Here is a 1,153,433-nt window from a genome sequence, read left to right as displayed (position 1 = left end):
TGCAAACTTCTCTGACAAAGGTCTGCTCTACACATGCAGCAGAATGAGGTGGTAGAATCCTGAGATAAGTGGATTCTCACCAACATCTCCAATGAATGGACTATACCACTTCAGACTACAGATGGGAATGCCATTTTGGATTCCTTCCTTTTGTAAAAACTTAGTACATCTGGTCAAAACTTTGCCTGTTCTAGCCCAGTGTACTCTCTGTCAAGGCTAGAAAGCAAGTTAAGGCTAAAACTAAAAAAAACACCCTAGAAAATAACTAATTTTATGATTAGCAGTTTGCTTTCTTTTTGAAAATGTAGGTAAACATTCAAAATACAACCCCTCCACATTTAGTCTGAAGTGGTATCATCCATTCTACCACCCTTGGACTCTACCACTAATCCCCTTTTCACTCTGCTACATGTACAGATCTGAAGGCCCAGGAGAGGGGAATGGAAAAATTCGGGGTGGGGAGAACCCAGTTTGTTTCTGGTTTTCCCCAATTTGGACTCCCCCCCCCCAAAAAAAATTGATTATGAAATATTTTATTTTGGAATTATGAATAAAATATTTAAGAAAAGGTGTCCAGATATATCCATATAAGAAAGGTATTTTGATCTTTACTCTCCCAAGCTTCTTGCTTGCTTCAGATTCCTCCATCTTCTACAGCACTGAAAGAAATTGGCCTATGCTTGGAAATATACCAGATCAAGAAATAAAAGAACATGTGAAAAGTAGAGAAGCTTGTCTCAATACAGGCAGTTTTCATAAGTCATTAAGATGATAAAAATAAAGAATCAGAAGTAGTACTGTATCCCTTTAAATGTAATATACCAAACATGATCAATGTTATGAGCAAAGCAGGTTATACATAATAAATGCTCCAAAAAAATAATGTGACTTTAGACCCGTAAAGCGCGCTAGAAAAAAGGTTTTACATATATTTCAATTTCCCCCCAAATTTCCATTTTTAAAAAACCACCACCAGAAAGTGTTTTTCTCATGATTTCAAACATTTCTGGAAATTTTATGTCTCTAGCTTACATCTGTAGAGCGTTTAGTTTGCAGAAGACTATGATTGTCCTTGACTGTTTTTTTGTAGCCACTAACTGGCTCTGTTCTTTTCCTTCCATTTCAGTATCATAGTAAAGTTTCGTGCTTCATGCTGCAGCACATTGAGGAGCCCTGCTCTCTGGGAGCACATGCTGCTGTTGTCATCCCACCCACTTGGATTCTGCGGGTCCGGCATCCTCAAGTATGTTGCTCCATCATCTTTCTTTCATGTTTAAATCAATGACCACATTTAAACCAATTCCTCCTTTCCATTGATGTGCTTTTCCTCCCTTCTAGAACCCACTAAAGTCAAGTAAGAAGAAAAAGAGGACGTCTTTCAAGCGGAAATCCAGCAAGAAGGGGCCTGAGGTCAGACACTAAGAGGGCTGAGAATTTCAAGGGTGGGAGGTGCAGACAGAGGAGTTAGAGCCGAGGAAGCAAAAAAGAACTGGGCAATTGTTTTGTTTTTTTTAATCCTCCCATACTTTGCTTCTAAAAGTTGTAAATGTGCTGGAGAAAGTGGAAAAAATAACACTTGAGTTTTAATTAATTTGACTCAATTATTTTTCCAACCCAACCTCCTAAAAATTAAATGTGGATATTGGTAAACATCATATATTTTTAAAAATCCCTAACATTTGTGGGTGATGAACAGGATAAAGGATGTTGTGTAATATGGTTTTAGCATTCAAATTCTAAAGGAAGAGGCATCTGACTATTCTATCAGTTTTGGAGAAAACAATAAAATCATATGGAACACTCCAAGAAATTAAGGGTTGGGGCAGAAAAGATATGTATCCTCTAAACAGGGGCAAAAATAACAACAATCAAATAATACACAAACAATTTATATAAAAATCCAATTTTGTCTGTAAATTGGGATATAGATGTAAGAAATAACAGCTGTTTTCAAGAAAAATCACATTCAAGAAAAATCACATATGCAGCATAATGCTATGCCTTACTCAGAAGTAAGTCTTGTTCAGTTCAATGCGTTTGCTCCCATGTATGCGTGCACAGGATTGCAGCTTTTGTCTGGGCTAAATATAAAACCCATGCAAATGTAAATGTACAGTTCAAACCGCCATGATGAATTCACTGATCTTCTCCACTCTGTTCTAGAAGACCTAGAAGCTCTAGTTCTGTCAGAAGCTTAGTTCAATAACCCATTTTGATTCCTTCTCAGATGTAGAATGACTGGTTTCTTGAGATAATCAATAATACACAATTAAATTGCATGGTGATCAGCTTTCAATAAGCTGAAGGTTCTTTATTATTATTCCAGGTAAGGCACTGGTTCTTGATTGTTAGCAGAGGGAAAGTGCAGTAAAAATGCTGAGGAGAGGGTTAAAAAATGTAGTTTGATGATCTCTAGAGATCAGAGATTCTACTTGAGGAGAGCTAATTAAATACTCATGCCTTGATACTATGGAATTATTATTTCTCAATCTTTATAACTGGTCACATAAGGTTTAGGGCTCAGGGAGTCTTTGCTGTTTTACTTAGGGAAACTGAGGAAAGGTTGGTGGTAACCCAGTAGGATAATGCTTAATGTTTAGGATGACTGGGGTCAAAGTCCACAGGAGAAAAAAACAGAAACATCTGGGATGTTTATGTTAAAGCTTAGAAGCCAGAATAGATATCTTTGAAATATCCAGTGGCTGCCCACTTCCCATTGTGTTTCCATATATCTTGACAAGAAATGAAAACACAGCTCTAGTTTTTTCTCAGAATCAATTACTGATCAAATTGCCCAACCAGAACAAGCCATACAAATGAAGTTCAACTTATCCAGTTTGCATAATGCGTTTCAACATCTTAAAGTGGGCTTGGTGGTCATCATCTGGGAGTCCTACAAAAAAGCTTGAAGCTTTCTGTAGCAACCCTATTCTAGATGGGGTTGCACTCCCCCTGAAGGACCAGGTTCGCAGTCTGGGGGTGCTCATCGGTTCAGCATTGTTGCTAGAGGCTCAAGTGGCCTCTGTGGCTCAGAGCACCTTCTGTCAGCTTTGGCTGATACACAAACTGTGACCTTACCTGGACAGAGATAGCTTGGCCACAGTTAATCATGTTCTGGGAACCTCTCGCTTAGATTATTGCAATATGTTGCATGTGATGCTGCCTTTGAAAATGGCCTGGAAACTGCAGTTGGTACAAAATAGGGCTGCAAGATTATTGACTGGGCATTTTGATCATATTACACCAGTGCTTCGTTAGGTGCACTGGCTCCCAGTCTGTTTCCCGGGCCAATTCAAAGTGCTGGGTTTAACCTTTAAAGACCTAAATGGCTTGGGACCAGGTTACCTGAAAGAGTGCCTTGCCTCCTATGTCCGGACTTGGACCGTAAGATCTCCTTTGGAGGCTCTTCTCCGAGTGCCCCTGCCAAACAAGGTGAGGTGGGTGGCTACTAGGGAGAGGACACTTTTGGAGGACACTTTTGGTTCATCTGGCACCATCACTTTGTTCTTTTAGACACCAGGTGAAAACCTTTCTGTTCACTCAGGCTTTTTCCAATTGATTTTTAAAAAACAAATTTTTAAATTGTTTTGTATTGGGTTTTTGTTTGGGGTTTTTTGTGTGTGTTGTGATTTGATGTGTGTTTATTGGATGTTTTTATGTTGCCCAGAGATCAATTTGTTATGGGTTGTTGTTATTAGTATTAATAATTAAGCCCTATAACAGGCCTGCTCAACTTCAGCCCTCCTGCAAATGTTGGCCTACAACTCCCATAATCCCTGGCTATTGGCTACTGTGGCTGGGGATTATGGGAATTGTAGTCCAAAAACAGCTGGGGGGCCTAAGTTGAACAGCCCTGCCCTATAGGCAAGAGTTTGTATTTCTCTGTTTGGCATTCATAGTTTTGGGCCTCTCTTTCAGGAGGGGCGATGGAAACCCTTTGTCATCAAGCCCATCCCAGCACCACTTATGAAGCCACTGCTGGTGTTTGTGAACCCCAAGAGTGGTGGGAATCAGGTAGGCTCCCCAGCCCCCCAAGTTCATGATTGAGCATCCTATGTTTATCTGTTCACATCTTAGTTTTGACCCCTCTGACTCATTTCTTTCTCCATGCTTCTAGGGAACAAAGATCATCCAGTCATTTATGTGGTACCTAAACCCTCGGCAAGTTTTTGATCTCAGCCAAGGAGGCCCCAAAGAGGGGTGAGTACCAGCTTGAAAGCATCTAAGTCTCATCTCAGCACAGGCTCGGTGGTGGTGGTGGTTTTGATTTCTTAACTTCTAGGGCTGGGACTCCTGGGAAAAACCTTGTGTGTGTATGTATTCATTTATTATACCGTATCATTTCCTCCTTCCACGGAGCACACTTTAATGTCATAAATGTGAGTGGCCTTGAGTGTACCTGGCACCATGACATGAGTTAAGTGGATGTGAACCTGAATTGGCAGCCCCATGTACAGTGTAAGCCACTTTGAGCTGTCTAAAGGAAGAGTAGGATAGAAAGAGAAAACATCCCTGTGAGGTGGTTTAGGCTAAGAGAGGATGACCTCCCTAAACTACCAGGCAAGCTTCTTAGCTAAACCTGGATTTCTCAGATCTGACCCTACTTTTTAGCCATTGTATTGCTTTCATTTGCGCACCAATCACATCATTTAAGTGAACTTTTTTAACTGCATCTTTTCACCGGCCCCCCTTTACTTCTTGAAGGAAGGAGAACCTAACACCACCAACAAATATTTATATACCGCTTTTCAACAAAAGTTTCCCAAAGAGGTTTACATAGAGAAATAATAAATAAATAAGATGGATCCCTGCCCCCAAGGGGCTCACAATCTACAAAGAAACATAAGATAGGTACCAGCAACAGTCACTGGAGGTACTGTGCTGGGGGTGGATAGGGCCAGTTGCTCTCCCCCTGCTAAATAAAGAGAATCATCACATTAAAAAGGTGCTTCTTTGCCCAATTAGCAGGGGTTTTGAGCTGAGGCTCAGGGCCTAATATTCACTGATCTAAGTTACATAATGGGCTGGATGAGATATAACGAACTGAGACTGAATCCAGATAAGACGGAGGTACTTATTGTGTGGGTCAGAACTTGGGAGACAAATTTGATCTGCTGGTTCTGGGAAATCTTCTACTTTCCCAGAAGATATGCAGTCTGGGAGTGCTTCTTGATCTGAACCTCTCCCTGGTGTCTCAGGCGGAGGCGGTGGCCAGAGGTGCTTTCTATCAGCTTCAGCTGATACTCCAGCTGCATCCATTTCTTGAGATACACAACCTCAGAATGGTGGTACATATGCTAGTAACCTCCAGACTTGACTACTGCAATGTTCTCTGTGTGTGGCTGCCTTTATACGTAGTCCAGAAACTGCAGTTGGTACATAATATGTCAGACAGGTTGGTCTCCGGGTCATCTCGAGGAGTCTATATTATTCTTGTATTGAAAGAACTACACTGGCTACCAGAAAGTTTCTGGCAAAATACAAGGTGCTGGTTATAACCTATAAAGCCCTAAACAGCTTAGGCCCTGGGTATTTAAAAGAACGTCTTCACCATGAGCCCCATCACCCATTGAGATCATTCAGAGAGGTTCATCTGCAGTTGCCACCAGCTCGACTGGGCGCTACGCCGGGATGGGCCTTTTCTGTTGCTGCCCTGAGGCTCTGGAATGTGCTTACTTAAGAAGTCTCTAAAGATACAGTTATTCACCTAAGCCTTTTAACTAGACTTGTGACTTCAAATTGTTTTGTTTTATGTTGTTGTAAACCACCCAGAGATGGAAGTTTGGGGTGGTGTACAAATGCAGTAAATAAATAAAATCCAAATTCAGTCCTTCCTTCCCAATTTCAGTTTCCACTTTTTTGTGACCTGGACATACAACTATATCAGACTGTCTGAGGACCTATTATTGTGCCAAGTTGAAGAATAATTCTGTCACATTTTATCAGTTCTTATCACGGGACATCTATATTTCCACAAGGCTCTGTAGAAATAGTGGGCACCCTCTGCTAAATGTTTGCCCAATGAACAGGGTTGTGATTTACACTGCTCTTTTCATTCTTGCCCTCTTAATTGTCACTCCTCCTGCTTTCTGTGCAGGTTAGAGATGTACCGTAAAGTGCACAACCTGCGGATTCTGGCATGTGGAGGAGATGGTACGGTAAGTGTCAATGTATCTTTTTGCCCTTGAAGGGATAGAACTATGCCCTAGAAGCAGAACCTGTTCATTGTTCATTCAAGGAATACGTGGTTTGCTTGCTTTGAATCAAATATGAGAAGCATGGGTATAGCAGGTGCAGCCATAGTGATCCAAACCTACATGTCCCAAGTTGCAGTGTTCCCTCTTCTACCCATCTATCTACCTATCATATTTCTATACCACCTGATATGTGTTTTAATGCTGTTTTAAAATATTGTTTAAAATTTTTTAAATTGTAATGTTTTAAACTTTTTGGGTTTTTTTAAACTAATGTTTTACTTTCTGTTTTTATTTTGTTGTAAACCGCCCAGAGACATAAGTTTTGGGCGGTATAAAAATATGTTAAATAAATAAAATAAATGTGCATTTCTATGTGGTGTACACAATTTAAAACACAACAAATACAAAACAGAGTAAAAACCATTAAAACAATTTCACAGAATAAAAAGTTAAAACAATATCATGGGATAAAAACAATTAAACAGTCTAAAATTAATTAGGGATGTGCACATATCAGTTTGGCACAGCCCTCCAAAGCATTTTGGCAGGGTGGGGAGCAGCACCTTTAAACATGAGTAAAGCACATCTTTACTTATCGCTACCACTTTTCCAGGTGCAGTGCCGCTCAGAAGTCTGCATGCAGCTGCGGGGCTTCACCCAGTAGCCTGTGTGCAGTGGCAGGATGCACATGGCCACCGCACAGCACTGTGCTGCCCAGAGGTCTGCGTGCAGCCACAGGGCTTCACTCAGCAGCCTGTGCATGGCAGCGGCATGCACATTGCCATGATGCCCAGGCTGCTGGGTGAAGTCCCATGGAGAACGGGGAATTCACGGAACCATGAAGGAAATGGACCAACCCAACCCATGAATAAAATGCTCACCACTATAAAGTAACAATGGAAGTAACATAGACCTATATACTAAACATTATGTAAAGTTTAATCATTGTGTAACCAAAAACCAATCACATACAGTAAACCGTATGACTGAAAACATCCTATACAGAAAAAACAACCAGCCAAACATCTATAACCAACATGTATAGACAATAAAATACAAAACACATGTAAAGACAATTAATTGTAAACTCTGTTGAAGAACCCAAGGTCTTATTGAGACAAGGAGACAACTCCAACAGCCAAAATTGGAGACAATATATAACTCCAAAGTGGCTCAAAGTTCCCAACTGTAGCTCTTCTTGTAGGGACCAAGTCCAGGATAGTTCAGAGGGATGCCAACAAATCAATGATGATCTCTAGGAATCTCCCTGGTGTTTATACATACATGCAGTTCTGCTCCGGTCCTGAGGTTTCTGAATCCCACGGGTGACTGCTGGGTGAAGTCCCATGGCTGCGCATGGACTTCTGAGCAGCGCCACACCACGCTCAGAAAAGCAGTGGGGTAGCAGAGGAGCAAGTAAGGACATGCTTTATTCATGTTTAAAGGTACCGCTTCCCACCCTGCTGAAACATTCAAGCACATCACTAAAATTTCAGTTAAAAGCCTGAGAAAACAGGTGTGTCTTGAGGGTCTTTCTAAAAACAAGCGGAGATGGAGATGCTCTTATTTTGACAGGGAGTGTATTCCAAAGCATCGGGGCAGCCGCAGAGAAGGCTCAGTCCTGAGTCACCACCAAACGAGTAACCCTCCCTCTCCGGATGATCTTAATAGGCGACAGGGCTCATGACAGAGAAGGCACTCTCTTAAGTGCCTTCTCTTAAGAGACACTCTTAATAAATAAGGCACTCTTAATAAATAAAATTTTAAAAAATGTACCCTGGACCCAAGCCGTTGAATAACATCCTAGAAATAGTATACTAGCACCATCTACATAGCTAATTTTGTAACTAGATTGACTGGTGGACCAGAGTCAGTCTTAAGAGACTGTTCAAATACTACCACTCTGCTTTGTCCTTCCTTCAACATGTCACTCCTATATAAACTAAGAGCTGCTTCTGCTGCCAGTCTGTATGATCCACACAGAGAGATTTTGCTTGATTTTTGACCAGCCACTTCCAGTTCGAGTTGATTGGGGACATCCAGATGATGGCCTTCCCCCTATCCCTAATTCCTTCTCTTTGCCACTGTGTAGGAAATACATGAAGCTGCAGCAATGGCAGACTGATTTCAAGTGCGTGAGAGCAAAAAGAGAGAGCTTTCTGGGTGGGCTAGCTGCTGTCACCCTGCAGGCTGGCTTTGGCCCAAAACTGGTGGCTAATAACCACTGATTCTTGGTATTAAGGATCATCATAATCCTTAATAGGATTATGAATGATTAACAGAGGCTGTAATTGGCTTCTGTTTAACTTCAGTCCTCTGATGATTGAGGAGCTGTTGTATGTGTTCTTAAGTGTCTCCATATCCTCTGTCACTCCCTTGGAAATGTACCCCCCCCTTCCCTGGGTGTCCAGGTTTCTAACTTTGTGTAAATAGTATTTGGAATTCTCAGTCCTGAGGGTTGAACCTACTGAAGCCAAGAACCTAGAATATCTACAGGTGCTCACTTGAGAAACTGATGTAGGCATTTAATAGACTTAAATGAGTGGTTGAGTTCTTTTAAAGAGTGTTTGAATTATACATGCAGCTCATTTTGTGAGATGGAAAGATCACATCTTTGGTTGTGGTTTGTTCTTTCTCTTGTACAGACGGCCTATGTTTTTAGAGTTGTACATACATCTGCATGTGCCTACTCTGTGTGTGGGGGTTGGTGCCCTTGACTGCATTAGGGATAGGGAGAGAAACACATACAGTCCATCGAAAGGCAGATTTGTTGTTGGCACTGGCTTCCCCTACAATATTCAGATCCTAAAAGAAAAGCTCTTCACCCCTTTAGTAGTAAGAGACAAAGGTATGGGAAACTCCCCAGAAGAAAATCATTTTCTGTCTGAATTTCTTGTGTCTCTTCCATCTGAATAGGTGGGATGGATCCTCTCTATCCTGGACCATTTACGCCTGAATCCTCCACCTCCTGTTGCCATCCTTCCTTTGGGAACAGGAAATGACCTGGCAAGAACACTGAACTGGGGTGGGGTAAGAATGAAGTTATCAGTTCTATGCTTTGACTGTGTTCCAGGCCAGCACTGTAAGCAAGCATGACCTAAATGGTCACTATTTTGTCTCAGCCCTTCATGAAGAGCATCTTAATCCACAGGGTTACACAGATGAGCCCCTTTCAAAGATCCTGTCACACGTTGAAGAGGGGGAGATTGTGCAGCTTGACCGCTGGAATCTACAAGTGGAGCCAAACCTTGAGGCAAACCTTGAAGAGAAAGATGAGACTTCTACAGACAAGGTGAGACCTTCAACAAACATAGCAAAGAGCATCCAAACTGGTTGGTCATGACTAAACACCGTTGAAATCAATAAGGCAGGTTAGTCATGACTAAGTCTCATTAATTTCAATGGGACTTAGTCATGACTTATTTTTGTCTGGATGCTGCCCAGGTTGGTACTTGTTCCTTTAGCAAATAAGATCCGCTCAGTATCCATTTCTGTAGCTTCTCTCCTCCAGATATAAGAACAATTAGCAAAACAATAAATATTATTATAATGGGAAAGAATATGCTAACTCCTCCTCCCCTGATAACTTTACTGAAAATTTCTATAATATCAGCAAGCCGGCTTGAATAGCAATGGGAAATTAAACTCTGGCAATGAAGGTGGCATAAATGGTCATTTCTCATATTGAAAAGAGGTAGACATGGAATACCTCCAAGTGTCTGTTTTTACTTTTAAAAACACATTAATGCATACTTAAGCTTAACATAGGAAACTGCCATATACTGTGTCAGACCATGGGTCCATCTTGCTCAGTGTTGTCTACGCAGACTGTCAGTGGCTTCTCCAAGGTTGCAGGCAGGAATCTCTCTCAGCCCTATCTTGGAAAAGCCAGGGTGGGAGCTTGGAACCTTCTGCTCTTCCCACAGCGGCTCCATCCCCTGAGGGGAATATCTTACAGTGCTCACACATCAAGTCTCCCATTCATATGCAACCAGGACAGACCCTGTTTAGCTAAGGGGACAAGTCATGCTTGCTACCACAAGACCAGCCCTTCTTTTGAAGGTTGCTGCTGAGTTTGACCAACAAGTGAATACAGGATAAAATTTGCAGTTTTGTATTAAATTGCAAGCAGACTTACTGAAACCCTCCCTGTATGTGTCAGGTCTGCTGCAATAGGTCAACTGTGTGTCAATAGTTACTGTGCAAATACTTTATATAGTTTTTATGCCTGCTTGTTCTGCTCAGAATTTCATTTCGTCACAGTTTTGTAATTGAATGTGACTAACATCCAGGGCCTGTTGTAGCTGTAAATGTAAGAAGTACAAAAGCATAATGGAATAATCCGAAATCCATTGGGACTGACATTTTCCATGGAAATATGTAGCTTGTGTTCAGAAAAACTGACCTTAAGTAGTTATTTCTCCTTAGGGCTTTGTACGATCCTAAATGTAAATTATGTTTTGAGAGTCAAACTAGACAAGCAGATGCATGCAACATTCCTCTGATAGGCCTTTATAAAACAGGAGAAGCCATTCAGAAGAGTCATTCAGGATTGCAAATGTGCACATCTGAGAAAAGGGGTGCTCAGTCCTTTTTTCCCATTCACCATTTTCTTACTCCAGATTGCCCTCCCCAAGTGGCTCCCCCCACCAGCATTCCATACACAGTACAGGCAAACATGCATTTGGATTTGGGGAAGAAACAGGCTGGGAAAAGATTAAGCACTCCTCGTTTCTCTGTCACGTTTATGATCGGCCCTCCACGAGCAGCGTTTCCCCTGTACTGTAACAGCCCTTTTGAATATTACATGCATCTGTGTAGAATGTCTGCTTTGTCCCTGACATGTTCCTTCTCCAGGCTTAGAATCCCTGTGGGTTTAACAAGCCAAGGTTTAGCCTGCTTTCTTATCAAAGAACCCTGTTGGAAACTTCAAGCACAACATAAGGTTTGGTGTGGGTTATTGCCCTGGAGAATTTCCTGCCTTCAGAGCTTCCCTTCTACATAGTTAATGGACAGAGAAGAGATTTGAGCATATCTTAAGAGAAAGAAGGCATCTTTACAACCCTATTCATGGAAACTTAATTAATCCTGTTCGGTATCCATCCTTGATCAAGCCGCAATCCCCCCTCCCCCCCCCCCACACTCTCCCCCCTCCCTCCTCACTCTCCCCCCTCAATCCCACCCCCTCTCTCTCACACACACACACACACACACACACACACACACACACACACACACACACACACAGAGAGAGCTTCAATTTCATGGTCTTTTGATTCAGACAAGGCCTCTCTCAGCCCCATGATGCTTGATGCTCATGGCACGTAACTGACCGGAACTGTCGTCATATAGCTGCCATTTCCTCTCCATCAATCAGCTCCCAGGGAGAAGAGCTTTCAGTCACTGATTTCCACTTTGCTTGGCTAGTTATGTGCAGGTATCTCTAGACTAGTTGAAAAGCCTTCATCATAGTCACATTTATATTTGTCTGTTTCAGCTCCCTCTTGATGTCTTCAACAATTATTTCAGCCTTGGCTTCGATGCTCGGGTGACACTGGAATTCCATGAGTCCCGAGGTAAATGGCAACAAGGGTGAGATCAGTGCACCATAGGAACCTAGGAAGCTCCCTTGTACCCAGTCAAACCATTGGTCCATCTAGCTCAGGACTGGATGGACTGACTGGCAGTGAGGGTTCTCCAAGGTTTCGGGCAGGAGTCTTTCCCAGTCCTACCTGTAGCAGCCAGTGATTGAAGCTAGGGCCTTTTACACGCAAAGCAAGATGTAGCTAGGGCCTTTTACACGCAAAGCAAGATGTAGCCCCAGATTGGGGAGGGTGGATTTATAAGAAAATCATGCCTTGTGATTTTTGAAGTTGTGATCTGGAGGCAAAAGACTTGCAACCTGCTTAATTAGCACAGAAAAAAGAGGGAGGAAGAAGAAAGAGACAAGGAGCTGGAGGCAATTGATTGGGAGGACAATGAGTGCCTTTCCAACAGGAGGAGAAAAAGATACATTTTATTCTTAATGATAGCCTTGACCCAGTGTTAATAGAATTATGTATTGCCATAAATGTGTTGTGGGAGAGGGACAATTAGCCCTGCAGCATGTTGAGAAGGAGAGAACCATTTCACTGTTTTTTTCCTAAAAGGGAAATGTGCACATAGAAAAGGCGCTGCTGAAATTGAACAGCAGCCATGGGAGCGGGGCGAGGAGGGGGCGGCGGAATCCTCTCCATCCAGGGAGCAGGTGACTGATAACTAACTTTTTTCTCTAGAGGCCAATCCAGAGAAATTTAACAGCCGGTTTCGGAATAAAATGTTCTATGCTGGGGTGAGTTCAACAGGACATTTTGTCATGTCCCTGTCATGAATTGTTGCCCTGTTCTTAATATATTTGAAACATCATTCACTGGGACATACCTAAAATCTAAGGGTAGATTCTGGAGTAACTTTTTCATTACAATTGTGTTTTTGGAATGATTCCTAGGGAGGAATAAATTTATAAAACGTTACATTGGAATTGACATCTGTTTCCATTTCAGGTCTCACACAACATTTTCTAGTTAAAGTATCAGTGTTCATCTCTTAATGTAAAATTTCCCCTATCTTGCCACTGTAGAGCCTAACACTTTTTTTTCTTTTATTTATTTGTAAAAAAAAGTATTTATATCCCACAATTTCCATCCCAGTGGGATCCTCAGGATGGCTCACAATCAGAATGTCTAATATTTAAAAAATATTTAAAACAATAAAGCTGTGTAAAGCAATCAGTGGGAATAACAAAACTAGACAGCAGCCAAGCCAGAAGGTCCCAGTTTGTTTTGAGCTGACTTCTAAACACTTTCAATGAGGTGGTAACCCAGGAATGAGAATTCTGCAATCTGGGTGCCACTGATGAAAAGGCCCTGTTCCATATGTGAGCAACCCTCTCTTTGCTCAGAAATGTGGTACCCTTCAAAGCTGCATTAGGTTTTTCTTAAGCCAGTATTTCTTTGCTGTTATTTTCTTCTCTTTCCAAGTCATTTCTGCTTCTTGTGACAATTGGGATATTTGCTGGTATTCTCCCTAATGAGACAGGTGTACTCCTATTTCCTTCCTCCTCTAGAGTCAATAAACACAGTTTTAAAAAGTTAAAGCCCCTCTCCTGCATGATGCAGTCCTGATTCAGATCTGCAGAACAAGTGAGGATTGATTAGTGTTGGCAGAATTTGATGGGCAGTGGGAGGGAAGAGAGGAAGAAGTGGCATGTGGGTGGAAACTATTGCTAGGGCTTTATGAAAAAGAGTTTGGAGAACTCTTGATGCAACCCAGGCTTGATGTGGTTCCCAGGGCCACCTGGATCTACCCAAGTCAAGTGTGTATCAAATCTGCAGGATCTACATCCTGTTGTGTCCTCTCATCTTCACTTTAGTGGAGGTCAGGGCCAGTGTCAGTGAAGTAACGAGCATTCGGGCTGCCCCATAATACATCATTCCTGTTTAAACCAGTACCTTGTCTTGCTATTGCCTCTGTTTCAATTGAAGCATGAGCACAACTGCACATACACAAGCTTAGTAAATTTGGGAAACTGCCTGCACTTCACCTGCCTTCTCAGCTTCTACTTAGGTCTGTTCTGTGCTAGTAAAAGGTCAAGGTCTGTGGACTAAAAGGTTTTCTCTTCTGCTGGCAGACGGCTTTCTCTGATTTCCTCATGGGGAGCTCCAAAGACTTAGCGAAACACATCAGAGTGGTGGTAAGTGTGTTGTGGGGCTGGTGGGCTCTTTAAGGAGAGAGGTTATTGGAAGGGGTGAGAGGGTAGAGTGCTGCTGCCATTGCAAGGATTGTTATCATGGAAGACAAGGTTTATCTTTGGGGATGGTCCCTTTCTTTGAGAGGCAGTGAGAATTTGGTTCCCCTGAAGGGAGGATGGAGAGGGCACCTGTGGTTCTCCTTACTGCAGCCAGTCTTGGCATCTGATCGTTACCCCTTTTTTCTTTTTCATAAATCAGTGCGATGGGACAGACTTGACCCCTAAGATCCAGGATCTGAAACCTCAATGCCTCGTCTTCCTGAACATTCCAAGGTGAGCAATTTCTCTTGATGCCAAAGGGTCAGTGGGCAATCTGGGCATTGTTTTTCCTTCTCTGTTTTGCCTTCCCCAGGATCTGAAGCATACTACCAACTGCCTCCAATAGCAATTTTATTTCCTCTCATCTGTGTGCAGGTACTGTGCGGGCACCATGCCTTGGGGCAACCCTGGGGAACACCATGACTTTGAGCCCCAGCGCCATGATGATGGCTGCCTTGAGGTCATTGGCTTTACCATGACATCTCTGGTAAGTCATATCAGCACAGCTACTGACTGCTGGTGAGTCGGAGGCAAGCATTACATCCAAAGTTTTGCTTCTCGGTCTCCTTTGTTCTCTGGGCCATGCTTGCCTGGGACAGCAGGCCTCTGCAATATTCCAAGCAGTCATTGAGCCTCATGGACAAGGATATTGACAACTTCTGTGAAACTGCCTGCTGAGCAATTATCAGCTCGCTTGAAGGAGCCATCAGCTCACTTGAAGTCACAAGCATTATGCATTCTGCTTCTGCAGCTGCTCTTCATAGTTCGGTGGTGAAACACATCTTTTGCATGCGAAAGGACCAAGTCTCAATCCGTAGCATCTCCAGTTAAAGGAGCTCAACTAGCAGAACTGGGAAACTCCCATTTGAGACTATGGAGAGCTAATGCCAGTCGGAGTAGACAATACTAGGTTAGTGGTCCATTAGTTTGACTCACTATAAGGCAGCATCATATTTTACTGGTAATAGGAGGCAGCTGCAGGCACTAAGCAGCAGGATAAGTCTATTAATAGCAACTAGTCTTGATGGCTACAGGCTGCCTCCAAGTTCAGAGGCAGGATGTCTCTGAATACCAGTTGCAGGGTAACCACAGCAGGACAGAGGGCATCTCATGCCTTCTTGCCTGTGAGCTTCCCCAAGAAGCCACTGTGGGAAACAGGATGGACTAGATAGGCCTTGGGCTATCTAGCTTCCCCAAGAAGCCACTGTAGGAAACAGGATGGACTAGATAGGCCTTGGGCATGATCCAGCTGGGCTGTTCTTATGACTTACTTCCATTTCCGCTCTCTCTCATCTGTGCCATGCTGTATTGGAGTGCATTTCCTTCACTAGTACTACTTCATTTTGTGCATATGGACAACTACTTGTTTGCAGATTGATTTGAGACAGTTTTGGTACCTATCCAGTTCACTTGTGACCTCTTGTAGAGGTTGGCTGTTGTGATCTTTCCTAGTCACACTCTCGCATTTTCCTTTGCAGGCAGCACTACAGGTGGGTGGCCATGGAGAGCGGTTGCACCAATGCCGGGAGGTGCTGCTCACCACATCCAAGGCCATTCCCATGCAAGTGGATGGAGAACCCTGTAAGCTGGGGGCCTCCTGTATCCGCATTTGCTTGCGCAATCAGGCCAACATGGTGCAGAAGACCAAGAGGCGCAACTCCATGCCACTCCTCAATGAGTACGTTTTATCTGATGCACAGGGGTATCCACAAGGCTTTGGTGCAAGGAATGGAGGTGATCTCACTAGTTCAAATACCATAAACCTCTGCCTTGTGCTGAGCCTCTGTTCTGCTGGCTTCCTTTAGCAAGAGCACCCCCTGTTGGGATCTCACGGTTTATCTGAGTCGGGTTTAGCTGGGCCTCTATCACATTATATCCCAGAGGTTTGTCATGGGTTACAATGTGTGTCTAGAAGCATCAAAAAATGAAGTTCCAATGCTAAGATATAAAACATGTAACAAAATAAAAACCATGTAGAATGCAACAGAATTCAAATCTCCACCAACACCATGAGGTTCTCAATAGGGATGTGCACGGTCCGGAGAAGTCCGGACCGGCACCGAAGGGGGGCCTTGTTTTTAGGGCGGGGAGGGCTTGCTTAGCCCTCCCGCCTCCTTGCCCCCGCCAGCGCCCGTATTTAACATTATAGGGGCGCTGGAAACCAGCCGCCCCCCCCCGCCGCCGCCACCGCCACCGCCGCGAAATCACTCTTAAAAACATCCAGCCCTCCCTCCCTCCCAGCTAGCTGCCCGCCCGCCCCCCCCCCCACCCACCCACCCAGTCGCTCACCCGGTCGGTAGATACTAAGCGAGAGGAGCTCCGGCACAGAGCTCCTCTCGCTAGGAAGGCCTCCGGGAGAATGGTGGCTTGCGCGCGCGCGCATGCGCGCACCGCAAACCACGCCGTTCTCCGGAGGCCCGGTCTACCCGCCGGGAAAGTCGCTCACCCGGTCTACCCGCCTCTGTGCCGGAGCTCCTCTCGCTTAGTATCTACCGACCGGGTGAGCGACTGGGTGGGTGGGTGGGGGGGCGGGCGGGCAGATAGCTGGGAGGGAGGGAGGGCTGGATGTTTTTAAGAGTGATTTCGCGGCGGCGGCGGTGGCGGCGGCGGGGGGGGGCGGCTGGTTTCCAGCGCCCCTATAATGTTAAATACGGGCGCTGGCGGGGGCAAGGAGGCGGGAGGGCTAAGCAAGCCCTCCCCGCCCTTAAAGATATACCCCCCACCCGGACCCGAACCAGCCCAGTCCGAACCGGTCCGGCAGTTCGGCCATTCTTTGGAATGGCCGCCGGACCGGTTCGGGCACACCACTAGTTCTCAAACTGTGCCATAGTGAGGTCCCTAAGACTGAGAAAATAGTGAAGCTTTTCTTCCTTTTTCTCACTGCATACATATAAACAGAACATTTTTAAAAGGGGTTTTATTTTTACATATAATTAAATATGTGTGTGTGTGTGTGTGTGTGTGTGTGTGTGTGTGTGTGTGTGTGTGTGTGTATAGATATAGATCCATATATATCTATAAGAGCCCCTGGTGGCACAGTGGTAAAACTGCCACCCTGTAACCAGAAGGTTACAAGTTCGATCCTGACCAGGGGCTCAAGGTTGACTCAGCCTTCCATCCTTCCGAGGTCGGTAAAATGAGTACCCAGAATGTTGGGGGGCAATATGCTAAAATCATTGTAAACCGCTTAGAGAGCTCCGGCTATAAAGCGGTATATAAATGTAAGTGCTATTGCTATTGCTATAATAAAATTCAGGTTGTCAAACTAATGTTTGAAAATTGAAATGATGTTAACTTTAAAGAGCATTTCCTGTTGCGTTCTAAAATGGTGTCAGTCTGCAACTCCCCCTCCCTTCCCCCCACACGCCATGTCCTTTTCCCCCTCTCTAGTGGCCCAGCCTTAATATTCCCATCATTTTTCCTTCCTGCTATGCAAGCAGCCAGCAGCCAATTCCGGAACGGCTGCGGATCCGCGTGAGCCGTATTGGCATGCATGACTATGAGGCCCTCCACTACGACAAGGAGAAGCTCAAGGAGGCCTGTAAGTACTCGAGTTCCTCATGCAGGCTTCTAGGGCCTGTTTTTGTAAGAGGGTAAAGCCTGTTTGAAAGCACCCTTGCTTCAGGTTTTTCTGCATCTGAGTGGGAAAGCGTCTTGTTTAATAACTAGCTGACCCCGCACAGAGCATCTGTGCAGTTGTGTACTGAGCCTGTGACATCCCCTGCAGCTCGCTTTCCCCCCGCCGCTCGCTCGCTTTCCCCCCGCCGCTCGCTCGCTTCCCCCCCCCCGCAGCTCTCCCCATTGGGCGGGCCAGGGCCAGGCCATCCCACCATCGTCTCCCACCTTCTCCTCCTGGCTGGTAGGGCTTTGCCCACCATCTGTCCACCTCCTCACCGCTGCCATCATTTCTCCCCGCCACCGCCTCCTCTTCCTGGCCGGTGGGGCTTTGCCCGCCGTCCACCCACCTCTTCTGGCTGGAGGGGCTTCGCCTGCCGGCCCTCCACCTTTGCATCCTGACCACTGCTATTATTTCTCTCCGCTTCAGTGCTGGAACTCTTGCATGCTCTAGAGCATCTGCGTGTTAGTACTTGATTGCTCCCCTCACCTCAGAGATCTCCCCACCCTCACCTGGTCTGCACTCCTGCTCCTCCTCCATCCTGTTGCTTCCATCCTCCTCACCCTTCTTGGTCGTGGATGCAGCATTGCTGCTGCCTATTGGCCAAACTGCAGCCCCCTATCCCCAGAGACCTCCCCACCCTCACTGGAGCCCCACTCCTGCTCCTCCCAACCAGTGGTTGACTGGGCCGTTCCTCGCTGCTGCCACCACGATGGCTGCTCGTTCCCCTCAGGCCACTGACAGGCCCAGGCCCAGGCCCATCCCTTGCCTGCCTGCCTCCCTCTTACAATGGCCTCAGTAGCCCCAAACAACAGCAGTGGTTGCCTGGACCCTTCCTTGCTGCCAGTGCCACCATGGCCACTCATTCCCCTCAAGCTGCTGACAGGCTCAGGCCCGTCCCTTGCCCTTCCTTCTGTCTCTCTTCCCCCTCCCTTCTTCTTTTTCCCCTCTCTCTCTCTCCTCCACTCGCTCTTCTCCACTCTTCCTTCCCCCTCCCTTCATGTTTTTTTCTTCCTCCCTCCCTGAGTTAACAGATTTTGTTCATTTACACAACGGCATCCTCCTTCTCCTGAAGGGGCTCTTTCCTCCCTCAGGACCTGTCTTTTTGCAGACCCCTGCCTGCTATCCTTTTATATCCAGAACGTCGTCTGACCAGTAACAGCTGCATTCAGACTGACCTTAACCATCACAGGCCCCTCCTCCTTATCTGCATAGGGGATCCCCACTGCCCAATCACCATGGTGCTTCTGCTCTCACAGGCTCCTTCTCCCTATCTGCATATGGAATCCCCAGTGTCCTATCAGGTGCTTCTGCTTGCAAACTCAGCCAATCGCCTCCTTTCCACCACGTCGCCCCGCATGGCCCGTCTTGGAGAAATAATAATATAGATAGATGTTTAGCAGTTGCATAGTGCTCTTCAATATTCAAAGCTCTTCACATGTATTCTTCTGTAATCCTTACAATAAACTTGTAAGATAAGCATTATTATTCTTAGTCCCGTATTGCATCTGGGGAGCTGAGGTGATGTGGCTTGCCTAAAGCCACTTAGTGAGCTCATGGCAGAGGGGAGATTTGCACTGGGGAAGTTCTGTGTTGTATCTCAGTCACTACAACACACCAGCTCTGTAGTCTAGCGTTTCTCCCTGAAATACTAGATATTCTTACGCATGCAGAGTTTGTTGGGGGCAGGGGGCGGAGCAGGTTGCTTTCAGATAAGCTAATTCCCATGAGCACTGAGATGGTATGATGCTGCTAGAGCATTGTAGCATGTGCATGGGTTGCACATCTTGATTGTCTCCCAGCCTCTGCTCAATTAATAATTGCCAGACTGGATTGTCATGGGTACATGGATAGGCCACCTCCAGCCTCAGAGGCAAGATGCCGCTAAATACCAGTTGCAGGGGAGTGCCAGTAGAAGAAAGGGCATGCCCTCACCTCCTGCTTGTGGGCTTCCCAGAGGCATCTGATTGGCCACTATGCAAAACAGGATGCTGGACTAGATGGGCCTTGGGCCTGATCCAGCAGGGCTGTTCTTATGTTCTATTTAATTAGCCGAGAGGCAGAATGTTTCCTGATCTTATGTTTTTCCTTTGCAGCTGTGCCTCTGGGAATTATTGTTGTGCCAGGAGATAGTGATCTGGAGATGTGCCGGACCCACATTGAGAGGCTGCAGGAGGTGAGATTATTAAACTACTACACTAACTACTCTTGCTTCCAACTCGCCTTTCAGTACAGAGAGTAACAGGAGCTAGTTGAGATACTTCTTTCTGGGTCTAAACTTTTCTTGCTTCTCCAAGCAAAGGAGAGGGGGGATAGCTATTACCCTACAACTTTCAGAAGGACAGAACTGGACAGTGTGTGCAGAATAGTAAGGGTAGCGGGGAAGCAGAGTAGTCTCTGGTGTAATCCAAGGAGGTAACTACTGCACAGGGGTGGTGGGAGCAATGGAAAGTAATTGCAAGTTGATTCCCATATTGTTTTATATGCTCAAATAAATGTTTCTTGCAAATATCAAGCTTTACTCTGATTTGTAACAAGTGTTTTGCCAAGTGATAACTGACCCATTTCTCAAACCTGGAGGGAATCACATTCGGCAAGTATTTATGCGGGTTTCTCTCCTGCTCTAGTCTAATGGCTCAGTACTGTGCTGCCTCCAGGGCTGAGAAGAGTTTGTGCCTTATCTGGCAACTCTGCAGAAATTAAATTATTCTCAGCTGGGAAATGCTGCCGCTTCCTACTTTGGCTCCACTGAGTACTAAACAGAATAGGCCCCTCTTTAGAGCTTGTTGCCAAAGGAGGTTACATGGATGGACCATTGTCTGTGAGCCACCATTACCTCCTGTTGCCGGCATTTCTCTTTGTTCAGCACTCGGGGGTTAGCCAGGTAAAGAAGCATGTAGTAGTGTATGTGGATAATATTGAGTGTGGAAGAACCCTAAGCACCTCAAGCTTTATTTGATCAGTAGGAAGCAACTATGATTAAATGGTTACATCTTGGCATAGTTGGCATAGTATGATGCACATTGTGAAACTAGAGCACCTAGACTGGCATATCATGACTTCTTGGCACATGATTTCATTTGTTACTTCCCTTCAAGATCTCTTTGCTACTACTGCTGTTCTTTATATACTGTACCACTTTTCAACAAAAGTCTGCAAAGCAGTTTACACAGGAAAAGAATAATAAAAGATCGTTCCACATCATCAAAGGGTGCACAATTGAAAAAGAAACACGTTAGACACCAGCAACAGCCACTGGAAAGATGCTGTGCTGGGACTGAGCAGGGACAACCTCTTCACCATGCTTGAGACCATTTACCTGAAGTGACTTGTAGACTCTATTCTTGGATTTCTTAGACCAGTATGGGTGTAGTGGAGGCTGGCTGTGCAAGCAAGTGTAAGGGAATTTCTCCTCCAGATTCCTGTGGGAGAGATGCAAGTGCACCATAGCTGTCGTGGTAACCCAGCTCCCTCCCTTTCCACAGGATTTCTCTCCGTGCCCTTCTACTATACAGAGCCTGTTCCCACAGGTGTGTATCTCCTGTCTCCTCTCCTTTCCTGTCTCCCGCATCTGTCATGCATGACGAGCTTGCATCGATATCTGTGCAGTGCAGTGCATCTGTGTTGAGCCATATCCATGTGCTCTAGAACTCATCCAACATATTTCTGTCCTGTTGTCAAAACACATATATTGGGTTTACCTGAGCTCCCTGTACAGAAACAAGCCATAAGACATTTGTGAAAGGGGCCTGGGTGGAAAAGAACTGAAGATGTTTCATTTTTCTTATTTTGGTGCAGGAAGGGGATGGAGCCAAACCAAAGACATTGTCGTGCCAGAAGCTATCCCCCAAGTGGTGTTTTCTGGACTGTGAGTACGTGTGTGTGTGTGTGTGTGTAGATCTGTAAATATATGTTAAACTGGGCAGGCAAGAGTTGATGCATCAAAGTTTCCACTGACTAATGTTACCATCTTGGGGAAATACGTTGCCAGTGATGCAGGCACTAGAATGGAAAATGTTACTATAAGCACAGTGTTGACTTTTACATAGAGTCTAAATAAAGCTGGTGGTACTCTTTGAAATGTCAGGTTGCTCCCTGTTGGATTTTGCACCCATTCTTATACTACTCTTGAATATTGCAGTAGAGAGGGAGAACAGATCCAACTCTTCCACTCAAAGCGACACTTTGGGTTGGAGCTTTAGCTGGGTGGTAGAGCATCTGCTTAGAATTCAGAAGGCCCCAGGTTCTCAGTCCTCCCTGGCATCTCCAGGTAGGGCTGAGAAAATCTCTTGCCTGAAATCTGCAGGAGCCGTTGTTAGTCTGAGCTAGATGGAGCAGTGGGACTGACTTGGTATAAGGCAGCTTCCTGTGTTTCCTATGCAACACCTATGCCTAGTGATATCGAATTCCCCTTGGTTTGTGAATAGACTCTTTGGAGTATGGCGATGTCTTCACTTGTACATCCAGCTAAATTGCATCTTACAAGTCTTCTGTGTTCTCTGGGCAAAGCCACCGCATCTGGATCTTTGGTGAAATGGGCTAGCTACTTTATCTCCTAGTTTATCTTTCTTCCTTTACATGAAAGATGCATAGAAAGAAGGGCTTTCAGCAGTGTATGCGTCCCATTAATATTTAGCATTGTGAACCAATACAGAGCAGAAACGACTAGTCCTAGTTGTTTCTGTCCTCTAAGAAGCTGAGTGGAAATCATATTGAGCCCTGAAAAAATAATGTCCTCAAGCAGACTTGCACAAACTGTGGCTGGCCTTGGTGATTGGTTGATTAAGTGTCATCAAGTCGGTGTTGACTCTTAGTGACACTTAGCCAAGCCAAAATGTGTGGTCGTCAGGACCCAACCCTTTCCTTCACCACTTCATGTTTACTTAGAAGGAAGTTCCAGTGTGTTTAATTCAGCTTACTTCCAAGTAAATGTACACAGAATTATAACCAGCAGGCATAGCTCTGCAGTTGCACTGGGCTGTGAAGGGCCTTGGAAGCCCAGTGTTACTGTGTAGGACAGGGAGGACAATCCCTGTGCCCCCCCATCTCTAACTGGAGCTGGAGAGAGAGGTGCCCTGGCACCAGAACAGCTGACTTAAATCTTTCCCACCAAGCCTATAGGGAAAGTCTGAAGCTTGTGTTAATGGCAGGTTGCAGAGGTGCCAGCCTATAGCCAGAACAGCCAACTCCAGACTTTGCCTCTGAGCCCAGAGAAAGAGTTTGAAGCTTATTCTGGTTGCAGAAGGTGGTGTCCAAAGTGCTGCTTACACGCACCACCAAATCAGCCAGTCCAGTCCTAGTCTTTGTCAGTTTGGAGCTGGAGGGGAGGGGTGGGGATCTTCCCTATACCTGTACAGATGTTATTCTTGCCCCCTCCCCACTTCCAACCTAGAGAGAAAGGCCGCAACTCCTCATGTTGCTCTCATCGGAAGGTGATGGCTCCCTTGGCAGGGCAAGGATAATGGGCAGAATTGTGGAACCTTGTTCACAGAAGCCTTGTAATGTTGTCCTGCTGTAAACATGCTTTCAGGCCTGTAGACCATAGAAAGACTTGGTAGCCTGATTCCCATGTCCTGAACCTGAAGCTATGTCGATAATTCCTCGCTCCTTGACTCAAATATCAAATAACTCCCTCTGTCCTCTAGGTCATCCATTGCTTTGGAGAGGCAATTGTAGGAAAAAGCCACCAAATAGCCCATTTTAAATAAAAAGAAAATTAGACTAATCGAAAAGTTCCAAATGCCAGAAGGGTAGAATCCAAATCACAGATGAGAGAATGCAAAACAGAGAACATTTCATCTTCTGCTAGCAGGAAACACTTCTGAGTACCACCACAGAACAGAAGTGTGGTAGCATGCAGCAAAAGTGGAAATGTGGCCTCATTAAGGGACGGGGCTGGAGCTCAGTGGTCGAGCATCTGCTTTGCATGCAGAAGATCCCAAGTTCAATCCCCAGCACTTCCAGGCCGGGCCGGGAAAGACTCCTGCCTGAAACCTTGGAGAGCAGCTCCCAGTCGGTCTAGGCCAGGGCTGCACAACTTTGACCTTCCAGCTGTTGTTGAACTACAGTTCCCATCATTCCCTGCACAGTGGCTAATAGTCAGGGATGATGGGAAGTGTAATGGGAAGTGTGGTCCAATCACAGCTGGAGGGCCAAAGTTGTGCAGCAATGGTGTAGACAATACAGAGCTTACTGGGGGCTATTCACATGACTGGGTAGGCGGTTGGGCAGGCGGGGAGAAGGCAGGGTTTAACCTACTCCCCACCCCCACCCCCAGATGATTGGTGGTTGCTTCTTTGGTGCTTGAGCCATGCACCCACACAACCCTCACTGCCGGGAGCAGAGCATATCAACAGAGGCCGAGATGCCTTTCCCCAGCCTCTGGATATCCCACAAGGCACCACACAATGAATGCGGTGGCTTGGGAGATTCCCCCGTCAGACAGGTGCTCTAGGCACCCATCTCTGTGTCATTTTGGGCTCTGTGTAGCCCGGGGAGACACACGATTCTGGTAGCTGGGTTGAGGGAGCACTTGTTCCCTTAACTTCACTCAGCTAAGAGCTGGGCGGGAGCGCCGGGAACCGTGTGGATCCCAGGGCTCCACATGAGCTGCCTAGCCCAGGCTGCTCGTGAGAACAGCCTCAGTCTAAGGCAGCTTCCGATGTTCCTATAAAGTTGGCTCCTCTTGCCGTTTCTAAACATTGCTCTGAGAAATCTTTAGGCCCTTTAATCCTGCTCTTCTCCAGCAGGTGGCTCTGTAGGAGAAGGGGTGATGGGGATGTGGCATTTTTTCAGCCTGACCCAGCATTAGTTCCTGGGCCCAGTGAATATGCTGCATTCAGAGCATACCTTTTGTGCATCAAATTCAATTACAGTGTTTGCACTGGGGGAGTAATGAGACAGGGGGAAGGAAGAGTGGCTGGTTTGGTTTTGTTCTTCCTCTTGCTGGGCCTGTGACCCAACCGGCTGTGTTTTGCAAGAACCCCCAAGTGCTTGGCGGGGCAGCAGAGACTTGTTTACAAACACAGCTTTGTTCCAGCTCCTTTCTCAGCCCCTCCCTGCCCCTGTCTGCCCCCCACCTGAGGGGCTGATGCTGTGTTCCTAAAGCTTTCCAGGCTGCACATTTCACTTTTACTAGCTTTTTTTTTTTTTTAACTGTTTCTCATTTTTGGTTTGAGCAAGACTCTGGGACTCTCCCACAGGCTGGGACAATAGGGGCTTTTGTGCCCTTGTAGCAATGCTAGAATGAGTTCCCAAACACACAGGGAGCAGTTTGCATGGCCTACTGGGCCTCTTTGCTGCAGTGAGCCTCAAAACCAGCAGGCCTTTCTCCACCAAGGTCATAGCGAGCACCAGCAACAAGTACTGAGAGCCCTAATGGATGGGGAGAGCAGCTGGTGTAGTCAAAAACTGAACACTAGCCCAAGGAGATCCTTGGGAAAGAAGAGGAAACCAAAGTGGGGAGGCCAAAGTCGTTGCACAAAGGCTTGGGAAGGGGTGGCAAGGAGCCTGAGGAATTTTCTCCACCCTACCTTCAAGTTTCTTTTATTCTCCTCTGTCAACATCTCCTGCTTCCCCAGTTGAGGGGTGTGTGTGTGTGTGTGTATACACACCCCTCTCTCCATCCCTCCCTACAGCCCTGATTTTTCAGAACTGGGGGTGGGAGCTGGAGATAAAAAGAGCTGACCTTCAATCCATGTCAGCTGCTAAACTGTTAGCTTCCTTCCACCACACCTCTGGCTCCCCAAAAGAAGGAGAGATCGCCCTTCCAAATATACATCATTGTGTGGCCTCTGATCCCAAGGGAAAGGGTGAGGTTTCTAAGACTTCTGCTGTTGGGTGTTTGCATGTCTGTTTATGGGATCCCACCGAGGGAAGGAACTCTCTTATGCACACCACATATGAGGACTCGGTTTGCAGATATTACTGTGCTGCTGCAGATTATTTCCTTCTCTTTGCCAGTTTCCCAGCAGCATGTTCCAAATTGAGGGAAGTGTTTCGATGAAAAAGGCTGGAGTGGCATTCAAGGGCAACACGGGCTCATTAAAATGGTTGAATTACTGGCCTTCATCAACAGCTCTGTGGCTGTAAATCTCTCCCCAGGACAGGATAAACGAGGCTCTTTCACTCCTCTAATCTGCTCTGGCTTGTGTCATGGACACCCCTCCCTTTCCCCACCATTCCTACTTGATTCCCAGGGTGAATTCCCCAGTCTTTGTACGGCCGAGCCATAGCAACCTCAGCCTGATCACAACCCTCCTCAGCTTTGTGGGGATCAGTGTACATAAAGAAAACTCCCATAACCAAGAAGATCCACTTACCTGAGCTGAAGTTTCCGATCCCATTCTCCATTCAGGAGTCCTCAAGTCATAGTCCTGTGGTTTTGTGTACAGAATGAGAGAATTGTTGGGCCTCTTCTGAGGGGATCATGTCTATTTTAGGATACTTACTTGCTCCTCACCACAGCCATAGTTATGTGTATCTCAGAATTTTGTATATCGTAGCAATACATTTGTGAAAGCCACCTAATGGCACAGCGGGGAAATGACATGACTAGCAAGCCAGAGGTTGCCGGTTCGAATCTGCACTGGTATGGAAATACATATATTGGGCAGCAGCTCAAACAAATGTTGGAAATGTGGATACTCTGAAGGAACTTTTTTTCATATGTGGTGGACCTGTAGGAAGGCTAAGGCCTTTTGGGACATGATATATAATGAGTTAAAGAAAATTTTCAAAATGACATTTCCTAAGAAGCCAGAATCCTTCCTGCTGGGAATAAAGCAAGGAGTGTTTTCTACAACCAACTTAACATTCTTTATGTACGCTACCATGGCGGCCAGAATAATATATGTGCAGAAATGGAAGAGTAATGAACTGCCCTCAAAAGAAGATTGGCTGATAAAAATTTTGGAATATGCGGAGATGGCAAAATTTACTGTACTTATAAGAGACCAAAATTTGGAATGCTTTAAAGAAGATTGGAAACCATTCTTATTATACTAAAAGAACTACTTTCCTAATATTGATTTTACAACAGGGTTTGAAATTTAGTAATATTAGCAGGTTGGGTAGATCAAAATTGAGTTTGTAAAGTTTAGATCAGGGATTCTCAAACTTGGGTCCTCAGCTGTTATTGGACTTCAACTCCCATAATCCCCAGCCTCAGTGGCCTTTGGTTGGGGATTATGGGAGTTGAAGTCCAATAATACCTGAGGACCCAAGTTTGAGAATCACTGGTTTAGATATATGTTTTGAATTACTATTATAGCAAGGGTTAATTCTATAGTTGGTGATTCACGAGGAGGTGTGAGCGGGAAGTCAATATTTGTTTAATGTGTTGTGAACGTTAAGATATTGTTAAAATCAATAAAAATTTAAACAAGAAAAAAATATATTGGGCAGCAGCGATATAGGAAGATGCAGAAAGGCATCATCTCATACTGCATGGGAAATGGAAATGGCAAACATCTCCTGTATTCTACCAAAGACAACCACAGGCCTCTGTGGTCGCCAGAAGTCAATACCGACTCGATGGCATACTTTACCTTTGCCTTTGTGGAAAGAAGGAGAGTGTAATCTCCATTGCTGGGAGGACCAATATAATAGATGATGTATGTGATTCCTAGGATCCCACAGGGGCTGTGTCAGTAAATTGAGTGGAACTACCAAGGCTAATATCCTGTACATTTGCGCTTTCTGTTTGGGGGGCCCTTCAAGATGGAGGGCTTTTTTGCCGTTAATTCCGTGGTGTTCCAAATTGTACTACATATGGAAGAGAATGGAGCTTCCACATGCAGCAATTCTCATGGTTTCTTTTGTGTACTCATGTCACTGTTCTCTGTCCCAATCAGAAATGGAAGGTTGCCAGTTGACTCCTGGTACCTCCTTCCCGCTCTCCCTTGGGCTTCTCACTGTCCTCACCTCCCAACAGAGACTCTTTAAAAAGAAGAAGAAGGTGGTTCTGTTGCACATTTCTGATTTATCAAACTTCTGCAGCATTCCCCCATCCCTACCTCTTCTTCTGAGACTCCAGTGGAGCTTGGAATGAAAGAAACAATGTTTGATGTGATTTTAAGTGTCTAAGTTTTCTGGGCATTGTTGCTGTTCATTAATTAATCATGTCCTGAAATCCTGCCTGATCATTCCCCTTTCCTTCTGCCTAATAATTCCCTGGCTACAATCCTGTGGATACTTTTTTTTTTTTTTAGCAAGCCGCATTGAACATAGTAGCACTTACTTCTGAGTAAACATACATACACTGTACTGTTGAAATTATGATTTCCTCTCTTTTAAATTTTCTATTAAATTGCCACTCCTCTCTCCATTATTGGGCAAGGAGTGGGGAGTATAGTAATAAAATGATATTTTACTAAATTATCTATACTACTACTAAAACGATTCTCTAGACTATATGAAGATATTACTAAAATGCCAATAACATTTTTATTTCTTGACAGAATTGCCTGAAAATTGCAAGTATGTTAGTTGCTTCTGAGGGTATTATGTCATTCCTATTTCAGGCAGATAGGTGTAGAGGTTTCTGTAGAGATGACAAAGTTTAAGCGTTCTTCTCTTGATGACTTGTTTTGTTTGTTAAAATTGGAAAGAATTGCAGGCATGTTTGTTCCTTGGGAGGGCATGATGCCACCCAAATGGGAGATTGATAAGTACAGGAGTTTCTGTGCAAGCAAAGCATATTGAATTTGGGGCCATCCTATCCCATAATTTTTTTATTTCCTCTCAGAATGGAATGAAACTTGCATGCATATTAAAATCATTAGATGGTAGAACCGTCTGATGCCCCACCACCCGCCATTTTAGAGAAATTTATTTGTTTGTTTGTTTGTTTAAACATTTTTATACCACCCAAAACTTACATCTCTAGAAATAGTTCCAGTGGTTTCCTTGCAAGCACACTTAAAAATTTGAAGGCTTAATTTTTTGCCATTTAAATTGCTGCTGTTGGAGTAGTTGGGATGGGAACGATGTTTTTAGTGGTTCTCCTTCCCTGCTTTTTGGAGGGAGAAAGTTGCTTTAACAGCAGTGAGGCTTACATCTGAGTAAACATTAATGGGAGTAGGGGTTTTATTTTTAAAAATAAGAGGGGCAGAAGTTTATAATAGTGATTAAAACTGGTCTCAGTTTAAAAAAGAACTGCAAAAGGCAATGCCCAGAGGTCAAATTGCACCACAGCACAAGTGTGCTCAGCTGCAGAAGATATGAGAGGTGTGCCTTTGGCAGCCAACCCCCAGTATGTTACCACTATGCAGAAACCCACAGTATGGGTTACAGTGGTGCAGGATTTCCCTTGGAGAATATACAGCATATTCCCTTCCCCTTTCATTGAAATGCTGGCAAAACCCTGAGCACTCAAGAGGAATGTTTGTTCTTTGTTCGTTCTTTCAGTTCATTTAAAGTGATATAGTTGGCTACCAGAGGGGGGAGTTCATGAAATCCCACTCTTATTCCTACTTGATTTATCCTGAGAGAGCACCATTCTTTCTCTGGTTTGATTTGCAGTTATTGATGCAGACTCGATGAATCACTCTGGATGTTAGGGCATATCCTCAAGATCAGTTAAGGCATGGATATTATTTATCAACAACAGAGTGAATAAAGCATAGCAAAAACTCTTAGCAACCCACCCATATCTAGGTTTACTTTGAAGCAAATTTTGCTGTATTCAGTAAGTGTAAACCACCTAATTGTGCAGCGGAGAAATGACTTGATTAGCAAGCCAGAGGTTGCCGGTTTGAATCACCGCTGGTAAACACCTCTATCGGGCAGCAGTGATATAGGGAGATGCTGAAAGGCATCATCTCATACTGCACGAGAGGAGGCAATGGTAAACCCCTCCTGTATTCTACCAAAGACAACCACAGGGCTCTGTGGGTGCCAGGAGTCGACACTGACTTGACAGCATACTTTACCTTTTACTGCAAGTGTACTTCTAAGTAAGTGTACAGAGGATTGCTGCTTAAATCCCTTCCCCACATTCCTTTCCCCACAGTCTCATTGTGATGCATGTTCGTGAGAGCACTGCCACATTTTAATGTGAATTTATTTTTAATCTATTTGATTAATCTGTAGTGTTTCTCATCAGAATGTAGATTACATTTCCCCCCACTGTATTACCTAAGTGCTCTCACAAAAACAAAACCCTATACCTTTTAAAACTATTTTTACCCAGCTGGATTAGAAGAACAAAGCAGTAGTGTTCTTCTCTTTGTTTTTGCTGCAGCTTTTCTCCTGAAGTGGATTTTGTAATTATCATGTTTTTCAATTTTTAAAAAAAAGTTCTTGGAGCAGTTTCTGTAGCAAAAGGAATGCTAGAACAGCAGCAACAAAGTAAATATTACAAAATTATAGGAACAAAGTTGTCCTGTCTTAGACTGTTGGTGGTCTCTTCAGGAACTGATGGCCTGAGCGCTCTGGCCTGGGCTGCTGCTTGGAAGAATAGGAAAAACTGATTCCCCCCAGTGTGTATCAGTAAGTTATATACAACGGTTCATATATTAACAATACAGAAGATGTACAAACTCCCATAGCAACCTTTAATACTTGGATCATTGTATTGTGGAGGAGCAAGAGTTCTTGCACCTGCAGTTCTGCAAGCAAATAGTCCAAATGCACAGGAAGTCCAAGAACAGCTGCAAAACAGATTTGAGAAGCTTTTCTCTGCTACTAAGCATTCAAAAACAGTTCTTGTCCTTGTGCCAAAACAATTTTTGGTGGCACAAGGACAATTGGGGGGAAGAAATCCATAATTGTCTGTTTTTCTTTCTGTCCCTTGTTCTGCCTGTCTTTCATTAATCATGGTGTGGGTTTTTAACTGGTCCTCGACACTCAAGCCAAAGCTATCATTGCTCAAATAGAGGGCCTTTCCAAACAATCAGTTTATAGGGTGGCAAGCACAAGGTCATCATTCACTTGCTGCACAGGATCCAACTGTGTTGCCATAGTGTAGCATTTAACTTGCAAGGACAGAGCATCATCCCAGCTACAGCATTTTGGAAAACAGACAGCTTCTTTCAGCTAATGTGTTCATCGTTTAGCGCAACTCCAAATGTGTTATGGAATGCAGTTTTGTGAGTCTCATGGGTGTCCAGCCTGCAGCATAGGTGGCATGAACAATGGGACCTTGTAGCACTCCTTGACTGGAGCTAGAGGGTCTTTGTCTGTTCAGCTTCAGCAGGAAGTTAGAATGACACTCCTGCCTCCTCTTCAGCACTGATCTGCTGCTCACTCCCCAGCTTAGTAGACTAGAGGTGAAACCACTTCAGGGTGTGTGGGAGGCTACGTCTGCATATAACAGAGGATATTAGAGTGGTGGTACTTTGTCATATTTTTCACTTTGGGTATGACTTGTGGCAGGCTTTCCAGAAGGATTGGCTGCCCTGTACTTGATGCCTGTGATGTCTCTGGTAGTACTGTGTGATATGATTTCCTTACCAGCCCAACCTGATTGCCAGAAAATTTAGGACCAATGAAAGGAAGTACTTTCCCTACACAGCACGTAACTAATCTATGAAATTCTCTGCCACAGGATGTGGTGATGGCCACTAGCTTGGATGGCTTTAAAAGGGGCTTAGACAGATTCTTGAAGAACGGGTCTATCAATGGCTACTAGTCTGGTGGCTATAAGCCACTTCCAGCCTCAGAGGCAATGGCAAGATGCCTCTAAACGGAGGTACACCTAGGTAATTTTGGAGCCTGGACCTAAAGGCCTTTGGAGGTCCCCCCTCCCCTGCAAATTAAGAAGGGCCCCAGGGCCTGTGGAGGCCCTGGACTTCAGCTCTGAAGTTCAGGGGTAAGAGCACCTCTGCTTCTGAATACCAGTTGCAGGGGAGTCACAGCAGGAGAAAAGGCCTGTGGGCTTCTCAGAAGCTTCTGGTGGGCCACTGTGTGAAACACAATACTGGACTAGATAGGCCTTGGGCCTGATCCCACGGGGCTGCTATGATGTTCTTATGCCATCTACCCAGTCAGCACTGTTTTGTGATATATATTTTTTAAAAATTGAAGGCACTTCTGTTTCTCTGGTGTGCTACTTCAGTGCTAGAGGAGTCATTCAAAGCTAATTTTTAAAACAAACATTTAAGAAGCAGCATAGCTTTTCTTAAAATTCAACGTGCATTTGTTTGTATGTATGTGTGTGTATTTTAGAAAGCCCTGACATTCTTGCAATTAACTCAGGGCAGCTTACAATCACTTTTTAAACTAGCAACAATGACAGAAACAATATAAACAGTAACAATATAAAAATACATTTCTGCGCTGAAGCAATTAAAACCATAAATTGAAGAGAGATCAAAGGGACAAACTAAAATCTAGTCCAAAAACCAGCCCAAAGAAAGAAATTTTAGTTGGCATTTAAAAGCAGGCAGAGGACCACATTTACCTTATGGGAGAGTGAGTTGCACAACGTGGGGGCAACTACAGAAGAAGACCTCTCCCGTGTCACCTGTAGGATGCCTAATTTTTCATTTTGTATATGGCTTTACGGGGCTGTGCAGAACTCCTCAAAAGAGGCAGACAGTGACAGGCTGCCTACCTACATAGAAGAGCTATATAGAGAATACTCAAAACAGAGCACAGGTTAAAGTAATACCCTCTGCTTCTTTGGCATCTTCTGCTTGCTACGGTCATCTGTTTTATTTATTTATTTAGACAATTCTGTCCCTCCTGCTTTCCCACAAACTACCTTAACACGATTAAAGGTATTTACTTTAAGAAAGTAAAGACAAGAAAAGTAAAAGAAAGTAAAGACAAGAAAATAGCTTATTAAAAATACAAAAAAGAAATATTCTAGCAGACCACAACCAATTATGAAAAATCATGGTAGATCTGCTGGAAGAACTGCCTCTTAAAAGCAGGCAAAGAGGGGAGGAATCAAAGATTGCAAGGGAGTGAGTTTCAAAGTACAGGGACCAACACAGAGAAGGCCTGTCTATGCATCACTGCAAACCAGTCTTTAGCTAGAAGTGGGATGCACAGGAGTGCCTGTCTAAATGATTTTACAGGTTATGCAAATTCATGTGGGAGTTGGCAGTCCTTTAGTTATCTTAGTCTTAAGCCATTAAGGGCTTTAAAGGTAATAACCAGCCCCTTGAATCACACCCAGAAATACAGTAAAAGCCAGTGCAGGTAATACAGTAGTGGAATGATGTGGCCAAGTGCCAAAAGGTTTTCAGGGCAGGCCCATGTAAAGTGTGTTATAGTAGCAATATAATCTCGTCTCCTGTATAGGTCCTCCTTTGTTTAGCTCAGGGCTGCACAACTTCGGCCCTGCTGCAGAAGCTGGTCTGCAACTCCCATCATCTCTGACTATTGGCCACTGTGGCTGCGGGTGATGGGAGTTGTAGTCCAGAAACAAGTTGTGCAGCCCTGGTTCATAGCCACAAAGTGGACATGAAATGCATTCAATGTAGTTTTGTGGGTGTGATTGAATTATTTGTTGTTTTGTGCAGGAGGTCCCAGGTTCAATACTTGGCATCTCCAGGTAGGGCTGGAAAAGACTTGTCTGAAACACCAGAGTGCCACTGCCTGTCAGCACAGACATTACTAACCTAGATGGACTAATAGCCTGACTTGGCAGAAGGCAGAACCTTGTTGGTTCTAGTCACCTGAATTCTTGAGAACTGCAAAGAGACTAAGCTATGAACCAGGGAGGCCATATCTGCAATATGGGGGTGACAATGCTGACCAGCCTCACAGGGTTCTTGTGAGGATTACTGAGTTAATGTATGGGAAGTCTTTGAATGTTCTAAACTGTTGTATAAATGTTAAGTCCTTCTGTCTCTTTCTCTCTTGCAGCAACTACTGCAGATCGCTTTTATAGAATAGACCGTGCCCAGGTGAGCCCCAGTTTGCTCTCAAGGGACTATGGATCTGAGATTTGTCTGTATGCTGCCTCCTACTTGGTTTTTATTTCCTTTAGAATGTCCCAAGCCTTGTGATTACATTTATTGAATAAAGGGATTTAGTCTTGAGGTCAGAGGTATTTGTTTCCTGCTGTCAAACTCCTAGACCTTTCATTCTTGATCCACTCGTGTGGAAGAAATATTTAGGGCAAAATGTCATTTTGAGTCTAGAGAATCATGCCCAAGAAACGGGAAGTTTGTAAAGAGTTGTTTGTTAGCTCTGCAGTAAAAGTAATTATTATCGTCCCCAATAAACTTGCATAGTTAATAAGTTAATATATTACGCTGTGAGTCATTAGCTATACTGATTCACATAAACTCTGTACATGCAATAGCTTCAAACACAAACCAATGGGTACAATTTCAACAGCAACAGCAGTGCCAGCAAAGGTCCCAGAAGGGGCACTACTAGAGGATTGTTACTAATTCTGTTTGGCCTCATCCCACAATCACTGGCTGAAAGAAAAAGTAGAGGATACTCAGATCAGAGTAAGTCCCCTGCCCAGAATCTACAGTGTTAAGTTGGACACAGTACAGGGATCCCATTTCTGAAATTGTTGGCCTGTACTTCCTCAGGAACATCTCAACTATGTGACGGAGATCTCCCAAGATGAGCTCTTTGTGTTGGACCCAGAGCTGGTGCTCACCCAGACAGTGGGCACATCTCCTGCCATGCCTGACCTTGTTGATGTGCCCACAACACCCACAAGGCAACACCTTGATCTACCAGCTTCACCACCATCTACACCAGTCTCCAGGTGAGGCGGTCTGTTTGGGGCCTAGAAGTAAGAAAGACCAGGCTAGGTTGGGGAAAGATCTCCAGGAAGAGAAGATGACTAACTTAAAGATGGATGCAGGATGGAAGATGGGCATTATATGAGCAGGCACCAATTCCTCCTCTTGTGTTTGCTCTCAGGGTAAATGTGAAGAATAGAAAAAAAAATGAGGCTGAGGAGTGCCTTCTCTCTTGGCAACTATCTTTAAGATTACCTGTAGATTAGTTCACCTATTTCAAACTTGAGCCTACTTAGATGTGCGTGGTTAGTACATCCGATAGTGTACTAAGCCAAGACTGTGTGTGGCATACTGATATGGGAAAGGGAAACATAAGTAAGATAGTGCAGGTACAGTGGAATAAAACGAGGAACAAAGCAAGAAAATAACATCTCCCTATAGTTTGATTACTTGCCCTTCCTCCCTTTTGGCTCCATCACACACAAGAAGCAAAGCAGAATTCTGCATCTGTGGGAACTTCCGTTACTTTCATTCCTAGCCCTTTCAGACCAGACCAATAGAGAGGACTTGTTGGAGCAGAGGAATTTTACCAGTGGGATGCTTCAAGAAAGATTGAATCTTATTAAGTTTGGATCTCTCTCATCTTGTTTTTCTAGCTCGGAAGCAGGGAGCTGCCATCCCATCAAAGGTGAGACTTTTTGTCCACAGTATGGGCCTCCAACATATTTTCTTCTAGCCACTGTGTTGAGATAGTGGATATGAACCAGTTCTCTGTCATTGGTTTTTGCCACAGGTTGTGGTGATGGCCACCAGCTTATATGACTAAAGGGGGCTTGGACAAGTTCGCCGATAGACAAATCTATCAGTGGATACTAGTCTTGGTCCAGGATGCCTTTGAATACCAGTTACAGGGGAGCCACAGCAAAAGAGGGGGCATGCCTTCATCTCCTGCTTTTTATCTTCCCGGAGGCATCTGGTGGGCCACTGTGAGAAACAGTATCCTGGACTAGATAGGCCTTGGGCCAGATCCAGCAAGGCTCTTCTTATGTTCTTATGTGCTGCAACTTTATGTCCTTCGGTTCCCCAGTCTGGCATTACTTTGTGAAACACAGGACCAGTTCCAGGAAAATGTGCTTGGTTTTGTATGCTGCATTTTGCAGTGCACCTGCATGGATCTCAGTCGGTGCCAATGACACAGGTTCTTACCTGGATGAATTTAGGGATTTCTGCATGATGCCCAGTAATACAGAGATGTGCTGTGCCATCATTTCACTTACTACTGGAATGGATTCAGATGAGTGTAGTCCTCCAGGACAATGGAGTTCTGATGGGCAGATAAGCTTAGTGGAATATGGTGGCTGCTTTAGTTGTCCATATTGAACATATGCTGCTATACTGTCAATTATATTGAGATTCATGGAGGGACCTAATAATGCCTGTAATAGGAAAATTTCCTGCACATTTGGATGAGTTCTATATTGGTTGCTGTCTGATCAGAATAACGAAATAACACAAAAAGCCATGCGATTTTGAGCTTCAACGTGCAGAATTGGTCACTGGAAGAATTAAGAATCACTCCTTATTTTTCTTATGCCTTTTTACCATACATATTTATGTGTAATTGCAGTGAGACTTTGTTTTAAGATGTTTTAATTTAAGGATGTTGTTAATATTGGTTGCAGACTGCAATAAAGTTAGACGTAAGTAAGTAGTCTTCCTTCAAGTTGCCCCCATTCACCCAAATTAGCTTGGATTATCATCTGATGAGTCAGGAAGTTGAGATAAAATCTTGCTGGTATAATCCTGGAGGTAGGAAGCATTAATGAAAAATTGACATCTGTAATTAATCAGTTTGAACATGTACACTGATGGAGAGTGGACCTGCCACAATTGTGCTTGCGTTGCCACAGCTCATGAGGCTAAGGCCTTTAAAAAAAACATTAAAAGTTATGTTGGAACTGGCCCACTTCTGAAAACAAGCAAGTTTCAGCATAGCTTGAGGGAGAATTGGCATTTAGCTTTCAATAGGCTGCAATGGGGAAGGTTCAGCTGCAAAGCTTACAGGGGAAGGCCAAGCTGGAGCTAAACAATGTGCTGGCATGCAGGAGAATTGGAGCTTAATGCCTTCATCCCTGCTGTAGCAGGAATTGAGAGCTGCAGGGGCCCTCATCAGGTAATTCCTTCCAGGGAGTAGCTGCAGGCCTGACTAGCTGGATGAGATCTGACATTCATTGGTTTAACAAGCTACCTTCCTCAGCAAATTTGCAAAGTCTGGCAGGAAATACCATCGTGGTGCAGGGCTCATTTCCCACCTGCAGAGTCTTGGGATGCATGGCTGGGGTGTGTGAGGGGCTAGTTTCTGCCAGGCACCACTAAGGGCCTCAGGAGGTGTGAGCACAAGGTCAGGGGGCCTCCCTTGGCTGAGCCAAATAGAAAGTGTTTCCTGGAGCTTCAACAGAGCTTAATTCCTGGACGTTTGAGTGAGTCACTGATGAGAGGCATCCCCAGCCAGTGTCCTCCTCCACTTACCTCTTTATGCTGAAGGTTCCTTGCCCCAGTGGGCTTGAAATAATCTTCGCCAAACCTAAATGAGGAGAAGAGAGTGGCAAATGGGGAAGGAGGTTGAAACCCGAGCTGCAAGATGGAGCTAGTGCCAGATTGACGGGAATCGTGCTGCCTTCACACTGAGCATCAGAAATGTCTGTTGTGGGCACACTCCTTCGTTCTTACCCTTCCTCCTCCGCACAAACTCCAGGCACCCCCAACAGGAGTTAACGTCTACAGACCACAACGGCCTAGATATTAGGCATGTGTTTTTGCAGCAGTACACAACTGTCACATACTGTCTAGACATGTTTAGTGGGCAGATAAAGGCCAAGCAATTTCCCTAGAGCCCTCTGGCTAATACACATCACTCTGGGTTTATTAGTCAATCCTTGCCCCCTGGCTTCCGTGGTGGTTCGCTCCCCAGTTGCTGTCTCTTTGGCCAGTATTCCCATCCCCTGCACTGCTACCATCTCCCTGTCTCCTGCTTGGTTTTGTAACCCTGACGTATGTCTCCTCCTTGCAGATGATGCTTTGATAGATGCTGCCAAGAATAACGATTTTCACAAGGTAATAGTTACTGTGTGCTAAAAACCAAGCTGCTGAGCTGGGGAAGGTGCAGTAGCCCTTGCCACAGCTTTGTCGTCTCCCCTCCCTCTCTCCCTCCCTCGAGCATTGAATACGATGCTGTTGTTGGCTTTTCCTTCTGCAACCCCTTACAGTGCAGTTATTGACTTGTTGAGATCAACTTGCCTGTTGGCCTTCCCCCACAAGCTTTCTTTCAAGTATTCCCTTCCTATGCCAGGTGAACCTCTTAGCAGGCTGATTGAGAGGACCTTCTATTGCGATCAAAGTGCTACAAAAGCAGCTTGGCAAATTAAACAGAATTGTGTTTGGATCTCCAGTCAAAATTGGGTGTATCGTAAAGAGTGCTGGTCAGTACCATTTCGAAGGCTTCCCAGAGTGCATCTCACCTGTAGGATCTGTACTGTACCCTACAGCATCTGCACTGCAGCCAACAGTGATGTCGGGACAAAGTTGTTGTGTGCCATATTGTGGCTACTTAGAGAGGATTATTCATTCTGCTGAAATTGGAAGCATGGCAAATCTGTAGATCAGGTATACAGCCCTGGTGACCCCAGGTAGGAGAAACCTGATCTATACCTGTTCTGATGGAGCTCAGCATAACTTAGTTAACACAATGTTTTGCATTCTGGGACATTTCACCATGAGGTGAGATATCTCTATAATTATTCTGTTGTTAATCATACCATATTTAGTGTCTAAGCCATCTCAACAGTTGTTTTATTTAACAAAATAGACCAAGAGAACCATGGGAGTGTGTGTGTGTGTGTGTGTGTGTGTGTGTATTTACTGTGTGAGATACAAGAAGTAGCCAAGGAAGATTTACAGTGGCTCACATACCTGTCTAAGCAACAGGAATGCTCACTGCTTCCACAGCAGTTTAAACCCCATGTTCTGTTGCTATTAAAGAGTGCGTCCTTGCATTCTTGCTGCTACCTCCATTATTTCCAATGTTCGTATGTACCTATGGAGCCTCCCTGCTTTTACAAGCTGTGCTGGTGTTTAAAGTGCTACAGAAACAGCAAGCTCACTTGTAGCTTAGACAGGTAGCTGACTGCGCTGTAGGAGAGCTAGTGATTTCTTACCTCCTGGTACGATTTTCCAGTTTTAGAAAAAAGATAATAAAATCACCCCAGTCCTTTTAAAATGTGCCAGTGTGTACAATTATGTAGCTATGTGAGCCTCCATGGGTCTCAAGATCTGCAGTGAAGTCCTTGCTCCACAGTATGAAAGTCCAGACATTAAATCAGTCTTCACATGTCCATCAGTTTGTTCTTTATATAGCAACCATAGCAATAGCAATAGCACTTACATTTATATACCGCTTTATAGCCGGAGCTCTCTAAGCGGTTTACAATGATTTAGCATATTGCCCCCAACATTCTGGGTACTCATTTTACCGACCTCAGAAGGATGGAAGGCTGAGTCAACCTTGAGCCCCTGGTCAGGATCGAACTTGTAACCTTCTGGTTACAGGGCGGCAGTTTTACCACTGCGCCACCAGGGGCTCATAGGGACCCCCGATCTAGACTGGGACCATGCGGTGGAGGAACTTTTCCTCCTGTGTGGGAAGTCCTGACAAAAATCTCCCCCTCACCACCAGAGCTGCTCTTTGCCCTGGGAGGGAAGCTGCTGTTGGTCTTAATGACAACTTCCCTCCCGGGACAAATAGCAAGTTGGGGGGATTTTTCAGTGAGACCACAGAACAGTGGGAGAGGGAAGGCCCCCCCCATGGTCAAAATTGGGGGCCCTTTGGTATCTATATACCAAATATAGATACCTTATTCATTCTTTGCTAATAAGATCTCCTGTGTTTGGTCCAGCTTGGACTCTACTATTTCTGCAAGATCTATGGAGGAGGTGTCCAGCGATCCCTTTTGCAGTATTAGATTGGATCAGTTTCAGTCTTTGACTCCTGAGGATTTGGACAAGCTGCTTGGGGCATTGCGGCCTACCACCTGTTCTCTGGATCCTTGTCCGACTTGGCTGCTTCGATCTAGCAGGGAGATTGTTGGAGGTGGCCTAGTTAATATCATAAATGTATCACTGAGGGAGGGTAGAGTGCCTCATTGTCTGAAGGAGGCAATGGTTAGACCACTCCTAAAGAAGCCTTCCCTGGACCCCTTAGCGATGGATAGTTACAGGCCAATCTCCAATCTCCCTTGGTTGGGCAAGGTGATTGAGAGGGTGGTGGCCGACCAGCTCCAGGCAGTCTTGGAGGAAACTGATTATCTAGACCCATTTCAAACTGGCTTTAGAGCTGGCTATGGGGTTGAGACAGCCTTGGTCGACCTGATGGATGGCCTTTACCGGGGAATCGACAGAGGGAGTGTGACTCTGCTGGTTCTTTTGGATCTCTTGGCGGCGTTTGATACCATCAACCATGGTATCATTCTGGATCGCCTGGGGGAGTTGAGGATAGGGAGCACTGCCTTGCAGTGGTTCCGCTCCTATCTCTAGGGTAGATTCCAGATGGTGGAGCTTGGTGACAGTTGTTCCTCAAAATGGGAGCTGTTATATGGAGTCCCTCAGGGCTCCATTCTGTCACCAATGCTTTTTAACATCTATATCAAACCACTAGGTGAGGTCATCAGGAGGTTTGGTGCTGGATGTTATTAGTATGCTGATGACACCCAAATCTACTTCACCTTTTCATCTTCAGGAAATGGCACTCATTCTCTAAATGCCTGCCTACAGGCAGTAATAGGCTGGATGAGGGAGAACAAATTGAAGCAAGCAAGCAAGACGGAGGTGCTCATTGTGGGGGCTCAAAATCTGAGGGGTGTGTTAGATCTTCCTGTGTTGGAAGTTACACTCCCCCGGAAGGAGCAGGTGCGCAACTTGGGAGTACTCCTGGACCCAGGCCTCACCCTGGTATCTCAGGTGGAGGCCATGGCCAGGTGTGCTTTCTATCAGCTTCAGATGATTCGACAGCTTCGCCCATTCCTTGAAGAGGATAACCTCAAAACAGTGGTGCATCAGCTGGTAACCTCCTGACTTGACTATTGCAATGCGCTCTACGTGGGGCTGCCTTTATACGTAGTCTGGAAACTTCAGTTAGTTCAGAATGCAGCGGCCAGATTGGTCTCTGGGGCAACCCGGAGGGACCATATTTTTCCTGTTTTGAAACAGTTACTCTGGCTGCCAATATGTTTCTGGGCAAAACACAAAGTGCTGGTTATTACCTTTAAAGCCCTGAACGGCTTGGGTCCGAGATATCTTAGAGAGTGCCTTCTTCTGCATGATCCCCACCGCACATTAAGGTCCTCTGCAGAGGTCCGTCTCCAGTTACCACCAGTTCGTTTGGTGGCGACTCAGAGGCGGGCCTTCTCTGTAGCTGCTCCTGGGCTGTGGAATGCACTCCCAGCAGAAATCCGCAATCTTAATTTTTTATTGACCTTCAAGAGAGCCCTTAAAACCTATCTCTTTGGCCTAGCCTTCCAGGGTTTTTAATTAGTTTTAATTGTTTTAATGCTCTAACCTGGTTTTCAGGGTTTTAGTCATTCTGGTTGTTTAATTGTTTAAGATGTTTTAATTGTTAATTGGTGTTTATGTTTATATTTCTGTTATAATTGTTATTGGTTTTAATTGTTTCTGTTTTAATTGTAAACCACTCTGAGCCATTTAGGAAGGGCGGTATAAAAAATTGAATGAATAAATAAATAAATAAATAAATATATTAAAGCAGAAGAAAGGCAGAAGTGCAAAGAGACATTTAACATCTCCTCAGCTTTCACCTTGATTAGTGTCTCCTGCTGGTGTGAGGAGTAGGGTGTTGTAGCTCTGCCTTTGTGGAATTCCCTCCCAGGGAGGCCTGGCTTAGGCCCAACCTTGCTGTCTTTTAGAAGGGAGATAACATCCTGTCTGGAAAAGCCTTTTCTCTCTCTCTCTCTCTTTTTCTTTTTCCCCCGATAGCATTTAAATTTATTGCTCTTGATAGTGTTTAGTTATCTAGGCCCTTTGTGTAAACTGCCTTGATTAAAGCTTGCCTCAAGAAAGTCCACAGAACAGTTCATCTCAAACTGCCGTATCTTGCTATAGTTCAAAGAACTACACCGGTCTGGAGAGGACTTGATGATGGTGCGCGACCACACAGGCCAAACTGTCCTGCATCATGCAGTCAAGTCGGGGAGCAAGGAAATAGTCAAATACATAATTGAAAATGGTAAGCCAGAGCAGGAAAAGTACCTGACAATTGTCTGTTCTTGTTTTCCATAGTAATTCTGGTTTAATAGGGTGGCTGTGAGCATCTGCAATAAATACCAGTGCAGTCTAGAAAGCAAAGGTATTGGGCTTTGACAGCTTGGACTCACATCTTTTACAGCTTGGACTTACCTTTAGTAATGTAGCTACTCCTTCTGCATGTTTTCTATCTGTAAAATGGGAGCAATCATGCTCTGCCTTCTTTAAGTGCACTTAAAAGTGCACTGTGAGGGCATCCGCGAGTGGGGCCCCCATGGTGGCTGGCCTGATGGGCCCAACAGTTGTACACTGCCTGTCATGGCCAGCATCATCAGATGGTCTGACCAGGGCGTGCAGATGAGAGGACATCTGTACATCTGTGCCTTGGCCAGGGCCCAGATGCAGTCCAGATGGCTGGCGTGCAGCAGGTGATAATACGTATATCTGGCCATCGCTTGCCACCTCCTTCATTTTTCTCCTCCATCATCCTCGCCACCTGTCTCCCTTAGCGCAACCATAATCCCCACGTACTTGGCCTCAAAGTCGTACTTGCCTCAGACAGGCTGGAACTCTAGGTCCGTCTGGAGGATCTCTCGAAACTGGGGGAGCGGGTGACAAAATGGCAAATGAGGTTCAATGTTAGCAAGTGTAAAGTGATGCACATTGGGACGAAAACCCCCAACTTCAAGTATATGCTGATGGGATCCGAGCTGTCGGTGACAGACCAGGAAAGGGATCCTGGGGTTGTGGTGGACAGCTCGTTGAAAGTGTCGACTCAATGTGCGGCAGCTGTTAAAAAGGCCAATTCCATGCTAGGGATCATTAGGAAGGGGATTGAAAATAAAATGGCTAACATTATAATGCCCTTATACAAAACTATGGTGCGACCACACTTGGAGTACTGCGTACAATTCTGGTCACCACATCTTAAAAAGGACATTGTTGAACTGGAGAAGGTACAGAAGAGGGCAACCAAGATGATCAGGGGCCTAGAGCACCTTTCTTATGAGGCAAGACTACAACACCTGGGGCTTTTTAGTTTAGAAAAAAGACGTCTGCGGGGAGACATGATAGAGGTCTATAAAATCATGCATGGTGTGGAGAAAGTGGAGAAAGAGAGATTCTTTTCCCTCTCACACAACACTAGAACCAGGGGTCACTCCATGAAATTGATTGCCAGGAGGTCTAGGACCAACAAACGGAAGTACTTTTTCACACAACGCGTGATCCACTTGTGGAACTCTCTGCCACAGGACGTGGTGAAAGCCAACAACCTGGATGGCTTTAAGAGAGGTTTGGATGACTTCATGGAGGAGAGGTCTATCAATGGCTACTAGTCGGGCCACCTCCAGCATCAAGGGCAGGGTGCCTCTGAGTACCAGTTGCAGGGGAGTAATGGCAGGAGAGAGGGCATGCCCTCAACTCCTGCCTGTGGCTTCCAGCAGCATCTGGTGGGCCACTGTGCGAAACAGGATGCTGGACTAGATGGGCCTTGGGCCTGATCCAGCAGGGTTGTTCTTATGTTCTTATGTTCTTAACATCAGCAGCAAGAATGCTTCATGTAAGTTTTGTCCTCTTTGGGGGTGATGTGGCATGCAAAAAAAGCCCTAACCATTTGGGGGGCTGGAAGAAAAATCTCACCCCAGTGGGTTTGCACTTGGCCCCTCATCCCAGTATATGTGTGTACACACACACCCCTCTAAGTGCTATTTGTGCCTGACTTCCAGGGTTTCACTCTAGTTGTCACCAGCAGGCTCCCTTCTTTGTCATGTGTTGTCTGGAGTCCTCTTCTCATGAATGCTCCACGTTTGCCTGCACATGGAAGCAAAGCAGAATCGCACAACCCCTCCCTACTGCTTCATACTAGCTAGTCCCATCCTGACTTTCATGGGTGTAGTAGTACACTTCTTTTAGACCCTTCATGCAATCAGGAACCCTGGTCAGAGTTCCTGATTCACATGGAAGGGTCTGCACTTGTGACAACCTGACTCTCTGCTTCCCATCTGCTTGGAAGTGGGGCAGCCAGCACAATCCCTCTCCCCCTCTATTTGCAGAGTGAACACATGGAGCATCTGTGAGAAGAGGGCTTGCGTTCACACCCCAGATGAACTCCCTCAATTGAGTTTCCGTTCCCCCAAAGGATTTTTTTAAAAGCCTCTTCCCACCGCCAAAATTGGTGACCTCTAATAGTTGTGGCAGAGTGAATGTGCTTTCTGGTATTTTTTGCATTCAAAGTGATATCAGAAGATGAAAACAGTTTAGTGTTGGAAAATCAGCCATCGGGGATGGGGATGGAGCTCAGTAGTAGAGCATCTGCTTATCATGCAGAAAGTGCCGGGTTCAATCCCTGGCACCTCTGAGGAAAACGTCCTATCTGAATGAAGTCTGAATGCATGGAGGATAAACCTATCAGTGGCTACTAGTCTGAGGGCTATAGGCCAGCTCCAGCCTAAGAGGCAAGATGCCTCTAAATACCAGTTGCAGGAGAGCAACAGCAGGAGAGAGGGCATGCCTTCAGCTCTTGCTTCCCAGAGGCATCTGGTGGACCACTATGAGAAACAGGATGCTGGACTAGATAGGCCTTGGGCCTGATCCCGCAGGGCTGTTCTTATGTTTTTATGAAATGCTTACAAGCTGCTCAGAGAGAGTAGGCAATACTGATCTCGTATATGGACTCGTATATGGCAGCTTCCTACATAATCTCTGTAGCCATGTGGTGGTAGGTGGGTGTAGAAATCTTTGATAACCATGAAAATCATACAACCCCTACTTCTCATAGCGGAAGATAGGAGGAAGCTACACACTCCATCCAAAGTGCAATGAGCAAGAAGTGGCATCGACCATGATAAGCAGGCTGGTCTCATTGTTTTGTCTTGTCTCACTGTCCCCAGCTCCTGCTGAGATTCTAGATGTGGCAGAAGAAGAGAAGTAAGTTCCATTCTGTATAATTACTAGCTTAAGTGTCTGTCCTTAAGAGAGGCGGAAGGCTCCGGCTCTGTCTGCTGGCCGGGCAAGCAGCCGTCTCAGCTGTTCTGTTTGCACCAGGTGCTCTGGGTGGGAGGAAAAGAGGTATCTTTCCCATGGGTAGATCTGCTTGCAGGGAAAGATTGCCTGCCAGAAGATAAGCCTCATTCAGACATTATGTGGTACGTGTATACAGATGTCTGTGCACATGTATATGTATTTGTGTGAATGACTGTACATGTAAGCATTCACTTTAAAAATGAACCTGGATGCAGTTCCCTTAAATGCATGGTACAGATAGGAAGTGTACTACTGTATGTGCATTAACATAACATATGAATAGGGCTAATCTCACATATAAGGTAGGCAGCCTGCCATTCATCATACCATGCTGGCTGCTTTTGGGAAGGAAGTTGTGGAGGCACTCAAAGAGGTCAACCCTCTCCTGGCTCAGGTATTCCTGTGTCTGCCTCCCTCACCTCATCTCGCAAGCCACTCTTTCCCCTTCCCACCAAACTCCTCAGCCAGCTCAGGTAACTTAGCGAATCAAAAGTGGCTGGTGTGAGATTGTCAAGGGAGAGCCTTCTCCCTGTTCCTCAGCTTTTCTTCCAAGTTGCTGCCACCATCCATTATAGGAGCCAGGCCCTTCTGCCATCCCTAATGCTATGCATAGTTTTCATCTCTCTCGGTCAGCACAGAACTTAATGCATAGCAGTTTGTGCCACCGCCTGCTCCATCCAGATCCTGGACCCTCTGCTGCAGCCTCCTGTCTGTGCCACTTACCTTTTAGGGAGGGCAGGAGGGGGGTATGTGTTGTTGATCTTGCTCCTCCATGTTAATCTTTCTTCCAGTGGCGAGACAAGTTTGCACCAGGCTGCAGCTCTTCGCCAGCGCACCATCTGCCATTACATCGTGGAGGCTGGGGCTTCACTAATGAAAACTGATCTGCAGGTAAGAGCTGGCTCTGAGAGAAGGGAATGTTGGGAAATGGCTAGAGGAGAAGCTTACGAGCAGGTCTGTAGGGTCAGCTGGTGAAGCATTGCCTAGGTTGTGTTCCTCCAGCCTGCAGGGTCTCTCCCCTTCCTCCAAATGGGTGTGTTTCATTTTTGTGTGTTCCCCTACAGAAAAATGTGTTTACTGTTTGTTTGCACATAGAGGAACAAAATAACAGGGAGAAGAGCTGAGCCTAGTTGTTGTCTGACGTGCTAGTTTTTTGTTTTTAATGTATTTAGGGTTTATAAATATGCTATATACATGCTACCACTATCACCCTCTGTGGCCTGAGTAGCTACAGTCTAGGGAAAAAACTTCACTGCTTGATTCTGTTGAATGTATGTAAACTGGCCCTCAGAAGGCACTGTTCAGCAAGCGAGTGGCAGAAACAAAGCTACCACACTTAGCCTTGGAGCCAAGGAAGGAAAGACGCCTAATGTGTATATGAAAAGAAGCAAAATCTTCTGACCGAAGATTGCAGCATTAAACCCAGCAGCAATTTAAAGAGTTAAATTAGTCTCTTCTGCTGCCAGTGGTGTTTTTTCCCCTAAATGAGGGGCCAGGATGTCTGGTTTCCCCTCTTCCCACTCTCTGAGGTCGCTGCAAGGACAGTCTCACTGTAGACTTTTCCCCTCTCCCAGCTGCAGCTTATCAAGCCTCCTGGATGGGAGGATGCTCCAGCATGAGGTGGGAGGCGATGGGCTTTAACACTAACAGCACCACAGTGATGAGGTAGGCTGCTGTCATTCGATCTGGAGGGCATGTCCTTTAGTGTCGGAGAGTTGCATCATCCTGCATCATTGCGGTCACAATGCAATCCTGTCTCTGGGCCAGATGACGATGGAGAAGAAATCAGTTATATTTTTGTACAAGAAGCTATAAAAGCATTGGAGCACTTCAGACAAGCAATAAAAACCCTTTGCCAACTGCAGAAACATTGTGTAGCCAATTCATGGCGTCTGCCTTGCTCCCCTAACCTAATGGCTCAGGCATTGTGATGTGACCAAACAAAAAGGTGGTTTGCCCCGGAGCAGGATGAGAAGCCATTGAAACGGGAGAGAAAGGGCCCAGGTGAGAGATGAAGGTGGGGTTGTAAATACAGGCAGCACCACAAAGCCTGCCAGCACTTACATGCTGTGGAGTATGAATGGCCCATCATTGTACGTCTCCATCACAACCAGTGTCAAAAATGAACAGGCTTCCTATATGAAAGTGGCTTCAGCTCTCCAGTCAGCCAGGTTACTTCTGCTGGAAGCCCAGGGTGCAACCTAGTTTAAATTTGCTCATGCAGACAGAATAAACCATGTTGTGGGAACAACATTGGAGCCCTCAGACTGAAGTGTAGCTTTGTAGTGTCACTGAAACATGATTTGGTTCCTGCTGCCAGACAAGACTAAAACATATAATAATATGGCTGGAGCACATCTGGTTCTGGATGCCAGCACGATGGATGGGAAAGGTGCCTTGGAACTCTCAGTTCATACAACTTCTATAAAGAGAGAAGCTCGGTGCCATTATCCCTGTTGCAAGAAAACAGAAATAAGATAATATAAATCTATATATATATATAATTATCCTAGGTGTGCCTTGGAATGTGCGTCCCAGCGCCCAGCTGATTGGCTGGGCAGTGGACACGCCTGATTGGCTGAGATGAACCCAGGAGGATTGGTCACCGCGGCAGTGGCAGGTAGCGGAGGCCAGAGGCGGTAGCGGGCCCGGCCACAGAGGCAAGGCCCAGGAGGGGGGAAAGAAAGGGGGGGAGAAGTGGCGGTGGGGAAGAGAGGCAGCTGGGCCCGGAAGCGGAGACTGAGGCAGAAGGTGGGGGGGAAGAGGTAACTGCCAGACCTAAAGAGAGCACAGATGCTCTGTGTGGGGTCGGCTAGTAATTTCATTATTTAACACAGTTCTTAGTGCTGAAAATGTGGACAGTGGGATTCTGTACAACCCTGGAGCTGTGTGCATGCACCTGTGTGCATGCCCCTTTTAAAATGTGAACCTGTGGCTCTGCTTGGTGGGTGGGTTCATGCATGGTCTTTGCTTCTGGCTCCATCTCTCCATCCTTTGAGGGAGTGGGGAGTGGGTCTTGGTCTTGTTTCTGCAGCTGCATGTGTGTGACAGAGGCCCTGTGTGTCTCAGCCATTGTGGATGCCAGTGAAATATAGCTGGCAATTGTCTGGGCGACTCAGGATCCCTTCCTTCCTTGCCACGACTGCCTTCTCCCTGCTGGGCTCCGAGGGCCAGTGTGGGAGGCTCGTCCTCTCCCGCTTTCAATAGAGGCGGCAGAGAGCCAGGTTTCTTTGGCCTTTCTCAGCAGTGAGTTTGTTCAGCACCGTGGAGTGTGGGGGTAGTTAATGAGGGGGAAGGAGAGGTTGGTGGAATGGAGAGGAGGAGGAGGGGGAGGCATGGCTGAAAGCTGTTAACAGATTTGCTTTTTATGGAGTGCAGGAGTTCATTAGTGGACGCAGTCCAGATGGCTGCAATAAGTTCGTGAAATGTGAGCCTCCTCTGGGATCAGGAGCGCTAGCAAGGCTGTGGGGGTGGGAGGTGGAGGGATGGTATTTCAGGGCACTCCCCAGGCACACACCTCACCCCAGTCCACCCCCACTCTTTTTGCTTGCATTATCCTGGCTTCCATCGAGCAAGAAAATAAGCTGGCTGTAGCAAGGCTTCATTGTACAACTGTGTGGAGGTTTTTCTTCTTCTTTCTATTTGTGCAATCACAAGTTGGGGTATACAGCACAGACCTTTTTTTATTTGCCTAGCAAGTAAGGGAAGCGGAGGGGTGTGGGCTAAACAGGCCCTTGATCTAGCGATCAGTTGCTGATTCCCGCATCCCTTTCCCTCTTGCTTCCAGTCTTGCTCCTCCTCCCCCAACCCTTGAGGCAGCACTGAACTGCATGCATCACAGTCAAAGGGGTCTCAAAGGGGCCTCTGCTACTCCTAGCTGCATTTGTGCATGGATATTCCAGGCTGGGCCCTATATCCCTTCAGCAGGGTCTTCCCGGAGGGCCCCCTGCAGCTTCTATCTATGTGATGAGACGTCATTTCCTATGGGGACTGTTAAAACCCATCTTTCTATATGTTTAAAAAAAAATACTCATGGCGGTTAACCATTGTAACAATTTTTTAAAAAAAGAAAATGCAACCCACACTCGTTAATAAATACAATAGATACAATACAGTTAATATTACAAGACAGGGACAGAAGTAGTGTAAACTGCAGCAGTAAAAACCCTAATCAGAAGGCAACATTTAAAAATGCTCTCTGAAAGAGGGAGGTCTTTGCTGCTCACATTTGGACAGGCAGCTGTCAGGCTAGACAAACACTTTTGATCATGGTGTTCCAGGGTCTTGATGCCACCACAGAAAAGGCCCTGTAGCCCATGCACACCTGCTGGGCATCTGCAGCAGGAGGACACAAAGCAGTAGGTGATCGTAAGGCTTGGGCAGGTTCATATGTGTGGAAGCACTTAGTCTGGTCCCAGATCATTTAAAGGCTGGCCAACCTGAATCTCCGCCACTGTTGTTGAACTACAACTCCCGTCATCCACAATAGAGGGGAGCTGTAATCCAAACAGCTGGAGAGCCTCGGGTTGGCCTGCCCTGGCCTAGAGCTTTAAATGTCAAAACCAGCACATGGAATTGATTACAGAAGCAGAATAGTAACTTGTGTAGATAGTGTAATATCGGGCCTATATCTTCTGATCTGCTAGCTCCAACTAACAGCCTGGTAGCTGCATTCTGGACCAGCTGAAGCTTTCAAACTGTCTTCAAATACAATTAAAGGTAAAGTGTGCCATCAAGTTGGTGTCTTTAGTAGAGCACAGGAAGGATTTACCATTGCTATCTCCCACGCAATATGAGATTATGCTGTTCAGCATCTTCCTATATTGCTGCTGCCCAATATAGATGTCCCACCAGCAGAGATTCGAACCAGCAACCTCTGGCTTGCTAGTCATTTCCCAGCTGAGCCATTAGGTGGCTTTCCAGGGTTTTAAACAAAAGACCAAAAATGCTTTAGCCATCTTGGGTTGCACATCCCAGGATCCACCTATGTGACATCGTGTCCTGGTAAGAATTTTGCTAATTTCTGTCTCTTTGTAATGCCAGTTTCTAGCCTCCATCATTGCCTGTGCATTTTCGAGCTTTCTTTTGCAATGTTGACTGAGTATTACAGGAATCAGTGGAATTATAAAACGGTGCTTCAGATTGAAAGAGGGTGAATTTTCTACACTCACCTGTCTCTCCCTCCATATCATGGCCATATCTCGCCCCAGTGCCCCTGCACATGTCTCGAAGTCTTTTCTACTATGTTTACATAATAGAACCCACATATGCAACACCCAAGTAGCCAGGTGTATGCCTGTGGAAATACATTAAACCTGACAGCAAGAATAAAGTCTCCCATTTCTTGGAAACCCACATAAACCATGTCTGTCTAATGAAAAAAGGGCCTGGCACTACACAAGCATATGATTTTTTTTTTTTTTTTTTAAAGAAAGATACTCTTCAGACTCATCTCAGAGTAGGTATAGGCATATTCAGGAGGGATATCTGGAATAGGTAATATTCAGGGTGTGTTAAGAAAGTATTTAATGGGTTGCACTAGAGTTGGTGTTGTCGAATAAATTGTGTTTTTAACTCAGCTTACACCAGCCTAAGCAGGTGTCGGTAGAGTCCTGGTATACTCAGTGGCTGACCTTCTCCACATTGCTACAAAAACAGAAGGTAGCCCAGTGGAGTTGCCAACGGACTGGAGCTTAACTCTGCACTCCATACTTTCCTCACAGCTTCAGTGACAATAGGAGGGGAAAGACAGGATTTTCACTGCTCTCGCCTCCTCCCTCCATATAGAATTTTTACTTCCAGGAATTAGTCCCTAAGGCTTGTGCAGCCCTTGGAGACAGATTCCTAGGAGTAAAAACCCCATAAGTATATTGATGCACTGGTTACCTATTTTCTCCCGGGTCCAATTCAAAGGACTGGTTCTTACCTTTAAAACCCTTCAGGGCTTAGCACCTGTTTACCTGCAGGACCGCCTCTCCCAGCCAGTCCTATCCCGTCCTGTGAGCTCTTGTCAGGTTGCCCGTCTTTCAATCCCTGGTTTTAGAGAGGTCCATGGTAATAGGGCCCCTGGAAGGGCTTTTTCTGTTGTTGTTTTTAGTTTTTCTGTCCCTTCACTCTGGCACTCTCCCCTCACCAGTTTCAGTCTGCCTCCTCCCTTTCAGCCTTTAAATCCTTGTTGAAGACATTTCTTTTCCACCAGGCGTTTGCTCTTTACATTTTTAAATATATATATAAATCTCGGATGTTATTCTTGTTTTGTACAGCACCCTGAGTCTGTGGATTGGGCGGTATATTTAATCTTTTAATAAATAAATAAAATAAGGAGAGAGGAGAAAACAGTGAAAATTATGCCCTCCAACAATCGCCGGGCTGCAGGGAAAGACAGAAGTGCTGTTAAGCTCCAGTCCATTTGCATCTCCTCAGGGCTACTTCTGTTTTTGTAGCCCCGTGGAGAATGGCAGCAGTAAATTTCATTGCCAAGCAAGCTGTCAGTTTTAAGTCAAACTGGTTTACTTTTCATTACAAAAATGGTACTTTGCTTTTTCCCCTGTTACGTGTTTTCTGAAAAGTGTTTCAGGTAAAGTCTCGCATTTCTTCAGGTATCAGATTTCTGTTGAAACAGCAGAAGGGCTATGAACAGAGCAATTTGTTCTTGTAGGTACTAGAAAATCTGTGAGCCCTTCTCGCAGTGACTGCATACAGATATGATGGAGGTGTCCTGAAGGGAGTTTCCCAGTGGTCACTTCATGGAAGGGCAGAGGATTGGCAAAGAGGACAAAGAATGTCACGACAGATGGAATCTGCTGGGGAATCAGACTTTTCGTTTAGTAGCATGCATGTCTTGGAAATCTCAGCCAAATATGTTTGGTTATAGAGTGTCTTTAGTATTTTGAAAAATGAAATGGCAAAAACCTCAACAGTTTAATGCATAAGACTAGGGTTATTTAAGAGCCCCAAACTAAAAAAAAATGCAAAATCAAGCCATTCTTACCCCATTGCACAGCTGCAATGTGAAGTAGTGAAAGGAACTGCGACCTCTACAAAATTAAGAAGCAGAGAATTTCTTATCCACCATTTGAAATGTGAAGGCATAAAAATTAATTACTTATGCTGCTTTTGCCTAATCTGTGTGTAATTTGCTCACAGAATTTCTGCATTCTAATAGTAAAACAGTTTTTTAAACTAGAGATTTTAGGATGACTGTGGTGGTCTTCAATAAAAGATGTACCAGTAAAAACCCAGACCCACCAAAAAAATCCTTGCTTTTTCTTTTTTTAATGTTATAATACTTTTCCTGGCCACAATTCATACACATTCCACTTTTGGGAGCAAATCTCAAGTAGCACACTGTCCTTCCACCCATTGTGTTGTCAGACTAACTCCCGAGCACTTATGATTTTCATGAACGTTCAGTAACGCCATAGCAACTTTAGTCAATGGGTAAGTGAGGCTCCCTTCAGCAAAGTGAAGCCAGAGTTCTTCCATCCAGCAGCTAGGGAGTACATTCAAGCCCATGATTTCTACACTTTGACTGCAAATGGGAAAAACCCACTGACTTGACATGCTGTAGAAGGCAATGTTGGCATTTCTGACCTTCCAGGGCAGCTGCACATGTGAAAAGCAGCCCAAGAGTATTTGTGGAGGTGGGCGGTTGTGCAACTACTTAAAACAGCACACAGGCATTTGTGTCACACTACTACCATCATTTCTCATGGAAGCAACCGAGCAGAAGTGCCCGCACACTGTTTTAAGTAGTTGCACAACAGCCCATCTCACAACAACCCCTGTGAAAGGTATTGCCTTTCACAAGTACAGCAGCCCTATTGAAAACACCAATGCTGCCTCGCACAGCATGTCAACCCCGATCTTTCCCAAGAATGCTGTTCTGTGCTTTAACTTGATAATTCAGCCATATCTTTGTGATAGTGGTAATTGTCCTAAAGGATCATCCAAAGGCCGGCTTTAACACTTAACATATATAGAGAGGGCTTTAAATCTGCCTGAGCTGTAGATGGAGAGCCCAACATGGTGGGTTGACCTTGACATGCAGATAGTGTCTGATCACATCTTCATACCAGCTGCTCTGATAAGGAGATAAATGTCCCTGCTCTGATCTCTTTTGTCATCTTTGTTTCAGGGGGACACGCCCAAGCATAGAGCTGAGAAGGCAAATGACCCCGATCTGGCTGCCTACCTCGAGAATCGACAGCACTACCAGATGATCCAGCGAGAGGATCAGGAGACAGCTGTATAGCACTCAGTGTGCCTTATACTTACCTACTGTAGGTGAGCAGGAGCAGAGTGGCACAGGAGTTGGCCAGCCTTTCTTTGAATACCCAACACAGAGAATGAGCAAGAGCTTTGTTTTGGGCATGGCCACAGCACTGTTATTTATTAGTGTAGTGGATGTTGAGCAGAACTGGCTCCACGTCCCCCACCACATTCCATGGATGGACTCTGCTGTCACGGTCCCTGCCCACCTTCCAGATCCTGGAGAGAGCCATTACTGCTCCCTCAAAGCATTGGGAAGGAAGCTCTTGTTCTCTGCCAACCATTGCTGCTCCTGGTGTGTGCTATCTCCAAGGGGCAGACTCTGTTGCCTTTTCAGGTCTCCTGCCGCTCAGTCCTCCCAATCCGTGATTACCAGCCATGGATGCTGCTTTTCTCAATAATTTCACCATTAGTAGTGTTCATTGTCCTGGTATATCCTGTTACTGGAAATGGGCGGTGCAGTTCTTGAGACACAGCAGAACATAGGGGTGGGGATGCTGCTGGTGTGCTGCCTCGGTTATCCACACATTGCAACGTTCAGTTGTTTACGTGGACCTTGGCTGACGGCCGTGTGGGCAGGCAGCCCGAGTACTCAACACAAGCCATAGAGCTGTTGTGCACCCTCCCCAGCACAGCATATCTTCCCCAGCATACCTTCTCTTGGTTAATTTCTCTTGCCCTGTGGGACCTTCATGGTGAGGGGTGTTTATTTAACAGGACAAAAGCACCTGGCATGGTCCAGGAAGTACCATGCCACACAGACCCTTTCCTCCAGGTCAAAGCAGGCTGCTCCAAGCTGACTTCTGAGCCTGCTGTACTAGAAGTTTTGAGCAAAGTGCCTCCTCCCTGTCTTTCCTTTTTCCTCCAGCTTTTCTCCTCCATTCTTACATACACCATTTTCCTCTCCTTTTCACACTCACTGATTTGAAGTACAATCTGTTGTGAATGTGCAAGAACAGCAGTGGTTGGCTGTAGAGAGTTTGCTGACAGCGGGGCTCAAAGCTCATCCTGAAATAGCTAGTTGCTAAAGGCAGTCCTGGTTGTCTTTGTACTGTGGGGGCAGGGGGCACTTTTTCTTTTTGGGATGTATTGCTGCTCCTATTGCACAAAAGGTAAAGGGAACTGAGTCCATTGGCCAGTGTTAATTGCACACTGAATCCATTTATCCAGGGACCAGTAGCTAGAGGTGCTAGCAGTAAGGGATGGAAAAGTTTCCACATAGCCCTCTGATTTCTACTCTACATTAGAATAATCCTTGCCACTTATTCCTAGGTTCAGCATAGGCATGCATGCCCACCTGTCCAACCTCCCATAGAGTCTCCCTAGTCCATTTGTTGCAACTTAGTATAGATATTCTTCATGCATGCAGGTGTCCTGTTCTTTGGCCCTGGGCAGCACTGCTGCAAGCAGACCATCTTAAGCTCTTTTTCGGTTTTCCCATCTCTTGCTCTTTTTGTCCCTTAGTTTTGCTTTAAAAAGAAAAAAGGTTGGACGAACTCAATCCTTGACATGACCAGGCATGTATAAAGAGAGTCCTGTTTTCAACAGGGAGGCCGATGTCTTGTCCAAAATATTCTGGAACAGCTGCACTTAACCAACTTCTATCTCTCTTGCTGTAAAGCTAATTTTAGTCATCTGCAAAACCTATTGAGTTAGGTAGCCAGCTGGCCTGGTGCTGGCTCCTTATAGAGCGAGAGCAACAGAGAGACTCAGCTGATTGTGAGCAGCCAAGCCTGCCAGAAGGTTAGGGGCCCAAGAGCTCTGCTTAGTCTTAAGAAGAACTGGTTGGCAAGGATGAAAAGCTTTTGATGAGTTTAAATCTCCAGTTTGGGGGGGGGGGGAGGGAACACATCTCAATGAGGCTGCAAGCTGTCTTGGAAGACACATGACTTCCTATGGGATGACAACAGCAGTGGACTGCAAGGGGGCATTGCATAATAGGGGGCTGCAAAAGAAGTATTTGCTCATGACCACTTTTGACATGGCATATCTTAGAAGGCATAGACCAGCTGGTGGGGAGAGGAAGTCTGCACACAGATGAATCGATGTGTGTTTACCATAGATTCCAGAGTCTGAATTTGGAAGGATAGGTTGCAAGAGGCTTGTCATGCTTATTTCCCGCATCTTGCAGTGCTCAGTAAGATTAGAGTTGGAACTTGCTGCATTTCATCCCACTATTATTACTCAATAGGAACAGACTTGTGCCTGCCTGGAAGCTTATCCTCCTTCAAGACTGAATTTGCTAGTGTTGTGTACCTCTACCTTTCCTTTTACCTCTTCTTTTTTTCTGTATCTGTACCTCCTATGATAATAGAGGTATTGAGAATCCTTGATAGCAACTGTGCTTGGTGTGTGCACTCTCCCATGTGACCATTTGAATCCTTTTGGGGCTTGATTTTCCCATCTAGCTGTGTCCCTCTCCCCACCTAGACATGGCACCAAGACCATACACAAACCCACTTTACACACCACTGTAGGGTCAGTTCCTAGGTGATTGATGGGAGTTCCTAAACCAGAAGTTCAATTAGGTAGCATCTTGCATAGTGTTTCCTTGCTTTCCTGTTCAGAGCTATAGTAAAAAAACCTTGCTCTTCAAGCAGTTCCGCTTGGTACAGACTCTCAGCCACATGGTAAGTTCGATCAGCCAGAGGCCTTTGGCCCAGCTCAGCTGCCATATCAGTAAAGGCAGTTCCAGTTTTCCTCCTTGCATGACAGATACTCCAGGTCAGATGGACAATAATGTCCTGTCATCACAGGGCCCAGGGCCCCACCACCAAGTAGTGACAGAACATCATTTTGGTCTTTTTGAGTTGTGAAAACTGTTCTCCTATAGCTGGATCTACAGGCCAGCCCCCTGGAAGCATTTACACCCTCATGAGCCTGCTGCCTCTTCTTCCCTCCTTTTATATGTTCCTTAAACGTTGTACAGGTAGTTCAAAAGCACACTGTTTCCCCATCTCCTCTGTATGTGTGTTTGTGCACGCGTGCGTGTCCTAAGCTGAGTTGCTGTGCAATTCAAACTTTGGCTTGTTTTTATTCCAAGGGGGAGGAGTGTTTTGAGCGTGGCTCTTTTTCTTTTTCCCCCTTCCCCTCTTCCCTGTGCAATACCTACTTCCTGTCTCCTAGATTCTGACTATTAGGACACTTTTGATTGATTGACTGACTGTATTTTTTGTAACTGTGTTGGGAGCTCATGCTTCCATTGGCTTTCTTCTTTGACCGTTTAAATGTTTTGTTGGGTTTTGCCATTAAAATATAATGATGAACATTTTACTTCCTCTTTTTTTGCTTACATTTATGGTGTTTGTGGTCGCTAAGAGTCGGCACCGACTTGACAGCACTTAATCAATCAATCAATAGAATAATAGAATTTTAGAACTTCAAGGGGCCTCGGACACCTATTAGCCCAACCCCGCTGCTCAGTGCAGGAATCTGCTACAGCCATCCAGCCTCTGCTTGAAAATCTCTGGTGAAGGAGACCGCACCACTGTGCGAAGCAGACTGTCCCCCTGTTGAACAATAGTTACAGTGAGCAAATTCCTCCAAATGCCTAGCCTGAATCTGCTTCCTTGTGATTTCAACCCATTGGTTCCGGCCCTGCCCTCAGAAGCAACAGAGATCGTCCAGTTCTCTTTCTAGGCGACAGATATATGAAGATGGATATCATAGGGGGTGGGGGGGGAAATCTTTGGTGCCCCAAGAAAATCCAGTCTTTGTCCCAGCTTGTGAACAGGGATTCGCCATATGTCTGAATGCATGAATTGTTGGGAGGGGTTTTTTGGGTCAAAGTGGATAGTCATTGATCAAATCAGCCCCCTTTCCCCATTTATCTCCTTGCACCTCATCTGTCCTGATGTTAATTTAGCATTGTTCTTCCAAGCCCATCATTGTGAGGCTTGTCAGCTCCTAGCAATTCACATTGGAGCAGGGGTCGGGGGGCAAATACCATGTGATGTGACAATAACCATGTACACATATTTTAGTCACAATACTTGTGCTAGGGAACAAATTGCAGGTAGCAGTTTCTCAGCATGTTATCAAAGACTGAAAATTATACTTGTATGGCTGTTGTCATGTTATACCATACAGATCAAGGGGACTTCCTAGAAGAGCAGCCATGTTTGCATGTTGTAGCAAAAAAACCACAGAACCTATTTGGTTGTGGTGTGCGCTTCTGTATACAACAGCCTAATTCATCAGAGGCAAGGGTTTTCCTGTGGGAAATAAAAGCAGATATGAAACTGGAAAGATCAGAACCTCTCAACGAGGTATAAATAGTAACCTGGAATTGAAGAGCCAAGTTTTTGTCTAGGGATGGAGAACCTTTTTGGCTGCAAGTACCACCACATTGAAAAAATGCATATCCTTTTAAAACATACATCTCTCCCTTCCCTTTCCTTCATCACCAGCAATTTGTTTTGGAACGTGCACAGAGAAAATTCAAGGAGGGAAGCTGCTTTTTGGAACAGTCTATCTGCCCCCATTCTAATTTGAGTGGTTTTATTCTCCTTGGCATTGATTTACACAGGTGGTTAGTACTGATGGGGTGAGAGATGTAGGGTAGAGAGATTGCACATTCTTGGATGTAATTTCTTACCAATTTAAAACTGGAAATATATCAGGCAAAAAGCTCTCCCAGTCCTATTCTAGGATCAAAACCTTGGCTCTTGATTTCCAATTTTTAATACTTTCTTTGGAGTTGCCAATATCTCACACCTTCTGCCTGCATGCATTCGATGTCTGAATCCCACACAGACCAATGCTAACAATCTTTACTCAGAAATAAGTCATGTTTATTTTTGCAGGGCTTCCTTCCAAATAAATGTGCTTAAAATTGCAGCTGCAGTCTAGTATAAAGCAGAGAAGAAAATTCCCTGCTTAGCTGAAGTGATCAGCTTCATGCCTGTAGTATAGAGCAGGGGCTCCCTGAAGGCGAAAACATCCATTTGAGTCTGTCAAGGGGTTGCAGGCTCCTAAAAGTGAGCTTGTGTACATGAATCAGACTTTCCTCTCTCATTCGTAATAGCAGGCTTACTCGCTCATAATGTAGCCTGGAATTTTTAATCAGCAGTGTTTGTTTTGGAGCTCCTCAAAAGAACTTCTTGGCATTCATGCTACCATGTCCATAAACTGCCTAGTCCTATCTCCTAAAAGGATGTGTGGTTTTGCAAGTTAAGACCAAGGCCTGCTTGCAATTCTGTTCTTAGCCTAGCTTGCTGACTCATATTTTTGGGAATATCTCATTTCCTCTTTTTGTTGCTTTTTCTCTTTGTAAGAAGAAGATAAAAACATCTTAAACACACACACTTCTCATGATTATTTGAGACTAGCATTGTAAAAGCAATGTCATAGGATACATCCAATTGCCCCACAGAAACATTACTATTGCCTTCAGCAAAACTCAGTAATGCATGCTTTTAACCTTTATTTCATGTCTTCTGCGTATATAATAAAACTCAGTCTTAAGAAGAATTGTGAGATGGTGGGGAGGGAAGCACTGATCTGTCTTTCTGCACTTCCTGTCTCCTGCAACCTTCCATCTCAAACAGCATTTTCAGGCCTGGTAACAATCAAAATACCAAAAATGATACATTAGAAAACAAAAAACTAACCAGCAACAACGGTAGTCATGAAAAATAGCTAAGACCAAAACTAAGCAGTAGTCATGAAAAACAGCTAAGACAAAAACAACAGACCAAAACTAAGAGGAGTCGGATCAAGTGTTCTCAAAATACCTCTAAACAAGGTTGTATTGGTCAGATGTCTTAATGCATCGTGCAAAGTTATCGGCTGAATCTCTGCAGTAAGGAATTCCACAATCAGTGCATTGCTGAGGAAAAGTCCTGTCCTGCATCTCCACTATCGTAGAGTGAAGCCTCCACTGCAAACCACAGCATATGGGAAGCTTCATGTAGAAGAAGATGGTCTTTCATTTAGCACTTGGTCCTCACTATGTAATTAAAAGGAGTGGGAGCTATTTTTGTAACTAGTTATTCCCTTCCTGCACTACCCTCACTTGGAAGAGCTGGAACATGTCCAAATAAGATCCCCATTCTAGGTGATTCTCCATAATCCTTGTTCTCTACAGCCCCTGCAATAAGTGTTTCCTGTGGTCTCTTGTGTGTTCTTCACATGATGATGACATTAAACACAAAATGCAGCAGTAGGACTTTGGGCATAGTTGTGTTGGGAGGGCCCATGGCAGGAGTCTGCATCACAGGGAAGCAGTCCAGGACCCTAAGAAGGGCCCACAGCTGATCCTTGAGACCACCTCTGTGCCTATAGCCTTTGTGTGGCAGTGGCGGCAGAGTAACTCAGGACCTATGAAGACCAGTTTGCCAGGGCCCCCTGAAACCTGGAGCTGGCCTTGCATGCCACCTCTGCTTGTTCTGTTGAAACAACTCAGTAGACACACAATGAATTCTTGGAAAGGGCTTCCGCTATATACTTCAGTGCCAAAACTCTGTGGTCAACATGCTACACAGCAGCTGGTGAGCAGAAGAAGGGCTGTGTGCTTACTAGGAGCCCTCAGCATAGATGCAGTGAGGGATTCTCTAGCCAAGCATGCAGAGAGGAGGAGCTGTTTTCGCTTCTCCCCTCAGTGCAAAACACCTTTCCACTTGCGGGAATATGTACCTGAAGGGGACTTGACGGAGAATTATATCAATCTTCCAGCACTGTAATACACTTTCTAAAGTTTCCCACAACCTGTGAGATTATATGCCAGCAAGACTCCTGAGGTTTCTATAGAAGCCTCTCCCTGGTCAGGGAAAGGAGAGGAGAGCTGGTCTTGTGGTAGCAAGCATGACTTGTCCCCTTAGCAAACAAGGTCTGCCCCGGTTGTATATGAATGGGAGACTTGATGTGTGAGCACTGTAAGATATTCCCCTGAGGGGAAGAAGCCACTCTGGGAAGAGCAGAAGGTTCCAAGTTCCCTCCCTGGCATCTCCAAGATAGGACTGAGAGAGATTCCTGCCTGCAACCTTGAAGAAGCCACTGGCAGTCTGTGAAGACAATACTGAGCTAGATCGACCAATGGTCTGACTCAGTATATGGCAGCTTCCTATGTTCCTAAGCTGAGGTGAGGTTTAAGTATGTGAGTGATAGAGGTATTAAGATAACGGACCTAACCAAGTAAATTGAAAGTACAAGGACATGCCTTTATGTGCCAAATACATCTGTGTGCAGCAGAGCCATAAATGCATGACAGCATAGCTGAGATAAATGATCAGATGAGATATTGAGTCATTCACACAATCAAAAACTGTGTTCTACAAGGGTTTGGGAGCTGTGTGTGCTCCCAATTTTCAGTTGAGTGGAAGCAAAGCAAGAGGAAAACATGGGTAGAAGTGACTGTCTGTAAGCAAAGTAAGAGGAATAGCTCCACACAATTACTTCGACCCAAGTTTTTCTCCGACCTTGCTGCCACTCACAACTGAAAATTGGGAGCACCCACAGCTCCCAAACCTGGGTAGAATAACCTCACTTACTTCTTCACAGCCAAGGAACAAAAACCAAAGCATGGCTCTTTTACAATCTCATTTAAAATGAAGTAAACTGATAGTGTGATCCTTGCATTGTTCTTACTTGCTGTGGTTCAACAAAAAAGAAGAAGAGCCTACATATCCACAGGATATGCAGCTCAGAAGAACTTTCATTTCCAAGATCCCATTTAGGGATGTGCACAAACTGGTTTGGCAGTCCTTTCCAGTTCGGTGGCAGGGGGGTTACCTTTAAGGAGCAGAGAGGGTACACATTCCCCCACCGGCACTGTCTCCAAAACCGCTGGTACAGGGAGGCAGCATACCTCCCTGCCACCCTGGTCAGCGTTGGACCGAAAGGGACCAGACCTCTGGTCCGATGCTGACTAGGGAGGCCAAGCACTGGTTCGTGCACTTCCCTAATCCCATTATCCATCCAGAACAGTACAACAATGAAAAAACATGGCTATAACATCAAGCAGCAGACCATTTTCTCATTTTCACACTGGATATATTTAAAGATGTTTTTAGCCTTCCTATCCACAGGTGCAGTAAACTGGGTAGGGATATCCCTTCAATTGCTGAAGAGAAGTTAAGAGGCTAAATTCCTCAGGTTCTGCAAAAAGAAGCAGCACAGAAGATTGGAGAGGGAGCAAATACACTGTGAAGAGTTCCAATGCTGCTGCTCCTCGCGTATATCATTTAGAGATCATCTCTCTCAAGACTTTCTCCAAAGACAACTGCCCTGATCCAGCAAGGGAGATCTCCACACAGAAGTAGTTTTCCATGTTTGTTTCACATGAACACACATCCTTGTCTTTCCTCTTAAGTTCATCTGAGCCCCACTGACCAAGCTACTCTGCTACTGCCAGAGTGCCATTTGGGGGTGTGAAAGTATCCATTGGGAAAATATCATACTTTCCACTGCTTTGCACAATTTTTCATGTCTGTTCACAGCCATTGTTTCTTGAGTCTCTTGCTGCATATGGGGGTGGGAAGGAAAAAACCTTGTTGCCCAGGAAACTGCCATTACTCCCTACCTGGCTACACAGCAAGCTTTTAACAATACATAGTTTTGTTCGGCTAGATAGGAGCAGATGTAGGTGGCGATGGCCATATATATTTAGATGTATATCAAAACACTCAACCTCCTCCACATTCTGTTCAGACAACTAAGGATAACTGGATTGCCGTTAAGAGAGTAACAGCCAGTCGCCTCTGCATCAAAGAGACATCCCTCCTTCCCCCGCAACACCTACCTCCTTGCAAAGGATTTTAATTAAAAAATTCTTTCTCAGAAAAATCACCTTCTTGGAAAAAGCACTGATCTAGGTAGAGATCAACAACATTTTGGCTCAGCGCAACTGGCTATGTTCACAATCTGGGTATGTCTAAATATGACTGGACTGCTTAAGAGCAAATCTGTGGGAGATGGAGACAGGTTTGAAGGTAAGTACAAAGGGAAAAAGTAAAGATAGAGACTTGGGTGCTATCCTGTAGAGAATGTCAGCCACAAATGTTATCTCTTTTTGATCATGTTGCTAAGTTAGTAGATTTTGATGCTGAGGACATAATTTATCTCAGTTTTAGCAATGCATTTGACAATTCTACATGATATTCTGGTTAGGAAGCTGGGGTCAAACCCATATCAAACAATTGGTCCAAAGTGGGCTAGATGAGAATACTGTCGATTCAGAACTGGTTAGAAAACTGTACTTGAAGAATGCTAATCAATAGGTCCTCATCAAATTGGTTGGAAGCTTTGTTGCCAGCACTGCTATTCTGAGGGCTTCTAGAAGCCCCTCTGCTTATGTCTGGAACTACAGGTTTATAGTTCCCACACTTAACATGCTCAGGAGTCTCACAGGACTGTGGGCTCCCCGTTTGTTGGCATACTGGGGACAGGTCACTAAGCAGGCAGTAGAACAATTGCCCCCAGATTCAAACAGCTGCAAAGCAAATTGAAAGGGGATTAGCCTCACTCCTTTCCCTATATTAGGGAATGTCTAAGTAGACTTGAGTTAGCTTTCAAGTTAGCTCCATGCTCAAGGTCTCTCTGTCTGAAGATTGACCCTTTACTTCCCCTCTTCTGCAGTTGCCTCAAACAAGTGAACACTAATCACCTCAGCAGAAGTCAGATAAGGCACTGTAAATGCAACTCCCTTCCCCATTACAAAAGAGCTAATTGGTCAATAGGAAGTCAGAGATACTCTCATTAAAGTTACTGATTGGTTTACTAGGTCCTCCCAACCGAACAGATACCATCTTTGCATGCCCATTTACATACAGGTTGTTCTTGACCATTCGTGCCACTCAAGCACAGCAAACAAAGACAATGGATCCTCTTGAGATTCCACAGGAATTTCCCTACTCAGGAAGGAGGAGTGGCCAGTATTTTGCCTCAGGGCCCATTTGGGGCTATAAGTGGCCCTGATTTCTTGAACCAGTGTGCTTCATTTGGTCTATACACCGTGGAGCCACCCACTGTGTGTGATAGATTTGACACTCACCATTACACTAGGCCGTGTCTTGCATGCTCTCAGCCTCCAGATCAGCCTTCCTCGCTGAACTGATCTACCTAGTCCGTCTTGCTGCTATGAGAAGCTGGCTGTGCAAAAATAGACACCTTTTGAATTTACCATTGCCACCTAACCCTGAGCTGCTTTCGGTTCTTTGTCACCTGTTTCCATCCCTAAAAAAAAGAGGTCCTTCGGTTGTGCCTGAGCCACAAAGGTCCAATTGCCACTAAAGGAAGGATGAGGTTGTGTGATAATCACTTCGCCCCTCTGGGTTCTCCCCACCCCTCTCTCTTTCTTAAATCCAAAAACCTGTTTCTCTAAAGCCTTCTTTTCTCTAGCCAGACTGGACGTCATTTTAATTTGGACACTAAGCGAAATTGCCTCTTTGCAGTTATCTGATTAATTGTTGTAATGTATTTTAGTAGTAATATATTGCTTTAATCAACTTTCTTATTCTGCTGTACCCCTGAACCCCAAATAAAACCTTCCCTTCTTTTTAACTTCAATCTCTCTGTCAATTCATTTTCCTGTAACCAAAGCTTTGCACAGAAGTTATTCTGATGTGGGACTGCTCCATCCCAGCTCACTAATTCCCCACACAGAGCCTGAACCCATTTAGGTGTGTTCGCCAATCATCCTGGACCAGTTCCATTAACAGCTTTGAGTGGGGTACTGCAGAGCTCTCTTGGGCCTGATACTCTTCAACATTTTTATCAATTTTTGATGAAGGGGTAGAGGGAATGCTCATCAGACTTGTGGGAGACTCTCTCCTTGAAAAAGGACTGGTCTGGCAGGTCACAAGTCAGAATGTTCTGTTCTAATACTGCTTCTCACTGGCTCAAAAGAATCTCACGAATGAGAGAGAGAGAGAGAAAAAATTTGCCAATTAGTTTGGAAGACTGAACTCATATTTGTGTTTTAAAATACAGTTAGCACAAAGAACGGTTTGGTATGATGTCTGAATTAAGCATCTCATCTCATGCAGATCTCTGAGTGCTGAATAATTTAAGGAGGTCTACTAATTCTCCATATATTAAAAAACAAATGGAGAAAGAAGCCACACAGAAGCAATGTGTGTTTTCCTTGGAATTGTCCCCACTGAAGCTTTGCATACAGCAGATTTTTCATGGCTTTTGTGTGCTTATGCAGGCGTATCTTGTGCATGAAATTGTACATGCATTATCATTTGCATGTGCACACACATGACAATAATTGAGCTGAAGTCGGGGAACTGTCAGCAAACTGAATTACATGTATGGATGGTTTGGCAAGAAATTTCTGATGTTCAAGCAGCTCATAAAGTCCATGACAGCTTTAGCCCTCACTACATAACCTTCCAGAGGGGATGGTGGAAAATTGGCCTCATTGCTCACCACAAACCAATTCCTTAGGTATGACATGAATTCCCACAGTCTACTGGCAGCTCAGCAGGAGACACAGTCCCAGCATTCCCTGCTGGGAAGAGAAAGGCAAATAGGTCATTTCCCAAGATTTACTGAGTTTGCCATCTCAGCATGTGAGATGTGATGCTGGTGTGGAAAGGTGTGAGTTGGGAAGAGTGCATCTCCCAAACGGGACTAAGACAGCACCTCTATTAGAGCCCACATCTCAAAGCAGTGAGATAGATTTCGAGATTCACATAACACTTCCTTATATTGGATGTATAACAAAAGAAGAAAAACAGATTTGGGGTAGAAAAAGATCTTGTTGGGAAATGGGCATAGCTAAAACCCAGTTTGCAATATGTTACTGTCTTAAGATGCTAATGCATGAGCCTGCTTGCCATAGGCGTAGCGTCCATTGGACAAGGGGGGAGGCAAATGTCCCTGGGCCCAGAGGATCAGGTGGCCCACAAGGGGCCTACAAGCAGAGGCCTCCTGGGGTTCCGCCCAGTGATCTGGGGGGATGCTGCTCCACTGCTGCTGCTGCACCACCACTTCCCACTGCCCCGTCAATATTTCTCATATTCACTCCCAGAGTGGGGGTGAGCCGAGAGGAGCAGACCACCCCCACCCCCCGTGGCGGCAGGCACTGAGACTGGTGGGCTTCTCCTGTGCGCCTGCCCAGTTCGAGTATGGAGATTGCATGCCCGTGACATCACAGGCATGCGACATCCATACTCAAATTGTGCAGGCGCGCAGGACTGGCCCACCAGCCACAGTGCCAACCCAGAGGTACACCTAGGTAATTTGGAAGCCTGGACCTAAAGGCCTTTGGAGGTCCCCCCTCCCTTGCAAATTAAGCTTCATCATGCTCGGACGGGTGACCACACCACCAGGGACAGACTACAGAGGATTTGGGGGTGGGGGCAGGAGCTGTGGAGTCCCAGGACTTCGACCCGGAAGTCCAGGGGTGAGACTGCCTCTGCGCCTGCCGCCACTGCCGCTATGGGGGGAGGGGCCTGCTCCGCTCAGCTCACACACACCCCATCCCCCAGTGGAGATGATGATAAATATTGATAGGGCAGTGGCAAGGTAGCAGCAGCGATGGCAGGTCAGCACCCCAGTTGTGGGGTGAGGCATCTTTTTTAAAAAAAAAAAAAACCTAAGTGGGGGGCAACATGGATGTGGGGGGTTAGGTAGGTTGCCCTGCCCCCTTGCATCTGATGTTAGACACAGAGGGTGAGGCTTGGGGGGCGCACACACTTTGTGCTGCACAATTTCAGCCCTCCTGCTGTTGTTGGACTACAACTTTATTGTCGTGGTCTCTGTCCATCACATGTATGGAATTTGGGCCTGTGCAGAGACCAGCCCCAGAGCCTTCAAAAGCCAGAGGAAAGGGATTTTTTATGGTAGCCTCACCTGCTTTGTATTCACATAGAGGCTGTCCCTCAGTTTATTGCCAACCGCCACAGAGTCAACATTTGGGGGGGGGGAGAAATTATAGTTTCAAGTACTTGTGCTTATTTATCCTTTGTTTATTCTGCCTTTCAGCCATCTCATTGTATTCTGTCTTTAGTTTAGCGTCATTAGTTTGTTCCGTTCCCCCCACCCCATCTCCTAACTCCCAGCATTTTATAGCGAGTAAGATCTCGTTTAAGCGCTGTACTTCAGGCACAGCCAAACTGCCCACCTCTGACAGACACTCGAGGTACCTCTCATGTTTGGGAGAAGGACACAGAGAAGAGGCCTGCTCTGTTTGTCAGAGCTTCACTTGCCAAGCCCACCACAATCGGGCCTCACACCTCCAGTCCTTGCTTTGGGAAAGAGCACTGCTAGTTCAACCCTGCACCCCTGTGGGGATAGCCAATACTGCTTCCCTGGTACCGTCTGGGACAGCCACTACAGCTTCCCTTAAAATGGTGTCGGACTCTACCTTTCAGCCAGCACACCCATGGCTTTGGTGGCCTCCAAAATAGTGTTCAAGACTCCCCATCCCTGCCCGGTTCCCTCCTTGATCCCTAGCATGGGACCAAGTCAGACGCCACTGTCTCACGCTGTAGCTTCCACCTCCACCGCTGCTGCAGCTAGTACTGCTACCGCTCCACCCAAAAGCAAAATGAAGACTAAACCTATGAAAAAGACATGCCAGGCTTCTACTGCATCAGGCATGGAGCCCGCCAAAAAGAAAAAGCACGTGGCAGCGGTTCCAAGGGCCACGAAGGCTCCTAATCTGCCGCCTCTCAAGCCAGAACCATCACACAACTCCAGATCATAGGCACTGGGACTCACCTTTGAGGATCCCCTTGAACCCCATCTTGATCCCAATGCCAGTCTCGATGAGGCTAAGGCCTCTCACCTGTGGGTGGAGTCTCCTGACAAGATGAGGACCACAAGGAGCATGACCACAACCATGAACACATGGATTTTCGGGAGCATGAGGAGCGTAGGGATCAGCACTACAGGGACCCTTACCCCAGATCACACTATGGGGACTATCCTTGCCCTGCCAATACCTCCGTGACTGCCTTTTCCAAGATTGTGTAAGGCAATGCTGTGACAGGGACTATATCAGGCATGATTAATATTCCAGGCGCGATGACAGGCATACAATTCCTACTGCCACTTGTCACCTTTGCCAGGAGTCGCACGCAGTCTTTCAGTAGATCTCCACCTAGGCTTAGGTTGCATAATAGATCCCCATTGTGCCATTACAAGGAGCACAGCCCTACTCACCATCCTTATCAGAATAGGACAACCTTGGCACAATTGAAGCCACTGTGTCTCAGACTCCAAAACTGCCAGTACTCAAGACCACAGGACTGTGCCAGGCTAACCTGGCACAAGCAAGGGTCATTATGCAAAGTGTACCAGTGGCATCTGCACCAGAACTCTTTTACCCTCCTGGGTCTCTTGTTCCAACAGATGCTCCTGACTTAGACCCAGCCACGTCTATGTCAGATGGTAAATGGGATGAGGATGCACAATCCCTCACACAGGATTCGCAAGCAGACCCACCTTTAGATCCAGCAGGTGACACACTGGAACTGGACTCCAAATCAGACTTTCCAACAGAGGAACTATATATTTTCTCAGAGCAAATAGAGCGGGTGGCTAAAGCCTTGGGTATCGAACCCCACCAGAACACTTCTGTAGCACCTGACTCTATATTCAACCTCATTGAGTCTGATACTAAGACTCTTTTATCGCTTTACCTCATTTCCACAATTCTGGAAATGGTCAAACGCACATGGGAGAAAACTGCCATGTCAGCGCCAACTGCTAGGAACTTGGACCACATGTATCTACCTGCCAGCCCCCCCCCTGCACTCTTCCCCCTCCAGTGCTCTTCTCAAAAGTGGGCACGTGGGACTGCAGCGCCCCTCCTTGTGCCCCGGTCGCATCACCATGCAAATGGCCACTGTGCATGCCGTGCGCACGCATGTCAGCCATTTGTGTATTGATCCAGATTGTTGGGTTCTCCCATGACTAGGCCCTTTGAGGTCAATACCAACCCCTGCCCTTTGGGAAGAAGTCCATGGCCTACTCCAAAAGTAGCCATATAAGAGGTTACCCAGCAACAACACCCAGGTTCTACTCCTCCAAGTACTTCACCGTACCGAAACGGGACAGTGGCTTGAGGCCCATACTAGATCTCAGAGGTCTGAACTGTTTCGTCCCTTTCATATGGTGACCATCCAAATGAAACTCTCACTTCTTCAACAAGGGGCATGGTTCACTTTCCTGGATCTTCAAGACACGTATTTTCACATTTCCATCTACCTGCTGCATCACAAATATCTTTGCTTCATGGTGGGACTTCGCGTCTACCAATACACTGTACTGCCCTTTGGGCTAGCTGCACCTCAGGTTTTTACAAAAACCATGGCTGTGGTGGCAGTTTTCCTTCATCACTAGGGCATTCAACTTTTCCTGTAGGTAGACGATTGGTTGCTTGTGGCCCACTCAGCAACTATCCTCAGACACCATATCCAAGTAACGCTAGCCCAAGTTCAGAATTTAGGTCTCCAAGTAAATCACAAAAAATCCCAACTCCCCCCTTTGAAACAAATAGACTTTATTGGCATCCATCTAAATGATTACCTCTCTGCTGCCACCAAACCGTATCAAGGACATCATTGCAGCTGCCACTCACCTCTTTTCAGCATGCCATACCACTGCGTTCCAGGTCCGATGTGCTCTAGAACTTATTGACTGACTGACTGACTGACTGATTGACTGACATATTTGTATGCCACCCACTATTGAAGTCTCTAGGAGGTTTACAAAAATAAAACAAACTCAGAAATTTTAAAACATATAAAAAATTCAAATTAAAATATGCATAAAAACTGTTCATGGATTCCATGACATCCTTTTTTCCATATACCAGATTATGCATGCAAATCATTCAGGCATGGTTCTTGAGGGTCTTCTCTCAGACCAAGAACTAGCAGTCGAGAGGACTTACAATCCTGCCTGTAGTTGCCAGGTTAGCATTGTGGTGGACAATCTAAGACCATCTCACTACTGGATGCTTTTTCATGCTTCCCCTGACAGATGCCTCTCTGACAACAGATGTGTCATGCATGGGATGGGGGTACACACTGTGGAGACAAAACTGTCATAGGCATGTGGTCAGACTCCGGCAGAACCCGTCACATAAACTACCCAGAGCTTTTGGTCTTCTTTCTTGCTCTCCAAAACTTCTGAAACATACTGCAACACAAACACGTGATGGTCTTCACCAGCAATACCACTGCGGCTGCCTACATCAACAGGCAGGGCAGAACGAGATCCAGAGTGCTCCTCCATCTGATGCTGGATCTCTGGGACTGGTGCACTGCCAATGCCATCTTCCTGAGGGCCATCCACATACCCAGGAAGGAAAACAACATTGCAGAATCCCTCAGCAGATGAAAGTATCCCTCACACGAATGGCAGTTACATCCAAAAGTGGACATTGGGAACATCAACCATCAATGAGTTTGCAGACACTCAAAACTGCCACTACCAACCCTTCTTCAGCTATGTGGGTGTGGGCCGGATTCCAAAGGGGACACCCTCCTCTTGGACTAGTTGGAAGAATACATCTACACATTTCCACCATTCCCCAGATTTTTCGGACTCTTCAAAAGATCTGAACCAACCACCTGCACTGCATCCTAATCACACCGTGGAGGCTGCTGTCAATGGCACCACATACTCACCTTCGAATAACGTTGACTGGACCTCCTGCTGTTGCCAGAGTCTGACATTAGGCATCTAAAACTCTTGATACTCTCCCTAACTATGTGGCATCTGACCCCTCATGACCCACAATGACAATCCACACCATTCTCCACAATGCGCTCAAACCATCTACGCATCGCACATATGGAACAATGTGGAAACTGTTTATGTCCTATGCCCAAACCCATCAGTTTGACACTCGGCACACTTCAGTGGATGACATCGTTATTTAAGTGCTTGAACTAAAACAACTTGGCTTGTCAATTGCCTCCCTGAAGGTGCTCCTTGCAGCCATCTTGTCACATCATTTTACTGGTTCCCTTATCAAGTTTCCTGTCATTAAACAGTTTTTCAAAGAGTTAGACTGTTTGTTTCCACCAGTTGCTAAGTTATTGCCCATCAGGGACCTACCTTGGGTCTTGGATGTGTTAACCACCAACCCATGGCGACTTCTGTTCTGACTTCCGTCTGCTCACCTTTAAAGTTCTGTTCCTAGTAGCTGGCACTTTGGCCTGCTGAGTAAGCAAACCTAGAGCACTCCAGGCGGACCCACCCTTTTTGATCTTCCATAGGGATAAATTGCCTCTGACACCATATATAAGTAGTGTCACAGTTCCACCTTTCCCAATAAATATAACTTCCGGTGCTATTCCCAAACCCACAGATCCTGGAGGAATGGAAATGACATGCCCTTGATGTTCGCTGGGTGCTGGCTTCTTATGTCCATGGGACAAGGAACTTTAGAAAATATAATGCTCTTTTTGTTTGCTACGCGGACTATGCAAGAGCTTCCAAGCTTCATCCCAGAGACTATCTGCCTGGGTATGCTTCACCATCAAGCTAGGCTACCAATTGGTCAAACGACCCTTACCTGCTCCAGTGCACGCTCACTCCACAAGATCTGTAGCAACATCCACAGCTTTTCTCACCAGCATCCCTCTTGATGCGATCTGCAGAGCCACCCCCTGGTCTCACCACTTTCATCAGGTACTACACATTGGATCTGAGGGTGTGAAAGGATGCCTCTTTCGGCACCACAGTACTCCGGTCCACAATTTTGGCCAACCAAGGCTGCCCCACCTCCTCATCTTAAGATAAGACTCTCACTGTCTCCCATATTTGTGATACACAGAGACCAGAATGAAGAAGAATGTGTTGCTTACCTGTAACGATGTTTATTTGAGTGGGCTTCTGTGCATTCACACGACTCTCCTTTCCTCCCCACTGCAGCCTTTCCAACTCCTCTTTGGGGGATCTGTGGCAGTGGCTCCAACTGAAGGGATTGAGCAGGACAGCCTCTATGTAGGTACAAAGGGGGCAGGGCTACCACCAAAAATATCTTTCCTCAGGCTCTGGGGCTGGTCTTTGCACAGGCACAGATCCCATATGTGTGAATGCACAGGAGACCACTTGTTACAGGTAAGCAGCGTGTTCTTCCATAATCCTCCGCTACAGTGACCAATAGTCAGAGATGATGGGGGATGTAGTCAAACAACAGCTGGAGGGCCAAAGTTGTGCAGCCCTGGTGTACTAGGACAAAGAAGCAATTGCCATACTCCCTTTGTCTGCAATTATGTGAATCTATCTCTGGCTCTAAATTGACTTAAGACTTTAATGTCTTCAGAGAGAGCAGAAGGCATTTAAAAAGTGGTAATTTTTGTTGTAAGGACTATAAAAAATAATCATTTTATATATGAAACACATAATTACATTACAAAGACATCACCAAGAATTTAAATTGGAATTCTCCAATTCAAGATGATGGCTGCGTGAACATCTGAGGTGCGAGCGAGCTAATTTGTGGACTGTCTAACCAATTTAAACCAAATTAGGTACAGTTGCAGTGAGTGACACATAGGGATACCTCAACAGTGCAGTTTGTGATGATGTCATCCACCCTGATCCTGGCAGACGTGTAAACTTTGAAGGCGCAAGTGGACTAACTTGTGAACTGCTTAACCGATTTGAACAAAACTTGCTGCAGCTGTAGGTACACATAAGGATGCCCACATGGTGTGGTGTGTGATGATGTCATCTACTATAATTCAAGATGGTGGCCACATGAACATCTGATGTGCAAGTGGGCTAACTTGTGGACTGTCTAACCAATTTAAACCAAATTAGGTACAGTTGCAATGAGTGGCACACAAGGACACCTCAATGGCATAGCCTGTGATGATGTCATCCACCTGATTCAAGATGGCAGACGCGTAAACTTTGCAGGTGCAAGTGGACTAACTTGTGAACTGCTTAACCGATTTGAACAAAACTTGCTGCAGCTGTAGGTACACATAAGGATGCCCACATGGCGTGGTGTGTGATGATGTCATCTACTATAATTCAAGATGGTGGCCACATGAACATCTGATGTGCAAGTGGGCTAACTTGTGGACTGTCTAACCAATTTAAACCAAATTAGGTACAGTTGCAATGAGTGGCACACAAGGACACCTCAATGGCATAGCCTGTGATGATGTCATCCACCTGATTCAAGATGGCAGACGCGTAAACTTTGCAGGTGCAAGTGGACTAACTTGTGAACTGCTTAACCGATTTGAACAAAACTTGCTGCAGCTGTAGGTACACATAAGGATGCCCACATGGCGTGGTGTGTGATGATGTCATCTACTATAATTCAAGATGGTGGCCACATGAACATCTGATGTGCAAGTGGGCTAACTTGTGGATTGTCTAACCAATTTAAACCAAATTAGGTACAGTTGCAATGAGTGGCACACAAGGACACCTCAATGGCACAGCCTGTGATGATGTCATCCACCTGATTCAAGATGGCAGACGCGTAAACTTTGCAGGTGCAAGTGGACTAACTTGTGAACTGCTTAACCGATTTGAACAAAACTTGCTGCAGCTGTAGGTACACATAAGGATGCCCACATGGCGTGGTGTGTGATGATGTCATCTACTATAATTCAAGATGGTGGCCACATGAACATCTGATGTGCAAGTGGGCTAACTTGAGGACTGTCTAACCAATTTGAACCAAATTGAGTACAGTTGCAGTGAATGACACACATGGACACCTCAACGGCATAACTTGTGATGATGCATTTGAGGTGCAAGAGATCTAACTTGTGGACCTCAATTTGAACCAAATTTAGTCCTGTTGTGGAGACAGTGAAAGGAAAGTAGGCTGATTAGTTTTTACTAGAACAACTTGTTTAAATTGCTGTTCTTGTGGTCTTTCAGTTGCTGGGGGGATGGTGATATAGTGCAAAGACTGCTTATATATAAAGGGGGGGCACAATGAGGAAGGAGGGAGGAGGGGGATGACTCGACTTCCTGAGTAGGAAGGCATCACTAAAATTCTTATAATTGAGTTGTTTCTTCTCAGAACAGGATGAAATAGTATGCATGGTAGATCCTTGTGAGGTCATCAGGGGCGTAACAAGGCTGGAGTGGGCCCAGAGACAAAATTTTAAAATGGGCCCCTCGCTGATACGCGCACACACACACACACACACACACACACACACACACACACACACTCCACAATATATAATCATGTGACTTGCCTCTGGGGGGCCCCTTGAGGCGTGGGGGGGCCCCAGGCAGCTGCCTCCCCTTGCTTAATAGTAGTTACGCCCCTGGAGGTCATCATACAATATGAATTTCATGCAACTACACCTGAGGGGTTGTCTGCATGCTCAGTTTAAAGATTTGGGGCTTGACTTTTCCCATTTAAATCTCTCTGTGTGTGAGAGGGAGACTGCAGCAGTCAGACAAGAACAGTGAAACAATTTTGATAGTGCCCCTTTGATGTGGATTAGAGTACTTCTGGTTACCACATTAAATCAAGAGCAGCAATAACCATTTAGAGGGAGGGTAGGAGAGAGGGAGGGAGGGGGAGGGAGGGTGGGAGAGGAGGTTGTTTATTTCCCTAAAGCCTTGCAGGTGTGGAGAGTAACACCTGGGGAAGAGTGCACTTTAAAAGGCAATTAAATTGTAAATAATAATAAAAGGGTGCTCAAAGTTATTAATATTAAGGGTGCAAGCACGCCCTTAACCTGGGCACCAGGGTTGTGTGTGTGCTTGGGCTACCTGTGTGACTGTTTGACTAGTGTATTCCTCCCATTACTTGACAAACTGTCTTTCCCCTCCTCCTCCAAGTATCATTGTCTAAAATCATTCATTCTGACTAGTCTGCTAATTCTCCTCAGCTTTGTATTAGTGAGTTTTGTCCCCAATAAATAACATACAACCTTATGTGCAGCTTATGACCCTTTGTGTCAGAATGATCCACACTTTAACACAAGAGATTTAAGAACCAATTGTGCAGATTCAATCAAGACTTTGGAACTTTTTACATTCAGCATATAGACATTGGGAAATGCAAAGTGACTTAAGCACTGCTTCTAAAAGTGCACTTTTAAACACTCTCAAGCATCATCAGGTCACATGACCAACCAAGTAGATTGCAATGCTCACATACTTCAGCCTGGGGAACTTACATGATCTCCATGTATGTTTGGATCACAGAAGCTGCTGAGAACTGTTAAGTTACCGCCTCATATTGTGATTCTCACACCCTTGAAGGTTTCCTGAGAATGCAAAATATGACCCTTGGTAATCTGTGCACTGGCACCACGCACATCAGTTGCCTCAGGATGGCTTACAGCTAAGACTGAGCCTGGGTTGGCTGTGGCAAATCACAGATATGGAGGGGCTCTGCTTTGATGGCAGAAAGTCCTTGTTTGAAAAAGCTACATCTAGAAAACATCACTTGTACTGTAAACTGCCCTGAGCCATTTTTGGAAGGGCGGTATAGAAATCGAATAAATAAATAAATAAATAGCCACATTAATGAAGGTTTAAATTCAAATTCCAGATGCTGGTAGTGTGATTGCCATTTAATTTAACTATCTCTTGAGAAAAGGATGCACACTAACCCTGGCCTATCCTCAAGGAACAGGCAAAGTCACTAAAAAGAATACCTTTATTAGGACCAGCCAATGGCTTCCAATGTAGTCTGTGAGTTCTTAAGTTACCCGAAACTCTTCCTCATGAAAGTTTTTTTAAACAACAATTAAAACTCCAGGAAAAGACCCTTCTGAGTGCAGTCCTTGTGTTACGCCATTGTCTGCATTACAGTTTTAAAGTGATAGCGCAGGAAGCTTTTGCAGACCACCAAACAGCCAACTTCAAGTACCACGTTGGGGGGAAGCAATCAAATCCGAGCCTGTACTGCGGGTTTGTGACTGAGAGAAGCAAGAGGCCAAGAGGGCAGTTTCCAGACTCCTGGAAACGTTGCATTCCCATGGAGGATGGGAAGAAAGAGGTGGGGCGAGAATTGGGGCCGGGCCAACTTTGGGGGCTCTTCAGCAACTGGGTCCCGGCTTGAGTTTGCCCTCTAATGCATTGCCGCCTTTTGTCTGCAGCGGCTCCATGAGGGGAGGAAGGAGGAGCCTTGGAAGTAAGTTTGGGCTCCAAGAACTACCTTTTGTTGTCAGCTGGGCGTGACGTCAGGGGGGCCGCCGCCGCGCAGTGCAAGGTTGTGTCCACATGTGACCAGCTTAAACTAGTTCTGAAGACACAAAGGGAAAGGAGAGGGAGATAAGGAGCCAGATAGCGGGGCAGCAGGCGGTGTAGCAGAACCAGCGCAGTAGCAGCAGCCTCCGCAGTAGGAGCGAGGAAGTGTCGGCAACTGAGTCCTCGTCTCAGCGTCTAATCCAGGCAAGTCGCCGGGCGCGAAACTTCACGAGAGCCCGCGAACGGGAGGAGCGCAAGAGCGGTTGGCTGCGCCGGCGTTGGGCAGCGCGCTCTGCTGCAGCGCTAGAGACAGTGGAGGAAGCCACGCTCTCCTCACCCGTAGAGCTGGATAAGGAGGAGCCCCCACCCCAAGAAATAGGGATCCTTGGCGGCGGTGGCAGACTTTCTGGTTGGGTTTCAAAGGGTTGCTCTCGATTCTCCCAGCCCCCTTAAAACTGCGCTTGGTGTGGCTCCCGGAAACTTTGCTCTAGCAATCCCGAAAGGACACCCTTTCCGGGACCCCCGTTAGGATCGCTCAGCTCCCTGCAAACTCTATGGAAAGAGGGAATGCATTTGGTCGGAGGCGGGAGGGGATCAATGAAGTATCCTGGCTCCTTGATTTGAGAGCCGCTTCTCTAAATTAAAGGGGGCTCCTTTTTGCTCCTCAACCCATCCTGAGCCTTTCCAGCTCTCAAGGGAAGCTTTGGGCGGAGATGATGCTCCATTTCCCGGAGAGGAGGTGCGCTTATATCGGGGTGAGAGAGGCGGCATTTCGGAGCCGATCTCTTTCTCCGGAGTTTCGCGGTTCACGTAGATGTGTCGACCCATAGTTAGTAGATGTTCTAGCCCTGTAGCATTTCTGGTGAGAGCGATCTGGTTCGTGCAGGACTCCTTATAGGTGTGTGTTTGTAAACTTTTGCCTGCTGATACTTTTGCCAGGAAAAGGAGTCTCTGCAGGGAGATTTTGGGAGTCTGTTGTCGCAAGCCTCAGGAGCCACCTCTGTCTACTGGCTTGGATGCCAAGGTGCCCCACCGTTAGGCATGCTGGCACTGAGTAAGCAACATGTGTCTGAAAAGCCTCTTTCTTCCATCCTGGAAAACTGCTGTTGCCCGGAGGGGGAAGGAAGTAGTTAGGAAAGAGGACTCTCTTCTTTGGGTCTGCTTTTGCTGCTGTGTGCACAACTGTGTATATTTAGGATACAGTGCTGTGCTTCCCCACCTGTTAACTGCACGGGGGTACTGCTCCTGAGTTGCAGCTTGTTTGAACTGTCTGGCACCATATGTACAAAATCACACCCTTAACCTCCATATTAATCTGAAAGGCCTGAAGGCAAATCCACTGATGACAAGATGGGTTAAAGATAACTGAGAATGAGATGAGCTCCTTTACTGTGAGCTTGAGCACCTATACTTTGACTGTCTTTTAGAAGAACTTTCTTCAGGTCTGACATGTGCATCTTGGAAATAATGCACCAAGATTATTATTGGATGTTTATGATCTTTGCAGAGATCTACAGCAGATGATCTTCAGATCTCTTCCAGTTCTTCAGGTTCTAAGGCAATAGACTGGGGCAAGAGGTGTGCGGTCATTAGAGTCTCAGAGGGGATTTATGCAGACGGGAAATATTAATGATAGTTGGTTATTTTTCCTATTGTGGTTGAGATGTTCCATTCAGCTCCTCTGTTGCTTGGAGCTTCTCTGGAAAGCAGGGGAACCCTCACACTGCACAGTACTTCTTCAAGCCAGGCGTTTGGAAGTTGAGAGTGCATCTAATGTAAAATGAGGCACTTCGCTCTAAGCTGAGCACCTCTATTCAAAAGCCCTTGTGCCTGGATCTGCTCCAACCTGGAGAAGAATGAGAGAAGGGTGTTGTTTCTCCCCATGGCTGGTTCCAGGAAGGAAGTGTCCCTGTGAAACTAGGACACCTCGTCTCACTGTGCACACAAACAAACAAAAAATTGTACAGTCTTAGGGAAAGCTGCTGGTGGGTCTTTACATCCCCCTTTCATTAACTATTGCAGCTATGATTCAGTGTCCTTCTTCACAAGGACTTTCCTCAGAACTAGGCATGCTTTCTCTACCAAGCCCTGACCCCAGTTTATTTAGTACTGGGTCATTATCAGGATCTCTATTAGATTAACAACAGACATTCATGGCTGCATCTTGTAGAGGGAATACACTCCACTGATGCTTTCGCCTGCGATGGTCTCCACACCCAAAGCATGAAAGCTCTTGGCAGCAAGTATGTATTGAGGTAATTCCTCTTCCCCCTCCCTTCACCACTGGGATTTTGGGTTGTGGCCAGAGCGCATAGAATTGACCCTCTAAAACTGGAGAAAACAGGTTCTTCTCTTGGAATAAATTGTTCATTTTAGGCAAATTGCGACAGATTTACCATATTTACCTGCTCTATTCTTGTTCACTTGTTCACAGAGTTGTTCACTTTTCAGGATTTTTTTTATTATTACAAACTGGAATAGTTGGTGATTATGATAGCTATAGATAGGTATGGTGATTATGATAGGTATACACCACACCTAATGTGATGTAACCACATTAATGGGCCCCTGGTGGCGCAGTGGTAAAACTGCCGCTCTGTAACCAGAAGGTTGCAAGATCGATCCTGACCAGGGGCTCAAGGTTGACTCAGCCTTCCATCCTTCCGAGGTCGGTAAAATGAGTACCCAGAAATGTTGGGGGCAATATGCTAAATCATTGTAAACCGCTTAGAGAGCTTCCAGCTATAGAGCGGTATATAAATGTAAGTGCTATTGCTATTGCTATTAATGTGGTGTAACCACATTAGGTCCTGTCTTTAGTAAGGACCATTTCAATCCACAACCATGAGGGGCTGAAATGTGATAGTTTCAAAATGAAAGCCACGCATCTTGGCATTCAGTAGGGTTTGCAGCTCGATTATAAGTCAAGAGAATATTGAGATATTTTGCTCTGTCTCCTTGACACTCTCCTAACCCTGCATTTCTCTATGGTAATATTATTGGTCGTCTTCAAGCTATGACATATTGGGGTTTGCTTCTGAAATGTAGGGAGGTGTTGAGGTTCCTCTTGACCCTCAGCTGTTGTTCTTAGTGATGGATGGTAAACTTGTTGGGAAGTTCTTCATTTGAAAAAGTTATCTTTCTTCCTTGCTGTCAGAGCAGTGCTCCCATTGTTTTGCTGGCCAAAGGAACATGTCAGCACCCATTTTTCCCTGTCTATTCCTAGTGGTGACCTCCAGCTCTTCCTGAGGTTATTTATGAATAACCCTCTTTAAGTTCACTCTACTTGACTACACAATATAAAAGTTGCTTTTCTTTATCCCCATCACCACCTTTAACTGGTTGATGGTTGATAATATCAACCACCTTTGATATTACCCTCCTCTTTCATTGGCTCTAGTGGTTAAAATCCCATCTTGTGTGGTCACCCCATCAAGAATTGTGATAGTCTCATTGGATGCCTCCAGGAGAAGGGTTTTTGCTTTTTTTCAGTGTCAGCCATGCTGATTCTGATACTGGCAAGCCAGTCATCTTGCTGATTGCTGCTAGTCCACATAGCAGAAAAGATGCTAGCGGGATGAATGCAAGTAAAAAGGTAAAGTGTGCCATCAAGTGGGTGTCAACTCCTGGCCAGGGGCATAGCAAGGTTGGAGTGGGCCCAGAGACAAGATTTTAAAATGCACCCCCCACTAAAGCTCAGCTCATGAAGTAAAGAAATCTTAAATGAGGCTGAATAGTGGTAACAAAAAGCATAGTACAATTTAGTGTGTGTATCTCTCCCTCTCCCTCTCCCTCCTATGTGCCACAATAGAACATCATCCTAAATTATTTTTAAAAAGGTTTTGTAAATTGTGGACGATGCAAGTCATTTAATGGTACTAGAAAAAGACATGCTGTTCTGGTAGCTCCAGGTCTTAACACTCACATCAATTATGGAGGATGAATACAACTGCAGGAAGCCCGGATGGGTGTGCGGCTGGGGGAGTCAGTCATGTGACTTGGCTCTGGGGGGGGCCCCAAGGCAGTGGGCCCCCAGACAACTGTCTCCCCTTGCCCTATTATAGTTACGCCCCTCCTCCTGGCGACCACAGAGCCCTGTGACTGTTTTTGGTAGAATACTGGAGGGGTTTACTATTACCTCCTCCCATGCAGTATGAGATGATGCCTTTCAGCATCTTCCTATATCACTGCTGCCTGATATAGGTGTTTCCCATAATTTGGGAAACATACCAGTGAGGACTCGAACCAGCAACCTCTGACTTTCTAGTCAAGTCATTTCCCTGCTGCATAGCACAGCCTAAAAGAATGACTCAGTCATGAGAAGCAATTGCATTAATTGATTCTTCTTCCTACTCCATCCACCCTTCAGTATAGTGCTACAGTCCTAAATAAAATCTTGGGGGAAGATGTCATTAGGCTTGAGGAACTGATTCATGCCAAGTGTAATCAAATGACTATATACTGTAGAAACAATAGCTACCGTGAGGCTGAGAATAGTAGGAGGGGAGGCATGAAAGGCAGGATCTCAAGCATGCCAGGAGAGAGCCTGAGGAAAGGGAGGTGGGAACAAGGGGTGGGGAGGAGGGAGTGGGAAAACTGCATAATTCTGAAGCTGCACTTGGCTCTCGAAATTTGAGGAGGCTGGTAGCTACAATGGGGAAGCAAGAAGTGGTGGCCAACTGCTATGTGTACTTTACTGAGAAGGAAAGAGAGAGGGAGCCAAGAGAAGGAGCTATGGTAAAGCAGGTAAGAGAGGACTGGGAAGGCATGCAGTTACTCTCCAGCTGGAAGCAAATGTTACAAAGTTGAAGTGAGGAATAAGATAATCTTTTTTTTTAAAAAATCAGACTTTTTGTGGCTATCCTATATTTTACAGGATATCTCCCTTACTGAGGACATTACAGATCTAAAAAAGATATTATACAACCCTCATTTTGGACACAATGGTTTTCAAAGTGTTCAGTGCTTCTGAAATTTTGCTCTGGCTACATTGCTGAATGAAGGGGAAGATGTAAATATGAGTTCCGTATTGGGTTCATTTTCATGAGTACCGGCCCAACACGGGAAGAGGGTGGCAATGTGCCGAGAATGCACCACCCTGATATCACTGAAGGGCATCCCAATGTGCTGTTGGGGATTGAACACATGTTCAATCGTGTGGGGGCTGTTCATCCAAATGGCCCCTAAATATGTGCACCTCTTTGTCTGATGGGCCAGAGCTTGTGCAAGCTGGCTCACAGGGCTTTCTCAAAATCCCAGAATGCTTTGCTGGTACTCTAAGCTCACTGAGAAATGTTGATGAAATATGTTTCTCTTTTGTTATAATAATCAAATCTTCATCACCTTGTTAGATTGTGCACTAATGTGCAATAAGAAGGAATGATACTGTCAGACTCCCAGGGGACAAGGTGGGCTCCTAGCCCTTTTTGAACTCCAGAATGACTAGAGCAGCCCCAAAAAGGTCAGCCTCAGGAACAGCCAGGGGAGAAGGTTAGCTTGTCACCTGAGACCTCCTCCTGGCTTGCTGCATTCAGCCAGTTCCCTCTCCTGGAGAACTCCTGGCTCCCATACTCAGAAGCAGCTCCTCATCGTCAGCCGCCTTGTCTTTAAATACCCCAGTGTAGAGCTGACAGGGCTTAAAGCCTACTTCCACCCTTGCCCCCTTCCTGACCTTGCTTCCTGTTTCCTGCCACACCCAACCTAGCTGTCTCCCTAGAGCCATTTCCTGCATCTCTCCCTGCCTTGCCCTCTCAGCCCCACTGGGATCCAACCAGCCTGGCCCTTCTCATCCCCACTGCCCCCTGAAGGGAATAAAAGCCTCAGAGGAGGGATGCCATGCCCTTCTCCAGTCTCCACAGGGCCACCCAAGCGACCAGGTAACATGGCACCCCAACAGATACCATGGTAAGTGTCTCATAAGCTGCAGCTGTCATGTGATTACATATTTATCACATGGAAAACATTGCCTCTAGTTAAATGAGCTGGGTGAGTGAATGTCTCATTGCACAGTGGTTGAAAGTTGGAGCCAAATTGATAAGGAGAAGTATACATGTGGTTCATTCTTAATACAGTAGGTGCAGGTACATAACCTCTGGCTATACCATTTACTGTGCTTAACCAACCTTAGATGGTGGTTGTGATGATAAATAAGTATTTTAACATATTCCTTGTACTTAGAAGTTTCTTATAAATTGTTCATAATCCCTTTGCCATGCCTTGTAGAAAGAAGAGTCACCGGCTTGGAATAGCAAATGAGGAATATTCCTCTCCAGGAAGGCTTGTGGAAGAAGCTCTTTGGGATTAACAATGGCCTATTGTGGACAATAATGTCCCTGTCCATACAGTTATGAAGGGAATGCACCAAAATCACTCCTACCAGGACACCCTCCTCAGATGTCCCAACCAGTGTACCCTATAACAGAGATCCCCAGATGTTGTTGACTACAGCTCCCAGAATCCCCAGTTGCAATGGCTTTTGCTTGGGGAAACACTGGTCCCAACACTCTCCCAGCACATCCCTTTGTGCTGAGGGCTGTTTCTGAGGGCATAGGAGGGCTGTTCCTTCAAATGGCCTCTCTAGATGTGCTCCAAAGATTTGTTTAAGTAAGCGGTGGGAGTGCATGTAGAGGAGCCATTTGGATGAACAGCCCACCCAACCCCATAAGGGGACACTTTCTTTCTTTCTTTCTTTCTTTCTTTCTTTCTTTCTTTCTTTCTTTCTTTCTTTCTTTCTTTCTTTCTTTCTTTCTTTATTACCCCACCCAAACTTACGTCTCTGGGCGGCTAGAGAGCATGCTGGAAGAGCACTGAAATAACAGAGGACATTACAATGGATGTACTCCGTATCAGCACATCACCTTTCTTATTGTGTGGGCAGGGATGGTATCACCTGTACCAGCCCTAGATCACCAAGAATTACTGAGTTCTAATTCTTTCTCCACCTCCCATCCTGCTGACACCTACACAACAATTGAGCTAGAGTAGATTAAAATTAGTTTTGTAAAAACTAACTGCTTTTTTATGAGTCCTGCTGCCTATTGAGATCATCTGGGGAGGTCTGTCTGCAGTTGCCACCAGGTCTTCTGGTGGTTACTCAGGTATGGGCTTTCTCCAATGTCACCTCGTGGCTTTGGAATGCTCTCCCTGCTGAAATAAGATCCTTCTCATCTCTGACAACTTTTTAAAAGGTTAAGATACATTTGTTCATCCAGGCTTTTAATTAGACTTACATATTTTATCATTGTTTTAAATATGAAATTGTTTTAATGTTTTGATTTTGTTTTACTGTAAACCACCCAGAGATGTGAGTTTTGGGTGGTGTATGAATAAACAAATGAATAAAACGAACTGGTGTCAGATGTGGAAAAGCCTGGGTTATTTTCCAAAGTGAGGGAGTACCAATGGAGAGATGCTGTTTGAAGTGAGCAACTCCCACATCCTAGAACTGCGATGGTAAATTAAAAATGGAGCTGCTTAATTTATAGTAACTTGACAATTAGAGGAACTTTTGTCTATTTTGATTGAGGTTTGAATCATTCCTAGAAAAGCCTACATTTCCCCAACTAGAAGCATGGGAATATCCCAACACCAGGAATGTGTTCTGCCGTTAAGAAGGGGTTGTCTTTTCTTTACAACTTTTGCTGAGATCCCTGAAGAAGCAATATTCAGGTCATTTGATTCATGCAAGCACTGAAATTCCAGAAGTGGAGGGGAGTTGCAGATATTGTGAGGGTACATATCTCCCATTGATCTGTAGTTTGAGACAAGGAAACAAGTATGCTGGCTCAAAGGACTTATTTAAAAGGCATTAATAGCAAAGCACTGCTCTAAAAGACTGTTCTCACAAGCAGCCTAACCCAAGCTAGGGCAGCCTGGGTTAGGCTGCTTGCATGCAGCGCCAGGATCTGTGCGGATCCTGGTGCCCAGGTTGTGTGTGTGCTCGGGTTGCCTTCAGCCTGGGCGCACACAGAGATCCCCCAATGCACTGCACTCATCTTACAGTAAAGTAAAGTTGTGCTGTCGAGTCAGTGTCGACTCCTGGTGACCACAGAGCCATGTGGCTTTCTTTTGGTAGAATACAGGAAGGGTTTACCATTGCCATCTCCTGCGCAGTATGAGATGATGCCTTTCAGCACCTTCCTATGTCGTTGCTGCCCGATATAGGTGTTTCCCATAGACTGGGAAACATTCCAGTGGGGATTCAGAACAGCGACCTCTTGCTCCCTAGGCAAGTTACTTCCCCACTGTGCCATTAGGTGGCTCATCGCGCGTACATTGAAATGCATCTCGGCCTCGAACAATCCAGATCACCCAGGAACACGAACCTGCTCCCAGCAGCATGTTCCAGATCATCTGGGGGAAGATGAGTTGGACTCTGCCTCCCCCACCCCCTGTCCACTTGACCATGCAATCATGAGGATAGCCTCTAAGACTTGCAGCCCAATTCTGTGCCTACTTGCTCAGGAGTAAGCCCCACTGAGTTTAATTGGGCTTACTCCCAAGTTAGGTGTGCATAGAATTGCAGCCTTAGAGTCTTGCATTGTCACCATGAAGGAGTTCATTGCCTGCAGGATGACTTATGTGGTAGGGAGGAGGCAGTGTAGCATCTAAATCTCCCAGTGCTGACAGCTGGGTTAGAAGTGACACCTGGAGCAGATCTTGCTTGGCAATCAAGAGAGACCAGGGAAAGCTAAAGGTCCCCTCATTATTGTGTTTGGCACCTACAATCCCATTCCAGCATCACCCAGAGGTTTTCCATGGACATGGTCCAGGGTTAGTCAAATCCTTGGCAATCCGAACTGTAGCCAAAGTATGTCTAAACTTTCAGCTACAACTCAGCATGTGTAGCCTGCAAGGCAAAAGAGCTAGCAGGAATGAGGTCTGCTCCAAGACCCAAATACACTCAAAGTTAAATGTGACAGGAGCATAATGAGTCATTAGGGAACCAGAGAGAGCACTCTGCCCACCAAAAATACTATTGCTTTGTAAAGGGGGGGTGGATACCCCAAATGTTAGATTCATCTTAATGATATGTTTTTCATTTTGGATTCTATAATTATGTTCTTAAATATTATTTTTCATTAATTGTCCTCACTATTTGTATTACAAATGCAAAAGACTGCCTGAGAAGCATTTTTTAAAAAATTGTTCATGCATTTCTTCTTTAGCGCAGTGCAACTTTTAAAATTTTTATCTTACAAAGATAATTGCATTGCAATAATTAACAGCAAGAAGAAAAGGGAAAGCAAAGTTGGAGGGAAACCTTTCCCCTATCTAAATTTAATTTTTACATTTTTTTAAAAAAGTGTGAAGCTAAGAATTATTTTGTGTGTGTTTTTCTTTCCATTGGAACAAAATCTAAAGAGAAGGGAGTTGCTCCAGAAGCAACTATGCAAGTTGTGGACTTACAGTAATTTGAAGCAGCAATTCAAATTGGTAGGTCGTTCCTGGCACCTATCCATCTTTTCTCTTGCTCGTTTTTGTCCTTCCTTCACTTTAGAAGGGTTCATAATAGCCCCAAGTCCATCTTTTGACTTCATCACATTTGAATTGTAAAGGACAAAGACCATTCACTCTACTGAGGAGCTACAGGATAACTGGCCTCACTTTACCAGCCAGGATGGTATCAGGGATGTGGGATATGTTCTTCCAAAATGAACCTTCAGCAGAGCACCGAGTGGAAAGCCTTCACTCCTAGGAATACTTCATACATTAGAAAATGCCTACATTGGAAGTTCTTCTATATAAGGATTGCATATATGATGATCATTTGCATTGGTTTTTGCTCTGTGTGAGTTCAGGAATTTGATAATATAAAAAACAGCCTTGTGCTATAATCACCAGTGGGCCATTAGTGTCTTCCTCTCCTTCCTTGCCCATAATACATTTGTCTTTATCAGAGTCAGCATATGAAGACTTGCATACAGCTATTTTGTTTACTTTGGAGAGAATCTTCTGCACAAAGAAAAGCACATCCCCTTGCTTATCATCAGAGCTATAAGGAGCTATCCTACTGAGCTGCATCCATTCCACAGCCACACCTGATTGGGTTCACAGAGCGGTTCATCTTGCCATCTCCCCCTGCCCTGCCCCACCACCATTTCGTTTGCTACCCAATATATGGTTTTACAAGTTTGCTGTCAATGAAATGGAAGAAGGTGCTACATTTTGCCACTCTTTGGGGTATCGGTTACATTCTTGACAGCAATTGCTGCAGAGAAGACAAGAGTACTGAATCATAGAGAATAAGAGCCTTTTCAAATATGAAGACGGAAAGAGATCCATAATGCAGAATAAGTTCATGGGCATGTCAAAGCAAGGACAGCAGTTTTCTGCCGAAGTGATCAAAGGAGGGCATTGACGATACTTCATACGTGGAGAAAAGGACAATTAGAGCTCCAGGAGGGTAAAGATGGTGGAAGAGTAAAAGGCCATACCATAGAAGATGAGACTCTTAATAGACACTGGGATTTGCAATAAGCAAGAGTCATGTGCCATTAGAAAGATGATAAAACCAAGGTCAAAGAAGAAATTGGCTATAACAGTGATATTGTTGCACAGCACTTACAAAATGTAACACAAAGTTCCATGTTACTGTCCTCCGTGTTATTTTTTAAAACCAAGAAGAGCTTTGGAAAGTTGCCAGTCTGAGCAGAGAAAAGGCAGATGGGAAGGAGCTGCTTAACCCCCTCCCCTCCAGTCATTTTTCAAGTCAAAATTGTTCCGTGCTGCCAAGCTGCTTTTTCACCAGTGGGGGGAAGACATAAAGTCAGTAGGCCTACCAAGACTGATTTTAAAAAGCAAAGAAAAAACAACAGAGAATCTCAATGTAAGCTTAGTTTGGTCCTGAGACATTTGGTTTAAAATTCCAGTTCAAGCATAGAGTTGCACTGGGTAGACTTGGGCATGTAACCATCTCTCAGTCTTGTTTCTTTTCAGAGGCAATTGTTGATTGTCCTACCTCTGTGCAGTTAATCACAGTAATGTCCTTCTGATCTCTGGGACTTTACCCACACATTCTCCACCTCTCCACTCCATACTTGGTCTGCAGGGGAAAGAAGTGGCTTGAGGAAGCCCATGGAGATTTTTATGAGCTCGGTTGATGTCCAGGCACATGTCTGGTTATAGAATCATAGAATTGCAGAGTTGGAAAGAACCTTGGGTGTCGTCTAGTCTCACCCCCTGCTTGGTGCTTCTGTGATAGGTGGCCCTCCTGCTTCTGATTTAATTTTTTTCTGGAGGAAAAGTATAGCACTTTTCCACTGCAAAGGCTTTCTTTCCTTCCTCCTTTCCTTCCTCCTTTCTTTCTATAGAAAATATCAATAAAAGGGGAACATGATTCATTGGTTGAATATGTTGTGCTAATTGATTGGTGGGGAGGAATGTTCCGTCTGGGTCAATTCTTACATTTGCTGTGTGCTTGCTGCTTCTGTATAGTCAGGGCTTGTGCTACACTGCTAAATGGGAAAACCATGTGAGATGGACAGATGATGAAATCAATTCCCCCTTCGTTGAGGCAAGTAGTGCTGCCACAGGAAGTAAATGCATCGTCTCCCCAATCCCACCTGTGCCTTCCGTTTCAAAACTTACCAGATCACATACAACCACATTGCACAGCTAATGTATAAGTTGGCCTCAACTGAATGGCTCATCTCTCCCCACTCCCCAAACACTAAGCTAGAATATTCATCTAGTACATAATGGATGGCTGCATAGGAGGTTGCCATATACCGAGTCAGACCATTGGTCCATCTAGCTCAGTATTCCTCTTGTCATTAACCTGGTTCTAAAGAACTTTCACTAGGGAAAAGTACTTCACTGTATCCTTGAAGGAATCAGCCTGGAGCAGAAGCCTCGTTTGGATGAAGACAGTTGCACAGGAGAGCACTTAGCATGACTCACTAGGTAACTATAGGCCAGTTCCCAAGCCTAAAAGCAGGCTTCCTTTGGTGTGTTAATTTTCATGGCTGGATAAATGGTCCAAGCCCTATATCTGGCAAGGCTATTGTCAGACATTTCAGCCACAGCAGAATCTGGATCTGGACCACTGTCCGTGCTGAGCTTTTGTTCTTTGAGGCTCTCGGAGGAGAGTTGGGTGGAAAGAAGCCTGGGCTACCCCCTGGCAGGCACTGTGCTCCTCTGAGGATAGGTTCCAGCTGAAGGGGGGAGTGTGGCTCTCATCCCTTGGGCTCTGCCTTCAGCCACCCAAGCTGTGTAATTCTCTGTGACAGTTCAATTCAGAGGGAATCCGGCAGCTTCACAGCAACAGATACACAAAAGGTGAGCCCAGTGGAGCCTGAATAATGAACAGAGCTGCTCTCTGCAGTGGGCTGCCTGGGGGACACTGTGGGGGAAGGGGCAAAAATGCTGACCCAGTGTTTATTTTCCTCAGTCCTCCTGGCCATCTCTTTCCCCTACACTGAACATGGCATGCTTCATCCCTTTCTGTGATGCAGTCAGCTCCTCTGTGAGCTGCTCTTGACCGCAGAGCAGAGGCAAAAGAGACTTTCCATTAATGCACTCTGTCTGATGCAAACCGCAAGCTGCTTGGTCCAAAGCACCATTTAGGGTCTGCGCCTGCCTCGTTCTCGTCTCCTTATGTTGGTTGAGGCATAGAAGAAAGAGGATTAAATGTCCTACAAGTTCATATCTGTAGCTGCTGTGGTGCTCCAGTGTGGCATAGATATCATGGAAGAGTTTTGTGTACCTGCAAAATCAATGCACAGCCACTTTATGCAAAAGTGCCAGGGAGGTAAGCTGCCCATCAGCTCGAGCTGAACAGCCAAGCAAGGCTTTCAGTCCTGCCAGATTCACATTCAGTCTATACAGAGCTACGTGGCTTACTCAATAGCACCATCCAAGCATGAAGCTCTGGATTGGTCACAAAAGTGAAAATCCTGAGAATCTCACTCTACTTTTTAAAAAGCCTTGACATTCTCTGGGCAGCATCTAATAACAGTCTCCAGTGCTCTTTAACATCTACATGATAGGCATGTGCCCGAAACGTTTCGGAGGCCATTGTAAAGGCCTCCGAAACGTTTCGGCGCTGGGACGGTACTCGGCGTTTCGGCATGGTGGGGGTAGTACTTTAAGGGCGGGGGAGGGTATACTCACCACCACCACCACCCCGTGCCGCATTTCCCCTGCCAGCGCTCTGTAAACTTTAAGCCCCTCAGGGCGGCAGCGTTCCTCCCTGCCACCCCGTTTCCCCCATCGGCCGGAAGTGGCCAGAAGTTGCGAGCGTGCGTGCACCTGTCATGTGTGCGCATGCCTGTCTGCCGTGCACATGTACGCATGACGGGCACACACACGCTCACAACTTCCGGCCGACGGGGGGAACGGGGCGGCAGGGAGGAACGCTGCCACCCCAAGGGGCTTAAAGTTTACAGAGCGCTGGCAGGGGAAATGCAGTGGTGGTGGGGGGTGCGTACACCCTCCCCCACCCTTAAAGTACTAGCCCCACCGCTGCCGAAGACCATTCATGCACATCCCTACTACATGAAACCACTGGGAGAGATCATCAGGAGGTTTGGTGCAGGGTATTTCAGTATGCTGATGACACCCAGATCTATTTCTCTATATCAGCCTCATCAGGAAATGACATTACTTCCTTAAATGCCTGCCTGGAGGCAGAAATGGGCTGGATGAGGGATAACAAACTGAAGTTGAATCCAAGTAAGACAGAGGTATTGACCGTAGGGGGTCAGGACTTGAGAGATGGTTTAGATCTGCCTGTTCTGGATGGTGTTACATTACCCCTGAACAATCAGGTACAAGGCTTGAGAGTGCTCCTGGCTCCAAAACGCTCTCTGGTTTCTCAGGTTGAGGCAGTGGCCAGGAGTGCTTTTTATCAGCTTCAGTTGATACATCAGCTATGCCAATTTCTAGAGGTAAATGACCTTAAAACAGTGGTGCATGTGCTGGTAACCTCCAAGCTTGACTACTGTAATGCACTTTGACCACTGTAATGCACTACTGTGGTGTTGCCTTTGTATATTGTCCAGAAACAATAATTGGTACAGAATGTGGCAACCAGAGTGGTCTCTGGGCCCATGAAACTGGGACATAAAGGGACCATATAAAACCAATTTTAAAAGTACTGCACTTGCTGCCGGTATGTTTCCGAGTGAAATACAAAGTGCTGGTTATTACCTATCAAGCCCTCAATAGCTTCCAGCCCAGGGTATTTAAGAGAGTGCCTTCTTTATCATAAACCCTGTTGCCTATTAAGATCTGGAGAAGTCTGGTTATGGTTGCCGCCAGCTTGTTTGGTGGTGACTCAGGACTAGGCCTTCTATGTGGCTGCCCTGGGGCTTTGGAATATGCGCTCTGTTGTAATAAGAGAATCTCCTTCTGAGTTTGCTTTTAGGAAGGCCCTCAAGATGCATCTGTTTTCACAGACTTTTAACTGAAATTAATTTTAAACTGTTTAGTTTGTTTTCATCTTATGGGATTGTATTTATTTTATTTTGTGAAATTTCAACTGTTTTTACTCTGTTAAATTTTGTACACTGCCTGGAGATGTACACATCAGGCAGTATATGATAAATAAATAATATCTCAGAAGCCAGAAAGGGCTGGGCAGAATTTTTATTGACTGGGAACAAAGTGTCAATATCCTTCATAGCTCTTTGCCACTTCTTATGACTAGTAAAATCAGAATATTATGTGAATTTGCATCTTGTCTACAGGTTGAAGAATCTAGTTATTCTTGATGTAGAACTTTGACTTTTTTTTTCTTAGCGCAGTTTAGATACCTCTGACTATATATGGCTTGATGTTGCTGTTCCAAGCCAGCTTTTTGGGATTCATAATGCTATACCTTTAATGAGGGTAGAGCAAAGAAATTGATACTCTGTATGCACAAATGGGTTTGTATGCTCTTTAACATCTACTTGGAGAAGTCTGCTATGGCTATGGGCTACAATGTGATCAATATGTTGATATACCCAGCTTTACCTATCATTTAAGTCAGCTAATGCCAGGGAGTCAGTGAATGTCCTGAACAAGTGTCTGCAAGCTGTTCTGGATTGGATAAGAGCAAACAAACTGAAACTTAATCCAGATAAGATGGAAGTGCTCTGGGTCAGTACAATTTATTATCTGAGTGATGAGGCAAATCTGGTCTTGGATGGAGTGACATTCTCCCCAGAAGACCAAGTTCACAGCATGGGGGTGCTTCCAGACCTGATGCTGCCCTTGGAGATACACAGGTGGTGGCGGTGATGTGCAGGAATGCCTTTTACCAGTTACAGCTAGAACGCTAGCAGCTGCCCTTCTTGGAGAAGTCAGACCTGACTTCACTCACTCATGCCCTGGTAACATCATGGGCGTAGCGCCTATTGGACAAGCAGGGACAAATGTTCCTGGGCCCAAAGGTCAAGGGGCCCCCAAGCAGGCTGCCCCTGCTCTGCCATGCTGTGCTGCTGCTCTTGCCCTGCCACCCCTGCCCTTGCTCCACCACTGCTTCTTATCTTTGCCCCTGTGCGGTAGTGGGTGCTGTGGCTGGGCTGGACCTTTCTGGCTGGCTTGCGTGCCTCTCTCTCTCACTGGCCAGCTGAACTGTGTGCCTGCACAGTTTGGCCAGCCGGTGAAAGAGAGAGAGGCACGCAGCCCGGCTGGAGAGGCCCAGCCCAGCCACAGCATGCACCACGGTCATGGGGGGCAAAGATAAGAAGCGGCGGGGCAAGGGCGGTGGAAGGAGATGTTTGTTGCCCCTCTCCTTGCATCTGATGTCAGACACGGGGTGTGGCTTGGGGTGCACACACACTTTGCATGCGCAGTAAGGGGGCCCTACAAAGATTTTGTCGCTGGACTCCCAGGGGTCTCACTACGGCCCTGGGTAACATCTAGATTGGATCACTGCAATGCATTTGTCATAGGGCTGCCCTTGAAGACAGTTTGGAAGCTTCAGCTGGTCTAGAAGCTGCTGCAAGGATGCTCATGGGCGCTAGTTGCTTCTCAAGTATTACACCTATCCTGCAGCAGCTTCACTGACTGCCAGCTTGCTTCCGGGCTAGATTCAAAGTGCTGATTTTGACCAGTACTTTGAATCTAGCCCAGAAGCAAGCTTGTAGTCTTTAAAGTCTTTTGACCTCTAAAGCCTTGAACATCTTGGGGCTGAGGTATCTCTTGGACTGCATTCACCCATATGAATCTACCAGGGCTCTTTGCTCATCATCTTGAGCCCTGCTCACGGCCTTGCCATTGACTGAATTTTGGTTGGTGGGGACAAGAAACAGGGCTTTCTTGGTTGTGGCCCCTCAGCTCAGGAATGCACTCTCATGAGAGCTTTGCCATGCTCTCTTCCTTAGGGTTTTTTTTTAAAAAAAATCTTAAAACATATTTTTAAAGAGAGGCTTTTTCATGTGTTTTACTAAAGCCTAATGGGGTTTTAATTGGGTTTGTTTTAATTGTTCTACACAGTGTTTTATTTGTTGTTTAAAACTTTATATTACTTTTATTGTTTAACTGTTGTGAACTGCACTGAGCAGCATTGTACTGGAGGGGGCATGATATAAATATTTTAAATAATAATAACTACTAGCAGAGTATCTGCACCTCAGCCAGCCTGGCCAGCCCGCTTCTCCCCCGCCACCCGCCTGCCCGCAGTTTCTAGTGAGCCAGCTAGCCAGAAAAACAGCCTGCCACCTCCTGCCTGCCCAGCCACTTCCGGCGGTCGGGCCGCCACCACCTGCTGCTCCTAGCAGCTGGGCCAGCCCGCTGCCTGCTGCTCCCACCGACTGGCCACCCACTGGCAGCTGGCATCCCTATTTTCTCCCGTCCCTGTCGCTAATGGGCAGCTGCTTGTGAACTCTCGTGAGAGCTGCCACACATGGGATTAGTAACAGATACGCCTAGGAGAAATGAATATATAGATACCACCCCCTTTCTTCTTAGGATTTTTTGTGACCATTTTAGTACCTGGGCAACTGCAGATGACATCAGTGGTAGCTGTTTTGTATCTCAAGACCTCCAAGTTCAGTTAAAAACAAACAAATGGTTGGTGAAATGAGTGTGGCCTTCAATTAGACTCTACAGTTCAGTGGCAAACTATATGGCTCCCCCCCTTGTGATACAATGACACCCATGGATTGTTGCCTTCATGTATCGTTCATGCCTTTGGTCTTATGGAAAGAGTGGTACTACCTTTTGGGTGCACTAACACATTCTATATATCTAAATAGAAAGCTTTGTTTTCTGCTCTATTTCCATATTCCCCCCACCTTATCTTTGTGTGGGAGCATCAGAATAATTTTTTACACCCTTTACTTGTGGTGATTTGATGTGGAAGCCTTGTTGCTGGACTGTCGTGGGTGGGAAGGAATCACATTCATGCTCTGTTTGTGGGGCATGAATGTAGTGTAGAACAGCTGTTTGTGTCCATGTACTGGAGCAGGACAAGAATGTGTTGCATGTTTTCCCTTCAGTGTTGATGACTTGAGCAGCAGCCCTATAAGTTGAAATAAGTAATATGAGATGCAGCAGAGAATTGAACACTTACCCACAGGTTCATTCCACACAGAGCAATGGGAGTTGAACAGGGCCTATGGAATATTATGCCACCGTCAGCATCTGTCCTGGCCATGACGATGGCAATTCACATCTTTGGGTATACCATGTGTAGTGTGGGCACAGAACATGCAAACACCCATGCATGACAGTATAGTGCACACATCTCCTATTTCTTCTCTACACCTGCAGTCCTCCCTCCTTTATGGTGCAGGCACTCAGACACTCTTGCTCAATCTCTTGCTCGCTCTCTGAGCCTTGTTTCCATAGACCCTTTGTAGGGATATGGTAATAGGCTGACATTAAGAGAGCCAGCAGGGGGAGCAGCCTGCCTTCTAAAGCTCCACATGAGATCCAATTGTGTGGGACTTTTATTTTTAATCTTCTGTTTTAGTTCTTAAAAACTCTGCCTGTCGGGGTTTCTTTTCCCACCCTGGATTCTTTTCGAGCTGGATAAAAGTTCCATGGCAGCTGAGTTCCCCCCAACCTCGGGGATCTTTGGCATTGGCGAGGCAGCCTGCTGAGCACTAGATAAAAGAGGCACTGGGAAATGAGGGGACAGACAGGGGGACTGTGGAAGCATTTGAGGCGAGTGGGGAGCAGGGCCTCACTATTGCCAGCCTGCAGAAGCCTTCTGGCTCTCCAAAGGCAGGAGCAGCATAAATCCCTCTGGCAGGTTTGCTTTACCTAGCTTCCATTTGGTCACTCTGGGTTTGAAATCAGGGATGGGGGCAGCAGGGAGAGAGCTTGTAATGCTGCTCGGCTTTTGAAATGGGAAGTCGAAATCCTGTTCTGTTTCTGCCACAGAGTCTAAGCGGGTTGAATAGGTGGGGTGGGGAGGGGCATCTTATATGAACCGATGGGCCAAGGCTCACTGTAAGGCGGAAGGCCATTGTCTAGCACCACTGTGCGAATGGAGTGACTGGAGTCCTTACAGGGTGGTTTGAGGGCAGCTAAGAGATGCCAGAATTATAAAGCATTTTTACACTGAAAGATGGTGGTATAAACAATTAGTTATTAGGGCTGTGCAGTTGCTCCAACAGGCATGTTGAACTCAATATGCCCTCTATTGGGCATTATTGGGAGGAGTTCTGCCACAACAGGAGGGACCCACAGCCAGAGGTACATCTAGGTAATTTTAGAGGCTGGACCTAAAGGCTTTTGGAGGGCCCCCTGCAAGTTAAGCATCATCTCCCTAAACGCACACCGTGATACACACAGTATTTTTAACACTTGCGTTCTTGAGGGCACAAATAGCAATTGAACTCAGAAGAATGTAAGAATATAAAACCAGTATATATGCAAATATGCATTAGCAGAAACATTTCAACACACAACTTAACATATTCCCATCCCACATATTTGTTTACCCACTCCAGCTTCTGTTTCTAAAGCACCCAGCACAGGTCACAATCACACTCTATGCATGGCACAGTGCAGGCCAGCAGCGACCATGCCACCCAGGACAGACTACAGAGGATTTGGTGGGCCCCAGGGGGTGTGGAGGCCCTAGACACTGGCCCCAAGGTCCAGGGGTAAGAGTGCCACTGCCCGCAGCCGCTGGAACTCCAAATAAATCCCTCCTGGCCTGTCCTGGCAAAATTCTGTCAGAGTTCCAACATGCCTATTGGACCAAAGTTAAATGGCCCCCACAGTGCCTCACAGTTGAGGGGCAGCTCACTGGCCTTTTAACAGTCAGATAGAATGTTGGAAAATGTCAGATATCCTACCCACCCCAACAATTTTGAATCCTGGCAATTAGATTCCTGACCATTTTCCTGTAAAGTCAGATCAGATCTGACATTTTTTAGTTTGCGCAGGCCTAGTAGTTATCCTTACAGAACAGGATTTTCAGTACTCCTAAAAGGAGACAACTGAAGTGATCCTTCACATAAGTTAAATTTGCAGATGATACACACTTAAAATTGCCCCTTAATTGCCAAGGATTTAGGGTGAGTAAAAGAAGCTGGATGTCAACCCTAGTTAAAAATAAACAGTAAACTTAGATTAGGCCATTGAGAGAGGGGGTACAATGTTGTTCATTGCCATTTTTATGCCCCAGGCAAAAAATTACAAGCAGTACCAAGCCTACATTGGATTCTGGACTCGAATGGGCCTCTCTTCACCCATACTGCCTGGCTCAAAGCCCAAATAGGGTTTGCACTTGCTGGTCAACTGGCTTTCCCTCACAGTGAGCTTTGGCCCAGAGGTTCAGATAAAGAATAACTACTCACATGCAGTTGGTACTCACACCACCTCCTTTGCTGTTTGCCTGGTCCTTCCTTGCCACAGTATAATAATAATTAATAATAATTTGATTTTTATACTGCCCTTCCAAAAATGGCTCAGGGCGGTTTACACAGAGAAATAACAAACAAATAAGATGGATCCCTGTCCCCAAAGGGCTCACAATCTAAAAAGAAACAAAAGATAGACACCAGCAACAGTCACTGGAGGGCTGCTGTGCTGGGGGTGGATAGGGCCAGTTACTCTCCCCCTGCTAAATAAAGAGAATCACCCGTTAAAAGGAGCCTCTTTGCCCAGTTAGCAGGGGTATAAAACATAACCTTCCTCCTTGCTTTGCACTTTGCTGTCCCTGAGCACAAATTCATTTGCTCAAGGGAACTTTGAGAAGGAAACATCACTCCAAGCTGCTGCAGCAGCAAAAGTGCAGGTGGTGTGGGGCCTGTTTGTATGCAGGAAGCTATGCCAGTCTAGTCTTGTGCCACCCCAAACTGGTCTGCACTCCCTAGATATTAAGATTTTCCTGGCATGGAGATAAAGTTATTAGCGTTAAGCTTCACCGGCTTAATTTCTGCGTGCTAGGCAAATAAAGACACAGGTGCAGGGCCAGTAGAAAAAGCTGATAACTCTACATGTACTGCCTGACTCTTAAACTGTCTAAACCTTAAGCCTCCTGCGCCCACCTTCATACTGTGGCTCCCCAGGTAGATTTTGCTTTTACTGCAGTGTGTGAAGATTTGATTGATGCCCGAGCTGATTCTTTTTCCTTTTCCTTGTACAGAATGCAGGTCCGTGGACTCTTTCTCTTGGTGCTGATTCTTCTGGCTGCTTCTTTGGAGGCTGGCAAAAACAAAAAAGGTGAGGGGCAGACTTCCTGTTGCCCAAGAAAATGAAGTCCTGTCTGCTACCCTTTGGGGCTGCCCGCAAGTGGGGGCAGGATATGCCTTTAGTCAGTGTATTTCTGCCCCCCACCCCACCCCAACCTGCCCTTCCTCCTAGGAGCTCAGAGCATGGTACTCCCCAGCCTGCATTTTACCTTCATGAGGATCCTGTCAGGTGGGTTAGGCTGAGAAAGAATGGCTGGCCCAGCCAGGGTTCCCCAGTGAGCTTCTTGGCTGAGTAGAGGTTTGATCCTGGGTAGAGGTTTGATCTCTCCTTTGAGAGGAGAGCTGGTCTTGTGGTAGCAAGCAGGAATTGTCCTCTTTGCTAATCAGGGCCCACTGCTGGTTTGTATATGAATGGGAGACTACATGTGTGAGTACTGTAAGATATTCCCATTAGGAGAAGGGGTTGATCTGGGAAGAGCACTTGCAAGTTCCAAGTTCCCTCCCTGGCTTCTCCAAGATAGGGCTGAGAGAGATTCCTGCCTGCAACCTTGGAGAAGCCGCTGCCAGTCTGTGAAGACAATAGTGAGCTAGATGGACCTATGGACTGACTCGGTTTATGGCAGCTGCCTATGTCTCCTAGTCCTAGCCCAGCATTAACCACTGCACCACATTAGTTCTCATGCCAGGTTTGTTGGCTTTTGGCAAGTAGTGGGGAAGGAGAGGTTGTTTGTTGTCCTCTGTGGTGACTGCCTGCTTCTCTATTACAACTGCAGAGAAGGTAAAGAAAAATGGATCTGATTGTGAGGAATGGCGCTGGGGCCCCTGTGTCCCCAACAGCAAAGACTGTGGTGTTGGCTACCGTGAGGGGACTTGTCATGAAGAGACCAAGAAACTCAAGTGTAAGATTCCCTGCAACTGGAAGAAGGAATTTGGAGGTGAGCATGCATCTCTTCCAGAGAGAAAATGGTGTCGCTTAGGTCTTCGGCAGGGCATTTGGCCAAATTCTGGAGAACTTGTGGTTCATTGTCCAGAATGGTCACATGGGCAACTACCTAGGAGTGTATGTATAATTGTTAGACCATTTGTGTACTGCATGTTAACCCACTGCAACCTTTAGGAGACCATATTGATTTGCATTGTTTATAGTGAATTTGCATCTAGTAATAGCTCATTCCAGCACATCTGTATTAGAAGCATAATACAGATGGGCTTCTTTATGGGCTTCTGGGGGGCAACTGTCTGTAGAGATACATAACCGTAGTTCCCAGCATCTATCATTCTCTTAGACTAGGGCTGTACAACACTGGCCCTCCAACTGTTTTTGGACTTCAACATCCATCATCTCCAGTCACAATGCCCAGTAGTCAGATATGACGGGAGTTGTAGGCCAACATCTGTAGGGGGAAAAAGCCGTGCAGCCCTGTATTTAGAAAACAAAGTTTTGTTGGCAAGAATTGTGTTTTGATCATGCTTGCTTCTTAATGTCTCTTCTATATGTTTCTGTGTTTTTTCTCATCTAAGAGAGACTATCTGGGCTCATTGGAGGCAAGGGGAATGCTGGTAGGGACCTTGCATCCAAAGTGAAGGAAGGGGAAAGGACAGTATGAGTCAATTCTTATCTGAGTCACATGGGAAACGCTGCCATGATCAAGAGCTCAAAGGAATGCAGCTACCACTCTGTTTATTTCCAGTTGAGAAACTGAATTGCCTGGAGGGTGCAAAATGAAGGCTGTATTCAGCCCAATTCTCCAAGCTCTTAGAGTCAGTACTTCTCGACAAAACTTAGGTCAGTGGGATCAAGGAGGATCCAGGAGTGCAAAGGAGAGGAGCTTACAGTAAACATGGAATTGAACATAGAATTGGGTGACTTAAATGTTGGCTGGGAATTCTGTGCTTTGAACCCACTCTCCACTCATCTCCCCTCCCCTCCCCTCCCCAGGTTGGTTCTATTTATGGCTGAGCCAAAATGCCTGCTTCAAAGGCATTTTGAGAGATGCAAAGATGGGGATGACATTTTGGTGACTAGAGGGTACAAAAGAGGATGAGGACAGTAGCAAATGTACTGCCAGCAGTGATGCCCTTGCCCTCTGTGCAAAGTCTTGGTGCCTGGTGGCCACCATTTTTCTTCCCAGCAATCCATGGTGTGAGGGCAGGAAGTATTGCCCTCACTCTGATTGGGTTCAGAGCAACACTACATCATTATCATAAATGTAACATGAGGGCAGTGCTTCCTACCCTTGGGTGACCACCAGCTACTGAGACTCCAGGGCAGGCCTGCTCAACTTTGTCCCTCCTGCAGATGTTGGCCTGCAACTCCCATAATCCCTGGTTTTCGGCCACTGTGGATGGGGATTATGGGAGTTGTAGTCCAAAAACAGCTGGGGGGTGGCAAAGTTGAGCAGGCCTGCTCTAGGGAGTGCTGCACTGTCAGGACCACAAAATTCATGGTGGTGATGGTGGTAGTGGCAGCAGAAAAAGTGAGTGGAGGAATGGGCCCAGGAAGCCTTTCGTATACAGCCTTCTCCCATCCCCTGAATTTTGCCAGAAGAGCTTTTGGCCCTGGTTCTGCAACTGCCACTTCCTGGTCATACCCGTGCCCCTGTGCCTGCTTCTTCTCTGTTTGGTCATAATAAGAAATTTGGCTGTGATTTGCTGGGAAAGGGTCTTGGCTGTCAGTACTTCCCTCACAACTCCCTGCTTCTCACCTCCATTTTGGAATCTTTCTAACTGTTGCTGTCATGCTTAACATCTGTGTTGGACTGAAAAGTAGACAGGGTTATCTGGTCTTTTTATGTGTGTCCATGTATCATGTCCTTGGGAATTAACCCATTTATAAGGAACTGGCAGGTCCTGTATATATCCTATTTTATTTGGGATTCTATAACTAATGCTCAGAACTGTGGAAGTTCCAGTGACATTTGGATATGCTAACGGGTGGCCATGTGGGTGTGATACAATGTTATAGAACCATGATGAACATGTTATCACCTTGGGTGCCACACGCAGGTCCACTGTTTGTTGTGGATCTCATAGGTCTGTTATGGATTATATGGATTTGATGTTTCTTTATTTTTCTTTTAGCTGATTGCAAATACAAGTTTGAGAGCTGGGGTGTCTGTGATGCTGCAACAGGGCTGAAGGCCCGTTCAGGCACTCTGAAGAAGGCCCTGTACAATGCCGAGTGCCAGGAGACTATTCAAGTGACTAAGCCCTGCTCTCCTAAGGCCAAGTCAAAATCCAAAGGTCAGTCCCAGCCTTAGGGATCCTTTTTTGCCCTTGATGTCTTTAATTACCTTGTATTACTCTTGGTTGTACAAGAAGAATATTAAGAGAAGAATATTATCTTGTGGGGAGATATGAAAGTTAGGACTAGTCCTATTGGGCTAATCTTGCCATTGAAAACTGTATTTGTGATTCTTTAGGAATGCTTTTGTCCAAGGACAATGTTGAACCAGTATGAGAAATCTGCAGCATTGGGGTCTGGATACTTTGAACAAAATTTGTAAAGCTAATGTCATGGACGATGGCATTCGTGGTTATCAGGGCTTTCCCCCTTTAAGGAGTTGTATACAGTGCCCTATTATGTGCAATTGTAGCTCATCTTCTGGGAAAATTGCAACTTTTTTTCAACGTATATCTTGTATACGTTTATAGCTCTGTCATGACACAACTCATATGACTAGACTGTTCACATGAGCATTTAGTTGCACATGATTAATCCTCATAAATACTGTGACTCTTGGCCAGATAAATTCTCAGTTGAATCTTTTATATAGGCCTAAAACTGTGGTCTTTTGCAGGATGCAAGGGTCTGTCTATTCTTATCTTAGCATTGCTGTGACCTCAGTGAAGGGAAGGTGTTACTTTTACATATATCTGTAGTGTGGTTCATGATGAGAGGCCTCAGTAATTTCTGCTTCCAATAGTGAGAGGTAGTTTGGCTCAAACTATATATGCCACATGCATATAAAACAGGTTTCAGGGCATCCTAGTGGTGATTATATCAAAGTAGCAATGGTGTACTATCTTTACTTGGGCCAACTGAAATATCAAAAACTAATGAGCAAGGTTTTGAGTTCAATAGAATCCTTCATCATGCCAGATGTAAAGCAAAAAAACAAGAGAGGAGGAAGAGAGAGGGGATTTGATACCTGGAGACGAGTTCTGTTCCTAATAAATGGATTACACTATCATTGCTTTTGGACATTTCCCAATGGGACTCGAATAACTACCTGAAATTGTGATCAGCGATGACACTGTTGGTCCTAAGTACTGTCAGCACAAGAGTACATGGAGAACAAGACAGATGAACTCACAAGCTGAGCATTTGTTTCATTAGAATATTTAGTTGTACTTGTGCTGCCTCTACATTTTTACAAGAAGCGCCAGACATCATATCATTTAAATATTTGAAGAATCAAAAGCCTATGGTGTTTGTTCCACAGAGTATAGCAGGGATGAGCTTCTACCAGAGGTGGGAGGACAGTGGTCTGAGTGAACCATCAGCAAATAGTAGCAGCTGTCCGGTCACCTAAAAAGACAAAGCTTCAATGGTGACAAGAATAAGTGCAGGACTAATTCCAGCCTATCCCTTGTCCCCCAAACTGTAGCATATTGGACATCTGTATGTTGCACTAATGATTGTCTTCCATCATTGCTTCTAACAGCCAGGAAAGGAAAAGGGAAGGACTAGAGTGATGGATACAACCTCACCATTGTCAGGACATGGTGCCTGAACCCACTTGGACACACACCACTTGGAGCTGCAGCGTGATCCCTCCCAGCTCGGCGATGCTTTGCCAAATCCCACTACTCTTCTGCCTCCACAACTTTGTCCTTAACTGAGATATTATTTTCTAATTCCTAGTTTTGTAGAGAACAAGTCCACCCTGTCCTGAAGGAGGTGCTGTTTGCCTTCTCCTTAAATTTCTCCCTTCTACCTCCTGTATATGCACCCCAGTGTTCTTTGCTCTGGTTGTTTCCCAGAATTCAGCAGCATGGCGTGTGTTGAGATGGGGCTGGGCTAGGCTGTGGCTAGAGTTATTCACATTGGGAGTCCTTTGTGAAAGCCAAATGACCTTCTGGCACATCTCTTGCAAGCGTAGCGATCCCTGTGATTTCCCCATGCAACTTTGGCTTCTCATAGACAAAGCTATAAATTTAAGCTAGCCAAGGAAACTGTCTTGGGGGGGATGTAATGGAGTGGGGTTGGAGAGAGTTACAATAAGAACAGAGGGTGTAGAGCCCCAAGCCTGCATTGCCTTCCTAATGAGGAGGCTGTGTGCAGTGGGACAGTTTTGACTACTTTTGGTGTCATTTTGGCCCTCTCAGCTTTATAAGGGCTAAATCTGTGCCTGCAGCCCATAATGGTGGTATGTGAGTGTGCATGTGTGTGTGCATGTGCGCCTTCCTCTCTCCTGTTCTCTCTAATACATCCTTGTTCATGAGCAGCACATTCTCTTGCAGATGCTCCATCTAGGGAAGGATACGTACGTACGTGTGTGGGGGGGGGGGGAGATCTGTGAGCTATGTTTGCTTGGGCTTCTGCTAACAAGCCACACCTTAAACCCCACTCCAGCATCCAAGAAAGAACCTCCCCAGAGTTAATGAGCATTGTTTCTTTCTCAGTTGTTATGCCCTCATTCCTTTTGTCCCTTCTTATCTGTATTTTTGCTGGGACGCTGTGGCCTTTCCCCAACTTTACTGGTGCTGGGTAAACCCTCTCTGCTTTTTACAGTCCCCCCTCCCTTTTCCAATAAAAGTCTTTTTACAAAAACAATCCTCCTCCTTTTGAGTCCCATTACTGTGTCAGGAGCTTAAGGTCCACGGGGTGGACTAGAGGTGTGCTGGTTGCTTCAGAGGGGCATAACTAGCTGGAATTCATTGGATCCTACTGTGGGAGCATAAGAGTTGCTGTGAAAGAGGAAAGGGTATTGCCACTTCAAGCTTGACAACACCCATTTGGCCAGGAAGAAGCTGACAGGGGTTTGCTGGAGGGCCAGGGCAGGGTGCTTGCAATCCATTTGGATTTTCCTAGTGTGTTTTTAAAGCCAATGGAGTGAGACATACTAGACATGAGGGTTATAAAAACAACTGCTTGAGGCAAGGTGAGGATAAAATGTTGGGTTTGCCTGTCAAAAAGAGCTAAAATGAGATGGTGTCGAGTTCCAGGATACCCGTCAACTACCCAGAGCCAAATGGTCTGACAGGGAAAGTGTTTTGGGGTGGCTCTCTTCTCAGATGGCTGTGTCTCGCCAGGTAGAGGAACTCATGTTCAGTTCAAGGAGAGGACACAGAGTTACAAAGAGGGGGCAGGCAATGGAGGGCTGTGTGATTTGCCCTAACATTGTGTTAAAATGTGATCTCTTGCTTTTGAAAAAATAAAACAGCTTATAAAATCGTGATATAATTAAGAAGCACACAAACACAGGAGGATTGCAGGTGTGTGACAGTGAGTTCCTCTGCAAGGTAGGTTGAACAACTTGCTTCCTGTAGCTCTGCTTGGAGTTAGTTCCCAGCTGATACAACAGAAAAACAGGTGCCTAGAGATGCTGGCTCAGAGCAAGACCTATCCAGGTCCTGTTCAATAGTTGTTTCCTCTTCAGGAAAGAGTCCTCTTGAAGTGTTCAAAATCCACCAAGTCCCCCGCCACTCTGCCATGGGCTCTACTGTCCTGCCTCCACACTGCAGCCTTTTTCTGAGGAGGCAAATGCTGTACTTTGGGTGACTCTCCTGTGCTTGGGAATGCTGATGTTTCAGCTTTCCTCATCATGGTGAGGATCTCTCCCTCAGGCAAAAGCTGTACAGTACTTGTGAACAGTGTGGCTAAAGAGTGTGGGAAGTCGACTCGGGTTTGCCAACACACACTTGTGGATACTACCTGAGTATAGTGCCAGTCCTGATTGAAGCTATTGCTGGACTTTCCCCCAATATTTATTTTATTTGTTTGTTTGTTTTCTATACCACCCTTCCAAAAAATGTCTCAGGGCAGTTTTATCACAACATCAAGCCATTATAATCTCCAGGATTGCCTTCAATGGTCACTTGGAGACTGATGCTGATTCCTGGTGTCAATCGTGGAGGGTTGGTAAACTTAGTACAGTGTCCAGGCTATGTTAGCACCTGGACAGGGATATGGTGTTTGTTCTTAACTTGCCTTCTTTCAGAAGACAGAAGTATCTACTCCAGACAACCAGGGAAGGAAACACTTGTAAAATGGAATAGCATCTATTTGTTCATTTGTTTCAGTCTGGGCCAAAAATAAATGACTGGCCAGTATACATTTTTTGTAGGCCAGTAACTGTTGTGCAGGCACCTAATGGTGCAGTGGGGAAATGGCTTGACTAGGAAGCCAGAGGTTGCCAGTTCAAATCCTCACTGGTATGTTTCCCAGACTACGGGGAACACTTATATCGGGCAGCAGCGAAACAGGAAGATGTTGAAAGGCATTAACTCCTGCTGCACGGGAGATGGCAATGGTAAACCCCTCCTGTATTCTACCAAAGACAACCACAGGGCTCTGTGTTTGCCAGGAGTCAACACCGACTCGATGGCACACTTTAGTTTTATCTGTTGTGCATGTACTTGCATGGCTGTTCTAATGTGTCTAAGCCCACAGCAAAACCCTTCCATCAGCTTGGACACATGCAGGTGTTAATAAAGTGTGCAGAATGCTGGATTCCATCTGCCATGGCAAAGAAAGGAAGCAACACTATCCATTTGGTGTTGAGTAAATTGTACTTAGTTGTGCACCCAGCAGCAAGTTATAAAGTCAATATTTTATCATTAGGAAAATGCTAGTGTCTAGTGTCTAGTTTACTAATTCAACAACTCAGCTTATTCTTCATGCATAAACTATGGTGTGAACTTTTTGAAAAGCTGTTTGTATACATATAGTGTGTGTGTGTGTACACTCACACACACATATTCATTCATATTCAGGGGGCAAATGCTCTAGGCAGGAGCAGATAGGTCGCTCTTATGAAGAAGATGAAAAGTGCAAAGCATCAACAAGACAGCCTTTTTACCCTGCAGAAATGCCTTACTAATTTGTGGACCTTTTAATTTGTTTTGGGATCTTTTTAAGGCTGTTAATGTCATCTCTCCAGCACATCACAGTCTCTATATAATAAAGCCTACTGACATGTGCTGCATTATGATAGGAACCAGCTACTGTGCTATTATTCCTTCTGCGAGACAGATGCTTGTGCAAGTAGGTAAAGTGTGGGGCTTTCAGTGAACAATAAAGATACTTAGTGTGGCATAATTGAGATCCTCCACCACTGCCACATCATAGATACTTAAGAAAGCAGTGGTGTAAACAGCTCTAATATTTTACCAGCTGCTCCTTGGCTGCCTTCAGCCCGTTTCCAATCTGAGATGGTTTTCATATTACTGTCATTCAGAGGGAAACCAGTGAATTGGCAAATGCTTAATGAAACATTTGCTGCCTTTTCTCAAAAGGATATTTAATTTTTTATAACACACACACACAAAAAAACCCCCTAAAATATATATTCTGACTTCCCTTGTCACAGAAGCCTAGGGATATAAATTCACAAAATAACAAAAGCAATTCAGTAAGAAGCAATGTGTTCTAGAGTAAACAAGCAAATGGCTCCAGGTACGCACATTGGCCTCCTTGAGTTGTTTTCTGCTGCCATTGCTGCTGTTTTGGTGGTGGTGGTGGTGAACTGACAACAGCAACACAAAAAGGCTATAGACTGTCAGTTTGCAATATACTGTATTTACCTGAATCAAGACTTTTCCAAGTTTTTTAATTTTAGAAATCAGGAGGTTATCTTAAATTCAGTCCTGTTCCTTTCAAGTAAATGCAGGTATAACCTGTATTTAACCTCTGCTTTTTAAGGGGATAGTTTTACATTCAGAGAGGCTATTCTCACAACCTTCGAATGCACCCACGAAGGGCATCCTGGGACTTAGGAACATAGGAAGCTGCCATATACTGAGTCTAAACCATTGGTCAATCTAGCTCAGTATTGTCTTCACAGAATGGCAGCGGCTTCTCCAAGGTTGGAGACAGGAATCTCTCAGCCCTATCTTGGAGAAGCCAGGCAGGGAACTTGGAATCTTCTGTTCTTCTCAGAGCGGCTCCATCCCCTGAGGGGAATATCTTGCAGTGCTCACACTTCTAGTCTCCCTTTCATATGCAACCAGGGTGGACCCTGTTTGGCTAAGGGGACAAGTCATGCTTGCTACCACAAGACCAGCGCTCCTCTTTGGTGGAGAGGTGGTGGAGGACTTCATCCCGTACTAAGTCTCATGCCTGTTTGGACAGCTGTAAGGGCTAACTGTAGGACCAGATGTGCTATATTAGTGTTCCTCCTTACAAGGTTTGGGGTGGTCCCCTTCAATCGGGGAGTTCAGCTCCCTGACTAACTAAATGCCTATTTACCTTCATGAAGCAATGGCCAAAGCTGAACACTCTGCACAATCCGATGATGACCATTCTCACTGTGCAGTGATGCACTCCTGCAACCTTGGAGAAGCCACTGCCAGTCTGTGCAGACAAAACTGAGCCAGATGGACCAATGGTCTCACTCGGTATGTGGCAGCTTTCTTTGTTCCACTTTGCCCAGTGTTGTGCACTCTCTTGTTTAAACTTTAACCAGTCGCTCCAGTTGTAAATTATATTAAGATTTTTAAAAACAACATTTAACTTAACATATTTACTAAACCTTTTGCTTCCTACTGGCCTCTGCCTCTGAGTCACTGTGTGTGTGGCTACTTCCTGTCTCTGCTGCCACTTCCTGTCTCTGCTTCACAGACTGCTGGGATCTGCAGCACTGCAGGAAACTCTGTAAGGAGCTACACTACACCCAACACCAGGGATTTCCTTTAAGGGGACAAGCTGGCCCCCCGCCCCCCACCGCCCCTACCGGCTCTGTGACAAAGATGGTAATTGTGTGGGTGGCCAATCTGGCTGCCCAGGCTGAGCTCCCTGCTCATCTGCAGGGAGAGCGGGCTAAGCCCACTCTCCCCGCAGAGCCCGGTTAGGCTCCATACATGGATTGTGTGTAGAGCCTCAGAGTCATCTTCGATTCACGTAAATACGGTACCTTCGGTTTCTATAGCCCTTCCTTGACCACAAATATAGCTACATGTCAGGGGCGTAACAAGGCTGGAGTGGGCCCAGAGACAAAATGTCAAAATGGGCCCCTCGCTGATACACACACACTTCACAATACATAGTCATGTGACTTGCCTCTCTGGGGGGGCCCCTCGAGGCATGGGGGCCCCCAGGCAGCCCCTCCCCTTGCCTAATAGTAGTTACGCCCCTGCTACATGTAAATGGTTGGGGGTAGGCAACCCAAATCACATAACTGCCTTACTTTCCAGAACATTCACATTGACTCCCCATGTAGCTAAGATTTAATGTCAACTGAAAAAAGCCTGTAGAGTTTGGGATATGATCATTTATAGTAGCTGAACATAAACTTTTCTACATGAGTCTTGCTTTCTGTATTTGGAACCATTACCATCTTCTGTGGCTATTGTTCGGCCCACCCTCTCTTGAGTGATCCCCATTCAGATCTGTCACGATACGCTTGCTGCTGAGGAGCAACATTCCTACTTTGGAGCTTGCTCTCAGCACAAACCTTCTTTGTGAGCATCTCCCATGCAAGCCCCACTGAAATGGACATGGCACACAAGTATTCCTACACAGCTCCCATTCATTCCAGTGGGGCTAACCCCAAAGGTGTTCCTAAAAGACTGCACCTTCTACTTGCCTGCTTGTTTCATGAATAAAGACACACAGGCTGACATAGTATTTAATGTCATGCAGTTGTGCAAGAGCACTTGCTGCACTAAATGTAAGATTTACATGAATACAGTTGCGCAGTTTAAGGCCAGTGGAAATAATGATTGTCAATTGCACAACTGCCTGGAATCCTTGCATTTAGCACAACTGTGCTTTTGCACAACTGCGTGAATATTACTAGGGGTATGCAGAATAGTTTGCGGTCAGCACGTTCTGACCATGGACCAGGCTGTTCCGAGTGTTCCAAGCTCGGAACAGATCACACATTAAAAGAAGGGCCTATTCCAAACTCGCAATGGAATGACCCTATTCTGAGCTCGGAACACTTGGAACGTCCCGAGTGCCATTTTGGAATCCAAAATAGTGCTCCTGGCCTCTGTGTTTGCGCGACGGCCATTTGCATGGTCAGCATTACCACACAAATGGCCACAACATGTGCACAGAAGCCAGAAGCACGCCATATTGGATCCCAAAATGGTGCTTGGAAATTTTAACAGAATGGGGTCATTCTGTAGGAATGACCAATTCTTCCAACAGAAAGGTCTGCAGATCTTGCATTCTGTTCTGTCAGAACAGAACACAGCTGCCTGCATTCTTTGCACATTCCTAAATGTTATTTGTAAAGATAAAGTTGTGCCGTTGAGTCGATGTCAACTTCTGGTGACCACAGAGCCCTGTGGTTGTATTTGGTAGAATACAGGAGGGGTTTACCATTGCTATCTCCCACACAGTATGAGATTATGCCTTTCAGCATCTGTCCACCACGACCCCAAGATCCCTCTTTTGATCAGTCACCAACAGCTCAGATCCCATCAACGTATACTTGAAGTTGGGGTTTTTCATCCCAATGTGCATCACTTTACACTTGCCAACACTGAAGCGCATTTGCTATTTTGTCGCCCACTCCCCTAGTTCGGAGAGATCCTGTTGGAGTTCCTCACAATCCATTTTGGATTTCACTACCCAAAAGAATTTGGTATCATCTGCAAATTTGGCCACCTCACTGCTTACCCCTACTTCTAGATCATTTAAGAATAAATTAAAAAGCACCAGTCCCAGTACAGATCCCTGGGGGACCCCACTTCTTACTTCCCTCCATTGTGAAACCTCTCCATTTATCCCTACCCTTTGTTTCCTGTCCTTCAACCAGTTAGCAATCCACATGTGTACTTGTCCCCTTATCCCATGCCTGCTAGGTTTCCTCAGGAGTCTTTGATGAGGAACTTTATCGAAAGCTTTTTGGAAGTCCAGGTAAACTATGTCAGCTGGATCACCCTTATCCACACACTTTGTTGACACTCTCAAAGAACTCCAAAAGATTTGTGAGGCAAGATTTATCTTTGCAGAAGTCATGCTGGCTCTCTCCCAACAGGGCCTGTTCTTCTATGTGCTTTACAATTTCATCCTTGAGGATGCTTTCCATCAATTTGCCTGGCACGGATGTTCAGCTAAACGGCCTGTAATTTTCCAGATCGCTCCTGGATCCCTTTTTGAAAATTGGTGTTATATTTACTACTTTCCAGTCCTCCGGTACAGAGCCTGATTTAAAGAAGTTTTTGTTATTCCTCTTGATGCTTTTAGCTAAATGTTCCTCAAACTCTCTTTTTGCCTCCCTTATTGTCATCTTGCATTTCTTTTGCCAGAGTTTGTGTTCCTTTCTGTTCTCCTCATTTGGACAGGACTTCTAACTTTGGAAGGAAGTCTTCTTCCCTTTTATAGCTTCCTTTACATTACTTGTTATCCATGCTGGACTGAGTGGTATCTTTCCTCCTTTTGGGTATACAATCTAACTGGGCTTCTGGTATTGTGGTTTTGAGTAAACTCCATGCATTCTGGAGTGAAGTGACTCTCCTGATTTTCCAGTTCAGCTTTCTTTTCACCATACTCCTCATTTTGGAGAAGTTTCCTTTTCTGAAATTCCAAAGTGTCTGTGTTAGACTTCTTTGATTATTCTCTCACCACATGTATGCTGAATTTGATGGCACTATGGTCACTGTTCTCTAAAGGGTCGATGACACTGACATCCCGCACCAGGTCCTGGGTGCCACTCAGGATTAAGTCCAAGGTCGCCTTTTCTCTGCTTGGTTCCAAGACCCACTGTTCTAGGGCACAGTCATTCAATGTATCTAGAAATCTGACCTCTCTGTCATTACCTGAATGTGAGTTTACCCAGTCTATGTGTGGGTTATTAATCACCCATTATTACTGCTCTGCCTCTCCTTGACACCTCCCTGGTTTCCTCCTGCAACTCCCTGTCACTGTCAGCATTGTGATCAGGAGGGCGATAGCACGTCCCCAGTAGCACATTTCCTTTCAGGCCTTATATTGTCACCCATAGGGTTTCTGTGGAGGATTCCAGTCCACCCAGGTTTTCTACCTTGTTAGATTCTATCCCTTCTTTAACATACAGTGCTACTCCACCTCCAAGGCGTCTCTCCCTGTCCTTTCTATAGAGTTTATATCCAGAGATAACCGTGTCCCACTGGTCCTCACTGTTCCACCATGCTTCTGTTATGCCCATTATATCTATTTCTGTGTTAGCAACCAAGCACTCCAGCTTACCCACCTTGGCTCAGACTCTTCTGGCATTGGCACATAAGCACCTATACACTGAATCTCTTCCCTGGTGTCTGCTATCTTTCTTTTGACTCTTTGATCAGCTGGCACGGCCTTCTGTCTGCTCTTCATGTGGTTCTGCTCTATCCCCTTCTGTTTTATCTGAATCCTCTGCACCCTCACACTTTAAGGGAGGCATTTGCCGAACCGGATACTGTCCAGCTCCTGTCGGCTATTCCCCAGGTGTCATTTAAAAAGCTGCTCTGCAAACTTTTTGATTTTAAGTGCCAGCAGTCTGGTTCCATCTTGGTTCAAGTGCAGCCCGTCCCTTTTGTACAAGCCTTGCTTCCCCCAAAATGTGTCCCAATGCCTAACAAATCTAAACCCCTCCTCCCGGGACCAACATCTCATCCATGCATTGAAACCCCTCAGCTCTGCCTGTCTCACTGTACCTGCATGTGGAATAGGAAGCATTTCTGATAATGCTACCTTGGGAGCCCTGGCCTTCAAACCACTACCTATCAGCCTAAATTTGGCTTCTACCGGTAGGACCTCCCAACTACATTTCCCCACATCAACGGTGCCGACGTGCACCATGACAAATGTCTCCTCCCCAGCACTGCCTAACAGCCTATCTAGACACTTGGTGATGTCTGCAACCTTCGCACCAAGCAGGCAAGTCACCATGCAGTCAACATGTGGGTTACAAACCCATCTCTCTATACCTCTAATGATTGAACCGCTCACTACAAGGAGGCCCCCACCGCCCAGAGGAGTATCCCCTGTGCGAGAGGATATGGGCTCCTCATCCACAGAAGGGGTCCCTTCTAAAGGAGTGTTTCCCTTTTCCTCAGACCGATGACCTCCTTCTCTGAGACCTTCATTCTCCCTGACAGCAGCGGAGCTATCAGCCTGGAGTGGAATGCCTCTACCAAATCCCTGAAGGTCTTGTCCGCATGCTTCTCTGAGTTTCTCCAGATCCTCCACCTTGGTCTTGAGGGAACAAATTTGTTCCCTTAGAGCTAGGAGCTCCTTGCACCAAGCACACACCCATGACTTCTGCCCATGGAGCAAATAGTCATACTTTGGCACTCTGTGCAATACACTGGGAAGTGCCCTCCCTGCTGGCTTTCTAGCTTCATAGTGGTTTTGTTGGCTGTTTACAGTATTTAGAGATAGTTTATTTGAAGGATAGGTCTCAGCTGTAATGGTCAGCTATTTAACTGTCCAAACAGCCTTTCTCAGGAATATGAGGGAGGGATTTGTACTTACCTTCTCTTCTCCACTGGGCTCCTTGTGATCACAGGGGGTTGTTCCAGGCTCCCCCGCACTCTTCCTGCTAAACCTGTGCAAAACTCCAGTGTCCTGTTTGCTATCCCTGTTGGCTATGCTCGAGGAGAGGAGAGCTGGTCTTGTGGTAGCAAGCATGACTTGTCCCCATAGCTAAGCAGGGTCTGCCCTGGTTGCATATGAATGGAAGATTGATGTGTGAGCACTGCAAGATATTCCCCTCAGGGGATGAAGCCGCTCTGGGAAGAGCAGAAGGTTTCAAGTTCCCTCCCTGGCTTCTTCGAGATAGGGCTGAGAGAGATTCCTGCCTCCAACCTTGGAGAAGCCGCTGCCAGTCTGTGAAGACAATACTGAGCTAGATAGACCAATGGTCTGACTCAGTATATGGCAGTTTCCTATGCTCCTCTCGGACCTTCTCCTCTTATGTAGACAGTAGGCTTCCAACTGAGACACAGGATGTGGGTCAAAGGAGTGTGGGGCCTCCCCCAGCCCTAGCTGACTCCACCCCCTCCAGGCAGGGACAAACTAAACAGAGGAATTTGCTAGCCCTGGCAAATGCTAGCCCTGGCAAATAACAGACACAGACAGACTAGGATTTATCCCTTAAAGAGAAACCAGCCCCTCAAAATCTCCCCTCCTCCTGTTAGTTAGTTTAAAGGTGGAAAAGGCTAGATTAGAAAAGCTTACTCACCCCCTGAAGCTGCTCCTGCTCTTTCCAGAGTAGGCTTCCAACTGAGTTTCAGTAGTTACTGCATGTCAAACAATAAATGCTTGTTGTAAATCTCCCAGAGACATGAGTTTTGGGCAGTAAAGAAATGAATCAATGAATGAATGAATGAATGAATGAAAGAAAGAAAGAAAGAAAGAAAGAAAGATTTATTCCTTCAGTCTAAGACTGATGTCTTAAGGAAACATGGTAGCAGCAGTTCTTTTCCAAGAGCATCTGGAGAGTTTATCCCTACAAGCAGCCATGGCACATGGCCTGAAACATCCAAGGGTTTGGACTTTGCAGACAGGAGCCGTCCCAGGAACGGACTCGATGGAAACAGGAGTTTGAGCTTTATATAGATCAGGCCATGCCTGAAGAGGAGGAAAGGAGAAATGAGTCTTTATTCAGAGGCATTTATTTATTTATTTATTTATCCATCCATCCATCCATCCATCCATCCATTTATTGAACAATAACATAAGAACAGTCCTGCTGGGTCAGGCCCAAGGCCCATCTAGTTCAGCATCCTCTTTCATACAGTGGCCCACCAGATGCTTCTGGGAAGTCCACAGGCAGGAGATGAAGGCATGCCCCCTCTCCCACTGTTGCTATATTCAACACTGTTGCTATACTCCCACTGTTGAAACTATATTCAGAGGCATCCTGCCTCTGAGCCTGGAGATAGCCTGTAGCCATCAAGACTAGTAGCTACTGATGGACCTGTCCACCATGAATCTGTCTAAGCCCCTTTTAAAGCCGTCCAAGTTGGTGGCTGCTGCCACATCCCATGGCAGAGAGTTCCACAGTTGTGAAAAACAAGGAGGTGGAAACAAGGAGGTGTCTCTCAGCCTCTGAGGGAGGGGCTGCCAGCTGAGTGTTTTTCCCTGGGCTCCCTGGCAAATGTTTTACACCATGTCCTTACCATCATTCTCCAGCAAAGACATGGAGGCAGAGAGCAGAAGAAGTTGGGAAGCTCTTCTTCACTTCTTGTCCCAGGGCCCACTCCAACCTTGCTATGCCCCTGCCCTTATTGCTTACATGCAGTAACAACTGAAAGAGGAGGCCTCTGCCTGCCGAGAGCAGTTTCCAGCCGCCACCCCCTTGCTCTCCCTCAGTAAACTGTGGGTCTTTACTCGTGATGCATCCCCAGGACCTGTTCCATCCATCCACCCCCACCCTCTGTCCCACTCCTTCCTTGAGGGCAGTTTTACCATCTTTCACCCTGAGCCTTGCCACTAGGATGTGGGAAGGCCAGGCTGCCCCAATTCCCTCTGCCTCCCTAGGATGCCCTCCTCCAAGGGTCAAGTGGCCTAGCTGGGGGAACTCTGCATTCAAGCAGCACTAACCTCTCACCCCTCAGTCAAGGTTTAGCTGGCGATTCTGCGGAGGCCAGCCAAATGGTCTCCACATGGTGAGGAGCGCAGGCATGCTGCCTAGCCAGTACCGATTGACCGAAGAAGGGCCTCAGAAGGCCTTTGTGTTCATGCAAGGGCAGCTGCCTGCCCGCCTGCCCAACCCACTCCCTTCCAGTGCACACACACACACACACAGACTTCTAGGAACCAAATCCCTGCCTCGGGCTCTTGAGCTCCTGAGAATTCCTCTGCTAATGCAGCGTAATTGCTACCAGACCAGTGCAGGGCTGGAAATGCTGCAGGATGATGGGAAGCAGACAAGGCATGCCTGGAGAGCTCTCTAGGGCACCTTGTAGCTTGCAGAGCCGTGGCCAGCTACCCTGAGTCATGGTGTGGGCTTGTTCCCAGAGTAGTGCCTGCATAGAGTTGCCATGACCCCCGCAATTTCAGTTTTCACCCGGATGTTAAGCATCTCATCCAGATTGCTTAGCCCACCCAGATTTGTCTGGATGTCAGCTTTTATTTTAAACAAAACAAAACAAAAACAAGCTAAGCTCTAGCCCTTGTAGAAGCGGAGTTGTGGAGCAAAATGTGTAGTCACTATTCTGCTCAAAAATTATTTTCAAGCCAATTTACATAATATGCAAACTAGGCACCCGGATTTGGAAAGCCAGACTATGGCCTGTGCCTCTCTGAAGCCCCATCTCAGGCCATGCTGCACCAACCAAAACCTTGCTCTTGAAGCCATGAAAAAGAGGGGCGGAGGAGGGCCACCATATTCCGTCCACTTTCTTTTATTTGTGAAATTGAGATGGTTGTTTTCTCTTGCCTGGGGAGGCATTTTCTCCCAGTGCTGCCGGCTGGGGCTGGGCCACGTTCCTCCCTTGATTCGGCAGAAGCCTTGCCAAGCTTTCCTTCCTCAGTTCACACATAGAGTTTCATGACTCCAGCAGCGGGAAAGGGCTTATGAGCAAGATGTGTTTGCCATTTAGGATGATTGCCACTGCAACTTTTGTTTAAAGGGCACAAGAATCACCCTCTTTGCTGTTTGATAGGAATAGAGGCTCATTTCCCCCAACCCAGCATTCTTCCAGGCTTTCTTCTGAGTCAGTTCAAAAGAATTCCTTTGTCTTCATTATTTAAACATCCACTTTTCCAATGTACATTCAACCTTTAGCCTCATGTTGGTGTAACTCTATGAAAACAATTCTCCTATTCATCCAACTATTTTGATTAGCCCAACAATTTGGACAAGCCTCAGGCTATATTCATATCCATCCAAATATATCATATAAAGATATCTATATACATTTGTCCTACTGTGGCAAGCCAGGGATCATCCAGCCTGGCTACACCTGCCTTAGGGATGGGTGGGTGGGTGTGCAGATGTAGAGAGGAAGAACTTGCTGCTGTATCCTTGGTCCTCCTCTGAACCTTCCTGCGTCTCTGTAGGCTCTTTGAGAGCAAATGAACTGATGTGCTCCCTGGACCCTAGTCGATTGGCTTTTAAATGTCTAACCTGCTAACAGGTTTGGAATTAGCCCCACCTCCCTTCCAGCCATTTGAAAAGCTTCTTCATTCTGCCATAAAAGAGGAAGCATCTCTAGTGCCTGAGCAATGGATCTGCTCCTACTATCTGGCCCAGTCTGGCAGCTGCCTCACTCACCTGGCTTCATTGTTAGGGCAAAACTGGTGTGCAATGGTTTGAGATGTGTTTCCCTTAAGGTATGTGTCAACAGCTCTGCCCACCAGCTTTGTTGGGTGAGATGGCGGCAGCATCTGGTATTGGTCAGGTTGAGCAGTAGTCAAGGGCCAACACCCGCCTGTAGGCCCACCCAGCTGACCCCTGAATCCCTAGTATCTAGAGGCAGTAGTGGTGTCAGTCAGGTATGTGTCACCACTGCCTTCACCTGGCACCCCCCTCACCTCTGGGGGACATTCTCATTGGCCGATGGGGAGGGCAGGAGAAGGAGCTACAGTGTAGGCCAAGATACTACACTCCCAGTGTCCATTGGGCTCTCCCCCAAAGGCTCTTGTTGTCACGGAGGAGCTACCACATGAATCTGTTGGCCAAGAAACTTGTGTGGCAGCTCCTTCTTCTCTTGCCCTCCCCAGTCCCCAAGTTGTGTCTCACCAGTTTGAATTTTTCACACATGTACAGTATTCTGTCTTTTAGAACCATCATATCATTTGTTAAATAAGGTTCAGTGAGCCCTATTGCCCACTAGTTATCCTTTCTTGATGCGTTCCGTGTATTATGCAACCTGATTTATCTTGATAATATTTGCAGAACTCAACAAAACGCTTGGAAAATAATAGGCGTGACTAAACAGGAATGTGATATCGCTAGGGTTACCTTGATATGAGGCCTGGCATTTTGAATTGCTATCAGATGTGTTCCATTTTGTGGACATTTCAACAGGCTTTATGGCCTTCCAGTGCAAGACCTGAGCTCCTTGCCTGTGCCAAGCAAGACATTATCATGTTTGCAATATTTCACTCATGTTGAGACTCCAGAGGCCACAATATGCAACAGCCCATGTCTACTTGACAGGGAGTCCTCGTCAGAGCAGCTCTTGGACAGGTATACCAGTGATACACATGCCTGTACATCTGTGTTTATTTCATGCTTTCCTTCTTTCATCAGTGTATACTTTTAAAAGCTAATGTGCACACTTGTATGTAAGATGTAATCTAAGGCTCCAGTGTGATTGCAGACACTGCAAATGCTTCCAGCAGCTCTGTTACAGGGGTCCATCCATCAGGGGTCACTGCAGACCAACCAAGGAAACCAAATACACTGGCTGAGCAGTAAGTAAAAGTGTGTCGTTAAGTCAACAGTCGACTCCTGGCGACCACAGAGCTCTGCGGTTTTCTTTGGTAGAATACAGGAGGGGTTTACCATTGCCATCTCGTGCGCAGTATGAGGTGATGCCTTTCCGCATCTTCCTATATTGCTGCTGCCGGATATAGGTGTTTCCCATAGTCTGGGAAACATACCAGCAGGGATTCAAACCGGCAACCTTCTGCTTTTTACTGTCAGGCAACAGGCCTAAGACAAGATTAAAGCCACCTTTCATTTCACTCTTTTGAGTATGAGTCAAGACACAATTTGACCTCCCAGCCCCACGGTTGCACGGGATCTGTTAGCCCATGGCCTCTTCTTAACAATGGTCAGTGGCACACTCCCAGGGGCATCCTTATAATACAGCAGCAGATTCTTTATCTGTTCAGATTCAATACACTTTAAAGATATAATACACCTTACAGATTCTGTGGGGTAGAATCTAGAGGTAGGGAACATTTCACTTCAGGTGCCAAAATGTCTAAGAATGACCATTTCCTGACTTATACTGGCTGGATGAGAGGAGAGCATTGCTTAAGCCTTATTGTACCAGTGGAATACAGTTAGTGACAGAGCCAATGTTTGTAATGCCCTGGTTCAGAATATGAAATTCAGTGACTTAATTCTTGCCTTCTTTCCAAGAGGGTTTAGGTTATAATATGAAGTGGAACTCCTCCCTTCCGTCTTTCCTGGCACCAGGAGCCCTGGGACCTGTTTCCCCCCAGGTGCTTGCTTGGTAAATGGGAAAGGCGTAGTGAGGCTGGCTATAGGGACTTGTGGCTGGGGGTTATGGGGAGGTCTATGGACTATCATAGGACCACAGAACTAGCCATTGTGTTAATTTCGAGTCCAAACAATTTTAGATTTTGTTCTGAGCAAGAATATTTATGCAACAATGCAAATGGCTGATGTGCTGGGGAAATGACATTTCCCAGGGTTCCTGGAACACTGCCATCACAGCATTCTAGGGGCTGCCAGGGATGGAAAGGAGCCTCTAGTAAGGCCTCCCAGCTGCTCCTGCTACTACTACTACTCTCACCACCAGACTCAGCAAGTGGGAAGCAAGTGGTGAGACAAGCTACACACAGGTGGGCTTGTGGGTGGGAGTTGCAGGGAGGTCTTCAGACTATCATAGCAGGGGCCATAGGATTGGCCATTACCCTTTGTCATTTCCAGTCCCAGCAATTCTAGATATAATTATGAGCAGATATCTTTCAACCACCCTACTCAATAGCTCTTATTTGTCCTACCTTCCTTAAATTGTCTTGACATATTGTGTAACACTATAACCTGGGTATTTAAGAGAACATCTTCTTCATTATGAGCCCCACTGACCATGGAGGTCGTCTGGAGAGGTCTGTCTCCAGTTGCCGCCAACTTGGCTGGTGGCCACACAGGGACGGGACTTCTCGTTTGCTGTCCTGAGTCTGTAGAATGTGCTCCCGACTGAAACATGATCCTCCCCATCTCTGGCAATTATTAAAAAGCTTGTGAAAACCCACCTCTTCACCCAAGCTTTTTCAGCTTTTTAAATTTTCAAGTTTTAATCTGCAGTTGGTTTTTAAAATTGTTTAAATTGTTTTAAGTTTTTTTTATATGTTTTAACTTGTTTTATGTTATTGTTAACTGCCCAGAGATGAAAGTTTGGGGCAGTGTACAAATTAGATAGATAGATAGATAGATAGATAGATAGATAGATAGATAGATAGATAGAGAACCTGTCAGTACCATAGCAATACTTATGAAATACCCTTCTATGATCCAAGCTGCTATTCAAAATATCTGTAATAACAGACTAATTAATCCTGTGTCTTTCATGGAACTCAAAGGTTTTATACCTTAATGAGTCATGTATCATAGGCCAGATAGATAGACAGACAGACAGACAGACAGACAGATTATACACAGAGGAGCCTGAAGAGGAGGACACCTGCAACTGTCTAAATAAGGACCAAAACGTCTTGTTTATTTAGTTCAATTACTTTATTTGTTTAAGTGGGACCCACTGTAGTTGAAACAATTAAAAAAAAAACCTGCAAGGCATTTTGGGCAATGTTATGCAAATTATTCTAAAGGCAGTGGCAATACAGCTGCCTCCCCAGCAGAAAGAAGCAGCAGCCTTTGGCCAAATACAGTTGCACCTCCCCAGCTGAGAGTCCTTCCCCATGAGATGGAGACTGTGTCACCCCGCACCAGCTCTGACTATACCAGGCCATGAATCTGTACTCAGCACTGCTGTGCCTGAGGGTGCTGGCACCATCTGACCTCTGCAGAAACTGAACAATGGTTGAACTGAATTGACCTAGGTTGTACACAAATATTCTAGGATTTTGGCTGTACACTGACACTGGAGTCCACATGCTGAGGACTCCATGACAACACTGAATAAAGGGAGGGTAACATCCATGTACAAAGCTCAGTGACCATCTTCTGAGGCATGCCCTCAGGCACTCAGAGAAGTAGGAAGCAGGGAGGTCTTTCGCTTTCCTCTCTCAACCCCTCTAGGAATCTGCTGTTGGAACCCAAAATCTAGTAGATAAAGGAAATTTCCCTTAAAGAGTAGCCTGGAGCCAGGAGGACACACTATGCATGTGGCATTTTTAAACAAACAAAAAAGCCCAAAGCAGAACCCCGGTTACATCAAAGAGTCTATACCCCCTTTGAAAGATTTTCCCACTTTCATGGAGGCTTTATGCACTGTACTCAAAGTTGCTGCCATTAATTGCACAATGACACAAGTATCTTTAGAGAAGCATTTTCTTGGGCACATGGTCAGAAACGTCACCATACTGACTTATTGTGTTTGTGTGATATTGGTACTTGTTGCTTTTCAAAACAATGACAGCTGTCATTCCTTTGACCTAAAATGAGTTTCTCCCTTCAGCTGTTTGTCTGGTTCAACTTCCTGCCACAGAGAGTCAAGAAGGCATCAAGACAGGCTGACTGTAGGTCCCAGAGAAAACCTTCTGAGCAGGTCGGTTGATCTGGCTGTAGAATACTTTGCTTGTGGGGAACAAGTCCCTCTCAGTGGGGACACAGGAAAACTCAGTTGAACAAAGTGCTAAAGTTTATAAAAGGGAATAAAGGTCACCTGTTTCCGGGCATGACCAGTCTAGGCTCCAAGCAGAATCCACTGTCATTTTGGAAAATAGTGCCGAGATGGTCCTTTTCTGTCTCCATGATCATTGTTTATGAATTCGTAAGCACTCATTCACATTCTTTCATACATACACAAGTGCAAAGCCATCAAAGCATCCAAGGCAAAGAGGCTTTCAGTTATATTCCATTATCTTGTATAGAAATGTCCTACTTAGCACGCTGGCATAGCTGTCAGCACAGAACTCTGTACTTTTTCCTGAAAAAGATCAAAGGTTAATGCAAGTTCCATCATATTTGTTCAGGTAAACTGTGACACCTTCTAGCAGTATCCAACCCTTGTCCTTGCTTGCCTTTGTTTTCTGGAGAAGCATAGTCAAGGGTCATGGAGGTGGAAGGGATGCTTGATTACCAGATGCTTGAGGGCCATGAACAATTAAAAGGTGCTTTGTCTTATCTCTGGCTTTAATTTGCATTGGGTGAAGGCTCCCTCAGGAATCTAATGGTAATTACAACAGTATGTTTGTCTGCCTGGAGAACAGAAGAATGAGTCTCCACAGTAGCTCTGTCAAGCCGTCCTTCCATTTCAGATTATCTTGCTGTGCCGATGTTCCTGTACTGACACATGAGCAGGTGCTTAAAGGTTTTCTTGAATGTGGCATTGCAAAGGGCATAGCAAGCTGGGTTGATGGTGCTGTTGACATAGCACAACCAGTACCCGATGGACCAGACTGTGTCAGGCACACAAGAGCAGAAAGTGTGAATGAGGACCATCACATTGTAAGGTGTCCATGTCAGGATAAAGGCTAGCAAGATGGCAAAGATGGTTCTGGTGACTTTCTTCTCCCGGGCTGCCATCTGGCGCTTCTTCCTCACCTGACTCCTGGCAATGCTAGCAAATTTCCTGGCAACGTTGGCTGGGCGGCTGTTTGACAAGGTAATTGCAGTGGAGCTAGCTTCTTTGTCTGGGACAATCTCAATAGCGGTGACACATTCAGTACCAGTTTGCTTTGTAACAATCTTTATTTTGGACCACTTGGAGGCAGGATTAGCCCGTGGGTGAGCTGGGCTCTGCCCCTGATCAACGGATGCAATTTCCAGCACCTGCTTCTCTTTGTTGGTCTGAGTAATGCTTACTGTGCTGGATTCATTGGAAGTCTCTTTCTCCTCTTGATGGCCAGTGGTCTCCGACTGTTGCAAGGGCTGCTCCACAACTTTCCCATTCTTCACCTCCTCCTTCACCTCTACTGCTTTTTTGGGAGAGTTGTTGTTGTTCTGCTTTACCAAAGGGGTCTTCAAAAAACTGAGTGGCTTTGACCTCTTCTCCTTCTTGCTCTCAGGCTTGTGCCTTCTCATGCGGCTCCGGCTCGCCAGCGAGATGTGGATGTACAGCACAGTCATGATGATCACTGGGAGGTAGAAAGCTGCAATGGCGGTGCCAAAGGTTACAGCTGGGTTGGAGAGGAACTGGATGTAGCAACTGTCTTCTTCAACTGTCCTCTCCCCAACAATGAACTGCCAAAACAAGATGGCGGGCGCCCAAAGGATAAAGGATAATATCCAAGCAACTGCAATCATCAACCCTGCCATTTTGGTTGTCCGCCTAGCTGGGTAGGTCAGTGGTTTGGTCACACAGAAATAGCGGTCAAAACTGATTATGAGTAAGTTCATAACAGAGGCATTACTCACCACATAGTCCAGAGCCAGCCAGAGGTCACACACCACGGGCCCCAGTGGCCAGTAGCCCTTGATAATATAGACTGTGTAGAGATTCATGGAGAAGACTCCAATTATCAGGTCAGCACAGGCCAAGCTAAAGAGGAAATAGTTGTTGACCGTCTGGAGTTGGCGGTTTACCTTGATGGACAGCATGACCAAAATATTCCCAACCACAGTGACAAGGCTAAGTGATCCAGTTACGGTTGCTATGAAAACCAACTCCACAGTCTTATACTTGCTGGCGCTGTCATTGTTCTTGGAGAAGCTGTCATTGGTGAAGTTGGACATCCTTGTCAAAGATGGAGAGGAGAGGTTGTATGTCGAGTCTGCAGAAAGGGAGGGAGGAGAGAGAGAGTGGAGAGGCATGATGCACTTGCAATGCTTAGGAGTTAACCCTTCACCTTAAAGGTGAACGTTCAAGAAGGAGCCCTTTCCCCTTTTTTTCACCACTCCTCTGTATCTGCATTTTAAACACAGAATCCTTGGACTCTATTTCTATGATATTTCTCTTTGTAGGTAATTTCTGATTTTAGCAAAAGCTCCAAACATAGGTCCTGGAACCCATTTTATATACTTGATGTAAATTTCATCCTATGAGAGTTCAGTAACTGCAAAATGGCATATGCATGTTTGGGCGTGAATGATCATTCCCTTTTCACGTGTGCAGCAAACCTCACCACCTGATTGTTGCATGCTGGTCATTTGACACAATTGGCTCTAAGATCATTCCACGTTTTTGTGCTAGGAACCTCATGAGTCGGAGGACGGCAACTATTTCTTCTAGTTCAGTGGCATGCAGTTGATGTAATGTTTCTCTAGCATTTTAATAAACTTGGTAAATGCTAAAGGGTTGGTTGTGGCCATGCTGTGCTTATTCAGAAATTGTTACTCTGAATCATGTTGTAAAGCCTGGCTACTGTCATGCTCTCCACTCCCCCTGGTGGTGAGAAGTTTCAGAGCAAGGGAGGGCTACCCTGAGATTCTCTAGCTGTTGATGGACTACAACTTCCATCATCCCCAGCTTCAGTAAATGGACTAGTTTATGAGATTAGTTTTGTCTGTGATGGCAACTTTATTAATAGGGAATAATTCAGCCATATGAGTCTCCTACCTAGATTCTGAATGGGTGTTTTACACATTCATTTGCTAGACCTGATGGGTGGGGGTGGGGGCACTTGCTTTATAAGCTGCCATGTTGCTCAATCCATGCAAATGTGGCTCCATATTTTGTAAAAGGTATCATCTGGACCCTTACATCTCTTAGTCTTAAAAACCCATTTTAACCCAGCAACAACTAAAGCAAACCTGCATGTTACTGTCAAGAAGTTGAGGCTGCTAAGCAAAAGTGGAGAAACCAAAGGCCTTTCCCTCCCTCCTTGGCTTGTCAGCTCTGTCTTGACTCTTTAAGCCCCTGCACTTTCCCAGGCCAGTGTTATCTTTAAACTAATATCTGGAAAACAGTTCTGCGCTATCCCCATCTGCCCACAAATCCCTGCAGCCCTCTCCACAGGAGCTATTTATGGCAGCAGTTTGCATGGCAGAGTGGAGAAGCCTCAGAAGTGGCTCACAACTTCATTTTTAATCATTTCATGAGATTATGCAGATACACAGAGCTCCAGAGAAAATCAGTGTGAGATTCTGCCAGGGAAAGGTCCATCTGATAGATCTCACTCAGCCAGTGCTCCAAGGGTTTGCTTGGGAGAGCTTGCCCTCTGCTGGACATTCCTGATATTGTGCCAATTGCGTCAGAGGCTTGGAGTCCTCTGTAAGTGTCTCGGTGGCCGCATTCACATGTAATGCTAAACCGGAGTTAAACGTGGCCAAGGTTGGAACTCCAGTATGTCTGAACTTGTGAAACTGTGGTTACGGGCCAAAAGTGACCTCTGGTTTGCTCTGGCAAAACCCCCAAACCTGAGGTTTTGCTGCTGAAACCATATGTTAGACTCCAGATGCAGCCATAACTGCAGTTTCGTGCCAATTTACAAACCGCAGTCATAGAGGTGGCAGTGCTGACCCTCCCAAGGATGTGGCTGCTCCATGCCTTTGGCACTTCTCCCTGGCTGCCTCTCAGAGAACCAGCCCCCCCTGTCAATAGGCAGCAGGGCCATCCCAGACTTGTCAGCCTGTCAAGCTGCACAGTCACTCTGGGGCATTCCCTCTTCCCTCGCTCCCCCCACCTGGCAAGCTGGAGGGAAAGGGCATGGGATGACGGGATGGGCACTAAGTGCTTTGCTTCCCAAGAAGGAAGTGTCAAGGATGTATATTCACCAGCACAAACACTCCACGTGGCAACATAAGCAGGGCACCCCATCACCGCGCCAGGAGGGGAGCAAAGGGCAGGAGGGAGGGGGGCCTGGGTTGGGTATAAAAGGCAGCCCCAAGCCAGGATTCTTGAGCAGCCATGGTTGGTTTGGGGAAGAGGGGCCCAGACCCTTCCCCTTTGGGATTGCTCATGAGCAATCCCAATCCCAATCCCTTGCTCATGAGCAGAAGCATCTGTGAGGACTAATTGCAAATTCACAAGCTGGTACTCCAGTTGTACTAGGTGGTACTCTCAGTGTGTGCTGAAAACTTATCCCATTATCCCATGGACCACTCTCTCATGGAAGTGGCAGACTAGGGGACTCAATACCGAGCCAGGATGCTCCATGGAGGAAAGCCACAGGGACAAGTGCTACCCTGGTCTTGGTGACTGCTGCCAAGCTGCTGTCAAACCCTGTGCCCTGCCAGCCCACCAGCACCAACCCATGTGCAGATGTGCACCCTTGCCCATGGCCCTCAAGCGCAAGCCCACTGTCCTAGGGCCGCTGGAAACCACAGCTCTCCTCTCCCAAGAATCCCCATGCCGGGAGATCACCACGCTAGGCTGGACCCATGAATACTAAACGGGCTTAAAGGTCCGTGCCCAATCCCTGTGTCTACACCATCCACACAGGCAGGTATGCCCTGACAAATGGCCCCCTCATGGCAGGTATGGCCAGCATGAGTAGGGCATCCCCTCTCCACGTGGGAAGCCTTTTTTTTTTTTTTTTTTTTGGCTGGGTTGAGGTGGGGACTCCTGTCCGGGTTTAAGAGGATGTCACAAGCAGGGATTCTGGATTAGCCAAGTTCTGTTTTTTTCACAGAAGGATTGGGGAAGGGGCCCCCAACTCCTGGATGTTCTCTCCGTAGGCTTACTCATGAGCAGAGCCTGGCAGCTGGATCAGCATTGCACCAGCAAAATAATGTATTTTTCCTTTGTGATAACCATGGTTGGACAGCACCCACTCAAGAGAGTGTCAGGCCATTTGGGCTCAACATAGAGTGAGGTTGCTGTGTGGAGGGAGCCCAGAGATGGCTTTCCTTGTCTTGGGGCACCATGGCCAGGTTTCTGCAAAACCAGGCCCCTCACCTGCCAGCCCAGCCATGTGAAGATGTGCACCCCAATCCACACCCACCTAGGGACGATGCCACCATCCTAGGGCAGTTGAGAACTCCCCTCTCTCCCAGGAATCCCCACAACAGCAGATCTGCATGTGGCACTACACCAGACCAGATTCGGGAACTTTGAACAGGTTTAAAGGTCAGTGCTTGAACCAGGGGCCTCTCCCATCCATACAAATGGGTTTTTTTGGGGGGAGGAGCTCTTGGAAGGATTAAAAAGGCAGCCTCCAGCAAAGATTCCCAAGCTGCCAAGTTCTATTATTTTCACAGAAAGGTTTGGGGAAGCGGGGCACAGCCTCTTCCCCTTTGGGTTCCCCCCCTTCCCAGGCTTCCTCCTAGGAAGTAAGAAGTGGGGTCTCCCAGGGATCTGTACTGGGACTAGCGCATTTTAATTTATTCATAAATGATCCAGAAGTAGGGGTAAGCAGCAAGGTGGCCAAATTTGAAGATGATACCAAACTCTTTTGGGTAATGAAATCCAAAACTGACTGTGAGGAGCTCCAAAAGGTTCTCTCCAAACTGGGGGAGTGGGTGACAAAATGGCAAATGAGGTTCAATGTTGGCAAGTGTAAAGTGATGCACATTGGGACGAAGAACCCCAACTTCAAGTATATGCTGATGGGATCTGAGCTGTCGGTGACTGACCAGGAGAGGGATCTTGGGGTCATGGTGGACAGCTCATTGAAAGTGAACTCAATGTGTGGCAGCTGTTAAAAAGGCCAATTCCATGGTAGGGATCATTAGGAAGGATTGAAAATATAACTGCTAATATTATAATGCCCTTATACAAAACTATGGTGCAGCCACACTTGGAGTGCTGTGTACAATTCTGGTCACCATATCTAAAAAAGGACATTGTAGCACTGGAAAAGGTACAGAAGAGGGCAACCAAGATGATCAGGGGCCTAGAGCACCTTTCTTATGAGGTAAGACTACAAGACCTGGGGCTTTTTAGTTATCGACTGCAGGGAGTCAAGATAGGGTTCTATAAAATCATGCATGGAGTGGAGAAAGTGGATAGAGAGAAATTCTTCTCCCTCTCACATAACACTAGAACTAGGGGTCATCCCATGAAATTGATTGCCAGGAAATTTAGGACCAGCAAACAGAAGTATTTTTTCACACAATGCACAATCAACTTGTGGAATTCTCTGCCACAAGATGTGGTGACAGCCAACAACCTGGATGGCTTTAAGAATTGGATAAATTCATGGAGGAGAAGTCTATCAATGGCTACTAGTTGGAGGGCTATAGGCCACATCCAGCCTCAGAGGCAGGATGCCTCTGATTATATCAGTTGCAGGGGAGTTGCAGGGGCATGCCCTCAACTCCTGCCTATAGGTTCCCAGTGGCATCTGGTGGGCCACTGTGTGAAACAGGATCCTGGACTAGATGGGCCTTGGGCCTGATCCAGCAGGGCTGTTCTTATGTTCATGATCAAGGCCGGTCACTACTGTAGAGTCATGAGTGGTAAGTTGAACTCCTTCTCCAAAGATCTGGCCACCCAACCCAGGGTGCACTGCTCAATCATGCAAATGGAAGGCCATGGGGACACCCTCAGACAACTCATGGGAAGGACCATCAGAGGGGAGACAAAAGAATTGCCTGGACAAATGTGAACTGATGCCAGATGGCAAAACATCCCCTTCTCCCACTGACATCTCCCTCACAAGTGTCAGGCCATGGAGGCTCTAAAGAGATACAGGTTGCTGTGCTGAGGACAGCTGTGGGGAGGGGTACCCCAGAGACCTCTCTCCTTGTCTTAAGAACATAAGAAAGGAATGTCAAAGGAATGTGGGGCCTCCCACAGCAAATCTTAGCAAAACTTGTGTTGACAGATGATGCCATATCGACTGCCCATGAGCAAAGGCAGGCAGAAAATCTCATGAGCCATTTGTCATGCATTCTCCATGCCATCCCTCATGACCAGCATAAACAAGCCCCTGTTATTATAGGTCATGGCATTATACAACCATCCTAGACAACACTTTACAATGCTCCTCTTGGATATTGCAAGAGTTCTCAGGGTTAGAACCTAGAATCTCCATGCCTGTACTGTCTACCATGCCTACTCAGGGCTGGCCTACTCAGGGCTGGAGACCCTCAAAACGGATTTGCATTTTGTTTTTCCATTTGTTTTGTTTCAAACAAAATGCAGATGGCCGAAATGTTTCATCAAAACAGCAGCCGAACAGGTTGTTTTGATGAAGCAAAATTCAAAATGTTTCAAGTGTTTTTGCCATAGGGAACAATGGGAAATCTTGAAACAACCCATTGTTTCCCATGGATAGCTCCTAGAGACACCAAAGTGGATTGGGTGGTAGGGCATGATGGATACTACCTACCACCCAACCCACAAAAGAAATGGGAAATCAGGTGATTTTAAATAAATTGTTAACTTTTCTCCCAAAGCCCCATAAACTCCTATGGGTAGTAGGTGGCACCCATAATGCCCTACCACCCAACCAACTTTGGTATCCCTAGGAGCTACCCATGGGGAACAATGGGATGTTTCAAGTTTTGAGTTTTCCTATTGTTCCCTATGGCTGGAATGCAAGCTGCAATGACAGAGTGCACACACATGTTTTGCATTGCAATTTGCAATACATTTTGCAACCCTGCCTTGAAAAACACTGCAGAAGCACACAGCAAACAGGAATCTGTCCCTCCCAACACAGAACTCACATTTCGAACACAGTCCAAAAGTGAACAAAAAAGAATCACTGACTCAGAATCCACTGCCAGCCACAGTGCCTGCACTGCAGTAACATCATTGGCAGAAGTTCCTCTCCCAAACACAATTACAACTCCTTACTTCCTAGTAGGGGTGTGCACAAATCGATTTTTGCCATTCAATTCAAGCTAGAATCAAATTGCAACAACATGAACTGGCCAGCTGCCTCAACAAATCAGTCTCAAATCACTCACATTGAATGGTTTGAGGCCCATTTTTCTAGGGAGAGCAGGGAAAAACAGGCTTCAAAATGGCAGTTTTTCCGGGGAGAATTTGTCTACCAATTGGGGTCAGCGGGTAGACCTGCTCTCTGCTTCAGACTTGGCACAATAGCCCACATCAGAAGACTGATCTATTCAGGTAGACCATCCCTCTGAGGCAGGCAGACACACCAAGTCTAGAGTGGAGGGCTGGTCTACCTACTGACCCCAATTGGTAAAACAGCTCTGTGCAGAAAAACAGTGTCGTTTTGACTCAAATAGGCCTCAAAATGGTGCCGTTTTTCCAGGGAGAGCTGGTCTACCAATTGGGGTTGGGGGTAGACCAGCCCTCCACTCCAGACTTGGTATTTTTTTTTAATTATTATTATTATTACATTACATTATTATTATTACATTTATATCCCGCTCTTCCTCCAAGTAGCCCAGAGCGGTGTACTACATACTTGAGTTTCTCTTTCACAACAACCCTGTGAAGTAGGTTAGGCTGAGAGAGAAGTGACCAGCTCAGAGTCACCCAGCTAGTTTCATGGCTGAATGGTATGCCAGCCTGCCTTGGAGGACTGGTCTCCCTATGAGCCGTATTGGAAGGGCGGTATATAAACAGCCTTGGGGTTGTCTTTTAACGAAAGGTGGTATATAAATGCAACAATATAAATAAATAAATAAATAAATAAAATGTAGACCAGTCCTTCTAGGTGGGCTGACATGCTAAGTCAGGAGCAGAGGGCTAGTCTACCCACCAACCCTAACTGATAGACCAGCTCTCTCCAGAAAAATGGCACTTGAATCTATTAGGGTCGAATCAGGGGTGATTCTCCTCGACCCCAAATTGGGCCTTTTTTTTTTCTTTCCAAAATTTTTATTAACTTTTAACAATAATAGTAACCATAACAGTCATAATAAACACAGTTACAAGTTGACTTCCCGCGCACCTCTTTTCGTGATACCAACTATAAATTTTACCCTTATTGTAATATTAATTAAAAAAGAAAAACGCCTTCTTTTTTGAGGGTGATTCGATTCAAAGCTGAACCCTTGAATCACCCCGATTCAACCCAAATTGATTAAAGGTTGAATCAAATTGCACATCCCTACTTTCTAGCTTTGCAACAGCTGCCACAGCAGCAAGCATAGCCACAAGCACAATTCGAGCAACTTGAGCCACATTTTAACTGTGTACACCTTGCAATGAAGATTGCAGAGCACACCAGAGCAGTGAGTGAAGCACGTTAGACTAAAGGGCAGACATGGAGCTCATCACAACAATCACTAAGAAATATCAGAGAGAGGGGGAGGGAGGGAGCGAGCGAATGAACGAGAGCTGCCATTGACCATTATTCACCACCACTATCTCACAAACAAAACAAAACAAAACTCAAGGAAGGCAGGCACCCAAGTTCTCCCTTTGTCATTCTGAGATCCAGCAAAACCAGGCAGTTACAGAAGTAACAGCACAGTATATTATACTCTATGCTGAGAAAACCACAAAATCAAACCTTCCTTGATTCCTTCCTTCTCTCCTGATGTATCCTCTTCAAGAGAGGCACACTACAAGGGCTCTCTTTGCCTCCAACTCCTTTCTTTTGTGTTCCTCCTCTCTCCCCGCAGCCAATGGGAGCACAGTTGCCCAGGACAACACTTGATTTGTATAACAAGTCAACCAATAAACTAAGAGATTGCAAGCCATTTGGAAGCCAGTGCCAGAAAACCAATCAGCAAGGAGAAAACAGGCCTCCAAAATGGCACTCAGAATGTTGAAACATTCCGCATCAAAATGAGGTAGTTTTGTTCCAAGCTCAAAACATGCCCTTTATTTAAAAAATGTTTTGTTTTGAGCTTGAAACACTCAAAACAATCTGTTCCGAGTGGAAACGTTTCACCATCAAAATGTTTTGCACATCCTTACTACTCTGGGCTGCAGATTGAATGACTGCCATGTGTGAGCAGGTGGCTCCACCTACTCAGGCAGACAATTGTTTTCTCCTGCCCTGTTACAGCAACAAAAACTTCCAGGTCAGGTCAGGCTCGGGGTTTGCTTAGGCCAGTGGTTCCCAAACCGGGAGCCTCCAAATGTTGCAGAACTTCAGCTCCCATCATCCCCAACCACAATACATTGTAGCTTGGGGCTGATGGGAATTGTAGTTCAGCAACAACTCCCATCAGGAGTTGTTGCTGAACTACATGGTGCTTTCTTGGTAAGCAATAGTTGCCTGTATTAATCCCAAGATAAGAAGGTACCAGGTTTATGTCCATCCTCACCACATAGAAACACAGGAAGCTACCTTATACAGAGTCAGACCCCTGGACCATCCAGCTTAGTACTATTGTCTACACTGAGTGGCAGCAATTTTTCAGGGTTTGGAGCAGGAGTCTTTCTCAGCCCTACCTGGAGATGCTGCCAGGGATTGAACCTGGGAACTTCTGCATGCAAAGGAGATGCTCTAAGACTGGGCTATGGCTTTGTCCCTCAAGCTATATGACAGTAAACCATGGGCCACTGCAGTTGTCCAGAAAAGAAACTCACAGGTTCCATTCCTACTGTTTACATAAATCCACTGCATTTCTTGGCAAGATAAGATCACCAGTGCTGCTGTCCTCATCAAAGCTGAGGGGAGACATGACAGGGGTCTATAAAATCATGCACAGTTTGGAGAAAGTGGATAAAAGAGAAATTTTTCTCCCTCTTGCATAACACTAGAACCAGGGGTCATCCCATGAAACTGATTGCCAAGAAATTTAGGACTGACAAAAGGAAGTACTTTTTCACACAGCGTATAATCAACTTATGGCATTCTCTGCCACAAGATGTGGGGACAGCCAACAGTCTGGATAGGTTTAAGATGGGTTTGGATAAATTCATGGAGGACGGTTCTATCAATGGCTACTAGTCTGAGGGCTATAGGCCACCTCCAGAGGCAAGATGCCTCTAAATACCAGTTGCAGGAGAGCAATGGCAAAAAAGAGGGCATGCCCTCCTCACCTCTTGCCTGTGGGCTTCCCAGAGGCATCTGGTGGGTCACTGTGTGAAGCAGGATGCTGGACTAGATGGGCTTTGGGCCAGATCCAGCAGGGCTGTTCTTGGGTTCTTAAAGCCAATCGAAAAACCTAAAAATGGAAAGTGCTGATATGATGCAAGAAAAGGGGGGATATTCCTTAACCAACAGTCAGAAAGTAAGTAAGTGTGTGTGTGTGTGTGTGTGTGTGTGTGTGTGTTTGTTTGTTTGTAAATATGTGTGTCTTATGATTATATTTCTCACAAGAGATGAGATTGGCTACAGTTCTCTGTCAAGTGTTCACTGGTGGCAACCTGGGTCTACCTGGGTTTGCCACAGTGTAATTCGTGCTATCAGTTTAGATGTGCCTCAAGCCTAACTGCCCCTCCTCATTGCTTCCTGAATGCTGCTTCTTTCATCACTGATCTCCCAGACCCTCAGGAGCAAATGGCATGAAACCACCAAGCACTTAACAGTGGACTCATAGCAGTGCCTTATTAAAATTTCACCAATGGACCTGCTCAGCCAGATCAGTGAAGACTCAGCCTGTATCAGGAGAGTTGCCCCTTTGCTCAGTTCCTCGTCCTGCATGACACTATTGGCCGGTTTGGCTCTATAGGGGCATGGCATTCGGATGGGATGATCTGTGGGGATCCAAATGGTGACCCAAGCGAACAAGCTGCAGTGAGAATGAAGGTTGGCCAAAGGTCCTCCCCCCCCCCCCAGCTAAGGCACTGCTCTGGGCTGAGATTCCTCTACATGACTTAGTTCTGTAAAATATAAGAGCATCATCACTTTGGTTTACATGGGGCTGTCAGCTGGTTAAAGATTTTTTTAATCATCTGCCTTTTCACAGGTTAATTAATCAATTAAACAAACTCATTTGCATATTACTACAACTTCAATATAGCTGTCTTCTGGAGATACTGGAGGATACTGTTGTAAGCCGCCCCAAGCAGTAGTGCTCTGGAGGGGCGGGGTATAAATATTTTAAATAAATAAAATAAATAATAAATAATAAGTGTGAAATAACGAGCAATTATACAAACAAAAGTTACTGCTAATTGTTACAAGAAAAAGCAATCTTTCGTATTTTCTTTTGTATATGTTCTATTGCAGCAACATACTAAAACCAAAATAAGCTAAAAGATGAAATGAAATAGAATAATATAAGTAGCTTATTTTAGCTTGCAGCCCAGCTAATTTACATTTGCCCTCACTGATTAACACTGGCACCCATCAATTAATCAATTTCACCTTTAGTTTATTAATCTACCTATGAAACCAATTAAAGTCTGCCGCTCTGGTTTACAAAGCTCTTACATGATCCAAAAAGGCAAGTTGACAGCCTTTTCAAACACACAGGCAAGCTGAGCTTTCTTATGAAAATGGCTGGCCTCTCAGATCAGACACACACACACAGAGGCAGACTGGTCTCTGGGATAGGCTGTTCACTGCCTAGAAATGGCTGCTATTTCTAGGTCAGCTCCTCAGCCAGGAGCTACCAATTATCTCATCTCCCTCCAGGCAGGTACTGCAGATTTTAATAGGACGATGGAATTTCTGCTCTGCAAACAACTAATACGCCATTTCCACAAGGATCCTCAGACTCAGTTTCATTGTACCGTCCTGGCACAATCCCAGCATGATGGAAAACACAAGTCTGGTAGCCTGGGACTGTTTCTGTCTCTCTTGTCCGTCTCCCCAAGCCACTTAAGGCCTTCAATTGCTGTGAGGATAAATGAAGGCCAAGCTTGGCTCTATGAGCCTGGAAGAAAGCTCTTCAAGCAATACCCCACTTACCAGAGTCCTCTGTGCTCCAGGCAGGAGTGTAGGGAGTTTTGCAGGGGCCAAGGGACAAAGTCTGACTGGTGGCTCCCCCACCCCCGGGGTTTACTTTCACGAGTGTGAAGCACACATGTGCCCCAAGCCACGCCCCTTTATCTGACATCAGGTGCAAGGGGGTGGGGCCAGTGCAGAGACTGGGGCTACCACATGGTTATTCAGCTATTCCACACCAACCACCGACAGGGGAAATGAGGAAATGAAACTATGCTGGGGCTGTAACAGTTCCCTACATTATCCCCGTCCTCCTTATGACATCAGACTCAGGGGAGGAGCCAATGTCAAGGGGGAGAGGAGAGTCCATCCCTCCCCAGCCAGTGTGAAATGTTGACTGGAGAGGAGAGGAGAGGAGCATGCCTTGCGTTCCCAGCTGGTGAGTGCTTTGCTCACCAGCTTGGTGCAGGAGGGAGAAAGGGTGTCCTGGACAAGGGTGAGGGGGACCCTTGGGGCCTGGGGACAATTGTCCCAACTTGCTCAATAGTTGCTATGTCCCTGGCTTCAAGGCAGGCAGCATGCACATGCAGTGAGATTAGATGGGGTAGAATGTATGGATGTGGCAAAGCTGCAGACCACAGGAAAAGGAAGGTCCGAATAAGGACTGCAGAGCCAGCCTCAGGAAACAGTAGCAAATCCTGTCTAACTCTCAGGTTGGTTCAAAGTTCTACCAAAAGGACACTGTGAAACCAACATAGAACTGACCTGAAAACTAGATCAGACAAATGCTGCTCCGGGCTGAAACACTGCATGTTGTTACAATAACTTTTTATTAATTAAATGACAAATTGTAGCAGTTGGGCTGGAGAGATCTGGATTCAAATCTCTGCTCAGCTATAAAGCTGGCCATGGGCAAGCAACTAATGTTAGGACTAAACAGCCCCACATAGTGGTTGTAAGAATCAACTGAGAAAACCCCACATACCAGAGCTTCTTGGGGAAAAGGTGGGATCCAAATGGGATAGGGAGAAAGAATGAGAGGGTGGGAAAACAGAAACTAGAAACAGTAAATAACAGGGAGCCCCTGGTGGTGCAGTGGTAAAATTGCCGCCCTGTAACCAGAAGGTTACAAGTTCGATCCTGACCAAGGGCTCAAGGTTGACTCAGCCTTCCATCCTTCCGAGGTCGGTAAAATGAGTACCCAGAATGTTGGGGGGCAATATGCTAAATCATTGTAAACCGCTTAGAGAGCTCCGGCTATAGAGCGGTATATAAATGTAAGTGCTATTGCTATTGCTATTGCTAAATAGAAAATAGAAATAGTAGTGGGAGGTTTGGAAGAAATGTGGAACCTTAGGAGAGATGTGAAAGCAGGGGGTTTTTTGCCTTGGAAGGCAAACATTCCCTTCATCAGGTAAAAATGGAACAGATATTCTATCTATCTATCTATCTATCTATCTATCTATCTGTCTATCTATCTGTCTATCTGTCTATCTATCTATTTATTACATTTATATACCACCCCATCCAAAGGCACAACAAGTAAAAAACAGAAACAAACACCATTGAAAACAAATAGCATAAAACAATATAAAAACAAAGTTAAAAACAGGTCAGAACCATATAAAACCAATTAAAAACATTTAAGAACAACGTAAAAACCTTGGAAGGCCAGGCCAAACAAATACATTTTTAGGGTTCCCTTGAAGGCCAACAATGAGCCCAAACTACGGATATCTGCCAGGAGTGTATTCCACAGGCGTGAAATGTGTATTTTGAATGAGGACTTGTTAATATATGAGTGAAATCTAACACAGAGACCAACAGCAAGGTGGATAGACTCGATTATGACAGCAATGAATGCACCACTGAGAGACCTTAACGGCCAAGTTGAAGACAGATCATCCTGGAGGGAAACTATCTATGTGGTCGCTAAGAGTTGACATCAACTTGATGATGGCACTTAATCAATCAATCAATCAATCAATCAATCAAAGTTCTTAAGCATGCATATCTGGATTGTGACCTATTATTACTTTTGCAGCATTTAAACGTACTTTCTTATCTTTTATATTCTGGTATGTCAGGCATAGGTAGATGTTACACCCATAAAATCAGGGAAAAGCAGCAATGACACTTGGGATGACTATCAGATGGTGTTATGATTAGTACATCAAGAGAAAGGATACAACATAAGGAATGACATACTTTCCTTAGACTCTTTTCAGAGTTCCATGCAGTCCTTCTATGATTTCTCTGTACAAAGGAATTTCCCTGGGATTGCTGCCTTACAAGCATCTCACAGGACTTGTTCACACACAGATCTCTCATCTCTTGATATTCAACACTTATCACAGTTGAAGATTTGAACTGGTTCCCCTGAAAAGCTTTGTTTTTGATCTGGAACTGGGTGATTAAAAAGCTCTGTTTTTGCTGAAGAATCCACAACGGCTCATTTGCACATGCAGACCATTAATTGTGTCTGCTATCAATGAGTGGCAAATATGTACAATATGTGTGAAAAGGCCCTTAATGTTTTTAATGGGAACCCAGGTAATTATTCCTGGAATAGCACTGATTGCACTCTACTGCAAACCAGAGGCGTAACTAGGGAAAACGGCGCCCGGGGCAAGCACTGAAATGGCGCGCCTCCTGTGCCCCCCCCCCCGTCGCCCCCCCAACATACATCTGATTAAATATCCTACATTACACTTAGGTTTTTCCTCACAACAACCCTGTGAAGTTGCCTTGTATCTCAAACATCAGAATTATGATGCAATGAATGAGGATACATCCCACATTACACTTAGGTTTTTCCCCACAACTAGAGACACGGCAAGCCACTAGAGCAGTGTTTCTCAACCTTTTTGGACTCAAGGACCGCTAAATCATTTGTGCAGAGTGTCAAGGACCGCTACATTCTTTGTGTGCAGTTTCCCGGACCAGCAGTTAGTAAAGGGGTTTCAAGTTTAATTTTATTTTATATATCTAACAGACTTCTATACCTGTCCAAAACTTGCATCTCTGGACAGTTTGCAATTAAAATAATATCATAAAATAAAATTTGTTAAACAATAAACTGTATTTTATTTACATACTATTTACATACTCATCAAAATGCACACAAGAAATTAAGTTAATGTGAACATTGGTCTTGTCTAAAAGGGTTAGGGTTAGGGTTGCAGGGGAGTTGCAGGGTGGGGAGTTTACTGAAAGAGAAGTGGCTCACGAGATGATGAAAGAGAAGACCCCCTCACAATTAACACTCCCTCTGAACAAATATATATTTTTAAGAGTCTGTTATTCAGCTGACATGAGTACTGAACAGGTTCTGATTCTGATTTGCATAATATACAGTTCTTTATTCCTGTATGTATCAGAGAAGATCCATAACTCACAAGTTATTTAAATTTGAGTATGGCCAAGATAGACTCTTGGATAGAATAAATTAGTCATGTTTTAAATAAGAAATAAATTTAAAAATCCTTTGAGGCCACTTTCTTTTGGCAGAAGAAGGGAACAAATGTTTATTTTGCCATATAACCATCTCCTTGACTTGTAGTACGGCTCTAAAATCAATCTTCAAAAGATCTATAACAAAGACTTCACAGATAAGAGCACAGGTGCTCAAGCATAGTCATGGGCATTAGACATGAAATTCACCAAAGTGAGATGTAATAATCTCACAATATTTCTCACAGGCAAAACTATGAGAAAATTTTACCACCATTCTTTGATTAAAATTTACTGAGGCAGTCAAGCTCAGGAGTCAGATGAAATTGCTCTGCAGCACAGATACAGTTTCATGAGCCACCAGTTGGGCATCCTTGTTTTAAATGCTGGTTCTACTGCCTTTTAGCTCTTTGAAACATTAAGTAATGATTATTTTAATGCAGATCCCTGTTTAAATGGAGAGCATTACAAGAGTCCAGTGAAAATTAAGAGTCATGGTGCTGTGTTTCTAAAAATCCAAAAACCATTAGCTCAACGTCTTCCACATACCGAACGCCCGCCCCAATTCCTCCGCTGGGCTGCCAGGCAGCCTTGGGCAAACCGCACTTGCGAGGGAGTCACGCGGGAGGGAGGGAGGGAGGGAGGGAGGGAGTGGAGCGCCTGAGGCCCGATAATGATGCCCCGCCCCCCGATAGGAATTCCGTCACCCCCGAGCTGCTGCTTCTGCCGTGCTACTTACCCAAAGCGGCCCTCCGCCGCCGCGTCCTGCCGCTCCTCTCGTGGGTGCTGGCTCTCGCTCGCTGCGGGGCCAGAGCCATGCTGGGCAGCGGCTTGCGCGGGAGGCGCGGCGTCCTGCTCTTGGTCTCGGGCTGGCTGGGCTTCGAGGCAGCAGCAGCAGCTGCTGCCTCTTGCTCGCCGCCGCCGCCTCCTGCAGGCTTTCTTGCTGCTGCTGCTGCAGCTCCTGGTGCCCTGAGGAGCTTCCAAGCTAGAAGGGTGGGTTCCCGCCTCGGCACAAGCCCGCCCCTGCTCCACCCCTATTGGCCAAGCTTATACCGGCCTCTCCGGGCCCATGAATTTGTGGTCGGGACTGTGGTCGAAGCAAGGCAAGCAGGCTGCAACAGGAAACTAGGCACCTGCTGGGCCGCTGCCACGGCGCCAAGCCATGGGGGGGCGGGCGCGGAAGGGGCCGCTCATGGGGGAGGGGGTGCTGACGCGCTCCCTTGACTGCTGAAATTTTTTTTAAAAAATTTGGATCGGCGGGGGTCATGGCGGCGCCCCCCACGTGACCCACAAAGGTGGCACCCGGGGTACATGCCCCCCCTGCCCCCCTATCGTTACGCCTCTGCTGCAAACTATATTAATGACACAATTGTTCTTTCTTTTTGGACAGAGGTTTTCTCAGAGATGAGTGAAATTATAAAGCAAAGGCTAAGTTTGAGACCATTACTAAATATATTTTCAGAAGTTAACTCTGTTATTTTCAAAGGATTTGCTAGTATTTATAACAGCCGCTAGATTGTCTATTGCTCAACACTGGAAAATAAAACAATGACCCTTGCCTTGATATTTGGCACCAGCACATGGGCATCTAGCTATAGCAGAAAAACTGACCCATATTATTTGTCTTCGACTGGGTCAGGCCAATCCCAATGCTTTTTTAAACCACATTTTATTTTGTTTACAAATCAGGATAACTTTGCCCATTCTCCACCTTCCAATTATATTAGTGTCTGGAAAGATTGTTAAATGTTCTGCAATCTAGTAGAAATTAGAGTTTATATGATTTGCAGAAAGGGTTATATTTGTTATGTGTGGTGCTTGCTGTTCTTTTACAAATGATTGTTTGTTATGTGTTACGTTTATTCAATAAAGTTAAATATATATTTATATTAATGACACAATTAATGTCATTAAGGGTTAGTTCCCCAGGCCACACCAAGAACATAAGGAGAGCAGTGCTGGGCCAGAACAACCATCCGGCATCCTATTTCCCATAGTAGCCAACCAGAGGCCTCCAGGAAGCCCACAAGCAGAGCATGAAAGCAATAGCCCTCTCTCACTGCTGCTTCCCAACTAAGGTATGCTGCTTCTGAACATGGAGGTTTCACATAGCCATAACAACTAGTAACCAAACATAATCAAAACTTATTGTGCCACCTAATGCAAAGGGAAATAAAATCCCATGTTAAAATGCAAGCAGTAAATTTGTTGTGAGCAGAAAGAAAAGATAGACAAGTCAGTGTCATATTCTCCCTCTCCAAGTTTTTTCTTCTGTTCCTTTCTCTGAACTTCTCCTGACTCACACTGTCTTTCTAACACCGCCCCACCCCATGTCATTCACCTCCTGTCTCACATTCCTTTCTCCTGTTTTTTCTTTTCTTTTCCTCCTGTCAGGTACCTCTTGTCATCTTCCTGATGCTAGCAACAAGGGCCCAAGAGATGAGGCAGATCTGACACAATGGTTCTTTGAAAAGGTTCATAGGAATGACAACCATTGGAGCAATAAGCTCTGGTGCCAGCTGGATTTGTTCCCTGCCACTCTTCTGGAGTGCTCAGCAGATGCTCTTGCGTCTCGCAGACACACTTGACCAGCAAATGGGCACAAACTCAATTTCTGTCCTCATGCCTTTCTGTTCCTCTCTGATTTACAGATTGTTTTGCTCTCTCTGTGTCTCTCTCATTATGAGCCTGGCCTGGATGCTCCTGGAAGAGAAGATCCAGATGTTTGCCTGCTCCCCAGCCCCCTTCCACAGTCTTGTGTGAGCACAAGACAAGCAAACCTGCATTGCCAGAGTTAAACGGAATGGGGATGGCTTCACCAAAGTTTTCCGAGGAGATCTTGGGCAGGACTGGAAATGGGACCTGGCCTTGGCTGATGGCTTTGATTCACATGAGCAGAGCTGAGAGCTTTGGCTGTCTGTTCACTTGAGGTGTACACTGTACAGCTGAAAACAATCATGGCTAAGGTGGTGGGCGTGGACTGGTCTTGCCCCTAGGAAACTGGCCCTAAAACAATAAATCAGTGCACACATACATACCATACATACATGCGGGCCAGGTTATTTTGTTGTTGTCGACAACCCCTGTGTGTGTCTTGAAGCCCTAGATTCCAGGGTAGCTTGTTAATTCATACCCTGGTAATAGTAAGATGATGTTGAGACTGCGGTGAAGGTGCAGGGTAAACATATTTTAATTCATTAATTATTTGGTAGCAGAGTACATAATATTGTGTCCTAGATTCTTCGTCAGATTCTAGACTGGTTTGGGCTTGGTAACTTTAGTCAGTCACTAGGGTGGGTCTAGTTTCAAGGGCAGCAATGGTCAAAACCTTTCCCACCCTCTACTCCACAGTCTAAGCAATGTTGTACTTAAAATAAGTGCTCTTATTTTGCTGAGGGTCAATTTAATTTTCTCCTTCACTGTTCCAGACAATAAAAATCTTCACACATTTCCTATCTATTATATTAATTCTCCTGGGTGTACCTTGGAATGTGCATCCCAGAGCCCAGCTGATTGGCTGGGCAGCAGATGTGCCTGATTGGCTGAGGCACACCCAGGAGGATTGGTTGCCTCCGCCGCGGCCCGGCCATGGAGGCCAGAGGTGGCGGGCCTGGCTCGGCCGCGGAGGCAAGGCCCAGGAGGGGGGAAAGAAAGGGGGGCAGAAGTGGCAGTGGGGAGGAGAGGTGGCTGGGCCCAGAAGCAGAGACTGGGGCAGAAGCGTGGGGCGGGGGAGAGGTAACCGCCAGCCCCAAAGAGCGCACAGATGCTCTGTGTGGGGTTGGCTAGTACATATATATTTCTGGAATGTCAGGCTAAGGGTTTTTCCCCTCAACATTTCTGTGTACTATATACCTTTACAAACATCAAATGGAGTGTGCTAGAAAAAGTGGGGAGACACACCTGGTGATGAGGGTCATAAAGTTGCTGGGTTCTGGGATCACGGAAGTACAGTATCAGATTGTTGTTGTTGTTGATGATGGTGATATATTACTTCTCTCCAGACCTTTTTTATTGCATAAGTTAAAACATAAAAAGAGAACTGCAACAAAGAACAAATGGTTTGATGTATATACGTCAGCTTCAGTGTTCTATGTCCCACTGTTTAAAATCCACACTCTTATATCCACAGTATAGCCAGCGTGGTATAGCGGTTAGAGTGCTGGACTAGGACTGGGGAGACCCGAGTTCAACTCCCCATTCAGCCATGAAACTAGCTGGGTGACTCTGGGCCAGTCACTTCTCTTTCAGCCTAACCTGCTTTACAGGGTTGTTGTGAAAGAGAAACTCAAGAATGTAGTACACTGCTCCTTGGAGGAAGAGCAGGATATAATAATAATAATAATAATAATAATAATAATAATAATAATAATAAATAACAACAACAACAACAACTTTCCCCAGTCTAATTAAAAGTTGTGCTGTCGAGTCAGTGTCGATTCCTGGTGACTACAGAGCAATGTGGTTTTCTTGGTAGAATGCAGGAGTGGTTTACCATTGCCTTCTCCCAAGCAGTATGAGATTATGCCTTTCAGCACCTTCCTAATATAACCGCTGCCCGATATAGTTGCGAACCAACAGGCTCCTGCTCTCTAGGCAGGTTGCTTCCCTGCTGCACCATTAGGTGGCTCTGATTAAACACCTGTCCTGGTTAATACGCAACAGAAAGGGGAGGAGAGAGGAGGTTTCATATCCTCCCTCTCCCAAGATTTTTCTCTCTCAGTGTCAGTGATAAATAGGCATAGCTATGAGTCATCCATCTTCCTCTCCTCTATCCTCCCCTTTCTGTTAGATTAGATTGTGGAAAGTTGTGGATATAAGAGTGTGGGTTTTAAACAGTGGGACATAGGACACTGAAGCTGACGTATATATGTTGAAGCGTCCGTTGCAGTTCCCTTTTTATGCTTTAACTTACTCAACAGAAAGGGTCTGGAGAGAAGTATTGTAGCAGATCCATCATGCGTATTGCGTCGCCATTACATCAACTAATTTGGATGATGATATTATATTATTTTATTTTTTATTGTTATTAGCATCAGCAGTAGAAGTATCTACTGTATTTACCCATACAGAAGATGACTCTGAATTTAGGATGACCTCCTTGAAAAACAGAGGTTAAATACAGGTTATACCTGCATTTACGCAAAGGAAAGAGGACTTTGAATTTAAGATGACCCCCAATTTCTAACGTTAAAAAAAAGCCTAGGGGAAAAAACGAGCCTTGGATTCAGGTAAATACAGTAGAATATCTACATACTACTTTTCAGCACAAGAAGCTCCTAAAGCAATTTGCACAGCAAAAGAAGTGCAAAGTGCAGGGTGGGGGTGGGGACCCTATCCATAAAGGGCTCACAATCTTTAAAACAGACACAAGGAAACAGCAACAGCCCCTAGAATGGATGTGATGCTGAGCTGAATAGCGACAGATGCTGTTCCACTGCTAAATATAATGGAACTATAACTTCTAAGGTGCCTCTTTACAGTAGTAGGGGCAATATCTTATAAAAGAAATTGGTGAATGGGCACATGAATGCCAGGGTGCAAATTCACTATACAATGCACATGCGCACACACACACACACACACACACACACACACACACAAAAGAAAAAGAAGAAAGAAAGAAAATTCTCCTGGTTTTGAAGAAGGAAGGGCAGAACAATACACAAAGACAACTTTGTCCAGACTAATCAGAGGAGGACTTGTATCTCTTTCGTGGGATGCAAGCCTCTCTGTGAAAAAAATGTAGAAGCCAACCATTAAAAAGTGACAGAGCACTGAGTACACTGCAAACGCTGCCACCTTCTCACGTAAGCAGAATCTAAGAAAAACTGCCTGGATGTACCTGCAGAAGCATCTATATGAAAGTGTGTATTCCGGATTTTGGAGTAGGAAGGGGAATTGTGTAAGAGGCTCACAATGCCTTAGAACACATTACATGTGCGGAGCAACTGGGAAAGTGTGAAGACAGTTGGAGGAGAAACAAGAGCTGGGGGCACATCAGTCCTCCTCCCTGAGCACCGGAAACCTTACATCATTCTGTTGTCAGTTTTGAGCCTTTACAAGAAACTGCTACATGATTTCTCAATAACTAGGAGGACTGGTAACCTGAGCCCAACGCAGAAATAGGAACTGTCTTGTACCCGGTCGGACCAATAATCCATCTAGCCCAGTATTAGGAACATAGGAAACTGCCATATACTGAGTCACACCATTGGTCCATCTAGCTCAGTATTGCCTGCTCAGGCTGGCAGCGGTTTCTCCGAGGTTGAGGCAGGAGTCTCTCTCAGCCCTATCTTGGAGATGCCAGGGAAGGAACTTGGAACCTTCTGCTTGCAAGCATGTAGATGCTCTTCCCAGAGCGGCCCCATCCCCTAAGGGGAACAGCTTACAGTGCTCACACGTTTCCCATTCAAATGCAAACCAGGGCAGACTCTGCTTAGCAAAGAGGGCAATTCATGCTTGCGACCACAAGACCACCTTTCCTTGCTGACTCGCAATGGCTCTCCAGGCTCTTGGGCAGGAGGTCTTTCCCAATCCTACCTGCATAGCCCAGGGCTTGAACGTAGGACCTCCTACACACAAAGCACGTGTGATCTACCACTAAGCTACAACCCTTCCTCTAAGCCTGTGTGTACAGCCAGTGCCACATATAGTACATCAATTGATTAAGTATTAATGTTGGCTTCAGTATGCAGATGGACAGGAGGTCCTGCAATGAGTTGAAGAAGACACTGTGCTCTGGATCCATTCTGCTGTCTGCACTGGATTCCTTCAATGCTCACGCATAGCAGGATCCTCTGCAGATCTTTGCTTGTGGATCAACTATTCCCCATGCCTAAGAGGATACTATGGGGATTGGGCATGAGGAGAATTAATCTGCACATGGAGCATCCTCACTGCCTGCCGATGAGGACCACTGGAACAGGACGCTGAAGCTTTGAAAGCGTGAAATCAGACATGTTTGACATGCTCCAAAACCAGCACTAGAGCACCCAGATTCCATGCCTTGTGCTGCGAAAGACGTTTATGCAGATTTTTCTGGGATACACTAAAGGGAATGACAAAGAATGGCCACTGAAGTGCATTGGTTCCTTCCAAATAACCATAGGAATGCTTTACATTTCCAAATGGCCATTGGCATGTATTACACCCAGTGTGACTGGTTGCCAAGTTCCTCTTGTTTATGTTCTATCCAGAGCCCCTCAGCAATTTTTGGCTGAAAGAGCAGCTTTGCTGAAGTGGGAGATAACTTCCTGGGGGAGGAGGGCAAATGAACCTCCTTTTCAGGCTTGACAAAATAGGGCTTAAACACGTTCTCTGAATAGGCAAGGCAAGTGCAGCGACTGTGAAAACAAGTGGAGTGGAAGCATCTGTGCCATAAGAATAATCACTGGGGTGAGGGGGAGAAAGAGGACATACACAAAGTCTGTAGGAGGAACATGCAGATACGAGAACAACATGAATTAGATAAACCAATTAATTTTCCTAAGCCATATGAATGTAATCTCCTCCCAGTGGACTTCGGCTTCTGATCTGTGCTTATTAAATCAGGACCTTTGGAGGAAGAACAGAGCTTGAAACAAGCTGGGCTGGTGGGCTGTCTCCTTTCCAGACAGCAAAGCGGGGTGATGATGTGATTATTTATTTCCCTTTCAGATGCATTAAGAACAGATTCTCCGGGACTCATCAACAGATGGCATCCAGCACTGAAACCTGCAAATCCCTCCCGAGGTCAGCTCCATGCCCGTTGCCTTCTTCTTGCCCTGCCTGTGGGCTTCAAGAAGCAGCTGGCTATCTGCTGTGGGACAGAGGGTGCTCAACTAGATGGACGGAATCTTTCATCAGGGCTTTACTGATATTCTTATGAATGAATAGCAGATAGAGATGAAGGCTGGAAAGGGGCTGTAGCTCAGAGGTAGGACACATACTTTGTAGGCCAGAGTTCCCAGGTTCAATCCCTGGCATCTCCAGGTAGGGATGGAAGAGACCCCTGTCTGAACCCTGGAGAGCTGGTACCAGTCAGAGGCTTGCATACCACACAGTGCCCTACCAGTCCCAGGTGAGGTGTGTGTGCTGCTTCCAAGGCACTGAACTATCCATCCCCACAGCTTGTGAAGGCAGGGCTGTTGTGTGCTTCCTAAGGACTGCATCCCTGCTGCTGCTGTGATGCTACTGCCATTGGGAATAATGGCTGTAGCATGGTGGCATCAATGTGATACTCCTTAGGAGGTGCACAACAGCCCTGCCTTCGCAAGCTATGCTGATGGGCTGTTCAGTGGCTTGGAAGCAGTATGCACACCTCGCTCTTGGATCAGTGAGGCACTGCCCAGTCAGTGTTGAGAACACTGAGCTACATGGATAAATGTTTTGAGTCAGCAGCAGGCAGCTTCATATAGGAAAGGGGCAAGTAACAATGAGGCCAATCAACAGTGGCTGGAAAAGAGAGACAAATCAAATGATCATCATCCTAATACCACTGGCTAGGCATGTGCAACACCCACAGAAATAATCCCATTCACAGTTCTGTTTCCGTATATATTGAACAGTTTTCCATGGAAAAGTTAAGTATCAACTTGAATTTCCACGGCTTTCACTAGGATGTCAGTCATTCAATATTATCAGTATAAGTCATGTAACTGAAAAACCTGGATCGTTTTTGCACATGCATGCTCTGCACACAGTTGTGCATCAAGGCTGCATTAACCAACATGCACATTTATGCAGGTTTTGCTCATGGGGGAAAAATTGTTTGGGGAGAGAGGTTTAAAATATCAGAATTCAGATACATTAGCTCTTGCAGTTAAAAGCATGACAATGGCTTGATGAGAGTGTCTTAAAATATGGGTATGCAAAGGCTTGGTAGGGGGGAGGTTGAAACATCACAATAATGCAGAGATCACAAGAACAAACAAGCCCTATTCAATTGATATTTTCAGTGCATGTGTACAGAGTATGCATGCACAGATGTATGCCCATACAGTTTTTCATGCATTACATTGAATGCATGTACAGCAGTACACTTCTGACTTGTACCATGCAGGCTCACTTTTAAAATGAACGCATGTACAGTCATGCATACAAAAACAAGTACATGTGTATGGACACTTGAATGCATACATAGCATGATGTCTGAACATGACTAGAATCATTCACATAAACATGACGTGAATCCATCAAAAGCACAGTGCATATTAGAATGGCCACCAGAACGTTCAGAGTGAGGGGACCACATTCTCCAGCTGAATTTCATTTTCCCCAAAGATCACTCACATTTTATACCAAGCAAAATTAGCTTAACAGTTCAAGAGTGGAAGAGCCTGGAACAGTGTCTCATTCACTGGAGCTTGCCAAACCAAGGCTGGACAACCAGTTGTCAGTGATGCAGTTGTTGTTGTTGTTTGTTATTTTGTCGTTATTACTATTATTATTATTAATTCGATTTCTAGACCGCCCTTCCAAAAATGGCTCAGGGTGGTTTACACAGAGAAATAACAAATAAATAAGATGGCTCCCTGTCCCCAAAGGGCTCACAATCTAAAAAGAAACATGAGATACACACCAGCATCAGTCACTGGAGGTACTGTGCTGGGGGTGGATAGGGCCAGTTACTCTCCCCCTGCTAAATAAAGAGAATCACCATGTTAAAAGGTGCCTCTTTGCCAAGTTAGTTCCCTTGGTGCAGTTCCCTGCACCAAGCAAAGGGTTGGATTAGTAGTCTTCCAAGGTCTCTTCCAATTCTAGTATTCTACGGTGTGTGGGAAAGGGGCCAATTCATATTAACTGCTCTGCATACAGATAATTTCTTTTTCTCCCCTATCTAGAGCATAGCCTTCTCATGGTGAATGAGCCTTTTGAATAATTTGTGACTAATATAAAGGATCACACCACCATCAGCCCACATTTAGTGGCGTGACCGCAGTGTGTGAAATGGTCGCTCTTGCTCATGATTAACCATCCCATATTCACCACAAGCTGGATGGCAGGCGGGAAGGGGCTGGCGGTAGGAAATGCCTCCTCCTGCACTAAAGGGTTGGTCCTTTGAATTGTCCCTAACAATGAAGTTAGTAAATGGATACAAAATGGAGGGAGAGTCAAAGGGGTCCTCTGGCCGCCAGAAAAGATCCCCACACAGCAGCATGTTTTCTGTTTCACCTTTTCCAGCCTCCTGCATGCCTTTGCTCTGCACCAGGAATGAGTATTTTAAAAGGCCTGCTTGGAGACCTAACTAAGCCTTTGCAAATAAGCTGTGTGATAAAGCTTCACACTAAAACCCTTTTCATTGGAAAATGGGCTTAAAGAAAGATCCTCAGCAGTTTCCAGCAGGAGAAAAGCCCTGCCCCTGCCCCCTGCCAAGTGTATCCTTGCTCAGGAGGTCTCTAAATTGTAAAGAGAAGGCACCTGTGAACTTCATTAGCTTTAATGACCCCCATGTATCTTACACAATGCCCCACACAGAGGGGGTGCCAGGATTCTAAAGAAGTCTGTTTCTATAGGAACCTCGTTCTGGCTTGTCATTTTCTTGCCAAGAGAACAACCAATTTACTAGCACTAGATACCAACAGCCACTAGGTGGCAGTCTTGGCTCTGGGGAAAAAACAACAATGTCCTCTCGAGCTGCAATAACAGTAAGTAGTGTTGATAGGTCAAAACTATTAACTCCGATTGATAAGTATGGCACTGCCAAGATAATGAATTCTTATATGGAATTCTCTGCCATGGGATGTGGTGATGGCCACCAGCTTGGATGGCCTTAAAAGGGGCTTAGAAGAATTCATGGAGGACAGATCTATCAATGGCTACTAGTCTGAGGGCTATAGGCCACTTCCAGCCTCGGAGAGGCAAGATGCCTCTGAATAGCAGCTGCAGGGGAGCAACAGCAAGAGAGAGGGCATGCCCTCAGCTCTTGCCTGTGGGCTGCTCAGAGGCATCTGGTGGGCCACTGTGGGAAACAGGATGCTGGACTAGATAAGCCAAGTGCCTGATCCAGCGGGGCTGTTCTAATGGAATCCTTCTGATCTTGCTTTGATATTGTCACCATGAGGGGTTCTTTACCAGCTGTATCAGGACAGTTATTTTCTAAAGGCTGATTTGGACAATACACTTTCCACACTCAGAGCAGTTCTGACCTTCTCCAGTATGTGCCTACATGGACAAACATAATGAGGCAATTCCAACTATCGCCAGGGTTCATGGACAGGAGGGGGCAGGGAAGGCAGGGTAAACCTTACCTTCCTCACAGAAGAGCAATCTGAAGGTGATGGGAGTGCGCTCCGCACTCCCACATGGGCAGCCCTGCTCCGTGAAGCTCTGTGAAGCATGGAGCAGGGATCTGAGGACGGAACTTGTTGTTCTGGCCTCTGGGCATCCCACAATGCACCATGCGGCACACGCATTGCATTGGTGGATTTTCCCATCAGATGGGCGCTCTATGCCCATCTGTGTCTCCTAGGGCTGAACTCAGTCTGAAGAGACACACGATACCCGGCAGTTGTGAGCACACCCTTAACGTTGGCTAACAGCCGGGTTATTTAGAAGGGTTACAGTAGGTGGGCAGGAAGCAGAGGGATCCACGAAGATCCCGCTGCTTCTCACGATCAGCCTAACCCAGGGTGGACTGCTCCAGGCTGGGTTAAGCTGGTCATGAGAACAGCCTCCACGTGTGTGAAATAGCTGATCATGGAAATGGATCCACACTTTCCCCAGCTGCCATTATTACAGGAACTGCTGGTGCCAATAGTCCATGATCATTTGCGTCATACTCTTGTTTACTATATTTATTGGGTGCCTTTTAGCCATAACAGCTCTCCAGGCAGTTTACCATCAAACAAATCAAGCAATTTACAAGTGAAATGATCCAACTCTAAAAACAAATCTAAAGCCCAATAGGCAAAAAGTGTAATCAGATGGCAGCGATAACAGGCCAATTAAACCGAGTGTCAGAATAAGCAAAATAAGGACCCAAGTCATTTGTTTAATTTAATTGCTGAAGGCAGAGTGGGAAACTCCACCAGTCCTCTAGAAAGAGGGCAGGCAATTATTCATGTCCATGTCCATGTGAAAGCAGACCCTGGAGAGGCCAGCTGGGGGGACTGCTGCTGTGGACAAAAGAAGGGTAGGCTTGCAGGGGAAGTTCTTGTCCATCATGGCCGGGGTATTTTGTGGCTACACATGGTCACCCCAACAGCAAAACAAATGGTTGTTTGGTGACATCTTCGGAGACAGGTTCCATGACATCCTCATTCCCAGAGAGTCCCAAGGAACATCTACACGTTCAACAATCCTAAGGGAGAAACAGGTCTCATCTCACAGGGTGCAACAGATTAGGCTCCCATTCAAAAAGCTATTGATTCTCATTATCCTGAAGGAATGTAAGAACCTTTTCTCTTGACAGAGTCGAATCTCCCAGGAGCACTTTTTGACAGTACTGCTCTTCACAAAATCTGGGCCAGTTCACATAATTAGAACAACATCCAGTAAATGTTAAATCCTAGGTTTGCCCAACACACACACACACACTGGATTTCTGGTCAAGTGAACCAGGACGTTTTTGGCAATGTGGGGTCGGCACCGTGTTGAGCCAACAATTACTTGGGATTGACAGCTGTAGTTCAGAGCTAAGATTCACAATCCTGGGTAAATGGAGAGTTAATGTGGTGCCAACCATGATCACCGAAAATTTCCGAGTTCACATGGCAGGAAATTGGGAGTGCACGCACTGCACAAATCTAGGATTTAATATTTCCTGGACATTGTTCTAATCATGTGAATTGACCCATTGTCAACAAAATGACAGGCATACAATGAGGCTGTTCTCACACACAGCCTAACCCAGGCTAGGGAAGCCCGGCATGGGTGAGGCTGTGTATGAGAACCACTGGGATTGAGCCCGATTCCACTGGCACCATGTGTCGCTGCCAAACCTAGCTTTCTTCCCTGGCTTTTAACACCCTTAATCCCAGCTAACTGGTCATGACCACCCAGGCTGCTTGCAGCCTGAGCAGACACAGATAGAGGCGCCTAGAGCACTCACCTGCTGGGGGATTCCGTCAATGCACAGGTGCATTGTGGGATACCCAGTGCTGTGTGGCTCCCAGGAGAACCGCACATGTGAATGCCCAAGCCACACAGCTCAGGAAAGCCAGTGATGGTCTGGGGGGGGGAAGGTAAGTTCAGTCCAGCTTCCCCCACCCCACCCACACACCCTCCCCACCTCTGGTCATGTGAATAGCCTTAATAACTTTTTTTTAAGAAGCACAATACACGTCAACCTTTTTCTTGGATGATATGTGGGAATCTCACTTCCCAACCTTGCATATGGTCCTCCATGACAGAAGACTTACTGACCCTGTTTTTACTATAAATTAGTTTCACTTTTTGTGGCCTTGGATATAAAGTAAACTCTTAAAATATGTACAGTCATGTTCATATTATGTCTTACAAGTTGTGGTGGATCTTTGACCCAAGAACAGCTACCAGAATTAAATGAGAGAGAGAGAGAGAGCTAGATTAGACTGCCTTTCTAATCAAAATATTTCAAATAAGGGAGGTGATACCTTAAGAACATAATAAAATAAGAACGGCCCTGCTGGATCAGGCCCAAGGCCCATCTAGTCCAGCATCCTGTTTCGCACAGTGGCCCACCAGATGCCACTGGAAACCTACAGGCAGGAGTTGAGGGCATGCCTTCTCTCCTGCTGTTACTCCCCCGCAACTGCTACCCAGAGGCACCCCGCCCCCGAGGCTGGAAGTGGCCTACAGCCCTCCAACTAGTAGCCGTCAATAAACCCCTCCTCCATGAAGTTATCCAAACCCCTCTTAAAGCCATCCAGGTTGTTGGCTGTCACCACATCTCGTGGCAGAGAATTCCACAAGTTGATTATGCTTTGTGTGAAAAAGTACTTCCATTTGTTGGTCCTAGATTTCCCGGCAATCAATTTCATGGGATGACCCCTGGTTCTAGTGTTATGGGAGAGGGAGAAGAATTTCTCTCTATCCACTTTCTCCACACCATGCATGATTTTATAGACCTCTATCATGTCTCCCCACAGTTGTCTTTTTTCTAAACTAAATAGTCCCAGGTGTTGTAGCCTAGCCTCATAAGAAAGGTGCTCTAGGCCCTTGATCATCTTGGTTGCCCTCTTCTGCACTTTTTTCAGTTCTACAATGTCCTTTTTAGTTGTGGTGACCAGAATTGTACGCAGTACTCCAGGTGTGGCCGCACCATAGTTTTGTATAAGGATATTATAATATTAGCAGTTATATTTTCAATCCCCTTCCTAATGATCCCTAGCATGGAATTGGCCTTTTTTACAGCTGCCGCATATTGAGTTCACTTTCAACGAGCTGTCCACCACGACCCCAAGATCCCTCTCCTGGTCAGTCACCGACAGCTCAGATCCCATCAGCATATACTTGAAGTTGGGGTTCTTCGTCCCAATGTGCATCACTTTACACTTGCCAACATTGAACTGCATTTGCCACTTTGTCGCCCACTCCCCCAGTTTGGAGAGATCCTTTTGGAGCTCTTCACAATCAGTTATGGATTTCACTACCCAAAGGAGTTTGGTATCATCTGCAAATTTGGCCACCTCGCTGCTTACCCCTGCTTCTGGATCATTTATGAATAAATTAAAAAGCACTGGTCCCAGTACAGATCCCTGGGGGACCCCACTTCTTACTTCCCTCCATTGCAAAAACTCTCCATTTATACCTACCCTCTGTTTCCTGTCTTTCAACCAGTTAGCAATCCACACATGTACTTGTCCTCTTATCCCATGACTGCTAAGTTTCCTCAGGAGTCATTGATGAGGAACTTTGTCAAAAGCTTTTTGGAAGTCCAGGTATACTATGTCAACTGGATCACCTTGATCCACACACTTGTTGACACTCTCAAAGAACTCCAAAAGTTTGGTCAGGCAAGATTTAACTTTGCGGAACCCATGCTGGTTCACTCCCAGCAGGGCCTGTTCTTCTGTGTGCTTTACAATTTTATCCTTGAGGAAGCTTTCCATCAATTTGCCTGGAACAGATGTTAAGCTAACCGGCCTGTAATTTCCCGGATCACCCCGGATCCCTTTTTGAAAATCGGTGTTACATTTGCTACTCTCCAGTCCTCTGATACAGAACCTCATTGCAGGGATAAGTTATATATTTTAGCAAGGAGATCAACAATTTCACATTTGAGTTCTTTGAGGACTCTTGGGTCATTGCCATCCGGCCCTGGTGATTTGTTAGTTTTCAGTTTTTTCCAGACAGTTTAGAACATCATCTCTTGCCATTTCTATCTGACTCAGTTCTTCAGCCGCCATCCCCAAAAAGCCTGGTTCAGGAACAGGTATATGCTCAGTATCCTCTGCTGTGAAGACGGATGCAAAGAACTCATTTAGCTTCTTTGCAACCTCTATATCCTCCTTAATAATCCCTTTCACTTCCTCATTGTCTAATGGTCCAACTGCCTCCCTGGCAGGTTTCCTGCTTCTGATATATATTTAAAGAAGTTTTTGTTATTCCACTTGATGCTTTTAGCTAAATGTTCCTCAAACTCTCTTTTCGCCTCCCTTATTGTTGCCTTGCATTTCTTTTGCCAGAGTTTGTGTTCCTTTCTGTTCTCTTCATTTGGACAGGCCTTCCAATTTTGGAAGGAAGTCTTCTTTCTTTTTATGGCTTTCTTGACAGTACCCATTAGCCATGCTGGCATCTTCCTGGACTTAGTGGTACCTTTCTTCTTTTTGGGTATACAATCTAACTGGGCTTCTAGTACTGTGGTTTTGAGTAAACTCCATGCACTCTGGAGCAAAGTGACTCTCCTGATTTTCCCTTTCAGCTTCCTTTTCACCATACTCCTCATTTCAGAGAAGTTTCCTCTTCTGAAATTCAAAATGTCTGTGTTAGACTTCCTTGGTGATTCTCTCCCCACATGTATGCTGAATTTGATAGCACTATGGTCACTGTTCCCTAAAGGGTCGATGACACTGGCATCCCGCACCAGATCCTGGGTGCCACTCAGAATTAAGTCCAAGGTTGCCTTCTCTCTGGTCGGTTCCAAGACCAACTGTTCTAGGGCACAGTCATTTAGTGTATCTAGAAATTTGACCTCTTTGTCATGATCTGACTATGAATTTACCCAGTCTATGTGTGGGTAATTGAAGTCACCCATGATTACAGCCCTGCCTCTCCTTGACGCCTCCCTGATTTCCTGCTGCAACTCCCAATCACTGTCAGCGTTTTGATCAGGAGGGCGATAACACGTCCCCAGTAGCACGTTCCCTTTCAGGCCTTGTATTGTCATCCACAGGGTTCCTGTGGAGGATTCCAGTCCACCCAGGTTTTCTACCTTGTTAGATTCTATCCCTTCTTTAACATACAGTGCTACTCCACCTCCAAGGCTCCCCTCCCTGTCCTTTCTATAGAGTTTATATCCAGGGATAACAGAGTCCCACTGGTTCTCACTGTTCCACCATATTTCTGTTATGCTCACTATATCTATTTCTGCGTTAGCCACCAAGCACTCCAGCTCACCCATTTTGGCTTGGAGGCTTCTGGCATTGGCACATAAGCACCTATATGCTGAATCTCTCACCTGATGTATGCTATCTTTCTTTTGACTCTTTGACCAGCTGGCACAGTCTCCCGTCTGCTCTTTATGTGGTACTGGTCTGTCGCCTTCTATTTTATCTGAATCCTTTGCACCCTCGAACTTTAAAGGATGGTTTTTGCCGAATGGGATACTGCCCAGCTCCCATTGGCTGTTACCCAAGCGTCCTTGCACTGGACCAGCTTTTGTTGATTCAAGAAAATGCAGTGCAAGCTTTTGAGTTGCAAAGAACTCTTCATCTGTCAGAACAGAGAGGTAGCTAACAGCTTGCGTAGATTATCGGTTTCCAAAGGTGATGAAAGGCACTTGTCTTCTTATTGTTGCGTAGAATCCACACTTGAATTATTTTTGTTACACTTCAGTTGTTGACAAACTGGTTTCTCAGTTTTCATAACACCTCAAGGGCTATCTGCTAACATCGAAAACCACCATCTCAAATACGATGATGCACATGTATGCCTTCTCTGATTTACAACAGCCAAAAGCACCTACCGGGCAGTACCTGCACCTTCACTGATACCAAAATAGCATTTCTCTGCCACTCTCCACCAATAAGAGTGATTTTTCATTTCATTTCATTATAATATAGAATCATTAAACAGAATCATTTTTGTTCAACAATGATGAGCATCCTTCTGCTTGACCACATGGGCTTTCATATAGCCACTAGAAAGGAACTACAACTTAGCACAAGGCAACCCTTTCACCCCCCGAATCAGCATTCTGGAATTTTAACCATCTTCTCTTATTTCATTCCCCCCTCCGGAAGATATATGCTCCCCAACTCTTGCACCAGAATGTTCTTCTTGTTGTTTTTGCAAGCAGGCAAGCAAAATTTATTTTCTCTGCTGCAAGACTATTGCCAAGGCAGCAGACAAGTGAGTACAGGTGACCTGGGCACATGGTCCAGATCAGTTCTTTAGTGACCTGGATATCCCCTGCATTGCCCGAAAAGCTGGGCATGCTATTTCTTTGACAATCTCGGCACTGGCTCCCACTGTTACCCCTGAAGTGCGCACTGTGCAGCACCTGCATTCTCTGTTAGCACCCTTCATGCCACAGCACAATGGCAGCAGGCCACAGCCCTCTTACTGCACAGTACACATACTCAGAAGTGCCATTCCCACTGGCCTTCAGGGTGGACGTCAAGGTGGTGGCAGCCCCCACTGTCTTGGGCGGCTCCCAAATCATGCAGGACTCTGTCACACCGCTGCCAGCCTGCAAGAATTTCCTAGCCCGGCAGCCCAGATGAACTCTGTGACTGCTGCTTTGCCCCTCCCAAGGCAGTGCAGTGGGGTGGGCCTGGCTGTAACCCAGTCCCAGCATGGCCCAATCTCCTCTTGCAGAGGCCAGGAGGCACTAGCACTGGGAATCACCTCCCTATGCTGCAGCTGGGCGTGGGCTCCGTGATGGCTCCTCTGCGCCCGGCGCGGGCCCACCAGCAGTGCTGGCCATCGGGAAGCTGAGAGACAAGGGCTGCTGCTCCCTCCACCACCTGCCAATCAGTTGTTTGGTGGGTGGGCGGGGCTTGAGGGGGCCTCTCTGCCTGCCTCCCAGAAGCTCTCCAGTGTGGGAGATTTGCCCTGCCTGCAACAGACTGCAGAGTAGGAAGGAGGCAGTGAGCAGTGCCGGCTACTGCTATCAGAGTGCTTTGCACGCCCTCTGCTCTGCCGTTGTGGCCACCACTGACTCCTAACTATGAGAAGCCTGTGCCTGCTTGGTCACCAGTGGAAAGCGTGAGGCTTGTGTGAGTTATTCCTCCCCACATCTATATATTTCTGTATTGGCTTGGCATAAGGCTTTGATATCTGGCACAGATGATATCAGGCTCAGATATGCTCCTGTAGCGGCCAGGAAGCATTAGTGCTGGGAATGTGCAGAAAATAACAAAACCTTCTGAAACTGAAGCCCCCCTCCCCCGGAACCGGACCATCATTCCACCCCCCATGTGGAGGAACCTACATAAAAAAGGGTAAAGCACCCCACCTTTCTGCTCAGCCCTTGAGATCTCCTGGAATGGCTTGGCATAGGGCTTTGGTATCAGGCACAGATGTAGTGCAGGGTGGGGAGAATTCGTTTATTTAATTTGAAGCAGATTGATCAATGAATTGGGAAGGGGAGATAATTTTTCCTTTCCCTGTAGCGCTTGCACAGTGTTGTAACACCAGCATGTTGTCAGTGTGGATTTCAGCAAGTGTAATATCTTCCTGGAAATATTTGGCTAAAAAAACTGGAAGAGAGCATTGGATTCCTTTAGGAAGCTTGAAAAGATCTAATTATCAAAAGCGAGGCTATGAGGCTCTAGGTCCAGCCCCAGATCTTTTAAGTATCTGGCAACATCTCTGGCCCCACACCTCAGGGGTGCTGGCTGATGCATGGCCAGGAACTGAATTCCCCAGGGGAGGTAAAGTGTGCAAGGTAAAGTGTGCAAGTTGATGTCGACTCCTGGCAACCACAGAGCCCTATGGTTGTCTTTGGTAGAATACAGGAGGGGTTTACCATTGCCTCCTTCCACGCAGTATGAGATGATGCCTTTCAGCATCTTCCTATATCACTGCTGCCCAATATAGGTGTTTCCCATAGTCTGGGAAACATACCAGCGGGGATTCGAACCGGCAACCTCTGGCTTGCTAATCCAGTCATTTCCCCGCTGCGCCATTAGGTGGCTTCCAGGGCAGGTACATCAACACAAATAGCACAGAGCATACTTTTGGGCAGCCTCTGTGGCTAACTTCACTACAGAAGGGCTTTTCCTCTCCAGCTCCTGCATCACTGAGGCAGATTTGAAGCTAGTAGTGCTAGGCCCTGCCTTGAAGGAAAATATTTTGTCCAAGCCCCATTACTCAGCCGCAGCCAAAACAAGAGTGCTAATCAATGCAAACATCATTAATATCTCCAAGTAAATACTTCTATATATGAACCAATGTAGTGTCCATTAAGATAATAAACTTAACTGTATTGTATCTCTTTATGCTCTTGGAAAAACACAGCAAGAGCTAATAGATCTGTACCATCATGTGCCCACAATGCCCTCCTGCTAGTTACATGGGCCAAAGCAGACGGTCTCAATGCAGAAAAATAAATGGAGGCAAAATGGACATTAAGGCTGCAATCCTAAATGCGCTTACTAGAGAGTAAGTCCTATTGGACTTACTTTTATTATTATATTATATTATATTATATTATATTATTTATTCAATTTCTATACCGCCCTTCCAAAAATGGCTCAGGGCGGTTTACACAAAGAAATAACAAATAAATAAGATGGCTCCCTGTCCCCAAAGGGCTCACAATCTAAAAAGAAACATAAGATAGACACCAGCAACAGTCTCTGGAGGTACTGTGCTGGGGGTGGATAGGGCCAGTTACTCTCCCCCTGCTAAATAAAGAGAATCACCACATTAAAAGGTGCCTCTTTGCCAAGTTAGCAGGGGTTTTGACTAAACATGCATAGGATTGCCCTGAAAACATGGTAACACCCAGAAAGCAGGGGCAATAACATTTCAGTCTCCCTGGACATTCAGCAGCAGACCACAGAAGGCAGATGTTGTTCTGCAAGAAATGTCAAGGGGGTGCTCTGCATGGAGCTGTCAAGCTGGAATTCATATGCAGATTTGACACCAACAGACTTGGGCTGAAAACAAATTGGGAGCGTCTAGCACATTCTAGCAAGCATTTGTACTTTGTTAGGTGTTCAGGTAAGTGCTGATTCAAACGCCCCTCCCATCGTTGCCACATCTTTTGCATACAGCAAAAATCGAACTCTTGGGGGTGCTTGCCAAAGTTCATGGAGCGGGTAAAATTCTCCCAAACATTTTGACACATGGGGGTCTAGTCTACCTTCACTGTAGATGGTGGCAGCAGCATTCCCTTGATTTTATGCAACACGCTGCACCTCTGTGAGCAGCAGTGACAGCAGCAACCATTAGAACACTGCTGCTTTCCCCAGCCACAGGCTCCTGCCAGCCCCCATTTTCCCCCTTGGACTCAGGGGCGTAGCTATAATTGAGCGAAAGGGTTCAAAGAACACGGGCCCCCAGCTCCTTAGGGCCCCACAGCTCCACCCCTCCCTATTTTCTTCATTATCTCCCTCACTCTTAGGGGCCGCCAGAGAGAGGGATGAACACGGGCCCCCTCTCCCTTAGCTACGCCCCTGCTTGGACTGCACCTTTAGGGGGGGCTGCCATTCCTTCTCACGCCCCCGCCCAACAAGAACACTGTTGCATTTTGTCTAGTAATCTTTTATGTTTTGTCTTTTAGGGGTTTGTCCCAGCGGGGATCCTGTAGAGCATGGTGGGTGGAGTCAGAGAGAAAAAGGAGGGAAAGGAGAAGGAGAAAATGCAGTTGTTTCTGAATAAAGTCTGAGTTAAACCCCCATAAGGTTTCTTTGGGTTTACGAATGAAGCAGTTTTTAAAAAAAACAAACCATCATGATGAATTAGAATAACATGGCACCATGATAGATGAAGTGAATGACTAATGATGCAACAACATGACATGATGTCATTCCCCAGTGGAGTCCGGGGTAAAAATGTCAGCTGGCTGCAAGAAAAAACACTCTACGTGCTGCTGCTGTCGCAGCCGACGCTAACCACAGAGGTGTAACATTTTCAGTAAAATCCAGAGGATAGTAGAGATGTGCACAGAACTGGAAAGCCTGGTTCGGTTCGAATAGAACCATATTCGAACCAAGCTGGGCCCGACTCGGTTCCATGCATATCAAGCCGGGCCCCAGTTTGGCTCGAGGCCAAACCGGTTTGGGCCCAGCTCGAGGAGGGGGGGCGGTTTCCTAGAAGTTTTTTTTTAAATTCCCTATCCTGGAGGACAGGGAAGAATGCAAGAATTTGGAATGTTCAAGCAAGCCATGTGCTGCTAGCCCTGGAGAAGAAGTTAGCAACATAAGGGCTTGTGATTTATTTGTACATGCTCCAGACAAAATACTCTGTGAGACTACTGATATATGCATTGCCAGAAACAGCAAGGAGATTGCTGTGATGCAAGGCCTTGAAACAAAGACTTTTACTGATCTTTGGCAAAGAGAAGTCTCTGCTACAGAAAGATCCAGTGAGGATCAAATTTCTCCACTACTACACAGAAAGGGGCCAAAGATCACCTCCCGTATTTCGTCTGTACCAGAGAGAGACTTGTGTACTTTTGACCCAGGAGGACTCCAACCTGATGAGCCTCCTTCCAATGCAGTGTGTCTGAAACCTGAACTGATGCTGGAATCTGAGAATACTGTGGATCCAAGAAAGCGATATGCCACAGATGTTGCTTGCACAAGAGACATTCCAGGAGAAAGCCTTAAACCCAGCATGGTGACCTTTGTCTCAACTTAGCGCCGTGTATGTGCTAGAAGTTTCAGTACTAACTTTATGACTTTTGTTTTAGACACATCTTATGAGAAAAATGTGTTCCTGAACCTCATATATATATCCTCTATAATAAAACGCTTGGTGTCTGTCCGTGGACGGACACCAAGCGTGTGTCCGTGCCTCCCTGGACTGATCTGAGCATGCGCGGAGCGCATGCGCAGAACAGAGCAAGGGAGACACGACCACCGGCACCCGGTGGCCATCTTGGGCGGCCAGAAGCGGCCGCCCCGAATAAACGAAGCCTGCAGGCGGCGGTGGACGGCGAGTGGAGGAGGCGGCGGGGGAAAGCCAGGCAAGCGGAGGAGGAGGCGGCGGGCCCGGCCGGAGCCGCCGACTCACCCGGAGAAGGCGGCGGGCCCGGCAGTGTAAGGCCAGGGAAAACGGCGGCGGGGGCCTGGCGAGGCGAGTGGCTGCCCCGAAGAAGCGAAGCCTGCAGGAGGCGGTGGACGGCGAGCGGAGGAGGCGGCGGGGGAAGGCCAGGCGAGCGGAGAAGGCGGCGGCGGGCCCAGCCAGAGCCGCGGACTCACCCGGAGAAGGCGGCGGGCCCGGCAGTGTAAGGCCAGGGAAAACGGCGGCGGGGGCCTGGCGAGGCGGCGGGGCCGGCTGGGAGAGGGCGAGGGCGGGGACAGGGGCTACGGGGAAGGCAGAGACGGCAGCGGGAGGCAGCAGAACTCTCCCCTACTAGCGCCCGTTATTACAACGGGCTAGAAAACACTAGTATATATATATATTTAAAAACTTACCGCCCAGTCCAGCGGCCTCTGGGGGGGTGATGCTGCCATGACCATGTGGGGAGTCTACAACAACCCTCGCTTCCCCCACCAGCCTCCCTCCTCTGGTCTTTTTAAGGCCGGTTTGGCCTGTTTATGGGCCTTTCCAGCACTCTGCCTGCTCGTGGTGGCCATTTTGAAGGCTGCCGCACATGTACATTGGCCTTTTGCATGCCCGGCACACAAATAGTCAGTGTGCATGCATGGCGGCCTTCAAAATGCATGGCGGCCTTCAGGGAAGAGGGAAGATCCTGGGCTGGCAGTGACTGTGTTTCTGCTTCTGCCCTACCTTTCTTCAGGTGTGTTCCATCTATGGGGCTGACTCTGCTGCTTTAAAGCTCAGGCTGGGCCAGGGGCGTGAGCCTCTTGGCGTGAGCCGAAGGGCGAGAGCACAAGGGCTCTCGTCCTTGTGGCTCTCAGCCGTGGGGTGAGCTGCCTGGGGCCCTGAAGATCTTTTCCTCCTGCCCTGAAGATCTGTCTTCCCACAATCAAGAAGCTAGCAGGAGATCACGCAAGTCTGGTCTTGGTTTTTTATTAAGCCAAGAAGCCGTGGTGGTTTATTCTGGGGAGATGTGCCTGGGGGAGCGAAAAAGTGGGTCTGGAGTGGGGGCGGCAATATCATGGGTAGCGGGCAGAGGGAGGTATGGCGGTGGGAGTTCGGCAGGCCGTTACAGGGGAAATCGGTCCAGGCAATTGAGGCCTGTTCCTTTTTCTGGCCCTTCTCCCAACCCTCTGACCCTAGGGAGCTCTGGGAACACTCCTTCGAGGATTAGGGTGCTGCTGCTGAATGCCAGGTCAGTTAACACAAAAACATCTCTTATCCACGATCTGATTGTGGATGAGCGTGCTGACCTGGTATGCGTGACGGAGACCTGGTTGGATCCGCTGGGCGGGGTTGGTCTCTCTCAGCTTTGTCCTCCAGGTTTCCAGATCGTGCAGCAGCCCCGCCTCGAGGGTCGGGGAGGAGGCGTTGCAGTCATCTTTCGAGAGACCCTCCCTGTTTCCAGGTGCCCGGTCAGGCAATCTCAGAATTTCGAGTGTTTGTCCTTGAGGGTGGGCCTCCGAGATAGGCTGGGGATTCTGCTGGTGTACCGACCACCCCGCTGCACTTCAGTCTCCCTACCTGAGCTGGCGGGGGTGGTCTCGGAGGTGGCCTTGGGTTCCCCCAGGCTTATTGTTTTGGGGGATTTCAATGTCCACGCTGAGGCCCCCCTAGTGGGTGCGGCTCAGGATTTCATGGCCTCCATGGCAACCATGGGCCTGTCTCAATTGGTATCGGGCCCTACCCACGTGGCGGGACACACTCTGGATCTGGTTTTTGCCGACCGGGAAATAAATGATCTGGAGGTGGGGGAATTTGAGACCACTCCCTTGTCATGGACAGATCATCACCTGGTGGGGTTTAGTTTGACTGCTCCGTCTACCCTCTGCAGGGGTGGTGGGCCGATTAGGATGGTTCGCCCCCGGAGGCTTATGGATCCGCTTGGATTCCAGTCGGCCCTCGGGGAGTTTCCAGTGTCCAGAGCTGGTGACCCTGTCGAGGCCTTGGTTGATCTCTGGAATGGAGAGATGGCCCAGGCTGTTGACACGGTTGCCCCCAAGTGCCCTCTCCGGCTTGGTGGAGCCCGTTCGGCTCCTTGGTTTTCCTCGGAGCTTAGGGCAATGAAGCAACTCGGGCGACGGCTGGAGCGACGCTGGAGGAAGAGTCATCACGAATCCGACCGAACACGGGCTAGAGCCCATTTTAGGGACTATGCCGTGGCGGTGGGGGCGGCGAAGAAATGCTTTTTCTCCGCCTCCATTGCGTCTGCTCAGTGCAGACAAACAGAGCTGTTTCATGTGGTGAAAACCTTGCTCCACACATCCCCCCGGACAATGGGGGAGGAGCCATCTACAGCTCTTTGTGATCGGTTTGCCTGTCGCTTTGCAGATAAAGTCGCTTGCATCCGTGCTGACCTGGACTCCAGAGTTTTGGCAGTTCCGGCAGACGTGCCTTTGGTACCATCTGGTCCCGTTGTGTTGGATTCTTTTCGGTTGGTGCGGCCTGAGGATGTGGACAAGATCCTGGGCAGTGTGCGGGCAACTTCGTGCGCTCTTGACCCTTGCCCTTCATGGCTAATAAAAGCTGCCAGGGAGGGGACAGGTAGATGGCTGGAGGTGATCGTTAATGCTTCATTAAGGGAGGGCAGGATGCCATCGTGCCTTAAGGAGGCGGTGGTAAGACCTCTATTAAAAAAGCCCTCCCTTGATCCCTCCAACCTGGACAACTATAGACCTGTGTCTAACCTCCCCTTTTTGGGCAAGGTGATAGAGCGTGTGGTGGCGTCCCAGCTGCAGAGGGTCTTGGATGATACGGATTATCTGGACCCTTTTCAATCTGGCTTCCGCCCCGGGTATGGGACTGAGACTGCCTTGGTTGCCCTAGTCGATGACCTACGCCGGGAACTAGACAGGGGGAGTGCGTCCCTGTTGGTTCTGCTGGACCTCTCGGCGGCGTTCGATACCATCGACCATGGTATCCTTCTGGGCCGCCTCTCGAGTATGGGGATCGGAGGCACTGCGTTGCAGTGGTTTCGGTCCTTTCTTGAGGGGAGGGTCCAGAAGGTGGTGCTGGGGGACTACTGCTCAGCCCCGTGGCCGTTGGCCTGTGGGGTCCCGCAGGGATAGGTCTTGTCCCCCATGCTGTTTAACATCTACATGAAGCCGCTGGGAGAGGTCATCCGGAGATTTGGACTGAGTTGTCAGCAATATGCGGATGACGCTCAGCTCTATCTCTCCTTGTCATCTGATCCTAGGGAGGCGGTGGATGTCCTGAATCGGGGGCTGGAGGCCGTGATGGGTTGGATGTGGGCTAACAAACTGAAATTGAATCCGGATAAGACGGAGGTACTGTTGGTCAGTAGGAGAGCCAATCGGGATGAGGAGATTTTACCGGTTCTGGATGGGGTTGCACTCCCCTTGAAGGAGCAAGTACGCAGCTTGGGGGTACTACTGGACCTGGCTCTGCTTTTGGAAGCTCAGGTGGAGGCGGTGGCCAGGGGTGCCTTTGCACGGCTTCGGCTGGTGCGCCAGCTGCGTCCCTTTCTCGAAAAGGCAGATCTGGCCACGGTTACCCACGCCTTAGTCACGTCGCGGCTGGATTACTGTAACGCGCTCTACGTGGGGCTGCCCTTGAAGAATATCCGGAAACTGCAGCTAGTGCAAAACGCGGCAGCGAGGGTTTTATCCGGAGCTGCCCGTTGGGAACATATCACCCCCATTTTGAAAGAGCTGCACTGGCTGCCGGTTCGTTTCCGGGTCCAATTCAAAGTGCTGGTTTTGACCTTTAAAGCCCTAAACGGTTTGGGCCCGGGGTATCTGAGGGACCGCCTGCTCCCAAGGGTTGCTGCCCGCTTGACAAGGACATCTGAGGGGGCCCTGCTCCGGGTGCCGACAATGAGGGAGGCCCGGTTGTCGTGTACTCGGGACAGGGCCTTCTCTGTTGCTGCCCCCAGACTCTGGAATGCTCTCCCAGTGGCCATTCGTTCCTCGGACTCCATCACGGCTTTTAGAAAGCTTTTAAAGACTTGGCTTTTTACTCAGGCTTTTACATGATCGTTTTCTACTGCAGCTTCTTTGTGTTTTTATTTGTTGTATTTGTTGTGTTGTTTTTAATGCCTGTTTTTATATGTTTTTATATTTTTAACATGATGTTTTTATTGTCTTTTTATTGTATGTTTTTAACTTTTGTAAACCGCCTTGGGGTTATCTTTTTAACGAAAGGTGGTATATAAATGCAAAAATAAATAAAAATAAAAATGGCTGCAGTAATGGGCTGGATGAGGGAGAATAAACTGAGACTAAATCCAGATAAGATGGAGGTACTTATTGTGCGGGTTCAGAACTCCAGAGACAATTTTGATTTCCCTGTTCTGGATGGGGTCACTTCCCCAAAAGGAACAGGTTCGCAGTCTGGGAGTACTTCTGGATCCACACCTCTCCCTGGTATCTCAGGTTGAGGCAGTGGCCAGAGGGGCTTTTTATCAGTTTCGGCTGATACGCCAGCTGCACCCGTTTCTTGAGATGAATGACCTCAAAACAGTGGTACATATGTTGGTAACCTCCAGACTTGACTTCTGCAATGCACTCTACGTGGGGATGCCTTTGTACATAGCTTCAGTTGGTACAGAATGCGGCCAGGTTGGTCTCTGGGTCATCTCGGAGAGACCACATCACGCCTGTGTTGATAGAGTTACACTGGCTGCCAGTAGGTTTCCGGGCAAAATACAAGGTGCTGGTTATGACTTATAAAGTCCTAAATGGCTTAGGCCCTTGGTATCTAAGAGAACATCTTCTTCATTATGAGCCCCACCGCCCATTGAGGTCATCCGGAGAGATCTGTCTCCAGCTTGGCTGGTGGCCACATGGGGACGGGCTTTCTCAGTTGCTGCCCTGAGACTGAGGAATATGCTCCCTACTGAGATACGATCCTCCCCATCTCTGACAATTTTAAAAAAGCATTTGAAAACCTAGCTCTTCACCCAAGCTTTTTCAGTTCTTTAAAATGTTAAGGTTTTAATTTGTAGGTGATTTTTAAACTGTTAAATTGTTTTAAGTTTTTGTACATATTTTAACTTGTTTTATGCTATTGTTAACCACCCAGAGATGAAAGTTTGGGGAGGTGTACAAATTTGATAAACAAATAAATAATAAATAAATTAAATGGCTGCGTTGAGCAGGCAGATGGCTGGAAAGACCTGTAAATGGGCAGAACCAGCCCAAAAAATACGGGGGAAGGGAGGCCGGTGGGGGGAGCAGGGATCATTGGAGACCCCCACTTGTGGCTGCAGCAGCACCTCCTGGAGGCCCTCTGGACCAAGCAGTCAGTTTAGAAACTTCTCGAACCCACCCCCAAGTCAGCCCAGGGGTTTGGGCCAAAGTCGAGCCTAACTGAACCGAACTGGGCCCTGGTTGGCTCAAGGCAAGCCATCGAACAGGCCCTTTTGGATGGCAAACTGGCTCTACCTCGAGCCGGTTCACACATCCCTAGAGGACAGCACTACTGCCACCATTGACAGCAAAGGCAATCCCACCAAACCCTTTTGAAACTTTGGGAAAGTTCATGCTGCCCTCAAAATTGTGCCTATTTGCACACGCCCCAGATCAAATTAGGTGAATGTTATTTCACCCAATTTAATTGGAGCAGTACTAGTACACAATTTGTATTCTATTATACAAATGCACACAATTCACCTTTCTTTGCCAGTTCATCACCAGTTAGGAATGGGTCACACCCACTCTGGCCACATCCTTTCACTTCTTACATTTGACTCTGCATAGTAAAGGGCACACACACGTATCACTTACTTTACCGGGCTCTTGTGGCTTCACTTTGTGATAACCTCTCCCCTCCCCTCCTATGGATGAACGCATGGATGGGCGATCAGACAGATGGACGGACAGACAGACAGACAATCTGCTAGCTGAGGATGTACTTCATGCATCTGAAAAAGTGGCCCTGTCACTTACCCACAAAATATGATGCCACAAGAAATGATTCGTCCCTTTAAGGTACGGGAGGACGCCTTGCCGTTTTTGCAGCAATAGCTGTCTCTTTTGACTTATGCTAGCTAAGTAAAAATCACATTCATTACCATGTATTTAAGCCATCATACAGATGAGCCCTCGTTACTTAAGCTATTTAGAATCTAGGCACACAAAATGTGTTGCTCCACCATGCAATTACAATGATTGTGTGAACCCCTTCGCTGTGGTTGTGCAGAGACAGCAATCACGAAGAGTGGGGTGCATCACCTGGAAACGTCGGACTAGGTGCGGAGTTGCCACTTACTCAGGTTTAATCCAGCCCCATTGGGTGCTCGTTTGGCACTCAGCCATTCCTTTTTAGCTCTGCCTCCGTGCTAAGCAATGAGCCATTTGAAATTTGCATACATTTAAATGTATTAACCTATTCAACTGTGCAATGTCCCTTGTTTGCCCCTGGGAGTGAGAGCACGCTGAAGGCAGTTTGCTATGAGACTACTTTCCACAATCCGCATTACTCTCACCCAGGGGCTCCATCTGCCCCTTTCTCTACCCATGTAAGAAGCATAAGCAACTCCTATAGGAAGGCAAGCATTTCCACCATCATTTCCTCTATTCTGTGGTTCAGTGGTGAGGGAAATATTCCCTGCACATCCATTGCTTCCTGGCTGAGCCACGGCACTGAAACCAGGATCTAGGGCTAAGCCCTTACTTAGCTAAGGTGGGCACTGAGCAAAGGCTACGACTTTCAATTGGCACTAAAGTAAAATGCCAAGGTCTGTTGAGAGGCCAGGAAAAGTCAGGTTACATATTTGGGCTGGAAACAGTGAGGAATCTGCCCCGAACACCACCCCACCACCCCGCCGCAAAAGGTCTGAGTTAGAATCATTTCAACCCAGTTACCAGCCACATACAGCTTATCTCTGCTTGCCAAGAAGCACCAAAAGGGGTGGGGGACTAAAGGGATTAGTTCTGTCACGTTAAACTGCAACTGTAATGCAGGTTTCAGCATTGAGAGCTGAACCCCGAGGAAGGCACACGGAATGAAGGGGAGGGAAGGAAGGTGGGAGAGACAAACAGAGAGCAGAAGGGCAGAGGGGCTCACTGGCAGGACCAAGAGGGAGGGGAGTGATAAGCTGAGACTTACGCCTATGAAGAACACGCCTGACAGAGAGAGGCTTTGCAGTCAGGGATGGTTTGTGGTGATAATTGCTTTATCTAATAGTCGTTAATTAGTTACTGAGTCATGGCACCGGTTTACGTTTAGTGAGCGATTGTACTAGCTGACAGATGTACACCCCTTTGAGAGTGTGAACAGGGAGCTCTTGTGTGCCAGCAACACTCACTTTAGACATATACTGGAGAAGATAGATAGATAGATAGATAGATAGATAGATAGATAGATAGATAGATAGATAGATAGATAGATAGACAGACAGACTGTGGTCAGTGGCTAACATCCAGGCTAACATGTCCTTTTAATTTCAGTGGAACTTCCTCGAGCACATTTAGTCAGGCTGTCAGACAGCCAGAGTCTTTGTCACTGTACCAAGGAACAGAAGGTTGGCTCAGGGTGGGATTAGATGTTACACTCAGCACAGGGCTGCTGCCCAAATTGGCACCCTGTGTCAAGTCCTCCCCCTCTCTGCACAGTGTTTAGGCATATTGCCCGCTGCAGTTCCCTCATGCACACTAGTGACAGCTAATGATGCGGAGCAGGGTGGGAAAGCATACGGCATGCTGATGTCACAATGCAGGTCAATGGGCCTAAACATTCTAGGAAGAAGTGGATAACGCAACATGGGGCTGCTGAGTTTGGTGGCAGTTCCAAAGAGTTTGGAAGCACAGTGTTTCATTCTGCCCTCTCTGGCAAGGATAATGAATGAAGCCACAGCTCTACAAGCTCCAGCCCACAGCCCTACCAGTCTACAAGAACAAGCTCTGGCTCTTAAGTGGAAGACAGTGACTTGACTGGCATTCGGCTCATTGGATTGGGGAGATCTGGGTTCAGTCCACACTTGGCTCAACAGTTCCATTGGATAACCTTGAGCAATTTGCTTTCTTGCAGTCTGAGTTTTGGAATAGACCATGAGCTGGGTCTCACGATCAGGGAGACCCACTTTGTGAAGGTAAGTAGGGAGAGCGGGCTAAGCCGTGATGGAGCCGGCGGTGGCTGGGAGGATCAGGGGCCGTACGGCCCCCGGAAGCTCCAGTATGCCCTGCCCTATGCGAGCGCGCAGGGCATACTGAAGAGACCCCTGAGCCGGAAGTCTACTCATGAGTAGCCGTGGTGCGGAGCCGCACTGCGGCTACTCACGATTGCTTAAACTGGATTTGCAGAGCGCTCGCTCCGGGTGACCCGCTTGCGAACCACCAGGCTCGCAGCCGAGCCTGGTGGTTCACACGATGGGAGAAAATCAGGCTAGCCTCCGAAAATCAGGCTAGCCTCAATAATTTTTTAGAGAGAGTTTTAAATTAGTTGCAAGAGTGGCTCCGGCGGGGGGGGGGGGGACATCCCTCAGGTAAGTAGCTTGCCCCTCACTTATCCCCATTTCTGTTTCAGAAATGTAACATATGGGCCCAATCAGGAGTGCATGCTGCCCCTTCTGTGCCATCCCTCAATTTTTTTCTAGTGCTACCACTAATTAGTGGAGAGAGTCAACAATAGCATACACATCTATTTCTTTTATCCCACTGTTGCTTCTAGTCAAACAGGCTTTTGACATAATGCAAAACTCTGCAAAAGCTGTTCACCAGAGGCAAAACAGGAACGAGTACATGTACCCCAGATGCCTTTACCCCTTGCTTTTTTACACACAAGTAACAAACCAACAAAAGAGACTTCTTTGAAGGAACAACTGCTTTGGGAGGGGGCCACTGGAAGCAGAGAAGTGCTTAATACGGACTTTCCCCAGCCACTCATGTGTTGAAATCCATCCCACCCACCCCGAATGGCACAAGCTCCTTTCCCCCCTGGAGTTCTTCCAATCGGGGCAAACTAGGAGGGAAACAGTGGCCAATTGGCAGGGGCAGCCCTTTCATGAGGCAAGGTGAGGCAGTCACCTCAGGTGACTGGTTATTGGGGTACTAGCTGCAGGACAGCCAGATACTGTCCTGCTGCCAGGATCAGAGCAGCTCTTCAGGACCCATCCAGCTCTTGCAAGCTCTCCAAGGTGTGGAGTGTGGCTGGCAGAGTCCCATGTTTGGCTGCCGCTGCGGGCGCCTGGCCCCGCCGCAATGTCTGACATCAGATACGGGGCCAGCTAGCCATGCCCCTGCATCTGATGGCTCCGTTTGGAAGGGAGATCGGACCTGCTGCATTGGCAGCGAGGCCAGGAATGGATCTCCCTGCCTTTAAAGGAGGGAGAGTCACTCCAGCCTGTGCTGCTAATGCAGCACAGGTCGATTCTGTTCCCAAACAGGGCCGCGCGGCCCCGTTTGGGAGCGAAATAACGCCCCCTGCAGCTGACATCAGATGCGGGGGGCGTGTCGGGTTTGCGAGGCACGACTCTTGATTGGTGGCGGCCCGGGTTCTTTGAACCCATTCACTCAATGGTGGCTCCTCCCCTGCCTCTCCTCACACTGATTGCAAAGCTTGCCAGAAACATATAGAATAAAGAGGAGGCTGCTGGCAACCTTCCCTCCTCACTGCCCCCACACCACTTTCAAAGCTTGCAAGAGTCAGTTTTGGAAGTGGGCTGACTCCCCGTCAGGGTCATGGGGCAAGGAAGCATTAATTTTGGCATCTTGTACCAGGTGCTTCAGCACCTAAAGCTACCCCTATCAACTGGAGAGTGTAAGAGCTGTGAGACCACAGTTCATATTCCTGGTGTGAAACAATCAACTGGATTTATACATTGACTGAGTTATACAAGGTCACCTTTAGTGTTCCCTCTAACAGGAATTCTCAGATGTTGTTGACTACAACTCCCAGAATCCCCAGCTGCAATGGCTTTTGCTTAGGACAGAGTTTCTCAACCTGTGGGTCCCTAGATGTGATTGGACTTCAACTCCCATAATCCCCAGCCCCAGTGGCCTTTGGTTGGGAATTATGGGAGTTGAAGTCCAGTTACATCTGGGGACCCACACGTTGAGAATCCCTGGCTTAGGATTTATTGTTTGTTTGTTTGTTTGTTTGTTTGTGTGTGTGTTTATATACTGCCTCAAACCAAAGTCTCAGGGCGGTTCACAACTATAAAACAACAATACAAATAAATAAAACATTAAAATCAATTAAAACTCCAAAAGCTCCTTAAAACAAAATCAGCTTACAATATTTAAATTACAATTAATTTATAATATGATTATGGGAGTTGTAGTCAACTACATCTGGGAATCCCTGTTCAAGGAAACACTGGCCACCTTAAAAGAATATATGAGATTTTTCAGACCTCTCTGGGTGTTATCCAAGATTAACCCAGCCTTACTAAAAATGGTGGTGGTGGGGTTTTGCAACCCAAGGGACAGCATTTGTGTATATATTGAAGCAACTGCATGTGTGTGTGTGCGCACATGTGCGTACACACACATGCAATGGCCAATTGTCTGAACAATAAACCTGAACGCAGTTTGCGTAAATTAAGCAGATGACTGGCAAGTGTCTGAATAATTGCACAAACCTGTCTCATTGCACCTCGCTTTTCCCTCTATAATGAGAACATTTTATTTATTTTATTGAAATTATATACCACCTAGTATATACAGAATTAGAATGTATACAGTGTACAAAATTAGAACAAAATATAATATAAAACATTAGAATTCATAAAAAGATAAAATAGTAGATAAAAACACCTTAAAACTTAAAAGTTTAGTCTCAGTTGAAGGCCTGGGAAAATAGGTATGTCTTCAGGGTACTTCTAAAAACAAACAGAGAAGGAGATGCTCGTATTTCAGCAGAGCGTGCACTCCAAAGTTCTGGGGCAGCCAAAGAGAAGGCTCGGTCCCAAGTTGCCCCCAACCGAGTTGGTGGCAACCAGACCTCTCCAGATGATCTTAATAGGCAACAGGGTTCACGACAGTGAAGGTGCTCTCTTAATTACCCTGGACCTAAGCCATTAAGGGCTTTATAGGTAATAACCAGCACTTTGTATTTCATTCAGAAACATGGCAGCAGCCAGCACAGTTCTTTTAGAATTGGTGTTTTATGGTCCCTTCAGGTAAACCCAGAGACCAATCTGGATGCCACGTTCTGTACCAATTGTAATTTTCAAACTACATACAAAGGCAGCCCCACATAGAGTGCATTACAATAGTCAAGTCTAGAGGTTACCAGCATATGTACCACTGTTTTAAGGTCATTTGTCTCCAGAAATGGAAGTATCTGGTATATCAGCCAAAGCTGATAAAAAGCACTCCTGGCCACTGCCTCAACCTGAGAAACCAAGGAGAGTTTGGGATCCAGGAGCACTCCCAGACTACAAACCTGATCTTTTAGGGAGAATGTAACCCCATCCAGAACAGGCATATCTAAAACATCTCTCAGATACCAACTCCCTACAGACAGTACCTCTGTCTTGTTTGGATTCAAATTCAGCCTGTTATCCATCATCCAGCCCAGTATCGCCTCCAGGCAGGCACTTAGTGAGGTCATGCCATTTTTTGATGAAGCTGGTATGGAGACATAGATCTGGATGTTGTCAGCATATCGATAGCATCGCAGACCAAACTTCCTGACGATCTCTCCCAGCAGTTTCAAGTAGATGTTAAAAAGCATTGGAGACAGTATGGAGCCTTTAGCTCTCGCTTTTCAGAGCAATAGTCTCCAAGTGAAACCATCTGGAATCTGCCAGAGATGTAGGAACATAAGCACTGTAGAACAGTGCTACCCAATCCCACCTCCTTCAAGCGACCCAGGATACCATGTTCAATGGTATCGAAAGCCTCTGAGAGATCCAAAAGGATCAGCAGAGTCACACTCCCTCTGTTGATCGCCAATTGATCATCCATCAAGCCGACCAAGGCAGTCTCAACCACAAAGCCCACCCGAAAGCCAGTCTGGAAAGGATCTAAATAATCTGTGTCATCCAAGACCACCTGGAGCTGAGAAGCAACCACTCACTCAATCACCTTGCCCAACCAAGGAAGAATAGAGACAGGTCTGTAATTAGCTAACTCTGAGGGGTCCAATGCAGGTTTCTTCAAATAAGGTCTAATAATAGCCTCCTTAAGACATGGAGGCATCCTGCCCTCCCTCAGAGAAGCATTTATGATATTTACCAGACCCTCTCTAATAATATGACTGTCAGATGAAATAAGCCAAGTTGGGCAAGGGTCAAGAGAGCAGGTGGTGGGACATACAATCCGAAGCAGTTTTTCCACATCTTCAGAAGTAACAAACTGAAAATGATCCAATTCAATGCCACAAGAAGGGTTGCTGGGCACCTCTATAATAGACTCTGCAGTAACTGTGGAGTCTAGTTCAGCACAAATATAAGATATTTTATCTGCAAAAAAGTTGTTAAACACATTACAGCGAGTGACAGATGGTTCTCAGTTCAAATTCAAAGCAGAGGGGGCATGAACTAGCCCCCTCACAACCCTAGACAATTCAGCTGGACGTGAATTTTCAGAAGCAATGCAGGCAGAGAAGAACTGCTTCTTTGCCCTCTGAACTGCCAGAGCATAGATCCTCCAGTGAGCTCTGGGTTGCAATCTCTCGGATTTGTGCTGAGTCTTCCTCCACTTATGCTCTAGTCATCTACCTCGGTGCTTCAACTCCCACAGTTCATCCAAATACCATGAGGCTGACTTTAAAGCAGTTCGGAGAGGACGCTTAGGAGCGATTGTGTCTACCACTCTAGTAAGTGCATTATTCCATATTTGCACCAGAGCATTGACAGAATCACTAGCAGAGCCAGCTTGAAACCCTTCTAAGGCTTCTTGGAATCCTATTGGATCCAATAACCTTCTCAGGCAGACCAACCAAACGGGCCCTTCACCCCTACAAAGGTGGGTTGTGGCTGCAAGTCTTACCTTAACCAGATGGTGATCTGTCCATGACAGTTGGGAGATAATAGGGGTCCCCACCCAAGCAACAGCACCCTGATCAGAGCAAAAGACCAAGTCAAGTGTGTGGCCTGCATCATGCATCAGTCCAGAGACCATTTGGGATAGGCCCATAGTCATCATGGCTGCTATGAACTCCTGATCCGCCCCTGACAACCCGGTCCCAGAATGGATACTGAAGTCCACCACCAGCAGCCTGGTCCACTCCAATGCCAACTCAGCAACCAGGTCTGTCAGTTCAGTTAGGGACTCCATTGGACAGCGGGGTGATTGATTTACCAACAGAAGTCCCAACCTATCCTTGGTCCCTAGACTTAGGAACACACATTCAATAAAGGCCAACTGCCTGACAGGGATCCTGGTAAGCGAAATAATATTCTTATAGACCATAGCCAACCCACTTCCCCGCTGGGACCAAACTGGGCCACTAGCCTCTCCTGACCAGGGCTCTGTAATGCACACCAGGTCGGCATCATCATCCAAGATCAAATCATGGATGACCTCAGATTTATTCTGGACCGACCTGGCATTACAAAGCAATAAGGTGAGGTTCTGTGGGTTGTAGACACTGCTTTCCAAGGTCAAAGAGGTAGTAAGCCTGATTGAGGGGGAAACCACAATTAAATGACTAAATTCCCTTCCCCTATTATGATTGCTGATCTGTCAGCACCAAATCTTGGTCAATTCCCCATCACCACTGGAATAGCTGCCCCAGAGATGCGCCCCCCCATTTCTGGACAACCCAAGACATATACCTACACCAGGCTCAGCTAATCAAAGGGCAGCAACAAAATAACAGGAGGATCCGTAATAGCAGTCTAAAACAATACATTGGTCCCACCCCCCAAAGGCTACCACCAGAGGCCGTTGCCTTTGGAGGCTGGCTTTGGTGGCCACCTGCAGGCAGCTGCCTCTTGACGACCTGTGCCAAAGGCTGCACCTCCAGCAGATAATTCCTTATTTCAAAGGCCAGAGTTGGAAAAGCCCAATCAGCTGTTTCTTACACATCAATGGGCTGAGGTGGCCAGCTGCTCAGTGTCAGAGCAATTAGGAAAGACAAGCCCCACAGCCAGGGGGTAGAGAGGGAACCCTTGGCAAAGCCCAGGGCTGGCCAGACAACCCAAAACAGGGAAAAGGGAGAGGCTGGCAGGCACACAACTCTCCTCCTGACATCTCCTGCAAGCGCCTACAGTATCTTTTAAAGGTCACAGAGTTGGAAAAGCCCAATCAGCTGTCTGTCTCTCACACAGCAATGGGCTGAGGTGGCCAGCTGCCCGGTGTCAGAGCAATTAGGAAGGACAAGCCCTTCAGTCAGGGGGGTGGAGAGGGAACCCTTGGCAGGGCCAACATGAGCATTGTGAAGCAGCGTTGAGAAATGGGGCTGTGATGAGCCTGCATTGAATGTGCTCCTGAGTTTGCCTGACATTACTTGCTTCCATTTTAAAAGCCCCCAAACTCCATTTTGGGAATTCGCAATGGTAGCTTATCTTACTCAATACATGTATATTGCTGTATCTGTCGCCTAGGCAACAGCTGGCGGGGCCTGGTCAGTCTTCCCCAGAGATGTGTCAGATAGCAATCCTGTTCTTTCTGGAATTTCTGATTTAAATGCGAGTAAGTTTGTTAGTAAGCAGAAGTGTATTTACTCAGCTCCAGATGCATGATCTCATTCATTTCTTCCCTGGTCTAATTAGGTTTCCAGAGCTAAGGCACTAAGAACAAATGCAATAAGAGCAAAAGTAGAAAAATCCACAACAAACAGCAAGTGCCACCTTTGTAAAGAAGCAGATGAAACAGTGGACCATTTAATCAGCTGTTGTAAAAAGATCCCACAGACTGACTACAAACAAAGGCATGACAAGGTAGCAGGGATGATACACTGGAACATCTGCAAAAAATACAAGCTACCTGTAGCCAAAAATTGGTGGGACCATACAATTTTTCAATTTTGTATTTTTGTAGTTGTAGAAAATGAAGATGCAAAAATATTATGGGACTTCCGACTACAAACAGACAACCATCTACCACACAATACACCAGATATAACTGTAGTCGAGAAGAAAGAAAAACAAGTGAAAATAATCGACATAGCAATACCAGGGGATAGCAGAATAGAAGAAAAAGAAATAGAAAAAATCACAAAATACAAAGATCTACAAATTGAAATTGAAAGGCTGTGGCAGAAGAAGACCAAAATAATCCCAGTAGTAACTGGCGCCCTAGGTGCAATTCCAAAACACCTTGAAGAGCACCTCAACACCATAGGGGCCACAGAAATCACCATCAGCCAATTACAAAAAGCAACTTTACTGGGAACAGCCAATATTCTGCAACGATATCTATAAATATCGATAAAGAGCCCCTGGTGGCGCAGTGGTAAAACTGCCGTAACCAGAAGGTTACAAGTTCGATCCTGACCAGGGGCTCAACGTTGACTCAGCCTTCCATCCTTCTGAGGTCGGTAAAATGAGTACCCAGAATGTTGGGGGCAATATGCTAAATCATTGTAAACTGCTTAGAGAGCTTCGGCTATAGAGCGGTATATAAATGTAAGTGCTATTGCTATTGCTATTGCAATTGCTATAATAATAACAGCAACAACACTGATAATAAAATTCAGCCATCCCAGGTCCTTGGGAAGTACTCGATGTCTGGATAAAACAAACCAGTCAATAACACCTGTCTAACTGTGTAAACAACAACAACAATAATAAATTTATTATTATTATTTATTGGAAGGGTAGTATGTAAATTAATAATAATAATTATTATTATTATTATTAATATCTGCTTGGCCTAGGTGTCCTGAGGCTTTGGGCACAGAAAGATCTTTCTGTTTGAACTGATATTTAGGGACCAGGGTTATGCTGATACTGAAGAATTATTAGCAGGAGTTTACATTTTGTTTCATCTTCATTTTTTTCCTTTTTTTAATACAGTTTTTTTGTTCAGGTAGATATCTTCTAACACAGAGGTTCTGAATCTTAGGTCCCCAGATGCTGTTGGACTACAGCTCCCATCATCCCTAGTCACACTGGCTGACCATTATGGCTGGGAATGATGGGCACGGTAGACCTATAACATCTGGGGACTCAAGGTTGGGAATCCCTGTTTCTCTTTGAGTGTTCAGAATAGAGAGGTTCTGGAAATCCAGCGGATGAACTAACATTGTCCTGCCCTGCCCTCTTTTCATGCCCCCACCCACACATTCAATCAATGCACAGCGGGAAGTGGGATTCTGCTGGACAGCTCCATCCTTGACAGTGCATGCCCCTTCACTCGAAATCCTCCCCTTCACATGTACAACTGCACATGTACAATAGCAATATAGCAATAGCACTTACATTTATATACCGCTCTATAGCCGGAGCTCTCTAAGCGGTTTACAATGATTTAGCATATTGCCCCCAACATTCTGGGTACTCATTTTACCGACCTCGGAAGGATGGAAGGCTGAGTCAACCTTGAGCCCCTGGTCAGGATCGAACTTGCAACCTTCTGGTTACAGGGCGGCAGTTTTACCACTGCGCCACCAGGGGCTCAATGGTTGCATGTGCATAGGATCCTCCATTTATATATTCTGCCCAGTGTGTGGTGGGCAGGGGGCACATGCTGGTTGAGTATGGAACCAGGCAGTACAATCACATTCTCCTCCATACATTGACTGAATGTGTGGAGAGGGAGCATGAGAAAAGGGCTGAAGGGCAAGTTAGACATAGCACAGAATTAGTAGATAAAAACATGGATGTGTATTCTACTTTACTACATTGTAACTATAAACAACTCCGTCTATTGGACCAGGACAGGGGCTGTAGTAAACTAATAAAAATCACCAAAGAAAGCAATGTCTTAAGTTCTTGCATTCCTAAATACATTTATTTGGAACTAGATCCCATTGACATCAGTGAAAGTTACTTCCAAGTTAAGTATGCATAGGATAAGCAGTCTTAATTGAAAGTATGCTCACTCTGAAAAGTACTGGCTTTATTTCCAATGTAAAGGGCTAACTACACATGACATGCAAACACATGAAGTTGAAGGGTTAAGGACTTTGGCTATGTTTGTTGGAAGCAGTAGCCTCTTACCTTAAACCCAACCATAGTCAGAAGCTAACTACAAGTTACACAATAACACATCAAACTGAACCCTGATGCTGCTTTTCTAAAAGTAAAAACTGTCAGGGAGTTTATTTAGAGGGAAGAGAAGACAGGTGGGCAAGGGGTGAACACCCCTCACTGACATTTTTCTGCTCTAAATTTCTTCCTCCTGTAGCAGTTTTTCATCTTAAAATGGCATCAAGGCTCAGATGCCCTATCCATCCCTTATATTGAATTAAATCTCTTTGCAAATCTCATGTTTGCAAAGAAGTTATTCCCAATAACTTACAATTCTTAGATTTCTTTGGTGGGAAACCAGAAACGGTAAAGAGTTATGAAACTGGTATGTATGTCGTGTAGATAGGCCCAATATAATTCCGGCTAATCTACCTCACAGGGCTGATGGGATAAAATGGAGGGGCCCCATATCTGCAATGCTTACCTCCTTGGAAAGAAAGGCAGGGTACACATGTGATAAAATAAACATTTAACTCCTGTGGTTCAAAAGATTGTCTTAAGAATGGATAATTTGCATATTGTAACTTCCTTCTCCAGAGCCCCGGCAGTGTAAATACCAGGAGAGAATATTTCAACATATCTCTTAATATATTTTGTAATAACCCCAGTGGCCCTGGAAATGACTTCTGTGTCTATTTTGCTATGTCTTTTAATCTCACCCCACAGTGAAGAGCAATGTTATAATGTAATGTAATTCTTTTGAAGTGATTCTGTAATCTGATGGAATCAATAATTCTGCGTAAATCCTTTTGGAAAAGCAGTTTGTTTAAATGAGACCAGGTTGATGGGCATTAGCCGCCTTCATATCACTCTACCGCACAGGGAGCTCCCAGAGATCTTAAGCAGAGAAATGCCCCAAGCATTGATGTAATGGGTATGACTTTGCCACAGATACAGCCCAGTCTTAACCATATTTGTGAAAAAGTAAGTCTCATTTGGTTCAATTGGATTTACTTTCAAGCAGGTTTGTTTAGAATGTCAGTCTTTGGCCACATGTGGAATGGGAAGTAAGCCCCATTTAGGATAGGGGTGGAAGCCACCATTACCACAGTTTGTTGTTATTATCCGTTCATTATGACATTGTTTGGATCTATATAAACAACCCTTGGCGTCTGTCGGGTTAGTGTAAATTAGATGATGATGATGATTGTTATTACTGATAGCTGCATAAGAAGTAACATTTCTTCTTATTTAGTATTGACAAACTCATGGGTTGGAATATGGTAAACATTACTCGATATAATTTGGTAGTTTCATCAGGCTGTTACTGTAGGACTATTGCTGGGGCTTTTGTTTGTGTTAGGTTGTGCCACCTCAGGTAAATGCCTGGAATCAGTTTTTAATAACAAGACACTAAACCCCTGCTAACTGGGCACACCCCTGCTAACTTGGCAAAGAGGCACCTTTTACCATGGTGATTCTCTTTATTTAGCAGGGGGAGAGCAACTGGCCCTATCCACCCCCAGCACAGTACTTCCAGTGACTGTTGCTGGTGTCTATCTTATGTTTCTTTTTGGAATGTGAGCCCTTTGGGGACAGGGAGCCATCTTATTTGTTTGTTATTTCTCTGTGTAAACTGCACTGAGCCATTTTTGGAAGGGCGGTATAGAAATCGAATTATTATTTCTTGTTTACACAGACAGACAGGTGTTATTGACTGGTTTGTTTTATCCAGACATCGAGTCCTTCCCAAGGACCTGGGATGTTGTTGTTATTGTTGTTGTTGTTGTTATTAATAATAATAATAATAAACCCTGACATGTACAAAGTAATAACACGTGAAGCGCCTCTGTGCATGAGCAGAGTGCCCTCTCCTTCCCGTAGACCACTCAGCATCATCTTGGATTAGGAAGAAGGGTTTTGATCTCAGGGGGTGTTGCTTCAAGCCCACCTGCAGCTCTGTCAGTTATTTCCTAGAAATTAAGCCCTACTTGTTGCTCTTTCCAAACCCTCAGGCTGTGATGGGTTAAAAAAAAACACCCATCTTGACATTTATTAGCCAGCGTGGTGTAGTGGTTAGAGTGCTAGAGTAGGACCGGGGAGACCCAAGTTCAAATCCCCATTCAGCCATGAGACTCGCTGGGTGACTCTGGGCCAGTCACTTCTCTATCAAACTCTAACCGACTTCACAGGGTTGTTGTGAGGAGAAACCTAAATATGTAGTACACCACTCTGGGCTCCTTGGAGGAAGAGCGGGATATAAAATGTTAAAAATAAAATAATAAAATAAATAATGCTTTGAGTGTTGCAAGCACTCCTCATACATGCCTTCAGTAATCAGCCCTTTAAGTCTGGTGGATTTTGTACTCACCCAATAGTACCCACATGACAAGTAAGGACAGTGGAAAGCAATGCACTTCAATCACAACCTACTATCTTGTTTGGTTTATTATTATTATTCTGTAAACTGCCCTGGTATCTTTTTGATGAAGGGCAATATGTAAGTCCATTAAACAAGCAAAGAAGCAAACGAACAAACAAACAAACTGCAAGTCAACATAAACAACTCTCTGTGTTGTTCATTCTACCAGTAATGCTTTCCTGCTGCAGCTCCAACTCCAGATTCACTCCCAGGCAGAGTTCCTAAAATCCCGGAGGTACAGCGGTATTAAAGGTGTAGTGTGATTTCAGCATTCTGAGAAACCACTTTGGTCCTCAGAACTAATCAACAGCAGGGCCCTTCTCAAAGGTCTTGCCCTCCATTCTCATATCTATGATATCCAAACTCAGCATCATGTTTATTAGGAGCAAACGATGAGAAAACAAGAGCTGACTGTCAGTATAATTGTGCTTGCAAATGCTACAGAAATGAAATCAGCATTGAGCCTACTACAGAAGCAAAATTAGGAATACCAAAATAACATGTAATATGGAGCCACATGCTGCACAGAGCAATTTAAAGCTTGCCATCTCATTACATCACTCTGCCTGGAAAAACTCTGGGACAGACTCCACCCTCTCAGGGATGAATGGAGCCCTAAATCTGCCTCCTTCTACAGTGACCCTTGCCTGGGAGTTCATAGGCCAAGAGGACTGCAACAGACTCAGCCACTACTGGAAAGGGAGGCCCACATGCATCTTCCAAAAAGCAATCCAGCTATTTGCACATACTACTCATGCTCTGTACAGGAGGAGATGGGTGGTGATCTTTATTTTATTTTATTTTATTTTATTTTATTTTATTATTTTTCAAATTTGTAGACTACCCCAAACTTCTGTCTCTGGGAGGTTTACAGCAACATAAAACAAATTTAAAATAAAAACCTTAAAACAATTTCAAACCACATTCCAGTTAAAAAGCTTGGATGAAAAAACAAGTATTTAAAGACTTCTAAAAAGTTGGCAGAGATGGAGAGGCTCTTATTTTAGCAGGGAGCGCATTCCAGAGCAACAGAGAAGGCCTACCCTTGAGTAGCCACCATACGAACTGCAGAGGAACCTCTCCGGATGATCTCAATAGGCGATGGGGGTCATAGTGAAGAAGATGTACTCTTAAACACCCAGGGCCTAAGCTGGGTAGGACTTTATCGGTTATAACCAGCACCTTAGTATTTTGCCCAGAAACGTATTGGTTGCCAGTGCAGCTCTTTTCATATAGGAGTAATATGATCTCTCCGATATGATCCTGAGACCAACCTGGCTGCCTCATTCTAGACCAACTGCAGATTCCTGACTATGTACAAAGGCAGCTCCACAAAGAGTGCATTGCAGTAGTCAAGTCTGGAGGTTACCAGAATATGTACCACTGTTCTGAGGTTGTTTATCTCAAGAAACAGACACAGCTGGCATATCAACCAAAGCAGATAGAAAGCACCTCTGGGCACTACCTCAACCTGGGACACCAAGGAGAGGTTTGGATCCAGTAGCACCATCTGATGGTATACCTGTTCCTCCTAGGGAAGTGTGAACCCATCCAGAACTGGCAGATCAAAACAGTATCCCAAGTTCCAACCCTGCACAATAAGTACCTCCGTCTTCTCTGGATCTAGTCTCAGTTTGTTATCCCTCATCCAGCCCATCGCTGCCTCCATCCAGAGCCAGCGTGGTGTAGTGGTTAGAGTGCTGGACTAGGACCGGGGAGACCTGAGTTCAAATCCTCATTCAGCCATAAAACTAGCTGGGTGACTCTGGGCCAGTCACTTTTCTCTCAGCCTAACCTACTTCACAGGGGTTGTTGTGAAAGAGAAACTCAGGCATGTAGTACACCGCTCTGGGCTCCTTGGAGGAAGAGCGGGATATAAATGTAAAAATAATAATAACAACAACAACAATAACAACAACAACAACAACAACAACAACACAATAATGCAGGTTATGCCTTCTCCTGATAATGTTGACATAGATAAATAGATTTGGGTGTAATCAGCATACTGATAACACCCTGCACCAAATCTCTTGATGATCTTTCCCAGCAGTTTCATGTAGATGTTAAAAAGCATTGGAGACAGTATGGAGCCCTGGGGGGACACCATATAAAAGTTCAGATTTTGAAGAGCAACAGTCTCCAAGGGACACCATCTGGAAACTGCCTGAGAGGTGGGAGAGGAACCACTGCAAAGCAGTGCCTCCCACCCCCAACTCCCTCAGACACTCCAGAAGGATACTAGCGCTGATCGTATCAAAATCCACCGAGAGATCCAAAAGGATCAACAGAATCATACTCCCTCTGTCAATTCCTAATTGGAGAGCATCCATCAGGCCAACCAAGGCAGTCTCCACCTCATAGCCTGCCTGAAAGCCAGTTTGAAATGGTCTAGAATGATCAAGGCTGGCCTCCTGCTGTTTTTGGACTACAACTCCCATAATCCCCAGCCACAGTGGCACATAGCCAAGGGTTATTAAAGTTGTAGGCCAACATCTGCTGGAGGGCTGAAGTTGAACAGCCCTGGTCTAGGTAATCAGTTCCCTCCAAGACAGCCTGGAAGAACAGCATTTGTTCACAGGAACTGTGCCTTTGTTCACAATTTTGTTTTATTTCTGTTTCCCAAATCTGCCAAAGATCCATAGTAAACTTAATCCAGCACCTTGCTGTTAGCCTGCCAAGTTCTTTTTGTATTCACATATTCTGAGATCAGCTTTGAGTATCATGTCATAGATAAGGAATTATGCTGAGTTAGATATATCAAGTCCTATGTAGTATGTCTTAGGAGTGAAAAGCAGCCATGTTTTCCCCACCCCAAAGCCACCTTGTCAGCAAGGAAAAAACACCAGGTTAGCACAGCAGACTGATTCTCTGTTGCTGTGTGTGATATGCAAAATATGCTTTCATTGCCTTCTGGTTGAGAAACTTGGATGTTGGCTGCCACAGTTAAGAAATATGCAATCATTCCATTACGTCTTTGCCTTGCCACATCCTTTGTGTAACTTGAAATGTGACTGAAGCATTTGCTTAATTGGCTCTAAACCACATAGGTTCATAATGTCATCATGAGGCCTAAAACCACAGACAAACCTTTTACATAACAAGGGTTTGTCTGGTACTCCTGACTACACCTGGTTGTGGCAAAGCAGAAAAGCTACATTGCAGGAATGAATGCACATTTCTTAACTATGGAGGCAAAGGCCTAGTCTCTCAGCAAGAAGATAATGAAACATATTTTGAAACAGAATTTGCTGTCACGCAAAAAAGTTGTTTGCTCTTTGCACAAGTCTGAAATGGATTCAGTACTCTTTGTAACCATATAAGTTACTGTGCAATGCTTCATCTGCCTTAACAGAGCATTTACGCAGCTGCACAAGAGCACCCTTGCGCAAGATGCTAGAATTGCACAAACACAGTTGCACCATCAGTGGCCACGGCCAACCTTGGAACATGTCTCTTCTAAGGTTGATGGAGCATTGAGTATGTCAGTTACTATTATACAATATACCTTTAACATCTAAGCCAGGCCAGTGATTAGTTAACTTGTGGTTGTGTGTGTTTTCTTATTTGCCCAACTTTATACTTTCTTAGCTTCTTAGCTTTTCCTAGATAAACCTTCCCTTGTTTAAGCATATCCTTGAATTTTGTCTTATGAATCAATGATGTGTTGCATGAGTGGGCTTAGGCCTGTGAATTACAGAATGAGCCTTTGCTGGTCAATAGACCAAATAAAGCTGATTGATTGAGAATGAGCCCTTTCTCATGATCGGGGAAAAGGGCTCAAATGGGAAGCCTCGAAATGCTTACCTCCCCCGCAGATGATCTCACTGCCATTGCTGGGTAGAAGATGGCCCACCCCGACTGGCAGCTGCTCCTGGCAGCAAGCAGGTTTGGGGGCCAGGAGCCCCCCCCCCGAACTCCCATAATGCATCACGTGAGTGCACGGTGCATTATGGGGAGCCTTCTGATGCAGGTCGGGAGGCTGCTTGTGTGTAGGTGCCACACGGAGCCCCGCAGCACGGACACACAATCAGTTAGCCAAGGGTAAGAGCATACTCACGCCCTTAACCCTGGCTAACAGCTGGAGCTCCCTACAGGGTTTGCTGCCACACTGCTGCCAGGAGCCATGCGGCTCCCAGCGGTACCCATGTGCAGCAAAGACCGGGCTTGGCTGCCTAAGCATGGTCTTTCCTGCACGTGTGAACAGCCTCCAGGTCTCAAACCACAGAGTCTCTTAATGATCTAGATCAATACCTTGTAGGGGCACAGAGAAGCCCGCACTATTGCTTGAGCATAGATGTATACCTGGAATGGCCAACCTGAGGCTTCCTGACTGTTGCTGGAGAACTGGTCTTGTAGTAGCAAGCATGACTTGTCCCCTTAGCTAAGCAGGGTCTGCCCTGGTTGCATCTGAATGGGAGACTTGATGTGTGAGCACTGCAAGATATTCTCCTCAGGGGATGAAGCCACTCTGGGAAGAGCAGAAGGTTTCAAGTTCCCTCCCTGGCATCTCTGACTCAATATATGGCAGCTCCCTATGTTCCTAACTCCCATGATCCCTAGCTGCAACAGTGGAGAGCCTCAGATAGGCCACTCCTGATGTATGGCCTCTGTCTCTGGGTGGACCATTGCTCTCTGCACAGGTCACGTCTGCTTCTGAATGATCCTGACAGGTTGCCTATCATTTTAGTCAATGAGCTAATGTCAAGGCATGAGGAAAACATGCTTGGTGTGATTTTTCTCCAGAACAGACCAGCTTTTTGCTGAGAGATAAGACATTCAAGAAGACAGGATCTCATCTCATTAGCCCACAGGAGATTGGGCAGTTCTGGTTAATTATCTGCAGCCATTGCTTTGATATGGAAGCTGGAAGATCTTTGAACATGATTACTTTACATATGTTTGTCTATCTCATGCTGCCACTCTAGTCCAAGGGCTAATGATGGATTATAAAGCATCTTGCCCCATTTTACCCTCACAACAGCCCTGTGGAGCTGATAGGCCAGACGAGAAAACTACTCTTGTACATATAGCTCAATAAAGAGGTATAAAGAGCTAACCCCTGCTAAGTTGGCAAAGAGGCACCTTTTAATGTGGTGATTCTCTTTATTTAGCAGGGGGAGAGTAACTGGACCTATCCACCCCCAGCACAGTACCTCCAGTGACTGTTGCTGGTGTCTAGCCTATGTTTCTTTTTAGACTGTGAGCCCTTTGGAGGAAGGGGTCCATCTTATTTATTTATTATTTCTCTGTATAAACCGCCCTGAGCCATTTTTGGAAGGGCGGTATAGAAATCGAATAAATAAAATAAAATAAAATAAAATAAAATAATGCAGTGTGTGACTTTGCCTTTCCTCTTAATGTGTTTTTAATAGAATCCTTTTCAGGTTGTGAAAAGGTTGTGTGGTGCTGAGGTTTGAGTGTTAGACTAGGACCAAGGAGACCTGTGCTCATATTATTCCCCACTGCCCAACTGGGTCTTCTTGTATTGGTTCCTGTTCTCTTTGTGTTATAAGCTTATAACTGATGAATGCACCTGCAGGCTGTTCCACTGAAAAGAACCATAAAGCTGGCAATGGCCACTGTGCAGTAAGTCCTAAGAGTTTGGTAGATTTGGGGGGAGAAAGGGAAATATTCCCCCCCCGCAAGCAATTAAATCACTCTGCTGCTCCCTACCTTTGTTCATGCTAGCACAGAAATGCCCAGGCAACATCAGCATTCTTAACACAGATGTTGCTACTCAGCTACCAATACATACTGCTAGTTTGTCTGCGTTCATAGAAATGCAAAACAACTAAGGTACAAGATACAAGCACCATCCCACCAAAGTCACTGGCAACAATCTAATTGTGGTTTTTTTTTTACATATCTGAATTTCAAACAACCTGCAGGTGATATTACCTGCTCTTTAGAGAATGGCCCTGTTGAATCCAATAGGTCTTTCTCCCAAGTAAGTGTGCATAGGATTATGGTCTGTGGCATTTAAAGGAGTCCCATCTTCTCTTGATTTGTTTTCTATTTAGGCACTCTTTTTAGATTTCAGCATATTTTTTATCGTTTGAAAATCAAGCCAGACGGGTTAACGAGATGCTTTACAAAAAGCCAGTTCTTATTAAAGTTACAATTGCTTCCTGATTATGTTGATTGCAGCAATGCAGCTGACAGCCCTGAACTAGGACTGGAGACTAAGCAGCACATGTGTTGATATACACCAAGCATGTAAGGCCTCTTCAGTACTAGACAAGTGCCTTCTTGCTAGGTAGCAGTAAAGGCTCCCCAGCCCAGTTCATCTGCATAATTCCTGCAGATGAAAAGCTTGCTGCCTTCACAGCTGACAGAGCCCTCAGCACAGCTACAGAAGGTCCTGCAAGAGGCTGCCAAATACAGGTGCTCCAGGAATGCTGCAAACATCTTCACAAGAGGGTTTCCCCCACCCTCCGTTTGGAGGCAGCAATTACAGACAGGAGAGTGGGTGCGAGTGCTACTAATCTACACTGCTGGTGGCCAGAAAAGCAGACAGGCCTTCTGCCCCATCAAGTGGGGCTTGATTGGAATCAGGGATCACCGTATATAGGAACATAGGAAACTGCCATATACTGAGTCAGACCACCGGTCTATCTAGCTCAGTATTGTCTTCACAGGCAGGCAGCGGCTTCTCCAAGGTTGCAGGCAGGAATCTCTCTCAGCCCTATCTTGGAGATGCCAGGGAGGGAACTTGAAACCTAGATGCTCTTCCCAGAGCAGCTCCATCCCCTGGGGGGAATATCTTACAGTGCTCACACATCACGTCTCCCATTCATATTCAACCAGGGCAGACCCTGCTTAGCTAAGGGAACAAGTAGCTCTCCTCTCTTAGGAGCTCAAAGCTAATTTGACCCCTGCTAATGGAGCAAAGAGGCACCTTTTAAAGCAGAGATTCTCTTGTTTAGCAGGGTGAGCAAGTGGCCCTGTCCAACCCCAGCAGAGCATATCTCTCCAGTGACGGTTGCTGGGGTCTACCTTATGTTTCTTTTTAGACTGTGAGCCCTTTGGGGACAGGGAACTGTCTTGTTTATTCCTCTTTCTTGTTCTGTGTAAACAGTTTTGAGAACTTTTGTTGAAAAGTGGTATAGAAATATTCGTAGTTATATAACTTGTTTTTAATATCGGTGTTCAGCACTAGAATATGTTAATCAGGGGTGAAACAATTGCCTTTGGACACCTCTAGAGTTATCAGGGTTTCCAGAGCAGACAGGGCTGCCGAAAGCTGGTTTGGGCCCTGGTGAAAAGAATTTGGGGGGGCCCCCAGCAAGGGCAGAGCAGCTATAAATCTTTCTACGGGAGTTGTATCGATGTGCAAAACAAGAACAAATATGCCCTGCCTGGTATACAAATGAAACATGGAATAGGAAAACAAAACATTTATTCTTAAAGAACATTTTAATAATTTTGACATGAGATCCTCGTTTGGCACCTGCCCATATTTCATGGTTTGTCAGATGACAATTTGGTTTTACAAACTGTAGGCTGGGGTTGCCTGTACCACCTCTCTGCCTTCTATCCCTTTGTGGCATGTGGGGGCTGTTTGTCTGAATGGCAGTTCTACACTCAAATATTAGTTTAAACTAGTATTTGAACCATGTATAGAGCAGGGACAGGCTATCAGGGCATCAGGACTTAGTGGTCATGACAGACACACACTCAGCACCACCTCCTTTAAATTGCATGGCCTGGGAGGTATTATCTGAAACCTGCTCAGACAGTTCTTTTGTTCTCTTTTACATGCATACATCAACTCCTCAGGTAGAGGTGGCTATAGTCATCTTGCAAGCAGCAAGACCTTATTAGGCATTCTGCCTAATAAAGAGATGGCCAAGATGCTGGTCTTGGGGTAGCAAGCATGACTTGTCCCCTTACCTAAGCAGAGTCTACCCTGGTTGCATATGAATGGGAGATGATGTGTAAGCACTGTAAGATCTTCCCCTCAGGGGATGGAGCCGGTCTGGGAAGAGCACCAGAATGTTCCAAGTTCCCTCCCTGGCATCTCCAAGATAGAGCTGAGAGAGATTCCTGTCTGCACCCTTGGAGAAGCCGCTGCCTGCCTGTGCAGACAATACTGAGCTAGTATTGTCTACACAATACTACACCCTTCTATGGCAGCTTCCTATGTTCCTATGAGCTCTTACCTAGCCTATAACTATATTTATTCAGTTTTAAAGATGTCTCCAGCTACAGAAAAGCTGAAGGGAGAAGGGATATCAACCAAGGAAACTGAGTTGAAATAGCAGGTAATAAATGAGTAAACATATAAAACAGTAAAACATATTAACTTGTAAATCAGCAGTCTACCATACAATTCATAAATGAAATAGCAAAGTGCAAAGAAAGGGAAATAAAATTAAGGATCCAAACATCTACAAGGATTTGGATGATGTACAAAGCCTATTAGAGTGAAAGGGAGGAGAAATAAAGCAATCCACAATAATACATAGTCCTAAAATTTTGTTTCTAGAAGAACCAGGTATTAAGAAATGAAATTCTTGCTCTGAAATGTAACCTCTTTGCTGCACCTTGTACAACTCCCTTACATTTGAGCTCTAGCGTAGTGGTTCAGAACTTGAACTATGAGCCAGAAGTCCAGAGAGTTGAACTCTCAGCCCAGCCACAATTTCAAACTCATTGGTAAGCCTTTGGTGAGCTGCTTTCTTTCAGCCGAGTGCCCGCCCCCTCCCCCCCGCATCTGTTATATGGGGACAATACTGACCTTACAGGATTGTTAGGATCGCTGAGAAAATGTTGAAGCACTTTGAACACTTTGGGAAAGCACCCAGCTCTATATTCTAATGGCATCAAGTCCCAATAAACATGAGGCATCAAGAGAGGGGCTGGGTCGTGTGCGCAGCCAGGCAACTGCCCCCGCCTCTGCCAGCAGCCAGCACTCAGGCACCTATGTGCATGCAGCCAGGACATCACAGGGCAGGCCTGCCACCCTCGTCTGTCTCACTCAGCCCAGTCATTCATTGATCATTCATGGAGGAGGGAGGGAGGGAGGGAACCGTTCAGAGGCATCCCGGCGGTAAGAAGACAAGAGCGCCTCTCAACAACACACTCTGGCCGGGCCCCCCTCCAACCCCTGGGCCCCAGTAATTTGTACAAGCTCCCCCCTGCTCTCGTCCCTGAGAGCAGAGAGCATGAAGCTTGATCCCTGGTATCTTTCATATCAGAAATTAAGCACATCCTCCAAGTTACGGAACATAATAAGAGCTGTTACCAGAACAGGGCTGCAAACGGCACCCCTTTACGTGATTTGGAGTTGCAGGCTTGCAACCTCCATCTTGGATACCTGAGCTCACAGGATTGTGAACTCTGCACATGCCCATATTTAGCAAACTATGCAATATTAGTCACTTGGCACAAGTAAATATGGAGCAATACTGCCCAAGGTCAGATGAACAAACTTCTATAGGGAGACCCCCGTGTCCTCTCTTGCAAAAAGGAGGAAGCTAGCAAGTAGACCTGGGCCAAAGAGACCTTCACAAGAGAAATAGCTGACTCCCTTCACAATAGGATTAGCCTCGCTAATCACTACTACAACTACCCAGATAAGCATGGCACATCCCCAGTTTCTTATCACAGCAAACTGGTTAGGATCCAGAGGTAGGGTCCTTAGGGTAGGGTAGAAGAAAACCTCTCTCTCTCCCTGGAAGAGATGTCCCTGTCTCAGATAAAGCTTTTGAGTTCACCTATTCAGTACTCCACATAAACCTCTTGACCAGCCATTCCATCTTTTGTTTCTTAAAGATCAGACCCAATTGATTGGTTCATACAAATATGAACTTCTTTGTTACACGGGAGTTTCAGCCAATGCAGTCATGGCTTGTGTATTGCCCAGGGCATGATCTTGCCTCTTTGTACTCCTGACCCAAGCACATGGTCAGGAGGGAAAACAGAAGAAGAAGGAGGAGGGAAAACACAAAAGAGAACTCAGAAAAGGACCCTGGTGAAAAGAACTCCCTGGACCTGGAACCAAACACTATCCTGGTTCCCTAGCCCGTGAGTGGTCATGTTGTGCCACTTGCTTCTTCTATTCCAGCCTAGGGGGTGTGCCATGCTTATCTGGGTAGTTGTAGTAGTGATTAGCGAGGCTAATCCTATTGTGAAGGGAGTCAGCTATTTCTCTTGTGAAGGTCTCTTTGGCCCAGGTCTACTTGCTAGCTTCCTCCTTTTTGCAAGAGAGGACACGGGGGTCTCCCTATAGAAGTTTGTTCATCTGACCTTGGGCAGTATTGCTCCATATTTACTTGTGCCAAGTGACTAATATTGCATAGTTTGCTAAATATGGGCATGTGCAGAGTTCACAATCCTGTGAGCTCAGGTATCCAAGATGGAGGTTGCAAGCCTGTTTTACCTCTGTGAGGAAATCTACCTGCACACTCCAACATGCAAGTGCATCCGATGCACTAATGGATCAGGACCAGTAGAATTAACCGCCTATCCCTTTTAAATCTCCTCGCTCCCTTCTTTCTCCTCCTTAAATGTAAATCTGGGTCCTTTCGCATGTAAAACCTTAAGCTGATTCAATTGACAGGTTGGACCTTAAGCTAAAATGCCTCTATGTGAGACTCATGGGTGGCTTGGTAAACAGGGATTGCCACACAGGGATCGGACAGTGCCAGGGAGGTGAGCAGTGGCACCTCCTCACATAGAGACATTTGAGCTGGCCAGTAAGAACTTTACATTACTTTTCTCACTGCCATCCCCTTGTAGATCCCTCCACCCCTTTACAAGTATAGCCAAACCGCCAAACCAGTTCGGTCACATGGGCCAGACCAGCTGGTCAGTTCAACTGAACTGGTTCAGGGATATTTGGTTTGGTTAGAATTTGATTTGAATTTGAACTGGACTGCGACTTCTGGTTCGTACACACCCCTAGTGTTTTGCTTTATACCAAAACCCAATGGTCTGAAGTTTATTTTGTCCCAAGATCATCACGTTCAATATCCATCCATGCTCAGAGTTCCAAAAGGATCTGCCTCATCACAAGACTGTAAGCACTGTGTAGACCGCAGACCGGGGGTTCCCAAACTTGGGTCCCCAAATGTTGTTGGACTACAACTTTAATCATCCCCAGTCATAATGGACTTCAGCAACATCTGAGGATCCAAGTCGGAGAATTCCTGCCCCAGACCACTTCCATTTTACATTGGAAGATGTTGATGTAGACTTCCAATGGCTATGTTATTAAAATAATTCAGTCCAAGCTAAGTAAAGTAGGGAAAATGTAGGAAAGAATAGGGCAGATAATATAGAAAAAGACATGCACATTGCTACCACCATCTGTTTCCAAGCGTTCCATTAGCAAGCATTCTTGAGCCTATAATAGTTAGCAGTGTGTTTTCTATTTTTAAATGTGAAGATTCAATAAATGAAGAAAAGGCCAGGTCTGTACCTACTCAGTAGAACACATGCTTTGCATGGTGGGGGAAAGAGGCTTGGAGTTCAGTTTCCCAATGTGCCAAGTTAAGATATGACAGGTAGGAGTAGCAAGGCTAGTTCTGAGTTCTGGAAAGCTGCCTACCTGCTAGTCATTGTTGACAATAATCAACAGATGGCCTGACTCTTCAGAAGTAATTAAGTTAATTTTGCTTCACAAAATGAATGTCAGGACCCATTAATACTCTACTAGAATGGCATGGCTGCCCTGTGGTTAGCTCCCATGCCATCCAAGGCATATTGGAATCACAGAAACATATGAGGTAAGTACTTTACACAGGAACTTCCAGCCATGGGTATAGGAGCAATAAGAGATCCAGGCATGGAGAAAGCAGCACCACTGTTCTGGTAAGTATGTGTTGACCTTTGGACATTCCTCTTATATCTAACCCCAAACACTACAGCATGCTTGGAGTCTATATCATCCATATTGCTGGCCACATGCTTGATCTGGTCTTTTACTCTGCTCAGGCTGGTGTTCTGTGGGTAGGAACTCCGGTGATTTCCCCAGTGTCATGGATGGACTACCATCTATTTAAGGTTAGATTCACAACCATGTCCTGCCTCCACAGGGGTGAGGGGCCTATTAGGATGGTCCACCTGAAAAGGTTATTGGATCCAATAACCAAGAAGCCTTGGAAGGATTTAATATTGGCTCTACCGGTGTTCTGTTGATGCCCTGGTGGAGAACTGGAACAGCAAACTCACTAGAGCAGAAGACATGATCGCTCCTAAGTGTCCTCTTCAAAATTGGCCCCTTGGCATATGGAAGAACTACAAGGGCTGAAGAAGCAAGGTAGACAACTGGAGTGCAAGTAGCCACCAGTCTAGTAGCTATTGATAGACCTGACCTCCATGAATTTGTCTAAGCCCCTTTTAAAGCCATTCAAGTCCAAGCTAGTGGCCATCACCACATCCCATGGCAGCGAATTCCAAAGATTAATCACATGCTGTGTGAAGAAGTACTTCCTTTTGTTGATCCTGAAATTCCTGGCCTTCAGTTTCACGAAATGACCCCCTGATTCTAGTGTTGTGTGTGAGAGGGAGAAAATTCTCTTTATCCACTCTCTCTACTCCATGCATAATTTTATACATCTCTATCATGTCTCTCTGTTGTCACCTTTTTCCAAACTAAAAAGCCTCATATGCTGTAGCCTTGCCTCATAAGGAAGATGCTCCACACACCTGATGGATGATGACCAATCATCTTGGTTGCCCTCTTCTGCACCTTTTCCAGTTCTATAATGTCCTCTTTAAGATGCGGTGACAGAACTGCATGCAGTACTCCGAATGTGGCCGCACCATAGATTTGTATAAGGGCATTATAGCATTTTTATTTTCAATCCCCTTCCTAATGATCCCTAGCATGGAACTTGCCTTTTACACAGTCGCCACACACTAAACAGAGACTTTCAATCCACCACAACCCCAAGAACTCTCTTCTGGTCAGTCATCGACAGCTCAGACTCCATCAGTGTATATGTTAAGTTGGTGTTTTTTGTCCCAATATTCATCACTTTACACTTGCTTATACTGAACCACATTTTTCATTTTGTCACCCACTTACCCAGTTTGGGGAGATCCTTTTGGAGCTCCTCACAATCTGTTTTGGATTTTACCACCCTAAATAGTTTAATGACATCTGCACATTTGGCCACTTCGCTAGTTACCCCAACGTCTAGAATATTTATGAACAACTTAAAGAGCACTGGTCCCAGTACAGATTCTTGGGGGATCCCACTTCTTTCTTCCCTCCATTGTGAAAACTGACCATTTATTCCTACCCTTTGTTTCCTGTCCTTCAACCAGTTACCAGTCCACAATTGAACTGTCCCCTGATCCCATGACTGCTAAGCCTTTGGCGGAGAACTTAGTATACTATGTCAACTGGATCATCATTATCCACATGCCTGTTGACACACCCAAAGAACTCCAAAAGGTTAGTGAGGCAAGATTTACCCTTGCAGAAGCCATGCTGGTTCTCCTTCAGCAAGGCCCATTTGTCTATATGTTTAACAAATTTGCCCTTAAGTGTCTTCTCAGCTGGCCCTCCTTAGTATCCCAGGCCCTAGAGCAGTGTGTGGTGCCTGGGTTCGTAGGAGGGCCTTCTCTGTGGCCGCCCCTCTTCTTTGGAACACTCCCCCCCCCGATTCGTTTACCCCCCACCCCCCAGGCTGCTTTTAAGGCCCTTCTTAAGACACACCTGTTTCGCCAGGCATTTGCTCTTTAATATATATATATTTTCAATTGGTTGTTGTTAGTACTTCTGTTGTTCACCGCCTAAAGTCTTTGGAGGAGGCAATATATAAGAAGTTTCAATCAATCAATCAATCAATCAATCAATCAATCAATCAAGTATGCTTTTCATCAATTTACCCAGCACAGAAGTTAACCAGCCTGCAATTTCCTGGTTAACCCCTGGATCCCTTTCTGAAAATCAGTTACATTAGCTACTTTTCAGTCCTCAGGTACAGTCTGATTGTAGGGACAAGTTACATATTTTTGCTAGGAGATCAGCAATTTCATATTTGAGTTCCTTCAGAACTCTTGAGTGGGTGCCATCTGGCCCTGGTGATTTGTTATTTTTTAGGTTTTCAAGACAGTTTAGAACATCCTCTCTCATCACCGCAAATTGCCCCAGTTCTTCCACCTCAAAGCCGAGAACTTCAATTCTAGAGATGGTATATGATCAGTATCCTCCACTGTGAAGACAGATGCAAAGAACTCAGCTTTTCTGCAATCTCCTTATCTTCCTTAATAATCCCTTTCACAACTTCATCATCTAAGGGTCCAACCACCTCCCTAGCATGTTTTCTGCTTCTGATATATTTAAATAAATTTTCGTTATTCCCTTGACATTTCTAGCGATATGCTCCTCAAACTCTCTTTTTGCATCCCTTATTGTCTCCTTGCATTCCCTTTGCCAGAATTTATGTTCCTTTCTGTTCTCTTCATTTGGGCAGAACTTCCATTTTCTGAAGGAAATCTTCTTCCCTTTTATACCTTCCCTGACTCTACTTGTTAGCCTTGCTGGTGTCTTCCTGAACTTGGTAGTACCTTTTTTTCCTTCTTGGTATCAGTGGGGCACCTAGGTGATTTTGGTGCCCGGTCTGCCCCTGCTGCAAGGCCCCCCTCATAAAAAAAACCCAAAACTGCTTGAGGGGGCCTCTCCACTGCCCTGCCATGTGGTACCACCCATCTATTTGATAATTTTAACCACCATGTGTGCAGCCAGGGGGTGGGGGTGAGCCGAATAGGCCTCTCCCCCACTGTGGTGGCAGTGGCGGGCGGAACAGCCACTGGGCCTGTCTGTCCAGCCCACAGCCCTTGAGAACTGCAAGACACTCCAGCACGCCTGCGCAGTTGAAATAGATTGTTGCAAGCCCGTGATGCCACGGGCTTGAGACAATCTATTCCAACTGCGCAGGCACTCTGGAGCACCTCGCAGTTCTCAAGGGCTCCTGGGCCAGATGGACAAGCCCAGTGGCCACTTTGCCCACCGTTGCTGCTGCCATCACAGGGTGGGGAGGCCTACTCAGCTCACCACCACCCATCCCCTGTCCGCGCACATGGTGGCTAAAATTATCGAAAAGATCGGTGGTTCGGCGCAGTGAGGCAGCAGCAGGGCAGGCATGGGGTGGTGGCAGGGGGACATTTGGAGCCCCCCCCCCAGACATTTGGTGGCCCCTCAGACCATGGAGGCCACGGACCAGGGCCCCAAGGTCCAGGGATAAGAGCGCTTCTGCTTGGTATACATTCAAACTGATCTTGTATTATTGTGGTTTTCAATAAGTGCCATGCTTTCTGGAGTGATTTGAGTCTCCTGACTTTCCTTCTCAGCTTCCTTTTTACCAGTCCCCTCATTTTTTAGAAGTTTCCTCTTCTGAAGTCCTACGCATCTGTGTTAGACTTCCTTGGCAATGCTCCACTCATATTAAGCTGAATTGGACCACACTATGGTCGCTGTTCTCCAATGGTTCTACAACTCTGACATCTCTCACCAGGTCTTGGTCACTACTCAGGATTAAATCCAAGGCCACCCTCTCTCTGGTCAGTTCTGCAGCCATCTGTTTTAAGGCACAGTCCTTTAGCATGTCTAGAAACTTGGTCTCTCTTTCAATACACAATTGTGAATTTGCCCAGTCTATGTGAGGGTAATTAAAGTCACCCATTATTACAGCTCTGTCTCTCTTTGATGCTTCTCTAGTTTGCTGCTCCAACTCCAGGCCACTCTCAGGGTTTTGATCTGGAGGGTGTTAGCACAGCCATAGTAACACATTTCCTTTTAGTCCTCGGATTGTCACACATAATGATTCTGTGGAGGACTACGGTCCTCCTAGATTTTCTAGCTTGTTGGATTATATCCCTTCTTTAATATACAGTGCTACTGCATCCCCAGTCCTCACCTCCCTGTCCTTTCTGTAGAGTTTGTATCCAGGAATAATAGTGCCCCACTGATCTTCACCATTCCACCAAGTTTCTGCTATGCCCACTATATCTTCAATAACAACCAAGCACTCCGTCTTACCCATCCTGGCTCTGAGGCTTCTGGCATTGGTATATAAACACCTATACGCCACGTTTCTTACCTGGAGTTGGCGTGTGCTATCTCCCTTATTGTCACTTGATCCTTTTGACATGCTGTCATTTGTTTTTGTCTGTTCTACTCTGTCCCCTTCTGCTTTATTTGAAACATTTGCACCCTTGCACCTTAGGGGATTTTGCTTGCCAAACCAGATACCGCCCAGTTCCTGTCGGCAACCCCCCAGGTGTCATTTTTAAAGCTGCTCTGTGACCTTTTTGATTTTAAGCACCAGCAGTCTGGTTCCATTGTGATTCAAGTGGAGCCTGTCCCTTTTGTACAAGCTTTGCTTGCCCCCAAATGTATCCTAGTGCCTAACAAATCTAAACCCCTCCTCCCGGCACCACTGTCTCATCCATGCATTGAGACCCCTCAGCTCCGTCTGTCTTGCTGGCCCTGCATGTAGAACAGGTAGCACTTCAGAGAACACTACCATGGGGGTCCTGGACTTCAATCTGCTACTTAGTAGTCCAAATTGTGCTCCCAGGACTTCCTCACTACATTTCCCAACATCGCTGGTGCTGATGTGCAGGCCTTCTCTGTTGCTGCTCTGGAATGAACTCCTTGCTGGAATAACCCTATCACTGACAACTTTTAAAAAATATCTTAAACACTCATTTTTTTTCACCCAAGCTTTTAAATTGGACTGTGGTTTTAAATTGTTTTAAGGTTTTCATTTTAATTTGTTTTATGTTGCTCTAAACTGCCCAGAGATGGAAGTTTGGGGTGGTCTACAAACAAACAAACAAATATTTGCTTTCTAGAGAGTTCATCTGATTAAACAATTGGCAATTTTGGGTCAGTGAAAATCATGGTTATTTTAATTCACACATTGACCAGGAGTCAGAGAAGGTGTAATGTCTATGTGTTAAAATGTGCAGATGGTGCCTATGGATGTATCTGCATGAAAACTGTAGCCCATTTGCCAGTTGCTAAAAGATCTCCAGCCCTGCATCATGTCAGGAAAGGCAAATCTTCCCTGGGAGGAAGATCTGGCCCTGCTGGATAGTTGTCTTTGCACTACATTTCCATCTTCTCTCTGGTACAAGCTTCACCCTCCCTGTTTGGCATCAAAGCCTGCTGGCAAAGAACCATGAAATGGGCAAGGGACACTTGCCACACATTTCCTGGCCCAGAATCACAAGCAAGAGCCAAAGTGATTTGAAAAACCCAGCGCCTGCTTGCAGGACCAGCCAAAATATTATTGAAAACATATGCAGAGGAGCAAGTACAAAGACATGATGAGGGAAGCAGTGTGGACAGGAACAACCCTGGTCAATTAAATGATCATGGAGCCATCCGGCTGAATGCATCATGACTGCTGAGAAGCACTGCGTATGGGACAAGGATGAGGAATGGATGTAGCGGGACTGGCAACAAATTAAAGCATGGACTAATTAGATACACAACACTGCAGTATTTCAGCTTGTACCTGGACATGCCCATTACAGAGCAGAAGCAAAAATGTTTCTGGAAATATTGGTAGTGTTTTTAAAGTGCATCCTTGGAATAAATTCAAAATCATTTGGGGCGAACCCCTAAGGAAGAAGCAACTGCTTTTCAGTTCTCTAATACCTTACAAGGCTGTTGTGAAACTGATTGTTTAATATCCTCTGAATGTATAAATATTTATGCAAATGAGACTTGCAGCATTTGTGACCCATCAAGCTAAACGCAGCCCACCAGCCATGTGTTGGGGCCTGACAGTTGTAGACACAAGCCCATTCAGCAGGGGCAGCCTAAGGGCTTCTGGTGCCTGAGGCGAGGTACCACCTGCTGCCTTGCCCCATGCCACTGGTGGGGGCCCACATGCTTTCAAAACCAACCTTGGCCAGCTTTGAAAAGAGCACAGGGGAGTGAGGAGAAGGGAAGGTTGTCAGCAACCTCCTCTTCCCCCCTTGTGCTTCTTGTGAGCTTTGGAGGGAGTGTGAGCAGTGTTCCCTATAACAAGGAATCCCAGATGTTGTTGACTACAACTCCCAGCATCCTCAGCCAAAGCCCACTGCAACTGGGGATGCTGGGAGTTGTAGTCAACAACGTCTGGGATTCCCTGTGAGTGTGAGAAGAGGTGTTCCTTGCAAGGCTTGCAAGGGTCAGAGGGGTCCCAAAGAGCAGCTCTGATGTTGGTAGGGGGTCATTTTGCTGCCCTTCTGGTGCCCTAGTCATCTGCCCCCTCCGGTGACTGCCTCACCTTGCCTCATGAAAGGGCAGCCCCTCCCATCCAGCTTCCCTAGCAGGAGAGTCATCAAGCCCCTGAGAGGCTTCTCATGTATGGCTTGCAGACGACGTTTAGTCTGGTGGGTCACAAATGTGCACGGCTGATAAAATTCTGGGTGTCATTGTAGTTAGACCTTGGGAATCCTAGCCTGCAGGAAGTGTCTGATAATGGTTTTGTTGTGTGTGTGTTTTAAGCCAATGATGGAAAATTCTGTTATTTGGTTATAGAAATTTTCAGTATCCAGTCATTTTCTATTCACTGGAAATAAGCTGTTAAAAGTTTCCTCCTGGATACCCCAGGAAACAATCCTAAGGGAAGAAGGAGATGTGACTGCTCAGAATGATTTGTGCTAACATAGGTACAGCGTCATCATTTAAGAAGCAAGTCTGTTCCGCTACACTGTCTGTCTGCGGCAATCCCATTAGAGCAGATTAATGCTAAGTATTAGTTCATAGGGGGCACTGAAGCAGCTGGGTACATGGTAGCCGAAATGCCTCTGGGATGTCATGCTCAGGAATTAAGATCTCCAGTCGTGATCCTGCTGTGCCCCTCTCCACACACATCTGTAGGGAATAACTGCTTTGTGCAGCAGTGCCATGCTACATCTGGTTGCCGCTCTTGCCATAACACTAACTCAGCCAGCTGAGGCCATGCAACATCCTGGTATGGCCTGGGAAGATGGGGCACCACAACTATTAACTATTTCCTTACAATTGCCCTTTTTCAAGTTATAGCCTCCAGATCCCCATTAGCTATCTACCAGGCTGCTGATGACAATGCTAGCTTTCCATAATGAAGGCCATGGTGGCTAGGGATCAGGGGCGTAACTATAACAGGGCATGGGGAGACAGTTGTCTGGGGGCCCACTGCCTTGGGGGGCCCCCCAGAGGCAAGTCATATGACTGACTCCCCCAGCTGCACACCCACCTGGGCTTCCTGCAGTTGTATTCACCCTCCGAAATTGATGTGAGTGTTAAGAGCTGGAGCTACCAGAACAGCAGGTCTTTCTCTAGTACCATTAAATGACTTGCATCGTCCACAATTTACAAAACCTTTAAAAAAATAATTTCAGATGATGTTCTATTGTGGCACATAGGAGAGGGAGAGGAAGCGGAAGAGGGGGAGAGAGAGAGAGAGACTAAATTTTACTATGCTTTTTGTTACCACTATTCAGCCTCATTTAAGATTTCTTTACTTCATGAGCTGAGCTTCAGTGGGGGGTGGGATTTTAAAATCTTGTCTCTGGGCCCACTCCAACCTTGCTATGCCCCTGCTAGGGATGATGGGAGCTGGAGTCCAAGAACATCTGGGGACACGTGTGAGAAGTCCTGCATTAAGAGATGCTTGTGTCAGAGACCGAAATAAAACTGAACTGAAGAGATGCTTGTGGATGTCCAGCTGAAACATATAGCAACACTAGATAACAAAAGCCTGATAATAAGGCCCTAGTTTTCAGACTGGTCTAAGATGGCTATTTTTCAGTAGCATGTAAAACAGCAAGGAGGTTCTCACGATTGGCAAAAAGCGGGCTAAGGGAGCCTCGCCCGCTTTTTGCCGATCGTCTGCTGCCACGGGAGCTGCGTGGCTCCTGGCAGCAAACCTCCCAAAGCACCCCTCCCCTTAGCCCAGGTTAGCGGAATGAGTGCTCCTTTTAACCTCGTCTTTCTGAGCGTGTATGGCCACGGCATGGCTCTGCGCCGCAGCAAGACATGAGGAGACCCCTGCCGGGAGGCTGAAACAAGCCTCCCAGGCCTGAGGGTCTCTTCAGGATGCCCCGCGCACTTACATGGGGCATCCTGGAACTTCTGGGGGTCGCGCGGCCCCCGATCCCCGCAGCCCCCGCCGGCTTTGTGATGGAGCTGGCAGTCATGTGGGCGGCCGATCCAGCCGCCCAGGGCTGCCGGCATGCTCGTCTGCGGGGAGAGTGGGCTAAGCCTGCTCTCCCCGCTAACCCTATTCAGGCGAGTATCACTGATCATGAGACTCGCCTCATCCTGTTATTCTCGTGTACAAAGAAAACTGCCTTCATCCACACTGCTGTGCATGTGAGCATCTTTCATGTGCGTGAAAAGTGGGGATGCACTCGAATCACACCCACACAAAACTCTTTGAGGAGTAATCTAAACATCGTCTGCTAGCTTTGAACCCAGCACTGCCAGGAAACTAACTGCAAGCAAGAACTAGCCCATCCCATTCTCTTCAATGACATTTGTAAGTCTCTAGACCCTCAGATATCTTAACTGAGTAGATTAATAGCATCGCACAAGGGGCATGTTTTAGCACGAAAATATTGCCTTTTCTGCTATGCCCACAGTAATTGGATCACATCAGTGATGAATCTTCTTTCTTTGAATTAAAAAGGAATTGCACTAAAAGAAAATCACACTCGTCCACTGAGGTCAGTATATGTCTAAATCAAGGAAACCCATTAAGGAAACCCATATTAATACCAATTTTCAAGCAGCCAGTCTCCACTCCACCAACTGCATCCCATACATCAAACCCTTTCAATGTTAAATTCACTCAAGATCAGACTGTAACTCTCTCTCTCTCTCTCTCTCTCTCTCTCTCTCTCTCTTCTATCTGTTTATATTGTGCTGTAAATCTGACAAGGAAAGCCAATGCCAGGAACAGTTATATCATGAACTCAAGTAATATCATGAACTCATTTATGTGACATAGCATGTTCTTGATCAATGCTTCTCCTAAATACTACTGAAATCCTAAAGGATAGCATGCCAAACTTATTTTTGTGGGCCTTATTTCAGTCCAGATTGCACATGCTTAACTTCAAACTTGTGATCCTACCCTTAAACTTAGCACTTGAGTCAATCTCTTCCTTCCTTCCTTCCTTCCTTCCTTCCTTCCTTCCTTCCTTCCTTCCTTCCTTCCTTCCTTTCTGGAATAATTGTCCCCATTCTGCTGCTGGCATAAGTTTCATATATATATTTAAATATCCAACAAAATGGTCTAAAACTAAGACAATTTCTCAGTGAATTTGTACCATATACTGTTGATGCTTTGCAGCTGTTTGTGGAATGGGGCATGAAGTTATTCTGGAACTGGTGTTGCTTTCCTTGTCAATGGGTCTCTCTTTGACAATGAACATGTTTCAGTTATCCTAGAGTTTGGGTTTCCCATCTGCTCTGAGAAAGGGCAAAGTTGTGCAAAGCAGGAACTTGTATCCATGGGCTAGTTCTCAGGAAACATGAGCCTCCTCTTTGTTCTTGAAACTCACATGAGCTGTGTTGATCTTGTAAGCTATGGACATAGGTGCCCTACAGGTTTGTTCGTTTAATAGTCTTATTCCCTCTTCCCAAAATATCTTGGGAACTGTAGTTCTGTGAGTGAGGCTAGGGATATCTAAGATAAACTTATCAACTACCTCACCTAGTCCCCAGGGTTCTCTGTGAGAATCCAGATAATCAAACTAGTATAAAACCAGTATGTGCTGCATAGATATGCTCTGTACCACTAGGTGACTACTCTGGGCAGCATTGTATTGGCTGCTGCACTTTTTGTGTGCTGTCTTTAGCATATTTTCATGTGTTGAACCAACCTCAAGAATGGTTCAGTTCTTCAGTATGTATAAATTGGATTTCAACACATTCTGGTTCAACCCTGTTTCAGAACTCCTTGTCTCCGAGACGATCACAAGTTCAAAAACAACTGATTCAGCACATGCAGATTCATGGGGAAAGTCCATTAATTTTGATTTCAACATGTAGCAACATTTTAAAAGAAACCGTTATTTCAAACATCCTCAAATCTGGGTTATTTCTAGCAAATCAAGGCTCCATTTATCTTTAATTAGCCCGACTGTACATAAATATCTTCTAGATAAGCATCACATGGATACTTATTTTGGCATGAGTAGAGCATGGGTTGATAAGAAAGAAGCAGTTTCATGGTTGCCAGCATAAATAAGGGGGAGAGCCAACCAATTTTTGGTGTCATTTTATTTAGAGCCCTGGCAAGGAGCGAGCCTGGGGCAAATCAGCCAATGGCGGGGTGGTGGTGTCCAGTTAATGTTCATGGGGGTTAAAAGAGCGGGGCCCGAAGCACTTGCCCTGCTTGCCCTGCCCTAAGGACACCCCTGCCTCTCTGGCCCAACCAACACAGAACGGTCTCCACTTTCACCAGCCCATTCATTGTGCACATCATAGCCATCGTTGTTCTCGTTTCCTTGCTTTGAGACTTCTGTGGACTGGTATTTATTGGAAAAGTAATCCTTGAAATGCAAGTAGTTTGCCGCTGTAAAAAGGTATCCCTTTGGCAGAGCGAACAGAGAGCCAGGTGCCTGCTCTGATGCCAGGAGGCCAAGAAGCTCCCACTCTCGTGTCACTAAACCCAACACTTTCATAACGGGCTGCCGTTGAAATGAACAATGTGAGCATTACACCAAATTAAGCCATTGTTTAAACATGACCGTGGAGAGGAGAGAACTGTGATGGTTAGAACATCATGTTATATTTGTGTCTTGTTTATTTACCCAGGACTCCTCTGAGTCATTTTACACCCTTCAGTATGTATCTCAGAAGAAAGAAAGGGCTCCTGGGCAAAGCCACAAGGATGGGCATGATCAAAAGCTACAATCAAAGGAAATGAATGAGCACCATTCAAAGATGGGGAATCAGTGCTGGGAGGGTGAGATCCTTGTGGGGGAGCGGGGGAGCATGCCTCTAGGTCTCTTGGAAGCAAAGGCAAGGTACAATCAAAGCAAGCTTCCAAGAGGGGAGGGAAGGGGAACATGACCTGCATTTTAGAGCTTTTAGGCTGTAATTCTGAACATAGTTACTAGACAGCAAGCTCTATTGAACAAAGTGGCACTTGCTTCAGAGTAAACAAACACTGTGCTGTAAATCTCACCATTTGCAAGTCAGTCTCATAAGCCAGGCTGGGGCACTTCGGAGGTCAACGTCCTGGTTTTGAAATGTGGAGCACTGGCAGGACTGGATGGCCAGTGGTCCATTCCCCACCCTCGCCCAGAAAAGTAATCCTATCCTGGAAGTCCACCAACAGAGGTTTTTAATACTGTATCCCAGTGATCACTCTGCAGTAAGTTTATCCTGGCGCAACCATACAGTTACTTCCCAATAAAGATGCCACACATTTTATTATAGGCACATATAATGCTACATATACATGCACGTGCACACACACACCACATTTGCCATCAGAACTGTATCCACTTCCAAAAGGACACAGTATGTCATTTCTCTTGCATGGTGTGCTCTTTAATTAATTAGGAATAATTTTGCTCACATGCATCCTTTCTTAGTGTTGCCTCCGTCATCGCTCCTTTCTCTCCATTGTCTGTTAGCCTTGCTTTCCCTCTCCTCCCTACATTGCTCCTACAGTGTTGAAATAGACATCTAGTAAGCTCCGTGGATCAGGCTCCTGGTTTTATTTTGTATTTGGTTATGAAGCCTGATAAAGTTTCAGGCAAACTGATGGCAATGATGTAAGCAAAAATAATAACTACGCCCTTTAGAGCCACCTAATGGTGCAGCAAGGAAATAACTTGCCTAGCGAGCAAGAGGTTGCCAGTTCAAATCTCCACTGGTATGTTTCCCAGACTATGGGACACACCTATATCAGGCAGCAGTGATATAGGAAGATGCTGAAAGGCATCATCTCATACTGTGAAGGAAATGGCAATGGTGAACCTCTCCTGTATTCTACCAAAGTCAGCCACAGGGCTCTGTGGTCACCAGGAGTCGACACCCGACACCGACTCCAGGTGCAACTTTACCTTTTCTCTGCCTCTTTTACTCACAGTCACTCAGAGGGGTAGACCCACAGTTCACCCATAATCATGCAGCCTTGTTGTGAATACAAAAGGGTGGTTAAAGATGAGAACTTGTCTTGTGATAGCAGGCATGACTTGTCCCATTAGCTAAGCAGGGTCTGCCCTGATTGCATATGAAAGGGAGACATGATGTGTGAGCACTGTAAGATATTCCCCTTAGGCGATGGAGTCACTCTGGGAAGAGCAGAAAGTTCCAGGTTTCCTCCCTGACATCTCCAAGATAGAACTGAGAGAGACTCCTACCTACAACCGTGGAGAAGCCGCTGCCAATCTGTGTAGAGTAGACAATACTGTGCTAGATGGACCTATGGTCTGACTCAATAGATTATTATTATTGTTATTTACATTTTTATATCCCGCTCTTCCTCCAAGGAGCCCAGAGTGGTGTACTACATACTTAAGTTTCTCCTCACAACAACCCTGTGAAGTAGGTTAGGCTGAGAGAGAAGTGACTGGCCCAGAGTCACGCAGATGGTATCATGGCTGAATGGGGATTTGAACTCGAGTCTCCCCAGTCCTAGTCCAGCACTCTAACCACGATACCACGCTGGCTCTTGCATCCCAAGACGGCAGTTTCCTATGTTCCTAAGAGGGACTGAGACAGATAAGCATTACATGAACTTTTGTGCACTCTGCCAGTGTATTTCTTGTCTACAGCTATCTCTCTTATCAGTCCCATGTTTTGTTCGGTATATTTCTGTGGCAAGGAGCAAAAACCTCAGAAATAGTGCTCCCTGCCCCAGTCTTTTCTTGAGCTTTCTACATCTCCAGGATATTGAAAGTACAAGGAGGAAGGAGGAAGGCATGACACAGAAGGGCACGGGTTCAGTCAACAGAGATGAATGACCACATGTGCATAATTCTGAATTCTGCTCCTGGAAAGTTTACAGCCAGAATCAAGAGAGCAGGCTATGAAATCCCTTTGGTCCTAAGGCAAGTTTCCTAGTCAAGTGCTCCTAAGCTGTCACAAAGCTGGCCTGTCCAAAGCCTCCCCAGACATAGGGCACACATTCTCTCTCAGGAAAGAGATGAGTGAAAAGAGGGCAGTATAACTACCCTATTGCCTGGGTGGGGAAGAGGCTGCCCTCTATAATTAATTTCTTTCACAATACACGATTCTGGCTCAAGCCTGCCTGACAGCCATGTGTTCACAGCCGGAATATCCCCCGTTTATGGAGGGGACTGTGGTTATCTAGTTGTGAAATAATTGCATTCTGCACTTGCTCAGAAGTCTTTTAGTGTGGCTTTTGCAGTGAAAACAGGTGGCTGACCCTGAGTACTATGCTCTTGGCGTCTCCCTCTGTCATCCTTCCGATCCTGCCGTCTCATATCACCCCACAATCAAAGCTACTGCAGATTTGGTTCGCTGACCTCAGTAACCCGCCCTGGTGCCAAAGGACGTTCATCAGAGCCAGGGAAGGGCGGGGGCGAGGGGAAGCTGGATGCTGGCATGCATCCGAATTCCCCTTCCTTTCTTCGTCTCCATCCAAGACCTTCTGCAGCTGTTTCTGGAGGTTCTCCACCCCCCGCCCTCCCGTGTTTGTTTATGCAGATTCTCACACACACACCACGGAAAGAAGCGGGGGGGGGGGGGCGGAGAGCGAGCAAAAGAAGTGCCACAAAGTCACTGCAGACAAATTGAGCCAAAGTTGGGAGGGGAAAGAGCACTTTTCGTTCTTCCCCTCTTCTGACCAAAGGCGACCCGCACCCGCGCAAAAGCTTCTTCTCTGGTGATCATCGCGCCGCCACAAGCTCGGAGGGAAGGGGCTAAGGGGAAACAAATCACATGCCCCCATAGGACGACTTCGGCTCTTTGAGATCATCTCCCGCGACCCACCCACCCTCTCCCAGAAGTGGTTTTTGCTTCTTCCCCCTAGACCCCACGTGACCCTCCCCCTTGCCCCTGCCCCATCGCATTTCCCATTTCCCAGAATGTCCTTCTTCAGACTGGAGCAGAGGTCGCTGGTGGACCCAGGCGCCCCTCCGGGCGGAGGTTCCCACCTCACAGAAAAGGCAGGCAGGAGACCGTCTCTGGATCCCCAGCTAGATTCAGTCTCTCAGTCCCAGCGCTTGTCTTTTGGCCTGGGGGATCAGGCAAAATCAGGCAAAAGCCAGCTAGAGGAGACCCTTCCGCAGGCGAGTGCCAAAGGGACTCTCGGATCTCGCCTAGTACTAGGCAGGCAAGGCGTGTTCGCTCGCGGAGGGCGATGAAACTTACCAGACATGCCCCACCGCTTGTCCGTGGCGTTCTCAAAGCCCATGGCGCGTTTTCCTGCACTTCGGCAGCAAGTGCCGCTCAGAGGAGATGGAGGAGTCCTCGCCCTCCGGGATCCGCTTCACGGGACCTTCTCTGGAGCATCTTCCCGCCGCCCCCGCAACTGACTCCTCTCTGACCTGGGGCTGGAGAGGAGTTTGGGCACAGACTGGCCAGCACCGCTCCGGGCGAGGGCGTGCGTGCTGGCGGAGGCCGGTGGCGGCGGGTGCGCGTGTGAACGGACCGCGCGAAGCCCTCCTTCCCTCCCTCCTCCCCAGATGTGCCTCCCGCTCCTACTAACAAGCGCGCTCACACTTTGCTCCCCAATGCAAGAAAACCAGCCAGGCAGCCCAGGCAAAAATGATGTAATGGCGCCTCCTCCAATCATTAGGGCGCTGCGAGCGCTACTTTTTCTTCTTCTCCAGCCTGGGGACTGGGGCTGCCGCGGGGAAAGCGGGGAGCGGGGAGGGGGCCAGGCCAAGGGACCCGCCGGAGATACTGCCCCAGCTAGCAGCCCTCCCAACCATGCCACATACGCCCCGTCTCCAGCGGCCGGCCTCCGTCTCAGAGGGGTGCCCGTGACCCAGCCCTTCGTGGGGAGCCCCCTCCGCCCCGATGGTGGGAAAGCTTTAACGTGCGTAGCCTGGGGGAGGGGATGGAGGAGGCCGGTTAAGCCCTGTTTCAACAGGGCCGGGTGGCTCCGTCGGCTCTCTTTTGGAGCAGAAACATTGGCGAACTCTAGTGGGAACGCTTTAATGTGCCTGACCTGGAGAGGAAATTCAGGAAGCTGCTTAAACCCTCTTTAAACAAGGCTGGCTGGGTGCACAGCAATTTGCTAACTCTGGAGGAGCAGGGAAGCGTTTCTGTTCGCTGTGCTTTGGGGAGGCGGCGGGTGGGGAGGCAACCACACAAACTGCGTTGCTAGGCTGGAGGAAGGGGCCCACGTCTGCCTTCTGGCTGGGCGCCTGGGTGCTCTGCGGGCCGCCCGAGAGGTCAAAGTGCCCGACGGGCGTTTCAGCACTGGACAGCTCCGCGCGAAGTGAAGGGACGCGCCGGCGCCTCGGGGCTAGAAGGAGACAGCCGAGCAAGGGCGGAGGGCGAGGAGGCTTGCCTTGAAGGAGCCGATCCTGAAACAAGTCAGCCTCGCCATCCCCGTGGCCCGCCCCTTGGATGTCGAGGCAGTTGCTTTCAGCTCTGTGGCCCCGTTCTGACTGAGCGAGAGACTTCTATATGGTGGGCAGTCCAGTAGGCAGGCCCGGCGCCAATGAGGCTTCTGCCACGCATTAGTAAGGCGGCAACTATCTATTCGCCTCGGCCCCCTCCCACATCTGCAACATGGCCTACCTTATAGGGCTGCTGTAACTAGTACTGCGATCCGGTATGTGAAGAGCTCTGCACACTCTAAGACCCAACAGATAATGTTAATAAGGAAAGTGACAGGTTCCACTTGGGGACGATCTCTTCAGCTGGAAAGCTAGCTACCCTACTTTATGAAGGCAGTTGGTTGAAGACAAGGTATAAATGGAATGGGTTAGGGCTCTGTCTCTTTCTCAGGGACAAGAATGGCAAGCAACACTGTGAAAACACCTACTGCATATATTCTGGGAGGCAAAATTCCTGCTCTCACATGGGTAAATGTTCTGTTCCTCTCCTCCCTGCCTTGGAAGAAACAACTTCTCACCAGCTTCTCACTTGGAAGAAACAATTTCTGCACACTTTCAACAGGACAACCCCCTTTTTACAGCAGAGCCTGTGTTCTGGAAAGTGGCACCAGCTGGCCCAAATGATGCTAAGCAAAATGGAAGAGCAAAGCAGGAACTGGTGGTGGCTTGTCCTGTTTTGGCTGAAGGATGACAGCATTAACTCCAGACTCAGGCTGTTCCAGGCTGCCTGAGTGATCTTCACCACTGTCCCTTCCTGGATAGAATCTCATTAATTTTTCAACCAACGGAGTGGAACCATGCTGGAAGAAATGTTCTAATTTTGCCCAACAGTACTCTCACCAGCAAAATACCGTTCTTTATAGGGTGAAGATAATTCAAGAGCCAACACTTAATCAGAGCCTTGAAGCTTAACAGAATAAATTGCTAAGCAATGGCACATACATGCAAGGTTAAATATAAATTTAAGCACCTCAGCTTGAGTTAAAGACAAACTCCCAAGGTGGCTCAGGTAAAAGGCAGACCCTGAAGGCCAGCTTTGCCTTCAGCTTCTTGAGATGAATGACAGCAAGCCATACACCTCTCGCTGGCTCCACCCCCTGGCCAAAGCTGGCACTGATACCACCCTGCTCCCTCTCTGGCCACACTTCACTGGCCCCAGTGCTGCCCCTCTTCCCCCTCTCCAGCTTCACCTTCTGGGGCATGCTTAGTGTTGTAGGCTGGGGAGGCAGTAGGGCTGGACCATCCAGCAGCAGCTCCTCCTCGTTGCCCCGGCTGTGCCAGCAGTCCCAGCATCCTCTTTCTCTCCCCACCACCGCCCCCGGAACAAACATACCCACTTTGTCTCCGCCACGTGGAGAGCAGACAAAGCAGACATGTTTGTTGCCAGACAGGAGAGAGGAAGCCAGTGAGCTGTTGGCAACGGGGAGAGGCTGGAAGGTGAAGCTGCCACCACGGAATGCTAGCTCTGTCCAGGCTGCCTTGCTGTCCTACACCACTAAGCAACAGTGTGACCCGGAAGGTGAGACTGGCAAGAGGGAAGAGGAGTGGCATCAGGGCTAGTGAGGTGGGGCGGGACCAGCAAGGGGCAGGGCCACTGAGGAGTTAAAAAGCCAGATGAAGGGGTGGCAGCACTGGAGGTGAGGCAGGGGCAGCAGCAGCAGCAAGGAAGACAGGGTGATGCTGCTGGAAAGATAGGGTGAGGCTGGTGGGGCAGAGTGCCCACACTCACCGCTCAGAGTTGCACTCACTGCCAGAAGCCATCACCTCCCCTTGCTTTATTGCTCATCCCTCTCCTGACTGGCAGGTGTCCTGAGTTTTTATACCTTGACTGATTGCTCCAAGCATTGGGGAGTTTCCTCTGATCACTACCCCATTTTGTTCTACATCAAGATATCCACTTATATTTCAGCCCATAACTTCTGGTTTCCAGAGATGGACACTTGCTAGTATCCATTTCCCTTTTTCTGACCTCATCTGTTATCATTCTGCAAACCAACCCCGTCTCTTCTGTTTGGTTTCTGGATCCATTCTGCTAGCTGGGCTTGGCTGTGTTCCCCATTCTTGTGGTCTGATTACAAATTTATGTTTAAAGTCTGCTTAAAGCCTGACTGACTAAACTAATAGTAACTGGCCCAGACAATATATTACATAGTGACCCCCCAGAGCTGGCCCTATCCTATGATATACTTAATTCCCTACAATGAGAACTCTGGATAAGGAGTAAAGTAAAGTTGTGCCATCAAGTTGGTGTTGACTCCTGGTGACCACAGAGCCCTGTGGTTGTCTTTGGTAGAATACAGGAGTGATACCATTGCCTCCTCCCACGCAGTATGAGATGATGCCTTTCAGCATCTTCCTGTATTGCTGCTGCCTGATATAGGTGTTTCCCATAGTCTGGGAAACATACCAGCGGGGATTTGAACCAGCAACCTCTGGCTCACTAGGCAACTTACTTCCCCACTGTGCCATTAGGTGGCTCTGGATAAGGAAAGGACACATTATTTTATATTTGTCAAGTGATGCCCTCCTATGTCTAGGGCCAGTAGTTGCACTGCCCTACCTGAGGCACTGATTTGTCAAACCTAAGAAATCACTAAAAAAATACTTTTGAATCTGTGACATGACAGCTTCTATTTAAGAAGGAGAGCTTGTTTTTAAGAATAGGATAACTTTTGATTTTCAAAAATTGGTGCTAAGTGTGCCCCACAAAATTGATAATATTCCAGATTCCGTCCATCTGCCCTGCCCAGCTCTGTCCACCCAAGACTTTCCCTGGCACATGATGGATTTTTCAAGATCATAATCTTTCTGAAGAGAGAGGAAAGCCCTAGAACAGGGTGCTTAAATGGAGGTCGGGATAACAAATGCAGGGATGGTCAGCTTCTTCAGCCTGGGAATTGGATCCCTGGCCAGTGGGCAGGGAGCCGAGACTCCTCTAGCTAAATGAGCCCTCCACAAGGCACATCAAACACCATAGCAAACTTGGAATAAGTGGACTTTGAAAAGTGGACTTTTTCAGGCTTGCTCCAAATGTTAGCGATCATTTATTTCAAAACGTTTGGAATGAGCTTTCCAGTGCCTATGATTTACTGATATGATATCCTGCATAATTTCATCCATCATTCTAACATTCGTTCATAAGGTGTTCACTCATTTAAGTAAGTTTTTCATTATGAGCAGGTAAAAGCTTCTGGACAGACAACTGTTTGTATTCAACTTGTACATTTCTGATGCTAACAGTTCATAGACACTGGCTTGGCAACAGGGTTATGGAAGTTTCTGTTGGTTTTGAGGAAATCGCTGGTTTTCTATCCAGCCACAGCCTATCCCATCTACAGCACCTTTTCGGTCACCACGAATAGTTAATGTTGCTGCTGGAGAGAAGGAACATTGCAGGACCTGTGAGCAAACATCTACTTGCATGCTGAGAGTAGAGCTCCTAAGGCAACAGCTGTTTAACAAGCACTTGGCACACGCATTTTACATTTTTTAATTTTCTATTTTATCAAATGTGTTTGTTTGTTTGATTGATTGATATCAAATAAATCTGACATAAATTTATCCCTTCCAAAAATGGATCAGGGAAGTTTATGTTAAAATAAAAACAATTAAAATCAATTAACAGTTAAACTCAAAAACTATATAAAAAAATATAAAACCAACTGACAATTAAAACAGTTTCAAAACCCTGGAAAGCCAGGTCAAACATTTACAGTTTAAAAGCAGTTTAAAAACCCTGGAAGGCCAGGCCGCTTTCCTGAAGGCCAATAATGAATTCAGATTACGGATTTCTGCCAGAAGTGCATTCCACAGTCCAAGAGCAGCTACAGAAAAGGCCGCCTTTGAGTTGCCATCAGACGTACCGGTGGTAATTGGAGACAGACCTCCTCAGATGACCTTAACGTGCAGTGGGGATCATACCGAAGAAGGTAACCTGGACCTAAGCCATTCAGGGCTTTAAAGGTAATAATCAGCACTTTGTATTTTGCCCAGAAACATACTGGCAACTAGTGCAACTGTTTTAAAATAGGCATAATATGGTCTCTCTGGGTTGCCCCAGAGACCAATTTGGCTGCCGCATTTTGAACTAACTGAAGTTTGTGAACTATGTACAAAGGCAGCCCCACGTAGAGCACATTACATTAGTCAAGCCTGGAGGTTACCAACTGATGTACCACTGTTCTGAGATTGTTCTCTTGGACGCAGCTGTCGAATCAGCTGAAGCTGATAGAAAGCACTCCTAGCCATGGCCTCTCCCTGAGATGCCAGGGTGAGGCCTGGATCCAGGAGTACTCCCAAGCTGCATACCTGCTCCTTCCTGGGGAGTGTAACCCCATCCAGCACAGGAAGCTCTAACTCATCCCTTAAATTCTGAACCCCACAATGAGCACCTCCGTCTTGCTTGGATTCAGCTTCAATTTGTTATCCCTCATCCAGGCCATTAATGCCTGTAGGCAGGCATTTAGGGAATGAATGCCATTTCCTGATGATGAAGATGAAAAGGAGAAGTAGATTTGGGTGTCATCAGCATATTGATAACACGCAGCACCAAAACTCTTGATGACCCCAACCAGCGGTTTCATGTAGATATTAAAAAGCATTAGTGACGAAATGGAGCCCTGAGGGGCTCCATATAAAAGCTCCTGTTTTGAGGAGATGCTGTCACCAAGCTCCACCATCTGGAATCTACCTGAGAGATAGGAATGGAACCACTGCAAAGCAGTGCCCCCTATCCCCAACTCCCCATGCGACCCCATGCTGCGACCCAGAAGGATACCATGGTCGATGGTCTCGAACACCACCGAGAGATCCAGAAGAACTGGCAGAGTCATACTTCCTCTGTCAATTCCCCAGTAGTGGTCATCCATCAGACCAACCAAGGCTGTCTCAACCCCATAGCCAGCTGTAAAGCCAGTTTGAAATGGGTCTAGATAATAAATTAAGTGCATCAATTTCAATTTAAGGGGATACTTAATTCATTCCTATTGGACCCAATTGGACTTAAATATGGTGAACTTTGACTGGATTGTGACCTAAATTTAAGCATGTTCAACTGCCTGTCCACAGATGCTTGCTCTTTCATGTTGAGTTATAATTAGTTTTCTCCATAACATTCCTGCCTGGGCCTTACATTGCACTGCTGAAATAGAAAACCCACAGTGTACCAGGTCCTGCAGAAGAACTGGACTCTACCATCATGGCACATTAGCCCCTTCTCTAAATGCTTGAATCATAAGAAAATCTACTCTAAGGAGCCATTTTGGTGGAATAGCAGAACCCCATCATTTCAGCAGAACTTGCTATAAATCCTCCTGTTCTGGGGATAAAATATCTCCCCCTCTCCCTCTCTCTCACACGTCAGCCTAGGTTATGCTTTCCTGTTCTGATTCCTCAAATACTCCTGTCAATGCAACAGATCAGGCAGACAAGAGATCAGTGATGCTATAATAAAAAACAGGGAAAGAAAGAAATCCACAAAAGCAGCAGCTGTTCACATTTCAGCAGATGACACATTGATCTGAAACCCTGCAATTTCACTTGACACTCATTTTAAATATTGATGGGGGATTTCTCTCCCCCCCCCCATGCACCTTTGATTTCACAAATGTCACTGAAGGTTTTTCTTTGGAAATATATATATTAAAATCAAATGGCTTGGGGGGGTCATTTAAAAAAAAGAATCCTATATTTGGACATCCTTGGGGATTTAGCTCTGGAATTCAACATACTAGGTTTGATTTTAAAGAACCGCAGTCCACAATTTAGCACCATGGACAGAGGGCCCATGCCTAACCAACAGAAAAACCCTGCTTTGAATCATCCAAACCCCTGCTTTGAATCATTGCCCAGTATACAATAAAAGCACCTATTTAAGAGTGAATGGAATAAGTAACCATACTGAAAGCACGGAATTAGATCTGACATCAACACAAGGGGTGTGGCTGGCATTGTGCACAAACATGCTGCCCATCTCTCCCAGCCAGTGAGGGCTTTGTTCTCCGGTTAGGTATTTCCTTCCTTGTTTGCAAGAGAGAGAAAGGAAGAACCTATCCAGCATACAAAACCTCACTGGCTGGGAGAGGCGAACAGGGAGCACATCTGTGCCATGATGCCAAGAATGCCCCTTGATGCTGATGCACCCATTTTCAAGACTGGGGGTCCCAGGGCCACCTCCAACCTTGCCATGCCCCTGGATGGCAGGGATGAGCACATTGCATTGCATGTAAACAAAGATGGTGAGTAGCAGCAGCATGGCTTCCAAAGAACACTCCAGGCTGCTGCTTTGGGGTTACCTTAGTGGCAGAGGTGGGCTGGAGTGCTCTTCAGCAGCCCACCATCTATGCTTACCAATAATGCAATGTGCTCATCCCCACCACTGCAGCATTGCAGTCATGATGAGTGCATTGCATATTGTAAATAAAGATGGTGGGCTTACCAATAGCTGTCCCATGGCTGCCCCACTGAGCCCTAAGGAGGGGGCCGCAGCAGCAATTGACCCCACAAAGACCTGGCTCCAGCACTGAAGCAGGACGGAGTGCCTGGGATCTGGATTAATATTCCTCCACCAAATTGAACCTTAGTCTAGAACGCAGACTTGGGAAATGGAAATTGCTTTTCTAGTGGAATGAATAAGAATAGTAGGAAATGTTCAGTAAACTTATGTAGGAGACCAATTATCCTGTGTGTGTTTTTTTTTTAAATAAGGCACTTCCAAATTACTCACGTTGAACAAGGTTGTATGTTGGCACTATGACTAAGTCCACTTATTGCAGATCAAGATGCTCCTCTTTCAGCAAAGTTCCACTTCCCAACAGTTCTGTTGGCCTTTGGTGTTTTTTCCTCCCTCGCTTGTGGTTAAGGAGAAATTAATTTGCTGGCAAAAGAAAGAAATTACTTCAGTCTCCCTCCTAACTTCTTTTGCAAACATCTTCATTAAGGCCATTCCCAAGGAATTTCAGTGCCTGAGGCAGAAATCCAAATCTTATACAGGGCAGCCTCATTACCCCATGGATCCAACATCTGTGGCTTTGCAAATCCACAGTCAGGGAACTGACACCTGACTTTGACATATGCATGAAAAAAAGAGTGGAAAGGGGGTTCAATCTGCATATCCACAGATTGGGGGGTGGCCGGAAATGACCTCAGAAGTCATTTCCAGCTGCCATTTTGTCAAACGGAGCCATTTTGTGGCTTGTTTAAAAAACATTTTTCCTCAAAAAAAAAAAGAGAGGAAGAATTTGGACTTCTGGAGGGTATTGCTGGATCTCTGGAGGCCCACTGAGCATGGTAGGGCACTTTATTTAATCCTTTTGGACTGTTTCTTGCTGTTTTCTACAATATTTTCGGGGGCCCAGGAACCTAACCCCCTCAATCCCATAAAGTTAATGACTCTTTATTCGCGTGTCGCTATTTATTATGTTTATTTATTTAGTACATATATATACACCACTATCTGAGGTAATTGCTGAAAATGGAACCCACGCGAATACAGAGATCCACCTGTACTCCTCCCACTAATTAAGACAGGCCAAATTCATCAGGAATTACCTTGAAAAGTGCAAGAGATGAACAAGAACCATGATCCTTATCATTTCAACAAGGCAGCTGTAGAAGAACTTCCCAGTTGATTGGGCCATGGGGTCAGTTGGCCCATCTGCCTCCCACTCTGGCACCCAAAACCATGTCCCCTGAGGCAGCTGCCTCATCTTGCCTCATTACTGTGCTTCCAGGGCAGGTGGAAGGACTCTTCCACAGGTCTGAGTCCTGGCACCTCTCCTTTGAGAAGCCGAGCAGATTTTGCAAAAATCTCTTGGAAGAGACTGCCAGCATTTTGAGACCCCAGCATCGAAATGGACTCGGGGCTGAGCTTGCTGTCTCAGCTGTGCCCTCCCTTGGAGTTTCCTGCCCTGGGAGGAGACATTTCTGAGTCACAGCAAAGATAATACCATATTGTAATTGAGGTCATTTTCACTCCTGTCACTTTTTCAGCACTGGAAACGTCAAATACATCATTCTGTCTCTGGGAAAGGTCAGGCACAGAATCTGCTTGCCACAGCTCCTATTGTGCTGCTCTCCACCTGCATGGGACAAATTCTGTCTCCCTGGACACTGTGAGGCCATAGAAATGGTTTTTGTTCTCCTCACCACAGGCAAGTCCCAGCATTTCTCAGTTGATGCCTAGAAGTGAGGCTCCTCTCTTAAAGACAGCAAAAGAAAAGATTGGTGCAAACTAGGGCCAATGTAGGCATGACATGGGCAGCCATGTTTGTTGTGCCCCTTTCTTAGAATGCTGTCTTGTGTGCAGGCTTGCTCACCCCTGAGCAAGGTTGGAGTGGGCCCTAGGACTGAAAGTAGAGATGGGTCCCTGCATCCCCCCCTTCTTTTTCAGAGAGGCATGGGGGGAGAGCAAAAAACAAACTGTTACCCAGTTGGTGGGCCCTCGGGGGACCAGGGACATTTCCCTCTCTTTGTTCAATTGTAGCTATGCCCCTGTGTATAGGATTAATTTTTACACTCAAAGGGGTGAATGTGTGAAACAAATGGAAAGAAATCTCCTCCTCCACTTTCTTTCCTCCCTATGCTCCATCACCCCAATTAGCTTTCTCCCAATCTGGTACTGGTAGTGATCCAGGCTGGAAGATGCTTACCTGAACAGATGGAGGACAGGAAAATAAGCTGAAGAAGTTCCCTCACCTGCATGTTCCTTTTGATGTCAAAAGCCGATTTCCCCGACACTTTAGAAGTGAATGAAGTAGGTATATGAATGAGCAAACATGGCTGCCCATATCTAGTCTAGTGTGGTTTCAACCCCAAACTCCATGACTTTAGTACCATTGGTTCCAGCAGCGTTCTGGAGGTGTATACTGAGGCAGATCTGGCCAATGTATCTGTAGGATTAAATGAGCCTATGTGTACCCATGTGCATACTCAGAATGTTGCATTAGCTGGTAGGCTTGTGAAAAGAAGGGCAGGCCATGCTGAGTCATATTGGTAGGCCATTTTTCAGGACTACATACTGTATTCCTTATTTAAATGAGTCATCTAGGGCTGAACACCTTTAGGAAGCAAAGAACGGTAAGAGAGAACAGTGTGTCCCTGAGGAGGAGGGACCCTATAGTTCAAATGTACATTTTAATACTGGGCCAGCCAGCACCAGCTGTAATTCTGTTGCTCACTCTTTTGTTGTTCATGTGCTGCAGATCTCACACAACTGATTATTCCTCCCTCCGCTCGATTTCCTCTCCATTCATTCTGAATCGCTCCCATAACATGGCAGGAGATTTTTTTATTCTCATCTGTCTAAGTAGTTCCTAGATGTAAAGACTTTCCTAATCATGTAGGCAGTTGAGGTTGCCAGAAAAGTAACACATACACACAGACAAACAAACCTCAACATATAAAGCTGCCTTGTGCCAAGGCAGACATTCTAGCCCAGTATTCCCGATGATGACTGGCATTGGCTCTCCAAGATCTCGGGCAACAAGAGACCTTCCTGAGCTCTACTACCTGAGGTTCTTTTAATTGGCAAAGCTGGGGATTGAACTTGGGACCTTTTGCATGAAAAGGGCATGCTCTACTACTGAGCCACAGCCCCTCTTTCCCTTACATTTAAAAACAATGGGGGGGGATTAAAAGACAGGCATAGGTGCAGTTAAGGACAACCCAAAGTTGGACAAATGTCTTCAGCTTCCAATAAAATCATTTCCCTTTCAGTTTGTTGACTTAATGCACGGCTGCACAATGCTGGCCCTCCAGCTGAGGTTGGACTACAACTCCCATCATTGCCAGCCACAATCAGGGATTATGGAAGTTGTAGTCCAACAACAGTTGGAGGGCCCAAGTCGGGCGGCTTTGGCCTAATGGGATGGTTGTAGTAAAGCACCTATTGACAAAACCCCCTTTTCCTACCATATATTCTGTCCAAACCCTTCCTTCTTGGTTAATTCCAAACCCAATAATTGCTTTCCTGACCATCCCTCCTTCCCCATCCTCCCCCAACAACAAAAACAAACAAAAAAGCCAGAGAGGAACCATGAGACCTTCCATATGAGGGTGGAAGGGGAAAGAAGCTCAACTTGCTTTGCTTCAAAGGCAGTTTGATTATCCCAGAGTTGTGTTCGTTGATTGGACTCCTGTTTCAAGCTCCAGCTCCCCATGGATAGACACAAGGCTGTAATGAACAGCATGGATTCTTCCTCCAGAGCTGATCAGACACTGAGATCAAAAAAGGATAATCAAACTGGGTGGAAAAAAATGGAGCTTTTACATGGTTCGCTCCCATGCTAGTTCCACCCACCCTCATTAGTCAGAAGAACTTGGGTCTCTCTTGTGCAAATAAATGTGTCTCCTAATGCAATCAGGGTACAAATTGCTGCTGCTTTCATCTTTCCCCCCCTCTCTTCAGAATTTTAATGCACTTAAGCTCAGAAGGCACAGAACCTTTTAGGAAATTCCATTGGAGAGAGAGGTTTTTTCTCTCACTCAAAACAGAAAACCACATTCTTTCCTATTTTTAAAATGTTAGGAAGGATGAGCTGGACTAACAAGGGTTCTTCATGAGTCATTTCTCTCCCTCTACACTGTCATTTTTGTCTATGTTGCAGCTTACAACATCTCAGTCTTGCTTCATGTTGGTTCTTAAGGCTTAAACTGACTTTGTTTCTACCAGTCTGCTCTCTTAATAGCTATAGATTTACAAACAACTCCTGAGATGACACAACATTGGTGGAGAGTTTTGCTGCTGTGATGGTCTTCTCCCACTATGGGATAAGAGGGCTGGGAACTTGTTTATCACATTGCATTTTCAGGGAAATATTTACCCCTTTCAAAGGCAAGCATTGTGAACTACCATGCAAACTCAGCATCTGAAGTCATCTGCACTGACTCTTAAAAGTTTCTGCGTGCTAACTGCTCACTATACTAGCTCCAGTTCAGTGCTGACCTATGGTCAATCTATAGTGTAGCAAGGCCTGAGTTATATGTATTTTTCCAAGTTTTGAGAGATCGAAAACAGAACCTGCTGAGCAGTATCATTTGAAAAAGATGCCAAAAGATCCCTGATGCAGAGACATGATTGCCTTCAAAATTTTATCGTTTACCATGCTTCAGAATTGATTCTTTTGTTGGCTTAGTACAATTGAATACATCACTATGGAAATGATAGCAGCTACAGAAGACGAATCGAAGTCAGCAAGCGTGTTATACAAAATACATGCAGAAAATTAAACCATTGTTATACAAAACGTCAAACTCGCTGGTCCTGGTGTTAGCTAATGATTTGGGGCACATTCCACTTAGAAGTTTTCCTGAACAAGAAAGTGGGAGCTGCACATGAGCATGACTGCAGGAGAATACCCGGTAGATCATACCCACTATCATTGCACGGTCCAATCCTACAATCTACAATCCCAGTACTGAAATGGCTAGAACAGGGAATTCAAGAGGCTGTGTTCTGGCTAATTGCCCCTTAGATACGAAGCTTACATGTAGGGTGCTGAGGATGTCAGGGATAGTACTCTGATGTACACAAATGTACACACAAACACACAAGCCCCTTTGAATGAAATGGTAAAAATAACCAAGATGCTGCAACAGACCATGCCTAGGTGCAGCCATAAACTGGTGCAATATCACATGCTATGCATTATATCAGGTTTTTCAAGGATATTGTGTCAGTTTTTGCAAGGAAATAACACTAGGGCTGTGCATCGAATTGGCCCAATAATTGGTTCCAATGTGATGCAAGCCATATTTGGCCACTTTCCACCAAAAGCTATTACAATTAAATATTTATTGTTGTTGTTGTTGTTGTTGTTTACACATTCAGACAGGTGTTATTGACTGGTTTGTTTTATCCAGACATCGAGTCCTTCCCAAGGACCTGCGATGGCTGAATTTTATTATCAATGTTGCTGCTGTTATTATAGATATTGTCACAGAATATTGGCTGTTCCCAGTAAAGTTGCTTTTTGTAATTGGCTGATGGTGATTTCTGTGGCCCCTATGGTGTTGAGGTGCTCTTCAAGTTGTTTTGGAATTGCACCTAGGGTGCCAAATACCACTGGGATTATTTTGGTCTTCTACTGCCACAGCCTTTCAATTTCAATTTGTAGATCTTTGTATTTGGTGATTTTTTCTATTTCTTTTTCTTCTATTCTGCTATCCCCTGGCATTGCTATGTCGATTATTTTAACTTGTATTTCTTTCTTCTCGACTACAGTTATATCTGGTGTATCGTGTGGCAGATGTTTGTCTGTTTGTAGTCGGAAGTCCCATAATATTTTTGCATCTTCATTTTCTACCACTTTTTCAGTTTTATGGTCCCACCGATCTTTGGCTACAGGTAGCTTATATTTTTTGCAGATGTTCCAGTGTATCATCCCTGCTACCTTGTCATGCCTTTGTTTGTAGTCAGTCTGTGCGATCTTTTTACAACAGCTGATTAGGTGGTCCACTGTTTCATCTGCTTCTTTACAAAGGCGGCACTTGCTGTTTGTGGTGGATTTTTCTACTTTTACTCTTATTGCATTTGTTCTTAGTGCTTGTTCTTGTGCAGCCAGTATTAAACCCTCTGTTTCTTTCTTCAAGTTGCCATTTTTAAGCCATTGCCAGGTCTTGGTGATGTTTGATTCTCCAGTTATCTTGTGCAAATATTGACCATGCAGGGGCTTATTTTTCCATTTTTCTGCTCAGTTCTTGACTTGTTCTTTCTTGTAGGCCTGCTTTGTTTCGTTGGTGTTAATAGTTTCTCATTATTGACCATTTTAAGTGCATCTTCTTTACTGTCCTTGATATATTCTTCAAGGCCTCTTTTCTCCTCCTCTACTGCTTGATGGACTTGCAGCAGTCCTCTTCCACCTGAGCTGCAAGGGAGGTATAGCCTATCTACAACACTGCAGGGGTGCAGAGCATGATTGATGATCATTATTTTCCTGGTCTTACGATCTAGCGTCTCTAGCTCTGCCTGGGTCCAGTCTATTATTCCTGCAGTGTATCTGATAATAGGTATAGCCCAGGTGTTTATGGCTTGTATGGTGTTCCCGATTATTTGTTTGTTTGTTTGTTTGTTTGTTTTTACATTTCTATACTGCCTTTCATTAAAAGAAAACCCCAAGGCGGTTTACAAAAATTAAAACATACAATAAAAAGCAATAAAAACATCAAGCAATAAAAACATCAAGCTAAAAACATATAAAACAGGCATAAAAACAATACAACAGATATTATTATTATTATTTATTTACACAGTCAGACAGGTGTTATTGACTGGTTTGTTTTATCCAGACATCGAGTCCTTCCCAAGGACCTGAGATGGCTGAATTTATTGTCAATGTTGTTGCTGTTGTTATAGATATCATCGCAGAATATAGGCTGTTCCCTGTAAAGTTGTTTTTTGTAATTGGCTGATGGTGATTTCTGTGGCCCCTATAGTGTTGAGGTGCTCTTCAAGGTCTTTTGGAACTGCACCCAGGGCGCCAGTTACCACTGGGATTATTTTGGTATTACCAGGGCGCCAGTTACCACTGGGATTATTTTGGTATTATTATTATTATTAACATTTATAAACCACCCCATCCGGAGGTTCTTGGCGGTGTACAACAGCTTTTAAAAAGACATTAAAACACGCAATTCAGAACACAATGCTAAAAACAATATAAAAACAATTCAAAAACAATTAAAACCATTTAAAACCAATTAAAATACTTTTAAAAAACAACAACACTTTACAAGCCTTCGAAGGCTAGGCCACACAAATAGGTTTTTAGGGCTCTCTTTAGGGCTGCGGATATCTGCTGGGAGTGCATTCCATAGACCAGGGGCAGCTAAAGAAAAGGCCTGGTTCCGAGTCTCCACAAGATGTACTGGTAGTAACTGGAGACAGACGTCTCCAGATGACCTCAACGAGTGATGGGGATCATACCAAAGAAGGCACTCACTCTCTAAGGTAGCCTGGACCCAAGCCGTTCAGAGCTTTAAAGGTAATAACCAACACTTCGTATTTCTCCCGGAATCATATCAGCAGCCAGTGCAGCTGTTTTAAGACAGGCATAATACGGTCTCTCCGGGTTACCCCAGAGACTAATCTGGCTGTCGCATTTTGAACTAACTGAAGTTTCCGAACTATGTACAAAGGCAGCCCCACATAGAGTGCATTGCAGTAGTCGAGCCTGGAGGTTACCAGCTGATGCTACTGTTTTGAGAGTGTTCTCTTCAAGGAATGGATGCAGCTGTCGAATCAGCAGAAGCTGATAGAAAGCGCTCCTGGCCATAGCCTCCACTTGAGATACCATGGTGAGGCCTGGATCCAAGAGCATTCCCAAGCTGCATACTTGTTCCTTCTGGGGGAGTGTAACCATCCAGCAGAGGAAATCTAACTCACCCCTTAAATTCTGATCTCCCACAATGAGCACCTCTGTCTTGCTTGGATTCAGCTTCAATTTGTTATCCCTCATCCAGCCCATTACTGCCTGTAGGTAGACATTTAGGCAGTGAGTGTCATTTCCTGATTATTTATTTATTTATTTATTTATTTATTCGATTTCTCTACCGCCCTTCCAAAAATGGCTCAGGGCGGTTCACACAGAGAAATAACAAATAAATAAGATAAACAAAATGGATCCCTGTCCCCAAAGGGTGCACAATCTAAAAAGAAACGTAAGACAGACACCAGCAACAGTCACTGGAGATACTGTGCTGGGGGTGGATAGGGCCAGTTACTCTGTGCCTGCTAAATAAAGAGAATCACCACATTAAAAGGTGCCTCTTTGCCAAGTTAGCAGGGGTCATCATCATGTCGTGTTGGAGATGATAATATCTGAACTTTTTCACTTCCTTTTTTCTGAAACAGTTATGTTCCTTACCATGCATCATTCCTTACCTTGCATAATGATTTTTGTTATGAATTTTATTTTATTTTTTGTTATTTTTTCCTGCTTATTATTTTTCTTAAACGTGGTAGAATCTATGGTTTTAAAAACTTTTCCAGATGATTCCCCAAACCAGTGTTATCTTCATGTTGTCCATTTGTCTGTAGTTTCCTGTTCAAGTTGCTCTATTTCCAGAGTTAAGACTTTTCTCCAGGCAACATAGCATCTTTCTCCCTACTATCTCTAGAATTAAGCCTTGGCAAAGGTTATTTTCAGAGCCAAACAAAAAAGGAAGCAAAAGATTTGGCATTTAGAGATGCTGAAATACTTGCCTTATCTGCTGGATTGCTTGATTTCAAACTGCCACCAGCTGTTACAAATTCCTGTTCTAGAACACAAAAATACTTCTCACCTGGCAGTCTTACCACTCATTTGTACATTTAAAAGCAGCACAACTGCTTTGCCAGGATTATCCCATCTATTCTTGGGATAGGAGGAGGAGAATCAAGCTGCCTCTGTGAGATGCTGCTTTTTCTCCTGCATCCTCCGTACCTTGATGGCTAAAACTTTAGCCATCACCAAGGAGACAATGAGCACATCATAGTAGAGAAACCACAGGCAATGTCATAATTGCCACCTGCAGAGGTGGGGGCAAAGTGTCATCCTTCAGCACTGCGGAGAGATGCAGCCAATGGGCCCCTGTCTACACTACGAACATATACACGTTTTATACCACTCCTATCCTAGGAATTCTAGTTTGGAGAGAGTGCTGATAATTCTCAGAGTTATTAAACTTTTTGAGTTTCACATTGATCCCAATGGGGAAATTATCTGATGGAGCCCATGTTCAATTCTTGCACACAGGTCCTCTCAGAGCTTGTTATGCCACTGATTGGGGGTGGAGGATATCTTTCCAGGGAGTTATTCGCACATGGCTTCATGCTTCGGGGTATGCCACTTCGAACTACACTCGCAGCATTGAGGGAAGCAGCCCCTCCCCTCTGCTCTCGGATCTTGTTTTGAAACAAGTTCACATGGCATGTTTTATGTTTTCCTTCGACCCAATGGTGCGGGTGGGGGGAGAGCTTCCTAAAGACCAATATCTCCATTTCTAAAGAGAACATCATGCTAATGATTCTACATCAGTGCCTCTCCTATTTGCTCTGGCGTTTTCAGAAAAAGTAGCTTAAAACCAGCATTTTAAAAATCCAAAAATATGTCAAGATAAACTAGAATTTGCATCACAAAGCCTGATTTGTGTCTGGAGTTGGTCCAAGAACCTCAAAGGGACTTCAGGGTAAGTTTGTCTGGTGTGTGAATGCACACACTCTCCTCTGAAGTAGATTCGGGGTAGAAGCCCTGTGTGTAAAGCGTCCTCCTGAAGATCATGCATTTCCCGAAGAAAGCACCTGCCAGAAAGCAGCCACAGCAATTCACATTGTCATCTTTTCCTCTCCCTTCTCACCCTAGAATGCACCAAGGTGGAAGCAACATCATGACATTGCTTCCTTTTCCTGATGCATTACTGGGGGGAATTGGCCATACCCTGTCACTGTAGGACACGGACACTCCCCCACCCCGCTAATGAACCAGGAAAAGGATGCAATGGCATGACATTGCTTCCTGCCCTGGTGATTTCTAGGGTGAGAAGATGAAGAAAAAGGCAGAGATTTGAATTGCTGCAGCTGTCTTTTGGGCAGCTGCTATCTTTGGGGGATTCCAGAGCTTCAGGAAAGGTAAGCCCGCAATACATCAAGCCAATATTGATGAATCAACTTCATCCACAATCAGTATTGGGATCCGTATCTGAGATTCTGAAGCTCCCCAAGATCAAATGCACTATTCAATCACTATCAGGATCAGGTCTGGGTGCTATAACATGGGGTTCTTTCCTAACTATTTTTTTTTCTTAAGCACCCACACCGCATTTTATATGTAGCATCATTTCTAGATGCTCCAATCCAGGATAAGGGCAATAATAATATTTGCTTTGCTGTATGGTGGGGTGGGAGAAGAAAGAGCCTGCCTTGTGGTTCTTCACGACATTTTAAAAAGCAAAGCAGACAAAGTTCTCCAGTGTTGGCTTTTCACAGCAAGGAAGCACACAGCAAATAACAAGGATATGTCAAACATTAATTTTAATAAAGATTCCTAAAATGGTAAGGCAATGTAGGGTGGAGTGGGGGAGGAGGGTCACCTGCTGCTTTTCACACTTTAAAAAACAGCTTGTACTAGATTAGTATTCCAGCATGGTATGAGTATTCCAGCACACTTACGCTCATAGCTATTGACACATTAAAACAGTGTTTGAAACAAAGTGGGGGGGAAGCCACCAAAAATGGCATGGATATAGTGGGAGGGGAATGGCATGTCATTCAGATCCAATAGGTGCCCACGACCCACCCACCCCCGTCCCCACAAGCAGATTCCAGCTCAAAGAGGAATTTCAACCACAATGGATGTGCTGTTTTCCTAGGGACACAATATAGTGCATATTTGGAAACATACACACAACAGAAGTAAAAGGTCTGGGCTCAGGGAAATCTTAAGGACCTCCTGCTCCTGTACAATTCTGCCCGCCCATTCAGAGATCTTCTAGGGCAGTGGTTCCCAAACTGGGAGCTTCCAGATGTTGCTGAACTACAATTCCCATCAGCCCCAGCCACAATAAATTATAGCTAGGGCTGATGGGAGTTGTAGTTCAGCAACATCTGGAAGCTCCCAGCTTGGGAGCCACTGTTCTAGGGCACCTCTGCTTTGCATGCCTATGCCAGCCACGTGTGACTGGGGAGCATGCAGACAGACTCCGCAACTCTCCATTCTCCCATGAGGATCCTTCCCTCCTGACCATCAGATGGTTGATAACATCTTAGCTGCTCTGCTGGGTCTTCTGTCCTGAATGAATGTTAGAGGGATCGATCAGTTTGTTTTATCCTGACATTGAAATAATTAATGTACTGTTTATGTCTTATATTTTTCTCTGTTTTTATTGTTTTAATATGTGCTGTGCCACCTTGAGGGCACTGCTGTGGAAAGGCAACATAGACATATACATAAAATAAAGAACATGTTTGCATGCTGGGAGATTAGCAGCCAGATCCCAAGCATTTCTACTCAGAAGCAAGTTCCATTGTCTTCAGTAGGACTTACCTGGAATTAAATTCCACTGCAATCAATTGTATATTTTTCTGAGTAAACATGGTTAAAGGCTAGGCTGGTGGCTTTCAATCTTATCACTGCTATGGATGTACTGATGCCTTGGAAATGCCATTATATCACAGATTCTCTTTCTAGCTGTGTCACTTGGCTTTAGTGAGGATAAATGAGATAAGATAAGAACGGCAAAGTTCTTTGCACACTGAAAGTGCTAAGTGATCATCCTTTCAGCATTTGTAAGAGAGACCCAACAAACAACAAAGTTACTTGATCCAAAGGTGCTAGATGGGAGATATTCTTTTAATAATATCCACACCACAAAACTAAGATGCCTTTCCCCACATGATTACATGTACTGTCATATAATACAGCACTATAATTGCCTCCCATACTTGTATAACCTGCATCCTAGACCTGGAATTGTTAATGTTTTGATTGACTGATTGATTGATTAAGTGCCGTCAAGTAAGTGTCAACTCTTAGCGACCACATAGATAGATTCTCTCCAGGATGATCAGCTTGGCCTTTACGGTCTCTCAGTGGTGCATTCACTGCTGTTGTAATTGAGTCCATCCACCTTACTGCTGGTCATCCTCTTCTTCTCTTTCCTTCAATTTTTCCCAGCATTAATGTTTTAGGTGGAGCCATTTTCAATTGATTGTGTGAAGTGGCAGCTTTTTACTCCTCTCTTTGTAGACAGACTTCTTCCCCTTCCCTTTCTCCTCATTTGTCTGTGCTGGGACTCTATGACTCTCCATAAACAGCACTCCCAGCACAAGGCTGGCATTTGATACCCGAGAGAAACAGTGAGGCTGCTTTCATGACAAGCCTAAACCTGCCTGCAGATTAACCCTGTACCCAGTACCCAGAATGTTGGGGGGCAATATGCTAAATCATTGTAAACCGCTTAGAGAGCTTCCAGCTATAGAGCGGTATATAAATGTAAGTGCTATTGCTATTGCTAACCCTGCCTAACCTTTGCAGATCCCTCTACTCTCCGCCCGCCTAACCCCCTTAATGAACCGCTCGTCTGATCGGGAATCCCCAATGCAACGTGCGTGCCATGCATTGCATTGAGGGATGCTTGCGGGCCAGAACAACAAGTTCCGGCCTCAGATCCCTCTGCCCTGCTTTGTGCTTCACAGAGCTGCATGGAGCAGGTCAGATGACCCTGTCATAGAGAGGCGACACTGGTGGAATATCCACCAGAGCTCCCCCTCCTTTCTAAGTCAGGTGCATCCCTGAGGACGTGTGAGTTGGCATGAGTTCTTGACAGACAAAATAAATTGGGGGGAGGGGACACATGAAGCTGCAATGGGCTGAAATCTGTTGATGCACCTTCAAAGGCAGTCAAGGCCAGGAACCTGAAGTTCCTGTATGCATAGTATGCAGACTATGGACGGCAGAGCCTTTATTCTGGTCATCTTCTGAATGAACAACACCCACCCACACCTAGTTAAAGCTTTTTGTCACTTGAGTAGGGGTTTTACACTAAGAATTTTCCCACCATTGAGGATTTTGAAACTAGACAAATCCTATAAAAGCTGCTGTCTCCCCGAGCCATGTGTTCCTGGAGGAAAGATTCCTGAGAGACAGCAAGGCCTGCTCCTGCTTCAAGAATTTGGCGATGTAAGTAGCCAAGTCACTGCCCAAGAAAATCCACCCAGCCAGGCACCTAAATCTGCACCCTCTCCCTCCCACTTTTGAGCTGAAATCACTGGGCCACTGGGCCCCAAGTTACAGCGTTGGATCACAGACTTGCATGCGGGGAGAAATGTGGCCACACACCACTGATATCCAGTACTGAGAAGCAGGAAGGCAAGCAGGTTACTTTTACAACCTGATTGCTCTTCTGCTTGTCAGAGCAGCTGCTCAAAGTGTTCTCGGGTTTCCTGGGAAGGAAGCAGTGGTAACAACCTGCTTGGCAGTATTACAACCCCCCCTTCCCCCCTTACTTCTACACGAGGGGAGGTGCTGGGTGAAATGAGTTTTGGAAAACACCAAATTACTGGCATGGCCACTCCACATCTCAAGGGAGAAGCAGCGGGGAATAATAGAAGCCTCGGTGTTGTTGTTTTCAAAAGCCTCTGAAACTATAGGATTTTTTAAAGCCGGACATACTTCGGGCTAAATCAGAATGCACAGCCTTGATTTGGGGGAAAACAGAGTCCTGTCTGTACTGGTCCCTGATAGTCCACAGGGACTTCGGAGTAAATCCAGCTAATATCTGGGCTGCCACACTAGATTCCGGAGAAAATTCAAACTAAAAGCCCTGTTTGTGAAGCTTCCAGGTGACACAATGTCCCTGTTTGCCAGGTGGGAGGGGAAAATGACAAAACAGTGGGTGGAGGAACAGTTAGGAGAAACTGTGGCTACCTCATATTCCACTGCAGAAACATTTAAAGGTACAGAGGAAATATTTGGGTTGCAATCTGGCAACCCTATAGGGGATTAGTCTCTAGTCTCTAGATCAGGGATTCTCAGCGTTGGGTCCCCAGATGTTATTGGACTTCAACTCCCATAATCCCCAACCAAAAGCAACTAGGACTGGGGATTATGGGAGTTGAAGTCCAATAACATCTGGGAACCCAACGTTGAGAATCTCTGCTCTAGATGACCTTTTGGTTCCTTCTAGATTGAGAGAGATAGTGACTGGCCCAAGGTCACCCTGTGAATTTTATGGCTGAGTGGAGAGTCAGTGTAGTCTCCTAAGTCTGACAATTGAATAACTTCTATGCCACACACAATGGCTCTCACTATTTGCAGATGTCATATTCATAGCAAACAGCAAAGTTGTACATTCTGGGAAGCAACATTGTTCTTGGATCCTTATTAAATTGCCTTTGGCAGTATTTAAAACAACCTAATAAAAGCTAATTATTAATAATCTTTACTGCTCTGAAACTTCTCTCTTTAGCCAGTCTCTCGGGTCTAGTTTTGTACAGCTTTCCCCCTAGAATTATGCACATTAATATCTATCTAAAATGCAGTCATTTGTTAATTTGACTTCAGACTTAATGCCCCTAAAAAGGGAAAATGGCTTGGTGTACTTGCTCGAGGAGAACACAGCCCTGTAACCCGCCCAGTCAGTGAAGCACTTGATTGATTTATGCAGCTCTAACAAACAAACAATTTGGTTGGCAGACAAAGAAAGAACAATTTGTATCACAGCAAAGATGGGGATATAAAAGGAGTCATGAGCTTGGGCATCCTTCGCATAAATATCTGTGTATATTATGCTCACTATCCTACTTTATTATCTGTTTTCAGATGGCTTCTGTTTTATTGCCTTTCTCATAAAATTATCTATTACTCTTGTCTGCTTTAACAATTACTTTGTCTCCATTATCTACTGGCAAAGGTCCATCAGGTCCCTTTTGCTTTAAATTTTCTCCACTCCCACATTCAGTTTTTATTCCTGGGAACCTACAGAAGCCTCTGCATTTATAGCCTTTCCCATAAAATTCTCCATCAGTCTTGCCTACTTTAACTGTTGCTTTGTCTCCATTGTCTACTGGCAAAGATCCACCAGGATTCTTTTGCTTTAAATCTTCCTTACTCCCACATTCAATTCATAATCCTGGGAACCTAAGGATCCATGACAAATTCTGCACTTCCAAATAGCAGAAGGTAAGCTCTGATGAGTGCTGAACATAAACCAAAGACACATTGTGTCTTAAAAGAGAACTAGCTCATTTATGTGTTGCAACATTCCATTAACAATCAATTTGGGATGGAAAAACTGATCAAGCAAACAGGATAAAGACAGAGGTTTCCTTACAGATTCTGTTCATTCTCCACTTCCTGCATAAGACAGGCTGCAGTATTTGATGAAAAAATCCTGATGCCAGGCTCCATTCCTGCTATCCTGAGATAGGCAGGCCCATCTTTATTTGAAAGACATTTGCTTTCAGGGCAATATTAGCCACCAGGGGTTATCTCTGTGGCATTTGGCATACTACTTTTTCATTTTCCTCTGCAAACAGTATTGATCTCTAGGCTTTATGAGAGCCAGTGTGGCTTAGAGGACAAAGTATTGGACTACGAAGATCTTGGTTCAATCCCCACTCAGCCATGGAACTCCCTCAGTGACCTTTGGCTTGTCACAATCTCTTAGTCCAACCTACTTCACAGGGTTGTGGAGGAAACTCCATATGTGTTATCTTAAGCATTTTGGAGAAAGGGTGGGATGCAAATATAATAAACTTCTCTTTGGGGAGTGATGGAAGATGCCAGAAGATCCATTCCCCAACAGGTCTATCAATGGCTACCATTTTGGCTATCTATCCAAGGCAATAGACTGCCTCCACGTTCAAAGACAGGACACTTTTGAATACCATTTACTGGGGAGTAATAGCAGGAGGAACCACCTAATGGCGTAGCGGGGAATTGACTAGATTAGCAAGCCAGAGGTTGCCAGTTCAAATCCCTGCTGGTATGTTTCCCAGACTATGGGAAACACCTATATCGGGCAGCAGCAATATAGGCAGATGCTGAAAAGGCATCATCTCATACTACACGGGTGGAGGCAATGGTAAACCTCCCCTGTATTCTACCAAAGAAAACCACAGGGCTCTGTGGGCACCAGGAGTCGACACTAAACCGATGGCACAGTTTACCTTTAATAGCAGGAGAGGAGCCATGCTTTCATCTTCTGTTTGTGGACTTATGTTTATTCATTTAAAATATTTACACCCTGCCTGCTCCAGTACACTAATTCTCAGGGTGGCTCACAAAATCAGTAAAGCAGATCACTATAAAAGCAATATAAAATTAATAAAAAATAACTAAAAATAAGCTAAAACTAAAAATAACTAAAAATAAGCGATTTCTAAAACCAAATTCAAAATTATAAGTTAAAAAGTTAAAATCCACCAGATAAGCCTCAGATACAATATTAAAGCATCTCTCTAAAGAGATGGGTCTTCAGTGCAGCTTCTTAAAAACAATGAGAGGGAATATGGTCCCCCAGGAGGGCATTCCACAGCAGCACAGGATAACCAATGAGAACCTATTTGCTACATTTGGGATTAGTGTCCCTAACATTAGGTAACATTAGGTAATGAGTAAACTTGTTTGTGGCAGTTTATTTATTTATTTATTTGATTTCTAAACCGCCTTTCAAAAAATGGCTCAGGGCAGAGAGAAATAATAAATAAATAAGATGAATAAATACACAGAGAAATAATAAATAAATAAGATGGATCCCTGTCCCCAAAGTGCTCACCATCTAGTTTCAGGGTGTAGAGGGAGCTGCTAAAGTCTGGGACATGGACCCCACCATAGAGAAACTTAGATATCAATCATGAGCCGATGGTGACTTCTGAAGGTATGTCATAGTGACACTGAGGTTTACCTTGACATGAAAACCTCATTGTGATTTCTTGCCATAATTCCTTTTCAAAGCACTTTCCACTTGAAGAAGCATTTATCACTTGCCACTTTAGTGATTTAAGCAACAAAAGCCATTTCAGAGAGATAATGAAGTAATTAGCGGGAGACTCTCTGGACATATATCATTATTCACCTGCCTGAGATAGAGTTTGCCTTTCCCTCTCCTCATCAGGCAATATCCTTTACCTTTCCTTTGGGAAGCTGTTGCTGAGATGGTCTCTCTGTTTCTGTTCTTCTGAAGACATGTTTGCCCTACTTTCCTAAAATACCTTGCTTAGGACATTTCCTCTTAAGCCAGAACCCAAGAGCAGAAGTGACATTTTGGTAAAGAAACTGGCACTGTGAAAAGGCCAAAGATCTACTGAATTTGTTGTGGGAGCATCGAGGGCTAACTGGTATGTATGCTTACGTGGTTATCATCATGTACATTTAGAAGTATACATATGCCAACTGGTCCTTAGAGCTCACACAAGGAGCTCAAGGGTGACTCCGCTGCCTTAATTTCTTGCAGGAGAACCACTGGCCTGAAATTTGTCCCACAGAAAACTCACAATTGTATGACATCTGTGCCTCACAGGGAAACAGTGGTGTAACACCACTAGACAAATAGTATTTGACGCTCAATTTGTGGAGTTGCCCAAGAGCAGGAGTGTCCAACTTGAGGCTCTGCAGCTGTTGTTGGACCACAATTCCTATAATCCTCAATTACAAAATTGTGGCTGGAGATGATGAGAACTGTCGTCCAACAACACCTAGAGCATTGGCTATCTCTGTCCTGGAGCGAAAAGAGAAGAAGTTTACCTAAGCATGGAGAAGGCACAACTGGGAAGGGGATCATGATTGACTCTCCCACCCTTAGAAAGCATGGCCGCATTCATGCCAAACCAGAGCTGAATGGGGCAGAGGTTAGAATTCATGTACAACTGAATGCCTAAAACCACGGTTTTGCAGCAAAAGCAACCTGCGGTTCCCCTCACCAAACTCCAGTTTGAACCCTCAGTTTGTAGTGAGTTTTGTTGCTCCATCCTGAGGTCTGAAGGCAGGGAGGTTACGTCCAAACGCAGTCATTGCTAAAACCAGGGTTTTGTGCTGTTTCTGGAACCGAAAAAATAGAGGGAAAGCACCGCTCCCACCCAGGAACGCACCCTCTCCACACCTGCCACGGTTCTTGCCGGCTGCATCTCTGAGCACTTGATCCCACCCACCCCACCCTGTTTCCACAAGCCATTACCCGGCAAGAGGGACGCTGCCTTGTCCCATCCCAAGTGTCTAAGCCTGTCAAAGGGAAAAGTCACATTGGGGGATGCCCGCTTTCCACTGTGTCTCTTGATCCCCCCTCCAGCAATTAGAAGAGAAAGACAATGGGCTGACAAGATGAGCACTAAGTGTTTGGGTCTCCAAAAATGAATTGATAAAGAAGTATGTTCACAAACACATGTCGTCATGGTGGCACCATAAACTGGGCAACCTGATTAGATTGCTGCAAAAATTACATATGGCAGGGCAGCAATACCCAGGGTCAGACTTAAAACACAACCCCACCCAGGAATTCTTGAATGGCTCTGCTCTGGGTTTTTTTGTTTGTTTGTTTGTTTGTTTTTTGCACAATAAAGTTGGGGAAGGGGGCCCCAGCCCCTTCCCCTTGGGTAAAAGCATGCAATCTCTGGAGTTACTCATGAGAAGAACCATCCAGCCGGAGCAGTATTGCCTCCAGTCAAAGGAGAGATTCCGCCTGTGTGAAGATGACGGATGCTGCTCTGGAGTGCTGTTCTTTCTCATGAGAGGAACCATCCTGGGGGTATACAAGGATGGAGCAGAATCATTAATAATGTATGACAATGTCCCTTATCCCATGAACCACTCTCTCATGAGAGTGAAAGGCCATGGAGACATGCATGTGGGCTGGACGGCAGCTGCCACCCTGGTTGCTCGACACAAGGAAGCCATGGGGATGGGTACCCCAGCAACAGCTTTCCCTGTCCTAGTGACTACCATGAAGAAGCAGTCCAAGCAGGCCTCCTGCCAGTCCAGTCAAAAATTGACACATATTCATATTTGTTTTTCGCCTGGTATGGCCACCCAACTTTCCTGGGATCGCTGATAATCAGGGCTCCCCTCACCCACTATTCTCCATGGTGGCCAATCTGCATATGCTGCAATGCCGGTCCAAACCCGGGAAATGTGAATGAGAATAAAGATCTTGGTGTTTCCCTAGTGTGCCACCCATGACCACCCAGACACATGGAATGGCCATTCCTCCTTGGGAATATGAAAGGGTTGCCTGAAGCAGAAGGGGTCATGGTGTACTATTATTTACCAGTGAGAACAGGGGTCCCACACAAGTGGGGGGCCCTGGATTTGGATAGCCTACCTCATGAGAGTGCAGTCTGAAGGAGGCTCAAAGCTCTCTGAGGCTCCAGTCCTCCCCAATGGACTGACGCTCTCATGAGAGGGCTAATCCCCAGGCAGCAAGCCAACACGGGGGCAGGAGTGTGCTTGGTTGTTCCTGGACTGCTTTGCCTGGGTCTGCCATCGCAAGAGCATCCTTGGTCACAATGGACCAGACCCCAGAATCCTTTGCCCTCCCTCATATACATATTCCCTCCGAGGTGGTTATCATGATCCCTTCCCAAAGTAACAGAGAAATAGTGCCCTTCTCCATCCCTCCGTTGCCAGTAATTGTGCTTGTGAGAGATGGTTTTGCTGCGGTGCTCTCACAAAGGCAGTGGTGCAATTGCTGTCAGGAGAAGGGCCTAAATGCCATTGAATGAGATTTAAATGCCCTTTCCCTGCTGAGGGTGGGCACTCCATTCCAAAAAGGCATGATCATGCTTGGCATGCCCTACTGGAGATAGTAGCCAATGGCTGCTGCCCTGAAGACATTCTCACACCTTGCCCACAGTCTGGCAACGTGAGCGCTACGGAGCTTGCTGGGATGCAGCCTCGGTGGATCAGGAAGAGGGAGGGGCTCCCCTGCCCTGAAACCAGAGGTTGTCAGGCTGTGTTTGGACAAACATCTGCGATGCAATTCATGGTTACAAACTTAACCTCAGATTCATCTACCCGCAGTTTGCCATTACATGCAAATACAGCCACTCTCTCCATTACCCACCTATGCACATTAAAAAAAACAAACCCTGCTTATGTGTATGACCTTCATACACTGAGATACATGTATATTCTTTGTCTCATGCCTGTAAATGTATATGGATTATGCCCCTCCTCCACACACTCACACACACACACACACACACAGAGATTTTCAATTTTTGTACACAGTTACTTTCTTATATGTCTCATGCACTCACAGAAATTTTTAGTTCCTTCTGGCCTGTTTCTCCCACGCACTCTGACAGACCTGCTAAACCAATTCTTACATCTTTAATATTCATAAAAATCCATTCTGGTCTAAAGAAAACATGTGGTTGATGATGAAAGTATTTACATTGCAAATCACTTTTAATAACCCTCCTGTAGTCAGTCTTGTGATACATGCTAATCCTTCTGTCAACTAGAGAGAGACAGACTGAAGACTCCAATTCCACTCTGCTTTAGCATCCAAATGGAGACCATAGCAAATGTTGTCATCAACACCTGCTTCTTTAGGTCATGAAACTGAGATCATGGGTAGCAGAAGCAATACTTCAGCCCTGTTCCCAAACAAAATAAGGAGCCAATCTGGGAAAAGATAAAAGGTACGAGCAAAAGTGTCAGCCTGCCAAGGAAGGACTATATGTGACAGAAACAGAATAAGAATTTTTCTGTGAATGTGTTAGAATATATGAGTCAGGGGTGTGAAAGAGGGGAGAGTGTTAGTGAATGTTCCGGTATAGAAGTATATGGAGGAATTATGTTGTGAACTGTCTGTAGGGTTGCCAGGTCATGCCCCAGAGATCCTACGTGTGCCTTTAAATGTTCTGAAGCTGTGGGGAAAGTTGCAACTGCTGCACCTTTCACCCCATTCCTGCCCAGGTCCCTACACATACACATACACATACACATACACATACACACACGCCCCTACCTTTCCACCGCTGCCATAGTGAATAGAACTTTGGTTTTACTGCATAGCAGATAGAGAAGTAAGGTGGGCAGGGGAACCAGTGGAGGATGGAGCAGGAGCTTGGGGGCAGCCCAAGACATTTTTCTGCCTGAGGCAAAGGAGAAGATGGTGCACTGTGGGCAAGTGCTCAGCATGCTCAGGCCATGCCGCTAATGCAGCAGCAGCAGCAGCGAGTGAGCATTCTCAGACAATGCCACCAAGCTAGACTGGGGGGGTGTTATTAGCTCATTGGGGTGGGGACAGAGGGCAAAAAAGAGGCATACCTCAGTAGGGTGAGTAGGAGAATATGAATAGGATGCCTCAGTGAGGTGAGGAAGGGTGGTGGCAGCAGGCACCAGGGAGGGCCATGGGGTAGCGCCTGTGGGGCAGAAGAGCGGCCCTTCCCCCCCCCCGGTGTCCCGCCTCCTCACACACATGACTGAGGTGAGCACCTTAACTTGTCTCATGGAAGGGTCACCCATTACAGGAGGTACAACATCCACTATCTGGGGGCATTCAAAGGGAAAGACAAGATCTTTGGATGGCTGAATGGCAACTCTACTTGTGTGCAGGAGAGTGTGTAACCCATTTTATGTTCATTGCCTGCATGGAGGGGTGGGCATCTGGAGCACAATCAGGATGGCAATCCCTGCCTCCAGACTACATGCTTTTGTTGTGAAGGTCTCCTAGATCTTAGGTGTGAACAGCTGTAGGTGCACTTACAGGGTACAACGATGGATCTTCCAAATGAATGTTTGAACAGGATCTGCCACTTCTACCCTGCTCCTCCCTATACATGTGACCACCTAAAATGGTCTTGTGGGTGTAAATATATGCTTAAAAGTAATAGTTTTTAACCTTTTCAGAGGTAGGACTCATTGTTTACCCCGGCATGCAACTTTAAAAAAAAAATCCTCACTCAGTGAGTTTCTACTCACTCCTCCCATCTCTTTCAAGCTTCATCTGCCCTGCCCTGTCCCTTCTCCATTTTAATTTTCTTTTTACAATATATAATAAAAGAAACATGGCAATGCTGCTGCTTTGTGTGACCTATCTGAAGTCAGGGTAATGAGGTTCAGGTCCCATTATTAGCAGAAACTCATTGCTGTACATCCGAGTGGGGGACCTCAAGTCACGCCTTCTGTGTCTCTGACTAATTTCCTCAAAACAGATGTTCCTGCAGCAGTCGACATCACCTAGGCCCCCATGGTGAGCCTGCCTTCATTCTAGCTGATGATGTTTTTGTGAGAGATCTCTGAAGGCAACACCTGGTTGGCACCCAATAAACAACACAGCAAAGCCCAATCTGGTAGACAGATCATTTACAAAGGGATTAGAGCAGAGAAACAAACATGAGTAGCCTCCAGGCAGCATCTGTGTTAAGCCATCAAACCAGTACAAAGGCTTCTGCCAGCCTCTCCTCAGTCAAGAGACACAGATCAGTATTAGCACAACATGTGTGCTCTGCTATCCAGTCATCACCACCCAAATAAGAAACCATGTCCCTTTCTGAAAACTGGCCTGCCCATTAGGTGCAGCAGCACCTGGAGGCTGATGGACAAGGTCATTTTGGGATAGGGGCAATCGGTTCCTGCATGGTTGCAGATTGAATGGGAGAGCACCATATAACAGAGTGCCAACACCTGTCTGTGTGTCTCTTCCTTCCTTCCTTATTTATTTAACATATTTTTATACCGCCCAAAACACAAGTTCTCTGGGCAGTTTACAAAACAATAAAAACAACCAATAAAAAGATTGACACATTTCAACAATTAAAATTTAAAAAGTTAAAACTATTAAAACACAATTAAAACAATATCTAATTAAAAGCCTGGGTGAACAAATATGTCTTGAGTGACTGCCCTTTATCTTGACTGAGGGGAGGCCTCTATATCGCCCTTCTATATTCTGCTATCCATAGTAAAAGCTTCATGGTAAAGCTGGCTTTGGCTGTAGTAAAATTACCACCAGTTGTTTAAGGTAAGGTAAAGTGTGCCGTCAAGTTTATTTCAACTCCTGGTGTCTGCAAAGTCCTGTGGTTTTCTTTGGTAGAATACAGGAGGGGTTTACCATTGCCTCCTCCCGCACAGTATGAGCTGATGCCTTTCAGCATCTTCCTATATCTCTGCTGTCCAATATAGTACCAGCGGGGATTCAAACCGGTAACCTTCCGCTTGTTAGTCAAGTATTTCCCTGCTGCTCCACTTAAGGTGACTCACCATTTATGTACCACTGGTGATAATAGAAGGCACCACCTACAGGCACTATCTTTTACAGGAATTAACTGTAGGGACTGTAGAATACTAGGGCTAACTAACTACAGGTGATTTCTATGTGCCGGATTTTTCAGCTTGTGTGTGCAGGATTGTACTTTGGAGCCTTCTCATTCCAGTGTCTGAATTCAGATGCTTCTCATCAGGCATCACCGTCTGCAAACAGGCTACCAGCATGTTGTTTTATTTATCATTAATGCTGAGCAATTAGCTGCTCATTTTTATCAGTCGCGGGGGGGGGGGGAGAAGAATCATTGAAACATTTGTAAAGTACCTATAGGAGAATTATATGGATGACAGCTCTAAGGAAAAAGGCAGATGAAAATTATAGACCTTCCTACGCTTAAAATGTCCTCCCTTCACTATTCTCTAGAGGTATCATTTCTGGATGACTGCGATAGGAAAAGAGCTGCATCTTTCTTTTTCTGATCAGGGAGAATGCTCCGTACTTCCATGTTTCATTACACTGACACCAGAGTAGACTGATGCAAGAGCTCCCCCCAGGACCTATTCTGTGTCTACATGTTTGTTCAGTCGAAATGGATCAATATGGTCATGAGGTGGTAAGCAGGTAATCCGGAGTGAACATCTGGTCTGCTGAGTCTCACTCCATAGGAAATCTGCTCCAGGGAGTCTAAGAACTGGGCTGAGCAGGGGTTAACATGCCCTAAGAGCCACCATCAAGAGAAGCTCACATGCTTGATCTGCGCACGCAGCAGGAGGGAGCTTCAGATGGCTTGTGGCACAGTTTGAAGGAAAAGGGTGCTATGTTTAAAAAAAGAAATGCTGCCCTGCTGCATTGATTCACTCTGCTGTATGCTGATAAATGGGATTTCTGGATCGTAGCCATCATGTTTTGCCTCTTCATTTTATTTATCAGTCCCACCAGCAAACAGAGCTTGACCCAGAGGGGACATCCTCAGAGGAGGAAGCTGAGGCAGCAGGACCCTTGCACCCCAGCATGGACCCTGCTGTCTCAGCTCCAGAGATGGACTCCACTGTAGGAGCCAGTCCTAATGGGGCCAGGAAGAGCTGATGTACCCTGGTGGGGACACTGGGACACTAGCCCCAGAATACACCCCAGTCTCCAACCTTGCTCCAAACTTGCCTGTTGGTCCTTGCTTCACTTTGCCCCCTAGTACAGGACCCCCACCCCAAGGGCCACCACCAACAGGCCTGGGCCGAAGCAAATTGACAAACAGATTTGCTTTATGCTGAATCAGGCAGCTGATGCATCTTAGTCAGCATTGTCAAAACTGACTGGCAGTGGCTTCTCCAGGGGACAGGAATCTGACAGGAATCTTTCCCATCCCTATCTGGAAAGGTCAGAAATTGAACCTGGGGCCTTCTGCATGCAGGGTATATACATAAGAACAGCCCTGCTGGATCAGGCCAAAGGCCTAACTCGTCCAGCATCCTGTTTCACACAGTGGCCCACCAGATGCCTCTGAGAAGCCCACAGGCAAGAAGTGAGGCCATGCCCTCTCTCCTGCTGTTGCTCCCCTGCAACTAGTATTTAGAGGCATCGGGCCTCTGAGGCTGGAGATGGCCCATAGCCACCAGACTGATTGATTGATTGATTGATTAAGCGCCATCAAGTTGGTGTTGACTCCTAGCGACCACATAGATAGATTCTCTCCAGGGTGATCTGTCTTCAGCTTGGCCTTTAAGGTCTCTCAGTGGTGCAATCATTGCCGTTGTAATCGAGTCCATCCACCTTGCTGCTGGTCGTCCTCTTCTTCTCTTTCCTTCAACTTTCCCCAGCATTATGGACTTCTCAAAGGAGTTGGGTTTTTGCATAATGATTTGATTTGTTCTATGATCCATTTGTTTGTTTTCCTGGTTGTCCATGGTATCCTCAAAGGTCTTCTCCAGCACCAAAGTTCAAAACGTCAATGCTTTTTCTATCTTGCTTCTTCAAAGTCCAGCTTTCGCATCCATAGAGTGTCATGGGAAAAAGCATTGTCTGAACGATTCTAATCTTTATTAGTATGGACACATCATGGCATCTGAATATCCTTTCCAAGGCCTTCATTGCAACCCTACCAAGTGCTAGTCTGCGGCGTATTTCTTGACTGCTGGATTCTTTACTGTTGACAGTCGATCCTAAAAGGCAGAAGCTATCCACCAATTCTGTGTCTTCATTATCAATTCTGAGGCTGGTTGCTGTACCCGTAGAGTGCTCTACCACTGAGCTGGGCTTCCACCCGCATGTTTTAGAAGTCAAAGCAGCCACCTTGCAACTTGAGGCTTTCTATCTCTAGCAGGGCCCACAAGAAAGTCACTAGAAAAGGGAGAACCTACCAGAGGGTAACCACAATTTTTACTCAAAGCATAAATTGGAGACAGATGGTAAATTCATGGGATAAAAGCAATTTAGCTTCAGGGCAAAGGCTGCATACTCCACAAGACATTAGAGCTGCAAGCATCCCATTTGCCAGACTTCCAGGCCATTCTTTTCTCCTAGTAGCACTTGAGAGTGGCACTTTATCAGTCCCTGGCCTAGCAACAACACCACAAGCCCCAGAAAACAGATCAATTCATTTCTTTTGAAGCGCCTTGCAAGGAATCTGAGAAGTAGCATAGCACAATGAGGGGCAGAATAACAGAGACCTTTCCTCAGTGCCATTGATGTCGTCCCATTCATGGCTAATGAACCTTGTAAGCCAATGCTCTGTATGTCATCTTGCATTTCCTTGCCGTGTGTCAATTGTCTCTCTCTTGGTTGTAAACAGTTCAAGACGAGGGCTGCCTGGGCCTCCGTGCCTACCGCGTAACACTCCCAGACCTAAGCTCAGCTGGTACAGAGGCACTACTACTACCACAAACCTGATAAACACCAGCAGGCACTCTGGAGAGGGAGATTTATCATCCCTGTTTGAGTTAAGTGCACTATTCTTTTCCCCATTCTTGTGCAGTGTTCTCATTTCCATCAATAATCATCCACTTTTGTGTTTTAAAAAGACGGCTGCAGCTATTTTAAGGATGCACTCAATTTTGTCACATTTGTCACATAAGCACGACATGAAATATTTCAATATAATTGTTTTGTTGCATACTCTTGCTCTTACAACTCTCACTTTTGTGGGCAGAAAGAGAGAAGTATATCATTCTAAATCACTCCTTTTATGGTATTCAAAAAGCTAAACTCCAAAGCTTTATTGGGCTGCATTGGTAGGCTATTACAAGATCATTTTCCATGATGATGAATAAGAATCAGTTCCTAAAATACTGGGTTTATTAATGGTTCACTCAGCAAGAATCCTGTTGACATGTAATATAAAGTGTTAAATGGTTCCCATATTTCTTTCATGGACAAATTGTTCTCTTCACCTAGTGAACCTACAGTACTTATGGTTCAAGGCTGTATGATAATCCTTGAGGTTATTATGCAAGACACTCTCTAGGCACTTGCTTTCTATCAGAGCTGCATCAGGATTCAAATTCTAGAACTGTGGGGAATTTATACTGGTACCAGGGATTCATCTGTCTATTTGGGGTTACCAGGTCACAACCTGGAGATTTCCCTTCTACCTCTAAATTCACAACAGAACTAGAAGATAAGGCTTCACACATCTGGTTCAGCCCAGTCCTTGCCTACCTGTGGTCACAAGCAAGATAAGAGGTGTGGAGAGGAGGTTGGCCAACAAAAGTTTTAATTGTAAACCGCCCTGAGCCGTTTTGGAAGGGCGGTATACAAATCAAATAAATATAATAAAATTCAAATAAACAACAACAACAACAACAATAATAATAAATAGGACCAAGAGAAACACAGGCAGAAGAAGCTGTAGCTGCTGTCTCCACTTCAACAGTGAATATAAATAGAGGCATTGCAACCTGTCTGATTGATTGATTGATTGATTGATTAAGTGCCGTCAAGTCGGTGTTGACTCCTAGCGACCACATAGATAGATTCTCTCCAGGATGATCTGTCTTCAACTTGGCCTTTAAGGTCTCGCAGTGGTGTGCATTCATTGCTGTTGTAATCGAGTCCATCCACCTTGCTGCTGGTTGTTGTCTTCTTCTCTTTCCTTCAACTTTCCCCAGCATTATGGACTTCTCAAGGGAGCTGGATCTTCACATAATGTGTCTGAAGTATGATAGTTTGAGCCTGGTCCTTTGTGCCTCGAGTGAAAATTCTGGATTGATTGGTTCTATGATCCATTGTTCTACCCTGCTCCATTGTTTCCTAGATGAGAAACCAAAGCAGTTGTGTACATCTCTGTAGGTGGGTATTAAAGGGCCAACAGAACCATTTTGAATTCACAGCAGTTTGTAATTCATAAGCTGATGAAAAGGAGAGATTGTGGGAGCAGGAAGTCCAAATGACTCAAGACATTTGGGAACCATCATCTTTGATGGAGATTTTGACTGAATCTCCCTATCCACACTTGATGCAGGAATATGCTTTGCACTTCAGACAGATGTGCTATTTAAAATTTACTCTAGCCATTACTTCAGCAATAAAACATTTCTCTTCTGTATTGTCTATACTGAGAATGCAGAGGGAGTAAACTACTCCAGTTCACCTTGGTGCATCTGCACCTATTGAGAGGAAGTACATTACTGCTGAAGTTCTTGCTGGAGTAAATTATTGGCTCTTTAAAGGGGCAGGTGCAAACACACTCCACAGAGCTCCAGACCCTAGTTTGAATATTGCCGATTGTGATTGTGGATTAGGAGTTCTTTTTTATAAATGAATGTGTGCTGGGCATCCGTCAAATCCTTTATTTAGATAGGCAGACACCGCCTGCAGTCATTTTCATGAAATCACTGAGCATGTATGAGCCGGAGGGCTAGTAGGAGATCAAAATATTGCTTAGAGTACAATGGCACAAATTCTCATTTGCAATCAAGATCATGCAAATTGTGTTGGCACAATGCCCACTGTCTCAGCCGCAGAGCCAAACAACCTGGACTGTGCTGATTTCAGGCACTGTGAGCATAATTACAACATACTTGGCAATGCCAGCACAGGCAAATTTCATGTTCTTGAGAAAAGTTACGTAGGAATCTGATGAAAAAACAAGCAATCAGCTGTGCCACAGTTGGGAACCTGGGTATTTTAGACAAGTGAATGGGGAACAGGTTTATTCTTTGGATTGAGGTGCACATTTCCAGAGCATTCTGTCTCTCTTAATGAATGATAACTTGAAGATGCCCAAGGAGAAAAGAATGTACTTTGAATACAGCTCCTAGTGCCAGTGTGGGTTCCACAGTTGGGAGATGTTTGGGGGGCGGGGAGGGGAGCAAGTAAGCACAAGAGAAGCATTTTTTGTTATTAACATTGTTCTATTTAGTCACAAACACCTCAATAACAAATGCCAGAACAAGCTGCAGTAACAAATTCCCCCTTCACCAGAACCCACACCCAAAGCCCTCTTTTTACCATAAACCACATACATTTACCATATTCCCTGTAAATTCATCCAGCCTCGTCCACAGCCTATGCCCTGCCAAAGGGATACAAATGGGGGATTGCAGGTACTCTTGGGAAGGGCATGGGTTATCTCAAGGATTATATGAAGTCTCAGGGAAGGTTAGGAGCCTGAGGCAAGGGCAGCCTTCCTCCCCATCAGCTAAGGTTTGTGGGAGTGGGGTGCTGAATGAACATGCCCTTCACTGATTTATGTTTGTTTTTAATAAGGATTATTGTATCCCTCTTTCCCCATCATCTCACCTTAATTTGGAAAGAAGAAAGTGCAGGAAGAGTTGCAGGTTTGTTCTCATGAAAACTTCCTCCCTCTGCTTTCAGGACAAGGGCAGAAATATCCAAATGTCACTGACGGAATAGTACTCCAGCCCCCAAATTCTTGCATATAGCAGAAGGAGGCTGCATGCAGTTCTGCACCTGTTAAATGGATTATTCATGCCAGGTAAGTAGAGGCAAGGTAGGAAAAATTCAGGAGCCGGGCCCAAGTTCAAAAGGTTTACGAAACAGTGACTTAAGGCATACAAAGGTCTAAAGCAAGGCCTACAAGGCAGCTATGGGTCTTGATATCCACAAATCAACTGGCAGGCTAGATCCAGGTACTAGATGCATAGGCTGTACAGAAGCTTAGTTAAAGGATTGTAAGAGTAAGACTTACTTCCAATGAAATATGCCAAGGATTGAGCTGCAAGTGATCCTGCATAGAAGTGGATTATTAAAAAGGAAAGGTGGATAATCATTCGGTACTGACCACATTAATTCTAAGCCCCAACCTGGGTGATTTTAGAGGTGAGTCCACCCTAAGCACTCATGTCACCACATGCTCCACTGTTTTGGGCAGTGACTGAAGGGTGGTGCCAAAGGACATCAGCCTTTTGGTGCCTGGTTGGTGCCTGTTGCCAAGAGGAGCTGCCACTCCTCTTGACAACCTGGACCTTTTGATGCCTGATCTACTGCCCATCTTTCCCTTTGCCAGTTCTACTGCCCTGCCCTCTTTCTGTTTTCAGTATTTGATTCCAGTATCATGGCACCCACTCACCCTCCCTCCCTCCTTATCTCATTCCTAGTCAGTGCCTGCCAACTTGCTTGCTCCCCTTCTCCAGGTTCCTCTGGAATTGCTGCTCCCTCATCAAGCAAGCAGTCCCCATCTGTTTTCTTTTCTTCTCTATTCCTCTATCTAGTTCAGGGCTGCTCAACTTCGGCCCTACTGCAGATGTTGGCCTAAATTTCGCATAATCCCTGGGTATTGGCCACTGTGACTGGGGATTGTGGGCACTGTAGTTCAAACATAGCGGGGGGGGCCTAAGTAGAGCAGACCCCCCCCAAGACCTGGCTCCCCACCTCTGATACTGCCACTGCCGCTGCCATCTTCTTTGGAGAGCTGTCTTTCTCACACACTACTACCCTGAACATTGTGATGGTAGTGTTGGCCTTTCTAGTTCCAAATCCTGTCATTTCCAGTTTCTGCTTACCCGCTCCCATCACATGACTTCTTTACTTGGGAAATCTGACTCGACTCCCTTCTGCATCTCTGTGTTGTTGTTCTGTCTCATTCTCCTGACTCCCTACTAACATTCATTTCAAGTCTTCATGCCTGACTCACCTTTTTCCTCTCTGACAATGTTCATACCTTACCCTTGGCAATTTCAGCATTCATTGGGATGAGTCTTGAGACCCAGCTGCTTCTCCGCCATCTTCTTTTAGCCTCCTCCTTTGATCAGTGTTCTCTGCAACAAGGATTTCCAGATGCTGTTGACTACAGCTCCCAGAATCCCCAGCTGCAATGATCTTTGGCCAAGGATTCTGGGAATTGTAGTCAACAACATCTAGGAATCTCTGTTACAGGGAACACTGTCTTTGATCTCTACTTTTGGACAGACTCTTCCATGCACTGCCTTGGACACTCCCTTGATCTTGACTTCACCAAGAACTTCTTTGTCTCTGACCTCTCTGCTATGAAATCCCCTCTGTCTGACCCACCTTATCTTCTCCAGAATTGCACACAGTCTACCCTTCCCACATTTTACTTCCATGACCTGCAGTCTATTGAGACAATGGCTTTTCTGAAGCATTTCCCTCTCCTCTGTTGCATCTGCACCCTCCTTAGATTTTCTACTTTCAATTCATCCCTGTTTTCAAGTCTTGATATGTTTGCTCCATGCTACGAATGAACTATTAACCTCTCTAATTCCCAGCCCTGACTCCCTCCTCCATTCAGCGTCTTGTTGATGCTCTCATGCAGCTGAGTGCCTTTGGAGGAGAACAAAAGAATTGTCTGACTTCATCCGCTATATGTTTATTTTCTCCTCCTTTTCATCTGCCATCCACCAGTCCCAACAGCAGTACTACACAACAGCTCAAGGAAGCTTTGGCACACCTTCTTTACAACTGATGCCTTTCTAAGGCCTGTCCCGCTGCTCATTCTCTTTGCCTCCTCCTTCAGTGCCAACACTGAAACCATCCAATGCCATCTCTCTTCCTCTGTTTCCCTTGCATCTTCCAGCCCTCCCTCTTCCTTCACCCTTACCTCTTACTTCCCTGTCCCACCTGCTGAGTTAACTACCCTGTTGTCCCCATCAAATCTCTCCACATGCCCCCTTGATCCCATCCCCTGTTGACTCCTGGTTGCTATCTCCCCTGCTATTATCCTTCCACCACATCATCCACTTATCTCTCTCCTCTGGCTCCTTCTCTATTGCATTCAAACATTTCACAATCTCCCCTACTCTAAAAAGAAAGAAAACTCCACCCCTTGACCCATCCTCCCTTCTCTACTACTGCCCTGTCTCCCTTCAACCATTTACCTCCAACCTCATGAGACGTGCTGCCTACTTCTGTTGCCTTGACTTCCTCCCCTCTAGCTTTGCTTTGGCCTTCTCCAATCTGGTTTCCTCCCGCTGCCCTCACAAAAATTGTTGGAGCTAGGACCATGGCAGCATCAGCTCTCAGCTGCAATGTCTCATAGTAACCACAGGAGCGGGGGTTAGGGTCATGGATAAGAATGCTGGACTCCTCCCCTCTTTGTTCTTCTAGTGTTAGTCTCCATTTTGTCTCTCTAGGGATGGCTGTTTGTTTTAGTCTCTCTCTACAGCTGTGAGCTACAGCTGAAATTAAGCTGCAGGCTTTTTCACATTCATTTGTAACCTTTTCTTTAAATAAATCCTTGTAGTTCTTCAATACTAAAGAACTGTCTCAAGACTTCTTGATTTGCTGCTTTCTCACCAAACTGGTTTTGCTTTGCTATTTGGGGACTGAACTACCATTCTTCCCCTACAAAAATCACCAGTGATCTCACGGGCAAATGGAGAAGGTTTCGTTCTTTTTTCATCCTTCGTGTCCTTTCTGATGCATTGGATACCGTTGTTCACTCTCTCTTGTTTGCCTCTCTGTGTGCTTTGGGTCTCCATGACTCACTCCTCAAATTGTTCTCCCCCTAATGTCTAATCGTTCTTTCAATGTTTCCACAGGGGGAACTTCCTCCTCCTCTTTCCTTCTCTCCATTAGGAAACTGTTCTTGGCCCTTGCTATTTTCTACAACTATCCATGAGTGACCTCATCAAATCTCATGACTTTCAATACCATCTATATACAGATAATACCCAGCAACACCTCTCTCCCCATAACTTCCCCCATCCATCTAATCCCACCTCTCCTGACGTTGCTGACTGACATTTCAGCTCGGATGCTTCATTGTCCTCACAGTCGGAAGCTCAATATGTCCAAGACCAAAATGCTAATCTTTCCTTCCAAGCCATCCTCTCCACATACATTCTCCTTATGCATTGACAATGTCACCATCTGCCCTGCTGAACAGGCACAAAGCCTTGGCTTTATCTTTGATGCCTCTCTTTTCTTTATTCCCCATATCCAGTCTGTAGTTGAATCACATTGCGTCTCCTTCTGCAACACTACAAAAGTAGAGCCCTTCCTCTCTGCCCTCTCAGCAAAAACTCTAGTTCGCACACCCTGGTCATCTCTCATCCGGACTACGGCAGCCTTCTCCACTCTGGTGTTCATTTGGCCCACCCATCTGTCCCCTCACCTCCATCCACCCACCTCTTCCATTGCATCAACCACAGCATCCCTTCATTGACTTTCTCTCTACTCCCAGATCCCACACAAGCCTCTTACCTTCAAAACTCTCCATCAGCTTGCCCCACCCTAGTAGCCTCACAGCTGCCACTCCTGCCTGTGACCTTTGCTCCTCCTATTCCATCACTCTCAGCTGCCTGAAGCTTATCTGCTCCTTCAAATAACAGTGTCCATTCCCTCTGGCTGCTGCTTATGCCTGGAAATGCCTCCTGCAAACTTGCATGATGCCTCCTCTCTTATTTCTTTCAAATCCCTACTTAAAACCCACTGTTTACATGAAGCCTTTGGCAGAGTACCTTAGTCTCCATTCCCTATTGTAACTAAGCTTAAGTGCATGTAATTGAATCAATAGCCTCTTCTTCCGGTTTACCCCATCTCCCTCCCCTTCCTTTGTTGTCTCCCTTATGTCAGTATTGAGACTGTAAGCCCCTTGGGGCAGGGACCTGGCCTCTCTTACTTTGGAAAGCACCATGTACATGGATGGTGCTATATGATAGTGAATTAATATTAACTAGCTGGCCCAGGCGTAGAGCATCTGTGCCTCTAGTTCTCCCTCGTTCTCGGCCCCCGTCCCTCGTTCTCGGACCCCCTCCCTCATTCTCAGCCCTCTCCCCCTCCTCTTTCCTCTTCTCCACTCCAATGTTTTTTTCTCTCTGGCAGGCTACCTGGCCAGCCAATTTTCCCACCACCGCTTTCTCCCCCTTCCCCCACTGCCACCACTTTCTCTCCCCCCTGCTGCTGCCGCTTTCTGTTTCCTTTCCCTGCCACCACTACTTTCTGCCCCTCCCCCCTCACCACTGCCACCAACACCTTCTCTCCCTGCCCGCCTGCCTGCCCGTTCGCTAGCCTGTCTGTTGGGCTTATGTTCCCCGCCACCGCTGCTTTCCTCTCCCCCTCCCCTCACTCGTGAACTCTCACAAGCGAGGCCATGCATGGGATTAGCAATGGGTGAATCTACAAGAATTATAGAGAGAGATAATGTGGCTTTGTGCCAGGTGACTGTGAGCCACTAGATCAAGACATGCAAAATGGATGGGCTGCGGCTAGAATTGCCGTGTGTGTCTAACAGGGTTTCTCTACTTTTATCAACTGCATAATGGGCCAGTTTACAGGAGATGATGCTTTCTCTAGTACTGCATCTCCATGTAATGAAAGGATCTAGATGGCAGCATTCTGCCTGTCATGCAGTTGTTACAGCCACAGGAGCACTGCTGGGGGTGGGGGTGGGGAATCTACCCAGCTGTAACCATGGGTAATATTCAGAGGTCCAGACTAGCCAGCCCAAGGCTTATGTTTTATTTAGGTCTGTTCTGGGCTGTGTTTTGAAGGCACAAGCAAGATCAAATTCTACATATACATTAATACTGTCTCCTTCTCCCAGGAGATAATTGTTCTTTCCCCACATTTTATTTTCACAATAATCCTGTGCGGTAAACTGCTCAAAAGTGACTGGCCCACCATCACCCAGTGAGCTTCCTGGCTGACAGAGGATTTGAACCCACGTCTGCCCAGTTCTCATGCCACTCTAACCACTATTTCGGACTGTGTGTCTGCATGGTTCATGCGCTCAGTTTCCCTTCACAGTATTAGCTACCCCTCATCATGGACAAAGGAACTGTAAGTGTGGCCTTATAACCTGACCCGCTTCACCACAAAACCAGCAGGCACACACCTCTTCCTGTTCATGTTTAATTTCTTAGCAAGCCAGCCTGACGAGGCCTGGTTTGTAATAACCAGGCAGCTTAATAAATATTTGCTTTGATGCACCAATTGTCCAAGGTTTCTATTAACAAGGGCTGGAAAGTTTCCCTCGGCTGGAGGTAATCACTGGCACTGCTCAGGCACAATGAGTGGTGAGTGTCTCACCCCAGGCACCTCTCCTCAGCTCTCGGCCTTGGGCAGGCCTGAAGCCTCCCACACACATATTTACCTAAGTGAGAAGGCTCATTAATATTAATGCCAGCCACAGGCCCCATTCAGAGGTAATCAAACCAAGAGGAATGCCGCTGTTCAAAGCCTGTGAAGCATCGGCTTGACCTTTTGGGTGAGTGTGCAAAACCACAGCCATTTAGAAAACAGTCAACAATTGCTGTGTCAATGGAGAGTTTAATACAGGCAGAGAGGGAAGCATGTAATTTGCCCTCCCAAAGAAAAGCAGGCTCCACAGTTGCGGGGAGTCGTCATGTGAGCGGGAAGTAATTCCTATATGCACCGAGGCCAGTTATGATATGTCTTTCTCCTTCTTCCATGCCTTGCCCTCCCTGGAATCCTTGCAATAAGAGCCTGTCACCTTGACTGGATAATGTGTGACCTTCATTGTAGGCTGTAGTCATCTTGCCAGGCAATGCCTGCCTCCCATTCCACAGATGGGGGCAGAGCAAACAGAGCAGGATCCATGGCTACCCTAAATCTGCTTCCTGGTGTCAAGACAGCATTTGAGAGCAGACTCTGCTGTGAAAGCACTTCCAGAAATGGTAAGTCATTGGAAACGGATACTGGGGCACTCTTTGGAGCTGCCAAACTGGAGGGACTCTTTGATAACCAATTTAGTGCCAGGCACACCTGCAGGGTGCTTGTTTAGGAGACTGGATCAGCTGCTTCAGTGGTGAGCATGAGTTATTAGAGTTAGTCATGGCGCATTGGCTCGAGAAGCATTGGTGTGAGAGCTTCAAAAATTCTCCCAGGTGTTTGGACTCGGTTTTCAGAATGCTGTTACACAAAATGTGGTTAGTGCTTACTTTGTAAATGCTGGGTTACTGCTGTAACTCAGGCCTGATGGGGGCCTTGCCATTTTGCCCTGGAAGGAAATCTTTATTGGCTGACAGGATGAGGGAAATTACTCAAAGTCATCCCACTGAAATTAAAAGGACAGATTAGGCATTGCCTAACTTGTCTTTTTAATTTTAATGGGATGACTTTGAATAATTTTCCTCATGTCAGCCATTATTATTAAGTTTATATGCTACTTTTCAACAAAAACTGTTCTCAAACTGGTTTACAAAACAAAGGCAGAAAAGGTAGGGGGCACCTGTTGGTTTTGTGGTTAAGAGGGCCAGGTTATAAGGCTGTGCTTGCAGATCATTTGTTCCTAAGGGGGACAAATAATTCTACGAAGGGATACTGAGCACATGAAACATGCAGACCTACTGCCTGATATAGTGGCTAGAGTGGCATTCAGTTCCCTGCCTCAAAAGGAATCGCTATCAGCCACAGACGCTGCTGGGAGGGACATGATGATATGCTGGTTTGAACAGAGACAATTGTTCTCCCACTGAGAGCCACCACTTTTAAAGGTACTTGTTTGTCTAGTTAGCAGGCTGCAGTTGCACAGGGGGAAGAGAGAGGCACTCTGTTCATGCTCAAAATGGCTGTTTTTTATAAGATATTATTTGATGCCTGTTTCTTTACAGGAGGCACAATAAGGAGGAGTGGTGCTGAATGGGTGCAGCTGAAGAAGCCAGGGTGGGCCTTTAAGGCAAAATCTAGCAATCTGCATCAAGTGGTGCCTTCTATACCTCTACAGTACAGGTTTTTAGGTGACTTTGGCCTATGCTGCTCCTCAGCCAAGCTAGATGACTGAAAGGAAGCATAGCCAAAACTGGGAGAGCTGTACAACCTGTCCAGTTGGTTTCTTGCACTCCGCAGAGTAAACTGCCATGATGGGGAGACCCTGTACCAGCAAATGCTGCCTGTGAATGGAAACACAGCTCCTCAGCTTTACCAGGTGAGTGTGCCAGAAGAACTGGAAGAACTTCTGGAAAGAGGACGCTTTGATCATGCACCCACCACAATGAAGAGCTTGACTTTGCCCTCTTATTTTGTCACTATGCTCATGGACACTATTTTAGGCAGTGTTCAGACTCAAGTTTGGAGCCAGCGTGCTATAGTGGCTAGAGTGCTGGACTAGGACCGAGTTTAAATCCCCATTCAGCCATGAAACTAGCTGGGTGACTCTGGGCCAGTCACTTCTCTCTCAGCCTAACCGACTTCACAAGGTTGTTGTGAGGAGAAACCTAAGTATGTAGTATACCACTCTGGGCTCCTTGGAGGAAGAATGGGATATAAAGTGGTTTTTTAATTTAAAAAAGTTCCTATACTGCTGGTTGCATGAACTAGAATTAAGCCAAAGACACAAGAAGCAAAGAGTTGCACAGGTTTTTGCAGATCAATCCCTAAGCAATCTTTTGGCAGATCCCCCATTCACCGAACATCACCACCAAATTTGGTACAGCTCCTATACGGGTTTTAGTCTACATTACAGATGTAATTGTTCAAACACAAATTATATACCACTTTTCAACAAAAGTTTCCAAAGTAGTTTACATAGAGAAATAATTTTTAAAAATACATAAATAAGATGGCCTCCCAAAGGGCTCACAATCTAAAAAGAAACATAAGATAGACACCAGCAACAGCCACTGGAGAGGTGCTGTGCTGGGGTGGATAGGGCCAGTTACTCTCCCCTTGCTAAATAAAGAGAATCACCACATTCAAAAGGTGCCTCTTTACATGATAACATGATAGCCCTGCTAACTGGGCGATGAATAATTCAATCAAACAATCATTCCCTCTCCCCAGGGAACTGCCCCTCTGTGAATGGGGGCTAGGGATCTCTCAAAAAGACATTTAGCACCTTTACCAAACCATAATCCCCAGGATTCTATGAGGGAAAGCCATGACAATTAAATTCCTATAAATCCTATGTATTGTTGAACTGCTCAGCTGCTCCACTTCCCTGAGTGGTGAGAAGTTCCAGGCCACTTGGATTTTGTTTTCTTTGGAAGGAGAGACGCCACTGACTATGGAGTCTGTAGTATTTGGTTTATTTATACAAATATGCAGGTTGAGCACTGCATGAAGTCAAGAAAATAAAGAGTTAAGAACATAAGAACAGCCCTGCTGGATCCGGCCCAAGGAGGCCCATCTAGTCCAGCATCCTGTTTCGCACAGTGGCCCACCAGATGCCGCTGAAAGCCACAGGCAGGAGTTGAGGGTGTGCCCTCTCTCCTGCCATTACTCCCCTGCAACTGGTACTCAGAGGCATCCTGCCTTTGAGTTCATTCTTAGAGGCGCTTCACATGAGCAAAGTGAAGCGCCTCGAGGTGGCAATGGGGAGAGCGGGCAGGGAGCTGTTCCTGGGCAGCCGGATCGGCCACCCACATGATTACCTGCTCCGTCACGAAGCCAGTAGGGTGGCGGGGATCGGGGGCCACTGGCCCCTAGAAGTCCCAGGCACTGGCACGCGGCATCCCAGGGAGACCCCCGAGGTCGGGTGGCCTGTTGTAGTCTCCCGGTCAGGGGTCAACTAGTGTGTCACTGGAGCCACACTGCGGCAGCACACGATCAACTCAGCGGGGTTAGCAGAGCACTCGCTCCGCTAACCTCATTTAAGCGGGGGGTTACTTACTGAGGTTTGCTGCCAGGAGCCACGCAATTCCCGTGGCAGCACACGGCCGCCTTGGAAAGCCTGGGAAAGCTTACCTCCCCTGCTGATTCTGTAGGTGTTGGGCATGCCCCTGGCAGTATGGGGGCCAGGATGCATTGTCCCAGGCCCTGGAAATCCCACAGTACATCACAGATGTGCACGGTGTATTGTGGGGATCCCCCCAGGGACAGGCAGGTGCCCGCCAGTGTTTTAGCCCTGGCTGAAAGCAGCCTGCGTTGATACATGGTCACATAGACAGGGTTAAGAGAGTGCTTGCTCCCTTAACCTAATTTAAGAGGCGGGCTCTCTAGGTGGGTTTGCCACCAAGAGCCAGTAGGCTCCTGGTGGTTCCCATGGGAAGCCAAAACCCAGTCTCAGCTGCTCTGAAAACAGCAACCCCATCTCTCTCTCTCTCTCTCTCTCTCTCTCTCTCTCTCTCTCTCTGTCACACACAATCCTGTACTTCCCAATGAGTCTCTGCCACGAGGCAGGCAGGAAGCATGAGGCTCTCTCAGATTTCCCAACGGGTGTCCTTTTCCAGGATAGAAGTCATTCACAGTCATTAACAGGAGTTAATTTACAAAAGAAAAGCCAGCTAACTAGCCCAAACTCACAGCAATATCTTTATGGCATCTTGAATGTTAGATGCCCAAGAATCAATAAATCCTATGCCTTGAAGCACCCTTATAAAGACGTTCAATTCAATTCTAGTTGCAAAGCATGGCCCAGTGCAGCCAAATATTGTAGAGGTCGCTGCAGAAGGCCAATTGTCAGACACATATACATGAGAAGCTGGTAACATAATATTAGAAGCCATGGGGTTGGGTTGACAGAGCTTCACTTGCCTTTTCAGCAAGAGCATGGCTGCTCCTTCCTGTACTCCAGGGCAATGTCCTTTCCAGTTTGAAACAAATCTTATGATGGGAGTGCTATGGGCAATGCTGTTCTCTCATGCAGAGCAGGAACTCTTCTCCTTCTCCAAAGTGGAAGAAACTGCTAGCTGATGGAGACAGTAGGAACTTGATTAATGAGCAACTGGAGGAAGGACACCCTTTGTCCCAAGCTACCTTGGGAGTGTATGTGGAGGTCATACTCACCTGCAAGGAGCTTGACTGGAACCATTTGCCTGATTTGGGAAGTAGCTAAAAAAAAAAAAGGACACAACTTGGAATGTGCTGTGCTCTGAACTGGCTTGGATTTTGGACTGGTAAACGCAACTGTATGCTTACTACTGCATGCTTTATAATATTTATATTCTATTATTTATAATGAAGCCTATGTATTTGTAAGGAAACAGAGGACTGCAAAGACACACAAATTCTCCATTGCTACCCCTCCAAAGGAAACAGGCCTGGATAGACACACTTCCCACCACTCAGCAAAGGGGAAACAAGACTTTCACTCTTCATCTTGAAGGCAGCTCAAAGGTTTGCTGGTTTTGATCATTTGGAATATTTGATGTACAGTATGCATTTCCCTTTGTTCATTTTTTTTCATATTATACAGCAGCCTATTTCTCTCAGTTTGCCTTTTCTTCATGCTCCCTTCTTATTTCAGTGTTCTTTCACTTTCTCTCCCTCTCCTCCTATCTCCAAATGCTCTCATTTATTTCTGCATGCATTTTTTCTTCACTGTGTATATTACATTTTAGTTTTCATTGGCTTGGCTCCCAGTGAAAGATTCCATTCTTTCCTTACGTGCTTCGTTTTTTACTAGCCTCCATTTTTAGCAGATCAGCTTCAAGAATGAAATATATCGAACAGGGGTGGAGAGGGCCTGTCAGTATAGAGAAGACTGCTGAAGCATTTTCAATGCATGGTGAATCATGAAAGAGTATAAAAACAGCTCTGGCACCAAATTATCTTGGTCCAATATTATTTCTGAAATGTCCATGTCTTCTTTACTGCATAAGGAATTCTCTCCACTGTTCCAGGGTTAGGTATAAAGGTAAAGTTGTGCCATCGAGTCAATGTCGACTCCTGGAGACCACAGAGCCTTGTGGTTTCCTTTGGTAGAATACAGGAGGGGTTTACCATTGCCATCTCCCATGCAGTATGAGATGATGCCTTTCAGCAACTTCCTATAGCACTGCTGCCCGATATAGGTGTTTCCCATACCAGCGGGGATTTGAACCAGCAACCTCTTGCTCCCTAGGCAAGTTACTTCCCCGCTGCACCATTAGGTGGCTCAATGTTAAGTATAGCACACCCTAAAAACTTCTTTTCAGAAGCTATTACCATGCACACTTTATGTCCTCTTCACATGTTATGTGACAATCACTGTTTTCATTCAAGTAAAACCTTTCCCCAGGTACTACAAGAAACATGCAGTCAAATCCAAGCATTTAAACAAAAATAAATTCCCTGACATCTCTAGCTAAATTGGTCCCTATCCTTCCTACTTACTTCCAGGTAAGGAATTCCCAGTTGATTCCCAGCTCAAGGTTGGCTTTTTAAAAGCCAAATTCTGGGTTACGGCCCCTATTTCACACGAGTATACCCCTCAGGTTCTGGCAACAGTGATTTAGTGGAATTTAAGCACATTCCCTGGCACCCACTTAGCCCATTTGTTTGCCTGGATTCCTAGCTTTAATTTTTTATTTGTTTTTTAAGCTAAGCTCTAGCCCTTGAAGGGAAGGGAAGGGAAGGGAAGGGAAGGGAAGGGAAGGTTGTGCCGTCGTCGAGTCGGTGTCAATTCCCCTGCTAACTTGGCAAAGAGGCACCTTTTAACGTGGTGATTCTCTTTATTTAGCAGGGGGAGAGTAACTGGCCCTATCCACCCCCAGTACAGTACCTCCAGTGACTGTTGCTGGTGTCTATCTTATGTTTCTTTTTAGATTGTGAGCCCTTTGAGGACAGGGATCCATCTTATTTATTTATTATTACTCTGTGTAAACCGCCTTGAGCCATTTTTGGAAGGGCGGTATAGAAATCAAATAAATAAATAAATAAAATTCCTGGTGACCACAGAACCATGTGTTTTTCTGGGTAGAATACAGGAGTGGCTTAGCATTGCCTCCTCCCGCGCAGTATGAGATGATGCCTTTCAGCATCTTCCTGCCCTATATCTTCCTGCCCTATCGCTGCTGCCCTATATAGAGGTTCCCCATATTCAGGGAAACACACCAGCGGGGATTCGAACCAATAGCCTCCTGCTCTCTAGGCAGGTTGCTTCCCCGCTGCACCATTAGGTGGCTCCCTAGCCCTTGTAGAAACTGAGTTAAGGAGCAAAACACGCAGTCACTCTTCTGTTCAACCACTGGACTTATAGAAAGGCAATTGAAGCACTGGAGAGTGGAGAGTGGCTGACAGAGGTTTACAAAATGGCCCAGTTCATACGTAGCACCAAACCAGAGGTCCATCAACTGTGGCCTGCCAAACTCCAGTTCCAGGAGAGGAGAGCCACTCCCTGCTGCTTGCCCTCTGAGGCAGATCCCAGAAAGCTCGACAGTCAGACTGTGGGCAAAGCATCACCATATCAGCAGGGCAGCCGCGACTGACCACGATCTGGAAGGGATTTAAAGCATTTAAATCCATTTAAATGCCCTGCAATGCCTGTCCATGCCATGCCATGCCATGGCAGCGCTTATTCTGTAAGCAATGGCACTGCCACCCCCCAGGAGCCCCACACCATTATAGTCCCACACAAGCACAAATTCCGGCGGGGGGGCGGGGGGTGGTATTCCACAGTTACTAAAGGAAGGAAAGGCAACATGGAGATATTCTAGGAGTGGGTGTGTAGATGAGGGAGGGCAAAGGATGCTGAGGGGGTCTGTCCCACCATAACCTGGGAAGATGCCATGAGGGGTAATCCTGGCAAAGCAATCTACACAGACCCATCTGAAATCCTGCTGTCTGGCAGCTTGCTGCTGAGCAGGCTCACCCTCTCATGAGAGGGCCAGTCTTCTGGGAAAGGCTATGCCTTTGTAAGGACTGTGAGCTCATGAGTTGAGCCAGCCCACCCACCAACACACCCAAGGGGGGCATGGTTGTGTGGGGTCCCCAACTCTCAATGGTTGGAGATGGTAGACATTCCCACTCTAATTCCTGTGGAGACTTTCAAGCACCCAAATGCCATCTAGACACTCCATGTGCCATGTCCCAACCGCGTGGGGAGAGGGGAGACACTGGGATAGACCTCTACACCCATTCAGAATTCAAAGACCCGGTGCGGGGAATCGGGGGGGGGGGGGGTAAAATGACCAGGGTCACAGTTTCGGGCACAAACAAAAGTGCACATGCCCACATGGGCAGAGAGGCTGGCAGGGGGCACGTTCCGGCAGCCACCAGGACAAGGAAGGCAGTCTCTAGCATAGCCTTGTCCAAGGCTTTCGGCCTGTCACTACCATGAGGAGGTGATTAGCGGGAGAAGGGGATGTTTTGCTGTCAGGCATCATGTCTGAATTTGCTCAGCAATTCTCTCTCCTCCCCTCTGATGGTTCTTCTAAAGAGGTGAAAGTGTAGTATCCCTGGGGCCGCCCTTTGCACCTGGCCATGAGCGCGCACACACACACACACACACACACACACACACACACACACACCAAAGTAGTTGCGCTGATGGAGGAGACAATGGGTTCAGGGATGGACCTTTTAACCCATTCCAAATCCCCGGGTTTGGTCCAGCATAGCACTGTATGCAGATCTGCAGACACGTGGATTCGCGGGAGAGGGAAGCCCCAGTTTCCAGCTGCCCCAGGACACCTGCCACTTGGGGGGCATAGGCAAGAGTGCATATGTCCACATGGGCAGACAGATTGGCAGTGGGAACATTTTCACAGCAGCTTGGCAGCAGCCATCAACACAAGGAAAACAGTCTCCGGGGTACCACTCCCCACGGCTTCCCTCCACTCAGCAACCTGGCTCTGTTTAGAGCCCCAATGGTCTGACAACAAACTCATGAGGGAGCTGTCCATGGCAGAAGGGGATGTTTTGTTGTCACACATGATTAGAGATTTTGCTCAGTTATTCTTTTTCCTCCTCTCTGATGGTTCTTCTCATCAGTTGTGTGTGGGTGTCCCCATGGTCTGGCACTCTCTTGAGCAAGTGCAGTCCACCCTGGGTTGGCATCCATCCTCATCACCATAGGAGGAATTGGTCCTTTCACTGAAGCAATGCTGATCTTTCTGTCTGACCCTGCTCATGAGTAAGCCTAGGGAGTGAACATCCCTCTGGGGAAGGGACTGGCCCCCGCTTCCCCATACTTTCTGTGGGGGAAAATAGAACTTGATATCTCCACAATCCCTGCTTGTGGCAGCCTCTGAAACCCAGACAGGAGCGAAACCCAAACCATTTGCTCCACACCCAGAGAGAGGTTGTGCTGCTCCTGTTGGCTATACCTGTCAAGAGGGAGGCATGTGTCAGGGCATGCCTGTGTGTGTGGATGGTGGAGGCACTGGGTTCCTTGATGTTCTTTTACAACCATTCAAGATTCCCAGGTCCGGCAAGGCGCTGTGCCATATGCAAATCTCCCGGTGCGGGGATTAGCAGGCAAGGGGAACCCTGGCTTCCAGCGGCTCCAGGACAGCGGAGTTGCCATTTAGGGCCACAGGCAAGGATGAGCATCTTGATGTGGGTGCATGGGCTGGCAGGGTGCACAGTTTGACAGCTACTTGGTGGCAGTCACCAAGACCGTGACAGCAGTTGCCCTAGTCCCCGTTCCCGTGGCTCAAGAACCTCTGCCTGCTGCTGCCTTTTGGAGCTGAACCCAGCCATCCCCCCTGCCCTAAGCTTCCCTCCTGGCACTGTGATGGGGTGCCCTGCTTATGTTGCCCCCTGGAGTATTTGTGCTTGTGGGCATACACCGCTGTTGCTTCCTTATTGGGGAGCAAAGAACTGTGTTCCCGTCCTGTCATCCCATCCCCTTTCCCTCCTGCTTGCCATCTGCCGGGGAGCAAAGCACGGACAGGGAATGCCCATTGAGATGATGGCAAGGCTGCAATGGGGCATCATGGCGTCCCTGCTGCATAGCAACTCCATAGCTGCATAGCTGACAGGAGGGGTGGGGCTGGTTCTCTGAGAGGCAGCCAGCGAGAAGTGCCAAAGGCATGGAGCAGCCACATTCCGGGGCGGATTTGTGCCCCTGCCTCTATTATAGTGGTTTGGAAATAAGCACGAAACTGTAGTTATAGTGGCATCACGAGTTGGATTTAATGCTTTGGTGGCCAAACCTTAGGTCTCAGTGGCCAACCTTTGTACAAACCAAAGGTTCAAATTGGAGTTTGGCGAGGCAAACTGGAGGTCACTTTCGGTCCAAAGCCAGTTTTGCGTGTTTAGATGTACTGCAGTTCCAACCTCTGCCCCATTTAACTCTGGTTTGGCATTACGTATGAACCCAGCCAATGAGTAATCTTCTTGAGGAATGTTGCCTTTGTTTTTCGTTTTTTGTCAGCAGGGGATTTCTATAGGGCAGTTGAGAGGATAATTTGATTTTGATGTAAATCACTGCCTACCTGTGTTATGTCATGTTTAAGGTTTTTGGCTTTATTGTGCAATCCATTTTATGCATGGCCTCTTAGAAGTAAGTACCATCGTTTTTAATCAGATTTTCTCCCATGTAAAAGTGTATGTGTAACCTTAACTGAAAGTTCTATTGCTGCTATTAATATCCCAAACTTAGTGTAGCCTTAATTTATTTTTATAGATTTTTTGTGTGTTTGTGAGCTTTTTAATTTTGCTTTAAACCGCCATGAGCTCTCCCTGTCCCCAGCTCCTTTCCAGCCTATACTAGTATTCTAAATCAAAAGGAGTCGTTTTCATGTTACATTTTATGTACTTATTTCAGGATGACCATGACAAGGCTCATGCATGATTAAAGGTAAAGTGTGCTGTCGAGTTGATGTCAACTCCTGGCGACCACAGAGCCCTGTGGTTGTCTTTGGTAGAATACAGGAGGGGTTTACCATTGCCCATGCAGTATGAGATAATGCCTTTCAGCATCTTCCTATATTACTGCTGCCTGATATAGGTGTTTCCTATAGTCTGGGAAACATGCTAGCGGGGATTTGAACCAGCAATTTCTGGTTTGGTAGTCAAGCCATTTCCCAACTGTGCCATTAGGTGGCTCCATGCATGATTAACACTAGGTTAATCTGTAGTGCCAATTTTGTAGGGTCAATTGTAGAATTTAGTGGTAATGAAAATGCACTCAGCACTGCTCCTCAATATGAGCTTTGATTTGGTACCTTCATCAGTCTTATCTGGTGTCTTCACCTTCACCAGTAAATAGCATATTTAAATTAGCATGTTTAAAACAATAAATATCATATTTATAAATAGCATATTCAGGTGTTGGAAAATGGAGTGGGATGATAATCTGCAGTTGGTGAGGAATCCATGACAGCAGCACTACACACAGCTAATTAGACAAGGTTAAAAACTGAACTTGTATATTAGAAAGTGTTGGCATCTAAAGTCTGGGCATTTAAAGCTCAGGTATATAGTCAGGTAAAGAGATTCTCTCCAACTATTGCTGATAGATGTCCAGAGCAAATACAAGTCAACTGGACAGTGCACCAATTAATTTGCATAATCTGCAAATTATTTGCAGGCAAATGTGCATAACATGCAAATTAGGGCACCTGGATTTGCAGGACTTGGATATGGTAACCCTGCTTTAGTCTGAGGTATACCTCAAACTACCTATACCTTTGATGCTAAGATTACCAGAGTATCTAGAAGCCCTCAGAACAAATGCTAAGTATCATAAAGAAAGCCACTGAAAAAATGAAGCCAGAAACTCTTTTCACAAGAAGAATCTAAGGAGATAAGATATTCAGGGTGTAAGAGGAGGGGGTCTGTTCTCTGCTGGCCAAACTAATAGCCCTCTATTAAATGACAGACTATAATGTTTTTCATTTTTAAAAAATAAGCTGCCTCTTCAGATTTATCAGCATTCCTGATAGTGGCTTGTCAGGGATCATTATGATACTCTTCCTATTTTATTCACCAAAGGATAATGAGGAAAGTGAATGCTGTGGGTGTGAGCCTATGAGGGCAGGCAGGGAGAGATGGGAGAGCAGCAGGCTCAACAGGATCTTCCAAGAGACTTATTGAAAGGGCAGTGAAATAAGAGGAAAGTGACTAAGTATGTCTGGATGACAATTGATCATAACTAGTTTCAGAGTGCCAGGCTTGGCAAGCCATCTCACCATGCATTACTTTAGTGGCACTGAGCCATTCATTCGTAGCCTGTTTATTGTTTTCTTAACCTATGTTTGTTTGTTGGATTTCTATACTGCCTGATATAGAAATCTCAGGCAGTGTACAAGTTAAGGAATGATATAAAAACAATATAAAACAGTTAAAATTTATAAAACAGATAAAAATCTCAATTTAAAAAAAAACACATTAAAATGTCAATTTTAGTTGAAAGCCTGGGGAAACAGGTATGTCTCCAGGGTCCTCCTAAAAACAAACCGAGAAGAAGATGCTCTTATTTCAGCAGGAAGTACATTCAAAAGCCCCGGGGCAGCCACGGAGAAGACCCAGGCCCAAGTTCCCACCAAATAAGTCGGCAGCAACTATAACCAGACCTCTCCAGATGAACTTAATAGGCAACTGGGTTCACGACAAAGAAGGCGCTCTCTTAAATACCCTGGACCCAAGCTGTTGAGGACTTTATGGGTAATAACCAGCACTTCTTATTTCACCCGGAAACCTATTGGCAGCCAGTGCAGTTCTTTCAAAATCAGTGTTATATGGTTCCTTCAGGTAAACCCAGAGACCAATCTGGCTGCCGCATTCTGTACCAATAGTAGTTTCCGAACTATATACAAAGGTAGCCCCACGTAGAGTGCATTACAGTAGTCAAGCCTAGAGGTTACCAGCATATGTACCACCCTTTTAAGGTCATTTGTCTCCAGAAATGGATGTATCTGGTGTATTAGCCGAAGCTGATAAAAAGCACTCCTGGCCACTGCCTCAACCTGAAAAACCAGGGAGAGTTTGGGATCCAGGAGCAGTCCCAGACTACAGACCTGATCTTTTAAGGGGAGTGTAACCTCATCCAGAACAAGCAGATCTAAACCATCTCTCAGATCCTGACCTCCTACAGACAGTACCTTTGTCTTGTTTGGATTCAACTTCAGCCTATTATCCCTCATCCAGCCCAGTATCGCCTCCAGGCAGGCACTTAGTGGGGTCATGCCATTTCCTGACCAAGTTGATGTGGAGAAATAGATCTGGGTGTTGTCAGCATATTGATAGCATCCCAGGCCAAACCTCCTGACAATCTCTTTGAGCAGTTTTATATAAACGTTAAAAAGCATTGGAGACAGTATAGAGCCTTGTGGAACTACACACTTTAGCTCTCACTTTGAAGAATAACAGTGTCCAAGCAACACCATCTGGAATCTGCCAGACAGGTAGGAACAGAACCACTGTAGAACAGTGCCACCCAATACCACCTCCTTCAAGCAACCCAGCAGCATACCATGGTCAATGGTATTGAAAGCCGCCGAGAGATCCAAAAGGATCAGAGCCACACTCTCTCTGTTGATAGCCAATTGGAGATCATCCATCAGGTCAACCAAGGCAGTCTCAACCCCATAGTTTAGTAAGTAATAAATATCAAACTCTTGTTTCTCAGTTAGTTGGCTTCCTGTTCAATACTTATGAAGGATAAGTAATTTCTCTGCAAAAGGTGATACAGGTAGCATTAGCTTCTCCATCAGAAAACCACATACTCAAAAGACTGCAGCCCTTTTCAGGCATTATGTTGTGTGGGCATACAACTATCTGTATACATGTACATGTGTTCATTTTTAAAGTGAAACTGGGTGCAGACCCATCAAATGTAAAATACCAGTAGGAAGTACATGCATTGAGTACATACATGTGTTGAGTATAACATTTAAATAACTGTATGTCTGTACACTCTACACAGATTGAATGTCCAGTGGACATATGATGTTATTAGGGGTTGTATTTCATATGTATAGGGTCATAATAACCTGCCAGTCTGGATATTGGCCTGGGGTGTTGCAATGGTCAACCAACATGCGCTTAGTAAAGAAAACAGGAAGGAAAAGAGGTCTGGGTGAAAGAAGTTAACTAGTTCCAGGAAACACATATGCTTCTTAGAAAGGAAAGCAAGCTGAGGTCTGGGTGAAAAATGTTGGAAGTGAAGGACTATACGCTGCCTCTTGTCTCAATGACATAGGAGGACAGACTAGTGAGTCAGAGGGCTAGAGGGTCAAGACATTGGTCATCCCTTCTCTACTGCTCTGACACTATCCCTTGATATGTAGATTGCTATTCTTAGGGACTTACTTACTTCCAGCCACTTCCTACTTCCTTCCTTCTCTTCCCTTCCTTCTACCTTGCAACATGCAAGCTCCTCTCTCCCTGCACCATGTGTGCAGAGATGCATAATCCATCTGCATCCAGCTAGATAGATAGATTAGAGATCCTATCTCTTCACTTTACTATCTAGAATGGAGTTCTATAATAAATACTCCTTATATTGATTTGAAACGATGAACTGGCTCCAAGTTATTTTACTCTCAGCATACACGCATGCCTAACCAAATTCCGCTGTGTTGTGCCTCTGTGCACTCTGCTATAATGAAAAAGGGTTTCTCTTTCCAGAGAGAATTCTCAACAAAAAAAAGGTCAGATACAGACTTACAAATGATCTAAAATCTCTATAGTTTAACTTATTGCATGCCAACCTCTCATAACAATTATGCACACTTATTTGGGAGTAAGATCTATTTAATATTGTAGACTTACTTCTGAGTAAACATATATAGAATTGAATTGCAGCACAGTTGATGTGTCCTAACAGTAGGCAAATGGAGAACTATTTTATCACAGAGAGTCCTCCCAATGCCCGATGCCTTCATTTTAAGAATGAGCTTCAGAAGTTTTGAAATCCTCCTCCACATATTGTATATGAGACTTGCCAGCTAGCACTATCTTCTTGATCTGCTAAAAATAAGATTATGTAAAATAATATTGATTACTATGTGGGGAATTCTTGTGGAGAACAAGAAGCTTTGTGAGATCCAGCTGTGTACTAAATTGTATTCTGGTCAAAACAGCCCAGGAGTTACAATTTCTTTAAACAGTTCCTAGCCAAACTCAGGAGTGCAAGAGAACTAGTAGTTTAAGTATAAATGCCATAAACTTCCCTGTGGTATCTGAGAACAATGCTAAGCCTAATCTATCAGATTTTAATGAACATAAAAATATGGATGCAGAAGAGGGCAACCTGGTTCACCTTCCTTATGAGGCAAGGCTCTGGGGCTTTTAGTTTGGAAAGGATTCAACTACAGGGACGTGATAGAGGTGTATAAGATTATGTGTGGAATAGTGAGTGTAGTAGAGGGAGTAGTGGAGTAGCAGAGAGAATGGACAGAGAGAAATTGTTCTCCCTCTCTCACAACACTAGAACCAGGGGTCATCCCATGAAACCGAAGGCCGAGAATTTTAGGACCAACAAAAGGAAGTACTTCCACTATCACACAGTGCGTAATTAATGTATGGAATTCTCTGCCATGGGATATGGTGATGGCCCCTAGCTTAGATGATTTTAAAAGGTGCTTGGACAAATTCATGGAGGACAGGTCTATCAATGACTACTAATCTAGTGGCTAAAGGCTACCTCCAGCCTCAGAGGCAAGATCCTTCTAGATACCAGTTGCAGGGGAGCAAGAGCAGGAGAGAGAGCATGGCTTCACTTCTTGCCTGTGGGCTTCTCAGAGGCATCTGGTGGGCCACTGTATGAAACAGGATGCTAGACTGGATGGGCTCTGGATCTGTTCCAGCAGGGCTCTTATGTTCTTATCAGCCATCCCTTACAATGGCTTTATTGATATATTGGCAGTCCCTCTGTTTCCTTTTACTTCCCTGAAACTGCTTCACAATGGGGTGACCTGATCCAAGGGAGGACAGGGCTTCTGATCCTTTGATCGTTGTAGAAGAGGGAATCCTTGTCTCTCCTGTATGACAAGATTGGGTGGGTCTGTTAAGGTGGTGGAATGATTAAGTGACTTATATCCTCATCTCTCTCTCTCTCTCTCTCTCTCTCTCTCTCTCTCTCTCACACACACACACACACACACACACACACTTACTTTCAAAAACAAACCAGAGGCTTCAGCCAGGAGGCTGGTAACCCTGCCTTCTTATAAGCTGATCATATAGATCAGTTGCCATCCAGCATGTGAGAGTTTGTCAGTATGAGTGTATGCCACATCCATGTGATGTCACCCACCCACCCCCCACCAGCCATTATGGAACATTGCATGTGCCTATCTCAACCCCATGGTCACAACCTTCCATTTTCTTCAAGAAACATTTTGCTTCTTATACCCAAAATTGGGCTCTACAGGCCATTGTTTAGGGGGATGATGAACTGAGATCTAGCAAAGGAAAGTAATCCTGGAGCAAATGGATCCTAAATATTTGTGATAGATCCCCGGGGGCCTGGGATTGGAGATGGATTGCTGCTTGGTGCTACAGAGAAAGAGACAGATCACATACAGCCTAAAGAGGAGCTGTTTTTTGCTTAGAAGAGCTTTAACTTTAGAGGGCACTCTGACATGTGGGTAACAGTGTTCCCTGTAACAGGGATTCCCAGATGTTATTGGCTACAACTCCCAGCATCCCCAGTTGCAATAGCCTTTGGTTAGGGGTTATGGGAGTTGTAGTCAACATCATCTGGAAATCCCTGTTAGAGGCAACACTGGAAGGTAGGCACTAGTGGGGTTCATACATGAAGGGAGCAAACAAGAGGTGCTGGGGCAGCAGGCTATCATTGTCACTTCGGATAATGTCCCAATTAAAATGTCATTGCAGGGGTTCTCCAACTTGAATCACCAGATGTTGTTGAACCACAATTCCAATCATCCCTATCCACAATGGATTGTGGCTGAGGGTGATGGGAGCAACATCTGGGGACCCAAATTAGAGAACCCCTGTGTTATAGTATGATAATTACTGATGAAGATAACCTTGCTAACTTGGCATTTTTACAGTGGTACCTTACTTAAATATAAGAAAGGTACCACTGTAAAAATGCCAAGTTAGCAGGGGAGAGCAATAGTCTCTATTCTCCCCAGCATAGCATCCCTCACTAGAGCTGTTGCAGGTGTTCCCTTCTGTTTCTTTTTAGATTGTGAGCCTTTTTGGGACAGGGAACCATTTTATTTATAATTTATTACTGATAATATTTATATACTACTTTTCAACAACAACAACAAAATTCACAAAATTGTTTACAAAGCAATAAGAGTGAGAAAATGGCTCCCTATCTCAAAAGAAGTCACTGTCTAAAGAGAAACACAAGAAAGACACCAGCAACAGCCCCTGAAGAGATGCTGTGTGGGGATAAGCAGGGACAGTTGTTCTCCCCACTGCTAAATAGGAAAGAGCCACTACTTTAAGAAGGGTTTGGGTAACTTTATGGAGGATCGGCTACTATATCATCGGCTACTAGTTGGAGGGCTAAAGGCCACCTCAAGCCTCAAAGGCAGGATGCCTCTGAGTACCAGTTGCAGAGAAGTAACAGCAGGAGAGAGGGCATGCCCTCAACTCCTGCCTGTAGGCTTTGAGTTGTATCTGGTAGCCCACTGTATGAAACAGGATGCTGGACTAGATAGGCCTTGGGCCTGATCCAGCAGGGCTGTTCTTATGTTCTTATGTACTTAAAAAGGTGTGTGTTTGTTTTGGCCCAGTGAGGGGTTCTTTTTTCCATTCCTTTTGCTATATAAACTGCTTTGAGAATATTTTGTTGCAAAGCAATATATATTAATATTTTGAAAAGGAAGAATCTGCTCAAGTTCTAATATTGGCATCAGAGGCCCTGCTCTGTGTCCTGTCACTAGCAGAGGTGTGGCGAGTGAGTACAAGAGACAGAAACCTAGATTGTGAAATGCCACCTCTGGGGAGAACTGCCAGGCTCCTTCTTTGCCCTGCATTCAGAAGAGCATGCAAGACTTACCTCTTACAGCAGGCTTGCCGTTTCTGAGGGTGGCTGCATTTTGTAATGACTTGAACTTAATTACAATGCTATTTGTTTGGGGCTTTTAAAAATGATGTTTTAATGTGATGTTTTCATTTATTTGAGTTTTCTTTTTCATGATTGATTGTTTTAATTAGGTTTTTAGCAGCTTGGAATGTGTTACATAGAACTGTATTAGTTACATTTCCTGGAAGATGTCATAGTTTTCTTCTTACAATGCTGTTGATGGGTCTGCTGATGTAACCTTAAAATAGCTAAGTTTTAAAATATTGTTATTAATACTAGACTTTTGATGTTAGAGAATTAATTTGTATCTCTGTTTTTAAGTATGTTCTTTCTTTTTGTGTCAATTTCCTTGTTGGTATCGTGCTCGGTTTGTTGCAGAGTAATTACTTATCCTCTATTATTACTTATCCTCTATAAGTAATTGTACAGGAAGCAACTTTAACTGAGAAACAAGAGTTTGATATTTATTACTAAGTAAACATAGGCTAAGAAAGCAAAACACTTTCTGATGCACAGAGAGGGAGAACCTCTGTTTGAATTCAGGTCAGCAAGTGAGAAGCTTAACTGAAATTTAGACTCCATCCCTAAGTCTGAACACAGAAACATACAGATAGGCCGCATTCGCACATAATGTGAAACCGGAGGTTGCTGAACCCATGGTTAATTGTATCATGAATTAATCATTAATTGTATTGCAGACATTCATCCAACCACAGCATGGCAACCTCCATTTTCAGGGCAGGGGAGTCCCTCCCTCTTCCTGGTCTGCCGAGGCCGCATCCCAGCAAGCTCTGTAGTGCTCACCTCATCAGACAGTGGGCAAGGTGTCAGCACATCTCCAGGGCGGCAGCCATTGGCTGCAATCTTCAAGAGGCCATGCTGAGTGTGATCGTGCCATTTCAGGATGGATCACAAGAACTCAGGTTGGGGAGGCAAAACTCACTACAAACCGAAGGTTCAAACTGAAGTTTGGCAAAGGAAACTGCAGGTCGCTTTTGCCACAAAACTGTGGTTTCATGCCTTCAGACATACACAAATTGCAACTTCTGCCCCATTTAACTGGCTTTGCATTACGTGCGAATGTAGCCATAGACAAGCATACCTTGGACCAGAACAGAGACAATGCTCAATCATGTAGCAAATTCCAAGAGTTGATCAATAAATATGGTTTGATTATGATTATCATAACTGGGCACTCAAAAGTTCAAACTTGAAGGTTCCTACTATTGGAGAAGGTAATCTAATAACAGACTACTACTCCTACTTCCTCTTCCTCTTCTTGCTGCTAAGTGGCAAACACAGAAAAGGAGGTTATATCAATAATATATCCCATGACAATCCACAATTGCTTGGCAGTGAAGAGCAACAAAGTGAAATCTTTAGCATGATCATGTGTATCTTCCTTCAGTCTCAATTAAAGCAGACACATCTTGAGCCAATTTCTTTAGTTCATCTTCCTAATTATTTTCCTGTGCTGCAATACAGTGTTGTGCATGACTCATGATCCAAGATAATGGATAGATAGATTCAAGATAGATAAGAAGGAGCATCCCAGTCCACTTGCTGCATCATAGAAGGAGTTAGCACTGGGTGCTTCACATATAGATTTACATCACTATCTGAACAGGCACCCAACCTTTCTTCACATGGTAGCTGATTCAGCCAGGGAATCTGCATGCAGAAATCTGCCTTTGTGCGTGGATTTCCCTTGCTGGTTTAGAGCATATTTTGGAGCTCATGGGTTACGGGCAGCCATGTGTTGTCCTGGAATGTATTTGTGCTGAATGCTGTAATGTAGCTGGTGGATTGAGCAGGAAGCCTGTGCTAGGAAAAAAGGCATCTGATTTTGCTTTGTATGGCAGCATTCTCTATTAAACCAAAGACTCTCTGATCCAGAAGATAAAAGCCTGGGAAGATTCTACTAGCTGCCATGTCTAAAAAGAGCCACGAACAGCAGTGAGACTGGCTGGAGGCTAGCCATTAAGCAACAAAACTATCCTGGGGCACCCAGGAATCCTGTAGGGCAGGGCCAGTTGAAGGCAGTACAATAACTTTCATAAAGCAAAGGCATCAATCCCTCCACAGGGTGCCTCTGAGGTGGGCTATTTCCTTCTCCTCCTCCTCTCTTCTATGTTGGAAGCTTCTGTGTTTCTACCTAAGGAAATCTGGTAATAGGAAAAAGAAACAAAGTTTATTTCAATACTGGATACTGTTGGAAACAGGCGATGGGGAACAAGTCCAACCCAATATGCAACAGTTCTTAACTCATCAAGAAGTGGACTTTTGTCAGGACTGAAAAAAGAAAAGACTTCTTCACACAACAGCAACAGCAATCTTTCTTGTGTTTTGCTTCTTCTTCTTTTTTTTTTAAAGAACATGAGCCTCTTTGGGGCAAGGAACCATTTTCATTTCTCTGACATATAAACTGCTTGTGAACATGTTATTGAAAAACAGAATATAAATATTCTAAAAAATAATAAAGTCTCCATGTTCAGAGGCAGGATGCCCCTGAGTTCCGGATGCTGGGAACAAAGAACAGGAGGGTGGTCATCATCGTCATTCCTCACTTGAGAACATCTGGGCTGGTTGCCATAGATGCTGGACTATGTGGAACTTGATCCAATCCAGCAAGGCAGTTCTTGCCTTTCTCTCTGCTGTTGAACTAGATGATCTTGTGGTATCTTCTAATGCTATGAGTCTATGAAAAGGACAGATAATCAGTTGGAGACAAAGGAGGGAATTCAGAACAGGGCTTGGACCCAAGAGTGCAAGAAGGCAATGGAATGCAAGGAAGTCCTGATGAACTAGCAAGTGGGATCTGGCAGTCATGTGAATGCTAACAGCTCTCTTAAGATTTTTCTGGAAGAAGAGATCCCCCCCACACACACACACTTTTTTTTTAACTGCATAGCAAATCCCTGAAGATTCAATGAAGGTGAAAATTGGAAGCCTCTGTTCTGGCAGTAATCCCTCACCTCTACTTAATTCCCAGTAATTGCATCATTTATTTAAATAAGGCTCAGAGCAGCAAGCACAGCAAAGTGCGGGTGGGAAAACCAGCCTTGCTCAGCCAGACAACCCCAAATGTTATTTTTTTGTTTTGTTTTGTTTTTGTTTTTTAAAAAACAGCATCCTACCAGGAGTGATGGATGTGACTGGTGCTCCAGTCCACCTCCTGCAACATGCACCTCTGGCACACACTCTTTCTTCCCCATCCCTAATGCAAATAGCTGTAAGCAGACATTGCTGCTCTTCGACCCACTCCACTGGGTCCATGCCAGGCCCAGAAACATGAAATCTGTTTAGTACTGCTGTGTTTTCTGTTTGCAAACATTTGTTTGGCCTAGCACAAAGCACACAACGACTTTGTTCCTTTGCCTTTCATTAGTGGCTTTGCACAGAGACACCATCAAGCACACAAAAGGCAGGACAGATCCACCTGCGTGGCTCCTGGTAGCAGATGGTGGCTGCAGCAAATAGGGAGGGAGGAGTTTAGAATATACCTATAGCTAAACTGCCCTCCTTGGAAGGTGAAGCAGAGGACATGAACCAGTGCCTCCACTCCTTCCTTCTCCAGCAAGGAGTTTACCACAGGCTTTTGGCAGACTTGTCATCCTTCTATCACACAGGCTTATGCCACCCGAGATTATCAAATCATCAATCTTCTGTTAAAAAGAAGAGACAGCAAGCACAGTATCTCCTCTCTGTCTGCTTGCAGGCATAGAACTAAGGACAGGTATTAAGCAGTTCCCTAATTGTGGGTCAGGACCCTCCTTGCTAAAATATTTAACTTATCCCTGAAATCGGGCTCTGTACCAGAGGACTGGAGAGTAGCAAATGTAACACCGATTTTCAAAAAGGGATCCAGGGGCGATCTGGGAAATTACAGGCCGTTTAGCCTAATGTCTGTTCCAGGCAAATTGATGGAAAGCATCCTCAAGGATAAAATTGTAAAGCACCTAGAAGAACAGGCCCTGCTGGGAGTGAGCCAGCATGGCTTCCGCAAAGGTAAATCTTGCCTCACCAACCTTTTGGACTTCTTTGAGAGTGTCAACAAGTACGTGGATAAAGGTGATGCAGTTGACATAGTCTACCTGGACTTCCAAAAAGCTTTTGACAAAGTTCCTCATCAAAGACTCCTGAGGAAACTTAGCTGTCATGGGATAAAGGGACAAGTACATGTGTGGATTGCTAACTGGTTGAAAGACAGGAAACAGAGGGTAGGTATAAATGGAGAGTTTTCACAATGGAGGGAAGTAAGAAGTGGGGTCCCCCAGGGATCTGTACTGGGACCGGTGCTTTTTAATTTATTCATAAATGATCCAGAAGCAGGGGTAAGCAGCGATGTGGCCAAATTTGCAGATGATACCAAACTCTTCCGGGTAGTGAAATCCAAAACGGATTGTGAGCAGCTCCAAAAGGATCTCTCCAAACTGGGCGAGTGGGCGACAAAATGGCAAATGTGGTTCAATGTTAGCAAGTGTAAAGTGATGCACATTGGGACGAAAAACCCCAACTTCAAGTATATGCTGATGGGATCCAAGCTCTCAGTGACGGACCAGGAGAGGGATCTTGGGGTTGTGGTTGACAGCTCGTTGAAAGTGTCAACTCAATGTGCGGCAGCTGTTAAAAAGGCCAATTCCATGCTAGGGATCATTAGGAAGGGGATTGAAAATAAAACGGCTAACATTATAATGCCCTTATACAAAACTATGGTGCGACCACACTTGGAGTACTGCGTACAATTCTGGTCACCACATCTTAAAAAGGACATTGTTGAACTGGAGAAGGTACAGAAGAGGGCAACCAAGATGATCAGGGGCCTAGAGCACCTTTCTTATGAGGCAAGACTACAACACCTGGGGCTTTTTAGCTTAGAAAAAAAGACGACTGCGGGGAGACATGATAGAAGTCTATAAAATCATGCATGGCGTGGAGAAAGTGGAGAGAGAGAGATTCTTTTCCCTCTCACACAACACTAGAACCAGGGGTCACTCCATGAAATTGATTGCCAGGAGGTCTAGGACCAACAAACGGAAGTACTTTTTCACACAACGTGTGATTCACTTGTGGAACTCTCTGCCACAGGATGTGACAGCCAACAACCTGGATGGCTTTAAGAGGGGTTTGGATGACTTCATGGAGGAGAGGTCTATCAATGGCTACTAGTCAGAGGGCTGTGGGCCACCTCCAGCCTCAAAGGCAGGATGCCTCTGAGTACCAGTTGCAGGGGAGTAATGGCAGGAGAGAGGGCACGCCCTCAACTCCTGTCTGTGGCTTCCAGCAGCATCTGGTGGGCCACTGTGCAAAACAGGATGCTGGACTAGATGGGGCTTGGGCCTGATCCAGCAGGGCTGCTCTTATGTTCTTATGTTCTTATGACCCACCAGTAAGAATTATGAGAGACTTCTGGGCAGAACCCATTGGCTGTCATTGATGTGAGAATGGAAACACTAGATGAACCTTAGCAAGGGTCAGAAGGGACCACTGAAGACAGCTGCACACCTTGGGGACACACAGGCCGTTGTAGGGAGGGTCCACTGTCTAGAAATAAGAGGAGCTTAAAGTGGATACAGTATTGAACTTGAACTGGGCGGGGGGGCGCTGGGTTCAAATAACCATGATTCTCATGGGGCTAGTCACATGTTCTCAGCTTACCCTGTCTCATGTGGCTATTGTGAGGAAGAACTGGAGAAAGCTTTATTTTGCCACACTGAGATTCTTGGAGGAAAAGTGACATGCAGGTATAATATATACGTTTTATATACATACATATATATACAATATATACATACACCCCACTCCACCATGCCACGGCCCCAATCCAAATTGCACCACCCTGTGACTGTTTTTACACAAAGATAATTACACGAGGAGTTCCAGTCACATAGCTCCAGTGCCATATGCATTTTGGTTAGTAGGACCAAAGCTGAGCTCTAGGGCCTTGTCCGGGTGCCAGGGCACTGCCTTGAAATATGTGAACAATAAAGACTTTGATTTGGTACAGAAGTGGAAGATGATGCACATCCTGAAGCCAGCAGCAATGACCACAGAGGGGTGATCCATGCAGGATTATACTACTGTGAACACTTGGACAGGAGTTGAACTGTGTGGTTATTTGCTGATCTTCTGCTTCTAACCTATATCTAGCCTCATAAACATGACTGATCAAATTATTTCCCTTCCATCGTTTCCCACTTCCTAGTTCCTCTCCCCCACCACCATCAGCCAACCACACAAGCAATCTTTTGCCCTGTCTTTTCTCAGAGATTTACATGGTTCTTTATTCATCACATTTGTGTGTCCCTGCAAGGCATTCAGGGCAACAGATTGGTTAGGCTGAAGGTCAGTGGCAGTCCCAATGTCACCCAGTGACTTTTGAGGAATCGAAGCCTGTCTGGGCGATACAGATCTCCCTGCCTGTACCCTTTGACCAAGATCTATACTATCTCTCTCCATCACATCGCTTTGGGCAAAGAGAAGCCTAACTTTTGGGAAGTACAGCTTCCCATATTCCCTGGTCAGAAATTGCATTCGACTACTAGCCACTAACCCCACTGGCCATCCCAGAGCAACAGGGGACTTGCCACAGGCCTTCATACACCACTCCTTTGTTACTGTGGAGCCAAGCTGCACATATGTTATTCTTTTTGTCTTGGTCTTGGGAGAGGAGAGCTGGTCTTGTGGTAGCAAACATGACTTGTCCCCTTAGCTAAGCAGGGTCCTCCCTGGCTGCATATGAATGGGACACTTGATGTGTGAGCACTGCAAGATATCCCCCTTAAGCGATGGAGTTGCTCTGGGAAGAGCATCTAGGTTCCAAATTCCCTCCCTGGCTTCTCCAAGATAGGGCTAAGAGAGACTCCTGCCTGCAACCTTGGAGAAGCCACTGCCAGTCTGTGTAGACAATACTGAGCTAGGTGGACCTATGACAGCTTCCTATGTTCCTCATAAATCCATCCCTTTAGTTGTCCTTCGCTGATATTACTCTTCTTCAAACTCCCTCCAGTTTGCAGGCATTTGTTGAGTGTTAGTTTTTCTCTGTCTTAAAATGGGAGCTGCAGGCGCCTTGTTAAGTGGCTTGAAACTGTCTGCCTGATGTCGCTACTGTACAAAGCTGGTGTACGACTTCTCTGCCGAACAGTTAAATGCTGCTGTCTGTCATGACACCCTTCACTGAATCGCAGTGCACGTCTCCTGCCGCATGCTTAGCATGAGGTCTACATTTGCTCCTCTCCCTGCAGTGGGAGCAGCTTGGCGTTTTTTCAGGAAGCTGTGCTTATACATCTTGCAATGCAGAGACCAGTAAACTCTGTGTGGGAGAAGAGAAGCCAACAGAGATGCATTCTAGGAGAGAAACGGAAAGGGAGCCAAGTTTATGTCACTGAGCAGCAAAGCTTGTTGCAAACCAGGAGGGAGGGCTTTGGGTGGAGAATCTCTTGACAGTCTGGGAGCCATGAGCAAACAGGGTCCAATTTGCTGGCCAGAGCAGAACACACACCTCATTAGCATGTGTCGTGAGAGCAGTGGAGCAGGGAGAGAGAAGGCTGCCTGAATTTGCCTGAGCACAAGGAACAGTCGCGGATGTCTTGGCTATACATTTATAACCCTGATTCCAAGCAAGATACCAAGAAGGCCCCCATAGTGCCATGACTCCAGGGCTGGATTGACCAAGGGCCAGTTCTTCTGGTCATCTGTGAGTGTAATAGCTGTGTATTGTGTGTATGTTAACTGCTGGCCCATGGCAAGGCTGTTGTGGGCATCTGCTGTCACACACTGGATTCAGCTTATGGCAAATCACCATGGGCTCATTATTCAAGTGTTTGCAATGGCAAGCCACCGTTGACTGTGGCAGAGGTGGATGCATGCGAGTGGTTCACCATACTAAACCGACATGCATAGTCTTTACAAGCACATTTCCCACAGCTGCCGTGCAGCCAACAGTTGTGGAACTAAGTCCACAGACGCCCCTACATCGCTCTACTCAGCTTGATAATGGCCAGAAGAACTCTGCTCCCCACTCACAGCTGCAACAAACAACCCATGAAGTTTGATTGCCACAGAAACGTCAGCCAGCTGCGTGGAAGCGAGGGGGAGGGCGGATAACCTTCAGACGTACAGAGCATCAGCAAAATCAGCATTCAGTTGTAAATAGGGAAGTTCAAATGGAAATGTCCTGTTCAACACACACACACCCCAAAGAAGAACAACCCAAAGCATTTATTTGGTAGTGGATATGAAAGCCAGTGCCTGCTCTGGGAGAAAGAGAGAAGGTGCATTCAGGTTTCAGTCTCTTTAAGGAATTGTGGGCATGCGGAGGGCCCTGGGTAAGTCACATCCCTGGTAATTTGTAGGGACATAATGAGCTATTTCAGAATGGTTTTATGGAGTATTTTATGATTGTTATGGTGGGTGTCTGTCTAGGTGTAGTGTGGCAAACCTCTTTAGGCCTTCAGATTGGTGAGGGAGAGATATGAGGCAAATATGTTAAAAATAAATAAAGCATATTTGCAACAGAGCACTAACACCACATTTAGACCCTAGAGTCTTGGAGAGGGAAATAGTTTCCCTGAGCAGCTTTTCTCCCCTTTACAAGAATGACCAAATGCTCATCTATAAAAATTAATGGAGGGATGTACAGATATTTGTGCTAGAGCATTTCCACCTCCTTGCAGATCCTCAGAAATTACCTTCCCAGATGATTGTAAAGAAAGGGTGATTGCATTTCCAGAGTTGTTTTATTTATTTAGACACACATTTATATCCCACTCTTCCTCCAGTGAGTCCAGAGTACATGAGTACATGGTTATGTTTATGCTTGCAATAGCCCTGTGAGGTAAGTTAGGCTGAGAGAGAACTGACCAGCCCAGAGTCATCCATAGTGGGCTTCATGGCTGAATGGGGATTTGAACTCAGATCTCCCCAGGCTTAGTCCACTCTGGACTCTAACCACTGCACCATGCTGGCTCTACAATTACTTAGGTACGTACCACAGTGAAATTTGGTTGGCTCACTTATACCCAGGGGTGCACTAATTCAGCTCAGAGTGTTTCTGAGGGTAACCAGTGTGTGAGGTCATCCAGAGCAAGCTGTGGACTGTGGCAGGACAATAATCAAGTTCTCCTAAGTTCTGTTTGTTGGTAGAGAGTCCCCTGAGTTCTCTTCCCCTACTGAACCTACCTAATCCTAGGTCCAGTATGCTGTTGCATTTGTGCATATTTTTCCTCTGTTACCCTTGCTTCTGTCTTCTTTGTCTCCCTCTGTTACCTCTCCCCTCCCCCAGTTGCAATTTAGCTTGCAAACTGCTTGTTTTAGGGTCCTTTTGCTTATGTTATTTGTAAGGTGACTTGCTTAAAAATTACCTTGACTTTTTCATATGTGAGCCCGCTAGATTTTATTATCAGTCCCCTGGATGTTTACAGAGAACTCTTTAAAAGTGATATTGAACCCCATTGTTCTCTGCTTGTTTCATATTTATTTGATCCTTATGGTGAAATTAACAAGATGGATACACACTTCCCAGGCAATAAGGATTCTGCCTCACTGCAGGAGGTTTAGGACAGAACAGCTGTTTCTCTCTAGTCCTCCACGTAGAGGCTCTATAACCATCCCTATCTTTGCTTAGCCAAGGACGACCCACCCAACCATAGAGGGAAACTAGGTAACTGCATCAGGTGTGGAAATTTCAAGGGCCAGCCTCAGCTACTTAAACATCTTGGGGAGAGAGCCATTCCCTGCACTTTTGCAGGAGGCAGCTTAGCAGCTGGTCAACCGCCAAGGACACTCTGGAGAACCTTCTGTATCCAGAGCATAGTTACAGTTGTAAAGGAAAGGAAGTACCATAATTTTTGGCAGAAATGCCACAATACTTACATCTTTAAGAGTTAATTTTTGATGCCTGCGGCGCTTATGCGGTGCTTACTTGCAGGTCCCCTCCCGCCAGAACCCACATTCGTAGTAAGCAAAGGGCTTACTGTAAGAAACTATGCATAAGCATTGGAGTCCCTGTACTGATATCACTCAATGCTCACGAAGTTCCGTTTAGTTGCAGCATTTACAGCGATGCAGCATTTCTGCTTCTTAAAAAAAATAAAAATCAGCCTTTTTTCTTTAGTGCAGCATTTACATCGGTGCAGCATTTCTGTCAAGACTTATAGTAAATATGTTACTAAAATTGAAACAATAATATCATTAACTTGTTCAACTCTTGGTAATTGGATGTGCAATTCTTACACCACTCAGCATACCATAAGATAGAAAGATAACATTTTCTTTTCTGCTTTGGGGCTAACTGTCCCATAGAATACCAAGATTTCATGTTTTGCAGAGAGGCAGATGACCATGCACACTAGGCAAGGACAGGATCTGGGCTAACTAGGCTAATAAGGAACACAGAAATCAAGTAGCTTGGAGGACATCATCTGCATACCAAAGGCCCAGAATGATGCACCTGGTTCTCTTCAGCACGGCACTGTTGCATTAAAGCACTGTCATATGTACTTTGTACTAAACAAGCAGGTGGCATTAACTAATTAACCTATCCATTAATCTATGAACTGCACACACAGAACCTCCTGGGGGTACTTTCTAGAATCCATCAGAAGGCAAGATACATACATGGCTGCCATTGTTGCAAGAGCTAGCTTGACTCTGTGAGCAAACCAAGGCACTATTAACTGAGGAAAGAGGCACCTTTTAAAAGTGGTGATTCTCTTTATAGAGCAGTGAGAGAGCAACTGGCCCTATCCATCCCCAGCACAGCATCCCACCAGTGGCTGTTGCTGGTGTCTATCTAATTTTTTTTTAATTTTATTTTATTTTATTTTTTTAGATTATGAGCCTTTTGGGGACAGGGAGCCATTTTATTTATTTATATCTATGTAAGGCAAAGTGGGGAAATGCTTGACTAACAAGCAGAAGGTTGCCGGTTCAAATCCCCACTGGTAAGTTTCCCAGACTATGGGAAACACCTATATCGGGCAGCAGCGATGTAGGAAAATATGGAAAGGCATCATCTCATACTGCATGGGAGGAGGTAATGGTAAACCCTTCCTGTATTCTCAATCAAAAGAGAACCACAGGGCTCTGTGGGTGCCAGGAGTCGAAATTGACTTGATGGCACACTTGAAACCACTTTTGGAATTTCTGTTGAAAAGCGGCATATAAATATTCATTGTATCCGTATTGGCCACCTAAGCACTTGCTTGAGGTGGCACTGCTTTCAGGGGCCCAATTATGCAGCTCCCCTCTTGCTTTAGTTGGCATTAATCCTGGGAACGCACTCAAGATGGGCTCTGCACTGTCGGTACTTCTAGGCTGGTGGCAACTGAGAGAAAACCAGGAGAGGAGAACAAAGGAGATATCAGCCAAAACAGTCTCCACGAGCTCAGTGATGCTGCCAGGCAAGGACCTGCCCAAAGCCCTGAATAGCACTGAATGGTCTGTGCCAAGTTCTGCTCTTGACTCCAGTCCAGTGTCTTCCAGAATAAATTAGTGGCATATCCACCAGTCCAACTAGTGTTACAGACTGAGATGTAACTCACAGACAATTTCTTAGTAAGAAAGGAGCTGAGAGAGGTCCAAGACAACGCATTATTATGTTTTATGAGTTTTTATTTTGTTTTCGCTCCCCCGCCCATTTTATTCTATGCTGCTTTGGACATTTTTATGGGATGACAATGTACCTTTACATACATGGAATGACAGTTTATTTTTTAAATAAATAAGCAAACATAAATGAGGACAGGTCCTACTATTAGGCAGGGCAAAGCAGCCTGCCGCAGGCAAAAGTTGTTGGGGTACCATTAATAGGCAGCAGACTGGCAGTCATTCAGCTGATATTCTTATTACCAGGGGATGCCACTTGGAATTTCTGCCTCAGGTACAAAACTGTTTTGGTCCATCTCTGGCACACACACACCAGTCAAACAAGACATTAGTAAGGGCAACAAAATGTTCTTGAGCTCAGTATCTGTCTTGGCACAAAACACCAGGGATCAATGAAAGTTCAGAGCAGACTGCGAAGAAGCCCAAGATGGATGTGCTACAATCTCTCCAGGCAGCTCATGTTTGAACTGCAGCAGTGAGCAGACCTTTAAGAGCTGCCAATGTTGGCATTTTGAATCCATGTGGGTAAGCACGCCAAGGGCAGGTCTGGCACTTTGGCACCTGGGCAAGTCTTTAAAGTTCATTCCCATAGGCTTCCTTCTCTGGTAATGATCCTGCAGTTCCTGTGCTGCCTTGGTGCCTTGCATGGCCAACAGACTGAGAGCTGTCTAGGGTAGCACAGAAGTGAGTTTCCCACCTTAAAGTACCCTGATCGGGCAGCTGTTGCTTGCAGTGGCTACCCACTCAGTGTACTTGTAGCATGGAAACCAGTGTTCCCTGTAAGAGGGATTCCCAGATGTTGTTGACTACAACTCCTAGCATCCCCAGCTGCAATGGCCTTTGGCTGGGGATTGTGGGAGTTGTAGTCAACAACATCTGGGATTCCCTCTTACAGGGAACACAGACGGAAACCTTTGGCATCATGTGCCTCACTTTATGGTAAGCATGTTTTTGCCTGCATGTAGGACAACTATAACAAGTGAAGTGGCCCTAGAGCACATACTGCTAATAGGTTTTTCACAGCAATTTCATTGCAATACACAGCAGCTGAGCCCCTCCAAATTGTCACAAGGAACCCCCCAGCTGGAAAGCAGTAGTGCCAACCATGGAAAGGTACATCAAGTAGCTTAAGATACTGGTTCTCTCACAAAACGCAAGTTGGCTTTCAGGTCAGTGATTTTCAGTTTATGTGCCAGGATACACTAGAGTGCTGTAAGAGGGGCTGACCACTGCATTGGTTTAGGCCACTGCATTGACTTAATCCATTCTCTCGACCGTTGGAGAGAGGAAACCCCGCCAGTTCATGATCCCCTCTCTCACAGATATATGAGCACTCACATCATCCTGAGGACAATCCACACTACTGCTAACATACACAGGAAAATGCCAGAAGCACCTGCATTGCCCCCAAATCATAAGAACATCATAGGAGCCAGGCTGAATCAGACCTGGGACCTATCAAGCCCAGCACGGTCACTAACCAGATGCCTCCAGGAAGTGCCCAAGCCAGCCTTGAAAGCAATAGCCCTCTCCTGCTGTTGCTCCCCAGAAACTGACATTCAATAGTACATAGCCCATGAACATGGACAACAGTCCATCTTGCCATAATTACTAATAGCCATGAAGAGCTGATTGGCCCACTTCTGATCGTGCAAAGGTAGAGCAGACACCAGGAGGCAATGTTAACTGGTCTATCTCTCAGTTTTTGTGCAAGGTGATAAAGTGGCTGATAGGATGTGCAATGTTATGGCTCCATCACACTGTGCCCCAGGGTTGCTGCAGACTCATAAAGCAGCCCCAAAGTTGTTAAAAATGAGTGGCTCCACAAGCAGCGCTTCTGTAGTTTTCCCCATTTGCCATAATGGAGAAAATTGCAGAAGCTTTCATTCTGAGCAGCGTCAGCAGGGCTGCTTTGCAAAACCACAGCCACTCTGGGGCACAGCTTTACAGAACCATAATGCTGTGCATCATGTCAGTCAGTATCTTCATGTTTATCATGAAGCTTGACCTAGATACTAGGGATATGCACAAACCAGTCCGGATTACCTTTGATGGGCCTCCGAACCGGTTCGAATGTCCAGCGGTTCGGCTGGTTCGAAGGTGTGGGGGGGATATCTCTAAGGATGTTGCATTCACGCACACAATGAGCACATGCGCACCGGGCACTTCCGGTCTGAGGAGGCGGCAGCAAGGAAGTATGCTTCCGCCCACCGGACCATTTTAAAAGACAGCGCTGGTGGGGGGAACACAGCAGAAGGGGTAAGAGCAGCCTCCCCCATCCTGAAAGATATCCCCCCCCACCTTCGAACCAGCAGGTGCCAGTTCCATGCACACCACTACTAGATACTAATTGTTTATGAGACAAAGATGGAAATTCTGTTAGAGTGGCTCCAGCAGAGGACGCTACACAGAATGCAGCAATTCATAGCTATTAAGAGTGCCAGTTTTTTCTTGCCTGGTGGTAGTGATGACATGTTTAGAAAATAAAATCTCTTTCCATTTTTGCCTAATTCAAATGTGGTCCTGGAAATATCTGAAGGGGAGTGGGAGATACCGGCCTGTTCTCTTGCTGATTCCCAAAGGGTACACACGTAAGCAGATGTTGCTTCGGTGTAGCAGGTATTTGCCAATAGCTGGAGCACCCAAGCAACCGTGCTGTAAAGGAGATGTGAGCAGCGCAAGCCTACGTCACACAAACACCTTCTTGCAAGAGCCTCCCGCCTGCCGGAGGATCCTGGGTCAGGGGGTCCCTCTGTTCTTCATCTCCTTGATCAATAGAGACGGATGTGTGACAGGTACAGCTGAAATGTTACTGTCGTTATCGAGCTGGGATTCTTCGAGCAGCGCTGAACTGTGACACAGATTATACTTTTATGAGGCATATTAGGCCATCTGGATGGATTTTAAAAGCCTTAATTGAGATGGAGCAGGGCCACTTAAAGCGAAAGGAATCTCAGTAGCATCAGCTCATTTATGATTGCCCTAAAGTCAACTATTCATGTTAAGTAATTGGAAGGAGGTGGGGTGATGCCACGTGACTGCTCATCAGCTGAGAAGCAGGGATAGATGAACCAACCAAGCACACTCACTTGGCACTCATTGCTTGCTGCTTTCCCCAGGGACATGCAAAAGGGAACCACAGTAGATACAATGTCTGGGTATCCTGCATTCGGTTCTCTCTCATTTTAAACAATGGGTTTCCTTCTGTATGTTCTCTGGAGAAAGGAATGTGCTAACACCCAGGATAGGACTCATTCCTCAGCAAAGGATGCTTCTGGATTTCAAGGGGTCATTTAACAGCAGCAGAGGCCCATAGAATGCAGAAAGTGTGCCTTGATCCAGGACACTGTTGCCCACCCCAAATTCTTACCAGATAGATGGTCTAGCTCCACAGTGCATCAGCTTCTTAGGGATTATTAGCTAGCAAACTTCTGCTGAAGAAGAGAGGAGTGGGATATAACAATTAGTGATGAGTGCAACAATTTGTTTCCACTTATTTTGGTGGAATCGGAAATTGGGTCTTTCCACACCTTTCCAATCCCCATGTAGATAATGGAATCTGGCTTGTGGAATCAACAGTCCACGTTAGGCAGATTCCAAGAGTCCTAGCACAGCCTAGGAGCATGTTCAACCCACACTAGGCCTCCCTGCATGCACCTAAGGCCTCTGGTTGGTTAGGGATGGTAGTAACACCAACCTCTCACTGTATTGCAGGCCACCAGGAATGCAACATGAAGCCTTGTCAATCCAGCCTCTACCTGTATAGCTGGGCCACATTTGAGGGAAGCTATCATGCAAATTCTCTCTTACTGGCCTTCTTCTGCAAGTGACTTTTGCGAAGGGATCCAGGAGTGCTTGCCCATTTTAAGAGGTTGGCCTAGCTTGGCAAAATGTGTGCCTCAGATTCAGTGCTAGCCATGACTTTGAAACTGAAAGAGTTAGGAGTAGCCTAACCAGGCCGCTGGTGGCCAGCTCCAAAAGGAATCTCATTGCCAGCCAACTGCCAAACCTTTTGGACCAAGGTAGATAGAATTCTGACAGAGCAGAACTGCAGGAGTCTCTAGAAGGAGTCCCATTACTCTCTCATGGAGATAAGCCCATTTACTGCTATCAACCTATTTTAGAGTTTCTATGGGCCAGAAATAAATTTCTCCCCTTCCAGACTGTATTAGAGTGAATCATCCCCCAGTTGTGGCATTGATAAGCCTGGCCACCCACACAAGGGGCTACACTTCTCTTCCTTCCACCTTCCTGAGAAAATGAAGTTGGCCGAGAATTGCTGTTGCATTTTTCACGCTCCCCGGCATATGCCATACACACTAGAGATGGTGCATTGGAAGAGAGAGCTCCTAGCAAAATGAGGCCTCTTTCTGAACATTGCTCAGTGAAAAGAGTAACCTAATATAGACTGTGCAACTCCCAGAAAGAAGGAACAAGTTGATGCCATTAAGAGCTGTTTTTCTTCCTTGGCAGGGTGAATGTTGGAGGCAAAGCAAAGGAATATGGAAAACAAAAACTGTGAAGCACTTTGTGCCTTGTAAAGTTTTATAAAAATTAACCACAATGTATAATGGAAGCATCTTTAATTCCTTGTCGGAGCATGTTATCCATGCCAGGAGCTTGAGCACAGAGTGTGTGCACTCTTCCTCCCAGTCTGAGCAGGTAGTGAGGCTTCCACTTAGTGATTAGAGTTTGCATTTAAGCAAGATAAAAAAAAAGCAAGCACAGAAGCTGCAAAAGACAATTGGAATTTAAATGGATTCCAGCCTTACTTTAGCATTGTCAAGCCAGAACAAAACTGGGAGGGGTGGCACAGAAGGGAGGGGATGTCTGTGTAGGCAGAAACTGGATAATACATTATCAACTGCATTAAAGAGAACTCGTTAGAAGGGCCTCTCTCGGAGAGAGGAGCTAATTTATTCTCCATTTTGTTATCCCTCAGACGTGAACCTGCAATTCCTCCAGGGAGAAAAAAGGCATAGTGGCTGGAATGCTCTTTGCCAAAGACCAACAGGAGAGGTCAAAGATGGAAGAGCGGTGGGGGTGGGGGTGGCTTGAAGCTTCTGCTTACCTTCTCGGATTCAAGGCAAAGAGGAGACCGCTCCATATTCTGTGATTCTATACACACTTCCCCAAGAGCAAGCTCAGGGGCTGATATTCCAGAAAGCATGCATAGGACTGAGCTACACTTCTTTATACACTATGGCACATTTATCTCCCGCTCTTCCTCCAAGTGACCCACAGCGGTGTCCATGGTTGTGTTTATTCTCACAGCCACCCTCTGAGCTGGCTTAAGCTGCAAGATGAATAATTGGCCCAGAGTCACCAAGTGAGGCTGTTCTCAGGACACGAGCTTTTAGGGTTACCCCAGGCAGCTTGTGTCATCTGGAGCACTGGGAACCCCCTGCTCTCAGCAGCCCCAGTCCTGGGTAGCCCGACTTTTCCACCTGGCTTTTTACCGAGGTGGAACACAGCAAAGGTTCATTCTACCTTGTCAAGCGATTGTGTGTGCGATGGCCACTGAGTAGCTGGGCTCTCCTCCATCTCATGGCTATTTGGGGCAGTGAGCCGGGGGAGAGGAGGGGCCACACAGAGCAGAGAAGCTGCTCTACTGAGAGCAGCCACCCTGCTGTTGGTGCCGTGCACACTGGGATGTGGGTAGATGTCCTCCTCCTGATCCCAGCTCAGGACTCCATTGCCATGCTGACTGTGTGGGCAACTGGCATGGCAGAACCCAAGATGGCCACTGCTCATTGGGTGGGGGGAGGCGAGGCAGGAGCTTCCCTGTCTTCTCTGCAGTCCTCCCCAGCCCTATAGCTAAGGTCATGTGAACGACCTTAGTGGGTTGTATGGCTGAACAGGGCTTGAACTTGGGTTTCCCCAGTCCTAATCCAACATTTTAGCCACTGCACCACACTGGCTTGACACAACACCACTACATGGCTTCCTTCATATCTCCATATATTGAGTTTTGGTAACATTGCCACAGTCTCACAGCTGTTCTGACCTTACTGAATTGTGAGCAATAGTGGAATCACTACACTGCATATCCAGGTCTGAAGTAGACAACCTGAGGCTCTCCAATAAATTGCAGCTGGGGAGGAGTTGTAGTCCAACAACAGCTGGAAAGCCTCAGGTTGGCCACATCTAAACTCGTCTTTAATCACTACAGTCAAGGTCACTTGGCTGGCTAGATTTTAGTGGGCATATGTTACAAACCTATTCTGGATACACAATGGTAGGCTGCTGTCCTAAGCATGCATTGAACTCAGTGGGACTTGCTCCTGGATAAGCATGTTTAGGATTGGTGTGCTGAATGACAGAGTTGCAGACTTAAATAACCTCCTAGTTCTATGATGTTTTGGTGCTAAGAGGAGGCGGTGGGATACCTTCTTTAAAAGAAAAGGTTAAACAGAAATCTAAGAGAGATCTGCTTCAGATCTGGGATGTTTTGCTTGAAAGTGGGCATGGGCAGAAGGTGGGGGAGGACATTGATTCATCAGGTCCTTTTAAAGCCCACAAGTCTACAATTCTGCCCTTCAATTATTCTTCAGAAGAGGAAATCCACCTTTTTGATCCTTATAGCATGAACAAAAGATCTTTAAATGTGTAATGGGATAACTAATCCGAATTAAGCTATATTGAATGCCTTTTCTCCTTCCCCGGTTTCCTATTAGTTAAGTGGAGGAAAGGAAGCTTCATCTGTTTTACTAGCAGAGAAAAATTGAAGTGCAGCCCAGAACACAGTGCCCAGAATCCCAGTCCCACAATCCTGAGATGCACCACGGTACCACTGGGCCTTTATGAACTAAATCAGTCTTTTCTCACAGAGGAGGAGAGAGTTACGTGACTTGCATTCTTAGTCTTTTGGGAAATGTTATTCAACTGACTAAATGGTCTAGTGCAGGAGTTGTAGTGTTGAACTACAACTCCCACCATCCCCAGCCTGCTTTAACAGTGGCTGGGGATGGTGGGAGTTGTAGTTCAAAAACAGCTGCAGGGCCAAGGTTCCCCACCCCTGGTCTAGTGCTTCAATGTTTGCCCTTGAGCAAAATAAAGAATAATAGGATTGATAATAATAATTATCATAATAATAATAATAATAATTGCAGAATAAAGGGACAAGTTCATGTGTGGATTGGCAACTGGTTGAAAGACAAGAAACAGAGGGTAGTAATACATGAACAACAGTTTTCACAATGGAGGGAAGTTAAAAGTGGGATCTCCCAAGGATCTGTACTGGGACCAGTGCTTTTTAATTTATTCATAAATGATCTAGAAGTTGGGGTAAGCAGTGAGATGGCCAAATTTACAGATGAGACTAAACTATTCACTACAAGGTAGTGAAATCCAAAGCAGATTGTGAGTAGCTCCAAAGGAATTTCTCCAAACTGGGGGAGGGGGCAACAAAATGGCAAATGTGGTTCAGTGTTAGCAAGTGTAAAGTGATGCACACTGGGGCAAAGAACCCCAACTTCACATATACATGATGGGGTCTGAACTGTTGGTGACTGATCAGGAGATGGATCTTGGGGTCATGGTGGACAGCTCATTGAAACTGTCAACTCAGTGCGAGGCAGCTGTGAAAAAGGCCAATTCCATGCTATTTAGTAAGGGGGTTGAAAATAAAAATGTGACTATTATAAATTTCCTTTATACATGTCCCTTAAAAAGGCACCAAAGACATATTTGTTCACTCAGGTTTTTAATTAGATTTATAGTTTTAATATTTTTAATGTTTGGTTTAAAATGATTTTAATGTTCTAATCATTTTGTTTAATTTGTATTGTTTTTACTGTGCACTGCCCAGAGACACAGGTTTGGGGCGGTATATAAATATATTACATACATACATACATACATACATACATACATACATACATAAAAATAAAGTCTATGCTGAGGCCAAATTTGGAGTACTGTGTACAATTCTGGTCACTGTATCTCAAAAGGGATACTGAAGAACTGGAAAAGGTGCAGAAGAGGGTAACCAAGGTGATCAGGGGTCTAGAGCACCTTCCTTACGAGGCAAGGCTACAATATCTGGGGCGTTTTACCTTGGGGGGGGCGGGAGATGACTAAGAGGAGACATGATAGAAGACTCCAAAATGATACATTATACAAAACTGAGAAAGTGGAGAGAAAGTATTTTTTCTCCCTCTTTCACAGCACTAGAACCAGTGATCATCCCATGAAACTGATTGTATGGGAATTTAGGACTCACAAAAGGAACATCCATCTCTGGGAGGTTTACAGCAGACAGAATACTGTGCATAAACAATCTATGAAATTCTCTGCCACTGGATGTAGTGATGGCCACCAGCTTGATTGACTTTAAAAGATACTTGTATAAATTCATGGAGGACCAGTCTATCAATGGCTATTAGTTTTGATGGTCATAGATTACATCCAGACTCAGAGGCAGGATGCCTCTGAATACCATTTGCAGGGGAACAGCAGCAGGAGAGAGGGCACACCTTCATCTCTTGCATGTGGACTTCCCAGAGGCATCTGGTGGGCCACCATGTGAAACAGGATTTTGGACTAGATAGGCCTTGGGCCTGATCCAAGAGGGCTATTCTTATGATATGTTCTGATGTAACAGAGTATGATGTTTCTTGGATCAGACTCAAGATTCTAAAATAGCAGATCAAAATACCACCTGTAACCAGACAAGAAAGCAGCTCACATTTTCTTGTGCTAAACTACCAAGAGGCAATGTGATCCATTCATTACACAAATAGAAGAGTTTGGATTACATGTCTGCCACCAAGGCCAGACTGGGCCACCGGGATGATACCCTGTGTGCCCTATGATGGATTTGATATTTGTCCTGGCACCCTGATGTAACCTGTTGTAAGTTTAGGCAACAAAGTGATGCAGCCAGCACCCCAGCTCATTGCACTGCTGGTGTGATGTGAAATAATAAGATTGTATGTGCCCTGTTCATACAAAATAACTTTTATCTTCAGCGAGGTAAAGTGTAAATGGTCAGTAACTCAGCCATGGTGACAGACAGGTACAGCATGACATGTGACATGGCAGGTTGGTGTGAATTGTCAGTTTGTCACTAATACTGTTTTCACTACTTTGTGTGGATGTGGACTAGTTACTGTGAATGATTGTCAACCCACTCGTTATTTTGCAAGTAAGTAAATGTATGTTCTGTTTGATAGCTGATTTAAAATTCAAAGAGTTTTATTTAGCCAAGTCCATTAATTAATTAATTGCTCAAGTTTTTAAAGAGAATATTTTAATGCAGGGCTGGATATAGTGCAGTGCCCCCACATCGGGCACCGAGCTGAACTTTTTCATTTTTATTGAGCTGGCAGAATAGAAGTATTGTAATTTGAAATGATGAACGATCCTATTGATAGACTTCTAATGAATTATATTCCAGCATAAACATTACCATGAAAAACAAACAATTCATCAACGTAAACATTACCCTTTTGGTATTAAGAACATAAGAACAGCCCTGCTGATCAGGCCCAAGGCCCATCTAATCCAGCATCCTGTTTCACACAGTGGACCACCAAATGCCACTGGAAGCCTACAGGCAGGAGTTGAGGGCATGCCCTCTCTCCTGCTGTTACTCCCCTGCAACTGGTACTCAGAGGCATCTTGCCTTTGAGGCTGGAGGTGGCCCTCTGACTAGTAGCCGTTGATAGACCTCTCCTCCATGAAGTTATCCAAGCCCCTCTTAAAGCCATCCAGGTTGTTGGCTGTCACCACATCTCGTGACAGAGAATTCCACAAGTTGATTGTGTGTTATGTGAAAAATTACTTCCGTTTGCTGGTCCAAGATTTCCCAGCAATCAATTTCATGGGATGATCCCTGGTTCTAGTGTTATGTGAGAGGGAGAAGAATTTATATCTATCCACTTTCTCCACTCCATGCATGATTTTATAGACCTCTATCATGTCTCCCCGCAGTCGTCTTTTTTCTAAACTAAATAGACCCAGGTGTTGTAGCCTTGCCTCATAAGAAAGGTGCTCTAGGCCCCTGATCATCTTGGTTGCCCTTCTCTGCACATTTTCCAGTTCTACAATGTCCTTTTTTAGATGTGGTGACCAGAATTGTACGCAGCACTCCAGGTGTGGCCGCACCGTAGTTTTGTATAAGGGCATTATAATACTAGCAGTTTTATTTTCAACCCCCTTCCTAATGATCCCTAGCATGGAATTGGCCTTTTTCACAGCTGCCGCACATTGAGTCAACACTTTCAATGAGTTGTCCACCATGACCCCAAGATCCCTCTCCTGGTCAGTCACCGACAGCTCAGATCCCATCAACATATACTTGAAGTTGGGGTTATTCATCCCAATGTGCATCACTTTACACTTGCCAGCACTGAACTGCATTTGCCATTTTGTCGCCCACTCGCCCAGTTTGGAGAGATCCTTTTGGAACTCCTCGCAATCTGTTTTGGATTTCATTACCCCAATGAGTTTGGTATCATCTGGAAACTCGGCCACCTCGTTGCTTACACCTGCTTCTGGATCATTTATGAATAAATTAAAAAGCACCGGTCCCAGTACAGATCCCTGGGGGACCCCACTTTTTACTTCCCTCCATTGTGAAACCTCTCCATTTATACCTACCCTCTGTTTCCTGTCTTTCAACCAGTTAGCAGTCCACATATGTACTTGTGCCTTTATCCCATGACTGCTAAGTTTCCTCAGGAGTATTTGATGAGGAACTTGTAAGGGCGCCATTGCTTCTGCCGTGAAGTAATAAAGCAAAACTGGTGAATGAAAAATTTTTGAATGAATAAATAATAAGAATAACAAGTATGTAGAGAAGAGTGATGAGTTCAGATTAGTTGCAATGTTCGCAAAAGTGTTTTCTTTCTTTATTTTGACTGCATCTCACTATCACTGGAACAATCTAGATTATCACGATAAGAGTATAAATAAGGGATGCTCGCGAGAATGCTGCAGTGTATAGTGTGCGCGTCCTGTTGTCAGTTTCAGTTATAAAGTCAAAATGGATGATAAAAACAAGGAGAGAAAAAGAAACAAAATCTGGCCATGAGTATCACGGGGCGGGGGGGGGGGCTGACAGCTGAAAGAATCTGGACTAAAATGTATCAAAATGACTAGCTTTTGTGTGAAAGCTAAAGGATGCTTCTGCTTGTATAGAAAGTGAACCGTCTGCTTCCTTTTCTGGTGACGGTGCTTCCTCTTCTAAAGACAATGTATTCTCAGCTTTCTCTTCTACTCAAGACATCACCCATGTTACTGACATTATCCCTTCTGTACCAGAAGAACATACTTCAGAGACAAAGGCTGAGGCAGATCTATTTACTTCTGAAGAACAATATGATTAAGTAAATGAAACTTCAGTATAAGACCCTATCATAGACATCTTCAAAAACCCTGAGGGGGGGGGGGATTTTGTGTTTTGGTTTTGGTTTTTTTTGGTACCATCCTATACAAGCACAACATCCAGATTTGCATACGACAGCATTGCCTTTCAAAGAAAAGGTATTTTCTGTTGGCAAAGATGACCAAAATTTCAACTGTTGTTGGCTAAGCTATAACAAAAATAATCAGAAGTTGTACTACAGTGTGTTCCTTGCGTTCAGTAATGGAAGTTCAATTTTCTGTAGTGGTTTCAGTAACTGGAAACATGTTTACCAACAAGTGATGGAACATGAGTCTTCAGTCACACATACTGAATCGGTTAAAGCATTTTTGCTTTATACAAGTGGGAAAACTGTTAGAGATTTGCTTTTTCAGGCTCAGCTGAACAAAAGAAAGACAGAAGTATTGGAAAGAAGTGTTGATGACAATCATCAAAGTTATTAAACTGATAGGTAAGCAGGGTCTAGCTTTCAGAGGCAGTGCTGAAGCTGCCTAAACCTTGGAAGACCTCACTTTGAACCATGGTAACTTCTAGCAATGTGCACAAACTGGTTCGTGCACGAACTGGTTCGTGCACTCCCGGGAGGCGGGGAGTTCTTCAAGGGGCAAGGAGGGTGCCCTTACCTGCCCCACTGCATTTCCCCAGCTGATGTTCTCCCCAAAATTGTCAATGAGGAGTTTCAGCATACCTTCATACAGCCTTGGTAAGTGTCGTACCGGAAATGGCTGGCACGCATGCACATGTGCATCACCCATTTCTGTTATGATGCTTACCGGGGCTCCAGGGAGGTATGCTGCAGCCCCACATTGACACTTTTAGAGAGAGTGCTAGTGGGGACAATGCAGCAGGGCAGGTAAGGACACACACACCCTTCCCTTAAAGAACCCCCACCTCCAAACCAGCTTGAACGCCGGACTTCCGAACCAGTTCAGGACTCCAGAAAAGGAGCACCTAACTGGTTTGTGCACATCCCTAGTAACTTAGAAATAATTCTGTTGCTAGCACAATATGATATAATTCTTGGTGCTCATGTAAAAAAAAAAAATCAAGTTAGAGATTAAGAGAAATAAGGAAGAAAAAAGAAAAGAAATTTTTGGGAAGAGGCAGTATGCTTATGTTTTTCAGCAAGTCAACAATTACAAAAATAATTCAAGAAATAGGCCTGCAAATAAAGCAAAAGATTGCAAATGATGTAAAGAAAGAGAAAATATTTTCAGTTTTGATGGACGCTACCATGGATATTATAGGCTATGATCAACTAATGATTGTTCTTCGGTACGTCTCAGAAAGTGAAGTGAAAGAACAAGTGATTGCTTTAAAAAGTGTTACCGTAACAACTGGAGAAAATCTATTCAACATGTTTCAGAAGGCCTTAGAAGATGTTGAGATTCCCATTGAGGGTTGCATTGCAAATTTATTTGATGGGGCATCTAACTTGAGTGGTCAGTATAAGGGAGTGTCAGCAAAACCTTTTTTTTAAAAAAGATTCTGAATCATGTCCATATGTGGTGTTATGCCCATGTCCTTAATTTGGTGCTTACAGAAACAGCACAAAGTTTGACTGTTTGCATTTTATTTTTCAGCTTACTACAGGCAAAACAGCTATTTCTTAAAGAGTCTCACAAACATCTACAAATCTATGAATCACAGAAACCTAATGTCCAACTTGCAGTGATAGGAGCAACCAGGTGGAGAAGTAGAAGTGATGCCACTGTGAAAATATTGTGGTCGTCTGGATTATTGGATTAACAAGCAAGCTGTTGAAGAACAAACATCAAAACCTGTTTATAAACACGAAGAAAAAAACCCCAAAAAACAAAAACAACCCACCAAAACCTGTACATGGAGCTTGTGGTAGCACTTTTTTTCATTGCAAATTCAAACAAATTCAGAGTGAAAATATGGAACAATGCTAGTGGTCTTCTCCAAAAATCCACCTCATTTGAGTCAATACTTACATAGGAACATAGGAAGCTGCCATAGGGAGTCAGACCATAGGTCCATCTAGCTCACTATTGTCTACCCAGACTAGCAGCAGCTTCTCCAAGGTTGCAAGCAGGAATCTCTCACAGCCCTATCTTGGAGATGCCAGGGAGGGAACTTGGAATCTTCTACATGCAGGTGCTCTTCCTGGAGTGGTTCCATCCCCTAAGGGAAATATTTTACAGTGCTCACACATCAAGTCTCATTCATATGCAACCAGGGCACCCCCTGCTTAGCAGAGGGGACAAGTCATGCTTGCTACCACAAGACCAGCTCTCCTCTCCTCATCTTGATTGATTGATTAAGTGCCGTCAAGTTGGTGTCGACTCTTAGCGACTACATAGATAGATTCTTTCCAGGGTGATCTATCTTCAGCTTGGCCTTTAAGGTCTCTCAGTGGTGCAATCATTGCTATTGTAATAGAGTCCATCCATCTTGCTGCTGGTCATCCTCTTCTTCTCTTGCCTTCAACCTTCCCTAGCATTCTGGTCTTCTCAAGGGAGCTGGATCTTCGCATAATGTGTCATAATGTGTATGATAGTTTGAGCCTGGTCATTTGTGCCTGGAGTGAAAATTCTGGATTGATTTGTTCTATGATTCATTTGTTTGTTTTCCTGGCTGTCCATGGTATCCTCAAAAGTCTTCTCCAGCACCAAAGTTCAAAAGCGTCAATACTTTTTCTATCTTGCTACTTCAAAGTCCAACTTTGAAGTCCATCCATAGAGTGTCATGTGAAAAACCATTGTCCGAATTAGTCTAATCTTTGTAGGTGTGGACATGTCATGGCATCTAAATATCCTTTCCAAGGCCTTCATTGCAACTCTATCAAGTGCCAGACTGTGGCGTATTTCTTGACTGCTGGATCCATTACTGTTGATGGTCAATCCTAAAAGGCAGAAGCTATCCACCACTTCAATGTCTTTATTGTCAATTCTGAGACTGGTTGCTGTACTCGTTGTCATTAGTTTAGTCTTCTTGACATTTAGTTGTAGTCCCATTTTTTCACTGTCTCCTTGACTTTCATTACTAGAGCTTGCAGATCATCCGCATTCTCAGCTATCAGAGTAGTGTCATCAGCATAGCGCAGGTTATTGATGTTTCTTCCTCCAACTTTAAAACCACCCTCATCTTCTTCCAATCCAACTTCTCTCAGTATATGTTCAGCATATAAATTAAATAAAGAGGGAGAAAGTATACAGCCTTATCTTACTCCTTTGCCGATCTGGAACCAGTCTATTTCACCATGCTTCCTGTGGCTTCCTGTCCTGTGTATAGGTTTCTCAAGAGAACAATGAGATGTTCTGGGACGCCCATTTTCTCAAGGATATTCCACAACTTGACATGGTTGATGCAATCAAAAACTTTTCTGTAGTCAATAAAGCATATATTGACTTCTTTCTGATATTCTTTGGCTTTCTCAATTATCTAGCATGCATCAGCAATGATGTCTCTTGTTCTTTGGCGTTTTCTTAAACCAGCTTGAACATCGGGCATTCCCCTTTTTACGTAGGGCTCTAATCTGCATTAGATGATCCTGGGCATTATTTTGCTAGCATGTGAAATTAAGGGTAGTGTGTAATGGTTTGCACAATCTGTTAAGTCTCCTTTCATTGGTATGGGTATGTAGACTGGCGTCTTCCAATCTGTTGGCCACTGCGTCATTCTCCAGATTTGCTGGCATAGTTTGGTTAGAGCCTTGACTGTTTCTTCTTGTTTTGCCTGCCATGTTACTGTAGCCATTCCATCAATTCCTGCAGCTTTCCGACTTGGTAATGACTGTAGTGCTGATCTAACTTCATCTTCCCATACTAGAGGTTCTTGCAAGTAGGGAATATCTTCTAGAGTATCTTGGATGTTGACGTCCCTGCTGTACAGATTTTCAGTATACTCCTTCCATCTCTGTTTGATCTTCTCTGAATCAGTTACTACCTGTCCTTTGGCATCCCTTAACATACCAATTCGAGGTTGGAATCTCCCTCTGAGCTCAGAGATCTTTTGGAAAACTTGCCTTGTTTTTTCCGTGTCTATTTCCATCCTCAAGCTCTTTACAGATGTCATTGTAGTACTGCTCCTTTTCTCTGCTAACAGCTTTCTGAAATTCCCTATTAAGTTCCTTCCTGAGGCTGTTATCTTTCTTGACTTTGGCTTCTCTCCTCTTGGCAATTGCCACCATCTGTTCTGACATCCATTTTGCTTTCTTCTGTTTCTTGATCTTTGACAGTCTCTTTTCACATTCATCCTTAACAACTTCTTTGATTTCATTCCACAGTTCCTCTGGTTCCCTATCAATGAGGTTCAGAACTTCAAAGCGGTTCCTGATGTTCACCTTGAAAATGGTGGGTACATTCTTAAGATCATATTGTGGAAACTGAATAGCTTTGTTTTTCCACTTTAGCTTGACTTGGAACTTGCTCATGAGCAGTTCGTGATCAGTTCCACAATCGGCCCCTGGCCATGTCTTTGCTGTTATAACTGAGCTCTTCCACCTCCTTGTGCCAATAATGTAATCAATATGATTTCTCTCTACTCCATCTGGTGATGTCCATGTGTCTAGGTGCTGCTTTGATTGTTTGAAGAATGTGTTATCAATGAAGAGATCATTGGCTTAGCAGAAACTAATAAGTCATTCACCTGCTTCATTTCTGTTTCCTAGGCTGACTGTGTTTTACTCCTTCACTTTTCCAAATTTTGGTATTCCAGTCTCTAACCACCAGCATCACATTTTGCTTGCATGTTCTGCCAATTTCAGACTGGAGCATAAAACTCATCAACTTCCTTTTCTTCTGCATCAGTCATTGGGGCATAGACTTGAAGAACTGTCCTGTTAAAGGGTCGCCCACAAAATCTAATAGATATTAGTCGGTCACTGACTGCATTGTACCCAAGTACTGTCATTGCTATATCCTTCCTGACTATGAAAGCAACACTGTTCTTTCTTTGTTTCTCCTGTCCTGAGTAGTAAATGGTATGATTTCCTGACGGAAAGTGTCCCATTCCAGTCCATTTTAATTCACTGATGCCCAATATGTCAATCTGTAGTCGATGCATTTCATCTTTCACTGTGTCGAGCTTTCCCATATTCATGCTTCTTACATTCCACGTTCCCATTGTAATTCTGTCTTTGCAGCTTCGGATTTTCTTTTCCCGCACAGCAACATCAGCTGCTAGACGTCCAAAAGGCTTTAGTCTAACTGCGTCATAAACACCATCAGTACTCTGAGAGATCCTCAGCTCTTTCTCAGTAGCATGTTGAGTACCATCCGACCTGAGGGGCCCATCATCCGGCACTTCAACAACAATCATTCTATTTTGTCTATCTATGTGGTTTTCTTGGTAAAATACAGGAGTGGTTTACCATTGCCTTCTCCCATACAGTATTAAATGATGCATTTGTTGTTGTCACTGAAGTGATCATCCGCCTCCTGCACCTTCCTATATCGCTGCTGCCCAATATAGGCACCTGCTTGTTTTAGCTGGGCAGCTGGGATGACCTTTGCACTTTGGGTGACCCTACTGGGAGTATACCTCCTGGTGTACTTCGCTCATTCCTCCCAGGAACACACACACACACACACACACACACCACAATGAGGCAGCATAGCAGGACTTGAGGGGGGCGGGCGGGGATTATGGAATAGTCTTCTCCAAATGGTGCACCTGACCCCATCACTGCATTTAGACAGGCAATGAAGATTCTGGTGTTCCAGCAAGTGTCTTGAATATATTGTGCTAATCCGATCCTATGTTTATTGATAATGTTGATATGTTCTGTATTGTTTGTTTTATTTTATTGATTGTAAGCCACCTTGAATGTATTGTATAAAGAAATATGGGAAAGAGATTATTCCTTATCTCAGGAATACCTTATTGCAATGACATTCCTCCAGATATTCAAAGTAACACCTCCATTGTCAGATTATTTACAAACTAAAAATCTTGATTATGTTCAGGCTTGGCGGCATATTTCCTCGACTCTAAAAAAGACAAGGGACACATTTTTCAGAAATTAAAGATGCTGCAAAACTCTTTGTTTCGATGATGTCCGACAAAATTGACAAGCAAGTAGAAGAAGAGCCTGTGGTTGAGCACTTAACTGTTGAAGCAGAACTTCCAAAAATGCAAGTCAAGACTGTGAAAAATGCCAGGGGAACTATCAGCTCATGAAGGCATAGCAAATAGGGAAAAGGAGAGATTTCGCATAATTGTTTTCAGTTGTGTCATGGATGAAATTATTCAAAGCATGGAGTATAGGTTTGCAGCCCACAAAAAATTATATTTGGACCTGGAGTGCTTTGACCCAAGAAGATTTCATAACATGAGGAACAGCTTAGCTCCTCAGGCTCTTAATGAAATATCCAAATTGCTCCCAAGTGTTGATAAAGGGAAACTAAAAGAGGAGTTAATTTCATTTGCGAGCGTAAGCCCTCAAGTATGTAAAACATCCGCAGAGAATGACTACAAGTCAGATTCACCTGAAAGAGAAAAATACAAGAATGATGAATGGAAAGAATGAGAACAAGAAATGATATTCCTGCAAAAGATATATGAAAAGAAGTATAACTCATGCATCAGGTAGGGATGTGCACAGAACTGGTTCAGAGGCCCTTTATGGGCATCCAGACTGGTTTGAAGAACTTGCGATTCTGCCGGTTCAACGGTGGGGGGTGTCTAGCTTTAAGAGCAGGGGTGGGTGCACTTACCCCTCCCACTGCTTCCCCACCGCTGGCATCTGTTTACTTGCAAGCCCATCAGGGCGGCAGCGTACCTCCCTGCCACCCCATTGTCCGGATATGACTGGGAGTCTCCGACGTGCCAGCATGCACCCATCCACACATGTGCCAGCGTGCACAGGTGCATCGGAGACTTCCGATCATATCCAAGCAATGGAGGCAACGGGGCGGCAGGGAGATATGCTGTCACCCCAATGGGCTTGCAAATAAATGGATGCTGGCAGTGGGGGGGAAGCAGCGGGAGGGGTAAGTGCACCCCCCCTCTCTTAAAGCAGCACCCTCACCACCTTCGAGCCTCCCCACCATGGTTCTGTGCACATACCTAGCATCAAGTGTGCTTTCTATGTCCTCCATGAATACAATATGTATTCCTTGCAGTACACTGACCTGTACAAAGTTTACAAGCCTCTCCTGACTATTCCTCTCACTCAAGTAAGCTGTGAAAGAGTGTTTTCTAAATTGAAACTTCGAAAAACAAGAATGTGTTCCAGTTTATCTAATGAAAACCTCGAGGCTTTCCCCCCCTAACTCAATGTGAGCGAGAAATTTTGTTTAAAGTTGATAATGACTGTGTAATCAATAAACTGTGTGAAAGAAGTTCTGAGATGAGATGTCTTTTATCAGTGTAGTCACTTCTCTTTATCTTTACATTTTTATGCTATTTTAATGTGTGTAATTTTTAAGCTTGTATTTACAATTAGCAATAAATTAAAAACCCAGTATTGAAGTATTCTATTACTTTCCTAACACATACATAGAACTGTGCGTTCTTAATTGTTATAAGTGAAATTGAAATTTCATTTGAAATATTTATAGTAACCTATAAGTAACAGAAAACATAGAGGTCAGATATCAAAACAGAAGACATTAATTCTTAAATGAAACTGAAAAATACTCCCACCCGTTCTGCTCAAAACCCGGCGCCCTTCCCACATACATTCCACCACCCTCTCAGTGCCCCGAGTCCAGGTCTGCCTGCCACCACTATGATGATGCCCCTGTTTAGTCTCTTGAGACCATATACATCTGTGGAAAGATGATGGGAGAAGATTTGCTCGCAGGGCATTCTAGGAATGTGATCTGCGGAATAGCTACTCCTGGATCTCCTCTCTTCAAGGAAAGCCCAACAGAACTCTTCGCTTGCTTAGTGTTGCTTTTGTTTTGTTTACCTTTGAGCATATGCAAGTAGAATAGGAGGCTAAACTCCCTCTTCCGTTTGGTTTCTTTGTCTACATAGGAAGCAGAGCTAGAGGTAAAAGTGAATTCAAGTCTATCGTCATATATACAAGTTAACTCTGTGTTAGATGATTCAAGGAAGACACACCTGGCAAAAGAACTTGCTTCTAAAGTGGAAGGCGGCGGTTTTAGACCAGTGTGAAATGTCTGAAAATTCTGACATCTACAAGGATACTTGAAGGACAATCAAGTACCTTTGATAAATAGCCAAATTTGATCTTTCGTCATCATTTCATCTACAGCATTATTATTGACACTACTGACAGGTTGTAATGTATTAACTGGGTCTAAAGCACTGGAAACCTAAGTTCAATTTGCTGCCTAGCCACATGCTTCCTTAGGAAACTCACAGCAGTGTTACAACATTTGCTTTAGCTCCTCATCTGAAAATTGGGGTCACTATGTTCAAGGCTGTTGTAAACTGCTATTTGCCAATAGTAGCTTCAGGGGGTGGATTTTTGCTGGGAAAGCAATACAGGAGGAAGGATTAAACCCCCTCCCCCTGGTCCCAATTACTCTCATCCCAGCTATTTAAAGGGGGAAATACAGAAAAACAAGAATGTACTTAACATCAAGTGCAGTTTGACTCTGAGTTTAAGAACAGATGATTTAGAACAAGATTCCTTTATCATACTGATTAGCACACTACTTTGCCAAAATTCCAGTACTATCCTAAGAACATAAGAACAGCCCTGCTGAATCAGGCCCAAAGCCTATCTAGTCCAGCATTCTGCTTCCCACAGTGGCCCACCAGATGTTTCTGGGAAGCCCACAAGCAAGAAATGAAGGAATGCCCTTTCTCCCACTGTTGTTCCCCTGCAACTGTATTCAGAGGCATCCTGCCTCTGAGCCTTGAGATAGCCTATAGCCATCGGGACAAGTAGACATTGATAGACCTGTACTCCACGGATTTATCTAAGTCCCTTTTAAAGCCATCCAAGCTAGTGACCATCCCATGGCAGAGAATTTTGTATATTAATTATGTGCTGTCTGTGAAAGTACTTCCTTTTGTCAGTCCTGAATTTCCTGGCAATCAGTTTCATGGGAACTAGACCCTTAGTTCTAGTGTTGTGGGAGAAGGAGAAAAATTTTGCTCTATTCACTCTCTTTGCACCATTCATAATTTTATAAACCTCTGTCATGTCTCCCCTTAGTCTCCTAGAAGCTTCAGGACAAGCTGCCAGACACATCTTGCTGTAATCTACTAGGAGAAATCAGCCACTCTCTTCATTGTTCACACATGAACAGGTGCAATGAGTGCAAACATTTAAGGCATCTGGTCAAGAGCTTTTTATTGTTTTGGGGTGTGTGTGCTCTGGATCAATGGAATCATTATTAGCTGACTGCTGGTGCTCTGTTTGAATATTCTGGTATTTATTATTTGTTTTATTGCTTGTTTTAATTGAATTACTATTTTAGCTTGTTGCAAGCCACATTGTGGACCCATCTGGATCAAAATGTGTGAGGTAAGAGTACACTAAATAAATAAGAGCTTAGATGTCAAGGTTGAAAGACAAATAAGTGAAAAATGGACATTCAAATTCATATTGCTGAGTGAAGGCTAGCATAAGGAAGTTACAGGGAAGGAGGTCTGAATGAACACTGGGTTGGCTGTCTTCCGTGAAATCTTCAGGGCCAATTTTACCCTCAGAGACAATGTGGAGTCAGATGAAGGCATACAGACACACACAATAAAGCTGAATTACTGGAAGCCTTGAAGGCAGCTAGTAGCATTGAATCTGCTAAAGGTATTAGTCCCCATCTAGTTTCTTAGAATTCTGTGCCAAGGCATCTAAGTTTTCAGGGTACATTATAAGACATGACTTTGGTCTTGGTAATCTCATTTGTCATTGGCTTACATACCACACAGCTGCCCGCAGATGGAAGCAGGCAGCCTGCACACTTCTTTTGCCCTTCTTCAATCCGCGTTGGCACATTTCGCAGCGATGTGGGAGACTGTGCTAATGGTGCACTGCCTAACAGCAGCTCTGCCCGACTCCCAGCATTCTCAATGGAAGTCGGGCGGAGCTGCTCTGACACAGCATGCCATTTACATAGAGCCCGCCACCACCGTCTCCCACCACACACTTTATTTTTATACAAAAGAAAACAAATTACAAAAAACAACAGAAAGAACTCAGCTCAAGAACAAACAAAGGATGATGATGTAACTGGACATAGGGGTGGTGGCAGCAACCATCCATCTGGGGAGGATTGTTCCAGCTTGCCTCCTAGGCACATTTACCACCACGGGACGTAGCCTAGTAGTGGAGCAAACTGTACGGCCTGACCTCGGGAGAACACTCTGAGCAGGCTGCTCCAGCCACTTCTGGGTGGTGATGGAATACTTTGGGGCATCTGCCCATTATGGGTGCTCCCCTCAGGGGCGAGGAGGAGCCTGGAAATGGAGAGCTGGGTGGGACATGCTTGTCTAAATAGGGTTGGTCTTCTAGACTGCCAGAAACCCTGATGAGAGCACAGGAGAGGAGAGGACAGCAGGTCTTGTAGTAGCACGCATGATGTCCCCTTTGCTAAGCAGGGTCCACCCTGGTTGCATATGAATGGGGGACTTAATTTGTGAGCACTGTAAGATATTCCCCTCAAGGGATGGAGCCACTCTGGGAAGAGCAGAAGATTTCAAGTTCCCTCCCTGGCATCTCCAAGAGAGGACTAAGAGAGATTCCTGCCTGCAACCTTGGAGAAGCCACTGGCAGTCTGTGAAGACAATACTGAGCTAGATGGACCTATAGTCTGACTCAGTATATGGCAGCTTCCTATGTTCACAGCTGTGATATAGGAGGTGGGGAATGGGTGCTACCTTCTGGAAGACTGTGTGGGTGTCCTCAGCTGAGGATAGGGGCTAGAGAGCAGCTCCTGGCCTACAGGAGAGGTAGATGTGGTGTTTGAAGTGGGAAACTGTGGTTTAGGAGAGGGATTACTTTCAAAGGGTCTGCTGCTGCAATTTGTTCCTGTCTGATTGTTGGACAGTAGTTATTGTTTGTTCTAATAATGTGTTTTGTTGTACATTTTTATATTGTGCATCGCCTTGAGGCCATCTGGTGAAAGGCAGTTATATCAATGCAAATAATAAATGCACAAGAACCAGCCTTGCTTTTTCCTTGAATGATTGCTTTAATTAGCACTTGCTTTGATATAGGTGATTAGCTGAATGCTGCTGGCAAAAGCTCCTCGAGAACTTTTGCAGTGGGCAGACAGATGTGTGGCCTGCTTCACTTCCACAGCATTTAAACACTTTAATGTCACCCTCCTAATAGCTACCAGTCAGTCTTCATTAAGCAATGGAAGCTTTTCTAATTATGCCCCGGGCTGAACCCATCACATGTGGTAGCTGAGGAGGCTTCAGAGTGGCCTTAAACATTTCAGCAAAATCGAGTTTGAGAACACAACCATGAGATTTACTTGACAGAAGAACACTGCTGTCCTCTTCTTAATTATCCTCACTGTCTCATTACCAAGGATAATTGAAAATGAGCTGTGCCTTGTCTATTATGCAAAGGAAGGGGCAGGTGAAAGAGTAGAATAGCAGCATTTTGGTTATTACTTCTGTCAGGGTGGCAACTACAGTTCACATTACTGGATTAGCTTCAGCACTTATAGGTTTGAAGGGAAAGCATAATATATGTGATAGGGGGTAGAAAGGGTCAAACTAAGGAGTCTTATAGTTATACAAAATAAATCACTAAATTATTCTAAGGCCCAATTCATATATTACTGGTGTTGCATGGGAACCTTTCCCTGTGGTTTAGCCCCATGCTGTTTCAATACCATCCAGAACCACATGGCTCAGTCAAATTGTGTGTCAATGGCAGTGTTGCTCAGCCCCATGGAGCGAGTAGGAGAGATGCTCATGTGAGAAGGAACTATGCCATTTGATGGATGCTTGTAGTTCCTTCTTCCAAATATTACCAAAATCACATGGGACCAGACCATGTGGAAGACTCCTACAATGCTCTGGTAAGATCTGAATTAAGCCTAAATATCTTATATACCTTATCTTTCAAGCATCAGTAATAAGTTATTTATGGCAGATAGCAACGACAGAAGTTCTGTCTCTTTTTTTCATAGCTCAGCCATGCCTTCCTTCTAATTGCAGGATCAAGCGTTTTTACTTCCCCAACAGAATGACTATAGCACTTTCAGCACCATGGTCAGCTGCACTTTCCTTCAGACTATTTGGTGGATCCAAATTATGCTTTAGGCATTTGGGTGCTAGAGAAAAAGGTAACTGCTGCGTTAACTTCTAGGTAACTGCAATATTTCCTCTACATGGTGACAGAGAGGCAGTTTCCAGTTCTGATTCAAAGATCTACTTAATACCTTTAAAACCTTAACACAGAGGGAGGCAACCTTGGCTGTCCAGCTGTTGTTGAACTATGACTCCCATCATCCCCAGTCACAATAAATTGTGGTATCGGGGGATGATGAAAGTTGAAGTTCAGCAACATCTGCAGAGCCAAGGTTGCCTACCCTTGCCCTAACAGTGTTGACCACAATATTTAAAGGGTTGTGTTCTCCATCATGATCCTGCCCATTCACTGAAATCTTCTGAAGAGGCCCAGCTGCATTAGAGGTGTGGTTGGTGAGTACATGGGACAGGGCCTTCTCTACTGTAGCTCCCAGATTATGGCACTTCTTTCCCTACAAAGCACATTTGGCCTCTTCTCTATTACTATTTCAGTGTCTGGTCAAAACAGTATTGTGCCAGTATGCTTTTGGAATATACATGAGGCAAGTTTGCTTTCTTTTGTTTTGTAGCTTAAGGTCTGTTCCTGTGCATTGTTTTGCTGCTGCTGTCATTAAGGTCTTGTGTTTTTGTTTTAATTCATAAGACTGTTTTATTAAAAAGATAAGAACAGGAGACATAATAGCTGTTTTACAAATAATTCATACAAAGAAAATATAAAAGTTTAAAGTGTGTAAAGTTCTATATTATTGCTAAATGTATTGGTCCAATATGAAACAATATGAAACAAAAGACAAGTTCCCTCTGATTATCTTGGAATCTCTCTTTAAATTTTGTAAAATGCACAGTTCTGTTAATGACATAATTGACCATACACATTTATACCAGTCCAACATAGCTGTGATAACTGTGATAACTTCCAGTTTGTCCCAACATTAATTTTAGTACATTTACTACTTCCAGTGACTGTTGCTGGTGTCTATCTTATGTTTCTTTTTAGATTGTGAGCCCTTTGGGGACAGGGATCCATCTTATTTATTTATTTCTCTGTGTAAACCGCCCTGAGCCATTTTTGGAAGGGAAGTATAGAAATAGAATAAATAGAATAAATTAAATAAAAGACGAGTAACCACCTCAAGATAGTCTTCTAGGATGTAAAAAAAAAAAAAAGCTCAGAAGTGCTTTCTTTGGCTATGTCTTTAATATTATTAAGAATCTGGTTCCAAGTAATACATTTACATGACCAAAACTCATGTAAGGTGTTTGCTTTTGGCATATGACGACACCTCTAATAAGAATCTTCTTCGAAACTGTAAATACATTTGAACAGGTGGGTTCAAAATGTAAAATTAAAAGAAAATTATTGAGATCTAAGTCAGAAGTAATTAAGTTATTTGCAATACATGAATTGTCCTGAATATGGAAGAATATTGCAATGTTCTCTCCTATAGTAATGTCCACATTTATGCATAACGGTTGAAGGTCTTTTTTCAAGTTTCAAACATTAACTAAATTTTCCCTCTGAGATCTCTTGGTTCACAGGAACTTATTTCAAATTCTGTTCTCTCTCTAAAATGTACCATATTTCTGAAGCAATGCTTCTAAGATATGTCTAGTTTGTAAAAAAAACCTGAGAGGCAGGAGGTCCAAAATTTATCATGTTAACTACCACTGTATATGGTTAAGAATTAAATGTGACAGTCTGAGTAAATCAGATTCATGTCAGGATGTAATACTTGATCAAGAAGACAGAGGTAAAAAGTGATGTCTGAGGAGAGACTATATTAACATTTATATGAGATTGGTAAAATACTCACTGTATGATACTTATTACTGTATCCCTCCCCCTTTTATTATACCACCACAACAAACTAGTATTGTGGAAGCACAAACATTTGTTGTTCTGCTAAAATTGTCTTGTGCAAAAGAAGCCAATCAGTAATTGCTGCTAATCTAGAGGCATAATAATACAATCTGATGGTAAGTAAAGTTATTCCTGCATTATTTTTATGTTTAAATATGTTTGATACAACTACTTTAAGTAGCTTGTTTTGCTGCAAAAATTGCCTGATTATTGTTTGCCATGTATCTGTACCCCATCATTATATTTTAATAGGCTATTCATCAGCAGGCATAATTCTTGATAGTAAATTAATTTTGATGACTATTTTACCTAACCAAGACGATGGTGAACTTGACTTTTGTTATTCAACTTGTAGTTGATAATGACTAAAATAAACCAAGACTAGTAGGTTTCGGAAGTCATACCATGATATATTTATTGAGGTTGTTTCCCAAGGAATCAAATATTTATTAGTTAAGCTATCTTTACCCTTAATTGAAAGATTCAGGCCCACCTTGTAGTTCATTCTGTAGCCAGAAACTAGTCCAAAACTTTTATGATCTGAAAAAAGCCTGAAAACAAAACTTCTGGATTGATCAAGAACAAACTGTTAGTTTTAATTCAGTTATCTAAGCTTTATTTACTGTTGTGAGCTGCCTTGGGACCTTGTTGCCTAAGGCAAAAAAGGCAAAGTGTAAGTATTTAGATAAATAAAATTGCAAATAAGAAGCAATTCTATAAGGGGATCACTGCAGCCAACCTTTGGCATAAGAGAGGTAGGTAGGAATTGCCCCAAAGGTAAATCAAATAATGGAAGGTGTACTTGAGTCATCGGAGTTCATCTCATTTAAAAGCTTACAGACTATGCAGAAGGATGTGAAATTGGTACGCAGCAGACGCTTGCTATTTGCAAGCGTTCTGCCATTCAGACGCTTGCTGTTTAAATGTAATGTTTTGCTATGGCTCCCAGTTTGCATCCCATATAAAAATGGGAAAGCAAATCGCAAAACCTTTTGGGGGAAGGTGCAGTCACTGATGGGGCAAAGAAATACTCTGGTCTCAATCCAGTCACAGTAAGTCACAATTAAATGCCATTGGATTCTATGGAACAAATTATCTTAGATAGGAATCATTTTTCAATTAATCTTAAGCCCAGTTCACACCTTATGTACAGCACTCATACAATGAGTGTACAGTGTACACAAGTACAGATCTGTACACAGTTATTGTTATGCACACGTTATGCTGAACACAGCAGTACACTTTCTATCTGCACCATGCATTTGAAGGACCTCTACCGGTTCACCTTTAAAATGCACACAGACACATGTGCAAGTGTACAGACATACGTATATTCATTCAACAATTCATCCAATTTGTTGAATGAATATATAGACCATTAAATTTAGTCAGAATGGGGCCCCTCAGGCTTAATGCTGCATCTAGTGAAATCAGCACCAACTGTCTAGAAAATAGTGTAACACTGCTTAACGAGTTGAGCTCTGTACAGCAACAAAGATGACGAATCTTGCTGGAGTTCATGGAAGGATAGAGGTTGGTTTCTGAAACCATACATCAAAGCACTCTGGAGCCTATTAAACCTCTATGGGGAGGGGGGGATCTGCTGAAACGCCTGGTCAGCAGCCAAAGAATGTTATGCTGATAACAAGCCCTTGTCTAGCTGTGTCCAAAACCTGTCACAAAAATAAATAATCTGCAAATTAAAGTTTGCTTCTGATACAGCAACTTTGCCCTGTGCTCTGCTGAAGGAGAGATTAAAGCTGATCTCTGATCAGTGCCAACCTGTGATCCTATCAGGGTATTACTGTATTATTGGACTGAGTTGAGCAACCTATTTTAATAGTTTTGATCTTATCAAGACTGAGTATTAGAACTACAGGAAAGACCAGGTTTCTTTTTCAACAAGGTACCAAACACAAAGCATAGAATTCCTGAGTGAGAAACTATTTTGATCATTACCCCCAAATGTACCATATATAAACATACACCTCCTCCCTCTCTAGCAACCAGTATTACTTACATTAGGGGTTTTCAAGACTGGGTCCCCAGCTATTGTTGGACTACATCTCCCATCATCCCCAGCCACAATGGCCCAAAGTCATTTTGTTTAGTCTTCAACCCAAGGCCACTGTGGCTAGGGATTATGGGAGTTGTCATCTAACAATAACTGGGGGCCCAACTGAGAGCTCTTGGCTTACATGGTTCTAGCAGTATCCTGAGACCTTTACAAGCATTCCAAAAAAGGCTGTTTCTGCAACCAGGAGCTTGACATGTAGTTTGGGCAGCAGGTATGAGAGGGACATGATGTATTAACCATGGGGAAAGGCACTTCATTTGCCCACTCACAGTCTGGGTTTTTGCAGGTTCCAGCACTCTTCATATTCACCACTTTATGAGGACCTAACTGCTCTCTGATCAACTGGCACATTTTACATTTCCCTGGAAGCATAGCAAAGATAAGCCCAGGCACCAGAAAGAGATTTGTTGCAGCTGCTACCTCAGCAGAACAGCACAGGGATAATCATAGCCTTTGAGTGTTCCTGCCGAAGATGGCAGGCAAGCCCTCCTCTTTTGGCTTTTCACTATGACATTTGCTGGTTTGACCAATGCATGCTGTGATAAACTGGGCCTGTCAGCTTGACACAAGTGGCTTCCATTTTAAAAAGGCCCAAGGTCCTTTATAGGAGCTGGCTGTGTTTGTAAAGCCAAGTTGTTCTAACCAGTTTTGGTGCTGAAGTCCAATCTGCCAGTCACAGAAGGAAGAAGATTGTGACATCTTCTTCCTCTGTCCAAGCCTTCCAGGAAGTAGTCGTATTGCCTATCTGCTTGCAACTATGTTCTCTCCCTGTGAATGAAAATGTTGCTAGGCAGAACAAGCTACCCAACTCAGCCTTCATTAGAACAAGCATTCCTTTTTGAAGCCCATGTCTTGCCATTTTGGATGGTAGTGCACGATTCATATCCTAAGGGTGGAAGGCACCCTTTTACCCAATGCTAGTAGCTTTTTCTTCTTAATATGGGGGGTGTATGGGTCTGGAAGGTTCAGATGCAGATCCAGTTTAGAATTTTCTTTTTATAGTGTATGTGATGGGATGAACCTCATTGAAGTGATAGTCAGGCTTGAGGGAGGACTAGGTCTCAATTAGAGTAACTGCTTGGAAGGTGGGCTTCTGCAAATAAGGAAGAAAGCAGGAGAATCAAATCCCTGTGGTCCAGTCCAGAGTGAGGGGCAGAGTTTACTGGACAACAGCCTATAGAGAAGTGGGGGAAGGGTGTGTTCATTTCTTCCCTGAAGGCTTCTGAAGGAGGTCTGAGCAGCAGCAACTGTTGGACAATAAGGAGCCTAACAGCCTTGGCTGGGAATCAACTGGAAGTTCCTTACCTCCCAGGATAGGGACCAGTTTAGCTAAAAGCAGCAGGGAATTTGTTTATGCTTGGATCTGACTGCGTGGTTCTTGTAGTTCCTGGGGGAGCATTCTACCTGAATAGAAGCAGTGATTGTTGATGCCTCTATAGTTTTCTTCATCAGAGCCCCTGGTGGCACAGTGGTAAAACTGCCGCCCTGTAACCAGATGGTTGCAAGTTCGATCCTGACCAGGGGCTCAAGGTTGACTCAGCCTTCCATCCTTCCGAGGTCGGTAAAATGAGTACCCAGAATCTTGGGGGCAATATGCTAAATCACTGTAAACTGCTTAGAGAGTTCTGGCTATAAAGCAGTATATAAATGTAAGTGCTATTGCTATTGCTATTCAATTATTAATAAATCCTTGTTGTTATAAAAGAGTGTCACTCCTTATTGGGTCTTGCCCTAGTCACATGCTCTTGAAGAATTAAGACTGCTCAAGTCTTTCTTGTAGGGAGGGGTTTTCCACTTTACTCTCCCAGAATATTCCCTTGGAAGGGTGAATCTGCTCATATTTTAAAAAAGTGGATGGTGGCAGCCTACCCAGGACTCCTCACAGCTAGAGGAGGGATTTTGTATCTCTCCCTCAACCTGATCATTACACTCCTTGTTCCTGCTTCTTTTTCATCTAGCTAAAATGTGCCCAGCCCTCACAGAGGCTGCTTCCCTTGCATACATACCTCAGAGCCTGGCTTCGAACAATGGACTTTTGACTCCTAAGATCTTATAAACAAACAAGAGTGTTCCTGAGGGAACAAACAAGGCGGAAACGGTGTCAATGCAGGACCTCCTGAACATCAGAAGGGTGCGTTTATTTATAGAGTACAAAAGAGGTGGTGCAAATGTATAGGGAGAGAGCGTGGAAAGAGCGGATTGGTTCTATTTTGCCGCAGTATGGGAGGAGTGCTTATCAGGGTGCGACCGCCACATTCCAGTATGGTATGCCAGTCCTGGGTGGGGTGTTTACCCTTATCAGCCTACATCTCCCCCTTTTCTGTTTTAACATGGTGATATGCATAATGGGTGCTCACATATCAGGGAGACATTGGTTCCATGGGTGTGAAACATATAATACGCGTGACGGACCCACATGTTGGGGTGTGAAAGAGAAGCCAAGGGCAAAGCTTCAGTAGGTACATAAAAAAGGCAGAAGAAATAACAAAACAGAATAAGGCAAGAATTTGCATTCAGGGCTGCAAACACGGCTGCCAGAAAGTTCTCAGGGGTCTTTTCTTTTTCCTCCTGCTCCAGGAGCACGGTCGCCTGCGCTGCCAGATTCTTCACCATTCCCCAGGTCACTGGCGGGTTGTTCTTCCTGTTGCTGCCTCGTTGTCGGGGCTGTGCCGGGAAGCTCTCCTTCAGGTGGAGACCGAAGTTCGGGATCGGGTTGGACAGACCTTGATGCCACGACATCCTGGGTGGGTCGAACACAGCGGGCAGGTACCCACAACGGGCCTGTTGGGAGATCCACAGCAGCATAACCCCGGCCCCAAGTGATCAGGGGAACAGGACCTTTCCACTGCGGGTCCGGCAGGCGCTTGTAACGCACCAAGGGCCGGGGGGACGGCTCGGTGGTGCGAAAGTGTTTTTGTACGCGGGATAAATAATGAGAATCAGAGAAAATAAGGTTTAAGTGATTAATAGTAAATAGAACATGTGCAAGCAGTTGCTCCCTGTCCGGCAAGGACAGGGGACTTCCCCCTTTCCTGTCTTGTCGAACCAAAGCAGCCTTCAAAGTGCGGTTGGCCCGTTCAACGATAGCTTGGCCTGTTGAGTTGTAAGGTATGCCGAAAGTATGACGGATGTCCCAACGCGCACAGAAGGAAGCAAAGGCCGAGGAACAGTAGGCAGGGCCATTATCAGTTTTTAAAGCGGACGGCTGTCCCATGACTGCAAAGCAGCGGACAAGGTGATTGCAGACATGGCGAGTTTTTTCGCCCTTCTGCGGGGTGGCCCAAATGTACCCTGAGTAAGTATCGATTGTAACGTGAAGCCAGCGCCAGGGAGCAAATGGGGGCCACTGCGTTACATCCATCTGCCACAACGCATTGGCTCCCAACCCCCTGGGATTTACCCCTGTGGACGGGTAAGAGGCTTGGCCTGAACATTGGGGGCACTGTTGAATAATGGCCTGGGCGTCTGTGAGGGGAATAGAGAACCTATGGGCGAGGCTGCGGGCAGATTGATGGTGCATGGCATGACTTTGCGCTGGGGAGACTGGAAAGGCGCGTAACAGCTGATCAGCTTTTGCATTTCCCTCTGCCAGCGAGCCTGGAAAGGGTTGATGGCTGCGAATATGGGCGGCAAAGAGAAGCGTTCTGCGCTGCGCCAGCAGACGTTGCAACGCAATAAACAAACCAAGAAGGTTCCTGTCTAGATTGTGAGAGACATAACTTCCTTCAAGTACAGTGAGGACATTATAAACGTACAAGCTGTCAGTGATTAAATTAAAACTAGAGTCTGCAAACACTGTGCAAGCCAGGACTACCGCAGCAAGCTCTGCACGTTGCGGAGATGTTTGTGGGGTAGTATATCGGGCTTTCCATTCACCATCCACCTGCCAAGTCATCACACCTCTGGTAGGTGACCCATCAGTAAAGACAGTGGGCGCCCCTTGGAGGGGGGCTGGGCTTAGGCAAGTGCCGAGTCTAATAGGCAAATGGGGGAGAAGTTGCAACCGTACATCCTTGGGAAGGTGGTATGCAACCTCTCCAGTAAAATCAGCTAACGCGAGTTGCAAGGCTAAGGAAGAACGGAAACCAGACTCCCAGTCACTTTGGGGGATGGGTATGTGGAGTCGAATAGGATCCATGCCAAAAAGGGCCAAGCAACGATCGCGCCCTTTGCGGAGGATCAAAGCTAGCATAGCCAATTGAGTCAAGACAGTGGTTTTTGGCGTATGTGCAAGGTGGAGCCACTCCAAGATATGCACCTCCGACGAGGAGACTTGAGCGATTGCTCCGGTGAACTGAGGTCGGGTTGCTACGATTAGAAGTGCAGGGGGCATATTTTCTATTGCACGATCTACCCAACGCTCTTTTAGGGCGATATTCACCTTCTTAATCACTTCTAACTGAGGCTGAGATAATGTAATGAGGTCAGCCGGTTGTCGGCCTTGCTTAAGAGCCTCAAAAAGCGGGTGGAGGTCATTAGTTGTCAATTTATAGTATGGCCGTGCCCAATTAAGGGTCCCTAAGATTTGTTGTAAGTGTACATAAGTCAGCTTTGGTGGCAAAATAATTTCGGGTAGTTGGGGCATGGCGTAGGCGCTCATCAAACGGTGGCCAAGATACAAAAAGGGCTCGGAGAGCTGGATTTTTTCAGGTGCAATTATTAACCCAAACTCTCTCAGGGACTGAGTTAGAATAGGTAACCAATTAAGAGGTAATCTAGGCCCCGATACCAAGATATCATCCATGTAATGAATAACTAGGAGGGTCGGATAACGCTTACGAAACTCCGATAATGCTTGATGCACGTAAAGCTGACACAGCACAGGGCTGTTCAACATGCCCTGGACAATACAGACCAATGATACCTTTGTGTGGGCTGGGCATTATTCAGAACTGGTACCGTGAAAGCAAACTTTTTCTTATCTTGAGGCTGAAGGGGAATAGTGTAAAAACAGTCTTTCAAATCTACGATGGCGACCTGGTAACCCGCAGGTATTAAGTTAGGATTAGGTAGTCCACATTGCAAGGGGCCCATGGGTTCAATAATTTTATTTACTTCCCTCAAATCATGTAAGAGTCGCCATTTCCCTGATTTTTTCTTTATCACAAAAACAGGGGTATTGTAGGGGCTAGAGGAAAATTCCAAGTGTCCAGCTTGCACCTGCTCCTTTACCAGGTGCAGCAGAGCCTCTAATTTGTCTTTTGGCAAAGGCCATTGCTCTACCCAAATGGGTTCTTCAGTTTTCCAGGTGAGGGCCAATGCTCGGTGCGGGGAAGCTACTCCCGCATGTTGATCCGAGTTCCCAGCTGTTGCAGGAGGTCGCGTCCCCATAGGTTAAAAGGGAGCGGTATTATGACTGGTTGAAAGTGAGCTATAACTGGACCGGCTTGACTTGCTCTCACCGCCAACCACTCAGTGCTCTGGCTAGAAGATTGTTCCCCACCCACTCCCCAAATAGAGGGGGCGGGCTCCTTAGGCCACTGAGACGGCCATTCCTTTACCGTAATGACCGACACATCCGCCCCAGTGTCCAACAACCCTTCGAGGCAGTGCCCATGAATCCAAAACTTACGAGTTGGCTTTCCACTGGCAATGTTCGTCTGGACCAGCGCAACCTGTGGGGATAACATAGAGGCCTTAGGCCCCACTGGGGTGAGGTTCCGTACGCTTAGGCAATGAGCCCACGAATCTCCCTGCTTAAGGGTCAGGGGCATGTGCCCCCAAACCTGAAGCATGATAGATGTCTGGGGAATGTAGTCAAGCAATTCCGGGACCACAAAAATCCCTTGAGGGCTCGCTGCTTGCGTTGGTAAAATAAGCAGTGGCTCAGGACCCTCAAAGGGAGTCGCTGGCAATGTGGGAACAAGTATAACTTCCCCTGGGAACACTGAGGTGGCATTCTTTTGAAGCACAAGCGCGACAGCACATCCGGGTGTCGGCAATGATTCCTCTTTCTTTATTCCGGGGCCCGAGGAAGGCCCGCTCCCCGGTTTCCCGGGGAGGTCTCTGTTCCTACAGGGTTAGTACGGCATTGGTTAGCCCAATGGTAGCCCTTGCTACATCTGGGACACTTCTTCGAGGGGCGACCAGCATTCTTCTGGTTCGATCCAGATTTATGTGCTCCTCCGCCTGGCGCTCGGCACGCAGCACGGAAGTGGCCAGGCTTCTGGCAGTTGTAGCAGTTCCCCGTGGGCTTATTGGATTGTTTCAAAGCCATAGCTAACAGGCCCATATCGTACGATTTTGAGCCGATTTCAGCACAAGCCTGAATCATGTCCGCCAGGGAATAAGTCTGACGGTGGATAACTCCCTGCAAGGCCTTTTTGCTGTCCGCGTTGGCATTCTCAAATGCCAATTTTTGCAGCAGCTCTCCCTGAGCCTCAACATTGTCCAACTGCCGAGCGATCGCAACCTTCAAACGGTCCACAAAGCTTGTGTATGGCTCTGAGGGTCCTTGCTTGATCACTGCAAAGGAGCGAGCCGGGGTGCCAGCCGAGGGCACCCTGCGGAGCGCTCGGAGGACACACATTCCAACCGCCTTAATGTGTCCATCAGGCAACTGGCATTGCATGGCCAGAGGCTCGAACTGCCCAGAACCATAAACCTGCTCTGCTGTAATCTGCGCTGTGGCGCCCAAACGGGCTGCCTGCTGGTATTCGCTATCCCACACCACATACTGTGAAGGCGTTAAAATCATACGAAACAACGCCTTCCAGTCGTGCGGGGTCATGAGGTATCCATTGTTAAGACCTTCCAAAATGCCCTGGACAAAGGTAGACTGGAGTCCTGAGTCCTTCACGGCTCGATTTAACTCCCGGAGGACCGAATACGGAAGTGGTTCCCAGTCCACGTGGGCGTTTCCTTGGCCGTCTACCGGACCTCGCATCACTGGGAACAGAGCTGGGTTCTCTCCAGCCCATTCTTCCCCATCTACCAGGATTTGTCCGGACTTTTTGGCATGATGGAGTCCCTCCACAACAACCCCTCGAAAGCCCAGCTTCTCCTTAAGAGCCCTGGAGTTCGGGGGCCCCGAGGCCGTCGGCGTGACGGCGGGCAGCAACACAGGGTATGGAGGGGGTGCGGCATCCACAACTTCAGATTTCAGGAGCACAGGCTCCCCACCGAAGAAAGCCGCGACTGCTTCCAGCACCTTTCTGCTGAGCAGGAGGTGCTGGATCGGAGCTCGTGGCTCCGCCTGCAGCTCGGTCCCTATCTTTCTCCAATGTTCTGCTTTCAATGTCCCTTTGTACGGATACCAAGGGCATTGACAATCGACCTCCCGTAAGAGATCAGCGAGATCATGCACAGGCACCACCTCCCCGGAATGTTGCCGGATAATTTTTTGCAATTCTTCCGCATGCCGTTTCTGATCAACAGAAAGACTAGAGCCCATACTTACGAGGGAGCCGAAGCTGAGTGCACTAAGAAGACTGTTCCAGTCGCGTAAGCAGGGTGCTGAGGGATCTGGATCACGTCGGGGTCACCAGATGAGGGAACAAACAAGGCGGAAACGGTGTCAATGCAGGACCTCCTGAACATCAGAAGGGTGCGTTTATTTATAGAGTACAAAAGAGGTGGTGCAAATGTATAGGGAGAGAGCGTGGAAAGAGCGGATTGGTTCTATTTTGCCGCAGTATGGGAGGAGTGCTTATCAGGGTGCGACCGCCACATTCCAGTATGGTATGCCAGTCCTGGGTGGGGTGTTTACCCTTATCAGCCTACATGTTCCTTTTATACATAGCAGGTCAAAGAAAATAACCTTTGTAGCCAGAGTTAAAAGTACCTTCTTTGCTTTTATCTGTTGAATCATGTATAGGTCATTCTGAATTTCTAAATTAATAAACTTATCTAGTCTGCATTGTGTATTAATTTACTTTGTGTATTAACTTTGTATTAATTAATGTGTATTAATTTACTTTGTGTATTAATATACATTGTGTATTAACTCTGCACTACCCACATTTAAACATGCATATTATGTCTTCCTGGTAGTCACCACATACTTCAGGTTAATATGAGGAATTCAGCTATCCTCAAACACAAGTGATCCAAAGAAAAGCCTATTAGGATGGTGGCAAGTGATATTTTTGAAATTTATTTTTTAAACCAGGAGCCACCAAGCTGAGGTGGCTACTAAATTCATCTTTTGGAAACTGAGATTGCCAGTAATGCCAAGAAAGGGTCTGAGATTGGGAGAGTAAAGCACAAATTGTTCTTTCATCAGCTGTTCTCAAGTTTTGAGGATTTTCCCCCCTGTTTCGCATTATGGTGAGTATCAGAAGCACAGAAACACTATAAGACACAATGTTTAGCCTAATGGCGCAGCGGGGAAGCAACCTGCCTGGAGAGCAGGAGGCTGTTGGTTCAAATCCCTGCTGGTGTGTTTCCCAGAATATTGGAAACTCCTATATTGGGCAGCAGCGATAAAGGAAGGTGCTGAAAGGCATCATCTCATACTGTGTGGGAGAAGGCAATGGTAAACCACTCCTGTATTCTACCAAGAAAATTACATGTTTCTGCAGTTGCCAGGAGTTGACACTGACTCGATGGCACAACCAACCAACCAACCAACCAACCAACCAACACGTGTTGGATATTTCTATTGAGCAAGACAAAAGGTCTAGAGTTAGGATGGACACATGCAGGCCATCCCTAGTAGCCTTCCACTCTCACTAGCACTATAGATTGCCACCATTTTGCCCTCAAGTTATAATTATCTGGCCAATAGTCACTGGTCTTGTTGCCTTCCTCCTTTGTTGGAAGATATCTATACACAGCCCTTCACCACAATTTTATCTTTTTCTTGTCAAAATAAGGCATTGCTTAATGACAAAGCACTGTAATATGAGTAGCAGATTTAAAATAAACCTACTGGGCTGCTTCTAATGAAATGGATAACACCAACAATCTATATAACAAGAACAAATTTCTGTGGCTCTTCTTACAAGGGAGGGAATGCCACAACGTAGTAGTAAAATGTGAAGGATCCTGGTTGATGAGCAGCTTTTCAGCTGCATGCCCTTAGCAAGGTTTGAGATGGAGGAAAAGCTGGGGGAGCACTCAACCCAAGGCACCATGGGCATAGCATCCATTGGACAAAATGGGACATTTGTCCCCCGGCCCGGAGGGTCAGGGTGCCCACAAGGCTCGGGGTGTGCCCTGCCACCCCACCCTTTCCACACCGGGCGCTGGTGCCCTGCAGCGGGGGCTCATGCACACTTTCTACACGCGATGGGAAGAGAAGCAGTGAGCTGGAGCTGGGCTTCCTTTCTCCTCCCCACATGCTTCCTCCTTCCAGTGGACTGCCTCTCACCGCTCTTGATGCTCCTGGCTGCCAAAGCCATGCTATCTGGCCCCGATCCGCCACTGCCCCTGGAGAACGACAGTGACCCCACGCCCAACCAAGCTCTATGATGTCAAGCCGGCACTGCTGCTGGCCACGGCGGCAGTCACCTTCCCACAAAAACTGGAGGAAGAGAAGGCTTGGGTGGGTTAGGTTGCCCCACCCCCTTGCATCTGACATCAGCCTCAGGGGGCGTGGCTTTTGGCACGATGGAGGCCCCCTAGATGCAATTTGTTCCCTGGCTGCCGGGAAGCTCACTACACCCCTGCAAGACACAAAACCATTCCGTGCTCTATTTTCTCCACCGTCATATTTTCACCCGAGTGCATTTTCAATTGCTTAATCCAGTATTCCATTCCAAAGGTCTTGCCTCTATGGCAAGAAGTGGAAAGAGAAGAAAAGTTTGTTAGCAGTTTGCGTATATCTTTTCTGCTGGTCTTCCTGTACATATTTCTCCCCATACAATTTGGTAGGGGCACAGAAAGAACAACCTGAGGACTCATACCAGCACTTGAACTAAATGAAATATGGAACTAGTAAAGGGGAGACATATTTCAGAATAATGTACATGAGGGGCAATGGAAAGAGCAAAGAGTTTCTTTCTAGTATTCTAGTTTGGGGAGAGCAAACCAATCATACCATCCATCAGTCTGCCTTCTAGGAGGATGATCCAGGTACAAGCTCAGCCCTGCAACATGAACCCCTACAATCCATTCCAATAGCATGCCAGTGGCTCACCAGCCTTGGGATTACAGGCATAGACAATGTTAACAGCAAAATTGCCTTAGCTTCTTCTACTGTCCTGTCTTCTTCTACTTGTAGCACACCTAAGAGCTGCTTGGGTGAAGAATGACAAGGTGGTGTTTCCATTCTCCCTGAAGCTGGTCAGAAAGGGAAGAGGCACTTCTGCCTCTGCATCATCCACCCCTGAACACTGGCCCCCGAGCAGGTTTGCTGGGAAAGTTGCATACACAATCCATTTAGGAAGCTGCCTATTGCTACTGCAGACCCTCTGTGCCATTTCTACTGTACAGAGGAGCCTAGATAAGAGGAAAAGAGATGGTGATGAATAGAAATATTCCTGCTGAAGCTTCAACAGCTTTAAATCTGAAATTGGCATTCTCCCTCTCCCCAATCTTTGTCACCACAGATGGGATAGCAGGGTATAAAACTTGGACTGCTGGTGTGCCAGGCAATACAGATTGGGTGCTGTTCCCTCCAGTATGTGCTGTATGCTAGCAACGATCACTTGAAAGGAAAAACAAACATTAGTAAAAGGAAGTAACCAAGAACAGATGAGATGAGCTTCGACTAGGGACGCTGTGGGGAAACAAATAGATATATTTGCTGGAACGCAGCAAACATGTTTTAATGAGCCTCCCACCCAATTACCATGGCAGGGATGCCAGGCAATGACAGTAGGGTGAAGGAGGTGGGGATCAACCTGTGCTCCTTTGGGCTGGGAGAATGAGTGTGGGGAGCAAAGAGGAAGGGCCGCAAGGCAGTAATTGGGCTGCGTTTCTCAGAGGGCATTGGCTGGCAATCAAAGGCCGTATCCCCTCTGTGCTTTCACTCCCTCCCTCTCTCACCACCCCCGTTCAAGCACAGAGCTCCCTTTGCACAGATTCGGAAGGAGAATGACATTTACATGCTGTGCGCTGAGATCCCAATTAAAGCTAGGACAGCTCACCACATGGCATGCTCTAATTAATATGCCTTTTCCTCTTGGAGAACGGCTTCGCTGACAGAATGGGACTAAGTGGGGAGAGCAGCTGCTCCCAGGCAAGCTGCGTCTTCCATCAGCTCCAGCCCAGGGCAGCTATGCTGGTCTGGCCCCTTCTCTTCCCTGGGGTGGCAATTCCATGTGGGGACAGCACTGAGGAGCCTTTTGCTAAGGCCCTCCTTGTCCCATCCCCACAGGGGTGGGGAACAGAAGATTGCAAGAGATGACCTTCTGTGCTGGGTTTCACGGGTGAATTATAGCCAGGGCAGGAACTCCTCACTGGACTCATGTAGCATTGTTGCCCACCTCCTTCATTTGTCTGCAGGTCTACAGGAACAAAGGTGGTGAAATCTGTCTCCACACACTTCAGTTCCTCCTTCAACAGACCCTACAGTACACTCAAAAAGCAGGAGGGGGCAAAGCAAACAAAGGCAACAGATTCAGTGGGAAAGAATGACAAAAGAAGAATGGCTCTGCAATCTTATAGCAAAGAAAAACATATTGAGTCTATAATGGCGATGGGGTGCAGGAGCACCTAAACTGGATTTAAGCCAGCTCTTCCTCAGTCATTAAGTGGGAAAAGTTGTTGTCCTTCATCCATCTGAGCCTCCAACCCTTGACTCCTGCCTAGAAACTGAGAAACAGCCTGTATGGAGAATCCTTCTCGATCAGCACCTCCAGGCCAGAAAACTCCCTTTCCATCTAGTAACTGCTCTGGAGTGAAATAATCCTAGAGAAGACCCCAACCTAGCCTTCCTTGCAGGCTGCTTTTTTAAAGGGATTGCATTCCCTTGGGCTTCTTGATGTGGAAATCTTAGCTCTTCCTGTTTTGTATTAATGTGGATTAATTCAATGCCTGAGACATTGTCACGGGGCATGGACCAGCTGCAAAATGAAGCTCTCCTGTCCCCCCCCCCGCTAACTTTTAAGTAATCTTTTTTAAAAAGCCCACTGCTCTGCTATGCTACAAGAACCCACATTCTCCTATTTGAAAAACAAATAGGAATAAATATTGTGTGGGAGGACTTATTATAAAATGAATCAGTTGGTAAATGTAACAAGTTACAATGAAAACAAGTAAATGTATTTGTGTGCACATCCCTAGCGAAAAGGGCCTCAGTTTCCCACGGTTGTATCAACTTTTCAATCATCTTCATCTTGCTGAAGACTACATTGGAAGATACCTAGGATGAACTAGCTCTCACTAATTTGCCATCTTTCTGCAGTTTTGGTACTGTTTGAGACATGCACTCTCCCAGTGAACTGAGGCCCTGAAGTTTGTGGCAGGAACACGAGGCTGTAATGTCTGGGTTTTGATCCCCAGTTGAAAAAGAGGCTCCACAACTTTAGGGGTAACCTGCTTGAGTGGGAATTGGTTTACTCACTGAGATTTCTGCCTGGGCTCCCCGCTCCCCAGACTCTGTTCTCTGTGGCCATTTAATGAAGGAAGACATGCTTGATGTGCTAATATCATCGGGCTTCACAGTGGTGACAGTAAGAAAATCAGTCTTCTCTTCTGCTTTTTGCAGGGATTTATTGCTTTTCAGGAGATCACCAAGTCCCTATACTGAAAATACTGCTAACTCATGATGGCATTGATTGATTGCTAAACACATGATTCTGTACAAAGATCCAGAACATCATTAGTGCAAAGTGGGACAAAAGAAAATGGCAGCTGGGTGCACACAGAAGCAGGCATTCCTGACTTCAGCTTATGGTAACCTTGTCAAACACACAGGAGGGGAATTGCTTGGGCTGCTTAGATTGGGTGTTCCACCTACATCTCCCTACACAAGATTTCCTGTGGATAAACATGCCTGAGGTAGAGTTCTCAGTGTCACCTAACTCACTCTGGAGTCTTGCTTCCAAGCAACCTGCCACTTCTGCTAGGCAGGAGGAGAGGCTTAGACTTCAAACAGAGAACAGCCCCTAGCACAACTTCAAATAGTGTTCACTTCTCCTCCTATTTTATTTTTTTCCCTTTTGGTTGAGCAAAATATTGTCCATGCTGGACATCCCCACCAAGGGCCTGAAATAAACAGGTTTTCTCTCCACTTGCCCTTGCATGCCAAAAGGGCTGACATTTTGCTAGTAAGTAAATGAAGATTTTCCTACTTCTCACCTGTGGGGACCTCTATGAGAATGAAGCAAGAAAGATGGCAATAAAGGGAAAACAAACTACTTATTTATTAAGGTGTTATTCTTGGGCATCCACACCTAGAAGTTCTTGCATTAGTTCATCCTGCTATTTTCTGTCTGAACCAAGCCAGGCATTGTGGACATTTCCCTGCGATCCTCACTTTCGCTACCCCCTAAGATACATAGTGCAGGCATGTACAGACAAGATTCCATTTTTGATTTCCATAGTAGTGTTGCACAAGAGTGCACCTCCATTTTATCACAGTTCTGACATACTGAAGTTAAACATAAGAACAGCCCTGCTGGATCAGGCTCAAGATCTATCTAGTCCAGGATCCTGTTTCACACAGTGGCCCACCAGATGCCTCTGAGAAACCCATAGGCAAGAGGTGAGGGCATGTCCTCTCTATTGCTGTTGCTCTCCTACTGCAACTGGTATTCAGAGGCATCTTGCCTCTGAGGCCGGAGGTGGCCTATAGCCACCAGACTAGTAGCCATTGGACCTGTCCTTCCTGAATTTGTCTAAGCCCCTTTTAAAGCAACTCAAGCTACTGGACATAACCACATCCCGTGGCCGAGAATTCCATAGATTAAGTGTGCGCTGTGTGAAAATTTACTTCCTTTTTTGGGGTCCTAAAATTTCCAGCTTTCAGTTTTATGGGATGACTCCTGGTTCTAGTTTTGTGAGAGGGAGAAAATTTTCTCTCTCTTCATTCTCTCTACTCCATGTATAATTTTATACCCTTATCATGTAGCCATCTCTTTTCCAAAGTAAAGAGCCCCAGATGCTGTAGCCATGCCTCATAAGGAAGGTGCTCCATGCCCCTTGGTTGTCCTCTTCTGCACTTTTCCAGTTCTACAATCAGCTTCTTAAGATACGGTAACCAGAACTTTATGCAGTACTCCAAATGTAGCCACACCATCAGGGGCGTAACTAATATTAGGCAAGGGGAGGTGGCTGCCTGGGGGCCCCCATGCCTCGAGGGGCCCCCCAGAGGCAAGTCACATGGCAATATATTGTGAAGTGTGTGTGTGTGTGTGTGTATCAGCGAGGGGCCCATTAAAAAATTTTGTCTCTGGACCCACTCCTGCCTTGTTACGCCCCTGCACACCATAGATGTGTATAAGGCCATTATAATATTGGCATTTTTATTTTCAGTCCCCTTCCTAATGATCCCTAGCATGGAATTTGTCTTTTTCACAGCTGCTGTGCCCAGAGTTGACATTTCCAACAAGCTGTCCACCATGACCCCAAGATCTTTCTCTTGGTCAGTCAATGACAGCTCAGACCCCATCAGTGTATATGTGAATCGGGTGGGGGGGGGTTTTGCCCCAATATGCATCGCCCCCTCATTTTGTTGCCCCCTCACCCAATTTGGAGAGATCCTTTTGGAGCTCCTCACAGTGTTTTGGATTTCACTACCCTCAATAGTTTATAGTGTCATCTGCAATCTGGCCACTTTGCTGATTACCCCAACTTCTAGATCTGCAGCATTAGGTTCTGCAGCATTAAGCGCCATTCCCACCCCTTTGGTGGAAACTGTCATAGTGTTTGCATTCAAAGAAGGCACGTTCAGTTGTGGTTTTCAGTGTCTCCTTGTTCTCTGGACTTCGTGACTTAATCACTTCCTGAAAACCTGTCTAATCATTCCCTTTTCCCGCTTTCCATTCATCCCTTGGCTGCCATGTTTTGCACTCTTTTCTAGGTCTATGTCCCATTGAACTAAGTATGAGTTACTCCTGAGTAAATGTGCATGTATTTTACTTTTGAGACCACAAATTCCTACTTGTAATTTTAAAAAAAAGCTAAATCCCTGCTCTTGTGCTTTTTTGATTATGGGGCCCGCTTTTATATGTGATAAGCACTTTTGTTTTGCTGAAATCACAATCCATTGATTCAGCATGAAAGTGCAACTGAGAGATAAATCAATCAATAAAAAGGCTGTGAAAGCCCTCAATGGGGGATTCAGGAGCAGCAGATATAGATTGTGGTCAGTGGGGAGAGAAGACATTTCTGGAGGATAAATAAGAACACAAGAACAGCAATAAAAACTAAAATATAAATAAAAGGAGGAGTGAAATATTGTATTACAAGTAAATTTTAGCCCGTTGATTAACGGGCGCTAGGAAGGGAAGGGGCCCAAATTCGCCCTCCCGCTCTCCCCGCTGCCCGACTTCCCCTTCCCCGCACCCCCCCAAAGGAATAAGGGCCTCCGCGGCCGCCCCCGCCGCAGCCGAAAACCTCCCTCCCGCCCTCCCAGCTGCTCGAGCCCTCCTCACCCGAGTCAGCCCGCAACAGCTGGGCGAAGTGCAAGCATGTTTTGGGGCGGCCGCCTCTGGTTGTCTGTGGCGGCCACGTCTTGTCCGGCCGCCGCTAATGGCCGAGGCGGTGGCCGCTAATGGCCGAGGCGCCGGTTTCTTTGGGGCGGCCGTTTCTGGCCGCCTGTGATGGCTGGCGGGTTCTGGCGTGAGTGTGTGATTTGCCGCCGTCTCTAATGGCCACCATTGCCCCTTGTGTGCTGGCCGCCGCCATTGCCCCTGGCTCTTTCGGGGCGGCCGCCTCTGATTGTCTCTGGCGGCCGCGTCTTGTCCGGACGCCACTAATGGCCGAGGCGGCGGCTCCGCCGCCGTCTCGGCCAGTCTCCCCCTCCTCCGCAGTCCCGGCTTCTTCGGGGCGGCCGTTTCTGGCCGCCCAAGATGGTCGCCAGGTCCTGCCTTTCGTGCCTGCCTTGCTCTGTTCAGAACTGGCGAGGCACGAACACACGCTTGGTGTCCGTCCACGGACGGACACCAAGCGTTTTATTAGAGAGGATTGGTTTACAAGGTATGTTTGTGTGTGTGTGGGGGGGGGGGATCACATGGCAAGAACCAGAAGAAAAGTGTGTTCAACTGCAGAAATGAGGTAGCTTGCAGAGAGTACCCTTGGGAGCAGTGTTCCTTCTAACAGGGATTCCCAGATGATGTTGACTACAACTCCCAGAATCCCCAAGCAAAAGCCATTGTAGCTGGGGATTCTGGGAGTTGTAGCCAACATCATCTGGGAATCCCTATTAGAGGGGACACTGCTTGGGAGCAAACCCTGGCGTATGTCACCCCCTATAAAGGTAACCAGTCCTCTAAAACTTGTGCTATGGCTTGTCTATACTTTTCCTCCTTGTGCACCCTTCCATGATCATGCGGGGGATGGGGGAAGTAGTTAGAAAATATATGGGTATTTAACCAAACCAAGCAAAGGAGGGGGGTGGGGGGAAGGTAACGCAATGGGTTGATCATCTGGACAGACCACGACATCACCCATAAAAATCAGCAGTGAAGTTCATATACGCCATCAGGATAGACCAAAGATGAATAAGAGGAAACAAGCTGAACACAAGAACAGGGACAGATACCTGAATTAGCATGAGGTGGAAAGCCAATCTACTCCTAAAGCATTCAACGACATTCAGCTGTTGCTTTACCTGTGCTTTCCATTGTGTTCATGTTCAGGAATTTGGGCCAAGTGGTGGCTCAGCCTTTGACCATCCTTTTGTTGCGTCTTTCAAGTTTCCAGCAAACTTGGATCCAGTTGCTACTTAGAAGGGTTCTAACATTGTCTCTTCTTCTGTGAAGTACCTTTTCCATTTTTGCAAGCTCTCAACCAGACTTTCATTGCAACTTTGTTCTCCTAGTTCCCTCCTCCTGAGTAACCTAGATAATTTTGTGTCATCAGCAAGTTCCATTGTTTCTGCTAGCACCCTTCTTCTTGCAGCTCATTAAGGCATTTATAGCACATGGGACATAGTTCTGTTCTTTGGCCCAACCCATTATTAACCTCTTTTCACACTGAGAATTGGCCATCCCCCCGCCACCCGCCCCCTACTACCTATCATAACTGGTTTTAATCTAGAAGAGAACTTTACCTCTAACCAAGGTGGCCATGTTTCCTTAATACCCTTCTTGTGAGGGGCTTATCAAAAGGCCTTTTGAAAGTTAAAATAAGATCCCTCCACCAGCTTTTCATTTATTCATGCTTCTTAAGAGGCGTCTAGCAGGTGGCTGAGCCAACAAAAGCTTTCCATTCTCAGTTTATTCCCTGAACCCAAAAAGTAGAGTTCTTATTTGACTCCCAGCTTTGAAAGCTCAGAATATCAGCAGCAGCAAGATTGTGAGAACACAGTCTGGTTTACAAGACAGTTTTTGTTTAAGTGATAACTGTACATTTAGGCTCTAGAAAGCTGGCTCTGTATGTTCTAAAAGTGAAACATAAGACCACTACATCACTAAGAGTTTTGTTCATGCTCAGAGTGCAGACATATTGGAAATGTCTTTATCTTAGCCCAGTAAATAAAGTTGGTGTAGTTCAATCCCATCCTCCCCATTTATTGTGGAAGAAATAGCTCATTACTAGCTGCGTCCCTAGATCACACAATTAGCGATCACACAATTAGCAAACTGAATCTAGATGTGCTATGCAGATGAAGAGCTAAGGCTATGCTTTTGGGGCAGGCTTGGCCCTCAATGGCTCCTACTAACTTTTATGGGACAAAGACAAAATGTATGCATTCTGGGAGAAGGTTGTGTATGTGTGCACACAAGAATTGCCCTTGCTGCGAACACCAGATTCACTAGTCCACAGTCCACTGACTTTCTTCCATATGATTACAGTAAGAGGAGGAAACAGGATACAATCCACATGACAATTTGGGGGCAGATGGAGAAAGAGGTAAGTGGTAGTGTATACTTACCTGCTGACCATTACTGACAGCTAGATGTTAGGTTCTTCAAGTGTTGAAGTTCATTTATCAGATGTTCAAAAGATGTTTTAGCCCTCCTGCTAGGCTGACAAATTCTGCAGGACTTTCAGTCACATTCAGTATTGGCAGATCCTACTTGCTTCTCATGCCCCAAGCAGAAGGGCTAAAACATCCTTTGAACTAAGTTTTTTTTTAAAAAAAAAAAAAACAACATTGCTTGACTCTGTGTCCCATTTCCAGGAACACCTCAGGAGGACAGTGAAGAAAAGCTGATCAGGCTGAATCCAGGCAATATAAATTTGAGAAATTGAGACATCCTCCCCATAATTACTCATGTTACGATTTCACATGTACACTGTTTGGAGCATTTTTCGCACAGTGTGATCCCATGCTGCAGAGACTTGTGTATGAACAGCACAATCATATGCAGGCACGGAGCCAGCCAAGCAGAGGCCTGGGTCCATCCCCGCTCGGCGGCCCGCTCCACATACGCCCGTGTGTGCGGCATCATACGCACGGGGGCGTGGCTTGGGCTCCAGAGGAGCCCAAAGCGAACTCCCCACTCCTGTCCGGGCTACCGAGAGCCTGAACAAATGCATTCACTTCCTACGAGGCACACCCAAAATAGATAGAAGGACTGAAGAAATCAATGCGGCAGATTTACAGGCTTAATTGTAAACATCACATATTATTGCAGTCTGCTGAGTACAGGCAGTGCTGTGTCCGAGGGCACGTCCTGGTCATGTTTCCCAGAGGGCAAACACTTTTGGGTGCCTGCCTGTGACCTAAAGTTTAAAAGGAACTGTGAAAGCATACTGCTCACAAGTGAGTTGCGGAACCGGAGGGAGAGGGGGAGCAAGCAAGCAAGAAAAAGGGAGCACGTTCTCACCACAAAAGAGCCCAAAACTTCACCTGGGAGAAAAATGTATGTTTGCCAACAACATGAGTAAGTCCCAGAGGGTTTACTGACTCCTAGATAAACAGGCAGCAGGCTTGTAGTTGCAATGCAATCCTAGACACCCACTGCGTTCAGCGGGTGTGTTCCACTCTCCAGGAAAGCACGCAAGAGTTGCAGCTACAGTGGCCCTGCCCGAGCGAGAAAAATCCAACTTTCAGTGCACCGGCTGCAGCAGTGCGCTTATTCACTAACAATTCCTGCTGGGAAGGGGGCCATTGCCATGGTGACTGGGCCCTGCCTGTTGGGAGGAGGCTGCTGAGGCAGCAGTACCCCAAGAACCACATGGAGAGCGGCAAGGCCTTGCCAGGCCCAGCTCAAGAGAGCCCTGAAGAGCCTGGCCTTGTCTTGGGGCTTAGAAAGGAGCCTGCCCTTCTCCCATCAGGCAGTGGCTCTACCTCCTGCTGGGGTCCCAAGGCGAAGGGTGGGCATTCTTGGGAGCGGGATTCGTCAAGGCTAAAATCCCAGCAACGGGGAGCCGAGTGCTGAAGTGGGGAAGGGGTGGGAAGTCTTCTCACCCTGACTGAAGAACATGCATCCCACGGAAGAGCTGAGAGCTCGCTGGGGCTCTCAGCTGCACAGACCACACCCCTTTGTGTGTGACATCACGTGCAAATTGGGCGTGGCCTGGGCTGCCAAGAACCCCAGTGAGTTCTCAGCTCGTCATTTCCCGCAGCGTCGGCTGCCTGATAGGACGTTTTCCCCTTTCTCTTCCTCCAGAGAGGGAGAGAAAGGGAAAAAAACATCCTGTTGGGCAGTTGGCGCAGCCAGAAATAACTAGTGGAAAGTTCGCCTGAGCTCTCGAGGGCCTGGGTGTGGGAAGGGGTAGTTCGCTCTGGGCTCCTTTGGAGCCCGAGCCACAGGCTTCGGCGGCTTTTTTCATTGGCGGTCTGGGTTCTTTGAACTCGTTTGCCCAATAGTAGCTCCACCCCGGATCATATGAGCAGGCTCATCATATTGGTCTTTCCTATGAAAACTGGCACCCTTCTCTGAATGCTGATTTTAAGGATAAGAAACACACTATTGATCCTGTTCATGGAGTTGCACTGTTTACACAGGAGTTCAATGGGACCAAAACCAGGAAGAAAAGAGGCTAACAAATAGCTAGAACCCATCTATTTGAAGTAAGGGAACTCAACAATGGCTTTTTCTATTAGCAATAGCAATAGCAATAGCACTTACATTTATATACCGCTTTATAGCCGGAACTCTCTAAGCGGTTTACAATGATTTTAGCATATTGCCCCCCAACATTCTGGGTACTCATTTTACCGACCTCAGAAGGATGGAAGGCTGAGTCAACCTTGAGCCCCTGGTCAGGATCGAACTTGTAACCTTCTGGTTACAGGGCGGCAGTTTTACCACTGCGCCACCAGGGGCTACTATTGATCAATACTCATCTGTATCCTGCCAGCTGACTTGGCAATTGCATCCCTATCAGCACTGTTTTTCCTGCTAAGATACCACAACCCAGGATTTGCAACTTTCTGGCTTGTTATGACACGTCAAATCTATACACAGTTCATGCACTGCAAACAGTTTGGTCAGACTTAAGGAGAAACACATATTTGAGAAGCTAAAGTCGTCTAGAGAAAAGGCATTGCAAGAAATTACACTTGACTGTTTAACTTCAGGACTTTCAACTTGGCTGGTCTTCAGTGACAGTGAAAGGTAATCAAGAACTCATCTGGCAGGTATTTTCCACCAGCTCTTTAGGTGGGAGACCAGAAAATAGCTGGCCTTTTGGCATCACATAATACACTCACAAGAACTGCAACTGTACTTCAGTATCCATGGAAAGCTGGTGTTTCACTCTCTCATACAAACAAATATTCATCCAATAGAGTGAACCATTTTTGGATTCTGGGCATTCGCCTATTCCCATGCAAGCAAGCAGGCTCCAAGGCTGTAGATGGGAATTCCATTATCAGGCTGAAGCTCCTGTCAGCTCAGAAGTGCAACTGGCACAGGGCAGATTTGAGTGCTTCATTAACACTCTGATGAGGCCTGGCAGCCAACTGATTTGATTTAAAGTTCATTTCCATGCTGTGATTTAAGACAACGTTTGCTTAATGTTCTCTAACAGACTCTTCTGACTGTGAGCATAAGAGCTGCTTAACAATGGCCTTTATTTATTGTCACGCACTCACAGAGCTGAGAAGCTACAAGAACTGGGTAGAAGGTGGGGGACAGCTTCTTGCAGATGCCACGTAAGAATTTTGCTCAAAAGGAAAGGGGAAATTCACTCTGCCACACCAACAGGGTGACCAGTTGTTTTTTCTCCCCTTCTTCCCCCTCCCCACATTTTCTGACCATGGACTAAATGTTGTATGAGAACAGAAACAATACTGCTTACTTCTAGAGTTGAAAAGATAAAACTCTCTCCCCCTGAATTTCATGGGGTATAAAGCTATTTCTGGGCGTTCAGGTGAAAGCTCTCCCCAGAGTGCGGCTGAGTGGATAAGATGGCACAAACAGAGAAAGAGGGATGGGGAGGGGTCGCACCTCAGCAACAGAGACCATGCTTTGCATGGTCCCGGGTTCAATCCCTGGCATCACCAGGTAGAAGAATCAGATAGGCAGTGATGGGAAAGACCTCTGCCCAAAATCCTGCAGAGCTGCTGCCAGTCAGAGTAGGCAATATGGGGCGAGATGAACCAATGGTTTGACTCAGGAGACGGCAGCTTCACAAGCTCACAGTGGGAGCAAATTGTTCAAAATATGTGCACACCCGTAGTTTATCATAAGAGAAGACAGGAAACCAGAGAAGGGTTTGTCATATTTTAATGACGTTGATCTTTGGTGTTTCCCTCATTAGCACACACTCTCCCCCTACCTTCCTGCTACAAGCTCACTGGGATGGAGAGTTACAAACGAAAAGGAAAATCACATTTTAGACTAGAAACAAAAATATCAGAGCCTTGATTTCTCCACTAGAAACTACATGTACAAGGTCAAGGTTTCACATGCAACACCTTACATCACAGACACATACCTCACGCTCTGACGCGGAGCTAACCCCTCTCTCCCCACCCCCACCCCACCCCAAATAGGGAAGTGCAGCCTGGCTCTGGCACCATGATCTTGCCAAGCCTTATTAGCTTGAGTTACAATATGTTACTATTAGCATAGCAAGAGGTGCTATGCCCTCGGCATTTTCTGTATAAGTGCCATATTTATTGGGGAGGGGTTCCCACCCTATCCACATGCTTTACACCTAGACATTGCCCCACCCACAGCAGCCCTTATAAGGGTCCTGCTTGCATACAAAGTAGATACTCTGAAACAAAAGGCCCACACTCCTGAGAGGTTCCTGAGCATGAAGGGATGGTGATGCCCAAGCACAGCTCTCCCACCTCCAGTTCTGGGCTAGAAAGAATTGGGGGCTGAAGAAGATGCCTTTGCTTAGCCAGCCCGCATTCTCTCAGGCCACCCAAATCCTCCACATCTGAAGATCTGCTTAGCACTTACTAGCAGGGTGGCATGGAGGAGAGCTCTGTCCTGGAAGGTAAATCCACTCTGGTAGCAGAGCTGGGGTGCAAACCCCGTCCACAGTAGCACTTAAAAGATACATATACACTCAATAAGGTTGCAAGTCTTCAGAAGAGGAGACTACAGTTCCCCTTTATCTGATTAGCCAGTAGGTCAAAAGAGGGGAAAGCATTTTTATTTATTTTTTTAGAAACAAAAAAACCAAAACAAAGAATTACATTAAAAGCACTGCAGGGTTAGGGCAAAGCTTAATGGATTCCTGTAGCCAGTGAGCTGAGAAATTTACATAAGGCTCAGCTGAGTATCAACGTTTATTACAGCTATTGTAGAAAATGTGCAGCAGAACGGATGCAGGGAGCTAAGACACAGAATAAAACCTTTTCAAGGATCCTCCTATACAACTGATGGTCTCCCTCTCATTTCCCACCCCTGTATACCAATGCCCTCTGAATTACCAGCATCTGGTTGGAGCCAACCCTCCCTTACTCCTACAGTTCCTGGTCAGCTGTGAGGTACAAGTCTCTGCTTAGCAGTAACAAGGGTAGCACAGACATACAATTCATCTCTACCTATTTCGACTCCCTCCACTGGTGCTATCATTACTATAGAAGTTGGTATTGTCAGGAAGATGGTTGTTATTAGTTAGGTCACTGTAATCAATTGGTCCCTCAGTGTCCATTGAGGACTGAGCCTGCTCTGACAGGCTCTGCCCACTAGCTTCTTCTCTCTCGACCTCATCAGAGGACATCTGTGGGCTCAAACCACGCTCCGTCACCTGCATGGACTCGGAAAGGGTCCGTCCCTCTAGCTCAGCGACCAGCTCCTGCGAAGTGGATGGTTGAGCCGAGCCACCATCTGCTCCAATGGATTCAGTACCAGTCTGAGAACTGCGGTGGATCCGGTGACTCACAATGATGTTGTTGCCAAAACCACCCATGGATGCCATGGTGGTGCTTTGCTCTCGCTGAACCACAGCAGTCATGCCCCCTTCAGCCATCAGCCTTTGGATCCTGATCAGGGCATCCTCCCCAGTAGCTCCATATTCTGAGCCACCTGAAAGAAGAGGGGGTGGGGGGAGAGGAAAAAAGTAAGCAAACCTTATTTAAAAGATGCAAATATTTAACATATTTATATTCTACCCCAAACAAATGTCTCTGGGTGGTTTACAATCAAATAGTACAAATACAAACAAAATAAATGTTAAAACATTAAAACAATTTAAAATTTAATACAATGTTAAAAACTGCACGTCTAATTAAAAGCCTGGGTGAACAAATTTGTCTTAACTGTCTTCTGAAAAGTTATCAAGTCTTGACCAAAAAGTGGTTGAAATGTGAGAAGTGGTTGATGGCTCACAACACCATTTAAAACAGTCAGACATACTAAAGTAATACAACAAATAAGATAAGAAAGCAAATATTACACTAGTAAATGTATTAATAAAACCACACCAAATTTAGATGCCACCAAAAGCCTGAGCAAACAAATGTTTTTCACCAATGCCTGAAAGACAGAAATCTGAGGGATGGAAAAGGGTCATGAGACAGCGAACAAGTAAGCAGAAAGCGGGATGATGTAGTCTAGCTGGAAAATAAAGCAGCTTACGCTGCCGCTATTTCCTAGAAAATCCTTGGATGCTCATTGTCTAGAATTAACCTGATGCTTCTACACAGCACAAGCAGTTTGGGCACAATAAATGTACGTTGTGTATCATTGGTTGTATGCATCCCACGTATCCTCCCTTCAATTTGTGCTCTCTTGTGGAACTATCATTTTTTCTGAGTAGTAAAGGTAAAGGTAAAGTGTACCGTGAAGTCGGTGTCGACTCCTGGCGACCACAAAGATACACTATATTTTGCACTGGGAAAAATGATACTCCTTTCCACATCCTTCTCTTGCAATTCTTCCCAGCTTTTAAAAAATTAAAAGCTGTTTAATTGTTTTTTAAATTGTTTTGGCTATTTGATTGGTGTTTTATGATGTTTTAATTGTTAATTATTATTTTATACAGTTTTATAATTTCTGTTTTATTTGTTAATTGATTTTAATGGTGTTTTAATGTAAACCGCCCTGAGCCTTTTGGAAGGGCGGTATAAACATTTCAAATAAATAAATAAATAAATAAATAAATAAATAAATAAATAAAAAGAAAGATAGCTAAATAAATAAATAGATAGATAGCTGTGTGGGAGCTAAAATAAACAAATATGATGTATCTGTTGCTGGGCTGTACCATTACATGTAGTAGGTGGGGGATTAAATGTTCCATCAAATAAAGTACTCCACATGCTCCGCAAAACTAGTGTATTGGGGATAAGTCTTCTCAACATGCTAGATTGATAGGAGTAGGGTAGGAGTGTGTATGTAGTACTTTATGTACTAGAACATCCCAATATTCAATCCTCTCCTACACTATGTAGATAATAGCACCATTCAGCAACAAGTTCATCACGTGGGGACTTATGCCTCTTAAACACAGCAGAGTTCATGCCACAGGCACGTACTGTTCCCCCCCCCCATGAAAGTACTTATTTATCCAGCTTTCAACTACTTGCTCACAAGGAAGAGGAGAGCTGGTCTTGTGGTAGCAAGCATGACTTGTCCCCGTAGCTAAGCAGGGTCTGCCCTGGTTGTATCTGAATGGGAGATTTGATGTGTGAGCACAACAAGATATTCCCCTCAGGAGATGAAGCCGCTCTGGGAAGAACAGAAGGTTCCAAGTTCCCTCCCTGGCTTCTCCAAGATAGTGCTGAGAGAGATTCCTGCCTGCAACCTTGGAGAAGCCACTGCCAGTCTGTGAAGACAATACTGTGCTAGATAGACCAATGGTCTGACTCAGTATATGGCAGTTTCCTATGTTCCTATGTTCCAATCACAGTCCCTTGGGAACTGTGGGAAGGAATTCTAGAAGCTGGGGGCTATTGCTGAAAAGGCCTTGTCCTGCATGTACAGAGTAGGTTCCGTTAGTGAAGGTATGCGGAGTAGAGCCCCTCCTGCAAAGCTTAATGCATAGCAGAATCACACAGAATAAGGTGTGTTTACATACTTGAGGCCCAAGCCATACAGGTGACTCAGTGACAAACCATGCTGTGCCCCTCCCCCATATGTCTGTGCCATTTAAAAAAATTAGTTATCAAGAGTTTATTTCTCAGAAAGAGAACACGTTCTTGCAAGAAATATGAGTGTATGAGAGAGAAAGTCAAGTGCAGCATGAATGGAGCTGTAATCTTCTCAAAAAAATCTTTCCCATACTTCTTTATACAATACATTCAAGGTGGCTTACAATCAATAAAATAAAACAAACAATACAGAACACAACAACATTTTCAATAAACATAGGATCAGATTAGCACAATATATTCAAGTCACCTGCTGGAACACCAGAATCTTCATTGCCTGTCTAAATGCAGTGATGGGGTCAGGTGCACCATTTGGAGGAGACTATTCTATAATCCCTGCCCCCCCAAGTCCTGCTATGCTGCCTCATCATGGCAGGGGCCTCTTCCTGGGAGGGATGAGCAAAGTAAGCCAGGAGGTATACTCCCAGTAGGATCACCCAAAGCGTGAAGGTCATCCCAGCTGCCCAGCTAAAGCAAGCAGGCACCTATAATGGGCCGCAGTGATATAGGAAGGTGCAGGAGGCGGATGATCACTTCAGTGACAACAACAAAGGCATCATTTAATACTGTGTGGGAGAAGGCAATGGTAAACCACTCCTGTATTTTACCAAGAAAACCACATGGATAGACAAAATGGAATAATTATAATCTATCTATGTGGTTGCTAAGAGTCAACGGTAAACCACTCCTGTATTTTACCAAGAAAACCACATGGATAGACAAAATGGAATGATTATAATCTATCTATGTGGTTGCTAAGAGTCAACACCAACTTGACGGTACTTAATCAATCAATCAATTCCATAATTGGGGCGTCACAATGAAAAAAGGCCCTATTTCTCATGTATACCTGCTGCACCTTCAACAGCAGGAAAAACACAGAGAAGGGCTGCAAAATCTATGATGGGTTCTGTACAGGCGAAAAGTACTGTAGTTCTTCTAATGACTCCTGCACCCACAGACAATGCACAAGCAGCCTGCTGCTGGTCCTTCTCTCTAAAGGGGACATAGGAGGTGTGTGCAACATATATCAATTCAGGCTGCTTATCAAACAAGTCACCGCCCCGATCTTTTCAGATTGTGGTGAAAGCCCTGCCGACTTCCAGGTTTTAAAAGAGTCACACATTTTGGAGAGCCCAGTGCCCCAAGGAATAATCAGAGAGAGAGATATGGCTCACTGGAGCAGCCTCACGGAAGGACTGGCAATTAGCTGCCTCTCACATACAGGCTGCTGAAGGCAAGATCCTTATTCAGTGGAATGTGCGGAATTGCTCTATAGAGGGATGCAACCACAGGCTACCTGATCCTTATTAAAGAAATAATTCTTCCTTCCAGCCTTTGCAGAGCCATCAGGACTGATTACAAAAGAGGAGGGAGTGGCCATTTGCTTCCCAAGCAACGGGCAAACCAAACAGAATGCAAAGAAGATGGTAGTTTAAAAGCTACTATCGTATGTGAAGCAAAATAAAGTACAAACACAGATATGTAGCTCACATAGTCTGGGATTATTTGGCATAGACTCACAGTACAGAAATACCAAAACCGCCCACAGGTTCATGAGCAATGCAGAGTGTAGAAATAAATCCTCTGTCAAGTCCGTATTAGAAAAGCTTGTGGTGTACTTTCAAAGTGACCTGTAGTCATTTCCCAAGTGTTCCTAAGCAAAACAGGGCCCAGCTCCAGCAAGCTACATGGGTTTGTCTCATGTAGAGCGGGACATTCATCCCTAAAGAAAGTGGCTTTTTCATTCTCAATTGAAGCTGTAACTTTCCACAGGAATGAAAGCTGCAAGAGTCTTCACTTGCATTCAGTGAAGGTTCTACAATTACTACTACTACTACAGTACTATGAATATTTATATACCACTCTTCAAACAAAGTTCTTAAAGTGGGTTTACATAGAAAAATAAATAATACATAAATAAGATAGTTCCCTGTCTCCAAAGGGCTCACACTCACCTCCACAGACTGGGTGGAGAAAAGTGCTTCACCAGTGTTCACTAGGGGTGCGCACGGAACTGGCTGGTCGAGTCTGGACCAGTTCAGTCTGGCACACCCTCAAACCCCGCCCCCCAGTTCAGTTTGGTCCGGGGGGGGGCGCAAACAATTTTTTAAAACTTAACCCCTTCGGGGGAGTTGTTGCAGGCAGTGGGGGCGGGGGTCCGTGAAGGTGCCACCTCCTGCCATTCGGCCGGCTCTCCCCCTCCAGCATGGTGGCCATTTTGGAGGCCACTGCACCTGCGCAATTGGCCTCTGCCCGGCCATGCAGAGGCCAATTATGCGGGTGTGGTGGTCTCCAAAATGGCCACCATGCTGGAGGGGGAGAGCTGGCCGAACAGCCGGAGGCGGCATCTTCACGGACCCCCTCCCCCAACCGCCTCCAACAACTCCCCCAAAGGGGGTAAGTTAAAAAAAATAAGTTTTTAAAATTTAAAAATAAAAAAAATCCACAGACAGTTGGGGGTGTGTGTTCAACAGTCGTGGGTGTGTGTTCGGTCTGGGGTCAGACCAAAGGAAAAAGTTAAACCATTGAACTGAACAGGTTCGATGTCGAACACGTTTGCACATCCCTAGTGTTCACATCCACATTATATCTCAGATTTCAAAAGAACACAGCAAAAACTGGTTCTGATTCCCCAAAGTTCTGCCTTTCATAAGACCTTACAAAACTCATTCGCATAAAGCATCTAAGTAACAATCCAGAATTTCAAAAGCCATTCTTACACAGCTGGAAATTTTTTATTTTCAGTCTTTCACAAACAGCAACTGGGATGTTGATAAAACATTTGCTACTGCTTCTTGACTCTTGACTTGAAATTTTGGAACAGATATCTTCACGTAGCCCCATAAACAGAACCAGGGCATCACACAGGAAAAGGATAATCAGTAGGTTTCAGGAAATCAGACCTGAGAAATATTTTTTTCAGGATTACAGAAATCAAAGGACTGGATGACAATTTTGACAAAAATACTGAAGGAAATGTTATTTTGGAGACATGGTATCAATGTGGAAAGAAGAGGGAGGAGTACAGTGTCTAGGCTACACAACATGAGAACCTCGTTAATCGGGGTTCACCATCTGTGGTTTCACGTATCTGTGGTCGGGTAGTGGACACCAGACCTCGGTATACGCATGTGTGTGGGGAAATGGCAACAACAACAAAAAGGGTTAAATGTGCATATCTGCAGGTTGGGGATGGCCGGAAATGACCTTGGAGGTTATTTCCAGCCACCATTTTGTGTTCGGGAGCCATTCTATGCCTCTTGGGGGAAAACAACAACGGCAAAAACCCTGCAGTTTTCAGCTGTTTTTCTGACTCTTGGGGGGCACCTTTTGATTCCCAAAGAGCAGTGGAGCATGTTAGGGTACTCTATTTGGCCTGTTTACCAGTTTGGGGGGTGATTTGGGGTGACTTTTTGTAGTCCAGAACTGAACCTCCCCCCTCTGATTCCCATAGCCCTAATACCGCATCATCCATGGATTTACTACCTGCCCCTAACCCCGTGGAACGCAACCCCACCCCCACCCCCGGCAAATAAAAGGGTTCTCCTGTATTAGGATAGTAAGGATTATTTTTCCATATGGAACCATAATCAAGTCTTTAGATCAGTAAGTTGTACTCTCCCATCTTTTAGAGTATCAATAAAACTAGACATACCAGGATCCTCAATGTCTATAGCTATAAAATTTCAAAGTTGTTGACTGATCCCTCCATTTGCTGCCACGTTACTGGACTGCCAGAAGGGCAAGATTCTGCCTCAAAAATGATATTTCCCCTGTATATCATCTGTAATACCCAGCTATCTTTGAAATGCTTTTTCCACCCTTGGAGAAAGATAGTTACCATTCTTCTCATAAGATGCTGTTGGGGGAACACTGAATCTACACTTTTTGTTGTGAGGTTGATGGCTAGAGGGCATATAGGAATAAGATTACTTGGTGGACTCTACTTAGGTTAGGAACAAGACTGGTTGAGGTACTGGCAGGAGTACATCAATAATAAAAGATTGTTGGCCCATTTGTTTCAGTTTTTCATTCATTACAAAATGAATGCACATGTCTTGTAGGCAGGAACTAAGGAGGTTTTACTGATTTTGTCCCACTAAAGTTGAGCTCTAAGATAATCTAATAAGGAAAGAATAGTCCTGGTGAAATAAGAACTTACTAAAGAGGCCTTAAGGGCAGTGGCAGAAGCACCAAAATGTATCTTCAGGATATTTTTCTAACATACAGTCTGTAGGATCTTTGGGATGAGCATTGCCCGTGGTGGAAAGTGCAGTATCCTTTGATAATGCCACAGCTACTGCATTGACCTTGGGGGAAGAAAGTCTGCTTTTCTTGCTACTTGAAAAAGAGTAATGCTTATAATGGCCTCATGAGACTTGGCTGGTTCCTCCCACTCGCCTCTCGAGTACCTGTTCAAAAGCAGCATCAAGCAGAAATACTAGTTCATACTTGGGAGACATTTAAAATGCATTTGTGGCCGCAAGTCAGAGAAAGATGCTTGGAGCAGTTGCAGATAAACCTCTCAAGTCTTACGAGCATGAAGTGAATACCACCTGCTCAGACTACGTAAGAGTTGATTTGGGCCTCGGGGGTGCAGCTGTACCTATGTGATAGTCTCTTGCAGGGGAGAGAGAGTGAGCTTAAAGAAAGGTTGCTCACTTTCTCCTAGGGTGAGAAGGGTAGAAGGTTCTTAGGGCAGTTCCCCGAACCAGCTCCCATCATGAAGTCCACATTGTAAGAAATATCCCTCTGCATAATTTTTAAACCATCTGGCCTCTGAGGGAGAGGGTTGACCACATTTTAATAGCTGCTGAGAAGGCAGGGGAAAGAGAAAGGAATGTACCATTTTGTCTATGGCTGGTGTAACTGACAGTCCCTTGGATAGGTGGGGATAGGGAACAGGACACACGAGTCCTGAGCCTATGTAAAGTACCAACAGGAGTCTCCAAACCTCATCTTTGGCTAAATCAATGAATATGACGAATATTTATATACTGCTTTTCAACTAAAGTTCCCAAATCGGGTTACATAGACATAAATAAATACATAAAACTAGCTGAGCTGGGCGCAGAGCATCTGCGCCTCTGCTGGCCAGCCAGCTCGCTTCTCCCCGCCACCGCTGGCCCACTTCTCCCCCTCCTTCGGTTTCTTTCCCCGTGCCCGCCCGTGGTTTCTGGCTGGGCGGGCTGCAAAGCCAGCCCGCAACCTCCGCCTGCCCACCAATTCTCAGCGGCCAGGCCAGCAAGCTGGCGGAAGCAGCCCACTTCTTCCCCCGTGCCTGCCCACAGTTTCTGGCTGGCGGGCGGGCTGGAAAACCGGCCTGCCCGGCCCGGTGCCACCTGCTCCCGCTGGCTGGCCACCCACTGGTGGCCAGCATCCCTATTTTCTCCCATCCCTGTTGCTGATGGGCAGCTGCTAGAGAACTCTCGCGAGAGCTACCACACACGGGATTAACGACGGGTATGCCCAGGAGAAATAAATATATAGAAGATGGCTCCCTGTCCCCAAAGGGCTCACAATCTAAAAAAAGAAACTTAAGAAAGACACCAGCAACAGCCACTGGAGGAATGCTGTGCTGGGGATGGATAGGGCCAGTTGCTCTCTCCTTGCTCAATAAAGAGAATCACCACTTTTAAAAGGTGCCTCTTTGCACCTTTAGCTAGCAGGGGAGAGGAGGGAAGAGGGAGGACAAATTTTTGCACTGATTCCTTTCTACTGGCTTCTGAATATTAATGATATGAATAGTGCTACAGTTTGTACGGCCGACATGGAAAATCTCTCGAGCAGACCACCAAATTCTAGTGGTGGTTCCGACAGCCCTGCTTGCTCTTTCCTTACTGTCCCATGATCAGGCCGGTAGCATGAAGGTGGAGAGAAAGGCAAGCAATTGTCTACCACTCCCAGATTGGACCACAAAATATAATGGCAGGGGGTGGCGGCGGCAGGAGAAATGCTTTGTGGACAGTGAAAGTGATGGCCACAGGTATACTACATGGCATAGCACAATTGCAACAAATGCAGAGGCTTCTGGAAAGTAGAACCACCTTGAAAAGAGATGCTACTAGTCCCGAGTCTTGCTCAGACATGAGATAACAGCCCCGAAGAATAATCAGCTAAGGTCACAAGGAAAAGGGTTTGGCCCAAAAATGGTTTTGTTGCACAACAGTCTGCCACTCTCTGCGGAGGCAGAAGGCAGGAAGGGGTGAAGCCACTCCTAGATGTGGCCTTTTCTTCTTTGTAGAGTCTGTTTCTTATCTTAAGGTATGAAACAGAATTCATATACCTGAAGTGGAAATACTCTGGTGAAGTTTGGGTATATGCTGTAGCATGAGTTTCACATGTTTGAAGTTCTCCATTCCACAATACAGTTAAAAGTCAAGCCTATCCCAAAGTCAGTATATAGATAGATATGATTACATTTTCTAGTACTGATTACCTATGCTTCCCTTCTATAGCTTTTAGTGACTAAGATCCAAAAAACATGTGAATCACTGGTATATACCTTCAGCACTAGATAATAGGTGTGCATGTTTTAAAGAATTCCCCCATGTAGAAATAATGTTAATTTAGCTAGTAGTCAATAACAAGGAAATGGAAGAGAGATCTTTGCCTGACACTTCTCACTGAAACTCTTCCTGGTGGTCAACTAAATCCATTGCATCTACCTGCCTGCTTGGGACACAGCAAGGAAGACATTTTCCTTCAGATATTTTTCTCCTTAGAAAATATCACAGTTCTCTCAACAGCTAAATCGCGCATTCTCCAGACAGTGCTGCAGTGGGTTTGGAGATCAGATATATCCAGGTGGCAACATGTTAACCCACGGCCCCGCTCCATCACTATATGTTCATAAATCAGTCCTAAGTCTCTGTCCTACATATTGGACCAGGTTTTTAAAGATATATAACTCAACCAAGTTTGCTAGCTCCTCTCTCTCACAAACATACAACCATGATTAGTATATGCTGAGCCTAAAGACTTCTTTCAGACAGCCCTTCAGCAGAACATGCAACACTTTCATCTTCTCCCCCTTTCCCTTCCACTCGAGACATCTGCTATATTAAATTAATTCCGCAGCAAGGGCAAAATTCCAGGGGCTGTGGCTGTTGCCTAGGCACAGAAGCAGCAGGTGCTGATTCAACAGCAGCAGGGCTGGATGCTCAGTAATTTATCATGTCAGGAGTGATCGAATTAATAAAGACTAGGAAATGCGGAGAAGCCAAAGTTAGCATTTCTACCAAGGGACTGATCTTCAGCATCATTGCTGGACCCACAGGCTTAGCCACTTGCCCTGTTGATTTCTTGGACTAGCTTCTCTCTCTCTCTCTCCTCCCTGCCCCCCATCCCTTCAAGTGCATTAGAAGTAGTTCTAGATGATACATTTCAAAAAAGGCAGCCATTTTAAAACCTTGAAGCAGCAGCAGAGAGTCTCATGTCAGCTTAAAGGCATGAGCTTTCATAAACAAGTCTACTTCAGCAGATGCATCCGATGTTTTCCCAGATGTCAAGAACTTAACTATACCTTTTAAATAAAAGCATCTTGTTGGTATGAAGGCAAATGAATGCATTGCATGATCTGAGATACCCAAGGGTCCCTTATGACACTGAAGCATGGTGAGGCACACCATCCAGCTTGTATATTGTGGTATGCCGATATATGATCCAGGAGAAGTCAGAGTCATGTCCAGCATCCTCTGCTGCAAAGACCCATGGGGCACGTCTCCCTGACCACATGCTGCAGCAACTTGGACTGGCCCTAGATTCTGCCCTAATTATTACTTTACGAGTGAGAGATGTGTCAAAATATTAAGTAAAAGAACAGCGTATCTCAAGAAGCTCCAACATCATTTTTGAATAAGCATTTGCCTTCATTGCCACTACAAATCCTCCTCCCACATTTAGCTTAGTTTGGAACTACTACTACCAAGCATTCCTTCTTTTTGGTACTTTGATTTCCTCTATGTTGAAGTGCTGGCTGCTGCTCTGGGATTTGATGGAAAGAGGGGGAAATGTCCCAATTTCAGACTTGACTATTAATTCAGATGTCTTAAACAATGCATGCTCCATATTTTGGCTCTTTCTTGAAGTATAACAGTTTTTGAAACTTACTTGTCAGCAAGTAAGGGAGGCCAGCATAATCTACTCTTACTTCTAGCAATGCAAGAGTTGCCTCTGTGACATATGCTGCTTCAGGAAGTGTTTGAATCCAGGACCTACATGGGCAGGGCCAAAGAGTTTCTTACCACTAGAATATCACACAGCTAGGACACGGGCAGAGCTATAATTGGGTGGACACGTCCAAAGAACACACACTGCCCTGCCTCCAGGGCCGCCTCGCTCGCCTCCCCTGGCTTGCTGGCCAACCACTCCTAGTGCTACTGGCCAACCACTCCTAGAGCCACTCCTAGTGCTCCTAGTGCTACTGGCCAACCACTCCTAGGCTGCCACACCCCTGGTGGCTTTCTCCTCCATCCCCAGTGGCATACTGTGCTCCTGTAGCTCATTGCCATGTCCCAGATGATCGAGATTTTGACCTCAAGACGGCTGGGAACAAGGGCATGCATGCACCCTCTGTCATCAAGGCAAATTAACACTCTTTTGTTCCAGCGGCTTTGGGGGCAGAGTTGGCTGGAACATGGCATGTGGGCAGTAGGAGCGCAGCATCGCCATCCAGTAGGGAGAAGGCCACTATCACCACTATGGGCACCACTGACTCGCTACGCCAGTCAGCAAGGAGTGAGGAGACAAAGGATCCGGTGGAAGGAACCATGCTTTTTTTTTTGAAAATTTACTGACGCGGTGTGGGATTTCAAAATGAAGAAGCAGCTCCTGTGCTGTTACTGATAAATGTGAGTTGGGCCTGAGTCCCAAGTGATTTTTTTTATAGACAGATACAGTTTTAGACAGGTGGGTACCATATGGTATTGATGCCACAGCTTTATAAATTTTTTCTAATCACGACATGATCATATATATAGATGAAACAGAAGCATTTCCCCATATGGCCTATTGTTCAGGAGATGTTTCCCTAATCCAATGATTTTTTCAGACTTTCTTGCTTCGGTGGGTCCTCTCTCACAGTCAAACTGGACAAGACAGTAAACACATTGTTTCCCTTGTGGGTCTTTTCACCTTGAAAATAGCAGCTATGGGGACTTGATCCGGATCATGGCCACTCTATGCATGGAAGAACTTAACCCTTTGCCCTCATGCTCTTTCCCCATCAAAAATCAGCCTCCTGAAGCAGATATTTGCTCCTGAAGGTGCCATTTGCTGCACACATTACTTCTCCTGCTATTGCTGTTTTGAAAAGACAGACATATATGGCAATTAGATGATGTGTGTTAAGCATCTTGTCTAATTGGCTTTCAATGAACATGTCTCCTGAGGAACCTCTACATATTTGTCATGGAATATATGAATGCTGCTGAGGATTCTGGGCAGTGTTTTATACTCTGCTCACAACCATGCATTCAGAAAAGGAACAGGAATGGCAGGCAATCTGCCTTTTGAGGAACCAGTTTTTATGTTTTTTAACAGTTTGAAAACAACTTGCCTTAGACAATTGCTAGTCTTAATTTTTTTAAAAAATGGCTGACATCCAGACATTTTGTGCATACCGTGAGAGGAGGAATTTTCATCAATCCCTCCTTAATAGTTGGATTTACACACAGCCAGCAGCCCACTTTTCACCAATGTCTTCATGTTTTGGGGGTGGGTTTTTGTTTTGTTTTGTGCATACATGTTTAATATTGTGGCATGAAAATCTAATGACCCTTAGAGGGATTTTCATCCTGACAACATGGAACAAGACATTTCTGGAAGCAGATTCAATTTAAATTCTGTTCCGGGAGAACATTATATAATTTATGCAATGTTAAAATGTGGGGGTTTTTAAGTTTAATTAAAAGGTGGAAAGTTTAATTAAAAAGACCTATAGATGTTTTATATTGGCTGATAAGATCATCACAAGGTATTTAATTTTTCTTGCTTCATTAAACATATATTTTTAAACTGTGCACATTGATTTACCCTTAGCAGTAAATAACTCTGATTTAGAACCATTTTATATCACTAAAGCCTAATTCTTTTCATAATGTCTGGGGGAGTCTTTAATAATTCTAAACTGGTAAGAACATGATAATTAGCATAGAGTTTCAAATTAAGTTCAGAAATATATATATACTACCCACTATATTCTAATAAGTTGAGCAAATTATTCTAACTAAAACAAAAAGGAAGAGGACAACCAGACCGAACCCTCTAAAAAGTGGAAACTGTGCTTGCTATGTGCCCTTGCACAGAAAGCAGCACTTTACCCAATCCTTAAAAGAGGGGAAATGAAAGTGCGATGACTAGCCAGAAAAAAGCAGATGCTCCACAGCAGAGACTGAATTCATGTGAACTAAGGAGACAACTTGAATTCAACTAGCTAAGGAGAGTGAAGGCATTTGGTGATATGCAAGCAGATGTAATATACAGAGAAAAGCAGCTGCTGTCCTTTCATCTGAAATAACCTTAAAGCAAAATCTGTCCTTCAGACACCTGAGCTGTCTTACCATTTGGCTCTACATGGGTGTTATTCAAAGCATGGATTCACCAGCTCTTCCAAAAACCCAAAGCTAGCAACTCAATGAATTAAGGGACGTATGTCCATCAAGGTTATACAGCCCTACTCAAAGCTTCAAAAAACTTCCGACTCTTTTCGAATGCTGACATTCCCACAGCATCTCATCCTACAGCATAGAGTTTCAGTATGTGCTGCCAGCTGTAAACCATTTTGCTCAGTATGGAATAATCTCCATCTACTACATACACATTCAGGAAGTACTGTATCTGCTATTTCCCCCCTTAAAGATGACTGAAATTTATATGCAGTACGACTGAAGCCACCTAATGGCACGGCGGGGCAGTAACTTGCCTAGGGAGCAAGAGGTTGCTGGTTTGAATCCCCACTGGTATGTTTCCCGGACTATTTATCAGGCAGTAACGATATACAAAGATGCTGAATGGCACAATCTCATACTGTGCCGGAGACGGCAATGGTAAACCCCTCCTGTATTCAACCCAAGAAAACCACAGGGCTCTGTGGTCGACAGGAGTCAATACCGACTCAACGGCACAACATGATTTATTTATTTATCTATCTATCATATTTTTACACCACCCAAAACTTACATCTCTGGGTGGTGTACAACAAGATTAAAAAGTAAAACATTAATTAAAAACAAACAAAACAAAAAAATTTAAAAGCAAGAAATGTAAAACACAATTTAAAATTTTTAAAACAATATTATAAAAACAACATTCAAAACAATCAAAACAATATTAGTTAAAAGCCTGAGTGAAGAAATGCATCTTTAAGGACTTTTTAAAGGATGTCAGAGATGAGGATTGCTTTACCCTTAGCGCATTCCAAAGCCTCGGGGCAGCAACAGAGAAGGCCCGTCCCTGAGTAGCCACCAGACAAGCCAGTGGCAAATGCAGACGGACCTCTCCTGATGATCTCAATGGGCGGCGGGGTTCAATACGAAGAAGCCGTTCTCTTAAAAACCCAGGTCCCAAGCTGTTTAGGGCTTTATAGGTTATGACCAACACTTTGTATTTTGCCCGGAAACATACTGGCAGGCAGTGTAACTCCTTCAATACGGGAGTAATATGGTCTCTCCTAGATGACCCAGAGACCAGCCTGGCTGCCGTATTCTGGACCAACTGTAGTTTCCGGACTACATACAAGGGCAGCCCCACACAGAGCGCATTGCAGTAATCCAGGCTGGAGGTTACCAGCAGATGTACCACTGGTTTGAGGTCATCTAACTCAAGAAACGGACGCAGCTGGCATATCAGCCAAAGCTGATAGAAGGCACTTCTGGCCTGTCTCAATCTGGGACACCAAGGAGAGACTTGGATCCAGAAGCACCCCTAGACTGCGTACCTGTTCCTTCTGGGGAAGTGTAACCCCATCCAGAACAGGCAGATCAGACTTGTCTCTCGAGTTCCGACTTCACACAGTATGATGACTGCAAACCCAAAATTTGAATCCCAAAGGAAATGTCAAACAAAAGCAGAATCTGTGGTGATAGGAATTATTTTCTATGGACCGGGAGATCGGGTTGCTTGGCTTTCCTCCTAGAATTAAGGTCCTGTGTGTACTGCATGAATATCACAACGCTAGCCTGGGGAGCTGCAGAACCAACTTCTGAAAACATTCAGGTGAGCCTATTTGCTTTCAAATATATGCCATGTTCCGAATACCATGTTAACTGACCAGTGCAAGTGAAATGAGAAGAACCATTCTGTACTGATGGGCAAAGACATCCAATAACAACTTGACTGTTCTAGAATAATCAGTACTTCTTGCCGCATATTTGCTCACTGGGCTTTGGGATCCCCCTGGAATCCCAAGTAATACAGGAACTCATAGACATTAGCCACTGCCAGTCTGTGAAGACAATACTGAGCTAGACAGACCAGTGGTCTGACTCAGTATATAACATCCTATGTTCCTATGACAAAATGCTGGTGTCTTCCTTTGCAATGCTGGCTTATTGGGTCTGAGAATGAAAAAGGATTTATTGCATTACAAATCCAAGGGCTTCCTGTTATTCCAAAGAGCTCATACTCGTATTCTGACAGCCTCTTGATCAGGCCTGACAAATACTAAGCTTTATAGGTATGATCCAGCTGGTTAAGCACTTTTGAGTCCCACTGATTTTAATGGGAGGTTAAGCTTGTTCTTGTCTCTTCCACTGAATTAAATGGGACTCCAAAGTGCTTAACTTTAGGTGGATTGTGTCACATGCCTCTTAATTTTTATTTTTTTTTAAGGATACCTTTGAGTGTCACATTTGTTTGGCTGCATTCAGATAATCATCCAAACCATGGCTTGGAACAGTGTTTATCAACGTTTTTGGAGTCATAGACCGGTACCTCCTTTGCGCACAGTTTCCAGGACCAGCAGTTTGTAAAGGGGTCACCTCACCCTCAGGCACCCCCCAAAACAATTTCAAGCTTGGGGGGGGGACCACCACTGGGAGCTCTCCAGAGCTCATTTCTAGGCAGGCAGCCCTCGCTGCTGGGATAACACTATTAGCTTCCTCAAAATGAACATTATTCCAGCAGTGAAGACTGCCTGCCTAGAAATTAGCTCTGGAGAGCTCCCAGCAGCAGTGGACCCCACCAGCTCAAAATTGTTTGGTGGGGGGATTAATTCCTTATGGACCAGTACGGACAGGCACTCAACTCCTCACGGACCGGCACCAGTCCACAGACCGGTGGTTGAGAAACACTGGTTTGGAAGACCATGAGTGAGTGTTATGAGGACATACCACTTCCTTTTCTGTCATGGAGCTTAAATTCCTTACTTCCTGTTTGATTCAAACTACAGTTTGCTGTAAAATGCAAACTGGTTTAAGTGATCTCACCAAACCAGGATCAAATTGTGGTTTGCAATTCTGGTTTGGAATAATTGTTCAAATCAGAGTTTGCCAGTTTGGATATTACGGCAAGCTGTGGTTCAATTCAAACATGAAGTAAGTATAACTCCTTTGAGAGAAGGAGGAGGAGGAGGAAAGGAAGGAGTGTGTGCACAAAGTACTTGCTTATAATCACCATGGTTTAGAGGGTCATCTGACTTCAGTCTGTGGCTGACAACCTGACTAAAGTGCTTGTGGAAGGATGTTGTGCTAGCACAAGGCTGTTGCACTACCTACTACCCACTAAGTCTGGAGCTTGTATTCCAGACCAGTGTAGCACTACCACAAAAGGAGCTTGAACAATAGTGCAGAACTGTGGCACTCATTTCTTTTAAATTGAACATGTGCACAAATATCTGCAGGGGATTTTTTTTAGTGCAAATTCCTATGATCTTCTTGTGCTAGTGCAACTCTGCTTATTATGCAAGTGCTTTGTTAGTCAGGATGTCTGTCTCCTTCTCCTAGCCTTTTGCCTAAATGTACATTTAGGAATCATTTCTGTGATTTATGCAGGCTGCACAAACAACAGAGTACACAAGACATCAATTAACTGTCAGAAAATGAAACATCTGCACTAGGGGGATTCACTTTTAATAAGTTTGCTCACATTATCTTCATCCTTCCAGGGAAGGAGCAGAGACTCTCAGACAGTCCCTGCAGAGCCCTACATGAGGGAGAACATGTTTATCAAAATATACAGAATTCAGATCTGTTTTTGATGCTCTATTTTAGTTGTGGGTTTGTGTGGAAATACCTAAAAGACAAGCCTAGTCCTGGGTCTGCTCTGAAATAAACAGAACACTTATTTTAAAGAAACCTACACTTCCAAACCATCTGTAACAAACAATGTTCTCTTCTGCCTCATTCCAAAACAGTCACTGAACACGTCCCAGAAGAATGCCTTTTATTGTCCTGCTGAGTGCCACCAGTATCGTAATGATTTACATCAACAAAGCTCTTCACAAATACTAATTAATCCACAAAACCTCCTGGGGAAATACAATAGGAAATGTTTATTCCAACTTACAGGCGAATCCAATCATTTTCAAAGACTGCACACTGGGTTCATGGCAGATCTGGGATATTAACTCCGGAATTCCTAAATCCCAACTCTGGGAGCTCAATGCTAGAGAATATTGCTTCTTTTTTATAGTGGTGGGAGAGATCTACCCCTTCTTATAACTGGCTTAGTTTTTCCTATAATTGGCTTGGTTTTTCCAAGCTTTCACAGAAAATTCTTTAGAAAAGCTCAAAGTTTTTTCAGGCTCTCTCTGAGAAAGTTTAGAAAGACCAGTAAGGGAGTTCACCCTCAGACCTCCTGGTCACTGTCCCACTCTTTATTTAAGCTGGGGAGCAGATAAAAGACAACTAATGTGGAAGATGTGCATAAGTATCCAAGCCTCTAGATGCTGGTAGTTCCTCCTAAGCATGTTCAAATTGTTTCTGTCAAACCTGTTTGACAGTTCTTAGTACCTCTAATGGATTAAGCTGGGAGACACTTGGACCTCCATTTGCCAGGCACCACAGTTACAATCTGAGCATGCTCAGAAGAAGCTGTTATTGTTGTTGTTGTTAATAAACATCTTTTTATACCACCCAAAACTTACGTCTCTGGGCGGTTTACAAGAAAATAAAAACAGAAAAAGTAAAACATTAGTTAAAACAAAAAACCAAAAAGTTTAAAACATTACAACAATTTATAAATTTAAAAATAATATTAAAACAGCATTAAAACCATTAAAACAATATTAATTAAAAGCCTGGGTGAAGAGATGCATCTTTAAAGACCTTTAAAAAGCTGTCAGAGATGGAGAGGCTCTTATTTCAGTACGGAGTGCATTCCAAAGCCTCGGGGCAGCAGTGGAGAAGGCCCGTCCCTGAGTAGCCACCAGACAAGCCGGTGGCAAATGCAGACGGACCTCTCTTGATGATCTCAATGGGCGGTGGGGTTCGTAACAAAGAAGACATTCTCTTAAATGCCCAGGGCCCAAGCCATTTAGGGCCTTATAGGTGATAACCAACACCTTGTATTTTGCCCGGAAACATATCGGCAGCCAGTGTATGGGAGTAATATGGTCTCTTCGAGATGACCCAGAGACCAGCCTGGCTGACGCATTCTGAACCAACTGTAGTTTCCGGACTACATACAAGGGCAGCCCCACATAGAGCGTATTGCAGTAATCCAGTCTGGAGGTTACCAGCAGATATACCACTGTTTTGAGGTCGTTCATCTCAAGAAATGGACGCAGCTGGCATATCAGCCAAAGCTAATACAAGGCACTTCTGGCCACTGCCTCAACCTGGGATACCAGGGAGAGGCTTGGATCGAGAAGCACTCCTAGAGTGCGTAGCTGTTCTTTTTGGGGAAATGTAACTCCATTCAGAACAGGCAGATCAAATTTGTCTCTCAAGTATCGACGCTGCACAATAAGTATCTCCGTCTTATCTGGATTCAGTCTCAGTTTGTTATCCCTCATCCAGCCCATCACCGACTCCAGGCAGGCATTTAGGGAGATTATACCCTCTCCTGATGATGCTGACATGGAGAAATAAATTTGGGTGTCATCAGCATACTGATAGCACCCTGCACCAAATCTCCTGATGATCTCTCCCAGCAGTTTCATGTAGATGTTAAATAACATCAGAGACAATATGGCAGCTGGATTACAAAGAGAATGTTTTGGAAAGGAGAGCAGTTGCAGGAGGTCTGTCTGGCAGCAAAGGCTTATCTGGTGCCAAAATTCAAGGAGGTTTGGGTGCAGCTCCTAACTGTTCCAATGTTTTCTGAACTGGGGGAGTTTCAAACCCATCAGTTCCAAAGTTTGGTGCCATTTCTATTTTCATCATGGCAGAAATTTGTGAAAAGTGAGGGCCATTTTACACGCTTGGCAGAAGGAAATTCTCATTTATTACCAAGTGTACTCTTTACACTTTAGACATCTTACATGTTACATCTAAAAACTCAATGTCTGAAGAAGTCATTGATCAGAGTCGTTCAGTGGACATATTTCAAAACAAGGTGAATCCAGATTAAATCTTATTTTGCCTGGTAATTCTGCAAGTGATGTTGAACAGGCTTAATTTCTTAGGATGTATTCAAACCAGAACTATTTCTGTGATCTACTACCAATGCAGTCCATAATGTAGCCCATGATTTATCACTTTTTCCACCAGCTGTTTCACATAAAATAGTATCTCTTATTTAAGGTAATATATGCTTTTCTATCATTAGCCTGGACAGAAGCTTTGTGTCTCTTCCTACATCCCATCCTACTCTTCCTATGTCATATTTTAATTTTACATTTATTTTTAGCAGTGAACATGAGCCATTGCTTCCATATACTCCTTCATGTAGACACCTGGTTAATTTTGCCTCCTAGTATCTTTTGGCAGAACCTAAACCATGATCCTGGAAACCGGCCACTTTATGATCTTATCTTAAGGTAGAGTAGAGGTAAAGTGTGCCATCAAGTCAATTTCAACTGCTGGAGCCCACAGAGGCCTGTGGTTTTCTTTTGGTAGACTACAGGAGGGGTTTACCATTGCCTCCTCCCGTGCAGTATAAGCACAGGTGGATTACCGCAGAGGCAATGGAGGCGATTACCTATGGTGGAGAATCTGGGAAGAGAGGCAGATCTTGGGATGGGAAAGAGTTGTTGTTGTTGTTTTAACTTTTAAGATTGTTGCTGCTGGCAGCGGCAGCTTAAGCCTCTTGCCACCCCACTGCAGAAGCGAGGAGGGTAGGGGTGGCGAGGATGAAGCCCCCTCCCTTTAAAAAACTTCTAAATGCTGCCGCAGCAGCTGCAGGGAACGGGAGACGAGAGGCATGTCCCCCCTTCTACATTAAAATGCCGCTGGATGGAATGGGGCAGCTGGCTACAGTGCGGACTGGGAGGGTTGTGGGCAGGGGGAGAGAAAGTTGCCCATTTTACCTTAAAGCAGCTTCTGCTGCTGTGTGTAGCCTCCATGGTGGAGGAATGAGCAACCAACAGTTAACTGGAAGAGCGAGGGAGAGCTCCTTCCAGATCCCCTCCTCCCTCTCAAATGAGTGCACGCCTGGAAACAGCCCATTTTTGGACAGGCTGCTTCAGGGGTGGGGCTTGCACTCATTTGAAAGGGAGGAGGGGAGCTGGAAGGAGCTCTCCCTCGCTCCTCCTGTTAACTGTTGGTTGCTTGTTCCTCCACCATGGAGGCTACATAAGTTGCTTTAAGGTAAAATGGGGGAACTTTCTTTCACTCCCCCCCCCCACAACCCTCCAAGTCCCCGCTGTAGCCAGCTGCCCCATTCTGCCCAGTGGCATTTTACTGTAGAAGGAGGGACTTGCCTCTCGTCTCCTGTTCCCTGCAGCCGCTGTGGTATCATTAGAAGTTTTTAAAGAGGGAGGGGCTTCATTCTTGCCACCCCTACCCTCCTCGCTGTGGTGGGGCGGAAAATCCTTGGCCACAGGCGGCAAAAGGATTAATCCACCCCTGTGTATGAGATGATGCCTTTCAGCATCTTCCTATATCGCTGCCACCCAATACCAGCGGGGATTCGAAACAGCAACCTTCTGATTGTTAGCCAAGCATTTCCCTGCTGCGCCACTTAAGGTACTGCCTCCTATTTTCAGGTAAAACTGTATAACTAAATTATAAAAACAAAAACCAAGCCAAAAAAAGGGCCATTGAGTCTATAATCGGGGGGGGGGGAGCATGCAAAGATTCATGAAGAGCAAAACTGAAATGAAATGCACCAAGTGTGATAGTGTGCAGATAACCTCAGTGTGATTCCTCTTCTGCAGAACACAACCCTTATACACACATACAACTTTCTTATGAGAGGAATAAGTCATATTTGCATAGTGCACGCTATGTGTCTATGCCTTAGTGCAGTTCTTATTATATCTAAAATATGGTTAAAAATGAGGCTCATTAAATATGAGCTTTTTTCAAATCATTAAGAACAAAGCACAGGTAGGAGGATGGACAACATATACCAAGTGGAATCTAATTCGGAGATCTATTCTTGTTAGCGGCAGTGAGTTATGATATAGAAGAAGAGCAGAAACAGCAGTCTTGACTAACCCTTCTCAGGAAAGATCCAGACTGCATGGCTGTTAAAAAAGGAAATTTTACATTAGGGCACCCACTAATGCACTAAGGAAGTGCTCAGTGAGACTCCTGACAAATTTTAACCTCAGAAGAAATCAGTATCACTCAATCTGCCGCCAAATGTGGTTGTTCTTGATACCCAATACAGATCTGCCTTCTTAGTTAAGTCTCAACCAAGAGGAATGAATACAGTTGCTTCAGGATGACTGATTTTGCAGTAACCATGAGCAGCCTGCAAAGGTTTCTACACAGCTTGGACTGTGCTTGTAGAAAAATATGGATTCGTTCTTGAGGCAAAAAGGCAGGGTTCTATGTCTACAAACGAACATGTTCTTCTGTACCAATAACGAACAGGGAAGTTGGATATAAAATTTTCAAATGAAGTCTAGCACCTACTATAGAGCAGCTGATAAATACAACATGTTCCATTGTAGCAACACCTTAAGGATTTACTTGATCATGATAATAATGGCTCTCTTTAGCAACTAGATTTTCTAGTGAAAGGATTTGTTTCCTCAGAGCCCAGGCTGGTACATCATGTGACAATTTCTTTCATTTGTGCTGTGTTCAGAAAGCATTCTAACTTTATTTATTTATCAATTATATTTTTATACCACCTGAAATGTAAATTTCTAGCTGGTGTACAAATCCCAGCATTAAAAATCACAGATTAAAATTCATAAAACACAATAAACACAATATAAAACAAATTATTAAAATTATTAAAATTCTAATTAAAAGCTAACCTCCAGAAACCTAGCATATTCTCCAGAATTTTCAGAATAGTAGCTTGAATTTTAGGAAGTAAATTTCTAGTCCTCAGAGTTGACACAGAAATATTGCTAAAAATGGAAAGTAACCTCTAGAGAGGATGGAGCTGCCCAGTCTTCACAGCTCCTCCAATACATCCCAACCACTACACTCTTTTTCCTAGAGAGGACAGAATAATGTAGCTGGCATAACACCATTTCAAACTGTCCCAATGTAGAACAGTGTGTGTGTAATACAAGAACTAAATACTGTAATGTAGATCAAGACTTTTGCATACATTCGTGCAGCTGCAGCAGTAGACTTGTAAATTTGCAGTCAACAAATGTTCCCAAGTATCCCCCCATATCTTAAGGTTTTTGTCCCCTGGAGCAAAGAGTCCTTTCTCCAGAGGATGAAATATTTAGGTTACAGGAAATTGAAAAAGAACAGGGGTAAATGTCATATTCATCCATTGTATTGATTAGCCAATGTCTAATAGGAATATGTAATTCTATATGTATATATATCAAAGTGCAAATAAATAGTAATCCACAAAGCTTCCATCCACACAGAGAGAAAAGTCTTCCCATAAAAACTTTTTGATGCATATAAAATATCAGTAAAGAACCAAACAGTTTTGATATTCAGAAAACTATCACAGGCTTGTAAACATCAAAAACTATTAATAATGTCCTCAGTATTAGAAAGCCAAGGACTTGATTCTTCCAATTTCCAGTACAAGTTAGATGAGCTTTGACTCATCAACTTCAATGACTTTTCACTGCATCAAAAAAACAGGTGGGGGGGATCTTTTTTTAGTATTTATGTGGATGGAAGTTTTGTGAATTACTATTTATTTGGACTTTAATATATACATATACAAGGTATATGCATATATTTATACTGGATATTGGCTAATAAATTCAACTGATGACTATAAATACAACTTCGTCAGGAAATTTGTCTGGGGTGTTATCAATATGCTGATGACACCCAGATCTATTTCTCCATACCAACTTGGTCAGGAAATGGCATGACCCCACTAAGTGCTTGCCTGGAGGTGATACTGGGCTGGATGAGGGATAACAGGCCGAAACTGAATCCAAACAAGATGGAGGCACTATCTGTAGGGGGTCGGGATCCGAGAGATGGTTTAGATCTGCCTGTTCTGGATGGGGTTACACTCCCCCTAAAAGATCAGGTTTGTAGTCTGAAAGTGCTCTTGGATCCCCAACTCTCCCTGGTTTCTCAGGTTGAGGCAGTGGCCAGGAGTGCTTTTTATCAGCTTTGGCTGATATGCCAGATACGTCCATTTCTGGAGACAAATGACCTTAAAAGGGTGGTACATATGCTGGTAATCTCTAGGCTTGACTACTGTAATGCACTCTACGTGGGGCTGCCTTTGTACATCGTTCAGAAACTACAATTGGTACAGAATGCGGCAGCCAGATTGGTATCTGGGACAACACGAAGGGACTACATAACACCGATTCTAAAAGAATCTGGCTGCTGATACATTTCCAAATGAAATATAAAGTACTGGTTATTATCTATAAAGACCTTAACGACTTAGGTCCAGGGTACTTAAGAGAGCGCCTACTCTATCATGAACCCTGTAGCCTATTAAGATCATCTGGAGAGGTCTGGTTATGGCTGCCGCCAACTCGTGATCAGGCCTTCTCTGTGGCTGCACCAGGGCTTTGGAACTCGCTCCCTGCTGAAATAAGAGCATCTCCTTCTCTGTTTCTTTTTAGGAGAACCCTGAAGACGTACCTATTTTCCCAGTCCTTTAACTGATACCAAAATTTTTGAATTCTAATGTGTTTTTATCTATTATGATTTTTATCTTTTTATGAATTTTAAATACTTTATATTATGTCTTAATGCTGTACACTGCCTAGAGATTTCGATTTTGGGAGGTATATAAATTCAATCAATCAATCAATCAATCAATGTTTACCCATGATATTTTTCAATTTTCTGCTTTCATCTGAATCAAGTATATGCTGGTTGGGTGTTGACATCTTTAGGTTACAACCTAATGACTCCTGATCAAACCAGGTCTTCAGCATCCATATTCCATATTCCTGATACTACTACTTCCCCACCCCTTCTATACAGCATACCTAACGCATGGAAGAAACATATATTCACCAAGAGAGTCAGGGTAGACATCCGTCTCAGAATCTAATCATCCAAAAATTACTTACATATGGGCACAGTTCAGAGGATCTGCTGGCAGTAAAACAATAGCAGAGAAGAAAGCTGGAGGAATTATCTAAAGATACAGAGCTGGATACCAGTCCAACTTCACCTCTTGTTTTCCACTAAACTCCCCAGAATATTTGAAGAGTGATGCAATTCATTATGTCTGAGGTCAGTCACATTTGCCCCTGGTTGAAAAAGTGTGCATGTACATGTGCACTGTTCCCTCTAAGGCGTGTGCTCACAAGTTTTTGGATGTTTGCACAGTTCATTTTAGATCCCGCTCAGGTTGAATCAGGAAGGCCCCATCTGAATGTAAGTGTGCACACACTGCCTTCATACTGCCACCCAAAACAAAACTCATTCCACAGAGAGATGAAAAAAATTAGAGGGACCACTGCACACGTGTGAGAAGTTTCCTTAACCACTGTAAGGGGCACACTGCATAGACAGAAAAATCCTCTTCGTTATAGTCTTGTCACTCTTCAATCTGCCTTCATACCACAGAAGGAGCAACAAAATGCTGATCTATGGAGAACATTTTAGAGCCAAGCCCTTCTAAAGCAAAAGACTACCACTACTAGATATGGCATGCACAAGGGGTGGAAAAACAAACAAGGAAAGTAACCTACCGTAGTGAAATTGCAAGATTATTTTCTCCCTCAAAAGCAGAAACAGCTCAGTTTTAAGGACATTAGAACAGGATAATGATATTTCTAAATAATAACAACTTCGTTTGTTAACCACCCCATAACAATTTTTCTCACAATAAAAGCAACAAAATAAAACATATGTAACAAAATAAAAGATTACAATAAAATACAAACACACTCTAATTTTGTAAAAACACACCTGTTTTAAAAGGCCTGAGTGAACAGAAAGGTCTTCACCTGGTGTCTAAAAGAACGAAGTGACACCACCAGGTGAGCCTCCATAGGGAGCCTCCATAGGGGAGGCTATTCCATAAACGGCATGCCACCACCGAACAACCCTATAACTTTCACCCAGGATCTATATGTAGATAGATCCTGCTTGTAAGAATATAACATCCTAGTGATTCCTTTAGTGAAGAGGAGGATAGATTTTGGTATTAAGAGTCATTCTGCATCAGTTTTTACCTTCTATAGTCCCTGAAGCAGAACCTCCTGGCTCTTGAACCTCCCTCTCAGTTTGCGTCTCTGCATTCTGCAACTGCGGAGCCAGAGTCTGTGTGCCCTGTGATGTCACAGAGGTGGTAGGATTCCGTGGCTGCAGGCCTATGGCATTCATTAGGCCCATGTCCCTGTCCGTCCTCCACGTGGCTCTGCTAGTTCTAAGAGAAAAACAAGCAAATACATCCAAGAACTATCCACGAACTAAGGGGTACACACACCACAGGCTTTATGTCTCTAGAAAAAGTCATTCCTTCTGCAGTTTTATCAGGCACCCAGTAGAATCCTTAGTGGAAAATAAACTAGGAAAGGAAAGGTTGTGCCGTTGAGTCGGTGTCAACTCCTGGCGACCACAGAGCCATGTGGATTTCTTGGTTACACACTACCTTTCTATCTGTTTATCTGACTTCAGTTAAAGACATCAGCACTAGTCTTACTCTTACCAGGAGTGTTGGTCTCATAATTATATTAGGCGATTAACTAGTCCATTATTCTCAAAGCACCACCTTCACCATAATTTAATTTCATGCAAAAAAAATTTATATGGCTCCCAAATGACTTTGATAAAAGCATCACTCATGGCTGAAAAAAAATTGTGGTTGACATTTTATCCTGAGCAAAACCACTGGTATTGTATCATAACCAAAGGCAATATATCACAGCTGGTGATAAATCACAAGATGAAGTAAGAGGTTTGCTGCCATCCCTTGCAAACTCAGCAGGAACAATCTGTGCTCCCAACCATGACTGGTTGCCTTGAAACATCCTCCAAGACTCACCCAGGCCGCTCGGTGCTCCTGCTGTTGGAATGCACAGTGAAGACGGTCTCATTCAGCTGGTCCCAGTAGTACTCAACTCCAGAGTTTAAGGCCCTGAGATAGAAAAGGGAGATGGAAAATATTTAAACTGCAATGCTAACACACATTTACCAGAGAGGAAGACCCATTGAACTCAGTGGGTATGGCCAAACATGCCTAGGATTGCAATGAAAGTTCTTCCTAAATAAGACCCCCTGCATGAACGGGTGGTGAGAATATGAAATAATGTGTGCTCAAACCCACATATCACAGGTAGAATTTTTATATGCAAGACTGTTGGTATGTATGGGCCACACTGAAATTGTTGCTTGACACCTTTAGGGCTTTACTAGAATTACTAGCCCTCTGGTACACTATCAAAAGGACTTGGTCCAAAACCAAGCTAAAATATTATGTTTAGTTTCATTTCAGTTGCATTATTGCCAAATCCACTTGACTGTGGTTTTAAATTGTTCTAAGGTATTTATTTTTAATATGTTTTATATTGTTGTAAACTATCCAGAGACGTACGTTTGGGGCGGTCTACAAATTTGAGAAATAAATAAAAGAAAAACATCTTTAGTTTTCAGTATGCTTGTGTACATCTCAAAATTGTAACAATATTTTCACCCAAACCCTGAATGCTCATAGAGCTGTGCAGGCCCCACAAGCTGTTTTTTAAGGTTCCAGGGGATCAGCGGTCCCTGAACTAGCCCTCAGGGCACAGCTTGGGAAAGTTCACAACACCTGGGAACAGGAGAGTTCTGCAATCACTGAGCTTGTCTAACTGACCTTGGGGAAGCTCCCTGACCTGACAGAGCTAAAGCTTAGGCAGTCTCTCGTATATGTAAACATATAGCTGCTTAGGCCTCATTGATGACTGGCTGACATGAAACTCCAGACCAAACAAAAAATGCTAGAAACATGCTGTTTATGCAGGTAGGTTCCAAACCTTGCCCAGACACCAAAAATATCAAAAACCCAAGAAAAATTCATCATTTTCCTAGAAAAACTATCCTATTGAAAAGCATGGGGAATGAGATCTCATAGAGCTTGAAAAAGACTAGTCACAGCAACATAAGGCCCTGCTCATGACCCTGCCACCAACAGAGATCCGGTTGGTGGGGACTAGAGACAGGGCCTTTTTGGTTGTGGCCCCTCGGCTTTGGAACACCCTCCCTGATGAGCTTTGCCATGCTCCCTCCCTCAGTGTTTTTGAAAAACATCTTAAACCACACCTTTTTAAAGGAGGCTTTTTAATATCATTATTTTGTTATATCTGGTAGGTTCTTTAGCTTTTTATAATTTTCAGTTTTGATTTGAAACTAATAATTGTTTTTAATCTGACTTAAAAAAAAATTAATTATATTACTTGTATCTGTATCTATTTTATTGTTGTAAGCTGCCCCGAGCAGTATTGCACTGGAGGGGCAGGGCATAAATATTTTAAATAAATAAATAATAAGATGCTTGCAAACTCCAAGCCCTCACTGACCAACATGAAACTCCAAGAGCAAACCATGAAAGATCTCCAGAGCTAGACCAGACTATGAAAAAATCCAGGCCCCCTTAAAATTGCATTAATGCCCCAGAAAATGAGGGAATATTCTCCCATTGGACAACATAGGGAATGGGACCTCATAGAGCTAGGAGTCGCTAGAGTCATAGTGACATAAAATGATGAGATACTTGCAAACTGTAAGTGTGTGTGTGTGTGTGTGTGTGTGTGTGTGTGTGTGTGTGTGTGAGAGAGAGAGAGAGAGAGAGAGAGAGAGAGAGAGAGAGAGAGAGAGAGAGAGATATTGCGTGTAGCTATTTTGGTCTCACTGACTGACATGAAACTCCCAGACCAGCAAGCCACAACAGACACATGCCATTTTCACAAGTAGTTTACAGACCTTGCCCAGACTACCAAAAAATTGGAAAACCCCAGAAAAAAATCATTAACTTCCTAGAAAATGCAGGAACACTCTCCCATAGGAAAGCACGGGGCATGAGAGCTCATAGAACTACAAAACGAAGAGTCACAGAGAGATGTGATGGCCATTTGAGTAGTCAGCACAGCACTTGACTGCCATGCTGACAACTCAAATGGCCGCTGTACATGTGTAGAGGCCAGCTGAGCAGCAGGGGTGGGGCAGCCTCCCAAGGGACGCTGCATAGGCCTCCCAGGCTTCCCACAGGATGCTTAGTGCCAGTGGCAATGTTTGCCATTTTTACAGGTATTTACCCCCACCTGCCTCCCCTGCAATCGCCATCACAGGAGGAATGCTTGCAAACTGCAAGCCCATTGTGTGTGTGTGTGTGTGTGTGTGTGTGTGAGTAAGTATATTTCATCCCTCTGTAAGCCTTCCCCAAGACCATGTGACAGCTGGAGACCTTCTGGGGGCCTGGTAACAGCAACATGGGCCAGATGACAGGCTTTCAGAGAGGATACAAGAACAGGATGCAAGAACTTGTAACTGATATTCTTTTGGGTAATTATCTGTGCAGTCATACCAATGGGATCTGTCCCTTCACAGAGCTTCATTAGGAAACTTCTAGAGCTCAATCTCAAGAATTTTGGCATGAGTCATCATGCAAGATGCTTGATCGTGAGGGCAGAATTTTGCTTAAGCTCACCACCTGTGCAAAAAGCTGACTGAATGCCTGGGCATGGTCCAAGGGCAGGAAATCCCTGGTTCAGAAACAGTCTTGTCTGGCCCTGATAAATTGGATGCATATAAACTGGATGAGACAACTGATGATTTGTTGTGGTTGATGAAGAGCCCAAGGTGGTCAAATAGATGATGAGACCAGCAAGCAATTGTCAATATAAAAGAATATCATTATGTGGTAGCAACAAAGATAAGTGGGGATCCATCACCAGGCATTTGGTGAGAACACAAGGAGGGGTGGACAGGCTGAACTGAACAACTTTGTACTGTAGTGTACAAGGGCAAACAACAAAGCAAAGACACTTTTGATGCTGAGATCTTATGGGTCTATGGAAGTAAGCATTCTTAAATCCACTGAAGCAAACCATGTGTCTGGGTACAAGATGAGAGGATGGTAGGAATGGAAATTATTAAATAATGCAGTATGGGCAGAGACCATTGTCTTGTTTGAGAATAGTGTAGTCCCTCAATTTATTTGTGAGGAAGAGATTCCATGCACCTTTGTGAAGCAAGGTTTTTAATTCCACTGAAGTGTGAGGTCAAAACCAAACCAAACAATTTGCCATGTATGTTTGGGTTAGGGTTTGGAGGTTCCCCCAACACAAAGTCTAGCAGATTATACTTGTGCAAGCCTGAGGTCAAGGAAGCAGTGGCAGGAAGGCAAGCGCATGAAAGAAAATGTGCAAACTGAAATAAGGGAATACATGAAGGATAGAACAGAACAATGCTTAAAACAGAATTGAGACTCCAAATTCTCTTGATTTTTGCTAAAACCAAGAGAGTTTAGTTGATTCAAGTGTGGAAGCTTCCCAAGCTCAGTGACTATATAGCTCCCTTGCTGACACTACAAGTTAAGGTGCATGAAAGCATCACTTAAGAAAAATTACATGAGTGTCTTGAGCACTCTGAGGTAGTACCAAGCTTTTGAAATTAAATTTGCAGACCATGCAGTGAAGTAAAGTCATGTCATATTAAAATGACATTACATGCACAACAAGGGAAGTCTAAAATATTACATGTTTCCTACTAATTATTCCCATGTAGGAAAAGTGTGTAAATCATGTGTAGTCAGTCATGTGCTTTAATCTGCACCATGGACATGTGGCATGTACACAATGAGAAGCCAGAAGTGAGGTCCCAGCACAGGTGTGTGTGAGACCGTACACTTTCCTCTAATAAATGGTTGTCTGTGTAGGAAATAACATTTGAAGGCACTTTAAGGCAAGCACCTTAGAATACTTATGTTACAGAATTAACATCAGACGTTAACATAAGACGCTAATTAATGACAACAAAAAGTTCCCAAACACCAAGATAACCAGGCCTTTGTGGAGGCTTTCATTTTTAATTCTTAAAGTTTTCCATTATAAATTTAGTTGGCATATCTGCAGTCTCAATTTAACAAGCAGAGCACTGGAGTGATTTGGCAGAATACTAGGAATAGGTTACCATCTGTCAGTTAAATCTGAGTTACGACGTAAATCAAACTCTCACATTGTTATTTCACTCTGAATAAGTTATGATGAATCACAGTAAGTAAACGTTGTTAATTTTTGTTTCCTATTTCTGAGATGTTTGGCTGTAGCAGACATGGTCTTCCACCAGAACCCTGTGGCCCTTCTCTCAAGCATTCTTCCCATTCCAGTCCGCGGAGGCGGACCTGGCTGCGGTGGTGGCACTTACAGGCCCGAGGTGGCGGCAGGGTGAGGAGGCGGCTGGGCCACCTGCTCCGAGGCACAGCCGCAGGACCTGGCAGCTGCGAGGTCAGGAAGCGGAGACTGGGGCAGAAGGTGGGTGGGGGGAGAGAGGTAACCGCCGGCCCCAAAGAGTGCACAGATGCTCTGTGCGGGGTCAGCTAGTTGTTCAATATTACAGATGGGTGATTTGCAACTAAACTGGCTCTAATAGCAATAAAGTGGGAAAAGATCAGAGTGATTGTTTGCCCTGGTTTCAAGAAGGAATAGAACAGGAAATTTCACTGTCCACACAATAAAAAATTATATCCCCAATCTGATGTCTGAAGTAGAACAATCCATTTTATAACCCCAGGACTCGACTAGCTAAGTCTTCTCTGTATGTAGATTAAGTTCCATGCACAACAATTCTAACAATTCAACCTTGATTAGATACAATTTTGGGCCACTCTTGAAGATTCTTGTGAGACTGCCTGAGAGCACCTGGACTCCCTGAGCAGAATCCCCAGAGAGAAGCCTCTTAGGGTCGGTCGGTCTGCCTGTCTCTCTCTCTCTCTGGGCTTGTCGCAGGCTAACTCCTGTGCTTGAAGATCCCAATGCTCCCCATTTGCTAAGGTGTGGGCTCTGTAGAGCCACAGAACCCTGTGCCAGAACCCTGCTGTCTAACCTTGCCCTCCTTTGGCAGCATCATAAAGAGGGACCCTAGATCTTCTCCAGGGGTGAGAAGTACTCACTTGGCATTGCACACAAAACAGCATGTATGGAAAATCAAATATTCTCTCCCCTCCAATCTTTACTGTTTCTTCCTCCTTTCCCCTCTCCCTTTTTGTGTCTACATACCACCCAGCTTGTAAAGCCTCCAGCCCCCGCCCTCCCCCTTCCTCCTTGTTTAGTCTCAGGGAATGGCCTCTGCCCCTTGTGCTACCAAGGTTGCCAAAATGTCACCATTTGCTTTGTACTTCCATTATATAAATAACTTTGTTTCTTTCAAAAAGCCTCATCTCTGAGACTGTTGCACCTCTGAGGTACTCTAATATTGGATTTGCCTTCTGCCTAGACTGCGATCCTTTGTAATGCACACTTGCAAGTTTGAGCTAATGTTCCCAACCACCACCACCCGCCCCCGCGCACACGAGGATAGTGTGCACGTGTTTGAGCAACGGTGGTAACACCACAATTTGAGCAACGGTGGTAACACCAAAGTTCCGTCAACTCAATGAACAGTATGCCTTGGGGTTTCTGCAAGCCCAGCATATAATTACTTGGGGAATTAAAAAAAAAAGATTTCTCCTAGACATTTTGTATTCTCTTAGAAGTAATATGGCATTAAATTGGTAGTGTTCAACATATTCTTCTTGGTCTTCATCAGAAAAAGTCAGATTCTATGAAGTTGAAGGACTGCTCCACATATTATGCAGTGGCAAAACACATGCGCACATATCAGAAAGCCACAGACAATTCTAATGCCTTGCCACATGTGCCTTTACTGCAGATGTCCAGAAACATGTGTGATTGCTACCTACACATTACAGTTTTTATGGTACATGCAACTTTCAGGTAAATATAAAATACTGCAGCTGTCTTGAGACATGAGTAGTAGTAAGCTTATGCTAGATTACAGTTTTCCCTACTATGATTATCTAGGGCAATGATTTTCAATGTATCTCTCTTGAAAGAACCTTCCCCAAATCAACATGTCTGTCAAGGAACTCTGGGCATGTGTGATACATACTGCATAATGCAGAGCATTCTGAGTGCCCAGACTACAGCGCTTCCATGCGAACAGAGAATAAACCACAGAACACACCTACTGTTCTTCTGTATTTGTGCACTGGAGAGGAAGACTGATAGCAATGAACAAGCCATTGTTCAATAACTTAGTCTACCATTGCTGATCCTTTTACTTAAGAACCCTTGCTACTCTTTGAAGGAACTCCAGCATTACCCTGAATACTTGCAGATCAAACACAGTTTTTCAGCAAACATGAAAACAGATTTAGAAAACAGAGAAAACACTCATGTTCATAGCCACTGCTGGAGTCTAGGATAATAGTAGTCCATGAAGTTCAATTCTAAATTGTTGGAGACTAGGATAATAGTTGTCCATGCTGTTCAATTCTAAATAGTTAGGTTCTGATTTACTTGACCAGTGAGTCTAACATTCCCATTTACTTTTGCTTACTGCCAAAGATGCTTGTTAACCCTTCCCAAGTTTTAAGCCACTGGAAAGTGTCTCAACTCAATGTAATTATATGCTTTTAAAATGCAGTCAGTCAGTCAGTCAGACACACACACAGAGTTTCCAAAAATTTGAAGTCATGAAAGAAAGGGGGGGGGACCTGGGTTTTCCCCATCTTTTCTGGGGGGAACATAAATTTTTGGAAAAATTGAAAAATATGCAATACCTTTTTCCTAGTTCCTTTTCCTGATCTAAAGCCACATTAGTTCTTTAGGAGCATTCATTATGTACAGGTAGACCTCATTATATGCAGACCTGCTATCTGCAGCCCCGAAATAGGCACCTGACTAGGATGTACATGGAACACCAAGGGTTAAGTTCCATGTACCCATGGTATCTGGGTGGCCAGAAATTACCTCCAAAGTAATTTCTGGCTGACATTTTGGAAGCAGGAGCCATTTTGTTGTTTTTGTTGTTGTTGTTCTTGTTTTTAATAAACAAAAACACACTATTCCCCACCCCATGATTTTTTTTGTGGGGAAATATCCAATTTGGGACTTTATTTATTTAAAAATATTTATGCCACCCAAAATTTACGTCTCTGGGCAGTTTAGAACAGAATAAAAACAAAGTAAAACATTTGTTAAGACAAAAATGGGGGAGGGGACACACACATTACAACAATTTTAACATTTTAAAATAAAATTTTAAAACAGCATTAAAACCATTAAAACAACATTAATTAAAAGCCTGGGTGAAGAGATGTGTTTTTAAAGACTTTTAAAAAGCTGTCAGAGATGGGGAGTCTCTTATTTAGCTAAGGAGCGCATTGCAAAGCCTCGGGGCAGCAGCGAAGGCCCGTCCCTGAGTGGCCACCAGACGAGCCGGTGGTAGCTGCAGACAAACCTCTCCAGATGATCTCAGTGGGTGGTGGGGTTCATGCCGAAGAAGGCATTCCTTTAAATACCCAGGGCCCAAATTGTTTAGGGCTTTATAGGTTATAACCAGCACCTTGTATTTTGCCTGGAAACACATTGGCAGCCAGTGTAGCTCTTTCAATACAGGAGTTATATGGTCTCTCCGAGATGACCCAGAGTCCAGCCTGACTGCCGCATTCTGGACCAGTTGCAGTTTCCGGACTACATACAAGGGCAGCCCCACATAGAGCGCATTACAGTAATCTAGTCTGGAGGTTACCAGCAGATGTATCACTGTTTTGAGGCCATTCACCTCAAGAAATGGACGTAGCTGGCGTATCAGCTGAAGCTGATAGAAGCTTCTATCAAAGCTTCTGGCCGCCACCTCAACCTGGGACATCAGGGAGAGGCTCAGATCCAGATGCACCCCTAGACTGCGTACCTGTTCCTTCTGGGGAAGTGTGACCCCATCCAGAACAGGCAGATCAAAATCATCTCTGGAGTTCCGACCCCGCACAATGAGTACCTCCGTCTTAGTCGGATTCAGTCTCAGTTTGTTATCCCTTATCCAGCCCATCACTGACTCCAGGCAGGCATTTCTCTCCTGATGATGCTGACATGGAGAAATAGATTTAGGTGTCATCAGCATACTGATAGCACCCTGTACCAAATCTCCTGATGATCTCTCCCAGCGGTTTCATGTAGATATTAAACAACATTGGAGACAATATGGAGCCCTGGGGAATACCATACAAAAGTTCAGATTTTGAAGAACAGCAGTCTCCAAGGGACACCAACTGGAACCTGCCTGAGAGGTAGGAGCGGAACCACTGTAAATCAGTGCCTCCAACTCCCAACCCTCTCAGACGCTCCAGAAGGATACTATGGTCCATAGTATCGAAAGCTGCCAAGAGTTCCAGAAGGACCAACAGAGTCACACTTCCTCTGTCAATTGCCAATTGGAGATCATCCATCAGGCAGACCAAGGCAGTCTCGACCCCATAGCCAGCCCGAAAGCCAGTTTGAAATGGGTCAAGATAATCAGTTTCATCCAAGACTGTCTGAAGCTGCGAAGCCACCACCCTCTCAATTACCTTGCCCAGCCACAGAAGGTTGGAGACAGGCCTGTAGTTGTTCAAGTCCAAGGGATCCAGGGTAGGCTTCTTCAGAAGTGGTCTAATAATTGCCTCCTTAAGACAAGGAGGCATCTTACCTTCCGTCAGAGACGCATTTATAATCTCTGCCAGGCTTTCTACAACAACCCCCCTGCCAGATAATATAATCTAAATATAATAATAAGGGTCAAGAGAACAGGTGGTAGGCCGCACCATTCCAATCAGCTTGACAACATCCTCAGGAGTCACAAACTGGAACTGATCCAACCTAATCACACAAGAGGAGTTGCTGGACACCTCCACATCAGACACTGAGGTAATTGTGGAGACGGAGTCTAAGTCAGCCAGAATACGAGAAATTTTTCCACAAAGAATTCATTAAACACATCATAGCGGGTAATCGATGGTTCCAGATTCTGATTCAAGGGAGGAGGGGCACTCACTAGCGCTCTCAAAACGCTGAACAATTCCACCGGACATGAACTTGCAGATGCAATATGAGCAGAAAAGAATCACTTCTTTGCTGCACGTATGGCCTGAGCATAGGTCTTCAAATGAGCTTTATGTTGCAATCTGTTGGGTTCAAGATGAGTCTTTCTCCACTTGTGCTCCAGTTGTCTACCTCACCGCTTCAGCCCCCGTAGTTCTGCCGTATACCAAGGGGCCAATTCTGAAGCAGGTTGGAGAGGACACTTAGGAGCAATCATGTCTACTGCCCCAGTGAGTTTGCTGTTCCAATTCTCCACCAGGGCATCAACAGGATCACCAGCAGAGCCAACACTAAATCCCTCCAAGGCTTCTTGAAATCCTATTGGATCCAATAACCTTCTCGGGCAGATCATCATAATAGGAACGTGGATGAGACGTTGGTGCCGGGAGGAGGGCTTTAGATTTGTTAGGCACTGGGACACATTTTGGGGCAAGCAAGGCCTGTACAAAAGGGACGGGCTGCACTTGAACCAAGATGGAACCAGACTGCTGGCGCTTAAAATCAAAAAGGTTGCAGAGCAGCTTTTAAAATGACACCTGGGGAACAGCCAATGGGAGCTGGGCAGTATCCCGTTTGGCAAAAGCCATCCTTTAAAGTGTGAGGCTGCAAAGAATTCAAATAAAACAGATGGGGACGGAGCAGACCTGCATAAAGAGCAGACGGGAGGCTGTGCCAGGAGGTCAAAGAGTCAAAGGAATAGCATACATCAGGGGAAAGATTCAGTGTATAGGTGCTTGTATGCCAATGCCAGAAGCCTCCGAGCCAAGATGGGTGAGCTGGAGTGTTTGGTTGCTAATGCAGAAATAGATATAGTGGGCATAACAGAAACATGGTGGAACAGTGAGAACCGGTGGGACACTGTTATCCCTGGGTATAAATTCTATAGGAAGGACAGGGAGGGGTGCCTTGGAGGAGGGGTAGCACTGTATGTTAAAGAAGGGATAGAATCTAACAAGCTAGAAAACCTAAATGGACTGCAGTCCTCCACAGAAACCCTGTGGGTGACTATACAAGGCCGGAAAGGAATCGTGCTACTGGGGACATGCTATCGCCCTCCGGATCAAAATGCCGACAGTGACTGGGAGTTGCAGGACGAAATCAGGGAGGCATCAAGGAGAGGCAAGGCTGTAATTATGGGTGATTTCAACTACCCACACATAGACTGGGTAAATTCACATTCAAGTCAGGACAAAGAGGTCAAATTTCTAGATACGCTAAATGACTGTGCCTTAGAACAGTTGGTCATGGAACCGACCAGAGAGAAGGCGACCTTGGATCTAATTCTGAGTGACACCCAGGACCTGGTGCGTGATGTCAGTGTCATCGACCCTTTAGGGAACAGTGACCACAGTGCCATCAATTTCAGCATACTTGCGGGGAGAGAATCAACAAGGATGTCAAACACAGACATTTTGAATTTCAAAAGAGGAAACTTCTCCAAAATGAGGAGTATGGTGAAAAGAAAGCTGAGGGGGGAAATCAGGAGAGTCACTTCGCTCCAGAGTGCATGGCGTTTACTCAAAACCACAATACTAGAAGCCCAGTTAGATTGCATACCCAAAAGGAGGAAAGGTACCACTAAGTCCAGGAGGATGCCAGCATGGCTAACGGGTACCGTCAAGGAAGCCATAAAAGGGAAGAAGACTTCCTTCCGAAATTGGAAGGCCTGTCCAAATGAAAAGAACAGAAAGGAACACAAACTCTGGCAAAAGAAATGCAAGGTGACAATAAGGGAGGCAAAAAGAGAGTTTGAGGAACATTTAGCCAAAAGTATCAAGGGGAATAACAAAAACTTCTTTAAGTACATCACAAGCAGAAAACCTGCCAGGGAGGCGGTTGGGCCATTAGACAATGAGGGAGTGAAAGGAATTATTAAGGAGGATATGGAGGTTGCAGAGAAACTGAATGAGTTCTTTGCGTCTGTCTTCACGGCAGAGGATACTGAGCATATACCTGTTCCTGAACCAGGCTTTTTAGGGATGGAGGCTAGAGAGCCCAGTCAGATAGAAGTGACAAGGGATGATGTTCTAAACTGTCTAGAAAAACTGAAAGCTAACAAATCACCAGGGCCGGATGGCATCCATCCAAGAGTCCTCAAAGAACTCAAATGTGGAATTGCCGACCTCCTTGCTAAAATATTTAACTTATCCCTGAAATCGGGCTCTGTACCAGAGGACTGGAGAGTAGCAAATGTAACACCGATTTTCAAGAAGGGATCCAGGGGCGATCCGGGAAATTACAGGCCGGTTAGCCTAACGTCCGTTCCAGGCAAATTGATGGAAAGCATCCTCAAGGATAAAATTGTAAAGCACCCAGAAGAACAGGCCCTGCTGGGAGTGAGCCAGCATGGCTTCCGCAAAGGTAAATCTTGCCTCACCAACCTTTTGGACTTCTTTGAGAGTGTCAACAAGTATGTGGATAAAGGTGATGCAGTTGACATAGTCTACCTGGACTTCCAAAAAGCTTTTGACAAAGTTCCTCATCAAAGACTCCTGAGGAAACTTAGCTGTCATGGGATAAAGGGACATGTGTGGATTGCTAACTGGTTGAAAGACAGGAAACAGAGGGTAGGTATCAATGGAGAGTTTTCACAATGGAGGGAAGTAAGAAGTGGGGTCCCCCAGGGATCTGTACTGGGACCGGTGCTTTTTAATTTATTCATAAATGATCTAGAAGCAGGGGTAAGCAACGAGGTGGCCAAGTTTCCAGATGATACCAAACTCTTCCGGGTAGTGAAATCCAAAACGGATTGTGAGCAGCTCCAAAAGGATCTCTCCAAACTGCGGGAGTGGGCGACAAAATGGCAAATGCGGTTCAATGTTAGCAAGTGTAAAGTGATGCACATTGGGACGAAAAACCCCAACTTCAAGTATATGCTGATGGGATCTGAGCTGTCGGTGACGGAAGAGGAAAGGAATCTTGGGGTTGTGGTGGACAGCTCGTTGAAAGTGTCAACTCAATGTGCGGCAGCTGTGAAAAAGGCAAATTCCATGCTAGGGATCATTAGGGAGGGGATTGAAAATAAAACGGCTAACACTATAATGCCCTTATACAAAACTATGGTGCGACCACACTTGGAGTACTGTGTACAATTCTGGTCACCACATCTTAAAAAGGACATTGTTGAACTGGAGAAGGTACAGAAGAAGGCAACCAAGATGATCAGGGGCCTAGAGCACCTTTCTTATGAGGCAAGACTACAACACCTGGGGCTTTTTAGTTTAGAAAAAAGACGACTGCGGGGAGACATGATAGAGGTCTATAAAATCAGGCATGGCGTGGAGAAAGTGGAGAGAGAGAGATTCTTTTCCCTCTCACACAACACTAGAACCAGGGGTCACTCTATGAAATTAATTGCCAGGAGGTCTAGGACCAACAAACGGAAGTACTTTTTCACACAACGCGTGATCCACTTGTGGAACTCTCTGCCACAGGATGTGGTGATGGCCAACAACCTGGATGGCTTTAAGAGGGGTTTGGATGACTTCATGGAGGAAAGGTTGAGGGCTGTGGGCCACCTCCAGCCTCAAGGGTGTGCCTCTGAGTACCAGTTGCAGGGGAGCAATGGCAGGAGAGAGGGCACGCCCTCAACTCCTGCCTGTGGCTTCCAGCGGCATCTGGTGGTCCACTGTGCGAAACAGGATGCTGGACTAGATGGGCCTTGAGCCTGATCCAGCAGGGCTGTTCTTATGTTCTTATGACCCTTGCCCCTGTGAAGGTGGGAAGCGATTGTGAGTCTGACCTTAACCAGATGGTGGTCCGTCCATGACAATGGGGAAATCACAGGATTCCCCACCCACGGAACACCGCCCTGATCAGAGTGAAAGACCAAATCAAGCGTGTGACCAGCAATGTGCGTCGGCCCCGAGACCACTTAGGATAAGCCCATAGTCATCATGGCCGCTATGAACTCCTGAGCTGTCCTGGACAAATTGGTCCCAAAGTGAACATTGAAGTCCCCCAGCACCACAAGCCTAGGGGACTCCAACACCAAGTCCGAGACCAAGTCTGTCAGTTCGGTTAGGGACTCTGTTGAGCAGCGGGGCGATCGCTACACCAACAGAAGTCCCAGTCTATCCCTGGTCCCCAGACTTAAGTACACACATTCAATATGGTCCGACACTCTAACAGGGATTCTGGTAAGGGAAAGGTTATTCTTATAGACCACAGCCACTCCACCTCCCCGCCCACGGTCCCTCACCCGCTTCTCAACAGAGTAGCCTGGAGGAAGAAGCTGGGACCACACTGGGCCCGCAGCCTCCCCCAGCCAGGTCTCTGTAATACATACCAGGTAGGCACCTTCATCCAGAATCAAATCATGGATGGTTTCTGATTTGTTCTGCACCGACCTGGCATTACAGAGGAGCAAGGTGAGGTTCCAAGGATGATCGGTACTGCTCCCCAAGGTCAAAGAGCTGGCAGGACAGCCAGAAGGGGAAACAGCTCTTAGATTTCCAAGTCCCCTTCCCCTGTAACGGCCCGCTGACCTGCCAACATTACTTCTTCTGTTCCCCACAGTCAGTGGACACGCCCCCTGTCTCCCCATCTCCAGTTAAGCCCAGACACATTCTAAGATTGTCTCACCCAGGTCAAATTAAAACAGAAGCTCCACTAATTAAATGCCCCCCCATATACAAATACCTAAGCCAAGAGACCTGGCCCTCGCTGTCCCCCAAAGTGGCTCCCCCAAAGACTTGGGGGCATTCCTGGAAGGTTGGAATGGTAGCATGGTAGGAAACTTTATTTCACCCTTTATAAACTTTTATAAACCTTTATCCCCCTTTTTTGCCCTATCCCTCAACTTCCAGGAAGTTGGAAGGCTACTCTGGGAAGAGCAGACACAGCTGAGAAGCTGAGAAGGTGAGCAAGCCTTTCTAAACATCTAGCCTTTTCCCCTTCAAACTAACAGGAAGAGGGGAGTTTTGCAAGGGCTGTTTCTCTTTAAGGGGTAGGTCTTAGTCTCTCTACCCTAACCCTTGTTACTTGTTAGGGTTAAGATATCACAGGACTAGGAGTTCTTAGGGTTACCTAAAGGCAGTGTTACTTAGTAGTGGGGGTGGAGTCAGCTAGGGCTGGGAGAGGCCCCACATTCCTTTCCTTTGACTCACATCCTGTGTGACAGTTGGAAGGCTACTCTACATATGAGGTGAAGGCCCGAGAGCATAGCGAACAGAGCATAGTGAACAGGACGTAGGAGTTTTGCAGGATTTTAGCGGGAAGTGTGCAGGGGAGCCTGGAATAAGCCCCCACGATCACAAGGATCACAAGGAGCCTGGTGGAGAAGAGAACGTAAGTATATATCCCTCCCTCGTATCCCTCATATTCTTGGGAAAGTCTGTTTGGACAGTTAAATAGCTGACCATTACAGCTGAGACCTATCCTAATAAACTATCTAATAAATGGACAATAAGCTCCCTAAATACTGTAAAGAGACAACTAAAACAATATGAAGATAGAAGGTCAGCAGGGGAAGGGGCACTTCCCAGTGTATTGCACAGAGTGCCACATGTACGACTATTTGCCCCATGGGCAGAAGTCATGGGTGTGTGCTCAGTGCAAGGAGCTCCTGGCTCTCAGGGAACAAATCCGTTCCCCCAAGACCAAGGTGGCGGATCTGGAGAAGCTCAGAGAGACAGAGAGGCATGTGGACGAGACCTTCAGGGATGTGATAGAGGCATCCCACTCCAGGGCTGGTGGCTCCTCTGCTGTCAGGGAGAATAAAGGTCTTGGGCAAGGAGGACAAGGATGAGCCCATATCCTCTCACACAGGGGATACCCTTCTGGGGGGTGGGGGCCTCCTTGTAGTTGGTGATTCAATCATTAGGGGGATAGAGAGATGGGTTTGTGACCTGCGTGTTGGTGACTTGCCTGCCTGGTGCGAAGATTGCGGACATTACGCAGCGTCTAGACAGGCTCCTAGGCAGTGCTGGGGAGGAGACAGCTGTCGTGGCGCACGTCGGCACCAACGATGTGGGGAAATGCAGTCGGGAGGTCCTGGAAGCCAAATTTAGGCTGACAGGTAGCATTTTGAAGTCCAGGACCCCCAAGGTAGCATTCTCAGAAATGCTACCTGTTCCACACGCAAGTACAGTGAGACAGGCAGAACTGAGGGGTTTCAATGCGTGGATGAGACGTTGGTGCCGGGAGGAGGGGTTTAGATCTGTTAGGCACTGGGACACATTTTGGGGCAAGCAAGGCCTGTACAAAAGGGACGGGCTGCACTTGAACCAAGATGGAACCAGACTGCTGGCGCTTAAAATCAAAAAGGTTGCAGAGCAGCTTTTAAAATGACACCTGGGGAACAGCCAATGGGAGCTGGGCAGTATCCCGTTTGGCAAAAGCCATCCTTTAAAGTGTGAGGCTGCAAAGAATTCAAATAAAACAGATGGGGACGGAGCAGGACCGCATAAAGAGCAGACGGGAGGCTGTGCCAGCAGGTCAAAGAGTCAAAAGAATAGCATACATCAGGGGAGAGATTCAGTGTATAGGTGCTTGTATGCCAATGCCAGAAGCCTCCGAGCCAAGATGGGTGAGGTGGAGTGCTTGGTTGCTAACGCAGAAATAGATATAGTGGGCATAACAGAAACATGGTGGAACAGTGAGAACCGGTGGGACACTGTTATCCCTGGGTATAAACGCTATAGAAAGGACAGGGAGGGGCGCCTTGGAGGAGGGGTAGCACTGTATGTTAAAGAAGGGATAGAATCTAACAAGCTAGAAAACCTAAATGGACTGCAGTCCTCCACAGAAACCCTGTGGGTGACTATACAAGGCCGGAAAGGGAACGTGCTACTGGGGACGTGCTATCGCCCTCCGGATCAAAATGCCGACAGTGACTGGGAGTTGCAGGACGAAATCAGGGAGGCATCAAGGAGAGGCAGGGCTGTAATTATGGGTGATTTCAACTACCCACACACAGACTGGGTAAATTCACATTCAAGTCAGGACAAAGAGGTCAAATTTCTAGATACGCTAAATGCCTGTGCCCTAGAACAGTTGGTCATGGAACCAACCAGAGAAAAGGCGACCTTGGATCTAATTCTGAGTGACACCCAGGACCTGGTGCGTGATGCCAGTGTCATCAACCCTTTAGGGAACAGTGACCACAGTGCCATCAAATTCAGCATACATGCGGGGAGAGAATCACCAAGGATGTCTAACACAGACATTTTGAATTTCAGAAGAGGAAACCTCTCAAAAATGAGGAGTATGGTGAAAAGAAAGCTGGGGGGGAAATCAGGAGAGTCACTTCGCTCCAGAGGGCATGGCGTTTACTCAAAACCACAATACTAGAAGCCCAGTTAGATTGCATACCCAAAAGGAGGAAAGGTACCACTAAGTCCAGGAGGATGCCAGCATGGCTAACGGGTACCGTCAAGGAAGCCATAAAAGGGAGAAGACTTCCTTCCGAAATTGGAAGGCCTGTCCAAACGAAAAGAACAGAAAGGAACACAAACTCTGGCAAAAGAAATGCAAGGTGACAATAAGGGAGGCAAAAAGAGAGTTTGAGGAACATTTAGTCAAAAGTATCAAGGGGAATAACAAAAACTTCTTTAAGTACATCACAAGCAGGAAACCTGCCAGGGAGGCAGTTGGACCATTAGACAATGAGGGAGTGAAAGGGATTATTAAGGAGGATATGGAGGTTGCAGAGAAGCTGAATGAGTTCTTTGCATCTGTCTTCACGGCAGAGGATACTGAGCATATACCTGTTCCTGAACCAGGCTTTTTAGGGATGGAGGCTGGGAGGCTGCAACAAAATGAGCACATTTATGGCATTAGTACTAATCATTCTACTAGGAACTAGGAGCAGCTTTTCACTAGCTACAATAGAAAACCTTCAAATCCAGTTTGCCCAGAGACCAAGTAAAGTACAGCAGAAAAAGACAAGAAGCTCTAACACATTTGAATCCCAGAGCACTTGACATGGTAAAACTATCATCTGAATGCAGTCAAATATATATATATATTAGTATTTATATTCCACCTCTTCAAGATGCTCAAGGCAACTCATATTCAAACAATGGAAATAATAGGTTTTTAAATTATGCAATGAAAAGTTGAGTATTAACAAGCACTGTGCTGATCAAATAAGAGAACATGAAAGGCAGGTAAATGCTTTTGTTTATGTTCATGTAAGACTAGACAAAGTTTAACGTTTGTCAAGAGGTTCTAATCCACCCACACAGAAGATTTTGTATTTTTTAAAAGTGAATTCCAAACAGCCTCACTTTCCTGAATCTTTGGAGAGCTGCTTGCTGCCAGAGTAGATAATACTGGGCTAGCTGGACCAATGGTCTTACTCAGAATAAACCAGCTGTATGTATTAACTTGTAATGGAAGAAAGTAACATTGTTCATGAGTGTTCTAGGCCAAATAGCATATCTGTGCATTCTACTGCTCAAGTTTTTTGCACAAGAGTTGCACAAAATAGGAGCTTGTTAGTTCCATGAACTGCAGTGCTTTCTTTCACTGGAAAGTGCATTAAACCAGGCTCTGCAAACTGAAAAAATAATTTAAACCACGCCAAAATCCTAAAGCGCTGCCTACTTAAAGACAATAACAGTCTTAATCTATCACTACTTATGATGTTTTGATCCCTTGGAATAGCTTAAGCTATTTAGGACCTGTCAGAGCAGAGTGCAACTTAAAAACTTTAAGCAGCTTGAACTGCCCTAAAGCGTTAAAAGGATTTTAAACTGGCAAGTCTTTTCAGCAGCTTAAACCTCAATATACCCTCAAAGCTAGGTAAGGTGGCTAGCCTATTTTAAGTCCCAACAGTGAATAGTTAAGCAACAACAAAATTGACCAAAGGCTAAACATTTCACAGAAACTTGTTTGGAAGACCATACAGAGATTTAAAAACTGGTTTCGTAGAAGAAAAATGGTTCAAGTAGAAAGCAGATTCTAAGCTGAGAACACTACGAGTAAACCTATTAACATTAAGAGTAATTAACAATAAGAATAAGAACATTTAGAGTAAGAATAAATCTATTCCTGATCAGAGTATTAAAGCATTATACTAAGGTGCCAACCTAGCCTACTCCACAGACGTGCCAAGTCATTATCTTCCTTAAGCTGAAGCTGTGGCAAAGTCTACAAAAAGAAGCTTGATGTGATATTTTAACCCTGTATTTCTTTGGGAACTATCTGAAATGGGAACACAGGTGGACAATGTAGTACATAGATGCTTGGCAGGGGAGAGAGAGACGAGGATTAATATTTATCTAGTAGCACCCGATCAGCTGCGGTGGCACAGCGGGCAAGCAGCTTGCCTAGGGAGCAAGAGGCTGTTAGTTCAAATCCCTGCCAGTGTGCTTCCCAGACTGTGCCTAGTAAATATATATTTGTAGGCACCTACATCGGGCTGCAGTGATATAGGAAGGTGCTGGAGGCAGATGCTGCTCACTTCAGTGACAACAGCAAAGGCATCGTCTCATACTGTGTGGGAGAAAAGCAATGGTAAACCACTCCTGTATTCTACCAAGAAAACCACATGGCTCTGTGTTTGCCAGGAATTGACACCGACTCAGCACAATCTCCAGAGAGACTTGGAAGTGGGGGTTAGAAAGAACAGGGTAAAACATATATAACATTAAAAAACAGGGGTGCTGCCTATGCTCCGCATCATCAACTATGATTTGCAGTAGTTGTATAAACTAACTAGACATGATCTAGAGCGAATTTTAGAGCTAACTCCAGGACAGTGATGACAAACAAAGCTTAGTTTTTCACTATTACTGCACCCCTGCAATGCCACTACACAGAGGAACTGTTCCAACTGAGGACAGGCTTGTTGCAACTGGCCCACCAACACTGGGGGAAGATGGTAACAGAATCCTCAGCAGTCTGCTGAGACCAATTTACAAGGTGCTTTGTGGATAAAATCAATTTTATTTGCTCTGATTCCACATTAAATTCCAGAATTAGTTTTAGATATTCCCATTGCCTTGGCCTGCTATATTCATATAGATACTTTTGAGCTCGATGCGGATGGAGGAACTGAGGGGTCTATTCCTGTGGCCTAGCAGGTGAGACAACTATTAAACTTTCTTTTGTCACTGTTGATATGAATAACTACCGAGCAGTCTCAAATATATTGCTCAGAATATACCGAGGGCTAGGATTCTTCATGGCAGCCCAACTCAAGGTATATTAGGTTGACAATGATTCTCTGGATCTTTTTCAGTCTATCTTCTAACCTAGTTTTGGATGGAAAATTGGGAACACTGGGAGATTGATGGGGTTCTTCTGGACTTCTCAGTTGCTTTCAATACCATCAATTCTGCTGGCTTCCAATTTGTTTCCAAGCCAATTCAAAGTGCAAGAGCTGATTTTTAAAGCCATAAGTGCTCTGAAGTAGGATTGCTTAAGAAGAATCACCTCCTCCAGCATGAATCTACCTGTTCACACATTGCGTTCACTCTAGGGGCATAGTGAGGTTGGAGTAGGCCTGGGGACGAAATTTTAAAATGAGCCCCTCACTGCAGATTAACAAAGGAGACTTTCAACCATGCAGTGTGAGCCTATGTATGTTTTCTCAGAAATCATAACAAATTCAGGAAAGTTTGCTTCCAGGAAGTTCTTCACACGGGCCTTTAAAAACCCTTTAACAGACATCTCCTCTGGAATGGAAGGGGTGTGTTCGCATATCGGCCAGATTTACTCTGAAGTCCCTGTGAGTTATCGGGGAGCAGTTCATACACAATATGGAGTTTTCACTGCTCATTAGAGTGTGTGTCAATTTATATCCAGGGTAAAAATAAAATCCACTGTATGCGTTGGTTTCTTGGGAAAACTTCGATTTTGTAGTAAAGCCTCCCAGTAAACTCGCAGTAAAGCCTACTGTGTGTAAAAGTCCCAGGTAAGTGTGTGGAGAACTGCAGTCTCAGGCAGCAAATCTAACCACATTTAGCTGGAAGTACATTTCACTGAAACCTAAAGGACTTACTAGCCAGGAAAGCATGTCTAAACTCCACTGCATTGAACTGTCTGGGATCCTTCCCTGGTAAGTGCATTCAGGATTGTACATGCTCAGGGATGTAAATCAAACCAAACTAATTTGTGCTCCAAGCATATTTTGCTCCCTATAGGAGACCACTAAGTCCCACTGAAGCAAGGAAGATAGGTGGGAAGAAATAGAGAAACGAGCAAGAATTAGCACCATCTTTCGGAAGAAACCAAGTGTGGGAGAATGAGGAATCTGCCTCTTCTTGGTAAAATTTTATGATAGATGAGACATGCCAGGGTTCAAGGAGCTCTTGAAGTTATGCCCTCCTTCCTAAAAGACATTCTCCCTGATCCCCAACATGAAAGGAGGGCTGGTCGTGGTCTCTCACAGTACTGAGATAAAAACCAATCTCTGCAGGTGCTCAGAAGCAGAGCCTCCTTAACATTTCATATCATTACAGAATCATACTGAATGATGACATACAGTGTAAATAGTATGAGTGAGGTTTCTGGACATGTCCAACCACCTTGGACATATAGTGCATTTCTAAAGGGGGGAAAATAAAAGCACAACATATGCTTTTAGTTCTCACTCAGACCTTCTGGGTTGCAAACCATTTATAAAACAAACAAACAAACAAACAAACAACTGTTTGCTCCCACTTATCAAACAAACAAACTAACTAACTAACTAACTGTTTGTTCCAGAAGTTTTTGTAATTTTCTGCCATGAAACAAGCCACTTATAGGCCAATTAGAAAAAAATATTAAAAACCAACAATTTGTCCAATCCACTTAAATTTAAATGTACATATTCCTCCCACCCTGCCCTACATCTCTGCTCAATACCAAAGCCCTATGCCAAGTCATTCCAGTTGATCAAAGCCTGAGGCAGAAAGGGAGGCATTTTACCTTTTTTATATTTACCCTTATAGGATTTTTTTTAATAGAGTTTTAAAAAAAATTATAAATATATATTAAAACCCAGCAAATTCCCCAATCTGTTTTAAATTAAATACTCAGAGTCTTCTCTATCTGCCCTATCCCACCCCCGGCCCATATCAAAGCCCTATGGTAAGCCGATCCCTAAATATCCGGGGGGGGGGGGCTACAAAAAGGAAATCATTCTACCTCCATTACTAAGCAGGCAAAAGCTGGGCTGGGCAGCAGGTCTGCAGAGAGCTGTGGTGGGCCACTCTACCTCCCTCCTTCCTCACTGTTTGGTTTTACTCAGCATGCATTCAGCTGTCAATCTTATTGTTTCTGTATCTACATATCTTTTTTTTTTTGCTTTTGATTTCTTTGCATTGTTACCTTTTCTATTTCCTCATACAATTTGTGAATATTTATTAGATCACCTCCCCTCCCTCTCCCCACATTTTCACTTCCATTTGGTGTGTCAATTAAGTGTTGGTTGAGGGTGGTCTGAAAACCTGGGAGAGAGCAGTTGAGGGAATATTCTCTTTTGGTGTATAAAACATGTACTGTTAATGTTTTTTAAAATATTATTTATTTCAAAGTATATCTGAGAGCTCTAGATCCTGCTTAGCTTTCATCCTTGATTTCTGTACATTTATTTACCTTGTTTGTCTTAGTGATTTGCTGATTTTCTATTGCTGTTTCATATTTCTTCATTCCCCCCCCCTTCATTCTTTATGTAATACATTGCATGCTAATATTTGGTTGATTCTCTTCTCCCTTTTCTCTCCCTCTTTTTAAAAACTACTCAGTTCACCTATTTAAGTTAGCTAAGTTGCTTTGGTGTGCATTTTGGCAATCTTTTACTTTTTCCACTTTAATTATTTTGTGATTTGTTTTTGTTGTCTTAAATAGATTAGAAGCAACAATGTTGTTTTGAGTCCAGCGCCTAGTTTTTTGAATGCTCAACAAGTTATATTTAACATACAATATCATAATTATTGAATGACCTATTGCTGACTAGGGGTGTGCAGAATCACTTCGATCTCAGGTCTGCTGTGAACCAAGGTGGTTTGAGCGGGTCGACTGCAAACCAGACCGCCCCTCAAGAAAGGGGGGCAGATTCGCAATCAACCTTAACTGAACCTGGTTTGAAGTAAACTGGTTCAAGCTGGGCTGACTTGAGGGTGATGATTGAGAGGGGTGAGGGTGGTGCCAGGGGATGTTAAGAGGCACCATTAAAAGTAATGGAGTTGGTACCTTACTGGAGGTACAGAAATTGAGCCGTGGCACTTCCATTAACAGCCCGCACATTGCAGCATGGCTCTGCCACTCACCTGGCTTCTGTGCATAAGTGGAAGCCATCTGAGTGCCAGAGCTGCACCACCACCGCTGCACGTGGGCTGCTAGCAGGAACACCGCTGCTCCAGGCAGCTTCCTGGGATCATCTCCTTTTAAAGATGCCTCTCACTGGCCCCTCGGTATCGCCCTTGCCCTTCTCAGTCACTACGCTCAATGGAACCTGGCTTGCTGGTTGGTTTGACCAAACCAGTTCGCGGACTGTGGTTTGGTCTGGATTCAGAATGAACTGCAAAAAATGGTCCATGCACACTCTACGGCTGACATGACCTTAGGACTGACATAATACAAACCAGTGGCTAACATCCAGATAAAGTTACTCAATAATAAAATTGAGGAGTTACTTTAAAGGACTACTTAATTTCAACAGAACTACCATCGAGTAATTTAGTCAGGACATTAGCCAGTGATTTGAAAGTAATCCCGAATAAAGGAAACTACAGTTATTTTATACTGTGAGAATATCCCACTGTAATTCTAACAGTAGTTGCAAAATAAGAGCTATGAAACACACACACACCCCTGCTCCGACTTCACTTTCCCAAGACAGAATAAGAATAAGGTGTTTTAAATATATCAGGGAAACACAGAGATAATAAGAATGTCCATTCATTGGTGAAGAAAGGGGTGAAGTTAATAATGACTCAAGTGGCTGACATGAACTCCATTCTAAAAATCTTTATTTAGCAAAGGAAAAAAAGGAAAAGACCTGAAACAACTAAGACAATTAGTGTAAGATTTTATTACAAGAGATATCATCAATAGGAGAATCATACTGAACTTTTCCTTGATAAAAGATACACCACAATACAAGAAGGTTTTAAAGTCGGTAAATGAAATTAATTAGATTTACTGATTGTTTTTTCTATTACAAAAAACTGGAGGGGCATCCAAGACAAAAGGAATGAATATGCCCCTTGAAGCTTCCTAAAGAAGAAGCAGAAATAGCTTGGCAATTGGTAATCTCCAGAACCTTTTCAGAAAAGTAAGAAAATAAGTACAAAAATTACTTCTTTCAACACATAAAATGTTAATGGACCATAAGCAATGAGACCCTCTCTATTGTTTAATGTGAAATTTATATACATTTACTTATATACACTACTAATATATTACTAGCATAATGAAGTGGCAAACCTTGCTCAGAAAAAGGCAACTCGCCATATCAGCTACTGTATGTATATGCTGTTCAATGCACTTAAGTGATTTATGTTCTGCAAAGACCCAAGGGTTTTATGTGCAACATGACAGGCAGACTGGATTGCTAAGTTGCCCATTTACCGCTACAGTTAAAATCACTGAGCTGTCTAGCTGCAAGCAAGTAGCATCACATTAGTCATTGTTTTAACATGTCCCAAGGGGGTAGATAGTAGCAAGCAAACTATTTCACACCCACACCCACACATTCACTGTACAAGAAGTTGGAAGCTATTAAATAAGCTGATCTCCAATCTGTATACATGTAGTAGTAGCAGTAATAGTACTGTAAAAAGTATCCAAGTGTGAAGGTGAACTTCCTTTTCTCAGCTGCTTGATTCTACCTTCAGAAAATCAGGATGCCACACAAGTCTGCCATTTTGTCTCATCACATCTATGACCTGAATACAGACATTAGTGTTTCTCAAAATCACAAAGGCAGCATTGTCTTGCTAGGCGAAACTATCAAGTTTTCAGTCCAACTTTTATTGCCATAATTGTAGAAATAAGCACTTCTAATGAATGAGATCTTCAAGCAGCTGGGTGGCATAGCTAGGATACTTCAGCAAACATGAATGTGATCATCATTGTCCCTCCATCTTTCTCTCACTATTCACCCTGCACCAACAGCTACTTTAGAAGGAGAACAATGCATCAAGGGCTCAGTTGCTGCAAGGCATCTCCACTAACGACTGAACAGGCTGGTGGGGAAAAATGGGGTCAGTCACCAGAAATACAAGAGATCGAGACAGTGCAAGATGGATGGCTGTATACTTGACAGCACTAAGAACTATGTGAAGAACATGTTGCCCTCACGGGGAGTACCCATGGCTATCTGAGATGATATACATTGTACCCTGACAAGAAAAACTTTATAGAACAGAAAGGCCATCTCAGGAACACAATATTTATTATTTATATTTTTATACCGCCCTTCGTCCAAAGACTCCAGAGCGGTCAACAAGATTTTAAAAAGTAATAAAACTTCAATAAAAACTGCTAAAACAAAAACACAGCTACATTAAAAAGAGAGCTGGGGACCACTCATTGGTCAAATGCTTGTTTTTAAAGGGCGGTCTTCACTATTCAGATTCTTCTGAAAGGCTGAGAGAAAGGGAGCCATACAGCTTCAACGCAAACAAATTCCACAGCCTGGGGGCACTGAAAAGGCCCTGTCCCACATGTTTGACAAATGAGCCTCAGCAGGTGCTGGCACGTGGAGCAGAGCTCTTCCAATTGATCTAGTCAGATGGGTGACCTTGGGTTAGGGTGGTATAAAAATGTGCTAAATAAATAAATAAATGGGTAGATTCAGCTGGGAGCAAGTGGTCCTAAAGTACCTAAGGCTCAATATAAACCATGTGTTACAGATGTGTGTTTATGATTATGCTATATCTGCTATAATCTCTCTATATAAAATGCTTAGGTGGTACGTGGTAAGCCCTGAACCTGCCACAGCTGCGACCAATGAAAACGCAGGCCCTTGCCTGGGAGAGGAGGAAAAGGAGACAGAGATAGGAAGCAGCCATGGCAGGTGAAGGGGATGTGGCTGATGGGGTGTGGTGCGGGCAGCGGAGACTGAGGTGGAGATGGTGGCAGGGATGCAGCCAAGAGGGGAGACAGAGAAAGCTCCTTCCATGGGCCCTCCTGCTGCTCAAATGATTTCTGTGTGCATGCGAAGAAAGCCCCCAAATGACCTGTCATTTGGGCAGCAGGAAGGCCCATAGAAGGAGCTTTTGCTGCCTCCACCACCATCCATGGTGGCAGGGGGCTGCATCAGCCCATAGGGGTTAGAGGTAGGGCGAATGTACACACAGATGCTTTGTGTCAGCCCAGCTAGTGTGCATTAATATAACAAACAGATGGTTACGTCTTAAGCTCCTATGCTAGGATTGTTCGTTTTAGCATAATTTACTACATGTTAGGAAATCCAGTCTTTGACTAAAAACGTTACAGTTTTGGGATTAATAATGGTTACTCCTCTCTGGGTGTTAGGTCTGGGGTGATAGTGGGAAGTACCTGGATATTGTTTGGTTGCTAGCCACTCCCCTATTTGCAATCAAGCCTGAGAGAGTCTCCTCTCTGTTGATCAACTCATCTATTATTTGGTACATTTCCTTATTTCTTTCTGGGAACATATTGTGCACATTTACAGTACAATTTGAGAAGCATTTTTATGTAAACCCATAAAAGAGCAGACTACATGAGTAGTAGTAGAGGGACTTGATGGACAGACCAAGTGGCAAGGAGTGAATGGATGGATCTGGAGCACTGGATATAGCACACACCCATGCAGAGCAAGACCATCAAGCAGCTTACTCAGCAACCAGGAAGGAAATATAACCCAGATGCAGTACCTCTTTCTTGTGTTCAAAGCTTGTGGGTTCGGACAAAATGGATCCCAGCCCCAGAATCACTACCACTAAAAAAGGCATACTCATGTATGAGCTGCACAACACTACTGCTTGTACTTGGTCATATTCCGTCTTGTGAAGGGATTCTAGTTCTGACACAATTTAGATACATGTCTTCAGGTGATAGTTTGTTAGGTGCAGGTCCCATTTCATTCATAAAACCAAGTGAGATCAGCCTTGCCTTCCCTTTTCATTTGCCAATTAAGGACAGCCAGTGTGCACAGAGGCATTCCAAGCGGGCTGATCCATAATTGTGGAACTCTTTTTTTCTTGGAGTTCTGCCAAAGGCTAAGTATCCTTTTTGGATACATTTTAAGACCTGGAAAGAGGCTGCCTTTTAGTAGTTGCAAGTAGCGAGACTAGGGTTTCAGAACTGGTTACAATGCTTCTGCTTTAACCCAATTTGATCCCCCCCCCCACCACTTTAAATTTACAGTTACCTACTGAGAGCTTATGAAAGACTAGTAATTTCAACAAATAAATGAATAAAGCAAATCTATTTAAAATCAACCTCTGGGTACCAGGAACCTAAGCAGAATAATGAGGGGAACCAAGGGCCCTCCCCTCCACCCGAGGGAAATACTGCCTTCAAGGGAGCGCAGAAGACATACTAAACAACATAACAGATGAATTCCAAAATAAGTCTTCATAAATTAGTTATGCAGTTTGCCATGATAATGGCAAAATCACAGGAGTCTCCACCCATGGAACACCACCCTGATTAGAGTGAAAGACCAGATCAAGTGTGTGATCTTGTGCATAGGTACGACGACTTGGGATAGGCCCACAGTTGTCATGGCTGCTATGACGAAGTGAAATTGATTGTCTAATATCTAATTTCAGGTTAAATAGCCATTTTTGGTAATAACTTATGGTTGTAGCCTCTGGGTATCTTCTGGTTAGGAAATATGGCCCTCCATATCCAGGCCCCTTGGCTTATCAGCTTATAGTTCCCAGTTCTCCAAACCTTTTTGGCTACCCAGTTGCTTCCTGCCAATTGCACACAGTCCCACGTGTCTCTAAAGTCTATATTCAGTTTGCCTTGCTTCTCCTTTCATTAACTTTATATATTCACCATCCACAATTTCCTTGGGTTTCTACTTTTCAATTAACTTTCCCTTTAGCCACCTTGTCTCTTGACCAGCCTCCCTAGCACTCCCTCCATCTATAACATCTAACCCCTTCTGATCTTAGCACTGTGACTGTTTCAGATTCTGTTCTCTGATTAGTAATTTCTTGCCTCAATCCTTTCTCTCCTCTGTCCTTTCCTAATTTTCCACCTAACTTTCCTTCAAGCTCTTTCTTTCTCCATTACTGATCATTCTTCTAATTACCTGCCTGTGGGCTTCCTGTTGGCATCTCAACCCCCTAGGACCTCTTCCCTGTCATCAGCCTTCCCTCTGTAAACTTTTAAACTGAGACCACTTACATAAGATGGACTACAAAATGCTTTGTACTCTGAACAAATGAACACTCAGTTGTGCCAGTTCAACTAATCAGAGGCTACATCACCACAAGCAGAGTAAAATATAGATTCTATATAATCCAGTAATGAAATCCACGGTTAGTCAGATACTAGTGGAGGGCAATGTCTAAACATCTCACTTTTGTTGGGAAGAGTCTTCTTTCCCTCCCATAACTTTTAGGCATGCAGTGTTCTAACATTATTACATCGAGTGTCCCTCTGCCAGTGGAAGCCAATGTATGGGCAAGTGAATTTATATGATGTCATCACACGCAGATAAGGTTGATTAAAAGTCACAGGGGAAGGAGACATGATAGCCCAATACAGGATGTAATTTTTGTTAGCAGCTCCATGTGAAGCTGACTAGTGTTGGAGTCTGAAGTTTCTTATAGGGACTAGTGGAGAACCATTTTGTTTAGATATGCCTAAGACTGGCCAACAACATTGCATAGGAACACTGTGGTAGCAGAAGCATCCATAGCAAGTACTGAGATGGTAACCACAAGTTTTCTATATTCCTTGAAACCTGCTCTTCTGGCTGCCATAAGCTTAGGTATCCTCAGTAGAGAACTTGAGGGAGAAGAAAGGATGGAGAAAAGCCAGTGACACCATTTAACTCTGTTGTCTACAAGAATCAAAACTGAACAACCAATACAAAAACCAATGTGAGAGATCAGATACATTACCAGAATTGGTGATCTTGGGACTGGCAACTATGGAATTCACAAAAGGGAGAAACTCTGATCTAAGAATACTAGAATGTCACCAAACTACTGTCCTGAGATTCTGTTCAACACAAAGACAGGAAAATGTTCCTGCATTTTGTTTTCTCTATAAAGCAAAAATATGTTATGTATATAATCACCCTATGTCTCCACAGTTAATTACATCCTCTAAACTGACATCCTGAATTTTATACTAAGAGAAAATGAAATTAGCTATTTTGAACTTCTATTTGAGTTGGTACCAATTCGGGTAAAAGGCCCAGACAGATCCCCTAACATCGAACTACCCTAAATGAAGAAAAAATATAAAGTAACCATATGGGATTCATTTCAGTGGGGGAGTAACAGATATTCTGTTCAAGAAAGTGACATATTTAAGAATCTAACAAGATCTGTATCTAACAAGATCTGTATCCACAAATGTGATTGCTAGTAGTGACCATATCTTTGTGCTGGGTAGGTGATCACAAGAATCAAAGTGAGACATGCCTCTCCTTTTCTATGACACCTTGGTTTTAACTATCTCGGTATAGTTTTTTGGACATCAGGTAACAGGACAGCCCATTTGAACTATGTGCTTTTAAATGCACAGAAGTCAACAACGGCCATTCTTGCTTTTGTGGGGGCTCAATTTATCATGTTGTATTTTGCATGCAACTTTTGTATGTGGTGCAAACTGAGCCCTTTACTAAATCTGTAAAATTAGAAGCTCAACAAATGAAAATTTTGAGTAGTTTATTTCAGACCCCATGCTGTGTGCCAAGTGCTGTGTGTCGCTTGGAGGCAGGTTTCTGAAAAGTTGAAATGGGGAAATCACTTAGTATTTTTGACTTATTGTTGAAATTAAATTTCCAAGCAGCTGGCTTAACACTTATGGTTATTATAAGATAAATTTTCATTATCTTGCGGGAGATGTTAATTGGAGAAGTTATTTTATTATGGTTTGTCTCCTGATTTCTTACCATCAATGGGTTATGCAAATGCCAGATTAGTGATTAAACAACACATGTACAATATAGATCATCAAATAGATCAGTCATATATCTGTAAGTATTATTTTGGGAAATAAAACTGTAAATACTAAGTGGGCTAGCCTAGGTACCTTAGTATGATAACTGTGCCAAAATATCGTAACGCACTATTGCTAGCTCGTTTTGATGCATTGACTAGGACAGTACTTGAAGGAAGGTATAAGAAAGTTTGGCTCATGTATTGCTTTACTGTAATTACTACAGAGAGATATGTAATAATGTGATCATTATTTGCTGCCTTTTCTAAAAGACTACCCAGGACGTTCAGACATTTTAAATGTAAAATTTCTTTTGTCTGAGTTAAATGATTTGATATCTTTAAATGCTGCGAAGTTCTGTTCGACGGCAAGTGAAGAGCTTAAGAAGATGATTGCCTCATTAGACTAGTAAATTTTACGGTAGGGTTGTATATTTTGTTTATAGTCAGAAGCGGAGTAGGTATTATGTATTAGATTTATAAGGGGTGTAGATATGGTTGTAAATTTGTATGTTACATGTCTGTTCTGGTCAATGAATGTAATACAGATTCATTGAGTCAGTCAGTCATGACACAGGGTACTCAGAGGAGGAAGGAGTGTATACACAGAATACTCTGAAGTTTCATCTGTGACTAGGGATGTGCACGGTCCGGAGCAGTCCGGACCGGCACCGAAGGGGGGGCCTTACTTTTAGGGCAGGGAGGGCTTACTTACCCCTCCCGCCTCTTTGCCCTGTCCAGCGCCCGTATTTAATAGACTAACGGGGCGCTGGAAACCAGCCGCCCCCCCCACCGCCCCCACCGCCGCGAGCAGATTTCTCCAAGAGGTACCCATACCCCTGCCGCCGCCGTAGCCCACCAGCCAGCCAGCCCTTCCTCCCTCCCTCCCAGCTGCCCGCCCGCCCGAGTCCTCACCGGAATGCTTTGTTAAAAAACGAGAGGAGCTCTCGGACAGAGCTCCTCTCGTTATGAAGGCCTGCTGCAGAATGAAGGCGCTTTGCGTGCGCGCACATGCACACGCCGCAAAGGACGCCGATCGCCGGAGGCCCGGTCTACCCGGCCGGGAAAGGCCTTCATAATGAGAGGAGCTCTGTCCGAGAGCTGCTCTCGTTTTTTAACAAAGCATTTCGGTGAAGACTCGGGCGGGCGGGCATCTGGGAGGGAGGGAGGAAGGGCTGGCTGGCTGGTGGGCTACGGCGGCGGCAGGGGTATGGGTACTTCTTGGAGAAATCTGCTCGCGGCGGGGGGGGGCGGGGGCGGCTGGTTTCCAGCGCCCCGTTAGTCTATTAAATACGGGCGCTGGAGGGGGTAAAGAGGCAGGAGGGGTAAGCAAGCCCTCCCGCCCTTAAAGCAATACCCCCCACCCGGACCCGGACCAGCAAGCGCCGAACCGGTCCGGCAGTTCGGCCATTCTTTAGAATGGCCGCCGGACCGGTTCGGACTCACTCCTATCTGTGACTGCAGATTCTGAGTGCTTTCAAAACTCTATAAGAATTCAGAGCGATTAGACCCAATCAGCATCACCACCACCACCACCACCACTGGCAACAATGGCTGGCTTTCAAGGCCAGCCAAAATGTGTGGGCCTCTTGGCAAGATCCTGTACATGAGATTTTCATGATAAAGCTAATTACATTCACCTTGGGAAGTTCTCCCCTTGAAGTCATATTTGTTCCTGTATTCTAGAAACTAAGTTTTGACAGAGCACAGAAATCTACCTCAATGTTCCTCCAGGTAACTCATTCATTAATATTAACATCTATTGCCTTAGCACAAAAAGTTAACTTTAACATTATATTATAAGCCATCTGACCAAGAGGGTAATGATACAAATGTATCCGCAGGGCCACCTGCTTCCACAAGATCTTGTCTGTTAATTGAGGTCATAGTGTAGTGTTTAGAGTCAGAGGCATAACTATAATAGGGCAAGGGGAGACAGTTGTCTGGGGGCCCACTGCCTTGGTGGGGGGCAGAGGCAAGTCACATGACTGACTCCCCCAGCTGCGCACCCACCCGGGATTCCTTCAGTTGTATTCATCCTCCGAAATTGATGTGAATGTTAAGACCTGGAGCTACCAGAACAGCATGTCTTTCTCTAGTACCATTAAATGACCCGCATCGTCCACAATTTACAAAACCTTTAAAAAAATAATTTAGGATGATGTTCTATTGTGGCACACAGGTGTTATATACACACACACACACACACACACACACACACACACACACACTTTACTATGCTTTTTGTTACCACTATTCAGCCTCATTTAAGATTTCTTTACTTCATGAGCTGAGCTTCAGGGGAGGGGGGGAGAGCATTTTAAAATCTTGTCTCTGAGCTCACTCCAACCTTGCTACGCCCTTGGTTAGAGTGTTGGACTAGGACCGCGAAGGCCCGAGTTTGAATCCCCATTCAACAATGAAACTCACTGGGTGACTCTGGGCGAGTCATGTATCTCTCAGCCTAACCTACCTCACAGGATTGTTGTGAGGATAAACATAACCATGTATACCGCTCTGAGCTCTTTTGAGGAAAAAGTGAGATATAAGTGCTAAATAAATAAATAAATAAATCCCTGAGAGCCCCTGCATTCAGAGGTGAGGCAGGTGAGAGGGCCTGGAGAGAGGGCTTTTTCAGTAGTGAAAACAAAATTTTGGGAATGCTTCCCAAGACATGTATGCCTGGCACCTTCATTGTTATATTTTGGGGACTAGATTATATCCATCCTGACTCTTGGGAGATTTTTTTTAATGTTGGTATTTTTAGCCAATAAGTGTAACTTTATTGTTACACTTTTTAGTATAATCAGCTGTCAATCAATCAATCAATCAATCAATCAATTAGCTGTCACTTTACATTAACATTTTAAACTGCTTTTATTGTGCATTTATTATGTGTCATTGTTTTAATTAATTGAAGAAGTTATTAAGTGTTAGCTAACTTGATATGAATTTTGATATGGTGGAATATGAATCCGTACACACACACAATTACTGTCTGATGCAAAGGCAGTCAAATGGGATGTTTGACACAAACAGAGCTTTCAGAAAGCACTAGGAATATTAGACTGATACAGCTGCTCAATGGTTCCATCTTTTCATAGACTCCAAAGATAAAACCTATGTGCAGTTATTAAAATTTCCAAAGAGGAGTGAACAGCACTATGTTTCAAAAAGAAAAAGGAGATTAATCCTTGAAGGTTTTTGAAACATATAAAATATTGACAGAAAATCCTTAGTAACAAAGGTTAAAGTGGCCCTCAGGCTCTAAACCATGCCACTTACTCTGGTCGGCAGATCACCAGGTCCCCTTTATTAGTGCCATATGCCAATCCCAAACCTGGTTCAGGCAGCCAGCGAGCAGAATTTATGCTGACATGTCTTCTTTGGTCAGCAGGCATTGGGTACAAGACGTTGAACACCCTCTGGAAGGAAAAAGAGAGAACGATGAACATCACTAGTCATTCAAACAGATAATCTTATATTAGTCAGCCACCTACTGGCCAATTCCATTGGGAGTGCACAGTCTATTCTTATCAGGCTGAACTTGAGTATCATTTTCTAATCCTGTTACAAGGCACACTCTCTCATCTGCTAAGGTGCAAAGGGAAAGATATAAGCAAAATGTAGCACTTCAGTAGTGTGTGGATGTTCTGGTCCCCTACTGCGAAGCAATGGAATAGCTAGAATGCATCCAAGACAGAGACATCAGAGAACATAGTAGGCCAGAAATAAGGGTTTGTGTGGGTGAAATGACGACATATTTCAGTAGAACTGATAAGACATTTACTCCAAACCTGAATTCCAGCTCTACTTATATCCAATTATATTTTGTTGAAGCCACTTGAGCTCTGCTTCTTGACAGGAATCTTGATAGGAATCCCTTCTGCTGTACATCGTTACAGCATCTAGCACAATATGTATTAAGTCGAATACATTTTGGTTATAGCAACACAAAAGTCATTTACTTCTGCTTCTGATCCTTTGAAAAACAGAAATCCTTCTGCGGTACATCTGTACAGCGTCTAGCACAGTAAGCATGTAGTCAGATATGTACTGACTACAGCAACACAAAAACCAATGATGCATCAATGAAGTTTTGCACTTACACAAAAGCAACACTAGTGGAATATTAAATGACTCTCCCAAGATACTTCTGCAAGACAGATATCAATCAATGCTCTGTGCCCTCTTATTTTGCTCAGCAAAGTAATTGGCATTCAGAAATGTTCAGTGTCAACTGAAGCTGTCATGTCTCTGATGTCTCTTCAATACTTACACCATCTCAGCATATTTGTGCTATTCTCTTCTTCTCTCAACTAGGTAGCAAAGAATCATATGCACACTGATAGCATCTGTTGCCATGGAGATTATGGTGCACACTCCAATTTTAATGGGGTTATGACAACAGAAAGGCATTTATAAAAGCAAAGAAGCATTAATTCAGAAAATAAGCATTGTTTGAAGTGTGACAGAATGAAAGGACTATGCTGGGTGATTATATTGCAGACTTATTTCATGAATAAACAGTTTCTCCTGGGCAAAGGCCTCCTGCTAAGGAACTGGGGTCGACAGAACAGTTTCCAGGGCTCTCCTCCAGTTCTTGCACCCTCGATACCACAAACTCACTGTCAGAAGCTACCTGGAAGGCCTAGCTTGTCTGCAACCATCCAAAGGCCTAGAGTTTCTCAGGAGGCAGCACTCGATGGAATATTAAGTTACAGCCTTATACACCCAGCTCTTCTATACTAGGGAAGTAGCAGCTGACAAAAGCATGCCAAGAAGTATGGACAGCCAGGAAACTATGCCCAGTTCCAAACCAGTTTCATTCAGCCAACTGTTCAGTTCTTATCTTCCCCTTTCCCCGCACTCTCACTTTCCCCCACATAAAACCACACAATGTTAAGGGGACATGACATCCATTCATGTGATAATTATCTGATAAAACCAACAAGGATAGTAATACTGGCATAAAAACTCTCAGCAGTGACTGAAGGCTGGTTAATTAGCCTGATGCAGCTCTACCTATGAACAAATCTAGACAAATCCATTAGCAGCCACTCAGGATCTCTCCAGATAGGATTAATTTTTGTGCAATAAATGCATAGTTGTAGCTAGGAATCTAGTCTTCTTCCCTCAAGAGAGAAATTATGTTAAAAGGAAGCCATACTTTCCCAATATTGAATCATAGGGAAATCAAATTTTATCCCTCAAACTGTTAGAGTTTATACAATTTGGAGTGCAACTGCACAAGTGTAAAGAACATTTACTGGTTAGGTGCCTATGTAAATACTGGTGATGGACAACCATCGTCCCCTCTTCTCCGAAACAGGCTGTGCAGAGTACATGTGAGTAGGTTAGAGAAGTACTAGTTTAGAGGCTGCACCCCTCTCTCTCACGCACACACACTCACCAGTGGAAATCTGTCTCTCAATTCTTGCATTATGTGGGAGCAGGGAGTTGTGCCACTAGTACTGAACAGGGATAAACACCAGAAGAAAGCAGGAAGATTGACCAACATCGATATTGTGTCTTGGATAACAGACAAGTCACCCCCGCCCCACAACCTCCCAATTACTATTACTAAACATTTAAACTTAGCATGAATATGTGAGGCTTTAAAAGTACTATTTTAACCAAACTTGGGGAAAGAAGTTTTCCAACTCCACTTTATAGGTATAGTGTCTAAGATAAGAGCACAGTTACTATCTTGGTACCAGAAAATGCAATGACAAGATAGTATATTCTCTTAGCAAACCAGTTTTTGTTGAGGTTGAGTATTCATACTTGAGAATTCCTCATCAGGAAGATAAACTTTGCTTGATGAAAGATTTATGCAACTCAAAACTTCATACCAGAACATAAAACCGATCCATTAAGATATTGCTTTAGCCCGATTCAGCCTCTGTATACCACCTGAAAGCACTTTCGGGTAATGGAAAAGCCTGCCATCACCATCACAGCATTCACCTCTTCACATGAACGCTGCTGAAATAATGAGCAGCGCAGGGTGGTGAGTGACATGCCAGGAAGGACTTTTGGCATGCTTTTTGAGGTTGTATGCAAGTACAGCCTCTGTTTTAAAAATATCTGAATGGGGCTTTTCACTCATGCAGAGCTCACTTACCCCTGGATTCAATCCCAAAATAATAGAGCCTATAGAAATAAACTACATCACAGAGTTACTCTTGGGATAAATCTAACCATGTACACTGCTTTGGACTCCTTGGTGAACCCAATATGTGGTAAAATCTTCCTTATTTCTTGGCAGGATGATACAGGCAACCACGTTACACAGAGTCAGAGAGATCACATTCAGATAGTTTGGTTATCTGTACAGGATCATACTTGAGGTTAATGATCAATGATACACAGACATAACTGCCCCCAGGCCAGGATACTTGATCAGTTAAACTACTGTAAACTATTTGAGAGCCAGCGTGGTGTGGTGGTTAGAGTGCTAGACTAGGACCAGGGAGACCCGAATTCAAATCTCCATTCAGCCATGATACTTGCTGGGTGGCTCTGGGCCAGTCACTTCTCTCTCAGCCTAACCTACTTCTCAGGGTTGTTGTGAGGAGAAACTTAAGTACGTAGTACACCGCTCTGGGCTCCTTGGAGGAAGAATGGGATGTAAAATGTAAAATAAATAAATAAACAAAAATGTTTGTAACATGAAGATTTCACAAGAATATGCAGAGATATGCAAATAAAAGTTGTGAAGAACCACTAATTAAACAAGATAGTTGAAAAAGTGCTGGTGTTCTGCTTTGCCCACAGGATTGGCCTGCTAATGAGGCCACTGAGGTGGCAAATTGATTGAGCTGGCAGGCTGTTTGCCAGCCACCTCTCCAAAACCTCATCTGGCAGCATCCTCCCACTTTTTGCTTTTGAAAACCAAGGGAAGGGAGTAGAAGAGGAAGCATGAAGGATCCTCCTCCATGCTTCCTTTTCCACTCAATTTCCTAGACTTTTCAAATGCCAGAGATGGAAGAATGAAAGAGGGGGGGGGAGACAACTGGTAAAGAATATTTACAATCTGAGAAGTCAGGGATGGCAAGACTTAATTGGCATAATAATTTTATTGTGTGAGTGCAACATAATATTAAAGAATTTGAATTCTGAAAGCACAAGACCATATAAAGCTGCCTTATGTAGAGTCAGACTATTTGTCTATCTAGTTCAATATCAGAAGCAGCTTTGTCGGTATCAGTAGCAGGATTTCAGACTAGAGTACTTTCCTGGCTCTATTTACAGATATTAGGGATTGAACTTGGGACCTTCTGCATGCGAAGCATATGCTCTACCACTGAACTATGGTCCGCATCCCCATGTAACCTGACTTGACACATGTGCTGTTTGAGAACCTGAAACTTAGAAATGAAGAAGTAGTTGGCCTTGAAGACAGAAATGCAAATTTGAGAAAGCAAATTGGTAGCAAGCAAACTTGTAAGCTTTGAATCCTGGGTCCATGTTTTCTGGTTTTCACACATGTTAAGAACATAAGAACAGCCCTGTTGGATCAAGCCCAAGGCCCATCTAGTTCAGCATTCTGTTTCACACAGTGACCCACCAGATGCCACTAGGAGTCTACAGGCAGGAATTGAGGGCATGCCCCCCTTTCCTGATGTTACTTCCTTGCAACTGGTATATCCCACCCCCCTTTAAATGCTCCAAATGTGCTTTCTTTACTTGCTTAGGAACATATGAAGTGGCCATATATTGAGTCAGACCACTGGTCCATCTAGCCACTGGTCCATCAGTATTGTCTACACAGACTGGCAGTGGCTTCTCCAAGGATGCAAGCAGGAAACTATCTCGGAGATGCCAGTGAAGGAACTTGGGATTAGGAATGTGCACGGACCATTTTTTGTGGTTTGGTCAGAATTCAAACCGTACCGCAGGTCCAAGAACCAGTTCAGTCAAACTGGTTGGTTTGACCGAACCAGCAAACTTGTTCAGCCGTTCGAGCCGGGCTCGATTGAGGGCAGCAAGAGACATCTTTCAAAGTAAATGAGGGGAGAGAGGCAACTTTAAAAGTAAATGAAGTCCTTACTGGCAGTGGTCTGGTGATACTGAACCTGCCTAGAGCAGCGGCATTCTCCCCAGCAGCCTGCGAGGCAGAGATGTGGCTCTGGTGCTCATGTGGCCTCCACGCATGCACATGTATGGAGGCCAGGTGAGTGCCAGAGCCACACAGCCTGCTGGGTGGAGCACCGCTGCTCCAAGCAACTTCAGTACTGCCAGACCATGGCTGGTAAGGACTTCATTTATTTTTAAAGATGCCTCTCACCCCTCTTGTCACCCTCAATCGAGCCCAGCTCAAACCGTCAAACTGGTTCAGTTCAATTGCAAGCCAAGCCCCTTTCCTGAAGGCCAGTTCAGTTCACAGAGGACCAGTTCACTTTGATCTGCTTGTGCACACCCCTACTTCAATCCTTCTGCATGCAAGCATACAGATACTCTTCCAAGAGTGGTCCCATCCCCGAAGGGCAATATCTTACAGTACTCACATGTAGTCTCCCATTCAAATGCAAACCAGGGTGGACCCTTCTTAGCAAAGGGGACAATTCATGCTTGCTTCCACAAGACCAGCTCCCCTTAAAATAACTGGCTGCAAGGTTGTGTTCACTGACATCTACTTTTAGGCAGGCTGCTTGATTATTTGGCATTTATGTGCCATTTGTGCCATTTGGCCAGCTAATCTCCATTTGGCCAGCTAATCTCCTGAAAGGAATTCTGGAGAAAAACGGCCTCTACTAAGACCTTTCTGTACCAGTAACAGGCTAGATTGCTTCTAGAAGAGAATTACTTCCAGAAACTGTAATGCCTTTGTGAGTGATAAGTAGTATGCTAAACCAGTAAGCTTTGATATCTATAAGCCATGTAGCAGCTGTACAAATTCCCATCCTGATCAATCTTACTTCAAAATCATTAGCAAGATCAGCATGGATGACACAGTAGTGCAGGCAGTCGTTGCACTAAAATTCTACACTAGGAAGTACTTCCTCTTTGAGGCACTTCCTGCATTTTCACTCTCTCCAATAAGTGAAGGAATGCTGTCTAGAAACAGCCTACATAGAACCTCTAATATGCAAACTATTTATCGTGGAACAACAATAATTCATATGGATTTATACTGAGAATCTATAAGCATGTCATGTAGCTAACCTAGTAAGTAATACTATTAATGTACATGGTGCTTTAAAGAGTTTCATAGGCAAAAAAAAATACAGATCCTTGCCTCCAATGGGCAGTCTGCTTCATGTTATAATAGCATCTAGTTGGATTAATTATGGGAATTTTACTTCAAGAACTGGAAAGTTTCAGGACTGTGAGGAGATAAAAAGCAGCCCAGCAAAGCAAATATTCCGCTGAGCAGCATATATACAGTAACCAATTTCCTCTCTGCAGCTGGAATATAACTGAAAAGGTGCCTGCTGTTAGTCTTAATCAGCAAGTGTCCTTTTCTCAGGAGCAAAGAAACCCCCAATTAGAAATGTAATCTTCTGGTTCTGACGTACATAAGAAAGGAGGTTTGGATAGCATGTGCACATTTGCAGGAAATCCCCCAGTTAAAAAGGATTCTCTACATTCAGGAGATAGATGAAATGCTTGACAAGAGAGAAATGTCAGTGGCTGCAATCAGATCCCTACACAGGTGAACCTCGCCATTCGCAGATCCAATATCTGCAGTTTCACATATCCACAGTCAGGTAATTGACACCCAACTTCGGCATACGCTGGGGGGTGGGGGGTGCAAAAAGGGTTAATTCTGCATATCCAGGGGTTGGGGGTTGCCGGAAGTTACCTCTGGGGTCATTTCTGGCCACCATTTCGAGGGCAGGAGCCTTTTTAAAAAATCACATTTCACCACCAAAAAATGGAGAAATGTGGCTAGGGTGGGGGGTCATTGCTGGACATCTGCGGACCCACAGAACATGATACAGCACTTTCTTTGTATTGATTTTTTAAAAAAACATTTACAGCCTTTTAAAGCTTTTACTCCCTCCAGGAACCTAACCCTCTGAGTCCCATTGACTCAATGTATCTGTATCTGCGGTTCAGTTATCTGCGGGTGTAGTGGAGAATGGAATCCTCGCGGATACTAGGGTTTTCCCATATCTCCCCTTTCCATCTTCATGTATCTGATGCCATCTCCTACCTATGAAGCCATGACAAGTTTGGGAGCGACATAGCTCAGTACATACTTCGAATGCAGAAGGTTCCAGGTTTAATCCTTGGCATCTCCAGTTAAGGCCAGCATTTGGGGGTTGGCCTTATTGGGCAGCTGCCAAAGGCCCTAGGCCCTCAGAAAGGCCCACTTCTGATTCTTTACATATGCCTCCCAAGCAGGGAATGGAGGGTATCAGTTTTCATTTTCCCAGAAAAAGCACAAGTGTAAAGTTTCTATTCCATAGGCCAGGAGCACCTGCTACAGCCATGTAGTGACAGCCACATTTACAATAATTTGACAAGGAGCCCATATTAATGAGAGCAAGAAGAGCCAGGAAGAAATGGTCATGAATGTTCAGCCTCCCTCAAAATATTCTGCCTACCAATGTTAGAACATTACACCTAAAAATATAGGCTGACATCGTGGTTAACAAAGTGCTTGAGAAACCAGCAAAATTGCATTAGCGCAAGAGCACATAGTTATGCTAAAAATTGTGCTCTTTTGCTATAGCGCTCTTGTGCAAACGTTCCCTTTAAAACAAATGAGGAGTGCTGTGTGCTACACAACTGTTGTGTAAGTATACTCATGATAGTGCAATACTAGTCTGGATCAAGCTCCAGGCTTCGCACAAGTAGCAAGCACAACTTCCTTCCACAAGTGCTTCTTAGTCAGAAGTCAGCCATAGTTCATGGGTGCTCCAAGAATATATTTTCTGAACATTTTTCTCTACCAATCCATCATTGGTACGAAAGAGGCGAAAGTTTGGGGCGGTGTACAAATTAGATAGATAGATAGATAGATAGATAGATAGATAGATAGATAGATAGATAGATAGATAGATTTGCCTACAGGTGTGTTGGAAAGGACTTAAGGCACATTTTGATCATAGAAATAACTAGGAAGAATCTCTAGCTCTACATCTACACAGCCCTGGTCATTTCCCCAGTCTATCCAAACTGGAAGAACTGCATAAATACACAAGGAAGCCATTCAAACATTAACTCTCTGCACAGTGGGGAAGTAACTTGCCTAGGGAGCAAGAGGTTGCTGGTTCAAATCCCCACCTGTATGTTTCCCAAACTATGGGAAACACCTATATTGGGCAGCAGTGACATAGGAAGATGCCGAAAGGCATCATCTCATACCGTGCAGGAGAAGGAAATGGTAAACCCCTCCTGTATTCTACCAAAGACAACCACATGGCTCTCTGCCAGGAGTCAACACTGACTGGACAGCACAACTTTACCTTACTTAGTGTTTTAATGCTTGCCAGTATGAAAACCCAGCAGGTGGCATACATGGCCCAATAAACGCCTTATTACAAACTCAGTTGAGCATCATTTTCTAACACTACTCTGCCTATAGGATAAATTTAAATGACACCCTCAAAACTAAACAAAGCCACTAGATCCAACTTCATCTCAGATAAGAAAATTCCTTTATTTAAGGATGAAGAAAATCATTCCTTCAAAAGGAATGAAGACTCATTTCCTTCACTTTTGTGCCTAAAGGAGGAAGAAAAAAAGGTTGAAGTAAAAACAAGGAAGAGAGAAAGGAGGCAGATTATTCAGCAAGAATGTTGACTTTCTTCCTTTGAAATTCAAGAGTTGCTACTCATTTGCAAAATACTAATAAATCTTATTGAAATGCAAACAAATCAAATGATTAGATACATCTTGACAAAGACTGTGTTATGGAGCTATATCAACATTTGTAGCTGTCGTATTATTATTCTGTTGAATCATTGTGAATCTGGAAAACCTTCTAGTGAGGGTTGAACATAAGAACATAAGAACAGCCCTGCTGGATCTGGCCCAAAGCCCATCTAGTCCAGCATCCCGTTTCTCACAGTGGCCCACCAGATGCTGCTGGAAGCCACAGGCAGGAGTTGAGGGCGTGCCCTCTCTCCTGCCATTACTCCCCTGCAACTGGTACTCGGAGGCATCCTGCCTTTGAGGCTGGAGGTGGCCCACAGCCCTCTGACTAGTAGCCATTGATAGACCTCTCCTCCATGAAGTCATCCAAACCCCTCTTAAAGCCATCCAGGTTGTTGGCTGTCACCACATCCTGTGGCAGAGAGTTCCACAAGTGGATCATGCGTTGTGTGAAAAAGTACTTCCGTTTGTTGGTCCTAGACCTCCTGGCAATCAATTTCATGGAGTGACCCCTGGTTCTAGTGTTGTGTGAGAGGGAAAAGAATTTCTCCCTCTCCACACCATGCATGATTTTATAGACCTCTATCATGTCTCCCCGCATCTCCAGTTAGGGCCAGCATTTGGGGGTTGGCTCAACATCACTAGGCAACATTTAGAGCCATTAAGTTGTACTTGCTAGGCTTTTTTAAACACAGGTCTCAGACTCTTAGCCAATGCTTTGGGGAGTGAGGGCAAGCCCATAGAACCTGAGCCCTGCGGAAGAAATTAGATTTGGGATATTCCAAGGAAGTTGCTCAGATAACAGATTAAGTTGTAACTGGATTAAAGTCTAAAATATAATGCATATTAATTAGGTATTTAAGAAGCATGTCTTGAATGAAGCAGACTTGAGACTGAAATTGATCTCTAGCAAAATCAATAAGATGAGACAAAGCCAACTTCAAGTCCAAAATGGATGGTTGCATTTTCTGGCCAGAATAAGCGAAGCTGCACAGCCCCTTAAGAATGCTAATAGAGGTTCAATTGTGTTTTGAATATGTGCTATTGAACTGTGCATGCTTTTTCGCTATCTTCCTCTCTTATATAAATATATAAGCTATGAGAAATGTTTTCTGCACAAATGCAGCTAAAGCACTGCCATCTCTTGGTTGCTGGCTTTGTTTTAATCATTGGGTTTACTTTTGACCTACGAACTGTTGAATCTCTCATTAAGCTTTCTGTGAGAGTACTCTAGGGGCAAATCCTAGTGTCCCATTTCAGGAACAGGCCAAATAATAATTACCTGGGGATATACTTTTAACTGACTAGCAGGCAGTTAGAAAGAAATTAACAAGGACTGGTTCTTGGGAAACAATTAATCATGCAATGTAACTTCCACGGGGAAACATATTTTACTTGTGACTAACCAAGAATCTCATTAGTTCACTTTCCTGCCAGTTTCTCCCAGTGGCCCTATGACTTAGAACTTAAGGAGCACTGGCAAATATTGCAACTGGAAAGCAAAAGATTTTAAACACACACACACACACCCCACACTACGTAACTAATACAATAGACTGTATCCACTGAGGGGGGGAAAGCAGATTAAACAGGAAAAAGCAACAGGCATGTTGAAGACAAGGCCATCAGGATGACAGGAGATGGATGTGTATTTGGCAGTTCCAGTAGGAACTGAAATGAAGCCAAAACAGGACTATGCCCCAAGCTACTGCTGATCTCTAGCAAATTGCTTCAACAGCTACCAATCTTATAATAAGCTAGCAAAAGCTGGTCTGTTTACTATCAAAAAATGACGATTCTCTGCTAGTTTTTAGCCTTTAACAGTTTGTGAGCTACACCTCTGAGCTCCTATTTAACTCTCAAGATATGAGCTAGAGTGGCAAAATTATAGCCAGTTATAATAATAAAATCAGGAGGATGTACTTACAGCTGTCGCATAATCCACTCTTTTCAGTCAGCTGGGTCTCAGTAGACTACAGAAGACCAAATGTCAGTAATATGATGACAACATAGTATTCACCTAGGCAGCAACCACGGCAAGTCAGCTACCCTGTGTCTGGCAGTAACAAGTAAATGGAGAAAACCCACCAAAAACTCCTAACTTGAGTAACAACAACAAAGTGGATAGGACCACGGTAGATTCTGACTACTGATCAGACTCAGCTTTCCGTGTGGAGGAAATGGGAAATGAAATATGCCTGTGTCAAAAGACCAGTTTACTTAATTCTTGTACATTGCATGAACCATCTTACTTGGGACTAACTCTAGCCTGTGTGTATTAAGGAGACAGAAAAATCAAGCAAGGCAAAGATTCAGTAGAAAGTGAAAAGCATTTAGTACACTCCTGCTCGGTAACTGGATGGAAAATACACTCTGGGCCAGGTAGGTTTCCTTGTTTTTTAACATTATTCTAGTAATTTATTTTTATGTCTAACAATACTACGAGCAGACAATGCAACGCATTCTGCTATGGAATCAGTTCAATAGAGAGCCACAGTCTAACTCAGAGTTTGTATAACAGGCATACAGCAAGTGCATATGACAGGTTGTCCATTGCTAAATGATCATTCTCTATACTGGGTAAAGTGAATGTTGAGCCTGTAGACATACTTTAAGCCAAAATGGGCTTAAAGCGGGGTGGGGAGATGTTGGAGAAGTTGTTTACTGAAGGCAGACATCCCCTATCCTTGTGTGGGGGAGAGAGAAAGAGAATATGACCTTTACCTCTCTCTCAAACCCTGCAGGAACTAAGAACTGCCATGTGTACTGCCATCATGATGCCAAGTAATATTGGCAGCCAAGAGCAGCACACAGATGTGAATCCTCAGCTGCCTAGGCCTGGAAGTTAGGTTGTCTGAGGGCTGTGAAGAGGAATTGGGCTTAGAGGACACATGCCCTGTTTAGTTAAGTGGGGGGAAGTGATAGGCCTAAGGTCTGCCCGCACCCATTCCAAATGCTTCGGTCCCAAGCTGAGGTTCAATGCAGAGCAAATTCCAACAACTAAGATGTGCCATTTGGCATGGAGCAATCTCAGAGGAAGTGAATACAACCTATAGGTAAAACATGCAGCTAAGACGTTTAAACATCAATTCTAGGTGAGAGAAAGAGAAATTAAAACTACTCATTATTAACTCAGCTATATAACAAACTACCACCACCCCTTGAAGTTGCCACATGCTGAAATCATATTTGTGTAAACTGGCCCTAAGTAAATCAAAGCACCTAATTATAATCATATTAAGTTCAACTGACTGCAGTTATAGATATGGTTCCAGTGTGCCTCCTGCTGAGCCATGCTTGATTAAAGCCCAACTACCAACATCCACAAACCCGTATATCTCTGTATGAATATAGCTTCATGAACTTAAAAGTTTGGTTAATTCTGAATTTCCAACAGTAGATGGTCTTTGCCTAAACTGCAAGCAAAAGCTAGGACATAATTTAGATTTATAGTACAGCAACTTTTAAAACGATATTTTAAATCCTATTAAAATGGAGGGGGCAGGGAGAGAATGTTCATTCAGCTAATACTCATCTTCTTTGTAGCTTAACCCTACCTATTGGGATTCAGCACAAAATGGTAAGTCTCACAACACTTTAAAAGTGCTCAGATTTTGGCAATTTCCAGGGAACAAAGAGTTACCTAATGGAATGGCAGGGGGAGGCAGGAGGGACAGCAATAAAAGCTCATTCACATTTGCCGAGACTTGACACTGCCATAGACTAAACTATTATTGAAATACCAAGAAATGTTACCAGATAAGCAAGCTAGCAGAAAATGAGACCCCCAAGTATGGTACCATCTATACCTAATATCTTTGTATAATAATGGATGACATCAGATTGAGTGGGTTGTAAGTTCCAGAAGTATCAGAGTCTGGTTTTGTTCAGCTTGGAGGAAAATGTGGGAGGTATACTTTTCATAAATTATTTTAAACTGGTGTGGGCATATTGTATTAATAACCTGTTAGGTATGCCAAATCCTTGAAAGACAACTTCAAAGTAACCAATAAAACTGAGTGCTGAGCTAATAGTAAAATGAAACAGATTTATAATCAATGAGATAAAACTCAAAATAAAATTTAGGCTGAATACAGCTACTTATTTCAATCAATCTGAGAGGCTAGAGAATATTTTCAGATAGACTATTTTTACAATGAAGTTTGCGAGAACAGATTTTACAGAACAGTCTTAATTCCAGTGGGCAACGACACAATTATAAGCTATTTTAGCCAATCACTAAAATTACTACACAGTACAAGAGTCATGTGTTGAACAAGGTAGGGTCATAGCTTTACTTGCCAGGATAACATGAGACGTTTAGAGAGATCAAACAGCTTGAAATAAAAAAGCTACTCCAGGAACTAAAGAACAACCACAAGCAGTAGTTTCCTGCCTGGGAACAACCAACACCAGACACTATTAAATAATTAAATGTTCATGATGAAAAGGCATCTAAAAGAATTTCTCTGCATTCCGAACAATTTGCAGACTAACAATAGTCAAATCTAAGCAGTTAGCTGCAGCTTAAGAGGCTGATATGCTACCTGCAGCTCCCAAAGATTTGAACTTATTTTAAGAATGCTACTGAAGTAGATGGAAGTTTCAAACAGACCACAATCAGGAGAAAAGGCATTGTTTTTCCTTACTATATCAGTCGGCCCACATTCTGGAAGCTAATCCAAACTTTTTAGCTGCCCGCCAGGCTGAGTTTGATACTAATACTAATCAGGGATTGGGGGGAAGAAGGAGATAAATTTCTTCAGACATTTTCATTTGTCTTGAAATGCAGCTCCCCTTTTGGCATTTTTGGAGACATTGAAAAAGAAGACTAAAAGTAGTCACATTGCAGGAAGCATTTCCCTCAATATAATCTTTTTGCCCCCAGTGACCTCAACACATTTAATGACTAGAATCACCATCCTAACCCATCCAAGAAATTATCCTAACTCTAAATCAGCATTGCTTGTCCTCAGTGAGATGAGCAAGTAGCCAAATCTGATTTATGTCATCACGTTCACTATTTGATCCAATTAGCTGGGATCTCTTCAAGGAAAAAGGCCCTAAGAAAGAAAAGTAGCAATAAAGCTGAATGATAGGGTAAACTACTGAAGCTAACAAACTAGAAAAAAAATTGTGAACTCTAAATAATTAAGTTTCCCCCTCCTTCCAGGAAGTATTACACACACACACCCCTCTATTTCCCCCCCCCCCAAATCTAAAACAGGTAAACATTCAGTGCAGTCCTGAATCTTCATCCTATCTGATACATAGGGTCAGTTCCTACAAGGTTGTTTTAGTACTCAGTTGTGAAAAACGGTACAAACTACATTACGTGGGCAAAAAAACCACGAATCACACCTGTGTGAATTATTCTTGTTCCTCCTTAAAATACAGAAGAGCGACAGCAGTATAGGGGGCCCTGAAAAGACAATTCCCAGGTTACCCCACGCTGTCTCCAGGACAGCAGGGGGGAAGTAAAGAATCCTTTTCTGGGAGGATTTTAACAAGGCAAGCTGCCCACCATTGCTCCCTCACTGCCAGGAACGAAGAATAAAGCCAAGCCTGTCCCATTTCCTGCCCGTTAAGTAACTACAAGGGTTGGATGAGTGGCAAGGTGGGTGGGATGAGGAATTGGCTGAAGTGTTGGTCCAAACTGAAGGGTCCATATTGGAGGGGCATTTTTAGTAGAAGAACTGCAACAAGTGAGGTCTAGTTTACACATTACAGGAGAGATCCAAATGATGCTCTCCAACTGTCTCCTGGGGAAAATGTGCATGGATAACACAGAGTCACACAGAGGTTAATGTGAAGAACTGAAATGCATTAACCAAGCCCTCCTTGGATATAGCTGTCCAGTCCAGGAAGTCATTTCCATAACTGCAGTGGCTGAAAATGTGCTTCCGTGATCATGAGAATAGGTGCCAGCAAGCTGCCCCTTGGTGGCAACCCTTCCCGAAGGGTTGGTGTCACACAATGCAGCTCTCAACATAAATGTGGTCCCAGGAGAACTCTGTATAAGTTAGAATCAAGTTTGGAGAGAGTCTCTCTCCCTCTCTCTCTCCAGCGTACTCATCGTTAATCCCATGCATGGCAGCTCTCACAAGAGTTTGCGGGCAAGCTGCCGGCAGGGGAAGAGGAAAGCAACGGCGCCAGGTAGCCAGACGGGGAGAAAACAACGGTGGCAGCGATGGGAGAAAATGACAGTGGTGGGCAGGGGAGAAGGAGAAGATGGCGGCAGGCGGACAAAGAAAATGGCAGCAGCCGGCGGGGGGAGAAAATGACGGTGGGCGAGGAGAACTAGAGGTACAGGTGCTCTGCATCCGGCCCAGCTAGAACAGAAGAGAATACCATTTGGATATGAAGTTTTTAAAGCTAGCTTAATAAGTATAATTAAGTGTGCACACATGCTCTCTCACATTTGCACACGTGTTTGTGTGTATTTTATTTTTTTATATATATTATGTATGTATGTATGAATGAACAAACGAACGAGCATGGCCCTAGCGACAACTGGAGTACATTCCAAGGAGCTCTTCTGTAATGTGTGAAACAGCATTCAACAGCCAAAATAGGACAGCTTGGATAAGAGTTCTGTGAGTTCCAGGTGGCCAACATTAAAATCTTAGGTTTTTTCCAACTAGGTGTATGTATGTTGGTTATGAAGTGTAACTTCAAGAGTATGGAGCATAATTATGTCTATGCTGTGACATTCTGATGCTTTCACAACCCAGAATCAGCCATGATACACAGTAAGTACATTTAGCAAAGTCGCATGCTATAAAGGGAAATGGAATAACTAACCGATTAGGCTGACAGTTCAGCAACATTTTACCAAAATCAGTAGGTGTTTTAAGTATGTAGGCATATGCATTTTAACAAATCTAAAATATTTATATTAAATTAGGTTTGCAACAGGGTTAAACTTTGAATTGACCTTTGTGTTTGGAAAATATGCTACAAAATGCACAAGAATAAAAATAGTTGCTACCTTTCCATGAAGGGGTTTCATCTAATTTCCAGGCCAAAGTTTTAAAATTTGTATGGGCTGATTAAACCCCAAAATGAAATCGCTCAGAACTGTGCTTAAAAAGTCTGGCTAATTCCTAATTTAATCAATTGGCCCATTTGGGCAAAAGCTTTTGTTTAGATTTACAGCATCCTTTATCTTAGAAGTTTAGGGCAAGGAGCAATTATACTGAGAAGTAGTTCCTTGACACAGAAGGGCTCGCAATCAATGTTTATTGATTCCGAAATGGTGTAAGCAACATTGGTTTAGGAAACATATAGAGAATTTGAAAGCATTCTGTAATTAATTAAATGTTTGGATTAAAGAGATAGCTTTCATTTACACAGCAGTTTAGAACCAGATTCACATTCTTCTCAAACACTAGAATGTATTATTTCTATTTTGTAGAAGGATGACCAGGGTTGACTTAAGATAATGACTTCTCCAAAGCCATGAAATAAATCCATGGCCAAAATATGGATTTCTTGCTCCATAAAAGCTCTTGTTTAGTTTAGACTACACTGATCCACAATAGAAAGAAAGACAGAGCACTATCATTAGAAAAATAGAACACTCCATCCAATGCTAGTTGGCTATATTATCAAGTTCAATTTCATGCAGTCTTTTGGTAGTAATCACTTTAGACTGCCATCCATAAAATGTTTAAACTCCCATCAGTGAAGTCAAGGCATTTGACAGTGAAAGTTAAAGCATACAACTGAGACAACTAAACAGATGCAGACACCGAGAGAAAGGGCTAGAGAAGCAAAGAAACATCACCTACCCTCATTGAGGTTTCTCCTCCATGTGGTTGCTGCAGCCTGAACACCTGAGCCACCATATGTTCTGTGGAAGGGTGCAGGAGGATACGGCGGGAGGCCAATCCTACCATGACATACCTGCCCATTGGGGACAGACTCACAGAAATGGCATTAGGTCCTGGAGATGAAACACAACAGGTCATTGTTTCCCCCACTAAGGGACCATGAATACTTACTTCCCCTTCCCTTCTCACCTTCCTTTTTGTCCATTTCTGTAGGTTAGACTGTAACATGCCTCTGTCTGAGGATTCCCTCCCTCAGCCACCCATGCAGCATACAATGCTGTCGCCAAGGGCCCCGCAACTGTCACAAATTGCTTTTGTGGGAGGGGTTGCAGAAAGAAGAAGGGGCAAAGAAAACGACAACTTCACAAGCACTTCCCAGGACATACCCAGTGTGATCCCTAAAATACTGTATAAGGGCAGGTTTGCTAATAAGGCCCGATGAGGCAGCCACCTCAGGTGGTAGACTGGCACAGGCGACAAGTTCACTGCCTCGACTGGCCTACTGCCTGTCTCACCAACCACAGCATTAGCAGGTGAGCAGTGATGGTGGCAAAAGCTCTGCCGTTCTTTCTTCTCCCGAGTATCACTCTCCTTGCAAGGCACAGGGGCGAGGCACTACGTGGAAGGAAGTGGAGGGCCTCCACACATTTCCTTATACTCCATGTCCCACTCTGGGGAGCTGGACTGAAGAAGGAGGCAGAGCAGCTGCCACCACCAGGCAAAGATGGGGGGGGGGTCAATTCAAGTGGGGGCTTTTTGGGTGGGGAGCCATTTTGGCACAAAGAGTGCAAAATGCACCACAGAATTAAGAATGGGGGCGGCAGCTCACTTAAGTCTCCTCAGGTGCTGGTGGGGCTTAGGCTGGGCCTGCACTGCACTGCATTTCCATTTCTGAGTGTGTCATGCCATTAAAAGCCCTGAGATTTCTCTCAGCCCCTAGACCCAAAGACCTCTTACCAAATCGCTTTGTGTACAGCGTCTCGCCCAGGTTATGTGGTGCTAGGGAATACACTGCCAGTATTCCCTCATCAGGAAAGCCCCGCTGACTGCTAGGAATGAATGCTGCCAGGAGCTGTCCATCTGCAGAAATATCACAACTGGCATCATTGTATATCTTGCAGTTCTGAACAAGCACATTCATAGAGGCTGCAAAGAAAAAAGAGATCAAGTATTAAAGCTAGAAAGCAAAGAGAATGGTGAATCCAGATTCTCCCCCCCCCCCCCCGAAATACAATTCTATTCAAGGGTCTGTAGAACTTCAGCTTTTCCAAAGATGTTCAGAAGCATTCATTGTTTTGCTGGAATGTAATGTTGATAACAGTATCAAAATGTAGATGATTTTCCAAAAACCTGAGGAGTGTGAATCCATGCACATCCTAGAACTAAGGATGACTTAGTTTATATAGTTCTAACGTTTTTATTTCCAGGTTTTAAGCAACAAATGAAAAGATATTTATTGCCTCTTGTTACTCTCCTTATATTTCTGTTCCATGTCACCAATTGCTGCTGTTGCCATGGCAATGCTTTATGTTCACAAATGGGAGAGACTCTGATGCTCAGGTGATAGCAAATACTGAGCAGAAGCCATCTTCTGGTATTTGTGGGTGTCTATGCTGATGATATAAAGGAAATAAAATAATTCTCATCTTGGAAGCCAGTAACTGAATATATGTTAACCTTTATGGGTTTTGCACATAAAAGGGAGTAAACATCTCTGTGCCACTCTGTGTACAATGTGTTATATCTGCAAACACACAACGTCCACATCGTCCACAGCAGTGGTTCCTGACCTGGGTTCCTCCAGATCAGGCATCCCCAAACTGCGGCCCTCCAGATGTTGCTGAACTACAACTTCCAGCATACCCAGCCACAAAAAAAATGTTTCTAGGGATGCTGGGAGTTGTAGTTCAGCAATATCTGGAGGGCCACAGTTTGGGGATACCTGCTCCAGATATTGGTGAACTACAACTCCCAGCATCCCAGCCATAATAAACTGTAGTTGGGGGTGCAGGGAGTTGTAGTTCAACAACATCTGGAGGAATCCAGGTTGGGTCCACTGTGCGGCTAACTCCTGCCACTTCTACCTCCTCAATATCTACTCTTTGCTATTGTCAAAAGCCTGTGTTGATGATATGACTATATAATCTCTGTTGGATTTCTCCTTGCTGGCCTTTTCTCCCCTTCACAATGTCTCTGCTAAACCTCTTCCTCTCTGTATCACATTAATATTAGTAGTGGCAGTGCATTCTTAGAATCTACATCTACACATACTGGAAGAATAATTAAACAGTAATATACCAAGCAAGAACAACAAATGACCAAGTGCTTGTCACCTCCAAGCACTACTTGTTCATTAAGCGGCAGGCAGGGGATGACAAAAGAATACCCTGCCATATTTGAGGAAGCTTCACCATGGAATTGCTGATCTTATGATCAGCCAAAACCGTGTTAAGGAAGCCAAGCCCAGCCTTGGCTAATCGTAAGAACTACCGGCAGCTGCGTGGCTGCCCACAGCACTTTGGCAGCAAACTCGCCTTTGCAGCCACCTTGTTAAATGAGGTTAAGGCAGCGCCCACTTCCTTAATCCCATTTCCCTGTTCATGTGCAGCGCTGGCTGCTTTTGGCCAGTGCTGCAGTAGCAACAGGCACCTGCCCATCACTGCTGGGATACCCATAATGTGCCACACTCTCGCACAGTGCACTATGGGAGTTCCAAGGGCCAAGAGGACACATTCTGACCCTCCACGCTGCCGGGGACTGCCAGTGATCATTTGGGCAGGTGATCCGCCCGCCCAGGGAGCAACAAGGGATCATATGCAGAGAAAGTAAGTTTGAACAGCCTATCCCACATCCCTTCACCAAGCCCTTCTCACTGATCATGAGAAAGGGATCATTGGAGAAGACAAAGGCCTGTCAGTGAAATTTGGTATAGAGAACCTTTGCCTCATATCCTAGAGCAGGGCTGCTCAACTTCGGCCCTCCTGCAGATGTTGGCCTACAATTCCCATAATCCCTGGCTATTGGCCATTGTGGCTGAGGATTATGAGAGTTGTAGTTCAAAAACAGCTGCCCAAGTTGAGCAGGCCTGTCCTAGAGTGACCCCAATTGGGTGCTTCTGAGCCCTATCCAAACTACTAGTCTTGTTTTAAGTTTGAAGTTCTATATGACCTGAGACTGGAGTGCCTTAAGGACCATCTATACTCATATAAACTTAGGATCTGAGATCAGCCTCACAGGCCCTGCTTTCTGGCCTGCCACTGTCCCAGATTTCCTTGGCAGTGACCAGGAATAGGGATTTATTTATTTTTTTACAGTGGTGCCGTATCTGTGGAATGCCATACCCCACCCCACTCCCACTGGAAGTACATCAGGTCCCCGCATTGGTAAATCTTAAAAGAAGTATGAACACTTTGTTTCAGTGAGCCTTGTGATAGATGGCTCTTGCAGATTTTATGATAAATCTCCTTGCTACTGTTTTAAGGATGTCTTTAAGCTAATGTTGTAGTGAAGTTTAATCTTTTTATACAATATTTTGTGTACTTAAAATTATTTTAGCTTGTTTAAAATTTTGTAAGCCATGTTGTAAGACCTAAGCCCCTGAAAAGCAGTGTAAAAAAAAACTTTTAATAAATAGTTAGTAAATAAATCCCAGTCTGGCTCAGGTCTTCCCTCCCACTCACTGCCTCTCAGGCACCACAGCCTCCCTAGGGTTTTCAGACCATGCAGTGTCCCCTTGTAACAGCTGTTGAAAAAGGAAAATTTCATCAGCTGTATCTTCTCCCCATCATAGTGAAAAGAAAAAGCTGTTGTTGGCAGGGACTTCATCTTTGCTTCTTTGAAAGGCAGAGAAGCCTTTTCAGAGAACAAACCTGACAACCTTATGAGAACTTTGGGTTCTCTGTGGTCTTCTGGTTTCCAAAGTTTCTTTGCCTCTCCAAACCTTTGATGCTAACTGCTCACGGATTCTCCTGTTCCAAGATGCTGTCTGAAGCTTGTTCTCAGCCCAATCTTTTATTTAACCCTTCCTTTCTTCAACTTTATTTATTGATAAATGTATATACCGCCTTTCATTAAAAACAATCCCAAGGCGGTTTACAAAAGTTAAAAACCATACAATACATACGTACATTTCCTAAAGAGATGCAAATGAAGGACTGAAATCCCAAATAGGTGATTGCACAGCAGTGCCAGATCATCATTGGTCAAAAAGGTGTCGTAAAAAGGTCCAATGAGAAGTCTAAGTTAAAAGCCCAATCCATAAAAGACCTGATGAGAAGGGTGTTGGGTCACAGGTGTATAAAAAGGGGCTGACTTCTGGCCAGGTAGTTGATGCATCCAGAAAAAAGTCAGCACAGAAGGCAGAGGATCAGAACAACCCAGCAGAGAAGCAAGAGAGCTTCAAGAATAGCAGCTAAGAGAGATGTCTCTTGACGAGATGGGAGAAGTGGAGATGTGCACGGAACCGGACGGGGGAAGCTTGAATGCAGCGGGGGGGGGTGTATGTTTGACTTCAAGGGCGGGGGAGGGCGCACCCACCCCTCCCTGCACTTTCTCCCCGCCAGCGCTCCGCCAGAGCCTCTATTGTATTGTATTGTATTGTACATAGGGGTGTGCACGGAACTGCCACACTGCGGTCTGGCACTGGGGTGGGGGGTAGCTTTAAGAGCGGCGGGAGGGTTTACTTACCCCTCCCGCCGCTTTCCCACTGTGGCGCCGTAATGTCAGTAGTAATTGGGGTGGCAGGATGCCTCCCTGCCACCCCTTCCCCGCTGCTGGTCTGCAAAAACTCCCAGTAATCCTTTGCGCACGTGCAAAGGATTACTGGGAGTTTCTGCAGACCAGCAGCGGGGAAGGGGAGGCAGGGAGGCATCCTGCCGCCCAATTACTACTGACATTACGGTGCCACAGCGGGAAAGCGGCGGGAGGGGTAAGTAAACCCTCCCGCCGCTCTTAAAGCTACACCCCACCCCCGATCTGAACCACCCAGGTCCGGACTGGTCTGGACCGGTCCGGAGGCCTTTTCAAAGGCCTCCAGACTGGTCCGGGCCCATCCCTAATTGTACATTCATCACCTTCCTGCTTCTCCCCCCGCTGCTTAAATTCATTGCTTCATATCAGCCCTGCTCCATTTCAGCTGTCCTAGCTCCTCAGCAGCAACTTTTATTGCCTATCAGTCTTGCTTCTCCACACATACTCTTCTTGCTCTTGTACAGCCTCTCCTATCCTTAAGCCCCATTTAAGCCTTTTCTGGAGCTACCTATATAGCCAAACCTTCACTCAGCCACACAATTCCTCCTGGTACTAAACCCAGTGAGGTTTTAGACACAGTCAAAATTGGAATTTCACTTCCCTCACAATCTATCTGCAAGCACTATTTTGCATATTTAATTCTCCTAGTGCTCACCACCATCAATGCTGCCAACATGGTAAAGCTCTCTTCACGTTACAATCAGTGTTCCCTCTAAAAGGGATTCCCAGATGTTGTTGACTACAACTCCCAGAATCCCCAGCTGCAATGGCTTTTGCTTGGGGATCAGGGGAGTTGTAGTCAATATCTGGGAATCCCTGTTAGAGGGAACACTGGTTACAATACAGACTTCACAATGCCCGGGTTATAATGCCCAAGAATCTCTGTATGCCATACAAGATTATAGCAGGATACTTTCAAAAGTGTTAACTAGACACTTTAGAAGTTCTAGCTAGGTGCTTTCAAGATCTGTGCTAATGAAACATTTGCTAACATGAGCATTTTGGAAAAAGTATTGCCTACTTTGGGAAAACTGCTGCAATAAGATGGTGCTTTCATCTTTGGTTTTCTTTTACATTGTTAATGATGCAAAGCTCTCAGATCAAAAGAAAAACCAGCGAACACTTACATACAACACTGAGGGAGGTCCAGAATTGTCAATCAGACACATTGTGTCTTACCGTAAACTCAGGAATTAGCATCAGGCACAACACATTGATAATTCTCAGCAACTCACTTTCTTATGGGGCTACTTATTTGTATGCATATAATTCCCTGTTGTTTTCATCTGTAAACAAGTTATTTCCAATCTGTTATGAGACAAAGTAGCAGGAGGAGTATTTATAAATCACTATTATTTACTCTCTCCATTAACCCGTGACTTATGTTAACAACAGAGGTAAGACTTCTGGCTCATAGTCGGATGCAGGCCATAAATTACCACTTACTACTACACGTTCACCACATACTTAATATGGTACATGTGCAATCATGTGGAGCCCTTAATCATCTGTTGTACCAGACCTAAAATATGAAGAAGCAGGAAATACAGTAAAAACAGTAGCATTGCAGACATAAAGAGACTTGATCTATGCATTTTTTAAAGGTGCAGGAGTCCTTTCAGTGAATGCATCTGACAACCTTATGCCTCTTTGGCTCTCTATGGGCTTCTGGCTTCCAAAGTTTCTTTGCCTGTCCAAACCTTTGATGCCAACTGCTCACAAACCCTTCTTTTTGTGAGACCAGGATGGACCTTCCCGTGAAGGGATGGGATGGGCCCGGCCTTCTTCATTGCTGCCCCGAAACTTTAGAATGAGTTCCCTGTTGAAACAGAGCTTCCCCATCTCTGACAGCTTTTAAAAGGGCTGTTAAGACACATTTATTCACTCACGCTTTTAAATAGGTTTATAGAATCTATTTTAATTGTTTTAATGTTTTAACTTTGTTTTAAATCTGTGTTATTTTATTGTAAACCATCCAAGAGGTGTGAGTTTTGGGCAGTATACAAATATGCTAGCAAAAGGGTGGAAGGAAGGAAGGAAAGAAGGAAGGAAGGGTACTGCCATTTGTAGAACTGGAATCAAAACCCAAATTCTGCAACTGGCTTCCCACAAAATCCTGAACTCCTTATTGGGACCCACAAAATTTTAATCAAATTTGTTGTATGGAACTCAAGAAAGTGCATTCATTCCCTTGATTTGTATGGAGCATAAGTAGCAGCTCCCAGGGGGCAGGGTGTGTGCTATCCCATCCCACAGTTTTAGCTAGCAGAATTTTGGGTTGAGTGCTCAAATTATTGGAGAGAGAAGCCTATACTGCTGCTGCACCAATTAGGGGTAGCAGGAACATTGGTGGACAGAGGAAAGGAAACTATAAAATATCTGCCCTCAAGACCTCCCTTTGCCACCACCAGCACAAGGAAAAGCTGGGGGTGGGGGGGAACTTTTCTGCCTGCCCTCTCCCACAGTCAGTGCCTCCAACAGTCATTGCCTCAGAGTTCCCACAGCCAGGAGTCATTGATACTATCAACTCAAGAACAGCAGCAGTAGCACCAGTAGTGCCAACACTAGTTTACTGGGGAGAGGACTCTAGAAAACCATCTGCCCTCAGTATTACCTTTTCTGCCACCAGCTTTCAGATGGAGCCCTATGATACTATCAACAGCACCTGGCATTCCAGATTTATTATTGTGAGGGCAAAAAGAATAAACCCGATTTTATTATTGTGAATTGCTTTGAGAACCATTAATGGTGAAAGACTGTATATACAGCAAAATTAGCAATAAGCAACATCACTACCAGAACAATCACGACCCCTCTCCTCACGGTGATCATAGCTAAAAGGACATCACTAATCTACAGTAGCTAAGGGGGTATCACAAAAAGATAAGACAGTCAGGTTCATTTAGCATCTCTGTTATTTGAGCACTGCTTGGGCAAAGTGCTATTAAACAATATATATTCAATATATATTTGGATTATAGAATCATTTATTCAAGAGGAGGAGGGGGAGGTCCTGTTATGTATTTCAAAACTAGCTTCTCCAGACTGATAAGCATTTTGTGAATTTTTTACAACTTCCTTTAAGCATCCCTTGCCTTGTCCCATGTGTGATGTAAGTACGCAATTACTGCTTGCTAATAGATTTCAAGTTCTCTGATTTGAACAAAGATGTGTTTACATATGCCTGTAAGGGGATATGTGGTTTCCTTGTTATTCCCCCACCCCACTTGCTTGCAGTCTCTCTGTTCTGGTCTTAAAGGTTTATGTTCCTTCATGACAAAATCTATCCTCACTTTCCATATTCTTCGTCCCTAAAACTAGCTTTCCTGAATTCAGCGAGCATGACTCCAGCAGTCACGATTAACAGTGAGAGTCATGTCAGCTTTTAAGTCTAGCATTTGAATCTTATGACAGCCTCTCCTTATAACATAGCTGCTGTGACATATGCTAATTTTTCAATAAGATTACTGCCACCAACTCATAAGTGTCCATTAAAATGTACCTCTATATTCCCATTCCATAATGACTGCTTTTAATGCAATTATGAAATAGAGTACATCTTAGGTGGATGCTAGAGACCAAACCTTTTTATGCTTGAGTAAGTGTCCTGGAAACAAAAATGTGTTTTATCCAAAGATTTTCCGGTGTTACTGATGAAATTTCTCTGGAAATAATGTATATACTATGTTAAGAGAAACCCAGCCCATTTATGTCTTCCCCATCTCAGCCCTACTGGTCTGCTTTTGCAGTGGTCAGTGATTGTGAGACCCTTGGTTTCATTTTCTTCAAGTGAGAAAAGTACAGTCACCAAAAGAAGAATGACTTATCAAGAAATTATTAAGTATGAATATGTACACACAAACCTGTACTAATTTGACTGAAACTGGTGAATGTCTATGCACATAATGCAAAAACTGAACTTTGCCAATACTTGTGTAGATGCACTCTCAACAGACCTAGATTTATCTATCTACTATGTTTGGGCAGTGTTTGTGGACAGTTAAGACAATAGAGAGATAAACATTTTGGGGTACCTTTCTATATTTTATTTAAGCTGATTTTAAGCAGCTTTTTAAATTTAGTGTAATCTCACTCAGTCTTAGGAAAGGGGCAACTTAAAAATCTGAATAGTTAAAATACTGATTTGAATCTGTTCTAATTTTATTCCTGCTAACTGGACAAAGTAACACTCCTTAAACATACCTGCCAACATTTCAGAATGAAAAAAAATGGACAAAACCCACCACCACCCCGGCCAGGCAGGAATTAACGCCTGTGCTTTGCGCAGCACAGAAAATCCCATCACCACACACACCTCACTGGACCCACACTCTTAAACCAGACCCTGTTCTGTGGGGATACTGATAATACAAACTGGAGAAGCAGCTCTGAAAAGCAAACTCTGCACTCTTGAACCAGACCCTAATGTAGGTATTATATCAATAATATGAACTGGAGAAGTAGCTTTGAAAGGCAAAGCCCACACTCTTAAATCAGACCCTATTCTGTAGGGACTACAATATAAACTGATGAAATCGCTCTGAAGCAAAGCAAAGTCAGTGTTTGCTCTCTCTCCCTCTGCCTCTATGAAATCAGACCCTGTAGGGATAATATAAACTTGAGAATAGAATAGTTTTGAAAAGCAAATTCTCTCTTAAACGAAATCAGACCCTATTCTGTAGGGAATATTAATTGGAGAAATAGCTCTGAAAAGCAAAGTCTGTGCTCTAAAAGTCTGTACTCGCATTTATTCTTTAAAAACTGGAGATAGCTCTGAAGAGCTAAGTCTGTGAAATCAGACCCAATAGGGTCAAGATATGCCTGAACTGCGGTTCAAAGCGTGGTTTGAGCACTTTGTAGAAAACAGGATTAGGAAATGTAAGAAAAAGGAGAGCAGGTGCTTACCTGCTTTCTGCCACCTCTTCCAGCTTCCTGCTAGGGCAGTGCTCATCCCCAAAAGCCCAGTGCACTGTCAGCATGCACATGGTGTCCGTGCATGAGCAGGCATCATTTGTGTGGTCAACAATACCATGCTGACCACACAAATGACTCTCGTGCCCACACCATGTGCGTGCTGATGGTGCACGGGGCTTTGGGGGATGTGCGCCATCCTAGCAGGAAGCTGGAAGGGGTGGTGGAGAGCACCTAAGAACCTGCTCTCCTTTTCCTTAAATTTCCTAATCCCATTTTCTACCAAGTGCTCAAACCACGCTTTGAACTGCAGTTCAGGCACATTCCTACTATAGGGACTAAACTGGAGAAGAAATAGCACTGAAAAGCAAATGTGCTCTCAAATAAAATCAGACCCTGTTCTGCAGGGAATATAGGAGGAATCACCCTGAAAAGCAAGGTCAACACTCTCTCTCTAAAAAAAAAAAAAGGGGCCCAGAAAACTGAAGAACTCAAGCGACAGCTCTCTCTGTCTCACAGTCTTCACACACTCAAACGCAGTGTACCTCATAGGCAAGGGTTTTATTGGGCCAGATCTGGCCATCCCCTGACACCTAGGAGAAGGGTCTCGGATGCCCATTGCCAGAGCCTCCTCCTCCAGCTCCGTCTGAGGCCGAGATCCTAGATCTCATCAGAAGTCTTGTGTGAGAGGGGACTTCGGGCTCTTGCAAGACTTCAACAAACGGAGCTGGAGGGGGGAGGAGGAGGTGGCAGGGAGAGGGTGGGAGGCGGCTGCTGCAAGGAGGGGAAATTGGATTTTTGCAGGCCTCCCCATGAATCTGGGAACCACAACAAAAACCATGGCTGTCCCAGGAGAAATGGGGCAGTTGACAGGTACGTCTACAGTGGCAGTTCACTTATATTTATCAGAGGAAGAGCAACTGTCCCTACTCAGCCCCAGCACAACATTCCTCTAGTGGCTGTTGCTGGTCTCATGGTTGATCTGATTTAAATCAAACTAGCTTAACCTGTGCAGAGCATCTGCACACTAGTACTTGATTGCTCCCCTCACCCCCTGCCACAGCCCCCCTCACCTCAGCAATCTCTCCACCCTCACCTGAGCTGCACTCCTGGTCCTCCTTCTCCATCTGGTTGCTTCCATTCCCCTCACCCCCTTGGTCACTCCTCTGTCCCTTTACAACACCTCTCTCACCCTTCTTGGTTGCGGCTGCAGCGTTGCTGGTGCCTACTCGTCAAGCTGTAGCTCCCTATACCCAGAGACCTCCCCACTCTCACCCAAGCCCCGCTCCTGCTCCTCCCCACAGGAGCAGCAGCGGTTGACTAGGCCCTTCCTCGCTGTTGCCACCGCCATGGCCACTCATTCCCCTCAGGCTGCTGACAGGCCCAGGCCTGTCCCTTGCCTGCCTCCCTCCACCAATGGCCTCAGTAGCCCCAAACAGCAGCAGTGGTTGACTGGGCCGTTCCTTGCTGCCATTAGGCGCTGCCACGGCAACTCATTCCCCTCAGGCTGCTGACAGGCTTGGGCCCGTCTCTCGCCCTTCCTTCTTTCTCTCTTCTCTTCCCTTCTTTTTCTCTCTTTTTCTCTCTCCTCCACTCACTCTTCCCTTCCTACTTCTCTCTCTCTCTCTCTCTGAGTAAACAGATCTTGTTCATCTTGTTTCCTCATCTAATTCACACAACGGCAGCCTCCTTCTCCTGAAGGGGCTCTTTTCTCCCTCACGACCCCTCTTTTCGCAGACCCCTGTCCACTATCCTTTTATATATAGATAGATTCCTTTCCTCTACAATCAAGAACATCTTACGACAAGTAAAAGTTGCATTCCAGCTGACCTTAACCATCACAGGCTCCTCCTCCCTATCTACCTATGGAATCTCCACAGCCCAATCACCACATGCTTCTGCTTGTGAACTCTTGTGAGATTAGCCACGCACAGGATTAGCCACAGGTACGCCTTAGATAATTATATATAGATAGATGGATTTAAACCACTTCACAGAGGGACTCAATTTTACTTATTTGAATCAAAATTCAAATCACTAGCCAGGAAGATTCTGCTTAATCATCGTTTTCTAGAAAAAGTACATTCTTGTTGTCTAATATAATTTTAATACATATTCAGGGATAGGTATAGGTTTCATTTTTAGAAGGTAAGTGCACACTTTAATGGGTGTACACATCTCATAACGCTGTGTCATTCGGGCAACCAGGCCTTGCATTTCTTTGTTGCATTGTTTGCATTTTGCACACATGCCTGTCTTATCCAAAGATACGGGAACTTCATTAAAATATTCCCAAATAGGGTCTCTCTTATGGCCAGCTGCCATGATAGGCATGTCCTTTCTACAACGGAAGATACATTTGGAAAAGGTTTCCTCAGGAATGCATGAATGCATTCTGTTCATTTCTGGTTTCACTTTCTATTCCCCGGCCCTATCCCTTTCATTTAAATCCAGACTACTACTCCTCGCTCAGATCTACTCCATCCCCCCAAATTCTCTATTCATTTATTGGCCTTCTTTAGCCTGATTCAGATATTCTTCTGTACAAATGTAGAGATGTCTGTACACTCGTACACATTTGTGTGAATTACTGTACCTGGGTTAATTTTAAAAGTGAACCTGGATAAAGGCCATTCAAACGCATGGTACAGATAGGAAGTGTATAGATGTACCTGTATTCAATATAACATGTGAATGACCATACCTGTGTACAGATCTGTACCTGTGCACACTGTAGACCCATATGAGTGTTGAACGTAATGTGTGAATGGACCTAATGTCTTTGTACTTTTTGTGGGGGGCAAGGGCATGACTCTGTGCGTGGGCACTTGCAGACTAGGACTGATCACGTCTGTTATATCTCATCCCCATATACATGTTAACATGTTCATAGAATATAATTAGAAGTTTGATTAACATGTATGATTGTATATTTGAGCCATCTAAGCCAGTGACCAACCACATCTTAAATAATTGTACTGTGTAAAGTAATACTTTCTTTTGTCTGTCCTGAATCTACTGCAATTTTAGCGCAGAAATGAAATGAAACAACCCCAGGCAATCTGGACAGAAGAGTCTCACGCATTTCACTAGTTCAGACAGCAGTCAGCTTTTGTCTAGTTATGAATACGGCTCATTTAGAATTTTCTAATTGAAATGAGAGCTCAATGCACCATTTTACCCCTGAAGAGCCATCATCTATAGGCTTGCAAATAAAGTAATAACTGTATAACCTAGTTCTATGAATCATATACCCTGTGTCTGACATTTGATTTTCTGACAGCCTGTAATAATTAGAGGAAATGCTGAGCACGACAAGGGATGGCATACAAAACAACTTTCAAACTTACGTAAAAATGAACTCAAGTAGAATAAAAGTCAGCCACTGCACGAACAAGACTCCTCTGGATCCCTACATTTTATACAAGGTTATCTCCTATAGATTTTTATTCTTATTTTAAACTACACTTCTAGTTTTGCCCTTGGGATCAGTTATTGCTCTTCCTTGGTTTCTTTTGCTAAAGAGCATCTGTAGTGATCAGACTCCCCTCCTGCTAAAGAGTTAACCGGAAGTGAACCCTATCTTGACTGTCAGGCTGGTGAAGTCCAATCAGCACACCAGGTGGGTGGGACCTAGAGAGCTGTTGCCAGGAAGAGGGGAGTTCTTTGTTAGAAAGCATTACTCTCTGGCCAGCCTCTGTCTGAAATATGCTTGGCAGGTACCAGAGATAGGGCCTCTTCAGTGGTAGTACCATGCCAGTTCAATTACCTTCCATGAAAGATACCTTATTTTAAGGTAGTTTCTTTACCACTTTGTTATTCCTGGCCTCTACTAGCTTTTTATTATGCCCGTCCCCATTTATTAGCCTGATCTTCTATTCCCCCCCACCATTTTTTAAAAAGGATATATAAAAAAGAAAAGAATACAGAATGCGGGGGGGGGGGGGAGAGTACACAAGTACAGTAAATAACATCTCGTATATGTTTTTGTACATCAAACCGGGAAACAACACTCTGTCATATCAACATCTCCTCCTAACTGCACATATTCTAATTAGAACTTTCAACCACCAACCTTAAATGTTCAAACAGAACATCCAACTGAATAACTAAATATCAAAATTAAAAGAGACTCACTCAAGGATTTATTAGCAGTGAAAATCCAAATCTTGGATGAGGTATCTGACCCTGTGACAGATTATAGCGTAGAAAAGGTTCCCAAGTAAAGCCAAATTTATCTTCTGATTTATTTTTTATATATGAAGTAATCCTAGCCATCGAAGTGTATTCCCAAAGTTTAAGATGCCACTCCTCTAGCGTTGGTAACAAATGAGTTTTCCAATAAGAAACATAAAGAATTCTAGCCACAGTTATCATGTATAAAAACAACATATATTCTGCAGGGATATAAGGCTTAGTAATATTTAACATAAAAATCTCTTGAGAAAAATGAAAATCTATTTTTAATACTTGTTCCATCTTTCTGTGAATTAACTTCCAAAATTTCTGAGCTTTAGTGATCTGATCTTCTTTCTTATTGTTTTTTTAAGACCAAGTTGAAAGTCCACCCCTTTTGCTACTGACAAGAGATGAGGAACCATTTCAGCAGTTTTCGGGGGGTGGACAAATTTCAGACTTGCCATAGTCCAGTTAAGAGTAGAAAATGCACACACAGGTTTATGTAACACAATTAATTAAGCTCAACATCCTGCATATGTACTCTTATTTAAAAACACTAGAAATGTCTTGCCAGATCAGATGATAGGCTAGCCCAGCTGAATTTAGGAGGTGCATCAGAAATTGGTCAGTAGTACTGAGCAAATACAAGCCAACCGGAAAGTACTGAGCTAATTTGCATATGCAAAATTATTTTCAAGCTATTATGCAAATTAGGCACCTGGATTTGGAAAGCCAGAATATGGCAACCCTATCCACTAGAAGATGATGATCTACCATCTGTCTATCCCTGCTTTAAATTGTATTTTACAACTGAAGTTAAAGCAAAACAATTCTTAAATTAAAATTGACCCTCTTACATGAATTGACTGTGTACATACCAACAATTCAACATTAACTGAAAGCTTGGATTTCCCAAACCATCCATTGCTGCATTGCAACAATCAAATTCTAACTACCTCCTGGCAATTTTCTGTATGATGACATACATAAGAATAATACACAAAAATTCTTACAATACAGTCACACAAAGGAACAAACATCTCTGTAGAGCAGTAATATCTCCATATATAAAACCCTGTAAGCTAACTAGCAGATGCCACTTGGAAACTAACACGAGCCATGGGGCAGGTAGTTTTACATCCTCCCCTCCCCGCCCAAACCCTTTCTGATTATGGGGATTTTGGAAGAGTTAAAAGATTCTTGAGGGAGGGGAAATAATCCTGTTGCCAATGCCAATGGGCCAACACTTCCAGGTCTTGAATCAGCTCTAGTACCTTATTTACCCAACTACAAGATGACTCTAAATTTAAGATAAGACCCTTAAAAATAGAGGTATAATACAGGTTATAGCTATATTTACCCCAAAAGGAAGAGGACTCTGAATTTAAGATGAGCCCTTGTTTTCTAACATCAAAGAACTGGGGGGGGGGGGCTAGTCTTGGTTCAGGAAAATACAGTCGTTACACATGACTAGTTGCTTCAAAACACAGATAGAAATCTATATGTATATATGGGTATATTTGGATCCCACTTAAAGTAATGTAACATGGATAAATGAAAACTGCATTCAGACGTACATACAGGACATTCTGTCTTGCTTTGCTGTGCTACAATAAAATTGCGACAAACAAGACAGACAACGTCCTCACTGCAGGTAAGATATACTCCCTCCTTTCCCCTACCAACACCAATTTAAACTGAAGAAAAAGCACATTTTTCCTCAGTAAAATTCAAATCAGATTAGCTATGTGGTACCATGTCATAAATACACATTCTACAAGATATCTGAATGGCCCTGATCATTGGGCTTCTCAGAGGCATCTGGTGGGCCACTGTGTGAAACAGGATGCTGGACTAGATAGACCTTGGGCCTAATCCGGCAGGGCTGTTCTTATGTTCTTGCCACACACAAAGCCCAATGACATCAGAGGAGCAGGTGGAAAATGAAAATTTCAAATAGCTATGAAGAACAGCTATAAAAAGCTACCATATAAAGTGAGGAGGGTTTCATATTATTGAGAAGCCCCCCTTTCACTTGAACAATTGCAAGACAAACATCTGGCATAGCTCTAATAGAAATACAATTATTAAACATTTTTGCTGAGATCTAAAAGAACTATGCACACCATATCTGAATGCATGGTGGTCTTATCTATTTTGGCATAGCGGTTTCTGCCCAACCTCTCTCCCTCCTGCATAATAAGATACTTCTGAAATTCAGAGGAGATACCAGTACTCCTTACCATTGCTTATTTCAGGTAAGTCAAATTTGGTGAAATCCCACCACTGAAGCCGGTAGGTGGTATTGGCAATATTGCTGGCCACAGCAGACTGTCCATCACCAATCACAGCCCCTAGAGACAAAGAAAGAGGGGGGAAAGGCAATCAAATTAATCACTCTGCTCCTAAGAACAGAAACAATAGACACTATTTAGCAGATGAAATACAGAGCCTTCAGGGCCCAAGTCCCAGTTTCTTGATTCCTTGGCAAAATCAAAGAGGCAAGTCAGAGGTAGCACTGAAGCCAAAGAAAAGGTCAGATATGACTAAGAAAAACGATCAAGTGATAACATCAATAGGAGGTTGTAGCTAAAGATGGTAAACAATAATAAATCCTGTGGATGGCACAGAAGTGTCATGATCCTGGAATAATGAAGAAGTTAAATACAAATTACATAATCAGCAGCTTCAATATATCATGTTGCACTAAAATCAAGAGAACTGGGCTAATGCAGTGTTATGCTAACACAGCGTAATGTTTGTTCTGGTCTTCTAATAGCAAAATCGATCTGTGCTGGTGCCAATGTCAATTAAGCCTAACCACTGTAAACCTCCACTATCCCTAAGATTTTGACTGGATGCCAGAAATAATCAAGTAGTTCTACTTCTTGATAAAATTTTCTAAAGAATCTACTGCTACTTGTGGTAGTAGACAGAGCATCAGGTTAAGGGGGGAAATAACTACACTAAATGAGAGACAGCAATTCTGATGCTTACTAATACAGAGATGAAGCATGTTTAATCCTTTTCTTTATGTACTTTGTTTCAGCTAAACAGACAGGGTAAGTAAAGCAAAGTGTGTCATCAAGTTGGTGTCGACTCCAGGCTCCAACAGAGCCCTGTGGTTTTCTTTGGTAGAATACAGAGGGGTTTACCATTGCCTCCTCCCATGCAGTATGAGATGATGCCTTTCAGCATCTTCCTATATCGCTGCTGCCCGATATATTAACATGGGGGATTCAAACTGGCAACTTTCTGCTTGTTAGTCAAGCATTTCCCTGCTGCACCACTTAAGGTGAAACAGACAGTATACTCCAGTGGCAATATGGGACATGTAGTGGATTAAAGCCTTTGTCTCAGAGCAAGCTCACATGAGGGAAAGAAATGCTGAATCATCCCTGCTTGAGCTGCCTGGCTAGGCTTCTCCTAAAACTATTCTATATTCCTGGTAGGTTTAAAATGCTGCCACCAAGCACCCTAAAACTTGCAGAGAACCAGACTAGTGCATTGGATGCTGTAATTCCAAGGTCCCTCTGTAACTGGGTATTGGGCAAATACAAAAATCCTCCATGTGCAAGCACACACGTGGTGAGAAAACTGATAGCTTCTAACAGTATGTGGACATGATTGCACCAGAGAACTCCCCCCTTCCACCCCTCCTTTTCCTGAGTTAAAAACCAACTTGGAGAGTTTTGTAAAAAGAAAAGACTTTTAGAAAACACTTTCATTCAGTTACTGCAGAATGCTTCCGTCTGAGGCTTTCTAGCTTTCTTAGATATAGTTAAGAATACTTAGTAGATTACAAAAATAGGTTGTCTTGGCCACGTTTAAATATATATAGAGTCGTTTGCAATGCCCTATGTAGGATGGGCATAGGCTAGTGTTTCTTATTTCAATTACGTTGCAGATAAACTATAATAAAACAGTATCAGGAATATGCAAAACACACACACCAAAGAAATATATGCTTCTAACACAAAGTCCGACTAAGCAAACTTTCCCCTAAATTAATCTTCCCAAAGCCAAAGCCCAGGCTTCCTTTTTCTTGAAATCACCAAACTCCAGATGAGAATTCAAGCTTCCTGCCTTCCTATCTTTCAAGGATCTGCAGAGTCATTCTCCTGAAGCCAGCCTCCATGGCCGCATGTTTTTCTCTAACCAAGAAACTTTCTTCTTCCTCACAATAGCTCTCTAGGTTGCACCCACCTGGTGTGCTGTTTGGCTGAGCCCTGGAGTTCACCAGCCTGTCAGTCATGAAAGGGTTCACGTCTGGTTTACTCTTTGGTGGAGGCAAATCTGATCACTACAGGACACAATTCTGATTCCTCAACCAACAGCAGTATGAGATACCAATCCCTAGTAAGCCAATGCCACATTTAAGTTATTGGTGATCTCAAGCTTTATACTTGCTTGGCTCATAATACAACCAAGGCTGAAATAGTTGTCCAGCTCCTAATATTTTGTGTACTGTATTACAAACCGAAACACAATTCCCTATCTCTAGCTCACATTGAGTTAGTATTCCGTACCTCCTCTTATAGCAAAACTGAGAAATGTAGCTTTCCAGGGCACCCAAGTGCATATACTATGGACATTAGGCACTCAAGAAAATACACATCCCAGCGTAGGGATGTGCATGGCTCTGAACCTGTTCGGACGGGCACGGGGTGTGTGTGTGTAGCTTTAAGGGCGGGGTGGTAGTACTTCCCCCCCCCGCCGCTCTTCCCCCTCCGACACTGTGATTTTAGATGAAGATTCTGGGGCGGCAGCGTTCCTCCCTGCCGCCCCTGCCCCCGTCGTTAGCCTGCAAGTGCCAAAGTAAGGATCACGTATGCGCCCATTCTGCCGCACATGCGCACCTGCCGCCGCGCACATGCTCCACTGACGTCACACATCGACGTGTGACGTCAGTGGAGCACACGCGCCGCGGCAGAACAGGCACATGCGTGATCCTTACTTTGGCACTTGCAGGCTAACGACGGGGGCAGGGGCGGCAGGGAGGAACGCTGCCGCCCCAGAATCTTCATCTAAAATCACAGCGCCAGAGGGGGAAGAGTGGCGGGGGGGTAAGTACCACCCCCGCCCTTAAAGCTACAACCCCCCTCCATGCCGGACCGCCGGACCGGCTCCGTACCGGACCAGTTCAGAGGCCTCCAGCATGGCCTCCGAACCGGTCCGGGCACATCCCTATCCCAGGGCTTTTCGCTTGTGGGATGAAGATGAGCAGTATGTTGCCTCATGTCTAAAATAGAGACTTAAGTCCCCTGGAGAGCTACATTTTTTAAGCTCCTTGGTGTCTAGGATGCTACCATGGCAGTGTTTTAGGTACCAGGAGGCCTTGCAAAGGTTTCCAAAACCTCTTTACCCTCTCATATAAGCTTGGGAAAAGTGGGAAGAGGCAGAACAGCATTTCAGAAAGACTGGGGTCATAGGAGATAGGTGTGGTGGTGTTTTGTACAATGGGGTTCTAATTTGGAATTGAACTCAGGAAAGAAACAAAGCAACTTCCTAATTCTTTTTGGGAAACAGCTCAGTTTGCTTGGCCCAATTCTTAAACAAGCAGAGTTTATTCATCACAAATCAACACAACACACAGAAAATAACTACAGGCCAATGACACAGTGAGGATTCTCTTAACTGGTTTCCTGGTAAGCAAAGGTATAGGTTCAATACCAATCCATTGAGGACAGAGGAAGTGGAAGAACATATGCAGGAAACTTGAATAAGTTTATTTTAAGACAGTAAAATAACCCAGCCTGCCAATTTAGCTACCCCATTACTGACTCTAGAACGTCCTTACTCTTGGGAATCTATTCCTTTTCTGACATATTGTAGAACACCATCTGTCATATGACGTACTCTGTCTACAGATTCTATATCCGGAAATATTTGTATCCCAGCTATTTCTATTATTCCAACAAATGTGGAACCATGAATGAATATTCACCCACCTTGGCTTTGATGTCTCCAGTGTTTGCATATAAATAAGTTTCTTTAGATACAGCGGACCACATTATTTAGATAATCCGACTCAAAGAGCTTGTAGGAGAGTGGGGTCTGCATCTGGAATGGTCCTGGATTTTCTTTTTAATATCATGGCACATTCACTGGATTGTTTGTGATGCCAGATCAGCTGCCTTGCAGGTTAATCTGGCATTCTGCAATGTCTAGTTTTGTCAGAGATACTGTTTAACGTTTAATGAAACCATTTGTGGGGAGAGAGAGAGAGAGGATGAGGTTTTGGAATTAGTGTTATCACAGTAATGACACTCAGCTCTGCATTTTGTTATCTGCCAAGGGCCCCAAGACCCTCAGAAGAGTCCACTGCTGATCACCAAGATCACTGTTGTGCCCACAACATTTGTGTTCAGTTGTTCTATTCCTACAGAGTGCATTGCACTGTTAGTAATTATTGTCTGAGTATTCTTTTAAATCTTGCTTTACTATTATTGGAATTATTTCAGAGTCATTTTGTTAAAAGCTGCCTTGAGCTTGAAGAGTTTGGATATGCATATTTTTAAAAACAGTAATACTTTGTTTCTGTAAATGCTTATGTGCTTAATTTTTATTTTTAATACTTTATGCTGTTTTGATTGGTTCTCATATGTTTTTCATCAGCAGCTTTTACCCATTATTTACTTTGAGACCAAGGAGCATTTGATATAGGCTCTCCTTGCACCAAAACATTCCCTGGTACCCAATATATCCAAACCATCTTCATGCCATTACTATCTCAGTGACCTCTCCAAAACTGTATACAGCTCGATCAGTGTATAGTAAAGTGTGCCATCAAGTCAATTTAGACTCCTGACACCCCCTGTGGTTTTCTTTGGTAGTATACAGGAGGGGTTTACCATTGCCTCCTCCCACACAGTATGAGATGATGCCTTTCAGCATCTTCCTATATTGCTGCTGCCCAATATAGGTGTTTCCCATAGTCTAGGAAACATGCCAGTGGGATTCGAACCAGCAACCTTCTGCTTGTTAGTCAAGCATTTCCCTGCTGCACCACTTAAGGTGATACATGGCACTTTACAGAGACTTCTATAGTTAAGAATAGAGATCCTGTCCCCAGGAATTTACCATCTAAAATTGTCAACAGGAGAGATGGGGGGAATAGAGGGAGGAATAGAAGAATGAGGGTAAATTAAGGGGATACACTGAAGGCCACATGGTAAAGGTGTGTTTTGATGAGTGATTTGAAAGAAGGAAGACACACACCACACCACAGATCTCAGACTCTGGGAAGCTAGCACCTCATTAAAATATTCTTAGGAAAGTGAACATTATATTTCAATCATTCTATTATTTAAAGGAGCTACAGAAGACACTGCAGCAACAATACTGAATGAAGACACTGTACGTAATTCAGGTTGTGAGATATGCCAGACAGTCCAATTGTTTTGGCAGATGATTCAAGTTTGCTATGCACTGGTAGGCACAACAACCACATACAAGGTGAAGAAGGCTAGCTGTCTACGTTCTTTCAGTTCTTTTCTCCCTTTGGCCTCCACTTATCAAAGCCTAGCAAGAAAGTGCAGTACTATGGGGGAAAAAGAAAGGTTGCCAGGGGTGTGGGGGGGGGGGAACTGCAATACTCTTAGAATAAAAAAGGAAGTCCCTGAAAATGCAACTGTCAGCCCCTTTGCACAGATGAACTGTCTAATTCAAGGCCCCCCGCCACCGATGATTCCACAACACTCTCAAGACATTCTCTGAGCAAAAACAGATAATGTGCTCTACCAAGACAGTCCTCCAGTAGACAACTTCTCTCCACTATGCATTGCTTCATCTATCTAGTTCTTTCATTTCCTCTTGCAAGTTATGCAGAGAGAGTACCAATACAAGAACTTACAATTACCCCATGTATGCCCAGAAACACTCCTCCATGTCTCTATATAGAACACATGGTGTGTATTAACACAAATCATAGGATAAGTGCTGACAGCAAATACTGAAAGTGATCAGCAGCAGTATTCCAGCACCAAAGGAGAAAAAGAACAAATACAGTCATCCCTTGCCAACCGCGAGGGTTCCATTCCAGAAAAACCCTGCAGTTGGCAAGGCATTAAAGTCTATGAGAAAAGGGGGGTTATGGGAACCGCAACTGCAAAAACACTGAAAAAATAAAGAAAAAATGCTTTTTAAAAATCAGGAAAATGACCCAAAATCCCTTAATATCGCCAAGAGTCACCAAGAGGAATGAGCAGGTTGAAACTCTGGAAATGTTTTGAACCCGCCCACCCCACCCCACCCCACCCCACCAAAAGCCCTACACTCAAATGCACTTTAAATCAGCAAGGGTCACCAAGAGTCATCCTGAGCCCACCCAATCACTAAAAAGACCCACCCCAAAACACTAAAATACCTCATCAACCGCAGATATTTGGGTTGTGGTTGGCAAGACCAGTCACAATATTTCAGTCGCATATACTTGAAATTGCAGTTGGTAAATCTGCAGTTGGCAAGGGATGGCTGCAGCAAGAAGGCTGCGGCAGAATATCCTCCACCCCTATTTGCAGCATTTATCTGTGCTACCCCATAACAAAAAAGAGAAAAAGGAGAAACTTGTAAATCATTGCTGCTTGGCTGTACTTAATCTGGCCCTCTGTGCTATCTCAGCAAATGGCCATTTTAAAATTTCTCTCTTGCATAACATGGCAACTACCTAGTAGATCAGGCCTGCTCAACTTAGGCCCCCCAAATGTTTTTGGACTACAACTCCCACAATCCCCAGCCACAGTGGCCAATAGCCAGGGATTCTGGGAGTTGTAGGCCAACATCTGCAGGAGGGCCGAAGTTGAGCAGCCCTGTAGTAGACTATATAATGAAGTCATGAAGACTACAGTGAGTGTATGCTACAAGATTTGTATTTATTTCTTTAGCATATTTGTATACCGCCCACTATCAAAGTCTCTAGGCAGTTTATAACATTAAAATAAAATTAATTTTTAAAACCATTTAAAACATATAAAAGTTCAAATTAAAATAGCTAAGAATCACTAAAGAGCTAAAAAGCTTGACTGAAGAGATTGTTCTCTACAGTTGTTTCCTAAAGGTCAACAGGGATGGAGCAGCTCTAAGATAAGAAAAAGTGAGGAGTGGGCCCTTCTCTGTTGTTGCAAAACTTGTAGATTTCCCCTCTCAGGGAAAATTCATATGACAACCTTCTTGACTAGTATCCAATAGGAAGTGAAAGCCTTCAGAGCAAATCCACTGGAGGAAAAATAATAATGAAAATGACTTTTTAAATAAGTTGTTTTCATTTATCTGGGTATACTTATTTTTAGGTGCTTTATTAGATTGTAGTGTTTACTATTTTTATATTGCATGCTACTTTAGTCTGAAAAGCACTTAAGAAATATAAAAATAATAATAATAAAAGACAGGGAATCCTAAAATATTAATCAGCCTTCACCAAGATACATTTCTGTATTAGTTGGTGAAAATAGTCCATTTATAGGCACAAACAGCAGCAGGAGATATTAGAGCTCCAGCAAGGCAAATAAACGTACCCTAAAGTCACATTACTTTGAAAGCTAACAACCTGGTTTGTGGGAAATGTGCCAGGACTCTTACTACCAACTAGCAGAACAAATTATCTACCAAACTACCAAAATGTTGTTTTCCCCGAGATAACTCACGTTACACCAATGTAGACCCAACTTTGTTGTATGTCATTTGAAAAATAGTAGGAATTTGCCTATCCGCAGTTCCTGGATAGCCAGCCACAATTTTATTGAACAAAGCCATTTTGTGGCTCTTAAAAAAAAATCCTGTTAATTTTTGCGGGAAATTGTTGGAATTGGGGGTTCTGGGGGGCACTGCTGGACTACTGGAGAGCACAGTATGGCACTCTATTTCTGCCCTTTAAGCCCATTTTTCACCTCCAAAAAACTGACCCCCACAATTCCCATTGCTTCAAGACCTTGTTATCCAGTTTCATTATCCGCAGTTTTAGGTGAGAATGGAACCCCAGGTAACGAGGGCCACCGGTACTAAAACCATATCTTGAAAGATGGCAATAAGTAATAATTTCAGAGTTCTGGTGTATTTAGTTATTTTGTCCATTTAATATAACATGTATCCCTATAAACTATGAACATATCGAAGCTATTTGTGGGAAAGTTATTGCCCTTCTCAAGATACTGGTGTGCTCAATTTTTACTCTTCTGTCATGTCTTTTCTCTGATGGCTATCAGACCCTTTGTTGCTACAAAAGTAGGGAGCAGGGCCCAATGGCTATTTCTCACTTACCCACCTCCTGCTCTCTCACTTACCCACCCTGTTGAAGTCAACTACAGACAAGTTTGTGTCAGTATCAGAGTAAATTTTAGATGGAGATTTCAGGACAAGATAGTTTGGGCCACAGTTTACTGGGTGCACATCAACTCAGCCAAAGTTTATTCCATAATTTATACACATTGATTGATAAAATGTCTGCACTTGTACTAATTAAGTAATTGAGAATTATAATTATTAAATTGCATCTAGTTACATTTAGCAAAATGTCATTCAATTTTTTAACATGCATATCTACATCAAGAACCCACATACACCCTATTAAGTCTAAACACATATTGTGGAAAACCAATTTGATAGCAGAAAAGAAAAAGATGGGGTATCATATACCAAAAATTAAAACTCAAACAAATCCAAAAGATCAAGCAGCAGTATTCAGTCTGCATAAGTAAAATAGCTATTAAAAATGAGCTCAACTATTAATTTTAACTAAGCATGTCCTATCTATTCCTAATTCACACAAAAAAGAATAGCAACAAAAAGGCAGCTTACAAAACCATGTGCATATCAGTCAAGGACTGAATATGCAAAGTCAATTATTTGGGACTCAGTTTCAGCAGCCTGTTAAACTGTTTTGGGGACCTTTGGAGCTTCCATTGTCTGGCAGACTCAAAGGTGACGAAATCAGTTACTCAATGGTCTAGTGCTTGCTGTGGCTATGGGTGGGGGGTGGAATTCAACCTCTCTTAAAAGATGATTTAGATTTCAAAATGCTGAAGTGTGAACTGAAGAGCAATTGAAATGCAGTGAACGTGGGTTTGATTGGCAACTTTCCTGCGTCTGTCTATCACTGGATAATAAACACTGGGTGATGACAGAAATGAAGATAAAATCTTTCTGCAGTATCCCTCCTTCTCCAAACGCCCCCAGTCAGCACATGACAGAAGGGGGGGGGTAGCCCAGCTCTTCAACAAAAAAAGAGGTGTGCGTGTGTTCACCCCTCCCTCCACGGGAGGAGAGCTGGTCTTGTGGTAGCAAGCATGACTTGTCCTCTTAGCAAAGCAGGGCCCACCCTGGTTGCATATGAATGGGAAACTTGATGTATGAGCAATGTAAGATATTCCATTTAGGGGATGGGGATGCTCTGGGAAGAGCAGAAGGTTCCAAGTTCCCTCCCTGGAATCTCCAAGATAGAGCTGAGAGAGATTCCTGCCTGCAGCCTTGGAGAAGTCGCTGTCAGTCTGTGTACCAGGGCTGCTCACCTTGGGCCCTCCTGCAGATGTTGGCCTACAACTCCCATAATCCCTGGCTATTGACCACTGTGGCTGGGGATTATGGGAGTTGTAATCCAAAAACAGCTCGAGGGCCAAAGTTGACCAGGCCTGGTGTAGACAATACTGAGCTAGATGGACCAATGGTCTCACTCCATATATGGCAGCTTCCTATGTTCCCTCCCCACCATTACAGAATTCTTTCATGTAACATCCACCCATCATTACCAATGCCTTCAGAAGGTCTGTGTGTTTTGAAATACATGGAGAAATTTGTATGGCATATTTGCAAGTCAAATTCTCACTATAAATACACACACACACTCTCTCTCTCTCGGTTAAACCTTTATCAGTGCCCAGATAGTATGCCTCTGGTTATGGGTTCTAGCCTTTAAAAAAAACCAAAAACACACACCCTGTGACAGCCTTCCTTTTTGTTCTCTGCAACAAGCCTGAAATATGGAAGCATCAGAAAAAGGAAATACATAACAGTGGGAGGCAAGAGTAGTTTCCTTTGTCACATACAGCTGGAAAGCAAGTTGACATTGACAATTCTATTTGAAAAAGCTGATAGTTCCATTATGTAGGAAATCATACAACAGTAGCACAGGAATGTACCTGAAATTCTTTGAATCAGATGCGCTACATTCAAAGTAGGATCCTCCATATTCGAACACCAATATGAGGCAAGAGATGTAGCACAGTACATCTGTTGTTGTTGGGTTTTTTTGGGGGGGGGGGTTGTTCTAGCAAATGTCCACATGATTTTTCCACCAGCTCTTAAAAGATCCTAATCATTAGTCAAATTTACAAACACCGACCCACCCCGCATGTCACTTGGCTCTAACTGATGATTTTTAAAAGTAGATTCTGTATAGGGAACACAGTGCGGTTCTGAAACACATAATTAGGTTTTATGCTGTAATGTTGTATTTATATTTTGGTATGCTCTGTGGCTAACAAAAACAAACTTGGGCTTAAATATGAAGACACTGTAGCCATTTTTATCCAGCCTGTCACTGCCAGGAGGATCATAAGTTTTGGTGATTTGTACAAGTACTTCTGTTCTCTACATTTTTCTGTCACAACTCCAGGGGGGAAAAATGTTCACATACCATAAGAACAGCCCTGGTGGATCAGGCCCAAGGTCCATCTAGTCCAGCATCCCGTTTCACAGTGCCCCACCAGGTGCTGCTCAGAAGCCCACAGGAAGGAGTTCAGGGCATGCCCTCTCTCCTGCTGTTATTCCCCTGAAACTGTTCCCCAGTTTCAGGGGAATAACAGCAGAAGTGATACTCTATGAATGCGAAAGATGGACTTTGAAGAAGCAAGATAGAAAAAGTATTGATGCTTTGGAACTTTGGTGCTGGAGAAGACTTTTGAGGATACCATGAACAGCCAGAAAAATAAACACATGGATCCTAGAACAAATCAATCCAGAATTTTCACTCGAGGCACAAATGACCAGGCTCAAACTATCATACTCTGGACACATTATGCAAAGACCCAGCTCCCTTTAGAAACCCATAATGCTGGGGAAAGTTGGAGGAAAGAGAAGAAGAGGATGAACAGCATCAAGGAGTTTTGCAAGTTCTGCCAAACAAATAGAAATCACAAACCACACAAAAACAGCCAACTTTTTAGTTCTAGTAAGGACACAGAAATCAATAGGTAAACCATGGGAAATCCTAAATCTCTAGGATCCCTGGGAGCTGACTCCATACCAGAAAACCACCTATCGACTCCCTTCTTTATAACGTTAGTCAATTTTACATTTGGGTGGGCAGAAGGAGCTCCAGACACAGGGAAAAAGAACCCTTGACGGTAAGACCAATGTTCCTCCCCACCCCCCCGTGCTGGAGCTCCTCATTGATGGGACATGCCCAAGCAGAATGACAAGGGGGGGGGATGTAACAGATGTAACTATACCATCTGCTGCAACACCTGATGGCCAAAGGCCGCTTGGTCAACAGCAAATGAAGAAATCTTATAGTGGCGAATAAATGGAGGCCCACGTAGCCACCTTACAAATGTCTAGAAGCGGTGCTGTGAGCGGAAAAAGCAGCCGAGGCCGCTGCACTGCGGGTAGAGTGAGCTAAAATCCCACCTGGGATTGGAAAGTTGAGGATGCAGCATGCCAATATAGTGCATGATCTTATGCATCCAGACAAAATAGACTTCGACACCTTGTGCCCCAGTGAAGAAGGTTGGAAGAACACAAAAAGAGAATCAGTTTTAGGAATCCCTTCTGTATGTTTCATACATGTCTGCAGGGCCCTGCGGACGTCAAGCTTATGCAAAAGCTTTTGCTTGTGGTGAACAGGTGTCGGGCAAAATGATGGCAACACTATGTCCTGGGAGCGATGAAAAGTCGTGTTTACCTTCGGAATAAACGTCAGATCCAGCTTGAGTGTGACTGAATCCTGCTGGAAAATGCACAGTTCTTCATGGACCAACAATGCCCCCAACTCAGTTTTCATCTGGCCAATGTGATGGTGACCAGGAACAGGATCTTGTACGACAAAAGCTTCATGCTGATGGAAGATAAAGGTTCAAAGGGTGGTTGAGTCAACACGTTAAGGACCCTGTTTAAGTTCCAAGATGGAAAACGCTGGATCGGAGGCGATGCCAGATTGACTGACTGGTGCCTGTCATCACAACAATCCTCTTCAGATCGTGGAGCCAAAGGCCTCTGCTGATCGCCGGAGACAGTCACCACCAAAAAGATGCCTTGACCGATTGAGGAAGTTGAATCTGCAGGTTTCCCCAAACCATGACGGCATCCTGATGTGGGAGAAAGACCCACTGTAGAAGCCATGAGTGCCACCTTGCTCATGGCATGCACTCCATGCAGGCCACCATGGACTCCAGTATCTGAGCCAATAGCATCAGGTCCGCTGAATGACAGCGCAGTAGTAGTCACATGAGAGCGACAGGTTGCTTACCTGAAACTTGGGTTCTTCTAGTGGTCATCTGTGCTCTTACATGAATGGGCTTTGAGCCTGCACAGAGACCACATCGGAGCTTCCAAGCTAGAGTTCTAACTTTTTTGGCGGTAACCCCACTCCCACGGTATATAGGCGGCTGCGCAGGCTTCCCTCTTCAGTCCTCTGAGTCCGCCAATCTGAAAGACTAGCAGAAAAGACATTAAAAGAGGGGAGGATGGGGAGGGCTTGTAAGAGCACAGATGACCACTAGAAGAACCCAAGTTACAGGTAAGCAACCTGACGTTCTTCGACATGGTCTCTGTGCTCTACACGAATGGGCGCACAGCAAGCTGCACCTGTACCATGCTCACCTGGAGAAGGGATCAGGTGAAGATGGACTGTAACACTGCCCTGCCAAACCCTGTGTCTTTTCTGGCTTGGAAATCCAGGGCGTAGTGCTAGACAAATGAGTGTTTTGACGCCCACGTAGCGGCCTAGCAGATGATGTCCAAAGGAATGGACCTGTCAAAGGCAGTGGAAGCCGCGACCGCCCTTGTTGAGTGTGCTTTTGATGGAGGGTGGGAGAGGCTTCTTGGAGAGCTGGTACGCTAAAGTAATGGAGTGAACCAACCATCTGGATATGGTCAGTGCAGAGGCCTGCTTGCCTCTGTTGGGTCCAGAGTGAAGCACAAAGAGAAAGGTAGAGGTGCGGAGAGCAGAGGTTCGGTCTATGTAGAAGGCGAGCGCTCTACCAACATTGAGGGTGTGGAGACGTCGTTCAGCCTCAGACAATGGTTCAGAGAAGAACGCAGGTAAGGAGATCGGCTGGGAGAGATGAAAGGAAGTAACTACCTTCGGGAGGAAGGCAATGTCTGGTCTGAAGACGACCTTCTCTCTTATGGAAAACCAGGTAAGGAGGGTCAACTCTCAGTGCTCTGAGTTCAGTGACCCACCTGGCAGAAGTGACAGCCGTAAGGAAGGCCACCTTACAGGAAAGGAGGTCCAGAGAAATCGTGGCCATGGGTTCGAAGGGAGGGTGCATGCGAGAGAAGAGCACCAAGGTCAAGTCCCATGCAGATGCCATGACTGGCGGGTCCGGATAAAGGTGGGTGAGGCCTTTCAGAAAACGCTTGATTGTGGGGTGTTGGAACCACAACGGCGTAGACGGTGGAGAATTAGCCACTATGGCTGCGAGATGAACTCGCAAGGAAGGCATCTTCTGTCCAGCCTCCTTGTGGGACAGTAAGTATGAACAAACATGTTCTACAGAGACAGAGTGTAAGGGAACGTTCCTGTTTTCTAGAAAGTTCCGAAAACGTGTCCATTTATGGGAATAGGAGGCGAGGGTAGTAGGTTTATGTGAAGCATTAACTATTCTCTGTAGGTCTACGGGCAGGTTTGGACTATATGCCAAGCTGTGAGATGGAGACGTACGTCTGGATGGAGGAGGCAACTGTTCTGCAGGGAGAGGAGGTGAGGGTTGTGTGGCAGGCGGAGGTATAGATGATTGGAGAGGCAGAGGAGGCGGGGAAACTAGGGCCTCCTGGGCCACCAAGTATGCAGTGCGGTCGGTCCTGGGAGTTTTTCTGAAGAATTCGAGGAAGTAGAGGAATCGGGAGAAAGGCGTAGACCAGAAGTCCTGCACAGTTCATAGCAAACGTGTCCCCGGGGGAGTTGGGCCCGATCTCGGGCCTGGAGCAATACAGGTGACATTGTGCATTCGTCTCTGATGCGAAGAGGTCTATTTCTGAGAGGAACCAGTGGCAGAAGAGGAGCATGGGGGGATATAGCTGCCATTCGTGGGACACTGAGTGAGTCCTGCTCAACCTGTCCGCCATGAGGTTGTCCTGGCCCTGAATATGGACCATCAGGGGGTGACGCTGTGGCGAATGCACCAGAACCACATTTCCATGGCTAGGAATAGGAGGGAGCTGGAGGAGGTGCCGCCTTGCCTGTTCAGGTAGGCCTTGGCAGTAGTATTGTCCGTTTGGAACAGAACGGGAGAGTCTCGTATCAGAGGGAGAAAGGTTCTTAGAGCCTTGAAGATGGCCAGCAGTTCAAGGTAGTTGATATGGTGAGCAGCTTCAGCTGGGGACCAGGTGCTGTGGATGTTGTGGTTGTTGGCGTGGGCACCCCAGCTGTCCATGGATGCATCCATAAGTGAGTAGAAGGCCATGACACCGAGGCTGGAAGGGGGAGCTGATGCTGAGGTTGGCAAGGTCCGTCCACCACAGGAGGGAACGTAGGACTTGAGGCGGGATTGTAAGGGTGTGGATGAGGGAATCTTCATGTGGGGAGAATACGGAGAGGAACCAATGTTGAAGAGTCCTGGCACACAGACGAGCGTGAGGGAGGACGTAGGTGGTGGAGGCCATGTGGCCCAGCAAGCACTGGGCTGTACGTGCTGACTGACAAGGGTGGTAGAGGAGATGGGATGACAGATCCAGGATAGCCTGGATCCTGTGCTGAGGCAGGAAAATCTTTGACTGAATAGAGTCGAAGATGATCCCCAAAAATTCTATGGTTCTGGAAGGGCTGAGTTTGGACTTCTCATAATTCACCTGGAGCCCCAGGTTGGAAAGGAGGTTGATGACCATGTGGAGATCCTTCAGTAGGGATTGTGGGTTGTCGGCTACCACGAGCCAGTCATCGAGGAATGGAAAAATTTGAAGGTATGGAAAAATTTGCTGCAGGAGCGCCACCACTGGAGCCATGCATTTGGTGAACACCTGCGGAGCGGATGCCAGCCCAAAGGGGAGGGCGCGGAACTGGTAAGTGGTGTCTGCTATCTGAAAGCGGAGGAAACGACGGTGCTGAGGTCTGATGGTGACATGAGAGAGCCAGCGTGGTGTAGTGGTTAGAGTGCTGGACTAGGACCGGGGAGACCCGAGTTCAAATCCCCATTCAGCCATGAAAACTAGCTGGGTGACTCTGGGCCAGTCACGTCTCTCTCAGCCTAACCTACTTCACAGGGTTGTTGTGAAAGAGAAACTCAAGTATGTAGTAGCAATAGCAATAGCACTTACATTTATATACCGCTTTATAGCCAGAGCTCTCTAAGCGGTTTACAATGATTTAGCATATTGCCCCCAACATTCTGGGTACTCATTTTACCGACCTCGGAAGGATGGAAGGCTGAGTCAACCTTGAGCCCCTGGTCAGGATCGAACTTGTAACCTTCTGGTTACAGGGCGGCAGTTTTACCACTGCGCCACCAGGGGCTCCTGTACACCGCTCTGGGCTCCTTGGAGGAAGAGCAGGATATAAATGTAAAAATGATGATGATGATGATGATGATGATGATGATAGTAGGCATCCCTGAGGTCTATTGAGACTAACCATTGGTTCCTGCTCAGGAGGGAGATGATGGTGGGAATGGTGACCATATGAAACCTCTGGTATGTGACATAGGAGTTCAGTTCCCGGAGATCCAGGATTGGACGGAGGGAGCCATCCGACTTGGGTACCGTGAAGTATCGGGAATGGAAACTTGAGGATTGTGGGTTGTGAACCAGTTCTATTGCAGATTTTGCGAGCAGAGAGTTGACTTACGAGAGGAGAGCCGGGGTGGCTGGTGTGGGGAATGGAGAATTGTATGGTGGGGTGGATGCAAACTCTATAGCATAGCCAACTCTCACGATGGTAAGAGCCCAGGAGTCGGTGGTGATATTTTCCCAGGTGGAGATGAAGGGGGAGAACTTGGTGCCACATCTGGGAGGAGTTTTCAAGTCATTGTCTCTTAGTATGGGGCTGGGACCCCTTAGAGCGCTGCTGCTGCTGCTTGGAGCCGGTGAAGTTGGAGCGCTTTCTGTAAGGTTGATACCTGGTAGAACGAAAGGACCTGTCTTGTGGTTGTTGGTACTGGTGTTTAGAGGAGTATGGCTGTTGCTGCCATTTCTGGGGCCTATAAGGACTGTTATAGGAGGACTGTTGGAGCCCCATAAAGCGGGCCGTGTTACGAAGTTTCTGCACTTTCTGAAGGGTATCATCCTTTTTTCTCCAAACAGAGATGAACCATCAAAGGGAAGAACTTCCACTCTGGATCTAGCATCAAGTGTCAGTCCGGAAGATCTGAGCCAGGTGTGGCGGCGAAGAGCGACTGAGGATGCCATCACCTTAGAGGCACCTTCTGTTAAGTGATGAACTGCGTGAAGTTCCTGTTTTGAGACCTGCGTGGCTTCATGCAAGAAAACTTTAGCTAGACCTTGTTCCTCAGGCAAATGGTCCAGGAAGGGGGCAACACGGTCCCACAGAAAAGACTGTTATCTGGCGTATTAAGCCTGATAGTTTGCAATTCTGGTCAATAAAGATGAAATTGAATACAAACGCCTCCCAAACGTGTCCAGTTTCTTCCCCTCTTTGTCGGGTGGGGTGGAAGAGGTATAACCACAGAACTTAGAGAGTGAGGACTCTACTACAATGGAGTCAGTAGAAGGGTGCTATTTTAGAAAGGAGTCATCCTGGTCAGGGGAAGTGTGCACCCTATAGAAGGAATCAAGTTTCTTTGATGTCTGGGGAAGGAAGGAGGGTTTTGACCAAGAGGCCTTGGTGCCCTTGAGGATGGAGGGATTCAAAGGAAGTGAGACCGAAGGACGGGCATCGTCTTCAATCAACTGGAAGAGAGGATCTGGCTCTGACTTATCCCCGTGGGAAAGCTGAACTCCTAGGGAGGTAGCCATACGGGAGACAAAGTCAGTGTATATTTGGAAATCCTCCAAAGGAGAGCTAGGCCTTGGTTCCATAATGAGTGTAGGGGGCAAAGAGCCCAACGATATCTTGTCTGAAATAGAGGACTCTGATCCCTCTTCATCCAAAGATGAATCTGAGGAGTTGCTTGAGATCGGAGGAGGGAGGGGTCTGCATGTGAGAACTCCTCGGTGGAACCCGCAGCGGTAGCAGAGACGTGGTTCGGGGTGGAGGCGGAGGGGAAAGAGGTGTAGCCTCCGAGCAAGGGTTTGGTACCGATGCCGGTACCAAGGTAGACAGCTGGGGTGAGGTAGAATGCCAAAGGGGTGGTTCAGTAGCTGTATGGGTTTGGTGGTGTTGGCAAAGCTCCTGGTAGGCATAAAAATAGTCTGCCTCGTCCCCAACCTGACGGGCATAGCGCTCATCGAGGGCTGCCTCAAGTTCTCGATTAGACCATCAACAGGGCTGTTCCAGTGGAAGAGCCTCCAGTTCAGAATCCCACTCGGATTCGTAAACGGGATCATGGGGTCTAGATGCATAAGCCACCTCAGCATCTAGAATAGTCTCCATCTGGAGCGTACGGGATTGGTGATCGGTATCGTACGTTGATCTATGCTTTTTCTTAGGGGGCTCAGCCGGAGCATGATGGGCCTTCTTTCTCTTTTTCTTCTTGGTCGGTTGGACAGAGCGTGTTTCAATGAGTGCCGCTATCTAGATCGACACTGCCACAGAATTCTTCGGTACCGAGGTCAAAGCCCAAGCCATGGGATCGACCGGTACATTGGCCTCTGATGTGTTCACCCTGGTGGGGAGGAAACGGGCTGTAAGCTCCGGGCCAAAGGAGACGCGCTCGAAGAGGCCTGCATAGTAGGCGGTTTGTCCGAGCCCGAACACTTGAAGGCTTGTTCCCAAAGCCAAGAACGAAGATGCGATGCTCGATTCTTGCGTGCCTGTTTGGTAAAGGCTGCACAGGGCAGGCAAGAACCAACCTTATGGGCCTCGCCCAATAGAGGAGTGGGAGTACTGGGGAAGAAATAAAAATGCTAATGAAGGGGAATACTAAACAAATATAGGGTAAAAACTGGAAAGGGTAGATACTTAACAGCATGATCTAGCAAGGAGTGCTCAACAATGTGTCTTCTACCGCAGACGAAGAAAGACTGAAGAGGGCAGCCCGTGCAGCTTCCTATATACCGTGGGGGCGGAGTTACCGCCAAAAAGTTAGAACTCTAGCTTGGAAGCTCCGATGTGGTCTCTTAGCAGGTGCAAAGCCTATTCGTGTAAAGCACAGAGACCACATCGAAGAATGACCATTTTCAGCTTCTGTTCTTCCGGTAGTGAAATCAGGCCCTGAGCCGTATCGAAGATCACTCCTAGGTGTTGGAGAATCTGTGGTGGTGTTAGATGACTCTTCTCTAAATTGACCACAAACCTGTGATCCTCCAGGCATTGCAGCGTAAGGGTCACTGCCATCCGGGCCTTATCCTGAGATGAGGCCCTGATAAGCAGGTTCCCTAGAGAGGGGTATGTGTGTGCCCCCCTAGAGGCATAGGTATGTGATGACTGTGACCATGATCTTTGTAAAGGTCTGAGGCACTAAACACATGCTGAACAGAAGCACCCTGTACTGATAGTGCATCCCGTTATAGGAGAATCTCAAGAATTTCCGGAAACGCGGATTGATTGGAATGTGCAAATATACCTCGGTCAAGTCCACTGAAGCCAAGAAGTCCCCTGGCTATACGGCCTCCTTGATAGTCCTCAACGACTCCATTCTGAATTTCCACTTCCTTACAAACTTGTTCAACAGCTTGAGGTCCAACACTGCTCCACAAAAACCATCCTTTTGGGGAACAAGGAATAACAGCGAGCCCCTGGTGGCGCAGTGGTACAACTACCGCCCTGCAACCAGAAGGTTACAAGTTCGATCCTGACCAGGGGCTCAAGGTTGACTCAGCCTTCCATCCTTCCGAGGTCGGTAAAATGAGTACCCAGAATGTTGGGGGCAATATGCTAAATCATTGTAAACCGCTTAGAGAGCTCCGGCTATAGAGCGGTATACAAATGTAAGTACTATTGCTATTGCTGCTATTGCTAAACGTTGTGCCATAAGTTGGTCGATGGTACCTGTTCTATTGCGCCTATCTGTACGAGATGATGAATTGCCTGAACCATTCTTGCATGTTTCTCTGGACTGTTTGATTCTGGTGATGACCGAAAATGACTTGGAGAAGCTATAAACTCCAGGGAGTATTCATTGGTAATTATTCCAGCACCCAGTGATCCTGGGTGGTGGGCATCCAGGTGGGAGCAAACTCTAGGAGCCCCCCCCCCCACCGAACCAGGTCATTGCTTCTTGGGGAACTGACCACTGGCATCGCTAGATCCCTGTGATCCTCGTGCCCTAGCCAGACCCCTGTAACACTGTCTCCACTGTGAATGCCAATATCCTCAGAAGTTGTTGTAGCGGAAATCCCTGGACAAAGGGATTTGCTTGGGAGTGCTTATCTGAGCAAAAGGAAGAAGAGTAGGGATGAAAAGGCCTCTGAAAATCCCTTCTGGTGGAAGGCATGGCCTTCTTTTTGTCCTGTTTTAACCAGGACGGGGTCCAAGGCTGGCCCAAACAAATTAGTCCCAGTAAAGGGAAAAGCAGTAAGTGCTATTTTGGTCTTTGAGTCCACCTGCCATGATTTGAGCCAAAGGAAGTGGGTAATCCGCCACCCCGACTCCATAGCTCTGGATGCAATCCAGGCTTGAGTCCCCCATCAACGCTGCAGCCTTGGCCACTTTATTAATGCCTTGGTGGAACTTGATGTTCTTCTGTTGGACTAGGGCGATCAGCTCCTTGTCCCAAAGTATAGAAGCCTGAGAGAAAACAGAATTAGTAGTGGCTGCCTTTATGGTAGTTGCTGAGGCATCGTGAACTTTTAAAAGGAGTGTATTGTTTTTCCTGTCCTCCAGCAGCTTCAGTTAATCCTGCCCCCTCCATTCAGAATAGACCCAGACACCATTTGTGCCACTGGTACATCTATACGAGGAATGGCTAGTAAGGAACTGACCTCCTGGTTAAGTGTATAATATTTCCTAGGGTAGCTGCCTACCGGTTTAGAGGAGGCTGGCTGTTGCCATTCGGCCAGCATTACTTTGTGGAAAATTGAAAGAATTGGTACAGAGGCAGAAGAGGCTGATGTCGAGGGGAAAACGTTCTGATCCAAGTCTGGAGCACTCTGCGCTACCTCCACAGGTGCCACATCATTAATAACCCTTTTGGCTTTAGTAAGCAGAAGAGAATAAACGAGCCGATATTGATGTCTGCTGGTCTAATTTCTCCCCAGATAGTTCACCCTCCTCCTCATCTGACCCCGTGGGTTCTATGGGATCAGGTGAGACAAGAAGTGACCCTGATTCCGAAACAGTTTGCGCAGAATCTCAGGTTCTCTAGGTTGACAAGGGACCGGGGGTGGGTGGGTGGGAGCTGGTAAGGCAGGTTGTAGAACAACTGGAGGGGACAACACATCATGCTGGGAAACAACAGGTGGTAATGCTGGGGGCAACAAAGATCTAGCCAAATGCCTAACTGGGCTCTTAGGCTGTGGAGACTCAGAAGAAGAGAACGTCCACCACAGATGCTTTAGACCCGCTTTCCTGGCCACAAACCTTTCCTGTTCCAAAAAGGGTTGCCTGTCTCCTGGGGCTGGAGTCCGGAGAAGAAGATGACAATGAAGCCCTGGGGCACTGCAGCCTCTGTGGTTGCAAAGCAGGATTTGCAGGCGGGGGGTGTAATATATCACTAGGTGCCAATGGGGCGACAGGTGCCTGTGGTAAAGCAGCATTTGAACTGAGGAGCAGACATTCCCACCTAAAAATCCCCTCAACTATCCCACAACATCTGGAGGATCCACATTCCCCAGTGTGTGTGTGGGGGGGGCTGCATTACTCACTGGGGCTATCTTGCCCATGGCTAAACAGGAGGCTCCGGTGCTGCAGGGAAACTCGGCATTCTCTCTAATGGTGTGGCTGGAGCAGGCAGTAACGGCCCATCCAGGCCCTTCGAAGGACTCTGGAGAGGTGCAGGGGGACTGCGCAGGCCAGCCAGTTCCCCCTCTACACCTTCCGCCACCAGATCAAGTGGCACAGACACATACATCTCACCCACAGGGAGGTCATATCGCTCCTTAGAGCGCTCCTCTCCCTTGTGCCGCGGCTTTGTTTTGCAGTACAAATCTTTAATTAACAGCCTTTCACTGAGGCGCACAGAATTCTGTGACCTTTTTGTGCCTCGGCACCTCATCATCATGCACCTTAAGGTGCTTAGATTTCTTTGTCACTTTTTTGCAAGTAGCGCGGCTACCCTCGAGCAGGCAGGCAAAATGGCGGGAGCCGAGCGTGTCGGAGGAAACACTGAGTGCTCCCGAATAATGAGAAGCTCTGCCGCTTCGATCCTTTGAGTGGCTTGCAATCTCTCCGAGAGGGAGCCCTTCAACAGCTCTTCCATGGCACCCATAGAGGTGCAATATAATAAGAAAGACAAAATAAGCCAAATCTGCATGTTGATGATATTTTCACAGAATATAGAGAGTCATAAAAATAGGAAGCACTTGTGCACTTTTCCCCTCACCTCCTCCAAATATCCAAGCTACTCCAAGTCTCCCCTACTAGCAGATGGAAGAAAGTGCTTAGCAGTTGAAAGTGAATTAGGTAAAGCTAGCATACCTAGCAGAAACTGGAGGATTCAAACACAAAGTATGTTCAACAACAATCAATTATGAAGAATCAATTTCTCTTGCAACCCCAGATCTGATCATATTTATTTCCCTCTGAACAAGCTCCTGGTCTACATCACCAGTCTTGAAATACAGAGCCCTGCTACTATTTCAAAAGACTGATGTGGAGAACATCCTGGTGAAGGACTAGAGAATATAAACTAACCGCTTATATACACAGCAAGCGGTGTGGGTGTGTCTGGTTATTCAGGTGGGATGTTTTAGAAAACGTTAGGTTGAATAACACTTTGACTATATGGTGGACATCAAGTCCACACAAAGGAAAGTCACATTTCAACCATTACATAGCTTTTATTTGGTACAGAGGACTTGCTCCTCAACAAGATCTTAAAATGTGGAATAAGTTGGTCAGTGTGTTACCACCTGCTTCTAGATTTGCTGAGTCTGCCAGGGAACTGTATGCTAAATTTGAACTTTCCTGATGAGAAACGATTTCAGATAGCTATTCTGTTTCTCAGATTAAATGCAAACAAATACTGTATTTTCACTTAAATAGCAATATTCAAGTGAAAATACAATATTTCTGTTTGCATTTAATAGTAATTTGTGATGGGATATTGTCAGGACCAGCCTGCGCCCAGATTCCAAAACAGAAGAGACCTCCTTGGAGGACAAGTACAAAAAGGATGACCCCCACTGCTGATTCCAGCAGAGTTAGCCCAAGGAGAGTCAGTACACCTTTAGGACAGCTCATGACTACTCCTGAAGTTACCATGTTGGAGAAGGCTGTATTGTCAGGGGACTCCCCACGCCCCAAGATGACTCCACCCCCTAGCCCTGACCCCAGAGAGCCGCAGAGGCAACAATGGATCTATGCTGAAACCCAGAACCAAAAGATGCATTGCTTGTTTAGCAGCTTGAGGTCTCTCTTCTCTCAGCACTACACAGGGAAAAGTGGCCACCAACACCACATGAACTAAATCACAGGTTTACTGAGGCTCCAGGGCCCACTATAAAAACATTTAGTCTCTGCCTGACAGTTGCTGGTGCATAAGGCAAGTTCCTAACCCAGCACTGAAAGCCCAAATCCAAATGCCATGTTCTGCTGCTGAACAGCACTCTTGCTGGTCCAGGCCTCCTGGCTTGGGACCCTGCTCCTAGTTCCTGTCAGATTGCTCCCCAGATCTGTGGGACAGATACACTGAATGCAGCTGATTAATTTAATTTGCAAGATTTGTATTTCATGAACAAATTATAGACTCTTCGGAACTCCTTCAGTCTTGTAATCACATTCTTTGTTTTACTAGTCTTATTCTGCTGATATTTAGTTCTCTGTATGCCTTTTACAGTAAAGTGGGCAAAAGCTGCTATCTGATCATAGGACATGTGATAGGCATGTTTAAATTATCTTTATACTCCGCAAAAGGTGTGCATTATTCAATAAGTGCTTTCACTGTAGGACATTCCTAGTGTTTAAAGAGGTCCACTGTGCCATTTTTAAAAAAGTGTGAACATGAGGAATAAATGATCTTATTTTAAAATGAAAACTGAAATCCTCAGAACTAATGGATGTGGTTGCCTAAATAACTTTTCTGTAAACCAAACAGACCAAGCAATTGAACATTTGAAGGTCTTGCTTAGAATTAAGTTTGCAAAATAAAGATAGCAGTCAACCAATATGACCAGAAGATGGATTACAGGAGAACACAGCTCCCCCCCCCCCAAGTTAAGAAGCAAATATCAATTTAATAATGACTTATTCAGATACACCATCTAAAATATGTCCCTGCCAGGTTTTAATCATTGCAGATAAATCGTACAAGTCAGTATTCAAAGGCAAGAGTGCGAAATCCACTCTGTACAAAATGAATGGCGTGGGAAACTGTTGCAAGAGGTAGCCCCCACCCATTTTTAATGTGCACACCAACGCACAAGAAGCAGGAGTGCTTGTCCTGCAAAGGGAAAACTTACAGGAGGTCAAACAGATTAGTCTCAAGTCCTTATCAGCTTCACTGCAGCTGCAAGTCCCATTCAAGTCTCAGGCAAAGTCTGAAGTCAGTTTTACCCTTGACAGTAAGACAAGGAACTTCTCAACTCTTTGCCTTGTACAAGTTATGTTCTTAACAGATGCTGTAAAGTCACAATAATCTGCAGGCATGGAGATGGATTGTATTTATTTATTTGCTTTTCAATTTCTATACCACCTTTCTCCAAAGATATCCCAAGGTGTATTAATTAAAATCAGCATAATAAAGGCATAAGAAATAGAATTGAAACAGTGACAGCAGGATTTTATTTATTTATTTTTGTATGTACTGTATATACCACTTTTCTGCCGTGACCAAGGGACCCAAGGTAGTTTACAATATTAAAACCAAAATGTTATAGAAGAATAGTTGATCTTTTCAAGAGCTAAAGACGGAAGTTCTCTGGCCTAGGCTTCTCTCTTGCCTTCTCTCAGGAAATAATTTTTTTAAAGCCCCTGGGATGTCAGGCACCTATTGATGGTGGCCATACAATACCCAGGCAGTACATTCTAGGCAGCAAGTCAGATCATAACTATGGCTCATTAGCTTGAGGGGGCAGGAGGAAAAAAAAAGGGGGAAATCAAATTTCCCAGTAACTATATATCAGGTTTTTTTGGACAACACAGTGTTTCAAAATAGTTTGAATCCCATCAAACAAAAAGGGCAACAGCTAGCATTTGCTGTACTATAAAAATTGTTGCCAACAAGGCTCTAACATCAGTTTAGGCTGCCACATCTGAGCCTTTCTCCTACCTTCGTTACCCCTGAAATCTGGACAATAGGGAGAATAAAAACGGAGAAAAGATTTAGTTATTCTTCATGTCAAGGTTAACAAAATACATGTTCATATTAACTACAAGTAAAATTAAATACATTTATTTTTGCTTAGCTCCCTTCAGATTTAAACATGGACAAGTTCACAAGTTGCCTTTCTTGTTTGGACACCTTTTGAGCAAGCAGGTGACTTCTGGAATGAAAATAAAATTCCCTGACATTTTTTCTGGGTTTTGAAATCTTTTAGAACTTTAGCAAACAGAATCTCAAAACGCTGGTCTGTGCTCTGTATTATAGAGCCTCTGGCATAAAGAACTGCCCTCTGTAGTTCTATCCCTTGATTCCACTGCCTGGCCGCTTGCATCTTCATTAAATGATGAGGAAATCTGCTTTTTAACTCCACATTACTGTTTATTCTTTGCACAAAGACAGAGCAAAATCTGCCCCTGGCAGGCATTTCTTTGTGTAAAGCTCTCCCTTCCTGCTTTCTGACTTTTCAGAGCATGAAATATGCCTGCTAATCCTAATTGCTGCAGATGGCAAGCCTTGCAACACAGGATAAAGAGGGCAGCCATCCACCAGTAAGCATAACCCTGCACAGAGTATACTTCCTCCTTCTAAGCAACTGCTAACTATCCGAGAGCAATCACTGCAGTCTTCTTTTCTTGCTTTACTGATAAGGAAAGCATGCTCAGAATTCTTTAAATAACTATACAATACTTCATTGACAAGGGAGAGCCATTTTCTTGAATTTCTTCAGTTTCTCAGTTCAAGACATTAATAGGCGTCCAAAGTATTTCTGTACTATGTTATGATCTTACCATATTATTGCGAGAGAGTGTCACCTCTCACCAAGTATTAGCTTCTGTCAAGGCAGAATATCAGAATCTGTGAGCGATACAGTGACAGCTATTCCACAGAGCAATATACTGTAACTATTTTTGTCTGCATTTCTAGTCTGCCTTATTCCTACTGCTCAGGGGGTGGGGGCGTGTTACATTTCCTAATAGCATATATCACAAGACAAAAGTCAGATGAAAAATACAAATTATGCTAAATGCTCAGACTTCTAAGAAAATAAACCTCAGCCATCAAAAGCTGGCCTAAACGAAAACATCCTGCACTTCAAACTTGCTCTGGTTCAGATTCTCTCAAGTCTTCAGGGGACTTCCACAGTTGTGGCAGTCATTGTCTATCTAAATACTTGGTAACTTGGTAATTGGTTAAATAACAGAAAGCAAGGAGTAGGAATACATGGACAACTTTCTCAGTTGAAGAATGTGCAAAGTGTGGTCCTCCAAAGATCTGTTAGGACCAGTGCTTTTTAACTTGTTCATAAATCTTGAGTTAGGTGTGAGCAGTGAGGTAGCCAAGTTTGGTAACGACACTGAATTATTCAGGATGGTGAAAACAAAAAGGATTGTAAAGAGCTCGGAAAAGATCTCTCCTATATAAGTAAATGGGCTTTAAAATGGAAATGCAGTTCAAAGCGAGTGAGCGTAAAGTTGCACATTGGGGCAAAACATCCCAACTTCACAAAAACACCAATAGGATCTGAGCTGGCAAACCAGGAAAACGATCTTCAGGTTGTTGTAGACAGCTCATTGAAAGTGTTGACCCAATGTGTGGCAGCTGTAAAGAAGGCTAATTCCTTGCTAGTGACTGAAAATAAAAACTGCCAATATAGTAATGCCCTTATATAAATCTATGTTACAACCACACTTGGAATATTGTGAACAGTATTCACCGGTCGCTGCACTTTATTTTAGAGCTAGAAAGGGTGCAGAAAAGTGCATCCAAAATGGTCAGGAGGTTAGAGCAATTCCAAGCTGAGGAAAGACAACAACTTCTAGGCCTTTTTAGTTTAGAAAGCAGACAGGTAAGGGAGGGCATGATAGAGGTGTATAAAATTATGCACAATATGGAAAAAGTGAAGTTTTCCCCCCTCTCATATAACATTTGAATCTAGGGTCATATGTTGAAGTTAAATACTGGCAGATTCAGTGTACAAGTAAACTATGGAATTCACCGTTGCTGGATGTGGTGATGGCCACCAACCTAGACAATTTTAAAAGGGGATTAGACAAATTCATGAAGAATAGGGCTATATATTTGGTAGCCCTACTTCCATCAGAATCAGAGGTGACATTCCCCTGAAGACCAGGTGCTAGGAAACACCAATAGGAGGGTGTGGTTGCCCTCTTTCCCCCCATTTGTGGGCTTCCCAGATACATCTGATTGGCCACCGTTTGAAGCAGGATGCTGGACTAGATAGGTCTTTGGACTGATCCAGCAGGACTGTCCTTGTGTACTTTTATGGTCTGAACAAATGGAGAGGAGAGCTGGTCTTGTGGTAGCAAGCATGACTTGTCCCCTTAGTTAAGTAGGGTCCACCCTGGTAGCATATGAAAGGGAGACTAGAAGTGTGAGCACTGTAAAATATTCCCCTCAGGGGATGGAGCCACTCTGGGAAGAGCATATAGGTTCTAAGTTGCCTCTCTGGCTTCTCCAAGATAGGGCTGAGAGAGATTCCTGCCTGCAACCTTGGAGAAGCCACTGCCAGTCTGTGAAGACAAGATGGAGCTAGAGGGAGCTATGGTCTGACTCAGTATATGGCAGCTTCCTAGGTTCCTAGTAGCAAGACACTGTTCAACTGATCCAAAAGACTATGAAAGGATATTATTATTATTATTTATTATTTTACATTTTATATCCCGCTTTTCTTCCATGGAGCCTAGAGCAGTGTACTACATACAGTGAGGGAAATAAGTATTTGATCCCCTGCTGATTTTGTCCATTTGCCCTCTGACACAGAAATGACCAGGCTATAATTGGAATGGTAGGTTTATTGTAGCTGTGAGAGACAGAATAACAACAAACAAACCCTCAAAAGCCCAGTGCCCAAAAGTCAGCGATGGATTTGCATTGTAGTGAGGGAAATAAGTATTTGATCCCCTATCAACCAGCAAGATTTCAGGCTCCCAGGTGTCTTTTCACTATATGCAGGTAACGAGCTGAGATGAGGAACACCCTCTGTAAGGGAGTGCTCCTAATCCCAGCTTGTTACAGTACCTGTATAAAAGACACCTGTCCATAGAAGCAAGCAATCACTCAGCTTCCAAACTCACCACCATGCCCAAGACCAAAGAGCTGTCGAAGGATGTCAGGGACAAGTTTGTAGACCTGCACAAGGCTGGACTGGGCTACAAGAGTATCGCCAAAGCAGCTTGGTGAGAAGGTGACTACAGTTGGCACGATAACTCGCAAATGGAAGAAACACAAAATAACTGTCAATCTCCCTCGGTCTGGAGCTCCATGCAAGATCTCACCTTGTAGAGTTGCAATGATCATGAGAATGGTGACAAAGCAGCCCAGAACTACACAGGGGGAACTTGTCAATGATCTCAGGGCAGCTGGAACCATAGTCACCAAGAAAACAATTGGTAACACACTACGCCGTGAAGGACTGAAATCTTGCAGTGCCCGCAAGGTCCCCCTGCTCAAGGCAGCACATGTACAGGCCCGTCTACAGTTTGCTAATGCACATCTGAATGATCCAGAGGAGAACTGGGCGAAAGTGTTGTGGTCAGATGAGACCAAAATCGAGCTCTTTGGCATCAGCTCAACTCACCGTGTGTGGAGGAGGAGGAATGCTGCCTATGAGCCCAAGAACACCATCCCCACCGTCAAACATGGAGGTGGACACATTATGCTTTGGGGGTGTTTTTCTGCTAAGGGGACAGGACACCACCGCATCGAAGGGACGATGGACGGGACCATGTACCGTCAGATCTTGGGTGAGCACCTCCTTCCCTCAGCCAGGGCATTGAGAATGGGTCGTGGATGGGTATTCCAGCATGACAATGATCCAAAACACACAGCCAAGGCAACAAAGGAGTGGCTCAAGAAGAAGCACATGAAGGTCCTGGAGTGGCCCAGCCAGTCTCCAGACCTTAATCCCATAGAAAATCTGTGGAGGGAGCTGAAGGTTCGGGTTGCCAAACATCAGCCTCGAAACCTTTCTGACTTGGAGAGGATCTGCAAAGAGGAGTGGGACAACATCCCTCCTGGGTTGTGTGCAAACCTGGTGGCCAACTACAAGAAATGTCTGACCTCTGTGATTGCCAACAAGGGTTTTGCCACCAAGTACTAAGACATCTTTTGTGAAGGGATCGAATACTTATTTCCCTCACTACAATGCAAATCCATCGCTGACTTTTGGGCACTGGGCTTTTGAGGGTTTGTTTGTTGTTAATCTGTCTCTCACAGCTACAATAAACCTACCATTCCAATTATAGCCTGGTCATTTCTGTGTCAGAGGGCAAACGGACAAAATCAGCAGGGGATCAAATACTTATTTCCCTCACTGTACTTAAGTTTCTCCTCACAACAACCCTGTGAAGTAGGTTAGGCTGAGAGAGAAGTGACTGGCCCAGAGTCACCCAGCTAGTATCATGGCTGAATGGGGATTTGAACTCGGGTCTCCCTGGTCCTAGTCCAGCACCCTAACCACTACACCACGCTGGCTCTCATGGGTAGGGTGCATAAAAGGAGCCCCATGAAAGTGTGTGCTTGTAGCATTTTCCCTTTCTATCTCATTCACACACAACCAATTTAACAGCTGAATACCACAGTGTTGCTTCCTCTCCTCTTCACCCTTTCCCACCAATAGTCCCACCTGTCCTTAGTCCTACTGCACTAACAGGTTTAGGATAAAAAGAAAAAAAGAAAACTTTGAGCAACTGGAATTGATAACAAATTTTCCATTAACTTCCCAACAACTGAGTGGTGGAAATGATGTGTGATGATACTAGCTGGTGATGGAAAGGGGGGGGAAGCAAAATCATTTTTCTGAAAATCTAATTGTTCTATGCTTAAATTTGAAACTTCGTTTCACTTTCTCTAGCCACAGTAAGTAGCTTACCAGATTACTTAAGTGGTGATTTCATAAATTTACCCAATTCCTCTTATATACCCAAGTCACACAGGGCTGTCTAAATAAAAATGAGCACCTCAAATTGCATACAGATGTTAAGGTATATTCTGTACTATACAACATTTATTTTTTTTTAAGTACAGGAGTTTTAATATGAATTTTTTTGTGCAAACATTGTCATTAATTTTCATTATTCATCTCTGCACAGCTAGGCCGTTAAGAGCTGTCAAATAAACAGCTTAAGGATAATGAGCAGATTCTTGGTCCAGTGAAGCTTCATAGTATCACACCTTTTTGTTTCTTTGGTTCTCAGATTCTCTAATCTGGCTTGGGGGTATGTTTTTGTCTGGCAGAAATGAAAGTCTTAAAGATTTGAGTGGGCCATGAATAGTACTACAGGAGGAAAACTGTAGTTATTTCCTCTCATAAACAAGTTACTTTTGTATTAGTTTTTTGAGTGATCATCTAATCGAGTGCTTTTCATAGCTGTCTGGTGATGATTCCCATATATTTGTGCTATCGCAATTCTCATTTAATTGTCTTCTCCATATGCTCACACATGGAGACTTTAAGTCAGTTGTTTAAGGTTAGTAGTATATGGCTCCTTCCAATCGGGTTGTAGGCAAGAAAAATGCCATATATCAATCTCTGAGGCCTAAGACATTATTTAGGGCTTAAACATGCTAGGCCTGCTCTTAGTCCCATTACCTTGGCAACAAAGCAGCCAAAGAAGCCCCTGCCACGTTTTCCAGCTCCAGAATGGAAAGTGTCTGGGTTTGGGGCTAGGTGGCCAGATTTGGCTTTAAAAAAGCCAAATTCTGGCTTATGGCCCATTTGACCCACGAGTATACCCCTTAGGTTCTGGCAACTCTGGTTTGGGGGCTTGATTCTGTGCCGTTGGGTGCTCTGCATATCTCAGCATCCAAAGAATGATCCCTGCCCACCTCTGCAGTTGCAAGGTTGGGACAAAGTCTTGAGCTTAGCCCACTTGCCATGGTGAGAGTGGCAAGTGAAATTGTGGAAACCCATTTATTTCAGATCTGTATGTAAACTACAGGTAGATCTCTTGAACTTGTTAATGAATCCTTGGATTAGATAGAAGGCACGGCTCATCATAAGAGTTATTTAAATATTACTGCTTGTCCAGTACCTACAACACTTTAGTCCTCATCACTGTGCAAAGGAATATTCTGTTTCTCTCTGCTCCTCTGATAATGTTCAGAGTACATTTTTCTCCTTCTCTCCAGGAGAGGGTCTTTTGATGCCATCTCACTGGATTGCACACATGCTACTATCTTTTTTTCTTTTTTTTTAAGTATTTTGACTGTCCATTATAGCTTTACTGTCTGCTCAGTAGAAGCATTTCACCCTCCTTTTTCCTTCTTCCATGCTGGTGATGGTATTCCTCTTAATCATAGTCCTCAATCATTTTCTTCCCACTCTGATTTTTGTATCAGTCCCTTGTAGTTTTTCTTGTTCAATTTCTTTACAATTTATGGAACTCCAAAGCCTTCCTTTCCCCTTGCCTTACTTTCTTGGGATGGTTTCTGTTGGATAAATGCAGGAGATATATTTGGGACTATATGAGTGATGACATGCAAACTGCATCCATGCTAGTCATTCATGGTAAGAAGGATGCTCAGCCTTAAATTTGCATTTGCTTGGTCCCTGATAAAGTTAAAAATAGACAAACTAGATTGTTGTATCCATTGTTATGTAATCATGAATTGCTACAGAATATGTGGTGCATTCCTTTGCATATTAACTTGGAAATAAACCCCCCTGATTTCAGTGGGACTTGCTTCCCAGTAAGTGTGTGTAGGATTCCAGCCTGGTCTGTTATCTATACAGTACCTGGTTGATGGATGCAGCGGTTCTAAATGTTTCTTAATAACTGTAGCAGCTCATCTCTCTTCCTGTCAAAATGTCTCTCTATTTCCTTTTGGCAGTTTGTTCAGAGGAAAATAGTAATGCTGCATAGCAGCTTCTTGGTCAGTTATGCTTAGTGGTGTTTGAAATATGTTGAACTGCTTCAAGTTGGATTAAGGTCAGTTTTGCCCTGGAAAGATACCAGACCTATTCGGAATATGTTTCCTCCCCCCACCCTTCCCGATGGCCAGATCCTGAGCAGCTCTTCTGTATTTTGCCCTAAACTAAAGTTTGATCTATAAAATGCCTAAGATGCATTTTGCAATCTTGGCCATTTTTTAAAAAACCACAACCCATTGTAGAGTTAGGCACCCTTAAGTCAGTTTTTTCCACGGTAGAATAGTTAAGTAACTTCTGTAATTTCTCTTGTGCCATCCTTTATCACAGTAAAACGGTAAAATTTGTTCAAATGTTTCCTAAAGCCATCAAACCTTCATTCTGTCATCTTTATTTTATTTTTAACTTGTATTATGACTTTCTTTCACAACTAATTACTTGAGACTAGCTTGTCCATTTCATTATCCCAGAAACTGGAACAAACAGTGACTGTGTTTAAAACAGAAAGCACAATAGTTCTTAGAAGAGAATTGATTTACGTTGCTAAGAACACAATAGAGCAACATAGAGGCAACTCACTTCCTTATATGTATTAAGGAAGAAGGTGCTAAGTAGATATTTGGGTTTTTTTAAAAAAACTTTATTTTAAATATTTAATAAATAAATTCATAACAAATTAATTAGAAAAAGAAAGTAGACTTACACACACCCCAATTCTTAATATCTGAGATATTATACACACACACACACACACACAGAGATATAGATATATTTATCCATCCCAATACACCCAAAATAGGGGTGGGGGAGGGGGAAACCTTATTTTAAGAATATAACTGTTCAAAAGCCATACACTTAATTAAAATTGGGCCAAATCACACCAAAAAAATCTTCTTTACCATTTCATTGGCGTGGGGGGCACAACCTTGTTTAAACAAAACTAAGGAACACATCTGTAATCCACAACTGCAAGTCAGGAGTAAATTTATGCTTTCAGTGTGGTATAACAATCCTTTTGGCAATTTCCCATGCTTGAAAAATCCATAATTCTTGATACAAAGATAAATTCCATACATTAGGAAATAACTCAAAAGAACAGGTTGACTTTTATTACAGAATGTTTAACATATGGTTTACAAAAGCAACAGTGAATAGAATTTCCCGATAAAACACGGCCGCGTACTAACGAATGTGTGGTTGCAATGGTAGAGAGATTATAGCACTGTACGCAAGTTCCTACGGGTTTGGGTAGAGTCTGGTTAAAAGAGTTCAGTGAGAGGAATGTCTAAAAGGTCCAAGGGAGGGAAGGATCCCAGCCAATTGGTACAGAATGTGGCAGCCAGACTGGTCTCTGGAACAATCCAAAGGGACCTTATAATACTGATTTTAAAAGAACTGCAGTGGCTGCCAATATGTTTCTGGGTGAGATACAAAGTGCTGGTTTTATTTTCATGTATATACAGTCTCTGTGTGCATAATTGCAGGCTGTGGAAGGCTGAGGGCTATAAAGCCCTCAGTGGCTTGGATCCAGGGTATTTAAGAGAGCACCTTCTTTGTCATGAACCCTGCCGCCTACTGAGATCATCTAGAGAAGTCCAGTTACAGTTGCTACCAGCTCATTTGGTGGCAGCTCAGGACCATGCTTTTTCTCGGTAGCTTTGGAATAAGATAGCTGTCAAAATAAGAGCATCTCCATCTCTATTTGCTTTTAGAAAGACCCTCAAGACAACCTTTTCTCTCAGACTTTCAACTGTAATTAATTTTAAACTGTTTTGTTTTTGTCCCATGAAGTATTCTGTGAAATTGTTTTACCTTTTTTATTCTGTGAAATTGCTTTAATTGTTTGTACTCTGTTTTATATTTGTTGTTTTAAATTGTGTGCACCGTCTAGATACATTCATATCCGGCAGTATATAAATATGATAAGCAAATAAACAAAAACCAAACATGAACATCTTTAACAACCAAGTATTGCTGTACAGTCATATTAATAACCTTATGAATTTCCAACCAAAATGATACACAGGGCAGGGACAAACCATAGGAATTTGTAGGAGTGTGTGTTTGTTTATTAAAAAGGTACACATCCTGTTGTATAAACATGCACACAGAGGCTGTATATATAGGAGAATAAAACCACTTAAGAAAAAAAAACTGTCATAGGAATGCAAAATGCACTCTGTTTTGATCATAGTGCATTGTTGATTGTGCACTGCAAGATATTCCCCTCAGGGGATGAAGCCGCTCTGGGAAGAGCAGAAGGTTTCAAGTTCCCTCCCTGGCTTCTCCAAGATAGGGCTGAGAGAGATTCCTGCCTGCAACCTTGGAGAAGCCGCTGCCAGTCTGTGAAGACAATACTGAGCTAGATAGACCAATGGTCTGACTCAGTATATGGCAGTTTCCTATGTTCCTATGAAAAACAAACATACAGTCAAATGGGAGCCAGTGGCTTGGATCCTAAGGAGTGCAATTGGAAGGACACTCTAGCAGTCTTAACTCCTCTGCCCTTTCCTTGCATGGCAGCCCTCTGAAAATCTGCTCCTGGGTATCCGGGACTGTCCTGAACAGGATGTTATGCAACACAGAGGGCTGCAGGGAAAGGGGAAATTGATGAAAATTGTCACCCCTTGCACATAAATAAACGTGTTTCCAATTCCAAGAGCCATTTAGGATCTAGCTCCAGTACTTTATTGTATTCAAGTAATTTCCTCACTACTAAAAATTTAATCCTGATTCTGTGATGTTTTGTTGCAGTTTGAAATTGTTCTATTTAAACCATTACTGAGATCAGAGATAGTTTCTATATGTCTTAACATCAAATTTATATCTATATCTATTTATTTTCTAATTGGAGACTGTGTTTGGGGCAGTGTAAACTGCTGAAGGAATTATGAAGTGTGTAGGTAAATGAATCCTTAATATGGCAGGTTCTACTTCTAAAATATATGAAAGAAATGATATCCTTTTACCCTCTGAGGGCAGTCCTCCAATTAATTCTGGGTTCTCGAATGCTCACCAGTTTGAAACAAGTATTTGAAGTGTAAAAAACAGATAAAACATTTAGGGAAAAGTTGATGGGAATGCCAATGAACTGAGTTTTCAAACAGTAAAAGGTAGTCACAAAGAAAACTAGGGGAACATGGATACCTACTGCTACAGGCAATAAATACAAGAAGCAATGTGTGCTAATTATATAAAAACTATTATAGAATATCCTTTAGATTCTAAGATAAACCTCTTAGCAGCTGGACAATGGAAAATATAGCTTGTGAACTATGTAGAACCATTTTTTCTTCAAATGTAAAATGCTGTACAAAATGCTGTACTGAACACATCTGGGGCTGGAGAAATATATGTTACAAGATTATTTTTTTTTAAACTGTCAGGAATAGTTGGGGCTAGAGCTGGGAAATTCCAGATTTGCTGCTAGCTGCAGATTAGAAAATTAACTATGCTGTAATATCTTTCAAGACTTCAGAGCGACTCCTCCCACCTTGACCTGGTAGAGAGATTCAAATGGTTTTATCAGCTTTGGCCTTTAACCAGGCAAGCATCAGCCTTGACTGTGCCTGTTTAGCTGCTGGATCCATCTCTTGTACATGTGAGGGCTGTCTCATTCACCTGCTTGTTGGATTCCCCTCAGGTTCAAATCCTGGGGATTCATGTCTCCTGTTTATCTACCTGCAGGCTTCTAAAGATGCCTAAGGCCTAGAACTGCAACCTAAGATTGCCCCTGACCAGTCAGCTGTCTGTCAGCTTTTCAATCAGCATATGTAACAAATGGTCTCCTGGCATAAGGATTTTAGACTAGCTGATCTTTTGCATTTCTTCTAATGTTGATTTCCCCATGATAGATTAGATAATTTATTTATGGTCATAGACCAAAAATACAAGGACAAAATACAACAAGAACAAAGTGCAAAATAAAATAAAATACTTTCCACTTGTTTTTATCAAATAATTGATACCCTTTGTTTTGTTGTCTTTCTCAGTGATTACCACTTCACTGTGCCTCGGATATTCTGCTCTGCTTTCTTCACTTGTCCCTGCTTCCCCATGAGAAAGCTGATTTGACTCTCCCCACACCCTAGCAGCTGCCCAAGTTCCCTCATCATTAAATCTGGGAAAGAATAATAACTTACTCCCTCAGGCACTGTCCTTCAGCCTTGAGCCTTTCAGACAAGGTGAATGATGCCGCTCTCTTCTCGGTCACAGCAGCTGGCCTGAGAGCCACCACTGGGTAGCAGCCCTTAATGAGCACAGTGTACTCTTGGTGTGCAATCCATAGGCATGAGCTGTCAGCACTTGTTTCCTCCCATGACTGTCTTTACATAAAACCAACTTATTTAACTTGTCAAAAACTTCATTTCTATTAATGAAGTCCCATTTCCCCATGGGTGCACTATTAGCCTTAACATCCCTTCATATTAGTATGAATTCTGTTCAAGTAAATACCAGCTGAGCAGAGCTACACCAGTCATAGGATATTATAAAAAGAATAGAGTGAGTGAGTGAGTGAGTGTGTCCATCTTTGTCCTGAGTCGCTATGTAGTGAGGTTATGTTGTTAGACTTGCAGCATTTCTCGTTGATTTTGTTAGGTATTTTCTATGCATTAAAGAGGGGAAACAAATACATTTCTACTGAGAATAGGACCAACTGGTATGCTTTAGTGTTGTGACTTTTTATATGTTAGGCAAAACACAATGAACAATGGGGCTAATAGTCACAAGAAAGACTGTTTTGGTAGTTTCACTTGCTGCTGCAGAAAATGGCAGCAAGAGAAGAAGGGCAGCACCTAAAACAACAGTAAAAAAAGAGGCAGCGGCAGATTTGAAAAAGCTGCAAATGGTGTGTGGGATTTATTTCAGAATATATTGGGTAGCATTCATAGGAAAACAGAACACTACTCGCAACAGGTGGAGGTGTGACTTTTGGCGATTCCCCATTCGATCTGCAGCTGCCTGTGCCCACCAAAACGTACACGTTATGGCCCCCTTACCTCAGGAATATATTTTGTGGGGAGGAGTACAGGCAGCTGCAGAGGGAAGAGGAAATCCTGAAAATTTTCTTTCCCCTGTTGCATGAGCAGAAGCATTCCTCTTGCGCAAACTTTACTCTCAATGTCATCCACTGTCTCTGTGCCTCGAATTGCCACCTTCAGTGGCACAAAAATAATTCCTTCTAATGACATGAAATTCCATTAATTGTGCTGATTCTGATGTATCAGGACCACAACAGTTAATGGGATTCTATGCCATGAGAATAATTTGTGCCCACGAAGAAAACAAATCAGCCAAAATATATTGGGCACGAGGCAAAATGTGTTGGGCACAAAGTCCGCCCCTTTTACTTCAGGGGCAGACTTCTACTTTCCCTTTTAGTTCAGAAAACAGCAGCCTATTTTCTGATGAGGGCTGGTTCTTAGGATCACAATACGATAGTCCTCCAGGATCTCCTGTGTTGTCTTATGTTTGAAGCCTACGCTGGAGGAGGAGGAGCAAACGGAGAAGGGCTTGCTGTTGTCAAGGCTTGTTTTGGGAGCTGTGTGGCTTTCAGCTGTTGTTCTCTCTCTTGCCTGGAGAGACAGTGGCAGGAGCCAGCTAGGGCTGAACTGAGTCACACCAGGTTGGGGTGGCACATTCCTGTTGAGCCACATTCCTATTCAGTTTAAAGCCTACTGTGGAGGAGCAGGAGCTGACCTGAGAAGGTAAGCAGGCTTTTCTACAAAAAACAAACAAAAAGAAAAGAAAACAGCCCCCTTCAAAAACAACAACAACAACAACAAAAAACACAGGCGGGGGGAGATTTTATGGGGCTGGTTTCTCTTTAGAGGAGAAGTCCCAGTGTGTGTGTCTGTGTTTGTTTGTTTGCCAGGGCTTGCTTTTGGGACTATGCAGTGTTCCCTCTAAGGCATGTGCATACGCGCACGCTCACAAGCTTTTTGATGTCCAATCAGTCAATTTTAGATCCTGCTCAGGTTAAATCAGGAGGTTCCTCTCTGAATATACCTGCGCACATACTGTCTTGATCCTGCCACCCAGAACACAACTCATTCTGCACAATGATGAAAAAAATTCGAGAGAACACTGGGGCTGTTTGGCTTTCAGTTTTTGTTCTCTCTCTTGCCGGAGAGAGATAGTGGGAGGAGCCAGCTAAGACTAAGCTGAGTCACACCTGGTGGGAGGGGCCACATTCCCACTGAGTCACATTCCTGTTCAGTTTGTAGCCTACTCTCTATATAACAGGCAACGGACAGGGAGATTAGCAAACAGGATTGTTGGGAGTTTTCTGTGGAGTTTAGCAAGGAATTGTCTGTGGAAGCTCGAAAGGAAGACACTTGATCACAAGGAGCCCAGTGTAAGTAGACAGTATCTCTTTCGTAATTCCTCTTTCATATTCTCGGGACAGAAATTTAAACTGTTGAATAGCCGATAATTAGAGCTAAGACCTAACTTTCATATAAACAGTCTCCAAATATTCTAAACAACCAACAAAACCAGTTATGAAGCTAGAAAGCCAGAAGGGAAGGGGGAGCTTCCCAATGAGAGTGTTGCATGTATGACTGTTTGCTTGATGGGCAGAAGTCATGGTTATGTGCTCAGTGCAAAGAGCTCCTGGTTCTCAGGGAACAAATTCATTCCCTCAAAGCGAAAGTGGCAGATCTGGAGAAGCTTAGAGAGCAGGCGCATAACAATGATAGGGCAAGGGGAGACAGTTGTCTGGGGGCCCCACTGCCTGGAGGGGCACCCCAGAGGCACCTCATGTGACTCCCCATTGGCCTCTGCCCAGCCCCATAGCCTCTCAGCCACTTGCCCTCTTCGCCGTCTCTCCTGCTTGTTCTGCTGGCCCGCAATCGAAGCAGCAGCCCAGCTGCAAAGAGCTCCTTTTCTCCCGCCTCTCAGCTGATTGGCGGGTGGGCGGGGCTTCCACGGAGGCCTCCGTGTAGGCCGCAGTGAAGCCTGAACTCGAGTAGGGCCCAAGCAAGCCAGGAAGGAGGAGGCAGCCAGAGTGTTCTCTGCAGCAGAAGACCCCTTGCTGCCCTGCTTAACCCAGACCAGCATTTGCCAGGTCAAGTGTGAACTCCTTTTTGTGGTTACCTTTCCCGCCCCCCCCCCCCATATATTGGGATCTGCTTGCCATAGGGCTTGGATATGGGGTGGGGGGGGAGGGACCAAGAAGTCTCTGAATATTTATTTTGAAACAGCTTGGAAAATTTGCTGACTTAAAAAAAACTATCTAAAAAGTCCTATAAGTGGCTTGTTTCATGGCAGAAAATTGCAAAAACTTCTGGAACAGTATTTTATTAATTTTATTTATTCATTCATTCATTTATAAATGCACTTATGTTCAAGTTGTTTTGCAACCCAGAAGGTCTGAGTGAGAACTGTGAAGCATGTGTGGTGCTTTTATTTTATTTTTCTTGTGTGTGAACTGCTCCCCAATAACTTGCAGGGACTTCAGGGTAAATCTGGCCAACATGTGAATGCAGCACCTCCATTCCAGAGGAGATGTGTCTTAAAGGGCTTTAAAAGCCTCCTGTGAAAAACCTCCTGCAATCAAACTTGACTGAATTTGTTCAGAATTCTGAGAAAATAAACATAGGTTCACCCTGCATGGTTGAAAGTCTCCTTTGCTAATCTGCAGCGAGGGGCCCATTTTAATAATTCATCTTTCTAGTGTGTTCTAGGCATTAAAAGTAATACAAATGTATAGTACTCAATGTATATCACTATATATTGTGACGTGTGTGTGTGTGTATTCAGTGAAATGTATTTGCAGGCAGCATACTTATTTTGGAATATCAGACTTAAATCCTTGGGCGGCCTGGGGTGTGCGGAGGCCCTGGACTTTTTTTGGGGGGCCCATTTTAAAATCTTGTCTCTGGGCCCACTCCAACCTTGCTACGCCCCTGTTAGAGAGTCAGATAGGTACGTGGACGAGACCTTCAGGGACGTGATAAGAGGCATCCCATTCCCAGGCTGATGCCTCCTCTGCTGTCAGGGAAAATGAAGGTCTCTGGGAAGGAGGACATCATTCTGAGAAAGATGGAAACAATTCCTTAGAAAGGACTCATTCCATGAATGGTGAGCCCATATCTTCTTGCACAAGGGATACTCCTCCAGAGGGTGGGGGCCTCCTAGTAGTGGGTGATTCAATCATTGAAAGATGGGTCTGTGACCTGTGTGTAGACCACACGGTGACTTCCCTGCCTGGTATAAAGGCTGCGGGCGTAACACGGCATCTAGACAGACTGATGGGCAGTGCTGGGAAGGAGCAGGGGCAGAGCCACCATTGCACAAACGGGTTCGAAGAACCTGAGCCGCCACTCCTCAGGAGTCACACATCGCACCCCAGCCACGCCCCTGTGTCTGACACCAGATGCAGAGGTGTTATTTTGCTTGCAACCAGGGCTGCACGGCCCCATTTACAAGCAAAACCCGGCCAGAACCACGTTCGCAGCATGGCTGGAGCAGCTCTTCCTGCCTTTTAAAGGAGAGCGGGCCCCGTTTGCAAGCGAAACCAACGCCATGTTTGCAGCATGGCCCGGAGTGACTCCCCTGCCTTTAAAAGGCAGGGAGAGCTGCTCCGGCTGGACTTTGCTCACAAACGGGGCTGCGTGGCCCCATTTGTGAGCTAAGCCCAGCATCTGGTGTCAGACGCAGGGAGCGGGGCTAGGGCCACTGCAGCGGACTGAATCTGGGCCACTGCTGGTCTCCCTCCGCCCCTGTGAAGGAGTCTGCAAATTTGCAGGTGGCATTAAACTATTTAGAGTAGTGAAATGCAAGAAATTGAGAGGAGCTCCAAAAGGATCTCTACAAACTGGGGGAAATGGGCAACAAAATGGCAAATGCAATTCAATGCTAGCAAGTGTGAAGCGATGCATATTGGGGCAAAAAACCCTACTTCATATATACGCTGATGGGATCTGAGCTGTTGGTGACTGACCAAGAGAGGGATCTTGGGGTCATGGTGGACAGCTTGTTGAAAGCGTCAACTCAATGCGCGGCAGCTGTGAAAAAGGCCAATTACATGCTTGGAATAATTCGAAAAGGGTTTGAAAATAAAAATATTATGATGATGCCCTTATACAAAAATACACCTTCCTTATGAGGAAAGGCTACAACACCTGGGGCTTTTTACTTTAGAAAAAAGATGAGTGAGGCGAGACATTATTGAGGTCTATTAAATCATGCATGGTGTGGAGAAAGTTGATAAAGAGAAAATTTTCTCCCTCTCGCATAACAGTAGAACCAGGTGTCATCCCATGAAACTGATTGTCAAGAAATTTAGGACTAACAAAAGGTACTTTTTCACACAATGCAATTAACCTATGGAATTCTCTGCCACAAAATGTGGTGACAGCCAACAACCTGCATAGCTTTAAAAGAGTTTGGATAAATGCATGGAGGAGAGGTTTATCAGTGGCTACTAGTCTGAGGGCACCTCCAGCCTCAGAGGCCTCTAAATGCCCGTCGTAGGGGAGCAACAGTAAGAGAGAGGGTATGCCCTCAACTCTTGTCCGTGGGCTTCCAGAAGACATCTGGTTGGCCATTGTGTGAAACAGGATGCTGGACTAGATAGGCCTTGGGCCTGATCCAGCAGGGCTTTTCTTATGTTCTCATGATCACCGAATCAAACATACATTCTCAACAATAGCAACACATTACATTTTGATATGTTGAGCAAGTACCACCTATGGCAGTCTAAAGTATACTACTAAGGCTGTATGGAAAAAGAATCTGCTTGCAGAAGTAATACCACAGATGGGAAATGTGGGCCACTATGAAAAAATTCACAGACTCCTGAACAATTTCAAGGGGCTTTGTATTAGTCATTCTTTCCCTCTGTGCAAAGAGCTATGGATTGTGGGTAAGGCCTTCCTGAAAGACCCAGCATACTGCAAGAAAGTACTTTTATGGCTGAATAAGTGAGCCTGAACGCCTACAAAGAGAGACATAGAACCTCAAGGGGCCCTTCATCACCCAGACATTGAAGCAGTGCTGCAAACACATGTCCCTTCCAGCATACAGATAACTACACTAATACAACTTTGGTACTATATAGGAAAGGTAGAGTAATGCACACCCTTGATCAAATATTCTTATTCTCTAGGCCACTTTATCGTTTCTCTGAATTGTGTACCAATGTAAGAAATTGCACTGTCCCTAACTGTATATATACAGAATGTAAAATGCTCTATGTAAATGTAAAATGTAAAAAGCCCATTAATTTGGGCTTAATTCTTCCAGTAGTGACAGGGCCTAGCTGTTGTTGGCTATGTTGGGCAGAAGACTTCAGTAAGTTGTCAACAATTCAAAAAGCAAATGTTTTGTTAGATTGCCTTTAGTTGTTAAAGAAAACAATGGGAATCTTGGATTGTGAATTTGTTCATTTTAATTGGAAGAAGAGTTATAGCTAGAATTGCAGCTAAGACATTTGACTGTTAAGATGCAAAAGAGGTTAAGTGAGTAAGAGAATATCAATATTGAATGCAAAGGATCATTGGAATTTTAATCTTATATCTATTTCCGAAAGAGGTGGAAACTTTATGATCCTTATGGATGGAGAACCAGAGGACATGAAGACCTGGGGTGACTCACGGATACATTGGTTTCACAAGAATTGGAAGGGGAAAAACCTAAGGGGACCAACCAATCCCCCCTCCCCCTCAACCAACCCCACATTAATCAATGCGATGGAATGGTTGTGATCTCAGTTAAGACACGTAGGTGGACGGAGCTAATGGAAATCAGAGGTGAGGGCGAGGAAGGAGGGCTTCAACAAACAGAGTGGGAGGTTTCTCAGCTTGAACAACCGTTTCTGCTTCTGAAAAGAAAAGCTGTCTAGTAGTCTCCACAGAAGAAAATGCTGAAACTCTGTGTCTTCCTCACCAGTTAACTCTGTTCTGTTTCTGAAGGGGAAGAAGTTTGACACATTTAATCTCTTGGTAGTTTGAACTACTGCCCTCCCAGATGCTGGTGGGCAAATTCTGAAGGAATTTCCTCACAACCCTCAAGCTGTATGGGTATACTCAGGCGGTTCACATGATCACAATAAAGCTTAACAGAAGAAAAGTGCCTTCGCTCACTCTGGAGTAGTTACACAAAACTGAAGAGCTCTGAATTTTAACATTAGCTCTTGAAGCTTTAGGGTTAGATGAACAACAACAACAAAACAACAAGAACTGGTACTGAGCACTAGTGTACCCCCCACAAAAAAAACCCCAGAAAACACAAAAAAATTAAATTTGCACATGAGAAAGAGGGACTGGTGTCTGTTACTAACTTTTATTTTTCTCACCATGCTCAAGCACAGGCTCAGATAACACATGTATACCAGGGAGGTAGTGCAACGTTTTGTTGCCAGTCCATACTTGTTAGCATTATATTGTGCATATACAGTGTGCATATCAGGCAGGATTAAACAAAATTACAAGGAAATGCTCCATGAAAAGGAGAAAAGAAAATGTGCTTCAAGAAGAATTTATGTTCTGACAAAATGCTGTTAACATGGTACAGACTAAGCAATACTATCGTTTGCCAAGGAGAGAAGGTGAAAGGCTATTTGAATATGGCTGAAATACTCCACGGCAACTTGGTATAGGTTTGAACAGCTATTGAACAGGAAATTGAGAAGTAATTAGAGATGGTTGGCTTTGAAAATTAATGCATCTGAAGTTGAGAAGTATACACTCTCATGTATCCCAATCTGGTGAAGGACCTGACAATCACATAAAAATATTAGGTAAAGTGTGTCGTCAAGCCGATTTAGACTCCTGGCGCCCACAGAACCCTGTGGTTTTCTTTTTGGTAAAATACAGGAGGGGTTTACCATTGTCTCCTCCCGCACAGTATGAGATGATACCTTTCAGCATCTTCCTATATCGCTGTTGCCCAAAATAGTACCAGTGGGGATTCGAACCCACAACCTTCTGCTTGTTAGTCAAGCATTTCCCCGCTGCGCCATTAGATATTGGAAACTTATTGAGAACTACAGACCTGTTAGCTTTACCAGAAAAGTAGCTGATGATGTGAATCTGTTCTCAGACATGTTGGATTAAGATTTTATTGTGAAGATCACTTACATGGATGTGGGTCACAACAGGCCTGTCTCAGAAGGAAAAAGCATGTTCTTTAAGCTGCCTCAAGAGACAGTCTAAAGACGACAATTTGAAGCCTGTCTGTCACCACAGGGCTGGCAACTTGGGAGTGGTCATGAGGGAAAAGTTTTGGATTCCCTAATTGATTGATGCCTCTGCTGAAGGCCCCATTCTCTCTGAGAGCGCTCTAAGGTGTGCGTGTGTGCATGCACCCACAATTGTTTTTTTATGTCCCTTCAGTTAATTTTAGATCCCGCTCAGGTTGAATCAGGAAGGCCCCATTCTGAATGCATGTGTGCACACACTGCCTTGATACTGCCACCCAGAACAAAACTCATTCCGCACACATACAAAAAAAAAAAATAGAGAGAATACACTGGTAGAGAGCATCTAGAAGCCTCTTAATTATGTTGGGGTGCAAGGCAGAGCTTTGTAAGATCCTTAAAATAGAGCATTTTATATTCTGTATGTATTCAATTAGGGACAGAGCAACTTCTTACATTGGTAATGAGTTGGAGTGGTTTCTTAATTCAATGTGCATAGTGTAAGGGAGAGAGAGATGGCAGACAGGTGAGTAGAGCAAAACCAGACAAGCACACTTCTGGTATCAGCAATTGGCTGAGGGCAGGGGTTGTGAGTAGAGAGTTCTGAACTCAGTTTATTACCTCCAGATTTAGCAGCTGCCAAAGCCAAATTGCAAGGGAACTAGACTCAACCCTTCCCTATGCTGGGATATTTAAGTAGACTCCAGAGTTAACTTGCAGAAGTTAACTCTCAGTGTCTCTCTCTCTCTCTCTGCATGGAGATTGACCATTGACTATTTTAATTCGGACACTAAGTTCAATTTCCTCTTTGCAGTTATTTGGTTGATCTTGTGACATATTTTTAGTAGAAATATTGCTTTAAGTGACTTACTTGCTCTGCTGCACCCCTTACCCTCAAAATAAAACTTCAGCATCTCTCAGTTCATTTGCCTGCCACAAAAACTTTGCACAAATCACCCCAGGGCAGCTCCATTAACAAGGTCCAGCTCTAACTCTTGACTCTAATCCACAACTGTAGAACATGTAACTCTACACAGAAGAAGGTACAAGACACCTGTCTGGTCCAACCAACAGAAATGGCAACACTTCCTCAGCTTTTAAAAGGCCAGCCAGCTGCTTAAAAGAAAGAGAGTTGGAATAGAGTCTGAATGAAAAGAAAGAACTTTTTAAAAAAACAAATTATGCAGACTGGGACAGGGGCTCTGGCAGCCAGAGCTGCCTCCCTAAACATATATCATTAGGCCCCTACTAAGAACAAAAGTGAAAGGAATTTGGAGGAAAGCCTGCCAAGAGGCTGAAGGGGCAGACAAAAGGTGGTTCAGTTTTGTTTTTTTTAAAAGTGTACCAACTCTTCACAACAGATATTTGTTTCTGAAGAGGCAATCTTGTCATTCTATCTCCATTTTCTTCCAGGGACATCAGATACAACAGTCACCACAGAGTTTGTAGATTTTGAACTTCTAAATTAACTGAAATGGTTTAGAGAACAGTCTGTCTACATCCTGAGAGACCACCCACTGAAGATAACTGTCCCATCACCTCAAAAGTTCTCACTAGTGCCTTGGTGCCTTAGACCTAAACAGTGCAAATTATATTTACTCCTAGTAGTAGGCTACTTGAACAAGTGGATATGAAAGCCATAGGCCTGCATTCATGTAGACTGAAAAAACAATGCAATTAAATGCTCATATCTGTATTTCACAATGTAATCATGATGCCAGTATCCTTTTCCAACCTGATGGTAGTAATTACGATTCTTCAAACAGAAAGCTAATCATTTCCTGACACTGTTCTCTACAGTGATAGAGACATACTGTCAAAGAATATCTCCTCCCACGTAACAGAAGAGATGTGGGGATGCTATGAACATTTCTATAACCCTAGATATTGCTTTTGAACACTAGAACAGTACTGCTCAACACATATCCTCCATACTTACATTACACATATCCTCCATATTACATTAATCTCCAGCATACAAATACTACAAAGGGTAAAATGGGAAAGCAGAACAACTTCAGCAGATATGAGATATAAGCTGAATTGGGACAACAGCTTAGTTTAACTTTCAGTCCACATACAAAAGGAAAAAAGGAGGATTCCTGGTCAATAAAATACATTTGTTGCTTTAAAAACCAAATCCATGGTGTATCTTCAGTTTTGTCGGTTACTGTCCTTCTGTTGAGGACTCTCCAGTCCATCACAAATAAATATGAGGAAAATTTGGTTATCTACTAGAGATGAGTAGCTGAGAACTCATCATCTTACAACACATTTAACTGCAAGTTAACTGCAAACTCAACACACTTACCTACAAGTGTATGCATTCACACAGTGAGCCTCAAAACAGTGTCTCATTAATATGCACAAAACTGAAGGTTTGGCTATGAACTCCCTGTGTCCCTCTGCTCTAAGTACAAGAGATAACAAATGTTAAGAATGTCAAGCTGCACCAGCTCTGCCATATTCTACAATCATTTGCCACCATACACAAGTACTTGTTTAAAAGGTTGCCATAATCAGCTTGTGCTTACTGCTTGAAAGGGGCAATCTGTGGTAACAGAACCATCCCAAACTTTGCTTCATGATTCCATTTGCAGCAAACCTATCTTAAGACAATCTTGATAACACTTGCTTATTTCTAAACAGGTACAAAATGGGGGTGGGTGGGGGAAAGAGGAGGAATCCATACTTGTTATTTTAAAAGTGGTAGTTGGTCCCATTTCATAATATACTTAGCAACATAATGTAGTTCCCAGCTAGTCAAGATGACTTCAGAGAGACATAAAGGATTGGAAGATGTAGTGGAGAGAAGGAATCATCCCAGGTATTTGGAATATTTGTTGAAGACAATGCCTTGGTGAAGGGCTTAAATGGCCCTTTATGTTGGACATTCAATAATTAAGCACACACAGTGTGACACTGGAATGAGATTAAATTTCAGGAAAACACTACATAATGCTACTGATGTCTGACTACCAGCACCCAATGAGCCGCCTGTGTGTTAAAGGGCAAAACCCACTTATGCTTGATATCCTCAGAGAGCTGAACCTAAAATGAGTTGAATTCAGTGAAAACACCAACCTTATATGCTGGGAAAGTCTGTAGCTGCTTGGAATATGGTTTCCAAGGCAACTAAACCAGCTTGTTAACATGCTCACTTTCATCATTAAAGAAGAAGTGAAAGGTAATTGGGTTAATTATTGAAGCAACAGCCAGCACACCACCACTAATTGTCCATTTACCCAAGACATTTAAAAATGGCAGATCTAATTCCTAATGTGATGGAATGCACCACACATCATTCAACTGATTTAGCAGTTTACATATGGTGAGTGAATGATACATTAGAAAGACATGTATAGGTGCAAAATTCCTGAACTGCAAGCAATTTCATCCAAACACAATATCCAAATTTAGGAGAGCCTGGCTATACTGTATCACTAATATGACAAATGAACCACATTTCAAATATGACCCTTTGAACCACAGTCTCTGAAGTAAGAATACTTAATTCACCCTTGAACTGCAGTGTGCTACATCTAGATTAACAAAAGCAGATTTTATTTTGAGTAATAAGCAAACACATAGCTATGATGATGGTCCAACTTAGTGGCTCCCTGGACTCGACTCTAAATGGCTTCACCAGTATTGTAAAATGAGCCCAAGACATAGTGGGAATATTGCAAATTAAAAATGTGTATGCTGCCTTTCTGTCATAGTAGATAAGGTGATTTAATGCATCACAAGAGAGAGTGAAGAGCAGATAAAAGCCTCCAATGACAACCTTAGCGGCCAAGAATGTTCATATACAAGCAGGTGGTCTTTTAGATACCCTTGTTCCAGACCATCTGGGGTTTAAAAGGTTAAACAGAGCACTTTGAATAGTCCCCAGAAATAAACTGGGAGTCGATTACAGTCTCTAAGTATAGTTATGATATGAACATACCAGAGGGTCCCTGCCAATAACCTGACACACATGTCACTTCAAGTATCATGGCTGAATGGGGATTTGAACTCTGGTCTCCCTGGTCCTAGTCCAGCACTCTAACCACTACACCACGCTAGCTTATTTTTCAAAGGCAGTCCCACATACAATGTATTATCGTAATGTTGCATGGATGCTATTATAGCAGGGATAATCATTGCAAAGTCATTCCTTTCCAGGAGGGGGTACAGATGGCCCCAACCACCCAAGCTGAAAAAGGGTGCTCTGAGCTACAAATGCAACATGGGTATCCCAAAAACAATGCTGGCTCCAGAAGCTGCAGACCTCCTCTCTAGACTGGAGTGCAACTCCATCTAGTGCAAGCTAAGTGGTTAGTCACACCCATCAATTATACCTCCATCTTATCTGGATTAAAATTTCAGTTTATTAGCATTCATCCATTCCACTACTGACTCCAGTAAAAAAACTGAACAGGATATTAAAAATGAGCATGAAGAATGCTATTCTAGCTGAATTTCCAATATGTAAATTGACCTCAAGGCAAATCTCTATTGCAGAAATCATGCAACCGTTTCTTAGGAGATGGGAACTAGATGTTAGGAAATCAGAGTTTTTATCACAGAAATAAGAAACATGGTATCATTGTTTGGGAATTTTCTCATACCAAAGTGCTTTTCCAGGGAGATAAAGCTTTACTCATATCTAATCTCAAGATTCAAATTTGTTTTCTGAATGTGCAAGCATATCCCATCACAAGCACACACAAAGAAAGGAGTCTGCCACTGGAAGCTAGAAGAAACCAATTGCTGTAGTCAAAACTAGACAACCAGAAATATTAACACCACAAACAACTGAAGGATTCTGAATAGGGAAAAGCAGATGTATCAAGCACAGCAGACCTGGAGGAGAATTCTACAGTGTTGCCTGGCAGCAAATAATTATCTCCCAGTGAGCAATTTCCATAAGCTTTCAACAAAATCCCACACAGAGAATAAGCAAAGGGAAAGGCTATGGCTCGGCAAAAAGCAACATGCTGGTTCCATGTTCAAGCAGTGGCATGAAGGTCCTCATAGTGTGGCAACAAATATGTAAGAAAAGGGGAGGTTTTATTTTTACCTAGTAAAAATAAGTATAAGCAAAGAAATAGAAATTCTGGAAATGGGAAGTCCTCTTCCTCACTATACAGGAGGAAGGTAATTTTAAATGATCTTTCCAAAGTGAGGGGGCTCCCTCACACGGGAACAGCAAGTAGCCTAGAATAAGAACTTATTTCATTACAGAATACAGAGCAGACAAACAACCCGTCAAGGAACCCAAAACCAGATGGCATGGAATGCCACTCTGCTTATCCCCAGAAATCTGATTTACCAGGTAAGGCAAATGTAAGGTAATTAATTAATGTAATTAAATGTAAATGTAAGGCTAGACGAGAGCAAGGTGGATTTGCAAAGGCCAACCAAGGTGGATTTGCAAAGGCCAAAAGGGTCCCAGGGCCAACCAATTACAAAATCATCTGTGGTCCAGTACTGGTCTAACCCTTTCTGAGATTCTTCAAAGACAGGCAGACTTAGCTGACAATCCAGAGTCTATTTTGTAGTATGATCTTGTTGGGACTCACCGTGGGTGGGGTCTAGTTCCCAGCTGTGGCAGCAAGTCAGCCCGAGTTGCAGGGGACTGGTTCAGCCAGCACACATCCTCCCACCCTACCAGCTCAAATGTGGGAGCAGGCCCACTCCCCACTGATCAGCTGGTTGGTAGGTGGTCAGGGATGGGCCAGTGCACAACTGTCTGGCTACGTCAGGTGGAGGAAATTTACCACCCAGCATGCACCCTATTAGACGGAGACAGTGGCAAAGAAGGACACACCACTGGCCACCAGGGGTGAAGGAAAGGAGTTGGAAGCAATCCCATGAGCCACCAGGGAGATAGGTAGGTGGCCAGCAGAAGCCACATTATCATCAGGGATGGAACAGGAAGTGGAGTGAGGTCAAGCAGACTGTGTTATTTATTTAAAATATTCATACTCCGCTCCTTCAGTACACTACTGTTCAGGGCAGTACCTATTTAAAAAGCCCAGTACCACTAATGTGGCAGGTCAGCAGAGAGAGCATGAAGAGCAGCCTTGGCCTCCCAGTGAGGAGCAAGGCTCATCCTTTCCCCAGTCAATGCAGAAGGAAACAGTGTGACTTAACCCACTCCCCACACTTCTGAGGTGCAAAGGGGTGTGCCAGAAAGCTCAACCAGTGAGCTGAGGTCCTTACAGTTCCACAGTTACTACCTGGGAGTCTTGATAGTAAAACCTCAAAATCTGTGCCCAGCTGTTACTTGGAATGAATATTCTGATATCAACAGGCTACTCAAAAAGCAGAATGTCTCTACCATTTCATCCTACTGCAACACAGTGCACTAACAATTTTCCAGAATACCAATTAAGCAAAAACATGCATGCATGCAAGAACAAACTCACTGCACTACCCTTTATAGTTCAAGAGCACCCTACTATGGTCTGATGTACACATACATTCCTAGATTGTCTAGTAGCAAATGACAGAACAAAGACCAATTCAAGCTCTACTAACAACTCTTAGAAATTCTGCCATCATAAAACTTCATTTCCAGGCAGGCAACATCTCATTTCATTTACCTTTTCCCCACCCACACACAGACCTCTCCAATTGCCTGGGTACGATAAGCAGATGCAGCTAAAGTTTTAATATGCATCTATTAGGATCTAAATTGAATCTGAACTGCTCTTGAGCAGCGTTACAAGCCAGAACATGAACAAGGCACCCTATAATTGAATTAGAAGGACCTGCAGCAAACTGATCATTAGCTTGTCAGAACGATAATTTTTGAAGAGAGGAACAGAAACACTTGTGACTGGGTGGAGCTAAAAAAATTGTTCTGCCCATTCTCCTTTTAAGATGTCACATTAAGATTCCCTTTAATGTACTTCTCCTCTAAATATAACTACCACCAACAATGCATGTGTACATTGTCACTGTGATACCATCAATAGAGTTAGCATCAATCACTGTGGTATCTCCAAGTCTATCCCTCTTCCTACATTCTTTGGTTTTCACACCAATCCTAGCCTATTTACATAGACAGTCTATTCAAGAGTCTTACCTGCCAAGACCCTGTTAACAGAAGAGTGAGTGGCCAAACCAGGCTGTCCACGTTCATGGAAAATCCCAGCATAAGGCAAATACTCTGGCAGCAAGAAACGCCTACAAGGGGAAAGAGAAGTTGTGAGAAATACTGCCAGTCTGACTAAAGATGGGGGGGGGGGAGACAGCACACTGAACATGTCCTTTAAGATATGCTAGTCTTACCTGGGGACAAAGCGTCCAAGGGATGGTGCAGACATACGGGCATTCCGAGGGGCTCTGTGTCTTGATCTATCTCCATTGTCCCTTCAGGAAACAAGAAAGAGGTATTACACATTCCACATTGCAAAATGAGACTCATTTACTCTTTACTTAAACTAAAGTTTTTACTCTTTACTTAAACTAAAGTTAAGAAACTTGCTTACAAGTTTTGAAAGCCTTCTCTAATTCAAATGCACTGCATTGGACTTCACCAACTGGAAACAATGATCCCATCAGGTCACATAAACAACCAGAGACTAGCACAAAATTTTGTCTGATGTTTTCCTCAGAATACTTTTCACGAAGCCTGGAAGTGTTCACAAGGTTGGTATAGATTACTGTAGCCTAGTGCTCACAGCAAGATAATGCGCTCAATATTAATTCTGGCAAACTGCAGAATAGTCCTCAAAACTTGACAGTCTTTTAGAAACCATGAGTAATAACAGAGAAGGCAATTCTAGCTTAATTTGTGAGAAAACTTTATCAGAGACCACAATAAAAACTTCTCTTAGACAGAAGGGAGCGCTTCCCTTTTATATTTTTGCATTCTAACACATCCGTATTGATAGCACCAGTCTACCAATGATATTTTAAAATATGCTATAATTATAAATAACTATGCTGCGTTTTTTCCTAATAAAAAACTAAAGAAATAAATTTGTATATTCTGAAAACAAACTCAATTAATCAAAGATTGGGGGTTTCTGGTATTGCTCTGAATGATGCATGGTTCTACAAAATGCTATTTTACCCCAACACCTTATTCTAAATAGATAAGAATTACTCCATTTGCAGGAAGGACTAAAAGGTACAGAGATTCCCCCAGGTCTGTCTAGGCTATCTGGAGTTGGATCCATCTGAATCTCTGGCTGCAGTTTGTACGTAGCCAGGAAGGCTCCACAGGTCCACAAGCTATTCACGCTTCCCACTCCAAGACTTCCCTCCAGCCTATTAAGAAGATGATCAATAGTACATCACCATTTAAGAGCTCCTGCAAGAACACATGCTTGCCTTGTGTCATGAAGTTTAAAAACAAAACATATACAGTTCTCTTCCTATCATTTTGCCCCTGTTCTCCCAGAGGACTGAGAGTTACAAGAGGCAGTTACAGAACAGGAACCAGAAACTTCAACGCTCAAATAGCAAAATTCATTAAGAGCTATGAGATTTTATAAACACATACAGTTTATTATGAAAAGGCTTCAACATTGTGCAGCACATTTTGAAGACTCACAAGTCCACCACTATTTTGTTGTTGTTGTTGTTGAACGCTCCTATTCTATTGAAACCAAAGTTTAGCATTTCTTTTTTATTCGTCAGTGGCTGAGGCATATCACAACTTGAGATTTCACTTTTCTCTTTGAAACTATGGCAACCATTTTGTTTGTTTTTTAAAAACTAAAATGCTTGTTTAAAAACAGCACTTTAAACCCCAGGGATTAAGAAAAACACAAAATTCCTAACACGAATAGAAAAGGGCAAGGATTGTTCCTATGAGAGCAAGAGAGATGCTGGTATTTACTTTGGTCAAACAACTCCAGCACCTGGTCAACTTAAAAGATATTTAAAGAGAAGTGATAGTTAAACTATTGTTCATTCAGCAAAAGCAGTGTTTTCTGCTAGAGAAGCTTGCAGGAGAGACAAGAGGAGAGACAACATCTGTAATACCCAGTACCCAGAATGTTGGGGGGCAATATGCTAAAATTATTGTAAACTGCTTAGAGAGCTCCGGCTATAGAGCGGTATATAAATGTAAGTGCTATTGCTATTGCTATCTGCTCCCAGGTAGACCACAGGGTGTGAGACTGGGTGCCTGCCTGTTTGCTTGTCCTGCTGCCCCCCTGTCTGTTATCTGCCCCTCAGGACTGGTTGCTGTGCTGAGGTGAGGCCTTGAAGGATTGGGGCTGGGGAGGAGGGTGACTTGGCAGTTTCCTGCATTCCAGCTGCCTAGAGCTGTCTACTCAGGGCTATATAGGCTTCTGCCAGTGGCGGCGGGCCCGCTACTGAAGGGGCGACACCAAAGGGGGTCGCCCCTTTGGGGGACAGTGAGGACGAGGGCCAGGTCTCTTCGCCTAGATATTTGGAGGGGGGGCATTTAATAGTGGAGCTTCTGTTTTAATTTGTCCTGGGTGAGACATTCTTAGAATGCGTCTAGGCTTAACTGGAGATGAGGAGATGGGGGCGTGTCCACTGACTGTGGGGCAGCCATTCCAGTCACGGTGGGGAAGAGAAGAAGGAATGTTGGCAGGTCAGCGGGCCATTACAGGGGAAGGGGACTTGGAAATCTAATAACTGCTTCCCCTTCTGGCTGTCCTGCCAGCTCTTTGACCTTGGGGAGCAGTGCCGATCATCCTTGGAACCTCACCTCGCTCCTCTGTAATGCCAGGTCGGTCCAGAACAAATCAGAAACCATCCATGATTTGATTCTGGATGAAGGTGCTGACCTGGTATGTATTACAGAGACCTGGCTGGGGGAGGCTGGGGACCCAGTGTGGACCCAGCTTACTCCTCCAGGGTACTCTGTTGAGGAGTGGGTGAGGGACCATGGGCGGGGAGGTGGAGTGGCTGTGGTCTATAAGAATAACCTTTCCCTTACCAGGATCCCTGTTAGAGTGTCGGACCATATCGAATGTGTGTACTTAAGTCTGGGGACCAGGGATAGACTGGGACTTCCGTTGGTGTACCGATCGCCCCGCCACTCAACAGAGTCCCTAACTGAGCTGACGGACTTGGTCTCGGACTTGGTGTTGGAGTCCCCTAGGCTTGTGGTGCTGGGGGACTTCAATGTTCACTTTGGGATCCATTTGTCCGGGGCAGCTCAGGAGTTCATAGCGGCCATGACGACTATGAGCCTATCCCAAGTGGTCTCGGGGCTTACGCACATTGCTGGTCACAAGCTTGATTTGGTCTTTCACTCTTATCAGGGCGGTGTTCCGTGGGTGGGGAATCCTGTGATTTCCCCATTGTCATGGACAGACCACCATCTGGTTAAGGTCGGACTCACAATCGCTTCCCACCTTCACAGGGGCGAGGGTCCTATTAGGATGATCTGCCCAAGAAGGTTATTGGATCCAATAGGATTTCAAGAAGCCTTGGAGGGATTTAGTGTTGGCTCTGCTGGTGATCCTGTTGATGCCATGGTGGAGAATTGGAACAGCAAACTCACTGGGGCAGTAGACATGACTGCTCCTAAGTGTCCTCTCCAACCTGCTTCAAAATTGGCCCCTTGGTATACGGCAGAACTACGGGGGCTGAAGCGGTGAGGTAGACAACTGGAGCACAAGTGGAGAAAGACTCGGCTTGAATCCAGCAGATTACAACATAGAGCTCATTTGAAGATCTATGCTCAGGCCATACGTGCGGCAAAGAAGCAATTCTTTTCTGCTCATATTGCATCGGCAAGTTCAGGTCCGGCAGAATTGTTCAGGGTTGTGAGAGGGCTAGTGAATGCCCCTCCTCCCTTGAATCAGAATCTGGAACCATTGATTACCCGCTGTGATGTGTTTAATGAATTCTTTGTGGGGGAAATCTCTTGTATTCGGGCCAACCTAGACTCCATCTGCACAATTACCTCAGTGTCTGATGTGGAGGTGTCCAGCGACTCCTCTTGTGTGAATAGGTTGGATCAGTTCCAATTTGTGATTCCTGAGGATGTGGACAAGCTGATTGGAATGGTACGGCCTACCACCTGTTCCTTTGACCCTTGTTGTTGTAGAAGGCCTGGTAGAGATTATAAATGTGTCTCTGAGGGAAGGTAGGATGCCTCCTTGTCTTAAGTAGGCAATTATTAGACTGCTTCTGAAGAAGCCTACCCTGGATCCCTCGGACTTGAACAACTACAGGCCTGTCTCCAACCTTGTGTGGCTGGGCAAGGTAATTGAGAGGGTGGTGGCCTCACAGCTCCAGACAGTCTTGGATGAAACTGATTATCTTGACCCATTTCAAACTGGCTTTCAGGCTGGCTATGGGGTGGAGACTGCCTTGGTCGGCCTGATGGATGATCTCCAACTGGGAATTGGCAGAGGAAGTGTGACTCTGTTGGTCCTTCTGGACTTCTCAGCGGCTTTCAATACTATTGACATAGTATCTTTATGGAGCGTCTGAGGGAGTTGGAGGCACTGCTTTGCAGTGGTTCTGCTCCTACCTCTCGGGCAGGTTCCAGTTGGTGTCCCTTGGAGACTGCTGTTCTTCAAAATCTGAACTTTTGAATGGTGTTCCCCAGGGCTCCATATTGTCTCCAATGTTGTTTAGTATCTACATGAAACCTCTGGGAGAGATCATCAGATTTGGTGCAGGGTGCTACCAATATGCTGATGACACCCAAATCTATTTCTCCATGTCAGCATCATCAGGAGAGGGCATAACCTCCCTAAATGCCTGCCTGGTGTCAGTGATGGGCTGGATGAGAGATAACAAACTGAGACTGAATCCGACTAAGACGGAGGTACTCATTGTGCGGGGTTGGAACTCCAGAGATGATTTTGATCTGCCTGTTCTGGATGGGGTCACACTTCCCCAGAAGGAACAGGTACGCAGTCTAGGGGTGCATCTGGATGTGAGCCTCTCCCTGATGCCCCAGGTTGAGGTGGCGGCCAGAAGCTTTGGTGGCCAGAAGCTTTGATAGAAGCTTCTATCAGCTTCAGCTGATACGCCAGCTGCGTCCATTTCTTGAGGTGAATGGCCTCAAAACAGTGGTACATCTGCTGGTAACCTCCAGACTGGATTACTGTAATGCGCCCTATGTGGGGCTGCCCTTGTATGTAGTCCAGAAACTGCAGCTGGTCCAGAATGCGGCAGTCAGGCTGGTCTCTGGGTCATCTAGGAGAGACCATATAACTCCTGTATTGAAGGAGCTACACTGGCTGCCGATATGTTTCTGAGCAAAATACAAGGTGCTGGTTATAACCTATAAAGCCCTAAACAATTTGGGCCCTGGGTATTTAAGGGAATGCCTTCTTCGGCATGAACCCCACCGCCCACTGAGATCATCTGGAGAGGTTTGTCTGCAGCTGCCACCGGCTCGTCTAGTGGCCACTCAGGGACGGGCCTTCTATGCTGCAGCCCCCAGGGTTTGGAATGCGCTCCCTAGTGAAATAAGAGATTCCCCATCTCTGACAGCTTTTTAAGTCTTTAAAAACACATTTCTTCACCCAGGCTTTTAATTAATGTTGTTTTAATGGTTTTAATGCTGTTTTAAAATATTATTTTAAATTTTTTAATTGTTGTAATGTGTGTGTTCCCCCTCCATTTTTGTCTTAACGAATGTTTTACTTTGTTTTTATTCTGTTGTAAACCATCCAGAGACGTAAGTTTTGGGCTATAAAAATGTTGTTGTTGTTGTTGTTGTTGTTGTTATTATTATTTTCTGTTAAGCGACGTTTCCCCCAAACAATAATAATCATCATCATCATCATCATCCAAAAATACCACCTAGATTCAAGGAAATTATTTAATTATTCAAGGAATAAAATTATTAATTATTAATTATTAAATTCTTATAATTAATTATTAAAATTATTAATTATTCAAGGAAATTATTATCCAAAAATACCACCTAGAATACCACCTAGAAAAATACCACCTGAATTATTATCCAAAGATACCACCTAGATTCAAGGAAAATTAGAAAAGTCCTGGAAATAATAAAGCAGCAAATAACAGCAGTGTCAAAGAAGATTAGCAGATACGAAGCCAGAATTACACAACACAGGCAGAATCTCCAATTCCAGTCGAATCAGAGACGTTTCTACCAAAGCATAGAAGGAGAAACTGCAAGAAACATAGAAACACCAAATAAAGAAGAAACAGTGCAATTCTGGCGGAAATTATGGGACAATCCAATAGATTATAATAAAAAAGCAAGCTGGATGAAAGAGGTAAAAAATGTAACCAACAAATGCAAGATCTAATAATAACACCAGAATTAATAAGTGAAAGAGCAAAGAAAATTAAAATTTCGACTGTGCCAGGTGACGATGAACTGCATGGCTTTTGGCTTAAACAACTAACAAGCCTTCATAAACAACTATCAAAACAGTTCAATCACATTATGAAAGGCGGTGATAATGAACAATGGCTAACGACTGGGAAAACTCATCTCATCATGAAAGACCCAGCAAAAGGTGCAGTTCCAAGTAATTATAGTCCAGTAACCTGCCTGCCAACCATGTTCAAATTATTAACTGGAATAATAGCAGATGAAGGGATGCAACACTTATTAACTAACAAACAGCTTCCAGTTGAACAGAAAGGAAATTGCCCGAACACCAGAGGCACAAAAGATCAGCTGGTGATTGACAAAATGATTTTAGAAAACTGCAAGAGAAGAAAAACAAATCTAAGTGTTGCATGGATTGACTACAAGAAAGCCTTCGATTCATTGCCTCACACATGGATACTAAAATATTTAGAAACAACTGGTGTCAGCAAAAACATTCAGATATTTATTTAAAAAGCAATGAGCAGGTGGAGTACACAGTTAACAATCAATGGCGAGGCACTTGGACAGGTTAGCATTAGAAGAGGCATTTTCCAAGGGGACTCACTATCCCCTCTATTGTTTGTAATCGCCATGACCCCACTTTCACAAATACTAAACAGAACAGGCCTTGGATACCAAACATCTAAAACATCAAGTAAAATCAACCATCCGCTGTACATGGACGATCTGAAGTTGTATGGAAAGTCCCAGTCAGAAATCGAATCACTGCTAAACACTGTCCGTATATTCAGTAGCGATATAGCAATGGAGTTTGGACTAGACAAGTGTGCTGCATTAATAATGAACAGAGGAAAAATAAGAAAAACAGAAGGAATAGAACTGCCCAATGGAAGCAAGATCAAGAACCTGGAAGAGAATGAACGTTACAAATACTTGGGCATTCTCCAGGCTGATAACATCGCACACACTGAAGTTAAAAGAAAAATTGGAAGTGAATACATCAGGAGAGTTAGAAAAATCCTCAAGTCCAAACTCAATGGCGGGAACACCATACAAGCCATAAACACCCGGGCTATATCTGTTATCAGATACACTGCAGGAATAATAGACTGGACCCAGGCAGAGCTAGAGACGCTAGATCGTAATACCAGGAAAATCATGACCATCAATCATGCTCTGCACCCCCGCAGTGATGTAGATAGGCTATACCTCCCTCGCAGCTCAGGTGGAAGAGGAATGCTGCAAGTCCATCAAACAGTGGAGGAGGAGAAAAGAGGCCTTGAAGAATATATCAAGGACAGTGAAGAAGATGCACTTCAAATGGTCAAGAACGAGAAACTATTCAACACCAATGAAAGAAAGCAGGCCTACAAGAAAGAACAAGTCAAGAACCGAGCAGAAAAATGGAGAAATAAGCCCCTATATGGTCAATATTTGCACACTATATGTGGAAAATCAGACATCACCAAGACCTGACAATGGCTTAAGAATGGCAACTTGAAGAAAGAAACAGAGGGTTTAATACTGGCTGCACAAGAACAGGCATTAAGAACAAATGCAATAAGAGCAAAAGTAGAAAAATCCACAACAAGCAGCAAGTGCCGCCTTTGTAAAGAAGCAGATGAAACAGTGGACCACCTGATCAGCTGTTGTAAGAAGATCGCACAGACTGACTACAAACAAAGGCATGACAAGGTAGCAGGGATGATACACTGGAACATCTGCAAAAAATACAAGCTACCTGTAGCCAAAAATTGGTGGGACCATAAAATTGAAAAAGTTGAAGAAAATGAAGATGTAAAAATATTATGGGACTTCTGACTACAAACAGACAAACATCTGCCACACAATACACCAGATATAACTGTAGTCGAGAAGAAAAAAAACAAGTTAAAATAATCAACATAGCAATGCTGGGGATAGCAGAATAGAAGAAAAAGAAATAGAAAAAATCACAAGATACAAAGATCTTCAAATTGAAATTGAAAGGCTGTGGCAGAAGATGACCAAAATAATCCCAGTGGTAATTGGTGCCCTGGGTGCAGTTCCAAAAGACCTTGAAGAGCACCTCAACACCCTAGGGGCCACAGAAATCACCATCAGCCAATTACAAAAAGCTTCAGTGTCTGCGATGTTATCAGCCTGGAGAATGCCCAAGTATTTGTAATGTTCTTTCTCTTCCAGGTTCTTGATCTTGCTTCCATTGGGCAGTTCTATTCCTTCTGTTTTTGTTATTTTTCCTCTGTTCATTATTAATGCAGCACACTTGTCTAGTCCAAACTCCATTGCTATATCGCTACTGAATATACGGACAGTGTTTAGCAGTGATTCGATTTCTGACTGGGACTTTCCATACAACTTCAGATCGTCCATGTACAGCAGATGGTTGATTTGACTTGATGTTTTAGATGTTTGGTATCCGAGGCCTGTTTTGTTTAGTATTTGTGAAAGTGGGGTCATGACGATTACAAGCAATAGAGGGGATAGTGAGTCCCCTTGGAAAACGCCTCTTCTAATGCTAACTTGTCCAAGTGTCTCGCCATTGATTAACTGTGTACTCCACCTGCTCATTGCTTTTTTAAATAAGTATCTGAATGTTTTTGCTGACACCAATTGTTTCTAAACATTTTAGTATCCATGTGTGAGGCAATGAATCGAAGGCTTTCTTGTAGTCAATCCATGCAACACTTAGATTTGTTTTTCTTCTCTTGCAATTTTCTAAAACCATTTTGTCAATCACCAGCTGGTCTTTTGTGCCTCTGGTGTTCGGGCAATTTCCTTTCTGTTCAACTGGAAGCTGTTTGTTAGTTAATAAGTGTTGCATCACTTCATCTGCTATTATTCCAGTTAATAATTTGAACATGGTTGGCAGGCAGGTTACTGGACTATAATTACTTGGAACTGCACCTTTTGCTGGGTCCTTCATGATGAGATGAGTTTTCCCAGTCATTAGCCATTGTTCAATATCACCTCCTTGCAAAATGTGATTGAACTGTTTTGATAGCTGTTTATGAAGGCTTGTTAGGTGTTTAAGCCAAAAGCCATGCAGTTCATCGTCACCTGGCGCAGTCCAATTTTTAATTTTCTTTGCTCTTTCACTTATTAATTCTGGTGTTATTATTAGATCTTGCATTTGTTGGTTACATTTTTTACCTCTTTCATCCAGCTTGCTTTTTTATTATAATCTATTGGATTGTCCCATAATTTCCGCCAGAATTGCACTGTTTCTTCTTTATTTGGTGTTTCTATGTTTCTTGCAGTTTCTCCTTCTATGCTTTGGTAGAAACGTCTCTGATTCGACTGGAATTGGAGATTCTGCCTGTGTTGTGTAATTCTGGCTTCATATCTGCTAATCTTCTTTGACACTGCTGTTATCTGCTGCTTTATTATTTCCAGGACTTCTCTAATTTTCCTTGAATCTAGGTGGTATTTTTGGATCAGATAATGTTTGGTGTTTTCATTCTTCAGCTTCTTGTCTTTCATATCTTTCAATTTACTAGCATCTGATCTAAGCCTGGAGATTTTATTTTCTAATCTAATTTTCCATTTAGGTGATGTACTACTTTCTTTTTTTACAGGTCCACTAATCTTATATCCGAGCTCTTGTGTTGTTATTGTTGCTGCACTGTACATTAGTTGGTTTGTTTCTTGCAAATTATTGGTTGTTATTTCTGCAAGTGCAGCATTGACATCTTTTAATGCCTGAACAAGTTGTTTTTTGGCAACTGCTTTTAGAGCTGGAAGTTGAATCCTGGTGGTTGTTTGGTTCATGTGCTCAGTTATTTTTTGCTTTAGTTCTTGTTGCTTTTCTGTTAAACGGCATTTGGGTTTTTGAGGTGAAGGCAAAGGGGTGGTTGCCTGGTTTTTTATTTTGAAACAGTTCAGCAACAGTGGCATCCTCGATTTCCAACACCTCCTCCACCTGCGCCTGAGCAACTTCTTCAATTGGTGGTAATTCTTCTTCCATATCTTGAGCCTGTGTTGCTCTTTGCAGTTCTTCCAGCTCAACTCCTGTGAATACTTTATTTCTTATTATGTATCTTCTCTGGTCTGCTAGCCTTTGTTCTGTTATCTCTGTATCTGGATGCTTCTCTTTCTAAATTTGGTACATTCTTTTTAAATAACCTCTTCTAGTTGGACTAGACTTGTAACAGCAGATCATTATTTCCTTATTGGCATTTTTCGTATATTTTTTTCGGTTAAGCGACGTTTCTTCCAGTAACCTTGCAGTCTCCAGCCCTGGTTGCTCAACTGAAGATCCTGAGCCCTGTTGCCCACTTGCCACCAGATGTCCAGGGACTATAGCACCTGCCGCAGTCCTTGTTGACCCGGGCGATGACCGATCCGGTATAGATTTATTAAAGTTACGTCTCACCACATTGTTGATGGGAGAGGCACTCTTTGTCTGGCTCCTCTGGTGAGACCTGTCCAGTATGGTTGGACCTCTGGCATAGCTCTCACCTTCCTCAGAGCACACAAGCCCCACAACCACGCCAAGGTAGTGCCTCACTGGGGGTGGTTGTTGTTGTTGTTGTTGTTTATTTTACATTTATATCCCGCTCTCCCTCCAAGGAGCCCACAGCAGTGTACTACATACTTGAGTTTCTCTTTCACAACAACCCTGTGAAGTAGGTTAGGCTGAGAGAGAAGTGACTGGCCCAGAGTCACCCAGCTAGTTTCATGGCTGAGTGGGGATTTGAACTCGGGTTTCCCCGATCCTAGTCCAGCACTGTAAACACTACACACCATGCTGGCTTTAGTTTGTTAGAGAGCTCTTCTCTTTTTATCCTTCCACTGAAGACTGCAGAAGTGGCCCTGATCCTCATCAACACATCATCCGTAAGAGTGAAGAGAAGATCTTTTCTGTAATGGTCCTAGTTTCATAGACCAACTCAGGAAAGCCCAGAGTGTTAGGTGGTGTTAATTTTTAGAAAAGAACGCATCTTTTTAGAAAAGCTTTTCAGGTGCGGCCACGTGAACATCTGAGGCACAAGCAAGCTAACTTGCGGACTGCCTAACCCATTTGAACCAAATTGGTTACAGTTGTAGTGAGTGACACACAGGGACACCCCAATAGCATAGTTTGTGATTATGTCATCCACACCAATTCAAGATGGCGGATGTGTAAACTTTGGAGGCACAAGTGGGCTAACGTGAACCGCTTAACCGATTTGAACCAAATTTGCTGCAGCTGTAGGGATACACAGGGACACCTGAAAGGTGTAGTTTGTGATGATATCATCTACCCCAATCCAAGATGGTGGACACATGAACGTTTGAGGTGCAGGTGGGCTAACTTGTGGATTGTCTAACTCATTTGAATGAAATTTGGAACAGCTATTTTGAGTCACACACAGGGACACCTCAATGGTGCAGTTTGTAATGACGACATCCACCCCGATCCAAGATGGCGGACACATGAACATTTGAGGCGCAAGAGATCTAACTTGTGGACCTCGATTTGCACCAAATTTAGTCCAGATGTAGAGACAGTGAAAGGAAAGCCTATTCCTACCCTCAAGCCTATCACTACAGAGTTTAACTTTTGAAAAGCAATATAAAAATAATTTTGAGAAGTACAGTATACATTGAACATAACAAAGATTAAGGGACAAACTAAAATCCATGGGAAGAAGAATGTTATGACCAACCCAATTTAGCTGGATTGATAGGATCAAGGGCAAAATATCTTGCTCAGTTCTCAAGTGTCGCAACAAACATTTTTACCTCATCCCTCTGTAACGACTAATTCGAGAAACACTCTCCACATCTTTCCCTTCTCACATGAAGCCCCAGACACCTGCTCACAATTTCCTTTTCATTACTTCCTGGAGCATCTGCATGACCACTGTTGGAGACCATAATGCTGGTTTGATCCAGCAAAACAGTTCTTATGCCTTTCCCAGTAGTTCTACAGTATGAACATTTTTAGCATCTAAAACAACACGGAGTGATGCTGCTAGCTTGAGATTATTTCACCACTATCTGAAAGAGACTCAAAAGCCTTTCAACTGTTCAAGATAGGTGGGTGGCCTTTTCTCTATTCTTTATGTAGCATCTAAAAGATGTTATGATCACAATGCAGAGACAAAAATAACAGATTTGAAAATTTTCAATATACCTCCTGTTTTAAGTACTATATTAAGATTTAGAGTGTATTCACTCTGACAAGAGTTAAATAGAGCATACACGGATAGAGTAAACATGCATAGGATTGTATGCACAGGTCGCCCTCATTATTCAAGAAATCCATTCTTGCCTATAGGCACAAATATGGAAACTGTGAATAACAAAACCTTGAGTCAATGGAAATTGGGGGATGAGGTTCCTAACCAAAGGTGGTGGGGCTAAAAAAAAAGCAAGGCAGGCAGAAGTAAGAGAAGGACAGTACTTTATTCTCCAGTTCTCCAGCAATGCCCCTCAAAACCCTGGAAATGTCAAATATTTATTTATTTATAGATAGATATTTTTAAAGAGCCACAAACAGCTCTCTGTTGGAAAATGGTTCCTGGAAATGACATTGGGAGTCATTCCTGGGTCATTTCTGGCCACACAAGGCCACAGATAGGTGAATTTTGCCTATTTCTTTACCCACAGATAATTAAAATAGGTCTCTTAGACCCAATTGCGGATACAGAGTCCACAGATAACAAGGGCCTTCTGTAGTCTGATTTTTGTCCCCTCACATATGAAATTTAAAAATTTCATGTCTATAGTTGCTTGCCCAACCAACTAAGCAACAAGAAAAAAGCTTTTAACAACACAGTAGCTTGGGATATCTTAGGGATTCCTCTGAGAACAAGAAACAATACTGAAAAGGAATAATACTAAAAGGAATAAAAGGAATAAGGTACTTTCTGCTAAATGATTGCTCTAGCCAAGGCATAGGAACTTCTGAGATATGAGTTCAACATCAAATTATTAAGAAAAAGGCAGAAATCTAAGATCAGGGTTTTTTGTGCAAAGGGATGAACTCCCTGAGAAATCCCAACAACGGAAGAATAATCGACTGCAGCTTAACTGGAAAAGGTAACTCAAGGTTAGTTTCATGGAACCCTAAGCAGTGGAAAGAAAAAGGGAAGAGAAACTGACAGGCTAGGCAGAATGCACATGCAGTAGAGAAGCCAAGCAGGATTCTGTAGAGCTTACAATACAGAGGGTATTAGTAACAGCAGTTTCAGTAGAGCGGCAGAAACCATAACCAAGACCAGTCATATCAAAATCAAAGTTGTTGAGAAATTTTGGAACAAGTAGGGGAGGGGCAGAAATGTGCCTGTGAAAGCAAATTAAGCATGGGGGGAGGGGGGGCGGGATTTGAAAGTTTATGATGTAACTCCATGTTGCTGAACTATTGGTTACTAGAGATATGGTAAGCTGCCAATAGTTATCAAACTAAGTTTTTCAGAAATATCAAAATTACTCTAAACTTGCCTGCTTATTACAGAGTGCTCCTGTTACCTGCTACATGACAAGATATTCTGCAATCCACAGATTCACATATAGAACATCTTCAATTGTATTTGAGAAGAGTATGTTTTAAACAGCTAAACTGTTTCAAATTCAATCACATTTTCAGGTAATAAGGGCATGAGAAATGTCTTTTGCGGAGTTTTACACCAGACCGACTGCTACTAACACCAAGACTGATAAGAAAAAAAGGTGTTGATAGAACGCTAATAGAACGTAGTAAATACAACTTTGCTGAGTATCCACACAGTTTCACAAATAGCACAGTGTGGCTTTAGGAAACATTAATAGTACTAGCAACCAGTCCAGTTAAAAAAGCAAGATATCAAAACTACTCCAAACGCCTGCTTATTACAGAATGCCCTTATAAATTGTTACACGACAAGATACACTGCAATCCACAGAGGTCACATATAGTACATATATAGTATATGTATTGAATTACTAAGTTTCTGCACTGACCTTGATCACATTTAGGCAGATCACTGGTTGCACAGCCTATCATGCAAATCAGTACATCTGAGATTGTGTGATCAGTATTGGATCCCTTTCTGAGGGAAATGAGGATTACTGTTAACTATGAATTTTCTACTACTGGTTGGTTACTGCCACTGTTGTGCACAGATATACAACATAATCACCAGAAAATTAATCAGTTGTCATTCAGTTTATGGAAGATAAGTTGGAAGGGAAACGTAAGAAAAGTAGAGTTCTTTCCCTTAATTTTTATCTTAAAACTGTGCTCCTGTCTGGTAGAATTTTATCTTTTAAGTTAAATATAGAAACTTAAATCAATGAGTGAAGGGGGGGAATCTAATATTTTGAAGGGTTTTGATCACCATGGAGAACGAAATATTCTTACTTGAATAAAAGAACCAAGAGAAATGTGCTGAATTAAAGGACATTCAAACGACACAAAAGCATTTTCCTGACAGGGATATGTATTAGGCTGTGGAAACAATTTCCCAAGAGATGGACTAGAAATGCAATAAAACTGAAGAGAAGAACAAAGCCTTAGAGAAATGCAATGAAAAATCCTGTCTTGGCTGTAAAATGCTAGTCCTCGTCCTGTTATCCAAATCTCATTTTTGTAACAACTCTAATTTATATAATAGGAGACAAGTAGAACCAGATTTCCAGACCCAACAAGTTTTAGGCATTTTTTCTCAACTTTTAAATATGATTTCCTCTCCAGCTATTGCAGGGGAAACACCAGAGGATCCCTTACCAATATCAGCTAACTTTTTAAGCCAGCAGGATTGCAGGTAGCAGGTTATTAATGGCTCTCTCAACAGTTTTAAAAAAACACAGCCTTGATTACTTCTCACAGGGCCATTTAGGGAAGAATAAAAAGATTTCTACAACATAGAAAAGCACTTCACAAGATCAAGTACCTCTGACAAGTACCAAATACAAGAGGATTCATCACCTGGTCAAGTGCTATGCTCTGCAGCAGAGCCCTGCTAAATGCTGAAGATTAATTGCTACAGGAAAGCCAATCTGAAATGAAGTCACAAGTCTGTGTTGTGACCTGGAAACCAAGCGATTTTCTTCTGATCCTACCTGTCTCACTGATAAATAATTACTAAGCCAACAATGAACTACTGCATTCAGTAGCTGTAAAGGGTCACTGGATATCACAGCAATTAGAAGTTTTAAAGGGAAAAACAGATCACCTGAAAGACACCACATGCAGGTAGCTGCTGTGCAGATTTAAATGTCACCAGGACCATTAACTGAGTTTGCAATAGCAAGCAACAACAATAATAATAATTTAAGAGTAGCCCTTCTGGATCAGGCCCACAGCCTATCTAGTCCAGCATCCTATTTCACATAATGGCCCATTAGATGCATCTGGGAAGCCCATAGGCAAGAGATGAAGGCATGCCCTCTCTCCAGCTGTTGCTCTCCTGCAACTGGTGTTTAAAGGCATCTTGCCTCTGAGCCAGGAGGCAGCCTATAGCCATCAAGACTAGTATCCATTGACAGACTCGTGAATTTGTCTAACCCCCTTTAGTCATCCAAGCTAGTGGCCATCACCACATCCTGTGGAGGAAAATTCCATAGATTAATAATTATGCACTGTGTGAAAAAGTGCTTCCTTTTGTCAGTCCTAAATTTCCTGGCAATTAATTTCATGGGAATACCCCTGGTTCTAGTGTTGAGAGAGGGAGAAAAAAATTCTCTCTCTCTGCACCATGCTTAATTTTATAGAACTATCAAGTCTCCCCTTAGTCATCTTTTTTTCTAAACTAAAAAGCCCGAAATATTGTAGCCTTGCCTTTTAAGGAAGGTGCTCTAGTCCCCTAATCATCTTGATTGCCCTCTTCTGTACCTTTTCCAGTTCTACAATATCCCTTTTGGAATAGAAACATAACATAGGAACATAGGAAGCTACTGTATACTGAGTCAGGCCATTGGTCTATCTAGCTCAGTATTGTCTGCACAGACTGGCAGCGGCTTCTCCAAGGTTGCAGGCAAGAAGTTCTATCTTGAAGAAGCCAGAGAGGGAACTTGGAACCTTCTGCTCTTCCCAAAGCAGCTCCATCCCCGAGGGGAATATCTTACAGTGCTCACATGTGGTCTCCTATTCAAATGCAACCAGGGTGGATCCTGCTTAGCTAGGGGAACAAGTCATGCTTGCTACCACAAAACCAGCTCTCCTCCTCTATAGTGAACAGAACTGTACACAGTACTCTGAATGTCACTGCAACATACAGCTAAGTAAGGGCATTATGATCTTAGCAGTTATTTTTTAAACAAAAACAAAAACCCACCACCACCTATCCTGAGCATGGAATTTTTCTTTTTCACAGCTGCCACACACTTATTCAACACTTTCTAGAAGCTGTCCACCATGACCCCAAGTTACCTCTCCTTGTCTGTCATCGACAGCTCAGACCACATCAGAGTGTGTGAGTGAATGAGAGAGAGAGAGAGAGAGAGAGAGAGAGAGAGAGAGAGAGAGAGAGAGAGAGAGAGAGAGAGAGAGAGGTCTGTGACTTGCGTGTAGACCACACCATAACCTGCCAGCCTGGCAACACACTTCCCTGCTAAACTCCACACAAAATTCCTATTTTACCTGTTCACAAACTCCTGTTTGCTAAGTTCCCCTGGCTTGCTCCTCTTATTTAGAGAGTAGGCTTCAAACAGAGGCAGACATCCTAAACAGGAATGTGGCCCTCAAGCTGTGACTCATCTCAATCCTAGCTAGTTCCACTCACTCTATTTTTGCATTTTAAAATTTTATTAGATTTTACAATAGCTTTTACATTCCAATTACATTTGTTTATCTAATTCCACACATGAAGTAAATGTTGACTTCCCGTTTGCCTATCTGTGCAGTTCACAAGAAAAACAAGTTGCTCACCTGTAACAGATGATCTGGAGGTGATCCACTGTATTCATAAAGAATGGGTTCTGCGCCTGCGCAGGGACCTCGCGGACTGATTGACTAGCTCCTCGTGCCACCTCCAACTGCCCTGCACGTGATCGTGCTCTTGTTAAACAAGGCATTTGGGGCGTGTCTTCCTCAATTTCTGCAGACCACCAGTGATATTTGTTTGTACTGACGATTTCTTCTGCTACTTTGATCCCATCGCCTTGACTCCGCGGGGAGGCTGGGCAGGTATTATGAATACAACGGATCACCTCCAGATCATCTGTTACAGCTGAGCAACCTGTTTATCTGGATAGTGATACGTTGCATTCATAAAGAATGGGTGACTAGCCAGCTTCCCCTTCCAGCGGTGGGTCATCAAGGCAGGACTCTTTTAAGAACACTACGGCCGAACTCTGCATCCTTTGACTGCCGAATGTCCAGAGCATAATGCTTTACAAATGGATGACATGTCGTCCAAGTAGCCGCTTTACAGATATCTGGCATTGGCACCCCCGCCAAATTTGCAGCCGATGCTGCATAAGCCCTCGTGGAATGTGCTTTTATAGAACCTGGCGGCCTTACACCCTGAGAGTTGTACGCTAGCCTTAAAGCTCGTGTAATCCACTGGGAAAGTCACTGTCGCGTAACCGAAGCGCCCTTAGCCTTCCCCCAATAAAGCACAAACAGTTTGTTCGTTCTCCTTATCGATTTAGTAGCCTGTAGATAGTGTAACAATGCTCTCCTCACATCCAACGAGTGCATCCTTACTTCCAGCTGTGTCTGAGGGCCCTGGAAGAATGCAGGTAGCACAATATCCTCATTTTTATGAAATTCCATGACCACTTTAGGCCTAAATCGTGGATCTAGGTGCATTACGACCTTCTGTGGGTAAATCTGGGTATAAGGGCGGTCAGCACACATCACTGCTAACTCGCTTACCCTACGAGCTGACGTCACTGCAATTAAGAACGCCTTTTTCAACGTCACTATCTTTAACGCAGCCGTAGCCAGAGGGTTCAAACGGTTGCTCTGTCATTGCGTTCAAAACTAACGTCAGATCCCATTGTTGCACGGGCCGCCTTAACAGTGGGTACAAATTATTTAACCCTTTCAGGAACTGTTTACTTTCAGGATGTGAAAAAACTGTTGTATCATCCCAGCCCTTATGCTCAGCTGATATCGCCGCTAGGTGCACACGGAGAGATGCACTAGCCAAACCAGACATTTTCAAGGTAGTCATATAAAGTAGAACTTGCTTGATCATCACATTCCTTGGGAAGAACCCCTTCTGTCTTGCATAGATCTTGTATCTCTGCCACTTACTTGTATAATTACGCCTGGTCGAAAGTTTTCTACTATTAAGCAGTATTCTACTCATTAACCTATTTGCCAAGCTGTCAACTTCAGCGTGTCTGGTTGTGGGTGTAGTATCAGTCCCTGGTCTCGGCTTAACAAGTCTGGGTAATCCGGAAACCAATGATATCGGCCGCGGGACAGCCTTAGTAAGAGTGCAAACCATGGTTGCCTGGGCCACCATAGAGTTATTAGGATCCCCTTCATTCCATCTCGGAGTATCTGTGACAACACCCGGGAGATCAGTGGCTGTGGAGGAAACATATAAAAGGGACCCTTTGTCCAAAGATACTGGAACGCATTGCCCAGAGAGTTCTCGCCATGTCCTGCATGCGAACAAAACCTCTGACATCTTCTTTTCACAGTAGTCGCAAACAAGTCTATCTCTGGCCAGCCCGATTTCTTGAACACTGGCCGTAGACAAACCTCATTTATCTCCCACTCGTGATGCTGGTTCTGCTGTAACCTCCAACTCAGCCCGTCCGCCTGGACATTGTCCTCTCCCCTGATATGCAACGACATGGGGAATATGTCGTGCACAATGCACCACATCCAAATCCGCTTGCTCAGCTGACACAGGGACCAGGACACTGTCCCTCCCTGCTTGTTCAAATATGCAATGGCGGTTGTATTGTCCAGATTTATTTGCACCATTCCCCCTTTCAACTGGGGTCTGAAAGCCTTCAACGCCAAGAACACAGCCAGGAGCTCCAGGTATATGCTTGTGCTTCTGCTCCGGGGTCGACTGTCCCTGATGACGTCCACAATGTGCCCCCCAACCCCAAAGGGAGGCATCTGTCGTCACCCAATGTGACAGCGCTCTGGGCTGGAACATTACCCCTGCCCGAAGATTGCTGTGCTGGGTCCACCACCGAAGTGATTCTAACACATAACCCAGAATGAGCAACAGCTTCTTCTAGGTTTAGACAGTCTTCTAGACAGCTTCGTCTAGGTTTGGGGGAAAACTGCGCAGGTACCATAACTGCAGGTCGCGCATGAGAAGACTGGTATAGGCTACGGTTGAGTTGCAGGACGTCATTAACCCCAGCAGCCTTTGAATGGACTCCGCCAGCTGTCGCGGTGTCCTCTTGAACAAGAGTACTAGGTCTCTGATCTGTTGGTATCTGGACTCTGGCAAATACGTTCTCTTTTCCTCCAAATTTAGCACCATGCCTATAAAATCCACCTGCCTTTGCGTGTTCAATTTTGATTTTTCCCAATTCACATTGATTCCCAAAGTGTTCAGGAGCTGTAGGACTAGCTGAATCTGAGAAAGTAACTTTCCTTTGTTGCCGTTCACAATGAGCCAGTCGTCCAAAAAAGGATATAATATTACACCCCTTGTTCTTAAGAATGCTACGACAACTGCCATCACCTTTATAAATACACGTGGGGCCGTAGAGAGGCTTAACGGCAAAACCATGTACTGGTATGCTATATCGCCTACTGTGAAACGAAGGTACTTCTGGCGCCTTTCGCGGATCCCCACATGAAAATAGGCGTCCTTCAGATCCAGAGTGATAGCCCACTCTTCATTCGCCAGGAATTGTAGAATTCCCTGCAGAGTTATCATTCTGAATTTCCTCGTATCTACATAGCAATTCAGATCTCTCGTCCATTATCGCCCGAATCCCGCCATCCTTCTTGGGGATTTGAAAATACCTGGAGTAAAATCCCCTCAGTCTGTCCATCCACCGCACCCGCACTATTGCCTATTTCTCTAGTAACACCTCTACTTCCTCTCGTAACACCTGTGTTGACCTGGTGTACTTCACACCCTGAAAAGGTGGCAAAGTCTTGAACTCTATTACGTAACCAGAGTTTATGATTTTCAGCACCCACTGATCCGATGTTATGTGGTGCCACGCTTGGGCATGGCTTGCCAATTTGATGGAAACATTGGCCATCACAAGGCTGGTGTTGGGAGCCTTGGGTACTGAACTTGATGTTACTATGTGCTTGTGCTGTGAATGGACTTGAACTTCAAAAAGACTGCTTTGACTGCTCTTTGGCTGTTTTTTGGCCCTTTGATTTTTGGAAATAGGGCTTATTCCTTTGGTAAGGTCTATTTTGCTTTCTGTACTCCTTTCTATCCTGTCTATAAGAATAACGGTTCTGCTGTCTTCCATCGGAGCGACTACGGGATTGCTGTCTCATCGAAGATGTAGCTGCCACAAAGGATTTAGCTGTGAACTTCATCTTCTTCCACGATTCCATCGTTCCATCCGCTGACTCTGCAAACAACCCTTTCCCATCAAACGGTAAATGCTCAATCTTATCTTTCATTTCGGGTTGTAAATTTGTCGATCTGAGCCACGCATGGCGCCGCAAGGTGATAGCCGTGGCCATAGCCCACAACTCAGTCTCAGCTAGATGTTTAAGAGTACAAAGCAAATGCCTAGTCACTACAGTCGCTTTCTCATAGGTCTGTGCCAATGCCCTCTGCAAGTCATCAGAGGACATTGACGGCGAGTCCTGGAAGAATGTGTCCCAGAGGTGGTGCGCGTATCGTGTCATACAGGCAGAATAATTCACTATTTTGACAGCGAGACTAGAAGTGGAATACACTCTCCGTCCCAAAACATCGAGCTTTCTACCCTCTTTGTCTGCGGACACTATCGAGTTTGGCTCTGGATGCCTTACAAGGTAAGTGTTCTTCTCTTCTTGTACCCGATATAAACCTTCCAACTTTCTCGAGGTGGCCGTGAATGTTTGCAAAACCTCCCACGCAGACTGAGCCACTTTCGATATAGCGGGTATCATTGGAAGAGATACTGGGTGGGTAAGCTTGGCTTTCGCCATCATATTGTATACAGGATCCTTCAGATCTAATTCTGGTAACCTCAAGGCCCAAGGCCTCCGCCATTTCCCGTATTTGTGCGTGGTATGCTTTCAACTCCTCTGTGGGAGAAATGGAAGTTTTTGGTGCAACCTCTGCAGGGGGGTCAGGCTCACTAGGTTCAGGCAGATTACCCCTGTCAGTGTCAGATATATATGATGTGTCCGTGTCACTACCCCTACTGCTCAAAGTATCATGCGTAGAAGCAACACTACCCCTAGGGGCTAGGCCGGTAGGAATCGCAGGCAATGCCTTCTGTTGATCTTTTATAACAACCTTTGGACAGCTTGTCGGTCTAGTCACATCTGATGGCCTCTGCGACTCTAAAGACGCTGCTGCATGTTTGGTAGTGGCAGGATCGAACCAGGATGACAAAGTCCCTGATGTGCCTTCCAGATTTTGTATTCAGCATAGTCTGTCTGGTGGATAGATTATGTCCGGACTATGCCTGAATCCACAAGTATGTTTGATGCAACCAACATCCAACGATGTGGCTGCAGTTACATTAGAGGGGCGCGCCAAAACAGGCATGGGTCTAGGAAGACTGTGCCGCTCAGCTGTCGGGGTCACTAGATGCCTAATTGGGCTCGTTGAAGCGGAAACGAGGCGACTCGACTCTCGTGGCTGTAATGGAACTCTCACTGGTGACAAGGATGGAGTTTTGGGAACCTCAGCGGTAGTTAATTGTTCCAATGCTTCAACAGCAGCAAAACCGTGGAACGTCAAGCCTGACAGTGTGCCCTCACTAGACTCCAACAGAGCCATCAGCGAAGTCCTAGCCTTAGGTAAGGCCATTTCCTCTTCCAACACTGCTTCCCCAAAGTCCATAAACTCTTCTGTCCGATAAGCATCTAGAGGCGTTGCTGCTGGGGACTGAATCGGGGTCCGTGCAGGAGTCAAGTCCACTGCTGTTCGGTGTCGTACCGCAGGTTGCACTCCCTTCGATGGCCAAGCTGTCAGTGTCGACACGCACTGAGCATTCGGCCCTTCCATGGATGCCGATTCCAGTGCCAACAGCACTGTTGATGTCGATAGTACTGGCTCCATCGATACCAATCCCGGCATCGATGCCAACTTGGGCGCCACTGTCGATGCCACCGCCGACCCCAACGCAGAGGGCGAACTGTCCGACGATGGCGAGCTCTGCAGCACCCAAAGTGATGGTGTTATCCTCAGAGTAGTGTCCCAATCCTCATGACATGTAATACAACTAGTATTATTATTTGAATAAAAGTGATTGTTTATATCATAGTTCTATAGCCTACGTGTATAACTGAATGAAGTATTGATGTTGATAAGGGGAATTGCTCCCACTTCAAGGATTGTCAGCAAACCTAATAGAATGATTTACTTCTGGTTAAATAACTCTGTGTGTGTGTGTTTGAAAGAATGCATGAGTGAGCAAAATACATACCAGCCCCGAACACCAGAACAAATGTTGGGAAGAAATGCAGATGACCCCAAGAAGGACCAGAGAAGACCGGAATGAAATGCTGAAGGCAGCAGGAAAAGGAGTTGCTTGGCAAACAAGGACTAAGGTCGATCCTGGGATCAGATGGATGTAAACACAGAACATCAAACAGCTTCAAAGGACAGGCAACCCTTTTTAAAGCCAGGCATCTACAGATGCTTCCCCGGAGAAGCATTGAAGATCGTGGGGCCCACAGCTTCTTCCAACACCCCATTTTAAAGACTGATCACCTTTTAAATGGGGCTGGTGAGTATGTATGTATGTGTGTGAGAGTGAATGGACTATAGTTTAGCTGATGTTTAGGATGTAACAATAAACTGATGAACTAAATCCAGCTGGTGTCCGGGATCTGTTTTCTTTTGGGGACTTGTACTAGCCTCTCCGAAGCAATACTCCTAATTACAGGTGACCCCCTTAAATATTGGTCACACTCAGCCTCGGTTTGCTAATCCGTAGGCGAAGGAGTTCTACTGTGAATACAAGTCTTTTTGGTCTTCTTCCTAGGTGGTGAGGAATTGCCCTCCTCATCAGTGGAGGAGTAAAGAGCCTTCTTGTGTTTATGCCACCTCCTCCTCATGGCTTCAGGTTGCTTAAACTCCTGCTCCGTAGTGGCTTTAGAATGCGCACTTGCACAGTCCATTAAGAGAGGTACCGATACCGAAGACAGCATCTCACTCAACACCGACCTTGACGCTGAGGGTCCCGATACCAAAGGTCTTGGCATCAGGGGTCGGAGCGCGTCTTCATAAAGTGCCGCTCTCAATCTCAGTGCTCGATTTTTCAGAGTTTGTTTATAGAAAGAGCAGCAGATTTTGCAGTTCGCCGGGTTATGTTGCTCTCCCAGGCATAGCAGACAGGCGTCATGGGTATCGGTAGAAGGTAATTTCGCTCGGCAGTTAGTACATCTTTTAAACATCGTTTTAACCATCGGCTTTGACGCCATAGCCCAATCCGTCTCACGCCTAATTCTAAGCCCGAAGGCTTTTTCTTTCCTTTTTTTCTTTTTCTTTCTTTCTTTCTTTTTTTAGGGGAAACCAAAACACAAGTCCTTTTAAACAGTCCAAAGTCGAGCACCAAAACATTGTTACGAATCTATCCCAAGTGTTTTGCCGTAGTATCAAAGAATAAATTTCGAGGAGCAATCTGATCTGAGGTTTAGACGCAATGGCAGTCTAAAAGAAACTGAGAAAGACACGCCCCAACAGCCTTGTTTAACAAGAGCATGATCACGTGCAGGGCAGTTGGAGGTGGCACGAGGAGCTAGTCAATCGGTCCGCGAGGTCCCTGCGCAGGCGCAAAACCCATTCTTTATGAATGCAACGGATCACTATCCAGATCTATACATATAAACCATTGCTATAATAATTCAAAACATACATACTCCACAATACTACTCGATTTTACCCAACCTGCTGTTATTACTATATTTCAAACCCTACTGAAAAGTCCATATTAGAAAAATAATTCTGGTTCCCATTCTTCTTTAATGGTTCCCATTCTTCTTTAAAACATTCCAAATTTTCGTCTCTTATAAGTGCTGTTGTTCCACTCACTCTATTTAGGCAAAAGAGAAATTGAAAAACCACACAGCCACAAGCAAGCCCTGCCCTCCAACCCGTCCGAAAAGACAGAAAAGATGGAATTTCTTCCCTAAAAAAAAAAATCAGCCCCTGTGCGTGCGTGTGTGTGTAAAAAGAATAAAAATTGCTACCTTCCCAGATCTGCTTCTCCTCTTCACAAACTTGAGGTAAACATTCAAGCGTGCTTGTTCAGAGTTGCTCCGGAGTTTCCTGGTCCACTGATGGTACCAAGAAAGGGGTGTCAATGGATAAGCTTATTCCAACACTATCTAAGAGAAATTCTGCCTCTTTGGGGATGAATTTACAGTCATGGCATAACCACCAGCAAATATATTGCAGTTTAGTGCTGCATTCAACAACAAATCTATGTTTCCAACTTCAATATGTGAACTCTACCTGACAGTACGTATTGAATGATGAGACCTACTGAGTTTATAATAATTGCTTCAGGCAACACAATGCAGAAGACAAGATCTAGAGCTGTTGTCCAAACAGTATTACATAGCTGCTTTCATTACAGGAGGCAATCCAAATTGAAAGGGTAACCTCACAGGCAAAGTTAAAAAAGGGATTCATCTTCTCTGCCATATAAAACCCCAAGTTTCATTTTGAGGTTGCACAAAACTAAATCTTCATAAACTTTTCATAAATTTATTTAATATGCAAATAAACAAAACATAAAACAGATATTAAAATAGTGAACATTTCAATGCGACATCTCAGCTTCAGTGGTATTCAGTGGTGATTGAAACATGCTCTTAAGTACAATACTTCAATGTCATGACTCAACAAAACTGGAGTATTTAGCCAATCCTGTTACAGTGTCAACCAATCCCCAATATCTCATAAGCAGAGGAAGGGAGAGTAATAATGGGAGAGAAAGAATAAAAGTTCACCCTCACTCAACAGCCAATATTTCATAGCTTCCCAATAATAGCCAATAATAATTTTAATTTCTTTTACATTTATTATTATTCTTTTTACGTTTATATCCCGCTCTTCCTCCAAGGAGCCCAGAGCGGTGTACTACATACTTGAGTTTCTCTTTCACAACAACCTTGTGAAGTAGGCTAGGCTGAAAGAGAAGTGACTGGCCCAGAGTCACCCAGCTAGTTTCATGGCTGAATGGAGATTTTAACTCGGGCCTCCTCGGTCCTAGTCCAGCACTCTAACCACTATAGCACGCTGGCAATGGTGTGACGCAGCTGTTCTATACACAGAACTTCTCTGATTTTCTGCTTCCTCACATTTGCCTCCACAGCCAAGGTGAATATCTTTGTATTCACTACTCTACCTTGGTGGTGTTCCTTAACATGTACTGCCCACGGTTATGTTACATCTTTATGCTGTCTCTCCGATATAAAAATGCATGCATTCCACGCAAACACATTGCAAGGCAAATTCCATGTTAGGGATCATTAGGAAGGGGACTGAAAATAAGAATGCTCATATTATAATGCCCTTATACAAATCTATGGGGCGGCCACATTTGTAGTACTGCGTACAGGTCTGGTCGCTGTATCTTAAGAGGGATATTGTAGAACTGGAAAAGGTGCAGAAGAGGGCAACCAAGATTATCAGGGGCCTGGGGCACCTTCCTTATGAGGCAAGGCTACAGCATCTGGGGCTCTTTTGGAAAAGAGTGACTATGGGGAGACATGATCGAGGTATATAAAATTATGCATGGAGTAGAGAGAATGGACAGAGGAAATTTTCTCTCTCTCTCTCTCTCCTAACACTAGAACCAGGGGCCATCCCATGAAACTGAAGGTGGGGAAATTTAGGACCGACAAGAGGAAGTAATTTCTCATATAGCACATAATTAATCTAGGGAATTCTCTGCTAAGGGATGTGGTGATGGCCACTAGCTTGGATGGCTTTTAACAGGGCTTGGACAAATTCATGGAGAACAGGTCTATCAATGGCTACTAGACTGATGGCTACAGGCCACCTCCAGCCACAGAGGCAAAATGCCTCTGAATACCAGTTGCAGGGGAGCAACAGCAAAAGCAAGGGTATGCCCTCACCTCTTGACTGTGGGCTTCCCAGAGTCCCGTCTGGTAGGCCACTGTGTGAGACAGAATGCTGGACTAGATAGGCCTTGGGCCTGATCCAGCAGGGCTGTTCTTATGTAAACCATTTTATATACCACCCACTTTATCTGACACCTTGCTTCCTTATTCTCACAATCTGAGTCTTCATATATTCATAAGAATGTAAGAGCAGCTTTGCTGGATCAGACCGAAGAACTATCCAGCCAGCATCCTGTTTCCCACAGTGGTCAGCCAGATGCCTCTGGGAAGCCCAAGAGATCAAGGCATGCCTCCTTTTCTACTGTTCCTTCTCTGCAATTGGTATTCAGAGGCAAACTACCTCTGAACCTGGAGGTAGCATATATCCATCAAGAACAGGAGCCATTGATAGACATGTCCTCTAATTCTTCTCTTACTGGTCAGGAAATTAGCTCTCATTGTTGAAGCCACAATCTAGATAACTATATGGGAGAAATTTCCAAAAGCTGCATGTAACATACGGCACAAGAGTCTACCACCCCAGGAAAAAGAATCCAATTGGTACACCTTAAGTAGCTCCCTGGTGTGCACAATTTTTATATAATATGTCATTTTATAACTCAAGGATGAAAAATCCCTACCCATTCTTGCAATCAGTTCACACAAAAAGCTGACAGTCTTACTAAATGTGGATTATATTAACCTAATCTCACACATCCAGGTGGAATCAAAACCTTTGTTGATGGCCTTGGGAACCTTCAGCTGAGGTACCCCACAGTTTTTGTGTGAGAGTGAGTGCACGCACAGGTGCACACACATAAACAAAAATTTAAATGTTACAGTTAGGAGACAGGCTACCCTTGTCACTGGCTTACATCCAGACTAAGTTACTCTTGAGTACTCCCACTAAAATTAATAGGACACGTTTACTTGTCCTATTAATTTCAATGGAAATATTTAGTGCTAAATTTCTGAAGCCTATCAGGCAGGCTGAGGGGAAGGGTATGCTGAGCTTCAGCATGTAGCCAGCCAATCAGAAGCAGAGAAGGAGGGTCTTCATCCTCTTTCCTCCCCATCTGCAGTGGACTCATCATTGAGGACATGTCAGCTTCAAGTAAGTGACCCTCAGTTGGGGAACAAATAGCACAGCTGCAATGTGGGAGGTAGGAGGGCTCTGAGTACCCCCTGGGAGTACCCTAGGATTACTATTAACTCCTATTGGGAACCTCTGTATTAGACTTCACACCAATTTGTCCGTCAATGGAAACCAACAATAATTGTTATGGGGTGGCCAATAAATAAAGTTATCATCATCATTGCTGTCTTAAGGTTCTTAAGGAGGCAGAGATGAGGACTCTTTTGATGAAGCCCTCTATCGACCCTTCCAATCTTAACAACTTTGAATTGTTTTCTAATCTCCCTTTTAGGGCAAGGTAATAGAGTAGCTGGTTATTACCTTTAAAGTCCTAAAGTGTTTGGGTCCCAACTATCTTGGGGACTGTCTGTGCACAAGATCTTTCAGAAATACTGCCCCATCAATGGGCCTCAGTAGTCATGCACCTGGGACAGGACCTTTTCTGTAAGTGACCCAGATTTCCTCCCAAAGGAAAACTGCAGTACTATCTGAAATTCCCTCCCAAAGGAGGTCTACAAAGCTCCCTTCCTTTTGGCTTATCATAGGCTCCTGGGCTGTATGTTACTAGTCTGCTGCTTCTAGAATACTGTTGTTTTTATTGGTTATACTTTTACTATTGGTAGTATTATTGTTAATGTATTTTAATCATTTTAATCATGTGTATTATACATAATCTGTCATCCAGAACAAAAGACAGTTTTATAAGGAAAATAAATGTCTATATGTCTCCCCTTCCATGGTCTGCAAACCAGATTTTGTCACCAAAACATTCTGTGCTGTGCCCTTCCCTCACTTTAAATACCAGGAAGGGAATGGTGAGGAAGATATTTTGTCCAGCATGAGTAAAGTAGCTGAAATATCCTTGGCAGCATTTTTTCTGAAAATGGACTACACTCTAGAAAATCAGAATAATAAATTATTTCTAGAGTGCCTACATTAACAAGATGCTGTACATAAGACAGGGCATAAGTCCTGTTCTCAGACTTAAAGTCTAAAAGACATAAAAGGGAAGGGGAGTGGAGAGAGAGGGTGCATTTGTTTGACAATACCAGAATAAATGCCACTTTGAGAAGGGTATAAGTCTTAACAAAATGCTGATTAAAAATATCAGCAAATCATGGGGACAAATCTACCTCATCTGTCTCTTCAAGTTTTTGATGAGCACTTGCTGGAAAGACATTTTTCCATGACTTTTCTGATGCAGCAGGCTAGGAGAAATCCATTTTTTCACTGAACTGACCACTAGTTCTTTCCACACAGAATACATTTTAAATACTTAGATCTCACTACTTGGTATATAGATGCAGCAAATAATGGGGTAACTCCTCTACAACTCCCTAACTTTGAAGACAATCTCAGAATATAAAGCGCTTTCCTGAACTGACCATCCAAGAATGGATTTATAGCATCTGGTGAAACCAAAGAGGAGTCAGTACCTTCCTAAGCAGTTAAAGAAATATGATAATTAGCATTTCATAATCATGTGAAAATCTAAGCATATAATACCATGGTGGAACCATTACATCTTTTAGTTTAAACAGACCAGTTGCATTTTCATTTTGTGTTTGAATGTTCCTTAGCCACAGCTAGATTTGATGTCTCAACAAACTGTAAGACGGAATTAAACATTCTGCTCACCATGAATTTCATTTTAAGGATATCTCTTGAGAATTTATTCCTGGAGGCAAAGTTCAAGCAACATATCATCTTCCACAGTCAGTATTTTAATCCAGTAATTAAACATATGTATGTACTCACACTCATCACAGTGGGTAAAAATTCCAGTTTCAGTTAGAAGAACAATGAAGGCCTATTAGGGCACCCAAGATTAATCTAAAATACTATTTTCTCAGTTATTTCTACTTATATGATCTGTCCTTCCTCCGTATTTTGGCTCCAGAATAGACTCTGAGGGTGCAAATTCTGTTCTAGAATTCTTGCAATAGGAAAGGGTTGCTTGCTCCCATTATGCCTCCAGAAAACTGATTGCTCACCTGTAACTAATGATCTGGTAGAGATCTGTCGACATCCATAAGTATGGGTTCTGTGCCTGCACAGGAACCTCAGGGTAGAAATGCCGCAGCTCGTCAGGGCATCAGAGTCCCGCCTCCACACCTACAGTGTGCTATTTAAAGGCGGGCTGGGCGCCATGTTCCTCAGTTCTTGAACAACCGCTGTGAGGGACCATCATCCAGAAAAGCAGGTGAGTTTCACCAGCAATGAAGAAGAATGGCATGCACACTGCTACGCACATAACAGAGCACTACTGTAGAGGGGTGGTCGGGGAGGGGGGTCTTATGGATGCTGATGGATCTCTACCAGATCATTAGTTAAAGGTGAGCAACCTGTTTTTCTGGATCGAGGTCCATCAAGATCCATAAGTATGGGTGTTTAGCTAGCTCACAATGGAGAAGGGTGAAGTAGTAATTATTGTAACACCAGTTTCAAGATGCTTTTCCCAAAGCTCATCTTGGCAGCAGAGCGCAAATCTATGGCATAGTGCTTAACGAAAGGTAACGCTGTGGACCATGCTGCGTTAGAGATGTCCATGAAAGTTACCCCCAATAGGTGTGCAGCTGAAGAAGTGTAGGCATGAGTGGAGTGGGCCTTGATTGCTTCTGGTGGTTTTATGTTCTGCAACTTGTAGGTCAGCAAGATGAGCTTGACCAGCCAACTGGACATCCTTTGTCTGTATATGCAGGCTCCTTTAGCAGGACCTTTGTAAGCTACTAAAAGATGCTTGGTGGGCCTAAAGTCTTGAGTTTGGGCTAGGCAGTATAAAAGTGCCCTGAGCACATCCAAAGAATGCATTGCACATTCCAAAGTCATAATCGGGTCCCTGAAGAATGTAGGAAGCACAATGTCCTGATTGAGGTGGAAGTCAGACACAACCTTGGGCAGAAAGTCTGGGTCCATATGCAGTAGCACCTTATCAGGATAGATTCTGGTGTAAGGGGAATCAATCCTTAAGGCTGCTAGTTCGCTTACCCGCTTTGCTGTAGTGATAGTGAGCAGGAAAGCTATTTTCAAAGTTACATGTTTGATGTTAGTAGTAGCTATAGACTCAAATGGGCTTTGAGTCAATGTGGAGAGCACCAGGGAGATGTTCCACAGTTCCACAGGAGTACAGACAGGTGGGTATACATGCATAAGGCCTTTCAGGAAGGTGCTACTATCCGGGTGTTTTCCCATCACAACCCGGATGCTTGGAGAGAGCACAGCCAAGTGAACCTTTAGAGACACATTAGCCAAACTCTGCAATTTTAAGGTAGACAAGTAGAGGAGTACACCCTTAATAGTAGTTTGTTTGGGCTGAAAACCATGCGCCCTGGCATAGGTTTTAAAACACAACCATATGCCAAAGTAGTGACATCTGGTGGAGAGCTTTCTTCCATTGAGCAAGATGTTATTTAGAAACCGATTCACCATGCCGTCAGATGGTGTGTGCGTACGTCTGGGTGGAAGATGTGTCCGTTGTCTTGGTACAGGAGATCTAGTACTTGAGGCAGATGATAGTAATGGTTTCCTGATAGTTTGAGTAATTATGGAAACCATGGTTGCCTTGGCCAGCATGGAGCCACTAAAATGCATGATGTTGGAGCAGCCAGGAGGCATGCCACTACTCGACTTACCAAAGGATGTGGTGGAAACATGTATGGTGTCTCTCGACTCCAATCCACCTGGAAAGCGTCCCCTAGGGACCGAGGGTCATGTCCTGCCCTCAAGCAAAAGCAAATGCACTTCGTGTTCTCTAAAGTTGCAAAATAAGTCCATGGGAGGGTTCATCCATAGGCTGAAGAGAGGAGTAATATATTTTGTCATGAGCTCCCCTTCGTGTTGCTGTGCAAACGTGCAACTGGGATCATCCACTAGGACATTGTCCAAGCCCTTAAGGTGGATGGTTATCAGGTAAGCCTGATGCACCAGTGCCACAGTTGCAGGCTCAGTTCACCGTGACACTGATCCCCCGACAACTGATGTAAGCTTGGGTCGTGGTATTGTCCAATTGCACTTGCACAACTTTGCCTCACAAAAGAGGCAGAAAAGCTTTCATTGCCTGGAAAACGGCCAGCGACTCCGATGTGTAAATGGGATTGTTGTGGGGTCCACTTGCCTTGAATTTGATGGTTCTTGCAGTAGGCACCCCAACCCAGTAGAGATGCATCTGTTGTCAACCAAATTGAAGGAGACACAATCTGGAAAGAAATCCCTTCCAAGAGATCCTGGTCATTCGACCACCACAAAAGTGAGTGCAATATTTGTAGTGGAATTTCCAGGAGCATGTGTTGACTGTCCTGGTTTGGATGGAAAACTGACAGAAACTAAAGTTGCAGTTTCTCCATTTTTAAACACACATGACGTACTACTTTGTTGCAGGATGCCATAAGGCCACAAGAGTCATTGAATTAGCTGAACCAGTTGAGACAGATGTTGCTGGAAAACTTGGATCAGGTCCCTGATGCATTCACACCTTTCTTTGGGTAAGTACGCTCTGCTGGATTTCGTGTTCAATACAGCTCCAATGTAGCTGATGATATACACTGGTTCTAGGTGAGACTTTCTTCAATTGATTTGGATCCCCAAATCTTGGAGGAGAGTTATAACATATTGTGTTTGAGAAAGTTCCTCGGTTCCTGGACATCAGGAGCCAATCGTCCAAGAATGGGTAGATTGCAGTACCCTGCATCTTCAAATGGGAGATCATGATGGCCACACATTTGGTAAACACTCTTGGGGCAGTGAAAATCCAAAGGGTAAGACGTATTGACACACTTTTTTGCCTACGGTAAAACATAGGTACGTCCTGTGCCGTTCCCTTATGCCAATATGAAAATAGGCATCTTTCAAATCCAACATTGCAAGCCAATTCTCTTGATAAAGTGGTAGGATCTCTTGCAATGTTATCATGCGAAATTTCCTGATGCAAACAAGCTTGTTCAAGTGGTGTAAATCCATGATGGGGCGGATTCCATCATCCCTTTTTGGGATTTGAAAATAACGGGAGTAAAAACTTCCCATCTGTGCGCCCAAAGCTCAGGGGTGATTGCACCCTTCTCTAACAACTCCTTCACTTCCTCCTGCAATGACAGGTACGCTGGAGTGAACTTAATTCCTGTAAAGTATGGGGTCTTGAATTCTATGACGTATCCCGAAGAAATGATCTTCAGGACCCAATAGTCTGATGTTATGCAGTGTCATGCAGGGGCATGGCGTGCCAACTTGATGGAATAGTGTGCTGGTGGAAGAGATGGAATTGCGTAGCTGATGAAAGGGCTCACCTGCAGGATGTCCCGATGGCAGGAATGGGAAGGAGTTTAGTGTTGGTGGGCAATCTTGTAGCTCAAAGGTGTTTCTGAGTTAGTGCTTGCTTGGTACACTGGGACTTGCCCTTCCCTTGTTAATGGACGCTTATGATATGGATTATACTATTTCCTAGAATCACGGTGCTCCTGTTGTCTGAAAGGAGGCATCTGCTTGTTAGAATAAGGGAGATACTTAGTCCTGTAAGCAGAAGTCAAATATGTAAAAGCCTTCGCAGTGAATTTGGATTTCTTAAGTTGCTCCATTGTGCAATCAGTCATTTCACTGAAAAAACCCTTTCCATCAAAAAGTAGAACCTCAATCTTCTCCTTCATATCACTTTGGGGAGATGTAGACCGAAGCCATGCATGTCTCTTTAGTGAGACAGCTGCAGTTAAAGAGCAAGATTCTGACTCAGCAAGATGTTTTGCTGTGCTCAGTTGCTGCCTAGTGAGTTCCACTGACATATCCAAGGTCTGTTGGAACTTCTTCTTAAACTCCTCGAGTGACAGATTATCTAAGTCACTCTGAAGGGTTTCCCACAAGTAGTGATTGTACTTGGCCGTGCAGGCAGAGTAATTCGCTATTTTAACTAGCAAACAGGAAGTGGAGTAAATCTTGCTCCCTAAGAGATCTAATTTTCTCTCCTCCTTCCTTATCAGCTGGAGTTGTGCGGCATCTCCCAGATTTAGATAAAGTGGCGCAGTCTATAACCAGGGAGTTTGGTGCGGGATGCTTTAGAAGGTAAGTATTATCTTTTTCTTGTATCTGGTACAAGCTTTCTAGACTTTTGAAGGTTGGAGTGGATATATGTACACTCTCCCACACACACTTTGCTGTCCTGGAATCCACTGGCAGAATAGGAAGAGCCACAGGTTGGGTGTCCTGTGATTTTACCATGAATATATACAGGATCGTCTAGTGTAGATAACTCGGATTTCAGGTCCAAACCCAAGCCTCTGCCATTGCTCTAACATGCTTATGGTAGGCCTTCATTTATTCATTTGGAGAAACACAGGTGGAGGGTGGCGCATGAGTGGGGATATCAGCCAAACCATCTGCATCATCAAGATCAGATTCAAAACTGGAAGAGCCATGATAGTCTGATGGAAATCCAAGTGGGGAAGATGGAATACATGTCTGAGTCTCAGTAGTAGTCTTTATAGGTGGAGACAGTGCATGTGTCTGGGTTGCCACAGCCCTCAGCGATGGTATTGGTGTTTGCATTGCTTAATACACCCCAGTTGGTGCTAGGGTTTGTGTAGATTCAGATGCAAATATAATAGGTCTGCTTGGCACATCTCCACTTGCTAATGTACTAATCACCAGTAATGAAGAAATAGGATTGTATGACCTTGAAGGAATGGATTTCTGTGGCCTTTCCTGATCAGGAGAGGAGGATTCCATAGATGCCATAGCAAGAGCGGAGCCTGCTGTCAAAGAATGGGCAAAACCACATGAACGCCAAACTGATGGACCCTCCAGGTGAGCAGCCGACAGACAAGAGGATGAATTCACAGATGGTGCAGAGGAGTATAGCTGGGATCCATTGGTGCTTGTTGGAAGAAACCTGTTGATTGTAGATGTGGATGGGGTACTTGAGGATGAATCCAAGATTGATAATAATGTGAGTGCAGTGGCTAGATCCAAAACCGCACACCTCTGTCTGATTCCTCTTCATCGACAATACATCGGCATCAGCATCTGACATTGAGGTGAAACCTGCCTCAACGCCTCCTTGAAAGCCATTTATTATTGCCCTAAACCATGTGGCTGTGGTTTATTATTTATTATAGCTGTTTATTATTTATTTTATCCATTTATTATTGCCTTCAACTATCTGGCAGCTTTTCTCAGCCAAGCTGGGCAAGTGCTGAGAGCGCTTGAGGACGTCTTCATGCTATAGAGGATCTTGTCCCCATCCTCTGGTTGCACAAACTTAGAATATCCATAACAATAGATGGTGCCTGAATCAAGTCATTACATAATGCAATCCACCTGGAATCCAAATGATTTTATCTGTAAAGTGACAAGAAAATAGGACCACAACTTAGAGGTGATACAACACCAACATCTATTAATGAGATAAACATACCATGATTGTCTAAAAGATGGGAGAGGGGGTAGGATAGAGAATGAAAGGAGGTACATGTACTAAAGTTCTTGTAAACCAAGTGATTTCTGACTATATACATACATATTCATTCATATTCTATCAGGCAGGCTATTCTTAAAAGCAGGTAAACACACTTATGAAACAGTGATGAAAGATTTCAGAGTGAGTTTTCAGACAGCAGAACAACATGCTATCCCAAATATCTGTATCTCAGTGTGTGTCAAATAAAAAAAAATCTGCATGCTCTTTATTACATGTTGTAGACAGATACATAGATTGCAAAACAAAACACCTCAGGACACTATTATATTTATATGCAGAAATATTTCAGTCTGAGAATTTAACCTTTTGTATTCAAGAAAGCTACTTGCTTCAGGTGCAATTCCATTGTTAGTTGCTCTGGATCAAATGTGATATTGTGTAATACCTAGCTTTAATGTAAAAAAAGAAAAGAAGGGACCATAAGCATGCAGGAGCAAATCAACAGCTTCTATTCCACCAACTATTCTTAATGCATGCTTCTAATTCCAAAAGTGTGCAAAATTTTAGCACATCCCATGAATAAAGGCCCTGTGAGCTGGCTGCTCAAGACAGTGGCTGACATCCTGACTAATGCAGTGTGGATGCACCAGAAAAGTGTCCATGCTGCAAAGAGCTTCCCACTACCACAGCACACATGGGAGTAATCAATTTTTGCTCATCTTCCCTGTTCTTGGAAGTGTCCTGTGCCTTCTGAAAATATGTCCCTGAGGGTTGCACAGTCTCCAGGGACATATTTTCAGAAGGCAAAGGGCACCTCCAAAGGCAGGGGAAATCAGCAAAAATTACTCCCTCTGCCCACACTGCAGAAGTAGGGCAGCCTCCTGCTGTGATTTCGCTTCTTTAAGTCAGAAGGTCAACCAGTGATCTCAAGATCTAAAGGAACCCACCCCACAGTGCTGGACTGCAGCTCTGTGGTTCTGTGCAATAAGGTCGCTGGATAACATTGGACAAATCACTGTCTTTCCGCCAAACCTGCCTCATGGGGTGGATAGTCATACTCCCTGAAGAACGGAAACAAGCATAATGATAAAAATTCTGAATTTTTGGGAAAGTAATGCAGAAGTCTGCACTAGCCCAACTAAGAATACATGGAGCTTTAAAAACTGAAACAGTTCTCCCAAATGCCAGATGCATCATGAGTAACTATTTAAAGAAATGTTATGTACAACATTTATACTACATATTTATGATCACAAAAAGCTAATTATCTTCTTGCATCACCTTTATGCCCTGGAAAATATTTTAAAATACATTATATTATTATTATTATTGGTGCTTTTGCTCTAAGTGACATGAGGAAAGAGATGAGGCCAAGAAATTCAGCAACAAAAAAATCTTCCATGGTGAAATAATGGTGGAGAAAATGAAAGGTTCCACCTCAAAAAGCTCGTGACAACTTCTCTATCAACCACAGAGGATAACTGCATAGAAAGAAGAGAAAACCTCGAACACATAGAGGTGTAGAGATCACAATGGAACATTTGTTGCCAAAAAGCAAAGCCAGTGTATAGGACAGAAACACACTCCTTTCCCCTACACAGCATGAAATAAAAAGGCGGTCTTGGTATGGCTGACTGAATTGCTTTAGTGAATGGGCTCCTTCCCTATGTGAATACTATCTGTAGGGGAACACATTTCTCCACAGGTATCTGCCTGGCCCTATGAATGAAGAATGCACCATTCCCTTTCAGCAGCTGAACCCCCTTTTCTAGAGGATGAATAAAAGGCAGTAATAGACATAACTGAGGGTTGCTCTTGCTAAGCTTTCCCCATCACAATGGGCCCCAGTAGGCTGCCTCACTCCTACACCCCCAGCCTGCGGTGCTGCTTAGGGAAAGCTATTAGGCAGCTGACGCTTTCATATCTCCCCCCTCATTTCCATCTTACACAAACAAAACCACAATGAAAAGGAAAAGACACACTCACTCCTCTGCACTGTAGTTAATTGCTAGAGCATGAAATGACAGCTCCATGGAACAGGCGCTGCCTTCACTATAAATTCTCTTTCCAGAAGATTATTTCCTGCTGTTTTAGGGAAGAGTCATGTTCAGACTACTTGTTGTAGAAAAATTTACACCTGTACCTCAAGGGCACGATGGCACCATAGAATCATCACAGATCTAAATCTCCAGCCCTAGTTGAAATACATTTCTGAGGGTGGGGAAAACATCTAGACCAGTCCAGTAGTTTACAGGTCTTACCAGAACCACAAAGCAGACTTTGTGTAGCTTTTCAGGAAATATACTATGCTTGGCAATTAGAACTATGGCAAGGAAAACAACACCACTTGAAAGAGTCCTCATATGCTCAAAGATTGAAGACTAATGTGGTGTTAAAAATAGGTCAGAAAATGCACACTTGCATATGGGGTCACTGAATACACTGGGAAACCAAGTGCTGGGTTAAATAGTTGTCAGCACAGACAGCATGTTGTAGATATTCATGGATTCCTACAAACAGACTTTTAAAGAGCACAAGAGACTAAACTCACTGGATAGGATGGCAAGTCTGGGATTACTGTATTCTTCAGACCTGATTAGGAACTTATTTTCTGTTTACAACCCAGTATTGTGTTAGTTATTATCCACTGGACCATACCGGCTCAAGCACTGGAGTCAGACTCAACTCTGCTCAACCAAGAACTCACTATTTTGTTTGGAGTAAGTAGTTCTGTCTCCAGTTTGGCTTCCTACCTGTACATTAGTCACAACGATAAACAATCCTCACAAAGAGATTTGCACTTTAAATATGTTAAAGAAATCAGAATTAATATACTAATACAGACATATCATATGAAAGAGAGCCAACAGAAACTGTGGCTGAAAAAGGATTCCTATATTTATGGCAGTAGAAAGAAGGAGAACAAAAGCACAGTGTCCTTTTGTGAACAAAAGAAAGCTGGAGGGGGAAAATTGCCCAAACAATCTGGTGGAATAAGGAGGCTAGGCACTTACTCGAAATCTTCAAATTCCAGATCATTTCCTTCCACAGATGGACCTGAATTCTCAGAGGCGGAAGCAGAAGATGAGGAAGAACGGAGTCGATTCTGCTGATATCGCATGGAGCGCTGGCGAATGCTATCTCTGCGCGAAAGATACTGGATCATTCTCTGGGCATAATAAGCAGCAGGAGACAACCTTAGAATATGAGAGAGACCACTGTTAGCTTAGAAGTAAATCTCTCCAGGTACAGCAGGATGTGCTTCCTAGACGTATATATGAAAGACTAAAACTTTACTATTCAAATCTGTAGCTGGAACAGAGATTTGTCTCACTTCTGATCCAGGGTTTGCTTTATTAACAGTTTGGTCATGATATACAGATGTGTGCTTGAACATCCATTGGCACTAAATGGACACTTGTCTTTCTTCCCACCTTTTTTTTTTTTTTAAAATCACAAGCATGCAACTATAGTAACCAGAAATGAGGTGCTACTATTTCCAAGGCTTATATAGGGTACAAGACTACAAATACAAAACAGGTAAGCATGGTGCAGCAGGGAAGTAACTTGCCTAGGGAGCAAGAGGTTGCTGGTTCAAATCCCCACTGGTATGTTTCCCAGACGATGAGAAACACCTATATCAGGGCCGTAGCAAGGTTGGAGTGGGCCCAGAGACAAGATTTTAAACTGCACCCCCCAAAGCATTTTGTAAATTGTGGACGATGCAAGTCATTTAATGGTACTAGAGAGAGAGATGCTGTTCTGGTCGTTCCAGGTCTTAATACTTACATCAATTTTGGAGGATGAATACAACTGAAGGAAGCCCGGGCAGGCATGTGGCTGGGGGAGTCAGTCATGTGACTTGCCTCTGGGGGGCCCCCCTAGGCAGTGGGCCCCCAGACAACTGTCTCCCCTTGCCCTATTATAGTTACGCCCCTGACCTATATCTTTAGTAAAAGGCGAAAGATTTATACAATCTGAAGAGAAACCAGAGTATATAGAAACACCTATATCAGGCAGCAGCAATATAGGAAGATGCTGAAAGGCATCGGGGCTATTCCCACAATTGGGAAAAATTGAGCTAGGAAAGCCTAGCCCGATTGTTCCTGATCGTCAGAACCACCGGGCTCGGCTGCAAGCCCGGTGGTCCTGGAGTGGATAACCCGCTCAATAACCCTGCCCCAAAACCAGGTTTGCGGAGTGTGAGTAGCCGCGGCACGGCTTCACGCCATGCCACGCCTACTCACAACTAGACCCCTGGAGGGAAGGCAAAAAGCCGCCTCCCAGGTCCGGGGGTCTCCCCAGTATGCCCTGCGCGCTCGCAGGAGCTGGGAATCCCCAGCTCCTGCCGGCTCCATCTCAGAGCTAGCAATCGTGTGGGCGGCTGATCCAGCCGCCCAGGGCTCCCTTCCCGCTCACCACCCCAAATCATGAGACCAGGTCCATCATCACATACTGTGCGGGAGATAGCAATGGTAAACCCCTGCTGTATTCTACCCAAGAAAACCACAGGGCTCTGTGGTTGCCAGGAGTCAACACCGACTTGACAGCACAACTTTAAAAGCAACCTAACCTGCCTGCTGCTCCTACTACTAACTCCTCCCTCCACAGGGCCAGCAACAAGTAGTAGGGGGTCCTCAGACAAAGGGCCCAATGGTGCCCACTAGCTTCCCACTCCACCCCAATAAAGCCTGTGGACAAGGTAGTGGATGTTCTCCTTCAGTGCCACCGCTAGAGTGGTGGCACTGAAGGAAGAGGATTCCCCTTTGCTGCCACTGCTCATCACTACCTGATAAGCCTCTCCTATTGGGCCACACCCTGGCAAGTTTACCATGAGATAGTGAGTAGCAGCAGACATCCTACTCCTCCAGAGCACCATAATATTTTAGATTTTTCATGCCCTATCCCTTGCATTATGTCAGACAGACCAGAACATCCAAGGAGTCTTCCTTGACAGCAGGAGACACTGGGGACTGCAGGGGTTGGCTGGGTGAGGGCCCTTGGAGGCCCACTGGTTAACCCCCAATCCAGGGCCTGTCGCTCCTCTACCTCATAGATTTTCCAGAATCACCTGGGGCCTGGACCAAGGGGTAGGACCAGCTCAGCCTTGGCCAGATGACTAAGGCAGCCATTTCATGCCCATCTGTTATCAAACCACTACACCCAGTAAGCTGCACCTTTTGACAACCACTTTTCTGCCCAACCCCCTTTTCAAGCAACCTACACCTTGGCTTTCCCCCCTCAATCTCCTGGTGCTGGTTTCCAATGTTAGAGCACCCACCTACCCTCATCCTCAAAACCAAATCCCATTTATTGCCTCCCTTTCCCTGCTTTGGTTCCCTCTGAAAATGCCACTCCATCACTTATAGTTCGTTACTATCCTTTGTTTGTTTGTTCAATTCACCGCCCTTCCAAAATGGCTCAGGGCAGTTTACATTAAAACAAAACCATTAAAATCAATTAGCAGTTAAAAACAGAGGTTGTAAAACACGATAAAACAATAACAGTTAAAACATTCAAAACAGTTTAAAAACCAGCTTACAACATTAAAACGATTTACAACAATTTAAAACATTAAATTGTTACAACATTAGTGATTATCCCCTGCTAAGTGAGAAAAAAGGCACCTTTTAAAAGTGGTGATTCTCTTTATTTAGTAGGGGGAGAGCAACTGGCGCTATCCATCCCCAGCACAGCATCCCTCCAGTGGCTGTTGCTGGTGTCTGTCTTGTGTTTCTTTTTTAGATTGTGAGCCCTTTGGGGACAGGGAGCCTATTTGTTTTTTTTTTGTTTATATCTATGTAAACTGCTTTATGAACTTTTGTTGAAAAGCAGTATATAAATATTTGTTGTATTCGTATAATTTTTCCTCCCTTGATCCCTCCAGTTAGTCACCAATCACCAAAACCCGATTCTTTTCTCATCTCGCCATCAGTATATGTTCTTCTCCCATGCACCTTCCTCTGAAAGCCATGGTGGTATTAGTGTTCTTAAACAATGGGGGAGTGGGACAACAGACAACCCAGCCAAACTCATGCTCTACAGTATTTGTCTAAGATACAATGCTACAAGTCATCACAGAGCTACAATTTGGCTTTAAACAATTCTGTGTATGTTAAGCTTTATAGCCATATGTGTTTTGACCCACCGGTCTTCCTCAGTGGCTGCAATGCAAGATTAAAATGTACTTCTCTAGAGTATAGCTGGCATTTGAACTTTTCATATTTTCTCATAGGTCCTCCAATTCACAAGGGTCTTTGGGAGGCAAATATAATATCTCATCCAATAATTATTTTGCTCTGTAGGGCTTGGCATAGCAAATTAGGCTGCATTAGATTATATTCCAGTTTTTAGGATTATCCAGCACGGCTTCACTGCTCTCTTGCTCTTCCCTATGAACTCTGCAGCTTTGTTGCAACAAGGTGAACTCAAGCTGCAGGTCCCACTTGTACAAGTTAACAACCGTTACCAGCCACTGCAAGCTATCTATTCTAACCATAAGCTTTTAAAAAGATAAATGTTTATGTATGAATGAATGCTCAAAGTGCTTCACATAAAAATGCCCCCAAATTCTTACAACCAGAATGTAATAATGTACTGTATTAGTATTAGTATTCTCTTATATCAAGGACATGGGTGGGTGGACAGAGGCTGACCCACTGGTTTGTCCAAGTCATCCAGTGTGTTCATGGCCTAGTTGACATTTGAAGCAGGAACTTTCTGGCTCACTGTCAGCCAGTACACTACACTAGTTCTAATTCTTTGGCTGCCTGTTGTCAGCTAGCTGTGCATCTATAGCCAGAACAATTATAAAATTGTTTCATACCCATGAAGCTTATTTTCAATGTTCTGCTCTCTCGGGGGGGGGGGGGGGAATTGAAAACTACAACAAGAAGAATAGATTGAAACAAGTGGCACCTGCAACAAAAATTTGCAATATATCCCAAATGTTACAATATATTCCCAAAGGACTGTTCTTGTTCAGAGCTCTAACCAGCCCAGAAAAAGAGGCTTGTAATGCTTTTCAGGTGTGGTGGTGGTAGAGAACAAATTGTTCTAGTAAGAACTAATCTGCCTAGTTCCCTGTCACCATCTCTACGACTGGACTAAATTTGGTCCAAATCAATTAGGCAGTAGACGTTAGCCCACTTGTGCCTCAAACATCCATGCGTCCGCCATCTTGAATTGGGGTGGATGACATGACCCCAAACCATGCCACTGAGGTGTCCCTGTGTGTCATTTACTATACCTGTACCAAATTTGATTTAAAATGGTTAAGCGGTCCACAAGTTAGCCATCTTGCACCTCTAACATTCACACATCTGTCATCTTGAATCAGAGTGGATGACCAACTACATTACAAACTGCACCAATGAGATGTCCCTATGTGTCCCTACAACTGCAGCAAATTCGGTTCAAATCGGTTAGGTGGTTCACAAGTTAGCCCTCTTGCAATCTCAAACATTCACCGCCATCTTGAATCAGGGTGGATAACAATCACAAACTATGCCGTTGAGGCATCCCTGTGTCCCTACAGCTGTAGAAAATTTGATTCAAATTGGCTAGATGGTTCACAAGTTAGCTCACTTGCTCCTCAAAAGTTTGTGTGTCCACCATCTTGAACTGGGATGGATGACATCATCACAACCACATGGCTGAGGTGTCCCTGTGGGTCACTCACTACAACTGTACCAAATCTGGTTCAAATTTGTTAGGCGGCCCACAAGTTAGCCCTCTTGCACCTCAAACGTTTATGCATCTGCCATCTTGAATTGGGGTGGATGACATCCTCACAAACCACATTACTGAGGTTTCCCTATAACTGTACCCAATTTGGTTCATATTGGCCCAGGCATTGCCAAGTTTATGTGTGGGACATATGGACAAACACAAAGAATGCTAGCTGATCTCATAAGCCTACTTACTGGAAAGTCGGCTAAAAAAGACCGCCTTCCCATGACATGCTATATGGTGCCTGACGGTCAGTCTGAAGGCCTATTACAGTGAGACCCTCCCCACTGGGAAAAATGGGTGACTTGTAGCTGCAGTAATGACACAGTTGTTACTAGTGGCAGAACCTCTGCCTAAGAGGCAGGAGGGTCCTGGAGAATGGGAAAAGGAAAAGCAGACCTTCTCCCTGCCCCCTTCCTCCTGAAGCATCCTTGTACAGTGCAGGGAGGAGGGTTTAACCTCATAGCAAGCATTCCCCAATTCTAAAATTCATTGTTTTGTAAAATTCATAAGTAACAATAGTAACAATGAATGGATGTTAATGTAATATTAGGCAAGCTTGGCAATTTCAAAATTGTAATTAATGTTTTGCAGGTGTTTTTTTCCAGGACTTGAGAGATGGTTTAGATCTGCCTGTTCTAGATTGGGTTACGCTCCCCCTGAAAGATCAGGTATGTGGCTTGGGAGTGCTCCTGGATCCAAAACTCTCTCTGGTTTCTCAGGTTGAGGCAGTGGCCAAGGACAGCTTTTTATCAGCTTTGGATGATATGTCAGCTACACCCATTTCTGGAGGTAAATGAGCTTAGAACAGTGGTACATATGCCGGTAACTTCCAGGCTTGACTACTGTAATTACAATTAGTGCACAACACGGCAGCCAGACTGGACTCTGGGATAACCCAAAGAAACTGCATAGCACTGATTTTTAAATAACTGCATTGGCTACCAATATGTTTCTGAGAACATACACAGTACTGGTTACATAAGAACATCCCTGCTGGATCAGGCCCAAGGCCCATCTAGTCCAGCATCCTGTTTCGCACAGTGGACCACCAGATGCCACTGGAAGTGTACAGGCAGGAGCTGAGGGAATGCCCTCTCTCCTGCTGTTACTCCCCTACAACTGGTACTCAGAGGCATCCTGCATTTAAGGCTGGAGGTGGCCTATAGCCCTCTGACTAGTAGCCGTTGATAGACCTCTCCTCCATGAAGTTAGCCAAACCCCAATTCCACCCATCCAGGTTGTTGGCTGTCACCACATCTCATGGCGGAGATTTCCACAAGGTGATGATGTGTTGTGTAAAAAAAGTACTTCCGTTTGCTGGTCCTAGATTTCCCGGCAATCAGTTTCATGGAATGACCCCTGGTTCTAGTGTTATGGGAAAGGGAGAAGAATTTCTCTTTATGTACTTTCTTCACGCCATGCATGATTTTATAGACCTCGATCATATCTCCCCGCAGTCATCTTTTTTCTAAACTATTTAGCCCCAGGTGTTGTAGCCTTGCCTCATAAGAAAGGTGCTCTAGGCCCCTGATCATCTTGGTTGCCTCTTTTGCACCTTTCCCAGTTCTACAATGTCCTTTTTTGGATGTAGTTACCAGAATTGTACACAGTACTCCAGGTGTGGCTGCACCATACTTTTGTACAAGGGCATTATAATATTAGCAGTTTTATTCTCAATCCCCTTCCTAATGATCCCTAGCATGGAATTGGCCTTTTTCACAGCTGCCGCACACTGAGTCAACACTTTCAAGGAGCTGTCTACCACAACCCCAAGATCCATCTCCTGGTCAGTCACCAACAGCTCAGATCCCATCAGCGTATACTTGAAGTTGGGGTTTTTCATCCCAATGTGCATCAATGTGCATTTATTAACTATAAAGCCCTTAACAGCTTCGGCCCAGGGTATTAAGAGAGCGCTTCCTTTGTCATGAACCCTCCTGCCTATTAAGATCATCTGGCGAGGTCTGGTTACAGTTGCTACCAACTCATTTGCTGGCTACTTTATTATTATTATTGTTATTATTATTATTCACATTTTATATCCTGCTCTTCCTCCAAGGAGCCCAGAGCGGTGTACTACATACTTACAGTTTCTCCTCACAACAACACTGTGAAGTAGATTAGACTGAGAGAGAAGTGAATGGTCCAGAGTCACCCAGCAAATATCATGGCTGAATGGGGATTTGAACTCGGGTCTCCCCAGTCCTAGTCCAGCACTCTAAGCACTACTTCTCTGTGGCTGCCCCAGGCTCTGGAATGCATTCCCTGTCAAAATAAAAGCTTCTCCATCTCTGGCTGTTTTTAAAAAGACCCTTAAGACACACCTGTTTTCTCAGGCCTTTAATTTTAAAATTGTTTTATATCATAAAGCTGTTAATCGTTTTATCCTGTTTATTTGTTGCATTTTAAATTATGTACATCACCTAGGGATACAAGTATCAGGCAGTATATAAATATTATAAATAAATTATCCCCAGGAAGTGTGTTGAGTATATATATTAATTTATTGAGTAATACAATAAAAATTATTTTTAACACCAAACTTTGAGTTCGCTTTAGTATAGCATTTAAAACATATTAACTGTCTTTACTGATTCTCACCCCACCCAATATTTCAGTTCAGTTACTTGAAAAACTTTGAACTACAACATGGGGAATGATTTTTCAAATGAAATATAAGGGTTAACAATGCCAAATTAGATCACACTCTATTTAAGGCATCAGGAAAAATTGCACAGTAAAATGCGGGGGAGGGGGGGAGGAGATAGGCAATGAGAAGGAAAAAACTACATGGGAAAGTTTTCCAGAAATTTTTCCAGTTCCAAATTTTATGGAAAGCCCCCATCTCTGGTCACAGGATGCACTAATGGCCACCAGCTTGGATGGTTTTAAAAAGGGGTTAGACAAATTCATGGAGGACAGATCTATCAGTGGCTACTAGTCTGATGGCTATAGATGACCTCCAGGCCAGAGGCAGGATGTCTCTGAATACCAGTTGCAGGGGAGCAAAAGCAGGAGAGAGGGCATGCCTTCATCTCTTCTTGCCTGTGGGCTTCCCAGATGCATCTGGTGGGCCACTGTGTGAAACCAGATGCTAGACTAGATAGGCCTTGGGCTTGATCCATCAGGCTGATCTTATGTCCTTAGGTTATATTCTTGTTCAGTGATAGCTATGCCCCTGAATAAAGACTTATTCCTCCTTTCCTCCTCTTTAGGCATGGCCAATTTGTATGCTGTTTCCAGGGTCAGAGCTAGGATGTCTCCAAATACCAATTGCAGGGGAACAATGGCAAGAGAGGGGGCATGCCTTTATCTCCTGCTTGTGAGATTCCCAAAGGCATCTGGTGGGCCACCGTGGGGGAAAGGATGCTGGACTAAGATAGGCCTGGGACCTGGTCCAGCAAGCCTTTTATGTTTGCCCACTACTTATTCCCCCAAAGCCCCTCCTCCTAAGTGTTTTTATTCTAGATAAGTAAACTAATACTCAAACAGTGAGTATCTGAGCTTGGCTGAAAAAACACTCCCTGGGAAAAGATTGTAGAAAGGTGTGCAGTGGGCAGGCAGAGAGTTCTCCACTCCAGTCATTGCCCACATGCTCACATTTTTGTGTGGTTAAAAATGGATTGGCCACCACTACTTCCTTCATGATTAGGGAAAATCTGCATTTAAAAAAAGGATTTGCCATCACCACATCTAATTTAATCCTAAACTCTTTGCTTAAACAGGACAGGCCTCACCAACCATACCCAAGGAACCATTTATCAGGTTCTTAAGATAAATTGTTATGAACTTTGGGACTATGTTTATCAAGCAGCCAGGTTAAGTCAAGATCTAAGTGGCAGAGGTTATTAGAAATAATTTATACAGAGTGTGTTTGAGGGCTACAGAGTAGGGATGTGCACAAAACAGATTTTGCATTCTGTTCTGAGCTTGGAACGAGACGCACAATCACCAGAACGTTCAGTCAGAACAACAAGTCAAAGCAGTTGTTTCAATGGAACGATTCAAAAATGGCACTCTTATGGCCTCTACACATGTACAGCAGCCATTTGTGTGGTGGTGCTGACTACACAAATGGCTTCCACTCATGCACAGAGGCCGAAAGAGAGCCATTTTAGAATCCAAAATGACACTCAGAAAGTTCCAACTCAGCATTCCATCCCAAGCTAGGAACAGGCCCTTCATTTGAAAGGCATTTTGTTCCAAGCTCAGAACACTCTAAACGGCCTGTTTCAAGATGTAACGTTCCAAAATCTGAACATTCTGCACATCTCTACTACAGAGAATAAAACTAATCAAGAATGAATGGCAAGCAATAAGAGTTGAATGGTTAGAAGCCCAAATACTGGCATCTCCTAGATAGGAACATAGGAAACTGCCATACAGTGAGTCAGACCATTGGTCTATCTAGCTCAGTATTGTCTTCACAGACTGGCAGCGGCTTCTCCAAGGTTGTAGGCAGGAATCTCTCTCAGCCCTATCTTGGAGAAGCCAGGGAGGGAACTTGGAACCTTCTGCTCTTCACAGAGCAGCTTCATTCCCTGAGGGAAATATCTTGCAGTGCTCACACATCAAGTCTCCCATTCAGATGCAACCAGGGCAGATCCTGCTTAGCTATGGGGACAAGTCATGCTTGCTACCACAAGACCAGCTCTCCTCTCCTGTGTGCCATCTTGTAAACTTAGAGAGGACAAAAGTCAATTGTAACCTAAAAGAGCACAAAAAAACATTCATGCCTTTTTGTTCTAAAGGAATCCTCTTTTACAAAAATACAATAAAGGAGCAATGATTCTTTGTTGGGACAGTGCTCAAAATGGCCATCTTTGGTTTGGTTGTAAGCAGTCTGCTAGGATGACAACTTCAAAGAATCTTTTTGTAGAAATTAAGAAAAAAGAAATGCTTAAGAGTACTTCCTCAAACCCCATTCGTGACATTTAGAAATAACTATCAGCTATTGTGTTTGCCAATACCCTTATCACCCTGATTAAGCCATCTTTTACATGGCCTATTTTTCAACATTCTCTCATTTGATTCCATCAATAGCTATATTTAAAAAGTTCTCATTATCTCCAAAAAAGGCCACCCTTGCCTTCATTTTATTTCAATCACTTCTGGTAGAATTGATTTCATCTTCCTCGTGTATTGATCAGCCTACATTTTCTGTAGGATTTTTCTTCTACCAATTCATTTGTAGCGAACACTTTTCATTGCTTCTACCTCCTTTAGCAAAATTATTTTTTCTTTACTTAGGCATGTATCCTTTCCCTCCCTCACTTGTCTACACTTGGTAAAGAGGGTGTTTTCTTTTTTGAGCTATCCAATATTCAAATAATTTTTTCTTCCAGACTACACAGCTCCCTTTATTCTTTGACGACTGGTGTTTTTCAAAAGGACCTGTCATCAGTGGCACTTTAATTATAGCACCTTAAGATTCTCCTGTACAACACTTCTTCTAATTACCTTATTATTTCTTAATTTTTCCAAAAGAGATGCTTTCTGCAAATCCCTCTTTATTGCACTTCAAATTTCGATGTCTCACTCAAATAAGTCATCAAAACCACGCTTCCTTGTTACAAAATCTTCATTCATTTCCTTTATATCACAGGTTCTCAACGTTGGGTCTCCAGATGTTATTGAACTCTCACAATCCCCTGCCCCAGTGTCCTTTGGCTGAGGATTATGGGAGCTGAAGTCCAATAACATCTGGGGGCCCAACGTTGAGAATCCCTGCTTTACATTAATTATGCAGCAAATTCAATATGGCCTTTCTTCCAAATTATATTCTACACTTCTGACCACAGCATTATCTACCACATTTCCAAAGAAACTGGTGTGGTCTCTGTTTAGCTGTATAGATGCTCCCTATCACCTGTAGTATCCAAAATTCCTACACAGACCTGGTCACAAAGCGTACAAGCATGTAGCATGTTAAAGACCCCTGCCACACAAGAAAGAAAAAGAAAGAAAAGAAAATGGTTATAGATTCTAAGCAATTACAATACCAATGTGGATGGTGCAGACAACATTCTCTGGGCACAGATCTGATTTTGTTGCTGATCTTATAGTCTAATGCTTGACAGTGTGTGACATGAAAGGGAAGAAAGAGGATGGACACAAGTAGCAAGGAATGTGCGCAAATGTTGCTTAGTCTTCATTGCCATCTGAAAGGAAGGATAAGGGATTAGACCAATGGCTTCATGGAGGGTGGGGGAGTCCATTTTGAGGAGGGATGTGAAGGGAGAGATGACACAACTTATTTCATGGCAGGGGGAGTCCGTTTTGAGGAGGGATGTGAAGAGAGAGATGACACAGCTTTTTAGATTCCTGGGGGGGAATTCCAGAAATAAGGAGCAGAAAAGAAAAATTATTCCTTCTCATTCTCTATCTACATATACATTTTTGTTTAAGTGAACAATAATGGTAAGACACCGAAGACATGACACTCTAACCAATTTGTGGTTCACAGGAGAAAGTAAGACAAACCACTGGATTGAAATTTTGTCCTTGAACGTATCATAAATTGAAACAAAGTGTCCTTACCTAGCAGGATCTGGATAGATTGGGTGCTCCCGAGAGCCTGCTCCATCATAACGGGAGAGTGAAATGAGTGAGGACTCCAGCAGCCTCCTAGGAAAGAACACAACAAGTTGAAGGAACTGCTACCATTAAGGAACTAGGCTCCCATATGCCTGGTATCTTGACTTCTCACAAATTTAATTTGAACAGTTTGTATATTGCTATTTGTTTTCTAGCCTCATACATTTCATAGTTACTATAGGTTTGATAGAACTCCACTGCATTTGCACTACTACAAGACATGGCCCAATTTTTCTTTAATTCCATGTTACTAGCAGAGTGTGTGGCTAAGAAGGGAGTTGTTATCCATGAAGAAGCACCATCCTCTGTGGGTTATATCAGCAGGGTTTCAAGAAGAGGGAGGGGGATACTCCAAGAGGTACACAGGTCAGGAGTGAGGAGCTAAAGCAAAAGAAATCCAGTTCCTAGATTCTAATCCCATTTAGGACTGCTTTAGATGCTATACTTCCTACATAAAAACGTTTATACAGAAGCTTTAAAACCCACTCATACATTGTCAGACTTGGTATTCACACACTTGTCAGTTTCATTTGCATGCACAAAAGGGGAGCTATTGAACACACCTTTTCTACTGCATGTACACTACATGCACAGACAGTAAAAAATGGCCAATCATTACATGTGTATTACTGTGCATAATTTTCAACCTTTTCTTTTACACAAATGCATTTTCTGGAAGCTGATAATGTTAGAAGCAGGCCTCAGTTTTCAAGGATGCGCAGAAATACAGTAAGCCATTCAAGTAATCGAATGCTCTTTACACTTCTACTAAAAGTCATGAAATATGCTGCTATGTTTCTTATCAAACCAGCCAGCATTATCAAATATCATAGTGGAAACATGAGAGAATAAGTTATTCCAGAAAGCTGTCATGGGTTTTTTTCTATATACAACCTAGCTTTTTAACTCACTTTGTGGTTTTATCACAGCTGGAATAGGTTAATTCTATCAAGTTTAGGATTAAATATCTCCTCCCATATGAATCTTCCAAAGAAGCCTTGCTCCATGGACTTCTCTTTGAAGTTAAGATCTAGTGGCTCCTTTTAGAGGCTCTGCTGTGATGGAATGGCCTCCTCAGGGAGGCCTGTCAGATACCTCACTGCTTAGTTTGAGGCATGCTGTTAAAACCTTTTCATGTATTCATACATTTTAACGAACAGCATTTTTCTTGGGGTGATGTTACTGTTTTATCACATTTGCTGCCCAAACCAACCATCTACATTTGCTCTATATAGCAATAGCACTTACATTTATATACCGCTCTATAGCTGGAAGCTCTCTAAGCGGTTTACAATGATTTAGCATATTGCCCCCAACATTCTGGGTACTCATTTTACCGACCTCGGAAGGATGGAAGGCTGAGTCAACCTTGAGCCCCTGGTCAGAATCGATCTTGTAACCTTCTGGTTACAGGGCGGCAGTTTTACCACTGCACCACCAGGGGCTCTATATCATTGTTTCACTGCGCCACCAGGGGCTCTATATCTTCATTTTTAATAGCGCGCCTTATTTTATTGTACTTTGCCTTGAATCTCCATGAGGAGAGGAAATACACACATTTTATCAATAGATAGTAAATAATAGAAAAATAATAAACACTTTATTTCAGGAAAACTGGCCACAAAAATGATGTGAGTAGAGTAAAACGTGGCTCTGGATTAACACCATGTCGCTACATTAAATAAAGTTTTGCATAACTGAACAGGCTTGATGTAAGTGAAGTGTCTCCAGTCTTCAATGATTCAGCAAAACTGACTTTTAAGAAAAGAACTATTACACTTTTCATTACACTTACACTTTTCATTCATTCGTTCATTCGATTTCTATACTGCCCTCCCAAAAATGGCTCAGGGCGGTTTACACGGAGAAATAACAAATAAATAAGATGGAACCCTGTCCCCAAAGGCCTCACAATCTAAAAAGAAACATAAAGTAGACACCAGCAACAGTCACTGGAGGTACTGTGCTGGGGGTGGATAGGGCCAGTTACTCTCCCCCTGCTAAATAAAGAGAACCATCACATTAAAAGGTGCCTCTTTGCCAAGTTAGCAGGGGTTAGGGTGCTTTTCAATGAATGCTTCGTCACAATGCATAGAGAAAAACTTCAGTTAATTATGTTGCAAACACTACTCTTTTTACACAGGCCTCTTGGATAAGACAAGGAGCTTTGTATCTTGCTACAGCGAATGAAACAACTATGTGACTACTGTGACACACTACAGAGAACACAGCTATAATGCTAATTGAGGGATGGCCCACTGACAGGCTATAAATTGCAGCCAGCTTAAGGCAGTAGCCAAAGTGGCACCACCCAGGGATGCAGTTAATTTAGGGGCACTGTGCCGTTGTGTTCCCTCTCTAGACATCCAATGTCCTCTTGCCACACAGCTACTGGCCAGTGGTCAAGAGAGTCAAGTGGAGCCAGCCCATGGCCTCCTGCTTCCTCCACTGCAGCAGCTGTAGTGTGCCTGGTCGCTGGGCCTGGCCAGAGGCAGGCAGGGGGGTGACACTGAGAGCAGGAGGCAGAGCAGCCTGAGTTGCTGCTCCGCACACTGCACAGTGCGTGTGAGCGAGCAACGTCATGTGACACAGAATCGCATCACAGGAGCCAGCCAGGCACTGCGCAAGGGAACAGAGGAGTGAATCGTGCTGTGACTCAAGGGGACAGGATTTCTTCTCACAGCTGGCTGGCTTCTTTCACACTTTTTATTTGAAGTTAATGACCCTTTCCCCCTTGACCAAACAGGTGAGGTGAGAGTCTTCGAATGCAAAAATGTGCCTCACATGCACAGGAATTGCAAAGAAAAACTATACTAAAATTGGGGGGGGGCGCACACACAAAATTGCCCTAGGGTGCCACAACCCCTTGAACTGGCACTGATATAAATATAATCAGTTTGGAACTGTATTTCACATCTCTTAGTTTATTGAGAATGTCACTCCCACAATAAAATCTGCGTCCTCCTGGACCACGAACTCATGGTGGCAGGCGCCTTGCCTGCTTCTCTATCTATATATTTAGCCCTTTAAGCGGCTTGGATCGGGAGTTTCTATCCCAAAGGCTGGTGCCAATACCCATGATTTACAGTAGCACAAACTGACAGAGTTATACAGTCTCCAGATTCACAACAAAATGAGACAATAACGAAGGGGAAATGATTAACACATCTATATAATAAGCATGGAATCCGAGGACCAACATTGATCTCTCAGAATCGTAGAAGAGCATCCCTCACCAGGCAGCAATCTCACCAGATTTTAGGCCCACAATATAGAGGAGGGACCACTAGTTTTCTAGAAGGAGTGAGGGGAAATGAGCATATTCCATTGATTCCTAAGCTCACTGAAACAGTTCAGAATCTGTTAGCTGTAGAACCACAGAAAGTTTATTTCCCACAGTCAGAGTCTCACATACTGCAGACAAAACCGGTTAAGGCTCAGACAGGATCAGGACAAGGTTGCTAGTCATCAAAGACTAGAGCATCACTGCACAGCTGCTTCCCCAATAACTATTATCTGCTCCCAATACTACCCATCTATTCCCAATTTTTGCAAGATAACATCCAACATTCTTTTTGAAAAACTCAAGAGTGCCAGCAGATTTTAGTAAAATCAGGCAGTATGTGTATACTAAGTATACATAATTTATTCTGACCTCTTGATTTTCTGATGTACACTGATAAATGGCCAGAGCAGCAATCTGGGATTGAATCTAGGACCTTCTGCATTCAAAGAATGTGCTATACCACTGAGCTACAACACCATCCCCAGAAGCACTGGAGTAATTCCAAAACTCTATGTCAGAGGCAAAACTCCACCCCCATTATTGATGGGCAGGGCCCCAACAACCACAGTTTTCATTGGTCCAAAATGTATGGACCTCTGGCTTCAGTTATTCTTCATTGGGGGGTATGCATGGACCGATTTTAGCGAATTCAAACCAAACCACTGTTGCATGAACTGGTTGGTTGACCCAACCAGCCGGTCCATACTGTTTGGTCAAACTGTTAGAGCCAGTTTGAACCTGTCCGAAGGTCCGAGGGGCTATAACTTAAGCTGTGTACATTATTTATTTATTTGAAGCATTTAATATACCGCCCACTCCAAAGGACAGCGTACAATGATATGTAAATAAAATAACATTAAAAATTACAATCAAAAATTACATTAAAAATTGCAAACTAAAACAGATAATGGAAAGGAAATAAAGTAAACTACAGGGCAAATGCCCAGGGGAAAAGAAAGGTCTTCAGTCAGGATTTAAAGACCAGTAAAGAGGGGGCTAAACAAATCTGAAGGGGAAGAGAATTCCAAAAAAGTGGGGCAGCAACCGAAAAAGCCCTTTCGTGGGACCTAGAACTCCAAACCTCTCAAAAATCAGAGACCAACAAAAGGGCCATCTGAAATGATCTAACCAGATGGGATGTAACTGGATGGGAGAGGCGATTCTGTAGGTAAACAGGCGCCAAGCCCCGCAAGGCTTTGAAGGTAAGAACCAGGACTTTAACTTGAATTTGGAAGCAAATGGGTAACCAGTGCAGCGACTGCAGGAGAGGTGTTACCTATCATATCTTATGGCACCCATAAGTAGGCGAGCCGCTACATTCTGGACCCGCTGAAGCTTCCCAATCGTCTTCAAAGGTAACCCTTGGTAAAGTGCGTTACAGTAATCTAAGCGGGAAATGACAAGGGCATGAGTCACTGTCATTAGTGCTTGTCGATCAAGATAAAGGCATAATTGGCGAACCAGATGAAGCTGGGCAAATGCACTTCTAGCCGCAGCCTCCACCTGTTGTTCAAGCAGGAGACGCGAGTCCAGAAGAACACCCAAGTCATGCACAAGCTCCTTTAGGGACAGCGCCACTCCATCCAAAAAACGGTTTGGATCCAACTGTTGGCCGGTATGAGGGCTAAATAAGAGCAGCTCAGTCTTAGTGGGATTTAGTCTGAGCTTATTTTGAGTCATCCAGATCTTAACAGCTTCCAGACATCGAGCAAGGACAGAAACAGCATCCCCAGCATGGTCTGGGATGGCAATGTACAGCTGAGTACCATCAGCATATTGATGGAATCTCAACCCAAACTGGGAAATTACCTGTCCCAGCGGCTTCATATAGATGTTAAAAAGGATAGGGGCAAGAACTGAACCCTGGGGAACTCCATAGGGAAGTGGCTATGGGTCAGAACACCTGTCATCAATACATACCAAATGGACACGACTGCTAAGGTACGAACAGAACCACTGTAAAAACAGTGCCCCCAATACCAAACCCATGCAGGCAGTCCAGAAGGATAGGATGATCAATAGTGTCAAAAGTCACTGAGAGATCTAAAAGGACCAAGAGAGGGACACTACCCTCATCAAGGTCCCGAAGAAGGTCATCGACCAGAGCGACCAGAGCTGTCTCTGTGCTATGCCAAGGCCTGAAACCCGATTGATAAGAATTAAGGTAATTGGTTTCCTCCAAAACCCTCTCAAGCTGGATACATACAACCCTCTCCAACACCTTCACTAAAAAAGGGAGGTTGGAGATTGGCCTATAGTTGTCAAAGACCTCAGGGTCCAGGGAGGGTTTCTTCAAGTGAAGGCGAACTACCACCTCTTTAAGGGCTGTTGGCACAAAACCCTCACATAACAAGGAGTGAACCAACTCCCGCAGCCAAGAATTTATATTCCCACCAGCTACTCCAACCATCCAAGAAGGATGGCATGTGGCATGATTCTAAAACTGACCTGGCCTCCTCAGATGCACAAAGGCCATGTAAGTTTCAGAAACGTGCTACACGGGTGGGCTGCTGGATGGTGGGGAGCGCGTCAGACCGGTAAGCAACTTCTATCTACTTTTAAAAGTGCCCTCTCCCACCACCTCCCTTTATTAAAGTCAGGATTCCCCTTTACAAACATAGCCTCTCAGACCAGTTGAAACCAGTTTGCCACGGACCAGATGGACCAGTTCGCAATTGAACAGCTCAAGCACACCCCTACTCTTCATAATGATGTTAGCATCACACAGACACCTCTAGTAAAAGAGACAAGAGCTGGCCTAGTGTAGAGGCTAAAATAGGAGCTGGAAATCCCCACTGCAAGTCTCACCTCAGCCACAATTCCTCTATTGCCCTCTTCCTACCACTACCTGCAATACAGCAAAGGTTGAAATTGAACCTTCATCAGCCTCAGGTGACCAATTTGCATTACATTTTGTGGATAAAACTACTCGTATATGGGCCAACTCAGATGTTAAGATTTTTGCAAGATTAGAACTGAATGTTGCCAGTGTACCATCTGGTCCTATTAGATTGGATACCTTTCAGACTATGTTGTCTGAGACCTACCATGTGGGCTTAATCCCTGCCCTTTGTGGGTGCTGAAGGCGGCTGGAGAGGGAATGGCTCTGTGGGTGGCAGGGGTAGTAAATGCCTCCCTGAATCAGGGGGTGATGCCATCCATGTTAAAGGAGACACTAATTAGACCACTCCTCAAAAAGTCCTCTTTGGACCTGACCATCTTAAACAACTTCTGGACAGTTCGAATCTTCTATTCTTGGACATGGTATTGGAGTGAGTGGTGGCATCTCAGCTCCAGGCAGTCCTGGATGAAACTGATTACTTGGATCCTTTCCAGTCTGGCTTCCAGCAAGGATATGGGATGGAAACTATCTTGGTCGCCCTGGTGGATGACCTAAGTCAGGAGACAGACATGGGAAAGTATGACTCTGTTGATTCTCCTAGATCTCTCAGTGGCTTTCAATACCATCAACCCTGGCATCCTTTTGGGCCAACTCTCCGGAATGGGACTTGGGGGCACTTTGATATGTTGGCTCTGGTCATACTTTGAGGGTTGCACCCAGAAGGTGGTGCTGGGGGATGCCTGCTCTATCCCTTGGCCACTGGCCTGTGGGGTGCCATAGAGTTCTATTTTGTCCCCCGTACTATTTAACATCTCTTCACTGGGAGAGGTCATCCACAGGTAACATCTCTTCACTGGGAGAGGTCATCCACAGGTATGGACTATGATGTAATCAATATGCTGATGATACCCAGCTCTACGTATTATTTAAGTCAGGTTACACCAGGGAGGCAGTGGATGTCCTGAACCAGTGTCTGTAGGATGTTCTGGATTGGATGGGGGCAAACTGAAATTTAATTCAGGTAAGACAGAAGTGCTCTGGGATGATGAAACTGATTATCCAAATGGTGAGGTATATCTGGTCCTGGATGGGGTCACACTCTTTCTGAAAGACCAAGTTCACAGCTTGGGGGTGCTTCTGAAGCCAATGCCATGCTTGGAGACATGGGTGGTGGCAGTGTGCAGGAGTGCCTTTTACCAGCTACAGCTGGTACACCGGCTGTGATCCTACTTGGAGAAGTCAGACCTGACCTCAGTCAGTCTGTAGTAATCCAGATTAGATTACTACAATGCGGTCTATGTGGGGCTGCCCTTGAAAATGGTTGGGAAGCTTCAGCTGGTCCACAATGCTACTGCAAGGACCTTTGTGGGTGTTAAGTCACTCCTCAAGGATTACACCTATACTGCAGCAGCTTCAAAGGTTGCCAGTTTGCTTCCAGGCCCAATTCAAAATGATGGTCTTGACCTTTAAAGCTGTATACAGCTTGGGGTCAGGTATCTGTCAGACCAGATGCACCCATATGAATCTGCCAGTGCTCTTTGTTCATCATCTCGAGCCCTGCTCACGGACCCACCATTGACAGATTTGGTTGGTGAGGACGAGAGAGCACTTTCTCAGTTGTGACTCCTCAGCTATGAAATGCCCTGCCAGAAGAACTTCATGATGCTCCCTCCCTTAGGTTTTAATATTTTAATGATAAACTGATGGACTTTACACTTTTTAATTTTATTTTTTATTCATTTGTTTTTAATTGAGTTTAATTGATTTTATTCTATGCTGTGTTTTATTGTTTTGAACTATATTATTTTTACAGTTGTGATCCGCCCCAAGAAGTATTGTGCTGGAGGGGCGGAGGTATACATATTTTAAATAAATATGGCAATAGTGCTGGTCTACCTTACAGAGCTATTTTAAGGATTATGCAGATGATGTACATGCAACACTTGAAGACATGAAATACATTATATAAAAAGCTCATGTTAATCAACATGGAGTTATCAGTCTCATGGAAACTGATAAGATGTGGACAGTATCATGAACTACATAGGTACAAGGAACACTGTGAGCCAAGAATCAAGTTAACTGAAGGATTAATTTGTTCAACTGTCTGGTCTTCCTCAAACTTCTGTACCCAGAAATAGATCATTGCTATGTGCTCAAATATTGAAGTGCGGAAGGATCCGGGAGAGAATAAAGGGACATGACTAAGAAATTTGGCGTGAGAAGACCTGCAGCTCAAAGAGGCTCTCCATTTCATGGGCAACGTGCCAGCAGTCAACATTCAAGATTGCATTACATTACTATTCAATATCTAAATACAAGCTTTGTTACTAACCACTTACAGAGGAAGGTCTCTGGGGTGCTTGGCATAGTCCAAACATGGAGCCTTTGCATAGCGTCTTGGCCTAGCACTCCACTATGCAGTTATGTACTGAATGATCCTGAAGAAGTCTCCGCCAAATACATTCCACTGAAAATTCATTTTATTCAAGATGTAACCTATTATTTATTTAGATTTAAAACCCAACTTATTCCCGAGGGCTCAGAGTGGGCAACATTTATAAAATATCATCATTAAAAATGTATCAAAACCTCCTACTAAAATAAACCCCCTACTTATTTTTGGCCTCTGAGGACCAGTTTATACAATCAGCAGAATTAAGTGGTAAAGCTTTTCCTGAATTACAACACTTCCAAGCTTTGCCAGGTGGGTGGTGGTGGTGTAGATTTGAATGCTCTCTTTCCCAACTCCCAATCCCCAAATACCCCTCAAAACCCTGGATATATACAAATAGCATGTCAGAGAAAGCTGGACTGAATCCTTCTTCTCATACTAATTTTCTATAAGCAAAAGATTCATATTCTCTCTCTCTCTCTCACACACACACACACACACACACACACGGAAGTAGCATACATACTGGCAAATCTTTCTGTACCTTGAAGTGCTACAGTCCCGAATTAAGTTTAACAGCAGGAGCAGTAGAACTGGGGAGAAGCCACCACCACCCTTCTTTTGAGATAAAGCTCAACACCAGCTAAGCCCTGCTTCCTGTGCACTCACACAGAAAAGTCACAGAACATTTTTGATGTTTCTTTAATCAGCTTGAAAAGAGGCTGCCAAATTGATTTTGAGCTTCTTTGCCATCACTTTTGGTAAGAGCCCTGTCAAATATCAGGATAGACAAAGATATGCTCTGGACATCAGACATATGAGCGTAAAGTAGAGCCAGGGGTCCAACAAGGAAAGAATTAAAAAGTTGCAGAGTTCAGATGGACAATTTCTGTACAGTTCTCCGGAGCACTATCAGAGAGTGCCTGTGCCTGAAACTAACATCAGCTTTGTATTATTTAAAATTAATTTCTTCAGGGCTAAAACCTTTATTGAGGGTCAAGTTGTACAACAGAGCACATCCTAACAGCCTGATAAATTGGTTCAATAACACAGATGCTTTTACAAAGACTCTGTGGCCTATAACACCAATAATGGCATCACAACCTTTCAAAGCACATAGCTTTGCTTTTTTAAAGTGGATTTTGCTTTTTATTCTTTAGATGTAAATTGCTGGTCTAAAATCTACATACACTTTGATGTGACCAACAAGCCATTTTTTGGAATAGGTTCTGCTGTAGGAGTCTGCAGTTAGAAAGCAATATCATTTTTATGCTGTAAAGTTTGTATTTCCCACCCAAATACAACCATTAAACCTGGTCTATGAACAAAAGTCTGGAGGCCATATGAGATCCCTTAAGGACCCCCAATGTGGCCAACACTCTTGCTTAATTCCACACAAATTACTAAACCATCTTGAAGGCCAGAAAATGAAAACAAAAACAAAAAACTATCTCTCTCTCTCTGGGTAGAGAAGTTTATATACCAATGGCTATTACTGTAAGGCTCAACCTCAGCTTCCCCCCTACTCCATTTACATTAGTAATGCATATATAAAAGATGTTTCTACCTGCATTTGTCATTTGCAGTTTGGCAGCAATGACAACAGGTAGTAATGCAAACTTTGAGTCAGGAATGTTTATGTTGACAGGAAGGATGGGGCTGTTTTGACCTGCAAGAGGATGCTGGAGAGCAAGCAAGGTACAGCAGGACTGCAGAATGCTGAGGCTCAGAGCTACTGTCAGGACCTGGCATAGTTGGGTAACTGTTTAAAGTCCCGAGCCCTCACAGAAGGCTCCAGTCCCCAAGACCACATACACACCCACAGTCTTTGTGCAGTGACATAAGCAGAATAGAAGAAAAAGAAATAGAAAAAAATCACCAAATACAAAGATCTACAAATTGAAATTGAAAGGCTGTGGCAGAAAAAGACCAAAATCATCCCAGTGGTAACTGGAGCCCTGGGTGCAGTTCCAAAAGACCTTGAAGAGCACCTCAACACCATAGGGGCCACAAAAAAATCACCATCAGCCAGTTACAAAAAGCAGCTTTACTGGGAACAGCCAATATTCTGTGACTATATCTATAACAACAGCAACAACACTGACAATAAAATTCAGCCATCCCAGGTCCTTGGGAAGGACTCAATGTCTGGATAAAACAAACCAGTCAATAACACCTGTCTGACTGTATAAACAAGAAATAATAAAGGTGTAAGGATTTTGGCACTCTGCTGGGTGGCATGAGTTACTATTCTCCGCCATCCAGAATCAAAGCCAATACTTTTATGGGAGGGGGAAGAAGAGTGAGAAATTATGGGTATGGTCCTGGATATCTCCTGAGTGGAGAGTCTGGCTGACCACTTCATTTGAACACAACAATCTTACATGAAATACTGTATTTAAATGAATGCAACCAGTGCTAAATGTTACAATAAAGGAGGAAAACTGAGGACTGGGTGTAGCTGGGCCTGAATTTTACATGAGCAGAAAAGAATGCAGGTGGTGGTACTAGGTGCAAAATGTAGCTGAAAATCTCAGCTTTTTTAAAAAAAAAGATAAAAAAACAGAGCTTCTAGCCATAATGTTTACGTGGGCATACTTGAAAGTATATGGGTAATGGCTATTATTTTGACTAACTTACTCAAAGCAAGTCGCACTGAAATTAATAGAAGTTAGTTCTAACTCGTCAATTAATTTCTGTAGCCTTTGTCTCAGAGCAAGCCCACATGAGGGGCAGAAAAATGCTGAATCATCCTCTCTATGCTTTCCGAGCAAGGCTTCTCCTGACACTTTCCTGTAATTTTTTGTAGGTTCTAAAAGCTGCCCAGTTGCAAGGAACAGGTATGTAGGAAAATACAAACGCACCTTTCAAAGCTTACAGTCTTTTGCAATGTGCTGGCTGGATGGGCGAAGGCTGGTGTTTCTTAGTTTAATTACATTGCAGGTAAGCAATCATAGAACCATTTCAGGGATATACAAAACACACAAAAGAAACTGAAGTCTAACGCAGAGTCTGACTAAAAAGACCTTTCCCTAGACTAACTCTCTGAAGCCCTGTCTTCCTTTTGTTCTTGAACTCACCAAACTCTGGTAGAGGATTCAAGCTTCCTGCCCTTCTGGCTTCCCAGGACCTGCAGAAGGGACATTCTCCTGCAACCAGACCTTATGGCACCATGTCCTGCTCTGCCTCTCAGCCAGCTTCTTCTCACAAAGAACTCTTCTCTTCCTCCCAACAGCTCTCTAGGTCCCACCCAGTTGGTGTGCTGATTGGCTGAGCCCTGGAGTTCAACAACCTGTCAGTAAGGACAGGGTTCACTTCCGATTAATTCTTTAGGGGAGGGCTGGCTGATCACGACAATTTCAATGGGACTTGTTAAGTAATTTAGTCAGAACATCAGCCAAGATCTACAGAACTTTCAAAAGCCAAAGCAGCTGCCACATTGTCTAGTGTTTGAGGGTGGTGTTTCAGTGCTATGCATTAGGGATGTGTCCAAAATGGCTCAGGCAGCCACAAGTGGGGTGGAGATCAGTTCCTGCAACACTGCTCTCAGCATCCTGCGTGTGGCATCAGCATGCACAAGGCAGCAGCATGTCCCAGCGCTGCAGCCACACACAGCCTTTTGGAAAGCGAGCACTGCGCTCGGAAAAGGGGTGGGGCGGTGGAGGAGCAGGTAAGGACCTGCTTACCTGTTTTTAAAGGAACAAATCCCTGCTGAACCGGTTCAGATGTGGGCACCCGAGCCAGTTCAGCACTTCCCTAAGGAGGCGCCAAACCGGTTCAGGCAAATCTCTATGCTGCATATCTCCTTGCGCCGTGAGAAGAAAACCAGAATAGATTATCACATGCAAAAACAGCATGTTCCCAATGCCTGCTGGGAAGGAGGTTGGACTTCCTGTTACCTGATCCTTCTACCTGAATCTAACCTTTCTACCAGGAGCAAGTAGAGAATGATAACCCACTGTTACTGATGACCTCCTACACTTTGTGAGAAAAATTAGATTCTGCTGCAGGCCATGCAAAAGTGTATAATTGCTTTGTGCCATTTTGCACAATTTGTACAGGTTGTAGAATTGAGCTTCACTGTACACAATTTTCATTGCCTTAAATATTTAATAATAGGAAGAAGAGAAGAGAGGAACCAGAGTTGAAAAAGAAATTGGAGGTGCCTTGTCACTCATGCCTCTAAACCAGGACTGCACAAATTAGGCCCTCCAGCTGCTGTTGGACTACAACTTCCATCATCCCCAGCCACAGTGGCAAATAGACAGGGATGATGGAACATGCAGTACCTGCAGGAGGGTCAAAGTTGTGAAGTCCTGCTCTAAACATCTGATGAAGGCCCTTAGAAATGTGAAACATAACACAAATACTTTAGCCCTGAAAGAGACAGAATGAAGATATGCACTATGTTGATATTTCATTTGTCATTAAAATCTTAGCATTGTAAATTCTCTTTCTGAAAACCCTTCAAAAACTATGCTCAGGTTTCATGTCGACACAGGAGTGGCCTACAGGAATTCTGAGCTTTCTTCAGCCAATACTGACCAGATGTACATCAGGATAACTCTAAACTCATGAACCAATTTCTCTGTCAGCTGTCTAGACAACATGAAATTGTCAAAAAATGGCAAAAAACGATTAACCAAGAAACCAGTTTCCATTATCTTCCCCTGCTCACCACAAGGATCACACATTAACATCGTTCAGACTGTCAATCAGTGCCTCAATGATGAAGATGAACGCGGCACACAAAGAGATATTGTAGACCAAGCTTACAAAATTAGCCTTTGCCATTTTTTATTCTTTTACTATCAGGAGGTATAAATTGTTGTCTGTTCAGCAGTGCGCTGCTATGATCTGAGCAGCTTGCCAGCCTTTGAGATAAGAGTACCTGGGGAAAGGGCTTTGCAGTGCCACTGTTGTGCACAGCGTTAATCAGGGACTGACGAAAAGTTCTTTCTAGAAATGAGAGAAAGGAATCTGGGGTTTCCCATTACGCCACTAACATTTTAAAAAGTAAGTTTTCTTTTTTCTCTTTACAGAAGAATACTGTGATCAAAATTGTAATGGATTAAATTGGAATGAAACAGCAAACAAACTTAAATATTAAGAAAGACAATGAGGAAAGTGCTTCCAAGAGCCTTTAGTCTTCAGATGTGTCAAAAAATTAGTCAGCACATGCAGTATGGGGAGGAAAAGAGAAGGCAATCAATAAGCAACTTAAAACACTGTGCTTTGTCTAATAGGCAAGGAGAGAGATGCAGGATTGGTTAGTAGGAGCTGATATTTGTGGACTTCCATTTGTATGCATAGACCAGAGCCAAGGCCCAAGGGCTGTTCATATTCAACCAAAATTTCATCCTGCAACTCTATTCACTTCAAGAAACCAGAAATGTTTGCTGTAACAAACATCCCCCATATTTGAAAATTTCACTATAGGACAAAGAGAGCTCCCCACCCCGCTCAAAAAGCTGAAATACAGGATCACATTTGAACCATCTATGGAGAAAAATATGCACATCAATGTGAAAGTGTCTCAATTTCAATAAAATTAAAGAAGCACAGCACAATAACATAAACAACTTACGTTTACAACATGTAGAAATTATTTTTTAAAGTTGGAGTACAGGCAAGCCTCTTTACTTGTGGGGGTTCTGTTCCATGCCTACTACCGCAAATAACAAAACTGTGAGTAATGAGGCATTATGCCTATGGGAATGATGAAATTATAGACACCCGCGAACACGTGAAACTGAGAATAACGAGGTTCTACTGTACAGGATTACAAAGCAGCAGCATTCTTGCTCCATTAATACATTTTAAAAACAGAGCTTATTTACACAATTGGTTGTGTTTTGTTGGGTAGACTAAACACATTGATAGTTCAGTTCTATTTTTGTTGCAAAGTGCACTCAACTTTGGACTTTAACCTTCTTTTTAGAGGTAGGGGCCACAGATGAGCAGCAGGATTTTAGGAATTTTATACTTATCAAAAGAATTGTAACAACATGATTGAGACTGATAAATTCTCTCAAATGCTTTTGAAACTATCATAGTTTGTTGTTTTTCATTAATCAGAACTCAAAATTTAGCCACAGAGCCAGAATGTCCTCTGTTCCATGGGGAGGGTGGGTGGGCTCACTCTCCATCTCACTGGGTGTGGAGGCAGATTCCCCAATCTTATTTGCTGCTTTCTACTGCTGGCCCCATTGGTCTGCCCCAGGGAGGCAAAAGACCAACGCAGCCAATTCCAGTTGGGAAGTGTCAAGTCCTGCAATAGCACACTACTTACACTGGCAAGAGTTTTGTCAAAATCAGAACTGCATGAGTCCCCAAGTTCCTCTGAGAACTGCACTGAAAGAGAGTGCAGTCTGCTCACAATTGAAGCCAATGATTAAAGGCACTTTAATCCAGTTGATTAAAGACACTAGATTCCATCCAACGTATGCTGAGTCACAGCAAGGCATTAATTGAATTCATTGGTTCAAACAACAATCTCCCATCAGGTTCTGCCTCACAAGAGCTGGTCTTGTGGTAGCAAGCATGATTTGTCCCCTTAGCTAAGCAGGGTCCACCCTGGTTACAAATGAATGGGAAACTAGAAGTGTGAGCACTATAAGATATTCCCCTCAGGGGATGAAGCCACTCTGGAAAGAGCATCAGAAGGTTCCAAGTTCCCTCCCTGGCTTCTCCAAGATAGGGCTGAGAGAGATTCCTGCCTGCAACCTTGGAGAAGCTGCTGCTAGTCTGTGAAGACAATACTGAGCTAGATAGACCAATGGTCTGACTCAGTATATAGCAGCTTCCTATGTTCCTATGTAAACTCACAATCTGCAACCTCTCAAAGGAAGAAGAAAGGGAAGATTTTTTCAAAAAGCTATAGATATACAAAAAAAGCTCTGAAAAGGGAGGAGGCCCACACATGCATGATTCAGAATAGTCTAGCCAGTGTTCCCTCTAAGGTGTGAGCACGCTCACAAGTTTTTTGATGTCCACTCAAAAAAACCAAAAATTTAGATCCCACTTAGGTTGAATCAGGAAAGCCCCACTCAGAATGTATGTGTGCACACACTGCCTTGATACTGCCACCCAGAACAAAACTTATTCTGCACACAGATGAAAAAAATTAGAGAGAACACTGTACTCCACTCTGAAAGTTTGGTGAATGCAGTCTGACAGGTCCCAAGCGATGTATCAATCCTAGAAAAGACAAAGGTTCTCTGCTGCAGAAACTCACTAACTATAAAGTCTACAGTTTCATATTTCATCCATGGCATCTGGCAGCTACTTAAATATAACAATTGCTTGATAGCCAATACAACTATGGATGCCAGTTTCTAAGGCTAGTGGGAAGGGAATTCAATGGTATGAGGACCATACGATGCACAATATGGGTACTGAATGCTGAGTGAGTTTTATTGTGAGAGGACTGGTATCCTCTCACAATGAGATTATTGGGAGAGACCATCTTTCGGGATTTGAGGTGTTAAAATGTTTGTGTATCTATTCCTAAAAATGTATTGGAAGGCTTAAGGAGGTTTAGAAAGGAATCTTTACATGGATGATAAAAATGAATATGGGCCTATGAAATATTGTGTTATGAATAGAAATTAAGTCACACATACATAACCCCTCAAAAATCACAGACTAGCTTCAAATTTTTTGCTTGTTTTACAACACACAGCACATTTTCTTTTAAGAATCTTTAAGGAATCACATACAGCCAAAAGTGCTATAAATTATTACTTTAGAACATATAACAAAAGGGCCACACGTGTAAAGAACAAACCAAAACCAGCAAACAAACCGTGTGCAAACAGCAAATATATATAAATATACAAATTCAAAAATTAAATAATTATATTTTTAAATATATGTGTCTTGGATTCCTTAAATAATTCTTTAAACTATTTAAATAAACACTAGAAAATGTCCAAAATTGCCCAGGCCATGGTTGTTGTGATTGTCTGCGAGGGCTCCCCAGCTGTCCATGGACGCGTCCGTAGTGAGTAGGAGGGCGTGATGTGGGGGCTGGAAGTGGGAGCCGACACGAAGATTGGCAGGGTCTGTCCACCATAGAAGGGAGTGTAGGACTAGGGGCAGGAGTTGTAGGTTGTACGCAAGGGAGTCTTTGTGCGGAGAGAACACTGAGAGGAACCAATGTTGAAGAGTTCTGGCATGTAGCCGGGCGTGAGGAAGGACGTAGGTAGTGGAGGCCATATGACCTAGCAAACGCTGGATCGTCCGCGCCTGTTGATGAGGGTGGTACAGAAGATGTGAGGACAGGTCTAGGATAGCTTGAATCCTGCGATGCGGCAGGAAAAACGTGGACTGAATCGAGTCAAAAAGGATCCCAAGGAATTCTATAGTCCTGGACGGAAAGAGCTTGGATTTTTCGTAACTGACTTGTAGTCTCGGGTTAGAGAGGAGGTCGATGACCATGTGTAGGTCACTCAGGAGGGACTGGGGGGTCGTCTGCTACCACAAGCCAGTCATATAGGGATGGGCAAATTTGGATGTTCTGTTGTTGTAGGGACGCCACCACTGGGGCCATACATTTGGTGAACACCCGCGGCGCGGATGCCAACCTGAAGGGTGGGGCGCGGAACTAGTAGGTAGTGTCTGCTATCTGGAAGTGGAGGAAATGACGGTGCTGAGGTCTTATAGTGATGTGGTAATAGGCGTCTCTTAGGTCAATCAAGACGAACCACTGGTTCTTGTGCAGAAGGGAGATGATGGTAGGGATAGTAACCATCCAAAACCTTCGGTAGGTGACAGAGGAGTTCAGGTCTCGGAGGTCCAAGATGAGGCAAAGGGAGCCGTCTGGCTTGCGTACTGTGAAGTATCAGGAGTGGAAACCTGGGGGTTTTGGATTGTGGACCTGTTCTATTGCAGATTTTGTGGGTAGAAAGGTGACTTCTGCCAGAAGAGCAGGGGTAGCTGGAGTAGAAAGTGAAGGGTTGTATGGTGGGGTGGATGCAAATTCTATAGTGTAGCCGAGCCTCACAATGGTCAGAGCCTAGGAGTCCGAGGTGATGCTCCCCCAAGTGGAGATGAAGGGGGAGAATCTGGTGCCCCAACAGGGAGAGAAGTACGAGTCATTGTCGCTTGGTTTGGGGTTGTGACCCTTTAGGGCACTGCTGCTGCCTGGAGCCGGTTAACTGGGAGCGTTTTCTGTATGGCTGGTATCTGGAGGAACAAAAGGACTTGTCCTGTGGCTGATAATAATGGGGTTTGGAGGAATATGGCTGTTGCTGCCATTTCTGTGGTCTATAAGGGCAGGATGAGGATTGTTGGTATCCCATAGAGCGGGCCGTGTTACGAAGTTTCTGTACTTTCTGAAGTGTATCATCTGTTTTCTCTCGAAACAGGGAGGAACCGTCAAAGGGGAGATCTTCCACCCTAGACCTAGCATCGGGTGTAAGGCCGGAGGATCGGAGCCAGGCGTGACGACGGAGGGTGACAGAGGTTGCCATCACCTTAGCAGCTCCCTCTGTAGAGTGGCGAATTGCATGGAGTTCTTGTTTAGAGACTTGCATGGCCTCATGCAGGAAGACCTTTGCAGGGCCCTGCTGTTCTTTCAGCAAATGATCCAAAAAGGGGCAATATGGTCCCACAGAAAAGACTGATATCTGGCGTAGTAGGCCTGATAATTTGTAATTCTAGTTAATAAAGAGGATATGGAACATAAACACCTTCCAAATGTGTCAAGCTTCTTTCCTTCCTTGTCGGGTGGGGAAGAGGAGGTGTACCCACGGAATTAAGAGAGTGAAGACTCCACTACGATGGAGTCAGTAGAAGCGTGCTGCTTTAGAAAGGAGTCATTCTGGTTAGCCGAGGTGTGCACCTTATAGGAGTCAAGTCTCTTTGAAGTTTGAAGAAAGGAGGAAGGCTTGGTCCAGGAGGCCTTGGTGACCTTGAAGATGGACGGGTTCAAGGGAAGCGATATCGAGGGACGGGCATTGTACTCGATCAATTGAAACAGGGGGTCCGGTTTGGATTTTATCCCCTTGGGATAGCTGGACTCACAAAGATGCTGCCATGCGAGAGACAAAATCTTTATTCTGAAATCCTCCGATGGAGAGCTAGGCCTAGGCTCCACTAAAAGTGTGGGGGGCGAGGAGCCCAATGATATCCTGCCAGACAGAGATGACTCCGGGCCTTCTTCATTTGAAGACGAATCCGACGAGTCACTCAAGACTGGAGGGGGGAGGGGTCAGATTCGAAGTCGAGTGGACAGCGGCCTAGAATCTGGGGTGATCGTGGCCGTGGCTGCCTGCAGAGGGTAGTTCCTCGGTGGAACCCATGGCGGAAGCAGGGAAGTGGTTCGAAGTGGAGGAGGTGGAGGAACGGAGACGGTACTGAAGACGACGGTACCGAAGTACGAGGTGAAGAAGAGCGTCAAAGGGGCGGTTCTGTGGCGGTCGAGGCCCGGCGGTGGTGACGGACCTCCTGGTGTTCGTAAAAGTAGTCTGCCTCTTCTTCCACTTGTCAGGCGTAGCGCTCGTCTAGAGCAGCTTCGAGCTCTCAATTTGTCCATCGATGGGGTTGCTCCAGAGGAAGTTCCTCGGGTTCAAAGTCCCGCTCAGACTCGTATACGAGATCGTGAGGACTAGACACGTAGACTACATCAGCATCCAAAATGGTTTCTGTCTGAAGAGTATGGGATTGATATTCGGTATTGTATGCTGATTTCTGCTTTTTCTTAGCAGGTTCCATAGGAGCTCGATGGTCCTTCTTTCTCTTCTTCTTTTTAGAAGGCTAAACGGAACATGGCTCGATGAGTGCCACTGTTGAGATTGACACTGCCACGGAGCTCCTTGGTACCGAAGTCGAAGCACAAGCCTCGGGATCGATCAGTAGATTAGCCTCAGGAGTGGCTACTGAGACCCCCGGTGGGGACAAAACGGGCTGTAAGCCCCGGGCTGAAGGAGAGGCGCTTGTCGAGGCCTGCATAGTAGTCGGTTTGTCCAAGCCCGAACACTTAAAGGCTTGTTCCCAAAGCCAAGAACGAAGTCGAGACGCTCGATTCTTGCGCACCTGCTTGGTAAAGGCTGCGCAATGCGGGCAAGAGCCAACCTTATGGGCCTCGCCCAGGCAAAAAAGACAATGTTTGTGGCCGTCGGTCGAAGGGATCTTAGATTTGCAGCGACCACACTGCTTGAATTTCATAGTCTTGGCCATAGGCCGGAGAAATTTCGGAGAAAAAAACTGAGTTGAGAGAACCGTATCACACCGGGCTCGAAGGCCACGACAGGACGGCGAACCGATAACACTCTGAAGGAGTGGGGAGGTACCGGGGAAGAAATAAAAACGCTAACGAAGGGGAATTCTGAACAAAATATCAGGTAAAACAAGAGGAAGTTGGTACTTAGCAAAGTATTCTAGCAAGGAGGCTCAACGATGTCTCTTCTTTCGTGGACGAAAAAAGACTGGAGAGGGAAGCCCACGCAGCCGCCTATATACCGTGGAAGAGGGGTACCACCAAAAGTTGGGAAATCTAGCTTGGAAGCTCCAACGTAATCTCTGCGCAGGCACAAAGCCCATTCATGTAAAGCACAGAGACCACATCGAAGAACGGAGGTCGGCGGAGGAAGGGGGAACTTCTGGGGGGACACACACCCACGGCCTAGGAGAAGACCCCTGGAAGGGATAAGTAAATTTTAAAAAAATTTTAAAAATTCATGAACCCCACCCTGAGCCAAACCAGTGGGGTTCAAAGGGGGCAAAATACAACTGGTCCGCTGGTCCTACTCAGATTCAAACTGAACTGGGCCAGCCGGTTTTGTGCAAACTGACTACCTCTGCTAACTGGACTAAGAAGCACCTTTTAAAGAGGTGGCTCTTTCATATTTATCAAGGGGAAGGCAACTGTCTCTCCCAGTGTGTGCTGCTGCTGGTATTTTCCTTAGGTTTCTTTTTATACTGTGAGCTTCTCTGGGACAAGGAATTCGTTTATTTTGCTATGTAAACTGCTTTGAGGACTTTTTTAAAAAGTGGTATATACATCCATTACTGTCGTCATCCTTTTCACAGTACCCAACCACAGGAGAAGGCCACCTGTGGCATTCTCTGCATGATTAATTATTCTGGTGTTGGGGACACCCTGACCCCAACATTAAACCCAGAGTTACCAACCCAGAATTATATGGAATCCAGGCCCGTGTCTGACTCCATTTTATTAAGGAATAAATTAACGCCTGAATTCAGATGCACCGACCCAGGCATGACACCCAGGTCTCATGACTGCCTCTGCTAATTGCTTTGTGAAGGTAGAGGCAATCCAGCATTGTATTCTTAATTTTTGTGAAATGAGTCCTCAAAATGGCCAAGCTTGGTCTTCTATCCACATGCTAAAATTTAACTTGCTATCAGATAATGTCTCTGGGAAGCTAGGAGCTGAGCTTGCATTTCCACTTACAGTGATTCTCACACCAGTCATGGATGATTGCTCTGCTCTGCCCAAAGGGGATAATCCTGTCTCTCTCTCTCTGAGAGACATTCATTATGTAAAATTAGAAGTATTGTTACACCTGATTGCTGTCTTTAAGAATTCCACCCTAGGTAGATGTACACAAAAGAAAATGATTTACACCTATAGCTTCAATTCTTCTTTTTCTAACACCTTTTAACACTCTTGGGAGACCAGGTGCCAGAAATATGGAGAGGAGAGATGGTGTCCATTTGCAAGCTCAGAGACGCAGATTAGCTTTGGGCAAATTTCAATAGAACAATCTCCTCCCCAAACAGCAGCTAACAAGAGAAGGAACTCAGAGCCTGGACTGAGCTAATATCCTGAACTAATATCGATAATTAAAAGACAATATACAGAGGATAACAAGAATGGACAACTTTTGTGATCCAGGAGACTCAATGGACATCAAAGGATGAAACCACTCTAAGAAGGGAGTCTCTGGACATGGCAATTAGCAATCTTTGCCTAACAAGCAGTATTTGCTCATGTGTGCATCCCAAGTGCTTGCTGTCTAGCTGCGTAGTAGCAGAAGCATGGAACCTATAGACAAGAGACTGCTCAGTTATTCTTGCCGCGGGGTGAAAAACCAAGGGCTGACTCTGTTTGTGAAATCCAGCACTAGCCTTTTCCATCTGAAGCCGGCATTGCTTACAAAGCTCCAGCAATGAACAAGTCCTTTGAAGCCTTCTTCATGGACCTGGTGAGATGCCTATTCAACACACAGCCTAGCCTGCTCCCCACTTCCCTCCTCCCTGCTAATCTCTGCCACCTCCTTTCCAAAGGCCTCCCTTCTTCCCTCCCTCTGTTTCTCTCTAAATGCTCTATTAGGATTCATTAGACAGCTGTAATTATTGACTGCACACACATATGTTAGCTAGGCACATTGCAGTACACCTTGAATCGGAAACATGTTTTTAATTTGGATGACCTGTTTGAATTTTATCCTGATGAGCAACTTTCTATAATAAAGCTCATTGAACTTTCTGAGTGTGTCTCCCTCTATCTCTGTTTGAGCGCCCAGATCCTACATGGTCACTATCTCCAAGAACCTATTCAGTTTGTGTATATGTGAATTTGCCTCTTTCCCTCTGAGCATATACAGAGTGAGAAACCAGGTGTAGTTAACAACACTGGCCTTACTTTCTTCCAGCTAGCGAAATCAGGTCGTTCTGGCCCACCTACAATAGGGTTGCAACTTGAGCATTTGACCCTTCCTGACACACCGATGCAGCAGAATCGTCAGGCCTCAAAAGCATTTGCCCACTGCATTTCACCGATCCAGGACTGCCTCCTTGCTTAATGCAGAGGAAAAGAAAAGAACAGCAACTCACACAGAAAATCAAGGAGTAGGCTCCTCCAAGGGCAAGCAATTCTTACTCTTCTAAAGTCTAAGAGGCAGGTGTAACTGTGAAGTCTGCCTTGAATTTTAATTCAGATTTTTAAAAAATGTGTACCTTAGCTATCAGAAGCTTGGGAAACAACAGACAAATCACAAAGCAAGACAAGTCACTTGCTTCAGTGATCCTTCAGTGGACACAAAGCAGCCTTATTTGGTCAGACTAATAATCCTAAATTCAGAATCTGATTTTTAAAAAGGACAAGATCCTGAAGTGGGCAGGGAGGATTCATAGGTGTCCTAGAAAATAATCTTTTCTGTTCATTGCCCCTTCTTTGGTTCAATGAAGAAAGAATGGGGTCAGTTATATCACTACAGACTCAAAGTTATCTAGAGCAATCAGTTAAGTGAGCATGTGGAAAAATAATTAGAATGCACATTAGTTACTCAACAGACCAGAATGTCTAAATGGGAGGAAGCCAAAGTCATCACTTTTCCACTTAAAATCATGTTATCAAGTCAAGTCATAGATGTGTCCCTATCTCAGCTTTAGGCAGAACCCTGGGGGGCTCAGGGTCCCTAGATAATTGGATCTCAGTGCTGTAGCTTGTTCCAACACAACAAACAAATAACTAAGTCAGTGTGATGCAGTAAACAAAAAAATAAAAACAGTCTTTCACAGATTTTAATACACAGAACAGAGTTGATAAAAAATTACTGGGTTAAAAAGATATATCAGATTTTTAAATTTTAAACCAGAATTATTTTTATTTAATTTTGGCTTTACTTTTTTTTTTAAAGAACAATTCATTTAAAAAAACCTAGGCCAAAGATATCATCATGAATGTTAATCATAACTTCTAATTGTATTCTATGAATATGTTAATGGCAGTATATGGGGATGAGAGATAACAGACCTGATCAATTCTATTTTGCAGGTGGTGTACATGCAGCTCACACACACACACTTGCCCCTCTATCTCTAGAAGTGCAAAGACATTAGGACCATTCACACGTTATGTTCAACACGCATACAATGAGTGTACAGTGTACACCTGTACACAGCTACAGTCATTCACATGTTATACTGAGTGCAGGTAGAAGTACACTTATTATCTGTACCATGTATCTGAGGGGTCTGTATCCAGGTTCATTTTAAAATGAACACAGGTACAGTCATTCACATAAACATGCACACAAATGTACAGACATTTGTACACCCGTAGAGCATGTCTGAATCAGGCTAAAGAAGGTCAATTTGTTGGGAAAGAGCAGATCTGAGCAAGGAAGAAGAGTCTGGATATAAATGCAAGGAATGGGGAGAGGAATAGAAAGTGAAACCACAAGTGAACAGAATGTATTCATTTTTGTTTGTTTGTTTATCAAATTTGTATGCCGCCCCAAACTTTCATCTCTGAGAGGCTTACAACAACATAAAAACAAACTAAAACACAAAGTAAGAACCTTAAAACAATTTAAAACCACAATTAAATTAAAAAGCTTGGGCAAAAAGATAAGTCTTCAATTACTTTTTAAAATTTGTCAGAGATGGAAGGGCTCTCATCTCAGCAGGGAGTGCATTCCAGAGTGTTGGGGCAGCAACAGAGAAGGCTCGCCTCTGCATAGCCACCAGACAGCTAGCAGTCCTGAGGAAATGTTTTCCAAGTGTATCCTCCATTATGGAAGGGAAACACCTATCACGGAAGCAGGCTGTAAAAGTTATCCCATTTGGGAATATTTTAATCAAGTTCCTGTACCTGTGGATAAGACAGACACATGAGTGCAAAATGCAAACAGTGCAACAAAAAAAATGCAAAGCTTGGCTGCCCAAATGAAACCACATTACGAGATGTGTGCAACTATTAAAGGTAACGGTAAAGTTGTGCCCTTGAGTTGGTGTCAATTTGGTGTCGATTCCTGGCGACCAGAGAGTCCTGTGGTTGTCTTTGGTAGAATACAGGAAGGGTTTACCATTGCCTCCTCCCACGCAATGTGAGATGATGCCTTTCAGCACCTTCCTATAGCAATGCTGCCCAATATAGCAGTTTCCCATATTCTGGGAAACATACCAGCAGGGATTTGAATCCGCAACCTCTTGCTTGCTAGGCAAGTCATTTCCCCGCTGCGCCATTAGGTGGCTATTAAAGAGTGTACCTACCTTCTAAAAATGAAACCTACATCTAACCCTTAAGGTTATTAACCTGTAACCTGAATTAAGGTTATACTGGACAAGAATGGACTTTTACTAGAAAATGATGACTAAATAGAATCTGACTAGTGATGTAAACCACTAAAAATTTAGTCCTTCTGTGAAGCAATTTAAATCAAATCAACTCTAACAGAGAACTTGTGAGAACTTTATTTAAAAGCTGGGAAGCAGTAGTACCATCACAGCAAAGGGAGTGGATGTCTCCATTTTGGGATACAAGAATGGCATATGGTCTATACGCAACTGCTTTGAAGAACCTTCTAAATAACACCACTGAGGAAAGCTGAGTAGCCAAAACATGTCTGGCGTAGTTCTAAGAACAATTGGATACATCTCTTCAGAACTGCTATTGCTTTCATATGGATTTTGCCTCATTATAAAATATCATTGGAAACCTCTCCCAGCATTCACTGGTATTTTCTAATGGAAACTTTAGACATGTCAATGGAATTTGTGTGAAGTCCATTTGTGGATTTTGACTGCATGGATTGGGAAACACCCCAAAATAAACCCTTTTTAAAGAGACTTTGTTTATGTATTTATGCATGTTTTATGTATGTTTTTAACATGTGAATATTTGATAGGACTTTTAGTATTTGGGATCAATATTTTGATATTAATGAAATGATATTATCCTACACTTATATCTGATTAAATTGTGGTATATTATGATCTAAGATATTTATGTATTTGAATTGAGAGTTTTCAACTTGGGGTTCTTTTTGCATTATTCTCTTCTTTGTGAACCTCCCAAAAGGTTTTCATTTCATTGTCATTGTGCTTTTATTGCCACGAGACTTATATGTGGCAATATTTTTCAGGATCCTATGGGGCTGAAATCAGGGGACACCAATTTAAGAAACAAGACACTGTCACCAATTCTGAAATCACAGCTAGTTTCCCCCAACTGAGTTTATAGTCCTCTCAAAGAGGACCATCAGTTTACACAGCAAAATGTCCTTTGCTGCCCAAGGAGCTCAGAGCACTCATTCATTCACTCTGATCATCCAAGACCTCGCAACCAGTCCGATTACAGCAAATTTCTAGCCCATTATGTTGGGTGCTCAGATAGCTTAAAGTGAAGGTGGTTGGTCACTGACAAATACTTCATTCCCAAACTCAGAAGCCTCAAAATGTCTTGGTTTGGATTGTATTAAAACTGTGACAGTTCCCTACAACATGTTTTTGGGAAGTGTGAAACACATATGTATCCACCTAATGTGCTGGATCCAGAGAACTGCAAGTGATGGTCCACTTGCAGAGCAGGGTTTCCCACCCCTTCCCTGTACTGCAGCCAAACTGCCTTAAATGCCTCAACTCAATAGCATAGAAGATACTTATTCTCAGGGAAAGAAAGAGAGGAAAACTTACTTCAAAAATCTAAAAAGATGTTTACAGGGCGATTTGACAACGTGGAACCAGCACATACCTTGCTTTAAGACAGCATGCACTTTAACCCAGATAGCAAGCTATTACTAGAATGACAGGAAAGATTCCTGCTTCTGTGTAGACACACACACTGGTTGTGAACCAAAAGTAATTCAGGCACAGCCAAATCATGCTAGTTCTTGCAGAATACAGAAAGCAGCAGCAGCAAGTCCTCTATTAGTCATTATGAAAGTGAGGGAGGAGCAAGCATTAATTTCTCCCACCAAGCCTCAGCAACAAAAGGAATCAAAGTAAAAGGGCAGAAGTAGTAAAATAGCAGGAGCATCAGTGTTCTTAAAATAGGAAGCTACAGTGGGTGCAGAAAAGCTTGCGCAAAAAGAATTCTCAAACAGAAGGATGAGTCAAGAAAGAAACAATTACAAGGAATACAGGCCAGTCTTTCTTTCATCAGCTGTGTTGTTACAGGACAATTGGGGGTGGACAGTGACCATCTCCCACACAACACCATGCTCAAGTCTGGCGTTTGCACACACTTTTCTTTTGATCATACGGATGTATGAACTTTGAAGGATTTTCGAGGCATAAATCCCAATTTTTCCATTTTCAATCATGTTTATGAAACTTCTCTGATCAAAGATTCAATCTGTTGTACACACCACTATTTTACACAAGAGGAAAAGGAAGCAGACAACATGTTCAAGTTAAGGGCTGAGTTCAGCAAGTAAAACTACAGAGCAGTTTTACCTACAGTACGTTAGGATACGTATCAGAAGGTCAGCTGCATCGCTCCAATGGCCTATTTAGAAATGTTCTTTGCAGCTGGCAAACAAACTAGATGGCAAGGCGGCAGGTATCCTTATCTGGCATTACACCAGGGCTCAACAATTCCCAGGCAACAGCTCACCACGGTGCCCGAAAATTTCAGCGGGGTGCCTGAGTAAGACAATGGACAGATGCAACCAGGTTGGAGGAGTGAGCAAGCAAAGCGGGGGCAGATTGCTTCCTCCTCCTGGTCCTGGCTGTCCAGTGCCTGCCTGAGCCAGATGGACGTGGCCAGAAGGAAGAGCAACCTGCCTCCGCCTTGCTTGCCCACTCCGCCTTGCTTGCCCACTCCGCCTTGCTTGCCCACTCCGCCTTGGATGTGTCAGTCCACTGCCTGCCTCAGACATACAGACAAAACCAAGAAGAGGAATGAACAAGCAAGGTGGGGAGCCCCCCAGACATGGAGAAGAGAAAAGAAAGCATAGAAATGCATTAGACAGAAGACCTTTCAAATTAAGAGAATCATATGTTTTGAACAAGGCAGCAATAGTCAAACCATAAGGTAATTCATTTACCCACACACACACTTAAACATTGCCTGTGCAAACCTTAACAAGGTCAATCATAAGTACAGCAGTGAGTAGCCCATCTATTCTACTTGGCCTACCCATCCAAAGTACAGATGTGCAAAATATTTTGAGTTCGAAACGTTCTGAGCTCAAAACAGGCCATTTCGAGAGTTCCGCTCTCAAAACAAAACACCCTTAAAATGAAGGGCCTGTTTCGAGCTTGGAACAGAACCCCATTCTGAGCACCATTTTGAATGTTACAAGCACCATTTTGGAGGGCTGTGGTCAGCCGGTAGACTAGGCCTCCACTCTGGACTGGCCTACTGGGCAGAAGCGGGTAAATCAGCCCTCTTGAGATGGGTTGACACCCACTTGCACGCACAAGTCTGCAATGGAAGCCTGGTCTATCCGCTAACCCCTATCTTTAGACCAGCTCTCTCCAGAAAAACAGCCCTCCAAAATGGCGACTGGAACACTCAAAATGTTCCCAAGTTTGTTCTGTCAGAACAACCAGCTCGACCGGTTGTTCCAATGAAATGTTCCGAAGATTTGAGTTTCATTTCAAGGTTGAAACAAAACCCTAATCCAAAGTATGTGAATTACAATGTTCTACTGAATATAACCCTAAATATGCAAGATTTTAATCCTTAACAGCAGGACAGCTGAAGTTGTCTAATCTGGCTGTCTACATAGAATTCAGTGGCCTATTTTCTCCAGTTATTACAGTTTTAATCCCATATTATTTGAAGATATGTTTTAAAGAACTATTCAATTTGAGCATAAAAACCCCAAGTTAGAGAAAATTCTTTCCTCTACTCCCTGGTAGCACATTCCAACAGTTATTCTTTACTTCTTTAATTTCTTGTTTAACAGTACACACCAAGTTTTTAAACTTTCAGGTGCTGGTTCTCACATTAGCTTGTGGATTTCTATGGCTGGTTTACTTCTACCTTCTTTTGAGAAACGTGCCTCAGTGTCATTTGACAAGATAAAAATTCATTTTTACATTTCATTTTTCAATATCCTTCAAAGATAGTCAACTAAAAGCTGTCAGAATCCCAACAGTCCTTTAAGTGTTTTTAGCATGTGCAAAAAAATGCCTTTCCTTCTCCCAGTCACCACTACTCATATATTCAGCTATTCTATTTGTCATTTTAGATGCAGACAGTGAAAAGGGACCAAAGTGCAGATTGTAATGGTGAGTGAAGTACTGGCTCCTTTGCTCCACAGAAATAAACTAGAGCCAGGATATTTTCCCTGGCAACTTTGACCTGCCTGTTCCAGCTACTTAGGCTGGAGCCAAGAACAGTCCCTAGTGTTTTTCCTCTTATTTGATCCATTCTACACATTAAGACGGTCTACACATTATACAGAATTAGGTGACAGAAGTATGGATTGTGCCATTTCTGAATGCAAGTGGAGATTTTTTTAAAAAATGTTATTTAATCATTCCCTCCTATAAAAAGCTTCCTACGTGTAGTATATTAGCAATGCTAAACTTTATTGCTGTCCTAGTTTTTACACATGTTGGGGAAAGTATTTTGGATTTTTAAAAATTATATTTTTAAATAGGAAGCGTTCATAAATATGAGCCCTTCCAAAGTGTAAAGTGTTACAGTACACCTCACCTGCCTCTAAATTCTGTGTAATGTGTAGAATGGCTCCAACCTACGTGAAATGGAACTATTTTTCCAGGATTCCCTTTTATGATGGTTATAAAATGTTAAATTGGAAAATAAATATAAGAGGAAATAGCAATTCCTGATTAAAAATACATCTGTCAGCTGCCTATGGGACTAATCTCACTCAAACAAAACAGCTACATTCATTTGCAAGTACAGGAGAACCTCGATATTAAATGGGGGGGGGTGTTTAAACCCACATATCTGCGGGTCAGGGTAGCCAGAAACGACATAGTTTATGGTTTCCTCCCAAGAACTTGGGTTCTTGGGAGGAAACCATGAACTAAATAGTCATGGTATCCTCCAAAGCATCCTGGGAACTGATGCTGCTAAAGAACAGTTAGAAATGCCTAATTGTCTCCATTCCCAACAGAATCCCCAGGGTTCCCTGGAAAGAGAGAATGCCTCTTAAAACCAATTTAAGGTGATAGCATGGCTACTAGGGCCTGTGCAATTATTTAGATCCAAATATTCAAAGCTAAGTAATTGCCACATTGCCCCTGGCCCCACATAGAGGAGGGAGTCTGTGCACAGAAACCAATGAGCCTTCCCAAATGTGGCTGGGGCTTCCTGTAGTTCTAGTTCATTTTAAGGCCCTCCTGGTACTGTGCACAGCACCACTCTGAATGGAGATAAGTAGTGGGAATGGCTGCCTCCACACAGGGCCTGGGGAACAGTGTTCCCTCTAATTTTTATCATAAGTGAGCAGAAAGAGTTCTGTTCTGGGTGGCAATATCAAGGCAGTGTGCGCACATAACACACTCTCTCAATCTCACAAACACAGAATTATTGTGCTGCGCACAGCACACAATTTAAAAAAATCTCTCACAGCCCCCCACGCCCCCACCTCAACATTCCATCACATGAGTCATCACATATTCGAGCATGAGATGACTCCAATGCCATCATGCCATCTGCAAGCTGCAAAGATCTTACTTTTGAAAGCAAATGTCACATCGGAATCTATAAACATTATGGATCTCTTCACACAATCCAGTTCCACCTGGCATCACTGCAAATTGACTTATGTCAACAACAGAGGTGGTGATGGCAACAGTGACAAAGCACAATATCCATCCACCCTTTGCCTTACAGTGGACTTCATTCAGGAACTGTCAGTAAATAAAACTGCCTTTACAAGTTTCTCTGCAAAAGGAGAAACATTTCAAAGTGCTATGTAACAATCAACTATTGGGTTCAACATTATCTTCAACAGGTTTGTGTGTGCAATTAAAGACATGTACCAACCACCACCACCGCCGCCACCACCACCACCTCCCGCTAGGCACAGCAGGCTTTGCTGCCCCCTTTTTTACCTCTGAAAGCTTGCTGTGCAGTGCGGCAGGATGGGGGGCAATGGTGAGCTCCTTCCACCTCCTCTCCTCTCAAGTGACTGCATGGGCTCTACTCTCTGCAGCCCATTTCTGGCTTTCTGCCATGTGGAGCACTGTTCCCTCTAAGGCATGTGTGTGTGTGTGTGTGTGCGCGCGCGCTCACACATTTTTGGATGTCCACTCAGTTCGTTTTAGATCCTGCTCAGGTTGAATCAGGAAGGCCCCACCCTGCATGCATGTGTGCACACACTGCCTTGATACTGCTGCCTAGAACAAAACTCATTCTGCACACAGATGAAAAAAATCAGAAAGGACACTGGCGTGAAGGAGGAAAGCAGGAAACGGCTACAGAGAGCAGAGCCTGTACAGTCACTTGAGAGGATGTGGAAGGAGCTCACCACCCCCCATCCTGCCACACTGCACAGCGGTGGGCTGCTGTGCCCAGCTGGGGGAAGGGAGGATGCGGCGGCAGTGGCAGCAGCCCAGCCAGGGAGAGGGGGAAACGGGGCAATACTTCCCAGATGGGAAGAGGGGGAAACCGGGTGCGGGCAGTTTGACGATGGTGGCAGGCGCAGCAGAGACTGCACGCCTGACAGAAACTGCTGTGCGGGGGCCTCGGGGTTAGTGCACGTGCCTTAGAGGGAACAGCTCAGGGGCAATGTGCACATTATTCAGCTTCAGCACTTTAAATTTGAAGAACTGCACAACCCTAACAGATATGCTCTTCAGCTTAGGCTTTGAATGGGTTGCTGTTTAGAGAGGAAAAATATTTAACATGGGTATGGAAATGATGCCCAGGAGCCTTTAGTTCTGCCTGTGTCAGTGTCCACATCATAGGCAGCATTGCTTGGGAGCTCACAATTTAAACAGTATCCTGTAGTAATATCATCAATGAGAAAGCCTTACATCTTAAGAAGCTCATGCAGTTGGCATGCAAAGCAAATCTGGCTCAAAGTCTGCCCTACAAAGCTCACTGGACTAGCATAGTTTGGAATGACAGCTTCTAAATACTACAGTTATTTCAGCTCCTTTTGAAGTCAGGAAGTGTTTAGTAGTTCCATTCAAATAAACTGTTAGTACAGATTTTATTCATGATTTTCCAAACGTCCAGTCGCAACAGACTAGAAAAGGCATCAAAATACTGTCACAGACTGGGCTTCCTCAAAGGAGCGCCTGCACTCCTAAAGGACACTTTACACTAAGGCTATCACCTAATGAAGGGACTCTTAGTTGATCAATCATGAGTTTCAGTTGGTTATATCATCTGCATATGAATAAAGTAGTTCTGAAATTACTATCTTTGTGATTTTGGACTTCAACACCCTACTTAAAAACAGATTCTCTCTTCCAGGACTCCAGGACTGTATTTCCCACAAACACTGGTGCCAATGCGTAGTATGACCAATAACTCTTTTCTCATACTACTAACCTTTCTAATATAAGGACTGCTAATGGATTAAAGAGCAGGAAACAGAGAATAGGAGTAAACAATCAGTTCTCATAATGGACAAAAGTAATGGGATAGCCCAAGCATTGTTCCCTCTAAGGCACACGCACCAAATCCCAGGCCCCTGCACAAAAGATTATGGCGGGCACACAATCTCTGCTGCGCCCACCACCCCATTTCCTCCCCTCCACAGGCAGGAAGACTGCTGAGCTTTCCCCCTCCCCAGTCAGGTCGGGTCACTGCCACCGCCTCCTCCTCCTCCAGTTCTGGCTGCAGATCTTGCGAGATCTGCAGCCAGAGGAGGGAAATGAGGAAGTCAGGAAGTGGCGGCAGCTCCCACCACCCGGCAGCCCAGATGGAGAGCAGAGCTGGGGGCCTGGGGGCAGGAGAACAGGAGGCAACGGCAGCAGCTCCCACCTCCCAGCAGCCCAGAAAGACGAAGACCAGAGCTGGGAGCAAGGGCGGGGAGAGGATGGGAGGTATTGGCTGCTCCCCTCAGTGGTGGGGGGGGGAGGTGAAAAAAATTGCACGCCGCACTTTGTGCAGCACAAAAGGGAAAAAATAATATGTGCACACACTGCCTCAATGCTGCTACCCAGGACAAACCTCTCTCTGCTCACTACTTTTTAAAAAAGACAGGTTGCTTACCTGTAACTTATGATCTGGAGGTGATCCATTGTCATTCATGAGAAATGGGTTACTGCACCTGCGCAGGGACCTTCCAGATGGATTAATTAGCTCTTCTCTAGTGCCCCTCCCTGCCATGCATGTGCTCGGTGCCTTCCTTCTTCCAGCAGTCGGGTGCCATTGAGGAAGATGGTTTTACCTTTTCAGCCAGTATGCTTAGCTGAGATAGCAGGGACACATTCGCCAGACTTGATTCCTTCAGACTGGTAAGGTACAGTAGCACTTGATCAGCAGAGGCTTTGAACGGATCAAAGGCATGATCCTTGGCATAAATGGCAAAACACTTCCATTTACTGGAGTAATTCTTATGTGTAGAAGGCCTGCGACAGTTAAGGATAATTTTCTTTAATAGCTGACCTTCCAAGTCGTCAGTCTCAGTGTTTGCAGAGTTGGATGTAGGATCTGACCTCCATCTATTGTTAAGAGATCTGGGTTGAAAGGAAGGTGATGGTAATTGTTTCCCATCAGTCTGAGTAGAGATGCAAACCACTGTTGGCGAGGCCACCATGGCGTCACTAAGATAGCCCTCGTACCATCTTGTATGAGCTTGACCACAACCCCGTTGACTAGGTGCAGCGGGGGAAACATATACAGTAGGCCCTTGTTCCAATTGTACTGAAATGCAACCCCCAGAGACGCTCACCCAATGCCTGCTCTAGAAAAGAACCGTGGAAACTTCCTGTTCCCTTCTGTCGCAAACATATCCACCTAGGGAGTGCCCCACATGGCAATAAGGTGGTCTAGACACACTTGCTTGAGCTCCCACTCGTGATGATGTTGGTTCTCGAATGATCCGCTAAGGCGTTCTCCACATCCTAGATGTGGATGGCTATCAGAAACACCTCTTGGGAAATGCACCAATTCCAAAGATGTACGCTCAGTGCACATAGAGACCTTGAAACTGTGCCGCTTTGTCAATTGACATAAGCAATTGCTGTAGTATTGTCCATTTGAAGCTGAACTGTAGTGTTTCTTACCAGGGGCACAAACTACTTCAGAGCCAAACACGCTGCCATCAGTTCTAGGAAATTGATATGCATCTTCCGTTGCTGCGCCATCCACACACCTTGAGTCTGATGGCTCCTACAATGAGCTCCCCATCCTGTCAAGGAGTCATCTGTTGTAACCCACCTTATTGGAGTTGGAGGTTCGAAAGGCAAGCCCTGAAGCAGGTTCTGCTGCACCTTCCACCACTGTAAGGATTTCAGAACGGGTTGAGGAATCTCCAGTAGCATTTGCTGACTGTCAATATTGGGTCAGAATGATCTCAGAAACCATAGTTGCAGCTGGCGCATATGTAAGGGGGTATGCAAGACGGTCGGCTTGCAGGATGCCATTAGGCCAAGTAATTTTTGGACTCATTCGGCCCACTGTAGTGGTTGGGCCTTGAAGGTCTCCAATAGAGAATGGATGTGGATATTGTTTTGAAGTTCCAGGAGCCAATCATCTAAATATGGAAACACAACAATCCATTGTGTGTGCAGGTAGACTACAACTGCCACCATACATTTGGTAAACACCCTCGGTGTTGGAATACTGTGTTTCCTGTGGCAAACCGTAAGTACTTGCAGTGGTTGCATTGAATCTCAATCTGAAAATACGCATCTTTGAGATCTAACATAGCAAGCTATTCGTCCCTGGCATGGAGTGGAAGGATCCCTTGCAGAGTCATCATATGGGACTTGCGCGTATCGATGAATTGACTAAGGCTGCGGAGATCCCTGATCCCACCATCCCACTTTGGAATGAGGAAATAAAGCAAATAGAATCCCTTCAGTAGAATCCATCGGACCGGTACTATCGCTCCCTTTCCCAACAGAGTTTGTACCTCTTCCCATAAGGCAGGAGTTGGGGGAGTGATTTTAATGCCCGTGAAGCTTGGCAAAGTTTCGAACACAATTGCGTAACCCAAGCTGATAATTCTTAAGACCCACTAGTCTGCTGTTATATGGTGTCATCCTGGAGCATGACTGGCTAATCTGATGACATGAAGTGGCAAGGCAGGTGGTATTATCAGCATGCCACTGACAGCCAGTACATCGGTGTTCAACACTCCGGCAGGAGATGAAGAAATGTACAGTGGACGATCTGGGGAATCGAAGAGACGGCTTGGAGGCATCCTTTCCAGGACGAGGTCCTTGATTCCTGTTCCTCTGTTCAAAGCCCTTCTTATGGTACGGCTTATACTGTGTCTTTTGTTCTTTATGGTCCTGGTAACGATAGCCAGAATGCTGTCGACTGAAGTTCTGATAGCAGGAAGTGCTTTGCGCTGTTGGCGCAAAGAGGAAAAGCTCTTTGCCATAAATCTTGATTTCTTTAAAGTATTCACAGTTGAGTCAGTCGAGTCGCTAAAGAGACCCTTGCATCAAATGGTAGATTTTCAATGTGGTCTTCTCATGTCATTTTGCAATGTTGAGGAACATAACCAGGCATGATGCCTGAGGGAGACTGCAGTAGTCATTGAGCATGATTCAGTCTCCGCCAAGTTTTTAAAAGTATTTAGCTGCTGTCTGGTAAGTTCACCGGTCTTGCTAAGTATCTCTTCATATTTGGCCTTGAATTCCTTCAGTTTTAGCGAAGAGAATTCCTTTAGAAAAGAGTCCCACAAACCACGATTGTAACAAGCCATACAGGCTACAATGCGAATGGATAAGCTCGCAGTTGAACGCGGCGTCCAAAAATGTCCAGCTTTCTTCTCCTATCTGAGGGTGTGGGATGATGGTGGCCCGACTTAGGTGAGGCCGCACTTTCAGAGTTGGGTGCTTTCTCTTCCTCTTGAATACAGTACAGACTCTTCAGGCGCTTGGGTCAGAGTAGTGGTTTGCAAAACTTCTCACACTGTCTTGGTAGCTTTCAAAATAGGTGGCAACATGGGTAAGGCAACAGGCTGTGTCGATTGCACTGCAGCCATCATTTTGTAAACAGGGTCCTCAAGGTTTGGTGTTGGTTATTTTATTTCCAAACCTAGAAACTGCACAATTTGCTGTATCATTTTAGTGTATGATTTCATTTCTTAGTTAGCTGAGGTGGAAGGTTTGGGGGGAATATCTGAGGGTGGATCTGAGGAATGTTCGGGTATATTGCCATCAGTGTCAGGATCTTACAAGGCAAAGGAATTGTAGGAGTCGTCAGATGGTACAGGGATTTCCTCTGGAACCGATACTGGAGCCCCTACCGGGCAAGAAGGAGGCCCATCTCCAGCCAGACGTGGTATAATCGGACGTGGAGGCACAGACGGTGCCACAGACTCGGCAGGTGTATTTTCGGGAAGGATGAGTCACTTGAAGCCCTTGGGCTACTTCCACAGACACCGTAGGGAGAGGGTGAGACGGGGGGCAGTAGGCTGCAGAGGCAGGAGGCATTGCTGTGCAGGAATAGGTTGCTGTCACGCAATGTGGCCTTGCAGCATATGCTGCACCCTCCACAACTGAAATTCTGCAAAGTCTAATTGAGTTGCTGGAGACAACATATGTCTAAAACCACACACATGGAAAGGATCCCTTCATGGCACCATAGGTTGTGGAGAAAAAAATTTAGAGGATGGCCTCCACAAAGCTGTAGTAGTGGTAAGGTGCCGGAACAGCTGGTTGTACAGGTTGAAAGGTGGAAACAATTGTTGCACCTGTGAAGTGCGACATGGATGTGGTCCTAGGAGTTGAATCTCCACCCGCCTCCACATCGACATCCAAGCCACCACTTAAAAACCCCTGGAATGTAGATCCAGAAGGCTCACTAGTGGTAGAGTCCAACATACTCATCAACAATTTAGCGGTGCTCTGATCAAAGAGGGTATCATCCTCACTGTCGAATAGACGTAGTGGAGAACGCACAAGTGTCCATGCCGGCAACAATGATAGAGGCTTGTAGGAACGTGGAGGAACCGCCGCCAGTGGTGAACTCAGAACATTCCGGTGGACCGAGTCATGTTCAACCTCAGCTGTCAATACCAAGGCTGTCGGCAACGCGATGGGCATCGATAACTGTGTCGACATCAGTATCGAAATCAAGGTCAACAGGCCCAATGGAGGACTGGTAGCTTGCAGGACCACCCTCAACGTTGAGGGGATCAGAAGTGAAATATCCATCAAGGTCGATATTGAACTGTCATTGGCAAAGGAGTCCTTGATGCCGACGGACATGGAGTCTTCAACTTATGCTTTTTCAGAGGTGGAGAGTCAGTACCGGAGGAAACTTGATGCTGCTTGTGTTTTTTTACGGCCAGCATCAGACGTTCGCAGCTTTTTAAAGACGATCTCTTCCGTGTCAGTCACCAGGGTTTTAGACTGTGTGTGCACAGACCCCAACTTCAATATCGAAGTCGTCGATGTCAATTTCGGTACCAAGCTGAAAGCCATAAATGTCGATGTAGACTCCGGTCTCTGCGTCAGAGAACACAGGGTGTCGCCATACAAAGTCGCTCTGAGGCACAAGGATCGATGTTTCAAAGTTTGTTTTGAAAAAGATTTACAGATCCTACAGGCGGCAGGAACATGCTGTTCACCCAAACACAACAGACACAGTTCATGTTCATCAGTAATAGGCAACTTCACTCTACATTGAGAGCCATGTTTGAAAGTAGTTTTCTTTCTCTGCCCTGTCCATTCTATCGGTCAAGCCACAGAATCCCAACAAACAAATCCAACAGCCAGAAAACAAAAAATAGTCAACTCACAGTCTGTAGTCAAAACCAGTAAATTCAATTCCAAGAACGCTTTCTTTTCTAATACTGAGGAGCAATAACCCAAAGGTCTCGACACATCAGTGGTCAAAAAGAAACTGAATCAAAATGGTGCCTGACTGCTGGAAAAAGGAAGGTACCAATCACGTGCATGGCGGGGGAGGGGGCAGAGAGGCGTTAATTAATCCATCCGGAAGGTCCCTGCGCAGGCACAGTAACCCATTTCTCATGACAATGGATCACTTCCAGATTTAGAGGGAACACTGAGCCCAAGTATCTCTATCGGGACTGATGCTCTTCGATATATTGATAAAGTATCTGAAGTCCAGGGTGCACACTGAAGTGACCAAGTTTGTGGATGATGTGACAAGTTATTCAGGATGATGAAAAAGCAAAGCAGAATGAAGAATTCCAGAAGAACCTCTCTAAATAGGATGAACAGGCTACAAAATGGCAGATGAGATTAAATGGGCTTTAATCCCATTTAATACAGTCTAATGCTCTATCAGCCAACAGGGTCCTTCTGTTAATTAAGATCTGGTCTTGATGCCACCCAGTGTTAAGTAAATGCAAGTGATACAGATTGGGACACAGAATCCTGATACTGAACTGTATGAACTGGTGGAGGCTAACCAGGAAGATATATTGGAGTTGTGGTGGCTAATTCATTAAAACAGCCTGTGTGTACAGTGGCAGTGAAAAAGGCAGATTCCATGCTAGATATTAGGACAAGAGACTGAAAATAAGACAAACATCATCATAATACTATTATGTTAAGCTCAGCTGCAGCTGCATGTGGAAGGAATACTGGATATAATTCTGGCAGTCTCATCTCAAAAAGAATATTGTAGATCTGGAAAGAGTACAGAAAGGGGGAACCAAAATGGTGAAGAGATTGAAGCACTTTCCTAGAAGGAAAGAGTTCAGGGCTTTTGAGTTTTAAAAAATAGCAATAGCAATAGCACTTACATTTATATACCGCTCTATAGCCGAAGCTCTCTAAGCGGTTTACAATGATTTAGCATATTGCCCCCAACATTCTGGGTACTCATTTTACCGACCTCGGAAGGATGGAAGGCTGAGTCAACCTTGAGCCCCTGGTCAGGATCGAACTTGTAACCTTCTGGTTACAGGGCAGCAGTTTTACCACTGCGCCACCAGGGGCTCAGTGGTTTAATCTGTTTAAAAAGGTGCCCTTAACTGGGCACAAGACAAATAATATAAAGGAATATAATAAAGATTTAAACTTGTGCATAGTGTAGAAGTAAAAAGGGTTTTTCCCTCCCTCTCTCATACTACTAGAACATGGTCACCCCATGAAATTTATTAGCAGTAGATCCCGTATGCCATTGAATACCAGTTGCTGGGGGGACAGGAGCAGAGGAGCACTACTGCCTTCATGCCCTGCTTCTGAGCTTCTGCAAAAGCATCTGGCTATGGGAGAGAGGATGCTCAAGTTCACATATCCTTGGTCTGATCCAAAAGAGATGTTTTTAAAATGATGCCTGCCATCTTGAGCTTTTCAAAGTACTTGTATTGAAAAGGTAGAGTGTGCCATCAAGTCGATTTTGACTCCTGGCACCCACAGAGCCCTGTGGTTGTTTTTGGTAGAATACAGGAGGGATTTACCATCGCCTCCTCCCGCGCAGTATGAGATGATGCCTTTCAGCATCTTCCTATATCGCTGCAGCCTGCTATAGTACCAGTGGGGATTCGAACTGGCAACCTTCTGCTTGTTAGTCAAGCATTTCTCCTTTAAATCTGCTGCCCAGTCAAGGGCACCTTTTTAACAGATTAAACCACTTTTGTTCAGTCTATCCATTTAGGCTATTCTATTCCAGTCTCATCACCTTTAGTGGTACAGCGGGGAAATGCTTGACTAACAAGCAGAAGGATGCTGGTTCAAATCCCTGCTGGTATGTTTCCCAGACTAGGGGAAACACCTATATCAGGCAGCAGCGCTATAGGAAGATGTGGAAAGGCATCATCTCATACAGTGCAGGAGGAGGCAATAGTAAACCCCTCCTGTATTCTACCAAAAACAACCACAGGGTTCTGTAGGCGAAAGGAGTCGAAATTGATTTGATGGAACACTTTACTTTATTCTAGTCCCACTTCATATATCACATCACATTTTTCTTCTTACGTTATCTATTTGACATCTAGTATGTACACACTGATCAGGGTGCCCCTCTTATTCAGAAGGAATTTCAATGCAGTAAAGACTATTATTAAGATGTTTATATGCTGTTTTCAACAAAAAATAATGAGTAAGAAAAATGAGAAGATGGCTCAATGACTCAAAGGGGCTCACCATCTAAAAAGAAACAAGATACCGAGGACACTATACTGGGTTAAATAAGGCGGGGGGGTAGTTGCTATTCCCCTGATAAACAGAAGAAAGCCATCAGTTTTAAAAGTACCTCTTTACTCAGTTAGCAGGGGTAAGCTGTAGGTGTGCGAAGATGCTCTAAATAATCTTCAGGGGAAAGGAAAATGTTTCTGCTCTTAATTCTTATTTCACAACTGCACACTGGTCCTTTAGTTAGAGGAGATACAGCCAATTTACTATTTAAGTTTGAGAGATGCACCCTCTAGTGGCATAAAGGGGAGAAAACACTGTCACACATAAAGTAATCCATGTTTATTTTAACATAGATATATCTGGAGGCTGCTGCATGCAGATTGTTGTTAAAAGGCAGATTTGGCACAGAAAGTATTTATTGCCCTCATTAAAGACAGTCTAGCTAGCTATAAAGCTTTTCCTTACAGAAAATGTTTAAGAGCAATGACCACATGATTTGGCAAAACCATCTTCTGAGTAAAAGTTGGGAGTAGTTTAAAGCAAGTTTGGGAAGCTTCAGAGACCAGGAATGTCATAGCCTGGGGATCATGGCAAGGTACAACTGATCATACTACAATTTCCCAGGAGCATCATGAGAATATGAATGCATCCTGGGAAAATGAGAAATTATGACCCAACAAAACTTCCCCCTGCCCCACACTAAAGTTCTTCAGTGATGCTCACAACTGACAATTTGATTTCAACTCACACTGAGTGGAGTTCATCCATCACTAATTCATTCATTGTTAGGGGCTATGTGTCCCTTAAACATGTGAGGGGGGCATTCATCTGCATCACACCTCTGCACACATTCTGAAATGGGTTTTGCAGCACGTGTAGAGGAACAATTCAGAGGCCTCCCACACATGGTTAAGAAGCATGCCAAGAGCATGTGACATAAGGGTGGGCACATTCTCAGCACATCCCCAGCCTTAACACAGCATTCATCTGAACCAGCCCAAGGATATACAAAAACATCCTGGGCAAGGCTACATAGAGCCTTCTCCCAGGTTTAGCCTTCCCAATTCTGAGCTTAATTGTCAGCTTTCTTAATGGGACCTAATGTTTGTGACATAGTGGGCAACATCTCTGTGTGGTTGAATGGAAAAACAATAAGAAGGTGGAGAAGGTAAAACATCCCCACTCCCTCTAAGACAAGGGGAGCATATGTGAAGTAACAGCTTGTAACAGACATAGCTGATGGGTTAGCTGAAAGCACTTCTAGGGTACAAGAATTCTCTATAGGGTTCTGATGTGGAAAGGCAGATTTGCAGCCTTGGGAGTGCACCACAGCTGGACTCCACTTATATAAGTAATTTGTTAATAAAGTTGGTATGCTGCTTTGAATAAATCTTCAGTGCTTTCTCCTCCAAATGAAATCATAACCTAGGTAGCATTTCCCCTGGAACTTCTCTCCATTCAAAGATGTGTGCAACAATATGCGCATTCAAACACATGAATGGAGCAATAAAACACTAAGGAAGAGCCAGCAATAATAAGTAGGGATGTGCATGAACAGTGCAGCAGTCCAGCATTCAAACCGGTTCGAAGGCAGGAGGGCCTTTAAGGGGCAGCGAGGGTGCCCTTGCCTTCCCCACTGGCACTCTCCCCAAAATTGCTGGTGTGGGGCTTCAGCGTACCTCCCTGCAGCCCCAGGAAGCATCATACCGGAAGTGGCCAACATGCATGCACACGGCACACACATGCATCAACCACTTCTGGTATGATGCTTACCAGGGCTGCAGGGAGGTGCACTGCAGCCCTGCACCAGCGGTTTGGGGGAGAGCACCAGCGGGGAGGAGAAGGTAACCTCCCTGCCCTTTAAAGCCGCCACCCCACCACCTCCCAGGAGTAAGAAACGCCTAATGCAGAAGGCAATACAAACATATTGAAGTGCTGCCAGTTCCCCAGAAAATAAAGATGCCAAGATATGGCCAAAACAGTCAAGACAAAGGTTTCCAAACATCTTGCTCTCTTCATCTCTCCTAGTAATGCTCTAGAACTTTCCACAGCTCATCTGGAGGGGAGAATTCATCCCCATAAGCAAGAGAAGCACACAAACACAGAAGAATTATCAACAAATAATTGCTACAGGAAGGCAGATGAATGTACTAAACTTCTTCATGGTCATTATTTACATTTTCCTATGAGCAGAAACAGGTGGTGTCAGCAATCTGGCTCAAGAACAGGTGTCTGCACGTTTTAATGCTTAGATATCATATACCAAACTAAGGAATCACAAGTTTTGGTGACATCACTAGTTAAAACAGCCATCTTGCAGAATCGGGATAAAATTAAAGAGACTATGGCTTTGGAATATTAAACAACAAAGATCCTTCAAATAAATGAATGTAGCAACCAGGAATGCCCTTCATAAAGCCCTATTGATTTCAGCAGGTTGCATTGTAAGTAAATGTGAACTAAATATTACTGTATATTGAAAAGCCAGAATTTTTAACAAGGCGGTGGTTAACTTGTAACTTCTGGTAACTTGTACCTCAATTATGCAACCAACAGAATAGCATTTCTTTTTTTACAAACTTGTACAGTCCTATAGTACAGATGCTAGTGAAGACACAGCCTACATCTTTAACAATTCTAAGGATGCAATCCTATGCACACCTACTTGGAATTACATTTCACTGAACACAATAAGACTAACTTCTGAGTAAACCTAACAAGAAGATTACTTTTAGATACTCTTATACACTGCAGAAGGTTACCACAAGACAACTAGACAACTCTATTTGTGGCTTAGTTATTTTCCTCTCATCCATCAGCACAATAAAGTAATCTATACACTGACACTGCAATATTTCCAAAGCTTGGTCACCCTGGGATCCAAGAGACAGACAGACAGATGGTGAAAGCATCTGCAAACAAATGGCCCTGTCCTTCAAACAACAATCTGAAGAAGACTGGAGAAAATAAATTACCCTTACTGCTTCAAAGCAAACATATGGCCTTATTTCACTTTACAGTACAGTATACCGTTATAAAGAACTTGTATTATGTATCTACCCAGAGACCAAAGTATCTGTCTCCTGCAGAGTCGAGCTATATGTTCTGTCCTGTGTTTTCAGATCAAACTGTCTGTGGAAGGGGCATATGCTCTTTTAAATTGGGTTCTTGGTTATATCCTTCCATTAACAAAATGAGACCAAGGATGCCAATCAAGAAAACCAATTAGATCCTAATGCCTATGTGATTAGGCAAAGATAATTAGCCCAGTGCACTCAAAGATCAAAATGCTTTCTTCACACATGAACAAACTGTGAAACATGATCCACAGAAGGGCAGCCTTAATTTAGTCATTAACTCTGTCCACCCACTGTAGAAGCACACTTCTCAAACCAATAAACCAGGTCAAGTAAACTAATCCCATACATAAAATGGCAAACAAAATCTGTCTTTGTCTTTTACTTTCTGTGGATGGAACAGCCCTCTATTCTTCCTAACCTTTTTGCCGCTGCCACCAAATTGACTTTTGGTATGGCTGGGTCTGCTACAAGAGCACTTCACATCTATCAAAAATTACCAAACAAAAAAAAACAAACCAACCTCAGTAGTGTGGAAAGGCTTATAGGGATGGGGTGGAGGCAGATCAACAAGCTTCTAATTTTTTTGTAACAAGGAGGTTTACTTTTAGGGGGGGAAATTGGTTCAATTAAAACATTACTTTTGCAGGGGGTAAATACAAACTCAAAACAGTTACTTACAGAACAGGTCAGGGAAAATAAATAGCTAGAGAAAGATCATCACTACCTGGCTCTATAATGGCTCTACTCTGAGTCCTCTTGTACTTTCTTACTTCTCAGCTTGGGGGCTCAATCCAGCCTGGCTGTTCCTTTTCTTCCAGTGATTTCACCTAGAAGGCTTCTCTTCTTCTGGCTGGCTGCTCACTCTCTGCATGGATTATTATTATTATTACATTTATATCCCACTCTTCCTCCAAGGAACCCAGAGCAGTGTACTACATACTTGAGTTTCTCTTTCACAACAACCCTGTGAAGTAGGCTAGGCTGAGAGAGAAGTGACTGGCCCAGAGTCACCCAGCTAGTTTCATGGCTGAATGGGGATTTGAACTCGGGTCTCCCCAGTCCTAGTCCAGCACTCTAACCACTACACCACGCTGATTCACTCTAGCGGACTTCCAGACTCTCTCTTCCTTCTTCTGCAACCTCCAGCTCTGACTTGCTCCAGCAGACTCTCTTGACTTCTCCTTCCAGGACTCGGACTCTTTAGTCCTCTCTCCAGGAGATTCTTGACTTCTCCATCTTCCAGGCCTCTGTCTCTCAGAATTCTCTCTCAGGACTCTGGGGACTCCACTGACCTCCCTCTCAAAACACTCCCAATATATACAGTTTCTCTGGCCCAACAGTTGTTTAAGCCATCCAATTAAAAACAAACAAAAATTTCCTCAATTTCTTGAACTATATTTTCCCTTCAAAAATCAACTGTCAAAATGCTAAACCAAAAGCGAAACAAGAATGAGCTTTCGACCCTACACCACCTTCAAGCATAGGGATTTGCAAGCACAGAAATCCTATTTACAACAATACAGAGGTGTTTATGAATATAATATAACACAATTCATTTATCAGGTCTTATTTACAAGAAGAGGTGTGGGAATATTAATACACTATACAATACAGGGGCTTATTTACAGAAAACCAAGTGGTCTATGCCTCCTTCCTCCACACTTTCATTCAAGCCTTGCAACTACCAGTTAAACAACACTGTTAATTGTGACATCTGCTGGCAGAATTGGCAGTGGGCACTTGCTAATACTTGGATTTATTTTGCTGATCTATGAACCCCACAACTGAACAGCCTCAGGATTTTTCCTTGGAAGTTCTGCAGACTTCCCTATGTCGTCTTCTACTCAAAATGCACAGGAGGCTGCTGAGAGAAACAATGCAGAGATCTGGAATTAGGAGACACCAGTACACAAATAATACTCACATCTTCCTTTCATATCTGACTCTGGCTCAGTAGCTTTAATATTTAAAAAGTGTGGAGCTCTAGCTGAGAGCTCATTACTAGCCTCCCCATATCAGTTAAAAAACTATGGGAGCACTTGCATATCCTGTATGTCTGGGTGGTGGCAAAGAGGGTCACAGTACTACCACAAAAAGCACTTTTTTCCTCCTTGATCAAGCGAGAGATCACTCTAAGTCCTTAAATCACATTTGGACATAGCATAATTTCAAGATTTCAAATACTGGTCTATAATGTGCTCTACATGGATTTGCCCTTGAAAACTGCTCAAAAGTTACAGCTGGTGCATAACTCACTAGCCACCTCTTAACAGAAGAGGGTGCCCAGGAGCACATTAACCCCAGTCTCTTCACTGGTTTCCTAATGCCTTCCCAGCATCATTCAAGGCTCCAATTTTGGTCTATGGAACTCTGGATTACTTGGGATTCACAGTTTTAGAAAATACTTCCATCCACTATGCCACATCACAACCACCACAGTGCATTAAGAGTGGTCTGTAGCCCACTCATACTTTTATTAGCAGTATGGGAGCTTCTGGTTATGCTGTGGCTAATAATGTTTGAATCCGAGAATCACATGAGGGGGATCTGTTGCATAAATTCCTCCCACCCAACCAGTTCTCGCCTCCTTTGCCAGGCAATGATTGGATGAGAAGGCCCCATGAGATTAGCCTATGGTCCCTGAAATCAAACACCACCAGCATGGGGAAAAGCCACAGATAGCAACTCCAATAATGTTGATAGTAAACATGATTGGGGAAATCTACTCCTGTTCCTTGCTGAAGAAAAGAATCTTGTAGCACAGATAGAATATATGAGAAAGTTTTCTGCAAAACTGCTACAATAATTTTGCACTGCTTGGTATTCTCTCTATTCCCACAGAGAGAATATCAAAAGCAAGTACAATCACTTAGTTGTCTGCTCCAAACTAATTTACCATAAGCAACAGACAACTGTTTACAGAGGTAAATGAATGAGAGACTGGCTGAGTACAGCTGTCACAGCCTCAAAGGAGATGGCAGGAACATAACCATCTAAGACAGTTAAGACAGCCCAAAGATTAAATCTGCTGGATCATAAGGAAAGGAGAAGGAAGAATCTGAACAGGATTAGTCTCCTTCTCCTGGTCAATATGCCTTTGCCACTATTCTCTAAGTCCAGCTATAAGTGACTCATAAGGTGTAGCTTCCACTCTTATCTCATCATTGGGAATACAATTTGACTCATTTGTCAATGAGTTACAACCACCATTTTTAAACTATGTTTTCAGTTCCTACAGATGTTCCCATTGATACCAGGGACTCAGTTAATAAATGCAAAGCACAACAGACACTGAGGCGTGCAAACTTAAAGTTGCATCACAGATATATGGAAACAAAACTTTTCTAAAACCAGACTGACCATACATTAAACTAATATAGGACTTGCTTAAGAAGTTTCAGTCTTTCATATAATTTTTTGATTGCTAGAGACCAGTCTAGCCTCTAAAAGCGACTCCCAGATGATGTTGACTACAACTCCCAGAATCCCCAGCTGCAATGGCTTTTGTTTAGGGATTATGGGAGTTGTAGTCAACAACATCTGGGAATCCCTGTTGGGGGGAACACATGGGAATAGAATCCCTGTTAAAGAGAATACTTTCAAACATGCTAATGTTCTCCAGTAATACATCTCAATGAGGAGCACAGGACAGATTTATGGCATATCATGATCTAGTTTTCAAGCAATTAAAAAGTCAAATTCTGGCAAATAAAACATGACAGTCTTATCAGTCATGGGTGGGGGAGCTGCTATGTTGTCAAGTAATGTGAGGGAGGACCAGCAGGCTGAGGTGATGGGATAATCAAAATCTTACCTTACAAAGACACCCACAGAAGCATGACAGGGACAGGGGAGGGAAAACATGTTAGTACAGAGATTGCAAGGAAGGAGGGAGGTGAGGAAAAGAGTGTCTGAACAGAGTTGATGGGAGTGTGGGGAGACAACAGGAAAAATGTAAGCCATCCCAAAACCAGGAGGACAAGTGTGATACAGTTTCTGTACAGATCTCTTCTCTTTACCAGAACTAGACCACACCCTTATAAGTCAGATCAATGTCAGTATTGGTATTCTCTTAAATTGTAAAAACAGAATGAAATACTCAAGATCTCTACAAGTTATGCAGCCACACTCAAGATGAGGCATGGAATTACAGGGGGAGGGGCGCAGGTGTGCTGGAGACACACACAATGAATGGATTATACATAAAACAAGAATAGCTTGAACTTCTATCTAAGAAATCAATTTTTACAGAACAGAAAAATAGTTTTTGGAATTATATTTGCTGTATGAATGTTAGGGGGGAAAGGAAATGTAAATTGGTGGGCTAGACCTCCTACAAAATGATGTGTATAATGAGATTATTCTGAATTAGACACTGCTGAAAGGTTAGAAAATCAACCACACATGCTTAATTTCATGTGATACTGAGATGCATCTCTCCTAACTCTACCATGTGAAGAAAAATGTTCAGTTCTGTCAAACAGCCAGACACACAGCTAAATTAGTATCAAGCACTGTTTTTTTAAAAACAAACAAAAACAATTGTCTTCTTTCCCATCCCACTGCACCTCTTGCTGAGATATTCTTTTCTAAACAACTGTACAGCCTCAGACATGGCTTCAGCTCAGTGCCAGGTCATGTATTTCTGTACATTAGCCAGACTTCAAAAAGAATTGGGGAGAGGGGGGAAATAGTATTATTCCTATTAACCCCTACAAAAATATATTCCCACTTGAGAACTGGATAGGGGAAATGATAAGATACTAAATTTGTATTACAAGCTAATTTAAAATATGGATTTTCCTGGTTTAATCATTTATTTCATTTATTAATATATTATGGATACTAGCTGAACCCACACAGAGCATCTGTGCGGTAGTTTACTTACTTTTAGGAGTTTTGTTGGGAGAATTTGATTGGCTGGTTGTTTCTTCTACATTCCACCCCCCCGCCTCCTGCCCCAGTCTCTCTTCCTGCCCTCCATCCCCGCCTCTTGCCCCAGTCTATTGTCCTGCTCCCCCTTCCCCCACCTCCTGCCCCAATCTCTCTTCCTGCCCTCCCTCCAAATGCCTCCTGCCCCCTCCCCCGCCCATTTCTCTCCTCCTGCTCTCCCTCCCCCAGCCCTAGTCTCTCTCTTCCTGCCCCCCTCCCACCACCCCCTGCCCCAGTCTCTCTTCCTGCTCCCCCTCCCTCACCTCCTGCCCCAATCTCTCTTCCTGCCCTCCTTCCCGCCTCCTGCCCCAGTCTCTCTTCCATCCCCCACCTCCTGCCCCAGTCTCTCCTCCTGCTCCACCTCCCCCCACCTCCTACCCCAGTCTCTCTCTTCCCGTCCTCCCTCCCCCCACCTCCTGCCCCAGTCTCTCTCTTCCTGCTCCCTCCTTTCCTTTCCTCCCTCCCCCTCCTCCTGTCCCGCTCTCTCTTCCTGCCCCCCGCCGCCGCTGGCCTCCGTGGCCGGCCTCCGTGGCCAGCCTCCGTGGCCCGCCCCGCCGCCGGCCTCCCCCCCGCCGCTGGCCTCCGCGGCCGGGGCCCCACCACCGCCTCCACGGCCGGGCCCCCCCGCCGCCTCCACCGCTGGCCTCCGCAGCCGGGCCCCTTGCCGCGACCAATCCTCCTGGGTGCGACTCAGCCAATCAGGTGTCTCCGCCGCCCAGCCAATCAGCTGGGCGCCGGGATGCACATTCTAAGGCACACCCAGGAGAATTAATAATATAGATGCATGTGCATGGACACATAGCCTGGAAGAAATGGGTCATTGCATAGAGAACAGAGCTTAGCCCTCTTCAACTGTTCAAGCAGTAAATACAGTACACCCAGCTGCAAAGGAAACTGAAGCATGCCCCCACACTGACACACTAAGTAGTTTCTGCACACATTGGCAGTACAGATGGACCTCTTCACAGGAGTGATTACCACAGACAATGAAACCGTGGATAAAGAGTCATTAACTCTATGGGATTGCAGGGGTTAGGTTCCTGGAGGCCCAAAATTCTTGCAGAAAAGAGCAAAAAATGGTCCCAAAGGGTGAAATAAAGTGCCCTACCATGCTCTGCAGGCCTCTAGTGATCCAGCAATGCCCCCCAGAAGTCCAAATTCTTCCTTTTATGAAGATTTTTTTTTAAAACTACACAAGCCACAAAATGGCTCCGTTTGACAAAAGGGTGACCAGAAATGACCTCCAAGGAAATTTCCAGCCACCCCCCCAACCCACGGATACGTGGATTTAACACCATTTTCACCCTTTTCTTTATGCGTATGCCAAGTTTGGGTGTGAGTTCCCCAACCATGGATGCTGAATCCATGGGTAAGGAGGCTGCCCTTTATGGAGTAAAGCTACCCATTGTACTTCCCCTGTATGCACTTTTGAACAATTGACGGTTCTTTTCTTCTTGCTATCCACTGCCCATGGACAACACGATTCACGGTGGGAACTCATTCCCTCCCTACTTCAACCTCACCAGGTATAGTCACCTCCCTCACCGACACAGATTTTCTTCCTTCCCCACTCTAGTTCCACAGGTAATCTCCACAGCCTCTCCATACTTATCTTGTTTATATGGACATGCTTTCCCTCAGATGCACCTGCTGCTTCTGCCAACTTCCTACAACCAGACAGCAAAGATAGTAAAACAAATGGAAGCTGCCCTATAAGGTTATTTATATACACACTGATAGGTTAAAATTTGACTGTTCTTTCTATTTTAGTCCACTGGCAGAGGAACTGCAGATTCATACAGGAGTTGGGCCTGCGATAACTTTCTAGCCCTGTTACACATGGCAAACGCTGAACTTCTAGGGCTGTTACATGTTACCTGCGCAGAGTCTTTGCAAGCATATTAGTAGTTCAGTCCAAGGTGAAAGCCCCTTGATTGCTAGGTAATGGTTTGAACTGGTGCCATACATGCATGCCAGTTGGTGGGGGGGGGCCTGTACACATACAAGCAAGCAAATATGAGAGACGAGAGGAGATTGGTCATCTACTGCTGCTAATGTTAAAGGCATTCAAAACAAAACTATCCATTAATGAAATACATATGCTTGGCAAGTTCAATGCTTGGTACATCATTTAGGACATGAAAGAAGTAGTTCTCATTCTACAGTCAACCAGCAGATTACTGAAGTTAAGTGGAGGTAAAAACCAGGGCAGGAATTTTGAAACAGGAGTGTTATTTCATCATCAGAGACATTCAGTATGCAGGTACATTCAAACTAAACACCATGTCCAATTTAACTCAGAAGCAAACTGCCAGGAGCAGGAAGGAAAAAGATAGCAACACTTCAATTCCATCACCACATATTACAAGGCAACAGTTTCATTTCCTTCTGAAATCATTAAGTACCAGAAGCAAACATATCAGATATTATCTCAACCATCTTCTACAAGTTACAAGGTTGTTACACACGATAAGCAGGGGGTGGTTTGGAGATGGGAAGATTTCTTACTCTAACTCAGACAAGCAGAGTCTCGGGTCAGTTCTGCAAGCCCCACTCCCAGACAAGCACTACAGTCATGGTCTCTATTGCTGGAGCAGAGGCCGGGGGTGGGGGGAGCCTCCATGTACTGGGAAAGCCTCCCCAGTGTGCTCCAAACTAGGGATGTGCACGAACCTGTTTGGAGGCCCTTTTACAGGCCTCCGAACAGGTTCAAACACTGGCTGGTTCGAACGTTTAGCGGGGGTGGGGGGTAGGACTTTAAGGGCAGGGGAGGGTGCACTTACCCCTCCCCCCGCTTTCCCCCTGCTGGCGATGGAGTTTTGTAAAATCTTCCCTCCCTGCCGCCTCCTCCTCTTCCTCGGCCGGAAGTACCGGGCACACATATGCGCACGTCACAATCACACACAAGCCCATCTGACATGCGTGAGTGCGTGCCTGACGTGTGTGAATGCGCTCCTGGTGTGCACGCACACCCGGTACTTCCGGCCGAAGAGGAAGGGGTGGCAGGCAGGTATGCTGCCACCCTGAGGGATTTTACAAACTCCAGTACCGGCGGGGGGGGGGGGCAGGGAGAGGGGTAAGCGAACCCTCCCTCGACCTTAAAGTGCTACTCCCACCACCCCTTCGAGCCACCCCCACCCCGTTCCATGCACATCCCTAAGGGAAAACCTTCTGATTCGTCAATTGCCATCTGATTGGTCGGGGGGGGAGGAGTGGGGGGGAGCAACTTCCCAGCCATTTTGAGCAAGCAATCAGAGAGTGTTGTTCACATTCATAGCCCCATCGCCACAGTGCTCCCTGACAAACATGATGGTCGGATGGCAAAACCTGGGGAAAGTGGACACAGGATCAACAACCTGAGGTATCGGGGCTTCCACTCTACACTAACCTGGGTTAAGATCCAGGGTTGGAAGCAGGGTTACCCAGATTTGGATAACCAGGGCTTGGAGGATTTGGCCTGGTTCATACAAGCATGCAACCCTGAGTTATCTGCCTCTAACCAGGTTTAGATGATCGTGTGAAAAGGCTCAGTGTCAGACACATTATCTTAGCCCCAAGCAGCCTAAGAGTTTTTCATAATGAGAAAATAATTATCATAAGCTACTCAGTCATCTTAGATCGCTCCCAAAAGGAAAGGAGCTGCTTATCCCATCTCAAGATTGGCAAGGGCAAAGAAAGAATCAAGCTCTCACCACTATTATCCTTTTGAGGCTATATGACAAACTGGACATAGTGTCCACTATTTCCATAAGTAGCTATTGCCACAGGTGCCATGGTTAGCGACTACAAGCAGTGCCTCAGGGACAGGAAAGTGGGGCCCTTGGGAAGACTGGCCTTTCTCAGCCAGAAATTATAATATTCTCTCCCCTGAACTGGTCTTGTAGTAGCAGGCATGACTTGTCCCCTTAAGCTAAGCAGGATCCACCCTGGTTGCATATGAAAGGGAGACTAGAAGTGTGAGCACTGTAAGATATTCCCCTTAGGGGATGGAGCTGCTCTGGGAAGGGCATCTAGGTTCCAAGTTCCTTCCCTGGCATCTCCAAGATAGGGCTGAGAGAGATTCCTGCCTGCAACCTTGGAGAAGCCACTGCCAGTCTGTGTAGACAATACTGAGCTAGACAGACCAATGGTCTGACCTGGTATATGGCAGCTTCCTATGATCCTATGACAGTTATCTCCAAAATCACACTTCAGTCTCTCTGTGCTTTAGATATTTATTCATTACACTTTTATACTGGCCAATCAATATGTCTCTAGGCAGTTGACAAACATGAGCTCTATTGCTGATAACAAGTCATCTGGGCATTCAGTTTTGCTAACAGCCAGATTCATCATATCAGAAAGAACTAGCTCTGGATCATCTCAATAATTCACTTTTGATGGTAAGGATTCAAACAGACTGAGAAATACAAATGAAAGGGTCTGGCAGTCTTACCTCCTGAGTGAATCCTCCTCTGAACTTTCCTCAGGCATTTCCTGGTTTAAGGCGTCCTGTGATACATTCCCAGGTCTATTTGAAGCAGATTGGCTGTAAACTCTTTCCCAATGTCCCGTCTCCTGGTTAAAGACCACTCCCACGGTCCTTTCCTCTGGAGGGTTAGAAGATCTTCCGAGTGGCAGTCTGCTAGAAGAAGGAGTTCTGCTTTCCATTCTCTCGGAAGGAGCCAGCTGACTGCTGCTGGATGACACACCATCCACAAACGTGCTTTGGACCTGCCCAGGTGCATAGCTGGGTGTGCTTCTTTCCCAGCGAAGTGTGTCATTGTTAAAAGTCAGCAGGTTGTGACAGGCGCGACAGCGGTTCAGGTGCCCCCGTGACAAATTGGAATTGTTTTCACTGCTATGCGGGGTCTGTTGATGAGAAGGGCCAGGCCTATCAGGCTCGATGTTATTGTTAAGCATCTCCTGGGACTGATGCGACTGACTGGGTTCACCACCTATCCCCTGATCTAGCTCCTGAAGCCTGTCATATTCCAAGAAGAACCGCCTCAAATCGCACTGAAGCTCATTGCGAATGCTGGCTGGATTGCTAGGGACAGCACTACTAGAGCTTTCTGCTTCAGCTCCAGGAGCTGGAAAACCCCTCCCTTCTGTAGCTGAAGTATATACAGAAGATTGGGAGCTTCCTTCCTGCTGTCTCAGTACTGACAACAAGCTCACAGAAGAGGCACTGGTTCTAGGAGGAGGCATGCCTTCCAACTCCGAGCGAGAGCCCATGTTCAACACTGTTCGAGTCCAATCAGACCCCTCTAACCCAGAGGCCATCTCTCTTGAAGACTGGTGGTATCTGGACGGATGACCTGACAAAGGCCCACTAAGGGATCTACGAGTGGGGCCCAAGCTAAGGTTGCGCAGGGTGTTGCCAGCAGTGCTGCTCTGCACAGTGCTGAAAGCAGATGGTCGGTTAAGGAGCCCTTGCTCCTGCTGTGCTGTAGATGCCTGCTCCTGGGGCTGGTAAGGCTCCATTTGCACAGAAGAAAATGAAGTGCCAGTGGACCCAGAGGATGTGGAAGGGGCATTGTCCTGGGATGGGAAGAGAGAAGAAGGAAGTCTTGCACTAGAACATCGCCTGCAAAGGCACAATACCCCCAGATGCTGGCAACATTTTACTGAGGGATAACTGACGGGCTCACTGAAGCCATTATAGGCAGATGTTCTAGAGGCCTCACTAGCTGGAGGTGGCGGTGGAGGTGGTAGTGGAGGTGGTGGTGGCGGAGGGGGAGGAGGAGGGGAGGGAGTAGCCGAGTCCTGCATGGCATTTTGCTCTCCCACCTGGATACCAGAGGAACGCGAGGACAGCATATGCAGGAAGTTGTGGAGGAGTGGTGTGCGTCTCACAGGCTGAGATTGGAGGATGGAACGCTGACGATAGTGTGGCATTTCTGTACTATCCACAGGAATTTCCACCTCTTCATCATTCTGCAGAGAAAGTGTTAAACGAAAAGTTACCTTGCAGCAAAATGAAAGGATCCCAAAACAACAACTGGATTAACCTTTACCACAAGCAAAGCAGAAAACCCGCCCTTGAGCAGGACAGAAATGCACTTTCTGTAAATAACCTAAGATCCAGAAAAATCTGCCTTACACTTCTGTAGTCCACTCCAGCAAAAGGGCAATCCTGTCATAGATGTAGACCACAACTACATTTTAGACAGCTTCATCAACACTGAATTGCTAATACAACACACAAGCATGATTGAAGCTAAGGAGGAGGCTTTTGGCCAACCAGCAGGGATGACTGCAACAGCAAGGCAATAGCAGTTCAACAAAACCAAATACATCTGAGATTTCCCAGACACAGAATATGAAGTGTTTATTATTCTCATGCCCTATTCTTCCTTTAGAAAGCTCAGACCTGCTTACATGGGGCTCCCAACGGTCCCTCATCTACATGCTTATCAGATCCAAACTTCCTTAGCTTTCTACAATATCAGGTGCTCCCAATCATTCACGCTTAGGCACCTTAAGAAATAAATATCCACAGTCCACTTGATCACACACACAGTATACCAAGAAACCTTTAGGCTATAATAACCATTATAGTTCCTAGAAACAGGAGAATTAGTAGCCTTATAACGGAGTGAAAACAAAATTATTACCTGTTGGTTGGAAGGGTTAACAATCGCTGTGAGTAAAAAATGCCCAAGGGGATCAAATCGTACTAGCCTGAAACAAAATAAGAGATTTCAATTCTAACAGAATAAGCTGTTCTCACCAACACCACTTGTGAAGTCTTCTTACATTTCTGTACTATAAAGAAACACATAGTTTATCAAATTCACAAATAAAGATAGGTAGGTTCATCTGTCCCTGAAATGTACCCAACTCCAAATGACAAAAACCCTGCCATGCATATGAATGAAGCAACAGTACACAATTCAGCACAAGAAACATTAAACAAGCCAAAATGGCTACTTAGACTAAAGGAGACAAACGGCCCCGTAGATTGAGAAAGTTGCATGGCCACAACAGCTCATGAACTTTCCACTAGAGAATATGCTGGTATTCTCAGACTACCCAGCAGCTCATTTTTGGAAGGAACACCACCACAAGTGATTGTTTTTTTAAGATTGTACTGAAAAGAGAAGTCTGAACCCTCATTAATAGTGAAGGCTAAAGAAAGCAAGATTATGAGCGTTCCATCCAGCAATACTTCTGCTCTATGTTTCGTTCAGTTAGAATTCCAATTCTAGGGGATGTGCCTGTATACACATTTACTGTCCTCCAGTGTCCCATGTTTCTTATCCTTTCAGTTATTTATTTATTTATTTTCACATTTTATATCCTGCTTTTCCTCCAAGGAACCTAGAGCGGTGTACTACATACTTGAGTTTCTCCTCACAACAACCCTGTGAAGTGACTGGCCCAGAGTCACCCAGCTAGTTTCATGGCTGAATGGGGATTTTAACTCAGGTCTCCCCAGTCCTAGTTCAGCACTCTAAGCACTACACCACGCTGGCTTACAACTTAAAGTAAGCTTTCCAAAATGAATTTTTATATATATATATATATATATATCATTCATTCTATTCCTTTATTTCAGGAACAGAATTTGGAGGCATAGAGCAAAATTCTCTGAAAATTAAAGGCTAACAAAGAATACAGTTTTTCTACAGTTATTTATCTACTGCTTTAAAAAAGAAAGTTTTACAAAGCAGCTCACATAGAAAAAAGAATGAGAAGATGATTCCTTGTCCCAAAAATACTCCTTTTGGGAAAGGGAACCATCTTCTCATTCCTTTTCCTATGTGAGCTGCTTTGTAAAATTTTCTTTTTTTAAAAGCAGTATATAAATAACTGTAGGATTCTGGGAGTCCTTTTTTGTTTTTTCTGTGAAGAAACAAAACGGGCAAAAGAAATAGCCACTGGGACAGATGCTATGCTAGATTGAATAAGAACAGTTTCTACACCCCCTGGAAGAAGGGAGTCACTACTTTAAAAGTGTCTGCCCAGTTAGAAGCTGTTATTGTTATTAGCAATACAGCAAGAATTTATCTGAAGGAAGTATAACCTTCCATTTGCTTGCCTGAACTTAATTGACTCCACTCATTTAGGCCAAGAAGGGATGTGCACGAACCAAGGTTTGTGCACAGGTTCAGCGCTGTGGGGAGGCAAGCGGGACCTTTAAAAAAAGAGGAGAGCAGATTCTTACCTGCTTTCTGCCACCACACGCAGCTTCCTGCTGTGAAGCTTCTGCCCCCAAGAACCCACGTATGGCGCTGGCACATACATAGTGTCCGCACATGCGCAAGCACCATTTGCGTGGTCAGCAACACCATGCTGACCATGCTAATGATGCCCACGCATGTGCACGCCAGCTCCGCATGCAAGTTCTTGGGGGCAGCGCCATCGCAGCCGGAAGCTGCACGTAGTGGCAGAAAGCAGGTAAGGAGCTGCTCTCCTCTTTTTCCAAGATCCCACTCACCTCCCCGCAGCGCCAAACATACCTAAGGCCAAGACATATACAACTTTTATTTCTAAATGGTGTTCCACAATATTGGGTCTTCAAAATAGGTGTGCCAATTAGCATCATCTTTTCCTTTAAGTCACCTCAAATGAGTTTTTCTTCCTCTTGAAACAGGCCTGAGAATGATACTATGTTCTCTATGAAGTTACCAAGATACTACACCTTGGACCAAAACTGAACTCTCAGCCCTCCCCGCACTGCATAGAGCTGACTGTTCTCACCAGTCACGTCTGTGCAGTGCCTGGTTTTCACAGTACCATTGGGGCTCTGTTAAGAGAAAAGGAGCCCTGTTGAGCCCAGTGCCCTCTTGGAAGGTACACATGGCGTGCTGGGAACTGCAGCCTTTCCAAGTGCTTTCCCTATGGAGATCCAAGCAGAAAATGCTAAGAATTACACTTCCCAGCTCTCTGTATGCACCTTCCCAGATACCACTGGGGCTAAATAAGATTCCATTTTTCTCAACAGACATCTCCACTGACACTGCAAAAAACACAGCAGTGCACAGAGGTGGCCAGTGGGAGAAGTCACCTCCACCCAGTGCCAGGAGGGCTGTGCTGAGTATTCAGCGTTGGCCAACGCTTCACATAGGCCTTTTTGGTAATGCTTAATGTTAGCACTAACTAAGCTTCAGTAGAATTGGCCATTACTTCCTGTATTTTGTTTGATAATCCACAGTAGCAACCCCCAGCACAATAACCATACAGGTTCACCTGACCTACTATACCACATATGCATCTCTTTGAAGTCAAAAGCTAGTTCCCTGAGAAGCACTCATTCTCAGAATAGTGCCAAGGCGGCATGAAGCTACATTCAGTAATTTTCTTTTGGCTTTATTGACCAGGTCTCAGGATAATATCTGGCACTGTCAGCTTGCCAGGAGACAGAGTTGGACACAGGCTACCGCCAACTACTAAGATAGCCTAAATGAGTAATAGCCAGTAAGAGAAGTACCTTCCTTATCATATCTAAAGCAAGTTATTTTAAAATATGTTGATATTTTCTTGACTAATGTTTATGTTCTACTACATATTCCACTACTAAGAACCCCAATTCCCATTCTGCCATGATTCCACGTTTAAAAAGACGCAAGTTTGGGGCAGTATAAAAATATGTTAAAAAATAAAATAAAATAATAAAAGTTCAGCATCTCCCATGTATTGCTACTAATGAATTACTAACACTGTTGTATGAAAAGTAGGGAAACAGCCTGAACAGCTAGGTGAAATCGGACTCAAAAAATGGCATAGATCTTTGACCCAGATCAACTAATGCTGATGACTAGTCGCAGTGTTGCAATGCCAGCTACTGACAGTATTTTATGGAGGATTTAGCAACAGTACAAGAACTAGTGTAACTAAATCCAATTTTATCCCACTCTTCCTCTGGAAAGGTCAGAGCCGATTTCTTATGGTTCTTAAGCAATCTCCCATTGAGGAGTTTCAAGGACAGATCCACTTAACTTGAGCAGCTGAATTGCATCACATGCCTTCAAGCCATTCCCTCAATCTGGTTACTAGTGGCCATTAGGATGCTGTGATAAGGGTCTCCAAAGGACTACCAGTTTGTCAGTTACTTCCTCCTTTTACTTTACTTCTTAGTAAAGGCACATAACTGCCTATGTAACTATATCCCAAATGATTACCCTGCGGATTTCTTGTAAAACCAATCCTCTCTCCTACTCCTCTCCAATGAGACACAATTCACAGGGAAGGACCAATTACTCACCGGACCCGCTCCATTTCACTGGCTGTCTTCACAACTGCAAACGGCTCCCGGCGACTCCAGTCCCAGAAGTGGATTTCATTGGCTGTTGCAATTAGTAGGAGCTGGGCCGTTGGATGGAAAGCCAAAGATGCAATGGCATTGTTGCTATCTGTAAACCAGCTCTCACTTCCACCCTAGAGAAAGCCAATCTAGTCACCAGTGGTTTTGAAACACAAATTCCCAACAAATAGAACCCCATAATAAGTTTATCTCATGATCCTAAACAAAGTCCTGCATGTACCACAGATAAATTAGCCAATAACTATGTCACATACATCTATTGTCACATACGCTCTCGTTTTATATCATCTCCTGCCCACACGCCAAACTCTAGGATCTGTTGTACCACTAACTACAGGCAAGTTACTATAGATTGCCTGTAGAGTCTGTCCATGACACAACCACACATTCTGGAATAACCCACCAGGAAGGGCTCTCTCTCCACTAGACAACATGTGATGCCTCAAGATTAGAGAGAATGAATCCAAACAGGTACAAAAAATGAGGTGAAATATGGATGGGAAGGAACCATGTCACCAGCTCCACCCCATGCTTTCTTTATTCTTACTACCAGAGAGTCATGAGAAGAAGCAGTTCCTACACCACTGTGGTAATACATGAATCAGCTATGCATATAGGAAAAACAAACATATATTGGAAGGAACTTACATGCAAATCCCAGATTCTAACCTCTCCATCAAGGCACCCTGAAGCAATAAGCCCTGGGATGGTAGGATGAAAGGTTACACACCAAGGTGTGCGCCGATGTCCAACTAGAGAGTGAACACATTTGCCCGTTTTCACCTCTGTGATGTAAATATTGTGATTCACATGAGTTGAAGCCATGAGGGTCCTGGGAGAAAGAGCGTGAGCACAATTTTTAATTTTATGCTGTTTTTGAATTGTTAAAACTGTTTTAACCTTTTATATTTGTTTTAATTGTTTTTATGTCATTGTTAACTGCGCAGAGACGAAAGTTTGGTCGGTATACAAGTTACCGTATTTTTTGGACCATAAGACGCACCTGACCATAAGACGCACCCCCGGATTAGGGGCCGAATCGGCCCAAGATACTGCCGCCGCTGCCGCAAACCGCCCGCCCGGATTAGGGCCCGAATCAGCCCAAGCTACTGCTGCCGCCGCCGCCGCCGCCCACCCAGATTAGGGGCCGAATCAGCCCAAGCTACTGCCGCCGCCGCCGCCCACCCGCCCGCCCAGATTAGGGGCCGAATCGGCCCAAGCTACTGCCGCCGCAGCCGCCGCCCACCGTCCCAGCTGCCCGAGTCCTCACCACCTTCAGGGACCCGCAATTGGAGAAGGAGAGAGGAGCTCGCAAACAGAGCTCCTCTCTCTGCAAAGCCTCGGCCCGAACTGGCGCTTTGGGCGCAAAGGACGCCTGGGAGTTCCGAAGAGCGTCAGAACTCCCAGGCATCCTTTGCGCCCAAAGCGCCAGTTCGGACCGAGGCTTTGCAGAGAGAGGAGCTCTGTTTGTGAGCTCCTCTCTCCTTCTCCAATTGCGGGTCCCTGAAGGTGGTGAGGACTCGGGCAGCTGGGAGGGCGGGCGGGCGGCGGCGGCAGTAGCTTGGGCCGATTCGGCCCCTAATCCAGGCGGGCGGGCGGGGGCATTCGGACCATAAGACGCACCCTCATTTCCCCCCCACTTTGGGGGGGGAGTGCGTCTTATGGTCCGAAAAATACGGTAAATAAATAAATAAATAGTGGTAAAAAAGATAGATTTTGTTGTTGTTTTTTAGTTTAGCAAGCCATACTTACTAAGAAAAAGAAACAAAGAAATATAATGGAGAATTATATGAACCCATACTGAGAATCCCTGCTTGCTTGCTTGCTTGCTTAAGTACCGTCAAGTCGGTGTCGACTCTTAGCACCCACATAGTCAGAGTATCTCCAGGATTATCTGTCTTCAACTTGGCCTTTAAAGTCTCTCCATGGTGCATTCACTGCTGTTGTAATCGAGTCTATCCATCTTGCTGCTGGTCGTCGTCTTCTTCTCTTTCCTTCCACTTTCCCCAGCATTATGGACTTCTCAAGGGAACTGGATCTTCGCATAATGTGCCCCGAGTATGATAGTCTGAGCCTGGTCATTTGTGCCTCAAGTGAAAATTCTGAATTGATTTGTTCTATGATCCATTTGTTTCTTTTCCTGGCTATTCATGTTTCAAAGTCTTCTCCAGAACCAAAGTTCAAAAGGGTCTTGCTTCTTCAAAGTCTAGCTTTCACATGGATCCTACCAGATTCAATCTAATGCTCAAACCACTTAGCCATCATAGCTCTAACAGTGACGATAGCCAGTTTTTTTACATCAGCCAATACAATACTAGTTTTCTCTAGCAAGCTTTAGTTCACAGTGACCCATGCCAAAAGGAAAATGAAAACACTCAGCACGTTTAAAAAACAATCTGAAGGTCCAATATGGAGAACTTCCCCTTACTATCCATTTTATCCCATCCCTTCAGGATAACTCAGTCCTGATTCTGAAACATCATATTTGCAACAGTCCTAATAGCACTAATGACCCAGCCCTTTATGCCTCAACATACAGCAATCAGATATGTAGAAGCCAGTCTCTGGGTTTCATCTCTCACATTCTAGCATGACCAACAGAAACAAAATCCAAAGGGGTATCAAAACAGAGATGGGTTAAGTTATCAATGGCTTGGTCTTTCAAAGTTCTATGAGACACAAGCAAGCAGACTCAGTCTGTGACATAGTGGAAAGAGTGATGAATCAAAACTTATCCTCCTTGCCCAAAAAAGATACAATTGCATTGGAGACAAAACATGTACAGGACACACAAGTACATGCACTACAGTCTTGTAAACAACGTGTAAAATATAGTTCCATCTGCCATCACAGGTATTTCACCAACTGTTTATATAAACATCTCCTGCCATTGTCATTAATCTTCTAACTGCCATTATTGATTTAAGGCTATACTTCATATAAACAAAAAGTCTCATATCATCAAAAAATCAAGAGCATTTGGTACTGTGAAGCTAGAAGGTACTTGGGCAGTTCTCACTGACAGCTCTAAGCTTGCTGGGGAACTCTTCCTTTCATATTCTTTTCTGACAGACTACTTAGAACGGAACAGAAAAGAAGTACGTTATACCTGTCTGGGCTGAATGCTAGGAGGAAGGTGGAACGTGGGCTGTCAGGTAGCTCAACTTTCTGGAAAAAAACAAAAAGCACAAGATATGATCTGTTATGTATACCACCACTCCCCACTCTCATAAGATCAATAAAGGAGAATTGAGATAAATCCATAATACTTTCATGAGCATCTGTGGATCATATCATCAGAAAAGTATACATTTTTAGTTTGAACTGGTCACACACTGGATACAGTACTTAATTCAAATCCAACGTGTGCAATTCAAATCCAAGTATGTTAGGATTCCATAACTACCCAGAAACAGAATGTTCAAGCTCAGAGGCCAACATGCAAAATATGCTATCAAGAACCTTACCTTGCCCTCCCATTTCATCCACCGGGTTTTATCTTCTACCAATTCCTGTAGGAGACGTTGTGCTCCCAAGGCTTGTGTGCCTCGTTCTCGGCCCCACAGAATCCGCACAGCATTCTTCTCTGGTACAACCTTCATGGCTTTTCCTATCTCAGTGTGAGGAAATGAGTCACCAAGAGACACGGGATCACAAGTGCCAAGAAGTTACAGAAAGGCCATCGACAAGTTGTCAAGGTTGCCCTCATGGACGTCTATATAACAAAAGAAGCATTCAGAAAAGAATCCAAGCCAGAAGCATTCAAGTGTTGATGCAAATGGGTATAAAGAGAGATATTTGTCTAATGTTTCCCACCTCTAGTGTTCTTTTATTATGGCCAGACTCTGATTAACACACAACATTGTTTCTGTAGCATGTGCAAGACAGATCTATTGGATTGTAGAATGATGGCCCCGAGAGCAACATTTTCATTTCTAACCCACCACAAAGGTGGCAGCCTTCAAATAATTTTCTTCCAAGAAATCTCCTTCTGTTTGTTGGTCATACAATGCACAAGTATATGCCTAGAAATTTAACAAGCAGCACATCCTTCTGTTGCTTCATTTCACACGTGTTATACATTTGTTACATAGATAACATTACATGAATATTCTACAGCTTGTCTGGCTATATTTTTTAATAACCCACCAGTTACTAATGGATTTGTCTGCACCACTTTCATTTCGGAAAGTATTTGTATGAACTCTAGAATTAGAATGTTTGCAAATCAAGACAGTTTCCCCTCAAAAATTTCTTACTCAATAAGAAGTACACACAAAGAAAAATGTATCGTTGATACCCCACTTCGTGTCTACAAACAACTGAGTTTTGTCATCAAGACAGAAATGAGCAACCTGGCAAGGGCCACACAGCAATTCCACAACTGAGACTGGATCTGAACGTAATTTAAGTCCAGCACAGTATCAGCTGCAGTGTTCCCTCTAAGGCGTGTGCATGTGCGCGCACTCACACATGTTTTGATGTCCACTCAGTTAATTTTAGATCTCGCTCAGGTTGAATCAGGCAGGCCCCACCCTGAATGCATGTGCGCACACACTGCCTTTATACTGCTGCCCAGAACAAATTAATTCCGCACAGATGAAAAAATTAGAAAGAAGGCTGATCAGCTGGATTACAAAAGCATACAAGAAAAGTTCTTGCATCAAATATTATGAACCACCAAAGCATAAAGCATGATAACTTCCAGTTTCATTACAAGCTTTACTCTATAAAGAACAACTTCCAAATTGCTGACCCAAGGCAACAGCTGCTTACTAAGAGGGATATTTTTAATCAACCACCAGAAGAGAATTTTGTCTTGCTAAAGCAAGTTAACAGAATTCTTAAGGGAACTTTCTGGAGGAATTGTTTTGCACTCAGACATAATAAATCAAGTTTACATGAAATAAATTAATTTGTGTACATTTGATTAACTTTCATAATCTATTTTGAGTATAACTGAGGTGAGCAGTTACTGTTGTTCTGAAAAGTTTATGTATGGCCCTGAAGGTAATGGTATTAAATTGAGGGGGAAATGCGTGCACACACCCTTAATTTATTTCTAACCATAAAGGTTTTTGTTTTTAGAAGTTGTCTGATCACACTGGTAAAATTGAATCATGCCTAAAACTTAATCTAAGCTAAGTGATTCCCAAATATTTTACTAAGGAGACTAACCAATATGTTCTATACAAAACTGATGTGCCCATTCAATTTCTTGGACACAGGGCCACTTCACATGTTCCTACCCTACTTCCTACCCTACTTCCATGCCACATGCAAAGAGAAGATAGGAACATCTCCTCCTTCATATACAATCCAGAAAAGGTGGGGGAGGAGCTTAAGTCACACACATATTCTCTTGCCACTTCTACACAATATGCAAAACAGTTCTTGGCAACCCATACATTAACCCCTTGCGCTGCACTGAATTGAACTACCACAGCTGACTTTAGAATTGCCTATCCAGATGGTACATGAAAGCTCCTTTGAAATCCCACAAAGCATCTCAATATTGCTAGTTACTGAGGAAATGTTAGACATCAACCCCATCAAGAGATCAAATATATTTTGAGAAACCAGAATATCAACTATTTCCCGCTCTGAGTATATCCAAGATAATTCTAGTGTGTGATGCCTGTTTAATCGAGTGTGGACTCAACATATGCAGGTATTCATTTAGTTTGCAGGGCAGGGCACAACTTCATAAACACTGACACACACTAAACAAACAGGATCCTGTGTACCAGATAGAAGACAGCAGCAACGTTTTCTACTGTTGATAGCTTGATTTCTTTTTTTAAAGTGCTTTCAGTGAAATATTTCAAAACAATGCAGATTATATACAGCTGCAGATGCTTAAAGTGCATTTAATTACCTAGAACAGTCTCATTTGCCTTTGCTCTGCCACATGCATTCCATTTCCATAAGAAAGCATCAAATTTTATTTAGGAACATAGGAAACTGCCATATTCTGAGTCAGACCATTGGTCTATCTAGCTCAGTATTGTTTTCAGACTGGCAGCGGCTTCTCCAAGGTTACAGGTAGAAATCTCTCTCAGCTCTATCTTGGAGAAGCCAGGGAGGGAACTTGAAACCTTCTGCTCTTCCCAGAGTGGCTTCATCCCCTGAGGGGAATCTCTTCCAGTGCTCACACTTCTAGTCTCCCATTCATATGCAACCAGGGCAGACCCTGCTTACCTAAGGGGACAAGTCATGCTTGCTACCACAAGACCTGCTCTCCTCTTGCTTTAAGTTTGGGTTTTTTGTTTTAATCATTCTTTTAAAATTAAATAAGATAAGATACCCCTACTAACTGCATAAAGAGTTTAAAACATTGACTAAATTTAGTAGGGGAAGAGCAACTGCACCCACCCAAGCCCAGCACAGCATTCCTCCAGGGGTTGTTGCTATTTGCCATTTATGTTTATTGTTTTATGTTCACTTATGTTTGCTATTTGCCATTTATGTTATGTCCATTTATGTTTCTTTTTCTATTGTGAGCCTTGTGTGGATACAGAACTTTTGTTGAAAAGCAGTATATAAATATTCACAGCAGTGGTAGTAGTGGGCAGGGAGGACGAACCATACTAGAAGAAAGGCAGTTCCACACACTTTTCAATTTTGCCCAGCATCAGCAACTAATGCCAGAAGAAGAGAGGGTGTTTTTTCGCAGGCTCAGAGGCTCTCTCCCTTCCTCCTTGCAGCTCCATAGGAGCTGCAGACGAGGGAGGTTGGGCCAGGCTGATGGCACGGGTTGACTGCAAGGCATGGGACTCTGGGGTTAACCAAAATAGGAAGGGGACTCAAAGCCCACCCACACTGATGATCTCCCCCTACTGCAGTGCCTTCTCCTTCTTTCACGCACAAGGGCAAACCAAGACAAGCAAGATGCACGTGGGCTCGTCGTGTTTCGGGGTGCTCCATTAAAAAGCTGGAGCCGAGAGCTGCGGGTGGGGAGGGGACCAGAGTCACTAGGTGTAAGGGGGAGGCTTTTTCCGTGAGCACCAGCTGGCCGGAGGAGGCGGGGGCTGGCTTGTTTGTAGTCTTCTGGGTCGGAGGCCTGGTCGCCCGTTTCTCAGATTCCCCGTTTTCATATGCTTTGACCCCCCAGAGGCAAGAGCAGGGGGAGCGGGCACTCAGTCCTGCCCTTCGCCAGTGGCCTGGCGACCAGGGATTACGGCTCGGAAAGAGGGAAAGCACCCCGAGAGAGAGAGAGGGAGGGAGGCAGGTGGCGGAAGCCCGCGCTAGAGCGCACACACCTCTCCGGTCTTCCGGGCCGCGGCTTGCTCCTCCCTGCCCCCCGCCCCGGCAACGCAGTCCCCCGGGGTCTCCTTCCCGCGCTGCCGTGACGCGCCTTGGGGGAGATTAAAGGGAGACTCACCCGGACTCTTCCCAGCCAGGCTGCTGCTCGCTCCTCCCCCCTAAAGAAGCAGCGCAGTTCCTGTGTTTCGGTGCCGTGACGCGACGGGCGAAGCGGGGGGCGGGGAGAAGAAAGAGGAAAAGGAACTTCGAAGAGCCCGGATGTCTCGCGATTGCGAGACTCAAGCCACGTGCTCTTATTCTATTTATATCCTGCTTGAGACTGTGAGAGCGCGGCGTTTCCCCGTCCCCGAGAGCAAAAAGAAATGTGAGGTCGTGGCTGCGGTCGTGTTTGGCTCAGGGAACAAACTGGGGTTTGACATCCAGTGAGCTCATTGCGAATCTGTAGTTTCGCTACATTAAAGAGTCTATCAGAATAAAAAGGGGGGGGGGGGGCTGTGCAATTTTTCCTTTTCTGAAGCGGGGTTCCTTGGTGGACAAATTGGGGAGCAGCCGGGGTCTATTGAAGTGGAACTGCTTTAAACTTTTGTTGCTGCCACAAGACGTTTTTTGGGGGAAGGGCACAAAAGGGTGCTGGGATCTTTGAGTTTTGGTTCAAAAAGTAGTTCATCAGATTTCAACAGATGGAACGCTGTGAATAAAGTTTCTTATTTTATTTTTGGTAGATCACAGAACAGGCTATCCAATTCAGGTAAGCTACTATTAGGCACAACTACTACTTCGGCATAAAGGCCTTGCTGTCCTCCAAATTACTGTTGGCGGCACTACTGCCAATGAGCTGCACACCAAATTCCTCCCCATGGATGCCACCATCTTCTCTGGCCTGACCACAGCAGAGTATGTGGAGGAATCTAGTGTTGGGGTGCTCTAGCTAGGGTGTCCCCAGCACTCAATTTCTCTACTTCCTTTTCTAGGAGCAGGAGAGTGAGGATCCTGGGGGAAGCCAGCTGTCTCCAGGGGAGGAGGAGAAAAGTAAATGAAAAAATGATGAATAGTGCAGCAGAGCAACAAGCAGTAGTGGGCAGGCCAGCAGGTGATGTGGCCTCTGTTCTCCACCCCACCCCACATGAGGAGGCAATGCACATATATTCAAATACTCCCTGCCCCCAGCACTATTCAGAACATATAAGCAGGGGTGGAATAATAAGGGGGGTGGGATGGGGATGAAAAGGAAACACACATCCAAGAGCCAGAGGATTCAGTTCTGCAATATTCCCACCAGCATCACATATCAGTATACATTAGCCACTAATGCCATAAGTAGATTCAAAATAATACAAGAGATTGAGAGATGGTGTCTGACATATATATAAATTATCTCCAAACATTACCTGTTTAAGATTTAAATTAACTCAAATTTTCTTCCATAGCCAATATTCACATCCCATGTAATGGATGAAACTTGTACTTTTAAGTTGCATATATCTCTCATTCCAAAAATCTTGAAAATGTTTGCCTTTTATTTTTCAAGACATTCAGTGGATTTGGTTTTCCATCCCTACAATTAATTATTGTGGTTATTTTGCATATAATTTTAACCCACCAAGTCTTTCTATGCTGGGCATATTATTAGATTTCCAATACATATACCCTAGCAGCATTAGATTTTCAGTACATATACCCTAGCAATTAAAACACTAACATCCTGTTGGCTTTCCATGCACTACCTCTTAGATCACTAAGAAGCCAGGAATGTAGCTTTATGTCTGTTAGATTTCCCAATATTATTTGTAAATCCTCTACCACCCAGGGCCAGAACCATTTTGCTTTTGGCCAATCCCAGTATGTGTGTAAAAATCTTGTATTCAATATATTGCATCTTCAGCACTGTCTTGAATCTCCTGTTTACATCATTTTAATTCTTGTTGAGGCACACTACCATGGGGCTACTTAATGTCATTTTGTTTTATTACTATATTTATTACTAGCTGATCCGGCACAGAGCATCTGAGCCCCTAGCTTTTGCTGTCTCTCCTCCCCATCTTCATTTACTCCCCTCCCTTCAGCCCCAGTCCATTCTCTTCCCCCCGCCCTTCAGCCCCAGTCCATTCTCCCCATCCCAGTCCGCTTTCCTTCCCTTCTCCCCGGCCTGGTTGGCACTTTCCCTCCCCAGCCAGCACTGCCATTTTCTCCTCTGTCCCCATCACTATCCAGTCTGCTGCTCACAAACTCTCGTGAGAGCTGCCACACATGGGATTAGTGACGGGTACACCTTGGAGAAATATATATAAAGAAGATGCTCCAAACTTAGAGTCTCTCCCAACTCTCTTTCCTGCTATATGCATTGTAATTGTACTCCCCTCCTCCGTATCACTCCATAGACTTTTTGCCAATTCTTTTACACTAGTTTGCTGATCTTAACATTATCTCTAAACTAGACTTTATAGCTTCATCGTTATCTTTTTTACAAACCTGCACACATATATTGGAACCAGTGAACTTGAACTGTATTTTGTCTTAATATACTGTACATGTTAGGCCGGTGGGGCCATTCCTTCCCCCACCATGCAGAGGCAACCAATCCAGGGCAATTACCCCCGATAGTACAGTGGCTGCAGAGCAGGGAAGGCTCTTTCATTCGTGACCCAGCACTGGCGCACAGGAGGCTGGGCAGGTGCAGGGAATGCTGGGAGGGCAGAGAGATGCCCAGGGAAGTCTGTGAAAGAGCACAGGGATGCCTGGGGACTGTGGTTCTTCCCAAAGCCTAAAAGCAAATTATCTTTCTCACTCATCTTCCTCCAAAGAGCTTCAGGACTTGGGCAGGTATTCCTTTCTCAATTAGAAAAATCTAACACCTATTTTGCTACCTCAAAATATTGGTCATATATAAAAGACTATAATTGGCAGTCCTGACATTCAGTCGGATTCCTGTTTGTCCCCTACACTTTTATGGACGTCCTAATTCTGGTAGTACAGTCATCCCTCGCCAACTGCGGTTTTCCCAATTGCAGTTTTGAGTATCTGTGACTGGGAAATTGCGACCAGTCTCACCAACCGTGACCCAAGTATCCACAGTTTGGCAAGATTTTTTTTAGTGGGGGGGGGGGGTGTTTCCTGCAATGTTGGGAGGGTCAGAGATTCAATCCACTTAGAAGTTCAAGAGATGATAATGTAAACGTTATTTTTATTTTTTTGTTTTTCTTAGTAAATTATATATAAGACTTAATCTGCTCAATCCTCTTGCTGACCCTGCCAACTCTCGATTTAAAGTTTTTAATTAAAAAAAAATCACAGCTGCATACCCTATTTTAAATAGGGAGTTTTTATAGTTTGTGAAGGTATTGGTCTTCACAATGTGTTTAGGGGGGCATGTTACTTTGGAGGAGGCCCTTCTGATTGAGGTAGTCCTTGGCAGAGGGCGAAATGGCAGTAGGAGTAGGACGTACCAGATAAGAGGAAGGCGCACTGGCTATATCAAAGGCATCACGTCCTCCTGTCCTTCTCCCATCCAAGGAGACCCCAGTAACAATCCCAGCAGCCCACCTTGCCTTAAGCTGGTGCTACTAAATGCCACGTCCATGAATGGAAAATCCACAGCCATCCAGGAGATTATTCTGGATGAGCATGCAGACCTGGCATGCATTACAGAGACCTGATTGGATGAGGGGGGTGATGTAAATCTTTCTCAGTTGTGCCCACTGGGTTTCCAGGTGCAGCATCAGCCAAGGTGAAGTGGGCAGGGAGGTGGGGTTGCCCTGGTTCATCGGGAGACCACCCCACTCACCAGATGCACTGTCCGCCTTTTTGATCAGTTCGAGTGCCTGCATGTAATGATTGGATCGCGAGACAAAGTTGAGATTCTGTTGGTACACTGCCCACCCCGCTATCTGACAGTCTTCCTGCCTGAGCTGCTTGAGGTGGTCTCAGATGTGGCGTTGAGGACCCTATGGCTGTTAGTTTGGGGGGATTAACATCCATGCTGATGCCGCCTTGTCTGGTGCAGCTCGGGACTTCATGTCCTCCATGATGACCATAGGATTGTCTCAATTGATATTTGGTCCCACAGGCCATACACTTGATTTGGTTTTGGGGTCAGTGGTGCTCTGTAGATAGTCCAGGAGGCCTCAACACCATTATCATGGATGGATCACTATCTGGTGAAGACTGAACTGAGGGAGGACCCACAACACCTCTGAAGGGGTGGGGAACCAGTTAGGATGGTACACCCCAAGAGGCTTATGGATCCTGATGGATTTCTGACAGCTCTGGGCAAGTTTCCTGCTGAGAGAGTGGACGATCCTGTTGATGCCCTGGTCTCCTTTTGGTATGAGGGGATGGCTCGGGCGAATGACACGGCTGCATCTAGGCGCCCTCTCCTGACCCGCCAAGCCCAGGCAACTCCCTGGTATACAGGTGAGTTGTGGATAATAAAGCAGGCTGGTATTCGGCTTGAGCGTCGTTGGAGCGTCGTGACCGAACACAGGCTAGAGCCCATATTAGGGCCTACTCTATGGCAGTTATGGCAGTGAACAAATCCTCCTTTTCTGCCACCATCGTATCAACTCAGTGTCGTCCAGCAGAGCTTTTTCAAGTGGTTCGGGGGCCTTCTAGGTGAGCACCCCAAAGACCATCAAACAGAATACTCGGCAGCCCACTGTGACCAATTTGCTTTACATTTTGCAGATAAAATTGCTCATATCCATTCTGACTTGGATGCCAAGATTTTTGCAGCACCAGAACAGGATGTTGCCAATGCACCGTCTGGTCTTGTTATATTGGATGGTTTTCAGACTGTGTTGCCTGAGGTGGTGGACAGGCTGCTTGGAAGGTTAAGGCCTACCATGTGTGTCCTTGACCTTTGCCCTTCATGCTTGTAGGGAGGGACTGTGTCTGTGGGTGGCGGGGGTGGTGAATGCCTCTTTAGAGCAGGAGGTGGTCCCTCCTTGCCTGAAGGAGGCATTCATTAAGCCCCTCCTTAGAAAGCCCTCATTGGACCCTCATTGGATCTTAAAATGCACCTTTTTAAGGAGGCTTTTTAATGCTCCATTAATATTTTGTTCTATTTGGTAGGTTCTTTAGCTTTTTATAATTTTCAGTTTTAATTTGAACCTAATAATGATTGTGGTTTTTAATCTGACCTTTAAAAAAAAATAGTGAACTTTATTACTTTTATTGTATCTGTATCTTATTGTTGTGAGCCACCCCAAGCAGTAGTGCACTGGAAGGGTGGGGTAAAAATATTTTAAATAAATATTTCCCATTGATTTTAATTGTTCGCCAACTGCAAATTTGCCAAATGTGAGGTTTTGCCAGAACGGAACCCTTGCGATTGGCGAGGGATGACTGTACTTTAATGTATCTTCTCCTCTCTGATCAGTCCAACATTATCCATTCTCTCAATGGGATTTCCACTCCAGTTTGTGCAAATTCCCAAGCTGATTCCCAAGCTAAGGAACATAGGAAGCTCCCTTATATCGAGTCAGACCATTGGTCCATCTAGTTCAGGATTGTCTACACAGACTGGCAGCAGTATCTCCAAGTTTGCAGGCAAGAGTCACCCTCAGCCGTATCAGGGAGATGCTAAGGAGTGAACTTGGTACCTTCTGCATTCAAGCATGAGATGCTCTTCCCAGAGCAGCCCCATCCCCTAAGGAGAATATCTTGCAGTGCTCACATGTAGTCTCCCATTCATATGCAAACCATGACAGACCCTGTTTAGCAAAGGGGACATTTTATGCTTGCTACCACAAGGCCAGCTCGCCCCACCAGGAGCACACAGAAATTATCATGGCTGAAAGATAATGTTTCCCCTCAGACTGGTACTGCCAACCCTCACTCCTTTTGTTTCTGCTGCATTAGAGATAACCTGATCCTCGGAGGATTTCTCCCCATATGAATTGAAAAGACACTTTCTTGAATACCTCTAGCTTCTTTAATGGAATTAATGGTAGTTTTAAAAAGAGAAATAAGAATGCCAGTAATATACTGTTTTTTTACATAAATCTTTCCCATCCAAGAATTTCAATTTGCTTCATCTCTATAGTTTTTCTTGTGTTCCCTTCATTAGGCCGAAATTGTTTAATCAAATCATTAATATTCTCTGAAAATGTTATACCTAAGTATCTAGTGCCTCTGATTTTCCACCTTGTATATTTTAGTCTCTGTTTCCAGTTTTAAAGGCCTTTTATACCAATTTCTATTACTTCTGAATTCCCTTTGTTGATTTGGTATCCCAATAAATTTCTAAAACCATGTAACAATTATTTAAGTCTGATCAATGATTCTTTGGGTTTTCTTAAGATGACTGCATAATTTGCATGTAGAGCTAGTTGGTGCTCTCTTTTTGTAGTTTCTACCCCACCAATATCTTTCTCTTGTCTGACTGCTGTAGCTAGAACTTCCAGACAGAGGTTTAATGGTAAAGGGAACAAAGAGCAATGCTGTAAAGCACATAGAACAGGCCCCACTGGGAGAGAACCAGCACGGCTTCTGCAAAGGTAAATCTTGCCTCACAAACCTTTTGGAGTTCTTTGAGAGTGTCAACAAGTGTGTGGATCAAGGTGATCCAGGTGACATAGCATACCTGGACTTCCAAAAAGCTTTTGACAAAGTTCCTCATCAAAGACTCCTGAGGAAACTTAACAGTTATTGGATAAGGGGACAAGAACATATGTGGATTGCTAACTGGTTGAAAGACAGGAAACAGAGGATAGGTATAAATGGAGAGTTTTCACAATGGAGGGAAATAAGAAGTTGGGTCCCCCGGGGATCTGTACTGGGACTGGTGCTTTTTAATTTATTCATAAATGATCTAGAAGTAGGGGTAAGCAGTGAGTTGGCCAAATTTGCAGATGAAACTTTCGGGTAGTGAAATCCAGAACAGATTGTAAGGAGCTCGAAAAGGATCTCTCCAAACTGGGGGAGTGGGCGACAAAATGGCAAAAGCACTTCAGTGTTGGCAAGTGTAAAGTGATGCACATTGGGACAGAAAACCCCAGCTTCAAGTATACGTTGATGGGATCTGAGCTGTCGGTGACTGATCAAGAGAGGGATCTTGGAGGCGTGGTGGACAGCTCGTTGAAAGTATCAACTCATGTGTGCGGCAGCTGTTAAAAAGGCCAATTCCATGCTAGGGATCATTAGGAAGGGGACTGAAACTAAAACTGCTAATATTATAATGCCCTTATACAAAACTATGGTGCGGCCACACCTGGAGTACTGCGTACAATTCTGGTCACCACATCTAAAAAAGGACATTGTAGAACTGGAAGAGGTGCAGAAGAGGGCAACCAAGATGTTCAGGGGCCTAGAGCACCTTTCTTATGAGACAAGGCTGCAACCGTTGGGGCTTTTTAGTTTAGAAAAAAGACGACTGCGGGGAGACATGACAGAGGTCTATAAAATCATGCAAAGTGTGGAGAAAGTGGATAGAGAGAAATCCTTCTCCCTCTCATATGACACTAGAACCAGGGGTCATCCCATGAAATTGATTGCCAGGAAATCTAGGACCAGCAAACGGAAATATTTTTTCACACAACACATAATCAACTTGTAGAATTCTCTGCCACAAGATGTGGTGGTGGCAGCAAACCACCTGGATGGCTTTAAGAGGGGCTTGGATAACTTCATGGAGGAGAGGTCTATCATCAGCTACTAGTCAGAGGGCCACCTCCAGCATCAAAGGTAGGATGCCTCTGAGTACCAGCTGCAGGGGAGTAACAGCAGGAGAGAGGGCATGCTCTCAACTCCTGCTGTAGGCTTCTAGTGGCATCTGGTGGGCCACTGTGTGAAACAGGATGCTGGACTAGATGTGCCTTGGGCCCGATCCAGCAGGGCTGTTCTTATGTCTGATCTCTCTACATAGTCTCTAATAAATCCCCATTTATCCTAATTCTAGTTGTTGGTCAGTTATACAATTAAATTAATCCATCCCCCAAAATTATCCCGCAACAAACTTTTCTAAACTCAAGTCCATGAAGCTCCATTCACTTCTATCAAAAGCTTTTGTTGCATTCATGAACAGGCTATTACATTTTGAAAACTAGTAACTTTGTGGGCTCAATTACAAGGCTATATAAATCCCTATCCAGATTTGAAAGAAACTGTAATTTTTAACGTAAAGATTCCAGCAACAATTCTTTGCTTGCCAGATAAATATGTTGTTTATCAAAACAAACCTTTTGACTTAAACTGTGTCAGACAAAGTCCAAGAAGTCCACTTGTAAGTGTGAAGCAACTTTTAAAGATCTACAGCACTGGGGCAGTATTAGGAGGAGACAACAAGAGCTGAAACATGTGACAGTAGTTTCATCCCAATTGCTACAACATTCTGCTTTGCAGAATCTGAGATATCTTACATACAGATAAACAAGATAATGCTCAGATTGAACACAACGCTCTGATTAGGCCCATTTCAGTATAGTTGGGGTTTAGTTCATGTTTTCCATACTGCTAACATTATGTGTTTGAAAACAAGGTTACTTTAGAAGCTGCAGTTAATAAACAGAATCTGAAACATCAGTTTGCTTTCTTCTTTGAGTCCACTCCAGACACAATGCCAACTCTAGATTATAAGTTTTGTGAACACTGTCTCTGCCCTCTCCACCAGCTCTCAACCATAGCACCAGTCATAAGAGCGGTTCTAGACAGCATTAAAAAATCTCACACAACATAATGGCTTGGTTCAGGTGTCACATGGAGCCAGTATTGAATCTTGGTTTTGAACAATGTGTCTTAGCCTTGGCCACAGGCAGGGAGAAAAAGGATTCCACTTCTCATCCTGGTTTAGAACAAGCCAGGATCTACTGTGACATCCAAACCAGCAAAACCATCTTATTCAAGCCAAAGTTTTGAAAGAAACAGATCCTGATTTATTTTGAAATTCTGGCTAGAAGAAGCCAGTTTTGCTTTGTTCAGGCATAATGACATCCTGATCTAAGCCAGGATCAGAAGTGGAATCCTTCCTCCTCTCAGAAGTGAAGGGGAGGAGGCAGCATGCACACTCAAGGCTAGAGGATGTTATGCAAAATCAAGATTAAAAATTCTTGCTCCACAGAGTGTCTGAACCAGGCCAGTGATATACCAAGTCAGCTGTTCATATATTCAGTGGTTAGCCTATCTCAAGCCTGTATCGCCTAGTAATTTACTACTCATTGAGAGCACCAGCTCATTGCCTTTTGCCACTTGGACAAATGGCAAGAATCTCTCCTGCCCCACTCACCGACCCAGCCTCTTTTCCTCCCCACCAGCTGACCTTCCTGGGTTTGCTGTTGCTGTATGCATGCTAGCAAAGCACCATGGAGTGCGTATGCAGCAGCAGCAGCTTCACCAGCTGGCTTTTCCTCATCACCACTGCACTGTTGCACCAGCTCTCTTTCCTGCTGTCTCTCCCTCCAGCACCAAACATACCTGAGTTAACAAGTTTGGTGCTGGAGTGGAGAGACAGTGGGAAAGCAAGAGCACTGGTGCTGGCACAGCAGTGATGAGGAGGCCAGCTGGTGAAGCTGTGCTGCCAGATACTTCATGCTGCTTCATTGGCATGCAAACAGCAAGCAGTTACAACACACCCAGAAGGTAATGGGGGAAAGGGGCAGTCCAGCCAGTGAGGGGGCAGGGCCAATGAGGGAGAAAAAGGCATGAAGATGGGCAGTGGCGACAGGCTACATTTGTTACCCCATGGTGCACTTGTCACCTGAGGCCACTGCCTCCTGACAGAGCTGCCTCTGCTCATTGGTAAGACTGAATTTCAAACTGGACAGCCTAATACATACAGATCAAAAAGTAGTCCTAAGAGAAAGTTTTCAGAGATTTTCTTACCTAGAAGAAAAGCAGAGCTGATTCACAGGTGATACAGCTTGGCCAGGTTTTGGAACTAGTGCATATCCGTTTGACAATCTGAAGACGACATGAGGGGAAAAAACAAGTGTTGGTATAAGGAAAGAAAGGATACTTCACAGTGGCAAATCTGGTTAAGACACCAGAAAAAGGAGTCATAGAAAAAATATTTTTGTTATCAAGTTTTTAATGAATAGCACTTTATTTAGCTAGACTTCAAAGCAAGAGAACATTTTGACTGACCAGGGGCGTAACTATAATTGGGCAAGGGGAGACAGTTGTCTGGGGCCCACTGCCTTGGGCCCCCCCTCAGAGGCAAGTCACATGACTGACTCCCCCAGCCGCACACCCGCCCGGGCTTCCTTCAGTTGTATTCATCCTCCGAAATTGATGTGAGTGTTAAGACCTGGAGCTACCAGAACAGCATGTCTTTCTCTAGTACCATTAAATGACTTGCATCATCCACAATTTACAAAACCTTTTAAAAATAATTTAGGATGATGTTCTATTGTAGCACATAGGTTATATATATAGAGAGAGATGGCAATACACTGACAGATCCATGAAACCTGGAACTCCACTGCCACCTCTACCAGCAAAACCAAAGGGGCCTCTCAGAAACAGGCAATAGTAGTACACTCAAGAGCACTAAGTGTCACTTGACATGTCCTCACCAAAAAAAGCACTGAATTTGAAGATCATTTGTATAGTTTTCTTCTTGATTCCATGCATCTTGAGTCCATTGTTTCTTTCATTTTCATTTAAGCTTTAAGCCTATAGGCGCTTATCTTAGTTTTATTTCTTGGACACAATCTTTCTGAAGTTTCATAACACATCTCTAAAAACAGAGATACAGTACTAACATCCCAATCCAACTGCATGTTTACTCAGAAACAAGCCTCACTGAATTCAGAGACTGGGAGTTAAGTGTGCATAGGATTGTGGCTTTAATGAGAGGGATAGAGAAACTTACACTCCCCCACAGTTCTTTAGCCAGCTGGTCACCTACCACAGATAACCCTAACTCCAACTATATGGAGGTTTTTACTAAGAAAGCATTTCTTAGTTTTACAATAAGATTGTCAATATGTTTTGTTTACTTCTATTCAAATTAGTCTACTAATGATATAGATTATATAGTCTGAGTTTAACAAGTTTTACAATTAAGTAGTTTCCCCAATATTCAGCATCTAATTTGCATCGGTTACTTGTATCCATTTCCAGGCCTAAAATATTTTAATCAGGTGGTCCTTGCTATGTTTTGTTTTTTTCTATAGAACAATATGTATATTTAGTGTATGTCACTTGGAGCACTCTGTTAAAATGTAGTAAGCTTATGGAAAATTTTTAAAGTACTTGTAGTAGTTGACTGTACATTAATCAGAGGTGCAAATGATACATAACTGGAAGGAATGGCAAATACTTTCTGAGAAAAGGCTACAAATCTCAAGATCTCAAACTGAAAAACTGAGCAACGTAACATTTAACAAAGGATAAATGTAAAAGGTTTGTATGCAGAGAAGCATTGTTTCCCAAACTCAAGTAGTTGTTTTTTCTTTCCTTTTCTTGGTACCTCGCCAGTGCAAGCAGAGAGGTACCATTCGGAATGGTGTTAATAAGTAGAAAAGGTTTCATCAGAAAACTATAAAGATGATAAATGGTCTAGAAAGCAAATCCTATGATGATAGGCTGAAAGGACCAGTTGGTTTAATACAGAGATGGGTGTAATATGTTCCCAGTGTTCAAATGTTTAATAAGCTTTCAAAAAGTAATTTACACCCTATTCAGGACAAAAGGCAGTAATGCTGAAAGTGATATATAAATATTTATGTTAATAACAGATATAAGCTACAGGGAAATAGGATTTGAGCTATTAGGCAGATTTCCTAATTTTAAAGAAATTCACCAACCGGAAAAGCTGCCAAATATGTTTGTGGAATTTACTTTCTTGAAGAAACCCCTGTAATCTGTCTGTCATATGACTGTAGATCTATCCTGCCTTAGGGTACAAGCTTGAACTACTGGAATCTCACATTCTAATATATAGACACACATAATTAAGAAAATTTATTGAGATCTATTACAGAAATATACTGAATTTTAGTAATTCTTCAGGCAATACAATAAACAACCTAAAATTAAGCATATATTAATGTGATTTTGCAGTTTATCATTTTTTGAGCAAGGTCATAACAGCTGGCCATTTAAAACGTAATGAGGACAGGAAGGAAAACTGAGGACTTTGGCATTTTATTCAGCTTTTCAACAGTCCTGTAAACTACCTGTTCCATATCCTCCGACACACAGCTTACTTATTAATTGCCACGCCCACTTTATTTTCTGCTCTCTTAATACATGCTACACACTGTCCCATATTCTTTGGAAATCTTAAGTGAACATACCAAATATATGTTATAAACAGATATGCAGATCTGATGTTCATGGTGCAGAACAGACACAGCCCAGTCCAATGCGTCCTGAGTCCTACCAATACCTTTACCAGTGATAGAACTATATCCCAGTTGTGTTGTCAAATATTAATTTGAGAAGAACTGAAAAACTGCAGGGGGGGGAGGGGGAGGTTGAATTCTCAAGGATGGTATGCCTTCTTCCATACACAAAGAATACATACAGCTCGCAGCCATCTTCATATGGGATTAAGAGCATTCCTAAAATATCTTAAGTGCTTTACCAAAGGAAAATATCACCATCAATACTACAGTCCCCAAAGAACACATTTTATATTTTGATCCAAGGGCTTATTCACATGGTTTGACAAAGTGCACCTCAACCACTTTTCTCTTTGCATGATCCTGTAGTACATCTCATGTTGTTAGATCAAAGACAAACTCCCCCAGGATGGGATATAGATGAGGGAGGGTACCTTGCCAAAGAGAGAGTCTTTATTCAGCAGAGGGAAGAGACATTATGTGACCTGAAGGGTATTTTGTTAATCTCACTTATATTAAAAGCTGGAAAGTGAAATTGACAATTATTTACCCAGTTAAGTATTACAAGTTGGAGGGGAAATTGTAGATCCTTCAAAAAGCTTCATGAAAACATCTTTAAGATGGTAAAGACATTATTACAGGGAGAAAGGTGACTTTGCTGGTGAATAGTGAATGATCACTTTTATCATTCTGAAGGCCCAGATGAAAATTCCCATGCTTGAGTGTTGCAGTGGGAAAGCACTCAGCCTCTAAAGGCTGTTTTTAAATCAGAACAATACAACTTTGAAAAAAATATTTTATTTTTAAGTTATATTCTGCTTTTCACTAATTAGTTTCAGGGCAGTGTACAAGTGTAACATATACAATGAAAACAATCAAACAAGTCCAATGTTGATGGAACTACCATGATTTCCTATTTCATAAACCACACCTACCCTTCCCTGAACAGTAGTGACCCCAACCAGTCCCTCTCCGTACCTCAGGACACCTACATAATCTCCCAGAAAGCAATGCCCACTCCCCACCCCATAGCCCATAACCAGGCTTGCTTCAGGGGAAGATGGTTAACCCCATAAAGACAGGCACATATCATTCAGTCCTCTATTACTAAGTTCCTCCACTCACCAAGGCCCAGAAATAAGAAGAGGAAAGGCCTTTGTCCTTGCAGCTACCTGAAGATGGCAGTTTCTGCCACTGTTCTTACTCACCAACTCATATATACAACATTACATAGAGCAAGGGGGTTACGTAGCCACCTTCTATACAACAATTTTTATGGCAAGAAATACTTAGCTGGTGGGGGAAATACTGCATCTCTACAAGCAACAGATATAATGTAGTTTTTTGCTGCTAAAATGCTGTATCCCTGAAACACCAGCTGTAGAGAATTGTTTGGATTCCTCCAACCCATAACTTCACAATTATTGCACAGCACAATGATGAAAATGATTCCAAACAGCACATAACATTATTTCTTTCAAGTTTGCACAGCAAGATTTATCTTCCTTTCCCACTTTTATATGTCATAATAACCAGACAATCTAGATAGTGTTTTGCAATAACCAGAACCAATCAAAAACCAGACTAACTGAAAAGAGTGAGGTTTTGTTTTTGTGGAATGTGCGATGATAATCCATCACTTTGCAAGGGGCTCTCCTCTTTTTTAAAGAGCTGAGCTGCATTTATTGTTCACTAACCAATGCAGCACACATACACATCCAAGTAACCGATTTGACCTCCACGAGAACTCTGAAAGAACCAACCTCATTCATCCTGAAGATGACCGACCATCTTCAATTAAAATGCCGCTTAACTGTATTTTGGACCAGAGCACTGGCTTCCCAGCCCCTTGTCTCTGCTTCTGAAGACAAGATGGGAGTATGGAAAGAAAGAAATCTGTGTTCGAGTGTTTTAAGAGGAGGCAAAAAGACGATCAAGTTGGCAAAGGCAGGAAAACCAAGTCAGCCCTCTAAGCCTCCCCCATATTCAGGAAAGGGAGCACAGCTCTGAAAGCTCCACTAGGCGAGACGAGCACTCTTGTGATCTGGGTCCAGTGAAAGAGACCGACCATGCTGACATGGGGGACGCGACTCCCACCCACACTCACTAACTCGGGGGCTCCCTACTCAGGAAGGGACCCTCCAAGTTCCAGGGCGGGCGCTGCGGAGGCACCAGAAGCCGGGAGAACTCGCTTCACTCCCAAGCCCGGGCGGATCCCGCCCCCTCTGCCGCTCTGCCTCCCCTCGCCGCGCCCACCCGCCAGGGCCACACCGCTCCCCGAGAGAAGATCCTGGCCACTCCTCCCAAAGAGGAACCAGGCCCAGAGCCTCTAGGCCCGGAGCCTACCTGGGGCAGGGAATGACCAGGGCCTGGCACACTCAGGTCCTGGAATGGACCAGAGAAGCGCAGCGAAGCGGCAGGCACTAAGTGGTTCGGGGCCTGGTCCTGATGCCCGACCCCGATCCGGCAGCGAGCTTCCCCTACCACCGCCGGCTGCGGCTTCTATTACTGTTGCTGCCGCTCCGAGTTACTGCCAAAGCCAGGCTGACTAGTCGAGTGCCAATCTGCCGAGGCAGTGATCTGCTACCGAGGCAGGGATCTGCAGCCGAGCCCGAAGTCACGATAAACGACCGCCGAATCAATCGAGCACTGGGGCTTGAGGGAGGCGAACGCCAAGCCGAGCCGAGGAAAGGAACTCAGACCGCGAGCTCTTCCCGGTAGGCTAGTCCTCGTGTTGGAGGAATGGGAAGAGGACAGAAGGCGGAGGAGCAGAGAGGGAGGCACTGTCCAGATCTCCGCAACAGGAGGACCCTCCGTCCCACACTCTTGCCCTCAGCCATAAGCAACCTGGAATGAAGCACAGGTGAGATAATTTTATTTTTCAAGAGGCCAATAAGGCTCCACGCCACCATGCAGACCCCTCTAGTCTTGCAGGTCGCCAGTTGCGTCCAGGCCAGATATGGCTTGCTCCGCCTGGCCACCCACCCAGCAGCAGCAGCAGCAGCAGCAGCAGCAACTCTCTACTCCTTCCTGTTGCCATGTCGGGACACGGGACGGAAATCGGGATGAGAGGAGGAAGAGGAAAGTAGCCAAGAGCCCGGATATCTCGCGAGTCCGACTCCGAAGCTCCAGTCACGTGTGTTTGTTTAAAGCCGGTGCGAGCCCAGCCACTGGGGACTTCGGCGGCGACACCCCTAAAGCTGCGCCTCCGTTGCAGTCCGACTTCTCCTTCACCCGGGCTAGTCTTTGCCGGGCCGGCCAGTAGTCACGTGACGCTCCTTCGCCCTCTGTGCTGCAGCGAGCGAGATACCGAGAAACCGCACGGCTGGGGAGTGAGATGTCCGAGGCCCCCGCAGGCCGGTCACTGTGTGCTTTTGTGCTGTTTCTGGCTGGAGAAAAGAGCGTGGAAGGTGGCTTTTAAGCAGGGGCGTAGCAAGGTTGGAGTGGGCCCAGAGACGAGGGTCCCATTTTAATAATTAGTGTGTCTAGTGTGTTCTAGGCATTAAAAGTAGCACAAATATATAGTACTCAATGTATATCACTATATATTGTGAAGTGTGTGTATTCAGTGAAATGTATTTCTAGGTAGCATATTTATTTTGAAATATCAGACTTAAATCCTTGGGGCCCTGGGGTGTGTGGAGGCCCTGGACTTTGAAGGTGGGACCCTCGCTGCAGATTAGCAAAGGAGACTCTCAACCATGTAGTGTGAGCCTATGTATGTTTTCTCGGAATTTTGAACAAATTCAGTCAAGTTTGATTGCAGGAGGTTTTTCACAGGAGGCTTTTAAAGCCCTTTAACACACGTCTCCTCTGGAATAGAGGTGCTGCATTCACATGTTGGCCAGATTTACCCTGAAGTCCCTGCGAGTTATTGGGGAGCAGTTCACACACAAGTAAAATAAAATAAAAGCACCACACATGCTTCACAGTTCTCACTCAGACCTTCTGGGTTGCAAAACAACTTGAGCATAAGTGCATTTATGAATGAATGAATAAATAAATATAATATTGCTTGTTCCAGAAGTTTTTATAATTTTCTGCCATGAAACAAGCCACTTATAGGACTTTTTTTTTAAGCCAGCAAAATTTCCAAGCTGTTTTAAATTAAATATTCAGAGACTTCTCAGTCTCTCCCCCCTCCATATCAAAGCCCTATGGCAAGCAGATCCCTATATATGGGCAGGGGGGGTGACCACAAAAAGGAGTTTACATTCTACCTGGCAAATGCTGGGCTGGGCAGAGGGTCTGCTATAGAGAGCTGTGGGGGCCACTCTGCCTGCCTCCTTCCTTGGTGCCTCCCTGCAAGCCTACTCCAGTTCAGGCTTCACGGAGGCCTCCCTGGAAGCCCAGCTGATTGGTGAGGAGAAAAGGAGCTCTTTGCAGGCAGCTTGTCTGCTGCTTAGATTGCCCGCCAGGAGGACAAGCAGGAGAGAGGGCAAACAGGGCAAGTGGCTGAGGGGAATTGGGGCTGGGCAGGGGGCAATGGGGAGTCATGTGAGGTGTTTCTGGGGGGGGCCCAAGGCAGTGGGGCCCCCAGGCAACCGCCTCCCCTTGCCTAATAGTAGTTATGCCCCTGCTTTTAAGGTCTTTCCTACCGGTGTCATTGCGCGTTTCTTCCCTTCTCAACCGTGTTGGTGGAGAAGGAGAAAGAGCTGCCGCTACACACACATGCCCCTCTTTCCTTCCCTTCCCTTCCCTTCCCTGGCTCTTTTTCTCTGTCTCTAGGAAGTTCCTCGTCTGGTCTGGCCCCTGCGGCTCCAACTCAGCACACGCACCCTGTCCTGCCTCGCCTCGCCTGCTCAGGGGGTGCTTTCTTTGTATAGCTCCGCTCTGTGCATGTGTAGCCGATTCCTGAGCTGCCAGTTTTGAGAAGCACCAGCAAGCCGACTTGAGGAAATGTCTGATTGCATAAGCTTCCTTGCACAAACAGTAGTACTCATGCCATTCCTGAACTCTTTCTCTCTCCCGCCCTTTCCATTACACTTAAGGGAGTAATGAGAGGTGTGGCAGCTCTTTCCAGCTGCCACACCCACCTTGCATGTAGTTGGCTAACACACAAGCTAGTCTCCCTAAACTAGTCCTCCAAACTACAAAATCCTGTTAGGCTGATAGAGTGAGCATGAGAGTGATATACACAGACAGAGATATGGATTAACTGAACCAAAAAAAATACCTTTGCTATTTACAGATGGAGGATGTAGCTACATTGCTTGCTTACTTGCTTGTTGCACAAAGATAGAAAGCAAGTGTAAAGTAGAGGTAAATTGTATTCATATAAAGGACCCTTCTAATCAGTGCTCAGGCCTGATATGAGTGTGCTACCTTTTAACAAAAACTATCCCCCAGCCCGTTTCTTATTTGCCCTCTCCAATTTGCTGACATAGCATGGGTCAGAATCTCACTCATGCAACTTTCCTTACCCAGCTTTCTGGGCACAGCTTCACAACAGCTCTCCACAGCAGCACAGCTTGGCTAATGCTTGAAGACTTTCACATCTTTCTTTACTGCACCCCTAATTGCTGCTGCTGACAGACACTGGGCACTGAGTGCTAAAACGCCATAAACACCAAACCAAAGTAAATTATCCATATTTCCTTACTCTGGACAGGATCTAGACTAATTTAGTCCCATTGAAATTAATGGGATTTAAGTTAGTCATTAACTTGTCTCATCTATTTTAATGGTGCTTAGTCATTATTAACTTACTCTGTATCCTGCCCTCCAACATTTATTTCTTCCTTACCTTTAAGTTCATCTATGCAAGGTTAATATAGGATAGCAACATTAAGCATGCTGGTAGGAAAATAAGTCCTGTAGAATTCAGTGGGAGTTACTTTTGAGTAAACACACTTATCCTGTCATTCTTCTCTCTTTCATCTCCAAGAACAGTTCAGAATTCTCAGCAGTAGACCCAAACTGTAACCCAAAGGTTTTGTCAGAATACAGTTTGGACCTACTGTTGAGAATACAAAACTGTTCCTGGGCAGTAGTAGTTTGGGAATAATCCATAAATATGCTTTGTTCATTTCAGATGCTGTCCAGCTAAAGGGTTAGGGAGGATTTTGTGCATTCTGTTATGCACTAGTTTCCAGGAACTCTGCACATGCTCAAGGCACAGCAACTTGCACAGAGAAGTCCAGCACACTGCCTGTTAGATTTGTTTGAACAGATTAGGCTTGCTCTGGAGGTGATGAAGCAAGACACTGTCAATTCCAGGAGTCTTTTAAAAAGCTTGTATGTGCTATTAAAGGCATACAAAATAGTTTTAAAAGATCTATTTCAATAGGTCTGGCCAGAGATCCTGACTAAAATTCTTAACAGAGAGATTTAGAGAGAGAGGGGGAGATAAGAAGGTAGTTAGAAGAACCAGAAAGTGGTGGGGGGGGAGGAAAGAGAAGAAAGGGAAGCAGAGGCAAGACTCTTGCTGTTGCGTTCAATTATTTATTTTTACATTTATATCCTGTTCTTCCTCTAAGGAGCTCAGAGCTGTGTACATGGTTATTTTTATCCTCACAGCAACCCTGTGAGGTAGGTTAGGCTGTCCCAGAGTCACCCAGTGAGTTTGATGGTTGAATGTAGTGGTGTGCACGGAACCGCACCTCCGCGGTCCGGAACTGAGGAGGGAGGCTCTTTAAGGGTGGGGGAGGGTGTACTTACCCCTCCCACCGCTTTCCCCCCTCCAGCGCTCCTGGTTTTGTAAGCATTTGGGGTGGTAGGGTACCTTCCTGCTGCCCCTTCCCCTGTTCCTCATCAAAAGGCTTCAAAAGCCTCACTGCGCATGAGCACATCACGCACATCATGTCCGTGCGTTGCATGCGCATGCGACACAGGACGTGACGCGCACAGTAAGGCTTTTGAAGCCTTTTGACGAGGAACGGGGGAAGGGGTGGCAGGAAGGCACCCTGCCACCCCAAATGCTAACAAAACCAGGAGCGCTGGATGGGGGGAAGCGGCAGGAGAGATAAGTACACCCTCCCCCGCCCTTAAAGGTCCACCACCACCCTGGTGCCGAACTGGCCCCAGGTCTGGACCGGTCCGGAGGCCCTTAGAATGGGCTCCGGATGGGTCCATGCACATCCCTGGTTGAATGGGGATTCAAACTCAGGTCTTCCCGGTCCTAATCCAACACTCTAACCGCTATGGTGTGCTGGCTCTTGCAGAGGAATTTCACAGGCATGTCTCTAAGCAAGCAGTTATCTTGATGCATTTATATCTATTTCCCACAATTTCCCACAACATTCATGCCTCTAACTGTAAAGCTGTGAGTGGTTCTGGGGGTTGAAAAATATGAGCTGGGGCCAGTCTATGACATGGGGACAAAACATGCTTTCTACCTGCCTGTGGCACAGTCTCTATGGCATTTTTACAATATACAGGCTCCCGTCCATCCTGCCTGTCATAATAATTACAACAGGGATTATTACCAGGCAGGAGGTAGCCGAATTCCACGGATCAAAGTACTTGGGTACACTGCAACTAGCCGTCAAACAAACAAACAAACAAACAAACAGGAACTTTGAGCCCATAGTAGTCTCAGCACCAGGTACATGTCTTAAATCTAGCCAGGCAGTTGACTTGGCTAACCAAGTGGCAATCTGGGGCAAGTGCCCTTAGATCCCACACAGCCATGGGACCCCAAGAAAGTTCAGGTGTGTGCACCCTCCCAAGGTCTCCCAACCTGGTCTTTTAAGTAACATTTCCCTTTGATCCCATCATCTTCCTTTGATGTTCATTGTGTTGTCATCCATGCAAATCATATTCCATCTCCAACGACACACATCTTCCGGAGTTGTACAAATTCCCATAACCGCTCCTTGGTAGTTTGTCCAAAATGTGCCAATTAGCATTTTGGGGAGGGCTGCAAAACCTCCTGGCCAGCCTCCATTTTATTGTTTCTTCAATTTTCTTTGTGTTAAATGCAATTTGCTTCAGCAAAAGGGAGAGGGGGGGAAATCTGATACTATTGCCAGCTCGGACTAAATTGCAGCACCATAAATCTTGTACTAACTAAGCCTATGGCCACAAATGGCTGAGGGAGGATACATTCTAACAAGAAGTTAGAAGGTCACATTTTCATGCACGGTTCATTAGCAAATATACAGTTCAGGCAAGCAAGCAACTTTTCCAGAATCCCCTATAGCCCTGCCCATTGACCAAAGTTCTGTCCACTACTCCGGTCCAGCCTAGGTGCAGCATCATACTCAGCCTGTTGAAGCTTAACAATTCTGATATGGCCTTTCTTTGCTGGTCAGAGATCAAAATAAAGTTTGAACAATGGCCTTTCCATTAGACTCCTACTTGCTTCTTCTTTTTTTACTCTTAACTGCTGTAAGTCATTGGCAGACATTGACAAACTAAATCAGATATAAAGTAATATTGCTGGTTTTGGTTAAATTTTTATTCTCCAAAATTGGTTGTCCCTTGTGGTTCCCAGAACAGTTGTTCCTCACAGTCAGAATATAACTGACTTGCTTAACAAAAGGAGTGGATAGATGTTGTTCTCTGTTGATACCACATGCTCTTGCAAGTGCACAGTACAGTATGTATTTGTTGATAATCTCTTAGAATTCTTGATTTTGTGTGGGCCAAAACAAAAAACAACTCTGGGAATCTCAAGACAGTTGACAGGTTGTGGAACAAGAGATACAACAAAGCAACTGTCTCTTGTTCAGTGCTGCATGCCACTAAGAATACCACCTGAAGTATTACTTGTTCACACCTTCCTACCTTAAGTATTACTAATTCACAGCCTCACTCTTGCCATCCAGTGCAGCCAGTTAGTTTTATGCACCAGTTCATAAAGAAGTAACAAACTTCCCTAGATTTATTGAACTCATTCAAGGGGAGATCGTAAACATAACACTAATTACTTGTCGATCTACAATTGCAAGTTTGCATATGGCCCCAAGTCAAGACTCTGTGGTCTAGAAATCTGAAATATGACCCATAACCCAGTATAAAGTGATATACAGCTTCAAAAAATTTCCACTAGAACTTTGCCAGAACTTACCATGACTCATTGTACCCCTGACTGAGAATCCTAGTAGAATCCCACCAAGATAAAATTTCCATCTTTTCCAGTAAAATTGTAGCTGGTAGTACTAAATCATGTGAGTAGGACTGTGGGAATTGCTTATATTCTGTGAACTACATGCTCTAGCCAGAATAACTTCAATGATTATCAAGTAAAAACAGATCATACATTTTAGAGTTACTCATCCACAGGTAGTGCCACTTAAGCCAATGGATATATTTGTAAGCATGCTAGAATGTGGATGACAGGCAAAGGCGGAATGTTTTTATTTATATACTGAATATCCTCTCTTTGGCTCCAATGCAGGTGGATACAGTGAAGAAAGAACAACAAGAACTGATCTAAATTCATATAGCCCTGAGCATGGCTGTTCCCATAGCAGTTATTGATTGTGATCTCTTGCTATATGGTCGTGGTCATAGGACACTTGATCGCTTCAAGCTGGAGGATGTAACTGATGAGTATCTGGTTTCTGTGTATGGCTTCCCACGTCAATTCATTTACTATTTGGTGGATCTTCTAGGTGCCAACCTCTCTCGCCCTACCCAACGATCCAGAGCCATCAGCCCAGAAACACAAATTCTTGCTGCCTTAGGCTTTTACACTTCTGGCTCTTTTCAAACTCGCATGGGAGATGCCATTGGCATCAGCCAGGCCTCTATGAGCCGTTGTGTTGCCAATGTTACTGAGGCCCTGGTCGAAAGAGCCTCTCAGTTCATTCATTTCCCAGAAGATGAAGCGTCAATACAACATCTGAAGAATGACTTCTATGGACTGGCAGGTATGCCAGGAGTACTAGGACTTGTTGATTGCATTCATGTAGCAATAAAGGCACCCAATGCAGAGGACCTGTCCTATGTGAATCAAAAGGGTCTTCATTCTTTAAACTGCCTGGTGGTATGTGATGCCAGAGGGATGCTACTGAGTGCAGAAACACACTGGCCAGGCAGCCTGCAGGATTGCACTGTGCTACAGCAGTCAGCGCTTAGGAACCAATTCGAGGCTGGTATGCACAAAGATGGCTGGTTACTTGGTAAGTCCATTCTGATGGCTGTCCTCTCTGAAAGTCTATTCCAATGAAATCTGTTTAGTTCGCCCACAAGTAACATAACCTTTGATAAGCTCACCTGTACTTTTGTCATAAAACTCCCTAGCCTGTAGAGTTCCCCCTTCTAAAACAAACTGGGTTCAGAAAGTGACCTGAATAGATTCTAAATAATTTGCATTTTTATTTGCAAATATATCTGTGCTCAAGTTCCATTACCAGAAACATTTGGCAAAGAAGAACAATGTTCTATAATTTACTTTTGAGGGAGTGTATGGCACAGTTGTCTGTAATAAAGGTACTGAAATTCTGCAGGTATTAACTGTGTGATGCTAGATCACTTGGATTCATTTTCCAAATAGATTTTTTAAATATGAAACACTTCACTAACATCTAATTCTCCTAGATCAAAAGTGTGGAGATTTATTTTACCATATTGGTAGCTTATGGTTTCTAAGATTCTATTTGCCCTCTCTATTTTGTCTTTGCCCTTGTTGTCTTGTTCCCCTAGACTAACAGTACTTACACAGGAACCTTATTATCTGGTCTTGATACTATGCATTCACTCAGGTTATTCCTGAGAATTCAGACAGTTCCTCCAAGCTATTGTATGCTCATATTTTCCTTGTCACCATCCAGTTTTATTTGTAAAAGAGCTGATTTCTCGTGGTTTTTAAGGCTTCTGTTGCAATAGTAGTTCAGAAGCTGCAGGTGTGAACTGGCATACCACAGTTAACCTCCTGGCCAGTGACATGATTGGGGAGGAGGAGAGCTGGTCTTGTGGTAATAGACATGAATTGTCCCCTTTGCTAAGCAGGGTGTACCCTGGCTTACATTTGAATGGGAGACTACATGTGAGCATTGTAAGATACTTCTCTTAGGGAATGAGGCCACTCTGGGAAGAGTATCTACATGCTTGCATACAGAAGGTTCCAAGTTCCCTCCCGGCATCTCCTGGTGGTGGCCACTGGAGCACTTTTATAAACTTTGGCTGATATGTCAGCTACGTCCATTTCTAGAGGCGAATGACCTTAAAACAGTGGTACATATGCTGGTAACCTCCAGGCTTGACTACTGTAATGCGCTCTACATGGGGCTGCCTTTGTACGTAGTCCGGAAGCTACAGTTGGTACCAAAGTGGTCTCTGGGACAACACGAAGGCACCATATAACACCAGTTTAGAAAGAACTGCAATGGCTGCCGATATGCTTCCAGATGAAATACAAAGTGCTGGTTCTTACCTATAAAGCCCTCAATGGCTTAGGCCCAGGCTATTTAAAATAGCGCCTCCTTTGTCATAAACCCTGACGCCTGTTACCATATTCTGGAGAGGTCCGGTTACGAATGCCACCGGTTCGTTTGGTGGTGACCCATGACTGGGCTTTCTCTGTGGCTGCCCCAGGGCTTTGGAATATGCTCCCTACTGAAATAAGAATATTTCCTTCTCTGTTTGTTTTCAGGAAGAACCTCAAGACTCTCCTGTTTTTGCAGGCTTTTAATGAAAATTATTTTTAAAAATAATTTTAAAAACTTGTTTTAATAACTATTTTATTCCATTTTTTTTCATCATGTATTTTAATATGTGGCTTTTAAATATTAGATAGATAGGGCTGAATGGCGACTCCTGCCTGCACACTTGGAGATACTGCTGCCACATGGGCGTAGCATCCGTTAGACAAGCAGGGACAAATGTCCCTGGGCCCAGAGGGTTAAGGAGTTCCCAATCAGACCACCCTACTGACGCCCCTGCCCTGCTGCACCGCCGCTTCTTACCTTGGCCTCTGGGGGTAGGGGGTGAACTGAGTGGGGCAGGCCACCCCTCATGGCAGCAGCAACTGTGGAAGCGTGCAGATCAGCTGGAGAGGTGAGCAAGCCAGCCAGAGAGACCCAACAGCTTTAGTGCCCCCCGTCGCCGCCACAAGGGCCAAGACAAGAAGCGGTGGCAGGGCAGCAGAAATGGCAGGGGTAGCCAACAATAGGTAGGAGCAGTGGTGGGGAGTTGTTGGTTGCCCTGCCCCTTGCATCTGACATCAAATACAGGGGGCGGCACTGGGGGATGCACTTTGTGCGTGCGATGGAGGGGACACAGCCAAGATTTGTCCCCTGGCCCCTGGGGGTCTCGCTATGCCCCTGTGCTGCGGGTCTGTCTAGACAATCCTGAGCTAGATGGACCAATGGTCTGACTCGATATAAGGGAGCTTCCTATGTTCCTATGACTTGGAATCAGCTTGGGAATTTGCACAAACTGGAGTGGAAATCCAATTGAGAGAATGGATAATGTTGGACTGATTAGAGAGGAGAAGATACATTAAAGTACAGTCATCCCTCGCCAATCGCATGGGTTCCGTTCCGGCAAAACCTCACAGTTGGCAAATTTGCAGTTGGCGAGCAATTAAAATCAATGGGAAACAGGGGATTAGGGGAACTGTGGTTGCAAAAAGACTGAAAAATCAAAGAAAAATTACAATAAATTACTCGGAATTCCTTAAAAACTAGATGAACTAGATGAATTCCTTAAAAACTAGATGGACCAAGGGTCTGTGTGACTCTGAATAAGGCAGCTTCCTGTGTTCCTATGACACTATTACCTTTATTTTTCTGCATTAGCTGCCCCTCTGCCATTTCCTTCTTCATTCTCTCTCTCCTATTCTCTGCTGTGGAGTTCTTGAAGAAATCTCTTTTCAGTTTTGCCTTCACAGGAGTCCTATTCAAGCATTATGTTGTATGTGTGCACAAGTGTCTGTACACAGTACATATTTTTGTGTGAATAACTGTACATGTGTTCATTTTTAAAATGAGCCTAGGCACTGCCTCCTCAAATGCAAGGTGCTGATAGGATGTGTACTACTGTATGTGCTGAACATGAGTTTACAGATCTATATGTGTGTACACTGTACACAGCTGGATGTGTGCTGAATATAAAACATGTGACTAGGGCTAGAGAACTATGCTTTAGTTCTCTACTTTAAACTTCCTGGAGAGGTGGGGGAAATGATTTCACTACTGACTTGCCAATTATTTTTGTTCTTTAATTAAAATATTACTGTGCATTTCAGTGCTGATGTATACATGCCTTTTGAATAATATTTTTTTAAAAAATCTCTTTCCTCAAAGTAACAGCAATGGCAAACAGGAGAAAGGATGGATGGGTCTTCCAAAGAGGGGAAGTTTTGTTTTTAATTAGGAAAGAGGCTATCTGATTGCAGCACTCTGCAGATTTGGTAGCTGCAGCATCAGTTGCCTGCCCTTGGGTGGGCCATGACCTCATTTGTTGCTGGTGACTAGAGCAGCACAGGCATTCTCAGCACAACAGGAGGACATCATGGTAATGCTTCCACCACTATTCTCCTCCTCCTAACACTCTAGGTTTTTGCACAAGAGACTGATTCTTCCAAGTAGGTGGCAGCCGTTTCTCCCCAAAATCTGTCCCTGTGGGCTCTTTTTGCTCACTCAGCCTGTCTGAAGTCTTTCTTTTGGAGTCTGTGTCTGTTCTCTTCCTTCATTTTGCTTGTCATCTATCACACCGTCTTCTCCTTGGGACTCACTGGCAGGTCTCTATATTCACAGATTGCTCCCTACAAATACACAGAGATACTTCTAAAAGAAAAAGCCTCCTCCTTCTTCTTTGGAATTTAGATAATGCACAGTTGCCACAGAATAGGACTAATGCTACTATAGTATTAACACAAAAATAATGTTTTTGCTGTTGCCTAGGGACAACCTGATTGGCATGCTCATTCAGAAACACCCTGACTACTAGTAGGTCTGATTCCTAGAAGAAAGAAAATTTAGGTTGCCAAGTTGGTCTATTAGAAAAAATCTAAACTCTAGTTGTAGTAGAATACCTGCATCTACTACCTACCTGTAGTAGAATACCTGCTACTGCTTTTTATGTTGGAACTCCCTTTTCACAGAGGCAATACAACCACCAGCTGCCTGTGAGAAGGAGGAAAAGGAAAAGCCAGCAAGGTTAATGTTGTTTAGTGTTCTATAGATATATATCTCATGATGTCTGCAAACTGCCTTGAGGTCTTTAGACTGTATAAATATTATTATTATTATTATTATTATTATTATTATTATTAATTTGATTTGTATACCACCCTTCCAAATATGAAGAATGATAAAACAAATATAAATATGAAGAATGATAAAACAAATCTCTGTTCCCTTTGTTGGGACACTATATAAAACTGATACTCAATTTTACCATGAAATGATAATGAACTGGAGTCTTCAATTCCCTTTTGATTTGTGATCTCTTTTTTAAATCTTTGGTAGGTGACAGTTCGTTCTTTCTGCGCACCTGGCTAATGACTCCTTTGCATATCCCCGAGACCCCTGCAGAGTATCGTTATAACATGGCACATTCGGCCACTCACAACGTCATTGAGCGAACATTCAGGACAATTCGATCCCGGTTTCGTTGCCTGGATGGGTCAAAGGGCACCCTGCAGTACTCTCCAGAGAAGGCCAGCCACATCATCCTGGCCTGCTGTGTGCTTCATAACATCTCTCTGGACCATGGGCTGGATGTGTGGTCTTCTTCAACAATGGGACAGATGGAACAGCCAGAGGAAGAATATGAGCATATGGAATCGCTTGACTCTGAAGCCTATCAAGTTCGCCAGGAGTTATTACTCACGCATTTTAGCTAATGTAATGAGACACACTGATTTAAGACAAACTGTGTAGGCAGATTTTCCTTTAAAATACAACAAAAGAAAGGTGTAGAGAAAGGATTGCTTATAGGAGCTATGGGTGAAACCGTCATGTTGTGTTTGGGGAATATTTTTCATTTAATAGACTATCTTGGTTTTGCTGTGCAAGTTGCATCTGAGTCACTGAATGCTCAGTATTTCAGTACATGGTTTTTTAATGTTCAAATGTATTGGATGAAAGTTCATCAAAGACACTAATAAAAGATTAGAGAGGATGTTTGTCCTGGTAAAATGTTGTTATATTTTTAAGCACTGCATTGCAAAATATAATAAGATCTTGTGTACAGTGTAATCACATCCTAAACAATTGTGTTTAGATTACTAACTGAAATTCATTGCAGGGTTAACTTGTACAAAAGTTACATAAGTGAAAAACTACATAAAGATGCCTTTTTTTCAGTCACATAATTTACCATTCTTGTTCAAATTTATTAGTCTCATAGCAAATGCATTTGTGTAAAAGAATGGCTCATGATCCTTTTTCATGTGCAAAATAACAATCCTTGTGCTGGAGTATACTAGATTTCTCAAAGGGCATATAAAAGTATTTACAGATGCAAAAGTGGGATAGGAGCCCCAAAACAGGAACACTGATTTGAAATGTCAAGTATAACCATTAATGAACTCACCTGTATCAGTTTGAAAAGTTTATAACTGTATTTAAGTTAGTTTTCCATGGCACATATAGGAGATCTGTACTGTTAACATACACAGCAGAGAGCTTATCACAGTTTATCTCAGCTGAAAGCTTTTTGGAGCACAGTCTCAAACTTTGTTATAATGAGCCTCCCCAAGTTAATTGAATCTTTTGTACTTCCAGCGTACTGTACAACAAAATGAATATATTTCCTTGGCAGCTCCTGGAATTCTTGTTTCATCCACAAAGACAGATGAAAGGAATTCTTTGTGGAATTCTTTTTCATCCACAAAGACATTATAAAAAGAAGCAGCAGAAAACTATATGGTATTGCTGTATCCTTACAGTCCATAAAGGAGAAGCCCAGAGAAGCAGAATATTTATCGAAAAAACAAGTTTGCTTCATTGTCAGCATAAGAGAAGATACTGTCCCAATAATATTACCATGATATAGATGGGTGTATAGATGGTGTATTATTTATTTATGCCGAAACTAATTTGCATTTTATTTATTCGACAGATTTGTTTATTTTCCCCTCCTTCTCTGCCCTCCCATGTGATCGGATCCAGAGTAAAATCCGGGCAATCCGGGCAGCACATTTGAAATCCGTGTAAATCTGGGTGGAATTTAGCAGCCTGGTGGAGGAGCCAAAATCCGGGGACTACCCTAAATTCCAAGGGACATGGCAACCCTGTCTTGAGTCCCTGCACCATCTTGGAAGGCATACACAGTGCTGGGCAATGTAGCCCTTCCCAATGCTTTTCTCTTAGCACTCTTGAGAGGGCCCTGTCTTTCTTAAAGGGTCCTCCCAGCACTGAGAAAAGCGCAGTACTGTGCAGAGGTCAGCAGAGTGGGAAATGATTCTCACATTGAAGGGTTTGGGGTTTTTTTTTGCCAAAGTGGCCCCCACTTGAAAAATAATGAAGATCATCGTGCTAGACTGTGACAGACTAGCAAAATCCCTGTCATAATTATTATGACAGGCAGGATGGAGGAGAGCCTGTATATTGTAAAAATGCCATAAAGGCTGTGCAACAGGCAGGTAAAAAGCATGTTTTGCTTTATAGACACATGAAATGTTGAAGGGAACTGTGGATGTACCTGTATGTGCATCAAAATAACTGCTTGCTTAGAGACATAGCTATGAAATGCCTCTGCAAGAGCCAGCACACCATAGTGGTTAGAGTGTTGGACTAGGAACAGGAAGACCTGAGTTTGAATCCCCATTCAACCATGAAACTCACTGGGTGACTCTGGGACAGCCATGTAGCTCTCAGCCTAACCTACCTCACAGGGTTACCGTGAGGATAAAAATAACCATGTTCCTTGCTTTGAGCTTCTTGGAGGAAGAACGGGATATAAGTGTTTTTAAAAATAATAATAATAATTGCCACACCATCTGGTCAATGTCTTCCCTTTGATATGTTTATTGTTTTAAAGATGTGTATCAGAATAATCTGGGCCAAGCTCCATCTTTCACCTGGAATGCACACCCTCCCTTTTCCTTTCCTGCCTCCTTTTCCTTTCCACCCAGCCCCACCCTTCTGATTAATTGCAAAAGACCACTTTGAAGAGATACCAGAGGCTTTTGCTATTCAAGGACAATGGGTTTTTTTGGTGGTTTTTGTGATAGAACACTGGACCTGGCAGAGGGAAGGCCTCTGTGGGGGATGGACTTGGAGATACAATACAGAAGAGGGGTACAAATGGGGGGGGCACTGAAAAGTAGAAGAGCAGATACACTGAACCCCAGGAATGATGCAAGGAAGAAGCTGAGACTCTTCACTTTGCCAAGCTGTGGGCTCCAGAGAGGGACCCCCTACCTTTTTTTGGAAACCGTACCCAAAATATCAAAGCATCTACAGCCTAGCAGTTGCCCTGGTAAGATATGTAAAATGTACTCTGCTTTAATCTATCCTCATCCATCTCTCCCCCACGCCCCACTTTTATTTTCCCCTTCCTGATTCTGGGTAGTTGGACTGTGAGCTGGCTAATTATAACCATCATCATAACTGCTTTTTATTACACTTTTCTTTATTTCTTCTAAATAAATGCATAAAGGAATTTGGTGTGTGTTTTTTGTGTTTCTCTCAAAAATCACCAACACAAACCTGGAATTGGCAAGGCAGTGCTAGACTCCTAGTCCATCTGTAGAGCATGTGCAGACTACAGAGCATGATGGGTGTAGCACAACATCCACCATGAGTGCTTGCTGCCTGTACTTTACCTTTACCTTTTCCTTACCGCCTTCATTTAGTAAAGCTTTTGAAGCGGCAGGATACCTCCCTGCCACCCCTTCCCCCAGTCGTCGGCAAAAGGCTTCACAAAGCCTTTTGTGCATGCGCATGTCATACACGTCACGTCTCTGTGACACGCATGTGCACATGACACGGAGATGTGACATGCGCACGTGCAAAAGGCCTTGTGAAGCCTTTTGCTGATGACTGGGGGAAGGGGCGGCAGGGAGGTATCCTGCCGCCCCAAAAGCTTTACTGAACGAATGCGCCGGCAGGGGAAACACGACGGGGGGGGAGTACACCCTCCCCCACCCTTAAAGAGCCCCACACACCAGTGCCGGACCGCCAGACCGCGGTTCCATGCACATCCCTATCAGGAAGTGTGTTCCAAAGCCTCGGGGCAGCAATGGAGAAGGTCCGTCCCAGATTAGCCACCAGATCAGCCGGTGGCAACATATGACAGAAAAGGAAAGCTACATTCTGGGGAAGCCATTGGAGTGGGGGCTAGGTCTGAGCCATGTAACTGGTGACCCATTTCTTTGAAGGGAGCAGAGGTAGCCCAGTCTTTGGGTGCCTGAGGTGAAGCACCAAATGCCACCTTACCCTGCTCCCCTACAGGCTTGTGGGAGGAAGAGAGATTGCTAGCAGCCTCTCTTCCTCGCCCCACTTTCATTTAAAAGCCTGCAAAAGTTGGGATTTGAGTTCCCAATTCAATTTTTTGCAGGCTCCAAAGGGTGTGTGGGGGTGGGTGGGAAGAAGAGGGTGCTGGCAGCCTTCCCTCCTCACCCTATGCTCCTTTCAAAGCTTGAAAAATGGAGACAGAGGCTGCTGTAGTAGTGGCAGTGGTGGCTAGCAGACAGTGCCTGTATGAAATGCAGCTCATTTGGGAGGAAGGAGACAGGGATAGGAGACACAACCCAGTGGGGGACAGGCAGATGGTGTAGCACCTTGGTGGCAGTGCCCACCCCACATGTACCAGACTGAGATACTCACTGCTCCCCATGCTTACTGCCTTAGGCAACTTTCATTTAGTCTTACTCTGCCAAATAGGCCAGCCCGGTTTGTCCCCGTGCCCCATCAACAGTACTACTGAATACAACCTGCTTGCTTTTTCTCCTAGAACTCAATCTTATCTACATAGGCTCTTCCTGGTTCCATTTCTTAGTCCACTTAGACCCTGCAGTATAACATAAGACAGAAAGTTTCAAGCTATTTATTATACAGAGGAAATGACAATTTCAAAAACTTGACTCTGTTCCCAAATTTTCTTTTGTAAAAATAGGTAAAGTAATTGTGTGACCATACTTGTTTGCCATAATCCAATTCAAAAGCATGCAATAATGGTAGGAAGATCATGTAGGGGCGTATCTAAGGAAAATAGCGCCTAGGGCAAGTACTGAAATTGCGCCCCTGTCCAAACATCTGACACCCATCTTTCAGATAACCCTACCATAATATCAGCTCAAAAATACAAGTCCAGACACTTTCAAGAGAAACAGGTTGTAAGCAATACACGCATACACACATATAACCACACATGTTGCACATATGTGCCAGTCGCCTTCCCAAGGAAATGCAGCACATCCATGTGCTGGGCATGCTTCCATAGAACTAAGCAGTGAAAGCTCTCTTTAGCAAAGGCTCTGCCCCTCAGCACACCTCACTACAAGTTGCTGCCTCCAATAAATTCAGGGATGGATTTTTTTTCTGTCCAAACAGCCTTCGCCTTCAAGGGAGATGGCTGCAATGGGAAATCCTAGGGGCCACAAACAATCTGAAATTATCCAGCAGCTTACAATAGGCTTGGATCCAGCAGCCTGATCAGGAAGAAGATGGAAGTTGCAACTAGCCACAGAACAGCAAAACAGTGTGATATTCGAATCAGAAAAATGGTGTGAGTGAGAGAGAGTGAGTGAGAGTGAGTGAGAGAGAAAGAGAGAGAGAGAGAATTTATAACAATGATCTACCAATTTTCTGTGTCTGCCACACTGCAAAGGTTTGGTAAAAGGTTGCCCCTGCCCCATTCCCTCAAGTTTCTAGGTCTAAAGGTAAAAGCAAAACAAAAAAACCAATTCTATTGCCCACATATTCCATTTCCTATCTGTCACTGTGACAGATACTAAGGTAGTAAAAGCATATGGCCTGTGGTAGTGTGTATTGGATGGAAAACATCAGCCACCTTCATAGCATTACAACCCTTTCAAAAGTGAGCTCTGCCATAAATGAACCAAGCAGGCACACAAATATGGTGCCTTGAATAAGTTACACCTCCCTTGTTCAATACAGAGGCAGGCAACAGGCAGACTGGACAGTAAATTTTATGTCAAGTTTATCAAATGCACTAGTCAATCAGAATCACAGCATGACTATTCAATGTGTCATTTAAAAACAACTGTGTTGCAAGTAAAAAGGGAGTTGCATTGGTTTTTTAAAAAAAGTCATTCTAAAATATAACTTTTTTAGAAGGCAAGGAAACTTGAGCAAATCTACTTGGGATGTGTACAGGCAATAAAAACCTGAGTACAACTCAGCTAAATTGAAGAGAATAATTTGCAGCACATTAACCACTTATTTCAAAAGACAAGCCATTTTATCAATATGGTAAGACTGCACAACACAGGGATGGCAATACATTGCAAATGCAACATTTCTGGGTGTGAATTCTTAAAACAGTTTTATTATGTTTTAAAGCACCACACAAGTTAAAGGCAGGCACTTTCCAAGTTTGAAATCCCACAAACCTTATAATCAGATTGCTTGACAAATATGCAGATAAAGATAGAGCTCTGTATAGATAATTAAACAGCATGCGAGTGAATATTTCCATTTTATTCCTTGCCTCTCCCCCCCACCCTTCAGTTTTGCCAGCTTGCAAGGTATTAAACCAACATTGTCTTTTTAAGGGATGTTTTGTCCACTTACTCTTGTGCCATTTATATGTTTTTTAAATGCTCAGGTCCCCTGCCAACAACTTTGCATTTTTCTGACTCCCGAGATCAGGGACAAATCTAGACTTAGGTCTCGCAGAGGCCATTTGAGCATGTGCGGTGGCCATTTTTGTTTTCAGCAGCCTTTTATTAATTATTATTATTATTATTATTATTATTTTAATCTGCGAATTTGGGAGGGGGTGGAGGCAGCATAGCACTGCCCCCCCCCAGTGGCACCTAGGGCACATACCCTGGTTGCCCCCCCAGTTTCACCTATGGGAAGATGTATGCCTTGACACTGAATGATTGTGCCACCTGTCAGTTTATCCAACTGCCAGGTAAGCAACTGTGCTAATATATATGCTAAAGTGAGAAGCCAGACTGAGAAAAAAAACTGATTAGGTATGAGAGGGCCTTATGAAACAGACATTTGCATGTCAGAGATCATTGCTTAAGCAGGTGATGTGGGATCTTAATGAAACACCCATCTCTAATTATGTTGCATTGTGATTATGATGCAGGAGTTGCAGCAGCTCCTGGTGAGATCGTAGCAGAATTGTCAGTGACAATGAACACTAACAATAATGGAAAGTTAGAAAATGAAAAAGCCTAAAGGAAACCTAAGTCTAAATTATGTACTGAAACAAGAACTTTCATACCTAGCCTCCCAGAACAGATTATTTCATATTATTTTAAAGACTGTTCCATGTTATTGTGTCTACTTTGGTGTCGGAGAAAACATACACCTGCATTGTCATGTGTAAGATCATATATATATTTCATTATGCATGCAATATTTGTATCTTTATTTTAAACCTATTCCACTTCCCATCACTTGGATGTTGAGAAGCTGTGTTCAACAGTAGATTTCTGACGTGACTATCTAGCAAGAATAGGCATGTGCATAGTAATTGGGCAAAAAACCCCAACTTCACATATACAATGATGGGATCTGAGCTGTTGGTGACTAACCAGGAGAGAGATCTTGGAGTCATGGTGGACAGCTCACTGAAAGTGCTGACTCAGTGCGTGGCAGCTGTCAAAAAGGCCAGTTCCATGCTAGGGATCATTAGGAAGGGGACTGAAAATAAAAATGCTAATATCATTCCTTATACAAATCTATGGTGCGGCCACATCTGGAGTACTGTGTAGTTTTGGTCTTAAGAAGGATATTGTAGAACTGGAAAAGGTACAAAAGAAGGCAACCAAGATGATCAGGAGCTTGGAGCACCTTCCTTCTGAGGCTAGGCTACAGCATCTGGGGATCTTTACTTTGGAAAAGAGGAGACTAAGGGAAGACATGATCAAAGTGTATGAAATTATTCATGGAGTGGAGAGGGTGTACAGTTTTTTTCTCACTCACAACACTAGAAACAGGGGTCATCCCATGAAACTGAAGGTTGGGAAATTTAAGACTGACAAGAGGAAGTACTTTTTCACACAGTGCATAATTAATCTATGGAATTCTTTGCCATGGGATTTGGTGATTGCCACCAGCTTGGACAGCTTTAAAAGGAGTTTAGACAAATTCATGGAGAACAGGTCTATCAGTGACTACTAGTCTGGTGGCTGTGGGCTACCTCCAGCCTCAGGAGCATGATGCCTTTCTATACCAGTTGCAGGAGAGCAACAGCAAGAGGGAGGGCTCTTTGTGGGCTCCCCAGAGGCATCTGATGGGCCACTATGTGAAACAGGATGCTGGACTAGATAGGCCACCTTGTGCCTGATCCAGCAGGGCTGTTCTTATGTTCTTAGTACTAACAAAGAGTGGGATATTGCTGTAAGAAACACAAATTCTATGGGTGACTGTCTAAATTCAAGCAGTACCAACCACTAGTGAACATGTGAATTCCAAATTGAAGCCTTTATCATCACCTACCTTTTAAATTATTCATGAACTTATTTAAGTTTGTTTCTTGCTTTTATATCTATTGCATGTTAATTGGTTCATTATTTGCATAGACCCCCATGACCCTTAAAGGATATGAGCTTGTGATATGAGTTCTGAGATAAGTACAAACTAGCTCCTTTTTTGCTACTCTGCTCACAAGGTGGAGCTGAGCCACCTAATGATGCAGCGGGGAAGCAACCTGCCTAGAGAGCAGGAGGCTGTTGGTTCGAATCCCCGCTGGTGAGTTTCCCGGAATATGGGAAACTCCTATTATCGGGCAGCAGCAATACAGGGAGGTGCTGAAAGGCATCACACACTGTGTGGGAGAAGGCAATGGTAAACCCCTCCTGTATTCTACCATAGAAAACCACGGCTCTGTGGTTACCAGGAGTCGACACCAACTTGATGGAACAACCTTTCCTTTTCACAAGGTGGACTGGTTTAGGAGCTAAGAATGTATCAGCAATTTTGACTGATTCTGATTCTGGAAATGGACATTATCCTCCATTTCTGCTTTGAGACACAAGAGACAGGGAATAAAAAGATAATTCCCTGTCTTTTTAATCTGGAAGACATTATTGGAGTCATGTGCCAAGGTTTCAGGTTTAGGAGGAAACTTCCTGTTTCAAGTATAGTAAACATTCCTGTAGAAACAAATATCTCAACTGGCCAGATGAGTCAAGGGCCAAAGAGAAGCAACAGTAAGAGATTAGTCTTGTCTGCTGACCTCATAAATTTGAATGGTTCCAATTAATGAACTGCTTTTTGTAGCCAAATAAAATCACCAAGCAATCACACCATTACCCAGTTTCCATCCCTTCTGAGTGCAAAAGGCCTCCCTCCCACTTTGCTGTGCCCAGCCTCATGCCAGCTAATTTAAGTAGCACAGGTGCTGTGGTTGAAGTCTCAAATTCTTGAGACATCTGCCTCGCTTTCCCCAGTTGTGTTGCAGCACCATGACACAGGAAGAAATCTGAAATTGTTGGAAGAAGTGGGTGTGATTTTTCAGGTTATTCCTAGGAAGTGTGTGAGAGAGTGCAGATAGGTTTTACTGAGTATTCAAATAAAAATAATATCATAAGAACAGCCCAGCTGGATCAGGCACAAGGCCAATCTAGTCCAGCATCCTGTTTCACACAGTGGCCCACCAGATGCCTCTAGAGAGCCCACAGGAAAAAGGTATGTGCATGCCCTCTTGCCTGCTGTCGCTCCCCTGTTGATCCTTTCACAGAACATTTTGGATGTGTTTCAGTATAGCAGTGAAACAGCATTAAGTGTCTTTATTAATTTCTCTTCATGAAATATTTCAGTTGAACTACTTGGCTACTTGAAAAACTGAGATACAGCATGGGAAATTAATTCAGATTTTTTTCTTTTTACTAAATATATAGGTCAAACAGCACACAAAATCAGATCACAATCTGTTCAGTGCATCAAGAAAATGTGTACAGTAAAACTTAGAGAGAAATTATGCAAATTTTATGCAAATGAAAAAAAATGTATCAGAAGGTTTTCTGGAAACTTTCCCAAATTCAAATTTTTCCGGGAAACCCACATCTCTGCCTTCACCTGGACAACACTTCACATGAGCACTGCCACCTCCAGTGTTTTCACTCTCCTTCTGGAAAGAGGAAGTGGAGGAGTTGAATGCTAAGGACATCATAAGTAAAGCATCCCCGGCACAATATTCCTCTGCTTACTCTCGCCAGGAGTCCACACCAACTCAATGGCACACTTTACTTTACTTACTCTTCTGGAAGAACGAGAATGGAGAGGCCAGGAGAGCGGGTGGAATCTATGTAGAGTGGGACCCAGCATGGGCCTGATGCCAGTGGCACCCAGGGACAGCAAGCTGGCACATCCCAAGGTTTACTTTGTTGCCATATACAGGTTGGACAATTGCAACCACTCCCCACTCACTCATCTCATAGCACAGCATAATGTGAGAGTGCTAGAGCATGGAAGAGGGACCATGGAGGTCAGGTCTATCAATGGCTACTAGTCTGGTGGCTTTGGGCCACCTACAGTTTCAGTGTCAAGATGCCTGTAAATACCAGTTGCAGGGGAGCAACAGCAAGATGACCTCAGCTGTGGCCTGAGGGCCTTCCAGAGGCATCTGGTGGGCTGTTGTGGGAAAGAGGATGCTAGACTAGGTAGGTGTTGGGCCTGATCACACAGGGCAATTCTTATGATCAAGCAGCAGTGGTGATGCCCTGGTCCTGGAAACCAAAAAGGCTTAAAATAAAAAGAGAAACAAAAATTCTCAGTAACATATAAGAACAGCCCTGCTGGATCAGGCCCAAGGCCCATCTAGTCCAGCATCCTGTTTCACACAGTGGCCCACCAGATGCCGCTGGAAGCCTACAGGCAGGAATTAAGAGCATGCCCTCTCTCCTGCTGTTACTCCCCTACAACTGGTACTCAGAGGCATCCTGCCTTTGAGGCTGGAGGTGGCCTATAGCCCTCTGACTAGTAGCCATTAATAGACCTCTCCTCCATGAAGTTAGCCAAACCCCTCTTAAAGCCATCCAGGTTGTTGGCTGTCACCACATCTTGTGGCAGAGAATTCCACAAGTTGATTATGCGTTGTGTGAAAAAGTACTTCCATTTGTTGGTCCTAACTTTCCTGGCCATAGATTTCATGGGATGACCCCTGGTTCTAGTGTTATGTGAGAAGGAGAAGAATTTCTCTCTATTCATTTCTCTACACCATGCATGATTTTATAGACCTCTATCATGTCTCCCCGCAGTCGTCTTTTTTCTAAACTAAATAGCCCCAGGTGTTGTAGCCTTGTCTCATAAGAAAGGTGCTCTAGGCCCCTGATCATCTTGGTTGCCCTCTTCTGCACTTTCTCAAGTTCTACAATGTCCTTTTTTAGATGTGGTGACCAGAATTATACACAGTACTCCAGGAGTGGCCGAAACATAGTTTTGTATAAGGGCATTATAATATTAGCAGTTTTATTTTCAATCCCCTTCCTAATGATCCCTAGCATGGAATTAGACTTTTCCACAGCTGCCACACATTGAGTCGACACTTTCAACGAGTTGTGCAACACAACCCCAAGATCCCTCTCCTGGTCCGTCACCGACAGCTCGCATCCCATCAGCATATACTTGAAGTTGGGGTTTTTCATCCCAATGTGCATCACTTTACACTTGCCAACACTGAAGCACATTTGCCATTCTGTCGCCCACTCACTCAGTTTGGAGAGATGCTTTTGGAGCTCCTTACAATCCGTTTTGGGTTTCAGTACCCGAAAGTTTGGTATCATCTACAAAGTTGGCCACCTCACTGCTTACCCCTAATTCATGATCATTTGTGAATAAATTAAAAAGCAATACAGATCCCTGAGGGAACTCACTTCTTACTTCCCTCCATTGTGAAAACTCTCCATTTATACCTACCCTGTTTCCTGTCTTTCAACCAGTTAGCAATCCACACATGTACTTGTCCCCTTATCCCATGACTGCTGAGTTTTCTCAGGAGTCTTTGATGAGGAACTTTGTCAAAAGCTTTTTGGAAGTCCAGGTAGACTATGTCACCTGGATCACCTTGATCCACATACTTGTTGACACTCTCAAAGAAGTCCAAAAGGTTGGTGAGGCATGATTTACCTTTGTAGAAGCCATGCTGGTTCTCTCCCAGCATGGCCTGTTCTTTTATGTGCTTTACAATTTTATCCTTGAGGATGCTCTCCATCAATTTGCCTGGGAAAGACATTAAGCTAATCGGCCTGTAATTTCCTGAATCGCCCCTGGATCCCTTTTGAAAATCAGTCTCACATTTGCTACTTTCCAGGACTCCAGTACACAGCCCAATTGCAGGGATAAGTTATATATTTTAGCAAGGAGGTCAGCAATTTCACTTTTGAGTTCTTTGAGGACTCTTGGATGGATGCCATCCAGCCCTGGAGATCTGCTAGTTTTCAGTTTTTCCAGACAGTTTAGAACATCATCTCTTGTCATTTATATCTGGCTCAGTTCTTTAGCCTCTATCCCCAAAAAGCCTGGTTCAGTAACAGGTATATGCTCAGTATCCTCTGCCATGAAGATGGACGCAAAGAACTCATTGAGCTTCTCTGCAACCTCCATATCCTCCTTAATAATCCCTTTCACTCTCTCATTGTCTAATGGTCTATCTCCCTCCCTGGCAGTTTTCCTGCTTCTTATGTATTTAAACAAGTTTTTGATATTCCCCTTGATGCTTTTAGCTAAGTATTCCTCAAACTTTCTTTTCACCTCCCTTATTGCCACCTTGCATTTCTTTTCCCAGTTTGTTTTCCTTTCTGTTCTCTTCATTCGGACAGGCCTTCCAATTTCAGAAGCAAGTTTTCTTCCCGTTGATTGCTTCCTTGATGTTACCTGTTATCCATGCTGGTATCCTCCTGGACTTAGTGGTACCTTTCCTCCTTTTGGGTATACAATCTAACTGGGCTTCTAGTATTGTAATTTTGAGTAAACTCCATGCATTCTGGAGTGAAGTGACTCTCCTGATTTTCCCTTTCAGCCTTCTTTTCACCGTACTCCTCATTTTGGAGAAGTTTCCTCTTCTGAAACTCAAAGTGTCTGTGTTAGACTTCCTTGGTGATTCTCTCCCCACATGTATGCTGAATTTGATCCCACTATGGTCACTGTTCCCTACATCACGTACCAGGTCCAGGGTGTCACTCAGGATTAAGTCCAAGGTCGCCTTCTCTCTGGTTGGTTCCAAGACCAACTGTTCTAAGGCACAGTCATTCAACATATCTATAAATCTGACATCTCTGTCATTACCTGACTGTGAGTTTACCCATTCTATGTGTGGGTAATTGAAGTCACCCATTATTACTGCTCTGCCTCTCCTTGAAGCGTCCGATTTCCTGCTACAACACCAAGTCACTGTCAGCATTTTGATCCGGAGGGCAATAGCACGTGGGCAATAACACGTCCCCATTAGCTTTCAGGCCTTGAAACCCCACAGGGTTTCTGTGGAGGACTCTGGTCCTGCTAGGTTTTCTAGCTTGTTAGATTCTATCCCTTCTTTAACAGACAGTGCTACTTCACCTCCCAGGTACCCCTGCTGCCCATCCTTTCTATAGAGTTTATATCCAGGCAGCGGCGGAGCAGGACCACCAGTGGCCTGTGTGCAGCCGCAGCAGCCACCCCACTGACCCCGCCCCCTGCGTCTGACATCAGATGCGGGCTCCTCAAGGCTCTGTTCAGGAGTTAAATGAAGGCTGCTTTCGCAGTGCCGGCCTAAGTAGCTCCTGACAGGGCTGCAGCCTTAGTTTAGCTCCCAAAGGGGCTGTGCAGCCCCCACCTCAGGGAGCTAAACTAGCACCCCCACGTCTGACATCAGACACGGGGGGCATGTCGGGGCCATGAGGCACGGCCCAGGTTCTTTGAACCCATTCGCCCAATGATAGCTCCGCCTCTGTATCCAGGGCTAACAGTGTCCCACTGGTTCTCACTGTTCCACCATGTTTCTGTTATGCCCACTATATCTATTTCTATGTTAGCAACCATATTCCTTACTACTACAAAAGTTGGAAGGCTACTCTGGGAAGAGCAGACACAGCTGGGAAGCTGAGAAGCTGAGCAAGCCCTTCTAAACATCTAGCCTTTTCCACTTCAAACAAACTAAGAGGGGAGTTTTGCAGGGGCCGTTTCTCTCTAAGGGGAAGGTCTTAGTCTCTCTATCTCTGTGTGTGTTACTTGTTAGGGTTAAGATATCACAGGGCTAGGAGTTCTTAGGGTTACCTAAAGGCAGTGTTTACTTAGTAGTGGGGGTGGAGTCAGCTAGGGCTGGGAGGGGCCCCACATTCCTTCCTTTGCCTCACATCCTGTGTGACAGTTGGAAGCCTACTCTACATATGAGGTGTAGGCCCGAGAACATAGCGAACAGGGATAGCAAACAGGACGTAGGAGTTTTGCAGGAGTTTAGCGGGAAGTGTGCGGGGGAGCCTGGAACAAGCCCCCGCGATCACAAGGATCACAAGGAGCCTGGTGGAGAAGAGAACGTAAGTACATATCCCTCCCTCGTATCCCTCATATTCTTGGGAAAGGCTGTTTGGACAGTTAAATAGCTGACCATTACAGCTGAGACCTATCCTAATAAACTATCTAATAAATGGACAATAAGCTCCCTAAATACTGTAAAGAGCCAACTAAAACAGTAGGAAGATAGAAGGTCAGCAGGGTAAGGGGCACTTCCCAGTGTATTGCACAGAGTGCCACATGTATGACTATTTGCCCCATGGGCAGAAGTCATTGGTGTGTGCTCAGTGCAAGGAGCTCCTGGCTCTCAGGGAACAAATCCGTTCCCCCGAGACCAAGGTGGCGGATCTGGAGAAGCTCAGAGAGACAGAGAGGCATGTGGACGAGACCTTCAGGGATGTGATAGAGGCATCCCACTCCAGGGCTGGTAGCAACTCTGCTGTCAGGGAGAATAAAGGTCTTGGGCGAGGAGGACATCGGTCTGAGGAAGAGGGAAATGCTCCTTTAGAAGGGACCCCTTCCGTGGATGATGAGCCCATATCCTCTCACACAGGGGATACTCCTCTGGGGGGTGGGGGCCTCCTTGTAGTTGGTGATTCGATCATTAGGGAGATAGAGAGATGGGTTTGTGACCCACGTGTTGACCGCACGGTGACTTGCCTGCCTGGTGTGGAGGTTGTGGACATTACGCAGCGTCTAGACAGGCTCCTAGGCAGTGCTGGGGAGGAGACAGCTGTTGTGGTGCACGTTGGCACCAACGATGTGGGGAAATGCAGTCAGGAGGTCCTGGAAGCCAAATTTAGGCTGATAGGTAGCATTTTGAAATCCAGGACCCCCAAGGTAGCATTCTCAGAAATGCTACCTGTTCCACGTGCAAGTACAGTGAGACAGGGAGAGCTGAGGGGTTTCAATGCGTGGATGAGACATTGGTGCCAGGAGGAGGGGTTTAGATTTGTTAGGCACTGGGACACATTTTGGGGCAAGCAAGGCCTGTACAAAAGGGACAAGCTGCACTTGAACCAAGATGGAACCAGACTGCTGGCGCTTAAAATCAAAAAGGTTGCAGAGCAGCTTTTAAAATGACGCCTGGGGAAGAGTCACCAGGAGCTGGGCAGTATCCGGTTCGGCAAATGCCTTCCTTTAAAGTGCGAGGGTGCAAAGAATTCAAATAAAACAGATGGGGATGGAGCAGAACTGCATAAAGAGCAGATGGGAGGCTGTGCCAGCAGGTCAAAGAGTCAAAAGAATAGCATACATCAGGGAAGAGATTCAGTGTATAGGTGCTTGTATTCCAATGCCAGAAGCTTCCGAGCCAAGATGGGTGAGCTGGAGTGCTTGGTTGCTAACGCAGAAATAGACATAGTGGGCATAACAGAAACATGGTGGAACAGTGAGAACCAGTGGGACACTGTTATCCCTGGGTATAAACTCTATAGGAAGGACAGGGAGGGGCACCTTGGAGGAGGGGTAGCACTGTATGTTAGAGAAGGGATAGAATCTAACAAGCTAGAAAACCTAAATGGACTGGAGTCCTCCACAGAAACCCTGTGGGTGACTATACAAGGCCGGAAAGGAATCGTGCTACTGGGGACGTGCTATCGCCCTCCGGATCAAAATGCTGACAGTGACTGGGAGATGCAGGAGGAAATCAGGGAGGCGTCAAGGAGAGGCAGGGCTGTAATTATGGGAGATTTCAACTACCCACACACAGACTGGGTAAATTCACATTCAAGTCAGGAAAAAGAGGTCAAATTTCTAGATACGTTGAATGACTGTGCCTTAGAACAGTTGGTCTTGGAACCAACCAGAGAGAAGGTGACCTTGGACTTAATCCTGAGTGACACCCTGGACCTGGTACGTGATGTAGGGAACAGTGACCATAGTGGGATCAAATTCAGCATACATGTGGGGAGAGAATCACCAAGGAAGTCTAACACAGACACTTTGAGTTTCAGAAGAGGAAACTTCTCCAAAATGAGGAGTACGGTGAAAAGAAGGCTGAAAGGGAAAATCAGGAGAGTCACTTCACTCCAGAATGCATGGAGTTTACTCAAAATTACAATACTAGAAGCCCAGTTAGATTGTATACCCAAAAGGAGGAAAGGTACCACTAAGTCCAGGAGGATACCAGCATGGATAACAGGTAACATCAAGGAAGCAATCAACGGGAAGAAAACTTGCTTCTGAAATTGGAAGGCCTGTCCGAATGAAGAGAACAGAAAGGAAAACAAACTGGGAAAAGAAATGCAAGGTGGCAATAAGGGAGGTGAAAAGAAAGTTTGAGGAATACTTAGCTAAAAGCATCAAGGGGAATATCAAAAACTTGTTTAAATACATAAGAAGCAGGAAAACTGCCAGGGAGGGAGATAGACCATTAGACAATGAGAGAGTGAAAGGGATTATTAAGGAGGATATGGAGGTTGCAGAGAAGCTCAATGAGTTCTTTGCGTCCATCTTCATGGCAGAGGATACTGAGCATATACCTGTTACTGAACCAGGCTTTTTGGGGATAGAGGCTAAAGAACTGAGCCAGATATAAATGACAAGAGATGATGTTCTAAACTGTCTGGAAAAACTGAAAACTAGCAGATCTCCAGGGCTGGATGGCATCCATCCAAGAGTCCTCAAAGAACTCAAAAGTGAAATTGCTGACCTCCTTGCTAAAATATATAACTTATCCCTGCAATTGGGCTGTGTACTGGAGTCCTGGAAAGTAGCAAATGTGAGACTGATTTTCAAAAGGGATCCAGGGGCGATTCAGGAAATTACAGGCCGATTAGCTTAATGTCTTTCCCAGGCAAATTGATGGAGAGCATCCTCAAGGATAAAATTGTAAAGCACATAAAAGAACAGGCCATGCTGGGAGAGAACCAGCATGGCTTCTACAAAGGTAAATCATGCCTCACCAACCTTTTGGACTTCTTTGAGAGTGTCAACAAGTATGTGGATCAAGGTGATCCAGGTGACATAGTCTACCTGGACTTCCAAAAAGCTTTTGACAAAGTTCCTCATCAAAGACTCCTGAGAAAACTCAGCAGTCATGGGATAAGGGGACAAGTACATGTGTGGATTGCTAACTGGTTGAAAGACAGGAAACAGGGTAGGTATAAATGGAGAGTTTTCACAATGGAGGGAAGTAAGAAGTGAGTTCCCTCAGGGATCTGTATTGCTTTTTAATTTATTCACAAATGATCATGAATTAGGGGTAAGCAGTGAGGTGGCCAACTTTGTAGATGATACCAAACTTTCGGGTACTGAAACCCAAAACGGATTGTAAGGAGCTCCAAAAGCATCTCTCCAAACTGGGAGAGTGGGCGACAAAATGACAAATGCGGTTCAATGTTAGCAAGTGTAAAGTGATGCACATTGGGACGAAAAACCCCAACTTCAAGTATATGCTGATGGGATCCGAGCTGTCGATGACGGACCAGGAGAGGGATCTTGGGGTTGTGGTTGACAGCTCGTTGAAAGTATCGACTCAATGTGCGGCAGCTGTGAAAAAGGCAAATTCCATGCTAGGGATCATCAGAAAGGGGATTGAAAATAAAACGGCTAACATTATAATGCCCTTATACAAAACTATGGTGCGACCACACTTGGAGTACTGCGTACCATTCTGGTTACCATATCTTAAAAAGGACATTGTAGAACTGGAGAAGGTACAGAAGAGGGCAACCAAGATGATCAGGGGCCTAGAGCACCTTTCTTATGAGGCAAGACTACAGCACCTGGGGCTTTTTAGTTTAGAAAAAAGACGACTGCGGGGAGACATGATAGAGGTCTATAAAATCATGCATGGCGTGGAGAAAGTGGAGAGAGAGAGAGATTCTTTTCCCTCTCACACAACACTAGAACCAGGGGTCACTCCATGAAATTGATTGCCAGGAGGTCTAGGACCAACAAACGGAAGTACTTTTTCACACAATGCGTGATCCACTTGTGGAACTCTCTGCCACAGGATGTGGTGACAGCCGACAACCTGGATGGCTTTAAAAGGGGTTTGGATGACTTCATGGAGGAGAGGTCTATCAATGGCTACTAGTCGGAGGGCTGTGGACCACCTCCAGCCTCGGGGGCGGGGTGCCTCTGAGTACCAGTTGCGGGGGAGTAATGGCAGGAGAGAGGGCACGCCCTCAACTCCTGTCTGAGGCTTCCAGCGGCATCTGGTGGTCCACTGTGCGAAACAGGATGGGCCTTGGGCCTGATCCAGCAGGGTTGTTCTCATGTTCTTATGTAAATATCTGCATGCCACTTTTGAACAAAAGTGCCCAAAGCCAGAAAATAAAAGATGTTTCCCTGTTCCCCAAAAGCTCACAGTCTAAAAAGAAACATAAAACAGTATCAGCAACAGCCAGATTTGCTATGCTGAGGTTGGATAGATGGTACAGAGTTCACAGATCACATTCCCAGCAACGCAACCTCGTGGTTTGTTCCTTTTTGAGAAAGTATTTTTAACAACAAACAAACAAGAAGTCTAAAGCGGTTTCAGAGTCAAATACAGCAGCACCCCAGTTTGTCCATTAGGAAGCTGTGTTCCTTCCAGAAAAGGAAAATTGGCAGAATTTCTCCCACCTCCGCCCCCTTTGACGAAATGCTTTACGTGTCCAAAATGATAAAAACCGTAAGGCGCTCATAGGATGCCAGAACTACATTCTGCCGCCCGACACAAACAAGGGGCACAGACCGCAGCTGCCCCTTTGTAAAGGTGCGCTGATAAGTACCCTGCTGCTACTACACCGGCTCTCCTCCGAAAACGCCACACCCAGGCAAGCTAGCGCCGGCGGAAAGCCGCACTGAACAGGTTGTGTCTCATCATACTCGCGAGACATCCGGGCTCTTCGAGCGTTGTTTTGTTCCTCTCCACCCCACCCCCCCCGCACCTGCCATCGCGTTATGTCACGGCACCGAAACACAGGAACTGCGCTGCCTCTTTAGGGGGGAGGAGCGAGCAGCAGCCTGGCTGGGAAGAGTCCGGGTGAGTCTCCCTTTAATCTCCCCCAAGGCGCGTCACGGCAGCGCGGGAAGGAGACCCCGGGGGACTGCGTTGCCGGGGCGGGGGGCAGGGAGGAGCAAGCCGCGGCCCGGAAGACCGGAGAGGTGTGTGCGCTGTAGCGCGGGCTTCCGCCACCTGCCTCCCTCTCTCTCTCTTGGGGTGCTTTCCCTCTTTCCGAGCCGTAATCCCTGGTCGCCAGGCCCCTGGCGAAGGGCAGGACTGAGTGCCCGCTCCCCCTGCTCTTGCCTCTGGCGGGTCAAAGCATATGAAAACGGGGAATCTGAGAAACGGGCGACCAGGCCTCCGACCCAGAAGACTACAAACAAGCCAGCCCCCGCCTCCTCCGGCCAGCTGGTGCTCACGGAAAAAGCCTCCCCCGCCCCATGCAGTAATATTGCTATCTACTCTCTTTGCATGGAAGCCTGGCACGCCTGAAGTGACTCTTAAGTGTCCTCCAAGAGATGGAATGGGCACATCAGGCTTGTATCGAATCCTGTTAGTTGGTCGTACTAAAATATGTAGAAGTCACTTAGCTTCCACTGAGCCCTAGGCATGCTTTAATTTTACCGATATGTCAACTCCTAAAATCAAACCTTGGGTGCCAGAAAGAAATCAAGGCCAAACGTGTGTATTTCTCCTCAGTTTAATACCATTACCTCCAGGGCCATACATACATTTAAAAAAACAACTCCATTCTGCTCAAAGTAGATTATGAAATTAATAAAATCATGTAAAATTGATTTGTTATGTTTGAGAGCAAAACAATTGCTCCAGAAGGATCCATTAATTCTGCTAACTTGCCTTGGCAAGAAAAGTTTCTTTTCTGGTGGTTGATTTAAAAATATCCCTCTTACTAGGAGCTGTTGCCTTGGGTCAGCAATTTGGAAGTTGTTCTTTTATAAAGTTCGTAATGAAATCAGGAAGTTCTCATGATTTACACTTTGGTGGTTCATAATAGTTTATAAGAAAAACTAAGCTTTTGTAATCTATCCGTTGTTGTGTTGGACCTGGATTTACATTTAAATCTAACCTCTGCTGTGGGTCTACTATGTGGTCTTTGCCAGGTTGCTGACTTTTGTCTTGATGACATTTGCTTAGGTTTGGCTCAGTCTTCCCATAGGCAGTTGGTAATTCCTTATCTTACTCTCTTTTGGACCATTTTATAAGCTCCCCAATATCCACAAATATCTTCAAATCACAGCAAAAGATTCAGTACCATTAATGGAAGAATGCTCTGGAATTCATATGGAAGAGAAGTTCCACATGGAAACCTTCACACCATCAGGAAGTCCTCCTCCCAGGAGTCTTCTTGGCATTTCTGGATCTGACGGAAACCTTTCTCCACATCACTGTCCTCTTGTCCCACAGGTGATTCCTAGGCTATACGTACAACCAGGAATACTTTCAGTATTCTTTCGTCTTCTGCTTCATCTGCATCATAAGTGTTCAAGATTATGGTGGTACACATGAAGGCTTAGGGGAATATATATCTCCATGCCTCAACTATTTGCTTGTCAGGTCCTCCTCTCTCCAATAGGGAAAAGCAGATGTGACCTTCATGCTCTACTAACTACAATGTCACAGGTTCCTAGTGAATACCAAGAAGGGTTCCCTGCAGCCCTCCCAGCAGAATCACCATTTGGGAGCATGGATAGATACTCAGATGGCCACCCTGTTCTAGCACATAAGAGGTACCTAAAACTATTTGAGTAGAACCCTGAACTCCTCACATCCAACAGCCTATCTAATGTTGCTCACTCAGCTTCTGGACTTAATAATAGCCTGTTTAGATTGCCAGTGGAACATCTTCTCCAGTGATGACTCCTTTTATGGCAAATGGAAATTACAGCTCACATTCTCATCCCTCTCTCTGTCATTGGAAATAGCCATTGCAGTGATTGGAATTTGTCCAGTTCTCTCCCAGGGCATTTCTCTCAAGCAGCCTCAGTAGGTCCAGATCACCACCTATGCCAGCTTCACCAGGTAGAGAGCCCTTTGTGGCAACTGTCTAGCTCAAGACATGTAGATGCCCCCAGAGAGCAGCCTTATCATCAACTGGCTAGAGCTCCAAGCAGCAAAGATAACTCTTCAGGTGTTCTTGCTGATGGTAGCCTGCTGCCATTTCCTCATGTACACAGGCCATTAGCCCATATCAGTCACCAGGGCAGGATTGCATCCTGATTCCTTTGGATGCAAAAATCCAGCATCATAGCACTATGCAAGGATCTTTACCCATCTGAGCAAATACCCACTATCATTGTATATTAAAAAAACTTGTTTAAGAGGTGGCTTCCCCTGGAATTCTCTCATACAGAAAATGAGCTCAACTCATTTTGCTCTTCTTCATTGTAGGAGTTATCTCCCAGAATACAAGGGACAGGTTTACAGAGAACAGCTGTAGTATGCTTGCTGTGCATAGCATTGCTCAATGGTCTGATCAGTACACATATTAAGAAGCATGAATATTAATTACCAAATACATGCTGGGACATTTTTGCGCTGCAAGAGAACTACTAAATAAAATTAAAGGCTCTTACAGCCCCTTCTAGCTGGGTAAAAGTACCTTTTAAAACACTGTCTCATTTATTTTAGAGGGAGAGCAACTGTCTCTGTTCACCCCAGCATGTGTCTTTCCCACTGCCTGTTGCTGGCATCTCCTGTAAGCTTTTTTATTGTGAATCCCTTTGAAACAGAGACCTTTTCTTGCTGTGTAAACTGCTTTGAAAATGTTTTTGTGAAAAGCAGTTGTGGAGGGTACTGCCTCAGCGGGCCCTGAACATAAAACTCAGTGCCACCATGACTGATCTGCCGTCCAGTCACTGAAGCCTCTGTCTCTCAGCTTGACAAAAAGGTAGAATGGTAATTTAGGCAAATAGATGTGGGGGGAAATAACTGAGACACTCTTAGAGGTTAAACAAGCTTACTTGGTTCAAAATCTTTGTTTCAAAACTGTTCAGAAACATTAAGTAAAAAAGTTTTGACTAGAGCAAAAGCAAAAAATAACCAAGACCAATAGCCTATACAAACTAAGCTCAGCAACAGTCTCAAAAGAAATGGGAAGGATAACTTCTCCCAAAGCTTCCTCCATTCCCTTCAGTAGACCAGGCCCCTTAACTACTAGTTTCTGCCCCTCCAATGGTGTAGCATTTCCAGCTCAGTGATTTTAAGCTTTCTGCTTTTAACTGCCCCAGTCAGCCAGTGTTCTCTCTAACAGGGATTCCCGGGTGATGTTGACTATAACTCCCAGCATCTCCAGCTGTAGTGACCATTGGCAGGGGATTATGGGAGTTGTAGTCAACATCTGAGAATCCCTGTTAGAGTGAACACTGCAGTCAGCTTTCTCCTGCAGTATGCTTGCCTCTTCATTGTTCCAGCTGTGTGTCTCAGGGTCTTACTCCTAGTCAGCCCTAATTCCAACTAACTCCAACTCTTCCTCCAGCTTTAACTATTTTCTGCTGCAGGCAAGCCTCCTTTTATCTTCCCCCTCTAGTTTTGCTAAACAAATCAAAATAAACTCAAGTTTGCTCCATTTAAAAAAAAGGTGTAGCCAGTCAAATCAAACCCTCTCTTCCCTCCAAAAATAAAACAGCAAAACTCTTTCCCCTCCCAGACCAAACTGTAGAACAGGAGCTGTGAACTTTTGACCCCTGCACACAGGGAGTGAGAAGTTATATAAAACAAACGTTTGAAAGACACGAGGTGGCAAAGGCCTCATTCCTTCACAGTGGTATATAGAGTTCTCACAGTACTCACCCAAAAGGAGAAGACTACCTGCAGCACTCTCTGCACGATTCATAGCTTTGGCCTTACATTCTTCCAGCTAGCCTTCACTGGAATCAGATAGTTCTGGCCCACCTCCAGCTCAGTTGCACCTGAAGCATTTGATCATTACTGATACAGATGCAACTGCCAGCCCTCAAAAGGTAGCTTGCCCATTGCATTTCAGCATGCCGCTGTTCTGGGATAGCCTCCTTGCTCAATACAGAGGACCAGATCATTCATGCAGAAACCTAAGGGGTGGGCTCCCCAGAAGACAAGCAGTTCTCACTCTTCTATAGTCTAAAAGTAAAACCTTGGCAGGTTTTGCTTTTGAAACATGCCTCCCAATTATAATTCAGGAAAAAAGTCAGCTGTTTGGGAAACATTGATGGGTCACCAAGTCACTTGCTTCAATTGCCCACTATTAAGAATATATATCACTTTTCTACAACAATGTTCTTAAGCAATTTACAAATGATTGTAAATGATCATTTGTAAATAATGATTGGGGAAATAGTTCCCTGTCCCAAGCAGCTCAAAATCTGAAACAAAACAAAGATATACATAAGCAACAGCCTCTGGAGGGATTCTGTGTTGGGGATGAATAGGGATGTGTAGAAAAACCATCACTTCAAAAGGTATTTCCTTTCCCAAGTTAGCAGCTTTCCCAGTTAAGAGCAGGACAACACAGAACAGCTTTATTTAAGCAGATTAACAAACCTTTCAGTCTCCTGTCTTGAAAATCCTGAAGAAATCCCGTTAAGGTGAACAGGTAGGATTGGTAGTTGTCCTGGAAGATAATCTTTCCTGCTCATTACCCTTTACCAAGGTTGGGGGCTGTGGATTTGAAACCAGAACATGAAACAGGGATTCCAGTTGAACATGCCAGTTTCTCAAATGTAATTAAGCCACAGCTCTTGGGTTCTGTCATGTCTTGCAGAGCCAGGCAGTGCCAGTTTCACTACAAGGACACATCAGGGGAGCTAGGCATAAATCAAAGTCAAGGTACAAGCTGGGTCAGAAGCCAAGTCCACACAGGAGGAAGGGAGATCAGGTATAATCATAGCCAAGATCAGGAGCCGGGGAGCAGGTAAGTCAGATTAGTCAAAGCCATTGTCAGAAGCCAGGAAATCAGGTCTACACAGGAACAGGTAGGTCAGTCAGAAGCTTAGCACCAATATTGCTGCAGCAGAGACCTACAGCAGATGGAGCCATTTTCAAGGGAAGTGAATCCTGGCCACACCCTCTGGACTGAAATTTGAAAATCTTAAAGTGTCCATGCCTTATTCTTCAGTCTCAGGTGTAGCTGAGGCATGACTTCAGCTTCTGAACTAGAGGAGGAAGAAGAGGGCAAGGATGCATCCTCAGGACAAAGAAGAAGCTCTGGAGGTACAGGCTACCCGAAGTCTTGGAGCAGGGGACTCTTTCATCTTGCTTCTTCAGCCACGTCTTCTGAGTGTGTCTCCGGGTCAGGCCTGGGGTCTGTCTTGGATGAGAGGGGGTCAGACTCAGGGATCATGACAGGTTTGGGAGATACAAGGAGTTGTGATTTAACCAAACCAGGATTGCCTGGGTGTGCAACGGAAGGAGGGAGCACACTGGTTTGACAGGCTTTGGGTTGCATTCATAATTCATCAAACTGGTTTGTTGGAGCATCTGAGCCAGCCCAAAGTCTTGCAGCTGCTGTGCCACCTAGATGTGTGGGGATTGCACCACCACTCTTCCAGTGTTGCTTTCCCAGGCTTCTTGTTTGAACATCACAATGGGGTCTGCAAAGCAGCGCCATCTGGGATTTGTGCCAGTGTTGTCCATTCTACAGCCAAACAATCTGGCTTGTGAGAAGCACAAGTTGGCTTGTGAGAAGGGAGGGAAACAAGCTCTGCCATTGGCCCACCTGGTATAGGGAATGAAAACTTCATGCTCCTCAGCCTTGGCAAACAGGAGCAAGACTCTTAGGGATCTCCTCCTCAATCGATTGCATGAAGGAAGGATTTTTCTACCAAACCTGTCTTTAAAAGGGGAGTACCACCTAATGGCGCAGCAGGGAAGTAACTTGCCTAGGGAGCAAGAGGTTGCTGGTTCAAATCCCCACTGGTATGTTTCCCAGACTTTGGGGGACATCTATATCGGGCAGCAGTGATATAGGAAGATGCTGAAAGACATCATCTCATACTGCGCGGGAGATGGCAAGGGTAAAACCCTTTCTGTACTCTACCAAAGAAAACCACAGGGCTCTGTGGTCACCAGGAGCAGACACCGACTCAACAGGCACAACTTTACCTTTACTATCCTCAGAGCTTTTGGTTTGTATGCTGGCAGCCCACTTGACTTGAGAAGCCGTTTTACTGACACTGTATGCTTCTAGGGAATCCAAGTTGTTCTTGTCTTCTGATCCAGCAGCAAAGCCACTTCTAGTCTGGACATAAAGATCCAGGGCACTTCTCTGCAGACCTCTGTTGGTCTATGGAAATGCTGTAGACTTTCTTAAGGTGCACACTGCTTTTGTCAAGTTCCACAGTGTAACAGAGAGCCAGCGTGGTGTAGTGGTTAGAGTGCTGGACTAGGACCGGGGAATCACGAGTTCAAATCCCCATTCAGCCATGATACTTGCTGGGTGACTGGGCCAGTCACTTCTCTCAGCCTAACCTACTTCACAGGGTAGTTGTGAGAAGAAACCTAAGTATATAGTACACCGCTCTGGGGTCCTTGGAGGAAGAGCGGGATATAAAATGATGATGATGATGATGATTATGATAATTAATAATAAATGCAATATGAACTGTTTTGTGTTCCAGTTCCTTTCATGACTGACCTGATTCTGAAAAGTTTGTCATTGTTATGTAAATGTTACATTTTCTTCAGAGCTTGCTTTCTGATGTTCTACAAGTATACACTTCCTACTCTAAATGTATTCCTAGTAATGAAGTGTACATCAGACTTTTGTTAGGCATTAGCTTATTCTAAGATTATATTTAGAATATTTATGTGCTGCTTTTTAGCAAAAATAAAGGACAAACCTCTTAAAGCAGTTTCTAGATTAAAAATTAATTTGCTTTTGCAAGCCCAAATTAATTGAATTTGCTTGGTTTTTAATAATACATGAAGATTTAAAACTCTCTCTAAATCCGTATGCCCAAATAAAAATTTGGACACTTATGCCTCCATTCCGTTCCAGATTTCCAGATGCAATGGACACTGATCTCAGTTCCCAGGATAGGAAGGACCTGGACAAGTTCATCAAATTTTTTGCTTTGAAGGTAAATTGTTGTTGAAGTATAAGCGTGATTTTTCTGCATATGTGTTGCAACAAGTTCCTTGTAGTTATCTCTGTGCTGTCTGTATGCACAACATCTATAATACTGTGTCCAGTTCTAGGCACTACATTTTATTTATTTAACATATTTTTATACTGCCCAAAACTTACGTCTCTGGGTGTAAGTAATACTCTTCTTTTAAGAAGAATATTGATAAACTAGCCTACCTGCACAGAGCATCTGTGCGCTCTTTGGGGCCAGCTTTTCCTTCCTGCCCCACTCTCTCTTGCCCTCCCTTCCTCTCCCTCCTGCCCCACACTCTCTTGCCCCCCTCCTTCCTGCCCCCTCCCCTCCTGCCTGCCACACACTCTTGCCCTCCCTCCCCTTCCCTCCTGCCCCACATTCTCTTGTCCCCTCCCCCTCCTGCCCCACACTCTCTTTCCCTCCCTCCCCGTGCCCGTCCCTCCTGCTCCCTTCTCTCTTGCCCCCTGCCCTCCCCTCCCAACCTTCTCCCCCTCCCTCCTGTTCCCTTCTGTCCTGCCCCCTCCCCCTCCTGCACCACAGGCTCTTGCCCTCCCTAACTCCTCCCTCCTGCCCCACACTCTCTTGCCCCCTCCCTCCTGCCCACTCCCCTCCCTCCTGCCCCACACTTTCTTGCCCTCCCTCCCCCTCCATTCTCTCTTGCCCTCCCTCCCCCTTCCTTCTGCCCCATTCTCTCTTGCTCTCCCTCCTGCCCCCCTCACCCTCCCTCCCCTTCCGCCCCACATTCTCTTGCCCCCTCTCCCTCCTGCCCCCTCTCTTGCCCTCCCTCCCCTTCCCTCCTGCCCTACATTCTCTTGCCCCCCTCCCCTCCTGCCCCACACTCTTTTGCCCTCCCCCCCTGCCCATCCCTCCTGCTCCCCTCTCTCTTGCCCCCTGCCCTCTCCTCCCAACCTTCTCCCCTCCCTCCTGCTCCCCTTTGTCTTGCCCCCTCCCTCTCCTGCCCCACAGACTCTTGCCCTCCCTCCCCTTCCATTCCTCTCCTCCCCCCACACATTGTGGGTAGCCGGCCCCCAAGAGCGCACAGATGCTCGGTGTGGTGGTCAGCTAATAACTGTTACTGCACATAAAACAGAAATGGTTGTAAATGGAACAAAACTATTTTCAAAATATTTTTTTAAAGTATAATTTTAATGCTGCTATCCAAATAAGCAACTACTCAAGTCACTAATCAATAAGTGTAGAACTCTATAGCTAAAGATCACCTGGAATTTTATGAAGGAGATATGTATTCAGAAACTTCCTTGTTTCTACAAGGTGAAAATGTTATTGCACATAACTGGGACTAGAGACAGGGCCTTTTCAGTTGTGGCCCCTTGGCTTTGGAACGCCCTCCCTGAAGAGCTTCGCCATGCTCCTTCCCTCAGTGTTTTTTTTTTTTAAAAATCTCAAGATGCACCTTTTTAAGGAGGCTTTTTAATGGTTCATTATTGTTTTTTTTATATCTGGTAGGTTCTTTAGCTTCTTTAGCTTTTTATAATTTTTTTTTATAATTTTCAGTTTTAATTTGAACCTAATGATTGTGGTTTTTAATCTGACTTTAAAAAAAAAATTTAATTTTATTACTTTTATTGAATCTGCGTCTATCTTATTGTTGTGAGCTGCCCAGAGCAGTAGTGCACTGGAGGGGCGTGGTATAAATATTTTAAATAATAATAATAATCTATTATATTAATTCTCCTGGGTATGCCTTGGAATGTGCGTTCTGGCGCCCTGCTGATTGGCACTCGCCAGTGCACTCGCACAGGGCATCCTTGGACTTCCGGGGGCTGGGCAGCCCCCGATCCCTGCAACCCCTGCCGGTAGTTGTGTGGGCAGCCAATCCAGCTGCCCAGCAACGAATGGCTTCTCATCTGTGGGGAGAGTGGGCTAAGTCCGCTTTCCCTGCAGAACCCTCCCAGGCTCATAGGGCCTCTATGCGTGTTGTGCCAAAGGCATTATACAGGTGTTCTAAGAGTTATCAAAAGGACATATGAGAGGGCAGACCTTTGGACAGTTGAGAGTGGTAGAGTTGAAGGAGCAAAGCTCATAAGCAGAGATGTACTGAGATATCCATCCCCAACACAGCATCCCTCCAGTGGCTGTTGCTGGTGTCTATCTTATGTTTCTTTTTTAGATTGTGAGCCCTTTGGGGGCAGGGAGCCATTTTATATATTTATTTATATCTATGTAAACCGCTTTGGGAACTTTTGTTGAAATATATAAATATTTGTTGTGTTCATAGAGATAAGAGGTGGGGGCAAGACCATGGAAGTCTTTGAAAGTAAGGACTTGTGTTGGATCTGGAAGTGGACAGGAAGCCAGTGTATGGATTAGGGATGTGCACAGATCACAGAGGCGCGATCCAATGCCAGGTTGCTTTAAGGGTGGGGGGGTTGTACTTACCCCTCCCGCTGCTTTTCCCCCTCCGGCGCTCCAGTTTAAGCAAAATCTTTCGGGGCAGCAGCGGTCCTCCCTGCTGCCCCTGCCCCCTTGTTGTTTGCAAAATGCGGAAGTAACTCCCACGCATGTGCCTGCCACCGTGTGTGGCGGCGGCGGGCACATACACGGGAGTTACTTCTGCATTTTGCAAACAAGGGAGCAGGGGCGGCCAGGAGGACCGCTGCCACCCCAAAGATTTTGCTTAAAACGAGTGCCAGAGGGGGGAAAGCGACAAGAAGGGTAAGTACACCCCCCCCCGCCCTTAAAGCAACACACATCCCTGGCAACAGTCCATTGGACCGCCGGAACAGCGAACCGGTTCGCAGGCCTCCAACGTGGCCTGTAAACCGGTTCGTGCACATCCCTAGTATGGATCTGAAGAACAGTGGTTGACTGGAGTGATATGAGATTTTGGTGGCAGAATTCTCAACAGAGTTGAAGTGGTTGACATGTGAGAATGGAAAATCAGAGAGAAGTGCTCAGTAATCAGCAACTACTTCTGTTTCTCTGTTCCATTTAATCTTTTTTCCAGTAATGCTCTTTACTATCCTAGAATGGTTTGATGCTCCACAGTAATAGTTCTTGTCAATAATTCATTATTTAAATATTTTAATAATATTTTCTCTTTCAGACGGTTCAAGTAATTGTCCAGGCTCGACTTGGAGAAAAGATCTGTACTCGATCATCGTCATCACCAACAGGCTCTGACTGGGTAAAGCATATTCCTTAGAGCAATCCCATGATTCCCTCATTTGTGTGTCCTATTAAGACATAGGTAGAAAAATCAAATAACATCATGCAAAAATAGTAATACAATATTCTATTTGGGGGGGGGGTTTAACCGTATACAGTAGCACTCTATCTTCTTGTGTTGCTGGGTACTACTATGGATATTTATATATCGCTTTTCAACAAAAAAAAGTTCTCAAAGAGATTTGACTCTGAAAAGGCTTGTGGGTAGACACATACATTATACTTCAGAAGAAACCTCCTTAGCTGGGTTTCTGGCTGGGGCTGTTCCTCATTCCTTTTCATTGAAATTTTTGTGGCTCTGATATAAGATCTCTTGAGATCAATGACAGAGAGGACAAGAAAGCAGTATGGAGAATGTCTGTCTGTCTGTCTGTCTTAGCTGTCAAGAAAGCAAGATTGCTGTTAGTAATCTGTAGCATGTGAGAGTGGAGGGTTTTGTGTCTATCCTGTAGTTATGGGTTATAGTCATCTGTTTCAGTCTGAATTCTAGCACATACATTTATGCAGTGTGCTACAGGATAGGATTCTCAAACACATTTCTGAGAAATAAAACCAATGCTCTTCATTTTACAGTTCAATTTGGCAATCAAAGATATACCAGAAGTTACTCATGAAGCAAAAAAAGCCCTGGCAGGACAGCTACCTGCTGTTGGGCGGTCAATGTGTGTGGAAATCTCTCTCAAGACATCTGAGGTAAGGCCTAAATTGAAGTTCTGCCATCTACACTGTTCCTCATGTCAAAAGCTTCATTACATGTCCTCACATGTGTAGTATTTAGTACTATGCTTTGTTAGTGCACCACAATTGACATTGTTAGGGAGAGTCTAGGTGTGCATAAAAATTGGTACTTCTCTGCTCTGGAAAGCACATTCACCATGCCGTTGTTGCATGTGCAACCTTCTCTTGATGGAGGTTAGAGAAACAAGGTCTGCACATTTGATGCTGAAGGGGCTTTTGCAAAGCACCAGTCAACTGGGTGGCTGTGACATTACAAAATGCCTTCTCCCCAGAACAATGATTTGGCTTTAAAACAAAATATTGGGGTTTAAAAACAAAATTGAGCAGTATATGATTGTACAAATGTATACGTGTACAAAGATGGACAGCCTCCCAGAAGCTGGGATGGGGGGAACTGGTGAGGTAATCAGCATTTGCTCTAAAGGCAGGTAGATGTGTCATTTGAAGAGTGAAGGTGAAGGGAAGCCATACTTGCCTCAGGGGCAAGAAAAGCATGCCAACTCCTCATTTTGCATAGGTTTGTACGTGTCCTATAAATCAAGCTATAAATCAGAAGGATAAAACAAAAGTGGAAAATTAAGCATGCCACCATATTTTGGAGGCTGAAAAATATGTCTCCCTAGACCACAATGAGATTTAAGTTTAACCTTGCTTATGTAACATGTTCATATGATAATCGTATTTTACAATTGTTTGTAGAGTCACCGTCATTCAAAAAAACCTTTTTACAAATGGACTGCAATAGTATTTTTCTTACAAATATATTTTTAAAAAATTGTTCTGACATTCTTTTTCCATTGCAGGGGGATTCCATGGAGCTAGAAATATGGTGTTTAGAAATGAATGAAAAGTAAGTATGTATTGGTGATTCTTGTCCAATATTTGTGTATTTCCTGGCTTACTCAGTGTCTAAGTACATGTAGTCCTGGTCTGCATGTGGAAGCACCAAAGACTCTCTTATGTTTCTCTGCTTACATGTTTAAAATACATGTAGAGCAGCAACAGTAAAATGGTTGCAGCTACATATCTTTGTAATGTGCAGATGTTCAACATCCATGATGCACATTGAGCAAAGATTCTAGAGGCTTGCTTGGCAATTGAACATCTCTAGACATTCAGTTGAAAGATTCTTAAATTTGGCTATTTTCTAGACACTCAGAAGCTTTCAAAAGACAAGTAGAGGAAAGTAAAAGGGAAGGTTGTTTTAAGAGGAAAACCAATCCACATTCCAGAGCAGGTAGACATAAAGATTTTCTGGTCAGCCATCAAAACAGGTAGAGACAGATGCAATGTGCAGAATTTTGTTGTTGACTTACCCTTGTGATGATCTTACAGTAAAGAATTGCATGTAGAAAGAATGTGGGAGGATAAGATAAAAGGGCAACATTGAGATGGATAAAAATACATTTATATGTTTTATAAATACATTTTTAAAATTTTACATTAAATTTAAAATAAGTAAATTGGGTTTTTTGTTATAATGTCAGTTATCTTTTGTGCCATTTAAAAATAACCTAGTTTAAAATGAAATATAGATTTAATTAAAAATGGGTTGAATTCTACATTTATCTCTGAAAACTGAATTCATTGCCCTCTTTTCAAACACAATGAATTAAAGTCTGCTTTTCTCTGTCAAAGGGGGGGGGAAACTATGGGGGAAATATTTGCCTTCTTCACTGCAGTTTGATACAGTCAACCTTTTACCTTCCATCTCATAATGAAATCCCAGCTAACATTCTGTGCAACTTTACAAGTGAGAATTCTGTCCTTGCAAGGAGCCACTAAACTAACTCACAGGACAACACAGGTGGGCAGGGAAGTAATTTTCACTTTTCTGCCCTCCTTTTTTGCATCAAGCAATATGTCCTAGGAATGTGCACAAACCAGATTTTGCATTACGTTTCGAGTGCAAAATGAAACGCAAATGGCCAAAGCATTCTGTTGAAACAGCGGTTGACCCAGCTGTTTCGACAAAACAAAACTTAAAACGTATTGAGTGTTTTGGCTATAGGAAACAATGGGGAAACTCGAAACACCCTATTGTTCCCCATGGGTAACTCCTAGGAACACCAAGGTCAGTTGTGTGGTAGGGCATGATGGATGCTACCTACCACCCAACTCACAAAAGAAATGGGCAAGCAAGCGATTTTAAACAAATTTGTAACCTTCCCCCCCAAATCCCCTTAGACTTTGGTGGAAAGGTTACAATTTTGTTTAAAATTGCCTATTTGCGATTGTTCTGCAGAGACCTTTCCCCTGCTGACTCAGCAAAGAGGCACCTTTTTAAAGTGGTGATTCTCTTTATTGAGCAGCGGGAGGGCAACTGACCCTATCCAGCCCAGCACAGCATCCCTCCAGTGACTGGTGTCTATCTTTTGTTTCAGATTGTGAGCCCTTTGGGGACAGGGAGCCATCTATATTTATTTATATTTCTCTATGTAAACCACTTTGGAAACTCTTGTTGAAAAGCGGTATATAAATTTTCAGTGTTGGCAACCTTTGTATTGGGATTAGTCTGTTATTCTATTGAAACAGATTCCAAAGATTCCACAAATAGATTTGTGTCTTGAGCTATATCATATCTTTTAGCCTAATGGCAGATTTTCATTGTATTTTACAGGTATCATTCTAAGGCAAACCCTAGATTGCATAGTCTCTAGCCTCTGTTGGTATAATTTTATCACTTCATGGGACGCTGGACTAACTCCTTCTGTATGCTCTTTCTAGGTGTGATAAAGAGATAAAAGTTTCCTACACTGTGTATAACAGGCTCTCTTTACTGTTGAAGTCTTTGCTTGCTATAACGAGGGTGACTCCTGCCTACAGACTCTCAAGGAAACAGGGTCATGAATATGTAATATTGTACAGGTAATACAGACTCTGATTTTCTTTTAAACAGAAACAATAGAATTGTTGGTACCTGTGCATTTTTCATTTAGTTACTCTCTTTAGTTACTACCTTCTTGTTAAGTTTGTATGTCTTTCTCTAGTCTCTGTTGTTTTTCTGCTTGGAATGTTCCTCCCGTTAATGTCCAGTATGCTCCCTGAGTTGTTGTTCTTTAAAGTTCCTTTTAAAAAGCACCTCTTCTCCCCCGCCCCCTTATTGTTTTTCCTCTAACTTTTTTCTCTATTTTCTATCTCTTGTTAAACTGTGATAGAGTTTTAATATGAGTTTGGTAATGTGTAACTAATGGCTTACCACATTATTCCAGCCAAGTGCACAATTCATGCATATCCATATATTTTGCTCTTACTGCTCCTGGCACTACTTGCACTGTGAGACACCAAAACATTGTTACCAACTTGACATTTCATCATAGGAATATAATAGAAATATAATTTATATTTAAGCAACTAAGAGCTTTTTAAAAGAACTGCTTCTCTTAATCCACGTTCCCATATCTGAAAAGGGCAATAATGTTCAAAGAAGATCAAGATTTGAAAGCCTTTTGCACATTTGATATGCTAAAAGAATGTGTAACACTAACTGTGTGGCTCTGTCCTATGTGTAAATTCACACACTCTTTCTTTTCACTTATAGGATATATTTTGGAGAAGTGCAGCTAAGTGGCTTGGGAGAAGGTATGACTGGGCAATGCATAAACTTGCTGCCTTTTTGTTTTTGATAAACTAAATATGCATAACAAAAATGTTGATGAAGGATGAAAAAGAAAAATAATAAAGTAACAAGCTAACTGGAATAACAATAGAAAAAGAAATATGCTAAAAGAAAGCAAAAGAAATATGCTAGTTATATGAGAAAGGTGTTCCAAAATTCAGGATACGTCAGGAGAACATATTATTATCATCCTGTTATTGTCAGCAAAAGGGCTATCGGGGGTTTGGGTTGGTTTTTTTTTTACAGAAACATCCAGGTACAGGGAAATAAAACATCAGTCTTTAACTTTGTTGCTGTCATTTTATTTTTCTATAAGATGAAGATTATGTTGACAATTCTTCTTCTGCCTCTATAGGATTTCAGACAGTCCGTGTCGGGACAGTGGGTACTCCATTAGGCACCATTACTTTATCCTGTGCCTACAGAATTAACTTGGCGTTCATGTCAACCAGGTGAGGAAATCCTAGTCAAACAAAACCACTTTTCCCAAGACACCTTCCACTTCCAAAGCCCATAAGCCTGGGTTTCTTTTTTGCAGAGTGGTAGTATTGCATAGCCCTGAGTCATGCTCCAGAAAACCAAGTCCCTTGTTCATATGTGGAGTTGCAGGGTTGAATTTTGGCGATGCTCTGCTCCCATTAATTGATGCAAAGAGCAGTCTGGCTGCCAGGACTGGGGTTGCAACAGAGAAGGGAAAACAGTCTTATGAATAACACCATTTGCTTGTTGCATTGCAGGCAGTTTGAGAGGACCCCACCTATCATGGGGATTATCATTGATCACTTTGTGGACCGTCCCTACCCCAGCTCCTCACCCATGCATCCCTGCAATTACAGGTGAGGAAATATGCATCACAGATAATAGGTGAAGGCAGTTATTCCTGAGTATTGAGCCCTTATGGCATGCACTGCTGGGTGGAGAAAAGGATGAAAATCCTGCTTACTGCCTGATCTGAGGAGGAGGGCATGAGAAAAGTTTACATTTCCTTTTCTGTTAGAGGTGGATGATTGGAATATGGCCCAGAGCATTCTCAGAGTTTCAGATTCACTTCAGTTCACACAATGCCTTGTGTGAATTCTTTGCATTACTGGTGTTTTTTCCTAATCATATACTGTGCAGAATGAAAATCCTTAGCTGCTATGCTGCATGACTTGTAGAATAAAGCTAACATCTTGCAACCATCTATCATAATTGGCACATTCATGTGTCAGTGTCATTTTGAGAAAGTATGTATCATTCAATTTTTTGTATGTTATAATGTATATTATAACATATACATTATGTTTGATACATAGATTAGTTTTTAAGTTTTCCTTTCTTTAAAATTCCCTGGTTAGTTTGATCCAAAGCCATGGCAGACTACTTAAAAGTAGGATGGCTTTTATAACCCATCCATCTCTTCAGCTGGTGGCACTGAATAGATTTATCAAAAGAGTTTTGTTTGGGGAAGAACAAAAAAACAAAAACTAGTTGGCAGATTGAGCATCATGTTTCATCTTCTCCAGTGAAAATTCTGGAGAAATCAAAGCCAAAAGTGTTTAACCACTCTAGTAGCATTTCCTTCAACCCTGGTAAAGAAAGAGTTAGAGCTCCTTCATAATTCTCCTTTCAACTCCACTCAAATGTTCTGGTTCCTGCCTGCAATGTCTGACTCAGTATTTACTTTTTGGATCTTTGTTTTATTGAACATTCCCATTTGTTAACTGATCTTGTCCTGTTTTTACAGAGCAGCTGGTGAGGAAAATGCAGTAGCATACCCATCAGTGGAAGACTCTCAAGAAACATGCACTGCCTCCTCTACTTCTCCTCCATCCCAGGTAAGAGATTGCTCAAAAGCAATTCTCAAAGTTTCCGAGCATGTGTCTTTTCACCTGTACGATCAGGTTTACCTACATGGTGGTGATTAAATTTACTGACAGTCACTTTTTTATAGTGGTGCATGTATTCCTAGTGACCATTTTTACAATTTATGAGGCAAATGCAGAAATGAAGGCGCACCATCCAGATTAATTAGTCATGACTAAGCACCATTGAAATCAATGAGACAAGTTAACCATAACTAACTTCAGTCCCATTAATTTCAATGGGACTTTGTCATGACTAATTTAATCTGGATTCTGCCCAAGATTACTGAAAGCTAAATGGTGATGAGCTTGCCATGTGTGACTTTAGAGTTGGATTTCCTAGAGCATACATCTCACCACAACAAAACTTTTTATTTGTTTTATAGATAAACAACAATTTGGTATAGGCAAGCAGCTTATATGGTCTCAATTGATTTGTACAGGGTACAGTTTAAGATCTTCAGTGATGTTATTGACAATGCAGCATCCACCTATTTCCTCCAGCTGTCCCCTTAAAATAAAAAATATGTGCCTTGCAATTGTAAAATGTTTAAGGAATGGTCAGTTCTCCATTTTGTATCTTTTGAAACTCCTTGCATTCTCAGTTTAATAGCATAACTTATTATTCTCAATAAATGTAGAAGACTAGCAAGAGAGCTTTACAGCCTTGTAGCAAGTGGCAGCAAGGTGCAGTTTTAAAACTCTAATACAACCAAGGGAATCCTGGTGTGGAAACATGCTTCTGAGTGAGTCTTCTTTATTGGAAATGCAAATAGATTCAGTTGGAGCAGGATAAGACTCCCAGCGCTGGGGATACACTCTCTTCTGTGAAAATGCTTATCTTCTCTTAACCTTTGGTAGGAAAAAGGGGGCACACTCTAAACATAGCAATGAGCACTCAGCCTTCTGCTGTACCCACAGTGCCCGGAACTGGTGTGTTTGGGTCCAGCTCCATTTTATACACGTTTTGGAGCATTCTAGTGATTGTGCCTCATGGACCTTCTTGAATAGTTTGTTAAATATCACAGAAGGAACAAGATCATCCCAAGAGCTCTGAAACGAATACTGTTGTTATTTCAGCTAAGCACTGAAAGTTTGAGCACACAAGTATCTAGCGATCTGGCAGCCATCGCTATGTATTGATGGGTTTGTGACCAAGGCCTTTTCTCTATCCATAATAGGGTTTATGTTCAGAGGAAAGCTGTTACTTCAATAGCTGGCATCAAAGAACTAATTGTATATCAGACATAACCAACAGCCAGAATCTCTATTCTAAATTCAGATGTATTAGGTCTTTATTTATCTTATTAACAATTGGGCTGAATGACCATTGGTGACAACTCAGGCGGGTGGGGGGTGGGATGAAGCCAGATGAAGTGAAGTTCACTCAAGGCTACCATACTTCCCAGTGAGCCAAACCATCTCCATTTGCACTGGGCTTAAATGTTTAATTCAGTTAATGAGCCCTTGCAAGTTCCAGTGAGTTTGGCTGCACTTCTTTTTATTTCTTGCCTAAGCTAATAATGAACTATGTTATGCATCAATTAAATGGGGGAACTGGGAGCAGTTGCTTTCTCCCCACAATTGCTGTTATGTCTTGTAATGTGTATGTGAATTTTTATTAAGAGTATTTATTCATTGCTTTTCAACTAAAAGTTCACAAAGCGATTTACTGAACAAAAGGAAATGTGAAAATGGGCTCACATTTGCCAAGGGACTCACGACATCAAAAACAGCCACTGGAGAGAGACTATGTCATGTTGAATAGTTCCCCCTGCTAAATGTAAGAGATCCACTGTTTCAAAAAGGTGCCTCCCTGCCCAGTTGGCAGGAGTTAAATGACAAAGCAGGGAGATATGAAGATGCTGTGAGTCATAAATCCACTGGGCAAGTATAGGGCTCTTGTTCAACAATAAAAAATGACCATACCCTGAGTACAATCTACCTTACTCTGTCTTACACTTCCCATCACCTTTGTTTTGATAACTGACTATGGGCAGACTGAAAGGGCCTTGTTTTCCAGCTATAATCATTTTCCTGTTTTAGCCCTTTATAAATTGTGCAATGCCCCAGCAGTTATTTGAATCTTGAGCATTTGCATGAGCATTTGTAATAGCTCTCCACATCAGTTCATCCACTCTTTCTATCAGTTTTTCCCCTCAAGTCCTTTTCTTTCTCTTCCTTCTTTGTTTTCTTTTGTTTGTCTTTGTACAGTGTGTTTTTACTGTCACAAAAGCACATTTTCAGACCCCTCCTCCTGTGGTGATGGATATGAAGGGCCCTGTGATGGGGCTGGCCTTTTCACACCAAGTGAGTTCATGGTAGGAACAATATATGTGGCCTCACAACACTTTTTAACATCAGAAAAGTACATGACAAAACTGTTCGCAGTAAATCATTTTCCTTCAGATTTGTTCTGCTCAGAGGTTTGCAATGTCTGTTCTGTTATTTGTGACTTCTAAAGAAGAAAATGAAGCAAACCTTTGGTACTTTATCACTAAACAGAAAATGCACAATGGAATAATGATAAGATCAGGGGCATTTAAGATCATTTCTAGAGAAGTTTTGATTGCTGTGTAGAAAAATAACTTTTTCTGGAATTTGGTATAATGTCTGTTGAGCTGGTCAGGATTTAGGAAACAAACAGTATGTTTCAGTATGAAAGATCAGAAGTTGGTTAACACAGCCACATGTATTCTGCATCACCTAGGGGTGTGCACAGACCAGTCCTCCATAAGCTGGGCTGGTTTGAATGGGTTGATTGTGAACCTCTTCGAACCAGTTCAAGACTGTTGGGTGACCTGACCAGCCCAGTCTCTGGGTTCAACCAGTTCAGTCCGGTTCGTTGTTCAGTCCAAATTTGGTTTGGATTCGGACTGAACCGCGGCATCTGATCCATGCATACCCCTAGCACCAACAAAAACAGAAGAAAAAAGATTTTATACTCTGGATGGATAGATAGATAGGGAGGGAGGTAGTTAGTTAGTTTTAATGTGGGATTTGATTAATGGATTTGGACAAGGAAAGGGAGATGGTATGGAGATGGGAGAAAGATGGGCCATGAGGAGAGGGAGAGTTGTCCAGGGGACAGATGGGCAGCCATCCCTGCTAAAAGGCAAGAAATGCCCTCTCTCAGTGGGATTATCAAAATTCCAGTTTGTACGCTTGTGCAGAACACACAGTCCTGTCTATCATATTCCTTGACAGAGAAAATGCTACCTAAAGATGCTTGTCTTCATTGGACTTTGCATACTCTAAACATTCAGCAGAAGGGAATTGGTATATTTTACTAGCAGGCAGGCCACTTTCAGGGGCTCTGGTAAGATGAATGTGTGACTTGCTACTTTAAGTATAGGTTCCTACAAAACGGGTCCCCAGATGACGTTGGACTACAACTCCCATCATCCCCACCCAAAATGGTGACTATTGTTGCTGGGGATGATGGGATCTAGTTCAGCATCATCTGGGGACCTAAGGTTGGGAACCCCATCTCTACAAGAAGCACCTTTTCTCATTTAAATGTCCCAATTTTTTATAATTGTCACAAACTTTTCTTTCCTAAGCATGGTTCTTGTAAATTTCAAAATGTAGCAAACACATTTGCCCCAACCCAGGCACATTTCCCATGTATGGGAGATTTCCACAGAACTCAGCTTACTTTATCCCATCTTTCTGTCTATTAATATGATCAAACACTCTGTAAGCAATGTCCTATTGAAATCATTAGGACTTACAGTGCAGTGCTTTCATTTGCTTGAAAGTAATTCCCACTCTATTTGATGGCGCTTACTGACTGGTAAGGGTATTCAAGATTGCAACCCTAATCATTTAACTACGCACTTATGCATTTAACTGTGCAGTTTTATTCAATTGTGCCCATTATGTACCAAAAATAATTCAGATTAATGACTGTTTGGAATTAAATCTCCAAATGCCCCCCAAAATTCTACTAGCAGCTTTTTTCAATATCTTTTCTATACAAGCAGACCTACATATAGTATTAAAAATCCTTCATTAGAATTTTTAAAAGATGAACTTTTTTGTGGCTGTTGACCTACCATGCTTTCAAATAAAATCTGCAGAGGAAAAGAATTGATTTGGACTAGGAAAAGAAAAAAAATGTTTTTGTTAGTGTATTATACTGGTACTACAATGCCAGTATTGTTAAGCTGAGGAGTTGTTTCAACATTCAACTGTTTTAAGCCCTGACTGTTCTTTTGGTCATAAAATAGAAGCCATCTGTCAAATCTGCCTATTTACAGACATCATCTAGGTGACAAGAAATGCCACCCCTCCAAATCTTGTGCAGACCTGATATAAAATGGCTGAGATACATACCCTTTAACTCTAGAAGAAGGGAAGGAAAGATTGTGCCGCCAAGTCAGTGTTGACACCTGGCAACCACAGAGTCATGTGGTTTTCCTGGTAAAATACAGGGGTAGTTTACCATTGCACAGTATGAGATGATGCCTTTCAGCACCTTCTTATATCGCTGCTGCACAATATAGGAATCTTCCATATTCTGGGAAACATACCAGCCCGGATTCGAACCAACAGCCTCCTGCTCTCTAGGCAGGTTGCTCCCCCGCTGCGCCATTAGGTGGCCTTAACTCTAGAAAACAACTGCTTATTATTTGTTTGCCATCAGATAACATCTTTATAATTTTTAATAGCCCTTTAATTTTTGAGATATATGCTGAAGCATAATCCTTTATTGTTTTGGAAAAAAATCTGTCCAGTATTTCCTGAGTTGGGCACTTAATAATGATTTTGCCTAGTGAGGGTTCTGAAGCTGAAGCAAATCCTGCCAGGTTCTAAAAAGTGACATCCTGGTTCTGTACTTAGCTGTTTGTCAAGGAGACTCTAGGAGCACTCTGAGATTTGTATATTGAAACAAACATTACCTTCCCCCTCCTTGATGGGCTTTTCTTTTTCCCTCCGCAGAGGCAGCAGCAAGGTGACAAGGGGCCTTTTGAGAGCATGCAAAGTGGGGTGAAAATTGGCTTAGGAGAGAATGTGAGGTGGTGTTGGGCCTTTCAAGAGCACATGAGGCAATGGCCTTTGAACATGAATGTTCTGCCTCAAAGATATACTGTCTCTGAATATGGAAGCTCCACTTAGCCAGAGCTACTGCTAAACATCCCTTTCCCACAATGGCCAATCAGATATTAATTTTAAAAACCCTGCAAATTCAGTCACCCTGATGCCTTGTAGAGAAGCATCAGGCAGAAATCCATCAGGGTTATCTCTAGTAAATGATTGGGCAATCTGCACCTGGTGAATTTCTGCCCATATGCATCCCCAGTCCAATCTCGAGCTGAAAGACCAAGGCAAAATGTGGGTATGTGGAGCCTCATTTCTAAAGCAGCATAATATATGAGGCTGTAAAGTATTTATAGTTTATATTTATTTATTTATCATATTTATATACCGCCTGATATATACATCTCTAGCTGGTGTACATAATCCAAATTACAATATAAAAATAAAACACTGTTCACGAGTTTGGTTGTGTTTTTTTAGGTAGATTGCATACCTGCCAACATGTCCCTATTTCCTGACTCACCTGAATGAGAAAATAGGGGCATGTTGGCAGGTATGAGATTGTTTACAAGTCAGCAGTGAGTTACATAATATTTAGTTTTAAAAACAGGCAGATGTCCTTGCAAAAATGATAATAATTTGGCAGGATCTCAGTGGCTTTTGAAGAGCCTGGGGAGAGGGAGGGCAGGGGAGACACTCTGGCATCCCAAGAGCCTCATACACACAACCAGAGTTCCATGTGTGTACCTGAGCTTCCTCAATTTCCTCCTTTCAGTTTACTCCTGTACTGTGTCAGAATTGGTCCCTGTTATTTATCAAGTTCTAGGAATGACTTGTTAGACAATGCAGTGGATTATAGTTAGAGGGGAAGCCTCAAAGCCCTGCTGAATATTTCTGATGATATTTGGACATAGCAATGGGCTGAACTAACTAGTACTTCTGCAAACAAAATAAGTTTCATTTGCTCAAGGTGGAGGTGCAACTTTAACTAATCCTCCTCTTCCCACTGCTGCCTCCTGTGTCCCTCCATCTCCTCCTGAGGGTCCCCCAATTCTCAGGTACATATTCTCAGGGGGATACAGAGGGAAGGGGGATCAGTAAAAAATCACACACACACTGATAACCTGTGCAGAAATACTAGCATATTTATAAGCAGCAGTAAATGTAGTGAAGGGAAAGGTACATCTCAGACAAGGGATGAGGAAAGTCACTGGGAAACATTAATGAGGAACTGAAAAAATGAGAGCTGCATGAGATTCAGCTTTGGACAGAGTCCTTGAACTGGGCAATCTGGCTAGATGTTTAGGGAAGGCTGGGGAGAACCAGACTATGTGGCCAAGAGAGTGGTCTTGGCCTTCAGGGGGTAAATGACTACTGCTGATTGCCTTATTCAGGCACTGCAGGGACCTCCTTGTGTGTAACCTAGTATGGCTCTTCAGAATATTATGCACTACTCTGAGTACTGGTTGGCTCGGAGATATCAGTTATCCTTAGCTGTTCATGCTCCTAATGTGCATGGAATTAGTTAAAGTGAAGGGAACCACAAAAACATGTACTCTCTGCACAGCCCCTGGTGGCGCAGTGGATGAGCCCCTGGTGGCGCAGTGGTAAAACTGCCGCCCTGTAACCAGAAGGTTACAAGTTTGATCCTGACCAGGGGCTCAAGGTTGACTCAGCCTTCCATCCTTCCGAGGTTGGTAAAATGAGTACCCAGAATGTTGGGGGGCAATATGCTAAATCATTGTAAACCGCTTAGAGAGCTTCCAGTTATAGAGCGGTATATAAATGTAAGTGCTATTGCTAAGTGCTATGTTGTGTGCTCAGAATAAAATATGCAAATTAGTTTTAATGTATACACTTTCTCAAGTATTTTAATTGCAGTAATGCTTGTCACATAATCTGGATTTCTTTTTTTGTAAGGGCTACAGAGAATAACTGTGTATACAAAAGGGGATTTGATATAAGCAGATCATCAGTCCTCTCCTATGCTGTGCTGCTGCCCCTCATTTTAATAATTACTATTTATTATCATTTAGAATATTCTCTTTCAACAACAAAAAGTGCTCTCAAAGCAGTTTACAAAACAAGATGGTTCTGTATTCCAAAGGGGCTCATCATTTAAAAATCTTATAACATTTGACTGGGGACTCAATTTATTAGTAGTATTTATTAGTATTTATTATCAATTTATTACTAGTATTAAGAATATTTATACACTGCTTTTCAGCAAAAAGTTCTCAAAGCAGTTTACATAGCAAAAGAACTGAGAAGATGGTTTCCTGTCCCAAAGGGGCTTGCTCTCTTAAAAAAATGGGTTTACAAGGGAGACACCAGCAACAACCACTGGGAGAGACACTGTGCTGGGATGAAGAGGGACCGCTGTTCTCCCTGCTGCTAAATATAAGAGAGCTACTTTCTGAAGTAGACATCTACACTGCCTGCTTGGATTTGAACTTCCCGAGGAAGCACTTCTGTGGTTTTCCTTCTGATTTTGTAACCAAATGATTACAAAGGATGTGCAGCTTTATGTCAGAGTTTTGCAGCCCTTAGTGGGAGGCAGGCAGTTGGCCGCATGATGATTTTTCTGCAGTGAGCATGAATCCCTAACAAGAGTCTTCTGTCAGAGAAATGGTCATAAAGGCTTCTTTTCTCCAGGAGTCTTTTTTAAGTCCAGCATATTCTGGAAGAATATTCTATTCTGTAGTCCTCTCTATCCTGTCCTCTCAAACTGCATTAAGGCCATCTCCATCACTTATAGGTTGTGTGTGTCATTGTTTAACAAAATCCAACCTTGAGAATTGTTCCTTAATGATCCTAATCACTATTTGGAAGTAAGTTTCCACTTTGAAATCAGTGGGAATATTTCTTCCAAGTAAGAATGTTTAGGATTGATGTGTGTTGGGGTAAGAGAACCATATTTCTGCCCAGTGTGTTATAGTGCAAATCTGATTTCTTTTCCTGGCCTTGTCTAATAATTCTGAATATTATTCAGACTGTATGGGGTTTTCCCTTTCTCTGTCTTTCTCTCCCCCCGCCCCTCATTTCTTAGCTCTCGAGTTCTCGTCTTTCTTATCAGCCTGCGGCCCTAGGAGTTGGATCAGCTGATTTGGGCTACCCTGTAGTCTTTGCTGGCGGCTTGAGTGCTGCACATCCGCACCAGGTATTCTTAGAGATCTGCGGCCACTAGATGTATGTGATACATCACTAACACTGTCTTGTTGGCATGCTTCTACATTCATTCATATCCCATTAGCAAATGATCTAGGGTGATAAAAAGATCACAATGCTAGCAAATGTCTAGTCTCACACTGCTCTTTGGATTCACATGGTGAGATTTTAATGAGCGTTCTTTGTAGGGGTGAAGGTGCTACCGTCAAATAAACAGAGCCCCTTGTTTACAGAAGCGTAGTTGCACTGACACAAAGGTAGAATGTCTTCTTTTACTGTATCTAAAGCCTACTATGTGTCAGTTGCATGAGTGTGCTTACTGATATAATGACAATTTTCAGGGGTTCATCTCCGTGGCCACCTCAGAATTTAATTTCTTCTGCATGGATACTCACCAAAATCTGAGCCTGAGCATTTCCTAGAAGTGCTGTGAAACCTTCTTGTTTGAGTTGACTCTTGGTGGCTTGGATTATTTTGGATGATGCCCAGGAAACCTGGAGGAATGTGTTTTTTAATATATTTAGATTACAAGGGGCAGTGTCTGGGTGACTTATAGTTCTAAATTGTTTGTAAATTTAGAGAAAATTTCTCCCTAAGAATGGAGCAAGTCACACATCCAAATAAATTGAAGTAAAAGCAAGGGAAAGTAACCATTAACAAGACGATAAACAAAACTGAAAATGTCCTTCCCCTTGTTGCTGTCTAAAGATTATGCTCATTACTTGTAGCATACAGTCAGAACTGAGCTACCATGCTTGACATATGGGGATCATTCCAGCTCTGCCTCTTAAAAATAACCTTGAAGGCTCCCCATCAACAGCTGGAGGGGATCACTTCCTAAGAGGCCAGAATCCTTCCTGCTGGGAATAACACAAGGAGATTCTCCAGAAGAAACTTAACATTTTTAATCTATACAACCACGGCGGCTAGAATAGTATGTGTGCAGAAATGGAAAGATAATAAAATGCCCTCAAAAGAAGATTGGTTGATAAAAATTTTGGAATACACTGAGATGGCAAAACTTACAGCACTCATAAGGGATGAAAACTTGGAATGTTTTAAAGAAGATTGGGAGCCATTCTTACTTTATTTAAAGAACTATTTTTCAAATATGGACCTTTCAGCAGGGTTTGAAATTTAGTAATAACAGCTGGTTGGGTAGGGTAGAATCGAGTTTGCAATGTGAACTATATGTCTTTTGAATTATTATAGCAATGGTAGATTTGTAGAGCTAATATGAACCGCGCAGATTGGTGAGCGGGAAGTCAGTATTTACTTAATTAAATGTAATTTGATTGTTAAGATATTGTAAAAACCAATAAAAAATTTTAAAATGCAAAAAAACCAGCTGGAGGGGATCACTGTCAGAGACGGAGGAAAGGTGGTGCCACTGGCCAGCTGTCTCTGCCTATTCTTTATTTCTAGCTCTCTCGTGCCCTTCTTATGCTCTTCTTAGCAGCTAATTGCTCCTGTTCCTCCTCTTCTCAACTTCACTACATGTTTGACTGTGATCCTCTCTGCTTGCTTTGCCTGTTTGTTGGGAGCTCTCAGAGTTCATAATAGGCAAAGCTGGGTTGCTTCTCACATGTTGAGCCCAGCTGTCAGTCATGTACCTGTCACTGAGAGCCAGGCAATTGCACCCTTGAAAATAATTAAACTCCTTCAGCCGTTCATTCTGTGTGCTGATGGTACTAGGGTTTTTTTCCTTAGCAATTCTAAAGAACCATTACTTTTTAAAAGGTTTCTAGATAAATGTGGCTGTATCTCGGGCTATCACATTAATAGGCATAAATCAGAAATAATGGGGATCAATATAAGGAGGCATTAAAACAAATTATTAGGTAGTTTTATGCTAAATGGAAATATAAAGGTATGAGATATTTGGGAATAAAATTTTCTACCAATATTAAACAATTAATAAAAGATAATATTGATCCCTTGGTAATTAACATGCAGATGAAAATGGCACATTGCAACAAATTAAATTTATTATGGAAGAGAAGAATTGCAGCAATTAAAATTAATATATTGCCAGTATTCTTTTTTTTCTTTTTCTTCTTCTTCTAAACATACTGCTCAAGGATCTATAGCTCTGAGGGAAGCATTCACGCTGTTTGAGAGTCACTCCAGAGCACAGTTTGCAAAGTCTGAGTCAGTGTGGCCAATTACTGCATCACTTTTTTATATTACAAAGATTTTGCAGTTGTCAAAAGGGTGTCAGACTGTTCTGAGAACAAGCTGAGCGTGTTGCTTATGAAAGGTTATGAAATAGAAAGACGGGAAGGGTTTTTTGGATTATAATGAGCTTCGGCATTGCATAACATGTCAGTTGGTTTCTGCATATGCAGGTTTGTAAGCTACTGACAATTGTTTCCCGACAATCAGATGTAAGCTGAAAGGTATCTATGTTTGAAATGTTACTAATGCCAAGAAATGCATGTAAAGAGCCATTATAGACGATACATGGAATCTTGTAAATGATTATGATTACAATACATTTAGACAAAAGCGGGATAAAAAGATACATGAACTAGAAAAATCGAACCATATATGCCAACGGGAAGCACACATTTCACCAAATATATCAGTCAAAGAAAATTATATCAAGATATTACTACAATGGTATTATGTGCCTCTCAGAATTAAGTTTATGCATCCAACAGCAGGGGTCGACTACTGGAGAAGCAAACATAAGAACAGCCCTGGATCAGGCCCAAGTCCCATCTAGTCCAGCATCCTGTTTCACACAGTGGCCCACCAGATGTCGCTGGAAGCCTACAGGCAGGAGTTGAGGGCATTCCTAATGTAACTGGTACTCAGAGGCATCCTGCCTTTAAGGCTGGAGGTGGCCTATAGCCTTCCAACTATAGCCGTTGATAGACCTCTCCTCCATGAAGTTAGCCAAACCCCTCTGAAAGCCATCCAGGTTGTTAGCTATCACCACATCTTGCGGCAGAAAGTTCTACAAGTTGATTATGCGTTGTGTGAAAAAGTATCTCCGTTTGCTGGTCCTAAATTTCCTGGCCATAAATTTCATGGGATGACCCCTGGTTCTAGTGTTATGTGAGAGGGAGAAGAATTTCTCTCTGTCCATTTCTCTACACCATGCATGATTTTATAGACCTCTGTCATGTCTCCCCGCAGTCGTTTTTTTTCTAAACTAAATAGCCCCAGGTGTTGTAGCCTTGCCTCATAAGAAAGGTGCTCTAGGCCCCTGATCATCTTGGTTGCCTTTCTGTACCTTCTCCAGTTCTGCAATGTCCTTTTTTAGATGTGGTGACCAGAATTGTCCATAGTACTCCAGGTGTGGCCACACCATAGTTTTGTATAAGGGCATTATAATATTAGCAGTTTTATTTTCAATCCCCTTCCTAATGATCCCTAGCATGGAATTGGCCTTTTTCACAGCTGCCGCACATTGAGTTGACACTTTCAACGAGCTGTCCAACACGACCCCAAGATCCCTCTCCTGGTCAGTCACCAACAGCTCAGCAGAGGGGAAAAATCTAGGGAAAATAGCGCCTAGGGCAAACACTGAAATTGCGCCCCCTGTCCAAACATCTGACACCCATCTTTCAGAGAACTTTACCATAATATCAGCTGAAAAATACAAGTCAGGCTCATTAATCTATTAATATTTCAAAAACTATTTAGCAGTGGACTTAGCCAGACCAAAAAAATACTGGAAAACTACAAATTTCAGTATGCTGGGGCTCATGAAATACCCAAATACTATGTGGCGGTGTACTTGGAAAACTAAACAGAAGGGGCTGTCTAATTCTCTACTATGCATCATAGCATCACCATTACATACGTTTTAAAAATAAATGGAGAATTTGACTTTTCCCAGATACTCTTAAAATAATGAAAGGATATGCAGAGTAAACTGTGTCACCACTGCTTGGAATATATCCTAGCATTTCAGAAAGACAGTTAAAATGAGAGAAAGAGAGCAAGAAACTCCCAGTGGGCCTTCATACTCAGGATTTCACACTGATTCAAAGACAAACTCACCATTAATAGCCATATTATTAAGACATCACATTTAACTCACTTATCACAAGAAGCAAAGTAAGAGCAAATGAATACAATCCTAGCTCATAAGCTTCAGCTCAGTATTCACAAGCCCTGATTCTCTGTACATAGTGCCAATCTGAATATGTGTACAGTGTCTTATATTATATTAATTTTTTTAAAAAAATTACCTGTAGCCCCTTTGGGGTGCTTCCTAAAGGCTGGGGGGGGGTTCTGCAAAGGTCCTCCTTCCCCCCACTGGCCTCTAGGGCCTTGCAGGGACCATTTGAGCATGTGCAGTGGCCATTTTTAAAAATAATCTTTTAAAAAAGAAGGCTGCTCAAAACAAAATAGTCACTGCGCATGTTCAAATGGCCTCTGCAAGGCCTGGCATGACCTAGGGCCTCACAGAGGCCATTTGAGCATACATGGTGGCCATTTTGTTTTTGGCAGCCATTTGTTTTTTAATTTTTTGATTTTACAAAATGGCGCCCCCCTTCAAGTGGCACCCGGGGCACGTGCCCTGCCTGCCCTACCCTAGATACGCCCCTGAAGCTCAGATCCCATCAACGTATAGTTGAAGTTGGGGTTTTTCATCCCAATGTGCATCACTTTACACTTGCCAACACTGAACCGCATTTGTTCGCCCACTCACCCGGTTTGGAGAGATCCTTTTGGAGCTCCTCACAATCCGTTTTGGATTTCACTACCCGAAAGTTTGGTATCATCTGCAAATTTGGCCACCTCGCTGCTTACCCCTACTTCTAGATCATATATGAATACATTAAAAAGCACCGGTCCCAGTACAGATCCCTGAGGGACCCCACTTCTTACTTCCCTCCATTGTGAAAACTCTAAATTTATTCCTACCATCTGTTTTCTGCCCTTTAACCAGTTAGCAATCCGCACATGTACTTGTCCCCTTATCACATGACTGCTGAGTTTTCTCAGAAGTCTTTGATGAGGAACTTTGTCAAAAGCTTTTTGGAAGTCCAGGTATACTATGTCACCTGGATCACCTGGATCCACACACTTGTTGACACTCTCAAAGAACTCCAAAAAGTTTGTGAGGCAAGATTTACCTTTGCAGAAGCCATGCTGGTTCTCTCCCAGCAGGGCTTGTTTTTCTATGTGCTTGACAATTTTATCCTTGAGAATGCTTTCCATCAATTTGCCTGGAATGGACGTTAAGCTAATCGGCCTCTAATTTCCCAGATCACCCCTGGATCCCTTTTTGAAAATCGGTGTTACGTTGGCTACTTTCCAGGCCTCTGGTACAGAGCCCGATTGCAGGTATAAGATGTATATTTTAGCAAGGAGGTCAGCAATTTCACATTTGAGTTCTTTGAGTACTCTTGGATGGATGCCATCTGTCCCTGGCGATTTGCTAGTTTTCAGTTTTTCCAGTCAGTTTAGATCATCTCTTGTCACTTCTATCTGACTCAGTTCTTTAGCCTCCATCCTCGAAAAGCCTCGTTCAGGAACAAGTATTTGCTCAGTATCCTCTGCCGTGAAGACAAACGCAAAGAACTCACTGAGCTTCTCTGCAACTTCCATATGCTCGTTAATAATACCTTTCACTCCCTCATAGTCTAATGGTCCATCCGCATCCCTGGCAGTTTTCCTGCTTCTGATGTATTTAAAAGGAGGTCAGCAATTTCACTTTTGTGTTCTCTGAGGACTCTTGAATGGATGCCATCCAGCCCTGGAGATTTGCTAGTTTTCAGTTTTTCCAGACAGTTTAGAACATCATCTCTTGTCATTTCTATCTGCCTCAGTTCTTTAGCCTCTATCCCCAAAAAGCCTGGTTCAGGAACAGGTATATGATCAGTATCCTCTGCCGTGAAGACAAATGCAAATAACTCATTGAGCTTCTCTGCAACCTCCATATGCTCGTTAATAATTCCTTTCACTCTGTCATTGTCTAATGGTCCATCTCCCTCCCTGGCAGTTTTCCTGCTTCTGATGTATTTAAATAAATTTTTGTTATCCCCCTTGATGCTTTTAGCTAAGTATTCCTCAAACTTTCTTTTTGCTTCCCTTATTGTCACCTTGCATTTCTTTTGCCAGAGTTCCTTTCTGTTCTCTTCATTTGGACAAGCCTTCCAATTTCTGAAGGAAGTCTTCTTCCCTTTTATGGTTTCCTTGACATTACCTGTTATCCATGCTGGCATCCTCCTGGACTTAGTGGTACCTTTCCTCCCTTTGGGTATAGAATCTAACTGGGCTTCTAGTATTGTGGTTTTGAGTAAACTCCATGCATTCTGGAGTGAAGTGACTCTCCTGATTTTCCCTTTCAGCCTTCTTTTCACCATACTCCTCATTTTGGAGAAGTTTCCTCTTCTGAAAGTCAAAGTGTCTGTGTTAGACTTCCTTGGGGATTCTCTCCCCACATGTATGCTGAATTTGATTGCATTATGGTCACTGTTCCCTACATCACGCACCAGGTCCAGGGTGTCACTCAGGATTAAGTCCAAGGTCACCTTCTCTCTGGTTGGTTCCAAGACCAACTGTTCTAGTGCACAGTCATTCAGCATATCTAGAAATGTGACCTCTTTGTCATTACCTGACTGTGAATTTACTCAGTCTATATGTGGGTAATTGAGTCACCCATTATTACTGCCTGGCCTCTCCTTGATGCCTCTCTGATTTCCTGCTGCAACTCCCAGTCACTGTCTGCATTTTGATCTGGAGGGCGAAAGCATGTCCCCAGTAGCACATTTCCTTTCAGGCCTTGTATTGTCACCCACAGGGTTTCTGTGGAGGAATCCGGTCCACCTAGGTTATCTAGTTTGTTGGATTCTGTCCCTTCTTTAACATATACTGTGCTTCTCCACCTCCAAGGCACCCCTCCCTGTCCTTTCTCTTGAGTTTATATCCAGGGATAACAGTGTCCCACTGGTTCTCACAGTTCCACCATGTCTCTGTTACGCCCACTATATCTATTTCTGTGTTAGCAGCCAAGCACTCCAGCTCACCCATCTTGGCTCGGAGGCGTCTGGCATTGGCATATAAGCACCTATATGCTGAATCTCTTCCCTGGTATCTGCTATCTTTCTTTTGACGCTTTGACCAGCTGGCACAGCCTTCTGTCTGCTCTTTATGTGGTTCTGCTCTGTCCCCTTCTGTTTTATCTGAATCCTTTGCACCCTCGCACTTTAAAGGAAGGCATTTGCCGAACCGGATACTGCCCAGCTCCTGGTGACTCTTCCCCAGGCGTCATTTTAAAAGCTGCTCTGCAACCTTTTTTTTATTTTAATAGCAATAGCAATAGCACTTACATTTATATACCGCTCTATAGCCGGAGCTCTCTAAGCGGTTTACAATGATTTAGCATATTGCCCCCAACATTCTGGGTACTCATTTTACCGACCTCGGAAGGATGGAAGGCTGAGTCAACCTTGAGCCCCTGGTCAGGATCGAACTTGTAACCTTCTGGTTACAGGGCGGCAGTTTTACCACTACGCCACCAGGGGCTCCTCAGTCTGGTTCCATCTTGGTTCAAGTGCAGCCCGTCCCTTTTGTACAGGCCTTGCTTGCCCCAAAATGTATCCCAGTGCCTAACAAATCTAAACCCCTCCTCCCAGCACCAACATGTCATCCACGCATTGAAACCTCTCAACCCTGCCTGTCTCACTCACTTTACCTGCTCATGGAACAGGTAGCATTTCTGAGAATGCTACCTTGGGGGTCCTGGACTTCAATATGCTACCTATCAGCCTAAATTTGGCTTCCGGGACCTCCCAACTACATTTCCCCACATCATTGGTGCCGACGTGCACCACAACAGCTATCTCCTCCCCAGCACTGCCTAAGAGTCTGTCTGGATGCTGCATTATGTCTGCAACCTTCACACCAGACAGGCAATGCAGGATTTCTTCATGTATGGTGAAACTGCAAGGTGGATCAGCTTTCTGGACAAGGGAGAGACAAAATATTTCTGATATCACAGATGATAAGCTTGTAACACATCCACAATGTTTTCTGCTTAATGATATAAGAAGTTCAGTAAGAAAGAGCATTAGATGGTTTGTCACAGCCCTAGCTGCCGTGATATTGCTGACAGCTAACTACTGGAAATCATGTTCAATTCCTGTCCTTGAGGAATGACACTGTAAAATTTGGTGGATAAAGATATAAGAATGGCATAATTTTTAACGTTGTTAATGTTTTAATTTGCGCTGTTTTATTGTAAACCACCCAGAGATGTGAGTTTTGGGTGCTATATAAATATGCTAAATAAATAATGCAAGAATTGAGTTTTCAAAAGAATTGGTACAAATTTATAATGTTTTAGAGTAGAAGCTACAGTTGTGAAAATTTAAATATGTGGGTTTATTTTAAATTATAATTTACAATTCAGATGAGGTTACAGTTACAGTGAGGGAAATAAGTATTTGATCCCCTGCTGATTTTGTCCGTTTGCCCTCTGACACAGAAATGACCAGGCTATAATTGGAATGGTAGGTTTATTGTAGCTGTGAGAGACAGAATAACAACAAACAAACCCTCAAAAGCCCAGTGCCCAAAAGTCAGCGATGGATTTGCATTGTAGTGAGGGAAATAAGTATTCGATCCCCTATCAACCAGAAAGATTTCAGGCTCCCAGGTGTCTTTTCACTATATGCAGGTAACAAGCTGAGATGAGGAACACCCTCTGTAAGGGAGTGCTCCTAATCCCAGCTTGTTACATTACCTGTATAAAAGACACCTGTCCATAGAAGCAAGCAATCACTCAGCTTCCAAACTCACCACCATGCCCAAGACCAAAGAGCTGTTGAAGGATGTCAGGGACAAGGTTGAGGACCTGCACAAGGCTGGACTGGGCTACAAGACTATCGCCAAGCAGCTTGGTGAGAAGGTGACTACAGTTGGCACGATAACTCGCAAATGGAAGAAACACAAAATAACTGTCAATCTCCCTCGGTCTGGGGCTCCATGCAAGATCTCACCTCGTGGAGTTGCAATGATCATGAGAACGGTGACAAAGCAGCCCAGAACTACACGGGGGGAACTTGTCAATGATCTCAGGGCAGCTGGAACCATAGTCACCAAGAAAACAATTGGTAACACACTACGCTGTGAAGGACTGAGATCTTGCAGTGCCCACAAGGTCCCCCTGCTCAAGGCAGCATATGTACAGGCCCGTCTGCAGTTTGCCAATGCACATCTGAATGATCCAGAGGAGAACTGGGCGAAAGTGTTGTGGTCAGATGAGACCAAAATCGAGCTCTTTGGCATCAACTCAACTCGCTGTGTGTGGAGGAGGAGGAATGCTGCCTATGAGCCCAAGAACACCATCCCCACCATCAAACATGGAGGTGGACACATTATGCTTTGGGGGTGTTTTTCTGCTAAGGGGACAGGACACCTTCACTGCATCGAAGGGACGATGGATGGGACCATGTACTGTCAGATCTTGGGTGAGCACCTCCTTCCCTCAGCCAGGGCATTGAGAATGGGTCATGGATGGGTATTCCAGCATGACAATGACCCAAAACACACAGCCAAGGCAACAAAGGAGTGGCTCAAGAAGAAGCACATGAAGGTCCTGGAGTGGCCCAGCCAGTCTCCAGACCTTAATCCCATAGAAAATCTGTGGAGGGAGCTGAAGGTTCGGGTTGCCAAACATCAGCCTCGAAACCTTTCTGACTTGGAGAGGATCTGCAAAGAGGAGTGGGACAACATCCCTCCTGGGTTGTGTGCAAACCTGGTGACCAACTACAAGAAACATCTGACCTCTGTGATTGCCAACAAGGGTCTTGCCACCAAGCACTAAGACATCTTTTGTGAAGGGATCGAATACTTATTTCCCTCACTACAATGCAAATCCATCGCTGACTTTTGGGCACTGGGCTTTTGAGGGTTTGTTTGTTGTTGTTCTGTCTCTCACAGCTACAATAAACCTACCATTCCAATTATAGCCTGGTCATTTCTGTGTCAGAGGGCAAATGTACAAAATCAGCAGGGGATCAAATACTTATTTCCCTCACTGTATAATTAACTGGGTATAGAAAATGCATTCTTTGAATATATACAGATGTTATAAATGTGTGTAATATATAATGAATATATCTATCTATCTGCATATATGGGTATTGTTGTTTTTCATAACCATTTCTTTTTTGTTTGATCGATATTAAAGAATAAGGGTATTAGCCCTTATAACATGAGTTTATAGGAGCTATCTTAATTGGCTTATTTGTCTATACTTATTTTACATTCTTCTTCCTTTTTTCTTCTTCTTTATCATAGTGTCTTGTTGAGTGATTACAAGTATACTTTTGTCCATTGTGGTTTTCCCTTTTTTGTATTTTTACTCATTCATTAACAAAAAACCAACTAAGCTCTATTGTTTATCTTCCACTGTGGTCTGTTCTTGAACTGATACTAAATTGTCAAATTTGGTGGTTCCTTTTTGCTACAGCTGATTGTCCCAGGGAAGGAGGGTGGAGTGCCTCTGATTCCTAGTCAGCCAGTGCATGGCACTCAGGCCGATCATGAGAGAATGGTGACATGTACCCTTTTTGATGGGGGCCACTACTCTGCAGTTACACCATCCAGTAGGTAGGTATTCTGCCCCTCTTAAGTTGTTCATTTTCTTATTGCAGGTTTCATATATTTGAATATAAGCTGCTTTCTCTCATTGATCAGTAATTTTGGTGGAGGTGTTAGGAAGATCGCTAGAGGGATTTTTCTCTACAAAGCAGGGAAGTTGCCAGTGAATCTTTATCCTCCCTCAAATTTGGGCATGCATAGATAGCCATGCATTTATAATAAGCTTAAAACCTTGTAGAAGAATGGGAGAAAAAATTTAATGATTGCTTGGGCATTTCCAGACAGAGCAATATTCTGTTTGAAAATTGAAGTTTTTTGCGTTTATCAACTATCCACATTTCATAACTCCCTTTTACACAGAGTCTTCACATACATCAGGAGGCTACTTGCATTGCTTACTGTCTCATTGCTCTATTTTGAAGAGCCACCCATCTGCAGGAAATCCGTGATGAAAACTGAGCTACTTTTATTATGGTAGTCTCAAAATACATCATTTTCATCACGCATTTCCCACAAATGGCCAGCAGATGGTGCTGCAAAAGAGTACATGGAGGAAGCGCAAGTACCCTGGGTGAAAGGGAGCTACATAATGTGCATAGAGAGCTGATAAAAGCAAAGAACTTTTATTTTCAAATGGAAGATTGTCGTGTCTGGAAATGCCCCTTCTTAAAACACTTTCACAGCAAAATACTTTTGCATCCATTGTCAGCCACTGGGTCCATATAGTACACTGCTTAATTAGTTCAGTTATTCTAATATTTTAAAATTACTGTTTCTTTGGATGTCTCCTGAAGGGAAGCATCCAAGGGCTACCTCACTCCATGTTACAATTTGCATGCTGAACTGACATCCACATTAGCAAGGCCTTTAAGGGGCAATGGAATTTTCCAGTGCTTTCAGAGCCCCTGATGCTATCCTCAGGAGTGCCTGGGTGGAGGTGGAGGTGGAGGTGGAGATGGAGAATATAGCCTCATAGTCAAAAACCCTACCAAGAGACACTGAAATACACATTCCTCAGGACAGACAGTAATAGTGTCACTTTACAAACACTACCACTTTCCTTGGGAGTTAAACTGAAAGAGATGATGCTTATTTGTTTATTTATTTAGCAAATTTATTGACCGCCTGACTTCCATAGACTCGAGGAGGTTTACATAAATTAAGATGACAACAAGGAAAAAAGAGAACACACACACACACACACACACACACACACACACACACACACACACCTAAAAGCCTGGCAAAATAATACATTTTCAAAAGCTTCTTAAAGGGCAGAAGGGAGGTGGCATTATGAATCTCAGGAGGCAGGGTGTTCCATAAGGAGGGTGATGTTGGTACTCCCCCCACCCCAGTCTATAGGATTAGCTTTGTGCTTAGCCCCAAGATAAGCCCTTCCAATGGGAAAAGAAATGTGATTCGAGTGTACCATGTTCTTGTCAGTTCACCACTGAAACCACAACCACTTCATTTGACTTTCCATTAAGAATGAAACTAGTATGTGCTATCAACAAAATGTCACAAAGCAGAGATCACGCTATCAATAGCTTGATTGGGGTTTCTCAGAGTATGAAGTGAACCTCCTAAATGGTACAGGCAGTTGTATGGCATAAAGTTCTTCAGACTGCACCTCCTCTCACTCGCAGCCTGATTTCTGTGCAGGCCAGAGTCAAGAGGTTAACTGAACAAAGGCTGTTTACCAAACAATGTTTCTGCATTTTGTCTTATACACACACACCTGGGAGGCTCACACCATTTTTTGTCTTGATTTGGGAAGGCTTGCTATGACAATTTCAAACTTTATTTCAAAAGGTCCTAGTTATATGAATCAGACGATCAATGTGCCATGCGAATATAGGAATGTAATTAAGAGAACATTGGGTTAAGCAACTGACCTTAAGAAATCAAAGGATTAAGAAAAATCCAGAGCATAGAAAGAAACTTTCCTAAGCACAAAGAAGCTAACAGAATAGAAAACTGTGTCCGGAAACTGCAGCTTGTGCAAAATGCGGCAGGTAGGGTTCTATCTGGAGCTGCCCGGTGTGATCATATCACACCTATTTTGAAAGAGCTGCACTGGTTACCAGTGTGTTTCCGGGTCCAATTCAAGGTGCTGGTTTTGAACTTTAAAGTCCTTAACGATTTCGGCCCGGGATACCTGAGGGGTCCGCCTGCTCCCAAGGGTTGCTGCCCACTTGATGAGATCATCTGAGGGGGCTGTGCTCCGAGTGCCGACAATGAGTGAGGCTCAGTTGTCATGCATGCGGGACAGGGCCTTCTCTGTTACTGCCCCCAGACTCTGGAATGCTCTCCCAGTGGTCATTCGCTCCTCGGATTCCATCACAATTTTTAGAAAGCTTTTAAAATCTTGGCTTTAATCCAGGCCTCTACATGATTGTTCTGTTGGTGCTTCTGTGTGTTTTTATCCATGTACAGTTTTTATGTTTGTATTTTATATATTTTAAATCAGATTTGTTTTCATATTTTTAGCTTAATACTTTTAACTGACATCTTTATTATATGTTTTTTAACTTTTGTAAACCGCCTTGGGATTGTTTTTAACGAAAGGCAGTATATAAATTTAACAATAAATAAAAATAAATAAAATAAAAACAGCCAATAAAAGAATCTTCCCAAATGTGTAACACTGGATCTATTATGCTTTTAGCTAGTGCAGAAAATACTAAAAATTTCTAAAGACAACTCTACCTCCAGTCTTTAAATATTACTGCATCAACAGTTGTATAACTGAGTACAAAGAAGCACTGGTAGATATAGTTAAGTTCTGAAATAGTATTTATGTAAAGAAAAGAGAAAAAAACATAGGAAAATATTTAACTGAAACATAGTCTTGCGATTTCTTCTCATGTAAGTTCTTCATCCCAGTGCTTGGAATGGGGCTATAAAAATAAAATAAAAAAGTCAACTGTACAATTTTTCTCTCTTTTATATCCCAGTGAGGATGCAGAAACCGTATCTAACAGCAGTGAAGGAAAGAGTGGGTCCCCACATGATCTCTTGGAGACCATCTTTGTGCGGAAGGTGGGGGCCTTTGTCAACAGGCCAGTCAACCAGGTAATTTGAGGTCACTGCTTTATGGTGGCTTCAAGATGTGCCATTTCTTCAAGAAGAAAGAAAACACAAGAAATTTCCTGTCCCTTGATACAGCAGGCAAACCCCCTGACATTCCTTACAATAAGCCATACCATGATATGTTGGCACATTATCAATTTCTCAAACCTCTAGGATCTGAATCATGATCTGTTGAGCTCCATTAGTAATGGGTTCTGCGCCTGCATGGAACTCATGGAGTACCACAGCTCCTCATGGCACTTCCGCCCCGCCCCATGTGATCATGGCTATATTTAAGGCTGGAGGAATGCCACTCCCTTAATTCCTTTTTGACCACCATATGATCGATTCCTTGGTTGCTGTGGCTCCTCGGCTAGGTTTTCTCTCAGTGTGTGAGCTATTTACGAAATTGCATTTATTGGACTGATTTCCCCAGTTAACGATCTGCAGAACAGGTTCTGACCTCGTATATGGATAATCCTAAGAAGATAGGGGAAAGACCTACAAACGCTCTTCTAAATGTAACGAAGCTGCCGTCACAGGATGGGCATGATCTATGTTTGATTTGCCTCAGAGAAGGCTATAATAACCCAGCATGTAAAATCTGCATGTCATTCTCTAAACAAACAAGGCACAACAGAGAACTTAGAAGGGCCGCCTTCTACGATGATGTTTTGAGCCCCACAACACCTTTCACATTGAAGGTGGCAGACCCTTCGGAGAAATCCTCTGGCCCAAGGTCTGCACAATCGCAATCTAAATCCTTGGTGCTGACCTTCAAATCTCCAAATCCTCTGAAGAAACCAAGGGAGAGGCTACAAGGTCCATGGAGGGCACAAGGATCCATGAAGGGCACAGCCTTCTGATCGTCCATCAATGCCGGAACTTCCGTTGATTCCGAGACAACCCTTGACATCGAGCACAACTCAACAAAAATCTACTTTGAAGCCGCCGAATTCAGAATTTACAGTGCCAAAGCCATTGACGCTGATGCTAATTTGGTGCTGTTTTTGGCACCAAACCCGTCGTCGATATCACCAGCCCATCACCCAAACCGATGACTCAGAACCTCAAACACACTCAAGCGGACACCAATACCATCTGTATGGCACCACAGATAAATGCTAATACCATCTCAATGGCACCAATAACACCAACATTGATTATCAGAACCATCCATCTGGCAAGCCATGCTGCTGCATGGCAACACATACTGTAAAATCAGATCATTGGGTCCTCAAGATAGTATCTGCAGTTTATGCTTCGGAGTTCGAGACCAAATTTCAGGGGTGTTTGCTGAGGTAAAGGAGCTGTTAGCAAAAGGGGCCATAGTCACTGTGCGATGGGGTCAATGGCAGGAAGGTTTTTAGTCTTGCTATTTCCAAATCCCCCAAACGGGCTGGAGGAATACATCCAATAATGGACTTAAGACACCTGAACAAGTTCATCCATGTGAAGAAGTATCGAATGACAGTATTGCAGGACATGTTATCTCTCCTACATCAGGAACAGTGGCTGGCAGCCCTCAACCTGAAAGATGCTTACTTTCACATTGGAATTTGGGAAATGGAAAGGAAATTCCTGAGATTCACCATAGGCAACTCCATCTATCAGTACAAGGTACTGCCGTTCAGCCTCAGCACAGCGCCACACGTCTTTACATGGCTGTGATAGTAGCTCACCTAAGGACCAGGGGATTGGCTATCTTCCCATAACCTGTCAACTGGCTTCCAGCGTCTAGGGACAGAAAGTGCGTCTAGGGCTTCTAGCGTCTAGGGACAACCCCTGCTAACTTGGCAAAGAGGCATCTTTTAATGTGGTGATTCTCTTTATTTAGCAGGGGAGAGTAACTGGCCCTATCTACCCCCAGTACAGTACTTCCAGTGACTGTTGCTGGTGTCTATCTTATGTTTCTTTTTAGATTGTGAGCCCTTTGGGGACAGGGATCCATCTTATTTATTTATTATTACTCTGTGTAAACCGCCCTGATTCATTTTTGGAAGGGTGGTGTATAAATCCAATGAATAAATTTTAAAAAAAAAGGATGCTTTCTCAGATATATCTGTTGCACCTTCTCCAACAGCTGGGCATAGAAGTAAACTGGAAGAACTCCCACCTAGATCCAGTGATGTCCATAGTCTATATAGGGGCAATTCTAGGTACTCGAGAAGGAAGGGCATGCTTACTTCAGGAAAGGTTCCAGACCATTAAGGACCTGATCCAGAATTTCAAGGACCAGCCAACTCAGTCTGCACAGCAGGTTCAGTGCCTCCTGGACTTGATGGTCTCCTGCAAAACAGCCCTTTATACACGACTAGGAATGAGGAAACTGCAACTGTGGTTCCTCTTGGTCTTTCACCCAAATTTGGACAGCCCTCTGCTAAGATTAACCATTCCTCTCCAAATCATCTGCTCTTTGCAGTGGTGGACGTTAACAGAGAACCTCTTACGAGGTGTCCCTTTCCAAACTCTGGCACGTATGATATGGATGACAACAGATGCTTCTTTAACAGGTTGGGGGAGACACTGAAATGGGAACAAGGTTCAGGAACAATGGACCTACCACCAAAAGCAGCTCTATTCAATTTCTTGGAGCTTCTAGCAGTTTTTCTATCAATGAAAGCCTTTCTACCAATGATAAGGGATCAAACAGTGCAAGTCCAGCTAGACAACACCACTGCAATTGCTTACCTGCAGACAATTGGGAACAGTCTTGAGATCCCTTTGTGCATTGAGTATCCACCTATGGCACTAGTGCATTCACAATCATGTCTATTCTCAAGCAATACACATACAGGAGACAGACAATGTGATTGCTGACAGTCTGAGTCGTATTTTCTCATGCTCAGGGCAACACGAGTGGGAGATGCATAACAAATATCTACATCCAATATTCAGAGCCTGGAAATGGCCACAAATAGATGTGTTTGTAACCTCACGGAATGCCAAATGCAAAAGCTTCTGCTCCAAAGCCGCCACGATCAACAATCTCTAGGAGATGTATTCCAATTGGACTGGACAATGGATCTACTTGTACATGTACCCTCCACTTCCTCTCTTAAGCCGAGTGGTGGCAAAGCTTCTACATCATCGAGTAGCTTGTATTCTGGAGACACACAGGTGGCCCAGGCAACCTTGGCTTCCACTGGTACTTGGACTGTCCCAACACTGATACAGAAGGCTCCCACATTACCAAGATCTTGTTAGAGGTTGTTGATTTTTACCCACAATAGGTAAAACAGCAGAGCACTTAAGGAATGAGCACACACTCCAGTTACAGAGTAGGTAGCAGAGGATGATTTGGATATTGCAGCTATTTAGAGAAAACACATGGAGATCCTTGTATGACTAAACACTAAATATTTATTGGTTAAATACACTTAGATAGCAAAGACCTATATCTAATCTAAAGGACTACATAATGGATAGGTAAGGAGAGAGAGAGAGATGTTTCCATCTGCTCTCTAGGAGGAAAGGAAGGATTGTGACTCAGCACAGGAAGTGCTGCAGAGTTAGTTCTCAGGGGACATAGAGTAGGGACAGATAGGGAGACCCTGACTGACTGTCTCTACTCCCAGTGCCCCTAGTGGTCATTAGGACAGTTGGTGCAAAAGGTTGATGCACTGGAAGTTCATCTCCAACAGATCTACTGTCACGGGAGGAAGGTCAAATGCTACATCCCGGTTTATCCACTCTTAAGACTGCAAGCATGGTGGATAGGCTTCTAAACGGGATTATGCTAAATATCCATTCAGGAAACCATCCATTCATAATAACTATGCTGGAAAGTGGAAAAGGTTTAGATCCTGCGCAGCCTCTAAAGGCTTCTCTGCATTGTCAGCATCTGTAAGACAAGTGGTTCTCTGCTTAACTACTCTCAGATTAGAAGGCCTATCTAACATATCCATCAGAGTAGACCTGGTGGCACTTTCAGCTAAACATCCAGGGTGGGATAGAAAAACAGTCTTCTCCCATCCTAGCTCCAAAAGTTCCTTGAAAGGCCCTCACAAACTTAAATCCACCAATCAGACAACCAATTGAACAGTGAAGTATCTCCTTGGTTCTCTCTTCTTTGATGGAATTGCCATTTGAACTGATGGCCACATCAAGTCTCAAACTAGTCATCCTAAAGACTGCCTTCCTGGTAGCAATCACCACTGCCCACAGAGTGAGTGAGATGACAGCTCTACACATAGACAGAACTGTTTATGAGCTTTTATCCAGAGAAGGCCTTGATGCAAAGACCATACTTTCTTTCCTAGGATAGTGACTGATTTCCATATAATCAGGACATTGTTCTTCCAACATTGTTCTTTCAGAATCCAACCACCCCTCTAGAGAGAGCACTTCACTCTCTAAACATCAGGAGGGCATTACTCTTCCATCTAGCAACAACAAAATGTATTCACAAGACAAAAAGACTATTCATTACTTACAAGGGCAAAGCGAAAGGCCAATGCATATCTAGAAAATGCTTGTCTCATTGGCTGGTTGAGCTTATTCTGCTAACTTACAAGCTACAGAAAATAGAGCCCCCATAAGGGCATATTCTACCAGGGCCTATGAGAACTCAGCGGCCCATTTATCAGGCTTGTATTTCAAGGATATCTGTAAAGTGGCAACCTAGTCATTGGAAATGTCCTTTATAAGACATTATGCTATAGTCTTGAGATCTGCAGCGGAGGCAAAGTTTGGGAGAAAAGTGCTTAAAAGGGTGTTGAATTAACTATTGCTCTCTCTTTCTATATAGCTAACTAAACACCCATTACTAATGGAGTTCAGCAGATAACAATCCAGATAAGCAGGTTGCTCACCTGTGACCGATGATCTGGTAGTGCTCTGTTGACATCCATTAGAGCCACCCGAACCTCCCCACTGCAGTAGTTCAAGTCTATTATAAAGAACTCACCTGTGACACTGCAAGGATGGATGCCTGCACCGGCAGTCGTCCAGGAACTGTGGGAGTGGCGTTCCTCCCACCTTAAATATAGCCACATAGTCATGTTGGGCGAAGTGGAAGCACCATGAGGAGCTGTGGTACTCCACTCTGAAAGAGTTCCATGTAGGCACAGAACCCATTACTAATGGATGTCAACAGATCACTACCAGATCATCAGTTACAGGTGAGCAACCTGTTTTTCAGAGTCCTTTTCATTCCGCCTCGAAGATTTCTTAGCAGCATGTTTCATGCTGGATGGAAAGTACAGCATTTTACTGAGATGCTGAGATTCTGTCTTTTGAACTTCTTCAGGTGACCATGGCCAGTTTGGACATTCCTTTTGCTATGTTTGCTCCTAAGAACATTGAACTAGAAGATAATGACCCCATGGTAAGAATTACCAGCCCTTCACAATCCTATCTTCTCAGCACTGCAAGACCCTGAATGAGCATGCCTGAGTTTTTCTGTCTGGAAAACTAACTTTTCACATCTGTTTGACTTCTTGACTTCTCATCACTTCTTCACACTAGTGTTTTAGTTAAGGAGCAAGTGATTTTCCATGGGAAATGTGTGGTAAAATATTGGGAAATGGTGTAATTTGAAGATCTTTCCCCCCAGAATTGGAATTCAGATATTGTCAAGGTTCTGATTGGGAGATAAGAAGCAACAGTTATTTACCCCAAATATGCCACCAGCTCCATAGGGTATTCTACAGCCAGCGAATGCTCAGGTAAAAAGATAAGATGCGCATTGCAACTCTGGAGCTGCTGTCCCTCTGGGTTTCAGTGCACTGACATGTGCAACTGCTTGGATGTGGATGATAATGACATCTGGAACTGCATAAATAACATATTAGAAGACTCATACAGTTCAGTTGAGGACAGTGGCTAACAAAGCACCTGTGCTGTGAGAAAAGTACTGTTGTATTTTTGCACACCAGTGCTTCTGAAGAGTTCCACACTAATGCTGTGCTGATGTTTGTGCAGCAGGGAATGCAGGGAATTTTTTATGTTTGTATTTTATATATTTTAAATCAGATTTGTTTCATATTTTTAGCTTAATATTTTTAATTGTCTTTTTTATTGCATTTTTTTAAACTTTTGTAAACCACCTTGGGATTGTTTTTAATGAAAGGCAGTATATAAATTTAACAATAAATGAATTTCAAAGGCCTCCCCTTTCCCCACAAGCAATCTATGCCATCTGAAAATATGTTTATGAGGGCTGTGCAATCCTCTGAGGATATATTTGGGTTGCACAGAGCTCTTCCGGGGAAAGGAGAAGTTATCAAAATTCCCCCCTACCCACTACATGAGCAGTGGAGCTGAATTAGTTGAACTCTTCAGAAACACTGGTTACCCTACTGCTGCTACTACTGCTGCTACAATTTATCAGTACAGTAGTAATAGTAATAGAGTAACCATTATTGGTTACCAGTAGTAGTAATAGCAGCAGCAGAGTATCGATATTACTGTATTGATACGGGTTTTCAATATTGTAGTACTCAAAACAAGCTTGCATTAAAAAAAGATATGGTGAGTCTGAATGTCAGTGAATGAGAGAAGTGACTGCTACTATAGTAAACTGGTAGTAATGTAAAACATAATTTTTTAAAAAATTCCTTTACTAATAAACATTATTTAGATTGCTTGAGTTGGGTTGTGTTCATTAGCTACGTTTAAAGTGTGTAACAGTGTATAGAAAAACACATTTTTAATATGTTATGACAAATTTCCCACGGAACTGACTTTTCTGACCACTTGCTTCTTGACTGGTCATATTAGTTTGACACTGATTTCTTCAACAGGTGAATCCTTCTGACTCTCCAGAAGTTGAGTCTCCTCTTCAGGGAAGCCTACACTCAGTGGGCTCCAGTGGCAGCAGCAGTGGGAACATCCATGATGATTTTGTTATGGTTGATTTTGTAAGTTCCTATAGTCCTTATATGTGCATGCGCGTACACACCCCTCTATCTATCTATCTATCTATCTATCTATCTATCTATCTATCTATCTATCTATTTATTTATTTCTATACTGCCCCAAACTTGCATCTCTGAATTATGGGATTCATGTCTCTGAATATTCTGTTTAAAAAAACAAAATACCTGAAATGTATTGAAATGGTCTGCAGAACACTGGGAGACTATGCTTTCTTTCTTTTTTCTTTTTTCTTTTTTTTTTGCAATTGCCATCCTAACTCTAGAAAACAGCCAGAGTAATGGATCCCTTGAGGAACCTGGTTGTGACTCCATTGTTGTGAATTCAGGACAGGAACCCAAAGTCTGAATGGTTGAGCCTCCTGTCTGCCAAACATAACAAATGATCACATATAATTTGTGGCACAAGTGAAGAGCCAGGTCTAAAAATGTGTTCTACAAGAGACACAGAATAGCCAGTGGGGGCAGGGGGAAGAGTGGTATTTATTATTATTGCACTATCCATGTACACAGATGCTTCCTACCAGTGTTCCCTCTAACAGGGATTCCCAGATGTTGTTGACTACAGCTCCCAGAATCCCCAAGCAAGCAGCTGAGGATTTGGGGAGTTGTAGTCTACACCGTCTGGGAATCCCTGCTAGAGGGAACACTAGTTCCTACCCTGAGGAGCTTACAATCTAAACTGTAAACCTAAAATCTAAACTGTAAACCTGCCTCAGTGGGCTTACAACCTAGATATTGACCCATGGGAGATGACAGGAAGGGAAGGGAAATAGAAGCAGAGGTAAATAGGAAGGAGATGCAGTTGTTTCAGTTACATGTACTTAAGCTTAGTTACAGTAGGGAAGAGGGGCTACAGTGTTGTTTCAAAGGCTTTGTGGAAAGGTAGGTTTTAAGGGATTTGAATGACGTATGAGAAGAGGCATCAGTTTGAAGCAAAAGGGGTAGGGAGGGAGAAAGAACTGAGTCATTTGAGGGAGATGTAAACCTTCAGACAGTTGAGGGTGGTGGAAGCGGAGGAGTGAATGCCATGAGATGAAACTTCTAACAAGATGAAACTGGTGTTCAGCTGTTTGCTGTACATTGTGACACCACTGGATGAAACAGTAAAATGTAATTCATTGGTAACAAATAATGTCTCTTGCTGGCAATAACAATAATAAAAAGAGGACTGTAGTGTGTCTGCAGAGGGTCAGCTGACTTCTGTCTCTTTAATACTAGAAACCAGCATTTTCTAAAGATGACATTCTCCCAATGGATCTGGGGACATTCTACCGTGAATTTCAGAATCCTCCTCAGCTCAGCAGCCTTTCTATTGACATCGGAGCTCAGTCCATGGCAGAAGACCTGGTATGTGAATATGGGATTGTCCACAGTGCACCCTTCCACACTGTTAGTGAAGAAGCCCCATAAGATATGAAAGGACCTATCAAACAGGACACATGCCAGTGTGTCAGAGAGCTACTGCAGTGAAGAGACTGAACTGTATACCAAGAATTCCAAAGTTCAGATCTTGCCTCTCTGTAGGTGGCCTTAAACAAGCAGCTGTCTCAGCCATAGTGAGTCCATGCTCAGGCACATAAAATGAGGTCATGGGAAGTACCAGGATCGGTCCCAATCCTGGTGCTCCTCAGTTGGGTAGCCCAGGTTTTAAACCTAGGCTAAAGGTGAGGGAGGAAGGTACGCGCATGCGCACTGCCCACACACACACACTTCCTGGTCATGTGGATGCTCAGGCTGCTGGAAGCCAGAGCATCCATAGAGCCAGGCAGAAGGAGTGCCTGGAAGCAGGGAAATCTCCCAATACACTGCACTCCTGCTGCGGTGCATTGTGGGATACAGGAGGTCCCAGCCTGCTTTTCCCCCTCATCACTCCTGGAGTGCTTGCATGCTGGACTTGTGGGTGCACAGCACTTTGGAGCCTAGGAGTGGCTCTGATCATCTGAGGGAAGGCAAGCAGGCTCCTGCACTCCCCCAAACTCTCACCAGCCCCAGCTTATGAGTCATGCAAATGACCCTGTGAGTGGGAAGCACACTTATAGGACTGTTATAAGGGTTCCTGTGATCATGTTTTTAAAGTGCTGTAAACACTCTAGTATGCATATTATCTATGCTAGCTGTTATGATTGTGATCAGTGGCTGACATCCTGACTACTGAAGCAGTGATGCTTCTGAAAGGTTCAGCATTCTCCACTGCTCGCTCAGCAATGCGGACAAATTTCAGCAACCTCCCATTCCCGAGCAAGCACTCTATACAACCCAAAAATATGTTCTTGAGAGTTGCACAGCCATCAGGGAACTATTTTTGGGTGACATCGATTGCTTCCGGAGAAAAGGAGGTCACTGAAATACCTTCACATGTACTGGCACAGCCGTACTCCAGAGCTTTTCAGAAGCATTGGTGCTACATTGGTGCTTCATTAGCAATAGCACTTAGCAATAGCATAGCACTTACATTTATATACCGCTCTATAGCCGGAGCTCTCTAAGCGGTTTACAATGATTTTAGCATATTGCCCCCAACATTCTGTGTACTCATTTTACCGACCTCGGAAGGATGGAAGGCTGAGTCAACCTTGAGCCCCTGGTCAGGATCGAACTTGTAACCTTCTGGTTACAGGGCAGCAGTTTTACCACTGCGCCACCAGGGGCTCTGACATTAGTCAGAATGTCAGCCAGTGTGTCTGTGCCCCAGACACCCAAACTTTTGAAATAAGGCAGAAGCAAATCTAGTGCAAGAGAGAACTCTTTTGATGTACTACAAAAGAGAACTCCTTTTGATATATGACTGCAGCAGCTGCCAAGGATGTTTAGGTGAGTTGTTAGCTTGTGAAGTGTATCCTTGTATTGCATTCCATTCCTGTGTCTCAGGCAGATTCCAGCTGATGTTGCTTGGAAATGGTTGGTCTTCAAAATGGAAGCTATTGTATGCAGTCCCTCAGGGCGCCATTCTTTCTCCGGTGCTTTTTAACATCTATATGAAACTGCTGGGGAAGATCATCAGGAGATTGGGTGCAGCATGCTGATAACATCCATATATATTTCTCCATGACAGGTTCATTGGGATATGGCACAGCTTCCCTAAATGTCTGCCTACAGGCAGTAATAGGTTGGATGAGGGATAATAAGTTGATTGAAACACAATCTGAACAAAACAGAAGTGCTCATTGTGGGAGATTGTAACTCAGGAGCAGGGGCGTATCTAGGGTAGGGCAGGCAGGGCACGTGCCCCGGGCGCCACTGAAGGGGGGGTGCGCCATTTTTTAAAATTATTTTTTTTTTTAAAAAAAAGGCCACCGAAAACAAAATGGCCACTGTGGCCTCTGTGAGGCCCTAGGCCATGCCAGGCCTCACAGAGGCAATTTGAGCATGCACGGCAGCCATTTTGTTTTCAGTGGCTGGCTATCTATCTATCTATCTATCTATACACCACTGCACATGCTCAAATGGTCCCTGCAAAGCCCTAGAGGCCAGCGAGGGGAGGGGGAACCTTTGCAGACCCCCCCACAGCCTTTAGGAAGCCCCCGAAGGGGCTAAAGGTATTTTTAAAATTTAATATAATATAAATCACTGTACACATTCAGTTTGGCACTATGTACGGAGAATCAGGGCTTGTGAATGAGCTGAAGCTTATGAGCTACGATTGTATTCATTTGCTCTTACTTTGCTTCTTCTGATAAGTGAGTTAAATGAGATATCTTAATAATATGGCTATTAATGGTGAGTTTGTCTTTGAATCAGTGTGAAATCCTTAGTATTAAGGCCCACTGGGAGTTTCTTGCTCTCTTTCTCTCATTTTAACTGTCTCTCTGAAATACTAGAATATATTCCAAGCAGTGAAACAGTTTACTCTGCATATCCTTTAATTATTTTCGGAGTATCTGGGAAAAGTCAAATTCTCCATTTATTTTTAAAACTTATGTAATAGTGATGCTACAGTGCATAGTAGAGCATTAGACAGGCACTTCTGTTTAGTTTTCCAAGTACACGTCCACATAGTATTTGGGTATTTCATGAGCCCCAGCATACTGAAATTTGTAGTTTCCCAGCATTTTTTGGTCTGGCTACGTCCACTGCTAAATAGTTTTTGAAATATTATAAGATTAATGAGCTTGACATATTTTTCAGCTGATATTATGGTAAAGTTATCTGAAAGATGGGTGTCAGATGTTTGGATGGGGGCGCAATTTCAGTGCTTGCCCTAGGCACTATTTTCCCTAGATACGCCTCTGCTCAGGAGATGTGATAGATTTGCCTGCTCTGGATCGGGTCACACTCCCTCAGAAGAAACAGGTACACAGTCTGGGAGTACTTTTGGATTCATGCTTCTCTCTACTATCTCAGATTGAGGCAATGACCAGGAGTGCTTTTTGTCAGCTTTGACTGATATGCCAGCTGCATCTGTTTCTGGAAAATAATGACCTTAAAACAGTGGTGCACATGCGGGTAACTTCTGTGCTTTATTACTACAATGTACTTTACACAGAGCTGCCTTTTGAACATAGTCCAGAAACTTCAGTTAGTGCAAAACTCAGCAACCAGGTTGGTCTCCAAGAAAAATTAGAGAGACCATATCACTCCTGTTTAAAAAGCATCGCTCTAGCTGCCAGTAAGTTTCCGAATAAAATAAAAGTGCTGGTGATTACTTATAAAGCCTTAAATGGCTTAGGCTTGAGTTATGTATGGTCCTCATTGCTTATTAAGGTCATTGGAGGAGATTTGTGCTTGTAGTTTCTGTCCCCTCATTTGGCAGCATCTTGGGGTTGGGCCTTCTCAGTAGCCACCCCTGAGCTTTGGAATGTGCTCCCTGGCAAGATGTGAAATCTAACGTACTTGCTGGTCTTTAAGGAGACCTTAAAAACAAATTTCTTCAGCCAGGCATTTGATGGCTGTTTTAAATTGTTTTGTTTCTGATTGGGTTGTACACTATCTCAAGATTTTATGATTTGGCAGTATACAAATGTGACAAATAAATAATAAGCAATGCTTTAAGCACATCTAACAGCATGTGCCTTTATTGTTCTCTCCCCACTCCTTTAGAAGAGAAAGCTCTCTCTCTCTCTCTCTTTTTTTGGTCTTGTCTGTAAAAACTCTGTAAGGAGCCATGTATACTGATGGCACTATGTAAACAGAACTCTCCTCCTCCCCCTCCCAGTGAGTCACCTCTTTGCCATTTTTTTCTCTCCTACAGTGGAGTACACATTGGAGTACACAGTGGGTGAGGGTGCAGGGCAGAAAGTCTTTCTCCCTCCCTCTAGTTCTTGTACAATAATAATAACTAACTTTGTTAGCTGCCCCATAACAAATTGTTCTCTGGGCAGCTCACAACACATTCTGTATATATGCAATCTATATATTGCCTTTGAATCAGGGCTGTCCTCCTAAAGGCTAAAATGCCTTTGGAGCATATTTTGAATGGGTTGTCTGTTTAAGACCTAATAGCTGAGTGGAGACAGTATAGTCATAGCCAGAAGAGGAGAAGTAAGGATGGAGCTGACCTGATTAAATATTGAGCAACTTCTCATCTCACTTCTTTCTCCCTCATCCTGAAATTTTGATATGTGAAAATAAGAAAAAGACACTTGAAAAGACTTTATTTGCAAAAGGCAAAGTTCCCTCCTGTTAGTGTACCTGCCCTGTTTGTGTAACAATTTGCTGTGCAACCTTCATCAGAAAAAGGGCCATAAACTTCCAGGTTAATGAGTGACCACAGACTGATTTGTGATAGGCACCTGTTTCTAGCTGTTTGTCACAGTTTGTTCCCTACCAGAACAATATTGCTGTGCTCCTAGAATGTGGCTTAGGAAGGAACTAAAACTTCCCTCTACTGAAGCCATGTTAATAATAGGTTTTAGTGGCAAAAATCAAACCAAAACACAAATTTTTCTTTCAAAAATCACTGGAAAAAATGTGGGGTTTTTTTGTTTTAAAGATGAGCCACAAAATGGCTCCTTTTCTTAAAATGGTGACCAGAAATGACCTCAGAGATCAGTTCTGGCTACCTGCAACCTGGGGATACATGGGATTAACCCACCTTTTGCCATTTTAAACCATGTCAGTAGAGGGGTGTCAAATACGCAAATCTGCAAATAGTGAGGTTCTGCTGTAAATGCCAGGCAGAGAGGTGGGTTTTCCGAAAGATTTTGAATTTTCCAGAAAACGTTCCCAAATTATATTAATTGCATAAAATTTGCATTAAACTTTTGTTTAAAAAACAACTATGCAGATTTTCCTGATGCCCTAAATAGATCTTGATTTGATATGGCATGTTATTGAATGTATTTATACAGTAAAACACACACTCTCACTCACTCTCTCCTACCCACCCCACCATATTAATTTCTCTCACTGTACCTGTGAAGTTTTCTATGTAGCCAAGTATACATTTTAGAAATGGGGGGGGGGATCAACTATGGGAATTACATAGGAAACTGCCATATACTGAGTCACACCATTGGTCTATCTAGCTCAGTATTGTCTTCACAGACTGGCAGCGGCTTCTCCAAGGTTGGAGGCAGGAATCTCTTTCAGCCCTATCTTGGAGAAGCCAGGGAGGGAACTTGGAACCTTCTGCTCTTCCCAAAGCGGCCCCATCCCCCGAGGGGATATCTTGCAGTGCTCACACATCAAGTCTCCCATTCATATGCAACCAGGGCAGACCCTGCTTAGCTATGGGGACAAGTCATGCTTGCTACCACAAGACCAACTCTCCTCTCCATTATTTATGTAAAAAAACTTTCACCCTCAGTCTCTGATGCCAGATGAAAATCCCTTGTCTCTCAGCAGCAGGCTGACAAAGTAATTGTGCTACAAGCTGTGCTAGGGTAATTCCGAGGCCAAGATCTCATGCATCTCCTGCTCCTTCACAAAAACCACCTCCAGGATCAAGACTCTGATGATAGATGTATTTAGTGTTTTGCTCCTTACTGTGCGAGTTGTGCACACATATTGGTAGATCTGGGTATTGAGCTGAGATCGATTGATTTGACAGAAGCTCTGTGTTGAGCCCATCCATAGTGTCATAACTGCTTCCTATCACGCTTTTGTTGTACCTGTTCAGAATTTCTCTTTCCCTTTGCAGGACTCACTCCCGGAAAAATTGGCTGTCCATGAGAAAAATGTTAAAGAGTTTGATGCCTTTGTAGAGACTTTACAGTAAAGCTGAGCCCTTTCTACAGCAGCACTGAACTTCCTCTGGACACCTGGAAGAGAGAACACATACATTCTGCCTTTCCCAAATTAGTTCTGTCCTCTGCCCCCACCTCTTTCATTCCATAAGCATTGGTTGTTTTGTTCTGTCAGACACATAGTTGTCTGTGTCTTCTTGAACTTGGCCTTGGAATGGCAATGGGCATGGCTCACTCTTCCCTGTCTCCGACTCGGTGTCTAATAGCGAGCATTAGGAAACAAGAAGCTGGCCCTTTTCTCCTTTCTTTCTCTCTTCCATGTTGAGAGACTTCAATGCTTCCTGCACCTTCAACAGGGTTTGGAGACAGAGGATGGCATTCGTTTCACAAGGATCTGCAGTTCTATCCAGCATAAAGAACTGGCTGACTGTCTTGTGAACACTGGACAAATTCTGCTGGTGTGAGTTCAAAGGCCACCTCTGCAGGACTGGTCTTTCTTTGATGACTGGAGTTAAGAACTTAGGGCAAGAAGCCAATGCTCACCTCTAGTAGTTCCCTAAACAAGGCAAACCCAGTGCTGCACATCTGTGTGCAGAAGCAGGAAGTGAAGGACTGTCCTGCCAGAACACCTGGGCCACAAAGAGTCCATGGTATTTGGAGATGGTTCACTGTTCATAGGCTCTGCTTACAGTCAACAATTGTAAATATGAATTAGGAATCCTAATTCTATAGGGTTATTTAATTGGGGGTCTCTAGTTCAAAGTTCTTTATTCTTTCGTTCCCCCCCCCCCACACTTTGCTGCTCTACATTAAGATAAACAAGAAATATTTATTACTCTAAATGAAACCTATATTTAAAGAAAAAATTGTATGTGATGTTTTTACTTTGTTACGCAGCAAAAGAAGCTGCTCTGTCCGTTGTCACTGTAAGAGTATCGTACCAAACCTCCTTGTTCCACAGTAGCCCACCCCCCAACCCAGTTGAAGCATAAACTATATTTATTTTCAGAAACATGGTTATGCTGGCAAAGGGACTTCCCCAGAACCTTGCTTCTATTGTGCCCTGTTTGGGTCCATGGATGTCATAAATGATGTGCACATGTTGATACAGTAGAATTGCAGGGAGTTTCTAAAACAAAGAACTGGTTTCTGACAAGCTTGTAAAATAAGCTTGCTGTATCTGGAGTAACTTAAAAAGTAACTTGTTCACAGAAGCACATTTTAAAAAGGTTTGTGGTACTCATTTTAATCAGCTGGGTTTTGATTGGCTAAAAGTTTATTTTTGTAATGAGCTTTGCTATTAAGCAGTGTGATTGGTTGGCTTTACTTTGTTTGTCTGCCTGCTCTTTGTCCTTCACCAAATATGGGGAGGGAAAGATGTGACACTAAGCATGAGCTCAGGGATACATTGGGCGGAGAGCATTTCCTTCTTCCCTTCCTCTATGAAAAATGAGATACAAGCTGCACTCCTACGCACACTTGTCGCGAGAGTAAGTCCCATTGAACTAAGTGGGGTTTACTTCTGAGTAAATATGCTTAGGATTATTCTTAAGATGCTGAAGTTGTTCTTTCACCCACTGTTGACCTTTTTAAAATGGAACAATCTGTATGATGTTCTGATGAGACAGTGATAGGTTAACTTCCCAAAATACACAGCTCCATTCCATAAGATGAAAGGGGGGCTTTTGAGAGGGATAGGCATTGTCTGTGTGGCTTCTGGAGCTTTAGAAGCTGTGCTGCTGCACAGAAATGAGCTGAGGCTTGAACTTACTCTTTGCCTTCTAGCACATTGATGTTTTGCAGTACCAGCTCTCAGGCTGTGAGATACTTATGTGTAAAATTAAGTGTGGCATTTTAATTTTTATTCAGAGCTACTACAGGTAGGACCCACTACATGAAGAATGGCCTGTTAGAACCACTCATTTTTATTTCATCAGATTGACTTTCTAACTTAAAGTGCTCCTAAGTAGTGTTTGTTCTTGCCAGTAGTGATAATCAACATCAACATTACCCTGAAAGGGCCTCTCAGTGAGTCTGCCAGAGAGAAATGCCATGACCCTGGCTCAGTTATGACGTCTGCAAACATCCGTGGCCTTATCTTCCAAAACACCTGCCAAATGCATTATCTTTCTAGCCAGCCTGGAACGAGACTACAAGAAAATTGTATTCCTTGCTTGACACATGAGGTGTCTAGTGACTTATCCCAGGTCAGCTAATAATAGCTTTGGTGTAGGGCCCTTTGTCCTCATCTGAGCCAGTTAGTTCTACAACATTGATAGCCACAGCAGTCTCAAGCATAGAGTAACTGACAGCCTTCTGGTAAGCAAATTGCAGGCAGACAAGTTGATTCTGCTGTGATGATAAAATGAAGTTGGCCTCTTGACATACCAAATGAGGTAGATCTTTCTAGGTTGCTAGTATGGATGTTGTGTCCTTTCCCACTGGCATTTCTTTCTGCACTGCCCGTATAGTTCCTCTTCACACTGAAATGACATGATGTTTAAAAGATGGTAGCCACCATTACAGCTTGGCCAATCTGTCAAATTTAGAACAGGATCATAGCTTCTATATCTGAGTAGAACTACCATGGAGGCACTACTGCTGCAATTTAGCTGCGTTTTTCTTGCACTGACATATGTACCGCTTTCTATGTGGTTTTCTGAGTGTTGGTACTTCACTTCTTCAGAGAGTAAATTGCATCCATTTTCAGTGCATTAATTTCCTGGCCAGATCAGTCCTCTTACAGGAATCCAGCTGTACAGACTTTCAAAGAAAGATATTTTACTGACCATCTATTTGGTGCTTTACTGCTATGAATTAGTTTGTAATAACTTACATTTGCTTTGAATGAATTAAGAAGAAGTCCTTACAAATGCTTTGGTTGAAGCGAGAAGAGTCCTAAACTACATTTATTGAAAATAGTTTCCAGAGAACTTTAACATGTATTCATATAATTTCCAATAAAAGTAGTATACATATTACTCTTAATCCAGTGGTCAGCCAGAATCTGTCCATTCACCTGTACATCAGTATAACCCCCATTTTTCCAACTGAAAAGGCAAGTGGTTCCACTAGCAGAAAGCAGAACCGTAACCCTTTAGCTATTGGTTCTAAGGGTTGCTTCATATGTAGCCTTTTTATAATGCATTCTGACATCTCTTACCGAAAAGCAAGTCCCTTTGAGTTTAAGTATAATGGGATTTGCTTTCTGGTAAGTATGTTTAGATTACAGCAACAACATCTAAGATTATAACACAAGATGATGCCAAATGCATGTCTTAAAATGTCTACACTAATACTCAAATACCTGTAAGTACATAAAACAGAGTTAGCCAGGGTTTTCTTAGGTATGTATAACTTGTCTCCTGCAAACAGATACCTCCTAGTAATAAAGAGGTTGTGGGCTGAACTGTCAACTAGTCAAAGAGACACCTTTTGAAAGTGGTGATTCTCTTTCTGTTTAGTAGAGGTGGGGGAGCAACTGGTTCTATTTCATCCCAGCTGCAGTGGCTGTTGGTGATGTGTATTTCTTTTATAATGTGAGGCCTTTGGGGTGGAACCAGCTTAATTTTTTTTAGGTGGTGTGCTGGTGTTTACCTTTTTAAAAATCAAAATTTGGGTAGAGACTGATCAAGAGCAGGAAAGAAACACAGATACCAAGTACTTGGGAGAGAGGGGTAGCTATGGATTGCTGCAGTTTATCACATGTAAACTGACTAGAACAGAGACATCAGTAATTTCTAAAACCCTAAAATTTTAAAATTCACAAAATGGTGGAGAAGGGGTGTTTTTGCTCAGAATAAGATCTCAATTCAGGTTTTACAGCATCCAGGCAACCACATTATTAATGAGCATGCTGACAGATATTTCCCCCCAATATGAGAGAGTGCTGGGGAAAATGGAGCTTCCCCACAACAATAGTGTAACATTAAGTGAGAAAGACTAAAGAAAAATGAAGTGCCTTCACACGTACTCTGCAAACAAACTGATATTGGGATGGGCAGGGAGCTCAGTAAATTTGCTTGACATAAAATCAGCTAATATGGACAGAAACAGTATCTAAATCCTACAGTGGGCATCTGCAGTTGAGGGGCATGGGGGAGAGTATGAGCAAATGAGATACTATAGGACTATAACAGCTTAAAGCAGGCAGGCTGTGATGCTACCTGCTACCTCTTAATACTAGTTTAATTTCATGTCTGCTTGTGATCAGAGAGAAAATTCTGTACACAATGCTCTCCTGATGCTGCAGCTCATGCAAACAGAACTCTTACTAGCTTTTTCAACTCATGACCACCTGGGAGTATAAACTGACATTAATTGGGGCTGTTTCCTGTATCACTTAGAACCCAGGAGGCACCCTGAAGGCAGAACTCAGAAGTATTGTTTATATATTTTGGGCTAGCTGGTACAGGTTCCAGCTTGTTGCCCTACAGCTCAGTAGAGTTCAGCACCAATAGCAATGGCAATAGCAGCATAATTTCTGTTCTGGTAAACAAGTGTGAAGGCCACCTAATGGCACAGCGGAGAAGTAACTTGCCTAGCAAGCAAGAGGTTGCTGGTTCAAATCCTCACTGTTATGTTTCCCAGACAATGGGAAACACCTATATCAGGCAGTAGCAATATAGGAAGATGTTGAAAGCCAGTGTGGTGTAGTGGTTAGAGTGCTGGATTAGGACCAGGGAGACCCACATTCAAATCCCCATTCAGCCATGATACTAGCTGGGTGACTCTGGGCCAGTCACTTCTCTCTCAGCCTAACCTACTTCACAGGGTTGTTGTGAGGAGAAATTTAAGTATGTAGCTCATTGGAGGAAGAGTGGGATATAAATGTAAAAATTAAAAATAAATAAAAATCATAGGAACATAGGAAGCTGCCATAGACCGAGTCAGACCATTGGCCTATCTCGCTCAGTATTGTCTTCAGAGACTGGCAGTGGCTTCTCCAAGATTGCAGGCAAGAATCTCTCTCAGCCATGTCTTGGAGAAGCCAGGGAGACTTCTCCACTCGTACTGCACGGGATTTGGCAATTGTACACCCCTCATATATTCTACCAAAGAAAACCACAGGGCTCTGTGGTCACCAGGAATCAACACCGACTTGATGGCACAACTTTAAACAACAGTGAAACATGTTTGGCAAGTCCCAAGGCCAGCTATTACTAGAGCTAATGAGCACACAGTTTTGTAATAGGAAGTTATCATTGGAATCTTTATGCCTTGAAGAGTACAGCCCCATCTCTGAAAGGTTGCACAATTCCCACAGTCAATACGAAACAGTTGGAGGTTCAAACATACCAAGAGCACCATTTATTTTTATCCATATCTAGAATCTGGCAGGGCTTCCTGTTTGATAGCCCATTAGTTCCTACTCTCCTATCACACTTAAGCCACTTTAATGCTCATACAGTGATACACACAAAAGCAGTGCCAGAGGTCCTCCCATCCTTTGAACAATTTGTGGTAGGAACTGGAACCAAGGGTTCCATAGCAATTTTAACTTTTCACTACACTCTGCAAATAAGAATAATTTTTTAAAAATAAGGATTTATTGATACTCTTGATGAATGGGTAAAATACTTGAGCACCAGAGGTGGTCATGAAATGTCTCACTGATTTCAAGGGAACCTGAGTGATTATTTTTGGCTCAGAGCCACTATTTTATTTATGGCTCTTTGGACAGCCACCAATTGATTTGTGTTAGAGCAGCTCTCAAGCCTCAAAATCAGAACTGGAGCAATGGCAACTGAGTAATTTTTTTAGTCCTTATAACTTTTTAATGCTAGGGTATATATTGTTGCTTCCTGAGTGGTCTGCTCTATTGGTCTTCAAGAAATGGGTGATGATCCACAACTGGGACTCAGCCCATCTCAGCTCAGTCCTATTAATAGGAACCATTTTCTTTTTTTGGTATTGAGGTCTTTTTTGAGGGGAGGGGGACATGTTCTTCCTAACTGAGGCCCATGGTGGAGGTTGGTGTAAAGCGTACAGCACAACAAAGGTCCCAGCACAACAATAAAGTTGAAGAATACTCAAAACACATCCACACAACTGTTGGAAAAGAAGCTCATTCATATTTTGTTTTCAATTCTTGCCATTGTTCCCACAGTGTACATTTAAACTGTGTTTATCAAACATAACCACCTGAGCATACTAATAGCCTCTGATTTGTAGTCCTTATCCATCCTGATTAAAATACATTCCAAATCAGACCACCATTACTGAGCCATTCCCCTAACAGCTGTGGCTTGTGTTCAAGCAGGTCTCATTTCCAAGCTCTGTACCCACTGGATTTCTAACAAGAAACAAAACATGTAAACCACTAAGATTATTTCCAATCTTATGTGCTTATCTTCTATGTATTTGTTTCTCCTAGGCATACCCATCATTAATCCCATGCATGGCAGCTCTCGTGAGAAGCTGCCGGATTAGTGGCGGAATGATGAGGAAGTGGCGGCAGAAGAGGCTGGGCTGGCTTGAAAGCCAGCCAGAACCCGTGGGGTGGGAGGTGGACGCGGCAGGGAGAAGTGGGCCGGGCTGGCCGTCAAAGGCGCAAATGCTCTGCGCCCGGCCCAGCTAGTTTATTCTTATTTAAACAGTGATGTACTTACATGATGTTAATTATGTATATTCATGTACAATGTGCTCAGAAGTTTGGATTATGCTTGGGGGAAAGCTGAAACACAGGCTAATTTTACAGCTCTCATTAGTATGCTCTAGTAGGGAAGGGCAACTATTCACCTGTGGCCTACACCTGGATCCTCTCCCACTTTTTGTAGCCCTCACCATTCCTTGGTAAGGACATAGGTCCCCAGTACAAGATGACACTCAAAAGGGTCATCTCCTTATCTAATGTTGGGATAGCATCCTCAGCCTAAAGATCTTGAAAGGCTGGACATTTCCTTAGCCAAACTCTTTGGAAATACTATTGCCTGGGGGAGGTTTATTTATTTTATTTATTTTTATTTGATTTCTATACCGCCCTTCCAAAAAATGGCTCAGGGCGGTTTACATAGAGTAATAATAAATAAATAAAATAAATAAATAAGATGGATCCCTGTCCCCAAAGGGCTCGCAATCTAAAAAGAAACACAAGACAGACACTAGCAACAGTCACTGGAGGTACTGTGCTGGGGGTGGATAGGGCCAGTTACTCTCCCCTGCTAAGTAAAGAGAATCAGCCCCCAGATGCCTTGACTGTACATAGGAAGCTGCCAAGAGCCCAGCTGAAAGAGACACTGAGTTACATAATAATAATATTAATAATAATAATGATGACCAAAATAATCCCAGTGGTAATTGGCGCCCTGGGTGCGGTCCCAAAAGACCTTGAAGAGCACCTCAGCACCATAGGGGGCCACAGAAATCACCATCAGCCAATTACAAAAAGCAGCTTTACTTGGAACAGCCTATATTTTGCAACGATATCTATAATAACCAACAGTATTGATGATTCAGCCATCCCAGGTCCTTGGGAAGGACTCGATGTCTGGATAAAACAAACCAGTCAATAACACCTGTCTGACTGTGTAAACAAGAAATAATAATAATAAATGTCTGTATAAAACAAACCAGTCAATAACACCTGTCTGTGTGTAAACAATCAATCAATCAATCAATCAAAAAAATAAAAATATATAATATAATATAATAATAATAATAATTCGATTTCTATACCGCCCTTCCAAAAATGGCTCAGGGTGGTTTACACAGAGAAATAATAAATAAATAAATAAGATGGATCCCTGTCTCCAAAGGGCTCACAATCTAAAAAGAAACATAGGATAGACACCAGCAACAGTCACTGGAGGTACTGTGCTGGGGGTGGATAGGGCCAGTTACTCTCCCCCTGCTAAATAAAGATAATCACCATGGTAAAAGGTGCCTCTTTGCCCAGTTAGCAGGGGATAACTGCTATGCTATGCTTCTACATCTCCCATTGTGTCACACAGCATGCAGGCACCTATGAATCAATATCCACATTAGATCAGGAATAGCCTGAGGAAATGCTGGAAACCAACTTCCATCCGCTGGACAGCACTCACTGGAAAAAAGCAACTGAATAATCACAAGGCTACAAACACAGGTACTTGAACCTTTTCCCACAGAGAATGAGAATGAAATGGAGAGCAGTAGCCAGTCTCTGTTGATTGGTTCCAGAATGACAAATTAAACACACCATTATCTGGTATTGGCTTTGGGTTTTTATTGAAGTACAAAAAGTGCAAACTGTGAAATACAAGATTGGTACCAATTAGAAGGAAATAAACATGGTTGTGAATTAATGTCACAGTAAAAACCCCAGCCCTGATCCCAATAAACATCAATCATGAAAATGAAAAAAATGCAGGGGATAACAGCAACAAAAAGCAAAAGCTGTAAACAAGTGCAGAAGGGTCCCAGTGCTAGAGCACAGAACTAGGGACCATTTGGCCAAAGACCTCTGCTGAGTCAGAGACAGTTACCATAAGGCATCCAGCTGGCCTCGGCATCAGCTGCATCAACCACACGCACTGTTCCCAGTACAGACACAAGACTGACTGCTAGAGTCAAGGGCACAGAATGTGTTCAGGGGACACCAAGACACCAATGAGCTTTTATCAGGCAAGCAAGGGACATAGTGGAGACAGAGGGCTCCACCCACAGAAGTACTGTGGCCAATATAGAACATGGAAGCTAAGCAGCAAGAAGGGGGGGGGCAAGTAAGTGTACCACTGGAGGGACACAGGACAGAGTATACAGCCATGGCCATCTAACCAGCCATCAGCTTCTACTAAGAGGAAGAGAAGGGAAGAACACAACTGGCCCCATGAGATGCTGGTCCTCTAGTGATTCCAACTGCCTGTCTGGTTGCCTACCACCACTCTAATCCAGACATCTGTGCACACTTGGAAGCAATCAAGATGTGGAAGGGAATGTAGTCCCGAATTCGCAGGCAAAGACTCAGAACGTTGCCGGTCCAGCACATGGCTTCATAGCCTGGCCACAGTGGTAATAGATTTGAAAAAGGCAGAGGAGAAAGAAGGATGATGGGGGTGGGGGAGGGAAGAGGCAAAGCAATCACTGTTATGTGCATGCCCCAGGCTTCCTGGCACCCCCAGCAGAGTGGTGAAAATAAGAGAGCTATTTACACTGGCTCACTTCCAGGACTCTGTGAATGCACTCATTATGTGCAGTACCTAGAAATACAGAGGTCTGCAATGTGACGGGGCGGGGGAGGGGGGAGAGATCATACTCCAGAGTCTGAAACGTGTAGAATTTTGAACAATGTTACTGGGCAGCCATTTACCAAGACACACTGCTTATGCCCTGTTGACCTGAGCCTCATTTCCACGGGCTGCACTAGCTCTGCTCTAAATCTTGAAAGCAGCCCAGAAGTTAGTGTTGGGGGAACAGAACTGAACCTGCAGCCCTGGGCCTCGACTTTTCTAGTGTATGTTTCCATGGAAACCAGTTCTTCCTTTCCACCAGGGAATCTTGAATAAGGGCAAACCAACAATCCTGTAGCTTGCAACAGGACCCAAGACTGAAGCCTAGATTCACCACAGTAAACCGCCAAGTGGCAGATTAGACAGCAGCTGTCAAGCAAGGCACCCCAAACAGGCCCACAGGCTTCTAACCACCAAGAAAACAAAGTTAAATAGGAAATCAGACATCTCACCAAGAGCACTATATTACGTTCTGGGCTTGAAACCAACCTCCTATTCTAATACACAGACTGATAGCAGAATGAAGACTGTGTCCTACTCACTCACACAGCACTTCATGGTCTTGATTTACCATTCCCATGCATTCCTGATTATTTTTGGAATCCCTTTTTTTCCAAGTTATTCCAAAATTTGTAAGGAGACAGCTGGAGCCAATTAACCAGACACAGCTCAGCTATAGATTTTCATAATATTGGTGCCTTCGTTAGTGCTCATTGATCATTTAAACCTTGCTTCAGTTTAACACATTAGCCAATTAAACTTTTACAAAATACCTTCTTGCTACTTTCCTTGTAACCTTCTTGAGACAAGGCGGCACAAGGTTCTGGGGTTTATGTAAGAGCCATTGCCAACTTCTATACAATCCTGTGAACTCCAATGTTGCCATTTCATGGAGTCAATTTATAGGCTGAGGACAGAAAAATAGCCGTAAGACAGATGGCGGCAAGATATCATGAAAATGTATCCTGACAAAAATGTATTAAAAAGTAGAGGCTACTACAGGTCCAGTAGGAAACTATTCTTTTATAAAAACAAGATTGGTTTAGAACATCTGTGCTTCAGGCAATAGCAAAGCCTGGTTTAGAAGCCAGGCTGGCTCAACTTCCCGATCTGAAGGGCGAATAATTCATATGAATGAGCAACTAGTCAGCCATACTGTGGGGGCCGCATCACCCCTCTCCAGATGGAGAAAGAGCACCGCTATGCTATTTGCAAGTGCCAAGGAAACAGGGTACATCATATCCATTTTGGCAATGTTAGAGAATAATGTACCAATCCAACAAGGTGCAAACGGGTAGATAGTGATCCTTGCATGAGAAAGCTCACTCTCCCTCAACTTAAGAGACTCTCCCTAGCAGAGCCCAATAACCCAGGCAGGGAGGCTCCAGCAGGAGGTTTGGTTTCAGTGAGCAGGTTTTGTTTGAGGAAGCTCTAATCCCAGTGTAATGGCAGACACAGCCAGGAACACAGATGCTTGCCTGCATCAACACCGTGCTTCAGTCACAGGAATGGGCAGTGTGGAATCTGGGATTTGGCAGTTCAAGGAGCTACTACTACCAGGGCACACATCCCCTGCATGATCCTTACTGATTCACTTAGGGGAAAACAAACGTTCCCAGTTAAATAGGAAAAGCTTACTGGCAAGACCAGGTTTGGAGAAACCGTGCTGGTCGAGTCTTTCTGCTAAAGGGCATTATAAAAGGTAATTACCATCCGAGTAGTAAACAGGCTCCATAAAATCTGAGGCAATGAACTTCATCTCAGGGAAATGGTAATGGCATCTACAGCAAGTACTAGAGATCCTTGAAAAGGACAAACCAAACTCTTTCAGTTTGGGTACTCCCAGATCAGTGCCAACTTCTCTGGCAAGGTACTGTGGCCCAGAAATAAGGAGTCATCCTTTCCATCAAGAGTAAGAAGCAGGTTGTGCTCAACTGCAGATGCTGCCTTCCAAAACTAGGGAATACACAGAACTGCCTGACTAGCCTGATCTGAGGACATGTGAAGAACCAATTTGGATCAAAGAAGAAAACCTGAAACTGACTTCCCCCCTACCCAAGGGCTGCTGCAACAACAAATTTTAGTCCAGGTTACACAGGCACCAAGAGGTGAGGATTCTGCTGGGGTCCAAAAAAGAGCCTTTTGATGAGAGCAGTTTGTGGAAGAAAAGCAAGGAAATGACAGCCTAAGAGCAGCCTGGTCTCTGGCATCCCAGATAGAACAGCCAAGACCATTTCCGGGGATGGGGAGGCCAGCTTCCCACCTACTTCTCTCTCACTCACTCACGCACGCGCTCTCAACTCACACACTCAACTGTGCCATCTCCACAGCCCTTTTACACTCTGCTTTTCATCTGGAGCTTCTCCAGACTTGGCCACGGCTCCAAGACAAGGTAGAAAGGAAAAGGAGGGAGAGGAAAAGTGGTGGTCACAGTGGACACATAGTGTGCTAGGCAGAGACAGAATCTGAGTCAAGCCTCCAGGCTCTGGAAAAGCTCCCTCTGGTTGTCCAGCAGGAACTTGGTGAAGGTGTTGATAGGATTGATGGCTTTGAGTGTTATGGCTGCATCTTTAGCCCACAGCAGGTTTGGGCCAAAAACCACTGCCAGATTAGTATTGGTCATCTTGTTGATGTCACTGTTAGCTGAAACCTAGATGTGAGGGAAAGAGAGAGAGAGGAAGAGAATTATAATCACTTTAAGAAAAAGGCACCTTCGATTCTCCACCTCCTGGTTCCTCATTGCCCACAGGAAATTCTAGAATTATATTCCCATAATACAGAAGATGTTTCCAAGCAACCCTCTCACGGAGCAGCCTTGTGTATAAGAAACTAGAATAAGACAACAAGAATTCTTGAGCTTTCATAACCTAGGAGAGTAGAGTCTGCAACTCTTTTCTTCCATTGGTTAATGAAAATAAGCCTACCTTCCACTAACACTCTGGCCTTGTCATTTAGGTGTCAAGCTTTTAGGGAGCAACATCAATTACTATGCTTTTTGTGGGAGGGGCCATAGCACAGTGCTAAGAGCACATACAGGGAAACTTCGTTATCCGCGGATTTGTGTATCCATGGTAGAGTAAAAGACACCCGACCTCAGCATATGCATGGCAGAGGAGGGGGGATGGACTACATTGATCTTGTATATCTGCGGGTCGGAGGTGGTTGGAAATGACCGCGGAGGTCACATCTGGCTACCATTTTGTTTCTTGGAGCCACAAAATAGCTCACATTTTAAACAAAACAAAACAAAAACACAGAGATTTTGGGAAATTCTGGGGGCACAGCGTGACACGAGGGGAGCAGCAAATCATGGTAAGGAACTTCCCCCCACACATTTACCCCCAAATTTGGCCAAAAATCAGCATTTTTCCACATTTTCCCAGCAACCGGGAACCTAACCCCCAATTCCCCATTGAAATAATGCCTCGATATTCATGATTTCCATATCTGCAGCACAACAGCAGACTAGAACCCCCGTGAACACCGAGGTCCTCCTGTACTTTGCACAAAAAAAGTAATGGGGTTAATCCCTAGCATCACCAGTTAAAAGAATCAGATAGTAGATGATGGGAAAGACCTCTGCCCAAGACCTCAGGGAGTTGGGCTAAATGGACCAATGATCTGTTTCAATAGCAGGCAGCTATGTATGTTCAGCATGTGTTAACGTTACACAGTAGGTGGCGATAGATGTTGGCAGCCATGGCCTCATGAAACAAGAAGTGTTGCATAGTGGTTCCAGTGTTGAAGGGAATGTCTGGGTTCAAATCCCTGCTCAGCCATGAAGCATGTTGGATGACCTTCAGTCCAATTTAACATAAAACACAGGCTTGCTGTGAGAATAAAGTTGAATAACCCCCATACACACCACCCTAAGCTTCTTGGGGAAACTATAGGATAAGAAATAAATGAAATATGTAATAGCAGTAATCTGCCAATATAAAACACAAATCCAAGATCAGTCAAAATTCTTTCAACCTTGGATTGCAAGCAATCTCAAGCTGAAATACTACTTCCCAAAGATTTAGCTACATTCCCATCATGGATATGGCAAACCTCCCACACTTCCTGATGGAAAGAATATCACAGCCATATTCAGTCAGTCCCTGGATAAGGGAAAGTCAGAAATCCTTTACTAATAAGGCAAAAGGGTAAATAGGCCATTAAGTAGAAATTCATGCTCTGTCAGTTTATAGATACAATATTTATAGGTGGGCAGGGAAAATAGGCTATGGAACAGTCTGGTCATGGTAGAGTAATCTAGAAAGAAAGAAGCCAAAGATCTGGACCTCCCTTGGAAAAAATATCAAAGTTGTGCTCTTTTCAGACCAAAGGCTCATCTAGTCCCATAGCCTGTTTCCAACAATGGCAAGCCAGATGCCTTCCATAAGCAGGACATGAAGGCAATAGCGCCCCCACTCCACTTCCCCTCCACATCTTGTCCTCAGCACATGGTACTCCAAAGATATTCTGCCTCTGAATACAGAGGCTCTGTATGGCAGGATATATAGCCATTAACAGACCTACAGTATCTGTTGTGAATTTGTTTAATTCTTTAAGCCACTGAAAGTGATGGCAACCACCACATCTTGTGACAGCATGTTTCATAAGTTATGCACTGAGTGGAGAAGCCAAATGGGGAGATCTCACCTGCACAAGGAAGGTCACCAACGAACACAGAACTTGGTAGTTTTCCTCTGGGAGAGTCTGGAGTGTTTTGCGAACAATATCCACACGTTTTTCTTCCTCCACACCTGAAAGGGAAACATGTGGGGTATGCAGACTAGCAAACAAGGCCCTCACTTGCATAGCAAGTGGGGATGGCTTCAGAGGGAAAGTCCTCAGAAAGGCATATTTTTACTTATTTATTATTTTTATTATTATATTTTTAAATACAGAGTGCACTCTGCCAGGCAATAGAGGCTCACTGGGATGCAGCCTCAGGAAAGAGTTAACAGGGTCAACCTCATGAGAGGGCAGCATAACTCTGTGGGTCTGGGGAAAATCCCTGCTCTCAGGACTCTCTCAACAGAGACTCACTGTAGAAATTGACCACGTCGCTGTAGAAGCTAAAGGTGAGGAGTGGCTCAGGCAAGTCCCGCAAGAAGGTCTTGAGAATCACAGCAGGGAGGTGCACATCCTCGTATTGCAAGAAGTCCACAGGAAGTCCTAGTAAGACAGAGCAGAGAAGTTCAGAGCCACCACCAGAGCACAAGAATGCTGTAGAAGACTGGATTTCCCCCTCCTAAACAGAGATGGGCACTGATCCAAAGCCTGAGCTGGAAAAATGGCAGGGCTAGATCACACATATGCCAGATCAAAAAAATCAGGAGCTCCTACAGCTTCAGCAGCATGCAATCCTTCTCCAAACCAAACTGGGAATATAAGGAGAGCAGCATACGCAATACAGGGAACTACAGAAGATGGAATAGAGAACACATATTATAGATTGGTCAAACAACTGCTGGGGAAGGCCAAGCCAGTTCTTTTACCCAGTACATGGAGGTTTAGACTAGGGATGTGCACAGAACTGGGCAGGGGTGGATGCACTTAGCCCTCCCCCCCGCTTCCCCCCCCCCAGCAGCGCTCGTTGTCTGTAAAAGCTTTCGGGGCAGCAGTGTACCTCCCTGCCGCCCCTTCCCCTTCTTTGGCCAGAAGTACCAGGTGCGCACCCGGTACTTCCGCCCGGGGTGGCAGGGAGGTACACTGTCCATCCCTAGTTTAAGCTGAAACAGTCTTATGTTAAAGCGAACAAACCGGTTGGGTTCCAACTGAATTCCAAACATAGATCTTTTCAAAGACAAAGCACCCTGTGGTATGTCAGAAGTTGTTCCATGTGAAAAGGGCAGATTAAACAACTCAACAGAAATAGAGGAACAGTAGGAAAGGGGATGGGAAAAGATACAGACAGACACCGCTTAAGTAGATTTCTGAGACATAAAGCAGACACTTACCCATATTGTATTTTTGCTGTACCTCTCTGACGGTCTGTGTGTTTGCTGATCGCCGGAAAATCCCCTCTGTGTTAAGAGCTGTGAAAGAAAGGACAGAGTGAGAGTTCAGAGTCTATAAGTGAAGATGTGAGCAATAAGTAGTCTTACCTTAAGAACAGTGAGCCTCTCACAGTCAACTATAGCAGAGGACAGTGAAGTGATAGTGAAGAGACAGTGTTGTAGATAGTGACAGAGCATCTGCTTTGCATACAGAAAGACATAAGGACATAAGAGCCCTGCTGGATCAGGCCCAAGGCCCACCTAGTCCAGCATCCTGTTTCACACAGTGGACCACCAGATGCTGCTGGAAGCCTACAGGCAGGAGTTGAGGGCATGGTCCCAGGGTCAACCCCAGGCATCTCCAGGTGGGACTGGGAAAGAATCCTGCCCCAAACCCTAAAGAACTACTGCCAGTCAGTGCAGATATTATTGAGTTAGATGGACCAATGGTCTAGCTTGGTATCAGGCCGTTTCCTATGAGAGAATAAAGTTTCTCCCATAGTTCCAAAAAGCCACATGCACAGGGACACTATGTTGAAAGCATCTGGGTAATGTGGTTGGTAGAATGCCTATATCAGCTATATCCTTGGTGTTCTTTCTGAAAACCCAATTCAAATTGGAAGGGGGAGGGGAGAACTGTGGGGCAGGAAAGAGAATGAGATCACATTGCATAGACTTCTGAAGAAAGCTGAGCTCATGCAATACAGAAATATGTCGTAGGATGAATTAGAGGTAGAACAAGACCATTCAGAATTGGGATTTTCCTAGCACACTCACCATGCTCTTGTAAATAGGCAATTGTTTCTCTGACCACCAATGGGATCAGATTTTGGTCCGAGCTCTTCTCCCTTAAGCTGTTGGGAAAGGCAAAGCTTAGATCATTGCTGTTCCTGCTTTATAGTTCAGAATAAGTTCAAGGACACTGAACACCACAAGAACTCTAGCATTTGGGGAAAGAAAATGCATCTAGAGACATCTATCCTGACCCAAACTCCAACATATCAGTAGATGTAACCTTGGCAACTCAAACTGGCAGAAGAAAGCTAGATGCAGTTACAGATTCCAGGAAAGAGAGCTGGTTTTGTGGTAGCAAGCATGAATTGTCCCCCTTGCTAAGCAGGGTGCACCCTGATTTGCATTTGAATGGGAGACTACATGTGTGAGCACTGTAAGATATTCCCCTTAGGGACTGGGGCCGCTCTGGAAAAGGCACCTGCATGCTTGCATGCAGAAGATTCCAAGTTCTGTTCCTGGCATCTCCAAAATGGGGGTGAGAGAGATTCCTTTCTGCAACCTTGGAGAAGTTGCTGCCAGTCTGTGTAGACAATACCGAGCTAAACAGATCAAAGGTCTGACTCAGTATAAGGCAGCTTCCTATGTTCCTAAGACAGTTGGAAACTATTTCCAAAATTACTCTCAAGAGTACAGGCATCATCTGGACCACCAAAAGCAAAACAATGGGAATACTCACTGCTGAAGAGAGACTCCAAACTGTTGATTTGGCAGGGGTGGGCGGGGTGGTGTTACCCTCTGAGGCACTGCAGAGGGCTTTTGCAATGACCTCAGATACTCATCATACCTACAATGAGAAAAGCAAACAGACGTGACTGGAGTCATCCTGTCCTGCACGGACAGTGCAAAGTCCCAGAATCCCTGGCAAGTTCCTAAACTTCCCCCACGCTCTCCACAAAAGTTACAGCCTACCATCTGCTATACACTCCCAAGGAAGCTAACTGGCATCTGTGAAGTGGTAATACAGCAAGATAAGAGGCTCACCCTTTGAAAAGAGAAAACACGCAGTAGATAGAGAGGTCTGTAGAGCAGAAACTGAAATAAGGACCTGAGTGAATACTTTGTCTAGACTAGACTTACTGGACACTAGGAATGGCACTAAAAGCAGTCAGAGCCAAGTTGTCTGTGGTAGAGAACCCTGATTTGGGGGATGAACAGAGCTAGCCTCTGGACAGCAGCTAAAAGAATAAGGAGTTGGGGGGAAAAGAGAATGTGTCTCTACAAGGCAGGATCCAACACCAGACCAGAAGGAAACGGGAGTAAAGGACGAAGAGGAAATGACTTTTTTTTTTTAAGGAGACACCCAAGTACTTCATTGCATACCATGTGAGCAGGCCTACCAAAAAGATTCCCCAACCAGATTCCTCCCACCACATTCACACTCTCTCCCCAACACTGCCAGCATTACTCTTGAGCACAGCTTCCTTCAAAGAAGCTGGTGGGTAAGCTAGAAGGCAAGCAGCATGATCTTACTTTAGCACTTGGCTTGGAATCCCCAGTTGCTCCAGCTTCATATGCTCCTCCAGGTCACTCAAGTAGTTTGCATAGAAAATCTTCCGTCCAAACTTAAAGCTGCAAGACAGATGACAAGCTGGTGCATGAGAGAGAAGAGTAAGGTAGTTGCAGCACTAGCATGGTGTTAGAAGTAGGATGAATGGACAGCATTGGTATCGGGAACTAGAAGGAAGGAGTGCTATTGTGCTGCAGTGCTATTGTCTCTCCTCAGAAGTACGGATTTGCATGTGACTAGAATACCCCGCTCCATAGGCTTCACTATGGACTGGAAGCAACTCCTCTTCATAAAGATGGCACCGCAGCTTGAGGATATGGCTAACCCCACACAGCAATTTGTTCCCCTCTTGAGGAGGCCAGGACATCTTTGTAGCACGTCTGGGCCAGACAGCTAGCTATGAGACACTAACATTCCCTGACATCCAACAATGCAAGTACAACCTCGGCAAAGGCTGAGAACTTGTGATCACCTCAAGGCAGGGACCATCATTCAAAAGCAGGTCAAAAATCTTGTTACTGCAAAACAATTCCAGCACACTGGTAGAGAGATAATAAGAGCATAGGAACATGGCATCCTCTTTCCTTCTGTTCTGGAGGTGTGGCAGAGGAGGAGCACAAAAGCTTACATCACTAGGATCTTAATAGCACTTTAGGATCTTATTATTAATGATAGCAAGTGGGGAAGCAGTGGACAACCACTGCATTAAAAAGAAAGAAATTGGAGTATACAAAATATGATTGGTTTGAAATGAACAAATCAGATCCTGCTGAGAAAGCCAGTGTGCTGTAATGGCTAAGGTGTTGGCCTTCAAAGAAGGGGGACCTTCATTCAAATCCCCACTTGGCCATACAGCTCACTTGGTAACCATGGCCCAGTCACTCACTCTCAGCCTAACCTACCAGATTTGTTGTAAAGACAAAAATGGGGGAAGGGCCAGATGATGAATACAGTTCTGAGTGCCTCAAAAAGAGGGCACAATGAAACCATAATGAAATAGATAAAATAAAAAATCGCTTTTGATTGCTCAGATACAAGTAGATACTGCCATAACAATGGCAACACTTCCCCATTTGCTCCCCCATAACTGCTGGAAGTCTGCTTTAAACAAAAGGATTGTGCTAGATGCATCAAATTCACACCAAAAACCACTGTCCAACCCTCTTGGCTTCTAAGAAAGCCTCATACTCCAGTAAGTCGCTCACAGAACAGAGATAAGCACTTCCACTCCATCCTACCTGATCAAGGGCTTGAAGAGAATCAGCAGTGTCTTGATGAACATGGTTGGATGCACAATATACAATGCTTTAATGTTCTTTTTGTATCTAAAAAAAAAAAATCCAAGAAAAACAAGAAGGAACTTGGTCTACTGTGAGGAAAACACGGGAGGGGAGAGAAGAGACAGGTTGGCTTCTCAAGAGAGGAGGGCCTATCCTGCTAAGCTGACCTTTGCATTCCCCTGTATTATCATACATCTCTAATGACACTTTGGCCCTATCCACAGCATCAAGGCCCTTCCGGCAGCCACAGCCACTTACTTGCGGTCAAATTCCCGGTAGGCATCCCGCAGCCAGCTCAGGGATGGTTTGTTTTCACTGGTCAGGCCATGGTGCAGATACACAAGAGTGTAGTCACTCTCCACATACTGGTCCAATGTGTACTTCAAGTAGCTGAGGAGAGACAAACGTTCCTAAATGCCTGGCTTTCAAATCTGCTATTTTGCTTTCTGCAAGCCTCAGTCAGCATAAAGGAAAATCTAGGTCCTGAAGAATACAAATATTGGATACGGGCCTGGAAGGCAGGAATGGGTTAGGTGAGAGGCAACCATGATCAGACTGAAGGAGTGTAAGGCATTTTCACTTATGCCCTAGTGTGGGCCTAGTCAATGCTCAAATGCACTCAGCCAACATAGCTGCTATACACAGTTGCATAATTGGCTTAGAGAAAAATGTCAGAACTAAGCACCACTGAGATGTATAGTCCTGTCAGCTGGCTCCCCATAGCAATACTCACCTCAATAGTTTCACATGATCAAGCTGATGGCTGGGAGGCATCCGACAGGCACTGAACAAAATTACTTTCCGCCCATACTTGTCATCACCTGAGGACAAAAATGCTGCATGTCACAACAAGTTGAAGGACAAAGCATGCTCACAACAGGTGAGCATGGAATAAGTTGCATGGAGAGCTTAATCCTGGGCAGTTAATATTCCAATGTCACGTTAATGGAAAGTTCAAAGGGGTTGGCTTGCCACAAATCTCAACATTGCCTCACAAATCTTCACTTGGAGTTCCCACAGTTATGAAGGAGGCTATGGTTTGAGAGGACCCAAGGGTCCAGAAACTAAGAGATAGTGGAGAGTGAAAAGTGAGGGGGGTGGAAATGATGTGGGACTATGGTAGCCCTATGCCATCACAATCCAATCCAACTGGCTTTCAAGTCAGATGCAACCTAAAACATACAAAGAAGGTGAAAGCACTCGCATTGTTATTGTGGTGTGCACTGATGAAGTTTGTGAACCCAAATCTTTCTCACAGAGATTTAGAGACGATGTCATTGATCCATTTCCAGAGCACTGGATTGTTCCACAGTTCTACAGCAAGTCCCCCAACTTATAAACGGGTTGTGTTCCAAAAGCTCAATTTCGAAGTCAAATATTCATAACATAGACCACCAGAATGATAACTTGTTTGTAGGGATGTGCACAAACCTCAGTCTGTGCACAGGTTCTAATATGAACCCATTTGTGGTTCTGCGAAATGGTTCGTGCCGTTTTGGCTCAACCACTAGCTGGTTCGGCAGTTAGAGGGTGGCACCAGGGGGAGGCAGGGGCAGTGAATGGCACCTTTAAAAGTGAGTAGAGCAGGTCCTGACCTGTGTGCCACCACTCCATGCAGCTTCCTGCTGCGGCGCTCCCCTCAACAGGCTACACGCAGCAGTGGTGTTGCACCGGCATGCACATGGCCTTTGTGCATGCGTGGAAGCCATTTGCGTGTTCAGCATGGTGTTAACGACCACACGAATGGCTTCTGTTGTGCGGAGACCATGTGTGTGCCGGCACCATACGTGGGCTGTTGGGCAGCAGGAAGCTGCATGGAGCGGTGGCACACAAGTAAGGACCTGCTTTACTCACTTTTAAAGGTGCCGCTCGCGCCCCTCCCCCCCGCGCCACCCTTTAACTGCCAAACCCGCATGAACTGGTTTGCAGAATCACAAACCAGTTCGTACTTAAATAAGAGGTTTTATTTGAACGAAGTTTGTGCACATCCTTACTTATTTGTTTATGTGGGTTGGCAAGTGTTAAGGTGGGGACTTCCTAAATGTAATATGTGGTAGATCTTTGTTTGTAAATACAGGTACTTGTAAGTCAGGTGATTGTGACTTGGGGAGTACCTGTAGTTTTCCCCAATGTATCATATCCCATACCACCTGTTGTCCATATACATTTCATTTCTATATATATCTCAATCAATCACACGTATGAAAAACACAAAACTAGGATACCTACTGTAATGCAAAGCAAAAACACAAAATCGAGAAATGCACGAAATGATGAACGAGCCTCAAGCATTATGCCATTGAAGGGGAAAGCAGAAGCAAGGGACAGGAACAGCAAGCCACCAGAAGACTGCAAGAATTTGTATTATCAACCTGCAACACATGCTCTGTAAAATTATCTTTGTTTCGCAACCCAAACCAGGCAGATGTCCTAGTCAAGGGAGTTGAAACACCGTACAAACTGGGCCTGGAACAATTTAGCTTTTACCACACCCGAGTGTAACTACCGGCTTCTGCTTGGTTTTTTCATGACCATGGAATTTCCACTGTTAGGACAAGACACCAGCAGAAGCCTTTGGACGGCCCATAGCTAACCGCAATCAAACTGACATTAGAAGCCTTGGCCCTAGAAGCGGAGGTCTTGCCGCCTTGCTCAGTTTATCGGGAGACAAGAGATTTGATAAGTAATGTAGAAGGAAAGCAGATCACATGAACGAATAATCAAAACTGCACTCTAATTGAGCATGGGTTTCTTTGGTATTGCCAATTGTATGTGTTAACAATTGTACACAGCCAACTGTATTTGACAATGTGGACTTGATCCCATAAACATTTATGCCACAATACATTTCAGTCCAAATCAGCCCCTCTCTGTATCCACCTCCTCCCACATGCAAACCTGAGAACGTGAGAGGGGAATCCCATGCCAACAGCACTCTTCCATGCATGCAGAGATGTGCATTTTTGCATATAAGGGAGAGGCTGAATTGTGACATTTTGCTAGACTTTAAGGTGCAACAATACTCATCAGGGTACACAGAGATTTAAGGAGAATATGTTCCCTGTCATCAAGAATCTACATATAGGTTCATATATTAGAACAGTTTCTTTTTGGTTCCACATCTTTCAATTACCCCAGGCTCAGAAGAGAATAAAGTTCTATTTTTTTAAACAAGGAGGACAATTTCAAGATTCTGTGATCTGCCATACTCAGAAGGGCAAAGAGCACATGAAGCTTGTGTGTAAACTGTGTTTTCCTGGATGACAGATGACATTTACTTGTGGCTCATGAAGGCAAGTCTATAATCTCCACTCACATGGTGCATTCAAACAGGTGACAGTACACTGGAAGTAACAGATATATCTCCAGATGTTTTGCTTTAGAGGACTCCCTAGCATTGTTCACAAGCAGAGAGCCTCGAGAATGCCAAACGCACTCACAAGGATTCACACCACTGACACTAAGATCACAATCCTCCAAGCCCAACAATTATTAGGGCCAGTATCCAAGGGGGAAAGCACTTACTGTAAATATCATAGGAAAGCAGATTATTCTTAAAGAGGCGGGGTGGGAAAATGAAAAGCTAAGTCAAAGAAAATGAAGTTTGCTTATGCAGACAGATGATGCTATAAGCAACTATGGTATCCTACATATAGATAAAGAAGTTACAGACTACATATCACAGAAACCAGGGGAGGCTATTAGCTATCCAGTGTACTACTCCTTCCCAACTAAAATTCCCAGTTGTCAAAACATGTTTAGCTTTCCCCTGCTCACCAGCCTCCTTCTACCAGACATATAGTTTGTGTGTGTCAATCCACAAGTAGAGTTATTTTACCTATATACAAAACCAGCTGCAGTACAAGAGTCAAATACACGCTTAAGGCAGAAGGGGAAGAACCAGGTAAATGCTGTGAGGGGTGCAATGGTGTTTCACCATCACGTCCAAAGCATGCGAAGGTATAAAATGGTACCCACAAGATACATAAAATCAGCGGAGCAATGCAGAGGTCATCTGGAACCAATGTACACAACCACAGCCAAGTCACATTACTAACATCCAACAGTTAATCCCATGGTTGCCCAAAGCTACAATAAAGTTAAGAACCTAACTCAAAGACTTCCAGACAGCTTCCCATAAGTTCAATGGCAATATACAATGTGTATGCACATCCAGCATATGCACTGGAGTAGATTGCAGATGCCCTTAGTGGTACGTTGGAGGGGATCATAATCTTGCCGCTAAGGCACCATAATGAAGGTCCTATGTTACCTTTTGTGGCAGTCTTGCATTCTTTCCTACAAAAGGAAGAAATACTTGCCAATTTTTGCAAGACTACACAAGATCCCAGCTTCCAGAAACTCTGCAAAACTGCAACAGGGGAGCCCCACAAAAGAATTGTCAGAAAAGACAAGTTCCACCACTAGTTTGGCCAAGCACTGTATGGCAACACTAGTTCACTCTCTACACATTGGAATGGAGAGACAGCCCAGGCTGTTGACACGGTTGCTCCTAAACGCCCTCTCCGGCCTGGTGGAGCCCGATCTGCTCCTTGGTTTTCCTCAGAGCTTAGGGCGATGAAACAACTCGCTGGAACGACGGCTGGAACGACGCTGGAGGAAGAGTTGTGACAAATCCAACCAAACAAGGGCTAGAGCCCATTTTAGGGACTACACCGTGGCGGTGGGGGCAGCGAAGAAATGTTTTTTCTCCACCTCCATTGCATCTGCTCAGTGCAGACACAGAGCTGTTTCGTGTGGTAAAAACATTGCTCCACACATCCCCCCAGGTAACGGGGGAGGAATCATCCACAGCTCACTGCAATCAGTTTACTTGCCACTTTGCAAATAAAGTCGCTTGCATCTGTGCCAATTTGGACTCCAGAGTTTTGGCAGTTCCGGCAGACGTGCCTCTGGTATCATCTGGTCCTGTTGTGTTGGATTCTTTTCAGTTGGTGCGGCCTGAGGATGTGGACAAGATCCTGGGCAGTGTGTGGGCGACATCGTGTGCTCTTGACCCTTGCCCTTCATGGCTAATAAAAGCTGCCAGAGAGGGTACAGGTAGATGGTTGGAGGTGACTATTAATGCCTCATTAAGGGAGGGCAGGATGCCACCATGCCGCAAGGAGGCGGTGGTAAGACCACTACTAAAAAAGCCCTCCCTTGATCTCTCCAACCTGGACAACTATAGACCGGTCTCTAACCTACCCTTTTTGGGCAAGGTGATAGAGCGTGTGATGGCATCCCAGATGCAGAGGGTCTTGGATGATACGGATTATCTAGACCCTTTTCAATCTGGCTTCCGCCCCGGGTATGGGACTGAGACTGCCTTGGTCACACTAATGGATGACCTACACCGGGAACTAGACAGGGGAGTATGTCCCTGTTGGTTCTGCTGGACCTCTCAGCGGCTTTCGATACCATCAACCATGGTATCCTTCTGGGTTGCCTCTTGAGTATGGGAATCGGAGGTACTGCATTGCAGTGGTTCTGGTCCTTTCTTGGGGGGAGGGTCCAGAAGGTGGTGCTGGGGGACTACTGCTCGGCTCCGTGGCCACTGGCCTGTGGGGTCCCGCAGGGTTCAGTCTTGTCTCCCATGCTGTTTAACATCTACATGAAACCTCTGGGAAAGTTAGTTATAAGTTTATTCGGTCATTGACCAGCAAACGCTGGGAGAGGTCATCCGAGGACCTGGACTGAGTTGTCAGCAATATCCGGATGACACTCAGCTCTGCTTGCTGCCCGCTTAACAAGGTCATCTGAGGGGGCTCTGCTCCGGGTGCCTACAATGAAGGAGGCTCGTCTGTCATGCACTCAGGACAGGGCCTTCTCTGTTGCTGCCCCCAGACTTTGGAATGCTCTCCCAGTGGCCATTCACTCCTTGGACTCCATCACAGTTTTTAGGAAGCTTCTTAAATCTTGGCTTTTTACCCAGGCTTTTACATGACTGTTTCTACTGCTGCTTCTATGTGTTTTTACTCATTTATAGTTTTTATGCTTGTATTTTATCATTTTTAAATTAGATTTGTTTTATATTTTTAGCTCAGTATTTTAATTGTCATTTTTATTGTATGTTTTAAACTTTTGTAAACCGCCTTGGGGTTGTTTTTAATGAAAGGCAGTATATAAATTCAACAATAAATAAATAAATACACACCACAGATGTCTGTTAAAAAATGGAGCATGGCATTGTTTGCCTTTGGCAAAATGGCTGTGGTTCAGGCAATATGAATTTTTGAAATAGAAACTGGAAACAGAACAGAAATATGGCCAGACTTTTTGGTATATGAAATCACAGTACTCCTCTGCAACAAAGCAACATTCTGTTACAGTAGAATTAATGTTTTGATAAATAGATTGTCAACATTTGGAAGTGTACAAGTCATGGAACAGTAAGAAGATCCCTAAATGCAAGATCAAACAATGTGAATGTCTGCTATCAGAGCAGAATTTAACAAATGATGGGTGAGGAAACAACAGCAGGCTGATGCTGCCTTCTGGGCAGATCTTCAAGTTGACATCTGTGGGTTTCAGCAGAGCACATAGGATTATGGGTTTCACTTCAAGATCTTGAGTTGAAAGTGGTAAGTGGGAACTAAGAAAGACAAAATTGAATTGGCAGGTCCCATTAACAGCTGAGACATTTCAATAGACAGACTGTCATGTTTGTCCATTGACAAGATTATTCCATTCCTATCATCTAAGTTTGACAATCAGCAATTAGAAAAATCTGGACAGAAGATGCCAGTATGTTAAGATGTCACCATTATAGATCCTACACAAGCTTCTAATTACTTGTTAAAACATCCTTCACATCAAGTGAGAAGGCTTTAGTATATGTTGATTCCTTCCCAGTTCTGATCTAGTCACAGTGATCCTGGGATCATACACTGAGGTGTCTGAGGAAACAGAAACAATGGCTATATTTAAAAATAAAAATTTGCCCTATCCAGTGTTTACGTTATGTTTAACTTACTAACTGCTTCTAAACAAGCAGTGCCAGGACACACATTAGAATCACAGATATGAGCTGCAGGTACAGCAGGCCATTAAACATTTGCAAGGAGAGAGGACAAAGACAAGATCTACAAAGTGAATGGATTTGAGGAAGATGTGGGAGACAACGGCACCCTTCTCAGCACTTGCGTAGGATGTTTCACAAGCAAAAGGCTCAGCTTGCTGCCAGGTCACTGCGGATGAAAAATAGCAAGTTCCCCCAAAAGAGCAACAGCTACTCTGATACACTGAACAATGCCATAGCAGAAATAAAGCAAAGACAGTCCCATCCGGTATAACTTCAAATTACGATAAATAGCGCATCACTGTCACAGAATATCTTGTGACACCTTTGCTGCAGAAGAAGCTACTCCTTAGAAGATTTTAGGGTGGAAAAATGATTAGTAATAGTTTATGACAGACCTATCACCCAATGAATACTGCACCCATCACCATCCAAGAAAAACAGAAGGACTGAAGTCAACAAATGAAAACTGGGGAATCCAAAGTGAAACCTGCATGCTGACGTCCACCCAGGGCTTTGTCAGGAAATTTCCAAGCCTTATATCCAACATGGAGAGGCTATGTGAAGGTTGTATGACTCAGCTGGTGGGCCCATCAGTACCACCACTACCTCAAAGAGGAGGAGCATAACTGCAATCTACTTGTATATTGTACATCACGTGCAACTTTGAAGTTCTGGGATGCAGCCCTCAGCTTTGCAGAATTTGGGCTCCCCTGAGATAACCCTGCCACAGTCATGCTAAAGAATGCCATGATCTCAAGTGCCAATGACAAGAGTACCAAGTACTCTACCTACCTGACCGAGCCCCATGAAGTGCACCCTGCCCTGGAGGAACAGAAACAAAATTACATTACACCATAACTCCATAATTGTCCCTTTACAGGAACAATTCCAAGGACTGAAGAGGCTGGACAGAAAACACACACAGACACACAGAACTACAACAGGCCCACTTTCATTCCCTATAGCTGTAGTCTGAAAAAGCAATTATTAGCCAGCTGTTACTAGGAGAAATCTAGTAATGTTAAGAATGTGTGCCCTTTTCCAGACTGCACAACAGACTGCATAAGCTGCCACATCTTTATTGTATGACACTTCTCTCATACAAGAGAGAAACAGCATCCTCTTGCATGACAGTAAGGCATAACCTTTTCAGACTATCAGAAGCCTAAAAAAAAAGAGCAAACTACCAGATCTTGATCTTGCTAACATTGCAAGGTCAAACTGTTTTGCAGTGAGTCATTTACAAAGTAAAAGATGAAAAGAAAAGTTTAGATTCTTATGTCCCCATATCCATTTCATGATCCTTAATATTTTATTTTATTTATTCATTCAATTCATATACCACCCCAATATAATGCTCCCAATATGAGCTGCCCAATGCTCCCAATATGTAAAGTTAGAGCCTACAATTCAGAGAACTGAATATTTCCACTCTTCTCTCACACATTTCAAAGCGGAGTAGTCGATCACAGGGTTTTTTAAGCATCAAACTCAGTTCCTTTTCCCACATGCAAAGACATATCCCAAAGTTTCGTGACCAAGAATGTCTCACTCTTTGGCTAAATCCAAAAACTAATCATTTGGGAACAGTAATGACCTATTACTGGGTCGGGGCGTAACTATAATTGAATGGGGGACAAATTTCAAATATAATTGAACAAGGGGGGGCCCACCAGCTGAGTGGCAACTTGCTCTTCGCTCTTTCCCCCTCCTATCTCTCCAAAGGCAAGGGCAGGGAAGGCAGGGGCCCATCCCATCTTCCAAGGGCCCATCCCAAGCTTGCTATGCCCGTGTACTGGGTCAATATCCCCGAAAGCTAGAAAACAGAGCAGAGAATTCAAGTGGAAACAGGAAGAGAGGTTCCTATATCAACCACAAGAAAACAAACATTCCACACTGAAGAGAAAGAACTGCCATAACCAAAAGATGGCCCCAATACCTCACACTGTCACATAATGTGAAGAAAGTTTACGCTCTCTGCTCAGTAGCAGTTTTCCTGTTTTATATGGGGAGTTTCAAAAATACAGAAGAGTCGGCTAAGAGGATGACTAGTTTGCTTTTTCCTAGATCTGTCAACAGACTGCAGTATCGCAATAATCCAACAGCCACTGAAACAGGTAGGCAATTCAAGAACATCCACACTGGCTGACATCTTGACTAAATTAGTGCTACTCAGGAATTACTCTAAAAAGAGACTACTACATTTGAACAGAACTTTCTCTAGTAAATTTAGTCAGGAAGTCATACAGTTACTGATTTCTAAGAATGCTATATTTTCTTTTTAGATCTGTCTGAACCCTTAGGGCTAGAAACTCTGTGAACTGAATATGGTAACATATGGACATATCTTTGCATCCTACAAAAGTATTAATGAATTTCCTGGTGAGCAACTGAAGGAGAAAGCAAGAAGAGAAATCATAAAAACCTTCTGAGTGAATGGAAAGTGACTTAATGCACAGAATATTCCAGTGTGGCTCATTCACCACACATAAACCGGAAATAGCCGACTGCAATGTGCTTCCATGAGATTCATATCTGACACTTCAAAATTACAGATAAATTCATAGCAAGAAGCTCACGTTGTTGTCCTAACTTTATGATACAACTCCACACTTAAACGCTAAAACATAAGGAAATGCAAAATTGCTTGAAAGCCTTAACTCTGCTCTGTGATAAAAGGCAGTAGGACACAGGACTTCTACAAAATTTACAATATAATCACTTGGAACATGAAAATGTAAAAATAAGGTAAGAGGTAGACACTGTATACTTAATTGAATTATGCAAAGAATACTTTCTGGGGAAATGTTTGAAACAAAAAAACCATGCTGTTCAAACATAATCGTGTTTAGTATTTGGAAACCTTAAATGTGATACCTTAGCAGTGTTCCCTCTAACAGTGATTCCCAGATGCTGTTGACTACAACTCCCAGAATCCACAGCTGCAATGGCTTTTGCTTGGGAATTGTGGGAGTTGTAGTCAACAACATCTGAAAATTCCTGTTAGAGGGAACACTGCACCCTAGTAACATATGTATGCTGGGACTGGAAACATCTTTATATTGCTAAGCTCACAATGGTGAGCTACAGAAGATAGGAAAGCTAACATGGTGAACACAGAAAATGGGAGTTACTCAACTTTTCATTTCCTTAATTAAATTTCCTTAATTTAAATTGTTCTACTCTTATTTTTACCCTTTTGTGTGTATGCAACTTCACATAATGTAATTCTCAATGGTAAGTCCTCTCTATTTTTCAGCTTTCAAATCAGCTATCACAACAGAATTGCACAGACACTATACAAAGCAACTCTTACAGCTGTCAAAGGGGATTCAAAAGCCACTGGTATAATGCAGTGCATGTGATACGATTATAAGAGAGAGACATGAGGGGTATTGTATGGCAGAGCCTTTTGGTCCCTGGCAGTTGATGACGTAGTTTAGATTCTAGGTCCTTTCCTTTTGAGGCAGGGGACAGAAGGAGCTGCAGATGGACTCAAAAGATGGCTGATGGTAAAGACCAGCCCACAAAATCAGCCCCTTCACTGATGCACCGAGTTTCCAAGTAAAATGTACTGGGGAGGTAATAACCTGGTAAAAGGCCATATATGACCATACCACAAACCTGCTAGGTATTTCCCCATATTTTTCAGAAGATGTTGCTGGCAGAAAACCTCAAGCAACTGAGAAGAAGCTGAAGCCTATCTTGTGGCAGCAGATCTATCAGAATGATAAGAGCACCATAATAAAAGCTACCTTGTCCTTATGGCTATCGGAAGAATGAAAAAATGCATCTGGCAGAGTCACAAGCAGGAAATGCATCATCTCACAGCTGGCAGCAAGGCACTTTGAACTGAAAATCAGCTATGTTCCTTGTATTCTCTGTTTACACTTTACCCCTTTAAGGCTGTTAACCATTTACTACAACCTTTTCAATCTCTGCCTACTATTAGAAAGAAACATTGGACTTACCGTGAACGGGTCTTTCTACACAGTGTTGCAATGGTTTGCAATGGTTCTTTCTACACGGTCATCAGTAAAAATGGGTTATCATCCTCTACTTGCTCCTAGTAGACAGGTTAGATCTAGGGCTGTGCACAGAACTGGGCAGGTGAAATTCGAAGGCAGGGGGGTTGACATTAAGGGCGGGGGAGGGTGCTTCCAGTGACGTCAGGACCAAGGAGGCAATGGAGCAACAGGGAGGTACGCTGCCGCCCCCTGCTGCAATCTCCCACCTTCGAACCAGTGGAACCGCCAGTTGTTTGAACTGGTTCTGTGCACATCCCTAGTTAGATCAGGGCTGCTCAACTTCTGCCCTCCTACAGATGTTGGCCTACAACTCCCATAGTCCCTGGCTATTGGCCACTGCAGCTGGGAATTATGGGAGTTGTAGTCCAAAACAGGTGGGGGTGATAAGTTGAACAGGCCTGGGTTAGATTCAGGTAGAAGGATTGGGTAACAGGAAGTCCAGCCTCCCTCCCAGCAGGCATTAGGAGCAGGTTCCCAGTTCCAGAACTGTCGCAGCTCCAGAGTAGAGCAGAGTATACATAGAGAGGTACAAAAGGAGGCAGATATAAAGAAACCTGACCCACTGGTGAACTTGTTACTTGATCCACAGGTGGGCCAGATGACCACCATACTTTGTTGGAAGAACCATTCACAGTAAGTCCAACATTTCTTTCTCACACAGTGTAGGAGGTCATGAGTAACAATGGGACATGCCAAAACAGTAAAATGTGGGAGAGTGGGTAAGCAGGCAATGGGAGTTAGTCTCCCCCAGTTCTTTTCCTGACTTGCTCCAGGTCAGATGTGCCAAGAGGGAGTTCCTACTCCCAAGCCTGCGGCCTCCATTTTCTCTTTGTCTTCTGGCTCCCAACCTTTGGTAAGACCTATCCTTTTTTCCTCTTCCTTGTATTCCTCCTTTTAAAATTTTTTTATTTACCCTCCTTGATCCTCTTTCTCTGTTTTTGTTTATCTGTATTACCCTATCCCCTGCTCCCCATGGAACCCACTCAAGCAGGGGATATCCTGGCAGGCCCTCCCTCTGAGGAGCCTGCTTCAGTTAATGGGGATCAGACAGTCTCTCTCCCTGGGAAGCCAGAGCATTCAGCCCCGCAGCAAGCCTAGGGCCAGGAAGCATTGTCTTCATTCCTCCTTGCATCAGCTATTCTGGCTATGAAAATACCAAGGCAGTCACCACCATTTTGAGGCAGGAGAAATCTAAAATGAAACCGAAAGCTAAGGCTAGGAGGCAGTCTATGGCTACTCGCCAGAGTGAATGCCTCTATTTCCAGACAATTAGTGGCGATGAACCACTTGCGAGCTTGTCCTCAGAGGACCAGATGGCAGCCGCTTCTCTTGGCAGTAGGGCGGGACAACTCTCTCCCAGTCCCCTTCGGGGCAGTCTTAGTATCCAGGCTTGTTCACTGGAGATCCACTGGCTCAGCTGCACATGGGTATGTCTTTCATAGCAGTGCCTCCACAACCCCATGTGGGCGCGCCTCTCACAACGATGCCTCCACAGCCCAGCAGGGAAGCCGCTCTTGGTCTGGAGAGCTCACATAAGGCTGGGCCAGCCCTGCCACTGTTCAGCTCAGTCACGCCACTTTTCATCACAGCTGTGCACCCGCTCAGAAATCCAGTGGCACTGAGACATGTGGCCGGGCACTGCGCCCCCACAGAGTTGTCGGTGGGCGGCCTCTTCAGTGTCCCTATCCAATAAGGTTGCTTTCAGTTTTGGGAAAGAGAATAGGTTCTCCTTTTCTCTCCGGCTGCAGGGGAGGTGATGGTAGCAGAGAGGAGGAGCCTAAAGTCTGAGCATGAGAACCAAGGAAAGGCTGGAACCTGCACTTTAAGGTACTGAGACAAAGACCCTGGTCGAGGCTGCCCTATAAAAAAGCTAGAACCTCGGAAACAGTGACCAAAGGTGGCTCTACTAGTCCCCTCCTCGTCCACTGTAGGAAGATAGTCCAGGTATTCTGATAGATATGATTGGCAGTAGGCCAGCATGATGCTAAAATAGTGTTCTGAATGGCTCTGGAGTAGCCCTCTGTCTCTAGGATGGAGTTGAAGCTCCAGGCATGGAGTTGAAGCTGGTCTGGGTGCAGAAGTGGCCCCTGAAATACAAAGTTTGGATGGAGAGAGATGTGGCAGAGGGGAGTGGTCGGCAGAGACAGCAGATCGGAAAACGACAGGCACCTGGGCCAGTGATGAGCGATAAATATTAGTCCTGTGTTTTCAATCTGCAACTTTGCTAGTGCCTTTGTGATGAGGGATGTAGGAAGAATCGGGGCGGCGGGGGGGCTGTGGTTGGCTGGCAAAGCAAGGAGGTCCACCACAGGCTCCTGAAGTGCCTGGTGATGAGGCAGAACATCTCCACATGGAGGCTCTACTCTGACAGTTCTAAGGTTTGTTGCCTGAGCAAGTCCACTTGGGACACTGTGCCACTTAGGTGCTGTGCCCTGATGGAGGCTAGATGTGCCTCTGCCCAGCGGCAGAGAAGGAGAAGGTTGGGCTCTTCCCTCAACTATCTATCTTGTCTGTTTAAATGAGAATGTAGTGGTGGTGTACTAGGTGTAGGAATTTGATTAGGGCCAGCCTGGGCACATGCAGCTCCAGCCAATTGATGCTGTGGTTGTGTTGCAATTGGTCCCACCTTCCCTGGGCAACTTGATGGGCTACCCAGCCTAGTGGGCTGGCATCAGAGGTTATCAGAACTCAGGAAGGCTCCTTGAGAGGGAGACCTCTGGGGAGTTCTGGAAAGATCTACCATCATAGAGGCTGGCAGAGATGAGTGGGTAGGGAGACTGACACATGGGAGCATGCCATGATCTATGCCCAGAAGGGAAGTAGCAGCCACTGGAGTGGTATGCCAGTAGGACCAAAGTGTGCATCCAATATAGGCAAACATGGAACCTAGGACCTGGGAGAGCAACATGTAGTAGATGGATCCTGTCCCTCCTGTCAGAAAGGGAACAAAGGTTACTTGGATGGCATGAACTGAGTCTGAGATATGTGGGGTTTGCTGAAGAAACTGCAAAGACAGAGTAAGTGGAGTGTCTGCCACCCATCCTTCACTGCCCAGGGCATAAGGGGGAGTGGGTTAGGATATCCCATAGGCGTAACTATAGGGGGGGCAGGGGGGCACGTGCCCCGGGCACCACTTGGCAGGGGGCGCCAAAAAGTGCCCCCGCCGATTTGCTGAAAAAAAATTTCAAAAAAAATTTATTTATTTATTTATTTATTTATTTATTGCAGAGCAGTCCCCCTCCCCTGGTCCCGGCGCGCGCCCCCCCATTGGCATTGCTCATCCAGCACTGGGCGCCGTAAGGGAGGGGCATCATAATCATAATAATCATCACTGCATCATAATTCTGATGTTTGAGATACAAGCCAACTTCACAGGGTTGTTGTGAGGAAAAACCTAAGTATAATGTAGTATGTATCATCATTGCATCATAATTCTGATGTTTGAGATACAAGCCAACTTCACAGGGTTGTTGTGAGGAAAAACCTAAGTATGTAGTGCATTTTGAAATTTTTTGTAATTTTTGTAATTTTTTAAATTTTTAAAATAAAAGTTTTCTGAAACATGTGTGTCAGTCAGATGTATGTTGGGGGGGCCCCGGGGGGGCATGGCGGGGGGCGCAATTTCAGTGCTTGCCCCGGGCACTGTTTCCCCTAGTTACGCCTCTGGGATATCCTCTGGATACACATGATTACGGAGGCTGGGATTCATCTCCTCATGCGGGGCTGTGGGGCACAGCTGCAGGATCACACCACGCCAAGGCCACTGCAAGACCCAAAAGTGATGCAGCTGGGTGCTGCATAGGATCCTGGAGCACCTGTGCAAAGCCACATGGAGGCAGCTTGACTTGTGTCTATGCGAGAGGCCTGAAGCCTTCGTCAGAGCTACGTGAAGCCTTGCTGATGCTCTCCAGTGGCAGCATGACTGGTGGCTGGGCGAGAGGCTGAGCAGCTTCACAGGGCCACGTGGAGCTAGCACAATTGACAGCAGAACCGCCAGTGGCGGGCAGAAGGCCTGGCAGTGGAATCTGTGTTGGGCCTGGTGCGGGGCACTGAAAAAGCAGCCACCTGTTCACTTGGGGCATAAGGCTAGAGCAGCAGTGAAGGGGCAGGTTGCTCTGAGTCCATCTCCCCGCCATTTTAGGAACATAGGAAGCTGCCACATACTGAGTCAGACCATTGCTCCATCTATCTCAGTCTGTCTACAGACTGGCAGTGGCTTCTCCAAGGCTGCAGGCAGGAATCTCTCTCAGTCTTATCTTGGAGATCCCAGGGAGGAAAATTGGAACCTTCTGCATGCAAGCATACAGGTGCTCTTCCCAGAATGGCTCCATCCCATGGGGAATATCTTGCAGTGTTCACACTTCTAGTCTTCCATTCATATGCAACCAAGGCAGACCCTGCTTAGCAAAGGGGACAAGTCCTGCTTGCTACCACAAGACCAGCTCTGCCTGTATTAGGAGGCACTCCCTTGGCTTAGTGCCCGTTTGCTTAGGTCTGGCCTTTGCTGTTGGCTTACCCTTTCCACCCGTTCGCATCTCAAAATGGCGCTGCCACCCTTATGGTCTTGCACTCTGGCTGCTGGTGCTGATGAGAAGCCGAACGACAGTGGCACTTCTTGGAGGCCCTGGCCTAGCAAGGGCCCAGCCTCTCTTCTCAGAGGCAGGTTCCTCAGAGAGGTAACCAGCCAAAATATCCTCTGTCTGGGAAGGTTCCATAAGGCAGAGGGAGAAGGGGAAGGTGGAAATTACAGGCAGTTCAGAAATTTAAAAGCGTGTTGTGGGTTTTTTGTTTTGGTGGTGGTTATTTCTTTTGCAAGAAAGCAGGAGGAGAAACAAAAAAAATTAAGCTCACCACACCACGGAAATGCAGAGGAGAGGGGAAATGGCTGGATGGAATGGGAGCAGGAGCTCTAGCACATGCATCTAGTCAGGAACAAGCCAGGAAAGGAACTTGAGATCCTGCTCCCAAACCCTGCTGGGAGGGAGGCCAGACTTCCCAATACCTGATCCTTCTACCTGAATCTTGCCTATCTACCAGTAGTAAGTAGAGGATGATTACCCATTGTTATTGATTACCTCCTCCTAGAAGCCATATACTACACTGCAGTTTACTTTTAATGCTGGAGACTGCTATTGGTTAGTTACTGGAGATAACCTTAAGAGAGCTTTGGAGGCATAAACCATTACCAAAAATGTGGTTCTAACAAAGGCTTTAAAATATGGGCCTAGTAGTCTTCATCATATGCAAACTGCAGCAGCTGCTTCAAAACAAGTGATAGCAAACCTTGGAGAGGGTGACTAATCTTTCTGAGCACAAAGTTTAGCTGTTTTAAAAAGGACCAAAACAGGATCCATCACCCATCAATTTGAGAGGAATCCAGAAACAGATCTAATCAGCACAGGATGTTTTAGCAGCTTTTAAGAACTTCAAGCTGCCCCGCAATGGTCAAGGAATAGTAAGGGCCTAAAGCAGGCCTGCTCTTCTTTGGCCCTCCTGCAGATGTTGGCCAACAACTCCCATAATCCCTGGCTATTGGCCACTGTGGCAGGGGATTTTGAGACTTGTAGCCCAAAAACAGCTGGGTGGCCAAAGCTGAGCAGGCCTGGCCTAAAGCCAGAGGTGTAAAAGTGACCCCCAAGGCTGAATCCAGTTTCAACATGCATTCTGGATCATAACACAGGACAAGAACGATATGGCATTTCTATCTTTTCTGAACCCAAAGTTACAACACGGTCTGGTATCAGAGAGTACCATATCTCCTCCAACAATGTAGGTTGCTGGTGTGCCTCATGTAACATCCCCTGGGGCAACAAGGTATCCGCACAAACTGCTAGAAGAGGAAAAAGAACCTTCTGTTTCCTCAGTAAACAACCATTCTGCAGTCGTGGCCCAGCCTGCACTCTGGAGACAGTAGAAACACAATCAGCCTTGAAATTCATGGTGGCCATTGATGGATCTAGTTAATCAGTTTCTCAGCAGCCATTTTACACAGTCGTTCTTACAAGTATATTGTATCAGGAAACAATCCAAAGATGAATTGTGCTGAGTTGCGACTATACTAAACAAAAATTAACACATCAGAAAGTTACTCGGTGAAAGTAAAGAAGCTTCGCTTTAAACTTCAAGAGTGGGAAAAATCCTGCCTGAAAGCAACTCCAAACTGAAATATGCACTCTACCAAGTGCAATCCGGTCCTAACACAGCCTTGCCTGCCATTGTTATCACTAGGGCCAAAGTGCTCCGGTCCAGACTCTTCTGAAATTATACATTATTCTACTACAGCCTTGGGATCACAACCCTGTGACCAATCTGGGCTAGGAGTTTAATCCTGATATAGTTTTACAAGCAATTGACTGAATGACTAAATACACACAGCTCATTATCAATTGCAAAACATGTGTCCAGGCAACCTGCAAGGAAGAGAACGTGCCAAAGAGATCTGTAAGTCCATATTACAGGAAACTCAGCTACTAAAGCTGTACTAGTCCTTCTTCAAAGCAAGCATATTATGCCCTCAGGTGATTGTAAGAAATGTAGGCTACTGGAAGGTACGTTTAAAAGCTCGCAGAGCAGCTTTTAAATTGACACCTGGGGAACCAAGAGGAGCTGGGCAGTATCCGGTTCGGCAAATGCCATATCTTAAGGTAGAAGGGTATAAAAGGTAAAAGTGCAAAACCACATAAAGAGCAGACAGAAGGCTGTGCTAGCTGGTCAAAGAGATCAAAGAGATCAAAGAGCCAAAAGGAAGATAGCACATACCAGGTAAGAGATTCAGCGTATAGGTGCTTGTATGCCAATGCCAGAAGCCTCCGAGCCAAGATGGGTGAGCTGGAGTCCTTGGTTACTAACACAGAAATAGATATAGTGGGCATAACAGAAACATGGTGGAGCTGTGAGAACCAGTGACACACTGTTATCTCAGGATATATACTCTATAGAAAGGAGGGGGGGGTGCCTTGGAGGTAAAGTAGCACTATCTGTTAAAGAAGGGATAGAATCTAACAAGCTAAAAAACCTAGGAGGACCAGAGTCCTTCACAGAAACCCTGTGGGTGACAATACAAGGCCTGAAAGTAAAAGTGCTACTGGGGACGTGCTATTGCCCTCCGGATCAAAAACCTGACAGTGACTGGGAGTTGCAGAAGGAAATCAGAGAAGCGTCAAGGAGAGGGAGCAAAGTAATAATGGGTGACTTCAATTACCCACACACAGACTGGGTAAATTTACAGTCAGGTAATGACAAAGAGGTCAAATTTCTAGATACACTGAATGACTGTGCCCTAGAACAGTTGGTCTTGGAACCAAGCAGAGAAAAGGCGACCTTGGACTTAATCCTGAGTGGCACCCAGGACCTGGTGCGTGATGTCAGTGTCATTGACCCTTTAGGGAACAGTGGCTGTCATGCAATCAGAATTTCAGAAGAGGAAACTTCTCTAAAATGAGGAGTTTGGTGAGAAGAAAGCTGAAAGGGAAAATCAGGAGAGTCACTTTGCTCCAGAACGCATAGAGTTTATTCAAAACAACAATACTAGAAGCCCAGTTAGAATGTATACCAAAAAAGAGAAGAAGTACCACCAAGACCGGAAGGAAGGCAGCATGGCTAACAGATAGTCAAGGAAGTTATAAAGGTGAAGAAGACTTCCTTCTGAAATTGGAAGGTCTGCCCAAATGAAGAGAAGAGAAAGGAACACCAACTCTGGCAAAGGAAATGCAAGGCGACAATAAGGGAGGCGAAAAGAGAGTTTGAGGAACATTTAACTAAAAGCATCAAGGGGAATAACAAATACATCAGAAGCAGGAAAGCTGCCAGGGAGGTGATTTGACCATTAGACAATGAGAGAGTGAAAGGGATTATTGAGGATAGGAGGTTGCAGAGAAGCTAAATGAATTATTTGCATCTGTCTTCATGGCAGAAGATACTGAGCGAATACCTGTTCCTGAACTGGGCTTCTCAGGGAAAGAAGCTAAAGAACTGAGTCAGATAGAAGTGACAAGAGAGAATTTTTTTGTTGTTATTTTAGAAAAATGTTAAACAGCCAATAAATGACGACCAAAAGAAAAGAAAAAAGAAAAGAAACACATTACATCTCATGGTTATCTAATACATCAACTTGGATTCCACTTCCCCATCTTATCTCTCCCTATCATTTCGTTCTAACCCAATGACAGACGTTTAAGCTGTCTGGAAAAATTAAAAACTAGCAAATTGCCAGGGCCAGACAGTATCCATCCAAGAATCCTTAAAGAACTCAAATTAGAAATTGCCGACCTCTTTGCAAAAATATATAACTTATCCCTACAATCAGGCTAAGTACCAGAGAACTGGAAAGTAGCAAACATAACACTGATTTTCAAAAAGGAACTCGGGGCAATCTGCGAAATTAAAGGTTGGTTAGGTTAATGTCTGTTCCAGGCACATTTATGGAAAGTAGGCTTGAGCACAAAATGGCTCAGCCACGTTGCGGCGGCTCCTTAAGGGCGGGGAAGGGTGCATTTACCCCTCCTGCTACTTTCCCTCCGCCGGCACTCCGTTTTTACCGAAACCCATGGGGCGGCAGCATACTTCCCTGCCATCCCTTCCCCCCTTTGTAGCCATAAGTTCCGGCTGCGCATGCAGTTGTCCGTCTGCCGTGCATGCGCACAAATGCAATGGGTGCACGCACAGTCGGTACTTCCAGCGACTTATGGCGACAAAAGGGAAAAGGGACATCAGGGAGGTACGCTGCTGCCCCAAGGGTTTCGGTAAAAATGGAACGCCAGCGGAAGGAAAGCGGTGGGAGGGGTAAATGCACCCTCCCCCACACTTAAAGGGCGCGCGCGCGCACACACACACACACCCCGCCGAAAGCCAGAAGCCGAAATGGCCTCGGCTTCTGATACGTTTCGGACTCAAGCCTAATGGAAAGTATTCTCAAGGATATAATTGGAGAGCACATAGAAGAACAGGCCCTGCTGGGAGAGAACCAGCATGGCTTCTACAAAGGTAAAACTTGCCTCACCAACCTTTTGGAGTTATTTGAGAGTGTCAACAGGTGTGTGCATAAATGTGATTCGGTTGACATAGTATACCTGGACTTCCAAAAGGCTTTCAACAAAGTTCCTCATCAAAGACTACTGAGAAAATTTAGCAGTCATGGGATAAGGGGACAAGTATATGTGTAGACTGGTAACTGGCTGAAGGACAGGAAACAGAGGGGAGGTATAAATGGGAAGTTTTCATAATGGAGGGAAGTAAGAAGTGGGGTCCCCCACGGATCTATACTGGGATTGGTGCTTTTTAATTTATTCATAAATGATCAAGAACAGGGGTGGGGAACCTTGGCCCTCCAGCTGTTGTTGAATTACAACTCCCATCATCCCCAGACATGATTGTGGCTAGGAATGGTGGGAGTTGTAGTTCAAAAACAGCTGGAGGGCCAAGGTTCCCCACCCCTGATCTAGAAGATGGGGTAAGCAGTGAGGTGGCCAAATTTGCAGGTGACAACAAACTACTGAGGTTAGTGAAATTCAAAACAGATTGTGAGAAGCTCCAACGGGATCTCTCCAAACTGGGGGAGTGGGCGACAAAATGGCAAATGTGGTTCAACATTGGCAAGTGCAAAGTGATGCATATTGGGGGGGAGGGAACCCCAACTTCACATATATGCTGATGAGACCTGAGCTGTCAGTGACTGACCAGAAGAGAGATCTTGGGATGGTGGTGGATAGCTTGTTGAAAGTGTTGACTCAATGTGTGGCAGCTGTGAAAAAGGCTAATTACATGCTAGGGATCATTAGGAAGGGGATTGAAAATAAAACTGCTAATATTATAATGTCCTTATACAAAACTATGGTGTGGCCACACTCAGAGTACGAGTACAATTCTGGTCACCATACCTAAAAGAAGGACATTGTAGAACTGGAGAAGGTGCAAAAGAGGGCAACCAAGGCGATCAGGAGCCTAGAGCACATTCTTATGAGGCAAGGCTACAACACCTTGGGCTATTTAGTTTAGAAAAAAGACAACTGCAGGGAGACATGATAGAGGTCTATAAAATCATGAACGGCGTTGAGAAAGTTGACAGAAATTTTTCTCCCTCTAGCATAACACTAGAACCAGGGGTCATCCCATGAAATTGATTGCCAAGAAATTTAGGGGCAACAAGAGGAAGCATTTTTCACACAATGCATAATCAACTTGTGGAATTCTCCGCCACAAGATGTGGTGACAACCAACAACCTGGATGGCTTTAAAAGAGGGGTTTGGCTAACTTCATGGAGGAGAGGTCTATCAATGGCTACTTATGGAGCCAGCGTGGTGTAGTGTTTAGAATGCTGGTCTAGGACCTGGGAGACCAGAGTTCAAATCCCCATTCAGCCATGAGACTAGCTGGGAGACTCTGGGCCAGTCACTTCTCTCTCAGCCTAACCTACTTCACAGGGTTGTTGTGAAGAGAAACCTAAGTATGTAGTACACCGCTCTGGGCTCTTTGGAGAAAGAGCGGGATATAAAATGTAAATCATCATCATCAATATATGAAAAATGCCAACAAGGAAATAATGATCTGCTATTACAAGTCTAGTCCAACTAGAAGAGGTTATTTTAAAAGAATGTAACAAATTTGGAAAGAGGAGCATCCAGATACAGAAATAACAGAACAAAGGCTAGCAGACCAGAGAAGATTCATAATAAGAAATAAAGTATTCACAGAAGTTGAGTTGGAAGAACTGCAAAGAGCAACACAGGCTCAAGATATGGAAGAAGAATTACCACCAACTGAAGAAGTTGCAGGTGGAGGAAGTGTTGGAAATAGAGGATGCCACTGTTGCTGATCTGTTCCAAAATCAAATCAAGGCAACCTCCCCTTTGCTTTCACCTCAAAAACTTGAATGCCATTTAACAGAAAAGGAACAAGAACTAAAGCAAAAAATAACTGAGCACATGAACCAAACAACCACCAGGGTTCGACTTTCAGCTCTAAAAACAGTTGCCAAAAAACAACTTGCTCAGGCATTAAAAGATGTCAATGCTGCACTTGCAGAAATAACCACCAATAATTTGCAAGAAACAAACCAACTAATGTACAGTGCAGCAACAATAACAACACAAGAGCTCGGATATAAGATCAGTGGACCTGTAAAAAAAGAAAGTAGTACATCACCTAAATGAAAGATTAGATTAGAAAATAAAATCGCCAGGCTTAGATCGGATGCTAGTAAATTGAAAGATAGAAAGACAAGAAGCTGAAGAATGAAAACACCAAACAGTATCTGATCCAAAAATACCATCTAGATTCAAGGAAAATTAGAGAAGTCCTGGAAACAATAAAGCAGCAAATAACAGCAGTGTCAAAGAAGATTAGCAGATACGAAGCCAGAATTACACAACACAGGCAGAATCTCCAATTCCAGTCGAATCAGAGACGTTTCTACCAAAGCATAGAAGGAGAAACTGAAAGAAACATAGAAACACCAAATAAAGAAGAAATAGTGCAATTCTGGGGGAAACTATGGGACAATCCAATAGATTATAATAAAGCAGGCTGGGTGAAAGAGGTCAAAAAATGTAACCAACAAATGCAAGATCTAATAATAACACCAGAATTAATAAGTGAAAGAGCAAAGAAAATTAAAAATTCGACTGCACCAGGCGATGATGAACTGCATGGCTTTTGGCTTAAACACCTAACAAGCCTTCATAAACAACTATCAAAACAGTTCAATCACATTTTGCAAGGAGGTGATAGTTAACAATGGCTAACTACTGGGAAAACTCATCTCATCATGAAAGACCCAGCAAAAGGTGCAGTTCCAAGTAATTATAGACCGATAACCTGCCTGCCAACCATATTCAAATTATTAATTGGAATAATAGCAGATGAAGTAATGCAGCACTTATTAACTAATAAGCAACTTCCAGTTGAACAGAAAGGAAATTGCCCGAACACCAGAGGCACAAAAGATCAGCTGCTGATTGACAAAATGATTTTAGAAAACTGCAAGAGAAGAAAAACAAATCTAAGTGTTGCATGGATTGACTACAAGACGGCCTTCGACTCATTGCCTCACACATGGATACTAAAATGTTTAGAAACAACTGGTGTCAGCAAAAACATTCAGATATTTATTTAAAAAGCAATGAGCATGTGGAGTACACAGTTAACAATCAATGGCGAGACACTTGGACAGGTTAGCATTAGAAGAGGCATCTTCCAAGAGGACTCACTATCCCCTCTGTTATTTGTAATCGCCATGAACCCACTTTCACTAATACTAAACAGAACAGGCCTTGGATACCAAACATCTAAAACATCAAGTAAAATCAACCATCCGCTGTACATGGACGATCTGAAGTTGTATGGAAAGTCCCAGTCAGAAATCGAATCATTGCTAAACACTGTCCGTATATTCAGTAGCGATATAGCAATGGAGTTTGGACTAGACAAGTGTGCTGCATTAATAATGAACAGAGGAAAAATAACAAAAACAGAAGGAATAGAACTGCCCAATGGAAGCAACATCAAGAACCTGGAAGAGAAAAAACACTACAAATACTTGGGCATTCTCCAGGCTGATAACATCGCACACACTGAAGTTAAAAGAAAAATGGGAAGTGAATACATCAGGAGAGTTAGAAAAATCCTCAAGTCCAAACTCAATGGCGGGAACACCATACAAGCCATAAACACCTGGGCTGTACCTATTATCAGATACACTGCAGGAATAATAGACTGGACCCAAGATGGGTGAGCTGAAGTGCTTGGTTGCTAATGCAGAAATAGACATAGTGGGCATAACACAAACATGGTGGAACAGTGAGAACCAGTGGGACGCTGTTATCCCTGGGTATAAACTCTATAGAAAGGACAGGGAGGGGCGCCTTGGAGGAGGGGTAGCACTGTATGTTAAAGAAGGGATAGAATCTAACAAGCTAGAAAACCTAGGTGGACTGGAGTCCTCCACAGAAACCCTGTGGGTGACTATACAAGGCCGGAAAGGGAACGTGCTACTGGGGACGTGCTATTGCCCTCTGGATCATAATGCCAACAGTGACTGGGAGCTGCAGGAGGAAATCAGGGAGGCGTCAAGGAGAGGCAGGGCTGTAACTATGGGTGATTTCAATTACCCACACATAGACTGGGTAAATTCACATTCAAGTCAGGACAAAGAGGTCAAATTTCTAGATACACTAAATGACTGAGCCCTAGAACAGTTGGTCATGGAACCAACCAGAGAGAAGGCAACCTTGGATCTAATTCTGAGTGACACCCAGGACCTGGTGCGTGATGTCAGTGTCATCGACCCTTTAGGGAACAGTGACCACAGTGCCATCAATTTCAGCATACATGTGGGGAGAGAATCACCAAGGATGTCTAACACAGACATTTTGAATTTCAGAAGAGGAAACCTCTCAAAAATGAGGACTATGGTGAAAAGAAAGCTGAGGGGGGAAATCAGGAGAGTCACTTCGCTCCAGAGTGCATGGAATTTACTCAAAACCACAATACTAGAAGCCCGGTTAGATGGTATACCCAAAAGGTGGAAAGGTACCACTAAGTGCAGGAGGATGCCAGCATGGCTAACGGGTACCGTCAAGGAAGCCATAAAAGGGAAGAAGACTTCCTTCCGAAATTGGAAGGCCTGTCCAAACGAAGAGAACAGAAAGGAACACAAACTCTGGCAAAAGAAATGCAAAGTGACAATAAGGGAGGCAAAAAGGGAGTTTGAGGAACATTTAGCCAAAAGTATCAAGGGGAATAACAAAAACTTCTTTAAGTACTTCAGAAGCAGGAAACCTGCCAGGGAGGCAGTTGGACCATTAGACAATGAGGGAGTGAAAGGGATTATTAAGGAGGATATGGAGGTTGCAGAGAAGCTGAATGAGTTCTTTGCATCTGTCTTCATGGCAGAGGATACTGAGCATATACCTGTTCCTGAACCAGGCTTTTTAGGGATGGAGGCTAGAGAGCCCAGTCAGATAGAAGTGACAAGGGATGATGTTCTAAACTGTCTGGAAAAACTGAAAGCTAACAAATCACCAGGGCCGGATGACATCCATTCAAGAGTCCTCAAAGAACTCAAATGTGAAATTGCCGACCTCCTTGCTAAAATATTTAACTTATCCCTGAAATCGGGCTCTGTACCAGAGGACTGGAGAGTAGCAAATGTAACACCGATTTTCAAGAAGGGATCCAGGGGCGATCCGGGAAATTACAGGCTGTTTAGCCTAACGTCCGTTCCAGGCAAATTGATGGAAAACATCCTCAAGGATAAAACTGTAAAGCACCTAGAAGAACAGGCCCTGCTGGGAGTGAGCCAGCATGGCTTCCGCAAAGGTAAATCTTGCCTCACCAACCTTTTGGACTTCTTTGAGAGTGTCAACGAGTGTGTGGATCAAGGTGATCCAGTTGACATAGTATACCTGGACTTCCAAAAAGCTTTTGACAAAGTTCCTCATCAAAGACTCCTGAGGAAACTTAGCTGTCATGGGATAAGGGGACAAGTACATGTGTGGATTGCTAACTGGTTGAAAGACAGGAAACAGAGGGTAGGTATCAATGGAGAGTTTTCACAATGGAGGGAAATAAGAAGTGGGGTCCCCCAGGGATCTATACTGGGACTGGTGCTTTTTAATTTATTCATAAATGATCTAGAAGCAGGGGTAAGCAGCGATGTGGCCAAATTTGCAGATGATACCAAACTCTTCCGGGTAGTGAAATTCAAAACGGATTGTGAGCAGCTCCAAAAGGATCTCTCCAAACTGGAGGAGTGGGCAACAAAATGGCAAATGTGGTTCAATGTTAGCAAGTGTAAAATGATGCACATTGGGACAAAAAACCCCAATTTCAAGTATATGCTGATGGGATCCGAGCTGTCGGTGACGGACCAGGAGAGGGATCTTGGGGTTGTGGTGGACAGCTTGTTGAAAGTGTCGACTCAATGCGCGGCAGCTGTGAAAAAGGCAAATTCAATGCTAGGGATCATTAGGAAGGGGTTGAAAATAAAAAGGCTAACATTATAATGCCCTTATACAAAACTATGGTGCGACCACACTTGGAGTACTGCGTACAATTCTGGTCACCACATCTTAAAAAGGACATTGTTGAACTGGAGAAGGTACAGAAGAGGGCAACCAAGATGATCAGGGGCCTAGAGCACCTTTCTTATGAGGCAAGACTACAACACCTGGGGCTTTTTAGTTTAGAAAAAAGACGACTGCGGGGAGATATGATAGAGGTCTATAAAATCATGCATAGTGTGGAGAAAGTGGAGACAGAGAAATTATTTTCCCTCTCACACCACACTAGAACCAGGGGTCACTCCATGAAATTGATTGCCAGGAGTTCTAGGACCAACAAACGGAAGTACTTTTTCACACAATGCGTGATCCACTTGTGGAACTCTCTGCCACAGGATGTGGTGACAGCCAACAACCTGGATGGCTTTAAGAGGGGTTTGGATGACTTCATGGAGGAGAGGTCTATCAATGGCTACTAGTCGGAGGGCTGTGGGCCACCTCCAGCCTCAAAGGCAGGATGCCTCTGAGTACCAGTCGAAGGAGAGTAATGGCAGGAGAGAAGGCACGCCCTCAACTCCTGTCTGTGGCTTCCAGCAGCATCTGGTGGGCCACTGTGCGAAACAGGATGCTGGACTAGATGGGCCTTGGGCTTGATCCAGCAGGGCTGTTCTTATGTTCTTATGACCCAGGCAGAGCTAGAGACGCTAGATCGTAAGACCAGGAAAATAATGACCTTCAATCATGCTCTGCACCCCCACAGTGATGTAGATAGGCTATACCTCCCTCGCAGCTCAGGTGGAAGAGGAATGCTGCAAGTCCATCAAACAGCAGAGGAGGAGAAAAGAGGCCTTGAAGAATATGTCAAGGACAGTGAAGAAGATGCACTTCAAATGGTCAATAATGAGAAACTATTCAACACCAATGAAACAAAGCAAGCCTACAAGAAAGAACAAGCCAAGAACCGAGCATAAAAATGGAAAAATAAGCCACTGCATGGTCAATATTTGCACAATATAACTGGAAAATCAAATATCACCAAGACCTGGCAATGGCTTAAGAATGGCAACTTGAAGAAAGAAACAGAGGGTCTAACATTAGCTGCACAAGAACAGGCACTAAGAACAAATGCAATAAGAGCAAAAGTTGAGAAATCAACAACAACAGCAACTGCTGCCTTTGTAAAAAAGCAGATGAAACTGTGGACCACCTAATCAGCTGCTGTAAAAAGATAGCACAGACTGACTACAAACAAAGGCATGACAAGGTAGTAGGCATGATACACTGGAACATTTGCAAAAAATACAAGCTACCTGTAGCCAAAAATTGGTGGGACCATAAAATTGAAAAAGTTGTAGGAAATGAAGATGCAAAAATATTATGGGACTTCCGACTACAAACAGACAAAGATCGGCCACATAATACACCAAATATAACTGTAGTTGAGAAGAAAGAAAAACAAGTTAAAATAATCGACATAGCAATACCAGGAGATAGCAGAATAGAAGAAAAAGAAATAGAAACAATCACAAAATACGAAGATCTACAAATTGAAATTGAAAGGCTGTGGCAGAAGAAGACCAAAATAATCCCAGTGGTAATTGACGCCCTAGGTGCAATTCCAAAACAACTTGAAGAGCACCTCAACACCATAGGGGCCACAGAAATCACCATCAGCCAATTACAAAAAGCAACTTTACTGGGAACAGCCTATATTCTGTGACGATATCTATAACAACAGCAACAACATTGACAATAAAATTCAGCCATCCCAGGGGTCCTTGGGAAGGACTCGATGTCTGGATAAAACAAACCAGTCAATAACACCTGTCTGTGTAAATTAATAATAATAATAATACTTATCTGAGGGCTATAGGCCACCTCCAGCCTCACAGGCAGGATACCTCTGAATACCAGCTGCAGGAGACTAACAGCAGGATAGAGGGCACGCCCTCAGTTCCTGCCTGTGGGCTTCCCAGCAGCATCTGATGGGCCACTGTGTGAAACAGGATGCTGGACTGGATGGGCCTTGGGCCTGATCCAGCAGGGTTTTTCTTATGTTCACTCCAGTTCCTTGCCAATGTACCTCTGTATGGATGTTTATCCATGCCACAATGGAGGCAGAGTTCCACCTACACATTATGTTCAAAACTCGCTTCTTTTCTGATAAGACTACTGAACTGATTTACAGAATACTGAATTTACTAGTGGTATTAGAAATCAATGCATACAACTGAATTTTTAAAAGTGCATCTAACTGAACTGAGGTGCCACCTCCTGGATCAAATTCTAGCTTGCCATTCACTCATATGGCAATGCCTTCCCTTGATGTTTATATGACTGAAAGTTAACATAGCTAAAGTGCGGAACTTTTAACCTCTCCAAAGCCAGAGCTCCCTCTACATGTCAAAAATCAATTACACTGGCATTTTGGGCAATTGACCTGGCAACATGGTTGCCAGGTGGAAAAGTTGGGGGTGGGGAGAGAAGTTCAATGATATGCTCCAGAGTGAAGCAAGTTGAGCTTTCAGACTCAAGAGGAAAGAGAGAGAAATGGCATCACTGACCTTTTTACTATACTAGCCTCTACCCTAGAAAACCCAAGCCCAAATAATCTTCCATATAACACAATTCAACAGTGAAAAGCATTTCAAAATACATAATTATGGACAGAGAAATAACCCAATGATATGGATAGCAAGGAAGCATATTTATATCAGTACATTATGGAATTCCTAACTTCCCACAGGATATGGACATGCAATGCTGCTAGAACCAGATACCTCTCAATGAAGATCATTCATGCATTGTCAGGTAGCTGTAATTCTGTGATATAAGCAACGGAGCTATTATTATACACTTGAATACAACATACACTAGAGAATCTCTTGTCTGGACCCATCTAGTTGCAGTTAACACTGGATCTCTGTCTGATGAAATCAGAGGTTAATGTCCAGATAATGGAAAGACATCTCTGCCATATCCACATCCTGAGGGCTGCTCAGGTTACACATGACAAGTCAATACAACATACAAATGCTGGTAAGGGATATTTTGCATGAGAGACTGAAATGCCTCAGAACTATCCTCAATAGCTAAAGCAAACAGAGCAACTCCAGGAAATGCAGTAAGTTTAGGGCTCAAAATAAATATTGTTAAAGAGAAATAAACTCCTGGTAGAGTTCCAAAAGGCAACATGAGAAAATAGCACAACTGTTTAACTGCATTAACTGTTCTTTAGGGATGTGCTGGAACCCTACTGTTCTTGCCATTTCTTCTTTCCTCTATCCCAGCCTTTATTTCAGTTTCGTAATGACTACACATTGGGAGCATCCATCAGTGTGTATTAAGGAAACTCGTTGTACAGCCAAGATAGTGCATTGCTATAATGCCAGGCACATTAGACAAAGGTGCAAACAAAATGGCCAGTCTTCCTCCATGCCTCCCAGCTCAACACTCCGATTATTAAGAAAGCCTTTCTATCTGTGGTCAACCAAGTGTGCCTGGAAACAGTTAACAGTTTTAGCAAAACATGCGAGGCTGCCACTTGGGACCAACCAGGAATGTCAGCTTTGCAGCCTAGTTATCAGTAAAACACCAAGAAGCTTAACTCTTTCTTTGCAAGTCTCCACAGTTGGCATTTCCAGCTGAGGCTTAAGTCCTCACTCTAGTTATGTTCCACAGCAGAATTGACTCTGTAGCCTGGATAGGCAAACATGAAAAATGTACTGATTTCTCAGAGAGCAAAGCATTTGCTATGGCTCAGAACAAATAGAAGGACATGAAAATTCTGATCTAGGTAGCAACAGGTGCCAAATATATTTTAGATAGCGTCATTGAACATCCGCCCCACCTACCCCCATTTTCACTGACTTCACCGGTTAAAAAACAAGCTCAAAACAGATTCCATTACTCTAACAAAACTGAGAATTCTGTTCCATCTTACAACTCTTTTTCAAAGGAATTTTCCTTGTGGCTACACAATCTCATCCTGTCAAATAATTGGAAGAGAACTTGGCTTGGAAGGAAAAGTGCCCTTTCAGGAGCAAAAAGCCTCTCCCATTCATAGAAGCGCTGCTTCTGACTAGGGATGTGCTTGAACTGTGGTCCAAGCCCTGGTTGGTTTGGATAGGGGAGCGGGAGCTTTAAGAAAGAGGAGGGCAGGTCCTTACCTCCTTTCCCCCACCCCATGCAGCTTCCTGCTGGGGCAGCGCTTGGCCCAAGTATGCCCACACAGAGCCAGCACAACATGGTGTCTGCGTATACATGGGCACCATTCGCCTGGTCAGCATGGTGTTGCTGACCAGGCAAATGGCACCCACGCATGCAAACTGCGGGTTGGTGCCACGTAGGAGTACTTGGGTTGAGCAGTGGCCCAGCAGGAAGCTGTATGGGGTAGCAAAGAGCTGGCATTTCTTAAACTTTCTTAAAGTTCCTGCTCCCCGATTCCAGCCAGGGTTCGAACCACAGCTCGAGCCACAGTTTGAGCACACATCTCTACTTCTGACTTAGTGAAAGAGTATTACTTGAGAAGAGTTCCTCTGTTTATGCAAGCTCTCACCCAAAACTTTTCACTAGCTCTTTTCAAAACCATTTTACGACCCATGGAAGTTTATATACAACAGCATACACTTTCCTTATTCACCGTGTTTTTTGTAGTGTACTGCAACCCACCCCTCATACACTGTGGCTCAGCACTGAAGAAGTCTTCCACTAATACTTGCACAAGAGCTCACAGAACAGCATTAATTTGTTTTCAACTTTTGCTTATGGTTCTTGGCTCCAAACCGCTACTGCAGGTGTTCTACAAAGCTGAGTTCAGCTGAACATAACAGATTTGAATATAAACGTCAACAACTGTATGAAACTAAACCACAAATGACTGAATGAGAGTACACTCTATTTACATGTGGATTTCTCAGGAATGCCTGTGTATACTGAATAAAAACTGTGCATGCTGACTGCAAGTGGCAATGGTCACATCTATTCAGCCTTGACACAGTGCAAAATGAGATCTTACCAATGAGGAAACCACAATATTACTGTATTAATTGTGTTGTTTGGGTATGATCCAGCCTCAGTCAAGAACAAAACTCCATATACAGAGCAATGAACATACACTGGATATGATCCAAGACACTTTGCATTCCCACCAAGATTCATTTGAAGTCACTCCACCCTACTCAACACACAAATTCTAAAATAAAACAAAATAAGGTTTGGGGATTTAACATGAGGGGATGTTTAAGAGGGAATTTAACACCCTCTTAAACAGAAAGAGCTGCTTGTGCACACATGCTACTTTCAGTCGTTTATTTATTCCACACTTTCTCTAAAAAGGATATGTAAATGGTTGTACCCAAGACCGCAAGGCAGGTTAGACTCAGAGATAGCAACTGGTCCAAAGTCACCAGTGAGCTTTATGGAAGGGCAGGATTTGAACACAGGTTTCTCTAATCAAAGTTCAACACTCTAGTTATTATTTATCATTATGCAGTTGGAACACCTAACTTAGGAATTTCAAAAGTAGTTTGTAAGTCTAACATGTAGCAGCTGCTTCAAAGCACTCCCTAACAACTCTAGTGGGCACCTCGATGGTGCATGTGTGTGTCCCTGAATCAGAGTCCTTGTCTTCAAGATCTTACATTCTTGAAGTTCTTTAAAATTTTCACTCTCTGAAGAAAAGCACATCCAAAAACCACTTTGAGCTACTGTTTGCTCACTGCCAATTGGCCCAAAACAGACCCACTCATTAGGGGTGGGCATTGGAATCTTGGATTCTGACAAAAGTGTACTCTCCCCTCAGTGTCACAGCGAGGCAGACATACCTGGCGTGAGTAGCCCTGTACGGTACCTGCCATTTATAGCGGCGGGGGGGTGGGGTGCTTTTCAATGGAACCAGAGGCTCAGGAAGGTGTGAAAGGATGGCAAGAAGTCACACTGGGCTGCATAGGCATTTGAAGCACATCACCAGCTGAGTGTCAAAACAAGCTTTTTGTCTCTTGGAGACAGCTGGGAACCACAGTTCCTCCCAGCACTCTCCCCATAGAGAAAGGAGTAGAAGGAACTATAGTTCCCAACTGTCCCCAAGAGCCTGTCCAGCATCCCCTTTTACCTCCTGGCACCCCCAATGCCTCTGGTTCTAATATCATCATCATCATCATCATCATGATACTGATGATGATGATGCCCGCCCACCCGGGCACCAGAAGTGGCAAGTAATGTGCAAAGCTGGTTGCACCAGGTGTGGCAGCCTCCACACAGCACCAGGGGAATGGTACATTTTTGTCAGAATCAGTTAATTCCAATGCATAATGAGCCCTTCCATTTATATTCCAAATCATTAGGCCATATTAATTTATTATTGTTGTTGTTTACACAGTCAGACAGGTGTTATTGACTGGCTTGTTTTATCCAGACATCGAGTCCTTCTCAAGGTCCTGGGATGATGATGATGTTAGGAAACTGCCATATACTGAGGCAGACCATTGGTCTATCTAGCTCAGTATTGTCTTCACAGACTGGCAGTGGCTTCTCCAAGGTTGCAGGCAGGAATCTCTCTCAGCCCTATCTTGGAGAAGCCAGGGAGGGAACTTGAAACCTTCTGCTCTTCCCAGAGCGGCTCCATCCCCTGAGGGGAATATCTTGCAGTGCTCACACATCAAGTCTCCCATTCAGATCCAACCAGGGCAGACCCTGCTTAGCTATGGGGACAAGTCATGCTTGCTACCACAAGACCAGCTCTCCTCTCCGTTGCTGCTGCTGTTGTTATTCCACCCAATATCTCTGAGTATTTCTGGGTAGTGTACACAATTTAACACAATAAGTATAAAACAGAGTAAAAACAATTAAAATGTCTTTTGTAGTGGACAACAGAGAAAGAGTTTAAAAGAAGCCATTACCTGCCACTTCCACAATCTGGTGCCTAGCGATGTCATAGTATGGGTCATCCCACCGCAAGTGAGTGACAGGATCAGGAGAACCCTTGGTGTCATCTACACAAAAGAGAAAAGGACAACATGCGACATTAAAAAAAAGTCTCAGAATAGTTGGATGGAAGACACAAAAGCACAGATTTTGCTTCACACACCTTTGAACTCAATGGGACCTACTTCCAAGCAGACATGCACAGGATTGCACAACCCCACTTACTCATAATGTGCCTGTGTGAGGGTCAAGGACAATTAAATGCTACAGCTCAGTGAGTCAGCAGGAATCATCCTCAAAATCGCACTGAGTTTTGGAGGCTTCTGAAGACCATGCAATTAGGAGAATGATCCTCATCCCTACTAGGCAGAGACAAAAAGCTTGTTTTGACACTCAGCTGGTGAGGTGCTTCAAATGCCTATGCAGTCCAGTGCTCAAATGAATAGTTTCAGCTTTTCTCATCAGAATCAGAGGGGACATTTGGGGCTTGTTTTTGTGCAAGACAGGCAAGGCATTCCGAGCACATTCACCACCCACTACCAAGCCCCAACTTCTTTCTCCAGCTCCAAGCTGAAGAGTAGTGCAGGAATCCTCCACAAAGCTACACTTCATTCTCTGAAATCCAGCACAACTGTGAGGAAGATCCCATCTCCTCCCTAGCTCCAAAGCTCTTGTTTTAGCATCATGCTTGCCACTTATCACACTTTAGCAAGGGTGATGAGTGGCAAGTAAAATTGAGGATACCTATTCAAGAAGCTGAGTAAACTCTTCTGCAACATCTTAAACATGTCCAAGATTAGTGCTGCAGGATATGGGTCACTCCAAGAGAGGATGGGCCCTTTTCCCTCCCCACTGCTATGTCATGAACAAAATCACTTACCTGGTTTGGGGAAAACAGGCACTTCATCTGGTGGCCAGTTCTTATCATCTAAAGAGGCCAATTTCAGCTGGTTAAGGGATTCATTAGTATCCTCCAGATCTTCCTGTAGGTCTGGATAAGGCTCCATGTCTCCCAAACTTTAGCTGTTCAGCTCCTGAACCTAGGTAGAAAGACTGCAGAGATTCACAAATCAGCTCTCTTTAATGGTCTTCCCCCAAATCTGTACAGTCACAGATATCAAACCCAGTAGACCCTTCCCTCATATCCAAGATGAGAGAGACTGAAGACAAGAAGATTTTGACCTAATGAAGCACTGCTGGTTGTATTCCACCCCTTTCCCCTCCTATGGCTGGGTTCATTTCTGTCTGTCACATTCAAACCAAAACAGCAGGGAAAGGCAACAGACTACATCAGCTCTTGCCTGACACACTGATTGTAATAGCTCCTATTTCCTGTGCTCCCTAGCAGAGTTGGGGAAAGGCCAAGCAGCTTTCACAGCAAAGAATTCCCAGATATTATCTCTTCCGCTGGCCTATGACGCTGTCAGCACTGATACACAAAAGGTCTCCTCCCAGACAGGACACACATAAGGTCTCCTCGCTGAGCTCCAAGGGGAAGATTCTCCAACCCCCACTCTGGATTAGCAAATATGCGGGATGTTGGTAGTGTCCAGTAAAGTTATACAAAGAGGAGAATGCAGACAACACAGCCTAGGGATCCTGGGACATGAACAGAATTCAATTACTAGCCCAGCACTTTGGGGTCATCACCAGGTAAGTTTATCACCATTCACTTCTGACTGAAATACAGTGAATATTCAAAATACAGAAACTATAACACAATACACTCTTGACTGGAATTCGCACCACTAGAGGCATGCCACTGCTGTCAAAAAATAACTGCATCTGAGGTTATTAAAAAGGTTAATCTTTCTCAGGAGGTAACTCTATAATGAAACTAGGAGAGTCAAAGGATTTTTTGGAAAAGGGTCCATGCAAAATATCAGCCTTCTAAGGAGAGGATGACCAGCAGCAAGGTGGATGGACTCCATTACAACAGCAATGAATGTACCACTGAGAGACCGTTAAGGCCAAGCTGAAGACAGATCATCCTGGAGATAATCTATCTATGTGGCCACTAAGAGTTGCCACCGACTTGATGGAACCTAATCAGTCAATCAAGTAAAGCAGCAGAATGATGCCATGGATGAAACCAGAGACAGATACATGTGACCCTTGTTATCTGCAATCCCAGATAACCATGGTTCTGTGTATCCACAGTCAGGCCATGTACACCCAGCAGTGTTCCCTCTAACAGGGATTCCCAGATGTTGTTGACTACAACTCCCATAATCCCCAGCCAAAGGCCATTGCAGCTCTGGATGCTGGGAGTTGTAGTGATTACCATCTGGGAATCCCTGTCAGAGGGAACAGTGACACCGAGCCTTGTTATCTGCAGATCTAAAAACAGCTGAAATTCAGCTATATGCAGTTCCTAGATGGCCGGAAATTACCTCCGAGGTCACTTCCAGCCACCATTTGGCTGAACTGAGCCATTTTGTGTCTCTTTTGTAAACAAAAAACAAAAAAACCACCCACTCCCCCATGATTTTTTTTGCAGAGAATTGGCAGGGAGGGGGCATTGCTGGATAGCTGGAGATCATGGCATGGTTCGTTATTGATCTTATTTCTGCCTTTTGAAGCCTTTTTTTTTTTTTTTTTGCACCTCCATGAACCTAACCACTTCCCATTCACTCCAGGTCTTGTTACCTGCAGTTGTAGCCGAGAACAGAACCCCCGCAGATAACAAGGGCCACGTCTATTAGCAGCATTATAAAGACATGGCCAAGAGAGGTGCCACAGAATCTTTTCATGCTTCTTTAAGAAAATCTGGACATTTCCCCAAATTTTCACTGAATCCTTGGGTGCTTATCCAAAATGAGTATTGAAAAGGAATCTGTGATTTGTGCAAGACCTTTTAACATCTCCTTCAAAACTTACACACAAGTCTCTCATTGTCCTTACTCACCAGATGGCTCTAAGCTTATTGCACAGCAAGTCAAAATGCATTCCTATCACCAGAGCAAATATGACATATATGGTCACAGGATCTTCAAGGCAGATCAGAAAGTATTCAAGGCTTGGCAGATCTGCAAAGTCAACTTCAGCTACTCTTTGCTTCTCTCTCAAAGGCTAGAGGAGATGCCTGACCTCAGTGAGGATAAGAAACAGGACAATTTGCTCCTTTGAGCTATTTGCTAATGTAGGAACCATGCATAAATTGCAGCCAGCCATCTGCCCCTAGCAATATACTCAGTTTCTATGGAAACCCTAACCAGCATTTGCAGTGACTCACTTCCTTTGAAACAACTCTAGATCCAGCAGTATATTCTTACAATCTAAAATTGTCCATTTAAAAAAACCCAAAAAACCATATCCCTGGCAGGAGGATGCAGACAGTCCCCACTAGACAATAACTACACAAAATAGTTCTGAATACTCTCTACTCTAAGTACAACTGGATCACTGCAGTGCTCATAACTCACTGTTCTCTAGATCTGCAATGATACCATTTCATTAGTAAGATCTGAATCTCAACTCTACAAGGAGAGCTCCTTTAGCTACTCTTGCTAGCAAGAGAATGAATCCCTTCAGCTTTCTATCTAGAGCAGGGCTGCTCAACTTCGGTCCTCCCGAAGACAGTTGGCCTAGAATTCCCATAATCCCTGGCTACTGGCCACAGTGTCTGGGGATTATGGGAGTTGTAGTTCAAAGACGGCACAGAGGGGAAGTAACCTGCCTAGAAAGTGGGAAGCTGTTGGTTCAAATCCCCACTGATGTGTTTCCCAGAATATGGGGAACTCCTATATCGAGCAGCAGCGATATAGGAAGGTGCTGAAAGGCATCATCTTATACAGACTGTGTAGGAGATGGCAATGGTAAACCCCTTCCGTATTCTACCAAGAAAACTACATGGCTCTGTGGTCGCCATGCTGACACCAACTCGAGTTGACACCAACTCAATGGCACAAACTTTCCTTTCCTAGTTCAAAAACAGCTAGTGGGCCTAAGTTGAGCAGGCCTGATCTAGAGAAAGAATCTTGTTTACCTGAACTGGTTGTTAAACATGGAAATGGTTATACTAGTGGATGGGAAAACATGTAGAGTGATGGACATTCAGCATTCCGGTGGACTAACCTATGTGGTTCTTGAGTGTACATCAACCAAGAAAGCACTTCTGAACAGCCTTATGGGTGAATTCACACAAGCATGTTCTTTGCTTGATCTTATGACCAAAAATCAAACTCCTTAGACAGAACTTTTTTATAATCTCAAACAGTTTGCAATGGAGGCAGCTCACTATTTTGGCAAAAGTTCTGGTGGGGGAGACCCATGAATATTGTTGTTCCTATAACATGAAAAATTATTCCTATAAATTGTTCCTAGCATTGTTCCTATAACATGAAAAATCATACCACAGATCTCTCGGTCTGTTCCCCAAGTTTGCCCCTAAACACAGAACAAATAGCGGGTGTGTGTGTGTTTCTGTTTCTTAACTAAACACCACCACAACAAGAACTATCTAATCCAGGTCAAAGTATTTTTGCACAAAAGACAATGAAGAAAAGTCACTTAAGGCTCTTCAAATTCACAGTGTTCAGCACTCAATATATTCTTAGCTCCTCTTACATTCCATATCCAGTTATTTTGCTTCTCCCACCCACCCACCCCCATAGCAAATCATACTAGGACTTGCTGGCAATGTAAATGTCATCAGTATTGGCCATTCATATCTTATATTATTTAGGGAAGATGCTTCCCTAACCTATGCTTTCATGGAACACCATACAACTACTTCATGTTAAATACACACACACACTCACTCTACAATAAAGACATATATTTACACAGAAATATAACAAAGTATAAACATAAAACAGCTTTAGAAAAAGTAGTCCTAAAACTGCTGAAGGAGCCGTTCATAAATGTCTGCTGGATCAGGTAAATGTTTACTAATTTCTTCCCCCTTTAATTTTAAGTTTGCCAAGGGAATCTATTCCATTAGATGCAACATGACAACAAAAAATGCTCTGCTCCAGGATGTCTCACTCCAAGCATCATTAAGGGACAGCTCCTTAAAAAAGGGACCCCCTGAAGATCTTGTTTACTCCTCTTGTGAGTGAGGAGGTTCAAAATAGTGTTTTTACACCGGCTGGCAAGATTATTAATGCCATTAGTTCGAGAGAGAAAATCCCACCCCTTCTTTTTTTCATACAGCGATAGAACAGGGGCTTTCCAAGCTTGAGTCTCCAGATGCTTCTGGACTACAACTCAGCCACTGTAACTAGGGATTATGGGAGTTGTAGTACAACAATATCTGGGGACTCAAGCTTAGAAATCCCTGCCTCAGTGAATCTACCAGTGTCAGCCAGGGCCCTTTGGACCTTCAGCAATGACAATAACTGTCAAAACCAACTAATTTACTCTGTTTCTCCAGATAGCATTAGATGTTGTACAGAAATATAGCCATCATGTTTACCTAAACCAAGTGCAGACAAACAGGAAAAACTAAGCCTAAGGCTCTCCCTCAGATTCCCCACCCCCAACATGAGCTGCCAACTTAAACCAACAGGATATGCTCAATGCACAATGCAATCTGCTGAACTCCAAGAACTGAGTCAGGTGACAGGACTGGGGGCAGGGTGAAAACACCTCACTAGCTGGACATAAACCTGATTCCTATGAACCTGTCTCTGACAAGTTTTTCCATTGGCTTGGCCTACTCTGCAAGTCTGGAGATGTCACAGCAACTTCAGCTATTGCGGGGGAAACCATATGCTATATGTTCAACAACACATGTGTCTACTGCTGCTCCCATATTTCTGGTCTCTGCTTTGAGGGTCTTTTTTGCAACTCCAATAAAAATGAACACAAAAAGTATAAAGAAACACCTCAAGCAATTCATTTAATCCAAAGAGGTTTAACATTATTCCCAAAGAGTTGCAGCAAGCTGCATAAGCCTCTCTCTAACTTCTCTTGCTCATATCTCAAGGCAGGAATTGCCCCCACAAAAATTGGCATTCCTGACATATTTCCTGTTTCAGAATGCTCTTCAAAGATCAGACATAACACTCCCTTAAAATGCACATAGGAGGCTGCCATATACAGAGTCAGATTCTTCATCCATCTAGCTCAATATTGTCTACACAGTCTGGCAGTGGCTTCTCCAAAGTTCCATGCAGGAGTCTCTCTCAGCCCTATCTTGGAGAAGCTAGGGAGGAAACTTGGAACCTTCTATTCTTCCCAGAGCAGCTCCATCCCCTAAGGGGAATCTCTTACAGTCCTCACACATGTGGTCTCCCATTCAAATGCAACCAGGGTGGACTCTGCTTAGCAAAGGGGACAATTCATGCTTGCTGCCACAAGACCAGCTCTCCTCCCCTAATCCATCCTAATTTCAGTTGATGCTGTGTTTATGGGCATCTGTGGGCCTGAGAACTGCAAATGATGAGATTTCCCTTGAACAAGTACTGCTATATTCTATATATAGTCAGGGCGTTTTCACACATCCCCTCACCCCAATTTCTTTCTTCAAAGATCTACATACCATACAATTCCCACTTTCTATATCAGATATGGGGACCACAGAGCCTTGCTGACATTCTCATGACTGAGCTGCAGAGCATTATAAAAGTATCCTCAAGCATTTGTGGGAAATGAGAATACATCTAAAACCTTGTATGAGTTCCCTGACCAAAAGAGGATAAAGTAATCTCCATTAGAACACCATTAAGGGAAAGAAAGAACAACACCATTAAGGAAATGTTTTGAATTAGGATCCACAGATTTTCAAACCCCCAGAGAGCTACTGTAGCTTTAAGAGTCACATACATTCTGCCCGCTGCTCTTTCTTCCCTAACTGCAGCATTGATGGGGAAATTTTGCCAGGTAAGATCTTTCCCTTCTAAGCAATTCGTGCAGCTCTATCCTAGGCATGTTCACTCAGAAATACACAAACGTGTTCAACGGAACTTATTTCCAAGCAGGCGGCCATAGGACTGCTGCCTATGTATAAGCGGGGCCGAGACCCTCTCAGGGTTTGCACCTGGTAACCCTGAGTACAAAGAGAGCAGGAGGATACAGACAGAAACCGAAGCTGACGAGCCCAGAAGTGGCCTTTGCAGTGTCTCCCTGCCAGCAGACCTTGCTAAGCGCGCGAGAGACCCTCCGAGGAGACCCGATCCAAGAGAAAGCCGCGCTGCGCATGCGCCCTTTCCGACTCTGGGGCCCCTTTCCCCGAAGAAGAGGGAGGAACCCTCCCGAGTCTTCGGAACAGGCGCTCTTCAACGCATTACCCGAAGCAGGGCGCGCGTGCTTCAGTTCGACCTTTATAGCACGAGAGAACAACGGCTACCCTCGGCCTCCGACGCTCCCAGCATACACCCAGTACCGAGTATCTTCGCGGCACTACCCACTCCCTCTCCTCGAACGCCTTTGCTCACCAGCAGCCACTCCCGCCTGTCAAGTCCCTGCGCAAACATCCGCCTCCGAACCGGAAAACGGAATGGTCTCCATGTGAACGCTGTCCCGCCTCCTTTCGACGACTGCGACGGCCGGGAAAAACCCGTCCGGGTGCAACGAAGGCTCGCCGAGCGAAACGTTCCGCGGTTTGAGAGCCTCCCACTCGCCGTTATGGAGAGGAGTAAGTTACCCCCGCACACTCCCCAGCCAGAGCTGGAGGCAGCGGCGGGTGTGTCCCTCGTGGCTCTCTCTGACTACCCTACGCTTTTTCTTCCCTCCTGCAGGTCGCCCCCCGGACCTGTGCGGCGGCGGCAGCAGCGCTTGGTCTTGTTGCCTGGTGTGGAGCCTCCCGCGGGGCCTAGCGCTGGGCCCTTCCCTGGCCGCTGAGGAGGGACTGGGAGTGTGGTGTGTGGGGAGCGCCCTCCGGCCGGGGGCGCCACTGCCCCTGCCTGGGCCGCGGGAGGAGGAACAACAAGAGGCGGACGCTTCCTTGGGGGTGAGCCGCGGGCTGACCGCAGGAGAGAATGGCAAGCGGGACTTGAGGGCTATTGGGGTGGGGGGGAGGCAGCAGAGGCGTGAACCCGGTGCAGGCGTCCTTTCGCACCCGCCCTGCTGCCTCCTAATCGCTGCATATTGTCTTCTGCCGTTGGAAGAGGAAACTCTGGCAGGCGCGGCTTGTCCGCCTGTCATCACCACATCCGGCGGCGGGTTGAGAGAAGCGCAGCGAGTCCCCAGTCTGTCTCCCTGTTTTGCTTGCTGCAGGTCTTGACAAATTTTCTTTGGATCTAGGAGCCAGCCCCAAAATTAGGGAGCCAGACAATGGACACTTGACAAAATATGACTTCTGTGACAGACATGGTGGCGGGAGAGGACAAATGGGCTTCTCTTTATTCCCTTTACAAGTGACAGAACAGAAACAGGACTGCCTGAGGCAAATAAAGATTTTATTAAATAAGTCCTACCTCTGAATATCCTCTGTTCTAGGCACCATGGCTCCCTGACAACTGGAGTTTGTTAAGCCCTGGCCTACTGGGGTCCTGTGTACTTATCTGGTCACCCTGCTGCTTCGTCTGCCTTTTAAGGCAATTTCTGGTACCCTTGAAGGCATCTGTTTTCCTTTCCACCTGCCTGATGTGGGTGCTACAGTTTGCTTTGACTTCTCTTTCAAACTGCATGGGAATCTGGATTATGGCCAATTTAAACTACCACACATACATTGAGAATGTGGTTCAAGGGTGAAGTTTGCACCCCCTTGCCATCATAGTAAAGCAGTCATGTATCTGTTCCATCATGCATGTAATTCAGCCTTTATTTACTATTCCACCTTACCTGTCAGTGCTGAAGCCATCTTACTGTCAATCACATAGTTCACTTAACAGGCATGTTACACTGAAAGACTATTAACTTGCCCAAGGCCATTGTTGTCTGCCTGAGAATACACAAACCACTGCTTCACAGGAGCACTCTTGAATACCACACTGACTGCTTAAAAGGTATTTGCAGGATGACGGCAAATGTGTGGACAATCTTTCATCTGCAGCATCCAACCATGTAGTGAAGCAAGTATTTCCCATGACTGAATGAAAATGTGGAGTAGTTGGGGTATAGTAAAACCTTAACTGCCTTGCTGCAATTCACCACACAGTTGACTTCCCCTAGAGTGACTTAACAGAGAATTATGATATGGTGTGTGTATATACATCAGAGTTCACTCTGATTCTGACAACTCTTCTGTGATACACTAAGTATGGGTTGGATTATTAAAAGACCAATTCCTCTGTCACCATTGGTCTGAGGAGAGCAAACATTATGCAAGAAAACTGTGGTGGGATTTCCCAACTTTTAAAGAATGCTTAAAGGCAGCAGTGCTGAGGGAGGGGAGATTGCCCAAGACCACCCACTGAGAAGAGATTTAACCCCACCCACCCCCCACATAATTTCCCTGATGAGATTGCCCCTCTTGGAGAAAAAGCAGGTGGATACCTATTTTGGAGTGGGGGCGGGGAAACTCTCCATGTACTTTGGCCCCAGTCCAATTCAGGGGACCTTGAAACTACTTTTGAATAAAGAAAAAGATGTCAGGAGAGCCCATCGCAAATCTCCTGTGTCATGTGCAGTTTGGCCCTGACTTCTGCGTAGATCCACCCTCTTCCTGTTCAATACCCCAATTTGGATATATGACTTGATCCTCCATTTTATGTATTTATTTATATCTATGTAAACCACTTTGGAAACTTTTGTAGAAAGCGGTATATAAATATTCATTGTAATCATAAAAGAGACAACAGCTCAGTATTGCTGTCCATGGGAATTTCAGTGCATCTCTAATTTTGAACAATTTCCTTGTTCTTCATTTCAGGCATTTCCCTCAACCTGTGGGAAAGGGGCTTCCACTTGCAATGGGCTATCCAGCTGGAGGAGGTGAGAACAAAATTAATAATTTGCAACCTTCTTTCACTCTTCTGAGCCTTGATGAAGTGCTTAAATGGCCACTGTTACTCAAATCATAATTAGCCAGTTAAAAGTCTATTCAAGGTTATTTTTAACTTATGAATATATGAAGTTGCCTTATACTTAGACAGAGCACTAGTCCATGTAGCTCAGTATTATCTGCACTGGCTGACATGACACACAGTACGACATCAGCATTTCAAAGCAGACAATTGCAAGAACTTGAAACAGTATTTGGGCACTTCCACAGCACTACTTCCCTTGGAAACAGATTTTTAGACAGATATCTTTCCAGCCTACCTGAAGTTGTCACAGATTGAAACTGGGAGCTTCTGCACACAAGCATGCTATATGCTCTTCCACTGGGCTACAGTCCTTCCCCTTAGTTTACTATCAACCTAGTTTAAAGTCAGGTTCAAAATTAGATAACTCATTAGAATCAGATCTTAGCATATCTTATTTGTTTTAGCCATCTTATTTGTTTTATTTCTCTTTGTAAACCACCCTGAGCCATTTTTGGAAGGGCGGTATAGAAATTGAATTATTATTATTATTATTATTAATAATAATAATAATAATAATAATATACCTCATCACAGCAATTTACCCTCCTCATGCAACAGAGAGCTGTTTCTGTTGAAAATCAAACTTGTCTATGCAGCATGTTCACTGTTTTATTAACGTGGATCTGTGGTGCAGTGATCATCTGATTGCTCCTCCATGTGGCCAAAACAATTTTCAGCATATAATGAGGTGGGCAACACTCTTCTCACATGTCTGAAGAATTAATCCAGGTGCATCACCAGACCAACTAGATTATTGTATTGCTTGCTGGGGCCAGTTTTCAGTAGGGATGTGCACAAACCTGTTCAGAGGCCCTTTTACGGGCCTCTAAACAGGTTCGAACACTGGGAGGTTCGATGTGTGCACACTGGGTGCAAGCTTGCGCACGTGCACCAGCTACTTCTGGACACTTCCGGCCAGGCTGCAGACAGGGTGGCAGGTAGATATGCTGCTACCCCGTAGGACTTTGCAAATACTGAGAACTGGCAGTGGGGATGCAGAGGGAGGGGTAAGTGTGACCACTCCCCCACCCTTAAAGTGTGTGACCCCTCCCCCACCGTTGAACCACCCCCGCCAGGTTCCATGCACATCCCTAGTTTTCAGTCACATGAGTCTGAATCTTACTCCTCTGATTACTGTGTATGTTTTTTAACTGGAAAACACCCCTGGACACTTCAGCAGTTTCTAATAAAGTTGTTAACAAAATTCAGAAAGCAACTGGTGGTACCATAGGAGGATTTTATAGGTTTTAGTACGGCAGCCATTGGGAAACAGGCACTTTCTATGATGCTAGGGACTGAGGACACCTCACTAATGGGAAAGATAATGTCCTCCAAAGGCAGGACTATACAAGTTAGAATAGAGCCTTTAAGAGCCTGGGGAGGATGACCCTGCCCAGGTCTTTTAGTTCTGCGACTGCTCCAGGCAGAACTACTTTTTCTCTCCCTCCAGCTCATTGCTGACCTTATCTATCTCAAAAATTCCTTCCTCCCCCTCCTCAGCTTTCCCCCCTCCTTTCTCTGTTTATTCTCTTTTTTAAAAAAAAAGCCTTTCCCCCCTACTGTTTCCCTGCGTCCTCCCTCCTTTCCCTCTGCCTAGAGGCTCTCCAAAATGGAGCCCATGCATCCTGCGGACTGCCTCAGGACACTCCTCATGCCAAGGGGCCGCAATCTGTTGGTCTTTCTCATCAGCAGGATGCTGGAGGGACCACCGCCGCCCACATCCCAGCTTTTGCTGGCAGGCAGCGAAGAGAGGATGCCGGATGCTGAACCCAGTTTCCGCCCTCGGACTGCGAGACTCTGAGCCAAACACTTCATAGGGCAGCTACAGACAAGGAGGTCGGCAAGGCCACGGCCTCGCTCCCACCGCCTCCCAAAACCAGAAAAAAGGCAGCAACAACTGCAAAAGCATCTCCCACTTCAGCATTGGGCCCAGCGGAAAGGGCCACTTCAGCAACACATAAGGCCACTGCCCTGCAAAGTGCCCAGTCAGTGGTGGGAACATCTGGAGTAGCCGATGCAACTCTAGCTACGATTCCCCCCGCATGGACCCACTCAACAGCAGCAGCAGAAGAAGCCAATGTTGGGGGCAATCACAGCAACACCCCAGCCTCTGCCTCCACGAGAGTGAGGTGGTGGGAACATCGGGAGTAGCCGATGCAACTCTGGCTACGCCTCCCCCCGCACGGACCCACTCAACAGCAGCAGAAGAAGAAGCCAATGTTGGGGACAATCACAGCAACACCCCAGCCTCTGCCTCCACGAGAGTCACGGTGAGGTTGCAGCATGTTGGGTCCCCTACCCATCCTTCCCAGCAGGGCTCCCTCTCTCATCAGCCCACCCAAACTGAGTTGCCTGATCAAATTCCGATGGTTTGACAATCCTGGTTCCAGGATGCCATTAAGAAAATTGTAAAAGATGAAAACCAAAAGAGAAAGAAGTGCAGGAGGGAAAATTCTTCTTCATCCCTCATCTTCTGAGGCTCAATCCTCTCCTCTGAAAAAGGCCAAAAAGAAGCATAAGCATAAGCCCCATTTCTCATGCAAAAGTAAACGTAACTCAAAACAGCATGATACCACTGTTGAAAGGAGTATGCACTCCTCAGAGATTTCCCAGGGTGCAGGGGGGAGAATCTGCCTAGGGCAGAATGATGGGAATAAAGGTTTGGGTGGAAGAAGGGATCTGGAATCAAGCAGACAGAATCTGTGGAGAAAACAAAGAGATTCTTATGTATAGATAGCGCTTGTAACCCGGACACTCTTCTGGCTGATGTTACAGCTATTGGGAAGGTCATTTTGAAGGTCAACGTCTTAAGCGGAATTGAATTTATCAGTTCCTCTCCCTCCATGGAGTATGCAAGGGCACAACATGGGTAGGTCAAGGTGTTCTTGGACCCAGCATCAAGAAGAAGCCTTCATGGTAAGTGACCAGTGCTCCGTTCTCTGATGCTAGGGTCCAAGGACACCTCACTAATGAGACATACCACAACTGTAAATACCTGCTTTACCCAAACCTAAAGAAGGGGAGGGAGAGCCCAAGACTAGTCCAGTGGAAGGACCTGCTGAAGCACACGTCTGCCAAATGCCACCTGAGAGGATTCATATGCATCCAACTTGTAGTGCCTTGTGAAAGTAGAAGGGGCTTTTCATGTGGCCACTCTGCAGATCTCATGTATTGGGGCATTGGTTGAGAATCCTGCCGATGTTGCTGTGGCCGCCTGAGTAGAGTGTGCTAGAATACTTGTAGGTGTTCGGAGATGCAGTTCTTCATATGCCATCGCTATGCATGCCCTGATCCATCTAGCGATGGTTGTCGTCGAGACTGGTTGTGCCATGGATACAGGTAAGAAAGAAATGAAGAGTGCCTTGGTTGAGCAGAAGTTTTTTGTACGTCTAAGGTAAACTTTAAGGCACTGACGGACATCCAGCTTGTGCCAAGCCTTTTCTGTTGGGTGAACCGGCCTAGGGAAGAATAATGAGAATAAACCTTTGGGTGGAAGAAGGGATCTAGAATCAAGCAGACAGAATTTGTGGAGAAAACACAAAGATTCTTATGTATAGATAGCACTCGTAACCTGGACACTCTTCTGGCTGATGTTACAGCTATTGGGAAGGTCAATTTGAAGGTCAACGTCTTAAGCGGAATGGAACTCCTGTTTTTTCTACCTATACAGTCTCTCTTGACTTCCATCTGACTGTTGTGTTTTTTACCTTTTGTCTCTGTTTTCCTATAAGTAGGGGAGCTTGTGTTCTCCTGTCATTCTCAGCCTAAAAGAACTGGACGGGGTCATCTTCCCCAGGCTCTTAAAGGCTCTATTCTAATTTGCATAGTCCTGCCTTTGGAGCATATGAGCAGGATAACCCATTAGTGAGGTGTCCTTGGACCCAGCATCAAGAAGAAGCCTTCACGGTAAGTAACCAATGCTCTGATTTGATCAATGAATAATTTTGTAGCAATTTTAGAAACTGAACTCTGTTTCATGGCAATTAGCCCTCTCAGAGCCCTCCCCCTGTGACCGCTAGGAGTTGATTAGCTTCTCTGTTTCCTTTTTCATCTTAGTTTGAAACTCTCTTGAGGCTGAAGAAAATTAGCCATAGAGTAGGCAGACAGGCCAATAAGCAGGACAAAGATGTAGTGAGGGAATGCTGTAGAGTGATTTTCTTAACTGCTTTGGTAATCTTGTACTGAAGACCTCAAATCCCTAGCCCATAGGATCTGATGATGGTGACAATTACCTAGACACATATTCAGATTTTTTTAACTGATTAATCAGCTTTCATAGGAATTTGTAGGGCTGCAATATTTAGTCAGTTGGTTATATTAATCTAAATAGTTTTAATCAGTTAAAAGTTACCCCTGACATATCAGGCAGCAGACATATTAAAAAAATTTTTTTTTTGATAGCATATACGGATCTTGAAAGAAGCATCCTCCTTTCACATGTGAGAAAGAATCCCCATTCTAAGATGGTACCTGTTGCGACATGCATGCACAATCTAAAAGTAAAGAAATCCTTCTTTTCAGAATAACTGCTTTCATAAATAAATTGATGTAGATTTAATCAAAACTGATGATTCATCAACTAAGATTTCTTTAATCAGTTAATGGTCCTAGTAGAATTGTTAATTGATAAAACTGTTAAGAGGTTACCAGCCCCAGTAATTCTACAAATGACAATGACTTTATTCAAGGGAGGAGTGCCTCTACTAGATTAATGTCACAATAATGCTATGATGGAGGAGGAAGAATGGGGTTCTTAGAATATTTTGGGCATATCTAGTTTTGATGGGGTTCTACAGAGAGCAACAGGGAGTTGAGAAGAGTAGAATATGTCATTTGATCTGGCTCCTGGTATCTAGAAGGACACATGTAATTTCAAAGGCTTGAGCCAGTGTTGCCTTTACCAACAAAAGTATTTGTCCATTAAGGAAAGAGTAGCAATTCTGTTCTTAATATTATTTGTTTTGGTGCAGTGGGCACTATGTAGGAAATCAAATTCCATACTTCGCTGCATAACTGCAGTAATTGTCCGGAATCCCTTAGAGGGTGTCATGTCCCACTGGGCTATGCAGTGCTGGTCTGCCAGCAAGGACTCACTGAGGGGGTGAGATGTAAATCAGGATCACCAAATTGAGGTCAGAGTTCAGGGGATCAGGTCTATATGAGAGCAAGATAATGCATGTCCGGGCACAACCCAAGGTCAGAAGCCAAAAGATCAAGTTCACACAGGAGCAAGAGAGCAGGTCAGGTAACAACAAGCCAAGGTCAAGTAAGGAGATCAGTTCTATAAGGGAGCAAGGTAACACATAAGAGTCAGACAGAACTAGGCAACAAGTTGCTTCAGCAACTTCTTCTTCTGGACCAAGTCATTAAATGGGCTTGCTCCAGTACTCCAGTCTCATGCTCTTCCCTCTACTTCCAGAGGCAGCAGTACTTAAAGGGGCCGTGACCTATTTCTTAAACATAAGCTCATCCAGCGGTACAGTGATTCTTTGATCACTGATGATGATTCCAGGGAGTTCTCGGAGCCAGACGATATGGGCATAGGGGGTGTCTTTTGGGCGCATGGTGGGGTTGGTGGTTCTTCCTGCATGGCTGTCTCTTGTGGTGCCAACTCGCCTGAATCTTCTTCCTCACACCCCAAAACTGGTGGTACTATATTCAAATCCATTATTGGCTCCTTGGAACTGGGAGGTGCTGGCACCACAAGAGGCCTGTGATCCATTCTGAATCCTCATCTCTGGAGCTTTCTCTGCTTTTATCTGATGGGTGATGTGTCAGGCTCAGGCTCATGACAGGGGGTGGCTCGTCTTTCCCATTCGTCTACTCACTTTCCACAAAACACAGAGTCAAGTCAAGAAAGAACATTGATCTTCTCCTCAGCCTTTGCTTCTCTCTGGTAGGCTTCTCAGACTGCTTTATATCTTCCATAACAACTAGCTATGGGAGTCTCTTAACATCTGTTTCCTACAACATCATAATATTAATTCTGTGGCCATGTAGTGTTGCACAGATTATTGCATTATCTGTATAACAATAGAATGGAAGATGCTGCTTAGCTATAAAGCAACAATGTTGTGTGCAAGCACTAATTAAGATACGTAGTGTTTTATTGTAAGCTGCCTTGTGCTTGTTTTTAACAGGGAAAGGAAGAACTTTTAAAACAAATTTGATGGATAGGTTTTTCATGGAATTTGACATCCTGGGGATTTCAACTAATTTTTTAAAAATAAATTTCTAACTGCCCTGATTATTAAGAGAGAGAGGGATTTTTTGTGGCCGGGTAAACTTGAGTTTCAGTTCCTTTTGTGGTTTCTGTTCTTTCTTCCCATCAAGTTACTCACTGCCCACACCCTTGCTTTCTATGATCTTCTCATTCTGTACTCTTCTAAAGAAATACTAGGAGTATAATAAATTATGCAAAATAATAGAGTGTACACTTTGGGTTTCCTTGGAGCAAACATTGAATTGGTTCAGAGAAGCATGAGCCCCATCTTGGAGATGGCTTGTGAGGATTTGGACATGGCAACACACAGTTCTAGGTACCAGTGCATTAAAGAGTGTGCTGAAATGTAAGGTTTATAGATGCCTCAGGTTGCAGTTGTCAAAACAGTTCTGTATTACAGCAATTGTTCCTCAAATGACCACTTTTCCAATTGGAAAGGAAGCTCAGTGCATATTATACTTTAAAAATAAATCCAAATCTATATATGTAGACAAGAAAACAAAATAACATTCACCAAGGAGAAAAATGAACCCTGAAAATAAAATGTCAGTCAGTAATAGAAATTCTGTCCATTTAAAAAGCTCTCCTAAATTCTTTCTTCATCCTCTTCCTTAAACTAAGAAAGTAAACCTAAATATATTCATTTTGCCAATGAGGTTATGAACAAGCAATTTTGTGCTAGTTAAATGTCCTATTTTTCACCTTGAGTGACAACACTGGAGCAGTCACCTTTTGTATCTTAAATGAGTACTTTTTCATAGGCCTGAGCACTACTACTACTACTACTCTTATTTCTATACCACTTTTCAATGAAAAATTCTCAAGGTGGTTTACACAGAATATTAATAATAACAACACTATGTCCCCAAAGGGCTCACAGTCTAAGAAGAAACACAAAGGAGATATCAGCAACAGCCACTGGGGTTGAATAGGGCCAATTCCCTCCCCCTGGTAAATATAGGAGTGTCACCACTTTGAAAGGTGCCTCTTTGCCTAGTTTGCATGGGACTAGTTAGCAGTATCCAAACCTGTTTTTATTAGCTGGACTGTACCATTAGCTGGAATGTACTATCCCACCCCCACATGGTTTGCTAGTAAGTCCATAGGCTATATATGAATACTGTGTGATGACTATGCTTCCTGACAATCACCCATAAACTGAAAGGGGATTAAAATATCAGATTCTTCCATAGATCGCAGAAAAGTCTTCTGAATTGTTTTTTCCAGGAGGTTATCCAATAATGTTTGCGTTCCATAGACCAATTAGTTTCCAGATCGGACTGAGACTCCTTTCACACACTCATATAGGCACATAGGAAAGGAAAGATTGTGCCATCGAGTTGGTGTCGGCTCCTGAGCCATGAGGCTTTCTTGGTAGAATATAAGAGTGGTTTACCACTGCCTTTTCCCTGCTCAGTATGAGATTATGCCTTTGCCATTGTCACTGAAGTGAGCATCCTCCTCCAGCACCTTCCTGTATCGCTGCTACCCAATATAGGTGACTACAAATATACATTCACTAAGCACGATCTGATAACCACAAATATGTGCAGATGTGGTCATACTTCTGTGGTGCTTCTAGAATCTAGAGCCTTGTCAGCCCCTGTGTTTTGGATTGAGTCTAAATTGACTGCTGATGCTTGGCATGGTGTGTTTTGCAGCCTAGTGAAGAAAAGTCGAAATGAAGATGAGGCAAATGTGACATTAACATGGATAGATGGAGAACTCGACATCAAGGTGTGCTGTCCCATTGTTGCTGGCACTGAATTGTTGTACTGGACAACAGCGCCTGAGACTGGTCCTGTCCACCTGGAAAAGAGTGCACCAGCAAGTATATCGGATGGCAGAGTTGTTACAGAAAGGGAGAATCAACAAGAACTGCTGGCAGTGGCCATGACTGAGACCACAGGTATCGAAGTAGAGGCTCTGGTGCAGCAAGGAGGTGCCTCCTTAGATGGAAATGCAGCAGATCCATTTGCAGGTATTGTACCAGGGACCCTGGAAGCAGAGACAAGAGGCTTCTCACAGGTCATTTAAGCAGGTTTATAGGTAGGAAATGTTGTGCTTAAACAAATCGTGACTTGGCCAACTTTTGGTAATGGAATTGCAAGAGCAAGGAATTCCATTGACAAGCTCTTACTAAAGTTAGGGTTTTTAGGCTATGATTCAGACAATCTAGGCTACTGTAGTAGACATTTGTCATGTTTTGTTTTTCCTTTTATATAAATAATTTAGACTAGATAACTTGTTTTCGCAGAAGTTTTGTCTCCTATTTTTGAACAAGCTAAGACTGATGGGTCTTATTTTGTTTTATGTCTTCCTGATTTTCATAAACTTTCAGAGCCTGAGGCTCTTGTATATTACTTCAGATGGTGCTGTGATGGGGAGTCCTGACATGAGCATGCACACACACACACACACACACACACACACACACACACACACACCAGAAGAGCAATATGTTTGGAAAAACACTGATGTGTGATGACCCTAGAGAGATTGACTGTCAATATTCCTAGTTTGGAGATAGGGAACTGAGAAATTCTAAAACTTGCCCAGGACTACTCAGAAAATGTTCAGAATCAAGCAGAACTGTCCAACCTCTGTCCAACTGGCCTTTATTTGGCTCAACAACACTGTGCCATTGCCATACTTCTGAAAAATGTCTTGCCTTTGTCACAACACTTGAGGAAGACAGTTTACTTGAGAAGTATACTTTGCACATCAGGGTGTCTCTCAGTCATGCCAGAACATGTGTGATAAATGTCAGAGGGCACATCTACATTACAAACTTATCTTGGTTTTATATCAGTTTAACTCTTGTGATAAGAACCCTGGAAATTATAGTTTGGTGAGGCTACTGAGAAATCTCTAACAGATCCTTGCTCCCACTTACAGTGCTGCAGTTCAAGAGAATCCCTCATGAAGAGGAAATGACTATAAAAATATTAAGCCAGTTTTCCTCCTTGTGCAATGTATGCTTTAAGGCCTATCTTAACATTTATCTATCTACTGTAACCTAATATAAACCAAATACTGCTTCCCTTATTCTTCTGATGCAGATTCCAGGTGTCTGGCCTTTTAGATACAGCCACAAATTATTTTTCCTCCCATTTCATTTCAGGTGGTGAACAGCCACGTTTTTACTTGTTTTGTAAAAACTGTGATGGAGGCTGAGGAGTGAATGCCAGCCAGGAGAGCATTCCAAAGCCTGGGGGCAATGTCTGAGAAGGCCCTGTCCCCATCCTCTCACCATCAGCATACAGAGCAGAGCCCGCTCCGATGATCTTGTCACGTGGGCAGAAACCCTTGGGAGCAGGTGGTTCTTTGGATATCCAGGGCCCAAACTGTTAAGGGCTTTAAAGGTCAAAACCAACACCTTGAATTGAACCTAAAAACAAATTGGTAGCCAGTGCAGTTCTTTCAGAATGGGTATAATATGATCGCAGCAGGCAGCTCCTGATAAAATCTTAGCTGCCACATTTTGCACTAGCTGCAGTTTCTGAATATTCTTCAAGGGCAGCCCCACGTAGAGCATAGGAACATAGGAAGCTGCCTTACACCAAATCAGACCAGTGGTCCATCTAGCTCAATATTGCCTACCCAGATTGGCAGTGGCTTCTCCAAGGTTGCAGGCAGGAATCTCTCTCAGCCCTATCTGGAGATGCCAGGGAGGGAACTTGGAACCTTCTGCACGCAAGCATGCAGGTGCTCTTCCCAGAGTGGCTCCATCCCCTGAAGGGAGTATCTTACAGCTTTCCCACATAGTCTCCCACTCAAATGCAAACCAAGGCAGACCCTGATTAGCAAAGGGGACAGTTCATGCTTGCTACCACAAGATCAGCTCATTACAGCAATCCATTTTGTTATGTTTATTGAGAATTACATATGCTGTGAGAAGCCTGTTTTATAGATTGTAATGCTAGTAATTCCTTGCCCTATGTAATATATGGCTATCAGATGCTGGAACTAATCATGTGTATCCCATTGGTTTCTCTCACAAGTGCATGCACAGAAAAGCATCTCTTGACATCATTCAGTATCCATTCTCCTTTCTTTTAAAGTGTTATTAAGCTGCTTGTTGTAACTTAGGGCAAAAAATAAGACAAAATTACTACAATTTTGTGGTTAAACTGATTTGGTTTGGCTTTTTTCCTTTCTTAAAACCAAAGCTACAAAACTTAAGACAGTAGATTTCCACACTCTTTATATACATTTCTGTAGCATTTCTGTCACTATTGAGAAACCCTGACCACACCAAAGAGATATTGAAATGCAATTGTGCTTATACCTCATGATTCTACATGTGCCTTCGTTCAGGAATGGAGGAAACTGTGGAGCCAGTAAGGAACTTATATCAAGCACTGAAGTACTCCTCCTGTAGTCTTGAAAGTTTAGGACACTGCAACTCAAGCAGAAGTATATTGCAAAATGCCCTAGCTTAGACCAATCATATTGCAATTCTCAGAAGCACTGCTTTGGTGACTATTCATTTATTTTATTTGCATTTATATTCTGCTCTTCCTCCAAGGAGCCCAGTACATAGTTATATTTCTCTTCACAACAACCTTGTGAAGTGGGTTAGGCTGAGAGAGAAGTGACTGGCCCAGAGTCGCCCAGCAAGTATTATGGCTGAATGGGAATTTGAACTCAGGTCTCCCTGGTCTTCGTCCAACATTCTAACCACTACACCATGCTTTTGGCATTCCCTGGGCATCTTTTCACAGCCAGAAATCCCTGTTCAACATGATGGGGGTTGGGGGCAGTGCATGGAAACAGAGAAGTTTTTTAAGTTGTCTTGTGGCCTTCTTAAAGGAACTAACAAATACGGGTTCACATTTGCAGGTGCCGCCACTGCTCCCAGGACTATGGAGCAAAAGGCTGGAGCCCCTTGTGTTCTGATGCTGGATAAGCAGCTAATAGCTAAGCAGTCCTTTGGAATGGAAGATGCTCAAAAGGAAAGGGATGAGAATGGAGCCCTGCAGTGTGAGCTGAGAGAGGCCAAGGTGCAGAGTGAAGAGAGCCAGCCCCCATCGAATGTCTCCCTGGTCGAGGATGAAGGCAAAGAGGATGCTGTGCCAGAGCTACTCCGATCCAGTTCAGTTCCCCTCAAGGCTCGCTTGGCTGGGAAGCTACACCAGGTGCAAGTGCTGAGGGACCAGTCTTGTGCTGAAGAAGTCCCCAGCAAATGTGCCACATCTGCACTCCAGGTCAGTGTGGAGGAGCCACAGGAGAATCCCAGACGGAAAGAAGAGCTTCATAGCCAGTTGGATGGTACTTCTCAGCTCAGGGAGGCAGGCAGTGAGCGACGACACCGGTGTGAGGAGTGTGGTAAAGCCTTCCTGCAGCTTTGCCACTTGAAAAAGCACCGCTTTGTACACACAGATCACAAACCATTCCTGTGTACAGAGTGTGGCAAGAGCTATAGCTCAGAAGAAAGTTTCAAAGCACACTTGCTGGGCCATAAAGGAGTACGGCCTTTCCCTTGCCTACAGTGCCACAAGACTTACGGCACTAAACGTGACCTGCAAGAGCACCAGGTATTGCACACAGGCCAGCGCCCTTTTGCCTGCCCAGACTGCGGGAAGTCGTTTGCCCGCCGGCCTTCCCTCCGTATCCACCGCAAGACACACCAGGCGAAGGAGCCGAGCCCTGCTGCCACAGCTGCCTGCCAGTGTGTGATCTGTGGACGGCACCTGGCCAACCCTGGGTCACTGCGCAACCATATGCGGCTACACACAGGAGAACGCCCCTACACTTGCCCCTACTGCAGCAAGTCTTTCCGCCAGCAGGGCAACCTGCGTGGGCATCTCCGGCTGCATACAGGGGAGCGCCCTTACCACTGCCACTTCTGTGGAGATGCCTTTCCGCAGCGCCCTGAGCTGCGCCGCCACCTGATCTCCCACACAGGTGAGGCCCACCTGTGCACAGTATGTGGGAAAGCACTGCGTGATCCTCACACACTGCGGGCTCATGAGCGCTTGCACACAGGCGAGCGGCCTTTCCGTTGCCATCTGTGTCCCAAATCCTATCCTCTAGCTACAAAGCTTCGGCGCCACCAGAAAGCCCACCATGGTGACAAGCCCCACCGGTGCAACATTTGCGGCATGGGCTATGCCCTCCCCCAGAGTCTGCGCCGCCATCAGCTTGAGCACAAAGGAAACCCACACAAGGATGCATCCAAGCTGGGCATGAAAGGCCCCCAGGAATTGCCAGCTCCAGAGCAGCCTGCAGTGCTAGTGGTGCACTCTGTGGACATGGCAGCACCAGGAAACAAAGCAGAACTCCTCATCACCAACAATAGGCACTATGTTTCTGCACAGCAAAGCTCTGTTGGATGCAAGGATGTGATTGAGATCACTCTCTCAGATGCAGAGGAAGAATGCATCATTGTGCAGGAGCAGGGCTCTTCTAGTGACATGTTCATTATTCAGGAGGGTGTGGGTTTCAGTACAGTGGCTGAAGTGGTGGAGGTAGAGGTGGGGACGTGACTACCAGTCTTTTATAGATGACATTAAAGCTTTTTTGGGCCGTCTGGATGTGCATATGGGAAGGCAACACAAGCGTCAAGAAATGCACACTAGTTTGCTTAGAGGTATAGAAGATCAACAAGGAGACAGGCGATTTCTGTTTGGCTAGGACTCTGGCTGGATTTCCAATATCTCATATTCCACCATAAGCCAGTAAGCATGTGCAATAGGTACTGCCTAACAGAGACAGTCTGGAAGAAGGCCTTCATTTAGCATCCTTTCATCAAAACTGGGTTCAAAATGATCCAATGTCAAGGTTTTTCTAGGTCTACTTGTATGTTGCTTGTGTTTAGTTAAAACATGGCAACATTGATTGAGTAGTGGGTTCTGCAGATGTTTACACAGCCATCATTGCCATACAATTGCCATTGCAATTGATAGAATATGCATAGCACAAACATTTTATCATAGCACTATGATAAAAAGCAAGGGAGCACAGTTATTTAAAGCAAAAGAGAGCAGGTACTCTCAATAAGTAACACTATGGTAGCTCCACAGAATGTCCAAGATTCTTTACCATCAAGGTTAGAGCAAGTATAAGTAACAGCAAGTAGCCAGAAACAGCAAATTTCTGACTAATTCACACAACCTGTGTTAGATGTGGGCTAACTCAGTCCTGTTAGGTGGTGAAGCCAGCAGGTGCCTCCTTCACAGTGCAGTCAGCGACAACAAGGAATTGAGGCCCAACTCCTACATTACTTTGGTGATGTTTCAAAATTGTACTCCAGGGTAGGATTTGGAAGCAGTAGGATTTGGGAAAGCAATCGAGAACAGCTGGTATGTATTTTTCCTGTTCCAGCACACGGGTCCAGTTTTTGCAGGCCTGAAATAATGACACTGTTGGCAAGGGATCTCGTTGAATCTAAACCCGAGCAAGCCCATGTAAAAAATAAAGTATCTTTCTTCTGCTACAGTTGCTGTGGTGTTGGACATGCCTCTTGGCCTCACTGAGCCAACCTACCACAGCTGATGCTCTCATATGCTGCTCTTAAGTGTAAGCAAGCACTTGCACTCATGTGTTGGCATTGAGGAAACGGATCCACATGAGTTTTGAAAACAAAGTTTACAGGCCCTGCAATATACTTACCTGCCATGTGCTAGGAATAAAGTTACCACAAACAATCCCTAATTCACATGGGGAATGCTAGTAAATGATATCTGAATTAAAAATGCTTTAAAAAAATGAACAGTGTGTCATATCAATGTAACTGTGCATGGACTGATGTTCAGGTGCTGGCCTCTTACTACTGGATACAACCCATCCCCTAATTTCCAAGCCACAACCTGCCTTTATCCATGGAGGCAGCAATCTGATGCCTAGTTCCCCCCAAAAGGTGAGTTTTGTAAGCATAAGAATATTTACATCATTATACCCTGGAACGCGGTCAAAAGCAATCTGATCACAGGTTTGTGTTGCTAATAGAGAAGAGACACAAGAAGGCTGCCTCCCCTCCCCCAATCAATATTCTCTCTGCCCCCTTGGTAACTACTGTGTTGACCAAGGCCTTTTACTCTCTCCCCACTTGGGCTGTATCTTCACAGCAGTTGTGTCCCTTCTGGCTGCTGTGCATGTAGAAATACAGGAGCAATGTTAAGAGTGGCCTTACACTGAACTGTGCCCAGTTAGCCCAGTGCTATTTATTTATCTGACATCTATCACTTTGCTATATTTATCATATGCTATCTTCACTGATTGACAGCAGCTCTCTGGGACTCAAGCAGAGGTCTTCTCCACACCCTGCTATCTGTTTTTAACTGGAGAGGCCAATGATTGAACTGGGGGAGGGAGATATTTGATAGGTGTAACAGAAAATTAAAGTATCATGCAGCTCAAATTTTTTACGTCCTCCCACATGGACTGTTTTGTATTTATCCTGGGATATATATCTTGACTTTCAACCCCCATAGGGGTCCCCAAGGTAGTTCACAAGAACTCAGAAATAGCATAACATAAAACAAAAGCCATAATTAATTAAAACATATTGAGGTCACCTGGGTAGCTTTTCCTCCTACCTTGCTTCCACACAATCACTTCTACTCAGGCTTTTCTGTTACCTTGCTTTCACACAACCAAAAATTGGGAGCACACACAGCGCCCAAACCCAGGTAGAACACAGTTTTTTATTGTGTGAATGACCACATTCAATTGACCGTAACTAAGAAACCAGCGCCCAAGGTGGCCAATTCCTCTCTCTTTAATTTTGAAAGGCAAAACAGCCTTTTCATGGTGACTGCTCCTGGCTCTAACATTTAAGCTTAACATATGGAGTTCTGTGATGTATTGTGAGCATCCTCCAAACCCTTGTTCCACATCTGTGGGGTAGTGGGAGGGAGCATGGAAACTCAAAATGTGGTCATGGAACACCACTCAATAAGTACATGATGCCATTTTCAGCAGCATCCTCATGGCAGTTGTAACTTATGCTCTGGTCCTCATTCACCGTGGTCATCTTGTCATGTGCATTTTAGGTTGTATGACTGCTTTCTGCCCCATCATGTAAACATGGTAACATAAAGCCAGTTAGCTAGTTCCAGCACTAAAAATGCCTCAAGAATCTCTCTTTTTAAAATATATAAAGTGCCTGTGACTCTGAGTTCTTGAAACCCTGTGCTCACTTGGAGGAGGGACTGAGTGATTGCTCTTTGTACAAGTGACCAGAGTCATTTCCCAGCTGTCCTAATGCTAATATTTACTTGCCTACAAGAGATAACAAATGCTGACTAGAAAACCAAGAAAGAACAACAGGAGAAAGGGTTCTGGGGTTGGTCATTCTCCAGCTTCCTGCACTTACTGATCTTGAAGACACGGGGCGGGATCTAGTTAGACTGGGCTAACTTGAACTCTCCGAAGATCTGTTCCAAATGATGAGCACATACCTGCCAACATGTCCCTCCCTGTTTTCCCATAAAAGGGACATGTTGGCCGGCATATTAATAGTGTTACAAATTCTTCAACAAAAAATATCTGGCTAGTTCAGAGAGTGACTTTGAGCTACTCCTCAGAATTCAAAGAGTCAAAGCAAAGCCTCTATATGTCTTGTTGCCTAACTTAATTATGTTATCAATTAATATCTCAGTAAAAGTAAAACATATATTAATTGCCTTGCTGGATTTCTCAAATTCAGCATTTTGTTTCTAGTAGCAGCCATCCAGACAGATATCCCTGGAAGTTAGATATACCTACAAGTCCACAAGCAAGATAGGTATCCTTGGAAGCCCACAAGGAAGGCACAAGGATAATAGATATTCCCTGTCTTATATCTAGTACTCGGATGTATACCTCCTCTGAAAATGGAGGTTCCATTTAACTATCATGGCTGATAGCCTTTCCCAAACCTATTCACCATTAATTTGCCTAATCCTTTTCAAAGGATCCAGTGGCGGGTTCTATATCTTGTGAATCATTTATATAATGTGTGAGAAATACTGCTGCTTGTAAGTTCTGGATCCACTGCCCATTAAACTATCAGATGTCCCTGAGTTCCAGTATAATGAGAATAGGAGACATTTCTCTCTCTATGTTCTTTCCAACAATTCATTGTGTCATACAATTTGATGTGCGCCCTGCCCCCTAGTTGACTTATAAACTAAAAAGCCCCATACTCTTAAACCTTTCCCTATAGGAGGGGGCTTGGTTGGGATCCATGATTTTACCTGCTGTTGTATGTTTGTTTTTAGCTTCCTGAAGTTTTCTTGTTAAATATTTATCTTATAGATGTTTGAACTGCAGTTTTAAGAATTTGCAATATTAATCTGTATGAAAAGTCTCTGCACAGGTGCAAACCCAATTCAAAGTGATGAAACAGGATTCTAGTTGTTGTTGTTTTTAGTTTGTTAAGTGTCTGAACAGCCATCAAACATATGAATGAACCTGAACCCAAATTAACTTTCTGGCTTTGTCAGCTGGCCTTTGATTTTTTTCTGGACTTTTGCACCCAGAACTCAGGGGGATAAGCACATTTGGAGTGGAAAGGAATTCCAACAGTTTTATGGACTGAATCCAGGAGAAAATGATAATACTTTGCAGTAATTAGAAGCATTAGACATAGCCTGGATACATATTTGAGATCCAGGGGAAAGAAGAGAAAGGGGGAAACTGACTTGATACCAACTTACAGTAGAGGAAGTGAAATCTTCTTGAATGAGAAGCAGTGATTGTCAAGACCACAGGTGTGGCCATCTTGAAGAATGGGTTAAGTTCACAAAGGCATCTTCATAATGATGTAACTTCAAGTGTGACTTGCATGTGTGAATAAGCTATTCCAGCTAAAACTTGAACAGTTTTAACTTCAGCTCTGCAGTGCATTGGCAAGTCATCTTTCGTTTTTAATTACAAGGGAAAGCAGATCTTCCAGTCAGGAAGAATTACATGCTGAAATTATGCTGTCTAGTCTGTAGAGTTGCTGTATTCCAGAATTGGATAACAGGATCAAAGATCTGGAATAAACTTGGAAGCAGTTGAAATGAACCTGGAACTCTTGCAGGGATGATCTAAACATGGGAATTCTTTTATTTTATGCTATGACAACCAGTTACTCTCTATTTTGAACAAATCATGTTTAAAGCATGGGAAGGGACCATCATCACTCAGTGGTTGAGCACCTGCTGTGCATGAACCAGATCCCAGGTTCAGTCTCTGACATTTCCAGGTGGGACTCAGCAAGACCCCTTCCCTGGAGAGCCACTACCTATCAGTGTAGCTAATATCAAGCTAGACCAACCAGTGGTCTGATTTAATACAAGCCTGCTTCATATGAAATCTCACTGTAGGGTTGTTTATTTTGTGTTTTGAGACTAAGCCATCTAAATTTAGATGTGGGGTCCTCCTCTTTGGTTGCCTATGCCAACAAGATAGTTGAAAGCGAAGGAGTTGAGAGATGACTGGTAGATACTTGATAGAAGGAGAGTTGAAGGAGAGGGCATGCCTTCAGCTCTTGCCTGTGGGCTTTCTAAAGGCATCTAGTGGGCTACTGTGGGAAACAGGATGCTGGACTAGATAGGCCTTGGGCCTGATTCCACAGGGCTGTGCTTACCGGTATGTTCTTATTAAAATGCATTGTAGGGAGGGAATAAAGTCAGGATGGGTGGGATAGTGAGAGCTTCAGTGTTGCTGTCCCTGACACACCTTGACCTGATTCCTGTTTCTTCATACTGGTTCAACATTAACCCAGGCTGGATTGCAACGGTTCTTCTTCTGTTTCCTTTGCAGCTCTCCTGCAATCAGGAGGTTTCACAATGGGACAGAGCAGAACCAGAATGCTGAGGACCCTTCTCCTGGCCAGCCTCCTACACCTCACACTGAGCCATGACAAGGGTAAGGGATTGTGAGTAGGGGGGAGAATGCGAGGCATTTAAGAAATCAGTCAGATTAGTAATGGCTGGCAAATGGACTGGAGAGTAAGCCCATTCTCACAGCCAAAAGCTAGGCAGGAGTGGTGTCTGCTCAGGATTCCAGACCTGTGCATACTCCCAGTAACTGGATGTGTGCTGGCAAAATTTGAGGTAGGAGGATGAGAAAATGATCCCATCCCCGATCTGGGTGGGACAGCACAGGATGTGCTTTTCCTCCTCCCTAGATAAAATGCTGGATTAATGATGAAGGTTGGCCATGCTGTCCCTAACCAGATAGCAGCTAGCATACAATCACTTTTCTGTCCCCTTACCTCGGTTTTTGCTAACACACAGTTGGTTCTTGGAACATACACAGGTCTGGAATCCTGGCTGGATGCTCTTTTTACCCAGCTTTTGGTCATGAGAACAGGCTTAATAAGTATTTAGGGATTTCTGTGTTAGCATGCTTAGGATCAGGCTGCACAACCAGAAGAGTGTTTGTTGTGTGGGCCTCCTATACTAGATTAACTGTTCAAGGCATCTTTGCTGTAGGAGAGAGACTGTTGCTAGGGCATAGCGGAAAAGAGCTAAACATTGCAGCTGTGTAGAGATGTTAATTTCACTGCATACATCAAAGGCTCCCAGTTTGGAAGCATGAAGGTTCCTGGGTCACTGCTGAAAAAAGCCTATGGAGGGAAGGAGAGAGGGGTGTTGCTATTGAAATGGTTCCCAAGGCCATATCTTTTAAAAATGTTTGTACTAGTAAAGGCCATTGTGGCTGGGGATTCTGGGCATTATAATCCAACAACATCTGGGGACTCAAGGTTGGGAATCCCTGCATTAGAGTCCATATAACTGAGTACAAAATACCTATGCTCTATGCCAGATTGAAAGTGGGCATGTGCGTCTTTCCCCCTGCTTTCTGTTGGGAGATTGGGGGGGGGGAGGAGGCTCAATAACCAGTCCCTCTTCCAGCTGCAATTCTTAATCTTCACAGAATGGTTGTTCTTCTTTATACTTAACAAGCTCACAGACTTAACAGAACCATATTAAATGTATTTTTCCCTTGCCCCCTGGATGCTTTTTTGAGAAGCATGAGAAAGGCGTTTCACCTCTTCCAAGCCCTTTACTGACTCTTTTTCTGAGGAGCAGGATATGCTCTCAGCAACCAGAATGGGAGGCCTGGCCAAAGAAAACCTTGTTTCCACCCAGCCTCCTGCTTGCCCCTACTTGTTGCCAGGCTGCTAGGGATGTTTTTGTCTTATTCACCAGAATCTTTTGCTGGTGCTAGTCTGGAAGTTGTAATATGTGAGGTATAAAACAAACTTTCCAGCATGTTGCAGTGCAAGAGGATTACAAAGGTTCAGGCCCTGAGGTTAGGCAAACAGATAGCAGCATGTACAACCAAAGAGGCAATCACAGCCGGAGCTCTGAACAAACAGGTCTTTCTGTACACACAGGACAAGGGGGGCATAGAGGAGCAGGACACCCTGTCATCTGGAAGCTTGTGATTCTGGGCTCAGTCCTGACTCTAAACTCCATCGGAGACCTGGTTCTGCCACCGTAAACTCAGATGAGACTGGCAATTTTATTTTCTTTCAATTTTGTTAACATTTTATTAATCACTGAGAGGAAAATAGAACACATCTCAACAGAAGAATGATGGTTTTAAAAATGATAAAACTTACAATTTGGGGAAGAGAGCTTGTCTTGTGTGGTAGCGAGCATGAATTGTGCCTTTTCTAAGCAGGGTCAACCATGGTTTGTATTTGGATGGGAGACTACATGTGAAAGCTGTAAGATATTTTATTTAGGGGATGGGGCCATACCTCAGTGGAAGAGCATCTGCATGCTTACGATCCCAGGTTGAATCCCTGGCATCTCCAGGTAGGGCTGGGAGAGACTCCTGCCTGGAACCTTGGTGATCCGCCACTAGTCGATGTAGACAATACTGAGCTAGAGGGACTAGTGAGTGTTTTGACCTGGTACAATATAAGGCAGCCTCACCTTCTGAGTTACCAAAAGAATGCTTCATCCCAAACATCTTAGTAGTCCCTTCCCTTCTCCAAGTGAAATGCAGTTAATTTTAAATGGCAAAGGAAGATGAATCCAATGGGGTAATGAAACAAGTGAATGAAAATGGAAGAAAACAGAAGAAAACGAGGGCAGAGAAAGTAAGTTTTTGCGTATGGTTGAGCATGGACAAAAGATTCATGTCCATGCTCCAAGACAGTGATTCTCAAACTTGGGTCCTCAGGTGTTATTGGACTTCAACTCCCATAATCCTCAAGCAAAGGCCACTGAGGCTGGGGATTATGGGAGTTGAAGTCCAATAACACCTGAGGACCCAAGTTTGAGAATCCCTGCTCCAAGACAATCGAATCCAACATTCAATTCAAGGCAATTCTAGAAATGTGGACTGGTAATCTGACTGGTAATTTTCTCCTGGGTCAGCTCCTGGTTTCAGGAGGCCCTTGGTAAACTGTTCTCCATGAGCCCCCTCCTACCTGGGTGACTCTTGAGACAGTCGCTCTACCACCAACCACCACATGGAGGCTTTGGACATAGACAGGACTGTAGCTATAATTAAGCAGATGGGTTCAAAGAAACCGGGGGGGGGGGCTCAGCTCCAGCTCCACCCCTCCCTATTTTTTTCTTCATTATCTCCCTCACCCCAAGGGGCCACTGGGGAGAGGAGTGAACACGGGGCCCCTCTCTCCTAGCTACTTCCCTGGGCACAGAGGCAGTCTCAAGAATCAGTGCACCTTCAGCAACTGTACACTGATACTGGGCTGGCACTGGACCTGATTTTCTATCCTATCTGTCACAACACAAGCAGGTTTGGCAGAAGCCTACCCTGCATCTGAGGTGGGGTGCTACATGTTACCGGGTGCCTTGAAATCTCCCCCTTCCTGATGGCCAAGGAGTGATAAGCCTCAGTCTCTACCGTTGCTTCTGGGTCATGGTGTAGTCAGTGGCGGCACCAGGAAAAAGTTTGTCTGGAACGGGGGAGTGCACAGAAGGGCAAAGTGCATTTATGGGTGGGTGAGCTGTGTCCACACATATTACATTTCTGAAACAGAAATGGTGGGGGGCAAGCCACTTTGGGGGGTGGGGTGCTTGCCACCCCTCTGGAGCTGCCCTTGGCCGTAGTTCTCCCCTCCCCTCCCCTCCATACTTCCTCCTTCACTCTGTTCCCTTCCTCCATTTTAGAGAAAGGGAATGCAGCTGGAGGAAGAGAGGCAGAGGTGGCAATCAGTGAGGGCAATAGTGGCAGCCCCTGCAGCCCTCACCCGGAAACCTATTGTTTGAGTGCTGATAAGTTGCCTTCCTCCATAGCATATGTTCATGCTCACTAGGTTGAATCGTCTGGAGTTTGTCTTTGCATCAGCTTTCCACTGAGCACTCGCTTCTGTTTCTGGCCCACTGGGTTCTGGATTGTGTGTGGACTGATCTGTGTGTGTATGTTTTGAGTTCATGAAAATGGGTGGTCCTGCTTTGTAGAAGAGAGCTGGACTAGATGGCCTTGGGTTCTGTCTAGACTCTTCTTACAGACCTCCAGAGATGAATGGGTCTTTCTGACCCATTAGCGAATGACTGATGGGTGCTCTGGTCTTGATAGTTTTTCTTGAGCAGAAGCAAGCTCTCTCTGTGCTGAAGCGCCCACGACGTGCCAACAAGAAATTTGGGGAGGAGTTCTTTAAAGGCAACCTAGAACGGGAGTGTCTGGAGGAAACCTGCAGCTATGAGGAGGCTCGTGAAGCCCTTGAATCTGCTGTCCTTACGGTAGGTATAATTCAGTGTTCCGTCCCACAGGGTGGAACGTGTTAGTCACATGTTCAGGGCCCTGCTACAAATGTGAGGTTCTTCAGACCAGTTACGTGGGGAAGGATGGGTTAATTCAAGGGCCTCAATAGTTACTCTGGAGACATTTGCATCTCAGTATAGTAGTAGATTTGATTTGTGGTAGAAGCAAAGTCAGGACTGAGTCTGTTCTCCATTTCTTATTGATTTATTAATTATTATTTATTTATTTATTATAAAAAAATTTATACCGCCCTTCCAAAGGCTCAGGGCGGTTTACATTACATTAAATTTATTACACTCATACCTCACACTTCCTTCAAAGACCTCAGAGTGGTGTCTGATCCAGGGAATGACAGAGCAAGGCCTTGGTAGCCTCAGCAGTAGAACTGCATCATTAGACTTCCCACTATGCTGTGGCTACTGTCTGGTGGCTATTCTTCTAAGTGAGCACTTTTGTTTTGCAGGAATTATTCTGGATAAAATACTCAGGTATGTTTGTTTGTCTCCTCCCAGATTCCTTAACGCATGTACAAGCTTTTCTGCTGAACTTTATTCTAAGAGCTGGCTTGTAGTTTTTTTCACAGGTTCTGGAATTCTTTGTCCCTGGTGGCCAATAGCCAGGATCGGCCTTAGGCAGGCAGCTTAGAGCTGCAGTCCTGTGCACATTTTACTTGTAGTTAAATTCATTTGAATTCATTTGGACTTAATTGTGAAATGCATAGAATAAAGTTGCAAGTGTAATGTTAAAGCCTCTTCATTCTCCTTCTGCCACATTGGAACTTAGAACTCTTGGGCAGGAAGTCCAGTCCCCCAAACTCATCTTGCCAGGGATCTCAAGCAATGGCCCTCCAGCTGTTGTTGGACTACAGCTCCCATCATCCCTAGTCACAATAGACATTAGCTAGGGATGATGGGAGTTGTAGGCCAATGTCTGTAGGAGTGCCCCAGTTGGAGACCCCCTGCTACAAGCTGACCATTTTGTTAGGGCCTATTGCACACATTCTATTGACCATTCTATTGGGGTTCTGTTGCACACACAACACAAATATACAGTCTTCTTACTATTATACCAGCCATTTCCCCCCATTGCAGTCCATTGTTTTATTTCTCTCCCTGTCCTCTTGGTGATTGGTTTACTGCAAGGAACTCTACATGGGGCTACCAGTTTGGAAGCTTCAGCTGGTCCAGAATGCTGCCACAAGGATGCTCATGAGTGCTAATCACTTCTCAAGTATTACACCCATTCTGCAGCAGCTTTACTAGTTGCCGGTCTGCTTCCAAGCTAGATTCAAAGTGCTGGTTTTGACATTTAAAGCCCCAACCCTTTGTCAGACTGCATTCGCCCATATGAATCTGCCTGGGTCCTCTGTTCATCATCTCAGGCACTGCTTGCAGTCCTGCCATTAGCTGAGATTCAGTTGCGGGGACTAGAGACAGGGGCTAACATACTACACAAGACTATGTCAGTCTAGTAATGTTGCAGTTGTGTAAATGCAAGATGATGTATCCTATCCAGTAATCTTTTGCAGTTTGTTTATTTGTACATTTGTCCTAGCGGGGATCCTGTAGAGAGTGTGGGGGAGGAGTCAGAAAGGAAAAGGACAAAACTGAGTTGTTGCTAAATTAACCTCTAGTCCAAATCCATATAAATCCATATAAAGCCACTTTAAGTGGCACAGTGGGGAAATGTTTGACTAACTTCCCCCCACTTCTCACAACAATTATGTAACCATTTAAAAGAATTATGTAATAAGACAATACATAAACATGAATAGTAAAACTGATACATAATGACATCCATTAACCATCCTTCCAGATACGTAAATAGTTAGATGGAGGAGAATGACTAAAATTATCTTGATTTGTGAACAGAATAAAATCTGACCATATCATGAAAAAATCATTCGAATTAGCTTGACCTACTCGAAGACAAATAATATGGGTCAATTTTTCAGATATGGCAATATGCCACATAGCCTGATACCAAGATGTCAGAGACATGGTTTTATGCTTCGAGTATTGTGCAATGGATAATCTAGCCACAGTTAAAATGATAACTATAAGATTCTTGGACAATAATGTCAAATTAGCTCCCGAAAATACATTTAATAGAGCCAACTCTGGTCTCATATCTAACCTCTGTTGTGTAATTTTACCCATTTCTAAACCTCTGTCCAAAAGCAGAAAATACTGGGACAAGACACCATAGATGGAAGTATGTTCCCCTATTTCCACAGCAATTCCAGCATAGCGGGGACAAACTCTTATTAATGTGGGATAATCTAGAAGGGGTCAAATACCACCTGTGAAAGAGCTAAACAAAGTTCTCTCTAATTTGGGTAGAGGTAGAAAACACCAGCTTCCATTTCAATATTCCATTCCATTGTGAGTCGCTAATAGTTTGTTGTAGGTCATTTTCCCAGGCAATAAGGCCAATTAATTGATCAGATGTTTGCATTATTAAAATCTCGTATAATCTAGAAATAAATCCCTTAGAAACTTCTGAAGCCTTTAATATTAATTCCTCAAACATAGTCAAATTCCTATTAGCCTGCTTAACTATATCAGGATGTAAAATAAAGGACTTAATTTAACCAAGAGTAATGCTTATTCATAAACCTCTCCCGAATGGGTTCTAAATCAATTGACTTATCCAAATAATAAAAATCCTTTAATCTATCTGCAACACCTCCAAAGACACCAAGTAATTAAGAGGGTGAGTCTAAAGCTGGAAATTTAGGATGGATAACAAGGGGGAATATTGGGGGGGGGCAGCAAAAAAACTATGCCATTTCCCAAAGATCTTAAAAGTGGTTCTTTAAAATGGATTTATAACAGATTTAGAACTCTTAATAAATTCAAATATCAGTACTAAGTTGTTAATATTACCGAGATGTTCTTCAGGAACCTCCATCTTCACCCAGTATTTAGCTTCCGGGTCTACTATTAACCACAGAATATCCCTAAGATGCGATGCTTCATAGTAGGCCATTAAATTTGGAACTCTGATACCACCCTGTTGTACTTTCCTATATAATGCGTTATTACTAAATCTAGATTTTTCCCCGGCAAAAATTAAAAGGTTTAAAATCTTTTGCCATCTACCTATAGTAGATTTTGAAAGTTTAATTGGCAGCACCTGAAATAGAAACAATAATCTTGGAAGTAAATGCTTCTTTGTGGCAGCTATCCGACCCATCAAAGACAGCCTAACACCTTCTCATTTCCTAATTTTCCTTTTTATTTGACTGATAACTGGAGAATAATTCAGTCTTTCGAGCTGTGATAAATCCATTGATATAAATACTCATAAATATCGAATAACTTTAGAAATTTTAGAAACCCCTAAGGATTTTGCCAAACAATCTTGAGATTTAGAACCCATTCCGAAACACAAAAGCTCTGACTTAGTCAAATTTATTTTCAAACCAGCAATTTGTTCAGATCTTTCCAACTCTTCCTATATGGCAAAGATAGACCTCAAAGGGTCCATCAAAATTAATGTGATATCATCTGCATATAGATTAATTTTATGCTCTACATCTTTTATAATAAGGCCCTTAATGATCGAGTTATGTCTGATGGCTTGAGCCAAAAGCTCGACAGAGAGTATAAATAATAAAGGGGACAGCCTTGTTTTGTGCCTCTTAATATGCTAAAGTGTTTAGACTCGCAAGAATTCACATAAATTATTGCGGAAGATTTACAATAAAGGTGTTTGATAATGTTGACAAATCCTGTGCCCATTCGTAATTTCTCAACTAATTTAATTAAGTAAGTCTATTGTAGATGGTCAAATGCTTTAAAGATATCTAAAGTAAGAATGACCAGCAGAGACTTCTCCCCCCTCCAGTAATTCATACAGTTTAAAATACGAGGTATAGGGTCTGCAATCTGATGTCTCTTGATAAAGCCCGTCTGATCAGGGTTTATATATTGAGCTATAAAGTTATTCAACCTTTTTGCCAAACAGGCTGTAAATACCTTAAGGTCTTGGTTAATAGGTCTATAAGATTCTACAAGTTCTTTGTCCTTATTAGCTTTCGGAATCATTACTAGTCTGGAAAATCTCCACAACTCAGGGATAGAATGACCATCTAAAATAAAGGGGACATTCCTATGTTGTTTAAGTATAGTTCTATATTGCTGGTATTGGAAGCATCTGAACTATATAGATTGGCAATGCTAAACCCCTCCTGCTGAAGAAAACCACAGGGCTCTGTGGGCACCAGGAGTCAATATCAATTTAACGGCATACTTTACCTTTAAATCCATATAAGAGTTTCATCTCTGTGTATGAGTGTGTGAGAGAGAGAAGCAGCTGCAAAACACAAAAGTTGTGCAAATTACATTACACTCATAGGAACATAGGAAACTGCCAAATACTGAGTCAGACCATTGGTCTATCTAGCTCAGTATTGACTTCACAGACTGGCAGCGGCTTCTCCAGGGCTGCAGGCAGGAATCTCTCTCAGCCCTATCTTGGAGAAGCCAGGGAGGGAACTTGAAACCTTCTGCTCTTCCCAGAGCGGCTTTATTCCTTGAGGGGAATATCTTGCAGTGCTCATACATCAAGTCTCCCATTCATATGCAACCAGGGCAGACCCTGCTTAGCTAAGGGGACAAGTCATGCTTGCTACCACAAAACCAGCTCTCCTCTCCTACTCAAGTAAGCCCTTTGGAAATAATGGGCTTTCTCTTGTGTGGAGCAATTTGCACAAATTGCACAAATGCAACATTACAAGGCTGACATACTTTTGTGCAGTATGTCAGCCAGGGCTTTCTTGGATGTGGGCCCTTGACTTGGGAATGCTCTCCCACAAAAGCTTCACCATCCCTCCCTCAGAGTTTTGGTGTTTTGTTGTTGTTTTTAAAGATCTTATAACTCATCTGTTTAGAGAAGCTTTTTAATGTGTTTTACTGCAGCTTGTATTTGATGAATTTTTAATGTTTTTAATCCAGTTTTAATTGGGTTTGAGTTTTCTTCTATTAATTTAATACTGTTTAGTGTTTTATCTGTTTTATTGTTTTGCTGTTAACTTTATATTGTTTTTATCATTTATCTGTGTTGTTTTCTTGCTACTTTTGTAAGCCGCTCCAAGCAGTATTACACTGGAGAGCTGGTCTTGTGGTAGCAAGCATGACTTGTCCCCTTAGCTAAGCAGGGTCTGCCCTGGTTGCATATGAATGGGACACTAGAAGTGTGAGCACTGTAAGATATTCCCCTCAGGGGATGGAGCTGCTCTGGGAAGAGTATCTAGGTTCCAAGTTCCCTCCCTGGCTTCTCCAAGATAGGGCTGAGAGAGATTCCTGCCTGCAACCTTGGAAAAACCCACTGCCAGTCTGTGAAGACAATACTGAGCTAGATAGACCAATGGGTCTGACTCAGTATATGGCAGCTTCCTATGTTCCTATGATATAAATATTTGAAAGAAAGAAATACTCCTCCTTGCCCCAGGCTTCCAGGTTGTAATGAGTTGCTGCTGTCACTCATCCACTTCTAACCCTTGGCCAGCTAGACTCTTTGCCTTTCTCCTCCTGCTGAAATGTCCCCTGCCCATTGCAGGTCCTTTCCCCTCTGTACAGGATTAAGTTTTCTACACTCCTCCATCCCATGCTGTTAGCCTTGCTATTCCTAAGCAACAAATGTGCATTCATTAATATGGGACTGGGAAAGGAAATTAGCTTCTTTCGTTTACTGTTGCAGTGAAAGCACCATATGCTATCAACTGATCCTCTATCTATCTATCTATCTATCTATGGTTTCTTCCTGGTAATGCAGGGCCTATCACCCGTTTCAAAGTGGGAAACAGGGACAGAAGTTTCTTCCTGATTCAGCCTAGCCTAATGTTTGTGTTTTCAGGGGCTGGAATGGTCCTAGCAGCTCCCAGTCCATTAAAACTGGGTTATCCCCTGGTTTGGTCCTGAAGGTGGGGAACAGACCATGAAGTAGGAAACAGGCACTTGCACTCTCTTGCTTGAGCATTTGAGAAAACTCTGAGAATGATCAGGTCACTTTGAGCTGAACTCTATTTTTCTTTTGCCAGTTTGTCATTCTCTGAGGCCGTCCAGACAAAGCTTTGACGAGTGTCTGAAAGGTAAGAAGGTTATGGAGCATCCATGATGCCATAGAGATGCCCAGAGACGCAAGTTTGGGCGGGGTATAAATTTGATAGATCAATCAATCAATCAATCAATAGTGATGGTGAGTGCTCAGAACCTGCTCTCTCTGAGGAGCTTGGAAGCATATTCTTAAAATCACTGATTGGACAGTGTTTGCAGGGCATGCAGGGCTTCCATATATTTCCCCTGCACTCCCATAGAGGCACTTCCCAAGTTACATGTTTAGCAGGTTTGTATGATCTGCATACTAAACACTGCTGATATCAAATTCCCTGCACATACTGCAGGGAATTTGACAAGTTTTTAAAGATGTGAGCAGGCAGAAAGTAACTTCACCCAATCTCTGAGTCTCCTGTAATGTGTGAAGTCACCCTAACATAGCCTATAGCAGACAAATTCCTTAGAAGTCTATAGAGCATCTTAGCTACTTCCAACTCTTGCATGGATCCAGCCCATCTCTCTGTCCTAGCAGTCTCTCAAGGTGTTAAAACTGGAAAGGTTGTAAGGAAAAGTGGATACCATAAGCATGTAAATAATAATAATAATAATAATAATTCGATTTCTATACCGCCCTTCCAAAAATGGCTCAGGGTGGTTTACAAAGAGAAATAATAAACAAATAGATGGCTCCCTGTCCCCAAAGGGCTCACATTCTAAAAAGAAACTTAAGACACACACCAGCAACAGTCACTGGAAGTACTGTGCTGGGGGTGAATAGGGCCAGTTACTCTCCCCCTGCTAAATAAAGAGAATCACCACGGTAAAAGGTGCCTCTTTGCCCAGTTAGCAGGGGATATATGTTTATAATCAACTCCATCTACCAAGTAGTATAGCTAAATCGTGTTGTTACATGAATGTGCACTATGTGTCAGTCTAGTCAGAGAGCTGAAATGTCCTTTTGAATTGATCAGTTTGCTGCTAACTCTCTTTCTCTCACTCCTGTGATTTGAACTCTATCAGGTCACTGCATCACAGGTCAAGATACTGGGCAAAACTACAGAGGGAACATTTCTGTCACCAAGTCAGGAATTGAGTGCCAATACTGGAGTAGCAAATTTCCTCACAAGCCTGAGTAAGCTCTGACTCTATTATTTATAGCTCTGAATAGCACTGCTTTGAGTGCCTTTGTGTGGAATGGTGACAAATAATGTACATAAAAACAAAATAAGAAGAAATTGGCTTAAGCTATAAAAGTATTTTCATTGGGTATCCTGGGGAATTCTGCAGTCTCCTGGTGCAAAGCTTATCAAAGTTCCTTGATAAGATTATTTCTTCTGAAATGATTCAGTGCTGAGGAATGTTGGATGTGTTATTAGTTCACACAGGAAGTCCACACAGAACGTAGTCTTAGTTCACAGAGGACAGAGCAAGTGCGGGGTGGGGGTGAAATCTGTGGGTAGACTATAGAATCACACACATGTGCACTCTGCTTGCACATACTTGTGGCATGCATATGAGAGCAGCTACAATTCCTGCAGCATGCAAACTGAGGATGTCTCCTTTCCATCTGGCCCCTCAGAGCACTGCAGGAGGAGGAGGAGGAAGCAGGATGACAGAGAGAAGATCCTCGAGTGGACTGACTTGCTTCTCCATTGCCAGAAACTTACCAGCTTCTGCCTTTGGCAGTGATCCTCCAGGGAGGAGGTTGGAAGTTTGAGGGCAGCCCACTGGCAGGTCACTGCCAAAGGGGGTCGCATCTTTAGGTTGCCTCTACAGCACACTCTCATATAAGGGTGTCTGGCAGTGTCTCTGCTGGTTTTGGGGGACTGTTCTCCAGTGAGAAGAATGGCTGGTGGTTTGGATCAGTCATACAGACTGAGATTGATACACCCATCTCCTTAGGGCTGTGGTGAGAGCACAGTTGTGGAAGGCGGAGGGGTCTGTCCATTACGCTTTCCCTTTTAAATAGCTGCTCTCTCGCTCTCGCTCTCCCCCTCTCCCTCCCTCCCCCTCCTTCCTCTTTGGTGGGCCTGGGTTTCTGGTAAGGTAGCCATTTTTGAGAGGGCAGTACTTCTCAGGTGGCTTCCCTCTTCTGGAAGGATTGAGCTTTATTAAGGTCAGTTAGCTGGTTAGTTGGCTAGGGCAGCTGGGAGGGCTCTGCTCCACGTGCCAACATCTGCTGATGCCCATTTATTACAATGATGATTGTTTACATTTATATCCCGCTCTTCCTCCGAGGAGCTCAGAGTGGTATACATGGTTATTTTTCTTATCCTCACAACAACCCTGTGAGGTAGGTTAGGCTGAGAGATACATGACTGGCCCAGAGTCAACCAGTGAGCTTTATGGTTGAACAGGGATTTGAACTCGGGTCTTCCCGGTCCTAGTCCAACACTCTAACCACTACACTATGCTGGCTCTTGGAACAGGGCCTTTTCTGGGATTGTTCCTAGGCTGTGGAACTCACTCTCTGATTGGATTGCATGGCTCCCTCACTCCCAGCCTTCCCAGAGATTGAAGACTGCCCTTTTTATCCAGGACTTTGATCAATGAGTAGCCCTTTGATTTCCTTGTAGCTGACTGTAGCTTTATGTGTTTTATTCTGAGTATATTTTAAAATGAAACCATATCCAAGCACAGCATTTCTACCTGAATACACATGTATACACAGTGAAATAGAGACAGATGATTTAGGGATGTGCACGGAACCACGGCAGGGAGGCTTGAAGGTGGCAGGGGTGGAGCTTTAAGAGCAGGGTAGGGTTACACTTACCCTTCCCATCGCTTCCCCACCACCAGTGTCTGTTTTTTGAAGAGCCCATTGGGGAGGCAGTGTACCTCCCTGCCGCCCTGTTGCCCTCCTTTTCTGGATATGACCAGAAGTCTCTAATGCCCACATGTGCTGCCGCACGCAAACGCATTAGAGACTTCTGGTCATATCTGGACAACAGGTTGGCAGGGAGGTACACTGCCTCCCTGATGGGTTCCGTGCACATCCCTAATATGATTGTCCTGTGTGACTGTCTGTGTGTGGCTTTCATCCTTTTTCTTACACAGAAATGCTGTCCATGTAGGAAAAGCATTACATGACATGACTCTCAGTGCCACAAGATCCACAGTCCCCTTAATGTAAACCCATTTGGGAGAGGGAACATTTCCTGTGTTTCTGGCACTGTTCTATTGTAGATCTCTTTCAGGCTCAACACGACAACCCATCCAGATGCCAGCCTAACCGAAAACTACTGCAGGAACCCAAACAAAAGCTCGAAGGGTCCCTGGTGCTATACCCGAAACCCAGAGGTGCGAGCAGAAGAGTGTGCTATTCCTATATGTGGTGAGTCCCAGTGCTAATGTTCCAAGTCAAGTTTGATTAAGGCCCCAGCCTTCATTGAGGGGGTATGCACAGTTTCCCCTCTAAAATTAGCTTACAGATGTTGAAGAACATGCACTCTGTGCATGATCAAATGTACCTTCTTCTCTTTTATCAGTTCTGGTTGTTCGAGGCCAAACTTTGGCATTCATAATTGGTTCCAGGCCTGAACATAACTGATCTGTAGTTCAGATTAAGATCAGCACATGGTCTAAGGCCACCATAGTAGTGGAAAGTCCTCGATACAGAGAGGAAAGCTTTATATATGTCACGATCAAGCCTCTAGAAATGAAATTATGGTGAATAAAACTATACAGCAGCCAGTGTTTTCTGGATCGGAGACTGGAATCTCTGCCAGCTGCATGCTTATAATCATAGTGCAAGCTCTAAATGTATTATTTTATTTGTTTAAATATTATTTATTTAGCTATATACTCCTGTTTATTAAAAACCACAAAGCAGTTTATATCAATATGCATAAAAATATAATGAAATCAGTCAAAACACAGAACCTATTAAATTAAGGACAGCCATAGTCACTTAATGGCGCAGCAGGGAAGTGACTTGACTAGCAAGCCAGAGGTTGCCGGTTTGAATCCCCACTAATATGTTTTCCCAGACTATGGGAAACACCTATATGGGGCAGCAGCGATATAGGAAGATGGCATAAAGATATAGGCATCATCTCATACTGCACGGGAGATGGCAATGGTAAACCCCTCCTGTATTCTACCAAAGACAACCACAGGACTCTGTGATTGCAAGGAGTCTACATCAACTTGACAGCACACTTTACCTTTATGATAAAACAAATTAACACACCAAGATGTATCATATGTTCCCATTGCTCTTCACCTATTATCTGGCCGCAGCACTCTGAGGAGACCCGCGTTCAAATCCCCATTCAGTCATGATACTACTCTGGGCCCGTCACTTCTCTCTCAGCCTAACCAAATTCACAGGGTTGTTGTGAGGAGAAACTTAGGTATGTGGTACACCACTCTGGGCTCCTTGGAGGAAGAGCGGGATATAAATGTAATAATAATAATAGTAATAATAATAAAAAATTGAAAGCCGCTGAAAAGACCAGGGCAATCAACAGAACAATCTTCTCTCCGCGCCCCCCCCCACCAGAAGTCATCCACCAAGGTGACCAGAGTAATCTCCATTCCAAATCTAGTCCAGAAATTAGACTGCAAAGGATCTAACTAATCAGTTTAATCCAGAACCACCTGCAGTTAAGAGGCTACTGCTCTAGTGGCTCATTCAAAAACAGCACATGATAGTTCCTTATTTGTCCTGGACCAGGGAGGATTTATTGGATAAAGGGCACATGATTGCCTCCTTTCATGTAGTAGAAACTCAGGAAGGCACTTATTACTTCTGAAACCCATACTCCTAGGCCAGCTGCGGCAAATTTTAATAGCCATGATGGGTCAGATCATGGCTGATAGATAGGCCTCACTTCTCCAACTAGTGACGTCTGTCCACATGCTCAGGCACAGCAAGCTGGAAGTTATCCACAATATGACTGGATGATGGCACATTAGACACATCCAATTCTGCATGTATTTAAGTGCTGCAGAGAAAACAGATCTGGTGAACTGATACAACATCATGCAGCTTTTCTCCTGTTCTTGAACTTAAAAGCCACCCTCCCCATAATGGTAATGATCACCTTGCTCCTCTTTTTCAGGTGAGAACCGGACCATGGTACCTTTTACTCCAAAAGCCCATCCACCACACCCAAAGCTGCAACAACCCTGTGAAGCTGATAAGGGACTGCTGTATACTGGGACCCTCGCTGTCACCATCTCTGGGGCCCAGTGCTTGCCATGGGCCTCAGAAAAGGCAAGGCAGCTGCGCCGTGGAAAACACTTCCTGCAAAATATAAATCTGGTGGAGAATTATTGTCGTAATCCTGATGATGATGATGAAGGTGTCTGGTGCTATATAGACCATCCTAACAACACCTTTGACTACTGTGACTTGCACTACTGTGGTGAGGAACTTGCCCGGGACAGGCCACCACCACCCCTCTTTATGCTAGGGAGCAAATATGCAGGGGCTGCCAAAATAATGGCTATATATGTGGGAAAGTCAGCTGTATGCATGGCATCATGTGTGGGTGTTCAAATGGGTGTCGATATTTACTAGAGCAGCATTTCCCAGCTAGTGGGCCATGGCCCACTAGTTTATCGTGGGACACTGGCTGATGTGCTGTACGGACTTGTTCCGAGTCAGCTACAAAAGCAGGCTGTTTAAACTCCCTGTTTGTGGAGCTGACTCAACCCCCCATAATGCACCTGGAGGGACTTGTCCTTCCTGGTGCATAAGGGAGTGAGTCAGCTCAAGAAGTGAAGAGTTTAAACACCCCATTTTTGAAACTAGCTCACCGCTTAATGTACCAGGGCGCTTTCCAGACTAGATCCTACAACGGGGTCAGGATAGATCTCAGAAGTGTGTTTCCACACTTCCTATGTTGTGATACAGCAGTCCCTATGTGGACACAGTAGGGTGACGTTCACATTTCCAATGCCTTGTTGTGAATTTAATCGCTGCGATATAGAGCAAGGATGTCGCCTATCCAGCATGAAAAAGTTGCTGATCTGGGTCATGAACCGTTGAATCCATTAGAATGGGTTCTGCACCTGCGCTGAAGCCTCTCGGTGTCAAGTTCTACAGCTCCTTTTCAGTGCCTGCGCCCCGCCCCACGTGACTATTTAAGGCAGAAGGAAGCACAGGCACCTCAGTTCCTTTGCAACTGCCTTGGAGATTCGTTCACTCGGTTTCTGCGGCTCCTTCACTCTGGTTCCTTAATCTTTGGTGAAAGTTCTACTATTTCTGTTTGTATTCTCTGGCTTCTGACCTTGGATTGGCTTTCGGGAAGATTTCTCTGCTTTACGATTCTGTTTTGCCGCCTGATCAGACTGTTTTTCTGGCTATAAACTCTGGACTGTAGCATTTTACTGTCAATTCTAAAGAGTGTTTGTTTTGACGAACTGATTGAACTGATACCTGCCTTTGACCTCGGATTGCCTAATGACTACGTCTTTTGTGAGTACTGTCTTTTGGTTATGGATACCCCGAAGGGAAAAAAGACTTTCAAACGCTGTGAGAAATGCAAGGCAAAATTGCCCTCACAGGATGCGCATAATTTATGTTTTCTCTGTTTGAGTGAAGCTCATGTAACCTCGTCGTGTAAAATTTGCCAGTTGTTTTCTAAGCAAACACAGAGAAATAGAGAACTTCGTTTGAGGGCCATGATCTAGGATGATGTTCTGATGGCGCCTTCTTCTGCAACAAAAAAGTCTCCTCAGGCGCATCGCTCGGGGGCCCTGGCTTCCATCCAGTCTAATACCCCGTTGTCCTCCGTAAAAGCCCCCAAATCCTAGAATAGATTGAGGGGGGAAATGGCTGCGGCTACTGAACCTGCCACAAAAACGCGGAAGCTGTCGACATCGAGCTCAACTCTGTCGCCAAAGTCCGCTCAGGGGGTGGTCTTTGTGTTGATAGCAAAGCCCTTGGCATCGACCACCCCATCGGCATCGACAGCAGCTCAGCAAACTGGACCCTCGACATCGACCTCATCGGCATTGACAGCGGCTCAACAAGCTGCACTGTCGACACCGAAGCCAAGTTCAATACCAAGAGAGACCTCGACATCGAGTGGTTCCAACGTCGCATCGACATCGATGAAGGCACCGACATCAACTCAACCTCCACAGGCTCCTTCGGTCTCGACATCGACAGTTGAAGAAGTGCCTTCTACTCTGATAGTGACGCTACTGATACCGAGTCTGTGAGATTTACTGCTAGCACTGACCCCGATACGGTCCCCTTCGGCATCAGGGAATGGAGCACAGCCTTCGGCGTTGAACACTCCAACAAATATTACTGCTGTTACACCTCAATTCTGAGCTCCCCTGACATTTACAGTGGAAGAGGGCAATCTTTCAGATACAGAGGGGACGGCTTTGGATCCGGGAACAACATAGTCTCTTCTTACAATGTTCGACTCTGCAGCTAACACTCCATCTACATTCCAAGGCTTTCTGCATTCAGAGGAAGACGCTCTGTATTCCAACCAGCAGTTACTGACTGCTGCACAACTGTCCACCACAGCGCCATGGCACATATGCGGGTTCAGTCACAAAGTATCCCCGTCTAATGAGACTGCATTACCTGGCACATCTTCGCCAGGAATGGCCTATGACTATGATGAGGACCGAGTTTGGCAACGAGCCACGTCTTCGGCCGCTGTTCCTTGAGCTACCGCCGCTCTGCCACTCCGTCCACTCTTGGGGGAAGCCCCACTTACATCAAAACCAGTGCTTTCCAACGCTTCCACACAGACTTTACTACCTACGTCTACAAGATCGACACAAACCATACAGCAGGTCACTGCAGTAGTGATCCAAACAGAGGAACCACCTTTGCCTACCCCCCCCCCCATGTATAGAGTCACCAGGCGGTGGTCCTTCACACCACTATCCCTCTGAGATTGCGTCAGATGGCAGCCACCATGGCTCTTCCGACTTTGAGTCTGATACGGAAACTGTGGAAGCTGACCCCTTGCCCGGTGTGGCTACACCTGCCCATGTCTCACTGACGGAAGAATTAAAGGCGTATCACTCTCACGTAAAACAGATGGCTACCGCCTTGGGATTAGATTTATCCTCACAAGTCAAGACCATTGATGACTCAGTCTATAATTTCATGGCCCAGTCCTAGTCAGCACAACCAGTGGCTCTACTTCTGCTGCCCATCATCTCAAATGCTGCTCAGTGCATTTGGCAGGTTCCACACATGTCCACGCCAACGTCCAAAAGGTTAGAGGGTCTTTACAGGGTACAAGAACAGGATAATACTGACTTATTCAAACACCCTGTCCCAAACTCATTGGTCATTGACTGTGCGACCACTTCCAGGTCAGGTTGACGACACACCACCCCGGCAGATAAAGAGGGCAGAAAATTAGACATTATGGGGAGAAAATTATACGCCACCTCTTGTCTCTCGGTTAAAGTGGCTAATTACTCAGCCTGTATGGCTAAATACAGCTACTGCATTTGGGAAAATCTAGAAAAGGACATTGATACATTGTCTCCTGAAGAGCTCAAAGTTTGTTTCCATAAAACGTTACAGAAAGCAGGGGACCTCACATGTCAACAATTGAGCATTGCGAAACACTTAGCAGAGTCAGAATCGAGATCTAACACCACTGCAATTATCCTCCGTCATCATGTTTGGTTGCGGTCCGCAGCACTGAAACATGACATGAAAGATAAGATAGAAGGTCTACTGTTCGATGGAAAGGGCCTTTTCTCAGAGGAGACAGATTCAACAATGGAAAAAATGAAGAAATCAAAATTCACAGCCAAAACATTCACTTCTTCGTCTGCATCAACTTCGTACCCTAACCAGCAAAGATCTTACTACCGTCCCTGTGCGTCCTACAGACCACAGGAATGCCGGGACTTCCGTAAGAGTTACCAACCCTTCAATAAACGCCCTGGACAACAGAAGGGTAGCTATACCCCTACACAACACGGGAAACAGGCAGAGGGCAACAAACAGCGACCCTGAGATATAGGACAGCCTATCACACCATCCATCTCTATTGCTCCATCAACCTTGTTCTCCCTCCCAGAACATCAAGGAGGTCAACCACCTGGCCTACACCATCCACCAGCCGGTTCTACTAGCCAACAACAACATCAGATTGGCAAGTCATATGCAAGCATGGCACCACATAACATCAGACCAGTGGGTCTTAAAGATTGTCACATCAGGCTACGCGATAGAGTTCAAGAAACACCCATTATTCAGGGGCCTTCGCTTTACGAGAGCAACACCTGCTTTACTACAAGAAGTGAAGGAACTCCTGCACAAGAAAGCAATAGCCCCGGTGCAATGGGCAGGTCAACAGAAGGGGTTTTACTCCCGTTACTTCCAAATCCTGAAAAGAGATGGCGGCATGTAACCAATCATGGAACTCAGGCATCTCAACAAGTTCGTTCAGGTGAAAAGGTATCAGATGACAACGATACAGGACATCTTGCCGCTGCTACATTGGGAGTGGTGGCTTGTGACGTTAGGCTTAAAGGATGCCTACTTTCATATAGGGATTCGGCCATTCCACCAAAAGTACCTGAGGTTCATGGTAGGAATGTCGATATATCAATATCAGGTCCTCCCGTTCGGTCTCTGCACTGCCCAGCATGTATTTACCAAGTGCATGGTGGTGGTGGTGGCTCACTTAAGGACAAAAGGCCTGAAACTGTTTCCCTATCTAGACGACTGGCTGCTGACATCCAGAGACAAAAAAAGAGTTACTTTTGCAGATTCAGTACATGCTGGACCTTCTCCGGGACCTAGGAATACAAGTCAACTGGAAGAAGTCTCACCTGACCCCAGTATCCACCATATCTTAAATTGGTGCAATACTGGATGCCAATGCAGGGAGAGTGTTTTTGCCAGAGGAATGCTACCAGACCAGACCATTAATGGTTCAGGAGTTTCAAGACAAACCTTTACATACAGCATGTCAAATACAACATTTGCTGGGCCTGATGGCCTCCTGCAAGTCAACTGTACACTACACCCGATTGAAAATGTGAAAGCTTTAGCTGTGGTTCCTGTCTTCATTTTGCCTAAGCAGAGACAGCCCAACAAAACAACTACGTCTGCCTCAACTGATCCTACAATCCCTCTCTTGGTGGACACGATGGCTCAACTTGCTCAGAGGAATACCTTTTCAGGCACAGACCTTGTCAGTGTGGGTCACGATGGATGCTTCACTCCAAGGTTGGGGTGGTCATTGCAATCCACAGTGGCACAAGGCCTCTGGACCCGCACCCAATGCCAGTTCCACATAAACTTCCCGGAGCTATTGGCGGTTTACCAGGCCATGAAAGTCTTCCTCCCGATGCTAAGAGGAAGGATAGTACAACTACACTTGGACAACACTACCGCCATCGCCTACCTGAACAGACAGGGAGGAAGGGTCTCCAGGTGACTGTGTGCCCTGTGCATTCAGATCTGGCATCAGTGTATCAAGAACAGCATCACCCCAATAGCCATCCACATCAAGGGCACAGACAACATACTGGCGGATAGCCTCAGTCATTCATTCTCGATGGAAACCCGACACAAGTGGGAACTGAACGACGTATACCTGCACAAGAGATTCCTACTTTGGGGTCACCTGGAGGTTGACTTATTTGCTACAGCACAGAACACAAAATGCAGGCTGTCCTGCTCAAGAGCAAGCCACGACCCCCTGTCTTTGGGAGATGCTTTCCAGATGGACTGGTTGGAACAGTGGAGTTACATGTTCCCCCTTTTGCCTTTTGTGAGCAGAGTTGTGGTGCGTCTACTGGCAAGCCATGTGAAGTGCTTCCTGATCACGCCTTGGTGGCCCCGCCAAGCATGGTTTCCACATTTACTCAGACTAGCTTCGAACACTTATCAGAGGCTTCCAAACCGTCCAGACCTCCTGATTCAGAAAGATGGGCACCTTCTATATCCAGAAGTGCTCACCCTGCAACTAACAGCGTGGAAGATGGACTGCTGAAACAAATCATGCTAAATCAGCGTAAGCCATCTATAAGAAGAAACTATGCTAGCAAATGGAAGAGATTTGGTGTCTACACTTCTCGCCATGTGTTCTGCCCTAAGGAGGCCTCCGTCAGGGAGATCCTACTTTATTTGACCTCTCTAAAATCGGCAAAGCTTTCAAATGTGTCAATCAAGGTCCACCTTGCTGCACTGTCATCTAGACACCCAGGGTGGGATGGAAAAACAGTCTTCTCCTATCCCTCAGGCAAGAGCTTCCTGAAAGGCCTCACTAATCTGTATCTTCCCATCTGAAAACCACTTGAACAGTGGAGCATCTCGCTAGTCCTCTCTGCCTTAACTGAACCGCCCTTCTAACCTATGTGTTCCGCAACAGTGAAGCTGGCAGCCCTGAAAACAGCTTTTTTAGTGACTATCACCACTGCTCGCAGAGTGAGTGAGCTTACAGCCCTTCGAATTGATGTCCCTTATGCCCGTTTCTACCCGGATAAAGTTCTCCTCTGGCCGGATATCACCTTTTAACCTAAAATTGTGATGGACTTCCACATCAATCAGGACGTGGTGCTGCCCACTTTCTTTAAGTCACCAACGACTCTGTTGGAAAAGGCCCTGAATTCCCTGGTTGTACGCAGAGTGCTTCTCTATTACCTTTCCAGGACTAAGCCTTTCAGGTCGTCAAAGAGACTATTCATCACCTATAAGGGAGCGAACAAAGGACAGGCATTGTCTAGACTGAGACTATCACACTGGATTGTCAAAGCCATCCGTCTGGCTTACTCTCTACAGAAAGTTCAGCCACCAAAGACCATCAAGGTGCATTCCACGAGAGCTTATGGTGCTTCAGCTGCTCACCTGTCTGGCATATCTTTTCAAGACATCTGCAAGGCCCTACATGGTCTTCTGAACAACCATTTGTAAAGCACTATGCTATAGACTTACAGTCTGCTGCGGAGGCGAATTTTGGGAGAGGTGTCCTCAAAAGGGTGTTGCAATAGCTCTACTGCTCCCTCCTCCTTATGGAGCTAACTAAACACCCATTCTAATGGATTTAATGGATCATGACCCAGATAAACAGGTTGCTCACCTGTAACTGATGATCTGGTAGTGATCCGTTGATATCCATTAGACCCTCCCGAACCTCCCCTCCACAGTAGTACTTACCTTGATGCAGTAGAACTTACCTGCTTAATCGACTGCTTCGGCGGTCTCCAAGGAACTGAGGTGCCTGCGCTTCCTCCCGCCTTAAATAGCCATGTGGTCACATGGGGCGGGGCCCAGGCGCCGAAAGGGAGCTGTAGAACTCGACACCGAGAGGCTTCAGCGCAGGCACAGAACCCATTCTAATGGATATCAACGGATCATTACCAGATCATCAGTTACAGGTGAGCAACCTGTATTTTTTGGGGGGTTAGTTTCCACGAGACTGCTCCCTCTGCTGTTTACGGCCTGAATGCGACTTGCCCAAATGGATGCATTTAGGTGCTAATGAGCAGCAAGTCTGGAAAGCGCCCAGGAGGGCTGCATCCTTCCAGGTTCATTATGGGGTGAATCAACACAGCTAAATGTTGGGATGGTGTGGGGGGGTCCTGACTATTTGAGCCCAGCAGCAGCATATGCTGCTGGATTGGAGGAAGAGGAAAGTAAACATAAAGAAAGAAATAAAATTGTGCAGTTGCAAAAGATGTATCTGTGCTGGGGCAGGGGCACTGTGCCTCATTTGTTTGTTTAATGCAAATGTACATCAGGAAGTTGGAAAACACTAAACTAGAGGTCCCATGTGTGAAGCTTTTCAAATATGCACTTCGTTTTCACTCATAAATCCCACTTGACTTTCTTTTCCTAGTGGCTGGGAAATTAGGCTGAACACAGAAGAGGATTAAGTGACTAACCTTTCTGTTAAGTTTATTCTTTTTCAGTGTTCTCCCCTCCTCTCCCATTTTCTGTTTCAGAAAGCACTCTGGAGGATGAGGAGGAAGAAGAAATAGCAGGCCGAACTATTGTCCAAGAATACAGCACCTTCTTTGATCCTGAGACTTTTGGTCAAGGCGAAGCTGGTGAGTGTTACAGAGGTGTAATGTTGTGTATCATGTCAGACCATCATTCTGAAGCAAGAAGCAAGTTTTCATCTTAAAAGAGGTATTCCCTCTTGTGTAAGAGTGAAGCCTCTTCTAAGATGGAATTTAAATTGCCACCTGCAGGTTTTAGAAGTACTTGTATTTAAAGCAATAACTTCAAATAAAATCCAGCTGAACTGGAGACAGACAATAGTTTTTGCAGGGGCAAGGGTGATTGGGGAGAGGCATTTCTTTCCATGGTCTTCTCACATATTTGGACATTATTATTAAAAATATGTATACCCCACCCCTCCAATACACTACAGCTCGGGGCACCTCACAACATTAATAAAACAGATATAATATAAAACAATAAAAATAAAATTAATAAAAGGTAAGAGACAAGGCTAAACCACATCTAATGTTACACATTAAAAGTTACAAGTAAAATGTTAAAAGCTTTTTTAAAAAATCAGATATAAGCTGGAGATAAAACATTAAGAAGTCTTTCTAAAAAGATATGTTTTTAGTTGTTTTTAAAACTTCTGAGGAACATATGAAGCCCTCTCCTGAGTCAGACCATTGGTCCATCTAGCTCAGTATTGTCTACTCACTGACTGGCAGAGGCTCTCCAAGGTTTCAAACGGGTCTTTCCCAGAGCAACCTGGATTTACTAGGGATTTCTGCTTGGCTGTTCCAGGTCATACCACTTTTGCTGGTGTTAACAAAACTAAAATCTGCAAAAGTGACTCCAGTGACTGTTGCTGGTGTCTATCTTGTGTTTTTTTTAGAATGTGAGCCTTCTGGGGACAAGGAGCCATTTTATTTATTTATTATCTCTCTGTGTAAACCGCCCTGAGCCATTTTTGGAAGGGTGGTATAGAAATCAAATTAATAATAATAAATAATAATAATAATAATAATAAAAGCTGTTTGCCAGATGCAGTACTGTAATGATTCGGTCCAGAAATCCCTCTTCCCAGTTTATTTCCTATTTTAAAACCAACAAGAGCAATGTGGGGCTTTAATAACTAGCATAGCCCAGAGTTTCTCAATATATGTCAACTTGAGGTGTGAAAAGAACAGTTCCAGAATATACGTCTGATCATCACTCCCTATTTATAGTCATGTAAACATAATTAACATACATTGGCTTGTAGAAGAAGGATCCATATTGTGAATCGGACAGTCATGGATGGGTTTGCATTTTCTAGACTGTGGTATCCGTCCTCTGTTTGAGAAAAAGAAGATTCAAGATAATTCTGAACAAGAGCTAGAAGAATCCTATCAAGGAGGCCGAGTTGTGGGGGGTCAAAAAGCTGAAAAGGGCAGTTCTCCATGGTAAGTGTTGTTAAATATCCCCTCTAAGCTCTCTGTCTACCCCAGCTGCAGCAGAAGTCCACAGGTAAGGAGAGCACTGCTAATTTATATTGTCTGGAGACATGGAGTTAAAGTTCTAAATAAGGTAGTTTATTTAGGAAATTGAATCCTACATATTCAATTTAGGGAGATAGCTAAGCCTACATGTCTGGCTGCTAGCTACATACAGGGAAGGGACACCTCTGGTCACCATATCACCAGGGTCATCTCTGGTCACCCCCTGATCACCATATCATAAGGACATTGTAGAACTGGGAAAAGTGCAAAAGAGGACAACCAAGATGATCAGGGGCCTAGAGCACCTTCCTTATGAGATAAGGCTATAACACCTGGGGGGTTTTAGCTTAGAAAAAAGACGGCTGAGGGGAAAACATAAGAACAGCCCTGCTGGATCAGGCCCAAGGCCCACCTAGTCCAGCATCCTATTTTGCACAGTGGCCAACCACATGCCTCTGGGAAGCCTAGACATGATAAAGGTCTATAAACCATGCATAGTGTGGAGAAAGCTGATAGAGAGAAATGTTTCTTCCTCTCACATAACACTATAACCCGGGGTCATCCCATGAAACTGATTGCTAAGAAATTTAGGACCAACAAAAGAAAGTACTTTTTCACCCAGCAATCTATGGAATTCTCTACCACAAGATGTGTTGACAGCCCACAGCCTGGATGGCTTTAAGAGGGGTTTAGATAAATTCATGGAGGACAGGTCTATCAATGGCTACTAGTCTGGTGGTTGTGGGCCACCTCCAGCCTTAGTGGCATGTTGCCTCTCAATACCAGTTGCAGGGGAGTAACAGATGGAGGGAGGGTATGCCCTCAGCTCTTGCCTGTGGGCTTCCCAGAGGCATATGGTTGGCCACTGCGCGAAACAGGATGATGGACTAGGTGGGCCTTAGGCCTGATCCATCAGGACTGTTCCTATGTTCTCAAGGGAGAAGTCGGAAGTCTCTCTCTCCAGGTGAGAGAATGAAACCTGAGACTATCAGTCTAACAAAGGGGAATCAGAGTAGAGAAAGCAGGATCAGAGGGAGAATGTCCCTACTGGCGGTCTCTACCCCAATGCCCCTAGTGGTCAATAGGGTTGCTGGTGCTAAGAGTCAATGCCATCAGGAGCTGCATCTTCAACAAGTGTCACCCTTGGCATTTTGGTTGTATTCCTTCCCATTCATGACTGTTATCTTACTTGTACTCTCTGGATTGGTGACATCCAGGGGCCACACTGGTCAGTCCTTGTTATGTGACTGCCATGACAGTCCTAAGGGAAAGGCTTTGCAGTGTGTGCTGCTGTCTCATTCCTCTTTTGCATACACATTGACATAGAAGCCCAGCATAGAAGCTTCTGCCTCATTCCTCTTTTGCATACACATAGAAACCCAGCAGTGGATAGGAAGAGCCCATCTGCTTCCCATCCAGTGCTGCTCAGTGTGAGAGACCAAGTGGGTGCTGTTGGCGGCTGCTGCTACCTGCCTGCTCCTGCTTCCCCTGTGAGGCTGTGACCTGCTGCCTCTGTGAATATCTGTGGGGGTGTGTGTGCAGGACTGGGGCCAGGAGTGAGTGACTCGGCAGTTTCTGGGGTCACCTGCCTAGCTCTGGGCCTTAATAGGAACACTGCCTGTGGTGGCAGGCCCACCACTGGTGCGGTCGCTTCTGAAGGGGGCGACACCAAAGGGGGTTGTCCCTTTGGGGGAGTCACTTTGGGAGATAATGATGGTGAGGGTCAGGCTGTTTGGCTCCAGATCCCTCGTGGTGTGTAAAAGTGAGTGGCAATTTTATATTGGCTTCTGTTTGGAATCCTGGGTGATAAGCTGATAAAAAGCAACTCTGGCCACCACCTCAACCTGGGACACCAGGGAGAGGTTTGGATCCAGTAGCACCGCCAGATTGCATACCTGTTCCTTCCAGGGGAACGTCCAGAACAGGCAGATCAAAATCGTCTCCTGAGTTCCGACCCCACACATAAGTGCCTCCGTCTTATCTGGTTTCAGCCCTAGTTTGTTATCCCTCATCCAGCCCATTACTGCTTCCAGGCAGGCATTTAGGGAGGTTATGCCTTCTCCCGATGATGTTGACATGGATAAATAGATTTGGGTGTCATCAGCATATTGATAACACCCTGCACCCAATCCCCTGATGATCTCTCCCAGCAGTTTCATGCAGATGTTAAACAACATCGGAGACAATAAGGAGCCCTGAGGGACACCATATGAAAGTTCAGATTGTGAAGAACAATAGTCTCTAAGAGACACTATCTGGAATCTGCCCGTGAGGTAGGAGTGGAACTATGGCAATGCAATGCCTACCACTCCCAATCCCATCAGACGTTCCAGAAGGGTACTATGGTCAATAGTATCAAAGGCTGCCGAGAGGCCCCAAAGCACCAACAGAGTCACATTCCTACTGTCAATTCCCAGTTGGAGATCATCCATCAGGCAGACCAAGGCAGTCTCCACCGCATAGCCCACCTGAAAGCCAGTTTGAAATGGGTCTAGATAATTAGTTTCATCCAAGACCACCTGGAGCTAGGAGGCCACCACCTTCTCAATCACCTTGCCCAGCCATGGAAGGTTGGAGACACGCCTGTAGTTGCTTAACTCTGAGGGATCCAAGGCAGGCTTGTCCAGAAGCGGTCTGATTGCCTCCATCAGACAAGGAGGCATCCTGCCCTCCCTCAAAGAAGCATTTATACTCTCTACCAGGCCCTCTACAGCAGCCTCCCTGCCAGATAGTATAAGCCACGTCGGGCAAGGATCAGGAGGGCAAGTGGTAGGCCGCACCATTCTGAGCAACATGTCCACATCCTCAGCAGTCACAAACTGGAATTGATCAGGGTCATCACATAAGAGGAGGTGCTGGACACCTCAGCATCAGACTCTGTAACAATTGTAGAGTTTGAATCTAAATTGGCCTGAATATGAGAGATTTTGTCCACAAAAACCTTATTTAAAAGGTCACAGCGAGTAATTGTTGGTTCCAAGTACTGATTCAAGGGGGAAGGGGTGCATATTAGCCCCTTCACAACCCTGAACAACTCCACCAGACATGAACTTGCAGACGCAATACGTAAGGAAAAGAATCGCTTCTTTGCCACACATATCTCCTGAGCATAGATCTTGAAATGTGCCCTATGTAGTAATCTGTCAGATTCTAGTCAAGTCTTTCTCCACTTGCGCATTAGCTGTCTGCCTTGCTGCTTCAGCCTCCCCATAGTTCTTCCATATACCAAGGGGCCAGTTTTGAAGCAGGTGAGAGAGGACGCATAGGAGCGATCATGTCCACTGCCCCAGTGAGTTGATTATTCCAATTCTTCACCAGTGTGTCAACAGGGTCACCAGCAGAGCCAACACTAAATCCCTCCAAGGCTTCTTGGAATCCTATTGGATCCAATCACCTTCTCAGGCGGACCATCCTAATGGGCCCCCCACCCCTGTGGAGTTGGGACGTGGTCATGAGTCCAACCTTAACCAGATGGTGGTTTCTCCATTGTCATGGATGGACCACAGGAGTCCCCACCCACAGAACACCACCATCTATCTATCTATCTATCTATCTATCTATCTATCTATCTATCTAACCCCAAATTTTTTTAGGAAGCTGAGAAAGCTTGGGCGAAAAGATGGGTTTTCAGATGTTTTTTAAAAATTGCCACAAATGGGGAGGATCGTATTTCAGCAGGGAGCGCATTCCACAATCTCGGGGCAGCAATTGAGAAGGCCTGTCTCTGTGTAGCCACCAAATGAGTTGGTGGTAACGGGAAATGGACCTCCTCAGATGACCTCAATGGGCGGTGGGGCTTGTAGTGAAGAAGACACTCTCTTAGATACCCAGGGCCTAAGCTGTTTGGGGCTTTATAAGTTATAACTAGCACTTTGTATTTTGTCTGGAAATCTATTGGCAGCCAGTATAGCTCCATCAGTAAAGGAGTAACATGGTCTCTCCGAGATGACCCAGAGACCAACCTGGCTGCCGCATTCTGAACCAGCTGAAGTTTCCGGACTATTTACAAAGGCAGCCCCACATACAGCGCATTACAGAAGTCAAGTCTGGAGATCACCAACAGATGTACCACTGTTTTGAGGTCATTTATCTCGAGAAACGGGTGCAGCTGGCGTATCAGCCGGAGCTGATAGAAAGCACCCCTGGCCACCACCTCAACCTGAGAAACCAAGGAGAGGTGTGAATCCAGAAGTACTCCCAGACCGCGAACCTGTTCCTTTTTGGGAAGTGTGACCCCATCTAGAACAGGTAGATCAAAATAGTCTCTAGAGTTCTGACCCCGCGCAATAAGTACCTCCGTCTTATCTGGATTCAGCTTCAGTTTATTCTCCCTCATCCAGCCCATTACTGCTTCCAGGCAGGCATTTAGGGAGGATATGCCAGCTCCTGAAGAGTGAAAGACCAGATCAAGCATGTGACCAGCAATATCCATCAGTCCCAAGACCACTTGGAATAGGCCTATAGTTGTCATGGTCGCTATGAACTCCTGAGCCGCCCCAGACAAACTGGTCCCAAAGTGAACATTGAAGTCCGCCAGCACCACAAGCCTGGGAAACTCCAATGCCAAGCCCAATACCAAGTCTATCAGCTCAGTTAGGGACTCCTTTGGGCAACAGGGCGATTGGTACACCAACAGAAGTCCCAGGCTATCCCTTGTCCGCAAACCTAGGTACACATATTCAGTATGGCCAGACACTTCGACAGGGATTCTGGCAAGGGAGATATTGTTCTTATAGACCACAGCCATTACATCTCCTCGCCCACTTCCCCTCCCCTGCTCCTCAACAGAGTACCTTGGAGGGAGAAGCTGGGACCAGACCAGACCACCAGCCTCCCCCAACCAAGTCTCTGTAATACATACCAAATTGGCCCCTTCATCCAGAATCAAATCATGGATGATTTCAGATTTATTCTGGACCGACCTGGCATTGCAATGCACTCTATGTGGGGCTGCCTTTGTACATAGTCTGGAAACTGCAGTTGGTCCAGAATGCAGCAGCCAGGTTGGTCTCTGGGTCATCTAGGAGAGACCATATTACTCCTCTGTTGAAAGAACTACACTGGCTGCCATTATATTTCCAGGCAAAATACAAAGTGCTGGTTATTACCTATAAAATTCTAAACAGCTCAGGTCCTGGTTATTTAAGAGAATGTCTTCTTCACCATGAGCCCCACCGCCTGTTAAGATCATCTGGAGAGGTTTGTCTGAGGTTGGCAACTTGTTTGGTGGCTACTTGGGAACAGGCCCTCTCCATGGCTGCCCCTGGAGTTTGGAATGTGCTCTCTGTTGAAATAAGAGCCTCTCCATCTCTGGGAACTTTTAAAAAGGCACTGAAGACACATTTATTCACCCAGGCTTTTAATTAGATTTATGGTTTTAATGTTTAATGTAGGTTTTTAATGATTTTAATGTTAATGATTTTAATGTTTATATGATTTTAATGGTTTAATTGATTTAATGTTTTCAATGATTTTAATTGTAAACCGCCTAGAGACACCTGTTTTGGGCACTATAAAATATGTTAAATAAATAAATAAAAATAACACAAAGTAGCCTACCAGTGGAAGAACAAGAGCTGTAAATCCTATTAAGACTGGACTGTGCTATTAGCAGCAGCTATGCTATTTCCTTTGGATGCTTCTGATACTAACCCCAGGTAAGTCTCTCCTTTCTTTGACTTTATTCTAGGCAAGTGATGCTGTTCAAGAAGAGACCTCAGGAGCTCCTCTGTGGTGCCAGCCTCATCAGCGACCGCTGGGTCCTTACTGCCGCCCATTGTATCTTCTATCCACCCTGGGATAAGAACTTCACTTCAAATGACCTCCTTGTACGGATTGGCAAACACAACAGGAAACTGTAAGAGCTGGGACGGGAAATGATCAATTAGTCAAGTTATTGATTATGTGCTCTTGACCATAGGTCCTAACAGAAGCGGAGGATTATCAAAAGCTCTCTGGGAATAGGGAGACCACTTGTGGGGCACTGAAAGTCATTAAGTCTTGGGATATACAGAGCACAATGTCTCTTGGCAGCAAGGAAAATCTGTCTGAAACTAAGCTGTCATGCATTCCTCCTAGATCCAAAGTATGTGCCTCATGCTTACACTCTCAAAGTCCTTTGTGGGAAAGACATCTATTTAGCCATTTGTTGAACTTGCCTAATGCAAAGAGATAAAATTATTTAAATAAATAAACAAGAGAGTAGGCAGGTTGAAGGTATCTTGGTGTCAGTCATCAGATACTGCAATCGCTTCTCTTCTTCTCTGGAAACCTTTCAGATATGAACGGGACATGGAGAAGATTGCCCAGCTGGATAACATTATCATCCACCCAAAATACAACTGGAAGGAAAATCTGGACCGGGATATTGCATTGCTGCACCTGAAGAGACCTGTTCCTTTCAGTGACTATATCCAACCAGTCTGCTTACCCACAAAGGAGATTGTGCGGAGGTGAGGATGTTCATTAGAAGATATGGAACCTGGAACCTTTCAACAGGGCTTGATGGTTTTCATGGGAAAAGACCCATCCAAAACTACCTGCAGTGATCAGGGAATCAAATAGCCTGTCAAATTCAGGGGCTTATACGCCTTGGGCAAGAGGGCAAAAACAACGGCACATTGTTTCAAGCATAAACTATGCTGTGACTGTCCCCAAACTACCATCTCTTCAGTCTTGCCACTGATAAAAATCTGGAGTGGCAGAAACTTTAGGAAAAGACAAATTTGCTACTTAACATTAATCCCGTTTTGCCTTCCTCTGAAGGTGTGTAGTGTTCACTAGCAGGTTGTGAGTTGCAACCCACAGAATAAAGCAAACCAATAGAGTTGGAGCTCTCAGATGTGGAAATGTAAGCATTTCAACTCTCCAGCTGTAGCAATATATTCAATCTATCCCTAGCTACAAAACAGAATCTCTAAAGAACAGAATGATTAGAGTCAAATAAACATCAGGATATACAATGCAGCTGCCCGAAAAGGATATGTTACACCTAAATGTTACTAACAGCCTGATACATAACCATGTTCAGTTGGAAATAAGTCCCACTGATCCCAGTTAGACTTATTCCCAAACTACGTTTGCATAGGAAAGCAGCTTTGAAGAAGAATTAAAAAGATGCCTGATCCATACATGGAGGCACAGGCTGTCCTCTTGCCGTTTAAGGAGAAAAGATCATTGGCCGTCCCAAATACTCCCTTCACTGCTTCTCCTCTGTATGAGCAGCATATCCAAAGCAGAGCATCTCTTTGTGATGAGACAAAACTCAACCTGTCGTCCTAAACACTTCTGGAAGATTTCTTTTAGTGCCCAATATAGTGATTCTGCTAAAGACAATCAATTTGTAAAGTGAACCAATGACTGTAGTGCTACCTTAAACATTTCTGCTGCAGACAAATTGAGATTAATGCTGCAAGACTGATTATGACTCTATAACTGATTAGGCAGTATCCTCCACCACCCCAGGCACCTGTATCCCAGCAGCCTCTTATGGGTTACTAGACTGGATTACATGAGGTGAAGAAACAGTCCTCTTCCCTGCAAAAAGGGCAGCCAGGGCATGTCACTCTTCAATTTTCTTCTCCTGCCTGCATCAGACCTTACTATCTACCATGGCTGCCAAGGAGGAAGAAAGGGAAAATACTAAGGGAACAACTGGAAAGGATTGACAAGTGCATGGGCAGAGTTCCCAGTTCACTTCCATCGAAAGTAAACTTGTGAGGGGAGGAGGTAGAAAGTAGGGGTTTTTTAATGACTGAAGTACAGGGAGCAGGAAAAAGCCTCTAGCAGAATCAAGCATTTCCTTTGGGAAGAGAAGAGGAAGGAAATAAACACCTCAAAGTATCCTGTGGGAGAAGGCCAGAACCTAGGCTAGATTAATGGCATTAATGGCTCCAGAGCAGACAGACCCCAGGAGGAGAAACCTGTCTGTTTCTTGCCTGAAACCAGGCTAACAAACTGGAGAGTTCAGAGGATTGTGCTCTTCCCATATAAACAGGTTGCTTACCTGTAACAGATGATCTGGTAGTGGTTCCAAACATTCATAAGTAGTGGGTTCTGCGCCTGCGCAGATCAGCTTCTGGTAGAAATCGTTAGCTCCTCGCAACGCCGGAAACCGCCAGCTGCATGTGACTGCAGTACCCTCTAGCGGCGGTTGGGCATTCCTTCACTCAGTTTCTTGATGACCGACAATTAGTCATCTTGTGTTGAAGGTTGTATAGTAGCTTGTCCCACTCAGATGCGGGGACGGATGGGCGGGTTTTATGAATGTTTAGAACCAGTACCAGATCATCTGTTATAGGTAAGCAACCTGTTTATCTGGATAGTGGTTCCAACATTCATAAGTAGTGGGTGAATTACGAGCTGCTCTGATGGTGGTGGGCTTCCGGTCAAGCTACTGTAACACCTGTTTCAGCACCGCTCGTCCAAATTCCGCTGCGGCCGCTGTTCGAAAATCTATGGCATAGTGTTTCACGAACGTCTGATGTGACACCCAAGTTGCTCCCATGCATATGTCACTGAAGCGTATGCCTGCCAGATGCACCACCGAGGAAGCATACGCTCTTGTCGAGTGGGCCTTAATGGAGGCTGGTGGGCTGACACCCTGCAGATCATATGCAGTCTTGATCAGTTCCACCAACCAGAAAGATAGCTTCTGGCGTGAGGGGGAGTATCCTATGGCGGCCTTGAAGGTTAATAAAGAGACGCCTTGTCCTACGAACTTGCAGAGTGGACTTCAAGTAGTAGAGTAGTGCCCAACGCACATCCAGCGAATGCACCGCCCGTTCCAGTGGTGTCATAGGATTGCGGGAAAAGGTCGGTAGGACAATATTGGTATTCAGATGCAAGTTAGTTATAATCTTTGGTCTAAATTCCAGATCCAGGCGCATCACAACCCGGTCCGGGTAGATCTTTGCATAAGGTTCATCTATACAGAGAGCCCGCAGTTCACTCACACGCTTAGCCATTGTAATTGCCACCAAAAAGAGAGTCTTCAGGGTCACTTGCTTCAGCGTCGCTTCTGCAAGTGGTTCAAAGGGAGGTTCCGTCAGGGACAAGAGCACCAAGGAGAGACTCCACTTTTCAGCCGGCAGCCTCACTGGTGGATACAAATTATTTATCCCCTTCATAAATTTTTTACATCTTGAGTGTGTGAAGACAGTTTCCCCGTCCCATCCATCATGGTGTGCTGATATGGCAGCCATATGCACTTTTATGGAGGCATTTGCCAAGCCCTCCCTTTTTAGAGAGGTTAGATACAGCAGAACTGCTTTTAGGCTTGCTTCTCTAGGTGCAAAACCTCTAGAGGCTGCATAAGCAGAAAATCTTAAGTGTCACTAGTTTGGACTGTGGGTCGGTCTTGGGGTGGAGGTTTCTGAGGAACCAGGCCTGCAACTTGCACATTCTTAATGTTGCATAATGGACTGTTGTTGTGCAGGAAGCCATAAGTCCTAGAAGCACCTGGACCTTCCAAGCTCTCTGGACAGGCGTCAATTGAAACCTGTGAACGAGCAGCCGAATCCGTTGGAAGTGGTCCTCTGGCAGATAAGCCTTCTGCCTTTCCATATCCAACTCCTCATCAATATACCGAAGGCACTTTGCTGGTTCCAGGAATGACTTCTCCCAATTGATCTGGATGCTCAGGTCCCGTAGTAGGCTCGTTATATGCCCCAATAGCTGTGCACCTGTCTTGGCTGTCAGAAGCCAATCGTCTAAATAAGGATACACCGAGAGACCTTGCGTTCTGAGATGGGCTACAATCACAGCCATACACTTTGTGAATACCCTTGAGGCAGTGACAAGGCCAAAGGGCAACACATTGTACTGATAAATCTCTGACCCCATCGTGAAGCGGAGGTATTTCCAATAGTTTTCTTGAATGCTGATATGGAAATACACATCTTTCAGATTGAGCGATGCAATCCAATTCTCCTCGTGGAGGAGTGGCAGGATGGCTTGCAGCGTTGTCATTCTGAACTTGTGGACCTCGATGTATTGGTTCAAGCCACGCAGATCCATTATCGGTCTTATCCCCCCATCACGTTTGGGGATCTGAAAATATCGGGAGTAAAATCCTGTTTGGCTCAGGGCCCACCGGTGATATGGCCTCTTTCATGAAGAGTTTCTGCACCTTCCCCCGGAGCACTGGCGACTTGGGAGTGTATCACACGCCCAAAAATGGAGGTTGCTCCTTGAACTCCACCGCATACCCCATTGTGACTATGCGCAGGACCCATTGGTCCGATGTTATATGGTGCCACGCTTGGGCATGGCTTGCCAGCTTGATGGTGATGCTGGTTAAATTCAAGGAGATGGTGTTCCTTGTGTTCAAGGAGATGTTGTTCCTTGTGCTGGCTCTCCTTGTTATACTCAAGGAGATGTTGTTCCTTGGGTTGGTTAGCTTTGGCGTTTTGTTGCAGTTGTAATGAGGAGGCGCACTGTTGGCCGCAGCTGGGCCCTGGCCCAGATCAAAGCTGCTGCTTGGATTGTGGCGCAGTCTTTGAATGGTTGGACTGAGTCATCTTGTTCCTAGGGAAGTACAGGTTTCCTGTTATTATTATTGTAGCGATGGTAAGGGCACTTGAAGTCCCTTCTCTCTGGTTGGTAATATGACGATTGCCTTCTCTGATACTGGTTGTATGGGTGGTATCTGGAGTTAGAGTATCGTGGGTTTGTAAAGGTACGCACTGTGATCTTTGATTTCTTCCACTGCTCCATGTTCTTGTCTGTCTTATCTGAGAAAATACCCACGCCATCAAAAGGCAGAGTCTCGATGCGATCCTTCATGTCTTGCTGCAGTCCTGTTGCCCGCAACCAGGCATGTTTTCTAAGTATAACGGACGTAGTCAAAGTCCGTGATTCCGACTCTGACAAATGCTTGGCGTTCGCCAGCTGTTGGCTGGTGGCCGTAGTTGTCTTTGCGAACACCAATTCAATTTTTTTCACAAAGTCACTTGGGTCTAAAGTTGACCGCTGGTCAAACAGAGCCTCCCAAAGAGAATGCATATATTTTGCTTGACATACAATGTAGTTTGCTATCTTCAAAGACAAACAGGCAGTCGAATAAACGCGTCGGCCTAACACATCCAACTTATGGCCCTCTTTGTCTCCCAGTGTGGTATGTCTTTTGCCACTCTTCAATGAGGTAGCACAGTCTACTACCAAAGGGTTAGGAGCCGGGTGTCGTAGAAGGTACTTGTTCTCCTCCTCCTGTATACGATACAGCGCCTCTAGGTGCTTGGAGGTGGGTGCTGAAGTTTGTAACACTTCCCATGCCAACTTTGCTGCCCTGGTGATATGAGGAAGCATGGGTATAAATACGGGCTGTAACCCGGAAGCAGTCCTCATCATATTGTACATGGGATCTTCTGAGTCCGTAGACTTCTGTTTGAGATGTAATCCCAACACCTGTGCCATCTCTGCTACCTGTTGATGGTAATCTTTCATCTCTTCATTTGGAGATATGGATGGAACTGCAGCAACAGCTGGATCTGGGTCCGGTAGACTAGGTTCCTCTGGTTCCCCAGGGACATGGTCAGAAGAATCAGAGGTGTAGGGATCCTCATCATCTTCATCATAATCAGTATCTGAGGGAATAGGCGAATTTCCAACCGCCGTGCTGGCAACCTGAATTGGTACTTGTGGAAGCTCTGTCTGCGTGGACATCTGACAAAGAGTCGGTCATGGCGCTTCAGTTGGTTTGGGTGCAAAGGAAGTCTGTAGCGAAACTGTTCGCTGCTGCTTTACAGGCACAGTGGTCTGAACTGCAGACTCGGCGTGCACCACTGCGGTACATGAGGTTTGCACCGCTGATTCCTTCATTTGTCTTAATTTTTCCTATTCCCATGCCCTTAACCATTGGAAGAAGAGTGAATATTCCTCTTCGGTCACCATGTAGGAGTCTCCCCAGCCTCCCTGAGGCAGGAGACTGCTGACCGGGGTGCCCTTCAGTGAAAGATATGGAGTCTTGGGAACAGAATCTGGCATAAGAACATTGTCCTGGAATGTGTCCTTGAACCTCACAAAGGTTCCTGTGGAAGGTGTGCTTTCCTCCGAGTGCAACAAGCGTAACAGCCAGGTGGCAGAGAGGGTCCGCATGCCCGCAGGAGGCACTGGGCATCCGTCAAAGTCCTCCAAGTCCTTTCCTCCTGGAAATTCGTCCTCAACGTCAGCATTGAGTTCTGTGTCGAATATGACTGCAACCATCTGATCCAATGCTGTATCCAGTGGCCTTGCAGTGATCAATGTCAATGTTGACACCGAAGCTACAGTTATCTGAGATGTCGATGTCGATGCTGTGGTAGTCTTTGTAGCAGTCTTTGATGCCTTAGCAAGACGATGCCGACATTTTCACGGTCGACGTCGACGCCCGATGTCGAGCGCTATCTGGGGCGGAGACTGGGGTCGCCGGAGACTGACGTGGCATGGGCACCGGAGACAAAGAGGCTGCCCGATGCCGAGAGGCCTGCAAGGACTGTAGTCCCGAAGGCAAAGGGGTATGAGTCCTCTCCTTCGGATGGTGCTCCTTGTGCCTATGCTTCTTTGGCGGTTCTGCCGCCGAGGAGTGGCTCTTTCTCTTTGGGCTGGATTGCGGGCCCACTGGTTTTTTAAATGGAGCTGCCCAATGTCGAGGCAGTCGATGCCGAAGTGGTCGCCTTCGAGGCCGAAGTGGTTGATGCTGGAGCGGTCGATCTCGAGGCTCCTGTTTGGGACGAACCTTTTTCTCCCGCCGGGACCACTTTCATGGAGGTCTTTTTAGATAAAAGAGCCAGAAAGACCTTCAACCGCATATAATGATTTTTCAACGTCTGCTTGTTGAAAGTTACACAGATGGAACATTGAGTGATATCAGGCCCCACGCCCAAACAAAATAAACACTGAGCGTGGTCATCAGTTTAGGGGATTTTACCGCGACATCTGCAACACTTTTAAAAGGTTGTTTTCACCTTACTTGATTTTCCTTTTCCAGACATCTTATCGTCTGTGTCAGTAAAAGTAGAGCAAAAGTAGAGTAGTCATTTGTTCCAAGGTCTTAGGGAGAGACAGAGAATAGTACCAAACAGAAGGAGTTCTGAGAGAGTCGTCTAAATCCAAGTCCAAAGGTCGTCAAGAAAGAGTCAGAAATATCACCAAATCCAAAGGACAAGCGAAAGAATTGTCAAAGTCCGTTTAGCAAGAGGTCAGAGGGTTTTAGCAAATAAACAAACTGATTAACCGAGGAGCTAACTATTCCGAGGTCTGATCGCTATGGTGGTCAGAAAGAAACTGAGTGAAGGGACGCCCAACCACCGCTAGAGGGTACTGCAGTCACATGCAGGCGGAAGTTCCTGGTGTCGCGAGGAGCTAACGATTTCTACCCAAAGCTGATCTGCTCAGGCACAGAACCCACTACTTATGAATGTTGGAACCACTATCCAGATCTAAGGGCTCCAATTGGATTTGTGTGCATCATTCTGTGGATAGGCCCCATGCACACTGGATATTCAGAGGGGAACAATGTCTCCAGTATTGCTGAATTTTGCAAGAGTTGTCGGCAAGGTGTAGGATACCAGATAAAACATACAAGCATGTGAAAAACTGAGCCCTGGCCAACATATCCAAATAGCTATGGCTAGTCAATAGGGACTCCCAAACGCATATAACTATGGATGGACACAGCAACAGGTTTTAAAGCATCTGGCTAGGTTTTCAGAAAACTGAGTATCGGGGTCATGGTGAGTATATATAATATATATTATCGTGGTATAAACAGCCTTTTAAAATTGTGCTTTCAAAATTTGGGGGATAAATATCAGTCAGAGTGCATAGGTGTGGACCCCTTTACAAGTAAGCTTAACTAGGGGAAGATGATAGAGGATGGTCACCATATGGTGACTCTTTTTTGTAATCTTCTATGATGTAAACTCTGCTTCAGTCAAAAAAAAATTTTTTTTAAAGCTCCTGTTCCCATAATTGCAAAGAAAAGCCTTAAAACATGGCCAGGAGTGGAATGCTCAGAGGTTGCCCCCTTCTTTCCGCCTTGCTGGCAATCCCTGCAGATGACATCCCACCTAGTACCCCAATGGGCTCCTATCTTCTTGCAGCACCCCAATTCTTGCCACAAAATTATTCAAATCTTATAAGAGGCCCCATTTCCTTTTAGTTTGCAGTCAGGCTGTATTGTGCAAATGGAGTACATGAAATTAAACAGGCTCGTTTTAAATGGTTTGTCTGGATGACAGTTTGGACTTGATGGCTGCAAGAGTTCACACCTGCTCTGTAGTGTCCCCATGTGGTGATAAACAACTATTCCTATTCCACCCCCCACCCACCCCCACCAATGCAGGCTGATGCTAACAGGATACAAAGGGCGTGTTTCTGGTTGGGGAAACCTGCAAGAGACCTGGAGCTCTGGTAAGGCAACTACACCAGACGTCTTACAGAAGCTGAACCTTCCCATTGTGGATAAAGCCACCTGTAAAGCATCCACCAAGATTAGAGTCACAGACAACATGTTCTGTGCAGGTAGGTTTTCTTAAGGGGAAATGTTTTATCCTGGATTCCAGGTGAGGAAGAAACTGGTGAGGTCCTGTGTGTGTGTATGATGAGGAATAGTAAAGGATCAGTGCCAATCATTCCAAATGTCTCAAGGAAGTGAGCCAAGCCATATACAGTAAGGGAACTGGAGAACGAGCCACTGTGACTTAAATAAAAGCTAATCCAACTCCTTCAGGCTGGTGGACCAGAACCACTCTGGCCAGGCACCACCTGCCTGAAAACCGCTCTTGCCCCTGAGCACCTTGGCTGACCCACCCCGCCTCTGACGTTCTAATTGGAACTTGGCAAGCAGTTTATCTTGGTGCATGATATCTCTGACCTCCTCAAAGGGTCCTTGTCTGTTTTGAAATTGGAGGACTGACTGGTGACCTTTAGCTTCTTTATACTCTGGAATGAGGAATCCAGTTTGTTCTGGAGCAAGGCTTCTTGTTCTAGAATAGGAACATAGGAAGCTGCCATATACCACGTCAGACCATTGGTCTAGCTAGCTCATTATTGCCTACACAGACTGGCAGCGGTGTCTCCAAGGTTGCAGGTAGGAATCTCTCTCAGCCCTATCTTGGAGAAGCCAGGGAGGGAACTTGGAGCCTAGATGCTCTTCCCAGACCATCTTCCATCCCCTAAGGGGAATATCTTACAGTGCTCAAACATCAAGTCTTCTATTCATATGCAACCAGGGCAGACCCTGCTTAGCTAAGAGGATAAGTCATGCTTGCTACCATAAGACCAGCTATCCTCTCCATAAAAATAAAGGAAACAGTGGGTGCCACTGTTTCTGGCCACCAGGCAGGGCATTATGGTATATATATTGATTATAAACTGACAATGACCACTTAGACCCGATCCCATCCCTGGAGACCAAGTGTCTGTTCTTCCATGCATTTCTGGAGGCCAGAAACCTAATCCATTTGCTCTCATATGTTCTGGGGTTGATGGTCACAACAATTTATGTAATTGGAGATATTTCTTTGTCATGTATTTGCGTATTCACAATTGGAATTTTAAAAGAGTGTTCTGGGACCTCTATAAATCCTATCAGTGGTATTGGCTCCCTGGGATCTCAGTGCCCCTGGCTGTCATGGTGCTTGTCCATCACGCCTGCTTCTGGTCAATTATCACAAGCTGTTGGCTCATTGTGCCTGTGCATAGGAAATACCTGCAAGGCAGAAGAAACTCTGGAATTTGTCATTCTTGAGAGGGCCTATTGCAGAGGGAGGTATACACTTCTTTCTGCCTCTCAAACAAAAAGCCCTACAGACACTTATAAAAGCTTTCTTGCACACATACTATCCCTCTCTGTGTTCTAGAGAAGAATTTAGTCATTGGCTCACTATTAGTATGTTGCTTGTTTGGTTGCAGCAAATCTCACAAGATCTGGACACTCTTCAAGTCTCAATAAATATCCTTAAGCATGATCTACAGTTAAGCCTTGTAGTAATGGGCCTTCAGCACAAGCTGGGGGGACCCTGGACCTCGGGGGCTGGGTGAAGTGGCCCTCTGCGCCCACCCCCCACTTGTATTGTGCTGACAGGTGCCCTCCCAACACAAAATGAGATTACATCCCAGAGGCCTCCTCTCATTTAGTGCTGGTAGAGGTATTTGGCAGCTGGAAAGGCTGCTCTCGTTCATCTCACCAGCATTATCACCTGGATGAAACTGGTTCACAAAAAGAGATGGTCCAAAACTCTGTTATGACATCCTCCCATCTAGTGCCTAGGGATGTGCATGAACCTGTTCGGAGGCCCTTTACGGGCCTCCAAACAGGTTTGAACACTGGCCAGTTCAAAGGTTTGACAGTGTGTGTGTGGGGGGGGTACACTTACCCCTCCCTCCGCTTCCGCCCCACCGGCGCTGGTTGGAAAATTGATCTGGCAGGGTGGCAGCGTACCTCCCTGCTGCCCGTCCGCTCTCCGGACCAGAAGTAGTGGGTGCGTGCTCTCCAGTGTGCGCTCGCATGCTTGCTACTTCCTCCTACATCCAGTCCAAAGAGTGGATAGGGTGGCAGGGAGGTACACTGCTGCCCCACCGGACCGGTTTTCCAGCCAGCTCCAGCAGGGGGGGAGCCGGGGGGGGACAGAGGGAGGGGTTATTGCACCCTCCCCCACCCTTAAAGTTATCCCCCCTGCTGGTTCCATGAGCATCCCTAGTAGTGCCCTGAAGGACATCAGGCAGGTCAGAAGTTTGGCTGAGCCAGCACCACGTGCTAAGTAAAATTGCAGCAGAGCAACCGCTTCCAACTTGGGATGGGGGAGGGAAAAGCAGGAGACAGGTATAGAAAAACAGGCCAGGGATCCTGTCTGCTGATACAATTCAGCCAAGAAGAAACACCAGGCAGGCTGAAGATCAAGAAGTGCCTCAGGCCTGCCAGATTTCAAATGTTTATGCTTGTAGCCTGAATGTATGAGGCAGATGATGAAAACAATGCACGCAGCAAGAAAAACAGGCTGCAGAGAGCTGGTTCCAAACCTACAATGTGATTTGGTCTTCACACAGTGAAATAAAGGCGGATTATGTGCCTCACAGGATAGGTGCACTCTGTGTGTGAGATTGTCCTGAAGCTGATAGAGGCAACAGTTTCATATCAAAGTAACAACTAATGAAAGAGCAGTGAAAGCAATAAGGAGCATTGCATTGATGGAACTGATCTCCACCATTTAGTTGATCTTTAATGTGCTGTATGGTGTGGGACCTGCATATCTGACACATCACCAACTACTTTTGAAGCTGCTTTAGAATGAGTTAGACCTTTAGTCCCTCCAGCTCAATACCCTGATTGGCAGCATCTCAGATGTCTGGAGATACCAGGGCCCTTTTATATATAAAGTAAATTCTCTGCCCACATAGCTATAGCCCCACCCTTGCCTGTACACTGGGGTTGCCCTTCAGAGGCATTCTACCAAGATGAGGTGCTAACAACTGGGAAGAGAGCCTTCTCAGTTGTGGCATCTTACTCCTGGAACTCTCCCCAAGGTGGTTTACCTACTTTGATGTCCTTTTGCTGCCAGGTGGAGGCTTTGTATTTTCCCAGGCCTTTCATTTTCTGTCAGTTTTATTGCTGCTGTCTTTTTCCAATTGTCATTTTTTTCATTTTTAAGCCACCTTGTATATAGAAGGGTAGTAAATGAATAAAATAAAAGATGAAGGGCAGCTCCAGCTTTCTGTAGCCAACATGACACATGGCAACTTCTGCCGTAAATACATACGGTTGTTGGTTATCCCCGCCCCCCCCACATATCCGCATTGAGCACCACTGCTTGGCTTACATTCCTCAACATGTGTACACAGATGAATGACAAACCAGCTTATGCAGAAACTGTTCAAAAAGTGGAAACATGAAGTGGAGATGCCCTGAGTGACTGCAGTAAAGCCTTCTGCATGGCTGCTTAACCTAAGAGAGCAAGCACATCAGTATCCTTTAATCCTGTAGTCCCATTTAGACTTTTCCCTCCCCAAATCACTCATGGTTACCAGGGGTATATCTAGGGTGGGGCAGGCAGGGCACGTGCCCTGAGCACCACTTGAAGGGGGAGCCATTTTTTAAAATAATTTTTTTAAATGGCCACCAAAAATAAAATGGCCACTGTGCATGCTCAAGTGGCCTCTGTGAGGCCCTAGGCCATGACAGGCCTTGCAGAGGCCATTTGAGCATGCACGGTGGCCATTGTTTTCAGTGGCCATTTTTAAATAATATTTTTTTTTTAAAATGGCCTCCGCACATGCCCAAATGGTCCCTGCGAGGCCCTAGAGGCCAGCAGGGGGAAGGGAACCTTTGCAGATATCCCCCACGGCCTTTAGGAACCCCCCCAAAGGGGCTACAAGTTAAAATAATAATTATAATATATAAGCCACTGTACACATATTCAGATTGGCACTATGTACAGAGAATCAGGTCTTGTGAATACTGAGCTGAAGCTTATGAGCTAGGATTGTATTCATTTGCTCTTACTTTGCTTCTTGTGATAACTGAGTTAAATGTGATGTCTTAATAATATGGCTATTAATGGTGAGTTTGTCTTTAAATCAGTGTGAAATCCTTAGTATTAAGGCCCATTGGGAGTTTCTTGCTCTTTTTCCTTCATTTTAACTGTCTTTCTAAAATACTAGAATATATCCCAAGCCGTGACACAGTTTACTCTGCATATCCTTTAATTATTTTCAGAGTATCTGGGAAAAGTCAAATTCTCCATTTATTTTTAAAACTTATGTAATAGTGATGCTACAATGAGTAGTAGAGAATTAGACAGGCACTTCTGTTTAGTTTTCCAAGTACACCTCCACATAGTATTTGGGTATTTCATAAGCCCCAGCGTAATGAAATTTGTAGTTTTCCAGCATTTTTTGGTCTGGCTACGTCCACTGCTAAATAGTTTTTGAAATATTAAAAGATTAACAAACTTGACTTGTATTTTCAGCTGAAATTATGGTAAAGTTATCTGAAAGATGGGTGTCAGATGTTTGAACAGGGGGCACAATTTCAGTGCTTGCCCGAGGCACTATTTTCCCTAGATACGCCTCTGATGGTTACAGCTCTGCAAGTAGGTAGGGTGTCATGCCACAAAGTTGTTACCCACCCACCCCCTCTCTCCAGCTGCTCACACTTATGGTGGTGCTCATTTGCAGAAAGAAAATGCAAATTTCACAGTTAGAGAGTCCATCTATAGATGACCTGTACCAGAGGACTGGAAAGCAGCAAATGTAACACCGGTTTTCAAAAAGGGATCCAGGGGTGATCTGGGAAGTTACAGGCCGGTTAGCTTAACATCCTTTCCAGGCAAATTGATGGGAAGCATCCTCAAGGATAAAATTGTAAAGCACATAGAACAGGCCCTGCTGGAAGTGAACCAGCATGGCTTCTGCAAAGTTAAATCTTGCCTCACAAACCTTTTCGAGTTCTTTGAGAGTGTCAACCAATGTGTGGATCAAGGTGATCCACTTGACATACCTGGACTTCCAAAAAGCTTTTGACAAAGTTCCTCATCAAAGACTCTTGAGGAAACTTGGCGGTCATGGGATAAGGGGACAAGTACATGTGTGGATTGCTAACTGGTTGAAAGACAGGAAACAGAAAGTAGGTATAAATGGAGAGTTTTCACAATGGAGGGAAGTAAGAAGTGGGGTCCCCCAGGGATCTCTATTGCTTTTTAACTTATTCATAAATGATCTAGAAATAGGGATAAGCAGTGAGGTGGCCAAATTTGCAGATGACACCAAACTCTTTCGGGTAGTGAAATCCAAAACGGATTGTGAGGAGCTCTAAAAGGATCTCTCCAAACTGGGTGAATGGGCGACAAAATGGCAAATGCAGTTCAGTGCTGGCAAGTATAAAATGATGCACATTGGGATAAAAAACCCGAACTTCAAGTATACGTTGATGGGATCTGAGCTGTCAGTGACTGACTAGGAGAGAGATCTTGGGGTTGTGTTGGACAGCTTGTTGAAAGTTTCGACTCAGTGTGCGGCAGCTGTGAACAAGGCCAATTCCATGCTAGGGATCATTAGGAAGGGGATTGAAAATAAAACTGCTAATATTATAATGCCCTTATATAAAACAATGGTGCAGCCACACTGGGGTTACTGTGTACAATTCTGGTCACCACATCTAAAAACGGACATTGTAGAACTGGAAAAGGTGCAGAAGAGGGCAACCAAGATGATCAGGGGCCTAGAGCACCTTTCTTATGAGGCAAGGCTACAAGACCTGGGGCTATTTAGTTTAGAAAAAAGATGACGGTGGGGAGACATGATAGAAGTCTATAAAATCATTCATGGTGTGGAAAAAGTGGATAGAGATAAATTCTTCTTCTCACGTAACACTAGAACCAGGGGTCATCCCATGAAATTGATTGCCGGGAAATTTAGGACCAGAAAACGGAAGTACTTTTTCACACAACACATAATCAACTTGTGGAATTCTCTGCCACAAGATGTGGTGACAGCCAACAACCTTTGGATAACTTTGGCTTTAGATAGCTTCATGGAAGAGAGGTCTATCAAGGGCTACTAGTCAGAGGGCTAGAGGCCACCTCCAGCCTCAAAGGCAGGATGCCTCTGAGTACCAGTTGCAGGGGAGTAACAGTAGGAAAGGGGGCATGCCCTCAACTCCTGCCTGTAGGCTTCTAGCAGCTGTGTGAAACAGGATGCTGGACTAGATGGGCCTTGGGCCTGATCCAGTAGGACTGTTCTTATGTCCACTACTGTATGCTTGAGACGCTGGAGAGAGGAGGCAGGTGACACCTCTGGGGCATTATTCCCTACCCACTTTCAGAGCTGTAACTAAACAGTGTGGGGAGAAAAATATCTGAATGGGGCTTCTGTCTTCTGATATTAACTACTATATAAATTTACATTAAAATCAGAAGGAATAGTAGTAAGAGACAGTGATGAGGAAACCTGTCTGAAACCTTGGAGAAGCTGCTGACGGTCAGTGTAGACAATACTGAACTAGATCAACCAATGGTCCAACTCCTTAGAAGCATAAGAAACTATCATATATGATTGTCTTCTCTCTTTTTAGGGTACAGCCCTGATGACAGCCAAAGAGGAGATGCATGTGAGGGCGACAGTGGGGGTCCTTTTGTCATGAAGGTACATTTAATGTTCAGAGTGATAATGCACATGAACCTTTTAAAGAGTAGCAACAAAAGGAAGCTGCTCAAGGTACAACTAACCACCATTTCTTGTGTGGGGCATGAGCCCAATCCTGGCCTAAATTTCACACGGAGCTTCGTATATTCTAAGATTGGGTGCAGGGAAACTACTGGGGATCACACAGATGAAGGCTTGTAGGTCTACCCTTTTAAGTTGCTAGTGACAAACATCTTATTCAGCATTTCCACTGCCTTTTGAAATTAATAGGCATTACTAAACACACAGACATACCTTTGCAGTCATAAAAGAGGGGAGGAGGTTTTGGTTTTAAATTGTCTCAGGAAGCTGCATCCTGCACCCAAGATCATATTCTTGCAGAATACATCTCCAAGACCTGCCTCTAATGCGTTTCTCTTTCCTAACCTGTTTTGGTTTTTTTTTTTTTGCAGTATGCTGACTCCTTTGATAGTCTGTCTTATTTCTCCCCTCTTCAGAACCCAGATGACCAGAGATGGTATCAAGTGGGAATTGTCTCATGGGGAGAAGGTTGTGATCGTGATGGCAAATATGGATTCTACACCCATGTCTTCCGTCTGAAGAAATGGATGCAAAAAATTATTGACAAACATGGGTCTTAAAAGAATTATCTAAGTAGCTGCACCCTGGCTGATAGACCTAACGATAACACTAACAATGCCTAAGGATGGAAACTTATCCGGGCACAACTCCAATAAAGGTTCTGCGCCAAAATCTCATGCTCTGGTATCAATAATGAGAATTGGACCTTGCTTTCCAAGGCAATATAAGCACTACTTCTGGTCAAATTACCAAGTTAATGAATGAGCAGCCTGTTCATTCAGAAATACCTCTTGAGTCCAATAAGTCTGACTCCCAAGTGTGCACAGGACTACAGTCTTAGCACAGGAAACTTCAAATTATGTGGTTTTAACATAAGCTACGATCACACTGGTCTAGCTCTAAGGTGCCTCTAAGGAAACAGTTTTTGCTTCCAGAAAAGGGTCTGGGGGAAGAGACTGTCCTGTAAGCTTCGCCCATCTCAAAACTTTGAACAGGGAAAGGATATTATTTAGTTTGAAATTATTGGATTTAACACACCACTATTGTCTTACAAAGCTAAGAGACATGCAGAAGTTTTACTATGAAAGTACATCTCAACAACGAACAAGGTTTGGCATTAAGAGTAGCAAATGGAGGACCATCTTATGTTTTCTTTGTGATGGGAATGCTATTGCCGGGGTGTGTGTGTGGAAATCATCTCTCAGTAGTTAGTTCCCATGCTGCAATAGTCAAATATAGAAGTGCCAGTCACATGTGTGTCCCCCACCCAAGGCTAGTGGTCCTCTTGATGGGGCTGTAGTGCTTGAGCAGAAGTAGCCCCATGGTCAGTGCTTTTACCTATCTGTGCCAATGAGACATGGGAACTAGCCACAAGGAAGCAGAATTACAGAAGAATGTGACATGTACATTGGGCCAGAGTTATATTGGGCAAATTTAGCAAAGATCTACCTCTTTGTAACTTGATATGACAGGTCCCGATCTTCACTTGATTAAAGAAAGGGGGAAAAGCAAACCAAGTAGAACAGGCCAGGCATTCTGTCAATTCTTCGTTGTATGGCAGACTGCAATAGTGATGGGCAGATGTATAAATGGGCAATAGTGCAAGACAGGTTATACCAGCAGTTGGTGGGATGTACTTTTATTCAATCAATTAAAAAAAGCCATAGCATTTCTCCAAGCAAAACAATGTATCCCACTATTTCCAGAGCTGTTAATTGAGCCTTTTTCTACTGCAACAACCATTCCTCCACTGAATGAGTGAAGTTCTATTAAAACGTTTTCACAGACACACAGTGGAGAATTGAAGTGGTCAAATTCCATGAATATAAACAAGCAATGTATTTGTTAATGTGCGTCAAGTGTTATTTTTCATACATTCCTTAATATCATCCCCCTCAATGAAGAAAAGCCGATTCCATTTCTCCTGACATACCTTTCATAACTGTATCACCAAGATTTAGGGAATACAGAGAAGTTTAGTAGTAAAATTTAACATTTATTCAAATGTACTGTAGGAACATTTCCATTGGTGCTCTGTTTAAGCTTCATTTAGCTTAACCTAGAATTTCTGAAACTAATATTGAAAGGGGAAATACGTATCAGAACTAAAACCACAATCGGTGGGTGAGGGCCGGGAAGTATCTTCTAAGACAATGAAGAAAGCTTGCCTCAGAAATTTCATTGCATTTATGACGCACGCACACCCCCACCGCAAATTGCATTTCTGGCTGCCATTACTTCACAATTCAGCACATTATACCAATGTGGAACTGATTCAATCAACTCTAATAGAATACTTTGCTATATAATGAAATTAAGAATAGCATGTCTGGAAAAAAAAAAGGAGTATGCACTAAAAAGTGCACAAGAGGAAAATTATATTCCAGAAACTAAGCATTTTTGCACGATTTCAAGGCACCCCATAGTGCTAGCAAGTGATGATTGGCAACTTAAATACACAGCCCACTTTCCCTCTGTTCTGACAGGTGCCAATTCATTTTTTGTAGCTGCAGCAGACTTATAAGAAACAACTTCAACTGAAAAAAGCCCCACTTTATAAATAATTTCAGGCCAACTGGACAGAATTCTCCCAGAAATCCAACAGTACATATAATCACTCTATAGTGGGCATCACCTTAAAAACCAGGGCATACATCATCCATGCAAATAGTGGCCAATGAGGTTACTACAGTCAACTATCAATTTGGTTTGCAGTAGATGCAATATCAAACTATGGTATAGACAGTGTTATCTAATCAAAGTGTAACAAGCATGATGAAATGCAAATGAGCCTAAACCTCCATCTAGCCATAAGAACAGATATACTAGGAATTAGGGTTATGCAGTAGCAACGTAACTTAGTTCAAGTCATCTAAGCTGGAAGCAGCAAGGAGGACTAGCTTAGAAGATACAACAAAAGCCCTGTGTGCTGAGAACATTCTGGGGTTCAGATCATAAGAGGCACAAAAGTGCAGTTAAGAGTGCATAACCCATTCCAAAAAAGCAAGATTCAGAAAATTCCTACAACCAACTGGATCGGTGACCATCAATTTGCACAGGGTGATCCACTTCAGAACAGAAGCATTTTGGAAGCAGGGTTCCAGTGCGGCATTCTCAACTACTGGCAGCAATCACTGGTTGTCCAAACCCATTTTTAAAAAGCAATTTCAGGCTGACAACTGAACTGAAATTTGCCAGAATCAAATTAGCACATTTAGATATGTTGGGTTCCAGCAATGACCACGTGAGGGGGGAAAACTATCTTCAGAAGAACACAGACCAACCAGTCTTGAATATGAGAGATATTGTTAAACCAGAGATTAATCCAATTCCTCAAAAGGAATGGAAGTATCATAGCACCTAATGACTAACTAGCCTAAGATATGGAGAAGGAAGGGGCAGTTTGGAAAGGCATTTTCTAGGGTGTAAGCTGTTCTGCCTCTTCTCCAAGCCATTCTGGAAGTTGTGGTAAGAGCAACAATGCTACTGATCAAAATCAAAGGCTTCTTCCCCCTGGAGGATGCTGCATCTTTAGTGTCACAGCTTCTCCATGTTGTCCAAATGAAAGTCAGCCCATTGCGAAGATTTAGGCAGCAGCTCACCCACAGCTAGAAATGCTGAGTTACTGGCAACTAGGGATGGTCATTTCCCACCAACATCACCGTTGCTTCCAGAGAGTTAATGCAAACTTTATTTACAAAAAGACATTTAAAATTAGTTACTTCATGCCATGCGTCCGTACAGAAACAGTTCAAGGATTATATGGAGAAGAATTTCACAAAATTAAAAGTGAATCCACTGAAGAGCTTCTAAGAGTTAAGAGCTAGGAAAGATAAGACAACTTTACAAATAAAAACAAGTTATGAGAAACTGGACTAAGCAGGAGAATGGTTGTTTACAGCTCTGTACACTAAAACTAACACACAGTCTTATATGGTCAAGAGATGCTCACAGAGAAGCAAAGTATGTACAAAAGACTTTGTGCCACAATGACTTGGATAATTCTCCAAGATCTGCTGTATTATACACATAAACCAGTTTGTATACATGTGGCCTACATGAGGCCACTTAACTATGAAGACTTCTAGTTTAGTAAACTAAAGCTGGACAGCTCTGCAACAGCCATGCTGTCTTACGCAATTTCATTTGCGACTGCTTTTTATTCTCTCCAGTCTTTTTTTCAAGTCATCAATATTGGATGCTGTGGAGGAAGAAGTGGTGTTTCCAGTGCCAGAGGAGTGAGTCTGATTGGAGTCAAGATCGATGTGCTGGTATTGTTCCCGTGACTCACGAAGCTGTGAAAGCTTACTGTGGAGCATGTCTGTGGAGGATGCAACTGTAGGAGCTGATGGTTTGGACAGCTGGGAGGTTAGCGGTGCTCTGTCTTCCTGCTGTGGATAGAGACAATATTGAAGTTGCTTGCATACACAAAAGCTTTATTATATTTATATATAGCCTGGTGTGTGTATCCCTAGGCCATGTACATAATTTAAAATACAAACGTAAAAGCAGTTTTAATTTGTGTCACTGGGTTTGTGTTCTGCCACACTTACAATATGGGAAACATTTTTAAAAAGAGCTAAAGAATAGTGGCTTCTCATTCCTTTAAAATGCAATTCTGATCACAATGGTCAAGTTGCGTGATAGATGTACCCCATCTTGGTGTTTCACAATAAATAGTACAGCATCTGTCAGCTACAGAGAAGTTTACTCTTATAAGCATAATGTATGGTAAACTAACACGTGAACTCGTTGCTTGAACCCACATCAAGCATCATGCCTATAGTCCCACTCCATCCTCAGAGTAAGACAGGCTCTGTAAGACAGGGAAAGCAACAGCACAAATCACAGATCACTCATGCTTTGTCTTTCGTCATTTTTATGTAATGTCTGACATGGCTCTCAGTTCCAACTGCCTGTCTCAAGAAGATTCTAGTGAAAGCAAGTAGTCTACAAGCAAAGACCGCTGTACTAATAGCAAATATGCCATGAGAAAACAGCATTCAGTATAAAAGACTAGGGACAATACTGAAGCAGGCATTGCTATCTATCTAAAATCCATATAGTACCTTTGCATTGTCAAGGCCACATCGCTGTCTGAGGATTTTTAGCCTTTCCAGGTAGACGGAAGGCCCCACCTCTTCCCCATTTGTATTTCCTATAGATGAAGAGACTGTATTGGTAGGAGTGGGGATACACGATACCTCCATCTGTGGAGAAATACCTGGAAAAGGAAAAAAACACACACACAAAGTGATTCCATGAAGATACCAACAGATGATTGCAATGTTTCTTAGGGTTCTTTCTGGCTTTGTGTTGTGTGGAGTCACCGAGGTTCCTTCCTTCCTTCCAGTTCTACTGGGATAGCCTCAGAAGCCTTGGAGCACATGAGATGAGTACATAAGAACAGGTTGCTTACCTGTAATGGGTGATCTCTCTGGAGATCCATGTTCACTCACAACTGGGTCTTCTGCACCTGTGCAATAGTCCCACAGAGGATTATCAAGCTCCTAGAGGCACTCTCCAGCATTCGGAGGCACATGGGGGTGTCTGTTTAATTAGGTGGGAGAGCGCCTTCTCTCAGTTCTGGAAGCAGCTGCTGCGATGTGTAAAGCATTGAAGATCATAAGAGTCCAAGTGAGAACAGGTAAGAGACAAATACTGTGGAGACACGCTAGCAGTGGGGTAGGTCACGTGGCTGTTGTGAGTGAACATGGATCACCAGAGAGATCACCCGTTACAGGTAAGCAACCAGTCTCTCTCTGAGGTGATCCATGTTCCCTCACAAATGGGTGGGTGCTAGCTGCATTTTTTCCAAAACTGCACAACCTAAGTTGGCCTCAGCAGCAGAAGAGGGATCCACAGCATAGTGTCTTACAAAAAGTAAGTTTGAAGACCAGGTAGCAGCCTTGCAGATATCAGCCATGCTGATTCTGGACATATGGGCAGTAGAGGGAGCCATGGTTCTAGTAGGATGAGCCCATACCTTTGCTTGTGGCTGGACTCCTTGTTGCCTGTAGCAGAAGAAGAAGAGGTCAACCAGTCAGACAGTCCTTGGTGTGAGACTTAGTGGCCTTTGTTACTTCCTGAATAGAGGATAAACAACTTATTAGACTGGTGAAAAGATTTAGTGCAGTCCAAATAGCAGAGCAGACATCTATGGACATCAAGAGAGTACACAGATTTCTCTAAGTGCACTGAAGGGTTAACAAAGGTAGGCAAAATAATATCCTGGTTAAGGTGAAAACTGGAGACCACCTTGGGGTGGAATGAGGAGTCAGGACAAAGGACTACCTTGTCAGGGTAGAACTTAGTATATGGTGAGTCAGCAATTAAAGTGGAAAGTTCACTGACTCGCCTTGCCGACATGATGGCTATCAAAAAGGCAGTCTTTACAGTAAGGAGAGGTTCCTCAGGGATGAAGAAAGATAAGGTTCAAAGGGCAGCTCAGTCAGGGAGGACAGGATTAGAGACAGACTCCATGGCTCAATAGGTTCTTGAATAAGAGAATATAAGTTGTTAAATCCCCTAAGGAGTCTTTTAGAGTCTGGGTGAATGAAGACTGAATGACCATCCCATCCTTGATTACACACTGAGATAGCTGCCAGGTGAACCTTGAGTGAGTTGTTGAAAAGACTTCAACGTTTAAGAGAAGTCAGATATAGGAGAATCTGCCCGATGGAGGCAGAAAACGGGTAAAGACGTTTTAAAGCTGCATAGGAAGTAAAGTGCTTCCACTTGCACATGTAATTTCTAGCGGATGCTTTCCATTCATTAAGACTGAATGCATCCAGGCTGTAAGGTTGAGAGTTCCTAGGCTGTGATGGAGAATGTTCCCAGATTCTTGGGAGAATAGGTCTTGACAATGTGGGAGAAGTCAATGCTGTCCCCTGGACAATCATAGTAAGGTGGGAAACCATGGTTGTCTGGGCCAACATGGAGTCAGGAGACTACTGCGAGTCCCCTCCTGGAGGATCTTGCCTGTGGCTTTCAAGAGCAGTGGGAAGCGGAGAAACAGATAGTAGAGATGATTTTTCCAAGTTATCTGCAAGGCATCCCAATGGACGTTCCCACTCCTGCTCTCAAGAAGAAAAGTTCACATTTCCTGTTGGTCTGCATCATTAACAAGTCCAGATGGGGAGTGTCTCAGAGTTGGAAGATGTCCTGGAGAACCTCATCATTTAACTCCCACTCGTGATGTGAAGAGCGAGATCCCTGCTCAGCGACTCTGCCAGGGTGTTTTTGACTCCCTTGATGTGGAGAGCAATCGGACGTATGTGATTGCTCAGACACCACTCATACAGCCTAACAGCCAGGTTATTTAGAGACCTGGAGATGGTGCTGCCCTGTAGGTTTATATAAGCTATGGCAGTAGTATTGTCCAGATCAATTTGTATTGTATGTCACTTCAGGATAGGTTGGAACGCTTTTAGAGCCATAAAGACAGCTAGCTCAAGGAAGTAGATGTGGAGAGCTTGCTGTTGAATGTTCCAACAGCCCTGTGTGTGTAGATTGCAACAAGGGCTCCCCGACCCTGGAGGGAGGCATCTGTGGTGAGAGTGGGGATTGGAGATGGAAGGCAACACCCTGTGATAGGGAATGAGGGACCGTCCACCAATTATGGGAGCGTAGAACATGGAATGGTATTGTCAGCCATTTGCTCTGTTTGTCCAGGTTTGGTCTGAAGATGGAGAGGAACCAACTCTGCAGTCGGCGCATCTTCAGACAAGCAGGGGTGACAATAGTTGTGCAAGTAAGCATCCTTTAGATCTAAAGTCACAAACCATTCCTCCTCCAATAGAAAAGGAAGGATGATCTGCAAAGAGATCTGGAACTTGCTCAGATGCACAAACTCATTCAGATTTCTTTAGTCCAGAATAGGGTGGAGTCCCCTCTCTCTTTTGGGAACCTGAAAGCACCTAGAATAAAAACTGCTGTGTGTAGCCTCAGATGGGACAAGCTCTATTGCACCTTTTCCAAGTAGGCAAAGTACGTCTTCCTCTTACGTAGGAGTTGAGTGGATATATTTTACAACTGTGTAAACAGGCAGAGTGAGAGCATAGCCTGAAGAGACTATGCTCAACACCCAGGCATCAGATGTTATGTATTGCCAAGAAGAAAGGAAAGGAGTGAGGCAGTTAGGAGATGGAAGGGAGAGTAGAGGTACTTCTAGGACCTGTTTGGGTTGGTCCTGAGTTTTTGCCTCCTGGGGTTGATGCTGGTTGAATCATTTTAGAGTAGAACTTAGAGGAGTGTCTTAAGTCCCTCCAATCAGGCGGTACATATTGGAATATACCTCTGAGAGAATGAAGAGGGCTGAGAAGAAGCAGTCAACATTTTAGCTGTGAATCAAGGTTTCTTCTCCATGGTCCTGTCTGTTTGGGAGAAGAGGCCATCAACATCAGAAGTCATATTTGATTCCATAGGAGTAGATCTCAACCAGACATGCCTGCAGAGGGAAACAGAGCCTGCAAGACTCAGTCTCAGTTCAATGTTTTGCGATGCTCAAGTGTTGATGGGTGAGATTTGCAGATTTACTGAAGGTTGCCAGGTATTTATCACAAAAACTGTCAGGCAGGTCAGACAAATCCACCTTCATCTTGTCCCAAATGGAATGGAGGAATTTGGCCATGCAAGCCATATAATTGGTGATCTGTAAAGACAGAAAACAAAGCCAAATAGAATCTTCTGCCCATTGCATCCAGCTTCCTGCCCTCTATTGCCAGGTGCTGAATGCTTGTGCCCCAATTTAGTGTGCAGTCCACAACCAGAGAGTTGGGAGGGGGATGCTTGAATAAGAAGGGGCAAGACTCCTCTTGTACCCTATAGAGGCTCTCCAGGCACTTGGAGGTGGTAGTAGATGCTACAGGAGTAACCCATTAGACTTTGGAGACACTGACTAGTATGGTAGCATAGGCAGTGAAGCCAGTTGACTGGCAGAAGCTGAGGAAATGAAATTGTAGACTGGGTCTTTAATCTCCTGAACTGGAGTTTTGAGCTCAAGACCCAGAGTGTTGTGCATCTCAGTGACCTGCACACAATAAGATCTAGTCTCCTCTATGGAAGAGGCTGAAGGTGGTACAGCCACATGCTTGTCTGGAGATGGGTCAGACGGGTTCTCAGTCCTGATCAGAGGAAGAAAAAGAATTATACTCTCCTTCTGAGTGAACTAGTGATGTAGAAAGTTGTGGAGGCTTCAGAGGTTGTTCTGTTTCCTACAAAAGTGCTGTTGGCACAGGAATACTCTGAAGAGGTGGGGCTGCAGGCTGTTCAAAGGAGACTCAGTAGGGAAGGTCTCCTTGGGCACAGGTGTAGGAGGTTCAGAAAGAAGATCTCTCAGTTCCATCATTTTCCACTACCTGTATTCTTCAAAGTCAAAGGGAAGACCAGGGGAGGTAAAATGTAGTGAATCCTGGTAACGCTCATGTCCAGGCATATGACTGGGGTCAAGGGCACCTGGTGAACTTAAGATAATTTTGTGGACGAGATGGAAGATGGGGAGCAGAGTAATGGAAGCGCTCCTTCCTATGCTTCCAAGGGTAGGACAGGGAGCATCTTGGTGTATGTCGAGCCGGAGCTGCTGAGGGGGTCTTTGGCACCAGTGGGATGGAAGTGGCATAGTCATCCAGGTCATGTAACAGAAATACCTTAAAAGTGGATTATGGAGGGATCATACTGGTGGAATCCATTAGGGATTCCAGACATCTGGCAGAGGCTTTTGAAGAAGCCAGAGGAAGACCCATGGGAGAGTGCTGGCAAGCCTTGTCAGAACCTGAACCACCTCTATAAGGTGAGTGGGCAGATGAAGCAGATGGAGGTATTACAATTATATACAATTGGAGAGGGAGGTATCATCGGCACTGAAGACAGACACATTGTAGACATCATTGGTAGAAGATTTGCCAAAGTGATCACAGATGTCATCTATGTCGGTGCAGTTTTACAAATGGGCAGCTCTGGCATCAAAAGTGTCGATGTCAATGATGTCACTGCTGAGGTAGAAGAACGGTCCAAAGGAACAGAAGCAATGGTAGTTTTCTGTGTTGATGCAAAACGAATGTCAAGAATAGACCCGTCGATGCAGGTGAAAAGGTCTCACATTGCTGAGTCACTGAAAGTGATGACGTGTGTGGCAATGACACCAAAGTCAGTGTGATGGGAGCCCCCGATGCTGTTGATGTCAAAATGGAAGAAGCCACATGCTGGCAACTGAATTCAGGTTGTCCAGAGGAGTCGGACTGATCATGCTTGTGTTTTTTGTGCCAATTGCTATGTTACTTCGATGGGGTTGAGAGTAAAGTGCTTGATGTAAAGAGCCCCTGGTGGCGCAGTGGTAAAACTGCCGCCCTGTAACCAGAAGGTTACAAGTTTGATCTTGACCAGGGGCTCAAGGTTGACTCAGCCTTCCATCCTTCTGAGGTCGGTAAAATGAGTACTCAGAATGTTGGGGGCAATATGCTAAATCATTGTAAACCGCTTAGAGAGCTCCGGCTATGGAGTGGTATATAAATGTAAGTGCTATTGCTATTGCTATGTCAAAGCTGATGTCGGGGCAGAAGAGATCGATGGGCTCAGCATTGGGGTTGGGAGCTGGAGCGCAGTCTCATACAGAGAGGCCAAGTTTCCTGCTCCTTTGCATTTGTTTTGAAAACAAATGGCAGATTTTACAAGAGTTAATATGATTTTCCCCCAAACAAGTTAAGTACTCTTCATGCCTGTCAGAGGACGGGAGAGTACCCCTGCAGAACTTACAGCACTTAAAGGTATTTTTTGAATCCATAAGGCAAAAGAGTTGTTGAAGCCAAGTCAAAACTGAGTAGAACGCCAGACTGTACCAGAAGAGAGGGAAAATCCAAGGGAATGAGAGCGTGAGCGTGAGCGGAGAGGAGCAGAACATTCATGATGTGACAGATGAGAAAACGCTCTCCCGCCTAATTTAATGGATGCTCCCACACACCTCTAAGTAAAGTTGTGCCGTTGAGTCGGTGTCGACTCTTGGTGACCACAGAGCCCTGTGGTTTTCTTTGGTAGAAAACAGGAGAAGTTTACCATTGCCTCCTCCCACGCAGTATATGATGCCTTTCAGCATCTTCCTATATCGCTGCTGCCCGACATAGGTGTTTCCCATCGTCTGGGAAACATACCAGTGGGGATTCGAACCAGCAACCTCTTGCTCCCTAGGCAAGTTACTTCCCTGAGCACCTCTAGGAGTTTGATAATCCTCCACAGGACTACTGCGCAGGCGCAGAAGACTCAGTTGTGAGGGAACATCAATCACCTCAGAGATCATGGTTCCCTCCCATGTTACTTTTGTCCCTCCTGAAGCTGGAGCAGTGCTGGCACGGATTCTTCCCCCATGACCAGAGCTTCTGAAGTTATCCCAGTAGCATGGGAAGTGCACTGGCTCCCATGCTGCTTAGATGTCAGAATAGGCTCTTGTTGGCAGAGAGGCTTTTTCTCACGTTTGCATTTAGTATTCGTATATGTCTACTGCGGTGAACTGACTGTTTTCAGCTGCTGCGTTTTTACAGACTGCTTGCTTTTACTAGAATTTCTTGGAATAAGAAGGTTGGGTCAGAGGTGCTCACAGAATTGAGGAAAGAAAGCACAAGTGGCCTGTGTCTTGTGCTGCTGTGTCCCCTTCTTCCAGGACTTGCTTACCTAAAGAGCTCATGGATCTCACGGCAGGCAATAATACTTGTCTTACTTCTATGTGGCTCATGAACCAGCTCTTAGGGGGGAAATCACATTTGTGACTGCCTCTAAAGTGTCACTGAATGATGCCTAGTGAAAGAATATGGTGCAACTGTCAGTATAAGATCCTAATGTACGCCTATGTTTCATATTACCAACTTGGCCCTTATATATGAGAAATGGTATATTATTTCTGAAGTCCTCTGCAGCCTCTACGAAGTTAATGAAAAACTGACAGCTACATTAGAAAAACAGCATTTGGCTACCTCAAGTCCATGTTGTCAGACTGCTATGGAGTTACCTGTACAAGAAGGAATGCGCCCTTTGCCTTCCCTTTCCATTTCAATCAGCCTGAGGCCTCGTTCCACATAGCTCTGGAAGAACTGTGAAGAGTTTTTTAGGAAGGGCTCAATGTCGGCATCAGAATACTTCTTTTTATATTCGTACAACTCTGCCAGCCCCTGCGAAAAGAAGAGTCCCAGAGTCATCCAAATGCTGCATATCTGTAAGAAGCAGGTCACTTACTTGTAACATGCATTCAAGTGAGCATCCACACAGGGCTCCATGCCACCACAGGCCCTGTTTGTGAACATCCCAGAGCTCTGGACAGGGAGCTGGCACTCTTGCCCTCCCCCTCAATGGCAAGGTATTAAGCAAGTCACATGCCTCAAGGGGTGTGGCAAGTGCCTTCCCACTGGATCTACATAACGGATCTGCTCAAGGGGTAGGTGGATGGAGTGACACACTGCCAGCTGGAGAAGCCTGGCAAGCGAAGGCTGATATGAATACCAAGAAGCTGTTCGTTTTTGAAGGACCTGTGGTATGAGATGGAGAGGCGGAAAGCAGACCAGAGGAGTCTCCTCTGCCGTCTCACACACACGTGCAAGGGACCTCATTGCAGAAGAGGCCATACTCTGTGTTGTCTGGCACCGCAAGCAAGTCTATATGGGGACAGTCCAGGTTTTAAATACTAGGTACAAATAAGAGGGATGCACAGGCCATTCATGGGATCCCAGCTCTTAAAACACAGAGGGTGCTTGCGGACATAGCGTGAAACCTTGGGTAGATTAACCTGTGTTTAATCTGTGAAACTGAGCATCATCCCACAGATGACTGTTCAACTGCGGTTCTGCAAACCCTAGCTTCTGAGCAGACATCAGTGAAGTGGCAACCATTGCTCCTGATCTTTGAGGGGGCATAACCAATGCGACTGTGCCTTTTCGGCATGGATTACCTGCTCACAGCAGGGAAAGACATTTTAACCCTTTCTTCACACCACTTTACCACTGCCCTTGCAAGAGCCCTGCAGCCATATAGTCTTGCACAATTACTGATACCGGGAGATGGCGAAGGGCACTAGTTTTGCATTACTCCAGGAAGGGATCATTATGATTTCCTATATATATATATATATATAGTGTGTGTGTGTGTGTGTGTGTGTGTGTGTGTGTGTGTGTGTATACACACACACACCATAAATTACTTTCATGGAATGTCGGCGGTTGGCTACAAAAGGATCAGGACCCCGAGCTATTTGCCGAGCTCTCTCTCTCTCTCTCTCTCTCTATACACACACACACACACACACACACAGACAGACAAAAGGTCCTGGGGTTTGTTCCACTGTGACACGTCTCCATGACCATGGCACTCTAATGAGACAGTGGTCCTTGGGAGAAGAAAAAAAAGGATTTGTCATAAAACAGGGTTTTCAAGCTCATTCCTTTTGCCCGAGACTGCATGATTGCACCCCAGTACAAACTGGTTCAAAAAAACAGTACTGAGGGAAAACACACATGGGAGCTTTCTTTTAACCCAAACTTTGCGTTTCCTGTTCATGGTAGATTTCCCGTTGCTGGTACGCATGATATTGAACCAATCTGGGGTACGTCAAAGCCAGGGGGCCAAGGCTGACCATGTGGATACACACACACACACACACACACACACACAGAGGCTTGAAGGCACCCCTCTATACAGTTGGAGGGAGCAGTACCATCTACAGGAACTTTAAATACATAGACACTATCCAGGCATCCAGGGAAATCAATGCCCTGCTGCCCTACCAGACCCACCCACCCCCACATCTTTGAAAGGCTGCCTTGCTGAGCAGCCACGCTAGATCAGGTGTGTTATTAATGAAAGGGTTCCTTGTATGTGTGGTTTTGTATGGTAATTTCAAGGAAAGGACCTGCATGCCTGCCAACATGCCAAGGTGTGTGTTTCAGGTTGCTCAATCCAATGGACAGAGACACATCTGTGGGGCTATGTGCTGTCTCCTCCTTTATATGACTGGACCACAGCAAGGTTGCCATGGCCGGGGTCTCCACAGGTTTATGTATTGAGTCGGCATATTAGTACTTCTGCTAAGCGCCACAGTATCACTTTCCCAACAGCCTGGCATGTGTGCCCCTTGTGGGGAAACAACCCAGTAGTTCAATTTTTGCTGTTACTGAGGCTTCATGTGTTTGTGCACATATCTCTACCTTGCAGTCCTGAATTGCTGGAGACCTCTTTTGCTGTGCCCATCTTGTCATCATAAGAACATAAGAAGAGCCCTGCTGGATCAGGCCCATCTAGTCCAGCATCCTGTTTCACACAGTGGCCCACCAGATGCTGCTGGAAGCCACAGGCAGGGGTTGAGGGCATACCCTCTCTCCTGCCATTACTCCCCTGCAACTGGTACTCAGAGGCATTCTGCCTTTGAGGCTGGGGGTGGCCCACAGCCCTCCAACTTGTAGCCATTGATACACCTCTCCTCCATGAAGTTATACAAACCCCTCTTAAAGCCATCCAGGTTGTTAGCTGTCACCACATCCTGTGGCAGAGAGTTGTGGATCACGCATTGTGTGAAACAGTACTTCCATTTGTTGGTCCTAGACCTCCTAGCAATCAATTTCATGGAGTGACCCCTGGTTCTAGTGTTGTGTGAGAGGGAAAATAATTTCTCTGTCTCCACTTTCTCCACACTATGCATGATTTTATAGACCTTTATCATGTTTCCCCGCAGTCATCTTTTTTCTAAACTAAAAAGCCCCAGGTGTTCTAGCCTTGCCTCATAAGAAAGGTGCTCTAGGCCCCGATCATCTTGGTTGCCCTCTTCTGCACCTTTTCCAGTTCTACGATGTCCTTTTTTACATGTGGTGTCCAGAATTGTACGCAGTACTCCAAGTGTGGTCGCACCATAGTTTTGTATAAGGGCATTATAATATTAGCCATTTTATTTTCAATCCCCTTCCTAATGATCCCTAGCATGGAATTGGCCTTTTTCACAGCTGCAGCACATTGAGTCGACACTGAGTAAACTCCATGCACTCTGGAGCGAAGTTACTCTCCTGATTTCCCCCCTCAGCTTTCTTTTCACCATACTCCTCATTTTGGAGAAGTTTCCTCTTCTGAAATTCAAAATGTCTGTGTTAGACATCCTTGGTGATTCTCTCCCCGCATGTATGCTGAATTTGATGGCACTATGGTCCAGGGGCGTAGCAAGGTTGGAGGGGGCCCAGAGACAAAATTTTAAAATGGCCCCTCACTGATACACACACACAAACACACTTCACAATATATAGTGCGCTCACATTCACATCCCCATTATGAATACGGTGAATATCTAGTTCACATTGAATCTAGTTTTTTTACTCTCTGCTCCTGCCGATCTCCAAGCGACAATATAATTCATAGGAGGTGCAACATGGGCGGGTGGGGAGTCATGTGATGTGCCTCTGGGGGGCCCCTTGAGTTAGTGGGGCCCCAAGATGACTGCCTCCCCTTGCCTAATGGTATTTACGCCCCTGCTATAGTCACTGTTCCCTAAAGGGTTGAAGACACTGACATCACGCACCAGGTCCTGGGTGCCATTCAGAATTAGGTCCAAGGTTGCCTTCTCTCTGGTTGGTTCCAAAACCAACTGTTCTAGGGCACAGTTATTTAGCATATCTAGAAATCTGACCTCTTTGTCCTGACCTGACTGTGAAGGAGAGCTGGTCTTGTGGTAGCAAGCATGACTTGTCCCCATATCTAAGCAGGGTCTGCCCTGGTTGCATATGAATGGGAGACTTGATGTGTGAGCACTGCAAGATATTCCCCTCAGGGGATGAAGCCGCTCTGGGAAGAGCATAAGGTTTCAAGTTCCCTCTCTGGCTTCTCCAAGACAGGGCTGAGAGAGATTCCTGCCTGCAACCTTGGAGAAGTCGCTGCCAGTCTGTGAAGACAATACTGAGCTAGATAGACCAATGGTCTGACTCAGTATATGGAAGCTTCCTATGTTCGTTCCTATGTGTGGGTAATTGAAGCCACCCATAATTACAGCCCTGCCTCTCCTTGACGCTTCCCTGATTTCCTCCTGCAGCTCCCAGTCACTGTCAGCGTTTTGATCTGGAGGACGATAGCATGTCCCCAATAGCACGTTCCCTTTCAGGTCTTGTATTGCCACCCACAGGGTTTCTGTGGAGGACTCCAGTCCACCTAGGTTTTCTAGCTTGTTAGATTCTATCCCTTCTTTAACATACAGTGCTACCCCTCCTCCAAGGCACCCCTCCCCGTCCTTTCTATAGAGTTTATACCCAGGGATAACAGTGTCCCACTGGTTCTCATTGCTCCACCATGTTTCTGTTATGCCCACTATATCTATTTCTGCGTTAGAAACCAAGCACTCCAGCTCACCCATCTTGGCTCAGAGGCTTCTGGCATTGGCATATACGCACCTATAAGTCTCATCCTTTTTCTGCGGATGGACACATTTGTTCACCCAGGCTTTTAATTAGATACTGTTTTAATTGTGTTTTAATAGTTTTAACTTTTTAATTTTAATTGTTGAAATGTTTTAATCTTTTATTGGCTGTTTTTATTGTTTTGTAATCCGCCCAGAGAACTTGCGTTTCGGGTGGTATTAAAAAGTATTTAATTAATTAATTAGATTAAATAAATAAATGGGCAAGGGGGGGCACTATAAGACACAGAGGAATGCGGAGTTAACCCAAAGTGGTTACTTCCCTTGAAATAGATGAATGCTAGGGACACAACATGCCTGTTGCCAAGCAATGGCAGGATGAGCGTGGAGATGGTGGAGGGCGGGGCAACAGTTCAGAGAGGCAGCCAGCAAGAAGCATGGCTGGCATAGACCTGACCCATTTCTGGGCTGCTCTGAGTCACCCTCTCTATGGTTTCGGGAGCAGCCACAGCACAAAACCCAGGCTACAGCTTGAGGCAGAAAACTGAGCCATGGTTGGGTAACAAAACTACACTTTCATGCATTCAGATGACCACAACCTGAACCCACTGGCACATCTGCCTCCGATTTGGTAGTCTGCCCAAACACTGCAAGAGTGAAGCTACACCTACTTAGTAAACGATAGCTTCAAATCTGCACATGCTCTGGGATGCGCAGAATGTACAAGAGGCATGTGCAATCCTTAAAGATCTCCCACTTGAAGGAAGGTGAAATAAACACCAGTTTCCTAGCTAGAGTTCTAGAATATTCCAGAACTGGCTCTCTGCTTAGGTGTAGGATTGCATAGAGATAATGAAGGATATGTAGTTACCACTATTTCCCACTTGGTGATAAAGCACTCACCTCTTTAGTGTTTTCTTTAGAGCCAATTTTCTTAAATATCTCAGCTAAAATATCGTTCACTTTGGCCTTTGGTGACTTTTCATCCTGTAACAAGAAATTGAGATATGTTAATTAACTCTAATAGTAATCCTAGCACCCAGCTGAGATAAATGGAATCCAATGGACAGGCACCAATGTTTTGCATCCTACAAACACATAGCAGTGATTTTTGATCTCCAAACAAGGAAGCTGTCCCTCTAGAAAATTGTGTTTTGAAATGAATACTCACCGTGATCTTTTCCCCTTCTTGGCAAGCACACTACCAAGAGAAAGGAGCATTGGTTATTCACTGTGAAGGCTTCTTCTCACTGCTGGAATGGAGAACATCTCAGTGTGTTAACCTTCCCACATGCTCCAGAGGGCAGGACTTGAGTTAATTAGCTTAAGAGGCTTTATAAGCTGGGGGAAGGGAAACCACTCCCAGTTCTGAACAGTCAAACTGAGATATAGAAAAAGACAGTAAGAAGAAAAGAAAAAGTAATGCATACCAGTAGACACAGATGCCCAGATGGGTGGGTTGAGATGCCCTCCAACCCAGCAGCATGAAGAAGTCTTCATGGTGAGTAACCAATGCTCCTCTCTCTGCTGCTGGAGGAAGACATCTCCGTGGGACATGCCATAGCTGAGAACCCTGGGTGGAAGCATCAGCATCTACTGGGGTGGAACGACATGTCGTAGGACTTGTCTGCTGAAGGCTGCTTGCAAGGAGTGATGCAGATCTAGCTTATAGTGCCTGGTAAATGTAGATGGTGAAGACCACGTGGCTGCCTTGCAGATTTCTGCCAGTGATGTGTTTGTAGAAAAGGCAATGGAAGTGGAAGATGACCTCGTAGAATGTGTGAAGATCTTAAGCGGAGGCACTACTTCAGAAACCAACACTTTATCCACCTGGCAATGGTAGGCACAAACACTCTCTGGCCCATCATCTGTAGTGCAGAAGGAGTCTGTACATTCAAGGTAGACTTTTAGGCTACTGTCTGTCCAATGTTTTGGGCGAGAGGAGGAAAGGAATATGTCTTGTGAGCAGTGGAAGATGAAAGATATTTTTGGCAGGAACGATGGGTCTGGTATCAATCCACAGGGAATGGAATGTCTGGCCGACCAACGAAGCTCTCCATGTGTATTGGTAAATGTGCTTTGTTGAATCCTGTGTGGAAGCCAACATGGTAGTCAACACACAGTCCGTATAACCACACTGTCTCAATATTCCTCGCTCAGTCTCCAGGCAGCTAGTTGTAACCAGCCTGGATCATGATGCACTACTAGACCCTGATGCAGTAGGTCCACCAGCATTGAAAGAAACCATGGTTCTACCATGGCCACGTGAAACAGCTCCAGAACCCATGGTCTCCTGGGCCAGTATGGAGCTACAAGAATGACCTGGGCCTTGAGCTGTCAAACTCAGACAAATGACATCCAATGTGGCATCTGACACAAATGCCCAAGCCTTTTGTGTATGTGTATATATCTATATATATATCTCAAGTGGAGGAAGCTGAATTAAATCATCCAACCATACCACCAAGGCACAAGACAACATAGATGCTGCCGCCCGAATAGATAGAGAAGACGCCTCATTTGCCTGGAAGTACCAGGAGTAATAACCCGATGGCCTGTTCGCCCACTGCACCGGAGCAATCGCTTACTTCCCCAGCAACACTTTCACTTCCTCCTGTAGTATTTCCGTGGCTGCGGTGAACTTCATGCCTGAAAACGGTGGCTTGGCTTTGAACTCCAGCACATAACCAGTTTGTACTATACGTAATACCCAGCGATCTGATGTTATATTGTGCCATACTTGAGCATGGCTTGCTAGTTTGATAGTATTCCTGGCAACTACAGGACCGATGGTAGGGGTCCTGGCATGATTGGCTTCCGAAGGTGGTAAGGAGCCAGTGTTGTGGATGAAGGACAGTGCTAGTGTGTGCAGTGGACGGACAGTCCCATCAGAAGTTCTGCTTTGGATTTTGGACAAGTAGTATTCCCTTTTGACTTCTAGTTAAATCCTTTAGACCACTGGTAGGGTCTGTACTGTTTTCTTGAAATCTCTTCTGTCTTGGTACTTGTAGGGTCTTTGCCGAGAAAAGGAGCGGCCCTATGATGAATTTCCCGTCTAACCTGAAGATGTCATGAAGGTTCAAAGCTGTAAACTTTGATTTTTTAAATGATTCCATCGTCGAATCTGTTCATCATGAAAAAGGCCTTTTCCATCAAATGCCAGGCCTTCTACCCTTTCTCTCATGTCCTGTTGCAGGGATGTGGAACGAAGCCAGGCATGTTGGCGCATGCTCACTGCTGTGACCATTGTGTGAGACTCTGTCTCAGCTAGATGCTTAAAGGCGCTCAACTGTTGTCTGGTTACTGCTGTTTTTTCAGAGATCTTATGGAATTTCCATTGGAATTCTTCAGGCGTCATGGATGTAGAGTCCTGTAACAGGGAGTCCCATAACAGGTGACTATAACGAGTCATGCATGCTGCATAATTAGTAATTCGAATTGCTAGGCTAGCAGTGCTATAGATTTTTCTACCCATTACATCAAGCATTCGTCCTTCCTTACCTCTAGGTGTCGTCCACCCCGGGATGTCGAGGTGCAGTCAACGACCAACGAATTGGGAGCCGGATGGCGTAAAAGGTAAGTATTGTCCTCTTCACAGATTCTGTACAAGTTCTCCAAACGTTTTGAAGTTGGAGTGGAGACCTGTAAGACTTCTCACGCTGTTTTGGTGGCTTTACTAATCACTGGGATCATAGTGAGTGCTACTGGATGGGATGTCTTGGACCTGCCCATCATGTTGTACATTGGGTCTACAACATCAGTGTCTGGGGATTTCAGATCCATCCCCAGCAGCTCTGTAGAAGAAGTAGAAAGTCTAGGTGGCACATCTGATGGTAGATCGGACCTCCTACTGATGGCATCAGAATCCGAACTCGCAGAAGATTCCTCTTCCATGTTGCAGTCACCCGGTGAGGAGGACGGTTCTGAGGGCAGAGGGGTCGATTTCCGCTTCCTTTTGCCCCCTGGTTTTTCGGGTGGTTGCACTGCAGGCGGTTGTAGTTGGGATGGTGCTGCCAGCAGCTGGATAGCAGGTTCTTGTGGCATTATCACTGGCTGTGGCATATGATGAAGCTGGGACTGATGGTGACTCTGCCACTGTGCTTGTTCAGGTATTTGCATTGATTTCCACCGCAAGTATTCAGCATAATCATCAGGCAACGTAGGCGGAAACCACAGGAATGTTCTGGTTGCATAGGTGACAAGCATACTCCTTGTTGATCTGAGTGTTGCCTAGACGTCGAAGGCTGTGTCGATGTTGAAGGCAGCATTGATGTCGAAGGTTGCATCGACATCGACGGTTCTATTAACGTTGACGGCTGTAATGAAGGTACATGTCTCTCCGGTACATGCTGAATACGCAATGGTGAACAAGGCGGCTTTTTCGGTGGGCGTATGGGCTCATCCTCATTCAGCTCGATGTCAAGCCCTGTGCTCAGGAACCCGTGGAAGGTTGATCCCGATGGTGTACTTGAAGCAGAGTCCATCAGGTCCCGTAGTTCAGTATATTGTTCTCCGTCTTGTGCCTGCAAGCCTGGTGTTCTCGGCGTTGGAAGAGACTGAATCGGGGTTCGTGCTGGAGACAGCAAACGAATAACCTTTCCTGACAATATTGGAGTGGTCGATGTCGAGGTTTGTGCTATTTTTGTCAGCGTCGATATCGATATGTGAAGCTGTGCTATTGACGATGTGGACGAGGTTTGGACTGGTCCACTCAACATCAGGCGCAGGTCCGGCATCGAGTGTGTACCATGCGTGGCTGGTTCCTTTAGGCTATTGAAAGGAACAGAGACCAACTCGTCTGAGTTCCCTTCAAATGTCTGTGCCAGTGAAGGGGTGCGATGCTTTTTAATCTGTGGTGCCTCTGAATCCCTGGATGTCCCTTTCACTTGGCACTCACGTTCCTTATGTTTATGTTCTTTCTTCGAAACATCCTTTAGCCTCTTAAAAACGTTTTCTCCAGACTTTGCTGTGCCCGTCGACGTGGTTTTAGACTGCTGGCACGCAGCTCTGGACATCTGGCTGTGCCTCTGTAGCCGTCTTCGATGTCATAGTGCTCGATATCGACCTAGCATTCAACATCGATGGGGAGTCAGGTGAAGTATTCGGGTGTGGCATTGGTGGGTGGAGCGCTTCGTCATATCATGCAGCCCGAAGTCGTAGCGCCCTATTTTGTCTAGTCTGCTTGGAGAAGGAGCAACAAACTTTACACGTAACAGTATTGTGCTCCTCTCCTAGACACAACAAGTAAGCGTCGTGATAATCTGTCGATGGAAGTTTTGCGCGGCACTTAACGCACCGCTGAAAGGTCTTTTTAACTTCCATTGTCCAAAAACAGTCCTAGGTCAGTATCCAATAAAGACAAATGATCTTTCACCAGAACTAGTCAGTTCGCCAGTCCAAGGTCAAAAACGTATATATTACCTATCGAAACAAAGTCCAAGTCCGTAATCCAAGTCCAAATTCAAGTCAGTATTTAGTAAAGATAGTTTAGTTCCGAGGAGCTACAGCTATGAGGTTTGAACGCTAAGGTAGTCAAAGAGAAACTGGAAAATGGACGTCCCAACCGCCACTCTTAACAAACTCAGCACTGCATGAATATCAGCTGCCTCTTGTTGAAACGAATATTAGCCACTGCTTAGGCTTTTGGTTAGAGGTTGCTAGTAGCCATTCCTACTTAACTGTGTCAGCAAACAGCTCGGGTAGATGCAATGCAAGATCTCTGCTCTTTTGCTTGGGAAACATTATTGGGAGGCACTGTCTCTGTAGGAACCGTGGGCTGAAGCCCCAACATATTAATAGCCCTACTCAAGAGATGCGCAAGTTCTTCTTGTGCAAGCTGATGTTGATACAAGGTAGAAGCAGGATTTTCCTGGTCATCCGACCAGTCCTCCTCCTCCTTGTGCAGAGGATCCTGCCCTGGGTCCCCAGGTCAAGTCTCCACAGGGGACATTTGAATCATTTGTAATGTCCAATACATGTTGCACAGGTGTAGTATGTTGTAATATAGAATTAGATCTTAGGTTGTAAATGCCAGAATTACTGGCATGCTAGGCGAAGGATTAGGAGAATCCCCTCCAGAGCCCTCAGAGGAATGCACCCCCTTCGATAGTACAGGTTTCCCTGCATGCAGGGGAATGATGGAGTTTTGCTCCCTTAGTGTGCTTTCACTTGCATTTGGCTTTTCTATGGGAGCGGCTCTAAGAATCATCAGATGAGGAAGAGGAAGAATGCCCCCTGCCCCGCCTCTTGTCCTTCCTGGCCCTTTGCACCACTCCCTTCAAGGAGGCTGCCAAGGTGTCCCTCATCCAATTCTGCGTAGCAGGAGGCATTTCTTGGGGAATGTCCATAACTGGTATTGAGCAGGGACCAGCGGGCGGGGAGTCTGACTAGCTGAAACAAGGAGGGATCTCACTGGTGCTGCCGAAGCATCCCTCTGTGCGGTCGAAACGGCGCCCCTTCTTGGTCCGGTTTTTGCTCCCTTGCAGTCCGAGGCCAACAAATTAGAAGTTGGTGAGGCGCTGTTCTTATGTGCTTATGTAGCCAAATCCTGTAGCCAAAATCCTGGGGCCAAATCCTGTAGCCAAATCCTGGGGAGGAGGCGACTGTTGACTGGAACTGGTGGAAACACATAAGAGCAGCTCCACTGGCCATGGAACAGAAACCAGTGCCTCTGCACCTATGCATGGGAACCGAGAGAAGAACCTTGCTAACTTTGCATTGACTGGTGAGGAAAAGAGGTCCATCTGAGGATGGCCCAGGGTGTCAGGTGGTGGAATGCATCCGAATTTAGGCTCCACTCCATTTAAGTCCACAGGTGGACTTCTGTTCAGCTGAGCCAGTCGGCCCGTATGTTCAAGGATCTGATGACATGGTGTGCCATCAATGATGCCAGGTTGCACTCCACCTATTGTAGATGTAGGACTGCCTCGAGGTATGAAGCAGAGATCACGTGCCCTGCCGGTGGTTTAACATGAGCTTTGGCTGTGACATTGTCCATGCTAGGTTATTGCATGATGTGATGTCTACTTGGCAGTGCTTGAGCCACAGGGAGTGCCTGGCTACTCCATAGAGGTGATAGATCTAGATGAAAAATTAATGGCATCTAGTGTGGCATCAGCAATAAAAGCCTGAGCTTTATGAATTTTTAATAATGTTTGTCTTTGTCGTGCTGGGTCTGAAGGTGGAGACTGCAGTAACTTGTTCACCCATAACAGCAATGACCTGGCCATGATGGATGCAGCCGAGGATGCTTAGGTAGCCAACAAGGCATTCTCATGACCTCTCTTTAAGTAAGCCTCAATTTTCTTTTCGTTGGGAACCGTAAGGGTGCTATCTCCATCCCTTGGAAGAACTGTTCCTGAGAGCAAGGAGGCCACTAGAAGATGGGGGGGGGGTACTTGACAACTCTGAGGTGTCCTTGAAAAATCCATAAAACTTATTAAGAACATAAGAATAGTGCTGCTGGATCAGGCCTGCAAGCATGGGCTTTTTCTATTAGGTAGATGCTTGCCACTCCTGCTTCACTGTTTCTGTGAAGCAGCTTGGAAAAGAAAAAATTCCTGCAATTTTGGAGTGGGGAATACCAGCATTTCCCTGACAGGGAAGTAGTTGGTCCGCCTGTAAGGGTTGTTGTAGGTCCAGAGTATTTATTGCTTTGGGAAACAGGTGAGAAAAATCTTCTGGAACAAATAACCTTTTAGTATTAGTAAAAGGTTCTGAATTTTGGTCATTAGACCATACCCCCTCTTCCTTGGAGTCAGGGTCCAAATCTGAAGTACCTGGAACCTCTATGAGACTCAACATTGTCATCAGGTCCCAGCCTGGAAGGGTTGCCAATTGGGCCCCTGGGATGGGGGTCCAAGGAGTCATGGTCTGATATCTCAGAGGAGTAAGCAGGAGAGGCCTGGTCCCCCTGATCCTTATTATGTCTAGTATTCTTTTTAGGCCTTTTGGCACCTGAGCAGCCTTTTATGTTTCTTAGCCATTTTACACATCTCAGGAGGAGGAGGAGGAAGAGGAGATGTTCCATTTCCTACCTTCCTTTTTGGCAATTTTGGCCCTGTGGCACATTTGAATTAATTTTTCAATGGTGCCTTCAAACCAAGTTTGCCAACTAGCAGGTACTTCTGAAGCAAATACAGTGGCCAGAGCAGAAGGAGGTAGGTAGGTTTGGGGGGAGGGCGGGCACAAAGACCCTGCTCTTACTGGTTCTGCTGAGGTCTCCGGACAGTTGTGCAGCGAGGCTGGCCTAGGTAGGGCAGGCTGCTGCAAATGTGATGGTCTGCTGCTGTCCCCGTCTTCTGGGTGAGCGATTTTTGGAAGGGCGGTATAAAAATCGAATGAATGAATGAATGAACAAATGGGTGGGCAGGCCTGGACGGGTCCTCAGGGTTGTTTGGTGGAGGGAGGTTTCTGGCTGGGGAGCAAAATCCCTGACCCTCTGGAGAGTTTTGCAGCTGCGTGGAGGGCTCCACTGGGGACCTCTCTGGTGAAGCTGGACTCTGTACAGGCCTGGCCGATCTGGATGTTGTAATGTGGTGTGGCTGCCTTGGAGGCCACGCCGGAGGTGTCAACACATCCACTAGGCCTTTGGTGCCTGTCCGCCCCTGTGGGCGGGGAGGCGATCATCCGGCAAACCAAGGTCCCCTTGCCTAGCATGCTGACTGTGCTTGCTTTTTCTGAAGCCCAGTGGCCTTTCCAAGGGATTGGGGCCATCACTCCTTCCCCCGCTCAGTGATGGCACCAGCGAGCCTCCTGAGCGAGAAAGCACCTGTTTTCCCTGAGGAGGGAAAGATGGTTTGATTTTCTTTTCTTTTGGCACCAGGACATGGTGCAATCTTCTTTCGTACTCCATCCAGTTCAGAGGGAAAGGAGGAGGCAAGAAAGGTCCCCACCCCAAATAAAGAAAACCACAGGGGTCTGTGGGCGCCAGGAGTCGAAATCGACTTGACAGCACACTTTAACAAGGAGAAGCTTAGGAAAAAGGCAGATAAGGGAACTCAGAGTAGACTGAGTGAAAAAAGGAGAAATTTAAAAAGAATAAATGCAGAAGAGATGGGTTTCCCTTCCCCCAGCTTATAAAGCCTCTTAAGCTCATTAGCTCAAGTCCTGCCCTCTGGAGCACATGGGAAGGTTAACCCATGGGATGTCCTCCTCCAGCAGCAGCGAAGAAAGAAGTGCAAACAATTTTTATCCACACCAGAGAACTTATTCAGCCTTTTGGATGATCTGCAGCAGAACACATGATACCACATCAACTACAATTCAGAAGTCATTTTTCAGAAAGACTCCAACTGTATACTTGGCAAACAAACCAGCTTCATACCCTCCCTTTAATTTTAAATGCCAAATACTTACTATACGGGAAGCACCTTTTTCTGTGCCTTTGTCAGATTTACTTCCAGTTTGGTCCAGAGAGTGTTTCATTACTCTGCAGAGGTGAGCCTCCAACTCAGATTCATTCTTGTTATCTATCATTGTTAGATGATCTAAGATCTGAGAGAAAGAGTTTGTTTTAAAAAGGGAGAAACCTTAAGTAAGTATTCTGTAGAATCATGCCGCTTGGGTGGAGGCTGTCTGTTCTCACCTTGGGTCCTTTCAGCTTGTACAAGGTATGAATCAAGGTCTTCAGTGTCCTTATTGGAAATTCACTCTTGCACTGCTTCAATTTCTCCTTTGGAAATACCTTCATAAAGATGTGGATGTCCAACATAATTCGATCCAGATTGACAGTGTTGATAGTTTCAGGGAGAAGTTTTACCATTCTCCATAAACACTAGGGAGATGAGAACAAACTAAAGTAAACTTCACACCAAAGCAAGCTTTCTACAAACCCAGGATTAGCAACTGAACTTTTTTTTTTTAAGCCATAAACTAAATGCAATGTTACCACCACTACCTACGCACAGTGCCACAGGCTGGATATCACTAGGAATACACATGGTGTCTGTGCATGCATGGGCACCATTTGTATGGTCCACGCAAGTGGTGCCCGCGCATGCACAGATGCCATGTGCATGCTGACGTTGCGTGCAGGCAGCCATGCATGTTCTTTTGAGCAGCACAGTGCCGTGACTAGAATGGTGGCAGGACAGCAGAGGAGCAGGTAAGGACCTGCGTACCTGCTCCTTAAAGCTACTGCTTGCCCCTCACCCCTGCCTGCACAAAAGGTTTCGTGCACATGCCTTTCCAGCACAGAGAAGCTCTGGGCTATTATACTAAGCATGATAGGTGCCTTTAATGCAGTGCCATGATTGTAATGTGTAACCTCTCCTGGTAACACTAATTATGCAACAGGACATTAAACCATAGATCCCTATTATACACACTCACCTTCATTACAAGTTCTGAGAACTTAGGAGAGCTTGCTGTTGCCAGAAGACTGTCCTGGAGCAGAACAAGCAGGGCACTGCAGAGAATAGGTATAATAGCATAAATGATACAAATCCTTATACTGTAAAGTAAAAATAAAGTGTGCCGTCAAGTTGATTTCGACTCCTGGCACCCACAGATACATGCACCCACAAATACATTATTGTATTTTAATGTTTCTAAACTGTTTGGGGATAATTTTATAAAAGGCAATATAGAAATCGAACTATAAATAAAATATTTGAAAAGGACTAAACTCTTCTTAGTTATGTCCAGAGCCTGAAAGACTGCCCAGTCGAATCTGAGCAAGCTAATCTAAATACAGCTTTGCTGAGCAATTGCGGGTATTATTTGTCTCACAGGTGAGGCAGTGATTAAGTAATACAAACAACACCAACAGTATCTAATGAATCCTATGCCTGAAGTATAGCAAGCAATTACGTCTTGTAGTAGAAGACTGAAGTGATGAAAGGACAGTGCTTGTTAGGTCGGGCAGAGGTAGGTCTGTCTGTCTGTCTGTCTATCTATCTAAGGCATATCCATTGCTAATCCCATGTGTGGCAACTCTCGCAAGAGTGTGCAAGCGAGCTGTTAGCACGGGAAGAGGAAAGTGGTGGCACCAGACAGGTAGGCGGGGAGAAAATGGCGGCAGTTGCAGAACTAGAGGCACAGATGCTCTGCCCCAGCCAGTTTACCTTAATATGTTGGTTTGGTCAGATTTCTCCAGAACTTTTATCACCAAGAGATTAACAGATCTGATAACCTGCTGGCCTTCCTCCAGGTCTTCAATCCTTGAATCCAACATTAAGGTAATGAGGCCATGCATCAGGTCCTTCAGCACTCCTGCAGAAGCCTCCCTGGCCAAGTTTTCAATCTGGAACAGCTGCCAATTGAATTCTGGAGTTAGAAATCTGGCTCTCTTCAGGATAACACACTGCAGTTGAAAACTCCTCCAGAACTTTTTAATTTTTAATTATTTAGCTAGCCGCAAAAAATAATCTCTTTTGAGGCGGTCCTTTGGGGATAGGGAATTAACATATTATTGTCCCCCATCCCACTCCCAAGCAAACAACTTTTGAGAACTTTTCCACTGAAAATCAGTCTCTCTCTCTCTCTCTCTCTCTCTCTCTCACACACACACACACACACACACACACACACACACACACACACACACACACACACACACACAAGATATCATTTTGTATTCCCCTGCACTCCCCAACAGCACCTCCTTTGAAATGGCTGCCAGCAAAATGTAGCAGTAAGTGTCAGATACAGGGAGAAGGAGTTGCCTCCTCCTCCTCCTCCTCCAGTGGGCCACAGATCTAAAAGCAGCTCCTGCCTCCTCTTTGCAGAAGTTCTAACTGGTACGAAGGGCTGTGGGGACAAGATTTAACACCACCTCTCTTTTTCTGAAAATACAGCTTTTAAATGGAATGAAGTCCAGCTCCAGAGCCCATCATGAATTCTTTTTTTTAACAGAACCATTAACTTATCCAAAGTATTTGAGCTGCAGGATAAGATTGTGCCATATTAGCAAGAGTCAATTCCCATACTCCTGCCTTTTTTATTTTTATTTTTGCAATCCACAAAAACAATTCTCATTTTGCCCCAGCCTATAAGATGCACAATCATCTTTTGCCAGTTCTGATAATTTTGATAAGGAGAGTACAACAGAAAAAAAAACCCTTTGGGATTGCCATTTTAATTGTAGCAATTAATAAGACCAAAACAGATTTCATTTACTTAATTTAGCAAGGTCTAAAAGTACAGTTGTACTTTTAGTACCTCTAAAAGTACAATTATACTACATAATAAAGAAAGATCCACTAGTAATTTTACTATATCTAAATATCTAATTGGATTTCGTCACTATTTTGGATGTTAGCAATAGTGTGTGAATCTGGCTGCCATATGGCAACCAATATATACTGGTTGCCTAAGTAAAAGCAACCTTAATTGCCTGATCAGACCTTTGAAAGGTAAGAGCTAGGGCAAGTCTTTTTGACAAATGTTGAGATCTCTGAGTCTCTCTCCAGCAAGGCAAGAGAGAAAGCCAGGTGGATAAACTGGCCCAGTGACATGCTTTGTTTTGATGACCTAAATTATTTGGGATTTTTTGTGGGGGCAGGGGGACAGAATTTGGAATTTGCTATGGATAGAGAAAGAGGGTTGACATAAGACAAGAATCTAGATGTAAAGGGGACAAGAGTGGATGTGGCTGGCACTTGCTTAAAGGGAAGCAAACTACATTATCTTTCTGTTCCTGAACACTCCAATGAAAGAGTCATGTTTTCAGGTTCTTCTCAGCTTCCTGAGGGGTCAGAATCTATGCAGCAGATTTAAGAATACCATTTAGGGATTCCATGGAAACAATCCTCATTCTGTATTGGCAGCAAGCCATATTGTAAAATTCATGCATTGATCACAAGCATGGGGATTCTTAGCTCTATATTCTTTCCTTCCTCCCCTTGCACCCAAATTGTGAAGCATTTTTGTTCCATTCCACTAGTATTACTTCCATTATTCAAGAGCCCCACAACCCATTAATTACTGGTTAAGAATAGTAGCCACAATAATTTACACCACCTAGGCCTCAACATGATTTGCAATACAGGGTTATGGAAGACTTTTTAAAAGGCATTTTTTACAGCACAGAACAAATTAATGCAAGAAGAATTAGTTTATAATTATAGTTTATAATCTGCTGAAAAACACTTGCTCTCTATTTCTCCACACCAAAAACCTTACCGAAATCATGTTTCCAATTATGCAACTGTATAATTTGACTATCTCATCCTTGTCCAGTTTCTCATCAGCCATGTGCGTATTGTAAATGAGTCGGAGCTGCATGAATGTAGCTATTAGGAACTGGTCAATGTGGCCAGACATCGCTTCTGCTTTGTCTTCTTGTCTCAGGACCTCATCAATCTACAAACAGGAACCCATGAGTTATTTTTCTGAAAATCTATAATACTGGCATTAATTTATTTCCATACAGCACTGTTTTCTTCTATCTTGCCGTTTCATTATTCAGATTATTAATCTCCCTACAGAATCCATTTTTAACAAAAAGCATATGAAAAATATTAGTTACAACTTCCTCACCTGTGCAGCAAGAGACGCACAAAATTTTAATGAAGAGCCTACTAGCAACTCTGCAATAACATGCATTATTTCATGTTCTTCATTCATAAAGTTATGCATAATGAAGTAAGATGACTCCATCTTTCATTTGATTCAGTTAGGCCTAGAGAGGATGACCTGTTTCACCCAGGGCCGCCTGAGGTAGGCTGGGCAACCAGGACACCGCACTTTACAGGGGCCCTGTGCTGCAGTCTGCCTCCCCTCCCCACATTCCTGGGGGTGCTCCATCACTACTGCTGCTGCAGCCTGCTCTGCAGCAGCAATTGGTTTCTTGTCCATCTCTCCCGCAAAGAGTGCTGTGCTGGGGACAAGACAGGTGCTCTAGCCTCTAGCACAGCACTTGCCTCCTCCCATTTCTGTTCAAGGAGGAGACAGAAGCCAGCTGAAGCAGCACCAGGAACACCAGACAAGCAGAAAAGGGGAGCCTTACTGCCAGGGATCTCCTGCCCCCACTTGCCAAGCTGCTGCTGCTGCCTCTTAGGGCGAACTCCCTTCCCCTAGCTGGGCTCTGAGGAGCCAGCAGAGCTACAGGTACAGCCCACGTCTTGGAGAGCTCAGCACTGGTCTCCTTCACTACTTCTTCGGGAGAGCTACGCCCAATGTAGCCTCCTCTCAGGTCTGATCTTCATGTTCATTTTATATACAGCCAGTGTGGTGTAGTGGCTAGAGTGCTGGACTAGGACCAGGGAGACCCGAGTTCAAATCCCCATTCAGCCATAATACGTGCTGGGTGACTCTGGGCCAGTCACTTCTTTCGCAGCCTAGCCTACTTCACAGGGTTGTTGTGAGGAGAAACTTAAGTATGTAGTACACAGCTCTGGGCTCCTTGGAGGAAGAGCGGGATATAAAATGTAAATAATAATAATAGTAGTAGTAGTAGTAGTAGTAGTAATGCTGAGCACATGAAACTGCTTTATACTGAATCAGGGCACTGGTCCAGCTAGCTCAGTGCTGTCTATACAGACCGACTGGCACCTGCTCTAGTATTTCAGACAGGGATCTTTCCCACCCCTATACATTTGCTTCCAGTTCTACATGCTTATGATTGGAGTGTATGTGGCTAAATATCAACATATATGTATACCTTAAAAATGCATTTTATCACCATTAATATCCTGCCCTTCCTCCAAATAGCTCTGGTTTGCATAGATGATTCTTCCTCCCTGTTTTATCCCAACAACAATCCTGTGAGGTAGGATAGGATGAAAGTGCATGGCCTAAGGTCCCCCAGTGAGCTTCATGGCTGAGTGGGGAAGGATTTGAAGCCATCTTCCCAATTCTAGTCTAACATCCCAACTTCTACACTGCCCTGGCTCTCAATTGTATAGTTGTGTGGGTTAGGTATACTGCAATCTTATTTTTCTATGTAAACCACTTTGAGAACTTTGGTTGAAAAATGGTATATAAATATTAGTGGTAGTAGAAGTAGAAGTACTGACTGCAGGAGAAAAGGGGGATTTAGATACCATAAACTAAAACAGACAATATTGAATCATCATATTCTTGCCCTGGACCTCACAAAAAAACCCCAGAAACAACCCTGCATTGACATATAACCTTTTAACCTGAAACTTCATGTTTGTGTTTCCGGATGTCTGCAGATCTTGTAAAGTTAATTCAGTTCAGCTAATCTAAGTTTGCTCTTGCTTCTCAAACATAAGAATTAGAGAAGGAAGTTAAAGGTTAACCTCATAAGTCTGGGTTAAAGTAGTAACAGAATAGAAGATGTATGTGTGACCACTAGTTGTCTATTATGTTTTGATGTCTTAAACTGTGTTTATGTTTGTGCCTATGTAAATATATTACATAAATATGTACTGTACTAGAAACTATATAATTAAACTAGTATTTTTGTAGAAGCTTTTTCTCTTTAGTTCTTATATCTTTGATTATTGTCATTAGAATACCCTCATGAGCATGAACCCACAATGCAATGTAATTTCTGGATTGGAGCCTTGAACATAGTTTCCTGATACAGCTTTACAGCTAATCTAAATATTGACGTGTGAGAGATAATCTATCAGAAGTAATCTGCAACAAAGATACTCCATCATTGCAACAATAGGATGCAACTAAACGGGAGTTAATTTTCACTAGCATGAAGGCGATTGCATTATTCCACCTGGAGATGGTATTTCAAAGCAAAGAGGTGATTTGATTAAACTAAATTACTTTCAAGAAAGAACTGGTCAGTGACTTGTGGATGTCTTCAGTTTCTATAATCCTATTAAATGTTATGAAATTGACACAACACCCAACAGTTGCTATATGATTTACATCTCCATGTCAATCTCATCAGGAAATGGCATATCTTCCCTAAATGCCGGCCTGGAAGTGGTAATGGGCTGGATGAAGGATAACAAACTGAGGTTGAATCCAAATAAGATGGAGGTACTGATTGTGGGGGTCAGGACCCAAGAGATGGTTTAGATTTGCCTGTTCTGGATGGAATAACACTCCCCCTGAAAGATCAGGTATGTAATTTGGGAGTAGCTCCTGGACCCAAAGCTCTCCCTGGTTTCTCAGGTTGAGGCAGTGACCAGAAGTGCTTTTTATCAGCTTCGGCTGATACGTCAGCTATGTCCATTTCTAGAAGTGAATGACCTTAAAATAGTAGTACATATGCTAGTAACCTCCAGACTTTACTGTAATGCGCTCTACGTGGGGCTGCCTTTGTACGTAGTCCAGAAACAATGATTGGTACAGAATGCAGCAGCCAGATTGGTCTCTGGGTGGAACACCACAAAGAGACCATATAACACTGGTTTTGAAAGAATGGCACTGGCTGCCAATATGTTTCCAGGTGAAATAAAAAGTGCTGGTTATTACCTATAAAGCCCTTAACGGCTTGGGTCCAGGCTATTTAAGATAACACCTCCTTTGTCATGAACCCTGCCACCTTTTACAGTCTTCTGAAGAGGTATGGTTATGGTTGCTACCAGCTCATCTGGTGGCAACTCAGGACTGGGCTTTCTCTGTGGCTGTCCCAGGGCTTTGGAATATGCTCCCTGCTGAAATAAGAGCATCTCCTTCTCTGTTTTGTTTTCAGGAAGACCCTCAAGACTCTCCTGTTCTCACAAGCTTTTAATTAGAATTTTAATAATTTGTTTTATATTGTTTTATTGTGTTTTCTGTATTTTAATCTGTGATTTTTTCTATTAAAATTTGTACATCGCCTAAAGATGTACATATCAGGTGGTATAAAAATATGATAAATAAATAAATATGAACTTTTAATGAAAGTTTCACAAGAATGGAAAAATACATCTTCCTGGTGTGTTTTCTATCCATCCTCTTCAAAGGCAGACAATGACAGTTAGACTTAGCTCTTTCCTTCAGGGAAAGAGTAGCTGGGCTCAAACTTGTTTGGTGCCTTGTTCTCAGGAAGGAACTCACCATCCTCCACTCCCCAGTATGATACCACAGACTGAAAGATTAATCCACCAGCTACAATTATGGCAACAGTCCTCCAAAATATCAAGTAGGAAAGGAAACAGCTTAGATAAGAAAAAAAGAAATTTCAATTTTAGGATAGTAAATTAGTAAATGTATCAAGGAAATCTATGTCAGCAAATTTTTAGTACCTAAAGTGAAGTGATCATAGCTCAACTCACTGCACAGCATGGCTAGCTAGGGCCTGGTTGACAAGTACATCACCAGAAAATGTTTTCAGGACAGCCGCTTGGTTTTCTCTATGAATAATCTTGGTGAATCCTGTAATGTTCACCTGGTGGAGCTATCTTTGGCAGATAATTTCTAAAGGCAGTACTAGAACTGAGTATAAACAGTACAAGGGAAATAAAGGAGTAATTTCCTCTCATTGGGGATGGTGGGCTTTGCTTTATTTAGAAGAGTTAGCAGATGGCAAGAGGAAATCTATCCTCCCTTCAAATGAAGGATTTGACTTGCGTTGCTTGAAGCAGCTGAACTATGGCATCTTTGGGGATAGCAGAGTTTACTGGAGTGACTGATAACTGTGCCCCAAGCCTAGTGGTAGGACAATCGAGGGAGAGAGGCATGGCGGATCAGATTTTTCAAAAATTCAATAGCCACCATTAGAGAATAGGAAAAAACAAACAAAAGCACTTGGCACAGCCTGGCCTGTGTACCCTCAGGAGAGGAGGAGATTTTGATCTGCTAGGAAAAAGGCACCAATCAGCTTAAGGCTGTCTATCTGTCTGAGACCTTGGGGAGGAAGAGCATTTCTTTCACCAACACATCACATCCTTTCCCCCCTTTGAGAGCAGCGAGTCAGATGGCCCCTGTGCACTTGGTTTTGTCACCAGAGGGGTTCTGAATGGTGCTTGTGTCACCTGACACTTAGCACCATCAAATGTGCAACTCATCATTCTCGCAAGGTATCTACTCATCCCACCAGTGCTATACTGTCAACCAGAAGCATCTCCACTTACCTGTGCTAGAGCTTGGACACTAGTATTTATATCACCACTGGCTACCTGAGAAATAACAAAGTTGATGGTGGAAGCTGTGTTACTGTGCATATCATCAAAGTGTGGAGAAACAGCACGGATCCTGGATAGTGGGGAGAGAAAGAACATTATGGTTCAAAAGATGAAAGACACTTATTTGGTACCTCTGATTCCAATGTTAAAATGCACCTTGGAGGGATTGTGAACCGCCCAGGGACTTTTGTATGGGGTGTTATAGAGATATGCTAAATAAACAAACTCATCTTCGGTCATTCCAGATCACAGTTTTTACAGTGGGAGCAGCAAATTCATTTCTCCTAGAAACTCTTCTGTCTCAGAGTTTATGTACAGCATCAATTAGACTATGCCTTAACTATTACAACAAACCCTTATTCTCATAGGGGAAATTCTTACTAAGAATGTTGGTTACAAAAGTGCATTTGCCATCCTCTTTGTCTAGTGCTGCAAGTAACTGTTGCCATGATAAATCACATAACTACTACTCAAGTTCTGCAATTATGCCTATCACAGTTGGATAACTGTGTCTTATTTATTCTGTTTCTAGAACTCAGACTTACAAAGAATTTGAACTTTTGACAAGGACTAACCAAATAGGATGACTATATAGAGACTGGCAATACGTGAGATGAAGGTTAACTATAAAGGGAACTTTGAACTTCCATGCTGTAGAATTTCTGGCAGCCAGATTCCAGCAAAAAAATCTTCATACATAAGAGTGCAAATTTTGTCCGCCGCACCATCACCACATCAATAATAATAGTCGTTAAAGACTAAAAAATATGCCCTCCCCCCCAATGAGAGCACCACCACTACTACTACTACTACTACTACTACTATTTACATACCGCTTTTCAACAAAAGGTTCCAGAGCGGTTTACAGAGAATAAATAAATAAATAAATAAATAAATAAATAAATAAAGACACCAACAACAGCCACAGGAGGGAATGATCCTGTGCTGGGGTTGGCTAGGGCCAGTTGCTCTCCCCTTGCCAAATCTAAGAGATTCACCACTTTAAGAAGTGCCTCTTTGCTCAGTTAGCACGTACTGCTCAGTTTGCACAGTGAGGCAACAAATATCTGATTCCATACTTGCACAACAGCTCCATGGATAGTTAATGAACACAGATAAGAATGTATTTCCAGAAAGAATGTAGTTAGAAATAGATGTGAAGGAATCTAAGTGGCAGTTAGTTTTATACCCATCATTGGCTCTCCCTTATGTCAAGAACTGCTTCAGATGCGAACAAAGAGGAGATTTCGATATCAGTCAACATTAAACCAAGTTGCCCCCTTAGTAGCCCTTCATCTGCACTCACTTAGGTTCAGGGATCAAGACGGGTTCAAAGATGTCATCCAGTTTGTGCTGGACAAGTGCTGGCATTTCACATCGGACTGTGCCATTATCATTTTCTATTTCATCCAGATCCAGCTGAAACTCTCGTGGAACTGCATGAGTCATATCAGAGTGGCCACTCATGTTTCGGGCTTGGCTACAGAAACCAAGAAAGGCATTTTCATTATCAGGGTTGCACCAATCTACTTACCAGATTGCCAGCAGCAGCCGCTCCTTCCAATGCACTCCTTTGAGTGCTTTGCTACAGAACATATAACACATGGAGAGCTGGATTCCCTTTCTAGTTGGCTTTTGCAGAATTTGTGCCCTTTTGTCTTTTGCAAAAGCTCAGCACCAAGTAAAAATAACTTGCCCTTCCATCCCTCAAGTATTCTGCAGTTCACAGAAAACACTAACACAGGAAGTTGCCTTACATGCAATCAGACCATGGGTCCTTTTGGCTCAACACTGTCTACACTTACAGGCAGCAGCTCTCCAGGGATTCAGACAGGAGTACTTCCAGCCTGACTCGGAGATGCTAGGGACTCAGCATGCAAAGCATGGGTTTCACCACCAAGTTATGATTGCTCTCCCGTCACTGGTTTTTGCAGGACTTGGGAGAGGTGATGAATGGGGCTGGAATGGCTGGTGGCAACCAAGTAACAGCTGGCTAGTGAGCCAAGCCAACATTCATGGACTTCTCATTTTTACATCTGAGCTCAACCATCTAAAGTGAGAACAGTAGCATTCACAAGACGTTTTATGTTCTTATAGAAACATAGCTAAGGAATTTTATTGAACCCTCTTCACAATTATCCCAGTTGTTAGTAATCAGCAACTTCATGAAGTTCACTAAGGAGCGCTCATTTCCCCCAATCCCTACAACAGATCTTGCAGCAGATGATATGAAAGATGTGCTACTGCATCATGATGAACTGGTGTGACAACAACATGGTTCTGATGAATTTATGATTTCAATCTTTCCTCATATAGGGAAAGGATGACCCGGTAACTGTGCCCCATCAAGTGCTATTCCTCAGGGTTCAAAGCAACTGTGTTTTATACCCTTCCCATCAGTGTTCCCTCTAACAGGGATTCCCAGATATTGACGACTACAACTCCCAGAATCCCCAGCTATAATGGCTTTTTGCTTGGGGGTGCTGGGAGTTGTAGTCAACAGCATCTGGGGATCCCTGTTAGAGGGAACACTGCTTCCCATGCAATTCCCCATTATGCCTGCTTTGCTAGGGCTTGCCTTCTAAAAAGCAATCCAGAATGAAGAATTGCCACATGGCAATGGGCACAAGAGACATTCCTTTTCCAGATGAGGTTTCAAGCTTAGGTTACCATTTTTATTTTCATGATGTGAATAATTGCCTTCCCAAAGAATGGAGGTAGCTTAAGTCAAAATGCAGATACTCTTCAGTGGAATGGCTTAAGCAATTTGGATTTACAGCAGATTTTACAACAATCTACCAAGAATACTGCCTCTTAAATTTTTTAGTGTTAACTAACTTTTGAAACACCCAGGAAATGGACTAGTGTCAGCCAAATCCAGATTACTTGGGATACTACATCTACACAGCAATTCATAGAGAGCTCTATAGGACCTTTGCAACACAGGACATTGGGTCCTTTAATAGGATAAATGTCTGTCTACCAGGCCCTGTTGGCTTGTATAATCCTAAACACTCTTACTAGGTATTGTTGCACTTAAATTAATGGGACTTATTCCCATGCACATTTAGGATTAGGGCAAATTAAAAGAAAGCTAAAAAAGCCCTTCTACCAAGGATTTAGTGGTCAGTACTTACATCCTATAAGTGCGATACATAATTCTGTCCATGGAGAAGCAGTGAAAAAAGGCACAATACCATTTAGAAAGCATTCAAGACACAACAAAACAAATGAAGAAAGGTTCAGACATTTTGCTTTGCAGTATTTTTGCTCAGGCAGTTTGCGACACATGCAGACATTGATGAGTAAAACAAAAAAACAGAAACAAGGCAACAGTAAAGGTATGTTTTTAGCCACACTATGAAAATGTCAGACAAAGGTTGCAATTTCTTCACAACATACTTGAGTTTGGAAGACATATCTTCAACTGGCCCCTTCCGCAGCATGTTAGCGTTGGCACTGGCACTCTGAACCCGCTGTGGTTTCTCCTCCACTTGCCTTGCTAAAGTAGCATTTGGCTTCTTAGCAGACCGCTTTATCCGTTCTTCCAACATGCTCATGTCTTTCTCAGAGAGCTGTGCAAGAAGAACAATTTTTCAGTCTGTTATGGCAGGTTTGACCCAATGTAAGGCTCCAACACATTGCAAGAGTGCTCCAAAGCTTTGCCATTTCTACAGAGGACTAGACTTATAGTATGGCTTATCCCAAAGACTGATTGCTATACTCTGCAGTTATTTGTGTGGTATTTAGTATAAAGTGTACTGATTAAGTGCCATCAAGTCGGTGTTGACCACCACCTGCTACTCCGCAGCCAGGCCAGCCACTATTGCCTGCTCATGCCAGTTGGCTGCTGGCGGAAGCAGCCAGCTTCTTCCTCCCTGCCTGCCCGCAGTTTCTGGCTGGCAGGCCAGCCAGAAACCGGCTCGCTAGTCAATTCCCGGCGGCCGGGCCAGCCCAGCCCATCACCTGCTGCTCCTGGCGGCCGGCCGCCCACTGGGGCCAGCATCCCTATTTTCTCCCGTCCCCATCACTAATAGGCAGGTGCTCACAAATGCTCGCAAGAGCTGCCACACATAGGATTAGCAACGGGTACACCTAGGAGAAATAAATATATAGATAATAGATTACAGGGAAGACTGCTTGCTGAAGCACAGCATAGTTTGAGCCAAAAGAATAAAGTCTAGTGAGCACATTCCATAGGTTGTTTCTACAGCTTGTGTTTTAGAAAAAGGTCACAATGAATGGGACTTATCCCTGCTTCTTTATTGCTTTTAGAACACTTGACACTCCTGTTTTGGACATCCTTTTCTAGATTAACCTCATCCCTCTTCCCTATCTGCTGCTTTATGAGACTACACATATGGGCCAAGACACAGGTTTAAGCATATTTTGTGTCTAGTTGCAGGTTTTATTTATATAGATATAGATATATATAGGTACACACACACACACCCCAACCCAATTATGTGCTCAAGCCGCAAGCTTTCCAATTGTTTGCATTCTCAATTTTATTGCAGGCATCTACCAAACAAGGGATGACAATAAGCAGCAAGGCATTTTATACAGGATAACCTCTTAAACGCTTAACTAAAAGGCTAGTGTTAAGAAATGGGAAAAGGCTAATTTTAAGAATATTCTAGTTTCCTATACCTACATGTTCAGAAGAGATTAGTCCAAGTTGCCCTAAGCATGTAGAATTAACAGGGTGGAAGGGCCCACCTTGCACCTATCACTCTTTTTTCCAACTGTCCTTTTTTAGGCTTCAAACTCTGTTCCAGTAATGTTTAAGTATTTCTTAATTTAACTAGTTAAATTAAGATCCTACATTCAGGATCTTGGTGAATTTATCCACTAAGATGACATGTCTGGAGGTGGGGGCTCCATGATGCTTTGGGGGACATAGGAAGTTGCCTTATACCAAGTCAGACCATTGGTCCATTTAGCTCAGTACAGTCTAACACTGACCAGCAGCAGTTCTCCCAGGTGTCAGGCAGGAGTCCTTTACAGCCTTACTGGAGATGCCCGGGATTGAACCTGGGACCCTCTGCATGCAAGAATGAAGACGCTCTGCCATTGAGCTATGGCCCCATCCTCATGTGGGCTTATCACAGGGTGAAATATTGCTGCCACAATGCCCTGCAATTAAGCTTCTGGTCCAAATCTCCCACTAGACACTTAGAAGTGAGATCTCCAGAGATCCATCCACTGGCTCCCTCCTAATGTTGCCAGAAAGTGAACTTTCATGTAGTATTGCAAGGCAAAATACTTTTTTATTACAAGCATAGGCTAGAGAATCTAAGTATCCTAGAATCTATACTTCAAAAAGGGGGTTTTGTCAGGGTTACCTGATTAAGCCCTAGAATCCAAGATCCTTTCTTCATTAATAGGAATGAGGAAGGTATATGTGAATTTAGATTACATTACATTACAAAGCAGTCAGGCATGCATGAAAGAAATTTCAAAACAATCCTGTTTCCTCTTGTGGAGGAGAGGAAAGCGTGGTCATAGACTCAAGTTGGACCAGAGGCTGAAGGAGGCACTTCTCCTGGACATTGGGACCCTCTTCCTTTAGATCTCCCTCAGCACCTGTAGGCTAGCAGTTATGATGTACACTCCTGAAGATATGCCAGAAGACCTATTCACTGCAGTTCCATGTTTCCATATCCAATGCCTTGAGGCAGATTAGTCAGCAGTTGGTCATTCTCCCTTTGATATACATCATATTGAGCCGTAGGCAAGAGCTGTCATTCAAGTGAGGATTTTAACTGCTTTACAATTGAGGTATCACACATATAGACTATTTGCATAAAGACTATTGTGCCCCCTACACAATAGTGTATCTTTGGAAGCACTGAGAGGAGGAATATGAAAGCTATGCAGATTACAGTTTTAATCACATTCTCTAAGGCTACTTCTTATGTGACTCCTCCCTCAAAAACTGCACCTCTGTAACTTGTCATGTGGCATCCCAGATCTGGCTACACTGCAGTTGGTGTGGCTAACAATCAAGAGGTATTGAAACAAATTTAACTATGTGCCCCTGTATGTGTTGCCTAAGATAATACATAGAGATGGGCACAAATTGAGATTTGTGCACAGATTCTAAGACAAACCGGTTTGTGGGGCTGCCAAAGCGATCTGAATGGTGGAGGACGGGGTGGAAAGGAGTGGCAAGTGGCACCTCTAAGAGGACAGCAGGTCCACTGCTCTATGTAGATTCCTGCTGCGGCAGCACACCACCCGCAGTTGTCACACAGCGGTGCTATCACACACACAATCTCCGTGCATGTGAGGCAGCCATCTGTGTGCCGCCACCATGCGAGGGCTGCTGGGACGAGTGCGGCCGCCATAGCAGGAAGCTGTGTGGAAGCTGTGTGTGGCAGATGTGGTAAGGATCTGCTGTCCTCACTTTTAAAGGTGCCACTCACTGCTCCCGCCCTCCACCAGTTGAACCTCAATTTGTATACATCCCTAATAATATAGCAGAACAAAACTTATTACAGTTCATTTGTTGTGGATCGCCCCTGGTTAGTGAACTTCTTACACCCCAGTATTTAGATTAGCTTTAAGGAAACTGTTCTGTGTAAAGGTTCTAATCCAGGCAGTACACTACCAGGCCCATGGTCCTGGGGTATGGTAACAACAACTGAAAATAAGAATCTGAGATACATCAAAAACTATCAAAAGAATTGATTACACAGGGCATTTCACAATAAGTAATTACAAGGAGCTGAGTTCAAAAGCATTGCACTTACTTACTGTAAAGTAAGAAAGCCAAGTGAGGAAGCCCGAAGTGAGGAAGAACCTGACATCCATCTGAAGATCCTTTTTAATCTTAAAATTCCTCATGACTATACAAAGCCATAGCTTGGAGGGACATATCAGCATTCCAATACTCTCTTAATAGGAAAACATGTCATGTACTGTTTTGTTTACCGATGCATCTTTGATCTATTGCTGCTTTGACTCAAAATGTATAATTAACCTCTTTAATGTAGGTTTTAAATCCCCTCACGAATTCTTATGTTTGAGAAGCAAGAGCAAACTTAGATAGTTTGCTAAACACACATCCTAAACCACAAAACTGAGTTTCAGGAGCAATGGTTGTAGGTAAAATGTTTACATGTAGCTTATCATGAGGAGAGGAGAGCTGGTCTTGTGGTAGCAAGCATGACTTGTCCTCATAGCTAAGCAGGGTCTGCCCTGGTTGCATATGAATGGGAGACTTGACGTGTGAGCACTGCAAGATATTCCCCTCAGGGGATGAAGCCGCTCTGGGAAGAGCAGAAGGTTTCAAGTTCCCTCCCTGGCTTCTCCAAGATAGGGCTGAGAGAGATTCCTGCCTGCAACCTTGGAGAAGCCGCTGCCAGTCTGTGAAGACAATACTGAGCTAGATAGACCAATGGTCTGACTCAGTTTATAGAAGTTTCCTATGTTCCTATCTCTATGCCTAGCTGAATTAAATGAGATAAGTAACAATGGGATTATTTTATTTCAGTATCCATGACACTTTGTCAGTAATGCACAAGAAAAGATTGCAGGGTGTCATAGGGAATAAAGCGGGGGCGACAAACTCAATGCCCTGCTCCTCCTCAATTTCCTTGGAAACCCATTTTGAAGCCAGTTTTCTAGACACAGCACAGCTACCCTGTCACTTCTAGTATGCCTCCCAATTCATAAGTGAGTCATGAGAAACATCTTGTGCCTCTGCTCAGGTGTTCTCAAGCTGGCTCAATGAAGCAGTACCACTGCCAAACTACACAGTCTGAACCACATGGGAAGCTACCAGCTTATGAGATGGGGTGATTGTTATGTATATGCCTGTATGCATCTTTGGAGAGACACTGATCCTTCCCAAGTCTCCCTGCTGGCTCATACAAGATAGAAACACCAAATAGTATGTTACTGCTATTAATAGAAATGCATTTCCAAAACAAAATCACATTTATTCCTATAGTACTTGGTATCTAAGATGGACTATATTAATTCTTAAAATTAGAGTAGAACTCTTAGCATTCATCCTAACTGCCAAAAGCAGCTTAATGCTCCATCTCATGACCTCAGTTTTCTACTTAAATGTTAAGGACTTTTAAAATACTGCTCCCTTATTTCCATTTACTCACGTTTCCAATCAGCTTGAACACCTGGTCCCCATGTACATTGTAAACTGTTACAATAGTGTTGAGTGCAGCATTTCTAACAGTGTTGTCCCTGTCGCCAATGTGAATTGCCATTTCCTTTAAGGCTTTGCCTGGAGTTGGCTGACACACATTCATGCCATATGATTCAACTAGACACCCTAGTTCTTCCAGGCATTCTATGGAAAAAAGAAGACAGGGACATCCTTCAGAACCAAAGGCTATGTTCATAACGTGCACAAAAATCTAATCTAGCACAACAAAATACATAAATATTCATGAATAGTCAAATGTATTATGTAAGGGGGGAAAAACAGGCTACTTTGTGATAATGTATGTGCCCAATGTGTTTTGAGGGAGCTCATCAAAAGGAAAGAGGTAGTAATCTACAGGAATGTTGAACTTGGTGCATAGAGTTAAGAGCACTGCATTGTGAAAGCAAAAAGCATGTGTACCATTTTGAACTTTGAAGAAGAGTATGATATAAGGCAACTGAGAAAGCATTAAATCAGCGTATTGGTCACTTACCGTGAAGGATTCTTCTTGCAACTGCATCAGAGGACATCTGAGTGGGTTATCCTCTCCACATGGTTCAAGGCAGGACTGTGTAAATTAGACAAGAGCCTTTAAGATCCTGGGGAGGATAAGCCCACCCAGTTCTTTTAGGCCAAGTAGAGAAATGGAAACAGCCTTTGAAAGAATGGAAAAACAGAAACAGAATACAGAGGGGAAAACATCCAACAAGAAAGGTAACAGATCTCTGTGTATAACATACAAACTTGTCTCCCAATTTCCCGTGAGTAGGTGCGAGGACTCCTAGGGTGGGACCAGATGTCCTCTGATGCAGCTGCAAGAAGCAGCCTTCACAGTAAATGACCAATGCTCCACTCTCTGCAGCTACATCCGAGGACATCTGAGTGGGACATACCACAGCCCTAGAACCACTGATTGGGAGGGATCCTCGCACCTACTCAGGGGGAAGCACCTGCTGGAGGACCCATCTGCCAAATGACACCAGAGTTGAGGTGTATGAGTCCAGCTTATAATACTTTGTGAATGTAGAGGGCGCCTTCCACATAGCAGCCCGACATATCTCTTGAACAGAAGCATTTGTGGAAAATGCTGCCAAACCAGCAGCCACACTTGTGGAGTGTGCCATGATCTTGGCAGGTGGCCTGATGTGCTGAGTTTCACAAGCCAATGAATGCACGCTTTTATCCAGCAAGCAATGGTACCTGAGGAGACAGGTTGCCCCATTGACATTGGTAAGGAAGAGACGAACAAGGACTCCATGACCCTGAATTGCTCCATATGCTGCAGGTACCTTGAGGCATCTGCGCACGTCCACCTTATGCCATGCCTTCTCTGAATGATGGAAAGGGTTAGGACAAAAGGAAGGTAGAACTATGTCCTGTGACTGATGTAAAACTGAAGGTATCTTTGGACATACAAAGGTGTCAGGAACAAGCCTGACTGCATCCTTGGATAAAATGCAGAGATTCTAGTGGGCAGATAGGGCCCGGAGCTCTGAAACTCTGTGTGCCAATGTAATTGCCACTAGGAAAACCAACTTTAGAGTCAAAATCCTAAGGAGTATGGTATGTAACAGCTAAAGCACTTTCAAAACTGTGTGCAGATCCCAAGAGAGTAAGCAGTGTTCTGTAGGAGGAGACAGAAGAATCCTGCCTCTAAGAAAACACTTCAAACAGGGGTGAGATGGCAATGATCCTCTGGAAATGCTGCTAATGAGTCCCACCAGGGAAGCTGCCTGGCATTTTAACGTGTTTGGTAGCAACCCTTTGGTGAGGCCCTCCTGTAGAAGGTGATTCATAGAGGTCTCTCCCCTTTGAACCGAGTTCCTTGCAGCCCAACGAAGGAATGCCCTCCACGTGCACAGATAAATCCTGTTGGTGGAGGGACGCCATGATGCTCAAAGCATGTTCAACACTGAGTTGGAATAACTGTGCGTCCAGGCAGCTAGCCTTAACCAGCCTGGATCCTGATGATGAATTGGCCCTTGAGACAGAAGGTCTGGTGTTACAGGTAGCTGAAGATGTTCCGAGGTTGACAGGTTGTGCAGTTCCGCAAACCAAGGCCTCCGTGGTCAATATGGGGCCACTACTAAGACCTCCACTCATAGAAGGTGGATCCTTTGACGCAGGCGACTGAGCAGAAGAGGAGGGGAGAATGCATATAGTAGGGCACAAGGCCAGGGAGCCAACAGGGTATCCACTGTTCCACTTGTCTGCAGTAAAACTGCGTGTAAAAGCATGGTAGTTTCACATTGTGTGGAGTTGTGGTTGATCTTCGGACTGCCAAAATGAGATGTAATCAGATGGAAGACAGACTGTTTGTGTTCCCACTCCTGTGATAGGTGGTCTTGACGGCTCAGCCAGTCTGCCACCAAGTTCAGGTGAACATGATGCGCCGTGGATGGACAGTAGGTGTAGTTCCACCCAACGCAGTAATAGAGTCACCTCCGAGTGCAATCATTTCGATCTCGTCCTCGCCCCTAACCAGGCCTGTTGACGTGGGCCTTTACTGTGGTGTTGTCCATCGTCACCAATACGTGATTGGTTCTGCAGGGTGGTTTGAAATGAAATGAGGGCCAGCCTGATCGCCTTCAACTCCAGCCAGTTGATGCTGTGAATCTGCTCTGAGGGAGACCAAGTTCCTTGGGCTGACATCTGGAGACAATGTGCTTCCCAATCCGGTTGTGGGCATCCATTGCTACTGTCACTCAGGGAGGATCTAGGAACTCCTTGCCTTTCTGCAGGTTCATGTGGTGCATCCACCAATGTAATGATTGCAGAACACTTGCAGGCAGTTCCAACAACTTGTCTGACTTGGTTGCAATGTCCTGATGGTGAAGCAAGAGAAACCACTGAAGTGGGTGTAAATGGAAGCAGGGCACAGAGTCTAATGTCGCTCCCATCAGTCCAGTAACCATGCCAAGACTGCTACAGAAACAGCCCTGTTCATGACCTGTGATACTGTCAGTTGTAATGTCTGGAGACGCTCCAGAGACAGAAACAGTCGGTCCTTTTGTGTATCTATTAAAACGCTCAGATGCATGATGTGAAGGATCTAGATGGAAATTTTTGCAGTTTATCAGGTTGTAATATTGCCCTGAGATCTTGCGGGCCGCTTGTAATGCTGGAGATTTGATAAGCAAATCATCCAGGAAAGTGAATACCCAGACTCCTTGAAGGTGAAGGTGTGCTATGATCGGTACCAATATCTTCTTAAATATGTGTGGAGCTGACAGTAGGCTGAACGGTAAAGCTTGGTACTGATAATGACCCCCTGCCTACATGAAACATAGCAGACAACGACTTGGGATGAATTGGAATGTGGAGGTAAGCCTCCTTGAGATAGACTGAGGCCAGGAAGTACAGGTGCTGACGAGCCTCTGCAATCGATCTCAGAGACTCCATCCTGAATCTGTGTTTCTTCACCCAGAGATTACGTACTTCAAATCCAGGACTGCCCGAAGGGAGCCATCCTTTTTGGGTACCGTAAAGAAAATAGAATAGATTACAGAACCCTGATGTTCTTGTGGAACCAACTCTACAGCCCCGATGTCTAACAGATGCCTGATTGCTTGCTGCAGGCCCACAGGTTTGATATGCAAACAGGTGTGGGGAGAAACCTGTTTGTAGGGTTGGCATCCAATTCTATTCTGTATCTGATAGCCACAGAGTCCAGCACCCAACCATCCGTTATTGAAATCTCCCATGCGTGAAGAAGAGATGAGAGACTGACCCCCCCCAACACTGGGTGAGTTGAGTCATGCCTGTTTTCCCATTCTGGACTGGGCATTGGTTGCAGATCTGCCACTGTTAAATGCTGGTTAGGTCTAAATCGATTCCACTGTTGGCACTGAGAACTGAAATCGCAGTCCCAACCTCTGAAAGCTGAAGGGATGAAACGACTGAAACGGCTAGTAGGATTTTCTTTGTGGAGGGTGCTCTTGCTTGTGGAAAGTAGATGGCATGACCTTTCTTTTGTCTTTTGACTCTACCAAGATGTCCTTTAGGGCACCCTCACCAAAAAGCTTACTGCCATCAGATGGCACTGACGTGAAGTTGGTCTTTGATGAGGAGTCCACTTGCCAATATTTCAACCAAAGATTTCTGCAGGCGACCACAGAAGACACAGCCACCCAGGAGGCAAAGTGCACAGTCTAAAGTAGCGTTGGATAGAAAGGCCAGTCTTCTGGATCTTGACCAATTGCCTATGTAGCTTAGCTGGATCAGCAGGCAGCTCCTGGATGAGATAATCGAGCCAGATGTGAGGTCCTAGAAAGGAGGGATGACGCTGCCGATGCCCTGATAGAGATGCTGCATCATGAGATTTGCACATGGTCACCTCTAATCTTTTGTTAGTAGCATCCTTTAAGGCAGATTCCCCATCCCTAGGTAATATTGCCCCCAATAGGAGAGTGACGACAGGATCATCGGGGGGGGGGTGTCTTTAGCATGTCAGATGCCTCCTGCTGAAAGGAGTAGTACTTATTTGCAAACACCAACAAAACCTTCTATTGGAGGCTGGAATCTGCCACTGCTCCTTTATGGTTTCTACAAAGGGTTCTACAAAGGGTTCTGGCAAGGGAAGCACCAAGCAATCAGACTTGGGAAAAACCAATGCACTCTTGGTTGTCAGTGTGAGTGGATCTGCTGGGGGTACAGCTTGCAGGCCCAGCATTACAATAACCTTATTCATGAGGGGACAAAAATTCACTTGCTGGAAAGGTCTCGGAGGAGCCTCTGGGTTATCTGGTTCCTCAGCACCAGACCACTCCCCATCCTCTAAGTCTGGAACTGTACCAGCAGGAGTAGCTGGAGTATTATTGGTTATATCATCATTAGTGGACACAATCTCAATATCTGTGTCATACTGGGATGGCCGGTGTGGCCTGTCATGAATCTGGAGTGGGCCTGACCAGATTCCTTGGGGCAGACACCAGCACGTTAGGGAAATCTGGCCCTAAGAGTTCAGAGGAATGCACACTGCCAGTGCCTCGTTTGTCATCCTCTTTCCCCTTAGATTTTCCCTTCCTGGCCTTTTCCCCCTTTTCCCAGTTTATCAAAAGATGAGGCCAGGGTATTCAGGAAGCAAGATGGCCAAGCTGGGGGCATCTCTCTGGGGAAAGATTCCTTAGGGGGCCCTTGTAGGTTGGATTGACCAGATTGGGCACCAATTGCCGCCGCCCCCCGACACAGTCAGAGCTCACCAAAAGCCATGGGCCTTCTATGAGTGCCATTGCTGCCTTGCTCAGGGCTGCTGATGAACTACGTGGATGAGGGATCTCCACACCCACATTTCACACTGAAATTAGGGCCAAATTCCAGGCAATAGTGGCAGTGGCAGGGATCCATTTCGTCTGGGCAAGGCTTCCACTCGTGCTGGAGCCTTCCTGGAACACTTCCGATGCTGATCCTTCCTATTCGGAGTCGGAGCACAAACTGGGTTGTAGTGGCGCAGGCAGAATGGCTAGGAGTGAAGCCAAGGCTTGGCCCAGACTGCCTGCGTCTCCTCCATGCGCCGCTGCTCTACTCCGGGTCTCGCCACTGGTGGGCAGGAGACCTGGTGCGGAGTCTCCCTGCTCTGCCCAAATGGCACTGGCAGCCCTGAGCTGCTTAGGGAGACTTTCCTGGTTCCTCCTTTTCGGCATCAAGATATGCCCCATATGTCTGCTCTGCTCCATGGACTGGCAAAACAGAGGGAGAGAACACCAAAGAGAAAAGGAGTAAGGAAATAGGGCTGTAGACTGGAGATGAGGGAAGGAGAGAAATGGAGAAAAAAGATAATAGTGGGGGTTTTTGTTTTGTTTTATGGTACAGAAGAAGTGGATCCCTGGAAATTTTAAATAATTAGACCAAAACACAGAAGTAATGATCAGAATAGTAAAGAGAAAAGGAGTTCTGCAATGAGCCAGCACAGGACTAAAAGAACTGGGTGGGCTTATCCTCCCCAGAATCTTAAAGCCTCTTGTCTAATTTACATAGTCCTGCCTTGAGCCATGCGGAGAGGATCATCCACTCAGATGTCCTCAGATGTAATTGCAGAGAAAAGAAGCTTCTTTCTTTGTCATGCCAAACCCCAGTTATTTTGAACCTGACTGGACAATAGCAGACATACACTACTACTCTGAAAGGGCAAGCTAGTGGCCAAGGGCACACATCCCCACAACAGCCTGGATTAGCACAAAACCAGAAATGTGGTTGTCTTTGGAAGAGGCAGTTACACGAACCCACCTGACTTCAGAGTTTCCCTGAAGACAAGGGATAAGGTGGCTGTATCAACTGCTTGCTTGTGCTAGTCTCACAGTCCTCCCCAAATGTATGGATAGGAGGCACCACTGCACAATATTGTCAATAATCAGAATAAGGACTGTGTGGACATGTCAGCATGAGTACATTAGTTTTGGAAATGAGTTGAGGCATAGCCTCTCTTTCTTGAAAATGGGAATTCTCATTTCTGTTGCTCAGTGATTCTCATGCACTGTAAATCTGGTGTGTATATCTAAGCTGCAGTACATTTTAGTGACCTGAAGCTTAGTCTAAAGCTCCCCACCTGCTCGTTGCTTTGAGTTTTTTGACTTTGTTCCCTCCATGATAAAAGTGAACATCTTGCTGGCGGGGTAGACAAGGCACATCCTGTTCAGAATTGCACGCACATCCCGGCGGATAACATCTTTTGGTTCCCCAACCTGAAGATAGATGAGAAGCAGAAAAATACTGGAGATTTACAGAAGCTGGAAAGAACCATCAGCAATCTGGGAGGATTAAAAAAGTAGCATTTGGGGCAATACTTTCTCATATACATATATACATACATATGAGAAAAGTTATTATTTTACTGGGGTTAAGTTATGATTGCTATTCCATTTTGACAAGTTTGGATACCTTTAGGACAAGGTAGGGGATGAAGGAGGTGGCCTCATTTTCAGTAAGATGGTACTCTTCTTGGTTCAACATGGCAAAAAGCAGCTTGAGGTACTCCAGAGCCTTCATCAAGACACTTGTGTTGGTGTCAAAGAACCGCAGGGTCAGCCATTTCAGGATTAGATCCAAACAGCTAATGACTCCATCCTTCTCACTCTCCAAATGCTTGAGAGAAAGCAGAAGAGTGTTAAATTAACAAACACAGAGAGCAGTATTTATATGAAAATAAAGCAGAGAGCCATCTGATTAACCAAGCGAGAACTAGGTTATTTTCCTAGTATTATAAACATAGAAACACGATTGCTTCATGAATGCATAATAGCTACTTGCATCACCTGCTATAATTAACCTAATTTCGTACACCTGCTACACAGTGCCTGATGGAAAAAGTGAGAGGCCGAGACTAATTGCCTTGAAAATACTATACAGGGCTCTAAACTGAGCAGGGCATTTCCAAAACTTGATTGCTTAAGGAATACTCCTCTTGCAGCATTCCCTTCTTGTCTACTGCCACATATCAGTTTCTCTCACCTCAACCATTACAGCAAAAGCTTTGTTGTGGTGTTGAAAATCTGCATGGAACATTTCATCTTGTAACCATTTGGCAACACAGCTAGACATCTGAGTCTTCAATTGTTCAATATATTCATCCCGAGGAGTAGTAAAGTTCCATTTCAAAACCTGAGGAAGGAGACAAACACAATACTCAACACCAGACTAGAAAAATGACAATTCCTGGATTAATTTCTCTCTCTCTCAATTTATCATCCCTGCTAACTTGGCAAAGAGGCACCTTTTAATGTGATGATTCTCTTTATTTAGCAGGGGGAGAGTAACTGGCCCTATCCATCCCCAGCACAGTACCTCCAGTGACCGTTGCTGGCATCTATCATGTTTCTTTTAGACTGTGAGCCCTTTGGGGACAGGGATCCATCTTATTTGTTTGTTATTTCTCTGTGTAAACCTCCCTGAGCCATTTTTGGAAGGGCAGTATAGAAATGGAGAAAACAACAACAACAACAACAACAACAACTATTATTATTATTATTATTATTATTATTATTTATAATATAAAAATATAGATTACATTATTATATGTAATGTATAAAGAAGAATATATAAAGGACAGTGAAGAAGATGCACTTAAAATGGTCGATAATGAGAAACTATTAAACACTAATGAAACAAAGCAGGCCTACAAGAAAGAAGGCTTCTTTTTAAACCTTAAAAGAACCTTTTAAAGAAGGTTCTAAATACTTAAGGACGACGATTCTTCTGAGTACATAAGAAGGACGGAGCCGCCGAGCGGGGAATGAAGTGGGCGGCAGGGAGATATCCTGCCGCCCGATTGCTCAGTGAATTACGGCGTGGTTGTCTCAGGGGGTGAGTAACGCCCCCCCCCCCCCCATTTCTTATTGGAACGCCCCACCCCATCCTCCTGAACCAAAACCACCCCGTGTCCGGACCGGTCTGGAGGCCTTTAGAATGGCCTCCGAACCGGTCCGTGCACATGACTATGTTCCGCCCTCCCCAGCCTCCTCCGGCCGGGGCACTCAGCAGGGCCCGCTTACCTAGGGCTCCGGATTCCCCCGGGCCTGCCATCTTCCCTGGCCTCCCCTGCCGCCTCCTCCTGGCAGGGGCCCTCCGCCTCCTCTGGCCGAGGCCGCAGCGTCTCTGCCGCTGTTTTTCCCCTCCCCGTGGTCAGGCCGGACCCCCCACCGCCGTCTTTCCCCTCCCCGCGGCCGGGCCAGACCCGCCGCCACCGTCTTTCCCCTCCCCCACCTGGGCCTCCTCCTCCAGCCGCGGCGGGGTTGCCCTGGCCGGCGGCGCTGCTGCTGCCGGGTCCCGCTCCTGCTGCGGCGGGGCCGGCTCCTCCGGGCGGCTTCTCTCCCCCTCACAGAGGCGGCAGCGTGCCGCCTCGCGGGCTGGTCCCTCCGCCTCCTCTGGCCTCGGCTGCGGCTCTGCCGCCGCCTCGGCCGCAACTCGTCCTCTGGCCAAGGCCGCCGCTTCCCTTCCCGCGGCCGGGCCGACCTGCCGCCACTGCCTCGGCTTTTCCCGTGGCAGGGCCGGTCCCACCGCCGCCGCCTCTGCCCTCCCCGCAGCCCGGCCAGTCCCACGGGCGCCACCTCCAGCCTCCCCGCGGCCGGGCGACTAACCAGCCAACATGGCCACCTGGTGCCTGTGTCCATGTCTCCCTAGGCATGTTCTGGGCATGCGCTCCACGCATGCCCAGAACAGCCAAGGGAGACACGGAAGCAGACACCAGAGACACGGACACACACCCTGGGTTCTTATTATATAGGATGCAGAAACCAGACAACAAAAAAAGCACCTTCTATACTCCTTGCCAGAGAAAATCCTCAAGAAGATAACCAAATTTAACAACGTAACAGGTCAAAGAAAAGTTGGGCCTACAGATCAGGGAGTAGTTCTCTCTCACCTTTAACCCCTTTTCATCTTTCATCCTTTGCTCTTTCCCATTTGGGACTATGATAAAAATTGGACCAGATCTGTCATCATCTTCCTTCAAGTTGGACTTGCTTGGTACCTTCTTCCCTTGTATACCCTAAAAAAGCAAAGTACATAATAATCATACTCCTCCAAAAATAGTTTCAATCTCTTTTTTTTAGAAAGTTTTACTCAAGAACAAACACTATCCCACTAACATGCAGGGCAAATATGTGACCTCTACAGAAGTTCTGTTAGAATGTGCATTGACACCCTCAGGTGTACATCTTAGTATTGTGAAGAGAAAGCCCACAGTAGTGCACAACAACTTCTCGCACAGCAAATTTTACCAGTTGGTCAACGCACTAGTCATAAGTGGAATCCACTTGTTACCTGCTTGATAGGTTTGTTCTTTGTCACACTGCTAGTGCCTTTGGTGAGACTTTGACTAGCATCAGAATGCTGAAACAAGTTATAAAACGCTCAGTAGTTAATCGCTGACTCCAAATCATCTCAATAAATCCCAATCCCCCAAACCTATTGTGTATACCTCAACAGCACTATTTTTAAACCCTCTGACAATCACAAGTTGATACTGTAAGTGTTTCCTACTCCTCAGTAGAGTGGTCGCATCCAGGCTAGTGCTTCACCAACATGCCAGGGTTTTCTGTCCTGTGATGGGGGCGCACAGTTGTAGGAACACCCCACCCCCTTCAGCTACCTGTGCTTCCTGAAAAGATATCTGAGGGTCAGGGACCCTCAGGGACCCCATTACAGGAGGAACGAGTGGCTTCAGAAGGAAGGGTATATCACAAAAACTTGTGTCACTTCTCTCCCCACCGCAGCACAATTAAAAACTCTGGCCGCCACAATGCAGCAGAAACTGGATGTAAGCCACTGTGCATAAACAGCACTTATGTTCCCTGTTCTGAGACAGGATAATAAAAAATGGAGCCCTTGTTGATGCAGGAGCTCAAGCCTCCTGCTATCCAGTGCAACTGTCTGCTTTAGGAAAACCTCGACTCTTCAAGTTGTAGAGCCCATTCGTTAACACTCTGTTCAAATTTTCTACCTCCTGTTAGATTATTCAAATCTTTCTCTTATTTATTATGCTTTGTGATAGATTCACATGAAGCTGAAGGGCATTAAAGGAAGAATTAATGAATACTCTCTCGAAACCCATCGAAGCTGGTATCTTCCCCATCTCAATGACAGAAGAGCTTTTGAAACAGACTGTTGCAGGGCTGCAGGGATTCCCCCAAGCCCTCTCACTAGGGAAGAGGGTGCCTCACCATACTGAGTAATAAAGGCTGTTAGCAAGATATGCCAAGGGAAAATATAAGTACAGATGCCATTTTTCGGCCTCCAGCAATCACCACTTGGAAACCAACCAAGACACGGTTGCAATTTAAAGATTCCCTTATACAAGTTTTTAAAAATCCCCTCACACTCTTTGAAAGAGCAACAAGTGCCAGGAATCTCCTTACTTATTTCACAGTCTCATTTGGATGTTCTGATAGCGGTTTACTTCTGACTCCTCTCAAGCAAGAGTAAAGATTCAGTCACCCAACAACCCTCAATGAGGGTTGGATATGGATTCTCCAACTGTGTAGAGAAGAACTAAAAATGGGAAGCAGGAAAGTAAAAAAAATGGCCTCTGCAGAGTGGGACAGGCTGGGCAAGGTCAAGCTGTGAAGCGAAATACATTTTCTTGACCTCCTTTGCAAGACTGTATATTCCCAGACATACAAAGTTTCCCTGATGAACTACTTTGGCCCCAAATGTGTTAGATACATGTGGGATACATTCATCTCTGCTCTATGGACATTTCTGTACTTATTTTAGGAAAGGTCGAGACCCAGGACTTAATAGATACTTTATAGCTCCTCAGAGGGGCAAGGCTAACAAGGAATCGGACAGTGTTGCACATCCAGAAGGGACGCTCTCTCTGCATGGCCTGAAGGCAGAGAATCAATGCTCCCTTTTCCTTTGGGGGTCTTTTCTTTTGACTCTGAATCTGCCTGCCCGCTCAAAAGGGTTGGGGGTGGGGTGGGGAAGAGACAAAAGGTTTTGTTTTCTTTTAGGAACAAAAGAAACAATGGAAGACACAAGAGAAAGAATATGCAGAAGAAAGTTGAAGAGAAAGAAACCAAAATAGAGGTCTGAAACAAAATTGCTGGAAGACTTTTTTTTTTTTTGGCTGGAGTCACTTTTTGAAGAAGTGATTGGCTCTAGAGTAGTGGAGCACAAGAACTGGTTTAGGGTCTTCTCCCACAAGGCTCTTCAAGACTTTTCTTATTTACATAGTCCTGCCTCTAGAACAAGTGGGTAGAGATAGTTCACTGGATGCCTTCTCCCACCAAGAGGGAACAAATGTACTTGTTTGTACCTAGCACTTTGTACTATCATTTTCTTGTATTTATGTTTACCAACATTAATAGAATTCCGCTCACTTATTACTCCCTGGAGTGAAAGGATCATGACGGGACATTACAAACTTATGTTACAATTACACTCCTCTAGAATAAATTCTGTACACCTTTGTGCCTAAGAAGCACTGTACCTTGGTTTTAGGGGCAGTTCCTCCTGCTTTGGCTTTTTTGGCATCAGACTTTGTCTCTGTAGCACTGGATGCAAAATCTTCACTTGAACCTTAGGAGCAAGAAATTTAAGTTTTAAAAAGGTACGCAATAATGTTGGAATCTAAAGAACTGGTAACTAGTTCTGTTCATCCACGGGGGCTTTGTGTTTGTGTTTCTTAAATAGCTGCCCCATCCCACAATGCAAGCTGCTGTTGAAGCTGATGTGACTTTTCAAACACAATTTATTTAAAAAATGGATTTGCAGCTCAAAGTGGTGAGGGTGGGGATTCTACTATTCTCCAGCCCTTGAACACACCTAAAGTAGTTCTTTGGATCTTCACTTGAGTTCAGTTTATTAATCTTGTTATGATTACAAAAATCACATGGAGATAATACAAACCCTTTAATCTACCTAGTTCTGAAGCAGCAAAAAGGATTACATAACAGCTACATCAAGAAGCCAACCCATGATGTATCAAATTTGAGTCATTTCTGGAATTCCCCCACTCAATGTATCTTATCTAGACCAGAAAAACTGCAGCTTTCCTTTGATAAATGTTAATTTCCAGTAGCACCTATTATCCTATACAGGAAAAGAGCTTGTTCTCGATAATTCACTCTAATAAGAAGTTTTGAGTAAATGGACACTATTCCTCTTGCAAGCTGCACATATTCTAGAGAGAACACTGAGGCATGTTACCCACAAGTCTCTCAATTTTCATCTCAGAAACTATAGATAGTAACACTGTGTATGGTAGGAAAAAGTGTTTAAAATGTTTCTATTTTATCAGATCTAAAACAAATGCACAAATAACTATAATCTTATTAACAATGCCTTAAAATGACTGGATCATTGCCGAACAATATGCTATGACTGTAAGATCATCTTTTGATTCCAAGCTTCCCTTCAGAACAGCCTACTGTAGTAACCCAAAGTATTTCAGTTAAGATCTTACTGCTTAACAATCCCAAGTTTTGCAGTGCTTCCATCAAGTTCTCTCTCTCCTTCCCTCTCCCCCCGCCACCCCTCATGAATCTACAGAGAGCCTTATTTAACAATAGAACCTCAACTCGTCTTAAAATTTGGCATTTTCAAATGCAGGGCAGGGAGTTGGTGGGATGAAGCAAGATTACCTGATGCAGTTTGACACTTGGCTGGAGCTGCTCCTACTGCTCTAGAAGATGTCTTAGTCGGCGGAGCAGGTTTGGCAGGCATATTGGCTTTGGCTTTTTCAAGCATGGCCAGTACTTGGTCTTTTGAGGCTGGCTAAAGAGAAAGAATAAGAGCTTCAAGGAATCAATGTCCACTTCTACAAGCTCAGTGCCTATATGCCATATTTCTTCTACTTTTTAAGTTACTACGTTAAAAATAGCTTTCCAAACAGACAGTTCCCTGGATATCAACACAGGAAGAATTAACCATGTTCCAAGCACCAGCTATACTGATTCACACTTACCATTCTTCACCCAATATGCAAATGCATTTCAAACACATTAATTCTGATGATGTCTTCATGGCAAATTACACCATGTTGAGGATTATAAATGTGCAAGTATTAATTTTCCAGAAGTTACCTATGATAGTTCTCCTTCCTTCCACCTTTACACATGTATTTGCACAGAATTCTTTACACATGTACTTGCACAGAATATATATATTGGCTCACACTAGAGAGAAAGTTATGTGTATTTGCAATACCTTCAGCTTGCCAGTGGCTTTGGCCATCTTGTCAAACCCCAAATGCATCATAAAGAATGGCAGAGCATCCTGTGCCTTTTTACGGACATCTCCATTTCGATCCTCCAGGCAAGAGTACAGGTGAGGCACACATATAACTAAGTCTGATGGGACAGTGCGGAGAGTGGGCAACTTATCAGCCAGCCAACCTAGAAGCTGTAAGAAAAGCATAGATCTTTTGTTTAGATACTGCCTACTAGTGGATGGAGAGGAGAGCAGCTGTGTCTGGACCACAGGCTGGCACCAAGCAGTAAGAATCCTTGAATTCAGCACAAAGTAATCCATCCTGGCTAATTGAATAGTAAAGCTTAAAACGAGTGTGCTCATACCTAACCACTTACTTACTAAATTTATTTATTTAATTATTAAATTTATACCCCGCCCAAACTTTTATATTTATACCCCGAACCGTCTCTGGGCGGCTAACAATTAAAACACATATAAAAGTTAAAGCAATACAATAATTTAAAAACCATAAAATTAACAAACAGTATTTTTAAGTTAAAAACCTGAGGTGGTTTGGGTAAAAAAAAAGGGGGGGGGGTTTCAAAAGTTTTTTTAAAATAGCCAAAGATGGGAAGGATCGTAACTCAGCAGGGAGCACATTCCACAATCTTGGGGCAGCAGCCGAGAAGGCCCATCTCTGTGTGACCACCAAATGAGTTGGCGGTAACTGGAGATGGACCTCCTCAGATGACCTCAATGGGTGGTGGGGTTCGTAGCGAAGAAGACGCTCTCTTAAATACCCAGGACCTAAGCTGTTTAGGTATTTATAAGTTATAACTAGCACTTTGTATTTTGCCCGGAAGCCTATTGGCAGCCAGTGTAACTCCATCAACAAAGGAGTAATGTGGTCCCTCCGAGATGAACCAGAGACCAACCTGGCTGCCGCATTATGAACCAACTGAAGTTTCCGGACTATGTACAAAGACAGCCCCACGTGAGCGCATTACAGAAGTCAAGTCTGGAGGTTACCAACAAATGTACCACTGTTTTGAGGTCACTGATCTCGAGAAACTGACGCAGCTGGCGTATCAGCCAGAGCTGATAGAAAGCACCCCTGGCCACCGCCTCAACCTGAGAAATCAAGGAGAGGTGTGGATCCAGAAGTACTCCCAGACTGCGAACCTGTTCCTTTGGGGGAAGTGTGACCCCATCCAGAACAGGTAGATCAAAATAGTCTCTAGAGTTCTGACCCCGCACAGTAAGTACCTCCGTCTTATCTGGATTCAGCTTCAGTTTATTCTCCCTCATCCAGCCCATTACTGCTTCCAGGCAGGCATTTAGGGAGGATATGCCAGCTCCTGAAGAAGTTGACATGGAGAAGTAGATCTGGGTGTCCTCAGCATACTGATAACACCCAGCTCCAAATTCCCTTATGATCTCTCCCAGCGGTTTCATGTACAGTGGTCCCTCGACTTACAAACTACTCGACATAAGTATTTTTCGAGTTACAAACGGCAGTTTTAGATCCGGTTTCCTCGACTTACAAATTTTTAGATGGGGTTTCCTCGACTTACAAATTTTTAGATGGGGTTTCCTCGACTTACAAATTTTTAGATGGGGTTTCCTTGACTTGCCTGCCTGTTTACTGCCTGTTTATTCTTGAAAAGAAATGTTCCTGTGCAGTTTGCAAGCCTTACTGGGGGTCTGGGTCTTTTTTCTAGGCTCCGGAACGCATTAATCCGTTCCCAATGCATTCCTATGGGAAACCGCTTTTCGACTTACGAATTTTTCGACTTACAAATGTGCATTCGGAACGGATTAATTTCGTAAGTAGAGGGACCACTGTAGATGTTAAAAAGCATTGGAGAGAGTACGGAGCCTTGAGGGACACCATACTTAAGCTTAGATTTCGAAGAGCAACAATCTACAATCTACACCATCTGGAACCTGTCCGAGAGGTAGAAGCGGAACCACTGTAAAATAATGCTTCCCATCCCCAACCCCCTCCAGAAGGATACTATGACTGATAGAATTGAAAGCCGCCGAGAGATCCAAAAGGACCAACAGAGTCACACTTCCTTTGTCAATTCCCAATTGGAGATCATACTCAGGCCAACCAAAGCAGTCTCCACCCCATAGCCTGCCAAAAAGCCAGTTTGAAATGGGTCTAGATAATCAGTTTCCTCCAAGACCGCCTGGAACTGAGAGGCCACCAGCCTCTCAATTACTTTGCCCAGCCACAGGAAGTTGGAGACAGGCCTATAAATGCCCAACTCTGAGGAATCTAATGCAGGCTTCTTTAGAAGAGGTCTAATGATTGCCTCCTTAAGACAAAGAGGCATCCTGTCCTCCCTCAGAGAAACATTTATTTTCTCCAGGCCACCTACAACAGCCTCCCTGCTAGACAGAAGAAGCCATGTTGGACAAGAGTCAAGAGAACAAGTGGTAGGCCTCACCGATCCAAGCAGCTTGTCCACATCCTCAGGAGTCACAAAACAATCTTACAAAAACAATCTGCAAAATCTATTGGCTACATTATCAAGTTGATATGTGAATATCTAGTATCACCACATTACCATAACTCATCTGGGCAGCCAACGTGTTTTTTTTTTTAAATTGCAATCTCAAGAGTTTCAGAAAGTTCTCAGCAATATCACTCATGCCCTACAAAAAATTTCTCAAATGCAACTACAGTATCAGCATATAGTTTATTTTAGGTGTGTTTTATCACCCCAAAACATCCTGCTCCAACCCCAGAAAACATGAGATGACACTGTCCAAGATGAAGTGGGAAGTACCTGCTGAAGGACAATGAAAGCAACTATAAGTGGAGTGATGGATATTACTTAGCTACCACTATGAGCAGAAACTGAGCAAGGATGCATCCATGTAGTAAGGTGCTAAGGTATGCAGAGCAATTGCAGTGGCCCCACACTCAGCACTGTGTAGATACTCTCTAGATACAATGTTACAACACTAGCACCATGTAGTCCCAGCTAAGCACACCCACAAGCCATGCCATTAAGAAAAAAAACCGAGACAGATGGAGAAGACAGAGCACAAGGTGTGTGGCAAGAATATACAGAAACAGATCAACAGTGGCTGTCACTGGTCTACAGTCCATCCCTTTGCTCTTGAATAACTACTTCAAAAAACTGGGAGTCGTTTTTGGGACACTGGAACCCAGCATCTTCAGGGAGATTACAGTACAGTACAGTACAGTACAGTAAAGGCACTGTTTCAGTACAGTATCAATATTTATCCACAGAATTCAACAGAATGTTAAGGCAATCAATTTCATCTTTACAAGTGATAAAAGCAAGCTCATTTACAATTCTTACCTCTTGCCTTAGGAATGGGTTCTCTTTCTTGAGCTCTTCAGACAGATCCTCCCCTTCCAACCACTCTTTCATACCTGTCTGTTCTACCCAGGCATTCACAGTTGCAAGGGAAGCTGTTCGTACATTGCTCTGAAACAGACACAAAATATCCAAATGTTAATCCTCAAGAGGAATAAGTCAGTCAATTGGGCAAAGTTCTGGAATGTGTTTTCAAGGGCACTTCCCCCCTATTTCTGTTCAGAAAGTTTATGTGCCAGAAAATAGGGCTGTGCATCATATAGGCCAACTAATCAGTTCTGAGATGATGGAAGCCCCATAAGAGCATTTTCCATCAGTGAAGAGTGTCTCTGAAAAAGGAAATAGATTTGATACCATAATACCACATTGAAATGGTACCAAGGAAGAGGTGGTAGAACAGGTTGCTTACCCATAACCGGTGATCTTTCTGGTGATCCATATTCACTCACAACCTGGGTTCTGCACCTGCCCAGTCAGTCTCTCAAAAGAATTCAAAGCTCCATGAGGTACTCTTCAGCTCCACCAAACCATGCACGTAGCATGACCATTATTTTCGGCAGGAGAGCACCTTTCTCCTCAGTTCCTGATCAGCCAATGCTATGAGCAAAGCAGCATGTCCACAGATGGAGTTAAGTAAGGCACTATAACTGTGGAAGTAATCCTAGTAGCAGGGTAGGTCGGACAGGTGTTATGAGTGAACATGGATCACCAGCAAGATCACCCATTACAGGTAAGTAACTTGTTTATCTTTGTGGTGATCGATGTTCCCTCACAACCTGGGTTATTAACAAGCTCACCAGAATGGAGGTGGGAGCTAGGATATTAAGAGTACTTTTATGAGAACTGCCCGACCAAAGTTGGCCTCCGCCACCAAGTGGATGTCCACATCATAGCGCTTAACAAATGGCAGATCCAAAGACCACGTGGCTGCTTTACTAATGTATATCATACTGATGGCAGGCATGTGAGCTAACATCATGGCCATAACTCTAGTAGAATGTGCTCTGATCTTGAGGGTTTTTGGGTTTTTTTACTTCTTGTTGGTTATAGCACATGAAGTTGAGTTCCATGAGCCAATGAGAAAGCCTTTTCGTCTAGATAGGCCGACCCTTGTTCTCTCTTTTATAAGAGACAAAACATTTGTTGGTTCATCTGAATGGTTTAGTCCTATTTAGGTAATAAGACCATCTCAAATCCAGCGAGTGCACAGATTTCTCCAGAAGGGAGAAAATAAGGTAGAAAGATATCTTGATTTAAGTGAAAGTCTGAGACTATCTTGGGGGTGAAGGAGGGCTCTGTCCGGAGAACTACCTTGACCAGGCAGAAATTGGTGTATGGAGAATCAGTGCAGAGAGCTGTTGTTCACTGACACGACGTGCCAATGTTATAGCAATGAGGAAGGCAACTTTTAAATACAAGGACTTGAGGCTAGTGGAGAAGAGTGGCTCCAATGGGTGTTCAGTGAGAGGACAAGACCAACGAGAGACTCCAAGGCTTGATAGGTTCCCTGACAGGTGGAGAAAGGTTGTTTATACCCTTGAGGAACCTTTTAAAATCAGGATGTGAAAAGACTGAATGCCCATCCCAGCCTGGGTGTCTTGTGGAGAGTGCTCCAAGATGGAGCTTGAGAGATGTATTTGATAGCGCAGAATGCTTTAAACCCATTAAGTATAGAAGGATTTGATGGATGGTTGTGTTGGAGTCAAAGCCCTTGGAGGCAGCATGGGACATGAAGCGTTTCCACTTGCACATGTAGTTCCAAAATATTGACTCCTTCCTCTCATTCAAGAGAATAGTATCTAATAATTGATTTTCCAGGCCGTCAGATTCAACATCTGGAGGTCAGGATGAAGGACACGGCCCACCTGTTGGGACAGAAGATTCTGGTGGGGCGGAAGTCATTGGTGGTGACTGTGAGACAACCAGAACAGGATTGGGAACCACGGTTGCTGTAGCCACCATGGGGTGAGTAGTAAAGTAAAGTGTGCCGTCAAGTCGATTTTGACTCCTGGCGCCCACAGAGCCCTGTGGTTTTCTTTGGTAGAATACAGGAGGGGTTTACCATTGCCTCCTCCCACACAGTATGAAATGATGCCTTTCAGCATCTTCCTATATTGCTGCTGCCTGATATAGTACCAGCGGGGATTTGAATAGTAGGGCATGGAAAAATGTGACAAGTTCTAGAAAATTGATATGAAGGGACCACTGTTGGGGCATCTGGATGCCATGGGAATGGAGGCCCCTGCAGTGTGGTCCCCAGCCTGTTAGAGAGGCATCCAACATCAGTGTTATGGACCATGTATGCAGTTTAATAGGCATACATTTAGAGTTAAGAGTCTGGCTTGGTCCACCAATGCAATGATTTTAAGATGGGTGGTGGAAGAAGCAGCCATATGTTCTGACTTTTGGAGTTCAGTTTGAACACGACAGTAACCAACTTTGGAGCCTTCGTATATGAAGCCTTGCGTGAGGCACAGTAGCCGTGCAGGAGGCCTTGAGACCTAGCAGTCTTTGTATAAATCATGCCGTTTGCTTGGATTGAGAGCCAATGTGGAGATCAGGTTTGTTATCCGTTGTTTCCTTTCTCCAGGAAGATAAGCCCTCTTTTGTATGAGAGTCCAAGCTTGCAGCGATGAACTGAATATGCACTTGCAGCAGTCAAACAGGTTTCTTTAGGTTCGCTGTCATTCCTAAATCCCTTATCAGATCCAGCGTGAACTGAACCTGAGAAATTAGGGTCTCCTTGCTGTCTGACATTAGCAGCCAGTCTAAGTATGGGTAAATTAGGACACTCTGTGTTCTGAAATGCACGATGATGGCACTGACACTTCGTGAAAACATAGGGGCTGTGGGAAGTCCGAATGGGAGTAATGCATACTGATAAACCCGTTGACCCAAAGTGAAGTGTAGGTACTTCCTATGTGCAGGGTGTATCCCCACATGGAAGTAGGCATCCTTGATGAGTCACGAACCAGTCATCCTTCATGAGTAAAGGAACAACAGTCTGTAAGAAGATCATTCTGAATTTTCTGGTCTTTGTTTGGGTTTAGATGTTGGCGCCTTCAGTTCTAGGCCCAAAGCCTTAGCCATTTCTGTCACCTGCACAGTCCACCAGTGAGTTCAGTGCTGGGTGTCTGAACAGAAAAGGGCAAGCAGCCTCTTGGACTCAAAACAGGCTCTCCATCTTCTTATAAGGAAGAGTGGATGTCACTGGGACAGACTTTGGAGACAGTGACCAGAATCAGGAGCATGGGCAACGCAGTAGGGTGAGCTACAGATGTGACAGAAAGATAGCCATAAACAGGATCTTTGATAGTATTCACAGGAGGGGGTGCATCCTGAAAGCCCTCACCATCTCCTGTATTTGCACCCAGTAGGATTTAGTCTCCTCTTGTCAGAGAGTTAGACGGCTGGTTTGCCACATTATCATCTGGTGACATACCAGCTGGAGATTCTGAGATCTCAGAGTCAGGATTGGATGCATAATTCATTATTGCTCTTCAAGAGAGCCCTTAAGACCTATCTGTTTGGCCTGGTTTTCCAGGGTTTTTAAGCTGTTTTAAATGTTTTAATTGTTAATTGGTTTTATATTGTTTTATAATTTTTAAATTTTAACTGTTAATTGATTTTAATTGTTTTTATTTTAACGTAAACCGTCCTGAGCCATTTTTGGAAGGGTGTTGTAGAAATCAAATAAAATTAAAATAAAGAATAATAAGACTCCCCATCAGGATCCTCAGGCAATGGAGTCCTAGGGCAAGGTACTGCAGGAGGAACAGGCTGTCCAGGCACAGATGGTATCACAAGGGCTGCAGGACCCGGGGCCTCCAGAGGAGCAGGAGTTTGAGGAGGCGCAAGCACAGATGGGAGCTCAGGAACAGGCAATACTGGCAACATAGGTGTAGGCGGTGGGGTCCTGGGTATCAGCGTAGCAGGCCTCAAAGGAGTAGCTGGTGTGGCAGGGCGTTTAAAAGGGTCAGCAGGATCCAGAGTAAGAGGTGTTGGAAAAGCTGACCCAGAAGGGCATCGATTTCCACCATCTATATTCTTGCAATTCTGGGGAACTGTTATTCTGGGGAATTGTTAAGAGAATGTGAGAGCCAGCATGGTGCACTGGTTAGAGTGCTGGACTAGGACCGGGGAGACCCGAGTTCAAATCCCCATTCAGCCATGATACTACTACTACTACTATTATTATTTTCGATTTCTATACCGCCCTTCCAAAAATGCCTCAAAGCGGTTTACACAGAGAAAGAACAAATAAATAAGATGGATCCCTGTCCCCCAAGGGCTCACAATCTAAAAAGATACATGAGATAGAAACCAGCAACAGTCACTGGAGGTACTGTGCTGGGGTTGGGTAAGGCCAGTTACTCTCCCCCTGCTCTCCCTTGCCCTCAAATGTGGTGCATCAAAATCCCCTGGAGAGCTGCTATAGGCCAGAGGATCCCTAGGAACATAGGAGGCTGAAAAGTGGAAGCGCTCCCTCGAGGGCACAGCCAATGGGCAAGCTGGTCTCGTGATGGATGGTCCACCTGTAGGGGATTTAGGAATAGCCAGAGGCGAACCAAGTTTGTCAGTGTCAAGACCCTGGGACAAGGTAAAGCCTTTGAAGGTAGAACCTGAGGGCACTGAGTTAGTAGAACCGAGTAGGCTCTCCAGTCCCTTCCAAAGTAGGTTTGCCAGCGCCGAAGAGATCAAAGAAGGTGCAGCAGGCTGCAAAAGCAAAAGGAAGAGAGGAGACTGGGCAAGCATCGATCCATGCAAAATCACTGTAAGTGACGGCGGCTCTGAACAAACAGGAGAGAGATGTAGAGCAGTTGCAGAGGCACAAAAGTAGTCAGTGCCGACAGCACCAGGGTCGAAGTAACCAGTGTCAACTAAGGTGAGTGTCCGGGATTCAGAGTAACTGAAGTTAACGCTGATCAATGAGGCACAGGTGTCAAAGACATTGAACGCCTCTGAGCTGGAGGAGTACAGATCTACGCTGAGCGACCTGACCATGTCGGATGTCCCGGGAAGCTTTTGTTCCTCAATGCTGAAGGGCTGGAACTGAAGCTGCCAGTAGCGAAAACTTGGAGGACGACGAAGAGAATAGGAGGCGGCTGGCTGCACTGTGGAAGGCAATGGGTTTTAGCAGAAGACAAAGTCGAGGGCTTGGGTGCTGAGTGCGACTTTGGCAAAGCGGAGAGCGGCGAAAGTGGTTTCAAGGTTGAAGCATGCGTCTCATGACTTCCCCCGTAGAAGAGCTATGTTGGTCATGCTTGTGTTTCCAGGAGTGCTCTCTCCCTCTTTCCACGGATTTTTAAAAATCTGCAGCTGCAGACGCTGTGGATGTCGATGGGGTTGATGCCAAGACGGGCACCAAAGGTGCAGAGAGGTTAAACATCGCGCTTTTTGGCGGAGATGGAGGGCTTGGTCACCGAGTCGCCAGATGGAGAATATTTTCATATAAAAGAGGCCTTCAGTTGTAATTCCCTGCTTAAACGGGTCTTTTTCTTAAATGACAAACAGACCTTGCAGGTATTTGTATTACGACTATCCTCCAAACATATGAGGCAGTCAGCATGGCCGTCAGAAGAGGGCATAGTACCTCTGCAAGTTGCACACCTTTAAAAACTTTTAGAGTAGACATAGCCAAGTCCAAAAAGCTTTCTGAGGCCACCCAAATCAGAGTTAGAATGCCAAGTCCAGAACACACAAGCCAGAGAATAGTAAAAACACAGTCCGAGGTCAAACAATCCAAGTAACAGTAAATCTGAGAGATAGAAGAGTAGTCAAAAATACAGTCCAGTCAAGCACAGAAGATCAGATAAAAGAGTTGTCAGAAAATCAGTCCAAGTCAAAACCAAGCAAACAGTCCATTTAACAATATTCACTTTCTCAAAGGAACGAGGGAACAGGAGCAGATCCGTCACGAGGCACCACAAGTGGCGGGCGAGAAGGAACTGAAGAGAGAAGTGCTCTACAGACAACTTTGTAGGTTCCAATATCACTACGCCTTGAAGGGCCAGAGAGCACCTATACGGAACTACAGATTCCTCTATGGGCTTCCTGCACAGGCACAGAAAACCCAGTTGTGAGGGACCACGGATCCCCTACAGAGATCCGATTTATTTGCTCAGTGTGATCCAGACTACCCCTGAGATGGAGTACACGATTTGATCATTACTGGGATCAAGTCGATCCTGATAATGAAGGTCATGAGCACTCCTACCAGAAAGTGTTCGGCATTAAAGTTAGCCATTCCAAACGGCAGAAGAGACTGTTGATTCTATCAAGTGCCAACTGAATGCAACACAAGAAATCTACAAGCACTCTAGCAAAGCCTAATGCCTTTCACCTCTTAATTGCTACATTTTGCTGAATAGCATGCCATTTATGAAGGCTAAAAGATGGACTACCGGAGACAATCTGATCAAATGACACACAACATCTTGAGCATAAATTGATAACCTGGAAGTAGTTTACAGTTTGCTTTTCCACAGTTCCTAGTGAGATCAAAGTCATGGAACCAAGACCCTTGGGGGGAAATAAAATATGTATTATGGACCTTCATTTCAGTTGTGTGTGGCACATGCAGAATAATCATTGCGGATGGGTGGGGGGGCGGGTGAGATAAGGTATAGGACAAAAGGACAGTTTTCTTTTCACTCCTCCTCTTCACCCCAATTCAACGAAAGAAATCCACGCAGTGAAGCCATCTTCCATGCACTTATTTGCTGGACACCAAACCACAAGCATAAGTGAAGATGCTGTTGCTCTGCACTGAGTTGCATATGCATTTCTCCCTGCCACAGAATTTTTAGTCCCTGCCAATCTAAAATTGCGCGTGGAGTTAGACAGCACCTTCACTTGGAACAGCATCTGACTTACACTGATTCCTAACTCTGCAAGTGATATGGCACATAAATCTGTCTTTGCATACAGGTCTCTCTCTCTTAGATGCGAAAAGGTATTTGCCCTTGCATTCTAAGATAATGGGTTGGCAGGAAAAACTCAGATATGCATCCAAGTGCACATCTGAACACATGTCCAGTCTATCTGCATTGCACTGTTTTCAAAGGGAAGCTGCTTGCTTCCCCTCAGTCTAACTCCTAGCCCCAGTTGGCAGAAAATAAGTGTCTACGCCTTGCTGTCTACCTTTTGGGGCAGTATGAATACACAAGCCCTCAGCCCCAGCTAATATTTGAAGAGCAAGAGGTTTATGGGGGTTTTATTTTGTTAAAAAGACTTGCCTGCATAACTTGTGGATCCCTTCCTCCCAGCACCCTGTACACAAACTTTAATAGCAAAAGGGATACCTCAGTGTTAGATTATGCTACATTCACACAAGAAAACTTGTAATAGGCATGGTTTCAATCTCAAATAATTAATTTTAAGCACTATACAGCCACTAGGTGTGCAAATCAAGAAATGAAATTTCCATTTACAGCCAGCCCTTCCAGTGAACAGCTTACAAAAAAGGGGTGGGGGTTACCACTGGAATATTGGAGAACATGCACAACAGCCCATGTTCCTAAAGGCTGCACTGATATGTATGCAAATATACCTTACTGTCTCCAAGGATTGTGATGATAGGAATGCCCAGGTTTTTCACATGTTGCTTGATGTTTGGACCCATAGCAGTGGCCAGTTGTTGAAGGATGCTCAGTGTCTGTTGCACCTGAATGGAAAAAAACAGTCTCAATTTTAATTACCCACACTGTACATTATTTAAATAGGAAAGGGTGATGGTCCTGACCTGCTTTGGAATAGCCACTGTCATTTTACAGTGCTCCATTCATAAAGCAGCAGGTCCTATTGGTACATAAGCATGTTCAATTTCCTTTGTCTCAATTCTGTCACTCACTGGGCTGTAACTCCATTGGCTGTGGGGGAGGGAGCAGGGAGGCCAAAAAAGGACGTTTCAAAATGTATTTAAGGGACTGCTTATGGGCAGAGAGCCATTTGTGCCTCGGAGGAGAAAAGATAAGAAAGAGATTGCAGCAGCATTGAACAGAGACTGCTGCTGCTGGTATGGGCTGGTCTGCCCTAGTGAGTGGGAGTGGGGGGAGAGCGAGCACAAGTACCTGCTGGCTTATTTCATGTGTCTGTTTGTTTGTTTGTTTGTTTGTTTGACATACTTCTATACCGCCCAAAACTCATGTCTCTGGGCAGTTTACAACAAACAAAAAGCTAAAACATTAGTTAAAATAACAAAAAAACTTAGATCAGTAGTTAACACAAAATAAATGACATAGAAAAAGTTAAAACATTACAACTTATATTTTTAAAACGATGATAAAACTGTTAAAACAATATTTAATTAAAAGCCTGAGTGAACAGGTGCATTTTCAAAGACTTTTTAAAAGTTGTCAGAGATGGAGAGGCGCTTATTTCAGCAGGGAGCACGTTTCAAAGCTCTGAGGCAGCAGCGGAGAAGGCCCATCCCTGAGTAGCCACCAAACGAGCCGGTGGCAACGGCAGATGGACCTCTCCTGATGATCTCAATTGTCAATGGGGTTCATGACGAAGAAGACGTTCTCTTAAATACCCAGGGCCCAAGCCCTTTAGATTTTATAGGTTATAAACAGCACCTTGTATGCTACCCAGAAACTTATTGGCAGCCAGTGTAGATCTTTCAATTCAGGAGTAACATGGTCTCTCCGAGATGACCCAGAGACCAACCTGGCTGATGCATTATGAACCAGCTGCAGTTTCTGGACTACACACAAGGGCAGCCCCACATAGAACGATCACAGTAATCCAGTCTGGAGATTACTAGCATATGTACCACAGTTCTAAGGTAGTTTATCTCAAGAAACGGACGCAGCTGGCATATCAGCCAAAGCTGATAGAAGGCACTTCTGGCCACTGCCTCAACCTGGGACACCAGGGAGAGGCTCGGATCCAGAAGCACCCCCAGACTGTGTACCTGTTCCTTCCAGGGAAGTGTGTCCCCATCCAGAACAGGCAGATCAATCTCATCTCCTGAGTTTCGACCCCACACAACGAGTACCTCTGTCTTATCTGGATTCAGTCTTAGTTTGTTATCCCTCATCCAACCTATTGACTCCTCCAGACAGGCATTTAGAGAGGTTATGCCCCCTCCCGATGATGTTGACATGGAGAAGTAGATTTGGGTGTCATCAACATAGTGATAGCACTCTGCACCAGATCTCCTGATGACCTCTCCTAGCGGTTTCATGTAGATACTAAACTACATCAGAGACAATACGGAGCCCTGAGGGACACCATACAAAAGTTCAGATTTTGAAGAACAACAGTCTCCAAGGGACACCAGTTGGAACCTGTCCGAGAGGTAGGAGCGAAACCACCGCAAAGTAGTGTCTCCCACTCCCAACCCCCTCAGATGCTCCAGAAGGATACTATGGTCAATAGTATCGAAAGCTGCTGAGAGGTCCAAAAGGTCCAACAGAGTCACACTTCCTCTATCAATTCCCAATTGGAGATCATCCATCAGGCCAACCAAGGCAGTCTCCACCCCATAGCCCACCCGAAAGCCAGTTTGAAATGGGTCTAGATAATCAGTTTCCTCCAAGACCACCTGGAGCTGGGAGGCCACCACCCTTTCAATTACCTTGCCCAACCATGGGAGATTGGAAACAGACCTGTAGTTGCTCAACTCTGAGGGATCCAAGGTAGGCTTCTTCAGAAGCGATCTAATAATTGCCTCAAGACAAGGAGGCATCCTGCCTTCCCTTGGAGATGCATTTATAATCTCTACCAGGCCTTCTACAACAACCCCCCTGCCAGATAGTATAAGCCATATCGGGCAAGGATCAAGAGATCAGGTAGTAGGTTGCACCATTCCAATCAGCTTGTCCACATCCTCAGGAATCACAAACTGAAACTGATAAAACTTAACCACACAAGAGGAGTCTCTGGACACCTCCACATCAGACACTGAAGTAATTGTGGAGACGGAATCTAAGTCAGCCCGAATAAGAGGGATATTTTCCACAAAGAATTCATTAAATACGTCACAGCGGGTAATTGATGGTTCCAGATTTTGATTCAAGGGAGGAGGGACAAATACTAGGCCTCTCACAACCCTAAACAGCTCCACCAGATGTGAACTTGCGTATGCAATACAGGTAGAAAAAACAGGTTGCTTACCTGTAACAGGTGATCTGGTAGTGATCCGTTGAATCCATAAGTAGATGGGTTCTGCGCCTGCGCAGGCACCTCTCGGGCCGACTAGGTAGCTCCTCGCGACGCCCAACCGCCCTTCTGCACGTGCTACTGATCACTACTTATACTGGGCGGTGGGCGTCTTCCGTTAGTTTTCTGTGCAGACCGCTTTGCAATCTGCTTCCCAATGTTCTGTCTGAGCCTCATACTTCTGCAGTGGGGTTGGTTTCTGGGTGGGTCTTATGGATTCAACGGATCACTACCAGATCACCTGTTACAGGTAAGCAACCTGTTTATCTGGATCGTGATCCGTTGATTCCATAAGTAGATGGGTGATTAGTTAGCTGCTCCCCTTTGGGGGCGGGTGCAGAAGGATGCCTTCTACGGCAACACCCTTTTCAAAACACTTCGCCCATATTCCGCCTGGCGCGCCATGCGGAGGTCCACTGCATAATGTTTTACAAACGGCTGCTGTGAAGACCAGGTTGCAGCCACACAGATGTCATCCATCTTAATGCCGGAAAGATGAGCTGCTGATGTCGAGTAAGCCCTGGTAGAGTGAGCTCTTACTGTCTTAGGTGGGGTAACCCCCTGCAGCCTATAAGTTAATAGGATCAGCTCCACCAACCAATGTGCAATACGCTGTCTAGACACTGGTTTTCCCTTACACTTGCCCTTGTAAGCCACAAACAGCTTATTTGTCTTTCTGAATTCTTTTGTCCCTTTCAAATAGTACAACAAACACCTGCGTACATCCAACGAGTGAATCGCTATCTCCAATGTTGTCTATGGGTCCTTAAAAAAGGTCGGCAAGACCACCTCCTGATTCAGATGGAATTCTGTGACCACCTTAGGGCGGAAACTAGGATCAAGCCTCATAACTACTTTATGTGGGTAGAACAGGGTGTAAGGCTTGTCTGCTCTCAACGCAGACAATTCACCCACTCTTTTTGCTGTGGTTATTGCTATGAGGAATGCAGTCTTAAGCGTTAGCAACCTCAGGCTAGCCTCATGCAGTGGTTCAAACGGTTGTTCTGTCAATGCCGAAAGAACCAATGACAAACTCCATTGCTCTAAAGGTTCCTTAAGCGGTGGGTACATATTATTCAGTCCCTTCATAAACCTTCTACATTCAGGATGTGTAAATACAGTCTTTCCATCCCATCCTGGGAGTTTAGAGGATAAAGCTGCCAAATGTACCTTCAAAGAAACATTTGCTAAGCCCCTTAATTTTAGACTTGTCAAATACAGCAAAACCTGGCGCACTGATGCCCGTTTTGCATTGAACTTATTTAATTTTGCAAATGCCCTAAACCTTCTCCATTTACATAAATAGCTACGCCTAGTTGACTTCCGTCTACTATTCAACAGAATAGTTCTCAGAAGTTTATTCTCCACGCTGTTAATTTCAGTGTTTGGATTTCTGGGTGTAGTATCCTTCCCTCCGCCCGCTGTAGGAGATCCGACACTGCTGGTAGACGGTAAAAGTCTCCTCTGCACAGGCGAAGCAGCAGGGCAAACCACGCTTGACGTGGCCACCACGGGGCGATCAGTATGCAATTGGCCCTGTCCCTCAGAATCTGTGCCAACACCCGATTGAGAAGTGGCATGGGTGGAAATAGGTAAAGGAGTCCCCTGTTCCACACATATTGAAATAAGTCTCCTAGAGACCCCACACCTATCCCCGCACGAGAACAATATCTCTTGCACTTCTTGTTTCCCTCTGTGGCAAATACATCCACCGCGGGGGTACCCCAGAGACTGAAGAGATCTCTGACACACTCCAGTTTGAGTTCCCACTCGTGTTTCTGGTTGATCTGCGTGCTCCGACTCAGAGCATCTGCTATGTGATTGTCCACACCCCGGATGTGAATTGCCACTGGATAAATGGCATGCATGATGCACCAGTTCCACAATTTCATTGACAAGGTGCAAAGTGTTGGTGAGACCGTACCCCCCTGCCTGTTCAGATAAGCTATTGCTGTAGTATTGTCCAAGTGGATTTGCACCACAACACCCCTCAGCTGGGGTTCGAAAGCCCTCAGTGCTAAGAACGCGGCTAACAGTTCTAGGTAGTTGATATGTAGTAGGGCCTGTTGAGGCGTCCACTGCTCCTGGGTGCAATCCTGGCCGCAGTGTGCTCCCCATCCCTGAAGGGAAGCATCTGTTGTGACCCACGCTGTCGGAAGAAGAGGCCGGAATGGTACTCCCTTTAAGAGATTTGCCTCTGTCCTCCACCACTGCAGTGAAGCAAGCACCTTCTTGGGGAGCCGCAGTAGCATGTTTTGGCTATCTACATTGGGCCGAAAGTGGTCCAAGTACCACCGGTGCAGGGGTCTCATCCGAAGCCTTGTGTAACGTACGGTCGTGTTGCACGAGGCCATCAGGCCTAACAGCCTTTGCACGCTTCTCGCCCTTTGTGCGGGATTGGAGAAGAAGTGACTTGCCAATGAAGTGATCTGACTGCATCTCTCCCTTGGCAAGAACGCTCTCTGCTGTTCCATATCCAGGGTAGCCCCTATGAAGCTCAGCTGTTTCCTTGGTACCAAATTTGGGTTTTTTCCAGTTCACAGTGACCCCGAGGTCCTCCAAAAGATGCAGGAGCATCTGTATCTGTGCTTCCAGTAACCTCCTGTCCTTGCTCACCAGGAGCCAGTCGTCCAGATACGGGTAAACCACCAGGCCTTGAGTTCGAAGGTAAGCAACTATTACTGCCACCACCTTGGTGAAAACCCTTGGGGCCGCTGACAATCCGAAAGGGAGGACTGCATACTGATATATCGCCTCCCCCACTGTAAAACGAAGATACTTCCGGTAATTCTCTTGGATGCCCACATGGAAGTAGGCGTCTTTCAAATCTAACGTTGCCGCCCACTCCTCCTGTTCCAGGAAGGGTAGAATTTCCTGCAACGTTGTCATTCTGAACTTCCGGGTCCAGACAAAATCGTTGAGTTCCCTCAAGTCCATGATTGCCCGAATCCCTCCATCCCGCTTGGGTATTTGAAAATAGCGGGAGTAGAATCCGGTCAACCTCTCTGCCCACTGCACTGGAGCAATCGCCCCCTTTTCCAATAACACCTTCACCTCCTCTTCCAGCACTGGTGTTGACTTCGTGAAACACAGGCCTGAGAACGGGGGCTGGGTTGTGAACTCTATTGCATAACCCGTTTCCACTATTCTCAAAACCCACTTGTCCGATGTTATGTTGTGCCACGCTATAGCATGGCTTGCCAGTCTGATGGATGGGCTGGCAACTACAGGGCCGATGACAGTGGTCCTGACAATTGATCTTAAATGCAGTGGGCTGACAGAGTAATCAAAAAGATTGCTTTGTACTTTCTTTGCTGTTCCTAGCGCTTTGGTTTTTGTTCTTGATGTTGTTGTTGTTGAAGCCCCTTGGGCACTGATAGGGCCTATTCTGCCTCCTATAATCTCTCCTATCCTGATAACGGTATGCACGCTGTTTATTATAACTGTACGTGCGAGTACTAGGTGCTGAGGTAGGTGCCATAAACGTTTTTGCAGTGAATTTAGATTTTTTTAGAGTCTCCATAGTGGCATCTGTGGTCTCATGGAAAAGTCCCTTTCCATCGAAAGCCAGGTTCTCCACCCGGTCTTTCATGTCCCCCTGGAGCGATGTTGCGCGCAGCCAAGCATGGCGCCGCATTGTGACTGCGGTCACCATGGCCCTTGACTCTGTCTCTGCCAAGTGCTTGAACGTGCTCAGTTGCTGTTTTGTCACCGACGTCGTCTTGTCAAACACCTCATGAAGTTTCACTTGTAGCTCTCCTGGGGACATTGATGTTGAATCATGCAGCAAGTTGTCCCACAGCAGATGGGTGTACCGAGCCATACAAGCTGCATAATTTGTTATTCGTATAGCTAGGCTCAATGTGGCGTATAATCTACGACCCAAAACATCTATCTTCCTCCCCTCCTTGTCCGCAGGAGTTGTATGCCGGCGGCTGCCTTTTGATGTTGACACGCAATCCACCACCATGGAGTTAGGATCCGGGTGGCGTAACAGGTACGTATTCTCTTCATCAAGGATCCTGTATAAGTCTTCTATGCGCTTTGATGTCGGATTAGCCGATTGTATGCTGTCCCATGCTGATTTAGCCGCCTTGGCAATGGCAGGGATCATTGGTAGAGAAACAGGGTGGGAAGATTTCGACTGAAACATCATGCTGTACACAGGGTCAGCAGACTCCGTTTCAGGTAGTTGCAAGTCCAAACCCAATGCCTCTGCCATTTCTCTGATTAGGGAATGGTAGGCCTTGAGTTCTTCTGTCGGGGATCTTGATAAACGCGGTGGAGCCTCAGATGAAGGCTCCACCTGCCGACTGGCGTGATCTGAATCTGAATAGTCAGACTCAAAATCCCGTTGCGTTGAAGTTGGAGACGATTCCTTGGATGAAGGACTTGGAGGAGGCGGGGTGCTCTTTCTCTTTCGCTTTCCACTAGGCTTGTCCTGTGGTGCCCTCACAGGCACAGCCTGCTCCTCCAGGGGGGTGTCTTCTACACCTTCTCCATTCCCAGGTGCAGGTGACACATCACCTCTCACCACCGGTTGTTGTAGGGCAGGTTGCATGGCCTTCCACCTTAGGTACTCCGCATAGTCATGCGGCAAAGAATGTCTGAAACCACAAGTGTGCTCAGGCTGTGAAGTAGGGTGGCGTATACTCCCATCCGCGACGCCTGCCAATGGTTGCACTACAGCCATGGGTGATTGAAGTAAACTCTCAGCTGCAGCCCTTGGGGAAAGTGATGGAGTCTTAGGAGGTGGAAGACTCTCTACCGCTTCCTCATCATCCTCTTCATCGTCCAATCCTGCACTCAGGAAACCCTGAAAAGTGGACTCCGCTGGAGTGTTAGGGCCAGAGTCCATCAACTTCCTGAGAGCCGAAGTTGCGCTCCCATCAGAGCGTTGGCTACCTTGTTGCCTTGGGGTTGATGGAGATTGCTGTGGTGTATGAGCTGGCGACAGTGAGTGGCGCCTTCTCAGATGAGAGTCCTCACTCGGCCTCGATGTCGAGGAGGCTTTAGTCTTGCTCGCCTTCGATGTCGAGGGTGTCGCAGCCGAGCGATCCTTTCCTCTTTGCTCTCCCTTCGATGTCGAAGGTTTCGATGTCGAAGGCGTCGATGTCGAAGGTTTCGATGTCGAAGGCGTCGATGTCGAAGGTTTCTTCGATGTCGATGCCGGAGGAAGCTTCGATGTCGATGCTGACAGGGCGCGTGTGCCCTGCAAAGCCGTAGCATCCGCTACTGGACTAGAAGCTTGCACCAATGATGGTGAATGGGTCTCACGCCTATGTTCACTCCGACTAGAGTGCCCCGTACTGGCAGCTTCCGCAGCCTCCTGACGAAGCCTCTTTTCTCGTCGCTTCTGTTCCTTAGAAGAGATCTGCAAGGGTCTCTTAAAAGGTGTAGCGGTGGACACGGTTTTAGACTGTGAATCTACAGCTCCGTGTACCTCCCTCCCCGATGCCAATGTCAACAGTGTTTCAGGTCGAGGGGTGGGAGGGCGCAGCGCGTCTTCATACAGGGCAGCTCTCAGACGCAGAGCTCGGTTTGTCCTCGTCTGCTTAGAGAAGGCACAACAGATCTTGCAAGCCCCTGTGTTGTGCTCCTCTCCTAGGCATAGCAGACAGGAATCGTGGTGGTCGGTGGAGGGCAACTTAGCCCGACACCTCACACATCACTTGAAGGTCGTTTTCGTCTCCATTTCTCAAGCGTTTGTCGTTAACAGTCCAGGTCAATCCAAAAAATCCGTCCGATCTTTCTCCAAAACTAGTCCGTAAAGCCTTATTCCAGTCCAAAACACAGTCCAAAGTCCAAATAGCCGATAATATCCGTCAAGAAAATAAAATACTTTTTGCTACCGAGGAGCCCAAGCGAGGTCTGAACGCTATGGCGGTCAAACAGAAACTAACGGAAGACGCCCACCGCCCAGTATAAGTAGTGATCAGTAGCACGTGCAGAAGGGCAGTTGGGCGTCGCGAGGAGCTACCTAGTCGGCCCGAGAGGTGCCTGCGCAGGCGCAGAACCCATCTACTTATGGAATCAACGGATCACGATCCAGATAGAATCGCTTCTCTGCCACACATATCGCCTAAGCATAGATCTTCAAATGCACTTTATGTTGTAATCTGTCGGATTCGAGTAGAGTCTTTCTCCACTTGCGCTCCAGTCATCTACCTCACCACTTAAGTCCCTGTAGTTCTTCCATATACCAAGGGGCCAATTTTGAAGTGGGTCAGAGAGGATGCTTAGCAGCGATCATGTCTACTGCCCCAGTGAGTTTGCTGTTCCAGTTTTCCACCAGGACATCGACAGGATCGCCGGCAGAGCCAACACTAAATCCCTTCTTGAAATCCTATGGGATCCAATAACCTTCTCAGGCGGACCATCCTAAAAGGTTCCTCACCCCTGTGAAGGTTTGAAGTAACTGTAAGTCCAACCTTAACCAGATGGTGTCTATCCATGGCAATGGGGAAATCACAGGAGTCCCCAACCAGAGAACACCACCCTGATCAGAGTGAAAGACCAAATCAAGCGTGTGACCTGCAATGTGCATCAGTCCAGAGACCACTTGGGATAGGCCCATAGTTGTCATGGCCGCTATGAATTCCTGAGCCGCCCCAGACAATGTGGTCCTGAAATGAACATTGAAGTTCCCCAGCACCACAAGCCTGGGGGACTCCAACACCAAGTCCGAGACCAAGTCCATCAGCTCAGTTAGGGACTCCATTGAGCAGCGAGGCGTTCAGTACACCAACAGAAGTCCCAGTCTATCCCTGGCCCCCAAACTTAAGTACACACATTCAATATGGTCTGACACCTCAACAGGGATCATGGTCAGAGAGATATTGTTCTTATAGACCACAGCCACTCCACCTCCCCACCCACAGTCCCTCACCCACTCCTCAACAGAATACCCTGGAGGAAGCAGCTGGGACCAGTCTGGGCCACCAGGCCTTTTAACAGGCGATTAATTTTAATTAATCCTTTTAATTTGCAGTTGCTTTATTTTTCCCCCTTATTGTTATTTTTTTAATTGTACCAGCAGCCCCCAGTAGTTTTAACTGGCTGCTGCTTTATTATTATTTTTTATTTGAAATTTTTATTCTTGCTTGTCGCTAAGCCCCAAGTAACTTTAGTAACTGGGCTGCTATGCTGATTTTTTCTTCTTCTGCATCCCCAAGTCGCACCTTTGCTGCTGCTGTTTATGTGCCTGGAGGATTCATTTTTGGGTTTTGTAGGCTCGTGTGTTCTGTTTGATGCCCAGCCTGTCAGACTCTCTGTTTCCCTTTTATGAGCTTTTCTGTTTCATTTGGGTGGGTGGGTGCCTGCCTGGTGCCCACCTCCCTTCCCCACAGCTGTTGAGTTCTGGTGTCTGCTTGGCCCAGAGTGCCTCCAAGAGCAACACCTGGCAGACTCCAACCAAAGACGCCGGAATGGAAGATCCCAGCTGAAGATGCCAGAAGGTGAGAGGCACCCGCCGCCCCACCCTCCCCAGTCAGGTTATTAGCACTTAGACAAGCCACAGTAATCCACTGCCCTTTGTTTTGCCTTCCCTTCAACTAGCAACATTGTTGCTCGATCCCCTCAAAAGCACAGACCCCCAAAATAAAGCCTACTTCTTTACTTGGGGGGGTGTTAATTTTTCTTGCTTCGGTGTGCACCACAGTGCTATAGACAGTGCTCTATGTGTGTGTAGCACACAGAGCATACATAGTCCACCCGCCATGCCACATCAGAGTTAGGGCTTACATTTTTTAAAATCCCAAGATGTCCTGGAAGATGCAAAGCACAGCCAGGAGCAGAGTGGCAGGCAGAGGGAGGGATGCTGCTGGTTAGGGTGGCTGACAGCCAGAGGGGCCTACTCTGAGTCATCTCAGTCCCCACTGACGTGGTTGCATTGAGGCTCTCCTTTCTGGAGGAGTCTGATCCTGCAGCGCAGCCGCCTATGGCGGCTGAGGTAGAATTAGGAGAGAGGTCCTTCTGTCCGTTAAGAAGCTCTTCTTCCCATGGCAGAGGAGGTGGCAGCATTGTTGGGTGCTAGCCCAGCCAGATCACTCTCTCCAACCTCACCAATCCCCATTGGGAGTGCGACCCTCCCCATCTGAGACTGAGGAAGAGCAGGAAGTACCTGGACCTTCTCAGCCCTTGACATAGGGTGGTGGTGGCTGGACCGATAGCAACCTGGTGTGGGACAACTTTTAGCTCTGCCATGGTGACACACATCATGCTGCCTGCATCCACTATAGGACACAGGTTTGCAGGGTAAAGACCCAAAGTGTCTTACGACAGGAATGCTGCAGCACCTGCCACAGCATCACCCAGGGATGCATGCTTCTGCTGGCAGCAATAGGCCTGGTGTGTCCTCCGTCAGCAGCAAGGCACCTGGTCCTCCTCCCGAGCAGGGGAAGTTGCCTACACAGTGGGTGCAGTCGGTAGGCAAGCCGTCTGGTTGCCCAAAGCCTCATCTCATCACCCAGGCCATTGCAAAGATAATAGCTTTGGATGACCAGCCATTCGAGGTGGTGAATGTCGGCAGCTCCAACTGCTTGTCCCTGACTACAACATCCCTTCATGCACCACCTTCAGCAAGAGGGTGGTACCATCCCTGTACCAGGCATGCAGTGAGGCAGTTTTGGGGCTGTTGCACACAGTAGCACCTGACACCAGTGTGCATCCCACTGCAGTTCTGTGAACTAGTCCCAGTGGGAGGCACACTGCTTTCCTATCCCTCAAAGTGCACAGGTGGGGAGCAAGAGAGTGAGAAGACATCTGCTGCTGGTGGCATGGTCAGCCCCTCCCATGCAGTAAAGCACAAGTCGGCTGTGCAGCATGTGGAGGTGCTGGACACGGATCACGTGGAAGATGAGCTGCTGACGGCCACTGATTGCCAGGTGAGGGGATGGCTATCTAAGTAGCCAAACCTTCGCTGGGAGTTCATGGTCACCAACAATGCTGCAAACATAACTAAGGCAGCCGAGCAGAGTCAGTTTGTGTCCATCTGGTGAGTGGTGCACACTCTGAACATGAGGGATACACTTAGTCCTTCTAGGGCTGCAGCCAGGCGAACTCCACCTATCTGAACACCTGATCCCTCAGGATGTTCCAACCTGGTGGAACTCCATATCTCTCTTGCTCTGGCAGCTGCAGGAGCAAACGATGGTCATCCACGCCCTGGCAAGGAGATGTGGCTTGCAAGTGTGCGACCTATCCAACCAGGAATGGGCAGTCTTTTCTGAGGTGGTCCCGATACTCGAGCCATTCTTTGTTGCCACAGACAGCTTGCGTGCTTAGACAGCAACCATGAACCAGGCTTTGCCTGCTGCTCTTCTGCTCGAGAAGATGATGGGTGAAATTCAGACCATTCTGACCACTGAGGAAGCAAGCGTGGTGTCCCTCGTAGGGCCAAGTGAACTGGTGGTTCTGCTTCCATGTTCCACCTGGTGGTTCATGGAGGGGTTTCTTCGCACCTTGCCAGGGGTAAGGAAGGAGCCCACCAAGCCTTGCAGCAGTGCTGTGCTATGTGTTCTGCAGTAACTGCAGGAGCCAGTGGCAGGCCAGGAGACTGAGCTGGTCCAGTTTTGTGCAATGCATCGCCAAGACTGGCTGGCCTTGATGGCAGTTCCCAGATGGTTCCTCTCATGACCTCAAACCATCATCCAGAGCAAGAGGCTGTTCTCCATGGCCAGGGGCATGGCGACACCCCATCATGCATGCATGGATGCTGACATGGTGGAGTGGCTGTTCTTCCTGAAGGCCAAACTCCCTCTGCTGGGCTATCTCAAGCTGGCCATGAAAGGCGAGTGACTCATGGTCACCCCCACCCACTGCAACACCACTGGCAGCTTGCCCCACCCTTGCCAACCAGGGGCTCTCATGAAGTTGACAATGATCAACATGGCTCAGGCAAGAGACGAGAGAAGCTTGCATTGTCCATGGGATGCCTTCCTCCAGTGAAATGTACCTTCTGCATGATGTTAACTGGTTGATTACAGTCACAATAGTAAGTACAGCTCTATTTTCAAGTCTGTTCGTTACAAATTCATAACTCTGCTAGCTTTCTAAAGTGTAAGTGTACAGTCTATTATATTACTGTTCATACATGGCTAAAATAAAACACATTTTATGGGCATTTATAGTCAAATTAGTACATCAACTTAAATTGTCATTTGTTTTCATTAGTCACAAGACCCTGACCATCTCTAATGGGCTTTTAGGACAAACAGAAGCATCATTAACAGGGAGTTACGAAATCCACCCAGCTGTGCTTTAGAACACATGCCACAATGAGATTAACAAAGCCCAATTGTGCTCTTGTTGTGCTTTGTGTAGTAGAGTGCATTTCCTCTGCTTTGAAAGCAGCAGGGTAGGTTCTTTGAGGTGCACAGAATATCCAAGGCAGTACCATTTCCCCCATTTGTATGGAAAGAACAGCCATATCTAAAGACAAGTTGCTAATTGTACAGATCTAGGGCTCCTTGTTGTATAAGAGAAATTAAAAGGCATTAACTGTCATATCTGATAATACCATCACTTTCCATTCCATTTACAAGATTTAAATGAACCTAATACTTAGGAACTGGGAGCTTACCAAGCTGAAACACATTTATTATTATTTCCGAATTGTAGGACACAAATAGCATACCAGAATTTTATTGGAGTCATTGAGACGACTCTTCAATGCAGGTGCAAGTTCGCCTATGTTTGGCTGTATGAATTTGGCTTCATTAATTATGCTTGCCACTTCATCGAGACCCTCCTTTCGAATTTTCCAGTTTTTATCCCCAATCTTAGATACCAAATCAGATGTGATCTTATCACTGAAAAGGAGAGGTAGAAGAAGTACATTAACATTAAACTCAAATTTTCTTTAAAAAAGAAAAACAAGAACTTTGCAGGTTAAAAGTGAGTACATACTGTAGATATAAATTTACAAAATAATTTACAGCTGTACAATATAAGTTAACAGGTCTTAGCAGTAGAAGAAAAAGTAGGCCTTCCACAGGCCTAACATACGCAATATCAGATCTTGGCAAAAGATCCACAACATCGTTTCCTGCATCCTCTTGTTCTTCTCCTTCTTCACCATCATCCCCACTGCCAACGGGATGCCTGGAATTACCTCGAGTTGGAGCAGGTGGTGTCTGTCCTTGCATCTGAAATTTATATGTCAGATCAGTGTATATAACTGGGAGATAGATGTCAACATTTGTTGGGTAGGCCAGCAATTTGGTTCATAAGCTTGTGCATGGCTGCATATTAAATGAAAGTCACATACACTAAGGCCATCATGCAAAATTGAAAGAAATGTATAAGATGCAGACTATGGTGCTAAGCAAGGCACTGAGTACTTGCAGAATTCAAATTGTTGCTTGTTCAGTAATATATTGTTCAAATGTATTATCCAACTCCGAAATACTTGTTTGTATTCTCAGTACTTGAAGTCTCAATACTTGAATACTTGTACTGAACACTTGAATACAACTAGTAGTATTAATGACATTTAGGTGATCAATGCTGCTAAGCCAATGCAAAAAAGGACTTGCTGAGTAAAACTCCCAGCATTTTAAAGAAGCTTACTTTTTCAAACTCTGCATCTATTTGAGAAAGAAGAGCAGGTTTCTCATCCTCAAAGAACATCCGTAAAGAAGGGCCCACATAGAGATACATGACACCTAATAAGGTAATCGCAGATATTCTCACAGCCTGTCAAAAAAGAAAGAGAGGTTGTCTCAAACTACAGTTCAAATCCCCATTCAGCCCTGATACTTGCTGGGTGACTCTGGGCCAGTCACTTTTCTCTCCGCCTAACCTACCTCACAGGGTTGTTGTGAGGAGAAACTCAACTATATACATCACCCTGGGCTCCTTGGAGGAAGAGCGGAATATCAATTTTAAAACAATTTTAAATAAATTAAACTGAAGCAAGATTTACTCACAGGATTTGTAGCTGCAAGAGCAGTCTTAACATTGCTGATGAAAGCCTTTACGTTCAATCTGAGAGAGATGACGACAACATCAGATTATTAGCTGAATACACCCTATCATAAAGAACAATGCCAACAGCAGCAAGACATGGGATAAAAACAGGTTGCAGCTCAAGATTTGGTAGTGACCCACTGACATCCATAACAATGGGTACTGTGCCTGCGCAGGATCCTCGTGGGTGGAATACCACAGCTCCGCGAGGTGCCTTGCCTCCACAGCTCCAACATGGTACTATTTAAAGTGGGCCAGATGCCATGTTGTTCAGTTCTTGGAAGACCGTCGATGAGGACGATCATCCTTGAATGATAAGTTCACTATCAAGGTAAAACATATCTGCACACTCATTACACTCCTAGCCTAACACTACAGCAGCAGGGTGGACTGGAGGGTCTTATGGATGTCAACTGATCACTATCAGATCATAGGTTACAGGTGAGCAACCTGTTTATCTGGATTGCGATCCATTGAGATCCATTAGAATGGGTGTTTAGTTAGCTCCATGTGGAGGAGGGTGCAGTAGCTATTGTAACATCCTTTTTAATACGCCTGAAGTTAGCCTCCGCCGCAGAACGAAGATCTATGGCATAATGTTCGATGAATGGCAATTCTATGGAACATGTAGCTGCCTTATAGATGTCCTTAAACAATATGCCAGATAAGTGTACAGCCGAAGAAGCATAGGCATGCGTGGAGTGGGCCTTGATAGCTTTTGGAGGATCTACTTTTTGTGATTTATAGGCCAGTATAATCAGTTCCACTAACCAGAAGATCATATGTTGTCTAGAGATGCAGGAACCTTTGGCTGAGCCATTATAAGAGATAAAAATATGTTTGACCTGAAATCCGTTGTATGATCCAGGTAATAAAATAGAGTTCTACGGACACTGAAAGAATGCATAGCTTTCTCCAATGGAGTGGATGGGTTCCTGAAGAACGTTAGTAGAACAATGTCCTGGTTAAGATGGAAATCCGATACCACTTTGGGTACGAAGTTGGGGACCATGTGCATTAGTACTTTGTCCAGATCCAGGTAAACGGTGAATCTGGAGATGTCCGTCAGCAACAACTAGAAACTCCACTGTGTGACTGATGTGTGTACAGGAGGGTATAAATTCATCAGACCTTTCAGGAATGCTTTGCTATCAGGTTGTGAGAAGAGCGTCTTGCCATCCCATCCAGCGCGTCTTGCTGATAGGGCAGCAAGGTGTACCCTCAATGTGACATTTACCAAGCCTTGAGACTTTAAGGTTATCAAATAGAAAAGAACCTCTTTTATGCTGGCCTGTCTGTGGTTGAAACCTCTTGTCTTAGCATAAGACTTGAAGCACAGCCATTTCCCTAAGTAATTCCATCTTGTGGAGGGTTTGCATTGGTTAAGCAGAATCTTTGCTAGAAGTCTATTAGCCATGCTATTGTATCAGGAGCAGCAGGAGTACATCTGGGTGCAACACTTGGCTGTTGTCTTGAATAAGAAGATCTGCTTCCTGTGGCAATTGGTGGTACCAGTCTCTGGACAGTTTGAGTATCTGTGGAAACCACAGTTGTCTTGGCAACCAGCGTCCTACCACCACAGAATGCACGCCACCAGGGCAGTCAGTAATCAAGCCACCACACACCCTATCAAGGGTTGTGAGGGAACCATGTAAGAGACCTCCTTTGACCAATCCATCTGAAAAGCATCCCCTAATGACAGTGGATCATGTCCTACTCTGAAACAGAAGCGGTCGCATTTCATATTCCTTGACGTTGCAAGTAGGTCTCTAGTCCGATACATCCACCCCTGCTCAGGTCACCTGGATCAAATAATCCCTGCTAACTTGGCAAAGAGGCACCTTTTAATGTGGTGATTCTCTTTATTTGGCGCGGGAGAGTAACTGGCCCTATCCACCCCCAACACAGTACCTCCAATGACTGTTGCTGGTGTCTATCTTATGTTTCTTTTTAGACTGTGAGCCCTTTGGGGACAGGGATCCATCTTATTTATTTATTTATTATCCCTCTGTGTAAACCACCCTGAGCCACTCCCCCTGCTAAATAAAAAGAATCACCATGTTAAAAGGTGCCTCTTTGCCAAGTTAGCGGGGATTACTTGATCCCGTTGACCTGAGATCTAACACATATGTTGTCGCTTTAGTCTTTTGCTGTTATGAGCCAGACGTCCAAAAATTGGTAAAATGCAATACCCTGCGTCCTCAGATGATCCACTACAGGTTCTGTCTCCCCCTTGTGTACCTGAAAATAACAAGAGTAAAATACCTCCCATCTATGTGCCTACCACACAGGAGCAATAGCAGCCTTTGCTAATACAGTAGTTCCTTCACCTCTTCCTGTAACTTTGGGATCATCTTGAATTCTATGGCATGCCCCATTGAAATGATACTCAGGATACAGCAGTTCAATGTTATGCGTTGCCATGCAGGGGCATGGCATGCCAATCCGATGGTGTTGGTAATAATGGGGGGGGAAGCCTGGTGGAATTGGTCGTCGGTAATAATGTTATCACCCCTGATGGATGAGTTGTCTCCACGATGAAAATGGCTGGGAGATATAGTTGTAATGGTGGGTGGTTGTAATCCTCAAAGATGTTTCCGAAGCTCCCTTTGCTTGGTACGCTGACCTTAGTTATTTTTATTGTTGTTCACATAAAACGTAAGGGTTGTAAGGGTGATATTGCTTCCTGAATTGCCTCTTGTCTTGCTGCTTATATATGGGCCTTTGCTTTGAGTAGGATCTGTATCTTGAGGAGTAGGTCGATGTGGAAGCAGCTGTGACTGTCTTTGCCATGAATTTCAATTTTTAAAATTTCTCCATTGTGGAGTCTGTCTCTTCACTAAAAAGACCTTTCCCAACAAAGGGAAGGCTCCTATTTTTTCTTTCATATCGGCCTGCAGGTAGGAAGAGCGCAGCCAGGCATGCTGTCTAAGGGAGACAGCAGTCTTCATAGACCTGGTCTCTGTTTTGGCTAGGTGTTTTGCCATAAGTTGACTCGTGAGTGCAGACAACTTCGCCGTGGTCTGTCTAAAACTTTTTTTAAAAAATCATAGGAACATAGGAAACTGCCATATACCAAGTCAGACCATTGGTCTATCTAGCTCAGAAGTGTCTTCACAGACTGGCAGCAGCTTCTCCAAGGTTGCAAGCAGGAATATCTCTCAGTCCTACCTTGGAGAAGCCAGGGAGGGAACCTGAAACCTTCTGCTCTTCCTAGAGTGGCTTCATCCCCTGAGGGGAATATCTTACAGTGCTCACACTTCTAGTCTCCCATTCATATGCAACCAGGGTGGACCCTGCTTAGCTAAGGGGACAAGTCATGCTTGCTACCACAAGACCAGCAATCCTCTCCTCAAGCAATTAACGTTATCCTCAGACAATTAACATTATACTCATCTTGCTGAAGGTCCTCCCCACAGGCAATGATTGTATTTTGCCATGCAGGCAGAGTAATTCGCTACCTTGATAGACAGGCAGGTGGTGGAATACACTTTCCTGCCCATGAGGTCTAATTTTTGTCCCTCTTTATCCCCAGGTGTTGTGTGTCTTTCCACCAACTTTGTGGATGTCACACAATCAATGACCAGTGAATTCAGGGCCTGGTACTTCAAAAGTTAAGTGCTTTCTGCTTCTTGTACCTGATATAAGCTCTCCAATCTCTTAGAGGTAGGAGTGGAGGGGTGTATAACCTCCCATGAACATTGTGCCACTCTGGAGATCATGGGAAGACCCAACAAAGCTACTGGCTGTGTGGATTTCAACTTCGCCATGAAGTTATAAACTGGGTCATCAATGGTAGTTAATTGTGATTCCAATTCCAGGCCCAGGGCCTCGGCCATATCTTTAATTTGTTGGTGGTATGCTTTCATCTCCTCTGTAGGAGAGACATGTATGACCAGTGGCACTTCTGTTGGAGGATAAGCCAAATTGCCCAGATCTTCATTATTCGATTCCAAATCTGAAGAGCCATAATGACTCTCAGAAACAGAACAGGCCAGTGATGCAGGCTCAAGTGTTTAGGGTTCAGTAGATGTGGTCGTCTGTGTTTGTGTTTCCGTGGTTGTCTTCTTCGACTTAGAGTAAGGGACCACTGTCTGAGTAGTTGAAGACACCAATTTATGCACAGCAGTGGAGTAATAGTTTGGGTCGACATTGATTTGCTACGCATAAATCAATACACGTAGCAGGCTTATACTGAGAGACGGTGGTGTCCCCATTTGCCAAGGTGTGAACTGGTAGTACCTGTGCGAGAGACGATGTCAAGTGATAGTAAGGCTTCAGTTATGTAGGCTTCCATGGCCTGTGTTCCTAGTAATCATAGGGAAAAACCGAAGAGCCTATACTCACACCAGCCATAACAGCAGGAGCCACGGTGTGGTGAGCAAAGCCTCAAGCATACCACGAAGAAGTGGCTAGGTGAGCTGCAGATAGGCATAACACACCAACAGTTGAGTGATAGTGGGTTGCTCTACGGCTGGAACTGGTGTGGGGGCTGTAGTATCCTCCGGGTCTTCCACAGGATGCTCGCTGCTCTGGGGCAGGAAGCCCTTGAAAGTAGTCATGGAAGGCATACTTGCACTGAAATCCAATATGGAGAGTAAGGTCTGGGCTGTAGATGGGTCCAAACCAGCACCAGCATTGTCTTCAAAAGTAGGAGCAGGTGGCCAATATCAAGGTGTAACATGTCTCGACATCGACAACACTGGAGTTTTTAGCATAGACGTAGGGACCAGAATGGCTGTCAATGGAGTTTTCAGTGTCAACATAGGTGTCGAAGGTGCTGAAGAATGGACTTGTGTGGGAGCCAGTGATAGCGGTCTCAATCAGTGATGACAATCAGTGTCGAGCGGCAGTCGATGTTGAGAGCTTCCCTCGGAGCTGGGGCTTCTGGTTGGTCAATATCAGGAGAAGGTTCCCAATCCTCTGTCAAATCAATGGTCTTTGGTTTCTCAGTCTTGGGCGCTGAAGGGGCATCCTCTGCAGATGGTCTCTTTCCTTTCGACTTCGAGTACCCGGCAGACGTTAGTGGTGTGGGACTTTTGAAAGCCTTCAATGTCAAAGTGAATGTTGAAGATCGCAGCACGAAACCTCAGATCCCAATTTTTTCTCGTCTGTTTTGAGAAAGACAGACAGATCTTGCAAGTAGAGACACTGTGCTCTTCACCTAGGCAAATCAAGCACAAGTCATGGAGCTAACTGAGCAAAGAGACACCTTTTAAAGTGGTGATTCGCTTATATTAGCAAGGGGAGAGCAACTGGCCCTATGCAGCCCCAGCACAGCATCCTTCCAGCGGCTGTTGCTGGTATCTACCTTATGTTTCCTTTTAGATTGTGAGCCTTTTGGGGACAGGGGACCTTTTATTTATGTATTTTTCTTTGTAAACCGCTTTGCAAACTTTGGTTGAGGAATCCGTGGTAGTAATCGTCGTCTTTTGAGGGGAGTTTTGCTCTGCAGCCCTCACACCGCATTAAAGTATTTCAAAGCCCTAATTGGCTAGGGCCCAGGGTATTTAAGAGAACGTCTTCTTCATTATGAGCCCTACTGCCCAAATGAGGTTGTCTGGAGAGGTCCATCTCCAGTTGCTGCCAGCTCGGCTGGTGGACACACGGGGACTGGCCTTCTTGGTTGCTGCCTCGAGATTGTGGAATGTGCTCCCTACTGAAATACGACCCTCCCCATCTCTGGCAATTTTTAAAAAGCATTTGAAAACCCACCTCTTGACCCAAGTTTTTTCAACTTTTAAAATTTTGTAATCTGTTTTTGACTTTTAAATAAAAGCTTTAAAAAAAAATAGATCGTGAACTCACTAAGAACATATCTGAACGAGGAGCGACAGCACGAGGTCTGATTGCAACGGTGATTGGTAAAGAACAAAGAACATGGCGTCCAGCCTGCCAAGTAGTACCACACTGGTACTGTGGAGGCGGGGCCCAGGCACCCTGAGGAGCTGAGGTATTCCACCCTCAAGGATCCTGCGCAGGCCCAGTACCCATTCTTATGGATGTCAACAGATCACAATCCAGATCTACTTGTTTGTTCTGATAAACATTGTCGAGAGAATTTTTATAGCACTTCAATATACAAAGAAAACACTCAATCTGATGGAATTACTCTTTAAGAGCATGGGCAGGGTATTAACCTTGGTAAACGGAGCATTGGTCTTCACTTACCGTGAAGGCTCCTTCTTGATGCTGGAACTGAGGACATCTCTCATTGGGTTATCCTTTCCACATGCTCCCAGGCAGGACTAATGAAAATCTGTTACTAGCCTTAAGAGCCTGGAACGGATAACCCCACCCAGTTCTTTTAGGCCCAAGTGCAAGTAGCACACAGCGATGTAAATATAAAAAAGAGATTTTTATATATATATATATATATATATAAAAATACATATCAGATGAAAACAGTGGAGAATACATAGATCTCACATATATGAGTCTAATGCTCATAAACATCTTGGATTCCCATGGAGTAAGCCGGGACACCATCTGGGAGGGCGAGATGTCCTCAGCTCCATCATCAAGAAGGAGCCTTCATCGTAAGTGAAGACCAATGCTCCGTTCTCTGATGCCTGGAGCCAAGGACATCTCTCATTGGGACATACCCAAGCCCTGGCCAAAATTACTCTGGGAGGGAGTGTCCCCGCCTACTCCGGGGGAAGAACCTGCCGCTTGTGATGAGGCAAACACATTGATCTCGTAGTGCTTTGTGAATGTCGATGGTGCCTTCCAGGTTGCTGCTCTGCATATCTCATGTATTGGACCATTTATTGAGAAGGCAGCAGATGTGGCTGCTGCTCTAGTTGAATTTGCCAGAATGTGTTCTGGAGCTGGAAGATGTTGAGATTCATATGCCAGTGAAATGCACGCACGTATCCATCTGGCAAGTGTCTGTGAGGATACCTGGCATCCCATTGAAGCTGGTAAGAAACTAACAAAGAGGGATTCCAACTTCCTAAAGCCCTCTGTGCGCCTCAAATACATCTTTTGGCATCTGCGAACATCTAGCTTATGCCATTCCCACTCCCTTGGATGGACCAGTCTGGGACAGAAAGATGGTAGAATTATATCCTGAGAATGATGGTAGGCTGATGAGACCTTCGGCCTAATGAACGAATTTGGAATGAACAGAATCCGTCAAGAATACGCATAGATCTTTGTGAGCGGACAGTGCATTCAGTTCTGATACTCTTCTCGCCGATGTTATCGCCACTAAGAACGCAGTCTTGTAAGATCTTGTAAGAACGCAGTCTTGTAAGACTCTTCACTAAGAAGAGTCTTGTAAGTCTTGTAATTCCCCCTTAAGGGAATGGACCTAATTGGTTCAAAGGGCGCAGTTTGCACAGCTTTCAGCACTGTGTTAGGTTCCACAATGGAAAGCGATGGACTACCATTGGAGATAACAGGGTTGTACCTCTAAGAAACCTTTTAATATGGGGATGATTTATCACCCTGGATTTAGAGAGGCTGCCTATAACCCCTGTCAGGGAGGCCACCTGCCTCTTTAAGGTATTTGCCTTAAGACCCTTATCTAATCCGTCCTGAAGAAAAACAAGAAGATCTTTAACGGACGCTGCCCCACGAGGTATTGCATGACTTGTTGAGCATCATAGGAACGCTCTCCATGTGTATTGATATATACACTTGGTGGAATCTCTCGTGGATGCTAGCATAGTATGTAATACTTTGTTAGAATGACCAAATCTACTCAAGATACCCCGCTCAGTCTCCAGGTGGCTAGCTGAAACCAACCTGGATCATGGTGTTCGACTGGACCCTGATGGAGGAGGTCTGCTGACAGTGGGAGAAGCCATGGTTCCTGAGTGGCCATGTGATATAGTTCTGGAAACCATGGCCTCCTGGGCCAGTAAAGCACTATCAGGATGATCTGTGCCCTGAGGAGTCTGACCCTGCGAAGAAAGCGGACTAGGAGTGGTATTGGTAGAAACACATGCAGCAGTTCCTGAGGCCATTCAGCTGATAGGGCGTCCACTCCCTCCGCTTGCGGACACAGGAACCGGGTGAAGAACCTGGGAAGTTGTCTGTTCAAGGTTGATGAGAAAAGGTCGACTACTGGATGGCCGAACAGTTGTGTGACCTTCATGAAGATCCTCCTGTTGAGTGCCCATTCGCCAGGTAGTAGTTGTTCCCAACTCAACCAGTCCGCAATGGACTTGAGGTCCCCCTGGACATGGTGGGCCATCACTGATGGTAGATGAACTTCCGGCCATGACATTAACAGGGATGCTTCTGTTTGGAGAGCGCGCGACCTGGTTCCTCCTTGCCTGTTTATGTGGGCTTTCCGGTTGTGTTGTCCTTTCTGATTAACACGTGGCTGTTGAGAATCAGGGACTGAAATGCTAACAGGGCAAGGTGTATGGCGCATAACTATAACCAATTGATGCTGTGCATCCTTTCTTCTGTTGACCAAGTACCCTGGGCTGCTCTGTGTTGGCAATGGGCTCTCCATCCTGTTTTGCTCGCATCGGTTGTAATTATTATTCGAGTTGGTTCGAGGAACTCCTTTCCCCATCTGATGTTGGCATCCATCAACCACCGCTTGAGAGATGTTAGAACCTCTTGAGGGACAAAGATGGTTATATTGACCTTGTTGGAGATGGGTACTCTGAATTTCAGAAGAAACCACTGTAACGGTCTCAGGTGATATCTGGCCCATGGTACCAAATCCAGTGTGGCCACTATTAGGTTCAGGAGGCATGCAAGGGACAACAGTCTGGCCTAGAGAGCATGCAGCACTTCTGTGACTTCCACCTTTAAAATATTTACCCGTTCCTCTGGTAAGTATAGTCTGTCTTTTGGGGTATTGATCAAGATGCCCAGATGAAGAATCTTGCAAGATGGTAAAAGGTGGCTCTTTTCTTTGTTCTAGTGTGTGAAGAGTCAGAGAAACATCTCTTGCCGCCGCAATCTTGGATGGAAATCTCAGAAGCAGATCTTCTAAATAACAGAAGATGCGTACTCCTTGCAATCTTAAGGGCACCATCAAGGGTGCCAGCACCTTGGTAAATAATCTTGGGGCTGAGAACAGAACAAATGGAAGCACCTTGTATTGATAATGCACCCCGCAATATTTGAATCGAAAAAGATGGCGACTTTTGGAGTGTATCAGTATGTGTAAATATGCTTCTTTTAGATCTAAGGAAGCTAACAGATCCAGGTGTTGTAAGACTTCCGTTACTGTTTGGAGATTCCATGCGAAATTTGCGCTTTGGAAGCCACTGGTTCAGGAACTTTAAGTCCAATACGGCCCTGAGATACTTGTCCTTTTTGGGGACAGTAAATATTGAGTATATACCTTGCCCTTGTTGTTGGGTAGGTACAATCTCTATTGCACCTATAGACATTAGGTGCTGTATGGCATCTAGAAGACCTAAATGTTTGATAAGCCAATGTGATTTTTGGAGTTGGTAGAAATCTGTTGGGTGGAGCTGTTGATAGCTCTATCTTGTATCCTGTCTCTATTGTAGAGAGGGCCCACAGATCCGTTGTCATTTTCTGCCATTGTTGAATGAAGGTTGGCAGACGACCTCCCAGAGCTCCCAATGAGGAGTCATTGCTGTTTTTGTGATTTGAGTTGGCTGGCAAAAGCCTTTCTGCCCTGATTACAGGCTCTACCACCCCGCTGCCTATTCCATTGAGGACGTTGGTATCTGAAATCTCTGTCTCTCCCTCGAAAGGAAGATCGAAAAGCCCGAAAGGGCTGGTACTGTAACTGAAAAGGTCTCCTAGGAGTTGGACACTCCTGACTACGCAGAGCTGGAGGAAGAGGCATGGCTTTACATTTGTCCTTTGACTCTACCAATACCTCTTTTAGTGCTTCCTCTCCAAACAACTTTATCCCGTCATAAGGAACTGCTGCCAGACTGGACCATAATGCGGCATCCACCAGCCAATGCTTCAGCCATAGGTTACAGCGTCCTACCACCACAGCTGTGGAGGCCCTAGAAGAAAACCTTATTGCATCCAGGGTTGCATCTGAGACAAAGGCTTGTGCCTTCTGGATTTTAATAAGCTGGTGCCTTAAACTAAATGTGTCAGTAGAGGAGTCTTGGGCATCCAACCATACCACAGATGCCCTGGTCAAAACAGATGCGGCAGCTGAGGCCCTCATAGAGAGGGACGAGGCCTCATTAGCTCTCTTAAAGGAAGCCACCATTTATTTTATTTTAATTTTTGTCATTTTGGTCTTTTAAGGCTGACTCTCCATCCCTAGGTAACAATGCCCCATTTTATACGGTGACCATGGGGGCATCTGCCAGAGGTACCTTTGAACATGTCCATGGCCTCTTGCTGAAAGTCATAATATTTATTGGCTACTGCCACTGATTTCCAATTTGATGTGGAAAGGAGCCATTCCTCCTTAACCATATCAGCCAGCAACTCTGGTAGTGGCAATAGGAGCTCTTTACTTTTATGCTTAGGAAAAACCAGAGATTCTGGTGGAGCAGTTTTGTATTGGTAGGAATCTCCAGATCAAATGCATTAATAGCTCTGGACACTAGAGGGCCGAAGTCCTCCTGTGAAAAAAAGATGTTGAGTCAGTGTGGATGCAGGGTTATCCTGATCATCTGACCACTCTCCTTCCTCCTTATCAAGTGGATCTATAGGGAGATTGCCCGGTATTGGTACTGTAACCTGGATAGGTGTAGGAGTATTAATAGGTATTGTAATAGGAACAGTTCCTGCACCAGTCGGAGCTGGAGATACAGGGATAATGGGTGCCAGTGGCTCATTTGGGAGCAGTGGTGGCAATGGGTTATTGGGTGTAATATCAGGCAATTCGCCCCGAGACCCTTCCAATGATCGACCACCCCCTCTTAAATCCACTAATTCAACCCAATCTTGTGGGTGAGAATCCTCCAAGCCTTCAGCATGAGTATGTTTTCTCTTGCACCTGGCCTTTTTGGGTGGACGGGATGTAGACACCTCAAAGGAGGAGGAGAAAACTGAGTGATCCCTGCCCCTTCTCTTGGTTTGTTTATGCTTTGTAACCTGCTTCAAAGAAACACTCAGTTTCCAGGAGGTAGGCATTTCCAAGGGGAGATGGCTAGGTTGCAGATCTGGCAGATTCTGCACATTAGGAGCAGCCTGGGGGTTAGCTAAGGGGGGGGGGTCCCTGGCTAGCCGCAACAAGGAGGAATCTCACCAGTCCTGAAGAACTGTCCCTGGGTCCGGATGCAGCTCCCTGGTAGCCCGTGGGAGAAGCGCAGCTCAGATTAGCAGCGGTTCCCAGGTTTCCCGCCAAAATTGTTGCATCACCACTTGCAAAACCGTCCGGGTTTCCCACCGAAATTGTTGCATTGCCGCTTGCAAAACCACTAGATGTCACAGCGGTTGCAATGGCACTCCTTAGTTCTTGCAAGCTCGGGTTAGGTGGGAGCGAGCCTGAGGACTGGCCCACGCTACCCGGCTGCAGCTCTCCCCTTGCTCACGAGGAGCTCCTTGTGGCACAGGCTAGTAAGGAGGGACCCAGCTCAGCGTCCCTGCCCATGGTAATCAGGGGACCCGATCCGGCATCCCCTGTATTCGTGCCCTCATTCAGTGCCATTAGGGGCGCGGCCGGTAATGGCGGTGAAGGTTTTCTCCCTGTGGGCACTAAGATTCTTCTAATGGCCTGTCAGCGTTCCATAAAGGCGACACATACAGGAGCAGAGGACAAAAGCAGAGATAAAATGGAAAAACTAGACAGAGGTTTTTTGGGTTTTTGTGTTTGTTTTTTTAATATATAAAGAAGAAAGAGATAACTAGATTAAGGTAAAAATGAAGACAGATAGATAAGGAATTTACAGATAATAGTCTTTGTAAAAAGTAGCAATACAAACGATCTCTGCCTAGGAGCACAGCAGGACTAAAAGAACTGGGCGGGGTTATCCATTCCAGGCTCTTAACTGGTAGTAAAAGATTTTCATTAGTCCTGCCTGGGAGCATGCTCCAGGCATCAGAGAAAGGTGGTCTGACTCAAAACTCTTACAGCACTGTAACTCTTACAGCATCTAAGCACTAGTTCTCATTGAACTCGGGCTGTGACACTTCAGACTGCTGGTGGAGCCTCACAAAAATACTTTGAGCACAGGTTTGTAGACAAGTGGGATATAAATTTAATAAAGAAAGAATGTCCCTTCATATAAGACACCCCCCTGCATAAAGAAACCTGGCATGACTGGGAGAAAACTAGGCTAGATCAGGTCTTCACTCCCATGAAGAGAACTACCTTCTCTTAAGAACAGCGCTGCTGGATCAGGCACAAGGCCCATCCTTTTGGATTTATCTGCCAATCAGTTCTAGATAATGCCTTAGTGGGATCAAGGGATGTTATCTGAATTGCATGGCAGAAAGGCTTAAATGCATCTGAGGGCCTAAAAAAGGAAGTTACATAGCCTCAGAGACACTAATAGAAAAGCGAAAACATTAAGGGCCAGTTCTCTCCCTCTCCCTTGCACTCTTCCCAGTGGATGACATACAGCTGAATAGGCAAGCTATCCATTGAGATATGTTTGGTACAGAAGTAATTTTAAACCATGATTTAGCATAACTAGTACAAGCTTGCATGCTCCCCTTCCTGCTTCATGCATAAGAAAATGTACAGCTTTCATTTGTGAGTTTAGGACAATGACACACCAGGATTTGTCATTGTTCTGAACCCAGCAAATCATAGTTTGTTTTAACCTCAGTTTGTGAACAAGTCAGCCTATCAAACCAGGATCCCTGGTGTGTTTGAGGTGAGGCTAAGTGATATTAAAAGCTGTGATTGTGGTGGTACTTTTGTAAATATCTTGATGTTGGTGAATGATAAATATACAGGTGGCCTTCATTATTCGCAGGGCTTGTTCTCGCCTGTAACTGCGAGTACGGAAACCACAAACAAAAGTACCTTACCCCGTGGCAATCTAGGGGTTAGGTTACACACACACACACGGAAGGGGGTAGAAATAAGAGTAGAAATGAACAGAACTTTGCTCTTCATGGCTCCAAAAATGCCCCCGAAAATCCACAAATTGGCTGAATGTTTGGCAAATATTCACCCCCAAAAGGTTTTGGGTTTTTTTGTTTTAAAAACAGAAAGAGCCTCAAAATGGCTCCAAGTCATAAAATGGTGGCCAGTAGTGACACCGGAAGTCATTTCTGGCCACTCAGCAATTGTGAATAGGCTAATTTTAGCCTATTATTGTATTGTGGATGAAGAAACCGGGTCTCTAAGACCCATCCACGGATACACAAAATCGCACATGCCGGGACTGCAGTTAATGAGGACCAACTATTCCAATTGTTTGAGACTTACCCTGAAAACCCAAACTCTTTAATTGCATTTGACAGCCAGTTCAAGGTTTCCGATTGGTTCTTTGGATTCTTCTGAGAGAAAGCCATTGACATTACCTATAATTAAAACAAAAGATTTACCTCCTCTCTACACTTTTTAATTAAGGATATGAAGACAGCTTAACACAACTGTAGCAAAAGATACCAATTATGCAGAGAGCACACATCTTCTATCATATTTCAAAAAGAGAAATTCTACTACATTTACTATTTTTAAAAATCCACAGCTAGAACCCATGTAACCACAAGACTACAGCAATAAATGACCAAGTAGATACTTGAGTACACAATTACTTTTATCCTACTGGAAATCATTTCACATACCTGTTCAGCAGTCCAGGGCAGCTGGCAGGCCTCTGCTATTGCCGTTAGTGCTTCCTTGGCATTGTTCCCACATTTCACATCACCGATCTTATCAATCAGACCATCAAGCACAATTTGCGCTGATGTTTTGGAGAATGTTCCCTTCTGAGCAACCAAGGCAACTATACGCAGCTTTATCTGCATCACCTGCAAAAGAGAAGTGTGACCACTTCAGCAGCAGTTAACACCTGAATACAGTGTAACATGCGGCACAATCCTATGCATTACTCAGAAACAAGACCCACTGTATTCAGCAGGGCTTATGCCCAGGGAAATGCACATAGAATTGCAGCCTTAGAGGTGTAATCTTCTCAAGTTTTGTTTCTATACCATCTATTCAAATTATCTCTAGGCAGTTTACAAAAAATAAACTAAATTTAGAACAGAAACAAAAGACAATCCCAATACCAAATGCCTGATTTAAAAGGTATGTCTTCAAGGTCCTTTTAAAGATTGGCATAGAGGTCAAAACCCACATCTCTGCAGGGTTCTCAGTGACAGCAACTGAGTAGGCTGTACTCTGGGTTGCCACCACCACACAAGCTAGTAGCAACTGCAGGTGGACTTTCACAGATGATTTTAATGGTGGGGTTAATGAAGAAAGAGGTGCACTCTTAAATACCCTGGGCCTAAGCCATTTAGGGTTTTATTGGTAATTACCAATACTTTGTATTTTGCACTGAAATATATCTACAACCAATGCAATCTTCTTAGAACTGGAGAAATGTCCCTGAGACCAGCCTGGCTGCCAGTTTTGCACTAACTGGATCAAATACAGAGGCAGCCCTACATAGAGCTCATTGCAGTAGTCTATCCTGTTGCCAAAACAGCTTATCTTGGGGCTGCAACCAGTACCCATCTAAATGATTTGGAACCTTGAGACCACAGCTTCCATTTGGAATACCTGAGCTCACAGGATCATGAACTCTGCACATGCCCACATTTGGCAAACTATGCAATTTGGTCACTTAGCACAATCAAAGCATGGGGCAATGCTGCCTTAGGTCACCATAACAAAGGACTGAAGGGAATCATCCCCCAAACCTCTCTTTGTCGGACTTTCAAAGATAAAGAAAAGCTAGCAAAGTAGGTAAAGTGTGCCGTCGAGTTGGTGTCAACTCCTGGAGATCACAGAGCCCTGTGGTTGTCTTGGGTAGAATACAGGAAGGGGTTGCCATTGCCATCTCCTACTCAGTATAAGATGCCTTTCAGCATCTTCCTATGTTGCTGCTGCCTGTATAGGTGTTTTCCATTGTCTGGGAAACATACCAGCAGGAATTCAGACCAGCAACCTCTGGCTTGCTAGTCAACTCATTTACCCGCTGAGACCTCAGGTTAAAAACATATACTCAGAGGAAACAGCTAACTCCCTCCTGCAAGAAGATAACTCTCCTTCTCAGTAACTCAGATAAGTGTGGTGCATCTCCACACCACTGTCAACAACCTAATGAGCTGAGTCATTAAGATTGAAGAAAAACTTATCTCTTCACCAGGAGAAACATCTTGGATCTCAGATAAGCTTTTAAGGCCACCCATTCAGACCTCCACATACACTTCACCCAAACTGTTTTGTTCCAGCCTTTTGTTCAGTGGGTCTACACCCAAGTTGATCAAATTCTGCAACCATGAACCTGAGTTGTGGCCCTTCCAAGGGAGGAATGTGGAGGCTCATTCCAATCATGCCAGACCGAGGGCGTATTGCTTCGACATGCCTGTTGGACATACACAGCTACACGGCCCTAGTGCAGGTTTGTCACCTGTAGTTCTATCAGAAGCATAAACAGAACACTGGTTTACCTGAAAGTTGGTCTCCTTCCATCCAGGTTTCTTGGCCAACATTCTTACTAGAGCCTGACAAGGCATTTCAGTTCTATCCATCAGTTCAACAGCCTTAAAAAAATAAAATACAAAAGCATCATTCAGAAAATTTAAAGCAATCCTTCAGGCCTGTAATACAGATAAATGGCAAATCTACAACCCAGCTCTATGGACAGATTTTCTGATTAAAGAGGGGTTCCTATTTAGCATCCACAAAACCTATGAGCTCTTTAAAATGCCATTCATTCATCACTTAAGTTTAGAAGATCTGAAAGTATAATATGACTATATGCTCAATATAAGTGTAATTTAAAAGCTGCATTAGAAATGTATTGAAAGCAGGCTCTCTGTTTGGAATTTTGAAACATAACCCAAATTAGGGTTAGGGTTATTGTCTGGAAGGCCCTTAGCCTAATCTTAGGCCAACAGCTTCTGCGGCATAAGATTAAGTTGTCTGTAATAGCTTCAAATAGATATTTTAAAGCTAGAAAAACACACGCATCAGGCCTACTTTCCATCATCATGCTTTTATTGTTACCTTCTGAAATTCTTCCATGCAAGCAAGTCTCTCCTTCCAATTGCCACTATCTAGCTGCTGTAGGCAAGCAGCAGGGAGGACAGCTGAAGCCTTCTCTTCACATGCTTCTATCTATTAACAAAAGAAAGAGTCACGCTTTGGCAGTCTGCTCTTGTATTTTGTACATATTCTGAGTGTGCTATTTAGTTATAAGATATAGGCAAACACTTGAATTTAAAAAGGACAGTGCTGTGTGCGCACACATTGTTATGGAGGTCCTTTTTTTTTTTTTACTATGCAGACAACGCCGCCCTGCACTCCTTCATGATGTGCCTGGCTTAGAGGCCCTGCATTTGGATACCCAGAAGAGATGCATGTACATGCTGGCAAGGGAGAGATATGAAAAATCTTATCATGTGTGCAAGGAACCTGGTCACAGGCAGAGCACCTTTCAAGGATCATGCTGCATGACCTCCGACACCCCAAAATTGACTTACTGGATAAAAATCTTTCAAGCCCTTCCAAGACTGATAAATCAGAATCCACATAGCTTCTCTTAACATGTTGATTGCATTCCTCCAAGAGGCAGTAAAAGCCATCAACTCAGAACCTCCAGGATTGTTCAGTCTTTAGCCCAAACAAAGGAAGATAACCAAAGACTCATCTCAGCAGATGACCCATTCATATTGACTGGTAGCCTGCATAGCACCAAACCTAGTACATTTATATGTTTCTGGTCTTCATCCATCACCTTTTGTCCTACCACCAGGTGAGCAGGAATTCTCTGCAATTTTCCAGCCACATAAGCCCATCACTTTCTTATTTTCCGGACCTGTCCCCAGGTTCATGACTCAACACCATTTCATCCATCAGACAGGTACGTTGGGAGATATACTGACCTTCCCTTACCATGTCTTCAGAGGTTTTCTACTTTTCCTTTCTCAGACCCCCTTTCTATCCCTGTTATGAGTGATTGTGTATGGATGTATAGGACTAGACTGTTAGGCACAGATTTTATTTGATTGATTGATTGATTGATTGATATACCACCCCTCCAAAATGGCTCAAGGCAGTTTACAACAGAATAAAAATGATTAAAACCAGTTAATTAAAATCAAAACTAGAAAAACAGAATAAAACCAATTAAACATTCAGATTAGGATGGTTTTTAGATTTTCCCCTATTTAAGTCTTTTACTGGTTTTGTTGGGGAAGAGAGGGCCCTCTTCCTTGGGATGAAAGCACGCTCAGTCAATTCATGATTAGGGTGATCCAGGGAGGAAATGGCCATAACATGGCCCTCCCCGTCATAATTAAACATGTCTTCCTCTCAATGGACCACTCTCTCATGAGAGTGTTAAATCATGGCGAGATGCACAGTTTGAGATTCCCTCTTGTGTTGCAAGGAAGGAACATCCCTCTCAGTCCTGGTGCTGCCATGGACCAGGACATTTAAACCACTCAGTTGGAGAGCCTTTTCTTCTGTTTGCAAAGTCTTGTGTTTAGGTTTTGCTAGCAATGCCCACCGGGCATGCCAGGAACCACCTCTAGTTTCAGGTATCCTGCCTCAGAATTCTCCCATGTTAGCCAAATTGCCTCTGTTGCAACATTGCGTCTGGTCCAACCTAGCTAACCCTAGAATCTAGATCTTATCCCTGGTCGTTCCTGAACTATTAACCCAAACCCACTAGTGTACTCAGAATGGCCCGGACCCCAAGGCGTACAAAGGGTTCAGTGGTGAGGGGAAGGACCAGGATATGCAATCCATTCATTCATTCGATTTCTGTACCGCCCTTCCCAAAATGGCTCAGGGCGGTTTACACGGAGAAATAATAAATAAATGAAGATGGATCCCAGTCCCCAGAGGGCTCACAATCTAAAAATAAACTTAAGACAGACACCAGCAACAGTCACTGGAAGTACTGTGCTGGGGGTGGATAGGGCCAGTTAGTCTCCCCCTACTAAATAAAGAGAATCACCATGTTAAAAGGTGCCCCTTTGCCAAGTTAGCAGGTGTTAACTTGCTAATCTATCTTTATCCAAAAGCACTAGGAGCCCCACAAACTTGGGGGGGCCGTAGTTTGGATGAGTTTGCACAATCATGAGATAAGTGATCCACTAGAGAACATAGGAAGCTGCCATATACTGAGTCAGACCATTGGTCCATCTAGCACAGTATTGTCTTCACAGACTGGCAGCAACTTCTCCAAGGTTGCAGGCAGGAATCTCTCTCAGCCCTATCTTGGAGAAGCCAGAGAGGGAACTTGGAACCTTCTACTCTTCCCAGAGCAGCTCCATCCCCCAAGGGGAACTTCTTACAGTGCTCACACTTCTAGTCTCCCTTTCACATGCAACCAGGACTTGTCCCCTGCTTAGTTAAGGGGACAAGTCATGTTTGCTACCACAAGACCAGCTCTCCTCTTTTGGGAGCACTTCATGATTCAGGTGCCCCTCTCCCTTGGATACCTGAGGGACCACCTGCTCCCAAGGGTTGCTGCCTACTTGATGAGGTCATCTGAGGAGGCTCTGCTCCGGGTGCCGACCATGAGGGAGGCTTGGTTGTCTTGCACCCAGAACAGGGCCTTCTCTGTTGCTGCCCCCAGACTCTGGAATGCTCTCCCGGTGGCTATTCGCTCCTCAGTTTCCATCACAGCTTTTAGAAAGCATGGTAAATCCTGGCTTTTTACCCAGGCTTTTATATGATTGTCTCTGCTGCTGCTTTTTAATTGCGTCTTTTTTACAATCCTGTTTTTAAATTTTGCTGTAAACCGCCTTGGGATAGTTTTAATGAAAGGCAGTATATAAATTTAACAATTAAAAATAAATAAATTCACCCTCTCATGAGAATAATGACCCAACTCAATAATGAGTTGGCCTGAGCCGAGAGCAAGTTGGGTCTTTCTGGCTGCCTGGTCCGGGTGCCTAAAGGCATCCCTGGCTATAGCAAACCATCCAACTGGCCCAAAACCATAACTCTTCGCCTGCCTTCATTATATTTTCCCACCTTAGAAGTATAGGCCCTTTCATATAATTCATAGTATCCAGTTCTCCCCAACCTTTCTTAGGTCTGTTACCCAAAGCCTTTCAGGTAGCATGAGTCCCACCATCCACCTGGTTCCTCCACTCAAGTTTAAGTTACCATTAGAGAATCTGCACACAGTTAGCTACCATCAGAAAGTCTATTCTTATCTCCTATGCAAGAATTCACACTAGATTAATAGTAGTTAAGAGTTTTTATATGCAAAAAGAATAATCTATGCAAATTTGATGTTACAATTTGATTGTACATAAGTTGACATGCATGTACCATGTTGTGTAGGAATGCCCCAGATGTCATGTCTTCTCTTTTTATTTTAATTAAGTTTTATTATTGGATCACTGCTGTCTTTCTCCCTGCTTTGCGACACCCCTTCCATTCCTGCAGGGGCAGGTCAGCACTCCCAAATCCCCCTTGTAGCATGAGATAACATAACTGTTAAGATTAGACAGCACAAATTTATGGTGGTTTTTGTTTTGTTTTGTTTAATTAAGAACATACATTAAGTTTGATCCTTGCACAGTTGCTATTCACCATATCACACTTTCCCCTTTATTATGGCTGAGCATACCAGGTCATTTCACATCCACAGAAAAAGAGTTCATAAAGTGCAGTGTTACTTTTAAATTGCAATAAACTATGTTCACCATCTAATATTTTACCTCCTTCAAAAAGGGTTAACTTTCAGTAGGTTCACACAAGCTGTTAGAATGGTTCAGTGAAGCCTGATTTTATTTTGTAACTCAGCACATTCTAGCCTTGCCCGACCACATCTCAGTGCACTTACTCCATCCACCCACTCACCGCAGGCACGCTTATAAAACATCTCTCACTGAGATTCAGTTGTGCATTGTTGGTTGAGAAAGAGGTTTCGTGTATCATTCCATGGAAATACCACCCATTCAACATTAAAGTTGTTGCTTACCTCATTAACAGCATTTTCAATAATTTGAACATTTTGATTTAAAAAAAACTAAACAGATGTCTATTAAAACAGAGCATCTCACACGGAATTCCAGCACACATTAAAGTATTTACCGAGAGCTCTGCCTCAAATATCTCCTTTACTTCTGCTCCTTTCTTGCCTTTTGTTCCAGCATTTCCTACACTACCACCACCAGCTTGTTTGCCCTTCTTGGGTGGGCCACCGGCCTAAAGTGGGAAGAAAGCAGTATGGTAAGATTCTCAAATTAGACTTTTGAACTCAAGTAAAACCTGGATTGCAGCTCTAAGTGCTGACCAACCACCCCAATCTTAAACTCAGCACAGCATGTGCAGGCCGGGGTGGGGGGGCATCATGAGACGCGATGTCCCTGTGCAGGCGCAGAATCCATTCCTCATTATCACAACGAATCACAATCCAGATCCATTCGTTTTTCACCACAGAATGTGATCAGTAATGAAGACACAAGTGCCACTGCATATGCTTTCCAAAAGGGGGAGGGAGGGGCAGAGGCTGATTTTGGAAGAGGACAGGAGCTTTAATGAGAAATGGGAGGAAGAGAACCAGTGCACTGTAATCTTCAAGACCACATCAACACACAATAACATTATCTATGCAATTGATGATCAACACTTAATTGTAATTTCATGTTTTGTAACTTGAGCATTAAAACAATAATTATGAGCATTGTCATAATTCCTGCCTGAGAAGGAGGGGGGAGTTCACTGGGGTTGAATCCTTGTCTGTACGAGATTCAAAGTAGGCTGCCACCATCTACTTTATTTTGATGTGGGGAAACCCATTCTCCATGTAAGCGGTGGGGAGGCGGGGGGTAAAGTGGCAAAACCCTCCCAAAAAGGGCTGAGCAGTCCTAGGCTTCCAAAGGGATTTTACTAAGGCAGACCCAAGATGAAGAGCAGCACACTTCAGCAGCAAGGATTTATTATCAGATGAAAAGAAAAAGCTATGTAATAAGAATAATTGCCTCTTCATAAAAGAGATTGCAAGAGTTTTCATTAACCTGACAACACAGATCCCAAGCAATGAGTAAACAAAACTAACTTCCCTGGTGCATTTAACTGACTTGGTCCTAACTTGTTACTCACAGGCTGTGGCTTTCCCATCTCCCCAGCAGCTCTCAGCCTGCTGCTTCCTCAGGGCCCTCCTAATGGACAAACCAAACTTCTGCTGCAGGCTGAACCAGAAATCTCTGCCCAGTCCCTCTGGATCTCTCCCTTTGATTTGAACTTCCCTGGCTTTTTTTCCCTTTTCAGAAAAGGTTCACCATCCCAGCAGTTGCTCTAGTGAGGTCTAGTCCTCCCTCAAAGCCTTCCCATCACTACAAGCATGATATGCTTGCAGAGTTTAAAGATGTTTTAAGTTTTTTATTGCCAAATACACCAAACATGGCATCTGGGAGTTCATATCAGTTGGGCTGGCTTTTGTTTTTTCTTTTTCTTTTGAGTACTGGATATATATCTTTTTGCAGTGTTTTGCACAACCTTGATAGATACAAGCAGCAAATTAGTCACTTTGGAAGATCTCAGTGTAAACATGCAATCAATTAATTACATTAGAGTGGTACTATTCATGTTTTGGACTATACTAGACAAAATTAGGTTCCTTACCTTTGCAGCAGCTGCCTTTTTCTGTGGACCAGATTTAGCCAAATTCTCTTTGTCACCTGCAGCTCCTGACATAGCTGGAACTTTCCCAGAAACAGGTTTACTCTCTTTTCTGTCAGCTCCTCCACCTGCTTTACTACCACCAGCCAACTCCACCTTTTCAGCACACTCTTTAATCTAGCAGACAGAATCAAGAGACCAAAGGCATTACTGTAACTTTTAAGAATGCAGCCATTAATTCCCTCCAGTCACTAAAGGTAAAGTTGTGCCGTCAGTCTTCACTTCAGAAAAAACTTTATGAGCTTTAAGAAGTTGCTACAGTCCAAACAAAGGAGGCCATTATACATCATCTATTGCTACGAAACTGAGCAGAATGCAAACTCTGTTTTGAGCCATGCAGGCAACACTTTAAAACAATCAAAATTTATCTCTCACTCACTCACTCACTCCCCCTCCCTCTCACACATTACAAATTCCTTTTACAAAAAGTTTTAATAAAAAAACAAAAAACAACTATTCAGTTTTACAGAATATGAAGCCTACATCCAAGTCATAGATAGACGTACAGTGGAAGCTCCAGTTGCAACTTTAGGCTCTCAGGACAGCAATAGCTAATGATCTGTGAATGAGTCAGACCAGGGCTGCACAACTTCGACCCTCCTGCAGATGTTGGACTACAACTCCCATCTTCCCTCTGATATGAACATAAGAATATAAGAACATAAGCTCTGCTGGATCAGGCACAAGGCCCATCTAGTCTAGCATCCTCTTTCACACAGTGGCCCACCAGATGACTCTGAGGAGCCTACAGGCAAGAGGTGAGGGCATGCCTTCTCTCTTGCTGTTGCTCCCCTGCAACTGGTATTGAGAGGCATCGTACCTCTGAGGCTGGCAAGGAATTCCATAGATAATTATGTGCTGTGTGAAAAAGTACTTCCGCTTGTCGGTCCTAAATTTCCCAGCCTTCAATTTCATACCCTGCTAACTTGGCAAAGAAGCACCTTTTAACATGGTGATTCTCTTTATTTAGTAGAGGGAGAGTAACTGGCCCTCTCCACCCCCAGCACAGTACCTCCAGTGACTGTTGTTGGTGTCTATCTTATGTTTCTTTTTAGATTGTGAGCCCTTTGGGGACAGGGATCCATCTTACTTACTAATTAATTAATTAATTAATTATCCCTCTGTGTAACCCGCCCTGAGCCATTTTTGGAAGGGTTCTAGTGTTGTGAGAGAGGGAGGAAGATTTCTGTCTACCCTCTCCACTCCATGCATAATTTTATACACTTCAATCAAGTCTCCCCTTAGTTGCCTCTTTTCCAAGATAAAGAGCCCCAGATCCTGTAGACTAGCCTCATAAGGAAGGTGCTCCAGGTCTCTGATCATTTTGGTTGCCCTCTTCTGCACCTTTTCCAGTTCTACAATATCCTTCTTAAAATACGGTGACCAAAGCTGTACGCAGTACTCCAGATGTGGCTGCACCATAGATTTGTATAAGGACATTATAATATTAGCATTCTTATTTTCAATACCCCTCCTAATGATTCCTAGCATAGAATTAGCTTTTTTCACACTAACATGACACTTTCAGTGAGCTGTCCACCACGACCTCAAGATCTCGCTCCTGGTCAGTCACCGACAGCTCAGATCCTATCAGCGTATATGTGAAGTTGGTGTTTTTTGCCCCAATGTGCATCTTTACACTTGCTTACATTGAACCGCATTTGCCATTTTGTCACCCAGTCCCCCACTTCGGAGAGATCTTTTTGAAGTTCCTCACAATCCAGTTTGGATTTCACTACCCTAAGTAGTTGAGTGTCATCTGCAAATTCGGCCACTTCGTTGGTCACCCCAACTTCTAGAACGTTTATGAACAGGTTAAAGAGCACTGGTCCCAGTACCGAACCCTGGGGGACCCCACTTCCTACCTACTTCCATTGTGAATACTGTCCATTTATTCCTACTCTCTGTTTCCTGTCCTTTAACCAGTTACCGATCCACACACACGAACCTATCCCCTTATTCCATGACCACTAAGTTTACTCAAGAGCCTTTAGTGGGGAACTTTATCAAAAGCCTTTTGGAAGTCCAAGTATACTATGTCAACCGGATCACCTTTATCCACATGCCTGTTGACACTCTCAAAAAACTCCAAAAGGTTAGTGTGTATCTTTTAGTTATTTTATGCTGTATATTTATCTATGGTAACTGTCTAAAGTTTTAATTTTGTTTGGCATACGGCCACAAATAAAAATGATTGATTGATCCAAAAGGTTAGTGAGGCAAGATTTTCCCTTGCAGAAGCCATGCTGGTTCTCCTTCAGCAAGGCCTGTTCTTCTATATGCTTAACAAATTTGTCCTTAAGTATGCTTTCCATCAATTTACCAGGCACAGAAGTTAAGCTGACCAGCCTGTAATTTCCCAGATCTCCTCTGGATCCCTTCTTGAAAATTGGCTACTTTCCAATCTTCTGGTACAGAGCCAGATTGTAGGGACAAGCTATATATTTTTGCTAGGAGACCTGCAATTTCACATTTGAGTTCCTTCAGAACTCTTGGGTGGATGCCATCTGGCCCTGGCGATTTGTTGATTTTTAGCTTTTCAAGGCAGTTTAGAACACCTTCCCTTGTCACCTCAAATTCACCCAGTTCCTCAGCCACTAAACCTGAAAAACTCAATTCTGGAGAGGGTATATGGTCAGTATCCTCTGCCATGAAGACAGATGCAAAGAGCTCATTCAGCCTCTTTGCAATCTCCTTATCCTCCTTAATAATCCCTTTCACACCCTCATCATCTAAGGGTCCAACTGCCTCCCTGGCAGTTTTTCTACTTCTGATATATTTAAAGAAGTTTTTGTTATTGACACATCTAGCTATATGCTCCTCAAACTCTCTCTTTTCATTCCTTATTGTCTCCTTGCATTTCTTTTGAAAGAGTTTATGTTCCTTCCTGTTCTCTTCCTTCAGAAAATGCAAGTCCTGCCCAAATGAAGTCTTCTTCCCTTTTAAAGCTTCCCTGACTCTACTGCGGTAGTCCAAAATCTGCAAGAGAGCCAAAGTTGTGCAGCTCTAGATTAGTTTATTCCCAATTTTGCTGTATAAGAATTCAAGTGTGCAAACAGTAAGACTCACCCGGTCAAGTTTCAGTTTGTCCACATCTGTTAGGAAAGGGTTCACAGCTTTCTCACCTGCCACCTTGAGGGCAGTACCCAGAGCTTCAAACACAGCATCTCTAACTTCAGGAGCCGGGTCATTAATATGCTGTTGACAAAAAGAAGATCTGAATGAAAGTCAATGAAGCAGACGTTGAGCCAGTTACCGTAGATTTATACTGTACTCTAAGTACAAAAGAAGTTCTTCTCTTTCGAAAAACACAATCGCTTAGTATTGCAATAATAGGATGGGAAATTGGTTTAGGCTTTATTTTGATTATTCCAGTTTCTCTAAATTTGTGCTGGATTTTTGTGAGAAACATAGCCCAAGGACTGAATGCATAAGTCGCAGACCACATAAACAAGAACTGCAACATGAATATGAAGTTCTTTTAAAAGTGTCTGAACATACAAATATTAAAAGAATGAAGAATTATAAAACTATCATATCATGCTTTCTAGAAGCAAGGCTCTCTATCCACTGCTTTTTTCTGAAATTAAAGGTTCTGGAGTAAGGTAATAAGTATTTTTGTATTTAATTCTCTTAAATGTACCCGTTGCTAATCCCGTGTGTGGCAACTCTCATGAGAGTTCGCAAGCAGCTGCCAGATTAGCAATAGGGCGGCCACTGCCTGGCAGCCAGAAAGCAGGGGGTGGGGGGGAGAAGCCAGTCAGGCCGGTGGGGAGGGCAGCTGCGCTGCTGGCCTGGGGCGCAGATGCTGTGCGCCCAGCCCAGCTAGTTATGAGTAAACATTGAGGGGAAGTGAAGCAGCAATTCATCTATTGAAAACACATCTGTTCTCTCATCTCCAAGGCACAGTCTCCTGTGTTCTGGAAACAAGACAGGCTCTGAATATGGTTTATTTCAGGCCAAACAGGCACCCACCAATCACAAAACGGCACATTGGTCACTTACCATGAAGGCTTCTTCTGGTTGCTGCAGTCAAGGCATCTCATTGGGTTATCCTCATCATGTGCTCCTGGGCAGGACTATGTAAAATACTAATAAAAGCCTTTAGAGCCAACGGGGATAACCCCGCCCCAGTTCTTATAGGCCGAGCTAGCGAAGAGAAAGTACATCTAAACCAGATATAATAGACTAACTGAATACAACATCAATAAAACACTGGTATGCAACCTGAAGGCAGTGCCACCGCCACATAACACAACATAAAGAGACAATAGGAATTGCAATCCAACAACTATACCCATACCTATCCTAAGAAGTCATTCTCCTGGAGTAGAACAAGAAGATATATTAAGTATCAGACGGGTGGGCTGAGATGCCTTGACTGCAAAACCAGAAGAAGCCTTCACGGTAAGTGACCAATACGCCGTTCTCGGTTGCTGCAATCAAGGCATCTCATTGAGACATACCAAAGCAGTACATCTCCGGGAGGGAACCCACATCTTGCTCTACTCCTAGGGAAGTACTCCCTGGAGAACCCACCTCCCAAAGGCCACCTGAGCGGAGGCATATAAGTCCAGTTTATAATGCTTGATAAATGTGGGCGGGTTCTTCCAAACTGCTGCCCTACAGATCTCCTGAACAGGGGTATTGGTAGCGAAGGCAGCTGAAGCTGCAGTTGACCTGGTAGAATGTGCTACTATGTGCTCAGGCGGGCAGACTTTTTGGACCTCATATGCCAAAGAGATACAAGCTCGGATCCATCTTGCAATTGTCCTTGAAGACACTGCCTCTCCCAGAGGCCAGCAGGTATGACACAAATAGAGCGTCTGTCTTACGAAAACTGGCGGACCGTGCAATATATTTCTTTAGGCAGGAACGGACATCCAGCTTATGCCACAACTTCTCTTGAGGATGTGGGCAAAATGATGGCAAGTAAACATCTTGTGACACATGGAAGTCAGATAATACTTATGGGCAACTGAACGGATCCGGAATCAGGCGAACAGAATCCTCTAATATAATACAGTAGGATTTATGAATTGACAGTGACTTCAACTCTGATACTCGCCTTGCCAACGTCACGGCCACCAGAAGGGCCAATTTAAGGGACAGCAATCTCAATGAAACTGACCTAATGGGTTCAAATGGCAGATGTTGTAGTGCCTTCAGAACTGTATTCAAATCCCAGGTGGGGAATCGGTGTGCAATTGGCGGAGATAACAGAGTCACTCCTCTCAGGAAACATTGTAGCAAAGGGTGACTTATTGAAACCTCTGAGGAACCCCCAGTCACAAGGGGTACCAGAAAGGCCGCCTGTCTCCTCAATGTATTCGGTCTTAGCCCTTTATCTAGGCCTTCCTGCAAAAACTGTAAAAAGTGATTTAGGTTGGCCTGACCCTTGGCAATATGGTGATGACAAGACCATCGGAGAAACGCTCTCCATGTGTATTGGTACACTCGATTTGTTGATGGCCGACATGAGGCAAGGATGGTAGAAGCCACTTTTTCCGTCACACCCTGTCTGTTTAGCAGCCGCCGCTCGTCTCCATGTGGCTAGCTGAAACCAGGCTGGGTTCGGATGCTGGACTGGTCCTTGTAGCAACAGTTCCAGTGTGATTGGCAGATGCTACGGCTAGTCTATGCTGAGGGATATTAGTTCTGCAAACCACGGTCTTCTTGGCCAATAAGGGGCCACCAGAATGACCTCTGCTTTTTGTTCCCTTATGCGCCTTAACACGCAAGTCAGCAATGGAATTGGAGGGAAGGCGTATAACACACCTCTTGGCCACTGGCTGGACAGTGCATCCATCCCCACCGCTATCCGACAATGGAATCTGGTGATATAACGTGGCAGCTTCGCATTGAGAGGTGTCGCAAATAAGTCCAGGACAGGACGTTCCCACCTGTGTGCCAGTTGTTTGAATACTTGAAGATTCAGTGCCTATTCCCCTGGAAGGAGGTCCTCTCTGCTGAGCAAGTCAGCAATCCAGTTCAGGTCTCCCTTCACGTGGTGGGCTGCAATTGATTTCAGATGACATTCTGCCCAAGACATCAGAAGCACTGACTCCTGATATAGGGACCTCGACCTTGTGCCCCCTTGCCTGTTTACATGTGCTTTGGCTGTGGTATTGTCCATTTTTATTAAGACATCCCGGCCCGTCACGTGAGGAAGAAGGTAGAGCAAGGACAGTCTGATGGCCCTTAGCTCCAGCTAGTTTATTGAGTGTGCTTGCTCCTCTGGAGTCCACTTCCCTTGGACAGAGTACTGATGACAGTGGGCTCCCCAACCTTTGTTGCTGGCATCCATCGTAACAATAGTCCTTGGAAATTCTAGAAATCTCTTCCCAGAGATAGATTGTTGGGGAAGCTCCACCAGCGAAGAGACATCCAGACGTTGGAGGGCATGTGCACCATTATGTTCCGCTTTCTTGAGATTACTGATTGGAACGATAAAAGGAACCACTGCAGTTCCCTGAGGTGGAACCTCACCCAAGGTACTGCTTCCAAGGTGGATTCCATTAGGCCCAGAAGCCTTGCCAGGGATAGCACTGGTGTCTCCCATGCCTGGAATGCCGTCTGTGCTTCCGTGGACAGAGTCTGAATTCTGTCTTCCGGCAGAAAAAGTCGATCTCACATGGTATCTATAATGACCCCTAGATGTAAGAGCCTGTTGGAAGGTATTAAGTGGCTTTTCTTTTCGTTTATTAAGAAAAAACAGGTTGCTTACCTGTAACTTATGATCTGGATGTGATCCGTTGTATTCATAAGAACTGGGTTTCTGCGCCTGCGCAGGGACCTCCCGGGCTGACTAGCTAGCTCCTCTTTGCGCCCCGCCCGTCTGCACGTGCCTTGCAGCTTCCGTTAGAATCGACGGTTGGGGCGCCTCTCCTTCAGATTTCTCGCAGACCGCCATATAAATGACGATCCACACACCAGCATCCACTAGTCCAGGCATTCTGCAGCGGGGCCGGCTGGGAGGGACTTATGAATACAACGGATCACATCCAGATCATAAGTTACAGGTAAGCAACCTGTTTATCTGGATTGTGATCCATTGTATCCATAAGAACTGGGTGTTTAGCAAGCTACCCCATAAGGAGGCGGGTGCAGATGACCCCCAGCTATGCCAACACACGTTTCAACACTGATCTTCCAAAATTCGCCTCCCTAGCCATCCGCAGATCCAAAGCATAATGCTTCACGAATGGTAGATGCGATGACCATGTCGCCACCAGGCAGACATCTGCCATTTTAATGCCTGACAGATGTGCCGCAGACGTTGCGTAGGCCCTAGTAGAGTGAGCCCGAACCGTCTTTGGCGGTGTTATCTTCTGGCTTTTATAGGCGAGGAAAATCAGTTCCACTAGCCAGTGAGCAAGTCTCTGGCGAGAGATTGGACGGCCCTTGCTACGCCCCCGGAAGGAGAGAAAAAGCTTTTTACTCTTCCTAAAGTCATGAGTTCTCTCCAAATAGTATAGGAGTGATCTACGCACGTCCAACATGTGGAGGGCCTTCTCTAAGTCTGTCTCCGGACTACTGAAAAAAGTTGGCAGCACTATGTCTTGATTTAAGTGGAAATCTGTCACCACCTTCGGCAGGAATCTCAGATCGAGACGCATCACAACCTTGTGTGGACAGAATTGAGTGTAGGGTCTATCCATCCGCAGGGCCGTCATCTCGCTCACTCTCTTAGCCGATGTAATGGCTACCAAGAATGCCACCTTCAAAGTCAGAAACTTCAGCGGAATAGTCGCCAGTGGCTCAAAGGGTGCCTCCGTTAGGGCGGAGAGTACTAAAGACAGACTCCACTGCTCCATTGGGCTGCGCACAGGAGGGTAAAGGTTATTAACACCTTTCAGGAAACGTTTACATTCCGGGTGGGAGAAAACCGTGGACCCATCCCATCCCCTGTGCTTTGACGAGATTGCAGCCAAATGCAGCTTAATGGAGACATTCGCCAATCCACTCAGTTTGAGCGATGTCAGGTAACGTAGCACATCCCGAGGGGTCGCACGCAATGGCGTGACACTCTTCCCCCTCATATAACTCTTGAAGCGGTTCCACTTGCAGGCATAACTGCGTCTTGTCGACGCACGCCTACTGTTTAGTAAGATGTTGTTTAATAGTTGATTCTCCAAGCGGTCAGCTTGAGAGAGTGCACATCGGGGTGTAACACCTTTCCGTGTTCTCTTTGCAACAGGTTTGGAGCCCTGGGGAACTTGTGGAACACTGAATGAGACATTCCCAGAAGTGTGGCAAACCACGGCTGGCGCGGCCACCATGGGGCCAGAAGTATGCATTTCGTTTGGTCCCGCAATATCTGCGCAACCACACGGCCCATTAACGGCAGCGGGGGAAAAAGATATAACAGCCCCGTCTTCCAGGCCCGTTGAAAAGCATCCCCCAGGGATCCCTGGCCTATGCCCGCATGCGAACAATAATTGGCACACTTTTTGTTGGCAACCGTGGCAAATAAGTCTATCGATGGGACCCCCCAGATCTCGAACACCCTGTCGAGATACATCGGGTTGATTTCCCACTCGTGTCTTTGGTTGAAACTGATGTCCCTGCTGAGCCTGTCGGCCAAGCAGTTGTCTACACCCTTTATATGTATTGCCACTGGGTGAATTGAATGTTGAATGCACCAGTCCCATATTTTTCTCGCAAGTAGGCAAAGAGACAGTGACACTGTCCCCCCTTGATGGTTGAGGTAGGCAATCGCCGTCGTGTTGTCCAACTCCAGCTGTACTGACCGTCCCCTTATCATAGGTTCGAATGCCCTTAGGCCCTGAAACACAGCCAATAGCTCCAAGTAATTTATATGCTGAAGTCTCTGCAACTGGGTCCATGTCCCCTGCACGCACACGCTGGCGCAATGCGCACCCCAGCCCGCCATCGAGGCATCTGTCGTTATCCGGGAGGTGGGCTCCTTGGACACAAACTCGACTCCTTTGCCCAAATTGTCCATGTCTAGCCACCACCCCAGGCTGGCGAGGACATGTTGTGGTAGTGTCAAGTGCATATTCTGGCCATCCACATTGGGTCGGAAGTTGTGGAGAAACCAATGCTGCAATGTGCGCATGCGGAGGCGCGTGTGTGACACCGTTGCGGTGCATGATGCCATCAAACCCAACATCCGCTGGATTCGAACCGCTGGCTGCCGTGGAGTCCTCTGAAAGTGACGTATGAGTTCGTGCATTTGGGTAATTCTTTCCGCAGGTAAGAACGCCCTGGCCAATTTCAAGTCCAGCACCGCTCCGATGAAGTTCACTCGAGTCATGGGTTCGAGTCTCGACTTCTTCCAATTCACATTGATGCCGAGGCACTCCAACAAGGCTAGCAGCATCTGCACTTGGCGGGTCAGTAAACTCCTGTCGTGGCTCACCACGAGCCAATCGTCTAAATACGGATACAGCCTCAAGCCCTGAGTTCGCAGGTGGGCTACAACCACCGCCATCACCTTTGTGAACACTCTGGGCGCAGTAGAAAGTCCAAATGGAAGCACCACATATTGATAGATCTGTGCCCCTACTGTAAACCGGAGGAACTTGCGGTGACTCTCCTGTATCCCGATATGAAAATAAGCGTCCTTGAGATCCAGAGTAACTGCCCACTGTTCGTTCACCAGCAGAGGCAGAATTCCCTGCAGCGTCACCATCCTGAATTTCCTGGTCAGAATGAAGAGGTTGAGCCCCCTCAGGTCCATTATGGCTCTTATTCCACCGTCTCTCTTTGGTATCTGAAAATACCGGGAATAGTAGCCGGTCAGTCTGTTCGCCCATTGCACCCGCGTGATCGCCTGTTTCTCCAGCAGCACCTTGACCTCCTCCCGCAACACCTCCGTGGCCGGAGTATAGACCAGTCCAGAGAAGGGAGGCCTTGTCTCGAACTCCAACGCATATCCAGTCTGCACTATTCTCAGTACCCACCGGTCGGATGTTATGTTGTGCCATGCTGGCGCACGGCTTGCCAGTTTGATGTTGATCCTGGCAACTACAGGGCCGATGTAGTGGGTCCTGGATTGTAGCGTTGGACTTAATTGGCTGCTGCAAAACTGATGCAGTGGACGAACAGTCCCGTCAAAAGCTCTTGCTGGAAGCGTCCTTGTCGCCTTGACGAGCTGTTTTTCCTTTTTGTTTTTGGTTAAAGCCCTTACCGCGTTGGTAAGGTCTGAATTGTTTTCGGTATTCTTTGCGGTCCCGATACCGATCACTCTTTCTCTGATAATAAGTGCGGCTCCTTGCGGTTGAGCTGGAACCGCTCGAAGGCACCATAAAGGTGCGGGCAGTGAATTTAGATTTTTTTAACGTCTCAATTGACGTGTCCGTGTCCTCATGGAATAAACCTTTGCCGTCAAATGGCAAGGACTCGACTTTCTCCTTCATGTCTGTCTGCAGGGTTGCTGAGCGAAGCCACGCATGCCTGCGCAAGCTCACTGCCGTCACCATTGCTCTCGATTCCGTCTCCGACAAGTGTTTGAATGCGCTCAGTTGTTGGCGCGTTATTGCCGTTGTTCTTTCGTACACATCATTAAATCTCCATTGGAAGTCCTCCGGAGACAAAGAAGATGAATCCTGTAAAAGCGCATCCCAAAGTAAATGGTTATAGCGTGCCATACACGCCGCATAATTAGCAATATGAATTGCTAAACTGGAGGTGCTATAGATCTTTCGACCCATAACGTCCATTTTCCTCCCCTCTTTGTCAGCAGGCGTGGAATGACGGTGTCCACTCTTGGTGGATGAAGCGCAACTGACAACCAAGGAGTTCGGTATAGGATGACGTAACAGGTAAGAGTTCTCTCCTTCAGTCACCCTATACAAATTTTCAATGCGCTTGGAAGTTGGAGCCCCGACCCCCACTGAGTCCCATGCCACCTTCGCAGCCTTGTCTATCCCAGGAATCATGGTGAGGGCAACAGGATGCGAAGTCTTAGACCGCTTCATCATATTATAGACCGGGTCAGCAACGTCCGCATCCGGAGAGCTTACATCCATGCCCAGGGCTTCAGCAATGTCCCTTATGAGGATATGGTAAGCTTTCAATTCCTCAGTTGGCGAGGTGGATAGTTTTGGTGGCACATCCGAAGGGGGGTCAGACCTACGACTGATATCATCTCTGTCAGAGGCCGGTCCCGACTCATCGTCCTCACTGTCATCAGAGGGTGAAGATGATGGTTCAGAAGGAGGAGGTGTTGCTTTCCTCTTTCTTTTCCCAGCAGGTTTTTCTGGCATCCTCGTCTGGACCACAGGTAATTGTGAATTCTCTGGAAGGTAGGTTTGAACTTGCACCAATGGTGTTTGTATAGGCAAGTTCACAGACGGCCCCTGATGGTCTGCATGCTCTGACTGCAGCAGCGGCTGAGCCAGTTGTCCAGCCTGCACAAAATTCCGCAGCCCTTGCACTGGTTGCATTTCTACCTGTGCCGCTTTCCAACGCAAGAACTCTGCATAATCATCCGGCACCCCATGGCGGAAACCGCAGGAATGGGTTGGCTGCAGCATCGTAGAGCACCCGACATCGGTTCTTGGATCCTGGACCACTGCTGGTGTCAGTGAGGCAACATGAGGCAGATCAGCCAGCTCTCCACCTCCAGGACCCTCGTCCAAGCCTGTCGATAGGAAGCCGCGAAACGTCGCACCCGAGGGTGTACTCGAACTCGACTCCAGCAGTTCTCTAAGTCCGTCCCCGTGTGTAGCCAGACTCGGAGTCCTCGGCGTCGAGGGGGACTGAGCCGGCGTCAATGCCGGTGACAAAAGATGAGGAATCCTCCTCAATGTCGAAGCCGTCAACACCGACGAAGGAGCAGTGTTCACATTCAATATCTGCTCCGGCACCGTGGACGCCGACGGAGGAATGGCATACACCGCCTGGGCAGTTATGGGAGGCTCCGATGCCGAGACTTGCAAATGCCTCGACGCCGATATCGACGTCGGCGTCGATGTCGATTCCAATGTCGACGCCTGTCCCAGACTGCCTTGGTCCAATCTCGATGTCGGCGCTGGTGTCGACGTCGAGACTAACGTCGATGTCGAAGCCGGAACCATCCTGACCGTCGATACCGGAGGTGTCGACGTCGAGGCTGTAGGGGACTCAGCCGAGTCCACGTCGTAAATCTGTGCTGCCGTCGGTGAGGGAGTTCGATGTCGAGACTCCTCACGATGGCGACCTTCCCTCTCAGAAGCATGACGATCTCTATCCTTATGCTTCCGTTTTTTGGAAACCTCCTTTGGTTTCTTAAACAGAGTGTCAACAGTGGTTTTAGACTGCTTATCAGCAGACCCACTGGAACCCAATCCCGGGGAGCTTGACGCACCGCACTCCTTCGACATCGAAGCTCCCGATGTTGAACCGGAACTCATCGACGCCGACGGACGAGGAGTTGGCGGCCGAAGTGCCTCCTCGTATAACGCAGCTCGAAGCCTGAGAGCTCTACTTTGTCTAGTTTGTTTTGAAAACGAGCAGCATATCTTACATGCCGCCGTGTTATGATTCTCTCCTAGGCACATCAAACAGGCGTCGTGATAATCAGTCGAAGGCAACTTTGCTCGACACTTTTCACACCGTTTGAATGTCTTCTTAGCTTCCATTGTCCAAATGCCGTTCCGAGTCAAATTCAGTAAACAATCTTAGGAACAAACAAAGCAGAGTCCGTAATCAAGTCCGTTCGCCGTTCCGAGTCAAAACCGTCCTGTACAAACTTCGAAGTTAGAATCAGAGTCCCAAATCAAGTCCGTTGTTCGTTCTGAAGTCAAACCAATTAATCCGCTCAGTAGAGAATAGTCAAACAGTCCGAAGTCAAAATTTTTGATAATAATTGAGGAGCAACAGCCAAGAGGTGTAAACGCTTTGGCGGTCAAGAGAAAACTGAAGGAGAGGCGCCCCAACCGTCGATTCTAACGGAAGCTGCAAGGCACGTGCAGACGGGCGGGGCGCAAAGAGGAGCTAGCTAGTCAGCCCGGGAGGTCCCTGCGCAGGCGCAGAAACCCAGTTCTTATGGATACAATGGATCACAATCCAGATCCATGCTGTTTCAGGGTAGACAGGGTCACCGCTAGGTCAAATGCTGCTGCCTCTGGAGACCTTGATTTCACGAGCAAATCATCCAAATAGGCAAAAACGTGAATGCCTTGTAGTCGCAGGTGTGCCATTACTGGCGCCAGGACCTTGGTGAAGACCCTGGGGGCCAAAGACAGGCCGAATGGGAGGGCCTTGTATTGATAGTCAACCCCCGCGTACTTGAAGCATAGCTAACGTCTGCTTTTTGGATGAATTGGGATATGCATACAAGCTTCTTTTAAGTCGATAGAAGAGAGCAGGTCTCTGTGTCAAAGGGCCTCCGTGATGGACCACAGAGATTCCATCCAGAATTTTCACCACTCTGGTGACAGATTTCTAGGTATAGCCTGGGAAATAGGTTGGGACATACGCTGAAAACTAGCCCCTCCAGACCCCCCCTTCTCCATGGTCAGAGCTCACCACACACGGATTAAGCTGCTCTCTGTTGTTCTGCGCAGCGTCCGACATTTTGGCGGGCTTTTCTGAGGTGATTTCTAACAAGCCGCCATCTTGATTCCCTTCTGCCCCGCTCATTTTTGCCGCCATTACTTCTCCCCCGGTGATAGCCCTAATCTCGGCTTGCGTAGGGGGCAGTTTTGCAAGTGATCTAGTCACCCCTGCCTTCAATCTTGCGTTCAGAAGCGCCCAAATGGCTTGTTCCTCTTCCCACCACGTTGTTGCAGAGGAAAGCGCCGCAGCCGTGCTGCGAGTAAAGCGCCTCCGCGGCGGGCTGACTCCGTGCTCCCCTTCTGTTGTTGCCCTGTCCTCACCGCTGGGAAGCAGGAACAAAGAGGGAACCTCTCTCTCTGCCCACTCGGATGGTAAAACTGCCGCCGAAAAGGAACAGGGAGGCAGGAGACTCTTGCAGGCGACGGTGTGGCTTTTGCCACTGAGGGGCTGCTGAGGAGCAGGAAAGGAGATCTGGGCGCTCTTGTGCCCTTCGGGAACTCCGGATTTGCTCGTCCCACCGGGACAAAAACGTTTATCACCGTGAGGGAAGAGGGAGGGGGAAGCCAGACACAAAAAGCAAGACTATCTCTCTATCTATCTCTCTATCTATCTATCTATCTATAAAAGACGACAAGGACGGAACCAGAGTAAGGGATAAGTGACTAAGGACAGGAAAAGGGCAAGGAAGAAGATATAATAAATCTGACCACGACAAGAGACGAAAGAACCTGCCAGGAGCAACGCAGGACTATAAGAACTGGGGCGGGGTTATCCCCGTCGGCTCTAAAGGCTTCTATTAGTATTTTACATAGTCCTGCCCAGGAGCACATGACAAGGATAACCCAATGAGATGCCTTGATTGCAGCAACCGAGAAGAGGCAGCTGTAGTCCATCCAGCCATGTGGGCTCATCCTCTTGAAGTGTGCGAGCTGCAATTGTACTGCCCCATCCAAGACAGTTTTCCATAACATTTCATTATTTTTTTGAATCCTACTACAAGACTTACTGAAAGGTTCTCTCCAATACAACATGCTATTTTCAACCCACAAAATTCTCCCAAGTGCACATCCTGCTGAAGAACCAAGAAATCAATCTTTCTTTACCTTGAGAAGAGCCGCACAGAAGGATTTCAGCAGACTTTTGGAAAGAGTAGAAGGAGTGCACTGACGAAAACTTCTTGCAATGAAGAGAGATGTCTGTTGCTTGATGGTTGGATTTTTGTTATCCATAACAGCAAAGATATCCTCACTGAGGTTTTGTAATGTGGTCTATTAATTGGATAAAGAAGGTTCATTTTGGTTAAAGAAAAACCTGTTAAACCTGTTTAGAATATTGCTAGCCATGTACTCACTGTAAGGAAAATTGCATCAATTGCCTCTTGCAAGGCTTGCACCACTTGAGGCTTTTTCTCCTTGAACTTCTCCAGGATTGTTGGGACAACCTATAAAGAGATGATAAAGCACTAAATACACTGCACAAAAAATTCAAAATGCACTGTGAGTGGGCAGCAGAACATAAGTGCTTTGAGGGGCTAGAGAAGTCCTTCCACGAGGCTGTTGCACAGGCGCAGAACCCATTATTGTGAAGCTACAAGGGATCACAACAAAGATAGTTTGATTTCCCTCTATGCTTCAAGGCAGCATATGTGCAACAAAGAAGCTCTCATTTCTCCTGTATATGGCAGAGGGAATGTTACTTAGCCATACTGAACCTATGCTATGTCAACGAGCACAACAGCAAGCTGCAGGACTAGTAAATAGAGTCCTTTGGTGCAAAGCCAAATGTTAGAAGTGGCCTCTTCCTTCTTTGCTAAGAAAGCAGTTTCTCCTTCTGTTTTTCCAAAGCATCTTTCAGAAAATTAAGACAAAGGAATTTAAAAGGGGGGTGGGGGAGACACATATACAACTTCCCTAAAAACCAAAAGCTTTGCTTCAGGTTCAACAAAAGAGGCCAACATACTCTAAGTACTCCCACTTTATCAGAAGCTTAATAAATGGAAGCATTAATTCAAATGCAGAAAGCAGGAACTGGCACCAGCCCAATGCTAGTTTTAACTTTGCATACAGGACTGTAAGATACACAATAAACGCATTGCTACTTACATGACCTGCATACTGTCCGAATTTCTTCCTGAGACCAGCAGCTAGTCCAGCAAGGCATTTGGCAGCCAAAGCAACCAACATGACATTGGTATCTTTCCCAACAACCTAGGAGGACGACGACAATGTTACAATCCCATACTATAACATCTTAGAATATCAGGCAGAATACATACAAATGGTATGATAAAGATGGTTCAACACCAAACAAGTTGTAGCACTGTCTCACTGCAAACGAAGGGTGAACTGTGTATTTTCCCCATCCCTTCACCCAATACCACCATAACATTCCACGACATTAACTGATCGATGATACATGGATGGATATTATTAAGGGCACAAATGTTTGTTGTGACATTCATTTCTATTTCTATGAAGGTAGCAAAGGTACACTCATGATTAGCCCTAGTCTGTGAATGAACTTCACAATCACATTCTGTGTTTATTGTACAGTTACAGAGATACTTGCCTTCTTAAGGACTTTCACCAAGTCTGTATAATCTCCAGCTTCCAGTTTGGGATTTTTTACCAGCATTTCCACTGATTCCAAAGCTTCTTTCCTCTCCTGCCATTTTTTTGCCTCCTGAAACATAAAGGGATTGAATTTATGTATGCATGTTTTTCCCCCAATCCATGTTGGAGGGAGACTTTTGCTCCCAACATGCAGAAGCAGCACATAGCCAAGCACACTGTTTGGGAAAGCACGCATTCAATGTCCTAGAATCACAGCTTCATTTTATGCCCTTATGTCTGCATTATTGGTGACTATATACTGGGACCTTTGCCAGTACCTTGGAGTGTATGCAATGGGGAAGGCATCCTCATGCATACAAAAGTCATACTAAGAAACCCAAGGAAGTGAAGCACTTTTAACTAGTTTCAATCATAGTTGTCCATACCATGAGGCAGTGAAATAATTCCTACAATACACAAGAAGTGTGTCTGGTCACTTAAGCTGAGAAAGTTGTTCCTCTTCTACTGGATACCATGATATTTTCAAGCTCAGTTCTGGTTTTGACCTACAAAGCCCTAAAATGGTCTACGTCCTGAATATCCCAGGGAGTATCTGATTGCTTAAGAATCTTCCCACAGTTTGAGATACACCAAGGAGGCCCTCCTTCAGGTTCCATCATGCTCAAAGGACAGAATGGTCTTCATAAGGACCAGGACCTTCTCGCGCACTGCCTTGGAATCCTGCAATACCCTTCTACAGGCTGTGTGTGCTGGATGTCGTCCCTTCTGGCATTCCATAGGCAGATTAACACTTGCTTTGACATTCTGTCAGTCGGTAGTTCACTTTCAATTGTTTCTAATGGTTTTGCATCCTCCAATTTTTCTGTCTCGACACACAAGTAAAACAGCTCTGCTTTGTTCTTGGTCTTATTTGGACTGTTCTATCGGGAAAAGCACCTTAAAACCCTTTTTAGGTGAAAGGCAGCATACAAATGTAATTCAAAAAATTATGCTAATAATACATATAGAAGAGCACTGCTAATTGTACAAGGAAGTCAAGCATTTGGAGGCTGCCATTCAAAAGAAGGTTACAGAAGGACAATCACCACTTACTATTTTGTCATAGAAATCTTTAGGAAGTTTGGAGAGAATTTCCACAGCCTCCAAGAGTTCATAAGCATCCACCTGTGGAACAGCCTCCTCACCATCATCTCCTCCTAGAAGAAAAAGAACGATTAGCAAAACTAACTACACCAAGGCTAGTTACATTTTCAAAGTCATTAAGCAAATAATATTAACTGTGCCAACAACGTTTCCCAAATATTGGCTTGCATTTAACATTTAGGTATGCTTATATGTTTTGGCCAGTATCACCCGACTCTGGTAAACAAGGTTTGTGTGTAAAATTCCACGTCAAAAAAATCACCTCCATCTGCATCCCCACCAGCTGCTTGCTGCTGCTCAAACTTTGCTTTCATTTCTTGCTGGGAGCGAAGGAATCTGGTCTGCTTGGGAGCAGATGATGGCAATTTGATCCATTCTTCTTCCAATTCTTTTAACTGTAAGAATCAAAATATCAATTAAGATTCTGAACAGCATGAGATGCTGTACTGCTGATGTGGACACACTGCTCCATATCACTGCACACATAACTGCAAGCTCCATTATTCCTTGAAAATACAAGGACTTGCTTGTAGTCCTAGTTTACCTACAGTAATCATCAATATCTCCACCCTGGTAGAGGGGTGAATTTTTTTTTTGCTGAATTACATTCAGTGAATCTTACTAATGTGTACAAGATACTAAAAACTTTTCTTAATTGGTAATAACTTCACAGCGACATTTGTCGCTTACAACACAATCTGATAATCTGGAGCACACCCAACGTTTACACTTCACATTACTAAACTTCTCATCAGTTTATCAAGCCTGCCAGCTAACACTGTAGAAGCAACCTAGAAGTTATAAGCCTATTATATAACTGCTGTGATTTCAAATGAGTGTGTGAATTCATAAAATTCCTCTCTCGTGCCCCAAAGACACACACAGACACACATGCAGCAGAAAAACAGATTGCTTACCAGTAGGATGATCTGGTAGTGATCTCACGACATTCATAAGCAATGGGTTCTGCACCTGCGCAGACCACTTCGGGTAAAATTTGTTAGCTCCTCAAGATGCCCCAACCACATGCTCCACGTTACTTTATATTGGTGGTTCGGTGTCCCTCTTTCATTTTCTGCTGGCCGGCTTTCTTTCTTTTTTAATGCTTGCGCTCTGCAGTGGGGATGGCTGGGAGGGTTTTATGAATGTCGTGGGATCACTACCAGATCATCTGTTACAGGTAAACAACCTGTTTATCTGGATAGAGATCCCACAACAGTCAAACAATGGGTGACTTATGAGTTTCCCTAGAGATGGTGGGAGTTGCAAGCTATTGCAGAACCCTTTTTAGAACTGCCCTTCCAAACTTTGCTGCCAGTGCAGAGTGAACGTCCATGTTTTATAGATGTCTGTTCTGAAGCCCAGGATGCAGTCATTCAGATGTCCCTGAATCTTACTCCCGACAAAAGTGTCGCTGATGTTACGTACCCACTTGTAGAGTGAGCTTTTACAGATCTTGGTGGGGTCACCTTTTGTAGAACATTGGCCATCAGTATTGTCTCTACTAACCAATATGACACCTGTTGGCGTGACAGAGTGTAGCCTCTTTGCTGCCCCTTGAAACAAACAAATAGTTGCTTTGTTTTCCTGATTTCCTGTGTTCTTTTTAAATAGAACAGCAATGCCCTGCGCACATTTGGAGCATTTAAGTGCTCCAAAGCTAGGGATGGCGTCCTGAAAAATGTTGGCAGGACCACATCTTGGTTCATATGAAAGTCTGAGACTATTTTTGGTCGGAACTCTAGATCCAACCGCATTATCACTTTATCTACATGTAACTTTGTGTAAGGTTTGTCTATGCATAGCGCTAGGAGTTCATTCATACGCTTTGCACTCAGTGCCACCAGGAATACAGTTTTCAGTGCTACCGTTCTCTTGGTAGTAGTTGCCATTGGCTCAAAAGGCTTCTCTGTTAATGTGGAGAGCACCAGTGACAGACTCCAAAAATGAAGCACAGACTAAGGCTGATGAACTATGACCCTCTCCCAAACACAGCAGACACAGTTCGTGGCCGCCTGCTGAGGAGAGTTTGCCCTTGCAGCTTATGCACCTTTTAAAGGTGGTCTTCTCCCTAGGAGCCTTCACACCCATGGGAGGCACAATAAGGGCTTCACCAAATAGAGTAGTTGATAACAGTTTTGAGTCAAACCTATAAATTCCACTGTAGACCAAGTTTTATTCAACTAATGTACTAGCAGTCCGTTTAATGCTCTATAATCAATGCACCATGTAATTTCCAAATACTTATAATCCGTGGAGAAGTCATGCCATTCCGTATCCAAGCCATTGAAACTAACTTTTTAAGCAATAGTGCTTTTTTGAGGAGCTTTAGAAACCCAAAGAAGTGATCACTATGGCAGTCAGAAAGAAACTGAAATAGGGATGCCTAACCGTCAATATAAAGTAACATGGAACACCGACAGAAGGAGGTCGGGGGTGTCTCAAGGAGCTAACAAATTTTACCCCAAGTGGTCTGCGCAGGTGCAGAAACCATTGTTTATGACTGTTGTGGGATCACTATCCAGATCATTACATTTCTTACATTATTTTTCTAGTGAAAAACACATTCCTTGCAAACACAATAGTTCAAGTTGAACTAGGTATTTACAAAATATTTTCAACCCTGCTTCCCACAAATACAGAGGCCTCACTTCCAAGTACCGTCTTCATTTACAGCAGAACAGTGTTCTATGAATTGTCTCTCCACTAAAAATGTGCCAAACAAAAACACTTGGAATACATATGCCACTGGAGTCCATCCAAACTCTTCTTGTAATCCCCTTGCTTTCTCAACCTCTCCAGTGAGAGCACAAGATGGGGGAGAGCCCCTCAGCCCCCCCCCCTCAGCCTGACACTAGTGGGCTCCCTGCCATTCGAATCCCCAGACTTGCTGCTTTCCAAACCTATCCAACATTCAGGGTGACATCTGGGAGAGCCCCATTCCTTCTCCTGGCTCTTGAGAAAAGCAGGAGCTCTCATCAAAATAAAACATGGATTTGTGGACCTATCTATATTGTACAAGCTGACTGACAAAAAAGATGGGTCTGAAAGTGATCAGATGAGAAGAACTAGGGAAATATATCCCGCTCTGGGCAATGGACCTCTTCTTGTTATGAAAGGAAGAACATCTGATTTGCTAAACTTACCTGAACAGAGTTTATATTCTGTAATGGAGGCCTGAGAGCATCCCTTATCCATCGATAGATCTCTACTGCGAGAAGTTTGGCTTCATCTCGAACAGCCTTCTCTCGAGACTCAAAGAGTTTTGGCAACACTTTGATTATTGGCTTCAGTGAGATTATTTTTGACCCAAATTCACTGAAGTACAAAAAACAACATGCAGTTACACTTGGACCTGTTCACAGCCATCAGTTCTTTGACATAAGAGTACTGACAGTGTTATCTAACAGCATTTCTCATCCACTTGAAGCCACCCATTTTAACTCTAGTTTGAAAAAGCCTCCTCTTCCCACCCTTAGCCCAAAATCCTCAACATCGTTACTAGGGAGTAAGCCCCATTGAACACGAATAACTTGGTACTGTTAATTTGATGATATATGGAGTCTATAACATCTCATAATTCCAGATATAACTTAATTTGGTTCATTATTGCCCTAAAGTTTTTTAGGATCACACACTCTAAAGTCACACAAAAATCTCCACTGACTTTAACATGGCTGGCAATATTTTCATATCTTCATTGTACTCAGTGAGAAAAACCCATACCTAGGAACTCAGCAATAGGCACAAAGGAAGCTATTATAAGAGCTACTATGTATATATAAAATGCTGAGATTTCCTACTATAATGAAATTATTCATTTAAAAAAATCAAGATAATCTGACTGTGCAATTAATACAAACCTGGACAGAGACTAATGAATAAAATGGGTTTCCCCCCTCCCCCATACTGAACAGTTTTTACTGATTCTTTCACTGAAAGCTAAAATGGAAAATAAACTGTTTATAACTAGACTTGCAATTTGTATTAACTCAGCAATTTTAAGAAGCCAAAACTTCAGTGAACCATATATAGCAGAAACTTTGCATCCAATCTTGCAAAAATTGTGTACTTCCAGCTGCTTATTTCCAAAGTTGTATGCATATGAAAGTTTGCAAGTTACCTGGGAGACACCTACACAACCACCCCAGATAATAGACAAGACTAACTGCAATCAATAGAACTCATGAGTAAATGTGTATAATTGTATCTTTATGGTAAGAGATCCACAAATTTGTGATAGTCAAAAATTGCCCAAGAATATTTGCTGCACAGGCTAGACAAATCTCACCCCCAATGACATCATTCTCACAGGTATTATATATGGCACTGCAGACACCCCTTTCAAATACATATAGTGCAGCTTCTTGGTCAACTTTGTCTACCTGAAGGAGGACATTATACAACTCCTAAGTTTGCACCTTCACATCTTGTAAAACTTGACATGATTGTACAGGAGGGCCTTGATATCTGTGGATTTGTTATCCACGGATTCACATATCCGCAGTCGGGTAAAAGCACCCAACCTCTGCATACGCGGGGGGGGGGTGGTGGTGGTGGTAGAGAATCACATCGACCTTGTATATCGGCAGGTCGTGGGTGGCCAAAAATGACTGCAGAGGTCCTTTCCAGCTGTCATTTTGTGTTTCAGAGCCTCAAAATGGCTCCATTTCAAAGGGAGAAATGGCAATTTTTGGCCAATTGCGGGGGGGGGGGATTCCAGAGCACAGCACAACTCAGGGGGAGCAGCAAAGCATGGTAAGAAGCTTCCCCCAACATCTCCCCACAAAACTAGGCAATTGTATTTTCAGCTATTTTTTATTTTCCCGTCAACCAGGAACCTAACCCCCGCGATCCCATAACCCCCAATGACTCAATATTCATGGTTTCTGTGTCCACAGTTGCAGCCGGGAACAGAACCCCCACCAACATTGAGGTCCTCCTGTATCGCAAAGCTTGAATTTGGAGACATTAACAGATCAAGTCTGAAAGAACTTCTCAAATTCATCCCATGTCAAGAAAAACTATGCTATATATTTAGAGGATGTCCACAATGCCATGCAAAATGCCTGTGAAAACAGTACCACCATTAATGGGAACTGTCTAGCCTGTGCAGCAAAGATTTGTCATCAATACAGGCTTGATGAATAGCCCAAATCTGATCGGTCTTTTACTATAAACCCAAAGTTTAAATTATAGGAATTTACTCGTGAGTCATCCCAATGAATTCAATGAGTCTTAACTGCTTGAATTGGGCTATAAGAGTATGTATTCCTGGGTGATTCACAAACTTCCATATGCATATGGAACTTTCACTTGAAATATGCAGTTCGAAGTACAATATTTCTGCATTAAGAGTAGATATATACATCTAACATACAATGGCTGGGATCCAAAAAGCTACTGAGATACATCCAGCATGTGCCCTGGTAGGATTTAGCCTTTTCATCTAAACAGAAAATCACCATCACAAACTGTTTCTGAAATTCCCTTCCATTAGTAAAAACAGATTTTCTTGACCTTTTCATTGAGGAGCAAGCTGCTATTCAAGAAAAGTGTTCAAAAACTTTTGAACACGATACTTTGGCACACAATACTTTGATTGGTTTTTTTAAAAAAATGTTTGTCTTTGGCAACAATATAAATAGAGCAGCAAACACATCAATGAACATGACTGTTACAGAAAGATAGAGGATTAAAGGAAATCATCTGTTAAACGCAATCAGTTTCTTTTCTTGGCAGCACAGTAAGCACCAGGATAAGTTATAAATTGTGCTGGGGTAATTACTTCAATGTATTTCTCTATTCTGGAAAAAATAGGTTATCTGCTAACTAGGCAAAGAGGCATCTTTTTGATCTTTGTCAGGGGGAGAACAAATGGCCCTATTCAACTCCAACATGGGATACGTCCAGTAGTGCTGGTGTCTCCATATTTCTTCTGAAACTGAGAGCCCGCTAGGGAAAGGAAACTATCTTATTATTATTCTATGCAAACCACTTTGAGAATGTTGTTGAAAAGTGGTGTGTAGAAGTAGCAGCTGAACTCTATTCTGCAAGTACACATTCAAACAGACTGCAAAAAAACAGGTTGCTCACCTGTAACTGATGATCTGGTAGAGATCTGTTGACACCCATAAGAGTGGGTTCTGCACATGCACAGGAATCCTCGCAGTAGCCACGCCTCAGCTTGTCTAGGCGTCCAAGCCCCGCCCCCACGCAGAGCGTGTGATTTAAGAGCAGGCTGGGCGCCATGTTCCTCAATTCTTTGGACGACCGCCATGCAGGACAATCATCTTGCGAGCAGGTGAGTTCATACTTGATGAATCCAAGGGCAACAGCAAGCATACCATTACGCACATAGAAGCACACCTCTACTGCAGAGGGGTAGGATGGGAGGGTCTTATAGGTGTCGACGGATCTCTACCAGATCAGTTACAGGTGAGCAACCTGTTTATCTGGATTGAGATCCGTTGACAGCCATAAGAGTGGGTGTTTAGCAAGCTCCCCATGGAAGAGGGTGCAGTAGTGCTATTGCAACACCCTTTTAAAGACACTTCTCCCAAGGCTAGCCTCTGCAGCAGAGCACACATCTATGGCGTAATGTTTAGATGACCATGTGGCTGCTTTGCAGATGTCTAAGAAGCCAACTCCCGAGAGGTGTGCTGCTGAAGAAGCGTAAGCCCGTGTGGAATGGGCTTTGACGGCTTTCAGAGGTGTTTTCTGTTGTATCTTGTAGGTGAGTAGGATAAGGTCAACCAGCCACCTAGACCACCTTTGTCGAGATATCGGCGAGCCCTTGGCCGAGCCGCTGTAGGCTACGAAGACGCATGTAGTGGCTCTGAAGTCCTTCATGCGTGGCATATAGAACAAGAGAGCTCTACACATGTCCAGAGAGTGCATGGACCTTTCCGGGGCCAACTGCGGGTTCTGGAAAAAGGTAGGGAGAATAATATCTTGGTTCAGATGAAATTCTGAGACAATCTTTGGTAGGAAGGATGGGTCCAGCCACATGCAGACCTTGTCTTCGTGGAATTGCGTGTACAGGGAATCCACTCTCAAGGCTGTAAGCTTGCTGACCCGTCGAGCTGTCGTGATCGCGACCAGGAATGCGATTTTCAAGGAGACCACCTTTAAAGGTGCCGTGGCCATAGGCTCAAAGGGCGCTTGAGTTAGCGATGAGAGCATCAAAGATAAGCTCCATGGTTCCACTGGCAATTTTACGGGAGGGTAGACGTTGGAGAGGCCCTTTAAGAAGGCTTTGTTCAGAGGATGCGAGAAGAGAGTCTTCCCTTCAGACCCTGGGTGCTGGGACAAGAGAGCAGGTAGGTGGATTCTTATAGAAACATTAGCCAACCCCTGAGATTTTAGGGTGGACAGATAGAGAAGCACCTGACGGATGGAGGCCTGTCTTGGCAGAAATCCCTGGGATTTTGCATGGGTTTTTAAACGGAGCCACTTTTTGTGATAGTTATTTCTCGTGGATATCTTTCTCTGATTTAATAAAATGTCATCTAAAAGCCTATCCACCAGGCGGTCAGCCAGAGAGTTGGAGCATCCGGGTGAAGTACGAGGCCGTCATCCTGTGAAAAGACGTCTGGGTTCGGTGGGAAACGATGGAACAGGTTCTTGGACAGTCTGCGTACCTGAGGAAACCATGACTATCTTGGCCACCATGGTGTCACGAGGATGCAGGGTATTGGGTTCACCAAGAGGCGAGCCACTACCCTTGCAATTAGAGGTTAAGGAAGAAACATATACGGCGTCTCCTCCGTCCAATCTAGTTGAAAGGCATCCCCCAGTGACTCTGGGTCATGACCTGCTCTGGAGCAGAAGTGGGCACATTTCTTGTTCTTCGAGGTTGCAAAGAGGTTCACAGACGGTTGCAGCCATCAGCGAAAGAGAGGGTTGATATACTTGGGGTTGATTTCCCATTTGTGATGAGTGTCTCGAAGGAACACTCGACAGACTGTCTGCTAGGATGTTGTCTAGGCCTTTGATGTGAGCTGCAACAGGATATATCCTGTGTCGGATGCACCAGTGTCACATCTGAACGGCAAGTGCGCACAAGCTCCGGGAGACAGTACCGCCCTGACGGCTGATGTAAGCTCGTGCTGTTGTATTGTCTAATTGCACTTGGACATAGGTGTCCTGTAAAGTCGGTAGGAATGATCGCAGGGCAAGAAAGACTGCTAGCAATTCTAAAAAGTTTATATGGGGTTGACTCTGGCTCACGGATCATTTGCCCTGGGTCTGTCGACCTGCAAAATGTGCGCCCCATCCCAATAGGGAGGCACCCATTGTTAGCCAGATTGTTGGCGATGGGGTCTGGAACGGTACCCCCTCTAGGAGGTTCCTGCGGTCCACCCACTAGGAGAGGGATCAGAGAACTGAAGCTGGGATCTCGAAGAGCATCCTTTGACTGTCTCGTCGGGTGGAAGACAGAGAGAAACCACAGCTACAGTTTTCTCATTTTCAGGCAGGCATAGAGGATCACTGTATTGCAGGAGGCCATAAGGCCCAGCAAGCGTTGTATGGATTGTGCCGGTTTGACAGGATGCTGCTGGAACAGAGTCACTAGGTCCCTTATTGAGTTGTATTGTTCTTCTGGTAAGAATGCTCTCTGGCATACAGTGTCTAGTACTGCGCCAATGTAATTCGCCACTTGCATTGGTTCTAGATGAGATTTTTTCCAATTGACTTGGATGCCTAGATCGTGGAGGACTGATAATACATAGCGGATCTGAGAACGTAACCCACTTATGTCCTTTGATGCTAGGAGCCAATCGTCTGGGTAGGGACAGATGGTGACTTCGTGTCCTGAGGTACCATGTTTCCCCGAAAATAAGACAGTGTCTTATATTAATTTTGGGACCAAAAAATGCACTAGGGCTTATTTTCGGGTAGGTCTTATTTTTATTGAAGTTCAAAAGAGTAAAGTACGTTTATTCCTGTTCAACAATTATACGGTACAAACTACTGGTACGTTAACGCCTGTTCAACAATCAAATAAACATGTACGGTATTCATGTTCTACAAACTACTGTACGAGGGGGTACCCAAAAGAATCCGCAATAGCGCCGTGCTGGACGGAGCCCCCGGAGCACACACCTCCCCCGCCACGGCAGGCAGGCACAGAACAACTTACTCCAAGGTAGTGCCCCAAGTTTCAACCCCGTCTCCTGCCGTTCTCGATCCCTGCGGCCAGCGTGCGGCCGCGAACCCCTGCCTCCCGCCGGGGGAAAACACTGCACCTCACCACTTCCCAAACGAGAAAAAAATCTTCACGCCTAAAAAAAGGTGAAATGCAGCACCCCTCCCCAGCAGGAAACAAAAGCCCACAGCCGCACGCCGACCACAAAGATAAAATCAGTGATTTTATCCCATGAATTCTTCACCCAAGTCACCACCTCTTGCAGCTTAGGCTTCACAAAGTTCCCCCGCTGATTTCTATCCATTCTGTTTTCAATGTAATCATTGACTTCTATTCACAAATGGTCCTTGAATGGCTTGTTTATTGCAATGTCAAGTGTCTGGAGATAGGCTGTCATTCCTGCAGGAATCATTATCTGATCTATTCTTCTCTCTTTAAGGAAGTTCTTCATGTCTTTAGCGCGGTGAGTGCTAGCAGAATCCCAGACTAGCAGACCTCTTTGGGCACCTCGCAAAACACGTGGAAACATTAAATCTACCCACTTTCTTATAACGGCTTGAGTGCACCATGCCTTCTCAGTTTCAAGAACATAAATACCTGAAACACAGTCAGTCTTCTCTTTCTTGCCCTTAGTGATGATAAGAGGTGGGACCTTCTTTCCATCCAGACGAATTGCCAAAATACAGGACACACATGCACTTTCGTAACCAGTGGAGGGAATGTAGATTGACGAGGCGCCCCTCTGATCAATTGTCATTTGAGATCTTTGACCCATATACACTGCAGTTTCATCCATAGCAATCATGTTGCAGAGTTGGTATTTAGTAAAGTCTATGTTGTCAACAAAAGACTTAAATCCTAATGCACGTTTAATAATTTCAGTGTCAACCAGCTTGAACAGTGTTGTTGATCTTCTTAGAGACAGATCATATCGCCGAAGGAAGCCATCCAGCCAGTGTTGTGATGCTTTGAAATTGGCTGGGCCTAATTCTACTGGTATGTGAGGCGCCATTGCAAGAGCAAATGTTTGAATATCAGCCCTACGCACAACCAAAGCCTTTGCTCTCCTGTCAGCAATCCATTCACAGATGATGTCTTCCAGCTCAGTAAATAATGGTTGCTGACCTGATCCACACTTGCGCTTCTTAGCATGTCCCTCATCCATCTTGTGACTGAGGTTGTCATACTCTGCACGCCATTTTCGTACCATGCGGAGATCCAGCTTATGCTCCTTGCAAAAAGCTGTTAGATTCTTTCCCTGGGAGTTTTCCACGATCCCTTTTTTGTACACAAAGGAGTAGCTCTTTCTTTTTGCACTCATCTTGTCTGGGGGTAAAAATATTTATCCGATGTTATGCTGGACAAAAGACAACGTTTACTCTTTTAACTACGTACTTGTAAAAGCGCCTTACCTTGTAACCAGGGAAGCTTCTAGGCTAAATACGGCAGCTCTCAGGACAGATGCAAAAACAGTGGATTAGCGGTAGGTCTTATTTTCGGGGGAGGGCTTATATTAGCGGTACAGCGGTAATTACTGCTAGGTCTTACTTTCGGGGTAGGTCTTACTTTTGGGAAAACACGGTAGGTGATCACTGCAGCCATACATTTCATAAAGACCCTTGGGGCGGTGGACAGTCTGAAGGGCAATACATTATACAGGTACACTTGGCAGCCGACTGTGAAACGTAAGAATTTTCAATGCTGAGGTCGGATGTTGACATGGAAATAAGCGTCCTTGGGATCCAGTGTTGCCAGCCACTTCTTCTCCTGGAAGAGTGGTAGAATTTGTTGCAGTGCCATCATTCTGAACTTCTTGACATGGATAAATTTTTTCAATTGGCGGAGGTCCATGATGGGGCAGATGCCCCCATCCCGCTTTGGAATCTGAAAATAACGGGAATAGAACCCATCCCGCCTGTCTGCCCACCGCACCGGGGCAATCGCCCCCGCCCCCTTCTCCAACAGTTCTTTGACTTCCTCCTGTAGAGTAGCAGATGGAGGGGTGAACCTCATTCCCGTGAACTGTGGGATCGACTTGAATTCAATGGCGTACCCTGAAGATACAATCTTCAAGACCCAACGGTCTGATGTTATATGTTGCCATGCGGGGACATGACGTGTCAACTTGATGGAAGTCTGTGCTAGAGGTGGATCGGTGTTGAGATCCGTCAGTTGAGATGCGATTGTCCCCAATGGCGGGAATGGGAAGTGGAGAGGTGACAGTGGACGGACTTGCACCTCAAAGGCGCTTCTGAGTGTCCGACCCTTTGGGACGCTGGGGTTGAGACGGCTTGAACTGGTTTTGGTAAGAGCGCCGCTGATACGGTTGGTAGGATTTTCGGAAATCCCTGCGCTCCTGTTGACAGAACGAGGGGCATTGTTTGTTGTAGGATGAGCGGTATTTTGAGGAATACGTTGATGTAGACAGGATGTGAACGTCTTTGCCATAAATTTGGATTTTTTAAGCTGTTCCATTGTGGCATCTGTTGTTTCACTGAACAGACCAGTGCCGTCAAAGGGGAGACCTATCTTTTCTCTCATGTCCAGCTGTAATGTGGTAGATATCAGCCATGCATGCCTACCGAGGGTGATAGCAGCCGTCTTGGCTCTGGACTCACTCTCAGCCAGATGTTTCGCGATGCTGAGTTGTTGTCTTGTGAGGTCACCCGAGCGTTCTAGGGTTTTACGAAATTTGTCTCTAAATTCCTCTGGTGATAAAGTGTCAAGTTCAGTTTGCAAGTTCTCCCAGAGACCATGGGTATACTTGGCAGTACATGCTGTATAGTTAGCTACTTTGATGGATAGACATGCAGTAGAGTAGACCTTCCGACCTAGAAGGTCCAACTTTCTTCCTTCTTTTTCAGGCGGAACCACGTGTCATTTACCAGACTTGGAAGTAAAAGCACAGTCAATTACTAAGGAATTGGGAGCTGGGTGTTTCAAGAGGTAAGTATCGTCCTCTTCCATTATACAGTAGAGGCTTTCTAGCCATTTAGATGTCGGAGTGGAGGTATGCAAGAGCTCTCAAGCACATTTCGCAGCTCGTGTTATCACTGGGAGCATCGGGAGGGCAACCAGTGCTGTAGACTGTGCCCTAAGCATGAAGTTGTAGACAGGGTCGTCTATGGTCACCAATTCGGAGCATAGGTCAAGTCCTAAGGCGTCTGCCATGGCTCAAACATGCCTGTGGTAGGCCTTCATTTTTTCATTGGGAGACACATATACTGTAGGAGCCACATCGGTGGGAGGCTCTACAACGGCATCTTCTCCTTCGGGGTCAGGCTCAAAGTCAGATGAGCCGTAGTGTTCTGAGGGTGAGGCCGTGGGTGATGCAGGTACCGCAGTTTGAGTGTGTGTCGTTGTCATAGGTGAGGCCAAGATGGCCGAAGTCTGGGTCGCTATGGAGCGAGTTGCTGGTGGCCTCGTCTGAATAGCTTGATGAGAGACAGTAATGGCCTCAGTTTGAGTAGCTGTCTGTGTGGTAGTGGGATGGACTTTAGTAGTAGTAGCCTTAGATAACGTGGTCAGCAGCATAGCAGAGGGAAGTGATGTCAAAGGTTCCCAAGGCCAAGTTGCTGCCGAAGAAGGAGCATGGGAGCCAGAAGTTATAACTGGTCCAGAGCCTGATATGTGGGCAGGTGGCGCATGGGTGAAACCGCAGGTGTGCCAGGGTAGAGGACTCTGCAATTGGGCTGCTGAGAGTGAGGGCACTGGACGAAGTGGAGGTGCAGGGATAGTTTGAGAGTTCTCCTCTGATGGGAGGAATCCCTTAAATGTAGCCTGGGATGGAGTGCTTGGGCTGGAAGCCAGAAGAGACAGAAGCATCTGTGTCGTGGAAGGGTGGAGGCCCACCTCAGTATCCGGAGCAGTGTCCTTGATGTCAAAAGCCAGGAGCAGTGATCAGTATCGAGGAGTGACTTGTTTTGATGTAGAAAGCACCGGTGTATGTAGTGTCGATGGGACATTGGGACAAGGCGCAGCCGGTGTCGATGGGGGGTGGGGGTGGGGGGTGCGAAGGGACCGGTGTCGTGAAAGCGATCTCACCCTCGGCATCGAGAAGCTCGGTATTGACGTCGATGTCAGCCTCGGCATCAAGTCAATATCAGTGTCAGTGGGTTGACTTCAACAAACTGATCAGGCACAGAAGGTTCAGGAGGAGTTGGCGAAGAAGCCCAGGTTGCCGAAGGGAACGGAGTACGATCTCGAGTCAGATCGATTAACTTTTGTCGCTTCTCCAGCGTCGATGTAGCAGCCAGAGTTGCGCATTTCAGAGATTTTGTCCTGTCAGTACTCTCATCGACATCGGGCTCGCTGTCGGTAGATGAAGAGACACGATGTTTATGTTTCGATATCGACATCAAGGATTTTCCCGAAGTCGAAGGGACTTCTCTTGATGTCGAGGAACAGTTCGATGTCCAGGCCTGTCTAGGAGACTCCGAACATGTTGAGGTCGAGGATTTTGTTTTTGAATGAGGTGGCGCCGAACGCGTCAAGGTCAAATGTTTCGGTTTCGAGTGAGGCATCGAAGTAGGTTTTGGTGGAATTTTTGATGTCAAAGGGCGGGGTGTGCCCGGTGTCGAGGGACTTAACACCTCGTCACAGATTGCCGCTCTGAGGTGAAGTGCCCGATTCTTCCACGTCTGCTTGGAAAACGAGAGGCATATTTTGCAAGAGGAGACATTATGCTCCTCACCCAAGCAAATCAGGCACAAGTCATGGAGGTCTTTGGAGGGGAGTTTATCATTGCAGCCCTCGTACCTCTTAAAAGACTTTTTCTCCTCAGCCATTCCCGTGGGCAAGAGGGATAGTCTAGTCCGTTCCGCGTCAAAGCCAGTCGAAGGTTGTCAGCCAGTCCAAGTCAGAAATTGATAAAAGTCATCAGTCAGAAATAGGTCATACACAGAAGTCAGTCCAGGTAATAATAATAATAATAATAATAATATTTTTTTAACAGAACTTGAGGAACTTTCCGATGGAGAGGCGGCAGACCGAGGTCCAAACACAAAGGCGGTCGGAAAAGAACTGAGGAACATGGCACCCAGCCCGCTCTTAAATAGCACGCTCTGTGTGGTAGCGGGGCTTGGACGCCTTGACAAGCTGAGGCGTGGCTACCGCGAGGGTTCCTGCGCAGGTGCAGAACCCACTCTTATGGCTGTCAATGGCTCTCGATCCAGATCCACATTTTATTCATTTCCACTCCCACCCTTCTTCCCATCCAGTATACATGACATTTGATCTGATCATCTTACCTTAGTGCTCTCCTCAGTGTCTCTATACATGCTACTATGATCTTGGGGTTCTTGTTGTCCAAGCCTTTAAGCAGCTCTTCTTGTACCACTTCCCCTTTTTCAATTTCAATGAACATAAGACAAATGTCTATGCCTAGTTCCTTTGCTTTAGCTTTAGGCTGGTTGAACACTTTATTCACAACTCCAGACACCACTTCTCCTGTTGTTCTTTAAAAAAAAGAAGTAACATAATTAAGCCCTCAGCAAAATTAACAGTTCTATTTCTGGTTTCAGCTGGTTACCTATTGTGAAAAAAGGATTAAGACTAGATGTTGATGGCTGAGCCCCTTCCATAAAAAGCAGTAAAAATTGAGGAATGCCCCATTCTGGAGCTCTGAACTAAGATCTCTGGTTTTGTCACATGAAGAATACACTTTCCTCCAAATACGTCATGGCACTAGTTTCTATCCACGCTTCCTTCATTTAATGCTTGACGCATATTTTAAATGGCCTAAAGCACATGCTTATTCTTAAACCACTTGCTCTGGGAAGTCTTCTGAGTATGAGGTACTGCACCCACAGTGATCGGGTGTATTTTTGGCTGTGATTTCTATTCTAGATACAATGCAACTATAGCAACCATCTCTTTAAAATGTTACTTATTTGAGATGCTAATGCTGTAAACAGTTGGGGGTTTGGGGCTTATATGAATTAGAGATATTTTCTAAAATCTTGAGAGTGTAAGTTTTATTTTAAAGTTTTAATCCATCTGGCTCCAGAGAAGCATTTTAAAACACAGGAGCCACAGGCAACTGATTTCAACACCTTATCTTAACTCATGTTGGGACCCTCAATAGAAATTCTCAGAATAGGGAATACCAATAGAAAACAACAGATGTTCACATAGGCATTTCTTGAGGATCAGGAAAACAGACAGCCATTTAGTTAATACGGTCTCCAAACCATAAAGTTATTGGGTAACAATGCAAAAGCTGGTGCAAAGCCTCTTCCTAGAAGTACAGTTCTGAACTACTATGGCAATGTACTTACTTTCCAGCTACATGAGCATTTTCCACATAGGCAAGTGCTGCTTCTAATCCTTTCAGCTGAACTACTGCATTGGAATCTATCACAAATTTCTTTATAAGGCCGAGATACTTGGACCATTCAGGGCTCTTCTCATCATCTATCTTCTCAAACAGCTTCAAAGCTTCTTCATAGCCGTTTAACCTGGCCTTCCATAACTACGAAGAGAACAGAAGACATCAGTGAGAGTTCTGCTCAACTGAATTGAGGTTAACTGAACAAGCTGTTTACTTCTCAATGAGAAATTTTGTTCTCTCTTTCACAAAGTTATCCCAGGATTATCATCTGATTTTTCCAACAAATGCTGGTAAAAACATAATCCAACAGATGTCTTCAGTACTACCCACCACAAAATATTGCATGGTTAAGAATTCAATTACAGCATAGAGGGGGTGGGGGGAAGCAGCAAGCATGCACATCTGAAGAACAGTTCTCAAACTCATCTTTCATTATGGCTGGAAATACAGACACAGTCAAGTTGCATGCTATTCAAGTTAGTGGCAAACTAATGTTTCACTTTAAAAACCATGCATAGGAACTTCAGGCACCTCAGACAATTAGTAGTAGTAATATACAAATCAGTTTGAAGTCTTCAGTGAATAAATTTGGCACTTATGCAAAGAAAACATTCCAACAAAATACAGCTGACAAATCCAGGCAAGACACTATGTCGAAAAATAAAGCCAGATCTTATCCAGAGGGAGGACTGACTTGCTTAGTGTAACAGACTAGACAACTTATGGAATATAACAGAGTATAAATATAGCCTAGCCTTGTTTCTGTCATCAACAAAATCACACATTTGCTATGCACATTCAACTCCCGCTCCAAAACTGGGAAGGGGAAAAAATAGAACGTTCTCTAGTCTAGGAGAAAAACTCAAAAGAATAGAGTATCAGGGTGCACAGCTTTGCATATTTACACGTGAAGGACAATGCCCAGGCTCCAAGGAGGTTTGAAACCATGCCAATTTTTCAGTATTTGGTACAGATCTCCTTGTCTCACCAGATGTTTTGAGGTCAGCTGAGACTGAGAATTTTAGTCTGACCTCTCCTTTCTGCAATTTTGTTTTATTGTGTGTTTTAATATTTTAATCTATTTATATTGCACATATTACACAGCACTTTGGGGCTTTCCCAAAAAGCAGCCTAAAAATGCAACAAAGTGTTTTCTATTACTTGTATAAAAATCAAGATAGAACCTTCTCAGGAAGTACTTATTATTATTATTTCTTGTTTACACAGTCAGACAGGTGTTATTGACTGGTTTGTTTTATCCAGACATCGAGTCCTTCCCAAGGACCTGGGATGCCAGAATTTTATTGTCAATGATTATAGATATCGTCGCAGAATATAGGCTGTTCCCAGTAAAGCTGCTTTTTGTAATTGGCTGATGGTGATTTCTGTGGCCCCTATGGTGTTGAGGTGCTCTTCAAGGTCTTTTGGAACTGCACCCAGGGCGCCAATTACCTCTGGGATTATTTTGGTCTTCTTCTGCCACAGCCTTTCAATTTCAATTTGTAGATCTTTGTATTTGGTGATTTTTTCTATTTCTTTTTCTTCTATTCTGCTATCCCCTGGTATTGCTTTGTCGATTATTTTGACTTGTTTTTCTTTCTTCTCGACTACAGTTATATCTGGTGTATTGTGTGGCAGATGTTTGTCTGTTTGTAGTCGGAAGTCCCATAATATTTTTACATCTTCATTTTCTTCAACTTTTTCAATTTTATGGTCCCACCAATTCTTGGCTACAGGTAGCTTGTATTTTTTGCAGATGTTCCAGTGTATCATCCCTGCTACCTTGTCATGCCTTTGTTTGTAGTCAGTCTGTGCGATCTTCTTACAACAGCTGATTAGGTGGTCCACTGTTTCATCTGCTTCTTTACAAAGGCGGCACTTGCTGTTTGTTGTGGTTTTTTCCTACTACTACTACTATTATTATTATTATTATTATTATATTTATATCCCGCTCTTCCTCCAAGGAGCCCAGAGTGGTGTACTACATACTTGAGTTTCTCTTTCACAACAACCCTGTGAAGTAGGTTAGGCTGAGAGAGAAGTGACTGGCCCAGAGTCACCCACTCATGCAAAAGTCACATTGTAAACAGAGCCATAAAAATTGACTGCACTTTCTTAGCCTGAAGGAGATAGGATGTGGTCTTGAGTCCTACAAAGCCCAGCATGACTTTGGGGTCAGTTCCCCTCTACTCCTAAAGGAGCAACAGAACTACTCACATCATTCTTAGCTTCTTAGTCGGGTGGGGGGGATTTCACATGATAACCAAATGTGTGGAAAACTACAGAACAGGAAGCATCCACTACAAGTCAGCAATAAACAGTCTTGCTAACCCAATGTGTGGACTTCTGGTGAGGGTGGAGATAACTGAAAGTGTTCATCTTAAGAGTGACTAGAAAGTTTATCTAGGAATATATGTAAGATACAAGACTCACTTGTGCATAATCACTTCATAAGGACTTTTACATAACCTATTAATAGTTATGTCTGTCAAGAAGACTAGAACATAAGATTGAGAACAATGGGTTTTTAACTTCTGATTTATTTATTTATTTATTGGCAGGATTAGCAGAGCAAAATATTATTGTGCTCATCTGGATAGACTTTCAACTGATCTACAGTGGCAGTTCTTATGCTGTATATTAACAGGATGCTCTTCTTGATGACGGGACAACTTTAAGAAAGTGATCTTTTGAGGGATTACTACCTTCACTAAATCCTTACTGCCATTTCTCCAATAAATTGTTTGAGTCACAGTAAGTAAAAAGCTCCATGTGAATATAAACTCCACAGAATATGGATATTAACACCACAAAAATCACCTTTCTCACAGATACAACCTAGTTTATATTATACTTCAGTTTTTACTGCTAACTTTCTGCCGTCCATTTTTCCAGCATGAGAAAGAGAGATGCTGGAAAAATGTAGGTAACCAAAAATGTAGGTTCCTGATTTTATGTATTTGATAACATTTTAGATTTTGTTTCCGTTTTTGTTTTTTCTCTTTACTGTGTATATTCTGTGTCTATTGATGTTTGATCTAAGATCATAAATAAACAACTAACAAACATTTACCAAGCAGTAGCTTACAGTGTACACTGTAACTAGTGGCAAACTGGTCTTCTGTAACATCTTGCCACATAATGGGGAGAATTTTACTATTACCCCGTTTCCCAAAATTTCCAATTAGATGAAGTAGTATTTTAAATTGTTGTAATGTGTTAATTTTTTCATTTTTGTCTTAACTAATGTTTTACTTTGTTTTTATTCTGTTGTAAACCGCCCAGAGACGTAAGTTTTGGGCGGTATAAAAATGCTTTAATTAATTAATTAAGTTCTTACAGATGGTCTGGTTATCAAGTGGTTCTATGAACACTCATGGCTAGGATCACGTGAAGCTATACCTCAGTAAAAGGCCATCTGTAATTGGGGCGGGGGGGGTGAAGAAAGGGATGACAGAGTCACTATCTCCTATATATCTTTTTGCTTGTATTTCCATGAACCTACCAAGAATAACTTGTCTCATTCTGTTTTAGTTTGTTCAAAGTTCAGATCATTCATATAATTAAGATCTTCAAGAAGTCCACCTCTTCCTCCCAAATTTTAGGTGTGTTAAAATAAACCTAATGCAACCTGGGGTTTGACCACATCCTTCAAGAAGGTAACTGTAAAGACTGCATACTCTTTCATTACGGACAACATATGGTTACACAGAAAGGGCAAAGGAAATTCCAGGGAGAAGGTGATCTTACCTTGTGTTCACATTTCTGATCAATGGGCAATTTCATCCATTCACTATCATCCCCCATGATGCTTCAGTTTCTTACAAGTCACAGTAATTCCTGGGAAAGAGAAAAAGTTAGATTCATTTTCTAGAACACTAATAATAAGTTGACAAAAGTGAACATTTAGATAATTAAAGGGTCCGACTGAGGTTTTGTAGCATTTTAAAAGAACGCAGCGGACAATTTTAAACATGGTTTGGCATATTCCATAAAACTAGCTGGGTGACTCTGGGCCAGTCACTTCTCTCTCAGCCTAACCTACTTCACAGGGTTGTTGTGAAAGAGAAACTCAAGTATGTAGTGCACCGCTCTGGGCTCCTTGGAGGAAGAGCGGGATATAAATGTAAAAATAATAAAATAATAATAATATTCCATATATCAGGACTTGGCATATCCCAGTCCAAATTCCACATTCAAGTTTTGAAAATGTGAATATATTCAGATTGGGGGTGGATTAGGAATGCTAATCCTTTTGTAGCATTCTGAATGTTTTGGTAATAAGAACTGAATAAAAGGAATGAGACACAAGTCATAAAGGGCAGGGTTAGCAAAAGCTATGACTACACTGAAAAAGCACATCAACAAACCTGCAATGTCATATCAACAGGCAGAGTCACCATGCTGCATGACAATGTCGTGTGATTGGGAGCTAAAGCAGGGCTAAGGGATACAAACTTTGCTTTAGCCCTTGACAAATCCTCTCCTTTAATTCAAAGGATATCAAATATACCTTGCCATTCATGAGATTCAAGTTATTTAAATGTTACTATCACTAATTTGCCACTGGCATCCTTGGAAGAAATGTCAGAACAGCTTAAATTAATTTGAGAATAATTTCACAACTGCTATGCAAATTTGCCTACTTCATTAATGGCTTATGCTCCCCAAACCAATGTCTCATATTAAAGAAATCTTCAAATGGTCAAGAAACCATGAGAAGAATCTGGTTTCTGCCATGATATAATGTGACACTAACATTAGCATCAAGTTTACTATCATATTGTAAGAGTATGAATCAAACTGTACACTTGTACAATTTGTTTATTTATTTAAAATATTTATCCCCCACCCCTCCAGTGCACTACTGCTTGGACGGCTCACAATAATAAGACAGATACAATAAAAGTAATAAAGTTAACTTTTTAAAAAATTTAAAAGTCAGATTAGAAACCACAATCATTATTAGGTTCAAATTAAGAATGAAAATTATAAAACCTAAAGAACCTACCAGATGTAACAAAATAATAATTGAGCATTAAAAGGCCTCCTTTAAAAGGTGTGTTTTAAGATGCTTTTTTAAAACACAGAGGGAGGGAGCATGGTGAAGCTCTTCAGGGAGTGCATTCCAAAGCCGAGGGGCCACAACCCAAAAGGCCCTGTACTCTAGTCCCCGCCAATTAAATAAATAAATAAATAAGATCTCTGTTAGTGGCGGGGTCATGAGCAGGGCCTGAAATTATGAATGGAGGGCCCTGGCAGATTCATATGGGTGAATGTGGTCTGACAGGTACTCCGGCCCCAAGCTGTGTAGTGCTTTAAAGGTCAATACCAGCACGTTTAATCTAGCCCGGAAGCGGATGGGTAGCCAATGAAACTGACACAGGATGGGTGTAATACTCGTGAAGTGACTTGAACCCACAAGCATCCTTGCAACAGCATTCTGAACCAGCTAAAGCTTCCGAACAGTTTTCAAGGGCAGCCCCACGTAGAGCACATTTCAGTAATCCAATCTGGATGTTACCAATGCACGAGTGACTGAGGTCAGGTCAGACTTCTCCAAGTAGGGTTGCAGCGGGCGTACCAGCCGTAGTTGGTAAAAGGCGCTTCTGCACACCACCACCGCCGCCTGTGCCTCCAAGGACAGTGTTGGGTCCAGAAGCACCCCCAAGCTGCGGACTATGTCTTTCAGAGGGAGCATGACCCCTTCCAAGACCAGATTTACCTCATTACTCGGATGATCAGTTCTACCAACCCAGAGAACTTTGGTCTTAACTGGATTGAGTTTCAGCTTGTTTGCCCGCATCCAGTCTAGAACAAGCCCCAGTTGAGAGCATCCACTGCCTCCCTGGTGTCTGCTGACTTAAAAGATAGGTAGAGCTGGGTGTCATCAGCATATTGATGGCACCACAGCCCACACCTACGGATGAACTCTTCCAGGGACTTCATGTAAATGTTAAACAGCATGGGGGACAGAATAGATCCTTGTGGCACTCCACAGGCCAAAGGCCAAGGAGTGGAGCAGGCATCCCCCAGCACCACCTTCTGAGTACGACCCCCTAGATAGGAACGGAGCCACCGTATAACCATGCCCCTAAGTTCCAACCCAGAGAGATGTCCCAGAAGGCTACCATGTTTAATGGTATCAAATGCAGCTGAGAGATCCAGGAAGATCAACAGAGTCACACTCCTCCTGTCTATCTCCCGGCGTAGGTCATCCTCCAGGGCGACCAAGGCAGTTTCAATCCCATATCCAGGTCGGAAGCCAGAATGGAAAGGATCTAAGTAATCAGATTCATCCAGGGCTGCCTGGAGTTGAGATGCCACAGTGCTCTCCAACATCTTGCCCAAGAAGGGGAGGTTTGAAACTGGTCGAAAGTTATTTAAGTCATCTGGGTCCAATGAGAGCTTTTTAAGGAGAGGCCTAATGACTGCCTCCTTCAGGCAAGGGGGAACCACCCCCTGCTCTAAAGAGGCATTCACCACCCCCGCCACCCACAGACACAGTCCCTCCATACAAGCCTTCACCAACCATGAAGGGCAAGGGTCAAGGACACATGTGGTAGGTCTCAACCTTCCAAGCAGCCTGTTCACCTCCTCAGGCAACACAGTCTGAAAACCATCCAATATAACAAGACCAGACAGTGTGTCGGCAACATCTAGTTCCGGTGCTGCAAAAATCTTGGCATCCAAGTCAGAACGGATATGAGCGATTTTATCTGCAAAATGTAAAGCAAATCAATCACAGTGGGCTGCTGAGTTTTCTGCTTGATGGTCTTTGGGGTGCTCACCTAGGAGGCCCCGAACCACTCAAAAAAGCTCTGCTGGATGACACTGAGCTGATGCGATGGTGGCGGGAATGTAGGATTTCTTCACCGCCATAACCGCAATAGAGTAGGCCCTAATATTGGTATCACATTCTGTGAAATACATCCCTAACTGGTGAGCAGCATGAAAAATAATTTGACATTTTACTCTTCACCCTATCATGTATACAAAGTACAATTTTAAAACCCTATGGCTTATGGCGAGTGTTCATGTGCTTACAGTTTTCAACTCATGCTCAAAGAAGTGTGGAAGTGACAAGGTTGTGGTCACTTCCATACCATAGGAGCAGTAAAGCACTCTTAAGTTATGTCAGCTTTACAAATGTACCCACATTTTGTCTTGGTCTTTCTGTTCAACACTGGGTGGAGTGGAAGAAATTCAGTGGGCGGCATCCACACCAACCAGTCATCACCAAGCACCACTGAAATCAACGAAACAAGTTAACCATGACTATGTTGCTTCATTGAGTTCAACAATCCTAAGTCACAACTGATTAGTCTGGCTGTTGACCATCAGGTGCAGTTTCCCCAGTAGACTCACTAGAGATCTGCCTAATGCACCTCTATATGGCACAGGGCTTTCTCGAAATGCCACCTACTGTAGTGGCTAGTATTAAAATTTGACCTCTATAATTTGACAGCATTTTAGAACATTTAAGCAACTCACCCATACTACCTTGTTAAACATCCACAGGATTGTGTTCTGAAACTCAAGTTTAGCACAAGTTTGTCATAATTAAACAGCTACTTTCAAAAGTGGGCTAATTATATTCATCCACTAGAAAATGGAGACTAATCCTTTAGTATCATGATTATATCACCCACTTATTCTCTATCCAATTCTTATTTCTGTTCATTGACTGCCCCCTTCCCTTCTTCTGTTCCCTCCTCTCTTAATTCAAGTTTTTTCTTGAAACCTGCTGTTGGCCCATCCCTTTACTGCCCATGATATTATTATAACAAAGTTCAATAATATGTACATGAAACAATCCCATATTCTTTGCCTGTTTTCTCTTGCCTCCCTTCTTCTGTTGTCTCCTGTGTCTCTTAAGTGTTGGCTATCTTGGGACAGGAAACTCCCTTATTCTGTGTAGACTACCACATACAGTACACATGGCACAATTTAAACAACCACCCACCATGAGCCATATTTAAACACTGGTTTTCTTTGGAGCCCAAGAGACCAACGTCAGCTGGAGCTGCACACTTACTATGCTTAAATATCCATAATACCATAATGTACTGGTCAAGTTTATCTTTACCAAGGAAACATAAACCTCAGATTGTATTGAGGTAATGTCCCCATACAATATATAAAGAGAACATAATGAAAGAACAAACTATGCCCTAATGTATTATGCAATTTGACATTTCTATTTTGCAGGTACTAAGATGGCAGAAAGATCAAAACATAGCAGCAATATTTTGTATTAAAGAAAGAATGAATCATCTAGATTTGATCTTTTGAGCAGCCTCTTGTTTACTTTTGTATTTTACCAAAGTATTTCAAGAGTCTTATCACACATATATGCATATGATGCAGACACACCCACATCAATATCAACCATGACTGATGTAAAAGAAAGAGAAAATATATAGGGGGGGGGAGGAATCAAATGTAGCTTGCAATAAGTTCTTTTTGTTTGCTTATCATTATCAACAAACAGTTTAATATCTATTCCAGCCCCTTTCAAAACTAGTGTAGTCAAATCTTGGACCTTTTTTTAAGAATAAAAAATGTTGTGAATACACTGCAACTTTCATTTTCAGGCAAGACTCCAGACTCACAACTTTCAGTTGGCTCCTTCATTTTTTATGATATTTATGTTAGAAAACACTTGCTCACAAAAGCATCTGAACCAAAAATTGAGAGAAGCCCAAATGCATATTTCTTCAGTTGACTGTATATGTCTGGCAGAAAGTTCTAAGCACCAAATATAATTTTTGTTCTTTACTGAGATTCTCCATTTCAGACCATTTGTGTGAAGCATCAGGAAACATTTAAGTTTTTTTAATTTACTGTAACTCATATTAAGAAAGAGCCATATACATGTACTCAGAGAGCTACAGATTGCATCTCTGAACTAGACTCTCCACCAGTCCACTCAAATGTTTTTAAGATATTCTAAAACACACCACTCTGTACAATTATTCCAAGATAATGAATTTACACCACAGTGATACTATTTTAATATACTCAAAAAACTTCTCAGAGTCAATACATTTTTCACAGGGAAGTGGGTAAAACTTGGTGTTTGGGAGGCACTGCTGGACAGCTGGAGACCCGCAGGGCATAGTACAGTATTCCCTCTCCCTGATTTCCAATGTTTTTAATCCCTTTTAAAGCATGTTTTGCCCAGGAGAAACCTAATCTTTCAATCTCCATAGACTTAATGCCTTGTTGTCAGCAGTTTTGTTACCTGTGGAAATTGGCGGGAACGGAACCTCCACAGACCTTTACAGTCCCAATTCAAGCAGGTCAAGATGTTGTTTATAAAGGACAGGTTTGATATAGAATAGATCTAATAAAACCAGAGAAAGGGAGCCAGTTATTCAGTTACTTATTTATAATCCAGATAACTCACATTCTCCTGACCACCAATCCATCTAGCGCAATATAGGCAGTAAGGGGCTGGATGAGGGATAACAAATTGAGGCTGAATCCAAGCAAGACGAAGGTGCTAATTGTGGGGGCTCAGAATCTGAGGAGTGAGTCAGATCTTCCTGTGCTGGATGGGGTTACACTCCCCCAGAAGGAGCAGGTGCACAGCTTGGGAGTACTCTTGGACCCAGGCCTGCCTCTGGTATCTCAGGTGGAGGCTATGGCCAAGAGTGCTTTCTACCAACTCTGGCTGATTCTACAGCTGCGCCCATTCCTTGAAGAGGATGACCTCAAAGAAGTAGTGCATCAGCTGGTAACCTCCCAGCTTGACTACTGCATTGTGTTCTACGTGGGGCTGCCTTTGTACGTAGTTTGGAAACTTCAGTTAATTCAAAATATGGCAGCCAGGTTGGTCTCTGGGGCAACCCAGAGAAACCATATGCCTGTCTTGAAACACTGGCTGCCAATATGTTTCCGGGCAAAATACAAAGTGTTGGTTATTACCTTTAAAGCCCTGAACGGCTTAGGTCTGCATCCAAGTTATCTTAGAAAGCTCCTTCTTCTGCATGATCTCCACTGCACATCATCTGAGGAGGTCCGTCTCCAGTTACCACTGGTTTGTTTGGTGGCGACACAGAGGCGGGCCTTCTCTGTAGCTGCTCCTGGGCTACGGAATGCACTCCTGGCAGAAATCCGTAATTTGAGTTCATTACTGTCTTTCAGGAGAACCCTTAAAACCTATCTGTTTGACCTGGCCCTCCAGGGTTATTAAACTATTGTAAACTGTTTCAAATGGTTTTAAATGGTTGCCCTGGTTTTCCAGGGTTTTTAGCTGTTTGAATGTTTAATTGGTTTCATTCTGGTTTTGTAGTTTTGATTTTAATTGTTAAATGGTTTTAATTGTTTTTATCCTGTTGTAAACCACCCTGAGCCATTTTAGAAGGGCAGTATATCAATCGGCTAAATAAATAAATAAGACAGGTGTATTTCCCAGCCTTAGAGGCTTCAGGAATGCATTCACTGCCTTGCCAATTTTCATAATGTGAACTCGTGATGGCTTACAATAATCACAATCACAACAATATAATAAATCAGCAACAATGCAGCAATAAACACAATCATAGAAGACAGTCACAGAAACCAGTTATTACAAAGGCAGTAGGAAACCAATGATAAAACCTCAGGGAAGGCCTGCTTAAACAAAAAGACAACTTCAGCTTCTGATTAAAACTTAGAGAGGGAACTATCAAGAGACCAATGGCAGGAAGTTCCAGAGAGCAGGGCCACCACAGAGATGTCCAAGACCAAACCTGGGACCTTGTGTATGCAAAGCATGTGCTCTACCACTCAGCTATCGCCCCTCGCCTAATATTCTGTTCAATTTTAAATGTATATGTTTGCATGGTTACAGCAACCAGCTAGTATGCACTTTAATTTAGTAAGTACCCAAATAATAAATGGAAAATATTGATTTAAGTGGCCAATTTAAAATTGGTCTTTTTTCGTGGTGCTCTAAATGGCTGATTTGCTTTTGCCTTGATTTAAATTAATCCACCCTGCCTGAGGCAGAGTCATAGGAGGTGTTACGTGAACTCTTAATTAGTTGTTTGCATGTATTGCAGAAGCTGTTGTGGCCTTAAGAGAAACAGCTTTGAAACTGCTTTTGTCTGTATTTTGAGGTTGGTGTAAGACTGCTCATGGTTATTCAGAGAGTCAAAAGAAAGAATATATACACACTTTACCAATGCTTAGAAACCATCTATTTCACATGCTTAGGCTGAGCCCTGGCAGTAACACACATCCTGGCTGAAGTTCTAGCAAACAAAGTAAAAGGAGAGAAGGGTGAGAAGAAGATATGGCTGTGCACTGGCCAAACCCAGCACAATTGTGTTATATACAAGTATCAGCTTGGACTATATATTTCCCCTAGCTGACCAAGACACAAATAGGAATCAGGAATGAAAAACCCCTACCCAGCTGTTTACATTATTTTTATAAGTGTTATTTTCTGCTCCTTTGAAGTTAGACCAAGGTGAATAAACAATATATCCTGAAATATTTTCTGCTGTTGGATTTTTAACCTGTATTTTCAGAAGTCTGAGATGAGAGAATTTGTTTAACGTTCACACATGTATCTTATGTGGCCACTAAAAATTGCTGTAGCCTAGCAATTTGCAGAACTTTTCTGTCTACCAAACAACACAAATGTGCCAGTAACCTAAATCAGACCATTTACTTGCAGACAAAATGCTCAGAAGCATTTTAAAAGCAAGGGCCAGTAGGTATTGTCCATAAAAGGATGGGAGCAATGAAGTAAAAGGCCAGTAGGACTAGAAGAGATCCCATTGATCATATTGGCTTTTTCCTATCATTCACAATAGATACGGGGGGGGGAGAGAGATCCAAAAGGTAGCCAGTTATTTTCAAACCAGACTAAACATGGAAGATACATCCCAACATCATGTTCAATTAAGCTTAAATAAGAAAAACATCTTCCAAAGAAAATAATGAGCTTAACAAAAGGGCCCCACACACTTCTGTCCAAGCTAATGCAGTTTTTGTGCCTAGTTTATAAGAATAGGACAAGCTGGGAAAGTAAGCTGTCAACCATTTATAATAAAATTACTGGATGCATGCAACTAAAGACACTTTAGGTCAACATTAGCTTACCTGCTATTAATTACAAACATTAATGTGGGCACCAACCCACGATTTCAGCAGCAGCTCCTACATCTTATACTTCCTAAATAGGCTCCATAATGATTTATGACAATGGATACAACAATTCAGAATTATCTGAAATAGCTATAAGAATTCTTTTTTTCTACATTCTGTAGAGAGGGCTGGAATGTTGTGTATGCTATCAGCAAGAAGCAGAGACACCTGTATGAGGAAGAGCAAAAAACCCAGAACATTCAAGCCAGAACGTTCTACATTACATATCCCAGGCGCCTGGGAGCCATGGTGCCTAGAAATTTAACTGTGGCTCATAGACTAGACTATTCAGAGGCAATTATTTAATAAAATATTTATTTTCCCCAGGCAGCCCTGCATCTGTTTTAAGTATACTACTTGTAAAGAGGATCAAGAAAAGCTCATTTATCCTCTCCCCACATGTTCATCACTAAATCCTATAATTTTGTCAAGGGACCACTGTCTGGCTCATACATTTTTGGACTGGCTCCTAGATCCCAAGAAAGCCAGCATACTGCAATGGTTAGAGTGTTGGACTAGGGCTGGGAAGACCTAGGCCAGGTTTAAATCCCCATTCAACCATGAAACTCACTGTGTGACTCTGGGCCTATCTCTCCGTCTAACCGACCTCACATGGTTGTTGTGAGGATAAGAATAACCATGTACACCGCTCTGAGCTTCTCAGATGAAGAGTGGGATATAAGAGAGTGTGTGTGTGTGTGTGTGTGTGTGTGTGTGTGTGTGTGTGTATATATATACTAGTATTTTTTAGCCCGTTACAATAACGGGCGCTAGCCTTCCCTTCCCTCCCCCCCTCCCCCCCCCCTTGCCTCTTTCCTCTCCCTTGCCCCTTCTAATTTTTTTTTCCCCCATCCAGTTTCCCTCTGGGCTCCGGGCCCGCCGCCACCATTCTCCCTCCCGCCCCCGCCTGCCTCCATGCCCGCCTGCCTCCATGCCGCGGCAAGGACCCCGGGGCCGGGCGCCGCCGTCTTTGGAGTTTTTGGCCAGCGCGGGCCCTTCGCTTTCGGCCTCCGTGCCACCGCCGGTCTCCCCGCCCGGGCCAGGGCTGCCCGCTACCGCCGGCCTCCACTCCGGCCCCCCACCGGCCCAGTCTCTGTCTCTTTTGGCCGTGGCGGCGGCTCTGCCGCTGCCTCGGCCAATTTTCTCCGCCGCACCTTCCCGGCTTCTTCTGGGCGGCCGCTTGGCCGCCCAACATGGCCGCCAGGTGCCGGCGGTTGTGTCTCTCTGCCCTCCCTGCTTCGCGCATGCCCAGAGCGACCATCGGAGGCACGAACACACGCCTTGGTGTCCGTCCACGGACGGACACCAAGGCTTTTATTAGAGAGGATATATATATATATATATATATGCTTGATCTACTGAAGGAGGAAAAAAAAATCAACATTGCCAACTAAACTGGTGAGAGGGCAAGAAAAGTCTTTGAAATTAGGATCTGGATCACAAGTGAACAGTTTCTGAGGAAATCACAAGTATTCAAACCAATATAAAAGCTGACATTTTTCATCATACACCATTCCTAACAAAACAGTCTTATGACTTTTTATTATTTCTAAATTGATTTTTAAAAGCACTATTTAAATAATTCATGTATTGGTTTGTTTATGCACCATTTTTTAAGATTATGAGTATATGTTAAGAGCTGGTTTTGCAATGGGGGGGCCTACTTTCACTGTCAGTTACTACAGAAGAAATTACAATATAAAATTTCTTAATAGTCAGCCTCTAAATAGCACAAAACCAATGTAGCCAACCATGTGAGCTGTATTAAAACTTCTTTTATTATCAATAGACCAAACACATTGAAATGCACTAAGCTAGGAGAGGACAAGTTCAAAGAAAAGGACAAGTTGTTCTCTCAGTGTCAGTTAGAAGTTCAAGAATACTGCTGCTGTGTTACAAAATACATCTTTTCAAACAGGCACATAAATACAGAACCTTTTGTTTCATTGGTTCTTAATTTACAAAACCAATTTTCAGGCTACTGCCTACTTCAGTAACTACACAAGTTATGCTGGGCAATTCCCCTCATACAGGCAATTAAAACCATAATAAAAAATGCTTACCAGATCCCTAGGAACTTTATAAAACAAAGGCAGTGAGAATATCTGCCATCTATAAGAATTCAAAGCTTCACAAATGAGCCAGCAAAAGTGCCTTACAAACAGGAATGGCTGTTGTCATTAACCAGGCAGTTGGCATAAAAAGAGATGCATGTATTTTATTTTAAAGAGGCAACACTACTCATTAATGCAAGTTTCAAAATAGGAGTAGGACAGTTGCTTCACATGGCAAAGTTGAAAAGCTAATAATATCTTCCAAAGTCTATACCACCAAATGTAACATCATAAATATGATTTGGTATGAAGCACTGCAGTAGATACCACACGTAAATTGAAGAGTTTTTATTCTGTCTTGTATTCCAACAGTATATATGGCAAATCAAGAATGCTCCTCCACTTTTTCAGATACTGGTGAAAGCCTGGCAGATAGCTTTCAAGGGTCACAGCAGGCAATGTATAATTTATACAGCAGCATCAATATACACAGTAGCTTACAGAGTTTCATTAAAAACTGGTCCCTGACCACAAAGAGTTTACAATCTCAAACAGATAGTGGCTCAATTCAGATGTCACAAAATTTAATCTCCCAATCGCACTTTGCAATCTCACTTCCAAACATGCTTTGAAAGCAATTCCTGATTAATGCTAACCACAGTTTACCTGCTTAGAACACCATGGCAAATTATGGAAGGAAAGGGAAGATCTATGTACAATAGGTGAGGAAGTGTGTAGCATGTGGATTTCAAGAAATCTTACCTGAAAGAACAGGGAAGACCGAGGAAAGGGAAGCAGAGACAAAGAAAGCAAGAAATCAACATGTACGATTGCCATTACATGTACTTAATTGACGGCTACTTTTGAACTGGTATTTGAATTACTGTCCTTGTGAGAGGTCCAGGCCAAGAGATTAAAAAGGTAGAAGCTCACCGATAGGAAAGGATGGAAAGGGATTAGGCGATGGGCAGGAGCCCAGGTGTACATCTAAGCAAGAGCGAAGATAGGAAAGAACTGGGGAAGCGCACCTGGGCATGCTAGGAGGAAGGGGATGGACTTCAGCTACCTGAAAACACCCGAGATTTCCTGTCTATCGGGAGCAAGGAGTGGAAGATAACCCTTTGTGAGCCATGACCTCCTACTTTGAGGAAGAAAACCCAAACACACAACTACCAGGAACTTGAATTTTATATTTATACACACTCTGGGTATATTAAGCTTTTGTCTTGACAACCCAGAGAAAACATTATGGATTTGAACCTCAGGTTTGTACAAACCTGAGGTTCAAATCCATAATGTTTCTCACCTGGGCTCCTGCCCATTGCCTAATCCCTCCTCTACCACCATGTTTCTCAGCAGTCTCTCTCTCTCTCTACTGATCTCCTAGAGCAAGCCATAACATAAGGCTTGTACTGTCTACCTATCATATGATTAAGCCATCTTTTAAAAATTATGTTATAATTTTATAACATAACATTTTTTTATTTAAAAAATTATAAAAGGTTTATAATTCTAGAACTATATAGCATGTGTGTTAAGGTGTACAGTGTGATCCAACGCATAATTTACTCAGAAGTGCCTGGCTGCAATCCAATGCACATTTACTGAGCTGCACAGAACTCAGTAAGACTTATTCCTGAATCAACATGCTTAGGATCAGGCTGTGTTTATTCACACAGGCACAATCCAGCACATTCATATCTCACTTATTTCAGTAAAAGTTGTAAGCACATACTTGTTCCTACTGAAATCAGGGCATTTCTATTCACGTTACATGCCCTTTAAAAGAAATGTTATTCAGGACTGTCTCCCCGGAAACTTGTAATTCCAAAAATCTTGACTTATCAACACAATGTTAAATAATGACATCCCAGGGAAGAAGATGAAAAGCATCAAGAACAAACTTTCCTATGACTTTCAGAAGCAAACCAGTCTGTTTACAGACAGGAGTGCAAATGAAGGTAACCCTTCTCTGATAGGTTCACTTGCCTCTGCCAGTTTATGTAGCAGCAAATCTCCCATTTAATAAGAGCCCATATACCCTTTTCCCAGTTGCTTAGTCTTCCTATTATTATTATTTTTTAATCACATCTTACAAACTAAAGCTGTTCATCATGATTAAATTTAAGTTACAGCTTAACACCCAGGTCTCATCCAGCAGCAAGTTTGGCATTAAGGCCTCAAATGCCCCAGAGGTGGGCTACAGTAGAATGAAAATCTGCTCACTTAGTTTCTAAAATGTAATGCAGTGCTAAGTCCTGGACCTGCTGCTTTCCACACTCTTTACATGAATGATTAAAAGGATGACTACTGGAAGAAACTCGAGTCAAGAACCAATATTTTGTTTATGAAACTCTGTTAAGCACCAGGGATATGGATGGCACTCTTTGATAAATAAATCCAGGGTGCAAACACAGACCATGAGGCCTAAAGAGCAAGTGACTATCAACACCGTGAGCATCCCAGCATAAAAGAGAACCTCCGCTCAGGTGCTCAAATACTAAGTGGCGAGAACGGCTAAGGGGCGGGGTTTAAAGCGAGCGAGTCCTTCGCGCATCCCACCCAAGTGTCTTCCAAGACGATACAGGAGACTCGCAACAGATGCTCTGAATCCTTCACCCCCAAACGAGTCCTTTCTCCCAAATCATACTGCTCGCCTCTACCTCCCAGGTTGTTCTCGCACAGGCAGCGCCCCTGGACCGGACCATCACAATACTCCTCTTCCCCTGCGCCCAGATCCCAAGGGGACACCCCGCGCCCCCTGGCCAGAGTCTACGTTTCCAGCTGGGCCACATTACCCAGCTTGCTGCGGCTCGGATATAAGCGACCCCGCTAGCCCCAGCAGAGCAGGCGGCGACTGCCACTCGGATCACGAGCCGCTGCTAGGAACAGCTTGGCAATTCCACTCCAAGGCGGCCAGATGCAGCAAAGCAGCAGGCCGCTCCCCCGGCATTGTTTATGCCAACCGCCCAGCCCAGCTGGCCCCAACCCTCGAGCTCTAGGCCTCGCCGCCGCCCTGCCCCCGAAGCCGGCGCTTGACAACGACGCCTTACCCAGGTCAGAGTAGGCCGGACTCTTCTTTACACAGCGACAGCGGCCCGGCTTAGCGGCGACAGGAGAGCTGCATCAGACCGGCAAGGAAAGAGGCACCTCCTCCAAGGGCGGGGCGCGGCGCAGTCGGCGACAGCAACCCCCGCCTCCCACCGCACCTGAGAGAAGGGCCTGCCCCGGGCCATGTGACAAACAAAGGCAGGGATGCCTGCCCTGGAGCCGAGCCGCACGTACTCCGCCTCTTTGCTCCCCCAAGCAGAGAACCGGGGCGCTGGTACGGGGCCCTCCCACTTTTCGGCAGAGCGCGCGCGAGTGGGCGTGCAGTCGAGGGCCTGGCGCGTCGGAAACCACCCTCTCCCGACCCTGAATTGTCCACCCGCTCCCGCGGCCGATTTTCCAAGCAGTTGCTGCCCTCTGGCAAACAGGCTTCGAGACTCGCAGATCGGCTTGCCAAGTCACGAGTAACAGGCAGAGCGACTTCGGCTCCTAAAAATGCAAATATTTCGCAGCTGATCTCTCAAGTCTCACAGCCAGTCTTGCAGGGCGAGTGGCTCGACTATATGTGCCATGCCTTCCACTTTGTTTATGCACAACGCCACAGTAAAAGGCATTGGAGAGGTCTGGATCCCATTGACCAAGTTGTCTCATTCAGTTCGTTGGTGCTTAATCCTGACTTCTTGCTCCTTGTAGATAAAGCAATCCAAAAATTGATTCTATAGTCAAAGTTTATAGCGATCGGAAATAAGTCGATCAAGTATTTTCTAAAAGTGTTCTGATGAGATACTGCTTTTTTGTCAGCACTAGTTGCCCCACCAAGCCAAAGACCTTTTAACAATGCAGAATATATTCTGTCCAATGAAGCTCCCTTCCAGTAACTGACAACTTAAATATATCCCAAGGACAACAGCAAGATGAAGCTGCTATTAGTTATGAACCAAGAATTAATACTGCAGCAATCAAAGTAACATACATACCACCATTTCAGAGTAGACACAAATGACTGGTAGATGAGCCAATTAAGCTCCACCCTTTAAAGCCCAAAAGCTTAAGATATCCTACAATAGCAACACCCCAAATAGATTTTTCTGCCCAGTTCAAGATAAAAATATAGGGACGACCACTATTTCTAATGATTTTCTATATTTCCTGAAAGTCACTGAAGTTATGTGTAACTGCACTTTAAAAAAATAATGTATTGGTTAGAAAAGTTAAACCAATGTCAATTGAAGGCAGAAATAGAATGACTATGCAGTGCTGCATATAGCAAAGACCCCATTTGTTTTCATTCACTTTGTTGGATTTCTCTGGATGAACTACTTTCACCTTAGTAGTATTAGAAAAGGTCTTTGCAGGACACTAGTTGTAGAATCCCTCCCCCTCACATAAAAAATATTAATGTCAAAAAACCCTCTCTGTGTTTGTACACACATAGCCTTAGTCATTAACATGTTAACTTGTGGGGGTAGGGGAGCCTCTACATCAAGTATTCCCAAATTGTGCATCCCAGAGTTATTACAGGGCTTTTCTCGAGATACCTTGTAGTTCCCTAAAGATGAGCCTCTATTTTGTCCCTTGCTTAACTGTTGAGGTGAAACAACTGCTTTTATGGTTACACGCACACACAAAGAAGGTCCTATCCCTTCCACAGATTTTTGTAAGTTGATTTGTTTCACCATCATCAACTAATTAAGCACATTTTCACATTGATGCTGAAAATTTTGGCTTGAGTGTTGGTTATTACCTCTTACTCCAAATCACAAACATAACAAAATAGGTTTTTGCTGCAGCCACACACACCCCCTTGGAGGTACTTGCAATTATCTGAGGTCTTGGGAGGGGCACACTATCCATGAAAGTTTGGGAACCACTTGTCTACATAACTAAACATCCTTCTAAGTCATTATCACTACTATAAACCATGATTATCACTATCAGCAAAAAAATCTAACTTTGAAAGCCACTATATTCTTTTTAACCAGGAACAAAGAAGAAATACACTTCCTTTGACATGTAGAAGAACAAGCAACCACAAAGATGAAGCTTAACTTGCAACAGAATTAACTGGAGAGTAACCTAATTTCAGTTTGGTGCAGAAGAATATCGCAGCCTATATTCACCAAGTGCTTTGCTTCATACAGTATCAAAACTTCTTCACTGTATTTTCAACCTGTCATTCAAGTAAAACCAGATTCTGATTACATATTTTCAGACAGTAATTGGTAGCCTACTTGTGAGCTTCAGAAGTCTAACACAATATCTGCATCCAGAGATGTAAAGCAAATGCCTTGGAGTCCAGAACTACACATGATTTCAATTATTCCAAAATGATGGGTGACAAAGCCATCAGTAGGTTACAAGAACCCAGTGGAAATATCAGCAGGATACACAGAAGTGGATGTTAAAGAGAATGCAGCAGATGCATCTACAATAGCAATATTTAGTTAAATATCTATCTATATATTTAAGTTGTAGCATATTTTATAGTGTTAAGATGCAAGAGTGTTATGCAATAATGGACCCATTATGTGCTGTGAACTTTTCAAGTTCTGGAATAAAGGGCACTTAGCAACTGTAATGAAGCTTTCAGAGCAGCTTTCAGATCAAGGAAGCAGCCTAAGCAAACGTAAGACATCTCAGTAGCTTCCTGGCTAGTGAAGCATTGCCAGTCTTGCCGATAATTAAAAAAATACTTCAATTTCAAGGTGCCAGTATCAAATATTTCAACACTCAGGCGCACAGGTACCGATCTAGCATTTTTTCAGTCCTCCTTGGCAAGCCGCAGCTTCCCACATTTAAAAACACCCATCCCTTTGAAGCTTCCCAATTAAGACAAGCAAAGTGCACTTTCTTCCGGCTGAAGTTATTTTAAAAACTGCCCCCTTGCAGGCGACAGTAGCGTTTATCAGCGGAAGCAATTGGCTCATTCGGGAAGTACTGCTAGGCACTTCCAACATCCAAAACCTCGACCAAAGGACTTCTCGTATGTTAAATGTCGGTTTTAATTCTGGGAGGAAGATTCCAGGGGCATCCGATTGGCCACAGGAGACACGCAACTGGTCTTTGATCTCAACCAGCATGGATCTTTTTAGAAGGCTCATCCTGGGTCTCTGCTTACCTACAGATGCTCATGCAAAACTGCGCAGCGCGCATTAGAGAGGGCTCCAACGCCTAGCAATTCGCCACCCCGCCCCCAGCCAGTCCGACATGATTGTATCGATGGAGAGCTGCCCTTAATACCGACCATTCCAAAAGAAGCAGCTAATTACAAAGGGCTTGGACTGAAGGCCCAGAAGGACAACTACTCCTCCCAATCAAACCATGTGATGTAGGCCCACGGGGGGTGGTGGTGTCTCCTTTTAGGTCAAGAGCAGGCTTATACTTCAACAGGGGGGAAGCCCATCATGAGGAACCGCATCAGGAAACCAGGATGAACGAATTGCCGAGGCGGACCCCCACCATTTCCTAAGCGAGAAATAACGGTCTCTCCCCACACCGAATATCACCCTTCTCGCCAAAATCTTCACATCCCGGCTCTACCACCCACCCTTTAGTGGGGGGAAGGGAACAAACACCTACCTAGGCCAGGTCTGGCCGAGTGGTAAATCCTGGGCCGCTCCTCAGCACGGTTTGAAATCACCAACGCAGGCCGCACTTCCCAATATCCTGGGCTCCCATTGGCTATCGCTAAACCCGCCCCTTCCCCGATATGGTGTGCTATTGGGCAGTTTGAATCCGGCTGCCGCCGCTGTAGGGCGAGACGGGGGCGGTGCCCTTCAGTGACAAGCTCGTTAGGAGCTACTGTTGTCCCTCGTCGGTTTGGGGGCACGGGGTGAGCGCGGCCGCTCTAAGCAGGTTCCACAAAGCCGACAGGCGCCTTTCCTGGAAGTTCTCTCGCCCAAACGCTTCTATTTCGAGTCCCATAAAGCGGTCGCGTCTAAGGAGACAGGCAGGGCGCGCCCTCGCAGTGTCTGATTTCTAGAACAGGTGCTGGAGAGAGCCTTTCGCCCAGCCAAAGCGAGGGTTGTCGTGTAATGCCGTGTCTGTTCCCCACCCACCCGTTTTGTGTTCCTTCTCTGGGCTGGGCTTTCCCCCCCCACCCCTTTCTTTCCCCGTCTGTGTAACAGGCAGAAATCCAATAGACGTCGTTTCTCCTCGCATGGATATGCAGTCCGAGGGAAAGCATTGCCTCTTGTCTCTCCGTCACGCGCATGCAGCTGTTCAAAGGCGCAGGAGGAGCTCGGCAAGGGGTGGGGGAATGAGGAGCAGTAGTTAGTTATCACCTCCCCGAGGAGGAGGGCAAAGCCCGTCGTCTCCCCCCGCCCCACGCCCGCTTCCTGCCTCGCAGGGTGTGGGTGGGGAATGGGGAAGACAACGATCCAAGCGGAGCAGCCGACCGAAGCGAAGCGCCCGCCTCTTAACTTTCTCCACTGCTGACAGGTGGCCGTAACACGCTCCGCTGGTCCAAGCCGGAGGACTCCCAAGTTGAGAGGTTTGCCCTCCTCCGTCCAAGCTGCGCGTTGCAGATGATTAAGTGCCGTCAAGTCGGTGTCCCAACTCTTAGCGACCACATAGATCGATTCTCTCCAGGGTGTTCTGTCTTCGGCGTGGCCTTTAAGGTCTCTCAGTGGTGCATTCATTGCTGTCCTAATCGAGTCCATCCACCTTGCTGCCGGTCGTCCTCTTCTCTTTCCTTCCCCTTTCCCCTGCATTATGGACTTCTCGAGGGTGCAGGATCTTCACATAATGTGTCCCGAGCATGATAGTTTGAGCCTGGTCACTTGTGCCTGGAGTGAAAATTCTTGATTAATTTGTTCTAGGATCCATTTGTTTGTTTGTTTTCCTGGCTGTCCGTGGTATCCTCAAAAGTCTTCTCCAGCACCAAAGCAGACTATACCTGCTGTGGAAACAACCCTGCCTCCTGCCCAAAGTAGGCAAGCAGTGGCAGTTCCAACTAGCATCCCTGTCCACACCCACTGTTGCCCTGCCTGTTCTCCTCCCCTCTCCCTCCAGGCAGCAGGATCATCCACAGCCTGTTTGGAGGAATGAGCAGCAGCTTCCCAGAGCAACAAGCTACTCCACGTTCTCGCCCACTCTTTCCTGGGCAACACAGGTGGAAAGCATTGCCCTCTTGTGCATAACCCCAACAGGCCCATTGCCCAGAGGTGACCACTTCTCCTCCCCAACTCGTTTTCTTACCTTTCTAGACAGCAAGAGACCACTATTCCTGCTTACTCTCTGGTGTACTCAGCCTTCCTGCTGCCGTGGCTGCTCAGTGGTCCACAAACAAGCAGGAGCAGGTAATGGAGGTAGCTGCAATTAACAGCAGCCTCTGCTGCTGGTCTTTCAACGGGTGGGATGGCAGGGCAGAGTGAGTGTAAGCCAGGCATGCACAACTCAAATGTCCTGGTGGGCCAGAACCAACCATGACTTGGTGTGCAGGGGTCAAGGTCAATTTTCAGCACATTAACTATTACACTAAAAATAATTATTAACAATTAATGAAAGTGAGGGGACAGTGGATTGGAGTCTGGGAAAGGCAAAGTGAAAGCGGGACAAGGGATGATGTCAGTGGGCTTCAGCCCAGGAGTGAGATTAGCAGGGCAGGTGAGGAACATCTGGTCTCAAGCAGACAAATAAATTGAGATGCTGCTGTTGCTGTTGCTTGTCACAGGACAAGCCAAGAGCTCTTCATGGCTTCTGCTGTTGCTGCAGGATTTCCCTTCTTCTGGGCCAGCAAAAATGTCCCTTTGGGCCAGATCTGGCCCTAGACCTTATGTTGTGCAGACCTGGTGTAAGCTCATTCCTCAGGACAAGTGAGTAGGCGCAGTAGCTACCGCTCCTTACAGCCTAGCTCTCTCGCTTCCCCAGCAGGCAGCTGAGCAGTAGGGATGTGCATGAACCGGGTCCGAAGGCCATGCAAGAGGCCTGCAAACCAGTTCGTGCTGGTTCGCAGTTCGATGCCGGTGGGGGGTCGCCCTTTAAGGGCGAGGGGGTTGTACTTAACCCTCCCGCCGCTTTTTCCCCGCCGATGCTTTGTTTTTAAAAAATGTTTTCAGGGCAGCAGCGTTCCTTCCTGCCGCCCCTGCCCCCGTTGTTGCCCAGAAATACAAGACATATGGGCTGCGTATGTGTCTACCGCTGTGCTTGCGCACCCACCACATATTGCGTGCACACATAATGAATGCAACATGTGCACATCACACACACAGCGTGCACATGCAGTGTGTGGTGCACGCATGCTTGGCAGCATGTATTTCTGGGCAACAATGGGGGCAGGGAGGAACGCTGCCGCCTCAAAAACCTTTTTAAAAACTGGAGCGCCGGCAGGGAGAAAGCAGCAGGAGGGGTAAGTGCAACCCCCGCGCCCTTAAAGGGAGACCCCCTCCGGCATCAAACTGCACCTCCGCTGTTCCATGCACATCACTACTGAGCAGCAGAGGTGGCTACAAAGAGCAGTTGCTGCTGCCTCCACTTTCTGGGCAGCGCGGAAGTTGTGAGTGAGTTGAGGTGGAGGCAGCTGTTGTCTCCTTCTCTCCCTCTTGTTATAGCCCGGGTCATATTCATCTTGGACCAGAACTTAGAGCCCAGCGGGCCAGACTAAGTCCTGCATCTTTGCCAGAAACTCCATTAAGAGATTCCTTGCTACAAGGAATCTCAGAACTCTGAGTGACCTAAAGGATCAGGCCAAATTGCTTGTGCTTTGTTCTCTGGTTATTGCCTTGGGGAAGACAGGAAATCCTGCATTTCCAATGGAATAATATTTACAATGCTTATGTAACCCACAATGTTTGCCTTAATCAGTTGCATTGATTGCTGGCCTCACATATATCCAATTGCTGCTACTTTTGAATGTTTTAGAAAAGTACACTAGATAGATTTACACAAAAAGTTATTTAATTGCTGTCAAACACATATAGTTTAGCCTCTTCCTTCTCAAACACCTTTGACTTCTAACTGCTCTTTGGCGCAAAGGCACCAGGAGTCTGCTGACGAGAGGAACTGCCCATCTACAAGGATCAGAAAAGCAGATTGTTTTAAAAACACAATGTCCTGATAATATTGACTGACACTACACAGGAGGTAGCCCTCATCTCCAGTCTTTCTCTAGCAAACAAACAACTGTCATGTGTTTGCACACCACCTAGAGATTTGCTGCCTAGAGATTTACATATCAGGCGGTATAATAATATGATAAATAAATAATAAATAAATAAATGTGAGAGAACTTTTATGGTGCAAGTCATTTATACTTTTGAGATTCATGGTGAATGTTTGCTATCTTGAAAGAACCTGATGCTGAGATCAAATGATCTAACAACTAAAATAATCCAGCTCTCCGTACGGGGCTTCAGCAATCTTTTGCCTAACATGTAAACCTTTGCTCGTGTGTGTGTTTCTAAAGAGCTTGCTGGGGAGCATAGCAGAGGCTCTTTCCTGACAGACAAGAGACTGTCCAGTGATCCCTGCCATGAGGTGGGGAATCAGGGACTATCTCTGTCTGGGACCAGCACCATGCCTGCCTGAAACCTGCCTTGCAATGCTCACCAGCCTTGTACCCACAGGTGGATTAATGCATATGCAATATAGATACTTGCCTATGGCAGCAAATTTTGAGGGGCGGCAAATTTTGGGAGGGGTGTGCAAGTAAAGGGCTTGGGTCGGAAGAGAGTTAAATCTTTGTTCTCAACCTTTTTATAACCGCATCTGTGCATTGGGATGGTGGAAGGATGGTGGCGGCGCAGTGGGGATGGCAGCAAGAGCTCCTTCCACAGGCCCACCTGCCTCCCAAATTTTATTTATTTTATTTTTATTTATTGTTACATTTATATACCACCTTTCATTAAAACAATCCCAAGGTGGTTTACAGCAGAACTTAAAAACAAGACTGTAAAAAAGACAATTAAAATATTAAGCTAACAACATTTTTAAAATCTGATTAAAAATTTAAAACACAAGCATAAAAACAGTACAAAATACAAACAGCAACAGCAGAGTCAATCATACAAAAGCCTGGGTAAAAAGCTAGTATTTAACATGCTTTCTAAAAGCTGTGATGGAGACAGAGGAGCGAATAGCCACCAGGAGAGCATTCCAGAGACTGGGGGCAGCAACAGAGAAGGCCCCGTCCCGTGTGCATGACAGCCGAGCCTCCCTCATTGTCGGCATCAGGGGGCATGAGGGGGTATGAGGGGGCAGAGCCTCCTCAGATGACCTCGTCAAGTGGGCAGCAACCCTTGGGAGCAGGCAGTCCCTCAGGTATCCCGGGCCCAAACCATTTAGGGCAGCAAACAGAGAAGGGGGCAGCAACAGAGAAGGCCCTGTCCCACGTGCACGACAACCGAGCCTCCCTCATTGTCGGCACCCGGAGCAGAGCCCCCTTAGATGACCTCGTCAAGCGGGCAGCAACCCTTGGAGCAGGCGGTCCCTCAGGTATCCTGGGCCCAAACCATTAAGGGCTTTAAAGGTCAAAACCAGCACCTTGAATTGGACCCAGAAACAAACTGGTAGCCAGTGCAGCTCTTTCAAAATGGGTGTGATGTGCTCCCACCGGGCAGCTCCAGATAAAACCCTAGCTGCCGCATTTTGCACTAGCTGCAGTTTCTGGATATTCTTCAGGGGCAGCCCCACATAGAGCGCGTTACACTAATCCAGCCTTGACTTGACTAAGGCATGGGTAACTGTAGCCAAATCTGCCTTCTCGAGAAAGGGATGCAGCTGGCACACTAGCTGAAGCCGTGCAAAGGAACCTCTGGCCACCACCTCCACCTGAGCTTCCAAAAGCAGAGCCAGGTCCAGTAGTACCCCCAAGCTGTGTACTTGCTCCTTCAAGGGGAGTGCAACCCCATCCAGAACCGGTAAAATCTCCTCATCCCGATTGGCTCTCCTACTGACCAACATTACCTCCATCTTGTCCGGATTCAGTTTCAGTTTATTAGCCCACATCCAACCCATCACAGCGTCTAGCCCCCGATTCAAGACATCCACCGCCTCTCTAGAATCAGGTGACAAGGAGAGATAGAGCTGAGTGTCATCTGCATGTTGCTGACAACTCAGTCCAAGTCCCCGTTTCATGTAGATGTTAAACAGCATGGGGGACAAGACTAAACCCTGCAGGACCCCACAGGCCAATGGCCACGGAGCCGAGCAGCAGTCCCCCAGCACAACCTTCTGGACCCTCCCTTCAAGAAAGGACCGGAACCACTGCAACGCAGTACCTCCGATTCCCATACTCGAGAGGCGGCCCAGAAGGATACCATGGTTGATGGTATCGAACGCCACAGAGAGGTCCAGCAGAACCAACAGGGATGCTCTCCTCCTGTCTAGTTCCCGGCGTAGGTCATCCACTAGAGTGACCAAGGCAGTCTCAGTCCCATATCCGGGGTGGAAGCCAGATTGAAAAGGGTTCAGATAATCCGTATCATCCAAGACCCTCTGCAGCTAGGATGCCACCACATGCTCTATCACCTTGCCCAAAAAGGGCAGGTTAGAGACCGGTCTATAGTTGTCCAGGTTGGAGGAATCAAGGAAGGGTTTTTTTTAACAATGGTCTTACCATCGCCTCCTTAAGGCACGATGGCATCCTGCCCTCCCTTAATGAGGCATGAATAATCACCTCCAACCATCTACCTGTACCATCCCTGGCAGATTTTATTAGCCATGTAGGGCAAGGGTAAAGAGCACACAATGTCGCCCACACACTGCCCAGGATCTTGTCCACATCTCCAGGCTGCACCCAAATGACAGGTCGTGCCATTTTCAGGCCATTTCAGGGCTCTGTGCGCATGTCGAAAATATTTAATCCCCCCACCCCACACACAAGATTCCTGTGTCCCAAGATTCCTGGATTCCCCTTGTAAAGGGAAATCCTTGCCAGATTCTGCTTTACAAGTATAGCCGTCAAGCCCCTCGAGCCAGGGCAGCAAATCTTTGGTTGCCTACAGGTGGCAAAAAGCTTAATCTGCCCCTGCTCATACCCAAGCTTTGTTCATGGAATCAGAAAACTATCTCTGTCTGGGACCAGCACCATGACTGCCTGAAGCCTGCCTTGCGCTCACCAGCCTCATACCCAAGCTTCGTTCAAGTCCATTTGGCCTTGTCTAGATCAGGTAATATGCCTGCCTGAGAAGATTCAGCCTTTGCTCCCCCTCCTCCTCTCTGCTAAACCCTGGCACTCTGCCATCCCCTTTCCAAGAAGTGCCCCCCCTTTTCCTTTTCAGTCTCTCTGTCTCTTGTTAGAGTAATTACTGAGATCACATGCATGCAACACATGTGATAGGAATTGTTACACTACACTACAGCTAGTAATATGATTGATTTGTTTGATGTACTTGATTGGCATTCACGCCTCTGTGACCAATTTGCCTTAATAAAGCCCATTGAACATGATGTATTGTGTCTTCTTTCTACTTTCGAACCCAGATCATACATGGCTACCACAAAAAAAAGTAAGCCAATGTCTGGATGGAATTAACAAGCCTCATGCTCATTGCTAGTTCCAGAGCATACACAGTGTGAGTCAGGCTTGGCTCACAACACTCTGGGTGAAACAGTCCAAAGGACTGGTCCCAGTAGCGGAGCCAGGCCAGCAGTGGCCCCGCTCGCCTCACCCCCTATGTCTGACCTCTGATGCAGGGGTTCGCCACGCCCCTGCATCTGATGTCAGATGTGGGGTGTGTGGTCTGGCTCCTGAATGGGGCCACATGGCCCTGTTTAGGAGTTAGATACAGGCCAGCGCTGCGTGGCCCCATTCGAGAGCTAGATCGGGGCCAGCGTTGCGTTTGCAGCACGGCCAGAAGCGGCTCTCCCTGAGTGAGAGCCGCTCCTGGCCACACTGTGAATGCAGCGCTGGCCATTTAACTCCTGAATGGGGCTGCACAGCCCCGCTCAGGAGCTAAACCCACCCCTGCACATCTCACGTCATATGCGGGGGGAGGGTTGGGGCTGCAAGGTACAGCCCCTGAGGGGTGGTGGCCCGGGTTCTTTGAACCCTTTTGCCCAACGATGGCTACGCCCTTGACTGGGCCTACTGAGGAACCAAGGAAGATAGGGAGTCTACAGGCACATATTACCAATGGTCTCCAAAAGCCTGGAACCTGTCATAGAATGGTGAGATGGGGTGGAGAGAGCAAGAGATACTGCTGTGCATAATGAAAATATACAAAATTAAATCCTAGGATTTACAAATGTCAGTATGGGATATTTTCAGCATGCTTAGTAACATTTCCACCTCCCCATTTATTTAGCTTACCATCCAGAGTAATGAGTTTTGCTCACTATAAGCTTGCTTATTTTTTTGTGACTGTATATGACTAATAAAGCTCTAAGAAGATGAGGGAAAGTTTCCTCGGTCGCAGACCAGAAGTTGCACTGAGAACTATAATAAACTTGACCTTCCTTTTTTTTTTTGTTCAACCCTTGAAGCAGCATGACTTGAAGTGTTTCTTCTGTTCCTCTCCAATCCCTTCACACGGTGTGAGGAGTGGTGAACAGATATTGCCCCCATCCCACTGTCCCCAACTGTAGCACTTAAATTCCAATGAGATAAAATAATAATGGTCACCATTCACTTAGTTTACATGGAAGAAATTGAAGATGTGCACTCGAACATTGTGGGATAGGACTAAATCTGTCTGATGCTCCCAGGGTTTGGAGTAAGAAGCAAGTCTTGCCCCTTCTTAACTTTGACCCAGATAGGTAATTCAAAGTGATGCACATTGGGGCAAAAAACCCCAACTTCACATATACTCTGATGGAATCTGAGCTGTCAGTGACTGACCAGGAGAGGGATCTTGGGGTCGTGGTGGACTGCTCATTGAATGTGTCATCTCAGTGTGCAGCAGCTGCGAAAAAGGCCAATTCCATGCTAGGAATCATTAGGAGAGGGATTAAAAATAAAAATGCTAATATTATAATGACCTTATATCTATGATGCTGCAACATCTGGAGTACTACGTACAGCTTTTGTCACCATATCTTAAGAAGGATATTGTAGAACTCGAAAAGGTGCAGAAGAGGGCAGCCAAAATTATCAGGGGCCTGGAGCACCTTCCATATGAGGCTAGGCTACAGCATCTGGGGCTTTTTACCTTGGAAAAGAGGTGACTAAGGGGAGACATGATTGAGGTATATAAAATTATGCATGGAGTGGAGAGGGTGGACAGAGAGAAAATTTTATCCCTCTCTCACAACACTAGAACCGGGGTCACCCCATGAAACTGAAGGTTGGGAAATTTAGGACCAACAAGAAGGAATACCTTTTCACAGCGCACAATTAATCTATGGAATTATTTGCCATGGGATGTGGTGATTGGCCACCAGCTTGGATGGCTTTAAAAGGGGCTTAGACAGATTCATGGTGGACAAGTCTACCAATAGCTACTAGTCTGGTGGCTGTGGGCCACCTCCAGCCTCAGAGGCACAATGCCTCTGAGTACCAGTTGCAGGGGAGCAACAGCAGGAGAGAGGGCATGCACATACCCAGAGGCATCTGGTGGGCCACTGTGTGGAATAGGATGCTGGACTAGATGGGCCTTCTGCCTGATCCAGCAGGGCTGTTCTTATGGGAGCTAGTGAGAACTGAACCAGGTGCTATCTGCCTGCTCTCCCTAAAATTCCCCTCTCCAAGATTTTAAAAATATGGAGGCCAGCATTTTTTCTTCGATTTAAGCAGCGTTTTGTGTGTATTGAAACCATCTCACGCCTTTAGAGGGTGATCCAAGTCTGCTTTAACCCCTCTAAAATTAAGATTTAGATACTACAAGCTGCAGACTGTTGGGGCACCTTTCCTCCCCCCCTTTGCTTGCCAACTAGCCTGATAAAGAGCTTGAAAGCTCACCATTAGATGCTTTGTAAAAATTTAGTGAGATATAATAAAAGTATTGCCCTACTTCTTGATTGTAGTCTCCCCCCCCACCCGGCCTCATGGACTAACATGGCTACTTTTTATATTTTTATGATTTTATATTAATCATATGCATATTTTATATTAATCATATGCACGATGATTTTATATTAATCATATGCATATTTTATATTAATCATATGCACGATGATAACTGGAAGTAAGTCTTATTGATCACAATGTGACTTGAACCTACTGAAGATCAAATGGCACACATTCTAAAGTTTAAAGCTTTAGGGAGATTGCACTGTTCTTCATGTTGCTTGTTTGTGATCCTGAAACCTGATTCTAGCCTGGTAGTAAACTCTCATCAGGTAGTTATGGATGCGTCACTTGTTTCAGTACTGAATCTTTTTTTAAGTTCAGAGGGGGATGGTACAGATGGTAATTGTTTTATTTTCTACTCTAGTAGTCTCTTACAGGCCTCATACCATTTGACTACATTTTGCTTTCATCCACAGCCTACATGTAAGGCAGCCTCTTTGGCTGCAGTTCTCAGGTCAGTTGATACTGTAAAGTGGTTTGGGAATTGCCATATTAATTCTTTAGCAGAGGGTGCATCTTACTGCTGTGAAAGGGTGGCAGGTACAGCCTTGTCAACCATGAGAAAATTGCTAAAGCAGTATGAATAGATTATATATAGCAAGATACAAGAACAATAAGCCTTTTCAAATTGTCCAAAATGAACTCTTGCCAGTACCACAGCTGAATTCTGTTTCTTGGAATTGAGCACTCACTGATGCCTTACTTCACACTAATTAATCAGACAGAAAAGGATTGTTGTAAATCAGAGCTGGAATCGTATCTGCTGAACCAATGTTTAAGTAGTAGAAACATATATTAATAGTTGCTGCAAGTTGTAAGTAGCACTTTCCTAGTAGTTAGAGGGAAAAGTTGATTGATTTAAATCAAGGCAATTATGCCAGCAATTCTGTTCACACTTACTTAGGAGTAAGACCCATTGAAAACAACTTACTTCTGAGTAACATGCATGATTGTGCTGTTAGATCTCCAAGAAAAAAAAGATTGAGAAGTAACTGGCTAAATTTCAAATTTCCGATTTTGAAATTAATGTCTTTGAACAGACATGCATATTAGCTGGTTATAAGAATTGAACACTTAAACACTTACAGCTAAACTTCACAATACCTGGACTCATATGAACCAAACCAGGTACAGTTGTAGGGACACCTCAGTGAAATAGTTTGTGATGGTCATCCACCCCAATCCAAGATGGCAGACGCGTAAACGCCTGAGTTGCAAGTGGGCTAACTTGTGAACTGCTTAACCGATTTGAACCAAATTTGTTACAGCTGTAGGGACACCTCAACGGTGTAGTTTGTGGTGATATCATCCACCCCATCCTAGATGGTGGTCTTGTGAACGTCTGAGGCACAAGCCAACTAATTCATGGACTGCCTAACCCATTTGAACCAAATTGGGTACAGTTGCTGTGAGTGACTCACAGGGACACCTCAATGAAATAGTTTGTGATGATGTCATCCACACCGATTAAAGTTGGCGGATGCGTAAACTTTTGAGGCACAAGTGGGCTAACCTGTGAAACGCATAACCAATTTGAACCAAATTTGCTACAGATGTAGGGACACATAGGGCCACCTCAATGGTGTAGATTGTGCTGATGTCATCCAACTAAATTCAAGATGGTGGACACGTAAACATTTGAGGCACATATGCACTAACTTGTGGACAGTCTAACCAATTAGAACCAAATTTGCTACAGCTGTATGGACACAGGAGGATGCCCCAACTGTGTAGTTTGTGATGTCATGCACCCCCACCCAAGATGGTGGATGTGTGAACTTTTGAGGTGCAAGAGATCTAACTTGTGGACCTTGATCTGAACCAAATTTAGTCCAGTTGTAGAGACAGTGAAAGGAAAATAGGCTGATTAGTTCTTACTATGACAACTTGTTATACTAGTCCATAGGTCCAGTAGGAAGTCCTCAGAAAGAAATATTTGTTGTATGACATATAATGCTGAACTTCAGATAACTTCCCACAGTGCTCTCTCTTACATAGAAAAAAATATCAGTCTAACTGAATGAGTTATTAATGATGAAGTTTTGAGATTACATGTAAGTGAAGGTGTGCTTGTATTAAGTTCAAGATTTCAATTTCCTATTTAGTCTGTACTTGTCATCTTTCATTCTCATTGCCAAGCCATTGTATTCCAGTGTTTTCCAATTTGCCCTCTTGTCTCTTTGTAGACCATCTTGTGGTTAATTTTTCACTCAACATACGTATTTATCCAAATACAAGACGACTCTGAATTTAAGATGGGCCCATTAAAAAATAGGTTAAATACAGGTTATACCTGTATTTACCCCTAAAAATGATTCTGAATATGAGGTGGCCCTCTGATTTTTAAGACCAAAAAACTTGGAAAAACTCTAGTCTTGGATTAAGGTAAATACAGTATCACTGGAGCACTAGCTTGTCCCGCTGGATTGGCAAAGTGTGATTGAGATTTTTCAGGGTCCCCTGGAAAGTGGTCTAAGAAGCTCCTTTTAACATGGTAACTCTCATATTTAGCAACGGAAGTAACTATCCCTATTCAGCCCAGCAGAGTTGCTGTTGCTGGTGTCTCTTTTTGTGGGTGCGTTGTTTGAAGGCTGTGAGCCCTTTTGGCACATGAAGCCATTTCACAATTTCTTTTGCTATGTAAACAGCTTTGAGAACTTTCATTTTGGAAATTTTTAATAGAATACTCTTTAATTAGGAACTTCCTGCTTGTGGCTATCTGTCTTGATTACTTCCTCTTCAGTGTAGCCAGAGTGTTACTGATGAATGGCCTTTTAGTTACCCAATAGTCAGTCCTTGTTACCTGTGGCAGACAACCTTTAACTAACACCTTTCTCTTATTACTTTTTTCCTCTTTGTATTGGGTCAGTTCTCATGTACCAGTGATGCTGGTTCTGCTGCTGAATATCGGGCAGCAGAGGGAGGAGGTGGCAGAGCATGCGGTCCTGATACCTGGTCATCTGCGATGTGAAAGGGACTGGAAAGTGACCTTATGCAAGAGAGCCATTGTGGTTGTTTGATGCGGGCAACTGACATTGGCCACCCTAATCCCTCTCACAAAATCACTTCCCAGTCCATTTCACCTCAGGGAATTGGGAGTGCACATGTCTCCTCCCTCTGCTACTCGACATCTGGCACCATAGCAACACTTGTTGGATTGTGAAAACCAGAAAGTGGTGGAATCTCACTATTTCACAATAAAAAAAAGAAAAATTAGGAAGCAAAATTAATAAGAAGAAATGTTTGTTTAACATCTACATTACCAGCTTGGAAAATGCAAAACCCTTTAGTTTCACATATGAAAATGGTTGTAGTTGGTTTGCTGGGTCTGACTGCCCAGGTCTCTTGTCTGATCTGAATTTCAGAAATTCCTGAAGAATTAGATATGGATTGAAGCAGTAACATGCTTACCCTGTGGTAAATGTTACCCTGTGGTAAATGCCCATTTCTCAGCTTTCATAGTAATCCCAACCTGGTTGTTTCTTAAAACGAGGTGAAGTTTTGTAGGGTCCATTTGCTTAAGAGTAAGAGGTTTGTATAACACTTGTGATTCACAACTCAAAAGCCCAGCAGTGATTAAGAAAAGCTAGATTTTATATTAAATTATCATCAGTTCCTAAAATACTGAACATAGTGGTTAAATAACTCAAGAAAAATCCAATCTTTCCAGTGAGTAACGTTAAAACCATTACACAGGAATGCAGGGTAACTGCTGCCATTAGCTTAGGACATACAGGAGAGAGAGAGAAGTTGCTTTTTACACAGTAAATCAGTGCTCAAGAGACTGTCCCCACTTCTGGCCTTTCCACATTCTGTAAAGTCCAAGTGCAATGAGACTTTGCTTCTTCGGTATGCAAGTGAAGAGCTCCATAACCAGCAGCATTGGCCAAAACCTGCTTACACATGGCAGGGTAGGGAATCTCATCCTTGTTTACTTCACAAGTGGGACTGAAGCTGTAGGTGCCACTGTTCCAATTCCCTGCAGCCATTATCATACCACTAGGGGTGGAATGGAGAAGTCACGGGAAGAGTTTAGAAAAAGCAAATCAATACATAGTGTCCAGATTGGAATGTGCAATAGCTGGCCCCCTTTCCAAGACGAGAGTGATTTCAAGTGGTGATTAGTGTAAGCGCCTGGAGAGAAATGTACATCCCTTTGCTGAAGCAGCTACAGTATTTCTGTTGATCCACTGAACTTCTGAAGTAAAGAGGACAGGTACTTTTCAATTACTTTATTTCTCAGCCTCAATTTTAATAAATTCTTATTTAAAACTGCCTATACCCAAGATTTCACCCTAACTGATGCCAGAAAACAGGCTTAATCTTTCCTATTCCTTTCTTCTAAATGTCCAGAAGCTTAATTTCCCCCACGTTTTCCATTGCAGAGCTACCATAAATTCATGCTGCTTTGTGGCTTGACATCTTATCCCTCAATCTGAGGAAGCTGCAGTGGGCATGACCACAACAGTTGAAGCAGACTAAATAAATTATAATTAAATTAAATTAAAGTCTAATTTTATACTTTGGAACTAGCAGGAAAACCTAGTCAAAACACAAAAGATAGCTCCAAGCCTCCGTTCTAACCAACCTTTCACAGGAATGCACATCAGTCAAGGTTGGGGCAATTTAATTGATAATCCCCCTCTAACTGAAAAGGCACCAATACAGGTGAAACTCGGAAAATTAGAATATCGTGCAAAAGTCCATTAATTTCAGTAATGCAAATTAAAAGGTGAAACTGATATATGAGACAGACGCATTACATGCAAAGCGAGATAAGTCAAGCCTTAATTTGTTATAATTGTGATGATCATGGCGTACAGCTCATGAAAACCCCAAATCCACAATCTCAGAAAATTAGAATATTACATGGAACCAAGAAGACAAGGATTGTAGAATAGAACAATATCGGACCTCTGAAAAGTATACAGTGTACTGTGCTTGATTGGCCAGCAAACTCGCCTGACCTGACCCCATAGAGAATCTATGGGGCATTGCCGAGAGAAGGATGAGAGACATGAGACCAAACAATGCAGAATTGCTGAAGGCTGCTAATGAAGCATCCTGGTCTTCCATAATACCTCATCAGTGCCACAGGCTGATAGCATCCATGCCACGCCGCATTGAGGCAGTAATTGCTGCAAAAGGGGCCCAAACCAAGTACTGAATACATATGCATGCTTATACTTTTCAGAGGTCCGATATTGTTCTATTCTTCAATTCTTGTCTTCTTGGTTCCATGTAATATTCTAATTTTCTGAGATTGTGGATTTGGGGTTTTCATGAGCTGTACGCCATGATCATCACAATTATAACAAATTAAGGCTTGACTTATCGCGCTTTGCATGTAATGCGTCTGTCTCATATATCAGTTTCACCTTTTAATTTGCATTACTGAAATTAATGGACTTTTGCACGATATTCTAATTTTCCGAGTTTCACCTGTATGTAGCTAGCATAATTTCTACACATTGCCATCTTTTCAAAGGGATAGATGCTGTCCGTGTTCATATTATCATTCCATGGAACACATGTTACCACTACTGCATCTCATATGATAGAAAGATTCCCCCCCCCTCCTCTCCCCTCTGCCAAAGGAGGATTGAGGAAAGCAAGATTGCTATCATTAGTGTAAATAGCATATTACCGCAAGCTGAAGCAAAGTACAAATGTTAGAGTGAGATTAACTTGCAGAAGAGGAAGATGATCAGTGGAAAGTGATGGGGAATACAATTGAAGACAGATGACAGAATGGAAAGAGGTATTCCCAACCCTGTATTTCTCTTGCAACACTAACAGAATTGCTAGGTAGAGCATTAAGGCAGAATTGGTGGGCAAAATGGGGGGGCTTAACTATTCCTCTGCCTTCCAAATGCTCACCTACCTTATTTTAAAAGCTCCCCCCGCAACTAGGCTCCAAAAGTGGGCTTGCCTGTGGGGCAAAATGGCTCGGGGAGCAGCATTTGCAGCTGGGAGAGGCTATGCACCCTGTCTCCTTTCACCCAAATTTCAATTATCTCAGCAAATGCTGGCTGGGGAGCACCAGATACTTGCTCCCCAGCTGCTGTGGTGTGTTGTTCAAATTATCTCCTATTATCTCATTTTACCACTGTGAATGGAAATGGAAGACATAATGAGCAAAGACTGGTCCATGCAGGCTATGCACAAGCAGCTGCAGTCCGCTCTCTGAGCTGGAAGGTCTGCAACAATGGCAACACCTTTTCTACACTTTAACACTGAGCTTATGGAAGTTAGTTTAACTGGCATGGAAGCATGGTCACCTTCACATCTCCCCATGTGAACTACATTTTTAGGAAGCAATGCAGCTGTCCACTTGTAGGAAAAGCAATATAAATGTACACTAAGGAGCCTGGTTATCAAAACTGCTTGGGGGAGGGGACCCCACTACTAAGGGCTATCTGTGGTGGAAAAGTCTTTTCTTCAACCCAGCTTGTTTCTGATGGATTTTCAAATAATGGCTTTAATGTTAGAAGTGAGAATTCTAAAGCATTGCTTTTAGCACCACAGTAACCTCTTCTGGTCACTAGAGGTATGAAGAACATAGGAAACTGCCATATACTCAGTCAGACCATAGATCCATCAAAATCAGTATTGTCTACACAGACTAGCAGCAGCTTCTCCAAGGTTGCAGGCAGGAATCTCTCTCAGCCCTATCTTGGAGATGCCAGAGAGGGAACTTGGAACCTTCTGCTCCTCCCAGAGCAGCTCCATCCCCTGAGAGGAATATCTTACAGTGCCCACACATCAAGATGAAATGTTAATAGGTCTGTCTTGATGAGTAGTTTTTTCCATTGTTGCTGAAGGCTGGTGGCTGTTTGGGTAAGTTGTTCAATGTCTCTCTCTTTGTATGTGATATTTTAGTTTCTTAATCTTTGTTTTTTGAACTCCACCTAATGTCTCCAGATAATCTCTTGGGCTGAACTTCTCTATCACCAGAGCATACTCTGCTGTGTGAGGATTTTAATGTTTCTCCTTGCACCCCTCAACATTTAACTCATAAGCCATGAGCTCTGAGCTACAGGTCATGCCATCTTTTCCTGTTTTTCATCATTGGCCATTTGGTGCTAATTGTTGTCATCCTAAGATATATCATGTAAACGAGACCCACTACTCCTATTGTTTTGCCTATTACTGGAGTAATTGAGAGTGATGGCTGAGCCACTGGGCTGAGATCCAAGAAATTAACAGACACAGGTAAATCCTGTTAGCTCAGAATCTTGTTCTTTCTATCTTTGGGTGCCAGACACAGAGACACTGCTTTTCTGTTTGATCTTCTGTTCTACAAGGAGCTCTTGGTGAGGGCTCCCTTGAGTACAACTTGTCAGTTCACAACCTTGCTCACAACCATGCTTTGAAGCTCAAGGCTCTAAAATTCAATTTTCTGTAACTAGGAGAAATTACCTCCTAGATGCTTCCATCTACAGTAAGTCTTGGATGCAAGTAAGAATGCTTTAAGCCTTTTGAACATTTTCTTTTCATTTTAATGGCCTTTAAACCGTTCCTTTAATTTTAATGGAACAAATTCAACTTTTAAAAGTATAACTCTGGTCTGTGCTGTGTACTATAATATGTTAAGTCCTGGCCATGCTGCTTGGTTATTTTGCTACTGAAAAGCTATGGGATATGGGGGGTTACGCTTAATAACCTGTGCCAACATGTTTAAACCTGGCCCCTTGTGCATTTTGGGAATTCAAGCTGCTTTTATTTTTCAAATTTCCACTGGGTAATCTTGAGCCAGATAGTCTCTCCTACCAGGATTAGGAGTAATGGAGCTTGAGGTAAGCCAAGCCTAATGTATCTTACATGGTTCTTGCAAGACAATACCCTTACCCTGTCCTAAGTTCCACAGAAGACCCTGAGTCTTAGTAAGGCACATAAAATAAGATGTAGATGAAGGTTAATATTCAAGTTTCAATTTCTCTTGCCCCTGCAATAAGTGGAGAGGGAAGATAATTTTGAGGCTGCTATTGGACACCAGAGTGTAGGTGGTGAAAATTATAGAGATGAAAACAGCTGTGAGAGCCTGTGTGAATCAGAACATAGGTCTCTGTCGTAAGAATAAAAAGCATGTAGCAGAGACTTAGATCACAAGACAAATAGGAGGGCAAACAATTTTGTTAAAGGATTATACAATAAACAAATAGCAGACCTGACCTAAGGAAACACAGTCCAGAGACAGGGGCAGCCAGAAAACTAGTGAGTTTTTGATGGAAACATACAGATATAATGTAGACTGAATGTAGTGAAACATTTAAGCACAGTTTAACTGTGCTATTCCAGTTCTGCAGAAGTCGTCCTCTGACCTTAAGTGTGTTATCTTGAAATGCAAAACATAGTTCATAAGAGAGAGATTTTAATCCAGAGTTTCTTAAAAGTTAAGAAATCAAGAGGATTTCCCTGTCAGCTAAAAGTTGAAAAAGGAAATGTTAATTCAATTGCCAGGCAGGACAACTTTGCCTCAAGACTGGCTGCCTTGAGGCGATCTTGTATGCTTCTACTCACATGACAACTCTCCTGTCGAATGTGTATGTTTATGATACTAAACATGTGCATACATGCACAGTATAAGAAACATCACCAGCAAATGTAAAAAATGGTGGGAGCAGCAAAGAAGATGATGTGGGAGGGAACAGGCAAATGTATGTTCGATCTGAAGTAGCCTATGAACTTCCTAGAAGGAACAGTGTCTATGACAGGGATGGGGAACCTTGGCACTCCTGCAGATGTTGGCCTACAATTCCCATAATCCCTAGCTATTGGCCTCTGTGGCTGGGGATTATGGGAGTTGTAGTCCAAAAACAGCTGGAGTGCCAAGGTTCCCCATCCCTGGTCTATGACAAGGATGTGCTACTCAGGACTGCTTCACACACTATGCACCAACCAATGCACTTGCCACTTATGGTGAAGACCTATGTCCAGTTCTGACACTTCACCACATCAACCCATATGATACATGTGCTTGAGCACACACAGTGTTTCATCCAATGTAGGGGGTGGGGTAGCCTCGCTGACAGACTTGCTACAGAAGGATAGCCATAAGGGGAGGGGGCATGCTCCATATAGCCCCCCAAAATAACTTTTTAAAAGAATTAACACACAACCATATCAAGCTATGCTAAAGAGGAAAACCTTGTGGGTGTTAATCACCTTTTCTTTTAACACTTGCTTCTTCCCTGCTTGATTATACAGCAGGGAGCAAGGAGATCCAAAAATGGCATCAGCAATGAGAACCTGTACTATATGACAGAGTGGTGTCACAGATATTTACACAACCACATTCTGTGCAGCACTCACTAATCACAAAAGAAGCATTTGCAAGGGTGGGGTGGAGTGGGGAGAATAAACAAAGAGTCTAGGGAAATTAAAAATTAAAAAATCACCATGGCCAGAGGGTATCCACTTGAGAGTCCTTAAAGAACTTAAATGTGAAATTGCCCACCTCCTTGCAAAAATATGTAGCTTATCCCTACTACAATCAGCCTCTGTACCAGAGGACTGGAAAGTAGCCAATGTAACACCAATTTTCAAGGGGGAAGCTGGGAAATTACAGGCCGGTTAGCTTAATGTCTGTGCCAGGCAAATTGATGGAGAGCATTCCCAAAGATAAAACTGTTAAGCATATAGAAGAACAGGCCCTGCTGAAAGAGAACCAGCATGGCTTCTGCAAAGGTAAATCTTGCCTCACCAATATTTTGGAGTTCTTTGAGAGTGTCAACAGGTGTGTGGATAAAGGTGATCCAGTTTTCATAGCATACTTGGAATTTCAAAAAGCTTTCAACAAGGTTCCTTATCAAAGACTCTTGAGAAAACTTAGCAGTCATGGGATAAGGGGACAGGTTCATGTGTGGACTGGTAACTAGTTGAAGGGCAGGAAACAGAAAGTAGGTATAAATGGACTGTTCTAGAAGTTGGGGTAAGCAGTGAGGTGGCCAAATTTGTCAATGACACCAAACTATTTAGAGTAGTGAAATCCAAAACAGATTGCGAGGAGCTCCATAGGATCTCTCTAAACTAGGGGAGTGGGCAACAAAATGTTATCAAGTGTAAAGTGATGTATATTGGGGCAAGAAACCCCCGCTTCACATATCTGCTGATGGGATCTGAGCTGTCAGTGATTGACCAGGAGAGGTAACTTGGGGTCGTGGTGGACAGCTCGTTGAAAATATCAACTCTATGTGCAGCAGCAGTGAAAAAGGCCAATTCCATGTTTAGAAGGAAGGGGATTGAAAATAAAACTGCTAATATCATAATTTATTCATGATGTGGCCACATTTGGAGTACTGTGTACAATTGTGGTCTCTGTACCTCAAAAAGGACATTATAGAACTGGAGAAGGTGCAGAGGAGGACAACTAAGATGATCAAGGACCTAGAGTACCTTACGAGACAAGGCTACAACATTTGAGGCTTTTTAGTTTAGAAGGAAGTACTTTTCACACAACGCATAATTAACCTATGGAATTCTCTGCCACAAGATGCGGTGATAGCCACCAGCTTGGATGGCTTTCAGAAGGGCTCAGATAAATTCATGAAGGACAAGTCTGAGGGCTATAGGCCACCTCCAGCCTAAGAGACAAGATGCTTCTAAGTACCAGTTGTAAGGGAGCAACAGCAGGATGACAACAGCTCTTGCCTGTGGGTTTCCCAGAGGCATCTGGTGGGCCACTGTGTGAAACAGGATGCTGGACCAGATAGGCTTTGGGCCTGATCCAGCAGGGCTGTTCTTATGTACTGGATGCAATTCCTTGCAACAGAAGTGCTATTCTGCCAAATGATATCTGGATCCCATTCAACAACTGTTGCACAAACCACATTTTCTGGAAAGGCACAATTTCTCAGCCTCCTGTCTCCTTTTACAGCATAGGCATGATAGGGTATATTTCTTACTTTTAATAAGGATAGATGACACTTTACACAGACCTATTAGCATGCCTCCTGCATTATCTATTTGCCCTCTCCTAACCCTACATATCCATCATCTCCCAATTGCACAGACCCACTTTTTGACACCATACTCTTATAGCTCAACCTGTACAGCAGGTACCAGAGGAAGGTGCAAGCAAGCCCTTTCTTCCACAACTTCTAAGGAAAAATTCTGGCAGAAAGGGTTATAAAAAGACTCATACTCCAGTAGCATGTTGGAGCTAGACCTTGCATTTGGAGTCAAGAGTACACTTCTTGTCCAATTCTATTCCAAACTACATAATGTTCACTTATGTTCCACAGGCTAAAAATTATTTTCAGTAGCACACATTTCCACAGGATGGACCTGTGAACTGGAATAATGAAGAGTTAGGATGTATACATATACCCAGCATTTCCTTGCAAGTCCAAGCTAATGGGAAGAGTCATTAAAAATAAAGAATTAGTCCCCCCAGGGAACAGGTACGTAAGTTCTAGCTGCAAAAATCAGAAATATATTTTAGGAAGGGAATAGGCAGTCTGGCATGATGAACTGGACACAGCAGAAGCAATGTCTATTGCCAGCAACAGACTCAGTGCTTTACCCCTTGAATGTCTCACACCCTATGTTGAATTTGACAATCGTTTCCCAGCTTGAAAAGATGGCAGTGATATTTTAGTGACCTCTGGAAAATAAATCCCAGCTGTATTTTCTCTTTCTGCATACAAGTAGCTGCAAATGTGACCTGTTGTTACATCACCTTTCTCACTTCACCTGGCCCCAGCCCTCTCAGCATTAATGTAGAAAGAATGCAGTGCAAAATCCAACTAGTGCCAATGGCCTCCAATTAAAAGGTCACAGGTATGAGGAACTCTGCTTTGATACGGCCACTGATAGTGCAGAGTTCGTGGCTTGCTGGTGCACCAGACCAAACGGAAGCTGCGTCAGACTCAGCCAAGAAAAGCTGTTGCTGAATTCAAAGTCACAACTTCTAGGAGAAAGGAACATATAAATTAATATACACATTAAGAGTGAGCCAAAAAGGTCTCTGGGTTATGTCCCACCAGCCACAAAGCACAGTCTAGCTCAGGCTCCTTGCCAAAAGGTAGTCTCTGGGCTCTATGTGACACAGAGGCTAGTCTTTGAGTTCCTCCTTGAATAGCAGGTTGGATCCTATCTCATCAGTGCGAAGGATGTCAGAGGAGGAGGAGGAAGAGGGACAAGTGTCTCTCTGTGTACTTTAGACGCCACTCTCTGTTGAGGGTTTACGTTGGTGCTTCCAGCCTGTGTCTGGGAGGGAGCCACGACGCTCAGGAGTAGTTGCTGCGTTGATGCTGCTGCATTCTGACTGCTCCTCCTGCAACAGTTGCTCTGTTTCAGTGTCATCCAGTGAACCAGAGCTGGCTTGGATAGAGACAGTATCAGTCTTCATGCAGACGTGGTCTCGGAGGATACATCCCCGAGAGCTCCGAATCTGTTTGAGGTCATCCCACTGAGAGTCATCACCAGACAAGAGGCATATCCCTTCTACAATCTTGATCTTTTCTTTGGTGTAGCTGTGATCAGGGACAGCCTAAAAACAGACAATAGCATAAGGCATGCAAAGTTAAAGAGCAAGCAGAAGCTGAAACAAGGAGGACTGAAAGACTATGAAGCTGAATCGCTGGCTGCAAGGCAAAACCGTCCACCCACCAACTCCTCACAGCTCCAGCCAGACTAGAGTATACCAGAGAAGAGAAAGGTGCCTAAAGAGAAAATGGCTCCAGATGAAGCAAGCCAAGCCACATACTACCGTGATATTTGAAGGGAGGGATTGTGGGAGGAAAAGAAAGCATTAGTAGCCTTAAGAAAATTTCCTTCTGATCCCAAAACACCATAATCATTCACATCGCAGGAATAAGCAGCATCCACTCATCAAAAAGGTCCCCTCCCACTTTGAATAACTCCACAAAGAGGTGGCACTAGAAGAAGGCGGGGGGAGAAGGGGCAATGAGCATTTCTGGGTGGGCAAGCAATGCCCCACATGTTAAGAGTTCTGAAACAGAAATGAGGGGGACTAAGTGTCTGAGGGGGTGCTTGCCCTGCCCGTCCATGGAACCACTCTTGACTCCGCACCACACAATATGCTTTCTCTAGTTGCGACAGTCCTTTAGAGGTCCGAAAGAGGGAGCAAAAATCCTAAAATCATGGGGGGCGGGGGAGGGACTCTTGCCCCAGCAGGTCACAACTGAACACCATGGCAACGAGGTACCCATCACAAATTATCCAACTCAAATGTATGCAAGCATGAAATACTTATTATATGTAATGTACTCTACTTTGCCTAATAGATTAACTGTTCTTTGAAATTCTATTATGATCTATAGATTTCCTCAACTGATGAAAAGGGAGGAAAATACAGGAGGTAAATATATTGAGGAGACAAGGAATAGCTCCAAAATCATGAGAAGCATGAAGAATAGAGAGCCACGGATAGAAACTGACAAAGCACTAAAGGAGGAGTTTGCCTTAAGATATAGTTCCAAAATGGCCAGAAGGATAGTTTCTTACTATACAGCTTTTAAGTCCACTCTCTATCCAAACTTTGTTCCAAGCAGCCCACAAGAAATGTAGTGGAAGCAATTGAGAAATATTGTTAGATGGGACATGAAAACCAAACCTGGTTAATGCAACATAAAAGATTTGATGGGCATAAACCTTAAGAAAGAATCACATGTCAATCATACCAAGAAAGATGGTAAAACATAAAACAAAGAAACTCTCATTTAAAACAGCAACAACACAATGAGTCGAACAGGGAGGAGAGAAGAGTAATCATTTAAGGCAATGGAGACTTTTCTGTAATCAGCAACTGTGCTTCACCATTTCCAGAGGTATTCTTTGGTTGATCATGACTTGGGGGTATAAAGTGTTGTTGTTGTTTTTAAATCCTAAGCAGTATAGAATTACAAAACAAAGGCAGAGATTAAAAAGTCTCCACTAATTAAAGCTCTCTTCTTTCCAAGCACACAAACACAGCAAAAGTATTTCAAAGGCATACACATATACACAGAAAGTCAGCCAAGCAGCAAGTAATATAGGAGAGTGTTAGATCACTCAGTACTGAAGCAATAGGAGAGGCAAAAGTCACACAAACAGGGCAGTGATACCTGATATGAGGCTGTGGGCAGAAGTCAAAAGAGGAAAGGTGAAAGGCTATCAGAGGGGTGAGAAAGGTGCTGAGGAGGAAAGACAGGAAAGACTAAATGCTGTAAAACATAATGGCCAATCACTTGACCATCACCTATAGCCAGTACTGCCAACTGTAATAGTTAGCAGACTTTATCTATTCCCTCCCACTGGTGGCCCATCTTGTTTCCAGGCACATCCTCTGCCACAAGACCACACATGCTTACTGAATTATAGTGACCACCCAAAACATTAGGAAGTGGGTTGGAGGATGGCACCTTTGGACATCAGAATAAACTAGGAGCCTTGTACATAACTGTGTCCCAAGACAAAGGGAAGCACAAAAAGAAATTGCTGGTTAACCAGGACGAGCTGTATCAGTGGTTTTCCAATAATGTAGGTGAGGGATTCTTTTTTTTTTAAAAGCATCTGTAACTTTTACCTTAGAGCCAGGGCAAATTAGACATAATTTGGCTTTTAAAATTGTAGCAGCCTGATCTTGGTTTACAAAATTCTAAAAGCAGCTCTTACCTCTTTCTTAAAGCATAGTTGGTTATACATGGCTGGTTTGGGAACTGTTTCAATCTTCACCTCTTGGGTAGATGTCCGGTAAGAGGGGTTACTGTAAGTAAGGTTACCCAGACCAGGATCTGTGAACTTTGATTTCTTGTGCCTGCAGGAAAACCATAGTCAAAAGGACAAGGCACAGAAATGCCACAATTAGCAAATTTTATGGCTTAAATTTCACTCAAGATAGAGAAAAAATAGTGATGATCTGCATATTTCCCTTTCATCGAGCACCATGCATCACTTCAGTTGCCTATACAATCATTAGCACACCACTGCAATGTGTAAAACACTCTCATTAATGCATGTAAAATGTTCAGACTGTGAAGGGCCCTATGAATGATCCAAACGAAGACATGTAAATTTCGCTATATTCCTATGTATGATTCTAGCACTTTCTAGCCAGCACTTTCTAGAGGGAGAAAATGAAAGAACACCTATTACAATTCAATGTATTCTTCATCACTCATGGGATCGATGCTGGAATTTTCCAGAGACAAATGGGAGAAGAGCTGTCCACTGCCAGTAGCATAAGAAAAGGCTGTATTAGCATCATAGCCATTATTGTCTACTAGTATTTTTAAGCTCGTTAAAATAACGGGCGCTAGTAGGGTGCCCGGGCCGGACCCGCCCTCGTTGTCTCTCCGCTCCCTATGTACCCTATGGCGTACTTCGTGGAGAGTTTCTGGGTAGGGAACACTGTCCTCACCGGCGCCTCCCCTCTCCCCACCCCGCAGGGCTGAGGGGGCCGTATTGTGTCACGCACAATGGAAGGGGAGCGGGGTGGTGGTGGGGGGGGAGAGGAGAGGAGACCGGGCTTCGGAGGCAGGGCGAGCTGGGGCCGCCAGCGACGTCCCTTCCCTGGCTTCTGCGCCATCTCCAGGGCAGGGCTCGGGCATGCCGTTGTGGTGGTTGCTGCGGCGGGTGCAGCTTTTCTACTCTGGGGAAGGGAACTCGCCGGGGACCCACCAGAGGGGGCGGCGGCCCTTGGGGCCAATGCCTGCTGCTCCTGCTCCTGAGGAATGAGGTGCCGGACTTCAGGGCAGTGCCGGGGTCCTGCTCCTTAGGCCAGTCTCGCCGTGCGGCTCTTGCCGGGAGCGCCTCGCTGAGGTTACTGTCCCGGGTGGGGAGAAACCGGGGCAGCTGCTCCGGCGTCCTGGTAACTGCTGCTCCTGCCGCCGAAGGGGCTCGCTTGGCGGGGGCTTCGATTCGAAGCGACCCATCCCGAGTGGCAGCGCCTCGCAGTGGGGCAAGGTTGCATGGGATTGAATGGATATTTGGGGATATCAGAGAGGGAATGAATATTTCTGCCCTCCCCGGTCCCCGCTCCTCCTGGACCGGGACCCAACATGGCCGCCTGGTGCCTGCGGCCGTATCTCCCTTGGGCGTTCTGGGCATGCGCGGAGCGCATGCCCAGAACGGCCGAGGGAGACACGGGCGCAGAGACACGGGCACACACCCAAGGCTTTTATTATAGAGGATGGTTCTAACTCCTTTTCTTACTCCAGTAAGTCTTTAAGAATACCATCACTCTTCTTAAGAATACCATCACTCTGTTACAGACTAAAACAATTATTTTTCCTAGAATTTACTGCATAGTAAGGAAGGTCAGAGTTTTGTTGGAAATGTAGCCAAAGGGTGACTTCATATGGACAGACATGGAAAGAGGCTGAAGAAATTACCTGTATATAATCACAGCACCAATTAGAAGCAAAATGATCAAGACACTGAGAAGGCCTCCAATAATGTAACTGACATGCAGCCCTTCTCCTGAAAGAGGACAAAAGTTAGATAAAGAATAATAATTCTTGTGCCACAGAAATAAGTTTGCCTTTGTAAAAGTCTGTGTGTACATGTTGTGAAGTAACATTCCAAAATATTACAAAACTGCCAGAGATGCAAGATTTGGGCGGTATACAAATATGTTAAATAAAAAAATAAAATATATCTATCAATAATACTTCTTGTCACACTTTTCTTGTTATGCTCATGGCACAAAATAAATGGTCTCTGTTGACCAAGTAGTGGGTATCCTGTCTGATTTGTTCTTTCCCATATTGTAAAAAAGTCAACTTATTTAACAAGTTATTAACATAAACAAACTTATTACCATCGTTTGTCCAATTCTGTGCACTTATTCCTCTACATGGTTAACAGACGCTTTAGCTAATACATTGCCAAAAGAATATATGCTGCTTTCAACAAACTTAGGAACATTGCTAAATGGTTTAAAGATATGGATTACCATATTCTATCTTTAACCTTTCTAACAATGTTCCTTCAGTAGAAACTCACTTTACTACATCCATCATATCTTCAGGCAATCTGTATTGGCTTGATTACAACTTCTGCAAGTACATGAAATATTTTCAAGCATTTTCATAATTCTGGAAGGAGCACAACACTGATGCAACAATTTCTGCAAGTTCTCCAGGGAGCACCTTGGCCCCTCCTTACAGATGTATGCCTACTGTGAATTTGAAATTGCACTTATCTTTACACTTTTCTTTTTAAAGATTTCAACTGCCATCAAAATTCCTTACAAAAGCAAGAGGCATTACACCCTTTTAAAATTTTGTTACGTTTTTTGTCAGATCAAAATTTCTGTGTACCATTCCAGGGCATTTCTTCAATGCTTACAAACCAGGAGTCAAATTCAAAAAATATTCAAGAAAAGTCCTGGAATGGATCTGCATGTTGCATCCTACATCGTTGTGGTTATGTAATGAGGCTACCATATGTTATAAGAAAATAGTTCATAATTATTTAACATCACATGACTCTACTAGAGAGCTCATTAAGGGGGTTGGGTTGCCATCAATATGCTGCTTACACTCAGCTCTACCCACTTATGTCAAGGAAGCTCTGAAAGTTTTGAGCAGACATCTGGGGGTGATGCTAGACTGGATGAGGGCAAACCAGCTAAAATTAAATCAGGACAAGACAAAGGTACTCCTGGTTAGTAGGAAAGCAGATCCAGGTTTAAGTGCATTACTTGTTCTGGATGGGGTTGCACTTCCTCTGAAGGATGAACTTTGCAGCCTTCGGTGGGGGGGGGGAGGGGGTCTTCTGGACCTGTCTTTGCTCCTGAATAATCAGTTGCAGCCATGGCCAGGAGCACCTATGCACAGTTTTGCACAGCATTTATACTTTGTAATTTCCTCCCCTTGAGGATCGCCTGGCCTCAAATTAGTTGTTCTTTCACAGGCACAGGGGCGTAGCAAGGTTGGAGTGGGCCCAGAGACAAGATTTTAAGATGGGGGCCCCCCCTCACTGAAGCTCAGCTCATGAAGTAAAGAACTCTTACATGAGGCTGAATAGTGGTAACAAAAAGCATAGTAAAAACACACACACACACACACACACACACATATATATAAAACCTATGTGCCACAATAGAACATCATCCTAAATTAGTTTTAAAAAGGTTTTGTAAATTGTGGACGATGTAAGTCATTTAATGATACTAGAGAAAGACATGCTGTTCTGGTAGCTCCAGGTCTTAACACTCACATCAATTTCGGAGGATGAACACAACTGAAGGAAGCCCGGGTAGGTGTGCCGCTGGGAGAGTCAGTCATGTGACTTGCCGGGGGGAGGCAAGGCAGTGGGCCCCCAGACAACTGTCTCCCCTTGCCCTATTATAGTTACGCCCCTGCACAGGCAAATTAAAAGATGCTCCTGTTCCACCTAGTGTTTTTAACCTGAAATAATTGTGGTCTGTTGTGTATATTTTCTATTGCAAATGGTTAATGTATTGTTAGGTTTTAAATGGTTGGTTATGGTTAGTGTATTTTATGGCCTATTTTTAAAACTGTATACCACCTTGAATTTCAGTTTTTGGAAGGAGGAGATATATAAAGCTAATAAATAAATAAATCTGGCTGTGACACTTGGGGACAACTTGGTTTTCTTGCCATTTGGAAATCTTTATTATATATAGGACTATATCCCAGTGATGATATTTCATTTGGTCTAAATTATGCTTAAATTGAATTTGAAAAACTGAATTTGATTAAATTTCTTATATGGTATTACCAGAGGTGAAGTCATAAGTGAGAGGTGGCTTTGAGTGATAAATAGGGGAAAGGGGATTAAAATTCTGGCAAAATATTCATTTTCATTGTGACAATTAATGGACGACCTCCAGACTAACCACACACCAAAGTTTCAGTCAGGCAAGAAGGGCAGTTTTTTGGTGATCCTTCCTTCCCTCGGCAGCTTCCTGTGCCTTCCAAAACAATGTCTCTGAGGGTTGGAAAACCCTCAAGGAGACAGGAGTTACTTGCTGCTGTGGCAGAACTGAGGAGTAGGCCACACCTAATTAGGCAAGTGCTAACACAAATAGGGAGTGGGATTTCTAACTAAGCTCTAAAGGTTTCAGAACACTGCCAACACAGATTCAATGCATGACTGCACAGAGACCACAAAGAAGAACCAGTTATTTAAAGTTCTGCATTAGCAAGATCATGTACATTTATCTCTAATAACTCAAACTTTCCTTCATTAATTTTATATCCTGATATCTTCCCAAAGTGTCCCAAGCTCTTTATCATGAAGGGGTTGATTTCTCTGAGAAACACAAATCATTCTCTTCCTGATAAAAATCCTGGAATGCTTTGGGAAAGTAAAAGTAAAGCGTGCTGTTGAGTCGGTGTTGACTCTGGCGACCACAAAGCCCTGTGGTTGTCTTTGGCAGAATACAAAAGGGGTTTACCATTGCCTCCTCCGGCGCAATATGAGATGATGCCTTTCAGCGTCTTTCTATATCGCTGCTGCCCTATATAGGTGTTTCCCAGTCTGGGGAACATACCAGCGGAGATTCAAACCAGCAACCTCTGGCTTGATAATCAAGTCATTTCCCCGCTGCACCATTAGGGGGCTTTATCAGGGTATAAAACGAATGAAGGAAAATATGAGATAATGGTGTATACCTAGATGATACAGCCAAGCCAATAACTATCAGAACATGATCTACATAGAATAAGGATGGATATACGTGACCAGATTATCACAGTATCTGGACACACAAGAAAGTGGTGGTGTGATTGTTTTACTACACACAAATATCTCCTTACCACATGTCAAGAGTTACTATGTCATTGCAAAGTTTCTGAAAGCTGGTTAAGCAGTTGCAGTGCAACAAGTTGGCAAATACATAAAGCAAAACATACAAAGCAAATACATGATTATAGCTGGAGCCAAAATAAGCCTGGATATATTCAACCCACATTCCTGGTTTACTAAAATTACAGTTGTGAATCATTCTTGTGTTCTCAACATGCTGCACAGAAAAGTCTGGCACAGGCTGGGACAATGGAGGTTAAAAGGAGAACTGACCTGTAGTTGCCAGCACAGCTTCATTTGCCCGGCTGCACAGGTCTTGACCAGCCTCTTTGCCAGAACAGCTATGCAACAAACAAAAGTACAAAAAGGTCAGCTTTCAAGAGAAAGCGCAGTCAGTCATCCTGCAATGCACTGAGCCAAGCAGAGATGAAGTACAGGGGATCGACTAGGCATGGACTGTGACAATAGCTCCTTTTCCTACCTGAATATGATCTCAATTCGGCATTTTCTAGCCACTTGGGGCAGAGAAGAGAGACTGGACGCCACCTCCCCTTTTCTCACAACTATACTTTAGATCAGCAAAGCCACTTACTTTCCTTCTGTTGTTTCCAAGGAAGTATGGGGCTTGGTTGTTGAAGAGCCTGCTTTACCAGTGGTAGTCTGTCTCCTTTTGCTTGCATAAGTGGTCTCAGGAACTGGAGGCCCCATACCAGGAACTATATGGAAGAGAGAGGAAAACAGAACCTGAGGCAGAGGAGATAATTAAGCCCTATGATGTTTCAGAAATGGGAAAATTAGCAACCTGATATTTCAGTAGAAAAGGAGGCAAAATGTTCCTTTTGCAGTCCAACTGTAGTCTACTAACAAGCATACAAACACCGCTAAGCAGATACAAGGCCTCTTCACACAACCATCAACATCAGAGTAGGAGGCCTTGCACCCTGGTTTGCATGGTTGTGTGAACTCATGAAAATCCCTCCCAGCCAGGTTGCTCAAAGCAGGATAGCCCAGCTTTTTTACCCTGCTCTTAATGAAAGCAGGAGAAGAGGAGAGCTCTCCTGTCTTGCTTTTCTGGTCGTCTGGATCCATTTATGTTTTCCGGAGGCTACCAGGAACTAGCAGGCCTGGAAACAATAAAGTGCTGTGGCTTCAGGGGCAGCCATCCATGAATGTGCCACTCTGCAAACCACACTAGGATCCTATACTTTCAGCCGCTTCAGCAGGGCTAGGCCTGTCTCCTAACCCTTTGTGGCCCATCAGAGGGCAGCTGCTAGAGGCTTTCCAGTCTATTGACAGCATAAAGCATTCTGGGAAGGTCTGAAAGGCCCTTGGAGGACTCTCTATGCTTCCAGTTCCAAATTTCAGCAATGGATGCCTCACCTGGCTTACTTGTGTGTTTCCTGGGTTGGTTGACCCAAACCGAGGTTCTGATCATCTATTAGTACTAGGGTAATAACTCTCTAACCTCCCAAAATCCACCCCCCCATATGGTCACGCAAAAGGCCCTAATGTCAGAAGTGGTTTGCTGGGCTGCTAGAACCTGTATAGCAGCATCCAAAGATAAAACAAGAGTGTTCTTATTTTACTAATCTGCAATTTCCCCCAAAACAAATCTTCAGTGCTATAAACAGATGTATTGTAAAAGTTACTGCTCACAATACACATTGAAATAAATTAAGACACTTTGCACTGTATTCTCCTGAGACCCAGAGAGCTAAAATATGTATCTGGGACATCTAGAGAGAGGGGGGAATTCAAAGAGAAATTTCAAACTTACAAGACAGCCGAGCACATGACAGTTAAGAGAAGACAAAATAATGGTCTTGCAGGGAGGCATTTGAATGGCAAAGTATGCCCTGCCAAGGAGATATTCTGCAGTACTTGCTGTTCTGCTATCTGAAGTTACCTTATTTAAGAAAATAAAGCAGCTCCACTTACAGCAGTGCAACTCAAGCAGGAATATAGATGGTGATTAATGCATGGATGCCTACAGCCAAAACAACTTACCAGTGGAGCAAGGCAGCCCATCTGGTTCATCTGGACATGCGCAAGCAAAGTCAGACGCCCTGGCAAAGCAGAGGTGGGTACAGCCTCCATTATTCACTCCACAAGCATTGGTGCCTAAAGGACATAGACAAAACATTTTGCATGGAACAGTATCATTTTATTTGCCCAACCACAGGGGCTTCACATTCTTCCCTGCTAACCGAGCAAAGAGACACCTTTTAAAGCGGTGATTCTCTTATATTTAGCAGGGGGAGAGCAACTGGCCCTATCCAACCCCAGCACAGCATCCCTCCAGTGGGTGTTGTTGGCATCTGCCTTATGTATCTTTTTAGATTGTGAGCCATTTGGGGACAGGAGACCATTTTATTTATGTATTATTTATTTTTCTATGTAAACCTCTTTGAGAACTTTGGTTGAAGAGTGGTATATAAATATCCATAGTCGTCGTCATAGTAGTTCCCACCAATGGCCAGATAGTCAAACACAGTGGTTCTGATCAGAGCCTGTCATCCACAAGACTACCAGCCTTGTAATCAACCAAGGAACTAGATGCTGGTGAAAATCAATCGGCAATGAGAAGAAAGAACCACTGTAACAAGCAGGCACTGATCAGCCCTCCTTTCCGCTAAAGAGTTAACCAGAAGTGAACCCTTTCCTGACTGAGAGGCGGTGACATCTAGGGATCAGCCACTCAGCACATGGTGGGTGGGTTCTAGAGGGCCATTAGGCAGGAAGAGAGAGTTCCTTTGTGAAGAAGAAGCTAGGCTGGAGGAGAGAGCAGGACATGCAGCCAGGGGAAATGGCTGCAAAAGGGATGACTGCAGCCCTTGGAAGATAGGACTGCAGGGACTTGAATTCTCAATCCCGGAGTTTGGGGTGAGTTCAAGGAAACCAGGGTTTTCTGGCTTCTGGAAATTTAGCCTAGGGAACCGTTTGCTAGTTAGTTTGCATAAGAAACTTATTTTTACTTTCATGTGCCTTGCATATCCTTACAACTGTCCTATGGTGTAACTAAGCTAGGAAATGCTGAGCCTGTGCCATTCCATCAGGGCACTGCAAAAGTCTCTGTAAACCCTTAATGGTGCTTTTTGTATTTTCTTACATCTATGTTATTTGCAACTGGGTAACCACAATTTTAAAAATATGTTGCCCCAATATCATCTGAGGGTGTTTTTTGAAGTATTCTTGAAGCTACTGAGTGTTCCTTTTACCTGTAACTAAAAGCTGAGAAAGCCTCAGATGAAAGCAATCTGTAGTATTTTGAATAAAATTTATTTTTCTTTTTGTTCTTTGCAATTTTAACCAGCCTCTTGAGTGGATTTTTAACTCAGGAAAGGTGGACTGGGAAAGGGCTTGCTCTGGTGCAACACACATCTACATTTGATTGTTCAGCAACTCTACCAAGTTTTCTCATCATGTGTAGGCTTGCACGTGGGAGGTTTTTGTGTACTTTTCCAATAGTAAAGAGAAGGAGTGTCTCCCTGGAGATTCACCCAAATCTGGTGTGTGTGGGTCAAACTGTAATAATTAGGGTGTGGTTGCAGCAAATCAGCTACTGGGGATACAGGGAAGTTTTAAAGGAACAGCCTTTGTGGGTGAAAGTAAGAGAGAGGATGATTCAGCATTTTTCTTCCCCTCACGTGAGCTTGCTCTAAGACAAAGGCTGGGTTAAATCCATACAACGACATTAATGCTACCAAATGGAGACAGCACACTTGCTCTGTCACCATATGTACTATGACACTCAATATAGCCCTGACTTCAACTAAAGAAATATGGCCTGTCCTTTATCCTGAGAGCAAAATATGCCCATTTTATACTCTCACATTAAACATAAATGTGATAGCCATAAACAAGCTGGCATCAGTGTGTGAATTTCATTGTCATTTTTTGGATAAGGTCTTTAGTGGTCACTCATTTTAAGTATTCTGTGTTTGCCAAAGGATAAACAATTCCCTCCTAGCTCAACAAAAGACCCACAGAATGCATAAATCTGCACAAGTTATTCCAAGCAGTGCAAATGCTTATTGTTCGGCAGTGTCTATGCATGACTCTGATATCTGCTTGCACCAAGAAAATAAGACCTGTGACAGGCATATCTACAATTCACATGCTTTGTTGACCTTTAGAAGGTGAATTAACATGGGGGAGGAGGGAAATGATGGGACAGACTGAAACCATATTCCTAGAATAGCATTTGTTTTCTTTAATGCCATTCTTAAAACATTGCATATTGAGTCTTCAGGCATTCAAAAACTGGGCATTACGTACTGAGGCACAGGGGAATGGAGCACACTGGCTAGCCACAGTCCCCAGAACCAATGCACTCTATAGCCACACTCCCTGCTGTCACCAAGTTGGGTATTTGTCTATGGAGGTAAACACTGAAAGTTTCTCCTTGTGGCTTGGAAAAACATGCCATGCCACCTAGTGTTTCAGATCTTGGGAAGAAACTGCCCCGAGTTCAATGCTGGCCTCTGCAGATAAGTGTAGAACATGAACAGAGCAGGCAGAGTGGTTCTGGAGCACAGGGCACCAGGGAATGGCTACCCAATATGCCTGCATTCCCCTGCACCTAGGCACAATCCACCCAGTTTTTGAAGACTTATGACTATTAATGTACAACTTTTAAAAAGTGCTGTGGCTCAGTTTATCACCTTGTAGTGACAGTTAAGTCAATATTTAGCAGGCATGCATTTACACTCTCTTGTTTTCCCTAACTGATTTTATGGCTGTTATTCTGATTCTTTTTAAAAACATTCCTTTTTTGATACTGGAAAATTATTGTTACATTGAAAATGTATGCAGCTGCTACAGAACGCCAATATGTTTTCAGGGGCAGATCTGCAGTGATAGGCAAACTGGCTTGCAGAACAGCATATCTATTATACTGGTTTTCCATTAAGGAATCTCCAGTAGGCTCTCAGAGAACATCATGGCTTCTCGGAACACAGACCAAAATAAACAAACTAATTGTATTTGAAAGGCTCCTGCTAATAGTCTTCTTCATCTTTAATGCATATCAAGAAAGATACCCATATTCCCAGGCATTTATTCACTTGTGGGTTTCCTCTTATTCTCTTAATCTGACATGAGATTTTGTCTACAGCTAAAGAATCCTACATTTTGTTAAACCAGATTGATGGGATCCTAGTTCAGCTCCCAAGAAATCTTTCTTTCCAGAAAAACCTGCCTCCTATTGGATGGAAAGGAAAGCACATTATTGTGCAGACCACAAGATGGAGTCAATTAAGGAGAAACACTAGAACCATGATATGGGTATTCACTTTACCTTATAATGCAATTCCTCCTCACTCTGTTTTCTATCACAGAACCTATTAAAGTTTGTGCTTTCTCCAAGCCAAGAAGGAACTAATTCAAATGCTTACAGAAACTTATGGCTGGTACTGTTCCTTAATAAATGGAGTAACATGCCTGTCATTATGACAGGAAGACTGTTAAGGAGGGACCTTAAGACTGCAGGGACCTCAGAATGTACATGGGGATAAATCTTTCTGAGTTCAGCACAGTGTACCTTTGCATTTCTCCCATGGGGACCCTGTTGGTGGATGTTGGGATGCCCAAGCGTTAGGAACAGTGCACAAGTTTTCACTATACTACATCTGTTGTTCCCAGCTACAGCAGTTCACTTGTCAGACACAGGAGCACATAGCAGCCATTCATTTATATGGGAAGCAGTAAAAGAAAACCAAGGAGCTCTGTGGGCGCCTGGAGTCGAAATCGACTCGAGGGCACACTTTACCTTTAAATGAGTGCAGTCAGGAACACCACTGGGATAGAAGCTAACCTGCCCTTCTCAGTGTCTGGAGTGATGAGCAGGTTGTGCCCCTTTTCAGCTGCATCTCAGACTGCATCCCATATACTTGGTCCCTTAGAAGTGAATGGGAGCCACTAAGGACCAAGCGAGCCAGGACCTTTTATCGGAATTGTCCCTCTTTGGGTTTGTTTTTATGTGATAGAATCTAGGAACGGTATTTTTACTATTTGGATAGATTTGCTCGGTGCTTTGTAAGCTTCTCAGAGAAGGTAGATAGCTTAAGGGTACAAGGGAAATACAGAATCATCTGTAGCATATGTCAGATTTTGCCTACTAGCCTGAGTGTTGGTTAAACAGTGTGGGTTAGTAGTAACTAATATTTCAGAATGATGGATCAATTCAAATTATTTCTTTTATTCCTGTTCCTTATGGTAAGCCCATACCATACAAAGCCCTCACCCCAGTATCCAAGTCACCAAGATAACTTCACAAGAGGATTCCTAATATTATCCAAGTATCTTTCATATACTTCCTCACCTGAAACCAGAGAGGAGCACGAAAGGCACATGTGAAGAAGGTAAAGGGAATTTTTTGGACTGCCATTTTTGAAGCATCTATTTAAAGTAGATATCATTTATGTGCTCTAATTATACAACTACTGTGGCATATATACCTGTTTGCCTCTGAGGAGAGACCACAATGATATCCATAAGCCCTTCAACATTGGCTAACACTGTCTCCTTATTACGACCAGAATATTTGTCCACTCGCTGGATAGATTTAGTTTGCCAGTCTGTCCAATACAGCCACCTGTCCTGCTGCTCAGAAAGAAAGAAAAAGCATAGGCATATTACAGAAACCTGTTCGCAGGAGTCCAAAGCAGGCCCTTCCTTCTTCCTCAGAACATAGAAGAAGCAAGAATGAAAGAGGAACATACCAACTCCACCACCACCACCAACTTGAAAGCATACTATTTCTTTGGAAGCTCTGCTACCTAGAGATATTGCAGCATTTGCCAAACTTGTCTGTACCTGAGTCAAGGCAAAGGGATGTGACACTTGGCTGACCAGCACCTGACGCAGCTTCCCATTGAGATCGGCACTCTCTATGCGGTCTAGGTGAGCATCCACCCAATAAATCCTAAAAGCACAAGAAGGATAGAACTGAAACCAACTTCCAATGCAACCACCCACTTTATACCAACCTATTCTCCCTCCCTTCCCCCTTAAGTATTGGTGTTGTGCCCTGATTCAAAGGAAAGGCTTTCAAATACGGAGCATGGAAAGCCTCAACTCAACATTACTGGCTACATCACTGACCATGTCAAACTGACCTCCTAGTGTCATAATCCAAGGTCAATCCATTGGGCCAGCCTAAGTCAGTGTTAATCAATATTTTACGCTCAGAACCATCAGAGTTTGCACGCTCAATTTTAGCAATGTGCCCCCAGTCTGTCCAGAAGAGATATCTGAAGGAAAATAAATGAAATGTGGAATAAGACACACACACATACATACATATATATATAACTAGGGTGTGCTGTTTGGAGAGGGAGGACAGAAAAGTTTTGCTAGTGTTCTTTGCAGGTGTGTGGTTCACACTCGCATTTAGCAGCAGAGCTACTAATGAGTAAGCATCTGCCAAGCAAAACAGCAGGCTAGACTCAGTGCTTCTGAGTAGATCTGCTGGCTGTGAGAGTTCATGACCTCCTCTTGGAAAACATGCCTCCTCCAACTAGTGGATCAGCTGAAGCCCATCCTTGAGTGCAACAAACCAGCTGACTAGGCAGGACTAATTTCAAGTGTCAGACACGAAATCTCCTGTCCAAGGTCTAGCAACCCACCACCCTGCACGCTTAGTTATGGATATGATTAGAGGCAGAAGGGCTACAACTAGTTGCTTGAAATAAGCCCTACCTAGACAGCCAAGCTGCTATTGATGATGATGGGCCAATTAGCTGGCTGGAGGTGGAGCCTGCAGTTGCAAGGCAGACCTCTTATTTGAGAGCAATTCTTTTATATCCTCCCTACACACCTTTCTGTACTTCCTAGTTGGCCTCTGACTTACCCCTTCCTAGGAAAGACAGCGATGGCTCGGGGCTCATCCAGACTGTTGTTAATTAGCACTTTCCTGCAGCTGCCATCTAGTCTTGCAACTTCAATTGTGTTGCGCCCTGTGTCTGTCCAGTACAAGTTTCTTGCCACCCAGTCCACTGCCAGGCCATCTGTTGTCTTCAACCCTTGGCCAATAACTGTTTCCATGTTGCTGCCATTCAGATCTGCTCGCCTAGAAGAAAATCCCTACTATTTATTTATTTATTTAATGCATTTATATACTGCCCCAAACCAAAGTCTCCGGGCGGTTCACATTCATAAAACAACAATACAAATAAATAAAACATTAAAATCAATTAAAACTCCAAAAAGCTGCTTAAAACAAAAACAGTTTACAATATTTAAAATTACAAAAGCTAAAAGGCCTGGTTAAAAATATGAGTCTTCAAAGAGCTTTTAAAAACCGCTAGAGATGGGGAGAGTCTTATATCAGCAGGAAGCAAATTCCAAAGTCTCGGAACAACAACTGAGAAGGCCCGTCCCTGAGTGGCCACCAAATGACTTGAAGGTAGCTACAGACGGGCCTCCCCTGACAAACGCAGTGGACGATGGGGATCGTGCAGAAGAAGACACTCTTAAATACCGTGGGCTTAAGCTGTTTAGGGCTTTATAGGTTATAACCAGCACTTTGTATTTTGCCTGGAAATCTATTGGCAGCTAGTGTAACTCCTGTAATATAGGAGTAATATGTTCTCTTTGAGATGACCTGGAGACCAACCTGGCTGCCGCGTTCTGTACTAATTGTAGTTTCCGGACTACGTACAAAGGCAGCCCCACATAAAGCACATTGCAGTAATCAAGTCTGGAGGTTACCAGCAAATGTACTACTGTTCTGAGGTCATGTATCTCAAGAAATGGACGCAGCTGGCGCATCAACCAAAGCTGATAAAAAGCACTTCTGGCCACTGCCTCAACCTGAGAAACCAGGGAGAGGCATTAATCCAGAAGCACTCCCAGACTGCATACCTGTTCCTTCTGAGGAAGTGTGACTCCATCTAGAACAGGCAGGTCAATATCGTTTCCCGAGTAATGACCCCCCATAACAAGTACTTCCGTCTTCTCTGGATTCAGTCTCAGTTTGTTATCCCTCATCCAGCTCATTACCGCCTCCAGGCAAGCATTCAGGGAGGATATGCTTTCTCCTGATGAGGTTGACATGGAGAAATAAATTTGGGTGTCATCAGCGTACTGACAGCACCCAGCACCAAATCCCCAAATGATCTCTCCCAGTGGTTTCAGGTAGATGTTAAAAAACATTGGAGACAATATGGAGCCCTGAGGGACCCTATATAAAAGCTCAAGTTCTGAAGAGCAACAGTCTCCAAGCAACACCATCTGGAATCTGCCTGAGAGATAAGAGCGGAACCACTGCAAAGTAGTGCCTCCTTCACCCAACTTCCCTCAGACATTCCAGAAGGATACTATGGTAGATAGTATCGAAAGCAGCTGAGAGATCCAAAAGGACCAATGGAGTCACACTTCCTCTGTCAAGTCCTAATTGTAGATCATCCATCAGGCCGACCAAGGCAGTCTCCACCCCATAGCCCGCCCGAAAACCAGTTTGAAATGGGTCTAGATAGTCAGTTTCTTCCAAGGCCGCCAGGAGCTGGGAGGTTACCACCTTCTCAATCATCTTGCCCAGCCATGGGAGGTTGGAAACAGACCTGTAGTTATTAAACTCTTAGGGGTCCAAGATAAGCTTCTTAAGAATAGGTCTAATAATTGCCTCCTTTAAACAAGGGGGCATCCTACCCTCCCCCAGAGAGGCATCAGTAATTGCCACCAGGTCCTCCACAACAACCTCCCTGCCAGATAGTATAAGCCACGTCGGGCAAGGATCAACTAGGCAGGTGGTAGGACGCACCGTTCCAAGCAGCTTGTCCACATCCTCAGGAGTCACAAACTGAAACGGATCCAGTTTATCCACACAAGAGGAGTTGCTGGATACCTCTGCATCTGATACTGAGCTAACCGTGGAATCGAAGTCTAAATCGGCTCAAATACGAGAGATTTTGTCCATGAAAAACTCATTAAAAGCATCACAGCAGGCAACTGATGGATCCAAATTTTGATTCAAGGGAGCAGGGGGTCTTACTAGCCCCCTCACAACCCTAAAAAGCTCTGCTGGATGTGAGTTTGTAGAAGCAATATAGGCAGAAAAAAAGCGCTTCTTTGCTGCACGTATAGCCAGAGCATAGATCTTTAAGTGCTCTCTATGGCGTAATCTGTCGGATTCGAGTCAAGTCTTCTTCCACTTGCGTCCCAGTCATCCACCTTGCCACTTTAGCTCCTGCAGATCTTCCTTATACCAAGGAGCCATTTTTGAAGCGGGTTGGAGAGGATGCTTAGGAGCGATCACATCTACTGCCCTGGTAAGTTGACTATTCCAATTTTCCACCAGGGCATCAACCGGATTGTTGGCTGAGCCAACATTAAATCCAACCAAGGCTTCTTGGAATCCTATTGGATCCAATAACCTTCTTGGACAGGCCATTGCAATAGGCCCCTCACCCCTGCAGAGGTGGCACATAACTGTAAGTCCAACCTTAACCAGATGGTGGTCCATCCATGACAATGGGGAGATCACAGGAGTCCCCACCCATGGAACACCACTCTGATCAGAGTGAAAGACCAGATCAAGCGTGTGACCAGCAGTATGTGTCGGCCCGGAGACCACTTGGGATAGGCCCATAGTTGTTGTGACCACTATGAACTCCTGAGTTGCTCCAGACAACCTGGTCCCGAAGTGGATGTTAAAGTCCCCCAGCACCGCAAGCCTGGGGCCCTCCAACACCAAATCCGAGACCCGGTCCACAAGCTCAGTTAGGGACTCTAACAGCGGGGTGATCGGTACACCAACAGAAGTCCCAATCTATCTCTGGTCCCCAAACATAAGTACACACACTCAATATGATCAGATGTTCCAGGCTCTGACAGGGATTCTGGTAAGGGAGATATACCACAGCCACTCAGCCTCCCCTAACCAAGTCTCAGTAATACACACCAGGTCAGCCCCTTCATCCATGATCAAATCATGGATTACTTCAGATTTATTTTGGACTGACCTGGTGTTAAAGAGGAGCAAGGCAAGGCTCTGTGGGTAGTTGGCACTGCTCCCCAAGGTCAAAGAGCTGACAGGGTAGCCAGAAGGGGAAACAGCTATTAAGTTTCTGATTGCCCTTCCCCTGTAACGGCCTGCTGACCTGCCAACATAACTTCTTCTATTATTCATTCATTCTAATAGAGAATGAAAAACTGACTACTAGAATATCTCATTATAGCACAGACTCCAAAACACAAAGAACAGCGCAGTAAAAGGATGTAATTCATTACATACATAGACAGGAAACTCATGGGGGCCTACCTGATGACATCCAAGAAAACATCTGTGTAGTAAATCTTGCCATCTACACTGTCATAGTCTAAAGAGATAACGTTGTTCAGCTCTGGGACAGGGACATAAACATCAGTATGATCACTAGTATCTAGTGAGATACGCCGGATGGAGCCACGGCTTGAAAAGAGCAGGTAGGTTTCAGGAGAAGGATCACAGGTCTGCTCATCTCTCTTCAGTTGGATACCAGTAGGGCAAGCACAGGAGAAACCTCCAGGGTGTGGTAGGCAGAGATGGGAGCAACCACCGTTCTTCCTGCCACACTTGTTAGCACCTTGGCAGAAAGGAAAGGCTAATCTAAGATACTGTTTTCATGTAGTCAGTATTAAATATTTCCAGCATCATGCAAACCTAATTCCCAGGAAAATAATCTAATAAATCTATGGACCTTTATCAGGGCTTCCTATCCAATATACCTGAACTCCTTCTGCAGAGTCACAGGAGAAGCTAGAAGAATTCGTGGAGTAAGGATGTGTCTTCAGAAAGGAAACCACACCAGGACTTAATATGTCTGTGAATATCAGAATACTCTTGACCTCCCAAAAGGCCAATCAACAATGTAACTGGCAGAGGATCTTCAGCTGGCATTGTTATTTGACATCTCAATGGGAGCAGAAATGCATTACCAAACTATGGGAAAATCCCAGCCTTATGAGGACACAAGACAACATGTATTTTCTCGAATAGAAGACAACTCTGAATTTAAGACAACCCCCAGGTTATATCTGTATTTATGCAAAAGGAAGAGGACACTGAATTTATCATGACCCCACAATTTCTAAAATCAAAGAACTTGGAAAACTAGTCTTGGATTCAGGTAAATATGGTAGCTTCCAGCACTTAAATAAAAAAATAATAGCAGAAATATGATAATATTGAACTGTAAGAAGCTGGCTCATATTCATTAAAGGCATGCCAGTATTTTACAGGTTCACATATAAGTAGAATTTTTAATGCTTAAGTAGCAAGAAGGCAATGAAAGCAAGATCTGAGAAAAGGCAAGGAGGTCAAATGAGTATACTGACTTTAAAAAACAAAAACCTCAAGCCTTGAAGAATAATTATGTATTACTGTTAATTTGCTATCCAAAGTGATAATTCTTTCTCTTTTTTCTATGGCACAGAAAAAAAGCATTCAAAATATGCATTCAGTGTCTGCTGAAGCTGGGCCCATCACTAGCAGAAGCAGTCTTCTTCAGTAAGTAGGTTAAAGGTAGGAAAAGCTACATTTCTGTGTGTCAGCCTGGAAAGTGGGGAAGCATCTTAGCAACAGCAGCGAGTGGGACTTGGGGCATAGAGGAGAAGAGTTCCGTTTCTTCAACATGGAGTCCCCAACAACTTCCTCTTCTCTCAAAAGAGCCCCCATAGTGAAAGTTTCTAAAAGGGCTCTCTAGGCAAGTTTTGAAGTTTGCACTGGCTTGAAGGAAATCTAGACATTTACCAAGTGGGCGCTCCCTGTCAATTGCCTGGATGTCCATCAGACCAGGCAGATTTGACCTTACTAATATGACATTGGCACCAGTATTCTTGTCAGCCCGGTGTATGCTGCGTGTTTGCCAGTCAGTCCAGTATATGTAGGAATCCAGTAAAGCAAGGCCATAAGGGTGCTGCACTGGAGAGAGCAGCGTGCGGCGGTTTGCACCATTCAGGTCTGCAGCCTCAATGCGCTAAAAGGAAAAGAGAGATAATGAACTTGTATTTCCTTTTCCAAAGACAACCTTCCCAAAACTGAAAAAGAGCCTGAGAAAGCTCCCATGCTACCATACTCTCAAGGTTGACTTGCACATACATTATTTATTTATTTATTTTATATACCTTCCGACTCCAAAAGCTCTAGGTGATTCACAAAAACAAACTCAAGAAAAATAAAACAAACTATTAAAAACAGCAATTTAAAAATTTAAAATATTCAGAGCCTGGATGAAAAAATGTGTCAAGGGCTCTTTTGAAGACTGGCAAAGATGTTAAATCACAAATATCTATAGGGAGCACATTCCATAACCCAGGAGTGGCTACTTAATATATTTTCTCGATGACTTGTGGCTTGTTAAATTATAGCTGAACAAGTGGCCAGCATTCACTGAAATGTGATACCTGAGGTAATGCCCTATATTTGATCTGTGATACAGTTCCTCACATACACGCCATCAAGATACTGCAGTCATCAAGTGATGGACATACATGTGTGAATACATTCTTGGTCCCCAGAGACTTTAGCCATACATCACTTATTTCTGATATAAAATTTTGGAATCCAGTCCCAGGACCACCCCACATCCTGTATGTCAATTCCAACCTCAGTGTGTGCATCAGCCCAGAGTAGTTGTGATCCAGCCTTATCCACTGCTAGGCCATTCGGCCATCCCAGGTTATTGCTGATAAGCACTGTGCGTCTGGAGCCGTCCATCCCAGCTCTTTCTAGCTTAGCATTCTCACCCCAATCTGTCCAATACATAAACCTGAGGGGAAAGGAAAATGCCAGTAAGCTATTAATAGAAAAGCCAGCAGATCACATGTTCCCACAACTTCCCGCCCTTCTCAATCTTTTCCCTTGACCAAGGTGTTCCACTGACACCACTCACCCCATCTCATGATACAGTGCAATTGCTCTTGGGCTATCCAGGTTTTCCCACACCAAAACCTTCCTCATTGATCCATCCAGGTTACCAACTTCAATCCTATTGGTTCCTGTGTCAGTCCAGTATACTTTCCGACCAATAGCGTCCACTGCTAATCCATCCGTGGTTTGTAACCCTAGTAAGAAAGCACAGTTGGACCAAGATCACTGTTGCCAACCCTCAAAATTAGAAGCTTTCCAAGTGAAAAGTAACCACAGGCACACCAGACATTCCTCACAGCCTTAGTTCTAAGAAGTCCATTAGTAAACTCAAAGGCAATTATACCAATAACACTACTAAAAAGCAGCTTGGAGTCGGAATGCCTTCTGGCAAGGCATTTATTACCTGTAGTAATGATATCTTCGTACTGTGAGCCATCCAGGGCTGCCCTGCTGATCTTCCGCAACGTACTGTCTGACCAATAAATCTTTCCTAATGAGGAAATAGAAGAACATTAGCAACAGCTTCTTAGATAAAAGTCCCATGTTAAATCACAAATACATAAGATTACTTCAGTAGTCAGCAGTGCAATGCATCTTTGAAATCTGGTAGAATCTAGCATCATAGAAACGGGAGAATACCCTTTCTGGTTTTATGAAGTTTCATGAATTCACTTCCTGTATTTTCCCTTTCTGTGGAACCAAGACAGCTAGTAAAAGTACTAATCTAGTACAGAAGACACTGAAATCTGCTATCCAAAGTGAGAATTCTTTCTCTTCTTACTATGGCACAGAGAAAAGCTTTCAAAATATGCATTCCATGTCTGCTGAAACTGGGCCCACCACAAGCAGAAGTCTTCTTTAGTAAGTTGGTTAGAGGTAGGAAAAGCTACATTTCTGTGCGTCAGCCTGCCATTAAACCCAGTAAAAAGAGATGGCAACATTATGTATCACTGCAGCACATGGGATTTACTGAAGCAACGCAATAGGCCTGGGTGCTATGAAACATTTATTGTCCAAAACTGAATACTCTGGACATTGTGAGCAATGTGCTCTTCATCAGGGTTGAAGCTGTAATATAACTACCTTGAAATTGCTTGAAAAATTATCTATTGGCACATCTAAAATAAGAGCATAGGCATTTGTTTTAGGACATTTCTAGGTTTTAGCTAAAACTAAAAGCTTCTCAGTCCCCATTTAACAAAACAGAACACTGTTAGAATACCAGAATCTCAAGGGCGGAGCCACCATCTGGCCAACGGGTTCAAAGAACCCGGGCCGCTGACCAATCAGGGGCTGCGAGAGTGGCCCCGACATGCCCCCCCGAGTCTGACGTCAGACGCAGGGAGGCTAGTTTAGCTCCTGAGCAGGGGCCGTGCGGCCCCTTCGGGAGCTAAACAAAGGCTGGCACTGTGTTCGCAGCACCAGCCAGGAGCGGCTCTTCCCTGCAAAGGCAGGGAAGAGCCGCTCCTGGTTGAGAGCTGCGAACGCACTGCCAGCCTAAGTAGCTCCTGAAGGGGCCGCGCAGCCCCCTCAGGAGCTAAAAGACTGGTGCTGCCTTCGCAGCGCTCAACCAGGAGTGGTTCTTCCCTGCAGGGAAGAGCTGCTCCTGGGCTGTGCTGCGAAAGCAGCGCCAGCCTTCGTTTAACTGCCGAAGGGGCCATGCGCCCCCTTCGGCAGTTAAAGATCAACTGAGTCTCTCTCGGCCGAACGGAGCCTCCAGGCTCCGTCCGGCCAGACCACACCCCCGCGTCTGATGTCAGACGCAGGGGCGTGGCTGGTCCCTGCATCTGACATCAGACGTGGGGGACGGGGCTAGCGGGGGCGCCTGCCACGGCCGCCGGCGGGCTGGCTACGCCCCTGCAGAATCTATAGCAATATCTCTCACAAATACAAGGGGAGGTCAGTGAAACTACAGCTGCGATTCAGCCACCTGCATCAGTCAACAGGAATCGTAACATGTACTGAAGATGTCTTAATGAAGAACACAAAAATCTGCAACCTACTCTCTTAAAAATCAACCAGCAGTGCCTATTCCTTCACTAACTATCAATAGTAACTCTGAAGCAATCGGTGTATAAAATGGCAAAGCTACAAAAGTTTCAGACCTTCCTGAGGATCCACTCCAATGGCAATGGTGTTTTTCATGGTAACATTGATAGAAACAACTACATCAGCAAAATATGGGATGTCAAGTGAAACCAGGCGAATGTCTGCCCTTCTAGCAAAGATCAAAAAGCTTGTCATTCCTGCAGAGTTGGAGACAAGATAATATTAGGGATGTGCAATGTAGTTTCAGTTAGCACTCTCGGGTGCACAATTTCATAAATGCCATCTCTGAGTGATTCAAGAGGCAACAAAAACTTCAGAGTGACAAAGACGATATTTTCAAATGCAATTCTCTCTCTCTCTCTCGCACATGAACACACACATATCCCAGTGAAGAATGTCATGGAGTGATCTATTATAGGCTGTAACTGCATGGCCATAGGGGACAAGGGACGACAGGTTATGAGCAACAGTTACAGTGCTAAAAGCACAGCTTTCTTTTTAAAGTCACACACATTTCAAGCCTTCAGGATTTCAGATAAATAATCTGGGTATATGTGGGCCAAAATCTAGCAATGACAAAAAAAGGAGAGGATGACTTTGGACAGACAGGACTTCCACTTACCAGTGGATGGTGCTTTATTGCTTTGTAGAGATCTCTACCCATGACTATGGTTATTTGCTCTCCTTTGCCCTATTGGCTATCCATCCCAAATCCTAATGCCTTTCCCATTGCCATACTGCCTTTTGTCATTCTTATCATAAATTCCAAATGCTGAAGCACAATTATGACAAAATGTATACAGGTATACTACATGTGTACATGCTAATGTAAACTGTCCTGAGCCACTTTTGGAAGGGCGGTACAGAAATCAAGTCAAATCAAAAAATAGATGTGTACAGTTTATTCTGATCACAGAATGTGAGTAAGATTGATTTCAAGCTTGCCAGTGCTATACAATACCTTTTTAGTTAGGTATTTTATTTGCTTATTTAAGCTACTTATATTCTATCTTTCAAACTAATTTTCCAAAGTGGTTCACATTAAAAGAAACATATTATAAACAACAATTTTAAACAATGTAAAAATTAAACACACTAAGGATACAGAGCAGAAAACAGCACAATAAAATAAACAGCGTACTCCTAACAGTCAATCATAAAATGCCTTAGGAACAAACATGCTTTCAAATGCCATCTAAAAACAGTAAGGAAGGGAGCCTTAATAAATACAATTATTGTCACTGTTGCTGTTACCATTCATTTTGGATCATTTTGATGCAGCATCATAAAGACATGCCTGACTCCAAGGATGTTTTCACACAGGAAATAAAACATAATTCTTACATTTCCCATGCCTGTAATTTGGAAATAACATTTCCTTGATGGCTTTATACCGGGAAACCTATCAGGAGCAGGACATGGTGTTGGAGACCCAATTTATCTAGGGACATATAGGACAATGAACATAGAAGGCTGCCTTAGATCAAGTCAGACCACTGATCCATCTAGCTCAGTACTGTCTATACTGACTGGCAGCAGCTCTCCAAGGTTTCAAGCAGAAGTCTTACCTGGAGATGCTAGAGGACTGATGGAGGACTGAACATGAGACTTTCTGCATGCAAAGCAGGCACTTGACCACTGAGCTATAGCCCCATCCTGGAACGACCGGTAACTATATACCTACCTGGTAAGCAAGTCTTGCCATCTGATTGTAGATTAATGCCAGTGGGACAAGTACAACTGTAACCTTTGGGGAGCGGGGCCAGGAGGCAAAGATGACTGCATCCACCGTTATTAACTTTGCATGCTGTGTGTACTGAAAGAGGAAGCGGATGGAACAAAAACAATGCATCACAAACCAAGATCAGTAGAGAATAACCTCATTATTAATGGCACCACTATTTGAAGTTCTGTTTATCTGAGGGGTATCTAACAGACACCCGTTTCTGGTATCTGAGGGTATTAATAGGTTAAAACTCATGTATCTGAAGTTCCTAGAGGGCCAGAAGTGACCACAGAAATCACTTCCGGCCACCATTTTGTCTGGAGTAGCCCAGAAGGAGCCATTTGTGGCTCATTTCTGGAAAGAAGAATGACTTTCCCCCATGGTTTTATGTGTTTTTTCAGGGGAATATGTCCTTGGGGGGGGGGCATTCCTGGGCACGAGGGATCACACCCGCGGATCACACCACAGTAGCTTCTGGGCCATTTGGGGCTTTAATTTTTTTTTACCGCCACCCTGGAACCTAACCCCCCTTTTCTCATAGCCCTAATGCAGGCCTGCTCAATTTAGACCCCCCAGCTGTTTTTGGACTACAACTCCCATAATTCTCAGCCACAGCAGCCAATAGCCAGGAATTATGGGAATTGTAGGCCAACATCTGCAGGAGGGCCGAAGTTGAGCAGGCCTGCCCTAATGCCTTGTTATTCACGGTAGAAGGTGAGGAGCAGAACCCCAGCGAGTAACGAGGTTCTCCTGTATAATAGTAGCTCAAGGGGTCAGGATATGACAACACTGTCTAAAATGCCAAAGTTCATGAACTGGGAAGGGGAGTACTTGGTCACTAAGGATTTATTCATATGTGTTTTAGATTTGATTTCTTCTAGGAAGGATGAAAATACAGTATGAGGAAGCAAGCCTGGGCAGGCTCTCTACATATAGGCTATGCTTAGAAGCAAGGGGCTGCATGCCCTCTCATCTTGACATGTAATCCTCTGTACCTGAAGGTCTGTGCCGATGAAAGACGTGGATGTCCATGAGGTTCTCCAGGTTGTCCTGCAGTGTTTCACGGCCCTGCCCTGTCCTTTTGTCAGCACTCTGAATGCTCTTTGCCTGCCAGTCAGTCCAGTAGATCTGAGCTCCATAAAGAGTAAGCCCAAAGGGATGAGGCAGATTGCTTCCAATTAATACCTGTCAGTTCCAAAAGGAAGGTCCACAGGCCATTATGAGAGTTGTGTCCCAGCAACAAACTGCCAGAAACAAATAAGCTTTAAGAAGCAAGAGCACAGAGCTGGCCTGGTAGCAGGCAGCAAAAGGACTATTCACAACATGTACAGGCTGCAATGGTTCCAGCAATGCAGCCTACCTCCCCTCATACTGCTCACTGTTCACACTCTTCACTCAGAAATAAGTTCCTTTGTCTCTCTAAACATAGAAGGCAAGTTCTTCTGGAGAAGAGAAGCACACTGCATTGGATTAAGTGACAGATTACATTTTATCCCCAAGAAACTGTATGCCTCTCCTTCGTATTACCCCTTTCCCCAGAAGCCTTCTGCTCAACAGAGCTTTCTTACCCTCCTATCACTGCCATCCAGGCCAGCATACTCAATTGTCTTCATGCCAGCATCTGCCCAGTACAGGCGCTGAGACTCATAGTCAATGGCCAATCCATTGGGCCAGGTCAGGTTGGAAGAGATGATCACCAAGCGACTAGAAGCATCCATCCCTGCACGCTCAATCTTGGGGCTAACCCCCCAGTCAGTCCAGTACATGAACCTGCATGAAAGTTCAGAAAACAGTGTGTGATTTTTCTCTTCCTAATCTCAGCACCTTTTCACCATCAACCCCCCCAAACAAATTGGCCTTCCAAATCCATTGTCCTAGTTGCTACACTGGACCAGAATCTATGTCTAAGACTCCAGTATGGTCACAACAAAGAAAGCGCCAGAAGGAGGGCAAGAGGGTGGCTCCTCATTCCACAGTTGTCTGTTTCCACAAGACTTTCACTCCCCACAAACATGAAGGAACAGAAATTTGTTTATTTAGCACATTTGTGTACTGCCAAAAACCAATGTCTCATGGTGGTTTCCATAACTATTAAAACTACTTAAAGTTATACAAATTAAACATTCAACACAACTAAACAAATCAAATAGTTTAAAAACTGCTTAAAACCTAACCAAAGATGTGGTTGAAAAGGTGCATTTTCAACACTTTTAAAAGAGCTGCCAGAGGTGGTGAGGCTTTCACTCCAGCAGGGAGCACATCCCAAAGTCAAGGAGCATTTGGCATGAACAGTTTACACATTTCACTTCAGTTTGCCAGTATCTATGCAAGAAGCAGGTAGGAATTTTCTGACCCTGCTTGTTTAAAACTACAAACAAAGCAAGTTGCCTTTCAAGCAGTGGCCATAAGAGATATCAAATGATGATAAGCCAGAGATAAAATATCAAGCATTAATAGATCTATGTTACATGAGCTGGTCTGTTAAGGATGTGGATCCTTATTATAGGGTAGCTGGACTTCCAAGTCCTTCTGTTCTATGGAGCCCAGCAGGATCTGCATCCAGGCCCTCTATTTCAGACTTTTCAGGAATTGCAAAGTAGGCCTCTCAAGAAAGGGCATGGGCATGGGCATGAAAAACCAAAGTACAATGTCACAGAGACACGGCCGCTATGAAATCTCTAGGAAAAAGAGGTTCTCACCCTCCAACAGGATCCACCACAATATCTCTGGGTCTGTCTAGATTCTCCCATATCAGCACAGTCCGCATAGTCCCATCTGTGTTGGACACCTCTATCCGGTCTGTTCCTGCAGAGATTAGAGGAGGAGAGACAGCAAGATCACGAGCCTCCAGAACCACAGAGAGAGAGAGAGATTCCAAAAGAGAAAAATCCATATTTTATTTATTTGATCTATATAGAAATTCAATTCCCATTCCACTCTTCTCTCCCCACAAAATAGAGCAGAAGGCCAACAGGGACAGTGAACAAGTTGATACGTTCAACAGCCCTGAGAGCTATCCTCTAGAAAGGAGAGGAGAGCTGGACTTGTGGTAGCAAGCATGACTTGTCCCCCTAGCTAAGCAGGGTCCCCCATGGTTGCATTTGAATGGGAGACCACATGTGAGCACTGTAAGATATTCCCCTCAAGGGATGGAGCTGCTGCTCTGGGAAGAGCAGAATGTTTCAAGTTCCCTCCCTGGCTTCTCCAAGATAGGGCTGAAAGAGATTCCTGCCTGCAACCTTGGAGAAGCCGCTGCCAGTCTGTGAAGACAATACTGAGCTAGATAGACCAATGGTCTGACTCAGTATATGGCAGTTTCCTATGTTTCCTAACCCACTTATCATACATACAAATTGTTAATCAACTAGGCCAGTGTTCTTCACTGCAAGGCCCAGGAGCCAATGGCAGCTCCCATCAACCTTAAGTGTGACTCCCTAACTAACTGTTTATTAGCCTGTGCAAAGCTCCAGCCAAAGCCAATGTCATAATCTGTAAACATTCAAAATTGTTAAAATGAGTTTTTCCACAATCTTAAATATAGTTGAATAAAACAAAAAATCTATTAAATTATAGCACACTTACGGAATTCAGTTATATAGAAAACTCTATGTATGATAAAGCTAACCCACATTATTCACTGCAGAGAAGGAAGATAAGGATGTAACAAAATAAGATCTTTGTAGAAAACTAGAACCCTGATATTTATTATTGAAACACCAGATATAATCAGAAATTACAGAGATTTTAATTTTTACTTACTTGTAAAAAACACAGTATTTTTTGCAAAATACTGTAGGTATATTTTGTAAAACAAAATACACAGTAGGTATATTTGTTGCTTTATACTATTTATATAACACCTATTTGTATTAATCAAACTTTTCCATGGGGCAACATTCAGACAGGTAATACTCAACCTGTGGCTTGAAATGGTACAATACAGAAAAAGCTTTACCATGGGCTTCTGCTGGTTGTACAAACCAGTTCTTACTTCCAAGTAAATCTGTATAGCATTAAGGTGCAAGCTAATATCTCCTACTGTTTAAATTGTCGTTTAGGGGTCTCAAACTGTGGCCCTGCAGCTGTTGTTGGACTACAAACTACAATTGTCTGGTCCCGTGCAACATCTCCTAGGCTTGGCAACATGAACCACCTTGCCCACACAATCATCCATGTCCAATTTAGGTTTGAATACACCAGCCTTGGTGGTGACATCCAAACTGACCAATCTGAGTTTATTCTAACCTACTTACTTGAAATAAATCAAGATCTATACCCAAGGTCTGAAGTAAATTAACAGATTTTGGTTTATTTTAAGTTAGTAGGTTGGAATAAATCGAGATTGGTTGGTTCAGACATCATGACAGATCTTGGGGTTTTTTTCTAATCTAAATTGCAAGTAAATTGTGTGAGCATGGCATGGAATGTGTGTGTGGTGGGGGAGACATGCGCTCCTGAGCCTTGGAAATGTCACATGGGACCCAACTGTGGCTCCATGTTACATCTGAACCAGCCCTGTGTGGATATGAGAATATTATTCATACTTCCAAATATGCCTCTTTGGGATAGAATTAGAATTTGGTGCAATACTCCAAAGATGATTGAGCTTTTTGATTATCTCTTGTACAGAAGAGAGCTTCAATACCTGCATCAGTCCAGTACAACTTGTTGGTGACCCAATCAATAGCCAGACCCGCTGGGCTTTCCAGACTGGAATCTGCCACAACCTAGCAAGAAACAAACACAAGAAGAATAAAAAAACTTAGGGAGAGTGGTAGATACTGCAGTATCTAAGAGACAGATTATAGGATAAGCTGATTTCTGGCAGCTATCATCTGGCTCAATCAATAAGTAATTGTGGACAGACATATAGGAGGTTGCAGAAAGAGAGCCCTGTTTGGAAATATGATTTTTAAATTATTTATTTCTGATTAGCTTGTATGGTTGTATTGGAAACGGACATGTTGTATGCTACCTTGAGTGCTTCTGGACAGAAAGAACAGGCAAGCTAGGCATTCAAACAATCAAATGAGGGCATCTGGACCACAGTGTAAACTACCAATGAAGACTGAGAAGAGTGTGCTCATTTGTATTTGAACAGAAAGAATTAAAGTAAGTTTAGTCTTCGGTATTTACAATTAACCAAAATGGACATAAACAAAAACAGGCCCAGGTCAAATACTTTGACATCTAAATCTCTTAAGCTGGATGCAGACAGAAAAAGTTTGATCTTACTAGTTCACAGCCAGTCTGGTGCCTCTCTGTTTCAAAACATATTACCTCCTGGCCTGTTCCATCCCATTTTGCCCGACTAATGGAATCAGTGCCGACATCTGTCCAGTAGACATAGTCATCCTTTGCATCCCAGTCCAGAGCCACAGCACTGCGCACATCAGCCAAGGGAATGACATCATCGGACAGGTCTTCTGTGTCGAAGCTGATACGACGGATGTCCATCCTTCGGGCAAAAAGCAGGAACTTGTCAAGACCTGATCAAAGGTCGAAAGGTCTTCTTTTAATTTCTCTAAGTTTAACAACATGGTAACAGATACAGAAAATTATCTTAAGTCTAAGCTCTGCTGCATTCATGCCCCTCCATATGGAGTTATAGGTCTGACCCATAGTGGAGTCCAGATCAGGCATAGCTAATAAGGGGCAGGGTTAGAAGAGAGGTGGGCATCTAATGCTACAAAAAGGGGGCGGGAATAGTGGGCAGAGTATTAGAAATTATTTCCCCAAGTGGAGCAAAGCAAATTGGCAGCTCTATCATTGTAGAAGCAAAGATAGAATAACTGTGATATTAATTCCCCTATAAAATGAGAAATAAGAACATAAGAGTCATACTGCATTAAATCAAGGGTCCCTTTAGTCTAGCATTCTGTTTCCAACAGTGGCTAGCCAGATGCTTCTGGGAAGCCCACACGAAGCTAGTAGCCTCCTCATGTTGTCTGACCCCTAGCATGGTATGCTGCCTCTGGATATGGAGTTTTCATTAAGCAAATTAGCTTATTAAACTGATCCTCCACAAGTTTCTTTAACCCCCTGCTAAAGCTGCCCAAGCTAGCAGCCACCCTTGCACTTTGTGGCAGGAGACGCCTCGTAATAATTATGCACCGTGTGAAATAATATTTGCTTTTGTATGTCCTGATCTACGACATTGTGTAATCCAGAGTTGAAATATAATCCCTCAGTTCTAGAGAAATAAAACCTCCCCCCCTCTCTCCCGCTCCATAATTTTATAAGCATCTATCATGTTCACCCCATCAGTCGTATTTTTATGGATGTATTTATTTAAAGATATGTGTGCCCCACCTTTCAATTTAACAAGAAATTCAGGTCTTTCATCCAAACAGCCTCAAACACGTTAACCTCTCCTCATAGGAACAGTGCTCCAACTTTTTGATAATCTTGGATACCCTTTCTCCCACCTTTTCTAGCTCTAGGATATCCCCTTTCCAGATATGGATGCCTCACTGACCTATATAAAGATATTAACAATACTGGCTATTTTATCTTCAGTCCTGTTCCTAACAACGTAATCCCGAGAATGGAATTAGACCTTTAAAGGAAGAAAAAAAGACACCACTGCATGCTGTTTTCATTGAGCTGTACGCCATGAGGCCAGATCCTGTTCCTGGATCATTCGAACCAGTTCAGATTTCATTAGTATATAGATGACATTGGGGATTTTTTTTGCCCCATGCATCACTTTATTTAACGAATCCTTTAAGAGCAGTACAAATCCTCAACAAAATATATGAGCTGTGTTCCCTTCAACTTTATACCTTGCTAGAAGAGTGTGCTTCAAACAAACCAAACCAAACCCAAAACCAAACCAAAACCAACCACCCATACTCCCCAACCCTACCTATACCCGTCTTTTGTTCTTTCCTTATGGCTTCTTCCTTGTCCTAGACCAGGGGTGGGCAAACATGGCCCTCCAGCTGTATTTGGAACACAACTTCCAGCATCCCCAAATACAATTTATTGTGGCTGGGAAAGATGGGAGGAGTTGTTCAACAACAGCTGCAAGGCCAATAGTTAGCCCACCCCTGCCCTAGACTATGATCCCATAGTATCTCCTAAGGTACATTGACTTGAATCAATGTGGTCAAGGAGCACTTCTCTATCGCACTTACTCTTGGCACAGGTATGGCTGCTGGTATTCCGAAAGCCTGTGGGGCAGGCACAGGTGTAACCCTTGTTGTTCGGTAGGCAGAGATGAGTGCAGTCCCCATTATTAGTTCCACAACGATTTATACCTGCTCAAATAGCCAAAAACAACCACATATAAGGAAACTAGTAAAGAGGACAAAGGCATTATTGGGAGCATGGGGATGAGCCAGAGCTACAAAGAACAAAAAACCAACTCACTCAAAATCAAACAACCCTCCTTTGGAATGGCTGCTTTGATCTGCCTAAATTTGTGTGTGCACACATACACAGATGCCTGTTATGCAAACTTCTGCCAATGGTCCTCCTAAAGATTAAGTTTTTATTCTGCTTTAAAAGGACATGGTTGAGTAAGGTTGGGTATTTTTAAAAAAATTCAAATCAATCTCCATTTTGTAAAGTCAAAATTTCTGTCTAGCTGATATACTAGATGTTTTGTATTTTATTGCTCATATATCAGATATTTTGAATTTTATTGCAAGATATTGGTAATTTTTAAACAATTTTTTCCCTGCAGTTCTATTGCAATAGTGAAATATGAATGAGGTTTGTCATTAACATTGACATTAATGTTAATTAAGGAAGTACAAAATGTTTCTGTTCAAAACGGGCCATTTTGACTGTTTTGAGCTCGAAAAAGAACTCCCTGTAAATAGAAGGCCAGTTTCCAGCTTGGAGCAGAACAACCACGTTTTGATCAAATGGTTTCAAGCACCATTTTAGAGGCCTGCTTTTCTTCTGACACTGGCTTCTGACTGGCTTGCAACCTCCTTTGCGAATTGCCGTGCAAAACTTGTTTGTGCACTCTGTGAGTGCAGCTTATTCCAGCCATAGGGAACAATGGGGAAACTCTATACAACTCCTTGTTCCCCATGGGTAGCTCCCAGGGACACCAATGTGGGTTGGGTGGTAGGGCATGATGGGTGCTACCTACCACCCAATCCACAAAGGAAATGGGCAAGCGGGCAGTTTTTAACAAATGGCTAACCTTTCCACAAAACCCCCATAGGATCCTATGGGTGGTAGGTAGCACCCATCCTGCCCTACCACCCAACCCACTTTGGTGTCTTTAGGAGCTACCCATGGGGAACAAGGGGGTGTTTCGAGTTTCCCCATTGTTCCCTATGGCCAAAACATTCAAAGGTTTTGGGTTTGTTCCATCGAAACAGCCAGGGTCAGCCAATGTTTTGACAAAACACTTTTGGCCATCTGCATTTCATTTTGAGCTTGAAACAGAACACAAAATCCATTTTGTGCACATCCCTAAAGTTAATTACGTTTTTCATTCCAAACATAATAAAAATTAATTAACTGGAAACAAATACATACATACAGTAACATTAGTCAAAGTCTATGATAATATTAATATTTATTATACTGCAGTTGCACTTCACTGTTGCCCTGCAGCAATTGCCCTGCAGCCAGCAGAGGGAGATGAATCATCATGTGAAAGTATCCCTGAAGATCCATGTCCAGAAATAGCACTCAGACTGCAAGCCTCAACAATACTATACACATAACAGATGGATGCCATTGTACTATGTTTACAAGCCTCCTGGGGCATCTGGGAGCCATTGCTGACTACGGCTACCATCCTACGCTCACACACTTGGGAATAAGCCCCATAGAACACAGCAGAACGGACTTCTAAAAGCAGACAAGCATGGGATTTTGCTGCACATGGACTTTGAGTCTGATCCAAAAAGGCAATGTTTAGGCTCCATACTGAGTGTCACACTAGAGATGCATCACAAGCAAGAGAACTGGAACCACTGTGCATATTCTCTTTACATATTATTAGGTTTGGCATGGTGATTTCCAAGCCATCAACACCAGACCAGTAGCATCCCTCACTATCACTTGAGTCCTCGAGGCCAGCTAGATCCCTGAAGTTGCTATACCCAAATATCTGAAATCATGATTCTTTTTCGTCCTTGTTTCAAACCCTTGCTTCCAGCATTTTCAATATCATGGGGGCTAGAAACATTTGCGTTTTTGTTTGCTTTTAAAAATGAAAATAATTTGAACGGGTCAGATTCTGGAAGTGATTCCTTTAACAACATGGGGTCTGTATGCCTTCCCTCCCCCCCCCCGGTGGCTTAACAATGCAATGCATTAGTGGCATAGCAATGTAAGTATGTTGTGTTCAGACAGTGGATGGTAATCCTCATAGGTCCCTTTGCAGTTACCTGCTGGTTGGCGTTGAGGGTGCAACGTGTGGATATCCATGGGGAAATGAAGCTTGTTGCGGATGATCTCCTGATTTTTGCCAGTAAATTTGTTTGCGCTGTTTATGCTCTTGGTGTGCCAATCCGTCCAGTATAGGCTATCTTCAAACACTGTGATGGCAAAAGGATGTGGAAGGCCTGTAGCAAGAGTAAAGAACAAACACAGGGATTTATTTCAAACCTCCAGAAAATTGGCCTCCGCTCTGTCCAAACCATGCTTTTATCCCCAACCATGAAGTTTCTTCTGCGAACTGCCAAATCTAGCCCACACCAGCAAGAGCTATATTTATCTAGCAGGCATGCATAAAACCCACTCTCAAGAGAAGATGAAGGCAGCCCAAGCTCCACCCATGGTGTCATAAGAAGAGGAGGGCTTAAGAGAGCTTATGTAAACAAGCATGAATAGCTTCAAACAAATTATATATAACCACATTTCTTTAGGATGTGACTCAGTGGTACAAACCTTACGTTGTCTAGTTCAAGAGCTAGATGGTAGCTTTACTCATCATTACCCATGATTTTTCCTAGCATAATTAAGTATACATGAAATAGGTGGGATGCACAACACATATGTGACTTTGTTGTTGCTTCTCTTAGTACTGCATGTCCAGGGGCCAACCACTGCATTTCCCTCAACTCACCTTGGCTAATAACAGCCCTTCTGTTCTGTCCATCCAGGTCAGCCCTCTCAATAACATGGTGCTTGGCATCTACCCAGTACATCCGATGCCCTGCATAGTCAATGGTCAGCCCATTTGGCCAGAAAAGGTGAGTGTCGGCAATGATGCGCCGATTGGAGCCATCCATGTTGGAGTATTCAATGCGAGGAGTATTTCCCCAGTCTGTCCAGTAGATGGTGCTATTGGAGAATAGAAAAGTGAGGATTCTGAACATATGGGAACCCCAAAGAGTAAATAGACCTTGCTAACTAGAAAAACCAGTAGTTCAGCAAATCTAAAGCCAAAGGACTAAGACACTGGGAGAAGTGAAGGCAGCCAAAGGCTATGAATTCAAACATCAGTTCTCTTCTCTAAGGCTTGAACAAGCACCTCTGCCAAACAAGAACTATTGGCTCGGATCCCTTGCTTTCATAAGCTTTGCACACTAGTAACTATGGTAAATGGTTTCTAGTGCAGAAAGCAGTACAAGGGACATTTACTCTGTGAGGCCTGGGCATTCTTCACACAGCAGGCTTTACTACAAGTGCAAAGTTGCCCCCAAAACCGACGCAAAAAGTGGATTCTTTTTAACCCTAGATAGAAATCGGGCTACACATAATGAAAACCCCAAATTGTGTGTGAAGTGCTCCCCGATTGCTCGCAGGGACTTCGGGGTAAGTCTGGCCAATCAGTGAACGCACCCCCTCCATTCCGGAGGAGATGTGAGCTAAAAGCCTTGTGTGAAAAACGCTCTGGGAAAGTGAGAAGGTCGCCCCTATTCAGTCCCACATGCCTGGCCAGTTTCTGCACAGAAGGTATTAACAGAGGAATGGCCGCCCCTCACTCACCCCTCCATGGGATGAAGAGCAATTGCTCGAGGTTTTTCTAGGTTCTGCCACAGAAGCACCTTCCTGTGGGTGCCATCCAAGTTTGCCACTTCAATGCGAGATGTCCCAGAGTCTGTCCAGTACAGCTTATCGTGGATCCAGTCAATGGCGAGTCCACCTAGGACCCAAAGCAGAAAAGAAGCCTATTAGTAGTCCAAGCTGTGACACAAAAGAGGGCCCCCCCCCATTTGGTCTTTCTGTTTCAGTAACAGAAAACGGCAATACAATCCTCCACAATCCAGTGACAGCCAAAGGAGCACCACACAGCAATACAATATCCATCACTCCCCCATCCCTAGATATGTAGGGATTCCCTTCTCTGTGACTTTGTTGCTCACCGGGACTCTCCAAGCCTGTGGACACTACCTCCTCCACATTGCTGCCATTCAGGTTAGCCCTCATGATGCGGTCCAGTGTGACATCAGACCAGAAGACTAACTCCTTACTGTGGTGGAAATCAAGCGCAATTGCATTTTCTAGGTTGTTTAGGAGTAAAGTGTACTCTGAGCGGTGGGGCAAAACCTGCCGGATATCAATCCGATTGGCAAAAAGCAGCACGGGCTCTGGTCCTGGGGGATGCAGACAGTGAAAAGAGAGGTGATCAGTTAGTATAAAGAGCATGTATACTGACCACACTCAACATATCTACCTAGCTTCCCATACTCTGATCAGGCCTTTTAACCCACAATCAGGAATATGGGAAGCAAAATCCTTACAAGGTTTGGCACCACATTGCTCCACATGGACTGTGTTACTCCTATCCATTCCCCAGTTCCTTTGTTCTGTTTCTGGGCTAGGAGGGAACAGTGCCAGGAACTGGCACAACTTGCCATGTGCCTTGTGTTGAATCAAAAGAATCAGTCTATCCAAGACATAAAACAGCTCTTGGCAACCTCAAAGTCTTTAACAAACATCCACTACGTTCAGACATGCACACTTCCCTCCAGGTTTCTCTCACATCCACGCCACTGATTCTTACCCAACATAAAAGTGCCTGCTAACACGCACAAAGCATACCCTTTTAGCTCCACCTCAATCTCAGTGCACCAAATTTATTCATTTTCTATTTTCAAAGAGAAGCATGCAGGCACGGGAGAGTCAAAGAAAGAATGAGAGTCTATGGTGCAAACAACTGAGGACTATACAAACAAAAGTTGAAGTGCTATACAAAGCCAGTAATAATACATCATCATCAAAGCTACAGATTCTAGAGGGTGATATTCCAACAGTGCCAGGAAAGGTAATCAAACGCCAGGAGCTAAAAATCCCTCCTCCTCACCCAGTGCTTTACAGCTGCGCTTGTCTGGGCGAAGCTCATAGCCTTGCTCACACCAGCACTGGAAACCCCCCTCACTGTTGGTGCAGCCCTGGCTGCAATAACCTTCCTCTGCACATTCATCCACATCTGCAACAGAAAAAGGGGCATGAGTTAATATATGTTTGAATGTGTGACATGGACTAGTCAAATCTTCCTTAGGCTCTGGATTCCACAATCTTGTAGGTTTTCTGCTGACCACATCCTGAATAAAACAAGACGGGAAAGATCTGCCAGACCTGATCAGACCCATGAGCTTTTGAGCCCAGTATACTCTGTGGACAAGCAGCACAGGAGCATGTCAGAAGCCCAGATTAACTATGTAGTTGACCCAGAACTTGTTTAAATCCCAGTCTCTGACAGTGATAAGGACATAGGCCAGGCCAGGCCAGGCCAAGCCCTAAGCATAACTTAAATTATGGTTTTAGTTGTTCATGTTTCCACCACTGGACTTGTACAAAACCTTGAGGCTGCTCACCTTGACATGACCGGCCATCCTCCAAGAGCCTGTAACCTGTGTGGCAGGTACACTGCACGGTCCCTCGAGTCATCTGGCACTTCTGGGCACAGCCCCCATTGCCAAGGTTACAGTTTTCCTCTCCAGTTCGAGGGCCTGTGGAAGCAGTCAGGGATGAGGACTCATAAAGCAGCTGCTGCTTGGCTTAATTAGTATTAAAAGGTGGCAGATGTCTCACACTGAAAAGTTACTTCTGGAGTGTCACCATATTTTATGGACAGAGTTGCTCGTAGCTTACTCAGGGAAAGAAAGAGAAAAGAATTCCACTTCGACTCAAGCTAGCTAGGATTCCTTCATTTTTATACCTCATAATTCCAAAAAGCAAACCACAAAGCATGTACTAGGATTTGTGGAGGTGGGGTGGAGGAGGGAGAACTGTCAAAGCCACAAAGGACTCCCCTTGATGGATCTTCCTTCAGTGATCATTCTGTCTTGCTCAGGTCTTCCCTTCTCCTGCTATGTTCCTGTTCATCAGGAAAATAGCGACCACAGTATTCTATACCCTCTTCCTTTCTAACGGTTGATTTCTTTTCTTAAACATGTTGGTCTCCTAATCAACACTAGCAAAAATATTCTCAGGAACATAGGAAGCTGTCAAATACTGAATTGGACCATAAGTCCATTTAACTCAGTGTTGCCTGCACAGACTGGCAGTGGCTTAACCATCTGAGGGGCAGGTGATCTGTCTTGTTTCCTTCATGGACCCTAATTTCTCAGCAGCAAGCTCCCAAGATGGTGAGAAATGGAAACAAAACAGAAAAAGGAAGGAAGTAAACCCAAAGATGCTGAGGAAATGGATATTGTGTTTATTTTAGGTGAACATGTTTTGAGTGTTGCTCTTTTTCAGAAGCAAGTGTACTGCATCTTTGCTCACTTGGTGGAAAGTATGTCATACAATAGTGAAATCTCCAACGGAAACACCACAGATGAGCCAAAACTGTGCCACTCCAGTTTCCAGCAGCTGCTGACCACAGAAATTTAGAACTGGTTCTCGGACAGATGGCTACTCAAGAACAGCAAAGGATTTCTTATTTTAACCTCCCTAGTGCTCTTTCTTAGGGCTAAACCACCTCTCCAGAAATCAGAGCTGATTTCCCCCCACAACCTCTATCACTAGCATCCCCGAAACAGATTCCTTTAACCTCCATTAGAGGTTACGATTAGCAGCAATTCCCAAATCAACAATGGAGTAGGCAGTTGGGGGTGGGGAAGACTTACGGCAATTTTGGTCAGGACTCTCATCACTGCCATCTTCACAGTCATTTACACCATTGCACAGCTTTCTTTGACCAATGCAGCGCCCATTCCCACACAGAAACTGGTCAGGGGCACATTGGGGACTTCCTAAAGGAGCAGAAAGAAAGGTTAGTCTTACCGTGGTAAGACAAAATGTTGGTCTTATCTTTTTCATAGTTGAGGAGACCATACTTAACACTGGGTTGTGTACTGAGCATGCTCCAACAGACAGGACATGACCTTTTGAACTGTAGGCGTGCCTAGCTTCCTGCCTGGAAGGAAGAAAATCCCCAGTTCCGGGACTGCTGCGCCAAACAAGAACACGGAAAAACCAACAGCAAATGTTACATATATACTGAACAGAAAAGCCCAAACCAAACGGGTAATGCTAGAAACAAAGAGGCAGAAGAAAACAGCAGGGGATAACATACTATAAAGCTGAAACCCCTGCAAGTCACCACCTTCCAAAAACAAGCAATCCCCACCCAGATGGTATGAGAACATGCCAGAGGATTCCTAGGGTGGGTCGGATGGCCTCCTCAACTATAAAAAAGAACCCTTCATGGTAAGACCAGTGATACTTTTTCCATAGTTGAAGGAGCCATCCTTAGCACTGGGACATGCCCAAGCTGGAAAAGAATACGGGAGGGATACTAGGAAGACACATCGCACCACTTGCTGCAGCACCACCGTGCAACCTAATGCCACCTGAGCAGAGTGGAAAGAGGAGATTTTGTAATGTTTAATGAAAGCAGTAATGGAAGATCATGTAGCTGCCCTGCATATTTCCAAGAGCAGGGCATTGGCTGAAAATGCTGCAGAAGTAGCTGCACTGCAGGTAGAATGAGTGGTGATTCCCCTAGGAATGGAAAGATTAGAGGCCTCGTAAGTGATCGTAATGCAGGTTTTTATCCATCTGGACAAAGTCGCTTTAGACACCTTATTCCACAGAGACAACTGATGAAATGAAACAAACAGAGAGTCAGAGTGTCTAACGGCCTTAGTTCATCGGACATAAACACAGAGAGCACAATGCACATTCAAAGTATACCAGATTTTTTCCCCTTTGGATGGGCCAGAGAGGGACAATAGGGAGAATGGTGGAAGTCGGTGTTGATTTTTGGCAGAAATGTAGGCTCTGTCTTCAGCACCACAGCATCTGGCTGGAAGATGCAAAGCTCCTTCTGGACTGATAGAACTCCCAGTTCATAGATTCTAAGCACAGATGTGATTGCTGTGAGAAACAGGACTTTATAAGAGAGCTCCTTGAAGCTCCTGTCTGCTAGGGGCTCGAAGAGAGATTGAGTGAGTGCATTAAGCACCTCATTCAAGGTCCATGATGGGAATCTATGGACCAGAGGAGGAGCCAAACTGGAGGCACCCTTGAGGAACCATCGTAAATGGGGGTGCAGATGGGAGGAACCCTTAGCCCAAAGTCTGAGAATAGCAGAAAAGGTGGATGTCTGGTGTTTAAGCATGTTGGGATGTAACCCCATATCTAACCCCAACTGTAAAAAGGCTAGAACCTAGGAAATGCCTACAAATAGTGGATGAACTAACTTCCTTTGAGCCCAGTGAGAAAAGGCCGACCAGGTTGCCTGGTAAAGATGGTTAGTTGAAAGTCGCCTGGATGCAATAATAGTATTCTGTACAGCCTTTGAGTATCCCTTCTTGGCTGAGATGGAGCGTTCAATTTCCAGGCGCAGAGTCGGAGCCACTGAAGATCTGGATGGAGGAGCAGCCCTTGTGACAGTAGATCTGGCCACAGAGGCAGCTGCCACGGCTTATCGACCGAGAGGTTGTGAATATTTGGAAACCAAGGCCTTCGGGGCCAATAAGATGAGATCAGAATGACCTCTGCCTGTTCTCTGCCAAACTTTTGAAGAACCTTGGTAATAATCGCTGGAGGAAGTGCATACAGAAGGCCCAGAGACCACGGGGCTGTCAGAGCATCTTGCCTCTGCCTGGGGAAAAAAGAACTTGCTGAAGAATCTGCGAAGGTGGCAATATTTGAGAGATGCAAAAAGATCCATGTCGGGGGCGGGGAGCAGAAGCGCCTTGCAATCTGTTGAAACACCAAAGGATGTGGTGACCTATGCTTTGGCGACTGAGCCAGTTGGTTTGCGATTTGACCGTGCCCTGCAGATGTTCCGCCATGATGAACAAAAGGTGAAGTTCCGCCTAACAAAAGAGATTGTCCAACTCAGTCATCAGAGAATGTGATCTGATGCCATCCTGCCGATTGATGTGTAATTTGGCTGTCACGCTGTTGGCAAGCACCGGGACATGAGCCTTCCGAACTAGAGGGAGGAACTGAATTAGGGCAAGTCAAATCACACGAAACTTGAGCCAATTTATGGTGTGTGTCTCCTCTCCGGTTGACCAAATGCCCTGAGCTTATTGGCCCAGGCAGTGTGCTCCCCAACCCAACAGGCCTGTGTCGGTAGTGACAATGATCCCTTCTGGAAGAAGTCAGAGAGAGCTCTAGATCCAGGGCTGGCGAGAGCCACCAATGGAAAGACAGTCGCACAGTTGGGGTGAGAGGGATCTCCTTGTGCATACAAGCCATGGTGTCCTCTTGGAAGGGTAACAGGAGCTACTGAAGGCAGGGAGAGTGCCAGTGAACCCATGGTGTGTAATCCAGACAGGTGATCATGGAGCCTAGTAGTTGAGCCAACAGCATCAGGTCTGCAGACTTGCTCTGGATGAGCAGGCAAATTAACAGTGAGATCTTCTCCTCCCGATCTTGTCGTAGGGAAACCAGCCCACGCACTGTATCGAATCATGCCCTGAGATGTTGTAACTGTTGAGAAGGCAAGAGGTGACTTTTCTGATAGTTTATCAGGAACCTGTGATGCCTGAGAGTTCTCAGAGTAAGCTGAAGTTGGGCCTGCTGGAGTGAAGAAGCTCGAAACAGAAGATTGTACAAAAATAGGCATATCTGGACTCCCAGTGTTCTCAAGTGTGCTAATGGTGCGAACTTTATTTTTGTGAACACCCTAGGTGCGGAGGAGAGGCCAAAGGTAAGGGCCCACTACTGGTAGTGGGATCTGTTGTAACAAAAAGGAAGGTACTTGCAGTGAAGGGGAAGGATGGGAATGTATAAGTATGCTTTGGACAAGTCAACTGATGCTAGGAAGTCCCCTTGGGCTATTGCCTCCTTGATCGTATGGAAAGACTCCATTCAAAAATTTATTTTCTTTATGAAGCACCTGCGGTGCCTTAGGTTATGAAGCGGCTGAGGTGCTTTAGGTTGTGGTCTGCCCTCAAATGACCATCCTTTGGGGGACTAAAAATAAAAGAGAGTAAATGCCAAGCCATAACTCTGTTGACGGTATGGGTTTGATTGCTCTGATCAGAAGAAGGTGATAAATGGCCTTTCATCTGAAGATGTTTAGTCGGATTCCTGTGTAAGGGAGTCGGGATAGCGTGATCTTGAGGGGGAGAAAGAAAGTCCAGAGAATTGAGAAAGGAAGAAATGATTTAGATTCAATTTATAAAAAACAAAACTGCAAACAGTCAACTTTCTTTCCCTTCTTGCACACTACTAAGGGTGTGGGGGGAAAGGAAAGAAAGAAAAAGGTAGCCACAGAAAAAAGAGCCAAGGAGCTCCTCAGTCGCCCTGTGTTCTGGAGCAAGACAGGACTGGAACTGGGGATTTGCTGCCTTCCAGGCAGGAAGCTAGCCACACCTTCAGTTCCAAAAAGTCAGGTCCTGTCTGTTGGAGCATGCTCAGTACACAACCCAGTGTTAAGGATGGCCTCCTCAACTATGGAAAAACAAAGCATTAGAAATAGCAACAAAATCCTTCAAATTTAGTGAATGATATTCATTTACTTCCACTTGCAATTACATTCCTCAATATTCCAGAGCCTTACTCATAACTTAGCATGGTCCCTAGTACCCTGATGAAGATCCTACATATGCTCAAAGCTTTCAACATCTAGAGATTCTTGCTGCTCATTCTCTTATGTCTCTAAGTTAGGTCACAAATTAATTAAACATTTCATAGATAAATACAGTTCTAAAGTGGACATTAAATGTAAGTCATTAAGGCAAAGAGCAGTTTATTGGAGATTCCATGCGAACGTGCTTCAGCATGCAATTGTTTCAAGATTTCTTTTCTTGCACTTGGCATCTGGTATTTAAAGCAAACAAAGATAGCTGATCAGTCCTAAGGGTAAGATGGAAAGACACCCATCCGTTACTAAGAGAACACTGGGTGATAGTGTAGCCTCTACCTACATTGTAATTAGAAAATATTCTTGTATCTGGGAGTCTTGGATATCGATATGTATGTAGTTCCATACAAAGCTTAAAAGCTATCCAAGTATTATCAAGCCTACCTACACAACTAATGAAAAAGAGAGAGCACAGATTGTGCCATCGAGTCTGTGTCGACTCCTGGCAACCACAGAGTCATATGGTTTAGATGGTATAATACAGGAGGGGTTTACCATTGCCTCCTCCCACACAGTATGAGATTATGCCTTTCAGCATTTTTCCTGTATCGCTGCTGCCTGATATAGATTTTTCCCAAAGTCTGGGAAACATATCAGCAGAGTAGTAGTCCTTAAATCCCATTTCTGGAAGAAATCAACTTCTGAAGAGGCTCTAAATACAGTTCTCCATCTCATTTTTTTCAGCTTCATTGCTCTGGCTCTCATTTTCTAAAGTGACTTTGTTTTCAATACTAATGCCCATTTACAAATCTGAGATGCTGATGGGGATTTAAGAAACATACAATTATAGCTTGCTTGCTATTTTATTCTTCCTGGCCCTTTTATGTTTCCCTTTTTAAACTGCTGATATTAGCATCACTGCCTTCAGAAGAGATTCTTCAGCTGACTGCAAAAAAGAGCAATGCAGCAGTCTGCATTCAGACTTTTCACCTGTATCCTCACAGTTTTCCTCATCACTGTTATCAGAGCAATCATCCTCCCCATCGCAGCGCCAAGACAAGCGGACACAGGGGCCAGATTTACAGCGGAACTGGTCAGCTGTGCACATAGATGTAGCTGAGGGGGGGAAAGGAGATAATTTAGCAAGCTCAACCTGTTGGCTACATGGCCTTCTTTTCTACTGCCCCATACCACTGGAGCCACTGCCACCACCCCTCCCTAAGCAAGGATTCTCTCCTGAGCCCCAGGACAACTCACTGCAGTTCTTCTCATCTGACTGGTCGTCGCAGTCAAAGTCACCGTCGCATCTCCACCCAGCATTGATGCACAAACCACTGTTGCACATAAACTCACCAGAGCGGCATGGCTGATGAGAGGCTACAGAGAAAGAACCACAAATTATAATCTACACTTACTTGTCCCCAAAGAGCCAGCACAAATTAAATTAACCAGCTTAGGTGCCTCAGTTACATGGTCCCAAGGATGTACTTCAAATCTTTTACTTCAGTGATGTGGTATATAGTCATCCTGCCTCTTGGGATGACACTCAACAGGGCTGCACAACTCCAGCCCTGCAGCTGGTTTTTATTGTTTACCTTTCATTAAAACAATCTCAAGGCGGTTTACAAAATATTTAACTATAAAACAGTTACACAGTAAAAAATATTAAATTGGAATTTATTTATTACTACAGCTCCCATAATCACCAGTCACTGTGGCCAATAGTCAGGGATTATGGGGAGTTGTAGTCCAACATGTGCAGAAGGGCCAAAGTTGTGCAGTCCTACTCTAAAAGATAGCAGGCATTCTCAGAAAATATTTCCAGCTATTTCCATATCTGACCAGAAAAGTAGCATAGCTTCATGAATCACAGCAAAGTAATAGTCATAGCAGATTTACATCTGAATTAAAAATTAAAAATGGTAAGGCCTGCAAGGTGGTTTTCATATTTAAAAAGGCCTCCCTTCCTCTCTCCCCTTCCAACCTAGCAAGCAGGAATCAATGAAGCTAACTGTGAATGTGAGGGAGGCAACTCTCCAGCCAGCAGGTCTGAGGTCAGAAGCCTCCAGTTCTCTGGCCAGGGATCTAAGAGGCTCCATGTAGAAACCCAGAGATGTGAAGGCGCAGGGATCAGTGTTCAGGGGATTTCTCCTGCAGAGATGGGTGGCACTGCATCTTCACCTCACCATCTAGCCACAACTGAAAGATTAAGGAAAGCCTGGAGCCCAGGATTGCCACACATGCAAGAATTCTCATAGTTGTACAAAAATCAAGGCCCTCTGTACGAGGTGCAAGACTTCTTGCACTTTTATATACAAATACTATATAATGAAAATTCAGGGATGCGCAGGGCAACAGTTAAAGAAATACAAACACTTTGCTTGGAAAATGAAACTGTTCTATCAAGAAGCCTCAAATGCCAGGTTAGTGTTGCCACAAAACTAACCTGGAACTTGAGGCTTCTTGATCGAACAGTTTCATTTTCCAAGCAAAGTGTTTGTATTTCTTTAACTCAGTGCCCACCTCTCAGTGCCCACATGCCCTCACCCAGCTGACTTACAGCAGTCCGATTCATCAGACCAGTCCCCACAGTCATCATCTCCATCACAGTGGTAGATGTCCAGGATACAGCGCCCATACGCACACTGGAACTCTTCCAGGCTACACGTTGCTGCTGGAATGTCCGAAGCTAACAATGAAATGAAGCAGACGTTAACCAAAGACCCCAGTCCACTTTGTGCTTCTGGTAACATGAGCCGCAGGTAAAGAGGTAGCGCACACAAGTTATTCTGCCACTGTTCTGAGAAGTGTCAGAGAAACACAAACACCTGCAATGGAGGATTTTTGTTTCTGGGCAGAGCACTCCCTGCTTCACCGGCATCAATCAAAAACGAAATCTTCTATCCTTTTTTATTGTTATTCCAATTTTATGCTCCATGAAAACAAAACTCAGGGAGGGTTCACATATAGTGACAGAGGCTTTGTGTCTTATCAACTCCCAACTTGGCTTACATTTTGGGCCATTATCTGACATAGGGAATAGGTGTTAGTGGCTTTGGGGTCCTCTGCATACACCAAGAACATTATGCTACTGAAAAGGGAGCCTTGCAGCTGCTTTTCAGTGATGCCACAATCAATATAGCAATAGCACTTACATTTATATACCGCTCTATAGCCGGAGCTCTCTAAGCGGTTTACAATGATTTTAGCATATTGCCCCCAACATTCTGGGTACTCATCACAGGATTGTTCCCAGAAACAAAATGGACATGCCAATGTAGCCATTACTTCCACCCCAGATATGGGACTGAGACTGCCTTGGTCACTCTAGTGGATGACCTACGCCGGGAACTAGACAGGAGGAGAGCATCCCTGTTGGTTCTGCTGGACCTCTCTGCGGCATTCAGTACCATCGACCATGGTATCCTTCTGGGCCGCCTCTCGAGTATGGGAATCGGAGCTACTGCGTTGCAGTGGTTCCGGTCCTTTCTTGAATGGAGGGTCCAGAAGGTGGTGCTGGGGGACTACTGCTCGGCTCCGTGGCCATTGGCCTGTGGGGTCCCGCAGGGTTTAGTCTTGTCCCCCATGCTGTTTAACATCTACATGAAACCGCTGGGCGAGGTCATCCGGGGACTTGGACTGAGTTGTCAGCAACATGCAGATGACACTCAGCTCTATCTCTCCTTGTCACCTGATTCTAGAGAGGCGGTGGATGTCTTGAATCGGGGGCTAGACGTTGTGATGGGTTGGATGTGGGCTAATAAACTGAAACTGAATCCGGACAAGATGGAGGTAATGTTGGTCAGTAGGAGAGCCAATCGGGATGAGGAGATTTTACCGGTTCTGGATGGGGTTGCACTCCCCTTGAAGGAGCAAGTACACAGCTTGGGGGTACTACTGGACCTGGCTCTGCTTTTGGAAGCTCAGGTGGAGGTGGTGGCCAGAGGTTCCTTTGCACGGCTTCGGCTAGTGTGCCAGCTGCATCCCTTTCTCGAGAAGGCAGATTTGGCCACAGTTACCCATGCCTTAGTCAAGTCAAGGCTGGATTACTGTAACGCACTCTATGTGGGGCTGCCCCTGAAGAATATCCAGAAACTGCAGCTAGTGCAAAATGCGGCAGCTAGGGTTTTATCTGGAGCTGTCTGGTGGGAGCACATCACACCCATTTTGAAAGAGCTGCACTGGCTACCAGTTTGTTTCTGGGTCCAATTCAAGGTGCTGTTTTTGACCTTTAAAGCCCTTAATGGTTTGGGCCCAGGATACCCGAGGGACCGCCTGCTCCCAAGGGTTACTGCCCGCTTGATGAGGTCATCTGAGGAGGCTGTGCTCCGGGTGCCGACAATGAGGGAGGCTCGGCTGTCGTGCACGTGGGACAGGGCCTTCTCTGTTGCTGCCCCCAGACTCTGGAATGCTCTCCCAGTGGCTATTCGCTCCTCGGTCTCCATCACAGCTTTTAGAAAAAGTGTAAAATCTTGACTTTTTGCCCAGGCATTTATTTGATTCTCTGCTGCTGCTCTTTATAGTCTGTATTGCTTTTATGCTTTTGTTTTAAATTTTTAATCAGATTTGTTTAATATTTTTTTCACTTAATATTTTAATTGTGTCTTTTTTCCCATCTTGTGTTTAAATTTTTTGCTGTAAACCACCTTGGGATTGCTTTAATGAAAGGCGGCATATAAATAAATAAATAAATAAATGAATAAATAAATGAATAAATAAATGAATAAATAAATAAATAAATTCTACACTGTGCATGGGACATCACGCATACTAAATACTTCTGGTTTCAGCATGTTAAACACAAGAGTACCTTCACTTTCAGTATATCACATGTCCTCCATTTTCTGTACAGGATGCCGATAACTTCAATTCTGCTTTCTATCCTGGCTTTCAACTCGAAATAACCAATACCTTAAATATATGTGCTTATCATGTGCTTAATGTGTGAACTCACCTGTGATAAATCACAAGCATTCCAAGTGCTTATCATATACTCAGAACAAGAGGGCATAATGTTCTCTATAGGCTTCAAGAGCAGGCTAACCTCTGATATTGCTCCAGGCCATCATGGAGCAAAGGTTTTCTCTGTTTCTGGAGTCACACCCTTAAACACCTAACAGCCAACTATGCAGAGGCTTGGAGTTAGTAAGCTGTAAGACTGGAAAGCAGAGCTGTTCCCTTTGAGGGTTTAACCTTGCCAAAGTTGCTGAGCAGAAGACACCATGAGCAATACCAGGCCTTTGAAGTGTATTGCTTCTCTAAAAATGGATGCCAGAACAAATACAACCTTTTTGCATATGAAGCCTTCCCAAGCACACTATGAACCTGTGTAGTACCCAGTACAATCCAAGACAAAGATTTTACAATGCTGCCTGGTTCCAAGGTTTTACAATGCCGCCTGGCACTATAATTCTATATAGTGCAGGAAGGAGAATTGCACAGGAGGACAGAGTTCACCTTGGACAATGTGTCCATGTGCAACTGTTAGATGTAAAATCAGATGAGACACAAATAATTTGATTTTCTGGGGACTTTGGGAAGAAGCCTGAACAGCATGGCCGCAACAAAATATTCAAGGTATTCAGATGCAATTAAACAGCTTTTAAGGAAAGGCGGTAGATGATCACCAAAGAGTCTAGCATACTGGAAGCCGAACAGTCAAGTTTGGTCCAACTTGCCAGTTATGCATTTTCTTCAACTGCAAATATTAACAAGCAGGGCATGGGTGGCTTGGGGACAGAGAAGTGCTGCTGCTACTGCAAAAAGGAAACAGACTATACTCTGCAGTTAAGAGAGAGAAAACCTATCCTCTCATTTTTAAGAAGTACACAGACCTAAGGGATAGCTTATTAATCTCACTCTAACCTGCCACTAAACATGGCAAGGTCAGAGTATCTCTCCTCTCCCATCCCCGAGGCCTGTTTGTATATTAATAACCAGCCAGAGACAGCCAGCGAAGAGCAGGGAGTAAGGTTGGCTTCTCTCTGAGCCTTTTCCTGGCTCAGAAATCTTTGCAGCCTTGGCTCCCTGCCAGCTCTCATTATCTGGAGAGATAAAAGACACCCAACCCCAGCAACACACACACACACACACACACACACACCACTGTTCCCCACCCTTGCCCTTCAGGATCTGGCAGCACTGGTTGTCTCTCGCTCCCTCCCTCCCACTCCCAACCCAAACCTTTTGAAGTTTCCTCCTATCTAGAACTAATTCTGTAAAATGCCCTTGAGACAGAAGTGAGGGCGGAGAGTTCTGCAGTAGCCATCGACTCTAGCTACTACTCAGATGTAGGAGGTGTAGGAGATGGTAATGGAGATCTGAGAAAGTGTAGAATGGGAGCAATCCACAAAGGCTAGAGCTGATACCCCCAATACTCCATCAGTGAACTCCAAACAATTTAATTCATTTCTGATAAATTTTTAAGCAGCAAGTAAGGAGAAATTTTGAAGGGATGATCCAAAGGTTAACAGGCAGACCGAAAGGGGAAAAATCCTGAGAAGCTCTCTATCTGAACAGCACAATTTTAGCAACAATTACAGCAGATCCACCTTCCTCAGAGTTCACTTAATTATAGACACTTTGTCAAGCTCACAGAATCTTTCCTCAAGGTCTGGTTCAAAGTCCTAGTAGCCAGGGAATACACAGGAGAAACAGCCTCAGGCTGCCAAAAGATACCAGAGAGATTTAAAAAATGAGTAATAGCAAGGTTTTTATTGGACTAGCTGAACAAATAGGCAACCCCCTTTTAAAAACTGATTTAAAAGTAGGATTTTTTTGCAAAAAAAATGTAGGTAAAATTTTCAGGTCAACCGTTATCTACATCAAAAGATGCATTATTTTAGTCCCATAAAATAAGAAAGAAACAAACAGAGGCTATCACATAGCCAAATAAAACCAGCACTAAGAGGATAAGGGTGGTTTGGTCTGATTTTCTTGTAGGTGATGCAGAAAATAGACTTCCAGAAAATACTTGCAGAATAGTTTGTTTTCTTGTTACCATAGGGAAATAACAAGAGTGGGGACAGAGCAGGAGGACTCGTGTTTTAAAGTTCACTTCTTATCATCAGATTTAAGGACGTTTCCAACATAACATTTTCCTTCATAGAAATGTTTTGAAATAACACTTAAGAACATGAATGGGAATTCTGACATCCCAACTAAAAATTACATTGATTTTTCACCAGGTAGCATATCAGATTCTTGAAAATGTCTACCCATGGATTCTTATTGCAATGGTTATGTGGATTTTCAATTCCGATACAACTTGTTCCCCTCATTGAAAACTATTCTAAAAAGCATTGTTGTGGAATAACACATTAATCCTTTAAGACAGAAAAGAAAGATGTTGTAGAAGATTAATGCTCCTGTAGCTGACATCAGTTATCATTTCAAATCTCAGAGACAGAAGATCTTATTAAGGGGGAGGAGAGATGATGTAATTATATGCAGGAGTTTGGACCCAAGGGCATAATTTTGGAAAAATGCTGGCACAGATTTGCACCACAAATCCATATCCTGTTTCACACCACAGCAAAGGAGTCACAATAGGTTCCTATGTAAGAGTTGAGCATACTGAAGTATTGCACTGGGTGAGGGAGGATACATACGACAGTTCTCTTCATCGGAGCCATCCTTGCAGTCTGTATCACCATCACAGAACCAGTGCTCAGCTATGCAGCTGCCATCACTGCAACGGAATTCTTTGTCTGAACACTTCCTCATATCTGCAGAGCAAAGAAAGGAATAGTTTAATTAGTAGGCCACATGCTCCTTCCTCCTAGGAACTTGACTCCACTCATGCAATTCATCTTGACTCCACTCATGCAATTCATCCATCAACACTTAAAAGTACCTTAAGACCCACCACACTCACAAGCACACACATATGCTCACTGCCTGGAGAAATCATTAAATTGCTTGCTATCTATAATACTATACATTAGATCTTAAAAGGAAATTTTCAGGAATTCTGAAATTCAGGAGTTAGCAAGACGTAGCAAGGTTTGGACACATAACAATACTGGTTTTGTTTGGAAGAGAGATGATACAGTCTCCCAATCTCAAGCAGCCGCTACTATTAAAAAAATAATAATACAGGCAGCATCACCCCTATTGCTCAATCTGGCAAGGCAATTGTGCAGCCATGATGCTGTAGATCTACTAGGGAGAGTAATTTCCACCCACCCTTTTTCCCCTAAGTAGACCTGCCCATAGATACTTCTCTTTGTTTTGGTCCCATTCACAGATCAAACGAATGCCATTCCATATGCCACACTAAACACCTACTGCTGCATAGCAAGCTAGTTGAAAGAATCCTGAAATGCACCATATGCATCACCCTAGGACTGAGGCCTATGCAAACTCTTTGTTCAAAATGGCTCAGTGGTTCTAAGAAAGTCCCCTGTCTGAAACCAAAGAGACCTGCTACCAGTCAGTGCAGACAATACTGAGTTAGATGAACCAGTGGTCTAACTCAGTATAAGGCAACTTCAAATGTTTGTGTTATGGTTGTTCTATGGAACTTGGCCTAGCAACACTTTAATAAGAGTCATGCAACTAACCACACTGTTCATCGCTGTTGTCTCCACAGTCGTTGTCACCATCACAATGCCATAGGCTGCGTATGCAGTATCCATTCTGACATGAGAACTCATCCTCTTCACATTCCCGTGGTGCTGTAGGGACACCAAACATGAACAGGAATGAAATAAAACGACATGCAATTTTGTTTAGCCAACATAACAGAGTGTGTTATCCAGCAGCTTTGGAAGCACACCCTCTTCCAATAAGGGACATACCCATGTAATAGGAATGGAATTACAAAGACATCATCCGTATGGAGGTGTGTCCCACTTACCAAAGGATAAAGCTGGCAATGGGTCAGAAGGTGGTTATTTGATCCCTAGAGATGCTAGGGTCAGAAACTATGTTATAGAAATGTATAACCACTGCAAACAACTCACCCACTGTTACACACTGATGAAGATACACACAATGATGAAGATACAATCAATGGTGTTCTATTTTCTCTCTGCAAAAGATTGTGTTACAAGTTAACTTACGACAGTCTTGCTCATCAGAATCGTCCTCACAGTCATTGTCTCCGTCACAGACCCATGAACGACGGATACACTTGCCATTGTCACAGTGAAAATCCAAGGGAGAACAAGTGGGCAGCACTGGAACACACAAAAAAGAAAAGCAACCTATAAACCAAAAAGGTTCACTGAACTATATTTATTTTTCAGTCTTATACATCTGTGACAAGACCACTAGAGAAAATAAACTCACACATTATGAAGTTACTGATTACAGTTATAATGAACCCAGGACATTTGTAGTTGGGAAGTGCTGCTGCACCCAAGAGCACCCCACATTCCTTCTGGGGTGGGGTGGGCTGCTTCAATGCACAGTTTAGTTCTTCCCAAGTTCTGATTCTACCCTCAAGGATATACAAGCATGGACTGGTTCAGACAATACTTTCCGATCAGTCACATACTCCCATGCGATTAAGACATAAGTACACATGTCTTCTTCCCTCTGGCATATGTTCCTTATTTGCGTGGGGCATAGTTCATCTGAACTATCCCTCTGCATGCGCTCCAAGTACTACTTTAAAGGAAGTATTGTTATCCCAATATTGCAGCTGGGGAGCTGAGGCGGAGAGGGAGTAGCTTCACTCAGGCCACTTAATGCGCTTATGGCAAAGGTGCGATTTAAACTGGACAAGTCTGAATTCATAGCACAGTCCCTTAGATAATATGCTACACAGTGCTTAATACAATTACCCTACTTTTTCTTCGTAAAAGCCAGTTCTTCCCCATCCTGTTGCCAGTCTCAAATGAGGCAGTGCCTCCCTTAGTTTCTTACAACATTTATAGATGCTGCAGTCAGTGCTTAATTCCAACCCTTACTCTCATCTCCCAGCTGCTGCCTTTTTCAATTCAAAGAACAGAGTCACCAATTTACTGTAAACCGGCCAAAATGATTCTTTCTGGGGGGGCTAGCTGGCTGACTTAACTTCCTTCCAAGTAAAACCCATTGCTTTTTTAGCTACTAGCAGAGATGTCGATAATCAGTCTGGCTGGCTACTGAACTTGATCACATTTTGGGAGACAAAGCTACAAGCGAGCCAGACTAGGAAGCAGAAGCTCCCCTCCAGAGTGTTTCTGTCCAAATTTAAGTACTGACCATTACCCACTTGCCTAGGTGTGACAACCCACCCCATCGGAAGGCTGGACCAGATCCTTATCCTTCAGCTTCTTCCTCCTTTGGAAGCTCTGCTTGGAAATCCAGAGCAGCTGGGAAGTGAAAGAGGAGTAAAGCAAAAGCACTGTAGCACAGGAAGACTGAACTTCAAGTCACTGAAGGATGAACATCGCTTCTTTGTTAACTTATTGAGCCCTTTCTCACTATCACGGAGAAAGGGCTCCACGCTGCAGGGGAGGAAGCCTTAAAACGCTTCTCTCCCCCCCACGGTGGATTGCAGCCAGGAGGCCCCTGGAACTCCATAATCCACCACACAAGTGCATTATGGGAAGATTCCCAATGCCGGCCCGGAGCCCCGCAGTCTCCCAGCCTTGGCTGCTGGCATACGATCAGCAAAATGAGGTTAAGAGAGCACTTGGTCTCCTAACCCCGTTTAAGAGCGTGGCTGGCTCGGCGGATTTGCCTCCAAGGCACCACTGGGACCGGGCACAATCATGGCAGTTTGCATGCATGGGAAAGGCCGGGCTTGGCTTCATTAGCCCAGTTTTGCCTGTGCATACGAACAGCCTCATAATGTGGTATTGTGATGGAAGATGTGAGGATTGAATACAATAAATGAGTGCCAACTACACATGTATTGTTCTGTATTAACTAGTTTGTCTGCAAGACCCTCAGCACACCACCAGTAATAACTGCAGTGAGAATGTTGATACAGTCATCAGATAACAGCATTGTTCACTATTACCAGTGTCACTTAGCCATGCCAAAAAATAAAAACAAAACCCCCACCATCAGATAGGTAAAGCTGCCATCTGTAAGGGCGGGAATACAAAAGGACAGCATAAATCAGTCACAGCCCAACCTCCTTTGGGGGATGAAAGAAACACTCAGCCTCATGAGGGCTGCGCTTTCAAGGGCTGCCAGCTATGACTAGAAGGGAGCAGTATGGGATCTTGCTCCTGACAGGTGTGCTCTCCAAAAAAGAATAGTTACTTCAACTATCTGAAAAAAGAAGAAGACGACAGAGCAAGGAGAAGAAGGAGACTGTGAAACCCTTTCATCCCTTCCCAGTTTGCAGATATCATCTTCCAGCTGTCATCAGCTGGGATACTGCCCCACCAGCAAACAGAGAGCATGGAGCGGGGCAGTGAAGGGAACAGTAATATAAGAAGTGGAAGGGAAGGAAGTTCCCCTGCAGGCTAGAAATGAAACTCCGGATGGTCAGTTGTTCCGGTTTCCCAGCCCCCTTTAGTTCCCAGCCCCCTGCTGCCTGGGATTGCCGAGAGTGACGTAATCTACAGTGACTACACAGAAATGTGCCTTTTCCTTTATTAACCTGACTTATCTAGGACTTAACTTACAATTTTGTTTAGCATGGGAAAGCAAATCCTACACCATCTCATAGATTAAATGCCAACACATTCAAATGTTTCTTTGCAAGATCCAGGATATTTTCTTCCCAATAAGGATATTCTGTATCTGCCCTCCCTGCAAACACTCTTTCACATTAAGCAGAATATGTTGATGAACGGAAAAAATGAAGAAAATTGCCCAAAGTGAAGAGATGGGGGCGGGGGGGGGGATTTAAACCTGGATCTTCCCAGTCCTAGTGCAACATCCTAACCACTACATCACACTGGCTCTCCATAACTAACTGGTACATAACTGGCAAAATGTACCACAACAAATTGTTTTAAGCAGTGTTCCCTCTAACAGGGATTCCCAGATGTTATTGACTACATCTCTCATTATCCCCAGCCAAAAGCCATTGCAGCTGGGAGTTGAAGTGAACAACATCTGGGAATCCCTGTTAGAGGGAACACTGGTTGTGAGCCACTGGCTCAAATAGCTTTAAAAGGGTATCAGACAAATCTGGAGGAACAGGTATACAAATGGCTATTGGCCATGATAGCGAAATGGAACTTTCACGTTCAGAGGTGGTATATCCCTAAATGCCAACTTTTGGGAGTCAAAATTTGGAAGAAGGGCAGCCTTCATGCTCTGCTTGTGAGTTTCCTGGAAGCATCTGCCTGGTCTTTGTTGGAATGGAAGAAGGAAAATCTCAAAGATGAACAGAAGACAATGTATTGCCCAACATGTTTCAAGAATTAAAACTCTTCCTTAAGGGAAGACTGAATCAATTCTTTCAAAGACAAATCAAACATGGAAGCCACCTTTGAGGAAGTGTTTTAACAAAAATCATGTTCAGGGCAATAAGTGATCTTCTGTGCACCTTTACCTCCCCTTTCATTCTAGCATTTGGTGCCTTCCCTTCTTTCCTCCATTGGCCACTGTTGGAAACAAGATGCTGTATTACTATGACGACGACAAATATTTATATACCACTCTTCAACAAAATTCTCAAAGTGGTTTACATAGAAAAATAAATAATACATAAATAAGATGGTCCCCTGTCCCCAAAGGGCTCACAATCTAAAAAGAAACATAAGGTAGACACCAGCAACAGCCACTGGCGGGATGCTGTGCTGGGGCTGGATAGGGCCAGTTGCTCTCCCTCTGCTAAGCATAAGAGAATCAGCACTTTAAAAGGTGTCTCTTTGCTCAGTTAGTAGTTGGGTCCTTGGTCTGATCCAGCAAGGATCTTATATTCTTGTGTTCACTCAGGTCGGCCTCACACACACTCCCTATTTCGGCATTGTTCTTCTCGTTATTCTTATCACAGCTGCAGTAGTTCTCAGGCTTGGTTCCCCAGATATTGCTGGGCTACAATCACTGGCATAGTAAGGCTGGAGATGGCTCTGGTGCAGAATCTTTAGTGCAGCCCGTCGCTTGCTGACTGCCCGCCTTCTGCTTGCCCCCTGCCCCGCCCAGGGCCGAATTAAGCTAGTGTGGGGCCTTGTAGCATATGTTATGAAGGGGCCCCAAATTTAAAAAATGCACATAAATATTTACTTGCATAGTAAAGTAATTCAATTTTTTCATTTGCCTAGTGCCCCCCCCCACCAACCACCCCATGCCTCCACTCAGCTGAGCCAGCCAGTCAACAAACTTTGCAAAACACCCCCCCCCCACACACACACACTTTTGTGACTCCTGACCATGGGTTCTCCTTTGGAGTTATTTTCACAAAGAGAAAGGGGGTGGGGAACAAAACTCTGAATGTTTAAATTAAAAGGTTCTCAGGAATTCTGTACTTTGAGAAATCTGAACCTATTAGCAAGTTTGGCACACAACAGTGGATGTTTGATGCCAATGTGTGAAGAACATACTGGATCCCAGCAGCCATCACATTAAAAGGGCCATTTGACAATATTAAGAATATATGTTTAACCTCTTGTGCAAGCCTAACAGGAAAGCAGATGTATATTTAAAATAGTTGATGCATTGCAAATGAATGTGATTATGATGATGTGCATCAGCAACTTCCATGAAAACAGAAGTATCCAAAAGACAATCTTTTGGCAGGAGGCACAGCCTCTTTCAATCTAAATTACACTAACATGCTTAATATTAAAAGGAGGAAATGCACAAATCATTCAGTGCAACCCTAAGCATGTTTATTCAGAAGTAAGTCCCACTGAACTCAATGAGCCTTACTCTCTAGTAAGTGTGTTTAGGTTTGCAGCCTCCGTTTATCTTTGGACAATTTCAGCGGGCATCCCAATGTAAAGCTAATGAAGTTGGCAACGCAGCAGTAGTTATTTCAGTTCTAGAGGAGAGGAAAGGAGCTCACCTTAAATTTGGCAGTTCCTTGAAAAGCAATGATCACAAATTCCCTCCCAACAGCACTAGATACTAAAGGAGGATATAAGTGACCTTACCCAACAAGACCATAATATAATCTCCCTCCAAGCTCCCCTCAATTGATCCACTAAACTTTGAGACTCCTCTTGGCGTGCATCTGAGTTACTTCCGTGCATCTGAGTTACTTCCGGCTTTCTTCTTCCTCTTAAAGGTACACGTTCTCATTGTTTATTTTTACCCTCTCCCAGTCAGTCGGAAAACGCTGGCAACATTCAACTAGCATCTTCTTTAGCTTCCTTTCTTCCTCCCGGCATTAATAGTTGGTTGTTTTTTAATCTAAACTGCTTTTATTTCTTTTACTCTCTCTGTGTAGGTTTTTAAAAACTTTTACAGTTTAAACAAATAAGGACCAACTCCCTGGAGGTTAAGTTATCTTTGAGACCCCTTTGCAAGCTATCTGTTCCTATTGTTGTTCTTACTACCCCCTCCCGTGCTGCTTAACATAATAGATAACCCAATCAACACCATGGTGCCAGGAAGACCTTGCTTAAATGCCCTCCAGAGAGGCGAGAGAATGGGCAGCAGCAGGCAATGAGGAGAGTCAGCAGAGAGCACCAAATAGAGAGCAAAAGAAGGGGCAGATGTTCAAGCCAGGCGTGCGGGGCCCTAGAAAATGCGGGGCCCGTAGCAAATGCTACATTTGCTACTATGTTAATCTGGCCCTGTGCCCCCCTACATGTGCTGCTCACTATTCGTCTCCTGCCCACCAGGCTGCACTCACCCCAACAGCCAGCAAGAACAGGCCTGCTTAAAGGGGCCACGTGTCTTCACTAGGATTGGGGCCACCTGGTGCAGAGTTGGGGCTGGTGCAGCCAGCAGCAGCCCGGTGGACCGCAAAGGTGGGGGCAAGGGAGGCAGCAAGCGTGGTGGGCCCTGGGCATCCGCAGGCACCAGAGGCCCAAGTGTGTTGCACGCACTTGAACAATGGTGGTTATGTCAATGACCACCACTTCCACTGTCCCAAGTCACAATGGACCCTGTGCGCCATTTGTTTAGTACCATTCAATGTACTTGCACAAAAATGCAAAAAATACAACACCCAGCCTGTCTTTCACACAGATGTGCTGCTCCTTCTTATTAGAAACAGTGTTATGTGCTTTTACTAAAAATGTATCTTTTTTTTTTTTAAAGCTCAGTTTCCTTCTCAGCCAGCCTTGCCAACCATAATGCAGGTGGAGATCAGCTACCGTCTGCTCTTCCTGTTCGAGTTCTCACCAGACTCATATGAAGAAACACAGCATAGTGCCTTATCTCACCACAGCAGCAGAACTGTGCTTGGAGGCAATTACTTCCTTACCAGAGGCAATCAGGAATGCACTCAATAATTTACATACACACCCCTGCATGTGTCTTTGCACACCTTTGCATAAGGAGAGAAAAATTGGTTACTTTTAACATGTTAGGAACATAGGAAGCTGACATATACTGAGTCAGACCATTGGTCTATCTAGCTCAGTATTGTCTACACAGACTGGCAGCAGCTTTTCCAAGGTTGCACGCAGGAATCTCTTTCAGCCCTATTTTGGAGGAGCCAGGGAGGGAACTTGAAACCTCCTGCTCTTTCCAGAGCAGCAGCTCCATCCCCTGAGGGGAATATCTTACAGTGCTCACATGTGATCTCCCATTCAAATGCAACCAGGGGGGACCCTGCTTAGCTAGGGTGACAAGTCATGCTTGCTACCACAAGACCAGCTCTCCTCTCCTCCACATGTGTGTGCATGTGTATGTTAATACATACTTTTCCTTCTATATAATCTGGGATCCTGCTGTGATTTCTAAACATAAAATGTAGTACAGTACTTGTCAGTTTGCTCCTTTCCCAAAATCTTTGCCAGTGAACAACAGAATAGTTTGATGTTACAAATCACTTTCAAGTGTAATTCCAGCCCTGATTTACATTACAGTTACACAGGCACTGCCTTCTCCCCACCTCCCCTCTAAAAAGGATGAGGCTATATGGGACAGAAGCCTATGCTCAGGGCTGGAAAACAAGTAAACGAGACCTAATCCCACTTGAGCCTTCAAGAAACGAAGGATGGCCAATGCAAAAACTTACTTAATTGGGGTTAGGGAGCCAGGCAGTCTCATCTTTCTACGCACTCTCCTAAAGGGCCTCTTGCAGATGTTATAAAAACATGACCACAGTTCAGTCTCAAAACTTAAACAAAAAAGGAAACCCAAATTATGTAGGACATATTGGAATTATGAATTATAAACTCATGAATGCTTAGCGTTTGACATCAGCAGTCTCAGCTTTTAGCTTCTGGCTTTGCTTTTGGATATCCCCATATCTCTTACTTAGACAATCAACACATACATAGAAAGCACACAGTACAGCCCTTCTGGAATTGTATCATTTCAGAATGCAGTTGGGAGAATTAATGGATTTCTTTAGCTATTTGTCCCAACATTTTTAAAAAAAAATACTCAGCAGGGATGTAACAAGCATTCCAGGAAGAAGACTAAACTAGATTCCCTCCCCCAATCTTTATTTTTTGAGGGGGGAACTGAACTCAAAAATAAATAGCTCTTCATAAGTGATTTTCATTCAGCTCATGAGTGGCAAACTAAGACCATGCTGATATAATCAAATGCTTCACAGATTTAAAAAAGTGAGGTTGATGTCTTCTTATTTTACCTCACTTACAATATTTACAATAGCAATATTTATTGTTCATACAGATCAAATAAGGGAAGGACACAGGTTAAAAAGAAACCATAAGCCTACAGGTTCACAATTTAAAACCATGCAGTCAGTCCTCAAGTCATTATTATGATCTATAACCTCCTGCTCATTAAAAGCATTATGAGAAACGAAAATACTTTGGGCACTGTCGATACAATGAACCTAAAATAAAAATATGCATGTCACCAATTTTGATCTCTTCAGATACGATATTTCACTCCTTCCCATCCTGGCCAACAAAGAGTTCAGCATAACTCAAAAGACTATGTATCCTTATGCCAACATTATTTTGCAGTTCCGCTAACTTCTGGCAATACTGTCTTCCTCCCCACACAAAAAAAGGTCTATGACCTAGAGAGGCAAGCACACATTTCTCTTCCATCAAATCGGCATCTGCTCACAGACCAGACTCTCCTGCTCCTCAGCAGCGACTCTCCCCCCTCCCCACCTCTCGCTTCCCAACATATGCAGTCTTGAGCCCCAGTGTGACTAATCACCAAAGGGCTGTGCAGTAGCCGCCTGGAAGGGAATTTGCATACTGGCTCTGGGGGAGAATTCTTCAGGCTCCCACAGGGTTAGACCATTAGCACTGGTTCAGAGCAGATACCATTATCACACTGAACTGTTGCCACTCTCATGAGGCAATTGCTCAAAATGAAATTCCAACCCTACAGGGAGCAGTTCTTCCTGATTTAATACTCTGCTTAAATATGAAAAATGAGCTTCAGGTTAGGGAAAATGAGAGGGGTGCACTGGGGGGGAATCGGCAGAGAAACAGTCACACACAAAGGGGGGCCCTTATTCACTTTTCAACAGGCAACAAGCATGACTGCCAGTCCAGGCAGAGTTGGATTGTGTTAGCACAAGCCACTCACGTTTTTACCACCAGCTTACAGCTGAAACGGAAAATATCCCTTCCAGTTAGTGCAGGGCTTCCTACTTCATGGAGTAAAAGTTTAGTTTTAAATCTAATAAAGGTGCAATCCAGTGCTCCAACTACATTAATGTGAGCAGCACAGGATTTGGCAGAAGCTCCTGAAAGCCAGCAAAATCTGAAATATGCTCTGCATGCTTACAGCATCTGTCCACAAAGGGATGGATGTTGTAAGCAGGGACAGCGGGGGCAGGACTCTTAAGCTTGTTGTTGGAACACTGTACACATCCCCAGCTTGCATAGTTAGACTCCAGTTAACTTGAGTTCTGAAGAATGCACTGCATAGAAGCCCCTTGAGCCCATGGACAATCCAGCAACCTTTCCAACCCAGAAATGTGCATATTTTTATACTGCATACCCCTGAAGCACATAGAAAGTACAAACTGAGCTGCAAGACACACTCCATTTATCTCTCTCTCTATTTCGTGGGTGCCATTTCAAGTTCTAAAACAGGACAGATCTAAACTAAAACTCAAGGAACATTTTTCTTCATAGATAAAGTAATCTAGTCTTACCACATTAAAAAAGGAGGTGTAAAAATCTTATTTTAGAAACCTTGCCTTCAGTCAGGACACCACTATTTTAATTTATACAGAGTCTAAGCATTATAAATGTTGATGATGATAGAAAGTTCTTCCTCCTCCTCCTCTAAGAGAAAAAGCAAACTTCTCCCATGAGAGTTTCACACCAAACTCCTATACCAGCATTGTCTCTTACTAAAATAATTACCCCTAGCTTTGAAGTGGTAAATTACACTTACCTTTCCCCATCCATTTGCAAACTCCCCCAGCAGGTCTGGAAGGAGAGGCAATGGGTGTGAAAACAAATTCCTTCCTTCCCTCTCCCCACCTATGTCAGGAAGTTGGCCTTAAATAGTCTTATATGACACAAAATTGGGGTGATAACCTGGGGAAATTGCCTGACCAAATATCAATTATAAAATGCAAGAGTCCTAGCCAAGAAAGAAAGAAAGAAAGAAAGAAAGAAAGAAAGAAAGAAAGAAAGAAAGAAAGAAAGAAGCCAGAGTTTCAGTCAGGGAACAACAATTACCAGGTCTAGAAGTATCAGCAAAAGTCCAGGAGGTGTATGTTTTGCTTGACTGTCTTGCTGCTAGGCAAAATTTGAGAGTGCGTGCTCAGTGAGAAAGAATCCTAATTCTCCAGAAACTAGTACATTCCCTGGAGGCCCAAATCAAAGTGGCTGATGCTGTGGAGCTGAATGACAGAGGTAACCAGATGAGATCGGTAGGTACACTGCAGAAAAGATCACTCTTGTGTTGTTGCAAAGCAAGTGGGCACAAATATTTCAGAACTGGGAACGACAGGTTGCTTACCTGTAACTTGAGTTCTTCTAGTGGTCATCTGTGCTCTTACATGAATGGGCTTTGAGCCTACACAGAGATCAAATCGGAGCTTCCAAGCTAGAGTTCTAACTTTCAGCTGTAACCCCGCCCCCTCCAGTCTTCTGAGTCCGCAATCTGAAAGATTAGCAGAAAAGACATTAGAAGAGGGGAGGATGGTTGGGTATGTAAGAGCACAGATGACCACTAGAAGAACTCAAGTTACAGATAAGCAACCTGTGGTTCTTAGACGTGGTCTCCGTGCTTTACACGAATAGGTGCATAGCAAGCTGCACCCGTGCCATGCTCACCTGGAGGAGGGATCAGGCGAAGATGGATTGTAACACTGCCCTGCCAAATGCCGTGTCTTTTCTGGCTTGGACATCTAGGGCGTAGTGTTGTACGAATGAGTGTTTTGATGCCCACGTAGCCGCCTGGCAGATGATATCCAAAGGAATGGACCTGTCAAAGCAGTGGAAGCCAAGACCGCCCTCATTGAGTGCGCCTTGATGGAGGATGGGAGAGGCTTCCTAGAAAGTTGGTATGCTAGAGAGATGGTGTGAACCACTCATCTGGATATAGTCTGTGTAGAAGCCTGCTTGCCTCTACTGGGTCCAGAGTGAAGCATGAAGAGAGAGTTAAAAGTGCAGAGAGTGGAGGTCTGGTCTCAACGATCTGTGAACGTCGAGAGTGTGGAGACGCCTTTTGGCCTCAGTCGATGGCTCAGAAGAACACAGGTAAAGAGATTGGTTGGGAGCGATGAAACAAAGTGCACCCTCCTTCGGCAGGAAGGCAATGTCCAGCCTAAGGATGACTTTTTCTTTGTAGAAAACCAGGTAAGGCGGGTCAACTCTAAGTGCCCTGAGTTCACTGACCTGCCTGGCAGAAGTAATGGCCGTGAGGAAGGCTACTTTGCAGGAAAGCAGGTCCAGAGAAATTGTAGCCATGGGTTCGAAGGGAGGGTGCATGAGAGAGGAGAGCACTAAGGTCAGGTCCCATGCAGGTGCCATAATCGGAGGGTCCGGATAGAGGTGAGTGAGTGCCTTGAGGAAATGTTTGACCATAGGGTATTGGAACCACGATGGCGTAGACAGCGGGGAGTTAGCCACTATGGCTGTGAGATGAACGGGCGTAGTGAGTAGAATGGTGTGATGTGGGGTTTGGAAGGGGGAGCCGACGCTGAGGTTGGTAAGGTCTGTCCACCACAGCAGGGAACGCAGGACTCGAGGCGCAGGACTCTAGTATAAGGGTGCAGGTGAGGGAATCTTCGTGTGGGGAGAACACGGAGAGGAACCAATGTTGCAGAGTCCTGGCACGCAGGCGAGCGTGAGGGAGGACGTAGGTGGTGGAAGCCATGTGGCCCAATAGGCAATGGATCATTTGAGCTGGCTGACACGGGTGGTAGAGAAGGGGGGATGACAAGTCCAGGATAGCCTGGATCCTGCGCTGAGGTAAGATCTTCGACTGGATGGAGTCTAAGATGATCCCCCAAAATTCTATGGTTCTGGAAGGGCGGAGCTTCGACTTTTCGTAATTCACCTGGAGCCCCAGGTTGGAAAGGAGGTTGATGACCGTGTGGAGATCCCTCAGTAGGGATTGTGGGTTGTCGGCTACAACGAGCCAGTCATCGAGGAATGGAAAAATTTGAAAGTTCTGTTGTCGCAGGGCCGCCACCACTGGAGCCATGCATTTGGTGAACACCCGCAGAGCGGATGCCAGCCCGAAGGGGAGGGCGCGGAACTGGTAAGTGGTGTCCGCTATCTGAAAGTGAAGGAAACAACAGTGCTGAGGTCTGATGGTGACATGATAGTAGGCATCCCTGAGGTCTATTGAAATGAACCATTGGTTCCTGTGCAGGAGGGAGATGATGGTGGGAATGGTGACCATACGAAACCTCCGGTATGTGACACAGGAGTTCAGTTCCCGGAGATCCAGGATAGGGCGGAAGGAGCCATCCAGCTTGGGTACAGTGAAGTATCAGGAATAGAAACCCGGGGATTGCAGGTTGTGAACCAGTTCTATTGCAGATTTTGCGAGTAGAGAGTCAACTTCCGCTAGGAGAGCCGGGGTGGCTGGTGTGGGGAGTGGGGGATTGTATGGAGGAGTGGATGCAAATTCCATAGCATAGCCAACCCTCATGATGGTAAGAGCCCAAGAGTCGGTGGTGATATTTTCCCAAGTGGAGACGAAGGGAGAGAGTCTGGTGCCCCAATGGGGAGGGGGCTTCAAGTCACTGTCTTTTAGTTTGGGGCTGGGACCCCTTAGAGCATTGCTGTTGCTTGGAGCCAGTGAAGTTGGAATGCTATCTGTATGGTTGATGCCTGGCGGAACGAAAGGATCTGTCTTGTGGTTGGTAGTACTGGTGTTTAGAAGAGTATGGCTGCTGCTACCATTTCTGGGGCCTATAAGGCCAGGATGAAGATTGTTGGAGCCTCACGGAGCGGGCCGTGTTATGAAGTTTCTGCACTTTCTGAAGTGTATCATCCGTCTTTTCTCCAAATAGGGATGAACCATCAGAGGGAAGATCTTCCACTCTGGATCGAGCGTCGGGCATAAGGCCAGAGAATCTGAGCCAGGCATGTTGACGAAGAGCGACTGAGGATGCCATCACCTTTACAGCGCCTTCTGTTAAGTGATGGATTGCGTGAAGTTCCTGTTTTGAGACCTGCGTGGCTTCATGCAGGAAAACTTTAGCTGGGCCCTGCTGTTCCTCAGGCAGGTGGTCTAAGAAGGGAGCAACATGGTCCCACAGAAAGGACTTGTATCTGGCGTAGTAGGCCTGATAATTTGCAATTCTGGTCAATAAAGATGAAACTGAGTACAAACGCCTCCCAAACGTGTCCAGTTTCTTTTCTTCTTTGTCGAGTGGGGTGGAAGAGGTATATCCACAGAACTTAAGAGAGTGAGGATTCTACTACGATGGAGTCAGTAGAAGGGTGTTTCAGAAAGGAATCATCCTGGTCAGCAGAAGCGTGCATCTTATAGAAGGAATCAAGTTTCTTCGATGTCTGGGGAAGGGAGGAGGGTTTCAACCAAGAGGCCTTGGTGACCTTGAGGATGGACGGATTTAATGGAAGCGATACCGATGGATGGGCATCGTCTTCAATCAACTGGAAAAGGGGGTCTGGCTCTGATTTATCCCCTTGGGAAAGTTGAACAGCCAGGAAGGTAGCCATACGGGAAACAAAGTCAGTATATATCCGGAAATCTTCTGAAGAAGAGCTAGGCTTGGGTTCCATAATAAGAGTGAGGGGTGAAGAGCCCAACGATATCCTGTCTGAGATTGAGGACTCTGTTCCCTCTTCATCCGAAGACAAATCTGAGGAATCACTAGAGACTGGAGGTGGAAGGGGTCGGATTCGAAGCCGAGTAGGGGGTGGTCTAGAATCCGGGGTTATCGTAGCCGTGGCTGCTTGCATGGGAGAACTCCTCGGTGGAACCCGTGGCGGTAGCAGAGACGTGGTTCAGGGTGGAGGCGGAGGAGGAAGAGCAGTTGCCTCCGAGCGCGGATTCGGTATCGATGCCGGAACCGAGGTCGACGGTCAGGGTAAGGCAGAACGCCGAAGGGGCGGCTCAGTAGCATTCGAGGCTCGACAGTGTTGGCGAACCTCCTGGTGAGCATAAAAATAGTCCACCTCTTCTTCAATCTGACAGGCGTAGCGCTCATCAAGGGCAGCTTCAAGCTCTTGCTTGGACCATCAGTAGGGTTGTTCTGGAGGGAGGTCCTCGGGTTCAGAATCCTGCTCGGATTCATATACGAGATCGTGGGGACTAGATGCATAGGCAACCTCCGCATCCAGGATGGTCTCCATTTGGAGCGTACGGGATCAGTGTTCGGGATCGTACATCAATTTATGCTTTTTCTTAGGGGGCTCCTGAGGAGCATGACGGGCCTTCTTTCTCTTTTTGGCTGATTGGATGGAGTGCGGTTCGATGAGTGCCGCTGTCGAGATCGACACTGCCACCAAGTTCTTTGGTACCGAGGTCAAAGCCCGAGCTGCGGGATCGACCAGTACATTGGCCTCTGGTGTGATCACTGAGATCCCCGGTGGGGAAGAAACAGGCTGTAAGCCCCGGGCCAAAGGAGAAGTGCTCGAAGAGGCTTGTAAAGTAGGAGGTTTGTCTGAGCCTAACACTTGAAGGCTTGTTCTCAGAGCCAAGAACGAAGTTGAGAGGCCCGATTCTTACGTGCCTGCTTAGTAAAGGCCATGCAGTGCAAGCAAAAGCCAACTTTATGGGCTTCACCCAAACAAAAGAGGCAAAGTTTGTGGCCGTTGGTGGAAGGGATCTTAGATTTGCAGCGACCACACTGCTTGAAGTTTGTAGTCTTGGCCATAGGCCAGAGAAACCAGAACACACTGGGCCCGAAGGCCATGACGTAACGGTGAATTCGAGAAAAACTTCGAGTGGGGGGGGTACCATGGAAGAAATAAAACCGCTAACGAAGGGGAATACTAAACAAAATATCGGGTAAAATCAGCAAGGGTAATACTCAACAGCATGATCTAGCAAGGAGTAGCTCAACGATGTGTCTTCTATCGTGGACGAAGAAAGACTGGAGAGGGAAGCCCGCGCAGCCGCCTATATACCGAGGGGGCGGAGTTACCGCCAAAAGTTAGAACTCTAGCTTGGAAGCTCCGGTGTGGTCTCTACGCAGGCGCAAAGCCCATTCGTGTAAAGCACAGAGACCACGTTGAAGAAACTATCTTTTATAAAGGGACCCACTGCTTCATTATGAACTTATATCATTTTGTACCAGGGATAACTCACAGGACAGGGCGGGCGGGGGCAGGGGAGCCCTCATAGTGGGAAATTCAGTCATACTTTTATGTAGATGTTTGGGGTTTGGGTGTGCTTCCTGATCAATCAGGGACACAAATGCAAAACATCACAAATTGTCTTCCAAATCTTTTAGACTGCTGAGGAATAATATCAATAACACTGGTAAGTTTAACAAAGAAGCTACTGCGGAAGCCAACGTTAAGAGGAAGACAGACAGAACATTTTTCAGGGTGCTTCCTCTTTGGAACCGTTCTTATCTTAGTGCAAACATTTTCCACTTCAAGGTTCAGCACTGAAAAATCTAATTTGCAGTAGAGGGCAGCTCTGCATGGGGTTGACTGACAGACAAATGAGAAATCATCAAGAAATGTCCCCCACCCCATTCCAATACCTGAACAGTTTTGCACTTAACAAAACAAAAATGATTTTTTCATGGATATGACAAGCAATAAAAATACATACTTCACTTCAAAAAAAATAAAGCAAAATGGTGGTCAGCTAGCCAGTGTTCCTTCTTACAGGGATTCCCAGATGTTGTTGACTACAACTCCCAAAATCCCCAAACAATAGCCAATGCTGCTGGGGATTCTGGGAGTTGTAGTCAACAACATCTGGGAATCCCTATTAGAGGGAAAACTGCTGATATGTCTGTCTGTCCGAAAGCTTTTAATACTGTGCTGAACTCTCTTTTTTTAATTCATCCTGTGCTGCTCTTTCACTTTTATTATTAATGGGAATGTATTTTAAATTGGTTTTTTTAATTGTAAGTCACATTGTGGTCTTTAAAAAAAACAGAAATGAAACGTGGGATAGAAATAAAATAGATACATAAAAATAAATTAAATAAATTCAGATTGTAAGGCCAGGCTTGTACCACAGTGGAAGATTTTCCTGTGAGTACTTTTTGTGTGTGTGCGCCTTCACCCTGAGATCGTTAGGGAAGTTAGCTGAAGTAGCTCCAGAAATACTACCCCTCTATATGTAGGGCTAGCAGGAGTTTTTAAACTGATTGTTAGAGGAAAACTTAGAGATGCTGAGAAACACCAGATTCAGGGTTCCTGAAGGATGAATTCCAAAGGCTACATGTTTTCAAAGTGGAAATGAGATATAAGAGACAGGTGAGACAACTAACAGGAGCCAATCAAAAACAATGAAGGTGTTGAAGAAAAAGCTACACAATGAGATACATGTTAAAAGAGAGACAACACATATATGAAAATGCCAACAGTCTCTCAAAACCAAGATGCCTAGTACTAAATGAGAATACTGATACAGCATGTATGCCAGGAACCTACTGAAAAAATGAAAGAGACCAGTGGAAATAAAATCCATAGAAAGCACATGCAATGTTATACTGCACATCAGAGCAGCCACCGATTCCAAATAGGTTTGAAATGTTAACAAGAAACAAAGATCATATGTAATCACTACAGCTAGAAATTGAAGGCCAAACCCTCATATTGAGTGAATCAATGCACACTCAGATCATGACAAAGAGACACAATAATAAATAATTATGTTTTGGAGCAGTTAGTCATGGAGTCAACAAGAGGGGAGGAGACATTTATTAGAGCCAGGGATCAGCGGGAGGGAACCCTTATTAAAAGAATAGGCATACACACTTTACCATCCATTCCCTTATTATGAAAGTGCAAAAACACCAGTTCATGGGTATTGCAGAAACCTACTGTCATGCTCTCTGCCCTGAGGTCCCTGTATATTGTTGCCCCTTGTGACAGCCTGCTACTTTAAAGCAGATTCCTAGGCCACTGAAGTACTGGACAAGCCCCACCCTAGGAGATCACTCCTTGGCCTTTCCATGCAGCAGGAAGTATAAGAGGCCTCCTGGCGGAGACCGCTCTTGTCTCGGTATCACGGTCCCCTTGTTTCCCCTGCCTACTTGGTGTGACCCCTGGCTTGTTTTTCACTCTGGATTACCTGCTTGACCCTCTGGCTCCAGACAGTTGATTTGGCTTGACCTTTGGCTTGTTTTTGGCTCTTGTTCTGACACTCTGGCTTCAACTGCTACTCAGCTTGACCTCCAGCATGTTCCTGACTCCTGGTGGTTGCTTGGTTTAACCCTTGGTGTATTCCTGACTCCTGGCTTCTGTCTGATCCTCCTGCCTGCCTGCCAGCCAGCCATGATCTCTGGTGAGCTTTTGACTTTCCAGTCCTGTCTTTGGACTTGTGCCCCTTAATGACCACTGCACACAGATCAGCTGCCTAAAATCTACATTACATACAGTGTTAATATTGTGAACATCAGCATGGTATATGAAACAACACCTGATGTACAGTAAGTACATCCACATGACCTAGTCATGTGGATAAATCAGGAGACCCAGAAGCTATTGCATTCTGCCTCTGCTTCCAGCCACAGAATATACTTTCATAATACAGTATCATGCTCTAATGCTCTCAGATAGCCAGGATCACTATTTGGGATTCACTGCAAACATATGCAGCCTTCTCAAAGACACTGTATCCTTCATGATGCCTGTAGTTTTATTCAACCATACAGAAAAAAGCCTCTACACATGTTAATGATTAACAGTAGCCAAAGGTTTGTATGAAAGACTTTCATGACTTCTCCCCCCGACTCCCTGAACAGAACTAACAGGAGCTTATGGTGGGAGTTCCCAGACTTCTTTGGTTTTCTAAACTTTTGTAAAAATATTGCAATTAATAATAATAATAATAAAAATTAAAATACAACTAACTGCTTCCTTCCAGCTCACAACACACCTTCAAGTTATCCCCTCAGCGCCAACATGCCCATTTTCACATTGGGAAAGCGACACAGATAGCATTGGTTTCTGGACTAAGATGCAGGCACTTCAGAGGCAGCCAGTAATCCCATTAGTGACTGCAAATTCCATTAGGGATTCTTATAAGAGGATAGGTGAAAAGGAGAAAAGCAGCCGCGGCCTCTCCTCCCAAAACACTTCATTATGAAGGCTGACATTTAGACCAGCGTGACTATGCCTTTATGTACCCAGCCTTGAATGTACTCAGTTCAGCCTAAATTTACTCAGCAATTCTCCCAACCCAACCCAACCTCTTTTCATGCAACTTCACTAGTGACATATTTGCAACAAGGAGATTGTCCCTGTGGAAGAAAAAGCATGTGCTTACGTCCCCCAGGGCTCCATACTGTCTCCAATGCTTTGTACATGAAACCCCTGGGATAGATCATCAGGAGATTTGGTGCAGGGGGTTATCAGTATTATTATGTTATTTATTACTTATTACAATTATAAACCACCCCATCCAGTATGCTGATGACATCCACATTTCTCCATTTCAACATCATCAAGAGAAGGCATAACCTCCCGAAATGCCTGCCTGGAGGCAGTGATGGGCTGGACAAACTGAGACTGAATCAAAGCAAGATGGTGCTACTTATTGTGTGGGGTTGGAAGTCAGGAGATAATTTTGATCTGCCAGTTCTGGATGGGGGTCAAACTTCCCCAGAAGGAACAGGTACGCAGTGTGGGATTGCTTCTGGATCCAAACCAATCCGGGGAGATCCAAGTTCAAATCCCCATTCAGCCATGACACTTGCTGGGTGACTTTGGGCCAGTCACTTCTCTTTCAGCCTAACCTACATCACAGGGTTGTTGTGAGGAGAAACCTAAGTATGTAGTACACCACTCTGGGCTCCTTGGAGGAAGAGCAGGATATAAAACATAAAATAAATAAATAAATACATAAACAATAAAATAAAATAAAATAAAAATAATAATAATGTCTCAGGTTGAGCAGCGGCCAGAGGTGCTTTCTATCAGCTTCCGGTTTTTTGAGATAAATGATCTCAGAACAGTAGTACATATGCTGGTAACCTCCAGACTTGACTACTGCAATGCACTCTGTTGTGATGAATCAGGAACAGCTTTTCCTTTTTCCCTAAAGAGTAAACCAGAAGAGAACCTGTCCTTTCTGTCTGTCAGGCGGTGACCTCTAGGGATCAGCCACTCAGCACATAGTGACCAGGACACAGAGGGCCTGGCGGCAGGGGCATAGCTATAATTGAGCGAAAGGGTTCAAAGAACACGGGCCCCCAGCTCGTGAGGGCCCTCCATCTCCACCCCTTCCTATTTTCTTCAATATCTCCCTCACTCTGGGGGGCTACCAGAGAGAGGGATGAACACGGCCCTCTCCCCTACGCCCCTGCCTGGCGGCAGGAAGTGAAGAGGGTCTTTGTTTTCAGTTAGAGCCAGACGGGATGACTGAGGACAGGCACAGGCGGAAGGCTTAGTGGGGGGCAATGGAACTTTTACTGCCTCATGGTCAAAGCTAGTAGTAGTGTGCACGGATCGGTTCGGAGGCCATTCTACTGGCCTCCGAACCGGTCCGGACAAGGGGTGGTTTTAGTTCGGGAGGGTTAGGGTGGGGGGGTCCATTAAGGGCGGGGGGGGCTTTACTCACCCCTCCCGCGCTTTGCTGCTTCGGCGCCATAATTACTTTAAAAAATGCGCCGCAGTATCATTTGCCGCTCCGGGGCTCCTTCTTGACTGCAAAATCGGGCGGCAGGATAATTCCCCGCCGCCCCCAAAGCCCCCTCAAGCCATTTGAGCGCTTTAAATCTCGCCCCGGACCGAGTGCTAAAGCGCTCGGGCGGGCGGCGGGGAGATGTCCGTCCGTCCGCCCGCCCCCTTCCCTGCCTTCTGCGAAGTGCAGGGAGCCTTCTGCGAGAAGGCTCCCTGCACTTCGCAGAAGGCAGGGAAGGGGGCGGGCGGACGGACGGACATCTCCCCGCCGCCCGCCCGAGCGCTTTAGCACTCGGTCCGGGGCGAGATTTAAAGCGCTCAAATGGCTTGAGGGGGCTTTGGGGGCGGCGGGGAATTATCCTGCCGCCCGATTTTGCAGTCAAGAAGGAGCCCCGGAGCGGCAAATGATACTGCGGCGCATTTTTTAAAGTAATTATGGCGCCGAAGCAGCAAAGCGCGGGAGGGGTGAGTAAAGCCCCCCCCGCCCTTAATGGACCCCCCCACCCCAGTGCCGAGCCGCAGGTCCGCGGTCCGGTGCACACCCCTAAAAGTTAGCCTGCAGAATCCCCTCAGGGAAGGAAATCTGCATTTCCTTGAGAGAGACAGGATTGCAGGAAGCTTAAATCCTCTGTCATGGATTTGGTGAGTTCAGAAGGGAAGCCAGGGCTTTGGCTTCAGGGAAAGGTTTAGCCAGAGAACTGTGTGTTAGGCAGCCTGCGTTAGATTATTTTGAATTTTGTGCATTGCAAGCCCTTATCGGTGCAGACACGCCTCAAGGTTAAGTGTTCAGCAATCTCCCAAGTTTTCTCACCACGCGTAGGCTGCACGTGGGAGGTTTTTTATTTTTCCATTGGTAAATGAGAAGAAAGAGTGTTCCCTGGCCATTCACCCAAATCCAGGGAGGAGTTCTCTGTAAATAGGGTGTGGTGGCAGCAAATCAGCTACTGAAGAAGCTTTAAGTTTTACCAGAGGAACAGCCTTTGCTGAGCAAACATGGAGGGAATGAATCAGCATTTTCCTTTCCCTCAAGTGGGCTTGCTTTGAGACAAAGGCTGGGCTTAAATCGGCCATTCGCTGTTTGCTACACACTCTACATGGGGCTGCCTTTGTATGTAGTTCGGAAACTGCAGCTGACACAGGATGTGGCAGCCAGGTTGGTCTCCCGGTCATCTTGAGAAGACCATATTACTCCTATATTAAAAGAACTATACTGGCTACCAATAAGTTTCTGAGCAAAATACAGGGTGCTGGTTATAACCTATAAAGCTCTACAGCTTAGGCCCTGGATATTTCAAAGAACATCAGATTCACTATCAGCCCCACTGGTCACTGAGATCATCCAGAGAGGTTTGTCTGCAGTTGCCACCAGCTCACCTGGCAGCTACACAGCGATGGGCCTTCTCTGTTGTTGTCCCCAGACTCCGGAATGCACTCCCTGCTCTAATAAGAGCTTCTCCAGCTCTGAAAACTTGTAAAAATGTCTTTAGAGACACATTTATTCACCCAACCTTTTTAAGCTGACTTGTGGGTTTAAATTGTTTTAAGGTTTGAATTTCTGTTTTGATTTGCTTTATTTTGCTTTAAACCACCCAGAGACCAAAATTTGGGGCAGTGTACTAATATAATACATTAATGGATGAATGAATACAGTGTGGTACAAGTGTATTTTGTTATGCTACATGGATCACATGACTGATGGTCTAAATGGGAGGTGATCTGCAGGCACAAGAAAGCAGCCACCTTGCTGAAGCAAAGAACACCTAGAGGAACCCTATGCTTGTTACCTTGAATTCCACCATGATATAAGGGTGTATACAAATGAAATTGGGGAAAAACACAAGAGTACCTCTGAGTAGAAAAATGTTGCATATATAGTGGCTTTTTAACTGTGACCCAAACTTGGAATGAAAACAATGTTTGCAATGATGAATTCTGAAATAAGAAAGGGTCTAGCCAGACTTTCAGGAGATGACACATCCTATGGGAGCAAACATCAGCTTTCTGCATATGTACTCTGGTTTGGTTTGTTTGTTCATTTTAGCATATTTGTATACCATCCAAAACCCACGTCTGTGGGCAGTTTGCAATAAAACAACACAGATTAAAAACAAAGTTAAAACATATTTAAAACAACTTAAGAATATGAGGAGATTCTCACGATCGGGCAAAAGAGGGCCAAGGGAGCCTAGCCCGCTTTTGCCCGATCGTCTGCTGCCATGGGAGCTGGATGGCTCCCGGCAGCAAGCCCTCCTAATTCCCCCTCCCCTTAGATGAGGTAAGCAGAGCGAGCGCTTCACTAACCCTGTCTATTTGATCGTGTATTGCCGTAGTGCGCCTCCGCACTGTGGCAACACATGAGGACACCCCGGCCGGGAGGCTGGAACAAGCCTCCTGGCCCTGGGGGTCTCTCCAGGATGCCTCGTGCACTTCTGGGGGCCGCACGATCCCTGATCCCCGCTGGCTCTGTGATGGAGCCAGCAGTCGTGTGGGCGGCCAATCCGGCCACCCAGGGCTGTCTAAGGATCATCTGTGGGGAGAGCGGGCTAAGCCGCAAACCCTCAAACCCTCTTAAGGCGGGTCTCACTGATCGTGAGACTCGCCTGTATAAGTCTAAGTATAACCGCCTTGGGCTTGTCTTTTAACGAAAGGCGGTATATAAATGCAACAATAAATAAAAATAAATAAATTAAATAAGTGAATAAAAGTGTCTTAACAACCCTTTTAAAAGCTGTCAGAGGTGGGGAGGCTCTTGTTTTGGCAGGGAGTGAATTCCAAAGCCTCCAGGGTGCTTTCCAGATTACCCGCTGTTCAGTGGTAGTTTACTTCGGCTTGGCAGGATTGTCTTGAAACCATAAATAAAGGTTGTTGCGCAAAGCCACCAGCAGGGAGAGCAGTCTTTTCTAGCTTGAGTGAACCTCCTACAGCAGGGAAATACAGCTATTTTTTTACAATGTTGTAGTACCGTAACACAAAGATAAAAATGAAAGAAGGCACTGGAAATGTGAACAGCACTTTGCTGACAGCACAGGGACTGCAATGTCAAGACACAGGCAGTATAGAAGCACATTTAACTGACATGTAGTGACACTGTTGCTGGGTGTAATCTGGAAAGCACCCTGGTGGCAATGGAGAAGCGAGGCCTGTCCCTGACCAGAATTGCAGACTGACCTCTCCAGATCTCAATAGGCATTGGAGCTCGTAAAGGAGAAGGTGTTCTCTTAAATACCCTGGGCCTTAAGTACAAGCATCCAGTAGCTAGACTGTTCTAGCCATCAGGAACAAGAAAACAGAGCCAAAATGACACGAAACATGGCATGGACAGCTCTCACTGCTTATTGCAGTGTTTAAGCTTGCAAACATGAAATGCCCTTGGTTCCCATCACAGCAAGGGAAGTCAGCGCAGAGAGAGAAGGTGACCCTTGCCATAGGAAGGAAGGCAGAAAGCCCAACTGCTAATAAAGGAAGCTAACCCATGTCTAAGTCTTCAGTGATCAAGCCCCCTTCCCAAGAGAGGAGATGATCCTTGTAAGCCACAACCCCAGAGACTGTGAAGCAATGAAGTCTAGTAATGGCAGGATCAAGACCTCAAGGGGGGTGGGGGGAACTTGTCGCACTAGGAAGCAAACGGAGAGCAACAATCGGGAACAAAGACATGAGTGACTAAAGCAGGAAATCCATATGCTAGTTCTAGAACTGGCAAGGGACAAAAAATACATCTGAGGCTCAATTAAAATGATATACAAGTACTCACTGCTTGCTTCAACATAAGTGGAAGTTGTAACTACCAGATCCTATCCTGGACAGCACTCCTGTATCTTTGAATAACTGTATGACATAGAAGAATTCTGTTTTCCTCATGACTGTAGTATTGCAATGGGAAACATCACAGCTTGGAAACTTTTCCCTGACTCAGAATAATCAGATCTTGGAGCAGAAGCCCTACTAGAAAGAGGAGGTACAGAGAAACTCTTCTCCTGTCCTTTCTCATTTGAAAACAGTCACCACTGAGAAGAGTCAGAGGAAGGAACTATGTTAAAACTGTCAAGACGCACCTATTTTCTCAGGCTTTTATCTGAAATTAAACTGTTCCATTTTTCTCCCATGAAATTGTTAACCGTTTTGTTCTGTGAAATGGTTTTAATTGTTTTTACTTGGTTTTATATTTGCTGTTTTAAATTGTGTACACAGCCTACAGATACACACATCAGGTGGTATATAAATACGATAGAAATAAGTAAATGAAACAAAACCCCTCTAAATGCGAGTGTTATGAACAGATAATGAAAGGATTGTAAGTTTGAGGAATGGAGAAAAAGGATATTAAACAGGCCATGGTCAGCATGCTATGGTCATAAGAGGATAAAAGCCCCAAAGATGCAATGTTAGTTTGTAATAGGAGTGAGGATTCCCGCAGGGCACTGGCAAGAGAATTTACAGGAGAAATCAATCACTACAGATGAACTGCTAGGCTGTAGGACAGAATCACAAAGGGAGTTGTATGGAGCTTTTAAACGATCACCATGGCCAAGCAGCATGTAAACTTAATTAAGAAACCACAGTTAGGAGAATCCCACTTCATAGCACTTGAACAGACACCATAACTCGTCACCCTAGGCAGTTACCAAAGGTGAACATTAAATGGCACTGTCAGGTACACAACAATAATCTGACATTTGCACTTGACACGGAATGTTCCCTCCCCCCAGACAGGCATTTTAAAATCCTATTTGATCAGCTCACCCCCTAGACAGTCTCTTTCTGTTGCCTGAGGATTCCCAGCAGCCCACAAATTATTTGCAATGGCAGATGAGAACATAACAAGAGCATGAAGATACACTAGGCAAGGATGGGCAGGAGAAGTGTTGGCAAGATTAGGATTACACAGAATCAGGTACAGGAAGTGAAGTAAATTCAATTTCCAGTCTTTCACTTGTGTTCATTCCTTTTCTCACTCACTTTTCATGTCCTCCTGGGAAAGGAATTTTATTTTGTCTTTGTACAATTCTTGCAACCCAATCTAACCCATACATTAATCCCAACCCTTCTATACATTTCCCCCATTTATATTTAAAGTGTTCTCTGCTCCTCAAAGCTCTGGCCTATCTGTTCAGTTAGCATGGAGTTCCTTAATATTTACCATAGACTCCAGCCTAATATTTGGGAGAATTATGGAAGGGGGGGGATGATTATGTGACAGCTAAGGGCACAAAACCAGAACAAAAACACACACACGTTTAAAAAACTTTGTGTTCCTGGTTATATTTCACATTTTCGAGATTACTATTCCTTTCAGAAACTGAGAGAAAATGACAGAGAGAGAGAAATCAAGGAGCTGTTTCTGCATACATATGAATTGTATGGGATTCCATCTCCATTTAAAATATTTATTTTGTTTATTTAATATATTTGTACACTGCCCCAAACTTCCATCTCTGGGTGAGTTACAGCAACATAAAACAAATATACATATTTGCTTGATGACTGGTACTGGACAATGGAAAGCATCTCTGTGTTGCCCAGCAATAATTGTGATAGGAGTTCTTTTGCATGCCGAGGATTTGTACGCAGAAGTGCAAATTAGAGATTGTGACTGCATATGTTGATTCAAAGAACTACAAGTCTTTTAGATTCCATCCTCCCCCCCCCCCCCTGTTAAAATTCAACTTTAAAATAACTGATATGCATGGAGAAGCCTGACTAGAGCTTTAAAATATGAGAGTCATATGGCTTTATGGATGACAGCCACTTTTCTAGGCAGCCTAGACCATCGTAGAATTCCTCTTAGGAAGGATGTTGAAGAGTGAAGTCAGTTGTCAGACAATCCCACAGAAATGCTATCAAAGGAGTTGCATGAATGACAGAGAAAGAAATGTTGGTCTTACTTTAAAGGGTTCTTTTTCATAGTTGAGGAGACCATACTTAACACTGGGTTGTGTATTGAGCATGCTCCAACGGACAGGACCTGACCTTTTGAACTGTAGGCGTGCCTAGCTTCCTGCCTGGAAGGCAGAAAATCCCCAGTTCCGGGACTGCTGAGCCAAACAAGAACACGGAAAAACCAACAGCAAATGTTACATATATACTGAACAGAAAAGCCCAAACCAAACGGGTAATGCTAGAAACAAAGAGGCAGAAGAAAACAGCAGGGGATAACATACTATAAAGCTGAAACCCCTGCAAGTCACCACCTTCCAAAAACAAGCAATCCCCACCCAGATGGTACGAGAACATGCCAGAGGATTCCTAGGGTGGGTCGGATGGCCTCCTCAACTATAAAAAAGAACCCTTCATGGTAAGACCAGTGATACTTTTTCCATAGTTGAAGGAGCCATCCTTAGCACTGGGACATGCCCAAGCTGGAAAAGAATACGGGAGGGATACTAGGAAGACACATCGCACCACTTGCTGCAGCACCACCGTGCAACCTAATGCCACCTGAGCAGAGTGGAAAGAGGAGATTTTGTAATGTTTAATGAAAGCAGTAATGGAAGATCATGTAGCTGCCCTGCATATTTCCAAGAGCAGGGCATTGGCTGAAAATGCCGCAGAAGTAGCTGCACTGCAGGTAGAATGAGTGGTGATTCCCTAGGAATGGAAAGATTAGAGGCCTCGTAAGTGATCGTAATGCAGGTTTTTATCTATCTGGACAAAGTCGCTTTAGACACCTTATTCCACAGAGACAACTGATGAAATGAAACAAACAGAGAGTCAGAGTGTCTAATGGCCTTAGTTCGTCGGACATAAACACAGAGAGCACAATGCACATTCAAAGTATACCAGATTTTTTTCCTTTGGATGGGCCAGAGAGGGACAATAGGGAGGACTATATCCTGAGATTGATGGAAGTCGGTGTTGGTTTTTGGCAGAAATGTAGGCTCTGTCTTCAGCACCACAGCATCTGGCTGGAAGATGCAAAGCTCCTTCTGGACTGATAGAACTCCCAGTTCATAGATTCTAAGCACAGATGTGATTGCTGTGAGAAACAGGACTTTATAAGAGAGCTCCTTGAAGCTCCTGTCTGCTAGGGGCTCGAAGGGAGATTGAGTGAGTGAGTTAAGCACCTCATTCAAGCTCCATGATGGGAATCTATGGACTGGAGGAGGAGCCAAATTGGAGGCACCCTTGAGGAACCATCGTAAATGGGGGTGCAGATGGGAGGAACCCTTAGCCCAAAGTCTGAGAATGGCAGAAAAGGTGGATGTCTGGTGTTTAAGCATGTTGGGACGTAACCCCATATCTAACCCCAACTGTAAAAAGGCTAGAACCTCGGAAATGCCTACAAATAGTGGATGAACTAACTTCCTTTGAGCCCAGCGAGAAAAGGCCAACCAGGTTGCCTGGTAAAGATGGTTAGTTGAAAGTCGCCTGGATGCAATAATAGTATTCTGTACAGCCTTTGAGTACTCCTTCTTGGCTAAGATGGAGCATTCAATTTCCAGGTGCAGAGTCAGAACCACTGAGGAGTTAGATGGAGGAGCGGCCCTTGTGGCAGTAGATCTGGCCACAGAGGGAGCTGCCGTGGCTGATCGACTGAGAGGTTCCGAAGATCTGGAAACCAAGGCCTTCGAGGCCAGTGGGGTGAGATCAGAATGACCTCTGCTCTTTATCTGCCAAGCTTTTGAAGAACATTGGCGATAATCACTGGAGGAAAAGCATACAGAAGGCCCAGGGACCACAGGGCCATCAGGGCATCTGTTGCCTCTGCCCAGGGGGGAAAGAACCTGGTGGAGATTCTGGGGAGGTGCAAAAAGGTCCATGTTGGTGGGGGGCAGTGAAGTGCCTCGCAATCTGTTGAAACACCGAAGGGTGTAGTGACCATTCGGCCGGATCTATGCTTTGGCAACTGAGCCAGTTGACTTGCGAATTGACCGTGCCCTGTAGATGTTCCATTGTGATGGACACAAGGTGAAGTTCTGCCCAACAAAACAGCTTGTCTGACTTCGTCATCAGAGGATGTGATCTGGTGCCACCCTGCCTATTGATGTGTGATTTGGCTGTCACGTTGACGGTGCGCCTTCTGAACTAGAGGGAGGAACATGAGCCTTCTGAACTAGTGGGAAGAATTTAATTAGAGCAAGTTGAACCACGCATAGTTCGAGCCAATTTATGGTGTGTGTTGCCTCCCTGCTTGATCAAATGCCCTGGGCATATTGGCCCAGGCAGTGTGCTTACCAACCCGACAGGCTCGCATTGGTAGTGACAATGATCCATTCCGGAGGAGTCAGAGGGGTTTGATTGCTCTGATCAGAAGAAGGTGATGAATGGACTTTCATCCAAAGATATTTGGTCCAATTCCTGTGTAAAGGAGAAAAAGGAAGTCCAGAAAATAACCATTGGCTATACTAGCAAGAACCCAACTGTCTTGTGTAGTGGCTTCCCACTGAGGGTAGAAGTGGAGGAGCCTGCCCACTACTGGTGGGTAGTCATTGCTTACGCTGGGGTTGGGAGGTTGTCAAGGAGAACTGGTGGTTCCCGTATCACCTGGAAGTTCCACCTCCCTGTAGTTGCCACTGATTACACCAGGTGGGTCTTATAGGTCGCAGAATGGTTATCTGCGCTGATGGAAGGAGGATCTGGGAAAGGTCCAAAAGGAGCAAAAAGGCTGGTAGGTAGTGCTGAAGGGCCTACGGAAATCTCCCTGAGGCACAGGTAAGGCCTTTTTCTTACCTTTAGTTTCCACTAAGATAGGATTAAGGGCTTCTCCGAAAAGCTGGGAACTGGAAAAGGGGGAAGCAGCTAGGTTGATTCTAGATTTAGAATCCACGTTCCAATGTTTCAACCACAGAGATCTGCAAGCAGCCACCCCAGCAGCCACAGATCGCGGTGCATACTGAATACAATCCAGGCTAGAATTAGCCATAAGAGCTGCAGCATTAGCCAACTTGTTGAAGCCTTGACGGAGTTGAGTATTCTCAGGAGGAATGTACTGAGCTAACTCTTTGGTCCAAAGATCTGAGACCCAGGCGAAATTAGAATTTGTGGTGGCTGCTTTGATGACAGTGGCTGTAGCTGTGTGACTCTTATGAAGTAACAAATCCGATTTACGTTCTTCCGGTGTTCTCAGCTGTTCCTCCCCCTCCTTAACCACCACTGTCCCAGGCACCATTTGGGCTACTGGAGGGTCTACTGAAGGGGCTGCTATAAGAGAAGGAACATCCTGAGGCAGAATATATAGATTTCTAGCAGAACTGTTTAAAGATTTGGTGGATGCAGGAGTGGACCACTCAGCCAGCATAATTTCCTTAAATGATTCGGGAAAAGGCACTACCGATGTTTGGCCTGAAGAGGAGAGGGAAACATTTTGGTCCAGGGAAGACAGTTCCAAAGGAGTGTTCGCAGGTGCCACATCATTAATTACGCATCTAGCTTTGGCCAGAAAAACCTCAAAATCTGAAGAAGAGAACAAGCACGTGGAGGCTAGTAAGGTGTAAGGAGCAGCAGCCTCATCTGAAAGTTCTCCCTCTTCTTTATCAGAGGACACATTATAGGCATTAGGAGGGACTGGAGTAAAAGCAGGAATGGGGGGTGGGGTCTTAGAAGGTGCAGTAACAGGACACTTCGGCTCCCTCACTTCGGCTCCCTGGGTGGACGATGCTCCGAAAACCTGTTTCGGGGGGAAAACAGAGACCGGTTGTGTTTTCTGCTTCTTTTCCCCCTCATGACAGGAATAAATCGCCCCCTTTCTGAGACAGGAATGGTTTTCCTTACAAGGCTGGAAGCAGGGAAGGATGACCAGTCCGGATGGGTTGGAGCCCTGGGCACCAAGGAGAAGGTGAGGGAGGTGGATTTGCAGGAGCGGGAATGTGGGATTTGCAGGTTATAGGAGGCGGTGCCAGAGGGGGAGACATGGTTTTCATAATAGAACAGCACTGCCTCGCAATAAAATCTTGCAGCCATTCAGCAACATCGGGAGGGAAGCGATCCCTGTTGGGCAAGGTCACTCTACTCACAATCTCTGTAGATAGACTTGGGCCCGGGGGCACCGCTGGCTGTAAACTCTTCTCTGCCGGAGTAAGGTTTGTGAGCAGGTGCGGAGGAGGCAGAGAGACCAGCCGGACTGGCACCTGAGGGGCTGCCAGGATGGAGCTATCAAGGCTGATCTTGGACAGTAGGAGCAGCGAGTCCAGCTCCTGCTCAAGAGGGAGCGGCTGCTCAGTTGGTGGAGCTGATGGCAAGAGCTCCATAACTGAAACTGGCTGCCCCTGAAGGTGGGGGAGAAGTAGGAGGAACTATCATTGTGAGTCCCACAACTGCCATCTCGTGTGCCTTGTGTGCTGCAGGAATAGGCGCCATAATGGGGCCGCCGGAGGGAGGCAAGAACTCAATAACCTCCAATGCAGGTGGCAAACAGTGAGGAGAGTGCTCCTCGCAAACTGCCTGAATTAAGAGGCATTCACTGAGCCAGGGAGTCACTGAGGGCTTGTGGCGCTTGCAAGGCTTGGCACCGCCCTTCTTGGTCTCTTCTGCATGGCGTGCCTATTTAGCGGCTTTTTGTGCACCTTTTCGTCTTTCTCTGAGCGCGGAGCAGAGACAGCTCGGGGGTTAAAAGTGGAGCATTCCTGGCATGGAAAGGGGGAGTGAGCTTGCTGTAACCCCAGTTGCGCATGCAAGGTAGAGCCTCTCCAAGTATCAGGGCACGGACTCTCAGAGAGGGAGCCCTCCAGTAGAGCTCCTGCATGGGAGCAGTTCAGCGTGCCAATAAGTGGCTGTAAACTCTCCTATGCAGAAAACAGAAAGCAAACACCAAACAAACCTTACAAACTCCAATGAGTTTGGGAAAAGGAGAAAATGGTTTAGATTCAATTTGTAAAAAAGAAAAATGCAAACAGTTGACTTCCTCCCGCTTCTGGCACTCTACTAAGGGTGTGGGGCAGGTCTGCACAAGTCAAGGTCCGGGGCCAGATTTGGCCCACAGGAAGGAAATTCCTGCAGCAACAGCAGGAGCCATGAATAGCACTTGGCTTGACCTGTGACAAGCAGCAGCAGCTCAATGCATTTGTCCACTTGAGACCAGATGTTCCTCACCCACCTTGCTGGTCCTGCCCCTGTACCAAAGCCCACTAACACCATCCCTCATCCCCCTTTCCCCCTGACTCCAACCCTCTGCTCCCTTGCTAATTCTAGTGTAATTAATGTGCTGAAAGTTGACCTTGGCCACTGTACATCAAGTCATGGTCATTTCTGGCCCACCAGGACATTTGAGTTGTGCACCCCTGGTGTGGGGGAAAGAAAGAAAAAGCTAGCCACAGAAAAAAGAGCCAAGGAGCTCCTCAGTCGCCCTGTGTTCTGGAGCAAGACAGGACTGGAACTAGGGATTTGCCGCCTTCCAGGCAGGAAGCTAGCCACACCTACAGTTCCAAAAAGTCAGGTCCTGTCTGTTGAAGCATGCTCAGTACACAACCCAGTGTTAAGGATGGCCTCCTCAACTACTGAAAAAAGCAGCACCCACAGTCTGCCATCTCCACCCTCCTACCCCCCTGCTTTTAGGAGAAGCAAACCACTGGTGACATTGCAGCACCACAGGCAAGAGAGGAAACCAAAAATTGGGGGCAAGGACACACCCTAACCACAAATACTATTTTTGTTTTCTAAATGCATAGCCCACACAAACCAATTAAATGAGAAGCTGACCCTCACAACAATTACTACCTTCCAAAAACACCCAACAACAAAAAAATGCTTGGAGAACGGACACGTTAACACACAACCCAGGTTAGCAACATGTCACTGATGCTGTTGGACTCTATAAGATGGAAAGAAACTCTTAGCTCAGATCCCTTGATAGACTTAAACTGCTATAGTAACAAAAAGTGATTTGCTGCTTTTATAGCACCAAGTACTAGATAGGCATAGGGACGCAATCTTCTTTATCCCGAATCCCGCACTTTTTTATTCCTCCTAATAACAAGCTATTTCCTTACTGCAGCCGTCTTCATCACTATGGTCCCCGCAATCATTGTCGCCATCACACTGCCATTGGGCGGGGATGCAAGTGCATTCTCCAAAGGCACTAACTGCACAGGTGAAATGGTTGCGTCCACAGGAACATTCAGCGCTGCTGCTAGCTGCTCCTGCAGAGATAAAGTAAGAAGTGTGCCTCAGCGATATGAAAAAGACTCACACATTATTTTAAAAGACTCACACAGTGAGAAGTGACATTGCAACCATCTACCATATGCTTAATTAGTACTATTATTTATATACCTCTTTTCAATAGAAAAATTCTCAAAGCAGTGTATATAGAAAAAATAATAATAGTAAGAAGACTGTCCCCTGAAGGGCTCACACACACCACACAATCAGAAAAGAGGAAGAAAACCCCTGATCTCCATTGTGTGTTAGATTCCCGAAATGCAATTGACTGGAAGCAATCATCAAAGCATCATTTGGGGGGGGGGAGACTATGGCATAGTACCATGGCCAAATATTTGAAGCAATGAAGCAAGTCTATATCCATCTCCTATTTCCAAATACCTCCATCTCTCCCCACCCACGGACATTATATTTGGTCAATTCCCATCCCAGAGTCCTTGGCAGATGTATGGGAGCTTCAATGAAGAAGGAAAGTTGGCATTAAAAATACAGAATTTAAAATCAAAACAAATGTCTAAAATAACCCTGCTCTAAAGCACCAGGAAGGGAGTATAGGGGAAATTCTTCATTAGGGGAGAACTGCCCAGACCAGAGGCTCTTTGTTTTTTCAGTAGATCAGCATGTGATAGTAGGGATGTGAATGAAACGGATTTTGCATTTTGTTTTGCGCACAAAACAAGACACAGATGGCTGAAACAGTGGTCGAACCAGTTGTTATATGGAAGTGTAGCAATTTGACCAGTTTTGTAAAATGTAAAAATACCATGATTTTAAAAAAAATAAATCTTTCATGTATCCTCTTTGTTTTGAGCCAGCCTTGTACCGTGGAACTGGCTCTGTGTGTGTTCACTATGCTAGGAGAGTTTACTGGAGTAGCCTGGGTCAGTATTCCTGATTAATAGGCAGGGTTACAACCAGGGCTGAGTGTACTTTGTAGAGATGTGCACGAAACAGATTGTGCATTCTGTTCCAAGCTCAAAATAAAATACAAAACGGCCAAAAGGTTCTAAGTGTTCTGGCCATAAGGAATAATGGGAAAACCTCAAATACCCCATTGTTCCCCATGGGAACACCAAAATGGGTTGGGTGGTGGGGCATGATGGGTGCTACCTACCACTCAACCCACAAAAGAAAAACAAAAAATCAACCTTTCCCCATAAACCCGATAGGATCCAATGGGGGCTTGGGGGGAAAGTAAAAAATTTATTTTTCTTTTGTAGGTTGGGTAGCAGTGTTCTCTCTAATTTTCCCCATCTTGTGCAGAATGAATTTTGTTCTGAGCAGCAGTATCAAGGCAGTATGTGCGCATATGTGTTCAGAATGGTGCCTTTCTGATTCAACCTCAGCGGGATCTAAAATTAACTGAGCGGACATTAAAAAAAACTTGTGAGTGCACACACGTGCACACCTTAGAAGGAACACTGGTAGGCAGCACGCATCATGCCCCGCCACTCAACCAACTTGGGTATCCCTAGGAGCTACCTATGGCTTACAATGAGGTGTTTTGGTTTCCCCATTGTTCCTTATGTCCGGAACAAGCTGCACTCGCAGAGTGCACACACACGTTTTGCATTGCAATTTGCAATGCATTTTGCAACCCTGCCTTGAAAAACATTGCAGAAGCACACAGTAAAAGGGAATCTCTCCCTCCCAACACAGAACACAAATTTCAAACACAGTATTGTTAATCTTTTTATTGTTGTTTTTACTGTCTTGTAAACCGCCCAGAGAACTTGCATTTTGGGCAGTATAAAAATACGTTAAATAAAATAAATAAATTGGCACAAATTGCTCTCTCACATACAATTATGACTCTTTATGTACGTTCCTAGCATTGCAACAGCTGCCACAGCAGCACCCTTGGTAGCAAGCATAGCCAGAAACTCAACTAGATCAACTTCAGCCACATTTTGACTGAGTACACCTTGCAATTCAGATTGCAGAGAAGACCTCCAGAGTAGTGAGTGAAGCACAAGTTAATCTCAAGCAGACATGGAACTTATCACAGCAACCACCAAGAAATATTACACACTCAGAGAGCACTGTCACTGTCCATTTCTGGCCAAACCACTATCTCACAAACAAAACAAACCACAACTCAAGAAAGGAAGGCATCCAAGTTCTACCTTTGTCAGTGAGAGCCAGCAAAGCCAGTTATAGCAGCAATAGCACAGCATATTATACTCAGTGCTGAGAACGCCACAAAATTAAACCTTCCTTCCTCCTCTCCTGACGTATTCTCTTCAGTAGAGGCACACTATACAGTCCCTCCTTTTGTGCTCCCACCCAGAGGCACCCTAACCCCCAGACCTTGGGAATCTGGCCCGCTCCTCTAAGGTCCAGGGGGCCTCCAAATGGCCGGGGGCTTCTGGCAGCCACCCCACCAAACCTCCACCGGTTTTTTAATTCTTACTGTGGCCGAGAGGTTGCTACGGGAGGGGGGGGCGGAGCAGTCCTTTTCCCCTCTTCCCCCGCAGCATTGGGGACTGGAACGATGCTGGGCCCGTCCGTTCAGGTCAGTGTCTTTTACCAACTGCAAGACATACCTGAGTCGTTGAGATCATCACAAACCTGTGACATTGCGGGCTTGCAACGATCTCTAAACTGAATAGGCGCGCCTCGCAGCTGGTGAAAGATGCTGGCCCGAGTGGATGGGCCCAGCATTGCTCCGGTGCCCCATTTGCTGCTGTGGGAGGGGAGAAGGACTACTCCGCTCCCCCACCGACAGCCACCCCTCATTTGCGGTAAGAATTTAAAAAAAAAACACAGCAAGGGTTTGGAGGGGGCGGGCCCACAAAGGAGGTTTTAGGGGGCCTCATGTGGTGGGGGCCTTACGGCTGGGTGGTCCAGGCACCCAAATTACCTAGGTGCACCCCTGCTCCTCCACTCCTTCCTCTCAGCTAATGGGGGTACAGTTGCCGATGAAAACACTTTATTTGTATAACAAGCCAACCAAGAAGCAAGGAGGTCACAAACCAATCAGAAGCTAGTTCCAGAAAACCAATCAGCAAGGGGGAAACAGGCCTCCCAAATGGCACTTGAAACATTTTGAACTGAAACGGGGTTGTTTTGTTCCAAGCTCAAAACAGGCTCTTTATTTAAAGGGTGTTTTGTTTTGAACTTGAAATACAGCCCATTTTGAGTTCAAACATTTCAACTTCAAAACATTTTACACACCCTTATGTGATACCACTGCCTCTAGGCATCATTTCCTTATGAGACATTTTATAAGTTGTGATGTTTGTAGTCACAAACTAACATAATATTTCTAGGCACAAGGAGCATGCCATTAGCTCTGCTGTACCAAACAGCTCAATGTTGTATGTCTTATAACTTTTTGTGACCTAATGAAACTTTATCAAGCATCATCCTCCCACTTCCAAACAGTAGATAAATTACAGGATATTGCACAGAAGTCCCATTCCCATATCAACAATGCATTTTGTTTTAATTCCTGTTTCACAAAGAAACAGCTTCATGCAAGCATGCCATTTATTAATATTTTCTTCTTCATTTTTTAAGATAGTATGTTTATAGATTTTTAACTATACTCATACTTGAACTAAGACCTATAATCAACATTTCCTTGAGAATATATAAAACACAGAAATGAGAAAGATGTTACATGTAGATTCAGTGAAGTTTAATTCCTTCGCAAGCAGGTTCTGCTTCTAAAAATAAGATGTGTGTGATAGACTAGCCAAGTGTTTCAGAAACCCAGGACAGGAACTATGCTTTAGAATATAACCCTCACTGTCTCATGTTCCAACCCTGGTCAGCTAAGGAGATCCGGAAATGAGTGGGAAGTCAAGGCAGATACCTATTAGACAATACAAGCCGTGATTAAAGAAAAAGGTAATACCTTTCTCATAATGGTGTCAGAATACTTCTGGTGCTCGTAGCTGGATGGCTGCAGACTGTACATCAGGAATAGCCATCATATCCCTTCTTTGAGTGTGCAACATTTCACTAACATCTTTGATCTTGGAAATTTTACTTATCTGTTGTCTAAGAATCCTATCACTTTCCTTAGAATACAGACAGAAGATATTTCCCAGCCCTCCATCCTATGTTTTGTTTTTCTCCCTCTTATTAATTCTCCAATGAATCCATCAATCAATTGTCATGACAGTACAATAACATTGCTTGCTCTTTTCTAGCACATCATTGGGCAGCCTTTCCTGGAGAGTTGCCTTATTCAGCATACTTAACAGCAAATCATTATTATACTTCCATGTATAGGTTAGTTAGGAGGAAGATGCTCTCTGACCTGAAGGATACCCTTTCCATGAATGAGCTCCTGTAGGAAAAAGTTGCAATTTCTTTGCTGGTCTTTCTTGAAGGAGACAGAGAACTGATCTGATCCTCAAGAAACAGTTTCCCACTGAAGGAAAGTACAGTTAATCCAGCCTTAATAGAGCGATTTGCTGGCCCATTGTTTAACAGAGAGCTCTTTGACAGAAACTGGGAAGGCCACATTGCACTAATATGTTCTGATGACAGAACAAACACCACTCAGCAATGCAGCCCACCAAGACTTGTCTATAGCAGAAGAGGCAGAACTAATTGCAACTGGGGGTCCTTTGGCCTCCAGAGATCCAACACCTGACTGAATACAAGCTACTTAACTATGTAATAGTACATTTGTAGACACAAGTGTTGAGAGCCATTGATTCTGCATTAAATTCCACAAGCACGTCTTGCAGGTAACGCAGTCTTGGTATCTCTCTCATATGATTGCACTACACTACATTCACAAGTACCCTAGAAATTCGATGCAAAGGCTTCACTTGTCTCCATAACAGCCCAACTGTGACATAATGGCAAACCACAGTTCAGCATGTGCACAAACCATGCCGAACCTACAACTTCCTTCCTTTGTTCATGTTACCATGGTTTGTAGTGATATGTACATACTATGGTGAACCTCAGGTTTGTGTGCCTGCCTTTCCTTTTTTGCAAATATACCTGAATCAAGTAAATGTGTAAAACAGGACATTTTAAATCCATTATTTCTGAAATACAAAACAAGACAGGCAAAGGGAAGGAAGATTGTAAACCTAGTTGAGCTCCCCTGCTTTGAAGTCAATGATACTCAAAGTTAAGCCTCCTCCAAACTCAGGCACTGTGCCATCAACGAAGTCTTACAATGCTATATTGATATACACACACACACTCTAAAGGCAAGACTCCTTTGAACTGTATAATAGAACAATTCTGGCTGCAGCTGAAACACCTTCCTCTTTACACCAAGAACCAGCTATAGCCATCAGTTGACTCCTCCTCACAATGAATCTATGCAACACACTCTTGTGGAATAAAGTGTTTTCCTTTTTCTTTTCTAAAAAATTATAGGAACATGTCAGGCAAACTTAGCAGGGCGTTTTTCACACAGCAGGCTTTAATGCGAGTGTGAAGTTGCAAAAAACAAACAAACAAACAAAAAAACCGATGCAAAAAGTTTTTTACCCTGGATATAAATCAGACTAGATTCTATCGTGCAATGAAAAACCCAAATCGTGTGTGAAGTGCTCGATAGCTCGCAGGGACTTCGGGGTAAATCTGGCTGATATGTGAATGCACACCCTCCATTCCAGAGGAGATGTGAGCTGTATGAAACATATCCAGGAGTGACTTACAAACACATGGGGGAAAAAATACAGCAAGACTACACAGATCAGATAAAGTTTGTGGCAGTAATCACACATAACAAGATTAAATCAAACCTGAGGGAAGTACTTTTCACAGTAAGGGAATGAAGCACAGAAAGCAACAGATCTCAAAGTGGAAAAACTGAATGAATTCCAGAAGATTCAGCTGAATATATGAATTCATTACTGGAAAGAGTTTTGAGGCCATCTCAGTACAGTCACTCAAAATAGCATCACTTCCATGTACTGCCAGGATGGAATATGTCCAACAGTATGAATTGGCACACGCGCTCGCACACCCGCACACACACACACTTCTCTTTTGGCTTGTATGGATTCACTTTTGGAATCCAAAGATCTATTCTTCGCAATCACAAGTAATAGACTAAGCTGAGTTTGTTGCACGAGTAGCACAAAATATATAACACTACAATGCAAAATGCAATGATGAAGTCAAGGGCTGCTCTTTCTTAAACATGTTCCATCAAAGGAAATACCATGTTGCGTCAATATTCTTGTTTTCAGATATCAATCAAATCAGTCCCATCCATTCCATGTCATTTACTGGCAGACATCCTGCTGACAAAACTGATGACAGTAAAGATGGAGCTTTCAATTTAGTCAATTCTCTCTCACAGTCCTGCTCTGTAATCTTGCAGATACTGCTGTTGTCTCCTCTGTCTTCCAGAAATCTTAGGCTTATCTTTGATTTCTCCCTTTTGTTCTCCTCTTGCATCCAGGCCAACACCAAGTGCTGCCACTTCCTCCTCTGCAACATCCATCCACAAACCACATTTTCCTTTCTAAATTTACTGCTAACATTCTAATTAATCTTCCAGTCACATCTTACCTAGACTACTGCAACCTCCATCCTTACTGGCGCCTTCACGCCCAATGTCTCTGCAGTTTTCCGCTAAATCAGAATGCTGATGCTAACTAATTTTCTCCCCCACTGCTGCAATCGTGTAACTTCTCCCCTTAAGTTTCTGCATTGACTCCCTACCATCTTCTGCATCAGCTTTTGTGCATTATATGTACAGCCTTCATTTTCCACGGGTTTGTTTTCCGTGGCTTTGCTTATTTGCATATCAAATCTCATTTTCTGCAGTATAGGGTTTCAGTTATTCACAGTTTTTGTGGGCACAATTTTTAGTTTCACTTTTAGCATGTGCCTTATATCAGCATGGTTTGAGGGAGGAGCTTTGAGGGTTGTTGAGGAGTTGATGGTGGAGGCTGGAGAGTGTGTCTTGGAGGAGTTTGGAGTTTCTTGTGCTTTGGATTTTCTTTTGGAGCTGCTACTTAAGGTAAAATCCCGGTCATGTTTGGGATTGCTCGTGTGTGTGTGTGTGCGTGTGTGTGCGCGCGCATGCATGCTTTGTAGATGATACAGCACTGTGTCTTATACGGTACAGGAGTGAGTCAGACCATTGGTCCATCTAGTTCAGTACTGTATTGTCTACACAGACTGGCAGCAGCTTCTCCAAGGTTCCAGGCAGGAGTCTCTCTCAGCCCCGCCTGGAGATGCTAGGCAGGGAATTGGAATCTTCTGCATGCAACCATGCAAGTGCTCTTCCCAGAGCAGCCTCATCCCCTAAGGGGAATATCTTACACTGCTCACGTGTAGTCTCCCATTCAAATGCAAACCAGGGTAGACCCTGCTTAGCAAATGAGACTAAGTTGGTTTTGGGAGTAATTACTGAAGCAGCTGGAGAGCTGGAACAGCCAAGGTACAGTGCTGTATTCCTCACCTATTTCTGCTCCCCCAATCGTTTCTGGATGATTTTTGGGACTCAGAAATTGTCTGAGGAACCTAACCCCCAGATTTCCATAGGCTCAAGTTTTTTCCAGTCACGGTAGTAGCTGGGAACCTAACCCACGCGTAAAATGAGGGCCTCCTGTAATGCCAACCACACTACTGCCACCAAATGTTTAATATTAGTAATTAGTCCAGTCATATTATTACTGTATATAAATTTGACATTACTGATGTATTGACTAATTATACATTACTTTTACAAAAATGTACTATTGATACCATGATTCAGAGTTTAATGTTATTAGAAATCTGTGTGACATAGTTGGTATCCTAAAGGGTATGACTTTAAGAAAGGAGCTTTAAAAAGTGGCCATGTGTAAATCACCTTTCATGCCTTGAAAAAAACTTGAAAACACTCATTTTAGTTGGTAACAACTCCACACATTATATTTTTAAGTGCTGAACTTTCTAAACACAGCTCAGGCATGAATCATGACTTTGAAGATATGGTACTGACTAATACCATGACTCTTAGTCAACCAAGCTAGCAGGGAGTAAGGTGACAGCTGGTCTTTTCCAATTCTGGTGGCCTGGCATTCCCTACGTTCAAGCAAAATTATGTTAATTATATGTAGCCACTGACCTTGAAATGCATTCCAGTGGCCTTCGCACTCTGTTCCTCTCTTTTCTGACCCAAAGCCACAGTAATCTGCCTCAGCTCTGATATTTTGATACTTCTTCCAAGGCACTGGCTTCAGTCCAGTCTCTTAAGACTGATCTATCATCACTACATATCTGCCCTAACTCACAGAGGTCAAGCTTCATCTGGTTGCTTAATTTGTTGTACATAGGATACAGAATTCCAGGTGATGAGGATATTGTACTTCCTGTTTTCATTTCCGTTTGCTATATGGATATGGCTTGTTGAAGTTAACATCACACAGTATCATATTGCGAGCTCTCTAAAAGGTCTTCAAGGACAGCACAACATGGCATTTGAAAGTTCACTTAGGAACTTTTGTCACAGGCAGTCAAGAATAATATTCTTTCACCCAGCCTTTTTGTGCAGTTAATCCCAAGCACACACCACTAAAATGGTATAGGATTTACCACTCACAGCACAACTCTATGCATGTTTGCTCAGAAGAACGTCTCAGTGAGTTCAAGGGACTTACTGCCAAGTACAAGTGCAAAGAATTGCAGCCCCAGGATCTCATTAGGAATCTCACACAACGAACTGCTTATCAAACTGAAAACTATGAAGGTATTTTCTTTCCCTTCTTTCAGTCAAATCAAACCATTCCTTGCCAATCTGTGGGTAGTAAGATAAAATGGGATAACTAAGTGCAACACACACAACAACAGTTGCATATAATCCACTATTTGATATGCAAATTGTCATCTTCATGTCCCTTAGAAGCCAGAATGTAGTTCTGACTAGACATCATTACATGCTTTCACTTTAGCACTGAACAAAATAATTATCCCTAACCTTAAATGTGGATATATTTCACTCCCTATCATGTAGAATACTTCTTATCACACCTCCTTGGGAAGAGAAATGCCCTGTCTGTTCCACAAAGAAGCCATCCCCCTTATTTTTTCCTTTTCCATCCCATTAGAGATAACCATTTATTTTCTGTTTACAAACAAAGTATTTCAAGATACAGGTCTTCCAGCAATTCAAACATTGTTTTAATAAAGCTTCTCATTGCCATCATCATTATTAAGGCATTATCACTGGGCAGCATTCAGGCTAAGTTAGTCAGACTAAATCCTACTGAAATTAATGAGATTCAAGATAGTCACAAATAACTGGTCTCATTTATCTCAATAATGCTTAGTCATGCCTAACTAGTCCGCATGTTGCCCATTATGATTAAGGGAGAAGGGGTAAATACATTAATTATGAGAACCGGAACACTGCAACAGACTAGCCTGGAGGAGGGCCACTAAAGCCCCACACCTCAACAACAAACCCTAGCCCCACCCCATGTAAAAGCACACACAAGGAAACACATGAACAAATCACTCTTTCTGAACTTTATTCTTCCCCAATCATTGAGATGATAGAGCAGTAAGGTAAAGTCACCCCCACAAATTCAGTGTGGATCAGTGACAGCCCACTGCCAGGCAACATTCATTTCAGGCCTTGTCTAGTAAGGAAATAATGTTGCCACCTGTGTCAGGAACCTATTCTTCCTTGGAATATCACACCTCCCCCTCTCTAGGTGTCCTGCATACCCCAGTGGAGGACCTGCCCCAAAGTTTGCAAATCACTGCCTTACCTCCAAGGGAGTGTTCCCTCTAACAGGGAAGGCAGGCGTGTTGGGTACTTCTGGTGATGTAGGGTCCGACGAGGGGATGGGGCGGCAGAGAGATGTTCTGCCACCCCAACAGACCCTTTGCTAATGGAGCGCCAGTGGAGGGAAAGTGGAGGGAGGTGTAAGTGCACTCTCCCCCACCATTAAAGTCAAATCCTTTCTGCCTTTGAACATCCCCTGTCCGGTCCCCTGCACATCCCTAGGGGTTTATCCAGTTCTCGCTCTAAGATACTAGCGAGCTTCAGTTCCCCTATGAGAGTTGTCTCTTTTTGAAGCTAATTCCTCTGTTTCTCATGCACACAACCTTTAAAAAACAGGGAAGGAGGGAGAGCACAGCTATTCAGTCCCCTGATGCTGTAAGGCTGCCCCACATCCAGATCGTCATCTGGATGTTGTGCAACTGCCTTGATATTGGGAGTCACAGAACTATGCTGCAAAGATTAAAATGTGGTAAGTTTTCAACTAATCTTCTGGACAAGTCTATTTTCTTGTTGTCTCTTCTATGCTCTATTTATTTATTTGATTTCTATACCGCCCTTCCAAAAATGGCTCAGAGTGGTATTCAGTTTTCTATTCTCTTGCTGGCTCAAGTTGCCTGTCCAGATGCCTCCACTTTCGCAGCATACTCGTCTTTTTTTTTTCTGGGGCGAAATAACCAAACCCATAACTATGGCTCTGAGAGAGGAGGCAGGACGATAGCAATGCAAGGAGCAACAAGTGGAGGCATATTCCACCCAACTACTTTGTAAGAAGTAAACTTGCTCCTGCCTCCCAGCGCTCTGGCCTATGGGGGGCAAAAGCACTGGGATGACTGGTGAGCCCCTGGCTGCCCTGTTACATTTTATTCCATTGAATACACAGCACCATCTGGATTAGGTTTTTTGCTATTTTGCATCACCATGTCCTCCCTTCCCAGAGAGCAAGGGCAGAGTATGCCCTGAGGTCACACACCACCACAATATTTCTGGATATAGGCCCAGAACAAAATTTTCTTCTGTGTTATAAGGAATAACCATATGCACTAGTGAAGCTGTAATTTCCAAGCACCAGAGGATAAGGAGAGGACAAGAGCACGCTCTCAAAGTGGCATTTTTGAGGGTCTGAGGTCTGCAGTCTCGTCCTTTTTGTTACAAACTTTTCTACTAAAGGGTCAGGAAAGGAGGCTACTTGGTCTATGAGGTTTTTTTCATGGTGGAGCATATGTCCTGTACATCTCTACTGGACCAAAGACTGGGAATCAAGCCATAGTGGCCTAGCTTTGCGAAAGGGGTTATTTAGGGAAGGTTGGCAGGGGGAGTGTGGCTTTGTGGCAAGAATGAAACAGAAACTTGTACTCTGCAATCCCAAGGCAGAATAACTTCAAAAGCAGAACCACAAGATAAATGCAGCTATCTTAGAGAAAGAAAGGCTCTATCAAGCTTTTTTAAAACACATAACCATATACACATAGTATTATGTTCCTCTCAGAGGATGAGCAAAATAGGGAGAATTATTAACTGCTCAGACTGAGCTGACTGTGGCAGAACTAGGCCAGGCCCATCAAATCAAGGGTACCACATGACCACAAAGTCATCGCAGAACCCCCACTGCTTACCAGAAAACTGGAAGAAATTAAGACTTGAAAGTAAAAGGAACCCTGACCAATGTATTTTTTGTGTGGGGGGGGAGTCAGTGACCATAAATCCACTTTATGGGTTCATGTGGGGCTAGCTCTTTCCAGTACTATTGCCAGAAGGAAAAACAAGAAGTTCAGTACTGAAGTTACTACAAATCAGCTATCTAAGCAGAGAAGACAGGCTCCTGTTCAGCCCACCCACATAGTGCCTGCTTTCTAGGTGTGGTGTTTGGGGTTAATCCATTCCTTGATCCAGGCCAGCTTTTGGATGGGGCTTTAGTTACTTGTATTCCAATCCTGGAGTAGAGGGTGGGGGCTAACAAACAGCCAGAAGCAAGAGCACAGAAAAGCAATCTGCACGTGCCTCTCTGTACATAATATCTATTTCATTAAGCTATTAATATTCCTGATTCCACTCCTCTGCCTTGCCCTTGCATACCCAACTCTTTCCCTTGGATTCCACACTAGGCAGCATATGAACTGTCATCCAGCAGTTCTCACTGCTCTTGGGTCCCAGACTCTCATGTATAATTTAGCAAGGACTTATTTCCTCAGCTTCCAAAAGCTGATGATAAAAAGCTTCCGCAGCCCTCATCCAAATCATGACTTTAAATCTAAGCAGCAGCAGGTACTGTTGTTAATTCCTATACCCATCTCAGCACTTATTTTAAGGGTTCCATCCCTGGCGTTGGAGGCTGTTAATCAAGTTTCCCTTACAAAAGCCCAAACAGGCGAGAATGGCTATACAGAAGGAGTGGGGGGGGGGGCGGCTCACCTTAGCATTTACAAATCGGTACCAGATACCAACACAGTTTTATATCATGCTTAATTACTTCAGAGGCAATATAACATCCACTGAGAAGTGGATTTATATATTTGCTGATATTATATTTCCTACCTCTTGAATTCATGTGGAGAGTCCATCTCTGCTGTGGGACAGAGATGGATAATGAAGCCTGGTCATTCATATGGCATAAGATCATTTTTCTCTCCATCCCACCCTCACCAATTAACTCTGCCACTAAACACATCATTAAGCAAACCCTATGGAAACCAGTTCAGTGTCACACTTATGTGTTAGGATTTCCACACCTCAACTCAGGAAATCAAAATAAAGCCTCCTGCTCCACTTCAGCAATCAAAGTGTGGTCTGCTTTCCCCTGCTCGGCCTCTGACCTAAATGAAGTGCAACCAGCATCCTGTGTTGCCGGAAAACAAAGCCCAGTTAGGCTCCAGAGACATTGATGCAGGTCCCAATCTCCTGTACTAGCTTTTAGCTTACTAGAAGGCTAACTTTAAAAAGGAAAGGCCAGCTCCAAAGCAATTGTTGACACACTGGAATTAGATTGCTCTTCCATGAAGAGGCTGCCCAGTTGAGTGGCACAATTCCAAAACTTAAATGCTACTGTTACTCAGAGTTCTGAATTAGTTTTGGATTTCAGGAGTTTGCATTGATCCAGAGCCAAAGGAAACTGGAGGGAAATTTGTTAAATGTTGACAGAGCTACAGAAGGGGAGCTTCAGCAATGCTACCAAGAAACACCGGATGATTTTTTTAAACACAAAAAATAAAACCCAGAGGATTTGAAGAGAAGGAAACCCCAATGGAAGTGTTATTTCTATCCAGAGACAATTCTAACAGATCCACAAGTCAGTCACATCTGGCCAAAATATGTAAGCTTCTCCTGAAGATCTGTGTGTGCATTTGTTCTCTCTCTCTCGCTCTCTTGCTCTCACACACCTCTTATTCAGTACCCAGAATATTTTTTCTTCCAGAGAAAGAGAAGATTGAGTGCCTTTAGCCTCTCACAACATTAAAAAATGCTATATTCCTCCCCCCAGCTATGATTTATATAATTTAGACATTATATAATTTATATAATGTGTACGGGGTTAGGGTGATTATTGGCAATTGCCCCTTCCCTCTGTAGTCACCTATGCCTACCAAATATATGTCCCGGGTGTTGGGGAACCATTATGGGCATATGTTTGGGAGGCACAGGCGGATGGCAGAAGGAATGAAGGAAGGGATTGTATGCATGAAAGTGGTCCCCACACACAAAACGTGGGTCACGCACACAGTCATGCATGCAGGACAGGGTCTTCTCGGTCATTGCCCCCAGGCTTTGGAATGTTCTCCCAATAAGCACCCACTCCTCAGTCTCCATTACAGCTTTTAGAAGGCATGTAAAACACAGATTTCTACCAATGTTCCCTCTAACAGGGATTCCAAGATGTTCTTCACTACAACTCCCACAATCCCCGCCAAAGGCCACTGCAGCTGAGGATGCTCGGAGTTGTAGTGAACAACATCTGGGAATCCCTGTTACAGGGAACACTGCTTTCTACCCAGGCTTTTATAGAAGAATGCTGTTTTTAGTTGCTGCTGCTCTGTATGTTATTTTTGACCTTTTAATCTGTACTTTTAATATTTAAATTTAATATTTGTATTGTTTTAATTGTTTAATAGATTTGTATGGTTTTTAATTGTATAAACTACCTCGGGGTTGTTTTTAATGAAAGCAGATATACAAACCCAGCAAGAACAAAAAAACTTCGTTTGTATGTAAGCAGTGATGTAGCTGCACATTCAGAAGTGCAGGTGCTCTCCATGACAGCCCCCAATAGCCAGAGAAGTCAAGAAGTACCGGTGCTCCATCCCTGTGCAGCCCACCCCCACGCCCCTACTACACCCCTGAATGTAAGCCACCACTTCTCCAAAATAAGTATATTTGCCCAACTTACACAGGGCACAGAATTCAGCACTTCTTGACACAGACTTTGGGTCACCTTGGTGCAGAATTCTCTTTGTGTATGAATAAACACAAAGTACACTCAGCCCTGATTACAAACCTACCTACTAACCAGGAGTATTAACTCTGGCTACTCTAGTAAACTCTCCTATCCTTGAACCAGCATAGTGAACACACACAGAGCCAGTTCCAAGGTACAAGGCTAGCTCAAAACAAAGAGGATACATGAAAGATGTATTTTTAAAAATTTATGGTATTTTTCACATTTTACAAAACTGGTCAATTTGCCACATATCCACATAACTAGGATCCTTGTGCAGGACACCCCTGCTCTTTCATTCCTGCTCACCTGCTGCTATGCACATTGTTCCAGCAGGACCAAAAGGAACCTTACAAAATTCTCACAAGAGAGCCTCTCAGGCACACTTATTTTTCAGTGCTTCACTGTGTCACAGGTTTCGCCCTGTATAAGTCCAACACAATGGCTTGACTGCAGATTTTGCAATACAGTATGCGACTTCAGAAGCAAAAACCAGAGGCAGTCAGGTGATGTGCAAAAATAACAGAGTGCACCCCCACACTTAGAAATGTGTGTGGAAGAATATGATCAGTTGCACACACATCCATCTGACCATTTTCTGAAGGGGTTGGGAGGGCTACCACCAACTTCAAAATCACTAGCAGGTAATAATCAAATCATCATGCAGCATTTTTCTGTAGCTCACAAACATTCCCTCCTTTTCCTTGTGTCTAATTGCAAGTTATAAGAAAGGCAAATCATGGCAGATCCATGCATTAAAAATATAGTCCATACTTATTCATTTGTACATCTCATTGCTCAAATCATATTTAGTATTTCTGTACTGCTTCTCCAAGTGCTTAAAGTTCTTCATATACTGCAACCTGGATTCTACTTGCAAAAGCTTGGAAGCAAATTCAGGTTCCGCCAGGTAAAATATGGGCGGGAAGGATTTAGTTGATAGGTATTTTTTCTTCTCAGAACTTGACACAGTTTCTTAATTCTTGGAATAAGGTTATGCCCAGGGAAACAGAAGCAGAATCTCTTACTACGGATTTTATAGGTGTTTTCAGATGGACATTTTGCTTTGGCTACAATGTCTTTTTTCATATTATGTATTTAATATTCTGTATTGGCTTTTGTAGAATCTTATGTGTACTTAATTACTACTTTGAAAGAAATCTAAAAAAAGCTCTTCATGTATTTTAGCTTAAATAATCCTTTCAACAATCTTCTAAAGTAGCCCAATATTATTATCCCCATCTTTAAAATCGGTGGAGGCAAAGGTTTCAGGAAACAGTTGCTTGTCTAAGACCACCCAGTAAGTTAAACCAAGGGCTTCAGCTCATAACTCGTGTTTTTAATTTCTGTACTTTATAGGCATTATCAACTCACTTTAATATTTAGGAGGGGCCTTCAGTGAATGGTACTCTGTTTTAATGCAACCCTTTTACTCAAGGTGGTATGGTCCCCCCTTTCAAGGGGCACTATTGCTACAGGTCAGGGTCTCCTCTTTCTCGAGACCCGACCTCAACATTGAACCCTTAGTGATGAATTCTGCAGGGATTTCTTTTCAGGAAATATCAAGAGCAAATGAACCACCTGTTCCAATATATTGTCCAAGATTTTCAAAAGTTCTGCATTCCATGATGGGCTCAGTTGGTTACACAAGAGAAGTATACATCTAAAAGCACTGCTTGAACATTTACTCCTTTGCTTGCAAATAAAGGAGGCTGACTGATAGACAATTGCTACCAATATAGCTACCTAATGGGGAACAATCAGCACTGCTGTTTCTAGCTGAGACAAGCAACCACATCACCCACCTCAAAAGCATGCGTCTGTCCCCACAATTTCCCACCCTCCCCAAATGTGTACTGGACACTGAACAAACCCCTTAAGAATGTTCCCAAAGGCCCACAAAGGACCTTTGTTCTCTTTCCAATTGTGTCCTGCTCTTTTCACCTCTCCACGGAAACATTTCCAAGCCAGTGGGCACACACGTGTGGGGGGTGTCCCTTGCAAGGCTTCACGAAGAGCAAAATGGCTGGAGGTCTCTCTTCAGAGCATTTTTAGGATTCCATCCTTTACCACATTCCTCTTACCACCCATCTTTCCATTTGGAAAGCATGACCATTCTGGGGATGGTGGGAGAAATGAGACTTGCCTTCCCTGATCCTTTTTCACAGCATAGATTCTTTTCACAAGGCCCCAAGCAGCTTGTGTGAAATCATCAGCTGCACCCCTCACCAGCACAAACAAGCTAAAGAACAACATATTAGACAAGTGATGGAGGGAGCAGAGGGCATGGATCAGACAGTCTCCAGACACAGAAGCAGTTCACTAACAAGCTGCTCAGACAGAACAGAAGGACAAATGCGACAAACAGGAAAGACGTGGACAAGCAAGCCCCAGAACGTTATTCTAGCTGTCCATCATTTTTCTTATTCGACTCAAGATTCAAACAGTGAAAACCAGTCAAGCATGAATATATTAAAATGCCTAAAACCAGACCCAATCTCATTACTTGGAGAGTGAAGTCTGATGATCCAGACCCCAATTCAAAGTTGGCAAATAACTATGCCAAGCAGCCTTTCAGCCCCATATTTTTATTTTCATCTGATGAAAGCAAGTCTCATTCTATTTTATAAAAGGAAGCTTATATGTACAAATATTCTCACCCAGCGGTCCCTGTACAAAGCCCTCAAATGATACCTCCAGTACTGGAGTTCCCATCAATGAACCAGGTGAACTCCTCCTTGATACTTGCACTGGCTCCCAAGAACGTTTTTCCAGTTCCTCCTAAGAACTGTCTTGTTGGATCAAACCAAGGTCACTCTAGCCCAGCATTCTGTTTCCAACGGCTGCCAAGCCAACCAGATCTTTCTAGGTGTGCACACAAACAGGGCACAGTATTGGCGGCTTTCCCTGTGGTTTACCCATAGCACCTGCTATTCAGAGATATAATGCTTCTGCACATGGATATTACATTGAATTCCCATGGCCAATAGCTGTTAGTGTAGACTTACCATCCATATTTTATCCTATACCTATGCCTATGCATCACAGAACCACACTGAAGAAGGAACAATGGGCACAGCATTCAGCATTGCTATAGGAATATGGTCTCATTCTGCACAGCAGTTACCAAGGAGGTTGATTGGTAGCAATTGTTGGCCTTTGAGTGATCCAACATGGCCTTTATTTCATGAGCTAGCTGCCTAAGTTTCTCATCTGAGATACTTGACCATTGGGGTTCTTCTCAAACTATCCAATAAAACAACAGACCTTTGCTCCTGAATATCCAAGATCTGCTTACACATTTGAACATGAGTACTTGTATGCTGCACATGACAGCAGCAAATCCCACAGTCTGCAAGGGGTTAAGGCCTGGTTATTATTGCATGCTAGAAGCCCAACAGCTTTACATCTACAATGATCTACATGGGTCTCAGATTCTCTCTTTAATCAGGTCTCATTGCAGTTAATCAGTGAGCTACTTTAAAAAAACGAACTAAATGGACAGAAATCTATTCAGCCCAACTCAATCTGGCCAGCCAAGTCTCATGACCAGCTGGAATGCCCCTTTCCTTGCCTGCCCAGCAGGAAGCCCCAAAATGGCGTGTGAACATTTCCCTCTGCCCCTGCTGCAGCATTAAAATGAACAATAGTCTCTGCCAGTGTCATTCATCTCCTCCTGATGCCAGACTGTTTTGTTCTTTCTTGCCCCTTCCACCTTATGGTGAGGGATTTTTTTTAGAAGCCCAGTAATTTGGCAGCAATTTTAAAAAATCATATTTATTTTTCTGCAAGTTTCATTAATTATCAGTTTTATTATAAAAGAGCTGAGAGTAAAAAGGCAAGAACAGACCTCATTCCTCTGCACAGCACAGAGCAGGCAGAAACCCCTCGAGTTCTCAGGCCCCAGCTGACCTGCTCCGTTCCACAACTGGTTTGTCTGTTTCAGGGAGTGCAGAACTTGCTGGAGAGTGAAGGTCATGGAGAAACAAAACTCTTTTCTTCTTTAGGAAGTTGGAACTATAATTGCCGAGAGGCAGCTTCCTGGTGGAAATCAACATGGATCCCAGCTCATACTCGGCGCTGTTTTGTGTGCAGGCATGTGGCCTTTCATCCTCTGCCTCTCATTCATCTCAGATCATTGAGAGAGAAGTAGGACATAAGCACCAAGCCACTAACAGTTCAATGGTGCTCCACCCCTACCAAGTGGCTCAAATAAGAAGGCAGTTGCAACAACACAAAACTAAACAGGAAGAAAAAAATCCCAACAGGACTCACAGAAGAAACACATTCAAACATGACCCTCGGCATCCAGCCATGAAAATGGGAAGTGTCAGTCTTACAATCAGTCATCAGCTATTACTCCACCAGAAACAAGCCCTGTAAGCTGGTTATCCAAACCAGGAATGCTAACAATAAAGAAGGGTGGGGGGAAGCTATTGGGCTAGAGTGATGGATCTCTCAAGAGAAACAAGGGATGGGAGGCTGAAGTGCAGCTTGTTAGAGCTGAACTACATGTTACACATATTTACAATTGGACCCCAGCTTCTCTTTTCCCCAGAAAAAGCTTTTGGGGACTGGTGTTAGATTTTTTTTTATCAAAGAGGCAGTGGGGAGGAGAGTGCTTAACCCTTTCTTCTGCCTACCACTTTGCAATTTGAAATTCTCCACCCACTCCCAAAATGGCTTGTCCTAGTGAAAAAAAAGGAGCATCGGGGGCTTTACACAATGTGAAATTAGGCTCTTTGACTTTGTTGCAGAACATATTGGGGGAAATCTATGAATGCTACCCCCATGAATTGGTAGCACATGATTAGATAATGTAGCATAAAATATCTTATTATGACTCAGAATGATTTCATTTCCTTTGCATATGTCATTTCATTCAGGCACATGCACATTTTAAGTTGCTCATTATTGGATAGTGGAGGCAGAAAACTGGTTGGATGACAGCAAGAAAAAGAGAAATGGAAAGAAGTGGGAAGTACAGGATGCAAGAGATTTCTTCTTTCAGTTTCTCTTTTTCTGTTAAGAGATAACAGTTGTAGGCTGAAGACGAACTTTCACCAAGCAGAGCTATAGTGTCTGTTCTATATAGTCATCCAGGTTTCTTGGTGTTCTGAGTAACTTGAAATATCTCCAAATTCCCAGTTGGTAACCTATGGGTGAACATTTCATCCAACTGATTATTCTCCCTCTTTCTTTGCCCTCTCAGATTTTATACAACACCAATGTGCCTGAAAAGCAACCTCATACAAGCGTACAACCTTCATACAGAGCACAATGCAGATATTGTTCAGAATTCACTTTCTCTTAATTCTGCTTCATGTGGAGTTGTGTGTGATCTGAAAGCCTGAATCTTCCCATGCCAACATAAATCATGCTAATAAATATATGACCTCCAGTTGTGTTCATGCTTTGAGATTTGTCTGCATATGCAGTGGAGGGCAGAAGCTGTATATGAGTAAGACTGGTGACAAGGTGTCTGCAACCCAGCAGACATTTAGGATACCAGTCATCAGGGCATACTTCTCTTCAAACGGCTTGTCATTCTGCAACTGCTTGTTTTGCCTAGATAGCATGAGAGAAGTACACTGAGAACACAGGGAGGTCTTTATATAGTCAGCTAAAGAAGAAGATGTTGTAGTGGGTAATAGAAAGATCAGTTACAAACAACTCTTGGCTTAGCCCTGCAGCTCTACATTAAAGTATCTAAGTACAGGCTTTTACAGTCAGTATCTGTAAAATGAACTTAAGCTAGCTTAACAAAGCTCCAAAGTTGGCCAATTGTGAATGTGTCTTCAGAGTAACAGTCAAAAGTACACTGCTGACCTGAGAACAACCCTTCCCCACTGCCAAATTTTAAATCTTGATCCAAACCAACCATGTAGCCACTTGATTTTTCAATATATATATATTTTTAAAACCCATTAAGAGTCATAATAGAAATGCATTTTTCTTTACCCATTCTGAACAGGTTATTGACACATTTTGCTCAAAAGTCCCCTGGTATTAAGTGTATGTATGTGTGTGTGTGTGTGTGAGAGAGAGAGAGAGAAAGTGGCTTCTGAGCAATTGACAGAGCGCTTGCCACAGAAAGGAAAAAGCAACCTTATCTTTGCCTGCTGCTGCAAATTCTCACTCTGTCACTCTAAATAAGAGAACAGTAAATTTTAAAAACCCAAATTGCTGAAATGGTGTCTTAGTAAGATTATAGGTGTGTGTGTGTGTGAGAGAGTGTGTGTGCACGCACATGTGTGTGCTCTTAAGGTAGGTTGCAACATAAAAGAACCCATAACACAAATTCATTAAATGACATTAAAAACTCAGCAACCGAACACAGCAAGAAAGAATTTAACAGCAGCAAAACGATATGCAAAATAAAAATAGTCTGTGTCACAGAAGAGCACCAAAGGCCTTTCTACAGAGGAAGAGCAAATTAGCAAGACAAACTTTCATGAGAAGAGTGTTCAAAAGACTAGGTGCCACAGTCAAGAAAACCCTGAACCTCGTCCCCAGTGCCTGCAAACCTCAACACATAAAAGCTTAATTCAACATAACTTAAACCATGAGGGGAAGCATTTCTTTATATCTGATTTAGGTGAAATGGGACAAGTGGTACACATCAGTATCTAGGATCAATAATGGACTGAATGAGGAACAACAAACATTAGTCCTACTAAGACGAAGGGACTATCAGTGACCGGCTCGCCTGCTCACGGTGGTGGTGGTCAGTCTTCTCTGGATGAAGCTGCACTTCCCCTAAAGGACCAGGTTCACAGTCTAGGGGTACTAAAAGACCCACTTGTGTCTTTTAATTAAATCAATGATTTGAATTGCCTTTCTCAGCTGCCCCTGCTAGACAGAAATAACCTGGCCATGGATACCCATGAACTGGTAACTTCTGGGTTAGACTATTGTAATGCATTATATATGGGCTGTCTTTGAAAGTACGTCCATAATACAGTCACTTAACAGGGCTGCTAACTGGAATATTGTCTAGCTGGTGCTGAAACAGCTCCACTGACTCCTGGCCCATTTCAAAGCACAATTCAAAGTGCTGGTACTTTTCTTTAAAAAAAGAAGACAAGATGATGAACGTTCTCCCTCTACATTGGTGTGCCTGGACACTGTGGTCATTGTCAGAAGTTCTCCTCCATGTGTCTCCACCTGCTGAGGTGAGGCAAGTGGTAACTGAGGAGATGGCTCCTTGGTTGTGCTACTCTGCCTATGGAGCAATCTCCCCAGGAAAGATCATCTGATGTCTTTGTTTGAGGTTATTTCAGTGCCAAGGACCTTTTTATTTTCTCAGGCATTTTAATCCTTTCAAACTGCTACTAATTGTTTTACCAGCTGCATTTTTATCTGCTGTTTTTCTTTGTTGGACCTTTATTGGACCTTTGCCCTACTAAATGGGCAAAGAGGCACCTTTTGCCGTGGTGATTCTCTTTATTTAGCAGGGGGAGAGTAACTGGCCCTATCCACCCCCAGCACAGTACTTCCAGTGACTGTTGCTGGTGTGTGTCTTATGTTTCTTTTTAGAATGTGAGCCCTTTGGGGACAGGGAACCATCTTATTTGTTTTATTTCTCTTTGTAAACCGCCCTGAGCCATTTTTGGAAGGGCGGTATAGAAATCAAATTAATAATTATTATTATTATTGTTGTTGTTGTTGTTGAAATACTACAATCGTCTATGGTTTTGTATTTTTTAAATTTTGTGAACCACCCTGAGAGCACTTATGTGTTGATAAAAATTCATTCAATCAATAAACAAAATGTGGAGGACACACACCTTCAGAAAACCTGGTTGCAGGGCTTTAAAGGTCAATGTCAGCATTTTGAATTGATCTTCAGAAACAAAACCACCACCAATTCAGCCCCTTTAGGATAGTTGTTATAATAACCCAAGACTCCAGGAGTCTGGAGATAGTATTTTGAACCAGCTATAGTTCTGGGACATTCTTCCAAGGCAGTCTTACTTGGGATACATTACAGTAATCCAAACCAGAGGTTACCACAACATATATCATGGTTGGTTACCACAACATATATCATATATCATATATCGACCGTAGCTGCAAAAAAGTACCCTGCCATAACCTGAAAATGAAGCTGCAGATGAAGGAATACCCAAAAGCAGATCAATAACTGAAAACACTGTTGTTTTTTGCCAGTGTGGCTTTGTCAAGAATAGGCTGGACAACCATTCCTGGGTGATGATCTGGATTGTGTGATGATCACACAATCAACATCATCTTATCTGAATTTAAGTCTCAGTTAATTCATCCTCAAACAACCCATCATTGCCAGCAGACAATTATCCAGGGATTCCACTCCCTCACCAGGGTTGGAGGAAAAGGACAGATAGCCCTTTTTGTAGCATAGTGAAATCAGCAACTGATGATGCTTCATGTCCAGTTACATCTATATGTTGGAAAACACAGGGAATAAGATGGAATCCTGCAGCACATCACAGGACATCTCACAAGAGGAGCAAATAAAATCTTCCAAGCATCACATTCCGCTACCTCGCCATCAGCTTGGATTAAAACAACTGCTGCTGTTACTAAGCCCTGATTAACAGCGCAGGATACTGTGGTTACCAAGGTTGATGATATCAAAAGCTGCTGAGACATCCAGGAAAATCACGAGATTACATTCCTCCTTATCTGTCAACAAATGTTATCCACTTGGGTAATCAAGGCAATCTGTCTGGAACAGGGTCAAAAACTGGACTGAAAGGGGTCCAAATAATCCACTTAATCCAAGAGAATTTGTAGCAAAATAACTACTCACTAGAGTACAGCTACCCACCCTACTACCTTGTCCCAAAGTGACAGATTTGAGACTGATCCATAATTATTCAGATCTAATGGATCTAGAGAGGGCTTCCTGAAGAGTGGCCTAAGCACAGCTTCCTTAATGAGAGAGAGAACATATTCATTCATTCATTCTCTTTCCCTCTCTGGCACTTAATATCTCCCTAACAAAACTGACTGATCACCTGACCTTGATCAGTCAAATAGGGTAAGGATCTAGAGCAAAGGTTGTATGTGGAACAACTGAACAAAATATAACTCATCTGAAACAAGTGGCTAAGTAGTGACCAATGAACAAGAACTGTCCCTGTTCCTCTTGAATTGGAACTACATTCAACATTATATCAGAGCATATGCATTTGATTTTATCAGCAAAGTGATAAACATGTCACAGTAGACTGCCAAGTATAACATGTAGGGATGTGCAGAATGTTCCAAGCTCAGAAGAGGCCATTTCGAATGTTATGAGCTTGGAACAGAATGCCGTTCAAATGAAGGGCCTATTCCAAACTTGGAATGGAACGACCCTGTTCTGCGTCAGAACGTTCAGAGCATTCAGATTACAATTTTGGACTCCAAAATGGCACTCTTCTGGCCTATGCACATGCATAGCAGACATCTGCGTGGTCAGCACCACCATGCAAATGACTGCCACATGCGTGCAGAGGCTAGAACGTCATCATTTTGGAGTTCAAAATGGCGCTCAGAATGTTCTGAGTGTTCCGAGCTCGTTCTATGAGAACTGGCTTGACAGTTTGTTCCAATGGAATGTTCCAGGCATTTGCGTTCTGTTCTGAATTCAGAACAGAACACAAATGTTGTTCCGTGCACATCCCTAACAACATGCCATCATCTTGAGGCTCAGATCAGATGATGTTTCTTTACTACCCAGAAAAGCTCATCTGGACAACATTGTGCTTATGCAATGATGGTGAGAGGTATAAACATTTTACCATCACCATCTCTACAGAATAAGCCCTATTGTGGGCTTTAGCTTGTGTTTGGTTGAACTCAACCTGAGTTTTCCCCTACTTACACTTTATCCATCATTCTTGCTGCTTTATTGCCCTCAGCTCCATATACCAAAGAGCTAAACGGACTGTGGTTAGTGGGAGAGGGCACTTAGAACAGTGCTCAAAAAGGTGCCAGGGAGCCAAGGCATTTAGAAATCTAATTGTGGCACCTTAAGCAGGATATCCAGAGGTAGAGTTATTTAATAAAATCTTTATTTGCCTGAGGCAGTCCTTTTTTGTTTGAGGTATGTTGCATGTAAAGCAGATAAAGAGGGCCCCCATCTACCCTCCCCTTCCACAATGCCTATTATTAAGTCCAGTAATTTTGTCAAGAGTCCATTGTCTGGTTCTCAAATTTTTCAGCTGTATCTTAAATCCAAAGAAAATTTGTGTCCAGGCCTGACTTAGAGCACCAGATATAATAGGTAATAGGTAAAGTGTCCACCTAAATCTGGGGTGACCTGGATTCAAATATGTGATCAGGCATTAAGCTCACCAGGTAACATTGGGCTAGTCACTGTCTCTCAGCTCAAGCAACCTCATAAGATTCTCATGAAGATAAAACTGGCTGAGTGAGAATTCTCATATTTCCCTGAGTTTCCTGGAGAATGGAGAGGATTAAAAACATGTAGAACTGTAATATAAGAAAACGTAATCATGTCAACTACTTGGACCAGCTCCAGATTCCAGCAATAACCAGAGCTTTGAAAAGGAATGCTAATCCACCCCCACTCCACAAGAGCATCCTGAAAACCAGCAGGATCCATTATGGACCATCCAAACAGGCTCCCCACCTCTGCAGAGGCTTCGAGCCACAGGAACTACAAATCTCACCAGGTATGATCAGTCTGTGACAATGGAGCAATTGCAAACTTTCTCACCCACTGACCACTGTCAATACACTACCACATTAAGTGTATGACCGACCACATGTGTAGGTGCCAGCTATAAAGATAGGAAACTCTCCCAGAGTCATCAGGAATCCATCCAGATCCAATCACTTTCAGGGACAAACAATCCTTTTGAAACATATAATGCTGTATAGCACTGGAGTTCAATTTAAACTCCAAGAATGGATATATTTAAATCAGCATTATAGATTAAGGCCCCAATAGAAAGAAGGTTACGACCTATACACACTTTACACTGTATGTGCATCAAGTATCTATATTTACATGTTTTTGTGTGAATGATTGTACATGTGGTCATTTTAAAAGTGAACCTGAGTACAGGTCCCTCAAATGCATGATACAGATAGCAAGTATACTGCTGTATGTGCGCTCAACATGTGTGAGTAACTGTGTGTACAGATCTGTACATGTGTACACTGTACACAGATGGTACATGCATTGAATATATGAATAGTTCTGATTTAGTTATGCTTATATCCCATTGAAATCTATTCAACAACTGAACAGAGATTAACAGAAGACCCATTGTTTTTACCTAACTTTCTCTGGGCCTACAGATTATATAACCCCATAAACATAAAACCCATTTCCTGTAAGACAGAGACCACATAAAAAGTTATTCTATAACTTGATTAAGTTAGTGCCCTTGAACAGAAAAGGTGGACTAAACATTTAATAAAATGAATTTGCTTGGATGTTAAGTGGATAGCATGGGTGTTTGCCACTGACACATCCTATGAAAGAAGCATTTTTAAACTGAAAAACAGATACTTGTACACTTCTCTCTGCCTAAAAAAGGAACAGAACTTACTCTTATGAAATGAGGACCAGAAAATGGGATGCTTCAATTAAGTGAAGCCAATGACAGTGCTTAACTAGACCAGTGTATTGGGATGAAGAAAGCAGCACCTGTTCCCACCTGTTCTAACTGAATGAGCAACAATCATTCCAAGACACCCATTGGACTATAAACAATTTGGTATATTTTGCCTGAGATACACACACACACACTTTCACTCTTTTCTTTATGTTTCTAAAGCTGAAAAATAAAGACCAAACTAACAACCAAAGAAAGTTTCAAAGAGGCAACAGAAGAGTTCTAACCTGTTGGTTCTAACTTCTGTTGGAAAATTTGTGCTTTAGTCTGATATGGTGCTTAGCAGACAGGGTGCCACTTCCCCCAACATGCCCCCGTCACTCTTTTGGTGTATATTTTGTGCCACAAGTGCACCTCCAGCCCTTTCAGTCATGATGTTGGTCTACTCAAGTTGGGAGAAAGAGACCAGAACCACTATGCACTAGCCCTACTCCCTTTCAAAAAGAAGTCAACAAAAAGCACTCAGCTAGTCAAGGATGGGAGTGGGGGACAATGTACTAACCAGTCCCCATCACTAAATAATGGTCATAAGAAAAAAAAATGACCATCAAAAATTTATTTTTGGGTATTTTAATTGGTTTTTAATGGTTTTGAATGGTTTTAAAATGGTTTTTACATTGTTTAAAGTAGTGTGTTTTAGATAGTGTTTGTTTTATATCTTTTTAAACGTGTGTACCTCCCAGAGCCTTTGGATGGGGCGGTCTATAAATGTAATAAATAAAATAAAATAAAAGAGGGGAAAGGGACCAATAAATGTGGTGCTTATGCTGCCATATTACATTTGTGCAGCCTCAAGCAGCCAGGTCAGTTTTGTGCCGGTGTAGGTACAACCTGACAGTGTCCTCTGTCTACTCCTCCTTGGTCACGTTTTGGTGATGACAACAAAAGCATACATACACACCATTGAGTAGCATCAATCAAGATTGTCAGTACAAATACTGCAGCATAGGCCCCTGCTAAGAGGGATCTAGACTGATTCAGACCATTGGTCCATCTAGCTCAGTACTGCTGACACTGACTGGCAGTGGCTCTCCAAGGGTTCAAACAAGGATCGTTCCCTGCCCTACCTGGAGATGTCAAAGATAAAATCTGGAATCTTACAAAGCATGTGCCCTACCTACCACTGAGCTACAGCCCTTCACTCAGACCTAACAGAATCTGAAAAGTCATATTAAAGGAGAGCTCCTCTAGGTATATTCAAAATGTCTTTTCCTCCCCACTAAGAAACTAGATCAGCCCATGGGCATCTGGAGTTAGGGGGCAGGACTGCTGCCCTGGCAACTTTCTGTTTCAAAATTAAACATTGTCAAAACCCAAATTAACTAGTATGGGAAGTTACAAGTCCCATCCCCACCGACCGCCACTCATTTATCCTCCTCCTTTCCACCCACATGATTATCCTCTTGTTATCATCTTCCTCCTCCCAAGAAAGAGCCATTAGAAGAAAGCTGTAGAAATATTTGTCCAAAGCTGGAGATTGTTGCCGAGTCTCACTGTATTGTTGATGGGAATACACACAGCAAACAGGCACTGTGAGGAGCCCTGCGGGATTCCAGACGCTTCAGGGAGGCTTTGTGAGTCCAGCTCTGTGTGCACTGGCCAGACCATTGTGAAAAGGAAACAGAAAAACCATTACAAACCCAAACCCTCCCCCCGACAATTCCCATTCTCCCTCTTTAGCGCCTCTTTCCTCCCCCCTCAAGCCACCACCCTCCTCAAGACAAATTGAGACGGGAGGGGAGGGCTGCTTTTAAAGGGAGTGAAAAGGTTTCCTCCGTTAGATTTAAGGCAACAAGTCAGAGCTGCAAGGAGCCTTTTATCCACCAGGGAAGCCTCCCACTGCTCCCAGGCTGGGCTGAGCTGGAATCCTGGGGCCCAGCTTTCTGAAGGCTGCCATTGATTTGTCACTGGTGATAAGTGAGGCCAGAATGGTTCCCACAATCCCCTGCAGAGGGGAAGATTCTCCCACAATGCCTAAGGGGAGAAACGTATATTAGAGAGAGAGAGAGAGAGAGAGAGAGAGAGAGAGAGAGAGGGAGGGAGGGAGGAAGGAATACAGAACTTGGGAGGTCAAAAAATCTGGAATCTTTCTTTTCTCTAACAATAAATAAGTGACTATTTTTCAGCTCAGACAGGGAAGAGACAATGGTTCAAAAGGACAACACAGGAGTGAATGTCAATTTTTCTGTGTTCTTCTTGGTAAGAAAACAACACATTGGATTTCTTCAATTTCCTTGTGCCCAGTGGGCTTCTGTGTGCCAGCTCCATACAACAATATTCCTGTACCAATTTGCAACTGTTCCTATGCCAATACAGTGTCTTTTAAATCTTCTTTACTTACACATGGACACTCTTCACCCCACAAGCAGAATACTGTTGGAACAAGTTCTTTTGGGGAGGGCCTTTTCTCACAAATTAAACAAAGGGAGTTTTTAAAATGAAAGCCTGGAAGATTAATTAGGAGAGAGAGAGAGAAAAACACACATAAAGTGAGGGGGTTGCACTATTCAGTGACAGAAAAGGCAAAGCAAGAAAATAAATAAAAATATGAAACAAACTGCAAATATTGGTTCAAAAGCAAAACAATAGCCATTTGTAAGCAGGAACAGTCAAGTCTATGGAAAGCAGGGGTAGACAAAAAAGACGGACTCTCTTCCTTCATCAAACTTAGCCACTTCCTTGTCTTTCTTTCCACCCTGAAAGCATGCAATGTTGATCTTCTAACACAGCCTCCTACATAGCACTCAAACACACTTGCTTCCCAAACCAAATAGCCTATGGGGAAAATATGGGACCTTGGAATGTCTCACTGGCTGCAATGTTGGAGGATCCCTTTGCATACACTTACAGCCTTGTGAAAGGGGCTTCCCTACTGTGCAATCCTACATTGCTGCAGTATGTGTCAATGTTGCAGATACATGAGTGGAGCAGAATGTCTGGATCTTTCTCACCCAACTGCTGAGACATAGAGAGAGAAGAATGAGATGGGGTCATCAATAAACTAGAACTTTGGATGTCACAACAAGATATATAGTACTACAGTACAGTAGATAAAACAAGTAAGTCTTAGAGAAAAGCCAAACTTTTGTTGATAAGCGGTAGATGTCATATTTGGGGAGAGAGAAAGAGAGTTTGTGTATGTACAGCCAGAAAAAGGAGACAAACAATCCATGCAGTTTATAAAATCAACATACTAAAAGTTTTCAGGGTCAAAAATTTTCAGCCATATCAAAATACACCACAAAAACCAGTCTTAATCTTCAAGTCACCACACTAAGAGCTTATCCAAGACATAACATGATTTCATGACAAAATGCAACCAAAAAAATCATTTTGGCCAATGATAACAATGGATTCTAAAGCCAGGGAATGGAACTATAGCTCAGTGGTAGGGCTAGAATGCTTTGAACTCAGAAGGTCCAATCCTTTACATTTCCAGGTAAGGCTGGGAAAGACTCATCTCTGCCTGAAACCCTGTAGAGCTGCTGCCAGTAGTGTAGAAAATATTGACCTAAATGAACCAATTGTCTGACTCAATGTCAATGGCTATATTCAGACATCGAGGAACTGGCTTAGAACTGCAGTTTGCAGTTAAAATTCTAAACTGGTGATCGTATTGCAGACGATCCTCCATCTTTGGTTTGGGAAACTCCAAGAGGCAGGTTAGAATTTCCCCTCCCTCTTTCTGGTCCTCCGAGTTTGGTTCCACCCACTTGAATAGCCATGCTGTTGGCATGGCTTCACAGCTCCAGGAAATCTCTCACAATAGGACAAGAGCTCAGAGAGGGTGCTCACAAGGCTTGTATCTACATGCTTTTTTGATATGGTTTTGATGGTGGGTGTGGGAGGGAAGGGGTTTTTTCTATAGGTCAAGCATGGACCTAACACCACCATTGCTGCAAGGATTGTAGACTTCAAGCAGTGCTTCCCTGGTACTGCTGTTGGCCTTTTAATTATAAGAGCAGCAGAGCCTGGTATGCCTGTTGGCAGGCAGAGGAAATAAAATGTGTGCAGGGAGGGGCGTGGCATTCGGTCAGGGAACACACCATGGAGGACTGGGTAAGCCCTGGAGCATAACTGCTGTTGATGCTGCTCTGAGCTGGCCTCTCACTGGTCACAACCACCGCTTAAACCAATTATAGCACCACATGCATGCAGACAACACAATGGCCCCTTCTAACAGAGGTTTAGAGTGGTGAAATTGAGGAGTGGTCCATGTTCCAAGTCTGGGAAGCAAACTGGACCCTGTGGTTTTGTTGTGAAACTGCAGTTGCACACATTTGGACACTGCACGAAGCTGGAATTACAAGTTTGCCAGCAACCTGTAACTCCAGTGCTACTCTGGGAAGAGCAGACACAGCTGAGAAGGTGAGCAAGCCTTTCTAAACATCTATCCTTTTCTCCTTCAAACAAACTAACAGGAAGAGGGGAGTTTTGCAGGGGCTCTTTCTCTTTAAGGGGTAGGTCTTAGTCTATCTCTGCGTGTGTGTTACTTGTTAGGGTTACTTGTTAGGGTTAAGATATCACAGGGCTAGGAGTTCTTAGGGTTACCTAAAGGCAGTGTTTACTTAGTGGCTGCTTGGTGGGGGTGGAGTCAGCTAGGGCTGGGAGAGGCCCCACATTCCTTTCCTTTGACTCACATCCTGTGTGACAGTTGGAAGGCTACTCTGGGAAGTTGGAAGGCTACTCTGGGAAGAGCAGACACAGCTGAGAAGGTGAGCAAGCCTTTCTAAACATCTATCCTTTTCCCCTTCAAACAAACTAACAGGAAGAGGGGAGTTTTGCAGGGGCTGTTTCTCTTTAAGGGGTAGGTCTTAGTCTCTCTATCTCTGCGTGTGTGTTACTTGTTAGGGTTACTTGTTAGGATTAAGATATCACAGGGCTAGGAGTTCTTAGTAGTTCTCACCTAACTCCAGTGTTTACTTAGAGGCTGCTTGGAGGGTGTGGAGTCAGCTAGGGCTGGGAGAGGCCCACATTCCTTTCCTTTGACTCACATCCTGTGTGACAGTTGGAAGGCTACTCTACATATGAGGTGAAGGCCCGAGAGCATAGCGAACAGAGCACAGCCAGTAGGGATAGCAAACAGGACGTAGGAGTTTTGCAGGAGTTTAGCGGGAAGTGTGCGGGGGAGCCTGGAACAAGCCCCTGCGATCACAAGGATCACAAGGATCCTGGTGGAGAAGAGAACGTAAGTATATATCCTTCCCTCGTATCCCTCATATTCTTGGGAAAGACTGTTTGGACAGTTAAATAGTTGACCATTACAGTGAGACCTATCCTAATAAACTATCTAATAAACAGACAATAAGCTCCCTAAATACTGTAAACAGCCAACTAAAACAGTATGAAGATAGAAGGTCAGCAGGGGAAGGGTTAGTGTATTGCACAGAGTGTATTGCACAGAGTGCCACATGTACGACTATTTGCCCCATGAGCAGAAGTCATGGGTGTGTGCTCGGTGCAAGGAGCTCCTGGCTCTCAGGGAACAAATCCGTTCCCTCGAGACCAAGGTGGCGTATCTGGAGAAGCTCAGAGAGACAGAGAGGCATGTGGATGAGACCTTCAGGGATGTGATAGAGGCATCCCACTCCAGGGCTGGTAGCAACTCTGCTGTTGGGGAGAATGAAGGTCTTGGGCAAGGAGGACATCGGTCTGAGACGAGGGAAATGCTCCTTTAGAAGGGACCCCTTCCATGGATGATGAGCCCATATCCTCTCGCACAGGGGATACTCCTCTGGGGGGTGGGGGCCTCCTTGTAGTTGGTGATTCGATCATTAGAGGGATAGAGAGATGGGTTTGTGGCCCGCGTGTTGACCGCACGGTGACTTGCCTGCCTGGTGCGAAGGTTGTGGACATTACACAGTGTCTAGACAGGCTCCTAGGCAGTGCTGGGGAGAAGACAGATGTCGTGGTGCACGTCGGCACCAACGATGTGGGGAAATGCAGTCGGGAGGTCCTGGAAGCCAAATTTAGGCTGATAGGTAGCATTTTGAAGTCCAGGACCCCCAAGGTAGCATTCTCAGAAATGCTACCTGTTCCACACGCAAGTACAGTGAGACAGGCAGAGCTGAGGGGTTTCAATGCGTGGATGAGACGTTGGTGCCGGGAGGAGGGGTTTAGATTTGTTAGGCACTGGGACACATTTTGGGGCAAGCAAGGCCTGTACAAAAGGGACGGGCTGCACTTGAACCAAGATGGAACCAGACTGCTGGCGCTTAAAATCAAAGAGGTTGCAGAGCAGCTTTTAAAATGACACCTGGGGAACAGCCGATGGGAGCTGGGCAGTATCCCGTTTGGCAAAAGCCATCCTTTAAAGTGTGAGGCTGCAAAGAATTCAAATAAAACAGAAGGGGACGGAGCAGGACCGCATAAAGAGCAGACGGGAGCCTGTGCCAGCAGGTCAAAGAGTCAAAAGAATAACATACATCAGGGGAGAGATTCAGTGTATAGGTGCTTGTATGCCAATGCCAGAAGCCTCCGAGCCAAGATGGGTGAGCTGGAGTGCTTGGTTGCTAATGCAGAAATAGACATAGTGGGCATAACAGAAACATGGTGGAACAGTGAGAACCGGTGGGACACTGTTATCCCTGGGAATAAACTCTATAGAAAGGACTGGGAGGGGCGCCTTGGAGGAGGGGTAGCACTGTATGTTAAAGAAGGGATAGAATCTAACAAGCTAGAAAACCTAGGTGGACTGGACTCCTCCACAGAAACCCTGTGGGTGACTATACAAGGTCGGAAAGGAAACGTGCTACTAGGGACGTGCTATCGCCCTCCGGATCAAAACGCCGACAGTGACTGGGAGTTGCAGGAGGAAATCAGGGAGGCGTCAAGGAGAGGCAGGGCTGTAATTATGGGTGATTTCAACTACCCACACATAGACTGGGTAAATTCACATTCAAGTCAGGACAAAGAGGTCAAATTTCTAGATACGCTAAATGACTGTGCCCTAGAACAGTTGGTCATGGAACCAACCAGAGAGAAGGCAACCTTGGATATAATTCTGAGTGACACCCAGGACCTGGTGTGTGATGTCAGTGTCATCGACCCTTTAGGGAACAGTGACCACAGTGCCATCAAATTTAGCATACATGCGGGGAGAGAATCACCACGGATGACTAACACAGACATTTTGAATTTCAGAAGAGGAAACTTCTCCAAAATGAGGAGTATGGTGAAAAGAAAGTTGAGGGGGGAAATCAGGAGAGTCACTTCGCTCCAGAGTGCATGGAGTTTACTCAAAACCACAATACTAGAAGCCCAGTTAGACTGTATACCCAAAAGGAGGAAAGGTACCACTAAGTCCAGGAGGATGCCAGCATGGCTAACGGGTACCGTCAAGGAAGCCATAAAAGGGAAGGAGACTTCCTTCCGAAATTGGAAGGCCTGTCCAAATGAAAAGAACAGAAAGGAACACAAACTCTGGCAAAAGAAATGCAAGGTGACAATAAGGGAGGCAAAAAGAGAGTTTGAGGAACATTTAGCCAAAAGTATCAAGGGGAATAACAAAAACTTCTTTAAGTACATCAGAAGCAGGAAACCTGCCAGGGAGGCAGTTGGGCCATTAGACAATGAGGGAGTGAAAGGGATTATTAAGGAGGATATGGAGGTTGCAGAGAAGCTGAATGAGTTCTTTGCATCTGTCTTCACGGTAGAGGATACTGAGCATATACCTGTTCCTGAACCAGGCTTTTTAGGGATGGAGGCTAGAGAGCCCAGTCAAATAGAAGTGACAAGAGATAATGTTCTAAACTGTCTGGAAAAACTGAATGCTAACAAATCACCAGGGCCGGATGGCATCCATCCAAGAGTCTTCAAAGATCTCAAATGTGAAATCGCCGACCTCCTTGCTAAAATATTTAACTTATCCCTGAAATCAGGCTCTGTACCAGAGGACTGGAGAGTAGCAAATGTAACACCCATTTTCAAGAAGGGATCCAGGGGCAATCCGGGAAATTACAGGCCGGTTAGCCTAACGTCTGTTCCAGGCAAATTGATGGAAAGCATCCTCAAGGATAAAATTGTAAAGCACCTAGAAGAACAGGCCCTGCTGGGAGTGAGCCAGCATGGCTTCCGCAAAGGTAAATCTTGCCTCACCAACCTTTTGGACTTCTTTGAGAGTGTCAACAAGTGTGTGGATCAAGGTGATCCAGTTGACATAGTATACCTGGACTTCCAAAAGCTTTTGACAAAGTTCCTCATCAAAGACTCCTGAGGAAACTTAGCTGTCATGGGATAAAGGGACAAGTACATGTGTGGATTGCTAACTGGTTGAAAGACAGGAAACAGAGGATAGGTATCAATGGAGAGTTTTCACAATGGAGGGAAGTAAGAAGTGGGGTCCCCCAGGGATCTGTACTGGGACCAGTGCTTTTTAATTTATTCATAAATGATCTAGAAGCAGGGGTAAGCAGCGATGTGGCCAAATTTGCAGATGATACCAAACTCTTCCGGGTAGTGAAATCCAAAACGGATTGTGAGCAGCTCCAAAAGGATCTCTCCAAACTGGGGGAGTGGGTGACAAAATGGCAAATGCAGTTCAATGTTAGCAAGTGTAAAGTGATGCACATTGGGACGAAAAACCCCAACGTCAGGTATATGCTGATGGGATCCGAGCTCTCAGTGACGGACCAGGAGAGGGATCTTGGGGTTGTGGTGGACAGCTTGTTGAAAGTGTCGACTCAATGTGCGGCAGCTGTGAAAAAGGCCAATTCCATGCTAGGGATCATTAGAAAGGGGATTGAAAATAAAACGGCTAACATTATAATGCCCTTATACAAAACTATGGTGCGACCACACTTGGAGTACTGCGTACAATTCTGGTCACCACATCTTAAAAAGGACATTGTTGAACTGGAGAAGTTACAGAAGAGGGCAACCAAGATGATCAGGGGCCTAGAGCACCTTTCTTATGAAGCAAGACTACAACACCTGGGGCTTTTTAGTTTAGAAAAAAGATGACTGCGGGGAGACATGATAGAGGTCTATAAGGTCATGCATGGTGTGGAGAAAGTGAAGAGAGAGAGAGAGATTCTTTTCCCTCTCACACAACACTAGAACCAGGGGTCACTCCATGAAATTGATTGCCAGGAGGTCTAGGACCAACAAATGGAAGTACTTTTTCACACAACGCGTGATCCATTTGTAGAACTCTCTGCCAAAGGATGTGGTGACAGCCAACAACCTGGATGGCTTTAAGAGGGGTTTGGATGACTTCATGGAGGAGAGGTCTATCAATGGCTACTAGTCGGAGGACTGTGGGCTACCTCCAGCCTCAAGGGCAGGGTGCCTCTGTGTACCAGTTGCAGGGGAGTAATGGCAGGAGAGAGGGCACGCCCTCAACTCCTGTCTGTGGCTTCCAGCGGCATCTGGTGGGCCACTGTGTGAAACAGGATGCTGGACTATATGGGCCTTGGGCCTGATCCAGCAGGGCTGTTCTTACATTCTTATGTTCAGTGTCATGTGATGTCTGAATGCGGCCAATGTTAGGTGCCCTATCCCAAGCAGGGTTGCAGCACCCTGGATAGCTCCCACTGGGAGCCTCTCAGTGAGCAACTTGCTTAAACAGGGGCCAGAGATGGAATGGGGCCTTATACATCTCCAGGTTCCTGGACTGCAAAAATATTTAAAGGGGCAGTTCTCTGGCCTTGAGTTTAGCACTTCTCCTCTGCTCCATGAAGTCCCATTCCTGGTGATGTTGAATATGAAATATGTGATGTGGATGAGGATAGCTTACTGGTGAGAGGGTGGAAGACTTGAACTCCACCTCAGGTTCAGTGAGTACCATTTGGGTCTCTGCTTCCAGAGTCTCCCAACTGGCAAGCTAAGGCTCCAGCCTAATGTTAGGACTTGGGGCTGGATCCTCCAGCCCAACTGCTTTGGGCCATCTCCAGCCTCAGAGGCAAGATGGCTCTAAATACCAGTTGCAGAGGAGCAACAGCAAGAGAGGGCATGCCCTCATCTACCTCTTGCCTGTGGGCTCCCCAGAGGCGTCTGGTGGGCCACTGTGTGAAACAGGATACTGGACTAGACAGGCTGCCTTGGGCCTGATCCAGCAAGACTGTTCTTACACTTTCCTCTCCTCAAGGTCAGACTCTGTGCTGGGGTCATGACAATAAGGCAGCTTTGGGTGTTAATGTGATAAGTATCCAATAGGTACCCAAGCCTTCTAAAACTGAATAGCAACTTCAGCCAAATTCCGTGTACACTTCTCCTGAGAACACGACCTGGATTTCATTCCAGACTTCTTGGGAATCTAGGGAGCTTTTTTCTTCTTTACTTGGATTAAACAGTTTACCCCTTAATAAGTGTGGCTTGACTTATTTCAGACTATTTGCTCAGGAAGCTTCATTCTGAAGTGCACCTGTCATCTGCTTGTGGCATATTATAATGTATCTGTGGATGGATAATCATGCCTAAAGGCAGAGGTTTAGGTTAGGCAATATTTTAGTCTGTTCCAAATCCATGATTCTATTAAATTCTTAGCAGAGATAATAAAGCTGCGGTATTATTGCAGACATACCATTGTAATGAATTCGGCTGTTGCAGCAAAACATGACCAAGAGCTTGGTGGCCCCATTAGAGCTATTATTGTGGCACACGATTTCATGGGCCAGAGTTCATATTATCAGATACATGAAGCATTAGCCACAGTTAGTAAATATCACACATGTGCAAGGTACAAAGAGAAGGGGGGGGGTGAATATTATTACAAAGTAAGATCAGAAGGCCCAGCAATGCAAGAGAGGTATATCACATTTCATGTAAAGCATAAATGAAATTGAGATCCAGTCAGAGTGAGTGTGACCGACTCCATCAATTGCACTGCATATGTCCTAATTGTTCAACCAGTTCAGGAGGTGAAGGAACTCTCTAAACTGAGTTCATTTTTGGAGGATTGGGAATTGCAAGTAAGCCAGGTCCTTATAAAGGACAATCCATATCTGACATTCCAAAAACTGTGGGACTACTGGGTGCTGGCACAGACAGCAACATGGAAAGGTCTAGGTAGCATTGGTCATTCTGGATCTGCTGGTCAATGATGAACCCCACATTCTCCAGCACCTCCTACAAATGCAGAGCAAACACCAGGCTGAGAATGACCGGCATGGCAGCACCAGAGTTGAAACAGAGCTTCTCTCAAGAACACTGACACAATGACCTATTCCCAACTACTGTTCTGTATTTGAGGACCATCATTTCTGAAGCTACGAGTTTGGGGATGTAGCCTTAAATTGTGAAATACTGTCAGTGCTATAAACCCATTAAAGATCTCAAGGGGCTTCAGCCCTGCAAGCAGATTTGTCTAAGGAGCCACTCTTCAATCAGAGAAGTGGCTATCTACAAGCTAACATTCATTGGTAACATCTGCTTCCTCTTAAACATCTGCTTCCTCTTACAAGAAAGCATCAAACACGTTTTCCAAGAACACTTCCTCCTTAAGAGGCATCTCCATAACTTTTTTTTTGGTAAATCTGATCCCATATTAATATTTGTCCTTAAAGCATACACTGTGCATAATATTAATAGAAGCATAATTTCTGATCCTAATTTGTCATTGTTTGCATAGCCTCCTGTGCCAACTGTTGAACTGCAACAAAAGTTCATTGTGATAGCTCTCATGGGATGCATTTTCTGTGGCAAAAAGCTATTCTCTGCCCATCAGATTTCTGTCCCAGCACCTAAATTTTACACAAGAAATCACAAGGTGACACAGGTACCAGCTCCAAATGGACCATGCTTAATACAACAAAAATGTACCCTTCCTATGAACAGTCCTAAGTGACAATATTAGGGGTCACCTCAAATTGCAAACATTCACACCAAAGAGGACAACTCTAATAAAGAGAAGTATTTCAGAGACAAGGAACAGAGGGGTTGTTTCCTGTCCAGGCTTCCCCTGCCTCCCTCACTGTCCCAATAATTATGTATTTCTCACATTGTATTTGGTGCTTGAACATTTGAGATAACAGACAAATAATACAGGGGATCATGCTGAAGAAGGCACTCTCCCAAGGTAAGCTGGTTGTAAGCCATTTAGGAATTTAAAAAGGTAATTACCAGCACTTTGTATTTTGACTGGAAACCAATGCAGTTGTTTTATAACAGGCTTGATATGGTCTCTCCAAGAAACCCCAGAGACCAATCCAGTTGCTGCATTTTGGACCAACTGAAGTTTATGAACCACTTACAAAGGCAGCCCCACGTGGAGTGCATTGCAAGTGGTCAAGTCTAGAGGCTACCAGAGAGTGCACCACAGTTCTGAGATCATTATATTCAAGGAACAGACACAGCTGTCATATCAACCAAAGTGCACCTCGCCATAGCCTCAACCTGAAAAACTAGAGTGAGGCCTGGGTCCAGAAGCACTACCAAGCTATGTATCTGTTCTTTCAGGGAGAGTGCAACCTCATCCAGAACAGGAAGATCTATTACAACCCACAAAGTATGACCCCTTACCATGAATACTTCCATCTTGTTTGAATTCAGTTTCAATTTAGTCTCTCTCATGCAGTCAATTACTGCCAGTAGGCAGGCATTAGGGGGGTTATGCCATTTCCCAATGATAATGCCATAGATAAATAGATCTGGGTGTCATCAGCATATTGATAACAGCCTGCTCCAAAGTTTTCACCCAGGGATTTCATGTAGATGTTTAAAAGAATCAGAGATAAAATCGAGCCCTAAGGAACACCATACAATAGCTCTCATTTCAGAGAGCAACTATCGGGAATCTACTAGAGAGATAGGAATGAAACCCCTGAAAAGCTGTGCCAACTACTCCCAAATCCCCCAAACGATCCAGAAGGATACTATGGTCAATAGTATCAAAAGTTACAGAAAGGTCCAAAAGGACCAACAGAGTCACACTCCCTCTGTCCATTCCTTGGTAGAGACCATCCATCAGGCCAAGGCAGTCTCTACTCCATAACCTGCTCTACCAGCCAGTTTGAAATGGATCTAGATAATCAGTATCTTCCAAAACTACCTGGAGTTGATCAGCCACCTCCTCCTCAATTACCTTGCCCATCCAAGGGAGGTTGGAGACTGGCCTATAATTTACCGAGGGCTCAAGGGTAGGCTTAAGCAAAGGTCTGACAATTGCATCCTTGAAACATGGAGGCATCGTGAGCACCCTCAGTGAGACATTTATGATGTCAACTAGGCCATCTCTAACAGCCTCCCTGCTAGATACTATAAGCCATGTTGGACATGGATCCAAAAGGACAAGCGGTAGGCTGAACACCTCTAAGGAGCTTGTCCACATCCCCAGGAGTCACAAATTGAAACTGATCTATCCTAATTAAACCAGAGGAGTTACTGGACACTTTTGCAGTTGACCCTGCCATAACTGTGGAGTTGTAGCGAATGTGAAAGATCTCATCCATGAAAAAGTTGTTAAAAGCATCACAGGAGGAGGATGAAAAATCCAAATCTAAGTTCAGAGAGGAGGGAACCTGAGTCAACCCCATCACAACTCTGAACTACTCTGCTGGACACAAATGTGCAAACACAATACATGCAAAATAGTATTCCTTCTTCACTGAATGTATTGCCACACAATAAACCTTCAAATGGGCTTTAAGTTATCAGATTCAAGTTGAGTCCTCCACTTATGCTCCAGCCTTCTCCCTTGCCGCCTCAGCTCCCATAGCTGTTCAGTGTACCATGGAGCCAGTTTTGAAGCAGAGTGGAGAGGATGCTTAGGGGCAATAGTGCCTACTGCCCTGGTAAGCTCCCTGTTCCAGGTCTCCACTAGGGTATCAACAGAATCACTGGCAGAACCAACTCTAAAACCCTCCAAGGCCTCTTGGAAACCTATAGGATCCAATATGCTTCTTGGGCAGACCATTCTAATAGGTCCTGCACCACGAAGAGGTGAGTTGTGGGCATGAACCCAACCTTAACCAGATGGTGATTCATCCATGAGTCTCCACCCACCTTAACCAGATGATGGTCCACATTCTAGGAGTCTCCACCCAAGGAACACCACCCTGATCTGAGCAAGAGACCAAATCAAGAGTGTTACCAGCATTGTGTGTTGGCCCTGTGACCATGACAACTAGGTCCATAGTTGTCATGGCCGCTATGAACTCCTCAGCTGCACCACACAAGCCAGCCTCAAAATGAACACTGACGTCAACCAACACCAAAAGCCTGGGTGAGTCCAACACCAACTTTACAACCAGCTGTCAGCTCAGTTAGGGACTCCATTGGGCAACAGGGTGCTCAGTACACCAATAGAATCCCCAATCTATCCTGAGTCCCCAGGCCAAAATACACACACTCAATATGGTCAAGTTGTCTCACAGGGATTCTGGCAAGTGAGAAGATATTCCAATGGACCACAGCCACTCCACTCCCTCCCAACCGCCCTCTTCCCCTAACCTGCTCCACCACAGAGTACCCAACAGGGAGAAGCTGAGCCCATACCAAGCCACTAGCTTCCCCCAACCAGGTCTCTGTTATACAAGTCAAGTCAGCTCCCTCATCCATGATCATATCATGGATGATTTCAGTTTGGATCAACCCGGTACTACAAAAGGAGCAAAGTCAGGTTCTGTGGGTGGTCAGAACTACTCACTGAGGCCTGAGAGCTGACAGGGCAGCTGGAAGGGGAAACAGCTATTACATTTCTGATCTCCCTTCCCCTGTAACAGTCTGCTGACCTGCCAACACCAGATCTTCTGTTCCCCACCACTACTGTAATAGCCACTCTTGAACCCTCAAAGGCACTCCCTCAGATGTACCAGAGCCCTGACACATAACTGTAACTAGCCAGGCACTAACAAAGAGCAAAAGGAGCCCCTTCATAATCATAAAAAAAGGTAAAGGTAAAGTGTGCCATCAAGTCGGTTTCAGCTCCTGGCGACCACAGAGCACTGTGGTTTTCTTTGGTAGAATACAGGAGGGGTTTACCATTGCCATCTCCTGCGCAGTATGAGATGACACCTTTCAGCATCTTCCTATATTGCTGCTGCCTGATATAGGTATTTCCCATAGTCTGGGAAACATACCAGCGGGGATTCGAACTGGTAACCTCTGGCTTGATAATCAATTCATTTCCCTGCTGCATAAAAACGACCTCCAAACAACAAACATAACCCACCCTCCACCCCACACTAAAGCCAGCCATCAAATATGGTTATGCTGGACAGTCACCTCCTTATCAGCAGAAGAGCCAGACATGCCTCTCACTCATGGCCTCCCTCCCACAGGTCTTACACATCAGAGGACAGCTGAAGATAGGTAGCCAGAGCAAAGAGAAAACTACAGCAGAGCCCTCTCACAGCCAAAGAAGTAAAAAGGCCAGATGACAAAGTGCCCAGCTTCCCCTTCTCCTTCACTCTCCAGCTTTTACCAAAGAGAGCTTTATAAGACTTTTATCATAGAGATGCGGGGTAGAGCAGGCACTTCGAGAATCATGGTCAATGGTAGCTTTCAATTTAATATTGAATGTTCAAGCAATGTGGGATGCTAGTCTTTTCAGTCTCTATAGGTTGATCTGTTTATTCCCTCCCATGAGCAAATGTTAATAAAAGTAGCCATTACTCCTCAACAAATAAATATTTCCTGAAAAATAGTAAAATTTATCTTCTTTTCCTGCTCATGTTTTATTGTTGTATCATTTGGTATTTTTAATTAATTTGTATAAATTTATTATTAACTAACTATAAAATAGAGTACAGTGCCCACTCTTCTCTATGTTTATGAAGATCGCGTGATAGAGGAAAGCAGTAAAGAACCTGAAAAGAAAAGGTGAGGAAAGGTGTGCACAAATAGGAAGCAACAATACAGATGTTTTCAAGCTTTACAAGTTATGATGCATGAACACTTATCTGTTGTCTCTCTCTTTGGCATGTCTTTAAATTCAGGATAAGAGGCTGCAAGATGGAGACTTATATTAAAAAATTATAAACTTTTTTGCTGAAAAGTAGTAATCAAATTGTTTTACATAGCAAAAAATAAAATAAAATAAAATGAATTGATGATTCCCTGTTCCACAGAGAGACATCAGCACAACTAGAAAGGCACTGTGCTTGGATGAATAGGGATGGTTGCCCTCTCCCTGCTAAATATAAACTCACCACTTTGAAAGCTGACTCTTTGCCTGGTTAACAGGGAATAGTTTATTTGTACAAAACACTTGAAGGGAAAAAAAAAGGAGGATCTATTTAAAGGGATCTGAATGCTAAGGAGAACATATATTTAACTAGTAGGTGAGGCCCATCTCTGATCACGCAAAGTCATTTGGCATAAACTAGACTGATAGGAAAGTTCAAGCAATTAAATATATATTATAGATTTTTTTAAATTAATGTGCTTGAAAAAGGAAGTCAAAGAGCAGTTTGAAATGTGCAGGATTTCAACTTCAAACATAATTCATTTTATTGAATAATTACCATATTTGGTAAATTTGAATCATAGTTAATTTGAATCCGAGAAAGATCTGCTTCTCTTGGGCATGATGTTTGTCAATTATCAATCTGATTTCTGAGTGTTAAAAATCTGTTGAGAATAACAGTTAAAAGAAAGATAATTTCTGCTTTTAAAAATTACCAATTTTTTTTTAAACCTTTCCCCTAGAGCACATTTCAGTGTAAAAAGTAGTGCATTCAGCTAATTTCAGGCAGGATTGTGTATGCAAAATTTGGTATTTGTAGGTCATCAGGAAATATGACTTTTCTTTGCACAAATTCATATATAGATATATATAGATACATATACATGCATACACACACACACCTCTCCCTATCAGGAACGTTGCAAGCAAAAGACATGGAAGAAGATGAACCAGAAGGAACATCTTCTTATCCAAGAAAAGGAATAGAGCCAAACTTCTCAACATGTGAGAAACACTCTCCCTATGAAGCAATGCATTCATTCCTTTCCATCTTCCCTTGGCCCATTTCTGTACACATCTTGAACAGCTCAGAAGCACCCACTTTCTGCATTTCCAGCTGTGCATCATGGATCTATGTGGGTCATACTCAAGATACCACTGCTTTCTTTGAACATCAGACATGTGGGGTGGGGTGTGTGGACTAAAGTAAAGAAAAGGCATTGGTCTTTGAAGCTATGATGTTTTAGTCCTTTTCAGTTCTATCGTTCCTTGTCTTGGCAGTGGGGTTGCAGCCTTCACCACCACCCACTAGTATCAATCCTTTTACCAACATCCTGCTTCCTTTGCATTTCTCTCTCAAGGACTTTAACACACGCTGAAAGTCTATGCTACTGACCTCCCTTGTTTTCCTTTTATCTTCTGGTGCTTGTGAGTGGAGCAGCTACAGTTGGAATCAACAGCTAAACCTTTCTCCCCCTTAACTTCACTTTGAGAGATTCAAATAGTTTCCCTTTTCTTTTCTGAATTAGAGAATCTCATTATGACAAATCTCAACTAGCTTTATAAAACAAAACGATAGTATCTGAAGAGGGCCTGCCTAAATATGTGTAGACCCTATCAACTGGCTCCATGAGAAGTCACATTCCTCTGGCAATTTCCCTCCACACCAGAAAGCTATAGCTCAGTCAGTGTTATTTGTTTAAGAGAGCCAGTTCCCTGAGCAAATCACTGGGCGAGCACCCAATCAATGCAGAGAAAGGGCACCAAGCACAAGAGCCCCAATAGTACAGCAAGGATAAGGGGGTGGAGGAAGTGTGCATAGCACCTTTTGTCTGCTAAGTAGCAAGTGCTTCTGAGTGCTCTTGTCCATTCAGACAGGCAGCTCAAAGGGGTGTGGGAGTCAGCCAGTGCTCAATGAGGACCACTTCAAAATCTGAATAATCTCCCCAGTGACCCCCTCCAAACACTCCCCAGGAGTTCTAGACATTCAGTACTTGGCTTGGGATAAGCAGCCACATTCAGTGCTGAGTTAGTCCTTCTTGATACTTGCCAAAGGCCATGTTTTCCACCTATTCGGGGCTTGTTTACATGATCAGTTATTGTGATATAACAAACCCAATTGCTCTTGCTTTAATTTGCTTTAATTTGTTTGCACTATCAAACAGGTTAAACCCAACTCTGAACCAGCCTGAAAATGAGGCGGCACACACCCTGGCTTCATCTTGGAATAAGGGACTGTGCAAAATATTACAATAATTTCCACAGGTAAGCAGATTCAGGTTCAGAATTTATGTCAAGCAAACACAGTGTCCCAACAATGATCTCCAGCTAGTATTTATTTATTTCTTATACACATGTCCTACCCTTCCTTCAAAGCGCTTAGGGCAATGTACTTTCTTCCCACTTTCATTTTATCCTCACAAAAACCTTGTGAAGTAGATTAGGCTGCAAGAGAGTGACTGGTCCAAGATCACTCACTGTGCCTCACGGCTGAGTGGGGATAAATAAGGAATATAGCTTACATATGCTGCATCTTTTTGTTTAAAAAGATGTTCGTTTAGAATCAGACCCATGACTCAACCTCTGAATAAATTTCAAGCATCCTCAAACCATGTAAACACATCTTTGGAAATTCAGGGTTGGATCCTAAGTACTGCGAGTGCAACAACTTTCATACAAACTATCTTCCCTTTCCCTTCCTCCCTATTGCAGCTCCTTGAGCCTCCCCCCCCGCCCCCTGCAAAAGCCACTCCTGAGAGCTAGCAGACTCCTGGAATGGTGTGGGGTGCAGTGTGGGGAGGGGCTTCAGTGGAAGTAGGGAGTTCCTTAAAACTCCCAAGCAAGCACAAGTAAGACTGCTCATGGAAAGTATCTACTCCACTCTCCCAGTATTCTCTTCTCCTACTGCAGCCCCCTCCTTATACCTCATCCCATGATATCAACCTTCAGAAGCAGCTTTTGGAGGGCGGATTCAGGGAGCTGCAGTTGTGGGGTGGGGAGATTGCTTACACAAGAGCCAATGCACTTGTACTACTTAGCATCCAACCCCGATTCCAGTACTACATTTTCACTAGCTCAAAGTTCTTTGCTCTTCTAGGAGGACATGAAACATTAAGATTTGTTTTACGCTGTAAGACTAATCATGGCACTTTCAAAATGCTGGGGGAGATGGAGAGAGCACAAAAATGAATAGTTATGGCAGATACATAGGACATGTGCTCCACTCCTTCAGGGATCCTAAATTAATACAGCAATCTATCGTCTGTAACTTATAGAAAAGAAAGAACACATTAGCAGTTATCTATATAGGGTTTCACATATCCCTGCATCTCTTTTCAAGACTTTGGGTTGGGATGGAAAGACAGAGGGATTTGGGAAGGGGAACTGTTTATAAAGTATTAAAAGTTGTTTTACTGAAATATCAGAGTTTCTTGACCTGTGCTTTGGTCCCTTTGTGTGCAGCATTTACACACCAGGATGGCTTCCTTCAATGCCACACATTTCGTGTGTGTGCATTGCAATGAAGGGGGCCAATGAAGAGGTAAAGAAGCCTTTGAATGAGATGCTGGGCCACATGGAACTCAGCATGAGCAAATGCTTTTTTACATCCTACACATCTCATATACATCACAATTGGAGGAAACCTTAAAACAGGAGCAACAGAACCAAGGTCAGAGTTAAGCTGAGAGCATTACTCCGGGGCTTCCTCCTAAATGGTACAGTATAGATTTTCATTCTTTGTATCCCTTTCCTTCCAGAATAGTCTTTGGAAAATCAGCCCTCAGCAATTGGGCTGAGTCCCAAACTGGGTCCCAAGAAGCCATAATTTGGTAGGTAGGAATAGCTTCAGTTCCCTGTCCCCTTTCTTGGCCTTTACCTTCCTGGATAAGCCTCAAGAAAGGCTCCAGTGAAAAATTCACGAGGTGGCAATAGCAGCTGCTCCTTGAATTATATCCAGAAGCAGAAAATGATTAAGAAAGTTGCATTGTTTCAATCACAATGATAAACTGAACCCACCATATCAATGTAAAATCTCAGGGAGGCTAGATGGCAAATTATCCCAGGAGTAGTCCTCTTCTCCCATCCTCAGAACTGCAGAGGATTAGGAAGATAGCTCACCAATACCTGAAAATTTAGACTAAAGCACCAGAGAATATGCATTTTTTCTATCTGTTTGTACCTGGACTTTTGTTGTTGTTGTTGCTTTTGCTCTGACCTACCCATTATCTGCATGTTTTTTCTTGTAGGGCAACTAGCCGTGGGGGGCGGAATTCAAATCAGAGAGCTAAGTAGCAGAAAGGATTGAACCCCGCTTCCCTTCCCAGTGCTGCAGTCCAAATTTGACCCACTCCAATACCTATGCCTGAATTTAAAAAGAGTGAGTTCCAATTCACAGGTTCCCTGCATCTTGTCTTGTTTGGCATCCGACATTGGAGAGGAGAGCTGGTCTTGTGGAAGCAAGCATGACTTGTCCCCATAGCTAAGCAGGGTCTGCCCTGGTTGCATCTGAATGGAAAATTGATGTGTGAGCACTGCAAGATATTCCCCTCAGGAGATGAAGCCGCTCTGGGAAGAGCAGAAGGTTTCAAGTTCCCTCCCTGGCTTCTCCAAGATAGGGCTGAGAGAGATTCCTGCCTGCAACTTTGGAGAAGCCGCTGCCAGTCTGTGAAGACAATACTGAGCTAGATAGACCAATGGTCTGACTCAGTATATGGCAGTTTCCTATAGCTCATGAGTAAGAGCACAACCCAGCAATCAACAAACTAAACATCACAGTCCAATCAGAACCAGGACAAGGCATATGTCAGACACTGTATCTGATTATATTGTACTAGCAGAGCATCGGAGTGCTGGTACTGGATTGCTCTCCTCACCCCCTGCCACAGCCACCCTCACCTCAGAGATCCCTCCTCTCTCACCTGAGCTGCACTCCTGCTCCTGCTCTTCCATCTGGATGCTTTCATCCCCCTCACCCCTCTTGGTCACGGCTGCAGCATTGCTGGCGCCTATTGGTCAAGCTGCTGTTGGAAGTGAAGGATTCTGCACTATCTCATGTCTCAATGACAGAGGGGGACAGATTAGTGAGTCAGAGGCCTAGAGGAGTCAAGACATTGATCATCCCTTCTCTACTACTCTGACACTATCCCTTTGATATGTAGATTGCTACTCTCAGGGACTTCCTGCCTGCCTGCCTTCCTCTCTTCCCTTTCTTCTCCCTTGCAACACCCACGCTCCTCTCTCCCTGCACCATGTGTGCAAAGATGCAGAAACCATTCCTCGGCATCCAGCTAGATAGATAGATTAGAGATCCTACCTCTCCACTTTCCTGTCTAGAGTTCACCAATAAAGACTCCTTATATTGATTTGAAACTATGAACTGGCTTCAAGTTTCTTTTACTCTCAGCATACACACATGCCTAGGCAGACTCTGCTGTGTTGTGCCTCTGTGCACTCTGCTGTAATAGAAGGGTATCTCTTACCAGAGAGAATTCCCAACAGCTACAGCTTCCTATCCCCAGATACCTCCCCACCATCACCCAAGCACCGCTCCTGCTGCTCCCCACAGGAGCAGCAGGAGCAGCGGTTGACTGGGCCCTTCCTCACTGCTGCCACGGCCACTCGTTCCACCACCATGGCCTCTCATTCCCCTCAGGCTGCTGACAGGCCCAGGGGCGTAACTATAATAGGGCAAGGGGAGACAGTTGTCTGGGGGCCCACTGCCTTGGGGGCCCCCCAGAGGCAAGTCACATGACTGACTCCCCCAGCCACACACCCGCCCAGGCTTCCTTCAGTTGTATTCATCCTCCAAAATTGATGTGAGTGTTAAGACCTGGAGCTACCAGAACAGCAGGTCTTTCTCTAGTTACTAGTACTATGAAATGACTTGCATCGTCCACAATTTACAAAACTTAAAAAAAAATAATCTAGGATGATGTTCTATTGTGGCACATAGGAGATTATTTCTTTACTTCATGATCTGAGCTTCAGTGAGTGGGGGGCATTTTAAAATCTTGTCTCTGGGCCCACTACAACCTTGTTACACCCCTGCCCAGGCCCATCCCTTGCCTGCCTGCATCCTCCAATGGCTTTGGTAGCCCCAAACAGCAGCAGTGGTTGGCTGGGCCCTTCCTTGCTGCCAATAGGCACTGCCATGGCCGCTCATTCCCCTCAGACCGTTAACAGTTACTGGGCCATCCCTCGCCCTTCCTTCTTTCTTCTCCTCCTTTCTTTTTCTCTTTCTCTCTCCTCCACTCGCTCTTCCCCCTCTGTCTTTCTTCCCTTTTCTTTTTCTTTCTCTCTCTCTCTCTTTTCCTGAGTTAACAGATCTTGTTCATCTTTTTCCCTCATCTAATTCACACAATCGCAGCCTCCTTCTCCTGAAGGGGCTCTTTCCTCCCTCACGATCCTTCTCTTTGCAGACCCCTTCCCACTATTATATATATATTCCTCTCCTCTATAACCAAAAACATCTTCTGACCAGTAACAGTTGCATTCCAACTGTCCTTAACCTTCACAGGCGCCTCCTCCTTATCTGCATATGGAATCCCCACTGCCCAATCACCATGGTGCTTCTACTTGCGAGAGCTGCCACACACGGGATTAGCCACGGGTACGCCTTACAGAATTATATAGATAGATATTCACATACAGCTGGCTATGATCCTTTGACAGAAGTGACTAGTCATGTGCACGGACCGGTTCGGAGGCCATTCTAAAGGCCTCCAGACCGGTCCGGACACGGGGTGGTTTTGGTTCGGGTGGGGGGTTCCAAAAGAGTATGGGGGGGCTTTACTTATCCCCTCAAGAATGCGGCTGTATTTATTTGAGTAAGCGGGCAGCATACCTCCCTGCCGCCCGCTTCATTCCCCCTCCTCAGAACTCCCCTGCCGACCCCGTCCCCTTCCTAGAAGCCATTTGCAGCCCAGCCGGGGAAGGGGTCGGTTCTCCTGCCGACCCCTTGAGTATGGGAAGGGAAGGGGCGCCAGGGGTCTTGGGGCTGCTCAGGGGGTGGCCGCCAGCCGAACCGGGGTCATTGAAGAGCTGGGCGGCAGGGACTGGGAGATACCCTGCCGCCCGATTGAGATTTCAAAAGGAGGAGGAAGCAGCCGAGCTGCGCCGAGAGGAGGGGGAATGAAGCGGGCGGCATGGAGGTATGCCGCCCGCTTACTCAAATAAATACGGCTGCATTCTTGAGGGGGTAAGTAAAGCCCCCCCATACTCTTTTGGAACCCCCCACCCCAGTGCCGGACCGCAACTCCGCGGTTCCGTGCACACCCCTAGAAGTGACCTCCATTCATTCCCTCTTGCATGATTTCCAAGAGCAGAATTGGAAACAAAGTTTCCTTTCAATACAAAACTCAGCTCCAGTTCAAATGTGCAGATGCATGCATGACATGCTATCCTCACACATACACATGCTGTACCACTTCAAAGCATATGGGAAATAATTCATTTTATAGCACTTCCCACATCAAAATCTCTCAACACACAGAAAGCACATACATCCGGGAAAAGATTAGCATGGATGACTGTGCAACATGATGTACATCCGCACTTCAGAACCAATTCTAAGGCTGACTCTTCACACTGCAAAGGTCCGATTCAGTTCTTAGGATTCCATTTCTTAAAGTCCTGATCCTAGTTGCTCTCACACAACAAGTTTTGCGAGCTGCATCCCACAATAACTGAACTGTTTTTCAAATTGAGGGATGAGGTTAATGATGCTTTCCTCCTCTAAGTGCCACTTTTTATATTTTGCAAAGCATGATGAGGAGATGTCTCCAAAAGCAGCAGGGAAGGGAGACTGCGGAAAAGTCATTTTCTGTTTGTGACGACTGCTAAATATGGATAGGTACATAACCAGATTTAAATGGCTCTGCTAGCATGAAAAGGCAACACAGTAAAGATGGAGGCTATTTATTTATAAACATGAAACATTAAGACGGAACATAAAACAAAAATTAAAGAAAAGAAAAAGGTGCTGCTGTTCCTGAAAGCAATGCTGTCATGGCTTGTAAGGCCATCACCTTTCAAGATAACATTTGTTAGTGAAGTGGGAAGAGAGGCATGCTGGAGCCTGGGGAATGAGATGCCGTTTAGCTACATCCTCATTCTAAAGCTGGCCAGTACAGCAAACTAAAAACAAAACAAAACAAAACCCAATTTAAAACAGTCACTAAAAAAATTCCACATCACAGCAATGTACATATAAAATGAGAGTTTCACATAGGCAAACTTTACATTTTACACAGTGTGTTAAAGTTTTGCATTAAAAACCTAGATAACTAAGAAAAACATGGAAAAACAGTTAGCGGCAGACTGCACAATTCACTAGCAATAATCCAAAATAATTATACAGAAGGTGTACACATACTAATTTCATCGCACTCTTGGACTGTTTCTTCTCCAGTTCAGTTTCCATATTCCCTTCTGTCATTTCAAGTGCTCTGCAATGCTCTGTCCTTTTTTCTGCTACCCATCCCTCAAGCATCTTGAACATCATGCTTCAGTCTCTCTCTCACAGCAAGCTGGTTGCTAATGCTTTAAAGCCCTACTGAGGTTGTTTTGTCCTCTAGGTACCGAGGTGCTTCACACAACTGGTGTGAAGCGACTGGTGTCACACAATGGGTGTGAAGCACCGGTTCGGGGTAGTGCAGGGAGAACGGGCTTAGCCCACTCTCCCCACACACAGGCATGGAGCCATCCCTGGGCCACCGGATCGGCCACCCACACAACTGCCGGCTCTGTCACGGAGCCAGTTGGGACTGTGGGGATCGGTGGCCATGTGTTCCCTGGAAGTTCCAGGATGCCCCGCATGAGCGCACGAGACATCCTGGAGAGACCCTGAGCCTGGGAGGCTGCTTGCAGGTTCCCGGTCGGGGGTCTACTCGTGTGTCACCGTGTGCCACAGCAACACACGAGCAGAAAAAGGGGGTTAACTGAGCACTCACTCCATTAACCTCATTTAAGGGGAGGGGGAATTAGGCGGGCCAGCCGCCTTGGGAGCACCGGGTTAGGGTGCAAGCCCGGTGGTTGCCACAATCCATGGAAAGCAGGCTAAGCTCCCTTAGCCTCACTGTGTGAATGCGAATAGCCTCACTGTGTGAATGACCATGAAGATGTAGTTTCTATTCCAAGAAGGTTTCCAGATTCTGTCATTTCTCCCCAGCCCAACTAAACTTCTCTTAAGTATTTACCCTCAATCCAAAGTGTTGAAATCCCCTTTTCAACTTCCACTCAATTGCGACCTTGCTTCCCCCATCTAGTGATTATTATGTAATCAGCAGAGCACAACTTACACCTGCCACTGACACCTTAGTTTCAACCTTCCTCCTCCAGCTTCTGTGCTTTTGTGTGGTAGACAGTCTGGCTCCTGCCTACAACTCTGCTCATTCTCCTCCTCTCTGCTGATGAGGCACCTACACACTTCTCTTCCACTCCTGCATTTGCATTTTCTTCCAGGCATCTTCTTGACTTTAACTTCTGTCCTTCTTCTTGCTTTGAAACACACACACACACACACACACACACAAACTCCCAACAGTTTCTTAATACATAACACCCTCATTTTGAGAGAATGCCCCCTCTATGTCCTATTGTCAAGATGAACTTGTACAAAAAACAGGGCTTTTAACTGATATCTCATGTTGCATATGAGATACAACACAAATCGTACTCATTTTTATCTACACTGGACAAAGTTCCCATGATCTCAAATACACACTAAGCAGACACACACACCCCCACCACCAATAGCTTTTCCAAGGCCCGTTTCACTTTGAAGAGTAGGCTAGGAAAGAAGCAAAAAGGCTTAAAAGAAACTGAATCACTTGGCAGGCCAACGACAAAAGTGGATTTCCTGCCAAAGGCATTGCCCTTTCAAGTGGAGCTGGGGAGAACATAGGCATGAGAAGGGGAGTGGAAGATAGATGGGGCTTTCAGAAATAAATGGGTTTTTTCCCCTCTTTTTTCCTTCCTAGCATATCCCTTGAAAGAGCCACAGCAAGCAGAGGATGACACTTCTTCAGTCTTTCCAGGAAAAGCAACCAGAAATAAACCCGTAGTGATAAATTATACAGAATCTTTTTAGGATTGCCTCTTTGTCAGGGGACCTTTTTCTCCCTGGCTTTTAGTGGCCAGCTTTGGTTCTACTTTGTTCACCTCACTCTCTTTGCACAGACGTAAAGGCAGAAAGGAAACAGGTCAATGCTCACGACAAGTCAGTGTCAGACCTCCATGAGCCAGTCCTGCACTCCCTCTACTCCCAATCTCTTCTCTAACCTGGAATTCTTCCCAAGTCTGAAATGAACCTATTAAACATTTTCTAGAAGCCTTTACAGGGAATACATTATTTTGTTGGATGCTCGGACTGAAGAGAAAATTTTCAAAGCACAAGAAAATAATGGTGCTTGTTCTAATGGCTTTAAGAGATGCCCAGAGGCACCATAGAGGTTTGCTTCTCCGTAAATCAAAACCACAGAAACCTAGAAAATGGAGTTAAACAATTGAACGCCAGGAAGCAGGGAAATTGGGCTCTATTTAACTGCTGCTCTTGGTTACAGCCAACTTCAGGCTATTTGGAAAAACAGCACAGATGCCACATCACCGGCACAAATTTAGCAGGGGAAAACAAAGAGACAACAGGGGTCGTGATGGGAGTGGCGAGAAAAAGATGGAGCAAAAACTGGATCCCCACTTCCTACCAGAAAGCTGGCTCAAATATGCCTTAACACTAACAATTTGTATGATATACAGAAAATGTGTATGATATACAGAAAAACTATAGCTACACAATGGGGACAGAATACTCCAAAACCTAGAAGGGGCTACCAGACCGTTATGAAAAGGATATGGTCTGACTTGGTATAAGGTAACTTCCTATGCTCCTGTGTTATCAACAGAAGTAACTATGGGGGGGGGACCTCCTATCAATGCTAGAAGTCAGGCACTTTGATCTTTCTGTGTTTTTGTGCCACCTGTAAGCAGTTGCATTCTGTCTGAAGAGCATGTGTGGATTTCTTGTACACATTTGGGATCTTTTTTTCACATTTCTCCTCCTTGTACAGAAGTGCCATTTTCTTCACCGTTCCCGTCCTTGACTCAAGCAAAAGTAACAGAGCTGGAATAAAACTTCTTCAGTTTCACTAGTATGGGTTGTGTTTTTTTTTAACCTTCAAAAGAGCATTATGTACATCAACATTAGTGCACATAGTAATTCTTTAATTTAAAAAGAAAGCCAAAAAAGGATTCATGAAATTGACATGGCTTTCATCTGTCCTTGCCCATTTCACCACAGTGAGGACTGGGGAAAAGAAATAGCAGTGTGGCCAGCAATACAGTAATGTAGAAAGAGAGCATTACACACTGTCACCAATTGGATCATGATGTGACTGCATCAGAGTCAGCCTTCAGAGTAGGTGAGCTGGAGAAGTGAGTTTGATGTGACCTTGAAACCAAGAAAATCACAACTTCTGAATTGTGGTAATCACATTAACTGAACTTGGCAAAGATTTATGAATTATTATTAGTGTCTGAAAATGTACATATTACAATATATGTATGCATATCAACATTTGTCACAGTGGAGCACTAAATCTCACAGCAGGTAACAAGACTTCATTAGCATGAAATTGTTCACACATGGGTAATCCCAGTTAACTAAAAGATTTGCATGGTTAAGTGAAGCAAATTTATTTCATACTGGAAACGTGAACTTTTCTATTCTTGCCCTATTCACAAATGCCACAATCCAACATAGAGTTGAGTATATGTAGGGCTTACACTGTCTTGGATAATCGCCTGAGTCTTCTTTCACATGCATTTGAACAATGAAAGAACAAGTTATTCTGGTAAGAACTAATCTGCCTACTTTCACTATAATCATCCTCACAAGTTAGCCCACTTCAGACTTAAAATGTTTGCAGATCCGTCATCTTGAATTGGGGTGGGTGACATCATTACAAACTATGCCATTGAGGCATCCCTATGCGTCCCTAAAGCTGTAGCAAATTTGGTTCAAATTGCCTAGGCGGTTCTCAAGTTAGCTCTCCTGTGCCCAAGACGTTTACGTGTCCGCTATCTAGAAATCAGGGTAGATGACAAACTATAATGTTGAAGTGTCGCCACAACTGTACCCATTATGGTTCATATTGGTCCAGGCATTGTGAAGTTGGCGGAGGGGGTGGGGTACACACACACACACACACACACACACACACACACACACACACACACACACGAGACAGAATGCCAGGTGATCTCATAAGCTTACTTTCCTTAAGGAAAGCAGCTAAAAATTACATTAGGAAAAATATCATGACTTGTTACAGCTTGAAGACCCCATGTATGGAATGGAGAATCACATCACTTCATAAGAAGTGCTGTGTAAAAGTATGAAACACTAAGTATAGACTCATCCACATCCAACAAAATTCATAAGATCAGCCCTGCTGGATCAGGTCCAATGCCTATCTAGTTTCACATAGAGGCCCGCCATATGCCTCTGGAAAGCCCATAGGCAAGAGATGAAGGAATGCCTCTCTCCTGCTGTTGCTCCCCTGCAATTGGTATTTAGGGGCATCTTGCCTCTGAGCCTGGAGGTGGCCTATAGCCCTCAGACTAGTAGCCATTGATAGACTTATCCTCCATGAATTTATCTAAGCACTCCTTAAAGCCATCTAGGATTGTAGTGACACCAAGAATGTGGTGACAATCTTGTGGCAGAGAATTCCATAGGTTAAGTATGCATTGTGTGAAAATGTACTTCCTTTTGCTGGTCCTAAATTTCTTGGCAATCAGTTTCATGGGATGACCCCTGCTCCTAGTGTTATGCAAGAGCAAGAAAAATTTCTCTCTATCCACACCATGCATAATTTTATAGACCTCTATCATGTCACCCCTCAGACATCTTTTTTCTAAATGAAAAGGCCCCAGATGTTGCAGCCTTACCTTGTAAAAAAGGTGCTCTACGCCCCTGATCATCTTGGTTGTCCTCTTCTGCACCTTTTCCAGTTCTATGATGTCCTTTTTGTGGTACGGTGACCAGAACTGTACACAGTACTCCAAATGTGGCCGCACCATAGATTTGTATAAGGGCATTATTTCTATTAATCTCTTTCCTAATGATTCAAAGTATGGAACTGGCCTTTTTCACAGCTGTCAATTGACACTTTCAATGATTTGTCCATCATTACCTCAAGATCTCTCTCCTGGTCAGTCACAGACAGCTCAGACCCCATCAGCGTGTATGTGAAGATGGGGGGCAGGGCGGGGGTTTGCCCTAATATGCATCACTTTATACTTGCTAACACTGAACCAATTTTGCCATTTTGTTGCCCACTCCCTCAGTTTGGAGAGATCCTTTCAGAGCTCCCTGCAATCTGTTTTGGATTTCATTACCCTAAATAGTTTGGTGTCATCTGCAAATCTGAAGGTTCCCCTCATCCAACCAGCCTCCCCTGGTTTTCTTTGGGCCATTTTGGGGGCTTTTCGGCCCTCTCCCAGCTCACGGCAGCCATTTTGAAGGCAGCCGCACGTGCACACTGGCTAGTTGGATGCCCCGGTGCAAATGGCCAGTGCTCATGTGCTGCAGCCTTCAAAATGGCCACTGCCAGCCGGGAGAGGGCCAAAAAGCCCCCAAAATGGCCCTAAATGACCTGAAGACCACTGGGGGGGAAGGGGAACCTTCAGAGACACCCCCCCAGCAGTAGCACCCCTAGAGTCCCTCAATGAGTTTAATGTTTTAAAATGTTTTACTCCTTTAAGACCCTCAAATTTATTACATTAAAATGTACAACACCGAGGCTGATGTTTGATGCTGAAATGTTTGTTTTTAACATGCTTTTAACAACATTTTAAACAAAATTTTACAAGGTATTACGTAATAAAATTGACGGTCTTAAAGGAGTACTTGGGAGTCGGTATTCCTTATCAATTTAAAATGTTTTCGTTTACTATTCGAACCCCAAACCAGCTCAAACTGGAGCTGAGCCAGGGTTCGAGCTCAGGGGCATAAAGCCAAACATACCTAGTCCAGTTCAAGTCCAGTCTGGACTGGACTTGAACCAGGCAAACTGGTTTTGTGCACACCCCTACAAATTTGGCCAGCTTGCTCCTTACCCCAACTTCTAGATCAATTATGAATAAATTTAAAAACACTGGTCCCAGTACAGTTCCCTTGGGGACCCCACTTCTTACTTCCCTCCATTTAGAACACAGTCCATGTATACCTACCCCTGTTTCCTGCCCTTCAACCAGTTAGCAATCCACACATGTACTTGTCCCCTTATCCCATGACTGCTAAGTTTTCTCAAGAGTCTTTGATGATGAACTTTGTCAAAAGCTTTTTGGAAGTCCAAGTATACTATGTCAACTGGATCACCTTTATCCACACACCTGTTGACTCTCTCAAAGAACTCCAAAAGGTTGGTAAGGCAAGATTTACCTTTGCAGAAGCCATGCTGGACCTCCTTCAGCAGGGCTATTCTTCTAGATGTTTAGCAATTTTATCCTTAAGAATGCTTTCCATGAATTTGCCTGGAACAAATGTTAAGCTAACCAGCTTACAATTTCCCAGGTCCCTTTTTGAAAATTAGTGTTATATTGGCTGCTTTCCAGCCCTCTAGTACAGAGCCTGATTGTAGGGATGTTATATATGTTTGCAAGGAGGTCAGCAATTTCACATTTGAGTTATTTAATGACTCAGATCATGTATACAATCTGGCCCTGGTAATTTGTTAATTTTTCCAGATAGTTTAGAACGTCAACTCTACAATACTGAGTTCTTTAGCCTCTTTCTCCAAGAAGCTTGATTCAGGCACAGGTATATACTCTCAGTATCCTCTACCGTGAAAACAGATGCAAAGAACTTAGAAACATAGGAAGCTGCCATGTACTGAGTTGGATCATCGGTCCTTCTAGCTCAGTATTGTCTACACAGACTGGCAGCGGCTTTTCCAATGTTGCAGGCAGGAATCTCTCTCAGACATTTCCTGGAGATGCCAGGGAAGGAATTTGGAACATAGATGCTCTTCCCAGAGCGGCTCCATCCCCCAAGGGGAATATCTTACAGTGCTCACACTTCAAGTCTCCCTTTCATATGCAACCAGGGCAGACCCTGCTTAGCTAAGGGGACAAGTCATGCTTGCCTGCTCTCTTCCCTAGAAGCTAACTTGTTTAGCTTCCTGGCAATCTCCATATCCTCCTTAATAATCTCTTTCACTTCCTCATCATCTAATGGACCAACCAGCTCCCTGGGAGGTTTCCTGCTTCTGATGTATTTAAAGAAGTTTTTGTTATTCCTCTTGATGCTTTTAGTTAGATGTTCCTCAGATTCTTTGCTTACTGTCTCCTTGAATTTATTTTGCCAGAGTTTGTGTTCCTTTCTGTTCTCTTCATTTGGACAGGCCTTCCAGTTTCTGAAGGAAGTCTTCTTCCCCTTTATAGTTTCCTTGACTTTACTTGTTAGCCATGCTGGCATCCTTCTGAACTTGGTGGTACCTTTGCTCCTTTTTGTTATATATTTTAACTGGGCTTCTATTATTTTGGTTTTAAAATAGACTCCATGCATTCTGGAGCGAAGTGACTCTTTTGATTTTTCCTTTCAGTTTTCTTTTCACCAAACTCCTCATTTTAGTGAAGTTTCCTCTTCTGAAGTTAAAAGTGTCTGTGTTAGACTTCCTTGGTGATTCTCTCCTTGCACATATGCTGAATCTGATCACACTATGGTCACTGTTCCCTAAAGGTTCCATGATACTGACATCTCACACCAGGTCCTGTACACCACTCCGGATTAAGTCCATGGTCACTTTCTCTCTGGTTGGCTCCATGACCAAATGTTTTAGGGCACAGTCATTGAAATGTGGTCTCTCTGTCAATACCTACATGTGAATTTACCCAGTCTATGTGTGGGTAATTGATCACCCATTATTATAGCCCTGTCTCTCTTTGATACCTCCCTGATTTTCTTCTGCAACTCCCAGTCACTCTCAGTGTTTTGATCTGGAGGGTGATAGCACGTCCCCAGTAGCACACTCCCTTTCAGGCCTTGTATTGTCACCCACAGAGTTTCTGTGGAGAACTCCGGTCTTCCTAGGTTTTGTAGCTCGTTAGATTCTATCCCTTCTTTAACATATAGAGCTACTCCACCCTCAATTTGCCCCTCCCTATATAGAGTTCTATAGAGTTTATATCCAGGAACAAGTGTCCAATTGGTTATCACTGTCCTATCCGGTTTCCATTATGCCAGGGCTGCTCAATTATGGCCATCCTGAAGACATTGGCCGATGTTGTAAACCACACGGAGACGTGAGTTTGGGCAGAATAGAAATATGTTAAACAAACAAACGAAACAAAAACTCCCATAATCCCTGGCTATTGACCGCTGTGGATTATGGGGCTTGTAGTCCAAAAACAGCTGGGGGGTCAAAGTTGAGCAGGCCTGCGTTACACCCACTATATCTAAATCAAATCATTCTTTATTACTCTCACAGACCAGCATAAAGTAAAAGAGGTGATTATTTCAAAAAACAAAGTAGCAACAGATATTATACTCTAAAACACTACTAGCATAAAATGATTTAAAATACAGAATATAACTATGGTGAAAAGAGACATGTTAAAAAGGCATAAGAATGCACTAAAATCAAATCGCAATAGATATTACACTGCATGCATACAACACAATAAAAGATTTAAAATGTATCTATTTCTGTCTAATAAGAAACTTATAAAATAATAAAAGGCATCATTAGTAGGAACTGATATGCAATAAAATAACATATAAAATAAGTACACAGGAATATGTTTACAGTCCAAATACAGATAATCAGTGGTAGCCACTATAGCTGTATTTTCATTAGCAACCAAGCACTCTCCAGCCTGCTCATCTTGGCTTGGAAGCTTCTGGCACTGGCATATAAGCACCTATACACTGATTCTCCTAGCTGGTGTGCATTTACACCCTCACACCTTAAGGGATGGCATTTGCCGAACCAGATACTACCCAGCTCCTGTCATCTATACCCCAGGAGTCATTTTTAAAGAGACCTTTCTGATTTTAAGTGCCAGCAGTCTGGTTCCATCTTGGTTCAAGTGGAGCCCATCCTTTTTGTACAGGCTCATCTTGTCTCAAAATGTATCCCAGTGCCTAAGAATTCTAAACCCCTCCTCCCGGCATCACTGTCTCATCGACGCATTGAGAACCCCCAGCTCCGCTTGTCTTGCTGGTTCTGCATATGGAAAAGGTAGCATTTCTGAGAATGTTACCTTGTGGGTCCTGGACTTCAACATGCTATTCAGTAGCCTAAATTTTGCTTCCAGAATCTTCTAACTACATTTCCCAACATCACTGGTGCCAATGTACACACCGACAGCTGACTCCTCCCCAACACTGCCCAACAGCCTATCTAGATGCTGCATGATATCTGCAACCATCGAACCAGGCAGACAAGTCACCAGGCAGGTAGGCAAGTCTACACAAGTGTCACAGACCCATCTCTCTATACCTATAATGATCGAATCACCCACTATTAGGAGCCCCCCCATCCCCCAGGAAGAGTATCCCCTGTGCAAGAGAATATGAGCTCATAATCCATGGAAAGGGATCCCTTCTAAAGGATCGTTTTCCTCTTCCTCAGAATGATGTCCTCCTTCCCTGAGACCTCCATTCTCCATGGCAGCAGAGGAGCCATCAGCTGGGGAGTGGGATGGCTCTATAACATCCCTGAATGACTTGTCCACATACCTCTCTTGACTCTCTAAGCTTCTCCAGATCAGCCATCTTAGCTTTGAGGGAATGGACTTGTTGACACCACTTTGCCTTTATCAGCCACAAGATACAGAACGAACAAGCTCATTACAATTTACAGATAGCGGTAAAGGGGAGTAGGTTTTTATTTCTGCTTGCCTCTTATATAAGCAAACTCCATTCTGAAGAGATGCAGAAAATGTTTCGGATTAATATCCCTATCACTCAGTCTTTGAGCAGCAGAGAGAACAAAATCTCATAGAAGACCAACGCCTAACATAACAGCCGTGTCAGTGAACCAAAGACACTGCAAAACCAATGGTTAAAAGCCGAACTGTTAGGCACATTAACTTCATGGATGACAGCTGCGATTAGTGTTCTTTGTCATGATGTGTGTGAAATGCAGACAGCCACTAAATACAGTATGCCAATTAATGCAGAGTGAGCATGCTGCATGCCAAAAGAAGCCCACCTCAAAGGCTCGATCAGGTGAAACCAGCATACTTAAAGAGGCACACTCATATCTTGTTATTTATCATATGCCTGAAAAGATTTTTAAAAATAATAATATTACAGTAAAAGAAAACCACAGGGTTTTCCACCACAGGGTGGGCGCCAGGAGTCAAAATCAACTTGACGGCACACTTTACCTTTAACATCTAGGGAAATGGCAATGAGCTGGAGATTAAAGTGGCAAGAAGGCACCTTTTAACACGGTGATTCTCTTTATTTAGCACAGGGAGACTAACTGGCCCTATCCACCCCCAGCACAGTACCTCCAGTGACTGTTGCTGGTGTCTAGCTTGTAGGTTTTTTTTAGCTTGTGAGCCCTTTGGGGACAGGGATTCATCTTATTTATTTTTTATTTCTCTGTGTATAGCGCCCTGAGCCATTTTTGGAAGGGCGGTATAGAAATTGAAATAGATAGAGTAAAAGGTCGGGGTTTTTTGCTAACCTTTTCAGTTTCTGCATTTGACAAATGCTCTCATTAACAAGTTCTCTGAAAATCAGGTTGTGTTTTAGTTCTTTGGAAAAATAGCACTAACCTCCCTCTTACCTCTTCCACAACAAACAATAGCCCTGATTCAGTATTTGAAGCACAATAACTGTACAGAGGCGGCAAAAGGGGGGAACCTGTGCTCTCTTTCCCACCTCCCCTACCTGCATACAAATCAATCCAACGGTGAAATGGTGTGGACCAAATTGCAAGCAGCTTCTAGTTTAATTAGCTTTAAAAGCAAAGTCCTATAGGCTACCTAAACACATATGTAGATACGCATATAAGCAATATTTATTTATTTATTTTATTATTTTTTACATTTTATATCCCGCTCTTCCTCCAAGGAGCCCAGAGCGGTGTACTACATACTTAGGTTTCTCCTCACAACAACCCTGTGAAGTAGGTTAGGCTGAGAGAGAAGTGACTGGCCCAGAGTCACCCAGCTAGTCTCATGGCTGAGTGGGGATTTGAACTTGGGTCTCCCTGGTCTTAGTCCAGCACTCTAACCACTATACCACGCTGGCTCTCCAGCTGATAGAACTGATACTCTGCTTTTTGGATCTCTTGGGTACCTTTGGATTCCATAGTATCCTTCTTCAGAACATCTTCTATCTTCACTATGAGCCCCATTGCCCATTGAGATTATCCGGAGAGGTTCACCTGCAGTTGCCTCCAGTTCATCTGGTGGCTTCACAGGGATGTGCTTTCTGTGTTGCTGCCCCAAGACTCTGGAATGTGCTCCCTGCTGAAACAACAGCCTCCCCATCTGTGACAACTTTTTAAAAAGTCTCTAAAGACACATTTATTCACCCAAGCTTTTTAACTAAACTGGTGGTTTTAAATCATTTTAAGGTTCTAATTTGTTTTATATTGCTTCTCAGAGACTGAAGTTTGCGTTGGTGTACAATTATAACAAATAAACGTTTAAAAAACAGATCCAAAATGTATGAGCACAGAATAGGGATGGGAGGAATGTGTTATTCATTATGGATGCTAATTATCCAATAAGCACACAACAATTGCAACAAGAAGTACACATATCTAGTGCAACAATGATGGTCACACCTCTTTGGGTTGTTTTGGATTTTCCAGGGTTCATTTTGAAGGACTACAAACACACACACAGTCTGTCCGTAGGCTGCTGTCAGATGCAAGCAAATATATGTACCCCAGGCAATAATAGCTCTAAATACCACCTCCAAGGATCTAAAAAGTCACCACCTTTTCATAGGCAGTCTCAGTCATGTTTCCCAGTTTGCAAATCTTTTACATCGCAGCAGAAAAGAGGGTGTTTTTTTTAAAGAAATCTTTTTTTTTTAAACCCAATGACGGCAAAACACAAAACACAAAACATGGTAACTTGTGCAAGTATATTTAGGAGCATCATTTCTTTTTGTCTATTTGAATACATAACCAAAATCCTTCCATATAATCTGCATTTTAAAGCTTAATGTTAAAAAGAGACACAGAGGCATTTCCATCTCACGACACTTAAAGGACCCTTTTCAAGTATATTAATATTCATACAGGGAAACATAATTAGGACTCATTCACTAATTCCATGACAAAAGAAGCAAAAGGTATAGAGCAAACCTAAAATAATTTTAAACACACTCAAAACAAACTGATAGTTTATCTAACTGTGGCTTAAAACATTTTCAGCAGATGCCTACAGACCAATGGGTTGTATACAAAGTTTCCTTCCTCCAGAGGAAAATATCTTGCTCTGAACTGGAGGAAGATTCCTTCAGAGGAGATTCCTCCAGAGAAAGGAAACCTTAGGATATAACCCATATCTTTCTGATATTTGCATTCTTGGCTATAAAGAGATACAAGGAAACTAAGTTCTGAGAAACTTTTCAGGTTTTCTTTGACCCAAAGGGAGTTATAGCAAGTAGAACTTTCCATATTCAAGATCTCCCAGTCTGTTTTTTCATAAACTGTATATGGGGGGGGGGTAGTGATATTGCAACTTTTATAAATGTAATATCTCAGACATCTGTGCCCTCTTTCCCTTTCATATTTTTTCTTCATCACAATATTGCAAAATTTGGAAATAGTTTGTAAATTTGTAAACAGAAGGTTTTTTAAAAATCTCCCCAACAATAAGCATTCTAAAGTATACGGGAAGTGGCACTAGTTAATTTTTTTTTTTAATGGTCTTCTTTTCACAGACTTATGCAGTGACATTTGCCTCTTTTATAGGGAGCAAAAGCTACTGAAGACATACAGGGGAAGGAAAAGACCACTTTCACAGCAATTGAATACAAATATTTGAATAAAATATTGAATAAAAATATCTGTAGATACATCAGCACCAATTGTTCAGCACATACCATTTAGTAATGAAGGGAATTTTACACCAATTGTTTTTATTCAAGTTTTTTATTCACTTTGTTGTTATATGTTTTGCCACTACTGATTCAACTTTTATAAATGTAAACGAAATGGAGGAGAAATAATTTAAAATCTTCCTTGGGATTATCAAAACTTTGTTTTTTTCAAAGCTATTAATTGTGAACTCAAATTGACCTGAAAGTATCCTTTAAGTGACTACAACGTGCTTTAAAGATTAGGAGGTTTTCCCTCTATTAAATGCTTCTTTATACAGTACTAATAAACTCCAATTCCCAGACAAAGGGACTTTTCCATTACTTTTACACACACACAAGATGCAAATTCTCAAGACATTTGAAAGCACTCATCTCAAGCCAACCCATGCCATCAGATTTGTTTGCCTATAATAGATCAAAGGACCTTAACTTCTAAAGTAGTATAAACAGTAATAACTCTGTGAACAACAGAGGGACAAATGGGAAATCAGAGGCCCAGAGGAACAAGAGACTCTTCCTAAGTTACACAGACATTAGCAAAAGCAAAGCATAGATCCTGTGCAATAACTCCTTTTTCAGAATACTTTCTCTCTTGAAAGGCAAAATGAGAGTACAATCTCTCTCTCTCTCTATCTCTCTCACACACACACACACCCCACTTTGATTTTCTGAAGAGTTTAGTTCATACCCTAATAAAGTCAAGGTAGTATTCTTCTGGGTAAAAAAAAACCTCATAATGTAGACCACTTTATAGCTGTAGATGGCAAATCTATTGTCTGGCATTCTGCATTTCAGAATTTCACTCCATAAAGTTCCTTTTTGTTGCCTGCCTCGGTACATGCTATTAACCTGCAAAATATCTCAGAGAACCCAAATGTCTACAATTATTTTTAGCACAAATGAGCCTGAATTTCTGCCATGGCTCAACATGGAACCTTTTTCAGTGCTTGAGCAGGACCCTGGGGCACATGAAGCAATAATAAAGGCTGCCTCCAAGCATGTGCAAGTCACGTGTGCCAGTGCCACTGGTTGCCAATTTGTTTCCAGGCTTAATTCAAGTTGCTGGTGTTTATTTGTAAAGCCCCTTATAGCCTGGGCACAGGCCTCAGGGTACTTAGAGTGCCATCCTACCTCTCTGCTCATTAAGATCAATTACTGAAGCCTTTTGCCAGTTGCACAGTCTATTGGGCCGGTGGTCACTGCTGAACAAACTTTTTCCAGTCGTGGCTCCAAGCTTTAGAACAGGGGTAGGCAATGTCTGGCTCTCTACAACTCCCATCAGCTCCCAGCCTCAATTTATTACAGCTGGGGACGATGGGAGTTGTAGTTCAGCAACATCTGGAGAGCCACATGCTTCCTACCCCTGCTTTAGAACCTGCTTCTTGTTGTAGTGCATCAAATCCACTAGAGCTTGCCCCCTTTTTAGCATACTGCAGCTTTAAAAATTATATATATATACACACACACACACACACACACACACACACATATCTTGCACACCTTTTGTGGCTAGTGTCTTGCTCTAATGGTTTTGGCATATCCCCCGATCAATTATTCTAAGTATATGTTTTTGACAAGATGTAGCAGTACTCACACTGTTAAGTTTTAATGGCTGTTATATTTAACTATGGGGTGTTAAGGGTGTGGAAACTTTGTAGATAAGTTATATTAACAAACTGGATTCTGAACACATACCACACCAAGGCCAACAACAATCTTGCACGGCCACAGCACTTTGAGATCTGATGCTTATTTGTTTGTTTGTTTGATTGATTTCTTGAATGCTAAACTTTCCCCACAGAATCTGGCAGAAAGCAATAAGAGAGTAACACTGTGTAAAGGGTGTAAGTAGCCACAGAGCACTTAAATTTTAGACTCCTGGCAACTAAAGGTACTTCTAGGTACTTCTTCTACTTCTATGCTTGCTGACTTGACAATAGGTCTCACCAAGTTCAATGGGATTTATTCCCAAGTAAGCATACATAGGCTCACAGTCTTATATGGGGAAAAGTCTCTTTCTAGAAACAAATTGCTTACTCCCATCATGAATAATACTGGTGGGGGGACAGTGATGTGGAGTGAAAATGGTTCCACTAGCAATTTCTTCCATAGAAAATTTTTCAGCCTACATTACTGCAACTAACATGTTAAATCAGATCACAAGTTATTTAGGGCATCTGGGAAATTTGCATAGTAATATTTCAGAGGAAAACACTTTCTGCAAATTGCATGCAAATGAGAAAAAATCACATTGAGAAATTTTCCAATTCAAAATTTTCCAGATAATGCACATCTCGGGAGATGACAAACACATAAGCACAATGGAAGTGTACTGAGGTGAAACTGGAGATGATGCAAGAAGGCCTTTTCTACAGTGGCACTCAGCAAGTGGACCTCCCTGCCACAGAAGATTCAGCTGGCTCCCTCACTGGCCGTGTTTTGCTGTCCTTTAAACAGAGTTTTATTCTGGCAAGCTTTGAAGTGCTGTGGTTTTAAGCTGCTTTCTTCTGGCTCTCCTTGTTTAACCATTTTTAGGATGCTATTTTGGTATTTTAATACTGTTTTATTGTTATCACTGTTTTCCTTATCTACCTTGAACACCTACAGATGAGAGGGGAAAAGCAGGGTATACAATGTAAAAATAAAAAGCAAACTTAAAATGAAAACATAGATTGAGCATATCCTAAATTTAAGCATAAACCCCAGGGTCCTCTCAAAGAAGGAGATTTGAGATCACAAAGAGGGAAATAGGAAACTGGAATGGTAATGTTGCTGGCATAAACTGCCTCCTCCAGACATCAACACACCACCACTTACAAACAAGCAGGACAAATGACCAGCACTTTACAGCAAACCATCCCCCACTCAGTCATTAACTGCCAGGGCACATTAACTAGAAGCATCTGGGCAAAAGCCAAAATAAAATTCCTCCTAGTCCTCTAGCTAGCAAGGCATGGTTTAGCCTTATTCCTCGCTCTCTCGTAGAACTTGGTAAAGAAAATTTAAACTGCAAAAGCTAGCAATAAAAAAAATCATGATTTAGCCTGTTCTGTCTGGCACTTTCAGACTAAACAGTGTTCCCTCTAAGGCGTGCATGTGCGCTCACATGTTTTTGATGTCCACTCATTTTTAGATCCAACTCAGATTGAATCTGGAAGGTCCCTCTCTGAAAGCATGTGCACACACACTGCCTTGACACTGCTGCCTATGACAAAACTCATTCTGCACACAGATGCAAAGAATTAGAGAGAACACGTGTGTGTGTGTGTGTGTGTGTGTGTGTGTGTGTGTGTGTGTGTGTGGTGTACGCACACACAGACAGGATTCTGATTAGCAAGGAACTAAAAGCTAAACACAACCTCATTGTGCCTCAGGGCCAGTGCTTGTGAGAATGGTTTGAGTCAATAATTCTAAAGCAGAAACTCCAACTTCAGATCAACATCTGGAGAGACAGGTGGATGAAATTACATGGCAACAGCCAAAAGAAGAGGGCAAAAATTAGAAGAAGATGCTTTTCTACAACTTCCTTCCACAGATAGTGTCAACTTATTCATAACTTATGCACAGTAACTTTTTCCAACACCACTATAACTGATGCTACTATTACTTTACCACCATTTATTTAGCAGCAGCAATATATGCTCAGACTGATCCATGAACCACAACAAATTTCTACACTTAATTTTTAAATGCTGCAAAAGAGTTAGGAGTAACCTTCTAAACCCCTGCTAACTGAGCAAAGAGGCAACTTTTAAAGTGGTGATTATCTTATATTTAGCAGGGGGAGAGCAATTTGCCCTATCCGAAACCAGCACAGCATCCCTCCAGTGGCTGTTTCTGGTGTCAATCTTATGTTTCTTTTTAGATTGTGAGCCCTTTGGGGACAGGGAACCATCTTATTGATGTATGTTTATTTTTCTATATAAACCGCTTTGAGAACTCTGAAGAGTGGTATATAAAAAATCCATAGTAGTAAAGAACAGATAGAACCTCCTGACTTCATGTTAGACAGGGTGCCTGCCTTCAGAAATTTTAAGAAAAGCTCTCTCAACCTGAACAAGGTAATGGGAGCCGAAAATTCCACTAAACTAGGGCTGTACCTTTAAGAGGCTTGTTTAGTAGGGAAAGCAGCTGCATTCTTGTTGAAGAAGGGCTGCTGTCCCAACACGCAACAGAGGCTAGAAATAACCTGCACACATACAACCTTCCAGCACCAAATTCGACAAATGTCCTCAGAGAGTCGCACACAGCCAAGAAAGGCTCAAAGAGAGAGAGGAGGGAGGAGAAAGGACACAAGTGGGGGAAAACACAAAGGGCTAAATTTATTAGATCAACTTCAGAGCGAAGGAGGTGGCGCACATGCATCAAAAGAGAAGGCTGCGCGGGGAGGGGGGGGGGTGCATGTTCCACGGCAAGAACACATGAAGGAAATAGAAGTCCCTTTGCTGTGGCTTTGTAGGGATCCGGCCTGGTTGCAGAAAGGAAGCTTTGAAGAGTGCGATAGGAAAATAGATCAACGGATACAGCATATATTATGAACCGAGCAGACTGCGAACAAGAATTCCCCAGGAACGGGGAGTGTGTGTGACGGACGGGACAAAGACAATGCCAAGTAGGGAAGAAAGCAGGTAGTTAGTAGCTCAACGGGATGCCCTGCGTGCTGGCGCCAGAAACACTCAAGCACCTCTTGCAAATTAGCAAAGCCGCCGCCGCTCCACCCTCCTGCAGGAGGGAGAGGACTTAATTTGAGCCAGAGTGCACCAGGTTTAGCTTACCCCAGAACTTATTTCACAGAGCTCAGGATCCCCAAATTACTGGGCGGCGGAGTGGCGGGAGAAATAAACCTGAATAGCAACAACAGTAGTAACCGACTACCATTGAGCATGTGCAAAGTGCCTTTTCCTTCAGAGGGAACAGCTATCTCCCACGCACAACGTAAGTGCTATTACCTCTAGTTTTAGAAATAAAAGGGGTAGAGAAGGAGAGGGAAGGCTATTGGGATATTTCTGTCCCATTGACGACCCTATGGCCACAAGGGTAAAGGCCCAGGCAGCTGACAGGGGAGTGATCCCTAACTACGCGATCCTAATAGGTTTATTCAGTCTAAGCCCCACTTTGTTCCGTAAGACCTCATCCAAGGTAAGCGTGCATAGGATTGCAGCGCGAGAAGGGGAAGATCGGGAATAGCAATGCAGGACTACAAGGAAAGCGAGCCGCCCGCATCGCCAGGGCTTGGGATGGAAGAAAGTCGCAGCCCGATTCAATGCGGAGTCCGACGAGAGTCCAGGCTGCATTCGAGCCGTAGGATGCCGCTTAGGCCAGCAGCAAGTAAGAGCAGAGTGCCCCCAAGCATGTGCCGAGCGCCTTTCGGGCAGCCCTGCCCCCGAGCAACTTCCATAGGCGAGCGGCCCCATGTGCACGACTTCAAACATGAAAGACACGACTCAAGCCTCGGCACCGTTGCGAGCGATGCAGGAGGAGTCGAAGAGCAAAGGACTTTCTAGCCGCGGCTCTGCGCGGCCCCATGATCTCCTTCACCCCCAGTCCCGGCAGCTAAGAGCGCGGGAAAGGGGGCACCCGTCTGCAGCGCTTACCTCGCACGTAGCAAAGAGCTCCTAACTGCAGCAAGACCAGCAGAGGCGGCGGGAGGGAGCCCCCGAGCCGCCTCATGGTAGCGACCCCTGCCGCAGCTCCAGCCCCTGCACCAGGCAAGCTCTCCTCCTTCCCTCCTTGGGCAGCCACAAGAAGAAAGTGGAGTTCTCCGGGTCGCCGCCTCCTCCTCGTTGCGGTGCTGGCGGCGGCGGCGCCCTGGTCTTCAGCCCTCCCGCGGCGGTGCCTGGCGACCCTGCTCTGGCCGCCACCAGGCGCCAGGACGGGCCGGGGGGGCAGGGCTCGCAGCGCGGCTCGGCTCGGCTCAAGCGGCAGCTGCTCCTTTGCTCTGCACCACCAACGCCTCTCGACTCCAAGCACCAGCAACAGAGAGACTGGGGCTCCTCACTCCGGCGGCAGCTCCCTGCTGCTCCGCCTGCCCGCCCCCGGCCCTGCCCTCGGAGGAGGAGTCCCGCCAGGGCAACCTCCACCCTCGCTTCTTCTCACCCAAGAGCTGCTGCTGCAGCTGCAAAGCGGAGCCTGGCAAACTTCCCAACGTTTGGAAGCAGGAGAAGTCGGCACCCCTGAGGCGGCGGCACGAGAACGACTCTCCCCCTCACCTACCTACCTGTCTGTCTTGAGTAAGAGTCCTTTACTTCCCCGCCCGCAACAAGGCAGGCCGTAACCCACACACCCACTTGCAGACGCACCGCAGGGGCCGCCAACCCCTGCCCTGCCTGAGTACCCTCAAAAGAGGCTGGGTGGGGTGGGGGTGGAGAGGGGAGCAGCGTGCCCCTCCACGTGTCTCCCCCCCAAATATGTGGAACATAAGACAGCTCGCTCACCCATAAATGCACTTTGCTCCTTCTGTGCCACCCCCTCAATTTCCCCCCTGGTACCTTCCATGGTACACACATACACACAGGACCAGGGGCATAACAAGGCTGGAGTGGGCCCGGAGACAAAATTTTAAAATGGGCCCCTCGCTGATACACATACACACACTTCACATGTGACTGGCCTCTGGGGGGCCCCTCAAGGCGTGGGGGGCCCCAGGCAGCCGCCTCCCCTTGCCTAATAGTAGTTACGCCCTTGCACAGGACACACTTAATCGACCAGTTCGACGTTTGGATCCCTCTCCTACTGATCTCACCTGCTGGTGGTCTCTCTCCTGCCTTGAATGAGCCTATCCAGTTGGGGCAGTTGATAAATCTACATTCTGTTTTGCTTTTATTCCTTTATTACATTCTTTTATTCTTTTATGACGTTCTGTTCTTTTCCTGATAACCTATAAACTTCTTTCTGCCGAGATAGTGAACTTCCCTCCCTTTATAGGCAGCTGTTTCTGAAGATTCATCCTTCTAACTCCTGCTTCTGATATGCCACTTTTGCGCATTTGTTACTTGACTAAAGTTGAGAAAAGTAATATAGAACATTTATCTATCAAAATAAAGTATCTTTAAATGTTACATGAACTATGGGAAACGCCTATATCGGGCAGCAGCAATATAGGAAGATGCTAAAGGGCATCATCTCATACTGCGCAGAAGAAGGCAATGGTAAATCTCTCCTGTATTCTACCAAAGAAAACCACAGGGCTCTGTGGGAGGCAGGAGTCAAAATCGACTTGACAGCACACTTTACCTTTACATGTTACAGTATAAGACACAATTTTGATGGCAAAAAAGTTACAGTAGAAATTGAAACACACCTGGGTGCCTGTCCCTAGATGAAGTCTTGTGGACTTTACTTAAAATAAGGCTTTCCCCACTATTCTCCCATCCCACATGCTCATGTGTCATCGGTAGTTCCCTGGGTGAGGACAGAAGTGCTTTTGGAACACATACCACATAGTTAATGTCAATTCAGTGCCCCCTACAGGTAGCCCCCCAGGTGACTACCTGCCCAGAGGCGTACTTAGCCACGGACCTTGGGGGCCAGGATCGTGGCCTCCTGCCTCGGGGGAGGGGCCTCCAAATGATCTGGGGGGCCTTAGCAGAGCCCCATTGCTGTGCCGCTGCCCTGATATTTTCTGTGTCGATATTTCAACGCCTGGGGGGTGAGCCGAGCGGAGCAGGCCACCCCCGTGACAGCAGCTTCTCTTCGGCCAGTGCGCCTGCGCAGTTTGAGTATCAAGAGCATCATGTACCTTGACATCACAGCAAACAACACTATCCATACTCAAACTGTGCAGGTGCACGGGCCAGAGAGAAACTTTTGCACTGGCCGTGGAGTAGGAAGAAGCCCGTGTGCTGCTGCCACTGCCACCACAGGGATGGTCTGCTCAGCTCGGCTCACCCCCCCACCCCCCAGCAGTGAAGATGGGGAATATAGGCACTGCGGGGCAGCGGTGGGCATGGAGCAGCAGTGGCACAGTGCAGTGGCAACACAGTGGTGGGGCTCTGGCAAGGCCACCCAGATCGTTTGGGAGGCCCCCCCAGGAGGTAGGAGCAGCGGCAGGGCAAGGTATTTGTTTTATTTAAAAAAAATAAAGGGGGGCCTCACGTCATGGGAGTGGGGGCTCCGAAGCCCTCTAGGTCCAGGCTGATTTTGGACATAGGTGCGCCACTGCACCTGCCTTGCCTATTTTTAAAAATTTTTAATTTATTTTATATACTGCCTGGCTCCAAAGGCTCTTGGCGGTTCACAAAAGCAAACACCATAAAAACAAAACAAACCAGCTATTAAAAGAGCAATTAAAAACTTTAAAACATTCAAACATAACAGCCATTTTTAAAAATTAAGCAGAGATTAAAAATTTAAAACATTCTATCCTTGTAGCTGGCTCTGGGCACTCTCTCACACAGGTCAAAAATCTGGATCCTCAAAATATTTGACATTCAAAATACAGATTAAATCTCCATAATGTGAGGAGGGAGAGGGTTCAGCACCAGGCAGATGCAGGCCAAACTGAGGGTATGGAAGTGGGTTTAAATATTTGCAAACTTTTCCTTCTTCCAGCCTTTCTTTCAAGCCTGCTTAATCCAAGAGAGCCTTCTCAGCAACATACTTAAACTTACAGCTGTTTCTCTTAACACTAGCTCAGTTCTCCTAAAAACAATCATTACTCATTATCTGAACACAGAAGAAACAGTCAACCTGATTTGCATTATGGAGACCTGCAGGGTGAAGCAGGGGTAGGGGGTGGCATTGGAACAGATGCTTCCGGATGGGTATATAGGAGCACCATAGGCAGAGCAGATCATGTGCTGTGTGATGCCAAATGCAGGAAGATCCAACAAGTAAGGGCTTACTAATGTTTTTTTTAAATTAGACAAAAGTATGATATATAATCACTACCCAGCTCCTTTAACTCCATTTAGGCACACCTACCTGAAATAAGCCCCACTTATACTCCCACAATGATGATAATATTTTAAAAAATTATATATTGCTTTACAAACAAAAAAAGTTCTCAAAGTAGTTCACATAGCAAATGGTATGAGAGAATGACTCACATAGTGATTTTCCTTCATGCCCGCCTCCTTTCTCTTAATTTTCTTCCTATCTTTCTCTTCATTCTAATTTTCCCTACTCTCTCTCTCCTTTTATTTCTTTTTCCAGTTTAAAAAAAAGTTAGGGAAGTGCTTGCACAGATTGGGGGTGGTTGCATTGGCTGCTTGCACAATGGTAAAATAAACCCTGTGAGGGAGTCTGAAAAGCAGTCCAGCACTTGTAGCACAGAGCATATTGTGGCTGTTTCACTACATAAGACAAAACAGCCAAGGAGCTGCACACTCAATTGGCTTCATTTTCCTTTGACCTCCCTCAGTTTGATCTGTTTCCTTTTCCCCCTTCCCTCCAAACACCTGGCCATTGCTGTCACCTCCAGCAGTGAGAGGGGGAAGTTCCTCCAAGCTGGGGCTAAGCAGGTTTCCCCAGGTCTAGGGCAACACCATCTTGAACAGTTTCTGATTTAGATATGTTGCATATCCAAGATGACAGGCTACTTCTCCTTATGCTCCTGCTCCCATATATGGTCAACTCAGTTAAAGTGGATTTAGTTGGGCACAGGTATTATTATGTATGTACAATTACAACTTGATCTTAACCATGGTTACTCAGAAATAAGCCCTGCTGATTTCAGTGGGGCTTGCTTCCATGTGAGTATGCTTAGGGTCACAGGGAAGTGATTATATTGTTTTCCTACAGTAAGACCTGGATGGCAATACTGAATTCTGTCTGTTTTATAGCCATACAGATATTAATTAAAATGGAGACTGAAACAACAATAGCAATGCAATTCTAAGTGAGAAGTGATATTCATTTATTTAATTTTTTATCACATTTTATCATATTTATGATAATGAGGCTTTCTGTCTAGCTCAGCTGCACAATCACCACAAGGGAAGAACATGGGTATATAAATGTGTGAAAATCCTCCAGTGGAGAAAATTACATGGGGGGAGAGGAAAGATAAATATAGGGAAGTGGTACTAGTGCAGGTGGTTCATTGTTACTAAAGCATCATCAATAGCATGTATCAACAAACAACAAATATGCTTTTCTTAAGTAGAAAAAAAGATAATTTAAAAGGATTAAACCCTAAAGTTTAATACACTCCCTGCTGAAATAAGAGCATCTCCTTCTCTATTTGCTTTTAGGAAGAACCTCAAGTCATACCTGTTTGCATGGATGGTACACATTATCAAAATCTAGGGTATTGTTTATAACATAGCTCATTGCAGGTTAGGTAAAAGTGTGCCTTCGAGTCGGTGTCAACTCCTGGCCCACAGAGCCCTGTGGTGGTCTTTGGTGGCACACAGGAGGGGTTCACCATTGCCATCTCCCATGCAGTATGAGATGATGCCTTTCAGCATCTTCCTATATCGCTGCTGCCCGATATAGGTGTTTCCCATAGTCTGGGAAACATACCAGTGGGGATTCAAACCGGCAACCTCTGGCTTGGTAGTCAAGCCATTTCCCTGCTGCGCCATTAGGTGGTTTCTTTTAATCATACTTTTGTCTATTTATAGTGGCATTTAAGAAGACGAGTGATGAAAATTATTGTGATCCCAGTCCATACTAACTATGATAACTAAATACAAAATAAAGGGATCAGTCATGTATCTTCCTGCTGTAACATGTTGTTTGGCCACTTCACACTAGAGGTTGGGCTCATACATCTGAATCGAACAGCTGAACCCTCTTTTCCTCGTATTTAGAAAAATTGCTCCTGGCAGAAAATTAGCCTGTCAGGCAGAAATTGCTCCTGGCAGAAAATTAGCCTGTCAGGCAGAAAGGGCTAATACTCTTCTCCCTAACATCTAGTGTTCTATGTAGAAGAAATGTTTTGTATAGAAGAACATTCAGTCATGGGAATGCCCCCTTCCAGTCTGAAGTGGAACAGCGCAGATACAAGTTGCATGGCGGTCCTTAGAGAGCCCTGGTGGGGTGTAGGGCCCAGGGCCAATCAGCCAGTGTGGGCCCCCCTTCCAGTTAATTCTAATGGGAGCTAAAAGAGCGGGGCCTGGGGCAGTCACCCTGCTTGCCATGCCCTAAGGACAGCCCTGACAGGTTGACCACTACAGTGAGAATCAAACTAGATGTGATGAAGCTGAGGGCAACAAAACCTACCCCACCTTTCTTTTCTGTGTTCTGATACTTTTTCTCCCAGCCTAGTTACGATACTTGAAGTGAATCGAGATGGGAGGAAACTGCTTAAAACACCAGAGTTCAGCAAGGTGCACTCCCTCGCCCCTATATGCTCCTCCTATTGTAAATAAAAGCCCCATCACCCCCACTTTATATATTAATGAGGCAAATGTGTGGGAATGGCCACGTGGAGATGGAGGGATGTGTGTGTGGAGAGTCTATTTCACATTTTAAAAGAAGCATATGGGGTGGCAGAGTGAAGCTCTTGCTGCACACTTATTCTAAGCAGTTTTCTCCCAGCCAATTCACTTCCAGTATCCAAGCTGGGCCAAGAGAAAACTGTTTAAAATATTGGACCACAGCAAGGTAAGACAGAGGAAGAGGGTGGGTTTAACAACAACAACAAACAAATAGAATCCCTCTTTTAATATAAAGAATAGATTCCCCACCCCCACTTTATATATGAACAGGGTATGCATGTAGATTCTTTTCTCATAACCATATTCAGGTAAATACCATATTGACCTGAATCCAAGTTCTAGGTTTTTTCCAAGTTCTAAGCAAGTTAGAAATCAGGAGTGGGGTCATCTTAGATTCAGAGTCCTGTTCCTTTGGAGTCTATACAGGTAAAAGCTGCTGTTTAACCTTTATTTGTATTTGTATAGAAATTGAATTATTATTTATTATTATTATTATTATTAATGTGGGTAAATATGGTAGTTTTGCTTTTCTCTAGTACCAGTTTTTAAGTTTGAGAGAGAGTGTGTGTGTTTGTTTTTCCCCTTGTACAAATCATTTAAAATTGTGAGATTTCACAACACTAAGTTATTGGTGCTAAAAATTGCTGAACTGGAAAAGGTAGTCTGATATCAGCAGTTTATTCTGGTTACTGGAGCCATACAAAACTGGACAGACTGACATGCTTTGTTTGTGATGATTCAGAACTAACACTTGCATTTGCATTATGAGCGAAACAAGCAATGTCAGCATGTTAAAGACAGCATGTCAAGCGTCTGGCTTTACCTATCAACTGACTGCATCAGAGACAATTCTTCACACCTCTCTAATTCATCATGTTGGTTCCTAATAAATTTGAGACAAATTAATTGCTTCTCTTTTGCATGAAATAATAGTGTCACATACAATACTAGGGGGGGAAATGTCAACAACTATAAACTCCCTGCACTTCTCCACAGTGCATCTGAGGTAGGACATTGCCATCTTAGTTTCCTTCCTAGCTATATATATTTAAACCCCAGTAAGTTCCTGTAGAAAAGTACTTTCCCTCCAATTATATCGATTTTTAGCATACTTTCCAGTAGGCTTATGAAATCACCCAACATTCTGTGTGTGTGTCCGTCTGTGTGTTCCACCCCCACCATCAACTTGCAGTTGCCCCCACCTCTTGCCGCTACCTCTTGCAGTGTTAGGATGGATCAGTTTCAATCTGTGACTCGTGATGACGTGGACAGGCTGCTTGGAGCGGTGTGGCCTACCACTTGTTCTCTGGATCCTTGCCCGACCTGGCTGCTTCGATCTAGCGGAGAGATTGTTGGAGATGGCCTGGTTAATATCATAAATGCATCTCTGGGGGAGGGGAGGGTGCCTCCTTGTTTGAAGGAGGCAATAGTTAGACCTCTTCTTAAGAAGCCTACCCTGGATCCCTCAGCGATGGATAGTTATAGGCCAATCTCCAATCTCCCCTGGCTGGGCAAGGTAATCGAGAGGGTGGTGGCTAACCAGCTCCAGGCGGTCTTGGAGGAATCTGATTATCTAGACCCATTCCAAACTGGCTTTAGAACGGGCTATGGGGTTGAGACAGCCTTGGTCGGCCTGATGGATGACCTTTACCGGGGAATCGACAGAGGGAGTGTGACTCTGTTGGTCCTCTTGGATCTCACGGTGGCGTTTGATACCATCGACCATGGTATCCTTCTGGGTCGCCTGGAGGAGTTGGGAATAGGGGGCACCGCTTTGCGGTGGTTCCGTTCCTATCTCTCGGGTAGATCCCAGATGGTGGAGCTTGGTGACAGTCGCTCCTCAAAGCAGGAGCTGTTATATGGAGTCCCTCAGGGCTCCATTCTGTCACTAATGCTTTTCAATATCTACATGAAACCGCTGGGTGAAGTCATCAGGAGATGGGTGCTGGGTGTTATCAGTATGTTGATGACACCCAAATCTACTTCTCCTTTTCATCTTCAGGAAATGGCATTCACTCTTTAAATGCCTGCCTACAGGCAGTAATGGGCTGGATGAGGGAGAGCAAATTGAAGCTGAATCCAAGCAAGACGGAGGTGCTTATTGTGGGGGCTCAGAATCTGAGGAGTGAGTTAGTTCTCCCTGTGCTGGATGGGGTTACACTCCCCCGGAAGGAGCAGGTGCGCAGCTTGGGAGTACTCCTGGACCCAGGCTTCACCCTGGTCTCTCAGGTAGAGGCCATGGCCAGGAGTGCTTTCTATCAACTTCGGCTGATTCGACAGCTGTGTCCATTCCTTGAGGAGGATGACCTCAAAACAGTGGTGCACCAGCTGGTAACCTCTCGGCTTGACTATTGCAATGCGCTCTACGTGGGGCTGCCTTTGTATGTAGTTCAGAAACTTCAGTTAGTTCAGAATGCGGCAGCCAGATTGGTCTCTGGGGTAACCCGGAGAGACCATATTACGCCTATTTTGAAACAATTACACTGGCTGCCGATATGTTTCCAGGCAAAATACAAAGTGCTGGTGATTACCTTTAAAGCCCTGAACAGCTTAGGTCCAAGTTACCTTAGAGAGCGCCTTCTTCTGCACAATTCCCACCGCACATTAAGGTCATCTGAGGAGGTTCGTCTCCAGTTGCCACCAGCTCGTCTGGTGGCAACTCGGAGGCGGGCCTTCTTTATGGCTGCTCCTGAGCTGTGGAATGCGCTCCCTGCGGAAATCCGTAATTCGAGTTCTCTGTTGGCCTTCAGGAGGGCCCTTAAAACATATTTGTTTGGCCTGGCCTTTCAGGGCTTAAAAAAAAAATTTTTTTTTTATTTTTAATTTGATTTAGGGGTTTTAATTACTTAACACACACACCCCCGGCCTTGTGCAGAGGGGAGGGAGTTTGTCCCAGCCTGTCCTGCACGAAGCCCAAGAAGGTTTCCGTTTGACCCTTTTGGTCAAGGGGCGGGGTTTCGGCCAGGATGGACCGATCCCCGCCCCATTCTCCATTCTTTCTTCAGTTGGGGCCAGGCAGTCACAAGAGAAGGAGCTCTCCCCTCCCTCCCTCCCTCCCCGGTACAGAGCAGGTCTAGCGACTGGTCGCCTGAAGGGGCCGAGTAGGAATTTTTTGCTCCCAACGCACTGGCCACTGTTGGGGTTTTTTTCACCTACTCCGTTCTGTGTCCTGGCTGCGTAGTTAGAGTTAGGTTGGCCACAATGGCAGGAACAGTGCGGGCGGGGTGGTAATTTGAGGGTTAGAACATCGGTGAGCACCCTTGGATATGTAAAAGGGGTGATTGGTTAATTGCTCCTTTGTAGCCTGTGCGGCACAGGGAGAATGATTGCCATGAACCCTCCTTCAGGACTTCTCCAACCTTTGGGCTGAGTGGTCCGGGGTGGACGAATGCCTAGAAGTATCCAGATCCTCTCTTACAGAAGGGGGGGTTGGCTTTGAAGGAATTGGGTGGGGTGTACCTGCCCATTCCCGAGCCAGGGTGTGTCGCCCAGTAGGGTGCTGGGTAGGACTTCAGAGTTCTGACCTGCTTCTATTGGCCCGCACTGTTCTCTAAGGGTGATTAATCACCTGGTGTTCCAGTCTGCCATGCCTTGTGTAATAGTTAACAAAGTTGTGGCCCTTTTCTTCCATACTAAGTCTACGTGTCTTCTTGAGCTGGGGTCTGGGGACAATGTTTAATTTTTGTTTTAAAATATTTTTAAACAGTTAGTTGTTGTGTTATTGTTTTTAATTTGTTTTAGCTTTTCATTGTTTTATAAGTTTGTTTTAATTGTAAACCGCCCTGAGCCATTTTGGAAGGGCGGTATATAAATCAAATAAATAAATAAATAAATAAACTTCACAACGCCTGGACCAATATGAACCAAATCAGGTACAGTTGTAGGGACACATAGGGACACCTCAACGGTGTAGTTTGTGATGATGTCATCCACCCCGATCCAGGATAGCGGATGTGTAAATTTTGGAGGCACAAGTGGGCTAACTTGTGAACTGCCTAACTGATTTGAACCAAATTTGCTACAGCTATAGGGACACATAGGGATGTCCTACTGGTGTAGTGTGTGATGATGTCATCCACTCCAATTCAATATGGTAGCCGCATGAACATCTGAGGTGCAAGCAGGCTAATTTGTGGACTACCTAACCTGTTTGAACCAAATTGGGCACAGTTGCAATGAGTGACAAACACAGACACCTCAGTGGCATAGCTTGTGATAAGGTCATCTATGCCAGTTCAAGATGGTGGATGCGTAAACCTTTGAGGTGCAAGTGGGCTAACTTGTGAACCGCTCAACTAATTTGAACCAAATTTGCTGCAGCTGTAGGGACACATGGGAACACCTCAGTGGCATAGTTTGTGATGATGTCATCTACCCCAATCCAAGATCCCCTGCTAACTGGGCAAAGAGGCACCTTTTGCCGTGGTGATTCTCTTTATTTAGCAGGGGGAGAGTAACTGGCCCTATCCACCCCCAGCACAGTACCTCCAATGACTGTTGCTGGTGTCTATCTTGTGGGTTTTTTTTAGAATGTGAGCCCTTTGGGGACAGGGAGCCATCTTATATATTATTTCTCTGTGTAAACTGCCCTGAGCCATTTTTGGAAGGGCAGTATAGAAATCGAATTAATAATAATAATAATAAGATGGTGGATGCGTGAACATTTGAGGTACAAGTGGACTAACTTGTGGACTGTCTAACTGATTTGAACCAAATTATGTAGTGAGTGACACACAGGGACACCTCAGTGGTGTAGTTTGTGTTGATGTCATCCATCCTGATTTATGATGGCAGAAGCATAAACCTTTGAGGTGCATGTGAGCTAACTTGTGAACCGCTTAACCAATTTGAACCAAATTCGCTACAGCTGTAGACACACATAGGGACATCTCAACAGCAAAGATTGTGGTTATGTCAACCACCCCAATTCAAGATGGTGGACACGTAAACATTTGAGGCACTAGTGCACTAACTTGTGTCTAACCGATTTGAACCAAATTTGCTACAGCTGAATGGACACATAGGGATGCCCCAGTGGTGTAATCTGTGATGATGTCACCCACCTCTGTCCAAGATGGCAGATGCATAAATTTTTGAGGTACAAGAACACTAACATGAGGACAGTCTAACCAATTTGTTCCAAATTTGAACCAAATTTGTAGTGAGTCACACACAGGAACACCTTAATGGAGCAGTTTGTAATGATGAAATCCACCCCGATCCAAGATGGCGGACACATGAACATTTGAGTTGCAAGAGATCTAACTTGTGGACTTCGATTTGCACCAAATTTAGTCCAGATGTAGAGACAGTGAAAGGAAAGTAGGCTGATTAGCTTTCACTAGAACAACTTGTTATTCTTTTATTTAATAATAATAATAATAATAATAATAATAATAATAATTAATAATATATTCATCTTAACATTTCCTGAAACATGCTATCAACTAGCTTAACACATCTAGAAACTAACTGTAGGCACAATCCACTAACAGTTAACAGTTTTCAATTCTGTATTATTTATGCCATAACAATGTAATTTTCCAAGATAATTTGATCAGGAAGATGTGTGTGTGTGTGTGTGTGTGTGTGAGAGAGAGAGAGAGAGATGACGAGGAAGGTGTGTGTGAGTGTGAGTGAGAGAGAGAGAGAGACAGACAGACAGACAGACAGACTGACTGATTAGATCTTGGTTTAGCCACATGTTTATTGAATAAGGGCCCAAGACATTTATTAGGTATGATCTCTTGTTACAAATCCATGTTGACTCTACTTCAACATAACGTTTTTCTATAAGTTTAGCAGCATGTCTTTTACTTTAGTGGTTACTAAGCTAAAGTTAGTGGCCTCAGGATCACCTGGGAGTCTGCTAAATCTAGGAATTGTTATTTTTTGGTCCAGAGTTTCAGAGATGGGAGAATTTAGATAACAGTGTTAGTAGTATTCATCCATTTGAATACTTGCGTTCCTTGAGAACTCTTGGGTGAATGCATTCATCCCTGATTATTTATTACTGTTTCAGCTAGCAGTTTGCTCTAAATCTACTAACATTTAATTTGTGGCAATTATTCACATTCATTTCCCCAGAAAGATAGTTCAGGCAAGATTATTCCTTCAGTACCATGTTTTGGTATTGAAGGGGGGATCTCCAAGTGTATTAGATGTGCCATAGAAAAGAAGCAGAATGTATACTTTTTCATAGAAAAGAAGCAGAATGTATACTCAAGAGTGTCATACATTAGGTGACTGGGTAATGACAGTGACTCAGAAACATAACATAACTGCCCTTCTGACTCCAGTTCCCCCTTGATGTCAGATCCTCTCCGGATATATACACTAGCAGCCATGTATTTCTTCCCAGCCCTGCTTATTTTCTCCTTAATGCATGCATATCGGACAACAGTATTGAATCGCATCTTAATCTCTCATGCTGGCAAGTTATTAATGTGACAGGACATGTATATGCAGCTATCTGGCTTCCCATCTCTTCCTTCAAGCATCAGCCTACAAATTTTCTTTGTATCTAGAAGCCAAGCCAAATACATTGGAGCCGGACAATGGATATTTACCAGTCTTAGTGACTGACATTGCTCAGGGAAAGGTAAATCAGCTTTTCTTTATCTCCTTTACAAGTAATATACTTAGAACAGAAACAGAGCTGCCTGGGACAAATAAAGATTTTATTAAATAACTCTGCCTCTGAATATCCATGCCTAGGTGCCATGGCTCCCTGGTACCTGAGATTTGTCAAGCCCTACATCACCTTGTGGTTCCTCAGTCTTGGCATCAAATGGTAATTGCTTTCTGCAGGTCATGGTAGACATTTGCATTTGAATAATTGCTGGCATCTGGTGGGCATGCCCTCAACTCCTGCCTGTGGCTTCCAGCAGCATCTGGTGGGCCACTGTGCAAAACAGGATGCTGGACTAGATGGGCCTTGGGCCTGATCCAGCAGGGCTGTTCTTATATTCTTATCTTGCATGCAGTTTTAGGATGAGTTTCTAGAACAAACATCCAGCAACTTTTGAAAAAGAGGATGGTAAACACAATCCAATATAAAAAGGGGAGAAGCTAGGGATGTTGTTTTAAAACCCTGCATATTAAATTGTTTGGGGTTGAAACAGCATATTTAGGACAGGGATTGTTATACTCGGTGTGCACATCCATTGCATTTTTAAACATGCGGATTGTCTGATCTTAGTGAAGAGGTTGTGTCATTTTTGCTTTGTTCTATACAGAGCATCTCAGTGTGCTTGGTAAATAATAAATATAGTCTCAAGTCACCCAGTTTAGAGCTGTATTTGATCTCTCTCACCAAAGTTGGGGGCGCATAATTAATGAACTTTTTTTTTAATCACTGACTCATTAACATTTTGTGGTTATGAGACTTTACATTTCTGGACTGATTTTGTTGTGGGTTTTAAAAATATTTGCTTGTTTTTGTTTTGTAGCTAATAGTATGTCTCTATTTTTATGACCACAATGTTGCTGATAACTTTTTAAAATTATTTTTACATTTTATATCCCGCTCTTCCTCCAAAGAGCCCAGAGCCGTGTACTACATATTTAGGTTTCTCCTCACAACAACAACCCTGTGAAATAGGTTAGGCTGAGAGAGAGTGACTGGCCCAGAGTCGCCCAGCTAGTCTCATGGCTGAATGGGGATTTGAACTCGGGTCTCCCCAGTCCTAGTCTGGCACTCTAGCCACTACACCACACTGGCTCCTTTAAGCCATCAATCTTTCCATTTTTGAGATGCAATGAAGTGCATAAATTATAAATCCAAATATAGAACTAAAATATAAAAGCCAAAGCCTTTTATTTAAAAAATTGAGGGGGGTTAAAAATCTCACTGCTTTTTCTTTTCTGGGACCTTTTTTTTAAAAAGTAATTAATCAAGTTGGTTTTAAATGTCTGTGTTCTCTTTATTAGTTCCCTTCTCCCTTGTAATTGATTATTATTCTGACCTTTTTGCCTCATCTGCTTCTCATCTTATCTTTCCTAGCCTTAAATAATACTCCAAAAACCACCTGGCCTTTGCATTTTGTCCTAATAATACTATAAACATTCTTGAAGGTGTCCCGAACTGCAATCCAACCTATAGAAAAAAGGAGGGGAGAATAAAAGCTCCAGCTTTTCTTTATCTTCATTGCCTACTTTTAGCTGTGTTTTAAAAACTGTGTCATTTTGTCAGGCATTTTAGATAGGACCTTTTATATAGGTTTCCTTTTATTACTGCTCCTGGATTTTCTGATAGAATCTTTTGTTGTGTTTTAGATTAATATTGTATCATTTTAACCTTATATTCAGTCTTGATTTCACGTTTGTATAGAAAGGTTGGATGTGAGTCCTCAAAATACATATACAAATAACAATCAACCTTAAATAAATATATTTTAAAGAATAAACTGTCACGGGTATTATTTTAATTGATAAAAACCATGTAATTGATACTGTGGGAGATTAGCACAAGTATACTGTTGACCGATATTTTAGAGTAGATAAAACAATTCTTGGCCACTTGGTTGTTTTGGGGTTTTTTGCTTTTGTTTTTAAGGGCTCTTCTTAAAAGGAAGGTCTGAAGTTGTTCACGGTCATTCCAATATGACACTTTCAGGGTTCCTTCAGTGTTTTCCTTTGGAGTTTTTACAGAAACATAGCACAGTTTAGAACACTGTTCATTTTTTAAGACCGTACTCTGCATATTCAAAACATGCTTCTGGGAATTCTTTAGGGATCCTGACTGTGGCCCAAGAGGATGCAGCAGCCCACATATTAACTCTGTTTTTTCCTCATACTCCACACAGAAATAGCCAGCCACTTCCTTCCACACATCAGCACACTGGAATGAGGGATGAAAAGTGCAAACCTTCCTGGGTTGTCCCCCAGGATGAGCGAAGCCTTGGCTGTCAGTTATGTTCCCTATGCCAGGATCTCCAAGTAATATTTATTTTGACCAGGCATTTAAAACCTTTTTGACTGGCATGAGACAAGTCTGCCAGAAATGGCTGTTTTTCTTCCCTGCATCATTAGTGAGGCAGCATTCCAACAGTGAAGGGTCACTCACTTGTTACTTAAGTACTTTTAAAGATGTTTCCTTTTCCTTGCTGAAGAGATAATTTGAACAGAAACTGTCAAGATATTTTTTCTTTGATTTCTTCTCCCTGACATCCAGTTTTTCCTTTGCCATAGCCTGAATTCAAAATGGCCAGAATATAACTTCTCTTGAATTAGCAGCCATCTCAGGATTGTTCTGAAAATGCCACTCTGTAAGAATTACCATATTTAGCACACATGAGTGTTCCTCCTTTTTGCTTATCATTTTGAATATTTATATGTGGAATTTCAACAACAAAAATGTTACTAGAATGGTTTACAGCAGAGATAGAGAGTGTGAGAGAGTGTTATTCCCTGTTCACAAAGGGAATCATTCTCAAAAAGGTAATACCGTGGAGACACCAACAACAGCCAATGAGAAGGACATCTGTGCTGGAATGTATAGGGACAATTGATATCCCGCTGCTAAATGCAAGTACCCCAGTAAACCAGAGAGTGTCTTTCTTCCCAGTCAGCAAGTTGTCCTTCCAGCACAGCATGGAAAAGAATTCATATTATTGTAGAATTGCAATATATAGTTTGCCAGCAATTTAAATATTGTTCTTTTTGAGACCTGTCAGTACTACAGAATCAGCTTATGTTCAAGTTTAATATTACTTCTAATGTCTTCCTCAACTGAATTTCCAAACTTGCTTCAGCATCAGAGTTTTTAGCTTGGAATGGAAGATGCATTATCATGAGATAAGCTGTAAGCATGGCACTTTGTTTATGACCATTTCAGTTCATCAGATAGTTAAAAACCCCAAACAGTGTGAGCCTAACTATGTTTTTGCAGAAGTAAGTCACACCAACTTCAATAGGACTTACTCCCAGGTAAGTCTGAATAGGACTGCAGGCTATTGGGTTGGCAATGAATCTTCATATGTTCTTGTCAGTCTTTCAGCTTTGTATCTCATATCATGTTCTTAAACCATCCCTGGCAGCTTGTTCTCTGGTCAGCTTGTTCCCGTGCAGAACTGCTCTTATCATTAGGAACCTTTTCCTAATAATCTAGATCACTGTTTCTGTAGTTAACACCCATTCTTTAACTTGAGTTTTATTGAGAAGTTTTCCGGATCCAACAATAGGATAAACAAAGATATAAATTATAGATGGTATATACAATCAAAGGAATCTAGATAATCTTGGCTTGCAAGATATTTTGATTGACTTTTGTGTATATGAACAACTTTTTAAATCTCCTACAGACCTCCTTTGAAGCAGGGGTAGGTCATCATAGCTCTTCAGCTCTTGCTGAACTACAACTTCCATCATCCCCACAATCTGTGGCTGGGGATGATGGGAGTTGCAGTTAACAACAGCTGGGGAACCAAGGTTGCCTACTCTTGCTTTAAAATATTTGACAACAGATTATTCATCTCCGCCTTTTAGGCTTGTCCTTAAAGTGTGAGATAAACCTCTCTGAAATGGTGCAAACAGTTCCAAAGCTAGTCATGAGTTTCTTGCTGACCAACCTTGAACGTAGATTCTGTGTATATCTTGATTGGGCAGAGATGCAAAGTGTGAACCTGCCTCTATCTTCCCTGAATCCTGTGTGATCAACTCTGTAATCAGCTGTGTAATTCCTTCACAACTGATTGATTGACATGAGTGTGTGCACTCATGTAAGTGAACAGCTCATGTAAGTGAACAGCTCATGTCTGCACGGTTGCTTTACTTTCCTTTAAAATCAAATAATTTTAATGCTCAATGTTATCTTATAACCTTCCTCACCCTTTATTGATTAATTTCTTTTAAAATCAAATAATTTTAAAGCTCAACATTATCTTATAACTCTCCTCACCCTTTATTGAGTAGTCTTTCAGATCTGTTAGTTGATCTGAATTTGTTATCTGGAGCAATATACAGATGACACTTTATCTAAAGCAACAGAAATTATTTCCTCCTTATAGCTGGTGTGGCACTGCCACTAGCCCTAATCCAGCATTTAATTGGTCAGGGTGGGATGGTAGAACTTTGTTGAAGAAGGGGGAGAAAGTCTGTTTGCTCAGTTTTCCCTAATTGCAGTCACTGACATCCTGTCTAATTTTCTCAAGAGTACAGGAATTACTCTAAAGAACTACTAAATGTCCGTATAAATTTCCTAATTGTAAAATACTAAATTTAGGCAGGCTGTCAGCCCTTTTCCTGATCATACAAAGCAACTGAGTGATGAACTTGACTAGAACAGATTGCTAGCAGCTTTGGGTCTTTCCCTCTTCTGCTTCCCTTATTATATACATGGCTGTTTGGAGATGCACTCACTCTTTCATGTACTGAACAAAAAGTTAATTTACTAGAAAACATATTTTAAAAGTTGAAAATGTATTCTGAGGGGGAAAGGGTATGTTACTTGTCATGGAAATATTCAGTAAGGGCATGCAACAGTCACATGTGTCTGTTTATGTAGAGCTGGTGGTCACCTTCATGGATTTTTCCAGAAACATGCATTTGCTGTAAAAGGATAATTTAATAATAATCTCTAAGGGCTAGATCTCAGGATCAATCTTCTCAGTTTAACAAAACCCTGGAGATCCCAGCAGTTTGCACACTCCAGCCGAGACAACATGGGATTTTTCACCAATCTCAGATTGGCACCACACCAAACCAACATTAAGCCGAGACCCCTAACAGCCTGATCATATGGCGGCTTGCAGATAACTGTTACTACACTTGCATTTTCACCAACTGAGAGGAATCCTAGATTTTTCTGTGTCAAGGGCAGGACACACACATCTAAACTTGGTATCATCTTTGTCAGTGCCAACTGCTTGCCCATCCTCTTCCTCAAAGCCAGTTTGGTGTACTGGTTCGAGTGTTGGACTGGGGAGACCTGAACTCAAATGCCCATTCAACCATGAAACTCACTGGGTGATTCTGGGCCAGTCACTTTTCTCTCAGCCTAACTGACCTCACAGGATTGTTGTGAGGAGAAGGTAGAGTGGGAGGTAGAATGAGGGGTAGAGTGGGATATAAATGTTAAAAAACAAAATAAACACACTACCAGAGTACATACATTAAAGTGCTTGCCTGTCTTTGTTTCTGACAAAACGTTGCATTTCATTTCGCTTGCTTACTACAAATCTTTGCAACAATAGTTTGTGGTTAGATGTACTGACCAGCATCATTAAGGTTGCAAGATGTGGTTACCAGAATTCCCCAAGAGAACAGTGAAGCTGCAGGCCCAATTTAGATCACTGTGGTTAGCATGGGTACAGCAGACAATAACGGTTAGGTATGCCAAAGCTCGATGGGTTTGAGATACCAGAACCTTAATGACAGCTTTTATAGCATACTGTATCACTCACTGAGAATATAACAGAGCAAGGTCAAAAGGGTATAACACCCTTTCTCCCCCACGACTTGTCAGCCTAGGTGGCATCTGGATATCTTCACAGTATTCGGTGTTGTTGCAAAGCTTCTGGGCAGAAGCAGAGTTGAATGAGGTTCTGCTCTACAGAGACGTATCTAGGGGAAATAGCGCCTAGGGCAAGCACTGAAATTGTGCCCCCTGTCCAAACATCTGACAGCCATCTTTCAGATAACTTTACCATATCAGCTCAAAAATAAAAGTCAAGTTCGTTAATATTTTAATATTTGAAAAACTATTCAGCTGTGGATGTAGCCAGACCAAAAAATGCTGGAAAACTACAAATTCCACCTCATGAAATACCCAAATACTATATGGAGGTGTACTTGGAAACAGGGGCATAACCAGGCTGGAGTGGGCCCTGAGACAAGATTCTTAAATGCCCCCCCCCCCCGCCGTCACCGCTTACCTCTCCTTCCTCTGGCCCGATGTCTCTGCTAACTATCCCAACTAGTTGCAAGGTATAGATAACACGAAAGCAGAACCAACTAATACAACAGAACAAGAACTTTAATCATTGCACATATCCCAGTTACAAGGTGTGCATAACAGACCCAACTTAAAACAGTATCAAATGAAGGACAGTAATCATTGCACACATCCCAACAAAAGTTTTAAAAGTTACAAAAGTGTGTAACTCCCTAGGCAAGTTACTTCCCCACTGTGCCATTATGCTGGCCTTGGGCCGAAATAAACCATACATACACATACACTGTGCCATGAAATTCATGATGAAATTAGTCATGGCTAACTTGTCTCAGTTCTAGTAGGACTAGTCATTAATCATTTAGGCTGAATGTCAGCTGGTAAATCTAAAATACAAATATCCAAAGTTTTACTCCACCTATCTTATGAAAGTAGGGAGGGATGTGTGTATGCCTTGTCCTGATCTAAACATCCTGTGCAGCACAAGCATGTTTACTTAGAATCAAGTCCTAGAGTATAGTTTTCTCCAGTGCCAAGTAAAAAGAGTTTTAATCACTCAAGACTTTAGTAGCCTTTAATTGGAAATATTACTTTTTCAGTTGGCTGAGCTATGTATTAATGTTTTTATGATTTTGTTAACATGATATTAATTTTGGCCTTATGCAACACTTGTGTATTTTAAATGCAAAGGGTGTATGCAAATGTAAAAATAATAAACAGGCACAGCTGTGAGTCGTTGTTACTTTCATTAAAACACAAACACACTTTAAAAAAAAAAGCAGACTGGTGAAAGAGCGGGGTGGGAAGGGGAGGAAAGACTTGCAAATTTGTTAACAGAGAAGACATACCGTGCTTTGGTTCAATTATAGAGCAATTACAGCGAAAATCACTGATCCTCTTGTACTCTCTCCATTTTCCTGTCTCTACACACATTCGTTCCACCTCCAAGCCCCGCCTCCTTCCTGCGGCGTCCTCACGCACGGTGGGCAGCGTCTTCTTGCAGTTGGGAGTTCTGCCTTTCACAGGGGCAGGGGAGGGGAGCGGGTTAACCCCTTTGGCACCTCCTCCGCCCTTCCCTCTCCCAGCTTAGTCTCTGCCGTTGCTCGCGGAGACAAACAACAAGGAAATAGTGGGTGGCGCCAGAACAAGGAGGAGAATTTTTTTTTAATGACTTCACAAGGAAGATCGGGTAGGCGCTGGGTGGGGGAGAGCCTCTGAGGGGCCCCCCAAGGCGGGGGCCCCCAAGACAATGGCCTCCTCCTGCCTAATTGTAGTTACGCCCCGCTTGGAAAACCAAACAGTAGTGCCTGTCTAATTTGCATTGTAGCATCATTGTAGCATCACTATTATATAAGTTTTAAAAATAAATGGAGAATTTGACTTTTCCCAGATACTCTGAAAATAAAGGATATGCAGAGTAAACTGTGTCACTGCTTGAAATAT

General features: G+C 44.5%; 11 protein-coding genes, 2 long non-coding RNA genes and 1 other non-coding gene across 71 annotated transcripts in view; 6 read left to right on the top strand and 8 right to left on the bottom strand.

The window, feature by feature from the left end:
* DGKZ (diacylglycerol kinase zeta) overlaps nucleotides 1–56,176 on the top strand; it is a 202,983-nt gene extending 146,807 nt beyond the window's left edge. For 9 of the 14 annotated variants that reach the window (XM_053305639.1, XM_053305630.1, XM_053305689.1 and 6 more), the window contains 25 exons: nucleotides 1,127–1,243; nucleotides 1,339–1,410; nucleotides 3,919–4,014; nucleotides 4,118–4,200; nucleotides 6,098–6,158; nucleotides 9,114–9,227; nucleotides 9,349–9,489; nucleotides 11,695–11,773; nucleotides 12,473–12,528; nucleotides 13,867–13,929; nucleotides 14,186–14,259; nucleotides 14,401–14,512; nucleotides 15,504–15,703; nucleotides 17,463–17,566; nucleotides 19,738–19,817; nucleotides 21,127–21,171; nucleotides 21,440–21,509; nucleotides 33,461–33,501; nucleotides 34,144–34,325; nucleotides 34,959–34,990; nucleotides 37,373–37,416; nucleotides 41,473–41,596; nucleotides 44,505–44,541; nucleotides 45,429–45,528; nucleotides 52,775–56,176. In XM_053305639.1, the coding sequence (XP_053161614.1) occupies nucleotides 1,127–1,243; nucleotides 1,339–1,410; nucleotides 3,919–4,014; nucleotides 4,118–4,200; nucleotides 6,098–6,158; nucleotides 9,114–9,227; nucleotides 9,349–9,489; nucleotides 11,695–11,773; nucleotides 12,473–12,528; nucleotides 13,867–13,929; nucleotides 14,186–14,259; nucleotides 14,401–14,512; nucleotides 15,504–15,703; nucleotides 17,463–17,566; nucleotides 19,738–19,817; nucleotides 21,127–21,171; nucleotides 21,440–21,509; nucleotides 33,461–33,501; nucleotides 34,144–34,325; nucleotides 34,959–34,990; nucleotides 37,373–37,416; nucleotides 41,473–41,596; nucleotides 44,505–44,541; nucleotides 45,429–45,528; nucleotides 52,775–52,891 (2,244 nt within the window). In that variant the 3' untranslated portion in view covers nucleotides 52,892–56,176. The remainder of the gene's footprint in view (nucleotides 1–1,126; nucleotides 1,244–1,338; nucleotides 1,411–3,918; nucleotides 4,015–4,117; nucleotides 4,201–6,097; nucleotides 6,159–9,113; nucleotides 9,228–9,348; nucleotides 9,490–11,694; nucleotides 11,774–12,472; nucleotides 12,529–13,866; nucleotides 13,930–14,185; nucleotides 14,260–14,400; nucleotides 14,513–15,503; nucleotides 15,704–17,462; nucleotides 17,567–19,737; nucleotides 19,818–21,126; nucleotides 21,172–21,439; nucleotides 21,510–33,460; nucleotides 33,502–34,143; nucleotides 34,326–34,958; nucleotides 34,991–37,372; nucleotides 37,417–41,472; nucleotides 41,597–44,504; nucleotides 44,542–45,428; nucleotides 45,529–52,774) is intronic. The other 5 variants (XM_053305671.1, XM_053305607.1, XM_053305595.1 and 2 more) reach the window with 4 other exon arrangements.
* An 18,846-nt stretch (nucleotides 56,177–75,022) lies between these two features.
* On the top strand, nucleotides 75,023–101,367 carry MDK (midkine). 2 transcript variants are annotated; one of them, XM_053274339.1, is made up of 5 exons: nucleotides 75,023–75,210; nucleotides 95,543–95,619; nucleotides 96,362–96,523; nucleotides 98,670–98,831; nucleotides 100,256–101,367. In XM_053274339.1, exons 2-5 carry the CDS (start codon nucleotides 95,544–95,546, stop codon nucleotides 100,279–100,281), a joined length of 426 nt encoding a protein of 141 aa, XP_053130314.1. In that variant the 5' UTR covers nucleotides 75,023–75,210; nucleotide 95,543; the 3' UTR covers nucleotides 100,282–101,367. The 2 variants fall into 2 exon arrangements, with proteins under 2 accessions (XP_053130314.1, XP_053130304.1); XM_053274329.1 differs by lacking the exon at nucleotides 75,023–75,210 and adding an exon at nucleotides 77,141–77,249.
* A 15,720-nt stretch (nucleotides 101,368–117,087) lies between these two features.
* CHRM4 (cholinergic receptor muscarinic 4) lies at nucleotides 117,088–203,230 on the bottom strand. Of its 2 annotated transcripts, none has more exons than XM_053274318.1 (2): nucleotides 202,594–203,230; nucleotides 117,088–120,267 (listed from the first exon to the last, which is right to left on the bottom strand). In XM_053274318.1, exons 1-2 carry the CDS (start codon nucleotides 202,634–202,636, stop codon nucleotides 118,814–118,816), a joined length of 1,497 nt encoding a protein of 498 aa, XP_053130293.1. In that variant the 5' UTR covers nucleotides 202,637–203,230; the 3' UTR covers nucleotides 117,088–118,813. The 2 variants fall into 2 exon arrangements, with proteins under 2 accessions (XP_053130293.1, XP_053130285.1); XM_053274310.1 differs by lacking the exon at nucleotides 202,594–203,230 and adding an exon at nucleotides 135,284–135,408.
* Nucleotides 203,231–206,915: 3,685 nt separating this feature from the next.
* On the bottom strand, nucleotides 206,916–214,002 carry LOC128335692 (uncharacterized). Its single transcript, XR_008311687.1, has 3 exons — nucleotides 212,969–214,002; nucleotides 210,517–210,666; nucleotides 206,916–207,166 (listed from the first exon to the last, which is right to left on the bottom strand). It is a non-coding gene; the product is annotated as an uncharacterized LOC128335692 (long non-coding RNA).
* Nucleotides 214,003–323,181: 109,179 nt separating this feature from the next.
* On the bottom strand, nucleotides 323,182–594,734 carry AMBRA1 (autophagy and beclin 1 regulator 1). 7 transcript variants are annotated; one of them, XM_053275350.1, is made up of 20 exons: nucleotides 594,596–594,728; nucleotides 594,013–594,110; nucleotides 589,782–589,859; nucleotides 576,170–576,417; nucleotides 575,812–575,870; nucleotides 573,351–573,534; nucleotides 572,643–572,815; nucleotides 569,050–569,116; nucleotides 566,886–568,369; nucleotides 514,986–515,072; nucleotides 503,726–503,908; nucleotides 466,097–466,177; nucleotides 465,891–465,991; nucleotides 415,338–415,448; nucleotides 400,213–400,401; nucleotides 399,214–399,368; nucleotides 382,874–383,013; nucleotides 350,483–350,575; nucleotides 349,671–349,864; nucleotides 323,182–324,959 (listed from the first exon to the last, which is right to left on the bottom strand). In XM_053275350.1, exons 4-20 carry the CDS (start codon nucleotides 576,302–576,304, stop codon nucleotides 324,472–324,474), a joined length of 3,924 nt encoding a protein of 1,307 aa, XP_053131325.1. In that variant the 5' UTR covers nucleotides 576,305–576,417; nucleotides 589,782–589,859; nucleotides 594,013–594,110; nucleotides 594,596–594,728; the 3' UTR covers nucleotides 323,182–324,471. The 7 variants fall into 7 exon arrangements, with proteins under 7 accessions (XP_053131325.1, XP_053131318.1, XP_053131345.1 ...); XM_053275343.1 differs by lacking the exon at nucleotides 594,013–594,110 and having other exon boundaries at nucleotides 594,596–594,734; XM_053275370.1 differs by lacking the exons at nucleotides 589,782–589,859; nucleotides 594,013–594,110; nucleotides 594,596–594,728 and adding an exon at nucleotides 580,087–580,227 and having other exon boundaries at nucleotides 566,886–567,973; nucleotides 568,223–568,369.
* A 242-nt stretch (nucleotides 594,735–594,976) lies between these two features.
* On the top strand, nucleotides 594,977–607,267 carry HARBI1 (harbinger transposase derived 1). Of its 3 annotated transcripts, none has more exons than XM_053275651.1 (3): nucleotides 594,977–595,112; nucleotides 601,593–602,319; nucleotides 606,613–607,267. In XM_053275651.1, the coding sequence occupies exons 2-3, from the start codon at nucleotides 601,650–601,652 to the stop codon at nucleotides 606,987–606,989; spliced, it is 1,047 nt and encodes a 348-aa protein (XP_053131626.1). In that variant the 5' UTR covers nucleotides 594,977–595,112; nucleotides 601,593–601,649; the 3' UTR covers nucleotides 606,990–607,267. The 3 variants fall into 3 exon arrangements, with proteins under 3 accessions (XP_053131626.1, XP_053131631.1, XP_053131617.1); XM_053275656.1 differs by lacking the exon at nucleotides 594,977–595,112 and adding an exon at nucleotides 595,338–595,659; XM_053275642.1 differs by lacking the exon at nucleotides 594,977–595,112 and adding an exon at nucleotides 595,339–595,686.
* Nucleotides 605,340–625,578, bottom strand: LOC128336300 (uncharacterized). The gene is made up of 4 exons (XR_008311901.1): nucleotides 625,449–625,578; nucleotides 611,028–611,104; nucleotides 606,194–606,267; nucleotides 605,340–605,906 (listed from the first exon to the last, which is right to left on the bottom strand). It is a non-coding gene; the product is annotated as an uncharacterized LOC128336300 (long non-coding RNA).
* Nucleotides 625,574–680,998, top strand: ATG13 (autophagy related 13). Of its 15 annotated transcripts, none has more exons than XM_053275472.1 (19): nucleotides 625,574–625,702; nucleotides 632,655–632,736; nucleotides 635,825–635,905; nucleotides 636,520–636,639; nucleotides 637,488–637,534; nucleotides 637,836–637,958; nucleotides 639,412–639,552; nucleotides 640,226–640,266; nucleotides 640,659–640,755; nucleotides 641,041–641,139; nucleotides 642,030–642,120; nucleotides 644,362–644,457; nucleotides 650,240–650,350; nucleotides 660,800–660,939; nucleotides 663,891–664,008; nucleotides 669,257–669,334; nucleotides 670,752–670,868; nucleotides 672,105–672,233; nucleotides 677,965–680,998. In XM_053275472.1, the coding sequence occupies exons 2-19, from the start codon at nucleotides 632,668–632,670 to the stop codon at nucleotides 678,040–678,042; spliced, it is 1,776 nt and encodes a 591-aa protein (XP_053131447.1). In that variant the 5' UTR covers nucleotides 625,574–625,702; nucleotides 632,655–632,667; the 3' UTR covers nucleotides 678,043–680,998. The 15 variants fall into 15 exon arrangements, with proteins under 15 accessions (XP_053131447.1, XP_053131510.1, XP_053131527.1 ...); XM_053275535.1 differs by having other exon boundaries at nucleotides 625,614–625,824; XM_053275422.1 differs by lacking the exon at nucleotides 625,574–625,702 and adding an exon at nucleotides 630,420–630,569.
* Nucleotides 680,999–686,201: 5,203 nt separating this feature from the next.
* On the bottom strand, nucleotides 686,202–737,396 carry ARHGAP1 (Rho GTPase activating protein 1). Of its 11 annotated transcripts, none has more exons than XM_053275595.1 (14): nucleotides 737,059–737,396; nucleotides 730,645–730,817; nucleotides 729,740–729,832; nucleotides 704,608–704,637; nucleotides 697,525–697,612; nucleotides 697,050–697,181; nucleotides 696,750–696,836; nucleotides 695,475–695,573; nucleotides 694,681–694,788; nucleotides 693,987–694,063; nucleotides 693,171–693,248; nucleotides 692,257–692,385; nucleotides 691,867–691,970; nucleotides 686,202–689,869 (listed from the first exon to the last, which is right to left on the bottom strand). In XM_053275595.1, the coding sequence occupies exons 2-14, from the start codon at nucleotides 730,769–730,771 to the stop codon at nucleotides 689,690–689,692; spliced, it is 1,332 nt and encodes a 443-aa protein (XP_053131570.1). In that variant the 5' UTR covers nucleotides 730,772–730,817; nucleotides 737,059–737,396; the 3' UTR covers nucleotides 686,202–689,689. The 11 variants fall into 11 exon arrangements, with proteins under 11 accessions (XP_053131570.1, XP_053131564.1, XP_053131576.1 ...); XM_053275589.1 differs by having other exon boundaries at nucleotides 737,147–737,396; XM_053275601.1 differs by having other exon boundaries at nucleotides 730,645–730,804; nucleotides 737,147–737,396.
* F2 (coagulation factor II, thrombin) lies at nucleotides 737,196–803,890 on the top strand. 2 transcript variants are annotated; one of them, XM_053275402.1, is made up of 18 exons: nucleotides 737,196–737,346; nucleotides 737,450–737,661; nucleotides 739,525–739,586; nucleotides 747,566–747,885; nucleotides 757,644–757,748; nucleotides 761,388–761,551; nucleotides 762,037–762,061; nucleotides 767,620–767,670; nucleotides 768,656–768,767; nucleotides 770,833–770,969; nucleotides 772,702–773,007; nucleotides 780,536–780,640; nucleotides 781,855–781,981; nucleotides 787,707–787,874; nucleotides 788,296–788,469; nucleotides 796,341–796,519; nucleotides 803,067–803,137; nucleotides 803,635–803,890. In XM_053275402.1, exons 1-18 carry the CDS (start codon nucleotides 737,337–737,339, stop codon nucleotides 803,776–803,778), a joined length of 2,472 nt encoding a protein of 823 aa, XP_053131377.1. In that variant the 5' UTR covers nucleotides 737,196–737,336; the 3' UTR covers nucleotides 803,779–803,890. The 2 variants fall into 2 exon arrangements, with proteins under 2 accessions (XP_053131377.1, XP_053131386.1); XM_053275411.1 differs by lacking the exon at nucleotides 772,702–773,007 and having other exon boundaries at nucleotides 737,197–737,346.
* Nucleotides 749,079–753,621, top strand: ZNF408 (zinc finger protein 408). The gene is made up of 2 exons (XM_053275563.1): nucleotides 749,079–749,269; nucleotides 750,750–753,621. The coding sequence occupies exon 2, from the start codon at nucleotides 750,773–750,775 to the stop codon at nucleotides 752,393–752,395; it is 1,623 nt and encodes a 540-aa protein (XP_053131538.1). The 5' UTR covers nucleotides 749,079–749,269; nucleotides 750,750–750,772; the 3' UTR covers nucleotides 752,396–753,621.
* Nucleotides 803,891–804,841: 951 nt separating the features above from the next.
* On the bottom strand, nucleotides 804,842–960,388 carry CKAP5 (cytoskeleton associated protein 5). Of its 6 annotated transcripts, XM_053275304.1 has the most exons (47): nucleotides 960,096–960,347; nucleotides 948,518–948,619; nucleotides 946,430–946,519; nucleotides 943,021–943,110; nucleotides 939,218–939,411; nucleotides 938,189–938,395; nucleotides 926,935–927,106; nucleotides 924,051–924,183; nucleotides 923,738–923,841; nucleotides 922,641–922,754; nucleotides 922,175–922,279; nucleotides 921,424–921,513; nucleotides 921,176–921,340; nucleotides 909,633–909,761; nucleotides 906,507–906,680; nucleotides 904,974–905,087; nucleotides 900,921–901,031; nucleotides 900,362–900,454; nucleotides 898,526–898,711; nucleotides 898,164–898,258; nucleotides 884,824–884,881; nucleotides 884,465–884,590; nucleotides 883,901–884,040; nucleotides 883,530–883,704; nucleotides 870,279–870,392; nucleotides 862,709–862,837; nucleotides 859,383–859,577; nucleotides 858,818–858,950; nucleotides 857,665–857,753; nucleotides 855,495–855,563; nucleotides 855,094–855,219; nucleotides 853,185–853,334; nucleotides 852,615–852,818; nucleotides 852,283–852,418; nucleotides 845,689–845,882; nucleotides 840,968–841,140; nucleotides 838,872–839,045; nucleotides 837,515–837,635; nucleotides 832,707–832,886; nucleotides 830,648–830,835; nucleotides 829,914–829,989; nucleotides 829,168–829,356; nucleotides 828,939–829,076; nucleotides 820,485–820,568; nucleotides 815,214–815,373; nucleotides 808,288–808,442; nucleotides 804,842–807,609 (listed from the first exon to the last, which is right to left on the bottom strand). In XM_053275304.1, the coding sequence occupies exons 4-47, from the start codon at nucleotides 943,075–943,077 to the stop codon at nucleotides 807,361–807,363; spliced, it is 6,168 nt and encodes a 2,055-aa protein (XP_053131279.1). In that variant the 5' UTR covers nucleotides 943,078–943,110; nucleotides 946,430–946,519; nucleotides 948,518–948,619; nucleotides 960,096–960,347; the 3' UTR covers nucleotides 804,842–807,360. The 6 variants fall into 6 exon arrangements, with proteins under 6 accessions (XP_053131279.1, XP_053131270.1, XP_053131262.1 ...); XM_053275295.1 differs by lacking the exon at nucleotides 946,430–946,519; XM_053275287.1 differs by lacking the exons at nucleotides 946,430–946,519; nucleotides 948,518–948,619 and having other exon boundaries at nucleotides 960,096–960,346.
* Nucleotides 837,348–837,458, bottom strand: LOC128341386 (small nucleolar RNA SNORD67). Its single transcript, XR_008314391.1, has one exon. It is a non-coding gene; the product is annotated as a small nucleolar RNA SNORD67 (small nucleolar RNA).
* A 19,334-nt stretch (nucleotides 960,389–979,722) lies between the features above and the next one.
* Nucleotides 979,723–1,133,905, bottom strand: LRP4 (LDL receptor related protein 4). 5 transcript variants are annotated; one of them, XM_053277032.1, is made up of 38 exons: nucleotides 1,133,309–1,133,905; nucleotides 1,064,864–1,065,013; nucleotides 1,033,800–1,033,916; nucleotides 1,033,299–1,033,412; nucleotides 1,032,345–1,032,461; nucleotides 1,027,295–1,027,423; nucleotides 1,025,992–1,026,111; nucleotides 1,025,725–1,025,850; nucleotides 1,020,815–1,020,940; nucleotides 1,019,558–1,019,692; nucleotides 1,019,044–1,019,169; nucleotides 1,018,103–1,018,333; nucleotides 1,017,726–1,017,882; nucleotides 1,016,860–1,017,077; nucleotides 1,016,180–1,016,356; nucleotides 1,013,957–1,014,082; nucleotides 1,012,098–1,012,306; nucleotides 1,011,463–1,011,544; nucleotides 1,009,517–1,009,622; nucleotides 1,008,386–1,008,587; nucleotides 1,007,813–1,008,002; nucleotides 1,006,776–1,006,907; nucleotides 1,005,148–1,005,288; nucleotides 1,003,446–1,003,532; nucleotides 1,003,065–1,003,236; nucleotides 1,002,779–1,002,941; nucleotides 1,001,924–1,002,149; nucleotides 1,000,454–1,000,757; nucleotides 997,043–997,261; nucleotides 996,309–996,443; nucleotides 996,007–996,115; nucleotides 995,649–995,793; nucleotides 991,198–991,311; nucleotides 989,783–989,906; nucleotides 989,464–989,531; nucleotides 985,806–985,893; nucleotides 984,088–984,229; nucleotides 979,723–981,961 (listed from the first exon to the last, which is right to left on the bottom strand). In XM_053277032.1, exons 1-38 carry the CDS (start codon nucleotides 1,133,382–1,133,384, stop codon nucleotides 981,629–981,631), a joined length of 5,736 nt encoding a protein of 1,911 aa, XP_053133007.1. In that variant the 5' UTR covers nucleotides 1,133,385–1,133,905; the 3' UTR covers nucleotides 979,723–981,628. The 5 variants fall into 5 exon arrangements, with proteins under 5 accessions (XP_053133007.1, XP_053133013.1, XP_053133022.1 ...); XM_053277038.1 differs by having other exon boundaries at nucleotides 1,013,957–1,014,079; XM_053277047.1 differs by lacking the exon at nucleotides 1,133,309–1,133,905 and adding an exon at nucleotides 1,092,183–1,092,213.
* Nucleotides 1,133,906–1,153,433: the final 19,528 nt, after the last annotated feature.

The sequence above is a fragment of the Hemicordylus capensis genome, chromosome 1 (genome assembly GCF_027244095.1).
Source record: "Hemicordylus capensis ecotype Gifberg chromosome 1, rHemCap1.1.pri, whole genome shotgun sequence".
Lineage (NCBI taxonomy): Eukaryota > Metazoa > Chordata > Lepidosauria > Squamata > Cordylidae > Hemicordylus > Hemicordylus capensis.
This window is presented reverse-complemented; position numbering and strand designations above follow the sequence as displayed.

Coding starts and splice junctions, on each gene's coding strand:
- CKAP5 (XM_053275304.1), bottom strand. CDS start 943,077: ATGGGGGATGATAGTGAATGGATGAAATTGCCCATTGATCAGAAATGT. Junction 857,754..858,817: donor CAAGTGTCAAACTGCATCAG/GTAATCTTGCTT, acceptor CTTGCTCCTAAG/GTTCAAGTGAAGATTTTGCA. Junction 829,990..830,647: donor GACCAAACCAACATATTAAG/GTAAACTGGCTG, acceptor TATTCTCTGCAG/TGCCCTGCTTGTTCTGCTCC.
- F2 (XM_053275402.1), top strand. Junction 757,749..761,387: donor CACACTGAGCCATGACAAGG/GTAAGGGATTGT, acceptor TGGTCTTGATAG/TTTTTCTTGAGCAGAAGCAA. Junction 770,970..772,701: donor GTGTGCTATTCCTATATGTG/GTGAGTCCCAGT, acceptor CCTCTTTTTCAG/GTGAGAACCGGACCATGGTA.
- HARBI1 (XM_053275651.1), top strand. CDS start 601,650: ATGGCTGTTCCCATAGCAGTTATTGATTGTGATCTCTTGCTATATGGT. Junction 602,320..606,612: donor CAAAGATGGCTGGTTACTTG/GTAAGTCCATTC, acceptor AATCTTTGGTAG/GTGACAGTTCGTTCTTTCTG.
- LRP4 (XM_053277032.1), bottom strand. CDS start 1,133,384: ATGAGGCGGCTCGGGGGCTCCCTCCCGCCGCCTCTGCTGGTCTTGCTG. Junction 1,017,883..1,018,102: donor CACAGGCTTGGAGAGTCCCG/GTGAGCAACAAA, acceptor TTTGGGTCCTAG/GTGGACTCGCCATTGACTGG. Junction 995,794..996,006: donor ATCCCTTTGCCTTGACTCAG/GTACAGACAAGT, acceptor CTTTCTGAGCAG/CAGGACAGGTGGCTGTATTG.
- ATG13 (XM_053275472.1), top strand. CDS start 632,668: ATGGACACTGATCTCAGTTCCCAGGATAGGAAGGACCTGGACAAGTTC. Junction 636,640..637,487: donor TCTCTCTCAAGACATCTGAG/GTAAGGCCTAAA, acceptor TTTCCATTGCAG/GGGGATTCCATGGAGCTAGA. Junction 660,940..663,890: donor GCAGTTACACCATCCAGTAG/GTAGGTATTCTG, acceptor TTTATATCCCAG/TGAGGATGCAGAAACCGTAT.
- AMBRA1 (XM_053275343.1), bottom strand. CDS start 576,304: ATGAAGGTTGTACCAGAGAAGAATGCTGTGCGGATTCTGTGGGGCCGA. Junction 568,370..569,049: donor TTAACCCTTCCAACCAACAG/GTAATAATTTTG, acceptor CTTTCTCTGCAG/AATGATGAAGAGGTGGAAAT. Junction 465,992..466,096: donor CTTGGACGCTTTGTCCCCAG/GTAAGACTAGCA, acceptor TTCCCCTTGTAG/GCGTTTCTTGCTGCCAGAGT.
- ARHGAP1 (XM_053275595.1), bottom strand. CDS start 730,771: ATGGAGCCTTATCCAGACCTACAGGAAGATCTGGAGGATACTAATGAA. Junction 697,182..697,524: donor GATCATGTGAAACTATTGAG/GTGAGTATTGCT, acceptor GTCTCTCCTCAG/CTACTTGAAGTACACATTGG. Junction 693,249..693,986: donor TGCCTATTTACAAGAGCATG/GTGAGTGTGCTA, acceptor TTTCTTTCACAG/CTCTTAACACAGAGGGGATT.
- ZNF408 (XM_053275563.1), top strand. CDS start 750,773: ATGGAGCAAAAGGCTGGAGCCCCTTGTGTTCTGATGCTGGATAAGCAG.
- CHRM4 (XM_053274310.1), bottom strand. CDS start 135,362: ATGGCTCTGGCCCCGCAGCGAGCGAGAGCCAGCACCCACGAGAGGAGC. Junction 120,268..135,283: donor GCGGCGGAGGGCCGCTTTGG/GTAAGTAGCACG, acceptor CCCTTTCTGCAG/ACTCGACATACAACCTCTCC.
- MDK (XM_053274329.1), top strand. CDS start 77,230: ATGAAAGCTCTTGGCAGCAA. Junction 77,250..95,542: donor ATGAAAGCTCTTGGCAGCAA/GTATGTATTGAG, acceptor TTCCTTGTACAG/AATGCAGGTCCGTGGACTCT. Junction 96,524..98,669: donor CTGGAAGAAGGAATTTGGAG/GTGAGCATGCAT, acceptor TTTTTCTTTTAG/CTGATTGCAAATACAAGTTT.